Source organism: Anomaloglossus baeobatrachus, chromosome 7 (assembly GCF_048569485.1).
Source record: "Anomaloglossus baeobatrachus isolate aAnoBae1 chromosome 7, aAnoBae1.hap1, whole genome shotgun sequence".
Lineage (NCBI taxonomy): Eukaryota > Metazoa > Chordata > Amphibia > Anura > Aromobatidae > Anomaloglossus > Anomaloglossus baeobatrachus.
Window position 1 is genome coordinate 203,582,437 of NC_134359.1, and position 1,153,433 is coordinate 204,735,869.

The 1,153,433-nt window shown below is 46.0% G+C and overlaps 2 protein-coding genes and 1 pseudogene across 3 annotated transcripts in view; 2 read left to right on the top strand and 1 right to left on the bottom strand.

The window, feature by feature from the left end:
* KATNIP (katanin interacting protein) overlaps window positions 1–174,260 on the top strand; it is a 379,833-nt gene extending 205,573 nt beyond the window's left edge. The window contains exons 18-28 of one of the 2 annotated variants that reach the window (XM_075317875.1): window positions 2,062–2,137; window positions 4,657–4,834; window positions 22,796–22,961; window positions 70,062–70,216; window positions 75,667–75,728; window positions 77,332–77,442; window positions 134,942–135,081; window positions 136,396–136,497; window positions 142,671–142,831; window positions 168,961–169,046; window positions 174,083–174,260. In XM_075317875.1, coding sequence (XP_075173990.1) covers window positions 2,062–2,137; window positions 4,657–4,834; window positions 22,796–22,961; window positions 70,062–70,216; window positions 75,667–75,728; window positions 77,332–77,442; window positions 134,942–135,081; window positions 136,396–136,497; window positions 142,671–142,831; window positions 168,961–169,046; window positions 174,083–174,141 — 1,296 coding nt within the window. In that variant the 3' untranslated portion in view covers window positions 174,142–174,260. The remainder of the gene's footprint in view (window positions 1–2,061; window positions 2,138–4,656; window positions 4,835–22,795; window positions 22,962–70,061; window positions 70,217–75,666; window positions 75,729–77,331; window positions 77,443–134,941; window positions 135,082–136,395; window positions 136,498–142,670; window positions 142,832–168,960; window positions 169,047–174,082) is intronic. The other variant, XM_075317876.1, reaches the window with a different exon arrangement.
* Window positions 66,536–68,042, top strand: LOC142245753 (U1 small nuclear ribonucleoprotein 70 kDa-like; annotated as a pseudogene).
* Window positions 174,261–291,785: 117,525 nt separating the features above from the next.
* GSG1L (GSG1 like) lies at window positions 291,786–787,186 on the bottom strand. Its single transcript, XM_075317877.1, has 5 exons — window positions 786,604–787,186; window positions 628,395–628,442; window positions 416,206–416,358; window positions 335,189–335,300; window positions 291,786–292,425 (listed from the first exon to the last, which is right to left on the bottom strand). Exons 1-5 carry the CDS (start codon window positions 786,905–786,907, stop codon window positions 292,125–292,127), a joined length of 918 nt encoding a protein of 305 aa, XP_075173992.1. The 5' UTR covers window positions 786,908–787,186; the 3' UTR covers window positions 291,786–292,124.
* Between the last annotated feature and the right edge of the window lie 366,247 nt (window positions 787,187–1,153,433).

Sequence of the window (1,153,433 nt, forward strand, 5' to 3'; positions counted from 1 at the left end):
GAGATTCCATGAACCTGCTTTGTTGACTAATTGGACTGCCACTCCATTTAAAGGGGTTATTCGGCACTTCTCATTTTACCATCAGAGGCTAGCAGTGCCAAAGACATTATATAAAGAGATGTGTGTATAGTCATCAGGGATCTATTATCTATTCTGATGAACAAGACACGTGCATGATATGTGTTAATTTTGCCCATATCTCGGAAGGAAAACTAACCACCTGTGATACAGAAGTCTGCAACTGGATTAATGTCGAAGGAAGCTATTTAAACAGCATAGTGGTCAATCTGTCCAACTCCGTTTTATATTCATGAAGGGAAGAAAGGCACATAAACGGGGAGCACATCCAAATTATATAAAAAGTATAACCTTTATTGTGACAAAGATTAAAAACATTAAAACCAGAAAACACACCCAAAAATGGACCAGAATAAAACAACCCCCCACATGCAAACCACAATGTGATAATTGCCCAAGAAAGCAATACAATTAGATCGTATTACATCAATATATGCAAAATCTTATATACAATTATACGTCCTCAGAGAACAATAATATAAACCCAGTCCAGCCATATATATGTATATAGACATATCAACATCAATGAATAAATATTAAATAAGAATAAATGGATGGACTACTCAGAGGAAGAGATATGGTTGTACCAAATAACTGACCGGAAGGTACTGCAATTACCCTGCAATTTTTAGAATAAGGGGAAATCTGTGGTCAAGAGGTCATGATACAAATGCCGAAGAGCCTCCCATATGAGATCCACAGATGAAGACCACTCTGTGAGAAAAGAAGAACAAGAGGACAAGCATGGGGGGGAATAAGAAAAACTTTTTTAAAACTTTGTTTTAAAGACATTAAATGGAGTGGCCATGTGTAAGGCCGCTTTCACATTGCGTTTTCTACGTTCGGGTGTCCGCCTGCAGAAAATGTATATGCTCGACAATGGTGCAAGACAGATCATACGCTGACTTCGTCTGCTCTATTATAGTCAATGGCCCCGTCAGCATATGTGTCCGAAATGCATTTTGCTGGGTGGGGGAGGGGAGTTTGGACAGATGCCTGACGGTACCAGTGAACGTAGGTGAAAACGCAATGTGAAAGCGGCCTAATTGTGACCATGTCACCCCATTTATCTTCCAGCCACAGTAAGGAAGCACATGGGACCATGTGATCACAAAGTTTCCAGGGCTTGGGGGGTTCTAGCATTTATCACCTATTGTTTTGAAAGACATTATAAGAACTTTGTGGGAATCCGATTTAGGCAATGTCCACTTTCTCTTTACTACTCTTCATTAAAAAAAAGTGTAGCATGCAGCCCTCTCCTATGTAATGAAAAATAAAAACAAAAACACTTTATGGACTCCTGATTCACTGTCATCGTTAATCTTTCAAATAGATGATATGTATTCTGCCCTGCTCTCATCTGTTCGGAATCCTGTGAAAATGAGAACCTTGATCCTAGTGTAAACAAAAACTAAAAGAATATCCCATAAATATCACATCCATGGTTTTTTTTTTTCCCCATTTTCCTTCTGACAGTTTTTTGCTCTAACTTTCTCGGTATTATAAACAAATATTCCAGCACATCTGGATAGTGAAGAATGCAAATCTTCTTTTATTTCATATGTGCGGCAATCATAAAATCCATAAAATCCACAATGGCTTGCTCTCCCCAAATAGGCAACGCGTTTCGAACAAACAGTTCTTTATCAAGCCTTTGGCTTTGGCTTGACAAAGAACTTTTTGTTCGAAGTGCGTTGCCTGTTCGGGGAGCGCAGGTTATTGTGGATTTTATGGATTTTATGATTGCTGCACGTGTGAAATAAAAGATTTGTATTTTTTTTCTTTATCTGTATGTGCTGGTCTATTTACTTATATTATTGAGTAAACCACCGTGCATCGGGGAACATAATCTGCAGACTATGTGAGCTGACCGCATTTACTTACATTTTATAACTTTCTTAATATACATTATATACATTAGAATTGATAAATTGTATAGAAGTAATAGGTTTTTTATCAGCTTTATTTCCTTTGTTTTTATAGACTTCCGATCAGAAGGCTATAGCTCCGGTTTCTCCTAATCTCCACAGTAATATACCTGGAATATATACTGGGAAATGTAAGTATATGGGATAAAACGTGTAATAGTATAAAGGGAAACATTTTGTACAGTGTTGTTAATATCCTTTCACATGATAATAGTTTATTTAGTATTCTCATTTCCATATGCCTTCTTTGCTTCTTCTTGGAATCCACTTGCTGTGTCGTCATTGTTGAGAGGTTTATTGATTTGCAATTCGACTTTTTCAATTTAATAGTCTATGGCTGAGATCTTGTGGCTTCCGATTAAGACCATTGTTGGCAGAATATATAAAATTACTGAAACATACAGGTCTGCAAAGGCCGGACAATTCAAAGATTGGTTAAGCTGGTACTGCCCCATAAAATTGTAGCTAATTCTATCCCTGTCAAAATTTAAAGGGATCATGTCATCTAATTGTCTCATCTAATTGTCTCATCTAAATGTTAAAATTGCAAAGATTTTGTAAAAACAAGCAACTGTACAATTTTCCAATTATTAAAAAATCCTGTGTGTTCTTAAGGCTTAGAAAGAATTTTAATGGTATAGTTTACACTTTGTTAGCAAGGTTTCTAGCCACGGTAGAGAGCTCACTTGCAAGATTTTTTTCGACACAGCTTACAAGCATCAGATTGCTTTACTTGGCCAGCTTTAAAGCTCCTATGCTTTTCCGATGCTGCAAATGCAAAGCTGGTCTCCGTAGAAGCATTGGAAAATACAGAGCATTTTGGCCTGCGGCTTGGCTATGGAGACGACCAAAACAGTCAAGTCATTAGGAGTAGAGATGTCCAAACCCGTGGAAGTTTGGTTCGGTCGGTTCAGCCAGACTACATAAGTTTGGTTTGGGACTCAGACTTGACTTGAATCCCAATGGAAATCACTAATTGGGCAGATTGGGTCTCAGCCCACATGCAGCCTGCCATAAACAGAACACTTCCGGGTGCGGATGGACTGGGCTTTTCATTTTTTTTATTTTTGGTGCACACTAGATCAGCTCATGCTGTTGTTGCCCCCAGTGTGAGCCGTTCAAACACTGTAAGCATCTCGCACTAGGCAGAGCACTGAACGTATCCAATTACAGTGATGCTCACATTAGTGGTTTGCATACGTAAAGCACCCGAACGTTGTGTTTTGGGAAAAGTCTGTGTTCGGTCCGAACACCAAACCTCAGGTTAGCTCATCTCTAATCAGGAGTGCAAGCCAGAAGATTGAAAGAGAGACCATTACTTTAAGAAGCCACCTGCTATAGGGTGCTTCAGAATAATCATTTTCCTTTTAGTAATTTAGTTTATATAATTAGTTTTTTTTTTTTATTTCCAAAAAAGTGCCCAGTTCTTCCATAGACAGTATGAACCTTTTTCATTTATAGACTAAAAGTTATGTGCACTTCTCTCTTGGTCAGTTGTGGCAATATATTGATGGTTAAATAATAAAATGGGATCTACCGATAGACCTAAGGGCGGCTTTGCACACTACGACATCGCAGGTGCGATGTCGGTGGGGTCAAATTGAAAGTGACGCACATCCGGCATCGCATGCGACATCGTAGTGTGTAAAGCCTAGATGATACGATTAACGAGCGCAAAATCGTCGTAATCGTATCATCGGTGCAGCGTCGGCGTAATCCATAATTACGCTGACGCGACGGTCCGATGTTGTTCCTCGTTCCTGCGGCAGCACACATCGCTGTGTGTGAAGCCGCAGGAGCGAGGAACATCTCCTACCGGCGTCACCGCGGCTTCCGTAGGATATGCAGAAGGAAGGAGGTGGGCGGGATGTTTACATCCTGCTCATCTCCGCCCCTCCGCCGCTATTGGCCGCCTGCCGTGTGACGTCACTATGACGCCGCGCGACCCGCCCCCTTAGGAAGGAGGCGGGTCGCCGGCCAGAGCGGCGGTCGCAGGGCAGGTGAGTGCGTGTGAAGCTGGCGTAGCGATAATTTTCGCTACGCCAGCTATCACACGATATCGTACCTGCGACGGGGGCAGGGACTATCGCGTGCTACATCGCAGCATCGGCTTGCGATGTCGCAACATGCAAAGCCCGCCTCAGAGTAGGAACCTGGAGATCTTGATGTTCTGTTACAAAGCTGCTTTTTTTTTGTGTCATCAGTCAAGTGGAAAATATTGTTTTATCATATAGGACATGTTCGTTAGTAAATCATAAAGGGTCATGTGAGTCTCAATCAGTGCTGTTGTTTGATGTGGATACCACAAATTTTCTAATAACTTATATACTTTCTTAGTGTTGAGGATATGGGAAGCAGCACAGTCCTCTGTGTTGATGGCATGGCTGAGTAATAGATATTGGAGTACTGAGGTATCTGAAAACATGTAATGGGAACATTTTGGAACAGCCTTCTTTGTTCATGCCAGTTTACTATTCCTGGTCTGCTGACTTTCTGAAAAGTAGATTCAATACTGAAAAAGCTTAAATAAAGTCTCCCTAATTAAGTGAATAGAAGATACCCAAGGGCTTGTCTTATTTTTACATATTTGAATTTGTTTTCTCTTTAGGATATGTTGCTATACTGTGATATTATTACTGTATTTTTTTAGGTCTTCAATTAAATTTTACTATGACGTGGGGAGATCTGCATTACCTTGGTCTTACCGGACTAGAAATTGTGGGGTCCGATGGTGAAGCGTTGCCTCTTGGTATGAATATTATGACTGCCTCACCTTCAGATCTCAGTGCGCTTCCTGAATACCACGATGACAGCAGAACTTTAGACAAGTATGTTTCAGTCATGGTTTATCTTGTGATCAATATTATACTATCATCAGACTTTAATACTCTAAATATTTGATTGAGGAGTAGAGTGAGTAAGGATTGTCATGTGTTATGGTGATCCAATATAAGGCCAGAGTCACACTTGCAAGTGAATTGCGCGAGTCTCACATCGCATCACCCGGCACGGCCGCACACTCTCAGGAGCGAGTTGGGTGCATGTGTATGAGACACTCGTATCCGGAGAGAGTGTGCGACCATGCTGGGTAATGCAAATCGAGACTCGCGCAATTCACTTGCAAGTGTGACTCCAGCCTAACCCAAGTTTTACCATTTTTTTCAGAAGGTGTCACATGACCGAGCATTAGTTAGTAGAGATGAGCGAACCGGTCGCGGTTCGGCTCGAGGTCGGTTCGCCGAACGGAGGTCCCGTTCGAGTTCGGTTCGTCGAACGTTCGACGAACCGAACTCGAACTGCATAGGAAACAATGGCAGGCAATCACAAACACATAAAAACACCTAAAAAACACCCTCAAAGGTGTCCAAAAGGTGACAAACAACTCACAACACAACACAAACACATGGGAAAGTGACAAGGACATATACTCATGCGAAAACAAAAGAGCTGGACAAGGAAAAAGAGGAGGAGACACAGATATATGAGTATATGCAAGGAAACATCGATGCCACTACTGTGCAACTTGAGCCCTGCTCATTTTAGGCTTCCAATCTGGATAAATTGCCTGAGCTTGCCACGTACGCCTTGGGGATCTTGTCGTGTCCTGCAGCCAGCGTTCTCTCGGAACCTGTCTTCAGTGCTGCTGGGGGTCTGCTGGCAGATAAGCACACGTGTCTGTCCACTGACAATGTGGACATGGCTCTCAGAGGACTTTTCTTCCCCTGGGTCAGCCAGGGGAGGCGAAAGGCACGCGTATTTTTGAGAGTGCTTCATGCAAAGCATCTTTTTCATTTTGAAAAGGGGGGTCAACTGATGCCAGTCAAGTGGGGTGTGTGTGACCCAATTAGTGGCAACGAGGGAGACTGTGGTTGGAGTCCCCTCGCTGTGTTTCTAAAAGAACCAAGATGAACAAGTCATGGCTCTCAGAGGACTTTTCTTCCCCTGGGTCATCCAGGGGACGGGAAAGGCACGCATATTTTTGAGAGTGCTTCATGCAAAGCATCTGTTTCATTTTGAAAAGGGGATCAAGTGATGCCAGTCAAGTGGGGTGTGTGTGGCCCAATTAGTGGCAACGAGGGAGACTGTGGTTGGAGTCCCCTCGCTGTGTTTCTAAAAGAACCAAAATGAACAAATCATGGCTCTCAGAGGACTTTTCTTCCCCTGGGTCATCCAGGGGAGGTGAAAGGCACGCGTATTTTTGAGAGTGCTTCATGCAAAACATCTGTTTCATTTTGAAAAGGGGGATCAAGTGATGCCAGTCAAGTGGGGTGTGTGTGGCCCAATTAGTGGCAACGAGGGAGACTGTGGTTGGAGTCCCCTCGCTGTGTTTCTAAAAGAACCAAAATGAACAAATCATGGCTCTCAGAGGACTTTTCTTCCCCTGGGTCATCATGGGGAGGCGAAAGGCACGCGTATTTTTGAGAGTGCTTCATGCAAAACATCTGTTTCATTTTGAAAAGGGGGATCAAGTGGGGTGTGTGTGGGCCAGTTAGTGGCAACGAGGGAGACTGTGGTTGGAGTCCCCTCGCTGTGTTTCTAAAAGAACCAAAATGAACAAATCATGGCTCTCAGAGGACTTTTCTTCCCCTGGGTCATCCAGGGGAGGCGAAAGGCACGCGTATTTTTGAGAGTGCTTCATGCAAAGCATCTTTTTCATTTTGAAAAGGGGGGTCAACTGATGCCAGTCAAGTGGGGTGTGTGTGGCCCAATTAGTGGCAACGAGGGAGACTGTGGTTGGAGTCCCCTCGCTGTGTTTCTAAAAGAACCAAGATGAACAAGTCATGGCTCTCAGAGGACTTTTCTTCCCCTGGGTCATCCAGGGGATGCGAAAGGCACGCGTATTTTTGAGAGTGCTTCATGCAAAGCATCTGTTTCATTTTGAAAAGGGGGATCAAGTGATGCCAGTCAAGTGGGGTGTGTGTGGCCCAATTATTGGCAACGAGGGAGACTGTGGTTGGCGTCCCCTCGCTGTGTTTTACATGATTTTCGAAGGGCATGACATGCCTAAGAGGTTGAGTTTCATCATCTGCAACTTGTTGGCAACAGAAAGGCTGTCTTTACACCCTTTTGAGACCGAGGATTTTCGAGACCTTATGCCCATTGCAGTGCCCCAAGAGCCGATGGCCAGTCGTCACTCCTTCTCCAAGAAAAGCGTGCCCGCGCTACCACAGCAGGTCGCACACAACCTCACCGATTCCTTGAGAAACTCTGTGTGTGACAGGGTGCATTTCACCACAGATACTTGGACCAGTAAGCATGGACAGGATAGTTACATGTTGCTGACTGGGCACTGGGTAACTATGGTGAGAGATGGAGAAGGGTTTGCTGTACAAGTCTTGCTGTCCCCACGACTTGTGTGTCAATCCTTCCTCTGTATGTACAAGTTCCTCCACTGCTTCTGCCTTTTTAACCTCGTGTGGGTCCTCCACCTCGGCCCAAACCCTGTGTGGTCAGGCCACCCTTCCTTGTAACTGCGCCCAAGGAATCCCACACACCTCCTTACTATGCTGGCAGCAGAGCTCAAGGCCATCAGGCGGTCAAATGTTTACTTTGAAATGTAGGGGAAATGTGAGACACCGCTGAGGAATTGTGGACGGTTAGCTCTGGAGAGTGAGACCAAGTTTCATCAATGGTTGTCTACACTCAACCAGCAGTCAGGGAAGGTCGGGTGCGACAATGATGCAAACCAGTCTGCGACCCTTCATCAGGGCAATGTGACTCACGTGCCTTGTATGGCTCATGTGTTGAACCTGGTTGTCCAGCAATTTTTAAAACACTATCCCGGCCTACATGGCCTTCTGCAGAGGGCACGGTGTAATGCCTGCCTGGATCGACACACTCAGAAGGGCTGTAAAGGATAGGCTAGAGGCAAGCCACTCACCAAGCTGGACACCCTGAAACCCTTTAACCCCTATACAGTGATTTGGAATTACACAGGGCCCAAGTTGATCAATACCTGTGGAAGGCTGCAGTTCCAGAGAATAGTAGTCATGCAGGGTCAAAAACATTAATTGAGGAAGAGGAACAGAATGGGATGGCCAGGACTTAATCAGAAAACAAGCAGAGGTGAAATGCGGATCGGCCAGCGAGGTACATAAACAGCAAGCAGGAAAAGTAGTCAGGTAACAAGCACACAAACTCATAAAACTGAACTGGGGGTAACAGTAACAAGAGGTTCATAGCTTTGTCTGGCAGTGGTCTGCAGACAGGAGGGGCCTAAAAAAGGGTGTGGTGTCTTCCCATTGGTTGTAGCTGAATGATGGTACTTCATCTGTGAGATACCCACCACCTACATTCAGCGTGTGGTTCTGTATCTGTCAAGGTAACGCAACCCAGTGGGTGAGCATAACCTGCATCCACCTGCTCCACTGGCATCGACTCCTTTCCCATCATCAGCACTATGCACGAAAGGAACACGTTGTCACCTGGCGACCGGAGTACAAATTGATTGAGTGGACTACGTTGGTGACTTAACAGGCGTGTGCGGCAATGATGCAAACCTGTCTGCGGACCTTCGTCAGGGCAATGTGACACACGTGCCTTGTATTGCTCACGTGTTGAATCTTATTCTCCAGCAATTTTTAAAATACCATCCCGGCCTACATGGCCTTGTGCAGCGGGCACGCTGCTATGTGCTCACTTTCATCCTTCGCACCCAGCAGCTCAACAACTTTCATCGCTCCTGAAGTCTTAGGGTCTGGCGGTTAAACGCCTGAAATGCGATGTTCCGACACGCAGGAATTTGAATCTGGACATGTTTCAGCGTCTGTGGCATCACCGCAGAGCCCTGCTGAAATACGGTATGACGTATACCCTGGGCTAACTTGATCCAGAGGTGGTGCAGATCACGCTGCTGGAGTGGTGTCAGATCAAGGACCTATGCACCCTTCTACACAGTTTACAAATATCGACGAAGATCTTTAGCACTGGCGATGCCATTCTCAGCGTGACAATTCTGGTCATCTACAAGATGGAGCACACTGTATGCATTATTCGGAGTCAGGTGTTGGTCCAAGAGGAAGGGGAGGAAGTACAGGAGGAGTCATATGCAGAAGGGATAATAAGATCTACAAGGTCCAGACGGTGAGCGGCACCTAGGCGGAAGTCATGGTGGGGGAGAGGGATTAACAAGGGCGCATAGTATCAGCAAAAATTGTTGAGGAAGGTGCAGGAGCACATGAAGAAATGGAGGACGAACTGGCGATGGGCATGGAAGACTCAGCAGATGAGTGAGAGCTTGCTCACATTTCGGTTGTGCGAGGTTGGGGGAGAGGGCAGAGGAAGGAGGCACAATTCTCACCTCTCTGCCACAAACACACCAAGGACTTGGTCCTCCTGGATGCACAAGACACATGAGCGCCTTCTTGCTGCACTACCTACAACATGACCCTCGGATTGTACGAATTCGAAGTAATGCTAACTACTGGGTTGCCACACTGTTAGATCACCGGTACAAGACAAAATTTCTTCAGCGCTCTATTGGGAGACCCAGACGATTGGGGTATAGCTACTGCCCTCCGGAGGCCACACAAAGCACTACACTAAAAAGTGCAAGGCCCCTCCCCTTCTGGCTATACCCCCCCGTGGTATCACGGGTACTCCAGTTTTCAAGCTTTGTGCGAAGGAGGTCAGACATCCACGCATAGCTCCACAGATTTTAGTCAGCAGTAGCTGCTGACTATTTCGGATGGAAGAAAAGAGGGCCCATATAGGGCTCCCAGCATGCTCCCTTCTCACCCGTGGATGGTGTTGTAAGGTTGAGGTACCTATTGCTGGTACAGAGGCTGGAGCCCCACATGCTGTTTTCCTTCCACATCCCCTTGTAGGGCTCTGTGGAAGTGGGATCCTGCCGGCCTCAAAGCTCTGACGCCGGGCTCCATCCACAGACCCATAGAACCTGGTGGATGCCGAGCAGGAGTACCATCAGGGACATGGCCCTGCATCATACAGGTACTCTGTGTCCCCGGCAGGCACAGACACACTCCGGGCTGGCTGGGTGTTGTAGTGCGCCGGGGACCGTAACGCTAGAGCTAGTGTTCCTACAGTTTACTGGGGGACTTTTTTCTGTGTGTGGGAACGCAGCGCCGACCCCCGCTGGACCGGCGGCGCTGCTGTGACTTTTAGTTCGCCGGGGACACGCCGACCGCGCTTTTACGGCGGTGGCGTTTATAAATCTAGTCCCCGGCTTTTGCGGCCTAGGACGCCGGCAGCTCCGATTCGTTCCCGCCCCCACCCTGTCAATCAGGGTAGGGGAGAGACGCTGTTTCACGGCAGCGACGAGGGCTGGAGCCTGATTTACATGCTCCAGCCCTCTCACTAGGCACAGAGGGAAGCAGGCTTCCCGCTCTTAGCCAGGAACGCCCAGGGCCCGCCCCCCCTCCTCTCTCAGGACGCCGGCAGCCATTACATGCATGTCTGGCTGGAGGAAGGACGCAAGGCTCTGGGAGACCTGGACTAGGGGGCTTTGGAGATCACACACCCGCTCTTAAGCGGGCGGTAAGCGGCTTTTCAGCTGGCCCCTCTAGTGCCTCAGTGTGTATTAGTGTACTGTGTCACTGGACATATATATATTTCCTTATTGCTTGCACTGTGAGGTCGCTTCCTGGCTGTATACCCAGATCACTCTGAGGAGGCAGCAACATGTCATCCGCGAAACGCAAGGCTGCCAAGGCTAGGGCTGTGTACACTGCGTGTGCTGCATGTGGGGCTGCTCTACCAGCAGGCTCCAAGGACCCCCATTGTGTGCAATGCTCAGATCCGGTGCTGCTTCGCCAGCCGGAGTCAGGAGAGATAGTGACCCAGGCTGAGACGCCTGTAAGTCCTGCCCCGGTGTCAGGGACAGACTTTGCAGTTTTTGCGGATAATATGTCTGTGACTATGGCAAAAATCCTTGAAACTTTGCAATCCATGCCTGGGGCTCAGTCTATGGACACGGCGAGGTCTCTGTCCTCTAATCCCCCTCAGTTGGATTTAATCCAGACTGCAAGGGGGTCCCCGGCTTCACAGGCTGAGTATTATGACTCAGATGATAGCCCCAGCCACCCTAAGCGAGCTCGCTGGGAAAGACCCTCAACGTCATCACACTGCTCAGGGTCTCAGCGCAATCAGTCTCCCTGTGATGCGTCTGATGAGAGTGATCAGGAGTCTTATCCTGGAACCCCTCTCAATCTGGATACCCCGGATGGGGACGCCATGGTAAACGATCTTATCTCAGCCATCAATAGACTGTTAGATATTTCTCCCCCAGCCCCTTCAGCAGAGGAGGCAGCTGCAGAGCAGGAGAAGTTTCGTTTCCTCTATCCCAAGCGTAAATTAAGTGCTTTCTTGGATCACTCTGACTTCAGAGAGTCAATCCAGAAACACGACGCTCATCCAGAAAGGCGTTTCTCTAAACGTTCTAAGGATACACGTTTTCCCTTTCCCCCTGATGTGGTCAAGCGCTGGACCCAGTGTCCAAAAGTTGACCCCCCGATTTCCAAACTTGCAGCTAGATCCATAGTTGCAGTGGAGGATGGCGCTTCACTTAAGGATGCCAATGACAGACAGATGGACCTTTGGTTAAAATCTGTCTATGAAGCTATCGGCGCGTCGTTTGCTCCAGCATTCGCAGCCGTATGGGCACTCCAAGCTATTTCAGCTGGTTTAGCAAAAGTGGATGCTATCTTACATCCAGCGGTGCCGCAAGTGGCGTCCCTTACCTCGCAGATGTCCGCGTTCGCGTCTTATGCTATCAATGCGGTCCTAGAATCTACCAGCCGCACCTCAATGGCGTCCGCCAATTCGGTAGTTTTGCGCAGAGCCTTGTGGTTAAAGGACTGGAAAGCAGATGCTGGTTCCAAAAAATGTTTAACCAGCCTGCCTTTATCTAGAGATAGACTGTTTGGCGAACCATTGGCTGACATCATTAAACAGTCCAAGGGTAAAGACTCTTCTTTACCCCAGCCCAGAACAAGCAAACCTCAGCAGAAAAAGTGGCAGCAGAGGTTTCAGTCCTTTCGAGGTTCGGGCAAGACACAATTCTCCTCGTCCAAAGGGACTCAGAGGACGCAAAGAAGCTCAGATTCCTGGCGGGCTCACGCGCGCCCCAAGAAAGCAAATGGAGGAACCGCTTCCAAAGCGGCCACCTCTTGACTTCCAGCTCCCCCCCTCCGCATCTCCGGTCGGGGGCAGGCTCTCCCGCTTTTCCGTCATTTGGATGTCACAGGTCAAAGACCGGTGGGTGACAGACATTTTGTCGCGCGGGTACAGAATCGAGTTCAGTTCTCGTCCTCCAGCTCGGTTCTTCAGAACCTCCCCACATCCAGACCGAGCAGATGCCCTGCTGCAGGCGGTGGACTCCCTAAGAGCGGAAGGAGTAGTGGTTCCTGTACCGCCTCAGGAACAAGGGCGAGGGTTTTACTCCAATCTCTTTGTGGTTCCAAAAAAGGACGGCTCGTTCCGTCCTGTTCTGGATCTAAAGCTGCTCAACAAACATGTGCACGCCAGGCGGTTCCGGATGGAAACCCTCCGCTCTGTCGTGGCCTCAATGTCTCAAGGAGACTTCCTTGCCTCAATAGACATCAAAGATGCTTATCTCCACGTGCCAATTGCTACAGAACATCAACGTTTTCTACGTTTTGTGATAGGAAACGAACATCTTCAGTTCGTAGCTCTGCCATTCGGTCTGGCGACAGCCCCACGGGTTTTCACCAAGGTCATGGCGGCAGTGGTAGCAGTCTTGCACTCTCAGGGACACTCGGTGATCCCTTACCTAGACGATCTACTTGTCAAGGCACCCTCTCAAGAGGCATGCCAACTCAGTCTACATGCTACACTGGAGACTCTACAGACGTTTGGATGGATCATCAACTTTCCAAAGTCGAATCTGTCTCCGACACAGTCACTAACGTATCTTGGCATGGAGTTCCATACTCGAGCAGCGAGAGTGAAGCTTCCGCTGAACAAGCAGCGGTCACTACAGACAGGGGTGCAATCCCTCCTTCAGGGCCAGTCGCACCCCTTACGGCGCCTCATGCACTTCCTCGGGAAGATGGTGGCAGCCATGGAAGCAGTTCCCTTTGCGCAGTTTCATCTGCGCCCACTTCAATGGGACATTTTCCGCCAATGGGACGGGAAGTCAACGTCCCTGGACAGGAAAGTCTCTCTTTCCCAGACGGCCAAGGACTCTCTACAATGGTGGCTCCTTCCCACCTCATTGTCTCAGGGAAGATCCTTCCTGCCCCCATCCTGGGCAGTGGTCACGACAGATGCGAGTCTGTCAGGGTGGGGAGCAGTGTTTCTCCACCACAGGGCTCAGGGGACGTGGACTCCGCAGGAGTCCACCCTTCAGATCAATGTTCTGGAAATCAGAGCAGTGTATCTTGCCCTACTAGCCTTCCAGCAGTGGCTGGAAGGAAGGCAGATCCGAATTCAGTCGGACAACTCCACAGCGGTGGCATACATCAACCACCAAGGGGGGACACGCAGTCGGCAAGCCTTCCAGGAAGTCCGGCGGATTCTGATGTGGGTGGAAGCCACGGCCTCCACCATATCCGCAGTTCACATCCCCGGCGTAGAAAACTGGGAAGCAGACTTCCTCAGTCGCCAGGGCATGGACGCAGGGGAATGGTCCCTTCACCCGGACGTGTTTCAGGAAATCTGTCGCCGATGGGGAGTGCCGGACGTCGACCTAATGGCGTCCCGGCACAACAACAAGGTCCCGGCATTCATGGCGAGGTCGCGCGATCAAAGAGCTCTGGCGGCAGACGCATTAGTTCAAGATTGGTCGCAGTTCCGGCTCCCATACGTCTTCCCACCTCTGGCACTCTTGCCCAGAGTGTTACGCAAGATCAGATCCGATTGCAGCCGCGTCATACTCGTCGCCCCAGACTGGCCGAGGAGATCGTGGTATCCGGATCTGTGGCATCTCACGGTCGGTCGACCGTGGTCACTGCCAGACCGACCAGACTTACTGTCCCAAGGGCCGTTTTTCCATCAGAATTCTGCGGCCCTGAACCTGACTGTGTGGCCATTGAGTCCTGGATCCTAGCGTCTGCAGGATTATCTCAAGGAGTCGTAGCCACAATGAGACAGGCTAGGAAGTCAACGTCTGCTAAGATCTACCACAGGACGTGGAAGATTTTCTTATCTTGGTGCTCTGCACAGAGAGTATCCCCTTGGCCATTTGCATTGCCCACCTTTCTTTCCTTCCTGCAATCGGGGTTGGAAAAGGGCTTGTCGCTCAGTTCCCTTAAAGGGCAAGTCTCGGCACTGTCTGTGTTTTTTCAGAAGCGTCTAGCACGTCTTCCTAAGGTGCGCACGTTCCTACAGGGGGTCTGTCATATTGTGCCCCCGTACAAGCGGCCGTTAGATCCATGGGATCTGAACAGAGTACTTGTTGCTCTGCAAAAGCCGCCCTTCGAGCCTCTAAAGGACGTTTCCTTTTCTCGACTGTCACAGAAAGTGGCGTTTCTTGTCGCGATCACATCGCTTCGGCGAGTGTCTGAGCTGGCAGCTTTGTCATCCAAGGCTCCTTTCCTGGTGTTCCACCAGGACAAGGTAGTGCTGTGCCCCATTCCGGAGTTTCTCCCTAAGGTCGTATCCTCGTTTCATCTTAATCAGGATATATCCTTGCCTTCCTTTTACCCTCATCCGGTTCACCGGTATGAAAAGGACTTACGTTTGCTAGATCTGGTGAGAGCACTCAGAATCTACATCTCCCGAACGGCGCCCATACGCCGTTCCGATGCACTTTTTGTCCTTGTCGCTGGTCCGCGCAAGGGATTGCAGGCTTCTAAAGCCACCCTGGCTCGATGGATCAAAGAACCAATTCTAGAGGCCTACCGCTCTGCGGGGCTTCCGGTGCCTTCAGGGCTAAAAGCCCACTCAACCAGAGCCGTGGGTGCGTCCTGGGCATTACGTCACCAGGCTTCGGCTCAACAGGTGTGCCAGGCAGCAACCTGGTCCAGTCTGCACACTTTCACCAAGCATTATCAGGTGCATACCTATGCTTCGGCGGATGCCAGCTTAGGTAGAAGAGTCCTGCAGGCGGCAGTGACATCCCCGTAGGGGAGGGCTGTTTTTTTGCAGCTCTAACATGAGGTATTTCTTTACCCACCCAGGGACAGCTTTTGGACGTCCCAATCGTCTGGGTCTCCCAATAGAGCGCTGAAGAAGAAGGGAATTTTGTTACTTACCGTAAATTCCTTTTCTTCTAGCTCTTATTGGGAGACCCAGCACCCGCCCTGTTGTCCTTCGGGATTTTTTTGTTGTTTGCGGGTACACATGTTGTTCATGTTGAACGGTTTTTTCAGTTCTCCGATGTTTCTCGGAGTTAATTTGTTTAAACCAGTTATTGGCTTCCTCCTTCTTGCTTTGGCACTAAAACTGGAGTACCCGTGATACCACGGGGGGGTATAGCCAGAAGGGGAGGGGCCTTGCACTTTTTAGTGTAGTGCTTTGTGTGGCCTCCGGAGGGCAGTAGCTATACCCCAATCGTCTGGGTCTCCCAATAAGAGCTAGAAGAAAAGGAATTTACGGTAAGTAACAAAATTCCCTTCTTGGCGAAATAATTCCTGCCATAGAAAGGGACGCACGTATACAGGAGTATCTGCAGAAGGTGGTACGGATTCTTAGATCTGCTTTTCCAGTAAACACCAGTGCTGCACAGAGTGAATCTCAACGCTTTGTCATGGATAGGAGGAAATGGGCTTTTACTTGTCCACATCTGAGGGACCGAGGGCTGGCTGCTGTGCTGAGATGGCATTGAGTACGGTGTCCCTGCAGAGTTGCACTTTTGGTCATATACCAAATGAGTTGAGAAAGGACAAATGCTGGTGGAAAGGGGAACAGGTGTGTTGGAAAGGAAAAAAAGTTTTTGTCCGTGGGTTTGTTGGTTAAGCAAAAGTAACATTTGATGAAGAAACACCATCTGTTACGGTGGGACTGGCAGATTTGGATAAGGTGGTATATACTATGTTACCGCTATATAACGAAAATTAATAAGAAAAGAAAGAGAAAGGTATATATCCCCATCAGCAGTCAGTGTCCACCGTGCTCCCAGATGGAAAAGGAGAGGTTGGCAACTGGAAGGTTAGGTGGAGGATACAGAGCTGTGTGGCTATGAAACTAATAGTTGCCTGAACCGAGTTAGACGCCACTCGGATCTTGAGACTGGGAGCCCTGTTAGCGTCACAGAGTCCACACGCCCACCCAGCCCAGGAACTCCCTGTTAACATCACAGGGGCCATTCAGTACGCTGACCGTGTGCATTGGGGCCACACCTGTGGACAGCGGGCGCATCAGCAGCAGCAGGCCTGTTAATGCCACTGGGCTGCACAAGCAGGACTTGTAGGACAGGAGCTGGTCTTAACCGTTATGCGTTACCAACTGTGGTGGCGGCCTGCATCGACGCCCAATGCCTGCCTACCTCTGGCCTAAAGTCGCAATGGGTTCAACACATGGAGGTGTGCTCTTTCGGAGCATAATAGAAGACTGCGCACCTCCTTGTTGGCTCCAGCCCGTTTTATAACCTGGGTCCGCCCCAAACCAGGGTGGACCACAATGCACCTCCTGGAGACAAAAGCAGAGTGACACGTCATGAGTGGCATAACTAGCGTCCTATTTGGAACCGCAACTTCAATAATGACCTCATGGCTGCCACGACACAAACACCTCACCAGTCATCGTCTGACCATCAATAATGAGGTGACAAGTCATAGGGGCGGCCCTCTGCAAGCCATTTGGGATTGGCCTGGTCACATCGTCAGGACACCTGATGCCCTGTGGTCTATATGGGCCCTCCCACATCAGGGGCAGGGCCAAAGAGTTCATTACCGGACCTAGTTTCTGATGCAGTAAGTGCCTGAGCATGGTCAGTTGCATGAAATAGAGTCTCTGAAAAAAGTCTATCAGCTTTAGCATGGTGTCTCGGCACAAAACAGGACTTAGACCCGGCACGGAATGCAAGTACCTGTGCAAAGAGGCTTTTCACACTAAGTGTGGGAGCATGCGCTGTATCCCGAAATGAAGACTTAACCTCAGGAATGGCACAGTCAGACTGAGCATACTCACTAGGCGAAACACTGTAGTTAGGCTGCAGCTGGGGTAAATCGGCACACGCATGCGCACTAGCTGCCTCTCCACACTTAGACGTGGAGGAGAAATTGCTCTTCGGGTGTGAACTTGGAGATGCTGTCTATGAACAGAAGGAAAAGCTAAAGGAAGCCTCACTTTCTATCCCTCCGAATTATCAAATGCAGCAATGAATTCCCTGAGTTTGCTATAACATTAGCGTAGCAAAATGTGCATGAGGGTGTCATGCAGAGGTGCTAGAAATAGCTTGGCACCAGTGGGACAATAATGAAATACAACAGCCAGTTCTATGATGCCACTAAATGGCAGTATTTTTTGCTATCATTATAGCTTATTAAAAACAGAGCAGGAGGGTGTCCTGCACAGGTGCTACAAATAGCTTGGCACCAGTGGGACAATACTGAAGTCCAACAGCCACGTTTAGGATGCCACTAGGTTCACTCAGTGTTTGCTAGTATAATGGCTTAGTAACAATGAGTTGGAGTGTGCAATGCAGGCAGAGGTGCTGCAAATATCTTTGCACTACTGGGGCAATACAGAAGTCCAACAGCCACATTTAGGATGCCACTAAGTTCACTCAGTGTTTGCTAGTATAATGGCTTAGTTATAATGAGTTTGAGTGTGCAATGCAGGCAGAGGTGCTGCAAATATCTTTGCACTACTGGGGCAATACAGCAGTCCAACAGCCACGTTTAGGATGCCACTAAGTTCACTCAGTGTTTGCTAGTATAATGGCTTAGTAACAATGAGTTGGAGTGTGCAAAGGGCAGGAGGGTACAGTGGCAGGGTTGTGGGTCTCTGGGTAGAGGAAAGGAAGCCTGCCTTTCTATCCCTCCTAATGGGGAAATGGAGCGAGGAAATCCCTGACCTTAGCTACACAGACGCTGTCATCTTGTGTAGCTGTTAAACTCTGTTTTCACGGACCTGTCACCTATGGCTCTGACCCTGCCGGTATGAGCCCTTAAAAGGACTGACAGAAAGTGCTATCCCTAAGCTGTCCAGCGCTGTGTATGGAGCGTATACAGCAGTATCGGCGATAGGAGCTGCGCCAGTGATGTCTGACACCAAGGACGCAGAAGGCAGATAATGGCGTGCTGGAGGAAAATGTCCGGTTTTATAATGCAGGGACATGTGACATGGACATCCTATCACACATGCCATTGCTTCTCTGGCTAAAAGTCCACTTAGCTGTGTGTGTGTCTGGGATTGGCTGACATGCTGGCCCGCCCCACTACACGCGCGCGCCATTATACATACAGCAGTGATCTGAATGCGCTGTTCCCGCAGACTATACACTGAAATGTCATAATAGTGTGAGTCACAGAGTGACTTACACTATTATAGCGGAAAGCCAGCTAGGAATTAGCTGTTTTTTTTGCTGCTAGAACCGTTCTCGAATGTATCTAGAACTATCGAGCTTTAGCAAAAAAGCTCGAGTTCTAGTTCGATCTAGAACAGCCCCCAAAATCACTCGAGCCGCGAACCGCGCTCAACTCTATTAGTTAGCACCTAAGCAGCTTTACTTTTTACATTTCCACCATTGTTAAGAGGAACATCTTAGGTGAGTCATGCTGTCCATACCATTGATCATGCCTATTTCTATGTTTTACTCTGAAACACCGCAGCGTGGTTGCTAGGCGAACTAGTCACTGTCGAGCAGGTCTACCGGCTTCTGCCAAAACAGTTCTACTTGACTGACATGTTTTGTTGCTATACACACATAGTGAGAGACATGTCGGTGAATCATTGCTGGATGGGAGGAAGCCGGCACCACCTGCCCACCTGCCCACCTGGCACTAGTGACTTGGTCAACTTGAGCCTAAAGGCTACTTTACATGCTACGACATCGCTAGCGATCTCATTAGCGATGTGAAATTCTAGATCACAAGTGCGATCTTTTGAGGTCGCACATAGGTCATTTGACGCATGTGCGATCTCAAACGATCGCACTTGCAATCTAGAATTTCACATCGCTAATGAGATCGCTAGCGATGTCGCAGCATGTAAAGTAGCCTTTACTCCGTGTTCATCTTATGTTGTCTCTGAAACTCTGCTGCTTTTCAGAGTTTAAGATGGATATTTGTAATGATTGGGCCTATGTTATGCTTTTCAATGAAAATTATGACATTTTTGTAAAATCTCCAACAAAATCTGCATGATTAAGCACATTTTTTTCTGTGTAGAAAATTCATAGAATGTCCAACTCTTGTTGAAGCATGCTAGTTCAGTTGGCCTGTTTCTTCATGTAGATATCATATTGGCCAATATAGTATATTTGTCATGCCCAGCATGACCGATTGGGAGAATAACTGGACGGGGGAGCCCCTGCACTTTACCTGAAGCCAAGGAGGTGCCCTAGGCTTACCCTCAACCCAGAATTACACTTGAAGGTAGTGATGTCTGAGCCCCCAGCCTCTCCTTATCTCCGGTCCTGGTCCTGATGACAATGTCCACCCCGCACCCACCACCCAAGGAAACTGAATGGGACAGAGAACCCCCAAACCCTCACCTACGAAAAAGACCGATAGGGGGTAAAACCAATACTCAAACAGCTGGGGAAGCGCACAGGGGTGAACAGGAACCAAGAAAGGAAAGGGGAAAGTTGCAACACCAGGAATTACTTTTACACATTATCAGACAACTGCAGCTGTTTAAGGAATGCGTCCCTCCACCTCTAGGCTAAGCTCCAGATTGAATAATCGGCACTCCCTGCTGGAGGCAGAGGGTTTTTACCCAGGCCGGAAATGGACATCAGCAGGAACAGCTGAGCTGCATAAAGGAGTCTGCTTTTGCAAGAGAAACTGACATTAACCCATCTTGTGCTTAAGGAAAGAAACACATTTAATGTGTATGGTCTAGGATGGTATGAGAGAGACCCCTAACCTGAGCCTGTCATAAAAACGCAACAAGAGATGACTGTGACAATAGTAGAGAATTTCTATAGAAGTTTTGGCTTGATGTCTAGTGGATAGTGGGGATTCAAGCCATATTCTACAGCCTAAATAATCGTATAGCACTAGAATTGCTTTATTTAAATTATTTTCTTGATATTAAAAGTTTGCAATTTTGCTTTTTTGTCGTTTTTTAATTTAATAATTATCAACACATTTCCTTAAAATGGCTTTGTATTAACGTCCTGGGAAGATGGGGAGGAGTCTTATGAGCCAAGTTCATTCCACATGAGGCAGATACCGGTTATATTACATAGCCAGCTTATGTCTCTGACATATGCTGCTGGAGCAAAGTTCTGGCCGCTGTTAACCATTCAAATGACGCTATCAATTCCTAACAGAGGTGTTTAAATTGAATCTGTAGCAGTGATTGCATGCACCGGACCCCATCAGCCCCCTACAACACTATGCAAATCAAAAATGTCCATGGAGCCTCTGTTAGGAGTCTCGACACGGAAAATAGCCAGATATCCCTCCGGGAAAGACCTAGCCAAGGGGTGGCTCTTTTTAGGAGACCACCATAACCACCATATTAAGTGGCCCTTTTAGTCAATATCCAACTCTTGACGAGTTTAAAGATATGACAAGGGAAATACCAAGGCCAGGTATCCATCCACAGACAGCTGTGTCGGGGTATTGTCCCTTATCAGTGTGGAGTAGGATTCTGGCCAGGTGGGAGCAATGCCTAGTAGGCCAACAGGACAAAACAGTCACTGATCTCGGGGAGACCAGCCAGAGAAAACACTGCCGGCAGCCAGCGAAGGCGTCCGTGTCGAGACTGCTAACAGAGTCTCCATGGACTTTTTTCATTTGCATACTTCTCAGGGGGGCAATGCACCTAGGATTTCACTTTGTTGAGCGCCTTTGCTAGCTGCAGGCAGTGTTTTATGGCAGAGGGACGATAGTTAATATGACAGTTGACGAACTGCTAAATGCCCCTATAGCTGTCATATTGGTTCTCCTCCAAGGCTCCGCCATAGCCTGAGCTTCACAGCAGACAGAGATTTTTACTATATAGTACAATATTGTGTATTGCAGTATATAATGTAAGTGATCACAGATTCAAGTTCCTTAAGTGATTAAAAAATCATGTTAACGAATAAAGAAAAACGTTTTTTTTTCTTTAAATGTATATTCCATATATTCATTCAAATCCACCACATTTTCAGCCATTCAAATGCAGCAAAAAAAAAAAACTATTTGGTATCGCTACATTAGTAAAAGTCAAATCTGTTAAAGCATGGAATTAATTAACCTGATCATTTAAATGTCACAAAGAGAAAAAAAATCAATATGTCTCCCTAAAAATGTAAAAATAAGCAATCATTTTAGATGAAATTCACTATGAAGTCAGCTCACCACACAAAAAGCAAGTCCTCACTCAGCCCCATCAACAGAAAAATACACGTATTACAGGTGTCAGAAAATGCTGACACAGGAAAAAAAGTTTTGGTTTTTTTTACTTACAATATTCAGAATTTTTTTTATCACTTACATAGAAAAAAAACTGCATATTTGGTTTCGCCATAATCATACTGTCCTGGACAATCATGTTTCCAGTTCATTAGTATCATATAATAAACACCATAAAATAAAACCCAAGAAACAATAATGGAATTTTATGTTTTTACCATTTTATTCCACTTAGAATTTTTTTTTCCTATTTTTCAGTTAATATGTAAAATGATTTGTGTCTTTTAAAACTACATCTTCTTGCACGACAAATAAGCTCTCAAACTTCAATGTTTATAGAAAAATAAAAAAAGATATGGCTTTTGGAGGAGAAGAACAAAAGGAAAATGCAAAATGAAAAAATTCTTTATTTACTTAAAGGAGTTGTCCACTACTCTGAGAACCCCATTCTGATTCCACGTTTCCCCTAGGTAAAATAAAGCCTTTACTCACCTCCCGTACCCCGCGGTTCCCATTCCCGGGACTCACATGTGGTTGTGTCGTCACGCTAACCCCGCCTCCAATCAGCAATTTGCCTCCCTGCCTTCGGACCAAACAAGTGATCAACAGGAAGTGAGCACAGCCGCAGCACTCACTTCCTGTTGATTTATTTGTTTTGACAAAAGGCGAGGAGACCGAATCCTACGCTGTTTGACACTGAGCTCTTATGACGTCACAACGTCATGTGAACACACATCGTGGCACCGCTGGAACGGCACCAGTATGGGAGGTGATCTAGGCTTGTGGAATCAGAAGGGGTTGTCCTATAGTAAACTATATTCAATTCTTTTTAGGGCTTTAGAGGGAATCTGTCACCAGATTTTTCTCTACTCCATCCACAGCTGCATGATGCAGGGGAAGAGACCCCAATTCAAGTGATTTCTCACTTACGTAGCTGAGGCCGCTCCGTGCCGGCAGAGATCGGCACCGGGTACAACACAGATAGCTAGGAACCATGATGTTAGTTCTTAGTCAAATTGTAAAAGTAAAAAACATGTCCCGGATAACCCCTCCAACAGAAAGCCATGTTATAAAAGGATATGCTATATTAATAAATGTTGCCTGACGACTGTCTTGCCCTCTATAAAAGCCATTTTATTTACCTGTTTGTCCACCCGAAGACTAGAACGTGTATCTGCAGTATTCTAATAAAGGGTCTCTATTGATTCCTCGCCAGCACTGAGAATATCACCACTTTCCAATTTTGTTTCTCTAAAAGCTTTAGACATTTGATGACAACGTACTATACAACATATAAGTATTTCCATTAGCATCATTTTCTGGTGCATTCCTGTTCCTTTCTTTATTTTCTAGGCTCATTGATGGTACGAACATTACCAGTGAGGATTCTCACATGTGGCTTATCCCATTTACCTGCGGAGAAAATCACACAATCACAATCAATTTTGATAAAACTGAAGCGGTTGCAGGGCTGAGGTTCTGGAATTACAATAAATCTCCTGAAGACACATACAGAGGGGTAATACTTTCTTCTTTGTAAATGAATATTGCATCATGAGAACCCAGGGAATAAACTGATATAAGAAACTAAACTCTACCTGCCATAGCAGTCTACAAACAGCATAAAATATACCTACAGTGAGCCGGAGGCACCAGCTCCACTAATGCTTCATTGTCTTCATTTACTTTTTGACTTGTTTACAGTTTTTTAAATTCATTTTTATTTTATTCTGTTCTATTTTTTTTTTTTCTAACAGTGGATTTTTGCTCAGGGTTCATAAGCCAAAATAAGTAATACAGTGGCATACACCATGTTCCAAATTATTATGCAAATTATATTTTTCTGATTTTCCTAAATGGTCGGTGCAAATGACAGTCAGTCAAATAAGTCATTACCCATTGGAGTATATATCGATTTTTATTGTAGAAACCTCTCAATGATAACAGTCTAATCTTCAAAATTTAAAAAACTCAAATTGCACTGTTCCAAATTATTAGGCAAAGTAGAGTTTCTAAATATTTTCTATGTTTTAAAGAACTGGAAATGCTCATTTGTGGAATTTACAGCATTAAGAGGTCACATTCAGTGAAATGAAAAGCAATTTAAATCCAAAACATCCTAAAGGCCGCTTTACACGCAACGACATCGCTAACGAGATGTCATCGGGGTCACGGAATTCGTGATGCACATCCGGCGTCGTTAGCGACGTTGTTGCGTGTGACACTTACGAGCGACCGCTAACTATCAAAAATACTCACCTAATCGTTGATGGTTGACACGTCGTTCATTTTCCAAATATCGTTGCTGGTGCTGGACGCAGGTTGTTCGTCGTTCCTGAGGCAGCACACATCGCTATGCGTGACACCCCAGGAACGACGAACAGCAGCGTTCCTGCGTCCTCCCGACAACGAGGTGGGCGTGTCGTTAATGCGGCTGGTCTCTGCCCCTCCGCTTCTTTTGGTAGGCTGCTGATAGACGTCGCTGTGACGCCACACGAACCACCCCCTTAAAAAAGAGGTTGTTCGCCGCCCACAGCGACGTCGCTAAGAAGGTAAGTATGTTTAACGCGTCCTAGCGATATTGTTCGCCACGAGCAACGATTTGCCCGTGACGTACAAACGACGGGGGCGATCGCTAGCGACATCTCTAGCGATGTCACAGCGTGTAAAGCGCCCTTTATATGCCAAGTTACATGTTACCATAGGAACCCCTTTTTGATATTACCTTCACAAATCTTGCATCCATTTAACATCAGATTTTGGAGAGTTTCTGCTTGAATTTCTTGCATGTCAGAATAGCCTCCCAGAGCTGCTGCTTTGATTTGAGCTGCCTCCCAAGCTCATAGATCTTTTGCTTGATGTTACTCCAAAGGTTCTCTATAGGGTTGAGGTCAGTGGAAGATGGTGGCCACACCATGAGTTTATCTCCTTTTATGCCCATAGCAGCAAATGACACACAGTTATTCTTTGCAGCATGAGATGGTGCATTTTCATGCATGAAGATGATTTTGCTCCTGGAGGCATATTTCTGCTTTTTTTACCATGGAAGAAATTGGTCAGTCAGAAACTCTATATACTTAGCAGAGGTCATTTTCACACCTTCAGGAACCCTAAAGGGGTCTACCAGATGTCTCCCCATGATTCTGGCCCAAAACGTGACTCCTCCACGTCCTTGCTGACATCACAACCTTGTTGGGACATGGTGGCCATCCACCAACGATCCACTACACCAGAGGTTCCCAACTCCAGTCCTCAAGGCACACCAACAGTGCATGTTTTCAGGATTTCCTTAGTATTGCACAGGTGATAATTTAATCACCTGCAAAGGTGCTGAATTGCTGAATCCAACACCCATGCAATGCTAAAGAAATCCTGAAAACATGCACTGTTGGTGTGCCTTGAGGACTGGAGTTGGGAACCTCTGCACTACACCATCCATTTGGACCATCCAGGGTTGATCGACACTCATCAGTAAACAAGACTGTTTGAAAATTAGTCTTCATGTATGTCTGGGCCCACTGCAATCGTTTCTGCTTGTGAGCACTGGTTAGGGGTGGCCAAATAGTAGGTTTATGCACCACAGCAAGCCTTTGAAGGATCCTACACCTTGAGGTTCGAGGGACTCCAGAGGCACCAGCAGCTTCATATATCTGTTTGCTGGTTTGTAATTGCTTTTTAGCAACCGTCGAATTGGCCGCCCCCCGCACGCTTTGGCCGCTCGGCTTGGCCCTGCCCCGCCCCCCGCACACGTTGCCTGCTCGGCCACGCCCCCCGCACATGTTGTCCGCTCGGCCACGCCCCCGCACACGTTGCCCGCTCAGCCACGCCCCCCCGCACACTTTGCCTGCTCGGCCACGCCCCCCGCACACATTGGGCACCTATACACCTCCCCCCAGGACTACTCCACCTATTAGACACCTTCCCCCCAGGACTACTCCTCCTATTAGCCTCTTCTCCCCCCAGGACTACTCCTCCTATTATCCTCTCTCCCGAGGACGACTACTCCTATTATCCTCCTCTCCCCCCTGGACTACTCCTATTATACTCCTCTCTCCCCAGGACTACTCCTCCTATTATACTCCTCTCTCCCCAGGACTACTCCTCCTATTATACTCCTCTCACCCCAGGACTTCTCCTCCCATTATCCTCCTCTCCCCCTGGGACTACTCCTCCTATTATCCTCCTCTCCCCCCAGGACTACTCCTCCTATTATACTCCTCTCTCCCCAGGACTCCTCCAACACACACTGCACAAAACATACCTCCCCCAAAACACACACACGCACCCCACACACACCCACCCACACAAACCGCGCAACAAAGACCACACACAACGCTATAGACACACAGCGCTCCACAAACAATGCAACACACACAACGCAACACACAACAATATCTATCTATATATATATATATATATATATATATATATATATATATATGTGTGTGTAACAAAAATCATACAGTAACCACACAATAAATTCTAGAATACCCGATGCGTTAGAATCGGGCCACCTTCTATTATGTGTGTGTGTGTGTGTGTGTGTGTATATATATATATATATACATATATATATATATATCTTTTACATCTTAATATGAACAAAAAAGAAAATGGGAAGATGCAAAAGTTTAGCCGCCCTGCATGGTTAGTATCTAGTAGCAGTCTCTTTGGCAAGTATCACAGCTTTTTGTAGCAACCAAGAGTCTTTCAATTCTTGTTGGAGGGATTTTCATCCATTCTTCCATGAAAATCTATTCCAATTCTCTGAGATTCCTGGCTTATCTTGCATGCATTGCTCTTCTGATGTCTAGGCGTAGATTTTCAATGATGTTCAGATCAGGGAACAGTGAGGGCCATTGTAAAGCCTTCAGCTTTTGAGGTCGTCTATTGTGGATTTTGATTTTGTTTTTGGAATCATTATTCGTTTGTAGAAGCCATCCTCTTTCCTTCTCTTTTCAACTTCACCTTTTTTTACAGATGGTGTTATCTTTGCATCAAGAATTTGTTGAAATTTCATTGAATTCATTCTTCTCTCTACCCGTGAAATGTTCCCTGTGCCATTGGCTGCAACACAACCCCAAAGCATGATGGATCCACCCCATGCTTAATGGTTGTCGATATATTATTTTTCTGAAATTCTGTGTCCTTTTTTCTCCACCCAGACCTTTAATCATTGTGAACATAGAGTTCTATTTTAACCTCATCAGTCCACAAGATGTTTCCAAAATGTATCATGCTTGTTTAGGTATTTTTTGCATTCTTCTGATAATGAATGTTACAGTGAGAACACAGGAGAGGTTTTCTTCTGATGACTTTTCCATGACAGACATATTTGAGTGTCTGAACAGTAGAACACTCTACCACAACTTAAGGTCTGCTAAATCTTCCTGAACGTCTTTTGCAGTCCTCTCTAGCAATCCTATGAGTAGCTCTGACCTACACTGTTCCTTCTAACTGCCATTTCTTAATTACTTTTGCATTGGCCTATTTTCTTTTTTGTCAGTTTTCAAATATAAAAAATGAAAGTTAATATTTTTTGCCTTAAATACAAAGGAAATCTTTAACTTTATGCCTTTTAGAGATCATTTCATCTTCAACTTGCCTAATTTTTCACGATAACAATAATTTCTAACCATTGTTCATCTTCTTGTACTTAAAGGAAGTCTGTCATCAGATTTTACGCCACAAACTAATGCCATCTATGTGAAGGCACTAAAATCCTGATTACCTCCATATGTTAATTTTAGAAATTTGAGTTTTCATTTTCGAGAAATTTATTGTTGAATTGTTATGCCATCGATGCCACTAGTACAGAGGGGTGGGTACTGCACTTACATCCTTGCTGCCTCTTTCCTATTCCCTCGCTGCCTGTCTCCTCTCCTCTTTCCTATTCCCTCGCTGTCTGTCTCCTCTCCTCTTTCCTATTCCCTCTCCGCCTGTCTCCTCTCCTCTTTCCTATTCCCTCGCTGTCTGTCTCCTCTCCTCTTTCCTATTCCCTCTCCGCCTGTCTCCTCTCCTCTTTCCTATTCCCTCGCTGTCTGTCTCCTCTCCTCTTTCCTATTCCCTCGCTGCCTGTCTCCTCTCCTCTTTCCTATTCCCTCGCTGTCTGTCTCCTCTCCTCTTTCCTATTCCCTCTCCGCCTGTCTCCTCTCCTCTTTCCTATTCCCTTGCCGATCTGCCTCCCCCTCCCACGATGTAGTCCCAGCAGCATCATTTCCCGGGCGGCGCAAGCGCAGTATAGTCCGGATGAGGGAGATTTCATATTTCCCAGATTGCACCAGGCACTGTCCGTCCTCTTCACTAAGGATGACCAGTGCGTGAACGAACAGCAGGAGTAATGAAGACTGTCAGTATCTGGCACAATATTCAAACTGTAAAGTCTTTTTCATCAGGACTTTGGAAGAGAGGGAGGAAAAAAAGAAAGTGCAAAGTGAAAAAATTCCATAGTCCTTAAAGGGTTAATGAATGAAGGTAAACGAGCAATTTTTAAAGGGATACCGCATCGACCACCTTTCTCGCAACATCCGCAACATAAATGTTTAGTGTTTAACCTGATGAGGGCTCAGACCACTGAGACCACTGCCTTTTGTGAGAATGGGATCCTTTGTTCCTCGTATGGATGGTTTGATAGTGTGCATATAGGATGACTGCCCTGTTCCTTGTCAGTGGGACTACTGGTCATATACAGTATGTGCCCTACGCATATGGACCTTTGTTCTCAAGATTGACGAGGGTCCCAGTGCCCACATATCATATATGTTCCTGTGATAGGTGATAAAGGATGTTGATGTATTTATTAACTTCATTAATAATTTAGGAGTTAGAGAAATTACTTTACCATGTGATCTTTTTATGCTTAAATTCTTTAATCTATGAGCAGGAAGTGATTTTGATTGGATTGTACATTTTCTTCCTCTGAAGAATGTTTTTCCTAAACACAAGACTTAGTCTCCTTGTATTCTGTCTACTGTTATCATATACTCCAATAGCCTCTTTACTGATATAACATGTAAACATTTTTTTCATGTCAGGTTTAGGAACTTCATTTCAGAGCTTTTGAATTTCTAAAAACCTTAGGCTCCTTTCACATTGCGTTTCAGTGGCTCCGTCGGGGCATACGTCCGAAATACTGCTCCTCTCCCCACAAATCGTGTTTCGGACGTATGCGCCGACAGGGCCATTGAGTATAATGGAGCAGACAGAGCAAGCGTGTGCTCTGTCTTGCACCATTTTTGGGTGTATACGCTTTTTGCAGGCAGATGCCCAGATGTAGTCTGCTCCGTATACTCAATGGCCTTGTGGCGCATATGTCCGAAACACGTTTTGTGGGGGGAGGGGTGGGATTTCGGACGTATGCCCTGACGGAGCCACTGAAACGCAGTGTGAAACAGGCCTTACCCCCTCTGTGAATGTAAGCCAGAACTGCAGCAAGTTGCTCCTAAAAGTTTGGAACATCCACCTGTATCCAATTCTTTTAAGGGCTTTAGAGGGAATCTGTCATTGGATTAATGCCTACTCCATTCACAGCTGTATGATATATGGGCAGAGGCCCTGATTCGAGTGATATCCCACTTACTATACTGCTTGCTGCAGTTTTGATAAAATCCCTGTTTTCTGTGCTGCAGATGTACCAGATTCCCCGCCCACACCACTGATTGGCAGCATTCTGCGAGCACTGTGCATAGTTGTGTTGGAGGAGTTCTGACTCCAATTTAAAGTTTCTGAGATTCATTTTACTTCCAGACTAAAAATATGCACAGACATGATTTCCAAAGCTCTCTACTGAAAAGATGAAGATCTCATTTATCCATACTGTTCATGAATAAAGGTGAACCATACACAAATTTAGGCGATTCTTAATTGAAGGCAAATAGCAGTACATAGCTATACAATACAAAAAGATACTCCCTGCATCCACCCAGCTAAGTCACTCCCCTTGGTAAGTCTTTGTTTCAGTGAGTTCTTATGAGACTTGACACACCCTATGAGACTTGACAGGCCGGAAAACATTAACCTCTTCCTTACTCTAACACGCCGTCCCAGGGAATGAAGGCGCTTGCACTAGATCTTGGGCAAGGGAAGCAAGTCACTGACTGAAGAGTGACAGACAGGGGCGGAGAATTGGGAGGAGAGGCTGCTGAGCTGTGTGCAGTGCCCGTCCCTCTGTGCTTGTAACTCATTTATATAACAATTCAACAATACATTTCTATAAAACATAAATTTAGAATTCTAAAATAAAGGTAGGATGTAGTCAGCATTACAGTGCCATTACATAGATGGCATAATTTGGGGGTATAAAAATCTAATGACACTTTCCCTTTGAAACGGATATTTATCTTTGGACACCTTTTACATATATTGTAGATTAACTGTTGAATTACAGTTTGTCCAATAATCCTGTGCTGTAGCCTGTGTTATAGTCTAGGGCTGCATTTCTAGCAATTTGCACTAATAGCAGTGTAATTATAATCGGTCACAGTACACAGGTTTTTGGTTACTTTACCTGCTGCTCTATTAAGGGTGCCAGCAAGGCGATGAAGCTATATTACCACATTAAGTAAAGCGGGCTTTACACGCTACGACATCGCTAATGCGGAGTCGTTGGGGTCACGGAATTCGTGACGCACATCCGGCCGCATTAGCGATGCCGTTGCGTGTGACATCGATTAGCGATTTTGCATCGTTGCAAAACAGTGAAAAATCGCTAATCGGCGACACGGGGGTCCATTCCCAATTATCGTTACTTCAGCAGTAACGAGGTTGTTCCTCGTTCCTGCGGCATCACACATCGCTGCGTGTGACGCCGCAGGAGCGAGGAACGTCTCCCTACCTGCCTCCCGGCCGCTATGCGGAAGGAAGGAGGTGGGCGGGATGTTACGTCCTGCTCATCTCCGCCCCTCCGCTGCGATTGGGCGGCGGTTCAGTGACGTCGCTGTGACGCCGCACGGACCGCCCCCTTAGAAAGGAGGCGGTTCGCCGGTCACAGCGACGTCGCCGGACAGGTAAGTATGTGTGACGGCTCTGGGCGATGTTGTGCGCCACGGGCAGCGATATGCCCGTGTCGCGCAACAGATGGGGGCGGGTACGCACACTAGCGATATCGGGACCGATATCGCAGTGTGTAAAGTAGCCTTAAGGATGAAGAAAATAAGTAAATAGCCTGTTAATCTACACAGTTCTGTGCCTTTTCATAAAACTGTTGAAATCTTGCAAAGAACAGTCAATACTTTTCTTCTGATATCGTGTCTGTCTGTCAAACTGTGAAATAAAGGGAATTTGTAACCAGGTTGTCGCTAACCCATCTGAGCGCATCATAATGTAGGGGAAGAGACCATGTTTCCAGCATTGTATCACTTACTGGGCTACTTAATGTAGTTTTGATTAAATCACTGTTTTATCTGCTGCAGATCTAGCAGTAATCTGACTCTTGAGCTGTGTATAAAGGCCCAGTCACACTAAACAACTTACCAGCGATCCCAACAACGATACGATGGTAAGTTGCTAGGAGGTCGCTGGTGAGATGTCACACTAAGCGATGCTCCAGCGATCCCACCAGCAACCTGACCTGGCAGGGATCGCTGGAGCGTCGCTACACGTGGAAGCATGCTGCGCTTGGTAACTAAGGTAAATATCGGGTAACCAACCCGATATTTACCTTGGTTACCAGCGCACACCGCTTAGCGCTGGCTCCCTCCACACCTAGCCACAGTACACATTGGGTTAATTACCCGATGTATACTCTGCTACGTGTGCAGGCAGCAGGGAGCCGGCTTCTGCGGACGCTGGTAACCACGGTAAACATCGGGTAACCAAGAAGCCCTTCCCTTGGTTACCCGATATTTACCTTCGTTACCAGTGTCCGCCGCTCTCACACTGCCAGTGCCGGCTCCCTGTTCCCTGCACTCCTAGCCACAGTACACATCGGGTTAATTATCCGATGTGTACTCCAGCTACGTGTGCAGGGAACAGGGAGCCGGCACTGGCAGTGTGAGAGCGGCGGGCGCTGGTAACGAAGGTAAATATCGGGTAACCAAGGAAAGGGCTTCTTGGTTACCCGATGTTTGCCGTGGTTACCAGCGTCCGCAGAAGCCGGCTCCTGCTGCCTGCACATTTAGTTGTTGCTCTGTCGCTGTCACACACAGCGATGTGTGCTTCACATCGGGAGAGCAACAACTAAAAAATGGTCCAGGACATTCAGCAACAACAAACGACCTCATAGCAGGGGCCAGGTTGTTGATGGATGTCACACACAGCAACATCGCTAGCAAGTTGTGCCTCAGCAGCGATGTTGCTAGCAATGTTGCTTAGGGTGACGTGGCCTTAAGTCTGCCCACAGCATTGATTGGCAGCTATCTATGTACATAGGCAAATAATTGTGAATCAGTGGTGGGGTGGGCTTTTTTTTCGGCTAATGAATATGCTTGACTTCCTGGCAGCTTTACTAGTCCTCTAGTGAAAATTTCCTGCTGATAAAATAGTGATTTTATGAAAACTATACTAAGCAGCCCGGTAAGTGACACATCACTGGAATCAGGATCTCTTTCTCTACATTATGCTGCTCTCAGATTAGTTGGCAAAAACCTGGTGACAGATTCCCTTTAACCTTCAGTTACTTGCACCAAAATACACTATTAGGCCCTGTGCGCACTAGAAAATGGAATTTTCTTAAGAAAATTGTGCAGTCTCTTAAAGATTTCCGCACCTGCTGGAAAAAAACGCAAAAAAAACTGCACCGAAATCCTCATGCGGTATGTTGCGTATTGTTGCGCATTTGGTGCGGAATTACCACAGGTTGTTCCCTGCGGGATTTCACAGTTCTCCCCACTCCTGCTGTCCGTGGTGCTGAAGTCTCCGGGCTGTGCTTATGTCCCGCGCGGCTGCCTCCAGCTCTCTGCTGTTTGAGGGTCAGCTGTGCACTGCATATGCATGAGGCGGCCTGGAAGCTGGAGAGCAGTGTCCGGAGGCAGCCTCGCAGGAGAAGGTGAGTATAAGATCAGCGGTGACTTCAGTCAGCTGATGTGCAGTGACCTCTGGAGTCCTCCACCTGGAGTCCTCCACCTGTCACTGCAAAGCACATGAGTGAAGTCACCGCTGATCCCGGCGGCTCACTTCACTTGCGTCCTGACTCTCACTGTGAGCAGTCATGGTCTATGGCGCTCACTGTGAGTGCCAGGTGTAGCAGAGCTGGAAGCGTCGTGGGGCATCTTGTGGATTACGTCGGACCTGGAGGGCTGTTATTAGGGGTTAATAAAGTGGTGAAAGAGGGGGCTTTTTTGTCTTTTATTTCAGATAAAGGATTTTTGGGGTGTTTGTGCTTATTTACTTTCACTTACAGTTTAGTGATGAGGGGGTGTCATATAGACGCCTGCCATCACTAAACTAGGACTTAGGGCCGCTTTACACGCTACAACATCGCTAGTAATTGCTAGCGATGTCAAGCGCGATAGCACTTGTAACGATATGTGGGGATCGCTGCCGTAGCGAACATTATCTCTACGGCAACGTCACACGCACATACCTTTCTAAGGGGGCAGTTCGTTCAGCGCCACAGGGACGTCACAGCAGCGTCACTGAACCGCCACCCAATAGAAAAGGAGGGGAGGAGATGAGCGGCCGGAACATGCCGCCCACCTCCTTCCTTCCTCCTTTTCCGGTGGACGCAGGTAAGGAGATGTTTGTCGTTCCAGCGGCGTCACATATAGCGATGTGTGCTGCCGCAGAAACGACAAACAACATTGTTACTGCAGCAGCAACGATAATTGGGAATAGGGGGCATGTCACTGATGAGCGATTTTGAACGTTTTTGCGATGATTCAAAATCGCTCATAGGTGTCACACACAACGACATCGCTAAAGCAGCCGGATGTGCGTCACAAATTCCGTGACCCCAACGAGATCGCTTTAGCGATCTCGTAGCGTGTAAAGCCACCTTTAGTGGCAGCTATGGGCTGCTGCCATTAACTACTTCATTAACCCGATTGCCACTGCATCACGGCAACGGGAAGAGCCGGGAAAAGTCCGGGACTGTCACATCTAATAGATGCGACAATTCCGGGTGGCTGCTGGCTGATATTTTTAGGCTGGGGGGCTCCCCGTAAAGTGGAGCTTTATCCTGGCTGGTTATCAAAATTGGGGGGGTTCCGCACGCCGTTTTTTTAAAATTATTTATTTATTTTACTGTACGCTATAGACCCGCCCACCGGCGGCTGTGATTGGTTGCACTGAGACAGCTGTCACTCAGCATGGGCGTGTGTCTGCCTGCAACCAATCACATCCACCGGTGAGCAGGGAAGGAGAGAATACGAGTTGGAATAACGAGCCTGCTCTGGAAGATGAAAGAGCCGCCGCGGGAGCAGTGTGACAGCCGCCCGGTCATCGGTGAGTATGAAGTGCTTGCTCCTACCCCTTTGGGCCAGATTCTGTTCCCCATAAACTTTATATTGGTAGCAGGATCTGGCCAGATACCGGGAATCAATCCTCCGCCGACCCAGAGTCAGTGGGTGATTGATCTGCCAGCCATCGAAACCGCAGGGACCTGCGGAAAAGAAGTGGCATGCAATTGTTTTAGCTGCGGGAATCCCGGAGCAAAAGATGCAGCTGTCAAAATCCGCATAGTGCACACAGCATTTTTTTTTCCCATAGGATTTGCTGGTGAATCACTGAAGAGATGTTATGAACATTTTCTGCAGCAAAACATGCAGCAAATCCGCAGGAAATCCGCAGCAAAAAACGGCAAGTGCGCACAGGGCCTTAGCCAAAAGGGATCGCTGTAGCACGTTTAGTTGACACCACATTTTATGATACACTGAAGTGGGAGGGACTCCTGAGCTAGGAAGCCACAGAATCTGTTACATACTCACTGTAATGGAAGATAGGTATCAGCTCACCAGACATTCGATAGATCCATAATTGGGGTGCGGTGCACGGAGAGCTCTAACCGACTTTCAGGTGATGATCAAGAATAGAAGAAAGATCCAGAATCTGCCAAAATGTGATGGATTAAAACATAATTGTAGCTCATCATGATTAAAGGGTGCTTTACACGCTGCGATATCGCTAATGATATATCGTCGGGGTGACGTCGGTAGTGACGCACATCCGGCGGCGTTACTGACATTGCAGCGTGTAACACAAATGAGCGACGATCAACGAGGACAAGAGCGTGACAAATAGTTGCTCATTGACACGTCGCTCATTTCCTTAATATCGTTGCTGCAGCAGGTACGATGTTGTTCGTCGCTCCTGCGGCACCACACATTGCTGTGTGTGACGCCGCAGGAGCGACGAACATCTCCTTACCTGCCTCCACCGGCAATGATGAAAAAAGTAGGTGGGCGGGATGTTACGTCCCTCTCATCTCCGCCCCTCCGCTTCTATTGGCCGGCCGCTTAGTAACGTCGCTATGACGCCGAACTCACCTCCCTCTTGAGGGAGGGATTGTTTGGCCGTCACAGCGACGTCGCTGCACAGGTATGTGCGTGTGACGCTGCCGTAGCGATAATGTTCGCTACGGCAGCGATCACCACATATCGTGCAACCGACGGGGGCGGGTGCTATCGCATGCGACATCGCTAGCAATCGCTAGCGATGTCGCAACGTGGAAAGCACCCTTAAGAGTATGTCGCTTGCTCGAAACGTGTAGACTGTGGTCTGATTTTTTATCCACATTTTTTTTTATATTTTTATCTATATTTTAATCGTGGAACTAAAAATGTTTCAATGAATCTTATTTTGGCAGATCTTGATCTTTCTTTTATTGTTCAACCAAAATACAGTATGTTGAAAACAAACTCATTTGCGGTCCAAAGGCCCCCACTCCCCCAATTAAACAGTTAAGGGGTTTTTCACTACTAATGTGACCTCCTTTCATTTGTCCTAACTCTTCCTAGCTAACACTTTCCCAATATACTTCTGCTTCCTACCCTGCTTCTGTAAGCTGATCTCTCTGAAGTGTGTATATTCCATTGTTGTGTTAGCTTTGATCCTTGTGGCTGCAGACTTTAAGTGGACCAATTCAGCCTCTGTCAGTGACAGCTGTCTGGGAACACATTTCCAGATAACACTCACTCTCCTCTGAGCCTGGTTCTCAGTTCGGTGCTTTCATGTGACAAGCGCTGTGATGTGCCAATCATTAGATAGTATACACTGTGTGCAGAATAATTAGGTAAGTTGTATTTTAGAGGATTTTTTGTATTATTGATCAACAGCTATGTTCTCAATCAACCCAAAAGATTCTTCAAATATCAAAGCTTAATATTTTTGGAAGTTGGAGTGTTTTTTTTTTTTTTTAGATTTGGCTATCTTAGAAGGATATCTGTTTGTGCAGGTAACTATTATTGTGCAGAATTATTAGGCAACTTAATAAAAACCAAATATATTCCCATCTCACTTGTTTAGTTTCACCAGGTAAACCAATATAACTGCACAAAATTTAGAAATAAACATTTCTGACATGCAAAAACAAAACTGAAAAAAATAGTGACCAATATTGCCACCTTTCTTTATGATGACACTCAACAGTCTACCATCCATAGATTCTGTGGGTTGCTTGATCTGTTTACGATAAACATTGCGTGCAGCGGCCAACACAGCCTCCCAGACACTGTTCTGAGAGATGTATTGTTTTCCCTCCCTGTAGATCTCACATTTTATGAGGGGCCATAGGTTCTCTATGGGGTTCAGATCAGGTGAACAAGGGATCCATGGCATTATTTTTTCATCTTTTAGACCTTTTCTGGCCAGCCACGCTGTGGAGTAGTTGGATGCATGTGATGGAGCATTGTCCTGCATGAATATTATGTTTTTCTTGAACGATACCAACTTCTTCCTGTACCACTGCTTGCAGAATTGTCTTCCAGAAACTGGCAGTAGGTCTGGGAGTTGAGCTTCACTCCATCCTCAACCCGAAAAGCTCTCTGCCCTTTACTGATCCAGCCTCTGGCCCATCCATCTGGCTCATCAAGAGTCACTCTTATTTCATCAGTCTATAAAACCTTTGAAAACTCAGTCTTAAGATATTTCTTGGCCCAGTCTTGACGTTTTATCTTATGTTTCTTGTTCAAAGGTGGTAGTTTTTCAGCCTTCCTTACCTTGGCCATGTCCCGGAGTATGGCACACTTTGTGCTTTTTGATACTCCAGTAACGTTGCAGCTCTGAAATATGGCCAAACTGGAGGCAAATGGCATCTTGGCAGCTTCACGCTTGATTTTCCTCAATTCATGGGTAGTTATTTTGCGCCTTTTTTGCCCAACACGCTTCTTGCAACCCTGTTGGCTATTTGCCATGAAGGACTTGATTGTTCGGTGATCACGCTTCAAAGGTTTGGCAATTTCAAGACTGCTGCATCCCTCTGCAAGACATCTCACAATTTTGGACTTTTCAGAGCCCATCAAATCTCTCTTCTGACCTATTTTTACCAAAGAAAAGGAAGTTGCCTAATAATTAAGCACACCTTATATAGGGTGTTGATGTCATTACACCACACCCCTCCTCATTACAGAGATGCACATCACCTGATTTACTTAAATGGTCGTTGGCTCTCAAGCCTATACAGCTTGGAGTAGGACAACATGTATAACAAGTATCATGTGATCAAAATACTCATTTGCCTAATAATTCTGCACACAGTGTATCACAGGGCCCGTGATATACAGTTTTATTAGATATGCCTTCGTAAAAAATTCTATAAGTTTATTTGTCCTGACTAAATAGTCAAAGTTATTATAGATAATGATATCTAATTTTTACATTTACAATCTTATAGCATTTAATATTAGTGTCAAGATTTCAGTTTAATTGAGCATCTATTAAAAATTGTAAGTGAAAATGGAGAAAAACCAAAAATTAGCATCGTCTAAACAAGAAGTAGACATTGTATCAGCCTACAAGGAGAACATAGACTCTGGAGAAAGGCCTCTGTAGACTGATAGGTGGTGTACGTAGTCAGAACGCCAGTAAACTATATCCAGTTTGGAAGATGCCAGCAAACTTTTGGATTTTCTTTTTGATACTTGTGGATCCGCCCAGAACCTGGACTGACCGTCCGCTGCATTAGGTCATGAGTGACAAGCTTTTGGTGTTTTCTGACTTTTTTTGTTTTTTTTCATCCTATAAAAAAATCCTTCAAGTTTTGTCTACATGTAAATTTAACCTGTTACCTACCGGTATGTGCAGAGATGATCCCAAACGTGTATGTCAGTAATGTGAGCATTTCGGCTCATATAACTCCTTGAAATTGTGTACATAAATTGTATTGCATGTATAAAGGGGAAGATTCTCCCATTTTTTTTTTACATAATACAAATCTGATAATAACTGTGTTCTGCAGATGGGCCACAGTCAAGGTTTTTTAGAACATTCTGATATAATTAGATATTTCAAGCAAATAGTAATCCCTAGCTAGAACCTGAGATATGCTTGACAGGTATACAACGTACAGGCTTCTTGTAAACGCTGTTGTCAGGAAGGCTTTTCCAAGATAAAATCCGATTGTTTCCAAATGATCAGTTACTTTAAAACATGTCATTGTAAGTTGGCTGACAGCCATTGTTTGATTTCATGCCCAGTGAGATACTACGGAGTTATATCATATGCCAGTGAGACAAATGATGGACCCCCAGTAGAGGAGGATACACATGTTGTCATCTTCGTGTCTGATAAAACTATACAAAACAGACGCCAAAAGGATTGGAAGCTATTTTTTATTTAATTTAAAAAAAAAGTTCCCTAAACCATTTTAGGACCAAGACATTTTTTCCCGTTTCCCACGAGGCACATGTTTAGATTTTATAATACATGTGTTTTTAATGTCTTTAAATTTTTTTCTCTTAAGGAGGCTTTACACGCTACGAGATCGCTAAAGCGATGTCGTTGGGGTCACGGAATTTGTGACGCACATCCGGCCGCGTTAGCGTTATCGTTGCGTGTGACACCTATTAGCGATTTTGAATCGTTGCAAAAATGTTCAAAATCGCTAATCGGTGACATCCCTTCCTCATCTCAATTATTGTTGCTGCTGCAGTAACGATGTAGTTCGTCGTTCCTGCGGCAGCACACATCGCTACATGTGACACCGCAGGAACGAGGAAGGAAGGAGGTGGGCGGGATGTTCATCCCGTTCATCTACACCCTTCTGCTTTGATTGGGCGGCCGCTTAGTGACGTCGCTGTGACGCCGAACGAACCGCCCCCTTAGAAAGGAGGCGGTTCACCTGTCACAGCGACGTCGCTTTGCAGGTAAGTAGTGTGACGGGTCCGCGCGAAGTTGTGCGCCACGGTCAGCGAAATGCCCGTGACGCACAAACGATGGGGGCGGGTACGCACGCTAGTGATATCAGTAACAATATCGCAGCGTGTAAAGTACCCCATAGTCTGTGGGGTTTTTTTTCCATGATACATGTGGCTTTGACATTGCCTTGAATAAATAAGTGTAAAAGAGATGATAAATGTTTTTTTTTAAATATTTTTTTAAATATAATTCTAAAAGTTGTTACAGCATTTGTTTTCAGCCCTCCGGGTCAATAATTTAGGGGAACTTCTTTTGTTGTCGTTACTGTTGCAAGTCTTTTGGGGTATGTCACATTTAGAGGATGACATTTTTGTACTTTCTTCTTTGCAAACTGGTGGAGCTGTCTGTGAACAGCAATTTTCAAGTTTTGTCAGATTAGCAACGGGGTTTAGGGCTAGACTGTGACTGGGCCATTCACACATATGAATATACTCTGATGTAAACCATCCATTTTTAGATCTAACAATATGTTTAGGGTCATTATCCTGCAGTAAGGTATACTCCCCAGTCTCAAGTCTTTCACAGTCTCTAACAGATTTTCCTAAAGGATTGCCCTGTATTTAGCTCAAGCCATCTTCCCATCAACTCTGACGAGCTTCCCTGTCCCTGCTGAAGAAAAGCCTCCCCACAGCTGGATGCTGCCACCATCCTGTGTGATGGTGGGGATAGTGTTTTCAGGGTAATGTGCTGTGTTAGTTTTATACCCACCTGGCCTAGTGTTGTGCATCATTTATAGGCCATAATTCAGACACTTTGCATCTTGTCTATCTCTGTGAGATGCATGTGTATAGTGCTGATTAGACTGCTGACCTTTTTTTTTTTTCCTTCGTCATCTATAGGTCATAGTTCAGACACTGTGCATCACACCTATCTATATGATAGGTTCCCAGTGCAAGCCTTATTAGTGTGCAAGTTTTTTGCTAAGCAGCCGCTATGCTCCCCTCTAGGTTGAATGGGTTGAGTGGTTGTGACATCAGAATCTTGCACCTGGACTGCAGCAGCCTTTAAGAGGAAGGTCTAGCACATTCTGTTTGTGCGTATATCATCTGGTCTGGTATCTTTGGTAGATTTTTCTTTTTTGATGTGTTCTATGGTATTTTTTCTTGATAAATTAGTTTAGGGACCCGCAAATGTGAGAATCTGTGATGTGAATTGCGGGCTTCCATATTTTGGACAAAAATATCAACTAATATTTCACAATTGAGGTATGGCACATTTTATCTATTTTTGCAGGATGTGTGTGTGACCCATTGATTGTAGGTGGTGTGAGGGAAATCCTGAGATATGATGAGAATTATGACGTGTAGTTATGTCAGTCAGCTACTCCATGATGTCACCCCCCTCCCTTCCCACACAGAGATTCCCCTTAGATCACTCAGCATCTGGGAAGGTGTCAAATCCAATTACACTGCCAAGCCAGAGGAAGACCCCCCTGGGGGGATATGTGCATTCATCAAGGGAGTGGGTGGGGGGACTGGAAAACCTTGAAGCTTCAAAGGGATCCAAGACACTCATTCCCAGCAGGAGTTCATATTCCCGACTCCGTAACGTCATACACAGTTATAATATTACCGTGCGTCTGAGCCATACACCCCCTACATCGTTAAAATTGGGACTCCGAGCTGCATCTCTGCATACCTTCGAATTCTTTGTCACGCCCTGGAGCGGCGCGATACAGAGAACTGCAAGTAGGAGTCCGGTAGAGGAGTTGTGCTTGGACTCAGTAGACAGAGGGGACACAGATGGATCTGATGACACCAGAACCGTCCCGATCGAACCTCCCAGTCCGCAGTTGCGGATAATATTCACTTTGGGATATTATTTTAGACTCGAGAGGGGTGGGGCAGTACTCCCCTGCGAGGTCACCAGGGGGAGGGGACATGGATTGTACCCAGTTTGTTAAAGACAATGTGGACATTCTTGGCTTGTCTTTACTCGGGGTTCATGTGTACTATACACATGTGAGGAAGTCCATGAAAACCTGGTCGAACGGCCCTCCCCCTGTAGCCAGACGCATAAGGTAACTGCTTGATCTGACTCTGTCTGTAACCACGTCTTATCTGTAAATGTACTCTGATATATATATATATATATATATATATATATATATATATATATATATACATATATATATATATATATATATATATATATATACATATATATATATATATATATATATATATATATTTTCTGTAAATTCCATATTGTATATATTGTAGTATCTAGTGTGCCCTTATGGCGATTAAAAATATATAATTTAATCTTGGGATGTTCTATTATCTCGATTCTGAATCCCACGTCTGTGGGCTCGGCTTAATAGTTATCTTAATCGATTGGTGGCAGCGGGTTTATGCCAAGGATCATTGTGGGGCAACCAGTGAGATCTGGTAGGATTAGATACATTCCGCCCACGGGACTCGGGGGAATATATACCTTACTCTCCCAGGGAACCCTTCAATCATCGGCATAGTAGAATAGCGGCCTCTTTGGTTATTGTCGGGCAATTCCATGATTGGCCTGACTATAAAAGGGGCGCTAGAGAGCAAGTCACGTGCTCTGTCGGGTGGAAAGGGGAGGTGTAACTTCCTCTTCCTCCCCCCTTTTCATGACAGGTGGTATGTTAGTTTTATACCACACAGTGTTTTCATTTAGCCCAAAAAGTTCTACCTTGATCTCATTTGACCAGAGCACCTTCTTCCACATTAGTTGTGTCCACTAAATGGCTTTTTGAAAACTACATATGGGACTTCTTATGGCTTGCTTTGAAATCTGCTTTCTTCCTGCCACTCTTCTATAAAATTTGGATTTGTGGAGTATACAACTAATGGAAAAACTTTAAGAAAAATGGGTATATTCACTTGAATAAAACTTGATTCTTTATTCCAAATTCATTAAAAATAGGTTCTCTGGTATATGTAGTTCATCAGGAGATGACCTGTATGTCCCAGTGTAGCTGTTTTTAATGGATTTATAATAAAGAATCAAGTTTTATTCAAGTGAATATACCCATTTTTCTTCAGGTTTTTCTCCTGTGTACTGCTAAGCAGCAGAGAAAATGAGTCCCACATATCTTGTTAAACTAGGTAATCATTCAGATATGACGAGTTCATATCTGCCATATTTTATATATGACTAATAATTGTCCTGTGTACAAATACTGCCACCTGAGCTGTTATCTCCAGATTAACCATGGGCCTTTTAACCGCTTCTCTGATTAGTGCTCCACTTGCTTGGGATGTCAGTTTAGGTGGACAGCTATGTCTTAGTAGGTTTGCAGTTGTTATAGTCCTTCCATTTTTGGATGATGGCTTGAACAATGAGATCTCCATGAGATGTTCAGCGCTTGGGCTATTTTTTTTTTTTTATAACTTTATTCTACTTTACTATTCATTACAAATGTATCCCTGACCTGTCTGGTGTGTTCCTTGCTTTTCATGATGCTGTTTGATCCTTCATATTCCTTAGCGAATCTCTGTGGCCTTCACAGAACAGCTGTAGTTATTTTGAAAATAAGTTACACACAGGTGTACAAATTTACTAATTAGGTGACTGCTGGAGGTAATTGGTAACTCAGAATTGTATATTGAGGTTTCAGACTACAGGGGGCTGAATACAAATGCACATCAAAATTTTCAGTTTTATAGTTTTACAATATTTAACAATGTATTGTTTCCCTTACACTTCACAAATACTTGTTACTTGGTGGTGATATATCACGTAAAATCAAATAAAATACATTTTGTGGGTGTAAAGTTAAAGTTAAAAAATGTGGAAAAGTTCAAAGGGTATGAACACATTTTCAAGGCCGTGTATGTCATAGTTACATAGTTAGGCTATGTGCGTACTAGACGTTTTTTTACCGCGTTTTTTTGCACGTTTTTCAGGTACGTTTTTGTTAAGAAAACTGCATGACTTTGCTTCATCAGCAAAGTCTACGAGTTTTCATTTTTGCTGCCTGCACACAGCGGGGTTTTTTTTTAGCTGCGTGTCAATTATTCCTGCGTTTTTCACCCATTGAGTTCAATTAGATGTTCAAAATGCAAAGAAAACACAAATTGCAAATATAGCTGCATTTCTATGACTAAAACGCTGCTATAAACGCAAGGGGTGGATAGTACAGTGACGTGTACAGGAAGAGGATTCCTTGTCCCTGTACCACCACCCCTTCCACCTCCCGTCCGGCGCCATTGTCCGCTTTCGTCTGGCGCCATGTCCGGACGGGAGGTGGAAGCAGCTGCGAAATCAAAAGTGAACCGTAGAAAAAAAAATATATCATATTCACCTGTCTGCAGACTCCCGGGACATGTCTGATCGCTCCAGGACCTGTCGGTGATCAGCTGATGCGGTCACCTGACGGCATCAGCTGATCATATAAGTCCAGCGGTGAGGCTGGCTTTTTACCGCCCGCCCGGCTTAAACTATCAGCTGATGCTGTCAGGTGACCGCATTAGCTGATTACCACCAGGTCCTGCAGCGATCTGACGGGAGTATGCACAGAAGTGTGTAGTTTTTGGGTTTTTTTCTACTGATGCCTCAGCTGATTGTATAAACGGCTTTTATACAATCAGCTGATGTATCATGTGATTCACGTCCTTGAACCTGACACATCATCTGATTGCTTTGCCTTCCTTCCTGCAAACCGATCAGATGATATTGGATCCGAATTGGACATCGCTGTACCCTGACCCAGGATTACTGCGGAGGAGGGGGGTTCTTTAGTTCAATAAAGATGGAGTCACTAATTGTGTTGTTTTTTATTTCTAATAAAAATATTTTTTTTTTATCTTTACTAGAAATTCATGGTGGCCATGTCTAATATTGACGTGACACCATGAATTTAGGGCTGAGGGACACTTGATAATACACAGCTAGCCCTAATCCCATTATTACCCAGTGAGCCACCCGGCACCAGGGCAGCTGGTAGAGTTGGATACAGCGGCAGAAGATACAGCCATTTTCTGGGGTGGCTGTGGACTGCAATTCGCAGCAGGGGTGCCCAGAAAGCTTGGGCACCCTGCGCTGAAGATTCCAATCCCAAGCTGCCTAGTTGTACCTGGCTGGACACAAATATTGGGCGAAGCCCACGTAATTTTTTTTTTTTAAATTATTTCATGAAGTTCATGAAATAATGAAAAAGAAAAAAAAAAAAAAAAAAGGGCCTCTCTATATTTTTGGTTCCCAGCCGCGTACAAATAGGCAGCTGGGGGTTGGGGGCAGCTGTACCTACCTGCTGTACCTGGCATACAAAAATATGGCGAAGCCCACGTAATTTTTTTTTTTTTACGTTTTTTGGCAAAAAACTCCTGCATATAGTCCTGGATGGAGCATGCTAAGCCTTGTAGTTCTGCAGCTCCTGTCTGCTCTCCTGCATACACTAGTGGATGGAGTATGCTGAGTCTTGTAGTTCTGCTCCCCCTGCCTCTCCCTCCAGCATACAGTCCTGGATGGAGCATGCTGAGCTTTGTAGTTCTGCAGCTGTCTGCTCTCCTGCATACACTAGTGAAGAATGATGGAGAACAGATTGATTAAGGAAATGACCTCAGATGTTTGTTTGTTTTTTTGTTTTTTTTTCAACAATCTTTAATGGTATTGTTCACGGATGATAAAAAAAAGCATAAAAACGCAGTGAACAAAAATGCAGCAAAAAGCAGCCAACAATGCACCAAAACGCCTTAAAAACGCATGCATTTTTTGTGTTTTTTTGCCGCGGGTGCGTTTTTGTGCGTCAAAAACGCAGCGTACGCAAATAGCCTTACATAGGTTGGAAAAAGACCTAGGTCCATCTAGTTCAACGTCCCTCCTCCATTATGTCATTTTACCTTCACTTTTACTTTTGATGATATAGGGCTAAAATTTAAAGAAAAATATGTAATATATGTGTTCATTTTTATTCTTTACTTTTTTTATGATTGTGAAAAACCGCTAAGAAACATATTATTTTTTTTTTTTTTTTAGTCAGATCATTTTTAATTGATAAACAAACAACGAAGACATCTTAAATTGTAATGTGTATCCTTACAGAATTAAGACAAAAATCAGAGTTTAAGCTATATACTTAGTCACCTACCCACCTCCACAAAAACCCCAACAAACCAGAGAAATCCATTCCACCTTGTCTTTCAACCATCCGGAGAGCATCATTGTTGATACATATGGCATCAAGCGGAAAGCAGTATTATTGCTATTCTGTCTCTAAATAATAGATTTGATGGCAACCTATGAGTGTCCATCCAAGGACCTCATATTTTCTCGAACTTGCTTAGCGAATTCCGTTTGGTGTAACCAACGTTCTCTAACCATATTATGTTATTTATCTTGCGCCTCAATTTGCCTATAAGGCTGTGCATCCAGCCAGTGGAATAGGAGTTTCGGAGGATGATATAATATGCATCCAATAGCCAAGAACATAAGAGCATCCAGGTCACTTCCATCCTCAAGGAGTCCCAAAACAGATATATGTGGGTTGGTCAACAATCTCACTCCATTCGCTCTCTCCACTAAGGAAAAGCCCCTCTTCTGGAAGGTTCCCAACTTCCTGCATTTCCAAAACATATGTAGCAGGTGTGCTTCTTCAAATCGACATCTGGGACAACTTGCATCCGTGCGAAGTCCAATCTTATGCAAAAAGCTTGGGGTCCTATGAACGCGATGAATATGATATACCTGGGAAAGTCTGTGAGCCTCACATGGTGACAGTTTAGGAATATTTTCAAAGATTTCATCCCACTGTTCCAGCGATATAGAGCCCACATCTGCCATCCATTTAGAGTGGGATATAATTGGTTGTCCCTTCTAGAAGAATAAAACATTATTATAAATAGTGGAGATCAGGCCCTTTGCGCTATCTGCAGAAACAATAGACTCTATTATGAAATGGTGTTGAATTGCTAAATCTATGTATAATTGGGCAGAGAGGGCATGTTTGACCTACAAGTACTGAAAAAAGAAAGTACGCAGTAAATTAAATTCCTGCTTGAGCTGTTGAAGGCTCTTAAAGGTAAAATTTATGCACAGCTGAGATAGCATGTATTTCCCTTTTTGTTCCCCACTCAGAGATACTTCCCAGTTTGAATAGTTCACATCGGGTTAGGCCAAATTGGAGTGAACTTAGTGCACCCTGAGATGCCCATGTACAGTTGACACCAGATGTTTACATACACCAGCTTAAAAGACACATCTGCATGTTTTTCTCACTATCTGAGATGAAATCAGGATAAACCTTTCTTGTTTTAGGTCAATTAGGATCCAAAATTATTTATATTTGCCAAATGCCAGAATAATGAGAGATAAAATATTTTTAAGGCATTTTTATTACTTTCTGTAAAGCCAAAATTTTACATACATTTCATTAGTATTTGGTAACGTTGCCCTTAAACTGTATGACTTGGGTAAAACATATTGGATATCCTTCCACAAGTTTCTCACAATAGTTGGTAGGGATTTGGGCCCATTCCTCCTAACAGAGCTGGTGTAACTGAGCCATGTTTGTAGGTCGCCTTGCTCGCACCTGCCTTTTCAGCTTTCCCATAAATTTTCAATAGAATTGAGATCAGGGTTTTGTGATGGCCACTTCAAAACATTGACTTCGTTATCTTTAAGCCACTTTGTAACCAGTTTGACAGTATGCTTTTGGTCATTGTCAACTTAAAATACCCATTTCTGCCCAAGGTTTAAGTTCCTGGCTGATGTCTTGAGATGTTGCTTTAGTATTGCCATATAATCTACTCTCTTCATGATGCCATCTATTTTGTGAAGTGCACCAGTCGCTCCTGCAGCAACACAACACCACAACATGATGCTGCCACATCTGTGTTTCACAGTTGGGATGGTGTTCTTAGGCTTCAATGCTTCTCACTTTTTCCTCTGAATGTAATGATGGTCATTATGGCCAAATAGTTCAATATTAGTTTCATCAGACCACAGGACATGTCTCCAAAAACTAAAGTCTTTGTTCCCATGTGCATTTGAAAACATTAATCTGTCTTTTTTTATGTTTCTTTTGGAGTAATGGCTTCTTCCTGGCAGACTGGCCTTTTAGCCTATCTTGATACAGTACTCGTTTCACTGAGGATAATGACACAATCTTACCAGCTTCCACCAGGATCTTCACTAGGTCTTTTGCTTTTGTCTTTCGGTTGATATGCACATGTCTGACCAAAAGCATGTTCATTTCTAGTACACAGAACCCGACTCCCTGCTGAGCAGTATGATAGCTGGATATTCCAATTTTTTTGTACTTGTGTATAGTTGTTTGTACCGATGAACTAAGCTGCTTCTGGTATCTGGAAATTGTACCCCAAGATGAACCAGACTTGTGCAAGTCCAAAATTTTCTGCCTGAGATCTTGGCTGCTTTCTTTTGACTTTCCCATAATGCTACACAAAGAAGCAGACTGTTTCAGCTGTGCAGTAAAATACATCCAGAGGTGTATCTCTAATTAACTCAATGTTTCCCACAAACCTATGAGAAGCATCCATAGACGTGACCTCATCATATGAGCTGTCCTCTGTTGGTTAAAAGCATATTACTCTTAGAGCTGTTTTAGACATCTGGCATTTTGCTAGATTGACAGATCCGACACACTCCAGTACAGTGTTAATATTGTACAAAGATCCATTGTACTGTATTACACTGTACGGGAGTGTGCCGGATCCGGCAATGCGGCGAAATGCCGGATATGTGAAATGGCTCTTAGCGTATATAAGCTTTTGACTTTGCAGAAAGTAATAAAAATGTCTTAAAACATTCTCTCTCTCCCTCATTATTCTGGCATTTAGCAAATATAACTTATTTTGGTTCCTAATTGACCTAAAATGTCAAAGGTTTATTCTGATTTCATGTCAGATAGTGAGAAAAACATGCAGATGTGTCTTTTTAGATAGTGTATGTAAACTTCTAGTTTCAACTGTATGTCTTTCCTACGTCCCACACCTTTATATATTAAAGCATGTATTTGAGTCAGGGGTCCCTTCTCAAGGAAAGCACTCGCCTCCAATGCGCATAACAGCGATGACCATTTTGAACCATATAGCAGCACAGCCCCCATACTCTCTCAATTACCACAACCGTGAAATTACTCTGCCAACCTGTCCTTCCCTGATGTGGAGGACGGCTGCGCTGTTAGAGGAAGTGGTGTCATGGGCATGATCTCTCATATGCTTGCTTCATATCATCCTTTGGCCCCCCCCCTGTAGTTCCGCCACTCCCGCAATGTCCTCTAGAGAGCTTCCCCCCTGTATGCGGTGCAAAGGAGCAGGAGAGAAACAGCTGATATCGTGGTATATACATTATACAGGTTTTCTTGCCGGAGTGCCAGCTCAAACGTCCTCCTCATATGGCAGTCCGGATACGTCACCGTTAAGAAACATTTTAGATTGTGTTCCCCTTTTCAAAAAAATAATTTTTCTATATTGGGCCTTTTTTTATTTATTTTTTTTTAACAAAATCAGGACTGCACACATATGTCATGATTTTTTATATTTTCTTTCTTTCTTTCTTTGAAGAAATGTGGAAATTCAGCAATCGACCTTCTAAAAATTCCAAACTTTATTATCCAAATGTTAAAAATGTTCACAAGATGGTAGTGCAAAAACCAGAGAACCAGCAAATGTGAAAAACAGACACGTTTCGGATATTATTCCTTAGTCCTTGTTTCTAAAGGGTGCTTTACACTCTGCGACATTGCTAGCGATCTCATTAGTTACACGCCAGATCGCACCTGTGACCAGCGCTAGAAAACGACCTATACGCGATCTCGCGTGTCACATCACTAATCGTAAGTTATATTGTAGCGTGTGACAGCTACAAGCGATTGCGATTGAACGTTAAAACGTTCATCGCATACACGTCGTTCAATTGCTAAAAATTGAACGTGAGGTTGTTCATCGTACCCGGGGCAGCACACATCGCAGTGTGTGACACCCCGGGAACGATGAACAGATCTTACCTGCGTCCCGTGGCTCCCGCCAGCAATGCGGCAGGAAGGAGGTGGCCGAACGTCCCTCCCACTCCAGGAAATGGACGTTCGCTGCCCACATCGAGGTCGTATGGACGGGTAAGTACGTGTGACAGCAAATAATCGTTTGTGCAATACGTTCAACAAATTGAACGTGCCGCACATAAAATGGGGGCGGTTACGATCACATAAGATATCGTATGCTTAATCGTAACGTGTAAAGCAGGCTTTAAGTGGACATGTTGTGCAACCTATATACTGAAGATTACAACTCTTGCTGGTGATAATATAAACTACACACATAGTATTGCAATTAATATAATTTTTTATTTGATAACTTTTATGAGTGACTGCTGAGGAAAAGGTTTTATTAGGGGTCGCATAATTACAACACATACAAAACATGTGACCGCATTTGAAAAACCCGGCTAAAATCGCCCAGAGTAGGAGCCTTTTTTGCAGTGAACCTGATTTTTTTTGGGTGAGAATGGATTTTAATTTAGGGTCCTGATATAAGATGGGCAATTTTTTTTAATGAGATTTTTAATCAATGTAAATTGAGAACTACAAGCCATACTGAAAGACAGACAGCCTTTGTTGATGTTTAAATCCAAAAAATGTTTTGGCTTATCTTTCAAAATATCAGATCTACTCATTTTGGTAACCCTTTCTGTAGCTTTTCTGATCATCCAATTCGGATAATGCCTATCTCTCAATCTTAATTTGAGTAAATCCATTTCTTTTATAAATGTTGTAGGTAGGGATGAATTTCTTTTAAGCCTAACCATCTCCCCTAATGGAATATTTTCAATGACTTGCTTTTTATGACATGAGGTGTCCAATAATAAGGTGTTACCTGATAATTCTTTGCAAAAAAGGAGAAAATTGGATAGTATTTTCTTCATTACAGTTACATCCAAAAAGTCAATAGAATTTTTTTGGGGGTTTATAAGTGAAATGTAAATTCATGTTATCATTAATATATTTCACAAAGTCTGATATAGCATCAAAGTCCTTATCCCATATCAAAAGCAGGCCATCAATGTAACGACCCAGCCATTTGACATGGGATGAGAAGGGATTCAAATCCGTAAAAATGTATCTTTCTTCCTAAGCCCCCATATAGATGTTAGCGATGGAAGGCGAGAACCCCACCCCCATCGGCGCCCCCCTTTTTTTGGAGAAAGAAAACATCATTAAAGCTAAAGAAGTTTCTAGTCCAGGGGTGGGGAACCTTTTTACTGCTGGGGGCCATTTGAACATTTCTACCAACCTTCGGGGACCGCACCAAATTATCAATGTGAAAATTATCCGGCTACATTTGGTCAAACAATTAATTCACCCCTACTGTGGTGGCTGGAGCTGCTTTTCTTTGGTGCAACGCTTAATTTTCCGTGACATTGATCATGCTGCTTCTCACAACTGCTTTTCCAGAATTGGCTCGGTCTAGAGCGCAGTCAACTCTTTGTGATAATAAGATTGGTTAATCATATACATCACATAACAGATACTTGGACTGCTGTACATAAATCACAGGAGAGGCTGGGGGCATATACATCACTGGGAGGCATAGATATGGCTTTGGGGCACAGACAGCACTTGGGGGGGCACAGACAGTACTTGGGGGGGCACAGACAGTACTTGGGGGGGCACAGACAGTACTTGGGGAGGCACAGACAAGTACTTGGGGGGGCACATACAGTACTTGGGGGAGCACAGACAGCACTGCGGGGAGAGCAGACATCACTGGGGGGGCACGAACATCACTGGGGGGCACGAACATCACTGGGGGGGCACGAACATCACTGGGGGGGCACGAACATCACTGGGGGGCACACACATCACAGGGGGGCACACACATCACAGGGGGGCACACACATCACTGGAGGGCACGCACATCACTAGAAGGGCACGTACAGCACTAGGGTGCACTGGGGGAAACTGACAACACTTGTGGAGCTCAGATAGCATGAGGGAGCATGGACATGGGGGCACGGCATTGGGGGTGGTAAACAGCAATGGGGGGAGTCACACAACCCTAGGGGAGGGGGGCACACAGCACTAAGGGGAGGCACATTGCCCTGGTGGGGGAGGGGGGCACACAACCCTGGTGCGGTGGGCACACGGCACCTGGAAAGTGGGCACATAGCACAGTGAGAGCACAAACAGAGGGAGCGGGCACAAAACACAGTGGGAGCGGGCACACAGCACAGCCGGAGCGGGCACAGGGAAAGCGGGCACACAGCACAGTGGGAGCGCGCACAGGGGAAGCGGGCACACAGCACAGCCGGACCAGGCACAGGGGGAGTGGGCACACAGCACAGCCAGAGCAGGCACAGGGGGAGCGGGCACACAGCACAGCCAGAGCGCGCACAGGGGAAGTGGGCACACAGCACAGTGGGAGCATTCACAGGGGAAGCGGGCACACAGCACAGTGGGAGCATGCACAGGGAAAGCGGGCACACAGCACAGCTGGAGCGGGCACAGGAGGAGCGGGCACACATCACTGGAAGCCGTGAAACAGCTGCTGGTCTTCTATGGGACGGGGCGCAGAGCGCTAACCCCGCCCACAAAGTAAGTCCTCCACACACAAGCACTGACCAGCGTTCAGCAGTGAACACTGAATGCGCATCCTCGCAGAGCACATGGGGATTTAAAGGGCCGGCAGCGGGCAAGACGCTGCTGGCAGATTCCCGGGGGCCGCAGAAAAGGTCAGAAGGTTCCCCACCCCTGTTCTAGTCTATAAAAACTCCACGGCCTTACAAAGAAAATCCTGCACATTCCCTTGATAATCGCTATATTTATTCAAATGTGTAGAAAGGGTTTGAAGTGCTAAATGGTGTTTGATAAAGGGGGTAAAGACTTGTAACATCACAGGTTAATAAGATACAATCTTTGTGCATCATCATTCCATCCAAGGGGAATGTATTACATGTTTGGTATGTCTAATATACCCTGGCAAATTTTTTGCCAACGGCTGGAGAGGTAAATTAACCCAGGAGCTGAGCTTTTCCCCTAGACTACTGATGCCTGCCACAATAGGGCGCATAGCTGGTGTTTTATGAGCTATTGGAAGCGAGTGGAAAATCGGAAGAACAGGGAAATGATCTTTCTTTATTTTTGCCCTCCATAAAGTCTTAAAAGACATTTGGGAAGGGGGCGGTATATGAACAGATGAATACATTATTTTTATTGCTTATTTAGTTACAGGTGACAATCAGCCACCAAATCTGAATGTACAAGTACTTGTTTAGCTTGTGTATACAAGTGTGCATAGTGGCCAGTTCAGTCGGTTAGGCTGTAGTCACACGAGCGTATGGCATGCGATCTGAGAGCATCACCTTCGATATGCTTATGACCCTCAGCTCAGGCTCTGCTGCCAGCGTGGTCCGAGTGTCATATACCTGTGATCCAATCTTGCGATCATATCACAGCTGCGGAGGAGAGGGCGAAAGTGATCTCTCCACCTCCTTTTAAAGGCTTTTGTATGAAGTGTTAAATACATTTCAGTAAGCATGATCAATACCTTTTTCCTGTGTCATTTCTCATTATTACATATCACTATATTTATCTATGGATTGATTTCTTTGCCTCTGCATTGGATGGGTTGTTATCAGCAACTGGTGAGAAATTCAATAGCACCTTTTGAAAAATATGTACTGTATTTTTCGTTTATAATACACACCGGATTCTAAGGGGTACTTTGCACACTACGACATCGCAAGCCGATGCTTGCGATGCCGATTGCGATAGTACCCGCCCCCGTCGCAGCAGTGATATCTTGTGATTGCTGCCGTAGCGAACATTATGGCTACGGCAGCTTCACACGCACTCACCTGCCCTGCGACGTCGCTCTGGCCGGTGAACCGCCTTCTTGCTAAGGGGGTGTGTCGTGCGGCGTCACAGCGACGTCACATAGCAGGCGGCCAATAGGAGCAGAGGGGCGTAGATGAGCGGGACGTAAACATCCCGCCCACCTCCTTCCTCATTGCAGCCGGGACGCAGGTAAGGTGATGTTCCTTGCTCCTGCGGCTTCATACACAGCTATGTGTGCTGCTGCAGGAACGAGGAACAACATCGTACCGTCGCTGCTGCTAAATTATGGAAATGTCGGACCCTACACCGATCATACAATAACGACGCTTTTGCGCTCGTGAATCCTATGTAAAAGGATTTGCACACTACGATATCGACAGCGACGCCGGATGTGCGTCACTTTTGATTTGACCCCACCGACATCGCACCTGCGATGTCGTAGTGTGCAAAGTACCCCTAAGACCCACCCCAAATTTAGAGGGAAAAAAATGTAAGAAAAAAAAATGCATCGGTCTTAGGCTATGTGCACACGTTGCGTATTTGCATGCAGTTACGCTGCGTATTGCACTGCAGCGTAACTGCATGCGTCCTGCGTCCCCTGCACAATCTATGAAGATTGTGCATAATCCATGCGCACATTGCGTTTTAGAACGCAGCAATTTGCATGTTGCCAAATCGCTGCTTTCTAAAAAGCAACATGTCACTTCTTTTGTGCGCTTTGGATACAGGTCCAGCTCTGTCTATGGGAGAGGCTGCATCCAGAGAGCATGAAATCTGCTTATCACTGCATTCATTTTGCAGTGTTTCTGCAGCGATTTGAAGCGCACGTGTGCTGTTCAAATCGCTGCAGAAATTTCTGCAGGGACACAATGCAACTTGGGCGGTGCCAGCGATGGTGGAGCGAGTTCACAGAAGGCAGGGCAGGGACAGTGCTGGAGTAGGGCGATGCTGTGGGGCCATGCTTGCTGCGGGGGCCGTACTGGCTGCGGGTGCCGTGCGGAACAGGGCAGTGCAGTGCTTGTCCCAGATGCTTTGTCGGCGGTGCAGGCTTCAAATGCACATGCACAGATTGAGCTCTTGGCTCAATGTGATTGAGACGAGAACTTGTCTGTGCATGTGCCAACTCCAGGCTCCATTTTCCTTAATTCCGCTGCTAGGAGATCAATGGGCCGGAGGTGGTGGGCACGTGCACAGATGAGACTTTGAGTCCATCTGTGCACGCACCAAATTCAAGCACCATTTCTTTGAAGCCTGCACCGCCGGCAGAGCATCTGGGACACCCGCCCTGCTCCACACAGCCAACAGGGCCCCCACAGCGAGCATGGGCCCTCGGAGCCAGCAGAGCCTCCGCAGTCAGCACAGGCCCCCTGCCAGCACGGGTTACCAGCTGCCAGCACAGCACCCATTCGCCACCTCCCAGTAAGCTACATTTAGATTGTAAGGTGCACCCCTTATTTTCCTCCCAAGTTTTTTGGGAGGAAAAGTGCATCTTACAATCTGAAAAATACGGTATTTTGAAAATTGATGTATTGATAACATATTTCACCCACTGTGTATGTATGTATATGTATATATATACTTTCAAATTACCTTTTCATATTGTTCTCCGCATCTTTATTTCTGTTTCATATAACTATAAAAGCAGAAAGATATTATTGTTCTCTTCTCTCAATTAACAAGCACAATGCGGCCAGTGACATTGGTTTAGCAATCATCATGATGAAACAAAACAACCTCATATTGTTGTACAGTATAACGGGAAATTGAAAAACAAATCTAATGCTTAAGAAGAAGAGTATATGCAAAAAAATCGTTACATTTTGCAGATATTGAGTTGCTAGTTCCTTTTCATATGTATATTTCCATAGAAATCAACATCTGGTCCATAAGTAGACTCATGTGAGAGTTTAATGGCAGTGCTGCAGTTTGTCATCTTAGATTCATTTTTTTTTCTGTTTACTTTTATGCTTACTACTTCTTATGTATGTTCAGCTGCGGTGGTTTTACTGTGTACATAATGTATTATGCTAACTGGTTTCATAAAAATTCGGAGATTTCGCAGAAAGAAAAAACTGTTTACATGAACATTAAGTGCAGGATCTTATAACTACCTTTAGTCTAATAGGTATTAACTTTTGCCTTGTCCTTTTAACCCCCTAGATGCCACTGTCCATATCCACAGTGGCATCTAGACGGTTAACAAAGTGAGGGGGTTCCCTCTTTAACCCGAGCAACTTTCAGTGATCTTGCCTCAGGGTCTGCAAGTTACAGTGGTCTTTTAGGTTCTGCCATAAGTAGGGACTAAGGCAGAGGTGGGCAATTAATTTTCCCATGGGGCCGCATGAGAAATTGGGATTGATTTAGAGGGCCGGACTAATATAATTACCTCAATTCTACCCAATATACTACATCACTACACCCCCTCCATATACTACACCTGTAATATACTACACCTCCATATAGTACACCTGTAATATACTACACCACTACACCCTCATATACTACACCTGTATTATACTACACTCCCTCCATATACCTGTAATATACTACACCCCCATATACACCTGTATTATACTACACCACTATATAATACACCTCCAATATACTACATCATTACACCCCATATACTACACCTGTAATATAGTACACCTCCATATAGCACACCTGTAATATACTACATCACTACACCCCTATATAGCACACCTGTAATATACTACAGCTCCATATAGTACACCTGTAATATACTACATCACTACACCCCTATATACACCTGTAATATACTACATCACTACACCCCATATACTACACCTGTAATATACTACACCTCCATATAGCACACCTGTAATATACTACATCACTACACCACTATATAGCACACCTGTAATATACTACACCTCCATATAGCACACCTGTAATATACTACACCTCCATATAGTACACCTGTAATATACTACACCTCCATATAGTACACCTGTAATATACTACACCTCCATATAGCACCTGTAATATAGCACACCTGTAATATACTACACCTCTATATAGTACACCTGTAATATACTACATCACTACACCCCATATACTACACCTGTAATATAGTACACCCCCATATAGCACACCTGTAATCTACTACAACTCCATATAGTACACCTGTAATATACTACACCTCCATATAGCACACCTGTAATATACTACACCTCCATATAGCACACCTGTAATATACTACACCTCCATATAGTACACCTGTAATATACTACACCTCCATATAGCACACCTGTAATATACTACACCTCCATATAGCACACCTGTAATATACTACACCTCCATATAGCACACCTGTAATATACTACATCTCCATATAGCACACCTGTAATATACTACATCTCCATATAGCACACCTGTAATATACTACATCACTACACCCCTATATAGCACACCTGTAATATACTACACCTCCATATAGCACACCTGTAATATACTACACCTCCATATAGCACATGTAATATACTACACCTCCATATAGCACCTGTAATATACTACACCTCCATATAGCACCTGTAATATACTACACCTCCATATAGCACACCTGTAATATACACCTCCATATAGTACACCTGTAATATACTACACCTCCATATAGTACACCTGTAATATACTACACCTCCATATAGTACACCTGTAATATACTACACCTCCATATAGCACCTGTAATATAGCACACCTGTAATATACTACACCTCTATATAGTACACCTGTAATATACTACATCACTAGACCCCATATACTACACCTGTAATATAGTACACCCCCATATAGCACACCTGTAATCTACTACAACTCCATATAGTACACCTGTAATATACTACACCTCCATATAGCACACCTGTAATATACTACACCTCCATATAGCACACCTGTAATATACTACACCTCCATATAGCACACCTGTAATATACTACACCTCCATATAGCACACCTGTAATATACTACACCTCCATATAGCACACCTGTAATATACTACACCTCCATATAGCACACCTGTAATATACTACATCTCCATATAGCACACCTGTAATATACTACACCTCCATATAGTACACCTGTAATATACTACACCACTACACCCTCATATACTACACCTGTATTATACTACACTCCCTCCATATACCTGTAATATACTACACCCCCATATACACCTGTATTATACTACACCACTATATAATACACCTCCAATATACTACATCATTACACCCCATATACTACACCTGTAATATAGTACACCTCCATATAGCACACCTGTAATATACTACATCACTACACCACTATATAGCACACCTGTAATATACTACAGCTCCATATAGTACACCTGTAATATACTACATCACTACACCCCTATATACACCTGTAATATACTACATCACTACACCCCATATACTACACCTGTAATATACTACACCTCCATATAGCACACCTGTAATATACTACATCACTACACCACTTAAAAACAAAAAAGTGAGCCGGAGTATAAGATGGTATACATGGAGCTTCTGAGCTCATGTTCACACTGGCCATTAGACAAAGAGAAACCAAGGGAAAAATTGTGAAAACATACCCTGCTGTAACTAAATAAAAGCATAGTGCATATAAACATAGGGTACTTAGTAAACACTGTTTTTGATCAAAAAAAGCATAAAGCTATCCCACCAACGCCAAGGTGTACCCAGTTGGGATAGTACCTACACTCTCTAATATTAAAACCTTACCATGGGTCTAAAATAGGCCTCAATGTGGCTAAGGGCTGAGAGCGACCGGGTCCCAACAGGACACACACAGTCAGGGGGATTCACAGAATGAAATGTCCAGCTCACCAAGAGGGAGGGCCACACCCCATTTGTACTGAATACAAAAAAACTACATAAAAACAAAAAAGTGAGCCGGAGTAAAAGGTTTTAATATTAGAGAGTGTAGGTACTATCCCAACTGGGTACACCTTGGCGTTGGTGGGATAGCTTTATGCTTTTTTTGATCAAAAACAGTGTTTACTAAGTACCCTATGTTTATATGCACTATGCTTTTATTTAGTTACAGCAGGGTATGTTTTCACAATTTTTCCCTTGGTTTCTCTCCATCACTACACCACTATATAGCACACCTGTAATATACTACACCTCCATATAGCACACCTGTAATATACTACACCTCCATATAGTACACCTGTAATATACTACACCTCCATATAGTACACCTGTAATATACTACACCTCCATATAGCACCTGTAATATAGCACACCTGTAATATACTACACCTCTATATAGTACACCTGTAATATACTACATCACTACACCCCATATACTACACCTGTAATATAGTACACCCCCATATAGCACACCTGTAATCTACTACAACTCCATATAGTACACCTGTAATATACTACACCTCCATATAGCACACCTGTAATATACTACACCTCCATATAGCACACCTGTAATATACTACACCTCCATATAGTACACCTGTAATATACTACACCTCCATATAGCACACCTGTAATATACTACACCTCCATATAGCACACCTGTAATATACTACACCTCCATATAGCACACCTGTAATATACTACATCTCCATATAGCACACCTGTAATATACTACATCTCCATATAGCACACCTGTAATATACTACATCACTACACCCCTATATAGCACACCTGTAATATACTACACCTCCATATAGCACACCTGTAATATACTACACCTCCATATAGCACACCTGTAATATACTACACCTCCATATAGCACATGTAATATACTACACCTCCATATAGCACCTGTAATATACTACACCTCCATATAGCACCTGTAATATACTACACCTCCATATAGCACCTGTAATATACTACACCTCCATATAGCACCTGTAATATACTACACCTCCATATAGCACCTGTAATATACTACACCTCCATATAGCACTCCTGTAATATACTACACCTCCATATAGCACACCTGTAATATACTACACCTCCATATAGCACATCTGTAATATACTACACCTCCATATAGCACACCTGTAATATACTACATCTCCATATAGCACACCTGTAATATACTACATCTCCATATAGCACACCTGTAATATACTACATCACTACACCCCTATATAGCACACCTGTAATATACGACACCTCCATATAGCACACCTGTAATATACTACACCTCCATATAGCACATGTAATATACTACACCTCCATATAGCACCTGTAATATACTACACCTCCATATAGCACCTGTAATATACTACACCTCCATATAGCACACCTGTAATATACTACACCTCCATATAGTACACCTGTAATATACTACACCTCCATATAGTACACCTGTAATATACTACACCTCCATATAGTACACCTGTAATATACTACACCTCCATATAGCACCTGTAATATAGCACACCTGTAATATACTACACCTCTATATAGTACACCTGTAATATACTACATCACTACACCCCATATACTACACCTGTAATATAGTACACCCCCATATAGCACACCTGTAATCTACTACAACTCCATATAGTACACCTGTAATATACTACACCTCCATATAGCACACCTGTAATATACTACACCTCCATATAGCACACCTGTAATATACTACACCTCCATATAGTACACCTGTAATATACTACACCTCCATATAGCACACCTGTAATATACTACACCTCCATATAGCACACCTGTAATATACTACACCTCCATATAGCACACCTGTAATATACTACATCTCCATATAGCACACCTGTAATATACTACATCTCCATATAGCACACCTGTAATATACTACATCACTACACCCCATATACTACACCTGTAATATAGTACACCCCCATATAGTACACCTGTAATATACTACACCTCCATATAGTACACCTGTAATATACTACACCTCCATATAGCACATGTAATATACTACACCTCCATATAGCACCTGTAATATACTACACCTCCATATAGCACTCCTGTAATATACTACACCTCCATATAGTACACCTGTAATATAGTACACCCCCATATAGTACACCTGTAATATACTACACCTCCATATAGTACACCTGTAATATACTACACCTCCATATAGCACATGTAATATACTACACCTCCATATAGCACCTGTAATATACTACACCTCCATATAGCACCTGTAATATACTACACCTCCATATAGCACACCTGTAATATACTACACCTCCATATAGCACACCTGTAATATACTACATCACTACACCCCTATATAGCACACCTGTAATATACTACACCTCCATATAGCACACCTGTAATATACTACACCTCCATATAGCACATCTGTAATATACTACACCTCCATATAGCACACCTGTAATATACTACATCACTATACCCCCATATACTACACCACTAGCCTGCACCCCCATATCACACACACTACACCCCATACAGCCTGCACCCCCATATCACACACACTACACCCCCATATGTCACACGCCATGCCCACATATCTCACCCTGCCTGTACACCAACTTACCCCTCTCAAACACTCTGCACCCCTTCACATCCTTCTGTCAGTCTGCAGCCCTCATATGCCACTCATCCTGCAGCTCCATCTTCCCTCATATGCACTCACCCTGCAGCCCCCCTCCCCCTCATGTCCTCTCTTTTCTTATTACCAGTCATCATGTGTCCACATCTTCAGCATTCAGTATGTCTTGCTTTCTGCCCGGCATCCTGTGTCTCCTCCCACACAGTCACATGGGCGTGAAATCATCGCAGGTCCTGGAAGATGAATTATTCCTTCTGCTGTGCTGCTCCTTCTCCTGCCCGGCGGGAACTTTTGAAATGACACACGCAGCGCAGTACTGACAACGTCAGAGCGCGCGTGTGTCACTGACAATTAGTGCCGGCAGGGAACAGAGGAAAGACTCCTGCGTTCCGCTGCCTGCAATGACTGTGCGGACCTGCACAGGATCTCTCCCTGCTCGGCACGCTGCAGCCCGGCTCCTCTGCACCAGCTGAATACGGGCGGGCCGGTCACAGAGAGCAGGCGGGCCGGATGTGGCCCGCGGGCCGCCCCTTGCCCAGGTCTGGACTAAGGAGTACTTTGCACACTACAACATCGCAGGTGCGATGTCGGTGGGGTCAAATCGAAAGTGACGCACATCCGGCATCACTATCGTCATCGGAGTGTGTAAATCGTTTTTACTACGATTAACGAGCACAAAGCGTCAAAATCATACGATCGGTGTAGCGTCGGTCATTTCCATAATTTCGGAAGGACCGATGTTACGATGTTGTTCCTCGTTCCTGCGGCAGCACACATCGCTGTGTGTGAAGCTGCAGAAGCGAGGAACATCGCCTTACCAGCGTCCTGGCTGCAATGAGGAAGGAAGGAGGTGGGCGGGATGTTTACGTCCCGCTCATCTCCGCCGTCCTGCTTCTATTGGCCGCCTGCCGTGTGACGTCGCTGTGACGCCGCACGACCCGCACCCTTAAGAAGGAGGCGGTTTGCCGGCCAGAGCAATGTCGCAGGGCAGGTAAGTGCATGTGAAGCTGCCGTAGCGATAATGTTCGCTACACCAGCTATCACAAGATATCGCAGCTGCGACGAGGTGCGGGGACTATCGTGCTTGGCATCGCTACCATCAACTTGCGATGTCGTAGTGTGCAAAGTACCCTTAAGAAGCGAAGTGTCAGTGTAAGGCCCTGTGCACAAGCTGTGGTTTTTTTATGTTTTTTTGAAAACCTGCATCAAAATCTGCATGTCTCTCTTGAAGCCAGCTAAGTCAATGGGTTTTTTTAATTTTCTGTGCACACACTGCATTTTTTTTTCCGTCTGGTTTTGGTCTGTTTTTTGATGCAGAAACAATCTGCAGTATGTCAGCCCGGCTTAGCAGCCTTTTTCACCCATTGATTCAATGTTGTTATGAAATAATGCTTATTAACCGCATTAACTCTCTTTATCTCTATCTCTATCTCTACCTCTCTTTTCGTCAGGCGCCCACATGTAAAATTGCGGGTAAATTGACTCACATGCGATTTTAACATGTGATTCTCTGCAGAACATTACAGTTTACATGCAGAAAATTTCTGCAACTCATCTGCGCCATGGGCACATAGCCTAAAGGGTGCTTTACACGCTGCGACATCGCTAGCATCGGCTAGCGATGTCGAGTGCGATAGCACCCGCCCCCATCGTACGTGCGATATTGTGTGATCGCTGCCGTAGCGAACATTATCGCTACGGCAGTGTCACACGCACATACCTGTGCAGCGACGTCGCTGTGACCGCCGCACAATACCTCCCTCAAGGGGGAGATGCGTTTGGTGTCATAGCGACGTCACTGCGGCGTCACTAAGCGACTGGCCAATAGAAGTGGAGGGGCGGAGATGAGCAGGACGTAACATCCCGCCCACCTCCTTCCTTCCGCATTGCCTGTGGACGGAGGTAAGAAGATATTTGTCGCTCCTGCGATGTCACACATAGCGATGTGTGGTGTCGCAGGAACGAGGAACAACATCGCTAATAAGCAATCAACGATCTTTTGTTTCAGGAAGACCTCTCCGTGGCGAATGATTTTGACCACTTTTGCGATCGTTTAAAGGTCGCTCGTACGTGTCACATGCTGCGATGTCGTTAACGTCACCGGATGTGCATCAGAAACTCCGTGACCCCGACGATAATACGTTTACGATATCGTAGCGTGTAAAGCCCCCTTTGTAAATAAAACCAAACAAAATGTCAACCCTAGCCCTAGCTAAAAAGCTAGGGCTAGGGTTGACATTTTGTTTGGTTTTATTTAATAATTTTTCTTTCATTCTTTCTTTCATTCTTTCTTAGTTCGCATTAGGGTTAGGGCTGAAAAATATGTATATTGAAAAAAAATACTAGTTAGATGGGTTTTAGTTTGTTTTTTTTTTTAGTTAGGCAGGGATGTAAAATAAAATGGTACGCAGAATGTTTAGTGCAGAACAGGTGTACCCTGTTTTCCCCTGCAAATAAGACACTGTCTTTTTTTTTTCTTTTTGCTCCAAAAAAAGCATGAGGTGTTATTTTTGGGGGAGGGCTTATTTTTAGGGAGACATGGTTTGGGGTAAGTTTACCCCCCAAAAAATGCAGATCACACCTTCCAAAGATCCCAATACTTACCATACTCGGGGCGTCTGCGTGGCTTCCAGGTCCTTCTACGATCCTGCCGTCCTCCACTGCTTCTGGCCCACACACACATCAGATCACACACGCACACTCACACATCAGATTGCATACACTCACACATCATATTGCAGACACTCACACATCAGATCGCATACACACGCACACTCACCACATATCGCACATACAATTGCGCATGCACACACTCACCACATCCCGTGATACCACTTGCTTCCGGCCAGCAAGAGACACTCTGCTCTCTTGTCTCTATGATGTGTTTCAGCGCTGGGTCCTCTTTGCATTCCACCAGTAGGCCCTGGAAGCTCCAGTGCACAGTGTCACAGGTCCTTAAGCTGCTGAAACGCAATCGATATCGCTGGATGTGGTGAGTATGTGTGATATGTGATTGTGTGTGCATATGATCTCATGTGTGTGTGATCTGATGTGTGTGTTCCGCCGCAGGTCCTTGATGCATTTCACTGCTCCCGGACAGCGTCTGGTGAGTATGATCACGGGGTCTTCTCTCTTTTGTCTTCTCTCTTTTGGGGGTGTACGCTGTCTATAATGAAGCGTCCTGCAGTATTCTTTAACGTTTTTAGCTGCATGGACACTTCATTATTGAACCCCGACTAGGTCTTATTTTCGTGGGATGTCTTATATTTGGGCTTTGCAGAAAACTCCTGCAAATGTCTTATTTTCAGAGGAGGTGTTATTTTCGGGGAAACATGGTACATGCTACTTGCCTCCGAAAGTTCCAGGAAAGATACTGAATCTGCCTCTGAAGCAGAAGTGTCTTCAGCCAGTGACTTCAGCCAGTGACTTGGCTGATTCCCTGATTGGCACATTTGTGCATCCTGTAGGGATTGATGGCGCTAAACCAACGTTGTACAACCAGTTTCTTTAAAAGATGAACCTGTCATTCTCGCTCTGGTGGTGTTCTTTCATCTTTGGAACAAACTTTGGTTTGCCGCATAGTTTGCTGCATTTTCCTTCACATTTTGAACTTTTTGCCCTTCACCCCAGTACAGTTTATTCTTCCTGTTACAATATACATTGGGGGATAACTGTTTTATTAGCAAGACCAATTTTATAATAAATGTATTTTTAGGGGCACGCCGTCCTGTGTGAGTAATAATTCCTGGAAGGATTTTCTGGTTTGGTAGCTTACTGTTTCTGTAAGCTTTGATTGAGTGCTGGAATTCAATCGATTTATACTCTGAAGACCAATTGGTGCACCATCTATTCTAGGCACATGCGTGTGCCCAGTAATCACATTGCCAGCATATTGGATACATTTCTGAATACTGAAAAATTAGTGCAATTTCACTTGAGGTGTGATCCTCAGAACATACAAAACAGATTCACAATAGTGAATGAAAAAAATGCACATTGTAATTTTTTAAAACTTGTAATACAACTACTACACGTAAAATGGTGGTATCAAACTACTCAGTATCTCCCTAGATTAATATACTGCTCAAAAAATTAAAGGGAACACTTAACCAACCGAATATAACTCCAAGTTAATCAAACATCTGTGAAATTAAACTGTCCACTTAGGAAGCAACACTGATTGACAATCAATTTCTCATGCTGTTGTGTAAATGGAATAGACATCAGATGGAAATTATTGGCAATTATCAAGACACACTTAATAAAGGAGTGTTTCTGCAGGTGGGGACCACAGACCACTTCACGGTACCAATGATTTCTGGATGATGTTTTGGTCACTTTTGAATGTTGATTGTGCTCTTAGACTCGTGGTAGCATGAGACGGAGTCTAGAACCCACACAAGTGGCACAGGTAGTGCAGCTCATCCAGAATGGCACATCAATGCGAGCTATGGCAAGAAGGTTTGCTGTGTCTGTCAGCAAAGTGTCCAGAGGATGGAGGCGCTACTAGGAGACAGCCCAGTACACAAGGAGACGTAGAGGGGGCCGTAGGAGGACAACAACCCAGCAGCAGGACCGCTACCTCTGCCTTTGTGCAAGGAGAAACAGGTGGAGCACTACCAGAGCCCTGCAAAATGGCCTCCAGCAGGCCACAAATGTGCATGTGTCTGCTGAAACGGTTACAAACCGACTCCATGAGGATTGCATGAGGGCCCAACATCCACAGATGAGGTTGTGCTCACTGCCCAACACCATGCAGGACGCTTGGCATTTGCCGCAGAACACCAGGATTGGCAATTTCGTCACTGGTGCCCTGTGCTCTTCACAAATGAAAGCAGGTTCACACTGAGCACATGTGACAGAGTCTGGAGATGCCGTAGAGAGCGATCTGCTGCCTGCAATATCCTTCAGCATGACCGGTTTGGCAGTGGGTCAGTAATGGTGTGGGGTGGCATTTCCTTTTGAGGGCCACACAGCCGTCTATGTGGTCGCCAGAGGTAGCCTGACTGCCATTAGTTACCGAGATGAGATCCTCGGACCCCTTGTAAGACCATATGCTGGTGCTTTGGCCCTGGGTTCCCCCTAATGCAGGACAATGCCAGACCTCATGTGGCTGAAGTGTGTCAGCAGTTCCTGCAAGATGAAGGCATTGAAGCTATGGACTTGCCCGCCTGTTCCCCAGACCTGAATCCGATTGAGCACATCTGGGACATCATGTCTTGCTCCATTCACCAACGGCACATTGCACCACAGACTGTCCAGGAGTTGGCGAATGCTTTAGTCCAGGTCTGGGAGGAGATCCCTAAGGAGACCATCCGCAACTTCATCAGGAGCATGCCCAGGCATTGTAAGTAGGTCATACAGGCACGTGGAGGCCACACACAATATACAGTACTGAGCCTCATTTTGACTTGTTTCCACTTTAATTTTGTCTTGTTTTGATTTTCATTTTGACTTGTTTCCACTTTCATTTTGTGTGTCCTCAAATCCAGGCCTCCATTGGTTAAAACATTTAATTTCCACTCATGATGGTTGTGTGATTTTGTTGTCAGCACATTCAACTTTGTACAGAATAAAGTATTCAATGAGAATATTTCATTCATTCATATCTAGGATGTGTTATTTGAGTGTTCCCTTTTATTGTTTCAGCAGTGTACATTACAGGATATAATTTACAAAACATATATATATATGTGGTTTTCTGTTGTTCTTGAACCACATAGGCTTTGATAATATGACAATCTATTTCAAATAGAGCAATTCTGCATTCCAAAATTCCAATATTGCTCTTTCTGCTCCGTGGCCTCCCCTTTGCCTGATCAGAAGTTCTTGACCACATGTGGAGTATCACCGCGCTCATAAAAAAGTAACGAACTGTGGGGTCCACTTTTTTTATCTCTTGCAAAAGTGAGAAAGGTGGGGCTAAAGCAACATTTGTGTGGAAAAAAATTCTCGTTATGACGACCTAATATCAAATTATGTGAAGTACCTGTGGGTTCTAAATGCTCATTACACCCCTGAATAATATCCTTGAGACCTCTAGTTTCCAAAATGGGGTCAGATATGGGGGATTTCTGCTATTTAGGTACTTCAGGGGCCCTACAAATGCAACATGGTGCCCACAATCTATTTCAGCCAAATTTGCTTTCCAAAATTCAAATATTGCTCCTTCCATTCCGAGCCCTCCCATTTGTCTAAACAGAACTTTCTGACTACATCATGTGGGGTATCACTGCACTCATAAGAAAGTGAATAACAACACTTTTTTTAATTACCTTTTGTAAAAGGGCGACATTTGGTGATAAAGCAACAGTTTTGTGAATTAAAGAAGAACAGGAACATTTTCAATATGATGACCTAATGTTATCAAATTCTGTAAAGTACCTGTGGGTTCAAAATGCTCACTATACCCCTGGTCAAAATCCTTTAGGGGTCGTTTCGCGCGCATGACGCCTGTGACCTAGTCACACACTGCGCGGCCTAGCAGCAGTGCCGGTCAGGCGGGAGAGAGGAGAGCGGGGCTGGAGCGGCGGACGGCGCCTCGGTCTTCAAAATGACGCAGTTTCTGCCCCCCAACTTGCTGGCTCTGTTTGCTCCCAGAGATCCAATTCCATACCTGCCACCATTGAAGAAACTACCTCATGAAAAGCATCACAACCAGCCGTAGAGTGGAATAGCTCCTTACATCAGAGAATTTGAGGACCCCAAAGATGCTCCTCCACCGACAAGAGCGGAGACTCGTGATGAGCGGATGGAAAGAAAGAGAAGAGAGAAGATTGAGAGAAGACAACAAGAAGTGGAAAATGAGCTGAAAGTCTGGGATCCTCACAACGATCCAAATGCTCAAGGAGATGCCTTCAAAACGCTATTTGTCGCCAGAGTGAACTATGACACAACCGAATCTAAGCTGCGAAGAGAATTTGAAGTATATGGACCTATCAAACGGATTCACATGGTCTATAACAAGCGGTCAGGAAAGCCCCGTGGATATGCCTTTATAGAATATGAGCACGAACGAGACATGCACTCGGCATACAAGCATGCAGATGGAAAGAAAATTGATAGAAGGCGTGTTTTGGTTGATGTTGAGAGAGGACGTACTGTGAAAGGTTGGCGCCCACGCAGGCTTGGTGGTGGCCTCGGAGGCACCAGACGTGGGGGTGCAGATGTTAACATACGGCACTCTGGCAGAGATGACACGTCTAGATATGACGAGAGGGATTGTGACCGAGAAAGGGAAAGAGACCGCCGAGAAAGGAGCCGGGAGCGTGATAAGGATTGCGAGAGGCGTAGAAGCCGTTCCAGGGAACGTCGGAGGAGGTCCCGCAGCCGTGAAAAGGAGGAAAGGAAGCGTAGCAGAGAAAGGAGTAGGGATAAAGACAAAGATAAGGATAAGGACAAAGATAAGGATAAGGAACGAGATCGCAAACGTAGGAGTCGTAGTAGGGATTGAAAAAGGGATCGAGACCGTGACAGGGAAGAGAAAGAGGAGCGAGTTGAAGGGGAGACTCAAGAATCTGCAGAGGTTGCTGTCGAAGAATTACTGGCAGGTGGTGATGCAGACCTGGATGGAATTGAGTACAAGCCAGAGACAGAAGAAAAGAGTAGTAGGGATCGTGACAGAGACAGGGATAGAGAGAAGGAAAAGGAAAGGGATAAAGATAAAGATAGAGACCGGGATCGAGACAGGATAAGGAAAGGGATAGAGACAGAGATCGCAGACGGGATAGAGATAGGGACAGGGGAGATCGGGAGCACAAACGGGATAGAGACCGTGGTGACCGCAGCGAGAAGCGGGAGGAGAGAATTCTAGATAACGGTATGATTCAGGAGCAAGCGGAAGAGACCAGCCAAGATATGTACTTGGATCAAGAGTCCATGCAGTCCGGAGAAGGCTACTTATCCACAGAGAATGGCTATATGATGGAGCCTCCTATGGAGGGACCTTGTCTAATCTGACGAACTCTCCATCCTCAATGGAACTTTTCTGTAGCCAGACTTCGTAGTGCACATTCAAGAAGCCACAGCCACCGTTCTCGCTTGTGAATACAGCTTGGATCCCCTCAACCGTGATTAAATGTGCAGTTACTAAAGAGTAATGCTATTTACCATTTTTTTTTGTCTTGTAAGTGGGTATGTTTTACATGTTTATGTAACAAAATTCATCCTTGAACTTGTGTAAAGTCGCATTTATTTTATTTCCTTTTTTACGGCCTCTCAAAAATAAAATCATTTTAATGTTAAAAAAAAAAAAAAATCCTTTAGGGGTCTAGTTTCCAAAATGATGTGACTTCTGGAGGTTTCTGCTGTTTAGTTACTTTAGGGGCCCTGCAAATGCGACCTGGTGACTGCAATCTATTTCTGCCAAATTTGTGTTCCAAAATTCAAATATTGCTCCCTCCCTTCAGAGTCTGGCAATTTGTCCAAACAGAGGTTTCTGGCCACATGTGGGGTATCTGCACACTCAGAAGAAAGTGGATAACAAATTTTGGGGTCCATTTTGTTGTGCTATTTTTTGTAAAAGTGAATAAATTGGGGCTAATGCAAGATTTTTAGGGAAAATGTAATTTTATTTATTTATTCATTTAACATTGCATTAATTCCTGTGAAGCACCTGAAGGGTTAATAATCTTCTTGGATGTGATTTTCAGTACTTTGAAGGGTGCAGTTTTTAGAATGTTCTCACTTTTGAGTATTTTCTGTCACCTAGGCCTATCAAAGTCACTTGACATGTGTTGTGGTCCCTAAAAAATTTGTTTTGTAAATTCAGTTGGAAAAATTAGAAATTACTGATGAACTTTTAACCCTTCTAACTTCCTAACAAAGTAAAATGATGATTCAAAAATTGTGCTTATGTAAAGTAGACATGTGGGAAATGTTATATATTAACTATTTTGTGTGACAAAACTCTGGTTTAATGGCATAAAAATTCAAAGTTTGAAAATTGCAAAATTTTCTCCAAATTTCCAATTTTATCACAAATAGACGTAAAATATACATTCTACATTTACCACTATCATAAAGTACGATATGTTACGAAAAAACTATCTTAGAATCACTGGGATCTGTTGAAGTGTTCCAGCGTTATTACATTATAGACTGACACTGGTCAGATTTCTAGAATTTGACCTGGTCATTAAGGTCAAAATTGGCTCCATCATTCAGGGGTAGAGATGAGCAGACCCGTGGAAGTTTGGTTCGGCAGGTGCAGAAAGACTTCAGATAGTTTGGATTGAGACCCGAACTTGACCTGAACTCCATTGAAAGTCACTAATTGAGCAGTAAGAGTCTCTGCCCACATAAACAAATAACTTATGGGGGGGCGGGGGTTTTCATTTTTTTTTTGGGTGCACATTACATCCGATCGTGCTGTTACTACCCCCCAGTGCGAGACGTTCAAACACTGCAAGCGGTTCGCACTGAGCGTACTCGAGGACAGTGATCCCGTGCTGTCCTGCCTTTATACTCTTTTGCTTTCTCCCCGGCCCAGGAGATGTGGTATGATCAGACTATGTTCCTGTATGGTCAGACACAGCCATTACACAGTACTCAGCAGGGGCACATATATAAGATTATCTCAGCACAGGAACATTTTTTTAACACATCCCATCATGGAACTTGTTTTTATTCCGTGACCTATTGATTAAATTGAACATTGTGGGAAAACTCTTTTATGTGATTGATCACGAAGACTAAAATTGACGCCGTCACTAAGGAGTTAAAATAGAATATTTATTCAGTATGGGTTTCCTTGCGACTTAGGAAAATATGCAATATTCATGTTTCTAACCCTTGAGAATATACCGTTTGTTCAGCAGATGTAAATGTTGGTCGGCCACTGGTATTGTTTATTTTTTTTTGTCTTTTTAACATTTTGGATAATGTCTGATAAAAGCTGTTTATGCAGTAAATAGAGTTTGACAGCTAAAATAAATGTTGTTTTCGTCAATCATCCAAAATAATCCATTTTTTTTAAAGGCTAAAATTGTCCATGTAACACTTGATGGATGCAGCGTTTCTCCACCTGAAGGATTTCTGATCCGGAAGGGTCCTGGCAACTGTCACTTTGATTTTGCTCAGGAGATTCTTTTTCTCGACTTTGTTACAGAACATTTTGCTGATAAACAATCAAGGTAACTTTCTGAAATGTCTCTTTCGCACTTTGTATTCATATGGCATAAACCGTAGATGTTTCTTGTATAGTTATCTGCTGTATATACAGTATATTATACCATTGTGGACTAATTCTATATTAGTGCGTTAAGTATGTAATTATTATAATCTCTCATTTTAGACGTGGGAGTATTTTTTGCAATAACTGTAAGGCTGTCAAAATGTTATGACCGCTTTCATGTAGACCAGTAAAGACCAGCCTACATTTTGCGGATAGGTTTGATGAGCAATCACCCTGAATTCCAAGCTCCTTAGTATATATAATCTATGCCTAAAATAGATCTATTACTTGTTGGTTGCTACACATTATTTACCGTATATAATATTCTAAAGAAAAAGCCACTTATCTCTAATTCAAAGCAGAGATTTCACTTTAAAAGGATTTTCTTACCCACAAATCAACCATTTCTTTACTAAGCTGTAAAAACTAAGCAAGTGTATCTACCTGGACATGGGAAAGTGTCTTCATTTAGGTTTCTTTTAATGAATATTGTCTTTTTAGGGCAATTGTAAAGTGGAAAACTGTTTAAATTAACTTTAATTCTGTGTCTACAAAACCATATACGAACATACAAATGCATCTCAATAAATTAGAATATCATCAAAAAGTTAATTTATTTCTGTAATTCAGTACAAAAAGGGAAACACATATATTATAGTTATATATATTATATAGAGCCATTACACACAGAGGGATCTATTTCAAGTGTTTATTTCTGTTAATGTTGATGATTATGGCTTACAGCCAATGAAAACCCAAAAGTCATTATCTCAGAATATTAGAATGTTATATAAGACCAACTGAAAAAATGATTTTAAACTCAGAAATGTTGGCGCCTACTGAAAAGCCTGTACAGTAAATGCCTCAGTACTTGGTCGGGGCTCCTTTTGCATGAATTCCTGCATTAGTGCAGCGTGGCATGGAGGTGATCAGCCTGTGGCACTGCTGAGGTGTTATGGAAGCCCAGGTTGGTTTGATAGCAGCCTTCAACTCATCTGCATTGTTGGGTCTGGTGTCTCTCATCTTCCTCTTGACAATACACCATAGATTCTCTATGGGGTTTAGGTCAGGCGAGGTTGCTGGCCAGTCAAGCACAGTAATACTGTGGTTATTAAACCAGGTATTGGTACTTTTGGCAGTGTAGACAGGGGCCAAGTCCTGCTGGAAAATTAAATTTCCATCTCCATAAAGCTTGTCTGCAGAGGAAAGCATGAAGTGCTCTAAAATATCCTGGAAGATGGCTGCATTGACTTTGGTCTTGATAAAACACAGTGGACCTACACCAGCAGATGACAAGGCTCCCCAAACCATCATTGATTGTGGAAACTTCACACTAGACCTCAAGCAGCTTGGATTGTGTGTCTCCACTCTTCTTCCAGACTCTGGGACATTGGTTTCCAAATGAAATGACAAATTTACTTTCATCAACAACGCTTTGGACCACTGAGCAACAATCCAGTTCTTTTTCTCCTTGGCCCAGGTAAGATGCTTCTGGTGTTGTCTATTGGTCATTAGAGGCTGACACAAGGAATGTGACAGTTGTAGACCATGTCCTGGATATGTCTGTGTGTGGTGACTCTTGAAGCTCTGACTCCAGCAGCAGTCCACTCCTTGTGCACCTCCCCGAAATTTTTGAATGGCCTTTTCTTATTAAGGCTGCAGTTGTCACAGTTGCTTGTGCACCTTTTTTTTTACCACACTTTTTCCTTCCTCGCAACTTTTCATTAATATGCTTGGATACAGCACTCTCTGAGCAGCCAGCTTCCTTAGCAGTGACCTTTTGTGGCTTACCATCTTTGTGGAGTGTGTCAATGACTGCCTTCTGGACATCTGTCAAATCAACAGTTATGCCCATGATTGTGTAGCCTACTGAACCAGACTAAGGGACCATTTCAATTGGTTAGGAAGCTTTTGCAAGTGTTTTGTGGTAATTATTCAAATTTTTTTTAAATAATGACTTCTGGGTTTACATTGGCTGTAAGCTATAATCATCAACATTAACAGAAATAACGCTTGAAATAGATCAATCTGTTTGTAATGACTCTATATAATAGATGTTTACTTTTTGTATTGAATTACCAAAATAAATTAACATTTTGATGATGATTTGAGACTTGTATAATATTTAAAGAAGATCTGTCACCAAATAAAGAGTGGACAATTTTGCTCTTATTTAATTCCCACTGCTCCCGTAAATTTTATTTTTTTTTATTTTTTTAAGTAAGCAACTTAACCCCCATTGTACTGAAAGAGCATAACTTGCTGATTTGGGAATAACCCTTTAAGGGGGACCTGTGACTAGATCCAGATAGGACACTTTTTGCTCTTAGGCTCGTTTCACATCAGCGATATTTTGCCGCAAAACCGGATCCGTCACAAATGCGTTTAAGTTTCATTCTTTTCCAATGGAAGCGTGGCAACATGTGGTCGCGTGCGGTTGCGTGCAGCATACACAACCGCATCTGACCGCATGTTGCCACGCTTCCATTGAAAATGAATGGAACTGAAACGCATTTATGCCGGATCCTGCTTTCCGGCAAAATACCGCTGATGTGAAGCGAGCCTTATTTTATTCCCACTGCTCCAAGTATTTTCTCTTTCTTTTAAAATCCACCATATGGCTCCTGAAATCTGAACCTTTTTATTTTATGCACATCTTTATGGTCTTTCAAAGGGGGCATGGCTCACATAATTCTCTGGGGACGCGTATTTAGACTGCTCAACATAAGAATCTTTTGAGCCACGCCCCTTGTAAAGACCATAGAAAGTAGCACTAAGTAGGAAGGCTCACATCTCTAGAACTGTATGGTGGATTTTGAGAAAAAATAAAAAAAATAAATATTGGGAGCAGTGGGACTAAAATAATAGCAAATTCTGGGGTCAGCTCTCCCATACTTAACAGATAGCTATAAACTACAAAAAACATTAGAGGAATGATGGTGCTAACGAATAATTCTGTTGGTTAAACAATGTGGCATGGTTAGTATAAATGTTATATACTTGCCTTGTGGGCTATCCAGTAACGCATAGCAGTTTTGGGACTGTAACTGTCTCCTCGCCAGATCACCACGCGGGTCCATGCTGTATATAGTAACCAGTGGAAAGTTTGGATGAGTATTTAGCGCTGTCTCATGTACAATAGAAACTTCTTGTTGACAACATATTTAAATCCACGTAATTTATTGGTCAATTTAAAGGGAACTTTTCACTAGATTTGACCCCTATAAACTGCGGCCACTTAGAATATCGTATTTAAGTGTCCAAGCCGCTCTGTATAACATAAAAAACATTTTTTATAATGCTCATGTGACGCCCTGGCGCTGCCAGGTGGTCAAAGAAGAATAATTCACCCGACATAACAACATCCCACACTAGGTACCATCAGCCACAAAATCCTAGCCACCCCCCTCAGGGTAGGAAGGACACACTAATGGGCAGGACCAGGCGGATTGGGAGCACCCACCTAGGGGTCCTGAGGATCTGGGGGCGGAAACAGAGTAGTTCAAGTTCAGATTTTGAGTAGTAAGGAGTGAAAGCTGAACCTAGTGAAGGGTAGCCAGGGTAGTGACCCTGGTCTACTGGCTAGGTGGCAGGCAGTGGACCATTTCCAAAAGCGACGGGAGTCCGGTCGCGGGAAATCCAAAGTGGACCGGGACAGGGTGGAGCCCGCCGGTACCGACAGCGGAGATCCAGTCCGGAAACCGTGCACAGGCGGGGTACCTGGACCCTAGTTAGAAGACGGTTGCAAGCCCCTTCTCTAATTAACCTGGCCGGGAGCAAAGTTCCAGACATTGCTCCAGAAGTGTTAGCCCAGATAGAGAGAAACGGCAGCCCACCGCGGAGGATAGGGTATCCGCAAACACCCACTGAGATCCCAAGGGTCAGTTTTCGCGGGTACGTCTCTCAACCAGAACATACCGGGAGCGGACTTCCCTGTTCCATACGGAGTTGTCCAGAAGTGTTGAAAATTACAGAGTGCCGGAGGAAAGGACATCGGTACACCAGCCGTGTGTGGGACTTGAGTACACCCGGACGCGGCAGCCGGCCACTGACACCTTGGTTTATCAAAAGACTTGTGTGCAATTATTCAACAGTGAGTACACCAACATCCCCCGGTCCGGCCCAGCGCGCCACCTCCGGCTTACATAACTCCCCGTGTCCTGAACACTGAGCTCTGGGGCATCCACCCCTACCTATGGAGGGGTTAAACGACCAGCTGCCACTCAATCGCCCCCAGGTGCCTCCCAACAGCAGCGGTGGTACTCCATATTACCACACACCGTGGGTGGCATCACGAAGTATCTACAGCAATCCCCGTACATATACGTTCCTTTTTATTTGAGTGTCCGCACGACCCCCGGGTCCGGAAACCCCTCTAGCCACTGCGGATCTGGATCCGAGCAGCCTGACTTCTGATGTGGGGGCGGCACACCACCTGCAGGAAGGTCGGGTCTGATGGGTGTCCCTGGTTTCGGTCCGGCGCCTCCTCTCTTCCTTCCATCGCTGTCTTCTTCTCAGCTCCGTGTGGATAATGCATTTTACGTCATCCACACAGAGGCCTCTGTTGCTATCCTGCACACGCGCACTTTCTCTGCCCTACTGAGGGCGAGCCAATTGCAGTGTTTCTGGAACGTGGTCTGGATGTAGTTTGTCACAAAAAAAATAGTTGTCCTCCTTCCCCTGGAAATGCTCTGTATATTGACTTCAATTATACTCATTACTTGAGTTGAGCCTTTTCAGAGGGTCTCACCTGCTCAACTCAAAGAGCATCTGAGCATTTTAGTGCTCACAAATCTCTAAAAGTTGTATTAAAAATAATGGTTAGCACAACCACTATTTTTAATACAACTTTGTAAATACAAGTTCATTGTGGTTTGTGCACTGTACCTTCACATATTTAATTTTATTTTATCCTAATTTTCCATGATTTATCCCCTTTTAAGCTCATTTTGAGCACCAGTAAATTAAAAAATGGACTACTACTTCCTGTGTGTCTAGATGAAGATCCTGACACAGGATCCAAAACATTCTCTTTTTATCATTGTTTTTACATTACCTAATAATCAAGTAGTTTTAAAGATATTGTCATCAAGAAGTTGACAATACTACTCCAAACTTTCCTTTGGTTATGATACCCATTGGGTAGGGCACAACTCATTAATGTGATAATAGAACAATGCCCCATTCTCTAGATTGCTGTCAGTCCGAGTGGTCAGAATTCCAGTGATCCGCACTTTATTCTCTTTCCATTGGATAGAAGTTAACTTGGGAATAATGCTTTAATATTTTGTACTTGGAATTTAAAAAAAACAAACAAAACAAGACCGTATTTTGCAATAATCGGTTTGTGCTTCTCTGGTTACTGTGTCCTACTTCACTGTATTCATCTTTCTTGTGCTTTTTTTATAGTAATTTAACATGCGTTGAACCTGCTAGCATGGATTATGAAGCACCATTGATGCCCTGTGGCTGTATCCTTTCATGCTCTAGTTTTCTTCTCTCGATGTAAACAAAATCTGTGTTTTCAAAAGTTCTGAACATTTTAAACTAAAAATGTGCGGGGTTTGTTCCAGGGAGCGCATTGTAACTACAGTAGTTTAGGAACTTGGAAGTAAAATGATAGTGTATGTTTGCTCCTACTTTAGTAGCAGGTTGCCCTTTGCAGTGGGATCCTAGTGTAGCAGTATGCTTTTGGTTTAATACTGCAAAAGTTATATAGCAAGTGTGGTGGGAACCTAGCCTACATTATTAAACTTCTAAAATGAATAATACAAGTGCATCTCAATATATTAGAATATCCTTAAACAGTTAATGTATTTCAGTAATTCAATACAAAAAGGAAACACATATATTATATAGACTCATTACACAGAGTGATCTATTTCAAGTGTTTATTTCTGTTAATGTTGATTATGGCTTACAGCCAATGAAAACCCAAAAGTCATTCTCAGAAAATTAGAATATTTTATTAGACCAACTGAAAAATGATTTTTAACTCAGAAATGTTAGTCTACTGAAAAGTCTGTACAGTAAATGCACTCAGTACTTTGTCAGAGCTCCTTTTGTATACATTACTGCATCAATGCGGCGTGGCATGGAGGAGATCAGCCTGTGGCACTGCTGAGGTGTTATGGAAGCTCAGGTTACTTTTATAGCAGCCTTCAGCTCGTCTGCATTGTTGGGTCTGGTGTCTCTCATCTTCCTCTTGAAATGCAAATGAAAATGCAAAATTTACTTTAATCTGAAAACAACACCTTGGACCACTGAGCAACAGTCCAGTTCTTTTTCTCCTTGGCCCAGGTAAGACGCTTCTGGCATTGTCTATTTGTCATGAGTGGCTTGACACAAAAAATGCGACAGTTACAGCCCATGTCCTGGATACATCTGTGTGTGGTGGCTCTTGAAGCACTGACTCCAGCAGTAGTCCACTCCTTGAGCATCTCCTCCACATTTTTTAATGTCCTTTTCTTAACAATCCTATTAAGGCTGCAGTTTTCCCAGTTGCTTGTGCACCTTTTTCTACCACACTTTTTCCTTTCACTCAACTTTCCATTAGTATGCTTGGATACAGCACTCTGTAAACTGCCAGCTTCTTTAGCAATGACTTTTGCGGCTTACCCTCCTTGTGGAGTGTGTCAATGACTGCCTTCTGTACATCTGTCAAGTCAGCAGTCTTCCCCATGATTGTGAAGCCTACTGATCAGACTAAGGGACCATTTGAAATGCTTTAGGAAGCCTTTCCAAGTGTTTTGTGGTAATTATTCTAATTTTCTGAGATAAATACTTTTGGGTTTTCATTGGCTGTAAGCCATAATCATCAGCACTAACAGAAATAAACACTTGAAATAGACCAGTCTGTGTGTAATGGCTATATATTATGTGTTTCTCTTTTTGTAATGAATTACTGAAATAAATTAACTTTTTTGATTATATTCTAATGTATTGAGATGCACTTGTATTTGTAGTTTACTTGTTGCATACGACTTAGGGCCAAGACACCCGGTAGTCTGTTCTTCCAAGCACTAAGATTTTGCTTCTATCACAAAGTTCTCCTTTTCTTAAAACTGTGTCCAGTTATCTTCCAGTTTCAACTTCTCACCAGTTGGGGTGATCCTTATTACATCGGTCTGAATGGTCTTGAGATGTACAATGAGCACGGAGAGAAAATCCAGCTCACAGAGAACAGTATCCTTTTTGTATTTGCTTCTCATTGAAATGGAAAACATTGGGTCATTTTAAGATTAATACAAGGTGTAAATATTCTTCATGCTGCTTATTTTTATGTTTGCTGAATGAAAATTTTAAAAATACTCTGCTGATCACCAGGGTTTGACTGCTAGGACCCCAAGTGATCCTGAGGTCAAGCCTCTGAAACCCTAACTGAGCTCAGCAGCACCTTTAATTTTCTACAGGACTACCAAAGAAAGCTGAATTTGATTCTTCACTATTTCCAGCAATCCAATTGAGCGAAAGCCGAGCATGTGCCACTCTGCTCCATCCAAGATGAAGCGCCAAAGCCCTGTTCTCTAAGTTCGAGTGCCACCATCTTGAAATGGTTGAGTTCCAAACTGACAGATTCTCTATGATCAGAAAGTAATTTTGGTTTTTTTTTAAGGGGAATAACTCTTTAACACCTTTAGGAATGGACAATATTTTATTTTTACACATTCCTTATTTCTTCTCTTCTGAGAGCTATAAAAATATCCATATACAGGCTTTTTTTTTGCTGGATAAATTGTAGTTTTGAATGATGCAAATAATTTTATCGTAAAATGTACTGAAGAAATGGAAAAAAAAACATTCCTATTGGAATGAGATGGTGAAAAAAATCTAATTCTCCCATTAATTTTTGGATTTTGTTTTTAAGATATTCATGGTATGGTAAAAATTATCATACATAATCATAAACATATATAACATACATCAACATTATTCTCCAGGTCAGTATGATTACTGTCATACCAAACTGTACATAGTTTTTGTTTTTTTTTCTTTTTCTGATTTAATCTGTTTACGACCTTGGATGTACCAGTGGAATTACACTTTTTTTTACAATTTCAGCTCACATGGAATTTTTTTTCCTGTTTTCCAGTACAATATGTGGCAAAATGAATGGTGTCATGCAAAAGTAAAACTTATCCCGCAGAAGCAAGCCGTCATATGGCTATCTTGACAGAAAAATAAAAAGTTATAGCTCTTAGAAGAAAGGGAGGAAAAAATCAAAACGAAAAATGAAAAATTGCCAGGTGGTGAAGAGATTAAATGGAATCTGTCCTCACATTTTTACTACCTAATGTGAAATCCGCATTATTTATTATTATTTTATTTTTAGAGCACCATTGATTCCATGGTGTTGTATATGAGAAGGGGTTACATGCAAAATACAGATATAAGTTATAACATTCTCCCAACCACAGGCAGCTTTCTGCTTATGCACATTGTACATATATAAAGCTGTTACTCATTGGAGGAGCTGGGATTACACAGAGCTCATGAATGTGAAACACTACTTGGCAAAAGGTTTATTTGTCCTCTAGTAATAAACTCCTGCTGATAAAACTGTGATATAAAGCTACAGCCAGCATCCCAGTAAGTGACACATCTATAGAATATGCGTCTGTGCCCCTACATCATACGTCTCTTGGATTAGATGGCAAGAACTTTGTGATAGATTCTCTTTAAATTACCAGATCCCTAATTTCTACAGGCCCCTTTAGGAACAAGGTATACCTTTCCTTACCTGGACTATCGGGGTCTTTACTAGTAAATGAGAATCTGTCATTGCAGTCATGCTCTCAAATCACTGGAATACTATGCCTAATGATTTTTTTATTAGTATGCAAGCACACACATATACAGCCAGTGACATAAGAATTCAACAGGTCACCAATTTTCTAAGTAAATATATTTCTAAAGGTGCTTTTGACATGAATTTCTCTTTAGAAATCGAATCCACATGGACATAAAAATGAACCATAGCTGTCCTTAAGTTTAGTGATGTGTAATAATAATGAAAAATGTCACAGGGTAAAAAGTATTGACCACCTAAAGAAAAAGAGGTGCAAAAAGCCATGGAAAGTCATGACACCAGCTGAAATATATCAATAATGAAAAAGCAATCCTGCTACTTAGTAAAAAATATTAGCCAGTTTCACTGATGGCCTATAAAAAGGGGTTTCATTACCAAGGTGTCACACAAGAAACATCTGATACTGGGTAAAACCAGGGAGCTTTCACAAGACCTTTGCAACCTTATTGTTGAAAAACATAAGGGTGGTATTGGTTAAAGAGGAATTTCAAAACTATTGAAAGTTCCAGTGAGCAGTGTTGGGTTTATAATAATGGAAAGAATATAATTTCACCATAAACTGGTCATGACGAGGTGCTCCCCACAACATTTGAGACAGAGAAGTGACGAGTTGTCCATGAGCTAATGACCACCTGTGGAGAGCTACAGAAATGATATGGAATCAGTAGGTACAATTGTTTCAAAGACAATAATAAGTAATGCACTCCCCCTTGGCCTGTATGCATGCTTATCACACAAGACCCCATTGCTGAACATAAAGCATGTTCAAGCAAATTTAAAGTTTGCTCAACAACATTTAGCAATGGTATCCAGCCACTTGTTCCAGGCACCTGTGTTCTGTTCGAATCAACAACATTTAGTCAAGCTTGTGAAATACTGGCAGAATATAGTCTGGTTAGATGAGGCAAAAATGTACCTCTTTGGATGCCATAATACACACCATGTTTGGCTGCCAAGTCATTTCATATCGCACCCATAAATTTCATACCAACAGTGAAGTTTGGAAGTGGGAACATCATGGATTGGGGCTGGTGCGAGAGAAACATCTGACTGCACTCGGATGTTATCCAAGTGGAGTGCGAAATACGCACAGAGTGACAATGGAGGAGATGGGGGGATTTAATCCCTCCCTCTCCTCCACAGCGCCCGTCCTCTCCTTCGCAGCTATGACCCAATCGCAAGATCGGGTCACAGTCGCATGACACTCGGCTCAAGCTCGCAGCCGCCTGAGCCGGGGGTCATTAGCATGTCACATCCGTTGCTGTTGCATCAGATGCCAAATGCTAATGTGACTCCAGCCTAAGCCTAGCACTCTATGGAGTGTCAGCGCAGTGCTCCATTGACTTTGTTCATCACAATTCAAGCACTACATTGAACTAGCTGGTACTTTTTTTTTTTCTTATTGAATAATATGGTGAATGAGGGCAAGTGCCTTGTTTTATTTCCCTGTGTTTGAATGTTTGTTTGTTTGTTTGGGCCCTTACATAGCTCTCTACATACAGGATGAGCCCTCACACAGCCCTCCTATATAGAATGAGTTCCCACACAGCTCCCTACAAACAATATGAGTCCACACATAACCCATATATACAGTATGAGCAAACCCCACATAGCCTCTCTATTTAGAGTAGGAGCCCCTATATAGCCTTTCTATATCTAGTGTGAGCCCTCACATATCTGAGCCCCCCACATAACCCCTGGGTGTATAGATGGAGCTCCCACATAGCAACCTATATGTAGTATGAGAACCCTCACTCTCCTAAATACATTATAAGCCCCTATATACAGTAGATCACAAAAGTGAGTACAGACCCTCATTTTATTTTTAATATTTTATTATATCTTGTCATGGGACTGCTAAAGATATAAAATGTTGATACAATGTAAAGTAGTCAGTGTATAGTTTGTATGACTGTAAGTTTGGTGTGCCCGTAAATAACTCGACACACAGCCACTAATGTCAAAACCATTAGCACCAAAAGCCAGTACACGTTTAAGTGAAAATGATCAAATTGTTCCCAGAGTGACTATTTTGTGTGGCCACCATTATTTTTAAGCACTACCTTTAACTCTCTTGGGCATGTAGTTCACTAGAGCTTCACAGGAGCCACTGGAATCCTCTTCCATTTTTCCATGATTACAGAACAAAGCTGGTTGATGTTAGAGACCTTGTGCTCCTCCACTTCTGTTTGAAGAGGCTCCACAGATGCTCAATAGGGTTTAGGTCTGTAGACATGCTTGGCCAGTCTAGTACCTTTATCTTCAGTTCTTTTAGCAAGGCAGTGGTCGTCTTGGAGGAGTGTTGGGGTCATTAGCATGTTGGAATATTGCTCTGTGGCCAAGTTTCAGAACGGAGGGGATATGCTCTTCTTGCGTATGTCACAATACATGTTGGCATTCATGGTTCCCTCAATGAACTGTAACTCCACACAGCCGTACTGGAAGGATGGACCTGTGAATGAGGCATAAACCTCAGACTTCATAGAAGGAGCCCAAGAGACCTTCAGGATTTGAAGGGGGATTGTGTGGAAGAATGGGCGAGAATTACTCCTGAGCAATGCATGTGACTAGTTTCTCCATATAAGAGGTGTCTTGAAGCTGTTATCACCAACAAAGTCTTTTAACGTATTAAATACATTTCAGTAAGCGTGTTCAGTACTTTTTCCCTGTGTCATTTCTCATTATTACACATAACTAAATTTATGGACATCTATAGTTTGATTTCTTTGTCTGTGTGGATTGGATGGGTTGTTACTGACATCTGGTGAGAAAGTCATGTCAATAGTACCTTTAGAAATCTATTTACTTAGAAAATCGATGATGTTTTCAATACTTATTTCACCCGCTGTGTATAATATGACATGTGTACACACATTGTGGAACGATGAGGGAACAAGTGCTGCAGAGAAGGGATATTTCCCAGAGGACATGCTCTTATATATGAAATTTATTAGAAAACTGTTCTAAGAGACCCTAACAAAGATCCTATGAAGGAAAACTGCCTTGAGTATACATCATGATGTAATACTGTTGGTCACTCGGGCAGCTGTGACACATTGCTGTCTCCTATCCAGTATTATCATGCATTATGAATTGCCGTGACAGCGATTAACTTTATTTCTTGATCTGTATTTTGCGTGAAAAATAATTAAGACGACATTTTTTAGACAGTGATTATATTAAGAATAATCTATGGCTGCATGCATATCACGTTGGTCCAGCTGCAGCAGGAGCCGCTCGCAATGTACACTCATTCTGTTTGTTTACAGTCAATCATTTACGAGCTGTTATTTTTCCTCATTCCCTCGAAACATTGAACATTTCTTTAGTGATCTGAAGTTTAGGGAAAAAAAATATCAGCAGCACCAATTGCTTTTTTCACAGCATTGAATATCCTCCGTGTGCTAAGTAATTGTCAGATACCATTTATTTCAGTTCAGTTGCATTTTCCAGCAGTGTCCTCTCCCTTGGGCTAAACTGCTATTAGCATCAGCTTCCAGCCGATCGCTAGAGGAAAATCACTGGTGTGACATCCTCCAATAACATTTAGTGCACATCCATGGGGACAGATTTTGCAGTGATTTTTAGCTGTAATTTCTAGTGACATAATTGCTGCAGAAATATGTCAGTGTGACTCTAACCTTCCGGATGACATTTTATCCAAACTTTTAATAAAGTTAAAGAGGAACTGTCATCACTCCTGACACGTGTATTTAAGTAAATATATGCAAATTGCCTCATCAATGGAAGAGGACTTGGTCTGGCGCCACTCATTGGATGTAGCAGTCCTAAAAGCCAATATTAACCTTTTAATGATCCTTGACTTAAGATAAGAAGCCAAACCAAACACTTAAAGGTGGTGTCACACATAGCGACGACGACAACGATATTGCTGCTAAGTCACCATTTTCTGTGACGTAGCAACGACCTCAACAGCGACGTCGCTGTGTGTGACACATAACAACGATCAAACCCCTGCTGCGAAATCGCTGCTCGCTCCTGAAGGTTCCAGGTCATTTTTTGATCGCTGCTATCCCGCTGCGCCATGATGATAAGCTCAGCATCCTTGTGTTTGACACCGCAGCAGCGACGGTCGCGACGACGCTGAAGGCAGTCACGTAGGACTGAAGTCAGGACAAGGGCGTGTTTTTGCGGTGTATTTTGCAACGCCCCTACGACTTTGATTGGTGGTTACAACAGCGTTCCGATTGGGTACCTTGCCGAAGGCGTTACAGTGATTTCATTCTTTAAGTTCCATTCTTTGTTCCACGTAGTAGATTCTCTGTCTGGTGTCGCTAGTGTGTCGTTCTTTGTAGATCTGAATCAAATGAAATAGAATGACTGAAAGCATAGAATGAATGAAAGCACTACTGCGTCTTCCTTTGTTTGGCACGGTCACCCAATCAGGCGCCGCTGTAGCAATCACCAATCGGAACAGAGGGGCGTGAAAAGAGGCAACGCAAAACATGTCTAGGGGTAAACACCACGCCTCTATCAAGGTCTGAGTCGTCGCATAGCGACACATGTGACACCGCACAACGACCGTCGAGGTCGCTAAGATCGCTGCTCCGTCGCTGCTTAAAATTACATGTTTGACAGCTTACTAGCGATCATCTAAGGTCGCTGTTACGTCACAGGAAATGGTTACGTAACAGCGACGTCGTTGTTGTTGTGTGTGAACCCAGCTTAATTTACAGACGTGTTTACAGGTGTTTGCCTCTCATCAGTGCAAAGCAGTAGAATTTATTTATCTGAATGTGAGGCCTCTGAATGTGGTTCAAGGGCATAAGGAAACTTTAAAGCCAGGCAAACAGCCTCTTTAGAGGGAATGAGAGCATGAACTCTACTTCTACCTATTGGATGTAGCAAATCCAATACAAATACAAAGTAAATATTTGTATTTCTTACAACAGCAGTTCTGGATCATCCTTTTTTAAAACTTTGTGTGGTGCTGTTCTTCTGTTATTCCTCCTAGAAATGTATATATAACATAGTTTCTTAAAACTGTGTGTGGTGCTATCTTTCTATTAGTCCTGCTAGAAATGTATATATGGCCAAAAACACACTTCCGCATAAAAAACGTACGTGTGACACGGTCCGTTTTTCGGGTCCATGTTCCGTTTTTTTGGGGAGTTTCTCCGGTACGTATGACATCCGTGTGATGGCGTATGCACTCCGTGTGTGCATGTGGAATGTCCGTGTGTGCGTGTGGAATGTCGGTGTATGTGTACGTGAAATGTCCGTGTGTAATGTCCGTGTGTGTGGTAAAATGTCGTTGATACATGTCGGCAGACAGAGTTGCGCGATGAGAATGAACTTGGGTGAACTTCACCCGACTTCATCCTCATACCGCGGCTCTGTCTGTGTCACGTACAAATTAGCGGTCACCCGTGAAGGACTCACCAGTGACCGCTAATCCCCAGAGTGACTGAAGTGAGCAGCGCGATTAGCGCTGCCGTCACTCAGACTACCCGCGGCTAGCTGGATCCTCCACCCGTGACCGCAACTCACCTGTGACTTCATCGCTGTCACTCGGGCGACTTGCTGTCACAGTTGGAGGATCCAGTGGTGGCCGCGAGTAACCTGAGTGAGGTCATCGCTGATCGCGCGGCTCAGCTCAGTTGCTGCGTGGAGGTGATAGGATCGGCGGTGTTCTTCTGCCGCTCCTGTCACCTTCATGTAGCAGAGCTGGAAGTGACGCTGGACCTCCGTGGATTACGCCGAACATGGATGGGTATTTGGGGCATAATAAATTGGTGAACGAGGGTATTTGTTAATGTTTATTTTTTCAAATAAAGGATTTTTTCGCTGTGTGCGTTTATTAACTTTAACTTGCAGGTTAATCTTTGGGGGTGTCTCATAGACGCTTGCAATGATTAATCTAGGACTTATTGGCAGCTATGATGTAAAAAAGCGATTGACAGCGTCCTCCTGAGTGCAGATTTTTTCTTTCTTTATTCTATGATAGTGCAAAAAACATGCAACGTTTCGACATCAGTTTGTCTTTTTCAAGCATGGCATTAGACCTCAGCTGTCTAATATTTATACAAATGTCAATTACATGTAAACCAATTAAAAACAACCTCACACCCCCATATGCAAATTAATCTCGGACATAAACAATAGTACAATAGAGCGATCTGAAAGAGCTACATCTCATCAGGTATCAAGGACAAAACAATGTTATGCAAAATAAACTCATAGTACATACAGATATCACAGAATCGCCGCGCTTGTATATAAATCGCAGCTCCATGCTTAAATAGCATCGTTGTCATGGAGATCCAGTACCCAGAGTCCATTGTAGGCAAACCACATGACTCCCAGAGGCCAATCCAATTATCACACTCCCATTCATGTCTGAATGACGTCACAGGGCTCCTCCGATAGTATCGTTCAGGCTTTATAGATGTTCTCAGAGCAGTCCAGACAGTTCCTATGCGCAGACGCAGTAACTCTCCAGGGCCATCCAGGCCTCATATCAAACTCCATATTCAGCGGAGATATCGTTACTGATTAAATCGCACATGTGTCCCAGCTCCTCAATATTGCATAAACAGATCATACTCACAGAATATCAATATACATAACTGTGTTCAATTACACAATACGTTCCTATATCACAATATACGTATATTATACATCACTAAAAAAACACCCATGAGTCAAAAATACCACGTTAGTCGTGGTTAAAGAGGAGATGCACAGTGTAATCACGTCACAATATATATTATATAAAAACAGGAAAAAACCTGTCCTCAAACAAACAATATTTTCACGTCACTCCAGCAGTATATTATATATTATTACACTATTGTGATCTAGTCGTGGGTAGAGAGGAAATTGAATATAGCCCCAAGGTCTACAATTATATTAAAAAGACCGTACCCTAGTCGTGGTTAGAGAGGAAAATATATAGAGACTTTACCTCAAAATCATGTTGATATACTTATACCATCTACTCACCCACATGGCACTATCTCATAACATGATAACAATAAACCTGTGTAGATGATAAACAAGGATGTACTATAAACTCCACATTTCCATATGGCATCAGATCACACATATCAAAAAAAAATTTTCAAAAAATTTCCTCCAAAAAAATCCTCTTTTTTTATCTTACAGAGGACCGAGATAATAAAGAAGAACATGGGGAAAGAGGAGGGGGACAGAGATCATACATACCATGTCACCATCCTATGTCCACATGCTCATGCAGTACTATCGGGACAAAAGTGAACATTAAAAACATTATGGTCAAAAAATACACTGAGACATCAGAGACCCTAGTCGGTGAGAAGACCCTGTTCATATTCAATATTTAAACCCATAGGGGACAAACTATCCAACTCGAAAATCCATTTTAACTCCTTCTTCTTAAGTAGCCTAATCCTATCACCTCCCCTCCTTAGAACCGGAACGCTATCTATTACACGAAAACGTAGTTGATTCACAGAATGCCCCTTTTCTTTAAAATGTCTGGGAACAGGTAACTCAACCAATCCCGTTCTTATTGTACTCTTATGTTTCCCAATTCTTGCTCGGACCTCCATGGTTGTCTCACCCACGTACAGCAAACCGCAAGGACAGGAGATCACATACACCACAAAGGAGCTGGTGCACGTGTATCTCCCATCGATGCAGTAAACCTTGCCAGTGCGTGGGTAAGAGAACGTGGAGCCCTTCAACATGTTATTACAACATGCACATCCCAAGCACGGGAAATTTCCCATCCTTGGGCTGCTCAAGATAACGATATCTCCGCTGAATATGGAGTTTGATATGAGGTCTGGATGGCCCTGGAGAGTTACTGCGTCTGCGCATAGGAACTGTCTGGACTGCTCTGAGAACATCTATAAAGCCTGAACGATACTATCGGAGGAGCCCTGTGACGTCATTCAGACACGAATGGGAGTGTGATAACTGGATTGGCCTCTGGGAGTCATGTGGTTTGCCTACAATGGACTCTGGGTACTGGATCTCTATGACAACGATGCTATTTAAGCATGGAGCTGCGATTTATATACAAGCGCGGCGATTCTGTGATATCTGTATGTACTATGAGTTTATTTTGCATTACATTGTTTTGTACTTGATACCTGATGAGATATAGCTCTTTCAGATCGCTCTATTGTACTATTGTTTATGTCCGAGATTAATTTGCATATGGGGGTGTGAGGTTGTTTTTAATTGATTTACATGTAATTGACATTTGTATAAATATTAGACAGCTGAGGTCCAATGCCATGCTTGAAAAAGACAAACTGATGTCGAAACGTTGCATGTTTATTGCACTATGATGGAATAAAGAAAGAAAAAATCTGCACTCAGGAGGACGCTGTCAATCGCTTTCTTACATGGTATGTGGAGTCAAGTGATCCCTTGATACTGGACAGGCGTCCCAGTACCACCAAATTGTGTGTCACACAGGCGGCCATTGACCACAGGTGCTGCAGTGTGCTTTGTTTACATGTTATTGGCAGCTATGGGCTGCCATTAACTCCTTATTACCCCAATTGCCAATGCACCAGGGCAATCGGGAAGAGCCGGGTAGAGTCACAGAACTGTCGCATCTATTGTATGCGGCAATTCTGGGCGGCTGCTGGCTGATATTGTTGGGCTGGGGGCTCCCCATAACGTGGGGCTCCCCATCCTGAGAATACCAGCCTTCAGCCGTATGGCTTTATCTTGGCTGGAATCAAAATGGTGGGACCGCACGGCGGTTTTTTAAATTATTTATTTATTTATTTATTTCAATGCACAGTATAGAGCCGCCCACCTGCTGCTGTGATTGGGTGCAGTGAGACAGCTGTCACTCAGCGTGCTGGCGTGTCTGACTGCAACCAATCATAGGTACCGGTGGGCGGGGGAAGCAGGGAATACGAGATTGATTAATGAGCGGCCGGCATTTTCAAATGAATTGAAGCCGCGTATTTTCGGCACAGCTTTTCCTCGCCGCGCTGGTGATCGGGGATTGGTAAGTATGAGCCAGGGGAAGACAAAGACCGAGCGCCAATGTAAGTATGACTGAGAACAGCAGAAAAAAAGGTAAGTAGACTGACTTTAATAAAAAAGAAAAAAAAAATAGATCGCTCGTTTAAAAACACACACACACCATTGTCCGTGCCTGCGTGCTGACCGCCAAAAACTGACATGTTGTCCGTGCGGGAAAACGCACACACGTACTTACCACACGGACACACGTTCTGTGTGATTTTACGCGTGTGTGCCATCACCCATAGAATAACATGGGTCTCCGTGTCTCCGGTACGTGCAAAAACGTACCAAACACGTACCGGAGGCACGGATGTGTGTTGCGGGCCTATAACATAGTTTCTTATAACTATTCGTGGGGCTGTTCTTCCTCCTAGAAATTATTATATAACATAGTTTCTTATAACTGTGCGTGGTGCTACTATTCTGCCAATAAATGTATATATGACATAGTTTCTTATAACTATTCGTGGGGCTGTTCTTCCTCCTAGAAATGATTACCGTATATAACATAGTTTCTTATAACTGTGCGTGGTGCTATTATTCTGCCAATAAATGTATATATGGCATGGTTTCTTATAACTGTGTGGTGCTATCTTTCTATTATTCCTACTAGAAATGTATATATGGCATAGTTTCTTATAACTGTGTGTGGTGCTATTCTTCTGTTATTCCTCCTAGAAATGTATATATGGCGATAAGCACTAATTAGACTATACCCAACTAGTAACCGCTAATTATCTATATATAATTTGTAAACATGATATAACTGAGGCACAGTGTAGAATAATAAGAATTTATCATCTAGAATTTTAATATAACTGGGATTACAAATATTTTTACTAAGACAGATCTATCAGAAGAGATGACAGGTCCTTTTTACACTAGTATGCAAAATGTATTTTTTTTTAAAGAGTCCCCTAATATTACCAAAATAATTAGAGCCTTAAATAAGATAATTGTGTTGTTCTACGAAGATCAATTACATTGCACTCTTTTAATGTTAACTTTTATTCTGCTGCTCTGCATATGCAAATGAGGTAGGACTAGTCTCACCTGTCTAACCCCAGACTAGTTCTGCATCATATCCTCAACTTGTGCACCCTGGGCATGATTGACATCCTGCATACAATCCCTTCCACAGAAGGACTGCTGGAAATCTTACACACCCAGGGGACCCTAGATGGGGATTGTATGGAGAATATCTGTCATGTCCAGAGGGGGACCGGTCCTGATGTGTGCCACATAAGACCTTACTGGAACATAGTAATCACCATTTATAATGCTGTGAGGACAGCTTGATATGGTTGGGTTACAGTTAAAGATCTGCATCTTCTGGCAGAAAAACACACCAAAAACGCAGTGTGTGCACATGGCCTTAAGTGCAATTCTTTAGAACAATTCCAGCAATTCTTTATATATGGTTAATACTCTTTACAAGCAAGAACAGTACTGAGTGAGGGGTTCTGCTGACAGCATTTGAAGTGCAGTAAACAGGGCTCTAATTTAGATGGCTCAGGGGTTGAACCTGGATAAAGAATAATTCAAGGGCCTCTCTTAATGTACCTCTAGGCTATTACCCGAATCCTTTCTGCTTGAGAAAGCAGCAATTCCAATAGTAACATATAGTAGAATTTACCTTCTGCTCTGTTTACACATTTATTGTCTTTTACTTAAGTTTCTGTTGTTCCTTGTTACACAATGCTGAGTTTTATCCCCCAAAACGCTCAAAACCACCTTTTATCTGCCATATCTATGGTTGTCTTAAAGAGGTTATATGAGGAAAAAAAGGTCTTATTTACCCTAAACATAGCTATTTTTGTGGAAGCTCCCAGGATTTCAGCTCAAGATTAGCTTGGATAGCGCTCTGGACAAGAGATCTCTTGGGGAACATTTCTCCTTGTGGAGCGCATCAAGTTGGCATAGTGAGATTTATCGTCATGCAATGCTCCCCTGTGACATTAAATATTCAAGTAACTTTTTCAGATAGGAACTCAATTGACACCTATTAAATTCCCAAAGGAGCAACGCAAGGCCTATAAGTCTCCCTGCGCCAACTTGACACTCTACACAAGGAGAATCTATCCCCTTGTTGTGGACTCTCTCCCAGCCAAGCCAGATTTCCTGCTTTGCACTGATAAGCTGGTTCATTAATCTTGCAACGTCATCAGGAGCCCAATGGGAAGGCTCTGCCCCTTCTGATGAAACAAACCAAGCAATGACTGCACCTGTACAGGGAGTTAGGTCACTCTTCCCTCAGTGACCTATCAATCATCGTCCAGAGGCCGGTGAAGGGTGAAGAAGTACAGCAATGCAGTGAGTGAAGTGCCCACCCCAACGCACTTGAGGATAAAACTTAGAATATCTTTGGAACATTTTTTACTAGAAAGGTATGAATGTAATAAGCATTAAAGGGGCTTTACATTCATATACAGTATTTAGTTGGTGGTCCGATATCCTGCTGACAGGGTGTATATTAACATGTACTATTTCTACATCCAATAGGTGGCACTAGAGTTCTCGTTCTCTTCTCTGAAGAGGCGACTTGCTTACATAGACAACACAAAATAGACTTTCACGAGTTTGGAAATAAAAACAGACCCAATTATCAATCACATGGTCTGGTTCATTCTAACCTATTTTATTCTACAAATGTTTTTCATTTCTTTTCTGTCAGCAGTATACAGCAACATTTTTTTTGTGAACCTGAATTTCTCTTTAGTTAAAGGTTGAAAATCCCACACAGAACAGCACTGCTTCAAAGACTTAACCATATGGACAACTATTGGGAATTAAAAGTAACTGTAGTGAGAAAATTGAATGTGATCTGTTTATACAAAACGTTCAAAAGAGGATTTGCTTCTAAACTCTTGAGAAATGCATCAGAGAAGCTTAAGATAACATAAGATAAAACCTGATTAAGGCTCTGTCTGGCGACATTTTCACTATGTTTCTATGATTGCACAGTAAAGCAGTTATAATAAAATGTTATATAACATGTTTATGAACCTATAGCTGAATCAACTAAAATTAGCACCATTTTTTTCTCATTTTTTTACGAAAGTCTTATTAGCTTACTTTTATTTGCACAACATATTATTGTAATTGTTTTAACCTTTTGCATTAGATTATTTTTTTATTTGTGCACAATATAAATCTACAGCATTCAATGCATTTTTTTTGCTTTATGATTTTGGATATTATGTGAACATCTTTTAGACCTTTATATATACAGTACTGTATGAAACTTTTAAGCAGGTGCGTAAAAAATGCTTCTAAAGTAAGAATTGTTTAAAAATATAATATAAATTTTATAATTTAACAAATTGCTAAGTGCAGTAAAGGAACAAAAGAGGAATCTAAATCCAATCAAAATTTGGTGTGCCCGCCCTTTGCCCTTTGTGGTTTTTTTTAGGTACACTTGCACACTGTTTTTTAAGGAAACTCTGCAGGGAGCTTGTTCCAAACATCTTGGAGAACTAAATACAAATCTTCTGTGAACATAGACTTGCAAAAATCCTTCTGTCTTTATATAATCCCAGAAAAAGTCTATTTTTCTCCAGCTTTAATCATTCAGTGTTAAGGATGTCTTAAATCCAGTAGAGGAGGAAATCAGGTATATGCCGTTCTAACACTCCATTCAATATTAATAAAATGATTCCTTTATTGTGTGTGTATAGGTCTACGCGTTTAAGAGACATCCGTCTCCTTCATCAGGATATACAAAGGAACATTGACATTCTGTCTTACCAGAGGCAGGCGGCAGCAGTGGGGGTGCGGGGTCACAAGAGGCAAGGGTGGTGGTGGAGCAGGGTTATGGTGCGACAGGTGTCCCAGATGCTCTCTGTGGGTGGCTTGAGGTAGGCAAGATCCAGAAACTGCTTTGGGCTGTGAGCCGCTGTGCTGGGGGCTGCAGGCAGTGAGGTGAGGCAGGGGTCATCCTTAGGTCAGCGGTCTGGGCTTCAAAGAGCTTGTCAGCTCAATGACAAGCCGAGATCTCATCTGTGCATGCGCCAACGCCGGGCGCCATTTTCGTTAAGTCTGTTGATGGCCTGGAGGCAGCGCGTGTGCAGATGAGATCTTAGGCCAAGAGCTGCATCTGTGCACGCGCCGACTCTGGGCACCATTATTTGGACCTGCACCGCTGACCTGAGGATGGCCCGTTCCTCACGGCCCCACTGCACAGCGTCCCTCAGCACAGCACAGCAACCCCCAGCACAGCGGCCCCAGAACAGCAGCCACCAGCACAGCGTCAACGGTCCCAAGCACAGCAGCCCGCAGCCCCCCAGCACAGCAGCTGCTAGCAACCCCCAGTACAGCAGCTACCAGCACAGCGCTAGCAGCGCTCAGCACAGCGGCCCCCAGCACAAAGCCAGCAATCCGCAGCATTGCCCTTGCCTCTTGCTAGCCTTATCCACCACCCCTCATTTTCCTCCCAAATTTTTGGGAGAAAAAGTACGTCATATAATACGAAAAATATGGTATATATTGTTTTGGGTGCAAAACATATTAAAATCAGCACAGGCCTATCTATGCGTTTTGAGCATGAGAAACCACTGATGGCAATTTTCGTGCTTTTTGTAATACTGCATAATCCCAGAAAGACTCAATGATCATGGCAAGATTGAGCACGTCATCAACAAGATCTCTCACAGACAAAAATTACAAATGCAGCGAACCATAACATGGCATTTAATTTTTTACAATCGGTGCCTATTGTTGATAAATGCATCACCATCCATCCTGACTGTGGGCACACAAGCAATCTGGACCTAAGCTAAGTGCACAAGATGAAAAACACATTATACTTCCCTTCAAAATTGAAAGGTGCACCCTAAAACATGAGCAACTAGAAGTCTGGCCATAAGTGGTCTTCATGGATAAACTGCTGCCAAAAACCATGCCTTTGACATGGAAACAAGGTCAAGGGATTCAACTATGCATGAAAGCATACAATCTGAGAAAAATGGCAGCAGATGCTCTGGACTGATGAACTAAAATGTGAACTATTGTTCTGTAGCTGACGGCAGTTTGTTCATCCAAAGGCTGGAGAACAGTACAATAATGAGTGTTTACAGGCACCAGTGTAGCATGTCAGAGGTTCCTTTCAAATTTAAAGCGCATTACAGCAAATGGAGTTGGGGATTTTCTCAGGATAAATATTTTCCTCAGTTCTGAGAAATACAAACAGATTCTTAGCCATCTTGCTTTACCATTGGAGAGGAGACTGATTGGCCCCAAATTTCATCTGCAGCAGGACAATGACTTTAAAAATACTGCCTATGTCATAAAAAATTAACTTCAGCATAAAGAAAAACGAGAAGTCTTACAAGATAGAGACAGGGAGATAGTAGGGGTCAATGAAGGATTGGGGGGGATGGGACATACAAGGAACATAGGGAGGCTAGGAGTAATAAAGGTGTTAAAGGGAACCTGTCAGCAGAAATGTCCCCTAAAACCTAACAGATTCCCCCTCTGCAGCTCCTGGGCTGCATTCTAGAAAGGTCCCTGTTATGATTGTGCCCACTTTCTGACCAAAAAAAAGTGTTTATAAAGTTGTACCTTTTTGGCTTCGGATTCGGTAAATCTGACACGGGGGCGGGCTGCCTGATGGCCGTTATTCTGCCCCCTGGTCCTGTATGTCGCCCCCATCTCTGATTTCCATACTTCTGGACGCCGCCCACTGCTCCAGCCATCCCCGCGCATGCCCAGTGCCAGTCTCACGGGACTGAGCAGTGTGACCGCTGGTGACGTGTGCGCAGACAAGTGATTATGGACGGGACTGTGACTGTTATCAGCAAGTACCCGCCCATAATCTCGTGAGCGCGCAAACCTCTCCAGCGGTCACACTGTGCTCAGTGTAGATGCTAGACTGTATGGGCTGCTTCCAGGGATGACGTCCCTTTGTCACGTGATAGTATTTTGAACACGCCCCTATCACGTGACAAAGGGACGTCATCCCTGGAAGCAGCCCATACAGTCTAGCATCTACACTGAGCACAGTGTGACCGCTGGAGAGGGTTGCGCGCTCACGAGATTATGGGCGGGTACTTGCTCATAACAGTCACAGTCCCGTCCATAATCACTTGTCTGCGCACACGTCACCAGCGGTCACACTGCTCAGTCCCGTGAGACTGGCACTGGGCATGCGCGGGGATGGCTGGAGCAGTGGGCGGTGTCATCAGCTATGGAAAGGAGCGATGGGGGCGGCATACAGGACCAGGGAGCAGAATAACGGCCATCAGGCAGCCCGCCCCCGTGTCAGATTTACCGAATCCGAAGCCAAAAAGGTACAACTTTATAAACACTTTTTTTTGGTCAGAAAGTGGGCACAATCATAACAGGGACCTTTCTAGAATGCAGCCCAGGAGCTGCAGAGGGGGAATCTGTTAGGTTTTAGGGGACATTTCTGCTGACAGGTTCCCTTTAATAGGATTAAATGTCTACTGGCAAATGCAAGAAGTCTTGCAAACAAAATTAATGAATTGGAGACTCTTATGTCAACCATGGATTATGATGTGGGCATTACGGAAACCTGGCTGGATGAAAGCCATGACTGGGTGACAAACATACAGGGTTATAGTACATTTAGGAAGGACAGGAAAGGCCAAAAAGGTGGTGGGGTGTGTATATTTATTAAATCTAACCTAAAACCTGTGTTGTATGATGACATTGAGGGGAACAGCAACAATGTAGAGTCAGTATGGGTAAATGTACATGGGGAGGGGAATAATGGAAAAATGCTAATTGGAGTTTGCTATAAGCCTCCTAACATACCTGAACAAATAGAGGGTGAAATGCTGGAACAAATTGAAAAGGCAGCTAATAATAGTAATCGGGTTCTTATTATGGGGGATTTCAACTATCCAGACATTCAGTGGGACATAGAATCTTCTGGTTCTGCTAAAAGCTGTAAGTTCTTATCTACCATTCAAGACCATTTCCTCTCTCAGATGATAGGTGAACCGACCAGGGGAGATAATTTGCTAGATCTGATCCTGTCAAATAGACCGGATACAATTTCAGATCTACAGGTCCGGGAGCACTTGGGCACCAGCGATCATAATATGGTAAGCTTCAACATAATATTCAATAGAACATTTCAAAGGGGGGATGCTAAAACCTGGAATTTTAGGAAAGCTGATTTCAACAAATTAAGGGAAGAGCTTAAATGTGTAGATTGGGACAAAGTCATGGTAACTGGGGATACCGAACATAAATGGGGTAAGTTTAAGGATATACTACTAGAGTCCTGTAAAAAACGTATACCCTCTGGTAATAAAATGTCCAGGAATAAAAAGAAACCACTATGGATAAATAAGACTGTACAAAGTATAATAAAACAAAAACAAAGGGCATTTAAAATCTTAAAGGCTGAGAATACAGAAATAGCATTGCAGGAGTATAAAGATATCAATAGGAAATGTAGAAAAGAAATCAAACAAGCAAAATTAGCTACTGAAACAAAAATCGCCAATGACATTAAAATAAATCCCAAAATCTTTTATAAATACATTAATGCCAAAAGGAAAACAAAGGATAGTATCGGCCCCTTAAAATATAATAACAAGTTAGTTATAGAGGACAAACAAAAGACTGAGATATTAAATAGGCATTTCTCATCTGCATTCACCAAGGAACTGACTGTACCAGGGATCATTCAACAAGTGAAAAATCAAAGTCCACCACCCGATATAATTAATTTAACACAAGATGAAGTACGCCTACGTCTGAGTAAATTAAACATTGACCAATCCCCAGGGCCAGATGGCATTCATCCACGAATTTTGAGGGAATTGAGCTCCGTAATCGACAGACCGCTGTATCTCATCTTTTTAGACTCACTTGTAACAGGGTTGGTGCCTCAGGATTGGAGGATTGCTGATGTGGTACCGATATTTAAGAAAGGTAAGAGGGTAGATCCAGGCAACTACCGTCCAGTAAGCCTGACATCAGTAGTATGCAAAGTTTTTGAGGGCATTTTAAGGGATGACATGCAAAAATATATTGCAGAAAATAATATGATAACTGACAAACAGCATGGATTCATGAAAGATAAGTAGTGTCTAACCAACCTGTTGGGGTTCTATGAGGGGGTAAGTTCAAACCTGGATATTGCTAATGCAGCTGATGTGATTTATTTGGACTTTGCAAAGGCATTTGATACTGTACCACATAATAGCCTTATACTAAAGCTCCAGAAGCAAGGACTAGGGGACACAATATGCAACTGGGTAAGGAATTGGCTAAAAGATAGGAAACAAAGAGTAGTCATAAATGGTACATTCTCTAAATGGGCTATAGTCAGCAGTGGGGTGCCGCAGGGATCTGTGCTTGGACCGATTCTTTTTACTCTCTTTATTAATGACCTTGTGGATGGGATTGATAGTACAGTGTCAGTCTTTGCCGATGACACCAAACTATGTAGGGTATTAAAAACTGACCTGGATAGTACAATATTACAAAAAGATCTGGATAAGATGTCAGAATGGGCAGATACTTGGCAAATGAGATTTAATGTTGATAAATGTAAAGTAATGCACCTAGGACGAAGTAATCCTATAGCTGCGTATACATTAAATGGAAGTAAACTCGGGACTACAGAACAGGAGAAGGACTTGGGTATTCTCATTACAAATAAGCTGAGCAGCAGCACTCAATGTCAAGCAGCAGCTGCTAAAGCAAACAAGATTTTAGGGTGTATAAAAAGAGAGATTAGATCCCGTGATCCCAACGTATTGTTACCCCTCTATAAATTACTTGTAAGGCCACATCTGGAATACGGGATCCAGTTTTGGGCTCCACATTTTAAAAAGGACATTCAGAAGTTAGAGTCAGTTCAAAGGCGGGCAACTAGACTATTACAAGGAATGGAAGGCCTCCCATATGATGACAGGTTGAAAAAGTTAGATATGTTTAGCTTAGAAAAAAGACGTCTCAGAGGAGATCTCATTTATATGTATAAATACATGTGTGGTCAATATAAAGGACTGGCACATGACTTATTTCTTCCAAAGACAGTACTAAGGACCAGGGGGCACTCACTGCGAGTGGAAGAAAAGCGATTCCGACACCTAAATAGGAAAGGGTTCTTTACAGTTAGAGCAGTCAGACTGTGGAATGCCCTACCACAAGAGGTAGTAATGGCAGATACTATAACAGCTTTTAAAAAAGGGCTGGATGATTTCCTCAGTACACAAAACATTGTTGGTTATAAATGACTTAGTGACTAAATGTAGAACTGGTGGAGGAAGGTTGAACTAGATGGACCTAGGTCTTTTTTCAACCTAAGTAACTATGTAACTATGTAACAAGTGATAATATGGCCGCCACTTAGGTCTGATCTCAACTTCATTGAGATTGTCAGGGATTACATAAAGAATTCTAGAGAGGGGCAAAAGTGTGCACAATAGGGCAGTATCGTTTAAAAAGAACACTGCTGAAGGTGTGGTTTCATTTCCTTGGTGGTATGGGAAGGAACAACATCGGTTTAAGACTAGAGCTGATCAAACTCCCCAAAAACCGGGACCGGCGGATCACTGCTGCAAGATTTTAAAGAGTCCGATCCGCTCCGGAATCCAGTGCCCATATAAGTCAATGGGGACCGGAATCCGGAGATTAAAAACGTTTGTGGTGGGGATAGGGGGGTAGGAGTGAGCGCGGCATACTCACCGAGGTGCTGTCATGGCGGCACACTCCTTCCGGGTCACGCTTTTCCCTTTTGGAGCTGACAATTCAATATTCACTACTTTGCCCGCCCACCTGCGCGTGTAATTGGTTGCAGTTAGACGTGCCCCCATCCTGAGTGGCAGCATGTCAGCTGAGTTCAACCAATCTCAGGTGCCAAGACGGCCGGTGGGCGGGGAAAGCAGTGTATCCCTTGCAAGTGTGACTCCAGCTTTTTTTTTTTTTTATTATTCAAATAAATAATTAAAAAAAAAAACAACGTGCGGTCCCCCCTAATTTTCATCCCCAGCCATGATAAACCTGGCTGGGGGCTGGTATTCTCAGCCCGCAGGCGTCTGGTTTTGCCGCGTCTATTAGATGTGACAATCCCGGTGCGATACCGGCCCTTCCCGTTGGCCTGGTGCAGTGCCAATCGGGGTAATAAGAGGTTAATAGCAGCGCACAGCTGCTAGTAAACCCTAGGTTTGTGATGGCACAGGCCTCTATGAGATACCTGCATCACAAAGCTGTAAGTGATTGTAAATAATCACACACAGAAAAATCCTTTATTTGAAATAAAGTACAAAGCACGCCCTCCTTCACCTCTTTATTAAGCTCAAACACCCTGCAGCTCTGGCGTAATCCACACGAGGTCCCACGACGACACATCCAGCTCTGCTACATGTCACAGCTAGCAGCCATAGAGAAGACTGCCAGCTCTGAGTGTAACCTATGACTGAGCCACGATAAACGATGACTGCAGCAGACACTGTCACAGGCTTGGGGCGCATCAGCCTGCAACCAATCACAGACGAGAGAACGACGGTGGGTGGGGAAAAGACGGAAAGCTGTGTGTTGCAACGTCCGGGTGGTGGAACCTCTGTACCGTACACCGGTTTCTCTTGAGGAGGCAGCCAGGCAGGTCACCCCGCCAGAGGGTCTGGGTGCACGGCAGCCGAAGCACTAATGGTAGCCGGACAGTCCGTAGGGGAGCAGGAAAGGTGGACGGAGTTCTGGACGGTGGTCCGGGTGATGAGGCTCAGAGTCCGAGGCCAGGTGGTAAGGCCAGGCGGGATCCGGAACTTGCTGAGCAATGGAACGGGTCACCAAACGGAGCCAGGAACTGGAGACTGGCGGAGCTGCAGAGATGGTGGAACATCCGCCGAAGTCACCGTCAGGTTACGGGAATGAGCGTGGTTCGGAGCGGCTGGCGTGGCAGGACAGGCTCTACGAGACAGGACAGGGTTAATGCAGGCAAAAGCACAAGGCAAAGCAATAGGGGACCTGAACACTAGCTTGCTAAACACGTAGAACAGGCCCTGCCCACCAGGAAAGTGATTCTTAATATACCCTGTACCTGTCTATGCAATTTCCTGTTTCTAGGTGCTGGCCCTTTAAGAGAGGGTCAATGACCGCGCGCGCGCCCTAATGCGCATGCGCGAGGCCCGGGTGCCAGAAGCCAGAGGAGGGAGCGGTGAGTAGGAAGCAGGAGAGCCGGGCTGAGGCAGAGTAGCCGACGGGCGCCGGGAGCGGGGACCGGGCTGCCTGGGGACCGCAGGCGATGGAGCAGGAAGGCTGCGGAGCGGGGGACCGGGAAGCCTGGCACGGGAGCGGCGGAGCGCGACCTGGGAGCGGGGAAGCGTGGCAGGGGAGCCGGTAAGCAAGGCAGAGGGGCCGGGGAGCATGGCAGGGGAGCCGGGAAGCCTATCAGGGGAGCCGGGGAGCGTGACATGTGTATGCTCTGGACAGTACAGGAAGTGAATGCGCCACCCGGAAGCAGTGTGCCGCCATGACACCAAGTCTTGGTAAGTATGAAACTTTCACTTATTTCTATTTTGTTTATTTTTACTTTAATTGCCGAATCCGGTTCTTGCATTCGGAAATCCCGCGCCCGAGTCCGGCACCCAGAGAGCGTTGAAACCGCGCGGATCCGGACTTTTACAGAATATTGGCTTTTGCTGCCCGGTGGCCGGAATACACATCTTCCAGATGTGTAGTTATCACAATTGGAAGAATTGAGTTAGGCGGGCTGCAGTACAAGAAATGAAGAACCTTGGAGCTTCAAATAAGGTTTTTATTAGTATCAACTCATTTTAGCATCAGACTGGCGCCTTTCTCAAGCACAAAAAAGCAAATGCTTATTATTTCCAACCCTTATACTTGCTGTATCCTGCTCATTTGTTTTTTTTGACCTTGAGAAAGGCGCTGGTTCAGCGCTGAAATGCAGTGGTACTAATAAAACCCTTATTTAAAGCTCAGACGTTCCCCATTTCAAAAAGTGCAGCCTGCCTAACATGATTCTCTCCATTTTAGTAAAAAAAAATCTATTTGAAGAGCTAGAAGGATATGCCCAACCCTATGTCCACAGAAGGTTTGTGGTTTGTTTTCCAAGATGTTTGGAACAAGCTCCTTGCCGAGTTCCTTTTAAAAACTGTACAAATGTATCTGGAAGAATTGATGGTGTTTTGAAAGCAAAAGGTGCAATATTGATTTGATTTAGATCACTTTTGTATTTATTCACTTTAGTTTTATCAATTAACAAAATGCCGACTATTAACATTTCTATTTTTGAAAGCATTCTTACTAGCACCTTTTTTGGCCCGTTCACCAGCTACCAAAAGACCCCTTTCAACTTCTTTCATGACCCTAATTAATATTGAAAAAACATCTTTCCACTGGCAAAGAGGACTGTAACCCTAAAAAGTTTCCAAATACTGGATGAAAACCGTCACAGTATAAAAAGGTGAATTCCCAGAAGCCACAGAAAGACGGTAATTTAGAGAAAACTTGTCAAGAGGGAGAAAATCCACCCAGTCTTTCTGTTTAGAGGAAAGAAAATATTTCAAATACTCTTGGGAAGATAACCTGAGGAAAAAGACAGCTTGATACCCAATCTGGACACACAACTACAAACCTTATTCTTGGATGTTGTGGATATTAAGTGACAACAACAGCTCACACTTTTAACCCTAGAATGCGCAACCATAGAAATCTACCATAGAAATCAAGTAACCTACCATTCCTGCGAGGCCCCAGGTATGCGTTCTAGGGTTAACTGCTCCAAATGTCTCGGGCCAACAGAGCATTGTGCTTGAACCCAAAGCAATGTTGCCAGAAATCTTCGACAGGGACAGGCCTCAGGCAAAAAAAAAAAAATTACATATGTCCTCACTCTTGTGGGTCTGAGAGTCAGCGATTGGCATTATACTGTCTTTGATCTGTGGGGATTCACAGGCTTGGGCATTTTCTTTGCCTTAGGACTCCCCGGTTTTGTCCTCTGTTAAGGCATTTTTATCGGCTCTTGCTCTCATTTATGATGACAATGACAAAGTTGCTGTGGTTTAATCCAAGATTCACTACTTGGTTCAGGGAGCTTGTAGATTAGTTGTACTGCTCAGTTTGCACATTGGGCAGTAGAGATGTCCTGGAATGACCCAGCTCTTCGGAGTCAGTTCTGCTAAAGACTTTCTGATCAGATTAAGGATATGATAGTCTACAGTCCTTGTCTGCAGTCCCTGGAGGAGGCTATGGTGCTTGTTGTTCATTTAGATAGATGCCTGAGAGATAGACACACATTTAAAGATGTTTCAGTGGCATCTCCAGCGCTATTAGTTGAGACTTGTAAACCTATGTAAGTTGGTGCTTGCAGAGATCCCAGAAGGGGTACAGACTTCAGAGCATCGGTTTGTTTTTGTTTATTTTGTGGTTGTTTGGGTCACATTGTGGTTCAATGCTTCAAATATAACAAATTGGCGCATCTAGTGTGATGCGCCACATTGGGGGCATCTTCGGGCTATTATTTTTAGGCTGGGAAGAGCCCAATAACCATGGATCTTCCCAGCCTTATAATAGCAACCCTCAACTGTCTACTTTACCCTTGCTGGTTACCAAAAATAGAGGGGACCCCACTTCATTTTTTTTTTTTTAAATAATTATTTATATAATAGCCTACACCAGGCTAAACACCCTTTAGCACCACATGAAAAGCACTAAAGGGTGCAACTCTATAATAAGTAAGGGGCTTGTGATATTAGGTAGCTGCAGGATATCTGTCTTTCTGTCTATTGTATCTAATACATTTTTATCCTCTATCTAGTGATATCTTTATACTTTTTCTTTTTTGGGGTTGTGTGTCTGTTTGTGTGTATTGTGAAGTTGCACACCAGTTCACACACTGTTCAATGGGGTACTCCCTCACTTGCAGTGCTTCAGAGTTAGCAACAGGAACACTCTTCATTTAAAAGACAGCAGGTTTAGTACTCCTTCATAAACTGCTCCAGCAGCACAGAAACAAAACAGACTTTTTAGCAAAAAGTCCCAAACACAAAATGTCCATACAGGTCTCTTTGCAGGGTTTGCTTGTACAGGATCTCTCATCAGGATCCCGCGGGAGAAGTTCCCATCTCCTGCCACAGACTCTGTCGGTCTAGAGCACCTCACACACAGGCTGCTCTAGACACACACTTCCTCCTGGCACTCTCAACACAGGCTGACTTCCCTCAGCTGTGTTCCTTCCAGAGGCTCCATCCTCTTGGGGATTAGCAGCCTCTTTCTTCTCAGAGGCTGCTTCTCCTGCAGTGCTGCTCCACACACTGCCTCCTCAGACTCCACACAGTCTGCCATGTGCCAAACAACAGGCTCCATTAAGAAACCATGTGGCCTGTCAGACACATGTCAAACACTCCCAAGGACAAGGTATGTAGGAGGCCAGACCAACCCTTCTCTTTAGCCACCTCTGAACCTGTCCTAAGAATACCTTAGCAGAAACATGTGCCACTACAAGTACCAGCATGGAACTCCAAGTTCATACCACTCATGTGGTACATACCGGCCATTAGCAATGTAGCCGGTCACCATCTCACAGTATTGGGAAGTTGAACTCTTTGCTTTGGGCAACTTCCTGTTTGTGTTGCTGCCTCTGTTTCAATCAACTTTATGGATACCTGGTATGCTTTGTTTAGAAGCGTTTATGGATTCGTTTACGCTGCATAACTGCACTAAAAACACATGCATTTTTTTTTTTTACCTGCGGATTTTTCACACCTAATGCAGTTCTATTCATAAAGTCCGCACTAAAAGCTCAGCATACCCGCAAGAGAAATTGACATGCCTGGGCTTGGAAAAACGCTTTGCAGGTCAGCTTATGCACCGTAAAAAAGAAGCATAGTAGACTTGAGATTTCTGTTAATCCCATCCACTTTGCCTATACCATAAAACGCTGCATTTTTGACACTGCAAAAAAAATGCATCAAAAACGCGAGCACCGCTCTTAGTGGGCACATACCCTTAATTTTTAAAATAGTCTACCTTAGGAGCACGGCACATCAAGAACTATTGGTGTAAAAAAAAAGGCTTTATTCTTTTTTTTTTAAATAACATAAATACCCAGCCAAGATAAAACCTCACAGCTGAAGGCTGTATTCTCAGGCTGGGGAGATCCACGTTACTGGGAGCCCCCCAGCCTAAAAATATCAGCCAGCAGCCGCCCGGAATTGCCGCATACATTAGATGCAACAGTCCTGGGACTATACCCAGCTCTTCTCGATTACCCTGGTGCGGTGGGAATCAGGGTAATAAGAGTTTAATAGCAACTCATTGCTGCCACTAAGCCCTAGGTTAGTGATGTGTTGTGAATGTTAGTTATGTCTTGGCTGCTGGGAGACTCCCTCTGGTGGCCAGGAAAGGTTTGGACAGAGATCAGGTGTGTTGTGCAGTGGGTGTTTCCTTTCCTAACTCTCTGCTTATTTAAGTCCTGGTCTGATTGCAGGCTGTTGCCAGATGTCAGTTGTTCTTTGTATCTCTAGCCTGCTTAATCCTGCCTTACACCACATCTTCCCCCAGATAAGTGCTTGCTCTTTATTTATTGTCTGTTCTTTTGTTTATCTGGGTTTGACATTTTGCTGTGGTTATTTTCAGTTTATTTGCTTGCAGGGATTTTCCCCCTCAGTGGATTGTTGAGGAACTCCCTGCAGTTCTGTGTGGAGTATAGCTCCTTTGGGTCCATGTGTTTGTGGCTTGTTGACTTTGTTATGATTCTTGTTTTCTGTTCATTGGAATGACAAGGGCACCTGGTATAGGACGGCGTTCGGATCGAGCGATCTGAGGGCCTTTTTGTACTATCAGCAAGTTGGTATTTTGTAGGGTTTTTCTCTGGCAACCATCAGTCCCTTTCCTGTCCTTTCCTATTTTAGTCAGCGGGGGCCTCACCTTTTGCTAATCCTGTCATCTACCTGTGTATTGTGTTTTTCCTATATCACCGCAGTCTTTGAATGTGGGGGGCTTGCTATACTTGTCTATTTTCTGAGGCAGAGAGTTATTCATCTTTCCTACCTTTAGGATAGTTAGTTCTCCGGCTGGGTTCGCGGTGCACAGGATGTTAGTTCACCCCTCGGCTACTTCTAGTTGTGTTGGTTAGTAAGGGGATGGCGGCCAGATTAGTTGCCAATGCTATTGTCACCTTTTTGCCAATGATTTGTGGTGGTCTTCCATGGTTCCGGATCATAACAGTGATGTCTAAAACCCCACATTACTAATCTGTAAGTGAAAGTAAATAACCACAAACAGGCAAAAAATCCTTTATTTGAAATAAAATAAAAAGCCCCCTCTTTCACCACTTTATTAACCCCCAAACACCTCTCTAGGTCCGAAGTAATCCACACGAGGTCCCTCATCGATTCAGCTCTGCTGCATCTCTTTCCTGTCACAGCAAGCGTCATAGAGCATAACTGCCAGCTTTGAGTGCAGATGGAGCCATGCAATTAGAATGAAATCTGGTGAACCCCTGATGTCACAGCTGCGGGCACCACAGTAATTCATGTGCCATGGCAGTGACGTCATGGATTCACTGCTGTGAGGGTCAGGTCGTGACTGAAATGAGCCGCGCCATCAGCGGTGACGTCACTCAGGTGAGTTCTCCACCTGCAGCTCACTTCAGTCATGGTCTGATTTGCGGTCACAGGTGGAAGACTCACCTGTGACCAGAAATCACCTGAGTGACGGCACCGCTGATCGCGCGGCTCACTTCAGTCACTCGGGTGATTTGCTGTCACAGATGGAGGACTCAAGCTGTGGCTAACCTTAGTGACATCACAGCTGATAGCGCGACTCACTTCAGTTGCTGCATGGAGCTCACAGCAGGCGGTCTTGTTCTATGGAGCTCGCTGTGAGCGTCAGATGGAGCAGTGCAAGAAGCATCGTGGGACATCATATGAATTACCTCGGACCTGCAGGGGTGTTTGGGGGGTAATAAAGTGGTGAAAGAGGGTGCTTTTTGTTTTTCATTTCAAATAAAGGATTTTTTGGGAGTTTGTTTATTTACTTTCACTTACAGATTACTGATGGTGGATGTCTCATAGACACCTGTCATCACTAAGCTAGGGCTTAGTAGCAACTGTGGGCTGTTAATTCCTTATTACCCCAATTGCCACTGCACTAGGGCAATGGGAAAAGCCAGGCCGAGCTGCAGAGTTGGTGTATCTAATGGATGCGCCACTTCTGAGGCACCTGTGGGCTGCTATTGTTTGGCTGGAAAGGGACAAATAAAGATAAGGGTTGCAGTCTGCAGCTGCTGCTGTTCCTGTGCTGGATATGGAAAACAGGGGGACCCCACGTCATTTTTTTTTTCCCAAAAAAATTTAAAAAAAACATCTGGCCAAACTAGCTATCCCTCTATTGAGCTATTATGTTATTGCTTTCTATCTGTTCTTTCTTATTATCTATTTTATACAGTCATATGAAAAAGTTTGGGCACACATATTAATGTTAACCTTTTTTCTTTATAACAATTTGGGTTTTTGCAACAGCTATTTCAGTTTCATATATCTAATAACTGATGGACTGAGTAATATTTCTGGATTAAAATGAGGTTTATTGTACTAACAGAAAATATGCAATCCGCATTTAAACAAAATTTGACCGTTGCAAAAGTATGTATGTAAGTAAGGGCACCTCAACATAAAAGTGACATTAATATTTTGTAGATCCTCCTTTTGCAAAAATAACAGCCTCGCTTCCTATAGCTTTTAATGAGTTTCTGGATCCTGGATGAAGGTATATTTGACCATTCCTGTTTACAAAACAACTCCAGTTCAGTTAAGTTTGATGGTCGGCGAGCATGGACAGCACGCTTAAAATCATCCCACAGATTTTCAATGATATTCAGGTCTGGGGACTGGAATGGCCATTCCAGAACATTGTAATTGTTCCTCTGCATGAATGCCTGAGTAGATTTGGAGTGGTGTTTTGGATCATTGTCTTGCTGAAATATCCATCCCGTGCGTAACTTCAACTTCGTCAATGATTCTTGCACATTATTGTCAAGAATCTACTGATACTGAGTTGAATCCATGCGACCCTCAACTTTAACAAGATTCCCGGTGCCGGCATTGGCCACATAGCCCCAAAGCATGATGGAACTTCCACCAAATTTTACTGTGGGTAGCAAGTGCTTTTCTTGGAATGCCGTGTTTTTTTGCCTCCATGCATAACGCCTTTTTGTATGACCAAACAACTCAATCTTTGTTTCATCAGTCCACAGGACCTTCTTCCAAAATGTAACTGGCTTGTCCAAATGTGCTTTTGCATACCTCAGGCGACTCTGTTTGTGGCGTGCTTGCAGAAACAGCTTCTTTCACATCACTCTCCCATATAGCTTCTCCTTGTCGCCTTGTGCAACGTGCGCTGTATTGTTGACCGATGCACATTGGCACCATCTACAGCAAGATGATGCTGCAGGTCTTTGGAGGTGGTCTGTGGATTGTCCTTGACTGTTCTCACCATTCTTCTTCTCTGCCTTTCTGATATTTTTCTTGGCCTGCCACTTCTGGGCTTAACAAGAACTGTACCTGTGTTCTTCCATTTCCTTACTATGTTCCTCACAGTGGAAACTGACAGTTTAAATCTCTGAGACAATTTTTTGTATCCTTCCCCTGAACAACTATGTTGAATAATCTTAGTTTTCAGATCATTTGAGAGTTGTTTTGAGGAGCCCATGATGCCACTCTTCATAGAAAATTCAAATAGGAGAACAACTTGCAAGTGGCCACCTTAAATACCTTTTCTCATGATTGGATACACCTGCCTATGAAGTTCAAAGCTCAATGAGGTTACAAAACCAATTTAGTGCTTTAGTAAGTCAGTAAAAAGTAGCTAGGAGTATTCAAATCAAGAAATTGATAAGGGTGCCCATACTTTTGCACCGGTCAAATTTTGTTTAAATGCGGATTGCACATTGTCTGTTAGTACAATAAACCTCATTTCAATCCAGAAATATTACTCAGTCCATCAGTTATTAGATATATGAAACTGAAATAGCTGTTGCAAAAACCCAAATTGTTATAAAGAAAAAAGGTTAACATAAATAGGGGTGCCCAAACTTTTTCATATGACTGTATGTCCTTTCTTATCTATTCTGTGTTCTATCTGTCTGTCTAATATCTAGCTATCAAATATCCTATCCTATCATATTCATCATCATCTCATCCTATCATTTTTTTTTTCTCCTTTAAAAAATGCATTAGCAAAAACGCATGCGTTTTTATCGCAGCTTTTTTTTTGTCAAAACGCAGTGTTTACAGTGGTCACAGTCTGCCATAGGTGCAGTTTTGTTGTTAAACCTAAAATGCAGCGTGCGCACATACCCTAAATGTTCCACTATGTCATTCATATCTCAGTATGTCTGATTTGGTCCATGTTGCGTAGTTCCTTCCCAATTTCTGTAGTGTTCACCACAACCTAAAATTGTGAATATAAAATATAAATAAAAATAAAATGGTAACATTTTTGTTAATGAGACCATTGTCTCCAGTATAGAACAGTTTGAATAGGAGCAATCACACATTTTAACAAAATAATACCCAAGACTTGATAGACTTCTTATTTTGCCTACATAACTCGTAATGATTAATAGATGACCGTCACATTATTTAAAAAGCAAATAGGGTAAATGTATCCATATACATTCTAGCAGCATAGCTAGTAAATCTCATTATTTTCCTGTTTACATTTATTGTCCTACAGGGCATTTTTCTGTGGCATGGAGGATATGGATCTGATGGGCAGTCGTATGAAAACTGACATAACCCTGGTCAGACAGATTGTATTGTGAATGCAGAATGGCCATTGTAGTGATGAAGAACAGCATCTCTGCCATTGTTAGGAAATGCTCGTACTGCCAATTACATTCCAAAAATAGAAACCTTGAAGAAAACTTGTGAAAAATGCAAGATACACATCATATAATGGCCAGAAATATTGTTATTCCTGTTGTGTACACACGACAGTTTATTCCAAAAAAAAGCCCCCTGAAATAACAGTTGTGATTTAACCCCTTAAGGCCTGTTTTGGTCTTAATGACCCCAATTTTTTTCTCTTTTGCTGTATAATCGTTGCGTTCCAGGAGCCATATTTTGTTATTTTCCCTTTGACATTTCAGGACTTTTTTTTTTCTATAGATGTATTTTTTACTGGAACCATCTTTGGTTACAGATATCTTTTTAACTTTTAGAATTCTTCCTGGAAAAGAATAGAAAAAAAGCTGAATTCTGCTTTTTCAAATAAATTCTTAGTTTTTATATTGTCGCATTCTGAAATATTTCTGTCAACTGAGCTTTGTAAAGGCACATTTTTTGATTGAAAAGGTAAATAATTCTTTTCTACCTTTTAGAGGTACGTATGATTTTTTTGTCCTTTTTTTATTGTTTTTGATGAGTCAGACTGAACAACATTCACCTTTCAGGAAAAATAAAATATTAACCATATCAACCTGTAAAATAAATTCATGTTAAATCCAATTGTTTTTTCTAATATTCTTAGTAAAATAAAACTAATGCTAAACAAGGGTCAGCACACCTTTTACGCTTTGTGTTTTTACGTGTTTATCAATAGTGATTTGTTTGTAAGTGTGCTGTCCCTTGTTAAGCTTCAGTTCTCTTGTACTAAGTATATTTGGGATGTTCCCTTACCCCTGGCCTGTCCACCAAGCTTTCATAAGAAAGGTTTTAATCCAAGTCATACATTGATCCTGTCTCTTCCCCTGTCTCTTTGAGGCCTTGTTAAACATAGAGGGAGGTGAGTCACTAGGGTTAGGGACAATCCCGTTTGGGTACACCTAGTAGCAGCTAAATGGCTTCAACGCTTTTTGATTAAACAAAATGTTAACATAGTTCTCTATATTTTTTATGTGTATAGACATAGTTGTATTTTTGCATTTACCATATTTATTGCAGTGTGAGAAGGCACTGTGTAACACTGGCATCCCTGAACAGACCCGCTGTCTCCTCCTGGCAGAGACACCGCCGTCCAAACCTCTGAAACCGGCCATTGGTGTTCTCCCTGCTCCTTCCTCCTGCTCTTTCCCAGGAGCTTCCTTTGCCCGTTATTTCCACATGCCAGTGTCTGCGCATATTACACAGGTCTCCCAGCAGGATTGTTAGGACACATGCGCTTCCCGCCTCTTAAAGAAACAGTGCGCGCACCATAAAGTATCCCCAGCCTATGGCTGGGAGTCACTATGTGTTTAAGACACCTTCACCAGTGGGAAGGAGCCTGAGCAATTAGATTCCTTGTGTGTCTAGCTCCTGCTAGTATTCCAGTCTTCTGCCTCTCTCTAGTACCATATCCTGCCTTCTTTGACTCTGTCCTTTCTGGTCTCCATTCCGTAATCCCTGCTCCTTGGACTCTCCTCCATAGCTAACCTCCCACTGTAAATCTCTCTAGAAGTATAATCTTTTTAAACTTGTGATAGTGCCTTTTCCTAAACTTGAATATTTTAGTGAGCCCTTTATGATCTAGACAACTAGTTTTTGATGTGACTCCTTCTTCACTCCAAACTTCTTTCAGAATTTAGTCCAGTGACCAATATATATTGCTGAGGACACCTTGGTCAGCCATTACCTTCTCTCCTGTACCACATATCACGACCTAGCGTCTCTGGCTTCTCAAGGGAATATAGCCACTTTCCCTCATCCTTCCCCTACTTACATTATTTCTAGAAGTGGACTATCACTGTGTCTACTTAAGCAGGACATTATAGGCACTATCCTAAATCAGGCATGAAACTATTTGTATGGTCCTTGCTACTCTTAGATTTTGTAGATTTCCTTCATACGAGTGGGATCTCTGTTTCGCAGGACTAATTGTGGGCCCAATTTTGAGATTCCAGGCTGCAGTTATTCATTCTTAGAGCGTTGATTGTCGTTTCCACTTATTTACAGCTTTACACATGGCTCCTGTCTACAACAAAATCTAGTCTTGTTGGAATGGGAACCCATTTGCCATATTGTAAATAGTCATAAAGAGTATCCGTGTTCTTTCTCTTCTTCCACATGCTTTGGCTCTTGGTTTGAGGTCCTCTTTGGTCTGAAATTCACAGTGGGAATTACCTGATTGATTTTTTGTTTTTTGTTTTTAATGCAATTTATATTATTTATGACAGTTACCTGGAGAGGGGTATCCCCTTTATGCAACAATGCCGATTTTAATGATAGACAGCACTATTTAAATAGTAAAGTAGTTTTACCACAAACAAAGCTCATTTTACTCAATAGCTTCTGGAATAATAATAACTTCTGCATTTGGAAGTTTTTTATAAAAATGTTCCTATGCTGACATAATCTCTTTTATATATATATATATATATAACCTATTGTACCATCACCCATTCCCTGTAGACTGTGAGCCCTCGCGGGCAGGGTCCTCTCTCCTCCTATACCAGTCTGTTTTGTACTGTTAATGATTGTTGTACGTATACCCTCTTTCACTTGTAAAGCGCCATGGAATAAATGGCGCTATAATAATAACATATAATTATATAATGTCCCTGCTGTGCACTGTGTAATGGATGTGTCAGACTGTGCAGGAACATTGTCTGATCATACCATTTCCTTGTTCGGAGAGGAAGTAAAAAAAAAAAAGTATACAGACCTTACATCACGGGATAGCAAATTACTCTTTCTATGAGGTAAAACATTTTTTTGAAAATAGGCAGGGAAAATTTTACCTCACAAAAAGAATCAGCTGTGATCCCATGCTGTAATATCTGTATACTCTTTTGCTTCCTCCCCTGACCAGGAGTTGTGTCACTGTAATTTGAGGCAGATGATGGCTAGGTAACACAGCTGACATTTGTCAGGTATAGTTTAGACTCTGGTCCTGAGCCAGTATCATAAATAGGGACCAACATAGGATGTCCTATATTGAAAATATGTTAATTAATGAAACACAAGTTATATACATTCCTGTTAAATATTCTAGAATTGAGGCAAAGATGATTCATGGTGTATGACTGATACTCCTGTCCCTATGAATTGAAAATACAGATAAGACATGCAGGCTTTTGTAGTAATTATAATAGTCAGATATTATAGATAACACCATCTGATTATTGTTTGTACTCTAAGCTAAACCCATGCAAGGATAATCCAGTGGATTTTGTAGAGAAAGTGGCCATATGTGAAGAACCTCATGCTGCTTTTCCATCATTGAGCACTGAAACTACAGGTTATGGGGTCATCTGCCAATCACAGAATGTAATCTCCGTTGCACTGGTTACAGCTGGGAAAAAATGTTTCTGTAAAATGGATAATACACAGTAAATTGATTGCGACAGTGTTGAATGTTCTATTCAGATAAGCTGTTTTTGAGAATAATATGAGATTAATTCTGTTCTGAAGATTTCCAGGGAGAAGCAAAAAATCTATAAAATGTATATTGATATTCAACCATGACATTTCATATAGAAAGCACTGATCATACCAACCAACAACTAATATAACCCTGGCTGTGATCTTCTGTCCCAGCTGCACCCCACATTCACCCAACACTATATATAGTATTATATTACTCCTGACTCCAGAAATCTGCTCACTTGCGCCTTTGTTAGGTCATCTTTTTATCATATTTCTTAGTATTAAACTGTAGAGGCATGCAAAAGTTTGGGCACCCCTGGACAAAATTACTGTTAGTGTGAACAGTTAAGCAAGTTGATGATGAAATGATCTCTAAGGGGTACTTTGCACGCTGCGACATCGCTAGCGATCTCGTTAGCTATGTAAAATGCTAAATCGCAAGTGCGATCTTTCGAGATCGCACATAAGTCATTTTACACATCGTACAGTATGTATACTGTATACTGTGTATATATATATATATATATATATATATATATATATATATATATATATATATATATATATATAATATACACACATTCATCTTTTACATTTTTAATTTACCAAAAAAAGAAAAAGGGCAAAAGTTTGGATACCCTACATGGTCAGTACCTACTAGCACCCACTTGGGCAAGTATTACAGCTTGTAAATGATTTTTGTAACAGCCAAGAGTGTTTCACTTCTTGTTTGAGGGCTTTTCATCCATTCTTTCTTGAAAAGTCTTCCAGTTCTGTGAGGGTCCGGGTCGTCTTGCATGCACTGCTCCATTGAGGGCTAGATACAGATTTTCAATGCTGTTCAGATCAGGGGACTGTGAGGGCTATTGTGAAATCTTTAGCTTGTGCCTTTTGCAGGTAGTCTATTGTGGATTTTGACATGTGTTTAGGATCATTATTCTCTTTTCAACTTCATCTTTTTTTTTTTTTTTTTTTTTTTTACAAACGGTTGTTTGCATCAAGAATTTGATAAAATTTCATTGAATCCATTCTTCCCTCTACCTGTGTATTGTTCCCCCTGTCATTGGCAGCAACACAACCTCAAAGCATGATTGATCCACCCCATGCTTAATGGTTGGTGATTTGTTCATTTCCTGAAATTTTGGGCAATTTTTTCTTCACAAATACAGTACCTTTGATCATTGTGGCCAAAGAGTTTGGTCCACAGGACTTGTTTACAAAACTCATCAGATTTGTTTAGATGTTCTTTTGCATACTTCCAACACTGAATTTTATGGTGAGGATCCAGGAGAGGTTCTTTTCTGATGACTCTTCAATGAAGGCCATATTTGTGCAGGTATCTCTGAAGAGTAGAACAATGTACCACAACTACAGTGTCTGCTAAATCTTTCTGAAGGTATTTTGCAATCCAGCAGGGGTTCTGTTTTGCCTCTCTAGCAATCCTACGAGCAGCTCTCACAGAAATGTTATTTGGTCTTCCAGACCTTACCTTAATCTCCACTGTTCCTGTTAATTGCAATTTCTTAACTACATTTTCTACCAGGGCAACTTGGAAACTCTTTGCTATCTTCTTATGGCCTTCTACTGCTTTGTGGACCTCCATCAGTTTCAGAGTGCTAGGCAGCTGCTTAGAAGAAAGCATGACTGCTGTTTTTTGCCACAAGGTTGGAGGAGGCTGGGAGCTGTGAAATTTGCATCACCTATCATTTTCTAATGATAGTCGACAAGCTATCACCCTAACAGGCTAATTAAGGTCTGAAACCTTGGTCAAAGTTGTATGAGCAAATCTCCAAGGATTCCCAAACTTTTGCATCAGCTCATGGTCATTATTGTAAGTTTTAAAATGTAAAAGATGAAAATATTTTGCCTACAATACAAAGGAAATGTGTCATCATTAACTGTATGCCTTTGAGAGATCATTTCATCTACTTTATTAACTGTTCGCAATAACAATAATTTTGACCATGGGTGCCCAAACTTTTGCATGTCACTTTACATCTTTCATTGGCAAAATATGTAAATTCAGTGCTGTAAATTGTGTTAATGTGTACAGCCTCAATTCTCCATTGAGGTTTTTTCTTGTATTATCTTAGGATTTACTTAATGCAGTTATGGTTTTGTCCCATCAGGGTTTTTTGCTCTGATATTATATAATATCCTTTTTGGATTAGGCCATGTGAACAGAACGTAGTATGTAAAACAAGAAAAGTAAAGGTTATGTACATGAACTTTTGCATAGTGATATCACTGGCTTATGTTTGAAGAAGAAAAAAAAGTTCTGACCGAAGTATTTTTGCTTTTTTTACCCAAATGAAAGGTGCAGGTATGAAGTAAAAAATATATGCAATACATCAATTTTCTTTATCGCTTCATTGGGGGACACAGAGACCATGGGGTGTATGCTGCTGCCACTAGGAGGCGACACTAAGCAAAAAAAAGGTAAACTCCTCCTATGCAGTATACACCCACCAACTGGCAATCATTCCTCAGTTTAAGCTTAGTGTCCATAGGAGGTGGACACACTTGGGGCTGCTCTCAGCCCCCCAGGTTTGTATTTTTAATATTTCCCTTTTTCTTTTACAGACACAGCTCGTCGGGCGACAGGGTGTAATCACTCACCCTGCTCTCACCCCTAGAGACCGGTCGCACAGAAGTGGGGTCCGTCCGCCACTTCCGTTGTCCTCCGTGTCTGTCTGGCAGGACCCTACCCCCCTAACACTTTCAAGACGGTTTGTGGGGCATCCGCACAGAGGGACAGGCGGATGGTCCTTGCCCCCCTCCCCCTGCACACTCGCCTTCCACAGCCGGCCTGATCAGGGAGGGGAGACGAAAATCATACAGGCAGGACGACCGATGCCCGTCTCTCTATATCCCAGGATCAAGGAGGGACTATCAGCCGTCGGGACAGGTACCCTCCCGTTCCCCGGGCCATGGGGGGCTCCATTTATAAAAAAAAAAAAAAGAGGATCCATGAAATTAACCCTCCTTACCCCAGGTCAGTTCCCCTCCATGCAGGCTGTGCGCTCGCCCTCCCTCCACAGTCCCGGCCCCGTCCTCGGCGCTGTCCACCGTTTCCTCCTGCGGCCTCACTTCTAATTTAGTCCCCGGCTTCTCCCCAGCCTATCTCCCATCCGGCCCACGCCCCCTCCCGGCCAGCCTATCGCGCGAGTCCTCGCTCCCCAGCAGGCCCGCCCACTCCAGCAGCCAGTCACAACAGGCCTCTCTGCGCGCCCTTTCCAGCCAATCAGGGGCGCTCTTCCTCTCGGCCGTCCCTGAGCCAATCCCTGCAGGTTTACCTCTGCTGCACGCCTGTTTTGCGCGCTCTTTCTGGCTCCTCCCCCGGTCCGGATGCTCTCAGCCTTTCCAGCGCCATCGCTGCCCTGCTGTTACTCTGTGCGGCGGCGGCGTTCCACGTGCAGCCACCGGCCTCATACCCCTGCAGCTCCCCGGAGTCCCCACCTCTCCTCCCTCTGCCTGCAGCCTGACACACCAGCGGGACACAGCGCCAGCAGACACAGGACGCCAGAACCTGGGTAAGCCCTGCCACTGGGAGGCAGCTCCTTCCCCAGTACCCCATCCACCTGGCATCCTCCGGTCTGTTCTCTCTCTTTCTCCTCGCTCTCTCTCCCCTCTGTCCCATGTCCAGCACAAGAGCCTCCCGCTCTCAGCCACATGCCATAGTCCTACACTTCGCCTGCACCTCTTGTTTAAAGAAGTTTCCCTCAGGGCAGTCCTCTCCCATCTGCCAAGCCTGCAGCACCCCCAGCATGACTACTACGGAGCCCCCCACCGCCCGTAACGAGGACTCGGCCCCCACACCTGAGTGGGCTGCAGCTCTCTCACAGTCCGTGGACAACCTAACTAAGGTATCTCAAACCTTGGTTTCAGCCATAGAGCGTCTGCCCGCCTCCACCTCTGGAGCCCCCCCCCAGTGGCCCAGAGCGAGTCTGAGCCCACAGCGCTACTAGCCCGGCAGGGCAGGACGCACAAGAGGTCTAGGAAGCGGTCCTTCTCGGGATCGTCTTCCAGCTCTCCTAACCCCTCCACGGCCTCCAGAGTGGTACGCTCTCCCTCTCCTACCTCATCTGCGGCAGCACCAGATTCGGACCAGGACCCTGATTCGGACTCCGATCTGGACTCTGAACATATCTCCAAGCTGACCAGTATGATGGACAGTCTGGTTATTGCCGTCAACCACACCCTAGAGGTAAAGGATGTAGATCCGACCCCTACCAGTCAGTCGGTTCCTTTCAAAAGGGCCAAAAAAATGCCAAGGATCTTTGGCAACCAAAGGGAATTTGAGGACATTTTCTCTAGACAGTGGGAACATCCCGACAAGCGTTTCCAGAAGCGCAAGCGGGCACAGGTCCTTTACCTCTTTGCACCGGAACTTCTCCAGAAGTGGTCAGCGTCTCCTTCAGTGGATCCTCCAATCTCCCGACTTTCATCTAGTACCACCTTACCACTCTCTGATGGTGCCTCCCTTAAAGACCCATCTGACAGGACCATAGAATCCCTTGCCAAGTCGGCCTTTGAGGCCTCCGGTTCTGCCATCAGTCCAGCCTTTGCATCCACCTGGGTCTCCAAGGCTGTCTCCGCCTGGGCAAAGCTACTCCGGCGCGGTATCCTGGCTGAAGCTCCAGGTCCTGAACTGGCGGATCTGGCAGATCAGATCGCCCATGCCGGAAAGTATCTAGTTACTGCGTCCCTCGACTCCGCTGCTTCTGCAGCTCTGGCAGCTGGTAACATTGCCGCAATCCGCAGAGCCTTGTGGCTTAAGGCATGGAACGCGGACTCAGCATCCAAAAAGTCCCTCACCAGTCTCCCCTTTATCGGGGCCAGACTCTTCGGAGAAGAGCTGGACAAGATCATTTCTGAGGCAACAGGGGGTAAGAGCACCTTCCGTCCCCAGCAAAGGGTTCCTCGAGCCCCTCCCAAACGACAGGCTTTTCCCTTTCGTCCCTTTCGTCAATTTACTGCCAACAGTAGCACCCGTCGAGAGCGGTCGCCAGCACGTCAAGAGAGACGGAAGCCCTCCTTTAAGGCAACACCCCACTGGCGTTCCTGGCGTTCCTGTGGTCAGCAGTCCAAGACCTCCAGCTCCGGATCCAACAGATTCTCCTCCGCATGACTGGGCTCCCATTCCCAGATTCTCATCCAGGGTCGGCGGTCGCCTGCGACTGTTCAGAAGCGTGTGGCTTTTCGTGATAGACGACGCCTGGGTCCGAGACGTCGTCTGTCACGGCTACAAGATAGTTTTCTTCTCTCCCACATTCACGCTTCGTCAAGTCCAAACCCCCCAAGGATCCCTCCCTCACCAAGGGTTTCTTCGCGGCCATCCAGTCCATGCGAGATTCTGGGGTCATCACCCCCGCCCCCCCTCCAGACCGATTTCGGGGCTTTTATTCAAACCTTTTTGTTGTTCCAAAGAAGAATGGCACCGTCCGTCCCATTCTGGACTTGAAGCGGCTCAACAAGCATGTCCGTCTCCATCACTTCCGCATGGAGTCTCTGCGCTCAGTTATTGCATCCATGGAACCCGGGGAGTTCCTTTGTTCAGTGGACATCCAGGACGCCTATCTTCACATCCCGATCTTCCCAGCTCATCAGAGATTCTTACGTTTCGTGGTTCAGGATCAACACTTTCAATTCACAGCCCTCCCATTCGGCTCTCAACGGCTCCCAGAGTCTTCACCAAGATAATGGCAACCGTCATGGCTATTCTTCGGACCCGGGGAATTCTAGCCATCCCGTACCTGGACGACATTTTAATCAAAGCTCCCTCGGCATCGGAGTGTCGCGAAAGCCTCAGCATCACCCTGGATACTCTAGCCCGTCTCGGCTGGTTGATCAACAGACCAAAGTCATCTCTGATCCCTGCACAACGCATCTCATTCCTTGGCATGGTCTTCGAGACCGCACAGGTGAAGGTTCTCCTGCCCGAGGACAAGCTCTCGGCTATTCTCAGGGGAATTTGGAAGCTCCAACACGCTCCCCATTGCTCTCTCTGGTATTGCATGAGCATTCTCGGGAAAATGGTGGCGTCAATGGAAGCGGTGCCCTACAGTCAATTCCATACACGTCCTCTTCAGGGTCTCCTTCTATCAAGATGGGACAAGTCCCTTCACTCCCTGGATCGCCCAGTCGCGCTCCCTCCACGAGTCAGAGAGTCACTGGAATGGTGGAAACGCTCTCCCCTCATCCTCCAAGGGAGATCATTTCTTCCCCCTCGATGGAAGGTCATTACGACAGACGCCAGTCTACTAGGCTGGGGAGCCACATTCCAAGACCTTACAGTTCAGGGTCACTGGACCGAGCCGGAAACGAACCTTCCCATAAACATTCTGGAGCTCAGGTCAGTTTGATTGGCTCTCCTCCACTGGGAGACCCTGCTCCTAGGACACCCAATTCGGGTACAGTCCGACAATGCGACAACTGTGGCCTACATAAACCACCAAGGTGGAACACGTAGCCGAGCGGCAATGAAGGAGGTGTCTCAGATCCTCGACTGGGCCGAACAGAACATTCCAGCTATCTCAGCGGTCCACATTCCTGGAGTGGACAATTGGGCCGCCGACTTCCTCAGCCGAGAAGGCCTCGACGCGGGAGAGTGGTCCCTCAATCCCAGCATCTTCCAGCAGATCTGTTCCAGGTGGGGGACCCCTGACGTGGACCTCCTGGCCTCCAGGTGGAACCACAAGGTGCCCCAGTTCGTGTCCAGAGCAAGAGATCCACTGGTGGTCGCAACGGACGCTCTAGCGATCCCCTGGTCGCAGTTCTCTCTGCCGTACCTCTTCCCTCCGCTTCCGCTCATCCCCAAATTAGTCAAGAAGATCAAATCAGAAGGAGTCCTGGTGATTCTCGTGGCCCCGGATTGGCCCCGTCATCCATGGTATGCAGAACTCGAGCACCTTCTTGCCGACGTCCCGTGGAGACTACCAGACATCCCGGAACTACTCTCTCAGGGACCATTCCTCCACCAGAATTCACAGTCGCTCAATTTAACGGCATGGCTGTTGAAGCCGCAGTACTAACTTCCTCAGGATTCTCAGAAAGGGTTGTCCAAACAATGATTAGAGCACGGAAATCCTCATCCTCCTCCCGCATATACCACCATATGTGAAAGGCCTACTTCCGCTGGTGTGAAGCTAACCAGGTCGCAGCCATGATCTTCTCCTTACCAGTTCTGCTGTCTTTCCTGCAGTCCGGTCTGGATGCGGGGTTGGCACTCAGCTCTCTTAAAGGGCAGGTGTCTGCTCTTTCCATTCTCTTTCACAAGAGGATTGCCTCTCGCTCACAGGTTCGCACATTCATCCAAGGGACCGCTCATTCTGTTCCCCCCGTCCAGCCTCCAGTGGAGCCTTGGGACCTCAACTTAGTTCTGTCCGTTCTTCAGCATCCCCCCTTCGAACCTATTCAGGAGGTGTCTCTACTGTTCCTTTCTTGGAAGGTCGCCTTCTTAGTTGCCATCACGTCAATCAGGCGTGTATCTAAACTAGCGGCGCTTTCCTGCCACTCCCCCTATCTCGTCTTCCACCAGGATAAGGTAGTCCTTCGGCCGGTACCGTCCTTTCTTCTGAAGGTGGTCTCCTCTTTCCACCTTAACGAAGACATTGTTCTTCCCTCCTTTTGCCCGAACCCGTCTCACCCTCGTGAGATTCTTCTCCACAAGCTGGACTTGGTCAGAGCCCTCCGCCTGTACATTTCCAGGACGTCTCATTTCAGAAGGTCAGATTCTCTATTCGTGCTTCCATCCGGTCCGCGCAGAGGCCTCCCCGCTTCCAAGTCCTCCATTGCGCGATGGATCCGTTCTGCCATACTAGAAGCATACCGGGTAAGGGGCAGAGCGCGCCCACTCAGGATTACGGCCCATTCCACCAGGGCGGTGGGAGCCTCTTGGGCGGTCCATCACCACGCTCCAGCGTTGCAGCTTTGCAAGGCTGCAACCTAGTCTTCACTCCACACTTTCATGAAGTTCTACAGGGTTCACACTTTCGCATCCTGTGATGCAAGCCTCAGTAGACGCGTTCTGCAGGCTGCAGTGGACCGAGGTCAGCCCTGAGAGTAACAATAGACCCACCCGTGGGACTGCTTTAGGACGTCCCATGGTCTCTGTGTCCCCCAATGAAGCGATAAAGAAAAGTAGATTTTGGGTACTCACCGTAAAATCTCTTTCTTGGAGCCTTCATTGGCGGACACAGCACCCGCCCTTGTGTTGGTTACATGTTACTGTTGAATGTTGATTCTAATGTTCACTTCTGTAAGATTGTTCGTTCTTTCTTGTTGTCTCCTATTGCTTTCTCACTAACTGAGGAATGATTGCCAGTTGGTGGGTGTATACTGCATAGGAGGAGTTTACCTTTTTTTGCTTAGTGTCGCCTCCTAGTGGCAGCAGCATACAACCCATGGTCTCTGTGTCTTCTAATGAAGGCTCCAAGAAAGAGATTTTACGGTGAGTACCCAAAATCTACTTTTTTTCATTAGTGACAAGTATTTAAAGGTTTTGAAGTTATATATCAGGGGTAATAAGAAGTTCTAAAGAAGCCATAGCACATAATAGATTTGTTTCATGCAAACACTAAAGGGTGCTTTACACGCTGCGACATCGCTAGCGATGTCAACCGCGATAGCACCCACCTCCGTCATACGTGCGACATTTGGTGCTCGCTGCCGTAGCGAACATTATTGCTACGGCAGCGTCACATGCACATACCTTGTCAGTGACGTTGCTGAGACCGCCGAACAATCCCTCCTTCAAGGGGGAGGTGTGTTCGGCATCACAGCGGCGTCACTAAGTGGCCGGCCAATAGAAGCGGAGATGAGCGGGACGTAACATCCCGCCCACCTCCTTCCTTCCGCATTGCCGGTGGACGCAGGTAAGTAGATGTTCCTCGTTCCTGCGGTGTCACACAGCGATGTGTGATGCCGCAGGAACGACGAACAACATCGTACCAGCAGCAGCGATATTAAGGAGAGGAGTGACGTGTCAACGATCACCATTTTTGAACAATTTTGCGATCGTTGCTCCTTGGTGTCACATGCTGCGATGTTGCTACCGGCGCCGGATGTGCGTCACTAACGACGTGACCCCGACGATATATTGGTAGCGATGTCGCAGCGTGTAAAGCACCCTTAAGACTATCGTCTAGCCAAGAGCACAATATTTTTGAGAATTTTAATTCTTAGGCAGAAATTTTCTCATTTTGGATGCTTTGGATAGTTTTGATCAGGTTTGTCATGATATAAACAAGAAAGCTGAAACTTTTTCTCTGACCCCTAGTCCACTGTCTCAGGTTTTCAATACATATCCTGCATACTTTACGCAGTGCCAAACGTTTTTCCTGGTCACATAGTTTAACCCTGAAATATGAATGATAAGCTTTACGCTCAAAGTCACATATATTTGCCTTGTGTTTCAATATTGTAAAACAGTCACAAATATGGCAGAATATCTCAGGATCATTCCTGCACTATCCATGAGCTTTTCTAGTGTTGAATGACATAATCAATCAAAACTTTTTTAACAGCTGCAACTTGAAAGCCTCTTGACCTTAATGCTACCATCAGTTTTCATGCTCATTATATGGCCATAAACTCCGATCAGCAATTTTCAACTACTTATTAAGCAGTATTCCTATTAGTTATACAGGACTTAATACAAACAGGTGGAGAACAAAGCCAAAACCTGACAACTTGGAAACCAAGTCCATTCAAGGCACAAAAGCATCTAACTGTGTTATCAATCTCTCGGATTACAAACCAAACAAAATGGAAGTTGCTGTGCTTTCTAGAGGACTCTCATTTTGTCCGACTAAAGCTCTAGACAAAATTGAACTCTGCAGCGACATGGAAGATTACTTCAGGAGACTACGTCTGAGGGAATATTTTAGCGATGCAGATGTTTCAGAATCCTCCCAGACTGAAGGAAGACGGATCTTGACAACCAGGAAAAGATCAGATTGGACACCTCCACCAGGACGCAACCCTCATCTGGATAACTATATAGACACTTTCAGACATTTGGTAAAATCCACTTTCCTAGACACACACAGGAGGCAACCATCCAACATCAGTGCCCAGGAGAGAAGGGCCATAAAATCTTTGAAAACCAACAAAGAAATCATCATTAAACCTGCAGACAAGGGGGGTGCAATAGTCATGATGAACAAATCAGACTACATGAAGGAAGCACACAGACAACTGATGGACACACGCTACTATAAGAAATTGGAGTCTGACCCTACACAGGACTATTACAAGGAACTTAACAAGTTGGCCTCTTGTCTGCCTGACATATCCATAAGAACTGATGAACTGATACCGGTGAGTCCAAGAATAGGCACATTCTACATGCTTCCCAAAATTCACAAATCTGGAAACCCAGGAAGACCCATCATTTCATGTGTGGGCACCCTCACTGAACAAGTCTCTGGATGGGTAGAGGGTATCCTTAAACCCTTGGTAAGGGATACAACCAGCTACATCCAGGACACTACTGACCTATTGAAAAAACTATCAGCAATAGGTCCTCTTCCAGAGGGAACCATCCTTGCCACCATGGATGTGGAATCCTTGTACTCGAATATTCCACACCAGGATGGATTAAATGCTTGCAAAATTTTCCTGGAAAATACAGGAACTGATGCCAATTCTGTGGTGAAGCTTACAAAATTTATCCTCACCCATAATTACTTTGAATTTGACAATGACATATATCTACAGGAGACTGGGACTGCAATGGGAAGCAAAATGGCACCACAATATGCAAATCTTTTCATGGCCAAGCTTGAGAGTGACTTTTTATCCTCTTGTCCTGTCAGGCCTCTGGCCTACTACCGTTACATTGATGATATTTTAATCATCTGGACAGAGTCTGAGGAGCAGCTGAAGACCTTCCATGAACAATTTAATCAGTTTCATCCCACCATCAACCTAACACTCAACTACTCCTGCACGGAAATCAACTTCTTGGACACCATCATTAAACTACGGAACAATGAAATACAGACATCCCTGTACAAGAAGCCAATTGACCGTCCAACATACCTGAAATGGGACAGTTTTCATCCAAAACACATAAAAAACTCTATTGTATACAGCCAGGCTATCAGGTACAATCGGATATGTTCCAACAGTACAGATAGAGACAATCACCTTGAGGGCCTCAGAAAAACCTTTTTGAATCAAGGCTACCACCCAAGAACAATTGAAAACCAGATTATAAGAGCCACCAGAATATCAAGAAACCATCTTCTACATTATAAAACCAAAGAAGAGAACAACCGGGTCCCTCTTGTAGTCACCTACAATCCACATCTGGAGGTGTTTAGAGGAGCTGCACGGAAACTACAACCATTACTGCAAAAAGATGCCCGGTTAAAATCTATTTTTCCAGACCCCCCACTTCTGTGTTTTAGACAGCCCCCAAATCTAAGAAGCATCATTGTCAGAAGCTCCCTGTCCTCTCCAACACCAACAGGAACATTTCCCTGCAACCAGAAAAAATGCAAGACCTGTCCATTAATAATGACAACGGACAAGATAAAGATTCCCAGATCACATCAGGACTACAAGATCCCAGGTACGTTCAGCTGCACCACAACCAATGTGGTGTACTTAATTATATGTACCAAATGTCCAACTGGGGGTCTGTATGTAGGGGAGACCGGACAACAGCTCAGGACAAGGATGAATTCTCACCGCCACACAATTAGAGAAGAAAAAAAGAAAAAAAGAAAAAAGGATGGATCTACCTGTGGCCAAACATTTTTGTAACCCAGACCACAGCATCATGGACATGAAATTGCTGGTATTGAAAGGAAACTTCAAGTCCCAGAGAGACAGGAGACTATGGGAGTACAAACTTATGATGACCTTTGACACATTCAGAGAAGGAATGAATGTGTCTCATGGATTCATGTCTTTTTACATCAGTTAAAACATCAGTTAAAAGATGTGCTCCTCTGACCATCCGAGCGTGTCACAGCCCTGGACCAGACCCTTATCAAAGGACAATAAAACTTTCACACTGAACTGCAGCAGTATTTATGGCTAGAACAGCTTGTCCCCCTGCCATAGAGATAGTTCTGTTTCATATAACTTGTTCTTTTTTTTTTTTTTTTTTTTTTTTTTTTTACTGCACTATTCTAAGTCCTGTTGTGTATAAATATGTGACTCTTCAGATTTTGTGTTATACGATGCCTGATGAAGAGACCTGAGTAGTCTCGAAAGCTTGCAATTATTACCATCTTTTCAGTTAGCCATTAAAAGGTATCAACCACTGAGGACTCTCTGTTCTTTTAAACAATTTTTTTACAGATTGCATAGTCAGCATTTGTTTTTTAGCATAGCTATATAATATCATTTAAATTATATATAACAATATTACTGTAAGAGTCTTTTAGTAAACAGTGTTTTGCTGAAAAAAACAGATGTGACTGGAGGAAACGGATTTGATTTTTGAATTCGGCACCCCAAACTTCATACAGATCATTTTGTAGTCGGCAAAATCCATGTAGAGTAGTGAATTTTTGTGTAAATAACCAGAAATTGTCATTTGTTCCCATTTGCGATTTTAATTCTGTAAACAGTGCAAATATATTGTCCTTACTAGGGATGAATGGACCCATGGATGTTTCGGGTTTGACAGGTTTGGCCAGACTTTAGTTAAAAGTTTAGTTTGGAACCTGGTCTTATCCCCGATCCCCATATAAGTCAATGGGGACCCAAACTTTGGTGCTGTAAAATGGTTCTAGTACAGGCTAGGGGGCTGCAAAATTGGGGCAAGAGAAGGGCAATTGTAATTGTTTATTTTATTTACTCTTCACAGTAGCGTACAGTAGAGATGAGCGGACCGGTCGCGGTTCGGCTCGAGCTCGGTTCGCCCAACCGAGGTCTGGTTCGCGTTCGGTTCGGCAAACCGATTCGGCGAACCACTCGAACCACATAGGAAACAATGGGAGGCAATCACAAACACATAAAAAAACACCTAGAAAACACCCTCAAAGGTGTCCAAAAGGTGACAAACAACTCACATCACAACACAAACACATGGGAAAGTGACAAGAACAAATTCTCATGCGAAAACAAAACAGCGTAACGAGGAAACAGAGGACGAGACAGGCATGGCATGCCCTTCTATAATCATGTAAAACACCGGGATAGGTAGCAAAGTCTTTGCTGAAACATGACTTGTTCATCTTGGCTCCTTTTTAAAAACACAGCAAGCAAGGCTTACTCCAAGCGAAGTCTCCCTTTTTTCCAAAAATTGGGCCACACAGACACCTACCCCTTCAGTGGCAGCACTTGTGCCCCAGTTGTACACTTCACAGGTAGATTTGCATCAAGCACATTCAAAATACACAAGCATTTACTCTCCCCAGGATGACACAGGGGTAGTAAAGTCCTTGCGGATCCATGACTTGTTCATTTTGATGAACGTTAGTCTGTCCACATTGTCACTGGACAGACGCGTGCGCTTATCTGTCAGCACACACCCAGCAGCACTGAAGACCCGTTCAGAGACAACGCTGGCAGCTGGACACGAAAAGATCTCCAAGGCGTAAGTGGAGAGCTCTGGCCATTTTTCAAGATTTGAAGCCCAAAATGAGCAAGGCTCCATTTGCAAAGTCATGGCATCGATGTTCATTTGGAGATACTCCTGTATCATCCTCTCCAGCCATTGACTATGTGTCAGACTTGTTGTCTCTGGTGGCCTTGCAAAGGATGGTCTAAAAAAATTATGAAAAGATTCAACAAAATTGCTGTTACCAGCACCAGATACGGTGCTGCTGGTACGGGTAGACTGTTGAAGATGACGAGACCGTCCCATGTTTGTCAAGTTAAAACTGGGAGATTCACTCCGTGCACCACGGGTGTTTGGTGGAAAAGCCGAGTTAAGATCGAGTAACAGCTTTTGCTGATACTCCTGCATACGTGCGTCCCTTTCTATGGCTAGAATTATGTCACAAAATTTGGACTTGTACCGGGGATCTAATAGTGTGGCAAGCCAGTACTCATCATCACTTCTAATTTTGAAAATACGAGGGTCATGTTGGAGGTAGTGCAGCAAGAAGGCACTCATGTGTCTGGCACAGCCATGCGGACCAAGTCCACGCTGTGTTTGTGGCATAGCGGTGCTAACCGTTCTTTCTTCCTCTGACATCTCCCCCCAACCTCTTTCAACTCAAATTTGACCAAGGTCTCCCTCATCCACTGAGTCTTCCATGTCCATGGACAGTTCGTCCTCCATTTCATCATGTTCTCCTGCACCTTCCTCAACATTTCGCCTGCTACCATGCACCCTTGTTGATCCTTGTCCCCCATGGTCCCATGCCTTCCGCCTTGGTGATGATGAACGTCTGGACCTTGGTAATGTTGTTGTCCCTTGCGCATATGAATCCTCCTGTAGTTCCTCCCCTTCCTATTGTCCCACCCCCTGACTCTGAATAGTGTTTAGCGTGTGCTCCAGCATGTAAATGACTGGAATTGTCATGCTGATAATGGCATTGTCAGCGCTAAACATATTCGTCGCCATGTCGAAACTGTGCAGAAGGGTGCATAGGTCCTTGATGTGAGACCACTCCATCAGGGTGATCTGCCCCATCTCTGCATCTCGTTGGCCCAAGCTATACGTCATGACGTATTGCTCCAGGGCTCGGCGGTGCTGCCACAGTCGCTGTAACATGTGGAGAGTCGAATTCCAGCGTGTCAGCACATCGCATTTCAGGCGATGAACCGGCAGGCCAAAAGACTTCTGGAGCGATGCAAGTCGCTCAGCTGCGGCGGATGAACGGCGGAAGTGAGCAGACAGTTTTCGTGCCCTGTTCAGAAGCCATCTAGGCCGGGATAGTGTGTTAAAAATTGCTGGACAACAAGGTTCAACATGTGAGCCATACAAGGCACGTGTGTCACCTTGCCCAGGCGAAGGGCCGCACCCAGGTTTGCAGCATTGTAGCACACGGCCTTACCAGGCTGCAGGTTGAGTGGAGACAACCATTTACCAAACTCAGTCTCCAGAGCTGCCCACAACTCAGCCGCTGTGTGACTCTTATTTCCAAGACATTTCAAGTTAAAGACCGCCTGATGCCGTTGCGCTCTGCTGCCAGCATAATAATGATTCCTTCTGCCCAGTTCCAACGCTGGTGGCCTGACCAGGCAGGCTTGGGGCAGAGGTGGAGGACCCAGATGAGATTGAGGAGGCAGAAGCAGTGGAGGAACTTGGACTGACAGACGATTGATGCCCAAGTCGTGGGGACGGCAAGACTTGTGCAGCAGATCCTTCACCATCTATCACCATAGTTACCCAGTGCCCAGTCAGCGACATGTAACGTCCCTGTCCATGCTTACTGGTCCAAGTATCGGTGGTGAAATGCACCCGTTCACACATAGAGTTTCTCAAGGAAGCGGTGATGTTGTGTGCGACATGCTGGTGTAGCGCAGGCACACCTTTCTTAGAGAAGTAGTGGTAACTGGGCATCTGGTACTGGGGCACAGCGACAGACATAAGGTCTCTAAAATCCTGTGTGTCCACCAGGAGGAAAGGCAGCATTTCGGTAGCCAAGAGCTTACAGAGGGATAAAGTCAACCTCTTAGCTTTGCCATGGGTCACAGGAAATGGCCTTTTATTTGTCCACATCTGAGGGACAGAGATCTGGCTGCTGTGTGTAGACGGTGGTGAGTAGGGTATCCCTGAAAAAATGCAGGTTTGTGAGGAAAGTGCAGGCGTAGACATGATGTTGCCTTCATCCAACGTTGATGCTATCGATGTCTGAGAGAGCTGTACACACGCACTTGTTTCCCCTTCCAAACCAACTGACGACCTACCAAGCAAACTGCCTGTTGCGGTTACAGTGGTGGAAGTTGTGCGTGGAAAACCAGGTGTGACAGCTGTCCCCACAGTCCTAGAAGATGATGAGCGCGCGGATGCACTGGAAGGGGCAGGCGGTGGATGGTTCGCTCCTCTAGGCCGCATTGCAGCACGGTGAGCTTCCCACTGGGACATATGATATTTATTCATGTGACGATTCGTGGAAGAAGTTGTCAAACTGCTGAGGTTTTGGCCTCTACTTACAGATCCTGACAAATTTTACAGATCACATGATTTGGGCGATCCTTTGCAAGGTCAAAAAAGGACCAGGCTAGGCAAGGCTTAGACTGCATGCGACCTGCTGAGCCCCCCCGACTGGTGCTCAGAGGCAGAGTGGTGGCTGAGGATGCAGTTGTAGACGTGCTACCAGTACTCCTCCTCTGTCCAGGAAGGCGCAACGTAACTTCGTTGTCAGTAGCATCCTCCTCCACCGCCTCTGTTGACCTCCTCCAGTGCCTGACTGTGGGTTAACAGTAGGTGGGATCTAGAACTTCCTCATCAAGCGTTGTATTTGCACTCCCCTCCCCCTCAGACCGAGCCTCTTCCTGCCCTAAACGAATATTTAAGTTGTCATCCCAATCTGGTATCTGCGTCTCATCGTCATCAGTATGTTCCTCATTGTCTATTACAACAGGTGTTTCAGTTTGTGAATAAGGGTCAACATTATGCTCAGAAACTTGGTCATCACGGCCTGAATCAGAGTCACAAAGGTTCTGGGCATCACTGCAGACCATTTCCTGGTCTGTACTCACTGTAGCTTGAGAGCAGACCTCTGATTCCCAGGCTATAGTGTGACTGAACAGCTCTGCAGACTCAGCCATCTCTGTTCCACCATACTGTGCAGGGCAGATGGAGACTTGAGAGCTGGGAGAAAGCAAGTGTGATTGGGATGACAACTTCGAGGACTGGTGTTTTTTGGATGCGGTAGTTGAGGTGGCAGAGAGGGCACTTGTTGGACCACTTGAGATCAATTCAAGCATTTTCTTGTTTTGGCCATCATCTACCTTTGTTCCAGTTGTTCGTGTTCGTTAAAAAGGGAGCACATCTGATTGTCGACGGAAAGTAGTAGACATCTTACTTTTGCTGGAAGATGGCCTATCTTCAACAGATGTTAATGGAGCTTTGCCACCTTCCCCACGGACACAAACTTTTTTTCCTTTTCCAACACGCCTGTTCCCCTTTCCACCAGCATCTGTCATTTTGCCACTCATTTATATTGCGACAAGATTGTGCACTTAAAATGTGTTAGTAAAAATTGAGAGGTGGTGTAGATTGCAGCGGTGGTCTACCTTTATTGACAGCAGAATAAACAACAATAACTATCCCGGACAATGCAACTATGGCCCTTAAACTGGCAGCACAGTTTGCTAGTATAATAGCTTAGTAAAAATGAGTTTGAGTGTGCAATGCAGAGGTGCTGCAAATATCTTTGCACCAGTGGGACACTAATGAAGTCCAACAGCCACTTTTAGGATGCCACTAAGTTTCCTCAGTGTTTGCTAGTATAATGGCTTAGTAACTATGAGCTTGAGTTTGCAAAGGGCAGGAGGGTACAGTGGCCGGGTTGTGGGTTAGTGTAGAGGAAAGGAAGCCTCATTTTCTATCCCTCCTAATGGTGAAATGCAGCAAGGAACTCCCTGACCTTAGCTACACAGACGCTCTTATCTGTAGCTGTTAAAAACTGTTTCCACGGACCTGACTGTCACCTATGGCTCTGAGCCTGCTGTAATTAGCCCTTACAAGGGCTGAAAAAAACTTTTATCCCTATTCTGCATAGCCCTGTGTGTAGAGCGTACACAGCAGTATCGGAGACAGGAACTGCGCCAGCGGTGACTGACACCCAGACGCAGAAGGCAGATAATGGCGTCCAGACGGGCAGATAACCGTTTTTATAATGCAGGGACATGTGACATGGACAGCCTGTGACACATGCCCTTGCTTCTCTGGCAAAAAGTCCACTTAGCTGTGTGTGTGTCTGAGATTGGCTGACATGCTGGCCCGCCCCACTACACGCGCGCTTAAGGAAGGAAGACAAGGGGAAAAAAAAAATGGCGATCGCCATTATACCAGCAGCAGTGATCTGAATGCGCTGTTCCCACACCTCATACGCTGAAATTTCATAACAGTGTGAGTCACAGAGTGACTTACACTATTACAGTGAAAAGTCAGCTAGTAATTAGCTTGGCTTTTTGCTGCTAGAACCGTTCTCGAACGTAACTAGAACTATCAAGCTTTTAGCAAAAAGCTCGAGTTCTAGTTCGATCTAGAACAGCCCCCAAAATCACTCGAACCGCAAACTGGAGAACCACGAACCGCGCTCAACTCTAGCGTACAGGCATCTTCCCCATGCCGCAAAGCCTGTTTATTGGCTGCCCTAAAGCCTTTCAGCAAACTTTATTCCACATTCAAACGGCACTTGAACTCCGAACACTGACTTCTGTGAAAAGTTCGTAAGTTTGTGTTCGGATTCACTCATCCCTAGTCCTTACCATTAATGGGAATCTGTCATCAGATTCTTGCTACCCCATCTGAGAGCAGCATAATGTACAGACAGAGACCCTGATTCCAGCAAAGTCACTTGTAGGGTTGCTTGCTGTCATTTTAATAAAATCACAGTTTTCTTTGCTGCAGATCTAGCAGTTATTAGAATATGAGCTTTATATCCCTATCCACAAGAATGATTTGCACCTTTTTGTCCATGTAAAGTCCACATAGAAATCTGCCAATCGGTGGAGGGGGAGGGGTTATGCAGAGTCTATGAATATACTTGACTACCTGGCAGGAGGCCAAGTAGTCCGCTAATGATAATCTGCTGATTAAACAGTGATTTTATCAAAACTACACTAAGCAGAACAGTATGTGACACACCGCTGGAATCAGGGTCTCTGTCTCTACATTATGATGCTCTTGGATTAGGTGGCAAAAACCTGGTGATAAATTCCCTTTAACTTCTATATTTGTATGGAGTTTGTAATGCCATCTGCTAAATCTATACTGTTTGTTGTAACTTTTCTAGGATATGCTTTTAATGGAGGGAAATAACACCGTGCAAATAGAGCCTTAAGTATTTGTACAACTTTTGATCATCTGAACTTTAATGCAGCTAACAGCCACTGTCATTCCAACTGCTGAATGTGGTAATAATGGCAGATTTCTGCTCTCGTACATAAGGACGCTGAACCTTTTTGATGACTTCCTATTATATGTATATTCCGTACAAATGATGTTCCCATGCACTTACTACCACTCGTTTTCTATTATATAGTAACAATGACCTTCGTCATCTTCGTTAGTGTGTTATATTCACAGCAACCAATTGAGTCTTTGAAAATACATTCTAGATTTGCTTTTCCAACTGAACAGTGGTGTTATTGTTGCCGTTACTTTTGTTTCAGTGAAATTAGTTTAACAGAAAATGCCTTGGATGTATAAGTTCTAACATGGAAGACAGAAAAGCTGTCATGAATTGTGTCCTGTGTTTTGTAAGAGAACCGTGCACCAAAGTTTCTCTTCACATTTTCTCATTATATGTATTACATCCTGTCAAGCATTTAAACAGTGTATGCTACCTACTAAATGTGAACTGTTATCCCTGCATATTTGTATAGACGCGCAAAAAGCTGTTCTGCCTAACAATGTCCCAGTGTTGTCATTTATGCTTTCATGAATACAGATAACAGTTAATAACATATAGTAATACAGTATTTTCAAGTAGTATAAACCCCTATAAGGGTATTTTCATCTTTTGTTACTATGGTGTTTCCCCAAAAATAAGACCTACTCAAAAATAAGTCCTAGCAGGAATTTTCAGCGTTTAGGCCCTGTGCGCACTGGAAAATGGAATTTTCTCAAGAAAATTCCGCAGGTATTCAAAGATTACCGCACCCGCGGTAAAAAACCGCGGCAAACCGCACCCGAAAACCGAATGCGGTTTGCTGCGGTTTCACCGCGGTATTGTTCGCGGTATTGCCGTGGTTTTGCCGCGTGCGGGTTGGGATGTGCTTTATTGCATTCAATGCAATAAAGCACATTGAAAAAAAAAAAAAAAGTCTTTTAATTCTGAGATAGTAGATAGATAGACAGAAGAATAGATAGAGGGATAGATAGATAGATAGAGGACAGATCGCTACATTTCCCACGGTCGGCAGTGAGTTCACATTACCGGCCGTGGGAAATGACCGGTAATTACCTCTGCTGTCTGCTGCATTCATTCAGCAGTGTTTGCGTCAGTCGCGGCTGGATGTAAGCAGCGCAGGACCTGTGGATTACGCCGGAGCTTTGGTGCGGGAGGGGTTAATAAAATGGTGAACGAGGCTAGTTTGTTTTATTTAAAATAAAGGATTTTTCGGTGTCTGTGTTTTATTCACTTTACTTACGGCTTGATCATGTCAGCTGTCTCATAGACGCTGCCATGATCAAGCCTGGAGTTAATGGCGGTGATCCGCCACCATTAACCCCTTGTATTACCCTGACCGCCACTGCTACACGGCGGCAGGAAGAGCCGGGGACACGCCAGTGCTGCCGCATAATGCATGCGACAGTCCCGGGGCAGCTGCGGCTGATATTCTCGGCTGCAGGAGGTGGGAGTGAGGCGGGGGACATTAACCCTGCCCCTCTCCCTCCCCAGCCTGAGAATACCGGGCCGCCGCTGTGTGCTTACCTCGGCTGGATGGTAAATATACAGCGGAGCCCACGTTCTTTGTTTTCTATATTTCCGTTTTCTTTCTATGTGTGTTCTATGTGTCCTGTGTCTGTGATCTATGTCTGTGATGTTTGTATGTGTGATCTGTGTGTGTGTTTACTCTCTGCACGGCTTCCTCTTCCTGTAATGACATCACTTCCCAGCAAAACCGCTGACAGGCGATGTACATTACCGGAGGTAAACCGCGAAATACCGCAGGGAATAACGCAGGAAAACGCAGTGAACCGCACAGAATTTGCTGCCTGAGTTATTCCCTGCGGGATTTCACGATTAACATTGGAGTCAATGTAGTGAAATCCCGCAGCGACGTGCGGAAAAGAATTGACATGCAATTGTTTTTGCTGCGGGAATCCCGCAGCAAAACATGCAGCTGTCAAATTCCGCCTAGTGCGCACAGGATTTTTTTTGCCCATAGGTTTTGCTGGTGATTCACTGCAGAGATGTTATGAACATTTTCTGCAGCGAAACATGCAGCAAAACCGCAAAAAATCTGCGGCAAAATCCGGTAAGTGCGCACATAGCCTTACAGCGTAAGGCTTAAATATAAGCCCTACCCCAAAAATAAGACCTAGTCATAGTTCAATAATGAAGAGTCAGCTAGAAAAGTTAAACAATACGGTAGGACACTTCATTATAGAAAGCAGACACCTGTAAAAAGAGAAGACAGACAGAAGACCCCACAATTATATTCACCAGGCGCCAAACGGGAGGACCTGCAGTGGAACACACACCCACACACATCAGATCGCGCTACATGAGATTGCGCACCCACACACATCAGATTGCGCACCCACACACATCAGATCGCGCACACATCAGATCGCGCACCCACACACATCAGATCACGCACACATCAGATTGTGCACCCACACACATCAGATCGCACACACATCAGATCGCGCACCCACACACATCAGATGGCACACACATCAGATCTCGCACACACAAACACATCAGATCGCGCACCCACACACATCAGATCACGCACACATCAGATCGTACACACTTCAGATCATATACTCACACACTTCAAATCGCACACACACCTGATTGCTCACCCACAAACATTAGATCGCTCACCCACACAATTTAGATCATACACTGCTTATCGCACACCCCCCCACATCAGATCGCACCCCCCCCACATCAGATCGCACACCCCCCCACACATCAGATCGCACACCCCCCACACATCAGATCGCACACCCCACACACATCAGATCGCACACCCCACACACATCAGATCGCACACACATCAGTTTGCACACACAATGACACATCAGATTGCACACACAATGACACATCAGATTGCACACACACACACACTCACCACATCTGGCAATATCGATTGCTTCTAGCCGGAAGTTGAACCTGAGACGCAATGCAATGGAGCGCGAGGACCTGCAGTGGAACGCATGGTAAGTATGATTCTCCTGGGAAGGGGATCTGCATTTTTGAGGGGGTTAAACTTTCCCCCAACAATGTTTCTCCGAGAGTAAAGGGGGCTTTACACGCTACGATATCGTTAATGTTTTATCGACGGGGTCACATCGTTAGTGACGCACATCCGGCGTCATTAACGATATCGCAGTGTGTGACACTTATGTGCGACCTAAAACGATCGCAAAAGAGGCCAAAATCGTTTGCCGCGGAGAGGTCGTCCTAAAACAAAAAATCGTTTACCTCTCATTAGCGATGTTGTTCCTCGTTCCTGCAGCAGCACACATCGCTGTGTGTGACACCGCAGGAGCGAGGAACATCTCCTTACCTGCCAATGCGGAAGGAGGAGGTGGGCGGGATGTTACGTCCCGCTCATCTTTGCCCCTCTGCTTCTATTGGCCGGCTGCCGTGTGACGTCGCTGTGACGCCGCACGACCCGCCCTTTAGAAAGATGGCGGATCGCCGGCCACAGCGACGTCGCAGGGCAGGTGTGACGGGGGAGCGCGATTTTGTGCGTGACGGGTAGCGATATGCCTGTGTCGCACAAACGATGGGGGCGGGTACGCATGCTAGTGATATCAGTACCGATATCGCTCGCTACCGTGTAAAGCCCCCTTAAGCCCTACCCCAGAAATAAACCCTAGTGCATTTTCGGGGCAAAAAAAATATAAGATAGTGTCTTATTTTCAGGAAAACACGATATTATTACTCACAATTTTAGCTTAACTCTCATGCAAATGAATAGGATAGCATACGATAGCAAAGCTGTTTGTTTGATATAGCAGCATGTTTCACCTGCCTACTGTTGATAAGTTTCTTCCTGTCAGCTTTATCACGAAGTCTAGAGCTGCTTCTAACAAGGAAGTCTACACAAAGCAATCACTCATTGTAAGTTACTGGAGTTTTATAACTACAGATCACCTCAACTACTATGTCACTGCTGTTATTAAAAGGTGTAAATTATGTCTTCAGCTTCATGGTGAACATATAGTATAAGAGTGGATAGTAGGTGTGTGATTTGTCAGGCAGTCTGATGCTGTTATCCTGTAGTTTACAGGAAGTCAGAGACTGACCTCCTGTCTACATGGGAGAGCCTATACTGGACTAGTCATAAGACTTGAGGGCCGATAACACAGTTGACATAATCAAAGGTTCAAAAAGTATAAATGCATTGATAGAATTTTGTGTACGAATATGCATAACATGTGCAAAAAGATTGCTGGAGTGCTATCTTTTAAGGGATTATCCGGCAACATCCAGAGCCGCTCACATCTGCATCAGAAATGAGTGATGTTACAAATCGCACACTTGTTGATATGCGTTCATGATCAGGAGGTAACTTTCACTTGTGATATTCATTAAAATAGAACACATGCACAATGCCTACTGATCTAGCATTCATCTCGGCAAGTGAGCAGGTTATAATGTCATCAGCTTCTCTCTTTGATGCGGATGTGAGCCTCTCTGGTCGTTGTCGGATAATGCTGTAAAACTTTGTAACTGTTGATAAGAAACTCTATTTTTCCAATGCGACTCCACAAAGTCTATTTTTTTTTAATTCTTTAACTCTTTATTAGATATTGCTGCTTTCCCAGAAAGTATAAATATTTTAGAAGGTGTGTGTGGAGACGTGAGAACACCGGACAAGCTCATTGACACTGTGAATGACACTAGTGACGGTAGACATGCGTGGCTCTCTCCAATTCTTCCTGGCTTGGTAAGTTACATCCAGTAATGAGTGGAGGCATTATGTTTAGGTCACTGGCTTGGAATATCCAAATTTAGTATTACGAAAGATTTACTTATATTCTTCACAATGTATATTAGAAGATAACTGCCATCTTGTACACAAGCACCTTTTCTGCTATTTGGATAGGACAGGGCTTTATGCAATGTGAGTGCATCTAAGGAAAAAAATGACATTAAAAACGCAAAGTGATGCACATTAATTTCTTATAAAAGTATTGATAATGTTTCATTTCTTAGATGATGCTTAGCTATAAAGCTCCATCAGACAATATAGAATCTTGTTTTTAGAATAAATGTATACAATGTTTAACAGGAATATATTATATGCAGAATTCTAGAATTCTGTATCTAAGTGCCCAGGCCGCTCTGTATAACCTAAAAAATAGCTTTTACTATACTCACCTGTGGTGTGGTCCAGTCCGATAGTCGTCAATGATCTTGGTCCGGCGCCTCCCATCTTCTTGCGATCGCCATACTCTTTTCCTGATTTGGGTGGATGATGCATCCTACGTTATCCATACAGTGTCCTCCATTGAACTCCTGCGCACGCACACTTCTCTCTGGCCTGGTGTGGGCAGAGCAAAGTACTGTAATGCATAGGCTCCAGGAAAGGTCAAAGACCGCCAGTGCAAGCACACTACAATACTTTTATCTGTCCTCCGCAGGGGAGAGAAAAGTGCACGTGCGCATGAGTGCAATATAGGCCTCTGTGTGGATGATGTAGGGTGCATCATCAACATGGAGTAGAGAAATTGGACGGCGATCGCAAGAAGAGAGAGGAGGCAAGAAAAGACCAGCGACGCCCATGGGACCGGACTGTCCCACACGTGAGTATAATAAAAGCTGTTTTTTATAGTATACACAGTGGCCTGGGCACTTATATACAACTTTCTAGAATTCTGTATATAAGGACATGCGCAGGGACCACTGCTTTCTAGCTGCTAAGCATTGCGCCAAAGTTGTCCAGGATTAGGAGTTTACAGTGCACTCCTGCCATCTTGGCTAGCTGCAAAACAGTGATTATAAATGACATAGTAAAAAAGAGCTTGTAAGGACTATGCTTGTTGAGCTTTCTAGACGTGATGGTCTGTCTCCAAGGCAACAAATTGTAAACAAAAGAAAAGTGTTTAGCTCAAAAACGGATGGAAATTTTAATTAAGTGGTAAACTGCAAAATTGCTTGTATTAGCCCTGTCTGACAATACCCACTTATAAAGTTGGGAATAACTCTTGAAGTGGTGAAAATGTGAACTTTTTGTAATTGAGACATTTTGTTTTATTAGGTTAATCGAATATATGTTGTTTTTGATCAACCAACCAAAGTGTCAATGATCAAACTATGGAATTATGCAAAAACACCACTAAGGGGTGTAAAGGAGTTTGGTGTGAGTATTAAATGTTAACTAATTTTTGATAAGTGGAATTAATTTTTTTTTGCTTTATTCATTTACATGTAATCTTTGTCAATATCTAAAAACATTGCTTATAAAACATATTATGGTTATATCTCCAAAGCTAATGAAACTTTGTGTTCGTCAACATTGTGTATAAATTGGAAGTGTTTTATAGGGGTGTTTGTTTTTATTTTTTTAAGAAATCCTCTATGTTCACTTTTATTTGGTTCTTTATAGATCCAGAGTATAGGCCTGCGAGCTAGAAGACTTATAGTTCTTCTTCTGGCTTAACAAGATTTATTGCACTATGTGATGTCTTAAGACGAAGAAGTATCAATCACAAATATTGATTCCCATCAGACAGAAGAATAAAAGATTTATACTTTATGTGCAATTATTAGCGCTCAATAATAGTTCAGTTTACAGCTACCGTGTAATGTGGTATTTATGACCTTCTGTACTAAGCCACATATTTATATATTTTGCTATTAATATACTCACTTGTGTTGGTCTCAATCTGAAGGCAACACTGTTAACCTATTGCAGGGATGCGTTACATGTTTGCTTCTGATTTCTACCAAGCAGTTAGTTGTATCCTCTATCTGTTTTGACATCAATGGATTTTTTACTCCTCTTGATGATACATGCACTATCATGCAACTAGAATTATTATTTCTTTTCGGAACACTATTGATTCCATGGTGGTTACATGTGAAAAAGGGTTTGCATACAAAAATCAAATATAACTTGCAATGAAAAAACTACCAGTGACAGACAGAGAGGACACTGTTCTCCAGACTTGCAGTCTACTCTGCAGAGTAATGTGGAGAAGATGGTAGGTTGGGGGGAAGGCAACTTTGGTGGTGTCGAGGTATCAGTATTATTTTTACGATGGCTCCATTTGCAGGATATAATGATACTATAACTTTCTTAGCATTATTGATGCGTAATACTACGTACCAAAACCAAAGGATCCAGATGATAACCCATTGGCACCCCGTGATCACATCAGCCAATTGCGCGGAGAATGACGCGTTAAATCCCGTGGTCAGAGAACAACAGGATTTAACTGGTTACCAAGCACTGGTGGATCTCCAATCCAATCGCGTCTGTAAGCTGCACATGTTGGCTCATCAGATCAGCCAAATGTGTGGGGAAACGTGCAATCTCGTATTAAAGTGAGAGACACCATCTAAAAAGATTGGCGTAGGGTCCCTCATATTATGATACCCATTCATAATAAAGTATACGACTACAGGCTGTAGCTCATAGCCATGAGCCTATATTGGCTGTCTATCAAAATAAGAGGAACCGCATGCAACTTTTTTATATTATTTATTTAAATAAATAATTTAAAAAAAACTGCGTGCGGGACACCCAATGTTGGTATCCAACCAAGATAAAGCCGACAGCTGGGGGCTGGTACTCTCTGGTAGTCTAGAAACAGTATGCTGCAGGCATACTGTTAATCGCAGCTCACAGCTTCCACTAAGCCCTAGATTAGTAATGGAAGGCATCTGAGACGCTCCATTACTAACCTGTAAGTGAAAAGAAATAAAGACAAACACCGAAAAAAAAATTATTTGACATAACATACGAAAAATACATCCTCTTTCACCACTTTATTAACCCCCGAAACACCCAGGTCCGACATAATCCACGAGGTTCCACGACAATCCTGGCTCTGCTACATCTGAGGTAACAATGAGTAGCCATAGAACATGCCTGCCCCCTGTAACTTCAGGCAAAGGGGGAGCCTCAGCAATCAGCGGTGACGTCAATCAAGGTACCTGTGGTCACAGGTGGAGGACCATGGGAAACTCCAGCTGTGACTGCAACTAAACTTATGCCGTCACTGTTCATCGCTGCGACTCATTCTCTGCATGAAAACCATGCAGGTACAAGGGGGATGACTAAAGCAGATCGGCAGGCGGGTAATGACCGGTATGGCAGGCACAGCAGATTAAATAAGTACAGGAAGGCAGGTACAGGTGACAGACATAGGGATAACAGGACAGGAGCTCAGAACCTGACACCTAACTAGCCAGCAGACTGATAACTGATTAACTAAAGGTATTGCACGGGCACCTTCTCTAATGGAGGGGTGCCTTACATACATAGCCATAGGTTGAGAGGCTTTTGCTGGAATAGCGCGCTGGCCCTTTAAGAGGAGGACCGTTTTGTGTGTGTGTGTGTGTGCCCTAAGCACACTCCTGAGAGACATGAGGATGAGGAAGCAGGAGCACATGTGGATGGCTTCAGGGGAGGAAGCAAACAAGCCAGAGCGGTCAATAACTCCCTGGAGGGATGCCAGCACTACAGTACCCCCCTCTTCAGCAGGTCTTAAGGAAGTCTCTGCTCCAGCTACTTGTCTTCAGAGATGGCGGCTGAAGACCTGGCTGGCTGACTGGTGGAAGGGGTAGACTGGATAGCAGCTGCTCGAGAGGCTTCTTCCTGGGACCTAAAAGTAAGACTGCACTGGCTTTCAGGTTAGTTATCACTGGGGCTTCAGGAACTAGGCAACTTTTGCATCAATTCTGCCTCAATAAAGCACCTTTCCGGATGTCAAGTCCATGGCAAGCTTGTGGAAACGTAACCAAGGCAAACCCTTTACCAGGGGACAGGACAAGTTCGGAAGAACCAGGAAAGAGATCTTTTCCATATGCGAAGCTCCCACTTTAAGTTCCACCTGCTGGAAAATGAAGCATACCTGTTCTGTCCAAAGTGTTCCATCCACCGAAGTCACAGTCAAAGGACTCCCGAGGCATTGGATGGGAATCTGGGAGCGATCCACCACCGCCTGTTGAATAAAGTTTTTAGCATATCCGTTATCTAGGTGGGCCGTCTGAGAAAACCAAATACAGTTATGCAATATGGACACAGGCAGGGTCAATGACAATTCGTTCTTGCCAATGGTCACTCCTCCGACAGATCCTAGGCAGAAGAGTCCCGGCTGCACGGGACATGCATGGATGAAGTGTTCCACACCTACGCAGTAGTAACACAGCCCCATGGCTCGACGGTGGTCTCAACATTGTTCAACCACCGTAGATGCAGGAGCAGTAAATGGAAACTGGGACAACCACAGCCTCTGGAGGGATGGATGCAGATGGATAAGATCCCTGTCACGTTTCACCTCCCAAGGATCGCTCCTGGAAACTGAGGTTGACCTGGGTAGCCATAGATGTTAGGTCATTCAGAGAAACGAGAATATCATGGCCAAACAGTTCATCCTTTATTTTCCCAGACAAGATTTCCCAAAAGGCGGCCACAGTGTTCCTGATTATTTCAGTCTAGCTCTAAGGAGATGGTGGGGAACTGCACGGCATATTGGCTGACAGTCTGTATACCTTGATGTAACTGCAGGAGGGTGGATGCAGCCGCGGCAACCCGACCCAGTTCATCAAAAACTTTCCGAAAGGCATCCAGAAAGTCCATGATGTCGGAGGTGAACAAATCTCTTCTCTCTCACAGAGATTTGATCCAAGCAAGAGCATCCCTGCTGAGATGCGACATCAGGAATACCACCTTGACATGCTCCGAAGGGAACTGATGTGGCAAAAGTTCAAAGTGCAAGGATCACTGTTTGATGAAACTTGACATTGCTTAGGATTGCTGTCAAATCGAGGGGGAGCAAGCAAACAGGGCCAGGATTCTGCTGGTTCCCGCGTCTGCGACATCTGGTACAGTGCCGACAGAGAGAGGGCGGCGGAGTCCATGGCCTGTTCAAACTAACACTCACAGCTGTTGTAGGGGCAGCGAGCAGAATTAATGGTTCCACTGGACCACATGGGGGATATTTGCTTACCATTTAGTGGGAGGGGCTTAACTAAGCGCCTACTGTGAGGTGGACGCCAGGTACCACTCTCAGGGAAGTGACCAAGACTGTGGCAGCTGACTTCCAGGGCAGGTACAGACACTGGTACATGCAGGTACAGGTGGGATGACTGAGACAGACCGGTACGGACGGATATGGTGGGCACAGCAGGGTAAATAGGTATGGGAAGGCAGATACAGGTGACAGACACAGGGATAACAGGACAGGCGCTCAGGACCTGAAAACTAACCAGCTAGAAGACTGAAGGTTGACTAACTGAAGGCATTGAGAAGGCACCTCACATAATAGGAGGGTGTTTTCAATACTTAGTGCCTCTTAGCCATAGGCTGAGAGGTATTTCCTGGAAATGGCGCACCGACCTTTGAAGAGGAGGGCTGGTGCGAGCGCGTTTTCCCTAAGTACTCTCCTGAGAGACCTTAGCTGCTCAGGGCAGTGGGGGATGAGGCAACCCAGCCGGGGCGATGAGTGAGTCGGCATCTCTGCAGGGATGTTGGCGCTACAGCACTTATCCTGTCCTGGGACCCTTCTTTTAATAATGCACCCCTCTTTTCCTGGACCTTTTCCTATAAGAATGCACCCCTCCTTTCCCGGGCCCTTTCTATTAAGAATTCCCTCCTACACGTCCTTGGCCCCTTCCTATAAATATCGCCCCTTCCATCCTGGGCTCCTTCCTATAATAATGCACTTCTACATCCTGGGCCCCTTCCTATAATCCTCCTCCAATGTATTCTTTCCCCCTCCTTCCCCCTCCACTCCAGAGTCACCTCCACCCCCCCCACCCCCCAATAGAAGTCTGGCTCTATATTGACTGCTGTGCTTGGATGCTGTGAGACAAAAATGAGACTCCAGCATCTGATCAGACGTGATTACAGAGCCCGTGCAGCTGCCTATTCTCCACACTCGATCACACCGCCCTCCTTCTGCTCCTCACTGTTTGTAGAGAGAGAACTAGCAGTGTATGAGCGGCTCCCTGGCGGTGACATGGTGCTGACATTTGGAACTGGATCATCGCACTAATTCTTCCCGGTTCAGGGAACTGGCTACTATTTTAACAAGCGGTTCCACTGAACCGGGAAGAACCAGCAGAATTCCACCCCTGCATATGAGGCATATAGGTATGGCTTTTTTCAGCGCTCTATAACCGTATGTCCATACTAATAGGTGAAATGTGGTGACAGACTCCCTTTTAAGTCAGACATCATATTTAGGTAGGTATAACAGGAGAGGTAGGGGCACTCCAACCAATAAGTGGAACTATTTTACACTACTTTTCTTGTAGGCAGAGCTTTTTCCAATCTATCCAAGAAAAGGTCTGGAATCTGCAAATAAATGAAAACTCTTGCAAAGTACTGTAGGTCTAAGATCTAACTATTTCTTTAAGTAAGACATAGAGAATGCAGAGGCATATCAGAAGCTTACACCTATGTAACATATACAGTATATAATGTAACATTTGAAGTGGGAAGGATACCACGATGCCCACATAAGATATTTAGAAGCTGATCAACCCTACTGTTCTTTACAGTTGGTCAGAGGACTCGGGCATAGGCCACATGTCTAATAATTAACCTCATGGACCTCCTAGGCTCTAAAGATGACTTCCTGGGAGGAAAGGACCTTTGGGTTCCTATTGTCTGGCAAGGCAAATGTAGAGCTGGAGGCATGCAGTTTCTGTAGGTAACAGCTGACTATACAAGTTTTCCGGGGTCTGAGGCAAAATCGAGATCACTGAAGTGTAGGCAAAAAAAAATCCAGAGTCCCATATCTGAGACATCCTGCTAGCCACAATCTGTTAGTTGCCATTCTTGATCGATTCTCAGACAAGACACACTGCAATGAGATCAGTGAGTGACTCACCCGATGTGTTTTTAGCAATTTGATAATTTACCGGAATTCTCCAAGACAGGCAATATACTTCTGCTGATTTATCATAGTAGCAAAATATTAAAAATCAATTTTTTTGTTATTGAAAATGTATTTCTTTTTTTATTATCCTATTTGATTGTAGAATAATCTTGTTTAGTGTTTGTGTGAAGTGAATCCAACTCTATTTAGTAATTGACATATGCTTTATGTGCAGAATTGATGGCAGACGGCTTCTTTCTGCTTCAGAGGAGGCATATTGTCTAACAGCGGTTATAATATTTAATACGATATTTAGATCTAAGACACGTTTATAATATCTTCCATTTCTATCTCCAATTTCACAATTATTACTTTATATTTTTTTTGCGTATTTCATTATTTGTAATTGTTTGTAGTAAAATGTATTAATGGTTTTGTGAATCCTTTCCCATATTGCTGTTTACACTGGATATCTTGTCAGCTCCTTGTAGATGACCTCCTTGTGTACAATGGAATTTTAAACCAAGTCAGTCACATATCTTATGGAATACTGCCAACATGTGACCCTGTGATACCGTATCACACCATCCTCTTTGCAAATGACAAGAAAATATCAGAGGCCGAAAAAAGAACCATCTTAAGGTATGTAGGGGGGTTTGCTTAAATAAATATTTTAATTTCTTAATCAAACATGTTTGAACTGTCACAGAAGGCTGAGCCTTTGTTTTCTGCAGCGTATTTGTCAGCTGAGCTGTGTAGACTGAAGTAGCATGAGCAGAGAGTGAGCGATTTAATGGCCGTTCTAATCTACTGATTCATGTCATAAGGAATCATAAAATCATACAAAATGACTGTACTTTAAGGGGTTGTCCAGTCTAAAATGATTGAGTACTTAAGCAAGCATTGTTGACCTTAGGGAGATCAACATATCCACTGCGGAGACACCATCACGTGTTTCTCAACGCAGTGATTCTAGAGCATTGCCCCCTGGGAAGTATGCAAATAAGAAAGCCGTGGTTTTTTGGAAACTAGCCAGGTCTTTCACCGGGAAGGAACAACCACGGGAAGGGCGGCTTTCTTATTATTAAAATGATTGAGTGACTGCAGACCTATGAATACTCCCAGTGCACACAGAAAACCATAAGAAAATTCCCTTAAAAATTAACCTTTACTTCTAATTTTAAAAAGGTATAGACTTTACCTAATTTTTGCCCTTTCACTATTCAAGAGAGTCTTTTGTTTTGGTAAATTACCAGTTTTGAGAAGGGAAGAGGGGGGAGCCACTGTCCCTAATGTATCCCTACAGAACAATGGCGGGTATGACGCCCTAGGATTGTGACGCCCCCATTCACCGACGGGAGACCCTAAAGACTCCCTAATGTGCCCTACACTACACAAGTATGTGCACCAAAAGTGAAACCAAAATGTTAAAAACAGGACTACTGATGACACAGACTTATATTCATGTTATAGTAGTCACTTATCTGGCAAAGAGGTCCAGCAGTCAAGGTTCCCGACGCATACTGTGCGCTGCAAGGATTCACCTCCTTCGGAGCCAGGAACAGCGGTCATGTGACCGCAGTTGTGCTGTATACATGTTCTGGGCCAGAACCTGACTGGTGGACACATCCTCAGTCTTTACAAGTCTATGGAATGGGCACGTCCAACTAGTAGGCGCAGCCATCTAGTGAGCTCAGTGTTGCTCAATACACATATATTGAGTGAGGCCATGCCCACTAATCAGGTTCTGACTGGGAACATGCATATCACACAATTGTGGTCACTTGACCACCATTCCTGGCTCAGAAACCAGCAATTCCTCACAACATACAGTGTGTGTCTTCTGGGAGGATACGTAAGTGGGCAGTCATAGAGTGACTACAGACTTATCATTTTAGACTGTAGAGTCCCATTAGAGGGAATCTGTCACTAGGTTTTTGCTCCTCCATCTGAGAGCAGCATAATGTAGAGACAGAGGCCCTTATTCCAGCTATGTGTCACTTACTGAGCTGTTTGCTGTCATATTCATAAAATCACTGTTTTCTCTGCTGCAGATCTAGCAGTTATACAGAGCTCATGAATATGCTGGACTACCTGGCAGCAGGCCAAGTAGTTCTCTAATGATAATCTACTGCTGATTAACCAGTGATTTTATCAAAACTACACTAAGCAGCCCAGTAAGTGCCACATCGGTGGAATCAGGATCTCTGCCCCTACATTATGCTGCTCTCAGATTAGGTGGCAAAAACCTGATGACAGATTCCCATTAAATAAGTATCTTTAATTGACAAAATTCAAATTAAAAATGTTTAATAGATCAAATAGGTATAGATGGGCGTTAACCACATTGGTAAGATATACTAAAGCACGTATAAGACATACCGAGTAATATAATATATAGAGAGAGTCCAGCTCACTCTCAAAAGGGACTCGCATTCTCTGAACAAGAAAATGTGCTGTTCAGACGTAGTAGATAGCAAAAAGGCAAATATTCCAGCTCTACGGCGTGAAGAAAAATGTATTGCATAGAGGATGCAAAGGTTAATATTCAGACATAAAACTCACATACAAAATCTATAAAAATAAAGCTATGTAGAGCTACGCGTTTCAGATGAGAACCATCCTTAGCCGTGATAACATTGCAGGCGCTATGTACATATAAATAGCATTTTATCCCATCCACACTTATTTTATTAATTCAGATGTGATTCCATTATGTGCCATTATGTGTTTGTACAGTTAACATATTGTTAGAACGTTGTTCACATTATAGCACCTACCGCATATACCAGGAAAATTAAAAAGATTAATATTCCTTAAAATAGTTTCACTGCGTAATGAGATTGCAACAACACAAAAAACACTTGTTTAGGAAGTCTATTTTAAGAGAATGAAATGCTTCCCAATGTGTGATTAATTCACACCTTGTTCACATTATAGCGCTGTGTACCAGGATAAATAAAGAGATTGTTTCTATAAATAATGTCACTACACAATGGTTAACAAATTGTTACAACCTTGTTAACATTATAGCACCAGAGTAAATACAGAAATAGTTGTTCTTTTCAGTAGTGTCACTGCATAATAAGATTGCAAATGCACTGAAAATACGTGATCACTGTTATAAAAGCATGTAGTCATAGCCAATGTGCGTATAATTAGCTCATTGTTAGAACATTGTTCACATTATAGCACATGTAACACCAAAATGATGTAACTGGGTCTATGTTATATAACTGGTTACTGAAAAACAGTAATGGGAGACCCTGAGTCTGAGAATACGACCATTCACTTTAAATATATTTAGTTTTTAATGTTCGTTTTATTTTTTTTTTCTCTTTTCTATCATTTTGCCTTTCTTATTTTTTTTTCTCTTATTTCTTCATTTATTTATTTTTAAATTCAGAGTTTCAAATATTTAACTAGGATCAAGAGAAGGGGAAAAAAATGATAAAAAAACCAATACAAATATTTTCCTTTTTTATTTCCTTTTTTTTTCCGCTATCTCATTCTTTATATCTCCTTTTCTCCTTATGAAACAAAGAAAAAATTAATAATAATATAACTTAATATCTCTTGTCGGTAACCCAGCATTGAGGTCCTGCGCAGGCGCACTTTGATCTGCCCTGAGCAGGGCAGATCACAGTATTGTACTGCGCCTGCGCAGGACCTCAATGTCGGCACGTATGCATGATGTAGGACGCGTCATGCAGCCCGGCTTCAAAAGAAGGAGGACAAAGATAGCCGAAAGAGGAGACGCTGCACCCGGAGAACGGAGCCACCCATTTGACCCGCCTGCACCGCCCCGCTCCTTATGTAAGTATTATAAAGTCATTTTTTCACTCTACACAGCGGCCTTGGCTCTTATATACAACATGTTAGAATTCTGTACATAAGAGCCCACTGGTGGTGGCCGCAGCTTATAGGCCCCAAATCTGGTGACAGGTTCCCTTTTAATGTTCACCAAGGAAATCTGGAATAGTTACATGTATATGCTATAGAACAAATTAAAACCAGTCATGTAAAAGGAGATAAAGAATCCATTCTCCGAAATAGAGAAACATGGGGGATATTCAAATTGGATACCAAAAGTGCAGAAGCTGTTCTTCTGATCATGCGCAATGTGCCCTGCTGAAGTCGGGACATGTACACCCGGTTTCAGAAGGGACTCAATGTGATGAACAAAGCCGCACATGCACAAGATTTCCAGAAGCTGACGGTAACGCCGGCTCATGGAAATCATGTTATCACACCCTCAGGGGCATGATAACATGTAAAGCTGGCCAATTAGAAAATAACGCCCCATCTTCTAGAGAAGGCCCTAATTAGCATAGGGACAGCACAATTTCTAAGTCCTTTATTTAAGCATTGTGAGACTGTGACCGGGGTTATCTATGACGGCCGGTATGTCTCGCCCCGGTTGTGCTCACTCCATGATAGAAAGTAGATCCACTACAGGGTTAATGCTGTTTCCCTACAGGCTGAAGGAAGGGTTAAATAGAATCAGGAACAAGGGCAGGTGTGCCGGGTGTGAGGGAGTGAACAGAACTCCCTGAGTCTCTGCTGGAGAGGCACATGTATTTTTGTTATGGACTTTTGTTTGGACATTAAAACCGTGTGCTGTGAACCTTAATGCCTGGATCCCGTGTCTTCTGCTGCGCAGCCGACCGTGCTACCTCACATATGGTGGAGAATCGGCGGGCATGACAGCCGGTGAGGTGTAGCATCCATCCCTGGTGACCCGGTAGCACATGTCCTGGATTCGAGCGGCTATACTACAGCCCAAACCCAGCGACGCCATGGAAGACATACTAAGGCTGCAGCAACAGACTAATGCACAGCTAAAAGAGGCTAATGCACAGCAACAACAGACTAATGCACAGCTACAAGAGGCTAATGCACAGCAGCAACAGACTAATGCACACCTGCTCCGGGCGTTGGAACGTCAGCAGCAATCCTTGCAAGGGCAGGAAAAAAAACTCCAAGAACAGATGGATCAGGCCAATGCACGTCAGCAGCAAGCCTTGCAATTGCAGGAAAAAAGGCACCAAGAACAGATGGTTCTCCTGGCCAAGTCGATCCGTGCCGGACCGGCAGCAACAACCCCGGGACCGGGTGACGACGGCAGCGTCCGGAAAGCGGTGAGACAAGCGTTGCAAAAGATGACCCCGGGTGATGATGTGGAAGCGTTCCTGGCGGTGTTTGAGCGGGTGGCCGAGCGGGAAAAGCTGCCGACCCCGCAGTGGGCTGAGGTATTGTCGCCCTATCTGACGGGGGAACCCCAAAAAGCGTACCTGGACCTCTGTACCGAGGACGCCATTGACTATGTGACCCTGAAAGCCGAAATACTGGCTCGGTTGGGGGTGAATACCTATGTACGGGCTCAGCGGGTAAATCAGTGGTTCTATGAGGAAGCCAAACCCGTACGCTCCCAGGCCTATGACTTGTTGCATCTTGTAAAAAAGTGGTTGCAGCCTGACACTCTGAGCCCGGCGCAAATGGTGGAAAGGGTAGTAGTGGATCGTTTTGTGCACACTTTACCCGTCACCGTTCAACGGTGGGTCGGGCAGGGTGACCCGAGTACCCTGGACCAATTAGTGTCCCTGGTAGAGCGGCATGTGGCTACGCAGGACTTGATACGGGACACTGAGACTTTGCGTACCGCCCGTCGGTCCGTCCCCTCCAAGCCTAGGGCCAAGGACCCACCGCTGACAACGGTGCAGGAGTCCCCTACCGTCCCGTCTGAGGCCGCGGCCGCCATTCCTGAGGTCCGGAAGGTTCTGTACCCTAAACGACAACCCGTCAAGGGGGTTTCCGTCCCCATTAGATGTTGGCGGTGCCAGCGGGTGGGACATATGGAAGCCCAGTGTCCACTCACCATGGAGCCCATGGATTGTGGGGTTACCCGGCGGGGTTCAATGTATGCTCAGGTGGTGTGTACCGCTGACCTGGTCTCCCCAGAGACGGAGCCCCACTTGTGCCAAATACAGGTGAATGGATGTCCGGTTACAGGATTGTTGGATTCCGGAAGCTTAGTGACCCTTGTGCGATCCACCTTGAGGGCTAAAGTAAAGGCCACAGGACGCACCGTGGGGGTGGTTTGCATACATGGGGACCGCCGCGACTATCCCACGGGGATTGTCACCATCACAGTACCTTGCGGTCAGGTGCAACATGAGGTGGGACTTCTTAACACTCTTCCTTATGATGTGATCCTAGGAAGGGATCTGCCCTATTTTTGGACTTTATGGAGGGGACCCCCTAAGTCCCCTCAGATATTGGTCGGTCCGGGACCTGAGCCCTACAATCCTGAATCCGGGACACCTGCCGTAGGGGTCACCATGATAGGGACAGAGTGTGAACCCGATAGGTCGCCCCTAGAGGTATTGGCAGGAGAGGCTGAGACGGTCGAGCCCATCCCGGAGTTGGAGGCGTCCCCGGATACGTTTGGGACAGCCAAACTCCAGGACCCTACGTTAATACATGCCCGGAGTCGGGTGACAGTAGTTGACGGGGTGGCACAGCTGCCCGGTGCCCAGGTAAGGTACCCCCATTTCGCTCTTAGGCAGGATTTACTCTACAGGGTAGATGAAATACGGGGCGTGGGGGTAGAACAGTTGGTGGTGCCCCAGCCGCATCGCCGGCGGGTCCTCGACTTGGCTCATAAACACCTGATGAGTGGCCACCTAGGGGTCAAGAAAACGCAGGAGCGAATATTGCAAAGGTTCTATTGGCCCGGGGTCTTTGGGGAGGTAAAACGGTTCTGCGAAACCTGCCCGGAGTGTCAGCTTACTGCACCCCTGACCCATTTTCGCAGTCCGTTGGTACCGTTACCCATTATAGAAGTCCCTTTTGAACGGATAGGGATGGATCTGGTGGGGCCCCTCGTAAAGTCCGCTCGAGGGCACCAACACATCCTAGTGATCGTTGACTATGCCACCCGGTATCCCGAGGCGATACCTCTCAGACATACTGCAGCAAAGCTTATAGCTCGGGAGTTGTTTGCTGTGTTCTGCCGGGTGGGATTGCCCAAGGAGATCCTTACGGATCAGGGGACCCCATTCATGTCTAAAGTGACCAAAGAGCTATGCCGGCTACTCCAGATCAAGCAGTTGCGTACGTCTGTGTATCATCCTCAAACGGACGGTTTAGTCGAGCGTTTCAATAAAACCCTGAAAACCATGCTAAGAAGGGTGATTTCAAAAGACGGGAAAAACTGGGATATGATGCTTCCCTATTTGATGTTTGCCATACGAGAGGTGCCACAGGCATCCACGGGGTTTTCGCCTTTTGAATTGTTATACGGGCGACATCCCCGGGGATTGTTGGACCTGGCAAAGGAAACATGGGAACAAGAGCCCACCCCCCATAAAAGTGTGATTGAACACATTTTGGGTATGCAGAACCGCATAAGCGCGGTCATGCCAATTGTGAAGGAGCATTTACAGGAGGCTCAGGCCGCGCAAAGCGGCCGCTACAATAGACAAGCCACCGTGCGGACCTTTAAACCCGGGGATCAGGTGTTGGTATTGATCCCCACGGCGGAGAGTAAATTCCTGGCTCAGTGGCAAGGCCCCTACGAGATAAAGGAAAGAGTAGGGGTGGTTAACTATAAAGTATTGCAGCCCGGTAGGCGGAAACCTGAACAAATATACCATGTCAACCTATTAAAACCTTGGCAGGAACGGGAAAGCCTGATGGCTGTTTTTTCCCCACCTCCCTCCTCTTCGGGTCGTTCACATCCGGCTCCAGCGACCTCCGGAGAGGACGAACCGGAAGTAAGGATTGGAGAAGCCCTCACCAAGCAACAGAGGCGAGAGGCCAGACGGTTGGTTCAGCAGAACCCCGATGTCTTCTCCGAGCTGCCCGGTAGGACCAGTCTGATACGACATGATATTGTCACCGAGCCCCACCTGAAGGTACGCCTGAAGTCATACCGGGTACCGGAGGCTCGACGACAAGCCATATCGGACGAAGTAAAGGCAATGTTACGCCTGGGGGTCATCGAAAAATCCCGGAGTGAATGGGCTAGTCCGATTGTCCTAATACCAAAACCCGATGGCTCCTTAAGGTTCTGCAATGACTTTAGGAGATTGAACGAAATATCCAAGTTCGATCTCTACCCCATGCCCCGGGTGGATGAGCTGATTGATAGGCTGGGACAGGCGCGATATTTTTCCACGCTCGACCTGACCAAGGGGTACTGGCAGGTGCCACTAACTGAGTCCGCCAAGGAGAAAACCGCTTTTGTTACGCCGGAGGGTCTCTTCCACTATGTTGTCTTGCCTTTTGGGTTACATGGCGCTCCGGCCACGTTCCAGAGGTTGATGGACTTAGTGCTGGAACCCCACCAGGCGTATGCATCAGCGTACCTGGATGACATCATTATTTACAGCTCTGATTGGCAGACCCACTTGGAACAGGTACAAGCGGTGGTGGACGCGCTTCGAACAGCCGGATTGACAGCCAATCCCAAGAAATGTGCATTGGGACTCACGGAAGCCCGCTACTTGGGCTACGTGATAGGCCAAGGAGTGATTAAGCCCCAAATTAACAAGGTTGAGGCGATCCAGAAGTGGCCTAGACCCCTGACCACGAAGCAGGTTAGGGCCTTCCTGGGTATCGTGGGATACTACAGGAGGTTTGTAAAGGATTTTGCGGGACTATCAGCCCCCTTGACGGACCTTCTCAAAGGCAAGAAGTCCGTCATGGTGCGCTGGACTCCGCAGGCCGAGGACTCCTTCTGGTCCCTGAAGGAGGTCCTGTGCAGACAGCCCGTTCTTGTACACCCTGATTTCCGGAAGGAGTTCATAGTACAGACTGACGCCTCAGAGGTCGGCCTGGGGGCAGTGCTGTCTCAGGTGGTTCAGGGGGAGGAACACCCCGTCGCCTTCTTAAGTAGGAAGCTCACCCCTCCCGAGCGGAATTATAGCGTAGTGGAGAAGGAGTGCCTGGCGATCAAGTGGGCCTTGGAGTCCCTACGCTATTACCTGCTGGGACGGCAGTTTCGCTTGGTGACGGATCACTCTCCACTGGTCTGGATGAGGTCCGCCAAGGAACGGAATGCCCGGGTTACCCGGTGGTTCCTTTCTCTGCAGAACTTCCGGTTTACGGTTGAACACCGGGCCGGTAGGTTGCAGGGCAACGCCGATGCCTTGTCCCGCGGCCCGTGTTTGATGGCGGGAGTTCAACCCCGCTCGCTTGAACTGAGGGGGGGGTATGTGAGACTGTGACCGGGGTTATCTATGACGGCCGGTATGTCTCGCCCCGGTTGTGCTCACTCCATGATAGAAAGTAGATCCACTACAGGGTTAATGCTGTTTCCCTACAGGCTGAAGGAAGGGTTAAATAGAATCAGGAACAAGGGCAGGTGTGCCGGGTGTGAGGGAGTGAACAGAACTCCCTGAGTCTCTGCTGGAGAGGCACATGTATTTTTGTTATGGACTTTTGTTTGGACATTAAAACCGTGTGCTGTGAACCTTAATGCCTGGATCCCGTGTCTTCTGCTGCGCAGCCGACCGTGCTACCTCACAGCATTGATTTTAGGAAATAACATACAGGACTGGTTGAACAGGGAATTTTGACATACAGATATGAATACTGCTGGAGGACATAAGGGGCTTGACAGGTTCCCTTTAAAGAAATAATTATCTTTTTATGTATCCTAGTGTATAGGTGCGATAGTATAGCAATATGTTAACCATTCAAAAACTGGCACATAATGATATCACGTCTGAATTTATTAAGCCGCATGTGTGAATAGAATCAAATCCTATTTACAATTTGTACATGGCACTTCCAATGTTATCATGACTAATAATGGTTCCCATCTGAAACGTGTAGAACTACATTGTGCTTTATGGTTTTTAACCTTTGAATTTTCTATTAAATATATTTTTCTGCACACTGTAGAGCAGTAATTTTGCCTTGTTTGTTACCTAATAATATAAAGTCATGGCTGAAAGTGTTGGCAACCTTCAAATTGTTCCAGAAAATGAAGTATCTTTCCCAGAAAAGTATTGCAATTACACATGTATTGTAATACACTTGTTTTTTTCCTTTGTGTGTATTGGAACAATACAAAAAAAACCCTGAGAAAACTAGACAAATTGGACGTAATTTCACACAACAAAATGGGCCAAACAAAATTGTTGGCACCTGTTCAAAATTGTGGGTAAATAACTTTGTTTCATGCATGTGATACTCAATCAAACTCACCTGTGGCAAGTAATATTTGTGAGCAATATGAAAATCACACCTGAGCCCAGATAAAATGGGGAGAAATAGACTCAATCTTTGCATTGTGTATGTGTGTGCTACACTAAGCAGTTAGAACAGAAAGAGGAGAAATGTACTATATGAAGACTTGAGAACCAAACTTGTTGAAAAATATCAACAATCTTAAGGTTACAAATCTATGTCCAGAGATCTTGATGTTCCTTTATCCACAGCAGAATCAAGACTTTTACAGCCCATGGATCTGTAGGTAATCTCCCTGGAGCTGGACAATTTAGAAATATTTATGAAAAGTTGCAACACATGATAGTCCATGTAATGGATAAAAAGCCCCAATTAAATTCCAAAGAAATTCAAGCTGTCCTGCAGGCTGTGGGTGCATCAGTGTCAGCGCAAACTATCCGTCCATATTTGAATGAAATTAAACACTATGGAAGGAGACGCAGGAGGACCCCACTGCTGACACAGATACCTAAAAAGTCTAGACTGCAAGACTGCAGTTTGCCAAAATATACGTAAGCCAAAATCTTTCTGGAAAAGCGTCTTGTAATCAGATGAGACCAAGATAGGGCTTTTTTGTAATACACATCATTCTGTTCACTGAAAACTGAATGAGGCCTAGAAAGAAAAGAACACAGTACTTAGTCAAGTATGGGGAAGGCTTCTGCATAAAAACTGGTGAGTTAAACAAGAATCTGGCTACAGGTATCCATTAAATCAATATAACAGAGCCATTATGGCCATACCATTACTTTAACAGGTTAAATCACGATGACTGTTTCTTTATAACATTAAAATTGCAACACCAAAAAGGAAAACTTATGGAGATGTGCCAATCATTGGATCGATAAATATGTTAATGATATCGTGTTAATTTTATTTGCTTTGTTTGTTTTAGCATCCGGACCCTTATCATTGCTGTGGCTAAAGGCCCCCCACACTGAGACTTTCTAGCGATCCCACCAGCGATCCCAACCTGGCCGGGATCGCTACAAAGTCTCTGGTGAGCTGTCAAACAGGCAGACCTGGCCAACGACGCAACAGCGATCCGGACCTGCAGAACGACCTAGCTAGTCATTGGGGACATTGTAAAGCAGCTTTTTGAAAGGGAAGTCGCTAACGAAGTCGCTGTAAAGTCCCCTTTACACACTAAAACTTTGCTGCACAGCGGTAAACAAAGGACCAAAGAATGGTCCTGAACGATTTATAGCGTTCAGCAACTTCACAGCAGGGGCCAGGTCGCTGATGTGTTTCACACACTGCAATGTCGCTGGGGAGGTCGCTGTTACGTCACAAAACCGGTGACGTTACAGCGATGTCGTTTGCGATGTTGCAGTGTGTAAAGCCACCTTAACTCTCTCATGCCATGTTGTCCGCCGGCACGGTCCCCTGCTGTGATGGACACCTCACAGTCAATGCACAGTCTCTATTGAGAGCCTGGTGTGGGCAGGGACTCTGCTACATGACTAACGCTAAAAATGCACATTGTGTCAGAACAGCTGCACGGAGTAATCTAAGTTAAAAATGGTTAGTTTCAGAATCTCTTTCCCTACCACATGCTGCTCTCAGATGAAGTAGCAAAAACCTTCTGACAGATTCCCTTTAACCTTCGTCAGGCTGCATAATTTTACAACGTTAACAGCGACCCCCTATCTCGGAAGGGGGTGGAGATATTTTATTGAAATTTGGCCAATATATTCTGGACCAAAACTGCAGAGATGTCACGAAATTTCAGCCCTCTACGTCTTTTGGAAAAAAAATGTATTGCAATTTTAAAACGAAATAGTTAAAATTGTACCTATTCAGCCGGACAAAGGTTAACATGCCTTGGCTACTATCAGGATAGTAATTATTGTCTGAGGAATGTTCTGCCATTCTAAATGTACTTGGGGATGTAAAATGCAAAGGTCCAGTGCTGGCAGCTCCCTTTGCAATTTTGGAGATAATGCAGGCCATATTAGCACATTTAGGCAATACGGGGGCTGCTACTAAGTATTTCAGGGCCCCATACTGGCAGAATTTTAGAGCCCCCTCGAGACTCTGCCTCGGCTCCACCTCTACCCTTCAAACCTTTCACACTCCCACTTCCACTCTTGGGAAAACTCCACTTCTGCAAAACATCCTCACCAATCACATATTAACTGCTGTTTGGTTAAGCTATGCAGCACAGTCGTCATCTTGGCAGCTTGAAAAAAGCTACATGCACCCCCACACCATCACACCTCCTCCTCCATGCTTCATGGTGGGAACCAGGCATGTAGAGTACATCCGTTCACCTTTTCTGTGTCGTACAAAGACACGGTGGTTGGATCCAAAGATCTCAAATTTGGACTCATCAGACCAAAGCACAGATTTCAACTGGTCTAATGTCCATTCCTTGTGTTTTTTAGCACAAACAAGTCTCGTGTGCTTGTTGCCTGTCCTTAGCAGTGGTTTTCTAGCAGCTATTTTTACCATGAAGGCCTGCTGCACAAAGTCTCCTCTTAAGGGCTGCTTCTCACTTGCGAGTTTCTCGCAGTAGAGCAATGCGAGAAAATCTCGCATTGGAATCGGACACATGTTAGTGAATGATTCAGCTCTCATCTGCGATTTTTTTTCTCAGTCCGAATCGGACTGAGAAAAAAATCGCAGCATGCTGCTTTTTTGCGAGTTTCTACTGCGAGTTTCTCCAATGCAAGTCTATGGGAGCGTGTAAATAATCGGATGTCACGGGACGGCACTCACACCATCCTAGTGACATCCGATTTTCTAAATACATTTCTCGCATGTTTCCTAAAACACTGGAAACGAGCGATGTCCCAATGTCTGTCAATCACTATTCTCTGTCAGTCGGTCTCTCCCTCTCGGTCTCTATTCTCTCTCTGTCGGTCCGTCACTATCTCTGTCCCTCTCTCACAGTCTGTCGGTCATTTTCCCCTCCTCTCTCATACTCACCGATCCCCGTCGCGGCGCTGCACGGCTTTCTCACTGCTGCGGCGGCTTTTACTATTTTGAAAAAGCCGGCCGCTCATTAAACAATCTCGTATTCCCTGCTTTCCCCGCCCACAGGCGCCTATGATTGGTTGCAGTGAGACACGCCCCCACGCTGAGTGACAGGTGTCTCACTGCACCCAATCACAGCAGCCGGTGGGCGGGTCTATACTGTGCAGTGAAATAAATAAATAAATAATTTAAAAAAATGGCGTGCAGTCCCCCCCAATTTTAATACCAGCCAGATAAAGCCATACGGCTGAAGGCTGGTATTCTCAGGATGGGTAGCTCCACGTTATGGGGAGCCCCCCAGCCTAACAATATCAGCCAGCAGCCGCCCAGAATTGCCGCATACATTATATGCGACAGTTCTGGGACTGTACCCGGCTCTTCCCGATTTACCCTGGTGCGTTGGCAAATCGGGGTAATAAGGAGTTAATGGCAGCCCATAGCTGCCACTAAATCCTAGATTAATCATGTCAGGCGTCTATGAGACACCCTCCATGATTAATCTGTAAATTACAGTAAATAAACACACACACATGAAAAAATCCTTTATTAGAAATAAAAAACACAAACACATTCCCTCATTACCAATTTAATAAGCCCCAAAAAGCCCTCCATATCCGGCGTAATCCACGGACCTCCAGCGTCGCTTCCAGCATGAAGGTGACAGGAGCTGCAGAAGACACCGCCGCTCCGGTCACCTCCAAGCAGCAACTGAGGTGAGTAGCGCGATCGGCTGAGCTGTCACGTTACCCGCTGTCACTGTTGGAGGATCCAGCGGTGGCCGCGATTAACCTCAGTGACAGCTCAGCTGATCGCGCGGCTGTCTTCAGTTGCTGCTTGGAGGTGACCGGAGCGGCGGTGTCTTCTGCAGCTCCTGTCACCTTCATGCTGGAAGCGACGCTGGAGGTTCGTGGATTACGCAGGATATGGAGGGCTTTTTGGGGCTTATTAAATTGGTAATGAGGGAATGTGTTTGTGTTTTTTATTTCTAATAAAGGATTTTTTCATGTGTGTGTGTTTATTTACTGTAATTTACAGATTAATCATGGAGGGTGTCTCATAGACGCCTGACATGATTAATCTAGGATTTAGTGGCAGCTATGGGCTGCCATTAACTACTTATTACCCCGATTTGCCAACGCACCAGGGCAAATCGGGAAGAGCTGGGTACAGTCCCAGAACTGTCGCATATAATGTATGCGGCAATTCTGGGCGGCTGCTGGCTGATATTGTTAGGCTGGGGGGCTCCCCATAACGTGGAGCTCCCCATCCTGCGAATACCAGCCTTCAGCTGTATGGCTTTATCTGGCTGGTATTAAAATTGGGGGGGACCGCACGCCATTTTTTTAAATTATTTATTTATTTCACTGCACAGTATAGACCCGCCCACCGGCTGCTGTGATTGGGTGCAGTGAGACACCTGTCACTCAGCGTGGGAGCGTGTCTCACTGCAACCAATCATAGGCGCCTGTGGGCGGGGAAAGCAGGGAATACGAGATTGTTTAATGAACGGCCGGCTTTATCAAAATAGTAAAAGCCGCCGGAGCAGTGTGAACGCCGTGCAGTGCGGCGCCGGGGATCGGTGAGTATGAGAGAGGGCTGCTAACTTAAGTCACTCGGGGGATTAGTGGTCACCGGTGAGCCCTTCACTGGTGACCGCTAATCAGGACGCAGCACAGACAGAGCCGCAGCATGACAATGAAGTCGGGGGAAGTTAACCCGAGTTCATTCTGATTGTGCGGCTCTGTCTGTGTCTGCTGTCATCTGCCATTCAGCTCTGCTACATGGCTGTCTGTGTCTGCTGTCAGCGGCCATGTAGCAGCGCTGAATGGCAGATGACATAGTAAAAAATACGCATTACACACGCATTACACACGCATTACACACGCATTACACACGCTAGTAAAATCATTAATTTATTCAGAAATAGCATCGCACTTGCGTTGCACTCGCACCTAACGTGAACTAAAATCAGCCGAGTTTTTTTTCAGCCCAGTCGGACCGATTTTACTCGCGTAGATGTGTTTCCACCCTAACAGTTGTTCTAGAGATGTGTCTGCTGCTAGAACTCTGTGTGGCATTGACCTGGTCTCTAATCTGAGCTGCTCGGATAAACTTATCCTCCGCAGCAGAGGTGACTCTTGGTCTTCCTTTCCTGGAGCGGTCCTCATGTGAGCCAGTTTCTTTGTAGCGTTTGATGAGTTTGCCGCTGTACTTGGGGACACTTTCAAAGTTTTCCCAATTTGTCGGACTGACTGACCTTAATTTCTTAAAGTAATGATGGACACTCATTTTTCTTTACTTAGCTGCTTTTTTCTTGCCATAATACAAATTCTAACAGTCTATTCAGTAGGACTATCAGCTGTGTATCCACCAGACTTCCGCACATCAAAACTGATGGTCCCAACCCCATTTATAAGGCAAGAAATCCTACTTATTAACCCTGACCGGACACACCTGTGAAGTGAAAACCATTTCTAGTGACTACCTCTTGAAGCTCATCAAGAGAATGCCAAGAGTGTGCAAAGCAGTAATCAAAGCAAAAGGTGGCTACTTTGAAGAACCTAGAATATAAGACAATTTTTCGGTTGTGTCACACTTTTTTGTTAAGTATTTCATTCCACATGTGTTAATTCATAGTTTTGATGCTTTCAATGTGAATCTACAATTTCCAGAGACATGACAATAAAGAAAACTCTTTGAATGAGAAGGTGTGTCCAAACCTTTGGTCTGTGCTGTATATGTGTGTGTGTGTATATATATACATATATATATATATATATATATATATATATATATATATATATATATATTAGTGTCTAATGTCACTGTTGTGAGCCCATATGTGTTGTAAGCTGCTGTGGTGGTTACATGGGCCCGTTGCTTAATAAGGCGCAATGTAATTACTTGGGCCTCCCTCTTCTCCTGGCCCCATACACCAGTAAGGGCACTAATGCTCTGCTGTGGCCTTTTGCGTCCCAGCACCATAATCCCCAGAGTAGGAACGGTATGATGTTCTCTTGTAAAAGCCTTTTCTTGTATTGTTGATATTCTGGTCCTGAGGAAGAGGTTTCATACCTTGAAACACGTAGACCTATGGAATAAAAGATTTATTATTTAATCAGCAATTCTACGTCTTTTCTGGTGAATGTGCGGCGTTTATTGCTGCTTTCACACTTGCATTGTTTTGCAAAGTTGCAATCCGTCGCCTTGAGGAAATACAGTATCCTGCAAAATATTTTGCAGGATTCCGTTTTTTCCCCATAGACTTGAATGGACGACGGATTGCGACTAATGGCCTTGCGTTGCATCCGCCGCGTGACGGATCAGTCGTGGATCGACTGACCGTCGGGTGGCAGGAACGCAGCATGTAACGTTTTTTGAGCGGCGGAATCCTTTTGTTTTCACTGCGCATACTCAGCTCTTGTGTTTAATCATTGAAATCAATGTCTCTCCCTCTCTCTCGGCAGCCGAACAATCAGCTGATCGCCCGGCGGCCGGCTATTGTGAACGATCAGCTGATCGCCCGGCGGCCGTTTTTTGTGAACGATCAGCTGATCGCCCGGCAGCCGGGGTAAAACAGTTAAAAAAAAAAGGATTTTTTTTTGCAGCGTCAGTCACATCAGTTGTGCCACTATGTGCAACGTATCCATTGCATCAGTCACACAACTGATTGCAACTGATGCAAAACAGCGCAAGTGTGAAAGCAGCCTAACCCCTTCTCCTCTCCTGCTTTGAAAAGCTTTTTCTTGGCATTGTCAGATTTGAAGAATGGTGAATAGGGATGCATTGTGTCCTGTAACTGAAATTAGATGTCACATACTAAGCCTAAGGGGTATTTTACACGCTGCGACATCTCTACCGATATATCGTTGGGGTCACATCGTTAGTGACGCACATCCGGTGTTGGTAGCGACATCGCAGCGTGTAACACTAATGAGCGACGATCAATGATCGCAAAATCGTTCCAAAACGGTGATCGTTGACACATCGTTCATTTCCTTAATATCGCTGCTGCCACCGGTACGATGTTGTTCGTTGTTCCTGCGGCATCACACATCGCTATGTGTGACACTGCGGGAGCGACGAACATCTCCTTACCTGCGTCCACCGGCAATTAGGAAGGAAGAAGGTGGGCGGGATGTTACTTCCCGCTCATGTCCGCCCCTCCGCTTCTATTGGCCGGCCGCTTAGTGACTACGCTGTGATGCCGAACGAACCGCCCCCTTGAGGGAGGGATTGTTTGGCGGTCACAGCGACGTTGCTGACCAGGTATGTGCGTGTGACGCTGCCGTAGCGATAATGTGCACTACGGCAGCGAGCACCAAATGTCGCACGAGCGACGGGGGAGGGTGCTATCGTGCTCGACATCACTAACAATTGCTAGCGATGTTGCAGCGTGTAGAGTACCCCTAAGGCACCAAACAGTAACTAAACAAAGCATCAGATGTAGTTTGCTTGACATAGGGCTACAAATCAAACTTCCAGCTAAAATTATTCCATTGATCTGATGCCATGACTCTTAAAGGCTATCGTGTTGCAGAGCAAAATTGCAATGGGAATAGAGGTCTATCCTTTTCAGACAACCAAAAATAACTTTGTTGATATCATGCCATTGTGTGTAAGTGCATGTATTTCTTTGCATGGCGCTCATCCTTGACACTGGAGAAATATAGATCTTTTAAAAATCTTGCTTATATTTATTTCATCACTTGCATATCATTAATATGTCTATCAACCCTGTGATTTCCATTGGTACCTTGCTAACCTCTCCGTTTTGACCTTGGCCTGATTTACTGACAATTCTCTTGCTTGCTGTTTTGCCCTCTTTTGTACCTCCTAGTTTTACCACTGGTGAGTATTCCTCTCTGGACTGCAGCCTTTCCATAGGCAGTAATCTCTTGGACCTTGAAGTAAATCCAAATCCCTGTATAGGAGTTAGGCTGGACTCACACGAGCGTATGGCATCCGATGCGAGAGCATCGGATGCGATATGCTAATGTACCCCGGCTCAGGCTCTGCTGCGAGCGTGAGCCGGGTGTCATGCGACTGTAACCCGATCTTGCGATCGGGTCACAGCTGTGAAGCTGAGTGCAGGCGCTGCGGAGGAGAGGGAGGGGTTAATCCTCCCATCTCCTCCACTGTCAGCCTGTGCGTAGATCGCACTGCACTGGGATAACATCCGAGTGCAGTCCGATGTATCTCTCGCATCCATTCACTTGAATGGGTGCGAGAGATACGGCGGTAGCAGCAAAACGCAGCATGCTGCCGCTTTTCTCGCATCCAGAATCTGGATGCGAGAAAAGCTGACCAACAGCTCAACCTCATTGCCTAACATTGGTCAGAGTGCAATGCGAGAATTTCTCGCATTGCACTCTTCCGATTTTCACACTCGTGTGAGCGTACCCTTAAAGAGTTTCTCTGGATCCTGGGTGGCTTGTGTCTAATCTGTCAGTGATAGCCATTCTGTTCCTGTGGCCCCGAATCAGCATTGAAAAAAACATTAATACTGACCAATCCTCTAACTCCATTGCTCAAATTTAGCTGAAAAGTTTTGAGGAACATTCACCTTGATTCAATGTTGCCTGCCATTTTTGTACCACACTCCAATCCTTCAGTGAACAAAATGCTTTCTGTTACAGCAAAATGTTTCAAATTGTGGCTTATCACTCCATGACACCTGCAACAATTCTTGTGCACCTCATTTCCTCTGTTTTTCTGCATGGGAACTTTACATTCATTCCATGTCGAAGGAATGGCTTTTTGACCACAGTTTTTCCATAAAATCAACTTCTGGTCAGACACCATAGATGGGTGTACTTAAGTACTTAAGAGCAGTTAGCAAGAGATGTCTTTCATCTGTTGTATTAAAGCACCACTCCAGCGTTTTTGTTTTTGTTTTTTTTCATAGCTGCAGTGGTGCTTTAAATGTAAGTTCCTTACCGCCATTCTTATACTTGCCCTCCAGTGTTTTCATCCTTCTTCTTCAGCTCTGGTACGGTCCCGCTGCGCCATCTTGTGCTCATAACTTTTGACTGTCCAGAAGTTACATCACAAACGTTAAGTGCAACTATACGAGTTTCGGTTCATTGTCCGGCATGACAATGACCTGAAACACACAGTCAGGGCAACCAAGGAAGGGCTCAATAAGAAGCATTTCAAAGTCCTGGAGTGGCCTACCCAGTCTCCAGACCAGATCCTAATAGAAAATCTTTGGAGGGAGCTGAAACTCAATGTTGTCCAGTTACAGTCCCAAAACCTGAAAGATCTGGAGAAGATCTGTATGCAGGAGTGGACCAAAATCGCTGCTGCAGTGTGTGCAAACCTGGTCAAGAACTACAGGAAACGTCTTACCTCTGTAATTGCAAACAAAGGTTTCTGTACCAAATATTAAGCTCTGTTTTTCTATATTGTATCAAATACTTATTTCATGTAAGAAAATGCAAATTAATTATTCCAAAATTATACAATGTAATTTTCTGAATTTTTTTTATTCTGCCTGTCGCAGTTGAAATGTAAAAATTGTAGGTAGGAAAACTTGCAAAATCGACAGTGTGTCAAATACTTATTTCCCCTGTGTGTGTGTGTGTGTGTGTGTGTGTGTGTGTGTGTATCTATATTGTTACATTGACTGTCTCTTTACTGTAAAATATGGAACTGTGACAGTTTTGTCCAGCACATTGCATTACATCAATCTGTAGTCATTGTATCAATCCTCTGCTTATTCACAGAATAACAGTCCCATTATATGCAGCTCATGGTTTTCTGTCCATTATTTACTAAAAATATCACCATTGTGATTTTGCACCTGCAAAATTCTTGCATTTCTGTTGCCATTGCCTACATATTTCTTAGCTTATATACAAGTGGAGATTTATGACGTGAGACACTGATGATGGACTGAGAGGTCTGACTCCCAGTTGGCATTCTAGGTCATTCCAGAGAAGAGATTGAGGTCCGGTTTACCAGCCACTTTCTCTATACCAAACTAATGCTGTAAAGTTCAGGGTGGGCCATTTATATAGATACACGTAAATAAAAAAAGAATGGTTGGTGATATCAACTTCCTGTTTGTGGCTCATTAGTATATGGGAGGGGGGAAACTTTTCAAGATGGGTGGTGACCATGGTGGCCATTTTGAAGTCGGCCATTTTGGATCCAACTTTATTTTTTCCAATGAGAAGAGGGTCATGTAACACATCAAACTTATTGAGAATTTCACAGGAAAAATAATGGTGTGCTTGGTTTTAACAACATAATTTTATTTGTTCACTGGTGATTTACAATTTTATGACCACTTATAAAATGTGTTGAAACTGCTGCCCATTGTGTTGGATTGTGAATGCAACCCTCTACTCCCACTCTTGACACACTGTTAGCAACACCACAGAAGAAATGCTAGCACAGGCTTCCGGTATCCGTTGTTTCAGATGCTGCACATCTTGTATTTTCACAGCATAGACAATTGCCTTCAGATGACCCCAAAGATAAAAGTCTAAGGGGGTCAGATCAGGAGACCTTAATGGCCATTCAACTGGCCCACAATGACCAATCCACTTTTCAGGACACTGTTCATGTAGGAATGCTCGGACCTGATGGTGTACCATCACATTATGGGTGCAGATTCTTAGTGTATACTGTGTAGTCTCTGCTTGTTGTTGGTCTCTGTCAGCTGTTATAAGCAGAAGCCAGTGGACACAGGGTAAAGGAGTGTCTTGTACATTTTATAAACTGTCTATGTGAGTCATGTAGAAATGATTGAATCTCTTAATCGAATTTGCCAGGTTTGAGGATTATTTCCCCAAAATTGGATTTGCTGGAAATCGCAATATTAAAAAGTCTCCAATTACCCTTAAAAGTTGTGTAAAACTTTTTAGGTCTCCAACAGCTGTATGTAATCATTTCAATCTCTTTAACTCAGCTACAGCCTTGGTAATATCAAAGTGACCTCACCATAGAAATAGATGGTAACCCAGTGGTAAACCAACAGCCCATTTAATGACACCACGCACTGTTAGACATTCCATGTTTAATGAAATAAAAAAAAAAAAAATGCAAAATTATAAACTATTCTGTGTGGAGCATGGGCTCAAACTGATAGTGTCAGGTATGATCATCTGAGACTGAGACGAGTTGTATGCCGTATATTCCATAACGCCTTCCACTTTTTCCCCACTATACGCTTGCAAGAAACAAAGAAGCTAATTGTGCCCTGCATTTGGTACTACTACTGCCCAGAAGGTTGGTGCAAGTGGTGTTGATGGTTCTTAGGCTGAGGCCAGATGGGAATTTGTGCGAGTCCTCACATAACACTCAGCTCACGCTTGCAGCCCAGGAGAGCCAAGTGTCATGTGACTGTGGTCCGATCGTGCGATCAGACCACAGCTGCGGAGGGGAGGAAGGGATTTATCTCACTATCTCTTCCATTACCGTCTGATGCGAGAATCGCCCTGCACTCGCGTTACACCGGTGCGAGTGCAATGCGATGTTTCTCTCGCCCCCCCATAGACTTGAATGGGTGCAAGTGAAACAGGATTGCATTGCACCAGCAGCATGCTGTGATTGTTTTCTCGGTCCAATTAGGGCTGCGAAAAAAATCGCTCATGGGAGCCGACCCATAGAGTAACATTGGTCCGAGTGGAATGTGATTTTTTTTTTTTATCGTATTCCACTCGCTCCGTATTACTCGCCGTGTGTGCTGACCCTTAGGCTGCTAGTAGCGTCACTCGGCTTCTCAGCCATGGAATTTTTTTTTATTTTTATACAAACCTGTCCATAGCCACTGGGAAATTTTTGTTTTACCATACATTTGATAAAACCCTACAGTTAACTTTTGACAATCTTTTCAATCCCAAAATATTGAGGCAATTCGTAGTATAGGTTTGGTGTGTATGTTTCTCAAATTGGACAAGTAAAACAGTTATACACAGTTAAATCTCCATATTTTTTTTATAATTTTTTTACATTTAATTCCATTGACACAAATTACCAAATAAGAAACGCTAGGCAGGTAGAAATGCAATAGGACACTGAATTGTTGGTGTATATATGGATGTAAAGTTTGACATGTAAAACAAAAATCCTGTAAACAACATGCACACTTTGTGTGGTAGACCTTTCTAGTTAAAGTTCTGGCAGCAAGTTTTTACAATATAATCTGAGAACAACATTTTATAGGAGCAGAGTCTGATTTCAGAGATGTGGCACTTGTTTAAAGGCACCGTCACACACAGAGATAAATCTTTGGCAGATCTGTGGTTGCAGTGAAATCATGGACATATTGTTCCATTTGTACACAGCCACAAACCTGGCACTGATTGTCCACAATGTCACTGCAACCACAGATCTGCCGCAGATTTATCTGTGTGTGACAGGGCCTTAACAGTTTGCTTTAGTTTCAATACAATCATCATTTTATAAACAGGAGATTATCGCTGCAGGACTAGGTGTCATGAGTAAGGTAGTCCATCTAATTTTATAACCCAGCCCCCACCTGTGTACACTGTCAGCTTGCTGACAGTGTACACAGGAAGGTAGGTAGGAAGGTACACCAATCAGGGCTGTGGGTGGAGTTTACACAGCAAGCACAGTGTCACTAATTGACACTGATTTAATTTTTATATAATTTTTTTTTATTTTTTTTTAAATATTGTACTGCTGCTTTCTAGTGCATTAAGAATAAAGAAAATAAATGTATAATTTTATTTTTTTTTATATTATATATCATTAACAGCATGAAAAATTCCAGCTACACCATTTTGATACAAGTAAAATATATCTTTGTGTTAGCCAGTAGAGATAAAAAAATTGTTTAAAAGAACAGAGAGTCCTCAGTGATTGATACCTTTTAATGGCTAACTGAAAAGATGGTAATAATTGCAAGCTTTCGAGACTACTCAGGTCTCTTCATCAGGCATGGTAGGCAGCTACACCACATCACTTATCAATCACATTGAGTCCTGCACAGCTGTTGACACCACTACTATCTCTCTCCTCCTATTAGTTGAATTACTATATTATTCAACTGCTACACTAATTTTCTTTCTATATAGTACTGATGCCCTGTACACTGCCTTGCCTTAGTTTGTCAGAGATGTAGATTTTAGCCTATGTCACTAGGAATGACAGTGAGCTTTTACAGTTTCCATGCAGAATACATGGTGTCAAAATCCTAGCATGCGGTAATTAGCGTCATGTGACGTGATGATGGTCAGTGAGATGGAAAACATTTAAATCGCTGTCAGACCCTTATTGATCATTATCTGTAATTCTTTATCGATAGGGTGAAGGCTTATGTGCTGTGGTTTTACGTTATTAGACCGCTAATGATATCAAAACCTATAAATCTAATTTACACAAAACATATTAATATGTCAATAGCATAATTTATTTTACCTGCTAATGCTAAAAGAAGGATTGGAAGAAGAGAGATAGAAATCGAGTATATTAGAAAGCATAAGCACTTTACGAGGGCTGGATCAGACGAGCGTGTAACATGGACGAGGACTATCCAATGTTTTTTGGAATAGCCCACGGACCAGTGTTCTACTATGGGGCAGTCCCGATTCAGACTGAGAAAAAAAATTGCTGCATGTTGACAGCGTATATCAGATCATGTTCACCCATGCAAGTCTAAGGGTGCTTGTAAAACATCTGACTGCAACCAGATGACATCTGAGTGGAGTCTGATTTACATCAACACAGACATTGTAGCAGATGGAGAAATTTAGTTCTGTCTTCTCATCTGTACTCCGATTCTCGCATGTAAGAGAATCAGATCACAGTGACACTCAACTCAAACTCTGATCTATTTGAGAGGAGTGTCATTGGCATAATGAGCCTGATTCTCTCACATGAGAGAACATATGCTTGTGTGACTCCAGCCTAAATGGTGCTTTACACACTGCAACATCGCTAACGATATATCATCGGGGTCACGTCGTTAGTGACGCATATCCGTCACCGTTAGCGACATCGCAGCGTGTGACACCAATGAGCGATGATCAACGAGCGCAAAAACATGAAAAATCGTTGCTCGCTGACACGTTCATTTCCATAATATCGGTGCTGCTGCAGGTACGATGTTGTTCGTCGTTCCTGCAGCAGCACACATCGCTGTGTGTGACACCGCAGGAACGACGAACATCTCCTTACCTGCGTCCACCGGCAATGAGGAAGGAAGAAGGTGGGCGGCATGTTCTGGCCACTCATCTCCACCCCTCATCTGCTATTGGACGGCTGCCGTGTGACGTAGCTGTGGCGCTGCACGAACCACCCCCTTAGAAAGGAGGCGGTTCGCCGGCCAGAGCGACGTCGCAGGGAAGGTAAGTCCGTGTGACGGGTGTAAGCGATGTTGTGCGCCATGGGCAGCGATTTGCCCTTTCCACACAACCGACGGGGGTGGGTACGCTCTCTAGCGATATTGATACCGATATCACAGCATGTAAAGTACCCTTAAGGATCATGCACTGCATAGTTGGCTGTCAGTCAAAGTCACAGTCTGCTTACAACCTTCACTCACAGTGCTGTACCGCTCCAAAACGACTATATGACTGATAGGCAGCTTCTAGAAGGAATAAGGCTCATTTTCTCCCACGAGCTGCACTTTCAGTACTGGTGAACCTTTTTGATGCTATTTCCTTGCAGATTAACCCTACATCTGCATGTAAATTGTGTTTTTTAACCTGACAGGTTCTCTTTCACTTGCAAGAGTCCTGTAATATGACGTAGTTAGGTTACGTGCACATCTTTTTTTGAGTTGTGACTTGCATATTAGTACAAACAAACTTCTGGCTCTTAATCTTGCTTATCAAGCAATTTATACATGATAAGCAGGGAAAGCAGTCATTCAAGAACAGTATGCTTATACAACTTTCTAAATTCCATGTCAGTTCCTACAGCTCTATCTCTAAGATTCCTGGAATGTTGGTAAGAAAATAATGGAGGATTATTGAACTTAGAAACATATGTGAGGCATCTGCTTAAAGTGGACCAATGTCTATTCGTTATGATTTAAGGCCCCGTCACACGCAACGACATATCTAACGATATATCGCCGTGGTTACAGATTCCGTGACGCACATCCGGCATCGTTAGCGACTTCGTTGCATGTGACACCAACGAGCGACCGTTAACGATCAAAAAATACTCACCTTATCATTGATCGTTGACACGTCATTCATTTTAAAAAAATCGTTGATTGTTGAGGTTGCAGGTTGTTCGTCGTTCCCGAGGCAGCACACATCGCTATGTGTGACACCTCGGGAACGACGAACTACAGCTTACCTGCGGCTGCCGGCAATGAGGAAGGAAGGAGGTGGGCGGGATGTTACGGCCGCTCATCTCCGCCCCTCCGCTTCTATTGGGTGGCCGCTTAGTGATGCCGCTGTGACGCCGCATGAACCGCCCCCTTAGAAAGGAGGCGGATCACCGGCAACAGCGACGTCGCTAGGCAGGTTAGTCCGTGTGACAGCTCCGAACGATATTGTGCGCCACGGGCAGCGATTTGCCCGTGAAGTACAAACGACAGGGGGCGAGTACGCTCGCAAGTGATATTGCTTGCGATATCGCTGCGTGTGACCGGGGCCTTTAGGCTACCTGGTTACTAAATTCATTAAACAATGACACGCAAAAATCTTCATTTTTTGATCCATCTAACAACAACAATTCATTGAAAACAATATAAAATTGAAAAACAAAAATAAGAGGCCATACTAACCAATAAATATTTGCGATACCAGTATACTCTAGGATGCCAACAGGTATATGGTTTAAGTAGCTCAGATGAAAAATACTGATGAACAGCCAATCATCCATGAGGCGGGTAGTAGCTTACTATTATGGATGCACATGGCGAAGACTTGTATAAGGTCCCAGTTACACAGATACGTCTATGGTTTACCATCCTGGCTTACAACCTATTGGCTTTACTCACACGACTCATGGATGGTAGGTGTGTGAGTGATTTTTCACCAGTATTTTGCACCTGTGCTGCCTCCACCATATAAGACTATGGCCTGTCTGAATCCTGTAGTATATTGGTATTGGTATTTATGGTCTTTTTATTCTTCTAATAACACTACAATTTAACTGTGTCCTACGGTATCTCCAATTTTTTTTTTCTTTTTTTTGACAACTATTGAAATTGGATAACCCCTCTCTCTGAATTTATCCATTAATATACCATTTAAAAATTACTCCTTAATTACTATCTGCCTTATTCTGAGAAATTGACCATAGGGCAAGGATCTTATCAGGTGTGTTGCCAATGTCTTCTGTTGAACCTCGGTAGGTTATTTCTGCTATATATAAATATACAGATGAATTTCTATTTTATTTTGTATAATATTCACTTGAAGTGTACAATCTCTATCCAGTAGTCAATGGGATACACTAAATATGGCTATGCCATGAATGTATGTGTTGGAAATACCCCTTTATTGTTGTCAACACAGGAAAAAGAAATGCTAGCAAATATTTTTATTTTATCTTATTTTGTGATGTGACATATCAGTGTTGTACTTGATTTTCATTGTATATTGTCCTTTATATTACAGCAATCATGTAGAAGATCAAGATGTGAGAATGATGAATGATAATAAAGTTGTTGTCAACTTTAAGAAGAGCCAGAATGCCGACCCAGGTCTGTATATCAATATGTATGTTGTATTGTTCATAATCATTTTTAATTATTTTATTAATTCTTTCTGAAACTGTGAAAGTTACCGTATTTTTCGGACTATAAGACTCACCGGACTATAAGACGCACCCTGGTTTTAGAGGAGGAAAATGGGAAAATAAAACTTTAAGCAAAAAATGTGGTCATTACACACTGTTATGGGGCGAGGATCTGCTGCTGACACTGTTATGGGGGTAATGTCCCCAAATTCTCTACTAAGGTACCCCATCCTGGTAATGATCCTCCTGCCTTGTATATCATCCTGCTATAAACCCCCATCCTGCTCCTATACCAGCATCCTGCTCATATTCCCCTATCCTGCTCATATACTCCCATCCTGTTCATATACCCCATCCTGTTCATATACCCCGATCCTATTGATATACCCCCATCCTATTGGTATACCCCCCATCCATCCTGCTCATATTCCCCCATCCATCCTGTTCATATACTCCCATCCTGCTCATATACTCCCATCCTGTTCATATACCCCCATCCTGTTCATATACCCCCATCCTGCCTGCTCATATACTCCCATCCTGTTCATATACCCCCATCCTGTTCATATACCCCCATCCTGTTCATATACCCCCCATCCTGTTCATATACCCCCCATCCTGTTCACATACCCCCCATCCTGTTCATATACCCCCATCCTGCCTGCTCATATACTCCCATCCTGCTATATGCCCCCATCGTGCTCATATACCATCCTGGTATATGGCCTGTATCCTATAGCACAGAGAAAAAAATAAACGTTTATACTCACCTTTTCCTCACTCCCTCCAGCACCGATCATCTTCCTCTCTGCGCCACTGACCTGTGTGTGTGGAGCCGTTCCCCTGCTGCATCGCGATTTCTTCCTGTCTGTGCCGATCAGCTGACCAGCACAGATCAGCTGACCGGCACAGACAGGAAGACATCGCGTGCAGCAGGGGGGCGGCTCCACACACGGGGGACGGGTGAGTGTACTGATTCACTGCACCCCGCACTGGTAATGACGCGCGGGGGGCAGTGAATACAGCCGCACATGATCACTCCAGGCTGTAATTGCCAGGGGTGATCATGCGGCCGGCTCTTTGCTATGCGCGCGTCCCCGCTCGTCCTCCCGCCCACCTGTCAGCGCCGGCTTCTGCACTGAGAGATGGGCGGGAGGATGGGTGTGCATATGTAATGAGCGGGCCCACGTGGTCACGGCAGGCGCTGCTGCTGCCTGCTCGTGCCCCCGATGACCCGCAGCACCCTCATTCCCAGCCGCAGCCCTATAGTCAGACCATAAGACGCACCCCCAACTTTCCCCCAACATTTGGGGGAAAAAAAAAGCGTCTTATGGTCCGAAAAATACGGTACTATAAAAATAATGCAAAAATTATAATTACAGGAATTGTAAAGGCTTCAGCATTTTGGACATACGTCATACATGGGTGCATTGCAAGCATATTGTGTTTTTACTTTAAATAAATTCAGCATTTTGTGAAATATGATTTCTTTCAAATTATCATTATAGTTGTTAGAACTTTTATTTTTTCTTTGGAATAGAATTCCAAATGTCCCGTAGACACAGAAAAATGCAAACATTATTAAATGGGAGCAGTACTTTTAATAAACTTGGCATAAATCAGTAAATCAATAATATACTGTATTTCTCGGTTTATAAGACGCACCCCAAATATAGAGAAAAAAAGGGCTCTGTCTTACAATTCGGTAGTGTCTTACCGGATGGGGTTGCAGCGGTGGTGGAGCAGGGTCACAGGAGGCAGGGGCAGTGGTGGAGCAGGTAAATGTTGCGGGCGGTGCGGCCGGCGGGTGTCCCAAATGCTGTGAGGTAGGCAACTTTCAAAAACTATTGGTGGTGTGGGCTTTAAAGAAATGGTGCCCGTAGTCGGCACGTGCACAGATTGCGCTCAACAGTCAATCAGCTCAACAACAAGCCGAGATCCCATCTGTGCATGCGCCACTTCCGGGCACCATTTTCCTTAAGTCCGCTGCTAGGAGATCAGTGGGCCGGAGTTGGTGCGTGTGTAGATGAGATCTTGAGCCGAGAGCTCCATCTGCGCATGCGCCATTATTTGAAGCCCGCATCGCTGATGTCTTCAGAATGCCCTGCCTCGCCACTTGCAGCACAGCACCCCGCAGGCCCCAGCACAGCACCCCCAGCCCAAAGCGTTACCCCTACCTCCTGCTGCCCCTCTCCTCCATCTCCCGGTAAGGTGCATTCGGATTGTAAGACACACCCCTCATTTTCCTCCAAAATTTAGGAAAAGTGCATCTTATAATCCGAAAAATACAGTCCCTCTTGCTCCAGACAGATTGGACAGCCAGCATAGTGAGGTGACAGTTGACACCTCCTGTTATTCTCTATTGATAGTAGAGAGTGAGCATTGAGAATCAGACTGAGAAAACAGGCAGAGGGAGACACAGAAAGAGGCCTTTTTAAGTAGTTGTACCTCAGCTCAGAGCTGAATTGACTTCTACACTGCTCAGTACTGCACTATAATTTCCTCCACTTATCTGCTGCTGTCTGTGTGCTAACTAACGAATGTAGAGCAGGCATTCATACCTGTAAACTGTACTGTGTATGGGACACATCATAGCAGCTCATCTCCACCCACCAGATCAAAATCAATTGCAAATGAAAAGGTAGACCCATCAGAAGAGAACTGGTGTTAAGGCCCAGTCACACTAAACAACTTACCAGCGATCCCAACAATGATACAACCTGATAGGGATCGCTGGTAAGTTGCTAGGAGGTCGCTGGTGAGATGTCACACTAAGCAACGCTCCAGCGATTCTCACCAGCAACCTGACCTGGCAGGGATCGCTGGAGCGTCGCTACACGGGTTGCTGGTGAGCTGTCACACAGGCAGATCTCACCAGCAACCAGTGACCAGCCCACAGCACCGCGTGGAAGCAATACTGCGCTTGGTAACTAAGGTAAATATCGGGTAACCGACCCGATATTTACCTTGGTTAGCAGCGCACACCGCTTAGCGCTGGCTCCCTGCACACCTAGCCACAGTACACATCGGGTTAATTACCCGATGTGTACTCTGCTACGTGTGCAGGCAGCAGGAGCCGGCTTCTGGGGACGCTGGTAACCACGGTAAACATCGGGTAACCAAGAAGCCCTTACCTTGGTTACCCGATATTTACCTTCGTTACCAGCGTCCGCCGCTCTCACACTGCCAGTGCCGGCTCCCTGTTCCCTGCACTCCTAGCCACAGTACACATCGGGTTAATTACCCGATGTGTACTGTGGCTACGTGTGCAGAGACCAGGGAGCCGGCACTGACAGCTGAGAGCGGCGGACGCTGGTAACGAAGGTAAATATCGGGTAACCAAGGTAAGGGCTTCTTGGTTTCCCGATGTTTACCGTGGTTACCAGCGTCCCCAGAAGCCGGCTCCTGCTGCCTGCACATTTAGTTGTTGCTGTCTCGCTGTCACACACAGCGATCTGTGCTTCACAGCGGGAGAGCAACAACTAAAAAATGGCCCAGGACATTCAGCAACAATTAACGACCTCACAGCAGGGGCCAGGTTGTTGCTGAATGTCACACACAGCAACATCGCTAGCAACGTCACAAAAGTTGTTCCTTAGCAGCGATGTTGCTAGCGATGTTGCTTAGTGTGACGTGGACTTTAGACATATAGTGGGCAGAGATACTGTGATTCCTCAGATACACATATGACCGCTTATTCTGAATATTTACTTGAAAGTATATTTACACTTTATATGCTAAGATATTTTCTCATACAAACAAATGCAGAAAACGCTGTCAATCGCTGTGCAGGCAGGGATAACCAGGCCTCACGGGCATTTTCTCTGAGTTCTAGAGCCTTTAATATTCACCACTGCTGCTGATCAGTTACTTTGCCATTAAAATACCCAGGCTTGTATGCATGCAAACCTACGACAGCCATCTGCAGTGACTTGTTGTCCAAAGGGTCTTCTCCACAGCAGTCTGCAGTTGGCCAGCACTTAATGGTGTAAAGGACAGCCGGGAATTTGGAGTTCTGTCATGAGAAAAACTAAATCCAGTCCATAGAAATATTTGTAAAGAAATGATCAAAACACAATGTTAGAACATAAAACAACACTGTGGGAAAATGTGGAGATTCACTTTAAATTGTTGAGTCCTTCGCAAGTCATGCTTTCCCAAGATTAACGTTAAAAAGCAAGAACATATAAGAACTGATGGCTAGGGAAGAGGCTGAAAGTGGAAAATGGTTTCAGAGCAAAAGATTGTGATAAATAAACAAATAAGAGGATAGAGAAATAGAAGGACATGGGAGGAAAGTGAACCCTGCTTACTTTCATTGATCCATCTTGGGCTATGATTTTGCGATATTTGATTGCCACAGTAAAACATTGAATAACCTGGCAACCTTGTTCTGAAAAATTCATTTGTATCAAGCTTTTTGTAATGGTTACAAGGTTATCAGCAACCATGTTTCCTACACATTAAGGTCATGATAATTCTAAGATTTACTTTGCATCACATGTGGCTCAATGTAGTTGTGTAGCAAAGCCTTAAAGAGGTTTTCCATCTTCATAAAATCTTCTATAAATAGGCACATAATATAAAAACTGAAGGGATAATATACAGTCACTACCAATCTTCTGCCACTGCTTTGCCATCACCTCTCTGGTACCCTTGTTGAGCTAACCCCAGTGACGTTATGGTGTGTCCACGTGTGATCACTGCCACCAATCACTGGCTGTAGTGGTGACATTTTGTCACCACCGAGGACAGCACTGTCACTATTGACTGGCTACAGTGGTCCGATTTCAAGGTGACATGGTAACTAACAGTGGCCAGTGGGGAGTCGGAAAAGTGCCTACATTGGAGCTGTGGGTTATTGGTAAAGAAGATTTTTTTCTTTGTTATTTTATACCATTGTCCACTTATTTGTAAACTTTTGTTTGTCTGGAAAACAATTCATAATCAAGACATTTGCTTTAAAAACATTGTACAATATATTTTTCTTTTCTTTTCCAGCTTTACGGCCAAAGACTTGTATAACTGACAAACCGAGCGGGAGACATAGACGGTTCTGAAGTAGAAGCCTTTGCCCAGAAGCCATAGCCATAGTTATTTATTTACCAAAATTTGTATACATTTTTAATACTTTTTATGTCAAATGTTTTTATATTTACACAATAAATATCTAACAAACTTTTGTAATAGTCGTATGCTTCATTGCACAAGGCAAGAAGAAAAATATGACAACCTCTTACGTCCTGTGTTTCTTTTATTCTTCTTCCTCGTGTTTTACTAATTCACATTAAATCTTTAAGTGTGCCCTAGTTCTGTAAATCATCTTAAGTGTGATGCTCCTTCCTATAATCTCACTTCTTATGTGGCAGATGTCAGCATTTACAATAGAAATTTTGTCAATAAATAGCTATAATAGATTTGCATTTTTGTAGGAATTCACTTTGTGTAAGCCTAAAAGAAGATGCCTATGAGGCTTCAGTATTCTTGATCTGACAAAAAAATATATTTTTAGGGTCTAAAGTCACAAATTTAACAAGACTACTACCAAACTAAAGGCAACAATAATCAAAGACTGGCTCCATCATTAGAAATACCTATTTTTCTCTTCGGGCAGCTGCTGCGTTTCCAAGAAAATATGCTTTAAACAATGAGCCTTGAAAGAAGTGACTAAAAAAGACAAGATGCGGGGGATGTCCCTTCCAGCTTGCTCCAACTTGGTTCTGCTTGAATGAAAGGACTCTCCCTTAGGGGTGCTTCACACATAGCGAGCTCACTGCCGAGATCGCTGCTGAGTCACGCTTTTTGTGACGCAGCAGTGACCTCATTAGCGATCTCGCTGTGTGTGACAATGAGCAGCGATCTGGCCCCTGCTGCGAGATCGCTGCTCGTTACACACAGCCCTGGTTCGTTTTCTTCAAAGCCGCTCTCCTGCTGTGACACACAGATCGCTGTGTGTGACAGCAAGAGAGCGACAAATGAAGCGAGCAGGGAGCAGGAGCCGGCGTCTGACAGCTGAGGTAAGCTGTATCCAAGATAAACATCGGGTAACCAAGGTGGTTACCCGATATTTACCTTAGTTACCAGCCTCTGCAGCTCTCACGCTGCCTGTGCTGCCGGCTCCGGCTCTCTGCACATGTAGCTGCTGTACACATCGGGTTAATTAACCCGATGTGTACAGCAGCTAGGAGAGCAAGGAGCCAGCGCTAAGCAGTGTGCGCGGCTCCCTGCTCTCTGCACATGTAGCTGCATTACACATCGGGTTAATTAACCCGATGTGTACTGTAGCTAGGAGAGCAAGGAGCCAGCGCTCAGTGTGCGCGGCTCCCTGCTCCCTGCTCACACTGGTAACTAATGTAAACATCGGGTAACCATACCCGATGTTTACCTTAGTTACCAGTCTCCGCAGCTTCCAGACAGCGGCTCCGTGCAAGCGCAGCGTCGCTTGCACGTCGCTGCTGGCTGGGGGCTGTTCACTGGTCGCTGGTGAGATCTGCCTGTTTGACAGCTCACCAGCGACCATGTAGCGATGCAGCAGCGATCCTGACCAGGTCAGATCGCTGGTCGGATCGCTGCTGCATCGCTAAGTGTGAACCAGCCCTTAAGTATACATAGCAAGAGATCAGTGGATCAGGGTCAGGTAGGAAGATGTCAAGGACTTGGCACATTAACCAGTTCAGGACTGGGACATTTTTTTTCCTTGTTTCTGACGAAGCACATTTTTGTTTTTTTCATATGTGCATTTTTTTTTTTAACATTCTTTTTATTAGTTTTTAATAACAAAAACAGATAATCAATAATCATGTAATACAATTCATTATGATTATGTTAAACTACAAAGTTACAGATATTGTATCTCCTATTTTCCACAGTTGCAAAATTTGCGTGCATTCCCAAAACTGATGGTATAGTGTAGCTTTTGCCAGTCCACCCTTAGTGCAAGCGTATATTGTAGATAATATCCTGGACCGAACCAGAGGTGATATGTATGCCCTATGAAAGACCCATAAAGCCATGTCTGTATAACTAGCATATGACACTGTTTTTACTAGAGACAGGGTAGCTCCCAATATATCTGCTATCTCATATTCCGGGAACTCTGTTTTCCGTTTTGCCGGGCCCGCCTTCTCCTCCTCCCAGTTCCAGTGAGGACGTAGCAACGAGTAAATCTGGCTAGTGGAGGTGGCCTGCGTGTTAGAATTACGGATAAAAGTGTCCAATGTACTACCTGGCCTAACTCCCATATGGGCACTTTTATTGCTTCTAAAAAAAAAAAAAAAAAAAAAAGTCCCGTTCAGATATTCAAACAATTTTTGACTCCTATTTACGTGATACATAGGGCTTAATTTTTGTGTCATTTTCATTTTCCTTTTTTTTTCTTTTCTCCCTTTGCTATTATTGTAGGAAAATGTGGCGAGAAATAGAATAGTCATGTCTCTTTTTTTTTATTTATTTATTTTTTATGACCACAGATGGCCTCTGAAAACATTCTAAATTATACTGGGTCCAGAGAAGAAAGGCACTATCAGTGCTTCTTAATTTGTGTACACAAATGCTGATCCAGTGACGAAGAAGTTAACTATTGTAAAAAAAACATTTATCTTCTCTGTTGGGAGTCTGGCTGTGTCTGATGGCTATCTCCCAACTCCGACCCCTACAGAATCTCCTGCAAGCTGCTTACATTACATTACATCACATCAGTGCAAAGGAAAGTGTGGACTGCCTGGACATTTATAGTCCATGGACAATCTTGATGAAGTTAAATATAGTAAAATACAAATATAACCCTAAGATAAGTTTTAGTATAAGAAATGGGTATAGAAAGGACATCAGAGCGGTCCACTTGGGTATCACAAAATCACTCAAATATTAGGTCTACAGTAAACTATTCAAAGGGAACTTGTTACAACTAGAAACCTATACCTACATTGAAATCCTGTGCAGCAGGTTTGCAGGAGCAGCAGCTACAGGAAGAAAATGTAATTAAATTCTCTGTGACCTGCTCCAGTCATCAGGACGTTGCAGGGAGCTGATGCAGTCACAATGATTGACATCCTGCTCCACAGATACTTGTGCTCAAAAGTTTACATAACCGAGCAGATGTTTTTGTTTTCTTGGTCTTTTTTTCAGAGAATATGAATGATAACACTAAATCAGGGTCATTTGGACGGTTTTCGTTGTCATTATGATTTAGAAAGAGAAAACACAGTAGTTTGACAATAAATGGCTTCACCTAATCACTAACCATAAGTGGAAAAAAAGATTTTGTGTTATCATTCATATTCTCTGACAAAAGGCCAAGAAAACAAAAAATCTGCCGAGGTATGTAAACCTTTGAGCACAACTGTATGGCGTCGGGGAGTAATTACAGTGCAGACATTATATAGGGAGCAGTGACTGTATTAGCTCAAATAAACTTAATGTTCTCCTTATGGCCACACTTTCAGTAATTCCAACTACACTGTGTGCCCAATTATTAGACAAGTGAGTATTTTGCCCATATTAGCATTCTCATATATATTTTCCAACTCCAAGCTGTATAAAATTGAAAGTTTATTGGACGAGGCATATTAGGTGATGAGTATATGGGTAATGATGGAGGGGGTGACCTAAGGTTATCAACACTGTTTAACAGGGTGATCAGAATTAAAAGGCAAACTCCGAAAAGTCAAGCCAGGAGACTTATAGGTCATGCAGTGCTCCTGTAAGAATTTAAATATGCTAATAGTCTTTTCTTTCTGAAGAGGTGATTTGAATATTTAAGTTCCCAGAGGAGCATTGCATGGCCTATAAGCCTCCTTACTCCAGCTTTTCACTCTCCGAAAGGAGAAATATTCCCCCATAGAACCCATGTCAGTAGACTCTATCCTAGCCAAATCAGTTCTGCTGTGCACTGAGGAGGGGCAATGCCGTGTGACACGTGTCTGCAAATGGAGTTTCTGGTTTGACTTTTTGTCCTAAGTCATGGGGCAAGGTTTGTTAAAGGGTATTCACTTTTAGAATTTTTACTTCCAATAGGTATTGTCATTGATCACATTCCCTTCCTTCTGAAGAGCCTATTTACATATATGAAAAGTCAAATTTTTTTTAGAAGTGTTACAGAGGTATGCAGCACTTTTGAAACTGCTAAGATACTGAGATGTGATCACAGAACAAGCAAAAGGTTTGTTGCAAATAGTCAACAAGGTCACAAAAAATGTGTAGAGAAAAAAAGACGCATGTTAACTGCCAACAATTTGAAAAGACTCAAATGTGAAGGAACCCATTATCCTTCAGTGTTGTCATATTTCAGAACTTCAAGCTTCCTGGAGTGCCCAGAAGTACAAGCTGTTTAGTGCTCAAAGACACCGCCAAGGTAAGGAAAGCTGAAAAAAGACCACCACTGAACAAGACACAGAGGTTGAAACCTCAAGAGTGAGCCCAGAAATATCTAAAAACATTTTCCAAAGTTTTATAAACTGGTGAGGTGAAAGTGACACCTGACAGAGCAGATGGATGTGCCCGGGGCTGGATCAGTAATGGGCATCTGGTCTGGTCACATCGACTGAGATGCCAGCTAGATGAAGGTGGGGTACTGCTATGGGATGGTGTAATTAAAAATGAGCTAGTTGTTTTTTTTCAGGTTGAAGATGGGCTCAAAATCAACTCCAAAACGTATTGCCAGTTTTTAGCACGGTACAGGAAAAAGTCAGCATCTTTCAAGGAAAACGTGATTTTTATGTAGGACAATGTTCCATATGATTCATTCAAGAACTCAATTTCTTGGCTCCCAGTAAGGCCTTAACACTGAAAGAATAATGACATGGCCAATTTCTCACCTGACCTAAACCCTAATGAGAACTTGTGGGCCCTTGTTAAATGGGAATTTTGCAGTGAAGGAAAACAGTCACCTCTGGGAACAGTGTCTTGTAGGCTGTTGTTGGTGCTGCCCAAAAATGGTACCGTCAACAGATTGAGAAGCCAGCAGGCTCGGCTCCACGGACGGACGGTTTATGATGACTTATTAAAAAGAAGGGTGGATATATTGGTCATTGATATTTTTATTTAAAATGTCAGAAATTTATTTTTGTACTGAAAGAATAAAATAACGCATACGTAAAAATACTAAACTAAAAACAAAAGACGCTCACTCTAAATCCCAGTTTCTAGCCTTTCCATCAAAAAAAATATATCCAATATATAACAATATTTCTATTGTAAAGTGGAACACAATTTAAAGTGTTTATAGCGGGTCTATGCAAATAGAAAGTAAAGAAGTGAAAAAGACATATTTCCTATTTTTCTTTACATTTGTCAGCCCCCAATTATTAAATAAAGGAATTTAAAACTCACATAAAAATGAAGTCTTGTGCCGCAAAAAAAGAGGCTAAAATTTATATGTATTGAAAATGGTAGCATTGAAAAAGACATCTTGTCACATAAAAAAAAGCCCTTATACAGCTCCAATGTCGGAAAAAAGGAAAATTCATGGCTTTCATAATATAGTGACACAAGCACAAATTATCTTGTTTTTAAACTGCATTTATAATACAAAAGTAATGCAATATAAAAAAAATATTTGGGTTCGGTATCCACGCAATCAAACTGATTCTCTGAATTACGTTATTTTGCAGCAAGTGAAAAACGTTCAATTTAAAAAGGCAAAATGACAGCAGCAGAATTGCACTTTTTTCTTTTTCCTCCTAAAAAGAGGTAATAGCATTTATATAAGTTATATGTGTCCCACACAAAAAAGTCCTTATACATCCATGTTAATGAAAAATTAAATATGGCGTCTGGAATAGAACATTGTAAAACAAAGTGCTTTGTCCTAAAGGCACAAAATGGGCCAGTCCTGTAGTGAATAAGTGCTGTTTTGTTTCCTAACAGCTTATCTTTATGCCTTTTGTTGAGCAAAAGGGAAATGCAATAAGCGACTAACCTCAGTGCTTTTTCAGTCTCTTTTTCTTTTGGTGCCCATACACCCTTGAAATCAGCAGAAAGGCTGTATCTCTTGAACTCCCATCTAATCCCACCTCCCGTATACCCGTTTGGTTCATGAGGAAAGGAAAATAAGATGTTTACAGACACCTTAAGTCAGGGGTCGGGAACCTGTAGCTCGCAAGCCAAATGTGGCTCTTTTGATAGCTGCATCTGGCTCGCAGACAAATCTTATCTAAATAAAACTGAGTGTAAGTATGTGTGTGTGTGTGTGTATGTGTGTGTGTGTGTGTGTGTGTATGTATGCATGTCCGCTAAAGGAATTCACACCATCGCATTTACAATCACGAAAAAAGTAACCCTGTGCTTCACAGTTACTCTCCAAAAAACCTGATTACATTAAAGTCAATGTAGCTGGAAGCTAGAGGTCATTAATAGGAGCTGTGATTGGTTGCTATTGGAATAAAGGACATTGTTAGTATAAGAAGCTTATGTGGGAGGTAATATGATTTCTGTGGAGAGACAGACACTAACAGAGACAAACAGAGAGACAGAAAGAGGCAGACAGGGAAAGAGGCAGACAGGTAAAGAGACAGACAGGGAAAGCAACAGACCGAGAAAGAGACAGAGGCAGACAGGGAAAGCGACAGACAGAAATACAGGGAAAGAGACAGACAAGGAAAGAGAGAGACAGGGAAAAAAGACACAGAGACAGACAGACAGGGAAAGAGACAGACAGGGAAAGAGACAGGCAGGGAGAGAGACAGAGAGAGCGGGAGACAGACAGAGACTGGGAAAGAGACAATTACTATCTCGGGCAGCGCCGGGTACTACAGCTAGTCTTTAAGGAAAAAAAATACCGTATTTTGCAGTTTGTAAAATGCACTTTTTTCCCCCAAAACTAGGAGAAAAATGGGGGTGCATCTTACAAACTGCATATGGCTTACTGGGGCTGCAGTGGTGGTGTAGGGTCAGCGAAACTGCAAGATTGTGGGGTGTCGCAGTGGCAAGCCCACAGTAGCCGGCAGACTGTGGGCTGTTTTGAATCTCCCGCAGTTGACTAGATTGACTTCAAGAAAATGGCTGTGGAGGTGCCGCGTGCAAAGATAGGACTCCGCAACCATTTTCTTGAAGTACATCGCGTCGATCTGCGTACGCACTATGGCCATTTTCTTAAAGCCAATCTTGTCAACTGCGGGAGATGCAAAGCAGCCCTCTGGTAGATCAATGGCACTTGCCGCCGTGATACTCCACAAGCCACTCCACCACCGCTCCTCCTTGGTGAGTATGTCTCTCATGGAATTACATTTTAAATTATGTGGTGTTTATGGTTCTCTCAGCCAAAAAGGTTCCCGACCCCTGTCTTAAGTTTTGATTTATTAATTCGCTACTATGCCCTGCTCACTTATGAGCATCTTTTTTTATTTTTCCACACTGAAATCTATTTACAGCATGCAGTCTTGCCAGGTTTATTTTGTTGGTTTTTTTTTACATTTTTTTCCATACTAAGGTAAAAAAGGTTCAATTTTTTTTAATACAGTTCTGAAAAACTAATAAAAACTTGATAGCAAACTATGAAGATTTGTTTTGGAGGGAGGGTGGGGTGAATTGAAGGGAGAATTTATAAAAACCTGTAGGCTGCCTTTTTGGTATTAAAGTGGGGTGTAGTCGGGCAATGTGAGCAAGCCAATCACTGACAATTTGTTTTTTCTATTACCTCTTTGGGCCCATTTTGAAAAACCTTAGGAATATCCTTATAACTTGACCGACTTAGCACTTAGGCAACATTGCTGCTGAGTCTGCTGACACAAGTACAGAATGTATGAAGGCACTGAGGATAAACTCTATGGCTGGAAATATACACTACATGCAGTTTTTTTAGCCAAAGTTAGACGTTAAGCAGAAAAACTCTTTTCTTTATATTTCTTTTCTTACAAATTCACTCCTGGTTTTGGCATAAAAATAAATGCACCAAAAACTGTGTGATTCCACAAGTGCTGTGGCATTTATGGGGGGCCCGGACAGAGTCAGCCAAGGAACAGATCCTAATAGTAAATGCGAAGAAATTTTATATTATTTCTCTATTTTTAATTGCTTCATATTTAATTTATATAATTACCAGAAAACCTTTTTAAGGCTGGAATCCCATTTCTTGTTGCCTTTGTTGTTTATTTTTTTAACAAAATTTCAGTGGTCAATTTTTTTTGCTTTTAAGTCTATTGCAAATTATTGAAAAGTCTACAACGAGAGTATGGTAATTTTCGTTAGGGCGTTTTTCTCGGTAGGTCTCTTTAAATAACATAAAGACTGTGACAAAACAAAAAAAAAACAGATTTTAAAAATTGTACAAAAATGAAAAATATTGCCAAAGAAGCACTTGTATAAAAACAACGCTTGAAGCTCAAGGAATTTTATACATATGTATTTTTAAAATCCTGAAAAAAAGTGTGTGTAAAGGAAGACTTTGTGTTTCTTTTTTTTATCCAGTTCAGTCTAGGTTTCTAAGTTGAGGCAAGAATATCTGAGCCAATTTATTTAAATGCTCAGCGACGGCTTTCACATATTTAAGGCTCACAGCTCTGTCTGAGGTGTTGGATTGAGATGAATCGTGATGCTGAGCTCTCTCCACAAAGCACAAAAGTGGAATTAAAATCTGAGATTAATATCCTGGAAGGTTATGACCAAACCATCAAGTGGAACAATCAAGCTTGTATGTACAGTGCTCAGCATAAATAACTACACCCTCTTTGAAAAGTAAGATCTTAATCAATATCTCAGTGGACACAAGAACAATTTACAAAATTTTAACAAGACTGAGTTGCATAATGAGTTTCAACACTTTTAACCCATTACATGAAAGTAAGGTTAATAATGTAACTTTCGTTAAATCTGTTTTGCTCAAATTAGTTGATACAAAATGAATACACCCTACAAAAAAACAACTATATCTAGTATTTCTTATGACCTCCGTGAAAGGACAGCACTAAGCCTTCTAGGCATGAAATTAACATTTTGGCAATATATTGGAATATCCATCTTTTTCCATTCTTCAAGAACGACCTCTTTTAGAGCCTGGATGCTGGATGGTGAATGAAACTCAACTTGTCTCTTCAGTGTATCAGTGCTCCTGGTGTCAGTTAGCTACATTTCACTGATGGTATCATGAATTCACAGATGTACTGCTCTACAATTTTTCAACATGACAATGATCTAAAACCCACATTTGGTGCAGGTCTGAAGAAGAACGGGGTGATTTATTCAATGGACAAATATGTCTCTTGATTAGAGATGAGTGAAACCAAATTGTAAAGTTTGGTGTTTGTATCGAACATCGGGTATCTGGGTCTTGGACCCAAATATGGACTTTTACTGTTCGTCTGGTTCCTGTTCGAGTTTGTCATCTGGATAAAGCTTGTTTAAACACTACAAAGCAGTCTATCAGCAACCTTTTAAGTTGTGGACACTTCCGGAGCCATCACAGCTATGCCAGGTATTGGCATGACTCTGATTAACCAGTGCACCACGTGACATGGCGTGTATAAAGGTGGGATCATGGGCTGCACAGCCATTTTGCTGTGAATAGGGCAAGGCTAGGATGTGTGATGCCCTAGCGCCCCCAGGTGGTTACAGAAGTGTACTACACCCCACATAACACCTTACCACACAAGGTCTCATCAGCCACAAAATCCTAGCTACCCCCCTCAGGGTAAGAAGGACACACCAGTGGGCAGGACCAGGCAGATTGGGAGCACCCACCTAGGGGTCTTGAGGATCCGGGAGCGGGAACAGTGCAGTTGAGTCGGAAGAGTCCTGGGATCATTACATGACAATATTTCTCAGAGAGGCATTATTTCTGGCTAGGAAAGTAATAGCTCTGAGGTGGATGGGAGATTCGAATCCAACTGTGCGGTCCTGGATTAAACTAGTCAATGCAACCATAGTCTATGAGCGGGTGGTATATTATAATAGGGGGTGCCCGGGAAAATTTAACAAAATCTGGGGTTTGTGGAATTCTTCTCCAGACACACTTGCGGAGGTTTGAGGGAGATTATGTGGATAATGGTGGTTCCCGTTAGATGTTGAGATATGAAACACTGTCCAACGGTATATTGAGATATAATAATGCAATGTGGCTGTTGTTGTTCTTTCTTTCTTCCTTTTTCTCTTCCTCTTTCTATCTTGTTTTCAAATATGGTCATGCTGATAGTTAGAGCTGTTCTTATGCTCAATATAAAATTAGATATTTATGCAAATGATAAGAAGTATAGATAATAACATTGTTCTATCTTAAGTGCTAAAGATATTATGGACTTTATATGACTGTTCATTGTTATATTCAAATATTACTATTTATATACTGAGCTATTTTTATATGGCAAATGTCAGTTGTACCATGTTTGAAATTGTCAATAAAACGAAGTTAAAAAAACCCCAAAAAAACAGTGCAGTTGAGTTTTCAGATCAGTCTGAGTTGAAGTGGAGAGGGGTGACAGTGACAGTCTGTCAGAGGAAAGCTGAGCCTAGTGAGAGTAGACAGGGTAGTGGCCCTGGTCTACTGGCTAGGTGGCAAGCAGTAGACTGTGTCCAAAGGCGACGGGAATAGGGTCGCGGGAGATCCAGAGTGGACCGGGACAGGGTTGGAGCCCGCCGGTACCAACAGCGGAGATCTGGTCCGGAAACCGTGCACAGGCGGGGTTGCAAGCCCCTTCTCTAATTCACCAGGCCGGGAGCAGGTTTCAGGCCTAGCTCCAGAAGTGTTAGCCCAGATAGAGTGAAACGGCAGCCCACTGCAGGGGATAGGGTATCCGCAAACACCCACTGAAATCCCAAAGGTCAGTTTTCGCGGGCACGTCTCCCAACCAGAATACACCAGGAGTGGACTTTCCCATTCCAGACGGAGTTGTCCAAAAGTGAGGAAAATCACAGAGTAGGAAGGGACATCGGTACACCAGCCGGGTGTGGGACCCGAGTACACCCGGACACGGCAGCCGGCCACTGACACTTTGGTTTACCAATGGACTTGTGTGCAATTATTCCACAGTGAGTACACCAACACTCCCCGGTCCGACCTGGCGTGCCACCTCTGGTCTACAACACTCCCCGTGTTCTGGACACTGAGCCCCGGGGCAACCATCCCTACCCACGGAGGGGTTAACATCTAGCTGCTATCCCATCACCCCCAGGTGCTCCCCAACAGCAGCGGTGGCACCACATCTTGCCACACATCGTCGGTGGCGTCACGAAGTATTTACAGCAATCCCCATACATATACATCCCTTTTTATTTGAGTGTCCGCGCGACCCCCGGGTCCGGAAATCCCTCGAGCCACTGTGGATCCGGATCCGAGCAGCCCGACTGCTGATGTGGGGGCGGCACAGATGCTGTTGGAGTGAGGGACAGTGTTAGGTTCCAGTGTGGCGGACTGTCACAAAAGCTCTGCGTGGCGATTGTGCACCAGTTTTTGTGGGCTCAATCTCTGAAAAGCTTTTATTGCACTGCATCAGGCCCTGTGTGACAAATCTAACAAGCTCTAATTGGCCATTGTGCACCAGTTTCTGTAGCCTGAATATCCCAAAAAGCTGTGTGTGTACACTGTGCACCAGTTTTTCTGAGTTGCTGAGGGGCTTTTCTAAAAATTTGTGTATTCTGTGGTGTATCTAGACAAAGTTGACTGTGAGAGTCAACTAGATAAAGTGGCTGTTTAGGGGCCTTTTTTTAAAATTGGATGCTCTGTGGTGGATCTCAAGCAATCTTGCCTGTGAGGGTCAACCGGTCAATGAGGCTGTTTAGGGGCCTTTTTTAAAATTAGGTGCTCTTTAGTGAATCTCTGGCAATCTTGGTTGTAAGGGTCAACTTGGTAAAGAGTCTGTTTAGGGACCTTTTTTAAAATTGGGTGCTCTGAGGTGGATCTTGGGTAATCTTGGCTGTGAGGGTCATCCAGGTTCAGTGGCTGTTTAGGGGATTTTTTTTCTCTTTTTTAAATTGTGTGCTTTCTGGTGGATCTTTGCTAATCTTGTCTGTGAGGATAAACTTGATAAAGAATCTGTTTAGCGCATTCTTAAAAATTGGGCGCTCTGTGGTGGATCTCAGTCAATCTTGGCTGTAAGGGTCAAACGGCTAATGAGCCTTTTGAGGGGCTTTTTTTAAAATTGTATGCTCAGTGGTGGACCTCTGGCAATTTTGGCTGTGTGGGAAAGCTCACATTCATAACAATGAACCACTGTGTAGCCCACAGTACTTGTCCATACCTTTAGCTGACTAGACAACTAGACCACTGCATCCACACATTGCTATACTCTATTTGCGATTCTAAAGTTTTTGTAGCCTAACCCCAAAATAAAGCTAAAAAAATACATTGTTACAAAAAAAAGCATTAGCTACCTCCTCCTCTGCCTCTTCCACTGCAACAGCCACCTCCTCCTAGGTTGTGTTCAGTCTTTGTTTAAAAGGGTAGTAATTGCTCTGTGGGTCAACTGAGAAAACATTTTCTGTATTGGTAGTCTTCAAATGTTTTCTCTGACAGGGAACTCTGTCAATTTTTTCTGTGCAGGTGAACTCATAAAAGAGGCACTGTAGGGCCACTGTTAAAATTGTGGATCTGTGGGGGAACTCTTCCAAGCCTTGCAGTGGACTGCCAGCTAGATCACAAATCCAACTACAAGCTTTTTAACTGCAGCAGCTGAAGTGTACGCTGCTGGAGCTGAAAATATAGGGACCATCTGTAAAACTTTGTTGCTCTTTAGGGGAACTCTGCCAAGCTTAGCTGTGTGGGGCAACTGTCTAAAAAGGCTCCGTTCCAGCCTATATTTCAAATTTATGCCTTGTGGTTATACTCTGATAATCTTCGTTGTGTGGGTCAAACTGCGGAAAGAGGCTCTGTTGAGGAAAATATTTAAAATGTATGTTCTGTAGTTAAACTCTGGCAATATTTGCTGTGTGGAACAATTGGAAAGAGGCATAGTTGAGGCCAGTATTTCAAATTTATGCTCTGGTTAAACTATGTCAATCTTGGCTGTGTTGGTGAACTGGGGATACAGGATATATAGGGGACTTTTGTTAAACTAGTTGCTCTGGGGGGACCTCTGGCAATCTTGACTGAGTGGGTGAACTGGGAATAAAGGCTATATATGGGGCCTTTTGTTAAAGTATATGCTCTGTGGGAGAACTCTGCCTGTCTTGACTGTGTGGGTTAACTCTGAAATCAGATTATGTAGTGTCCATTTGTTAAACCTGTTGCTCTTTGGGAGTGTGGTAATCTTGGTTGTGTGGGTGAACTGGGAATATAGGCTATATAGAGGCCTTTGGTTAAAGTGGCTGTTCTGTGGGAAAACTCTGGCAATCTTGGCTGTGTGGGTGAACTGGGAATACAGGCTATATAGGAGCGTTTATTAAACTAGTTGCTCTGTGGGGGACCTCTTGCAATCTTGGCTGTGTGGATGAAGTCAGAAAACAGGCTATGTATGGGCCACTTGTTAAACTTGTTGCTCTGTGTGCGAACTCTGCCAATCTTATTACCTGGGAATACAGACTATATGGGGGCCTTTGGTTAAACTAGTTGCACAGTGGGAGATTTTAAGTGTCCAATGGAATCATTTTCACTACAGAGATCTCCCGCCTGTAATTCTGTCAACCTGGGACAATTAGTAAAAGATCCTACACAGGAAAATAATTCTACCCCAGTGTTGGTGGATTCTCCCAAAATATCTTCAAAAAGGAGTTCCTTAGGTCGCCTCCCCTTGTATTATAGTAACCACCGGTGCTAGTCAGTCAAGTTGAGGGTTTCATATAGGAGTTCAGTATCAACAGGGAAGATGGTCATGAGACACTCAAACCAGATCCTCAAATTACAAGGAGCTAAGAGCTGACTGGAAGGTGCCTCAGGAGAGTCAGACCCTTCTCAGAGGTCATCATATAAAGGTAATATCAGACAACGTCACTGCAGTATCCTAAATACGCCATCAGGGGGGTTTGAGATACCTTCTATTTCAATCTCTAGCATCATAAATGTTTTGGTGGGCAGAAAATTCAGTTTTTTCCATCACAGCAGTCCACTTATGAGAACCAGAGAATCGGTTGCAGATTACCTAAGCAGATGACAAATGAGAGCATCAGAATGGCAGCTCAATGGAGATATATTACAGCAGTTAGCCCGGAGATGGGTGCAAACTCAAATGGATCTTTTTGCCTCCAGGAAAAAAAGTGTAAAATATATTTTCCCTAAATTGAAGGAACAACCTAGATGAAATGGATGTCCTGTCACAGGTTTGGGACATGGATCTCTCATACGCCTTCCTGCCACTTCCATTAATCTCCAGAATGCTAAGTAAGATCCAGGAGGATGGGCAATAGTGATCTTAGTAGTTCCCTTTTGGTTGAGAAGGAGCTGGCTTACCCTGTTGAAGTGGTTGGCCTTGGAAGAACTGGTCCTACTTGCCTTGAAGATTGATCTTCTACCTCAGGTTCCATTATTACATCAGAATATACAACAGCTGCATCTATCAGTTTGGATCCTGAGAGGCAAATCCTGGAGGTGCATGGCCTTTGTGATCAGCTCATCTCTTTCATTCAGGCAAGCAGAAAACATGTGACTTTGGCTATCTACAAGAGGATCTGGAAGACGTTCTGTTCAGAATTTAGTAGGGCAATCATAGATACTTCTCATCTGGACATTCCAAAAATCCTCAAATTATTGCAGGCAGGCTTTAATAAGGGTCTTAGACCAAACACTTTAAAAGTTCAGATATCAGCTCTGTCCCCTTTTACTTGTCTTTAGCCAGTTATCCCATCCTGGGTCCCTTATAGTAATGTGCCCATCCTTGTCCCCATATGCGCATGCTGGTCCCCTTCTTGTAGTAATGTGCTCATCCTGTTTCCCAACTTGTAGTAATCTACACATCCTATGGTAATATGCCCATCCTGGTCCCCTTGTAGCAATGTGCCCATCCTTGTCCCCATCCTGTAGTAATGTGCCCATCCTGGTCTCCTTGTTGTAGTAATGTGCCCATCCTTGTACCCATCTTATAGTAATATCCCATCCTATAGTAATTTCCCCTTATATGCCATTCTTCTTATACACATAAAAAAATAAAAAAAAAGATTCTTCTCACATGTCTTCAATTCCCTCGGTGTTCTTTTTTCAGTTTCTTTCGGCCCGCGGGTTCATGGCCTGTCGCACCAGTGACCGATGATTGCGACTGGTGACGGGGTTCGCCGTATACAGCGCTTTATTTCATTTGAATGAACTGCTGTCGCTATGCAGAGAAGCTCTCTGCAGAACTAAACCAATGTCAGCCACCGGACAATCAGAGGCCAACAGCTGACGCCATATGCTGACGTCAGTTACTGGCATGTGATTGGCCGGTGAGTGCCTTAGGTATAAGTGTGCTGAGAGCTTCTCTACTAGGCGCTAGCTGTTTATTCAAATGAAATAAAGCATTGACTATGGCGGCCCCTGGCACCGACTGTGATCGTCTAGGGCACTACAGGCCTGCTTAGTGCAAACTCATTAAACTTGCTAACATACTTTAGTTATGAACATTGCACAGATGTTTTAATGCAAGCATTGTTCAGTTCCATTAACAGATGCTTGAAGGGGGCTAACTAGCCATTTCAACATCACTGAGACAAGAAGCTGTCTTACCTATTGAAATGAGCCAGGTAGACAGCCTCCTTGAACACATTGGGTTTGATGGAGAATGCTGGATGTCTTTGCAAAACGTATGCTTGTAAAATGAGTCAAAGTCACAAATTCAGGATATTTCTAATGTTACTTTGAAAAAAACTGTTACAACGTCAGTTACGTTTTAAAGGGTTTGTCTACTTCATTTTATTAGATTAAAAAATGGGCCTATGGTGGTGCTATAAGTAAACAAAGGAAACAACCTAGTAGACCCCCAGCACTGCTCCGTACTGCTGCTGGAGTCCCCCACATATTATTGGTTGTCACTTGTCCCATTTTTATACTAATAAAATGTAGCGAATAATCCCTTGAATTGAGGTTGTTGTTTTTGCTTAAAAATAGAGATAACAAAAAAAAAATCAAGATTGTTTTAAGTAAAATCAACTCATTCTTTCATAATTCACAAAAATCCCCTTCTCCTGTATTAGATTTGTTTCAGATTGTAAAATGCCATTGTTGTTTTCATATAAAACATTCACTCACTGGAATGGAAAATTAACCGACAGTCAGTGAAAAAGATTGGAGGTTGCTGTGGCTTTCTGAAACCTTTGTTCTCTCTCTTGCTCTGACCTCCAACACTGGAGATCAATGCACAAAGAAGAACCTAAATTCAGTCAGCCAGTAAATGGCACACAGTGCTCCGCTTCTTGGGCCAGGGGAATTGATCTGCAATGCAAATTTCAGTAACATTTGTCATTTTGTTTCAAATAATCTCTTCTATTTTTCAATGATTAACCTTCATTTATTCTTTTGGATGCACTCTGTGGGTATAGCCGCTTAAATAACAACTTTGTTCATTTCGGTTACTAAGTTTTATTATGGCAGCAGTTTGTCTAGTGAAGCATACACAAGTCAGCAGTACTGACAATTCCCCAAATCCTCCTCATTGTGCTGATTTAGAGCCCGTGCACACAGTCATCTTAGCAATCATCAGTATACTCTTCTTTTGGCCTGTGCTCCATGGTCTATCCACTGCTAGCATGTTCCTAACCAACTATGATAAAGGACATTTATGCCTGAAGCGTGTTAGCAGTTAGGTCCTGTTCATATTTCATCTCCAGCGTATATTTTCTATATGCACTGGAAGAACTCACTGGGAATACTTTACAGGGACTCTGTCAGCACAGAGAGATTGTTCAAACCAAGCATAGGAGCTCAGCATCATGACGGGGCTCAGGGGTGATCGAGACAGCTTCGGGTCCCTGTGCTTGTTCTCACCCACAAAGCTCTCCACAGTGCAGCACCCCCCTACATCCCCACTCTCCTCTCTAACACCCTACCCTTTCCCTACGCTCTGCAAATGACTTTTGACTAACATTCACAGTAATCCGAACCTCCCACTCCCAGATCCAAGACTACTCCCGAGCTGCACCAATCATCTGGAATGCTCTACCCCAAGAAGTTAGGATGAATCGCAACTTACTCCACTTCAGACGCTCCCAAAAAACGCATTTTTTTTAGGGTGGCCTATCACACTCCCTAGCTGAACTAAATTCACATAGTCCCTCCACGATCCCTCACAACATAACTCTACGTTAAACTTCACTGCACCCAAATGCATCTCAAGGTTCTAGCTAACTGGTAAAGGCATCCTTTATCTGTCCCTCATTTCCTTGAGATGGCTGGATTGTCATTGTAAATAAGCACTTGCACCTCGTGCATCTGAGTGTAGATTGTAAGCTCTCATGAGCTGTGTTGTCCCTTTTTTTTCCTACTTTAATTTTTGTATTTTCTATAACTGTTACTTGTTTGTATATGATCCTCCTGAATTGTAAAGCGCTGCGGAATATGTTGGCGCTATAGAAATAAAGATTTGTATTATTATTATTATTATATTATAGTCTCTCTTATTACGTAGTGCCCTCTCTTGTTATGTACAGCCCCATCCCTTACGTATCGTATTCTCTTGTATTTTTTAAAATTTATAGAGTCTTCTCTTCCTAGATACAAAAATAAATGACTGGAACATGGAAAATATGTTGCTTTATCAGCAGTTATTTTATATCTAACAAAAGAGGACAATGTAAAGTGGGCACTGTCATTAATAAAAATAACAAGCATACACTGTGTAAGGCATGGTGCTATTGTGACGCCCTGACAAAATCAGGTTGTCACAGAAAACTACATCCATCTTTCAGATGCAGGATTCCCTCCTCCTTGGTCTTCCAACACAACCACACACAGGTACATACACCAGCCACAAAAGCCTAGCCACCCCCCCAGGACAATAGGGACACACCAGTGGGTGGGGCCAGGCAGATGGTGACGCCCACGTAGGGGTTCTGAGGTGTTCGGAGAGGGAACAAGGTAGTCTGAGTCAGACAGAGAAAGAGTCAAGCTGAGACAGAGGAACTGAGAGGAGTGAAGTGGTAGTCGGGGGTTGTAGCTCCCGGACTACCTGAGCTGACTAGGTGACAGACGGCAGAGCAGGGCCACAGGCGACGGAGATCCGGTAAGAGACGGGAGGCGGGAGACCTTAAGTGGACCGGGGCAGGGTTGTAGCCCGCCGGTGTCGACAGCGGGAATCCGGTCCGGAGGCCGTGCACAGTCGGGGTACCTGGACCCTAGGGCGAGGACAGCTGCAAGCACCTTTCCAATTAATCAGCAGGGGACAAGATTCCAAGTCTTGTCCACTAGCAGCCCAGATAGAGTGAGACGGAAGCCCAACGCGGGAGATAGGGCGTCTGCAAGTGCCTGTTAAAATCCCAAGGGTCAGATCTCGCGGGCCACAGCTCCCACAGAAAAGTCACCGGGAATGGATTTACAACGTTTCATGCGGACTAGTCAACACACAAGACAACAACACAGAAGTGCAGGAGGAAGGGCCCTTGTCCTGTCTACCGGTGTGCGGGACCCCAGCACACCCCTCCGTAGGCTACCGGTATCCGGCACTTGGTTTACTATCTGGACTCTGTGTGACTTTATTCAAATAGTGAGTACACCAGTATCATCAGCCCTGCGGACTGTGTCCCAACACTGCACCTACACCTGGGCCCCGGGACAACACATCCCCAACCCGTGGAGGGGATACCATCCTGCTGCCCCACTCCATCAGCCCCGGGCACCCCATACCAAGGCAGCGGCGGTGTCACAAACTATCACCGCAACCCACGGGTGGTGTTACTGACAAACTCTCCCCTGTAAATAACCCCCTTATTCAGTTGTGGGCGACGGACTGCTGCACGAGCCCTGGTCCGGCTGCCACTCGAGCCACAGCAACCGCCCGGATCGGAGCGTCTCGAGCAGCCCCCCTGCCGTGGTCTGTCCCCCGCCCACGACACTATACATAACAGGAGCTGATGCTATGTAATAATGAGATGATGCTAAACATAACAAAAGATGATACTATGCAATAATGGGATGGTGCTGTACATAACAGCAGATGGTATATAATGAGGTACGGCACCTTGCATAACTGGAGTGGATGGTACGTAATAAGGGATGGTGTTATATATAATAAAAGATGAAACTATAATTAAGGACGACCCTATTCATAACAAGAAAGCACATGATATACAAAAGGACTATGCTATGCATAATCGGGCAAGATTCCTGTATCTGGAAGTGTTGGTGTGCTGCTCGATTTTTACATCCAGTGACTTTTCGCTGATGTCCCTTCTCATTAGAGTTGTTTCTGTTATTTCTTCTCCATCTGGTCAGATCTTCATGACGACACCTTCCAGCCGCATCGTGTCTTGTCACACTGATCACCGCAGCCCTAAAACCCCCCAAAGCCATATACAGTATATTGTATATATACATTTATCTCCAGAATGAAAAATCACACACTGTGCCCCTGACTAAAAATAACTAATTTCATCATTACTATACTATTAGTCATGCACCATTCAAAATATTAATGGATAAGGCATCAGTGTGCCCCCTTTTAGCTATCATCTTTGCCACTCTATATAAACTAATCAGTCTTTGGCTATATGCGCATGCTGCAATTTTTTCTGCACACAAACTGCAACCAAAACTTCACAAAAAGTCGCACGGCAATTTAGCTCTGCTACATCCTTGTCCTGTCACAGCGAGCATCATAAAACATGCCTGGCAGCTGTGAGTGCAGACTGAGCAGAATGAACTGGGGTGAACCCCCTGATGTCACATCTACGGGACCCGCAGTATGGTGTGTGTCGCAGCAGTGACGTCATGGGTTCATCGCTGTGAGGTTCAGGCCGCTACTGAAGTGAGCCACACCATCAGTGGTGCCATCACTCGAATCCTCCAGCTGCGGCTCACTTCAGTCGCTGCCTTATTTGCGCTCACCGGTTCAGGACTCCAGCTGTGACCGGAAATCACCTGAGTGACGGCACCGCTGATCACACAGCTCACTTCCATCACTCGGAGGATTTGCTCTCACAAGTGTAGGACTCCAACTGTGGCAGCGGCTAACCTGAGTGATGTCACCACTGCGACTCACTTCAGTTGCTGCCTGGAGCTCACAGCAGGCAATTTTCTTTTATGGCACTCACTGTGAGCTTCAGATGTAGCAGTGCTGGAAGCATCGTGGGACCTCGTGTGGATTACGGTGGACCTGGAGGGGTGTTTGGGGTGTTAATAAAGTGGTGAAAGAGGGTGCTTTTTCGTCTTTTATTTCAAATAAAGGATTTTATGGGTGTTTGTGTTTATTTAGTTTCACTTACAGATTAGTAATTGGGGGTGTCTCATAGATGCCTGTCATGACTAATCTAGGATTTAGTGGCAGCAATGGGCTGCCATTAACTCCTTATTACCCTGATTGTCACCGCACCAGGGTATTCGGGAAGAGCCGGTAAAGTCCCGGGGCTGTTACATTTAAAGGATGCGGCAATTCCGGGAGGCTGCTGGCTGATATTTTAAGGCTGGGGGGCTCCCAATAACGTTGGTCACCCCATCCTGAAAATACCAGCCCTCAGCTGTAAGGCTTTATCTTCGCTGGGTATAAAAATTGGGGGGACTGCACACCGTTTTTTAAAATTATTTGTTTACTTATTGTACTGTACAATGTAGACACGCCCACTGGCGGCTGTGATTGGTTGCAGTCAGACGCGCCCCCATGCTGAGTGACAGCTGTCTGACTGCAACCAATCTCAGATGAGGAGGAGTGAATATGTATGATCCCATTGAGCGGGTGCAGTGAATATGTAATGAAGCTAATGAGTCGGTCGGGAAGAAGAATGAGAGGTCACGGGAACAGTGTGACAGCCGCGCGCGCCGTTTATTGGTGAGTATGTAGTGCTTGGAGAGAGGGAGACAGAGAGAGAGAGACACCGACATGCCAAAATAATTCCAGCATTGATTTTTTTCATTTTGGAACTAAGTTGGTGAGTTGCGTTTTTGTTGACAAAACCGCGGGTAAAACATATGCAAATTGCAAACAATTTGTAATCATGCGTTTTGTCATGCAGTTTTCATCCCCTCATTGATTTCAACGGGGGACAAATGTTGACAAAAACGCAAGAAAGATGAAATGCTGCTTCTTTTTTGTCACAAACTTCTGTCATAAAAACTGCTGACAAACTGCAACATGTGCACAGCAAATCTGACTTCTCATAGACTTTGCTGGGAAGTCAAATGTCAGAATGTTCTGACAACAAAACTGCACCAAAAAAAAGATAAAAACACGTAAAAAAAATACAGCGTGCGCATGTAGTCTTAAGGCCGCTTTACATGCTGCGATATCGTTACTGATATCGCTAGCATGCGTACCCGCCCCCATCGGTTGTGCGTCATGGGCAAATCGCTGCCCGTGGCGCACAACATCGCTCGGACCTGTCACACTACTTACTTGCCTAGCGATGTCGCTGTGACCATCGAAGCGCCTCCTTTCTAAGGCGTCACAGCGACGTCACTAAGAGGCCGCCCAATAGAAGCGAAGGGGCGGAGATGAGCGGGACGTAGCACATCCCGCCCACCTCCTTCCTTCCGCATTGCCGGTGGACGCAGGTAAGGAGATATAGCGATGTGTGCTTCCGCAGGAACGACGAACAACATCGTACCTGTAGCAGCAATGATATTTGGGAATAGGGGAGCATGTCAACGATTAACGATTTTGCACGATTTTGTGACCTTTTTCGATCACACTTAGGTGTCACATGCAACGACATCGCTAACAAGGCTGGATCTGCGTCAAGAATTCCGTGACCCCAACGACATCGCTTTAGCGATGTCGCTGCGTGTAAAGCGGCCTTTAGTCTTTCTTCTTCCCTAATTCATGTTAAGGCTATATGCACATGTTGAGTTTTTGTTGCATTGTCGCCGCATGAATTAGTTGCTGAAAATATGCAGCATTTTATAGTACAAGCAATGTGAATGAGATCCCAGAAAACTCATGCACACATTGCTTATATTTATGAGAAAAATATGTAAAAAAAAAAAACAAGACAAAAATATTCCTTATGATGGCTAGAATCTGTAGTGCTATCAATTTGCAATTTCTAAGGTTCAAAACTCTGATACATTTATCCTTGTAGGTCATTAATGGTCTTCCTTTCCTGGGGCAGTTCTCATAAGAGCCAATTTCATAATAGTGATTAATGGCTTTCATGACTGCACTTCAAGGTTCTACCATTTTTCCGAATTGACTGACCTTAATGTGTTAAAGTAATGATGGACTGTCTTTTTTCCTTACTTAGTTTAATGATTCTTGCCATATTCTGGCTTACGACAGTTGTGGAACAGGGCTGAGTACTATATGGAACTATGTACAACATTGCGCTTGCAAAAGCAAAACACAGCTGATTGTCACAAACACTTTATGAAGACCAATAACTCTACAAATGAACTCGTGATGAAGCAGACATGTAGGAAGCCATTCCAGACGATTACTTGATAAAGCTTCTTAAGAGAATGCACATGGGATATAAAGCTGTCATCGGTGAAAAATGGTATTAGACTTATCAGTAATTCCTTGTCCTTGACCCCTCCACAACAGCACCACAGGTGGTTGCCAACAAGTCCTAATAGGGATAGGAAACACAAAAAGGTTAAATTGTCCCTCCCCACCACCTATCCTCAGGTCAGGTTTTTCTGAAGGACTACACAGTATGAATGCTCAAAATATTTAACACCAAGGAATAAAGGAACATATTAATGGAAGGTAGGGATTTATCCATCCTGTCATGGAAGGTTCCCACACATGTGGCGTAACTAGAGTTGAGTTCAATGGGCCCACGTGCAAAATTCGGACCTGCCCCCCATCTCCTCTCACCTCCCCCCAGTTCGGAGTACAGGATAATTATGCAGACGCTTGGATATTTCCCTCAGCACCCTGCCTTCCCATGGTCTTCTATACATATTTTCCTCAGCACCCAGTTTTCCCATGCTCTGATATTCCTCTTTCCTTCAGCACCCAGCTTTCCCATGTTCTGCTATGCATCTTTACCTCAGCATCCAGCTTTTCTGTTGCTCTGTTGTACATCTTTACCTCAGCACTTAGCTTGCTCGTGATATCAGAGCATGGCAAAGCTGGGTACTGAAGGAAAAATGTATAGCAGAGCATGGGAAAGCTGCATCCTGAGGGAAAGATGTGTTCTAGAACATGGGAAAGCTGGGTGTTAAGGGAAAGATGTTTAGTAGAGCATGGGAAAGTGGGGTTCAGGGACTAATGTATAGCAAAGCATGCAGAAGCTGAGCCATAGGTTACTTTCACACGTAGTCGACTACGTTTGGGTGTCCGTCTGCAGAAAATGTATGTGCAAAATTGGTACAAGACAGACCACACGCTAACGTAGTGTTCTCCATTACAGTCAATTGCCCTGTCGGCGCATGTGTCCGAAACACATTTTGCAGCGTGGGGGGAGGGGTAGTTCGGACGGATGCCCCAACGGGACCACTGAACGTAAGGCAAAACGCAATGTGAAAAGGGCCTTATTCCCTCAGCCTCCAGTTTTCCCATCCCATGCTTGTATCTTTGTCCCCCTTCCTAGTATAAGTTCCCGTCCTTGTTTATGGCTCCATTCACCTTTTTTTTTCTGTGCATATTTGTGCTATAAATAATATTATAGATTTATTCATTTTGCATATAAAAATGGTAGTTGTTTTTTTAATGGTACACGAGTTTTGCCATTTTTAGGCTATGTGCGCACTAAAAAATGGAATTTTCTTCAGAAAGTTCTGCACCTTGTGAAAGAATTCCACACCTGCGGCAAAAAAATGCACCGAAATCCGCATGCGGTTTTACAGCGGTTTGGTGTGGTTTTGCCGCGGATTTTCCATGGGTTGGTCCCTTCGTTTTTTTAACATTTATTTATGGCAAAAACCGCAGGTACCTGCGGAAAAGAAGTGACATGCACATTCTTTTTGCTGTAGAAATTTTGCAGCAAAACCTGTAGATGAAAAAAAAGCAGTGTGCGCACACCTTTTTTTTATCATAGATTTTGCTGGAGAATGACTGCAGAAAGGTTATGAACATTTTCTGCAGCAATTCATGCAGCAAAACTGCAGCAAAAAATGCAGTGTGCGCACAGGGCCTTAAGTGGTTTTTTTGGTGCTTTTAGTATTATTTATGCTTTTTAATGTCTGAATTTTAACACTAAAATGTCCCATGTACAGTCACTTATTCACACAAATGCAGACATACACACTATATTTGTTATATATTTTTGTTATATACTGTATATGTCTGCATTTTAAACACACTGCATATACAAATTAATATGAAAGTTGGATGTCTGACAGCAATGAGGCATCATCAGCTACAGGACAGTGGAAAGAGGTGGGCGAGATTATGGGCGGAGAGAGTAGTGCATATGCATTTTTTATGTAGCCGGGACACGTGTTATCCCCAGAGCCGGCTGCAGTGACCATTTCCGCCGCAGTTTGCAGCACAGAGTCCAGACTGGGCTCAGTTCTTCAACACATGTCAGCTGGATGTGGTACTCGGGTTCACATCCAGCTGAACCAAGTGCTGAGGTCAAGGACGGGCCCTTTGAAGCCCCAGGCCCGGTCGCAGTGGCGACCCCTGCGACCGCGATCGTTAGGCCCCTGTTCCCATAAAAGGAATTACTGTTAAGTCTAATTCCATTTTCTCCCCTCACCCTCCACGACAACACCACAGGTGGAATGCCAAAGAAAAAATTGTCTGAAGGACTTACCTCCCAAAGACTAAATTACTGTATATTAAATCTAGTCTACAATGTTTAGAAAAGCTATGGACCAAGGATCAGCTCTGCAGTTCTGCTTAATGGAAGCGCTTGCCCTTTTGGCACAGGAGACAGATATGGCTCTTGTGAAGTGAGCTCTCAACTTTTCCTGAGGTAATAGACTCTGACTCCGATAGGCTTCACAAATAGTTTTCTTAATTCAATTGGCTATGGAATGCCTTGAAGTCTTCTTTCCCTTGCTTTGTCCGCAGTAATGAATAAAGAGATTCTGGTCCTTCCTCCAGCATTGTTTGTTGAAGATAATGAAGTATGGTCCTTCGTATATCTAATGAATGAAATCCCTTTTCTCTGTCATTTGTTGGATCATGGCACAAGAGCTGGTGAATTATCTCCTGAGACATGTGGAATTCTTTTGGCAAAAAAGATAGGTCTATCCCAACCCGCAATCCTATCTTCTAGGATTCCCAGATAGTGTTCGCTGATTGATAGTGCCTGTAGTTCACTAACTGTTCTTGCCATTGTTATGGTTACAAGGAACACTACCTTCCAGGATAGTTTAAGAATAAATTAAGGTCCTAAGGTGGGAACATTTTGGATTTTCTTGGGTGTATCTGTGAAGTTTTGGTCATGAATCTTCTTACTCACCAATGATTTGCTAAATCCTGGTCAAAAATAGAACTTAAGTTTGATACCTGGAATTTAAGGGTATTAGGTCTTAAGCCTCTTCCCAGTCCATCCTATATCAAATCCAACATTCTGGCTTGATGGGATGAAATAGCCCCATACCATGAGATAAAGGTTTTCCATATTTTTTCATAGATAGAATTGGTTATCTGTTTTTTTTACTATTCTGAAGCTTACCTATGACCCTATCCGATTGACCATTTGCCTTTAATATTTTGGCTTTAGAAACCAAGCAGACAGACATAGATCTTGTGGGGCTGGATGGAAAATTGGACCTTGTTGTAGAAGGTCATGGACTGGAGGGAGGATAAGAGGATCCTGTGACTTCAGGTTGTTTATTGTCCAGAACAGCACCTTTTTGGCCAAAGGGGTGCTATAAGGATTGTATTGACTCCCTCCATCCTGATTTTTGGAACTGTTTTTGGTAGTATAGGAACTGGGGAGGGGGGAAGCGTGGGCCAACATGAAATTCTATGGATGGGCTAATGTGGCCACTGCCACACACCTGTCATTTAGATTCAGGGAGAAGTATTGATTTATTTTTGCATTTTGGCGGTTCACAAATAAGTTCACCATTGTATAGCCCCATTTCTTGGCTATCATCAGAAAAATCTAAACGTCCACTCCTTATCCACTTTTACTGGCATCCATCATTATACTGTAACTGGAAGGTGGCCCGATTCTACGCATCGGGTATTCTAGAATTTATTGTGTAGTTAATGTATGATTTTTGTTATATATATATAGATGTTGTGTGTAGTTGCCAAGTGTTTGTGTAAGGCGCTGTAAGGCTATTTGCCCACGGGACTCTGTATCTGCGGATTGTTCTGCATCAAATTCCGCAGCTTTCCCCCGAAATCCGCACCTTTTCATAGGTGAGGATTTTGTGCGGATTTGACCCGGATTTGATGCGGATTTGAAGCGGATTTTGTTGCGGATTTTGCGATTTTTTTTTTTTTTTAATTCAATTGAATAGGCAAAATCGGCACGAAAATCCGCAACAATAATTGATATGCTGCAGATTTTTCCGCACGAAAATCCGCACGATTTCCGCTGCGGAAAAATCCGCAGCGTGGGCACAGCGGTTCCCAAATGCAATAGAAATGGCTGGGGAGTAGCTGTGCTGCAGATTTCTGGAAAATCTGCGGCTTTTCCGCGAGAAATCCGCGGCAAAATCCACGCATTTTTCGCAGCGTGGGCACATAGTTTTAATGTTCTGGGTGTTGTCTGGGTGTGGGGGTGTGTGAGACCGGTGTTCTTTGTGTGCTACGTTGTGTGTGTTGCGTTGTTTGTGGAGCGCTGTATGTCTGCAGCGTTGTGTGTGTGTGGTGCTGTGTGTGTTGCGCGGTTTGTGTGGGTGTGTGGGTGTGGGGTGTGTGTGTGTGTTTTGGGGGAAGGTATGTTTTGTGCAGTGTGTGTTGGAGGGGTAGTCCTGGGGAGAGAGGAGTATAATAGGAGGAGTAGTCCTGGGGAGAGAGGAGTATAATAGGAGGAGTAGTCCTGGGGGGAGAGGAGGATAATAGGGGGAGTAGTCCTGGGGAGAGAGGAGTATAATAGGGGGAGTAGTCCTGGGGAGAGAGGAGTATAATAGGTGGAGTAGTCCTGGGGGGAGGAGTCTAATAGGAGGAGTAGTCCTGGGGGGAGAGGAGGATAATAGGAGGAGTAGTACTGGGGGGAGAGGAGTCTAATAGGAGGAGTAGTCCTGGGGGGAGAGGAGGATAATAGGAGGAGTAGTACTGGGGGGAGAGGAGTATAATAGGAGGAGTAGTCGTGGGGGGAGAGGAGTCTAATAGGTGGAGTAATCCTGGGGGGAGGTGTCTAATAGGTGATGTAGTCCTGGGGGGAGGTGTCTAATAGGTGGAGTAGTCCTGGGGGGAGGTGTATAGGTGCCCAATGTCTGTGGGGGGCGTGGCCGAGCGGGCAAAGAGTGAGGGGGGCGTGGCTGAGTGGGCAAAGTGTGCGGGGGGCATGGTCAAGCGGGCAAAGTGTGCGGTGGGGCATGGCCGAGCCGAGCGGGCAAAGTGTGCTGGGGCGTGGCTGAGCAGGCAAATTGTGCAGGGGGCGTGGATGGGCCGAGCCAAGTGGGCAAAGTGTGCGGGGGACGTGGCCAAGCGGCCAATGCCTGTGGGGGGCGGGGCCGGGCCGAGCCAAGCGACCAATGCGTGCGGGGGGCGGGGCCGAGCGGCCAATGCGACAGTTGTCACTGTAATGACGTCATTTTGGAGCAAGACAGACAGACAGAATAAGGCAATTATATATATAGATTATCAGTATAGACCTTTGTGAGGAAATAGGGATATATTCTGAGCTATCAAGCCATATTCCTATAGCCACCATCTTGTCAGGGTACGACCATATCTCTTGTGTGTGACTGGGCCTTAAGGCCTAAGGAGGCTTCAATCAGTATGATACTTAACTTGAGGAAATTGTCTGTGTGACCAAAAGGCAATCTCCTATGATATGGAAATTAGGTGAGCTGTTTAGGCCTTAAGAACACAAAAGGGAAGGAAGACCCCCTCTCTGTAACGCTGTAGAAGAAGTCACAGACTGATTACAGGCATCCTGTACACCTGAGACAGACAGGCACCAGGAATAAATGTTTAATATCTCGTGAGCCGTGCTTCATATAAACATATCAAGCATAAATATCGCATCCCGGCATGTTGACGATCCCAGCACATATTTTAAATAGGTGTGGGACCTCTGTAGGTATCCCAAACTGGATATTGGCCAGTGGGGCACCAGCAGTCTAACCATGTGTTCTATCATTGTGAAGGTAAAATCATAACTGTAAAAATGAAAGCATTGGCGTCCGCCTACGATGTTCCCAGGCAAAGTTATGGCCAATAATCACTTTGGGATATTATTTTAGACTCAAGCCAGGGGTGGGGAAGTCCTCCCCTGTGAGGTCACTAGGTAGGAGGGGACATGGATTGGAACCAGTTTGATAAAGGCAATGTGGCCATGTTTTGGTTTGTCTTTACACGGGGGTCATGTGTACTATACACCTGTGAGAAAGTCCCTGGAACCCTGGTCGAATGGCGCCCCCCTGTGGCCAGACGCATAAGGTAACTGCTTGATCTGTATGCCTGCTTGTGATCCATAACTTACCTGTAAATGACCTATCTATATATATATTCTGTAAATTCCATATTGTATATATTGTAGTTTCTAGTGTGCCTTATGTCGATTAAAATATATAATTTAATCTTGGGCTGTTCTGTTATCTCGATCCTGAATTCCACGTCTGTGTGCTCGGCGTAATAGTTATCGTAATCGATTGGTGGCAGCGAGTTTATGCCAAGGATCATTGTGGGGCAACCAGTAAGATCTGAGGGAGGTTTAGATATATTCCGTCCACAGAGGTCGGGGGAATATATACCTTACTCTCACCGGGAGCCCTTCAATCATCGGCATAGTAGAATAGCAGCCTCCTTGCTTATTGTCGGACAATTCCATAATTGGCCTGACTATAAGAGGGGCGCTAGAGAGCGTGTCACGGGCTCCGTCTGTCGGGTCGTAGAAAGGAGGGGTGTAACTTCCACTTCCTACCCCCCGTTTCGTGACAACCTTTTTTTAGATTCTTTGGTTTGAGCCACCAGCACTGGTAGGCTTTTACTTGAAAAGGCAAATTAATTTTATCTGTTCACAGATTTAGGGGATCCTTTCCAGCAAGGCAGGATTTAAGTTTCAAAAGTTCTCTTTAAGCTTGGGACCATGGTGTTGCTTGAATCCATGATGTCATATCCCAGGACAGACATTGCTAATCTTGTGGAGATCTACCAGGATACAGCTAAACCCCCACTAATGTGGAAGCATCACAGGTGCAGGAGAAGCAGATCACACACACACACCTCCATGGAATGGAGGGGAGGCGAATGCTAGATAATAAAACTGCACACAAGTGGCTTGCATAGAGCGCTGTTCACATGCAGATGGCACAGTCACAAACCCGCAGCCTATTAGGTGACGCCCTTCTATTAGATCAGGCGGGCTGCCAAGCCGTACCCCACTGTGTATCATGCATGGACAGACACTCTACAATGCAAGGCCCAACAGAAAGGGGCCTGGCTGTATCCTGTACAAACAAAAAAATATGAGGTTTTTGTTGGTATTTATGGCCATAAAACGTAAGCCTACACCCTCGTCACAGGACCTCATGTCTGTAGGTCCCTACACTAAATATAAAAATAGCAACAAAAAGAGGACAATGTCCTCCAAAAATTAAGTATTACTCACAGCAAGTTGGGCTGTAGTGTGTACATCGCCCTGGCCAAAAGCTAATGCTCTACCAGGATACAGCTAAACCCCCACTAATGTGGAAGCATCACAGGTGCAGGAGAAGCAGATCACACACACACCTCCATGGAATGGAGGGGAGGCGAATGCTAGATAATAAAACTGCACACAAGTGGCTTGCATAGAGCACTGTTCACATGCAGATGGCACAGTCACAAACCCGCAGCCTATTAGGTGACGCCCTTCTATTAGATCAGGCGGGCTGCCAAGCCGTACCCCACTGTGTATCATGCACGGACAGACACTCTACAGTGCAAACAAAAGTGCACTGTGTTTGTACAGTGCACTACAAACAAAAAAATATGAGGTTTTAATTTTTGGAGGACATTGTCCTCTTTTTGTTGCTATTTTTATATTTAGTGTAGGGACCTACAGACATGAGGTCCCGTGACGAGGGTGTAGGCTTACGTTTTATGGCCATAAATACCAACAAAAACCTCATATTTTTTTGTTTGTACAGGATACAGCCAGGCCCCTTTCTGTTGGGCCTTGCATTGTAGAGTGTCTGTCCGTGCATGATACACAGTGTGGTACGGCTTGGCAGCCCGCCTGATCTAATAGAAGGGCGTCACCTAATAGGCTGCGGGTTTGTGACTGTGCCATCTGCATGTGAACAGCGCTCTATGCAAGCCACTTGTGTGCAGTTTTATTATCTAGCATTCGCCTCCCCTCCATTCCATGGAGGTGTGTGTGTGACCTGCTTCTCCTGCACCTGTGATGCTTCCACATTAGTGGGGGTTTAGCTGTATCCTGGTAGAGCATTAGCTTTTGGCCTGGGCGATGTACACACTACAGCCCAACTTGCTGTGAGTAATACTTAATTTTTGGAGGACATTGTCCTCTTTTTGTTGCTATTTTTATATTTAGTGTAGGGACCTACAGACATGAGGTCCCGTGACGAGGGTGTAGGCTTACGTTTTATGGCCATAAATACCAACAAAAACCTCATATTTTTTTGTTTGTACAGGATACAGCCAGGCCCCTTTCTGTTGGGCCTTGCATTGTAGAGTGTCTGTCCGTGCATGATACACAGTGGTGTACGGCTTGGCAGCCCGCCTGATCTAATAGAAGGGCGTCACCTAATAGGCTGCGGGTTTGTGACTGTGCCATCTGCATGTGAACAGCGCTCTATGCAAGCCACTTGTGTGCAGTTTTATTATCTAGCATTCGCCTCCCCTCCATTCCATGGAGGTGTGTGTGTGATTTGCTTCTCCTGCACCTGTGATGCTTCCACATTAGTGGGGGTTTAGCTGTATCCTGGTAGAGCATTAGCTTTTGGCCTGGGCGATGTACACACTACAGCCCAACTTGCTGTGAGTAATACTTAATTTTTGGAGGACATTGTCCTCTTTTTGTTGCTATTTTTATAATCTTGTGGAGACTGACTTCTGAGCTCACAGAGCAGAGATACTGGATCTTATTGGCATCTGTTTGTCTTTTGGCAGAAATGAAACCTGTTCCTAAGAATCCAGTAGGAACCCCGGGAATTTTTTTCTGGCTGATGGATTTAAGCTTGATTTCTACAGATTAAGAAGCCATCCCAAAGATATTAGGATCTGGAGTATTATTTGCATGTGTTCCCTGAAACGTGGTATGGTACGAGCTATGATCAAGAAGTCATCGTGATAAGGAACGATGATCATATTCTGTTTCCTGACGAATGTTAATGTGTTGCCCCCGCGTCAGCAGCCGGGCTGCTTGGATCTGAATCCGCGGTGGCTCGAGAGGGCTCCGGACCTTGGGGTGGTATGGCTCCTCAAACCAAGGGGGGTTATGTACAGGGGATGGTGTGGAAAGTTCATGACGCCACCCGTGGTGCGTGGTAAGGTGGAGTACCACCGCTGGGATTGGGAGTACCTGGTGGCGATGGTGTGGGCAGCTAGGTGTTTAATCCCTCCACGGGTAGGGGATGCCCCGGGACTCAGTGAAGGTGATGGGGAGGAGCTGTTGGGATGGTAAGGGTTACTTGCGTACTCACTCAGTCCAATAACGCTGACACCGACAACTGTAGTAAACCAAAGTTCTGGACACCGCTGCCGCTGAGAGGGAGCATGCTTGGGTCCCATGCCCGTTGGTGTTGCCTGTTGGCCTGTGACCTTTTCCCGTGGCACCTTGTCTTCTAGTTGGTCCCTTTATTCTGAAACTAATCGGGTTCCGCTCCCCAGTGTGGCTAACTGGGTGAGCTTGCTCTCAGGGTTCACGCTTGGGATTTTCTGGACCGTGTAATGAAAAGTCCTATCCCCCTCATTGCGCTAGTACCCCGATTTTGGAGCGGATGGAGAACGGATCTTAAAGGCTCTGTCCTTGTCGGGTAAATTGTCAGGACGCCTGAAGCTTCTTCCTGACCTAGGGTCCATGTACCCCGTCGTGCCCTGGTGCCTGCCCGGTGATGGCACAAGGCTGCCAGCTGTCCTCCTCGACAGTCCATGCCCCTTGTCACGACCCCCTACTACCGGGGTCCAGCTCCTACCAGGCCCAGACCAACGTCTGCCGCCTAGTAGTTCACGGAGCCCAGCTCCTGACCTCTCCTCTTGAGAGTAACTCCTCAACTGACTTGTGACCTCTCCTCTTGAGAGTCACTGCTTAACTAACTGTCTCCTGACACTCCTGACCCCCCTTACCAACCCACCAAGTGGGCGACCCTATTCCACTCAGGCCGTCCACTGGTGTGTCTGGTGGGTGTTGTGCAAAGTGTTCCTATGGTTTTGATTAGCTTGTTCTTGGCAACACCAAAGGTGAGGGACCCGTAACCAAGGAGGAGATGGATATTGCACAGAAGGGCAGATTGCACAATACCCTGTAATCACCTGATAGGCCATGGCGTCACATTAATACCTCTTCCATAATCTTGGTGAACACCTGAGGTGCTGATGAAATCCCAAATGGTAACATGTTCAATTGGAAATGAATAATCTGCTGCCCCTTCATAATTATGAATCTTAAAAACTTCTAATGTGCTTGATGCATAGGAATATGATAATAGGTGTCTTGCAACTCGACAGTGCCATGACAAACCTTTTGCTTAACAGTGGAGCTCATGGATTCCATCTTTAATCTTCTGTATACTATATGCTGGTTTCAAGGCTTTAGATTCATAATTGTCTTGTAGTCCCCACTTTTTGTTTTGTTTTGTTTAGAAATAAACAAGAATAATGACCTTTGCCATGCTCTGTTTCTAAAATTAGTGAGATCATGCCTGACATTTGGAGACCTTGGAGCTCAGACATCAAAACCTTCTGTAACTTTTGAAATGGAAGTGGGCTTATTTTTAAATTTTGTGGAGTGTAGAAGGAAATATTGATCTTTACTCCCTTCTCTATGGATTCCAGGATTCTTTGGTCTAAGGAAATTATTTGCCACTGGGCAAGGAAGTTTGAGATTCTGACCTCTACACGTCTGGCGTCATTGTTTATCTTGGCTCTGGCTTTGAAAAATATTCCTACACTTCCTCATTTGTGGTAGCTTCAGTGACCTATCTTCCCTTTCCCTCTGTATTTTGGAGGTTGGGTCTGTGGAAGACGAACGGATCACCGTCTGATGAATTTCGGCTCAGGTAGCCATTTCTTTTTTTTTAATACCTTTTCTAGTAGTTCCTCTAGAGTAGGTCCGAACATATAATCACTAGTGATGAGCGAGTACTAAAAAGCTCGGGTGCTCGAAGCTCAGGCCGAGCCTCCCAAGATACTCGTGTACTCGGGCCGAGCAACGAGCCCAATGTTATCCTATGGGAGACCCGAGTATTTTTGTGAAATGACCCCCCGGCAGCATGGAGAAACCCTAAAAATGGCACAAAAGTCTCAGAAGAGTGCTCAAATGACATGGCAACAGCATGGGGAAGACCCCTTGAAGCATTTATCACTCAAAAGTCACAGCTGTGAACAATTTTGTCCGCGTTTTACGCCATTTTTACGGACTCACCAGAAAACCTTCCAAAATGACCCCAAAATGATTTTTCATGGCGGAAATGTTAAGGGCACATACCCAATAGTGAGATAGAGCTGGTGTATGTTACTTTTTGAGATTAATACATGAAAGATTTTACGTGAAAACATTGTGTGGCACTCCGATGTCCCTGAGAAGAGACGTACATGAAGGCCTCTTCAGTCTAATGTGCCCATTTTGAGGAAGTGAGTCTTTGTAGTATTTTCCTTTGCCAGGGCAGTCCAAAATTGTGAGGTTCACCAATGCCCCTGCATACAGACGTGCATGAGGGCCTGTAAACCTGAAGTGCCCATTGTAAGGAAGTGGGTCTATTGTAGTATAGCCCTTAGGCAGGGCAGCCAAAAATTGGGAGGCTCCACATTGTCCCTGAATAGAGACGTGCATGATGGCCTGTAAACCTGAAGTGCCCATTGTAAGGAAGTGGGTCTATTTCAGTATAGCCCTTTGCCAGGGCAGCCAAAAATTGGGAGGCTCCACATTGTCCCTGGATAGAGACGTGCATGATGGCCTTTAAACCTGAAGTGCCCATTGTAAGGAAGTGGGTCTATTTCAGTATAGCCCTTTGCCAGGGCAGCCAAAAATTGGGAGGCTCCACATTGTCCCTGGATAGAGACGTGCATGATGGCCTTTAAACCTGAAGTGCCCATTGTAAGGAAGTGGGTCTATTTCAGTATAGCCCTTTGCCAGGGCAGCCAAAAATTGGGAGGCTCCACATTGTCCCTGGATAGAGACGTGCATGATGGCCTTTAAACCTGAAGTGCCCATTGTAAGGAAGTGGGTCTATTTCAGTATAGCCCTTTGCCAGGGCAGCCAAAAATTGGGAGGCTCCACATTGTCCCTGGATAGAGACGTGCATGATGGCCTTTAAACCTGAAGTGCCCATTGTAAGGAAGTGGGTCTATTTCAGTATAGCCCTTTGCCAGGGCAGCCAAAAATTGGGAGGCTCCACATTGTCCCTGGATAGAGACGTGCATGATGGCCTGTAAACCTGAAGTGCCCATTGTAAGGAAGTGGGTCTATTTCAGTATAGCCCTTTGCCAGGGCAGCCAAAAATTGGGAGGCTCCACATTGTCCCTGGATAGAGACGTGCATGATGGCCTGTAAACCTGAAGTGCCCATTGTAAGGAAGTGGGTCTATTTCAGTATAGCCCTTAGGCAGGGCAGCCAAAAATTGGGAGGCTCCACGTTGTCCCTGGGTAGAGACGTGCATGAGGGCCTCAAAACATTAAGTGTCCATTTTAAGGAAGTGGGTGTATTATAGTATAGCCCTTAGGCAGGGCAGCCAAAAATTGGGAGGCTCCACGTTGTCCCTGGGTAGAGACGTGCATGAGGGCCTCAAAACATTGTTCCCATTGCAAAGGAGCGGGTCTCCTGTCGTTGTAATGTCCATTCTGAAAAGAATGGGCGAAAAAATTTACCACTGGGGGTATACCTGAAACAAAGGCCTAAGTATTGCAATTTGTAACGGTCATCATCATGGTGGCGCATGAGGAGAAGGAGGAGCAGTCCAGCGATTATCCAAAGTCCAGAAGTGTGTACCCATGGGTGAGTGGAGGTACATGGCAAACTTTAAATTCCGCTCTCATTTGCTGGTGGTGTGGTGAAGTCTGGCCCAATCCAACCCTTGTTCATCTTGATCAGAGTCAGCCTGTCAGCATTTTCAGTTGATAGGCGGGTGCGTTTATCTGTAATGATTCCACCTGCGGCACTAAAAACACGCTCTGACAAAACGCTAGCAGCAGGGCAGGCCAGGACTTCCAAGGCGTAGAGAGCCAATTCATGCCACGTGTCCAGCTTGGATACCCAATAATTGTAAGGCACAGAGGAATGTCGGAGTACAGTTGTTCGATCTGCAAGGTACTCCTTCAGCATCTGGGCAAACTTAGGATTTCTTGTGGCACTACCCCGCACCTCAGGGGCTGTGGTACGTGAGGGGCTGAGAAAACTGTCCCACATCTTAAAGACTGTTCCCCTACCTCTGGCGGATTGGACTTGTGCCTCTCTCGGCTGTACGCCTCGGTTGTCCACTGATTCATGACCTATGCCGCTAGCGTTTTGTGAGGGGAATGCTTTGCCTACTTCCGTGAGTATGGCCTTCCGAAACTGCTGCATTTTGGTTGACCTCTCCTCCACGGGAATAAGAGACAAAAAGTTCTCCTTGTAGCGTGGGTCTAACAGTGTTACCAACCAGTAATGATTGTCGGCCAAGATGTTCTTAACGCGAGGGTCACGAGACAGGCAGCTTACCATAAAGTCAGCCATGTGCGCCAGACTCTTAACAGCCAGGACTTCAGTAGCCTGACCAACAAGATGACTGAACATGCTGTCCTCCTCCTCCTCCTCCTCCTCCTCCTCATCTACCCTGTCCTCTGGCCAGCCACGCTGAACCGAGGATATGACTGGTGTGCATGTCATATCCTCAATTTGGCCGGAGAGTTGCTCCATGTCTTCATCCTCCTCCTCGTCATAGTCCTCCACTGCACGTTGTGATGAGACGAGGCTGGGCTGTGTGTTATCACCCACACCCACTACTGTTTCTTGCTGCAACTCATCGCGCTCCGCCTGCAATGCATCATGTTTGTTTTTCAGCAGAGACCGTTTTAGAAGGCAGAGTAGCGGTATGGTGACGCTAATAATGGCGTCATCACCACTCACCATCTTGGTGGAGTCCTCAAAGTTTTGGAGGATGGTACATAGGTCTGACATCCATCTCCACTCCTCAGGTGTTATGTGTGGAGTTTGACCCATTTCCCGACGGCTTAGGTGATGCAGGTACTCAACAACTGCCCTCTTCTGCTCACATATCCTGACCAACATGTGCAGAGTTGAATTCCAACGCGTGGGGACATCACACACCAGTCTGTGAGCCGGAAGATGCAAACGGCGCTGAAAGCCGGCAAGGCCGGCTGAAGCAGTAGGTGACTTTCGAAAATGTGCAGACAGGCGGCGAACTTTTACCAGCAGATCAGACAGCTCTGGGTATGACTTTAGAAACCGCTGAACCACGAGGTTGAGCACATGGGCCACGCATGGAACATGTGTCAGCTGGCCTCGCCTCAAAGCCGCCACCAGGTTCCGGCCATTGTCACACACGACCTTTCCTGGCTTTAGGTTCAGAGGTGTGAGCCAGTGATCTGCCTGCTGTTTCAGAGCTGTCCACAGCTCTTCTGCATTGTGGGGTTTGTCACCTATGCAGATTAGCTTCAGCACAGCCTGTTGCCGCTTCGCCGAGGCAGTGCTGCAGTGCTTCCAGCTTGTGACTGGTGTGGAGGGCACAGTGGATGAGGATGCGCAGGAGGAGGAGGAGGCTGAAGAGCATGACATTCCTGAGCTGTAGAGTGTGGGTGAAACACTGACTGAGGTAGGGCCTGCAAACCTTGGTGTGGGAAGGACGTGTTCCGTCCCTCGCTCAGACTGGGTCCCAGCTTCCACAATATTAACCCAGTGTGCCGTCAACGAGATGTAGCGGCCTTGCCCACAAGCACTTGTCCACGTGTCTGTGGTTAGGTGGACCTTGGGTGAAACAGCGTTGTTCAGGGCACGTGTGATGTTTTGTGACACGTGGTTATGCAACGCGGGGACGGCACACCGGGAGAAATAGTGGCGGCTGGGGACCGAGTAACGTGGGACAGCTGCCGCCATCAGGTCACGGAATGCTTCTGTCTCCACCAGCCTAAAAGGCAACATTTCCAGCGCAAGCAGTCGCGAAATGTTAGCATTTAGAACTGTGGCATGTGGGGTGTTGGCAGTGTATTTGCGCCTGCGTTCAAAGGTTTGCTGAATGGATAACTGAACGCTGCGCTGGGACAAGGACGTGCTTGATGATGGTGTTCTTTCTGCGTAGGCAACTGCAGGTGCAGGAGTGGAGGAGGCTTGTTCGCAGGCAGCATGGACAGAGGATTGGCTCGCATGCACAACCAGCGAAGACGTAGCAGTGACATCAGCAAGCACTGCTCCTCGACTCTGTTGTACTTCCCACAAAGTCGGGTGCTTGGCTGACATGTGCCTGATCATGCTGGTGGTGGTCAGGCTGCTAGTTTTGGTAACCCTGCTGATGCTGGCACGGCAGGTGTTGCAAATGGCCTTTTTTGAATCATCTGGATCCAACTTAAAAAACTGCCAGACTCGGGAAGACCTAACATTTGTAAAGGCACCTTGTGTCGTCGTGTTGTTCCGGGGAACGGTTGCCTGACTTCTGCCTGGGGCCACCACCCTGCTTCTTACTGCCTGTTGTGATGCTACGCCTCCCTCCCCCTGTGCACTGCTGTCCTCGCTCTGCATATCCTCCTGCCAGGTTGGGTCAGTTACTGGATCATCCACCACGTCGTCTTCCTCTTCCGCACCCTGCTCCTCCTCCTGACTTGCTGACAATTGTGTCTCATCATCGTCCACCACTTGTTGAGACACGTTGCCAACTTCGTGAGAACGTGGCTGCTCAAATATTTGGCCATCTGTACAGACGATCTCCTCATGACCCACTTCAATATGAGCTGGCGAGAGGCCAGAATGTGTGAATGGAAACGTGAACAGCTCTTCCGAGTGTCCAAGTGTGGGATCATTAATGTCCGAGGAGGACGTGTACTCAGCCTGGTGGTAGGAAGGAGGATCAGGTTCAGAAATGTGCGGTGCAGTATCACGGCTACTGACACTTGACCGTGTGGAAGACAGAGTGTTTGTGGTGGTGCCAATCTGACTGGAAGCATTATCTGCTATCCAACTAACAACCTGTTGACACTGGTCTTGGTTCAAGAGCGGTGTACTGCTGCGGTCCCCAAGAATTTGGGACAGGACGTGCGAGCGACTAGATGTGGCCCTTTGTTGTGACGAAATTAGAGCTTGCCCACGACCTCGGCCTCTGCCTGCACCACCATCACGTCCACTTCCTTGTTCCTTGCCAATGCCCTTGCGCATTTTGCAATGCTGTGCACTGCTGACGTGTATATTCACTACTTGTGCGTTATATCAAAGTGTGTGGAAATTGCACACAAGTGCACCTGTACGCTGCCACCAACAGGCACACACGTGCGGTTTTAAAAACCAAGCACGGACGCAATAATAACCTAACAGGTTTTTTTGGGGAGCGACAATTACAGACAAGTCAGACACTATCTGGACTGTTTTACACTGTGTACACCAGCCCCAGATATGATGAAGGCTGGTATACGGTCACCACTACCCTGCCTGCCTGCCTGCCTGCCTGTATACTGGTACAATAGTCCTGACAAGGACTCTTCTGGTCAGTAGCCTGTATTCAGACCTGGCTATACCCTGCCTGTATATAGCAACAATAGTCCTGAGGACTCTGCTACTGTACTCCGACCTGGCTATACCCTGCCTGCCTGTATACAACTAGAATAGTCCTGAGAAGGACTTTTGGTCACACTGTTTGCAGCCCTGCAACTGAAAAAGCTATAAAGGGCCGCAAAGCTTTCCCTGAATCAGCGACACTCTCCCTACACTGACTGTCTGAATAGCTATGAGCAGAGCACAGCGCGCCGGCCGATATAAAGGCTTGGTCACGCTGTGCAGGCCGGCCAATCACTGCAATTCCACAACTAACAGGGCTGTGGCATTGCAGTGGTCTGCCAGCCAATCCCTGCATGAGGGCTGGCTCTCAAAAGAGCGCCAACATGCAGGGATGAAGACCACGAGTACAGCACGAGTATCGCGAGATTACTCGGTCCCCGCCGAGCAGCCCGAGTACAGCGATACTCGTGCGAGTACCGAGTAGTGACAAGCATGCTCGCTCATCACTAATAATCACCCTGAAAGAGATTAGAGCAAAACTTTTCTTTGGATACAATATATCCATTCCACATTTTTAGCTATAGTGCTCGTCTAGTTATTTTTGATCATACCGAAGACCTAGCAGCTACCATAAATGACTTTGCTAAGGCATCTGATAGGAACACTATGGTTGTCTGAATGAGAGGTAAAGAAGCCAGTAAATCTTCTTTGGGTGTGCGCATGTTTAGATGACTTTCGAGTTGATTCAACCATCTGAAAATAGACCTTGCCACACAGGTGGATGCCACATCTTTTGTTAATGAGGCTGCAGATGTTTCCCAGGTTTTCCTCAAGACGCTATCCATCTTACAATCTTAGTCTTTCAGCTGTGAGGAATCCTCAAATGGAAGTGTAGTTTTCCTAGCAACCTTAGTGACCTGGATATCAATTTTTGGAATTTCAGACCAGGCCTTAGCTGTCTCTTCTTCTAAGGGCTGCTTCTCACTTGCGAGTTTCTCGCGGTAGAGCAATGCGAGAAAAACTCGCATTGGAATCGAACACATGTTAATGAATGATTCAGGTCTCATCTGCGATTTTTTTTCTCAGTCCAAATCGGACTGAGAAAAAAATCGCAGCATGCTGCTTTTTTGCGAGTTTCTACTGCGAGTATCTCCAATGCAAGTCTATGGGAGCGTGTAAAAAATCGGATGTCACGGGACGGCACTCACACCATCCCAGTGTCATCCGATTTTCTAAATACATGTCTCGCATGTTTCCTAAAACACTGGAAACGAGTGATGTCTCACAATGTCTGTCAATCACTATTCTCTGTCAGTCGGTCTCTCCCTCTCGGTCTCTATTCTCTCTGTGTCGGTCACTATCTCTGTCCCTCACTCTCTGTCCATGTCGGTCTATCCCTCTCCCCCCCCTCTCTCATACTCACCGATCCCCACTGCACGGCATTCACACTGCTCCGGCGGCTTCTCCTCTTTTGAAAAAGCCGGCCGCTCATTAAACAATCTCGTATTCCCTGCTTTCCCCGCCCACAGGCGCCTATGATTGGTTGCAGTGAGACACGCCCCCACGCTGAGTGACAGGTGTCTCACTGCAACCAATCATAGGAGCCGGTGGGCGTGTCTATACTGTGCAGTGAAATAATTAATTAAATAATTTAAAAAAACGGCGTGCGGTCCCCCCAATTTTAATACCAGCCAGATAAAGCCATACGGCTGAAGGCTGGTATTCTCAGGATGGGGAGCTCCACGTTATGGGGAGCCCCCCAGCCTAACAATATCAGTCAGCAGCCGCCCAGAATTGCCGCATACATTAGATGCGACAGTTCTGGTACTGTACCCGGCTCTTCCCGATTTGCCCTGGTGCGATGGCAAATCGGGGTAAGAAGGAGTTAATGGCAGCCCATAGCTGCCACTAAATCCTAGATTAATCATGTCAGGCGTCTATGAGACACCTTTCATGATTAATCTGTAAGTGACAGTAAATAAACACACACACACCTGAAAAAATCATTTATTAGAAATAAAAAACACTAACAAATTCCCTCATCACCAATTTAATAAGCCCCAAAAAGCCCTCCATGTCCGGCGTAATCCACAGACCTCCAGCGTCGCATCCTGCTCTGCTGCATGGAGGTGACCGGAGCTGCAGAAGACACCGCCGCTCCTGGCAGCTCCACTCAGCAACTGAAGACAGCCGCGCGATCAGCTGAGCTGTCACTGAGGTTACCCCGCTGTCACTGGATACAGTGGTAACCTCAGTGACAGCTCAGCTGATCGCGCTACTCACCTCAGTTGCTGCGTGGAGCTGACAGGAGTGGCGGTGTCTTCTGCAGCTCCGGTCACCTCCATGCAGCAGAGCTGGAAGCGACGCTAGAGGTCCATGGATTACGCCGGACATGGAGGGCTTTTTGGGGCTTATTAAATTGGTGATGAGGGAATTTGTTAGTGTTTTTTATTTCTAATAAATGATTTTTTCGGGTGTGTGTGTTTATTTACTGTAACTTACAGATTAATCATGGAAGGTATCTTGGGGAGACGCCTGACATGATTAATCTAGGATTTAGTGGCAGCTATGGGCTGCCATTAACTCCTTATTACCCCGATTTGCCAACGCACCAGGGCAAATCGTGAAGAGCCGGGTACAGTCCCAGAACTGTCGCATCTAATGTATGCAGCAATTCTGGGCGGCCGGCTTTTTCAAAATAGTAAAAGCCGCCGGAGCAGTGTGAACGCCGTGCAGCGCTGCGCCGGGGATCGGTGAATATGAGAGAGGGCTGCTAACTTCAGTGACTCAGGGGATTAGCGGTCACCGGTGAATCCTTCACGGTTGACCGCTAATCAGGACGCGGCACAAACAGAGCCGCAGCATGACAATTAAGTCGGGTGAAGTTCACCCGAGTTCATTCTGATCGTGCAGCTCTGTCTGTGTCTGCTGTCATCTGCCATTCAGCTCTGCTACATGGCTGTCTGTGTCTGCTGTCAGCGACCACGTAGCAGAGCTGAATGGCAGATGACATAGTAAAAAATACGCATTACACACACATTACACACGCATTACACATGCTAGTAAAATCATTATTTTATTCAGAAAAAGCATCGCACTTGCATTGCACTCGGACCTAACGTGAACTAAAATCAGCCGAGTTTTTTTCAGCCCAGTCGGACCGATTTTACTCGCATAGATGTGTTTCCAGCCTAACGGAAATCTTCCTTTTAGACCACACAGAATACTCAAACATTTTTCTGGGAAGTTCCATTCCTCTAGAATCAAACTCTGGACATTGCATTGCATTGGCAACACCATCTTCTTTTTTTATTTCAACCTTGCAAACATTTCATCATGGAATGTATGGGATGTCTCTTCTTTCTCAACTTCCATTTTATTCCTTACTGTCGTTAGGAGTTCCATGTACTGTACTCAGTAGAGAAATTATATTTTTAGGCCCCTGGTCAAAGTTTTGAGTCAGGTTTAATTTTTCTTCCTACAGGAAATCCTTGGGAATGGATGCACGGGCTTCTTCTGAGTCTGAACTTTCCTTTAACAAGATCTTCCTCATTTTGGTCACGGGAGGCATCAGAGAAACTGACTGACAGAAGAAGGCCAGAGAAGGATTTTTTGATTTATCATTTCCCTTAACTCTTCTATTAGAGATGGTTTTTCATCCCTCACAACTTTTTGGGTGCACTCCTGATGTAGCGGTTTTTTATGTGAGGATGGAAGCTTCTAGCACATCTATCACCAGTAGAATTGGCTCTTGTTTTTGGTGTAGGATCCTTGTCTCCCTGGAAGAAAGGGAAGAAGGCAGTAATCACCATATCCTAAAATCAAAATGAGGAACCTACCCCAGGACAATATGCTGGGCCTGGGTTGGTGCTGGGCTCAGAAGATGCAGAGCAAAGAGATTACACCCCCCATGGCAATAAGGTATCGGTCTTACCTTAGGGTGTCTTATAGTGAGGTTACCATGACCAAGTACAGTGGGCATCCCTTGGATGCGACTTCTTCCTTTTCTGAAGAATTCTGACAAGATAGCTATGTGGAGAAGGATACTCTAAAAGGCCATTGGTCTCGTCATCCTGTTGATACCAGGCAACAGAGGGCAGGAATACTGCCATGTGTTCCAAGGCGGAAGGTAACCAGAAGTGATGTCATTAGAAGCAGACCGCATCACCTTCGGAGTGCAATGTATGGCGGCAGGGAAGGAGGAGAGAGGCTAATGAGCTACAGAGCTACAGGAGGACCCAAGCTTACCACCATTCAGCATTACCCTTAGGTACAGCAGAATGGTGCAGCATGTTGAGGAACAAGGCAGCTCGATCAACCTCTGCAACCCAGTTATTTAAAAAGGTAAAATTAGATGGAGTGACTGCTCGCTGGCTAAAGCACCCCAGGAAACCTAATCGTGCCAATAAGGACAGGAAAACTCAGAGGATAGTAGGTTGTAAGGTGCAATTTAACCTCTTTGTGGGGAGGAAACCTCCTGTGGTGCTCTTGTGGAGGCTGAGGGTATGAAAGCGGATACTTTGTTAAAACTTAGGGGCACTTTGCACACTGCGACATCGCAGGTGCGATGTCGGTGGGGTCAAATTGAAAATGACGCACTTCCGGCATCGCATGCGACATCGCAGTGTGTAAAGACTGGATGATACGATTAACGAGCGCAAAAGCGTCGTAATCGTATCATCGGTACAGCGTCGGCGTAATCCATAATTACGCTGACGCAATGGTCCGATGTTGTTCCTCGCTCCTGCGGCAGCACACATCGCTGTGTGTGAAGTCGCAGGAGCGAGGAACGTCTCCTACCGGCCTCACTGCGGCTTCCGTAGGATATGCGGAAGGAAGGAGGTGGGCAGGATGTTTACATCCTGCTCATCTCCGCCCCTCCGCTCTGATTGGCCGCCTGCCGTGTGACGTCGCAGTGACGCCGCACGACCCACCCCCTTAACAAGGAGGCGGGTCGCCGGCCACAGGGACGTCGCACGGCAGGTGAGTGTGTGTGTGAAGCTGGCGTAGCGATAACTTTCGCTACGCCAGCTATCACCACATATCGCTGCTGCGACGGGGGCGGGCACTATCGCACTCGGCATCGCAGCATCGGCCTGCGATGTCTTAGTGTGCAAAGCCCGCCTTAGATTCCTCAAATATTTTGGTTTGTTTCACTGGTGTTCATTTTCTCATTTTCCTACTTATTTCCATATGTGTTGCATTGTAGTTTTGCTGCCTCCGGTCTAAATCTACAATGTGCACATTCCAATAAGAGCATGGGTAATCATTGCATGGACCAGTGCTGAATGTCATATTTGCAATGATATTAGCAACATTTGCAATGTAATTAAAAGTGTAAAAGCCCATTTTCTATATTGGCCTGTGGTTCTCAGAATTGTTTCCTCAAGTGAATCCAGCGCATAACAACCTGGCATTAACAAGTATATATCAATAAGTGCTTAGAAAAAAAACATGACATCAAATGGTAAGGCACCTTTACGAAAAAGAAATGGTTAATCTGTAAGGCAGCAAACCAGTAGACTGTTCACCTGGACATGATATATTAATCCTGTTGTGGAAAAACTAAAGGACACTGACATCAATCTATTTTCATTTCTTGTAGCTGTTATTTTAATCGATAGTCTTGCTGATGAGCAAATGCTTGTACCACTTAGATTAATGGCAGGAGCTGAGCATCTTTCATGTTCCTATTTCCCAGTCCATGTGCAAAACATAATTTTCCAATCAACATATTGGCGTAAAGTTCACTGGAACAAACACAACTCTTTATTCTGTATAGTTGCATAACAACTTCGCTAATGAAAAGTGGTATCTAATGGAAGAAGAAGGCTTTCTTTACTTGTATCTCAAGAAGCTGACATTGATTGTGGCAAAAATATTTCATTGAATGTGGAATACTATTAAGAATAAATAGATGAAAAGCTGCAGCTTCAGTCTTGTAAAAGGAATATTTACTGTAGTTTGCAGCTTTTCATTTAAGTAGAATATAGTAGTTCTACAAATGTTTACAATCCTTTACATATCACATATTTATATGAATTCATGTACATCATTGACAGTGCCATATTTGATTTTCATCTAAACCTTAGCAAATATGCAAATATCCTCATTAGATAAAAGGGGAGAGGAATTGTAGTGTTATTTATTGGAGGTAGCAATCCTAAAAGTCCATATGGACCTTTTAACAAGCCTTGCCATTGCCACATGACTAAAGCCCCCATTACACATAGCGAGATCGCTAGCACGTCACACACTTTGTGATGTATCAGCTGCCTCGCCAGCGATATTGCTGTGTGTGACAAGCAGCAGCGAGCGGGCCCCTGCTGCGAGGTCGCTGATCGTGACAAAATGATCAGGACCATTTTTTGCTTGTTGGTCTCCCAATGTGCAGCACGCATCGGCGTGTTTGATGGCAGGAGACGAACGAGCTCCGGTTCTGAGTCTGCAGAGAGCCGTCGTTACATGGGTCGCTGGTGGCTGATGGCTGGTCACTGGTCGCCGTGGAGATCTGTCTGATTGACAGCTCAACAGCGACCATGTAGCGACGTACCAGCGATCCATGCCAGGTCAGAGATCGCTGGTGGGATCGCTGGTACATCGCTATGTGTAATGGGATCCTTAAGGGTGCTTTACACGCTGCGACATCGCACTAGCGATAGCTAGCGATGTCATGCGTGATAGCACCCGCCCCCGGTCGTTCATGCGAGATTTGGTGATCTCTGCCCTAGCGAACATTATCTCTACCGGCAGCGTCACACGCACATACCTTTTCAGCTACGTCGCTGTGACCACCGAACAATCCCTCCTTCAAGGGGGAGGTGCGTTCGGTGTCATAGCAACGTCACTGCGGCGTCACTAAGCGGCCGCCCAATAGCAGAGGAGGGGCATGCCGCCCACCTCCTTCCTTCCTCATTGCCGGAGGACGCAGGTAAGGAGATATTCGTCGTTCCTGCGGTGTCACACATAGTGATGTGTGACGCCGCAGGAACAAAGAACAACCAGCGACATGCACCACCAACGATATTATGAAAAGGAGCGACGTGTCAACGATCAACGATTTTTGACGCTTTTGCGATCGTTGATCGTCGGTCCTTGGTGTCACATGCTGCGATGTCGCTAACGGCGCCGGATGTGCGTCACTAACGACGTGACCCAGACGTTATTTTGTTAGCGATGTCGCAGCGTGTAAAGCATCTTTTAGACACAGAAGCCAAACCAGAAACTCCATTTGCAACACACATCTTTTGTGTTGTTTACTCCTCATTAATGCAAAGCAGGAGAACTGGTTTTGGCTGCGTGAGAAGCAAAAGAATGGCAAACACCGGTCTGCAAAAGGAGTTTTTGGTTTGGCTGCTTCTTTTCCTAAGCAGTGTGGCAAGGCTCCTGAAAAGGCCAATATTAACTTTTATGATTAATGATCCAATAAGGGGCACTATAATTACTGTCCTTTTTCGTTTTGAAGGTGCTATTTGGAAGTTTAAGCCCTTAATAACCTAGGACGTATATACGTCTCCATTCACCCCTTTGATGTGGGCTTATTCGGCAAGCCAACATCTTTCCCCGCAATTGTCGGCTGATCTGATCAGCTAACATTTGCAGCTAACAAGAGCGGGTGGATTGCATCTCTTAACCCCTTAAATCATGCTATCAAACTCTGACAGCGCGATCTAACGCTCTCTGGGGGGGGATTGCACTGTTCCCCACCATCATCGGCAACCCCTTGACATAATCACAGGGCGCCAATGGGTTATCATGACAACTTAGGGTCAGCTGATGACCCTTCTTGCTGTCATGACACAGAACAGTGATATTCACTGGAGATCAGCATTTCTGCTGATCAGAGCAATGATGAAACATTGCTCTGATCAGCAGAAGCGATCAAACTATGCAATCATAAAGTCCCCTAATTGTACTAGTAAAATTAATAAAAAAAAGTAAAAAAGAGTTTTGAAAAATATGACAAAATGAAAATCCCTAAAAGTTCAAATCACCCCCTTGTAAATGTCACCGCCTTTGGACTGCCGGACTCCGCTGTCATAGGCTCCAGCCGATCCTGGATAGTTCGGAGGTCAGAACCAGTGTTTCTTCCAGTGAGCCCTTCCTCCCTGCGCTGTGTTGTGTGAGTCCCTGTAGCTTGAAGCTACGCTGGGACTCGAGTCCTGGGAATGGTTTCTTTCCCGTCCCGTATAGGAGGCAGTGCGAGCCATAAGGGCTTACAAACTAAAGGGGAATGACAGAGAGGGAGATAGAGAGATGACCCTGCTGACCATAAGAGCTTACACTCTACAGAAGAGAGAGAAAGAACCCTGCTCACCATAAGAGCTTACACTCAACAGGAGAAAGCGAGAACCCCTGCTGACCAGAAGAGCTTCCACACTACAGGGTAGTGTCAGAGAGCAAGAGGGAGAACCTTGCTGACCATAAGAGCTTACATTCTAAAGCAGGGGTCCCCAACCTTTTTTACCTTGAGAGCCACATTCGACTTTGAATGTTGGTCAAGAGCCACATTGTAGAAATGAAGACTAAAGGCCGCTTTACACGCTGCAACATCACTAGCAATTGCTAGTGATGTCGAGCACGATAGCACCCGCCCCCGTTGTTGTAACGATATGTGGTGATTGCTGCCGTAGTGAACATTATCGCTACGTCAGCGTCACATGCACATACCTGTGCAGCGACGTCGCTGTGACCGGCGAACCGCCTCCTTTCTAAGGGGGCGGCTCGTTCAGCGTCCCAGCGACGTCACAGCAGCGTCACTGAAACCCAATAGAAAAGGAGGGGAGGAGATGAGCGGCCGGAACATGCCGCCCACCTTCTTCCTTCCTCCTTTTCTGGTGGACGCAGGTAGAGAGATGTTTGTCATTCCAGCGGCATCACACATAGCGATGTGTGCTGCTGCAGGAACGACAAACAACATCGTTACTGCATCAGCAATGATATTTGGGAATAGGGGGGCATGTCACCGATGAGCGATTTTGAACGTTTTTGCGACGATTCAAAATCGCTCATAGGTTTCACACACAACGACATCGCTAAAGTGGCCGGATGTGCGTCACAAATTCCGTGACCCCTTAAGAGGGGCTTTACGCGCAACGACATCGCTAACGAGATGTCGTTGGGGTCACGGCATTCGTGACGCACATCCGGCCTCGTTAGCGACGTCATTGCGTTTTAAACGCAAGAACAACCGCTAACGATCAAAATTACTCACCATATCGTTGATCGTTGATTGTTGACAAGTCGTTCTAATCTCAAATATCGTTGCTGTTGCAGGGCGCAGGTTGTTCGTCGTTCCTGCGGCAGGACACATTGCTATGTGTGACACCGCAGGAACGAGGAACAACATCATACCTGCAGCCGCCGGCAATGAGGAAGGAAGGAGGTGGGCGGGATGTTCCGGCCACTCATCTCCGCCCCTCCGCTTCTATTGGACGGCCGCTTAGTGACGCTGCTGTGACGCCGAACGAACCTCCCCCTTAGAAAGGAGGCGCTTCGCCGGCCACAGCGACGTCACTAGGCAGGTAAGTATGTGTGACGGGGACTAACAATGTTGTGCGCCACGGGCAGCGATTTGCCCGTGATGCACAACCGACGGGGACGGCTGCTTTCACCAGCGACATCGCTAGCGATGTCGCTGTGTGTAAAGTGGCCTTTAGTCAAAGCTAATTTAGCAGTTGAAAACAGGAAACAACTATTGGAGAAAAAGAATCTTCCCCATATTGATATCAGGGAGAAAAAGTGACCACCATACACAACACATTCAAGTACAGCACACAATACCAAGACCAATAATACCACATACAAGGGAAAAATATCACCACACCATGACCAGACAACATAACATAATACCACCACATAGTGACTAGAGATGAGTGGTGTTCGAATCGAACTGTTCGCCAATCTCAAATTCGACCTGTTTTAGGCGATGTTCGAGTCGTTCGACAAACGCGAACAATTAGCTTCAAGTTCGACAGTTCAAGATTATGTTCGATAACGGTTCGATCACCAAAAGCGTAACTGGCTTTTCACAGTAATACTGTCATTCAAAGTTAATACAGTGGAACCTTGGTTAACGAGAACAATCCGTTCTGGGAGTGTGCTTGTTAACCAAGTTACTCGTTCAGCAAAGCAAGATTTCCCATAGAAAATCATTGTAATGCAGACAATTCGTTCCACAACTTGTTAAATGTCCCATCCTGGTCTCCTATTGCACAAACAAATCCCATTCCACACGTGCACAAACACGTACAAACACATACAAACACGTACAAACATATACACACACACACACATATTATGCTCACATTACCTTCAGTTCCATCGCTGGCCTCCTGGAACTTGCAGTTCGCCAGTACAGAATGTGTTTCGGGCAACCATACGACCGATGCCCCGGAGCTTCCGCTGCCAGCGCGCTGACATCAAAGACAGGAGCCGCTTGCCTCTGATTGGCCAGCGCGCTGCCTTTGAGAAGTGTCTGACAGAGGAAGTTCCTCCCTCGTCGCCATGGTAACCCGATACACGTAGTTCGCCGCTACAGGATGTGTATCGGGTAACCATCGCGACAAGGGAGGAACTTCCTCTGTCAGACGCTACTGAAAGGCAGCACTCGGGCCAATCAGAGGCAAGCGGCACCTGCCTTTCACGTCAGCGCTCTGGCAGCGGAAGTTTCGGCATCGGTCGCGATGGTTACCCGATACACATCCTGTAGTGGCGAACTACGTGTATCGGGTAACCATCGCAACGAGGGAGGAACATCCTCTGTCAGACGCTACTGAAAGGCAGTGCACTGGCCAATCAGAGGCAAGCGGCTCTTGTCTTTGACGTCAGTGCTCTGGCAGCGGAAGCTCCAGCATCGGTCGCGATGGTTACCCGATACATATTCTGTAGCGGTGAACTACGTGTATTGGGTAACCATCGCAACGAGGGAGGAACATCCTCTGTCAGACGCTACTGAAAGGCAGCGCGCTGGCCAATCAGAGGCAAGCGGCTCCTACCTTTGATGTCAGCGCTCTGGCAGCGGAAGTACCGGTATCGCTCACGATGGTTATCCGATACACATCCTGTAGCGGCGAACTACGTGTTTCGGGTAACCATCACAATGAGGGACGAACTTCCTCTATCAGACGCTACTGAAAGGCAGCGCACTGGCAGTGGAAGCTCCGGGGCATCGGTTGCATGGTTACCCGATACACATCTTGAACCGGCGAACTGCAAGTCCCAGGGGGCCGGCTATGGAACGAAAGGTAAGGTGAGCATAATATGTGTGTGTGTGCTTTCGTGTTTGTATGTGTTTGTGTTTGCCTGCCATTGTTTTCAATGGTGTTTGAAAGTGTTCGATGAACGTTCGTCGAACATTCGACGAACACACCCGCCGTTCGACGAACCGACCCGAACTCGAACACTAGGGTGGTGGCTCATCTCTAATAATGACCGAATACAGGCACATACAAGGGAGAAATACTGCAACACTATGACAGGATAACATTTTAACAACACATAGTGATCAACCACATACAAAAAAGTAACACCACCACACCATAATTAGACCACGTAGTAACCGAATATTACTACATACAAGGGAGATATACTGCACCACTATGACCAGACCACATATTATATCCCCGATCATGGGTATAGCCTGGTATATATGGCCCCATCCTGGAATATAATGGCCCATCAGGGCCCCATCCTGGTATTTATGGCCCCATCATGGCCCCATCCTGGTATATATGGCCCCATCTTGGTATAGATGGCCCTATCCTGGTATATATGTTCCCATCATGGCCCCATCCATCATGGCCCCATCCCCATTTTTTTTCTCTTTCTTTGAACTCCGTTCACCCCTTCAGGAGTGCCGGTGTTCTAGCAATGAGCGTGGTGCGCACGCGCATTTCATTTTTTCCCACGCTCCTGACCTTTTTTTACCTTTTTCAGTCAATTGGTCTCCTTCTTTCTAGGAACCTTTGCCTGCGCACGCGCGATGGGTTTTTCATGTTACGTTTATCTTTCTCACTCAACACTTCTGTCTGGATACACATGCATATTGCATATTTCACATTAAATTTATCATGATTCCCCCTTTTTATATGGAAAGTTTTTTTACCTGTTCCTTTTTAAAGGTTTAATACTTGAAAATTGGGCACAGCTTTTCTCTAGTTCACAAGGTTTTATCTTTTCTGCACTTTAAACCATCATAGGACACACTCACTGTATATGAATATGTATATATATATATTTTTATATGTATATATATTTTTAAAAAAAAAAATTTCAAAATTTTTTTTCATTTCATTTTTGATTTTTATTTTTTCTTATTTATATTTTTACTGGTAACAATTTCTCTTCATTTACACCAATTTACTTTTTTCTTTTTTCCCTTATGCATAAACTTCCCCTATTTTTTTCACTCTTTTCTGTTTGCTTCATGTGCAGCTTAGTCATTAGACAGATGATGTCATTTCCGCATACATGACCACTCCCTTTTAGTGGTATATATGTATCCTCTGGGTGCAGCATGTGTTAGGCTGTTCTTTTATTTTTCCTTGTCCTGATGAAGAAGGCGGACATGCCTTTGAAACGCGTAGACCTTTGGAAATAAAGAAAAAGTTTTTTTACAACCTTGGATATTGTGGTTTTTAGCGCAGCATCAAACACGATTCTTTTATCTCAATTGTTTTTTCTCCACGGCTTTATCGGGGCTGCAGCTGACCGCTTTCTTTACATTCAATTGTTTTGGCTTTCCCAGGAGTTGTGCCTGTCACAACCATAGCAGGTGAGTACCTGTCCTGTTTGTTATATCTCCATTTATCATCGGATAAGACCCTATGTGCGCTTTTTTCCACAGTTCTTTCTGACGTTTACTACCAGTTTTTTGGCTTTAAGACCAAATTTCCATTCCTTTGTGGAAAGAGCAGCAGGGGTTCAACACTTAATCTCACCACCGGCATGGATTATTTCGACAACCGCTTATCCTCGAGAGAGAGACTCATCCAGCGCACAGTTGGACAGCAGGAGGTTTTGGTCATCGATACGGACTCTCCACCACCTTTTACGGAGGAGGACTCTGCAAACATGAGGAAAGTTTTTCATTGTTTGGAGGACGCTTTGAAAGAGGAACTCCATTACAGTCTTGATGCAAGGTTCTTATCAATTTACATGGAAGAAAGACTTTGCCCAAGGGGTTTAAGGATCCAACATGGTTCCCCCTTCCCACAGGATTTGCTTTTCACGACAGAATGGAACAAACTTTTGATGGACTGCATGCAAGGTATGCTTCTTTGTTTATACCAAAAAAGGACTAGTATTGCTACAGCTTCTATAGACAAAATTTCATCCCTGTATAAGGATTTAACCTGTTATAATTTACATCCGGAATATAAATTCATAAATTCAGGTATTAATACCCGCCTTTTCCAGATGGAGCATGACACCATCATCCGTAAATCCAGAAAGCTGCAGAGGGACAGGCAGGACTACATCATCAGTACCCCTGTCACCACTGAGGCACATTCAGTTTCTTCAAGTAAATTCATTCCTAGAAGGCCTAGCTCTACAAATGGTAGGAGCTATGTCAATACTAAATACCACAAATCCTTCAAATCCAACCCTCCCAATAATCCTAATCCCCACAATGTTGAGGTTATTCCCCCATCTGAGGTCCACCGGCCCATTGTCAAAAGGACATACAAGAGGGTTCCAGACACTATTGACCAGTTGGCTGATGAAGTTTTCTCGCAGTCTGGCACCGTACAAAACTCCAGCACCAGCGCTAAACCCATATCCATGGACACTAACGGCACAGTTCAGTTGAATACAGATCTGGGAGATCCAAATGAAACTCGAGAACATTTGGCTAAAATTAGGCTTCAAATTGAAAAGATCAGAAAGGAGAGGGAACTTTTTGAATCACAGAGTGTGTGCAATACATCAGATGTTTTAGGCGATTCTCAGGCTGACAATGATTTCATTGATCTTTTAAATTTGACTACTCACGAGAATATCACTCTCTCCCCATCAACACAAGTCACACCAGTAATACAGACTGCCAATAATCCTACTACCAGCAAAACAATTACCATAGACAATACACTTAATATTGTCCCATTGGTTCCTTTTTTGCCCTCGGTCAGGGCAAACAAGGAAAGTCTAATAACAGACTTTCTCCTCCCAAAATCTGCAACAAAAAAAAGAAAAAATACATCAGGGGGTGCCGAGCAGGACGCCGGCTCCAGCAGAAAAGAAATAAGGCTAACATAGGGCCAAAATCCCAAGAGGGCACTAGTAATATCTTTAACCTTTCCACTTATGTCCTCGATGAATGGGAAAAGTCAGTACTCCACAAGGGTCTTTCTTTTTGTCCTTCTTACAGATCAAAAGACTTTGATGTTTTTTTAGACGTACAAAATTACATCCGGAAATTAACTTTAAAAAGGCATTTTTTATTAAATAATAATTCCCTTCTCACCGACAAGAGTATTTCACTAATCCCCCCGACGGATCCCCCTTATTTCCATGCCAGAGTCAAGCCTAAATCTAAGTTTTACCCTACAGGTAGCCAAGGGCATCATATAAAGACATTCAGCGATTTAATTTTATCGGATCTCAGTAATGTGATAGGTACTAAAAAAGGCATCAAATACAACCTGTCCAAAAAGGAGAGATTAGCCTTATCAAATCTCAAAGGAAATCAGGATATTGTCATCAGATCTGCGGATAAGGGGGGGGGGGTGTAGTGGTTCAAAATAGGGCAGATTATATAGGGGAAGCTTTGAGGATTTTATCAGACCCCATTTACTATCATACAGTTGAATGGTCCTCTTATGAGTGTGCGGTGACATCCTACAAGGCCTTGATACAGAAGGCCATTGATAACAATATTTTTGACGCTTCTGAAAAAAAGTTTCAACAAATAAACAATCCTAGAATAGCATTTTTTTATCACTTACCTAAACTGCACAAGGATCCGATTAATCCCCCGGGGCGCCCATTCATCTCGGGCATAAATTCCCTTACTGCTAATCTAGCGGCTTATATAGATCAGTTAATGCAGCCACATGTGTTAAGTCTAAGGAGTCACTTAAGGGACTCGGCCCATCTTATAGACATTATCAATAACATTCCTTGGAAATGCTCCTATTTATTTGTCACCATTGATGTTTCCGCATTATACTCTAACATTTCTCATATTCTGGGTCTTTACAGCTTTCTGCATTTCCTTAAAAGTGACAGCAGATTTCCTGTTGTACAAAAGGAGTTTATTCTGGAGGCCATGAGCTTCATATTACATAATAACTTTTTCACATTTTCTGATAAATTGTACCACCAACGAATCGGAACAGCAATGGGATCGAAAGCAGCTTGCACTTATGCAAATCTCTTTATGGGACTTTTTGAAATTTTGCATATCTTTGATGGGGATCATGTTAATGGCATTGTTGTCTATAGAAGGTTCATAGACGATTTGTTCTTCATATGGGACAACGATCTGAGCGATATCAATTCCTTCCTGGCTGCATTAAATAGTAATACCTGGGGTTTAGATTTTACATCAACGGTCCATGACAGGGCCATCCACTTCCTGGATCTGACCATTTTTCAGCAAAATAATAGGATCCACACCAAGACCTTTTTTAAAAGGGTGGATGCAAATAGCTACATAGATTTTAGCAGTGAGCACTATAACAAATGGTTACAAAACATACCTGTCAACCAATATAAGAGAATTAGGAGGAATTGCACGATGAGGGAAGATTTTAATGCTCAAGTAGGGACTCTGAAGGATCGCTTCCTAGAGAAGAATTATCCCATGTATTTACTGAAAAGAGCATTCAATACGACCAGACCTTTGGAGCAAAAGGATCTCCTTACCTCCAAAAAATCCCCAAAAGAATCCCCATTTTCTCGAATTGGGGCTAAAAATGAGACTCTTACGGATAATGGGTTTGCTCTTAATTTCATTACAACGTATAGTAGCGATAACCTCAATATCAGGAGAATATTTTCCAAGCATTGGAATATCCTTTTAAATGACCCGATTCTCAGAGACACTCTACCCCCCCACCCTGGAATCCCTTTCCGAAGAGCCCCGACTATTAAAAATATGGTAGCCCCCAGCAGACTGAAGGGCCCCCTAAAAAAGGCCACTAATGCTTCTATAGTTATGTCTTTCAGGTGCAATGTTAGGAACTGCTTGTGCTGTAGAAGCATTTGTCACAATAGAACGTCTTTTTGCTCCATCAAGGGACTTGAGAATTTTCCCATTAAGCACCATATGACTTGTCAGACAGACCATGTTGTCTATTTGATTGACTGTTTTTGCGGCAAACAGTACGTGGGGAGGACTAGTCAGGCTCTACACAACAGACTAAATTCCCATCGGCATAATGTGAAGGTCGGTTTCATGCTGCATGGTCTCTCTAGACATTGTGCCTTATTTCACAATAAAATGTGGTCTCTCAAAATCACCCCGATAGAACATATTACCACTGACACACCCAATAGATTGGAATTGCTCAGCAAGAAAGAGACTTTTTGGATCCATAAGCTGGGTACCTTAAAACCTCATGGTCTCAATGAGGTCACTGACCTTTTTTATTGACCTTCTGTCCTCTATTTTTATTTTTCATTTCATCATTTTTTTTTGTTTGTTTTCATCCCCGTTTTTATATATCCTAAGCAGTCATATCATACCATATCATATTGTATCAGTTCCCCCTCTTTGATTTTTTCCCATATATATATATATATATTTTTTTATATATATTTTTTTATAACTTTATATATATTTTTTTTTTTTTTTTTTTTTATAGTTATAGTTCTTATTCCTGTAGGGGTCATTTGGATTGTCTTTTATTACATGTGTTGTTTACCTATTCTTTTAAATTGAGCGCGTTTCTTTTAAATTTTATATGTCTAACATATGTCCTTTATCCACATGTTTTATATGATTGTAATCATCATTTCTTTTTTACAGATAATGTTTTTATAAGTGTGTTTGTTTTAATGGAGCATCGTGTGTTTTCAGTACCCAAGTGTACATGTATTCCTTTTTCCTTTTCACTATACATTTTCCTCTTTGTTCAAACCCCGCACATCTGTATTTCTATCAGGTATTTTTATACCCTTATTCCGTTCTCTCTCTTTTAGTTTTAATTCCTTAACACCCTTTTATCTGCTTTCTTTCCCTGCTCCTGAGCAGTTTCATTCCCTACCACGGGCATATGCTGCAAAGCAGCAGCACCAATTGAATTTTTTTTTTTTTTCTCTTTCTTTGAACTCCGTTCACCCCTTCAGGAGTGCCGGTGTTCTAGCAATGAGCGTGGTGCGCACGCGCATTTCATTTTTTCCCACGCTCCTGACCTTTTTTTACCTTTCTCAGTCAATTGGTCTCCTTCTTTCTAGGAACCTTTGCCTGCGCACGCGCGATGGGTTTTTCATGTTACGTTTATCTTTCTCACTCAACACTTCTGTCTGGATACACATGCATATTGCATATTTCACATTAAATTTATCATGATTCCCCCTTTTTATATGGAAAGTTTTTTTACCTGTTCCTTTTTAAAGGTTTAATACTTGAAAATTGGGCACAGCTTTTCTCTAGTTCACAAGGTTTTATCTTTTCTGCACTTTAAACCATCATAGGACACACTCACTGTATATGAATATGTATATATATATATTTTTATATGTATATATATTTTTTAAAAAAAAATTTCCAAATTTTTTTTCATTTCATTTTTGATTTTTATTTTTTCTTATTTATATTTTTACTGGTAACAATTTCTCTTCATTTACACCAATTTACTTTTTTCTTTTTTCCCTTATGCATAAACTTCCCCTATTTTTTTCACTCTTTTCTGTTTGCTTCATGTGCAGCTTAGTCATTAGACAGATGATGTCATTTCCGCATACATGACCACTCCCTTTTAGTGGTATATATGTATCCTCTGGGTGCAGCATGTGTTAGGCTGTTCTTTTATTTTTCCTTGTCCTGATGAAGAAGGCGGACATGCCTTTGAAACGCGTAGACCTTTGGAAATAAAGAAAAAGTTTTTTTACAACCTTGGATATTGTGGTTTTTAGCGCAGCATCAAACCCGATTCTTTATCTCAATTGTTTTTTGTCCACGGCTTTATCGGGGCTGCAGCTGACCGCTTTATTTACATTCAATTGTTTTGGCTTTCCCAGGAGTTGTGCCTGTCACAACCATAGCAGGTGAGTACCTGTCCTGTTTGTTATATCTCCATTTATCATCGGATAAGACCCTATGTGCGCTTTTTTCCACAGTTCTTTCTGACTGCTGTGATGCTGGCATTCCGGCAACTGACCAGTGTGTAAGTGGCACAGCGCATGACGTCAGTATCATGCACGGCTACTTACAGCACCAGCAGCTGTCAGCATATTCTTGTCAGGATATTCACAATCTGTCAGGATTGTGTACATGGGCAGCAAGGAATATTCATGGCCTTAATCGGCGGCTGGCACATCGCAGTGCAAGGACCCGACAGGTTTCTGTGCTCCTATGTATTTCAGCTGGATTCGTGTGTGACGCCCTGGCCTATCAGGTCGTCACAAGGGTGCCGTGCAATCTGCCCTTCTGCATGGTACCCGCTCCTCCTTGGTTTTGGGTCCTGTCACTTTGGTGTTGCTACCAACAGGTGTACACAAATCCTGAGGAACACTCTGCACCACACCCACCAAACACCTGTTGGGCAGCCTGAGGGGAATAGGGCCACCCAGATGGAGGGCTGGTAGAAGGAGGGCAGAAGTGTCAGTGCAGTTGTGGAGTTGGAATTGTAGGAGAGAGACAGCGGTGACAGTGCAGGTCACACTGTGGAGCTGGGCTCCTGTACCCATCCCAGGTGCCAGACGAGAAGGAGCTGGAACCCCGGTCGCAGGGGGTAGTGGCAGGGAGAATGGTGCTGTTACAGAGAGCAGGCCGGTTGCCTTCTGCTACAACCGGGCAGGGACTAGGGCACGACGGGGTACGCGGACTCTAGGCTGGGAAGTAGCTTCACGCAGCCCAGTAATTCACCCGACGGGAACGGAATCTTCAGGAACCGTTCCCCAGCCAATCCTGAATCGGGGTACTAGCACAACAAGGGGGATAGGACTTCCCACAACCATCCAGAAAATCCCAAGCGAGAACCCTGAGAGCAAGCTCACCCTGCTAGCCACGCAGGTGAGCGAGACTTGAAACACTTCAAGTGTAAGGAATCCACACGTAGGACACACAGTGCCAAGGGACAAGGCTTAAGGTCAACAGGCAACACAAAGAGGAGACGGACCCAGCATGCCCAACCAAGGACCACAGAGTGCTCAAGAGTTTGGTTTACCTGGTGTCAGCGTCAGTGACTTTGGACTGTGTGAGTACACTGTGATGACATGGACTCTCATGGGTTAAAGTTTCTTAAAATTCAGCCAGACAGCACGATAGATTGTCTATAGACGGGGGAGAAGTCCCTCATTGTTTTTACAAGACTCTTGTTGACTCAATGTAATTGTGTTGGCCACTGAAAGCCAGACGTATTGTTCTCCAGACATTTCCAGTAACCATTGTATTGTAGTTGTGTATTGATAATGTAATTACCTTAGTAGCCATTGTCTAGTCGGTGACTTGCCGACTCCATGTAGATATACTGAGTCTTTCTATGCACATCATTTAAATGAACATTATCCATGCAGCTTGAAATTCATCCAATAGGAGAAGCAATCTTGTCCAACCAATCGATGAGGACGCAGTGTATCCTAAGGGAAGGTTATGGCTATAAAAGGGACTTCTTTAAGCCACCAGGGTTGATGAAGGTTGATGGATGCTGATGGATCCAGTCTAAGCTCTTTGGAGCTGACTAGAGGATCAGGATATCTTATGGCTTCAATCTAGGGACCCCGGTTCCGGTTGGAGACCATATCCACAGCCTAGGGATTTCGACTCCGGCTGCCAGGATTGTAACATCAAACCAGGACTACCTAAGGAGGACACTCAGGTTGGGACAATTCAGTCACCTGTTACAGACTTTGCAGACCTCACACAGCTTCCTGAATCTGGCATTGTTCCTTTCTCAGTGGGTGCCTGCCAAAAGCGGGGTGCTGCTGGACTGGAGTAAGCGGCCATGGAAGCTCTGAGGCATGGACATTCTAAATCCCTGGTGAGCCAGCGGAAGGGTGAGACTCTGTTGCCTGTTACATTTGTGTTTTGCTGGTTATGTGTTATGTGCCGTTAATTGTTTGGGGATCCAATAAAGTCTAATTATTGTGGTTCCCTCACCCTGTGTTGTCTGAGTAGTGTTACGCCCACGGTTAAAGAGGCCGGCATTCAGTTGGGATGAGCCTGAGCCACGCTGTCTTTCTAAAGGCGGCGGGTTTTAGTGGACGAGAGCACCCACTGAGCCCCGTGTCTCCACAATTGGTGGCAGCAGTGGGATACTACTCAGCCTGGTTTACCCAGGGGAGCTGCAGTGGACTGGTGTTTTCGGACACCGTCCAGGGCTCAACAACCAGGGAGGCACATAAGCATACCCAGCAGCATAGGGGAGGCATTCAGGTTTCGGACGCTGCCATGTCCAACCCCACCAGCTCATCCATGGGACAAGGTCCAGAGAGGAGTTACGACCGCAGCAGTAAATGGATGCTACAGGATCTGTGCCAGATGCGAAAGATTGACTACAGGAACACTGACACTCGGTCAGACTTGATCCGGAAATTAGTCTGTTGGGATGCCCAGAATGATGCAGAGGATGATGAGGACACTGCCGTTGTGGTATCAGAGGAGGTAAACCCTGTATCTCATCCTAGAGCCAGTGACAGTCTGGAAACAAACCAAACCCAAGCAGACCGAGTCAAGGAATTGTTTACTGCATTGGGGCCTGAAGCTTCAAGGGAAGAGAGGGCTGGAGTTCTGCAATTCGTGTTTGGATTTCCAATTTCCTCACCATCAGCACCTACCTCCAGGATAGACCACCACCAAGGAAGTTATCTTCGCTACAGGGATGTGCCAGTGTTTAATGATTCCAGCACTGAGATAGATGAACACTTGCAAAACTTTGAGATGCTAATGCGTATGCACCAGGTGCCCACAGATGAGTGGTCCAAATACCTGTGGACAAGCTTGCCGGTCCGGGCCCAGGAGGCTGTCCGATCACTTGGGCCTCAGGACTGCTTGGACTACGGAATTATTAAGGACACTTTGTTGGCCCTTTTTACCATAACACCCGAGAGACATCGCACTAAGTTCCGGACTATGTCTCGCCAGGGTGTCTCGTACGTCGAATCTGGCAGTCAACTCTGACGACACTGTAATTGCTCGCTCGATGGTCAGGCTGCCCACTCCGCTGCTGCCCTCCGGGATGTGATAGTGCTTGAACAGCTGCTGGAGCAGATGGACCCGGAAATCCGAGAATGGGTAGCTAACAGGAAGCCCGACACCCCAGAGCAAGCAGCGCGATTGGCTGACGAATTTACAGCCAACCGACCCAGCTGGAGGCCCAATAGGCCCACCGATCTGAGTAGGTCCCTCAACCATGGATCCAAGCGACCCCCAGACTCTTGTGCTGGACTAACTCATTACCCCACAGAAGCCCCAACAAGACAAAGGTTTACCAACAGGGTGGGTGACTTGTCTAACCCACGGCGCTGTTATACGTGTGGGTGCCTTGGACACATGACCAAAGAGTGTCTACAAAACCGGAGCCCCATGCCTGGAGCCCGTCTACCAGCCAACATATGCCGAGATGAACCAACGAGACCTGAGGAATGCTACTCCCGAGAAACACCAATAGCTGAGGAAGTGGTTTATCCAGTCCACACCCTACGGCAGGCCGGACACCGTACACCAGCTAACCTCCATCCCCACATCCAGATGGTCAAGGTCGGTGATATACAGGCTCAGGGACTTCGAGACTCGGGATCTTCCATCACCCTGGTCAGCCCAGATATTGTTCCCACAGAATATCATTTACCTGGCCGCCAAGTGACCATCACCCTTGCTTGGGGGCCAGCGCTCGAACATCCCTCTGGCACGAGTGCAGTTGGACTGGGGAACTGACCAAGGAGAGGTTGAAGTGGGGCTCATGGACGGCCTCCCCACCCCTGTAATTTTGGGAAATGACCTAGGACAAGGACTATCCAGCCAGTTTGTCACCGCCATCACCCGCAGCCAAGCCAAACACCATCCTGGTGCAGGTCTTTCTTCCAGCCCATCAGAGGAGAACCCAACTCCTCAATCTTCAGCCTCCTCATCAGAGCCAACAAATGTGAGTACATCAGACCCAACTGTGGCCATTGATGGGGGGAGATAGATCGTAAGGAGTTCAGGGAAGCTCAACTGTCAGACCCCACCCTAGAGCTTATCCATAGTGCGGCTGCCCAACCTGGGGGAGGAAATCAGGGGGAGGTATATAGATGGGAAAAAGGCCTCTTATATCGGGAGAAGCCCGCATCCTGCCCAGAAAAACCCTGGACCCGTGTACATCAGCTTGTGGTACCCCAGCAATACCGACCCCAACTATTGCGTTTAGCTCATGATGTTCCTGCGGCTGGGCACATGGGGACCAAAAAGACTCGGGCCCGCCTGCTGCGTAGTTTTTTCTGGCCAAGGGTCACTCAAGAAGTGCAAAAATACAGAGCCTCTTGCCCAGTGTGTCAGCGTATGGGGGGAGCCCCATGCCGTGCCCCACTTCAACCCATGCCCTTGATAGGAGAACCATTCCAGAGAGTTGCCATTGATATAGTAGGCCCCTTAGCCATCCACAGCCGCAGTGGAAAAAGATTCATCCTCACCCTGGTAGACTTTGCCACCCGTTACCCAGAAGCCGTTGCCTTAACCTCCATAGATGCAGAGCACGTGGCTCAGGCTCTACTGGACATCTTTAGCCGGGTAGGGTTTCCACAGGAAGTATTGACTGACCAGGGGGCACATTTCCAAAGTGAACTGATTCACACCCTGTGGGAAAAACATGGAGTCCGCCCCATGCGCACAACCCCCTACCATCCTGAAACAAATGGATTGTGTGAGCGCTTCAACAAAACGCTCAAACAGCTCATTAGCCGATATGTGGAGTCCGAGGGGGGAGACTGGGAGAAAAACTTGCAGCAGCTCCTTTTTGTTTACCGGGAGGTGCCGCAGGACTCCACTGGGTTCTCTCCCTTTGAATTGCTGTACGGCCGAAAAGTACGAGAGCCCCTAGAGCTGGTACGAGAGAGTTTGGAGGGCACCTTCCCCACAGAAGAGGTTCCCATACTGGACTATGTTCAAAAGTTTAGGGAAAGGATGAGGCACCTCATGTCGTTAGCCCATGGGAATTTAGAAGTGGCTCAGGAAAGGCAAAAACGATGTTACGACCGCACTGCCCGGCCCCGAGAATTTGCCTGTGGACAGAAGGTCCTAGTACTAGTACCGGTGCGGAAAAACAAGCTGCAAGCCATGTGGGCGGAGCCATTCACCATTACCAAGAAATGTGGCAATACTGACTACACCGTGGCCCTGGATCGAGCAGGTGTTCGTGAGCGTACCTACCACATCAACAGGCTAAAAGCTTATAAGGAACGAGAAGTCACCAATTTAGCAGTTTGCTTTCCAGAGTTAGATGATCCAGAGTTGGACCAGATCCCAGACCTATTAGTGGACTCCAAAAGGGAAATGGGGGTAAAAGATGTATCACTAGGGGAGCAGCTTTGTCCATCACAGAAGCGACAGATATCAGACCTACTCGAAACATATAAAACACTGTTCACAAGTCAGCCTGGTAGAACCCCCCTGGTCCAGCATCATGTCAATACAGGGGCAGCCACCCCACTAAGACAACCCGCCTACCGGGTGACCCCTCCTGTGTTGGCAATGATGAAGGCCGAGGTGGATGACATGTTAAATATGGGAGTCATAGTCCCCTCCCATAGCCCATGGGCTGCCAGTGTGGTGTTGGTGCCAAAAAAGGACAAGAGTACTCGTTTCTGTGTGGACTATAGACGGCTCAATGAGGTCACGATTACAGATGCTTACCCCATGCCCCGGGTGGATGAACTACTAGATAGGTTAGGGGGTCTCGGTTTATATCTACCCTCGATTTGAGCAAGGGATGCTGGCAGATCCCACTCACAAAAGACGCTCAAGAGAAATCGGCCTTCATAACCCCTTTTGGCTTCTTTGAGTTTACCAGCATGCCTTTTGGGATGAAAAATGCCCCAGCCACCTTCCAGAGGATGGTAGACCATTTACTAGAGGGATGTCAGGGGTATGCCCAGGCCTATTTGGATGACATCGCTATCTTCAGCGACACTTGGGAAGAGCATCTTCAGCATGTGTCCCAGGTGCTGCAGAGGGTAGACAAAGCCCAGCTCACCATCCGACCTGACAAATGCCAAATGGGGATGGCCGAAGTGCTATACCTGGGACATCGGGTGGGAAGTGGGTGCATTTGTCCCGAACCTGCAAAAGTAGAAGCCATTATCCAGTGGCCACGCCCGGTCAATCAAAAACAGGTCCGTGCGTTTCTAGGAACCGCAAACTACTATCGAAAGTTTATCCCCAATTACAGTACCATAGCAAAACCGCTCACTGACCTCACAACCAAAAGATATGCCCGTAACCTTATCTGGACCCCAGAATGTGAAACTGTGTTCCTCCAATTGAAAGACCGGCTAGCCCAAAGCCCAGTCTTGACTGCTCCTGACTTCCGTCGCAGATTCATTGTCCAAACAGACGCATCGGACACAAGACTAAGAGCTGTACTTAGCCAAGTGGGGGACAACGGTGAGGAACATCCGATAGCGTACCTCTCCCAGAAGGTGTTGGACTGAGAGAGGGCTTATGCCACCATAGAAAAAGAATGCCTGGCCATAGTCTGGGCCCTAAAAAAATTGCAGCCCTACCTCTATGGCAATGAGTTCACAGTCCTCACTGACCACAATCCATTGAGTTGGCTAAATCGCACTGCCGGGGACAACGGACGCTTGCTCAGGTGGAGTCTGGCATTACAATCTTACAATTTTTCCATCTCCCATAAACAGTGCAAGAATCATGGAAATGCGGATGGGCTTTCCCGACAAGAGGAGAAGTATGATCGGAAGCCTATCATGTCTGACTAATATTAAGAAGGGGGAGGAATGTGACGACATGGACTCTCATGGGTTAAAGTTTCTTAAAATCCAGCCAGACAGCACGATAGATTTTCTATAGACGGGGGAGAAGTCCCTCATTGTTTTTACAAGACTCTTGTTGACTCAATGTAATTGTGTTGGCCACTGAAAGCCAGACGTATTGTTCTCCAGACATTTCCAGTAACCATTGTATTGTAGTTGTGTATTGATAATGTAATTACCTTAGTAGCCATTGTCTAGTCGGTGACTTGCCGACTCCATGTAGATATACTGAGTCTTTCTATGCACATCATTTAAATGAACATTATCCATGCAGCTTGAAATTCATCCAATGGGAGAAGCAATCTTGTCCAACCAATCGATGAGGACGCAGTGTATCCTAAGGGAAGGTTATGGCTATAAAAGGGACTTCTTTAAGCCACCAGGGTTGATGAAGGTTGATGGATGCTGATGGATCCAGTCTAAGCTCTTTGGAGCTGACTAGAGGATCAGGATATCTTATGGCTTCAATCTAGGGACCCCGGTTCCGGTTGGAGACCATATCCACAGCCTAGGGATTTCGACTCCGGCTGCCAGGATTGTAACATCAAACCAGGACTACCTAAGGCGGACACTCAGGTTGGGACAGTTCAGTCACCTGTTACAGACTTTGCAGACCTCACACAGCTTCCTGAATCTGGCATTATTCCTTTCTCGGTGGGTGCCCGCCAAAAGCGGGGTGCTGCTGGACTGGAGTAAGCGGCCCTGGAAGCTCTGAGGCATGGACATTCTAAATCCCTGGTGAGCCAGCGGAAGGGTGAGACTCTGTTGCCTGTTACATTTGTGTTTTGCTGGTTATGTGTTATGTGCCATTAATTGTTTGGGGATCCAATAAAGTCTAATTATTGTGGTTCCCTCACCCTGTGTTATCTGAGTAGTGTTACGCCCACGGTTAAGGAGGCCGGCGTTCACTTGGGATGAGCCCTGAGCCACGCTATCTTTCTAAAGGCGGCGGGTTTTAGTGGATGAGAGCACCCACTGAGCCCCGTGTCTCTACATACACGTTACCCCCCTTGCACCCGACTGGTTCCCCACGCCATCCATCCATCCATACTAGACCCCGGGACACCAAACCCCTGCCCACAGAGGGGTTAACAACTTAAGTTGCCACACACCAGCGTCCCCGGGCTCCCCAAACCGGCAGCGGTGGTCCCTCACGTTACCACACACCGTGGGTGGCGTCACGAACATTATCCCAAAACCACAAACTTTCCCCCCTTTATTTCCGAGGGTGCCACGCGACACCGCCTCAGATCTGAGACCCCTCGAGCCACTGTGGATATGGGTCCGAAGAGCCCGTCGGCTGTCGCGGGGTGGCACACCTTATAGGAAAACTTGGCGTCACGAACAGGATGCGAGCAGGACCCACTAACCTGGGTAATGTGCGCCTTGAAAAGTGAAAGTCGCAATCCAAAATCCCTTTTTCCGCGACGCCCGCCATATTTCCGCTGTTTTTGCGTCAAAATCTCCATCTTTTTAGAAAAGGGCGCGAAGCCAAAGCCCCGCCCTTTGTCTTCAGCCTGAAACAGGAACTGGAAGTTCCCAGAGGGCCACAGCGCGCGAAAGAGTACTGGGAGAAAACCGAGGGGGCGTGCCCGATTGTAGAAAAAGCAGAAGAGAAGCAGGGATGCCAGGACTCTGCCATACTGTTCCTGGACACCGCAGAGGCAAGATGGTGGAGCGGAGATGGTCACTGGAACGTGCTGTTCCCGGGACCGCGACCGGGATTGAAGAAGAGACCGAGCAGCTGTGCAGGAGAATGCGGACGCAGTTCCTGTTCATATTAAACCACTGGAGGGAAGAGATGAGGAGTCTGGCAGTAGCGGTGCGAGCGGTTACCCAGTCCCTATTGATTACCCTAATACGGCCATGGCGGCTAAGGGATCCGGTCCGCCCCCGCTTGTGGCAACCGCTCCACAGTCACCAACCCCGTCCTCGGCGGAAGCCGAGCTGCTGCTATCCATCCCGGCAGCGGAACCTGCAGTCTGTTTTTATGAAGCTCCAGCAGTGATCCCGAGATCCATCATTATCCTGACCATGACCGCGGTCGTCCAGAGCCCGACCAGACCAGACCCGGCTGCATCACCGGGCCCGTCCCTAGAGGCGGAGCACCCGGGCCCTGCACTCCCGGCTGCGGAGCAGTCGGGCCAGCTACTTACATCGGCGGGAGTGGAGCCTTCTGGTTGACCGGTTCCACTACCGCGCGGCATCCCAACGGCTGTTGGGGCTGCAGCAGCGCCTTCAAAGTCAGTCAGGGAGCTGAGGCCGAATGCCGACGCCTCCTGCTGGGAACACCCACGACAACCTTTGAAACCGACGATGACCCAGACAGAGCAATGGCAGCAAGAGATAATGGCCTGCACCCAGCGAGAGAAAGATTACCTCAGGAAATCTACGTTCCGTACCCGTGGCCCAGTAAGGAGAGGCATGGTACACAGTTATGATCCTGAAAAGGGATATGGTTTCTTGTCAGAAGCTTGCTTGGCCGACGGGGTGTTTGTTACCAGAAGAGATGTGGAACAACACCTCCCAAGAGATCATCCTGGCCGCAACCTTGAGCCTGGGGAGATGGTCAGCTACACCCGGCACTGGGGCGAGCGGGGCTGGTATGCCTTCGATGTGAAACGGTGCACCGTGGTGAATGAGCGGATCGTGTCGGCGACTGCCATTGGCTATCGGTTCCCCAGGGAGCTAGACCAGTAAGAATGTTGATATTAACATAAATATGGTACCGTAAAAATGTTAGACGTCTGTGTTTCTATTTTCCACAGTTTATTTTCCATATAGAAAATGTTAGAAAATGAGAGAACCAATGAAACACTAATTGCATGGGAAAGTAACCTGATTTTCTCTAAATTTGCAACAGTTGTACTACGGTACAGGACTTTTAAGTACGGTTTTTATAGAGACTTCTACATTTTATAGTTGATTAACAATGAACCACGGTCACAGGACTGGTGTGACCAACACAAACTTGTGTCTTGTAAAAAAGACTGCACCCGTTGTGCCTAACAGAATCGTCTGACCAACCGGGACCTTAACCTGACCAAGGACCCATGTAGGTCTCCAGAGGAACCAGGTTGTTTGGGTGTGGGGGGTTATGTGGATCCGGGACGTTGGGATTGGACTGTCGCAGGGAGGGACCGCAACGTGGAAGGTTGGGTCCCCGCTTCCATCAAAACTGGTGGCGTCCCCTGTGGCAGACTAACTCTAGTTTAAAAAATGTTTCTAACGGTTTAAGAATGCACCTCCCCTGTGTGGGATGAACCAGTTTAAAAAAAATAAAAATGTTGTTAACTCATTTTCCTCCCTTTAAAAAAAAAAAAGCTTGGTGTTCTGTGGCTTGCGGACAAGCCACGTTTAACCAAGGGGGAATGTGACGCCCTGGCCTTTCAGGTTATCGCAAGGGTGCCGTGCAATCTGCCCTTCTGCATGGTACCCACTTCTCCTTGGTTACGGGTCCTGTCATTTTGGTGTTGCAACCAACAGGTGTACACAAATCCTGAGGAACACTCTGTACCACACCCACCAAACACCCGTTGGGTAGCCTGAGGGGAATAGGGCCACCCAGATGGAGGGCTGGTAGAAGGAGGGCAGAAGTGTCAGTGCAGTTGTGGAGTTGGAGTTGTAAGAGAGAGACATTGGTGACAGTGCAGGTCACGCTGTGGAGCTGGGCTCCTGTACCCGACCCAGGTGCCAGACGTTGGCCTGGCCAGAAGGAGCTGGAACCCTGGTCGCAGGGGGTAGTGGCAGGGAGCACGGTGCTGCTACAGAGAGCAGGTCGGCTGCCTTGTGCTACAACCGGGCAGGGACCAGGGCACGACGGGGTACGCGGACCCTAGGCTGGGAAGTAGCTTCACGCAGCCAAGTAATTCACCCGACGGGAATGGAATCTTCAGGAACAGTTCCCCACCCGCTCCAGAATCGAGGTACTAGCGCAACGAGGGGGATAGGATTTCCCACAACCGTCCAAAAAATCCCAAGCGTGAACCCTGAGAGCAAACTCACCCTGCTAGCCATGCAGGTAAGCGGGACCCAAAACGCTTCAAGTGTAAGGGATCCACATGTAGGACACACAGTGCCAAGGGACAAGGCTTCAGGCCAACAGGCAACACCAAGAGGACACGGACCCAGGGTGCCCGACCAAGGACCACAGAGTGCTCAAGAGTTTGGTTTACCTGGTGTCAGCGTCAGTGACTTTGGACTGTGTAAGTACACGTTACCCCCTTTGCACCCGATGGGTTCCCCATGCCATCCATCACTGGACCCCGGGAAACCACTCCCTTGCCCACGGAGTTGTTAACAACTTAAGCTGCCACACACCAGCGTCCCCGGGCTCCCCAAACCGGCAGCGGTGGTCCCTCACATTACCACACACCGTGGGTGGTGTCATGAGCATTATCCCAAAGTCACAAACTTTCCCCCCTTTATTTCCGAGGGTGCCGTGCGACGCCGTCTCGGATCCGGAGACCCCTCGAGCCACTGCGGATCTGGGTCCGAGCAGCCCGTCGGCTGTCGCGGGGGCAGCACACGTGCCCTCGGACACACATCCATCCAAATCATGGACTGGGGAAGGCAGGCCCAAAGCACCCACGGGTCCAGTCGCAGTGGCGTTCTCTGCGACCGCGGTAGTTACGTCCCTGCCTACATGTCCTCTTCGGCTCCTACTGGAATGCTTAACTGTGCCTGTGCGTTGTCTTCTTCTCAGGAGCCCCAGCCCCGGTGATGACAGTATGTTAGTGTGGTGCTGAGGATCTCTTCCGCCTCAGTCCTATCGCGGCACTGTTCAAATGTGTTGGTGCCTGAAAGACGCGCATGCATTTGAATAGAGGCGAGGTCTCCAGGTCCTTGACACCGCATATGTGCAGGTCTGGGGACTCCCGCAGTACAGCGTTAGAACATTAAGTGTGTCACATGACTGTAATGTCACCAAAGATCATTCTGCAACTGCGGAAGCTTCAGTGATAGTACAGTGATAGTATTCTACACTGTAGTTTATGATTGAAAGGCTGGGGCTCCTCAGAGCGTGGAAACCCTGGATGAGCTGCCCAGTCTGCCCACCAATAAACACTGGCCCTGAGAAACAGACAGCCCACGGCCCTGTACAGCTACAATTCCGGTGACCGACGTCGAGCCACATATCAGGATCAGGCGAACCACATGTGGCTCATGAGCTACGGGTTGGAGACCCCTGTTCTACAGTATAGAGAGAGGACTCTGCTCACCAAAACAGCTTACACTCTATAGAAAAGGGAAAGAGGACCACACTAACCATAAGCGCTTATACACTACAGGGGAAAGAAAGGACCCCGCTGACCATAAGAGCTTACGCTCTATAGGGAAGTGACAGCGAGGGAGAGGACCCTGCTGACCATAATAACTTACACTCTACAGAAGAGAGAGACTTACCCATTGACTCTGGAGATGTAAAATGGCGCTGCAAAAGAGACGTGCTGTACTCGGACCCGCTGACGTGTGATAGCCCCGGTACTGACCACCACTGTACAATGTACAATAACCCAAAAGATGCCATAGTTGCAGAACATTTATGGGGAAGCTAATGCAGGTACACAAAATGACTTTAGTTCACTCTCTAATGCTTCAGCATTGGGGGAAATGGCACTGAGCAATATCTATTTTTTGTGAGTCGTGAATTGAATCTGAAAGTGTAAAAATTTAAATTAAACTGCAAATTTCAGGAAAATCTTGTTGAACTCAATCATCTGTGGAACGACTCGCTTATCTCTATTCATCACTGCTGCGTGTGTTTTACCTTTACAGCGTAATAGTTACAGTACTTGAGTTTTTATGAACTTTTATTGTTTTTAGTACTGCAAACATTTGCATTTCATAACGAAGATCATTTTTATAACAGTATTTCCATACAGTTTCTTCTTTTTTTTTTCCAGTTATGCGCTTTGGTCTTTGAACTTTCAACATCAAACAGTTTCTTTAATAAGATTGTGCAAATAGACTATCTTAACTGCAACTTGGAGTTGGCAAATATTACGGAGATGGCCTGCCTAAAGGTCTTTTTTCAAATGCGCCACTCGTGTTTATGAGCTGGGCCCATTACGGCTGTGTGTCATTAACTTCATTGAGCTAGCTGTAATACCTGACACAGACTTGGGATAATAGTGGCAGTGAGTCAGAAAAATAGTAAACTTTGTGTTCTAATTTCAGAAAACTTTTAAACCTTTCTATTTTGGTAATATGCAACAGATGTTCTAAACTTTGAAATGACGGCTGGGATAGGACACTGTCTTGAATATATTCTTGCTGTCCAAATTAACTCCAAAATTATAACAGCACGCTAAGGCCACGTGTACTCATTGAGCACTTGGTGAAGTGGGTAAAAAATCCAGAAATGGTGCCCGTGTTTCTATTATACTTTTCCTCTGATTGTTCCACTCCTGGTTTTGACTTACAAATACTGAAGTAAAAAACTCACCAAATATTTAAAGTATGCACGTGGCCTAAGAATCACACACGGACCAGGGAATTTCCAGCACACGGCACAACATATGTGTACCAGTGCCAGCAGCCGGGCCGCCGCTCGGATCTGGATCCGCGGTGGCTCGAGGGGTCTCCGGACCCGAGTGGGGTCGCGCGGACACTCGAACTAAAAGGGGGGTATTTACAGGGGATTTTGTGGTTAGAGTTCGTGACGCCACCCATCGTGTGTGGTAAGGTGGAATACCACCGCTGCTGTTGGGAGAGCCCGGTGGCGGTGGAATGGCATCCAGATGTTTAACCCCTCCGTTGGTAGGGGGAAGATGCCCCGGGGTCTTGGTGATGGTGAGAAGGGAGCACCATTGGAGAGAAAAGGGGCACTGCGTACTCATTCAGTCCAATAACGCTGACACCGACAACTTGTAAACCAGAATTCTTAGCACTGCTGCAGCAAGGAGGGAGCACGCTGGGATCCCGTGCCCGTTGGTGTTGCCTGTTAGCCTGTGACCTTGACCTTGGCACCTCTGTCTGTAGTTGGTCCCTCTCAGCTTGAAACTGAACGGGTCCCACTCACCCGTATGGCTAACAGAGTGAGCTTGCTCTCAGGGTTCACACTTGGGATTTTCTGGACTGTATATTGGGAAAGTCCTATCCCCCTCGTTGCGCTAGTACCCCGATTTTGGAGCAGGTGGAGGACGAATCGTGAAGTCTTTGCCCTCATCGGGTAAATTACCAGGACGCGTGAAGCTACTTCCCGGCCTAGGGTCCACGTTCCCCGTCGTACCCTGGCCTCTGCCCGGAGATGGCTCAAGGCCGCCAGCTGCCCTGCACGGCAGTTCCGTGCCCCTTGACACGATCCCCTGCGACCAGGGTTCCAGCTCCTACCAGGCCCAGACGAACGTTTGCCACCTAGTAACTGAAGAGCCCAGCTTCTAACCTTCTTAACGACTTGTGACCTCTCCTCTCGAGAGTCACCACTTGATTGACTACTCCTGACACTCCTGACCTCCCCTTACCAACCCCCTAAGTGTCCAGCCCTATTACCTTCAGGCTGTGAACTGGTGTGTCTGGTGGGTGTGGTGCAGAGTGTTTCTAGGATTTTGATTAGCTTGTTCTTAGCAACACCAAAGGCCAGGGATCCGTAACCAAGGAGGAGATGGACACCATGCAGAAGGGCAGATTGCACAATGTCCTGTGACGACCTGATAGGCCAGGGCGTCACATATGCTCACCAACTGACCGCTGTAAAGCGCACAACGAAACTCACAGGCCATATCGGGGACACTAATAGCGGTGGGCCCTGCAGCTAAGGAGAGGGAAGATGAACACCTCCTGCACTCACCTGCAGCTGACCCTGAAATCCCTAGCCAGCCCTATGTGGTTCTTTCATCCCGTCGCCGAGCAGGATACCTAATGCCCTCACAAACCCCTGCACTCACCCTCACCCTCACTAGTGCGATGGCCGGCTAGGAATATTAGTCCTATTGCTGCCCTAAAACCAAAAGAAGGGAAGGAAGACAAACAGGGAGGCAAACAAAGGAGAAACTCTAATTTCTTGGCTACAGTCAGACACCAGGACTGCAGCCCACACCTCTTCAGACAGCAAGGTTTTCAGCAGCTTTTATCATCTCAAAGCCAAGTCTCAGACTGAGGATTCAGTAGAACTGGTGCCCTCCACAGAGAGATGTGACAGTATATAGGGGATAGGACTAGTCACAAACCGGATGCACCTAAGGAAAGGAATCAGAAGCTGCTGGCAAGGAAAACTGACATCAATCCTTGCCAAACCCAAAACAAAGAAAACACGTTTAATCTCCAGAGTCTAAGCCCGGTTTCACATTTGCATCATTTTGATGGAAACGGAATCCAGCACAGATGCAGTACAGTACATTTATTTACAGTAGAAGCGCGACACCATGCAGTTGTGTGCTTCATACACAACCGCATGCGTGCACATGGTGTTGCGCTTCCACTGTAAATAAATTAACTGTACTAAATTTGTGCTGGATTCAGTTCCCGTCAAAACTATGCAAATGTGAAACCGGCCTTAGGCAAAGTGAGATTCATGGCCCAAACCTGTCACATGTCTCCAAACAACGGAAGATGTCCGTGACACTAAAGGCCGCTTTACATGCTGCGATATCGGTACCGATATTGCCAGCGTGCGTACCCACCCCCATCGATTGTGCGACACGGGCAAATCTCTGCCCGTGTCGCACAACATCGCCCAGACCCGTCACAAGGACTTACCTTCCCTGCGACGTCGCTGTGACCAGCAAACCGCCTCCTTTCTAAGGGGGCGGTTCGTTCAGCGTCACAGCGACGTCACAGCAGCGTCACTGAACCGCCGCCCAATAGAAGCGGAGGGGCGGAGATGAGCAGGACGAACATCCCGCCCACCTCCTTCCTTCCTCATTTTGGCCGGGAGGCAGGTAAGGAGAGCTTCCTCGTTCCTGCGGTGTCACACGGAGCGATGTGTGCTGCCGCAGGAATGAGGAACAACTTCGTTACTGCTGCAGTAACGATTTTTGAGAATGGACCCCCATGTCACCGATGAGCACTTTTGCACGTTTTTGCGACGATGCAAAATCGCTTATAGGTGTCGCACGCAACGGCATCGCTAAAGCGGCCGGATGTGCGTCACAAATTCCGTGACCCCAACGAGATCACTTGAGCGATGTCGTAGTGTGTAAAGCCCGCTTAAGGCTATGTTCCCATGTATGTTAATGCTGTTTTTTTTGTTTACATTTTTCCTGTATGTGTCTGAGCCACAATACCTGGTAGCAATCTCATCTGAATATTGCGTTTTTCTGCATTTTTGTATGCATTTTCCCTCTTTTTATGCATTTTTGGTGCAGACTCGAAACAGGATTTATTAAATGTGTTTTTAATACAGAAATGTAGACATTCTGTACTTAAAAATGCAACTGCATTTCTTACATGCATTTTTCAGACTTCCCAACAGCAGCGTGTGGGGAAAAAAATGCACCAAAAATGCAATTAAACATCTTCAAAGGGAATTTGTCAGCAGGTTTTTGCTACCTCATCTGACAGCAACATAATGTAGGCAAAGAGATTCTGAACCCAATGGTATATCACATAGATTAGTGGCTGAAGCCCTTCTGAAACAATCAAATAATTTAGATGCAGGAACACAGCAGAGCTTTCCAACTCGCAGCAGGCTCTAAACAGAGATTGAGGGGTACTTTGCACGCTGCGATATCGCTAGCCAATGGTAGCGATGCCGAGCGTGATAGTACCTGCCCCCGTCGCACATGCGATCTCTTATGATAGCTGCCGTAGCGAACATTATCGCTACGGCAGCTTCACATGTACTTACCTGCCCTGCGACATCGCTCTGGCCGGCGACCCGCCTCCTACCTAAGGGGTCGTGCGGCGTCACAGCGACGTCACACAGCAGGCGGCCAATAGAAGCGGAGGGGCGGAGATGAGCGGGACGTAAACATTCCGCCCACCTCCTCCCTTCCGCATAGCCGGTGGACGCAGGTAAGGAGAAGTTCTTCGCTCCTGCGGCTTCATACTCAGCGATGTGTGCTGCCACAGGAAAGAGGAACAACATCATACCTGTCGCTGCAGCGAAATTATGAAAATGACCGACACTAGACAGATCACCGATTTACAACGCTTTTGCGATCGTTTATCGGTGCATCTAGGCTTTACACGTTGCGACGTTGTTACCGGCACCTGATGTGCGTCACTTTTGATTTGACCCTGGCGATATCGCAGTAGCGATGTCGCAACGTGCAAAGTACCCCTGACACCTCACTGTCAATGCACAATCACAGCAGGTGGTGTGTCGGATTGCCCTGCATATGAGTTTTTAAGCTGGGTTCACACATAGCGACAGCGACAACGACGTCGCTGTTACGTCACCATTTTCTGTGACGCAACAGCGACCTTGTAAGTCGCTGTTATGATCGCTGCTTAGCTGTCAAACACAAAAATAAGAAAATAGTGTGCACACACTTAGAATTAGAAGTATGGGGGAGGTGCTAGTGTAAGAGGAAAAAAATCCCTGAAAAATCGTATATAAATATAACACTGCACTCTCAATGGGCAAGAATGAATAAAGATATAACTCTTTTTCTCAATGCTAATAGTTTTTTAATACAGAAGGCAAGATAGCAACAATTGAAAGACATGTGACACTTGCGACAATTTTGCGACAATAACGTTTCAGTCCTCCAGGACCTTGATCACATTAGTCGCTAAATTACTATGAAAAAAAGTGTTTTTTGGGGTTCCTTTAATGATTGACAGTAGCTTCCTTACTCATAGGCATATGTATAAAGACGTTCGTCCAGAAATCTAAAAAAAATGGCAATACGGTGAGGTTTTTCCTGTTCCCTCCACAGTGGAGTTCAGGGTAGGAATATTCTGTCCTTCCTGGGCCATTAGGGAAAATTAGTGGCCACAACTCCTGGGGACGCAGACTGCAATTCAGCTTTAACATGTATACAAAGACAAATACAGCATTAACCCCGGAGGGTCTAGGAGCACAAACTAATTTTATGAGCCCACTCATAAGACTCATGCACTCCTATACAGGCGATTAATTTTCCCTTTTGCATTTTTTCGGTATTATAACTGAAATGCTCCTATGGGAAAATATATATTTTTCCACCCTGATAGACCACCCATTCTAGAGTTTGCACGGTGTTTCCTCTCTTGGTGAGATATATGAATATAATGTTTTATTATCCTTTGAACAGGTCCAGTACAGGTTTAATGTGGCTAGATGTCACTTCTTTAGATATTTGCAGGTCAGAATGGCGATCCAGCATCACATGAGACGTACACAAGGGACCGCTCTAATTTCCGCTTTTCCTTTAATAGGGATACTTCGGTCTCAGGGTGCAAAAGGGCTTATTTCCTCTCTGTATACATACCTGCTGTCCGTGGGGAATGAGTGCCAACCTTTGGCAGCCAAAGCGAAGTGGGAGCTTCTGATTTCGAATCTGCAGGGGAAGGACTGGGAGGAGGTTTTGGAATCACCTTCTAAGGTCTCCTTGTCAATCAATAATAATATGATCCAAATCTATATAGTACACCAGGCGTATCTTACCCCAATGAGTTTATTCAAGATGTGGCACTGGGAGACGTCAGAGAGCACGCGGTATTATGGCGAAGGTGCAGACTTTGTCCACAGAGCTGCCTGGTAATTGCAGCCTGTTGGCGTGAGGTTGTTGCGCTCCTATCCTCCCCGGCCTCCTTCCCTATACCCCTTGATTCATTGCTCTGCTTGTTCGGTGTCTTGGATGAGGGTACTTGGTCTCATCACCATCAAATTTTCTACGGGAATTCCTCTTTATGGCCAGGAAGCATATTGCCCTGCCGTGGATGGGCAGCTTTCCCCTGACCATACGTGCATGGATTTTTCTAGTGAATGCAATGCTTCCCTATGAGTGTGAGGTAGTCAGGTCGTCCCAGGTAGTCACACACAACACCACACCCCCTCCCGATTAGGTGACATCAGTCAAACTAAAAACCTTGTCACCACCCTCCAGGTTTGATGTCCACACCAGGGGAGCGGAGCCAGGCAGTTGGCTCTGCACACCGAGGAGTTCACAGGCCTGGAGGTGGAAAAAAAAAACCACAAGTTCAAGTTGACAGTAGAGAGTAGTTTGACAGTGGAGGAGAGAGGTTGAGTCCAAGGGAAGACCTGCGCCCAGGCCTGCCATAGACTACTCCGGTGGCTGGGTCGGAGCCCAGTCACCTTTGGCAAGGATATATATAAATCACTGCACTCTCTGTAATTTGAAAAAAGTATCAACAGATTCGTTTTTGTGTTAAAAATAATACTTTTATTCATAGATATTTTTTTCATAAATTTGATTAATAGATAGACTAAGTGAAAATTGGGACGTTTCGGCCCAGTAACGGGCCTTCTTCACGCCAATATGCACTCAGTTACTGTGAGGTGGTTTGTTCAGGTTCTGTACGTGCAGAAAAAGAGAAGAGTTTTTGCGGGGGATACTTGTAGAGGAACACCACTTCAATAACTCTTGCATTAGGAGTCCTAGGGAGTAAGTCCTTGTTGGTATTTATGTACGGATTCACAAAGTAAATATTCTGAGTCTCTGGAAGCCAGGCTAACAAAAGATTATATTGTCCTTGTGGTCCCTTATATCCTATAATATTCAGTAAGGTTGTACTTGGCATAAGATGGGGATAAGTTGAACCATCAGGAAAAATCATGAAACATGTAGTCTCATTAGTGTTATCATTGGAGCCTGTTCCCTCCTTGCACATGAACACCTGGGCTAGTATTATGATTTGCACACCCTTAAAACAATGGTGTGCGTCAAGAGTCGCATAATATAGAGAGTTATTATCAACACAATGGGACTTGTAGTGAGCTGGACTTTCCTGGTGTAGTGAGAAGTGGGTGGTAAGTTCCTCTCATTGCCGTCTTCCCAGACTAGCCACAGTCTGGGAAGACGGCAATGAGAGGAACTTACCACCCACTACTCACTACACCAGGAAAGTCCAGCTCACTAAAAGTCCCATTGTGTTGATAATAACTCTCTATATTATGCGACTCTTGACGCACACCATTGTTTTAAGGGTGTGCAAATCATAATACTAGCCCAGGTGTTCATGTGCAAGGAGGGAACAGGCTCCAATGATAACACTAATGAGACTACATGTTTCATGATTTTTCCTGATGGTTCAACTTATCCCCATCTTATGCCAAGTACAACCTTACTGAATATTATAGGATATAAGGGACCACAAGGACAATATAATCTTTTGTTAGCCTGGCTTCCAGAGACTCAGAATATTTACTTTGTGAATCCGTACATAAATACCAACAAGGACTTACTCCCTAGGACTCCGAATGCAAGAGTTATTGAAGTGGTGTTCCTCTACAAGTATCCCCCGCAAAAACTCTTCTCTTTTTCTGCACGTACAGAACCTGAACAAACCACCTCACAGTAACTGAGTGCATATTGGCGTGAAGAAGACCCGTTACTGGGCCGAAACGTCCCAATTTTCACTTAGTCTATCTATTATTCAAATTTATGAAAAAAATATCTATGAATAAAAGTATTATTTTTGGCACAAAAACGAATCTGTTGATACTTTTTTCAAATTACAGAGAGTGCAGTGATTTATATATATTGTAACTCGGACCCCGGTCCTCTCACTAGCACCTCAACCCCTTCTCCTTATCAGGGCAGAGTGCACACCATTTATTTCATACCTTTGGCAAGGAGGCAGATGGTGGTGGCCGCCTGCAGGAGCTGGGATTAAAGCCGGTGGAACCGTAGGGACCGGAGTCGGGCGGTGGCCCGCCGGTACCGAACCGGGGAGCCGATTGGAAACCGGAGCACCAGGAGGGGTACTCAGACCCAGACGAAGCCCCGAACCGACAGGGATGAGTCAAATCAACTGATTGCGGACTGGACTTAAGGACCTATCCCACACAAGTCCGGTTAGAAGACAACAGCCCAACCATACAGGGTAGATCCACCGCCAAGGCATAGAGACCCAAAGGGCCAGCGTCTGTGGGCAAACTTGCTCCTACAGCATATACAAATCGGGGTGCGGACTACCGGTGTCTAGGCACAGGAGTCAAACACAGAGGTGCAGGAGAAAGGCGGAAACCACCAACCTATACCAGGAGAAGCTGCAGCCGGCTGCTGGCCCCATTCATCACTCCGTTTGGTTTGCCAGAGACTCCAGTGTATTGTGTCAGAGTGAGTACACCAGTGCCTTCGGGCCGTGTACCGCGCCGCACTGCACCAGCGTCCACCACGCATCACCCGCTCCCCCGCCTCAGCACCTCCTCCGGGCCCCCGGGACTATCGCTCCCCTACCCACGGAGGGGTCAACACCAAGCTGCGCAACACCGTACCTGGGAGGCCTAGTTAACGGCAGCAGTGGTGTCCATCCATTCACCACAACCCGTGGATGGCGTCATGAACTTACAATCCAAACCAAACAACCGTGGCCCCGGCCGTGGAACTCCTCACCCAAGTCCCCACGTGTAGCGCCATCTCCCTTGCAGAGCGACGTGAACCCCGGGTCCGTGAGAGGCTCGAGCCATCACCCCCAGTATAAGCACGGATCCGAGCGGCTCGGCGGTCGCAGCCGAGCCAGCGGGGCGGTACATGAGCGGACGGTGTATCAGAATAGAGGATGCCCACGAGAAATATACCGTAATAAGTTCTGGGAAATGTGGCACTCTTCTCCCTTGATATTATCAACGTCCGGGTGGTCGCTTTATGGGCTATTTACTATCGGTTGTATTATATTAAGTATATTAAGGACTGGCACTTGACGTATCTATAGGGATAAGCGGGTCTCCAGTGAAAAACTTCCCCTTAAATATAGTAGTAACGACACAGACTACGACTTTATTGCCGAATGGCCACAGCTTTATTAAACATTATATATGTACCAAACTTGTGGCTCAACATGCCACCCCATTAACACCTGAACCTGTACATATATACATATTCTCCACAAAATGACACCTGATAGGTCCATCCGAGAGGGCAACCATCATTCCTATCCCCCGGCCGTAACCTCCAACCGGCCCAGGGGACCACCTCGGCCGTGACCAACCGACCCGAGGTGTAGTGTAATTAACGTTCCATCGTTAATTACCCCTCCCCAGAACCTGCAGGACCTCCGCCTACAAGTTCCCATCCAACTCGAAGCCACTCCCCCTGAGTGGCTTCATACCAACAAACCTACTGTCGGTACACCAAACCTCTCTGAACGGACCTATCACCCCGCTGTGACAACAAACTCAAGAGAAAACAACATCTTTTTTATATATTTCCTGTTTATTTTTTTTTTTTTATTATATACTTTTTTTTTTTTTTACATTATTGCAGGGCGGGTGGGCGGGACACGCTGTCTGTAGGTCAAAAGGGGCAGTGACCTCTGCACAGCCCCCTTTATACCCACCACACCAACCCTCCCATATCTTGTCCCTCACCCAATCCCTTTTCCCGACTCTCCCACCAATCAGGCAGCCCCTATGTACCTCCAACCTTAGAACTTAACTCTTTCCTACCCTAACCCTCCCGATCGTCATGGGCCTGTTCACCCCTATGGGGCTCACTGCCCATCTTGACGTATCTATAGGGATAAGCGGGCCCTCCAGTGACAAACTTCCCCTTAAATATAGTAGTAACGACACAGACTACAACTTTATTGCCAAATGGCCACAGCTTTATTAAACAGTATATATGTACCAAACTTGTGGCTCAACATGTCACCCCATTAACACCTGAACCTGTACATATATACATATTCTCCACAAAATGACACCTGATAGGTCCATCCGAGAGGGCAACCATCATTCCTATCCCCCGGCTGTAACCTCCAACCGGCCCAGGGGACCACCTCGGCCGTGACCAACCGACCCAAGGTGTAGGGTAATTAACGTTCCATCGTTAATTACCCCTCCCCAGAACCTGCAGGACCTCCGCCTACAAGTTCCCATCCAACTCGAAGCCAGTCCCCCTGAGTGGCTTCATACCAACAAACCTACTGTCAGTACACCAAACCTCTCTGAACGGACCTATCACCCCGCCACAGACCGGCCAAGTGACACCTTACTTGGCACGGGCCCTCCACACCCCCAATGCTTGTTCCAATCCATCCCTCAAACCCAACATCCACAAATCCAAACCGACATCCGTGAGATGGACCCCATCACGCCTCAAATACTGCTCGGTGGACTCCTCCAACTCCTCAAGTCGAACCACCAACCTCCGTTCCGCGCTACAAACCTGCCAATCGCCCGGTTCAATTTCACCCGGGCCCTGTTAATCCGATCCACTGCCCTCCCAAAACGCCACTGCATCCGGGCTACGATATCGGACCACACAATCACGATGCCAGGGACCGCCCTCCACAAATGAAGTAAGTCCAACTTGATATCCCTTTTTAACTCTCTCGCCGTCCTCACTCCAAGGTCATTCCCCCCACATGCAGCATTAAAACATCAGGTTCCCGGTCAATCCGGCTATAATACGCCAATTCAGGGCGAACTCTACTCCAAGTCATGCCCTGAATTCCGAGCCATTTTACACGGGCTTCCTACATCGCCGCTCCGAGCTGCCGACCGTCCCGGCGAACATCCGCCCGCAAAGCTCCCCAAAACACAAAGGAATGCCCGAGAATCCACACGAGGCATGGTCCTACAAAATATAAAGACCCTGAATACAACAACAATTGTCCACGAAAAAACTGCCCACCAAACCATACTCAATAATGTACCCCCCTGTCACCAAACCTCACCTAATCAGATGTGGTCTAATATACAAACGAAACCTGGAGGATTCCCATCTCCCAATCCGCCGGATGCAATCCTCACTCAGCCCCCCACCTAGCCGCTTCAGTCGCTGCCCCAATCCGAAAGGAGTGGGACCTGTAATCCCTTGGCTCCTCCCCCACCCGTACTAAAGCCATCTTCAGCACTGCCATAAACTGGAATCGCGATAAGGCAGATCCATCCACATGCCTGAGGAAAACACCGGGGTAGCCACCCCACACCTTCAAGAACTCTGTCACCTGAACCACTGGGGATAGGTGGTGCCCTGGCAATTTGTCACGGCCGGGCGGTCGGGCAGACCCAGGAGGTGGATCCACTGGACCGAACTCTAAGATGGAGGTAGGGAGTCCGGCAGCTGAAGCACTGAAGGGCAGCAGGATAGTCCGTGCAAGTGAAGACAGCGGAGGAGTCCCTGGGACCACGGAGTCACAGAAGGTAGTCTTGGTGACGTAGCTCAGGTTCGGAGGCCGAGATGATATCAGGCGGAGTCCGGAACCTCTGGAGCAAGATGACGGGTCACCGCAGGGATCCGAGATGGCAGGTGCTGTCGGATGGCAGACGGACAGCGTGCGGGGTTCGGGATACGGCAGACTGGATGGCGAGGCAGGTACGGCTCTACAAAGAGAGATAGGTGAGTACAGGCACATAAACACCAGGAGACCTGACTCCTAGCTCAGGGAACACGAAGATCAGGCCCCGCCCCCTTGGACAAGAACCCCCTTTATACCCTGAACCTGACTAACCTCATTTCCTGTTACTGGACGCTGGCCCTTTAAGAAAGGGTCAGTGACCGCGCGCGTGCCCTAATGCGCATGCGCGCGGCCCGGGTGCCAGAAGCCAGGGAAGGAGGCTGCGAGGAGGACGCAGGAGAGCCGGCCAGGGCCTGGGAAGATGTCGGACGCCGGGATCGGCGACCAGAGGACCTATGGAGGACGGGCACCGGAGGATGGGACGAGGGGAGCGTGGCAGGTGAGCCGGGGAGCGGGGCTGAGGACCCGGGGAGGGGAGCCGAGGACCCGGGGAGCGTGACAGTACCCCCCCCCCCACGCCCCCCTCCCCGCAACCGGGACAAGAAGGCACGGATAAGAGGAGTGCCTACGTTTTCCCTGGGCTCTCAGGACCTATCCTCAGGACCATACCCTTCCCAGTCCACCAGGAAGAACTGCCGACCTCGTACGGTCTTCATGGCCACGATATCCCTTACCGCATAGATGTCATCATCGGCAATAGGTGGAGGAGCTGGACTGGCAGCAGCGGAGAAGGGACCAAGGACCACCGGCTTGAGCAGGGAGACGTGGAACGAGTTGGGTATCCTCATCGTGGCCGGGAGCTGCAGCTTGTAGGAGACCTCATTGATCCTGGTGAGGACTTTAAACGGCCCAATGTAGCGAGGACCCAGCTTGTATGAAGGTATCTTCAGGCGGACGTACTGGGAAGAAAGCCAGACGAGGTCTCCAGGAGAGAAACACGGAGGATCCAGGCGTTTCTTGTCTGCGTGTCTCTTCATCCGCAGGGAAGCACGTCCTAGAGACACCTTGACAGAGTCCCAAATGGTGGCAAAGTCACGGGCTACTGTATCTGCAGCAGGGACATCCGAAGAGGGGGATACAGGCAATGGGATGGAAGGCTGAAGTCCGTAAACAACATGGAAGGGAGAGCTGGAGGACGACTCACTGATGTGGTGGTTGTGGGAGAATTCAGCCCAAGGTAGAAGAGCGGACCAGTCGTCGTGATGGGCGTTAACATAGTGACGTAGAAATGAGGTCAAGATTTGATTGACCCTCTCTACTTGGCCATTAGACTGAGGATGGTATGCAGATGAAAAGTCCAGAGTCACTCCCAGATGGTTACAGAGAGCCCTCCAGAAGCGGGAGGTGAACTGAGTTCCTCTGTCTGATACGATGTGTAATGGAAAGCCATGCAAGCGGAAGATGTGTTGTATAAAAGCGTCCGCGAGTTCCTGAGCAGAGGGCAGTCCAGCCATAGGAACGAAATGGGCCATTTTTGAGAACCGGTCCACCACGACCCATATGACTGTGTGCCCGGATGACAATGGCAAGTCCGTAATAAAGTCCATTGCTATGTGTTGCCACGGAATCGAAGGTATCGGCAGAGGCAGAAGGCGGCCATGTGGGAGGTGTTTGGGCGTCTTGTTTCTGGCACAAGAGGAGCAGGCAGAGACAAAGGCGGCGACGTCCGTGCGAAGAGATGGCCACCAGTAATGGCGTACAATTGCACCCCATGTTCTCTTCTGGCCTGCATGGCCGGCTGTTTTTGAGGTATGACCCCAGTGTAAGACCGTTAGCCTGTCGGTCTCCGAGACATAGGTCTTCCCAGGTGGTATCTGGGCCAGAGTGACAGGAGCCACCGGAACAATCTTGCTAGGAGAGATGATAGGCTGGATAGTCTCTTCCTCCAGTTCCATGGGCATGAGAGACCTAGACAAGGCATCAGCGCGTACATTCTTGTCCGCTGGTCGGAAGTGGAGCTGGAAGTCAAACCTGGCAAAGAATAAGGACCACCTGGCTTGCCGTGGGTTCAGTCGCTGAGCGGACCGCAGGTATTCCAGGTTTTTGTGGTCCGTGTAGATAATCACGGGGTACACTGCTCCTTCCAGGAGGTAGCGCCACTCCTCCAGAGCCAGTTTGACCGCCAGTAGTTCTCGGTCACCGATGGTGTAATTACGTTCGGGTGCTGAGAAGCTCTTAGAGAAGAAACCGCAGGTCACCATCTTCCCGGAGGAGGATTTTTGCATGAGTACTGCTCCGGCTCCTGAGGAGGAGGCATCCACCTCCAAGGTGAACTGGCGGTTTAACTCCGGTCGGTGGAGTACAGGGGCGGAGGCGAATGCTCGCTTCAAAGAACAAAATGCGGCGTCTGCCGCAGGTGACCAGTCCTTAGGATTAGCCTCCTTTTTGGTCAAAGCGGAGAGAGGAGCGGTCAAGGCAGAGAAGTGCGGGATAAACTGGCGGTAGTAGTTGGCGAATCCCAGGAAGCGTTGGATTGCCTTCAGTCCAGAAGGCGGAGGCCAGTTGATGATGGCGGAGACCTTCTTGGGGTCCATCTGCAGTCCAGTATCAGAGATGATGTACCCCAGAAAGGGGAGGGAAGACTGCTCAAAGACACACTTCTCATACTTTGCGTACAGGCGATTCTCTCTCAGTCTTTGTAAGACCAGCTGTACGTTTTCTCTGTGGGTTTGGAGGTCCGGAGAGAAGACAAGGATGTCATCTAGATAAACAACCACACAGATGTAGAGAAGGTCCCGAAACACGTCGTTCACCAGTTCTTGGAAGACGGCAGGAGCGTTACACAGACCGAAGGGCATCACGCAGTACTCATAATGTCCATCGCGCGTATTAAACGCGGTTTTCCATTCGTCACCAGAGCGGATGCGTACCAGATTGTAAGCACCCCGAAGATCCAGCTTGGTGAACACACGAGCTCCTCTAAGCCGGTCAAATAATTCGGGAATGAGCGGCAGGGGGTATTTGTTTTTCACGGTGATTTGGTTGAGACCCCGGTAGTCTATGCATGGGCGTAAGTCGCCCTCTTTCTTCTTGACAAAGAAGAAACCTGCTCCAGCAGGAGAGGAGGATCTCCGAATGAACCCTCTTGCTAGGCTCTCTGAGATGTAATCTGACATGGCCCTGGTTTCGGCTGGAGATAAAGGATATATCCGTCCTCTAGGTGGGGTTGTCCCTGGAAGCAGGTCAATGGCACAATCGTATGGACGATGTGGCGGCAGTACCTCGGATTCCTTTTTGTCAAAGACATCGGCAAAGGACCAATAGGCCGAAGGCAGCCCCGTTAGGGTCTCAGGAACCGGAGGTCGTCGGAGGGGTGGTATGGACTTTAGGCACCTCTCATGACACGAAGAGCCCCAACGGGTGACTTCGCCAGTACCCCAGCTAACCGATGGTTCATGTGTCCGCAACCATGGGAGTCCCAACAGGATCTGGTGGGACATGTGTGGGAGAACGTAGAGAGCGATGTTCTCGGTGTGAAGAGCACCGATGCGTAGTTCGACAGGCCTGGTGATCAAGGAGATGGTATCAGAGAGAGGCCTCCCATCCACCGAGGCAATCACTAGGGGTTTGTCGAGTGGCATGACAGGCACCCGGTACTTGTCCACCGTGGCCTGCTGGATGAAATTGCCTGCTGCCCCGGAATCGAGGTAGGCATCAGCCGTGAACCGCGTCTCTCCCGTGGTCACTTGCACTGTCCATGTAACTGGGTCAGAGAGGGTCCCAGCACCTAGGGTGGCCTCTCCTACCAACCCTAGGCTTTGGAGTTTCCCGGCCTCTCTGGACAGGAGCGTAGCAGGTGGGTGTCCTCACCACAGTAAAAGCAGAGGCCCTGGGCGAGCCGCTCTGCTCGACGTCGTTCAGACTGCCGCACTCGGTCGATCTGCATGGGCTCGTGGACGGGAATCCCAGCTGTTGATGACTGAGGAACGGAGGACTTCTGCGGCGGAGGAGAATGCCGTACCGGGCGTCTCTCCCGAGATAGCTCTTTGGAGCGCTCCTGAAAACGTATGTCCACACGAGTTGCTAGGGCGATCAGTGCATCTAGGGTGGAGGGCACGTCCCGACCCGCCAACTCATCCTTGATGCGACTCGAGAGTCCTTCCCAGAAGGCGGCTGTTAGGGCCTCATTATTCCACCCGAGTTCTGAAGCCAAAGTGCGGAAACGGATGGCGTATTGACCCACCGTCAGTGTCCCTTGACGTAGGCGGAGGAGTGATGAAGCAGAGGCAGAGGCGCGTCCTGGCTCGTCAAAGGTACTGCGGAAGGCCTGTAGGAACTGTTGAAGATCCTTGGTCATGGGGTCCTCCTTCTCCCACACGGGGTTCATCCACGCCAGCGCCTCGCCCTCTAGGTGGGACATTATAAAGGCGACCTTGGCTTGGTCGGAGGCGAACAGATGTGGCAGCTGCGTGAAGTGAAGGGAACATTGGTTTATGAAGCCCCTGCAGGTCTTGGGATCTCCAGCATACCGAGGAGGTGACGCCAAACGGAGTCGGGAAGCATCTGAAGAGGCTGCCACTGGTACGGGAGCCATGGCTTGCCTGGCGGGGGACCTGGGTGCCGCAGGCGTCATTGATGCTTGTAATGTGTACAGGCGGGTGTCCACGGAGGTCATGAATTGCAGCATGCGGGTCTGGACTTCACGCTGGCGTTGGAGTTCCTCTTGCAGGGCCATTAGTGCAGCAGCGGGATCCATGGCCTGATCTTACTGTCACGGCCGGGCGGTCGGGCAGACCCAGGAGGTGGATCCACTGGACCGAACTCTAAGATGGAGGTAGGGAGTCCGGCAGCTGAAGCACTGAAGGGCAGCAGGATAGTCCGTGCAAGTGAAGACAGCGGAGGAGTCCCTGGGACCACGGAGTCACAGAAGGTAGTCTTGGTGACGTAGCTCAGGTTCGGAGGCCGAGATGATATCAGGCGGAGTCCGGAACCTCTGGAGCAAGATGACGGGTCACCGCAGGGATCCGAGATGGCAGGTGCTGTCGGATGGCAGACGGACAGCGTGCGGGGTTCGGGATACGGCAGACTGGATGGCGAGGCAGGTACGGCTCTACAAAGAGAGATAGGTGAGTACAGGCACATAAACACCAGGAGACCTGACTCCTAGCTCAGGGAACACGAAGATCAGGCCCCGCCCCCTTGGACAAGAACCCCCTTTATACCCTGAACCTGACTAACCTCATTTCCTGTTACTGGACGCTGGCCCTTTAAGAAAGAGTCAGTGACCGCGCGCGTGCCCTAATGCGCATGCGCGCGGCCCGGGTGCCAGAAGCCAGGGAAGGAGGCTGCGAGGAGGACGCAGGAGAGCCGGCCAGGGCCTGGGAAGATGTCGGACGCCGGGATCGGCGACCAGAGGACCTATGGAGGACGGGCACCGGAGGCTGGGACGAGGGGAGCGTGGCAGGTGAGCCGGGGAGCGGGGCTGAGGACCCGGGGAGGGGAGCCGAGGACCCGGGGAGCGTGACACAATTCAAACAATATCACCAGACATCCCCGACCTATTAGATCTGTCTTTGAAAACCGTAGCCGGCACTCAACTCTATCCTTCCCAAACGTAACATCCTCCCACAACAGTCCGCCTACTGCATGCCCGGCCGGGCTAACCAATTCTCTGATGCAGAAAGCCCCAAAAAATGCCAATACGAAGGCAACCGTAAACAAGGCTCGTTCATAATCGGACGAGCATATATCCCCCAAACACCTCACCAAACGAACCAACAACGGAAACGATATTGGCCGTCTCCTGTCTCGCGACCGCGCGCCCTTTCGAAAACCCTTCATCACCTGCCGCACTAGAAAATTCTTTGTCACGTCCCGAACCCCTTGCATTTTAAACAAGAAGGCCAACACCGCCAACTTGTAATCATCACCGAAACAGACCGGCCTGCTGTAAAATCCCAGCTAATCAATGACAAAACCCCCAGCACTCGGCCTGTCTAACCAAGCTCCATAAAATCCGCCTTCTCCAATTCCTCCCATTCCTGCCACACAGCCTGGTATCGGCACCAAGTAGCCTCAGCCACCGGTCTCCTGATTCCCTCAAATGCTACACCGACGCCAGGTCCCACAGCCATGCCGGGCATATTTCTCCATCCTTGTCAGCTCCTGGCACCATTCGCCTGAACCTGTGGAACTAAAACCGAGAGAGCGCATCAGCCACTTCATTTTGCACTCCGGGCACATGCTGCGCCACCACGCACATGTTGAGTTCTAAGCAACGCAACACCAGATGTCTCAAGTACCACACTACCGGGGGTGATTTTGCCGACAATGAATTGATCGAATGCACCACTGCCATGTCATCACAATGCACGCAAAGCTTCTTGCCCGCAAATTCTGGGCCCCACAACTCCACCACCACTATGATGGGGAACAGTTCCAGCAGCGCCAAATTCGTCACCAACCCCTTTTCCACCCAAAGCCGTGGCCATTTGCCAACACACCAATGCGTCCGAAAAATTGCCCCAAAACCTGATGCCCCCGCCGCACCAATAAACAGTTCCAGCTGGCTATTTGATACTGCCTTGCTCATCCATAACGTCCGTCCATTGTATCGTTCAAGGAATGCAGCCCCACACCAGCAAATCTCCTTTCATCATCATTGTAACTCTGACAGAATGATTTGTAGCAATCACCCCTGCCATCGCGCTCGCCAGACGCCCGTTAAATATTCGCCCCATCGGCCTAATGCGACAGGCAAAATTCAACTTCCCAAGGACCGACTGCAAATCCCGTAACCGCACCTTCTTAGCCCGGTGCAACAACTGCACCGACGCCTTCAAATCACGCAGCTTGTCCTCCGGCAATCGGCATTCCATAGCCACTGTGTCAATTTCAATGCCCAGGAAACACAGGGACGTCACTGGCCCTTCTGTTTTCTCCTGTGCCAACGGAATGCCCAGGCTTCCTGCAATGCGTTCTAATGTAAATAACAGCAATGAACAAACCGAGGAGCCCGCTGGGCCCACGCCAAAGAAATCATCTAACTAGTGTATTACTGAGTGGACAACCGCCACATCCCTGACTCCTATTCCACAAACGAACTAAACGCTTCAAAATGAGCCCACGAAATAGAACAGCCCATGGGCAGGCACCGATCCACATAGTATTCCCCATCCCACATGCACCCCAAAAGGCGAAAACTCTCCGGGTGCACCGGAAGTAACCGGAAAGCTGCTTCCACGTCCGCCTTGGTCATCAGGGCCCCTTGCCCGGCTACCCGCACTAACTCCAACGCCTTGTCAAACGATACATAACAGACCGCCGGCAACTCGGGTGAAATCCCGCCGTTCACCAACAACCCAGCCGGGTAAGAGAGATGATGAATGAGCCGAAACTTGTTCGGCTCCTTCTTGGGTACCACTCCCAGCGGCGAAAACCTCAATTTGGGGAGTGGCGGGTCCTTGACCGGACCTGCCATCCTCCCCACTCCACCTCCTTCTGCAGCTTTTCCGTCACCACCTCCGGATGTTCTTTCGCGGACCTCGAATTACCCGGGCGAAACACCGGCGCCCCAAATTCAAACGGAATCCGGAAACCTTCCGTAAAACCTGTCGCAAACAGCTCCGCCGTCCGATCATCCGGATATCTATTTAAATAGGGAAGCATCGCCTCGACCCTCACTGGCGTCCTCCCTTTTTCCAAGACCTTCCCCTGACTCTTTCTTTCCACTTTTTGAAACACCTGGCCAAAGAGTGGGAACCTCCACAACCGGAACACTCGTGTTTGAACTGACACGCTGCCCCAAACTTACATTGCCCCTCATTAAATTGCCAACACGCCCCTTTCTTTTGTCCAGCCGAAGACCCGCCACTTGCACCCGGGCTCCTGGCACCCCCTCGATAGGGCTGCGCCGAAGCCGTCATCAAACGCATCCACAGAGAAATATCTTTGTGGTCCCACCGGATGCCAGGCCGCATAGCCTTCCGTTGCCGGAACTGCTCGTCATATCGCAGCCAGCCTAAACCACCGTACACCCTGTATGCCTCGCCGATCGAGTCCATATAACCGAAAAAGGCGGAACAATGCTCCGGCTCCTTTTCCCCAAACACGCTGGCTAATATCGCAAAGGCCTGCAGCCAGTTAGTAAAAGTCCTCGGGATCAACCTACACCTCCTTTTTTTCTCATCCTCCTTTTCTTTTTTTTTTTTTTTAGAGTCACTTGGCTTCACTTTATCCAAGTTAAACTTTTCCAAGGGAAGCAGGGAAAAAATTTCCACATACTCCCCTTTCCATATCTTCTCCCTCACCTCCTTTTTCAAATGCACCTAACGGACTCTCAAAGCACCCGTAAGCGTGCTCCCAGCGTGATCCCAGCGTGCTCCCTCCCTGCTACAGCGGTGCTAAGAATTCCGGTTTACAAGTTGTCAGTGTCAGCGTTATTGGACTGAGTGAGTACGCAGTGACCCTTTCCTCCCCAACAGCGCTCCCCTCTCACCATCACCGAGCCCCGGGGCATTCCCCCTACCCACGGAGGGGTTAAACACCTGGCTGCCATTCCACCGCCACCGGGCGCTCCCAACAGCAGTGGTGGTACTCCACCTTACCACACACCGTGGGTGGTGTCACGAACTCTAAACACAAAAATTCCCTGTAAATTCCCCCCTTTTATTACGAGTGTCCGCACCACCCCTCCCGGGTCCGGAGACCCCTTGATCCTCCGTGGATCCGGATCCGAGCAGTATCCTGGCTGCTAGCACTGGGGCAGTACACTTGTCTGTCCTTATCAATTTATCATCTCACTCATGCCCCATCCCTCCCTTGGGGGAGGGGGTATTAGAATAATATTTCTCAGGAGTATAGAAAGGCACAAGACTCCGGCGTTTCCACTCTTCAGAATAATCCTTAGGTGAGGGATATCCCAGGGTCCTCTAGTGTAAGAGACAGCATAGGAGTGCCCTGTCCCTCGCAATCCCAAAGTAACATTATGACATTTTCAATCACATGACCACTAGACTTTTCATTGCTACGACATTGAGAAGCAAAGGAGAGTCTAGTCAGCTTGTGACCACTTAAGGTGATGGAAACCCCCAATGCGAATGCAGGGTATTTGCTACAATGTGCCTTTCTTATTAGGATTTACAACCCCTTTAACAGTCCAATCTGTCTGCTTTAACTAGTGAATTGTAGAGATCTTAGGGTAAGTGCGCATTCTGCATCTTTGTGATAATACAAAGATGCAGCCTGTGGTCATAGAAACGCAGTCTTGGGCTAAAAATTCATCTAAAAATACATGCGTTTTTGATGCGTTTTGATGCATTTTTTACTGTGTTTTTTAGATTCAATGAGTGAAATATAGTTGAGGCGCTCCTGAGTGTTAGGTGCCACAGGTTACAACATCTGTTGTGAATGTTATCCGAGTGGGTGCTGGTGTGTTGCTCCCTCTGGTGACCAGGAATGGTATTGAAGCTGAGGCTGAATCTGTGACCCAGACAGGTGTTGGAGTTAATTGGGAATCCAGGAAATCCTATTGCAAATCAGCCTAGTGTATTTTGGAGAGCATTTTCTGCCTGCCGGCTGCCAGTGGTGAGGCTTCTTGCCTGCCTCTGAAGATGTCTGGGAGTTTTTCCCTTCAGTTTCTCCCATTTCTTCTGTGCCTGAATCTACTGCAGTTAAGTTTTCTAGTTTCTGTGTTTAATTGCTGAAATTGCACTTAAGGTTGTTTCTGCTTATTCCATTTGGTTCTGTGTTTGGTTTCTTGTATGTGAGAATCTGTCTTTCTGCTTCTTTTAGCAGGGCAGTTCCCCCACCAAGAAAGGGAGCTTGCTCCCTTTTCATGTTTGGATTATTTTCACTTGAATATTATTTGTTCTGTGATTTTGGTCCTTCCCATTATATCTGCAGTTCTTTCTGAAGTGTCTGGCACAAGAGTACCTGATATAGTGGGGAAGAGACTGTGTAGTCTCAGTATTTTTTTTTTTCCTATCAGGAGTTTGGTGTTTTTCGAAGGGTTTTTCGCTGGCCGCAATCAGTTATCTGTCCTGTCGTATCTAGTTAGTCAGGCCTCACCTTTGCTAATCTATATTTTCTATGTGTATTGTGTTTTCTTACATCATCGTTGTTGCATGTTGGGGGCCTGCTAATTATTTTGGGACTGCTCCGAGGCAAGTTAGGATTCCTCATTTCTATCTTTGAGGTGTAGCAAGTTTCTTGGGCAGTGACGAGGTGCCTAGGTGTGTTAGGAACATCCCACTGCTACTTCTAGTGTTGTCTGATAGATAGGGGATTGCGGTCAGCTCAGTTTCCAACTACTCGTGTGGTTTTGTTTTTTCCTAATTAATGGGATTTTTTGTGATCATCCACAGTTACCAGATCATAACATACATCTAACCCCAGATTCCTGGAAGACCAGTGCCGGTAAATAACAAACACACACATATACACACACACACCCTTTTCCCCAGACTGGGTAACAGGCTAGAGATGGAATTGGTGGATTGCCACCTATTGTTCAGGAAAGTGTAAAGTGACTGAATGAGTAAAAGGGAGTACAGTTGCCAGGGAGAGTACGGCGTGAGTACTCACTGGACCGAGCACCGACGGGGTACAGAGCCCTAGTTCAGGAAGATGCTTTAGGCTCACCTGATAACAATCTGCCTGGTGAGGGGACCATCAAGTACCTTACCGACATTAGTGTCCGGGGCACAGCAGAAAAGAGGGAACCTGGGAATGGGACAGAGGTCCGACCCAAGAGAGGTTCAAGCTGCCTGCTATACGGGCCAGGACTGAGACAACAGGAGGTTACCCGCAAACACGCTCCAGGCCACAGGGACCCACCAACTACAGATGGGTGCAAGGAAGTAAAGCTCACCAGGTCACTACACCGGCACTGGGACCAAAGGAATGCATCAATATACTACAACCACCATCATCCTCCCCTGGGGCCTAGCTCTACTTGCGGAGGGCCATAACATCTAAGCTGCCTAATACCACCAGCCCCAACAGTGAGAGACTTTGCAGCGGTGGCTTTCCCCATATGGCCGCATACCGCAAGTGGCATCATGAAAAACACTTTTCTTTTATTTTTCCCTTGTACAAAATCCCCTTTTTAAGCGACCCCCAGGGTCACAGAACTGGGCAACGGCCACCCGTGATACGTCCCAGTGAATACAGGGCCCTAGACCGAGTACCCCAAAGCCCTGGGGTGCGTCATAGTGATGGGTGGACTGGACTATAAAGTCCAACCCTCTCTGGTTCAAATGCACCCGAATGCTAGTCCCTGGCCAGAAGTCTCAGGAAATCCTAGGTATTGATCTGGATCCGGCACTTGAGAAATAAAAAAAACAAAGTAAAAGTAAAGAAAAAAATAATAAAGCATGTTTTTTTTTGTATTTTATTTCAGATAAAAGATTTTTTGGGTGTTTGTTTATTTATTTTCACTTACAAATTGATAATGGGGGGGTCTCATAGATGCCTCCCATTTCTAATCTAGAGCTTAGTGACAGATGTGGGCTGCCATTAACCTCTTATTACTCCAAATGCCAACGCACCGGGGCAATCGGAAAGGGACGATTAAAGTGCTGTGATTGTCGCATCTAATGGATGTGGTAATCCTGGGTGGTACCAGGCTGTTATTTTTAGGCTGTGAGGGCCCCAATAAGCATGGGTCTCCCCAGCCTGAAAATACCAGCTGTCAGGCTTTATCATGGCTGGGTATTAAAATTGGGGCGACTATTTTTTTAAATTATTTATTTAAATAATTAAAGCTGTAATTCCTCCTATTTTGATACACAGCCAAGTAAATCTCACGGCTGGGTGCTGCAGCCTGTAGCTGTGGGCTTTATCTGTGCTGGTATCATAATGTGGGGGAACCGTATGTTAATATATTTATTTATTTATTTTACTGTATGATATAGACCTGCAGACCAGGTCTGTGATTGGAAGCATCAGACACGCTGTCACTCAGCGAGGGGGCACATCTAACTGCAACCAATCACAGACGCCGGTGGACGGGAAAAGCAGTGCATAGTCAATGAAGGTAATGAGCAACTCAGAAGTGAATGAGTTGCTGTGGGAGTGTACAGCCGCGCCACTGACTTGGTAAGGATGAATCGCTTGCTCCTAGCCCTTTGCACCAGATTCTGGTCCCCATAGATTATATGAGGACCGACATCTGGCCAGATACCAGGGATCAATTCCTCACTGACGACGAGTCAGCAGGGGATTAATATTTTGTGAGTCCTCACATCACTAGTGTGAAATGCAGATACAAAATACAAAAAGAATTGACATGTTGCATCTTTGTGGTCACCAGAAAGATGCAGTAAAAAAAAAAGCTGCAACGTTTGCATGTGTCACGCCCTGGACCAGCCAGGTAGTCACAGGTAGAGCCCCGCAGAACACCAGTCCCCTAACAAGGTGACAGCAGCCAACCCTTAGAAACCTAGTCACCCCTCTCAGGGCTTGATGGACACACCAGGGGGCGGAGCCAGGCGATTGGCCGTGCCCACCAAGGAGCTCAGAGAGCCTGAGGCGGGAAAAACGTCAGATGAGTTTTGGAGGTGAAGTGAAGTGGAAGCAGGCCTGCGTAACAGGTCTGCGGCTAACTGACAGATGCCAGGGTTGGAGCCTGGGCACCTTTGGCTAGGAGGCATACGGAGGCCTATGCCTGCAGGAGCCGGGAAGACGGCTCGATGGAACCGTGGTGGACCGGGACAGGCTAGTGGCCCGCTGGTACCGACCCGGGGAACCGACTGGAAACTGGAGCACAAAGGGGGGTATTCAGACTCTGAACCTAGGTCCAGAAGCTACTGGGTGCTATCTAATTAACTGATTGCAGACAGGACTATAGGTCCTTTCCCACCCAAAGTCCCAACTGAAGACAACAGCCCAATGAGGGGGATAGAAAGCCATCGCCACAGCAGAGAGATACCACGGGCCAGCGTCTGCGAGCAAAGGGCTCCTCCGACAATCACAAGCTGGGCAGCGGACATCCGTATTGCAGGTTCAGGTAGTCCATCATCACACAAACAGGTGTAGGAGAAAGGCAGAGACCACCAATCGGGTGGGGGACCAGACTGCAGCTGGCTGCGGGCACCGACCACCATCACTTTGGTTTACCAGAGACCTGTGTGTGTTACTAATCGTGAGTACAACAGTGCCCTCCGGCCGCACATCTCCCTGCACCGCCAAACACCCCCAATGGGTCCCGGGGCAACCATCCCTGCCCACGGAGGGGTTAACAACGTGCTGCGTAACATCTCCCCCGAGTGCCCCCATAACTGCAGCGGTGGTGTCCACCTTCACCACATCCCGTGGGTGGCGTCACGAACTTAACCACGGCTCCGGCCGTACACCTATGTCCCCTAAACCGGCAGCCCCTTTCAGATCGAAGTGACCACAGGGCCTCCGGGTCCGGAGACGCTCGAGCCACCCACCAGCAAGCCTGGATCCGAGCGGCTCGGCTGCAGCCAAGCACGGGGCGGTACACATGCAAAAATGAAATCTCATACAGTATGCTGAGAAATGCAAGGCATGAAGTTTTGGTACCAAAACTACACCCAAAAAGAGTGGCAAATAATGCAACATGCACATGAGGGCTTATACTTCATATACAGTATACTCAAGGTAAAATTGATACATAGTGCTATAACTAGTGTAGGGATATGGCTCACTCCGAGGCGTTTGAGGTAGGCATGGGAGGCAAATTTAAAAAAAAAAGTCTAGGCTGCTTTATTAAAACTTCATAAAGCGAGCCACACACAGGGAAATTATATGACCTTTCTTGGCAGGAAAACAGGATACACAGTCCTACTAAAGTCACTACAGTGTTGATCCAGCACACCAGTCCAAGAATGGTGACTTCACACTGGAGGACATCTTACCTCCACATATAGACAGCTAATGAATTCACCTGGACTTTCATATCTCCCCTATATCATGCCCCAGGGTGGGCATATATGAAAAGCCAGTTCCACCCATCTATGACTGCGCATAAACCTGGCTCTTCACAGCCCTAGAAACCTTTTCAGCACTATATGTACTGGAGCTTTCTTCCAGGCTTACATCACAGAGGATATGCACCTCTGTGATACATATCTCCTCTCCATGATGTGTAAAGCCTGCTTTACATGCTGCAATTTCTCGTGCGATCGCATGTGCTGTGACCGCCCCATCGTTTGTGCGGCACGGGCAATTTTTTGCCCGTGTCGCACAAAGTCTTAACCCCCCCGTCACACATACTTACCTTCCAAACGACCTCGCTGTGGGCGGCGACCATCCTCTTCCTAAAGGGGGAGGGACATTCTGCGTCACAGCGACGTCACACTGCGGCCGGCCAATAGAAGCGGAGGGGCGGAGATGAGCGGGACGTAAACATCCCGCCCACCTTCTTCCTTCCGCATTGCCGGCGGGACGCAGGTAAGCTGTGTTCATTGTTCCCGGGGTGTCACACGGAGCGATGTGTGCTGCCTCGAGAACAATGAACAACCGGACATTCGATTTTTAGAAAATGAGCGACGTGTCAACGAGCAACGATAAGGTGAGTATTTTTGCTCGTTCACACTCGCTCGTAGCTATCACACGCTACGATATGTCAAACGATGCCAGATGTGCGTCACTTACGACGTGACCCCACCGACATATCGTTTGATATATCGTAGCATGTAAAGCCCGCTTTTGGCTACCCAACTTACACTTTTAAAAGTTCTAGGTGGGCATGACACAAGGATTCTTTTCTGATTTGTCTTAATTGAACCTGTGGCTCATACATGCACCTCATAGCTTGTAGTAGACTTTATGTATTGTTCCTTTTCATTTTTGCGGGTCAGAGAGAGAGCACTTACATTTTACTAATGATTCTCTTTCCTGCGGTAATGGACATGTGTATAGCCTTGAGTGTTCCCTTGGGAATCCTTTGTCTGAGATATATGCAACAAATTTAAAATAAAATAACCTTCATCTTTCAATATCATGTAAAGTCAGTTTCTTTATGTTAAACCAGTATTTGCTTTGACCATTGCTATTTCTATATATTTCAGATGTGTTTTCTTTCTTAATGCAATGTCACAATTTTAGTTAATTCAAAACCATATATATTTCTGAAGAGTACATTATATATTGCGGAAGATGTACTAAGCAATATGTGGCATCATTTTTTAATATGACCTGTCACTTGCCAGATGTAAATCTTGTTCTGTGATCCTCAACTCTTCTCTTTGGATGTTTCACGTCCCTTGGGCTCAGACTATATTTATAAAAAGAAGACGCAGCCATATCTTAGCAACAGAGAAACAAAACACAAAAAAACAACAATGCCAGATTCCGGAGAACAGCAGTTTTTACACCAAGTAAGAAAGAAAACAACATATCTAGGACATGTAAGTGGTACCAAAAATAATATTTATATCTTAAGTTTCTTATGTATCTTTGGCACATTTTATTCTTACTTCGTGTTGAGAAAACATGGTCCTCAAAAGAGTTGTAGCGCATGTAGGGCTGCGGAGCCTCTGCGTACAGCCAATATCTATTCCAGGAGCGGACATATCATTGATGCAGCCTGTGCAGCTGTAGTGCCCTCCAGGGCCTAAGGGGTTACTCATCACCAGGCCAGTGGTTTGGTAGGGTTCTGCTGTGACTTGCCTGGCCCGGCTCCGTGGCTCCGTCGTCTGCATGTAAATGACAAACAAACAGGTGCAAGGTGTCCGGTGTAAAGGGAGGATGGAAGGAAGGCGAAGGGTGTCTGGAAGTGTGTCACCGATTGCAGCGGTGACTGGGGTCTCGGCCTCCTCCGCCGCCGACCCTTTCTGTGACTTTTCCTCTTCCAGGGGCGGTGTTGGATGGGAATGGGGGATGCCTTGCAGCACCATCCGTGGTGAGCAGCCAGGGATTAGCCGCCACTGCGAGATGTTGCTCTCCTCTGGGGCTGATGCGAATGTAGCTCAGATAGTTTAGCTCCCACAGGTGGAGCGAGCCCCAGGAAGGATGAGGACAATGGGGACGGCTGATGGCGCCGAAGCACGGGGTGGCGGCGCTGCAAATGACAGGAATGACAAAGGGGGCTGCGGTTCACAGTTCCGTTTACTCACAGTTCTTAAGGTGCCCCGGAGGTGCCACACTCTGCCACCATGGTTGGACTCCATCTGATCCCAGGTGAATGAGAGGCAATCACCGGTGTCTGTGGAAATGTATCACCCTTCCTCCTTTCGTTGACACACGGTTCTTCGAAGCCTGAAGCAATTTGGGGACCCCGCTGTCGGTGTTAAGTGTCCCATCCCATATGTAAGTGATATATGGGATCCGACCGTAGCCCTTACCCTGGATCCTATATGTCACTGTGCTATGGGAAAGTGGGTAGTGGACGATGGGACATGACATCTCCATCTCCTGCAGAGTTTTTGAGTCCGTGAACGTGTCCCCAACAGAGGGTCCTGCACCCCGACTTGCACTGGCACTGTGCGAACGGTTAGACTCGACTTCAGCTACCATCTCCTCTTGTCCCAACATCTCCACTGGTTGCCTCTGTCTCTCACCCTCTTTCAGTCTCATTCTTGCAGACTCAGTGTGGTGTTGTGGCCCCTGGCCCTGGGACTATCTCCACCTATCTCTCATCCCAGGGCCAGCTTGTTAAATGCTGCTCCCTCAAGGCTGTCTGCTCTGTTCTCTGTCCTGGACTGTTCTGTGACTAAAAGTGAAACTGCTTGTCTTGCTACTCTCTGAGAGTGGCCCCCACCTCAGGAATGACTCAGCAGTGTTGGGAGGTTTCCCCAGCCTGGTTTCCTGTGTTTGGTGACTGGCTCACTATCTGGTTGTTTATGTAAACAATTAAATAAGATCCGGCACTCAAACTTGTAGAGATGCAAAAAAAAATTTTTATTGACAGGCATAGTATTCTGTGTGACAATCAATATAACGTTTCGGCCATATGTGACCTTCTTCAAAATATCTCACAAAGGTTATGCGTATACCAAAGAGGACCTGAGTGTCAGCATACCAGAATAGCATGTTTATCATTGGAGCGACCCATAGGCAGTCTGTGTGAGATATTTTGAAGAAGGTCACATATGACCGAAACGTTATATTGATTGTCACACAGAATACTACGCCTGTAAATAAAAATTTTATTTTGCATTTCTACAAGTTTGAGTGCCGGATCTTATTTAATTGTTTACAGAGTTGGACCCTATCCGAGCACCAACAAAGTTTAAAAGGCGTGCCGTATTTTGTAACCATGGTTGTTTATGTAAGTTATGAGCTCAGGATTTAGTGTAAGTGAAACAAACCAGTGGTTAACCTCTTCTCACCTGGGAGAGAATTACAATCTTAAAACAGATGCAATACTCTGTGGCGACTGAAGCCTCAGGGATTCCACCCAGCTGCATAACAGCTAAAAAGCTAAGGGGACCCATTCTACCTCCAAAGTTAGTGGAATTGTGCATTTTGATGAGTTATTGGAATGCATAGGGGCCTATTTACTGTTTTGTTTTGCACAGGGGCCCTTTTCCGTCTGTGTTCATCAGTGATCTATTCCCTTGTATATTCCCTGCTTCCAAACTCTCCAATATGGCACATGTGCGCACCAAGTGACAGCATACAGAAACAAGCCAGCACTGGCAAATTTGTGTTAGGCCTAATCATCTTGTAAAATGAAGTGAGAAAGCATCTTAGGGCTGATTCAGATGTCCTTGCACATCGGTCTAATCTTGGACCGCAATGCATGGACTGGCTACAGGTCTTCCCAGCCAAGTGTGACAGCCTCATGCAAATATATGAAACTGTCGTGCTGCAGTCAGGAGACCTGTGGCCAGTCCAAACTATGGTTCTAAGAGATTGAACAGATTTCCACGGACATCTGAATGGGCCCTTAGCCTGCAAAGTACAGATGAACACATAAAAGGACAGATGCATACCGTGATTTTCCAAAAATAAGACACTGTCTTATATTTTTTTTGCCCCCCCCAAAAAAGCACTGGGGCTTATTTTTGGAGGAGGTCTTATTCTTGGAGAAACACGGTTGGGGGTAAGTTTACACCCCAAAAAAGCAGACCCCCCCACTTCCCAGGAGACTCATACTCACCAGACCAGGACGTCTGCGTGGTTCCCAGGTCCTCCTGTGATCTCCGGTCGGTGCTGCACGCCGTCCTACCCTGCTGCTAGCTGACACGCTGACACACACAGCAGATCGCAGGCACACACAGCAGATCACACACACAGCAGATCTCACACACACACACACACACACACAAACCACACACACACACACACACACACAGCAGATCACAGATATACACAGCACATCACACACAGCAGATCGCAGGCACACACAGCCGATCACAGATACACACAGCCGATCACAGATACACACATCCGATCACAGGCACACACACACAGCAGATCGCAGATATACACAGCAGATCACACACAGCAGATCGCAGGCACACTCAGCCATCACAGATACACACATCCGATCGCAGACACACACAGCCGATCACAGAAAAACACAGCCGATCGCAGACACACACACAGCCGATTGCAGACACACACAGCAGATCACACACACACACACATCCAGCACTTATGGCAGCAGCGAATGAGAGCAAGTCACGTGTCCGGCCGCAGGTCCTGTTCGTCGCGCTGCACCACACTGCCTCTCAGGATACTCCCGGCGAGAAGAGATCGGTGTCACTGGATGAGGTGAGTGTGTATGCGATCCGATGTGTGTGCGATCCGATGTTTGTGTGTGTGTGTGTGTGTGTGTGATTTGATGTTTGCGTGTGATCCGATGTTTGTGTGTTGTGTGTGCGCGATCTGATTATGTGTGCGATCTGACTGTGTGTGCGATCCGATGTTTGTGTGTGAGATCTGGTGTGTGTGTGTGTGATCTGATTTTGTGTGTGTGTGTGTGTGATATGATGTGTGCGGGTGTGCGATCACTGCAGGTCCTGCTGCTCGGCGTCTGGTGAGTGTGATTGTGCCGGGTGCCGCTGTGTATAATGAAGTGTCCTGCAGTATCTGTAACTTTTTTTAGCTGCACGGACACTTCATTATTGATCCGGGACTAGGGCTTATTTTCGGGGGAGGGCTTATATTTAAGCCTTTTTCCGAAAATGTTGAAAATCCCTGCTAGGGCTTATTTTTGGGGGAGGTCTTATTTTTGGAAAAACACGGTATTAGTGTAATAACCTGCAGGTAACGGGATACGCAAGGACTGCACGGAACCACGGGGGTTAATCAATGCAAATTTAATAATGTATTGCACAACACAGGTGGAGGAAAAGTGAGGGAAGGAAGCACAGCAGTAGAGATAATGCAATATACATACAACTACTTTGGATAACTTGTCAAGGATAGGAAGCCTCAGATTGTACTCCCAAAAGCAAAACACAGAAATCCTTATTAAACAAAAAAACGCAGAGTCCTTGTTACCTTACTCGTATAACACAGTGCAGTCTTTTCCTATCTGTCCCTAACTAAAAGTAGTGTGCACACTTAACTGCAGGTTTCAGCGTGGGGTACCTCGTCACTGTTGGAGCCCGTATTCCGCCGGCAGACATCTCTAAAGTTCAGTCTTTGTCCCGGATCTGAAACTTGCACGTGCTGGCTGGCTCCTCGCTCCACATCTAGCCTCTTTGGATCTGTGTCTTGGGGGGGACGCCACGCAACACTATCAGGTACTTGGATCTCGGAAAACAGGGAAGACTGAGGCCTTCTGTTTTTCAGCCCACTCGAGCACACTCCTCTCTCCCAGAAAAAGCCACATGTAGCCTCCTCCTCCTCCTGTTTTAGACTGTACCAAGTCACTTGGATCAGCAGGGGCTTTTGCCTGCTGTTCTCTGTTATGACAGCAGGTGGCAGCATCAAGGAAGTCCACCAAACAGTCTTTTAACCTATATATATAAATGTTAACAGGTCTTACATTTCCCCCCCTCTTTAACCTCGGCCGTCCCGGCCGATACACTCCTGAGGCACTCTGCACAAGGGCACACGGTGGCAACTCCTGCCCTGCTTCACAACCTGTTTCTTGGGAGCCAATGTCTTAAAACAGGATCCAGTGACAGAACACACAAATTCATCTGCCAAGTACCGATCAGGGGGAATACCAGCATTAGCCCGCTCAGTCCGGCGTGGCACTACAGCTAAGTCACCAGACGTCGGCGCCGTATCAGGGAGTACAGTATTCTCGTCCCCATCGCTGGAGATTGGGGACTCCTGCTCTGCAGGGGTGGCACCTGTGTCTTGAACAGATGGGGGTGTGGATCTCTCCCAGTCTGCTGGGTTGGTCGGGGCCAGCCACCATTCTTCATCGTCAGAGCCCTCTTCGAGGGTAACAGGGATGGGCATGGGCATCATCTCCGAGGTACTTTGTCTAGTCCTGTCTTCTGAATAGCAGGGCCTCAGCATATTACGATGCAGGATGAGGGTGCCGCCTCTTTGCTCGCCTCTCACTTCGTATACTGATCCATGGGGCGAGATTCTTCTGATCACAATATACGGCTCTGTTTTCCAGCGCTCGCTCAACTTGTGTCTCGGGTGTTTCTCTGCAACTAGTACTCTGTCTCCTGGTAAGAACGAGGTTTCACACACAGGTTTCCGCTGCGGGTGTGTCTTTTCTAGCAACCGCTTGGTGACAATTCGATGGATAGTCTCCAGCCGTCGACGGTGACAATCAACCCAAGAACCTACGCTCTGACCTTCACTGATCTCGGGGGGAGCTAGGTTCAGCTCTTCAATGCCTCTTCCGGCTCTTCCAAACAGTAGCACGTATGGGGTGTACCCAGTGGTGGAGTGGACACGATTATTGTACGCCCACACGAGTTCTGCGAGATAGCCGGGCCAGTGATTCTTACGATCATCCTCCAACGTGCGTAGCATTTGTAGGAGGGTCCGGTTAAATCTCTCGCAGGCTCCGTTGCCCTGTGGATGATAAGGCATAGTCCTTGAATTCTGCATTCCGTAAATCCTTTGCAGCTCTCTCATGACACTGCCCTGAAAGCAAGCTCCTTGGTCAGAATGTATTCTTTTGGGGCAGCCGTACACCCGGATAAAGTCATCACTGATGGCTCGAGCAGCTGATTCAGCCGTCTGATCTCTGGTGGGCGTTACCACCGCAAATTTGGAGAAGTGATCTGTCATCACAAGGCAGAACTGATAGTCCCGGTGGGAGTAGCCAATCTTGAGATAATCGATCATGAGTACTTCCAACGGCTCTTTGGTTACAATAGTCTGTACTGGTGCTTGCTGTGGAGGAGCCTTACTTAACTCGCAGGAACGGCAAAGTTTACTGGCCTTCTCTACTGCCCGAAGCATCTGAGGACAGTATACTATTCTTTGCAACCACTGGTAAGTCTTGTCCGGTCCGAAATGGGCTCCCTTCTCATGCGCCTCTCGGGCCAATGGTACTGCCATCTTCTGGGGTATCACTACTTGCCACCGTACTTCCAACTCTGTAGCTAGGTGCACCTTCCGATACAGCATCCCTTCTTGCACCGACAGCTTATCCCACTGGCTGAGAATCTGGAGGGCCACTTGCGACAGCATGGCCCGTATTTCCTTTCTAGGCTTGCGCTGCTGGATCACCCACTCTTTCACTTGAAGCAATTCTGGGTCAGATGACTGGATTTTCACCCATTCCTCTCTGGTTTGGCCAAGCAGGCGTGATGTCGTGCCCGACGTAATTTCCAGCATACGAGCCTCTACCACTTGAGCGGTGAATTTACTAAAGTCCGGAATTTCGTCTTCCTCCAACTGTTCATCTCTCTCCCCCACTGGGGCTTCGGTGGTAACATGAGAAAGGGCATCCGCATTCTGATTTTCATGCTTAGAGCGGTACTGCACATAATAATTGTATCTGGAGAGTCGTGCCAGCCACCTCTGTTCCATTGCTCCCAGTTTGGCGGTGGAGATGTGAGCCAGGGGGTTATTATCCGTATAGACTTCCATTTGAGCTCCCGTGAGATATTCCGAGAACCTTTCGGTTATTGCCCATACTAGTGCCAGTAACTCCAACCGAAAGGAACTGTAATTCTCGGGGTTGCGCTCGGCTTCTCGCAACGTCCGACTTCCATATGCAATCACCCGTTCAGTACCATTCTGTACCTGGGCCAGTACTGCACCCAGGCCGTAGAGGCTCGCGTCTGTATACAACCGAAAGGAGAGGTTATAGTCTGCATAGGCAAGCACAGGGGCACTAACCAAGGCCTCTTTCAATCGGTGTAAGGCTTCTGCTTGTCTTGGTCCCCAGCAAATTTTCTGTGCTTTTGGTCCTTTCGCAGTCCCTCGGAGCAATTTGTGCAAAGGTTCTGCCTCCTTCGCGAAATCTTTGATAAAGCGATGGTAATAACCGGCTAGCCCCAGGAAAGCTCGAACCTCCCGCACTGTGCTGGGTGTGGGCCATTGTAGCACTGCTCTCACTTTCCCATCGGAGGGCTGTATGCCGGCTTCCGACACCTTGTGTCCGAGATATTCAATCTCTTCCTGAAAGATCCGGCATTTTTTTGGTTTCAGTTTAAGCCCATGGGCCCGTAGCCGCTGAAACACTTGGCCCAGGTTTTCTAGATGTTTCTCGAAGGTTGCAGAATACACTACTATGTCGTCCAGGTAAATCAACGTGGCCTCGAAGTTCATGTCTCCAAGGCAACTTTCCATGACGCGCTGAAAAGTTCCTGGGGCATTATTTAGTCCAAACGGCATGCGATTGAACTCGAAGAGTCCCATGGGTACAATAAATGCGGTCTTGGCCTTGTCTTTCTCTGCCACAGGGACCTGCCAATATCCGCTGGCCAGATCAAGGGAGGAGAAGTAACGTGCCTTTCCCAGCGCCGACAGGGACTCCTCTATCCGGGGCAGAGGGTAGGAATCACGAACTGTGCATCCATTAAGCTTGCGGTAGTCAACACAGAAGCGGGTAGACCCATCTTTTTTCTTGACCAGCACGATTGGGGCAGCCCATGGACTCTGACTTTCTCTTACCACCCCGCTCTTCAGCATCTGCGCCAAAAGCTCTTTCACCTCTTGGTAGTACTTTGGGGGTATTTGTCTGTACCTTTCCCTGATCGGTGGGACATCTCCTGTGGGTATTTCGTGCTGAATCTGGTCAGTACAGCCGAAATCTTCTGCGTGACGGGAGAACGTGGCTTGATTCTCCCAAATAAAGTCCTCTATGGCTTGGGCTTGCTCCGAAGTGAAGGGGCTCAGGTCCACTCCCATTTGCCCTAAGATGACGCGACTGTTCCATTGATCAGTGGGTTTCTCTTTTCTTTCCATAGAAACAGCCCAAGTCCAGGCTTCCCCTGCCATGGGCTGCAATCTAATCAATTCTGTGGCCGCTACCTCTTCAGGCGTCAGGTAGACATGGGCCAGAACAACTCCCGAGGTCAAGATATAGGCCTGTTCACCGGTGTTCACGCAACGGAAAGGGACTCTTCCATTTCTTACTGTTGCTAAAGTGCGAGCCACCAACGGTTCGTCTCCTTTCTCTTCACCATGGTAAGGCTCCACCAACACCTCCATCCCCTCGAGTGTACGGTGGGCCCCGACTGGCAAGGTGAGGACTGTCTCACGATTTGGAGGTAGAGTAATTGTTGTCTGTCTTGGGACTCGAACCCTCCCCACCGGGTAGCGGCTCCCACCATTCTTCCACATTCCTCGGGCACGGATAAGGTGTTGGAAGACCTTTTGGGCGGGCCTGTTAGCAACTGTCGTCTTCCAGTAATCACAGCCCCCCTTGTTGAAGAGCAACTGGTCTAATTCTTTCAGGACGTTCATGTCCACGATAGCTGGCACCTCTCTGTCGTACCGGCCCTCCGTTAACACAATCCTTTTTTTGCCGAAGTTCTGGCCACAGGCACGTATGTTCATCCACACGACCCCTACAACTGGAATGGGAACATTGTTTGCAGCCCTCAGTTTGATATGTGCCCCTTTGTCAATGGATACAGTTTGTCCAAAATGTTGGTAGAAGAACTGTTTTGGCATGGTGGTCACTTGGGACCCAGTATCCATCGGCATCTTACTTCTTTCCCTTCAAATTCGGCCGTGATCGTCGGTGTGCAGGCTGCTATATCTTCAGGGCGTTGGTTTTTTCTAAGCTCAGTTGGTCTCCCCACCATGTGCCCATCCATGGAGGGAGGCACTAGTTTAACGGCGGTCTTTCTTGCGACGTCTTCCTCTCAGGACAGTGTCGGAATAAATGGTTCCGATTTCCACAGTTCCAACACTGGTAGTCTCCAGCGGGTCTCGGTCGTCTCTGCTCGATCTGTCCCCTCTCTTCTTGATAGGTATGCGTGCGGGTATTTGGTCGCGGTGCTGTCGTTCTTACTTCTGACGCCGGGGCTTGCATATTCTTCAGCAACTCTTGTAGAGCAGTAACAGTCTCTTGTAACTGATCCACTTTAGCCTCAAGTTGGCTCGGTTCTCGGTTTTTCTCACCCGGGACTACCTTATGCATACAAACTTCACCCCAGGCGTTCTGCGGGTCGCAATTTTCAGTTTGTGTGCGGGAGACTGCTTCTTCCAATATTTCCTGGAAAGTTAGTTTTTTTTTCTACCCTGAGCCGTTCACGGAGGACACTTTTGATCTTGGGGTTATGTAACCCACGGAGGAATTGATCTCGTAGGGTACGGTCAGCATAACCGGGGGTTTGTGCTAGCTCTGGCTCTGCTGTAAGCATTTGTCTCATTATTCTCTGGAGCGCATTTGCATTCTGTGGCAGACCTTCTTCTTCACCCTGCAGCCTGTAGAACAGTTGCGCCTGTAAATCTCCTGCTTCTGGTTTCCCACCATACACTCTCTCAAGAATCTTCACCACCTGCTCTAACGTCTTTCGTTCACTCTCAGGGCGCAATAAAATAGTCTCTTGAGCATGGCCTTCAAGGGCAATCAACAGTATCTCCCCTTGATTTTCTGCAGTCACTCCTGCTACTCTCAACATGCCCCTCACTCTCTGCGTCCAGTCATGGAGAGGTACATTGCTGCCAGTAAATTTTGGTATATGGGTCAGCATAGCCCCCAGGGACAGCTGCCTTGCTGGTATTCCCCCATCAGGTTGTATTAGAACACCTCCATCAGCGACACCCCCCTGTTCGTCCATGGTTCCGTACCAGCCTGCGTATCCTGCCGACTACGCCAAATGTAATAACCTGCAGGTAACGGGATACGCAAGGACTGCACGGAACCACGGGGGTTAATCAATGCAAATTTAATAATGTATTGCACAACACAGGTGGAGGAAAAGTGAGGGAAGGAAGCACAGCAGTAGAGATAATGCAATATACATACAACTACTTTGGATAACTTGTCAAGGATAGGAAGCCTCTGATTGTACTCCCAAAAGCAAAACACAGAAATCCTTATTAAACAAAAAAACGCAGAGTCCTTGTTACCTTACTCGTATAACACAGTGCAGTCTTTTCCTATCTGTCCCTAACTAAAAGTAGTGTGCACACTTAACTGCAGGTTTCAGTGTGGGGTACCTCGTCACTGTTGGGGCCCGTATTCCGCCGGCAGACACCTCTAAAGTTCAGTCTTTGTCCCGGATCTGTAACTTGCACGTGCTGGCTGGCTCCTCGCTCCACATCCAGCCTCTTTGGATCTGTGTCTTGGGGGGGACGCCACGCAACACTATCAGGTACTTGGATCTCGGAAAACAGGGAAGACTGAGGCCTTCTGTTTTTCAGCCCACTCGAGCACACTCCTCTCTCCCAAAAAAGCCACATGTAGCCTCCTCCTCCTCCTGTTTTAGACTGTACCAAGTCACTTGGATCAGCAGGGGCTTTTGCCTGCTGTTCTCTGTTATGACAGCAGGTGGCAGCATCAAGGAAGTCCACCAAACAGTCTTTTAACCTATATATATAAATGTTAACAGGTCTTACATTAGCACTCAAACAATTAAAAAATTGAAATCAATTGCTTTTGTATGTTTTAATCCTTTTTGAGCCTAGTGGTTTCTTGCCTTGGTTGCTGTGGTGGTGGGTGGATGTGTAGCGCCCTTGACACCTCAGTCGCCACAGGGTACTGCACCTCACTTAAGGTGTGGTACTCATCCTTGATCCAGAGAAGGTTGGTACTGGTTCCACAACACACAAACTCACACACACCAATAGGTTGCCCTCCCCTATTGGGACCGGGCTAGGATTGGGTCTTAAGCCAGTCACCAAACATGGGGGGCTGCCACCCTCTAGTGACAGGGAACCAAGGGAGGAGCAGCCACCAGGGGTTGTTAGAAGCAACACAACAGTTAGGGAGTTCTCCAGCAGGAGAGGAAGAGAGCAGATGGGTTTACCAGTGGCTCTGGTTGGTCGCAGGAGTTAAAACGGTCACCGAAGGGAGAGCCTCATTATTCCCACAGGACTGGCGCTGGGCAAGGTGCAGAATCCTAGAGTGGAACAAATTTCAAGTTGTATCACCAAAGTCTGAAGGACAGGGGGATTGTAAGTCCCTCTGGTCACTACAGTTCCCGGATCACAGTGCTAGATAGGGTCCAGAGTCGTGATCTAAGTCAGGCCCCACCACAGACCTGCGGTGCCTGCATATGAGACAGGAGTTCACTTTTCAAGAACTGGGGTCCTCAAGTAGCTTCAGGCCATCGGGATCCATTTTTAAAGTCACAAGGAGGAAGGGCCCACTGTCCACTGTACCGTTTTTGACCTCCAAAGGATCTGGGATCGACTGGAGCCCAGCATGGCGGTGGCCGGTACTCCAGGAGTGACAACTGGGACTGTGAGTAAAGAAACCTTGAAACCGCAGAGACTGTGTCCGTCTGTCCTTGCCGGCGCCCCACGCTTTGGCGCCAGCTATCACCACAACCCTCATCATTCTCCTCAGGGCCCGCTCCACCTATGGGGAGCAGAAACATCTTAGCTGCTACAACCATTCGCCCCGGAGGACAGCGACAGCAGCGGCGGCTAATCCCTGGTCACGTACCGCAAGTGGCATCACAAGACAAACCTCCATCCACCATTATACCCCCTTTTCCTTTTATTGTACACCTCGGGGCCACAAAGCCGGGCAGGGCCACCCGTGACATCCTCATACCCGACATCACCAGGCCCGGCAACGAATAAAAAGTTTAACCCCTTGCCCCATGGGTGCTACAGATGTAGCATCTTGCCAGTTGAGGCTATCTCCCCTTCTCTGTACGCACTTCCAATACAGACTGGTATGGTTCTGATAAATGTACCCCTCCCTCACGCTAGATTTACACATCTGTGTAAGTGTTACAATCTGAGAGAAATGGACTGATAATTTTCTCAGGTGTCATCCAAGTTGCATCGTAGTTGCTTCAGTTTTTATTTCTCATCCTTTTTTTCACTGAAGCGGGAAGACTGTCTTTTTTACTCATCCCCCCTTAACAACATATTAATTAAAAATGGATGAAAATCAGACCTCTGATGTACAAAGTCTGTATTCCTAGTTTCATCTCTCATAGATCTATATAGACTTTAAAGTCTGAGTCTGATCTGCAAAAGCTGATGAGAATAGAACAATGTGCTCTTAGGCTCACGGACAGGAGATCCATTGTTTTAAAACTAACGTTTGAATGACTTAATGAAACTCTATGGGTAAGTGTGATGTCCAACAAAAAAACAGACAGCACTAGGACATGCGCAGGGATGTGTTACTGTAGCCTTAAAGGGGCGGTCTGAAGTCAAACTAATTTTCCATCTAAATCCCTATCTAATTAGTGCTGGAATTTAAGCTATGCTCTGATATACTTTTATTAAAAATTACCTACTATTCCCTAATTTCACTATCGAGCTGCTATTTTTTTTACTATTTCCTGTCTGATGATGATTCATTTGATAATCACAGTACATACTGGGCTACACAAACAAAGCGTCATCAGAGCAGGAGGCAGAGGCAGCAGGCACTGTCACAGCCCCTGCCCCTCCCTGTAATGAAGAGTCATCAATGACACTGATTTTAGGGTCTTTGCTGATCCCTGTTGTGCAATATGTGATCTGCACAGTGACAATGTACGCTCTATGGTCAGCTCCAAACAGTAATCTTCCAGCAACAGAGCGGTGTCAGAATACTCAGCATGCAAGAGAGTAGTGATGTTGCTAGGGGAGGCGATGCCTATCTCCTGAATGCCAGGTATTCTGACACCGCTGTGTGTTTCACTGATTTTTAATGATCTTAGGCAACAACAGAGACACTGTTACTGTGCAGATCACACAGTGCAGGGCTCTCACAGCAAGGCTGAGCAAAGCCCCTGAAATGAGTCTCACTGATGACACTTAATTTCAGAGAGAGGGCAGAGGCTGTGACAGGGACTACAGGCTCTGCCCCTGATGATGCTTTGTGTATCCCAGCATGCATTGTGATTCTCAAATGAAGTACTATCATATGGGAAGTAGGAAAAAAATTAGCAGTTAGAGAGTGTTATCAGTGAATGGTAGATTATTTTTAATACAGGTTTATTAGAAAATAGCTAAAATTACGGCACTAAATAGATAGGGTTTTAGAAATTTAGTTTGACTTTGGACCACCCCTTTAAGCTGCAAAAAAATATATAAAAATAGTCCTCCCCATTTCCTGCTAATTCCCAGTGCTTACACAATTATCTATCTGCTCAGAAGAGACGACTGCTATTATTCTTGCTCAGTTTCTCCTCTGACAATTAGAGAAAATGCTGCAACTTTGGAGCCATCCTGCTCACCAAGCCTGCTAGCCCTCTGTATCGGTGGTCTCTCTAAGCTAAGGGATCTGGAAAGGAAAGTGTTAAAACAAGCGCAATAACAAGTTTAAGGCTATGTGCGCACTAGAAATGTGAAGTTTCTCAAGAAAATTTCTTGAGAAACTTCTGGGAGTGAAAGATTTCCGGACCTCCGGAAAAAATCCGCACCAAATCCGCATCCGGATTTGCCGCAGATTAGCCGCGGAATAGCCGCGAATTTGCCGCGATTTTCCCGCTGGTGGTTCCCTGCGGATTTTGCAGGCGGTACTGCCGAAATCCGCAGGGTACCTGCGGAAAAGAATTGACATGCTCATTTTCTCAAGAAATTTTCTCGAGAAATTCTTCTCAAGGAAATTTCTTGAGAAAAATCCGCACAGTGCGCACAGCTATTTTTTTTTCTCATAGAATTTGCTGGGAAATGTCTGCACAAAGATTGCAGACATTTCTCAAGAAATGTCCGCGGCAAATCTGCGGGTAAAACGCACAATTAAATATATACCCGCACAGCATGGTATCCTTTAACTGTATAATTTCCAAAATGCACAGGCTTTGAAGACACTGCTCTGCATCTGATCAAATTTATTTTGGTGGACGTAGTATGGGGGGTGTAGAAGAGAAACAGTTCATAGTTCAGTATCTTTTGTTGTAGTATTTCTTAAATGTGTTAAAAAAAACCAATAAAATATTTCATAATTTGGGATGTTACTCACAGATAATCAGGACTGGCTGATCCCAGTGATCCAGTTTCTAAATCCCAGTCCCGGGCCGGATTCTAATCCCCATATAATTCTATAGGGACTAGAATCTGGCGATTAAAAATGGTGTACTTATGCTGTACTTACTGAGACACCAGCATGGTTGTACGCTTCTCTCAGGCCACGCATTCACTTCCTGGGCCCATCATTGCTCATCCATGTGCACTGCTTTCCCGTCCACCGGCAAGCCTGTGATTGGCTGCAGTCAGACGCGCCCCCACCCTGATTGTCAGCGTGTCAGCTGACTGCAACCAATCACAGATGCCAGGAAGGCTGGTGGGCAGGGAAAGCAGTGCAACGGTCTTTGGGTCAGTATCGTGGTATAAAAATAAATAAATAAAACAACATTTTACCAAGCACAAATAAAGCATACAGCTACAGGCCCCCAGCCCTGTGCCTATCTTGACTGTGTATCAAAATAAGAGGAACCGCATGAAGCTTTTTTTTTAAAAAAAAAAAAAAATTAAATAAATAATTTAAAAAATTGGGGTGCGGCCCCCCCCAATTTTGATACCCAGCCATGATAAAGCCCGACCACTGGGGCTGGTATTCTTAGCTTGGGGAGTCCTATGGTTATTTGACTGCCCCCAGGCTAAGAATAGCAGTCTCCAGCCACCCCGAAATTGGCACATCCATGACTCCAGAATGTCTGTCTAAAGGCCTTAACACTAACCAAACGTCCCCCACCCACTAGGATTCTTATCTAAAACAAATACTGCGTGACATTGGATATAAAGGCCACAGCAGCACCATTTATTAATAACAAAGCATAAACAATATAACATTTCAAATCTTCGTTGAAGAACACCCGAAAAGGAGGGGGGGTAACTGAAGGTTGACAAAACTGTTCAGTACAACATCGGCCCACCTCCTACCCTCAGGCGCACCACACCGACTCAAGAGCAGCTGGCCAGATGTTGCCCACACCATGTCCCGCTGAGACTCAACCCAGCAAGGACCCGTCTCACCAAACACTTGCACCACTAGCGGTAACCTGCTCCTGCACTGGGTTTCGTCCTCTCTTCTGTGCAAACTCCCACCTTCAGACACCCCCTCCTTTCTGCCACTGCGACAAATCACGATCTTCCTCCTCTTCATCGCCGACGTTGAATCTACCATCAGGGTGGGTGGGCGGGACCGATTCAGGACGCCGTCCAGGTAAGAATGCCCACCCTCACCCCTGGCATGACCTATATATGACCCCTCTCTAGCACCACCCCCTGACCAATCAAACTGCCCCTAGTCCTAACTGCCCCCTTAGTTCCTACCCCAGATTTCCCGCACAAACTGTACTTTACACAACCCTTTACTAACCCTACGGTCTGGCATCCCTCCGAGTCATGCTGCCCTCCCTTGAGCCCCTCTGGGACAGCAGTCTGGGCTATTCCTTTAGATTCGACAAGCCCGACGCTTTACCCTACTCTTCCCAATTGTGCTGGTGTGGTGGGTAATATTAAAGGTTAATAACAGCCCACAGCTGCCACTAAGCTCTAGATTAGGAATAGCAGGTGTCTATGAGCCTCCCCCATTATTAATTTGAAAGAAAAAGTAAATAAACACAAACACCGAAAAAATCTTTTATTTGGATAAAAGACAAAAAACACCCACTTTCACCACTTTAGTAACGCATCAAAACATCCCCTTCAGGTCTGGTATAATCCACATAAGGTCCCATGACTATTCCATCTCTGCTACATCTGACCCTCACAGTGCGTGGCTATAGAACATGACTGCCTGCTGTGAGGTCCAGAGAATAAATTAGCCAGAGCAATCAGCGGTGACGTCACTCAGGTTAGTTGTGATTGCAGCTGGAGTTATCCACCTGTAACTACACTCCCTGACCAGCAGTGTAAGTGTTAAAAAGCTGGCAAGGTATGCGGCAAGGCCCCACACTTTAAGCCAGAGTCTTCCTTGTCAGTGATTCCCAGAACCTGGAGAGATCGGACATGTTTTCTGTCTCTCTAGACTCAGATGAAGCAGAGCCAAGACTGTCATGGGACGTTGTGTGGATTACAGTGGAGCTTCAAGGGTCTTTTTGGGGCTAATAAAGAGAGGAGAGAGGGTGTTTTTTATATTTTATTTCAAATAAAGGATTTTTCTCTGTGTTTGTGTTTATTAATTTTTACTTCTAGGATTAGTGATGGGGAGATCTCATAGACCCCTACCCATCACTAATTTTGGGCTTGATGACAGTTGTGCGCTGTTATTAACCCCTCATTACTCCAATTACCACTGCTCCTGGGTATTCAGGAAGACAGGTAAAGCGCTGAGCTTGTCACATCTAATGGATGCGACAATCCTGGGGTGCTGCAGGTTGCTATTTTTAGGTTTGGGTGCGGCCTAATAGCCATAGGCCTCCCCAGTCTGAGAATACCAGCCCCCAGCTATCGGGCTTTATCATGGCTGGGTATCAAAATTGGGAAGGATACACGACAGTTTTTTAAAATTATTTATTTGAATAATTTAAAAAATAAAACAAAATGAGAAAGCCGCATGCAGTTCAGCTAATTTTGATACACAGCCAAGATAAGTGCACAGCTGGGGGCTGCAACCTGTAGCCGTGGACTTTACCTGTGCTGGGTATCATAACGTAGGGAGACCCTATGCCAATTGTTTTATTTATTTTTATACCACAATACTTATCCACAGACAGCACCTTTAATTGGTTGCAGGTGTGGCGCCCTAGACAAGCCAGGTCATCACAGGTACTACATCAACACACCCCACACCCCGGGTAGGCACACCGAAGTCAAACACAAATCCTTGTTGCTTCCCTCCAGGGGCTGATGTCCACACCAGGGGGTGGGCCAGGCGGTTGGCCCCGCCCACCGAGGAGTTCACAGTCCTGGAGGCGGGAAAAGGGAGAGAGAAGTCAGATGAGTTTTGGAGAGTGAAGTGGTAGTAGAGGAGACTGACCGTGTCCGGGTGTGTGGCCCGGGCACATACAGCAAGGTTGGCGGACGGTGGTGACCGTCTGCAGGAGAGGCTGATTGGAGTGAACCGTAAGGACCGGGGACGGGCGGTGGCCCGCCGGTACCGGATCGGGGAGTGAAGAGAAGCCAGCACCATTCGGCAGGGCTTACGGACCACGACCAGGCTGGGAGTCGCCGTAAAATTGGTCAAATCCGTTAGCGGGGGGAGCCTCCGGGGTTTCCCGGCAGTCAGGACCCGATTGAAGGCAACAGCTCACACCGTAAAGGGAGACACAGTCACCGCCAAGGCTGCAGTTCCCAGGGCCAGAGCCTGCGGGCAAAAGGGGCTCCCTCAGCATCCATCCAAGCTGGGGAGCGGGTTACCGGTGGGAAGCCATTGGAACCGTAAACACAACACAGGTGCGGGGAAAGGCAGTCACTATCAACCTACCGGGAGAGCTACCGCAGCTGTCTGTGGGACCCGTCCATCCAGCCATTTGTTTTACCGGAGACTTTGCATTGATCATTGGCTGAGTGAGTACCACCGTGCCGTGCGGCACAGCGTTGCCCCGCGACCCTGCACCTCACCAGGCCCCGTAACCCGCCTGCCATCCCTAACCCTCACCGGGGCCCCGGGACAACCAACCCCCCTACCCACGGAGGGGAGAACTAACGTCCAAGCTGCTGCCTGCCATCGCTCCCGGGATCCCCGTCCGGAGCAGCGGTGGTGTCACAACCTCACCACAACCATGGGTGGCGTCACGGACGATGTCCCTAGACCAGGCCACCCCCTTTCACTCATGGGCGAGGAGCGCCGCTCGAGTCCCCGGGATCCGGCCCACCGCTCGAGCCACCACTGAGCAGCAGCAGCAGCCGGACCCGAGCAGTGGGTGAGCGTAGTGTCCCTTCCCCACCCGCGACACAGGCAGAAGCTGTCACACCTGGACGGCCAGTGGGCAGGGAAAGCAGTGCATATAGGTGAGCAATGATGAGTTGCCCAGGAAGTGAAGGAGAGGCCAGAGGATCAGCGTACAGCCGTGCGGGAGCAATGTACAGCCGCGACGGAGCCTTAAGCGGGCTTTACACGCTGCGACATCGCTAATACGGAGTCGTTGGGGTCACGGAATTCGTGACGCACATCCGGCCGCATTAGCGATGCCGTTGCGTGTGACACCGATAAGCGATTTTGCATCGTTGCAAAACCGCTAATTGGCGACACGGGGGTCCATTCTCAAATCTCGTTACTGCAGCAGTAACGAGGTTGTTCCTCGTTCCTGCGGCAGCACACATCGCTGCGTGTGACGCCGCAGGAACGAGGAAGCTCTCCTTACCTGCCTCCCGGCCGCTATGAGGAAGGAAGGAGGTGGGCGTGATGTTACGTCCCGCTCAGCTCCGCCCCTCCGCTGCTATATTCAGTGATGTCGCTGTGACACCGCACGGACCGCCCCCTTAGAAAGGAGGCGGTTCGCCCGTCACAGCGACGTCGCCGGACAGGTATGTATGTGTGACGGCTGTTGTGCGGCACGGGCAGCGATTTGCCCGTGTCGCGCAACAGATGGGGGCGGGTACCCACACTAGCGATATCGGGACCGATATCGCAGTGTGTAAAGTAGCCTTTAGTAAATATGATGTGCTCGCTTCATTCTTATTTTCTTTTTAATTTCTCGAGTGCCTGATCCAGATCAGACAACTGGAATCTCGGGACCGAGTTCGGCACCCAGGCACCTTTGAAACTGCGCGTATTCGGAGTTTTTACAGTCGGGGTCTGCCCATCACTAGTGTTTTACTGTATGTGAATAGCTTTTACTTAGTGTCATGTTTCATGTAGTTTTTATCACAAGTGTCCTATTGTTAAAACTTGCAGCGTGTTCAAAGTATGTTTTGGTTTTTAGACCAGAAAGGGAAACATTGATGACTTCTGTGCTAAATCTTTCTTTGCAAATTAAACTGCCAAAAAAACCCTTTTGTGCAGTTATTTTTCACACAGGGTTTTTAATACCTTATGTGGAAAATCCTAACGGTGCATCTGATTTTCTGTTCTGTGATATTATAGAGTAGTTCTCTTTGGATCCTGTGTTTTCTGTAGGATACACACTATGTTAGAATACCCCTGATTATGAGCAGCAAAAGCGAATGTATGAACGTTGTGCACAACGACACTGCTTTATACATGTTCCATCCTATTTCACATTTTTTAACTGTTTCAGGCTTCGAAGACTCTGAAGAAGTGAAATGCTCGTTCCCCACAAGCTGCTCGCTAGCTATACTGCACAGTATAGAGGAGAAGATGCCGGCCGCAGACCCACTGCACAGCAAAGCCGCTGGTAAAGACGCTTCAGCCAGCACTTTCCTGAAGTGCCTTCACCTGGGAAAGCCATAGACATGTAGCCTATGAAACAAAGAGGTCATTAGTTTTACTTCTCAGAAAACAGCCATGGTACTGTGTTATATACATTTTTTTTTTTTAATTAATATGAAGCTTTCACAGAATTTAAGAGGTGATCCCAATTGAAGTGCTCTAAAGTGTGCTGATTTACAAAGGTTGTAATCAGGCAATCGTCTATATATTAATGCAGCCCAATAAAGGGATTTGTCAGAAAACCACTTCATCTACAATGAATTGGCTGCATGCTGTAAAAAGAAGGTAATTAGTGATGAGCGAGCACTACTATGCGCCGGTGTGAGGTACTCATAATGAGCAATTAATGCTTGGATAGGCGCGACTGGAGCCCCCGAGTATAATGGAAGTCAAAGGGTGTCACGCTAGGTACAGGAAGTACCAAGCGAGCTGCGAAAGGTAAGGGAGATGGTGACCCCTGACCAAACCTACTGCTGGTCCCTGGGGTCCCTCTTCACCCTAGATAGGTTTAGTACCTATGCGCCGAGCCAGATACCTGACCCTAAGTATCCCTAGTGCTGGACCCTAAATAGGAAGCGGGTGGGTTGAGCTCTTCTTCAACCCCACTAAACAGTAAAGGAAGACACAAGGAGGACACACGGGGTAAAAAGCATGGACTACTTATCCACAGATGACTCAGGCAGGAGTTCAGCAAAGCTTCAGCAACGATACTACAGATGAAAGCAAGCCACCTGCTTGCAACCAGAGCTAGAATGAACTGAATAATCTCACCAGCACCAGTCCAGGGAAGAGGGGAGTATTTAAGCACCAAGTTAATAATAATGATTAGCAGCTGGGTGGAAGGTGAGCTGCTGCTGGGCCCAAAAGGAGCAGAGATGAAAATCCAGCAGGAAAGCTATCTATTAGAATGAGTACTAACAGCAGGAACAACAGAAAGTCAGGGAGCATTTTGTGCAGCCAAACGCTGTGACCTTCTATTGCCAGAAACCACATGACTATCTGTAACCCGTAACACACGAGACAATGGATGACTCGAGTAATTTTCCACAAAAATGTTTGCGTTCCCCATTGACTTTCATTATATTTGTGCGCTCGAGTTGCGCACACCAGAGCATCCAAATGCTCGTTAGAAGTACCGCACACCTGAGCATTAAAAGTGCCCTCTCATTACTAAAGGCTAATGTTGGGAATAACCAACCACAAAATAGGCTCTTCCACCAATCTACTATATTTTAAAACTAATTTCTTCTCTTCTGGATCTTGAAGCTCTGACTCTGTTTAGTGAATAATAAATCATATCAGAATTATTGGGACAACATGATTATTTTGCTATAGTATATAGGCCAAAGTTGCCCATACACTTTGGATGCTGGTCAAAGGACTGCTATGGCTCCAAAGTCCCCTATACACATGCACACTCAGCTTGACTGAGCATGCATGTGTATTTAGGGAAGAGCAGAGGAAGTTGCTACACCTGGCGCACACTCTGACTTCCGCTTATGCTTTGGGATAACAAAAAGATTAGGCATTGTTATTGAAATATGCCTGATTTTCCATATAATCCCTTCAACAGATAATGTTTGGAAAAAATTGGAAGGCCCCATACAGAGGTGATCTACAAAAATTGGAGGGGTTCAGATGACTTTATTCAAATGTGTATAGGGTCCTTTATAGGGAAGTAGTTGTAGCACACAGCTATCACTTGCACAGACCACAAGACCCCTCAATAAGTCTTCATATACTGCAATATCAATGTTATTCTCCAATAGGAAATTTATGATAGACTGTAGCAAAGCCAAATTTATTAGAGAGCATTTGTGCAAAAAACAATATGTGATGTCACAAAACAGCACTGGCACTTGGGGATGTTATTTATGCCCCTTCATACATTATCTGGAATACTTGTTGCTAGGAGCAGTGGAGATTCAGACTATGATCGAGCAATGAGTTTTTTTCTTCATGTATGCAGCTTTTTCAGCTAATTTGGTCTCCCCCCCCCACAAAAAAAAAATAAAAATAAAAATGTCCAGTATAGGATTGTAGATTTTTGTTATTAACCGATAAACACTTAGAGAAATAAATGCATTACTATAAGTTATAGATAGACACATATTAACATTGTTCTTCTCCCAAGGATTCCCGTATTTCTCCAAGGTCAACCGATGCTGAAGATAGCGCAGACTTCCTGATATTTCTGTTTGTATCATCTGTTATTTCCAGAGAGCTAGAAATAGATTGGACGGGTCGCTCCTTCATGTATTTAAGGGCATTGTGATCTGTAAATGACTGTTCTTCTTGCAGAGCTTGCTCAAAAATCTTATGCTTGTGTCCAAACTCGATGACGGTTTTTGTATATGAATTTAGGGTTGTGACAGAGGCTGCCATGCAACATGTAAAGGAACACCACGCAAGGCTGGAAAACACAAAGGGCATAGTGAGTGTAGAACGCTGCGTACCAGATACATCATACAGTCATTATGTAAAACATTCTTATCGCAAAGTGACATTCCTTGTCATTCGAGGACAAAGAGTCCATACGCATAGCGCTGCCACAGGGGCGCACTTAAGGGGGCTTTACACTCTGCGACATCGCTAGCGAGATATCATTGGGGTCCCTCAATTCGTAACGCACATCCGGCCTCGTTAGCAACGTTGTTGCATGTGAAATGCACAAACGACTGCTAACGATTAAAATTACTCACCATATCATTGATCGTTGACACGTCGTTTTAATCTCAAATATCGTTGCTGTTGTAGGACGCAGGTTGTTCGTCGTTTCTGCGGCAGCACACATCGCTATGTGTGACACCGCAGGAACGAGAAACAACATCGGAACTGCGGCCGCCAGCAATGAGGAAGAAAGGAGGTGGGCAGGATGTTCCGGCCAACGATCTCCGCCCCGGCGGCCGCTTAGTGACGCTGCTGTGACGCCGAACGAACCTCTCCCTTAGAAAGGAGGCGGTTTGCCGGCCACAGCGACGTCGCTAGGCAGGTAAGTATGTGTGACGGGGACTAACGACTAACGATGTTGTGCACCACGGGTAGCGATTTGCCCGTGACGCACAACCGACAGGGGCGGGTGCTTTCACCAGCGACATCGCTAGCAATGTCGCTGTGTGTAAAGTGGCCTTTAGTCTCTTCAGGTCCATATTACAGTCTTGTAGGCGCTTTTTGTACAGCGGTATCATCCATCTATTGTTTTTCCCCCTATCAATGCTGGTAGAGAAAAATAACTCCACAATACAAAATGTGACAGCGCATGCAATGGTTTTATTTATTTATTTATTTTTAAGATTAGAGGCACATGGCGCTGCATTTTGACCCACACCAGTCCATTTATCATGGTAGACATGTTCAAACAATGGCTACCAACCAGTTAGGCTCCCTCACACATCCATGTTTCCAATGCCATGTGGCATCCGTTTTCACATGTACTTGAGTCACATTCACACACATACAAATTACAATCTCGGTTGATCTTCACACCTCTGTGTTTTCACATAGACCTTGTGTCCTTGTGATTCACAGGGAGACATGTCCATTTTTTCAGCATGGATGACGAGGACCAATAAAAGTCTATGGGTCCGTGAAAAACACGTACAGCACGCGGATGACATCTGTGTGACATTGACCAGAATTAAATGCATTCAATAAATTAATGTTTTTATGTGTTAAAGATGTGAAAAGATGTTAGATGGATATAGAAAAAAGTAAGAGCAGCACTATTGTTACCTCCTACAAATGCTTCTCAATAAATTAGAATATCATCAAAAAGTTAATTTATTTCAGTAATTCAGTACAAAAAGTGAAACACATATATTATATAGAGTCATTACACACAGAGTGATGTATTTCAAGTGTTTATTGCTGTTAATGTTGATGATTATGGCTTACAGCCAATGAAAACCCAAACATCATTATCTCAGAAAATTAGAATAATTATCACAAAACACCTGCAAAGGCTTCCTAAGTGCTTAAAATGGTCCTTTAGTCTGGTTAAGTAGTCTACACAATCATGTGGAATTAAACAAGTCTCCATAAGTACCATAATTGCAGATGAGTACCAAAGTAAGGTCACTTATCACAGACACAAACTCCATAGAGTTAACATATAAACAGGAGGAAAGGAGTTCATGTGTTTACATATTTTATTTTTAACCCCTTCACCCCCGGCCACTAAAACACCCTAATGACCGGGCCATTTTTTGCAATTCTGACCAGTGTCACTTTGACAGGTTATAACTCTGGAACGCTTCAACGGATCCTGGCGATTCTGAGATTGTTTTTTCGTGACATATTGTACTTCATGTCAGTGGTAAATTTAGACTGATATTTTTTGTGTATTTTTTCCTGAGTATGGCGATACCTCATATGTGGTGGAAAGTAATTGTTTGGGTGCATGGCGGGCCTCAGAAGAGAAGGAACGCCATTTGACAGCAAAATTGGTTGGAATCATTAGCGGACGCCATGTCACGTTTGGAGACCTCCTATGGTGCCTAAACAGTGGAGCTCCCCCACAAGTGACCCCATTTTGGAAACTAGACCCCTCAAGGAGTTTATCTAGATGTTTAGCGAGCCCCAAGGGGCTCCACAGAAGTTGATAATGTTGAGCCAGGAATACAATTTTTTTTTTTCACCACAAAACTGTCACTTGAACCAGGTAGCTTTTTTTTCCACAAGGGTATCAGGAAAAACTGCGCCATAAAACGTATTGTGCACATAGATACCTCATATGTGGTGGAACGTAATTGTTTAGGCGCATGGCAGGGCTCAGAAGAGAAGGAACGCCATTTGACTTTTCAAACGCACAGACGTGGTGCACTGATCGGCCGCTGCAGGACGCACGGTCGGATGCGATACAAAAAGCGTCGGGGATACATAAAAAAAAAAGTCACGGCAAAAATTGACCATGGATGCAGATACGTTATGTGCATCCCTGATCAGCACTTGGCGGGATGCACGGATGGATGCAATACAAAAAGCGTCAGGGATACGGAAAAAAAGTCACGCCAAGAATTGACCATGGATGCAGATACGTTATGTGCATCCCTGATCAGCGCTTGGCGGGACGCACGGACGGATGCGATACAAAAAGCGTCGCAGATATGGAAAAACGTCACGCCAAAAATTGAGCAGGGATGCCAATCCGTTATGTGCATCCCTGATCAGCGCTCGGCGGGACGCACGGATGGATGAGATACACAAAGCGTCGGGGATACGGAAAAAAGTCACGCCAAAAATTGAGCAGGGAGGGATGCGATCTGTTATGTGCATCCCTGATCAGCGCTTGGCGGGACACACGGACGGATGAGGTGTAAAAATGGACAGGGGATACAGAAAAAAAAAAAGTTATACTCACAGTACCCAGAGGATCACTGACCAGAAGAGCTGCAGGAGGAACAGATGGCAGAGAGATGGACAGCTTTACAGGAGCAGCAGGCAGGTGAAGACAGGTAAGAGGACGTCGGGGGAGAGCAGAGGGGGAGAAAGGAAAGGGGGGGTGAGCAGAGGGGGAGAGGGGGGGAGGGCAGAGGGGGAGAGGGGGGAGAGCAGAGGAGGAGGGGGGGAATGCAGAGGGGGAGGGGGGGAGAGCAGAGGGGGAGACTGGAGAGGGAGCTGCAGAAGCAGAATAGAGATAATGGGAGAGGCAGTCAGATCGCGGGGGGAGCAGATCGGGATGTCGGGGGGGGCAGATCGGGGCGTGGGGGGGAAGATCGCAGGGGGGCACGGGCAGGGGCCATCACGGGAGCGCGCAGGGGGCACCAGGGGAGCGCGCACAGGCTGCAAGGTGAGCACAGTACTCACGTGCAGCAGGAGCGGTGGCCTCAGCTACGGCGGCAGCAGCAGCGGTGGCGTGGTACCACAAGTACCAGCCACTGCATGCTGCAGACATGTTGGGGGAGGGCTTGCAGGCCAGCACTGGCCTGGGGAGGGCGGCCACCGGCAGATCAGACCGCCCCACTGCACACTGATTGGAGTGATTGCGCGTCATAGCACGATCGCTCCAATCAGTGCTGCAGGGGCTGGGGGCGACATTTTAGAGCTCCGGCTATGATTTGTTGAAGCTGCTAGAGCAGATCATAACCGGATCTCACAGTATCGCACTAATTCGGGCATTATTTTTGCCAAAATTAGTGCGAACGATGTGGTTGGCGGTTCAGATTTGAACAGCCAATCACATCGATCGTCGATAGGGGGTGGCGATGCCACCCCCCTGGGGTCAAGCAAAGGTCCCCTGCTGTAAGAAACAGCAGGGGACATCATTTGAAAGCCGTTGCTATGGCCACGGCAATCAAATGAAGTTTAGGCCGTAAAATTACGTCCCTGGTCGTTAAGTCACGTTAAAATAGGACGTAATTTTACTGCCCTCAGGCATGAAGGGGTTAATAGAAAAGGTGGTAATGCACACCTAAAAACAACAACCTTATAAACTCAACAAGTAGGGTAAGCCACAAAAGGTCATTGCTAAAGAAGCTGGCTGTTCACAGAGTGCTGTATCCAAGCATATTAATGGAAAGTTGAGTACTAGGAAAAAGTGTGGTAGAAAAAGGTGCACAAGCAACCGGGATAACCACAGCCTTGATAGGATTGTTAAGAAAGGGCCATTCAAAAATTTGGTGGAGATTCACAAGGAGTGGACTGCTGCAGGAGTCAGTGCTTCAAGAGCCACCACACACAGACGTATCCAGGACATGGGCTACAACTGTCGCATTCCTTCTGTCAAGCCACTCATGACGAATAGACAATGGCAGAAGCGTCTTACCTGGGCCAAAGAGAAAATAACTGGACTGTTGCTCAGTGGTATTGGGTGTTGTTTTCAGATGAAAGTAAATTTGTAATTTCATTTGGAAATCAAGGTGCCAGAGTATGGAAGAAGAGTGGAGAGGCCACAATCCAAGCTGCTTGAGGTCTAGTGTGACGTTTCCACAATCAGTGATGGTTTGGGGAGCCATGTCATTTGCTGGTGTAGGTCCACTGTGTTTTATCAAGACCAAAGTCAGCATAGCCGTCTGCCAGGAAATTTTAGAGCACTTCATGCTTCGCTCTGCTGATAAGCTTTTTGGAGATGGAAATTTTATTTTCCAGCAGGACTTGGCACCTGTCCGCACTGCCAAAAGTACCAATACCTGGTTTATTAACCACAGTATCACTGTGCTTGATTGGCTAGCAAACTTGCCTAACCTAAACCACATAGAGAATATATGGAGTATTGTCAAGAGGAAGATGAGACACCAGACCCAACAATGCAGATGAGCTGAAGGCTGCTATCAAAGCAACCTGGGCATCCATAACACCTCAGCAGTGCCACAGGCTGATCGCCTCCATGCCACGCCACATTGATGCAGTAACTCATGCAAAAGGAGCCCCGACCAAGTATTGAGGCAATTACTGTACAGACATTTCAGTAGGCGCCAACATTTCTGTGTTTAAAATCATTTTTTCAGTTGATCTTATGTAATATTCTAATTTTCTGAGATAATGACTTTTGGGTTTTTATTGGCTGTAAGAAATAATCATCAACATTAACAGAAATAAACACTTGAAATAGATCCCTCTGTGTGTAATGATTCCATATAATATATGCGTTTCCATTTTTGTATTGAATTACTGAAATAAATTAACTTTTTGAGGATATTCTAATTTATTGAGATGCACTTGTATATTGTGGGTGCAAAGCCTTACAAACAACAATTCAATTGCCAGCACATAAGGAAAAAAGAGGGAGGCAGCACTTTATAAATATAAAAAAACCAGACCTTTATAGGCTCATAGGTGCAGTTACGACGTTTCGGTTCCAGGCTTGAGAAAGGTTCCCAGGAACCGAAACGTGGCCACAGTACCTATGGGCCAATAAAGGTCTGTATTTTTTCATATTTATGGAGGGCTTCCTCCCTCTTTATCCCTTTATAGAGGGATAGCTACATAAATTGTACAGCTATTAACGAAATAAATAATTAAAAGAAAAAAACAACTTGGGGTCCATCCCATTTTTGATACCAGCAAAGAAAAAGTAGACAGGTGCGGGCTGATATCAGGCTGGGAAGGTCCATGGGTATTGGCACCCTTCCCAGCATAAAAATTGCAGCCCACAGCTGTCCCAAAAGCAGCGCATCACATTAGATGCACTAATTCAGGCACTCTGCCTTGACCCTTCCTGATTGCTCTGGTGTGGTGGCAATTGGGGTAATGGTATTTCGGGTTAATATCAGCTATGTAATTTCAGCTGGCATCAAGTCCTGGTATTAGTGTAGCACCAAGGGATATGGGGTACTCAGTTCCAGGCAGTACAGGTTTTGGGGAAGTCACGGTGGTGGCTGTTACCCGATTCCGTGGCCTGGGCCCTTTTTGTAATGGGGATATTTACAGGGGAGAATTAGTTAATGTTCACATGTGATGCCACTTGTGGTGTTGCGGCTAAGTGTAGGGAGCCGCCGCTGTAGAATGTCTCTACTGGGGCTGGTGGCATTGGCAGCTAGAATGGTAGACACTTCGCAAGTAGGGTTTTGCCCCAGAGGGTGTATGGTGCAGTGGGTGTTGGAAGAAGGTAGTCCACACAGGTGTTCAGTGCAACTGGTTTACTCACTGCTGGTAGATGTTGACTGGTTGCCCGTGGCCAGCTGGTTTCACCTCCAGGTCCCGTTCGTCCCAGTGCCAGTTTGGTTCTCTGGTACCTTCTTCCCCTGTGGTGTGGAACACTGGGGTACCCGTTCTGTGGTTTGTTCACTTCTATCCACCTGATGGTAGCATGAACCCTGTGGGGTTGGAGTCTCTAGTCCTGTCCCTAGTTCTCCCGTTGCTACTGAGTCTTTGGATGCTTTTGGGTCAGCAAGGTCCTTGATGGTCCCCGTGCTGTGCAGGTGTTAACAGGTCGGCCTGGAGCTCTTTCCTGTCCTAGGGTCCTGTACCACGTTGGTGCATAGTTCCGGTAGTACTCCACCGTACTCCACTGGCAACCACTTCTCCTGGGTACCAGGTCACCGTTAACCCGCGACAGATCATCTCCTCTGTCAATGCTCTCCTTTCCACCTGACCGACGACTGTCAACTCTTTCACTGTACACTCTACTGACTACTGTCTTCCTGTGTCTTGACTCTCCTCAGTCCGCCCCTACCACCTGGTCAACTAGTGGACTGGATTGGCTCCACTTCTAGGCGGCCATTCATTGGTCCCACCCTAGTTGGGTACCTTTGTAAGGGGGATTGTTGGGGAAAACTGGTATTACCTGGGTTTTTTTACTGGCACTGGGGTTCTGGGTCCCTAAGGGGGTAGGCCCTGCATCCTTGTGGGGATGCAGAACCTTGTAGCACCCTGATGGTTTCAGGGGTGCTACATTAGTATTGGAGAGGTGTCTATCAGACACCCCCATTACTATCCCAGTAAAGAAAAAAAACACACAAACAAAAATAGTTTATTTAAATAATTACTCCCCCACATTTCCCTAATTTACCATTTAATTAACAAAAAAAAAACCCATGCAGGTCCCCCATAGTCCAGGAAATCTGGAGCAGTCCACAAATGGAAACCTGAAAGACATAAAAAGAGAGAAATGAAAACAGGAGAATGTCCCTTGTTCACCAATTTATTAGAAAATAAAGTGTCCACGCAGCTCCGACGTAGCTCACACTGCGCTCTGCGAGACCCAGCAACACTCTTCACAGTGATAAGCAGTGATGCTATTGAAGTCACTCCTCATCACAGTCACAGAGACTCACAGAGCACAGCGTGAGTCAGGACTCGGGAGTGGCTGCTGCTCAAAGTCTATCGAGCCCTGTTCTGATTATCCATAGACTTTGATCTACATAATCAATGAACATTGTGGGAAAGGCTGTACTATATCGTCCCTTGGGACTTTGCTTTCTAATACATCGGTGAATGAGGGACAATCTCTTGTTTTTATTTCTCTCTTTTTATTCCTTTCAGGTTTTCATTTGTGGACTACATCAGATTCCCAGGAATATGCCAGATTCCCTGGACTATGGCAGGTCTGGATGTTTTTCTTTTTTTAATAAAACAATGAACCAGGGAAAAAGTTGGGCAGTGATTTTTAAAAAAAACTTGTTTGCGTTTTTGTTTGTTTTTTTTTACTTTATTAGTAATGGGGGTGTCTGATAGAAACCTCCCCATTACTGACACCAGGGCTTGATGCCAGCTGACACTACACAGCTGACATAAACCCCAAGTACCATTACCCTAATTACCAACCCAAAAGGGCAATCAGTAAGAGCCAGAATTGGCTCATCTAATGTGATGCTCCATTTCTGAGGCGGCTGTGGGCTGGTATTTTTTTTCCTGGAAAGGACTCAATAACCATGGACCTTACCAGGTTAATAATATCAGCACTCAGCTGTCTGGTTTACCTTTGCTAGTTATCAAACATGGAGGGGATCCCACATTGTTTTTTTTCTTTTAATTATTTAATTTATTTAGATAATAGCTGTAAATTCTATCTATCTTTGCACATCTTTAACACATAAAAACCAATAATTTCAGTGACCTGCGTTTTTTTCGGCACGTGTCACATCGATGTCACATGGATGGCACATATGTACAGACAGATGGCCACATGAATGGACAAAATCGAACTTGACACACGTATTTTTTTATGCACATGTGAAGGGGGCCTTAAGGGGGTTGTCCAGAATTTTCCAAAAATTGTCCAACACTAGGAATTATATTTTTAAAAAATTACTGTTCAACCTCTTCTGTCGCCTCTCTACTTTTTGATCACTTCTCCCATCGGTGAATAAATGCATTTTGTAATAAAAATCTCATGGCATTCATTGCTTAAAGGGTATGTCCCAACCTTGGCTTATAGAGAAATAATCTAAAATTGATATTGTAAGGGGGAATTATTGTTGTGTTTTAAATCTAAACAACCCCTCATATGAAAAGTTATACATTTTATTCAATTATTTAACCTCTTCACACCAGGGCGTAAGAGGGCTTGTTTTTTGCTGGCTGAGTTGTAATTTTGAATGACACCATTCATTATGCCATATATTGTACTGGAAACGGGAAAAAAATTCCAAGTGCGGTGAAATTGCAAAACAAAAGTACAATTCCACAATGCTTTTTGGGGTGTTATATTTACCATTTTCAATATATGGTAAAACTGATCTGACAATGTGATTTAACAGGTCAGTACGAGTAAGTAAATTACAAATACATTTTTTATTTAAGTGGTGAAATAACTCAGAAATGTATTGATTTTTTTTTGCAATTTTCCAAGACTTGTAATATTTTAATTTTTTGGGATCTGGGGCCATGTGACAGCTTATTTTTTGTGCCCTAGCTGATGATTTTACGGATACCATGTTGGGGAAGATACAATGTTTTCATCACCTTTTATTGCATTTTATTGTAATGTTGCGGCAACCCCTAAACAACAATTCTGGAGTTTTGAGGTGTTTTTTTCATTACGTCAGATTATTTTATATTTTGATAGATTTGATATTTCTGAATGTGATAATACATAATATGTGTAATTTTTTTTATTGTTTTATTTTTAATGGGACAAAAGGAGGCGATTTAAACGTTTTTGTTTTTCTATTTTTTACTTTTTACTGTATTTAATATTTCCCTTAGGCGACCTGAACCTGAGATTAGCCAATCATCTGTGCTAAACAGAGCAATCCATTAGTACCGCTCTGTATAGCAAGAATGACGATCTCTTATGAATGCCAGCCACGGGGTGGATTTCTCTGGGGCATCATGATGACAAGGACAAGGGGTCATCAGCAGACCCCTAGGTGTTATGAAAACCCATCGGTGCACTGTTATCATGTGACTGGGGCACCGATGAGTGGGATCAAGGACACGATTCCTGTCTTTGTGTGTTAACTGCCACTGTCAGGGGTTGACATTGGAATTTACAGTAATTGGCTAACAGCAGCAAGTGGATGTTGGATCCACCTGTGGCTGTTAGAGGCACTTGATGGCTGATTTGGGAATCACAGGGATAAATTGGGTTGTCTGAACAATACCCTAACAGGTTTCTAGAAATCTGTCCTCCATCTACTCATGGAGGTTGGCACCCTAAAAGGCAACGATATTGGCACCTCCACTTGGCAACGGCTCTCCCATAAGTAGTCTCTAAACAGGCCCTACTAAGACATCATAATATACCGCAAAAAATTAAAATAAAATAAATTGGGAACTTTCATGAGTTCATGGGAGCTTACCTGTGCTATATATTATGCTACACCCCGAAAGTCTATACAAGTCAGTACATGTTTTCCCACAAGGATAAGCAGAGTTCATCAGAAAACTAGATTACAGAATTGGATCCAATCCCCCATATTATGAGAGCAAACACATATGCACATATATCTTGACCTATATCCCAACTTTACAAGGTCTCACCTAGGATAGATGATAACTTGCTGTTTGTGGAGGTTCCAATGTGGTTCCTTTGCTTACCCTGAGAACTTGGCTTTAAAAGGAAGTTTGTTACCAGATTTTTACTACCTAATCTGAAAGCAGCAAAATGTAAGAAAAGAGATCCTGATTCCAGCGATTTTTCACTAGTTTACTAGTGAACCAGTTGTGACACAGAGTTTTTATATGTAGCATGATGAAAAGCTCAGGAAGCTAACCCCTCCCACAGCAGAGCTCTCTATGTACACAGTATATTCACAGTGAGGTCCTTATCAGTGCTGGAGGCGTGGTTGGACCAGGAGACACACAGGCAGCTAGTTCAGCAGTGATAATCTCCTGTTGATAAAACACTCACATTGTATTGCAAAAACAGCACAAAGTCTAATTAGTGACACATTGCTGAAATCAATGTCTCAAGACTTATCTCATGCTATATGGAAATAAGGTATGCACGCCAGTGACTATGCAAGGGGAATACATGTAATAGCAGAAACTGCTGTGTGAATACTGACATGAAAAACTCAATAGCTATATGTAAGAATGAAATGTGAAAAATGGAACCTGCGTGCGAGGTTCTGAAGCAAAGTGTGCAAGGTTTGAAAATAAGTGTGGCATAGTTTCAACACAATTACATAGTGGTGATAACTGTAATTGTTTAATTTCATTAGGGAATTGTTTGTCTGTGATACTGTTAAAAAAGAAAAAAAAAAAAGTTTGTCTTGGGATTTAATCAGTAGCATTAGTCACACCTGTTTCTAGAAGCTTCTGGCAGCTTCTGGAAGTCCTTGTAGAACTATATAAACCAGCCAGAGCAAGCGAGGTGCTGAGCGTGCGAGGTTCTGCAGCAAAGTGTGCAAGGTTTGAAAATAAGTGTGGCATAGTTTCAACACAATTACATAGTGGTGATAACTGTAATTGTTTAATTTCATTAGGGAATTGTTTGTCTGTTTGTCTGTGATACTGTTAAAAAAGAAAAAAAAAAGTTTGTCTTGGAATTTAATCAGTAGCATTAGTCACACCTGTTTCTAGAAGCTTCTGGCAGCTTCTGGAAGTCCTTGTAGAACTATATAAACCAGCCAGAGCAAGCGAGGTGCTGAGCGTGCGAGGTTCTGAAGCAAAGTGTGCAAGGTTTGAAAATAAGTGTGGCATAGTTTCAACACAATTACATAGTGGTGATAACTGTAATTGTTTAATTTCATTAGGGAATTGTTTGTCTGTTTGTCTGTGATACTGTTAAAAAAGAAAAAAAAAGTTTGTCTTGGGATTTAATCAGTAGCATTAGTCACACCTGTTTCTAGAAGCTTCTGGCAGCTTCTGGAAGTCCTTGTAGAACTATATAAACCAGCCAGAGCAAGCGAGGTGCTGAGCGTGCGAGGTTCTGCAGCAAAGTGTGCAAGGTTTGAAAATAAGTGTGGCATAGTTTCAACACAATTACATAGTGGTGATAACTGTAATTGTTTAATTTCATTAGGGAATTGTTTGTCTGTGATACTGTTAAAAAAGAAAAAAAAAAGTTTGTCTTGGGATTTAATCAGTAGCATTAGTCACACCTGTTTCTAGAAGCTTCTGGCAGCTTCTGGAAGTCCTTGTAGAACTATATAAACCAGCCAGAGCAAGCGAGGTGCTGAGCGTGCGAGGTTCTGCAGCAAAGTGTGCAAGGTTTGAAAATAAGTGTGGCATAGTTTCAACACAATTACATAGTGGTGATAACTGTAATTGTTTAATTTCATTAGGGAATTGTTTGTCTGTTTGTCTGTGATACTGTTAAAAAAGAAAAAAAAAAGTTTGTCTTGGGATTTAATCAGTAGCATTAGTCACACCTGTTTCTAGAAGCTTCTGGCAGCTTCTGGAAGTCCTTGTAGAACTATATAAACCAGCCAGAGCAAGCGAGGTGCTGAGCGTGCGAGGTTCTGCAGCAAAGTGTGCAAGGTTTGAAAATAAGTGTGGCATAGTTTCAACACAATTACATAGTGGTGATAACTGTAATTGTTTAATTTCATTAGGGAATTGTTTGTCTGTTTGTCTGTGATACTGTTAAAAAAGAAAAAAAAAAGTTTGTCTTGGGATTTAATCAGTAGCATTAGTCACACCTGTTTCTAGAAGCTTCTGGCAGCTTCTGGAAGTCCTTGTAGAACTATATAAACCAGCCAGAGCAAGCGAGGTGCTGAGCGTGCGAGGTTCTGCAGCAAAGTGTGCAAGGTTTGAAAATAAGTGTGGCATAGTTTCAACACAATTACATAGTGGTGATAACTGTAATTGTTTAATTTCATTAGGGAATTGTTTGTCTGTTTGTCTGTGATACTGTTAAAAAAGAAAAAAAAAAGTTTGTCTTGGGATTTAATCAGTAGCATTAGTCACACCTGTTTCTAGAAGCTTCTGGAAGCTTCTGGAAGTCCTTGTAGAACTATATAAACCAGCCAGAGCAAGCGAGGTGCTGAGCGTGCGAGGTTCTGCAGCAAAGTGTGCAAGGTTTGAAAATAAGTGTGGCATAGTTTCAACACAATTACATAGTGGTGCTAACTGTAATTGTTTAATTTCATTAGGGAATTGTTTGTCTGTTTGTCTGTGATACTGTTAAAAAAGAAAAAAAAAAGTTTGTCTTGGGATTTAATCAGTAGCATTAGTCACACCTGTTTCTAGAAGCTTCTGGCAGCTTCTGGAAGTCCTTGTAGAACTATATAAACCAGCCAGAGCAAGCGAGGTGCTGAGCGTGCGAGGTTCTGCAGCAAAGTGTGCAAGGTTTGAAAATAAGTGTGGCATAGTTTCAACACAATTACATAGTTTAACACAAGAACATAGTTTGAATTTATCCTTATACGTTTCCCATTGTTTTTGTTCTTTTCTTGTTTTTCTACTTTAACGTTTATCCCCATTTAATAGGTGCACCATGGACATTGCTACCAGGTGTGTATCTTGTCAGATGTATGCATGACTTGAGCAGCCGTTTGAGGGTGAATATGTCTGCACTCGATGCAAGCATGTTGCGTATTTGGAAGCCAAGGTAACTGATCTAAATAAGCAGCTTGCAACACTAAGGGGCATTGCAAACCTGGAGAGGAGTTTAGAGCTCACTGAGCTTTCTCTGGCTGGGGCCAGTGATATGGAGGAGGGTGGAGGTGGAGAAGATCAGGACCCAGAGGTAGGTAGTTGGGTAACAGTTAGAAGAAGAGGTAGGGGGAAAAGTGTCAGGGAGCCTAGTCCTGACCTGGTGCAAGCTAGTAAATATGCTTGTTTGGCTGATATTAGGAATCAAGGGCCAGGACTAGGGTCACTACAGCAGGACGTTGCTCCTAGCAACCAGGAAAACAATTGCTGTAGGAAGGAGGGAAATAGGAGTGCAGCAAAGCCCAGACAGATGTTGGTGGTAGGGGACTCTATAATTAGGCGGACAGACAGGGTCATCTGTCGCCGAGACCGTGAATGCCGAACAGTGTGTTGTCTGCCGGGTGCTCGGGTTCGGCATATTGCGGATCGGATAGACAGATTGCTGGGTGGGGCTGGGGAAAACCCAGCGGTCATGGTGCACATTGGTACTAATGACAAAGTTAGAGGCAGGTGGAAGGTCCTTAAAAATGATTACAGGGAACTAGGAGAGAAGCTGAAGTCCAGGACCTCCAAGGTGGTGTTTTCAGAAATACTACCGGTGCCACGAGCGTCACTAGAAAGACAGCGGGAGCTTACGGAGATAAATACGTGGCTTAGAAATTGGTGCAGGAAGGAAGGGTTTGGGTTCATGGAGAACTGGGCTGACTTCTCAGTCGGCTACAGGCTCTACGGTAGGGACGGGCTGCACCTCAATGGGGAAGGTGCAGCTGTGCTGGGGGAGAAAATGGTCAGACGGATGGAGGAGCTTTTAAACTAGGATCTGGGGGGAGGGAGGGTAGTGGAGCAAAAAAGGGGATAGATAGAGCAGATAGAGACAGTGAGATGGTAGGGGTCAATGAAGGATTAGGGGGGGATGGGACATGCAAGGAACGTAGGGAGGCTAGGAGTAATAAAGGTGTTAATAGGATTAAATGTCTACTGGCAAATGCAAGAAGTCTTGCAAACAAAATGAATGAATTGGAGACTCTTATGTCAACCATGGATTATGATGTGGTGGGCATTACGGAAACCTGGCTGAATGAAAGCCATGACTGGGTGACAAACATACAGGGTTATAGTACATTTATGAGGGACAGGAAAGACAAAAAAGGTGGTGGGGTGTGTATATTTATCAAATCTAACCTAAAACCTGTGTTGAATGATGACATTGGGGGGAACTGCAACAATGTAGAGTCAGTATGGGTAAATGCACATGGGGAGGGGAATAATGGAAAAATGCTAATTGGAGTTTGCTATAAGCCTCCTAACATACCTGAACAAATAGAGGGTGAAATGCTGAAACAAATTGAAAAGGCAGCTAATAATAATAATCGGGTTCTTATTATGGGGGATTTCAACTATCCAGACATACAGTGGGACATAGAATCTTCTGGTTGTGCTAAAAGCTGTAAAATCTTATCTACCATTCAAGACCATTTCCTCTCTCAGATGGTAGATGAACCGACGAGGGGAGATAATTTGCTAGATTTGGTCCTGTCAAATAGACCGGATACAATTTCAGATCTACAGGTCCGGGAGCACTTGGGCACCAGCGATCATAATATGGTAAGCTTCAACGTAATATTCAATAGAACATTTCAAAGGGGAAATTCTAAAACCTGGAATTTTAGGAAAGCTGATTTCAACAAATTAAGGGAAGAGCTTAAATGTGTAGATTGGGACAAAGTCATGGTAACTGGGGATACTGAACATAAATGGGGAAAGTTTAAGGATATACTACTAGAGTCCTGTAAAAAACGTATACCCTCTGGTAATAAAACGTCCCGGAATAAAAAGAAACCACTATGGATAAATAAGACTGTACAAAGTATAATAAAACAAAAACAAAGGGCGTTTAAAATCTTGAAGGCTGAGAATACAGAAATAGCATTGCAGGAGTATAAAGATATCAATAGTCAATGCAAAAAAGAAATCAAACAAGCAAAACTAGCTACTGAAACAAAAATCGCCAATGACATTAAAATAAATCCCAAAATCTTTTATAAATACATTAATGCCAAAAGGAAAACAAAGGATAGTATTGGCCCCTTAAAATATAATAACAAGTTAGTTATAGAGGACAAACAAAAGACTGAGATATTAAATAGGCATTTCTCATCTGTGTTCACCAAGGAACTGACTGTACCAGGCATTATTCAACAAGTGAAAAATCAAAGTTCACCACCCAATATAATTAATTTAACACAAGAAGAAGTACGCCTACGTCTGAGAAAATTAAACATTGACAAATCCCCAGGGCCAGATGGCATTCATCCACGAATATTGAGGGAATTGAGCTCCGTAATTGACAGACCGCTGTATCTCATCTTTTTAGACTCGCTTGTAACAGGGTTCGTGCCTCAGGATTGGAGGATTGCTGATGTGGGACCGATCTTTAAGAAAGGTAAGAGGGTAGATCCAGGCAACTACCGTCCAGTAAGCCTGACATCAGTAGTATGCAAAGTTTTTGAGGGCATTTTAAGGGATGACATGCAAAAATATGTTGCAGAAAATAATATAATAACTGGCAGACAGCATGGATTCATGAAAGATAAGTCGTGTCTAACCAACCTGTTGGGGTTCTATGAGGGGGTAAGTGCAAACCTGGATATTGGTAATGCAGCTGATGTGAATTATTTGGACTTTTCAAAGGCATTTGATACTGTACCACATAATAGCCTTATACTAAAGCTCCAGAAGCAAGGACTGGGGGAAACTATATGCAACTGGGTAAGGAATTGGTTAAAAGATAGGAAACAAAGAGTAGTCATAAATGGAACATTCTCTAAATGGGCCATAGTCAGCAGTGGGGTGCCGCAGGGATCTGTGCTAGGACCAATTCTTTTTAATCTCTTTATTAATGACCTTGTGGATGGGATTGATAGTAAAGTGTCAGTCTTTGCTGATGACACCAAACTATGTAGGATATTAAAAACTGAACTTGATAGTATAATATTACAAAAAGTTCTGGATAAGATGTCAGAATGGGCAGATACTTGGCAAATGAGATTTAATGTTGATAAATGTAAAGTAATGCACCTAGGACGGAGTAATCCTATAGCTGTGCATGCATTAAATGGAAGTAAACTCAGGACTACAGAACAGGAGAAGGACTTGGGTATTCTCATTACAAATAAGCAGCACTCAATGTCAAGCAGCAGCTGCAAAAGCAAACAAGATTCTAGGGTGTATAATGAGAGAGATTAGATCCCGTGACCCCAATGTATGGTTACCCCTCTATAAATCACTTGTAAGGCCACATCTGGAATATGGGATTCAGTTTTGGGCTCCACATTTTAAAAAGGACATTCAGAAGTTAGCGTCAGTTCAAAGGCGGGCAACTAGACTACTACAAGGAATGGAAGGCCTCCCATATGATGACAGGTTAAAAAAGTTAGATATGTTTAGCTTAGAAAAAAGATGTCTCAGAGGAGATCTCATTTATATGTATAAATACATGTGTGGTCAATATAAAGGACTGGCACATGACTTATTTCTTCCGAAGACAATACTAAGGACCAGGGGGCATTCACTGCGAGTGGAAGAAAAGCGATTCCGACAGCTAAATAGGAAAGGGTTCTTTACAGTTAGAGCAGTCACACTGTGGAATACACTACCACAAGAGGTAGTAATGGCAGATACTATAACAGCTTTCAAAAAAGGGCTGAATGATTTCCTCAGTACACACAACATTGTTGGTTATAAATGACTTGGTGACCAGGTGTAGAACTGGTGGAGGAAGGTTGAACTAGATGGACCTAGGTCTTTTTTCAACCTTAGTAACTATGTAACTATGTAACTATGTAACTATATATGTAACTATGTTATTACTGCCATGAACATATGAACAAAGAGAAATTTAGCTACTGAATTGATCAATGCAATAGAGCCCCAACACTGCGCCAAAGTATTGGAGTATTAGTAGTTTCTGCTATTACATGTATTCCCCTTGCATAGTCACTGGTGTGCATACCTTATCGCCATATAGTGATGTTTTTTTAGGTTTTTGCACCCAGTTCAGACATAGAATGGAGTTCCAAATGTTATTCCTTATTTATCTCATGCTGTCCTCAGATGACAGAAAAAAAACCTGCCGACAGAGTCACTTTAAGTGCCATGTTTGAGCAAAGAAATGGTCGTCAATACAGTTCTTTCAGGTACAAAAAGTTACATTTAGAGATTATCAACCAATTGTGTGCCTATGACAGGTTTGAGATGCCTGGAGAGTGTGACGCTTTTGGTATTCCTTGTCACCACAGCTCTGATCTGCTGAATACAGCTTTGATGAGCCAAGTGTCTGGAGCAATTCTATTTCTAGACTCTCCGGAGGATGACTTACATCTAAAACCAACTCTCTAATATACTTTTTGGTTGGAAGAAGCAATGATATTGTCATTTGTTTCTTTGAATCTTATTTTAATTTACATCTACATCCAGGGCCGTATTTGCCACTAGGCACCTGTGGTCCCGTGCCTAGGGCGGCACGTTGCGGGGGGGCGGCACTTTCTGGCAGCAAAAAAAAAATAAAAAAAAAATTAAAAAAAAAAAAAAATATATATAAATTTTTTTTTTTTTTTTTTTTTTACATCCCCGCCCCCCGCCCCTCCCTCCGTTGCACTTCGCTGTGTTCTCGGGGGGGAGGGGGGGTTGAGAGGGAGGAAAGGCGCACTTCTGTCTCTTTAAATACACGGAGGGCGCCAGGCATAGTGAGCTGATTAACCCCGGAAGTTCCAGCGCCTGCACTTCCGGGTCAGAGGCGCGCGGGCGCGCCAATCAGCTCACTGCCCCGTGCTGCAGCGTCCAATTCTGCAGACAACACACGCCGCGGAGGAGGACGCGACTGGAGCTGGAGCCAGCCAGAAGAGGATAATAGCAGAGCAGGGCAGCAGGCACCGGAGCAGGTATGCGTAAGGCAGAGCCTAGAATGTATGGGCACCTTACAGGTTAGTTGATGATCGTTGCGATGCCTCTTTTTGGCTGGGGGGAGGCTGGGAAAAGAGAGAGGCTGGGGGGAGGCTGGGAAAAGAGAGAGGCTGGGGGGAGGCTGGGAAAAGAGAGGCTGAGGCTGGGGGGGAGGCTGGGAAGAGAGAGGCTTGGGAGAGGCTGAGAAAAGAGAGGCTGGGGGGAGGCTGGGAAAAGAGAGGCTGGGGGGAGGCTGGGAATAGAGAGGCTGGGGGGAGGCTGGGAAAAGAGAGGCTGGGGGGAGGCTGGGAAAAGAGAGAGGCTGGGGGGAGGCTGGGAAAAGAGAGAGGCTGGGGGGAGGCTGGGAAAAGAGAGAGGCTGGGGGGAGGCTGGGAAAAGAGAGAGGCTGGGGGAGGCTGGGAAAAGAGAGAGGCTGAGGCTGGGGGGGAGGCTGGGAAGAGAGAGAGGCTGGGGGGAGGCTGGGAAAAGAGAGGCTGGGGGGAGGCTGGGAAAAGAGAGGCTGGGAAAAGAGAGGCTGGGGGGAGGCTGGGAAAAGAGAGGCTGGGGGGAGGCTGGGAAAAGAGAGGCTGGGGGGAGGCTGGGAAAAGAGAGGCTGGGGGAGGCTGGGAAAAGAGAGAGGCTGGGGGGAGGCTGGGAAAAGAGAGAGGCTGGGGGGAGGCTGGGAAAAGAGAGAGGCTGGGGGGAGGCTGGGAAAAGAGAGAGGCTGGGGGGAGGCTGGGAAAAGAGAGAGGCTGGGGGGAGGCTGGGAAAAGAGAGAGGCTGGGGGGAGGCTGGGAAAAGAGAGAGGCTGGGGGGAGGCTGGGAAAAGAGAGAGGCTGAGGCTGGGGGGGAGGCTGGGAAGAGAGAGAGGCTGAGGCTGGGGGGGAGGCTGGGAAAAGAGAGAGGCTGGGGGGAGGCTGGGAAGAGAGAGGCTGAGGCTGGGGGGAGAGAGAGGCTGAGGCTGGGGGAGGCTGGGGGGAGAGAGAGGCTGAGGCTGGGGGAGGCTGGGGGAGAGAGAGGCTGATGCTGGGGGAGGCTGGGGGAGAGAGAGGATGATGCTGGGGGAGAGAGAGGATGATGCTGGGGGAGGCTGTGGGAGAGAGAGGCTGATGCTGGGGGAGGCTGGGGGAGAGAGGCTGATGCTGGGGGAGGCTGGGGGAGAGAGAGGCTGATGCTTGGGGAGGCTGGGGGAGAGAGAGGCTGGGGGAGGCTGGGGGGAGAGAGGCTGAGGCTGGGGGAGGCTTAGGGGAGAGAGGCTGAGGCTGGGGGGAGAGAGGCTGAGGCTGGGGGAGGCTGGGGGGAGAGAGGCTGAGGCTGGGGGGAGAGAGGCTGAGGCTGGGGGAGGCTGGGGGAGAGAGAGGCTGAGGCTGGGGGAGAGAGAGGCTGAGGCTGGGGGAGGCTGGGGGAGAGAGAGGCTGATGCTGGGGGAGGCTGGGGGAGAGAGAGGCTGATGCTGGGGGGGAGGCTGGGGGGAGAGAGAGGCTGGGGGGAGAGAGAGGCTGGGGGGGAGGCTGGGGGGAGAGAGAGGCTGGGGGGGAGGCTGGGGGGAGAGAGAGGCTGGGGGGGAGGCTGGGGGGAGAGAGAGGCTGGGGGGGAGGCTGGGGGGAGAGAGAGGCTGGGGGGAGAGAGAGGCTGGGGGGAGAGAGAGGCTGGGGGGAGGCTGGGGGGAGAGAGAGGCTGGGGGGGAGAGAGAGGCTGGGGGGGAGAGAGAGGCTGGGGGGGAGGCTGGGGGGAGAGAGAGGCTGGGGGGAGAGAGAGGCTGGGGGGGAGGCTGGGGGGAGAGAGAGGCTGGGGGGAGAGGAGGCTGGGGGGGAGGCTGGGGGGAGAGAGAGGCTGAGGCTGGGGGGGAGGCTGGGGGGAGAGAGAGGCTGGGGGGGAGGCTGGGGGGAGAGAGAGGCTGAGGCTGGGGGGGAGGCTGGGGGGAGAGAGAGGCTGAGGCTGAAGGCGGGGGAGTGAGGCTGCTGCTGGGGGAATGGGAGAGAGGGGCTAATGCTAGAGACAGAGGACAAGGGTTGAGGGATAGTGCAATGACAAAATCGATGGGGGGGAGTGTAAGGACTCAGAATAAGAGGGGGGCAGCATTGGGAGCGCATTATGGAGAAGGGGCAGCATGTGTGGGCTCAGTATGGAGTGGAGCAATGTAGGGGAGTCAATATCAAGAGTGGGGTAGTGTGTGTGTGTGGGGGGGTCTCAGCATAAGCGTTAGTGTGGTGGTCTTAGTATGATGAGTGGGGCAGCATGGAGGTGTCATTATGGAAAAGAGTAAGGCAGCATTAGGAGCTCATGGAGAGGGGCAGCATGCATGGGACACTGTGAGGAGGGGGAAGCATGCATGGGACACTGTGAGGAGGGGGCAGCATGCATGGGACACTGTGAGGAGGAGGCAGCATGCATGGGACACTGTGAGGAGGGGGCAGCATGCATGGGACCCTGTGAGGAGGGGGCAGCATGCATGGGACCCTGTGAGGAGGGGGCAGCATGCATGGGACCCTGTGAGGAGGGAGCAGCATGCATGGGACCCTGTGAGGAGGGGGCAGCATGCATGGGACCCTGTGAGGAGGGAGCAGCATGCATGGGACATTGTGATGAGGGGGCAGCATGCATGGGACACTGTGAGGATGGAGCAGTATGCATGGGACATTGTGAGGAGGGGGCAGCATGCATGGGACATTGTGAGGAGGGGGCAGCATGCATGGGACACTGAGGATGGAGCAGCATGCATGGGACACTGTGAGGATGGAGCAGTATGCATGGGACATTGTGAGGAGGGGGCAGCATGCATGGGACATTGTGAGGAGGGGGCAGCATGCATGGGACACTGAGGATGGAGCAGCATGCATGGGACATTGTGAGGAGGGGGCAGCATGCATGGGACACTGTGAGGAGAGGGGCAGCATGCATGGGACATTGTAAGGAGAGGGGCAGCATGCATGGGACATTGTGAGGAGGGGGCAGCATGCATGGGACACTGTGAGGAGGGGGCAGCATGCATGAGACATTGTGATGAGGGGGCAGCATGCATGGGACATTGTGATGAGGGGGTAGCATGCATGGGACATTGTGAGGAGGGGGCAGCATGCATGGGACACTGTGAGGAGGGGGCAGCATGCATGGGACACTGTGAGGAGGGGGCAGCATGCATGGGACATTGTGATGAGGGAGCAGCATGCATGGGATATTGTGATGAGGGGGCAGCATGCATGGGACATTGTGAGGAGAGGGCAGCATGCATGGGACATTGTGAGGAGGGGGCAGCATGCATGGGACATTGTGAGGAGGGGGCAGCATGCATGGGACATTGTGATGAGGGGGCAGCATGCATGGGACATTGTGAGGAGGGGGCAGCATGCATGGGACATTGGGAGGAGGGGGCAGCATGCATGGGACACTGTGAGGAGGGGGCAGCATGCATGGGACACTGTGAGGAGGGGGCAGCATGCATGGGACACTGTGAGGAGGGGGCAGCATGCATGGGACACTGTGAGGAGGGGGCAGTATGCATGGGACACTGTGAAGAGGGGGCAGCATGCATGGGACATTGTGAGGAGGGGGCAGCATGCATGGGACATTGTGAGGAGGGGGCAGCATGCATGGGACATTGTGAGGAGGGGGCAGCATGCATGGGACATTGTGAGGAGGGGGCAGCATGATGTGTGCAGGACAGGACAGGACAGTGTGCAGATCATATTTCATAATTGAGGAATGTGTGGTGGGTATAATTTATAAGGGAGGGTAGTGTGTAGTTTATTAGGGGCAGTGTGACAGTCACAGCATATAAGTGGGGAGGGTGTGGTGGGAATATTTTATACTCATGCTATGTTTTGATGTGCCTGTGGTGATCCCCATTGGGGGGGGGGTTAGTGCCCTTTGTTTCTCATTGATACTTTTTAAAGTGTTTTACAGAGTAGATCTGCCTTAAACAGATGTCGAGTGCGAAAACTCAGTTTTACGTTGTCTCTAAGGGGAGCGACCACTTAAAGTGCCTAGGGCAGCACGAAGGCAAAATACAGCCCTGTCTACATCTGTCACTTTCTCTACCACTTATCAACAATAAACAGCAGCACCCTCAATGCAAAACCAGCTGAGAATCTAAGCCTTTATACAAGAAAAGGGACTCGCTATAAGATATAAATAACTACATAAATATAATAAAATGCAGTCACTTTACAATGAAGCCACTGCATCTAATCATGTGTTATATCGCTTAGTTGTCCATTCAATGACTTAAAACAACACAGAAGGATAAATGATAGTTAAGTGCACATTTTAATAACTTTTTAATGATCAATCTAACTATTATTTTGTATACAGCATCAATGTAGACTTACAGTGCCTTGAAAAAGTCATCATACCCTTAAAACATTTACACATTTTTTCATGTTACACTCACAAACATATATGTTTTTATTTGGATTTGATGTGATATACTAACACAAAATAGCAAGTATTTGTAAAGTATAAAAAAGACACATAGTTTTCTAAATATTTTTAAAAATATAAATCAGAAAATGGTGACATGCGTTTATATTCAGCACCCCTATAGTTTGATACACCTTAATTAAATTGTGAGTGACCAATTGACCAATTGCCTCAGAAAGTTACCTAATTAGTCAATTGAGTCTGCCTGTGTATAATTTATTCTAGGTATAACTACAGCTGTTCTGTGAAGGCTGCAGAGGTTTGCTTGAGCATATTAGGCTACTTTCACACCTCCAGTTTTAGCAGAGCCGGCCAGTCCGGCTCTAAAACCTATGCAATGGATGCGGCGACAAAACCGCATCCTTTGCATAAGTTTTTGACATGCGGCCCATCCGGTTTTTGCCGCTTGGGGCACGCTACTGAGCATGCGCAGTGGAAAAAACCGCATGTGGTGGCCGGATGCTGTTTGCCGCAGGACGCCGCATGCGGCGTCCATAGGCATGCATTGCAAATTGCGCCGCATCTGCCGGATACGGCTAGATGCATTTTTTTTTGCCGGACAAAAAAACGTGCCAGACAACGTTCCATCCGGCCGCCGCATCCGCTAAATCTGCCGCATGCGGCAAAACCGGACCGAACGCAAGCCCATGCGGCACAATCCGGCACTAATGAAAGTCTATGCAAAAAACCTGCAACCGGCGGCAAAAAAAACGGTTGCGGTTTTTCTGCAAAGCGCCGGATTGTGCTGCACAGGAAAAAAACGGATGTGTGAAAGCAGCCTTTAGCTGCTTTCACACCTCCGGTTTTAGCAGAGACGGCCAATGCGGCTCTAAAACCTATGCAACGAATGCGGCGACAATACCGCATCCTTTGCATAAGTTTTTGACATGCGGCCTGTCCAGTTTTTCCGCTTGGGGCACGCTACTGAGCATGCGCAGTGGAAAAAAATGCATGCGGCGGCCGGATGCGGTGTTTGCCGCAGGATGCCGCATGCGGCGTCCATAGGCATGCATTGCAAATCGTGCCGCATCGGCCGGATGTGGCGCAATGCGTTTTTTTTTGCCGGACAAAAAAACGTGCCAGGCAGCATTCCATCTGGCCGCCGCATCGGCTAAATCTGCCGCATGCGGCAAAAAACGGACTGAACACAAGCCCATGCAGAACAAACCGGCACTAATGAAAGTCTATGCAAAAAAACGGCGGAAAAAAAAAGGTTGCTGTTTTTCTGCAAAGCGCCGGATTGTGCCGCGCAGGAAAAAACAGAGGTGTGAAAGCAGCCTTAGGGATCAAACAGCATCATGAAGACCAAGGACCATAATGTTGTGGAGAAGTGAAGCAGGGTTAGGTTATAAAAAATAGCCTAAGCTCTGAACAGTTCACAGAGCACTGTTCAATCCATCATCCAAAAATAGAAGGAAGATGACAACTGCAACTAAGACATGGCAGTCCACCTAAACTGAGATCCCAAGGAAGAAATGCACTAATTTAAGAAGCGGACAAGAGGCCTTTGGCAATCTGCAGGAGCTGCATAGATCCACAGGTCGGGTGGGAGAATTTGTCCCTTGGACAACTATTAGTCTTATATGTTACTTGATGTAAAAGTTGCGAGAAGAAAGCCATTGTTGAACGCAAACTGTAAGAAGTTCAGTTTGCAAAAAGCCATGAGTGAGATACAGCCAGCATGTGAATGAAGATGCTCTGGTCAGATAAGACCAAAGTAGAACTTTTTGTGCTAAATGCAAAACACTATGTGTGGTAGAAAACTAACACTGCACATCACCCTGAAAACGAAATTCCTACATCTAAACAGGGTGGTGACAGCGTCATGCTGTGGGGAGGCTTTTCTTCAGTAGGGACAGAGAAGCTGGTCAGAGCTGATGGGAAGATGGTTTGTAGCAAAATACAGGAAAATCTGGAGGAAAACCTATTAGAGGCTGGGAAATGTAACGCAGTTTAGTGTAGTCCTACTGCACCACGAGTCATACTTACCCTGGTAAGGCATAGCTAAGTGACAACCTAGTTTTCACTAGAGCCTTTGGTGGGGAGGATAGGCTAGGCTGCAGGTTAGTTGCCAGGTACCACTCACAGGGAATTCCTCAAATCAGCAGAAGCTAAAGGCCGCTTCACACGCTGCAATATCGTGACCGATATCGCTAGCCTGGGTACCCGCCCCCATCGGTTGTGTGACATGGGCAAATCGCTGCCCGTGGCGCAGAACATCGCGCGGACCCATCACACTACTTACCTGCCCTGCAACGTCGCTGTGACCGGCGAACCGCCTCCTTTCTAAGGGGGCGGTTCGTTCAGCGTCACAGCGACGTCACAGCAGCGTCACTGAACTGCCGCCCAATAGAAGCGGAGGGGCGGAGATGAGCGAGACGAACATCCCGCCCACCTCCTTCCTTCCACATTGCGGGTGGGAGGCAGGTAAGGAGAGGTTCCTCGTTCCTGCAGTGTCACACGGAGCGATGTGTGCTGCCGCAGGAACAACGAACTACGTTACTGCAGCAGCAACGATATTCGAGAATGGACCCCCATGTCACCGATGAGCGATTTTGCATGTTTTTGCGACAATGCAAAATCGCTCATAGGTGTCACACGCAATGGCATCACTAAAGCGACCGGATGTGCGTCACAAATTCTGTGACCCCAACGAGATTGCTTGAGCGATGTCGCAGCGTGTAAAGCGGCCTTAACTGATAAGTCATGGCAGATGTACAAAGTACAGAGGGGACAGGCAGAGACAGTCAGACCAAGGTTGGGCAAGCAGCACAGGTTAAGAAAACATAATCAAGAGTTGAGAGATCAGGATATATGGCTATGTTGGTATCAGGAAAGACAAACGTAAATATAGCCAAAAAAGACAGATACTGACTTCCACTACAGCTTGGGCAACATCTGGAGGGAGAAGTTGTGTTCTAAATCACCTACTGACACTGTAAAGGCCAGAGCAGCAACACTCACAGGAGGCAGGTCATTACATTTCTGCAGCGTCTGACCACACCTTACCACAGCTGGGCTGAGACTCTACAGCAACAAGAGAATGTAGCAGTACTGGATGTGTTGCCAAGAGCAACTCATAAGGCGATCTTACACTAGGAGCAGCAGAGCAGCATTTACCAGCCACGCACATTACATGGATGACCATGAGCATGACAGAAATGACAAGACTATGGCATAGGTTCACCTTCCTAGCAGAACAGCACCCCCAAACATACTGCTAGCGCTGCAATGGAATGGCTTAGATAATTATAGCATATTCACGCTGGAGGAGGTAAGTAAAGCTTTTTTATTTTAGCATGGGCAGCAGCATGAAGGCCATATCTAACACAGGGGGGCATGTGCAATCAAAGGGGGGCGCAGGCAGATATAATATGCACCGCTCCCCCAGCCCATTGCCGCGATGTGGTTTCAGCACTACGGTGATGGACAGCGGCAGTGCATATTATATGAGCGGGAGCAGGAGATCTTCCGCTGCAGTCTTCACCAGCCTCTACCAGCCTCCACCAGCCCCAAGCAGCCCCCAGCACCACTCCAGAGCTGACCCCACCTCCCCTGGACCCGTATATTCGCATTATAAGGCACACCCCCTACTTTCCCACAAAATTTGGGGGAACAAAAGTGCGTCTTATAAAGTGAAAAATATGGTATCTATTTTTTTTCCTTTCAGTTTAACCCCTCAGTGGGACTCAAACTGACGACCTTTAAACATTTCCGCAAGAGCCATAGCCTTTGAGATACAGATTTTAGTGATGTCTCAAGGAGAATTTTTTTTATGTGAAACTGCATTACAGCCTTTGACTCCACAGGCAGATTATATTGGACATAGAGATCTGTTGTACAGAGCACTGCATCTCTATGTCCTGTATTCTAGAGGGAGAATAAAGGGGACACTTTTTTTCTCTAATAAAATTACTAAAAATATTTAAAAGTATTTGATTATTGTCATTTTTTAATGCGCTTTTTTAAAAATAATAAACATCACAAATCAGCAAATAATATGGACATATTTGGTGCCCCTGTAATCATAATGACCTTCACAGCACAGTGATCAGATTATTTATGGGGATCGGTAAATGGTGTAAAAACATATGGTGATTGATTATTTTTCTGTTATACCTATAATAAAATGTAATCCTGAGTCCATGTTCACACTTAGAGTAAATGCTGCGTTTTTTTTCCAGCTGTCCGCACCACACAATGCAATAATATATTTGATACATATTTAGAGCAAATGTGAATCAGGGTTTTTAATGCAGTTTAATACAACATGAGGGCTCGTGCGCATGTTGCGTAATTGCATGCTGTCACGCTCCCCGGGTCCCCTGCCCTGCTCCCCGGCTCACCTGCCCCGCTCCTCGGCTCCCCTGCCTCGCTCTCCGGTTCTTCGGTCTGGTCTCCGCGGCTCCCCGCTCTCCAGCCTCCATTGCCTGCGCTTCCCAGGCGTCCTGGTCCCCGCTCCCGGCGCCCGTCGGCTTCTCAGCCCCAGCCCGGCTCTGCTGCTTCCTCCTCACAGCTTCCTGCTCTGGCTTCTGGCACCCGGGCCGCACGCATGCGCATTAGGGCGCGCGCGCGGCCATTGACCCTTTCTTAAAGGGCCAGCGTCCACTGACAGGAAATGAAGCACACAGGTACAGGGTATAAAGGGGTTTAGTGTCAAAGTGGGCGGGGCCTGTTCTTCGTGTTTCCCAAGCTAGGAGTCAGGTCTCCTTGTGTTCCTGTGAGATACTCACCTCTCTCTCTTCTAGAGCCGATCCTGCCTTGCCATCCGGTCCTGCCGAATCCCGCACCCCGAACGCTGCCTATCTGCCATCCTGACAGTCCGTACCATCTCTGATCCCTGTGGTGACCCGTCATCTCGCTCCAACGGTTCCGGACTCCGCCTGACATCATCTCGGCTTCCGAACCTGAGCTTCGTCACCCGGACTACCATCAGTGACTCCGTGGTCCCAGGGACTTCTCCATTATACTCTTGTGCACGGACTGTTCCGCTAGCTGTAGTGCTCCAGCTACCGGACCCCTTACCATCATCAAGGAGTTCGGCCCAGTGGATCCACCTCCTGGGTCTGCCCGTCCACCTGGCCCTAACAGTAAGAACAGGCCATGGATCCCGCTGAAGCACTAGCGGCCTTGCAGGAGGAACTCCAACGCCAGCGTGAGACCCAGACCCGCATGCTGACCTTCATGACTTCGGTGGACGCCCGCCTGAACATGCTACAAGCGTCAATTACATCTTCAGCATCTCGGGCTTCCACTAGCCAATCCACGGCTCCAGTCCCCGTGGCAGTCTCTTCGGATGCTTCCAGACTTCGTTTGGCCTCACCACCCCGGTACGCCGGAGATCCCAAGACCTGCAGGGGTTTCATAAACCAATGCTCCCTCCATTTCACGCAGCTGCCGCATTTGTTTGCCTCCGACCAAGCCAAGGTCGCGTTCATCATGTCCCATCTAGAGGGTGAGGCACTGGTTTGGATGAACCCCTTGTGGGAAAAGGAGGATCCTGTGACCACAAACATCCAGGAGTTCCTGCAGGCATTTCGTGGTACCTTTGACGAGCCCGGACGCGCCTCCGCGTCTGCCTCCTCTCTTCTCCGGTTACGTCAGGGGACTCTGACGGTGGGTCAATACGCCATCCGTTTTCGCACCTTGGCTTCGGAACTCGGGTGGAACAACGAGGCTCTAACCGCCGCCTTCTGGGAAGGACTCGGGTCGAATTAAAGATGAGCTGGCTGGCCGTGACGTACCGTCCACCCTTGATGCCCTGATTACCCTAGCGACTCGAGTGGACATTCGCTTTCAGGAGCGATCCAAAGAAGTGTCCCGTGAGAGACGTCCGGTACGGCATTCCTCTCCTCCACAGAAGCCCGCCGTACCTCAGTCAACGGCATCTGGTGTCTCCGTCCACGAGCCCATGCAGATCGACCGTGTGCGGCAGTCTGAACAACGCCGAGCAGAGCGTCTCGCCAAGGGCCTCTGCTTCTACTGCGGAGAGGGCACACACCTGCTACGCTCCTGTCCAGAAAGGCCGGGAAACTCCAAAGCCTAGGGTTGGTAGGAGAGGCCACCCTAGGTGCTGGGACTCTCTCAGACCCGGTTATGTGGACTGTACAAGTGACAACGGGAGAGACGCGGTTCACGGCTGAGGCGTACCTCGATTCTGGGGCAGCAGGCAATTTCATCCAGCAAGCCACGGTGGACAAGTACCAGGTGCCTGTTACTCCACTCGAGAAACCCCTAGTGATTGCCTCTGTGGATGGGAGACCCCTCTCTGACACCATCTCATGGATCACCAAGCCGGTCGAACTGCGTATCGGTGCCCTGCACACCGAGACCATCGCTCTCTACGTCCTTCCACACATGTCCCATCAAATCCTGCTGGGACTTCCCTGGTTACAGACACACGAGCCATCAGTCAGCTGGGGCACTGGTGAAATCACCCGATGGGGCTCTTCTTGCCATGAAAACTGTCTGAAGACCATACAACCCATCCGACGACCTCCGGTTCCAGAGTCCCTACCGGGACTGCCCTCGGCCTATTGGTCCTTCGCGGATGTCTTCGATAAAAAGGAATCAGAGGTACTTCCGCCACATCGTCCATATGATTGTGCCATCGACCTGCTCCCGGGAACTACACCTCCTCGAGGACGGATATATCCGCTGTCTCCAGCCGAGACAAGGGCCATGTCTACCTACATCACAGAGAGCCTGGCAAGGGGATTCATTCGGAGATCCTCCTCTCCTGCGGGAGCAGGCTTCTTCTTCGTTAAGAAGAAAGAAGGCGACTTACGCCCATGCATAGACTACCGGGGATTGAACCAAATCACCGTGAAAAACAAGTATCCCCTGCCGCTCATCCCCGAATTGTTTGATCGGCTTAGAGGAGCTCATGTGTTCACCAAGTTGGATCTTCGGGGTGCCTACAACCTGGTCCGCATCCGCTCTGGGGACGAATGGAAGACCGCGTTCAATACTCGCGATGGGCACTATGAATACTGCGTGATGCCCTTCGGCCTGTGTAACGCACCAGCAGTCTTCCAAGAATTGGTGAACGACGTTTTCCGGGACCTTCTCTACGTCTGTGTGGTGGTATATCTGGATGATATCCTTGTCTTCTCTCCGGACCTCCAGACCCACAGAGAGAACGTGCAGCTGGTTCTACAAAGACTGAGAGAGAATCGTCTGTACGCCAAGTACGAGAAGTGTGTCTTTGAGCAGTCTTCTCTCCCCTTCCTGGGTTACATCATCTCCGATACCGGACTGCAGATGGATCCAAAGAAGGTCTCCTCCATTCTCAACTGGCCTCCTCCTTCTGGACTGAAGGCAATCCAACGCTTTCTGGGATTCGCCAACTACTACCGCCAGTTCATCCCTCACTTCTCTGCTCTGACTGCTCCTCTCTCCGCCTTGACCAAGAAGGGGGCTAATCCAAAGGACTGGTCACCTGCGGCCGACGCCGCGTTTGGCTCTCTGAAGCGGGCATTTGCCTCCTCTCCTGTACTCCACCGTCCGGAGTTAAACCGCCAGTTCACCTTGGAGGTGGATGCCTCCTCCTCGGGAGCCGGAGCAGTGCTCATGCAGAAGTCCTCCTCCGGGAAGATGGTGACTTGCGGTTTTTTCTCCAAGAGCTTCTCAGCGCCTGAACGCAATTACACCATCGGTGACCGAGAACTATTGGCAGTCAAACTGGCTCTGGAGGAATGGCGCTACCTTCTGGAAGGAGCAGTGTACCCCGTTATTATTTACACGGACCACAAGAACCTGGAATACCTGCGGTCTGCTCAGCGACTGAACCCACGGCAAGCCAGGTGGTTCTTGTTCTTTGCCAGATTCGATTTCCAGCTCCATTTCCGACCCGCGGACAAGAATGTACGCGCTGATGCCTTGTCCAGGTCTTTCATGCCCATGGAGCAGGAGGAGGAGACTTCTCAACCCATCATCTGTCCTAGTAAAATCATTCCGGTGGCTCCTGTCACCCTGGCCCAGATACCGCCCGGGAAGACCTATGTCTCTGAGACTGACAGGCAAAAAGTGTTACACTGGGGCCATGCCTCGAAAACAGCCGGTCATGCTGGTCAGAAGAGAACATGGAGTGCGATTGTACGTCATTACTGGTGGCCATCCCTTCGCACGGACGTCGCTTCTTTTGTCTCTGCCTGCTCCTCTTGTGCCAGGAACAAGACGCCCAAACACCTGCCATATGGCCGTCTTCTGCCTCTGCCTATACCCTCAGTACCGTGGCAACACATTGCGATGGACTTTATTACGGACTTGCCATTGTCCTCCGGACACACAGTCATATGGGTCGTGGTGGATCGATTCTCTAAAATGGCTCATTTCGTCCCTATGACTGGACTGCCCTCTGCCCAAGAACTCGCGGACGCCTATATACTTCACATCTTCCGCTTGCATGGCTTTCCATCACACATTGTGTCCGACAGAGGAACTCAGTTCACCTCCCGCTTCTGGAGGGCTCTCTGCAAACATCTGGGAGTGACTCTGGACTTTTCTTCTGCTTACCATCCTCAGTCGAACGGCCAAGTGGAACGGGTCAATCAGATCTTGACCTCCTTCTTACGTCACTACGTCAACGCCCATCATGACGACTGGTCCACGCTTCTTCCTTGGGCTGAATTCTCCCATAACCACCACGTCAGTGAGTCCTCCTCCAGCTCTCCCTTCCATGTCGTTTACGGACTTCAGCCTTCCATCCCTTTACCTGTATCCTCTTCCTCGGATGTTCCTGCTGCTGATGCTGTAGTCCGTGACTTTTCTACGATTTGGGACTCTGTCAAGACGTCCCTTGAACGTGCTTCCCTGCGGATGAAGAGACACGCGGACAAGAGACGTCTGGACCCTCCGTGTTTCTCTCCTGGAGATCTCGTCTGGCTTGCCTCCAAGTACGTCCGATTGAAGCTACCATCCTACAAGCTGGGCCCTCGCTACATCGGGCCGTTTAAAGTCCTCAGCAAGATCAATGAGGTCTCCTACAAGCTACAGCTCCCGGCCACGATGAGAATACCCAACTCCTTCCACGTCTCCCTGCTCAAGCCGGTTGTCCTTGGTCCCTTCTCCGCTGCTGCCAGTTCGGCTCCTCCTCCTATTGCCGATGACGACATCTATGCGGTAAGGGATATCATGGCCATGAAGACCGTACGGGGTCGACAGTTCTTCCTGGTGGACTGGGCTGGGTATGGTCCTGAGGATAGGTCCTGGGAGCCTCGGGAGAATGTGGGCACTCCTCTTATCCGTGCCTTCCTGTCCCGGTTGCGGGGAGGGGGACATGGGGGGGGTACTGTCACGCTCCCCGGGTCCCCTGCCCTGCTCCCCGGCTCACCTGCCACGCTCCTCGGCTCCCCTGCCTCGCTCTCCGGTTCTTCGGTCCGGTCTCCGCGGCTCCCCGCTCTCCAGCCTCCATTGCCTGCGCTTCCCAGGCGTCCTGGTCCCCGCTCCCGGCGCCCGTCGGCTTCTCAGCCCCAGCCCGGCTCTGCTGCTTCCTCCTCACAGCTTCCTGCTCTGGCTTCTGGCACCCGGGCCGTGCGCATGCGCATTAGAATGCGCGCGCGGTCATTGACCCTTTCTTAAAGGGCCAGCGTCCACTGACAGGAAATGAAGCACACAGGTACAGGGTATAAAGGGGTTTAGTGTCCAAGTGGGCGGGGCCTGTTCTTCGTGTTTCCCAAGCTAGGAGTCAGGTCTCCTTGTGTTCCTGTGAGATACTCACCTCTCTCTCTTCTAGAGCCGATCCTGCCTTGCCATCCGGTCCTGCCGAATCCCGCACCCCGAACGCTGCCTATCTGCCATCCTGACAGTCCGTACCATCTCTGATCCCTGTGGTGACCTGTCATCTCGCTCCAACGGTTCCGGACTCCGCCTGACATCATCTCGGCTTCCGAACCTGAGCTTTGTCACCCGGACTACCATCAGTGACTCCGTGGTCCCAGGGACTTCTCCATTATACTCTTGTGCACGGACTGTTCCGCTACCTGTAGTGCTCCAGCTACCGGACCCCTTACCATCATCAAGGAGTTCGGCCCAGTGGATCCACCTCCTGGGTCTGCCCGTCCACCTGGCCCTAACACATGCATTTACGCTGTGTATTGCACTGCAGCGTAAATGTATGCGTCCTGCGTCCCCAGCACAATCTATGTAGATTGTACATGAGACGTGCGCACGATGCTTTTATGAACGCAGCGATTTGGGTGCTAAATTTTTGACACAAATCCGTGCGCTCAAAAAAGCAGCATGTCAATTATTCTGTGCGCTATGGATGCAGCTCCCATTCGGTCTATGGTGGGGGCAGCAGCCAGAGCGCATGCAATCGGCTTTTTTTGTACAGAAAAACTGCATCCATTATGCAGTGTTTCTGCAGTGATTTGACGCGCACATGTGCTGTCAAATCGCTGCAGAATATGCAGCAGTTACGTACGCATGAGCCCTAAAAGCTTTGACTCTGCATTTAAGAATGCAACTGCTTTGTTTGCGTGCATTTTTTCAGGTCCATATAGAAGCCTATAGAGAAAAATATTCACCAAAAGCGTAGAGTTCAGTGACGTCTTTGGACGCACAGCGGGTAGAGAGTTCATGAAATTACATCCACTTTTCTTGGCCATTTAGTCCATGTTCACATATAGTGTAAACATTGCAATTTTTCTGCTGCATTTGTCGCACAGAAATTCTGCTGTGTTTACCTGTCCAAAGGCGTCTCAGAACTCTGCTGTTTTGTTGCTTTTTTTGTCTCTAGAGGCTTCTATATGGAAGTTAATAAAGTGCATGTAAAAACTGCAGTTACTTTTATAAGTGCGGAATCAAAGCTTTTCTGTACTATAAAACCACTTAAAAACACATCTGCACCAAAACCACATGAAATAATGGAGAAAAGGCATAAAAAAATACAGCAAAAATGCAATAACCAGAGAATATTGTTATTGGGTAGTTTGGTGCTAACTGCAGCAGAAAACAAAAAACACAGTTTTTATGCAATGTGTGAACATGGCCTTACAGATGCAAAAAAGCAGCATGTCACATAGTGAAGCCACACAATGATGAGCAAGTACTGGCTACTACGACTATGAATGAATGAATGAACAGTCCTTGGCATTGGCTGAATGTCCATCACTGACAAATGGATGTAGAATGGGATGTGGCTAGGGGTGTGGTCAAAATTTGCATAATTTGTTCCTCTTTCTGTTTTCAAAATATGGGAGGTATAGCGTTTGACCAGCCCAGTCACAGTCCAAACCTAAATCCTATTGACAATCTGTGGCAAGATTTGAAAATTGCTACTTACAGACACTCTCCATCTAATCTCACTGAGATAGACCTATTTTGCAAAGAACAGGCAAAAATTTCAGCCTCTAGATGTGCAAAACTGGTAGAGACATACCCCAAAAGACTTACAGAAAAAGGTGGTCCTACAAAGTATTGACTCAGGGAGCTGAATATAAATGCACATCACAATTTTCAAATTTATATTTTTAAATTATTTAGAAAATCAGGTATCATTTCCTTTACATTTTACAAATATTTGCTACCTTGTGTTGGTATAGCACATAAAATCGCCCCCAAAAAATGTAGAAGTTAAAGGGGGATAAATATTTTTTTAAGGAATTGTACATATTGCTATATGCTTGACCAGTAATTAAAGTGTGAACTTTTCAAGTCCCATAATGGGCTAAAGTAAAAAAGTAAAGAAAATTGATATTTAATTAAAATGGTCAGAAAAGTTAAATCATGAAGAAAAATGCATAAAAAGATTTTACCATAATAAATACAACAAGTAAACAACAAGATAAATAATGAAAATAAATAGAAAAAAAACAACACATAATTACTTTTGCCATGTTTGGAGCAGCATATATATATTTACTTATATATATATATATATATATATATATATATATATATATATATATATATATATATATATGTGTATGTATGTATGTATGTATGTATGTATGTATGTATGTATGTGTATATATATATATATATATATATATATATATATATATCTATCTTCTATAGCTGTTATATTTTCAGAAAAAAAATTGAATAAGAGACAATTAAAAAGTTTATGTGAAAAAAGTGGTATCACTGAAAATGTCATCTCATCTTGCAAACAAGAGGCCCTTAAGGGGTTGTCCTGGTTTGGCACAAAAGTCTTCAATTGCTCTATGTGATTGCAGATTGTGAATCCTCAAAGTATTTACTTTGAGGATTCTACAGTGTCGTCAGTGAGACTGGGCCATCATGTGACTGCAAGTATACGATATGTATACTTTCGGGTACATTCAGACTAGACATGGACGACCTCGTCAATTCACTTCCATTGAATGAGGTTATACACATCTAGTTGGAATGTGCCCGGGAGTATGCATCGTGTATATTTATGGTCATGTGACTGTCCGCTACACACCGGCACTCTAGAATCCTGTGAACCCCTTTGAGAAATGTTTGTTTGCAAAATAATTTGCCATTTTGAGTGATGCCCCTATTTTTACATAATTCTTTTTTCTTTTTATTCGCTTCTTATTCCATATTTTTTGTGTGTGGTTGTATTATGAAAAAACAGCATTTTTGTCATGTTTTTGGTTTTTATTTTTTTACGGTTTTCACTGTATGCGGAAATTAATAATATATCAGTTTTAGAGCTTGTGCGCTGAAAGTGTGTGCTCTATACAATGTAAGGATTCATAATTCTATAGTCACATACAGTATAGTGACTGCTGATGTTTATGACAATCTTGACAACACAACCCCTTTATGCAACTATGTTGTCAGAAAAAGAAGAAAGTTATAGCTCTCAGAATATGATGATGGAAAAACAATTACTTTTTTGTAAAAAAAAGTTTTTTTGTTTAATAATTGCAAACCTCCCTAGAAAAAACCTAATTAAGTTGTTTTATCAAATATATCAGATGGTGAATGGTATTAAAACTCCCCAAACCATGATTTTTAATTTCTGCTTATTTGTTCATTCTGTCTACTAAAAATATTAAATGAAAGCGATCAAAAAACATTTTGCAGCTCAAAATAGTAGTAATATTAGTCATGGTAGAAATGGAACATTTTGAGCTAAATCCACTTTTTTTTTATAGCAAATTAAATTTTTCAGTTTTACACAGCCCAATTATAAAGAAATCATTAAAAAATACCCATGGTGTAAACATGTTCACTGCACCCTTAGAAAAATATTGGAAATTGAGAGTTCTCAGTGGATGGCACCTTTTAATGGCTAATTGAAATTATAACAAATAACAGGCTTTCCAAACTACTCAAGGACTCTCAATTTTGAATATTTTTTTTATTTACTAGCTAAGATGGTACACAGATATATTTTTCCTGTAACCCTTGGATCAATCCTTAAAAGTTATAATTTTTAAAATGGTCATTCCATTTTTGTGTGCACGGGGGTGATAGTGGGGAAGGATGGAAGGGTGATTTTGCTGTACTGGTGCTTTAGGGTCTCTGCAAATGTTCCCCACAAACTATTTGAGCCAAAATTGCAGCCCAAAGTCCAAATATCACTTCTTACCTTACAAGCCCTGCTGTGTGCCTAAACAAAGCAATAATAATAATAATAATTAATATCACATGTATGGTAAGAAAGAAAGACTGCTAATCTTTTAAGCCTTCTAACTAGTGATGTGCGGACCCGCAGATACCAGCGGTCCAACAGAATTTAAAAAGCCATCCCGATTCTTGCACAGAAATGATCCCGGATATGTGCCCAGACGCTGGTCCCCATATGAGTCTTGGGGACAAGAATACAGGGCTTTAAAATGGTGGTAGAAGGGATAGGGGGATTAGAGCTATACTTACCAGTCTCCCGCGTAGCTGTAACATTACTTCTGGGGCCGCTCATTAACCTCATGCATAGGCACTGCTTCCCTAGCCCACCAGTAGTCCCAGCGTCTTTGATTGGTTGCAGTTAGATGCACCCCTACCCTGCATGACTGTGTGTCTGACTGCAACAAATCACAAATGTTGTGTGCATACTTATAGTCTAAAAATAAATAAAAAAATTGGCATATGGTGTCCCCATATTAAACATAGCACAGCTGAAGCATACGGCTACAGGCTTCAACCACCAGCCATGTTCTTATCTTGGCTGAGTATCAAAATAAGAAGGATGCATGTGGCTTTTTAAAAATTGTTTAAATAAATTATTTTTAAAAAATCGGCGTGCGGTCCCCCCCAATTTTGATAACTAGCCATGACAAAGCCAGCAGCTGGGGGCTGGTATTCTTAGGTTGGGGAAGCCCATGGTTATTGGGCCCCCAGCCTAAAATAGCAGCCTGCAGCCTCCAAGGATTCTTGCATCCATTAGATGTGACAATCCCAGCACTTTACCTGGCTCATGCCAATTGCCCTGGTGCGATAGCAATCGGGGTGATAAGGGTTTAAAGACAACTCACAGCTGCCACTAAGCCCTAAATTAGTAATGGGAGGTGTCTATGAGACCCTCATTACTAATCTGTCAGTGAAAAGAAATTAGCAAAAACACCAAAAAATCCTTTATTTCAAATAAAATCTAAAAAACATCCTCTTTCTTCCCTTTATTAACCCCCAAAACACCCAGGTCTGACATAATCCACTTGAGGTCCCATGAAAATTCCAGCTCTGCTGCATACTGAAGGCCCAGCGTGTGGGCACAGAACATGAGCACACGCTGTGGGCTCACTCAGGTAATCATTCAGCTTATTTGTGGTCATAGCTGGAGGTTCCCATGGTCCTTCACCTGTGACGGCAGGTAACTTGACCTCATTATACTCAGCGACCTCACCAGTAGTGAGGTGACTGAGTTCATAGATCTGCATCTTCTGGCAGAAAACGCGTATGACAACTTAAATTTTTTATTTAAATAATAAAAAAAGGTGCATTCGGTTCTTCATATTTTGAAAAACAGACAAAATAAGTACATGGTCGGGGGGCTGCATCCTGAAGCCACATGTTTTATCTGTGCTGGGTATCATAATATGGGGGGACCCTACATCAATTTTTTAATTAATTAATTTAATTTTACAGCACGATAGATACGCACACAGTGCCTGCGATTGCAAGCAGTGAGACACGCTGTCATACAGGGTGGGGATGCATCTGACTGCAGCCAATCAGAGATGCTGGACTGCTGGTGGGCGGGGGACGTGGTGTCTATGTATGAAAGATAATGAGCAGCCCTGGAAGTAGTATAAACAGCCCCGGAAGCAGTGTTACAGCAAGTAAGTATAATGCTCCTGCTTTTCCCTTGTTTTCATTATTTTTGCTTTATATTTTTTAATTACCCAAGTTGGCGGATCCGGATCGTTACTTGGAGCTCCCTGAGAACTCTTGGCCCAGGGCCGTAGCTCAGGTACTTTTGAACCCATGCGGATCCAGACTTTTACAGTCCACCCATCAATATGTCTATCCTAAAATCCTAACAAAATAAAAGACATTTTAAAAATTAAGCAAAAGTAAAGTATACATATGGTAAAAATGATTTACTAAAGGGGTTTTCAGATTTCAGGAAGATTTCTACAGTCAGTCTGACTGAAGATTGGCAATTCCTCACAATGTGCTTCAAGCATTTGCTGCTTGGTTGCCTCTCGGTATAGGGAGAGTGGGCAAAGTAAACACGACTTCTTTGGATTTGGAAGGATTAAATAGAGCGTCCTTAAAGGGAACCTGTCACCAGATTTGGGGCCTATAAGTAGGACGCGTCATGCACTCCAGCTTCAAAAGAAGGAGAACAAAGATGGCCAAAAGAGGAGGTGCCAGTCCCGGAGAACGGAGACACCCATTCGACCAGTCTGCACTGGAGCGACCTCCTAGGTGAGTATTAAAAAGTGTTTTTTTATGTTCTACACAGTGACCTGGGCTCTTATATACAGCATGTTAGAATGCTGTATATAAGAGCCCACTGGTGGTGGCCGCAGCTTATAGGCCCCAAATCTGGTGACAGGTTCCCTTTAACACGCATCTTTCATACATGAGTTCATATAATATGTCCAGCAAGTACCATCTACCACAGCTTAAGGTAGTGTTAGATGGTACTACTACTGCACATCAGGGGTTGCTCCTGAGCTATTCTACCCTACTGGCATTCACTTAACCTGGACTGGCTGGCCTCTGTAGCTTGACACAGTTCAGGACACACAGCAGTCTTTTTCTGGTACTGCTTCTTCCCAGGCAGAGAAGACACACTATCCACTTCCCAAGATCCCCTGAATCACTGCTGAACACTTCATGTCTCCTCTAGCAGCCTTAACGCCACAGTTGCTGGATGATGTTAGATCACCAGTACAGCTCCTACTTGTCACACATACTTTTGAGATTCCCATCTATTGCTAGACTGAGTGGGCGGTCACGTGACTGCCAGTATGTAATTTCAGTACTTGTGATCACGTGCTGCCTAGATTCTTGCCCGCTTCTCTCTATAGAATATATTGAATATTAAAAAGTGAAAGAGAATATTTTTGAAATACGGTATATGTGGTTTTGAACAGTTTTTCAATAATTTTGGAGTGTTTATTTCCTAAAGCAATATTTCCAGCCCAATCAATTTGACAGTGCCTAGTTTGGAGGGTTTTCAATCAGAAGATGCTTCAAAGAAGGGAAATGCAATTTCGTTCCTCCCTTCAAGCATTCTTCAAAACCAGAAGCGGAAGAAAAATGCTCAAAGGATTGAACATATGAACAACAAGTCATTTTACAATAGAAATGAATAGGAAGAGTCTTCCGAGCATTTTTTTATTGATTGTTCAGGTATCTTATGGAGCAGATCCATTCCAAAAGACTCAACAAAATAGTTTGTGTGCACGTACCCTCACCGTTTCTTTTACGTCTTGGAATCTAAGCAGTTTAATGTGTAGATAGAAACTATATCCACAATTTTCTCTATGACATTAAGAAAAAGAAATTTCCTTGATTGATCATTTTGTAAGAGTTTCCTCCATTGCAGAACAACTTTAACTTCTCCAGTTGGGCATCATAGATGCTTTAACTTTCAGCATGAAGAAGGTTTGTTATACGTATCTCAATTTTTTTCTGAGGAATTGTATGGTTCTTTGAGAGTCTGACAGGGAATTTTCTTTATCTGCAACCAGTTTCTTTAGGTATCCTTAACTGCTACACACATTCTTCATTTAATAGGAGTTTTGAAGTGGACCCTTTTGACTTTTGACTCTTGGAGTTTTTGATTTTCAATACTTTTCACAAAGGAAACACATAGGTGTTGTATAAACCTATTCATGATTTTGATATATCTACAATAACATTTAAGTCAATCAAACATCGGAAAAACAGAATTCAAGAAAATTTTCAAATAAAATACAAAAACATTCTATACAACCTACAGTGTTTAAAAGAAATCTGTCAGTAGGATAAATCCACACAAACCATATATTTGGCATTTTGAAAACATTACCAAAAGACTTTAAATTATGCCATGACTGCAATTGTTATGACCTCAAAATTCATGGAAATGATAAGGGTGCTCGTGGTGCGAGGGCAGGCGATGTGAAACGCCTTTTGGCACAACATGAATAATGATGAATTTCAACCATGGGTACAATCATAAATAGGAAACTCTATTTTATAAAGTACTAAATAAATGTAATACTTAATAAAATACATATTTATATTTTTATCATTATTAATTCTCAGGTGTTTCATTTCTCTCTACATCCACACATCTCTACTCAGGTATAACCACTTTTCCCGAACTCCACACCCATCTAGTGAGTGCAGTAGTTTTCATATATTATTGTTGTTTTATATTTTAATATATCATACATTTCTGATTGCAGCGATACCAAATATGTTTTGTTGTATTTTTTTTTGTTTTATTTTTAAAGGGGGAAAAGGGGGGTGATTTGAACTTTTTTTTTTCCGTATATTTTTACATTTTTTTTTTACTTTTCATTGTTTTTAGTAATCCCCTTAGGGATCTTGAAGCTGCAATCTTCTGATTACTCTGCTGTACAGAGTGGTGCTTCAGAATCAGCAAAAGTAATGAGTTCCTATGAATGCTGGCTCACAGCCAGTGTTCACAGGAAGTTTTGCATGACATACACAGAATTCATCATCTTACCCCTGGCTGTCATGACAACCCATCAGCGTCCCATGATCATGTCACAGGACCGCTGATGGGAGCGGTGAATGGCATGCTCCTCGTCGGCGTATGTTTAATCCCGCTGTCAGAGGTTGACAGCAAGATTTAACTAGTTAAAAGCAGTTGGCAGATCTACAATCAGATTAGATCAGCTGAGATGTGCAGGGAAAGCTGCGGGCTCAGCATGCAAGTGACTCGCCCACCCCAGGGATTTGGGACACCCGGTGCTGGGCCGGACTGGTCCGGGAGGTAGTCAGTGGTGGTGGGGCCCGACTCCGTGACCCTGGCGGGGTCAACTAATATGGCAGTGGTGGGGATGGTAATCAATAATAGAGTTTGTAGGTTATTTGTGACGCCACCTGTGGAATGCGGCTATGGAGTCTCCGCTGCTGGATGGGACCTCCGGGTCTGATGGACTAGCAGCTGGGATGGTTCTGCTCCCCACAGGTGGAGCGGTACCCCGGGGCAACCGTTGGTGCTTGGAAAGGGTGCAGGGCTAATCAGGACAGTGAAAAGAACCGACACAAACAACAGTCTCTTTACCTTCTTTTCTTTTTACTGTGCAACAATTCAGTCCTGGGAGACCGTCACAGGTGGTGAAAGGGGATCCGGCCGGCCTGGAAGTAACTGGGGTGATCTCCTTGGCCAGTCGAGTATTGAGGCCTACTCCCTGTTCTCCCTTTTGCTTCTGCAGGACCCTGCACTTTGGGTTTAGCAATGGCCCTCTTGCTGCTGGGACCGGTGGTTCGTCCCTTTCACCTAGTGTAGGCTGCGCAGGCCCTCTCTGATGCATCCCTGCTGGGGTCCACACCAGGCCCTGGTAATGCAGCTGTACCTTCGGATTGTTCTGGGGGCCAGGAGACCTACAGTCCTCCTGCCCTTCAGATTCGGCTACAAGGTAAGGGTTTTACACCCTGGCAATCACAGACTCCGATGTCTAAGTTTCAGAATATTCCTCTGAGGCGAACAGGTTCTGACAGTTCTCCCCTAGGATCTTCTCTTTGCCTCTCTACGGCTCCTGTTTTTCTGGGTTGAGCTAGCCTAGCTCCAAACCCCAGCTCACAAGACCGCACTACTCACTGCTTAGCTCCTCTCTCCTTGAACTTCCCTAACAGACTAACTAACTCCTCCCCCAGGTCAGGCTTAAGGAAGTGCTCCCTGGAACTCCAGGTTTAGAGCTCCCTCTGCTGGCCTGAGAGAGGAACGGTGTTGGATGTTGGTACTTACTGGCCAATAGACTTCCCAATTACCTCCAGGCTCAGCATTAACCCTTTGGAGAGGCAATGCTGTTGTGAGAACCAGATCCTGGAGCGCCACACAAGCTCACATCAAAAGGAGGGACACAACCTTGGACGTACCAGTATGTCAAAGGTTGTGAAGGGGTTAAGGTTCTTAACCTAATTTTGCTAATAAAATTATATAATTTACGTTAGTGTGCAGACGATATAAAACTTTTGATTATCCAAATATATTTTCTGCCCTTATGGTTGTGAAAGGTGTAACATAACTGAATCTAATTTTTTTTTTCATCTCTTTGGATTTGTTATGTCAATGAGTAAAGAAATAGTGGATTGAAAATGTACTTGCAACTGAGGAAAGCAAAAACTAATCTGTGCCACTAATGTATTTGGAAAGTTACCAGTGGTTTTTATTTTCTGCCTCTGTGACAAAAAACATTTTGCGAGAAGTCTTTTTTTTGGCTAAGCTTCTTATAATTAGGAAGTTCCAGAAATGTATCCTGTTTGGGGTGGCTTAAATGGTCTATTCCATGATTTTATAAAAATCTTTCTGAGGGTACAAAATAGTATAGAGTAAAGAAATAAGCATTGCTTATCCCTTGAATCTCTCAGAAGTCATTGTCTTAGCCACCCAATATGAAAGTGAATATGTCTCATCTTCCAGTCATCAGTCCACTGCAGTCAATTACTGGTCTCAACAGTGAAGTCTCAAGTATGTACATGTGACTTCTGAGATCAGTGATTGGCTACACTGGTCAGGTGACTGATGTATGGGACGTCTTCACCTCTGATAGCAGAAGAGACCACCAGAGCTCCAGAGAAATTAATAGGTCAGTGTCAGTAATGCTTATTTCTACATTTTTTTTGTAATGGGGCATTTTTTAGTAAATAAAAAACTTCACTTAGTTTAGCTAGTAAGATTGTGATGGATTTTGTAAAACTAGCAATATATGAAATCCATTGTATCTATTCTTTACTGCTTCCAGGTGTATGGCAATGTTGTGTCACAAAGGTACAGTTCAATATCTTACAAATGGTATTTATCAGTTCGAAATGATACCTACCAAAAAGACCACCCATAATCCCAAGAATGAGGCCTCCAGTCTTCAGGCCCTAAACTCACTGTAACCTGAAGGACTTGAGTGTACATCATGTGAGCCACCATACCAAGAAGACCTTTAAGTGAGAAAAATAAACAAATATTATACACTATCTGCAGAGAAATAACTATGATCATTAGGCAAAATTGTTCTTCAATTCACAAAAAAAGAATAAAAAAAAAATAAAAATTTATATTTTTTTTTTTAATTTATTTTTTTTAAGTAATAACCTTAAATAAAAGCATATTAGGAACATATTTACTATGAAAAGTGATGGACAAATAGAACATGTTTAAAGCAGAACAGAGAACAGGAAATGTGAGGTTCGATAGCTCTCATTTCATCTATACAACAGCTGCAGTGGATCCTAGTCCAACAAGGTGTAAGCTGTCCTGTGAAATGGAGTTGTTCCAGTAAAGACCCCTGTTAATTAAATGTTCCATTTTTTTTTGTGAGAATAACATCTGAATTGAATGAGCTCCTCTTTTGTAGGTTTTCAGAATGCTCATGATTATGCCTGTGATGAAGGCCATGATTAACTTGTTCTTGTTTTTCATCGTATTCCCACCTGCTGGACCTCCAGTGCCAGTACTGCCTATAATAACCAATGAGATATTTTAGTTTTTGCAACCTGATTTAGCAAATAGGATGCTACTATCAAGACTGCAATTTATTGTGTGCGTAGTTTTTATGTAAGAGGAGCAAGACGTGATATCTTTGGTAGTAAAAAAAAAAAGAGTCCTCAATGGTTCTTCAACTCAATAATCAGCGATGTCCTACATTATATTTACTTTGAATTAACAAATAGCTATTCCTTGAAGGGGTTGTCAAATGCAGAAAATAATAATAATATATATATTTTTTAAGAGTATGCACTTTTAGTCAGCTGACCGCTGCAGTCAATCCCAGGCTGCAGTGGTTATGTCACTTCTGAATGGAACAGGTAGAGTTTTCCACAGTCGGTGCAGACCTCAGGATCACTAAGTCTTCAACGGCACTAGAAGAGGAGTATACAGTTGTTTTTATTTATTTTACAGTCATCCATTCCTTTCTTCTAAATTGGGCAACACCCTTTAGTTTAATGATATATAATCATACTCCATACAAGCTGGAAAAATGTAATAAACCATACAGCATGGAAGGAGGATGGGTGGGCAGATTTTCCATTCACTTTGCTTTCTAATCTGTTATAAGAATACATTCTTTTTGTGACAACTACCTTCTCGTCACGAAAGCCTTTTAAAGTAAAGCAGCGCCTACAGGTCAAGTCCAAGAAATCCAAAAAGAACTGTGACATGGAGTAACAAAAGAGTTGCATGGTTTGGTAGATGCCAGATATTTAAAATCAACTTCATGTTTAAAATTCCTCACTGAAACTTCAACAGTAAAGGCCGCTTTACATGCAACGACGTATCTAATGATATATCACCGGGGTCACGGTTTCCATGACGCACATCCGGCATCGTTAGCAACATCGTTGCGTGTGACACCAACGAGCGTCCGTTAACGATGGAAAATACTAACCAAATTGCCCATCGTTGACACGTCATTCATTTTCAAAAATCGTTGGTTGTTGAGGACGCAGGTTGTTCGTTGTTCCTGCGGCAGCACACATCGCTACTTGTGACACCGCAGGAACGAGGAACAACACCTTACCTGCGGCCGCCGGCAATGAGGAAGGAAGGAGGTGGGCGGGATATTCCGCCCGCTCACCTCCGCCCTTCCGCTTCTATTGGGCGGCCGCTTGGTGACGCCGCTGTGACGCCGAATGAACCTCCCCCTTAGAAAGGAGGCGGTTCCCCGGCCACAGCAACATCACTAGGCAGGTAAGTCCGTGTGATGGGTTCTAACGATGTTGTGCGCCATGGGCAGCGATTTGCCCGTGATACACAGCCGACGGGTGCAGGTGCTTTCACCAGCGACATCGCTAGCGATGTCGCTGCGTGTAAAGCCCCCTTTAGAAGGAAAAGTGTAATTAGGAAAATCATAGGATTGATAAATATGTTAATAATAAGGAAATAATGAAGAAAATGGCAACTAAATTTTCAAAACACAAGTCTATATATTCAGTAGGGTGCCATGCACAGAAATACACTTACTGCATTGGCAGGCTATTAATGAGGATATCAATAGTTTTCTGAGATTTTGTCGACCAACCTAATTACACTTAAGTGCCAAATCATCAATGACCACTGCTGGCTGCTCCCTTTGCAATTTCCAAACAATGATATCCAACATGCATTTGATGGAAGATAAAACTGTGGCAGCACAATTAGGAAACACAGTCTGCTCAAAGTAGTAACAGCAACAGTGGCCTGGTATTGTCATGGTGAAAAATGGTTCATGGGAAACTTTAAAAACTTTGGAAAGTTTGGTTACCTCACGCCACTGACATGCCTCACCAGGGCCTGGGGGTTACTCATTACCGGGCCGCGGCTCTGTTTCTGCTCTGAGAATGTCACGGCGACAGGCCCCGGTTCCGTGACCCCGGCAGTGTCTTTTTAATAAATGGCTGATGATAATGGTTGTGGGGTAATATTTAAAGGGGAAATGTCGTGACACCACTTGTGGTATGCGACAAGATAGGTGCGGCCACTGTTGTTTGGTTCTCCCTGGGGTCAGTAGTCATGCAGCAGAGATGGAATAGCTCTCGACAGGTAGAGCTGGCCCCCAGGGCTGTTGGGAGTAGTAGTCTATAATAGCGGGGCGCAGGGTATAATCGGACGACACAGGGCTGCATCACAAGGTCTTTACTCACAGTTCAGAGTTCCAGGTTAGCACGTCCAGACAAATGCTGCCTTTGGAGTGCCGGGTCCTGCTGTAATGGGCTCCAGACGATCATGGATAGTTCGGAGACACAACCCAGTACACCCTTCTGTGTCTCTTTCCTGGTCGTCTTCCTGCGCTGATCTTTCCCACCTGTCCCACGCCTGCACACACAGAGCCCTGAGCCGGTATCCACGGGCCCTCTTGGGTGGCTTGTAACTCTATCCCTTTCACCCTATGTGGTCACTTTTTCACTGAATGTGTGTGGATTTGACTTCAGCACTTGAAGTAACCTCAGCTAGCTGAGTCGTGAAGTTCTCCACAAGTTGAGCGGCCGGTCCCCTACTGCGGCCAAGTCTCTACACTCCAGTATGTCATATGTAGAACGAGGCCACGGGAGTATGGTCGCTTCCCGTGGGCTCTAGGACGCTTTCTGTCGTGTGCCTGGGCCGAGCTGCTGCAGCTCCAGACCACAGGTCTTGACTCCTTCACTGCTCCTATTTGACTGAATAACTTTATACAGGCTGCTCCCACTAAGTAGACTCCACCCCGCAGCCTGGCCTCAGACATGTCACTAGGCCCTTACCATGGTCTGATGGGGTGTTGCTGAGTGAGAGTGTCTGTGTATGCCAGTTTGTGACCCCCTACTTACCCGGGAATGGGATACTACACCTCTGGATGAGATGCAGTACCTCTGTGGCAATTTAAGCCTCAGGGGCACCACACCACCACGCTCAAAGGCTATCATGGTGTAGAATAAGATGTCAGAGAAGGCTGGAATGGAGGTTTATCCTATTTATTGATGAGTCATGATTTTTGTCTTGGATGCAGTAATAACTGTAGATTGAAGAGGCAGACCAGTCCAACTTCTGGGATTATATTATGGGATATCATAATTTACAGTGGCCAGATCCACCTGGTCTACATTCCAGGTACACTGACAGCTTGGAATTACATTGATTTAGTTATGGAACCCATGGTATGGTCATATCTCCACAGTGTCCTAAGAGCTTTTTTTCCAACACAACAATGCCAGGTCACATGCAGCTTGTGCTACTTTGAACAGTGGCTGAGGACTAAATATGCTACTATAGCTTTCAGTGTCTTCGGACTTCTGTCGCATCTAACACATCTTGGATGTCATTGATCGGCAATTTCAAAGTGAGTTGTCATCAGGAGATTTTGCTTGTTTGTGTCCCCAGATGCATTCAACATGGCAGAACTTTCCTTAGATAACCATTACTAACCTCATTGATAACATGTGTCAGTGGACGAATGAGCATATTGCTGTGCAAATGCTTGATACTGAATAAATAGAGATGTTTTGAAAATGTTGTTTCCCTTTTTTTCATCATTTGCATATCTGTAACATATTTATCCATCCTGTGAATTCCATAGCTCCACAACTTTTTCCTTCATGATGTTGCAATTTCAAGGTTGAGGCGCGTATACTGTATCTCCAGATCAGAACCCCTTCAACTGTTTTACATCTTCAAATACCATTCAGGATTAATATTATTCATGTTTGTCCTGTGGGGTAGCATTGCAAGATGGAAGACTTTTCTTACATAGGAAAATATCAAACTTGGGCTATGTTTTGCTCGAACCTATACAAAGTCTGCCAAAAGCATGTGGGGAAAAAGTGTCATGGTTGATGAGACCAAGGTTAAACTTTTTGGCCATAATTCAAAATGTTATTGTTAGCATAAAGTCAACACTGAAGCTACAGTACCTACTCCAGTGGGAAGAGTACTTGGGTTTGTACCTCTCAATGGAAGAGAGACAAAAAACATGTATAATAATCCATATGTCTTCGACTAGTTCCAGATTTCAAGATGGCATAGAGTACCTTAAACAGTATATTGCCTCATTCCGTTCATATAATCTTAAGGCTACTTTACACACTGCGATATCGGTCCCGATATCGCTAGTGTGCGTACCCGCCCCCATCTGTTGCGCGACACGGGCATATCGCTGCCCGTGGCGCACAACATCGCCCAGAGCCGTCACACATACTTACCTGTCCGGCGACGTCGCTGTGACCGGCGAACCGCCTCCTTTCTAAGGGGGCGGTCCGTGCGGCGTCACAGCGACGTCACTGAACCGCCGCCCAATCGCAGCGGAGGGGCGGAGCTGAGCGGGACGTAACATCCCGCCCACCTCCTTCCTTCCGCATAGCGGTCGGGAGGCAGGTAGGGAGACGTTCCTCGCTCCTGCGGCGTCACACGCAGCGATGTGTGACGCCGCAGGAACGAGGAACAACCTCGTTACTGCTGAAGTAACGATAATTGGGAATGGACCCCCGTGTCGCCGATTAGCGATTTTTCACTGTTTTGCAACGATGCAAAATCGCTAATCGATGTCACACGCAACGGCATCGCTAATGCAGCCGGATGTGCGTCACGAATTCCGTGACCCCAACGACTCCGCATTAGCGATGTCGTAGCGTGTAAAGCCCGCTTTACTGAAGATGTGGTGCTGCAGAGGGGGTATTATTGGATGTATTCTGGTCATGTGAAATCTTCTGATCTCTGGAAGGGTTTCAAGAAGATTCTAAAAAATAACCTGACTGCCCTTAATTGTAACTTTGGATTTATATGTTCACTTTCCTCAATCCAATTCATCAATAAAAAAATCTATAAAATATGACATTACTGGATGGTAATCTAAGAATCTGAGGATTATCTGACCATCCTGAGGATTTTGAATCTTCTGCAAGGATTTTTTTCCATGTTATCCTTAGGCGGGCTTTGCACGTTGCGACATCGCAAGCCGATGCTGCAATGTCGCATGCAATAGTCCCCGCCCCCGTCGCAGGTACGATATCTTGTGATAGCTGGCGTAGTGAAAATTATCTCTACGCCAGCTTCACATGCACTCACCTGCCCTGTGACCGTCGCTCTGGCCGGCGACCCGCCTCCTTCCTAAGGGGGAGGGTCGTGCGGCGTCATAGCGACATCACACGGCAGGCGGCCAATAGCGGCGTAGGGGTGGAGATGAGCAGCATGTAAACATCCCACTCACCTCCTTCCTTCCGTATAGCCGCCGGCGGCAGGTAAGGAGATGTTCCTCGCTCCTGCGGCTTCACACACAGCGATGTGTGCTGCCGCAGGAACGAGGAACAACATCGTACCTGTCGCGGCACCGGCATTATGGAAATGTCGGTGAATGCAACGATGATACGATAACGACGTTTTTGCGCTCGTTCATCGTATCATCTAGCATTTACACAGTACGATGTCGAAAGTGACGCCGGATGTGCGTCACTTTCGATTTGACCCCACCGACATCGCATGTGCGATGTCGCAACGTGCAAAGCCGCCCTTAGAGTCCATCCTTTTGCCCTGAAACTGCATGCATTCACCACTCCCTACTGTTTCCACTATCCCCTCTTTGTCTTTCTTTCCTTTCTCCTCATCCTGTCTGTTTCTACTTCTGTATTTAAAAATGATGCCGAGTCTGGAATGCCCTCATACGTCATCATGCAACTGCAATTATTTTATAAGGCAAATACCACTTTTGTTGAGGTCAAACTTTTTTATCTGTGATATTTACTTCTACCTATATAACAGATATGCTAATTGCTTGCTTTAAAGAGGTTGTCTGCTACTTTTACATTGATGGCCTATCCTTGTGTCTGATCATCTGGGGTTCCAACACCAGGCACCCCTATCGATCAGCCGTTCTCTGTGCCAGAGGCAGCAGTTGGTGTTTGGAAATGCTCAGCTACCCCGTCTTCTGATAGTAGCCATGGCTGGGTACTGCACATCTGCCTCCTATTGATTTGAATGGGTGGGGGTTGTGCAGTACCAAGATGCATCCATCAGAAGACAGGGCAGCTCCGTAACTGAGCACTTCCAGCTGCCTGCTGCCACCGCAGGCACCAAGCATAGGTGATCGGCTGGGAAGTGGGGTGTTGGACAATGACTGATCAAATAATGATGACCTTTCTTAAGGACAGGCCATCAATGTTAAAGTAGTGGAAAATTCCTTTAAGTGTATCCTAGGTACACCTCTGTAAGGAAGTGAGGTGACTCAAACAACAGGAATCAACTGTAAAACATTTGTCAAGAAATAATGTCATCTAGCATTCTGAGACAGTAGAGGTAGGAACCAAAAGTCAGAAGATTGGTTAAATGGGGCTGAGGAGAAGCTAGATGCACAGGGGGATATGTGATCTACTATAATGTAGCAAGAAATTATAAAAGCCACAGTTGTCAGGGCCGGAGTTTAGTCATCGCCTGGACTCTTGACAAGTCGCATATGGAATAATACCTACACTAGCTTACAGCCATATCCTTGGTAAGTGTGGTTGGAAATGCATAACCATCATCACTAGTGGATGACCTAAGGAGTGCACAGCCTTTCTGGAAAATAATGAATTGTGGTGGCTCTCGTTCAGTGAACAGAATCTTGATCTTGAAATTGGCAGGCATGGAGGCATGGTTAAAGTATTGGATTCTCAACCATGTGAGTGGCAGGAACAGAGGCCTGGTTAAAGGGACAAAACCTCAATCGTGTGAGCGGCAGACGTGGAGCCATGGTTAAAGGAAAGTATTCTGGACTGTGTGAGTGGTAGACATACAAGCCTAGTTACAGGAACAGAACCTCGATTAAGTGAGCAGAGAGGGACATGAGCTGTCTCTTAGTGGCAGGTCAGTGATAGAAGGAACTGTCAGCATCCTACAGTACAAGACGTGCAGCCTAGCAGGAGTGCAGAGTTTGGCTCATGTTGGCAACTAAAGTAGAGAGGCCAGGAAAAGGACCTTACAAATTCAATTGGGACTCTGAAGGTTGCCGGGCCGGTGTATCCTTCATAGTATTGTTCATTGTCTAATACCATCATAGTTAGGGCGGCGTTACACGCAACGGTTTATCGTGCGATCGCATGAGCGATCGCACACGCCCCCGTCGTTTGTGCGTCACGGGCAATTCATTGCCCGTCTTGCACAAAGTCGTTAAACCCCCGTCACATGTACTTACCTCCCTAACGACATCGCTGTGGGCGGCGAACATCCTCTTCCTGAAGGGGGAGGGATGTTTGGCGTCACAGCGACGTCACACAGCGGCCGCCCAATAGAAGCGGAGGGGCAGAGATGAACATCCCATCCACCTCCTTCCCTCCTCATTGCCGGCGGGACACAGGTAATTTGTTGTTCGTCGTTCCTGGGGTGTCACACATAGCGATGTGTGCTGCCACGGGAACGATGAACAACCAGCGCGCAGAAGGAGGAACGACATTATGGAAATGAACGACGTATCAACGAGCAACGATAAGGTGAGTATTTTTGCTCGTTAACAGGTGTCACACGGTACGACATCTCTAACGATGCCGGATGTGCGTCACAAATTCCGTGACCCCGACGACATATCGCACGATATATCGTACTGTGTAACGGGCCCTTAGTAAATTGGTTTATGTCTCATATGCCAGATTGTGAATTTGGCTGGACAGTGGTTATCTGTATTAGGGAAAATTAGGGATATCGATGACTAGCTGGGTTTATTATTTTATAAGGAAGTGTCTAAGGTGCTAGGGAATGAATTAGAGACAGACAATAACTGCTAGGGCAAAGAAAGACTGCAGGAACTGTGTTGTATTTCATTATCATTATTTTATGAATTGCCATCTTATTGATATAGCACCTTGATTTTCTAAGCTGTACTGTATATAAATAATAAAAAACAATTTGTTTTACTGCACTGCTGAGTGTGCGTTCTCTGTGCCGCTGCATTCTTGCACCTGTTTTCACCCCCCTTCTGTATTTCCATCTATTCTTTATAAATAAATAGTAAAAAAAAAGGAAAGTGTTCATGGAGCATGACATTTTTGTAGTTTTATACTCTGTATACTCTGTAAATTTTTAAATCACTTTAGATAATTTCTAGACGTTCAATGCCTATCAGAACACGGGCATCCCAGGCAATGTACACTATAAATTATTTTTTCATGTCTCCTATAACTTTAAGCATACTTATGACAGTGTTTTTCATTGTGTCTTAGCCTTTTGTATGTCATAAATAAGTTTCAAAACCCTGCTATCTAATAATCAATATAACAAGAGTTGAAGGCAATTTCCAACCTGCAGATTTACTGTCTTGTTGATACCCTACAGCGATTTTACTAAATAGGTTGCTTTCCCTTTCTAACTTTATGAGCCTTGTCTTTATATGACCAGACAAAGTTGTTTATTTCCTTGGTATGAAACACAAACTTGGTTTGAGGAGGCAACTACCACTTAATGGGAACCTGTCACCAGATTTGGTGATTATAAGCTGTGGCCACTACTAGTTGGTTCTTATATACAGCTTTCTAAAATGCTGTATATAAGAGTCCAGGCCACTGTGTATAATGTAAAAAACACTTTTATTATACTCACCTAGGGGGCGGTCCAGTACGATGGGTGCCGCTGCTCTCTGGTCCGGAGCATCCTCTCTGCGGTGGTCACTATCCTCCTTCTTCTGAGGCTTGTGTACATCACGCATCCTACGTCATCCACACTGGCTAGCATTGAGGTCAGGTGCAGGTGCACTTTGATCTGAACATGGACAAAACTGAATTCATTGTCTTTCCTCCTCCTCACTCAACCCCCCACCTGACATATCCATCAATATCAATAGCTGCTCACTTTCCCCAGTGCCATGTGCTCGCTGCCTGGGAGTAATCCTAGACTCTTGATCTCTCTTTCAAGCCCCACATCCAAGCCCTCTTCACCTCCTGCCGCCTCCAACTCAAAAATATTTCCCGGACCCGTACATTCCTTTCCCAAGAAGCTGCAAAAACCCTAGTACATGCCCTTATTATCTCCCGCCTGGATTATTGCAACCTCCTGCTCTGTGGCCTCCCTTCTAACAGTCTCACACCCCTACAATCTATTCTAAACTATGCTGCCCGGCTCATCCACCTGTCCCCCTGCTACTCCCCAACCTCTCCTCTCTGCCAATACCTTCACTGGCTTCCCATTGCCCAATGACTCCAGTTCAAAACACTAACCATGACATACAAAGCCATCCACAACCTGTCTCCTCCCTACATCTCTGACCTAGTCTCCTGGTACTTACCTGCACGTAACCTTCGATCCTCACAAGACCTGCTTCTCTACTCCCCTCTCATCTCCTCTTCTCACCATCACATCCAAGATTTCTCCTGTGCCTCCCCCATACTCTGGAATGCTCTGCCTCAACACATCAGACTCTCGCCTACCTTGACAAACTTCAAAAGGAACCTGAAGACCCACCTCTTCCGACAAGTCTACAACCTGCCGTAACCCTCAGTCTGATACAGCGCCGCACAATCAACTCTACCCTAACCTACCATATCCTCAGCTATCCCTTGTAGACTGTGAGCCCTCACGGGCAGGGACCTCTATCCTCCTGTACCTGTCTATATCTTGTATTGTTTATGATTATTGTACTTGTCCCTATTATATACACCCCTTTCACATGTAAAGTGCCATGGAATTAATGGCGCTATAATAATAAATAATAATAATCTGCCCTGCTCAGGACAGATCAAAGTGCTGTAGTGCACATGCACCAGCGGTCTTTAACCTTTCCTCATGCCTGTGCATTACAGTACTTTGATCTGCCCTCAGCAAGGCAGCTCAAAGTGCACCTACGCAGGACTGCAATGTCGGCCTGTGTGGATGACGTAAGACACGTCATCTATACTGGGCTGGGTAAAAAGAGGATGGAGATCGCAGCAGAGAGGGGGCACCGGACCAGAGAGCAGCAACACCCATCAGACCGGACCACCCCTTAGGTGAGTATTCTAAAAGTGTTTTTTATGTTATACAGAGCGACCTAGACTTTTATATATAGTATTCTAGAAATCTGTATATGAGAGCTCAGTGGTGGTGACCACAGCTTACAGTGGCCAAATCTGGCGACAGGTTCCCTTTAAGCAGGTAACACAATATGGCTATAGCAAGTATCAGAACAGTGTCTCCAGATAAGGCTTGGGCATTTCAATTTTGAAAAGAACCCACATGAGAGACCATGACTGCTGTGGAGGGATGCACATGTGACGCCCTGGACTAGCCAGGTAGTCACAGGTAGACCCCCTGCACAAACACCAGCCCCTAATAAGGTTACAGCAGTCAACCTACAAACCCTTGTCACCTCTCTCAGTGTTCAATGGTCACACCAGGGAGGCGGAGCCAGGTGGTTGGCCACACCCACCGAGGAGTCCAGAGGGCCTAGGACAGGAAAACAAACAGTCAGAAGTGTGTGAGAGTCAGTTGAGTTAGTCAGTGGAGTGGAGTGGAGTTCAAGTGCAGCAGGCCTGTGGCATCAGGTCTGCAGCAACAACACTGACCGGTGCCGGGGTTGTAGCCCTGGTACCGTGGTAAGGAGGCAGATGGTGGTTGCCGCCTGCAGGAGCCGGGAAGACGGCTGGTGGAACCGTAAGGGACCAGGACAGGGTAGTGGCCCGCCGGTACCGAACCGGGGAATCAACTGGAAACTGAAGCACCAGGAAGGGTACTCAGACCCAGAATGAGGTCCAGAAGCCACTGGACCACGTCGAATTCACTGATTTAGGTCTGGACCTTAGGTCCTTTCCTGTCCCAAGACCCGAAAGATGGCAACAGCCCACCGAGGGGGATAGAAAGCCACCGCACAGGCAGAGAGATCCCACGGGCCAGCGCCTGCGGGCAAACGTGTTCCCCGACACACGTCAAGCCGGGGAGCGGACTACCATTGCTGAAGCATAGGCAATCAAGTTCTACTAAAGAGGTGCAGGAAAAAGGTGGAAACCACCAACCTGAGAAAGGGGCAAAGTGCAGCCAGCTGCGGGCACCGACCACCATCCTTTTTGGTTTACCAGAGACTCCGGTGTATCTGTCATAGTGAGTACAAAAGTGCCTTCGGGCCGCGCACAGCACCACACCATCTTACCCACACCTCACAACCACCGGGCCCTGGGACCATCACCCCCTGCCCATGGAGGGGTCAACACAAGGCTGCATAACACCGTCCCCAGGAGCCTGGTTAACGGCAGCGGTGGTGTCCACATTCACCACAACTCGTGGGTGGCATCACAAACTTACACCTTTAAACGCCACGGCCTCGGACGTGAACCTTCCCCACCGAAATCCCTACACGTAGCGCCAACTCCCTTTCAGAGCGACGTGACCCCCGGGTCCGGGAGGAGCTCGAGCCACCCACCGACGAGCACGGAGCACCAGGGCGGTACACACATACAGCTAGGTCCAGAAATATTTGGACAACAACACAAGTTTTGGCACTTTAGCTGTTTTCAAAAACTAATTCAAGATACAGTTATAGTATATAATCAATATGATTAAAGTTCTGACTCCCGGCTTTAATTTGATGTTATTCCCCTTCTAATTCGAGTAAGGATTTAGTAATTACAGCTTTTTATTGTGTAGGTGCATGTTTTTCAATGGAGCAAAACTAATCGGACAATTATCTCACACAAGTTTTTTAATGTTCTGCATTTGCGATTCACTCATTAATGCATCATCAATTAAGCAGGGAAAGGGTCAGGAGCTGATTCCATGGGTGGTATTTGTATTTGGAAGCCGTTGGTCTGAACCCACAACTTGTGGTCAAAAGATGTTAGGAGTAGTCAAATCAACAGTTTGGTACATTCTGCAAAAGAAAAAAAAAAGAAAAAAAAAAAGAAGAGTGCACTGGTGAGTTTGAGAACTCCAAAGCCCTGGACGTCCATGGAAGATAACATTGGTAGATGATCACAGAATCCTTTCCATTGTGAAGAAAAACCCAGTGTTGAGCCACCCCCCCTAGCGTTCGAGTTCGGTTTGTCGAACGGCGGCTCCGTTTGGCGAACATTCGACGAACACCTTCGAACCCCTTTCAAAACAATGGCAGGCAAACACAAACACATAACAACACATTATACATATGCACCTACAGTTAATAAACATTGCCATTACACTTACATGTCCCCGCGATGCGTCCTGCACTCGGTCTCCCGCCGCCTTTCCTTCCGATAATTGCTGCGTCCTCTCGGTAACCAGCACTGATGATAAGACCTTCCGTGACGTCGTCATAGCATGTGACCAGTCACGTGTCTATTATCTCATTGGCTACAGACTGGTCACATGGCTAGACGTCATGCTAGGTCCTGTCAGTGCATCTCTCCGGTACGTGGTGCTCCGTGTACTGGCGAGATGCTTGGGCACATTGTCGGCTTCCCCGTTCCTGCATGTCGGCGTTCTTTACAGAGTCAGCCCACATGCAGGGACTGGCTGGCACAGCCAGTGAATTGTGGCACCGGGAATCACATGATCGGAGCACCGTTGCTATAGTAACCTGCCTGTCAGATTACTTTAGCAACGGTGGCAGCGGTGATGTCACTGCTTACAACCCGCAGCCTCTGCTCACTCACTGAGTGATTAGACTGCACGGGAGCAGCAGCGTCTTCCTCCCATGCAGTGCTGTCTGATGTAGCACAGCTGAATGGGTTGAAGGAGAAAAAAGACAGAAGACCAGGATCGTGGAGGGTTGAGAGGGAGTAATAAACATGGAGTCTCTAAGCGTGTCTGTGTATTTTTTTCTATTAAAGTATTTTTTCTCTGTGTGGTGTCTTTTTTTTAACCCTTTATTGGAGATTCTTAATGGCCGGGTCAAAGTTGCCTGACATTAAGAATCTCTGGCTTAATACTAGCTAGTAAAACAAAGCTAGTATTAACCCTTATTACCCAGCAAGCCACCCGGCTTCAGGACTGCTGGAAGAGTTGGATACAGCGCCAGATGATGGTGCTTCTATGAAAATAACATTTTCCGGGGCGGCTGAGGACTGCAATTCGCAGCAGAGGGGCCCAGAAAGATCGGGCCAACCTGTGCTGAGGATTCCAATCCCCAGCTGCCTAGTTGTACCTGGCTGGACACAAAAATTGGGCGAAGATCACGTCTTTTTTTTTTTTTTTAATTATTTCATGAAATTCGTGAAATAATTAAAAAAAACAGGCTTCCCTATATTTTTGGTTCCCAGCCGGGTACAAATAGACAGCTAGGGGTTGGGGGCAGCCCATAGCTGCCTGCTGTACCTGTACCTGTTTTGCATACAAAAATATGGCGAAGCCCACGTAATTTTGTTGGGGGGCAAAAAACTCCTGCATACAGTCCTGGATGGAGTATGCTGAGCCTTGTCATTCTGCAGCTGCTGTCTGCTCTCCTGCATACACTAGTGAATGGAGCATACTGAGCCTTGTAGTTCTGTTCCCCCTGCCTCTCCCTCCAGCATACAGTCCTGGATAGAGGATGCTGAGCCTTGTAGTTCTGCAGCTGCTGTCTGCTCTCCACCATACAGACAGACAGCGGACAACAGATGCAGAACTACAAGGCTCAGCATACTCCATCCAGGACTGTATGCAGGAGTTTTTTGCCCCCCCCAAAAAACTACGTGGGCTTCGCTATGTTTTTGTATGCTAGCCAGGTACAGCAGGCAGCTACGGGCTGCCCCAACCCCCAGCTGCCTATTTGTACCCGGCTGGGAACCAAATATATAGGAAAGCCCTTTTTTTTAATTATTTCATGAATTTCATGAAATAATTAAAAAAAAAATTATGTGGGCTTCACCCAATTTTTGTGTCCAGCCAGGTACAACTAGGCAGCTGGAGATTGGAATCCGCAGTGCAGGGTGCCTAAGCTTTCTGGGCACCCCTGCTGCGAATTGCAGTCCGCAGCCGCCCCAGAAAATGACGCTTTCATAGAAGCGCCATCTTCTGGCGCTGCATCCAACTCTTCCAGCTGCCCTGGTGACGGGTGGCTCGCTGGGTAATAATGGGGTTAGGGCTAGCTGCATATTATCAACTGGCCCTAAGCCCGAAATTCATGGTGTCACGCCAATATTAGACATGGCCACCATTAATTTCTAGTACAGATAGAAATATTTTTTTGTGTGTTGTAATTTTTATTAGAAATAAAACACAACACAATTAGTGACTCCATCTTTATTGAAATAAACCCCCCTCCGCAGTAATCCTGGGTCAAGGGTTCTGCGCCGTCCAATCAAAATCCAGTATCATCTGATCGGTTTGCTGGTAGGCAAAGCGATCAGATGATGTATCAGGTTCAAGGGCCTGAATCACATGACACAGCAGCTGATTGTATAAAAGCCGCTTATACAATTAGCTGATGCATCAGTGCAAAAAAACCCAAAAAAACTACACACTTCTGTGCAGACTCCTGTCCGACAGCAGCAGCTGATAGTTTAGCCGGCCGGGCGGTAAAAAGCCGGCCTCACCGCTCGACTTATAGTGTCAGCTGATTCCGTCAGGTGACCGCATCAGCTGATCATCACCAGGTCTGAGAGAGAGAAAAGAGAGAGAAAAGAAAGAGAAAAGAGAGAGAGAAAAAAGAAGAGAGAGAGGGAGAGAGAGAAGAGAGAGAGAAGAGGAAAGAGGAGAGAGAGAGAGAGAGAGGAGAGACAGAGAAGAGAGAGAGAGGAGAGAGAGAGACAGAGGAGAGAGAGAGAGAGAGAGAGAGAGAAGAGAGACAGAAGAGAGAGAGAGAGAGAAAGAGAGAGAGAGAGAAAGAGAAAAAGAGAGAGAGAGAAAGAGAGAGAAAGAGAGAAAAAAAAGAGTAAAAGAGAGAGAGGGAAAAAAGAGAAAAAAAGAGAGAGAGAAAAAGAGAAAGAGAGAGAGAAAAAGAGAGAGGGAGAGGGAAAGAGAGAGTAAAGAGAGGAGAGAGCAATGCAGCCTCATTCCGTGAACTGCTCCGATTTTAGAGGTGTGTCACACGGCTCACAGCTGATGTCCGGCTCCTCTCCTCAGTGCATAATTAAATTAAATTATAAATATATAATAATTTTAATTTAAAATTAAAAATAAATTAAATTCTTTACCGGGACGGCCAGGACTCGAACTTGTGAACTAACTCTCCTGAGGCAGTATCTCTATCCATTGAGCCACTGCCTCTAAAGAAAGGCATAGGAAGATTTGGAAGCAGATTGTTCAGCTGCAAGGATGGATGGATGGTGAAAGGAGGAAACACTGGCACCATTCAGCGAGCTAACCGCTCAATCTTCCTATTTCAGGTTTATACACGCATTATATGGCTTGTAAATTTTTTTGCATTCTGGCCATGGTGCTCATTGCAATGAAAGGCCAAGCCTTTCCCCCTGACCTGATGGTTGAATAAAACAGCTTTTTTACCGCATATTTGGTGAGTGCCTTCCGTCTCTTTTCAAATGGACTGAATGGATGGATGGGTGGATGGATGGATGGGCGGATGGATGGATGGGTAGATGGGCAGATGGATGGATGGATGGATGGGCGGATGGATGGGCGGATGGATGGATGGGCGGATGGATGGATGGATGGGTGGATGGATGGGCGGATGGATGGATGGATGGGCAGATGGATGGGCGGATGGATGGATGGCTGGATGGATGGATGGATGGGCGGATGGATGGATGGATGGGCAGATGGATGGGCGGATGGATGGATGGATGGATGCATGGGCGGATGGATGGGCAAACACCGGCAGTACCGCACTCATCCTCGCACACACGCAGGCACTACAACCCCCATCATCACCGCACACGCAGGCACTACAACCCCCATCATCACCGCACACGCAGGCACTACAACCCCCATCATCACCGCACATGCAGTCATTACCTCAGTGATGTCCCCGCTGACAGTGCGGCTCACTTCATTGCTCCGTGGATCTGACACAGAGCGCTCGTGTTCTACGACGCTCCTGTCAGCTTCATGTAGCAGAGCTGGATGCGTCGCGAGACCTCTGTGTATTACGTTGGACCTGGAGGGGTATTTGGGGATTTTAATAAAATGGTGAAAGAGGGTGTTTTTATGTCCTTTATTCCAAATAAAGGATTTTTCGTTGTGTGTGTTTATTTACTTTTACTTACAGATTAATCATGGAAGGTATCTCGGGGAGATGCCTGCCATGATTAACCCCATTATTACCCCAATTGCCACTGCACCAGGGCAATTCGGGATGAGTGGGGTGGAGTTCCGGGACTGTCACATCTAATGAATGGGGCAATTCTGGGCGGCTGCCTGCTGATATTGTTAGGGTGGTGGGCTCCCCATAACGTGGCGCTCCCCATCCTGACACTACCAGCCTCCAGCCATTTGGCTTTATCCTTTCTGGTATTAAAATTGGGGGGAACCGCATTTTTTTTAATTTTATTATTTATTTATTTTACTGCACGATATAGACCCGCCCACCGGCGGCTGTGATTGGTTGCAGTGAGACAGCTGTCACTCATCGTGGGGGCGTGTCTGACTGCAACCAATCATGGGTGATGGTGGGAGGGGAAGGCAGGGAATACCTGATTGAATAATGAAGTGGCAGCCATTTTCAAAAGTGGAAAAGCCGCCGGAGCTTTGTGACAGCCGTGCAGCGCCGCGCCCGTGATCGGTGAGTAGGAAAGAGAGAGGGATTGTGCTGGGGATGCAGGACGCACATAGCCTTACTGTGAAAAGCCACGCTTTTGGTGATCAACCGTTATAGAACATAACTCGAACTGCCGAACTTGAAGCAAATCGTTCGAGTTCGTCGAACGACTCAAACGTCGCCCAAAATCACTCGAATTTGAAATTGGCAAACCGTTCGACTCGAACATCGCTCAACTCTATTCACAACATCCACCCAAGTGAAGAACACTCTCCAGGAAGTTGGTGTTTTAGTATCGAAGTCAACTATAAAGAGAAGACTTCATTAGAGCAAATACAGAAGGTTCAGCACAAGGTGCAAAAGATTAATCTGCCTTGAAAATAGAAAGGCCAGATTAGACATTAACAAAAAAAAAATCTAAAGAATCCGCCCAGCTCTGGAAAAGAATTCTTTGGACAGATGAAACTAAGATCAACTTGTACCAGAATGATGGGAAGAGGAAAGTATGGAGACTGCTTGGAATGGCTCATGATCCAAAGCACACCATATCCTCTGTAACACATGGTGGAGGCGGTGTGATGACCGGGCATGCATGACTTCCAATAGCACTGGGTCACTAGTGTTTATTGATTATGTGACTAAAGACAGAAGCAGACAGATGAATTCTGAAGTGTATAGAGCCGTTACTTTCTGCTCAGATTCAAACAAATGCAGCAAATTTGATTGGATGGCGCTTCACAGTACAGTTGAACAATGACCCAAAAGATACTACAAAACCAACCAAGGAGTTTTTTTAAGGCAAAGAAGAGGAAAATTCTGCATTAGCCAAGATAGTCACAAGATCTCAACCCCATGGAGCTGCATTTCATACGCTTAAGACAAAACGTAAGGCAGAAAGACTCACAAACAAACAAAAACTGAGGTCAGCTGCGGTAAAGCAGGCAAAGCATCCCAAATGAAAAAACCCAGCGTTTAGTGATGTCATTGCCTGCAAAGCATTCTCTATAAAGTTTAAAAATGAACATTTTATTTATGATAAAGTTAATTTGTCCAATTACATTTAAGCCCCTGAAATAAGGAGGAATTGTAGAAAGTGATTGCAATTCCTAAATGTTTCACAGAATATTTTTGTTCAACCCCTTTAATTAAACCTGTGTTAGGAATGGTAGTTCAGTGCTTCCATCCAGGAGTGGATCCAGTCTGATGCTGCGCTACTCTGGTTGTAAACGCTACCATTATCCTACTAGCCACGAAAGGGTACACCATCAGCCCACCCCGGTTATCAGGAAGGGGTCTGCTCACTCGGGGGGCAGAGCTTCTGTGATGCCCTGGATCCCCAGGGGTCACAGTTCACTACACACACCACATAGACCCCCACCCCAGTAAGGTACCATCAGTCAACAAAGACCTGATTGCCTCCCTCAGAGTTAGACAGGCACACCAGGTGGGCGGAGTCAGGTGGATAGACACGCCCCCCAAGGAGTCTGCTGGCCTGAGGCAGGAGACACAAACTGAGATTGAGTTAGGAGAGAGGAGTGAGAGGAGTACAGTTCTGCACGGGGCCTGGGTTGGAGCCTAGGACCCCCGATCAGTCAGGCAGGCAGACGGTAGTGGCCGCCTGCAGGAGACCGGGAATATGACCGGTGGAACTGTAAGGGACCGGGACAGGGTAGTGGCCTGCCGGAACCGAACCGAGGAGCCAACTGGATACCGGAGCACCAGGCAGGGTACTCAGACCCCGAACTAGGCTATAAGCCACCACCATAGTCAAATCAACTGATTGTGGTCTGGACCTCAGGGGTTCATTCCCACCTAAGTCCCGATTGAAGGCAACAGCCCAACCCATCCAGATAGCGCCACCGCTAAAGGCCAGAGATCCACAGGGCCAGCGTCTGCGGGCAAACGGGCTCCACTGACACTTATACGCCGGGGAGCGGACTACCAGTGCCCAGGCACAGTAGTCAAGATACACACACAGGTGCAGGAGAAAGGCGGACATTGCCAACCTGACTGGAGAAGCTGTAGCCGGCTGCGGGCCACGTTTAGCACCCCGTTTGGTTTACCAGCACCTTCAGTGTCTTATATAAGAGTGAGTACACCAGTGCCCTCAGGCACCGCACCACGCTGCACCGCAACAATGCGCCCTGCACCCCGACCCCTGCCAACCGGGCCCTGGGACCAACATCCCCTACCCACAGAGGGGTCAACACCTAGCTGTGCCACTACACCGCTCCCAGGAGTCCCCATACGTTCAACACAGCGGTGGTGTCCACAATCACCACAACCCGTGGGTGGCATCACGAACTATCATCCCAAAACCAAATACCCGCATCCCCCGCACGTAGTGCCAACCCCCCTAGCAGAGCGACGTGACCCCCGGGTCCGCGAGAGGCTCGAGCCACCACTCGTAAAATGTGAGCACGGATCCGAGAGACTCGGCGGCCGCAGCCGAGGCCGCGGGGCGGTACACATCAACTCTTCTGGCGTCACGAACAGGATAGAACCAGTCTACTTACCGGTAGAAGTGCGCCTTGTGGTTCCCGTCAGCGGCGTCCCGCTGAAAAATCTGAAGATCCGCCATCTTTGGCGCGAAAGTTTCCCTCTCGAGTCGTCTTACCTGAGCAGTGAAAGCGCGAAAGTGAAGCCCCGCCCCCAAAGAGAGAAGTGCTGTAGAAAAACCAAGGGGGGAGCGGGTGAGCCGGCTGCTGATGCCGCGGGAGAAGAAAAGAAAAGATGTTGTCGTTCCTGGACGGGAGCGGAGCGGCACCCGTCACCGGAGTGGCGGGGCCTGAAGGTAAATCAGCTAGCCAGCGGGTGGCTCCTGCTCCGGTCGCAGGAGCGGAGGTCCCGGGGATGCCAGCAATCCCAGCGGCACCCGCCGAAGGACCCGCCGGTGGTGACGACCCTGCGACGGTAACGGAGCAGGCACCGGTAGGCCGCCTGGCTGTACCTGAGGGGCCAGAATCGGAAGGCAGCGACTCCGAAAGCTGCTCGGGGGATGATATGGAGTCCATCAAGGAGGATGAGGCCCCGCTCGTCATTAGCGTCTACGGAGACATGATGGTCGCGATTTGCAGGTATTGCAGGCAGCCAGGGCACTTTGCTGGTGCATGCCCTGAGAACGGCCGGCCTTAAGATGGGGCCGGCGAACCGTAAAAATTAACCCCTGAAGTTTCAAGTTCAATGTTTTAAAGTTGAAGTTTTAAAGGTCCTGTCCCTGCATCACCGTCTTCCTTTGTTGAACGCCCCCATGTTCCGTGGGGTGCCATCCGGTATGCCGGGTGGAAGGAGCCGGACCCTGCCCGACTTGTTGAACGCTGACGGGGTCGGAGCCTCGGTGGGCGCCATCAGGGGTTAGAGCCCCTGATGGAGGACGGCAGGGAGTTAAAGGAGCGAGGACAGTTCTGGAAGTGGACCCTGGCCACCATACCCGCACCGCAGGCAGTGGAAGACGGGGTCTTTCTGGACAGTGCCACCGTGAGTGAGCGTGGCATTGGGGACCCGTGCTGCCCTGTGGTGGACAGGGGAAAGTGACTGGGGGAGGCTGCGTCGACAGCGGAGTTTCAACAGTGTTTTTGTGGTAGCCCGTTGGTTACTGAAGTGCCCGTCCCTGTTGGGACTGATGTTGTCCCCGTTTCATACCCCTTAACCCCTGCATGAGTAATCATGAACAAGGCCGAGAACGTGCAGGCCACCCAATAACTTTTGGGTTTGTAAATATTGCCCATTGCCCTTCCCGCAACTGCCGGTCTCCGGAGAGGCTGGTTGGAGGAGGCACCCGCAGCAGAGCAGGCTGGGGTCCAGTCACCATCGGAACCGGTGACCATCCTCCGGGTCAGGGGTCCCCTTGGACGTGGGGCCTCTGAATGACTGCCGGGTGCGAAGCACCGTACCTGTTCCCGCTTCGTTAGCCTGGCCAGGTTCCTGTTTCTGGACTGGGGAAAAGGGGTGCTGCCCATTTCTTAGGGGCAGCATCAAGGTTGCTTGGGTGGGAAAGCGGAAGGACATGGACCCGTTCCTTGTTATTAATAAAAATGTTCCCGTTTGCAACAGTTCAAGTAATGTGCCTCCCGTAAGGGAAGAAATGGAAAATAAATTCTTGTTTGAATGTTTTTCAATTATTTATATCTTTTACAGAAAAATAAAAACCGGTGATGGACTGGCAGCCCGCGGACGGTCTGCATTAAACCAAGGGGGAATGTGACGCCCTGGATCCCCAGGGGTCACAGGTCACTACACACACCACATAGACCCCAACCCCAGTAAGGTACCATCAGTCAACAAAGACCTGATTGCCTCCCTCAGAGTTAGACAGGCACACCAGGTGGGCGAAGTCAGGCAGATAGACACGCCCCCCGAGGAGTCTGCTGGCCTGAGGCAGGAGACACAAGCGGAGATTGAGTTAGGAGAGTGGAGTGAGAGGAGTACAGTTCTGCGTGGGGCCTGGGTTGGAGCCTAGGACCCCCGATAAGTCAGGCAGGCAGACGGTAGTGGCCGCCTGCAGGAGACCGGGAATACGACCGGTGGAACTGTAAGGGACCGGGACAGGGTAGTGGCCATTGCCAACCTGACTGGAGAAGCTGTAGCCCGGCTGCGGGCCCTATTCATCACCCTGTTTAGTTTACCAGCGCCTTCAGTGTCTTATATCAGAGTGAGTACACCAGTGCCCTCAGGCACCGCACTGCGCCCTGCACCCCGGCCCCTGCCAACTGGGCTCTGGGACCAGCATCCCCTACCCACGGAGGGGTCAACACCTAGCTACGCCATTACACCGCTCCCGGGAGTCCCCGTATCTTTACCGCAGCAGTGGTGTCCACAATCACCACAACCCGTGGGTGGCGTCACGAACTATCATCCCAAAACCAAATACCCGCATCCCCCGCGCGTAGTGGCAACCCCCCTTGCAGAGTGACGTGACCCCAGGGTCCATGAGAGGCTTGAGCCACCCCCCGTAGAACGCAAGCACGGATCCGAGCGGCTCGGCGGACGCAGCCGAGTCTGCGGGGCGGTACACTTCTACAACCACAAGTAACCAGTCCCAACCTGACGGAGATGCACATAGTGGAGTGGTGTGTGGAGACGCAGTACGCTGTGTCTCCCATGATTTTCACTGCCCTGGGAACATGGGACCCTGTGTTGCTGTGTTGCCAAGCAATGAGGACGTGGCTGTGTCTGGTACTAGACAGTGCTGGAATTCCGTCCACTCTGCTGTGCAGGTTATCATGGAGTGGCTTTCTGGGAGTGATTGAGAAGTATACAACACCTGATCATTTCCTTCAGCAGCAGGCAGGCTATTTCAACCCTTTTCCTCGCCCAGGTCAATGCTGTTTATTGTAGTTCATGTGTGGTAGTGGTGTTGAGTGGTACAACTAGTGTTTGCCTTCTTCTATTTGAATATGATCTCTGCTTTGTTTTTTCCTTCTGTTTTCTACACTCCTTGTGTTTCTCTGAGAGGCATTTGCTAGATCCTTGGGCTCTGTCAACTTCCCCCTGGGAGGTGGGTGCAGAATCTTTCGACTAGAGATGAGCAATCCTGCCAAGGATCGAAGCATTTAAGGATTGCCGATCCTGCCTGATATCGCGATCATTAACCCATTAAATTCAATGGGAAGCAAAAGTGATGTGTTGTAAAATGGTGTAGGGGGGCTGTAAAAGAAAAAAAAGGGTTCAAGTAGTACATACTTACCGAGACACTGTTTCAGAGGGTGGGGGCATTGTCCACCAGCAGCCAAACAGAGATGCCGGTGGAAGGGTAAAAGAGTGAATATACATTAGTGATAATTGCTGGACCCGGAAGCAGTGCTACAGCAGCAGGGATGCGGAATGTAATGCTTTAACCCTTTTGCTTCCTTTTTTTTTCACTGAGGCCAATCACAGCCATGTCAATACTTGACATGGCTGTGATGGGCAGGGAGAGGATGGTTTTTGCCATCCGATCATTTACCTATCCTTGGCAAGATCAATGACATTTGCTGGAAATGATTGGATGTCCGATCCAAATCGGATCCGGCGAAAGATCATACGATTTTAACATTTTCCGATCTTTGCTGATCAGGATCGCTCATCTCTAATCCCGACCTTTAAAGGCAAGCTTAGCTTGGACAGCTTGTGCAAAGGGCGTCTGTGGCTGCACTGTTGCTGGTTTGGTGCGGGGCTTTCAGGGTCTCTCTCCTATTGAGCATAACGACCTGAAAGTCTACTCATCAATTGCATCTTAGTGGTTTCATTTTAAATCCAAAATAGTGGTATGTAGAGCCCAAATCACAATGATTCGGTCACTGCCCAATATTTCTGGACCTAACGGTACATGCAAAACTTAGTTTTTCCCATTATTATTATTACTATTATTTTAATGTTTAGCATTTCATAATCAGCAGAATTAAATATGACTTAGAATACATGTTATGACAGAGAAGTCTTATTTTAACATGTATTTGTACTAGCAGCAGCTAACATAATATGTATATACTGTATATTTAAATATTTGTATACATGTATATATTGAGACAATTCACTCACGATATCTGATGGGGTCACTCACTTTGCTTGCTTCAGCGAGGTAGCACAGGAACACAATTCATTTTAATGTCTAGTCTGTTTATTTAACACATCATAAACCTCTCCAATGGAACATGACATCAGTAGTGATGAGCGAGCATGCTTGTCACTACTCGGTACTCGCACGAGTATCGCTGTACTCGGGCTGCTCGGCGGGGACCGAGTAATCTCGCGATACTCGTGCTGTACTCGTGGTCTTCATTTCTGCATGTTGGCGCTCTTTTGAGAGCCAGCCCTCATGCAGGGATTGGCTGGCAGACCACTGCAATGCCACAGCCCTGTTAGTTGTGGAATTGCAGGGATTGGCCGGCCTGCACAGCGTGACCGAGCCTTTATATCGGCCGGCGCGCTGTGCTCTGCTCACAGCCATCCAGACAGTCAGTGCAGGGAGAGTGTCGCTGATTCAGGGAAAGCTTTGCGGCCCTTTATAGTTAGTTCCGGAGCAGGGCTGCAAACAGTGTGACCAGAAGTCCTTCTCAGGACTATTCTAGTTGTATACAGGCAGGCAGGGTATAGCCAGGTCGGAATACAGTAGCAGAGTCCTTCTCAGGACTATTGTTGCTATATACAGGCAGGGTATAGCCAGGTCGGAATACAGGCTAGTGACCAGAAGAGTCCTTGTCAGGACTATTGTAGCAGTATACAGGCAGGCAGGCAGGCAGGGTAGTGGTGACCGTATACCAGCCTTCATCATATCTGGGGCTGGTGTACACAGTGTAAGACAGTCCAGATAGTGTCAGACTTCTCAGTAATTGTCGCTCCTAAAAACCAGTTAGGTTCTTATTGCGTCCGTGCTTGCATTTAAAAACAGCACGTGTGTGGCAGTCAGTGGCAGCGTACAGGTGCGCGTTTTGCACAAACTATTATATAACGCACAAGTCTAGTGTATAATACACGTCAGTCAGCAGTGTCTGATAGTGTCAGACTTCTCAGTAATTGTCGCTCCTAAAAACCAGTTAGGTTCTTATTGCGTCCGTGCTTGCATTTAAAAACAGCACGTGTGTGGCAGTCGGTGGCAGGGTACAGGTGCGCGTTTTGCACAAACTATTATATAACGCACAAGTCTAGTGTATAATACACGTCAGTCAGCAGTGTCTGATAGTGTCAGACTTCTCAGTAATTGTCGCTCCTAAAAACCAGTTAGGTTCTTATTGCGTCCGTGCTTGCATTTAAAAACAGCACGTGTGTGGCAGTCGGTGGCAGGGTACAGGTGCGCGTTTTGCACAAACTATTATATAACGCACAAGTCTAGTGTATAATACACGTCAGTCAGCAGTGTCTGATAGTGTCAGACTTCTCAGTAATTGTCGCTCCTAAAAACCAGTTAGGTTCTTATTGCGTCCGTGCTTGCATTTAAAAACAGCACGTGTGTGGCAGTCGGTGGCAGGGTACAGGTGCGCGTTTTGCACAAACTATTATATAACGCACAAGTCTAGTGTATAATACACGTCAGTCAGCAGTGTCTGATAGTGTCAGACTTCTCAGTAATTGTCGCTCCTAAAAACCAGTTAGGTTCTTATTGCGTCCGTGCTTGCATTTAAAAACAGCACGTGTGTGGCAGTCGGTGGCAGCGTCAGGCTCCATATTGTCCCTGGGTAGAGACGTGCATGATGGCCTGTAAACATGAAGTGCCCATTGTAAGTAAGTGGGTCTATTGTAGTATAGCCCTTAGGCAGGGCAGCCAAAAATTGGGAGGCTCCACGTTGTCCCTGGATAGAGACGTGCATGAGGGCCTGTAAACCTGAAGTGCCCATTGGAAGGAAGTGGGTCTATTGTAGTATAGCCCTTAGGCAGGGCAGCCAAAAATTGGGAGGCTCCACGTTGTCCCTGGGTAGAGACGTGCATGAGGGCCTCAAAACATTGTTCCCATTGCAAAGGAGCGGGTCTCCTGTCGTTGTAATGTCCATTCTGCAAAGAATGGGCGAAAAAATTTACCACTGGGGGTATACCTGAAACAAAGGCCTAAGTATTGCAATTTGTAACGGTCATCATCATGGTGGCGCATGAGGAGAAGGAGGAGCAGTCCAGCGATTATCCAAAGTCCAGAAGTGTGTACCCATGGGTGAGTGGAGGTACATGGCAAACTTTAAATTCCGCTCTCATTTGCTGGTGGTGTGGTGAAGTCTGGCCCAATCCAACCCTTGTTCATCTTGATCAGAGTCAGCCTGTCAGCATTTTCAGTTGACAGGCGGGTGCGTTTATCTGTAATGATTCCACCTGCGGCACTAAAAAGACGCTCTGACAAAACGCTAGCAGCAGGGCAGGCCAGGCCTTCCAAGGCGTAGAGAGCCAATTCATGCCACGTGTCCAGCTTGGATACCCAATAATTGTAAGGCACAGAGGAATGTCGGAGTACAGTTGTTCGATCTGCAAGGTACTCCTTCAGCATCTGGGCAAACTTAGGATTTCTTGTGGCACTACCCCGCACCTCAGGGGCTGTGGTACGTGAGGGGCTGAGAAAACTGTCCCACATCTTAAAGACTGTTCCCCTACCTCTGGCGGATTGGACTTGTGCCTCTCTCGGCTGTACGCCTCGGTTGTCCACTGATTCATGACCTATGCCGCTAGCGTTTTGTGAGGGGAATGCTTTGCCTACTTCCGTGACTATGGCCTTCTGGAACTGCTGCATTTTGCCTGACCTCTCCGCCTCGGGAATAAGAGACATAAAGTTCTCCTTTTAGCGTGGGTCTAACAGTGTTACCAACCAGTAATGATTGTCGGCCAAGATGTTCTTAACGCGAGGGTCACGAGACAGGCAGCTTACCATAAAGTCAGCCATGTGTGCCAGACTCTTAACAGCCATCACTTCAGTATCCTGACCAACACGATGACTGAACATGCTGTCCTCCTCCTCCTCCTCCTCATCATCTACCCTGTCCTCTGGCCAGCCACGCTGAACCGAGGATATGACTGCATGTCATATCCTCAATTTGGCCAGAGAGTTGCTCCATGTCTTCATCCTCCTCCTCGTCATAGTCCTCCACTGCACGTTGTGATGAGACGAGGCTGGGCTGTGTGTTATCATCACCCACACCCACTACTGTTTCTTGCTCAAACTCATCGCGCTCCGCCTGCAATGCATCATGGTTGTTTTTTGAGCAGAGACCATTTTAGAAGGCAGAGAAGCGGTATGGTGACGCTAATAATGTCGTCATCGTCGCTCACCATCTTGGTGGAGTCCTCAAAGTTTTGGCGGATGGTGCATAGGTCGGACATCCATCTCCACTCCTCAGGTGTTATGTGTGGAGTTTGACCCATTTCCCGACGGCTTAGGTGATGCAGGTACTCAACAACTGCCCTCTTCTGCTCACATATCCTGACCAACTTGTGCAGAGTTGAATTCCAACGCGTGGGGACATCACACACCAGTCTGTGTGCCGGAAGATGCAAACGGCGTCTTAAGCCGGCAAGGCCGGCTGAAGCAGTAGGTGACTTTCGAAAATGTGCAGACAGGCGGCGAACTTTTACCAGCAGATCAGACAGCTCTGAGTATGACTTTAGAAACCGCTGAACCACGAGGTTGAGCACATGGGCCACGCATGGAACATGTGTCAGCTGGCCTCGCCTCAAAGCCGCCACCAGGTTCCGGCCATTGTCACACACGACCTTTCCTGGCTTTAGGTTCAGAGTTGTGAGCCAGTGATCTGCCTGCTGTTTCAGAGCTGTCCACACCTCTTCTGCATTGTGGGGTTTGTCACCTATGCAGATTAGCTTCAGCACTGCCTGTTGCCGCTTCGCCGAGGCAGTGCTGCAGTGCTTCTGTGTCGCCCTGGACAAGCCAGGGGCCACAGAGCACAACACTTAAACACCCCACACTCCCTGCAGGCATATCATAGTCAAAACACAAAATCCTTGTTGCCTTCCCCAGGGGCTGTTGTCCACACCAGGGTGTGGAGCCAGGCGGTTGGTCTCCACCCACCGAGGAGGAGGGAAAACACAGGCAGTGAGAGTTAAGCTAAGGAAGTGGAAGGAGGAAAGTAGTAGAGAGGAGAAAAGTGACAGCAAAGAGCCTGAAGTTGGTCCGGGTGTGTGGCCTGGACAGGACAGCAAGGTTGGCAGGATGTGGTGACCGTCTGCAGTGGAGGCCGATTGGAGTCTGCCGTAAGGACCGTGGACGGGTGGTGACCCGGCCGTACCGGACCGGTATACAAAGAGAAGCCAGCACCATTGGCAGAGGACTTTCGGATCCCGGCAAGGCTTGGTGTCGCCGTGAATTTGCCAAATCCGTTAGTGAAGGGGACCTCAGGGTTTCCAAACAGCCAAGTCCAGATAGAAGGCAACCGTACAACCGTGAAGGGGAGACACAGCCACCGCCAAGGGCAACCGTCTCCCAGGGCCAGCGCCTGTGGGCAAAAGGGGCTCCTCCGGCCCATATCCAGGTCAGGGAGCGGGTTACCGTTGGGAAACCATCACTACCAACACTTAACTTAGGTGCAGGGAGAGACAGTCATCACTAACCTGCAGGGAGGAACAACCGCAGCCGTCCGAGTGACCCGTCCATCCAGCCACTTGTTTTACCGTGAACTGTGTCATCATCATTGGGCTGAGTGAGTACCTCCGTGCCGTGCGGCACAGCGCTGCCCCTGCGACCCTGCACTTCATCAGGCCCCGCAACCCGCCTGTCATCCATCTCTACCCCATCACCAGGCCCCGGGACAACCAACCCCCCTACCCACGGAGGGGAGAAATAACAACAAAGCTGCTCCCTGTCACAGGCTCCCGGGATCCCCGTCCAGAGCAGCGGTGGTGTCCACACAATCACCACAACCGTGGGTGGCGTCACGGACAATATCCCCAAAACCCAAACCACCCCTTTTCACTCACGGGCGAGCAGCGCCGCTCGAGTCCCCGGGATCCGGCCATCGCTCGAGCCAACGAGCAGCAGCAGCCGTAGAGCTGCGTCAGCCGGACCCGAGCAGTGGGAGAGCGCACCGTCCCCTCCTCCGCCCGCGACACTTCCAGCTTGGGACTGGTGTGGAGGGTAAAGTGGATCAGGATGCGCAGGAGGAGGAGGAGGCTGAGGAGCATGACATTCCGGAGCTGTAGAGTGTGTGTGAAACCCTGACTGAGGTAGGGCCTGCAAAACTTGGTGTGTGAAGGACGTGTTCCGTCCCTCGCTCAGACTGGGTCCCAGCTTGCACAATATTAACCCAGTGTGACGTCAACGAGATGTAGCGGCCTTGCCCACATGCACTTGTCCACGTGTCTGTGGTTAGGTGGACTTTGGCTGAAACAGCGTTGTTCAGGGCACGTGTGATGTTTTGTGACACGTGGTTAGTTATGCAATGCGGGGACGGCACACCGGGAGAAATAGTGGCGGCTGTTGACCGAGTAACGTGGGACAGCTGCCACCATCAGGTCGCGGAATGCTTCTGTCTCAACCAGCCTAAAAGGCAACATTTCCAGCGCAAGCAGTCGCGAAATGTTAGCATTTAGAACTGTGGCATGTGGGGTGTTGGCAGTGTATTTGCGCCTGCGTTCAAAGGTTTGCTGAATGGATAACTGAACGTTGCGCTGGGACAAGGACGTGCTTGATGATGGTGTTCTTTCTGCGTAGGCAACTGCAGGTGCAGGAGTGGAGGAGGCTTGTTCGCAGGCAGCATGGACAGGGGATTGGCTCGCATGCACAACCAGCGAAGACGTAGCAGTGACATCAGCAAGCACTGCTCCTCGACTCTGTTGTACTTCCCACAAAGTCGGGTGCTTGGCTGACATGTGCCTGATCATGCTGGTGGTGGTCAGGCTGCTAGTTTTGGTACCCCTGCTGATGCTGGCATGGCAGGTGTTGCAAATGGCCTTTTTAGAATCATCTGGAGCCAACTTAAAAAACTGCCAGTGTCAGAGTTCCGGGTTTTCCAGTTTTCTTTTGAAAGAGCTTGCCCTTTGTTAACATGGAGTTTTCTGTTCTGTTGCCCTACTTCCTGTCCATCTGTTTAAAAGCCGCCCCTAAAGCTTAGTCCAGTGCCTGAGTATACTGCTTCCTGTGTGCTCCTGCCCTGCTGCTTTTGGTTCCTGATTGTTATTCGGATCCTCTTGGAAAACAACCGACACCGACTCTGGACTTCATCTGGTATCATCTAGCTGTGCCTGGACTCCGTTTGCCGTCTTTGGTCGGCACTTCTGCCCGGTTCCTTCCGTTTAATACCACTCTGGACTCACATCACGTACGGACATTTTTCGACTTACCTATTGCCCTTTTGTGTCCCGGCTGCTGCGCATTTAGGGCTTCTGGGGTGATTGCCAGACAGTCCCTGTATAGGGGTTCGCTCTTGGTGGTCTCCCTGGGGGAGTCCGGTGCGCGGTCCCGGGAATTCCCTTTCGCTCAGTCCCTGGAAGGTATTTCCTGTATTTATGTTCTACTGTGTTTTTGTTCCGTTTATGTACATATTTGCTGGTTGCATATTATAAATGTCTTGCACCAAGAACTCGTCTCTGGTTGTCATTGCCCTAACGCAATCGAAATCCTCAATACATACAATAGTATTACAGCCAGACTCGGGAAGACCTAACATTTGTACAGGCACCTTGTGTCGTGTTGTTCCGGGGAACAGTTGCCTGACGTCTGCCTGGGGCCACCACTCTGCTTCTTACTGCCTGTTGTGATGCTACGCCTCCCTCCCCCTGTGCACTGCTGTCCTCGCTCTGCATATCCTCCTGCCAGGTTGGGTCAGTTACTGGATCATCCACCACGTCGTCTTCCTCTTCCGCACCCTGCTCCTCCTCCTGACTTCCTGACAATTGTGTCTCATCATCGTCCACCCCTTGTTGAGACACGTTGCCAACTTCGTGAGAACGTGGCTGCTCAAATATTTGGGCATCTGTACATACAATCTCGTCATGGCCCACTTCAACAGGAGCTGGCGAGAGGCCAGAATTTGTGAATGGAAACGTGAACGAACAGCTCTTCCGAGTGTCCAAGTGTGGGATCAGTAATGTCCGTGGACGTGTACTCGGCCTGGTGGTAGGAAGGAGGATCAGGTTCTGAAATGTGCGGTGCAGTATCACGGCTACTGACACTTGACCGTGTGGAAGACAGAGTGTTTGTGGTGGTGCCAATCTGACTGGAAGCATTATCCGCTATCCAACTAACAACCTGTTGACACTGGTCTTGGTTCAAGAGCGGTGTACTGCTGCGGTCCCCAAGAATTTGGGACAGGACGTGCGAGCGACTAGATGTGGCCCTTTGTTGTGGCGAAATTAGAGCTTGCACACAACCTCGGTCTCTGCCTGCACCACCATCACGTCCACTTCCTTGTTCGTTGACAACGCCCTTGCGCATTTTGCAATGCTGTGCTGATGTGTATTCACTAGACTTGTGCGTTATATCCAAGTTTTTGCAAAACTCACACAAATGCAGCGGAAAGCTGCCACCAACAGGCACACACGTGCGGTTTTTAAATGCAAGCACGGAGGCACTAAGAACCTAACAGGTCTCTATCCAGGGACAACGTGGAGCCTCCCAATTTTTGGCTGCCCTGCCTAAGGGCTATACTACAATAGACCCACTTCCTTACAATGGGCACTTCAGGTTTACAGGCCCTCATGCACGTCTCTATCCAGGGACAACGTGGAGCCTCCCAATTTTTGGCTGCCCTGCCTAAGGGATATACTATAATACACCCACTTCCTTACAATGGGCACTTCAGGTTTACAGGCCCTCATGCACGTCTCTATCCAGGGACAACGTGGAGCCTCCCAATTTTTGGCTGCCCTGCCTAAGGGCTATACTACAATAGACCCACTTCCTTACAATGGGCACTTCAGGTTTACAGGCCCTCATGCACGTCTCTATCCAGGGACAACGTGGAGCCTCCCAATTTTTGGCTGCCCTGCCTAAGGGCTATACTACAATAGACCCACTTCCTTACAATGGGCACTTCAGGTTTACAGGCCATCATGCACGTCTCTATCCAGGGACAATGTGGAGCCTCCCAATTTTTGGCTGCCCTGCCTAAGGGCTATAATATAATACACCCACTTCCTTACAATGGGCACTTCAGGTTTACAGGCCCTCATGCACGTCTCTATCCAGGGACAACGTGGAGCCTCCCAATTTTTGGCTGCCCTGGCAAAGGAAAATACTACAAAGACTCACTTCCTCAAAATGGGCACATTAGACTCAAGAGGCCTTCATGTACGTCTCTTCTCAGGGACATCGGAGTGCCACACAATGTTTTCACGTAAAATCTTTCATGTATTAATCTCAAAAAGTAACATACACCAGCTCTATCTCACTATTGGGTATGTGCCCTTAACATTTCCGCCATGAAAAATCATTTTGGGGTCATTTTGGAAGGTTTTCTGGTGAGTCCGTAAAAATGGCGTAAAACGCGGACAAAATTGTTCACAGCTGTGACTTTTGAGTGATAAATGCTTCAAGGGGTCTTCCCCATGCTGTTGCCATGTCATTTGAGCACTCTTCTGAGACTTTTGTGCCATTTTTAGGGTTTCTCCATGCTGCCGGGGGGTCATTTCACAAAAATACTCGGGTCTCCCATAGGATAACATTGGGCTCGTTGCTCGGCCCGAGTACACGAGTATCTTGGGAGGCTCGGCCCGAGCTTCGAGCACCCGAGCTTTTTAGTACTCGCTCATCACTAGACATCAGCCTTACTTCGGCTTGAAAGCAACATGGGCACACAGTCTGTGTTAAGCCAGCTTTACACCTTACAATTAGGGATGCGATCTCGTATGCGATGTGACACGCCCAGGTCGCATATGCGATCTAATGAGATTGCACATAGGTCGTTCATTTGCTGTCACACGTGCGTTAGTAGCCTATGTTAAATTGATCAATTTTGTGTGCGATCCTTTAGATCATGTGTTCCGTGACGTATGCATTGTACACCCTTTTTTTTTTTTATTTATTGACTTGACAAGCGTGTGTAATGTGTAGGGATGCGTTTTTACTATGTCATCTGCCATTCAGCTCTGCTACATGGCCGCTAACAGCAGACACAGACAGCCATGTAGCAGAGCTGACTGGCAGATGACAGCAGACACAGACAGAGCCGCACTGTCAGAATGAACTCGGGTGAACTTCACCCGACTTCACGGTCATGCTGCGGCTCCGTCTGTGTCGCGTCCTGATTAGCGGTCACCAGTGAAGGACTCACCGGTGACCGCTAATCTCCTAAATTACTGAAGTTAGCAGCCCTCTCTCATACTCACCGATCCCCGTTCCCCGGCGCTGCACGGCGTTCACACTGCTCCGGCGGTTTTTACTGTTTTGAAAAAGCCGGCCGCCCATTAAACAATCTCGTATTCCCTGCTTACCCCGCCCACCGGCGCCTGTGATTGGTTACAGTGAGACACGCCCCCCACGCTGAGTGACAGGTGTCACACTGCACCCAATCACAGCAGCCGGTGGGCGTGTCTATACTGTGTATTGAAATCAATAATTCAATAATTAAAAAAAATGGCGTGCGGTCCCCCCCAATTTAAAAACCAGCCAGATAAAGCCATACGGCTGAAGGCTGGTATTCTCAGGATTGGGAGCTCCACGTTATGGGGAGCCCCCCAGCCTAACAATATCAGCCAACAGCCGCCCAGAATTGCCGCATACATTATATGCGACAGTTCTGGGACAGTACCCGGCTCTTCCCGATTTGCCCTGGTGCGTTGGCAAATCGGGGTAATAAGGAGTTATTGGCAGCCCATAGCTGCCAATAAGTCCTAGATTAATCATGTCAGGCGTCTATGAGACACCTTCCATGATTAATCTGTAAGTGACAGTAAAAAAACACACACACACGAAAAAAATCCTTTATTAGAAATAAAAAACACAAACAAATTCCCTCATTACCAATTTATTAACCCCGACAAACCCTCCATGTCCGGCGTACTCCACAGTCCTCCAGCGTCGCGTCCAGCTCTGCTGCATGGAGGTGACAGGAGCAGCAGAAGACACCGCCGCTCCGGTCACCTCCACGCAGGTAATGAAGACAGCCGGCGATCAGCTGAGCTGTCACTGAGGTTACCCGCTGTCACTGGATCCAGCGGTGGATGCAGCGGTGGCCGCGGGTAACCTCAGTGACAGCTCAGCTGATCGCGCTACTCACCTCAGTTGCTGACTGGAGCTGACCGGAGCGGAGGTGAGTAGCGCGATCAGCTGAGCTGTCACTGAGGTTACCCGCGGCCACCGCTGCATCCACCGCTGGATCCAGTGACAGCGGGTAACCTCAGTGACAGCTCAGCTGATCGCACGGCTGTCTTCATTACCTGCGTGGAGGTGACCGGAGCGGCGGTGTCTTCTGCTGCTCCTGTCACCTCCATGCAGCAGAGCTGGACGCGACGCTGGAGGACTGTGGAGTACGCCGGACATGGAGGGTTTGTCGGGGTTAATAAATTGGTAATGAGGGAATTTGTTTGTGTTTTTTATTTCTAATAAAGGATTTTTCGGGCGTGTGTGTTTTTTTACTGTCACTTACAGATTAATCATGGAAGGTGTCTCATAGACGCCTGACATGATTAATCTAGGACTTATTGGCAGCTATGGGCTGCCAATAACTCCTTATTACCCCGATTTGCCAACGCACCAGGGCAAATCGGGAAGAGCCGGGTACTGTCCCAGAACTGTCGCATATAATGTATGCGGCAATTCTGGGCGGCTGTTGGCTGATATTGTTAGGCTGGGGGGCTCCCCATAACGTGGAGCTCCCCATCCTGAGAATACCAGCCTTCAGCCGTATGGCTTTATCTGGCTGGTTTTAAAATTGGGGGGGACAGCACGCCGTTTTTTTTAATTATTTAATTATTTATTTCAATACACAGTATAGACACGCCCACCGGCTGCTGTGATTGGGTGCAGTGAGACACCTGTCACTCAGCGTGGGGGCGTGTCTCACTGTAACCAATCATAGGCGCCGGTGGGCGGGGTAAGCAGGGAATACGAGATTGTTTAATGGGCGGCCGGCTTTTTCAAAACAGTAAAAGCCGCCGGAGCAGTGTGAATGCCGTGCAGTGCTGCGCTGGAGATCGGGGATCGGTGAGTATATGAGAGAGGGGGTAAGAGGGATAGACTGACATGGACAGAGAGAGAGGGACAGAGATAGTGACGGACTGACAGAGATTAGTGAATGACAGACATTGTGAGGCGCTTCAGAACGCAGCTTTTCAGCTGCGCTCTGAAGCGGACCTTTTTTAAGCTGCGGTGCAGAGCGCACACCTGCGCTCATCGCATCAGACAACGAAATCGTATGAGGGATGTCACACGTTACAATTGACTAGTTTCGTACTACCAAACGTCCAATGTATGAGGAATAAACGACGTGTACGCGATCACCGTATTTTCGTTCAATATCGATCGCATGTAGGTTTCACACGCAAATACATCACGAACGATGCCGGATGTGCGTCACTTACAACTTGACCCCAACGACGGATTGAAAGATCTATTGAAGTGTGTAAAGCAGGCTTAACTGAGGGATCGCCCACATAGATTCCACTGACACCGGTCAGTATTCAGACATGGATTTCTAGTACGTTACCTCACAGGTACGCTCGCACACGTTTGGATATACCTCTCCCGAGTAGTATCCCAGTGGAACAGCCTCAGGCTCCACTCACTACCTCCAGTCAGTACACACATTCTCTATTCATTGGGATTGCCTTCAGGAAGTTTGGCTGCTTTCACACAGACTCCTGTCAGCGCATAGCACCTCTCTCAGAGGCTCCTTCTGACAGTTCTGAAAAACTGACCATGTGCCAAACAAACAGTTTCATTATCACAACTGAGACACACCCATGGGTGGAGGTATGTGGATAGCCAAACCCTCCCATATCTCCAGCTATCCGAAAACCTGGCCCTTGTGAATGCCTTAACAAAACTCATGGCATTACAGGTACCAATGCAGACATTCCAGGTTTACATCCCAGAGGACAACCACCTCTTTGATACATACCAACCATTCACAATGTAGCCAGTTTCTATTATATATATATATATATATATATATATATATATATATATATATATGAGCCGTTGTGATTACTCGTGGTTACTCGCTAATCCCGCCCCCCACACATGGCTCCGCCCCTACACATTACACACGTGGCTCCACCCCCCACCCGTTACACACGCGGCTCCGCCCCATGCCTATTACACACGTGGCTCAGTCCCCACCCATTACACACGTGGCTCCGCCCCCCACTCAATACACATGTGGCTCACGCGGCTGCGCCCCACCACACATTACACACGCGGCTCCGCTCCGCCCCACCGCACATTAAAAACGCGGCTCCGCCCCACCACACATTACACACACAGCTCTGCTACATCCACACTTTAAATCCCTCCTGACCCCACACATAAACTTCACCTCATCCAGCACCATGACATTTAGCACAGCAAAGTCCTGTATACACTGAGGAGCTGATCATGTAACCCTTAACTCCTCCCCTCCATGTGACATCATCACAGGTCCTGCAATCACAGATCACACTCGGGGGAAAGTTGTATACCCTTGGGGGGAGAGCTGTATACCAGGGGAGTGAACTGTATACCCTTGAGGGGAAGAGAGCTGTATACCCCAGGAGGGAAAGCTGTATACCCTTGGGGGGAGAGGAACTGTATACTCTTGGGGGGAGGTGAGCTGTATACCCTTGAAGGGGAGGAGAGCTGTATATCCTTGAGGATGAGAGCTGTATACCTTTGGGGGGAGCTATATACCAGGGAGGTGAGCTGTAAACCCTTGGGGGAGAGCTGTATACCCTTAGGGGGAGAGCTGTATACCAGGGAGGTGAGCTGTATACCCTTGTGGGGGAAGAGAGCTGTATACCCTTGGGGAAGAGCTGTATACCCTTGTGGAGGAGAGCTATATACCCTTGGGGAGGACAGCTGTATACCCTTGGGGTGGAGGGGAGCTATATACCCTTGGGGGAGGGAAGTTGTATACTCTCGGGGGGAAGGGAGCTGTTTACCATTGGGAGGACAGCTATATACCCTTTGGGGGAAGGACAGCTGTATACCCTTGGGGGAGGACAGCAGTATACCTTTGCGGGCAGCTATATACCAGGGAGGTGAGCTGTATACCCTTGGGGGAGGAGATCTATATACCCTTGAGCCGAGCGTTAGCTGGCTGAAAACAGCTAATATATATATATATATATTGTGAGACTGTGACCGGGGTTATATATGACGGCCGGTATGTCTCGCCCAGGTTGTGCTCACTCCATGATAGAAAGTAAATCCACTATAGGGTTAATGCTGTTTCCCTACAGGCTTAAGGAAGGGTTAAAAGGAAACAGGAACGAGGGCAGGTGTGCCGGGTGTGGGGGAAGTGACCAGAACTTCCTGAGCCCTCTGCTGGAGAGGCACATGTATTTTGTTATGGACTTTTTGTTTGGACATTAAAACCGTGTGCTGTGAACCTTGATGCCTGGATCCCGTGTCTTCTGCTGCGCAGCCGACCGCGCTACCTCACATATGGTGGAGAATCGGCGGGCATGACAGCCGGTGAGGTGTAGCATCCATCCCTGGTGACCCAGCTGCGCATGTCCTGGATTCGAGCGGCTATACTACAGCCCAAACCCGGCGACGCCATGGAGGACATACTAAAGCATTTGGCTCAGGCTAATGCACAGCAGCAACAGACCAATGCACACCTGCTCCAATCCTTGCAAGTGCAGGAAAAAAAACTCCAAGAACAGTTGGATCAGGCCAATGCACGTCAGCAGCAATCCTTGCAAGTGCAGGTCAAAATGCACCAAGAACAGATGGAGCAGGCCAATGCACGTCAGCAGCAATCCTTGCAAGTGCAGGACAAAAGGCACCAAGAACAGATGGAGCAGGCCAATGCACGTCAGCAGCAAGCCTTACAATTGCAGGAAAAAAGGCACCAAGAACAGATGGTTCTCCTGGCCAAGTCGATCCGTGCCGGACCGGCAGCAACAACCCCGGGACCGGGTGACGACGGCAGCGTCCGGAAAGCGGTGAGACAAGCGTTGCAAAAGATGACCCCGGGTGATGATGTGGAAGCGTTCCTGGCGGTGTTTGAGCGGGTGGCCGAGCGGGAAAAGCTGCCGACCCCGCAGTGGGCTGAGGTATTGTCGCCCTATCTGACGGGGGAACCCCAAAAAGCGTACCTGGACCTCGGTACCGAGGACGCCATTGACTATGTGACCCTGAAAGCCGAAATACTGGCTCGGTTGGGGGTGAATACCTATGTACGGGCTCAGCGGGTAAATCAGTGGTTCTATGAGGAAGCCAAACCCGTACGCTCCCAGGCCTATGACTTATTACATCTTGTAAAAAAGTGGTTGCAGCCTGACACTCTGAGCCCGGCGCAAATGGTGGAAAGGGTAGTAGTGGATCGTTTTGTGCGCACTTTACCCGTCACCGTTCAACGGTGGGTAGGACAGGGTGACCCGAGTACCCTGGACCAATTAGTGTCCCTGGTAGAGCGGCATGTGGCTACGCAGGACTTGATACGGGACACTGAGACTTTGCGTACCGCCCGTCGGTCCGGCCCCTCCAAGCCTAGGGCCAAGGACCCACCGCTGACAACGGTACAGGAGTCCCCTACCGTCCCGTCTGAGGCCGCGGCCGCCATTCCTGAGGTCCGGAAGGTTCTGTACCCTAAACGACAACCCGTCAAGGGGGTTTCCGTCCCCATTAGATGTTGGCGGTGCCAGCGGGTGGGACATATGGAAGCCCAGTGTCCACTCACCACGGAGCCCATGGATTGTGGGGTTACCCGGCGGGGTTCAATGTATGCTCAGGTGGTGTGTACCGCTGACCTGGTCTCCCCAGAGACAGAGCCCCACTTGTGCCAAATACAGGTGAATGGATGTCCGGTTACAGGATTGTTGGATTCCGGAAGCTTAGTGACCCTTGTGCGATCCACCTTGAGAGCTAAAGTAAAGGCCACAGGACGCACTGTGGGGGTGGTTTGCATACATGGGGACCGCCACGACTATCCCACGGGGATTGTCACCATCACAGCACCTTGCGGTCAGGTGCAACATGAGGTGGGACTTCTTAACACTCTTCCTTATGACGTGATCCTAGGAAGGGATCTGCCCTATTTTTGGACTTTATGGAGGGGACCCCCTAAGTCCCCTCAGATATTGGTCGGTCCGGGACCTGAGCCCTACAATCCTGAATCCGGGACACCTGCCGTAGGGGTCACGATGATAGGGACAGAGTGTGAACCCGATAGGTCACCCCTAGAGGTATTGGCAGGAGAGGCTGAGACGGTCGAGCCCATCCCGGAGTTGGAGGCGTCCCCGGATACGTTTGGGACAGCCCAACTCCAGGACCCTACGTTAATACATGCCCGGAGTCGGGTGACAGTAGTTGACGGGGTGGCACAGCTGCCCAGTGCCCAGGTAAGGTACCCCCATTTCGCTCTTAAGCAGGATTTACTCTACCGGGTAGATGAAATACGGGGCGTAGGGGTAGAACAGTTGGTGGTGCCCCAGCCGCATCGCCGGCGGGTCCTCGACTTGGCTCATAAACACCTGATGAGTGGCCACCTAGGGGTCAAGAAAACGCAGGAGCGAATATTGCAAAGGTTCTATTGGCCCGGGGTCTTTGGGGAGGTAAAACGGTTCTGCGAAACCTGCCCGGAGTGTCAGCTTACTGCACCCCTGACCCATTTTCGCAGTCCGTTGGTACCGTTACCCATTATAGAAGTCCCTTTTGAACGGATAGGGATGGATCTGGTGGGGCCCCTCGTAAAGTCCGCTCGAGGGCACCAACACATCCTAGTGATCGTTGACTATGCCACCCGGTATCCCGAGGCGATACCTCTCAGACATACTGCAGCAAAGCTTATAGCTCGGGAGTTGTTTGCTGTGTTCTGCCGGGTGGGATTGCCCAAGGAGATCCTTACGGATCAGGGGACCCCATTCATGTCTAAAGTGACCAAAGAGCTATGCCGGCTACTCCAGATCAAGCAGTTGCGTACGTCTGTGTATCATCCGCAAACGGACGGTTTAGTCGAGCGTTTCAATAAAACCCTGAAAACCATGCTAAGAAGGGTGATTTCAAAAGACGGGAAAGACTGGGATATGATGCTTCCCTATTTGATGTTTGCCATACGAGAGGTGCCACAGGCATCCACGGGGTTTTCGCCTTTTGAATTGTTATACGGGCGACATCCCCGGGGATTGTTGGACCTGGCAAAGGAAACATGGGAACAAGAGCCCACCCCCCATAAAAGTGTGATTGAACACATTTTGGGTATGCAGAACCGCATAAGCGCGGTCATGCCAATTGTGAAGGAGCACTTACAGGAGGCTCAGGCCGCGCAAAGCGGCCGCTACAATAGACAAGCCACCGTGCGGACCTTTAAACCCGGGGATCGGGTGTTGGTATTGATCCCCACGGCGGAGAGCAAATTCCTGGCTCAGTGGCAAGGCCCCTACGAGATAAAGGAAAGAGTAGGGGTGGTTAACTATAAAGTATTGCAGCCCGGTAGGCGGAAACCTGAACAAATATACCATGTCAACCTATTAAAACCTTGGCAGGAACGGGAAAGCCTGATGGCTGTTTTTTCCCCACCTCCCTCCTCTTCGGGTCGTTCACATCCGGCTCCAGCGACCTCCGGAGAGGACGAACCGGAAGTAAGGATTGGAGAAGCCCTCACCAAGCAACAGAGGCGAGAGGCCAGACGGTTGGTTCAGCAGAACCCCGATGTCTTCTCCGAGCTGCCCGGTAGGACCAGTCTGATACGACATGATATTGTCACCGAGCCCCACCTGAAGGTACGCCTGAAGTCATACCGGGTACCGGAGGCTCGACGACAAGCCATATCGGAGGAAGTAAAGACAATGTTACGCCTGGGGGTCATCGAAAAATCCCGGAGTGAATGGGCTAGTCCGATTGTCCTAATACCAAAACCCGATGGCTCCTTAAGGTTCTGCAATGACTTTAGGAGATTGAACGAAATATCCAAGTTCGATCTCTACCCCATGCCCCGGGTGGATGAGCTGATTGATAGGCTGGGACAGGCGCGATATTTTACCACGCTCGACCTGACCAAAGGGTACTGGCAGGTGCCACTAACGGAGTCCGCCAAGGAGAAAACCGCTTTTGTTACGCCGGAGGGTCTCTTCCACTATGTTGTCTTGCCTTTTGGGTTACATGGCGCTCCGGCCACGTTCCAGAGGTTGATGGACTTAGTGCTGGAACCCCACCAGGCGTATGCATCAGCGTACCTGGATGACATCATTATTTACAGCTCCGATTGGCAGACCCACTTGGAACAGGTACAAGCGGTGGTGGACGCGCTTCGATCAGCCGGATTGACAGCCAATCCCAAGAAATGTGCATTGGGACTCACGGAAGCCCGCTACTTGGGCTACGTGATAGGCCAAGGAGTGATTAAGCCCCAAATTAACAAGGTTGAGGCGATCCAGAAGTGGCCTAGACCCCTGACCACGAAGCAGGTTAGGGCCTTCCTGGGTATCGTGGGGTACTACAGGAGGTTTGTAAAGGATTTTGCGGGACTATCAGCCCCCTTGACGGACCTTCTCAAAGGCAAGAAGTCCGTCATGGTGCGGTGGACTCCGCAGGCCGAGGACTCCTTCCGGGCCCTGAAGGGGGTCCTGTGCGGACAGCCCGTTCTGGTCAACCCTGATTTCCGGAAGGAGTTCATTGTACAGACTGACGCCTCGGAGGTCGGCCTGGGGGCAGTGCTGTCTCAGGTGGTTCAGGGGGAGGAACACCCCGTCACCTTCTTGAGTAGGAAGCTCACCCCTCCCGAGCGGAATTATAGCGTAGTGGAGAAGGAGTGCCTGGCGATCAAGTGGGCCTTGGAGTCCCTACGCTATTACCTGCTGGGACGGCAGTTTCGCTTGGTGACGGATCACTCTCCACTGGTCTGGATGAGGTCCGCCAAGGAACGGAATGCCCGGGTTACCCGGTGGTTCCTTTCTCTGCAGAACTTCCGGTTTACAGTTGAACACCGGGCCGGTAGGTTGCAGGGCAACGCCGATGCCTTGTCCCGCGGCCCGTGCTTGATGGCTGGAGTTCAACCCCGCACGCTTGAACTGAGGGGGGGGGTATGTGAGACTGTGACCGGGGTTATATATGACGGCCGGTATGTCTCGCCCAGGTTGTGCTCACTCCATGATAGAAAGTAAATCCACTATAGGGTTAATGCTGTTTCCCTACAGGCTTAAGGAAGGGTTAAAAGGAAACAGGAACGAGGGCAGGTGTGCCGGGTGTGGGGGAAGTGACCAGAACTTCCTGAGCCCTCTGCTGGAGAGGCACATGTATTTTGTTATGGACTTTTTGTTTGGACATTAAAACCGTGTGCTGTGAACCTTGATGCCTGGATCCCGTGTCTTCTGCTGCGCAGCCGACCGCGCTACCTCACAATATATATATATATATATATATATACTGTATATTAGTTATGGTTTAATAAACAGATGCCCCCACGTTTTATGATGCCACCACAGCTCCCCCATACCGTATGATGTCCCCAGCACATAGCGTAAAGCCCCTCACAGTTCTCCACATAATAAGAAAGCCATGGACCCCATAGGGGGGAGGGGCGACATGACCAGAGGGAAGGGAGGGAGTGAGGGGGTTAATAAAGTGAATTAAAGGGCATTATGGGCCCTTATAGGGGATTGGTGGAATAGGGTCACTGTAGGGTGGGGAGGGGGCTAGTATATAAACTATAGGGGAGGGGTCTTACCTTCCTTGTGACTCCGGACAGCAAAGGATTCAGACCCAGGACCACGGACCCAGCATGGCGGACCTCGATGGCGGTGCACGGGGCCCAGGCAGTGCAGTCCCACGTCAGGGCTGCCTGGGCTTCCCCGTCGGCACCTGCCCCTTGCACCCCCCCCCATAGATGCGGGCGGCGTTCCAGGCCCCCCCCCCTTATCCGATATTCCCCAGGTGCAGGGGGGGCAAGGAGGCACAGCGAGAGCCCCCCTCGGGACCCTCCGCGGCGGGGCGGGCAGCGGCAGCTCCCTGCGTCTGCCCCGGCCGCCGGGAGGAATCTCCGGCGAGGCCGCGGTGGCCGAGAAGGGGGCGTGGCCAGTCCGGGGGCCTTCTTCCGGTCTCCGGCCTCGGGCTGGCGTCCGAACCCCTGCGGCGTCTCCCGGCCGGGAGCGAGCCCGGCGATGATGTGAGGCCAGCGGTGACCTGGATGGGGGCGGGCCCGGCCTGGGGCCTACTTCCGGTCCCAGGCCTCGGGCTCAATTTTTCCAGGCCGGCGGCAGCCCGGGATCGGGGGCGTGCCCGGCGCGGGACGGAGGCCCGGGGAGGGGGCGTGTCCAGCCTGGGGCCCGCTCTGGACGCCAGGCCCCCGGCGGTGGGGCACGTCCTGGCGGCAGCTACCACACAGGAGCGTGCCCGGCAGAGGAATGAGGCCGGCAGTACCCTCCAAGGACCGTGGGGGAGCCGAGCGCAGGCAGCCAGCAGGGGGACCGGTGTGGGCAGGCGCCACCCGGATACCTGCAAGGCTGGGGAGAGTAGGGGGGACGGCGGGAGCCCGGCGGTGACTGCCAGGTCCCTCATATCAGCTGCACTGCGCCCGGCGGCCGCGGTCTCCCCCGGGCGGGGGAGGACCAGTGGAAGGTTCTGGTCGGAGGCCCTGGAGGGCGAGGGACGACGGTGGGGAGCCCCCTGAGTCCGGGGAGCTGCTCCTCCAGGAAGAGGCCTCGGTCAGCGGCGGCCCAGGGGACAGGACGGTCTCGTGGGCTGTCGCCGCACAGCAAGCGACGGATGTCGACCACCAGTGCCCACGCGGCGGCCCAGGAGGGCGGCCGTGGTGGAGGGGACGCATCGGCTGCGTCCTCTGGAGCTGGAATGGTGGAGGACGCCTACAGCGAGGAAGAAGAGGGAGCCCTCAGGTCGGGGGACGAATCTGACGAGTAGATGGCGGAGGACGTCGCGGTACCAATTTCCATTTCTGCGCCACGGTCGGGTGAGCTAGCCGTGGATTCGGCATTGCTTGCGGCGCGGGTTGCTAGTTTTGGGGAGGTGGCTGCGGGCACGGCAGCGCCAGAGGGGGGGTCAGCATTGTTTAGTCAGTTGCTGGGCTTGTTGCGGGGTTTAGCGCGCGCGCGCGCCGGCGGCAGCAGCGGCATGGACGGGTCGGCGGTGGATGGCGCAGCGTCGGTCAGCAGCGAGGCGGCGCCGATAGGGACGGGTGCGGTTGGTGGAGTAGTGGAGCCCGCGGGGTAAACAGCAGTAGAAAAGGTAAATGGGGATGAGGTGGTGCGTTTGGATGATAGGGCCAAGTTTACGTGTGCTTTGAGGGACCGTTAGGGGCTCACCTCAAGAGGGAGGTGAGGGACAAGATTGGGAAGGGGGAGTATGTGAAGATATTTTCCCTGCTACCCTAAAAAAAAAAAAAAAAAAAAAATTAATCTGGACAAGGTGAAGCCGAACGACTCCAAGAAGGAAAGGGAAGAGGAAGAAAAACGCCGTTATAGGCTCATTCCTCGTTCCTTTTACAATTGGCTGCAGGCGTTCGCAATTTTGGCAAGGGTAATAGGGGAAAAGGAGCCGGAGCACTGCTCGGCTCTGTTTGGTTATCTGGATGCAATGGGGGAGGCGTATCGCACGGACAGGGGCTTGCCATGGCTGCGGTAGGATGAGCAGTTTTAGGCAGCGGAAGGCGTTGCGGCCCGGCATGCGGTGGGACCATGAGGACATTTCCTTATGGATGCGTTTAATGGCGGCCCCGAGCCAACCCTTTCATGGCGGCGCCGGGGGGAACGGGAGCCGGGCCCTCGGGTACCCAGAAAAAGGGAGTGTGCTGGCAAGTTAACGACGGCCGGTGCAATTTTGGGGCAGCATGCAGGTTCGAGCATGAGTGCTCCGGCTGCGGGGGGACGGGTTTGGTAAAAGGGAGGACGCCAGTGAACATAGGGGCAATGGCGCCATTTTACATAGGTATACGGACGGGGCAGCGGCGTCAATTTTGCGGTTTGGTTTTATACGGTTTTCAGATTCCGTCAGCGGTTGAGGCATTGCCTCCGGTTTTGTCGTACTTTACGGTCGGCGAGGGACCACCCTATGGTTGTGGGGGGAAGTTGGGGACAGAGGTTGAGTTGGGCAGGATGGGGGGTCCATTTGAGAGCCCGCCGTGCAGTAATCTGGTGGTGTCCCTGTTGGGGGTGGTGCCAAAGACGGAGCCGGATAAATTTTGGCTCGTCCATCATCTTTCATTTCCGGGGGGGTCGTCAGTGAATGATGGCATCGCTCCAGAATTGTCGGCAGTGTACTACGTCTCTTTTGACAAGGCGCTGGACTTGGTGCGGGCGGCGGGACGCGGTGCATTGATGGCAAAGGTGGATGTAGAATCGGCGTTTTGTTTGCTGCCGGTGCATCCGGAGAGCCAGCACCTTCTGGGTTGCTGGTGGGGTGATGAGTTTATGTTGATCGTTGTTTGCCTATGGGCTGTTTCAATTTCTTGTTGTATTTTGAGGCGTTTAGTTCCTTTGCTGAGTGGGTGGTGCGGGACGTGTCTGGCTTGTCCTCCATTATCCACTATCTAGATGATTTTCTTGGTGTCGGTCCGGCGGGATCCATGGTTTGCGCTGGCTCGTTGTTCGCCTTGCAGAGAGTGGCGGATAGCTTTGGGATTCCTTTTGGCACAGGATAAATCGGAGGGGCCGGCGTTGGTTATGCGGTTTTTTGGGGATTGAGATTGCCTCTTTGGCTATGGAATGCAGGCTGCCGGAGGGGAAGATGGTGGACTTGTGGTGAGTGGTAGCAGCACTGCTGGCAGCACAGAAAGGGCGGTTGAAGGTGGTGCAGTCTTTGCTCGGGAAGTTGAACTTAACGTGCAGGCTTATGCCAATGGGGCGGGTGTTCGCCAGGATTTTGGCGGCAGCTATGGCAGGCGTACGGCCCCCCCCCCGGCGCACTTTGTGCGGGTCACGCGGGAGATCAAGGAGGATTTTCTGGTTTGGGAGGTTTTTCTTGCAATGTTTTAACGGCCGAGCCTTGTGGTTGAAGACGGTGGTGCCCAATGGTGTGCTCGAACTGTACAGGGACGCGGCCGGGTCGGCGGGTTTCGTCACCCCTTTTTCAGGGACATTGGTACGTTGGGAGGTGGCCTGAGGAATGGCGGCAGGTTGGTCTGGTAAGGAATCTGGCCTTGCTTTGGTTATTTCCGATCGTGGTGACGGTGGAATTGTGGGGGGGTCGCAATTTTTCAGGACGTAAAGTGTGCTATCACTGCGATAATCGGGCGAGGGTGCATGCGATAAACAGCTTGTCAGCAGAGTCCGGACCGGTAGTGGCTTATCTGCGGCATTTGGTGCTCAAGTGTTTCCTGTGGAACGTTCAGGTAGTTGCGAAACATGTGGTGGGGGTGATAACGGGGTGGCGGACGCTTTATCTCATTTTCAGTCCGCAGGTTGTGGGAGTTAATGCCGGGGGGCAGACGAGATCAGAGCAGTGTGTCCAGAGGACTTGTGGAGCCTGGTGAGGCATTGATTGCGGGTTTAATTAGGAATTCGGTGAGTGGCAGGAGATGCTGGGAGTTATGTTTGGTGACGGGCGAGCAAATTACTTGTTGGCGCTACTGGCACTGGTGAGCGGGGATTTCAGGGCTGGGAAGTCAGCATCAGCAGTGATACTTAGGGTGGCGGCTGTTGCCTTTTTTGGTTGAAGGTCAGGGGTGAGTGGGGCGTGCCGCGGAATTGTGGGTGCGGCAGGCCTTGAAGGGTTTTCGTAAAGGGGCGAAGGAGCGGGACACTAGGCGGCCTGTTTCTTTGGTTTTGTTATGGCGATTGGTGGATGGTTTGCGGGAAATTTGTGTCTCAGTTTATGAGAGGGTGCTTTTGAAACGGCTTTTGTGTTAGCCTTTTTTGGGGCGTTGGTGAGCCCTTCCAGGTTCAGGGGGGGTGGTCTGATGTCCGAGGTTGTGGCAGTGGTGGGACGGAGAGTAGAGTGTCGGCTTAAGCGGTCCAAAAACAGACCAGATGGGTCGCGGCAGGTTGGTTGTGATGGATGCGTTGTGCCCGGTGCAGATGGTGAGGAAGGCGGTCTTCTGGGCCCGCTGTTACGACACGTGGAGGGGTCTTGGTTGTCTCGTTACCAGTTTGTGGCCGTACTGAGGAGTTGTTTGCGCTGTGCGGGGGAATGCCCGGGAGATTACGGGCCTCCTTCCTTTCAGGATCGGGGCGGCTGCGGAGGCTTCGCGTTGTGGCCTGGGTGATGACATGGTGAGACGAATCGGTTGGTGGGAGTCTTATCGTTTTCGGGGTTATGTACGCCCACAGTTGTTGTCCCAGTGAGGGCTTTATGGAGTAGTTGGTTGTGGCTTTGTCGGGGTTCCTTGCTGCAAATTGGTGTTGGTGGGGTGTGTTTGTTAAAGTTTCTGTGGTTGTAGGAATTTGCCTGATATGGATTCTGGGGCACTCCTTCGTGTTCTGGGGGGCCCGTCGGGCCGATGCTCGCCTGAATGGTCAGTTTGGTGGGGACAGATCGCTTGCGTTGGTCAAGTGGTTCGGTGTGCGGGGCATGGAATGGAGCAAGGTCGTGACGGAGTTTGAATGCTATTGCAGGGTGGATAGACCTCCGAACGTGTTGGTTTTTGCACGTGGGGGGGAAATGACTTGGGGAGCGCAGGCATCACGTGATTTGATCCGGGACATCAAGATGGATCTATTGCGTTTATGGACCAGGTATCCGGGTTTGATAGTGGTATGGTCGGATTGTGGCCACATTGGTGTGGAGGGGGGCACGGTCCGTTGAGAAGCTGAATCGCGCCCGGGCTCATGTGAGCAGGGTGGTTGCGCGTTTCGTGCGGAGAAACGGCGGTATTGTAGTGCGACGTGCGGATCTGGAGTCGCCAAAGTAGCAGTTTCAAAGGGGTGATGGGGTTCACCTTACTGTGATTGGTTCTGATCTATGGGCCTTGGGTTTGCGTGATGGTGGAGCAAGCCTTGGGTGTGTGGCGGGTCCAGGCCACGTAAGGTGTCACGTGTCCTGTCCTGTGGCGGGGGTAGGTCTGGTCCAGAGGCGGTTGTAAGGGATTGGTGGCTGGACTGAGAGGCACTATCTTGGTATGGTGTCTCCGGGTTCCGGTAAATTGCAGGCACGGGGTTCTGCAAGGTTTGGGGGTTATTAATCCACGGGGTGATTAATACCTCATCTCTGGGTCGGAGTGTTGCGGCCAGGGATATTGGTGGAGGAAGTGGTTTCTGGACCGGGCCTACATGGGGTTACATGTACAGTTATTATTTATGTGTTACCTATTATTTGTTTGGGGTCGCCCGTTGGACGGCGCCCCCTTGTGTTAGAATGTTAATAATAGGTAATAAAGGCTGCTGTGGCCAATTTGTTTAACCAAGTCACATGCAGTCGGTGTGTTATTTATTAGGTTAAGTTTGGTATACTAACCATCACGACCGGAGAATCCTTCCTCAGTGGTCAAGAAAGCCATGGACCCCATAGGGGGGAGGGGCGACATGACCAGAGGGAAGGGAGGGAGTGAGGGGGTTAATAAAGTGAATTAAAGGGCATTATGGGCCCTTATAGGGGATTGGTGGAATAGGGTCACTGTAGGGTGGGGAGGGGGCTAGTATATAAACTATAGGGGAGGGGTCTTACCTTCCTTGTGACTCCGGACAGCAAAGGATTCCCGCCCACCCGCCCTTGTGTTTTGCGAGTTCGTTTTGGCTATGTTTTGTTTTTTTTTAAAAAAAAAAAAAAAAAGTGAAAACAGAATGAGAAAATGGAATGATGCAGTTTTTAAAAAAAAAAAAAAAAAAAAGGGGAATCCAGGTTAAAAAGAGTCGTATGTTCTGTCGCAGCAGCGGGGGTAGGTCTGGTCCAGAGGCGGTTGTAAGGGATTGGTGGCTGGACTGAGAGGCACTGTCTTGGTATGGTGTCTCCGGGTTCCGGTAAATTGCAGGCACGGGGTTCTGCAAGGTTTGGGGGTTATTAATCCACGGGGTGATTAATACCTCATCTCTGGGTCGGAGTGTTGCGGCCAGGGATATTGGTGGAGGAAGTGGTTTCTGGACCGGGCCTACATGGGGTTACATGTACAGTTATTATTTATGTGTTACCTATTATTTGTTTGGGGTCGCCCGTTGGACGGCGCCCCCTTGTGTTAGAATGTTAATAATAGGTAATAAAGGCTGCTGTGGCCAATTTGTTTAACCAAGTCACATGCAGTCGGTGTGTTATTTATTAGGTTAAGTTTGGTATACTAACCATCACGACCGGAGAATCCTTCCTCAGTGGTCATGTTACACTCAATGCCCCCCACACACAGTATGATGCTCCCATAGCCTCAACCTCTCTACTGTATGGTAGCCCCTCATTCCCACCCCACACAGTATGATCCCCCATAATGCCTGTACACAGTATTAAGTCACCACTCCTCCCGCACAAGGTACAGTATAATATGTCCACAGCTCCTCAATATAGTATGATGCCCTCATAGCTCCTCCATACAGTATAATGCCTTCTCACAATTGTTGGTAGGAATTTGGGTCCCGACTATTATGTTCTCAAAGCCCCACACTGTATGATGCCCCCAAAATTCCCCCCCTCCTGTCCCCCAGGTAATGACTGGTAAAAATAAAAAAAATCCTTGCACAGTACCCCTTAATTGGGCCCTCTGGTTTATGCAACATGCAGACTGAGGCTTTGCGCAGAAGGCTCGATCTAGTAACATCACTACATCTGGTGTGCTGACACTCAGATCTTCAAGCTTTATGGGGGAGTTGATGGTTCAATGTTCTACTATTATATTCAAATGTATCTACATACTGAGGATCAGGTGCGTACATATCATTGGTGCAACTTGTGCAGACGCACAGGGGCCCAAGAGGTTAGGGGGCCCATTTCAACCAAACAGGTAGAATTGTGCATTTTGATGAGCTCTTGGGTTGAAAAAGGCCAATATAATGTTCTTCTACAGGGGCCCTTTTCTGTCTGTGTCCATCAGTGGCGAGGATGCAGATACCGGGTGGGGAAGCGTAAAGATGGGCGTCTGCATAATGTGGTACGGAGCTGTTTGCAGAACTCTAGCTGTCTTATTCCATGGGCTAGACAGGAACAGGCAAAGGACATGATATATCCCATGGACCAAAATTTGACCACGTCTACTCCAGATTATATAGCAGAACTCAGCCACTAAGGGGATGTACAAGCTAATAATCTAATAAATGTGCTAAATATTTTGATAGCTCCTCTATTAATGACACTTTTTATTCCAAAACTTAATGCACCTAGAGTGCTTTGGGCTTCGACATTTGGCTGGGTCCCTGCATTTAATTTACTTAGTGTGTTGATAAAGATCCACTTGTCTACCTCTGTTTCTGTTACCCCCACACATTCTCGCAGGCAAAATTTTTGCATGGGTTGCCAAGAAATAAAAGAAGTCTTTGGGCAAAATAACAGCTGCAAAAATAACCAAAGCAGTCAAGTAAACAGTGAAATCTGTCAGAGGTTACTTGTTTTATGTAGTGGATTGTGCAAGGTTTTAAAAAGCCTGATGGAGCTCACCAGGGAATGTCTGCTCAATCCTCAACCTGTGTTTTCCTACATTGAAATAAATAGATGTAGTTTATCCATAAATCCTAATTTCTCTACCGTGTGTTCAGCGAGCATTAGTCACTATTTTTGTGTTATAAGTTAACCAATGCTATATTACAATATATCCTCATATTTGGATTCATGTAAATGAGATCTATTCCTTTTTAGTGTCTTGTTGAGCTGTTTTTATGACATTTTCTTTTTTTTAATAAGATGTGAATGACAATGCATACAGTGCATTACCACTTTTTTTTTATACTTTTGGTGCATTTTTGGGAGGGGTCCAAGGATAAGATTGGATTGAGTGTCAAGGACAAGATTGGATCTCACCTTGGGAGATCATGATTATGTGGCGCCCCAGCGGTCTGGTTGCCACAGCAGTGTTGCCCTCCTCAAAAGGGTTAATGCTGAACCTAGAGGTAGTTGGGGAAATCCATTGGCCAGTAAGTACCATCATTCAACACAGTTTCTCTCCCAGGCAAGCAGAGGGAGCTCTAAACCTGGAATTCCAGGGAGATTCCTTCAGCTCTGACCTGGGGGAGGAGTTAGTTAGTTTGTGAGGAGAGTAGAGAGAGAAAGGAACTCGAGTAGTGTGGTGTGTGTGAGCTGGGAGCTGAGCGAGATCGCTCGGCCCAGGAAAACACATCCACAGAGAGGCAAAGAAGAGAAGAACATTGGGAGTAGAGCGCAGCCAGCTCACCCCGACATCATAGCTAAAGAAACTGAATACCGGAGTTCAGGGCCACTCGAGTACTCAAGTACCGGTGGTTTCATCCGGAGGACGAGAGGACTGCAGGTCTCTGTCCACCCCGCACCCGGAGGTGCAGCTGTAGAGCCAGGACTAGAAGCCCAGATAGAAAGAACGGCACCTTTGACAGTCCACGCAGCCCGCCATACGGGGGAGGTAATAAATTACCTCAGAGCAACAGGACAAGTCCCAGAATTGCTGAAACAGTGGGACCCCGTTTACCCAGACAGAGCGTAGGGAGCAGGCCTCATTACTCACCTGGCCAGTGTGAGTCCCCTGACTGCTTCCAGGCCACCGGACCACCATTACCACCTGTAACAGACTTCACTGGTTGTTAAGGACAAGTAAAGGAGAAGGTAAAGAGAATCATTGTCTGTCTGTTCCTTTATACCGCCCTGTTGGCCCTGCACCTCGTCCACAAACACCATAGACTTTACCAAGCACCAAAGGTTGCCCCGGGGTACCCGCATTACCTGTGGAGAGCAAGAAACACCTCGGCCGCAATAACATCAGCCCCGGAGGTCCCTTCCAGCAGCTGCGGCTTCATAGTTGCAAATTACCACAGGTGGCGTCACGAATCTTATATATAAATTTTATTACCACCTCCCCAATATCGCCACATTAACTGACTCCACCAGGGTCACGGAGTCGGGCCCCGAAACCGCTGACTACCCCGGACTAGTCCGGCCCGACACCGAGTCACCCAAGGCCCTGGGGCGGGCGAGTCAATCACTTTTACTGTGACATTTCTGTCCTTGACCCAATATAGATAGCCATGTGTTTAACAAATGTGGTCACGTCCGGGCCCAGTAGTGAAGGGGCCCACTGACCCCAGTGCCTATTTCAGCTGGATGTGGATCCAAGGACGCACATCCAGCTGAAATGCATTGTGGCGCAGAGATCAGTCAGATCCCTACGCTGCAATACATGCTGCTGGTCAAATAGCAGCTGATAGCTGATGTTATCATGCCCGTGACTGGGGGCACATCTCAGTGACATCATGTGCCGCCAAAGCAGGCACGCCGATGTCAGCTACTGCTTCGGCTACAGAAGAGGATGTCGGGTGACCTGGGAGCTGGGGTAGGTGAGTAAAATGTTTATTTTTTATGCTTTGGAGACAGTACGGGGACTATATATACCAGGAAGGGTACAGGAAAAGGACATATATACCAGGATGGGGCAATAGAGACCAGAATGGGGACATATATACCAGGATGGAGGACATATATACTGGGATGGGGACATATATACTGAGATGGGGACATATATACCAGGATGCACCCAGGTTGAGGACATATATATCAGGATGGGGACGTATACACTAGGATGCTCTCAAGATGAGGATAGATATATCAGGATGGGGACATATATACCAGGATATAGATCATATATATCAGGATGGAGCACATATACGAGGGGCGATCCAAAAGTAATGATAATCAATAATAAACACAATGAATATATTAAAAAATATATATATATTTTTCTACATAGTCTCCTAACAAGTCTATACATTTAGTCCATCTCTTTTCTAAACTTAGAATTCCCTTCAAAAAAAATTCTTAATCTTGACCCCCAAAAAAATCCCCAACAGCTGTTATCATGTCGCTATTGTCGTCAAATTTCTTGCCCCGGAGGTGTTCCTTGAGGTGAGGAAAGAGAAAGAAGTCACTGGGGGCTAGATCTGGCGAATAGGGGGGGTGTTCCACCAGTTCAAAGCCCGCTTCTTGAATGGTTGCCATGGCAACTGCAGCTTTGTGAGCCGGCGGGTTATCTTGGTGAAACAGCACTCCAGCCCGCAGTTTGCTGCACCTTTTCCTTTTCTCCTTGATAGCCTCCCGCAATCTTATTTGTTCTGCATAGTAGGAGCCCGTAATAGTGGCTCCCTTCTCCAAATAGTCCACCATAATAATTCCTTCAGCGTCCCAAAAAACGGACGCCATAACCTTCCCTGCTGAGCTTGACACTTTGAATTTCTTCAGCCTCGGTTCGTCAGCTCGTTTCCATGTCATTGATTGTTGTTTAGTTTCGGGATCAAAGTGGTGGATCCAGGTCTCGTCCATGGTCAAAAAATGTGACAAAAAATTCTCCTTGTCTGCTTGGAACTTTTCGAGATTTGCTATTGAAAAGTCAACTCGTTTCTTCTTTTGCTCGTCGGTTAACATTTTTGGCACCCAACGCATGGAGACCTTTCTCATATGCAATTCTTTTGCAAGGATTCTTTGAATACTGCCATATGAGATCCCTGTGACCTCATCTACATGCCTGATAGTCACTCTTTGATCTGCCAATACAACTTCTTCAACTTTTTTCACGTTTTCTTCATTGACGGACGTGGATGGGCGTCCTTCACGATGTTCATCTTCCGTCGATGTTCTTCCCAGCTTAAATTCCTTGGCCCAGCGTGCAACTGTGGAATATGGAGGAGAAGAGTCCCCCAATGTTTCCACCAAGTCGCTGTGTATATCTTTGGAAGTCATTTTTTTCAAGCAGAGGTATTTGATGACAGCCCTGAGCTTGTTTTTTTCCATTTTGATGTTCACTCCTCGGCAGTTCATATTCAAAATAATGTAGCTCCTGGGAATCGTGGCCTATTTAAGTGATTTTTTTTCCTGGACTAGTGGGTACCTAAGAGAGAAGAAAACATTTTATTTTAATTTCTGTGTGCAATAGAAATAACCGATTATCATTACTTTTGGATCACCCCTCGTATGTGCCACCCTGAGGCAGGCGAGCTGCTTGGATCTGGGATTACTGTGGCTCGAGGGTCCCAGGACCCGGGCCTGGCGGAAACTCAGATTGTAAAGGGGGGATATTTACAGGGGAAAAGTTCATGACGCCACCTGCGGGTTGCCTTAATGGGAGTACCACCGCTGCTGGAGAGAGGACCGGGGCAGATGCTGTGAAGCAGCAAGGTGTCAGTCCCTCCGCAGGTAAGGAAGGCCCCAGCCTTAGGGTGTTGGTAGATTTGGGAGGACAGGGTGCAGGGACCAGAGTACTCACTGCGGGAAGTCGTGGTGCTGGATGAGGTAAAGGTGGTAGAGAAGACGCACACACTGTAGGTAAACCAAAGTCTCTCTTACACTTTTGCCTGTGTGAGCCCACCCAGATTCCCGGGATAACCAGTGCCACTGGGTGATCCTAGAACCTGACTCCGTGCATTGTGTTGTCTGTGTTGGTCCCTGTGTCTTGCAACCGTTAGGGCCGGTTCACTGTGGTGTAGTGAAGTTCTCTTGCCGAAGACTGACATTTGGGACCTTATGGGTTTCTATAGTCAGCAAACCCTTGTTCCCCTCGTTGTGCTGATGTCTTCAATTTCTTTGGGTCAGAGAGGACCCTGGAGGCTTCCTCACTGTTCAGGTTAATTGGTAGGCTGTTGAAGCAGTTACTAACCTAGGGTCCTGTACCCCGTCATGCTCGGTACTAGTCAGTTCCACTGAGCCCACTTGGTGTCTACAGTCCTCACACTAGGTTGCTTCCTTTACACCCCTGGCCAGCTTCCTTGGAACCGGTCACCGACTCCTCTGCCTGTGGATCACCTTTGCGACCCAGCTCTTGCTCTTTTGGGGAGCTACAACTTCCAGCTCCTCATTCTGTGGAGTTTACTACTCAACTGTCTTCCTTGCTCTCCTGGAGCTAACGTTTTGTCCCCTCCCACCAGTCTACCTAGTTCCTCCCTGGGCTGGCCCTCAACTGTCTAAACCAACCCCCTGGTGTGACTGGCAGTCCCTGGTGTGGAGTGGTTGCTGGGATTTGTGATGCAGATGTAAGGGTTCACTGGGTTCCCAAGAACCTTGGAACCTCGGGGGGTAGGTCCTGCACCCTGGGGCAGGATGCAGTTCCCTGTGGCACCCTGATGTATTCTGGGGCTCCACATATATACCAGGCTAGGATTAGGATGAGGACATATATGCCAAGATAGGCCCAGGATGAGGACATATAAATGAAGATGAAAAACATATATACCAGGATGGGGATATACATACCAGGATGGGGGACATATCTATTAGGATGGAGGGCATATTTACCAGGGATGGGCCTAGGATGTGAGACATTAGTACAGGATGGGGGACATTACTGCATAATGGTAGAGGGGAGGCCACTCGTTTGTCTTTATAGAATTTAGAGCACTACAAGAGCCCATACATCTGACCGATATGCAAAGGGGGGGGGGTGCCAGCTCAAAATTGCACACCAGGGCCCATCGGACTCTAGTTATGCCACTTTATATAGCTCATGCATAAAGCTGTAATATGGCCATATACATAAACCTTTAAATAGGTAAGATACAGTTGAAACCAGAAGCTTACATACACTATCTGAAAAGACACATCTGCATGTTTTTCTCACTATCTGACATGAAATCAGAATAAACCTTTCCAGTTTTAGGTTAATTAGGAACCAAAATTATTTATATTTGTCAAATGCCAGAATAATGAGAGATAATGTTTTAAGACATTTTTATTACTTTCTGCGAAGTCAAACGTTTACATACATTTAATTAGTATTTGGTATCATTGCCCTTAAACTGTATGACTTGGGTCAAATGTTTTGGATATCCTTCCATAAGCGTCTCATAATTGTGGTAGGAATTTGGGTCCATTCCTCCTGAAGGAACTGGTGTAACTGACCCATGTTGATAGGTCGTCTTACTCACACCGGCCTTTTCGGCTTTGCCCATAAAATTTCAATAAGATTGAGATCAGGGCTTTGTGATGGCCACTCCAATATATTGAATTTATTATCCTTAAGCCACTTTGTAACAGGTTTGGCAGAATGCTTCAGGTCATTGTCCATTTGGAAGACCCATTTCCACCCGAGCTTTAAGTTCCTGGCTGATGTCTTGAGATGTTCCTTAAGTATTACCACATAATTTTCTTTCCTCATGATGCCATCTATTTTGTGAAGTGCACAAGTCCCTCCTGCAACAAACAACCCCACAACATGATGCTGCCACCCCTTTGTTTCATAGTTGGGATGGTGTTCTTAGGCTTCAAAGCTTTTTGCTTTTTCCTCCAAGCGTAACAATGGTCATTATGGAAAAACAGTTTAATTTTAGTTTTGCCAGACCAAGGACATGTCTCCAAAATTAAGGTCTTTAGTCCTGTGTGCATTTGAAAACATTAATCTGGCTTTTTTTGTTTCTTTTGGAGTAATGGCTTCTCCGTGACAGAGTGGCCTTTCAGCCCATGTTGATACAGTATTAGTTTTACTGTGGATAATGACACAATCTTACCAGGTTCCGCCAGCATCTTCACAATGTGTTTTGCTTTTCTTCTTAGGTTGATATGCACATGTTTGACCAAAGCATGTTCATCTCTGGTACACAGAACTCGTCTCTCTCCTGAGTGGTATGATGGCTGGATATTCCCATCTTGTTTGTACTTGCGTATAATTGTTTGTACAGCTGAAGGAGGCACCTTTTAGGTATCTGGAAATTGCAAAGAAAGATGAACCAGACTTGTGTAAGTCCACAATTATCTTCCTGTGATCTTTGCTGATTTCTTTTCACTTTCCCATGATGCTACATAAAGAAGCAGTGTGTTCTATGTGTGCATTAAAAAACATCCACAGGTGTGTCTCTAATTAACTCAGATGTTGCCAATAAACCTATCAGAAGCTTCCAAAGACATGGCATCATCATATGGCCTGTCCCATATAATTTAAAGGCATAGTACTCTTAATGTATTTAAACTTTTGACTTTGCAGAAAGTAATAAAAATTCGTTAAATTATTATCTCTCTCTCTCTCTCGCTCGCTCTCTCTCTTTTTCTCTCTCTCTTTCTCATTATTCTGGCATTTGGCAAATATAAATCATTTTGGTTCCTAATTGACCTAAAACAGGAAAGGTTTATTTTGATTTCATGTCAGATAGTGAGAAAAACATGCAGATGTGTTTTTTTTAGATAGCGTATGTAAACTTCTGGTTTCTACTCTATCCATATAACCTTGACAGTCTTCAATTTTCCTTCAGTACACAAAATGTATTTTCTGGCTTAATTACTCTTTAATAATAAAATTGGAACATTTAAAGTTTTTCAAAATTTGATACAAAAAGACAACAATAGAAAATAAGATTTACGCCTGTTTACTGTTTTAAAGTACATAGTAATTACCAAGTGTTGTCTAATGATGCTGAAAATTGAAAAGGTTTCAGACACCCATAAAATTCCATTAACATTGAAGAATAACAGGCTTGGATGTGAACGGCCTTGGATATCTCCAGTCATTGTCAGATCTGCAATTTACTTAATATCAGTGCTTTCAAATAAACCAAAATTTAGACTTTGCTTTTACAATGCAACATTTATTTCCTCGGTGTTATGAATATTATATGTGATTTTCGCTCTGTTCTCTGCATCATATTTGACTGCTCATAATGAAGTTAATGTATTTTCATGCTTTATGAATCTCACATAGCTTATAATTTAATAAAGATGGAATTTTATGCAAATATGTAATCCTTCTAGGATAGCTCTGTTTAGTGCTTGCTATATTTGTGGCCTATGCTTATTGCTGTCACATTTAATACAGGCAGCATACTAAAGCATGGAGAGAATCTCCCACTAAAATCAAATTATTTCCTGGAAATATAAATCCCTGAATTGTCTTCTAGTAAAGTCTTTTAATATCCTAGTTAGAAAAGTGTTATCTTGGTTTGCTACACACTTTAACAAATGCTAGCTAACAGTAATGGCTGCCATGACAGTACCCATAAAAACAGCGGCATAGCTAGAGTCTTATGGGCCCCAGTGCAAAATATAAACCTGGAGCCCTACCATCATGTTGATCAGCTGTATGGGCCCCTGTAGCTATCACTGGTGTGTCACGATTTACAGGTTACAGACAGTCATGTCGTTTCTGGCCACAGAAGGTCACAGCATGTGGCTGTTCTGAATGCTCACTGAGTTTCCATTGTTCCTGCTGTCATTCTTTGGTATAGGTAGCTCTCCTACTTGATTAATCTCTCCCCCTTTTGGACACAGCAGGAGCTCGCCTTCTACCCAGCTGCTGATCATCAGTATTGTTTTGGCGCTTAAATACCCCATAATTGCTTGCACTGCTGCTGGTGTAATTATTCAGTTAATTTAAGCCTTGGTTGCAAGCAGGTGGCTTGTACTCCTCTGTTGTATTGTTGTTGATAACTTTGCTGAAGTTCTACTGGTGTCATCTGTAGATACGTAGTTCATGCATTTACACCTGTGTGTCGTCCTTGTGTTGTCTAGAATGTTTAGTGAGGTTCACGAAGAGCTCATCCCATCCATTCCCAATTTAGGGCCTAGCACTAGGGATAGATAGGGTCAGGTATCAGACTTTGCACATAGGTTCGGAACCAATCTAGGGTGGGGAGGGACCCTGGGACCAGCAGTTGGTTTGGTCAGTGTCACCATCTTTCCTTTCCCTAGACACAGGGTTTCCCTTACCTTCCCTTTCGCCATTCGCTTGGTACTTCCCTGTACCTAGCGTGACAGTAGCATGCTAGATCCTATAAAGACAAATCTGATCGCCCAACACCACCCCCATAAAAAAAGACGACAAATAAAATATATACAACTCATAAAAACATCCCAATAAGATACCTTTCTAAGTAATACATCGAATTAGTAGTCATAAAGTTATCAAAGAACAAACATAAACAAATTATTACTAAACAAGTCTGTTATACAAAACTAATATGCCAATAATTTTCCGGCATCTGGGGCCAGAATTCAGTTTGCCCCCCCCCAAGCAATTTGAGTAGTCGTCATGTGATTGCTCATTCATATGCGATTGGCACACTTAGGGGTACTTTGCACGTTGCGACATCGCTACTGCGATATCGTTGGGGTCAAATCGAAAGTGACGCACATCCGGCGCCAGTAACGACGTCGCAACGTGTAAAGCCTAGGAGAGAAGATAAACGAGCGTGAAACAGTAAAAAATCGGTGATCTGTGTCTTGTCGTTCATTTTCATAATGTCGGAGCGTCCGCAGGTACGATGTTGTTTGTCGTTCCTGCAGCTTCACACATCGCTGTGTGAAGCCGCAGGAGCGACAAACATCTCCTTACCTGTGCCCGCTGTCCACCGGCAATGCGGAAGGGAGAAGGTGGGTGGGATGTTTACATCCTGCTCATCTCCGCCCCTCCGCTTCTCTTGGCCGACGGATTAGTGACGTCGCGGTGACATGGCTGTGACGCCGAACGCACCGCCTCCTTCAAGGAGGGATTCTTCGACAGTCACAGCGATGTCGCCGACGAGGTATGTGCGTGTGAAGCTTCCGTAGCGATAATGTTCGCTACGGCAGCTATCACAAGATATCGCATGTGCGACGGGGGCGGGTACTATCGCGCTCAGCATCGCTATCATCGGCTAGTGATGTCGCAGCGTGCAAAGTACCCCTTACAGTCACATGAAGATGAGCTGCTCTTCCTCATTCTCTCACTGCTCAGGGAAAAACTGAGAGAAGCTAAAGGAAAAGACAGTTGTCACATAACCATTAACCGTAAGTATCAAAATCACATATGAGTGCAGTGTCCATGTGATGATTGCTGGAACCAGCTAGTAGGGCTGAATCCTGACAGTATGTTACATACTGTTAGGATTGGCATGCTACAGTGCTTAATTTCATAATTAACGGGCACTTCCAAGTTTGAGATTAAAGTCTGCAGTCACTCTAGGTGACTGCAGGCTTCTACATTTTCCCAGCGCATACCCTGAACACTTAAGATTCTCCCTTGCTAGTGGCACGAGTGGACAGTCATATGAGCACCAGTATGCAATTTGAATACTTCTGGCCACATTCTGACTAGGCAAGTCCAGCCTCACTGAATTTATTTTCATTGAGCGAGGCCACATATGTCTAGTCAACATGTCAGTACATGTATTTAAATCAAATACTTGCAATTTTGTGACATCCCACAATCACTGCTGGCACCCGAGAATCCTGACAGTGTGCACTGTGAGCTGTGAAAATTCAAAAGTCTGTTTCCTTAAATCCCCCCCATGCTCCCCATACTTTGTCCTCACCCATCCCCCTCGCTCCCCATACCGTGTCCTTAAATTTCCCTCCAGGAGGACACCACTGCTGACACATAGACATAAAAAAGTTAGACTGCAGTTTCCCAAACTGTACATGAGTAAGCCAAAATACTTTTTGGAAATCCTCTTATGGAAAGATGAGGCCATGATAGAGCTTTTTAGAAAAGCACATCATTATACTGTTTACCACACAGTACCTTCAGTCAAACATAGTGGAGGTTCAAAGAAATTTTGGGATTGTCCAGCTGCCTCTGGCAATGGGTGACTTGACTATGTGCAAGGCATCATGAAATATGAATATTACCAAAGGGTTTTGGGTTGCAATGTAGTGCCCAATGTCAGAAAACTAGGTTTGCGTCCTAGGTCATCGTCTTCTAGCCGAACAATGACCCCAAACATACTTCAAGAGGCCTCCAGAAATAGATGGTAACAAAGCGCTGGAGAGTTCTGAAGTGGCCAGCAATGAGTCCAGATGTAAATCCCATTGAACACCTGTGGAGAAATCTAGAAATTGCTGTTGGGAGAAGGTGCGATTCAAACATGAGAGACCTGGAGCATTTTGCAAAAGAAGAGTGGTTCAAAATTCCAATTGAGAGGTGTAAGGAGCTTGTTGATGGTTATAGGTAACGATTGATTGCAGTTATTTATTCCAAAGGGTGTGCAACCAAATATTTAGTTGGGGGTGCCAACAATTCTGTCAGGCCCATTGTTGGAGTTTTGTGTAAAATTATGTCCAATTTGCCTTTTTTGCTTGTCATGCGGTGTTCAGCTTTGCACACACCTGCTGGCATGGTGACGTCAGACTCTGTTCACACTACAGAGTCTAACAAGCAACCTGAGGCTTCTGGTACACTCAGACAGAGCTGGCCCTTGGTTGGTTCAGGTTCACTGATCTTCAGCTCTGCAGGAGTTAATACCTGCAGACTGGTGAGCAGAAACTAAATGCACACGGTGCTGATTTCCAACTGCAGCTTTCTCCTCCCTATTTAATGCAAGGCTTCCTTCCTGTATGTGCCAATTATAGCTTCAGCTATCCCGGTCTAGGTGTTTCTCCTCTTCATGGTGATACGGATGCGCTTCTGAGTTGTAATGCTGCCACCAGGGGGAGCCAGAGCTCTGCAGCAGACGACACTACACAGAGCAATGAGAACTAGGGAGGAAATGCACAGCGTTCTCATGCACTGCCTAATCAGCACAGCTGAGAAGCAGAGCTGCAGAGCATGCAAGGAATAGTCACACAGGCTGGGTCAAACACCGTACGGGCAGAAGCAGGACCGGAGGGACGAGCAAAAGCGGAGTCAAAGTCAGGCCAAGGTCAGTACCGGAGGAAGCAACAGAGTGAGGAATAGGAGGGGGGACACAGGACAGGAGGGACGACCAGGGGACAGAACACAGCCAAGGGCACGGGGGCACAGGAACAGACAGATCAGGATATCACTCACAGGACCAGCAATCACAGGCAAAGCAGAGCTAAGCTTATAGCCGGCGCTGGTTCACTGGAAGTGTCAGCTTTTAAGGCATCCAGGGGCCGGAAGTGAGGCCTGAGAGAAGGCTCCGCCCCCTAGCCATGTGGATAGGGAGGCGAATCATGACAGTACCCCCTCCTCAAGGGGGGGCCACCGGACCCCCAGGCTTCCCAGGATACTTCTGGTGGAAAGCCGCAATTAACCGATCAGCCCGCACGGAGCGAACCGGCACCCAGGACCGGTCCTCCGGACCGTAACCCTTCCAATGAATCAGATACTGGAGAGAACTACGAACCCAACGAGAGTCGATAATACGCTGAACTTCGTACTCCTCCTCACCGTCCAACAGTATCGGAGCCGGAGGGGTCTGAGAATCCACCACCGAAGGGACAAATGGCTTAAGCAAGGAGGTATGAAATACATTGGGAATACGCAAGGTCTGGGGCAGTTGCAACCGAAAGGCCACCGGGTTGATCACTTCGATGATCTCATAGGGCCCTATAAACTTAGGGCCCAACTTAGCAGACGGAACCCTGAGCCTGATATTCCGAGTGGACAGCCACACTTTGTCCCCCACCTGAAAGGGGGGTCCCAGAGAACGGCGTTTGTCCGCTTGGCGTTTCTGGGACTGTTGAGCCGTCACAATGCACCGCCGTACCTCCTTCCACACCTCCCCCAGATGCTGAACGATGGAGTCGACCCCTGAACACCCCGAATCCACTCTAGAGAAGGTCCTGAAGTGAGGGTGAAACCCGTAATTACAGAAGAAGGGAGAAGTTCCCGTAGACTGATGGACTCTGCTATTGAATGCAAACTCCGCAAGGGGCAAAAACGTACACCAATCCTCCTGCTGAGCAGAAACCAAGCACCGCAGGATTTGCTCAAGTGTCTGATTCGTCCTTTCCATCTGTCCATTAGACTCGGGATGATAGGCGGACGAGAAGGACAACTCAATTCCCAACCGCCTGCACAAGGCCCTCCAAAACCGAGAAATTAATTGTACCCCCCTGTCAGACACAATATTTAGGGGCAACCCATGTAACCGAACCACCTGGTCAATAAAGTGGTTGGCAAGGGTTGCAGCAGAAGGTAGACCAGAGAGGGGAACAAAATGTGCCTGTTTGCTAAAACGATCCACCACCACCCAGATCACAGTCATACCATTTGAGACAGGGAGGTCCGTAATGAAATCAATGGACAAGTGGGTCCATGGTCTTTCAGGAACAGGTAATGGAACCAGTTCTCCGGCCGGCCGGTTACAACATACCTTAGCACGGGCACATGTAGCACAGTCAGACACAAACCGAGCAACATCTGAGTGAAGAGACGGCCACCAAAACAGTCGACCAACAGCCCTGTGAGTGGCTGTAACTCCAGGATGGCCACTAGGTACGGACTCATGGAACTCTTGAAGTACTCGTAACCGGAGGTGCAAAGGGACAAACAGTTTAGTGTCTGGAGCGGAAGATGGCGCTGAGGACTGGGCCTCCCTGACCTCAGTCTCTAACTCGGACGACAAGGCAGCGACCACCACCCCTCATGGAAGAATGGAGGAAGGAGGCTCTGGAGGTGACACCGGGTCCAAACTACGAGACAGTGCATCTGCCCTCACGTTTTTAGACCCCGGCCGAAAAGTAATACAAAAATGAAATCTAGAAAAGAAAAGAGCCCACCTCGCTTGTCGAGGCGTCAATCTCTTGGCGGAGTCGATATACGCGAGGTTTTTATGATCAGTGATGACAGTAATACGGTGAACAGCACCCTCCAAAAAATGCCTCCATTCTTCGAATGCCAACTTTACCGCCAATAATTCACGGTTACCCACATCATAGTTCCTCTCAGCTGGAGTGAATTTCTTGGAGAAGAACGCACATGGTCGCAGATTAGTCAGAGTAGCAGGGCCCTGAGAGAGAACAGCTCCCACCCCCACCTCTGAGGCGTCCACCTCAACAACAAACGGCGCCTCAAGGTCAGGCTGTACCAGGACTGGGGCGGACATGAACCGGTCCTTTAACTCAAGAAAGGCCTGGACAGACATTTGCGACCAGTTCTGCAGATCCGCCCCTTTCCGTGTAAGGTCAGTCAATGGCTTGGCAATTTGAGAAAACCCCTTAATGAACCTTCGATAATAATTAGCGAAACCCAAAAAGCGTTGTAGCGCCTTGATATCCCTGGGTTGCACCCAATCCACGATAGCCTGCACCTTTCCTGGGTCCATTTTAAACCCATCACGAGAAAGGAGTAACCCAAGAAAGGCTATTTCCTGAACAGAGAAAACACATTTTTCAAGCTTGGCAAACAGATGGTTATCACGCAATCTCTGTAATACAGAGCGAACATGCATAATATGCGTATCTCTATCGGCAGAATAAATCAAAATGTCATCGAGATAGATGACCACAAAACGACCAAGAAAATCAGAGAAGATATCATTGATGAAATTTTGAAACACCGCAGGGGCATTAGTTAGACCAAAAGGCATCACCAAATTCTCGAATAACCCCTCTGACGTCAGAAAGGCCATTTTCCACTCATCCCCTTCTCTAATACGGATAAGATTATAGGCCCCCCTGAGATCTAGTTTGGTAAACCACCGGGATGAGTGGAAGCGGATACGTGTTTTTCACAGTAATTTTGTTTAATTCTCGGAAATCGAGACATGGCCTTAATCCTCCGTCCTTCTTCTTTACAAAAAAGAAGCCACAGGGGAAGAAGAAGGACGGATATGCCCTTTACGTATACTCTCAGATATGTATGATTTCATAGCAGCCCTTTCTGGACCAGAGAGGTGATATAAACGGGCCTTGGGCAATTTGGTATTGGGAAGTAAATCAATGGCACAGTCATATGGGCGATGAGGCGGCAAAACCTCGGCCTCTGTTTCCGAGAATACGTCTCCGTAGTCCCTCAGGTATTCCGGAAGACCCTCAGGACTTACGGAGAACACAGGTACAGATTGCAAACACCCTTTATGACAAGCAGGACTCCATTTGACTATGGTACGACACTCCCAATCAATAACGGGATTATGTAACCTTAACCATGGATACCCCAACACTAATCCAGCAGGGAGATTGGCCATTACAAAACAAGAAATAGTTTCAGAATGCAGAGACCCGATCACCAGAGTAAATTTTTCTGTAGCAAACCGAATGAGGTTCTGAGGCAGCGGTGTTTTATCAATTGCCAGGAGTTGAATGGGTCCTTCTAACCTCACTGTCCCTAACTCTAATCTTTGGACCAACTCAGAGTCAATGAAGTTCATAGCGGACCCACAGTCAACAAAGGCAGTAGCAGACCAGACCGACTCCTTGACCCGGAGGTCGACATTCAGAAGTATCTTATTGGAGGAGAGGAATGGTACATGATAGTCTGGGCAACCTCCTCGACCGTTACCCAGACTTAGAAGTTTCCCGACGACTGTTTAGTGGAGGGGAGAGCCGGGCAGTCTTTCCTCCAGTGTCCATGGTGTCCACAATAGAAGCACAGCTTGAGATCCCGGCGTCTTCTCCTCTCCTTCTCATCTGGACTGATGGCTCCAACTTCCATCTGTTCCATAGCCGGCAAAGAAGGTGCCCTAGGTAGAGGGGGCAGAATCTCACGTATGGTTCCCGTAATCTGCGGTCCATACGAACTGCCTCTGTCATCGCATCATCCAAGGTGTTGGGAGGAGGGTGCAGAGCCAAAGCGTCTTTCAGGGAGTCCGAAAGACCTCTCCAGAATTGGCACCTGAGTGCAGAATCATTCCACCGTACCTCAGTGGACCACTGCCGAAACTCAGAACAATATAGCTCAGCAGTGTGGTTTCCCTGAGTGAGACACATGATCCTGTCCTCAGCCACCCGTACACGGTCTGGTTCGTCATATATCACCCCGAGGGAGACAAAGAAGAGGTCAACCGAATGCCGTTCCGGGGCCGAAGGGGGTAGGGAAAACGCCCAGGTCTGGGGACCCCCTCTAAGTAACGACATGATGATCCCCACCCGCTGGGTCTCATTCCCCGAGGACCGAGGCCGGAGAGTGAAGAGAAGCCTGCAACTCTCCCTAAATGTCCGAAATAGGTTTTTCTCCCCCGAGAATTTATTGGGGAGCATCATCGTGGGTTCGGGGGAGGTCAGTTGGACATCAGTGGGACTATGCTGTCCTACGGTTTGTGAGGTAACTGCCACCGAGGTGGCCCTCGCTGAAGCAGAAACCTCACTTTGCAGAAAGCTGTGTGAAGCTACCAGGGTGCGATGCTCTGCAGCCAAATCCTGCACCAGCTGCGTAAGGTTGGCTACTTGCTCGCACAAAGTACTGAGTGGATCCATTACAGTCTGTTATCCTGCAAAGTTGGATCCCACTACCAAGAATTAAATGGCTTTTTTTTTTTCCCCCTATGGGAGATAAAGCCTATTGAGGCCGACTATACTGTAATGCTGCAACCAGGGGGAGCCAGAGCTCTGCAGCAGACGACACTACACAGAGCAATGAGAACCAGGGAGGAAATGCACAGCGTTCTCATGCACTGCCATTAGGCAGAGCTGCAGAGCATGCAAGGAATAGTCACATAGTCACACAGGCTGGGTCAAACACCGTACGGGCAGAAGCAGGACCGGAGGGATGAGCAAAAGCGGAGTCAAAGTCAGGCCAAGGTCAGTACCGGAGGAAGCAACAGAGTGGGGAATAGGAGGGGGGACACAGGACAGGAGGGACGACCAGGGGACAGAACACAGACAAGGGCACGGGGGCACAGGAACAGACAGATCAGGATATCACTCACAGGACCAGCAATCACAGGCAAAGCAGAGCTAAGCTTATAGCCGGCGCTGGCTCACTGGAAGTGTCAGCTTTTAAGGCATCCAGGGGCCGGAAGTGAGGCCTGAGAGAAGGCTCCACCCCCTAGCCATGTGGATAGGGAGGCGAATCATGACATGAGTGATGTGAGCATTTTCAAGTTGTGCGTTTCTTCCTCTTTTTTTTCGTTACTCCCCAGTACACGTTTGTCTCTCCTGTGTGTGTTGAGTGCTGTGTACGAGTTTCCGTTCTCCCTTGTCCGGTTTGTTTTGTGGGATTTTGTCTTTGTGTTTTCTGGCTCACCCCATTGGTGTGGGAGAGGGGGAGTAAGATGAGTGTCCTGACAGGAGTTAGTGTCATACTGGGGGCTCAGCCCTGGTTACCATCAAACCTACCTCTGAGTAAAGGGATAGCACTGCGTTGCAAGTCTGAGGGCCAATTTAGGGACCCCTGTCCCATCTCCATATATCCTGTGACATTATCGTCCCACCCTATTTTTTTCTATGGATCCGGTCACTTGTCCAGCTAAGCAGCTGCAGTCTTTAACTCCCCAGGTAGCAGAGCTACGGGTGACGGTTCAGCTGCAAGCCCAGTCTCCTTCTGCGGTGCAAAGCGGGTTGGCAACTAGTGCTCCTGAACCCTAATTGTCACTTTCGGAGCGGTTTACTGGTGATCACAGTTGGTTTGTCTTCTTTCGGGAGGCCTATAAGCTTTATTTTCGACTGCGACCGCTTTCTTCCGGGAATGAGGCTCAGCGGGTGGGAATTGTTTCCTTAATTAGTGATGACCCACAAGAATAAACCTTCTCCGATTCCCCTGTTTTTGGGTGATTGGATGTGTTTTTTTCTGCTCTCAGCCTCATTTATGAAAATCCCAATAAGGAGCTGTTGGCCAAAGCCAAAATCCATTCACTGAAAAAGGGGAATAGTCCAGAGTAGGATTACTGCGCTGACTGCAGGATATTTGCATGGATGCTGGTCCCCATATAAGTCTATGGGGACCCGAATCTGGTGCTTTAAAATGGTGGTAGAAGGAAGAGGGGAATTAAACCAACCAGTCTGCAGCCCCAGCCATGTGCTTATCTTGGCTGTGTATCAAAATAGGAGGGACCCCATGCAGCTTTCTTAATTATTTAAATAAATAATTTAAAAAAACGGTGAGCGGTCCTCCCAATTTTGGTACCCAGCCATGATAAAGCCAACAGCTGGAGGCTGATATTCTCAGGCTAAAGAGACCCATGGTTATTGGGCTCCCAAGCCTAAAAATAGCATCTATCCAGAATTTGTTGCATCCTTTATATGCAACAATACCAGAACTCTACCTGGCTCATACCAATTGCCCTGGTGCGCTGGTGATTGTGGTAATAAAACGTTAATGACCGTGCACAGATACCACTTATCCCTAGATTAGTAATGGGTAGGGTCCATGAGACCCCCCCATTACTTATTTGTAAGTGAAAAGAAAACACAAGCACCGAAAAAAATCCTTCATTTGAAATAAAATAAAAAACCCACCCTCTTTCTGCAATTTATTAACCCCAAAACACCGAGGTCTGACATAATCCACACAAGGTCCAATGGCAATTCAAACTCTGTTACATACTGAAGTGACAGAGCACAGGTACACAACATGGCATATGCTGTGGGCTTCAGGCAGAGAATGACTGAACCTCAGCGATAAGCAGTGACTTCTCTCAGTTTATTTGTGGTCACAGCTAGAGGTTCCCATGCTACCCCATGGAGACATTTCAGCACCACATTTGCACCTCCTGGCAGAAAACGACACTGAAATGGCATCAAAACAGTTATTTTTAGATTTTTTTGGCCAAGAGATGCAGATTTAGTGCTGAAATTTTCACACTATTTTCCTGCACCAAATCTGCATCTCCTAGGAAAAAATTGCATCACTATCGCATCAAAATCGCATTATGTTTTGATGCAATTTTTGCCAGGAGACGTAGATTTGGTGCAGGAATATGGTGTATAAATTTCAGCACCAAATCTGCATCTCTTGGCAAAAAAACACACAAAAATAGGTTTTGATGCTGTTTAATTGTGGTTTTCTGCCAGGAGATGCAAATTTTGTGCAGAAATCTGGAGCAGACATTTCAGTACCAAATCTACATTTCCTAGCAGAAAACCACACCAAAACGGTATCGAAACCATGGTTTTTGTGCAGTTTTCTGTCGAGAGATGCAGATTTAGTGCTGGAATTTATACACCAAATTTGTGCACCAAATATGCATTTCCTGACGAAAAAACACATGCATCAATATCGCATCAAAACCGTACCACGTTTAGATACGGATTTTGTTTGCCATAGGTGGTGCAGGAATTTGGTGTACAAATTTCAGCACCAAATCTGCATCTCGAGGGAAAGAAAAAATTTCTGCCAGGAGATGCAGGTCTCATTGAACGATGAGTTCACCTGAGTTAAGGTCACTGAGTTCAATGAGTTCATTTGAGGTGAGTTTACCTGTGATCACAGGTGGGGTACCGTGGTAACCTCCAGCTGTGACTGCAGGTAAACTCAGTGACGTCACCACTCACAGCTGCAGATCAGTCAGTGTGTTCCTAAAGTCGCAGCGAGTGGTCACGTTTTCTAATGTGCCTATGTGCTGCGACTTCAGTATGTAGCAGAGCCAGGATCATCATGGGACTTCGTATGGAATATGTCGGATTTGAAAGGGTGTTTTGGGGGTTAATAAAGGGATGAAAGAGGGTGTGTGTGTATTTCAAATAAAGGATTCTTTGGTGTTTGTTTTTTTCTTTTCACTTACAGGATTAGTGATGGGGGGGTCTCATAGACACCTCTATTACTAATCTAAAACTTGATGGCAGCTGACAAATTACAGCTGTCATTACCCCCTTATATTACCCCCAATTGCCACCGCACCAGGGCAATCAGGATGAGCCGGGTAAACCACCGGCATTGTCGCATCTAATGGGTGGCTGTTGGCTGGTATTTTTTAGGCTGGAGATGGCCCAATAATCATGGGCAACCCCAGGCTGAAAATCCCCCAACTGTCTGCTATATCTTGGCTTGGTATCAAAATTGGGGGGGACCGCTTGCCTTTTTTAAAAAATTATTTATGGAAATAATTAAAAAATGGGGTCCCTCTTATTTTGATACACAGCCAACATATCGCGCACAGTTGGGGGTTGCAGACTGTAGCTGTATGCTTTATCTGCGCTGGATAGCTATACATGTGGCACTATATGTCAGACAACCTTTGTGAGGGAAACCAATCAGAGATGCCGTCACGCTGGCAATCTGACTACAGCCAATGACAGACGCTATTACAGACAGTGGATGGAATAAGAAAAAGAAATGAGTATGTATAAGATGTTTTGTGTGGACCCAGAAGTAGTGTTACAGCCGCACATCTTAGACTGGTAGGTATGTCCAGCTTTAACCATTTTGCTGCTTTTTTTTTTAACAGTGATTTCCCTGGCCAATTGCAGCTATGCCAATACTTGGCGTGGCTGCGATGGCTCCAGAAGTGCCCAACGCCTAAAAGCATGCTGATTGGCTGGTCTGCTAGCTTTCAGCAAGCTTTATTTGGGGGACAAATCCGAACAGGAGTCGGATGTACAGTCAAAAGTCTGTGTTCAGTTTTCAGCACAGAGCACAAAGTGTTTGGTATGGACCAATAGAATGTATCAGCTCACTCCCGGTTGCTCCCTGGAGCACGGACAGGCACTGCCACAGCCTAGTATTGCAGATAAATATAGAAAGAGATGTCCAGCTCTTCAGGCAGAGAAACCAAGGTCTTTAATTGATCATGCAGATACAACGAATGACATGACCAGCACTACGCGTTTCAGGTGAAACTCACCCTTAATCATGAACCATGATTAAGGGTGAGTGTTTCACCTGAAACGCGTAGTGCTGGTCATGTCATTCGTTGTATCTGCATGATGAATTAAAGACATTGGTTTCCCTGCCTGAAGAGCTGGACATCTCTTTCTTTCTTTATCTTTGGTATGGACACCAAACTTTATAGTTCAGGTTTGCTCATCCCTATTCCCTATACATTGGCTCATGTCGCAGTATACCCAGTCTTCTGCCCCTTTGTTCTGGAAACCAGGTACACCTATGATCTACCCTGGATTCCAGATAATCTACCTTTTCTACTTGACTTTTGCTACCCAGCATCCTGCCCTCAATCTAACCTTATTTATTGTGAATAATTATTAGATTTTTTTTAATTATTGGACATTGTTTTTAATTATACATCTCTGGCAAAAATTAAGAGACCATTGCAAAATTGTCAGTTTTTCTCTTGATAGGTATATTTTTGAGTGAAATGCAAATTGTTCTTTTATTCTATAAACTACTGACAACATGTATCAGACTTTCAAAGCAATACATTTTGTATTTATTTTCTGAAAATAAGAAATGGTCAAAATAACAAAAATAATGCATTGCTTTCATACCACAAAGAATACAAGTTCATAATCATTTAGAAACAACAATACTAATAATGTTTTAACGCAGGAAGAGTTCAGAAATCAATATTTTGTGGAATAAACATGATTTTTAATCACAGCTTTCAGGCATCTTGGCATGGTTTCCACCAGTCTTTCACACTGCTTTTGGGTGACCTTATGCCACTCCTAGTGCAAAAAAGTTTTTCAATGGGGTTCAGGTCTGGAGATTGGGCTGGCCATGACAGGGTTTTGATGTGGTGATCCTTCATCCACACATTGATTGACCTAGTTGTGTGGCATGGCATATTGTCCTGCTGGAAATACCAGTCCTCAGAGCTGGGGAACATTGCCTGAGCAGAAGGAAGCAACTCTTCTTCCAGGATAACCTTGTATGCGGCTTGATTCATACGTCCTTCGCAAAGTTTAATCTGCCCAATTCTAGCTTTGCTGAAGCATCCCCAGATCATCACCGATCCTCCACCAAATTTCACAGTGGGTGCAAGACACTGTGGCTTGTACACCTCTCCAAGTCTCCGTCTAACCATTAGACGAGCAGATGTTGGGCAAAGCTGAAAATTAGACTCATCAGAGAAGATTACCTTACTCCAGTCCTCTATGGTCCAATCCTTATGGTCTTTGGCAAAGTTCAGCCTGGCTCTCCTTTGCTTCTCATTGATGAAAGGCTTTTTCTAGCTTTACATGACTTGAGCCCTGCCTCTAAGAGCCTGTTATGAACTGTTCTTGCTGTGCACTTCACCTCAGCTGCCATTTGCTATTCCCTTGTAGGTCCCTTGATGTCATCCTGTGGTTGCTGAGTGACATTCGAATAAGATGACGGTCATCCCGGTCAGTGGAGAGTCGCCCTCTGTCGGTCTGTACTCTGGTTGGAATTCAACAGACACTTGAATGGAATGGCTGTCAGACATGTAGAGAAGCTGATTTTTACAAAAATGTGCAGTGGTCTCTTAATTTTTGCCAGAGCTGTAAGTAAAGCAGAAATGAAAAAAATAAAAAATGTATTTCAACTTCTTAACCCCTTCACCCCCTGGTGATTTTCCGTTTGTTTTTTTTTTGCTCCCCTTCTTTTGAGAGCCACAACTTTTTTATTTTTCCAGATGAGTTGTACTTTTGAATGAAACCCTGAGTTTTAGCATTTAATGTACAGTACAGACTAAAAGTTTGGACACACCTCCTCATACAAAGAGTTTTCTTTATTTTCATGACTCTAAATATTGTAGATTCACATCAAAGGCATCAAAACTATGAATTAAAATATGTGGATTTAAATACTTAAAAAAGTGTGAAACAACTGAAAATATGTCTTATATTCTAGGTTCTTCAAAGTAGCCACCTTTTGCTTTGATTAGTACTTTGCACACTCTTGGCATTCTCTTGATGAGCTTCAAGAGGTAGTCACCGGAAATGGTTTTCCAACAGTCTTGAAGGAGTTCCCAGAGATCCTTAGCACTAGTTTGCCCTTTTGCCTTCACTCTGCGGTCCAGCTCACCCCAAACCATCTCGATTGGGTTCAGGTCTGGTGACTGTGGAGTCCAGGTCATCTGGCGTAGCACCCCATCACTCTCCTTCTTTGTCAAATAGCCCTTACACAGCCTGGAGGTGTGTTTGGGGTTATTGTCCTGTTGAAAAATAAATGATGTTCCAACTAAACGCAAACCGGATGGAATAGCATGCCGCTGCAAGATGCTGTGGTAGGTATGCTGGTTCTGTATGCCTTCAATTTTGAATAAATCCCCAACGGTGTCAGCAGCAAAGCACCCCCACACCATCACACCTGCTCCTCTATGCTTCACGGTGGGAACCAGCCATGTAAAGTCCATCCGTTCACCTTTTCTACAAAGACACGGTGGTTGGATCCAAAGATCTCAAATTTGGACTCATCAGACCAAAGCACAGATTTCCACTGGTCTAATGTCCATTCCTTGTGTTCTCTAGCCCAAACAAGTCTCTTCTGCTTGTTGTCTGTCCTCAGCAGTGGTTTCCTAGCAGCTATTTTATCACGAGGCCTGCTGCACAAAGTCTCCTCTTAATAGTTGTTCTAGAGATGAGAAGGTGTGACCAAACTTTTGGTCTGTACTGTATATATAAAGAAAATAATTTTTCCTGAGGATAGTTGATAAATGTCTTTCATACGATGACCTGTTTAAAAGGAACCTGTAACCAGATTTGTCCCCTATAAGCTGCGACCACTACCAGTAGGCTCTTATATACAGTATTCTAGAATACTGTATATAAGTTCCCAGAGGGCTCTGTATAACCTAAAAAAGAGCTTTTATTATACTCACCTGAGGCGTGGTCTGAAGGGCATCACTGGTCCTGGTCAAGTGTCTCCTATTCTTGCGCTCACTGTCCTCCTTCCCAGCTCCGTTTGAATGATGAGTCCTATGTCATCCACACAGAGGCCGCCATTGCGCTCCTGTGCACTAGCACTTCTCTCTGTCCTGCTGAGGGCAGCGCAAAGTACTGAAGTACTGTTATGCACAGGTGTGGGGAAAGTTCAAAGAAAGTCTGCGCATGCGCATTACAGTGCTTGCTCTACCGGCAGCAGAAAAGATAGAAGTGCTCGTGCACAAGAGCGCAATGAAGGCCTCTGTGTGGATGACATAGGACACGTCATCCACACGAAGCAGGGAAAGTGGATGGTGATCACAAGCAGAGAGGAGGCGCCGGATCAAGACCTGTGATGCCCATTGGACCTGACCACTCCCCAGGTGAGTATAATAAAGGTGTTTTTTACATTATACAGAGGGTCCTGGGCTCTTATATACAGTATTCTAAAACGCTGTATATAAAGGCTTACTGGTGGTGGCCACATCTTATAAGTGACAGGTTACTTTTAACTACTTTTACCAATTTTTTTTACATTAAGCACTTATTTCAGTTACAATTCCAGAGAAACTTGGAATAAACTCTTTCAAGACTGGCTGATTTTTTGCTTTCCGTTTTTTTTTTTCGCCATCCTTCTTCCGAGCGACGTAACTTTTTTATTTTTCAGTCAATATGGTCATGTGAGGGCTCAATTTTTTGGAACGAGCTGTACTTTTAAATGAAACCATAAGCTTTACCATATAATGTACTGGAAAACTGCAAAAAAAGTCCAAATGCGGAAAAATTGCAAAAAAAGCTTGATAGCAGTATGGTTTTTGAGATATTTTATTCACTGTGTTCACTATACGGTAAAACGGATGCATTGGGTGTGATGCCTGAGGTCGGTGCAAGTTCATAGACACCAAACATGTATAGCATTACTTTTATCTAAGGGGTTAAAAAAAAAAATCTGAATTTTGTCCGAAAAAAGTGGCGCACATTTTGCGCCATATTCTACGACTCGTAGCGTTCTCATTTTTGGGATCTATGGCTCAGTGATGGCTTATTTTTTGCATCTCAAACTGCAGTTATTAACGGTATCATTTTTGCGCAGATGCTATGTTTTGATCGAATGTTATCGCATTTGGAGCTAAATTTGTGGCGACCAAAAAACGTAACTTTGGCGTTTGGATTTTTTTTGCCACTATGCTGTTTACTAATCAGATTAATTGATTTTATATTTTGATAGATCAGGCATTTCTGAATGCAGCGATACCAAATATGTGTATATTTTTTATTTTTTTAACCCTTTAATTTTCAATGGGGCGAAAGGGGGTGATTTGTACTTTTAGGTTTTTTTCATTTTTTTAACTTTTTTTTTTCTTTTACTAGTCCCCCTATGGGGCTATATGGATCAGCAATCTGATCACTCTGCCATATCTGCTGATCACAGCTATACAGCTGTAATGAGCAGATATGCTCATTTTCTGCCTCACCCAGCTCTGGGCCGGGTGAAACCGAAATTAAGTAATGTGAGCTACAGGAGTCATCACATGACCCTGTGCTACCATGACAACCACTGGAAGTCACGTGATCACGTCACGTGACTTCCAGTATTGGCCGGTGAGTAAATGTTTACCACTGATGCTGTTATGATGGCGCTGTCACATATTGACAGCGCCATTTAAGGGGTTAAACGGCACAAGCAGATAAAGATTCTGCTCGTGCCTGGCAGGCACACATTTCAGCTGTAAAAATCAGCTGAGATGTGCTCCGATCGCGGCATGCTGCCAGCCGCAGACCGCGGGCAGTAACACTATGACTACTAGGGCGTAATATTACTGCCCGCGGTTGTTAAGGGGTTAATTTATAGCTGTTACTCTAGGAATTGCAAAAAAAGAAGAAAGATGTAAGGCAATAGATTTTCTATGATTAAGAGCAACATGCTTGAAATGTGTAAGAATGTTTATACCTAAACCATCAGGATTTTTAATTATTTTCACTGAATAAATAATTGTTTTAAAGTCCTCAATTGCCCTACATCTTTCATCCTTTTTGCAATTTATACCTGTGAGCCAGACATTTGAACCTAATAAAGCAGATCAGGCATTCTTACTAGAGTTGAGCGCGGTTCGCGGTTCGAGGTTCTCCAGTTCTAGGCTCGAGTGATTTTGGGGGCTGTTCGAGATCGAACTAGAACTCGAGCTTTTTGCAAAAGCTCGATAGTTCTAGATATGTTCGAGAACGGTTCTAGCAGCAAAAAGCAGGGCTTTTTACAGCTACAGTGTGCAGGAGCCATCGCTGGCAGCCTGCCAGAAGCTGGTAACCAAGATAAACATCGGGTATCCAAGCAAAGCGCTTTGGTTAGTAACCCGATGTTTATCCTAGTTATGTGCAGGAAGCCCACACTTCCCCCCTCAGCTCGCTCCGCCCCCTCCTGCCCGCGGCATGTACACATACATACATACACACACACACACACACACACACACACACATGGTCCCGCTCGGCTTACCTGCGGTGATGAAGTCCCGACCTCAGCGCTGTCACTGTCCTCCATGGCCGCCGCTTGTCACATCACCTCTTGCTTCTGACCCGAGACTGACTAGCGGTGACGTCACGGGCCTCTCGCGATACTTGGTGTGAAGGCGCCGGTCATTGAGCTCAGTGACAGGGGCTGTCGGCAGTGCTGGAGATCAGCGCAGGTAATGTACCTCGCTGACAGCAGCACTTGTCATGCCCTGCAGTGACCTGGGCTGACCCATTGATGTTAGCTCAGGTCACTGCATTGCTCTCCCAGCCAATGGGGAACAACCTGCTCTTCATTGACTGGGACAGCGTGGATCGTCATGGCAACCCCTTGGATTACACCAGACCTGGATTTGTTTTTCATTCTAATAAATTGGTTAAAGAGGGAATGTTTTAAGGAGTGTTTTTTCAAATAAAAATGTGTTTGTCGTCTATTTTTTTTTATTACTGACTGGGTTGGTGATGTCGGGTATCTGATAGACGCCTGACCTCACCAACCCCAGGGCTTGATGCCAGGTGACATTACACATCTGGTATTAACCCCATATATTACCCCGTTTGCCACCGCACCAGGGCGCGGGATGAGCTGGGGCGAAGCACCAGGATTGGCGCATCTAATGGATGCGCCACTTCTGGGGCGGCTGCGGCCTGCTATTTTTAGGCTGGGGAGAGTCCAATAACCATGGACCTCCCTAGTCTGAGAATATCAGGCCCCAGCTGTCTGCTTTACCTTGGCTGGTGATCCAATTTTGGGGGACCCCTATGTGTTTTTTTTTTAATTATTTATGTAATTTAAAATAACAGCGTGGGGTGCCCTCAGTTTTGGATTACCAGCCAAGGTGAGGTTGCCAGCTGTGGTCTGCAGGCTGCAGCCGTCTGCTTTACCCTGGCTGGCTAAAAAACTAGGGGGAACCCTACGTCATTTTTTTTTTCATTTTTTTGGCTAAATACAAAGCTAAGCACCCCTTAGTGCCACATGAAAGGCACCAAAGGGTGCTCCACTTTTTCTACATTTTTTTCTACATTTTTTCTCCACATTTTCTCCACTTTTTCTCCACTTTTTCTCCACTTTTTCTCCATTTTTTTCTCCACTTTTTCTCCACTTTTTTCTCCACTTTTTCTCCCCTTTTTCTCCCCTTTTTCTCCACTTTTTTTCTCCACTTTTTCCTCCACTTTTTCTCCACTTTTTCTCCACTTTTTCTCCATTTTTTCTCCACTTTTTCTCCACTTTTTCTCCACTTTTTCTCCACTTTTTCTACATTTTTTCTCCACTTTTTCTCCACTTTTTCTCCATTTTTTTCTCCACTTTTTCTCCACTTTTTCTCCACTTTTTCTCCACTTTTTCTCCATTTTTTTCTCCACTTTTTCTCCACTTTTTCTCCATTTTTTTCTCCACTTTTTCTCCACTTTTTCTCCACCTTTTCTCCACTTTTTCTCCACTTTTTCTCCATTTTTTTCTCCACTTTTTCTCCACTTTTTCTCCACTTTTTCTCCACTTTTTCTCCACTTTTTCTCCACTTTTTCTCCATTTTTTTCTCCATTTTTTCTCCACTTTTTCTCCGTTCTTTTTCTATGGTAGGTCTACCCATTAGCTCTGCCATGCATACTGTAGCTCTACACCTACTGCACATGTTACTTTATGATTGACATCTCTTTCGTACCAGAGCTGTCTAAGCCTACTCTGACCCCATATTTGTCATTACTATATTGTCCTTGTACTGTATTATGACATTTGTATCATGTGTTTCATTTCTTGCTGTGTTGCAATTTTTTTGCTGCATCCCAATTGTACCTCTACATTGTTCGAGTTTATGTTATTGTTCTCTCACTCTTATGTGATACTGATTATTGTCATTTTTCATGATTACATGCAGATAAGTCCAATCTGACGAAGGCTCAGGCCGAAACGTCATTTGTAACTTGTTTTGGACAAAAACATATGCTTATGAAAAAATGTTTTTTCTTAATACAGACCAATAAAGAGTGATTTTGCATTACTATCCGTTGTGACTTACTGACTTAGTCTGGGAGATTTAGAGTGCCGAGGTTACTCACTAATTTTATCTATTATTACCTCTGAGCACCTATATACCAGTGAGCAGAGCTTCCTCTACAGTAGTTCTCCTGATTAGGCATGCCCTTACCTCATGAGCAGGGCATTGCAGCTTTGGTAGCAACCATTACGACATGGACTCTGCTGCTGTGGACCCGAGAAGAGTGAGTGCAGATTCATTGCACCCACACTCCTCACATGAAGGGTCCGCACTCCTAGAAAATGGGGGATACGTTCCCTGAGTGTCTCCCCCCCATATTCTAGACGGTCCAGAGTCGTCGTGGGACCCCTTTATTTTTTTTCTTACAATAAATTGGTGAAAGAGGAAATATTTTGGGGACTGTTTTTTCAAATAAATTTCTTTTGTCGATTTTTTTTTTTTTGTTAGTACTGACAGTTTATGATGTTCGGTATCTAATAGACGCCATGACATCACAAACTGCTGGGCTTGATCTCAGGTTACTTTACAGCTAGTATCAACCCGATTTATTACCCCGTTTGCCACTGCACCAGGGCACGGGATGAGCTGGGGTGAAGCGCCAGGATTGGCGCATCTAGTGGATGCGCCACGTCTGGGGTGCCTGCGGCCTGCTATTGTTAGGCTGTGAAGGCCCAATAACTATGGACCTTCCCACCCTGAGAATACCAGACCACAGCTGTCCGCTTTACCTTGTTTGGTGATCCAATTTGGGGGGGACCCTACTTTTATTGTGTAATTATTAATATTTATAAAATAATTATAAAAAAGAGCCTGAGGGGACCTCCACATTGGATCCCCAACCACGGTAAAGCTGCCAGCTGTGGTTTTCAGGCTACAGCCGTCTGCTTTACCCTAGCTGGCTATCAAAAATGGGGGGACCCAACGTCATTTTTTTTTTTAACTATTTTTTAAATAGAAAAAATTAATGGGCTTCCCTGTATTTTGATTGCCAACCAAGGTAACGGCAGGCAGATGGGGGTGGCAACCCATAGCTGTCTGCTTTATCTGCGCTGAGAATCAAAAATACCGCGGAGCGCTACGTCATTTTTTTAAAGATTTATTTTTACAGCACTGTGATGTCCAGCAATCAAAATACAGGGAAGCCCATTTTATTTTTAGTTATTTAAATAAATAATTAAAAATTATATATGTGCTCCCGCTGCATTTTTTGTATTGCTAGCTAAGGGTAATCCAAGCAGCTACTGGCTGCTAACCCCCACTGCTTGGTGTTACCTTCACTGGCAATGGAAAATCCAGGGAAGCATTTTTTATTTTTTTTGCCAAAAAACTACAAAAAAAGGACGTGAGCTTCGCCATATTTTTGTATGCTAGCCAGGTATAGCAGGCAGGTGCTGGAAGAGTTGGATACAGCGCCAGAAGATGGCGCTTCTATGAAAATGCCATTTTCTGAGGCGGCTGCAGACTGCAATTCGCAGCAGTGGGGCCCAGAAAGCTCAGGCCAACCTGTGCTGCGGATTCCAATCCCCAGCTGCCTAGTTGTACCTGGCTGGACACAAAAATGGGGCGAAGCCTACGTCATTTGTTTTCTAATTATTTCATGAAATTCATGAAATAATAAAAAAAGGGCTTCCCTTTATTTTTGGTTCCCAGCCAGGTATGCTGAGCCTTGTAGTTCTGCAGCTGCTGTCTGTATGTATGGAGAAGAGCAGACAGCAGCTGCCGAACTACAAGGCTCAGCATACTCCATCCAGGACTGTATGCAGAAGTTTTTTGCCCACCAAAAAAATGACGTGGGCTTCGCCATATTTTTGTATGCTAGCCAGGTACAGCAGGCAGCCACGGGCTGCCTCCAACCCCCAGTTGCCTATTTGTACCCGGCTGGGAACCAAAAATATAGGGAAGCCCATTTTTTTTTAATTATTTCACTTATTTCATGAAATAATTAAAAAACAAATGACGTGGGCTTCGCCCAATTTTTGTGTCCAGCCGGGTACAACTAGGCAGCTGGGGATTGGAATCCGCAGCACAGGTTAGCCCGAGGTTTCTGGGCGCCTCTGCTGTGGATTTCAGTCCGCAGCCGTCCCAGAAAATGGCGCTCTCATAGAAGTGCCATCATCTGGCGCTGTATCCAACTCTTCCAACAGCCCTGGAGCCGGGTGGCTTGTTGGGTAATCATGAGTTAATACTGGCTTTGTTTTACTAGCCAGTATTAAGCCAGAGATTCTTAACGTCAGGCACGTTTGACCCGGCCATTAAGAATCTCCAATAAAGGGTTAAAAAAAACACCACACAGAGAAAAAATACTTTAATAGAAATAAATACACAGACACATTAGAGACTCCATCTTTATTACCCCCTGTCAGCCCTCCACGATCCTGCTCTTCTGTCTTCTTTCTTTCTAGTGTAGTAGTAGTGAGGATGAGGTTCACCAGCCCATCACTTGGGGCTGGGGAACCTCATCCTCACTACAATCCTCACTACAATCGGGAAGCAGCGTGCAGCCTTCACTCCGTGAGTGATCAGTGCTGGCTGTCAGCGGTAACAGCGGTAACGCTGACAGACGCGTTACCATAGCAACGGTGCTCCCGGAGCCGCGGTTAGCGGTGACGTCACCGCTAACTGCGTTGCTAAGGCAACGGTGATCTCCGTTAATGACCGGCTGTGTCAGCCGGTCCCTAACAGAATGGGGAGTCGACCGTGTGCTAGAGCATGTCGCCGGTACACGGCGATACACATATGTGCACCGTGTACCGGAGAGATGCACTCGCAGGTCCTACATGACGCGTCATAGTCATGTGACCAGTCTGTAGCCAATGAGATAATAGCCACGTGACTGGTCACATGGCTATTTTGACGTCACGATAGGTCCTGCATCTCTGCTGGCAGTGCCGTCACCGGGAGGATTCAGCGATCATCGGATGGAATAGCAGCAGGAGACAGAGTGCAGAAGGGATCGCGAGGACCGGTAAGTGTTATGGCAATGTTTATTAACTGTTTGTGTACATTTATAATGCATTTTTATGTGTTTGTGATTGCCTCCCATTATAGCCTATTGGTTCGAGTTCGGTTCGTCGAACGTTCGACGAACCGAACTCGAACGGGACCCCCGTTCGGCGAACCGACCTAGAGCCGAACCGCGACCGGTTCGCTCATCTCTAATTCTTACACTGCAATCAATGGTATGTTTCTTCTTTCTCCAGGAATATTAATCAAGATTACCATCACTAACGCCTAAACTTGCATATAAATTTGCAGCATTTTGACTTTTCCAAACCGCAAAAATCCATAATCACAAAATCATTAGAGTTTACAAAAGAAAACAACAAAACTAAAACAAACAGTATTTTCTGTAAGAGTGCCGCTCATATATTGTTGCATTAGCCATCAGCTCCATTTGGAAGGGTTTGTATGGTGTACAGTATGTGGATGGCTGGATATATAGAAATGTGGCTGTAGAGAGCTGACACAAAGGTGTAAGTTATGTTACTCATGGGACAGTTTTTCTTCACATGTTTTCAAAAAGAGTTGCACGTTACCTGACAAGACAGTGAAGACAGCAGAGAAAGCGTTTAACTTCAGACCATCCACTACGTTATTTGACTGAAAGAATTCTAGGCACATAAGGCTGAATCCAACGACTAACAGTAAAATGAACAGCACTTCAGACACCACGGACAGCCAGAGCACACCTGAAACACAGAACAGCGACAAAGAGGATGAGGAGAAAACTTTACATTGGAAACACAAAAAAGACAAATTTGAGAAAATAAGTGACATCAATTCTACAGTGTTTTCCAACTTTAGTAGATAAGAAAAAATGTGACTGTGCACTTTAAGGCCGCTTTACACACAGCGACATCGCTAACGAGATGTCGTTGGGGTCATGGAATTCGTGACGCACATCCGGCCTCGTTAGTGATGTCGTTGCGTGTGACACGTGCGAGCGACCGCTAACGATCAAAAATACTCACCTAATCGTTGATCATTGACACGTCGTTCAAATCCCAAATATCGTTGATGGTGCAGGATGCAGGTTGTTCGTCGTTCCTGAGGCAGCACACATCGCTATGTGTGACACCCCAGGAATGACGAACAACACCGTACCTGCGCCCTCTGGCAACGAGGTGGGCGTGACTTTCATTTGGCTGCTCTCCGCCCCTCCGCTTCTATTGGACGCCTGCCGTGTGACGTCGCTGTGACGCCGCACAAACTGCCCCCTTAGAAAAGAGGCAGTTTGCCGCCCACAGCAACGTCATTAGGCAAGTAAGTTCGTGTGATGGGTCCTAGCGATATTGTGCGCCACGGGCAGTGATTTGCCCGTGACGCACAAACGACGGGGGCGTGTAAAGCAGCCTATAAGCTCCCTGGACATATACTTTTGGAAATTCTTTTACATGCCTTTTTTTACTGTGATTATAATTATTATCATTGTTATTACTATTATTATTCTTATCATTTTTATAGTTAATGTGTTAGTATCTTGATTTTTTCTTGCATTTTTTTAAATACAATTTTAAAATCACAAGTCCCGTTATGTTTAACCCCTTTACGACCGCCGATACGCCTTTTAACGGCGGTAAATAAGGGTACTTTTTCCGATCCGCCGCTTTTTAACGGCGGTCGGAAAAAAGGGTCTAGCGCCCCCCAGAGTCAGAAAATTTCCGGGGTCTCAGCTGCCGGGGGTAGCTGAGACCCTGGAGATCATGATTCGGGCCGGTTTTTCCGGTCCCCGCTCACCTGATGACCGGTATACACCGTATACCGATCATCAAGTTATAGTAAATGACCGCGCCGGTAAAAAATGATTTATCTCCCATCTGGCATGTTCAAACATGCCAGATGGGAGATAAATCTTTTTCCCGGTTCCCTCCGGTCCCCCGGTGTCCCCAAAGTGCCCCCCCCGACCCCCAACCCCCTCCCGAAAATCCAAGATGGCCGCGCGCACCGGCGATCACAGCAGCGCGCCGGCCGCATTTCCACTGTTCCTATGGTTTCTGTCGTATGTGCCATAACACATACGACAGAAACCTGCTCCCCAGGCCCCGCCGGGTCCCCCCCTACCCTCCCCCTGGTGTCCCCCGGTGTCCCCCGGTGTCATACATACCGGAGCGCTGATCCCCCGCGGCCCCCTCCTCCGGCTCCTTCTCTGCAGCAGACTCCGGTCACATGTGCCGAGCAGATGACAGCTTCCTGTGTTCAGAGAGCTGTGCTGGCTGCTCGCACTCTGCAGCTGTGACCCAGGGAGGGTGGGTGCAGATTCTTTGCACCCACTCTCCTCAAATGGAGGGTCTGCCCTCCTAGAAAATGGGGGATACGTTCCCTGAACGTGTCCCCCATATTCTAGAAGGTCCAGAGGCGACGTGGGACATCCAAATGGATTATTGTGGATTTTTTTTTTTTCTTTTCAATAAATTGGTCAATCAGGGAATGTTTTGGGGAGTGTTTTTTCAAATAAATTTTTTTTTGTTGTCAATTTTTTTTTTATTACTGTCAATTAGTTATGTCGGGTATCTGATAGACGCCGTGACATAACTAATTGCTGGGCTTGATGCCAGGTGACATTACACACCTGGTATCAACCCCATTCATTACCCCGTTAGCCAACGCACCAGGGCGCGGGATGAGCTGGGGCGAAGCGCCAGAATTGGCGCATCTAATGGATGCGCCACTTCTGGGGCGGCTGCGGCCTGCTATTTTTAGGCTGGGAAGAGTCCAATAACCGTGGCTCTTCCCATCCTGAGAATACCAGACCCCAGCTGTCAGCTTCACCTTGGCTGGTGATCTAATTTGGGGGGACCCCACGTTTGTTTTTTTTTTTTAATTATTTATTTATAAATAATTAAAAAAAAAAAACAGCTTGGGGAGCCCTCCAAATTGATCACCAGACAAGATGAAGCTGCCCGCTGTGGTTTGCAGGCTACAGCTGTCTGCTTTACCCTAGCTGGCTATCAAAAATAGGGGGGACCCCACGTCATTTATTTTAATTCTTTTTTTTTTTTTTTGGGCTAAATACAAGGCTAGGCATCCTTTAGTGTCACATGAAAGGCACTAAAGGGCGCCAGCTTAGAATATGCAGGGGGGTGGGACGTTATATATGTTTGACATCTATCCATTCATCCATTGTAGCATTTTACGCTGTGTGCCCACAATCAGGGTTTGCAACATTTTGGGCGCAGAGTGTTTTCCCTGCGTCCATAACGCTGCGTTGTGCAGTAGAAGCACAGTGGCAGGATTTTTAGAAATCCCGTGCCCACTGTGTTTCTTTTCTCCGCAGCATAAATCGACCTGTGGCGCAGCTTCCCGAGCCTCAGGATGTCAATTTATGCTGCGGAGATGAGTGTTCTTTGCAGGTAGAATAGAACTAAAGTCCACAGCAGCCTGAACCCAAATCGTGGGCATGGGCAGCTGCGTTCTCCCGTGGACAACACTCACATTTCTGCAGGAGGCTGACACTGGGTACTAGACGCCGTGTCGCTGGATCATGGCCACATAGCCTAAAGGCTACTTTACACGCTGCGATATCGGTCCCGATATCGCTAGCGTGGGTACCCGCCGCCATCTGTTGTGCGACACGGGCAATCGCTGCCCATGCCGCACAACATCGCGCACATGCGTCACACATACTTACCTGCCCGGCGACGTCGCTGTGACCGGCAAACCGCCTCCTTTCTAAGGGGGCGGTCCGTGTGGCGTCACAGTGACGTCACTGAGCGGCCGCCCAATAGAAGCGGAGGGGCGGAGATGAGTGGCCGGAACATCCCGCCCACCTCCTTCCTTCCTCATAGCGGCCGGGAGGCAGGTAAGGGGAGCTTCCTCGTTCCTGCGGCGTCACACATAGCGATGTGTGCTGCCGCAGGAGCGACGAACTACATCGTTACTGCTGCAGTAACGATAATCGAGAATGGACCCCCATGTCACCGATGAGCGATTTTGCACGTTTTTGCAACGATGCAAAATCGCTCATCGGTGTCACACGCAGCAACATCGCTAATGCGGCCGGATGTGCGTCACCAATTCCGTGACCCTAACGACTCCGCATTAGCGATGTCGCAGCGTGTAAAGCCCCCTTAACAGTGAGAAATTTTTTGCTACAGCAACAGTTTTGTGAAGTACCTGTGGATTCAAAATGTTTACTATACTCCTGAATAAAATCCTTGAGGGGTCCAGTTTCCAAAATGAGGTCACTTGTGGGGGGTTTCTGATGTATAGGTGCCCAAGGGGCCCTGCTAATGTGACATGGTGCGCGCAATTTACTTCAACTTTTCCAAAATTCAAATGGTGCTCCTTCCATTCCAAGCCCTCCCATTTATCCAAACAAAGGTTTTTGGCCACATGTGTGGTATCCCTGCGCTCACAAGAAATTAGATAACAACCTGTGGGGTACACGTTTTGTTGTTGCCTCTTGAAAAAGTGAAAAATGTGTCGCTAAATCAACATTTTTGTGAAAAAAATGAAAATTTCAATATGGCAACCTAAGCTTATCAAATTCTGTGAAGTATTCGTGTATTCAAAATGCTCAATATACACCTAGATTAAAGCCTTGAGGGGTCTTATTTCCAGAATGGGGTCACTTGTGGGGGACCTCCACTGCTTAGGCACCTCAGGGGTTCTCCTAATGCAACATGGCGTCCGCTATTGATTCCAGCCAATTTTGCAGTCAAATTGCACTCCTTCTCTTCTGAGCCCTGTAGTGTGCCCAAACAGTTGATTTCCACCACATACAAGATATCAACAAACTCAGGAGAAATTGCGCAATAAATTTCATGGTGATTTTTTTCCTGTTACCCTTGTGAAAAAAAAAGCTACCTGGTTGAAGTAACAATTTTGTGGTAAAATTTTATTTTTTTATTTTCATGGCTCAACGTTATAAACTTCTGTAAAGCACCTGGGGGTTCAGGGTACTCACCAAACATCAAGATAAATTCCTTGAGGGGCCTAGTTTCCAATATGGGGTCACTTGTGGTGTTTTTTTTGCTGTTTACGTACCTTAGGGGTCCTCCAAATGCGACATGGTGCCCGCAATCTTTCTCAGCCAAATTTCCTTTCCAAAATTCAAATATTGCTCCTTCCGTTCCAAGCCCTCCCATTTCTCCAAACAAAGGTTTCAGACCACAAGTGAGGTATCACCGCGCTCATAAAAAAGTGGGTAACAAACATTGGGGTCACATTTTTGGAATTACCTCTTGAAAAAGTGAAAAAATTGATGCTAAAGCAACATTTTTGAGAAAAAAATGAAAATTTTCAATGTGACAACGTAACGTTATCAAAATCTGTGAAGTACCTGTGTATCCAAAATGCTCACTATACCCCTAGATAGAAGCCTTAAGGGGTCTAGTTTCCAAAATGGTGTCACTTGTAAGGGGTTTCTGCTGTTTAGGTACCTTGGCGGACATGTAAATGCAACATGGTGCCCGCAATCTATTTCAGCCAAATTTGCTTTCCAAAATTCAAATATTGCTCCTTCTGTTCCGAGCCCTCCCATTTGTCCAAACAAAGGTTTCTGACCACATGTGGGGTATTGGCGCGTTCATAAGAAAGTGGGTAACAAGTTTTGGGGTTCATTTTGTTGTGTTATTTCTTCTAAAAGTGAATAAATTTGGGGTAGAGCAACATTTTAGGTAAAATTTTATTTTTTGCTTTTTTTCATTCCACTTTGCTTTAGTTCCTGTGAAGCACCTGAAGGGTTAATAAACTTCTTGGATGTGGTTTTGAGTACTTTGAGGCGTGCTGTTTTGAGAATGGTGTCACTTTTAGGTATTTTCTGTCACTTAGGCCTCTCAAAGTCACTTCAAATGTGATGTGGTCCCTAAAAAAATGGTTTTGTGAATTTTGTTGAAAAAATGGGAAATTGCTGATGAACTTTGACCCCTTCTAACTTCCTAACCCCAAAACATTTTGTTTCAGAAATTGCGCTAATGTAAAGTAGACATGTGGGAAATGTTATTTATTAACTGTTTTGTGTGACATAACTCTCTGGGTTAAGGGCATAAAAATTAAAAGTTTGAAAATTGCAAAATTTTCAAAATTTTCATCAAATTTCCGATTTTTTCACAAATAAAAGCAAAAAATATCGTTCTAAATTTATAACTATCATGAAGTACAATATGTCACGAAAAAACAATGTCAGAATCACCGGGATCCGTTGAAGCGTTCCAGAGTTATGACCTCATAAAGTGACACTGGTCAGAATTGCAAAAAATGGCCTGGTCATTAAGTACAAAACTGGCTTCGTCCTAAAGGGGTTAAAATTCTTCTAAGGGACCCTTTAAATGGAACGACCAGCGGCATGATATAACTGCCGATCAATAAACCTTTACTAATTTTGACTTTAATGACCAATACACATTTTACGATTCTGACCAGTGTCACTTTATGCTTTATAACTCTGGAACGCTCCAACAGATCCCAGGGATTCTCAAATAGTTTTTTGATGACACATTGTATTTCATGTCACTGGTAAATTTAGGACCATATTTTTGTGTTTGTTTGTAAAAAAAAATTCAATTTAGCTTAAATTGTGACAATTTTCTAAATTTGAATTTGATTTTTCCCTTAAAGCCGAAAGTTATGTCACACAAAATAGTTAACAAATAACATTTCCCACATGTCTACTTTACGTCAACACCATCTTTGAACCAATTTTCTTTTATTAGGCTGTTAGAAGGGTTAACATTTTTGCAGCAATATTTCATTTTTTCAAGAAATTTACAAAAACAGTTTCTTTAGGGATCTATTCAGATTTAAATGAACTTTGAGGGGCCTATATATTGGAAACTCCCCAAAAGTTATAGCATTTTAATAACTGCACCCTTACAATACTTCTAAACTGCTGTCTGTATTTTTTTTTTATTAACTCTTCAAGTACCACTCAGGAGTTAATGCAAAGTGGAATGAAAAAATAAATCACATTTTATCTATAAAGTGTTGCTTTTACCCCATTGTATTCACTTTTACAAGGTACAGCATGTCAAAATGGACCACAGCATTTGTTACCTAGTTTCTTTGGAGCTTGCTGATACCCCACATGTGGTCAGAAACCTCTGTTTAAACAAACGTCCGGGTTCAGAAGAGAAAGAGCAATATTTTAATTTCAGAATACAAATTTGTCTGAAATAGATTGCGGACACCATGTCGCATTTACAGGTACCCTAACCTACCTAAGCAGCAAAGACCCCCATAAGTGACCCCATTTTGGAATATGCACCCATTATGGATTTTACCCGGGGGTATAGTGCGCATTTTGAACCCGCAAGAGCTACACAGAATGTGATAACAGTAGGTCGTGAAAAAGAATACAAGGGCAAATGGTGGCGATCTCCAAAAACCAGTTGTTATAGATAAAACGTGTAGTCTTTATTAAGGCAAAATTAAAAATCTAGCCATAGTAGCAGTGAGAGGTGAAAATGAAAATTACATTTTTTTTCTGCTGAAATGTTATTAGTCCTAAATGTATAATTTTCACAGTTTAATAAATATGTCTGAAAACACAAGTCCAAGTAACACATGCCTATTTAAATACGATAAATGCCACAATTTTACCAAATAGCCACACTTAGGGCATGGTGGGAGTTAGAACAATAGCCACAATCAAAAACTAAAGTAAAGTGAAAAACCCATAGAAAGTACAGTGAGTCTTATGCCCAATATTCTCTTTTCAATTTGTCAGTCCATCTTCTATTTATACCAGATATATTACACAGGTAGCACATCTCTTCTTTCTTTTTTAAGTATACTACATATTGAAGGGCATTGTCCTGTCCAGCTCTGTTCACTGTCTACATCTGGGTGCCATCACAGTATGGAAACAGCCAATCAGTAAAGGTGTCGCAAACCCACTGATCTGTTATTGATAACTTATCAAGCAGATAGGTCATCAATAGCTTATTAGTACAATGCAAAACCATTAAACAATATACAATCAATTAATATGATAGGAAAATAACAATTTCTATTCTCAGAGGGCACATTCAGTAGTAGCAGTAATGCATGATAATATTACGCTTGATTATTTCAAGATCTTAAACCTCCTGTACATTAGACATCTGCTATTTAATATTTATTTTATTATAAATATTATTACTAATTATTATTATTTCCTTATTTTCCACAATAACATAGTTGGCGCCTAGAACACCTTCATGGGATATGTTATAATGTAAATATTGGCTCAAACCAGTTGGACATAGCACCTTTTCATTATAATAATGTCTCACAATTATAATGTTTTCCTCTTTTTGTTTCTCTTACAATTTCTTTCTTGTATAATTCAGTAAAGTTACATAGTTACATAGGTTGAAAAAAAACCTAGGTCCATCTAGTTCAACCTTCCTCCACCAATTATATATTTTGTCACTAAAGGGGGCTTTACACGCTGCGACATCGCTAATGCGGAGTCGTTGGGGTCACGGAATTTGTGATGCACATCCGGCCGCATTAGCGATGTTGCTGCATGTGACACCGATAAGCGATTTTGCATCGTTGCAAAAACGTGCAAAATCGCTCATCAGTGACATGGGGGTCCATTCTCGATTATCGTTACTGCAGCAGTAACGATGTAGTTCGTCGCTCCTGCGGCAGCACACATCGCTATGTGTGATGCCGCAGGAATGAGGAACCTCTCCTTACCTGCCTCCCGGCCGCTATGAGGAAGGAAGGAGGTGGGCGGGATGTTCCGGCCACTCATCTCCGCCCCTCCGCTTCTATTGGGCGGCCGCTCAGTGACGTCGCTGTGACGCCGCACGGACCGCCCCCTTAGAAAGGAGGCGGTTCGCCGGTCACAGCGACGTCGCCAGGCAGGTAACTATGTGTGACGGGTCTGCGCGATGTTGTGCGGCACGGGCAGCGATTTGCCCGTGTCGCACAACAGATGGGGGGCGGGTACCCACGCTACCGATATCGGGACCGATATCGCAGCGTGTAAAGTAGCCTTAAGTCATTTATAACCCACAATGTTGTGTGCACTGAGGAAATCATGCAGTTGCTTTTTAAAAGCTGTTATAGTATCTGCCATTACTACCTCTTGTGGTAGGGCATTCCACAGTCTGACTGCTCTAACTGTAAAGAACCCTTTCCTATTTAGCTGCCGGAATCTCTTTTCTTCCACCCGCAATGAGTGCCACCAGGTCTTATGTTGTTACCATGCTATGTCTGGAGATTATTTTTCAAATGTGATATTGTTTATATTTAATCTTATTAATATATTCTACTGTACTTATTTATCTTACCTAGCAGGTACACACAGTCCTAATAACTGGAGACCCCTTCACTGAGCTGTTCATTGTTTATCTGCTTGAAAATGGCTTTATTATAGAACTATGTGGTTACTCTCTAAACTTTTTTATGTAGTAATCTCCCCTGATGGTGGTTGCAGACTAACCAAAGTTTGATCATGTATATTTACAGGTATGTTAAGGTAGCTGCAAATCTGGATCTCTGGATCAAGAAAAACTAAGATTCCACCTATAAAAAATTCTAAGACTCCTTTTAAACTAAAGTAAAACTTAACTTGTGCATCATCTTAAATTACCAGCAATATTCCATGTTAGGCCCCCTTCACACGTCCTTGAAAAACACGCACATGTGTTACGGGCCGTTTTTCGGGTCCGTGTCCCGTTTTTGTGTCCGTTTTTATGGTCCGTGTGGCACCTGTGTGAATTGCGTATGCTAGCCGTGTTTGTGTGCAGAACGTCCGTGTGTGCGTGTGGAATTAACGTGTATGTGTACGTGTAATGTCCGTGTGTAATGTCCGTGTGTGTGATGCACAATGTCGTTTATAAATGTCGGCTGACAGCAGACAGAGTTGCGCGATGAGAATGAACTCGGGTGAACTTCACCCGACTTCATCCTCATACCGCGGCTCTGTCTGTGTCGAGTACTGATTAGCGGTCACCTGTGAAGGATTCACCGGTGACCGCTAATCCCCCGATTGACTGAAGTTTCCCCCCCTCTCTCATACTCACCGTTCCTCGATCTCCGGCGCAGCGCTGCACGGCATTCACACTGCTGCGGCGGCTTTTACTATTTTGAAAAAGCCGGCCGCCCATTAAACAATCTCCTATTCCCTGCTTTCCCCGCCCACCGGCGCCTTTGATTGGTTACAGTGAGACACGCCCCCACGCTGAGTGACAGGTGTCACACTGCACCCAATCACAGCAGCCGGTGGGCGTGTCTATACTGTGCAGTAAAATAAATAAATAAATAATTAAAAAAAAACGGCGTGCGGTTCCCCCCAATTTTAATGCCAGCCAGATAAAGCCATACGGCTGAAGGCTGGTATTCTCAGGATGGGGAGCTCCACGTTATGGGGAGCCCCCCACCCTAACAATATCAGTCAGCAGCCGCCCAGAATTGCCGCATACATTATATGCGACAGTTCTGGGGCTGTACCCGGCTCTTCCCGATTTGCCCTGGTGCCGTTGGCAAATCGGGGTAATAAGGAGTTATTGGCAGCCCATAGCTGCCAATAAGTCCTAGATTAATCATGTCAGGCGTCTATGAGACACCTTCCATGATTAATCTGTAAGTTACAGTAAAAAAACACACACACCCGAAAAAATCCTTTATTTGAAATAAAAAACACACACAAATTCCCTCATTACCAATTTATTAACCCCGACAAACCCTCCATGTCCGGCGTACTCCACGGACCTCCAGCGTCGCGTCCAGCTCTGCTGCATGGAGGTGACAGGAGCAGCAGAAGACACCGCCGCTCCGGTCACCTCCACGCAGCAAATGAGGTGAGTAGCGCGATCAGCTGCTGTCAGTCAGGTAACTCGCGGCCACCGCTGGATCCAGCGGTGGCCGCGGGTAACCTCAGTGACAGCAGCTGATCGCGCTACTCATCTCATTAGCTGCGTGGAGGTGACCGGAGCGGCGGTGTCTTCTGCTGCTCCTGTCACCTCCATTTGTGTGTGTTTTTATTTCAAATAAAGGATTTTTTCGGGTGTGTGTGTTTTTTTACTGTAACTTACAGATTAATCATGGAAGGTGTCTCATAGACGCCTGACATGATTAATCTAGGACTTATTGGCAGCTATGGGCTGCCAATAACTCCTTATTACCCCGATTTGCCAACCTCACCAGGGCAAATCGGGAAGAGCCGGGTACAGCCCCAGAACTGTCGCATATAATGTATGCGGCAATTCTGGGCGGCTGCTGACTGATATTGTTAGGGTGGGGGGCTCCCCATAACGTGGAGCTCCCCATCCTGAGAATACCAGCCTTCAGCCGTATGGCTTTATCTGGCTGGCATTAAAATTGGGGGGAACCGCACGCCGTTTTTTTTTAATTATTTATTTATTTATTTTACTGCACAGTATAGACACGCCCACCGGCTGCTGTGATTGGGTGCAGTGTGACACCTGTCACTCAGCGTGGGGGCGTGTCTCACTGTAACCAATCATAGGCGCCGGTGGGCGGGGAAAGCAGGGAATACGAGATTGTTTAATGGGCGGCCGGCTTTTTCAAAATAGTAAAAGCCGCCGCAGCAGTGTGAATGCCGTGCAGCGCTGCGCCGGAGATCGGGGAACGGTAAGTATGAGAGAGGGGGGGAAACTGACCGACAGACTGTGAGAGAGGGACAGACAGACAGAGAGACCGACAGAGAGACAGAGAGACTGACCGACGGACTCAGGGAGATTGACGGACATACACAGAAATAGAAAGAATAGCCGACATCACTAGAAATAAAAACACCAAACGGACACGGACTATAGGTATATGCATACGTGTTTACTAACGTGTGTGCACATACCCATAGACTTTCATTGTGTCCACGTGTGCGTGCTCCGTGCAGATAACGGACATGCATCCGTGCCAAACGCAAACACATACGGATCACGGACACGCACACACGGACATAATGAAATAACGGACGTGTGACCACAATCATAGATTAACATTGGTGCACGTTTGGCCGTGTCTCCGATATATACGGAAACGGACCAAACACGCACGTGTATCACGGACGTGTGAAGGGGGCCTTAAACTTAGTTACCAATTATGCAGACGTTGAACTGATAACGTAAAAGGAAATTGTTACGAGGTTTATGTAGGTCGACCTGAGGGCAGTATGAAGTAAAGACAGAGACATCAGTTCTAATGCTGGGTCACTTACTGGGCTTCTTGCTGTAGTTTTAATAAAAACAAACAACGAGTTAGCTGCAGCAGCTCTGCTAGTCCTCTCAATAATGAGCTTGTACTGTGCAGCGGTCACTGTCCCTCAGAATTGGGAGAGTGGTTAAAATAGTGCTATGAATACTGAGGACTACACAGCACTTTTTATTGATAGAACTGCAAAAACCTTTGCAACTAAACTAATGTTTTTTTTGTTTTTATTTAAATCAAAACAACAGTAAGAAATCCAGAATGACTGTCACACGGTGTTTGGCTCAAAACTCGCCGAGTGTCATGGTGGTATCTGGCGCTGTTTATACCACAGACTTTGACACGCCACACTATGGTTTCTCTGGGGTTTCCGAGTTGCACAGGCAGGCTCAGGTGTTGACCAGCTGTGTGCTCATTAGTGATCGGGCTGGCAGAGGTTGATCTCTCCTAGCAGCTGATTACATCTAGGATCACATGTTATAAGAAACCTATCACAGCTTCTCCCCGCCTTTTCAAGATGATGGAAACTGACTTCCTGTGCCGATTATAGCTTTAAGCGATGCCAGTCCATATGTTGTTGTGATTCGGTTGCTGGTGACCTTCTGAGTGCGGTTAGCTGTGTTGTGGGAATTCTCTTGTTGTCTGTTCATTCCCTCTCTGCTCTTAATTTCCTCCTGATCACGTATTGTTTAATACCTCTGTGTGCAATTGCTGTGAGTTAAAGTTTTGGTTTCCCCGTTTGCCAATTTGTGTGAGTTTAACCACTCATGTTCCAGCCCTCCCCTGGGTTAGGAGAGAGAGGGTATTATTGCAGGGCTGACCAGGAGCAGGGCTAGATTGGCGGTACAGACTTCTTCGCCATCAGAAGTACCTCTTGGATAAAGGGACAGCTGGGGCCTGTCTAGGAGCACTGATCATCCCTTTATACTTCATGACAATGACCCTGCATTAGAATCATTCACTTGTCCTAAAATTAGTATTTGTAGCATAGCAATTGGTAACAAATGATGTATAAGTACCATCTCCAATACCAACAGGAAAGCTTTCAAATGACCCTGTGTAACGCCTGCCTGGATCAACAGACTCAGCGGGATGTAATGGACAGACTGGAGGGAAGCCACTCACCAAGCAAGACCCCCAGAACCCTGAAATCCTTTAACCCCTATACAGGGATTTGGAATTTCACAGGGCCCTGGAGATCATTACCTGTGGAAGGCTGCAGTCCGAGGAGAGTAGTTGCCAGGCAGGGTCAAACCAGGAATAGCAGAACAGGGACAGAATCGTCAGGCAATGACGTAATCAGAGACAAGCAAGCAGAGGTCAAAACTGGATCGGGCAGTGAGGTACAAAACAGCAGGCAGGAGGGTAGTCAGGAAACAAGCGGTAATCAGCACACAATATCACAGGACAAAACAGGAGCCAGAATACTCAGAACTATCTCTGGCAGTGGTCATGTGACAGGAGGGGGAATAAGAAGGGTGTGGTGTCTTCCCATTGGCCGCAGCTGAACGATGGCACTTCAGCTGGGAGACACCCGCCAGCTACAGTCAGCCAGTGGTACTGCAGATCCCCAGGAAACCCAGACCAGTGGATGAGCGGAGCCTGCGCCCACCAGCACCGCCGGCATCGACTCCTCTCCCATCACCAGACCATCCACAGCAGGAACACGGCGTCGCCTGGCGATCGGAGCAGAAGTCGATGGAGCGGACTCCGGTGGTGACGTAACACCCTGACATCTAGCTCAATTTCCCATCCAGACAGTACCAGACAAATTTGTGACTGTTGGTAGCTGTGGGGCATAAGATGAGCCAGCATAAATCTGGTGACACATTCCCTTTAATGAAGGAGAGGGAGCAATATAATATTTGTTACATGCTTGAATACAACCATTTTAAGTTCTGGGCACCTACACTATAGTTAATCATAGACATTCTGTAATATGTGCATAATGTGTCTGCACAACATTCTCCTACATACATACACATACACTCCCACCATTGCATTTCCTCTAAAATTCTCCCCTGAAAATCAATTATCCTGAGCAGGATTTCCCTGTCTTGAAGAATCGCGAGCGGCTCTGTGGGCCAAGGCGTTCAACACAGTCGCTGGGGAGAAGGGCAGCTGCTTCCACAGGACTGGCGTTGTCGGGATACAGAATCCTAGGGCAGGCATACTTCACATTGTCTACCAACTCTGCAAGGGTCGTGGGGAACGGCTAGAACAGTCACCGGACCCGTCCCACCGAGTCTGCAGCAAATAGCATATCTGGGCTTGAGGACCGGTGCCATAACGGAACCGCGCAATCAGCATACAGAAAGGGACACGTTCCTGAGACTGGGACCCTCAAGTGCTTCACGCCACGGGTGTCCGATAGTTAGCGCATCAAAGGAGGAAAGGGCTCACAGGCTGACACACACACCGGACTTCACCTTTCACAGATCCGAGATCGGCTGAAGCTAATCGTGGCAGAGGATGGTACCCTGGGGCAGCGCCTGAATGACTTCTGAGTAAAAAGATCTGGAACTGCAGTACCTGTCTCTGCCTCTCCTTTACCAGCGCCCAGCGCTGCGGCGCCGACGGGGACTACCACCACCTCTGACCTCTGTCATCCTCCCCGGGGTAATCCTGCTCCGCCTGTGGGGAGCGATACCATCCCAGCTGCACCCCAACATCTGCCCCGGTGAGAGACCCTGCAGTGCCCGAGTACCACAGGTGGCGTCGTGATCATCCTAAAAAGACTTTCCTAACCGTCACTACCAACCCCATCCTCCATTCCTGCCTCCCGTCCACCTCCATCCTTCCCTTCCTGTAGGCTTTGGGGCAACGGAACCGGGCCAAGCCACTCCGCGACAACGCAGAGGATCTGCACCCCTAGCCCAGCTACGAGTAGGTTAAAACACCTGCCCCGTGGGGCGCTACAGAAGAAGTGCATATGTATTAGGTTAATGAGTGGCCCCGGAAGTAGTATTCCAGCCACGCGGAGACTGATAAATTTAATGTGCCTGCTCTAATCACCCTAGCCCTTTCTACCACCATTATAAAGTTCATGATTTGGGTCCCCATAGACTTATATGGGGATCAGTGTCTGGCCAGATATCCAGGATGAATTCCGGGCCTGAAACGGGTTTTTTTAATGTGGGTGGGCCCACCATTCTCGAGTATCTGCGGGTTCGTTAATCACTATTCTCCACCTCTTAAACCCGCTTTACACGCTGCAATATATATTACAATGTGTCGGCGGGGTCACGTCGTAAGTGACGCACATCCGGCATCGTAAGGTACATTGCAGTGTGTGACAGGTACGTGCGATTGCGATTGAACGTTTTAACGTTCATCGCATACACATCGTACCTGTCTCTAGAATTGCACATTAGATTGTTCATCGTACCCGGGGTAGCACACATTGCAGTGTGTGACACCCCGGGAATGATGAACAGATCTTACCAGCGTCCTGCGGCTCCCGGCCCACAATGCGGAAGGAAGGAGGTGGGCGGGATGTTTATGTCCCGCTTAGCTCCGCCCCTCTGCTTCTATTGGCCGGCTGCCGTGTGACGTCGCTGTGACGCCGAACGTCCCTCTCACTCCAGGAAGTGGACGTTCGCCGCACACAGCGAGGTCGTATGGACAGGTAAGTACGTGTGACGGGGGTTACTGGTATGTGCGGCACGTTCAACAAATTGAACGTGCCACACATACGATGGGGGCGTTGCAAATCGCATACGAAATCGTATGCGAAATTGCAACGTGTAAAGCAGGCTTTAGATGTACTGATGAATGAATCTTTACCAAAACTCAGTTAGGCCTGACTCAATACTGTGTACAAGTGTTCCTGGATGAATTGTTTTAATGCTGTTTTGAAGGCTAAGGGCGGTCACACCAAATATTGCTGTGATTTAGATTTCGCTTTTGTTCATTCATTTTGCATTCTGTTAGTTGTTAAAATAAACTATTAGCTCTTCTATTTTTTAAAGCAGTCTTACTTTGCAGCATTTGTTCCACAACTGCCTAAAACTTTTGCAGAGTATGGAACAACGTTTTTTGGTTTGGTCAGGAGCTATTGTGCCGCCCCTGTGTCAGCAGCCGGTCTGCTCGGATCCAGATCTGCGGTGACCCGAGGAGTCCCCGGACCCGGGGGTCGTGCGGCCACTCGAATTGAAGTGGGCTATGTAAAGGGGATGGTGTGGAAAGTTCGTGACGCCATCACTGGTGTGTGGTAAGGGTGAAGTACCACTGCTGCGGCTGGGAGTACCCGGTGGCGATGGTGTGGGAAGCCAGGTGTTTAACCCTTCCACGGGTAGGGGGGATGTCATGGGACTCGGTGATGGTGTCGGGAAGGTGCCATCGGGCCGGTAAGGGTTAGTTGCGTACTCACTCAGTCCAATAACGCTGATGCTGACAACCGTGGTAAACCAAAGTTCTTGATGCCACTGCAGCAGGGAGGGAATACGCCTGGATCCCGTGCCCGTTGGTGTTGCTTGTTAGCCTGTGACCTTGACCTTGGCACCTTTTTCTACTGTTGGTCCCTTTGAACTTGAAACTAAAGCGGGTCCCGCTCACCCGTATGGCTAACGGAGTGAGCTTGCTCTCAGGGTTCACGCCTGGGATTTTCTGGACTAGGCATTGGGAAAGTCCTATCCCCCTCGTTGCGCTAGTATCCCGATTTTGGAGCAAGTGGAAAATGGATCTTGAAGGCTCCGTCCTCGTCGGGTGAATTACCAGGACGCATGAAGCTACTTCCTGGCCTAGGGTCCACGTACCCAGTCGTGCCATGGCCCCGCCCGGTGATGGCCCAAGGCCACCGGTTGTCCTCCTCGACAGTCCGTGCCCCTTGTCACGATACCCTTCGACCAGGGTCCAGCTCCTACCAGGCCCAGACCAACATCTGCCACCTAGTAAACGAGGAGCCCAGCTCTTGATCTCTCCACTTGAGAGTCACCACGCAACTACTCCCCTTCTGACACTTCTGACCTCCCCTTAACTAACCCCACAGTGGGCGACCCTATTCCCTTCAGGCTGCCCACTGGTGTGTCTGGTGGGCAGGCCCGGACTGACAGGCGGGAGGGGCGGGACTTCTCCCGGTGGGCTGGCCGGTGGAGGGGTGGGGGGGCGCCCCCCGCCTCTCCCGCACTCAGGGCCGGCGTCAGCAGTGCACGCGGCATACCTGGGCAAATGCCGGGGCCTTGGAGAGCCGGGGGGGCCCACTCGGCCTCGTCAGTTCTGGTGCCCCTTGGCCGGGGCCCCCTCGCCTTAGTTCTGCTGCCCCCGGGCCGAGTTCCGGGGGTCCGCAGTCCTCGCCAGGAATCTGCAGCGCCGTCCCTTTAAGGCGCGCAGACTTCCTGGTTTGAACTTCATCTGTGGGCGGAGCTACCGACCGGCCTGCTCAGTCCCACAGATGAAGGAGTTGCAGTGCCAGCCAGCGACCCAGAGGACAGCTCTTCTCTCCGGCGCTGTGTGGGCCCCCTCTCCACTGTGACCTGAGCGGTATGTGCCCTCCCCGTTCCCCCCCCCGGTGTTGTATGTGCTGGCCCCTGGAGCTGTGTGTGGGCCCCCCAGAGCCGTGTGTGTGGGCCCCTCAGAGCCACGTGTGCGTCTGTATGTAGCAGAGCTATGTGTGTATGTATGTAGCAGAGCTATGTGTATGTATATAGCAGATTCATGTATGTATGTAGCAGAGCTATGTGTGTATGTATGTAGCAGAGCTATGTGTGTATGTATGTAGCAGAGCTATGTGTGTATGTATGTAGCAGAGCTATGTGTGTATGTATGCAGCAGAGCTATGTGTGTATGTATGCAGCAGAGCTATGTGTGTATGTATGTAGCAGAGCTATGTGTGTATGTATGCAGCAGAGCTATGTGTGTATGAATGCAGCAGAGCTATGTGTGTATGTATGCAGCAGAGCTGTGTGTGTCTGTATGCATGTATGATGTGTATCTATGTATGTCAGTGTATATGACTGTATAGATGTGTCAGTTCTATATGTATTTTTGTGAGTTTGTCTTTAAATATGTATATGTATGTGTACGTATGTGTGTGTCTGCGTGTGGATGGGGCCCACAAAAACCTGGAGCCGGCCCTGCCCGCACTGCCTGCTGTTTAAAATTATTTTGTGGCTGCCGCCACCCGCCGGCCGCCACTATAGCGGCGGGGTCCGGTGAGCGGCCCGATTTTTGCATGTGGGCTGCTTTGGTTTGAGTTCCAGGGCTGAATTTCAGTCCCAGTCCGGCCCTGCTGGTGGGTATGGTGCAGAGTGTTCCTAGGGTTTTGATCAGCTTGTTCTTAGCAACACCAAAGGTCAGGGACCCGTAACCAAGGAGGAGGTGGATATCATGCAGAAGGGCAGATTGCACAATACCCTGTGACGACCTGATAGGCCAGGGCATCACACTATCTTTATGTAATCTGTTTTGCTTACAGACAGCACATGGAAGTACAGGGTGACTCACTTGCTACTTTATCTGAAAAAAAATTGCTTTAACTTCTTAAAGACCAAACTGAAATTTGGACTGTATTGTATACACTTTTTGTTCATGAGAATTGAGAGTGCAATGAACCTCAGCGACAGTGACGAGAAGCATCCTTGAGCTGAGAGTTCTTGCCAACTTGTTGCCCCATCGGTCGTCTCCACTACAAGAAAGACTTGCTGCACATCTTTCGGTAGTTTATGTGTAGTGGGTACATTTCAGAGCTGACGATTTCCTTCTGCCGAAGTGAGTTTCTACAGAAGTATGGAGGTTGAAACTGTGTATTTTGTCATTGGTGAATAAGCTGGAATGTTCAAGAACATTACTGGATACGCATGACAACTCAAGATTAGAGCTGAGCGGACTCGCAAAAATCCGGGACTGGCGAGTCCCTACTCATTTTCTTAAAAAAATCGAGATCCGGTCCGGAATCTGGTACCCATATAAGTCTATGTGAACCAGAATCCGGGGATTAAAAATGTTGGTGGAAGGGATAGGGGGATAGGAGTGCGCGTGGTGTACTCACCCATGCTCCGTGTCATGGCGGCAAGTTGCTTCCAGATCGCACATTCACTACCGGAGCTGCCTGGGTCTAGACCGTGCACTAAAAGTAAAGGTAGATGCTAGAATGGATTGGCTCCTTCCAGGTATGACGTAATTTGTCACGTGATAGGGGGCGTGTTCACAATGCAGTCCGCGATGTGTACTCGTCTGTTCAGCCAGAGCATCCTGCTTCATGAAGCAAATAAGGTAAATCAGGCTCTACCTCTCAGTAGGTAGGTGCTATTGAGGTAAACACATATAGTACAATAATAACCTCAGCACTCAAATGGACAAGAGAAGATCTGAGAATTTTGAAAAATTTTTATATGAGAAACTGCAAAAAAGTGCACAAAAAATATAGCAAACCCGACGTTTCGGCTTTACAAGCGTTTCTCGATGTTTTGCGTGGAAAGAAAGAGGAGACACGAGTCACAGGCGAACCGCCAAGCAAAATAATTTCAGATGTGCCACATTTTTGCAGTACAGAAGGTTCAACCAGGGATCATGGAATACAGTTTTGGGGAAAAAGTGCCACTGCTGATGAGAGCCTGGGGAGGAGGAGACGTCCTTGTGAGGCAGTGGTGGCAATGGAGATAGTAAGCTCTTGCTCCATTCCTATTTTCTTTATTTTTCCTTTATTTTTTTGAGTGCCAGTTTGGGATCAAACACCCGGAATCCCAGGTCTGGGTCCGTCACCCGAGCAACTTTGAAAGTCCCTGTCCACTCAGTCCTACTCAAGATATGAAACAGCAGCCTCTGGCATCTCCATTTAATTTGCTCCATAGGGTTTCTCGTGAGCCAGGCATGTTGTATTCCAGATGTCAGTGAGCGGGCAAGAAAGGTCATGTTCACCCATACAAAGCCACTGTCATTTGGGAACTGAAATGGCCCAATCAAGAAAAAATAATTTGTTATTGTCAATGTTCCAGACCTTCACTGCAGAGAAAGAAAACATATGGGACTATACACGGTACAGTGAAAAAGCTACGTCAATTCACAAAACACCCAAATTTTGGCAGCTGACAACCCACACGCACGTCATGAGATGCTGCTTCATCCAGAAAACGTTTATGTTGGTGTGCCATTTTCAGGTGGCACATACATTTGGTTTTCTTGCACATACGTGGCCAGACATTATTTGAAGTAACAGTGACAATAGCAGTGAACGTGGAAATCTCCCAAACCTTCGTCAAACAGCTGGACAATGAGGAAATTAGAATGGGCTACTTCCAAAAGTATGGTGCAACATGTCACACGTCAGTTGTCAGCAAGACAAAGATTGAAGTCTTTGATGACAGAGTGATCTTCAAAGGATTGTGGCCACCAAGATTGCCTGATTTAACACCAGCTCATTTTTTATTTTGGGGCTATCTGAAAGGCCAAATGTGCAGTAACAAGCCAGGAACATTACAGTCAGTCCAAAGGAACACAGAGCAAGAAATTCAGGCTATGACCCAAGACGTCCTACGAAATACATTCAATAATATGGAGGTGGGCTTGGAAGCAAACAGCGGACATCTTCAACACCTGCTTTAAAAGATCAGTTTCTCATGAACCAAGTATGTACAGTCTAAATTTTACTATAGACAGTCTCTTTTAGAAGTTAGAACAATTTTGCAATGACGTTGAATAACTAGGCTGTATCCATTTATGAAACAATATAATTCTATCCAATTCAGTACTAGGCCAGTAGCAGAATGGTTGATAGACTGATTGATCGATCATCTAACGAAATTAAATTATTAGTGAAAGAGAACGAAGGATATTTATGACAAAAATGGACAGTGGCTAATCCTCTAAAATTGGTTTAATTGTCCAGGTCATGTTATCTAATTAAACAATAATTCTACAAATCCTAAAGATAACAGAAGGCTGAACTTGTGCTATCTATCCCCGGCAAGCCACCTGTAATTTATGCATATAGGGTTTTTATCATCTTAAATTGGCGTTCTACTTCAAGACCTTCATTTTCTGCTTTTTACCATATCAAAGAATTCCCTGAAGATAGAATGCTTCCTGTCACAGAATGCAATGCTGCTTCAGGAATTCCAATGTTGCTGAATATAAAAGGGAAGGTTTGGTGCAGAGAACCAGAAAGATAGTTTAATTGCTTGAGAAGAAATACTGAAAAAAGAAAATACACTTACTGATGAAGCATTCACCGAGCAGCAAGGCTACGAGTTCAACATTTTGCAGGTTTTTTTTATTTTTATTTTGCATTAACAGAACATTTTTTAAAATGTATTAATCAACCCATATATTTGCTTTTCAGTTTGACAACTTTTGTAACTTTTATTTCCACCGATCATAGGCATTTAACCCCTCTGATGCCGCTGTTAAGGCTAAGGACACACGGGCATTACTGCGAGTGCATCACATGAGACTCAGCTCCTGCTGCGAGCATGAGCCAAGTGTCATACCACTGTGCTGCGATCCTGCAATCTGATGACAGCTGCGGAGGAGAGGGAGGGATTAATCCCCACATCATCAGCTGATGCATATATTGTACTGCATTCTGGTGTCATGAAAGTGCAGCCCGATGTTTCTCTTGCACCCATAGACTTGTATCGGTGCAAGTGAAAACGAATCAGATTCCACCCACGGCATGCTACGATTGCTTTCTCAGTCCGATTAGGGCTGAGAGAAAAAACGCTCATGGGAGCCTCATAGAGTAACATGGGTCCAGGTGGAATGCGATTTTTTTTTATTGCATTTTTTCCACTAGCTTTGTTTTACTCACCATGTGTCCTTAGCCTAAAGACCGCTTTAAACGCTGCGACATCGATAGCAATGTCGCTAGTGATAGCACCCGCCCCTGTCGTTTGTGTGTCACGGGCAAATTGCTGCCCGTGGCGAACAATATCGCAGGTAAGCGTCACACGAACTTACCTTCTTAATGACGTCGCTGTGGCCGGTAAACAACCTCTTTTTTAAGGGGGTGGTTCGTGCGGCGTCACAGCGACGTCACACGGCAGGCGTTCAATAGAAGAGGAGGGGCGGAGAGCAGCCACATGAACGACACTCCCACCTCGTTGTCGGAGGACGCAGGAACGCTGTTGTTCGTCATACCCGGGGTGTCACATGTAGCGATGTGTGCTGCCTCAGGAACAACAAACAACCTGCGTCCAGAACGGGCAACGATATTTTGAAAATGAACGACACGTCAACAATCTTTGATTTAGGGAGTATTTGGGATCGTTAGCGGTCATTCGTAAGTGTCACACGCAACAAAGTCGCTAACGAGGCCAAATGTGCGTCACGAATTCCGTGACCCCAGTGATATCTAGCTAGCGATAGCGGCATTGATCTACTCACCAGAGGGAGCCTCCTTTTTCCTCCCATTGGCACAATGCAATTGCCATTACAATGTGCCGATGGCCCCCTGTGAGTCCAAACTGAAAAATGCCAGAGGGGTCTCCCAGAAATGGTGGTCTTTGAGGTCTTACCTTGAGCAGAACCTGACATGCCTCCTGCCCGTGTCTGATCAATGATCTAATTCCCTGCAATCTAAATGTACTCCAGAGCATTAGATTAGCGATCAGACTAAGAAAAGATAATGTCCCATCAGGGGACTAGGTAAAAAAAAAAGATTTAAAAAAAAGTTACAAAAAATAGTAAAAATATAAAAAAAAAATAAAAAAAATAAAGAACAAACAAATATTATACCAATAAATACATATATTTATGTTAAAAACAACCCAAACAAATAAAATATGTATATTCGGAATAACTGCTTCTGGAATGGCCCAATTTATAAAACTGTCACACTAGTTAACCCCTTCAGTGAACACCGTAAACAAGTAAGTAAAAAAACGATGCTTTTCAACATACTGTTACCCCAAAAAGTGGAATAAAATGCAATCAAAAAGTCAATTGTAATTAAAAATAACATCACTGGAAACATCATTATGTCATCCAAAAAACAAGGCCCCACTAAGCTCCATCCGTGGAGAAATAAAATAACTATAGCTTTCAGAATTAAGTGATGTTAAAACAATTCTTTTTTTATAAATAGTTTTTATTGTGTAAATGTGTCAAAACATAAAAAAACTACTTAAATGTGGTATCACTGTAACTGTACTGACCCGGAGAATAAAGCTGTTTCATCAATATTACTACAAAACAACACAATACCTTAATTAGTTGTTTTTGTTCATTCTGTCTCCCAAAATTGGAATAGAAAACAATCAAAAAATGTTATGCATCTAAAAAATGGTAATATAAAAATCTTAAAGTCGTCCCCCTTAAAACAAGCAAGCACATGACTCTTTCTACAGCAAACTAGAAAAATTCTAGCTCTTAAAATATGGTAATGCAAAAATTTTATTTTGTACAAATTTTTTTTTTTTATTATGTGATATTAGCAAAATATAAAAAAACCTATATAAATCTAGTATCGCTGTAATTGCACCGACTCAAGGAATAAAGCCATCTAATCACTTATACCACATGGTGAACAGCTTAAAAAGTAAATAAAACCAATTTATGACCTGCTATTGATTTGTCCATTCTTCCTCCAAAAGATCACAGTAAAGCCCGCTTTACACGCTTCAATATATCTCACAATCCGTCGTTGGGGTCAAGTTGTAAGTGATGCAAATCCGGCATCATTTGTGACGTATTTGCGTGTGATACCTACGTGCGATCAAGATTGAACGCAAATACGGTGATCGCATACATGTCGTTTATTCCTCATACATTGGATGTTTTGTTGCACGAACCTAGTCAATTGTAACGTGTGACATCCCTCATATGATTTTGATGTCTGAGGCTATGTGCGCAGGTGTGCGCTCTGCACCGCAGCTTAAAAAAGGTCCGCTTCAGAGCGCAGCTGAAAAGCTGCGTTCTGAAGCGCCTCACAATGTCTGTCATTCACTAATCTCTGTCAGTCGGTCACTATCTCTGTCCCTCTCTCTCTGTCCATGTCAGTCTATCCCTCTTACCCCATCTCTCATACTCACCGATCCCCGATCACCGGCGTGGCGCTGCGCGGCATTCACACTGCTCCGGCGGCTTTTACTATTTTGAAAAAGCTGGCCGCTCATTAAACAATCTCGTATTCCCTGCTTTCCCCGCCCACCGGCGCCTATGATTGGTTGCAGTGAGACCCGCCCCCACGCTGAGGGACAGGTGTCTCACTGCACCCAATCACAGCAGCCAGTGGGCGTGTCTATACTGTGCAGTGAAATAAATAATTAAATAATTTAAAAAAACGGCGTGCAGTCCCCCCCAATTTTAAAACCAGCCAGATAAAGCCATACAGCTGAAGGTTGGTATTCTCAGGATGGGGAGCTCCACGTTATGGGGAGTCCCCCAGCCTAACAATATCAGCCAGCAGCCGCCCAGAATTGCCGCATACATTAGATGCGACAGTTCTGGGACTGTACCCGGCTCTTCCCGATTTGCCCTGGTGCGTTGGCAATCGGAGTAATAAGGAGTTATTGGCAGCCCAGGTAACTTATGACTAAGGACTCTTCTGATTTTAGATAATTTTTTCATCCGAAACGCGTAAAGTTTCACCTGCTATACATATTTTTGTACAGTGAGTTCCCCGACATTATTTTAACTGGATACCAATAAAAGAATTTTTTTTTATATTTTATTGAATTGGTGCTGGGCCCATTCCTTTCTTTCCTAATCTCCTGTCTCCCCGAGATACCTTCCATGATTAATCTGTAAGTGACAGTAAATAAATACACACACACGAAAAAATCCTTTATTAGAAATAAAAAACACAAACATATACCCTCGTTCACCACTTTAATAAGCCCGAAAAATCCCTCCATGTCCGGCGTAATCCAGGATGGTCCAGCGTCGCTTCCAGCTCTGCTGCATGAAGGTGACCGGAGCTGCAGAATACACAGCCGCTCCTGTCAGCTCCACACAGCAACTGAGGTGAAAAACACGTGTAGGAGACTCATTCATTTATAAAATATCAAATTTTTATTATATTTCAAAAAGATAAAATTCATTTTCCATATAATGTACAGATGAGGTAAGGTGGATTCTTTACACACCCACCCACCAAGGAACCGCCCAAATTTAACCCATCATGATCCCTAGCAAAAAGGTATAAATAGCCAGTGCAATATATAAGGGAAACACCATGTGGTCAGACACTCAAGTCACCAAACAGCAGTTTGCAGACTTACCCATGGTGAGGGCCAATCGATGGTGGTTCAGAGGTGGGTAGGTGAGTATCCTTCAACCCGAGTTGGATACTCACCTACCCACCTCTGAACCACCATCGATTGGCCCTCACCATGGGTAAGTCTGCAAACTGCTGTTTGGTGACTTGAGTGTCTGACCACATGGTGTTTCCCTTATATATTGCACTGGCTATTTATACCTTTTTGCTAGGGATCATGATGGGTTAAATTTGGGCGGTTCCTTGGTGGGTGGGTGTGTAAAGAATCCACCTTACCTCATCTGTACATTATATGGAAAATGAATTTTATCTTTTTGAAATATAATAAAAATTTTATATTTTATAAATGAATGAGTCTCCTACACGTGTTTTTCACGGATGTTTAGGCTGAATTGGGAGTATATTCTATGATATCCGTTCATATGGGGATTGTAACATAGCCTACTAGGACGAAACTACAATATGGTACCGTCCCCCTTTTATCTGTGCTATTTATGATAGCAACTGAGGTGAGTAGCGCGATCAGCTGAGCTGTCACTGAAGTTACCTGCGGCCACCGCTGTATCCAGTGACAGCGGATAACCTCAGTGACAGCTCACCTGATCGCGCTATTCCCTTCATTAGCTGCGTGGAGCTGACAGGAGCGGCTGTGTCTTCTGCAGCCAAACCATCCTGGATTACACCGGACATGGAGGGCTTTTTGGGGCTTATTAAAGTGGTGAACGAGGGTATATGTTTGTGTTTTTTATTTCTAATAAAGGATCTTTTCGGGTGTATGTGTTTATTTACTTCAGAGAATAAAGGAAAAAATCACGGTATGGTTGCGCTGCTAAGGATGAAGATAAGGTGATGGTTTTAAGAATTTTATTACAGATAGCTGTGCCACAACGCGTTTCAGGGATGCATATTCCCCCTTCCTCAGGTAACAATAATCATACAGGCTGATATACCTTGTATACATGTACTCAAAAGGTCTCCACACCCCTTAATTAATTTAACACTTAATGTGATGGATAGTTAGAGAATGATCAATCAATTAACAGGGTTTGTAGAGGCCTTAGCTAACAAAGAACAATTGCATATATTCATATTAAACAGCAATGTTAAATAAAATATATGTTAATTATAAGGTAAAATTCTACAAAATAAAAAATATATTAAAATAAATGAGAATTATCAATTTTAATAATAAACCATAAATAGCACTTTCATACCATAAATGTAATGAATAGATGATATTAAAAAATTGTCTGAAAAATGTATATAATAGATCTGATCTTTCTGGATTAATATTATTATTTTGTTCTAATATTGTTTTGGACTTATATTTAATTTTAGTTGTAACTGGTAAAATTAATAGAATTGACCGTGACGATTAGTACCGTAGGAGTAGAAAAACTCAATTCTCATGGAAAAGAAATTCGGATAGCGGCACTAACAGTAACCCAATTATAATAATAATAATAATAATAATAATAAAAAATACATTTTTACTCCTTTACTCATAAAATGTTTGTAAAAAAAAAAAAAAAGGGGGGACTGTATAGTGATTATATGAATTATAATTAATCATGTTAAGTGAATTAAAAAAAAAATTTAAATTTTTTTTTTGTAAAAACCTATTCTAAAAAACTTTTCATAAATATCTATCAAAAATAAGGAACCATGGAATTTTATTAGAGGATACTCCAAATGTATGTACAGAGAGGGAAAAAAACAAAAAAACATTATAGGGCCATAAAAAATGTAATTTAGAGTAAAAATGTGAATAATAATGTAAATAGAAATATGTTCTGGTAATAATAATAATAATATAGCTATTTTGTATTGATCAAACCGATTCCATCTGCATCATGTTTGTTGATGTTGGTGGAGCATACTACTCTATTTAATCTGTTCTGTCATGATGTTGAGGCCTTCTGGATTCAAGGTGGCTAATTTAAAGATCCAAAATGATTCACGTTCTACCAGCCTCCAATATCTAGCTCTATCATCAGTCATAATCTGCTCTATAATCACTGTTTTGAAGTTATCCCTCTCTCTATCATGTTCTAATGAAAAATGTCTGGAAAGACTGAGTTACCATACCATGACGGATGTTATATCTATGGCCATTTAATCTGTTATGCAACATTTGTGTTGTGCGGCCTACATATTGTAGGCCGCAAGGGCATTCCAATAGATAGATCACAAATGAACTAGTACAGGTGAGATGTTGTTTTATTAAAAATTCTTCCCCTGTTATATTACCAGTTGGGGTCCTGATGTGATATCCGTTTTGGGGCATCTGGATGTTTGCCTGTGTTGTTCTACTGGGAGCTATCAAGTTTTTAAGATTCCTACTCCTCCTAAAGATCACCTGGGGTTTATCGGGTAGAATGCCTGAAAGGATTCTATCACTTTTTAAAATGTGCCAGTATCTACCCATTCTGCCCCAAAACGGATCTGACATCAGGACCCCAACTGGTAATTTCCATTGTGGTCAAATTCGATGTTTATGTTGTAAAACACTGAAACATGGTACCAGATCCTTTAAATCTAATATAACAGGGGAAGAATTTTTAATAAAACAACATCTCACCTGTACTAGTTCATTTGTGATCTATCTATTGGAATGCCCTTGCGGCCTACAATATGTAGGCCGCACAACACAAATGTTGCATAACAGATTAAATGGCCATAGATATAACATCCGTCATGGTATGGTAACTCATAGTCTTTCCAGACATTTTTCATTAGAACATGATAGAGAGAGGGATAACTTCAAAACAGTGATTATAGAGCAGATTATGACTGATGATAGAGCTAGATATTGGAGGCTGGTAGAACGTGAATCATTTTGGATCTTTAAATTAGCCACCTTGAATCCAGAAGGCCTCAACATCATGACAGAACAGATTAAATAGAGTAGTATGCTCCACCAACATCAACAAACATGATGCAGACGGAATCGGTTTGATCAATACAAAATAGCTATCTTATTATTATTATTACCAGAACATATTTCTATTTACATTATTATTCACATTTTTACTCTAAATTACATTTTTTATGGCCCTATAATGTTTTTTTGTTTTTTTTTCCCTCTCTGTACATACATTTGGAGTATCCTCTAATAAAATTCCATGGTTCCTTATTTTTGATAGATATTTATGAAAAGTTTTTTAGAATAGGTTTTTACAAAAAAAATTTTTTAAAAAAATGTTTTATTCACTTAACATAAATTTTTTTTTAATTCACTTAACATGATTAATTATAATTCATATAATCACTATACAGTCCCCCCTTTTTTTTTTTTTTTACAAACATTTTATGAGTAAAGGAGTAAAAATGTATTTATTATTATTATTATAATTGGGTTACTGTTAGTGCCGCTATCCGAATTTCTTTTCCATGAGAATTGAGTTTTTCTACTCCTACGGTACTAATCGTCACGGTCAATTCTATTAATTTTACCAGTAACAACTAAAATTAAATATAAGTCCAAAACAATATTAGAACGAAATAATAATATTAATCCAGAAAGATCAGATCTATTATATACATTTTTCAGACAATTTTTTAATATCATCTATTCATTACATTTATGGTATAAAAGTGCTATTTATGGTTTATTATTAAAATCGATAATTCTCATTTATTTTAATATATTTTTTATTTTGTAGAATTTTACCTGATAATTAACATATGTTTTATTTAACATTGCTGTTTAATATGAATATATGCAATTGTTCTTTGTTAGCTAAGGCCTCTACAAACCCTGTTAATTGATTGATCATTCTCTAACTATCCATCACATTAAGTGTTAAATTAATTAAGGGGTGTGGAGACCTTTTGAGTACATGTATATAAGGTATATCAGCCTGTATGATTATTGCTACCTGAGGAAGGGGGAATATGCATCCCTGAAATGCGTTGTGGCACAGTTATCTGTAATAAAATTCATAAAACCATCACCTTATCTTCATCCTTAGCAGCGCAGCCATACCGTGATTTTTTCCTTTATTCTCTGAAGCTTGTATCTCCTTGTGGAGCTCACGGGGCTGTTGCAGCTTATCTGGGATTTGTCTGCATCCATCAACGCTTGCCTGAAGGGCTGGTGAGTCATCGGCAATGTATTCAGAGGACCGTCCATCCCAGAGGAGGAGCTGTAAACTCAGCCCTGGTCCGGCGGCTGTGATCTCCATGTGGGATTATCGATCGTGTGAGCGGCCACCGAGGACAGGACCCCTGTGGGTTTGAAAGGATCGGCTCCCTGCTTACGCCAAGTTGTACACCCTGCAATTCCCTAAGGCTATCTCCCCAGCATTGTACTTGATGTACAACAGTACCAGGTGAGTGTGTCCATCACACTGTTTTACTCCTATAATCAGTTTTCACACAGGAGCGCCCTCTCTGTCCTTTATTGTGTTTATTTACTGTCACTTACAGATTAATCATGGAAGGTATCTCGGGGAGACCCCTGACATGATTAATCTAGGAGTTATTGGCAGCTATGGGCTGCCAATAACTCCTTATTACCCCGATTGCCAATGCACCAGGGCAAATCGGGAAGAACCGGATACAGTCCCAGAACTGTCGCATCTAATGTATGCGGCAATTCTTGGCGGCTGCTAGCTGATATTGTTAGGCTGGGGGGCTCTCCATAACGTGGAGCTCCCCATCCTGAGAATACCAGCCTTCAGCTGTATGGCTTTATCTGGCTGGTTTTAAAATTGGGGGGGACCGCACGCCGTTTTTTTAAATTATTTTATTATTTATTTCACTGCACAGTATAGACACGCCCACCGGCTGCTGTGATTGGGTGCAGTGAGACACCTGTCCCTCAGCGTGGGGGCGGGTCTCACTGCAACCAATCATAGGCGCCGGTGGGCAGGGAAAGCATGGAATACGAGATTGTTTAATGAGCGACCGGCTTTTTCAAAATAGTAAAAGCCGCCGGAGCAGTGTGAATGCCGTGCAGCGCCGCGCCGGGGATCGGTGAGTATGAGAGAGGGCTACTCAATTCAGTTACTCAGGAGTTTAGCGGTCACCGGTGAGTCCTTCACTGGTGACCGCTAATCAGGACGCGACACAGACAGAGCCGCAGCATCACAATGAAGTCGGGTGAAGTTAACCCGAGTTCATTCTGATCGTGCGACTCTTTCCGTGTCTGCTGTCATCTGCCATTCAGCTCTGCTACATGGCTGTCTGTGTCTGCTGTTAGCGACCATGTAGCAGAGCTGAATGGCAGATGACAAAAAAAAAGGGTGCCCAATGCATACGTCATAGAACACGATCTAAAGGATCGCACACAAAATTGATCAATTTAACATAGACTACTAACGCACTTGTGACAGCAAATGAACGACCTACGTGCGATCTCATTAGATCACATATGCGACCTGGGCGTGTCACATCGCAAACGTGATTGCACAACAAATTGTAACGTGTAAAGCAGGCTTAAGGCTTGGTGAATGTTGATGCTGCACTCTACTCTAAGCGCTTACACCTGGGTTTATGTGTAAATCTGTGATATTCATTATTCATACAGAAACCCCAACAGAAGTTTCCTATATTGAGGGAAATGTAGACACTGTGGACTCTGTCTAGCCTAGGATCTAATGAAGTCTACCACAGTTTTAGTTTTATGCACTTCTGAAAATGACACCACTGAACAAAGGTCAGACACAGTTCAGAGTAACTCTGATGCCTCATTATAATGAATGGATCCATCGGGATTTTCATCTGAATCACGTTATTGGGAGATTTAGATGGAAACCCCTTTGTAACTGCTCAGTCTTCTAATAACACAAAGGCTCTGGAAAAGGGAAATGGCTCCCCTTGAAAGAAATCCAGCAAATTCTGTGGTCCCAGATCCAAATACCCCCCTCCTTTTGAGCCTTGCAGTGTGCCTAAACTACATTTAGCAAGCACATGTTTGTATTTCTGTAGTTAGGTGAGCCCACTTAATTTACGAAGTGGATATCTCCAGAAGCATGAGCTGTGCACAATGTATGAGCTCTACAACGTTGTTTGCACTACAATGTACAGGCACTACAATGACAGATTTGCAATTTTCACTCAGCAACAACCATTGTTGCTTGTTTCCGGAAAACACCATTGGAATCAAAATCACCACTACACCTGTAGATAAATTCCCAGTGCGGTATAATTTCCAAAATGTGATCACTTGAGGGGGAATTCTTCTTATTGAGTCCACAAACTATTCTAAGAAAATCTGTACTCCAAGATTCAAACAGTGCTCATTCCATTCTGAGCCCTTTTGTGTGGCTAAGCAGTACTGTACAGCCATATGTAGCCTATTGCCCCATTCCGCAGAAATTGTGTGATACATTTTGGTGCTGTTTTCAATCATTTCCCCATGAGGATGAAATGAAAAATCTGGATCTAAAACAATATTTTTGTGGTAAAAATGTATTTTTTTTTCTTCAATGCCCAGTGGTGTAAAATTCTGTGACACACCTGTGGTATCAATATGATCACTGCACCCCTAGATAAATTGAGTGAGAAGTGTAGTTTCTAAAAGCGGTTCACTTATGGGGGTTTCTGCTATACTAGCACCTCTGGGGATATGTCAATGTGAAATGGTACCAGCAAACCATAACTGCAAAATCTGCACTATAATATGGTGTTCCTTTAACGTCTGAGCATTGTACTGAGCCTGAAAAGCATTTTCAATTGGATTTAGGTTATTTACTCTGCATATTCTCCTGTTACTCAAGTGAAAAAGAAATAATTGGGGCTAAAGCAACATTTTTGTGGGAAAAAATAAATTTCTTATTTTCATGGCTCAATATTATAAAATTCTTTGAAGCACCTGCAGGTTCAAAGTGCTCACCATACCTCTAAAAAAATTAATTAAGGGGTGTGGTTTCCAAAATGTCATTAATTGGGAGTTTCCATTGTTTATGCACACTCTGCAAATGCGACATGGTGTCTGCTATCTATTCCTTCCAATTTTGTGCTCCAATAGTCTAATGGTGCTCCTTCCCTTCTGAGCCCTGCTATGTGCCCAAACAGTAGTTTTCCACCAGATAGCGGGTATCCGCGTGCTAAGGAGAAATTGCACAACAAATTGTATAGTGTATTTTATTCCTGTTACCCTTGTGAAAAGGTAAAATTTGGTGCTAAATTAACATTTTTTAGGAAAAAGTAAATTTTTTATGTTTTCCTACTACATTGCTTAAGTTCCTGTAAAGCACCTGAAAGGTTAATAAACTTGTTGAATGTGGTCTTGAGCACTTTGGGGGGTGGGGGAGCAGATTTTAGACTGGTGTCACTCAAAGTCACTTCAAATATGATATGGTCCTTAAAAAAAATGGATTTGTTAATGTTGAAAAAATGAGAAATTGCTAATAGACTTTCAAACCTTATAAGTTCCTAAAAAAAAATTATGTTTAAAAAATGGTGCTGATTAGTGATGAGTGAATTGAGAAAGTCAGACACTCGGACGAGCTCAACTCAATTAACAAGTATAAAGCCTGCTTTACACGTTACAATTTGTTGTGCAATCACGTTTGCGATGTGACACGCCCAGGTCACATATGTGATCTAATGAGATCGCACGTAGGTCGTTCATTTGCTGTCACACGTGCGTTAGTAGTCTGTTAAATTGATCAATTTTATGTGCGATCCTTTAGATCATGTGTTCTGTGACGTATGCATTGAGCACCTTTTTTTTTTTAATTTATTGACTTGCCAAGCGTGTGTAATGTGTAGGGATGCGTTTTTACTATGTCATCTGCCATTCAGCTCTGCTACATGGCCGCTAACAGCAGACACAGACAGCCATGTAGCAGAGCTGAATGGCAGATGACAGCAGACACAGAAAGAGCCGCACGATCAGAATGAACTCGGGTTAACTTCACCCGACTTCATTGTCATGCTGCGGCTCTGTCTGTGTCGCGTCCTGATTAGCGGTCACCAGTGAAGGACTCACCGGTGACCGCAAAACTCCTGAGTAACTAAATTGAGCAGCCTTCTCTCATATACTCACCGATCCCCGATCTCCGGCGCGGCACGGCATACACACTGCTCCGGCGGCTTTTACTATTTTGAAAAAGCCGGCTGCTCATTAAACAATCTCGTATTCCCTGCTTTCCCTGCCCACCGGCGCCTATGATTGGTTGAAGTGAGACACGCCCCCACGCTGAGTGACAGGTGTCTCACTGCACCCAATCACAGCAGCCGGTGGGCGTGTCTATACTTTGCAGTGAAATAAATAATTAAATAATTAAAAAAAACGGCGTGCGGTCGCCCCCAATTTTAAAACCAGCCAGATAAAGCCATACGGCTGAAGGCTGGTATTCTCAGGATGGGGAGCTCCACGTTATGGGGAGCCCCCAAGCCTAACAATATCAGCCAGCAGCCGCCCAGGATTGCCGCATACATTAGATGCGACAGTTCTGGGACTCTACCCGGCTCTTCCCGATTTGCCCTGGTGCGTTGGCAATCGGGGTAATAAAAAGTTATTGGCAGCCCATAGCTGCCAATAACTCCTAGATTAATCATGTCAGGCGTCTCCCCGAGATACCTTCCATGATTAATCTGTAAATGACAGTAAATAAACACACACATTCAAAAAAATCCTTTATTAGAAATAAAAAACACAAACATATACCCTCGTTCCCCACTTTAATAAGCTTGAAAAAGCCCTCCATGTCCGGCGTAATCCAGGATGGTCCAGCGTCACTTCCAGCTCTGCTGCATGGAGGTGACCGCAGCTGCAGAAGACACCGCCGCTCCTGTCAGCTCCACGCAGCAACTGAAGACAGCCGCGCGATCAGCTGAGCTGTCACTGAGGTTACCCGCGGCCACCGCTGGATCCAGTGACAGCGGGTAACCTCAGTGACAGCTCAGCTGATCGCGCTATTCCCTTCATTAGCTGCGTGGAGCTGACAGGAGCAGCGGTGTATTCTGCAGCTCCGGTCACCTCCATGCAGCAGAGCTGGAAGCGACGCTGGACATGGAGGGCTTTTTCGAGCTTATTAAAGTGGTGAACGAGGGTATATGTTTGTGTTTTTTATTTCTAATATAGGATTTTTTCGGGTGTGTGTGTTTATTTACTGTCATTTACAGATTAATCATGGAAGGTATCTCGGGGAGACGCCTGACATGATTAATCTAGGAGTTATTGGCAGCTATGGGCTGCCAATAACTCCTTATTACCCCGATTGCCAGCGCACCAAGGCAAATCGGGAAGAGCCGGGTACAGTCCCAGAACTGTCGCATCTAATGTATGCGGCAATTCTGGGCGGCTGCTGGCTGATATTGTTAGGCTGGGGGGCTCCCCATAACGTGGAGCTCCCCATCCTGAGAATACCAGCCTTCAGCCGTATGGCTTTATCTGGCTGGTTTTAAAATTGGGGGGGACCGCACGCCAGTTTCTTTAATTATTTAATTATTTATTTCACTGCACAGTATAGACACGCCCACCGGCTGCTTTGATTGGGTGCAGTGAGACACCTGTCACTCAGCGTGGGGGCGTGTCTCACTTTAACCAATCATAGGCGCTGGTGGGCGGGGAAAGCAGGGAATACGAGATTGTTTAATGAGCGGCCGGCATTTTCAAAATAGTAAAAGCCGCCGGAGCAGTGTGAATGCCGTGCAGCGCCTCGCCGGTGATCGGGGATCGGTGAGTAGATGAGAGAGGGGGTAAGAGGGATAGACTGACATGGACAGAGAGAGAGGGACAGAGATAGTGACCGACTGACAGAGATTAGTGAATGACAGACATTGTGAGGCGCTTCAGAACGCAGCTTTTCAGCTGCGCTCTGAAGCGGACCTTTTTTAAGCTGCGGTGCAGAGCGCACACCTGCGCACATAGCCTCAGACATCAAAATCATATGAGGGATGTCACACATTTCAATTGACTAGGTTCATGCAACAAAACGTTCAATTCTAGACAAAGATACGATGTGTTAGCAATCAACGGTTTTGCGTTCAATCCTGATCGCACGTAGGTGTCAAACGCAGATACCTCACAAACGATGCCGGATGTGCATCACTTACAACTTGACCCCAACGACGGATTGTAAGATATATTGCAACGTGTAAAGCGGGCTTAATAGAAGTCAATGGGAAGCTAGAGCATTTTTAAGGAAGAAGGAGTGCTGGGGTGCAGGAAAATCACTGAAATTGATGGAAGCAGCGCTCAAATGGAATGGAAACAGCATGGGCTACATGCCTGGATGCAGATCACTGCTGGGAAAAATCTGGTCAGAGTACTGTACAATGGATGCATTTTTAGTGGAGATTTGTCACAAAACCTGAAGGTAATGCTGATGCCAAGTCAATGAGAAACCTGAAGTGTCATGCACACATTGCTTATTTGTGACTTGCAGATTTTGTGCAGAAAATAATCTGCAGCATGTCAATTCTTTTAGCGGTTTTGCAGCTTATTTTCAACCACTTACTTTAATGAAGTCAATCAAAAATGCTATAAAAATCTAATTGAAAAATGCATGCAAAAAATCATAAAAAAAGTCAAAAGTGCATGTTTTTGAAGTTGCATTTTTCCTGCCAAGAAATGCAGAAATTGTGCAGAAATTTCTGCAACCAAATACTCAACTTGTGCACATACCCTTACAGTCCTTCCATGTGATGTTGTTAAGTTGACAAGTCAGGAGGACCAGGGTGTGGAAGAGGAAGAAGAGGTGGTAGATGATGAAGTCACTGACCCAACCTTTAAAGGTGCTATGCAGAGCAAAGACCGCAGCTCAGAAGGGGAGGGATCCACAGTACTGCAACAGGCAGGATGAAGCCTAAGGCTATGTTCACACGTTGCGTTTTTTCAGTGCAGAAAAAAAACGCACCCTCTGGCAGACGGGACAATTGTAAACAATGCGTTTTGGGAAAAACTGTAATCAAAAACGCATGCGTTTTTCGTGCGTTTTTCATGCGTTTTTCATGCATTTTTCTTCAGGTGCGTTTTTGACCACATGATCCAGTGACAGTGCCACAGTACAGCCAGTACAGAGTGCCAGCCTTCCTGCAGAGATGTCCACGGGAGAACGCAGCTGCCCATGCCCACGATTTGAGTTCAGGCTGCTGTGGACTTGCTCTATTCTACGTGCAGAGAGCACTTTGGTCTCCGCAGCATAAATTGACATGCTGAGGGTCGGGACGCTGCACCACAGGTCGGTTTATGCTGCGGAGAAAAGAAGCCCAGTGGGCACGGGATTTCTAAAAATCCTTCCACTGTGCTTCTACTGCACAATGCAGCTTTATGGACGCAGGGAAAACACTCTGCGCCCATAACACTGCAAACCCTGATTGTGGGCACACAGCCAAAAATGTGTCAATGGATGTCAAACATATCTATAACGTCCCACCCCCCCTGCATATTCTAAGCTGGCGCCCTTTAGTGCCTTTCATGTGGCACTAAAGGGTGCATAGCCTTGTATTTAGCCCAAAAAAAAAAATGTAAATAAATGACGTGGGGTCCCCCCTATTTTTGATAGCCAGTCAGGGTAAAGCAGACAGCTGTAGCCTGCAAACCACAGCTGACAGCTTCATCTTGTCTGGTGACCAATTTGGAGGGCTCCCCAAGCTGTTTTTTTTTTTTATTTATAAATAATTTAAAAAAAAACAAAAACGTGGGGTCGCCCCAAATTAGATCACCAGCCAAGGTGAAGCTGACAGCTGGGGTCTGGTATTCTCAGGATGGGAAGAGCCATGGTTATTGGACTCTTCCCAGCCTAAAAATAGCAGGCCGCAGCCACCCCAGAAGTGGCGCATCCATTAGATGCGCCAATACTGGCGCTTCGCCCCAACTCATCCCGTTGCCCTGGTGCGTTGGCAAACGGGGTAATATATGGGGTTGATACCAGATGTGTAATGTCACTTGGCATCAAGCCCAGCAATTAGTGATGTCACGGCGTCTATTTGATACCAGACATAACTAATTGACAGTAATAGCAAAAAAAATTGACAACAAAAAAAAATTTATTTGAAAAAACACTCCCCAAAAACATATCCACTTTCAACAATTTATTGAAAAGAAAAAAAATTGGGTCCGCAGTATCCATTTTTGACGTCCCACGTCGCCTCTGGACCTTCTAGAAATCTAGAATATGGGGGGCACGCTCAGGGAACGTGTCCCCCATTTTCTAGTAGTGCAGACCCTCCATTTGAGGAGAGTGGGTGCAAAGAATCTGCACCCACTCTCCCCGGGTCACAGCTGCACAGTGTCGAGCAGCTGCAGCAGCCAGCGCAGCTCACACTGAATACAGGAAGCCGTCAGCTGCTCAGCACATGTGACCGGCGCGCACTGTGAAGGAGGAGGGGGCCGCGGGGGATCAGCGCTGTGACAGGTACTGGGGTTACCGGGGGACACCGGAGGACACTGGGGGGAATAGGGGGTGACCTGGCAGGGCCTGGGGAGCAGTTTTCTGTCGCATGTGTTATTTCACATGCGACAGAAACAGAGGAATAGGGCGGCCGGTGCGCTGCTGTGCGCGCGGCCATGTTGGATTTTCGGGAGGGGGGTCGGGGGTCGGGGCGGGCACTTTGGCGACACCGGGGGCTTTCCTGAACTTTGCCAGGAAGTGAGGTCAACAGGAAACCTCTTGACCTCACTTCCAGGTAAAATGCCTGCGTTCTGTATGCCAATAGAGCACGCGGACCGCAACAAAAATGCAGCGAACTGCGGTGTAGCTGCGTTCTGACCCAAATCATTGATTTCAATGGGGGGAGAATGCAGCTACAATGCACAAAAGAAGTGACATGCTGCTTCTTTTTCCGCACCGATTTTTGGCATCCAGAACGCTGCGTTTAGATACGCTGCGTGTGCATTGATTTTTCGGCTTTCTCATAGACTTTGCTGAGGAAGCTGAACGCATGCTATTTGGCACTGAAACGCTGAAGTTCTAAACGCAGCATTTCCGCGGGAAAAAACGAAACGTGTGCACACACCCTTAGAGTGACCAAAGAGAGAAAGTGGGTATCTGTTCCCCATAACATCCACATGCGGCAAGTTCCCATGCCAAGAGTTAGATGTTCCCAAGTCTGGCACTTTTAAAAGAAAGTATGAATGATAAAATAAAGGTCATTTGCAACCTGTGTTATTTAAAATCAGCATTGGCCTGACCATGACCAACTTGACCATCCGCAGCATGCTCATGTCATGAAAGCACCCGACTAGGTGGATGCTCTCGTCCGCTGGTTTGGCTATCTTCAGAAAGACCGCATGGACCAGAAATCATCCCACTGAATGCCTGCACTCCTTTCCCATGGGCACAACGCTAGTCAGACATCACAGGGTGAGGGACCTACACACTGGTAAGACTTTGTTGGTTCATCAACTGGCAAATATATTTTACATTCCCAGCAAGAGCACAAGATGGTACAAGTGACAGAGTCTCACCCTTCCGCTGGTCCGCTAGGGATTAGAGTCTTTGTGACTTCTAGGCTTCCAGGGCCAATTATCCCAGCCAGCAGCATCCACCTTTTGGCGGACACAGACTGAGAGGAGATAGAGGCAAGCTTCAGAAGCTGATCGAGCACAACAAGATATGTAGTGAGGCGATCAAGGTGTCCAAACATTGGTTCTCCAAGCGAATTCATGGGCTCAGTGTTGAGCAGTGTATCATTTCTGTGAAAAGTCAGCTGTAACCGAGGATCCTAAAGTGAAATCCTGTAGAATGAATCTTGAAGCAGTTCTGTGATCCCCATAGCTGGGACTGTAGCTCTATAGCTGATGTTATGTAGAATATCTCAAGTGAGACAGTTCTGTGAATCCCCCAGCTAGAACCAAAGCTCCTCAGTTGGGGTCATGTAGAATCTATTTCTGGTCACAAGTTCAATGTAACTGCATAATTTTATTCTGAATTATGTAGTCAGAAGGACTGAGGGAATACACATTTAAAGACAATAGGGCTTCATTCAGTCTGGCAAGAGATAAAGCTAACTTCTTTTGATTTAACAAAGGACTCATACGTCTGGCCTAATTAAGAGCAGTCCCCCCCCCCACACAAATGGCCAAACACTGAGTTGTCACATTCCTCTGCCTTCTTAATTAGCCCTGGAAAACTGCTGGATCCTGGCAAGGGTCGCTGTTGATGGGGAGGCCAGACATGATAGACCTCCTCTAGATCATCTCTATCCACTTCTCAGGATGGTAAGCAGGCATTTCAATAATCTTTGACCTTTTGGTGGTTTGGTCTACAACAGAGGCCCCCATCTATACACCTTCCTCTGATTTCCTCCTCCAGGTCAGGAAGCCACACTGCAGACAAGCACTAAGGTGGGGTCTGTGAGTTAGGTTTCCCCAAACCTCTTACTATCTATCTCCACTCAGTCAATTGTCTTAGTATGCTTAGTTGTACTCACTTTAGTCAGCTCAGAGGAGGAAGATGGAGGCTGTGGATGTGGGTTATCTTCAGAAGAGATAGCAGAAGGATCTGCTTTAAGGTGCTGCTTGGCTTGGTTGTGGGTGATGGCTGTGGTAAACTGACTGAATAGTTCTTGTCCCAGATTAGTTCTTGTCCCAGGTCATTCTCCAAAATAACAGATATGGGGAGGTTGTCATCCATGAGCCTCTCTTGGCCTCTCCCTTGTTGGTCCCCCAGTCTAACGGCACATGTGCTATAGGGATGTTGGAGCACTAACTGACAGCCAGGGAGGTAGTCACTTGGCAGCCTGGAAAAGGGTTTTCTGGGGAAACTATATGTGGGCAGATCAGTGCGATGGAAGACCCAGTGTATCAAAGTCTTTGGGTCTGTATGTCATCTACTTTGAAGGGCTGGATGGGGGAGAGGGAAGTTGTCTGGGATAGGGTGTTCAACCGAGTGTATCACTTCCTCCATTACTGGTGTATCTGGGGGGTAGCATCACCCAAACTCTGATGACTCAACTTGGCAGGCATTGTCCAACTGGGCCAGCAGATAGGCTCCAGGCATGGGGCAATAGAGGTCGGCTAAGGTTAGGTGTCTGACAGGGGGGAATAATATCCTCCAATGATGGTGTATCCTGAGGTTGCATCCCTCAGACCCCGATGGCTTGTCTAGGCAGACATTGACTGGCTAGGCTGGCAGAGGAGGTCTTGGCATGGGGCCCTGGTTTTGGAAACAATCTTTATATATTCGTCGAAAGCACCCACATATATAACAGCACCATGGATTTGGCAAATCACAGATTTTGTTTGTAAACCTTTGTCCTGGTGGGGCTTTTGCTAGGTAGTTGGATAGTCTTGTTCAAGTAGCTGGTAGTAGGTGAACTGGAACTCCCAAAACTGATTGCAGAACACAAGCTCTCTCCTTACTTGAGGCTTCAATTGCAACCAACAACTCGTGCATTTGGGTTTCTTGGTTCCTGTGTGATGCCTTATGACACCATTGCAGCATTGGCTGTGATCAGAGATTATCTGCCTTCCTGGATGGTGCACACTTTTGGATTCTGCATCTGGACACTTGGTGTTTGCTATTATCTATTTTGGGCCTCCTAATGAACCGCATGAACAGGGAAACGCGTCGAGGCGGGGAATTATTTGCTTATCTCACATAAAAAGGACCTTTTCCATACAGCAAATCTATATAACAAGTGGACTTACAAAGGTGGAGAATTCCACAGAGACGCTGATTGCTGGATTAGGGCGGTTTTTCGCCGAATGTATACAAGACACATGTGAAGGACTATCTATAATATATGAAGCTAAGTATTGCTCATTGTGGATCTCCTTACTAATTATGTGTACATCGTATATCCTCGTGTGAATATTACCATTATGGTGTTAATCCGATTTCTGTTCAACCCTGCCTTCTGAGGTATATCTTGGGCTACTGGATAGCCAATATCCACATAATCTTCATCTTTTTGTCTTTATTGGCTCCAGGGAGATTAAAGTCTATATGGTGGAAAGCTGGATTTAATGGGGTGGATTTTTTCCATATGTTAATTTAATTCTATGGAATAACAAGCTGTACCCTATACATACAATGATATTAGCATTGCACTGTCTGTCCATACATGTTAGTGTGTTTTTTGCACGGTTGCGTGTAAATTTTAATAATTTATTGTAATAAAATTTGTATTGGGAAATTTTGTGAATTTTTTGAGGTCCACTTAATTACCTATATGTGGTATATATAAGTGCTTTGGCCATGAATACTTTGTTTGCCTGATGGCACACTGGGGGAACACTGTGTAGGTTGGGACTGAATCAGACCCTGGAACTGCACCACGTGCTACAAATGCTGATGATTTGGATCTAGTTCCATCAGGGTTTCCTACACCAAATTTATAATGGGTGTGGGTATGGACTCACTGTGAGCCTTTGATGGTGAGATTGAACTTGGCTGCCGGTAGACACCAGGTACTACTCCAGTTCAGTTTTCTTTTTCTCTTTTTAGTGGGAGTGGTAGTCATTGGCCCAAGTGTCACTCGATCGGCAGGAAAGATCAAGCTGCAGTAATAACTTACAATGACCCTCAGAGCGAATGCAGACACCAGAATACAGCATCCTGTACTGCAGGGGTGGGGAACCTCCGGCCCGCGGGCCATATACGGCCCGTGACGACTTTTTATGCGGCCCCCGGGCACATTCCCGGGGACCATTGTGCTTTGGTGGCAGCCGCGCTTTTCCCGGCTGCCGGCCCTTTAAATCCCACTGCCTGATGCCCTGTGGGTAGATGCTAGAATGTACGGGCTCTCTACCCCTCGTGCTGTATGTACCCCCCAATGCTGTGTGTACCCCCTTGTGCTGTATGTACCCCCTAGTGCAGTGTGTACCCCCTAGTACAGTGAGTACCCCCTAGTACAGTGAGTACCCCCTAATGCTGTGTGTACCCCTTAATGCTGTGTGTACCCCTTAATGCTGTGTGTACCCCCTCGTGCTGTGTACCCCCTCGTGCTGTGTACCCCCTCGTGCTGTGTACCCCCTAGTGCTGTGTGTACCCCCTCGTGCTGTGTGTACCCCCTCATGCTGTGTGTACCCCCTCATGCTGTGTACCTCCTAGTACAGTGTGTACCCCCCAGTGCTGTATGTACCCCCCAATGCTGTGTGTACCCCCTCGTGCTGTATGTACCCCCCAATGCTGTGTGTACCCCCTCGTGCTATGTACCCCCTAGTGCAGTGTGTACCCCCTAGTGCAGTGAGTACCCTCTAGTACAGTGAGTACCCCCTAATGCTGTGTGTACCCCCTAGTGCAGTGAGTACCCTCTAGTACAGTGAGTACCCCCTAATGCTGTGTGTACCCCCTAATGCTGTGTGTACCCCTTAATGCTGTGTGTACCCCCTAGTGCTGTGTACCCCCTAGTGCTGTGTACCCCCTCGTGCTGTGTGTACCCCCTCATGCTGTGTGTACCCCCTCGTGCTGTGTGTACCCCCTCATGCTGTGTACCTCCTAGTACAGTGTGTACCCCCCAGTGCTGTGTACCCCCAGGTGCTGTGTGTACCCCCTAATGCTGTGTACACCCCAGTGCTGTGTACCCCCTCACCGCGGTGTAACCCCTCACTGCTGTCCGTGCCCCCCCTAGTGCTGTCTGTACCCCCTGGGTGATGTCTATGCCCCCCCACCAGTGCTGTCCGCACCACCTAATGCTGTCCATGCTGCCACCAGTGCTGTCCATGCCACGGTGAGTGCTGCCTGTGCCCCCCTTATGCTGTCCATGCTCCCCAGTGCTGTGTGCCACCCCTCAGTGCTCTTAACTCGCTACTGCTGTCTGTACCCTCCCACTGCTTTCTATGCTCCCCAGTCCGTGCTCTCATATTGATGTCTATGTTCCCCCAGACCTGTCTGTCTCCCTAATGCTGCCACCCAGTGCAGTCCGTGCTGCCACCCAGTGCAGTCCGTGCTGCCACCCAGTGCAGTGCGTGCTGCCACCCAGTGCAGTCCGTGCTGCCACCCAGTGCAGTGCGTGCTGCCACCCAGTGCTGTGCGTGTCCCCAGTCATGTCTGTGCCACCGCCAGGGCTGTCCATGCCCCCTACTGATGTATATGCCCCAGCCCCTCCTGTGATGTATATGCCCCAGCCCCTGCTGTGATGTATATGCCCCAGCCCCTCCTGTGATGTATATGCCCCAGCCCCTCCTGTGATGTATATGCCCCAGCCCCTCCTGTGATGTATATGCCCCAGCCCCTCCTGTGATGTATATGCCCCAGCCCCTTCTGTGATGTATATGCCCCAGCCCCTTCTGTGATGTATATGCCTCAGCCCCTCCTGTGATGTATATGCCCCAGCCCCTCCTGTGATGTATATGCCCCAGCCCCTCCTGTGATGTATATGCCCCAGCCCCTCCTGTGATGTATATGCCCCAGCCCCTCCTGTGATGTATATGCCCCAGCCCCTCCTGTGATGTGTACTCCCAGTGTCTCCTGTAATTTATGTGCCCTGGCCCCTCCTGTGATGTGTATGCCCCCAGCATCTCAAGACAGAGACAAACCTGGAAAAGCAGCTGTGAGAAACAAGATGATCAATATCACCGAACATTACAATCGCACCAAAGAGAAGCAGCTCCGGCCACCACAATAGGGGTGAGTTAATTAATCGTTTGACCAAATATAGCAGGGTTATTTTTCAGGTTGATAATGTTGTGCGGCCCCCAAAGGTTAGTAGGAAATTCCAAATGGCCCCCGGCAGTAAAAAGGTTCCCCACCCCTGCTGTACTGTATGATACTGAGCCTACAGGACAATATAAACTCAAAAAATAAAAGGAATACTTAAACAACCAAATGGTATTTTAGTGTTCCCTTTATTTTTTTGAGAAGTATATATCATATATAGAGCAATATTTTATATGTGAGGTCCTGTAGACAGGTCAAGGTTGCCAGTGCATGCAACACTGTATATACAGTTAGGTCCAGAAATATTTGGACAGTGACACAAGTTTTGTTATTTTAGCTGTTTACAAAAACATGTTCAGAAATACAATTATATTTATAATATGGGCTGAAAGTGCACACTCTCAGCTGCAATATGAGAGTTTTCACATCCAAATCGGAGAAAGGGTTTAGGAATCATAGCTCTGTAATGCATAGCCTCCTCTTTTTCAAGGGACCAAAAGTAATTGGACAAGGGACTCTAAGGGCTGCAATTAACTCTGAAGGCATCTCCCTCGTTAACCTGTAATCAATGAAGTAGTTAAAAGGTCTGGGGTTGATTACAGGTGTGTGGTTTTGCATTTGGAAGCTGTTGCTGTGACCAGACAACATGCGGTCTAGGGAACTCTCAATTGAGGTGAAGCAGAACATCCTGAGGCTGAAAAAAAAGAAAAAATCCATCAGAGAGATAGCAGACATGCTTGGAGTAGCAAAATCAACAGTCGGGTACATTCTGAGAAAAAAGGAATTGACTGGTGAGCTTGGGAACTCAAAAAGGCCTGGGCGTCCACGGATGACAACAGTGGTGGATGATCGCCGCATACTTTCCTTGGTGAAGAAGAACCCATTCACAACATCAACTTAAGTCCAGAACACTCTCAGTGAAGTAGGTGTATCTGTCTCTAAGTCAACAGTAAAGAGAAGACTCCATGAAAGTAAATACAAAGGGTTCACATTTAGATGCAAACCATTCATCAATTCCAAAAATAGACAGGCCAGAGTTAAATTTGCTGAAAAACACCTCACGAAGCCAGCTCAGTTCTGGAAAAGTATTCTATGGACAGATGAGACAAAGATCAACCTGTACCAGAATGATGGGAAGAAAAAAGTTTGGAGAAGAAAGGGAACGGCACATGATCCAAGGCACACCACATCCTCTGTAAAACATGGTGGAGGCAACGTGATGGCATGGGCATGCATGGCTTTCAATGGCACTGGGTCACTTGTGTTTATTGATGACATAACAGCAGACAAGAGTAGCCGGATGAATTCTGAAGTGTACCGGGATATACTTTCAGCCCAGATTCAGCCAAATGCCGCAAAGTTGATCAGATGGCGCTTCATAGTACAGATGGACAATGACCCCAAGCATACAGCCAAAGTTACCCAGGAGTTCATGAGTGCAAAAAAGTGGAACATTCTGCAATGGCCAAGTCAATCACCATATCTTAACCCAATTGAGCATGCATTTCACTTGCTCAAATCCAGACTTAAGACGGAAAGACTCACAAACAAGCAAGACCTGAAGGCTGCGGCTGTAAAGGCCTGGCAAAGCATTAAGAAGGAGGAAACCCAGCATTTGGTGATGTCCATGGGTTCCAAACTTAAGGCAGTGATTGCCTCCAAAGGATTCGCAACAAAATATTGAAAATAAAAATATTTTGTTTGGGTTTGGTTTATTTGTCTAATTACTTTTGACCTCCTAAAATGTGGAGTGTTTGTAAAGAAATGTGTACAATTCCTACAATTTCTATCAGATATTTTTGTTCAAACCTTCAAATTAACCCCTTCAGCCCCCAGCCTGTTTTCACCTTAAAGACCCGGCCATTTTTTGCAATTTTGACCAGTGTCACTTTGACAGGTTATAACTCTGGAACACTTCAACGGATCCTGGCGATTCTGAGATTGTTTTTTCGTGACATATTGTACTTCATGTCAGTGGTAAATTTAGGCCGATATGTTTTGCGTTTATTTGTGAAAATTTCGGAAATTTGGCGAAAAGTTTGAAAATTTTGCAATTTTCAAAATTTGAAATTTTATGCCCATAAATCTAAAAGATATGTCACACAAAATAGTTACTAAATAACATTTCCCACTTGTCTGCTTTATACCAGCGCAATTTTTTTTTTTTAAAAAAAAAATTTCCGTTAGGAAGTTAGAAGGGTTCAAAGTTCATCAGCAATTTCTCATTTTTCCAACAAAATTTCCAAAAAAATATTTTTTAGGTACCACATCACATTTGGAGTGATTTGAGAAACCTAGGCGACAGAAAATACCCAAAAGTGACCCCATTCTAAAATCTGTACCCCTCACTCTGCTCAAAACCACATCCAAAAAGTTTATTAACCCTTTAGGAGCTTCACAGCAACCAAAGCAATGTAGACGAAAAAATGAAAATGTTACTTTTTTAACACGAAAATGTTACTTTAACCATAAAAATTAGTATTTTCACAAGGGTATCAGGAAAAATGCATCATTAAATGTATTGTGCATTTTCTCCTGAGTACGCAGCTACCCCATATGTGGTGGAAATCAAATGTTTGGGCACACGGCAGGACTCGGAAGGCAAGGAGCGCCATTTGAATTTTTGAGTGCAAAATTAGCTGCACTCATTAGCGGACGCCATGTCGGGTTTGAAGACTCCCTGAGGTGCCTAAACAATGGAGCTCCCCCATAAGTGACCCCATTTTGGAAACTAGAGCCCTCAAATATTTTTTCTAGATGTTTGATGTGCACTTTGAACCCCTGGGGGCTTCACAGAAGTTTATAACGTTGAGCCGTGAAAATAAAAATTTTTTGTTTACCACAAAACTGTTGCTTCAACCAGGTAGCTTTTTTTATCACAAGGGTATCAGGAAAAAATGCACCATAAAATGTATTGTGTATTTTCTCCTGAGTACGCAGATACCCCATATGTGGTGGAAATCAAATGTTTGGGCACACGGCAGGACTCGGAAGGCAAGGAGCGCCATTTCACAGCAAAATTGGTTGGAATTATTAGCGGACGCCATGTTGCGTTTGGAGACCCCCCTGAAGTGCGTAAACAATGGAGCTCCCCCACAATTGACCCCATTTTGGATACTAGACCCCTCATGGAATTTATCTAGCTGTTTAGTGAGCACTTTGAACCCCTGGAGGCTTCACAAACATTTGTAATGTTCAGCCGTGAAAATATTTTATACTTTTTTTTAACCACAAAATTGTTTTTTCAAACAGGTAGCTTTTTTTTCCACAAGGGTATCAGGAAAAAATGCACCATAAAATGTATTGTGCAATTTCTCCTGAGTACACAGGTTCCTCATATGTGGTGGAAATCAATTGTTTGGGCGTACGGCGGGGTTCAGAAGAGAAAGAGCGCCATTTCACAGTAAAATTGATTGGAATTATTAGCAGACGCCATGTTTCATTTGGAGACCCCCTGAGGTGCCTAAACAATGGAGCTCCCCCACATGTGATCCCATTTTGGAAACTAGACCCCCCCATACAAAAAAATTAGTTTGGCGAAATAAAAAATACAGACATCAGTAAAAAAAAAAAATGAATAAAAAAAAAAAAATGAGCGCCTGCCACTAAGACCAGTGCCAAACGTGAGAGCAATGCACGAGTCTCGCATCGCATCATCCACTGCAGTCTGGAAGCGAGCAACTGCGCTGGATAATGCGATGCGAGAGGGCGGGGCGGCAGATGAGAAAGGGCGCAGCGGATGGAAAATGGGAAAGGGCGCAGCGGGTGGAGGAGCGGCAGAGGATGGGGGAGGAGGGAGGTGAGATGGGGATACCTACCTTACAGGATGGATCTAGGCAGCAGGATCACAGCAGACAGAAGAGGCAGCAGATGAAGGAGGCAACAGATTGAGGAGGGTGAGAGGGGGCAGTAGATGAAGAGGATGGGAGAGAGCAGGCAGCAGATCGGGGAGGGGGGCAGAGTCTGATGGGAGAGAGAGATGGCACATGGAGGAGGGGGGACCCCGGGGGGAGGGTGGCTTGCAGCACATGTGGGGGGAGGGTGGCTTGCAGCTGTACATGTGGGGGGAGGGTGGCTTGCAGCGCATGTGGGGGGAGGGTGGCTTGCAGCACATGTGGGGGGAGGGTAGCTTGCAGCACATGCTGCAAGCCACCCTCCCCCCACATGTGCTGCAAGCCACCCTCCCCCCACATGTGCTGCAAGCCACCCTTCCCCCACATGTACTGCTGCAAGCCACCCTTCCCCCACATGTGCTGCAAGCCACCCTCCCCCCACATGTGCTGCAAGCCACCCTCCCCCCACATGTGCTGCAAGCCACCCTCCCCCCACATGTGCTGCAAGCCACCCTTCCCCCACATGTACTGCTGCAAGCCACCCTTCCCCCACATGTGCTGCAAGCCACCCTCCCCCCACATGTGCTGCAAGCCACCCGCCCCCACATGTGCTGCAAGCCACCCTCCCCCCACATGTGCTGCAAGCCACCCTCCCCCCACATGTACTGCTGCAAGCCACCCTCCCCCCACATGTGCTGCAAGCCACCCGCCCCCCACATGTGCTGCAAGCCACCCTCCCCCCACATGTGGGGGGAGGGTGGCTTGCAGCACATGGAGGGATAGGAGGTGTAGTGGTGATGGAGAAGGGGCAGCCGATGAAGGAGGCGGCGGCCGCCGATCGGGAACAGTGGGGGCCGATTCGGGGGCAGCAGCGGCTGAAAAAGGTGGGTGCGACGGCGGCGGGGACAGTGGCGAGCGTGGCGGCGGGGACAGTGGCGAGCGTGGCGGCGGGGACAGCGGTGGATCGGGAGCGGCGGCGTGGACAGTGGCGAGCGTGGTGGCGGGGAGAGCGGTGGATCCGGAGTAGCGGCGGGGACAGTGGCGAGCGTGGCGGTGAGGACAGCGGTGGATCCGGAGCAGCGGCGGGGACAGTGGGGAGCGTGGCGGCGGGGACAGCGGTGGATCCGGAGCAGCGGCGGGGACAGTGGCGAGCGTGGCGGCGGGGACAGCGGTGGATCCGGAGCAGCGGCGGGGACAGTGGGGAGCGTGGCGGCGGGGACAGCGGTGGATCCGGAGCAGCGGCGGGGACAGTGGCGAGCGTGGCGGCGGGGACAGCGGTGGATTGGGAGCGGTGGCAGGGACAGTGGCAGCGGGGACAGCGGTGGATCCGGAGCAGCGGCGGGGACAGTGGCGAGCGTGGCGGCGGGGACAGCGGTGGATCCGGAGCAGCGGCGGGGACAGTGGCGAGCGTGGCGGCGGGGACAGTGGCGAGCGTGGCGGCGGGGACAGCAGTGGATTGGGAGCGGCAGCAGGGACAGTGGCAGCGGGGACAGCGGTGGATCCGGAGCAGCGGTGGATCCGGAGCAGCGGCGGGGACAGTGGCGAGCGTGGCGGCGGGGACAGCGGTGGATCGGGAGCAGCGGCGGGGACAGTGGCGAGCGTGGCAGCGGGGACAGTGGCGAGCGTGGCGGTGGGGACAGCGGTGGATCGGGAGCGGCGCTGTGGACAGTGGCGAGCGTGGCGGCGGGGACAGCGGTGGATCCGGAGCAGCGGCGGGGACAGTGGGGAGCATGGCGGCGGGGACAGCGGTGGATCCGGAGCAGCGGCGGGGACAGTGGGGAGCGTGGCGGCGGGGACAGCGGTGGATCCAGAGCAGCGGCGGGGACAGTGGGGAGCGTGGCGGTGGGGACAGCGGTGGATCGGGAGCAGCGGCGGGGACAGTGGCGAGCGTGGCGGCGGGGACAGCGGTGGATCCGGAGCAGTGGCGGGGACAGTGTGGAGCGTGGCGGCGGGGACAGCGGTGGATCCGGAGCAGCGGCGGTGACAGTGGGGAGCGTGGCGGCGGGGACAGCGGTGGATCGGGAGCTGCGGCGGGGACAGTGGCGAGTGTGGCGGCGGGGACAGCGGTGGATCGGGAGCAGCGGCGGGGCGATCGGAGACAGCGGCGGGGCTGGCGGTGGCGATCGGAGCCGCGGCGGGGCTGGCGGTGGCGGGCGGGGGTATCGGAGACAGCGGCGGTGGCGGGCGGGGCGATCGGAGACAGCGGCGGGGCTGGCAGGGCGATCGGGGACAGGGGCGGGCGATCGGGGACAGGGGCGGGCGGCAACTTACCGATGGGCACCCGCAGAGACCGCTCTCCTCGGCTTCCAGGGACGGTCACAGGCCGCAGATCCACATTGATTGGAGAGAGCGGTCACAAGACCGGTCTCTCCAGCCAGAGCTGGGGGCGGGTGAAGCACAATCACCCAGCTCCAGCCAATGGCCAGTGCTACAGCAGCACTGATCAGGGCTGGATTGAAATGTTCCAGCCATTTTCAATGACTGGAACATTACAGTGACTGTAATTGGCTGAGCGGCGTTTTTCAGCCAATCACAGCCTCTGTAGGTTCGGGGAGGAGGCACCACCCCTCCTGAGGTCAGGCAGAGGTCCCCTCCTTCCCGAATCTACCGTTTAATCAAAGAAATTGGACTCCCCGGGGCTCCGGGACCGCGATTTCGCCATGACGTACTGGGTACGTCATGGGTCGTTTAGCACCATGTCACCATGACGTACCCAGTACGTCAAAGGTCGTTAAGGGGTTAAACGTTACAATCTGCACTTGAATTCTGTTGTAGAGGTTTCATTTCAAATCCAATGTGGTGGCATGCAGAGCTCAACTCGCAAAAATTGTGTCACTGTCCAAATATTTCTGGACCTAACTGTATGTTCCCATAGTATATTACATCCAGTATACAGAATAGTATATGAATGGTATATGATATACTGTGCAACAGACATCAAATGTTACAATACATATTGTTATAGAGTCATGGCTGAATGTGTCACTCTTGAAATTGTTCCAGAAAATGAAGTATTTCTCCCAGAAAATTATTGAAATTACACGTTTTGTTATACACATGTTTATTTATTTTGTGTGTATTGGAACAAGACAAAAAAACAGAGAAAGAAAGGCAAACTGGAAATAATTTCACACAAACCCCCCAAAATGGGCATGGCAAAATTGTTGGCACCATCACTTTAATATTTGGATGCCCATCCTTTGGAATAAATAACTGCAATCAATCACTTCCTATAACCAGCAACAACATTTTTTGCAGCCAGCGATGAATTTGAATCTACATCCTATTGAACACCTGTGGGGAGAAGACACCTTCATATATGAGAGACCTGGATCTATTTGCAAAAGAAGAGTGATCAAAAATTCCAGTTGAGAAATGTAAGAAACTTGTTGATGGTTAAAGTAAGCAACTGATTGCAGATATTTTTTTCCAAAGGGTGAGCAACCAAATACTGAGGGTGCCATCAATTTTGGCTATGACTGTATATCATATGATGCCTGTAGTCTCAGGATGTCATATACTAATCTGTTTACTATATGTGTTATGATATGTGCACACATTACTATTTAATATATAGGATATTATGTGATGGTATACATTATACAAGGACTACAGAAGATCAGATATCAATGATCATATCATGTATATGGCAGTTAGCGATTATATTAACACACTGACATTGGAGTACATATAAACAGGTTTAGGGGAAAAAGTTACTGGGAGGTCATCCTTAAAACAGAATATAAGCGACATACATACTTTCTTTTTAGAAGACACGGTTACATTTAAAAATATGTATACAGGATGATATATGACTGGTATATCATATATCAGTGATATATTATTCTGTACCTCATATACATTTGATGTTTGGCTCAGGGGCGTACATAGAAATCATGGGGCCCCATAGCAAAAGTCTGAATGGGCCCCCCCTACCAATAAAAAAAAAAAAAAAAATTACAACAAAATAATAACATAATAATCATCATACATGCTACTGGGGGCCGGCACACGTTACTGAGGGTGACATACACGTTACTGAGGGTGACATACACGTTACTGAGGGTGACATACACGTTACTGAGGGTGACATACACGTTACTGCGGGCAGGTTATAGTTACAAATAATACATACTACACAGTGTTACTGAACAACACCCACCATACCAAGGCCAATAATACATTGCAAAATAATGCCGCCTCTCCATGACCAAATATCACCACAGAATCTGAATATAACCACCGTCCTGTTACTGAGCAGAGCCCACTGCACCAAGACCAGTGGGTTCACACCGCAAATCCCCCAAAAAATCTGCAGTATGTGAACTTGGCCTAAGGCTATGTGCGCACTAGAAAAGTGATTTTTCTCAAGAAAATTTCTTGAGAAACTTCTGGGAGTTGAAGATTTGAAAGAGTTGAAAAATCCGCGGGAAAAACGCATGCGGATTTGCCGCGGTATTGCCGCAGAATTGCCCCGGATTTACCACGGATTTACCGCGGATTTACCGCAGGTTGGTCCCTGCGGTTTTGCAATAAATAATATAGATAATCGATAGACAGATAATGGATAGAGTGAAAGATGGATAGATAAATAGATAGATAGATAGATAGATAGATAGATGGGAAAGACCTATATAATGTCCCACTTCCCTGCATTTTCTAAGCTGGCACCCTTTAGTGACTTTCATGTGGCACTAAAGGGTGCTTAGCCTTGTATTTAGCCATAAAATAAATAAATAATTAAAAAAAAAAAGACGTGAGGTCCCCCCATCTTTTGTAGCCAGCTAGGGTAAAGCAGACGGCTGCAGCCTGCAAACCACAGCTGGCAGCTTCACCTTGGCTGGTAATCCAAAATAGAGGGCACCCCACACTGTTATTTTACATTAAATAAATAATTTAAAACAAAAAACGTGGGGTCCCCCCAAATTGGATCACCAGCCAAGGTAAAGCAGACAGCTGTGGTCTGGTATTCTCAAACTAGGGAGGTCCACTGTTATTGGACACTCCACAGCCTAAAAATAGCAGGCCGCAGCCGCCCCAGAAGTGGCGCATCCATTAGACGTGCCAATCCTGGCGCTTCGCCCCAACTCATCCCGTTGCCCTGGTGCGTTGGCAAACGAGGTAATATATGGGGTTGATGCCAGATGTGTAATGTCACCTGGCATCAAGCCCTGGGGTTGGTGAGGTCAGGCATCTATCAGATACCCGACATCACCAACCCAGTCAGTAAGAAATAAAAAATACACAACAAAAAAAGTTTTATTTGAAAAAACACTCCCCAAAACATTCCCTCTTTCACCAATTTATTGAAAAGAGCAATCAATTCCACGTCCGGCGTAGTCCAATAAGAGGGGGGGGGGCACGGCGATCCATACCATAGTCGCTGTCCCAGTCAATGAAGAACAGAATGTTCCCCATTGGCTGGGAGAGCAATGCAGTGACCTGAACTAACATCAATAGCCCAGGTCACTGCAGGAGATGCCGAGCGCTGCCATCAGGAGCATAGATGAGATCATTACCTGCTGTGATCATCTCCTGTACTGCTGACGTCAGCGCTGTCACTGACTTCTATGCCCGCCACGTTGTCAGAAGTATCGCGAGAGCCCGTGACGTCACCGCTAGTGTCAGTCTCGGGCCGCCCGCGAGATGGGCATAGACAGCAGTGACAGCGGTGACGTCAGGAGGCAGGAGATCGTCACAGCAGGTAATGATCTCACCTCCTGACAGCAGCGATCGTCATCCCCGCGGCTGCCAGCACTGCAGGGTGTCAGTGTCTGCCTGCGCTGCTGCGTGAAAAGCTGCTGATACTGCGGGCAGACACTGATACCCTGCAGTGCAGTGTCAGTGTCTGCCTGTGTCAGTGTCTGCCTGCGCTGCAGCGTGACAAGCTGTCGATACTGCGGGCACACACTGACACTGCAGGGTGACAAGCTGCTGACGCGGCGGGCAGACACTGACACGCTGCAGTGCAGGCAGCCGCGAGGCTGGAGAGGGACACAGACTGCACGGGCACCTGGAGGTCGCACGGAATTGCTTCTGTGCGGCGTCCAGGGAGTGTGACGTCTGTGTTTACTCTGCTCTGCCTCTTCTTTCTGGCATAATGACATCGCTTCCTGCAAAACCGCAGGCAGCGATGTACATTACCGCAGGTAAATCGCGGCTATACCGGGGGTATACCGCACATCATTTGCTACCTGCGGTATACCCCCGGAATTTCGCGATTACATTACAGTGAATGGAGTGAAATTCCGGGGGTATTCCGCAGGTACTTGCGGAAAATAATGGACATGCTCATTTTTTCAAGAAAGTTTCTCGAGAAAATTTTCTCAAGGAAATTTCTTGAGAAAAATCCGCAGCGTGCACACAGCTATTTTTTTTTCTCATAGGATTTGCTGGGAAATGTCTGCACAAAGATTGCAGACATTTCTCAAGAAATTTCCGCAGCAAATCCGCGGGTAAATCCGCGGGCAAAACGGCCTAGTGCGCACAGAGCCTAAAGTAGCGATGTCCTGCTTCGTGCCCCTCACCACACACAATATACATTTTCACATGTCTCCCCCATTTAATGGTAACAATTATGACCCCCTTTATAGCATTAGGAAATACAGTAAAACTTTACAAAGTACATATATAACACACACACAGCCACAGCCACACACACAAACACACACACACACACACACACACACACAGCCACACACACACACACACACACAGCCACACACACAGCCACAACACACACAGCCACACACACACACACACACACACACAGCCACACACACACACACACACAGCCACAACACACACAGCCACACACACACACAGCCACACACACAGCCACAGCCACACACACAGCCACACACACAGCCACAGCCACAAACACACACACAGCCACAGCCACACACACACACACAGCCACAACACACACAGCCACAGCCACACACACACACACACACAGCCACACACACAAAGCCACAGCCACACACACAGCCACAGCCACACACACAGCCACAACCACAGCCACACACACAGCCACAGCCACACACACAAAGCCACACACAGCCACACACACAAAGCCACAGCCACACACACAGCCACAGCCACACACATCCACAGTCACCCACATCCACACACACACACAAAGCCACAACCACACACACAGCCACAACACACTCAGCCACAACACCCAGCCCCCCCCCCCCACACACACACACACAGCCACACACACACAGCCACAGCCACACACACACACATCCACACATACAGCCACACACACAGCCACACACAGCCACAGGCAGCCACAGCCACACAACAACACAGTGATGGCACAGCACAGGAGCAACACACATGGCACAGCTCAGGAGCAGCACACACGCAAACACACACAGTGATGGCACAGCACAGGAGCAACACAGCCACACATACACACACACATACAGCCACAGCCACACACACACACACACAGGCACACTCACACACACAGTGATGGCACAGCACAGGAGCAACACACATGGCACAGCTCAGGAGCAGCACACACAAACACACAGTAATGGCACAGCACAGAAGCAACACACACATACACACACACACACACACACACACACAGCCACAACACACACAGTGATGGCACAGCACAGGAGCAACACACACACACACACAGTAATGGCACAGCACTGGAGCAACACACACACACACACAGCCACAACACAAACAGTGATGGTACAGCACAGGAGCAACACACAGTAATGGCACAGCACAGGAGCAACACACACACAACACAGCTCAGGAGCAGCACACACACACACACACAGTGTAATAGCACAGCACTGGGCAGTTTCTGTAGTTACAGGCAGACATTTGTACATTACAATACCTGCTCCTGTGATGTGAGAGATCGTCAGTGACTCCGACCTCACTGCTGCACTTCCTGTCAGTCCTCCTGGCGTCTCCTCCTCTCCTTTCTCTTTCAATTCTTTCTGTTCTCTGCTTCTCACTGTTTTTAATGCTTTGTTTGATCTCTCTTTTCTATGGTCTCTACTCTGTTTTCCTGTTCATCTTTGTTTCTCCCGCGCTGTACTGAAGAAGCTCCGCCCCCTGTCCTGATTGGCTGTTTTTCTCCTGGCATCTCTCACTGCTCTCTGACTGGAAGAGGAAGCTGCCTGGCCACTCCCTCCTCTTCAGCACAGGCCGCGCACAGTGTGCAGTGAGTGAGACTGCATCTCTGCATTGCGGCCAGCCTGCAGCTATAGAATCAGTGCGGGTAACCCAGCGGCCTTAATCAGCTGCTTGGTGATGCCACGGGGGCATGAAAGAGAAGGTGAAAATGTACACACAGCGGGCAGCGGCCTCTGGGGCCCTCCACCTCACAGGCCCCGTAGCAGTGGCGTGGTTTGCCTCTATGGACGGTACGCCACTGGTCTGGCTACATAGTATAATACATAAAGTATACAGAAGAATATGTGACAATGTGACTACAGACATCAAATACTATACCAGTCATATATTATCTTGTATAATTGAAAAACAGAGACTCAGATGTTATTTACAGGTAAAGGCCTAAGACACATGGCATGAAAATCGGAGCGAGTGGAATGTGATAAAAAAATCACATTCCACTCGGACCAATATTACTCTTTGTGTTAGCACCCATGAGCGACAACCCTAGTCGGACCGAGAAAACAGTTGCAGCATGCTGTGGGTGCAATGCGATCCTCTTTCTCTCGCACCCATGCAAGTCTATGGGGTGAGAGAAACATCGCACTGCACTTACATTACACCGTTGTAATGTGAGTGGAGAGCAAGAATGGCAATAGCCGGCAACAAAGGAGAGAGGGAGATAAATCTCTCACGGCCGTCCTCAGTGACGGCCCTCCCCTCCTCAGTGCTAGCCCACCCCCCTAAGTGCCAGCCCACCCCCCTCACCTGTGGTTCAATCGCATGATCGAACCTCAGTTGCAATGACACTTGCATGACACTCGGCTCTTGCTGTGCTGCCAGCGTGAGTCGAGTGTCATGCGAGGATCGCAGTAGTCCCCATGTGGCCCCGGCCTAATATTAATCTGCGTTGCTGTCATGTCCAGAAGCAGTATCACTTGCGCAGAGTTAGTGAGAGTGGAGTGATACTGTGTGTGTGTGTGTGTGTGTATGTGTGTGTGTGTGAGAGAGAGAACTGTATTTATGATTGCCCTACATTTGCCAGTAGCGTTCCATGACAACCAGTGGGTTTTATACTTTAGCATGTCCTACATGAAATTCTGCTCTCTTGTGTTATTTACATTCTGCTGCCTATAGAGTGTTGTTCTATTTTATGCAGTATTAGGGGTACTTTGCACACTACGACATCGCAAGCCAATGCTTGCGATGCCGAGCGCGATAGTCCCCACCCCCGTCGCACATACAATATTGTGTTATAGCTACCGTAGCGAACATTATTGCTACGGCAGCTTCACACGGACTTACCTGCCCTGCGACGTCGCTCTGGCCGGCGAACCGCCTCCTTACTAAGGGGGCGGGTCGTGCGGCGTCACACGGCAGGCAGCCAATAGAAGCAGAGGGGCGGAGATGAGCCGGACGTAAACATCCTTCCTTCCGCATAGACGGCGTGAGCCGCAGGACGCAGGTAGGAGATGTTCCTCGCTCCTGCGGCTTCACACACAGCGATGTGTGCTGCCGCAGGAACGAGGAACAACATCATAACATCGGTCCTTCCAAAATGATGGAAATGACCGACGCTACACCGATGATACGATTTCGACGCTTCTGCGCTCGTTAATCGTATCAAAAACGATTTACACACTCCGATATCGACAGTGACGCCGGATGTGCGTCACTTTCGATGTGACCCCACCGACATTGCACCTGCGATGTCGTAGTGGGCAAAGTACCCCTTAGGCTGTCTCCCCTGCCTTTTGCTTGTAAGTCTTGATGGGATGTAACTTGTCACAAGCAGGAGGCAGTGGCTATAGACTGAAACTGTATGACATAGAAATCATGGTTAGTCAACATTTTTAATTATATTTTGTAAACTTATAATGAATCATAAAGATTAATGAGACATGTCTACTCCAAAAAATAAGAGAACATTTTATTTTGTAATATAAAATGATACAGTGATAAGATTCAGCCCCAGTTACTTCCGCAACATAAAAAATACAGTGCATATGAATTGTTTACATCAGAGGTAATACATTTTTTATATTTAAAGACTCTCAAGGAATTTACAACCAGATGGCAACTGTGCACTTAATGAAATGAATTTTCTTCCAAGGAAAATTTACTCCTTTCAGAGCCCATTTATGTGATCTTTCACTTACACACGTATTATGACCATTTGTCATGTTATTCATGATTTATATAGTATACAGTTAGCATAGTTAATGGATTGTATACTTCAATCCTTAAATAACCCCAGCTATTAATGTTTTATGAAAATTTATTCTCCTCTTTTTAACATCTAGGGAATGAAAATTTCAGCTACACAAAAAAATCTACTTCTAAGAGCCCAGATGTCATGATTGAACAGGCATAAAAGCTAGCTGGACAACATTAAGTGAGATAATGGACAACATACACATACATATGAAGTTGCACAAAAGGCTAGTCTTGTAGTGCTGTAGCCTTGGCTCAATACTATTTGCTTGGATTCCTAGTTTGCTACATCAGTCTAAAATACACTGCTGGGGTTATTTGGCTTCAGAGAAAAATTTGGAAATAATGTGTTTGCATTATGGAAATTAGATTGAATGAATAAAATGCTGGGTGAGATGTCAATAATATGTGAGCAGTGAATAAAGAATGCATAATAAGAACAATTGGAAATATTCAGTTTACATAATATTAAGGTAAAAATATAATTTTTTAATAGTTATTGTTTATCATAATCACAAGAAGAATTGAAAGAAAAACAGTACTAAATACTAGATAAGGCTGAAGACACACAAGCGTATGGCATTGCATGGGAGAGCATCGGATGCGATATGCTAATGACTATCGTCTTCTGCTCAGCTTGAGTGTAAACCGATTGTCATTATTCTGTGATCCGATCCTGCAATTGCATCACAGCTGAGAAGGAGCGGGAGGGACTAATCTCCCCATCTCCTCCATTATCAACTGATGAAATTATCGCACTGCAGTCCGGTGTCAGCCGAGTGCAGTGCGATGTTTCACTCGCATCCACAGACTTGTAGGAGTGCAAGTGAATACGGAATCGATTCCACCCACAGCATGCTGTGACTGTTTTTTGGTTCGATTAGGGCTGAGAGAAAAAAAATCGCAGATGGTTACTGCCCCATAGAGTAACATGGGTCCGAGTGGAATGAGATAAAAAAATCACATTCCACTCGGACCCATGTTACTCTATGGGGCAGTTCCCATCTGCGATTTTTTTCTCTCAGCTCTAATCGGACCAAGAAACAGTCACAGTATGCTGAGGGTGGAATCGATTCCACTCGCCATTGTCCTAGCCCTCAGTGTGGAGGTAGAGGAAATTGGCAATCCACTCTAAAAACAACACAAATCTGACTTGGTCAAAGCAAGAAAGAGTTTTAGTTTACAGCTCCCATTAAGTTCTAGCAATGGGGAGACGAGAGACAGAGGAGGACAAGCTATATTATTTATATTATTGTGCAGCGTCAAGAACATTTATTTCCCTTTAGTGCTGGATTCACATACACACTGATCAGTACTGCTCTTATTCAGACTCCATAACTAGAAGGTTAACGTAATTACCAGAATTGTGAAGGAGAAAGCAATGGTAATTAACAGATAACTTTTAATAGATTTAATAAAAATGACTCAAGGTCCAAAAATTCATCACCCAGTGATCAATTGTACCACGAGATATACGTTGCTTGATAAACAACTGAACAGCACTCTGATTATAAGGTGCAACCTACTAAGGAATAGGGGACCTCAATTACCACAATTTGGTATAACTCGTATCCTTTTTTTTTTCTAGGTCCTCAAACTCTGTCCTCACTTTACAATTTTATGTCATATACATTAGACATTCACAAAAAATTGCACATAGGCCAATGTAAACCATCATTGAAAACGTGCCATTGTGCAGTAGGTAAACATATGACTATAAAACAATATATCAACATATATCCAGGACTAAGTACTAACGATTAACATGGCAAAGATCTTTTTGAATAATCTATTTGTATAACCTGGAAAAATATGTGAACCAATTATGCTGATATTGTCGCTAAAGAAATGAGAGGGGCCTATAAAACGCCAACACATTACCCCAAGTAATATCCAATGATGCTCACTACCCTCCGTCTTCTCATTTTGATACACAGTCAAGATAACATGCATGCCTGGGGCTGCAGTCTGTAGCCATATGCTTTATCTGAGCTGGGTATCGTAATATGGGGGGACCTTACATCAACATTTTTACTTATTTATTTATTTTTACAGCAAACTAGACGCAGACAGTGCTTCTGATTGAAAGCGATCAGACACACTGTCACACAGGGTGGGGGCGCTGTCTGACTGCAACCAATCAGAGACACGGGCACTGCCAGTGGATGGGGAAGCAGTGCATATGCATGAAGATAATGAGCGGCCCTAAAAGTAGGGAGCGTGGCCCTGGAAACAGTGTACAACTGCGTGGAGACTGGTAAGTATGAAGCCGTTGTTTTATTCTTATTTTCTTTCTTATTTTCATTGATTTATTTTTTATTACCCATGTGACTAGATCCAGATCATTACTCAGATTTCCCTGACAATTCCGGGCTTGGGGTCAGTGCTCGGTGTCTTTTGAACTCACGCGGATTTGGACTGTTAGGTCGGGCCACATGGGGACTACTGCGATCCTTGCATGACACTCGGCTCACGCTGCCAGCACAGCGGGAGCCGAGTGTCATTGCGACTGAGGTCCAATCATGCGATCGGACCACAGCTGCGGTGGATGGGCCGGCACTGAGGAGGGGTGTAGCCAGCGCTGCAGAGGGGAGGGCCGGCGCTGAGGAGGGGAGGGAGGGCTTTATCTCCCTTTCTCCTCCATAGCCTGCTATTGCCATTCTTGCCCTGCACTCGCAGTACACCGGTGTACTGCAAGTGCAGTGCGATATTTCTCTCGCCCCATAGACTTGAATGGCTGCGAGTGAAACCAGGATCGCATTGCACCCGCAGCATCCTGCGACTGTTTTCTCAGTCTGATTAGGGCTGAGAAACTAATCGCTCATGGGTGCTGGCACATAGGATAATATTGGTCCGAGTGGAATGCGATGTTTTGTCGCATTCCACTCGCTCTGATTTTCATGCTGTGTGGCTTAGGCCTTACCTTCTGAGTTCGCCCATCACTATAGATACAGTAAGTCCACGAACAAAGATTATGGTCCAATAGATTGAAGGGTTCAGCTTAAAAAATATTTATTGTAAAACATATCCTTTATTATATAATTGTAAAAGATAGCAATATATATAATCATACATGGAAGAGGCAAATCTTTGTGTAACAGCTCACCCACCCTTATGTCACAAGTTTGTCTAGCAAAAATATTTAAAACATTAAAAACAAGAAATAAAAAGAGACATACATATACAGTATGTAGTACATGAATAAGTTCTTAAAAAAGATAGAAACCTAAAAAGAAAATCAAAAATAGAGTTCCATAACGGTAATTTATGTCCTGATTAATATTTAAAAGGGCATTCACATTTCCAAGATTGTATCCCAATATGTAGTAAGTGTACCAATAATAATAATAATAATAATAATAATAATAATAATAATATTAGCAAGTACCTCTTATTAGAAATATAGTATACTTCTCCTGATATAGTCATGTTTCTTACCTCATGTGCAGGGCATTGCAGTAGCATAGGTATCCATGATTATGACTATGAGTAAACTTACTTAATGTCACTATGTGAATCTCAGTAATCATGGATACCTAAGCTGCAATCCCTTGCACATGAGGTAAGTGAAATGGCTATATCAGGAGAACTATACTACATTTCTAATTGGAAGTATTGCTAATATTATTATTATTACACTGAGTACATATTGACATAGGATCTTGGGGATGGGAATATCTCTTTAACGCTATCGGAACCCTTATCTTTAATTTAAAAATCTATAGGATTTTCTCTAGTAAGCTACAGTCCTGGCCAAAAGTATTGGCACCCCTGCAATTCTGTCAGATAATACTCACTTTCTTCTTGAAAATGATTGCAATCACAAATTCTTTGGTATTGTCTTCATTTATTTTGCTTGCAATGAAAAAACACAAAAGAGAATGAAACAAAAATCAAATCATTGATCATTTCACACAAAACTCCAAAAATGGGCCAGACAAAAGTATTGGCACCCTTAGCCTAATACTTGGTTGCATAACCTTTAGCCAAAATAACTGCGAACAACCGCTTCCGGTAACCATCAATGAGTTTCTTACAATGCTCTGCTGGAATTTTAGACCATTCTTTGGCAAACTGCTCCAGGTCCCTGAGATTTGAAGGGTGCCTTCTCCAAACTGCCATTTTGAGATCTCTCCACAGGTGTTCTATGGGATTCAGGTCTGGACTCATTGCTGGCCACTTTAGTAGTCTCCAGTGCTTTCTCTCAAACCATTTTCTAGTGCTTTTTATAGTGTGTTTTGGGTCATTGTCCTGCTGGAAGACCCATGACCTCTGAGGAAGACCCAGCTTTCTCACACTGGGCCCTACATTATGCTGCAAAATGTGTTGGTAGTCTTCAGACTTCATAATGCCATGAACACGGTCAAGCAGTCCAGTCCAGTCCAGAGGCAGCAAAGCAACCCCAAATCATCAGGGAACCTCCGCCATGTTTGACTGTAGAGACCGTGTTCTTTTCTTTGAATGCCTCTTTTTTTTCCTGTAAACTCTATGTTGATGGCTTTTCCCAGAAAGCTCTACTTTTGTCTCATCTGACCAGAGAACATTCTTCCAAAACGTTTTAGGCGTTCTCAGGTAAGTTTTGGCAAACTCCAGCCTGGCCTTTTTATGTCTCGGGGTAAGAAGTGGGGTCTTCCTGGGTATCCTACCATACAGTCCCTTTTCATTCAGACGCCGACGGATAGTACGGGTTGACACTGTTGTACCCTCGGACTGCAGGGCAGCTTGAACTTGTTTGGATGTTAGTCGAGGTTCTTTATCCACCATCCGCACAATCTTGCGTTGAAATCTCTCGTCAATTTTTCTTTTCCTTCCACATCTAGGGAGGTTAGCCACAGTGCCATGGGCTTTAAACTTCTTGATGACACTGCGCACCGTAGACACAGGAACTTTCAGGTCTTTGGAGATGGACTTGTAGCCTTGAGATTGCTCATGCTTCCTCACAATTTGGATTCTCAAGTCCTCAGACAGCTTTGGTCTTCTTTCTTTTCTCCATGCTCAATGTGGTACACACAAGGACACAGGACAGAGGTTGAGTCAACTTTAATCCATGTCAACTGGCTGAAAGTGTGATTTACTTATTGCCAACACCTGTTAGGTGCCACAGGTAAGTTACAGGTGCTGTTAATTACACAAATTAGAGAAGCATCACATGATTTTTCAAACAGTGCCAATACTTTTGTCCACCCCCTTTTTTATGTTTGGTGTGGAATTATATCCAATTTGGCTTTATGACATTTTTTTTTTTCATTGAAGACAAATTAAATGAAGATAATAATACCAAAGAATTTGTGATTGCAAGAAACTGAGTATTATCTGACAGAATTGCAGGGGTGCCAATACTTTTGGCCAGCACTGTATCTCCATCTATAGTCACCTACCTGGGGTGGTTTATAAACTCTCGCAAAAATTGCCCCTAAAATTTCAGATCCTTAAATCTTGCAGTCATCGACCTGTATAAAGAGCTTTGACATTCCTGAAACAGTAAGAGCATCTTGATAGAGTATTGTAAAAATGCCTTCTAAATCTTCAGTGGATACATTGTGCAACCCATGTATTGAAGTCTACAAAAGGAATATTTAATCAAATCAGCAATAAACCAAATAATACAGACACTTAAAGGGAACCTGTCATCAGAAATTTCGCCCAAAAGCTAAAAGATTCCCCCTCTGCAGCTCCTGGGCTGCATTCTAGGAAGGTCCCTGTTATTATTGTGCCCCATGTGAGACCAAAATAAAGCCTTTATAAAGTTCTACCTTTTTGTATGCAGCTTCTGTAAATCCGACACGGGGGCGGGCTCTCTGCCGTCCGTTATTCTGCCTCCTGGTCCTGTATGCCGCCCCCATCGCTCCTTTCCATATCTGATGCACCGCCCACTGCTCCAGCCATCCCCGTGCATGCCCAGTGCCAGTCTCACAGGACTGAGCACTGTGACTGCTGGTGATGTGTGCGCAGGCAAGTGATTATGGACGGGGCTGTGACTGTTATCAGCAAGTACCCGGCCATAATCTCTTGAGCGCGCAAACCTCTCCAGCGTCACACTGAGCTCAGTGTAGATGCTAGACTGTATGGGCTGCTTCCAGGGATGACGTCCCTTTGTCATGTGATAGGGGCGTGTTCGAAATACTATCACATGACAAAGGGACGTCATCCCTGGAAGCAGCCCATACAGTCTAGCATCTACACTGAGCTCAGTGTGACGCTGGAGAGGTTTGCGCGCTCAAGAGATTATGGCCGGGTACTTGCTGATAACAGTCACAGCCCCGTCCATAATCACTTGCCTGCGCACACATCACCAGCAGTCACAGTGCTCAGTCCTGTGAGACTGGCACTGGGCATGCACGGGGATGGCTGGAGCAGTGGGCGGTGCATCAGATATGGAAAGGAGCGATGGGGGCGGCATACAGGACCAGGAGGCAGAATAACGACGGCAGAGAGCCCGCCCCCGTGTCGGATTTACAGAAGCTGCATACAAAAAGGTAGAACTTTATAAAGGCTTTATTTTGGTCTCACATGGGGCACAATAATAACAGGGACCTTCCTAGAATGCAGCCCAGGAGCTGCAGAGGGGGAATCTTTTAGCTTTTGGGCGAAATTTCTGATGACAGGTTCCCTTTAATAAAACTGCTAATACTGAATGTTTTACTATCATGGCAAGATTGGAAAATGTCATTTGCCTATGAAATCACAGGTTTGCATCTTTATGACCACGAGCTAAAGAAAGATGTTTTTTAAATTAGTATTTTTCCTTGTAAACATTCTAGGGGACAATATGGAGCAGTATGCTCCAGGGACATAGTTAATATCCTGTTAGAATATTTGCTTTAACACTTTATCTTGACATAAAATCAGCAAGTGTTTTTTTTTAATAATTGCTCTTGTTTCATTATATTATATATTAAAATCAATTACAAATTTAATGCCCTGGCTCTCACGTTTGCACTTGTACTTGATTTTTCCAAATAAGAAACTGCGTCTATCAATTTTTGAGACTAAATTACAGGCTCTGTTGAGACAACAATAAGTATCCTCTATTTTATTAATCTCTTCTATAAATTTTGTAAACCTGTCATCAGATTTGGGGCCTATAAGCTGCGGCCACCACCACTGGGCTCTTATATACAGTATTCTAACATGTTGTATATAAGAGCCCAGACCGCTGTGTAGAACATAAAAATCACTTTATAATGTTTACCTAAAGGGCGGTGCAGTGAAGTTGGGCCATATGGGCGTCTCCGTTCTCCGGTGATGGCGCATCCTCTATTGGCCATCTTTGTCCTCCTTCTGAAGCCTGTGTGCATGACACGTCCTATGTCATACACACTCACTGGTCCTGCACAGGCGCTCTACAATACTTTGATGTGCCTTGCTCAGGGCAGATGAAAGTGCACCTGCGCAGGACCTCAATGCCGGCAAGTGTGTACGGCATAGGACACATCATATACACAGGCTTCAGAAGGAGGACGAAGATGGCCAAAAGAGGAGGCACCGGCATCGGAGAACGGAGACACCCATATGACTCAGCAGGAACAGGATGGGGGATATTACTAAAGATGTTGGCCAAAAATAATATATGGTGATAATTGTAACACTATGTTACTTACAAGAAAGGGATAAAATGTAAACAAAAAAAATAAAGCATTATATTTTTTATAATTTTAAAAATGATTTTTATATATTGTATACGGTATATATATTTAAACAAAAAAGTGCCCATTTGTTATAATAAACAAGCAAAAAATGCTCAAAAACCATGAACCAAAGGTGTAGAGAAAAAAATATGGTACCAATAAAAATGTCACTTTGTCCTGCAATTAATGTGCCCCCCCCCAAATTATTGTTTTTCTATGTGCAACCCATAAACCCAGCCGAGTTTGAGACCCCTGGATTAGACAATAGGTAAAGCCCAGGAACACAACTAGGTTCTACACATACGCTATTAATATGGAATATATCAAGCTATAGTCAAAGACCAAATCGACTTGACTTGACGTGTAATCACTGAACCAGATAGTTTGTTTGCGTTCACATGCAGTTCGATGGCAGAAAACTACTGAAGTGCTCAACCATTATGGTGTTTTCCCGGCTCTTCTGCGCAACCACTTAAACTATTTTCCCAAAATCACATTATTTTCCATAAAGCACACTAAATACTAAATACTTATTCTTAATATACATATTAAGTAGAGATCAGCAGATTGATCAGAGAATTGACTAGCGAAGGATCAGGTTTCAGTAGGATATCCTGAAATTCACAGTTTCCCCAAATCAAACACTTTGAGATTTGATTCACAGATCTCAAAAAGAAACTTACTCTGAACCAGTTATGCAGACTCTTCTCATGTCACTGCATTGTTACTGTTTGCTTCTGGTGGTGGAAAAATCTCCTTCTTCCTGTACACTAAAAATTACAACCTGTTCTTACATTCAGGGGCGTAACTAGAGTTTGATGGGCCCTGGTGCAAAGTTCAGACCTGGGCCCCCCTCTCCACATACACCAACACCGACACTTGGGGTACGGGATAATGACGCTGACACTTGGCTTTTACCCTCAGCACTCATGTTTCCCATGATCTGAAATCCCTCTATCAGCACCCAGCGTTCCTATGTTCTTATATCCAGCTTGTCCTTGGCACCCAGCTTCCCCATGCTCTGCTATACAGCTTTCCCTCAGCACCCAGCTTTCCCATATCAGAGCATGGGAAAGCTGGCTGTTGAAAGATGTATAGCACAGCATGGGAAAGCTGGGTGCTGAGGGAAAGATCCTTTTTCCCTCAGCACAAAACGTTCCCATCCCCTGCTTGTATCTTTTCCCCCCCTTGTATAGGTCTCCATATATTATAATTTATCCCATAGTACTCCATATATCATACTGCACCACATAGGCCTCCATGTTTCATAATGCACCCCCATAGTCCATGCATAAGGTAGGCTCCATAGTCCTCCATATATTATAATGTAGCCCCCATAGTTCTATATGTATTAAAATGCAGCTTCATAAATCTTCATATTGCATTATACAGCCACATACTCCTCCATGTATAATGCACCCCTAGTTCATGTATCAGGTGTCCTTCATGTTGTATAATGCATCCCCATAGACCTACATGTGTATTGCAGCCCCATATACCTCCATGTATAATGCATCCCCCTAGACCTCCATGTATAATACACCCCTATAGTCCATGTATAAGATGTCCTTCATGTTTATTATGCAGCCCCATAGACCCATAGACCTCCAAATATAATGCAGCCCCACAGGCCTCCATGTATAATGCAGCCTTCCCAGGCCTCCATGTATAATAATGCTGCCAGCCTCCCCACGCCTCCATGAATAATAATGCAGCCAGCCTCCCCAGGCCTCCATGTATAATAATGCAGCCAGACTACTCAGGCCTCCATGTTTAATAATGCAGCCAGCCTCACCAGGCCTCCATGCATAATAATGCAGCCAGCCTCCCCAGGCTTCCATGTATAATAATGCAGCCAGCCTCCCCAGGGCTCCATGTATAATAATGCAGCCAGCCTCCCCAGGCCTCCATGTATAATAATGCAGCCAGCCTCCCCAGGCCTTCATGTATAATAATGCAGCTAGCCTCCCTAGGCCTCCATGTATAATAATGCAGCCAGCCTCCCTAGGCCTCCATATATAATAATGCAGCCAGTCTCGCCAGGCCTTCATGTATAATAATGCAGCCAGCCTCCCCAGGCCTCCATGTATAATAATGCAGCTAGCCTCCCTAGGCCTCCATGTATAATAATGCAGCCAGCCTCCCTAGGCCTCCATATATAATAATGCAGCCAGTCTCGCCAGGCCTTCATGTATAATAATGCAGCCAGCCTCCCCAGGCCTCGATGTGTAATAATGCAGGCAGTCTCCCCAGGCCTCCATGTATATAATAATGCAACCAGCCCCCCAGGCCTCCATGTATAATAATGCAGCCAGCCTCCCCAGGCCTCCATATATAATAATGCAACCAGCCCGCCAGGCTTCCATGTATAATGCAGCCCCCCCAGGCCTCTGGCCACCGTGTACTCACTAATTTATATAAAAAAAACAAGTACTCAACTCTCTACTCGTTCCACCACTGCTCTGTCCTCACCTCTCCTCGTTCCACCGCTGCTGTCCTCACCTCTGTACTTGTTCCCCAGCAACTCCAGTCAGTGTCATCCTGCTCTGTGCTCTGCATGCCTCAGCACAGCAGTCGCACAGGAGTGACGTCACCAAGCAGGCACAAGGGGAGAATGATAAAGCCTGGAGCGGCACTGGCCGCTCTATGCTTTATCATTGCTGTGCACGATGATGGGGGAGGGGGGCTCAGTGCCACCGCTGCTGACACCGGGCAGGTGGTACTGGTGTCAGTGGCGGCAACGGGTCAAATAGCGGCCGTGTGGTCTGCGACAGATCAGCGCAGATCCTCTCACAGAAAGGAGCTGGCTGCTGATCTACTGAGAGACCGCGGGCCCCTAACCTTTCGGGCACGGTCGCAATGGCAACTCCTGTGACCAAAGTAGTTACATCCCTGCTCACGTTCCTCAATTGCTCAGTGTATTTGTCATGATTCGCCTCCCTATCCACATGACTAGGGGGCGGAGCCTTCTCTCGAACCTCACTTCCGGCCCCTGGATGCCTTAAAAGCTGACACTTCCAGTGAACCAGCGCCGGCTATAAGCTTAGCTCTGCTTTGCCTGTGATTGCTGGTCCTGTGAGTGATATCCTGATCTGTCTGTTCCTGTGCCCCCGTGCCCTTCTCTGTGTTCCGTCCCCTGGTCGTCCCTCCTGTCCTGTGTCCCCCCTCCTATTTCCCCACTCGGTTGCTTCCTCCAGTTCTGACCTTAGCCTGACTTTGACTTCGCTTCTGCTCGCTTCTCTGGTCCTGCTTCTGCCCGTACGGTGTTTGACCCAGCCTGTCCGACTATTCCTCACATACCCTGCAGTTCTGCCTCTCAGCTGTGCTGATTAGGCAGTGCATGAGAACGCTGTGCATTTCCTTCCTGGTTCTCATTGCTCTGTGTAGTGTTGTCTGCTGCAGAGCTCTGGCTCCCATGGTGGCAGCATTACAGTATAGCCAGCCCCAATAGGCTTTATCTCCCATAGGGAAAGAAAAAAAAAAAAAAAGCCATTTAATTTTTGGTAGTGGGATCCAACTTTGCAGGATAACAGACTGTAATGGATCCACTCAGTACTTTGTGCGAGCAAGTAGCCAACCTTACGCAGCTGGTGCAGGATTTGGCTGCAGAGCATCGCACCCTGGTAGCTTCACACAACATTCTGCAGAGTGAGGTTTCTGCTTCTGCGAGGGCCACCTCAGTGGCAGTTACTTCACAAACCGTGGGACAGCATAGTCCCACTGATGTCCAACTGACCTCCCCCGAACCCACGGTGATGCTCCCCGATAAATTCTCGGGGGAGAAAAACCTATTTCGGACATTTAGGGAGAGTTGCAGGCTTCTTTTCACTCTCTGGCCTCGGTCCTCGGGGAATGAGACCCAGCGGGTGGGGATCATCATGTCGTTACTTAGAGGAGGTCCCCAGACCTGGGCGTTTTCCCTACCCCCTTCGGCCCTGGAATGGCATTCGGTTGACCTCTTCTTTGACTCCCTCGGGGTGATATATGACGAACCAGACCGTGTACGGGTGGCTGAGGACAGGATCATGTGTGTCACTCAGGGAAACCACACTGCTGAGCTATATTGTTCTGAGTTTCGGCAGTGGTCCACTGAGGTACGGTGGAATGATTCTGCACTCAGGTGCCAATTCCGGAGAGGACTTTCGGACTCCCTGAAAGACGCTTTGGCTCTGCACCCTCCTCCCAGCACCTTGGATGATGCGATGATGGAGGCCGTTCGTATGGACCGCAGATTACGGGAAAGAAGGGGAACCATGCGTGAGATTCCACCCCCTCTACCTAGGACACCTTCTTTGCCGGCTATGGAACAGATGGAAGTTGGAGCCATCAGTCCGGATGAGAAGTAGAGGAGAAGACGCCGAGATCTCAAGCTATGCTTCTTTTGTGGACACCATGGACACTGGAGGAAAGACTGCCCGGCTTGCCCCTCCGCTAAACAGTCGTCGGGAAACTTCTAAGTCTGGGTAACGGTCGAGGAGGTTGCCCAGACTATCAGGTACCTTTCCTCTCCTCCAATAAGATACTTCTGAATGTCGACCTCCGGGTCAAGGAGTCGGTCTGGTCTGCTACTGCCTTTGTTGACTGTGGGTCCGCTATGAACTTCATTGACTCTGAGTTGGTCCAAAGACTAGAGTTAGGGACAGTGAGGTTAGAAGGACCCATTCAACTCCTGGCAATTGATAAAACACCGCTGCCTCAAAACCTCATTCGGTTTGCTACAGAAAAATTTACTCTGGTGATCGGGTCTCTGCATTCTGAAACTATTTCTTGTTTTGTAATGGCCAATCTCCCTGCTGGATTAGTGTTGGGGTATCCATGGTTAAGGTTACATAATCCCGTTGTTGATTGGGAGCGTCGTACCATAGTCAAATGGAGTCCTGCTTGTCATAAAAGGTGTCTACAATCTGTACCTGTGTTCTCCGTAAGTCCTGAGGGTCTTCCGGAATACCTGAGGGACTACGGAGACGTATTCTCGGAAACAGAGGCCGCGGTTTTGCCGCCTCATCGCCCATATGACTGTGCCATCGAATTACTTCCCAATACCAAATTGCCCAAGGCCCGTTTATATCACCTCTCGGGTCCAGAAAGGGCTGCTATGAAATCATACATATCTGATAGTATACGTAAAGGGCATATCCGTCCTTCTTCTTCCCCTGGGGCTGCTGGGTTCTTTTTTGTAAAGAAGAAGGACGGAGGATTAAGGCCATGTCTCGATTTCCGAGAATTAAACAAAAATTACTGTGAAAAACACGTATCCGCTTCCACTCATCCCTGATCTCTACAACCAACTCTCTGAAGCCCGGTGGTTTACCAAACTAGATCTCAGGGGGGCCTATAATCTTATCCGTATTAGAGAAGGGGATGAGTGGAAAATGGCCTTTCTGACGTCAGAGGGGTTATTCGAGAATTTGGTGATGCCTTTTGGTCTAACAAATGCCCCTGCGGTGTTTCAAAATTTCATCAACGATATCTTCTCTGATTTTCTTGGTCGTTTTGTGGTCATCTATCTCGATGACATTTTGATTTATTCTGCAGATAGAGATACGCATATTATGCATGTTTGCTCAGTATTACAGAGATTGCGTGATAACCATCTGTTTGCCAAGCTTGAAAAATGTGTTTTCTCTGTTCAGGAAATAGCCTTTCTTGGGTTACTCCTTTCTCGTGATGGGTTTAAAATGGACCCAGGAAAGGTGCAGGCTATCGTGGATTGGGTGCAACCCAGGGATATCAAGGCGCTACAACGCTTTTTGGGTTTCGCAAATTATTATCGAAGGTTCATTAAGGGGTTCTCTCAAATTGCCAAGCCATTGACTGACCTTACACGGAAAGGGGTGGATCTGCAGAACTGGTCGCAAATGGCTGTCCAGGCCTTTCTTGAGTTAAAGGACTGGTTCATGTCCGCCCCAGTCCTGGTACAGCCTGACCTCGAGGCACCGTTTGTTGTGGAGGTGGACGCCTCAGAGGTGGGGGTGGGAGCTGTTCTCTCTCAGGGCCCTGCTACTCTGACTAATCTGCGACCATGTGCGTTCTTCTCCAAGAAATTCACTCCGGCTGAGAGGAACTATGATGTGGGTAACTGTGAATTATTGGCGGTAAAGTTGGCATTCGAAGAATGGAGGCATTTTTTGGAGGGTGCAGTTCACCGTATTACTGTCATCACTGATCATAAAAACCTCGCGTATATCGAGTCCGCCAAGAGATTGACGCCTCGACAAGCGAGGTGGGCTCTTTTCTTTTCTAGATTTCATTTTTGTATTACTTTTCGGCCGGGGTCTAAAAACGTGAGGGCAGATGCACTGTCTCGTAGTTTGGACCCGGTGTCACCTCCAGAGCCTCCTTCCTCCATTCTTCCACGAGGGGTGGTGGTCGCTGCCTTGTCGTCGAGTTAGAGGCTGAGGTCAGGGAGGCCCAGTCCTCAGCGCCATCTTCCGCTCCAGACACTAAACTGTTTGTCCCTTTGCACCTCCGGTTACGGGTACTTCAAGAGTTCCATGAGTCCGTACTTAGTGGCCATCCTGGAGTTACAGCCACTCGCAGGGCTGTTGCTCGACTGTTTTGGTGGCCATCTCTTCACTCAGATGTTGCTCGGTTTGTGTCTGACTGTGCTACATGTGCCCGTGCTAAGGTATTTTGTAACCGGCCGGCTGGGGAAACTGGTTCCATTACCTGTTCCTGAAAGACCATGGACCCACTTGTCCATGGATTTCATTACGGACCTCCCTGTCTCAAATGGTATGACTGTGATCTGGGTGGTGGTGGATCGTTTTAGTAAACAGGCACATTTTGTTCCCCTCTCCGGTCTACCTTCTGCTGCGGCCCTTGCCAACCACTTTATTGTGTCTGACAGGGGGCTACAATTCATTTCTCGGTTTTGGAGGGCCTTGTGCAGGCGGTTGGGAATTGAGTTGTCCTTCTCGTCTGCCTATCATCTCGAGTCCAATGGGCAGACGAAAAGGACGAATCAGACCCTTGAGCAAATCCTGCGGTGCTTGGTTTCTGCTCAGCAGGAGGATTGGTGTACGTTTTTGCCCCTTGCGGAGTTTGCATTCAATAGCAGAGTCCATCAGTCTACGGGAACTTCTCCCTTCTTCTGTAATTACGGGTTTCACTCTCACTTCGGGACCTTCTCTAGAGTGGATTCAGGGTGTCCAGGGGCCGACTCCATCGTTCAGCATCTGGGGGAGGTGTGGAAGGAGGTAAGGTGGTGCATCGTGACGGCTCAACAGTCCCAGAAACGGCAAGCAGACAAACGCCGTTCTCTGGGACCCCCCTTTCAGGTGGGGGACAAAGTGTGGTTGTCCACTCGGAATATCAGGCTCAGGGTTCCGTCTGCTAAGTTGGGTCCTAAGTTTATAGGGCCATATGAGATCATCGAAGTGATCAACCCGGTGGCCTTTCAGTTGCAACTGCCCCAGACCTTGCGTATTCCCAATGTGTTTCATACCTCCTTGCTTAAGCCATTTGTTCCTTCGATGGTGGATTCTCAGACCCCTCCGGCTCCGATACTGGTGGACAGTGAGGAGGAGTACGAAATTCAGCGTATTATCGACTCTCGTTGGGTTCGTAGTTCCCTCCAGTATCTGATTCATTGGAAGGGTTACGGTCCGGAGGACCGGTCCTGGGTGCCGGCTCGATCCGTGCGGGCCGATCGATTAATTGCGGCTTTCCACCGAAAGTGTCCTGGGAAGCCTGGGGGTCCGGTGGCCCCCCCTTGAGGAGGGGGTACTGTCATGATTCGCCTCCCTATCCACATGGCTAGGGGGCAGAGCCTTCTCTCGGGCCTCACTTCCGGCCCCTGGATGCCTTAAAAGCTGACACTTCCAGTGAACCAGCGCCGGCTATAAGCTTAGCTCTGCTTTGCCTGTGATTGCTGGTCCTGTGAGTGATATCCTGATCTGTCTGTTCCTGTGCCCCCTTGCCCTTGTCTGTGTTCCGTCCCCTGGTCGTCCCTCCTGTCCTGTGTCCCCCCTCCTATTTCCCCACTCGGTTGCTTCCTCCGGTTCTGACCTTTGCCTGACTTTGACTTCGCTTCTGCTCGCTCCTCCGGTCCTGCTTCTGCCCATACGGTGTTTGACCCAGCCTGTCCGACTATTCCTCACATACCCTGCAGTTCTGCCTCTCAGCTGTGCTGATTAAGCAGTGCATGAGAACGCTGTGCATTTCCTTCCTGGTTCTCATTGCTCTGTGTAGTGTTGTCTGCTGCAGAGCTCTGGCTCCCCCTGGTGGCAGCATTACAGTATTATTGGGTTGATTCCCAAGCAAAAGATCACTGGTTCGAATCGAGGAGTAGCCATAAAGAAGATTTCCCAAGAACAGAGAAACAGCATCATTCATCTCACAGATAATGGCCTTAAAAATGCCAACCTGCATTTGTGAGTGCCATGGCAGTTGGAAGAAAACAAAATGAAGTCCGTCCACCCATTCAAAAGTCAATAGGTAAACGTCCAGGAAAAATATCGGAGTCAGTTCATAACAACGTCTTTAAGTTCTGGAGTGAGAAAAACGACAGTGGAGGAGGCTCGTATAGTTTGTAATAGTGACATCACAGATGTCCATGCAAGCACATTGTGACGCAAGTTACAGAAGCCTGGTATGGTGGCCAAAAAAGGTAAAGAAGCCTTGACTATAATATCGTCATAAGAAGCATCAGCTTAAGTTTGCAAAAAAGTACAAAAAGTGGACAGTGGAAGATTGGAAATGGATGATTTGCAGCAATGAGATGTAAGTCAATAGACTAGGCACTGATGGGTGCTAACGTATCTCGAAGAAAAATGGTAAAAACGGATGAAGAAATTGACAAACCTGTCAAGATCGGTGAAGGAAGCCTGATGGTATTGGGGTGTTTCACAGCCAAAGGCATTTGATGCTTGATCAGGATTGATGGTGGTCAAAATGCTGAGCTATATGTGAGTATTCTAAAAGATTAGTTACTTCGTACACTTGATTACTATGGATATGAAAAGGACGATATAGTGTTCCAGTAGGACAATGACCCAAAGTGTTCATCGAGATTGTCAAATTAATGGCTCAGTAACAATGAAGTAGAGGTGCTGGATTAGCCCCCACAGTCCCCAGACCTTAATACAATCAAACACTTGTTGGTAGTGTTGACGAAAAAGCTGTATACATGCCCAAGGGAGTTGACCAGTGTGTACAAACATTGTGAACGTGTAGAAGAGACCTGGGATCAGATTTTGGTTCAGACATTCTTGAATCGAATCAAAAGCATGCCCAGAAAGATTCAGGCAGTGAATCGGTGAATTTACAAAACATTAAAAAAATATTAAAAATTAAAATTTAGATTTTTAGGAGCAAATCAGTAATAATACAGTGATGTGACAAGAATATATATAACTATTCATATGCTAAATAGTTGCAAGTCAAATTTATGTATGAGATAGCCAAGATGATTGTCTATAAAATGAAGATAGTCTCACACTCAAAGCTGTGGTGGATGGTGAGCTATGGAGCCTGAAAGTCAAACGTTCAAAGCATTGTTACCCATTTGTGTATACATATACTTTATTTTAAGACCACATGGTAATTTAGGGAATTCACCTTTAATGTTGTCGATGCAAAAGCTGTTTCCCTGTTAAAATAAGTGATTATGCAGGAGGGCAGTAAAGAGACTGCTGCAGCACAGGGATAAATGAAGCCTTAATATAGCAGACCTGATAACAAGCTGGGTTATATAGCAGACCTAACGACTTCATAATTAGAAGCAGTCAATTGAAGTTATTGCTGCAAAGAACAGAAGAAATTAATCAACAGAAGCTGCAGGATGTGAACACATGCCCAAGAAAGTCAGACCAGCATGACACACAGTAAAAAAGGCACAAGGATCATATAATGTTCTGTCAGCGACACCAAAGGTGCGTACTGATCTTCCCGTGACACAGCGTGACCACTACAGGCATGAAGGAGCATGACACTGAAGATTGTGGAGATTGGCCTGATGAGTGCCATAACAATCCAGCGCTGTATATATGTATGTGCACTGTGTGCAGAATTATTAGGCACAGGGGCGTAACTACCGCGGTCACAGAGGTCGTGACTGCGACTGGGCCCGGCAGCTTAGGGGCCTGCTCTGCAGATCAGCAAGCAGCTTCTTTCTGTGAGAGGAGCTGCGCTGAACTGGCGCAAACCACGCAGTCGCTGTATGACCCAGTGCCGCCGCCGCTGACACCGGGCCCCCCTGCCTGTTGTAAGCAGCGGCAGCATCGGGCCCCCCTCCCCCGTCATCACGCACAGCAACACTTAAGAAGTGTGCAGTGGCCCGTGCAGCTCCACGCTCCTTCACTCTCCCTCTGAGCCTGCGCGGTGAGGTCACTCCTGTGCATCCGCTGTGCTCAGACTCAGAGCACAGAGTGCAAGGCGGGAGGCAGGATGCCGACCGCAGCTGCAGGGGAATCGAGGAGAGATGACAGAGCATCGGGGGAATGAGGACACGTGAGGAAAGCAGCGGGGGAACGAGGAGAGAGATACCTGTTTTGGTTTTTTTTTGGGTTTTTTTCAATCAGTGCATACCCGAGGTCGGGGGATGGGGGGGGAAGAGAAAGAATGGGGGGCTGCCAGCAGTATACATGGAGCATGGGGCGCTGCCAGCAGTATACATGGAGCATGTGGGGCTGCCAGCAGTATACATGGAGCATGGGAGGCTGCCAGCAGTATACATGGAGCATGGGAGGCTGCCAGCAGTATACCTGGAGCATGGGAGGCTGCCAGCAGTATACATGGAGCATGGGGGGCTGCCAGCAGTATACATGGAGCATGGGGGGCTGCCAGCAGTATACATGGAGCATGGGGGGCTGCCAGCATTATACATGGAGCATGGGGGGCTGACTGCATTATACATGGAGCATGGGGGGCTGCCAGCAGTATACATGGAGCATGGGGGGCTGCCAGCAGTATACATGGAGCATGGGGGGCTGCCAGCAGTATACATGGAGCATGGGGGGCTGCCAGCAGTATACATGGAGCATAGGGGGCTGCCAGCAGTATAAATGGAGCATGGGGGGGCTGCCAGCAGTATACATGGAGCATGTGGGGCTGCCAGCAGTATACATGGAGCATGGGAGGCTGCCAGCAGTATACATGGAGCATGGGAGGCTGCCAGCAGTATACATGGAGCATGGGAGGCTGCCAGTAGTATACCTGGAGCATGGGAGGCTGCCAGCAGTATACATGGACCATGGGGGGCTGCCAGCAGTATACATGGAGCATGGGGGGCTGCCAGAAGTATACATGGAGCATAGGGGGCTGCCAGCAGTATACATGCAGCATGGGGGGCTGCCAGCAGTATAAATGGAGCATGGGGGGGCTGCCAGCAGAATACATGGAGCATGGGAGGCTGCCAGCAGTACACATGGAGCATGGGGGAGCTGCCAGCATTATACATGGACATGGAGCATGGGGGGCTGCCAGCATTATACATGGAGCATGGGGGGTTGCCAGCATTATTGTTACGTCTCCGCCGGAGTCTGCTCCAGTGACTTTTGCTCCGATCGCCAGGCGACGCCGTGTTCCTGCCATGGATGGTGCTGGTGATGGGAGAGGAGTCGATGCCAGCGGCACCGGTGGGCACAGGCGCCGATCATCCGCTGGGTTATCTTGGAATCTGCAGTACCGCTGGCTGTCTGTGGGTGGCATGTGTCTTCCAGCTGAAGTTGCCAGCATTCAGCTACAGCCAATGGGAAGACACCACACCCTTCTTACTCCCCCTCCTGTAACATGACCACTGCCAGAGATAGTTCTGATTTTCCTGGCTCCTGTTACGTCCTCTTCTGTTTGGTTATTCCTGTGTGCTGACTTCTGCGTGTTTTCTGACTACCCACCTGCCTACTGTTTCTGTACCTCGCTGCCCGATCCGAATTTGACCTCTGCTACATTTGCTGACTACGTCATTGCCTGCCGATTCTGCCCTGTTCTGCAATTCCAGGTTTGACCCTACCTGACTACTACTCTCATCGGACTGCAGCCTTCCACAGGTAGTGATTGTGACGACATGGACACTCATGGGTTAAAGTTTGTTAAAATTCAGCCAGACAGGATTATAGATTGTTTATAGATGGGGGATAAGTCCCTCATTGTTTTTACAAGACTCTTGTTGACTCATGTAATTGTGTTGGCCACTGAAAGCCAGACGTATTGTTTCTCCATACTCTTCCAGTAATCATTGTATTGTAGTTGTGTATTCCTAATGTGATTACCTTAGTAGCCATTATCTAGTCTATGCATTCCAGACTACATGTATACCCTCAGTCTTTCTATGTACACCATTTAAATGAACATTATCCATGCAGCTTGAAATTCATCCAATGGGAGAGGCGATCTTGTCCAACCAATCGATGAGGATGCAGTGTGCCCAAGTGGAGGGCTGTGGCTATAAGAGAGGACTTCTTTAAGCCACCAGGTTGTTGATGGATGCTGATGGATCCAGTCTAAGCTCTTAGGAGCTGACTAGAGGATCAGGATATCTTATGGCTTCAATCTAGGGACTCCGGTTCCGGTTGGAGACCATATCCCCAGCCTAGGGATTTCGACTCCGGCTGCCAGGATTGTATCATCATACCAAGACTACCTAAGGAGGACACTCAGGTTGGGACAATTCAGTCACCTGTTACAGACTTTGCAGACCTCAGACAGCTTCCTAAATCTGGCGCTATTCCTTTCTCGGTGGGTGCCCGCCGAAAGCGGGGTGCTGCTGGATTGGAGTAAGCGGCCCTGGAAGCTCTGAGGCAAGGACATTCTAATCCCTGGTGAGCCAGCGGAAGGGTGAGACTCTGTTGCCTGTTACATTTGTGTGTTTTGCTGGTTATGTGTTATGTGCCGTTAATTGTTTGGGGATCCAATAAATCTAATTATTGTGGTTCCCTCACCCTGTGTTGTCTGAGTAGTGTTCCACCCACGGTTAAGGAGGCCGGCGTTCAGTTGGGATGAGCCCTGAGCCACGCTGTCTTTCTAAAGGCGGCTGGTTCAGTGGACAAGAGCACCCACTGAGCCCCGTGTCTCCACAGTGATCACCAGAGCCCTGTGTAATTCCAAATCCCTGTATAGGGGTTAAAGGGTTTCAGGGTTCTGGGGGCCCTGCTTGGTGAGTGGCTTCCCTCTAGCCTCCCCATTACAGCCCATCTGAGTCTGTGGATCCAGGCAGGCGTTACAATTATACATGGAGCATGGGGGGCTGCCAGCATTATACATGGAGCATGGGGGGCTGCCAGCATTATACATGGAGCATGGGGGGCTGCCAGCATTATACATGGAGCATGGGGGGCTGCCAGCATTATACATGGAGCATGGGGGGCTGGCTGCATTATACATGCAGCATGGGGTGCTGGCTGCATCATACATGGAGGCCTGGGGTGAATTATAATATATGGAGGACTATGGGGCGCAGTATAATATATGGAGGACTATGGGGTGAATTATAATACATGGAGAACTATGGGAAATGCATTATAATACATGCAGGACTATGGAGCTGCATTCTAATATATGAAGGGTTATGTGTGACCCTTTATAGTATATGGAAGGCGATTGGGGGGGCCATTATAGAATTTGGGAAAACTATATACAAGGGGGGACAAAAATACAAGCAGGGGATGGGAACGTTGTGTGCTGAGGGAAAAGGGCTTTTTCCCTCAGCACCCAGCTTTTCCATGCTCTGCTATACATCTCTCAGCACCCAGATTTCTCATGCTCTGATATGGGAAAGCTGGGTGCTGAGGGAAAGATGCATAGCAGAGCATGGGGAATCTGGGTGCCGAGGACAAGATGGATATCAGAACATAGGGAAGCTAGGTGCTGAGGGATAGAGCCAAGTGTCAGGGTCATTATCCTGTACCTCAAGTGTCGGTGTACATAGAGGGGGGCCCAGGAGGAGGATATCTGCTTGTGCAGGTAACTATTACTGCACAGAATTATTAGTCAACTTAATAAAAAACAAATATATTCCCATCTCACTTGCTTATTTTCACCAGGTAAACCAATATAACTGCACAAAATTTAGAAATAAAAATTTCTGACATGCAAAAACAAAACCCCAAAAAATTATTAACCAATATAGCCACCTTTCTTTATCATGACACTCAACAGCCTACCAGCCATAGATTCTGTCAGTTGCTCGATCTGTTTACGATCAACATTGCGTGCAGCAGCCACTACAGCCTCCCAGACACTGTTCCGAGAGGTGTACTGTTTTCCCTCCCTGTAAATCTTACATTTTATGAGGGACCACAGGTTCTCTATGGGGTTCAGATCAGGTAAACAAGGAAGCCATGACATTTTTTCATCTTTTAGATCTTTGCTGGCCAGCCACACTGTGGAGTAGTTGGATGCATGTGATGGAGCATTGTCCTGCAGGAAAATCATGTTTTTCTTGAACGATACCAACTTCTTCCTGTATCACTGCTTGAAGAAGTTTTCTTCCAGAAACTGGCAGTAGGTCTGGGAGTTGAGTTTCACTCAATCCTCAACCCGAAAATGTGCCGCCCCCGTGCCAGCAGCCGCCGCTGCTCGGATCCGGACCTTCAGGGGTGGTGGCGCAAGGGTCTCCGGACCCAGGGGTCTCGCGGACATGCTGAATAAAATGGGGGACGTAGATGTACGGGCTAGGCCGAAATAGGTTCGTGAAGCCACTCATGGTGTGTGGTGAGGTGGGACACCACCGCTGCTGTTATGGGGCACCCGGGGGAGATGTTGTGCAGCAAGATGTTAACCCCTCCGTGGGCAGGGATGGTGACCCAGGGACCCGATGGCTCTGGTGCAGGGGGAATGACGACTGCAGGGGGTGTTGGTGTACTCACTTTCAGTAAAACACACAAGTCTCTGGTAAACCAAGGTGGTGGTGGCTGGTGCCGTGGCCGGTTGCGTTCGGGATCCCCCACCCAGCTGGTGGTCTCTATCCTTTTCCTGCACTGTTTAAGTAGAAAAGACTTCCCAGTTTTAAACGTAGGAGTCCGCTCCCGGCTGGATGTGGCCTAAGGCGCCGTGCCCGCAGACGCTGGCCCGTGGGATCTATGGGCCTTGGCGGTGACCTCTTATCCCTAATTGGTGGGCTGTTGTCTTCTATGAGGGACTTTGGGTGGGACAGGACCTCTAGTCCTGCCCTCAATCGGTTAATTAACCAGTTCCAGTAGGTTCTGGCTCCTGGCTTCAGGGTCCGAGTACCCCTCTTTGTGCTACGGTTTCCGGGTCGGTTCCCCATGTCGATACCGGTGGGCTACAACCCTGGCCCGGTCCACCTCGGTTTCACCGAGCCGTCTTCCCGTCTCCTGCTGACGGAGACCTCCGTCTGCCTCCTAGCCAGTGGCACCAGGGCTCCTACCCTGGTACCTGTCAGTTTGCTTCAAGCCTGACACACAGGCCTGACCTCCACTCATACTCCTCTGTCCTTGAACTCCAAGACAAACTGACTTACTTTCCCGCCCCCGGGCTGTCTGGACCCCTGGGTGGGCGTGTTCCAACTGCCTGGTTACGCCCACTGGTGTGTCTATCTTTCCCTAAGGGGGGGTGACTAGGGTTTAATGGTTGGCTGTGTGTTTCCTAGTGAGGGAAGGTGTTATGCAGGGGCCTATCTGTGACTACCTGGTTTTGCCAGGGCGTCACACTCCCCCTTGGTTAAACATAGACCATCCGCGGGCTGTCCGACCACCACCGATTTATTTTTACTGCAAGAAGATAAGAGAATAAAACATTTTACAAATATAATAACGTATTTACATTTCAAGAATATTTGGATTTCTTCCCTTACGGGAGGCAGGTTACTTAAACGTTGCACAACATAACCTGGATGGGACGGACCGGGTCCTTTTCACTTCACCCACCCAAAACAACCTAGCCTTGGTGCCACCACTAAAACACAGGTTGGCACTCCTTGCCCAAGTCCAGGCTAGGTCCGGGTGTTGCCCAAACAGGCCGGGTAAAAAGTTCCTTACCTGGCAGTCCTTTTCAAGGGCCCCACGTCCAGAGGACCCCTAACCCGGACTGTAGTCACTGGTCTCGTTGGTGACAGGGCCTCGGCCTACTCTACCGCAGGCCCATCCTCCAATCAGCCTCTCCAGAGACCGCGGTTTTGTGAAAAGGATGGTCTGGGGGCTATTTACAAAGCCCAAACGTTTATGGGTTGGCCTGCAAGTTCTCAGCCATTGTCTTTGGTTTTAACTATTAACTGTAACGGGAAACATCAAAGGCACACTGTCCCAACGGGGAACTGAACTGTGGGTAGCCGGGAACTACCTAAACATCTTAATCTGGTGACAGCCTCGGTTGATTGGTATTCATTCACACTCGTACTTACACAATGCACAGACACCACTCACTAGATTGCGGTGTCCCTGTACCTAAGTGGTGGCTGGCCCAAGTTAGAGCGCATGGACCTTCTGGGCCCTCTAGGTTCACATGGAATCGGTGGGGGAGCTGGTGGGGCAGACACCTCTTCCCCAATGTCAGGTATGGCTGGCAGAGACCTACGGGGTCAGCGTGTAGGTGCATCCCTGGGCGCTGGTGTGGGTCCACTACTGACAGGCTCTTCTGGTTCGCTTTCCTCCACAGGTTGTGGGAACATGATAACGGGAACAATAACCGCTCCATTCTGCATAGGCCAATCGGCTGGAAAATCACCCATCACGGTGTGGATCACCTCTTTCTTTTGCTCCACGTTCGGTGTAGGAGAGAGGACCTCTTCCATCCCCCTTAGGAGTTCTGGGCACTTCTTCAGGTGGTCCCTGGAAACAGTGGCCGTAGTTCTTCCCTGATCTCGACTGACAAGGTATGTTTTCTGGTCTTCCCATCCAGTGGGTTGGATAACGTAAGGGGTTCTTTCCCACTGGTCGTCCAGCTTGTGCATCCTTCTCTTCCTCTTCAATACCACATCTCTGGGTCCAAAGGGAGCAGCCTGAGCCCACCTATTAAAACGCTGCTCTTGCCTCTCTCTGTTCTGGCGCATGTTCTCCTCTACATATTCCTGATTCTGCCGATACTGCTTCTGGCACTTGACGTCCCAATTGGCAGTTCGGGAGATGGTCTCAGGTACTTCGACGTCCAATTCTAGGTCCACCGGCAGCTTCCCAGGCCGGGCTCTCCTCAGGTATGCAGGCGTGCACTTCGTGGAACCGCAGGGAATATTATTGTACATGTCCACTAGGTCGGGCAGTTTCTCTGGCCATAAGTTTCTCTCTTCCAGAGGCAAGGTCTTGAGGAGATTGAGAACCAAATGATTCATTTTCTCACACATTCCGTTAGTCTGGGCATGGTAGGCCGTGGTCCTGATTTTCTTGCACCCGTATAAGTTGCAGAATTCTTGGAAAACCTCTGCCTCAAAGGCCGGGCCCCGATCCGTAAGCACCTTCGCCGGGTACCCGTGCGGTTGGCAGAAGTACGCCTGGAAGACTCTTGCTGTAGTGAGACCTGTTAAATCCTTGATAGGGACTACCATTATAAACCGGGAGTAGTGGTCTACGATGGTCAAGGCGTACATATATCCGCTCTGACTAGGCGTGAGCTTCACATGGTCCAAGGCAACCAGCTCCAACGGCTGGCGAGTAACAATTGGCTGCAGCAGGGCCTTTTGGCTGGTTTCGGCCTGTCTTCTCAGCGCACAGGGACCACATTCTCTACACCAGGCCTCTACGGACTCTCTCATCCCGCTCCAGTAGAAGCGCTCCCTCAGCAGCATCTCCAACTTCTTCCAGCCGAAATGTCCGGCCCCATCATGATAAGTCTTCAGAACCATAGGTACGTATGCTTGTGGCACCACCAGCTGGTGGACTTTCTCATGCGTCTTCGGGTTGAATAATCCCCGGTACAGCTTGACTTGATGCAAGTAGAGGCGGTCCCTCTCTTTCCATAAAGAGGGGGCAGTAGGCTCTAGCCTGGAAGCAACTTGAGAAATCATTGTTTTGACTAACTGGACTGCGGGTTCATGATCTTGGGCTTCTCGCCAAGGCCTTTCATCCCTTGGTTGGTGGAACGCGGGCAGCTCGATCTCTTCCAACTCATCTTCATCCACCCCTTCATCGGGTAGGTGCGGCATCCAGGACAAGGCATCCGCGTTGGTGTTCTTGCGGCCGGCTCTGTACTTAATGGTGAAGTCATAGTTAGCTAGCCAGGCTACCCAGCGCTGTTCCAGGTCTTCCAGTTTCGCCATGTCCAGATGTGTCAGAGGATTGTTGTCTGTATAGGTGGTGAATTTCGCTGACGCCAGGTAGTGTTTGAACCTCTTAGTTATCGCCCAGACGAGTGCCAGGAACTCCAACTTTAAAAAGCTGTAGATTTCGGGATTTTTCTCTGTCGGCCGGAGCTTCCTGCTTGCATAGGCAATCACTTTTTCCCTGCCATCTTGCATCTGAGACAGGACAGCACCCAAGCCCACGTTGCTGGCATCCGTGTAGAGAATGAACGGGAGGCCATAGTCGGGATAGGCCAGGATCTCTTCTCCAGTTAGGGCCGTCTTCACTTGATGGAAGGATTCCTCGTGCTTCTCACCCCAGGCAAACAGGGGTCTGGGAATCTTGTCATTCTTAGTCTGTCCCACGAGGAGGTCCTGCATGGGAGCAGCCATCTTGGTGTATCCCTTGATGAAGCGACGGTAGTAGCCCACCAGGCCCAGGAACTATCGCACCTCCCTAACCGTGGTGGGCTGCGGCCAACTCTGGATGGCAGTGATCTTCTCCGGGTCCGGGGCCACACCTTCGGCACTCGCCACATGTCCGAGGTACTGTACTCTTGGCTTCAACAGGTGGCACTTAGAGGGCTTCAATTTCATCCCGTACTTGGAGAGGGCTTCAAACACTTCCGCGAGGTGTTCTAGATGGGCTTCATATGTCTTGGAGTAGACAATAACGTCATCCAGGTACAACAGGACCGTCTCGAAGTTTCGATGTCCCAAGCAGCACTCCATGAGCCTCTGAAAGGTTCCCGGGGCATTACACAGCCCAAAATGCATGCTGTTGAACTGGCAGAGTCCCATCGGGGTAGCGAATGCCGTCTTCTCACGGTCTTCCTCTGCAACCGACACCTTCCAGTAGCCACTAGTGAGGTCAAGAGTAGAGAGAGTTTAGCTGCCTTCAACGCGGCCAACGACTCTTCAATGCGGGGGAGAGGATACACATCCTTAAGTGTTATCTGATTAATTTTCCGGTAATCCACTCACATTCTCATAGTGCCATCCTTCTTCTTTACCAGGACCAACGGAGCTGCTCAGGGACTACAACTATCACAGATGACCCCTGCCTCCTTCATGTTCTTCAACATATCTTTGGCGCACTGGTAATGTGCGGGTGGAATTGGCCTGTACCTCTCCTTGATAGGTGTGTGTGTGCTGGTGTGAATATGATGCTGAACCCCCTTAATCCTCCCAAAATCTAACGGGTGTTTGCTAAATACCTGCTTATACTCTTGCACTACCCTGTACACCCCTTCCTTGTGATGTGTGGGTGTGGATTTGGTGCCTACATGTATCTCCTGGCACCACTCTTCTAACTGTCTGGATGGGGTATCACTGCCTGGCTGGGGTGCAGTCATAGTGGAGGTTGCTGCGTGGATGGCATCTGCATCTACAGTGAATAACTTAGCAATGGTGGCGTAGCGGGGTAGCCTGACCTCTTCCTCTCCGCAGTTCATCACTTTCACGGGCACCCGTCCTTTCTTGACATCAATCACCCCTCTGGCTGCCATTACTGTGGGACAATGCTTGGAAGGCAGAGGTTCTACCACTGCCGGGTAATCCTGTCCATGGGTTCCCACTGCCACTCTACACCAGATCATCATCTCGCTCTGTGGAGGCACCACTAGAGGCGCCACATCCATCACTCGCACACCACCAATCTCTCCACCTGACATGTTCACTTGCTGCCGCTGCAGTAAGGCCCGGATTTCACATTGTAAAGCCCTCTGCTGCACCCCTCCTTCAGTGCCGGTTAGTTGTTGCAATAGTTGCAGCACTTCCCCCATGCAGTTCTCGATCACGTTGGTCCCTAGGACCATTTTTGGGGTACGGTTACTAGGGTCATTTTGCACCACGATTAGCCCTTGATGTTTAAGCTCTACCCGCCCCACCTTCAAGGTTACCTCCTTAAACCCCACCTGGGTCATAGGGAGTCAATTAGCTGCAATGATGGTCAAACTGGAGTCCGGGGGTGTGAGCTCGCTCTCAGACCAGTATTGCTTGTACAATATATAAGGCATAGTTGTTACCTGCGAACCAGTGTCGAGAAGGGCGTAAGTCGGGATACCGTCCACAGCAAGGGAGATGATGGCGCGGCCTCCAACGTATCGATCACGTCAGTCGGCTGGGCCTTGAGGGTCTATTCCTGAGGATTGGCCCTTGGCCTCAGGGGTTGCTCGTTTAAAGGGCACCGGCGAGAGTCCAGTCTTGTTACACTTGTAGCAAATGGATGGTCCATACCGGCTGTCATTGCTCCTCCTCCGCTGCATCCACGGGACGTCCTCTGGGCTGTCGGCAAGCTATATCTTCTCCACTGGCTTGGCTTTCGGTGGTAGCTGTAAGGCGGCGAGGATCCTGACGACGGCATCACTCAGGCGCTGTACTTGCGACGACAGGTCCTTCGGGGTCCCGGCTGCTGCTGCAGGAGCTGGAAGGGCCAACAAGGGGGGCGCCACTGAGACGGGAGCAGTGTCAGCCGGCTAGGGTGGCGGGTCAGCGGTACCGGCATCAACCATCTGCAGTGCTTTAATGGCTCTTTCTTTCAGAACCGCAATGCTCAAGTCCGCGTCTTCCAGAGACCACATCCGTTGTTGTTTATGATCTTCAGCGGACCCCAGTCCTTGCAGGACCTGTTCCACCAGCATTTTGTTGCTCTCAGCCTCATTAATAGTGTCCACCTGCTTTTGGGTGCGTAGGGCCGTCTGCAGCCTCAGGGCGTAGACTCGGATGCTGTCCTGCGGATGCTGTTGGCAATTATAAAACTGCATCCGCAGCTTCAGTACGGGTCTCAAAAGCGACTTGCAGTTTGTCGAAAATGGCAGAGACCCGGTCGGCGTCTGCCCAGATCTCCACCTCCTGCTCAGCGATGCCGGTCAGCTGCCCGAGTATCACAGATGCACGCTGCTTGCCGGTCATGGCATACAAATCAAGGATAGTACAAATTTTCTTTCTGAACATCTGCAGGGCATCGGGCTTCCCGTCATACTGGGGTAGCCAGGCAGCATTGGGCACATATGGCAAGGAGATCGGCATTACCTGAGTGACCGCCGGGGCCACGGCTCCCCCCGGTCCTGCGACCGGAGCGAGAGCCGCCACATTTCTGTCATCTGCCCAATCCGTGGGCGCTGCCACTCCAGCGGCCGGTGCCATTCCGCCATCGGGGTTAGGCACAGACATCTTCCCGCTTCTCCCCCTTGGTCTTTTGCTGGCACTCCTCTTTCAGGCCTGTAAGTTTCGTTTTGGGACTTCCGGCCTCACTTTCCGGCTGCATTCCAAGGGGGCGGGGCTTCGGCCTTCGCGCTGGGCTGTAATTTTCGCGCCCAAAAATGGCGGCAAGATGGCGACTTCTGAAAATTTTGCAACGAATCACCGCTGACTGTCCAATACAAGGCGCACTTCCACAAGGTAAGTGGATGGGTAAGTATCCTGTTCGTGATGCCAAGTTTTGGGGTGTGCCGCCCCCGTGCCAGCAGCCGCCGCTGCTCGGATCCGGACCTTCAGGGGTGGTGGCTCGAGGGTCTCCGGACTCGGGGGTCTCGCGGACACGCCGAATAAAATGGGGGACGTAGATGTACGGGCTAGGCCATAATAGGTTCGTGACACCACCCACGGTGTGTGGTGAGGTGGGACACCACCGCTGCTGTTACGAGGCACCCGGGGGAGATGTTGTGCAGCAAGATGTTAACCCCTCCGTGGCCAGGGATGGTGAGCCCGGGACCCGATGGCTCTGGTGCAGGGGGAATGACGACCGCAGGGGCTGTTGGTGTACTCACTTTCAGTAAAACACACAAGTCTCTGGTAAACCAAGATGGTGGTGGCCGGTGCCGTGGCCGGTTGCGTTCAGGATCCCCCACCCGGCTGGTGGTCTCTATCCTTTTTGTTTAAGTAGAAAAGACTTCCCAGTTTTAAATGTAGGAGTCCACTTCCGGCTGGATATGGCCTAAGGAGCCGTGCCCGCAGACGCTGGCCCATGGGATCTATGGGCCTTGGCGGTGACCTCTTATCCCTAATCGGTGCGCTGTTGTCTTCTATGAGGGACTTTGGGTGGGAGAGGACCTGTAGTTCTGGCCTCAATCGGTTAATTAACCAGTTCCAGTAGATTCTGGCTCCTGGCTTCAGGGTCCGAGTACCCCTCTTTGTGCTACGGTTTCCGGGTCAGTTCCCTGTGTCGGTACCGGCGGGCTACAACCCTGGCCCAGTCCACCTCAGTTTCACCGAGCCGTCTTCCCGTCTCCTGCTGACGGAGACCACCATCTGCTTCCTAGCCAGTGGCATCAGGGCTCCTACCCTAGTACCTGTCAGTTTGTTTCAGGCCTGACACACAGGCCTGACCTCCCCTCACACTCCTCTGTCCTTGAACTCCAAGACAAACTGACTTACTTTCCCGCCCCCGGGCTGTCTGGACCCCTGGGTGGGCGTGTTCCAACCACCTGGTCACGCCCACTGGTGTGTCTATCTTTCCCTAAGGGGGGGTGACTAGGATTTAATGGTTGGCTGTCTGTTTCCTATTGAGGGAAGGTGTTATGCAGGGGCCTATCTGTGACTACCTGGTTTTTCCAGGGCATCACAAAAAGGTCCCACAAGTTCATCTTTGATGATACCAGCCCATACCAGTACCCCACCTCCACCTTGCTGGCGTCTGAGTCGGAGTGGCGCTCTCTGCCCTTTACTAATCCAGCCTCTGGCCCATCCATCTGGCCCATCAAGAGTCACTCTCATTTCATCAGTACATAAAAACTTTGAAAAATTGGCCTTAAGATATGTCTTGGCCCAGTCTTGACGTTTTATCTTATGTTTCTTGTTCAAAGGTGGTCATTTTTCAGCCTTCCTTACCTTGGCCATGTCCCTGAGTATGGCAGACCTTGTGCTTTTTGATACTCAAGTAACGTTGCAGCTCTGAAATATGGCTGAACTGGTGGCAAATGGCATCTTGGCAGCTTCACGCTTGATTTTCCTCAATTCATGGGCAGTTATTTTACACCTTTTTTGCCCAACACGCTTCTTGCGACCCTGTTGGCTATTTGTCATGAAACACTTGATTATTCGGTGATCACGCTTCAAAAGTTTGGCAATTTCAAGACTGCTGCATCCCTCTGCAAGACATCTCCCAATTTTGGACTTTTCAGAGCCGGTCAAATCTCTCTTCTGACCCATTTTGCCAAAGAAAAGGAAGTTGCCTAATAATTAAGCACACCTTATATAGGGTATTTATGTCATTACACCACACCCCCTCCTCATTACAGAGATGCACATCACCTGATTTACTTAATTGGTAGTTGGCTCTCAAGCCTAAACAGCTTGGAGTAGGACAACATGTATAAAAATTATCATGTGATCAAAATACTCATTTGCCTAATAATTCTGCACACAGTGTATGATGGTATAAGGTCTCTTCACGTGATTTTGTGTTCTTTACATCTTTTTTTTAGTTAAAAATAGGAACGGATTCCAGGAAAAGGGAGAAGAGAAACACTATGTGATGTTTCTTGCTCGAGGGTGAACAATTTGAAATACTACACTTCTGTAGTACAGCTATAGGGAACAAAGCTGGGAAACCGAGACCACATCTTCATGGGATGACTCGCATGAACACTCACATGAAAAAGAGTAGAAGAAGCATTTACTGTACATGCAGGACAGAAAGTCCACCCACCGAAAAGGTCCCTCTACAGATGGGACTGGACATTGCCATGTGCTGCTGAATGTTTTATATATATATATATACACAGTCATATGAAAAAGTTTGTGCACCCCTATTAATGTTAACCTTTTTTCTTTATAACAATTTGGGTTTTTGCAACAGCTATTTCAGTTTCATATATCTAATAACTGATGGAGTAATATTTCTGGATTGAAATGAGGTTTATTGTACTAACAGAAAATGTGCAATCCGCATTTAAACAAAATTTGACCGGTGCAAAAGTATGGGCACCCTTATCAATTTCTTGATTTGAACACTCCTAACTACTTTTTAATGACTTACTAAAGCATTAAATTGGTTTTGTAACCTCATTGAGCTTTGAACTTCATAGGCAGGTGTATCCAATCATGAGAAAAGGTATTTAAGGTGGCCACTTGCAAGTTGTTCTCCTATTTGAATCTCCTATGAAGAGTGGCATCATGGGCTCCTCAAAACATCTCTCAAATGATCTGAAAACAAAGATTATTCAACATAGTTGTTCAGGGGAAGGATACAAAAAGTTGTCTCAGAGATTTAAACTGTCAGTTTCCACTGTGAGGAACATAGTAAGGAAATGGAAGAACACAGGTACAGTTCTTGTTAAGCCCAGAAGTGGCAGGCCAAGAAAAATATCAGAAAGGCAGAGAAGAAGAATGGTGAGAACAGTCAAGGACAATCCACAGACCACCTCCAAAGACCTGCAGCTTCATCTTGCTGCTGATGGTGTCAATGTGCATCGGTCAACAATACAGTGCACATTGCACAAGGAGAAGCTGTATGGGAGAGTGATGCGAAAGATGCCGTTTCTACAAGCACACCACAAACAGAGTCGCCTGAGCTTTGCAAAAGCACATTTGGACAAGCCAGTTACATTTTGGAAGAAGGTCCTGTGGACTGATGAAACAAAGATTGAGTTGTTTGGTCATACAAAAAGACGTTATGCATGGAGGCAAAAAAACATGGCATTCCAAGAAAAGCACTTGCTACCTACAGTAAAATTTGGTGGAGGTTCCATCATGCTTTGGGGCTGTGTGGCCAATGCCGGCACCGGGAATCTTGTTAAAGGTGAGGGTCGCATGGATTCAATTCAGTATCAGCAGATTCTTGACAATAATGTGCAAGAATCAGTGACGAAGTTGAAGTTACGCAGGGGATGGATATTTCAGCAAGACAATGATCCAAAACACCGCTCCAAATCTACCCAGGCATTCATGCAGAGGAACAATTACAATATTGTGGAATGGCCATCCCAGTCCCCAGACCTGAATATCATTGAAAATCTGTGGGATGATTTGAAGCGTGCTGTCCATACTCGGCGACCATCAAACTTAACTGAACTGGAACTGTTTTGTAAACAGGAATGGTCAAATATACCTTCATCCAGGATCCAGGAACTCATTAAAAGCTACAGGAAGCGACTAGAGGCTGTTATTTTTACAAAAAGAGGATCTACAAAATATTAATGTCACTTTTATGTTGAGGTGCCCATACTTTTGCAGTGGTCAAATTTTGTTTAAATGCAGATTGCACATTTTCTGTTAGTACAATAAACCTCATTTTAATCCAGAAATATTACTCAGTCCATCAGTTATTAGATATATGAAACTGAAATGGCTGTTGCAAAAACCCAAATTGTTATAAAGAAAAAAGGTTAACATCAATAGGGGTTCCCAAACTTTTTCATATGACTGTAGATATATATATATATATATATATGCATATATATATATATACATATATATATATATATATATATATATATATATATATATATATATATATATATATATATACATATATATATATATACACATATATATATATATATATATATATATATATATATATATTAGTAGAGAAGGATATACTCATACAATGTTAATAATTTCAATACATAATTCACATAAATATAACTATAGACCGCATATACCAAATTTAGAACACATACCATGTAGAAATGAACAATATGTAATTCAGGACTCCAGAACTCCGGCATATTTTTTTTGAAGGAGTTATTTCCTTAAAAAAGCTTGTGAGTTGGATGAGCAAACTCGAAACCGTAAAGTTCAGTGTATGTATTGAACACCTTGTGTTCAGTGCTAGACACCGAACACAGACTATTAACTGTACACCCGGTTCCTGTTTGGGTTTATCACACGAATAAAGCTTGCTGAAAGGATATAAAGCAGCCAATCACCAAGCTTTTAGGCTGTGAGAACGTCCGGAGACATCACAGACATGCCAAGTATTGACATGGTTGTGATTGGACAGGGAAATCACTGTAAAAAAAGGAAGCAAAATGGCTAAAGGAGGACATACTTACCAATCTCAGCAGAGCGGCTGTAACACTGCTTCCGGGTCTGCTCATTACATCTCATATTTAATTCTTCTCCCACCCACTGTCTGTGACAGCATCTGTGATTGGCTGCAGTCAGACTGCTGGTGTGCCAGCATGATAAACCGACCTTAGATCAGTATGAGGGAGCTTAAACACCAATAGAATCTACATAGAAAGTCTTTCTATGTAGGTTCTATTGGTGTTTAAGCTCCCTCATACTGATCTAAGGTTGGTTTATCTAATTGTTTTGCTCAGTCTTTCTATGTAGGTTTTACTGGTGTTTAAGCTCCCTCATACTGATCTAAGGTCGGTTTATCTAATTGTTTTGCTCAATCTTTCTATGTAGGTTCTATTGGTGTTTAAGCTCCCTCATACTGATCTAAGATCGGTTTATCTAATTGTTTTGGTGTGCCAGCATATCTGATTGGTTGCTCTCACAGACACTGTCTGTTTACAGGAGGAAAAAATGATGTAGGTTGCCCCGTATATAGATATCCACCACAGATAAAGCATACAGCTACAGGCTGCAGCCCCCAGCTATGTGTACTATCTTGGCTCCTAGGGATCAATAGGGATCCTATGTGGCTTTTTTAAAATTATTTAAATAAATAATTTAAAAAAGGCGTGGAGTTCCCCCCTTAATTTTGATACCCAGCTAAGGTAAAGCGGACAGCTGGTGGCTGGTATTCTTAGGCTGGGGAGGCCCATGGTTATTGGGCCCTCCGCAGCCTAAAAATAGCAGCGCACAGCCACCTGGACTTGTAACATCCGTTAGATGCGACAATGACGGCGCTTGACCCATAATCATAGATTAGTAATCAGAGGCGTTTATGAGACACCCCCATTACTAATCCTGTAAGTCAAAAGAAATAAGACACAAACACCAAAAAAATCCTTTATGTGAAATAAAATACACACACCCTCTTTCACCCTTATAGATCTGATGTAATCTATTTGAAGTCTCATGACGATCTGGGCTCTGCTATATCTGGAGCCTGGAGAGAGGGGAAACATCTCCACTTTCTACAGGCTCTGGGAAACACTGACAACTGAGGGGGAGCCTAGCTGTGAAAAGTGACATCAATCAGTTCACCGGAGGTCATACCTGTTATTCCTACGCTATGACCTCCACTGCCCTGACTGCCTGCTGGACTGTTGGAGTGCAGGACATGGCTGTCACCCACAATCCGACAGTCCGGCAGTGGCTTCAAAGTGAAAGAGAAAGTGCTGCCATTCTGACAGTCCGTCAGCACATTTACTTTCAAGCTGCTGCCAGACTGCATCTTCTGGCAAAAAAAAAAAATCAAAATGTGATGCGGTTTTGGTGTGTTTTTTTGCCAGGAGATGCAGATTTGGTGCAGGGATGTGGTGTGTAAATATCAGCACCAAATCTACATCAACTGGAAAAAAACCCACCGTTTTCTGCCAGGAGGTGACCTGCAATCCAACAGTCTGACAGCGGCTTCAAAGTGAATGTGCTGCCAGATTTTTGGACTGCAGCACACAGCCATGACCCACAATCCAACAGCCCAGCAGCGGTTTCAAAGTGAAAGTGCTGCCATATTCTCGGACTGCGGGTCACAGCCATGACTCGCAATGCAACAGGCCGGCAGCGGGTTTAAAGTGAAAGTGCTGCCAGAATGTTGGACCAGCAGCACTTTCACTTTCATGCTGAAGCAGATGCAGTACTGTCGGATTGCAGGATATGGCCAGGACCCACAATCTAACAGTCCAGCAGTGGCTTGAAAGGGAAAGTGCTGCTGGATTATTGGCTTATCACTTTGAAGCCACTGCCAGACTGTCAGATTGCAGGTCACAGCCGTGTCCCACACTCCAACAGTCCGGCAGTCAGGTCACCGGAAGTCACACCGTGGGACCCTGGGTATGAGCTCTGGTGAACTAACTGACGTCACTGCTCAAAGCCAGGCTCCCCCTCGGCTGTCAGTGTTTCCGGAGCCTGTAGAGAGTGGACAAGTTTTCGCTCTCTCCAGGGTCTGGATTTAGTAGTGCTGGGATCATTGTGGGACCTCTTATGGATTACATCAGATCTTCAAGAGTGTTTTGGGGGTCAACAAAGGGGGGAAAGAGGGTGTGTATTTTATTTCAAATAAAGGATTTTTTTGGTGTTTGTGTTTAATTTCTTTTCATTTAAAAGATTGGTAATGCGGGGTCTCATAGATGCCTGTCATGACATATCTCAGCTGTCATTAACTCCTTATATTACCACAAATGCTACCCCACTAGGGCAATCAGGATGAGCCAAGTAAAGCAGGCTTTACACGCTATGATATATCTAACGAGATGTTGGCGGGGTCACGTCGTAAGTGACGCACATCCGCCATCGTTAGTAATATCGTAGCGTGTGACAGCTATGAACGAGCAGAAATACTCACCTTCTCGTTCATCGCTGACACGTCGCTCATTTTCTAAAAATCGAACGTCCTGTTGTTCATTGTTCCCAAGACAGAACACATCGCTCCGTGTGACACCCCGGAAACGATGAATTGCAGCTTACCTGCGTCCCGCCGGCAATGCTGAAGGAAGGAGGTGGGTGGGATATTTACGTCCCACTCATCTCCGCCTCTCCGCTTCTATTGGCCGGCCGCTGTGTGACGTCGCTGTGACGCCGAACATCCCTCCCCGTTCAGGAAGCGGATGTTCGCTGCCCACAGCGAGGTCGTTTGGAAGGTAAGTACGTATGACGGAGAGTTACAGCATTGTGTGACACAGGCAAGAAATTGCCCGTGCCGCACAAACGATGGGGGCGGGTGCAATCGCAAATGTGATCGCACAATTAATTGTAAAGTGTAAAGCAGCTTTAAAGCACCGGCATTGTCGCATCTAATGGAAACAACAATTCCGGGCAGCCGGTATATTTTGGCCAGGAAAGTGCAAATATCCATGGCTCCTCCCATCCCGATAATACCAGCTCCCACCTGTCTGCTTTACCGTGGCTGGATATCAAAACTGGGGGGCCCTATGTATTTTTTCCTCCTCTATTTTGATATCCAGCCACGGTAAAGCTCACAGGTGGGGGCTGCTGTCTGCAGCTGTGCTAAAAATATGGTGGGAGCTGCCATAATTGTTTTTAAAATGATTTATTTATTTATGTTTACACTACTATACAGCAAACTGACTGCAACCAATTACAGATGTGGACACAGGGTGAGGGCATGTATAGCAGTCTGCAACCAATCACAGACATTGGCAAAGAGGGTGGGCGGGGGAAGCAGTGAATATTGATAAACCTTAATTAGTGGGCCCAGAGGAGCGTCTGGCTGCAGCATTATCCTCCAGGAAACGCCAGTAAACACGGTATTTGTAACTATCCTGCTCTTACTACCATTTAAATTCCACAGCCCCCTGGAGCTTACTGGGGTCATTTTACAGCCATTTTACAGCATCAAATGTCTTGACCCCATTCACTTGTATGGGTTTATTGTTTGGGCTCAAGTTTGTTTGCCGAACCTGTTTTTTTTTCCTGTGCTGGTTTGCCGAAACTCGAATATCCACAGGTGCGTTTGTCACTACTTGTGAGCGAAATGTACGTTGGAGTCCTGGGATCCTGATTTACATGTTGTTTATTTCTGTATATGTGTCCTAACTTTGATATATGCAGTGTATACTTATATTCATGTAAATTACAGACCCTTGCTAAAGTATTTACCCCCTTGGCTTTTTTTGTGTGTTGCTACCTCAACCTGGAATTTCACAGGTTTTTTTGAGGGTTTGCAGTTTGCATCTGTTCATGTAAAGAACATGCCTATAATTGTGAACATTTGGTTTTCTTTTTACTGTGAAGCAAACAATAAATAGGACAAAATCACTGAAAACTTCAGTATGCATAAGTATTCACCCTCCTAAATTCAGTACTTTGTAGAACCTCCTTTTGTAGCAAATACAGCTGCAAGTTGCTTTGGATAAGTCTCTATGAGCTTTTCATAGCCTGCCACTGGGATGTTTGCTCATTTACAGGTTTTCTCTTAAACCCCTCTAGTGTTGCTTTAGCAGTAGCTTTGAGTTATTGTCTTGTTGGAAGTTGAACCTTCGTTTCATTCTCAAATCACTGACAGACTGAAGCTCAAGAATATCCCTGTATTTTGCAGTATCCATCTTTCGCTTAACTCGGACTCTCACTGTTGCAGAAAACATCTCCACAGCATGATGCTACCACCACCATATTTGACTGTGCAGATGGTGTTCTTGCGGTGATGAGATGTGTTGTTTGTCACCAGACATAACTCTTACTTTGGTGGCCAAAAAGTTTAATTTTGGCGTCATCTGACCACAGCACCTTCCTCCGTACATTTGGGGAGTCTCACACATGTTTTTTGTCAAACTGAAAACAAGCCTTCCAATTTTTGGCTGTAAGTAAAGGCTTTTTTTCTCTGACCACTCTTCCAAAAAGGCCAGGTATATGAAGTGCATGGCTTATTGTGGTAGTATGAACAGTCTTTGCTTGAGAACCTACAACTCCTTCAGGGTTACCTTTGGACTTGTGCTGTCTCTCTGAAAAATGCCTTCCTTACCTGGGCTGAGAGTTTTGGTGGGCGGCAGTCTCCTGACAGGTTTGTTGGGGTACCATGTTGTTTCTAGTTGATGATAATGGATTTGATGGTGCTCTGGCGGATCATTAGAGATTGAGATATTTGTATAGAACCCAACCCTGACATTTACTTCTCAACAACCTTGTCTTTGACTTGTTTGAGGATCTCCTTGGTCTTCATGGTGTTTGGTTAGTGGTGCCTCTTGCTTATTGGTGTAGCACTACAAATTTATGTTAAGAACCTACAATGCTGCCCTTCATCTTGCCAAACAGACCTACTTCACCACCTTGATCTCCTCACTATACAATAATCCAAAAAAGCTTTTTGACACCTTTCATTCCCTCCTCAGTCCCAAAGCACAGACAGCTATCACAGACCTTCATGCTGATGATCTGGCCTCACATTTCACAGAGAAAATAGAAAACATCCGAGATAACATCGTGAGATCAGCTCTCAGTCACCAAGCGTTGTGATTCCCATCCAGGGCTGTATTTTGCCTTCGTGCTGCCCTAGGCACTTTAAGTGGTCGCGCCCCTTAGTGACAACGTAAAACTGAGTTTTCGCACACGACATCTGTTTAAGGCAGATCTACTCTGTAAAACACTTTAAAAAGTATCAATGAGAAACGAAGGGCACTAACCCCCCCCCCAATGGGAATCACCACAGGCACATCAAAACATAGCATGAGTATAAAATATTCCCACCACACCGTCCCCACTTATATACTGTGACTGTCACACTGCCCCTAATATACTACACGCTGCCCTCCCTTATAAATTATACCCACCACACCTTCCTCAATTATGAAATATGATCTGCACATTGACCTCACATCATGCTGCCCCCTCCTCACAATGTCCCATGCATGCTGCCCCCTTCTCACAATGTCCCATGCATGCTGCCCCCTCCTCACAATGTCCCATGCATGCTGCTCCCTCCTCACAATGTTCCATGCATGCTGCTCCCTCCTCACAATGTCCCATTCATGCTGCTCCCTCCTCACAATGTCCCATGCATGCTGGCCCCTCCTCACAATGTCCCATGCATGCTGCCCCCTCCTCACAGTGTCCCATGCATGCTGCCCCCTCCGCACAGTGTCCCATGCATGCTGCCCCCTCCTCACAGTGTCCCATGCATGCTGCCCCCTCCTCACAGTGTCCCATGCATGCTGCCCCCTCCTCACAGTGTCCCATGCATGATGCCCCCTCCTCACAGTGTCCCATGCATGCTGCCCCCTACTCACAGTGTCCCATGCATGCTGCCCCCTCCTCACAGTGTCCCATGCATGCTGCCCCCTCCTCACAGTGTCCCATGCATGCTGCGCCCTCCTCACAGTGTCCCATGCATGCTGCCCCCTCCTCACAGTGTCCCATGCATGCTGCCCCCTCTTCACAGTGTCCCATGCATGCTGCCCCCTCCTTACAGTGTCCCATGCATGCTGCCCCCTCCTCACAGTGTCCCATGCATGCTGCCCCCTCCTCACAGTGTCCCATGCATGCTGCCCCCTCCTCACAGTGTCCCATGCATGCTGCCCCCTCCTCACAGTGTCCCATGCATGCTGCCCCCTCCTCACAGTGTTCCATGCATGCTGCCCCCTCCTCACAGTGTCCCATGCATGCTGCCCCCTCCTCACAGTGTCCCATGCATGCTGCCCCCTCCTCAGAGTGTCCCATGCATGCTTCCCACTCCTCACAATGTCCCATGCATGCTGCCCCCTCCTCACAATGTCCCATGCATGCTGCCTCTTCCTCACAATGTCCCATGCATGCTGCCCCCTCCTCAGTGTCCCATGCATGCTGCCCCTCCTCACAATGTCCCATGCATGCTGCCCCCTCCTCACAATGTCCCATGCATGCTGCCCCCTCCTCACAATGTCCCATGCATGCTGCCCCCTCCTCACAATGTCCCATGCATGCTGCCCCCTCCTCACAATGTCCCATGCATGCTGCCCCCTCCTCACAATGTCCCATGCATGCTGCCCCCTCCTCACAATGTCCCATGCATGCTTCCCCCTCCTCACAATGTCCCGTGCATGCTGCTCCCTCCTCACAGTGTGCCATGCATGCTGCCCCCTCCTCACAATGTCCCATGCATGCTGCTCCCTCTTCACAATGTCCCATGCATGCTGCCCCCTCCTCACAATGTCCCATGCATGCTGCCCCCTCCTCACAATGTCCCATGCATGCTGCCCCCTCCTCACAATGTCCCATGCATGCTTCCCCCTCCTCACAATGTCCCATGCATGCTGCCCCCTCCTCACAGTGTCCCGTGCATGCTGCCTCTCTCCATGAGCTCCTAATGCTGCCTTCCTTTTTTCCATAATGACACCTCCATGCTGCCCCACTCATCATACTAAGACCACCACACTAGCGCTTATGCTGAGACCCACACACACACACACACACACACACACACACGCACACACACACACTACCCCACTCTTGATATTGACTCCCCTACATTGTTCCACTCCATACTGAGCCCACACATGCTGCCACTTCTCCATAATGAGCTCCCAATGCTGCCCCCCTCTTATTCTGAGTCCTTACCATCCCCCCATCGATATTGTCATTGCACTATCCCTCAACCCTTGTCCTCTGTCTCTAGCATTGGCCCCTCTCTCTCATTCCCCCAGCAGCAGCCTCTCTCCCCCCACCTCCAGCAGCAGCCTCTCCCCCAGCATCAGCCTCTCTCCCCCCAGCCTCCCCCAGCATCAGCCTCTCTCCCCCCAGCCTCCCTCAGCATCAGCCTCCCTGCTCCCAGCTTACCCCAGCATCAGCCTCTCTCCTCCCAGCCTCCCCCAGCATGAGCCTCCTCCAGCATCAGCCCCTCTCCTCCCAGCCTCCCCCAGCATGAGCCTCCTCCAGCATCAGCCTCTCTCCTCCCAGCCTCCCCCAGCATCAGCCTCCCTCCTCCCAGCTTCCCCCAGCATCAGCCTCCCTCCTCCCAGCCTCCCCCAGCATCAGCCTCCCTCCTCCCAGCCTCCCCCAGCATCAGCCTCCCTCCTCCCAGCCTCCCCCAGCATCAGCCTCCCTCCTCCCAGCCTCCCCCAGCATGAGCCTCCTCCAGCATCAGCCTCTCTCCTCCCAGCCTCCCCCAGCATGAGCCTCCTCCAGCATCAGCCTCTCTCCTCCCAGCTTCGCCCAGCATCAGCCTCCCTGCTCCCAGCTTCCCCCAGCATCAGCCTCCCTCCTCCCAGCCTCCCCCAGCATCAGCCTCCCTCCTCCCAGCCTCCCCCAGCATCAGCCTCCCTCCTCCCAGCCTCCCAGCCCCCCTCCTCCAAGCCTCCCCCAGCATCAGCCTCCCAGCCTCCCTGAGAATCAGCCTCCCTCCTCCAAGCCTCCCCCTCCCCCTCCCAGCCTCCCCCAGCATCAGCCTCTCTCCTCCCAGCCTCCCCCAGCATCAGCATCCCTGCTCCCAGCATCCCCTAGTATCAGCCTCCCTCCTCCCAGCCTCAGCCTCTCAGCCTCTCTCTCTCCCCCCAGCCTCCCCCCCAGCCTCCCTCTCCCCCCAGCCTCCCCCAGCATCAGCCTCTCTCCTCTCAGCCTCTCTCTCCCCCCAGCCTCCCCCCCAACCTCAGCCTCTCTCTCCCCCCAGCCTCCCCCCCAGCTTTAGCCTCTCTCTCCCCCCAGCCTCAGCCTCTCTCTCCCCCCAGCCTCTCTCTCCCCCCAGCCTCCCCCCCAGCCTTAGCCTCTCTCTCCCCCCAGCCTCTCCCCCCAGCCTCATCCTCTCTCCCCCCAGCCTCAGCCTCTCTCTCCCCCCAGCCTCAGCCTCTCTCTCCCCCCAGCCTCAGCGTCTCTCTCCCCCCAGCCTCCCTCTCCCCCAGCCTCAGCCAATCACAGTTAGCACAGGCATTTCTGAGTATGCAGTGCGCCCCTCCCCCCATCACATAGAAATGCCTGTGCTTACTGCTAATTGTGAGTATGCATGCAGTGCACCCCTCCCCCCATCACATACAGTTAGCACAGGCATTTCTGAGTATGCAGTGCGCCCCTCCCCCCATCACATACAGTTAGCACAGGCATTTCTGAGTATGCAGTGCGCCCCTCCCCCCATCACATAGAAATGCCTGTGCTTACTGCTAATTGTGAGTATGCATGCAGTGCACCCCTCCCCCCATCACATACAGTTAGCACAGGCATTTCTGAGTATGCAGTGCGCCCCTCCCCCATCACATACAATTAGCAGTAAGCACAGGCATTTCTGAGTATGCAGTGCGCCCCTCCCCCCATCACATACAATTAGCAGTAAGCACAGGCATTTCTGAGTATGCATGTAGACTGCATGCATACTCAGAAATGCCTGTGCTTACTGCTAATTGTATGTGATGGGGGGAGGGGCGCACTGCATACTCAGAAATGCCTGTGCTAACTGTATGTGATGGGGGGAGGGGTGCACTGCATGATGCAGTGCACCCCTCCCTCCATCACATACAGTTAGCACAGGTATTTCTGAGTATGCAGTGCTCCCGTCCCCCCCATCACATACAGTTAGCAGTAAAGCCCCCCCTTAACATATAGACAGCTTATTACCTGCTCCGGACCCGGTGATTATCCTCCAGACGTCACACTGGTGCCTGCTGTGAGCTCTGCACAGGTTTGGATGTCCCAGCTCTTGGCAAGAAGCTGATTGGAGCGCGCGTGTTGTGACCCCGGAAATGCAGCTGTCGGCAGTTCCGGGTTCAATCAGCTCCCTGTGCCCGTTCCCTGCAGTGTATTTGTATCCGCTTTAAAGACGCGGATACATACAAATCAATAGAGGTGCGCCCGTGCGCCCAACACAACACCCCCCTTTACACCCCCCCCCCCGCGAAAAGACTGCGGATTTAGTGGGATAGGTAAAAAAAAAAAAAAATAATAATCACCACAGGTGCCTAGTGGTAAATACGGCCCTGTTCCCATCCCTCCCCACATACCGTCCAGATCACTCTCCACATTTGACCCAGTCACAGAGGAAGAAGTCTCCAGTCTCCTCTCCTCTTCTCGTCCTACCACTTTCCCTACTGATCCCTTTCCTTCACACCTACTCCAGTCTTTCTCTCCAGTCATCACCACTCACCTAACTAAAATCTTCAAACTCTCTCTCTCTTCTGGTATCTTCCCCTCCTCCCTTAAACACTATATCATTACTCCATTATTAAAAAAAAAAAACTACTCTTGACCCATCTTGCGCAAACAACTACAGACCAGTCTCCAATCTCCCTTTAATTTCCAAACTCTTGGAGCGCCTGGTCTATTCCCGCCTCAACCGCTACCTCTCCTCTCACTCTCTTCTAGATCCTTTACAGTCTGGCTTCCGCCCCCTACACTCAACAGAAACTGCCCTTGTCAAAGTGACCAATGACCTGCTGACAGCAAAACGTAATGGTGACCACTCTCTGCTTATTCTACTTGACCTCTCTGCAGCCTTCAACACGGTTGACCACCATCTCCTTCTCTCTATTCTCCATTCTATCGGCCTAAAGGACACTGTGTTTTCCTGTTTCTCTTCCTATCTTTCTGGCCGCTCATTCAGCGTATCATTTGCTGGCTCCACATCTTCTCCTCTTCCCCTCGCAGTTGGGGTCCCTCAAGGTTCAGTCCTCGGCCCTCTTCTTTTCTCCCTCTACACTACTCCAATTGGACAGACCATCAGTAGATTTGGCTTCCAGTACTATCTTTATGCTCATGACACACAACTATACACTTCATCCTGTGACCTCACCCCCGCTGTACTACAGATCACCAGTGATTGCTTGACTGCAGTTTGCAATCGTCATGTCTGCTCTCTATTTGAAACTTAACCTTTCCAAAACTGAACTACTTCTGTTCCCTCCATCTTCTTACCTCCCTAAACCCAACATTTCCCTCTCTGTGTGTGCTACCATGATAACTCCTAGGCAGCAGGCTCGCTGTCTGGGTGTTATACTTGACACCGATCTGTCCTTCACCTCCTATATACAATCTCTTGCCCACTCCTGTCGCTTGTACCTCAAGAACATCTCTAGAATCCACCCCTTTTTCACAATAGAAATGACAAAAACCCTCCCGGTGGCCCTGATCCATTCCCGCCTCGACTACTGTAACTCTCTATTAATTGGTCTCCCCCTAACTAGACTCTCTCCTCTACAGTCCATCCTTAATGCAGCAGCCAGGGTCACCTACCTGGCTAACCGCTACTCGGATGCCTCCTCTCTGTGCCAGGCATTGCACTGGCTGCCCATATATCACAGGATCCAATTCAAACTGCTTGTTCTCACCCACAAAGCTCTCCACAGTGCAGCACCCCCCTACATCTCAACCCTCCTCTCTGTCTATCACCCTCCCCGTTCCCTACGCTCTGCAAATTACTTATGACTAACATCCACACTAATCCAAAACTCCCACTCCCGGATCCAAGACTTCTCCCGAGCTGCACCAATCCTCTGAAACACTCTATCCCATGAAGCTAGGACGAATCACAACTTACTCAGCTTCAGACTCTCCCTAACAATGCATCTTTTTAGGGCGGCCTATCACACTCCCTAGCTGAACTAAATTCACATAGTCCCTCCATGCCTTTTCAGAACACAACCCCACATCAAACTCCATGGCACCCAAATGCATCTCAAGGTTCTGGCCAACTAGTCCAGGCAGCCATTGTCTATCCCCTATTTCCTTGATATGGCTGGATTGTCATTGTAAATAAGCACTTGTACTTTGTCCCCCCCATCTCATTGTAGATTGTAAGCTTTCACAAGCAGGGTTGTCTCTTTTTTTTTTCCCATACTCTAAATATTGTATTTACTATAGCTGTTATTTGTTTATATATATATATATATATATATATATATACTTCCTGAATTGAAAAGCGCTGTGGAGTATGTTGGCGCTATAGAAATAAAGATTTAGTATTATTATTATTATTGTAGCAGCCTCTGTGTCCTTTCAGAAAAGGTGCGTGTATACTGACAAAGCATGGGACACTTAGATTGCACACGGGTGGCCTTCCTTTCACTAATCATCTGACTTATGAATTGCTTGCACCAAAAATGATTAGGGGCTTATTTTTTTTGGGTATATTTTTCTCATTTCACTTCCCCAATTTAGACTATTAGTGCTGATGCATCACTAACAAATCAGATTAAAAAAATATTTAAACACAGGTTGTAATGTAACAAAATGGGGAAAAAACCAGGGGGATGAATACTTTTGCAAGGCAATGTATATATATTCAACTTATTAACACTATTGTTTAAGTAAATACTGTACTTATAGCTGCCACTTTTCCCTAATATATATAATGTGCCATGCCACACAGCTAGGTCAATCAATGTGTGGAAGAAGGACCACCACATCAAAACCCTGTCATGGCCAGCCCAATCTCCAGACCTGAACCCCATTGAAAACCTCTGGAATGTAATCAAGAGGAAGCTGGATAGTCACAAGCCATCAAACAAAGAAGAACCCATAAGCAGTGTGAAAGACTGGTGGAAAGCATGCCAAGGCGCATGAAAGCTGTGATTAAAAATCATGGTTATTCCACAAAATAATGATTTCTAATCTCTTCCTGAGTTAAACCATTAGTATTGTTGCTTCTCAATGATTATGAACTTGTTTTCTTTGCATTATTTGAGGTCTGAAAGCAATGCATTTTTTTGTTATTTTGACCATTTCTCATTTTCAGAAAATAAATAAAAAATGTATTGCTTGGAAATTCGGAGACATGTCAGTATTTTATAGAATGAAAGAATAATTTACATGTTACTCAAAAATATACATATATATATTTTATATATATATATATATATATATATATTTATACACTGTATATACCTGCTGTATGCAATTAATGTAACATTTAAATATGAATGATACCCCCTTTTTGCAGTCTTTTAATTGTGAACTTTCATCTGTGTATTGTTTCCCACTTAATGTTGAATATATTTTTTTCTAACTTTATACAAATAAAATAACATTTTAATGTTATTCTGTGGTTATTCACTGTTTTTGCTGTGTACAACTATAAAATCAAGCAAAAATATGGTATGAAACAAATATTGTTAGGTGCATTCACAGAAAGGATTCTCACCACGTTTGTTGTGTTTACAACAGCAATTAGCAGTAAACTGTGGACATTTTTTCCCTAGTGGTTCTAAGCTGCATGACAATAGCATCAGCACAACTGCTAGGTGTTAATATACCTTAGGCTATATTCACATAATGTGGTCAAATTTATATTTTTAGAGTACATGTCAAGGGCATGTCATTTATACAGCAGAATTGCAAAGAGTTAAATCAAGTGCAAATCGCCAGCAAAGTCTGTGGCAGTAATTTTCTGAATTCTTACGTGCTCCTTATATTCTAGCAAGTGCTTCACCTTCACTTTTTGCAGCTTTAAAGAGAAACAACCACCAGGATTTTGTATAGGAAATAAAGGCAGTGCCATACAGGCACTAAGATGCTGATTGCAGGCATTCTTGTAGAAAGATCCGATGCTTGGTTGATGAAATATCTTTAATCAAAGTTGTAGAAAGGCACGGGACTTTGATGTGCCTTTGTGGGTCAGGTCCTCAGCGTTTATTCTTCCCCGGCGTCCTCCTGGCTTGCCCCCTTTTCTTTATTTGAATATCGTGCCACATTGCCATTCCTGTAGATTGCAGCATATGCGCATTGCCACAGTAATTATGTTTTCATTATAATGGCTCCGGAAACTGCGCATGCGCGTTCCGCAATCTAGGGTGACTATGAGTGCCATTTTTTTTTTAAACACATCCAATTATGGAACTTATTATTTTTCCAAGATCTACAAGCTCCTAGTATCACCAAGGAAGGACAAACTTCACACGGGGGGAGGGAAGGGGGGTCTCCCACCGCGGTGATAGAAACAACAATCAACAAGTTGTCAGATACATTAAACAGAATTATATACAATGACAATAGAGTCGTGTAAACAACACTCACTGTAGACTCTTAAAGATATATTAACCTCATAACGACGGCCGTACGACTTAAAGCGGCGGCAAAACAGGGTACTTATTCTGTTCCGCCGCTTTAAAGCGGCGGCCCGAAAAAACCCTGTAGCGCCCCCCAGCGACCGAAAATCTCGGGGGTTTCAGCTACCGGGGGTAGCTGAGACCCCCCAGATTATGAATCGGGGTGTTTTTTTTGGACCCCGATCATGTGATCGGCGGTATACACCGTATACCGACGAACACATGAAAAAAAAAGAAATGGCCGGTAAAACTGATTTCTTTTTCATCTGACATGATCAAACATGTCAGATGAGAAAGAAATCTAACCCCCTAGTGCCCCCAAAGCCCCCGGTACCGGAGAGTCCCCCCACCCCCACCCCTACCCCACCGGACATCCAAAATGGCGCCGAAGCGCACAGAAAACTGCCGCCGGCGCCGGCTCTGCAGTCATTTCCCTCCGATCTGAAATGATCAAACATTTCAGATCGGAGGGAAATGTCCTCCCCCTGACCCCTCCTCCGGTCCACCGGAGCCCTCTGGTCACCGGAGCCCCCTCCGGTTCTCCAGAGCCACCACCCCCCTCCCCCCTCCGGAGCGTGGAAGATGGCGGCGCACAGCGCGCGGCCGCCTTCATTCTGCTCTTTCTGCCGCATGTGACACGTCACATGCGGCAGAAAGGTGTCCCCAGGTCCCACTAGGTCACCCCCCGTCACCCCCCCCCACCCAAGCCCCCGGTTATACGTTACCTGTCTGCCGCTCCGGGCCCGCGATCGCCGCCTCCTTCTTCAATGCTGGCGGCGCATGCGCAGAAAGCGGCTGTCAGCTGGATCCCTGCAAGCAGGGATCCTGCTGACGTCGCTGATGCACAGGCTCCACTGTGGACCGGGGGAGGGTGAGTGCAGTGATCTGCAGCCACACTCCTCACATGGAGAGGCTGCTGTTCCAGAAAATGGGGGGTACGTTCTGTGAGCGTGCCCCTCATATTCTGGAATGAGGTTACTGCAGGTCACTCTGCCCTAGGTTGGACCGGGGCAGTGTGAGTGCAGTATTCTCAGATTACTGCACCCACACTGCTCATGGAGAGCTTGCTCTTCCAGAAAATGGGGGATACGTTCCCTGAACGTGCCCCCCATATTCTAGAGGATCCAGAGTCGGCGCGGGACCTCCAAAATGGATTACAGCGACCGGAATTTCTTTATTTTCAATAAATTGGTAAAAGAGGAATGTTTCGGGGAGTGTTTTTTCAAATAAATTTTTTTTTTGTCTTTTTTTTTTCTATTACTGACTGGGTTAGTGATGTCGGGTATCTGTTCAGATGCCGTGACATCACTAACCCCAGGGCTTGATGCCAGGTGACATTACAGCTGGTATCAACCCCATATATTACCCCGTCTGCCACCGCACCAGGGCGCGGGATGAGCTGGGGCGAAGCGCCAGGATTGGCGCATCTAATGGATGCGCCACTTCTGGGGCGGCTGCGGCCTGCTATTTTTAGGCTGGGAAGAGTCCAATAACCATGGCTCTTCCCACCCTGAGAATACCAGACCCCAGCTGTCCGCTTCACCTTGGCTGGTGATCTAATTTGGGGGGGACCCCACGTTTTGTTTTTTTTTAAAAAAACGCATGGGGAGCCCTCCAAATTGATCACCAGCCAAGGTGAAGCTGTCAGCTGTGGTTTGCAGGCTACAGCTGTCTGCTTTACCCTAGCTGGCTATCAAAAATAGGGGGGACCCCACGTCGTTTATTTTAATTATTAATTTTTTGGGGGGCTAAATACAAGGCTAGGCACCCTTTAGTGCCACATGAAAGGCACTAAAGGGCGCCAGCTTAGAATATGCAGGGGAATGGGACGTTATATTTGTTTGACATCTATCCATTCATCCATTGTAGCATTTTACGCTGTGTGCCCACAATCAGGGTTTGCAGCGTTTTGGGCGCAGAGTGTTTTCCCTGCGTCCATAGCGCTGCGTTGTGCAGTAGAAGCACAGTGGAAGGATTTTTAGAAATCCCATGCCCAATGTGCTTCTTTTCTCCGCAGCATAAACCGACCTGTGGCGCAGCTTCCCGAGCCTCAGCATGTCAATTTATGCTGCGGAGATGAGTGTTCTCTGCAGGTAGCATAGAGCTCCACAGCGGCCTGAACCCAAATCGTGGGCTTGGGCAGCTGCGTTCTCCCGTGGACAACACTCACATCTCTGCAGGAGGCTGACACTGTGTACTAGATGCCGTGTCGCTGGATCATGGCCACAGAGCCTAACAGTGAGACATTTGTTGCTACAGCAACATTTTTGTGAAGTACCTGTGGATTCAAAATGCTTACTATACTCCTGAATAAAATCCAGTTTCCAAAATGGGGTCACTTGTGGGGGTTTTCTGATGTATAGGTACCCAAGGGGCCCTGCTAATGTGACATGGTGCGCGCAATTTATTTCAACTTTTCCAGAATTCAAATGGTGCTCCCTCCATTCCAAGCCCTCCCATTTATCCAAACAGAGGTTTTTGGCCACATGTGGGGTATCCCTGCGCTCACAAGAAATTGGATAACAACCTGTGGGGTCCACGGTTTGTTGTTGTCTCTTGAAAAAGTGAGAAATTTGATGCTAAAGCAACAGTTTTGTGAAAAAAATGAAAATTTTCAATATGGCAACCTAAGCTTATCAAATTCTGTGAAGTACTCGTGGATTCAAACTGCTCACTATACACCTTGATAAAAGCCTTGAGGTGTCTTGTTTCCAGAATGGAGTCACTTTTGGGGGACCGCCACTGTTTAGGCACCTCAGGGGCTCTCCAAATGCAACCTGGCGTCCGCTATTGATTCCAGCCAATTTTGCAGTCAAATGGCACTCCTTCCCTTCCGAGCCCTGCCATGCGCCCAAACAGTTGATTTCCACCACATATAAGGTATCGCCAAACTCAGGAGAAATTGCACAATAAATGTTATGCTGAATTTTTTCCTTTTACTCTTGTAAAAAAAAAAGCTACCTGGTTGAAATAACAATTTTGTGGTAAAATTTTTTTTTTTTTTTTTTCATGGCTCAACGTTATAAAATTCTGTGAAGCACCTGAGGGTTCAGGGTACTCACCAAACATCTAGATAAATTCCTTGAGGGGCCTAGTTTCCAAAATGGGGCCACTTGTGCGGGGTTTCTGCTGTTTAGGTACCTTAGGGGACCTCCAAATGCGACATGGTGCCCGCAATCTTTTTCAGCCAAATTTCCTTTCTAAAATTCAAATATTGCTCCTTTCGTTCCAAGCCCTCCCATTTGTCCAAACAAAGGTTTCAGACCACATGTGAGGTATCACCGCGCTCATAAAAAAGTGGTTAACAAACCTTGAGGTCAAATTTTTGGAATTACCTCTTGAAAAAGTGAGAAAATTGATGCTAAAGCAACATTTTTGAGAAAATTATTAAAATTTTCAATATGACAACGTAACGTTAACAAAATCTGTGAAGTACCTGTGGATCTAAAATGCTCACTATACCCCTAGATAGAAGCCTTGAGGGGTCTAGTTTCCAAAATGGTGTCACTTGTGAGGGATTTCTTCTGTTTAGGTACCTTAGCGGACCTGTAAATGCAACATGGTGCCCGCAATCTATTTCAGCCAAATTTGCTTTCCAAAATTCAAATATTGCTCCTTCTGTTCCGAGCCCTCCCATTTGTCCAAACAGAGGTTTCTGACCACATGTGGGGTATCGGCGCGCTCATAAGAAAGTGGGGAACAAGTTTTGAGGTCCATTTTGTTGTGTTATTTCTTCTAAAAGTGAATAAATTTGGGTTAGAGCAACATTTTTAGGTAAAATTTAATTTTTGCTTTTTTTCATTCCACATTGCTTTTGTTCATGTGAAGCACCTGAAGGGTTAATAAACTTCTTGAATGTGGTTTTGAGTACTTTGGGGGGTGCAGTTTTTAGAATGGTGTCACTTTTGGGTATTTTCTGTCATCTACGCCTATTGAAGTCACTTCAAATGTGATGTGGTCCCTAAAAAACTGGTTTTGTAAATTTTGATGTAAAAATGAGAAATTGCTGATAAACTTTGAACCCCTCTAACTTCCTAACAAAAAAAAATTTTGTTTCCAAAATTGTGCTGATGTAAAGTAGACATGTGGGAAATGTTATTTATTAACTATTTTGTGTCACAGAAATCTCTGGTTTAACGGTATAAAAATTCAAAAGTTGAAAATTGCTAAATTTTCAAAATTTTTGCCAATATTCAATTTTTTTCATAAATAAACACAAAAAATATTGTCCTAAATTTGGTACTAACATGAAGTCCAATATGTGACGAAAAAACAATCTCAGAATCACCGGGATCCGTTGAAGCGTTCCAGAGTTATAACCTCATGAAGTGACACTGGTCAGAATTGCAAAATTTGGTCTGGTCATTAAGGTGAAAATTAGCTCCGTCACTAAAGGGTTAAGAAAAAAACATAGTTGTCCAATATATAGAGAGGGGGGGCCAAATCATTACAGCCTCACAATACCCCTCAATTGGCAACCATCTGACCTGATATGCCCTTAGACTACCCAACGCGTTTCATAATATGCTTATTCCTCAGGGGACTATGGTCAAAAGAGAGCTGCAAAAATAAACAAAAAGGTCAGGATGCTATTTAAATACAAGTGAAACAGAAGAAAGCGTATATTTCCAAAGAATCCATATGTTTTTACCTTCCGTATAGCAGACCTCCAGCATGTTGTGTCTGGGCCTTGGCATACAGCACCAGACTTTCAAATCTCCCACCCTTAAATATCCTGTGGGTGTAAGGGGGGACGAACCACTTATGTTAATGAGGCTAATGATAATTGTCCACCATATGCAGGGAGGCAATCCTTCCCTCGGGATGTAAACGCCCCTAGGGTGTATGGGCGGAGATACATCCCTATCATGATTCCTCCTCTATCATTCCCCCCATAGAGAGCAGAGCCTTCCCCGTGATCGCGTCACAGAGGTACCACCTACCTCTGACACGGTCTCGCTGACGTGGGAGAAATGCGGCCAAGTCACAAGGCCTGCGAGCCATGGGCATCGCCAGGACTCCACCCACCACACTGACACCCAGACAGCCGCTTGTTGCTAAGCGGCCTGCATGTTGTGCGACACACATCCGGTCGCATCGTATTACCTCACATCCATGCCAGAGGGTCACATGTGCGAACAGCGCAATATCCGGTCACGCGGCCGTGCAGATGATCCGGTGACCATGGAAGTGCCGGACGCACATCGGCCAGAGGGTCACATGGGGGGAATGATAGGGGAGGAATCATGATAGGGATGTATCTTCGCCCATACACCCTAGGGGCGTTTACATCCCGAGGGAAGGATTGCCTCCCTGCATATGGTGGACAATTATCATTAGCCTCATTAACATAAGTGGGGCGTCCCCCCTTACACCCACAGGATATTTAAGGGTGGGAGATTTGAAAGTCTGGTGCTGTATGCCAAGGCCCAAACACAACATGCTGGAGGTCTGCTATACTAAAGGTAAAAACATATGGATTCTTTCGAAATATACGCTTTCTTCTGTTTCACTTGTATTTAACCCCTTAAGGACGAAGCCAGTTTTGTACTTAATGACCAGGCCATTTTTTGCAATTCTGACCAGTGTCACTTTATGAGGTCATAACTCTGGAACGCTTCAACGGATCCCGGTGATTCTGACATTGTTTTTTCGTGACATATTGTACTTCATGATAGTTATAAATTTAGAACGATATTTTTTGCTTTTATTTGTGAAAAAATCGGAAATTTGATGAAAATTTTGAAAATTTTGCAATTTTCAAACTTTTAATTTTTATGCCCTTAACCCAGAGAGTTATGTCACACAAAACAGTTAATAAATAACATTTCCCACATGTCTACTTTACATTAGCGCAATTTCTGAAACAAAATGTTTTGGGGTTAGGAAGTTAGAAGGGGTCAAAGTTCATCAGCAATTTCCCATTTTTTCAACAAAATTCACAAAACCATTTTTTTAGGGACCACATCACATTTGAAGTGACTTTGAGAGGCCTAAGTGACAGAAAATACCTAAAAGTGACACCATTCTCAAAACAGCACGCCTCAAAGTACTCAAAACCACATCCAAGAAGTTTATTAACCCTTCAGGTGCTTCACAGGAACTAAAGCAAAGTGGAATGAAAAAAAGCAAAAAATAAAATTTTACCTAAAATGTTGCTCTACCCCAAATTTATTCACTTTTAGAAGAAATAACACAACAAAATGAACCCCAAAACTTGTTACCCACTTTCTTATGAACGCGCCAATACCCCACATGTGGTCAGAAACCTTTGTTTGGACAAATGGGAGGGCTCGGAACAGAAGGAGCAATATTTGAATTTTGGAAAGCAAATTTGGCTGAAATAGATTGCGGGCACCATGTTGCATTTACAGGTCCGCCAAGGTACCTAAACAGCAGAAACCCCTTACAAGTGACACCATTTTGGAAACTAGACCCCTTAAGGCTTCTATCTAGGGGTATAGTGAGCATTTTGGATCCACAGGTACTTCACAGATTTTGATAACGTTACGTTGTCACATTGAAAATTTTCATTTTTTTCTCAAAAATGTTGCTTTAGCATCAATTTTTTCACTTTTTCAAGAGGTAATTCCAAAAATTTGACCCCAATGTTTGTTACCCACTTTTTTATGAGCGCGGTGATACCTCACATGTGGTCTGAAACCTTTGTTTGGACAAATGGGAGGGCTTGGAACGGAAGGAGCAATATTTGAATTTTGGAAAGGAAATTTGGCTGAAAAAGATTGCGGGCACCATGTCGCATTTGGAGGACCCCTAAGGTACGTAAACAGCAAAAAAACACCACAAGTGACCCCATATTGGAAACTAGGCCCCTCAAGGAATTTATCTTGATGTTTGGTGAGTACCCTGAACCCCCAGGTGCTTTACAGAAGTTTATAACGTTGAGCCATGAAAATAAAAAAATAAAATTTTACCACAAAATTGTTACTTCAACCAGGTAGCTTTTTTTTTCACAAGGGTAACAGGAAAAAAATCACCATGAAATTTATTGCGCAATTTCTCCTGAGTTTGTTGATATCTTGTATGTGGTGGAAATCAACTGTTTGGGCACACTACAGGGCTCAGAAGAGAAGGAGTGCAATTTGACTGCAAAATTGGCTGGAATCAATAGCGGACGCCATGTTGCATTAGGAGAACCCCTGAGGTGCCTAAGCAGTGGAGGTCCCCCACAAGTGACCCCATTCTGGAAATAAGACCCCTCGAGGCTTTAATCTAGGTGTATATTGAGCATTTTGAATCCACGAATACTTCACAGAATTTGATAAGCTTAGGTTGCCATATTGAAATTTTCATTTTTTTCACAAAAATGTTGATTTAGCGACACATTTTTCACTTTTTCAAGAGGCAACAACAAAACGTGTACCCCACAGGTTGTTATCTAATTTCTTGTGAGCGCAGGGATACCACACATGTGGCCAAAAACCTTTGTTTGGATAAATGGGAGGGCTTGGAATGGAAGGAGCACCATTTGAATTTTGGAAAAGTTGAAGTAAATTGCGCGCACCATGTCACATTAGCAGGGCCCCTTGGGCACCTATACATCAGAAACCCCCCACAAGTGACCTCATTTTGGAAACTGGACCCCTCAAGGATTTTATTCAGGAGTATAGTAAACATTTTGAATCCACAGGTACTTCACAAAACTGTTGCTGTAGCAAAAAATTTCTCACTGTTAAGGGGGCTTTACACGCTGCGACATCGCTAATGCGGAGTCGTTAGGGTCACGGAATTGGTGACGCACATCCGGCCGCATTAGCGATGTTGCTGCGTGTGACACCGATGAGCGATTTTGCATCGTTGCAAAAATGTGCAAAATCGCTCATCGGTGACATGGGGGTCCATTCTCGATTATCGTTACTGCAGCAGTAACGATGTAGTTCGTCGCTCCTGCGGCAGCACACATCGCTATGTGTGACGCCGCAGGAACGAGGAAGCTCTCCTTACCTGCCTCCCGGCCGCTATGAGGAAGGAAGGAGGTGGGCGGGATGTTCCGGCCACTCATCTCCGCCCCTCCGCTTTTATTGGGCGGCCGCTCAGTGATGTCACTGTGACGCCACACGGACCGCCCCCTTAGAAAGGAGGCGGTTTGCCGGTCACAGCGACGTCGCCGGGCAGGTAAGTATGTGTGACGCATCTGCGCGATGTTGTGCGGCACGGGCAGCGATTGCCCGTGTCGCACAACAGATGGGGGCGGGTACCCACGCTAGCGATATCGGGACCGATATCGCAGCGTGTAAAGTAGCCTTTAGGCTATGTGGCCATGATCCAGCGACACGGCGTCTAGTACCCAGTGTCAGCCTCCTGCAGAAATGTGAGTGTTGTCCACGGGAGAACGCAGCTGTCCATACCCACGATTTGGGTTCAGGCTGCTGTGGACTTTAGTTCTATTCTACCTGCAAAGAACACTCATCTCCGCAGCATAAATTGACATCCTGAGGCTCGGGAAGCTGCGCCACAGGTCGATTTATGCTGCGGAGAAAAGAAACACAGTGGGCACGGGATTTCTAAAAATCCTGCCACTGTGCTTCTACTGCACAACGCAGCGTTATGGACGCAGGGAAAACACTCTGCGCCCAAAACGTTGCAAACCCTGATTGTGGGCACACAGCGTAAAATGCTACAATGGATGAATGGATAGATGTCAAACATATATAACGTCCCACCCCCCTGCATATTGTAAGCTGGCGCCCTTTAGTGCCTTTCATGTGACACTAAAGGATGCCTAGCCTTGTATTTAGCCCAAAAAAAAAAAAAGAATTAAAATAAATGACGTGGGGTCCCCCCTATTTTTGATAGCCAGCTAGGGTAAAGCAGACAGCTGTAGCCTGCAAACCACAGCTGACAGCTTCATCTTGTCTGGTGATCAATTTGGAGGGCTCCCCAAGCTGTTTTTTTTTTTTTAATTATTTATAAATAAATAATTAAAAAAAAAAAACAAACGTGGGGTCCCCCCAAATTAGATCACCAGCCAAGGTGAAGCTGACAGCTGGGGTCTGGTATTCTCAGGATGGGAAGAGCCACGGTTATTGGACTCTTCCCAGCCTAAAAATAGCAGGCCGCAGCCGCCCCAGAAGTGGCGCATCCATTAGATGCGCCAATTCTGGCGCTTCGCCCCAGCTCATCCCGCGCCCTGGTGCGTTGGCTAACGGGGTAATGAATGGGGTTGATACCAGGTGTGTAATGTCACCTGGCATCAAGCCCAGCAATTAGTTATGTCACGGCGTCTATCAGATACCCGACATAACTAATTGACAGTAATAAAAAAAAAATTGACAACAAAAAAAATTTATTTGAAAAAACACTCCCCAAAACATTCCCTGATTGACCAATTTATTGAAAAGAAAAAAAAAATCCACAATAATCCATTTGGACGTCCACGTCGCCTCTGGACCTTCTAGAATATGGGGGACACGTTCAGGGAACGTATCCCCCATTTTCTAGGAGGGCAGACCCTCCATTTGAGGAGAGTGGGTGCAAAGAATCTGCACCCACCCACCCTCCCTGGGTCACAGCTGCAGACTCTGTGCAGCAGCCAGCGTCCTGAACACAGGAAGCTGACAGCTGCGCTCTGCTCATGTGACCGGCGTCTGCTGAGAAGGAGCCGGAGGAGGGGGCCGCGGGGGATCAGAGCTGCGACAGGTATGTATGACACCGGGGGACACCGGGGAACACCAGGGGGGGGGGTAGGGGGGATCCCGGCAGGGCCTGGGGAGCAGGTTTCTGTCGTATGTGTTATGGCACATACGACAGAAACCATAGGAACAGTGGAAATGCGGCCGGCGCGCTGCTGTGATCGCCGGTGCGCGCGGCCATCTTGGATTTTCGGGAGGGGGTTGGGGGTCGGGGGGGCACTTTGGGGACACCGGGGGACCGGAGGGAACCGGGAAAAAGATTTATCTCCCATCTGGCATGTTTGATCATGCCAGATGGGAGATAAATCATTTTTTACCGGCGCGGTCATTTACTATAACTTGATGATCGGTATACGGTGTATACCGGTCATCAGGTGAGCGGGGACCGGAAAAACCGGCCCGAATCATGATCTCCAGGGTCTCAGCTACCCCCGGCAGCTGAGACCCCGGAAATTTTCTGACTCTGGGGGGCGCTAGACCCTTTTTTCCGACCGCCGTTAAAAAGCGGCGGATCGGAAAAAGTACCCTTATTTACCGCCGTTAAAAGGCGTATCGGCGGCTCGTAAAGGGGTTAAATAGCATCCTGACCTTTTTGTTTATTTTTGCAGCTCTCTCTTGACCATAGTCCCCTGAGGAATAAGCATATTATGAAACGCGTTGGGAGGTGTAAGAGCATATCAGGTCAGATGGTTGCCAATTGAGGGGTATTGTGAGGCTGTAATGATTTGGCACCCCCCTCTTTATATATTGGACAACTATGTTTTTTCTTAATATATCTTTACGTGAGTGTTGTTTACATGACTCTATTGTCTTTGTATATAATTCTGTTTAATGTATCTGACAACTTGTTGATTGATGTTTCTATCACCGCGGTGGGAGACCCCCCTCCCCCCCCCCCGTGAAGTTTGCCCTTCCTTGGTGATACTAGGAGCTTTACATCTGCTCCAATTTATTGGGTTGTTTTTTACAACCGTAACTGTTGTGTGGTTTGATATTTTTAATTACTAACCAATAAAGGTTATATTTTAATTGTTACCACAGTTCATACACTATAATTGCTTCGCTGTATATATATATTTTGTGAAGCAAACGGACACTTTCAACTTTACAAGATCTACAAGCCACAGCATTGCTGCATATAATTAATATTACAGTCAGGGCCGTATTTACCATTAGGCACCCGTGGTCCGGTGCCCTAGGGCGGCAGATTGTGAGGGGCGGCACCTTCTGGCAGCAAAAAAAAAAAAAAAAAAAAATTTTTTTTTTTTTTTTTTTTTTTACATTTTTTTTTGTGGCCGCCGAGCACAGGGAGCTGATTGACCCCGGAACTGCCGGCGCCTGCACTTCCGGGGTCACAGGCGCGCGCCAATCAGCTCCTTCCTCTGTGCTGCGTCCACTGCTGTGTGGACGTCACATGCAGAGCTCACAAAAGGACGCCTGCGGAGGACGTGATGGAAGCCGGTGTCAGAAGAGGATACTCACGTGAGCCCAAGAAGATGGCGGCGGGCACTGGAGCAGGTAAGTGGATTCATAAGGAGCGTGGGAGTGTCTCTAATGCAGACCGGAGATCTGCGCATGCGGGGGGGGAGGCGGCAAAGGCAGATACTGGAGGGAGGCAGAGGCTGAGACTGGGGGGAGGCTGGAGGGAGGCAGAGGCTGAGACTGGGGGGAGGCTGGAGGGAGGCAGAGGCTGAGACTGGGGGGAGGCTGGAGGGAGGCAGAGGCTGAGACTGGGGGGAGGCTGGAGGAGGCAAGAGGCTGAGACTGAGGGAGGCAGTGGCTGAGACTGGGGGGAGGCTGGAGGGAGGCAGAGGCTGAGACTGGAGGGAGGCAGAGGCTGAGACTGTGGGGAGGCTGGAGGGAGGCAGAGGCTAAGACTGGGGGAGGCTGGATGGAGGCAGAGGCAGAGACTGGGGGGAGGCTGGAGGGAGGCAGAGACTGGGGGGAGGCTGGAGGGAGGCAGAGGCTGAAACTGGGGGAGGCTGGAGAGAGGCAGAGGCTGAGACTGGGGGGAGGCTGGAGGGAGGCAGAGGCAGAGACTGGGGGGAGGCTGGAGGGAGGCAGAGGCTGAAGACTGGGGGGAGGCTGGAGGGAGGCAGAGGCTGAGACTGGGGGAGACTGGAGGGAGGCAGAGGCTGAGACTGTGGGAGGCTGGAGGGAGGCAGAGGCTAAGACTGGGGGAGGCTGGATGGAGGCAGAGGCAGAGACTGGGGGAGGCTGGAGGGAGGCAGAGACTGGGGGGAGCTGGAGGGAGGCAGAGGCTGAAACTGGGGGAGGCTGGAGAGAGGCAGAGGCTGAGACTGGGGGGAGGCTGGAGGGAGGCAGAGGCAGAGACTGGGGGGAGGCTGGAGGGAGGCAGAGGCTGAGACTGGGGGGAGACTGGAGGGAGGCAGAGGCTGAGACTGTGGGGAGGCTGGAGGGAGGCAGAGGCAGAGACTGGGGGGAGGCTGGAGGGAGGCAGAGACTGGCGGGAGGCTGGAGGGAGGCAGAGGCTAAGACTGGGGGAGGCTGGATGGAGGCAGAGGCAGAGACTGGGGGGAGGCTGGAGGGAGGCAGAGACTGGGGGAGGCTGGAGGGAGGCAGAGGCTGAAACTGGGGGGAGGCTGGAGAGAGGCAGAGGCTGAGACTGGGGGAGGCTGGAGGGAGGCAGAGGCAGAGACTGGGGGGAGGCTGGAGGAGGCAGAGGCTGAGACTGGGGGGAGACTGGAGGGAGGCAGAGGCTGAGACTGTGGGAGGCTGGAGGGAGGCAGAGGCAGAGACTGGGGGAGGCTGGAGGGAGGCAGAGACTGGCGGGAGGCTGGAGGGAGGCAGAGGCTGAGACTGGGGGGAGGCTGGAGGGAGGCAGAGGCAGAGACTAGGGGGAGGCTGGAGGGAGGCAGAGGCAGAGACTGGAGGAGGCAGAAGGCTGAGACTGGAGGGAGGCAGAGGCTGAGACTGGGGGGAGACTGAGGGAGGCAGAGGCTGAGACTGTGGGGAGGCTGGAGGGAGGCAGAGGCTGAGACTGGGGGAGGCTGGAGGGAGGCAGAGGCAGAGACTGGGGGGAGGCTGGAGGGAGGCAGAGGCAGAGACTGGGGGGAGGCTGGAGGGAGGCAGAGGCTGAGACTGGGGGGAGGCTGGAGAGAGGCAGAGGCTGAGACTGGGGGGAGGCTGGAGGGAGGCAGAGGCAGAGACTGGGGGGAGGCTGGAGGGAGGCAGAGGCAGAGACTGGGGGGAGGCTGGAGGGAGGCAAAGGCAGAGACTGGGGGGAGGCTGGAGGGAGGCAGAGGCTGAGACTGGAGGGAGACAGAGGCTGAGACTGGAGGGAGGCAGAGGCTGAGACTGGGGAGAGACTGGAGGGAGGCAGAGGCAGAGACTGGGGGGAGGCTGGAGGGAGGCAGAGGCTGAGACTGGGGGGAGGTTGGAGAGAGGCAGAGGCTGAGACTGGAGGGAGGCAGAGGCTTAGACTGTGGGGAGGCTGGAGGGAGGCAGAGGCTGAGACTGGGGGAGGCTGGAGGGAGGCTGAGGCTGAGACTGGAGGGAGGCTGAGGCTGAGACTGGGGGGAGGCTGGAGGGAGGCAGAGGCAGAGACTGGGGTGAGGCTGGAGGGAGGCAGAGGCAGATACTGGGGGGAGGCTGGAGGGAGGCTGAGGCTGAGACTGGAGGGAGGCTGAGGCTGAGACTGGAGGGAGGCTGAGGCTGAGACTGGAGGGAGGCTGAGGCTGAGACTTGAGGGAGGCTGAGGCTGAGACTGGAGGGAGGCTGAGGCGGAGACTGGGGTAGGCTGAGGCTGGGGGGAGGCAAAGGCTGAGACTGGGGGGAGGCTGGAGGGAGGCAGAGGCTGAGACTGGAGGGAGACAGAGGCTGAGACTGGAGGGAGGCAGAGGCTGAGACTGGGGAGAGACTGGAGGGAGGCAGAGGCAGAGACTGGGGGGAGGCTGGAGGGAGGCAGAGGCTGAGACTGGAGGGAGGCTGAGGCTGAGACTGGAGGGAGGCTGAGGCTGAGACTGGAGGGAGGCTGAGGCTGAGACTGGAGGGAGGCTGAGGCTGAGACTTGAGGGAGGCTGAGGCTGAGACTGGAGGGAGGCTGGAGGGAGGCTGAGGCGGAGACTGGGGTAGGCTGAGGCTGGGGGGAGGCAAAGGCTGAGACTGGGGAAGAGAGGCTGATGCTGAGGGAAGATAGATGCTGATGCTGGGGGAGAGAGGCTGATGTTGGGGGAGTGGGAGAGAGGGGCTAATGCTAGAGACAGAGGACAAGGGATGAGGGATAGTGCAATGACAAAATCGATTGGGTGGGGGGAGTGTAAGGACTCAGAATAAGAGGGGGCAGCATTGGGAGCTCATTGTGAAGAAGGGGCAGCATGTATGGGATCAGTATGGAGTGGAGCAATGTAGGGGAGTCAATATCAAGAGTGAGGTAGTGTGTGTGGGGGGGGGTCTCAGCATAAGCGTTAGTGTGGTGGTCTTAGCATGAGTGGGGCAACATGAAGGTCTCATTATGGAAAAGAGGAAGGCAGCATTAGGAGCTCATGGAGAGGGACAGCATGCATGGGACATTGTGAGAAGGGGGCAGCATGCATGGGACACTGAGGAGGGGGCAGCATGCATGAGACATTGTGAGGAGGGGGCAGCATGCATGGGACATTGTGAGAAGGGGGCAGCATGCATGGGACACTGAGGAGGGGGCAGCATGCATGAGACATTGTGAGGAGGGAGCAGCATGCATGGGACATTGTGAGGAAGGAGCAGCATGCATGGGACATTGTGAGGAGGGAGCATCAAGCATGAGACATTGTGCGGAGGGAGCAGCATGCATGGGACATTGTGAGGAGGGAGCAGCATGCATGGGACATTGTGAGGCGGGAGCAGCATACATGAGACATTGTGAGGAGGGGGCAGCATGCATGAGACATTGTGAGGAGGGAGCAGCATTCATGGGACATTGTGAGGAGGGAGCAGCATGCATGGGACATTGTGAGGAGGGGCAGCATGCATGGGACATTGTGAGGAGGGAGCAGCATGCATGGGACATTGTGAAGAGGGGGCAGCATGCATGGGACATTGTGAGGAGAGAGAAGCATGCATGGGACATTGTGAGGAGGGGGCAGCATGCATGGGACATTGTGAGGAGGGGGCAGCATGCATGGGACATTGTGAGGAGGGGGCAGCATGCATGGGACATTGTGAGGAGGGGGCAGCATGCAAGGGACATTGTGAGGAGGGGGCAGCATGCAAGGGACATTGTGAGGAGGGAGCAGCATGCATGGGACATTGTGAGGAGGGGGCAGCATGCATGGGACATTGTGAGGAGGGGGCAGCATTCATGGGACATTGTGAGGAGGGGGCAGCATTCATGGGACATTGTGAGGAGGGGGCAGCATGCATGGGACATTGTGAGGAGGGGGCAGCAAGCATGGGACATTGTGAGGAGGGAGCAGCATGCATGGGACATTGTGACGAGGGAGCAGCATGCATGGGACATTGTGAGGAGGGGGCAGCATGCATGGGACATTGTGAGGAGGGGGCAGCATGCATGGGACATTGTGAGGAGGGGGCAGCATGCATGGGACATTGTGAGGAGGGGGCAGCATGCAAGGGACATTGTGAGGAGGGGGCAGCATGCAAGGGACATTGTGAGGAGGGAGCAGCATGCATGGGACATTGTGAGGAGGGGGCAGCATGCATGGGACATTGTGAGGAGGGGGCAGCATTCATGGGACATTGTGAGGAGGGGGCAGCATTCATGGGACATTGTGAGGAGGGGGCAGCATGCATGGGACATTGTGAGGAGGGGGCAGCATGCATGGGACATTGTGAGGAGGGGGCAGCATTCATGGGACATTGTGAGGAGGGGGCAGCATTCATGGGACATTGTGAGGAGGGGGCAGCATGCATGGGACATTGTGAGGAGGGGGCAGCATGCAAGGGACATTGTGAGGAGGGAGCAGCATGCATGGGACATTGTGAGGAGGGGGCAGCATGCATGGGACATTGTGAGGAGGGGGCAGCATTCATGGGACATTGTGAGGAGGGGGCAGCATTCATGGGACATTGTGAGGAGGGGGCAGCATGCATGGGACATTGTGAGGAGGGGGCAGCAAGCATGGGACATTGTGAGGAGGGAGCAGCATGCATGGGACATTGTGACGAGGGAGCAGCATGCATGGGACATTGTGAGGAGGGGGCAGCATGCATGGGACATTGTGAGGAGGGGGCAGCATGCATGGGACATTGTCCTCACATCATGCTGCTCCCTCCTCACAATGTACAGATCATATTTCATAATCGAGGAAGGTGTGGTGGATATACAGTAGTTTATAAGGGAGGGCAGTGTGGTGTTTATTAGGGGCAGTGTCACAGTCACAGTATATAAGTGGGGACGGTGTGGTGGGAATATTTTATACTCATGCTATGTTTTGATGTGCCTGTGGTGATTCCCATTGGGGGGGGGGGTTCGTTTCTTATTGATACTTTTTAAAGTGTGCTACAGAGTAGATCTGCCTTAAACAGATGTCGTGTGCGAAAACTCAGTTTTACGTTGTCACTAAGGGGCGCGACCACTTAAAGTGCCTAGGGCAGCATGAAGGCAAAATACAGCCCTGATTACAGTCTTCTCTGAAGGTCGGTCACAGGCAGGTTTCAAAGGAGCGCTGCTATAACACGCATGGAGGTCTTCAGTAGATCCCCTGTTGTCATAGCAACCCATAGGCGACCTGAAATCACTTCATGTGCATACCTTTGGGCATCTAAAATGGCACAACGCCATGCAGCTGCGTGTTAAATCCTAATTTCATAGATCGACAGCAGGATTTAACAATCCACTCCACCCGCGATTGTTAGAGGTAAGTCCTAGCTGTAATACCCTTCCACTATTGGCCAAATGTAGGGTGGATTCACACCGCTAGACCGCTCCATACACTTGCTTCTGACTGTGCTGTAAATGTATGGCGGATGTCTTGAAGGGGTTAAATCCTCTACATATTGGTACTGTGTGCGCACATGCACTCACAACACTGCAGCAGCACACACAGGGCTGTTACTGTCAGAAAAGGCCAGTACCAGCATCAGAACATTTTTTGTTGGCAAAGTTCGCGCTCTACTGTTCTGTCTTTGGTGGGGAAATGGAATCAGTTCATCGGCATGCTGGCTATGAGTAGGCTGAATGTCTTTATCTTCCCCCATCTCAGGGATCTGGGTGAGTCCCAAGATGAAGCGTTTTTTATGTTTACAACAGTCATAGTATTTCTTATATAATGTATATACAGCAGTCACAATGTTTCCTATGTAATGCACAAATAGCAGTCCCTGTATCACCTATGTGATATAAATAAAGTAGTCTTAGTGACTCCCATATGATGTATATACAGCAGTCTTAGTAATGTACATACATATGTCACAATGTTTCCTATATGATGTACTCGTATATACAGCAATCGCAGTATCTTCTATATAATGTATTAACAAGGCTTGCAGTGTTTCCTGTGTTTGGTGTATATACAATAGTAGCAGTTTCTCCTATGTACAGTATATAAAACAGCCTTAATGTTTCCTATATGATGTATATAAAGTAGTCCCAGTGTCTCCAATTTGATGTCTATATAGCAATCCCAATGTTTCGTATGTGATGTATATAAAGCAGTCTTGGTGTCTCCTATATGATGTATATACAGCAGTCACAGTGTTTTCTATATGAGGTATATACAGCAGTCACAGTATCTCCTATGTCATGTAAATTCAGCTGCCTATGTGATATATATTAAGATGTCTGCATTTCTCGTATCACAGTAGTTGCAGTCTCCTATGTAATTCATATACAGTGTTCAGTGTCTCCTATGTAATGTATGTACAGCAGTCACAGTGTCTCATATGATGTTTATGCATCAACCTCAGTATCTCTTTTATGATTTATATACATCATCTCAGTGTTTCCTATGGGATGTATATATGTGTCCCCCAGGGATAGGGGGTACTCAGATCCGGGCCAAGGGGTCACTTCTGTGAGTATCATGGTGGCGTGACCCGGTCTGTGATCCCAGGCTCCACAGCAAAAAGGGGATTAGGTAAGGGAGATTGTCCGTGGGTTTCGGTGATGAGATGGTGGCACTGCCGCTGCCTCTGGAGACCGTACCCGGGACTGATGGTAAGGGGCAGCAAGGTGGGATCCCCTCCACAGGTAGAGGAGGTGTAGTCCCGGGGCCCAGTTGGGAGTTATGGTGGTGGCAGGGATTGCAGGGAATAGTACACTCACAGTTCGGTTATCGTGGTGCTGGATGAGGCTGTTGATGTGGAGGGTCAGGAACGCAGATGGAAGAAATACGCAGTCTTTTGTAAACCAAATTGCTGGTAACTGGTGCCCACAGATGCTGTGAGGACGGGTCCCACACCCGTGCGGGTAATTCAGGTGTTGTTCTCCTGCCTGATGTCTGTGTCTGTTTTGTACACAGGTCCGGACTGGGTCCCGTCAGTCGGCACCAGGGGGCCACTACCCTCTCCCGGTCCACTTCAGGTCCCACAAAGCGGCTGGCCTATTCCTGAGGCCCTTACTGCTGCTCCTCCTAGCTTCTCACAGGGGCTGCTTCCAGACCTCTCTCCTCCTGCAGACTGACTACCGCTCAAACTTTGCTCTGCTCTTTCTAAGCTCCTCTCGCCCCCTCCCTTTTCCTGGGGAAGGGGTGAGTGGAGCCTGATTGGCTGGTGTGTATCTGTGTGGGAAACTCCCCGAGGGAGAGTGAGATCTGCACCAAAAGATGGATGCAGACCTCTGTGACACCCTGGTTTTGCCAGTGCGGCACATATACACCAGTAGCAGTGTTTCCTATGGGATGTGTATATATATAGCAGTCGCAGTCTCCTATGTGATATTTGTACAACAGTCCCAGTGTCTACTATGGGATGTATATACTGTACATCATCCCAAGCATCTCCTATGTGATGTCTATACTCCAGCCTCAGTGGCTCCTACGGTATGTGCTGTATATATACAGTAGTTTTGGTGTAATCTATGTGATGTATGCAGCATATTATAGTATACAGTGCGCTGCTGTGTTTATATGGTATATAATATGAAGAGTTGTGTATTTCTAGTATAATTTGTAGAGATGTCTAAATAGTATAGTGTTGTGTATATAGTACTGTATATAGTGTGGAATCCACACTATATACACACTGTTATATCACTACTCTATATAGTTTATATACAGGTCCATTCTTTATTGATTGATTGTGGCATATATTGTACAGCACCTTATGCAGTGTATCTATAGTATCAATATCTGTTCTTATTATGTGTGTGTATATATTATATATATATACATATATATATATATATATATATATATATATATATAATGTTTATTTCATTTTTTTTACTCACTTATATAGCACTATTAATTCTACAACACTTTACAGACATCATCATCATTGTCCCCATTGGGGCTCACTATCTAAATAAATTCCCTATCAGTATATCTTTGGAGTGTGGGAGGAAACTAGAATGCCCAGAGTAAACCCACTAAACATGGGGAGAACATACAAACTGCTTGCAGATTTGACCAATTGCCTCTAGAACTCAGCAAATTAGTAAATTGAGTCCACCTGTGAATAATTTATTCTCAGTATGATTACAGTTCCTCTGTGAAGAGTCCAGTAGTTTGTTTGAAAACAATACAGCACCATAAAAACATGGAACACCTCAGACAGGTCAGGGATAAAGTTGTGGAGAAGAGAAAAATAAGCTTAGGTTAAAAAAATAGACCAAGCTCTGAACATCTCGTGAAGCACTGTTCAATCCACTATCACAAGATTGTAAGAAATATGGCAGAACTTCAAACTTACCAAGACATGTCCGTCCACCTAAACTAACATCCCAAGCAAATGGAGCACTAATTAGAGAAGCAGCCAAGAGACCCATGGTCACTCTGTAGGAGCCGTAGAAATCCACATCACAGTATCACTTCTCCTGTCCTGTATACATACTGGGTGTAATCTTCATTATCTCTATTATTCTTTATGTATTTGACACACCCACCAGGGCCGTTTGGGGGACACTCGGAATCGAGCTGCGGTTCTGGTTTTAGGGACGTCATGACGGCAGGGCCAGACTCTGTGACCCTGGCGGTGTCATTTTAAATGAGTGGGGGATATTTACAGGTGATAATGATTCGTTACGCCACCTGTGGTCTTAGGCCAGGTATGGCCGACGCTGCTTGGATGGGACCAGATGGTAACGCAGCTGAAATAGTACAGCTCCCCACAGGTGAAGCTGGGGACCCCAGGACAACCGTAGGCAGTTGTTAGCCAGTGGGATGTTTGAATAGCATGGGTCTGGTGGTGCAGTGAATCCAGGACACAGCGGGATGCAGTCATAAGCTCTTTACTCACAGTTGTCAGTTCCAGGTTTACACGTTCAAATGCTGCCCTTGGAGTGCTGAGTCCTGTGGTGAAGGGATCCAGCTGATCCACAGGTAATTCTGAGCAAAAGACCGGTGTACCTTTCTGTATCCCTTTCCTGGTCGTCTTCCTATGCTGGCTTCGCCCTCCTGCCCTGCATCTCACTTGCAGTGCCATGAGCCGGTGTCCACAGACCCTGTTTTGGGAGGTTCTTCTGCCTAATCCCCTGGTCTTCTGTGGTCACCTTTTTAGTGGATTTGTGTGTGGTTGTGGCTTTGGCACTTAAAAGTTACCTCAGCCTCCGTTTTTTCTAGCTTTGCCTTGTAGTTCTCCACTAGTCTAGGGGCCGGTCCCCTTTGTGGCCAAGTCCCTCCACACAATATGTCGGCTGTGGATGCGAGCCCACGGTTGGATCTCTCACTTTCCGTGGCTCTAGGACCCCTTCTTTCTGTTCTTTCTTTCCTGGCCCTAGGACGAGCTCCTCCAGCTCCAGTCCCCAGGGCCTCTCCCCTCCGCTTCCTCCTTCGTTCTCCATCGACACCAATTATCTTTTGTTTCACTTTCTTTCCTCACACTCTGTTCTAAGTGTCCACCCACTAATTAACCCCACCTCCAGACTGGCTCTGGGACTGTGCTCTCCCTAAGGTGCAACTTGCCCTAACCACGGCCTGATGGAGTGTAGCTATACTAAGAGTGTGTGTGTACTGTGGTCTGTGTGCTCCTTCTTACCAGGGATGGGGTTCCACACCTCTGGGTGATATGCAGTACATCTGTGGCGACTGGACCCTCAGCGGCGCCACATATACACTGCATGGAGCTGTGGTTGATCATACGCACTGCCATACCCTTGACATGTCGCTCTTCACTTAACTCCTTTAAGAGAATGGTGAGGGAAATGATAAATTAAAAGCAAAATTCACTGACTGGAGTTGGTGGATGTTATAGTATGTGGGCTGCAGGGGTTTGTGCTCCAGGACTGCTTTTTGTTCCCTGCCAACTTTGTAACGTAACTTTGGGTCTGTTAGTCAAATTGTTTAGAAATGTTTCTGGAGATTTTACATTAATAGGAGGCACAATGTTCACATAGTGTATAAGTCCAAACACAATCATAAGTCAGAAACATTGTTTGGACTTGTCTAATGATTCTTTTCTATATTATCATCTTCAAATGGAAATTTAGATTTAGACTTTTATAGTACAGATCTTGTGGTGCAAAAATAAAAAATTAAAATCTAATAATGTGTACTGAGCTCGGATGTACATTATCTGAAAACTAATAAGAGGATATTCCAATTTCATGCTGCATAGCATTTGACTAATGTTGTTTATTTGTGTATTAATGAACGTTCTTTCTAATAACTGCTTATAATTTCCCACTACTGCACACAGGCCATATAATATCCCATCATAACAGATTCTAACATTTATAAAAAAATAAAACAACATAGATATATCCAAAATATAATCATTGCTGCATAATTTAAGGGACTTAGAAATTGTCGCAGGAAGGAAGAAAGGATGGGGTTTCAGTTTCTTGAGAACTAGGCCAAATTTCCTGTCTGTTACAGCCTCTACTGTAGGGATGGGCTGCACCTCAATGAGGAGGGTGCAGTTGTGTTGAGGAAAAAATGGGTAGATGGATGGAAAAGCTATAAGTAGGATTGGGAGTGGGAGGGTGATTGTCTAGTAAAGATAGCGTAGACAGAGAGTGGGAGACACTAGGGGCCAATGAAGATTTAAAGCAGACTGCAATTAGCGAGGAATTTAGGAAGGGGAATAGGAGTAATAACGGTACTAACAGTATTAAATTCTGCTGGCGATTATAAGAAATCTTGCAAACAAAATGAAGAAATTGCAGCCTCTTATGTCAGCTACAGATTACGATGTAGTGGATATTGCAGAAACCTGGCTGGATGAGAGCCATTATTGGGCGATAGTAATGTGACGCCCTGGCACCGCCAGGTGTCACAGAAGAATACTACAACCCACATAACACCTTCCCACACCAGGTCCCATCAGCCACAAAATCCTAGCCACTTCCACATACCGGGAGTGGACTTCCTCGTTCCATACGGAGTTGTCCAGAAGTGAGGAAAATTACAGAGTGTCGGAGGAAGGGACATCGGTACACCAGCCGGGTGTGGGACCGGAGTACACCCGTACGCGGCAGCCGGCCACTGACACCTTGGTTTACCAACAGACTTGTGTGTAATTATTCAACAGTGAGTACACCAACATCCCCCAGTCTGGCCCACTGCGCCACCTCCGGCCTACATCACTCCCCGTGTCCTGGACACTGAGCCTCGGGGCATCCACCCCTACCCACGGAGGGGTTAAACAACCAGCTGCCACTCCATCACCCCCGGGTGCCTCCCAACAGCAGCGGTGGTATTCCATATTACCACTTACCGTGGATGGCGTCACGAAGTAACTACAGCAATCCCCGTACATATATGTCCCTTTTTATTTGAGTGTCCGTGCAACCCCTGGGTCCGGAAACCCCTTGAGTCACTGCGGATCCGGATCCGAGCAGCCTGACTGCTGACGTGGGGGCAGCACAGTAAATAGGAGCTAGAAAGAGAAATCACGTGAAATAGGGTCTTTTCCAATTCAAATTAAAGGAGAAACAACTCAGAGAGGCTCAACTTGTGCGGTTATGCAGCCGCTGCAGAACCCACGTGGAGATACAAACAATGGAAGGAAGAAAAGGGTTAATCTCCTGTGCTGACATACTAGTCCAAATGATGTGGATAAAATATGATTTATTGTCCAACGCGTTTCAAAGCCCTCAGAGGCTTCTTCATCAGGTATAGGTATATGATTGTCCTGATAAAAAAGCCTTTTGAGGGCTTTGAAACGCATTGACCAATAAATCATATTTTAGCCACATCATTTGGACTGGTTTGGCAGCGCAGGAGATTAACCCTTTTCTTCCTTCCATTGTTTGTATTATTAGGTGATAAACATAGAGGGTTACACCACATTCAGAAAGGACAAGAAAGACAAAAAGGTGGAAGGTGTATATTTTTGTTAAAGCCAATCTAAGACCTTTGCTCAATTATGAGTAATTATTGAGCTGCTATAGTAAAGCCGGTATGGGTAAATACAGTTAGGACCAGAAATATTTGAGAAGTGAAAAAAGTTTTACCATTTTAGCTGTTTATCAAAGCAAATTCAAGATACTGCTATATAGCCAACACGGACTTAAAGTTCAAACTTTCATTTAATTTGAGGGTATTCACATTTTAATTGGAGAAAGGGTTTAGGAATTTCAATTCATTGTTACATAGCTGCCTCTTTTTCAATGGACCAAAAGTAATTAGACAATTATCTAAAATGCTCTCTAACAGGCTGTGTAGACTATCCCCTTATTAATCCATCATCAGTTAAAGGGAACCAGTCAGGTCCAATATGCACCCAGAACCATGAGCAGTTCTGAGTGCATATTGCTAATCCCTGCCTAACCATCCCTGCATCTGGTAGCATAGAAAAAATGATCTTTCTAAAAAGTATTTCTGTAAATCCTTTATCGTATGCTAATGAGCTTGGGGATAGTCCCAAGGGCTTTGCTTCCCTTGCTAGTCGGCCCCATTAGCATGTTAGTACGCCCCTGTGGGTTCCCTTTAAGCAGGTAAAAGGTCTGAAGCTGAATCCAGGTGTGGCATTTGCATATTTGGAATCTGTTGCTGTGAACTCACAACTTGCGGTCAAAGGAACTCTCCACAGACCATTGTTAGGCTGAAAAAAAAAGAATCCATCAAAGTGTTGAAATCTACAGTTTGTTACATTCTGAAAAAAAAAAAGAGCACACTGGTGAACTTGGGAATTCAAAAAGACCTGGACGTCCATGGAAAACAACAGTTGTGGATGATAGCAGAATCCTTTCTATGGTGAGGAAAAACCACTTCACAACATGCACCTGAGTGAAAAACACTCTCCAGCAAATAGATGTTTCAGAATCTAAGTCTAAGCCAAAGCAGAGCCATGGGCGTAGTGACCCATGACTCTCCTTTGCAGGGCATTGTAAGGTTAATGTAGCTGCAGGGAGCAGAGCGGGCTTTTGTGGGCTCAATAGTTTAAAGGGGTGGGTTATAACATTCAGGGGTGGGTAGAAGAGGTAGGAATATATATATATATATATATATATAGGTTCAGGGGAGGAAGGGGGGCCACCATAACGGCACGTTGGCACCAACAGAGAAGGTCCTGTGCCACCCTCACTTTGGTCTCCCTGGTTCTGACCCAATGATGATGGTGCAGGAAATCCTAGATCAGCTGCGTGCTGCTGCTGGCGGCTCTGATGGAGCCGCATCAGGACAGCAGGACAGGAGATCCTGGGAGGTCCGGATGCAGCAGCTGATACTGACCCCCCTCCTCTTTGGAGCGTATGTAGGGTGAGGGTGCCGGAGATATTCTCCCCTGATGCGGCTCTTTGTCCCCAGTGGCGCCGCAGGAACTCCTACGGGGACCCTCCTCGCAAGAAAAATCCTCTGGCTGCAGACCGCAACAGCGGATGAGGGAGGAATTCTGCTCAGTGGTTGCGGCCTACGGCGGTGGGCAATCCCTCCATGGGTGATTGGCCCAGTTGTCTATATTGCTTTGGGCTACAACAAGATGGCAGCGGTCCTTCCCGGCGATGCTCCTGTCGGGGGGGACTGCTAGGCTGCACAGATCAGAAAGGTCCGGAGTGCCCCAGGGGCCCGAAATTCGTCATCTGGGATGAGGGGCATCACGTTCCAGGTAGGAGTCTCCTGCCAGGAAGGGGTTGCCGCAGCTGAGAAGGTCATCGACGATGAAGACGCCCACATCAAGGAGGGGGTCACCTTTGGAGAGGTTGTTTGCGTCATGGAGATGGTCACCATCAGTGGGGAGGTCAGCACCAAGAAGGAGGTCACCTTCATGGACGAGGTCGGCATCAAGGAGGAGGTCGCCTTTTCTGCTTTGAAGGTCCATTGTGGGTTCACTTGAAGAAGGAAGTGAAGGAAAAGATTTGGAAGGATGAATGTGTGGAAATATTTTCCTACCTTACTTTGGAAAAGTTTAATTTAGACAAAAGGAAAAAGGATGAGATCAAAAAAGAGGAGGAGGAAAAGTGGAGGTGGCAGCTGATTCCTCAGACTTTTGTTAACTGACTGCAGACTTTGCGATTTTAGCAAGTGTTATTGGAGAAAAGGCTGTTCCGGGCTGTTCTGCTATATGGATGCTATAGGGGAGGCTCATAGGATTTATGGCGGGCAAACCTGGTTAAGATACGACGAGCAATTTTGGCAACGGAAAGCCATGAGGCCCAGTATACGGTAGGATCAGAAGGATATCCAGCTTTGGTTGAAGGTCATGGCACCTGCCCATTATGGTTAGACCTTTCACAGAGGGACCAAGGCAGGGGGTGTGGGAGAAAGTCAGGGGTGTGCTGGCAGTTTAATGACAGTCAGTGCAAATTCAGAGGCACCTGCAGATTTAGGCATCAGTGTTCCAGATGTGAAGGTTCCTCCCATGGAGCATCTCTTTGCTATAAGAAAGGAAAAACTGCAAAAGGGGCCGAGTCTGTTGAGGCTGCACGAGATGGTCCCTTATCTAAATAGATACCCCAAGCGGGATAAGGCGACGTTACTTGAGGATGTTTTTTGTGTTGATTTTAAAATTCCTTCTCTGCCTTATGACATTCCATTTAAGTTGAAGAATTTATGTACCACCCCGCGGGCTCGGCTGCGACGGCTGAGCCGCTCCGATCCGTGCTCATACGGTGGGTGGTGGCTCGAGCTTCTCATGGACCCGGGGCTCACGTCACTCTGCAACGGGGTTGGCGCTACACGCAGGTATTTCAGTGGGGAGATGTTCCACGGCCGGGGCCGCAGTGGTTTGGTAGGGGGGTTGTAAGTTCGTGACGCCACCCACGGGTTGTGGTGAATAGATGGACACCACCACTGCCGTTAACTAGGCCTCCCAGGGACGGTGTTGCGCAGCTTGGTGTTGACCCCTCCGTGGGTTGGGGAGTGATGGTCCCGGGGGCCCGAGGGTAGGTGAGGAGGCGTGGGAGCGGGTGCGTACTGGAAGCTGGCGCAGTGCAGCGCGGTGCGCGGCCCGAAGGCACTGGTGTACTTACTATGACACAATACACAGGAGTCTCTGGTAAACCAAACAGGATGATGAACGGGGCCCGCAGCCGGCTGCAGCTTCTCCCTGAACGGGTTGGTGGTTTCCGCCTTTCTCCTGCACCTTTTTATATGAATGTTTGACTCCTATGCCTAAGCAACGGTAGTCCGCTCCCCAGCTTGCTGGTTGTCGGAAGAGCCCTGTTTGCCCACAGACACTGGCCCTTTGGGTCCCTATGCCTTGGCGGTGGCTTTACCCTGTATGGTTGGGCTGTTGTCTTGTGTGGGATAGGTCCTTAAGTCCAGCCCTCAATCAGTTGATTTGACTCGGCCCTGTCGGTTCGCGGCTTTGTACTGGGTCTGAGTACCCCTCCCGGTGCTCCGGTTTCCAATCGGCTCCCCGGTTCGGTACCGGCGGGCCACCGCCCGACCCTGGTCCCTACGGTTCCACTGGCTGTAATCCCAGCTCCTGCATGCGGCCACCACCGTCTGCCTCCTTGCCAGAGATGACTGGGCTCTGACCCAGCCACCTAAGTAGACTGGCAGTCCTGGTCACAGGTCTGCCCTTGAACGCAACCTTTCTCCTTCACTGTCAAGACTCATCCACTTTCTGCACTAGAACTAGAACTTCTGTGTCTTTCCCGCCTCCAGGCCTGTGAACTCCTTGGTGGGCGGAGCCAACCACCTGGCTCCGCCCCCTAGTGTGGACATCAAACCTGGAGGGTGGTGACAAGGGTTTTATGTTTGGCTGCTGTCACCTTTTCAGGGAGGGTGTGTGTGTGTGTGACTACCTGGGACGACCTGACTAGTCCAGGGCGTCACATTTACTGTCAGCACGTCAGCACCCTCTGGTGCTGGCTAATAAACTCCTCAACAAGGTTGCCTGCGGTTGGATGGCAAGTCCATTCACAGCTCCCCCATTCGTGATTTAGTGGTCTCGCGGTTAGGTGTTGTGCCAAAAAGGAGCCAAACATTTGTCAACCCCGAAAGGTTTGTCAGTGAATGACGGCATAACCCGGAGCTTTGCTTAATGGTTTATACCTCATTTGATGCAGCAGTTAGTTGAGTTTGGAAATACGGAAAAGGGGCATTGCTAGCAAAAATATTGAATCTGCATTCCATTTGCTGCCAGTGCACCCTGAAAGTATGAACTTATTGGGATGGCGAAAACACCAAACAGGGGTGAACCTTCCTAGGAGTGGCTGGCCAACCAAAATTACCTCCAATAGTACAGTGACAACTTAAAGAGGTCAGAAAATACCCCACAATAACATCCAAAGAAATGCAGGCCTTACTTGTCTCAATTAAGATCAATGTTCATGACTAGTGTTGAGCCACACCCCTAGTGTTCAAGTTCGGTTCGGTTCATCGAACGGCGGGTCAGTTCGGCGAACGTTCGACGAACACCTTCGAACCCCATTGAAAACAATGGGAGGCAAACACAAACACATACAAACACATAGAAAACACCTTCTAAGGTGTCCAAAAGGTGACAAACAACTCACAAGACACCACAAACACATGGAAAAGTGACAAGTACATATACTCATGCTGAAACAAAAGAGCTGGACGAGTAAAAGGAGGAGGAGACACATATATAGGCATGTCATGCCCTTCTAAAATGATCTAAAACACAGAAAGTTGACTCCAACCAGAGTCTCCCTTTTTTCCAAAAAGTGGACCACAGACACCACTTAAGTGGCATCAGTTGTCCCCCAGTTGCAAACTTGACCTGTTGATTTGCATGAAGCACAATTAAAATCTACCAGCCTTTACTCTCCCCAGGATGACACAGGGGTAGAAAAGTCCTTGCTGATCAATGACTTGTTCATCTTGATGAACGTTAGTCTGTCCACATTATCACTGGACAGACGCGTGCGCTTATCTGTCAGCACACACCCAGCAGCACTGAAGACACGTTCCGAGAGAACGCTGGCTGCGGGACAGGACAAGATCTCCAAGGTGTAAGTGGCGAGCTCAGGCCATTTTTCCAGATTGGAAGCCCAAAATGAGCAAGGCTCCAGTTGAAGAGTCATGGCATCGATATTCACTTGGAGATACTCCTGTATCATACTCTCCAGGCGTTGACTATGTGTCAGAGATCTTGTCTCTTGTGGCCTTGCAAAGGATGGTCTGAAAAATTAATTAAACGATTCCATAAAATTGCTGTTACCACCAGATACGGTATTGCTGGTACAGTTTGACTGATGATGACTCGACAGTCCAATGGTTGGCAAGTTACAAATGTGAGATTTACTCTGTGCACCACTGGTGTTTAGTGGAAAAGCTGAGCTAAGATTGCATAACAGCTTCTGCTGATACCCCTGCATAAGTGGGTCCCTTTCTATGACTGGAATTATTTCGCCAAATTTTGACTTGTAGCAGGGATCTAAGAGTGTGGCAACCCAGTAGTCAGCATTACTTCTAATTCGGACAATCCGAGGGTCATGTTGTAGATAGTGCAGCAAGAAGGTGCTCATGTGTCTTGCGCATCCATGCGGACCAAGTCCTTGCTGTGTTTGTGACGGTGAGGTGATAACCATGGTTCCTTCGTCTGACCTCTCCCCCCAACCTCTCACAACAGAAATGTGATCAAGATCTCCCTCATCTGCTGAGTCTTCCATGCCCATTGCCAGTTCATCCTCCATTTCTTTCTGGGCTCCTGCATTCTTCCTCAACAGTTTGGCTGCTACCATGTGCCCTTGTTAATCCCTCTCCCCACCGTCCCATGCCTGCCGCCTTGGTGATGCTGAACGCCTGGACCTTGTAGATCTTGGTATCCCTTCCGCAAATGAATCCTCCTGTACTTCCTCTTGTCCCACCACCTGACTCCGAATACTGTTTAGAGTGTGCTCCAGCATGTAAATGACTGGAATTGTCATGCTGATAATGGCATTGTCAGTGCTAAAAACATCTTCGTCGCCATGTCGAAACTGTGCAGAAGGTTGTTACACCTCGTGGCTCTCCTGTTGCAAGGAATGAGGTGGTCCCCCATTCCTTGTCTGCCACGAGCCCTCCTGCTCAGCAGCACCAAAGGTCTGGGAGACTGCGCAGTCTGCAGGAGTTGCCTCCTTGGAGACGCAGCAGAAGGGTGACACCTAGTGGTTCTCCCCTTGCAAGGAATGGAGTGGTCTCCCATCCCTTGTCTGCCACGAGCCCTCCTGCTCAGCATCACAGAGGGTCGGGGAGGTTGCGCAGTGTGCAAAGGATGGATACTCAGGGAAGCAGCAAGACTTCCCTTATCTCTGCACATTGTGAAACCAAGGATCCCGCCTTTATGACCCAGAGGCAGGAAGATGAGTATGTGCCCCACGTGACGTCTTCTGATTCGCTCACTGATATCACACGGCCCGATAACGAGGCTGGTGGTGTGCTGAATCTTGACTGGCCGGGCCAAGACGTTACGAATCCTGATTGGGTCACGTCCATCTCGCGCCCGCCCTTGGGTGGAGCTACACCTCCTTAAAAGCTCTCCCTGCCATCATGGCGGCGCGCGACCGTCCTTCTATGTTTGGATGTCTGGCAGCGTGCTGCCACGCCACTGCTCAGGCATTATTGTCTTTCGTGGGCTTTGCCCTTGCTGCTCAGGCAGCACCTGGTTTGCAGGCCGTGTTCCTGCCTTGCTGCTCCGGCAGTATCTCCTTTAACAGGCCGTGTTCCTGTCCCAGGTGAGCTCCTCGAGTCTCCACCGGACTCACCTGGTTATTGAAAGCACACGTGCGTGGGCACCTCTGTGCTACCCTCGTGACCTATCCTGTGACTCCCGCTGGCACACGTGCGTAGGCACCTCTGTGCGTCCCCGTGCAACAGGTACACCGATCGAGAAGCCCCGAGCCATACAACCCTCACGGGTTAGGGCGGACCGGTGTACATAGATCGTCTGTGACATTCCAGACGATCACTAGTAGCAACCCGCTCACTCTTTCCTGACCATAGCAGCAGTCCCTTGCACCGCACAGTGGACCTTGACCGGCGGAAGCTGTCCATTTCCCATCTTGGCACGCTTCCCCGAGTCCCCCTCGTAACAGAAGGGTGCATAGGTCCTTGATCTGAGACCACTCCATCAGCATGATCTGCCCCACCTCTGCATCTCGTTGGACCAGGCTATACGTCATAATGTATTGCACCAGGGCTCAGTGGTGCTGCCACAGTCGCTACAACATCTGGAGAGTCGAATTCCAGCGTGTCGACACATCGCATTTCAGGTGGTGAATTGGCAGGCCGAAAGACATCTGGAGCAATGCAAGTCGTTCAGATACGCTGTTTGAATGGCGGAAGTGAGCAGATAGTGACCGTGTCCTGTGCAGAAGCCCAATTAGGCTGGGATAGTGGGTTAAAAATTGCTGGACAACCAGGTTGAACACGTGAGCCACACAAGGCACGTGTGTCACCTTTCCCCGGCAAGGGGTCGCACCCAGGTTTGCAGCATTGTCGCACACGGCCTTCCCTTACTGCAGGTTGAGTGGAGACAACCATTTATGAAACTCAATCTCCAGAGTTGACCACAACTCGTCAGCTGTGTGACTCACATTTCCCAGACATTTCAACGTAAAGACCGCCTGATGCCATTGAGCTCTGCTGCCAGCATAGTAAGGAGGTGTGCGGGATTCCTTGGGCGCAGTTACAACACAGGTAGCCTGACCAGACAAGCTTTGGGCAGAGGTGGAGGACCGAGACGAGGTTGAGGAGGCAGAAGCAGTGGAGGAACTTCTACATACAGAGGATTGACGTACAACTTGTGGGGACGGCAAGACTTGTACAGCAAACCCTTCTCCATCTCTTACCATAGTTACCCAGTGCCCAGTCAGCAACATGTAATGCCCCTGTCCATGCTTACTGGTCCAAGTATCTGTGGTGAAATGCACCCTGTCACACATAGAGTTTCTCAAGGAAGCGGTGATGTTGTGTGCGACATGCTGGTGCAGCGCAGGCACACCTTTCTTGGAGAAGTAGTGGCGACTAGGCATCTGGTACTGGGGCACTGCGATGGACATAAGGTCTCAAAAATCCTCTGTGTCCACCACGCGTAAAGGCAGCATTTCTGTAGCCAACAGCTTGCAGAGGGTGAAAGTCAACCTCTTAGCTTTGTCATGGCTAGAAGGAAATGGTCTTTTACTTGTCCACATCTGAGGGACCGAGGGCTGGCTGCTGTGCTGAGACGGCGTTGAGTAGGGTGTCCCTGGAAAACTGCTGATCTGTGAGGAAAGTGAAGGCAGAGAAATAATGATGCCTTCATCCAAAGGTGGTGCTCTCGATGTCTGAGAGAGCTCAACACCAGCAGCTGTTTCCACTTCTAAAACATCTGACGACCTGCCAATCACACTGCCTGTTGCAGTTAAAGTGGTGGAAGGTCTGCGTCGCAAAGCATGTGTGACTGCTGTCCCCACAGTCATAGAGGATGAAGAGCGCGTGGATGCACCTGAAAGGGCAGACGGTGGTTGGCCCACTCCGCTAGGCCGCATTGTAGCAAAGTGAGCTTCCCACTGGGACTTATGTTTCATATCCATGTTCATGGACAATGTAGTCAAACTAGTGAGGTTTTGACCTCTACTTAGAGATTGCCGACAAATCTTACAGATGACATGAGTTGGGAGATCCTTTGCAATGTCAAAAAAGGACCAGGCTAGGCAAGTCTTTGAGCCCATGCGACCTGCAGAGCCACCCCAACTTGTGCTCAGAGGCAGAGTTGTGGCTGAGGATGCATTTGTTGACGTGCTTCCAGTACTCTGTATGTGTCCAGGAAGGCACAAGTTAACCTTGTCGTCAGTCGCATCCTCCTCCACCGCCTCTGCTTACCTCATCGAGTGCCTGATTATGGGTTGACAGTAAGTGGGATCTACAACCTCATCATCACCCTGTGTTTGCACTCCCCTCGTCCTCAGAGCCATCCTCTTCCTGCCCTGACTGAATAGTTAAGTTGTCATTCCAATCAGGTATCTGAGTCTCACTGTCATCAGCATGTTCCTCATTGTCTCCATCAAGAGGAGTTACAATTTTGGAATGAGGGTCTACATTATGCTCAGAACCTTCTTCATCTGGGCCTGAATCTGACTCACAAAGCTTCTGGGCATCACCGCAGATCATTTCCTTGTCTGGACTCATTGTAGATTTTGAGCAGACCTCAGATTCCCAGGCTATAGTGTGACTGAACAGCTCTGCAGACTCAACCATCTGTTACCCCATCCTCTGCAGGGAGGGTGGAGACTTGAGAGCTGGTAGAAAGCCAGTGCGATGGGGGTGTCAACTCAGAGGACTGGAGTCTTTGGGATGTTGAAGTAGAGGTGGAGGAGAGGCCACTTGATGGAGCACTTGAGATCCATTCAAGCATCTGCTGTTTTTGGGCCTCATCTACCTTTGGTAGCAATAGTCATTTCCGTAACAAAGGGATCATATCAGATTGTCCACGGAAAGTAGTAGACATCTTACTTTTGCTGGAAGATGGCCTTTCTTCAGCAGATGTTACTGTTGATTTACCATCTACCCCACGGACACAAACTTTTTTTTCCTTTCCAACACGCCTGTTTCCCTTTCCACCAGCATCTGTCCTTTTGCCACTCATTTTGTTTGTGAACAAATTAGACACTGTTGCACTTAAAATGGCGTAGCAAAAATGGAGAGGTGGTGTACAATGCAGAGGTGGCCTAGATTTCTAGTCAGCAGAGGAACCCTCACTGACTAACTTTCCCTGACAATGAAACTATGCCCCTAAAACTGGCTGCATTTGTGCAATTAAGATGGTGTAGCAAAACTGGAGAGGTGGTGTACAATGCAGAGTTGGTATAGCTCTCTTGTCAGCAGAGGAACCTTCACTGACTAACTTTCCCTGACAATAAAACTATGCCTCTAAAACTGGCTGCAGTTTGTGCAATTAAAATGGCATAGAAAAAAATGGAGAGGTGGTATACAATGCAGAGGTGGTATAGCTTTCTTGTAAACAGAGGAACCCTCACTGACTAACTTTCCCTGATAATGAAACTGTTCCCCTAAAACTGGCTGCACTTTTTGCAATTCAAATGGCGTAGCAAACATTTTTTGTTTGTGAACAAATTAGATACTGTTGCACTTAAAATGGCGTAGCAAAAATGGAGAGGTGGAGTAAAATGCAGAGGTGGTATAGCTTTTTTGTCAGCAGAGGAACCCTTACTGACTAACTTTCCCTGAGAATGAAACTATGCCCCTAAAACTACCTGCACTTTGTGCAATTAAAATGGAGTAGCACAAATGGAGAGGTGGTGTACAATGCAGAGGTGGTATAGCTTTCTTGTCAGCAGAGGAACCCTCACTGACTAACTTTCCCTGACAATGAAACTATGCCTAAAACTGGCTGCACTTTTTGCAATTCAAATGGCGTAGCAAAACTGGAGAGGTGGTGTACAATGCAGAGGTGGTCTAGCTTTCTTGTCAGCAGAGGAACCCTCACTTACTATCCCTGACAATGAAACTATGCCCAAGGAATTTCCTGACCTGATTTAGACAGACGCTGTGATAAACCCTTGCACAGCGCTGCCATAGACCTGCCTAGCAAAAATGACTATGAAGTGCTGTAATATAGCCCTGAAAAGGGCTGAAATTACAAGTAGTCCCTAATCCCTAAACCGATGTGTAGATTGCACTGTATAAGTCTATAGCGCACACATCAGCAGCAGCAGTGGGAGCGGTGACTGTCACACACCCGCAGCAGAGAGATAATGGCGACGATGGGGAAAATGGCCGGGTCTTATAGGGCAAGGACTTGTGACATGCACAGCCTATGACACATGCCCTTGCTTGTCTGGCAAAAATCCACTTTACTGTGTGTGTGTCTGTGATTGGCTGACAGCCTGGCCCGCCCCACTGTATGCGCGGTTAAAAAAAAATAGCGATCGCCATTGTTTCAGCACTCTGCAGCACTGATCTAAACCCCGTTCCCCCTGCACACTATATGCTTAATTTAGCTACTATCATTATTAACAGTGACTGACAGTATTACAGTGAAAAGCCAGCTAGTGACTAGCTACGCTTTTGGTGATCGAACCGTTATCGAACGGTAACTCGAACGGCCGAACTTGAAGCAAATCGTTCGAGTTCGTCGAACACTGCCTAAAATCACTTGATTTTGAAATTGGCGAACGGTTCGAATCAAACATCGCTCATCTCTATTCATGACTCCACCATAAGAAAGAGGTTGGGCAAAAATGGCCTGCATGGGAGAGTTCCAAAATGAAAACCACTGCTAAGAAAAAATAACACGTAGGCTCATCTCAGTTTTGCCAGAGAACATTTTGATGATCTCCAAGATCATTGCTCATCTCTCTTGCTCACTAGATAGCTAGTTAAATTGCTTGGTTGGTCTAGTTTCCAAAATGGGGTCACTTGTGGGGGGTTTCCACTGTTTGGGCACATTAGAAGCTATGCAAACATGATATGGTGTCCGCTCTCGATTCCACACAATTTTGCATTCTAAAGGGAGTGTTACACGCAGCGATATCACTAGTGATATTGCTGCTGAAAGCACCCGCCCCCGTCGTTTGTGCGTCATGGGCAAATTGCTGCCCGTGGCACACAATATCGTTCGGAGCCATCACACAGGACTTACCTGACTAGCGACGTCGCTGTTGCCGGCGAACCGCCTCCTTTCTAAGGGGGCGGTTCATGCGGCGTCACAGCGGCGTCACTAAAGCGGCCACCCAATAGAAGCGGAGGGGCGGAGATGAACTGGATGTAACATCCCACCCACCTCCTTCCTTTCGCATTGCCGGTGGCCGCAGGTAAGCTGTAGTTTGTCGTTCCCGAGGTGTCACACATAGCGATGTGTGCTGTCTCGGGAACGACGAACAACCTGCGTGCTCAACAATCAATGATTTTTTAAAAAGGAACGACGTGTCAACGATGGACGATTTGGTGATTATTTTCCATCGTTAATGGTCGTTCGTGAATGTCACATGCAACGATGTCGCTAACGATGCCGGATGTGGGTCACGGAATCCGTGACCCTGGCAATATATCGTTAGATTCGTCGCTGCGTGTGACGGGGCCTTAAATGTCAAATGGTGCTCCTTCCTTTCCGAGCTCTGCTGTGCCCAAACAGTAGTTTTCCACCACATATGGACGCATGAGAAATTGCACAATAAATTGTAAAGTGTATTTTTTTCCTTTTACGCTTGGGAAAATAAAACATTTTGGGCCAAAGCAACAATTTTGTGTGGAAAATCTGATTTCTTTTATTTTCACGGCTCAACGGTATAAAATTATGTGAAGCACCTGGGGGTTCAAGGTGTTTACAACATCATATCTAGTTCAAATCCTTGAGGGTTCTAGCTTTCAAAATGGGGTCACTTGTGGGTTTTTTCCACTGTTTAGGTAGATTAGGGGCTCTGTAAATGCAACATGGCTTCTGCTATTAATTCCAGCCAACTTTGTGTTCCAAAAGTTAAATGGTACTCCTTCCTTGTGATCCCAAACAGTATTTTTCCACTACATGTGGGGTATCGGCATACTCAGGAGAAGTTGGACAATTATTTGTATAATGGGTTTCCCCCTGTTATCCTGGGAAAAAAAATTGGAGCTAAAATAACATTTCTATGGGAAAAATGGGACCTTTTATGTTCAAGGCTCAACGTTTAAAATTCTGTGAAGCACCTGAGGGTTCAAGGTGCTCACCACACATCTTGTTAAATTCCTTGTGCAGTCTATTTTGCAAAGTCAGGTCACTTGGGGAGTTTTCCTCTGTTTAGGGGCTCTGCAAATGCAACATGGGGTCTGTTTTCGATTTCAACCGATTTTTAGTTCCAAAAGTCGAATGGTGCTCCTTTGCTTCCGAGCCCTGCCGTGTCCCCAAACAGTAGTTTTCCAGCACATATAGGGTTTCATTGTACTCAATAGAAACTGCACAACAACTTTGGTGTATTTTCTCCTGTCACCCCTAGGAAAATGCAAAATATGGGGCTAAAACAACATTTTTGTGAGGAAAAAAATAACATTTTCATTTTTTCCTTCCACATTGCTTTACTTCCTGTGAAGCACCTCAATGGTTAATAAACTTATTGAATCTTTTTGAGCACTTTGAGGGATGCAGTTTTTAAAATGGTGTCATGTTTTTGGATTTTCTGCCATATAGGTCTTTCAAAGTCACTTCAAATGTTATGTGATCTCTAAAAAATTGGTTTTGTACATTTTGTTTGAAAAATTAGAAATTGCTGATGAATTTTTAATGCCTCTAACTTCCTAAATAAAAAATTTATGTGTCAAAAAAATGATGCTAATGTAAAACAGACATGTGGTAAATGTTATTTGTTAATTATTTTCTTTGACATACTGTAAATCTCTTCTTTAAGTGCATACAAATTCAAAGTTTGAAAATTGCGACATTTTAAACATTTTCTCCAGTTTTCTATATTTTAATAAATAAACACAAACAATATCATTCTAAATTTACCACTATCATAAAGTACAATGTGTAATGAAAAAACATTCTCAGAATTACTGGGATCCATTGAAGTTTTCGAGTTATTACCTCACATATTGATAGTGGTCAGAATTGTACAAATTCGCCTGGTCAGGAAGGTGAAAACAGGCTGGTTGGTGAAGTGGTTAATTGACTTGTCTCTTTTTTCAACCTATGTAACTTTGAAACTAAGTATTTAAAATGTAAAACAGACTGTAGAGAGTGGTGACTAGTGATGGGCAAACCCAAACTGTAAAGTTCGGGTCCGTACCAAACACATAGTGTTCATGCACACTGTCCTAAATACGAGTTTTCCTGGAAAACTCATGTTACAGTTCGGGTCCAGTTTGGGTTCAGGGGTTGTAAGAAAAAAAAACATTAGTGGAAAACATTATGATTATACTTACTGGTCCCACGACGTGTCCTGCCGACTCTGTCTCCTGGCTGCTTCTGCTTCCGGGTCTGATCATTAACTTCCAGCGGTATTCACTGCAGTGCTTGTCACTAGGCAGTCTTCGGCTATTTTCGGCCGTGTTCACGGTGACGTCAAGGTTCACCCGAGTCCCTGAGCCAAGGACTCAATTGAACTTTGACTGTCACTGTTCGAGTCTTGAATCGGTATCACCTGACACGGCGTACACTTTCCCGACAGTAGCGAGTCGGCTGCATGTATTTCTCTTTTGTTAGGAGAGTGCGTGCCATGCTGGATGATACCGATGCGAGACTCGAAGTTGTCATACGCAAGTGGAATCATACCCTCACTGTCAGCCTGCTTCTCGCTCTTTAGAGACGCTTGTCTGTACAGAGTGATAAAGCAGAGCTGACATTTCTCTCCCTGTGGACTACGTCGCACTAAGTATTTTTTTATAATAAAGTTGGAGTCCCTAAATGTTTTTTTGTTTTATTTCTAACAAGAAAAAATTCTATGGGTTGTTTTTTTTCTTCCTGTTTACTAGAAATTCACTAGCCTCAGCTGTTCACTCGGGTGAAGGCTCTGAGAGCTCTCAGCTGAGTCTGTGTGAGAAGACCTGTGTTTGTCTCTCGCACAGATGTTCCAGAGCTGAAGATGCTCGCCCGCCTTTGGACTACGTTGGAGTTTTTTTTTTTGGGTAATAAAGATGGAGTCCTAAATGTAAAACATCGGGAAGTTTGCCCATCACTAGTGGGGACATCAGTAACGCTACCGTTGTTTAGAGTTGCCGAGTCACTCCAGGTCATGCTGATGAATGGTAACGTTATTGATGTCACTGCTGTTCAGTGTCGTTGGGTCTCACATAGCGCAGCATGCCTGTAAGCAAAGTCTATGGAGTATCAGAACGATGGTCCATAGACTTTGTTTGTCGGAATCTTCCCTGGACTATCTTAGGGGAACTGGCATTTTTTTCTTTTGAAGAAAATAGTGAACAGGGTAAGTGTCATGTATTATTTCTCTGTTTGAGTGTTTGTGTTTTTTTTTAAGATATCATTTTTTGGACTATGACGGATTTGGTGGACAACGGCAGACTACTTGGACTTTGGTGGAGCTGCATTTTTTTTATAAAATGGTAAACAAGACACAGTTTGGGGGATTTATTGAAATAAATAATTTGTGTATGTATATTTTTGGGATTATTAGGTAAGTAATGGGGATGTCTGAAAGATAGCTCTCCACTAACTCCTGGGCTTAACGCCACTTGACACTACGCAACTGACATCAGAGTAATCATGAAGAGTGCATCTAATTTGATGCACCACTTCTGGTGTGGCTATTGGCTATTGGTATTTTTAGGGTGGAAAGGGCCCTATAATCATGGACTTTCCCAGCCTGATAATATCAGCCCACAGGTGTCATCTTTATCTTTGCCAATTATCAAAACTGAGGGAGACCCCACTTCATTTTTTCTTTTAATTATCTATTTGGCTAGTAGCTGTAAAATCTCTCTCTCTCTCTCTCTCTCTCTCTCTTTCTCTCTACCTATATATAGTACAGACCATAAGTTTGGACACACGTTCTAATTCAAAGAGTTTTCTTTATTTTCATGACTCTAAAAATTGTAGATTCACATTGAAGACATCAAAACTATGAATTAACACATGCGGAATGAAATACTTAAAAAAGTGTGAAACAACTGAAAACATGTCTTATTTTCTAGGTTCTTCAAAGTAGCCACCTTTTGCTTTGATTACTGCTTTGCACACTCTTGGCATTCTCTTGATGAGCTTCAAGAGGTAGTCACCGGAAATGGATTTCCAACAGTCTTGAAGGAGTTCCCAGAGATGCTTAGCTCTTGTTGGCCCTTTTGCCTTCACTCTGTGGTCCAGCTCACCCCAAACCATCTCGATTGGGTTCAGGTCTGGTGACTGTGGAGGCCAGGTCATCTGGCGTAGCACCCCATCACTTTTCTTCTTAGTCAAATAGCCCTTACACAGCCTGGAGGTGTGTTTGGGGTCATTGCCCTGTTGAAAAATAAATGATGGTCCAACTAAATGCAAATCGGATGGAATAGCATGCCGCTGCAAGATGCTGTGGTAGCCATGCTGGTTTAGTATGCCTTCAATTTTGAATAAATCCCCAACAGTGTCAGCAGCAAAGCACCCCCACACCATCACACCTCCTCCTCCATGCTTCACGGTGGGAACCAGAACAACAATAGCAAAATACCCAGAGGATCCACAGTATCAACCTAGCCAAATAGCTGAATCCAGGCAAAAATAGGTGCTTAGAAAGGGAGACCTAAAATATAACTTTTATTTCACGTGCTTAGTAAAAAGTGAACCTAGGCTCACTAGGGGTGAGTAAAAACAAACCACAGACGTATTAAAATCCTGTTAAACACAGGGACAGAAGAAACAGACCAATTAATTCTTGGCCCTTGGTGATAGGGTACGGCAAATGTTGTCCTCAAAACTAAGTTGAGGATGCTACCAAAAAACCACCCACCACGGTATATGTTAACAATTGTACTGAAACACAGCCCTACTCATTCATAAAGCTGAATTTGATAACAGCATAAGGGCATGTGTCACAGGTATCAAAAGAGTGGACCACAGGGAGTCATATTAAATTGTCCCATAAGGGAACGATCTTACCCGGTCCAGCTGATATATAGGAAGGGCAACATATGGGAGGACCAACAGAAACGGCTTATCCAGGGGGGCTGTCCACCAGCTCATCAGATCCCACAATAATAATGCCAGAGGGTCACTTCCATACTAGGGCAGATACTCACTCCCAACGCGTGGACAGCCCCCCTGGATAAGCCGTTTCTGTTGGTCCTCCCATATGTCGCCCTTCCTATATATCAGCTGGACCGGGTAAGATCGTTCCCTTATGGGACAATTTAATATGACTCCCTGTGGTCCACTCTTTTGATACCTGGATTCAGCTATTTGCCACGGAACCAGCCATGTAGAGTCCATCCGTTCACCTTTTCTACAAAGACACGGTGGTTGGATCCAAATATCTCCACTGGTCTAATGTCCATTCCTTGTGTTCTTTAGCCCAAACAAGTCTCTTCTTCTTGTTGCCTGTCCTTATCAGTGGTTTCCTAGCAACTATTTTACCATGAAGGCCCGCTGCACAAAGTCTCCTCTTAACAGTTATTCTAGAGATGAGAAGGTGTGTCCAAACTTTTGGTCTGTACTGTATACAGTATATATATATATATATATATATATATATATACAGTTAGGTCCAGAAATATTTGGACAGTGACACAATTTTCGCGATTTGGGCTCTGCATGCCACTGCATTGGATTTGAAATGAAACCTCTACAACAGAATTCAAGTGCAGATTGTAACGTTTAATTTGAAGGTTTGAACAAAAATATCTGATAGAAATTGTAGGAATTGTACACATTTCTTTACAAACACTCCACATTTTAGGAGGTCAAAAGTAATTGGACAAATAAACCAAACCCAAACAAAATATTTTTATTTTCAATATTTTGTTGCGAATCCTTTGGAGGCAATCACTGCCTTAAGTCTGGAACCCATGGACATCACCAAGCGCTGGGTTTCCTCCTTCTTAATGCTTTGCCAGGCCTTTACAGCCGCAGCCTTCAGGTCTTGCTTGTTTGTGGGTCTTTCCGTCTTAAGTCTGGATTTGAGCAAGTGAAATGGATGCTCAATTGGGTTAAGATCTGGTGATTGACTTGGCCATTGCAGAATGTTCCACTTTTTTGCACTCATGAACTCCTGGGTAGCTTTGGCTGTATACTTGGGGTCATTGTCCATCTGTACTATGAAGCGCCGTCCGATCAACTTTGCGGCATTTGGCTGAATCTGGGCTGAAAGTATATCCCGGTACACTTCAGAATTCATCCGGCTACTCTTGTCTGCTGTTATGTCATCAATAAACACAATTGACCCAGTGCCATTGAAAGCCATGCATGCCCATGCCATCACGTTGCCTCCACCATGTTTTACAGAGGATGTGGTGTGCCTTGGATCATGTGCCGTTCCCTTTCTTCTCCAAACTTTTTTCTTCCCATCATTCTGGTACAGGTTGATCTTTGTCTCATCTGTCCATAGAATACTTTTCCAGAACTGAGCTGGCTTCATGAGGTGTTTTTCAGCAAATTTAACTCTGGCCTGTCTATTTTTGGAATTGATGAATGGTTTGCATCTAGATGTGAACCCTTTGTATTTACTTTCATGGAGTCTTCTCTTTACTGTTGACTTAGAGACAGATACACCTACTTCACTGAGAGTGTTCTGGACTTCAGTTGATGTTGTGAACGGGTTCTTCTTCACCAAAGAAAGTATGCGGCGATCATCCACCACTGTTGTCATCCGTGGACGCCCAGGCCTTTTTGAGTTCCCAAGCTCACCAGTCAATTCATTTTTTCTCAGAATGTACCCGACTGTTGATTTTGCTACTCCAAGCATGTCTGCTATCTCTCTGATGGATTTTTTCTTTTTTTTCAGCCTCAGGATGTTCTGCTTCACCTCAATTGAGAGTTCCTTAGACCGCATGTTGTCTGGTCACAGCAACAGCTTCCAAATGCAAAACCACACACCTGTAATCAACCCCAGACCTTTTAACTACTTCATTGATTACAGGTTAATGAGGGAGACGCCTTCAGAGTTAATTGCAGCCCTTAGAGTCCCTTGTCCAATTACTTTTGGTCCCTTGAAAAAGAGGAGGCTATGCATTACAGAGCTATGATTCCTAAACCCTTTCTCCGATTTGGATGTGAAAACTCTCATATTGCAGCTGGGAGTGTGCACTTTCAGCCCATATTATATATATAATTGTATTTCTGAACATGTTTTTGTACACAGCTAAAATAACAAAACTTGTGTCACTGTCCAAATATTTCTGGCCCTGACTGTATATATATATATATATGTCCTTCTAGGATCTTTGCACATCTTGAACACTTAAAACCTAGTAATTCTTTGGATGCATTAAATTCCAGTTTGTGTGCCATACATGTTTTTTATGGGCCTACAGCATTCTTTTGGCCTTTGTCATCAGTGCTGAAGGCAAAAAACTGACCTATCTCTGTATGGATCACAGGGACACTCTGTCCATATGAAAACATGAATGTGAGAAAAACAACATCTATTTTAATGAGTATGCCTCTAATAATGTGTCTCCAGTATGTGTGAAAACAATTAACACACATACTGAAAGTATAGACATATGAAGGGTCCATTTTAGTATTCAAGTGACCACAGCCTTTTTGGCTAGGGGAAAATGGATGGTAACTTGTTGTAACCAACAACTGTTTTGGGTGGCATGTACGGGTCAAATATTGGTCTTTTACAACAAGAAAGAGTGGAAAAGTATATATTCTTCAATATTATATACCTACTGTGTTAAGTAGACAGTTGTGTTTATATTTCTGAATTGTGGAGATTTTTTTCCCAATTTCACAATTCAGGGAACACTCTCTTTCTATGACACACAAGCCTTGGTTTAAGGATTTTTGTTTAATAGCAAAATTAGAATAGAGTGGGATTAAGCTGCCCTCCTTGTTTGCAGTGTGTAAAGAATAAAAAAAAGATTCTGCTATTAAAGAGAACCTGTCATTTAAAAGGGGTTTTCCAGACCGACAAAGTACATATTAATTAACTGATCTTGAAATAAAAATAAGTTCCACAATTGGATGTGTTTAAAAAAACATTTCTGTGCTTATAAATAAGCCCCTGCTTCGTACTGTGTAATGGCTGTGTCTGACCGTGTGGGATAATAGTCTGCATATACCACTTCTCTTGTGCAGGGGAGGAAGCAAAAGATTATAGAGAGGACAGCATGGAATCACAGCTGCTGTTTTCTGTGTGGTAAAACAAGCAGCAAATGCTCTACCTCACAGAAAGATTCAGCTGCAATTGCATGCTGTAATGTTTGTGTATTCTTGTGTCCTACCTTGACCAGTAGCAGACAAGGTTTCTACATGGTCAGACATGCCCATTACACTATACATAGCAGAGGCACATTTATAAGTTTATTTTAGCACAGGAACATTTTTTCAAAAACACCCAATTGTGGAAGTTTTTTTTATTTCATGATCTATTAATTAAAATGTACTTTGTTCTTGAGAAAACCCTTTTAATTTATGCTGCCCAAACCTGTGGAACTTATTTTTATTCCAAGATCTATTACTTTAAATGTACTTTGGACTTGGAAAACCCTATAAGTTATGCTGCACAAACCTCTGGCTGTATGAATCAGTGCCTTGCTTAACAATTGTAAGCAAGTATATTTTTCTCTGAAATCCTCTAGTTTTTCGGAAAAAAAATATCCTTTAAAAATCCGGCTAGGGACGATAGCTGAATATGAGACTAATCTGGCTGGCTACACTTCACTTCTCGGCAGCACCTCCCAGTGCCGCTCTAGGTGATTGATAGGTACCATACTTTTTAGTTTTATAAGACACAGTGGACTAAATGGAAAAAAATGGGAAAAAAATATGGGGTCCGACTTATAATCCGGTGGTGTCCTACCGGATGGGGTGTAGCAGCTGTAGTGGAGCGGGCCATAGGAGGCAGTGGCGGTGCTGGAGTAGGGCGATGCTGTGGGTGGTGCATCGGGTGTCCCAGATGCTTGCTGTAGGCACTGTGAGGCAGGAGGAGCATCCAGAAACTGTCAGCAGTGTGGACTTCAAAGAAATGACACCCGGAGTGAGAGCGTGACCAGATGGAGCTCTCGACTCAATGAAAAGCCTAAATCTTATTTGCGCACGCTCCACCACTGGGCACCATTTTTCTTAAGTCCGCTGTAGGGAGATCAATGGGGTCGGAGATGGCGCGTGCGCAGATGAGCTCTTGAGCTGAGAGCTCCATCTGCACATGCGCTGACTCCGAGTGCCATTATTTGAAGCTCGCACTGCCAGCATTTTGATAATGGCTGCCCCTACCTCACAACCTACAGCGCAGCCCGCAGCACAGCACAGCACAGCGCGCTGCCCACAGTAAGCCCTCAGCACAGCGCCCGTGGCCCGCAGCATCTTCTGTGACCTCTCTCTAAAGGCACCGTCACACGCAGAGATAAATCTTTGGCAGATCTGTGGTTGCAATGAAATCATGGACATATTGTTCCATTTGTACACAGCCACAAACCTGGCACTGATTGTCCACAATTTCACTGCAACCACAGATCTGCCGCAGATTTATCTCTGTGTGTGACAGGGCCTTTACTCTCCCGGTAAACTACATTAGGATTATAATCCGAAAAATATGGCATCTCACCAGAGAGACCTGCAGAGTTGTAGGAAGAAGGCTGTTAGGTGGATCATTAACGGGAAAAATAAGTAACTGGTTCCATTTAAGGTGCTGTTTACTGCAGTATATCACAGATCAAAGAATTGATGGTCACATTGACTGACATTGATGTGATAGCTGCGAGACATTATGAGGAAGTCCACAAAGCTGTGCCTGAGGTCATTAGCCCACACTGTGCCTCTTCAGAAGATTATCTTTTGCGATCCTTACAAATCAAATTGCAAAATTTTCAAATCTGCTGGAACCTACAAATTTGAGGAAAATCTACTCAAAATGAATCTACCGCGGATCAATCACCTCATGGTTTGGATAGAAATAAGCCGCCTGCTAACAAACAAATCATATGTGTGAACTCTAATTTTTGCCCTTCAATAAATATTAAAGCTGCTACAGAGATTAAGATTTTAATTACGTTATTATGTATCTGTTGGTGGCATAGTGTTACATATATTAATTATGCTAAAATCCTAATAATAGTGAAATTGTTAAATAATATTTAATCCTTCAAAGGGAACATATCACCAGCCAATTACATTTTGTTTGAATCAAGGTTTTATGTTAAACAGGTTTTAAACATGTTAGGGCTGTTTTTTCTAAATATTAATTTCATGATCTCTAATTTTAAATTGAATACCCAAGTTTAATGGCAGTCAAAGATTTCCTGGAAAAATACTTTAGTTCCCCATTGGCTTCCATTATACTTGGTACACGAGTCATGCCCATCTGAGTTTTAACTGCTCGCTACGAGTACCGAGTACTCGATCATGGTAGTGCCTGATCATCACTACTGACCACATGATCACCTGCAGAAAATCTACAGTGAAAGATAAATGTGACACCCCTGGACTATCAGGTCGTCACAGGGTACTGCACAATCTACCCTCCCGTGCAGAATTCCGCCTTCCTTAGTTCTGGGTCCCTACTTAAGTGGTGTTGCCTCCAACAGCAATTCAAATCCTAGATACACCCTGCACCACACCCACCAGATACACCAGTTGACGGCTTGAGTGGATTAGAGTCGCCCACCTGGGGGTCAGGGAGGGGAGGTGAGGAATATAGTAAGTAGGAAGTTGGGAAGTAGCCCTCAAGCTGTGATGAGCTCAGAGGAAGTCGGGAGTGGTGACTCCTGAAGGAACTGTCTAGGTTGCAGACGGTGGTCTGGGCCTAGAGGAGTTGGACCACCGGTCGCAGGGGATTGTGGCGAGGTGCTTGAACCTGTCAAGGAGGACAACCGGCAGCCAAGCACTATCACCGGTCCGGGACCTAAGGCACGATGGGGTACACGGACCCTAGGTCGGGGAGTAGCTTCAGGCAACCTAACAATTCACCTGAGGAGAACGAAGCCTTTATGATCCGTTCACACCCACTCCAGAATCGGGGGACTAGCGCAACGAGGGGGATAGGACTTTCCAACCCAAAACGGTCCAAAAAATCCCAAGCGTGAGCCCTAAACTCAAGCTCCCATAATTAGCCATAGTAGGGAGCGGGGCACGACTAGTTCCATGCTACTGGGCCATCAAGTTGAAGTCAAACTAAGTGCCAAGAGGCAGGTCACGGATCACCAGACAGGACCACTTGGGGACGGGACCCGGACGAGCTCCCCTCAGCGGCATCAGTACCCAGAGACTTGGTTTACCCGGTTGTCAGTGTCTGCTTATGAACTGAGTACAAGAGTGACCTCTGCACCCCACGGCACCCCTCACCAAGCCCCGGGGCATCCTCCCCTACCCGTGGAGGGTTACAACACGAAGCTGCCCCACTTCATCGCCCCGGGTACTCCCAACGTCAGCGGCGGTACTCCCCAAATTACCGTGCAGCACGGGTGGCGTCACGAACTAGACATCGACTCCCCTGTAAATACCCCCTTTTCATTCGAGTGGCCGCATGACCCCCGGGTTCGGAGACCCTCGAGCCACAGTGAACCCGGATCCGAACAGCTCGGCTGCTTCCACGGGGGCGGTACATAAACACATAATAGTGTTCAATTTACTGGTTCCAATAAGCAAAAACAAAAATCAAGTTAACATATTTATTTGTAGTTTTGATTTTCCTCTACTTCTGAGAGTTATAACTTTTTTCTTCTTCCATGAACAGTGTATAGCCAAGTATATACAAGTGCATCTCAATAAATTAGAATATAATCAAAAAGTGAATTTATAAGACCAACTGAAACAATTATTTTAAACTTAGAAATGTTGGCGCCTACTGAAAAGTCTGTACGGATAATACACTAAATACTTGGTCGGGGCTCCTTTTGCATGAATTACTGGATCAATGTGATGTGGCATGGAGGTGATCAGCCTGTGGCACTACTGAGGTGTTATGGAAGCCCACGTTGCTTTGATACTTTGATAGCAGCCTTCATCTCACCTGCATTGTTGGGTCTGGTGTCTCTCATCTTCCTCTTGACAATACCCAATAGATTCTCTATGGGGTTTAGGTCAGGCAAGTTTGATGGCCAATCAAGCACAGTGATACTGTGGTTATTAAACCAGGTATTGGTACTTTTGGCAGTGTGGACAGGTGCCAAGTCCTGCTGGAAAAAGAAATTTCCATTCCAAAAAAGCTTGTCGGCAGCAGGAAGCATGAAGTACTGTACAATTTCCTGGTAGACGGCTGCTCTGACTTTGGTCTTGATAAAACACAGAAGACCTACACCAGCAGATGACATGGCTCCCCAAACCATCACTGATTGCGGAAACTTCACACTAGATCTCAAGCAGCTTGGATTGTGGCCTCTCCACTCTTCCTCCAGACTCTGGGACCTTGATTTCCAAATGAAATGCAAAATTTACTTTCATCTGAAAACAACTCCTTGGACCATTGAGCAACAGTCCAGTTCTTTTTCTCTTTGGCCCAGGTAAGACACTTCTGGCATTGTCTCTTGGTCAGGAGTGGCTTGACACAAAGGAATGCGACAGTTGTAGTCCATATCCTGGATACGTCTGTGTAGTGGCTCTTGAAGAACTGACTCAAGCAGCAGTCCACTCCTTGTGAATTTCCCTCAAATTTTTGAATGGCCTTTTCTTAACAATCCTATCAAGGCTGCAGTTATCCCGGTTGCTTGTGCACCTTTTTCTACCACACTTTTTCCTTCCACTCAACTTTCCATTAATATGCTTGAATACAGCACTCTGTGAACAGCCAGCTTTAGCAATGGCCTTTTGGGGCTTATGGAGTTTGCCAATAACTGCCTTCTGGACATCTGTCAAGCCAGCAGTCTTCCCCATGATTATGTAGCCTAGTGAACCAGACTAAGGGACCGTTTTAAATGCTTAGGAAGCCTTTGCAGGTGTTTTGTGGTAATTATTTTCATTTTCTGAGATAATGACTTTTGGGTTTTCATTGGCTGTAAGCCATAATCATCAATATTAACAGAAATAAACACTTGAAATAGATCACTCTGTTTGTAATGACGCTAAATAATTTATGCGTTTCACTTTTTTTTATTGAATTACTGAAATAAATTAACTTTTTGATGATATTCTAAATTTATTAAGATGCACTTGTATGTTGTTTTGTGGGATAAGTTGTAGTATTTAAATACACGATTTATTTTACTGAATCTGGGATTGAAAACAGGTTTCATATTTATGACATTCATTGTGTAGTAATAATATCTTGGCTACATGATTCTCCTGGTCAGTACAATTATGGTGATTACAAACTTATATAGCTCCTATTTATATACAGTAGGGAAAATAAGTATTTGATACATTGCCGATTTTGCAAGTTTTCCCACCTACAAAGAATGAAGAGGTGTGTAATTTTTATCGTAGGTAAAATTCAACTGTGACAGAAAGAAAAATAATCATGAAAATCACATTGTATGATTTTTAAATAATTAATTTGCATTTTATTGCATAAAATAAGTATTTGATCACCTGCCAACCAGCAAGAATTCTGGCTCTCACAAACCTGTTATGTTTTTTTTAATAAGACCTCCTACTCTGCACTAATTACCTGTATTAACCCCTTCAGCCCCCTGGTGCTTTCCGTTTTTCCGTTTTTTTTTTTTTTTGCTCCCCTTCTTCCGAGAGCCGAAACGTTTTTATTTTTCTGTCAGTCTTGCCATATGAGGGCTTGTTTTTTGCGGGACGAGTTGTACTTTTAAATTAAACCATAAGTTTTACCATATCGTGTACTGGAAAACAGCAAAAAAATTCCAAGTGTGGAAAAACGGCAAAAAAGTGTGATCGCACAATTGTTTTTGGGATATTGTATTCACCATGTTCACTATATGGTAAAACTGATGTGTTGTTGTGATGCCTGAGGTCGGTGCGAGTTTGTAGACACCAAACATGTATAGGTTTATTTGTATCTAAGGGGTTAAAAAAACCCCACAAGCATGTCCAATAAAAGTGGCGTACGTTTTGCGCCATTTTCCAAAACCCATAGCGTTCTCATTTTTTGGGATCTATGGCTCAGTAACAGCTTATTTTTTGTGTCTCGAGCTGACATTTTTAATGGGACTATTTTTGCGCAGATGCTACGTTTTGATCTCCTGTTATTGCATTTTGCGCAAAACTTGCGGTGACCAAAAAACGTAATTTTGGCGTTTGGAATTTTTTGCCACTATGCCATTTACCAATCAGAATAATTAATTTTACATTTTGATAGATCGGGTATTGCTGAATGCAGCGATACTAAATATGCGTATATTTTTTATTTTTTTCACCCTTTCATTTTCAATGGGGTGAAAGGGGGGTGATTTGAACTTTTAGGTTATTTTTTTAAAAAATTTTTTACTTTTTTTTATTTTACTAGTTCCCCTAGGGGGCTATATGGATCAACAATCCAATCGCTCTGCCCTATCTGTAGATCTCAGCTACAGAGCTGAGAACTGCAGATATGCTGCTGCTGCTTTACTCTCAATGCCGGAAGTATGCCGGCACTGAGAGAAAGTGACTCATGTTAGCTACAGGCGTCATCACATGACCCTGTGCTACCATGGCAACCATCGAAAGTCACATGATCACGCACGTGACTTCCGGTGGGGGCGGCGGTAAGTGAAAGTAATGGCCGCATGCATATAAATCTCGCTGCCAGACTTTGGCAGTGAGATGTAAGGGGTTAAAAGTTGCAGGTGGAAGCCATTCCACTCGTAACTTGCAGTACACATGTCAGCTGTTAAAAACAGCCGATATATGTGCGGATCGCCGCGACCTGCCCACGGCAAGGGGGGCGGGGATTAACCTCACACGATCCATGACGGATATATCCGTCATGGGTCGTGAAGGGGTTAATTTCCCCTGTTTGAACTCATTACCTTTATAAAAGACACATGTCCACACACAATCAATCACACACCAACCTCTGCATTATGGCTAAGACCAAAGAGCTGTCTAAGGACACTATGGACAAAATTGTAGACCTGCAGAAGGATGGAATAGGCTGCAGGACAATAGGCAAGCAACTTCGTGAGAAGGCAACAACTGTTGGCAAAATTATTAGAAAATGTACGAAACACAAGAGAACTGTCAATCTTACTAAGTCTGGGGTTCCAGGCAATATCTCACCTCATGCGGTAAGGTTGATTCTGAAAAAGGTCAGGAATCAACGCAGAGCTACATGGGAGGACCTGGCCAATGACCTGAAGATAGCTGGGACCATGGTCTCAAAGCTTGCCATTAGTAACTCACTACCCTGTCATGGATTAAAATCCTGCAGGGCACACAAGTTCCCCCAGCTCATGCCAGTACATGTCCAGGCCCATTTGAATTCACCAATGACCATCTGGATTATTCATAGGAGGCATGTGAAAAGGTCATATGGTCAGATGAGACAAAAATAGAATTTTTTGGTATCAATTCCACTCGTCGTGTTTGGGGGAAGAAGAATAATGAGAACAACCCTAAGAGCATTATACCAGCCATGAAGCATGGGGGTGGAAACGTCATACTTCGGCAGTGCTTCTCTGTAAAGAGGACAGGATGACTGCACCGTATTGAAGCAAAGATATATAGTGTCATTTTGGCTAACAAACTCCTTCTCTCAATGAAAGCATTGAAGATGGGTCATGGCTGGGTCTTGCAGTATAACAATGACCCGAAACATACAGCCAGGGCCACTAAGGAAATATTTCAAGGTCCTGCAGTGGCCAAGCTAGTCTCCAGACCTGAACCCAACAGAGAATCGTTGCAGGGTGCTGAAACTCAATGTTGCCCAGCCACAGCCCTGAAACTTGAAAGATCTGGAGAACATCTGTAGGGAGGAGTCGGCCAAAATCCCTGCTGCAGTGTGTGCAAACTCGGTCAGGAACTACAGGAAATGTCTGACCTCTGTAATCACAAAGGTTTCTGTACCAAAATACAATGTTTTGTCTTTGTATTGTACAAAATACTTATTTCCTGCAATAAAAAGCAAATTCATTATTTAAAAATCATACAATGTGATTTTCTGGATTTTTTTTCAATTCTGTCTGACACAGTCGAAGTGTAAAAATTACAGACCTCTCCATTTTTGTAGGTGGGGAAACCTGAAAAATTGGCAGGGTATCAAGTATTTATTGTCCCCACTCTATATTAATAGAAACAAATTCAGAAATTATGCCAAAGTGACATTTTTTTTAATACCCTTTTAGGATACATACAACCTATTAATCACTATTTGTTGCTTTTATTGGGGAGACTGTGGTGACTGAAAAATTGCATACTTGGGTTTTTTATTTTTTTTCCATGTTCAACAAGTTATTTTACATTATTCTGTATCTTGATAGACAGGGTTTTATGGACCCAGTGTTTTTAATTCATATTCTGCTTCTTCTTTATTTTATTTTAACACTGGGAAAAGGTGGTGATTTAACTTTTCTTATTTTTGTTAAATATTTTTTGCATTTTTTATTATTTTATTTTATCTTTCAGTCCCCATAGGGGACTGTAACCTACAATAATTTGATTGCTTAAAGTATACACTGCACTACTCCAGTAATACAGTATATGGTGCAAATCACGGTCTCTTTCAAAGCTCAACCTATAGCTGAACTGTGAGAAGTACCAAGATGGGGGCTTTCAGCAGCTAACCCATTGTTCTCCCGCGTCTTGCGATTGGGTTGCAGTTGGATAATCTGTACTGGTGAGCTCATTATTTAAATGCTGCTGTCAGGAATTGACAGTGGCATTTTTAATAAACAGGGGCAGTTCCCGCTAGTGCCGATCACTGCTGTTACCTGCAAATGCTGGCTATTTATTACAGCCATCATCTACCCTGTATAGTGTGTGCTTAGCTTCTGAGACTGCTTCCATGTATGTGCACCCTGACTGTGACATACTGTTACTGTTGAAGGAGTTAAACAGAATACACTCCTTTTTTTTCTTAAAAATGAGCATATGGTTTGGTTTAAAGTTATGGCCACCTATGTACTACATTACAGCCCCAAGTTTATCACAGATGACACATCAGGGGTCTTTGTTTTTCCCAGAACTGTCACTTAGAACTCTGATAATTAGCTAGTAAGGAGAGCACCTTCCTTTATCATGATGCAATCACTATTGATGGCATCACAAGGTCCAGCATTTTTTGAGGCAGTTGCCAGTCACAACCACTCATCTGTTGCTCCCCAGCAATCAAAGTCCTGTACATGAATTCGCTAGGCAGCAAATGTTAGAGATGAGTAATGAAATACATATTTCCCTGGTATGTTCAAGTCCTCAATGGCAGCTGAACTTTAATTCTGCGCCCAGCATCCCCTGCCTAGTAACCTGGGAAACGTTGACACTTGATAGACATACTGACCACATGAATCCTCCCCAAAACTCAACAATTCTGCTCTGCTGGTCTTCAGCAGACTGGAAGTGATGCTGTCATGATGTCCCAAGTCCACTGTTCAATTTAACCTGAAGCTAATCTGTGGACCTTAGTGGTCAAATAACTATTCATTGTGACATCACCACTTCTGGTCCAACGGAGATAATTGTAGCAGCAGTGCTAAAGTGGTGGACAGATTCCGGTGGTAAGTATGCCTTCTTTTCACCTTTCAGAATAATGGCTTTCTACTGTTAAGTTTGAAAGTAAAGCAGAACACTCTTTCAATGCTATGGAAAAAGTACACTCTTCAGAGTCAACAATTTTGTATGGAATTTATTCTCATACAACAATTTCTATTAGAAGTTCTATTACACATTTTTAGGGCAGCACGGTGGGCTCAGTGGTTGCTTTGGAGCGCTGGGATCCTGGATTCAAATATCACCAAGGACAACATTTGCAAGGAGTTTGTATGTTTTCCGATGTTTGGGTTTCCTTCTACATAGAGATGAGCGGTTCTGTTGAGGCTCGGTTAACCGGCAGCAAACAAACCTAGCTCCACAGGTTCGAGCTTGACCCAAACCCCGGATCAAGTCACTAATTGGCAGTTTGAGTCTCCGCCCACATCCAGCCAGCGATAAGCAGAATATTTCTGGGGGAGGGTGAGCGAGCTTTTTCAAACTTTTTGTTTGTTGCACACTACATGTGATCACCCTGTTGTTACCCCCAGTGTGAACTGATCAAACAAGCAGATCTCACTGGGCTGAACACCAAGCACAACTTTGCTCGCGTGAGTTTTGTTCGCACGTAATGCATCCAAACCCCGAACCTTGATTTTTAAATTTGGTGTTTGGTACGAAAACCGAAGCTCAGGTTCGCACATCTCTACTTCTACACTCCAAAGTCATACAGAGAGTGAATTTAGATGGTGAGCCTCAATTAGGACAATGATGATGATGATGTCTCTGAAAATTAATGGCACAATACAATTAAGTAAAATAAGTACATTTAAAAGGAAAGAAATCTTTTTAAATCTCTGTATTCTTTGTTGGGTGGAGGATTGGAGATTATAAATTATATCATGAAATAAAATTAATCAAATCAGAACAAAATCAGTAACTACTTATTTATGTTATGTCTACTATGAGTATTGAAGGAGAAAAACTAAATACGTGCTGTAATACTGCGGTACACTGCAGCTAGACTTTACATGCCATTACAATATGTGCATTGGTCTCTGTACACGGCACATAGAGAAGATTAATGTGTGTCACTCAAATGAAGCAAGCCTTGTATCAGCTACACTGACGCCCTGATCCGTATCCCCGAATGACTTGTCTGGATATACCTTAGCTTGTTACAGCATGGTGGTTGTACAGCACAGCTTGTTTTTAACTTATATTGCCATCCTCCCCCTATAGTGCCAGTACGTTGGAGGTCCTTGAACAGCAGGTGAAATTTATGATGATTTACTGTATTATTTCAGTTATTTTTCCTCTGAAGACATTTACACGTGTACCTGGCATAAATATTATATAATACTGAGGAAAAGGATTTCTTGCCTATCGTTACATAATGGTTACATTGGTCGCCCACAGTTTTTAATTTATTGATTTAAAATATTGTTGTGTGTGTTAAAACAGCAGCTAAAATGCTTATATTTGTTATGTTAACTCTTTCCTGGATTAGAAAGTGAATAATCAACTGGATTGCATTAGATGTGGGCAATTCCAATATGCCTTTTGGTGCCTTTTTGCTTTTATAATGCACTCTGCACAGGGCTATATCAATAGAGTTTTGTCAACGCCAAATACTGAGAAGTATCAAAAACAAAGCAGCTTTATTTCAATTATGACATGCTGAACATAAACATAAACAAAAGCTGCAGCATCAACAAAGCGAAGAAATTATATGTAAGAAAAGTAAGTACCCCAACTGACTTAATAGCTGCAGAAATGTGGCAGAAAATCTTCAAGATTAAAAACTCCCCAAATACCCATTGTAAGAACACAGCCTTAGGCTTCTGCCACACTCACGTGTAAAAAATGCCAAACACGTACCGGAGGCACGGATGTGTGGCGCTAGCCTTACATTGTGGCCAGACTTCAGCTCCAACCATGGCTGTCAACAATTTAGATGCTGCTGTTATTCTCTAATAGTGGAATTTAGATGCAGTTGCTGGTGCCACACTGGCTCTCAGTGGTCACAAGGTAATCCTTGGGCACAATAGGTTACCATGGCAATTAGGATTCTGCTGGAGTCCTCCAATGCTGCCATCTTGGTACTCTTGTAAAGCTCCAGGCTGTTCTCCATAGGACACCTTCATTTTTCTCATATACTATAATACAGTGTTATGCGGGTGTCACACGAGACGATCTATCGTGCGATATGTCGTCGAGGTCACGGTTTTCGTGACGCACATCCGGCATCGTTCACGACGTCATCTCGTGTGACACCTAAGAGCGACTCTTAATCGGTTGGAAATCGTGTATCGTGTACACGTCGCTCATTTTTAAAAAATCGTTTAATCTTATTTGCGCAGATTGTTCATCGTACCCAGGGCAGCACACATCGCTCCGTGTGACACCCCGGGAACGTTGAACACAGCTTACCTGCATCCTGCCGGCAATGCTGAAGGAAGGAGGTGGGCTCGATGTTTACGTCCCGCTCATCTGCCCCTCCACTTCTATTGGGCGGCCGCTGTGTGACGTCGCAGTGATGCCAAACAACCCACCCCCTTCAGGAAGTGGATGTTTGCCACCCACAGTGACGTCGCTCAGCAGGTAAGTACGTGTGACGGGGGTTTAACAACTTTGTGCGACACAGGCTGCGATTTGCCCGTGACGCACAAACGACGGGGGCGGGTACGATTGCTCGTGCGATTGTACGGTAGATCGTATCGTGTAATGCAGAATCAAATCCTCTAAGGCAGAGGTTTCAAACACGCGGCCCCTCAGGCTGCTTCTTTCGGCCCACAGGCACGTGCCCCTCTTGACAATCGCGACCGATCCAGGGGCCGCAGCTATCACTGCTTTTTTTCAGATTAACTTTTTACTAGAAAATCTGCAACCTCTCTCTACACTATTCCAATAGCAGCCACTTTCTAATCAGAGGCAAGCAGCTAATGCGTATGATGTCATCTGCTTACATCTGATTGGCCGGCACTACTATTGGAATAGTGAAGAGAGAGCTTGACTCTGTGTGGTGGCAAAACGTTCATCTGAATTTTAGATGAAGCGCTGACAGCAGCCGCGATCATCAAGGTGGGCTTGTGCCTGAAGAGGATGCCGAGGGAATGGAGGACAGGTGAGAAAAATGTTTTGGTGTTTGTGTGTGTGTAGAATGGCAGAATAGGGGACCAGGATGGGACATTGCTAGTGTGTGTGAGTGTGTGTAGAATGGAACAAAAGGGGACCAGGGTGGTGTGTGTAGAATGGAACAAAAGGGGACCAGGGTGGGACGGGACATTGCTAGTCTGTATGTGTGTGTGTGTGTGTAGAATGGCACAATAGGGGATCAAGATGCGACATTGCTAGTGTGTGTGTGTAGAATGGCACAATAGAGGACCAGGGAGGGACATTGCTAGTGTTTGTGTGTGTGCGTGTGCGTGTGTGTGTGTGTGTGTAGAATGGCACAATAGGGGACCAAGATGAGATATTGCAACAAGAAAAGGATCAGTAAAGGGGACATGACTACAAGAAGAGGACCTGCGTGGACACATTAGTTAAGGGGGCAAGAATGGGCACATTACTACAGGAGGGGGACAAGAATGGGGCGCATTACTACAGGATGGGCACATTACTACAGGAAGGGGACAATAACGGGGCACATTTGTAAAAGGGGCAAGGATGGGCACATTACTACAGGAGGGGGACAAGAATGGGGCGCATTACTACAGGATGGGCACATTACTACAGGAAGGGGACAATAACGGGGCACATTTGTAAAAGGGGCAAGGATGGGCACATTACTACAGGATGGGGACAAGAATGGGGCGCATTACTACAGGATGGGCACATTACTACAGGAAGGGGACAATAACGGGGCACATTTGTAAAAGGGGAAAGGATGGGCACATTACTACAGGATGGGGACAAGAATGGGGCACATTACTACAGGATGAGCACATTACTACAGGATAGGCACAATAATAGGGCACATTTGTAAAAGGGGCAAGGATGAGCAAATTACTTCAGGATGAGCACAATATTACAGGATAGGGACAAGGATGGGGCACATTACAACAGGATAGGCACATTGCTACAGGATGGGGACAAGGATGGGTACAATACTACAGAACGGGGACCAGGATGGGTACATTACTACAAGATGGGGACAAGCATGGGGGATATTACTAAAAGATGTTGGTCAAAATTACTGTATGCTGCTAATTGTAAAACTATATTACTTACCAGAAAGGGATAAAATGTAAACAAAAAAATGCATGATTTTCTTAACCATCAAAAATGTTAAATACACACATACATATATATATATATATATGTATATATATATATATATATACATATATATATATTTATATATACACACACAGTGCCTTGCAAAAGTATTCGGCCCCCTTGAATTTTTCAACCTTTTCCCACATTTCATGCTTCAAACATAAGGATAAAAATTTTAATTTTATGGTGAAGAATCAACAAGTGGGACACAATTATGAAGTTTAACAAACTGTATTGCTTGTTTTAAACTTTTGAAAAAAATAAATAACTGAGCAGTGGGGCGTGCAATATTATTCGTCCCATTTACTTTCAGTGCGGCAAACTCACTCCAGAAGTTCATTGAGGATCTCTGAATGATCCAATGTTGACCTAAACGAGTGATGATGATAAATATAAGCTACCTTGTGTGTAATCAAGTCTCCGTATAAATGCACCTGCTCTGTGATAGTCTCAGTGTTCTGTTTAAAGTGCAGATAGCATCATGAAGACCAAGGAACACAACAGGCAGGTCCATGATACTGTTGTGGAGAAGTTTAAAGCTGGATTTGGTTACAAAAAGATTTCCAAAACTTTAGACATCCCAAGGAGCACTGTGCAAGCGATCATATTGAAATGGACGGAGTATCATACTACTGAAAATCTACCAAGACCTGACTGTCCATCCAAACTTTCATCTCAAACAAGGAGAAGACTGATCAGAGATGCAGCCAAGAGGCCCATGATCACTCTGGATGAACTGCAGAGATCTACAGCTGAGGTGTGAGAGTCTGTCCATAGGACAATAATCAGTCGTACACTGCACATATCTGGCCTTTATGGAAGAGTGGCAAGAAGAAAGCCATTTCTCAAAGATATCCATAAAAAGTGTTGTTTAAAGTTTGCCACAAGCCAACTCGGAGACACACCAAACATGTGGAAGAAGGTACTCTGGTCAGATGAAACCAAAATCAAACTATTTGGGCACAATGCCAAACGATATGTTTGGTGTAAAAGCAACACAGCTCATCACCCTGAACACACCATCCCCACTGTCAAACGTGGTGGCATCATCATGGTTTGTGACTGCTTTTCTTCAGCAGGGACAGGGAAGATAGTTAAAATTGATGGGAAGATGGAAAGGAGCCAAATGCAGGAACATTCTTGAAGAAAACCTGTTGGAGTCTGAAAAAAACCTGAGACTGCGACGGAGATTTGTCTTCCAACAAGGTAATGATCCCAAACATAAAGCAAAATCTGCAATGGAATAGTTCACAAATAAACATATCCAGATATTAGAAAGACCAAAGGGTACTTTACATTCTGCGATCTTGCTAGCGAGATCGCGAGCGAGTGTACCCGCCCCCGTCGGTTGTGCGACACGGGCAAATCGCTGCCCGTGGTGCACAACTTTGTTAGTCCCTGTCACATGGACTTACCTGCCCTGCGACGTCGCTCTGGCCGACGAACCGCCTCCTTTCTAAGGGGGCAGTTCATGCGACGTCACACGGCAGGCGTCCAATAGAAGCGGATGGGCAGAGATGAGAGGGACGTAACATCCCGCCCATCTCCTTCCTTCCGTATTGCCAGTGGAGGCAGGTAAGGAGATGTTCGTCGCTCCTGCGGTGTCACACATAGCGATGTGTGGTGCCGCAGGAGCGACGAGAAACATCGTACCTGTGGCAGCAGCGATATTAGGGAAATGAACGACGTGTCAACGATCACCGTTTTTGAACGATTTTGTGATTGTTGATAGTCGCTCATTGGTGTCACACGCTGCGATGTCGGTAACGGCGCCGGATGTGCGTCACTACCGACGTGACCCCGACGATATATAGTTACCGATATCGCAGCGTGTAAAGTACCCTCAAGTCAAAATCCAGACCTGAATCCAATTGGGAAACTGTGGAAAGAGCTGAAAACTGCTGTTTACAAATGCTCTCCATTCAACCTCACTCAGCTCGAGCTATTTGCAAAGGAAGAATAGGCAAGAATTTCAGTCTCTCAATGTGCAAAACTGATAGAGACATACCCCAAGCGACTTGAGCTGTAATCGCAGCAAAAGGTGACCCTACAAAGTATTAATTTAAAAGGGGATGAATAATATTGCACGCCCCAATTTTCAGTTATTTATTCTTTTAAAAAGTTTAAAATAAGCAATACATTTCGTTCAACTTCATAATTGTGTTCCACTTGTTGTTGACTCTTCACCATAACATTAAAATGTTTACCTTTATGTTTGAAGCCTGAAATGTGGGAAAAGGTTGAAAATTCAAGGGGGTGAAATACTTTCGCAAGGCACAGTATATATATATATATATATATATATATATATATATAATACATTTTATATATATATATATATATATATATATATATATATATATATTATATATATAGGGAGTTGGAAGTTTCGCCCCCAGCAGTTCGCCCCCAGTAGTTCGCCCCAGGTACACTTCGCCCCCGAACATTTCGCCCCCAGCATTTCGCCCCCAGGATGTTTCGCCCCCGCACATTTCGTCCCCACACATTTCGCCCCCAGCAGTTCGCCCCCGGATGTTTCGTCCCCGGATGTTTCGCCCCCGGATGTTTCGCCCCCAGCAGTTCGCCCCCGGATGTTTCGCCCCCAGCAGTGCGCCCCCGGACGTTTCGCCCTCGGATGTTTCGCCCCCAGCAGTTTGCCCCTGGATGTTTGGCCCCCAGCAGTTCGCCCTCAGACATTTCACCCCCAGCATTTCATCCCTGGATGTTTTGCCTCTAGCAATTTGCTCCTGGATGTTTTGCATCCAGGAAAGACCTGCCTGAACTGAACTTTGGCAGGTTCGCTTATCACTAATAATACACCATATGAGTCTAAGATATAGAATTCTGATCAAATTAGTTTTTTTTATTCTAAAACTTTGTTTTCTAGATAAGTAATTTTACAAACAGACAGGAGAATAGTAGGATTTCATTGCTTACTAAGGAGGTCGTTCCCCCTTGGTAGCAGAACGGATCCTGGCTCCCTGTGATACATTCAGGGCTGCTTGTTCACAGCCCTTCACCCTCCACTCATGTGCTCTGTCCTGGACAAGAGGAGGGCTCCCCCCTGCCTGTGTAAAGCCATTACAGGACGGAACACATGGGGGGGGGGCTTTGCAGAGGGCTTTAAACCAGCAGCCCTTTATACATCATAGGGAATATATTGTTAGTTGCATGCTCCTGTGCAGTCACGCTCGCTAGAATCCATCAACAAGTACTGCTACTAAGGAGAAACAACCTCCTTAGACTGCTTTCACACATCTGTTTTTTCCTGTGCGGCACAATCCGGCGCTTTGCAGAAAAACCGCAACCATTTTTTTTTGCCACCGGTTGCGGATTTTTTTGCATACACTTACATTAGTGCCGTATTGTGCCACATGGGCTTTCGTTCCGTCCGTTTTTTGCCGCATGCGGCAGATTTAGCCGATGCGGCGGCCGGATGGAACGTTGCCTGGCACGTTTTTTTATCCGGCAAAAAAAACGCATCACGCCGCATCCGGCCGATGAGGCGCAATTTGCAGTGCATGCCTATGGACGCCGCATGTGGCGTCCTGCGGCAAACACCGCATCCGGCCGCCACATGCGTTTTTTTCCACTGCGCATGATCAGTAGCCTGCCGTAAGCGGCAAAAACCGGATGGGCTGCATGCAAAAAACTTATGCAAAGGATGCAGTCTTGTTGCCACATCCGTTGCATAGGTTTTAGAGCCGGATTGGCCGGCTCTGCTAAAACCGGATGTGTAAAAGCAGCCTTAGCAACCACTGAAATCCTGCAGCACATGGAGCTTTAACTTGGATGAGACTTTTCACACAGAAGTGAAGCTGCTGGAAGGTCTCCTTTGGAAATGAATATCATGGGCACAGGTACTATCACATAACTTAATGTTTTTTGTAGAGTTGTGCTTTAACTGTATATATCAAAGCTGTTAAAACAAGAAACATAAAAAGGTATAGAGGGGAAGGATTAGAGAAAAAGAGAAAAGACAAATTACAGGTTATAATGCTTGAATTATTTTACAGCTAAAAACACTGCTCTCAAAACACACAATATGTGACCATGAACTACAATTCAAAGCTGTGGGCAATGCCTCTCAGATAATCCATCAAGCTTCTATTATTGAAATCTTGCACGATACGTTTAACCCTTGCTGAAATTGCAGCATACTTTTTGTTTCTTGCAGCGATGGGATTTCCTGCTATTATCTGAATAATTTCAAAACTATGGAGCTCTTGCTGATGTTTCAGACAGTTAATGAACTGGTATATATTTTGGAAAAGAGTACCACATGTTTCTCGAAAGCTACAGTGCCATCCTTCGACATCATTATTTGTTCGCTGTTGATCAGTCAATGTTCGTTCATACACATTCCAGAGTTGAACTGGAAACAAAGGTGCTTGACGTCCTCTGCGATTCATTCGACCGATATAGCTGTCTTCAACATAGTTGGCAATAGGTATTGCTTCTTGTGGAAAGTCAGGATCTTCCACCAATTCTTCAAACGATTGCACAACATTCTGTGGTGGTACAAAGGCCAGGGCAGGTATCATGCGTATCCAACGGGCAAATTAATGGTCACCTTGGTATTGCATCTTGAGTAGTGTTGAGCGAGTATGCTTGTCACTACTCGGTACTCGCACGAGTATCACTGTACTCGGGCTACTCGGCGGGGACCGAGTAATCTCGCGATACTCGTGCTGTACTCGTGGTCTTCATCCCTGCATGTTGGCGCTCTTTTGAGAGCCAGCGCTCATGCAGGGATTGGCTGGCAGACCACTGTAATGCCACAGCCCTGTTAGTTGTGGAATTGCAGTGATTGGCCGGCCTGCACAGCGTGACCGAGCCTTTATACCGGCGGGCGCGCTGTGCTCTGCACACAGCCATCCAGACAGTCAGTGCAGGGAGAGTGTTGCTGCTTCAGGGAAAGGTTTGCGGCCCTTTATAGTTATTTCCGTAGCAGGGCTGCAAACAGTGTGACCAGAAGTCCTTCTCAGGACTATTATAGTTGTATACAGGCAGGCAGGGTATAGCCAGGTCGGAGTACAGGAGCAGAGTCCTTCTCAGGACTATTGTTGCTGTATACAGGCAGGGTATAGCCAGGTCGGAATACAGGCTAGTGACCAGAAGAGTCCTTCTCAGGACTATTGTAGCTGTATACAGGCAGGCAGGGTATATAGCCATTCCTAGTGGTGACCGTATACCAGCCTTCATCATATCATGGGCTGGTGTACACAGTCTAAAACAGTCCTGATAGTGTCAGACTTCTCAGTAATTGTCGCTCCTGAAAACCTGTTAGGTTCTTAGTGCATCCGTGCTTGCATTTAAAAACCGCACATGTGTGCCTGTCGGTGGCAGCGTACAGGTGCACGTTTTGCACAAACTAGTATATAACGCACAAGTCTAGTGACTAATACACGTCAGTCAGCAGTGTCTGATAGTGTCAAACTTCTCAGTAATTGTCGCTCCTAAAAACCTGTTAGGTTCTTATTGCGTCCGTGCTTGCATTTAAAAACCGCACGTGTGTGCCTGTCGGTGGCAGCGTACAGGTGCACGTTTTGCACAAACTAGTATATAACGCACAAGTCTAGTGAATAATACACGTCAGTCAGCAGTGTCTGATAGTGTCAAACTTCTCAGTAATTGTCGCTCCTAAAAACCTGTTAGGTTCTTATTGCGTCCGTGCTTGCATTTAAAAACCGCACGTGTGTGGCAGTCGGTGGCAGCGTCAGGCTCCACATTGTCCCTGGATAGAGACGTGCATGATGGCCTGTAAAAATGAAGTGCCCATTTTAAGGAAGTGGGTCTATTGTAGTATAGCCCTTTGGCAGGGTAGCCAAAAATTGGGAGGCTCCACATTGTCCCTGGATAGAGACGTGCATGAGGGCCTCAAAACATTGTTCACATTGCAAAGGAGCGGGTCACCTGTCGTTGTAATGCCCATTCTGAAAGAATGGGCAAAAAAATTTACCACTGGGGGTATACCTGAAACATCGGCCTAACTATTGTAACGGTCATCATGGTGGCGCATGAGGAGAAGGAGGAGCAGTCCAGCGATTAGCCAAAGTCCAGAAGTGTGTACCCATGGGTGAGTGGAGGTACATGGCAAATTCCCGTTACAAACTTTAAATTCCGCTGTCATTTGCTGGTGAAGTCTGGCCCAATCCAACCCTTGTTCATCTTGATCAGAGTCAGCCTGTCAGCATTTTCAGTTGACAGGCGGGTGCTTTTATCTGTAATGATTCCACCTGCGGCACTAAAAACATGCTCTGACAAAACGTTAGCGGCAGGGCAGGCCAGGACTTCCAAGGCGTAGAGAGCCAATTCATGCCACGTGTCCAGCTTGGATACCCAATAATTGTAAGGCACAGAGGAATGTCGGAGTACAGTTGTTCGATCTGCAAGGTACTCCTTGAGCATCTGGGCAAACTTAGAATTTCTTGTGGCACTACCCCGCACATCAGGGGCTGTGGTATGTGAGGGGCTGAGAAAACTGTCCCACATCTTAAAGACTGTTCCCCTACCTCTGGCGGATTGGACTTGTGCCCCTCTCGGCTGTACGCATTGGTTGTCCACTGATTCCTGACCTATGCCGCTAGCGTTTTGTGAGGGGAATGCTTTGCCTACTTCCGTGACTATGGCCTTCTGGAACTGCTGCATTTTGCCTGACCTCTCCGCCTCGGGAATAAGAGACATAAAGTTCTCCTTTTAGCGTGGGTCTAACAGTGTTACCAACCACTAATGATTGTCGGCCAAGATGTTCTTAACGCGAGGGTCACGAGACAGGCAGCTTACCATAAAGTCAGCCATGTGCGCCAGACTCTTAACAGCCATCACTTCAGTATCCTGACCAACATGATGACTGAACATGCTGTCCTCCTCCTCCTCATCATCTACCCTGTCCTCTGGCCAGCCACGCTGAACCGAGGATATGACTGCATGTCATATCCTCAATTTGGCCGGAGAGTTGCTCCATGTCTTCATCCTCCTCCTCGTCATAGTCCTCCACTGCACATTGTGATGAGACGAGGCTGGGCTGTGTGTTATCACCCACACCCACTACTGTTTCTTGCTCCAACTCATCGCTCTCCGCCTGCAATGCATCATGTTTGTTTTTGAGCAGAGACCATTTTAGAAGGCAGAGAAGCGGTATGGTGACGCTAATAATGTCGTCATCGCCGCTCACCATCTTGGTGGAGTCCTCAAAGTTTTGGCGGATGGTACATAGGTCGGACATCCATCTCCACTCCTCAGGTGTTATGTGTGGAGTTTGACCCATTTCCCGACGGCTTAGGTGATGCAGGTACTCAACAACTGCCCTCTTCTGCTCACATATCCTGACCAACATGTGTAGAGTTGAATTCCAACGCGTGGGGACATCACACACCAGTCTGTGAGCCAGAAGATGCAAATGGCGCTGAAAGCCGGCAAGGCCGGCTGAAGCAGTAGGTGACTTTCGAAAATGTGCAGACAGGTGGCGAACTTTTACCAGCAGATCAGACAGCTCTGGGTATGACTTTAGAAACCGCTGAACCACGAGGTTGAGCACATGGGCCACGCATGGAACATGTGTCAGCTGGCCTCGCCTCAAAGCCGCCACCAGGTTCCGGCCATTGTCACACACGACCTTACCTGGCTTTAGGTTCAGAGGTGTGAGCCAGTGATCTGCCTGCTGTTTCAGAGCTGTCCACACCTCTTCTGCATTGTGGGGTTTGTCACCTATGCAGATTAGCTTCAGCACAGCCTGTTGCCGCTTCGCCGAGGCAGTGCTGCAGTGCTTCCAGCTTGGGACTGGTGTGGAGGGTAAAGTGGATGAGGATGCGCAGGAGGAGGATGAGGCTGAGGAGCATGACATTCCGGAGCTGTAGAGTGTAGGTGAAACCCTGACTGAGGTAGGGCCTGCAAACCTTGGTGTGGGAAGGACGTGTTCCGTCCCTCGCTCAGACTGGGTCCCAGCTTCCACAATATTAACCCAGTGTGCCGTCAACGAGATGTAGCGGCCTTGCCCACAAGCACTTGTCCACGTGTCTGTGGTTAGGTGGACTTTGGCTGAAACAGCATTGTTCAGGGCACGTGTGATGTTTTGTGACACGTGGTTATGCAATGCGGGGACGGCACACCGGGAGAAATAGTGGCGGCTGGGGACCGAGTACCGTGGGACAGCTGCCGCCATCAGGTCGCGGAATGCTTCTGTCTCCACCAGCCTAAAAGGCAACATTTCCAGCGCAAGCAGTCGCGAAATGTTAGCATTTAGAAGTGTGGCATGTGGGGCGTTGGCAGTGTATTTGCGCCAGCGTTCAAAGGTTTGCTGAATGGATAACTGAACGCTGCGCTGGGACAAGGACGTGCTTGATGATGGTGTTATATCTGCGTGGGCAACTGCAGGTGCAGGGCCGGAGGAGGCTTGTTTGCGGGCAGCATGAACAGGGGATTGGCACAACAAGCGAAGACGCAGCAGTGACATCAGCAAGCACTGCTCCTCGACTCTGTTGTACATCCCACAAAGTCGGGTGCTTGGCTGACATGTGCCTGATCATGCTGGTGGTGGTCAGGCTGCTAGTTTTGGTACCCCTGCTGATGCTGGCACGGTAGGTGTTGCAAATTGCTTTTTTAGAACCAACTGGAGCCAACTTAAAAAACTGCCAGACTCGGGAAGACCTAACATTTGTACAGGCACCTTGTGTAGTGTTGTTGTTCCGGGGAACGGTTGCCTGACTCCTGCCTGGGGCCACCACCCTGCTTCTTACTGCTTGTTGGGATGCTATGCCTCCCTCCCCCTGTGCACTGCTGTCCTCGCTCTGCATATCCTCCTGCCAGGTTGGGTCAGTTACTGGATCATCCACCACGTCGTCTTCCTCTTCCGCACCCTGCTCCTCCTCCTGACTTGCTGACAATTGTGTCTCATCATCGTCCACCCCTTGTTGAGACACATTGCCAACTTCGTGAGAACGTGTCTGCTCAAATATTTGGGCATCTCGTCATGACCCACTTCAACAGGAGCTGGCAAGAGGCCAGAATGTGTGAATGGAAATGTGAACAGCTCTTCCGAGTGTCCGTGGACGTGTACTCGGCCTGGTGGTAGGAAGGAGGATCAGGTTCTGAAATGTGCGGTGCAGTATCACGGCTACTGACACTTGACCGTGTGGAAGACAGAGTGTTTGTGGTGGTGCCAATCTGACTGGAAGCATTATCCGCTATCCAACTAACAACTTGTTGACACTGGTCTTGGTTCAAGAGCGGTGTACTGCTGCGGTCCCCAAGAATTTGGGACAGGATGTGCGAGCGAGTAGATGTGGCCCTTTGTTGTGGCGAAATTAGAGCTTGCCCACGACCTCGGTCTCTGCCTGCACCACCATCACGTCCACTTCCTTGTTCGTTGCCAACGCCCTTGCGCATTTTGCAATTCTGTGCTGATGTGTATTCACTAGACTTGTGCGTTATATCCAAGTTTGTGCAAAACGCATACAAGTGCACCTGAACGCTGCCACCAAACAGGCACACACGTGCGGTTTTTAAATGCAAGCACGGACGCACTAAGAACCTAACAGGTCTCTATCCAGGGACAATGTGGAGCCTCCCAATTTTTGGCTGCCCTGCCAAAGGGCTATACTAAAATAGACCCACTTCCTTACAATGGGCACTTCTGGTTTACAGACCATCATGCACGTCTCTATCCAGGGACAATGTGGAGCCTCCCAATTTTTGGCTTCCCTGCCAAAGGGCTATACTACAATAGACCCACTTCCTTACAATGGGCACTTCAGGTTTACAGGCCCTCATGCACATCTGTATGCAGGGGCATTGGTGAACCTCACAATTTTGGACTGCCCTGGCAAAGGAAAATACTACAAAGACTCACTTCCTCAAAATGGGCACATTAGACTCGAGGCCTTCATGTACGTCTCTTCTCAGGGACATCGGAGTGCCACACAATGTTTTCACGTAAAATCTTTCATGTAATCTCCAAAAGTAACATACACCAGCTCTATCTCACTATTGGGTATGTGCCCTTAACATTTCCGCCATGAAAATTCATTTTGGTGTCATTTTTGAAGGTTTTCTGGTGAGTCCGTAAAAATGGCGTAAAACGTGGACAAAATTGTTCACAGCTGTGACTTTTGAGTGATAAATGCTTCAAGGGGTCTTCCCCATGCTGTTGCCATGTCATTTGAGCACTCTTCTGAGACTTTTGTGACATTTTTAGGCTTTCTACATGCTGCCGGGGGGTCATTTCATAAAAATACTTGGGTCTCCCATAGGATAACATTGGGCTCGGTGCTCGGGCCGAGTACACGAGTATCTTGGGATGCTCGGCCCGAGCCTCGAGCACCCGAGCTTTTTAGTACTCGCTCATCACTAATCTTGAGTCCTTCATTTTGAACTTTACGCTAAACCGACTGTGATAGGTGGAAAAAGCAACCAGTCTTCTCAAGGTTGGGGAATTCACTTTCAAATGCCTGTATTGCAGCTAGTTCAAAATCCAAAATCAAGTTGTCTGGCTGCAGTCCAGGCTGCAAGTCCTTCAGCTCTTGCAGCAACCTCTGGTATGTAGAACGGCTCTTGTCTGTCAGCAAAGCGTACACTAGCAGAAAAACAAGGCCGCTATGGACTACATGGATTATGTAAAGTTGCTTAAACAAGGCTGGTGTAGTGAAAAACATGCCATCAGCAAACCACTCTTTACTTTGTGCCAGTAGATGGAGATTGTCTCTTGTTTCAAATATCAACACACGGCTGTGTCCATTTCCTAATTTAAAATGAAAGTATTAGTAGAGGAAATAACAGAAAAAGTGTAACAAGCAGGAGACAGAGAATTTTTGGATGAATTCACAAAAAAAATATCCTAATCAGAAGCCTCTGTTCATATCTCCCATTAAAAACTCACATTTTTCTCCAGATTTTCTGATTTCATAATAAAAAAAACTGAAGCAAAATCTAGTATGAAGGGGCCAACCAATAGTTTTTTACAACATATATTGTCCCAGTGGAAAATGATATATTTTTGTTTCAAATTACTTCCAAACTTGAAATAGGTCATATTTTTAGGATAACTTTAGACCCTTCAACTAGACGGCCATTCATCACGGCCGATCGCCGCCATGCTGAACGGCTGTCTAGTTGACAGCCGCATCCAGACGCGGCGTGCGGCTGGACGTCTGAATGAACAACTGGGCAGGCCCCCCGCCTGAATGGGCGTTCCATTCAGGCGGATGGGCGCGTGAGTCGTTGGGTGGGGAGCGTGGATGTTCATGACGTCCGCCCTACCTATGCTCTCTCATTGAGAGAATTGTGCAGGACGCACAAACCTGTCAATCAGATGGCTGAAGAGATACCGCCAGCGACTAAATTCAATTCCGATTTTTGCCTGTGATTTTGCAGGGATGTAACTCATGCATGCCCAATAGCTGGCGGGCTCCCCTGACCCCGCTTGCTACCTCGTGCGGCTCCGTACCACAGCCCCTCCTACCAGCTTCAGTGTGTCAGCTCGGCGCTCTGCTAATGCCGTCTGCGGTACGGCTCAGCTCGGTGGCTGAAAAGCGGAAGTGAGCAGAGAGTGACCATGCCCTGTGCAGAAGCCCATGTAGGCCGGGATAGTGGGATAGAAATTGCTGGACAACAAGGTTCAACACATGAGCCATACAAGGCACATGTGTCACCTTGCCCCAGTGAAGGGCCGCACCCAGGTTTGCAGCATTGTCGCACACGGCCTTCCCTGGCTTCAGGTTGAGTGGCGACAACCATTTACGAAACTCTGATCGCAGAGCTGACCACAACTCATCCGCTGTGTGACTCTTATTTCCTAGACATTTCAAGGTAAAGACTGCCTGATGCCGTTGAGCTCTGCTGCCAGCATAGTAAGGAGGTGTGTGGGATTCCTTGTGTGCAGTTACAACGCGGTTAGCCTGACCAGGCAGGCTTGGGGCGGAGGTGCAGGACCCAGACGAGGTTAAGGAGGCAGAAGCAGTGGAGGAACTTCGACATACAGAGGATTGACGGCAAGACTTGTTCAGCAGACCCTTCTCCATCTATCACCATAGTTACCCAGTGCCCAGTCAGCGACATGTAATGCCCCTGTCCATGCTTACTGGTCCAAGTATCGGTGGTGAAATGCACCTGGTCACACACAGAGTTTCTCAAGGAAGCGGTGATGTTGTGTGCGACATGCTGGTGTAGCGCAGGCACATCTTTCTTGGAGAAGTAGTGGCGACTGGGCATCTGGTACTGGGGCACTGCGACGGACATAAGGTCTCGAAAATCCTCTGTGTCCACCAGGTGAAAAGGCAGCATTTCGGTAGCCAAGAGCTTACAGAGGGATAAAGTCAACCTCTTAGCTTTGTCATGGCTCAGAGGAAATGGCTTTTTATTTCTCCACATCTGAGGAACAGAAATCTGGCTGCTGTGTGGAGACGGTGGTGAGTATGGTGTCCCTGGAAAAATGCAGGTCTGTGAGGAAAGTGCAGGCGGAGACATGATGTTGCCATCATCCAAAGTTGGTGCTCTCGATGTCTGAGGGAGCTGTACACCAGCACTTGTTTCCCCTTCCAAACCAACTGACGACCTGCCAAGCAAACTGCCTGTTGCGGTTAAAGTGGTGGAAGGTCTTTGTGGAAAACCAGGTATGACAGCTGTCCCCACAGTCATAGTAGATGAAAAGCGCACGGATGCACTGGAAGGGGCAGGCGGTGGTTGGCCCGCTCCACTAGGCCGCATTGCAGCACAGTGAGCTTCCCACTGGGACTTATGCTTGTTATTCATTTGACGATTCATGGAAGAAGTTGTCAAACTGGTGAGGTTTTGGCTTCTACTTATAGATTGCCGACAAATTTTACAGATCACATGATTTGGGAGATTCTTTGCAAGGTCAAAAAAGGACCAGGCTAGGCAAGGCTTAGAGGCCATGCGACCTGCAGAGCCACCCCGACTTGTGCTCAGAGGCAGAGTGGTGGCTGAGGATGCACTTGTTGAAGTGCTTCCAGTACTCTGACTCTGTCCAGGAAGGCGCAAGGTAACTTCGTCGTCAGTTACATCCTTCTCCATCGCCTCTGGTGACCTCTTCGAGTGCCTGACTCTGGGTTGACAGTAAGTGGGATCTAGAACTTCATCATCAAGCGTTGTGTTTGCACTCCCCTCACCCTCAGACCTAACCTCTTCCTGCCCTGACTGAATAGTTAAGTTGTCATCCCAATCTGGTATCTGCGTCTCATCGTCATCAGTATGTTCCTCATTGTCTCCACCAACAGGTGTTACAGTTTGGGAATGAGGGTCTACATTATGCTCAGAAACTTGGTCATCAGGGCCTGAATCTGACTCACAAAGCTTCTGGGCATCACTGCAGACCATTTCCTGGTCTGTACTCATTGTAGCTTGGGAGCAGACCTCTGATTCCCAGGCTATAGTGGGACTGAACAGCTCTGCAGACTCAGCCATCTCTGTTACACCATACTCTGCAGGGCCGGTGGAGACTTGAGAGCTGGGAGAAAGCAAGTGCGATTGGGATGACAACTCAGAGGACTGTTGTTTTTTTTTATGTTGAAGTTGAGGTGGAGGAAAGGCCACTTGTTGGAGCACTTGATATCCATTAAAGCATGTGCTTTTTTTGTGCATCATCTACGTTAGTTACAGTTGTTTTGTTCCGTAAAAAAGGTCGCACATCGGATTGTCCACGGAAAGTAGTAGACATCTTACTTTTGCTGGAAGATGGCCTATCTTCAGCAGATGTTAATGTTGCTTTTCCACCTTCCTCACGGACACAAACTTTTTTTCCTTTTCCAACACGCCTGTTCCCCTTTCCATCAGCATCTGTCCTTTTGCCACTCATTTTGTTAGCGACAAGATTGGACACTTAAAAGGTGGTAGCAAAAATTGAGAGGTGGTGTAGATTGCAGAGGTGGTCTAGCTTTATTGACAGCTGAAGAACCAACACTGACTATCCCTAACAATGCAACTATGGCCCTAAAACTGGCAGCACTGTTTGCTATAAAAATAGCGTAGCAAAAATGGGCAGGAGGGTAGAATGCAGAGGTGGTGGAACTTGCTTGGCACCAGTGGGACACTAAGTTACTATGGCAGACACTTTTTGGATGCCACTAAGTTTAAGCACTGTTTGCTATAAAAAATGGAATAGCAAAAATGGGCAGAAGGGTACAGTGCCCGGGTTCTGTGGGTCAGTGGACAGGAAAGTAACACTAACTTAGTATTCCAGACACTTTTAGGATGGCAGAAAAAGTGTCAGCTCTTTGGGCAAATAAAATAGCGTGGCAAAAGTGGGCAGGTGGGTACAGTGCCCGGGTTCTGTGGCTACCAGGACAGGAAAGGAATCCTCACTTTCTAGCCCTCCTAATGATGAAATGCAGCAAGGAATTCCCTGAGCTGAGGTACACAGAGGCTGTTATCTAAAGCTGTACACAGCGTTTGCATGCCCTGCCTAGCAGCTTTGGCTAGGAACGCCTGGAAATCATCCCTGAAAAGGGCTGAAATAGCCGGCAGTCTCTCCCTAATCCCTACAGCGCTGTGTAGCTTGCACTATGTCTATTTTTGCACATAGCAGGTCGGCGGCGGGAGCAGCAGCATGAGTGGTGACTGTCACCCACACGCAGAAGGCAGATCATTGCGGCGTGAGGGAAAATTGCCGTATTTATAAGGCAAGGAAATATGACATTCACAGCCTATGACACATGCCCTTGCTTGTCTGGCAAAAATCCACTTACCTGTGTGTGTTTCTGTGATTGGCTGACATCCTGGCCCACCCCACTGCACGCGCGTTTAGGAACAGCACAGATCTAAACCGTGTCCCCCCGCACACTATACGCTGAAATTTGATAATAGTGTGAATCACAGTGACTCACACTATTACAGTGAAAAGCCAGCTAGTAACTAGCTAGGCTTTTTGCTGATCAAACCGTTTTCGAACATAACTCGAGCTGTTGAGCTTTTAGCAAAAAGCTTGCGTTCGAGTTCGATCTTGAGCACCCCCAAAAATCACTCGAACATGAAATTGGCGAACCTCGAACATCGCTCAACTCTACTGAGGACTCAGTGCGCTGCTAGAGCAGGGTTTGGCTTCCGCCCGTACTTAACATGCATCCATGAAGAAAGAGCTCCGCGCTGCTGAAGTCCTATACCAATCCTTTATATATATATATATATATCTAGCTCTGGAGATTGGATCGGAATTAATTCCAATCTTTCGGTATGATCAGCCCGGTCTGATCCTATCTTTCCAGTGATCGGCCAACACTAGTTGGAATCAATAGGCCTCACTACATTATATTACCCTCAAAGTTTCCCTTGAAGGCAAAAATCACATAGTATTTTATATCAGCACCTTATAGGGTAGCATTTTTCACATTTGTGCAAAAGAAAGTTTGCAATAATTATGCATAATGGAATTGTTTTCATACAATGTTAAATGGTTAAGTAGCTTACCAGAGTAATGCAGAAGGGACTGCTGCTGGACACCATCAATACTGATCTCCTGGAACTCCAGGGAGATAACAAGTTGATCAAGGGTTTGAGGTAACCTTGGGATATTGCCAAGTTGCCTTGCTAATCGTATTGTTCTCTTCAGTGATGCTTTCCTTGGGAGAAGTGGTACAACATTAGAATGGGCTCCTGAAATGACGTCTGTGAGAATCTGTTGTGGTGTCTTCTGTGTTGTCCTTGCCCTGGTGACTGCCTCATTAACAAGTCGGATTGCTTCAGGTCTTGCAGTTTGTGCTGCGTGACTGTGAAGATTGACTACTTTCACAACTTCGCCAGATTCTTCATTGGTCCAAACACGTCCCTTGCAAGTCGACCGTTTTTCACATACCAGATGCAATGGACATCATCAGCGGTTCTTTGGGAAAAGAAGTAAATGTGATTCTCATGGACCAACTTCCTCCTTCCACGTTTGGACAGAACTGAATTCATAGCTGTAGAAAGTGAATTGCTGTGGAAGCTGACTGATTTATCTCTGTGGAGATTCAGACACTGCTATATTCTGATGTACAGATGGAATAAAAGCTAGTCTAATGTAACTTGCAGGACATCTGACCTGCTACTTGTTACATCTGCAACAAAACTTGCAACAAAGTAGGTCAGTGCTGAGTCAGGTAAAAGTTCAAAATTGTTTTGATTTTAGGCCTCTTGCACACTGTAATTTTAGAGTGGTTTCACACTTGTGTTTGGGGCCGCCAGAGGTCAATCCGCTCTGGATCTGACATCCAGCTGACACCGGGGCAATGCTGGCGGAATGCTGGCATTCCGCTTGCATTGCCCATAGAAGTGAACGGCTGGGTTCCGCGATCTGAAGCCGCCCGTTCGCTTTTGTAATGCCGCATTCCGCTATCAGTGTCAGAACAAAAAGAAGAGCATTTTCTTCTTTTCGTTCCGCTGCAAGTTAGCGAAACAGCGGCATTACAGAAGCGAATGGGCGGCCTGTAGTGCATATGTAGCGGAAGTGTGAAAGCACTCTTATGCTGCCACTGTTTTAGAACTCCAAAGCACGCGCTTTTCTGGCATTTTTGAGAGCGCTTTTGTGAGCGCTCTCGGTAATGACCCATAAGATACAGGCTATTGATGAACGCTAAGTGCTCAAAAATAGCTCCTGTAATAAAATCAAAAGAGCTGGCCGAAACAACACCTCGCTTTTCCAGCCATTGACTTATATATTCAAAATTGGCAATCTTCTTAGTGATTTTCCAGTGCTTAGTACTTGGGTAAGTGCCTTCTGTGAAAGAGGTCTTAGTGCTAAAACACAAGGCCGAAATTCCCTGCCTAATTTGAAGCTGAAACGTCTGGGGGCAAAAAGCTGGGGGCGAAATATCCGTGGGCGAACATCTGTTGGCGAAATGTGCGGGTGCGAAACATCCTGGGGGCGAAGTGTACCTGGGGGCGAAGTGTACCTGGGGGCGAAGTGTACCTGGGGGCGAAGTGTACCTGGGGGCGAAGTGTACCTGGGGGCGAAGTGTACCTGGGGGCGAACTGCTGGGGGCGAACTGCTGGGGGCGAACTGCTGGGGGCGAAACTTCCTAGAAACATATAATATATATATATATATATATATATATATATATAATATATATATTGTGAGACTGTGACCGGGGTTGTCTATGACGGCCGGTACGTCTCGCCCCGGTTGTGCTCCCCCCATGTATAGAAAGCAACTCCACTCCAGGGTTAATGCTGTTTCCCTGCAGGCTGAAAGGAGGGTTAAAAGGAAACAGGAAGGTGGGCGTGGGCCCCTAGTGTGAGGGAGTGAACACAACTCCCTGAGTTTCTGCCAAAGAAACACATGTGAGCCATTTCTGGAACCTGGCTTGTTGGTCCAGGAGGAGGACATTCCGGAACGTGTTGTGTGCTGTTTTGGACTTTTTGTGCCATAAACCGTGTGCTGTGACCATTGGTGCCTGGATGCCGTTTCTTCTGCCGCGCAGCTGACCACGCTACCTCACAGAGGGTGGAGAATTCGGGCATGCCAGCCCGGTGAGGTGTAGCATCCATCCCTGGTGACCCAGTAGCGCATGTCCTGGATTCGAGCGGCTATACTACAGCCCAAACCCGGCGACGCCATGGAGGACATACTAAAGCAGCTGGCTCAGGCTAATGCACAGCAACAACAGACCAATGCACACCTTCTCCGGTCGTTGGATCGTCAGCAGCAACAGCAGCAGCACTCCTTGCAATTGCATGAACAAAGTCACCAAGAACAGATGGTTCTCCTGGCCAAGTCGATCCGTGCCGGACCGGTAGCAACAACCCCAGGACCGGGTGACGACGGCAGCGTCGGAAAGCGGTGAGACAAGCGTTGCAAAAGATGACCCCGGGGGATGATGTGGAAGCGTTCCTGGTGGTGTTTGAGCGGGTGGCCGAGCGGGAGAAGCTGCCGACCCCCCCAGTGGGCTGAGGTATTGTCGCCCTATCTGACGGGGGAGCCCCAAAAAGCGTACCTGGACCTCTGTACCGAGGACGCCATAGAATGAGACCCTGAAAGCTGAAATACTTGCTCGGTTGGGGGTGAATACCTATGTACGGGCTCAGCGGGTAAATCAGTGGTTCTATGAGGAAGTCAAACCCGTACGCTCCCAGGCCTATGACTTGTTGCATCTGGTAAAGAAGTGGTTGCAGCCTGACACTCTGAGCCCTGCGCAAATGGTGGAGAGGGTAGTGGTTGATCGCTTTGTGCGCACTTTACCCGTCACCATTCAATGATGGGTAGGACAGGGCGACCCAAGTACCCTGGACCAATTAGTGTGCCTGGTGGAGCGGCATGTGGCTACGCAGGACTTGATACGGGACACTGAGACTTTGCAAGCCGCCCGTCGGTCCGGCCCCTCCAAGCCTCGGGCCAAGGACCCACCGCTGACACCGGTGCGGGAGTCCGCTACCGTCCCGTCTGAGGCTGCGCCCGCTGTCCCTGAGGTCCGGAAGGCTATGTACCCTAAACAACAACTCGTCAAGGGGGTTTCCTTCCCCAGCGGGTGGGACATATGGAAGCCCAGTGTCCACTCACCACGGAGCCCATGGATAGTGGGGTTACCCGGCGGGGTTCAATGTATGCTCAGGCGGTGTGTACCGCGGACCTTGTCTCCCCAGAGACTGAGCCCCACTTGTGCCAAATACAGGTGAATGGATGTCCGGTTACAGGCTTGTTGGATTCCGGAAGCTTAGTGACCCTTGTGCGATCAACCCTAATGGCTGAAGTAAAGGCCACAGGACGTACAGTGGGGGTGGTTTGCATACATGGGGACCGCCGAGACTATCCCACGGGGGTTGTCACCATCACAGCACCCTGCGGTCAGGTGCAACATGAGGTGGGACTTATGAACACTCTTCCCTATGACATGATCCTAGGAAGGGATCTGCCGTATTTTTGGACTCTATGGAAGGGGCCTTCTAAGTCCCCTCAGGTATTGGACAGTCCGGGACCTGAGCCCGACAATCCCGAATCCGGGACGCTTGCCGTAGGGGTCCCCATGATAGGGACAGAATGTGAACCCGATAGGTCACCCCTAGAGGTATTGGCAGGAGAGGCTGAGATGGTCGAGCCCATCCCGGAGTTGGAGGCGTCCCCGGATACGTTTGGGACAGCCCTACTCCAGGACCCTACATTAATACATGCCCGGAGTCGGGTGACAGTGGTTGACGGGGTGGCACAGCTGCCCGGTGCCCAGGTAAGGTACCCCCATTTCGCTGTTAAGCAGGATTTACTCTACCTGGTAGATGAAATACGGGGCGTGGGGGTAGAGCAGTTGGTGGTGCCCCAACCGTATCGCCGGCGGGTCCTCGACTTGGCTCATAAACACCTGATGAGTGGCCACCTAGGGGTCAAGAAAACGCAGGAGCGAATATTGCAAAGGTTCTATTGGCCCGGGGTCTTTGGGGAGGTAAAACGGTTCTGCGAAACCTGCCCGGAGTGTCAGCTTACCGCACCCCTGGCCCACTTTCGCAGTCCGTTGGTACCGTTACCCATTATAGAAGTCCCTTTTGAACGGATAGGGATGGATCTGGTGGGGCCCTTCGTAAAGTCCGCTCGCGGGCACCAACACATCCTAGTGATCGTTGACTATGCCACCCGGTATCCAGAGGCGATACCTCTCAGACATACTGCAGCGAAGCTTATAGCTTGGGAGTTGTTTGATGTGTTCTGCCGGGTGGGGTTGCCCAAGGAGATCCTTACGGATCAGGGGACCCCATTCATGTCTAAAGTGACCAAAGAGCTATGCCGGCTACTCCAGATCAAGCAGTTGTGTACGTCTGTGTATCATCCTCAAACGGACGGTTTAGTGGAGCGATTCAATAAAACCCTGAAAACCATGCTCAAAAGGGTGATTTCCAAAGACGGGAAAGACTGGGATATGATGCTTCCCTATTTGATGTTTGCCATCCGAGAGGTGCCACAGGCATCCACGGGGTTTTCACCTTTTGAGTTGTTATACGGGCGACATCCCCGGGGATTGTTGGACCTGGCAAAGGAAACATGGGAGCAGGAGCCCACCCCCCATAAAAGTGTGATTGAACACATTTTAGGAATGCAGAACCGCATAAGCGCGGTCATGCCAATTGTGAAGGAGCATTTACAGGAGGCTCAGGCCGCGCAAAGCGGCCGCTACAATAGACAAGCCACCGTGCGGACCTTTAACCCCGGGGATCGGGTGTTGGTATTGGTCCCCACGGCAGAGAGTAAATTCCTGGCTCAGTGGCAAGGCACCTACGAGATAAAAGGAAAGAATCGGGGTGGTCAGCTATAAGGTATTGAAGCCCGGTAGGCGGAAACCTGAACAAATATACCATGTAAACCTGTTAAAACCTTGGCAGGAACGGGAAATCCTGATGGTTGATTTTTCCCCATCTCCCTCCTCTTCAGGTCGTTCAAACCCGGCTCCAGCGACCTCCGGAGAGGACGAACCGGAAGTAAGGATTGGAGAAGCCCTCACCAAGCAACAGAGGCGAGAGGCCAGACGGCTGGTTCAGCAGAACCCCGATGTCTTCTCCGAGCTGCCTGGTAGGACCAGTCTGATACGACATGACATTGTCACCGAGCCTCACCTGAAGGTACGCCTGAAGCCATACCGGGTGCCGGAGGCTCGAAGACAACCCATATCAGAGGAAGTGAAGACAATGCTACGCCTGGGGGTCATCGAAAAATCCCGGAGTGAATGGGCTAGTCCCATTGTCCTAATACCAAATCCCGATGGCTCCTTAAGGTTCTGCAATGACTTTAGGAGATTGAACGAAATATCCAAGTTCGATCTCTACCCCATGCCCCGGGTGGATGAGCTGATTGATAGGCTGGGACAGGCGCGATATTTCACCACGCTCGACCTGACCAAGGGGTACTGGCAGGTGCCACTGACGGAGTCCGCCAAGGAGAAAACCACTTTTGTTACGCCGGAGGGTCTCTTACACTATGTTGTCTTGCCTTTTGGGTTACATGGCGCTCCGGCCACGTTCCAGAGGTTGATGGACTTGGTGCTGGAACCCCACCAGGCGTATGCATCAGCGTACCTTGATGACATCATTATTTACAGCTCCGAGTGGCAGACCCACTTGGAACAGGTACAAGCGGTGGTGAACACGCTCCGAACAGCCGGATTGACAGCCAATCCCAAGAAATGTGCGTTGGGGCTCACGGAAGCCTGCTACTTGGGCTACGTAATAGGCCAAGGAGTGATTAAGCCCCAAATTAACAAAGTTGAGGCGATCCAGAAGTGGCCTAGACCCCTGACTACGAAGCAGGTTAGGGCCTTCCTGGGTATCGTGGGGTACTACTGGAGGTTTGTAAAAAATTTTGTGGGACTATCAGCCCCCTTGACGGACCTTCTCAAAGGCAAGAAGTCTGTCATGGTGCGCTGAACTCCGCAGGCCGAGGACTCCTTCCGGGCCCTGAAGGGGGTCCTGTGCGGATAGCCCGTTCTTGTCAACCCTGATTTCCGGAAGGAGTTCGTAGTACAGACTGACGCCTCTGAGGTCGGCCTGGGGGCAGTGCTGTCTCAGGTGGTTCAGAGGGAGGAACACCCCGTCACCTTCTTAAGTAGGAAGCTCACCCCTCACGAGCGGAATTATAGCGTAGTGGAGAAGGAGTGCCTGGCGATCAAGTGGGCCTTGGAGTCCCTACGCTATTACCTGCTGGGACGGCAGTTTCGCTTGGTGACTGATCACTCTCTGCTGGTCTGGATGAGGTCCGCCAAGGAACGGAATGCCCGGGTTACCCGGTGGTTCCTTTCTCTACAGAACTTCTGGTTTACGGTTGAACACCGGGCCGGTAGGTTGCAGGGCAGCGCCGATGCCTTGTCCCGCGGCCCGTGTTTGATGGCGGGAGTTCAACCCCGCACGCTTGAACTGAGGGGGGGGTATGTGAGACTGTGACCGGGGTTGTCTATGACGGCCGGTACGTCTCGCCCCGGTTGTGCTCCCTCCATGTATAGAAAACAACTCCACTCCAGGGTTAATGCTGTTTCCCTGCAGGCTGAAAGGAGGGTTAAAAGGAAACAGGAACATGGGCGTGGGCCCCTAGTGTGAGGGAGTGAACACAACTCCCTGAGTTTCTGCCAAAGAAACACATGTGAGCCATTTCTGGAACCTGGCTTGTTGGTCCAGGAGGAGGACATTCCGGAACGTGTTGTGTGCTGTTTTGGACTTTGTTTGTGCAATAAACCATGTGCTGTGACCATTGGTGCCTGGATCCCGTGTCTTCTGCCACGCAGCCGACCACGCTACCTCACAATATATATATACACAGTATATATACATATATATATATATATATATATCTAATATATAGAGCTCAGTGTATGTATGTGTGTGTGTGTGTGTATGTCCGCTAAAAGAATTTGCACCGTCGCATTTACAATCATGAAATTTTGACCCATAAGATACTATGCGCTAAGTGCTCAAAAATAGCTCCTGTAATAAAATAAAAAGAGCTGGCCGAAACAACACCTCGCTTTTCCAGCCATTGACTTATATATTAAAAATTGGCAATCTTCTTAGTGATTTTCCAGTGCTTAGTACTTGGGTAAGTGCCTTCTGTGAAAGAGGTCTTAGTGCTAAAACACAAGGCCGAAATTCCCTGCCTAATTTGAAGCTTAAACATCTGGGGGCAAAAAGCTGGGGGCGAAATATCCGTGGGCGAACATCTGTTGGCGAAATGTGCGGGGGCGAAACATCCTGGGGGCGAACTACTGGGGGCGAAACATCCGGCGGCGAAACGTCCGGGGGCGAACTGCTGGGGGCGAAATGTGAGGGGGCGAACTACTGGGGGCGAAACATCCGGGGGCGAACTGCTGGGGGCGAAATGTGAGGGGGCGAACAACTGGGGGCGAAACATCCAGGGGCGAAACGTCCGGGGGCGAACTGCTGGGGGCGAAATATCCGGGGGCGATACATCCGAGGGTGAACTGCTGGGGGCGAAATGTGCGGCGGCGAACTGCTGGGGGCGAAACATCCAGGGGCAAACTGCTGGGGGCGAAACATCCAGGGGCGAAACGTCCGGGGGCGAACTGCTGGGGGCGAAATATCCGGGGGCGATACATCCGAGGGTGAACTGCTGGGGGCGAAATGTGCGGGGGGCGAACTGCTGGGGGCAAAACATCCAGGGGCGAAACGTCCGGGGACGAACTGCTGGGGGAGAAACATCCAGGGACGAACTACGGGGGACGAAACATCCAGGGACGAAACATCCAGGGGCAAAACGTCCGGGGGCAAACTGCTGGGGGCGACATGTGCGGGGGCGAACTACTGGGGGTGAAACATCCGGGGGCGAAACATCCGAGGGCGAACTGCTGGGGGTGAATGTGCGGGGGCGAACTGCTGGGGGTGAAACATCCGGGGGTGAAACATCCAGGGGCGAACTACTGGGGGCGAAATATCCGGGGGCGAATTGTGCGGGGGCGAGACATCCTGGGGGCAAAATGCTAGGGGCGAAATGTTCGGGGGCGAAGTGTACCTGGGGGCGAACTGCTGGGGGCGAAACTTCCTAGAACCATATATATATATATATATATATATATATATATATATATATATATATATATATATCTAATATATAGAGCTCAGTGTGTGTATGTGTGTGTGTGTGTGTATGTCCGCTAAAAGAATTTGCACCGTTGCATTTACAATCATGAAATTTTGACCCATAAGATACAGGCTATTGATGAACGCTAAGTGCTCAAAAATAGCTCCTGTAATAAAATAAAAAGAGTTGGCCGAAACAGCATGTCGCTTTTCCAGCCATTGACTTATATATTCAAAATTGGCAATCTTCTTAGTGATTTTCCAGTGCTTAGTACTTGGGTAAGTGCCTTCTGTGAAAGAGGTCTTAGTGCTAAAACACAAGGCCGAAATTCCCTGCCTAATTTGAAGCTGAAAAATATGGGGGCAAAAAGCTGGGGGCGAAATATCTGTGGGTGAACATCTGTTGGCGAAATTTGCGGGGGCGAAACATCCTGGGGTCGAACTACTGGGGGCGAAACATCATCCGGGGGCAAAACATCCAGGGGCGAACTGCTGGGGGCGAAATGTGCGGGGGCGAACATCCGGGGGCGAAACATCCGGGGGCGAACTGCTGGGTGCGAAACATCCGGGGGCGAAATGTGCGGGGGCGAAACATCTTGGGGGCAAAATGCTGGGTGCGAAATGTTCGGGGGCGAAGTGTACCTGGGGGCGAACTGCTGGGGGCGAACTGCTGGGGGCGAACTGCTGGGGGCGAACAACTGGGGGCTAAACATCCGGGGGCGAAACGTCCGGTGGCGAACTGCTAGGGGCGAAACATCCGGGGGCGAAACACTTGAGGGCGAACTGCTGGTGGCGAAATGTGCGGGGGCGAACTGCTGGGGGCAAAACATCCAGGGGCGAAACGTCCGGGGACGAACTGCTGGGGGAGAAACATCCAGGGACGAACTACGGGGGACGAAACATCCAGGGACGAAACATCCAGGGGCAAAACGTCCGGGGGCAAACTGCTGGGGGCGAAATGTGCGGGGGCGAACTACTGGGGGTGAAACATCCGGGGGCGAACTGCTGGGGGTGAATGTGCGGGGGCGAACTGCTGGGGGCGAAACATCCGGGGGCGAAACATCCGGGGGTGAAACGTCCAGGGGCGAACTACTGGGGGCGAAATATCCGGGGGCGAATTGTGCGGGGGCGAGACATCCTGGGGGCAAAATGCTAGGGGCGAAATGTTCGGGGGCGAAGTGTACCTGGGGGCGAACTGCTGGGGGCGAAACTTCCTAGAACCATATATATATATATATCTAATATATAGAGCTCAGTGTATGTATGTGTGTGTGTATGTCCGCTAAAAGAATTTGCACCGTTGCATTTACAATCATGAAATTTTGACCCATAAGATACAGGCTATTGATGAACGCTAAGTGCTCAAAAATAGCTCCTGTAATAAAATAAAAAGAGTTGGCCGAAACAGCATGTCGCTTTTCCAGCCATTGACTTATATATTCAAAATTGGCAATCTTCTTAGTGATTTTCCAGTGCTTAGTACTTGGGTAAGTGCCTTCTGTGAAAGAGGTCTTAGTGCTAAAACACAAGGCCAAAATTCCCTGCCTAATTTGAAGCTGAAAAATATGGGGGCAAAAAGCTGGGGGCGAAATATCTGTGGGTGAACATCTGTTGGCGAAATTTGCGGGGGCGAAACATCCTGGGGTCGAACTACTGGGGGCGAAACATCATCCGGGGGCAAAACATCCAGGGGCGAACTGCTGGGGGCGAAACATCCGGGGGCGAAATGTGCGGGGGCGAAACATCTTGGGGGCAAAATGCTGGGTGCGAAATGTTCGGGGGCGAACTGTACCTGGGGGCGAACTGCTGGGGGCGAACTGCTGGGGGCGAACTGCTGGGGGCGAACTGCTGGGGGCGAAATGTGAGGGGGCGAACAACTGGGGGCTAAACATCCGGGGGCGAAACGTCCGGTGGCGAACTGCTAGGGGCGAAACATCCGGGGGCGAAACATCCGGGGGCGAAACACTTGAGGGCGAACTGCTGGGGGCGAAATGTGCGGGGGCGAACTGCTGGGGGCGAAACATCCGGGGCGAAACGTCCGGGGGCGAACTGCTGGGGGCGAAATGTGCGGGGGCGAACTGCTGGGGACGAAACATCCAGGGGCGAAACGTCCAGGGGCGAACTGCTGGGTGCGAAACATCCGGGGGCGAAATGTGCGGGGGCAAAACATCTTGGGGGCAAAATGATGGGTGCGAAATGTTCGGGGGCGAAGTGTACCTGGGGGCGAAATGCTGGGGGCGAAATGCTGGGGGTGAACTGCTGGGGGCGAAACTTCCTAGAACCATATATATATATAATATATATATATATATATATAATATATATATATATATATATATATATATATATATATATATATATATATATATATATATATATATATATATATATCTCTAATATATAGAGCTGAGTGTATGTATTTGTGTGTGTGTATGTCCGCTAAAAGAATTGGCACCGTCGCATTTACAATCATGAAATTTTGCACAGACACTCCATGTGACTCAAGGAATGTCATAGACTGTTTTGATGGGAAAATTTAACCCTGCGCTTTACAGTTACTCTCCAAAATCATGCCTCCATTAAACTGAATGGAGGTGGGAGCTACAGGCTATTAATAGCATCTGTCAGTGGTTGCTATAGGAACAACATAAACTGTTAATATAAGAAGCTTATGTGTGAATGTGTGAGGTAATATGATGTCAGTGGAGAGACAGAGACAGAAAAAGACAGACAGACAGAGAGAGATAGACAGAGAGAGACACAGACAGAGACATACGGGGAAAGAGACAGACGGGCAAAGAGACAGCCCTGGAAAGAGACAGTTGGGCAAAGCGACAGTTGGGCAAAGTGACAGATGGGGAAAGAGACAGACGGGAAAAAAGAGACGGGGAAAGAGACAGCCCTGGAAAGAGACAGCCCTGGAAAGAGACAGTCCTGAAAGAGACAGTTAGGCAAAGAGACAGAACTGGAAAGAGACAGAGTGGGAAAGAGACAGAAGGGGAAAGAGACAGCCGGGCAAAGAGACAGCCCTGGAAAGAGACAGCCCTGGAAAGAGACAGCCTTGGAAAGAAACAGCCGGGCAAAGAGACAGCCGGGGAAAGAGACAGCCGGGGAAAGAGACAGCCGGGGAAAGAGACAGCCGGGGAAAGAGACAGCCGGGGAAAGAGACAGCCGGGGAAAGAGACAGACTGGGAAAGAGGGAGACAGACAGACACACACATAGAGAGACAGACAGACAGAGAGAGATGGAGACAGACAGACTACATACAAATACAGACAGGGAGATAAAAACAGACAGACAGACAGACAGACAAAAAAGACACAAACAGAGAGACAGACAGACAGCGACACACAGACAGAGACTGGGAGAGAGACAGAGAGACAGTTACTATCCTAGGCAACGCCTGGGAACTACAGCTAGTATATACAGTACCGACCAAAAGTTTGGACACACCTTCTAATCTCTAGAACAAGAGTTAAGAGGAGACTTTGTGCCGCAGGCCTTCATGGTAAAATAGCTTCTAGGAAACCACTGCTAAGGACAGGCAACAAGCAGAAGAGACTTGTTTGGGCTAAAGAACACAAGGAATGGACATTAGACCAGTGGAAATCTGTGCTTTGGTCTGATGAGTCCAAATTTGAGATCTTTAGATCCAACCACCGTGTCTTTGTAGAAAAGTTGAACGGATGGACTCTACATGGCTGGTTCCCACCGTGAAGCATGGAGGAGGAGGTGTGATGGTGTGGGGGTGCTTTGCTGGTGACACTGTTGGGGATTTATTCAAAATTGAAGGCATACAAAACCAGCATGGCTACCACAGCATCTTGCAGCGGCATGCTATTTCATCTGGTTTGCGTTTAGTTGGACCATCATTTATTTTTCAACAATGACCCCAAACACACCTCCAGGATGTGTAAGGGCTATTTGACTAAGAAGGAGAGTGATGGGGTGCTACGCCAGATGACCTGGTCTCCACAGTCACCAGACTTGAACCCAATCAAGATGGTTTGGGGTGAGCTGGACCACAGAGTGAAGGCAAAAGGGCCAACAAGTGATAAGCATCTGTGGGAACTCCTTCAAAACTGTTGGAAAACCATTTCCGGTGATTACCTCTTGAAGCTCATCAAGAGAATGCCAAGAGTGTGCAAAGCAGTAATCAAAGCAAAAGGTGGCTACTTTGAAGAACCTAGAATATAAGACATATTTTCAGTTTTTCACAATTTTTTAAGTATTTCATTCCACATGTTTCAATTCATAGTTTTGATGCCTTCAGTGTGAATCTACAATTTTCAGAGTCCTGAAAATAAAGAAAACTCTTTGAATGAGAAGGTGTGTCCAAACATTTGGCCTGTACTGTGTATGTGTGTGTGTGTGTGTATATGTATATATATATATATATATATATATATATATATATATATATATATATATATATATATATATATATATATATATATATATATATATATATATATATATATATATATATATATATATATATATATATATATATATATATATACAAAAAAAGTACATGTTTGTTATATTAAGTGAGCAAAAAATGTTCAAAAACAGTGATCCAAAGGTGTAGGTAAAAAAAATATGGTATTAATAAAAATGTCACTTTGTCCAGCGATCAATGCGACCCCCCCCCAAATTATTTTTTTTATGTGCGGCACATACACCCAGCCAAGTTTGAGACCCCTACTTTATGGGGACTAAAGATTAATGTAAAAAATGCAATTTTTAAAAGATATGGAAACATTTTTAAATATATAAAAATTCAAATCACTCCTCTTTTATGCTATTTAAAGAAAGAAAAAAATTCACATACTTGTTAGCAGCATCTGTAAAAGTCCTATCTATTACCATATAGATAATCTACAAGTATATATTAAATGCCACCCACTGAGAGGACAACTTAGGAAGCTGTTGAAGCATAGCTATATAGCCAAATTACCGTACTGTCCCAATCTGGGTTCTCCAAATGAATTTGTGGGCTCAGTGTTGAACAGTAAAGCAGTTCTGTGATCCTCCAGCTGGAACCATATATCCTAGGCTGAAGTCCTGTAGAATATGAATCTGGTGACAGGAGCAAGGCTCTTTTAATACCCCTCAGTTGTCATTTCAGGGTATTGTTTCTTACTAGATTGGTGGGAAATGGCTGTTCTTTCATTGGTTGCTAGTTTAATAAGACTGCATAATTTTCTTCTGATTGATGTAGTCAGAGGTGCTGATGCAATACACATTTAGAAGGCAATCCACATTTAACACAAAATAGTGTTCTGGTCAGTCTGACTTGAAATAATAGCTAACTTCTCTTGATTTACCTAACAAAGGAACAATACATCTGGTCTAATTAGAACAGTTCACTCCCCATAAAAGTGGCCAGATACTGAATTGTAACAGTACCCAGTACATCCTAGCAATCGTGACGGCAAAGGAGCTGTTTCCAACTTGATCACTGCTGGCACTTCAGCTTTCCTGACAGCTGAGCCCCAGCTCTCTCAGCCAGGGACAGTCTCCATGCCGTCCCTGGCTGTTTCAACATGTAAATGCCGTGACCAATATCGATCACAGCATTTAGGGGACCTTGAGAGAGGGTGCACTTAATTTCCCCTCCAATCGGTGCCTCCAAGAACCTGAATCATGTATTCCAGAGCTGTAGATGAAATCCTAATGTGTATTCTCAGCATAAAGCACAAGATAATTGTGAATTGATCTAAAATCTTCTGCACTTGAAATTGCCACCAAATAGTGTTCAAGTCAACCCACAAAAAACAAGTTCCCACTCAGTTCCATCATCTGTTAATGGAAATATTGGGGGCTTCCACATTACTGGTAGCACAAAGGCTCTGGAAAATCATTATGGCTCCCTTAAAAAGAAATCCGGGAAATTCTGCACTCTGAAATCCAAATGCCCCACTCCCTTCTGAGCCCACAATGTGCCTAAACCACAGTTAATGTCCACATGTTTCACATTGGTGTAGTGAGGAAGCCCATTTAATTTACAGGGTATGTGTCTCCAGAAGCATTAGCTGGGTACAGTATATGGGCACTACATTACAAGGGCTTATTTGTAATTTTTAATTCTGCAACATTCACTGCGTTTGACACAATGGGTGTTTTCTAGAAACTAAATTATCACTACACCAGTAGATGAACTACTAGAGGAGTATACGTTTGAACATTTGGTCATTTTTAGGTTTTTTTTCTTGCAGTTCTAGCGCTTAGGAGCTCTGCAAATGGAGTCCACAAACTATTCTAGAAAAATCTGTACTCCAAAAGTCAAATGGTGCTCCTTCCCTCCCAAGCACTGTGGTGCAACCAAACATTACTGTAAAGTCACCTATGGGTTTTTGCCACATTCAGGAGAAATTGTGTGACGCCCTGGCCTATCAGGTCATCACAGGGTATTGTGCAATCTGCCCTTCTGCACAGTATCCGCATCCTCCTTGGTTACGGATCCCTGTTCTTTGGTGTTGCTACGATCAGTGTTACGGTTGCTGTGGCACTGGAGACTATGTTCGGATTTCTTGCTACTGCACATGTGCGAGCACTGGAGACTATGTTCGGATTTCTTGCTACTGCACATGTGCAAGCGCTGGAGACTAAGTCCTATCTTGGAGCCATTGCACATGTGCGGGTGACATCATCGCTGACACGAGGTCACATGTGTCTGACACCTTCTATGCCGATTGGTCGCTGGTCATGTGCTTGTGACGCTTTGCTCGGTGATAGGCCAGCGTGACGTCATTGCTGTCGTTCTGGCAGCGGATTGGCTCTGGTGTCCTCCATCTTGGATGAGGCACAAAGTCTATATAAGACCCTGACGCACGCCGCCCAGCGCTCAGTCCTCTTGGTTCATGCATGAGAGTAGACGCTCTGTGCACGTCCCTCTAGGCATCTCTCTGTCTATGCTGGGTGAGCGCTACCGGCAGGGTAGCGTTCTTATACCTTACAGCTTTGGCTGCAGTCCGTATCCTTACATCTTAGTGGAGCGGACATAGGCAGGTGCCTGAGGCACATGGTCTGGCTGTGCCTTGTGATTCTACTCGTAGGTGGATGTTGCCGCTAGGGTAACGTTCCTTATACTGCGTCTGGCAGTTGTTCGTATCCTCGCACACTAGGGGAGCGAACATAGGTAGGAGCTTTGTGCAGCTTATGCTGCTGTCCGTCTCTTTTGCACCAATAGTGGAGTGGACTTAGGCAGGTGCCATATCTAGTGGTTCGTGTCCTCGCACACTAGTGGAGCGAACGCAGGTAGGAGCTTTGTGCGGCTTACGCTGCTGTCCATCTCCTGGCACCGCTAGTGGAACGGACCTACGGTAGGTAGGTGCCATTTCACACTCCCTGCTTTTGTCTCTGTGACCATTAACAGAGACCATACCACACACCCTCCAAGCAAGGGAGGAATTGCTTTATTTCCTAATTATATTCCTCTGTGAGTTTAACAGAGGTATTGCACTCTGCACTTGTGCTATTACTATTTACTGTGGCACACTTATATACCCCTTATCCTCTGCCATAGTCTGCAGCAGAGTGTTTGCACGGTGGACCCTGACTATCTGATATTCCTTTGGGTTTTATTATCAGACAGCCCCCCGTAACAATCAGAGCCAGTCAAAATCCTAGGAACACTTTGCACCACACCCACCAGATGCACCATTGGGGGGGCCTGAAGGGAATAGGGCCGTCCACTTAGGGGGTTGGTAGGGGAAAGTGAAATTATTATTGTATTATTATTATTATTATTATAAGGAGAAGCGAGAAAGGAGGTGAAGGAGTAGGAGTGTGGAGTGGTGACTCTCAGAGGGAGAGGTCACTGTGTTGGAGCAGGGTTCCTTTAGCTTACTAGGTGGCAGACATTGGTCTGGACCTGGTAGGAGATGGAACCCCGATCGCAGGGGATCGTGTCAAGGGGCACGGATCTGCCGAGGAGGGCAGCCGGCGCCCTTGAGCCATCTCCAGGGAGGGGCCAGGGCACAATGGGGTACGTGGACACTAGGCTGGGAAGTAGCTTCAAGCATCCTGGTAACTTACCCGACGGGGATGAAGTCTTCAAGATTCATCTCTCATCCGCTCCAAAATCGGGGGTACTAGCGCACCGATGGGATAGGACTTTCCCAAACACAGTCCAGAAAATCCCACGCGTGAACCCTGAGAGCAAGCTCACTCCGTTAGCCATACAGGTGAGCGGAACCTGACTAGTTCCACACTACAGGGTCCAAATAGTGAAGAGGGTGCCACGGAAAGGGTCACAGGCTAACAAGCAACACCAAGGGCATGGATCCAAGCGTGCTCCCTCCTTGCTGCAGCGGTGGTCAGAATTCGGGTTTACAAGCTGTCAGTGTCAGTATTCTTGGACTGAGTAAGTACGCAGAAACCCTCTCCTTCCTAACGGCACCCCTTTGCTACCATCACCAGGCCCCGGGGCACAAACCCCTACCCACGGAGGGGTTAAACACGTTGCTGCCATATCACCACCACCGGGCGACCCAGCAGCAGCGGTGGTACTCCATCTTACCACGCACCATGGGTAGCATCATGAACTTTCAAATCCCCTGTACATATCCCCCTTTTCACTTCGAGTGTCTGCGAGACCCCCCTCCCGGGTTCGGAGACTCCTCGAGCCACCGCGGTTCCGGATTTGAGCGGCTCAGCCGCTGACACAGGGGTGGTACAATTGTGTGACATAATTTGGGGCCCTTGCTGCTTATTACCCTTATAAAATTTGGAAATCTGGGGTTAAAACAGCATCTTAGGGGCACTTTGCACACTGCGACATCGCAGGTGCGATGTCGGTGGGGTCAAATTGAAAATGACGCACTTCCGGCATCGCATGCGACATCGCAGTGTGTAAAGGCTGGATGATACGATTAACGAGCGCAAAAGCGTCGTAATCGTATCATCGGTGCAGCGTCGGCGTAATCCATGATTACGCTGACGCGACGGTCCGATGTTGTTCCTCGCTCCTGCGGCATCACACATCGCTGTGTGTGAAGTCGCAGGAGCGAGGAACGTCTCCTACCGGCCTCACTGCGGCTTCCGTAGGATATGCGGAAGGAAGGAGGTGGGCAGGATGTTTACATCCTGCTCATCTCCGCCCCTCCGCTCAGATTGGCTGGCTGTCGTGTGACGTCGCAGTGACGCCGCACGACCCGCCCCCTTAACAAGGAGGCGGGTCGCCGGCCACAGGGACGTCGCACGGCAGGTGAGTGTGTGTGTGTGAAGCTGGCGTAGCGATAACTTTCGCTACGCCAGCTATCACCACATATCGCTGCTGCGACGGGGGCGGGCACTATCGCACTCGGCATCGCAGCATCGGCCTGCGATGTCGTAGTGTGCAAAGCCCGCCTAAGTGGTAGAAATGTAATAATTTTTTCTTTATCGTCCAATAGTATAACATTTTGTGAGCCACACCTGTCATGTCAATATGCTCACTGCACCCCTGGATAAATTTATTGAGGGATAACATTTGTAAATGTCATCAGGGTCTGCTATTGTGACATGGCACCAGGAAACCATTTCAACTTAATCTGAACTTAAATATGGCACTCTTTCCCTTCTTCACTTTGTACTGTGCCTCAAAAGGAGTTTTCCACCAAATATGGGGGATTGGTAAGCTCAGGAGAAATTTCACACCAAATTCTATGGTCCATTATTTCCTGTTACACTAGCAAAAATGAAAAAAATTAGAGTTAAAGCAACATTTTTGTGGTAAAAAAATTTTTTTTTCATTTTTACAGTTCAACATTATAAAATTTTGGAAAGCAACTTGGAGTTCAAGGTGGTCACCATACAGCTAGATTAATTTCTTGAGGACTCTAGTTTCTAAAGTGGGGTCACTTGTGGGGGATTCAGTGGCTCTCCAAACGCAAAATGGCAACCACTAATGAATACAGCCAATTTTGCTATCAAAAAGTCAAATGGCGCTCCTTCTCCATTCTGTGAGCTCAAAAAGTAGTTTTCCACCACATATAGGGTATTGGCGTACTCAGGAGAAATTGCAAAATAAATTGTAGAGTGCATTTTCTCCTGGTACCCTTGTGAAATTGAAAGATTTGTGGTGAAAACAACATTTTAGTAGTAAAAATTTATTTTTCATTTTTACAGGTCAATGTTATACAATTTTATGAAGCACATGGAGGTTTAAGATGCCTCTAGATAAATTTCTTGAGGGATCTAGTTTCTAAAGTGCATTCAGTTGTAAGGGATTTCCCCTCTTTAGGCACAACAGGAGCTCTGCAAACGCGACATGGCGTCTGCTACTCGTATCTATGCCAGATAGTTTTGGTTTCTAAAGTTCAAATAGCGTTCCTTCTCTGCCATGTCGTGCGCCCAAACAGTAGATTTCAAACACACATAGGCTATCATTGAACTCAGGAGAAATTGCCCAACAAATTGTATGATGCATTTCCTCTTTTTACCCTGGGGAAAATGCTAAATTTGGGGCTAAATGACACATTTTGTGGGAAAAAGTAACATTTTCTTTTTTTCTTTCCACATTGCTTTAGTATTTGTGAAGCTCCTATAAAGGATTAATACATTTCTTGGATATTGTTTTGAGCAGTGTGATGGGTGCGGTTATTAGAATGGTGTCACTTTTCAGTATTATTTGTACCTAGGCCTCTCAAAGTCACTTCAAATGTGATGTCTATGAGACCTCCCAATTACTTAAACTGTAAGTGAAAAGAAATAAACACAAACACTAAAATAATCCTTTATTTGAAATAAAAATTGAAAAATCACCCTCTTTCTCAAATTTAATGATTCTAAACATCCAGTTCCGACGTAATCCACACAAGGTCCCAATCTAATTTCCCTATCTGTATGTCTTTTGCAGTGTGGGAGGAAACCGGAGTACCCGACATTCTGCAAGTCATGCTGGATGGCAATATTCTCATTTACAGTTCCATAACAGACCAACCTTAATCTGCTTAATATGTCAACTACAGGTTTCCAAGTAGCTCACATGAATCAGGACACACTCCTCTCTCTAGTATCAATGCACTCACAGCAGGCTTTGTTGTGCCTTATTTCATTATGCCCTCCAGGATCTATAATTTACAGACTGAGTTAAAAAATGATCCCCTGGCAATGTATGGCGTGTGAAATGTTGGTCAACTCCTCTTCAATGGCTGTGTGAAGTTCATGGATATTGACAAGAACTGGAACACGCTGTTGTATACACCGATCCAGAGCATCCCAAACATGTTCAATGGGGGACACGTCCACTGAATATGCTGGCCATGCAAGAACTGGGATGTTTTCAGCATACAGGAGAATTGTGTACAGATCCATGCATGCTAATTGCATGCACCCTCAAAACCTGTGACATCTGTGTCATTGTGCTTTGTGATAAAACTGTTCATTTTAGAGTGGCCTTTATTGTGGCCAGCCTAAGGCACACCTGTGTAATAATCATGCTGTCTAATCAGTATCTCGATTTGCCACATCTGTGAGGTGGATGGATTATGTCGGCAAAGGAGAAGTGCTCACTAACACAAATTTCGGCCCTGTGCGCACACTGCAGTTTTTGCCGCAGATTTGCCGACGTTTTTGAGGCAGAAAAGGTGCGTTTTTTGTTCCTAACCTGGCTGCAGTCCTTCCTCAGCAAAAGCTATGGGAACAAAAAATGTGTGCACATTGCGGCTTTTTTTACCTCTAGGTTTTGCTGCAGAATTTCTGCAGCAAAACGAATGAGCACGTCACTTCTTTTCCGCAGATACCTGCGATTTTTGCCATAGATAATGGTAAAAATAATCGCAGGTACAATACCGCGGTAAAAACGCGGCAAACCGCGGCTAAACCGCAGGTGCGTCATTACTGCAGTTTTTGACATGGGTGTGGTATTCTGCCAGAGGATCCGGATTTTTTTTAAGAAAAAGTTATTTCCCAGTGTGCACAGGACCTTAAGGTCCTGTCACACACAGAGATAAATATTTGGCAGATCTGTGGTTGCAGTGAAATCATGGACATATTGTTCCATTTCTACACAGCCACATCACCTGGCACTGATTGTCCACAATTTCACTGCAACCACAGATCTGCCGCAGATTTATCTCTGTGTGTGACAGGGCTTATAGACAAATTTGTGAACAATATTTGAGAGAAAAAGGCCTTTTGTGTGCATAAAAAGACTTAAGGCCGCTTTACACGCTACGACATCGCTCAAGCGATCTTGTTGGGGTCACGGAATTTGTGACCTACATCCGTCCACTTTAGCGACGTCGTTGTGTGTGACACCTATGAGCAATTTTGAATCGTCGCAAAAATGTTCAAAATCGCTCATCGGTGACATCCCCCCCCTCTTCCCAATTATCGTTGCTGATGCTTGGACGATGTAGTTCGTCGTTCCTGTGGCAGCACACATTGCTACGTGTGACACCGCAGCAACGAGGAACCTTACCTTACCTGCGGCCGCCGCCAATGCGGAAGGAAGGAGGTGGACGGGATGTTACGTCCCGCTTATCTACGCCCCTCCGCTTCTATTGGGTGGTCGCTTAGTGACGCCGCTGTGACGCTAAAAGAACCGCCCCCTTAGAAAGGAGGCGGTTCGCTGGTCACAGCGACGTCGCTATGCAGGTAAGTATATGTGATGGGTCCGCGCGATTTTGTGCGCCATGGGCAGCGATTTGCCCGTGTCGCACAAACGATGGGGGCAGATACACATGCTAGCAATATTGGTACCGATATCGCAGCATGTAAAGTGGCCTTTAGATCTTTGAGTTTAGCTCATGAAAAATGGGAGCAAAAACAAAAGTGTTGTGTTTATATTTTTGATCTGTATAGATAGAAGTTTTTCTGTGAATTTGATAATGACAAATAGATAAGTAAAATATAAATAATTCTAAATATGAAATAATTGGTAGATAAATAATAGATAAATATGTAAGAGCTGGTGATCAGAAGGCACACTAAGTTAAGATCTTACAGTATCTGCAAGTTAACATTGCCATCTGCTGGTTGAAAAGGGCAAGCAGGAACTGAAGAATAGAATATATAGGGCATTGTGAAGAGCTAAGTTGAAGTTCCAGGATTGAAGCATCTCATGTGATGTACTACTTCTACGGTTGTTGGGGGCTGGTGTTTTTAGGCTGGGAAGGGCCCAATAACCATGGACCCTCCCGGTCTGATATTATCAGCTCACAGTTGTCTGTTTTACCATTGCTGGTTACCAAAAGTGAAGGGACCCCATATTGTTTTTCAATTTATTTATTTGGTAAATAGAAAGCTGTACAAACTATCTCTCTACCTATCTCTCTATCTCTCTATCTGTCTATCTGTCTATCATTATCCAGCTATCATTATCTTTGCACAACTTTAACACTTTAAAATCAGTAATTATTTGAATGCATTTTATGCCAGTATATGTCACATTGACTGAACATGGATGACACATGGATAACACACAGATGACACACACATACAGACTGATAGCACACAGATGACACATGGATTGCAAAACCGTACAAATGGATGTTTAAAAACCACATGGATAAAACAGAATGTGTCACACGTGTTTATTTTATACACACGTGTGAAGGGGCCTTATTCTCTACAACCTTGATGTCAGCAATGGATGAACTGTGAAATTTGTTGTAATAAAATACATTGATGTCTTTTATTCCATGGATTATTGTACATGTTAATTTAAGGAATGTTTTTCTGAAAGTAGATGTATAAAATGAGTTGAAAACAAATCAGTGCAACTTCCTTCCATGCATGAAATTTTGTGCAACAATATTGTGGATAATACCGTATATAAAATTCAACTTTTGGCTCGTTATCCATTTTCCTACCCTTTGCCAAAAAACAAAAATGGACCCTATGGTTTCCAAATAACTAAATCCAAGATAATACAAGGCTGGGCTCTATTTAGTTGTCTTTCAGAATAGTTAAAAATTTTGGAGAAATGTAAATGTTTCTTGGTTAGTAAAGCAGTAACTGCTAAAATAGATTCAATGACAAGAGCCAAGTTTTATGCAAAAGCAAGCGGCGTGAAGAAATACGCATAAGCGCTCTGAAAATGTGGCAAATGTTTTGACTTGTGAAAGGCACAGAGTTATTTCAGAAAACAATAATTTGAGGAACTATATTCTCTATTTGCTTTTAGCTCTGAGTTTCTTCTCTCTTTTGGCTTTTCTCTTTAAGAATGTGATAATAATGCTATCACACCTATTATTAACAAGTAATCGGTGTTCATCAGGAACACATTTAATTCTTAAGACCTTGTATTACTCTTCAAAACTTTTTCTTGTCTGAGGAATCCTTCAGGGAAATGTGGAATCTTCAGTCGTCCCACTGTGTATTTAAGACGTGGGAATCTTTGCTTTCCTCTGCCAGTAATAAGCTAAGGTGGTACAAAATGTGTTCTGCTCTGAGTGTAGCATGGATATCTTCCACTGATAGGTTAATTAACTGAATTTATTTAATAACTATATTTATGTCTCAGGGGCCTAACTGTTTCCTCCATTCATCATATTTCATGTCTATGGTAATGAAGCCGTTTACTTGTGCATTCAGCTCTGTAGCTGCTTTATGGACCAAGAAGATATAAAAAGAAGAAAAAAAGAAACATTTTTGCTGAAAGTTTTTATTGCATGAGATTTACTGAATGTATTGTGATAATTACAAAAAAGGTTCCTAAACATTTACATATCTACATACATTAAAAATGGAAATTATATGTATAAAGTACTTGGTCTAGAAATTGTTTTCTAAATCAAATATCATTTATGGATATTCATTTGTTAATTGAAATGACTTGACTTAGGAGTTAAAAAACAAGCACACACGAGAACTGTCTTATGTTAATTTTTGCCCCGAAAAATGTGCTAAGGCTTATTTTTGGTGTAGGTCTTTTTTCCGGGTTAAACATAGGTTGGGGGTAATTTACCTCCCCAAAAAAGGCAGACACATCTGTGCAGCTCCCAGGTCTTCCTCCAGTCCTTCTGCGATCCACATCGGAACACCGAGAAGGGCCTTATGTGCTCCACAGGGTCCTTCCCTGCGTACGGCAGGCACTAACACACACACACACACACACACACACACACACACACACACACACACACACACACACACACACACACACACACACACACATACATACATACATACATACATACATACATACACATACATACATACATACATACATACATACATACATACATACACACACACTTCACTAGTGAACCCCAACTAGGGTTATTTTCAAGATGGGGATCATATTTGCCTTACTCCGAAAAGGCTGAAAATTCCTGCTAGGGCTTAATTTCGGGGTAGGGTTTACTTTTGGGGGAGACATGGTGCATGTAAATGTGCTTGGTAACTATTATTACCAGGTAAAATATTATACTATTTGATGTTTTGCGTTTTTTTTTATCCTAGATTTTTTTTTCTATAAGTGAGTTCTAACAGCTCAGTCCTCAACACAGGTCTCTTCTTTTGTCATGCTGTCAGTCTTGGCCAACTGAAACATTCTTAAAGGAGCTGTCTGATCTGCTGATAAAAGTCTACTTTCACTGTAGGTAACAGCATGCACACCACACACCTTCAGGATTCTTTGGTCTTGGGGAGAGTGGGCGGTCATGTAACTGCAGATATGTGATATGCATACTTCTGGCTACTTTTCTACTAGATGTGCCAGGCCTTGCTCATCAATTTACTTGCATTGAGTGAGGCCTAGCATATCTAGTTGGCACAATAATGTTTTTGTAATGCAATTACTAGCATCCCTGCACTGTCCTGCCCAGGTCCTCTGGCAGGGGCATTGGAACACTCACCCTCCTGGCTGCTCAGTGGTGGTTTCTGTGTCCCCAGTCCAAGCCGCTGGCTCCCAGGGCCTGCAAACGCACAACAGGTCTCCTGAGAGTATGCAGCTATTCTTAAAGGGACAGCATGTTTTACCTCAGAAGTACCTCTTAGCCTGTGCCTGAGAGGCACTAAAAATGTAAGGCATCATCCCCCTATGAGAGGTGCCTACACAACATGGTCTATCCTTAGAGATGCATTGCTAGTTGTCAGGTCTCATACTCATTTGTTGTAACTGTGCTGAGTTCTCTAACACGAGTTTGTGTCCTAATATCCGCTGTACCTGCAGCATCTATCTGTACTAGCCATGCCCGTGGTACAAATCGCACCTGCCATACCCACTGTACCATCCGTGACTGCTGTACTAGCCGAACGTGCTACAAACACCTGTCAGTACCTGCTGTCCCAGTCGCTTCAATGACTCCTGCCACCTCAGCTAAAGCCTAAATCCCTGCTGCTCACAGCTGTCCAGTCTGCATCAGCCGCCCCAGCTGCACCATTTCATATCAGTGACTGTCCGTATCTGTACCCTCAATACCTGGGGCCAACTGTCGCAGTACCATCTCTCCCTGAGTAGCACCTGATGGCTACCAGCAGCCATACTCAACCTCACCATCAGAAGCTCTTGAGAAAACCTGGTGAGCACCTAGTGACAGCTTTAAAGATTCAGATGTCTGCAGTCACATACAGTGACAACTCCTTTAACTCTTTAACTTCCAATTTACTGGAACACAGATGCCTATCTTAAATCCTGAACATTCTCTTTCTATTTTATGTAACATTTCTAATAACATTTTGGCAACTTTGTCTTGGGAATCTGAGAAGTATCTGAACGCTACCTTGACAAAATTGAGCTCATTTTCTTCCCTTGTTCACTTTTGAAACCACTTTGACATTTCTCTTATTAGAGCTCCTATTCTACCCACTTCTCAAATTCGATGTCCTGGTGTATCTATTACCTCTGTCCTCTCATTTAGTTATTATGTCACAACATCTCCGATTCTTATTGCTTCTACTTTTCAAAACCTCTCCAGCAAAAAAAAAAAAAGAAAAAGTTGTGCTTAACACCACCTTAATTACACTTCTTGACTACTGCTGTCTTGTTTAACAAGATACTCGCCTCTTCTATCAATTTATCTAAACCTAAGAACTTCCAGTGTGCGTCTCTGAAAAGCTCTTCAACTACATTCAATCATTATAAAGGTAACTTAAATTGATTGACCTTTGAATCCATTCTTACTATTCTGTGCACTACATTATATCTTTTTTGGGGTCTCTTTTTACCCGTAATGTGCAGGACTACAGTTTGGACACGTCATATTCTCTGGAATTCTTTTTCTTGTTTTATCAGACTGCTATTTTTAAAATATTCCAATATCCTTATAAAATTCAGACCTTCACACTTGTCTGTAAATCTTTTCTGTACCATCTATACAGTTACATACTAGATAAGATAGAAAAAAGACTTAGGTCACATTACATCCCACCTGTAATCTTAATGTGCTGACACGGAGACTGGCTAAAAGCTTTAAGAGATAGATGCTAAAAATGTCCTGCTGAATTCAAATGTGACTGAATAAATCAGAATAAATGTCTGGATCAAGTACTACATTGACAAATCAGGTACTTAAAAATTGTAATATATTGTTCAAAAAAGTGAAAAAGGCATCCAGGTCTCTCTTGAACTTGTTCACTGAAAGAACCATCACAAAATCTTGCAGCAGAGAGTTCCATAGACTTAAGGCCCCTTTACACGCTACGATTTATCTGACGATATGTCATCGGGGTCACGGTTTTCGTGATGCACTTCCGTCGTCGTTAGCAACGTCATTGCATGTGACACCTACGAGCGACTCCGAATGATCGTAAAAGTTGCGAAAATCGTTGATCGTTGACACGTCGTTCATTTTCAAAATATTGTTCGTCGTTTAGAACGCAGCAGACAAATTGACACCCTGCCAACAACGAACAACATCGTTAGTGTGTCCGTAATCAGAGACGCGGGCATGTCGTTACGAGCAATGCTCCATGCCTCCTCCGCTTTGATTGGTGTCATGCCAGGATGTATGCTATGGACAATTATACGCCTCTGTCATTGTCGGAATCGTTGGGAAGAATGCTGTGTGACGGTGTCCACAAGACCGCCTTGGTCAAACAATATATCGCTGAATGATGTAGCGTCGTTTGTGAGATGTGTACGTGTGACCGCTACAAAATGACCTATGAGTGATCTCGGCAAATTGTAGCAACGATCTGGGCGTGTCACATCGCTAACGAGATCGCTAGCGATATCATGTGTAAAGCGGCCTTTAGCCTCTGCTCTTACAGTAAAGAATCAATATCGCTAAACCTTCTTTGTTCTAGAGGCAGAGGATACCCCCTTGTGATCATTAGAAGGACAGGTGTAAATGAACCTTATAACAATGGTCCCTATCCTTTCTTACCCTAAAAGCTACAGCTACATTCAGCTGTGACAGATGGTCACAAGCCACATAAAGAGCCTTTTAAGTATTGACATACAGTCCTCCCAGTAGTTGTGCACACAACCCTTCATTACCAGGATAATTATAGCTACAGCTGCCCCCCAGATATCACACCAAGACCTTATGCCCCATGCCTTATAGACAGCACACTTACTGTATATCCCAATGTTCCCACCTTACTCCCATTTGGTATTCTTTTCAAGGTCTCTTATTATTCAAGTCAGCATACTCACATCAAGCACTCTCACTACACTATAGCATGCAGCCTCATGCACCTGTTCACACTGGAGTTACCATCAGCACTTCAGCTTACCATATTTATTAGCGATGAGCAAATAGTAACTATATGTGTTCAGAATTTTTAATCCCCCATAGTCCTCCATAATGCTCCCCCATAGTCCTCCATAAAGTATTTATGTATATAAGTAATTCACATCATAGGTAGACCACAACTATGAGAGACAAAATAAATTCAGAATATCAACATTTCTGATTTGGCAAGATTTTTTTTGCAAATTATGGTGAAAATTAAGTATTTAGTCATCTAAAAACATGCAAGATTTCTGGCTCTCACAGACCTGTAACTTATTCTTTAAGAGGTTCCTCTGTCCTCCACTCATTACCTGTATTAATGGCACCTGTTTGAACTTGTTATCAGTATAAAAGACACCTGTCCACAACCTCAAACAGTCACACTCCAAACTCCACTATTGTGAAGACCAAAGAGCTGTCAAAGGACACCAGAAATAAAGTTGTAACCCTGCACCAGGCTGGGAATACTGAATCTGCAATAGGCAAGCAGCTTGGTGTGATGAAATAACTGTGGGAGCAATAATAAGAAAATGGAAGACATACAAGACCACTGATAATCTCCCTCGATCCGGGGCTCCACGCAAGATCTCACCTCGTGGAGTCAAAATGATCACAAGAACGGTAAGCAAAAATCCCAGAACCACACGGGGGGACCTAGTGAATGACCTGCATAGAGCTGGGACCACAATAACAAAGGCTACCATCAGTAACACACTACGCTGAAAGGGATCCTGCAGTGCCAGACATGTTCCCCTGCTTAAGCCAGTACATGTCCGGTCCCATCTCAAGTTTGCTAGAGAGCATTTGGATTATCCAGAAGAGTGTCGGGAGAATGTCATATGGTCTGATGAAACCAAAGTAGAACTGTTTGGTAGAAACACAACTCGTCGTATTTGGAGGAGACAGAATGCTGAGTTGCATCCAAAGAACACCATACCTACTGTGAAGCATGGGGGTGGCAACATCACGCTTTTGACTGTTTCTCTGCAAAGGGACCAGGATGACTGATCCGTGTACATGAAAGAATGAATGGGGTCATGTATCATGAGATTTTGAGTGCAAACCTCCTTCCAACAGCAAGGGCATTGAAGATGAAACGTGGGTGGGTTTTTCATCATGGTAATGATCCCAAGCACATCGCCATTGCAACGAAGGAGTGGTTTCGTAAGAAGCATCTGAAGGTCCTAGACTGGTCTAGCCAGTCTCCAGATCTCAACCCCATAGAAAACCTTTGTAGGGAGTTGAAAGTCCATGTTGCCCAGTGACAGGCCCAAAACATCACTGCCTTAGAGGAGATCTTAATGGAGGAATGGACCAACATACCACCAACAGTGTGTGCCAAACGTATGAAGACTTACAGAAAACGTTTGACCTCTGTCATTGCCAACAAAGGACATAGAACAAAATATTGAGATGAATTTTTGTTATTGACCAAGTACTTATTTTCCACCATAATTTGCAAAAAAAAAACTTGCCAAATTAGACAAGGGGATTTTCTGAATTTGTTTTATCATCTTGTCTCTCATAGCTGTCGTCTACCTATGATGTCAATCACAGGCCTCTCTCATCTTTTTAAGTGGGAGAACTTGCACAGTTAGTGGCTGACTAAATATTTTTTTTCCCCACTGTAGTATGCAGCCCCATATAGCATTATGCAGCCCCACATATTATTATGTACCCCCATATAGCGTTATACAGCCCCCATACAGTAGTATTCAGCCCCCATATAATATTATACAGCCCCATACTACATTATACAGCGCCATATTGTAGTACGTACCCCCATATAGTATTTTGCAGCCACCAGATAGCATTATGCACCCCCACTGTGTAGCAATTGATTAAATATATAAATGCTCACCTCTCTTCAATTCCCCTACTATTCCTCAATCCCCAGCTGTGTCCTGCACTCTGCCCATCTCAGCACAGTGGTGCACAGTAGTGATGTAATTGCGCTCCACTATGCTGAGCTGTCAAAGCACTGCAGATACAGCAAATGATGAGAGAGGGAGTGCTCATTATTGCTTTCAATTGTATCGGCATCTGTGATGCCGATACAATTGAAAGTGCGATGCTGGGTGCCTGGTGATGACACTGGGCCCCTCTTACTCACAGGCCCTAAGGCAGCTACATGGTCTGCCACCATTGGTGGAATGACACTGGAAATCCAGGCCCTGTCTTCAGTTCAAGGAGACCTTACTTTCCCCTTGACAGCTCTGCGGCTCTGCCTTGCCTGCATCATGCAAATTAGCCATATTTAGCGTGGCTGTGGAGGACGGGATGGACCGGGGCTCAATAAAGCAAAGTAAGTACCCTGGCCGGACCCAATCAATAAGAACATGGATGCCCTGTCAACAGATGCCAGTGCCTGGGTCCACCAGAGGATCCTCCAGTTCTCCGGTGGCCAGTGCCACACTGCCCGCGAGCCACATGTGCCTCCCGATCTCCAGCTGGGGAACCCTGTCTTTTCACATGAGCTGTCTTTTTTGCAAACTGATTAGCACCAAGATTTATAATAACCCATATTAATACTGTGATCTACCTATGTTCTTAAAAACTTTTGTTACCCTCCTCTGCACCTCATTGCCCTCAGCCGCTATCCTCCACCTTACTTATTATAAAGGTTTTCCTCTGCTTTTGAACCTTTTATAAGAAACTCTTTTGGGCAGATCTCATATCTTTTTCCAAGTCTCGTCTTCCTACATATCTACGCTGTATAAATAAAGGATAATAAGAATTTTAAAGCATATAATGAGCAAAATTGTTAAAAATATTTCACCCTCCTGTGGAGCGTTTTCAGCACCTCCTGGCAGAAAGCGTTAATCTTGCTGAACTTACTTTAATATGGAAAATTTATGATACTTTGCCTTTCTTCTCTCTCCGAGCTCTTATGGGATAATAAACCTGGAATGGCGAATGGTTCTTTTGTTTTCTTTTGTGTGTTCTGAACGAATTACTTAAGAGTGACAGAGTGTCACCACGGTCAGATAGAAACTGTCTCTATTTGCATAATAATCTATACTTTAATGTGTGTAGCTTTAGCCTCACCGGTTTATACTTTCCTTACTGACACTTGGCTTTCATTTACTCTGTCATGCAGCTGCAAATCTGCGCACAGAAGTGAAGGGAACGACTTACCTGTAAACATGTGATTATATTCATATATTCTTTTATGCATTCTTCCTCCTGCAGTTTAAATTTACTATTGCGTCTATATATAGCTTTATATTTAAATAACAAGTCTTTTTTTAATATTAGACCACTAACTTTACATTGTGCAGAAACCGACATTATTTTCTACATTTAGGTAAACATTCCGCCGGTAGCAACAATACTTTAAGCCCTATAGATTTGTTAATCAAGATCCATGGATATTGCATTGAGAAAATATATCTAAAATACCATCACCTAGTAATATCAAATCCTTTTGATGCCGAGACATCCTGCGACCATGGTAACCAGTTGCTAAGCGCTCATTTTCCAAACCATAACAGACACAGATTGTAGAAAACAAAGAGCTATAGAAAAAAAATGGTGGAATTTGTATAATTTATATGAAGGACATTTCAAAGAACGGATATAAAAGAAACGTTAGACTGGTCTACAGTGGCACAACCATAACCAAAAGTAGCAAAAAGGCCATAATGCAGCATATTGTTCCAAGATATTGATACATAATAATCACAGGAATGGAGTGCAGAGAATATAAAGTGTTTCCTATTGATCCCCTATGATAACATGCATGTCTTCACAATACGACAGCGACAGTGATAGGATCTATTTTACAAGATAAGCAAAGTGGGAATATCTATTATATCATATGATTTGGTTTTCTGCATTGCTCTTAATAAGATATAAAGGTTACCTGATCTTTTCTAGGCTATAAAAGCTTTACTATAGGAATTTCCGCTTTCTCATCAGGTATCTGTCAGAGATGAATATGTTATGATATACTTCTCATTGTTATAAAATGTGATTGGCATACCTTAGTATAATTTCTGAAAGTTAAGGATCCCTGTGCAGGACTTGTGGCTGCCCACCCCTGTGCAGGACCTGTGACCGCCCTCCCCTGAGCAGGACCTGTGGCCGCCCTTCCATGTGCAGGACCTGTGGCCGCCCTCCCCTGTGCAGTACCTGTGGTCGCCCTCCCCTGTGCAGTACCTGTGGTCGCCCTCCCCTGTGCAGTACCTGGGGTTGCCCTTCCCTGTGTGGGACCTGTGGCCGCCCTCCCCTGTGCAGGACCTGTGACCGCCCTCTCCTGTGCAGGACCTATGGCTTCACTCCCCTGTGCAGGACCTGTGACCGCCCTCTCCTGTGCAGGACCTGTGGCCACACTCCCCTGTGCAGGACCTGCGGCCGTCCACCCCTGTGCAGGACCTGTGGCTTCCCACCCTTGTGCAAGACCTGTGGCTGCCCTCCCCTGTGCAGGACCTGTGGCCGCCCCCTTGTGCAGGACCTGTGGCCGCCCCCTTGTGCAGGACCTGTGGCTGTTCTCCCCTGTGCAGGACCTCTGGCCGCCCTCCGCTGTGCAGGACCTCTGGCCACCCTCCGCTGTGCAGGATCTCTGGCCGCCCTCCCCTGTGTATGACCTTTGGTCGCCCTCCCTTGTGCAGGACCTGTGGCTGCCCACGCCTGTGCGGGACCTGTGGCTGCCCACCCTTGTGTAGGACCTGTGTCCGCCCTCCCCGGTGCAGGACCTGTTGCCGCCCTCCCCTGTGCAGGACCTGTGGCTACCCTCCCCTGTGCAGGACCTCTGGCCGCCCTCCCCTGTGCAGGACCTCTGGCTGTTCATCCCTGTTCAGGACCTGTGGCTGCCCTCCTCTGTGCAGGATCTGTGGCCGCCTTCCTCTGTGCAGGACCTGTGGCCACACTCCCCTCGCCTTTCCACCAAATCCCATCTGCATATACACATACATATTCACATTAGGCACACATGTATGAAATGTACACACACCAATACATTGCAAACACACTTACACATTACTCACAGATACGCACATGCACATAAAACATACAAATACGTATGCAAAACATTCTTGTGATGCACTAAATCAGAGAACCAGATGATTTCTCTCTGTAATGTGTGTATATATATATATATATATATATATATATATATATATATATATATATATATATATATATATATATATATATATATACAATGTAATGTAATCAGTGTACAGCTTGTACAACAGTGTAAATTTGATGTCCTCTAAATAACTCACCACACAGCCATTAATGTCTAAACTGCTGGCAACAAAAGTGAGAACACCCCTAAATGAAAATGGCCAAATTGTGTCAAATTAGCCATTTTCCTTCTCCAGTGTCATGTGACTCTTTAGTGTTACAAGGTCTCAGGTGTGAATGGGGACCAGGTGTGTTACATTTGGGGTTATCGCTCACACACTCTCTTATACTGGTCACTGGAAGTTCAACATGGCTCCTCAAGACAAAGAATTCTCTGAGGATCTGAAAAATAGAATTGTTGCTCTACATACAGACGGCCTAGGCTATAAGAATATTGCCAACTCTGTGGTCTGCACAGACAGAGAGCAGTGATGTCCCCAATGCATCAGCCACCAGGCTGCTGAGGCCTTTGAATGTCTGCAGCGGTCAGGGGACTTGAGAGGCATATCATTGTATATTTTATGATGACATGCAGCTCAAAGTCACCTGACCACTGCATCCAATCACAGGCCACAGAAATCTAGAGGCTCATGGAATGGGGACATTTCTTCTGATAACTTTTTTTTTTTATAAACATCGCAAATCACATTGAAATATTTGACAATTCATTCAACACAGTGAGCAGATATTATTTATAGTTATTGATATATGTTGCAAAAAATTGCAGTGATTGTTTTTATTCTCTAATATACCAATACAAAAAGTTAGAGGTTGTCTTCTCCAAATGAAACTTTCCTGGGGACTGGTTATAGAAGTAAAAAGCTAAATCTGTCATACTCACTTCCTGGCACCGACATGATGCCGTGCGTGTGCTCCATTATATACCGCTGGTACTTACTCAAGCCTGGTAAGTACCATGACTTAATACCAATGTCAAGACACATGTTGTTTGATGGGTCTTTCTTTGTGAAACTGGTAATAGGAATGTTTTGCATACACCTTTTTTCTGCTTCTATAGAAAAATAACATTTTAACAAGTGCTGAAATGCATTTCTTGGATACATTCTTACAGAATCCATTTTAGGTGGGACATAATGCAAAGTTATGTGGCAGTGCTATTCAAGGAGGCCATGTCTAGTGCCCTCCGCAGCACTGGCCAGTTGACTCAAAAGAGCACTGTGTGCCTCTTTTCACAGTCAATTTCTCCATCATATTAATGCTTATAATTTAATGAAGTGCATATTTTACACTGTATTGTCATACAATATAGCGACATGCTATTGATTGCTTAACCTACATTATAATAACAGTATCCCTTAAAAAAATTAATCACACATATTAATTCAGTATATAGCGTATATGTGCAGTGGTCATATGAAGCCCAGCCTTTGGCTGAGCTTCACAGGAGATCTAAGATTGAAGTAATGATGTCAGTCAGCTTTCTGTGACTGTCGCGGGGCAGATAGGAGCTGGTGATGAGCGTACTAGAAATTGCATCATCTAAATGCCTGTGCCAGTAACTGACAATGACATCTAAATCATTGGGAGCACTCACAACTAAAGTTAGTAGCAGATGCTGTCTATCTAACTCAGCAACCTGTGATAAATGCATCTGTCACAGGACATTAAAGCGTAACCATCTTTTTAATATTTATTTGATAAATCAATAATACGCGTGAAAATTAGCAACTTTGTCATATATCTTATCAGACAAATCTACTTCTTTCTGATCAGTCATTATCAAAATTCTCAATTTTGAGGTAAAATCTGTGTTCAGTGAAGACTTTCCCATTACTGAGATTCTATGTAAATAAAAGAGAGAGGAGGAGTGGAGTTCTGCCTCTAGCTCCTCCCTCAACCTCTAGCTCCTCCCTCTGCCTCTAGCTCCTCCCTCTGTCTCTAGCTCCTCCCTCTGCCTATAACTTCACCCTCTGCCTCTAGCTCCACCCTTTGCCTCTAGCTTCACCCTCTGCCTCTAGCGCCACTCTCTGCCTCTAGCTCCTCCCTCTGCCTCTAGCTCCTCTCTCTGCCTATAGCTCCACCCTCTGCCTCTAGCTCCTCCCTCTGCCTATAGCTCCACCCTCTGCCTATAGCTCCTCTTTCTGCCTCTAGCTCCTTCTTCCTCCCTCTGTCTCTAGCTTCTCTCTCTGCCTATAGCTCCCCCCTCTACCGCTAGCTCCTTCCTCCTCGCATCATCAAAGAATTTAATTAATGACATCTGCCATCTTCTATCTCAGATAGAGGCCCCATATATTGCATTTTACAAAAATATTAACATTCCAAACCCGAACAAATTATTTAGGTCACATGTAAGAAGAAAAAGGAAACAATGCAATATTTATATGAAAGGATATAAGTAGGTAATGGAGTTCCTACAAATGCCTTCTATAACTTTCATAGTGATGCTGGAACAAATGAATGGGGAGGAGGATACCCAAACCTCAACTCAAGTTTTATTACTTTCTGGGCTTGGTCAGGAATTAGAGAAATGTATTTTTGCAATATAATAAATTGTCCGACATCATTAGGACTTTGAATCATATGCAAAATAAGGCAGATTCCACCATGCCACAATAAGGGCAAATGTGGCAGCCTGTGCCACAAACTCTGCACATCCCAGGGCATGGGAATGCACAATAGCAAAAGAACACAATGACACTCCATATTTACCAGCAAGGTAGAAGATGTGATGGTGGTGTGCATGCAGCAGTGTTGTGAGCGTGTGCATGTGTGGGCAGCAGTATTGTGCGAGTGTGCAGCAGTATTGTGCGAGTGTGCAGCAGTGGTGTGCGAGTATGCATTTGTGAGTCTGTAACAGTACTGTGTGTATAAATATGCAGAATAGTTGGTTGTCACTCAAAGTGCCCTTGCCTGCTTATAGCCGCCACTCACTGTACTGGAAGGTGATTGAAATTTCACCAACATGCCTATATGATTTATAGGTGGCTTCTGGGAGAAAACAAAATCTTTTTTTCCTGCAGCCACATGTTCAGTATGGTGGATAGGCACGTGCGTAAAACCAATAACCTGCAGATTAACTGATTAACTGCATATATGCGTGTGAAAAGCATTACCTGATTTGAAAGGTTCCCTTTACGTTGTAAAGTAATAAAAACATTATATATATATATATATATATATATATATATATATATATATATATATATATATATATATATATATATATATATATATATATATACATATATATATATATATATATATATATATATATATATATAAAAAAAATGTATTATTTTTTTCTTTCATTTTTTCTTCATACAGCTTTCATTTCACCATATAAGGTACTATACTACCTGGTACTAAAATTGAAAAATGTAATTCTTATTGAAATAAAAAAAACCTTCTATAGGTCATCAATGCTGTGGATAACCATGACCTACAACAAGGTTACCAGATCATTTTTTACCACAAAGTGACTGTTCTAAAAACAAAACAAAAACAATAATGACAAATTGCTTTTTGATCCCACTTGGAATTTGAATCCCACTTGGAATTATTTTTTCCCACTTCATATGGTGAAATGAAAGATGTACTTTTAAAACAACAAGCCGTCTTTACAAACATCTGCTACGTTGATGGAAAAGGAAACTTGTATAATTTAGGAAACCTTAACACCAATCATGGAGCAAAGTTGTAAAAAAGAAGAGTAAAAAAGATAACATGGTAGACTACACATTGAGCCAAGTATTTACAAGTCAGCTACCAAGTCAGAATAGTAACAATATGTTTTCTGTATTCTTACCTTTTTCAGATGCTGGTGCAAGGTCAATAAAGCTTCGACATTTTTCACCTATAAAGAAAGAACAGAGGGTCAAAGTGTCATTCATTGTATGTAACTTTACAATCTTTATAATTAAAGGGTTATTCCCTACTCAGAAAATAGATAACAACTTGACTTGATGATGGTTGGTGGTCAGCTGGTTTCTCTGCGATCCTGAGGATGAATGGTTCTCTAGAATGCTGAAAAATGGGCCTTCATTATTTACATGACTTCCAGAAATAGCTGATCGTTACATTTGGTAATCTCATACACAATGAATGGAACGGAAGCTCAACATGTGCACCTCTGAATCATTCAGGAAGGGGCTGTAGAACACCACCATTCTTGCAGTTCCAGATCCCCGATCTCTGGACCCCTCAGGGTCCAAACTTTCAGAAGCATTTTGGTAAAATAATTATTTCCCATTATAGGGATAGTATATAAGTTTAAGTCTTTAAGGAACAAATACACCACATGAATCACACATGTAAACTAATTAGTCTACAGTTCTTAATATGTAAAGAAACCATACCAGAAATGGTACATTATTAAAGGGAACCTGCCAGGTCAAAAAAGTATTCTGATCTACAAGCAGGAGCATGTGTGAGCTATTAACCCCTTCCTACTCATCCCTGTGTTGTAATATTGTGTAATATGAAAGTAATAAAATAACGTTTTATTACTTTCATATTCCCTATGTAAATTATAGTGTCTCTAGCCCCATGGGCATCTCATCACCCTGTGGGCGTCTACATGCTTTCCATGGCATCACGCCCCTGTGGGCATGATACTATGGATTTACATCAGCGATGTAACCGTCGCCACTTTAGAAACTCACGTGCACACGATTACCATTCTCGCCGCCTCATCCTGGTGTTTGTGTGTTGGCTTCTGACACACACTGCGCATGACCGGAACTACAGGCGTCCTCTGAGCATGCTCAGTGTGCGTCAGAAGCCGACCAGCTAACACCAGAATGACGCGGTGAGAATGGTAAGCGTGCACGCGTGAGATTCTAAACTAATGACGGTCACGTCGCTGATGTAAATCCATGGTATCACACCCACAGGGGCGGAAGGGGATAGCAGCTCACACAGGCTGCTGATTGTAGGTCAGAACGCTTTTTTAACCTGACAGGTTCCCTTTAACTTGTTTTCACTGGACAATCTCTTTATCAGTTATCTGTAGGATAGGGGATAACTTGTTGATTGGTGGTTTCCCCATTGTAGGGATGCACACTGTCTGGCAGATAGGGAATTTGGATCAATGATGAGGTACTTTTATCCCCGTTTCAAAATGGAGCAGCAGTTTGGATGCCTGAACACCAGCCCATTCATTCTTAAAGGGACCAACCACCAGGATTTTCATATAGAAACTACAGCAAGTGCTATAATGGTGCTATCATGCTGATACTATACATATCTTTAGTTGTGAGATTGGATGTCTATTTTCTGAAATATAGCCAAGTAAAGTTTGGGAAATTCACTGTTAATTGGTGAGAGGTGTAACAGAATATCTAATAGGTTAGTTGGGTTTTGCTAGTTATTCCCACGCCTCCTGAGGGAGTGGATCACAAAACGTGCATTGGGGTGGCGGGACCAGACGGAGCAGCCTTGTTTAAACAGTGAGTTTAATTTTAATATGACAGGCATTTCTTTTTATACTTGGTTAAAAGAAATTAAGTGTTGGTACTGTGTTAACCAGTTTTAGTTTAATTAGCCATTAAAAGGTATCACAACTACAAAATTATAATTTTGTTTCTCTCACTGAGAGCAATCAATCATTTTTTATATTTGTATACGCTTTTATTGAGGTGTCTTTGCTGTATTTACCATATGATGTGGTAGTGGTAACTTAGGATTAGGTTCTCCTTCCCTACACACCTAGCACTTTATGTGAAACTATTTATATATGCACTTTACTCTTATGGGGGACACAGAGCTGTAACAGTGCAATATTTACACTCAGTATTTCAGGGCTATGTTATTACTTAATCATGCATGCAGGCTAGATACTATTACCTCCCTATTCTGGTTTTACAGCACATATACACGTTCACCTTATATTTAATGCTTGTCATGTCATTTGATTATTACAATACTTATTTATTAGATGCACTTGGCACTTTTATACTGGATTAAGGAATTTCCTTTTTGATATTTAAATAAAACATTTTTTTTAGAAACATCCTTTTTGAATGTGTAACAAAAATGTTTTTCAGTTTATTGTAATTTATTGATTATCATAGACTATTTTTTGCTTTTCCATCTGGTCCCCATACCTGTATCACCAAAACCATTGCAACTATTTATTTGTTCTTTTCATAATTTATTAATAAAAATGAAATATTTTAGGTCATATGGCTTTTGTCCATTTTTGTTGTTCATTATTCCCACCCCTGTCTGCCTGACTGTCCTTCTTCCCCCTGTCTATATCATTACATGGGGAGGAAGGAGGGAGGAAGGACAGGGGTAGGAAGGATAGGCAGGGAGACAGTGGCAGGAATAACTAGCAAAACCCGACCCACCTATTAGATATTCCGTTGCACCTCTCATCAAATAACAGTGCATTTCACGACTTTACTTGACTATATTTCAGAAAGTACTGTATACATCCAATCTCACAACTAAAGGTATGTGTAGAATCAGCATGATAGCACCAGTATAGCTCTGACTTTAGGTTATATACAAAAGTCCTGGTGGTTGGTCCTCTTTAAGGGAACTTCTTGAAAATTCCCCACAGCAGCTCCATAGGGAGTACACCGAGCATAGGTTGAGTGTGCACACAGCCTCTCCATTCTAAGGCTATGGTCACACAGGGCATCTTTTATTGCATTTTTGGTGCGTTTTTGAGGTCACAAAGATGCACCTAAATCCATGCATTTCCTTCTCCCAGCAAAGTCTATGAGATTTTGATTTTGCTGTCCACACTGGGCATCTTTTGTTGACTGCATCTTGGCTGTGTTTTTGAAGATGAAGCACGTCAATTCTCTTTGTATTTTTCCAGTGTTTTTGAGTCCTTCCAGTTAATAGATTTGACTTAAAAAATGCATTGGGCAAAATGTGGTAAAAACGCGGAAAAACCACATACATTTTTATGTGTTTGTTCCCCGGGTGCGTTTTTTGTGGGTTTTTTTGGGCCAATGGTGGTTAGCAAAGATGCACTGTGTGAACATAGCCTAATGAGAATAAATGTTCCCTGTTCTGATCGGCGCGGGGCCTGTGATCGGACCTGAACTGAGCAACAAGTTATCACTTGTTTTCATTGGACAACCGCTTTAATAGGTTCTTTAATTCACAAGTGTAAATGCAAACAGCAAAAATGTTTGTTTGTTTTTTTTTACTCTTCTCTGGAAGAGTTAATAAAATATAATAAACTGTAAGTACCCAGCAAATGACGCCAATAAATAATGTAACAAACCAGAGAAAGACGCAGAAACTTTCAATACCATTCAACAGTTAACAAAAGAATGTAATTGCCGGTTTTCACAAACTATGAGAAGGAACAGTCACCATATCATAGATATCAGGGGGACGGTATTAGAGAGAACCTGTCATCACAGCTTCTACCCAACGCACTACACAGGAAGTAATATGTCTTTAAAGATGTCATTTTCTGAAACGTCCCTTACAGCATGAAGAAATAAAATAGTAGTATGATGTAGCTCTATGTACTTGTGTAGAATAAAGGGGGTAGTCCTGGTCTTGTTATGGAATGATACGGTCCCACACACTTGTTGGCAAGGTTAACATCAAAAAGCTATTTGACACATGCATATTACAAAGATACTGTAAAGGTGAGTGCTTTCTACTTTCTATGCAATAGATGCTGATATAACTGAGTTATAATGTCTAGGGCTGGTTTTAGGCAAATTGGGGCCCTGGGCAAAATCCAAAATGGGAGCCCCAAACCTGAAATTTTCCAACAAGGGTAGGTTCTCAAGACCATGTTAAAAATTGTTCTGAATTTCATCCAGAAAAGTGGAACCCTTTTTTTTTCCACTGGTGATCTGTGTACAATCCATATTTTTACAGAAGCAGCTATTAATCATTACCAGGACCATTTACAGTCCCATATGTTACAGAATTGCAATGTATCCATAAAATCCAATGCTAAATTGTGGCATTTTTTATTCACACACCCATAGGCTGGAACAGGTGAGTCTCATCCGATTTATAATACATACCAGTACATACTATGATTTTGGTTTTCACTCATCTGCACTGCTTCATTGAACAACATTGGCCAAGGGCTGTCTGTTTTTTTCACGGAACGAAAATATGGTTGTGTGAATTCCTAACCCTTACAGTAAAAAATGGAAAACCTTAGCACAATGCCTTATTTTTGTACATCCCACTTCATAAACAGCAGAATAAAAAACAATAATAAAAATAGTCATTTGTCCTCCAAACTACCCGGCTAAACCCTTCTAACTTCAATGCCGATGTGCCGGTGTTCCTAACGGTCTCTATTTACTTTGAAGCTATAACAGAAAGTGTGGCCATCAGATCACTGCAGCCAACTGCGAAGACTGGCTGAGATCACCGGATCAACGGTGCTGGAGCCGGAGAGGATTTATAATTAAATGATCATTTTTTTACATTTGTAGAAGAGCCCTTTAATGTAATTCCCATACACCACTTTTGCTGCAGATTGTTCTGCATAAATAAACAAGTGTTGGCAATAAGTGCAGTATGCACATTTTTAAGTGGTTTGTTGTGTGTTTTTACAAGCATTTTGCAGCTTTTTCACTTGCGCTTTTTTCCCCATTCATTTGAGTAGGGAAAAAAAACTCTGCAAAGACACTGCAATAAGTAACAAGAAGAGGAGATATACAGTATGTATATTAAAGACATATCTTCTGGCTGGTGTCTGTCTGGTATACTGTGATAGTTTGGAATAGTATAGTTCCATTCACTCACAAACTGGGAGTTGTGTGACCCAAAGTAATACACCACCATATTACCAGTAAAATAACTTTGAAAACTGTTTATAAATAATTATGTTTATTGAAAAGCTACAAAAAGTTTATTATATTAGAATTTTACACACTATGGGGTTAAATTTATAAACACATGATCATATAGATAAAGTCCAAAAAATGGCAGGACAGAAAGTGAGGACACCATTAAAAAGCCCTATGTGACGGAACAAAACATCCGAGCCTGCATAAACAGATAAATGACTGTGTGGTAATAATCAGTAGATATCACTTACTGGAGCATGGGTCAATGTAACCCAAGTCACATTAAGAAGATCTAAGCTATCATACAGTCCCCAGGTGGCGCTCTAATAGCATGCTTAATACCATAACATTATTGTGACTGTTTGTTCTAGCAATATAATATCACCCCCGTCCTCCAGACTCACCCATAATGAATAAGTTCAGACGCCAAGTCCCATCACTCGCCTGACGCACGTTTCGATGTATTCTTCCTCAGGAGCCATAGGAAAAGTAAGGAATTGTGTGTTTAAATAGGTTGAATGCCATGAATTGAGCACATGTGTGGGCAGTATTTCGCACACGTGATCTCCGCCCTCCGACCATTTCAGGGGAAACATGGGTTGGAGGAATCCTCCTGATGTCATATACCCAGAATTCCCCTTAAGGAAGTATCTTATAGTATTTCATGCAATAATATATAAAGTCCCGTTCACATTGGGTTTATGCAGTGTGTCCTGACGGTCTGCCTGAATCCCTCTAAGGGCTCATGTGCACGTAACTGTTGATTCTTCTGCAGCGATTTGACAGCATATGTGCGCTTCAAATCACTGCAGAAAGACTGCATAATGGAGGCTGCTGCCCCCACCATAGACAGAGTGGGAGCTGCATCCAGAATGCAGAAATAATTGACATGCTCATTTTATGAACGCACGGATTTGGGTCAAAATTTTGGCACCCAAATCACTGCGTTCATAAAAGGATCGTGCACGAGTCTCATGCACATTCTTAATAGGGGTGGAATGGGGGGAGGGATTAGGACAGTCAGAAAAGACGTACAGAGATACATAAAGTGCATGAACTCTAAGGTCAGAAACTTCACAACAAACAAGATGGAGGAATAAGAATTAATATTGTTTGAAAAAACATTATGATATGGTGGGGATAACGGAGACATGGCTGGACGAGAGCTATTACTGGGCTGTTAATTAACAGAAATATTGTCTGGTCAGGGATAACCATACAAATAAGCGAGGGAGAGGTGTGTATTTATATGTAAAATTGTCCCTAAAACCCCTGCTACGTGATAATATATGTGAGGCTAATGAAAATGTGTTGTTCCTATGGGTGGAGATGAGAGGAGGGAGAAAGAATAATACAATTCTGATAGGGGTTTTGTTACAAGTCTCCAAATGTAATGAAAGCGCCAGAAAATATGCTCATAAAGCAAATAGATGAGGCAATGTGGCGCCCCTGACCTGGTCAGGCACCACTGAGTACTGCACCCATGCTGGGGACAGTACAATACAGGTAATCCAGAAGGCTGACCGAGGTGTGACTACACAGGCGCATAGTGATCAGGTCTCACACATGTACCTTTGGGAGGACCCCTGGGGATCCCAGGAGGGGGTAAAAGCCTTCACCTCCACTTGAGGAGTGGAGGGGGCGAAGCCTCCATCTCCACTCAAGGGGTGTGGTAGAGAGCCTGGTTGCTAGGTGACGTAGGCAGGCCCAAGGGGAAAAGAGAAGGAGGAGTAAACAGTCTGAAGCAGAGTGTGGAGGAGTGAGGAGCATGGAAGTGGAGCTCAGACAGGAGCAGCAGTGCAAGTCCCACGAGTGAGCCGGTTTAGTGTGCAGCTCAGGAAGAGCAGAAGCAGACCCTGGAGCTGTTGCAGTCTAACAGCGTCCGCGCAGTGACTACCGACGGGGGAGAACGGTCACCTGGGAGTGCTGCCCGAACACCACACACAGCTGGAGAGAGAGCAGTGTAGTGGAAAGTAAGGAGACTGTCAGGGAGTACCAGGCCCAAACGGGCGGCAGATCCCGGTGCGGGGATAGATCCACCTTTCCTTGCTAAACCTGCCGGTGTGGGGCCCTTAAAGCCCACGCCACAACACCACAAAAGCCGCAGCCACGTAGCCACAGTTAGGGCCCATAGTTCACAGGAGGCAAGCAGCTGGAGTGATCTGGTCCAGGCGACAAGCAAACGGCAAACAAACGAGGGGAGCAGTTACTTCCCTGGGTGACCCCCATAGGGACTAAAAGTCGGGGTTACCACAAACCACAGAAGGGCTAAGGAAGGCGAGTCGGTAGCCACCCTCATCAGTCAGCCTGAAGGATACCTGGTTCCAGCCTGGTTCATCCCAGCTACGCCCGGGTTACTCACCCTGCCATCAACAGTGAGTAAAACCCCTGAAAGACATTCTGCTTCTGTGGAGTTATTCTGCGCCTTGTGGTTCTACACACCTACACAGGGCCCTGGGGCTTGCCTCACTCTCAGGAGGCTATTACAACTGGCTGCACCCACCATCAGCCCCAGGCATCCCTTAACCTGCAGTGGCGGTCCCCACTGACTGCAATTCTGAGAGTGGCGTCACGACAATCCTAAAAGAAGATCTCCTACCTGTGACAAGATCCAGCTACGTGGAGTCCCTGAAGGTAATGCACCGACACAACACCTGTGGGGCTTCACAGCAGCGAATCAGGGAGAAGTCATTATTATGGGGGACTTCAACCATCCGGATATAAATCAGGGAGCAAAAACCTACAGGTACAGCAAAAGAAACAGGTATATAACAACAAAGAAAGACAATTACCTTTCCCAACTGGTTCAGCACTCAATAAGAAAGGGGGCACTACTAGACCTGATATTAAAGGGAAGGTGTTGTGAAGAATTTTTTTTTTCAATAACTGAAAAATGTAAAGTATTAATGTTTTAATGTTATGTTTAAATATTATAATTTGTTTTCAATTGAGCAAAATAAAAAACTTTTTTTAAAGTTTGATATTTTCCACCTTTAAACACTAGGGGGAGCAGCTGCTGAAATTCTACTGTACAACTATCTCACATTACAACTGCAGTAAAAGTGGGTGGGATCTGCTCTTATATGTGTTTAATGTCCCACCTCCCCCTCCCAATCTGGGTATTTCCAAAAGGATTAGAGGAAATGAAGTTTAGGATCACAGTGCGGAGCCATTTTGTTGGTGACCTCAAATTGACCCTAATATGTCTAAATTATCACTAAGGAAAGCTGGCATAGGGGTCCACTGCATCCCGTGCCCCAATGTATCCCATGCCCCACTGTATACCATGTCCCACTGTATACTGTGCCCCCATATACTGTGCTGCCGACCGGGATCGGAGGTCCGAGGTGACATATGGCGAGGAGGGGTGATCTGCAGCCTTAGCGGCACTGCACTACAGATGTCATGCTGCGATCACTATTCCCAGCCGAATGCACTCACCTCAGACCTCCGCCCCCGGCAGCCTGTCCTCTCAGCCTGGTGTCTGTTCCTCCCATCAGCGATCACAGCACAGAGCAGTAAGGAGCTGCTAGGAACAGAGGCCCAAGGTGAGTACACGCGGGGGAGAGGGAGTGAGCAGCAGAGTGGGGGAGAGGGGGTGAGCGGAGAGGGGTGTTGTGCAGTAGGGGAGGGTGAGCAGTGGGGTGAGGAGTAGCACGCCAGGATCAGTTATGGTGCAATCACCACTGCCCGACACCGGTGCTCACCTCAGCCATAGCGGGTGACAGGGGGATAGTGCAGCACATAGCATACTCTGTGAGCTACACAAATATGGCAGTGATCTCCTCCATCTGCTGTGATCTGGGCAGCCCAGGGGGCATGTCCAGCTCACAGCAGAAGCAGTCTCAGTGTTAAGTATAGAGTCAGAGTCCATCTATCAGATCCAATGTACAGACAGCTGCCATAAATGAGGTGAGTAACTGTCGTTACTCCAAGATGGCAGCACCCAGTGTTTCAGTAAAAATAGAATTAAATAAAAAGTAAATAAACAGGTGATTTAATTTTGTATTAAAAAGAATTGATTTCATAATCACTATTATTAATACAAAAAAAAAAAAAAAAGACACCTTACCTTTAATCAGTAGGCTGAACCACATATCAAATATACGGGTTGGGGGGGCTCACTTGGGAAATAATGATCACAAAATAATAATTTTTCATGTATCATTTTATAAGATTTATGGTAGAAGGGCTAGAAGGACACTAGATTTCAGGAAGGCAAATTTCCAACGTATAAGAAATAAACATAATGCCATAAACTCGGGCAATGTCCTGAGAACACAAAGCAAAAGGGACATGTTTCTAAGCATCCAAAAGGACCTGTGTACATAATGGGAATAAAGAAGCTATGGCTGCATAAAGCTGTAAAAGGTGCAATAAATGACAAATAGAAAGCATTTAGAGAATTAAAGCAAAAGGGTAGTGATGCATTAAATAATTATAGAAAATTAAATATGTTCTGTAAAAAGAAAAATCAAGGTTGCAAAGATTGAGATGGAGAGGCTTATTGCCAGAGAAAGTAAAAATAATCCAAAAATATTCTTACACATGTTACCAGATGGCATACACCCCCGAGTACTGTAGGATTTAAGAACAGACAGAGCATTAATTTGAATCTTCACAGATTCTATAGCTGGGTCTGTACCACAGGACTGGTGCAAAGCAAATGTGGTGTCAATATTCAAAAAGGGGACACAATCTGAGTCTGGAAAATATAGACAGTAAGTTTAACCTCTGATATTAGGAAAATGATTAAGGGTTTCCTAAAAGATGCTATCCTGGACTATCTCAAGAAGAAGAACCTCATGACCCAGTATCAACATGGGTTAATGATGGATCGGTTCTGTCAAACAATTCAGATTAGCTTCTATGAGGAGGTAAGTCCCAGACTGGACCAGTGAAAAGCAGTGGATGTTGTCTATATAGACTTTTCAAAGGTGTTTGATACAGTGCCACACAAAGGTTGGGACATAAAATGAGAATAATGGGAATAGGGGAAATATGTGTAATTGGGTTAAGAACTGGCTCACTGATAGGAAACAAAGTGTGGTTGTTAATGGAACACACTCAGATTGGGTCACATTTACCATTGGGGTCAGTTTTGGGCCCTCTTCTTTTTAACATATTTATTAATGACCTTGCAGGGGGCATAAAGAATAGATTTTCAATATGTGTAGATGATCCTAAACTCTGCAGGGTAAACAATACACAAGAGAATAATTTATTATTAAAGAAGGATCTGTGTAGGCTGGAGGCTTTGGCTGAAGAATGGCATTTGAAGTTTAATGTGAATAAATGTAAGGTTATGTACTTGGGCAGAGGAAAGAAAATGTATAATTTTTTACTTAATTGTAAAACACTGGGTAAAACTGTCACTGATAAAGACTTAGGTGTGTGGGTGGACAGCAAACTCAACTCTACTGAACTGTGTCAGGCAGCTGCTGCCAATGCTAATAAAATAATGGGATGCATTAAAAGAGGCATAGACAACAGCATAGACAACAATATAGTTTTGCCTTTATAAAAGTTACTAGTGCAACCACACTTAGAATACTTTGTACATCTTTGGTATCCGGTGTATAAAAAGGACATAGGTGAACTAGAGCGGGTGCAACGAACAGTAACCAAGGCTATTAACCCCTTCATGACCTGACGATTTTTTTGCTTTCCGTTTTTTTTTTCGGGCAGTAATACTATGACCGCTAGGACGTAATATTACTGCCCGCGGTCGTTAAAGGTTTAAAGGAAATGGGTGAACTGCAATACCAAGATTGGTTATTAATTCTGGTTTTATTCAGTTTGGAAAAACGAAGGCTTAGGGGCGATGTGGAGGATTTGATTCATCGTCCACATGGCAGACCTTTATATGGATCATCCACTGAGCTTTTTCACCGTCTGCTCAGTCTGGGAGTGTTCAGACAAGGGACGTCAAGAGACTTCATCTTACCCCTAAGAAAAAACTGCTGCTACGCAGTGAGATGTGCCTTGGGTCTTCCCCCCAACTTTGTGGCTCTACCTTCTCACTTCTACCTTCCCAAGTACACATATGCCTATTCAGGGTCAGACTGGGGGGTCTGGGGCCTACAGGGGAAATTTACTCTAGGGGCCCACTCTAAAGCTATATGGAAATACCTAATTAGCCGTTATCCCCATGCCCATTATAGTGGAGCAATGACTGTAAAATACAGGAGGCTCTGGCACATCTCCTGTATGCACCATAAACTGTGATGTACAATTACGGTGGTTTGCAGTAAAAGAGTTCTTTGGTGAAAGAAAATTATCACCGATCCACAGGTTAGGTAGGTTATAACTTATTGATCAATGGAATCTGACCAGTGGAAACTGCACCGATCGGAAGAATGGGTAACTTTTATCCCCGACAGTGCACTTTTATCCCGATTACAAAATGCAGCGGCAGCAGGTCAGATGTGGGTCCACAGCTCTAGTCATCCTCTTTGGGATGGCCAGATAAAAACAAGTGCAGCGCTCACAGTCACTAAGGGAATGAATGGATCAGGGGTCGGGTCGGACATAAGCTCCAATGGTGATAAAAGTTGCACATTTTGCCGATCAGTGCAGGTCCCAGCAATCAGACCCCCACTGATGAATCACTTATCCTTAGGCCACATTCCACTTTCAGTATTTGGTAATTATATTACATCAGTATTTGTATCCAAAACTAGGAGTGGGTGAAAAACACAGAAGTGGTGTCTGGGTTTCTATTACACTTTTCCTCTGATTTTACTACTCCAGGTTTTGGCTACAAATATTGAGGTAAAAAACTGACCAAATACTCAACGTGTGCACGTGGCCATAGGTGATTACTTGTTTTCACCGGAGAATCTCTGCAAGTGCATATTTGCTACAATGTAATAATCACAGGACAGTGAGGGGTTAAACATTCAAGTATTTAATCTCTATTAGAAATAATCTCCCCCTTATAGATAGAGAGAAAAAGTAACCTCCATACACAACACAGTCTACTATACCAAGACCAATAATACCACATACAGTACAGGGGAGAAATACTGCAACACCATGACCACACAACATATTACCACCACATAGTGACCAAATACAACCACATACAAGGGAGAAATACTGCCACACAGTGACCAGACCACATATTACAACCACATAGTTACCGAATTCAACCACATACAAGGGAGAAATACCACCACACTGTGTCCCCCACTAATCCATAATGTCCCAATATGCTTCACAATGTCCCCATTTCCTCATAATATTCCAATTTGTTCCATAATGTGCCCTATTAAGTCTTCCACTGCCCCATAATGTCACTTGTAAAGTAATACCGCTCCTCCCCCACCACGGCCCCTTGATCTCAAATTATTCTATGTCATCTTTGGCTCCTTATGGAGTGATTACCCCTTCTCTTCAGCCCTGCGTGTCCTTTTCTTCTCTGCTGACCCGGTGGCAGTGTGATGATGGCTGCTACATGTCGGTGCAGGGCTGAGGAGCTCCTCTGCCTCAGTCCTGTCGCCGGCCGCACTGTTCAAATGTACGCGCATCTGAATGACGTCGGGCGTACAATTGAATAGAGGCGTGGTCACCAGGACCTGGGCACCGCATATGTACAGGCCTGGATCACGTAGTGCAGCGTTAAGGCATTTTTGTTGAGTTACATGAGTGTGATGTCACCAATAGTCATTCTGTAACCGCGGAACTGCAGCGATAGTACAGAACTTGTACTATCGCTGCAGTTTATTATTGAAAGGCTGGGGACCCTCAGAGTGTGGGGGCCCTGCCCAGTCTGCCCACATATAACACCGGCCCTGAGAAACAGATGGCCCCGTGGCCCTGTACAGCCGTCCCGCACTATATAAGGCATGGGGCCCACTGAGGACCGGAACTATTGGGGGATTCCCCGGTGACCCAGCAGCCCAGTACAATCCTGTGCCTATTACACTGCATACATTGAGACCGTTCATGTTATAGAATGTTTATGTATTCTCTATTCTGGGGCTTGTGTCCATTATTGAGGGCCTGGGACATGGGATCTATTTAACCCTATTGTTGGGATTTATATTTTTGAACCATGTTTCTGTCCCTCTATGTACACATTGACACATCACCCGTTGTACTTGAGGTCTTTTTGCCATAAATCAGCCCTTTTGTTTGGACTCATCACTTTTGACAGATTCTCGTGTATCAATCTTCTCTTGTCCCTTTTATCCACCCATCCTCCTCATCCATGTAATTTTTAACATTTTTGTAATTGTTGTCTCTCTATATATGAACGGCTTAGTAAAGCTTTATATGCCTTTTACATTATTTGTTTACTTTACTTGTTTTGGGGGCCATTGCTCTTCCCTCCTTTGCTTCAATTCTGAGCTCTGTCTTGCCCTACCTTAGTGTTACAAATTTGTGGACCCTATATGTTTTTTTAATTAACATGGCTTTTTGGATGCTATTTGCATTATCGAGGTAGCCAATGTGTTTGACTACAGGCCACTTTTCCGGGATTGCAATGATGAAAGATACAATTTACAGGAGCATAGTATTATCCATGTCTTTGGAAAAGTGAATGCATTGATGGATTCTCTTGTACGTTTCTCAAGGTTTTCCATTTGAAAACACTATAACAACTAAACATGTTTTTGTCTTAATATATAAAAGGTTATTTTTTAATATTCACTATTTTTTTGTGCAGTTTTTTCTATGCTTCTTACATCTAGGTCTGTGACATGGACAAGGGGTATCCTTTAGAGGAAAGGAGGATTAATCATAATCACAGTTGCAGATTCTTTACTGTAAAGGGGGCTTTACACGCTACGACATCGCTAATGCGAACTCGTTGGGGTCACGGAATTGGTGACGCACATCCGGCCGCATTAGCAATGCCGTTGCGTGTGACACCTATGAGCGATTTTGCATCGTTGAAAAAACGTGCAAAATCGCTCATCAGCGACATGGGGGCCCTTTCTCAAAAATCATTACTGCAGCAGTAACGAGGTTGTTCCTCGTTCCGGCGGCAGCACACGTCGCTCCGTGTGACACCGCAGGAACAAGGAAGCTCTCCTTACCTGCCTCCCGGCCGCTATGCAGAAGGAAGGAGGTGGGCGGGATGTTACGTCCCGCTCATCTCCGCCCCTCAGCTACTATTGGGCGGCCGCTCAGTGACGTCGCTGTGACGCTGCACGGACCGCCCCCTTAGAAAGGAGGCGGCTCGCCGGTCACAGCGACGTCGCTGGGCAGGTAAGTATGTGTGACAGGTCTGGGCGATGTTGTGCGGCACGGGCAGCGATTTGCCCGTGTCGCACAACAGATGGGGGCAGGTACCCACACTAGCGATATCGGGACTGATATCGCAGTGTGTAAAGCGGCCTTAAGAGCAGTGAGACTATGGAAGTGTCTGCCACATAATATTGTAATGTTTTTTTCACTACTAAAATTTAAGAGATGCCTGATGCCTTTCTTGAATAATATAATATTACTGGTTATGTGCACTAGATTCTGTGATTGGGTGTTAATCTAGGGATCTACATAGTGTGCAGAATTATTCGGCAAGTTGTATTTTAGAGGATTTTTTTTATTATTGATTAGAGTTGAGCGCGGTTCGCGGTTCGAGGTTCTCCAGTTCTAAGCTCGAGTGATTTTTGGGGCTGTTCGAGATCGAACTAGAACTCGAGCTTTTTGCAAAAGCTCGATAGTTCTAGATACGTTCGAGAATGGTTCTAGCAGCAAAAAGCAGGGCTTTTTACAGCTACAGTGAGCAGGAGCCATTGCTGGCAGCCTGCCACAAGCTGGTAACCAAGATAAACATCGGGTATCCAAGCAAAGCGCTTTGGTTAGTAACCCGATGTTTATCTTAGTTACGTGCAGGAAGCCCACACTTCCCCGCTAAGCTCGCTCCGCCCCCTCCTGCCCTCGGCATGTACACATACATACACACACACACACAAACACAAACCCCCCGCTCGGCTTACCTGCGGTGATGAAGTCCCGCCATCCCGACCTCAGCGCTGTCACTTTCCTCCATGGCCGCCGCTTGTCACATCACCTCTCGCTTCCGACCCGAGACTGACTAGCGGTGACGTCACAGACCTCTCGCGATACTTGGTGTGAAGGCGGCGGTCATTGAACTCAGTGACAGGGGCTGTCGGCAGTGCTGGAGATCAGCGCAGGTAATGTACCTCGCTGACAGCAGCACTTGTCACCCCCCTGCAGTGACCTGGGCTGACCCATTGATGTTAGCTCAGGTCACTGCATTGCTCTCCCAGCCAATGGGGAACATCCTGCTCTTCATTGACTGGGACAGTGTGGATCGTCATGGCAACCCCTTGGATTACACCAGACCTGGATTTGTTTTTCAATCTAATAAATTGGTTAAAGAGGGAATGTTTTGGGGAGTGTTTTTTCAAATAAAAATGTGTTTGTCGTCTATTTTTTTATATTACTGACTGGGTTGGTGATGTCGGGTATCTGATAGACGCCTGACCTCACCAACCCCAGGGCTTGATGCCAGGTGACATTACACATCTGGTATTAACCCCATATATTACCCCGTTTGCCACCGCACCAGGGCGCGGGATGAGCTGGGGTGAAGCACCAGGATTGGCGCATCTAATGGATGCGCCACTTCTGGGGCGGCTGCGGCCTGCTATTTTTAGGCTGGGGAGATTCCAATAACCATGGACCTCCCTAGTCTGAGAATATCAGGCCCCAGCTGTCTGCTTTACCTTGGCTGGTGATCCAATTTTGGGGGACTCCTACGTGGTTTTTTTTTAAATTATTTATTTAATTTAAAATAACAGCATGGGGTGCCCTCAGTTTTGGATTACCAGCCAAGGTGAGGTTGCCAGCTGTGGTCTGCAGGCTGCAGCCGTCTGCTTTACCCTAGCTGGCTACAAAACTAGGGGGAACCCTACGTCATTTTTTTTTCATTTTTTTGGCTAAATACAAAGCTAAGCACCCCTTAGTGCCACATGAAAGGTACCAAAGGGTGCTCCACTTTTTCTCCATTTTTTTCTCCACTTTTTCTCCACTTTTTCTCCATTTTTTTTCTCCACTTATTCTCCACTTTTTCTCCTCTTATTCTCCACTTTTTCTCCACTTTTTCTCCTCTTATTCTCCACTTTTTCTCCACTTTTTCTCCATTTTTTTCTCCACTTTTTCTCCACTTTTTCTCCACTTTTTCTCCACTTTTTTCTCCACTTTTTCTCCTCTTATGCTCCACTTTTTCTCCTCTTATGCTCCACTTTTTCTCCACTTTTTCTCCTCTTAATCTCCACTTTTTCTCCACTTTTTCTCCTCTTATGCTCCACTTTTTCTCCACTTTTTCTCCACTTTTTCTCCACTTTTTCTCCACTTTTTCTCCACTTTTTCTCCATTTTTTTCTCCACTTTTTCTCCACTTTTTCTCCACTTTTTCTCCACTTTTTTCTCCACTTTTTCTCCTCTTATGCTTCACTTTTTCTCCACTTTTTCTCCTCTTAATCTCCACTTTTTCTCCACTTTTTCTCCACTTTTTCTCCACTTTTTCTCCACTTTTTTCTCCACTTTTTCTCCTCTTATGCTCCACTTTTTCTCCACTTTTTCTCCTCTTAATCTCCACTTTTTCTCCATTTTTTTCTCCACTTTTTCTCCACTTTTCTCCACTTTTTCTCCACTTTTTTCTCCACTTTTTCTCCACTTTTTCTCCACTTTTTCTCCTCTTATGCTCCACTTTTTCTCCACTTTTTCTCCTCTTAATCTCCACTTTTTCTCCACTTTTTCTCCACTTTTTCTCCACTTTTTCTCCACTTTTTCTCCACTTTTTCTCCGTTCTTTTTCTATGGTCGGTCTACCCATTAGCTCTGCCATGCATACTGTAGCTCTACACCTACTGCACATGTTACTTTATGATTGACATCTCTTTCGTACCAGAGCTGTCTAAGTCTACTCTGACCCCATATTTGTCATTACTATATTGTCCTTGTACTGTATTATGACATTTGTATCATGTGTTTCATTTCTTGCTGTGTTGCAATTTTTTTGCTGCATCCCAATTGTACCTCTACATTGTTCGAGTTTATGTTATTGTTCTCTCACTCTTATGTGATACTGATTATTGTCATTTTTCATGATTACATGCAGATAAGTCCAATCTGACGAAGGCTCAGGCCGAAACGTCATTTGTAACTTGTTTTGGACAAAAACATATATGCTTATGAAAAATTTTTTTTTCTTAATACGGACCAATAAAGAGTGATTTTGCATTACTATCCATTGTGACTTACTGACTTAGTCTGGGAGATTTAGAGTGCCGAGGTTACTCACTAATTTTATCTATTATTACCTCTGAGCACCTATATACCAGTGAGCAGAGCTTCCTCTACAGTAGTTCTCCTGATTAGGCATGCCCTTACCTCATGAGCAGGGCATTGCAGCTTTGGTAGCAACCATTACGACATGGACTCTGCTGCTGTGGACCCGGGGAGAGTGAGTGCAGATTCATTGCACCCACACTCCTCACATGAAGGGTCCGCACTCCTAGAAAATTGGGGGATACGTTCCCTGAGTGTCTCCCCCCCATATTCTAGACGGTCCAGAGTCGTCGTGGGACCCCTTTATTTTTTTTCTTACAATAAATTGGTGAAAGAGGAAATGTTTTGGGGACTGTTTTTTCAAATACATTTCTTTTGTCGATTTTTTTTTTTTTGTTAGTACTGACAGTTTATGATGTTGGGTATCTAATAGACGCCATGACATCACAAACTGCTGGGCTTGATCTCAGGTGACTTTACAGCTAGTATCAACCCGATTTATTACCCCGTTTGCCACTGCACCAGGGCACGGGATGAGCTGGGGTGAAGCGCCAGGATTGGCGCATCTAGTGGATGCGCCACGTCTGGGGTGCCTGCGGCCTGCTATTTTTAGGCTGTGAAGGCCCAATAACTATGGACCTTTCCACCCTGAAAATACCAGACCACAGCTGTCCGCTTTACCTTGGCTGGTGATCCAATTTGGGGGGGACCCTACTTTTATTGTGTAATTATTAATATTTATAAAATAATTATAAAAAAGAGCCTGAGGGGACCTCCATATTGGATCCCCAACCACGGTAAAGCTGCCAGCTGTGGTTTTCAGGCTACAGCCGTCTGCTTTACCCTAGCTGGCTATCAAAAATGGGGGGACCCAACGTCATTTTTTTTTTTAACTATTTTTTAAATAGAAAAAATTAATGGGCTTCCCTGTATTTTGATTGCCAACCAAGGTAACGGCAGGCAGATGGGGGTGGCAACCCATAGCTGTCTGCTTTATCTGCGCTGAGAATCAAAAATACCGCGGAGCGCTACGTCATTTTTTTAAAGATTTATTTTTACAGCACTGTGATGTCCAGCAATCAAAATACAGGGAAGCCCATTTTATTTTTAGTTATTTAAATAAATAATTAAAAAAAATATATATGGGCTCCCGCTGCATTTTTTGTATTGCTAGCTAAGGGTAATCCAAGCAGCTACTGGCTGCTAACCCCCACTGCTTGGTGTTACCTTCACTGGCAATGGAAAATCCAGGGAAGCATTTTTTATTTTTTTTGCCAAAAAACTACAAAAAAAGGACGTGAGCTTCGCCATATTTTTGTATGCTAGCCAGGTATAGCAGGCAGGTGCTGGAAGAGTTGGATACAGCGCTAGAATATGGCGCTTCTATGAAAATGCCATTTTCTGAGGCGGCTGCAGACTGCAATTCGCAGCAGTGGGGCCCAGAAAGCTCAGGCCAACCTGTGCTGCGGATTCCAATCCCCAGCTGCCCAGTTGTACCTGGCTGGACACAAAAATGGAGCGAAGCCTACGTCATTTGTTTTCTAATTATTTCATGAAATTCATGAAATAATAAAAAAAGGGCTTCCCTTTATTTTTGGTTCCCAGCCGGGTACAAATAGGCAACTGGGGGTTGGGGGCAGCCGTACCTGCCTGCTGTACCTGGCTAGCATACAAAAATATGGCGAAGCCCACATAATTTTTTCAGGGGGCAAAAAACTTCTGCATACAGTCCTGGATGGAGTATACTGAGCCTTGTAGTTCTGCAGCTGCTGTCTATCTGTATGGAGAAGAGCAGACAGCAGCTGCAGAACTACAAGGCTCAGCATACTCCATCCAGGACTGTATGCAGAATTTGTTTGCCCGCCAAAAAAATGACGTGGGCTTCGCCATATTTTTGTATGCTAGCCAGGTACAGCAGGCAGCCACGGGCTGCCTCCAACCCCCAGTTGCCTATTTATACCCGGCTGAGAACCAAAAATATAGGGAAGCCCGTTTTTTTTAATTATTTCACTTATTTCATGAAATAATTAAAAAACAAATGACGTGGGCTTCGCCCCATTTTTGTGTCCAGCCGGGTACAACTAGGCAGCTGGGGATTGGAATCCGCAGCACAGGTTAGCCCGAGGTTTCTGGGCGCCTCTACTGCGGATTTCAGTCCGCAGCCGTCCCAGAAAATGGCGCTCTCATAGAAGCGCCATCATCTGGCGCTGTATCCAACTCTTCCAACAGCCCTGGAGCCGGGTTGCTTGTTGGGTAATCATGAGTTAATACTGGCTTTGTTTTACTAGCCAGTATTAAGCCAGAGATTCTTAATGTCAGGCACGTTTGACCCGGCCATTAAGAATCTCCAATAAAGGGTTAAAAAAAACACCACACAGAGAAAAAATACTTTAATAGAAAAAAATACACAGACACATTAGAGACTCCATCTTTATTACCCCCTGTCAGCCCTCCACGATCCTGCTCTTCTGTCTTCTTTCTAGTGTAGTAGTAGTGACGATTGTAGTGAGGAAGGATGAGGTTCACCAGCTCATCACTTGGGGCTGGGGAACCTCCATCCTCACTACAATCCTCTATAGTGTAGTAGTAGTGACGATTGTAGTGAGGATGAGGTGCACCAGCTCATCACTTGGGGCTGGGGAACCTCCATCCTCACTACAATCCTCACTACAATCGTGAACCAGCGTGCAGCCTTCACTCCGTGAGTGATCAGTGCTGGCTGTCAGCGGTAACAGCGGTAACGCTGACAGACGCGTTACCATAGCAACGGTGCTCTCGGAGCCGCGGTTAGCTCCGTTGCTATGGCAACGGTGATCTCCGTTAATGACCGGCTGTGTCAGCCGGTCCCTAGCGGAACGGGGAGTCGACCGTGTGCTAGAGCATGTCGCCGGTACACGGCGATACACATATGTGCACCGTGTACCGGAGAGATGCACTCGCAGGTCCTACATGACGCGTCATAGTCATGTGACCAGTCTGTAGCCAATGAGATAATAGCCACGTGACTGGTCACATGGCTATTTTGACGTCACGATAGGTCCTGCATCTCTGCTGGCAGTGCAGGTCACCGGGAGGATTAAGCGATCATCGGATGGAATAGCGGCAGGAGACAGAGTGCAGAAGGGATCGCGGGGACCGGTAAGTGTTATGGCAATGTTTATTAACTGTTTGTGTACATTTATAATGCATTTTTATGTGTTTGTGATTGCCTCCCATTATAGCCTATACGTTTGAGTTCGGTTCGTCGAACGTTCGACGAGCCGAACTCGAACGGGACTCCCGTTCGGCGAACCGGCCTCGAGCCGAACCGGGACCGGTTCGCTCATCTCTATTATTGATCAACCCAAAAGACTCATAAATATCAAAGCTTAATATTTTTGGAAGTTGAAGTGTTTTTTTTACATTTGGCTATCTTAGGAGGATATCTGTTTGTGCAGGTAACTATTACTGTGCAGAATTATTAGGCAACTTAATAAAAAACAGATATATTTCCATCTCACTTGTTTATTTTCACCAGGTAAACCAATATAACTGCACAAAATTTAGAAATAAACATTTCTGACATGCAAAAACAAAACCCCAAAAAAATAGTGACCAATATAGCCACCTTTCTTTATGATGTCCCTCAACAGCCTACCATCCATAGATTCTGTCAGTTGCTTAATCTGTTTACGATCATCATTGCGCGCAGCAGCAACCACAGCCTCCCAGACACTGTTCCAAGAGGTGTACTGTTTTCCCTCCCTGTAGATCTCACATTTCATGAGGGACCATAGGTTCTCCATGGGGTTCAGATCAGGCGAACAAGTGGGCTATGTCATTATTTGTTTCATCTTTTAGACCTTTCCTGGCCAGCCACGCTGTGGAGTAGTAGTATGCATGTGATGGAGCATTGTCCTGCATGAAAATCATGTTTTTCTTGAACGATACCGACTTCAAAGTTCAAAGTTCAAAGGTGGTCGTTTTTCAGCCTTCCTTACCTTGGCCATGTCCCTGAGTATGGCACACCTTGTGCTTTTTGATACTCCAGTAACATTGCAGCTCTGAAATATGGCCAAACTGGTGGCAAATGGCATCTTGGCAGCTTCACGCTTGATTTTCCTCAATTCATGGGCAGTTATTTTGCTCTTTTTTTGTCCAACATGCTTCTTGCGACCCTTTTTGCTATTTGCCATGAAACACTTGATTGTTCGGTGATCACGTTTCAAAGGTTTGGTAATTTCAAGACTGCTGCATCCCTCTGCAATAGTAAAGATCAAAAAAATTGGTCTGCACTCTGACAAGTGGGTGGTGGTGCAAGTGAAAAATGGGTCCGATCTAAGATAATAAATAAATTCACTGCACTCATAGATTGTGATGCAAAAAGTTTTCCAAATTTATTGAGACGACTGTGAAGTCATTCCGACATTTCGACCCCGCCTGGGTCTTAGTCAATAGTCGCTTCAAGATGGGTGCTTGGGATATGGAAATTTGAGTGGGTTAATAGCGTTTGGTGGAGAATACCTTGAGGATAAAGGTCCTTGGTTTAGCCAGCGCAGCAGCGCTGTGGCTGGGGATATGGTGTATCCTTTATCCTCAAGGTATTCTCTACCAAATGCTATTAACCCACTCAAATTTCCATATCCCAGGCACCCATCTTGAAGCGACTCCTGACTAAGACCCAGGCGGGGTTGAAACGTCGGAATGACTTTACAGTCGCCTCAATAAATTTGGAAAACTTTTTGCATCACAATCTATGAGTGCAGTGAATTTATTTATTATATTGCATCCCTCTGCAAGACATCTCACAATTTTGAACTTTTTAGAGCCCGTCAAATCTCTCTTCTGCCCCATTTTGCCAAAGGAAAGGAAGTTGCCTAATAATTAAGCACACCTTATATGGGGTGTTGATGTCATTTCACCACACCCCTCCTCATTACAGAGATGCACATCACCTGATTTACTTAATTGGTAGTTGGCTCTCAAGCCTATACAGCTTGGAGTAGGACAACATGTATAAAAATTATCATGTGATCACAATACTCATTTGCCTAATAATTCTGCACACAGTGTAGTCTGATTGCCAAATTTGGAGTCAGTAATAAATTGTTCCACTAATATGGAGCTTAATGTCTTTCTCTAGATCAACATGTTAGGCTATTGGTTGAACTCCATGGACTTAAGTCTTCATACAACCTTAAACACTATGAAACTAAGAAACTATAACAAGCAAAGTGGATGTGATTTCATAAAATCTATGCCCACTGGGCTTCTAAAAGCCCTGCTCAGTTGAGTGGTTTTGGTGCTTTTTGTCTATATAGGCTTCTAAGTGAAGCTTGAAAAAAAATGCATGTAAAAAAAAGCTGTTGCATTTTTAAGTAAAGAATCAAAGCTTTCCTGTACTATAGAAAAGTATTAAAAAGACCGTTTCATATAAAAAAATGTATCAAATAAGGGGGGAAAATGCACAAAAGAAACGCAGCAAACAAGCATGCACCGATGTAGGTTGTTGGTTTGATTACCGGAGAAACCAGATCTCAAGAAAATTATATATATATATATATATATATATATATATATATATATATATATATATATAAATAAAAATAATTGTTTATCACTTTATGTTTGTAATTTTGTAGGAATACAAAAATCTGACTTTTTCTTTCCTTCTAGAATACAGGTACATCCACATACATCTGTGCATAGCAGTGTATTCATATACACCATTATACTCTGGCTGGGGGCTCAAACCCTGTGCTGAAGCTTCTAGTATACAAAATCCTCCCAATCTTTCAATACAGGCTGTGGCTGTTGGTTCCAATTCCTATGGTGGCCAAGTCACAATTTGTTACTCATAAGTAATAAAAGGAATTCTTTGTTTAATTAATATAAATGCAGAGCAGAGAGATGCCAGCTATGCCCAACGAGATGGTGGAGCCACAGGGAGTGAAGATGAAAACGTTACACAGAGACGTCAAAAGTGAGTTTAAGTTGGCACAGCACCCTGAAGTGTTGGAAGAGAAGGACAGACCCACCGAATCCGTGATGGTTGTCAGCTATGATTTAGTCCTGCATCCTAACTCCCCTGATATTTTGTTCCTGACATTGAGTTGTTTTTGTGATTATTCCACTGTCTCCAGATTCTTTCCCTGACTTTGATGTGCTGGTTTAGAACTGCCATCATAACAATTTCTTTGCTATCTTGCTCCACCGACCAGCAGCAATTTTGTGGATGTAACCCAGGTGCCCCTGTGTAAGTCTAAATTTCTGTTTATGAGGTGAAGGCCAGAGTTCCTATGACACTTGTTAAACGGAGTAGTTGATGCAAAGGCTGCCATGGAAGTCCTGTTATAAGCTTCAAGCTTGCAGCTATAGCGTGAAGTTCACAGAGACATTGGTTCACATTTTTATGTAGATCTTGTGGCTCTCTTCAACAATAACAGTTCAAATTTATAACACAACTTTTGGCATACCAACCTTACCAAAAAAGGCATGACTTGAACTATACAAAAATGCCAAATATATCATTAATATAATATATTGCATGTGAACTATAGTTACACTAGAGACTATATAGGGAGTAACCGCTATTGGCCTATAAAGAAAATTGTTAACACCATATCTGGTTCTTTTTTATGAACACCTCAACAACCAACAACTTCATTTATGCTTCAGTTCTATCCATTACACTGAAGGTCTCGAAGCAACTTTCCACTACACATCCATATATCACCTTCTGGACTACATGTAGCCTCCCCTGTTTATGAGACTAGCACCACACCACTCAAGACTCATGGCTAATGTCTTTCAGAGTCCCCAAGACTCTCCAGAACTCACCCCTTTGAAGCTAACCATGCTCACATCTCAAAATGCTCTCGCGGCTGCCTACAAAAAGTTTATAAAGTTGCCTCTTTCATGGCAAAGTAATACAGCAGTCTACAGCTATGCGGTAATGAATCTGTAGGTCAACTTATCATCTATCAGTAACAATCTTCAGGAAATGCCCAGCCATGCCAGTGTAATTACTGTTATCTAATGGGAGCATTGCCCCATTGCTCCACAGGTCTTATATCACCCAAAATGCATAAAAATCATATAGCATAGTATCACTTATACACAATATAATATACATTTTGTTTATGTTAAATTCACAAGGTAAGAACAAACAAACTGAGAAGAGTTAAGCTTTCTATCTCAAACAGCTGAGCAGTCTCTTAGACAACTAAACAGTCTCTTTACTTTGAAGTCTTTTCATTTGATAGGAAGAGAATATATGTATACTCCCCTTACAAGCTAAGTACTCGAAAAATTCAAGACCCGCAGACTGTAAAAGCAATTTTTCAACTTTGAATCTTCATAGTGTTCTTGCAAATCTTATTTTCCAGACAGCATAGCAGCTGCAAGTGAACATTGATTGTAGGGAACTGACATTTTGGCAGATTCTTTCTGTCATCAAAAATGTTACGAATTTTACTGAACATATTTTCTAAAATGGTGAAATGATATTTTGGTGAAAATAATATACTCTGTATTGCAATGTACAAGAGAAAAATCTGTCATTGTAGCTTAAGGCACAGAGCACTGCCATAAAGAATAGCAGTAACATACAAATCTCCAGAACAGGGATTATATATATATATATATATATATATATATATATATATATATAATCCCTGTTCTTGGGGTTTGTATGTCACTGCTATTGGAGGAAAAGTGCGCCGTAGAATCCAAAAAATATGATGTATGTGTGTGTATATACTGTATGTATATATATATATATATATATATATATATATATATATATATATATATATATATATATATATACACGTTGCATTTACTTTAAAATACGCTTTGTAGATTCAGTGATTAAAAATTTAATTATATAAGCGATGGTAGATAAAATATCTGCCAGAACATGTACATCCTGATAAATACACACTCCTTAACATTGAAATTGCAACTTCAAGAAGGAAAAGTTCTGGAATTATAACAATTGCAGAATAGATACACATGTTATTGATATGTAAATGATGCAAAAATAGAAACAACATCTTCAAAACATCTCCATTTATTCAGTATCGAGTATGAATGTCATGAGCGATGTAAGATGGCAACCGGCTATATTGTAAATGGTATGTATGTACAACAGAAGTGGTGTAAGCCTGGAAGTTTGTTCTGGCACTTGAAATGCCATGTGTTTTTTTAAAGTATTCCCAGGGTCAGGTTTATGGATAGCTGGAGAGATGGGTGGGTCTGGCTATCCATATACCTCCACCCATGGGTGTATCTTATATGTCTTAAGACACTGTTTGTTTGACAGATGGCAGTCAGTGTGGGGAAGCTGCTATGCTTTGAGGAAAGAACCTTATGCAGAGGAGTGTGTACAGTGGCCAGGGTCAGTGGGATACTTGAGTAGTGTGTCCGAATCTGTGCGGGCGTGCCGCAAAGGTAAAGGCCTGAATTCCATGTTTATGTGTAGTGGGCAGATTCATTGGGATACTACTGTGGAAGAGTGTATCCGAACTTGAGCAGGTGTATCCCGAGTCATGTAAATACTGTGTATTTTTGTTCCTGGAAAGCCAAAAGAAGGCTCTGTTTTTTTTTATCCTGTACAAATTTATGACTTTTTAAATAAACTATTAACTAAGTCAAGGAGAAAGCATATAGCATCCAGTGGGATCTTCTCCCTGTCTTGGATTAGGGCATCAGTGTGCCCCAAGACAATCTGTGGTGCTACTTTGATGTGTTTGATATATAATGTCCCTGAGGTTCTAAACTAAATTTAGGTCTAGGAAATGTGAGGGCTAGTCCACAGCATTAATGCCTTTGTCATTCAGGAACTGCACCAAGAGAATCGCAGGGCCAACTGCACCGCCATAAGGTCTGAGATTGACTCTGAGGATTTAATCATTTCATGTGTGTTCCATGCCATCACGGACACAGTACCAACCAATAATGCTGGATGATCTTGTAGGCAGCATAATGTTCATCACAAGTCTCCAGACTCTTTCACATCTCTGATATATGCTCAGTGTGAGGATGCTCTCATCTGTGAAAAAAAACAGGGCACCAATGATGGACCTGCCAATTCTGGTGTTCTATGGAGAGTTCCAATTCACCCCTTAAGGCCTGGGAGATAGTTTGTTCTTTGCATTTTCGTTTTTTCCTCCCCTTAGTCCGAGAGCCATAAATGTTTGTCGATATAGCCAGGTAGGGGCTAGATTTTTGTTGGATGAGTTGTACTTTTGACTGACACTATCCACGTTATGATATGATGTAAGTGGGAAAAAAATTCTAAGTGTGGGGAAAGAGCAAACAAAACATATTTTACAAATGATTTTTGTTTTTTTTATTTACAGAGTTCATTTTACCATAAAACTGACAAGACAGTATGATTCTCCAGATCAGTACATTTACGTAGATAATGTATAGTTTTTGTATTATTTAGGCCTCTTTCACACGTCAGTGACATGTTAAAGGTACTTATGTCCCTCCATGTGCCATGATTTTGGCACACGTCTGATGTCCATGGGCTATCTGTGATAATTAATGCACAAAGATCTACTCACCTGTCCATGCTCCTGCTCTCTGTGGTGCTGATATCTCTTGCTCTCCTGTGTCCGGCCGCCACTTTATCCCCTCTGCAGCTACTTCCAGGTCAGCTGTACAGTGCATATGCATGAGCATAATAAGTCGGACTGGAAGCAGAGACAGCAGCGGCTGGAGAAAGCAGCGCTGGAGAAGATGAGTTTAAAAAGCTTATTATTTTAAATGTACGTGATTTTCTGGTATGTGTTTCATGGATCACACCATAGTGTGGTCCGTGGGACATCAGTGATGCCAGAAAAAAATGGACTTGTCTCGGGAAAGCTAAAAATGTTTATGATAATATAAAAAGGAAAAAAAAAATCATATCAATAGCCTAAAAAATTATATAAACATTGCCTTATGGTATCCTCTCTGCATTGCTGGACTTTTTAAAAGATTAGTATTGAGACTAAAGATGAGTGGACCCGTGGAAGTTTGGTTCGGCGGGTTCAGCCGGACTTTGATAAAGTTCGGTTTGGGACCCGGACTTGACCAGATCCTCAATGGAAGTCACTAATTGTGTAGTTCAGGTCTCCGCCCACATGCAGCCAGCCATAAACAGATCACTTCCAGAGATGGGTGGGCAAAGTTTTTGAAATTTTCTTCCTGGGTGCACACTACATCAGATCATGTTGTTGTTATGTTGTTAACTTCAGTGCGAGCTGTTCAAACACTGCAAGGAGCTCAAACTGGGCTGAACATCGTAGGGTACCTGAGCTCGCTCAAGTGGTTTGCATACGTAAAGCACCCAAACTTCGAAACCAAGCTCTGTTTTTTTTTGTAAAGTCTGTGTTTGGTACAAACAGCGAACACCGAACACCGAATCCCTTGGTGACTGTGTAACGGGGTGCCGGGGGTGCCTCGGGGGTGTAGTCGTGGCCCCTTTTTGTATCAGGCTAACCCCCGGCTCAGCCGTCACTACTGGGACAGGGGATTGTTTGGTGGGGCAGAGTGTGGATGGCAGGAGCACGCTGGCAGACTCAGGAAAACTCCACAGATAGGCATCAGCTGAACCAAACGGCATTTTATTACACATATCTTCAAAACAGTCTCAGCACACAAATCTTGCAGTGTTAAATCACAATTCCTTCCGGGGAAACTGTTCCTGTTTTCTCTGTTCAGGGGCCTTGTCCGGCTACTCTCGTTTGCCTAAGCTCACACTACGGTTACTGCAGAATTGACCCACACACTTCTGCTTCGCCGGCTAAGCCTCTTCGGGTCCCACCTGTACACTGCTGGTTCCCGATCCGGACACTCTCCTTTTTCTCTCTCTCTGGCTAACTGCCACAATCAGCCCCACACTCTGCCCCCGTTGCTCCTTCTCCCCCGTCCCAGCAGAAAAACTGACTTCTCACTGCAGCAACCTCTCACCCTCCCCCTAGCCTATCCGGCTCCTCCTCTCTCCTGTACTGTTCCTATGGGGACAGCCGTCCCACCCTGACATCTAGGGAGAGGAAACCCGTTAACCCTGTAAAACACAATTAACATTTTTAACTACCCCAGCGTGGGGTATCTTCAGGGGGGAAAACTGCGCCTCCGTGTAAGGGGTCCGTCCACCCCTTACATTCCTCCCCTCTTTTTGCCTTAGCCTCCCGGCAAGGCTCGCATCTGTAAGACAAAATCCTAACAGCAAGGCAATCTCTTTATAAAACTTTAAAACCTTCACGTAAAAACACAACTAATGGGCACACAAGTCCGGCGCCCGGAGTCCCTCAACAGGCGCTCCCGGTCTTAGCTGGTCTTCTGCCCGGAGGCTCTCCCAGCACTCCCGGTCTTTGTAGGCAGGAAGCAACAGACAATAAAAAATCTCCGTCACAATCACGGAGGGAGTCCTTGCACAGTCCGGCATCAGGCTCCTTCCGGGCTCGGTAACTTGAACATTGCGGCAACTATAAATCTTCACCGGTTCTTCGAACAATACCGGTTCTCAACACAGATATGTCCATCACCTCCGATTGCTATGGTTCACGCGGGGTGGTAGGCGCGCAGCCATTCAGCCCGCTGGGCCCTCACATATTCAGAGAGGGATTGGCCTGGCAAGAGGCGCAGCCTCCGGAACGGTTCATAGTTGGCCTGTGACTCTGATTCCTCTGTCTCCGGTTTTGGCTCCTCGGCCCCCGGCGGGGGTGACGGGGTAGCTGGACGGGACGGCTGGGGACTACCAACAACGACCACCGGGTGCGTCACTATACTCTGGCGAATCGCCAATAACGCCGGTGTTCCCTTTTCCAGCTCGGCTACCGGTCCTGTAACTACTTCTGGCGACACCGCCAGAGTGTTTCTTGGCCGACGAGTTTCAGCCAGCACCGGTCTCTGCTGCGTACGTCTCCGGTACTGACATTCCTCCCACTCGATCTCCTGTTGCCACTGCGCGGCCTCCTGAGCAGTGGGTATCCGGGTCACCCCTACGGCAAATAGGCCCCGGCATCCCACTTCTCTCCGGAACTTCACTTTCTCCCCCGGGTACAGAGTATGGAGACTTTGGGGTAACCCCTCAATGTCCAGATTGACCCGATTATAAAAGAACTGATCCCCGGTCTCGTCGTCTTCTATAAACCCGTATCCCTCGGCCTGATTAAACTTGACCACAGTGCCAATGCTACACTGCCGGTCAAATGTTTCACTAAGGGGTCCGGCCATCATCTCCCGGGCCACGGTCTCGGCCAGAAGCCTTTTTTGCACCGGGTCTATCTCAGGCGGCGGGGACTGTCATTGGGTTAGGGGCGCCGGCTTTACCGGCTCCCAGAAAAATCCCCACTCATCTTCTTCAAGCTCCGGGACATGTTGCTCTCCCAGGGCCGGAACTTCTGTGGGGGCTGGAGGTCCTACCTTGGCTGGCGTAACCACCTCCGGACTCTGAAGGGGTGTTCTCAGTGCCTCGCTTCCCGGCTGCAGTTGAGTCTTGTAAGTGGCCCGGACTTCCGTGGATGTTTCACCAGTCACGGCATCCCATGAAGTGACCCACGGAACTTTTGTGGGCCGCTCCGGACCTCCTGGCACAGCCGGTAATGTTATGGTAGGTGCCTCCTCTACTAAGCTCTGCCTCGGGCGTCCTCTTCCCAGGCCGGTTGTCACCAGCGCGCCCGCTGCAGCTCGCTGCTTTGTCTGCAACTCCATCTCACTCAGAGTCAGCTGCTGAGTTGGCGTCTCCTGTGGCTCTTCCTGTAATGGCGCCGGGGAAGGTGGAGGCGGGCCTTCTTTTCCCGCTCTTGCAAACACTCCACCCCTGGCCTCGCTCACCAGGTCGACCCAGCATAGGCGACGCCTCTTCTTTCCTGCAACGCCGCCCACGTCTCTAGTCTTCTGCAGCATCTTGGGGCCAGTACCTCCCCTCTTTGGGTGGCGCACTCTGTACTTCTTTTTCTTCGCCGGCCAGCTCAGGGTTTTCCGTTGGCGCCAATTTTCCGCGCGCTCACTGTGTTCGTGAAGACGGCGGCCATCTTAGCGCCGTCTTGTGCCTGGTCCAACGCCTTAGGCACCACCTGATCTTCACATTCTTGGGTCGGGACCCTCCATAGATAGTCCGCATCCTGCCGACTACGCCACTTGTAACGGAGTGCCGGGGGTGCCTCGGGGGGTGTAGTCGTGGCCCCTTTTTGTATCAGGCTAACCCCCGGCTCAGCCGTCACTATTGGGACAGGGGATTGTTTGGTGGGGCAGAGTGTGGATGGCAGGAGCACGCTGGCAGACTCAGGAAAACTCCGCAGACAGGCATCAGTTGAACCAAACGGCACTTTATTACACATATCTTCAAAACAGTCTCGGTACACAAATCTTGCAGTGTTAAATCACAATTCCTGCCGGGGAAACTGTTCCTGTTTTCTCTGTTCAGGGGCCTTGTCCGGCTACTCTCGTTTGCCTAAGCTCACACTCCGGTTACTGCAGAATTGACCCACACACTTCTGCTTCGCCGGCTAAGCCTCTTCGGGTCCCACCTGTACACTGCTGGTTCCCGATCCGGACACTCTCCTTTTTCTCTCTCTCTGGCTAACTGCCACAATCAGCCCCACACTCTGCCCCCGTTGCTCCTTCTCCCCCGTCCCAGCAGAAAAACTGACTTCTCACTGCAGCAACCTCTCACCCTCCCCCTAGACTATCCGGCTCCTCCTCTCTCCTGTACTGTTCCTATGGGGACAGCCGTCCCACCCTGACATCTAGGGAGGGGAAACCCGTTAACCCTGTAAAACACAATTAACATTTTTAACTACCCCAGCGTGGGGTATCTTCAGGGGGGAAAACTGCGCCTCCGTGTAAGGGGTCCGTCCACCCCTTACAACTGCAGGTATGTTTTTTGACAGCAGCCGCTAAGGGCTTAATCCTCAGCATCACTTTTGTATGAATAAGTGAATAGCGAACTTCGATAGGAGTAATACTGCGAGTGTTGGCTATATACACCACCTGACACACTGTGGCATTGGATCCAGTCAGTTTTAGCACCAATCAAGGTTATTTAACTACATAAATGTAGTTGATAATTGCATCAGTGGCATCTAGATGGTTAAAAGAGGGAAAGTACTATCACTTTAACCCTGTAGGCACCTCCTCTTCACAGGACAATGTCATCATCAGTGTCTGAAAGCCTGACAGTGCCCATGCACTGCAGTGCATAAGATCAACAATAAAGTAGAAAAAGAAATCAAGCCTCGTAATTGGATTAAGTAAAAAAGTAAAATAAAAATGTAATAGAATTTATAAAAAAGTAAATTATGCATAAAAACTTACAGAAAGCGGTCTCACCACTAAAACTAAGCTTTTATATAAAAATGGGAAAACAGTGCACGTTTGGAATATTTAACAAGAAAAAAAACTAAGAAGATTTCTCTAGGGCAAATAATTCCTAATGCTGCAATAACGTGTCGGTGGGTCAATTAAATAAATATAAATAAATATATATATATATATGTATATTTCCTTCACTTCAAATCAATCATATATAGATATGGGATCTGATACACAGATGTTTTTGTTCTGGAAAACATGATAAACAGAAAATACATAATAGTAAGGGTCTGCAGAGCCATATGAAAATTGTGAGATTTATTTGGCTCAGTGGTTAGCTTTAGTGATGAGCGAGTACTAAAAAGCTCGGGTGCTCGAAGCTCGGGCCGAGCCTCCCAAGATACTCGTGTACTCGGGCCGAGCAACGAGCCCAATGTTATCCTATGGGAGACCCGAGTATTTTTGTGAAATGACCCCCCGGCAGCATGTAGAAACCCTAAAAATGTCACAAAAGTCTCAGAAGAGTGCTCAAATGACATGGCAACAGCATGGGGAAGACCCCTTGAAGCATTTATCACTCAAAAGTCACAGCTGTGAACAATTTTGTCCGCGTTTCACGCCATTTTTACGGACTCACCAGAAAACCTTCCAAAATGACCCCAAAATGATTTTTCATGGCAGAAATGTTAAGGGCACATACGCAATAGTGAGATAGAGCTGGTGTATGTTACTTTTTGAGATTAATACATGAAAGATTTTACGTGAAAACATTGTGTGGCACTCCGATGTCCCTGAGAAGAGACGTACATGAAGGCCTCTTGAGTCTAATGTGCCCATTTTGAGGAAGTGAGTCTTTGTAGTATTTTCCTTTGCCAGGGCAGTCCAAAATTGTGAGGTTCACCAATGCCCCTGCATACAGATGTGCATGAGGGCCTGTAAACCTGAAGTGCCCATTGTAAGGAAGTGGGTCTATTTTAGTATAGCCCTTTGCCAGGGCAGCCAAAAATTGGGAGGCTCCACGTTGTCCCTGGATAGAGACGTGCATGATGGCCTGTAAACCTGAAGTGCCCATTGTAAGGAAGTGGGTCTATTTTAGTATAGCCCTTTGCCAGGGCAGCCAAAAATTGGGAGGCTCCACGTTGTCCCTGGATAGAGACGTGCATGATGGCCTGTAAACCTGAAGTGCCCATTGTAAGGAAGTGGGTCTATTTTAGTATAGCCCTTTGCCAGGGCAGCCAAAAATTGGGAGGCTCCACATTGTCCCTGGGTAGAGACGTGCATGAGGGCCTCAAAACATTAAGTGTCCATTGTCAGGAAGTGGGTGTATTATAGTATAGCCCTTAGGCAGGGCAGCCAAAAATTGGGAGGCTCCACATTGTCCCTGGGTAGAGACGTGCATGAGGGCCTCAAAACATTAAGTGTCCATTGTCAGGAAGTGGGTGTATTATAGTATAGCCCTTAGGCAGGGCAGCCAAAAATTGGGAGACTCCACATTGTCCCTGGGTAGAGACGTGCATGAGGGCCTCAAAACATTAAGTGTCCATTGTCAGGAAGTGGGTGTATTATAGTATAGCCCTTAGGCAGGGCAGCCAAAAATTGGGAGGCTCCACGTTGTCCCTGGGTAGAGACGTGCATGAGGGCCTCAAAACATTAAGTGTCCATTGTCAGGAAGTGGGTGTATTATAGTATAGCCCTTAGGCAGGGCAGCCAAAAATTGGGAGGCTCCACATTGTCCCTGGGTAGAGACGTGCATGAGGGCCTCAAAACATTAAGTGTCCATTGTCAGGAAGTGGGTGTATTATAGTATAGCCCTTAGGCAGGGCAGCCAAAAATTGGGAGGCTCCACATTGTCCCTGGGTAGAGACGTGCATGAGGGCCTCAAAACATTAAGTGTCCATTGTCAGGAAGTGGGTGTATTATAGTATAGCCCTTAGGCAGGGCAGCCAAAAATTGGGAGGCTCCACATTGTCCCTGGGTAGAGACGTGCATGAGGGCCTCAAAACATTAAGTGTCCATTGTCAGGAAGTGGGTGTATTATAGTATAGCCCTTAGGCAGGGCAGCCAAAAATTGGGAGGCTCCACGTTGTCCCTGGGTAGAGACGTGCATAAGGGCCTCAAAACATTGTTCCCATTGCAAAGGAGCGGGTCTCCTGTCGTTGTAATGTCCATTCTGCAAAGAATGGGCGAAAAAATTTACCACTGGGGGTATACCTGAAACAAAGGCCTAAGTATTGCAATTTGTAACGGTCATCATCATGGTGGCGCATGAGGAGAAGGAGGAGCAGTCCAGCGATTATCCAAAGTCCAGAAGTGTGTACCCATGGGTGAGTGGAGGTACATGGCAAACTTTAAATTCCGCTCTCATTTGCTGGTGGTGTGGTGAAGTCTGGCCCAATCCAACCCTTGTTCATCTTGATCAGAGTCAGCCTGTCAGCATTTTCAGTTGACAGGCGGGTGCGTTTATCTGTAATGATTCCACCTGCGGCACTAAAAACACGCTCTGACAAAACGCTAGCAGCAGGGCAGGCCAGGACTTCCAAGGCGTAGAGAGCCAATTCATGCCACGTGTCCAGCTTGGATACCCAATAATTGTAAGGCACAGAGGAATGTCGGAGTACAGTTGTTCGATCTGCAAGGTACTCCTTCAGCATCTGGGCAAACTTAGGATTTCTTGTGGCACTACCCCGCACCTCAGGGGCTGTGGTACGTGAGGGGCTGAGAAAACTGTCCCACATCTTAAAGACTGTTCCCCTACCTCTGGCGGATTGGACTTGTGCCTCTCTCGGCTGTATGCCTCGGTTGTCCACTGATTCCTGACCTATGCCGCTAGCGTTTTGTGAGGGGAATGCTTTGCCTACTTCCGTGACTATGGCCTTCTGGAACTGCTGCATTTTTCCTGACCTCTCCGCCTCGGGAATAAGAGACATAAAGTTCTCCTTGTAGCGTGGGTCTAACAGTGTTACCAACCAGTAATGATTGTCGGCCAAGATGTTCTTAACGCGAGGGTCACGAGACAGGCAGCTTACCATAAAGTCAGCCATGTGCGCCAGACTCTTAACAGCCAGGACTTCAGTAGCCTGACCAACAAGATGACTGAACATGCTGTCCTCCTCCTCCTCCTCCTCCTCATCTACCCTGTCCTCTGGCCAGCCACGCTGAACCGAGGATATGACTGGTGTGCATGTCATATCCTCAATTTGGCCGGAGAGTTGCTCCATGTCTTCATCCTCCTCCTCGTCATAGTCCTCCACTGCATGTTGTGATGAGACCAGGCTGGGCTGTGTGTTATCACCCACACCCACTACTGTTTCTTGCTGCAACTCATCGCGCTCCGCCTGCAATGCATCATGTTTGTTTTTCAGCAGAGACCGTTTTAGAAGGCAGAGTAGCGGTATGGTGACGCTAATAATGGCGTCATCACCACTCACCATCTTGGTGGAGTCCTCAAAGTTTTGGAGGATGGTACATAGGTCTGACATCCATCTCCACTCCTCAGGTGTTATGTGTGGAGTTTGACCCATTTCCCGACGGCTTAGGTGATGCAGGTACTCAACAACTGCCCTCTTCTGCTCACATATCCTGACCAACATGTGCAGAGTTGAATTCCAACGCGTGGGGACATCACACACCAGTCTGTGAGCCGGAAGATGCAAACGGCGCTGAAAGCCGGCAAGGCCGGCTGAAGCAGTAGGTGACTTTCGAAAATGTGCAGACAGGCGGCGAACTTTTACCAGCAGATCAGACAGCTCTGGGTATGACTTTAGAAACCGCTGAACCACGAGGTTGAGCACATGGGCCACGCATGGAACATGTGTCAGCTGGCCTCGCCTCAAAACCGCCACCAGGTTCCGGCCATTGTCACACACGACCTTTCCTGGCTTTAGGTTCAGAGGTGTGAGCCAGTGATCTGCCTGCTGTTTCAGAGCTGTCCACAGCTCTTCTGCATTGTGGGGTTTGTCACCTATGCAGATTAGCTTCAGCACAGCCTGTTGCCGCTTCGCCGAGGCAGTGCTGCAGTGCTTCCAGCTTGTGACTGGTGTGGAGGGTACAGTGGATGAGGATGCGCAGGAGGAGGAGGAGGCTGAAGAGCATGACATTCCGGAGCTGTAGAGCAGGGGTGGGGAACCTCCGGCCCGCGGGCCGTATACGGCCCGTGACGACTTTTTATGCGGCCCCAAGGCACATTCCCGGGGACCATTGTGCTTTGGTGGCAGCCGCGCTTTTCCCGGCTCCCGGCCCTTTAAATCCCACTGCCTTATGCCCTGTGGGTAGATGCTAGAATGTACGGGCTCTCTCCAGATCCTGACTTCCAGGACCTGACTGCAGCCCATACATTCTAGGCTTATCCCCGGCCTGTGTGCTCTGGTGGGCGGGTAAGCAGCACGCTGCGATAAAGTCACACAGAAGAGCTGCAGCAGGTCTACCAGCCTCCCGGACCTGCTGTGTGTGTGTGACTCTCCCTCCCCCTCACTGCGAGTACTCAACCCATCGCTGCCCCCCCCCCCCCCCGCTCAGTGCTGTGTACCCCCTCGTACTGTGTGTACCCCCCAATGCTGTATGTACCCCCCAATGCTGTGTGTACCCCCTCGTGCTGTGTACCCCCTCGTGCTGTATGTACCCCCTAGTGCAGTGTGTACCCCCTAGTGCAGTGTGTACCCCCTAGTGCAGTGTGTACCCCCTAGTGCAGTGTGTACCCCCTAGTACAGTGAGTACCCCCTAGTACAGTGAGTATCCCTTAATGATGTGTGTACCCCTTAATGCTGTGTGTACCCCTTAATGCTGTGTGTACCCCCTCGTGTTGTGTACCCCTTCGTGCTGTATGTACCCCCCAATGCTGTGTGTACCCCCTCGTGCTGTGTACCCCCCAATGCTGTGTGTACCCCCTAGTGCAGTGTGTACCCCCTAGTACAGTGAGTACCCCTTAATGCTGTGTGTACCCCTTAATGCTGTGTGTACCCCCTCGTGCTGTGTACCCCCTCGTGCTGTGTACCCCCTCGTGCTGTGTACCCCCTAGTGCTGTGTACCCCCTCGTGCTGTGTGTACCCCCTCGTGCTGTGTGTACCCCCTCGTGCTGTGTGTACCCCCTCATGCTGTGTACCTCCTAGTACAGTGTGTACCCCCCAGTGCTGTATGTACCCCCGAATGCTGTGTGTACCCCCTCGTGCTGTGTACCCCCTCGTGCTGTGTACCCCCTCGTGCTGTGTACCCCCTAGTGCTGTGTACCCCCTCGTGCTGTGTGTACCCCCTCGTGCTGTGTGTACCCCCTCATGCTGTGTACCTCCTAGTACAGTGTGTACCCCCCAGTGCTGTATGTACCCCCGAATGCTGTGTGTACCCCCTCGTGCTGTGTACCCCCTCGTGCTGTGTACCCCCTCGTGCTGTGTACCCCCTCGTGCTGTATGTACCCCCTAGTGCAGTGTGTACCCCCTAGTGCAGTGAGTACCCCCTAGTACAGTGAGTACCCCTTAATGCTGTGTGTACCCCCTAGTGCTGTGTACCCCCTAGTGCTGTGTACCCCCTAGTGCTGTGTACCCCCTCGTGCTGTGTGTACCCCCTCGTGCTGTGTGTACCCCCTCGTGCTGTGTACCCCTTCATGCTGTGTACCTCCTAGTACAGTGTGTACCCCCCAGTGCTGTGTACCCCCAGGTGCTGTGTGTACCCCCTAGTGCTGTGTGTACCCCCTAATGCTGTGTACACCCCAGTGCTGTGTACCCCCTCAGCGCGGTGTAACCCCTCACTGCTGTCCGTGCCCCCCCTAGTGCTGTCTGTACCCCCTGGGTGATGTCTATGCCCCCCCACCAGTGCTGTCCGCACCACCTAATGCTGTCCATGCTGCCACCAGTGCTGTCCATGCCACGGTGAGTGCTGCCTGTGCCCCCTTATGCTGTCCATGCTCCCCAGTGCTGTGTGCCACCCCTCAGTGCTCTTAACTCGCTACTGCTGTCTGTACCCTCCCACTGCTTTCTATGCTCCCCAGTCCGTGCTCTCCTGTTGATGTCTATGTTCCCCCAGACCTGTCTGTCTCCCTAGTGCTGCCACCCAGTGCAGTGCGTGCTGCCACCCAGTGCAGTGCGTGCTGCCACCCAGTGCAGTGCGTGCTGCCACCCAGTGCAGTCCGTGCTGCCACCCAGTGCAGTGCGTGCTGCCACCCAGTGCTGTGCGTGTCCCCAGTCATGTCTGTGCCACCGCCAGGGCTGTCCATGCCCCCTACTGATGTATATGCCCCAGCCCCTCCTGTGATGTATATGCCCCAGCCCCTCCTGTGATGTATATGCCCCAGCCCCTCCTGTGATGTATATGCCCCAGCCCCTCCTGTGATGTATAAGCCCCAGCCCCTCCTGTGATGTATATGCCCCAGCCCCTCCTGTGATGTATATGCCCCAGCCCCTCCTGTGATGTGTACTCCCAGTGTCTCCTGTAATTTATGCGCCCTGGCCCCTCCTGTGATGTGTATGCCCCCAGCATCTCCAGACAGAGACAAACCTGGAAAAGCAGCTGTGAGAAACAAGATGATCAATATCACCGAACATCACAATCGCACCAAAGAGAAGCAGCTCCGGCCACCACAATAGGGGTGAGTTAATTAATCGTTTGACCAAATATAGCAGGGTTATTTTTCAGGTTGATAATGTTGTGCGGCCCCCAAAGGTTAGTAGGAAATTCCAAATGGCCCCCGGCAGTAAAAAGGTTCCCCACCCCTGCTGTAGAGTGTGGGTGAAACACTGACTGAGGTAGGGCCTGCAAACCTTGGTGTGGGAAGGACGTGTTCCGTCCCTCGCTCAGACTGGGTCCCAGCTTCCACAATATTAACCCAGTGTGCCGTCAACGAGATGTAGCGGCCTTGCCCACAAGCACTTGTCCACGTGTCTGTGGTTAGGTGGACCTTGGGTGAAACAGCGTTGTTCAGGGCACGTGTGATGTTTTGTGACACGTGGTTATGCAACGCGGGGACGGCACACCGGGAGAAATAGTGGCGGCTGGGGACCGAGTAACGTGGGACAGCTGCCGCCATCAGGTCACGGAATGCTTCTGTCTCCACCAGCCTAAAAGGCAACATTTCCAGCGCAAGCAGTCGTGAAATGTTAGCATTTAGAACTGTGGCATGTGGGGTGTTGGCAGTGTATTTGCGCCTGCGTTCAAAGGTTTGCTGAATGGATAACTGAACGCTGCGCTGGGACAAGGACGTGCTTGATGATGGTGTTCTTTCTGCGTAGGCAACTGCAGGTGCAGGAGTGGAGGAGGCTTGTTCGCAGGCAGCATGGACAGGGGATTGGCTCGCATGCACAACCAGCGAAGACGTAGCAGTGACATCAGCAAGCACTGCTCCTCGACTCTGTTGTACTTCCCACAAAGTCGGGTGCTTGGCTGACATGTGCCTGATCATGCTGGTGGTGGTCAGGCTGCTAGTTTTGGTACCCCTGTTGATGCTGGCACGGCAGGTGTTGCAAATGGCCTTTTTTGAATCATCTGGATCCAACTTAAAAAACTGCCAGACTCGGGAAGACCTAACATTTGTACAGGCACCTTGTGTCGTCGTGTTGTTCCGGGGAACGGTTGCCTGACTTCTGCCTGGGGCCACCACCCTGCTTCTTACTGCCTGTTGTGATGCTACGCCTCCCTCCCCCTGTGCACTGCTGTCCTCGCTCTGCATATCCTCCTGCCAGGTTGGGTCAGTTACTGGATCATCCACCACGTCGTCTTCCTCTTCCGCACCCTGCTCCTCCTCCTGACTTCCTGACAATTGTGTCTCATCATCGTCCACCACTTGTTGAGACACGTTGCCAACTTCGTGAGAACGTGGCTGCTCAAATATTTGGCCATCTGTACAGACGATCTCCTCATGACCCACTTCAATATGAGCTGGCGAGAGGCCAGAATGTGTGAATGGAAACGTGAACAGCTCTTCCGAGTGTCCAAGTGTGGGATCATTAATGTCCGAGGAGGACGTGTACTCAGCCTGGTGGTAGGAAGGAGGATCAGGTTCAGAAATGTGCGGTGCAGTATCACGGCTACTGACACTTGACCGTGTGGAAGACAGAGTGTTTGTGGTGGTGCCAATCTGACTGGAAGCATTATCTGCTATCCAACTAACAACCTGTTGACACTGGTCTTGGTTCAAGAGCGGTGTACTGCTGCGGTCCCCAAGAATTTGGGACAGGACGTGCGAGCGACTAGATGTGGCCCTTTGTTGTGGCGAAATTAGAGCTTGCCCACGACCTCGGCCTCTGCCTGCACCACCATCACGTCCACTTCCTTGTTCCTTGCCAATGCCCTTGCGCATTTTGCAATGCTGTGCACTGCTGACGTGTATATTCACTACTTGTGCGTTATATCAAAGTTTGTGGAAATTGCACACAAGTGCACCTGTACGCTGCCACCAACAGGCACACACGTGCGGTTTTAAAAACCAAGCACGGACGCAATAAGAACCTAACAGGTTTTTTTGGGGAGCGACAATTACAGACAAGTCAGACACTATCTGGACTGTTTTACACTGTGTACACCAACCCCAGATATGATGAAGGCTGGTATACGGTCACCACTACCCTGCCTGCCTGCCTGCCTGTATACTGGTACAATAGTCCTGACAAGGACTCTTTTGGTCACTAGCCTGTATTCAGACCTGGCTATACCCTGCCTGTATATAGCAACAATAGTCCTGAGAAGGACTCTGCTACTGTACTCCGACCTGGCTATACCCTGCCTGCCTGTATACAACTAGAATAGTCCTGAGAAGGACTTTTGGTCACACTGTTTGCAGCCCTGCAACTGAAAAAGCTATAAAGGGCCGCAAAGCTTTCCCTGAATCAGCGACACTCTCCCTGCACTCACTGTCTGGATAGCTGTGAGCAGAGCACAGCGCGCCGGCCGATATAAAGGCTCGGTCACGCTGTGCAGGCCGGCCAATCACTGCAATTCCACAACTAACAGGGCTGTGGCATTGCAGTGGTCTGCCAGCCAATCCCTGCATGAGGGCTGGCTCTCAAAAGAGCGCCAACATGCAGAAATGAAGACCACGAGTACAGCACGAGTATCGCGAGATTACTCGGTCCCCGCCGAGCAGCCCGAGTACAGCGATACTCGTGCGAGTACCGAGTAGTTACAAGCATGCTCGCTCATCACTAGTTAGCTTAGTGGTTGGGGTCCTGGGTCCAAATCCCACCAAGGACAGCATCTGCAAGGAGTCTGTCTGTTCTCCCCGTGTTTGCGTGGGTTTTCTCCCACACTCCAAAGACATACTGATAGGGAATTTACATTGTGAGACCCAATGGTAATAATGATGATCATGGCTGTGGATTTAATAGTAATATTTAAGTGACTGAAATAAATAAATATATTTCTACTTTCAAAAAGACATAGATAATACAACAGATCATAAAATTTCAGGGCCTAACTTAAGTTTCACCCCTTGGCTTCTTCCAGGGTATGATGTTGAAAGGTAAACTCCAATCTGGCTGCTGAGATTTTAAAATATGTTGTTTTTTGGAATCATTGTGGAATAACTATTTGTGAAATAAAAATTGATCACAAAATCATATGTAACAAAATGGTATTAATGAAAATTTCAACTTGCTCTGCAGAAAATATGCCTTTAAATGACTGTTTGCAAAAAAAGGATGTTACAGCTCTCATAATGTAGCTCTGCAGAAACAAACTATTTTTTGTAAAATATTGCTTTTAAAGTACAAAACTTGTAAAGAGTAGAAAAACCTATATAAATGTGGTATTACCGCTGTTTCATAGTTCCAAACCGTCTCAGATTTAAAGGGACATTCCCGCAGTCGTAGCATGTCAGAGGTTTATTTGGGCTTTTTATATTTACTTTTTTCTCCAAGTGATGTCTTCATTGCCCATAGCTTCTCCTCAATGGGGGGCCAGGGCTGGCATTTCTCTGCACACACTTTATGAAATAAGCAATTACTGTCCTTTTTTGCAATCTGGTATCCACAGGAATTGAACCCACTACATGTACCATTGTAGATAGTAGCTAAAGGAATAAGCTACAGCCACCATTTACATCAAAGGGAGGGATTTGTATACTCGAAGCTGCATTGCAGGCTCTGACTCCACAGGCAGATGATACTGGTGCATAGAGATACATCTGTACATAGCAGTGCATTACTATATTCTGTATTTGTAAGGAAATAAAAGTCATATATTTTTTTTCCTATAAGATTGCTATAAAATAATGAAAAACGATGTCATTTAATTTTCTTTTCATCTGGCCTTCCTGGGAATCAAACCAACAACCTCTAAGAATACAAGAAACAGCTGAAGTTATGGGCCTCAACCTACACCAACAAAAATGGGAGAATTTTTTCTACCTGATGCTTCATTTCAGCCTCTGAACATACAGATAAAAAGCTCAATATAACAGTGTATTTCTATGTCCCTGTATTCTAGTTGGAAAACAAAAGTCAGATTGTTTTTTCATACTATAAACTTACTAAAACATAATGAGAAACAATTACAATAATGACATTTTCAATACACTTTTTTATTTAACCTTTTCCTATCCTGAGTCCCCCCCGGGACGTTACGGTCCTTTGACCTTTGTCGGGCCACTGCCTTGTTTATCATTCACATGTGAATAAATTGATTTCCTGTTGATTTATTTTACAAAATTGATTCATATTGCAAAATTCTGTTTTGACGTTTTTTCCCTAATTATAATAGGATTTCAATGAGCAGAACAGGAAATTTTATTGGATAGGAAAAGGTTAAAAAATACACACAGCAAATAACAGACATATTTGGTGTCCCTAACAGCCGAAAACATTCCACTAATTACCACCTCTGATGAAGCCCAGTGTGGAGAAATGCGCGTCGAGGTGATAGTGCTATCCTCCACCATATTTTGTTATTTCATCTTGGCATAATATAGGTCAAGGTATTTATATGACTGTTTAGCAGTGACTATAGTTATTTGCTATCAGTCTTGCTCATTTTATATCAAGAGTACTGCTCCAGTCTATAAGCACAATGCATTTTGAAAGCTTTCATTATTAGTTATTTTGTCTGGTTTCACTTATACTAAGACAGGGACAGTGACTATGGTATGGATCATCGTGGGACCCCCTTATTGGATTACACCGGACCCGGATTTTATTGTTCTTTTAAATAAATTGGTGAAAGAGGGAATGTGTTGGGGAGTGTTTTTTCAAACTTTTTTTGTTGTCTATTTTTTTTTTTACTGACTGGGTTTGTGATGTCAGGTATCTGATAGATGCCATGACATCACTAACCCCAGGGCCTGATGCCAGGTGAAATTACAGATCTGGCATCCACCCCATATATTACCCCATTTGCCACCGCACCAGGGCAATGGGATGAGTTGGGGCACAGCGCCAGGATTGGCACATCCAATGGATGCGCCACTTCTGGGGTGGCTGTGGCCTGCTATTTTTAGGCTGGGGAGTGTCCAATAACGGTGGACCTCCCTAGTCTGAGAATACCAGACCACAGCTGTCTGCTTTACCTTGGCTGGTGATCCAATTTGGGGGGGACCTTACATTTTTTGTGTTAAATAATTGATTTAATTTAAAATAACAGCATGGGGTGCCCTCTGTTTTGGATTACAAGCCAAGGTGAAGCTGCCAGCTGTGGTCTGCAGGCTGCAGCCATCTGCTTTACCCTAGCTGGCTACAAAAGATAGGGGGGACTCCACGTCATTTTTTTTTCCATTATTTATTTATTTTTTGGCTAAATACAAGGCTAAGCACCCTTTAGTGCCACATGAAAGTCACTAAAGGGTGCCAGCTTAGAATATGCAGGGGGGTAGGACATTATATAGGTCTTTTTCTTCTATTATCTATCTATCCATTATCTATCTATCCATTATCTAACTATCTATCTAACTATCTATCTATCTATCTCTCTCTATCTATCTATTCATCTTTCTATCTATCCATTATCTTTCTTTCTATCGATTATCTATCTATTGTCTATATTATTTATTGCTGTTAAAGCATTAAAAAACGCAGGGACCAACTTGCAAAAACGCACCAAAAACGCACCAAAACGCAGTAAAAACACATGCGTTTTGCGGTGCGTTATTAGTGCGTTTTTTTAACGCAGGTGCACTAATCCTTCACTCTCAAGAAATTTCTTAAGAAAAATCCTTTTTCTAGTGCGCATAGAGCCTTAGATTGAAAGAAATTATAAATGGCTATCTAGAGGTATGGCTAGGGCTATGGTCAAAATTTTCCATGGCACACTATGCACACCACATCTTTTGTCACTCTTTTGCGAAAGTTACAGGGTGTGCTGTTGTATTGACCTGAAGAGTGAAGCTGTCTTATCATTATTACTGCATGGTGAACGACTTAAACAAAATGAATAAAAGCTATGACTTAATTGCTGTTTTTGTTCATACTGTGTCTGAAAAATCTGAATAGAGCGCGATCACAAAAATGTTATGTACCCCAAAATGGTGCAAATAAAAACTTGAACTCATCCTACAAAAAACAAGCCTGTGTTGGCCAAGTAAAATATTTAGAACTCTAAGAATATTGCCATGAAAAACATTTTTATTTTTTTTTACAATAAAAAATATTTTTGCAGTGAAACATACAAAAACAACTGTTAAAATCTAGTTTCACTGTTCCAAAGAATAAAGTTGTTTTTTCACTTGTAATGTGTGGTAAATGACATCACAACAAACAAAAAACCTCCAAATTTTGTACTCTTCATAACCCACCTGAAAAGCACTTAACCAAAAAAAAAAATGAACACATGCACTGCAATGTCATAAGGACTTACACTGGATCCATACACTGGAGATTAAAATTAGAGAACAATGTGTGATCACTTGCTTTTTTCAGAAATAATGAAATCTACATTGATCAACCTCTGAAGGTTTTTCTGTAAGGGCTACACCATACCACTAGAACAGTGTTTACAAAAGATCCAAAGTTTATCAACATAAAACCTTTATTTTGCCCAAAATGTGACAATCATAATTAGAGAACAACAATAACTGTAGCACAAAGAAAGATTATAACTACATTTTCTGAAAGTAACAACATTCACCAATCAGTAGGAAGTGTACAGGCCTTTGCTTTGGCTTCAGCACATCTGCGGCCACAGGACATCACTAGTTTCTCACACTGCTCTGGTGTGATTTTGGTCCACTCTTCTTCTAGTCTCTTCCACAGTTCTTTGCCTGTTGTGGGTTTCTTGGCCATAACTTTGTCATCAAGGATTTTCCAAACGTTTTCTATTGGGTTTAGATCAGGGCTCTGGTCTCACCATTTCATTATTTCAATGTTTTCTCTTTCAAGCAACTGCTTTACCTATTTTGCTGTGTGACAGGGAGCATTGTCCTGCCAGATGATTGAGTGATGAACACAAGTAAGGAACCATGTTTTGTTGAAGAAGGTTCTGATACACACTTGCATTCACTCTGCCAAATAGCTGTATGAGAGGTCCAAATCCTGCTGCAGAAAACATTCCCCAAACTATGACACTTCCTCCACCACCTTTCACTGACTTTCTTACACACTTTGGGTCCAGTCTTTCCCCAGTTTGCTGAACAATGTGCAATACAAGTATTGTGGCACCGTGTTAGTATTGGAATTTATTTTTCTGGCTATGTTCCAAGAATGACAAAAGTATTTTAGGAGTGATACCTTTATAGGCTAACCAGAATTTTTAAAGGTATCACTCCTAAAATACTTTTGTCATTCTTGGGACATAGTATTGCAATCAACCCAGTTTGCTGATAAACATAACATTTTCCATCAGACCAAAATAAGTTAAACTTGCTTTCATCACTAAAATGAACTGTTGACCATTTCTCCTCTGTCTACATAACATGTTCCTCACCGAAGGTGAGTCTAGCATTTTCACTTTTTCTGCTAATGAGAGGTTTGGTCACTGCTGCAGTGCTAAGATGTTAGTGGCCATCAGGAATCCATATTGGTAGTCTGTCTTTAAGGAACGGTGATGCCCTGGACTATTCAGGTCATCACAGGGTTCTGCATGCTCTTTTTCTTAGTGTAGGATTCAACCCCCCATGGTTCTGGGTCTCCATCCTGCAGTACTGCCTCCATCAGCATTCACAAATCCAAGATACACCTTGCACCACACCTGTCGGGCACACCAGTGGGCTGCTTAAGCATTGAATTGGGCCGTCCACCTAGGGGTCAGACAGGGGGGTGGGAGGTGTCAAGAGGGTCGAGTAGGAACCCTCGAGCTGTGAGGAGCTCTGAGGAAGCTGGGAGTTGTAGTTCTCAGGGAAGAAGCAGACTAGGGATTGAGGCTAGGTGCCTGGAACCCGTCAAGGAGGACGGTCAGCAGCCTGGTCCTATCACCGGTCCAGGACCGAAGGCACGTCGGGGTACACGGACCCTAGGTCGGTGAGAAGCTTCAAGCGACCTAGCAATTAACCTGCGGAGGAGAGGGCCTTTATGGACTGTTCCCACGAAGCTCAGAGATCGGGGGTACTAGCGCAATGAGGGGGATAGGGCTTTCCTAGCAAGCGGCCCACTGAAATCCCAACCATGAGCTCCTGAGAGCAGGCTCTTCCCTTAGCCATAGTGGGGAGTGGGGCCTGGAAAGCTCCAAGGTACCGGGCCACAAAGAACAATCTAAATTTTTGTGCCAGGAGGCAGGTCACGGACCACCAGTCAGTGCTGCAGGGGATGGGACCCGAACGAGCTCCCCTCAGGAGACAGCAGCAGTCAGAGATTTGGTTTACCCTGTTGTTAGTGTCTGCTTCATTGCTGAGTGAGTTCCCGACTGACCCCCTGCACTGCATCCCCGCATCACCATCCAGAGTCCCAGGGCCTACCCCTACCCGTGGAGGGTAACGTCATCTTGCTGAATCACTCCATCACCCCGGGTACTTCCAATGGCAGCGGCGGTACTCCCAATCACCATACACCACGGGTGGCGTCACAAACTATATCTGTCCCCTGTAAATAGTTCACCTTTTTCATTTGAGTGTGGCCCCTAGCCCCCGGGTCCGGAGACCCTCGAGCCACGAGCAATCACCACCCCCGGATCCGAGCGGTTCGATACGCTGCAGGGGCGGCACACCTCAAATTTCTGGTGTCACGAACAGGATACGGACTGGGCTCACTAACCTGGATGACTTGCACCTTGAAACGCTAAGCTGCGGTGTCAAAATCCTGTTCCCCCATTTTCCGCCATTTTTTGCGACAAAACGCCATCTTCCAGACCAAAAGCGCGCGAAGCCGAAGCCCCACCTTTGGTCCTGAGAGTTTAGCCAGAACTGGAAGTTCCCAGAATGCCCCAGCGCAGAAGTGAGTGGCTGGCGAAAACCGAGGGGGCGTGATGGGATGTAGTAGCGGAAGTGGAGCAGGGATGCCAGGACTCAGCGATAATGTTCCTGGGCACCGCAGAGGCAAGATGGCGGCACGAGACTGGTCACCAGAGCGCGCTGCTCCTGGGACTGCGATCTGGATCGAGCAAGAGACTGAACAACTCTGCAGGAGGATGCGGACGCAATTCCTGTTTATCCTGGACCATTGGAGGGAAGAGATGAGGAGCCTGGCAATGGCGGTGCGAGCCTGTGAAATTGAAGTCCCATGCGAGGAGCGGGTAAGCAGCCACTCAGCCCCAGTTGACCCGGCCTACATGGCTGCGGAGTTCCGGTCGGCCCCTGCCTGCGGCAAGCACTCCGCCACCGTCACCCTCGTCCTCGGCAGACGTTGAGCTGCCTACCCCAACACCGGCAGCAGAACCTCCAGTCCCCATTTGTAAGGAGCGAGCGGCAGAGCCTCTCACCCAATCACCCGACCAGGCCATGACAGCGGTTACCCCAACACCGGCCCGACCAGACTCGGCCACATCACCGGGCCCGTACTCTGATATGGAGCACCCAGACTCTGCACCCCCAGCTGCGGAGCAGTTGGTTCTTTTGTCTACCAGGGCGGAGCCTGTGGAGATGGCAGCTCCGCCACCGCGCGGCGTCCCAGTGGCTGCTGGGGCCCCAGAAGTGTACCTACGACTCATACCGGTAAGGGAGGCGAGGCCAGATGCTGACGCCCCCTACTGGGAATGACAACAGCACAAGTTGCACCTGGAGATGACGGCACGAGATCAGCAGTGACGGGAGATTGCTGCCAGTACCCAAAGAGAGAAGGAGAATTTGAGGAATGCCACCTCCCGAGTAAGAGGGCCGCGGTACTAAAGTCTTGTGTAGCGGTTTAACCCCGACCGAGGAATGGGGGGTTTTGTTCGGGAAGCGGACCTCACGGCAGGGGTGTTTGTCTCCCGGAGAGATGTAGAGGAGAATCTCCCGAGGGGGCAACCAGGCCGTAACCTGGAGCTGGGAGAGGTGGCTTCATACACCCAACACTGTGGAGAGTGGGGCTGGTATGCATTGGATGTAAAAAGGCTTGTTATGATCGATGAGCAGGTCATGCCAGCCTCCGCTGTAGGTTACAAGCATTAAGGGTAGCGGTACTGGGCTATCCAAAAGTTCATGGTAAATCTGTGTTTTCTTTTATTATTTTTCTTAGGGCTCATTCAGACGACCATTCCGTTTGTCCTGGTCAGTTCCTGTTTTTTTGCGGACCCACGGACAGGACCATCTTTTCAATGTCTTTTGTGTAGGATTGGATGGCACACGGAAGAACTTCCGTGTGCATCCGATCCTACAAAAAAACACATCAGATGCCGTATGTCTGTTCCGTTATTATGGAACATGTCCTATTTTGTTTCGTAATAACGGACCGTGACTCAATACAAGTCAATGGGTCCGCAAAATCCCCGAAGACTTCCGTGTGACTTCGTCGGGTGCCGCTGCAGTTTGTGTCCTGCTCCAGCCCCAGCCCCACATATGCCCGCACTGTAGTATGTCCGCAGCTGCCCGCACTGCAGTGTCAGCATATGCCCGCACTGTAGTATGTCCGCAGCTGCCCGCACTGCAGTGTCAGCATATGTCTGCACTGTAGTGTGTCCGCAGCTTCCCGCACTGCAGTGTCAGCATATGTCCGCACTGTAGTGTGTCCGCAGCTTCCCGCACTGCAGTCTCAGCATATGCCCGCATTGTACAGTCATGGCCAAAAGTTTTGAGAATGACACCAAAATTATATTTTCACATGATCTGTGGCCCTCTAGTTTTTAATTGTGTTTGTCTGACGTTTACATCACCCACAGAAATATAATTGCAATCATATTATGAGTACCAAAAGGTTATATTGACAGAATGACTTAATGCAGCAAGTCAATATTTGCAGTGTTGACCCTTCTTCTTCAATACCTCTGCAATTCTCCCTGGCATGCTCTCAATCAACTTCTGGACCAAATCCTGACTGATAGCTGTCCATTCTTGCATAAGCAATGCTTGCATTTTGCCAGAATTTGTTGGTTTTTGTTTGTCCACCCGTCTCTTGATAATTGCCCACAAGTTCTCAATGGGATTAAGATCTGGGGATTTTCCAGGCCATGGACCCAAAATCTCTATGTTTTGTTCCATGAGCCATTTAGTGATCACCTTTGCTTTATGACAAGGTGCTCCATCATGCTGGAAAAGGCATTGTTGGGTGCCAAACTGCTCTTGGACAGTTGGGAGAAGTTGCTCTAACAGTTGGCATGAGACAAGACTGGTGGTAGCGCTCACCTCTTCTTCTCCTAATAAGCTGTTTCCCAGAGGTCCCAAACAATTGAAAAGGGGATTTATCTGAGAAAATGACTTTACCCCAGTCCTCAGCAGTCCACTCCCTGTACCTTTTGCAGAATATCAGTCGGTCCCTGATGTTTTTTCTGGAGAGAAGTGGCTTCTTTGCTGCCCTTCTTGAAACCAGGCCTTGCTCAAAGAGTCTCCGCCTCACAGTGCATGCAGAAGCACTGACACCAGCCTGCTGCCATTGCTGACCTAGCTCGGCACTGCTGGTAGTCCGATCCCGCAGCTGAAACAGTTTTAAGATACCGGCCTGGCGTTTGCTGGTTCTTCTTGGGCGCCCTGGAGCCTTTTTGGCAACAATAGAAGCTCTCTCCTTGAAGTTCTTAAAGATGCGATAGATTGTTGACTGAGGTGCAATCTTTGTAGCTGCGATACTCTTTCCTGTTAGGCCATTTTTGTGCAGAGCAATAATGGCTGCACGTGTTTCTTTAGAGATAACCATGGTTATCTGAAGAGAAACAATGATACCAAGCACCAGCCTCCTTTTAAAGTGTCCAGTGGTGTCATTCTTACTTAATCATGACTGATTGATTGCCAGCCCTGTCCTCATCAACACCCACACCTGTGTTAATGGAACAATCACTAAAACAATGTTAGCTGCTCCTTTTAAGGCAGGAATGCAATGATGTTGAAATGTGTTTTGGGGGTTAAAGTTCATTTTCGTAGCCAATATTGACTTTGCAAGTAATTGCTGTTGAGCTGATCACTCTTTATGACATTCTGGAGTGTATGCAAATTGCCATTAGAAAAACTTAAGCAGTAGACTTTGTAAAAATTAATATTTGTAGCATTCTCAAAACTTTTGGTTATGACTGTAGTATGTCCGCAGCTGCCCGCACTGCAGTGTCAGCATATGCCCTCACTGTAGTGTGTCCGCAGCTGCTTGCACTGCAGCTGCGGGGATGATGAGTGTTGCCATCAGGAGGTTAGTAAAGTTTATTACCTGCGATGATGAACTCCTGTGCTCCTGACGTCAGAGCTTGTCACTGATGTCTGGTGCCTGGAACCCGTCAAGGAGGACAGTCAGCAGCCTGGTCCTATCACCAGTCCGGGACTGAAGGCAAGTCGGGGTACACGAACCCTAGGTCGGCGAGAAGCTTCAGGCGACCCAGCAATTAACCTGCGGAGGACAGGGCCTTTATGGACTGTTCCCACGAAGCTCAGAGATCGGGGGCACTAGCGCAACAAGGGGGATAGGGCTTTCATAGCAAGCGGCCCACTGAAATCCCAAGCGTGAGCTCCTGAGAGCAGGCTCCTTCGCTTAGCCATAGAGGGGAGCGGGGCCCGGAAAGCTCCAAGGTAACGGGCCACAACGGACAATCTAAATTTTTGTGCCAGGAGGCAGGTCACGGACCAACAGGCAGTGCTGCAGGGGAGGGGACCCGGACGAGCTCCCCTCAGGAAACAGAGGCAGTCAGAGACTTGGTTTACCCTGTTGTCAGCGTCTGCTTCATTGCTGAGTGAGTACCCGACTGACCCTCCTGCACTGCATCCCCGCATCACCATCCAGAGTCCCGGGGTCTACCCCTACACGTGGAGGGTAACGTCATCTTGCTGCCCCACTCCATTACCCCCGGTACTCCCAACAGCAGCGGCGGTACTCCCAATTACTGTACACCACGGGTGGTTTCACGAACTATATCTGTCCCCTGTAAATAGTTCCCCTTTTTCACTTGAGGGTGGCCCCCGGTTCCGGAGACCCTCGAGCCACGAGCAATCACCACCCCCGAATCCTAGTGGTTCAATCCGCTGCAGGGGCGGCACAGAACTCTTTAAGATATTAGACAGTAAAGGCCTCGTCACACGCAGTGATAAATCTTTGGCAGATCTGTGGTTGCAGTGAAATCATGGACATATTGTTCCATTTGTACACAGCCACAAACCTGGCACTGATTGTCCACAATTTCACTGCAACCACAGATCTGCCGCAGATTTATCTCTGTGTGTGACAGGGCATTTACAGTTTAGTTTATATGCGCTTTTTTTCTGTAATTTTCCCAAAAACCTGGAGTCGTAGCTCTAGTATAATGTTTAGTCAGAAAGTACATGTTTATAGGAAGGTAAAACATCTGAAACCAGGAGCCTTTGGCATGTCCCATCGGGTGACGTATTTGTCCAGTGTATGTTGGCATTTGAAGAGTTGGCCACTCAGAAGTGGGATACTATATTGGACAAATAGAATCTGTTAGAGTTTGTATAACATTTGATTATGCAAGCATTTTGTTTTCAAGTGAGATATAATCTGGTGAAGATTCCAGCAATGTCAGAAGCCTGTTAACCTGTGGACTAAAAGGGGACACCTGTGACACCACAGTGTGGATCCTAGGAGTTTCTCTGTCTTTACTGTTTTGCTTCTCACAGATGATGTTCCCGGACAGATGATGTGTGTTACTCCTGGTGACGTTTTTTTCTATGTAGTGTGCATACCTCCCAACCGTCCCGGATTCTGCGGGACTGCCATGATTTTTCAGGTCTGTCCCGCACTCCCGCGCTCACAGCTGATGTCCCGACTCCTCCCCTCAGTGGAGTGAATAAATTAAATTAAATTATTATCGGCTCTGACCGGGACTCAAACCCGTGAAGCTCATTGCTCATTGCTACCTCTGAGCCACTACCCGTATTGTAAACCATGGGAAGATTTGGTAATCTTAACCTCTATATTGCAGTAGACAAAGCAGAAGAAGATTATTTAGCTGCAAAGATTGATGGATGGATGGATGATAGAGGGATATATATATATATATATATATATATATATATATATATATACATACATACATGACAGATAATAGATACATACATGATAGATAAATAGATAGACATATGGATAGATACATGATAGATATATAATAGATAGATAGATACATGGATAGATAGATAGATACATGGAATGATAGACAGACAGACAGACAGACAGACAGACAGATAGATAGATAGATAGATAGATAGATACTGCATCTCTTTGTAGGTGAAGGACTCAGATTCATTTGTACCCATAAAACTATTATAGACCCACAACACACATCCGTTTAATTTGTACGTGTGCAGTACGTATTTGCACGTACCGGAGACACATACACACGGAGACCCATGTTGTTCTATGGTAGATGGCACACGTACGTAAAATCACACGGAACACGTGTCCGTGAGGTAAGTACGTGTGTGCGCTTTTCTACACGGACAACATGTCCGTTTTTGGCCGGCAGCACGCAGGAACAGACCCGCTAAAGTCTATGGGTCCGTGCCTGCACGGACCGCACACGGAGTATGTCCGTGTCCAGCACGTTTCATGCGTGTGCGTTTTTACACTAGCGATCTTATTTTTTTTTTTTTCAATTAAATTCAGTATACTTACCTTTTTTTCTGCTGTTCTCAGTCATACTTACATTGGCGCTCGGTTTTTTTCTTCCCCCGGCCCATACCGCTCCCCGATCACCAGCGCGGCGAGGAACAGCTGTGCAGAGAATGCGCGGCAACAATTACTTTGAATATGCCGGCCGCTCATTAATCAATCTCATATTCCCTGCTTTCCCCACCCACAGACGCCTGTGATTGGTTGCAGTCAGACACGCCCTCCACACTGAGTGACAGCTGTCTCACTGCACCCAATCACAGCAGCCGGTGGGCGTGCCCATAGCTGCCAATAAGTCCTAGATTAATCATGTCAGGCGTCTCCCCGAGATTAATCTGTAAGTGACAGTAAATAAACACACACACACCCGAAAAAATCCTTTATTAGAAATAAAAAACACAAACATATACCCTGGTTCACCACTTTAATAAGCCCGAAAAAGCCCTCCATGTGCGGCGTAATCCAGGATGCTCCAGCGTCGCATCCAGCTCTGCTGCATGGAGGTGACCGGAGCTGCAGAAGACACTGCCGCTCCTGTCACCTCGACGCAGCTAATGAAGGCAATAGCCTTTTCCGCTGTTTTTTTGCACATTTATTCCGCTGTGTTTAATTATCCAAGTAAAGTGGATGTGATTCCATGAAAAGACGCCGCTGAATTCTGCGGCTTTGCTTTTTTTTTTCCTCTGGAGTTTCTATATGGAGCTTCAAAAAATGCAGGAAAAAGCTTCTGGCTGCTATGACTATTAACGAACAGTCTGGGGCAACTACTGAATGACCCTTACTGACGAATGGGTATGGCTAGGGGTGTGGCTAGGGGCGTGGGCAAATTTTGCCGCGGCACGCGTAGCGCGCCGCTTACTTTGTCCCTCTTTCCTTTCTTCAACAGTTGGGAGGTATGAGTGTGCAATGTAAGTACTTTACCGTTGTGATTTATATTATGCAAAAATGTACTCAATATCACACTATTTCCTATTTTCTGTAATCATTGAATCATTATAATAAAATTACTCGTCTTCTTTAAAGCCATATCCGATCACTTTGAATACTTGGCAAAACAACTACAGAGTGGGCATTCAGTCCAAATGCTTGTAAATGTTGTAGCACGGTATGATGAGAGAGATCCTTACCCTGTTCAGTGCTGAACGGCGAAGCAATTCCAGCTGCAGTGTTGAAATGACTACCCATGGAGATTTTCTGGAAAACCTTCTGCTGGAGGGTTTCAGTCACTTTGGAATGGCACACCAGTTGTGCAAAGTCAGTAGAAACTAAAAGGTTCAGCTGCCAGTTAAATAGGGTTTGTCAGATAATTAAGGAAATTAGCACCAGGTGCCAAATTAACACCAATAACTTGCAGGTATCTGAACATATTCTCTAATTTTGATCAGTGTTATTTTTCATTTATCTCATTTACATTTTTACTATGTGCTTTACATTAAATTCAATTTATGAAATAAGCTTAAAATATTGCTAGTTTACTCATGTTAGGATATAATCACATAGGACTACACAATAGGGGGCTTTACACGCTGCGATATTGGTAACGATATATCGTCGTGGTCACGTCAGTAGTGACGCACATCCGGCGCCGTTACCGACATCGCAGCCTGTAACACAAATGAGCGACCATCAATGAGCACAAAAACATGAAAAATTGTTACTCGACACGTCGCTCATTTCCTTAATATCATTGCTGCTGTCGGTACGATGTTGTTCGGTGGTCCTGCGGCAGCACACATCGCTATGTGTGACGCCGCAGGAACGACGAACATCTCCTTACGTGCCTCCTCCGGCAATGCAGAAGGAAGGAGGTGGGCGGGATCTTCTGCCCGCTCTACTCCGCCAGTCCGCTTCTATTGGCCGGTTGCTTGGTGACATCGCGGTAACGTCGCTGTGACGCCGAACGCACCTCTCCCTTGAGAGAGGGATTGTTCGGCGGTCACAGCGACGTCGCTGCACAGGTATGTTCATGTGACGCTGCCGTAGCGATAATGTTCGCTATGGCAGCGATCACCACATATCGTTACAACGACGGGTGTGGGTGCAATCGCATGCGACATTGCTAGCAATCGCTAGCGATGTCAGAGCGTGTAAAGCACCCTTATGACCTTAACATTTAGAAAATTGTGTGTTGTTCTCTAATTTTGATCTCTAGTATATCTAAAGGGGTACTTTGCATGTTGCGACATCGCTAGCATCAGCTAGCAATGCCGAGCGCGATAATACCCGTCACACATGCGATATCTTGTGATAGCTGCCGTAGCGAACATTATCGCTACTGCAGCTTCACAAGTGCTTACCTGCCCTGCGACATCGCTCTGGCCGGTGACCAGCCTCCTTCCTAAGGGGGGGAGGTCGTGCAGCGTCACAGCGACGTCACACTGCAGGCGGCCAATAGAAACGGAGGGGCGGAGATGAGCGGGACGTAAACATCCTGCCCACCTCCTTCCTTCCGCATAGCCGGTGGAGGCAGGTAAGGAGATGTTCCTCGCTCCTGCGGCTTCACACACAGCGATGTTCTGTAAAATTAGGATTTGTAAATATTCTTGAAAACAATGAAAAATTGCTGCCTAATGATAACCATTCTAATGCAATAAAAAGATCTGATGCTGAATAGAGGTGAGCAGATCTGTGGAAATTTGTTCGGTAGCTATAGCAGGACTTTAGATAAAGTTCAGTTTAGGACCCGGACTTGACCTGAACCCAGGGATGGGATTCAGCCGATTCTGTCGGTTTCGGGCGAACCGGTTGTTAAAATAGCAGCTGGTTCCCCGAATCGGCAAGAAACGGCTCCGGCAATCCGGTTGTCATGATTTACTCCTGGCTCAGCTGCAGCTGAGCCTTTTTTTTAGTTTCACTTCTGATACAGGTCATGTTAGGGGTTAATCCTTCCTGCCTTGTTCTGGAGGTCAGGCTGCCTTAGTAGGGCACTATTTTTCTGGGACTACGCCAGTCATATTTCTGGCTCGGCTGTGTTCTGCTCGTGAGTGACCTTTTGTCTGCCCTGCCCCCTCCTGACCTCCGTGTTCACCTGACCTGTTGTTAACCACCTCTGTTCTCTGTTTTCGTCTTGTCAGTTTCTCTCCCGCTTTCTCCCTTCAGCTCCCTGTTCGTCTGTCTCCCTGTTCGTTCCTTATCTGTTTACCTTGATTCTGTCTTGTCTTCCCATTCTCCTTCGCTTCTGAGTTCTGATTTCCCGGCTACTGACTGTTTGCTTCCCTCTGACTATGTTTAGACTTTTCCCCTGTGTTTTTACCAGACCTCATGGTGTGACACGGCTTTCTGACGATTCTACTGCCATCTGGTGGGCTTGACTAGTATTACCTCTGCTAGGGAATTCTCTGCTCATATGTTTTCTCCACTCTATCGCCCCCTAGTGCTTTACAAGCTAACTACCTTCTCAGGTAGTTTCAGGAATCCTCTCTGTCCCACATTACTGTGCTGTACTGCTATTGTACATCTTAGAGTACAGCATGACACCAGTTCTCTGTAATACTTGTGTTAGTGTCTTTAAGACACTAACACAAATGAATCCCAGTACCTCTGTTCACGCCGTAGTTCTGGGTTCAGTGGAGCCAGTCTGCTCCCTGACCAGGCGTGCAGCAACACGCTGATGCTGCAGAGGTCATGGCAGCATGGTGAGGTTGCTCATCCTGCTACCGCCTGCCAGTGTTAGTGTGCCTGTAGAGTGCTGTGGAGGAGGATGGAAGACAGAGGAGAGGCCGCCGGTGCTTGGAGCAGGTAAGCGCTCAATGAGCCGAATATGGAGGGAGACAAGAATCTGCAGAGAAGAGGAGCCGCATAAGATGGGAACTATATGGGAAAAGGAGCCATATGAGACAGGATCCGCAAGGGAAGGAGGCCATGATGGGATCTGCAGGGAAAAGGAGCACATGGGATGAGATCTGCAGGGAAAAGAGGCTATGATAGGATCTGCAGGGGAAAGAGGCCATAATGGGATGGGATCTGCAGGAGAAAGAAGCCATAATGGGATGGGATCTTCAGGGGAAAGAGACCATAATGGGATGAGATCTGCAGGGGAAACAGACCATAATGGGATGAGATCTGTAAGGGAAAGAGACCACATGGGATGGGATCTACAAGGGAAACAGACCATAATGGGTTGGGATCTGCAAGGGAAAGAGACCACATGGGATGGGATCTGTAGGGGGAAAGGAGCCACAAGGGATGGGATCTGTAGGGGGAAAGAGACCACATGAAATGGGATCTGTAGGGGGAAAGGAACCACATGGGATGGGATCTGCACTGGAAAAGCAGCCACATGGGATGAGATCTGTATGGGGAAGGTCGTCCGTTCCAATTTTAGCAGGGCTCCTTTAGTAATACGTTTTAAAAATTGTATAAAAAGCTTTTAATACACTATGACTAATAGTGACTGGAACAAGTGGTACTGGACAGGAGAGTGAAGGTATAGGAGGGGAAGAAGGGGAAGAGATTTTACTTTAAATTACTTGTAGTTTTTGGTTGAGGAAAGTGCGTGGTTACAGAATGGGTGTGGTTTTCAAAGGGCAGGATTTACAGACAACCTGTTATTACAAATTTGAATCCCACCCCTGCCTGAACCCTAATAGAAGTCACTGATTGGGCAGTTTGGGTCCCCGCCTACACACAGCCAGCCATAAACAGATTCCTTCCGGGGGGAGAATTGGCGGGGTTTTTCCAATTTTTGGTGCTCATTACATCCGATCATGCTCTTGTTATCCCCGGTGTGAGCTGATCAAACACTGCAAGTGGCTCACACTGGGCTGAGCACCGAGCGTACCTGAGCACAGTGATGCTCTCATGTGTGGTTTGCATATGTAAAGCACCTGAACTCTGAACCTGAACTCTGTGTCTTTTTTGTAAATTCTGTGTTTGGTACGAACGCTGAACACCGAACCTCGGGCTCACTTATCTGTAATGCTGATATAAAGTAGACACATGGGAAATGTTGTTTATTCACAATTTGGTGTGATATAACTATCCGGTGTTGAGGATATAAGCATTCAAAGTTTGAAAATTGGCAAGTTTTCTAAATTTTCATCAAATTTCAGAAATTTTCATTAAAAAAATTGCAAAATTTAAACTTATTACTAACATAAAGTACAAAGTGTTACATAAAAATAGTCTTAGAATCACTAGGATCTACTGAAGTATTCCAGAGCTATTATGAGAAAAATAGGGCTTGGGCAATTAGATCAAAATTGGTCCTGTCACTAAGGCGTTAAAGTAACTTGCAGTAAACTGTGTCTGGTTCCCGAGGTCCAATATACACTGAACCTTAATAAGTTCATCATGGCAGTTTATCACACAGGGAGCAGCAGAGATACCCGTGCATACTTTAGATGTTCACATTTCTGTATCAAAGCAGTCAGCCTATTGGTATCACAGCCGGGAACAGGAATCATACACTTTCTGATAGTTAGTGTTTTTATGTTGTGAAATCAACATTAATGAAGTACAGGATTAATATGCTGGCGTGACAAGGAAAGCTGGGTGGAAATGATAGCAATAGCCTGCTGTGAAGCCTTTCCTGTGAATTCAGTCTTTTACAAGCTAAATGGTAATTAGACATATAAATTATAAATCTTTTTGACTTGTAACAGCATTTACTCACAAATAATGATTCTAAGTAATATTTAGGGTGAAATGTTGTGCTGCTGTCATTACACTTAGCCCAGTGTAATAGAAGTTGATACCTACAGTAAGTTTTCGAGCTTTTTAAACTTAAATTCAGAATCACTCCTCCAATAATACATCTCCATGTACCTAAACCAGTATGGCAGCTACCGGTGTTGTAGAAGGGATGGTCGCCCCGGCCCTCCCACTTAGAGAGGCCCACCCGGACTGACCACCACTCCTTCTGTATATAGATAAGCTCAACGATAAAACTGAGACACGATCTCCCTCCAATACCCATCTGTATTCAATAGATCGCAGGTTGCTCTAATCTTGCAATTCATGGAATCGCAGCGTGATGCCATGGCCGAGACGAGGACGTCACTGGGCTGGGACATTGATACTATGATATCAATGCATTGGGTCGCCTGTGTTTTGTCTGTGGGTTTATTATGATAGTGGATTAGGTGAGCATATGGTTTTTATTATCATTAAAATTTGGAGTGTGACTAGGGGCATCATAAAATGATGGGGACCCTAATACAGTGTGTAGGTTAAAGTGGGGGGACACTCATACAGAGTGGGGACTGCTGTGGGGGGCCCTCATACGGTAAGGCCATCCTATGGTATAGGGGCTAGTGTTGGGGAATGGCCCTTACAATGTAGAGACTACTGTAATGCTCCGTCATACAGTTTGAAGCACTCATAAAGTGTGAGGACCTCTGTGTGGGCCATTATACAGCATGGGAGCTTATGTGGGGACCACAACACAACTTAGAGACTATTGTGGGGGACATGATACAGTGTGGGGACTACGGTAATGGCCTCTATGCAGTGTGAGTACTACTTTTAGGGACATTATACAGTGTACAAGCTAATGCAATGACCATTATACATTTTGGGGTCTACTGTAGAAGCCATTATACAGTTTGGGGACTATTTGGGATGCCATCATACAATGTGGGGACTACTGTGTGAGCCATTATAAAACATGGGAGTTAATGTGGTGGTCATTACACAGTTTGGAGGCTATTGTGGAGACCATCAAACAGTGTGGAAGCCATTACACAGTGTGGGTACTACTTTGTTGGCTATCATACAGAGTGAGGATTACTGCGGGAGTCACACGGTGTTTTGAGGGTGAAATGTGGACTTCATGCTATGTATAGGAGAGCTGTGGGGAGTATCATACTGTGTATATAATAACTATGGTGACATGATACTATGAATAGAGCAACTGTGGGCCTATTAAACTGTATATAGAGGAAATATGTGCTCATCGTACTGTATATAAGGGATCTCTGGGGGCATTTAACTGTGTATGGGGGAGCTCTGGGCACATCTTACTGTGTATAGCGAATCTCTGCGCCCATCATACTATGTATAAGGGAGCTGTGCGCTCATCATGCTGTATAAAAGGAAGCTGTTGGCTCATCATACCGTGTATAGGGATCTGAGGGACCATCATACTATGTAGAGGGGAGCACTGCACCGATAATACTATGCCTAAGGGAACTATACATGGAGCAACTTAGGGGTCATTTTTAATTGTCATTGCACTTAAGAAGCAATATTTTTATAGGGGCATTCAGGGTATTATTTCTATCAAAGGTGCATATGGAGCATTATTATTTTCTAGGCAGGCACACCAGGTGGGCCGAGTCAGGCGGATAGACACACCCTCCGAGAAGTCTGCTGGCCTGAGGCAGGAAAACACTAGCAGAGGAGAGAGAGATCGAGATTGAGTTGGAGAGAGGAGTACAGTTCTGTGCGGGGCCTGGGTTGGAGCCTAGGACCCCTGATCAGTCAGGCAGGCAGATGGTAGTGGCCGCCTGCAGGAGACTGGGAATATGACCGGTGGAATCGTAAGGGACCGGGACAGGGTAGTGGCCCGCCGGAACTGAACCGGGGAGCCAACTGGATACCGGAGCACCAGGCAGGGTACTCAGACCCCAAACTAGGCTATAAGCCACCACCATAGTCAAACCAACTGATTGCGGTCTGGACCTCAGGGGTTCATTCCCACCAAAGTCCTGATTGAAGGCAACAGCCCAACCCGTCCGGATAGGAGCCACCGCCAAAGGCCAGAGATCCAAAGGGCCAGCATCTGTGGGCAAATGGGCTCCTACGACACATATACGCCGGTGAGTGGACTACCAGTGCCCAGGCACAGTGGTCAAGATACATACACAGGTGCAGGAGAAAGGCGGACATTGCCAACCAGACTAGGAAGCTGCAGCCGGCTGCGGGCCCTGTTCATCACCCTGTTTGGCTTACCAGTGACTCAGTGTGGTTTAATCGTGAGTACACCCGTGCCCTCAGGTACCGCACCGTGCTGCACCACAACACTGAGCCCTGCACCCCGGCCCTCGCCAACCGGGCCCCGGGACCAACATCCCCTACCCACGGAGGGGTCAACACCCAGCTGCGCCACTACATCGCTCCCGGGAGTCCCCATACCTTCACCGCAGTGGTGGTGCCCACCATCACCACAACCCGTGGGTGGCGTCACGAACAATCATCCCAAAACCAAATACCCGCATCCCCCGTGCGTAGCGCCAACCTCCCATGCAGAGCGACGTGACCCCTGGGTCCGTGAGAGGCTCGAGCCAACACCCGTAGAATGCGAGCACATATCCGAGCGGCTCAGCGGCCGCAGCCGAGGCCGTGGGGCGGTACACATCGACTCAAACATGTGGCAGCAGGGGCTCAGTGTTGAGGTGACAGCTGGATGAGGAGTTTGTGTAGGTTAGGAATAGATGGCGATGATGTTAAAAATGTGAGAAGTCAAATGTGTCTGTGTTGTAAACTCTGCAGATGAGTTGTGGCTGGAAGATGTTGTCATGTCATTCTGAGCCAGCTAAAAAGATGGAAAAGGTGAATGACTCCACCAAAAAGCTGTAAGTCACTATCAATAACTGTAATGTAAGCTCTTACATGTTTTGCAGGACTAGTGTTTACCACTATATGGTTAAAGTGTGGTGGTAATATTAGTGTTGGTCTTTGTGTAGAGTTTTATTTTCTGTAATAGCATGGTTGTCTACTGAAGTTTTCCTCTATCCACAATTAGGGTGCAACAACGTGGTTGAAGACTCAGGGTTACCTAATTAGGAGACACAGTACAGGTATTCACAGGTGCTGGGTAGTGATGACAACTCTCATCAACATTGACGAGTCTTGCTGAGTGCAGCATTGACCCAGCAACTTTAATGAGAGTTGTCTCACTACCTGGCACCTGTGAATAGCTGTATTTTACTGCTATTCACAGGTGCCAGAGCTGCATTCGTGCATCTTGGACTACGACGGAGCTTCGTGGAAATATTTTTGCTAATAAATTTGTGAAAGAGGGATAGTGAGAGGAGGCTATATTTAAATAAACTATATGTGTGGGTGTCTTTTTTTTCTTTTTACTAACTGGGTGATTAATGGGAATGTCTGAAAGACATATCTCCATTACTAACCCCAGGGCTTAATGCAAGCTGACACTACACAGCTGACATCAACCACAACAATATTACTCTGAGTGCCACTGCACTAGGCAAATCAGGAAGAGCCTGGCAAACTGCCATATTTAGCGCATCTAATTTGATGCGCCAATTCTGGGGAGGCTGCAGGCTGGTATGTTTAGGCTGGGAAGGGACAAATAATCATGCTCCTTCACAGCTTGATAATATCAGCCAGGAGCTGCCTGCTTTACCTTGTCTGGTAATCAAAAATGGGGGGACCCAACGTCATTTTTTTTAAAAATGATTTGTTCATTTAATTCCTAGTAACAACATGGGAGTCAGAGATGCATGCAGGTGTGACGCCCCTGGACTTTCAGGTCGTCACAGGGTACTGCACAAGCTGCCCTTCCGTGCAGTATTCTGCCTTCCTCTTGGTTCTGGGTCCCTAACTATATGGTGTTGCCTCCAACAGCAAATCAAATCCTAGATACACCCTGCACCACACTCATCAGACACACCAGTGGATGGCTTGAGTGGAATAGAGTTGCCCACCTGGGGGGGGGTCAGGGAGGGGAGTTTAGGAGTGTAGTCAGAGTAGATGAGTAGAGTGAGAGGAGAGAGTTTGGGAAGTAACCCTTGAGCTGTGGGGAGCTCAGAGGAAGTCGGGAGTGGTGACTCCTGAAGTACTGTCTAGGTTGCAGATGGTGGTCTGGGCCTAGAGAAGTTGTACCCCCGGTTGCAGGGGATTGTTGCGAGGTGCTCAGACTTGTCGAGGAGGACAGCCGGCAGCCTAACACTATCACCGGTCCGGGACCGAAGGCACGATGGGGTACACGGACCCTAGGTCGAGGAGTAGCTTCAGGCAACCCCACAATTCACCTGAGGAGAACGGAGCCTTTATGATCTGTTCCCACCTGCTCCAGAATCGGGGCATTAGCGCAACGAGGGGGATAGGACTTTCCAAACCAAAACGGTACAGAAAATCCCAAGCGTGAGCCCTGAGAGCAAGCTCTCATACTTAGCCATAGTAGGGAATGGGGCCTGGCTAGTTCCAAGCTACCGGACCCACGAGTTGAAGTTAAACGAAGTGCCAGGAGGCAGGTCACGGATCACCAGGCAGTACCATTGGGGACGGGACCCGGACGAGCTCTCCTCAGAGGCAGCGGTACCCAGAATCTTGGTTTACCCGGTTGTCGGTGTCTGCCTATGAACTGAGTGAGTACGAGAGTGACCCCTGCACCCCACGGCACCCCTCACTGAGTCCCGGGGCATCCCCCTTACCCATGGAGGGTTACAACACCTTACGGCCCCTCTACATTACCCAGGGTGCTCCCAGCGGCAGTGGCGGTACTCCCCAATTTACCGTACACCATGGGTGGCATCACAAGTTATACATCAACTCCCCTGTAAATACCCGCCTTTTATTCGAGTGGCCGCACGACCCTCGGGTCCGGAGACCCTTGAGCCACAGTGATCCCGGATCCGAGCAGCGTGGCTGCTTCCACGGGGGCGGTACACAGGCATCTGACCGCATAGCATCATTAGATCTATATAAGTGCCAGTGACACCATGCTTCATGCACTGTACCTGGAAATAGTGTAGGGAGAACTTCTGCTGGAGAAGGGACAATGTTTTAGTGTTTTATAGCCTACAGTCCTTCCTGGTGCAACATTAAACCAACAGTCCTTTTCAGGGCTAATTCAAATAGATTCTATTCTCTAATAATACCTCTCTAAAGGGGGCTTTACACGCTACGATATCGTTAATGTTTTATCGTCGGGGTCACGTTGTTAGTGACGCACATCTGGCGTCATTAATGATATCGCAGCGTCTGATACTTACCAGTGACCTTAAGCGACCTCAAAAATGGTGAAAATCGTTCACCATGGAGAGGTCGTCCCAAAACCAAAAATCGGTAATGGTTGATTATCGATGTGGTTCGTCGCTCCTGCGGCAGCACACATCGCTGTGTGTGACACCGCAGGAGCGAGGAACGTCTCCTTACGTCCCGCTCATCTCCGCCCCTCCGCTTTGATTGGCCGGCCACTTAGTGACGTCACGGTGACGCCGAACGTCCCTCCCCCCTGAGCGAGGGATTGTTCGGCAGTCACAGCGACGCCGCCGACCAGGTAAGTTCGTGTGACCCTGCCGTAGTGATAATGTTCACTGTGGCAGCGATCACACGAAATCGCATGCACGATGGGGGCGGGTGCTTTTGTGTACGATATCGCTAGCAATTGCTAGCAATATCGTAGCATGTAAAGCCCGCTTTAGTCTTCAATCTTCAATTGCTCCTGCCACATACAACTAAAGACCTTTCACGGTCAATTTAAATAGATTATATTGTATAATAATATCGCTCTTAGCTACAATTGTTTCTGGAGAAGGGAGAAGATATTAGAGGAATCTAGTCAGGGATTATTGCCTTATAAAAAACAAAAAGGGAAAGGATCCAGTACTGAAAATTAACTCCTTTTATGCATATTAAAAATACAAACTGTGAACATGGAGGAGACAGACAAAAAAACACATCTGGTTAACCTATTGCTGAACATTCACAACCACCATCAGCAACCACATTCACATCCTTGTCACAGCACAGCGTTCAGCTGTCTCTACCCATGGCCTTGGAATGCAACCAGAAATATCCAGCCACTCACAGGCCCAGACACTAAACGGGCACATTTCCAGACTGCTTGCCCTGTAAACGTTGTGATTTAGGCTTGTGGACACTGCGGTTTTCTGAAACATGATGGTGACGGCTGCCCCTCGGTACTTGGTCCGCAGCCACCACTATTTCTGCCAATATACCGTCCTCAAACAAGCACATCCCATAATATTATCCGTGCCAGCTACTGAGAAGGTCCACTTGACCACCGACACGTGTGCAAGTTCTTGTAGCCAGGGATGATACATTTCCCTGATGGCAGACTGGGTGAACCTTGTGGGATCGTGACCAAGTCAGACCCTGGGCTAGCACACATGCTACCGATGCCTAGCATTGTGGGCACTAGTTCCATCAGGTTTTCCCCCACCATCTAGACTAGTTCCGGAACCCTCTCAACCTCCATCTCCAAACTGTCGCCTATATCAGTTCCAAGCTGGAAAGACTGCAACACTGCCTTCGTGAAGCTGCAATAGACTCTGCAGAAACTTATATGTTTAGGTCACAAATAGCACACCGCTGCAGAGTTGTTAAAAAGTCTAGCAGACCAGACATTTCTGTGGCTCTCGCCGCTGAACCTCCAACCAGGCATGATTGTGTGTGATAATGGCTGTAACTTGCTGTTGTTGTTTGTTTTTTGCTTTTTCATATAGTGCTTTAAGTTCTTTTTCCACTGCTGATTAAAAATAATCCAACACAGGGGCCTGTGATTTTAAAGGATAATACAGTATGTAGGATAGGCGATATTAAAATGTACTGATTTATTATTTATTGTACGGTTGTCCTTATTTTTCCATTCTAATTCATTGAGCGAAATTTGTTACTGAAACAATTTGGTAAATTCATTATCATTCACCAAACATCTACAGACATCATTACATTATTGCCATTATCAGAAAAACATTTTTTTTTCACTTAAAGCACTTACAAAATGATTGACATCCAGAGTTGTTTAAAGCAAATCATAGTTCTAGTTGGGAAAAAAGTATGGCTCCTGGCCAGGACCTCAATCTGTGCTTGGGAAAGAACTGTAGGGGTTAATATAATGATATTTTTACAGGAGACCTTTACATTGTAGAATCCAGTTTTGTTCGTCATGTCCAATATCTTTTTGTATTCTCCACGGTATTTCTGTGTGTGTCCCTTTCTCCTCCTTTTGTATTTTTTTGTCATAGTGGTAATGTAGCACCCACGGGGCAAGGGGTGAAATACTCATTGCCGAGCCGGTGATGTCGGGTCTGGGATGTCATGGGTGGCCCTGCCTGGCTTTGTGGCCCCAAAGGTGTACACCAAAAGGGGAATGAAGGATGGGATGAGGATGTTGGGAGTTGAAGGTGGGAGTAGTAGTTGTCTTGTGATGTCACCTACAGTATGCGGCCCGGAATTAGCTGATGCTGCAGTCGCTGTCCTCTGGGGTGGATGATGTCGCAGCTAGGATGATTCAGCTTCCCATAGGTGAAGCTAGGCCCTAGGGAGGATGATGGAGGTAGTAGTGGCCATGGGCGCCAGGGCCGGCAATGGAAGGCTGACACAGTAGTTGCGGTTCCAGGTCTTTCACTCACAGTTCAGTTGTCACCCTTGGAGTGCCGGTTTTTACCTCAGACTATTCTGAGGTAAAACTGTGTGTTCCCTCACTTCCCCTGTGCTGCCCCCACGTTCCTGATGACTCACGGTGGCTGGGAAAAATTTGTTGTTATGATGACCACTTTTAGCCTAGTTTCACCGGGAAAGCACCTGAGCTGTGTGTGTTGTGTAAGTGAAAACGAGTGGTTAACCTCTTCCTTACCCGAGATGAGTATTGCACCGTAAGTCAGATGCAATACCCTGTGGCAACTGAGCCTCAGGGGCACCACAGTAACATAGGTGGAATTGGTACATTGCTCCCGATTTATCTTGATAGAAATCTGTGCTGTCACCTTCAGGTGATGAAAAATATACTTTTTTTTGCTGTGTCCATGTTTTTTTAGAATAGATCTGGGAGGACTGGTTTTATTATCTCTTCTTTTCCATTCAGATATCTATTATTTTGTAGGAATCCTTACTTTGTACTGTGTTTCGTAATGCAGAACTGTAAAGTCAAATTTAGCTGCAGAACAAATTATTATGTTAAAAATGGCATGAAAAATGTGAAAAATGTGCAATATTATCTTGTAATTGTACTACTCTCGAGAACTTAAGATATCACTTCCGTCCTCATATCTGCTTTTAACTTACTAATCTAATAAAGCTAATTAACCAAACAGAGGTTCCAGAATCTTGTGCGATTTACGTGTATGCATGAAAAAGCTTAAATGAAGTTTTGCGAATGTCAATCTCATTTTAGCACATCATGGGTAGGAAGTAGTTGACCAATTACATCTTAACCTCTTCACAACCGGACGATTTTGCGTTTTCCGTTATTTTTTCCGCCATTCTTCTTCCGAGAGACATAACTTTTTTTAATTTTACAGTCAATATGGTCATGTGAGGGCACGGCTTTTGTGGAATGAGCTGTACGTTTAAATGAAATGAAGAGTTTTACCATATAGTGTACTAGAAAACAGCAAAAAATTCCAAATGCGGAAATATTGCAAAAAAAAGTGCGATTGCACTACTGTTTTTGAGATATTATATTCACAGTGTTCACTATATGGTAAAACTAATGTGTCACTGTGATGCCTCAGGTCAATGTGAGTTTGTAGACACCAAACATGAATAAGTATACTTTTATCTAAGGGGTTAAAGAAAATTAGAAGTTTGTCCGAAAAAAGTGTCGTACGTTATGCGCCATTTTACGCGACCTGTAGCATTCTAATTTTTCAGGATCTATGACTCAGTGATGGCTTATTTTTTGTGTCTTGAGCTGACATTTTTAACCGTACAATTTTTGCCAGATGCTACGTTTTGATCACCTGTTATTGCATTCTGCGCAAAATTTGTGGTGACCTAAAAACGTAATTTTGTCATTTGGAATTTTTTTGCCGCTACGTTGTTTACAGATCAGATTAATTGATTTAATATTTTGATAGATTGGGCATTTCTGAACGCAGCGATACCAAACGTGTGTATATTATTTTAACACTTTATTTTCAATGGGGCGAAAGGGGGGTCTTTTGAACTTTTAGGTTTTAGGACTTTAGGAACTTTTTTTAAACTTTTTTTTTATTTTACTAGGTCCCCTAGGGGACTTTAAGGATCATCAGTCTGATCGCTCATTCATTTCTCCCGATCAGAGCTGCATCGTTCCGACCGGGAGAAATGAACATCTCTTGTAACAGCCAGTACTCGGCTGTTTGTTTACCGGACCTTAGTCATGTGAGCACAGGAGTCATCACATGACCTTGTGCTACCATGACAACCACCGGAAGTCATGTGATCACATTGCGTGACTTCCGGTATTGTCCTGTAAGTAAAGTTTCAGCGTGATCGCGGTTATAATGGTGCTGTCACATATTGACAGCGCCATTTAGGGGATTAAAAGGCAAGGACGGATAACGATTTCACTCGTGTCTTGCAGGCAGATATGTCAGCTGTATAAATCAGCTGAGATGTGAGACAATCTTCCCTGGCTGCCGGCAGCAGCCGGGAAAATTAACACTATGACTACTAGCATGTAATTTTACCGCCTGCAGTCGTTAAGGGGTTAAGGGCCCAGAATGCCTTCTACCGTACAACAAAATAAAGGGGTTGCCTTAGTTAAAAAAAAAAAAACATTTTGTATTCTATAGTTAATTTGGGTTTATTACAATGGGATTCTGGACCTTTATAGCTTGTATCTAGAGTTGCACGAGTACCTAACTATTCGTACTTGCTATACTCATAACAAGCACTGTCTAATTCTCACGTACTCATTCTGAATACCGTGTGCAATGCAAGTCAATGGGGAAAAACTCACAAAGTAATGAGTAACCGACATTCTGCACTATTTCCTACTCGCACCAATAGTAAGGCATTCGGGTTACTCGTTACTCTGCACGTTTTCCCCATTGACTTGCATGGCACACGCTATTCAGAGCGAATACGCGAATATTAGACAGTACTTGTTATGAGTATAGCGAGTATGAATAGTTAGGTACTCACTCAACTCTACTTATATCATTTTAAGACAAGTGTGCAATACTTAATTTGTCCTTTAATGATGCAGGATAAAAATTAAAAACTGTCTGTCACAGTTTCTACAGTTTAAGGTAAATTCAGGGGGTCTCAGTATTTCCTAACTCGAATATTACATTTCCTGCTATGCTTATTTAGAAACTTGCCCCACTTTCTATTAGCTCATGTTGCCATCTATAGTATGCTTTGCCCTACTTTCTTTGCTCTTTCACTTACTGATTTTTCCTCTATTCCTTATACTATATACCTGCCTATACCAATTTTCTTACATCATTTCCAGGTGAGTTGAAGATTGGGTTTAGAATTGCTGTAATCATTCTCTGCTTTCCTTCCAAGTATGCTTGCAATGCATATGACTAGAGTTCTTTCTTGCCTTTATCTGAAAATATATACTTCTCTTTTCTATTTTTATCACTTTCTATGTTTATATTGATTTGCATGAATTTGTGAGAATTTTCATGCTTTATTCATCATGGTGTGGATTAAATATCTGTAGCTATGTATGTACATACCCAAATGATTTTACAATTATTTATATCAATCACTAAAACAAGAATATAAGAAAATCCTAGACAGTCTAGCCTCTAACTTAACATCACAAATTCCTTAAAAGGGATAGGGGAGATACAATTTCTTCTACTTACCCTATCCTCATAAACTACAATACTGTTCCAGTGTATATCTGTTTCTGTTCTGTTAAAGAGCAGGGGCCGTGGCAGGGGCAGGGCCATTCTACCTGCTCTTGGACAGAACACAAGTAGGTATTATCAGGGTCTGGCAGTTGCCACAGTATGGAGCAGGCCACACCCCCTGATGTGTGATGTAACATCCCAGAAGGAAGGGGAAACACCAAGGAGCAGCTCCAGCGTCACATTGAATTACACATAGTTCAAGAATATGGCCCAGCATTGTCCACCTCATCTTTAAAGTTTATGATGGCAGGAACAGAAGAAGAAATTTTTTATCTCCTCTGAGTAACCCCCTTAAGGCTACATATACATATCCATCTGACACATCTTAGTGCTGTCCCATAGGGTATGTTCCCACAAGCTTGTTAAAAGATCGTCAGCTACAACCAGAAAACTTGGTAAAAAAAAAATTCTCATTTGACATCCATGTGCAACCTGTTTGCAATCCATATTCTTTCCATTTCTTTACAGCAGTATCATTAATTTATAAGACTATTTATAGTTTCCTATGTTAAATAATTGCAATGAATCCATAAAAAACATATGATATACGGATGTTCCGTATGGGATCCATTTTTTTTCTGCCCCCCCCACCCCTCTTAGACTTTAACCCCTTAACGACCTATGACGTACTGGGTACGTCACGGTGACATGGTGCTAAACGACCCATGACGTACCCAGTACGTCATGGCGAAATCGCGGTCCCGGAGCCCCGGGGAGTCCAATTTCTTTAATTAAACGGTAGATTTGGGAAGGAGGGGACCTCTGCCTGACCTCAGGAGGGGTGGTGCCTCCTCCCTGAACCTTCAGAGGCTGTGATTGGCTGACGAACGCCGCTCAGCCAATTACAGTCACTGTAATGTTCCAGCCATTGAAAATGGCTGGAACATTGAAATCCAGCCCTGATCAGTGCTGCTGTAGCACTGGCCATTGGCTGGAGCTGGGTGATCGGTGCTTCACCCGCCCTCAGCTCTGATTGGAGAGACCGGTCTTGTGACCGATCTCTCCAATCAATGTTGATGTGCGGCCTGTGACCTGTGTCCGTCCATGGAAGCCGAGGAGAGCGGTCTCTGCGGGTGCCCATCGCCCGCCCCTGTCCCCGATCGCCCTGCCAGCCCCGCCGCTGTCTCCGATCGCCCCGCCGCTGTCTCCGATCGCCCCGCCCGTCACCACCAGCCCTGCCGCTGTCTCCGATCGCCCCGCCCACCACCGCCAGCCCCCTGCTGTCTCCGATCACCCCGCCCTCCACCGCCAGCCCCGCCGCTGTCTCCGATCGCCCCGCCAGCCCCGCCGCTGTCTCCGATCGCCCCGCCGCTGTCTCTGATTGCCCCGCCTGCCACCGCCAGCCCCGCCGCTGTCTCCGATCACCCCGCCCGCCACCGCCAGCCCCGCCGCTGTCTCCGATCGCCCCGCTTGCCACCGCCAGCCCCGCCGCTGTCTCCAATCGCCCCGCCGCTGCTCCCGATCCACCGCTGTCCCCACCATAACTGTCCCCGCCGCCACGCTCGCCACTGTCCCCACCGCCATGCTCGCCACTGTCCCCGCCGCCACGCTCGCCACTGTCCCCGCCGCCGTCGCACCCACCTTTTTCAGCCGCTGCTGCTGCCCCCGAATCGGCCCCCACTGTTCCCGATCGGCCGCCGCCGCCTCCTTCATCGGCTGCCCCTTCTCCATCGCCACTGCACCTCCTCCCCCTCCATGTGGTGCAAGCCACCCACCCCCCACATGTGGGGGGAGGGTGGCTTGCAGCACATGTGGGGGGAGGGTGGCTTGCAGCACATGTGGGGGGAGGGTGGCTTGCAACACATGTGCTGCAAGCCACCCTCCCCCCACATGGGCTGCAAGCCACCCTCCCCCCTCCATGTTCTGGGGGCCACCCTCCCCCCGGGGCCCCCCCTCCTCCATGTGCCATCTCTCTCTCCCATCAGACTCTGCCCCCCTCCCCGATCTGCTGCCTGCTCTCTCCCATCCTCTTCATCTACTGCCCCCTCTCACCCTCCTCAATCTGTTGCCTCCTTCATCTGCTGCCTCTTCTGTCTGCTGTGATCCTGCTGCCTAGATCCATCATGTAAGGTAGGTATCCCCATCTCACCTCCCTCCCCCCCATCCTCCGCCGCTCTGCCATCCGCTGCGCCATTTCCCATCATCCATCCGCTGCGCCCTTTCCCATCCTCTGCCGCTCCTCCATCCGCTGCGCCATTTCCCATCATCCATCCGCTGCGCCCTTTCCCATCCTCTGCCGCTCCTCCACCCACTGCGCCCTTTCCCATCTTCCATCCGCTGCGCCCTTTCTCATCTGCCGTCCCGCCCTCTTGCATCGCATTATCCAGCGCAGTTGCTCGCTTCCAGACTGCAGTGGATGATGCGATGCGAGACTCGTGCATTGCTCTCACGTTTGGCACTGGTCTTAGTGGCAGGCACTCATATTTTTTTTTCTTATTCATTTTTTTTTTTTTTTACTGATGTCTATTTTTTATTTCACCAAACAAATTTTTTTGTATAGGGGGGGGTCTAGTTTCCAAAATGGGATCACATGTGGGGGAGCTCCATTGTTTAGGCACCTCAGGGGGTCTCCAAATGCAATATGGCATCTGCTAATAATTCCAATCAATTTTACTGTGAAATGGCGCTCCTTCTCTTCTGAGCCCCGCTGTATGCCCAAACAATTGATTTCCACCACATATAATGTACCTGTGTACTCAGGATAAATTGCACAATACATTTTATGGTGCATTTTTTCCTGATACCCTTGTGAAAAAAAGCTACCTGTTTGAAAAAACAATTTTGTGGTAAAAAAAAGAATAAAATATTTTCACGGCTGAACATTACAAACGTTTGTGAAGCCTCCAGGGGTTCAAAGTGCTCACTAAAGAGCTAGATAAATTCCATGAGGGGTCTAGTTTCCAAAATGGGGTCAAATGTGGGGGAGCTCTATTGTTTAGGCACTTCAGGGGGGTCTCCAAACGCAACATGGCATCCGCTAATAATTCCAACCAATTTTGCTGTGAAATGGCACTCCTTGCCTTACGAGTCCTGCTGTGTGCCCAAACATTTGATTTCCACCACATATGAGGTATCTGCGTACTCAGGAGAAAATGCACAATACATTTTATGGTGCATTTTTTCCTGATACCCTTGTGATAAAAAAGCTACCTGGTTGAAGCAACAGTTTTGTGGTAAAAAAAATTTTTTTTCTTTTCACGGCTCAACGTTATAAACTTCTGTGAAGCCCCCAGGGGTTCAAAGTGCACATCAAACATCTAGAAAAATTATTTGAGGGCTCTAGTTTCCAAAATGGTGTCAATTGTGGGGAAGCTCCATTGTTTAGGCACCTCAGGGGGGTCTCCAAATGCAACATGGCGTCCGCTAATAATTCCAAACAATTTTGCTGTGAAATGGCGCTCCTTGCCTTCCGAGTCCTGCTGTGTGCCCAAACATTTGATTTCCACCATATATGAGGTATCTGCGTACTCAGGAGAAAATGCACAATACATTTTATGGTGCATTTTTTCCTGATATCCTTGTGATAAAAAAAGCTACCTGGTTGAAGCAACAGTTTTGTGGTAAAAAATTTTTTTTTTCTTTTTACGGCTCAACGTTATAAACTTCTGTGAAGCCCCCAGGGGTTCAAAGTGCACATCAAACATCTAGAAAAAATATTTGAGGGCTCTAGTTTCCAAAATGGGGTCACTTATGGGGGAGCTCCATTGTTTAGGCACCTCAGGGAGTCTTCAAACCCGACATGGCGTCCGCTAATGAGTGCAGCTAATTTTGCACTCAAAAATTCAAATGGCGCTCCTTGCCTTCCGAGTCCTGCCGTGTGCCCAAACATTTGATTTCCACCACATATGGGGTATCTGCGTACTCAGGAGAAAATACACAATACATTTTATGGTGCATTTTTTCCTGATATCCTTGTGATAAAAAAAGCTACCTGGTTGAAGCAACAGTTTTGTGGTAAAAAACATTTTTTTTCTTTTCACGGCTCAACGTTATAAACTTCTGTGAAGCCCCAAGGGTTCAAAGTGGACATCAAACATCTAGAAAAAATATTTGAGGGCTCTAGTTTCCAATATGGGGTCACTTATGGGGGAGCTCCAATGTTTAGGCACCTCAGGGAGTCTTAAAAACCCGACATGGCGTCCACTAATGAGTGCAGCTAATTTTGCACTCAAAAATTCAAATGGCGCTCCTTGCCTTCCGAGCCCTGCCGTGTGCCCAAACATTTGACTTCCACCACATATGAGGTATCTGCGTACTCAGGAGAAAATGCACAATACATTTTATGATGCATTTTTCCTGATACCCTTGTGAAAATACTAATTTTTATGGCTAAAGTAACATTTTTGTGTTAAAAAAGTAAAATTTTCATTTTTGCATTGGTTGCTGTGAAGCTCCTAAAGGGTTAATAAACTTCTTGGATGTGGTTTGGAGCAGAGTGAGGGGTGCAGATTTTAGAATGGGGTCACTTTTGGGTATTTTCTGTCGCCTAGGTTTTTCAAATCACTCCAAATGTGATGTGGTACCTAAAAAATTTTTTTTTTTAAATTTTGTTAGAAAAATGAGAAATTGCTGATGAACTTTGAACCCTTCTAACTTCCTAACGGAAATTTTTTTTTTCAAAAATTGCGCTGGTGTAAAGCAGACAAGTGGGAAATGTTATTTAGTAACAATTTTGTGTGACATATCTCTCAGATTTATGGGCATAAAATTTCAAATTTTGAAAATTGCGAAATTTTTAAAATGTTCGCCAAATTTCCGAAATTTTCACAAATAAATGCAAAACATATCGACCAAAATTTACCACTGACATGAAGTACAATATGTCACAAAAAAACAATGTCAGAATCGCCAGGATCCGTTGAAGTGTTCCAGAGTTATAACCTGTCAAAGTGACACTGGTCAAAATTGCAAAAAATGGCCGGGTCTTTAAGGTGAAAACAGGCTGGGGGCTGAAGGGGTTAATGGGAGACTCTCAGCCAATGCATGGAAGAAACTAATGCATAATGCTATTTTTTGCGCATGCAGATTTGGTTGGTAAAAAAAACCCCCACTCCTCTGAACAGTTCAGTGGTCCTGGTGCTGACGGTATGTTGTCCGTTTTTCACTGCTACTTGGACAGAAAATATGCCTGTGTGAACCTATGCTTAGTATGAAATATCTACTCTCTAGCACTTAAAGAAAGCCCTCCACAGACAGACTTGTGACACAAGATCTTCCCCAGGCTGGTATCCATAAGTAAGGGGAGCTTTCACCACAATTTTCATGTTGAACCAAAACGCAATGCAATAGTAACTGCAGAAAGGAATAAAACATTTTTTTTTTATTTTGCCTCTCTGTTGCTTAAATATTACAAAAGTATTTAGCCTATAATGATTTAAGTTTTGTGAACTTCTAGTGTTATGAGATACACTTAGGTACAGAAATGTTTGGACAGTGTGGATACAGGTATGCAGATGCAACAGAGCAAAAAGGTATACACCATGGTAATGTAAATGTCTCCATGGTGGTAGTCGTGGTGGAGGGTCTACTTCCTATTAAAAATTGTGTTGAGTGAGTGCAAGTGTGCTATTGTGGCAGTGGTATATCTGAGTCTAGGACCTTCATCTCCTCTTGGGGGTTGCACATTGTGCGGTACCACTTCTACTCATACCTGTAATAAAGATATCAGTCCATAGCTTACAAACGATGTCTCTTTTATGTTTGAGTAAGCTTGCATACAGAGAGTATCAAGTTATGAATTCTGTATTTTTCTCTTTACAAAGCTAGAGTTATAGATGTAATTGTATTCTCTTGAAAACAAGTTATAGGGAAGTGGAGGCAAGGCTGAATGGCTCACATCCTAGCGATATAAAACCACATGGGTCGAAGTGTATCGCTGTGGCTATTATATTTCTGGCACTGTTTTGCTACTTCAGCAGGAGCCGCTCTTAGAGCTGCTTCCCTTGTGCCAGTGTCTGTCTGCTGGGGATCCCTTCTTCACTAAGGTCTCCTTTTGGTTGTCCAACACTGTCTCCACACATTTCTCAAACTTGCTCATAGGAGTCCCGTCTGTTGCCTAAGATGTTTCCGCCTCTGGAGAGCTAACTCTGCATCATAAACCCGGTCTCCTCACACACTACATGTTTTTACTCTTAATCTTCCACCACACAACAACCCTCTAGATAGGAACACCTCTTTCCTTGAACTCTAAGGCGGGCTTTGCACGCTGCGACATCGGTAACAATGTGTTACCGATGCTGCAGCTATAGTCCCGCCCCCGTCGCACGTGCAATATCTAGTGAAAGCTGCCGTAGCGATTATTATCGCTACGGCAGTTTCACACGCACATACCTGCCGTGCGACGTCCCTCTGGCCGGCGACCCGCCTCCTTCCTAAGGGGGCGGGTCGTGCGGCGTCACAGCGACGTCACACGGCAGGCGGCCAATTGAAGTGGTGGGGCGGAGATGAGCAGGATGTAAACATCCCGCCCACCTCCGTCCTTCTCATTGCAGCCGGCGGCAGGTAAGGTGAAGTTCCTCGCTCCTGCGGCTTCACACACAGCGATGTGTGCTGCCGCAGGAGCGAGGAACAACATCGCACCTGTCGCTGCACCGGCATTATGGAAATGTCGGAGGCTGCAGCGATGATACGATAACGACGCTTTTGCGCTCGTTCATCGTATCATCTAGGATTTACACACTACGACATCGCAAGTGACGCCGGATGTGCGTCACTTTCGATTTGACCCCCACCGACATCGCACCTGCGATGTCGTAGTGTGCAAAGCCGCCCTAACTCTCCTCCCCCAGGCTGACTCATTATTAACCCTGGCTTCCCTGAATACAAGGTCCTACAGGCCACAGATGAATGCTAAACATATGAACAAGGGGACAATGACCTCTTGTGACCTGTATTAGTACTGAGGCCCACATAACATTATCTATCTTACTATCTACTCCAGCTTATATGACGTACTTGCATTAAAACCATTGATGTCTTCAGGGGCAAACATGACCGCATATCTACTGCCTTACAATAACTTGGACCAACAATTTTGTATTCAAATAACACCAACAGATATGGAGCTTAGGGCAAAATGTAGAAAGAGGTGAGACAATAGTGGAAATACAGTAAACTATTTTTTAATATGAATACAGCAATTATGACTAAACAATGAATTACAACACTTTCAACTACATACTTTTGTTTTATTACAGCAAATACACTGGTGTCTTGGTCCCAATACCTTAAACTAAAGTGTAAACGAAAAAAGGAGGGGAGCCAGCACTGCTTATGAATGGCATGCAACAATGAAGAAATAAAAAGTGTAATATTCACAAATTCATTCCTACTATTCCTACTCAATGAGATTTTTTACAAATGATTGATCAATGATTTGAGCCCCCCTGCCCCGTCACGGCAAATCTCTATAGGGGGGTCCCTAACGCTATATTATAAATTATTATGTACCATAAGGTCTCATATAATGAGCAGGACCATATGAAAACACCACTTACCCGAGACATGTCTGAACCGCTCCCATGCTGCCAGGACTGACAACCGCGAATAAAGGCAGCCCAGGTGCCAGTGTGTGTGGTAGAACCACACACACCAGCACAATGTCAGGACTGGCCCTCACAGTGCCAGACCAGCAAACATGGATGAGGGCGGAACAAGGTTCAGGCAGGTGGTGTTTAAATAATGATGCCTTGGAGCAGGAGGCGGTGGCTGTGTGTGAACAAGCACCAAACTGAATTTTGATGGCGACAGTTTGGTGCTTATTCACACACAGCCACCGCCTCCTGCTCCAAGGCATCATTATTTAAACACCACCTGCCTGAACCTTGTTCCGCCCTCATCCTTGCTAGCGAGATCACAGCGTGTAAAGTCCGCTTCATACTCTCTCTCTCAGTCTCTTTTCCCTCTTGCAGACATCGCTTCTTGACACAATGCAGATGCTGCTGCCACTTTATACAACACCACCATCTCTGCAGCTCTCGAATCAGCTGCCTCCCTCACACACACCAAAACCCGCACAATCAACAGGCAACCCTGGCAAACGAACCAGACTTAAGAATTGAGACGGGCACGTTGCATAGTGTCCATGCTGAAAAATCTGCAGCGATTTGGCAGTGCATGTGCGCTTCAAATCGCTGCAGAAACACTGCGTAATGGATGCATTTATGAAGAACACAATTTTCTATATTCCAAGCCCTAACAACATATTTTATTTACCATCTATAAATATAATTGCCTTATTCTGTCTGTCTTGCTCCAAAATTATGTCGTTACAGTGACAACCGTCGTATTGGCCGCTCGCCTCAGCTCCGCCCACCGCACGGATTGGCCGCTTGCCCTGGCCCCCTGCACGCATTGGCCGCTCGGTCAGGCCCTGCCCCCTCACGCATTGGACGCTCGCCCTGGCCCCGCCCCCCACACACATTCCCCGAACCCACACGGAGCTCTGACTCCCCGGTGACTGCTGCACCCCCGGAAGACCACACCGGCAAGACAAAGTGGAGAAAAGCCGGATGTGTGAAACCAGTAGCTTACCCCGGCTTCCGGCACACGTGTGCCAGAGCCGGCATAGGCTGGTAACCATGGTACACATCGGGTAACTATAGAAACCGCTTTCCTTAATTACCCGATGTGTAACATGGTTATTAGCTTACACCGGCTCTCGGCACACGTCAGCACTGTCGCATTGAAAAGTTACTTACCTTTTCTCCACTTTGTCGGATCCGGCGCGCTCCCGGCACTGTGTACACGCAGTGGCCGCGTGACAAGCTCCTATCACGTGTTGTCATGTGACCGGAGCATGTGACCAGGAAGTTGTGGTGCAGCCACTGCACTGTACACAGTGTATGGCTGCTTTCAGACGTCCGTGTTTAATCAGGTACCAGTCACACGCATGGTTATATTCATACGTGTGACACCCGTGTTTGAATGCGTATGACAGGTACCGGAGAAAACACAGGTCTGTGAAATAAAAATATTTTTCATATTTACCTGCTTTCTCTGGCTCTGCTGCCTCATGCTCCTGACTGCCCATCAACACACACACACACACACACACACACACACACACACACACGCACACACGCACACACACATACACACACACACACACACTGAGAACATATACACACATAGCAGACACACATGGATACACCGAGCGCATACACACATAGCACAAATGCATGTACACACACTGAGCACACACACACTGAGCACACACACGCACACACACTGAGCACACACACACACTGAGCACATATCCACACATAGCAGACAGACACACACACATAGCAGACACACATGGATACACCGAGCGCATACACACATAGCGCACATGCATGTATACACATGTAAGGGCCCAGGGACAAAGTACCTCAAATGTTCTATATGTCACAGTTGCTGTTCTGGCACAAGGGTGCAGGGGCCATGTTCCCTGGGTGGTCTACAAGGCCCTGATGTTCCCTGCTATCCACCTCCACACAGTATCCACAGCTGATGGACAGTCCACAGATACGGTCTTGGGGATAACAGTTGCTTTATGGGTAGGCTACAGCAAATACAGCTTGGTGTTGAATACTGAAATGTAATTAGGGTTCTGTAGCTTTAAGAGCACGATTTGCTTCAGATGTAATACTGGTATGCCTTTAGAAGCAGGTTCAGAGTCTCTTGAGCTTAGAGGGTAGATATAATAATATTTTACAGACCTGGAGTCCTGGGGTTAATTTCACTGCTAGTTCAGACACATGCAGTACATGTAAGCAAATGTAGATAGTTGTCCAGCGCGCTACGGGGTCCAGACGGCTGGTGCATGGACAATGGCATGAAAGCCCCTAATATTGCAGTGGGGTGGGAGACCCTCAAACTTTCCCAATCTGCATGCAGTAGGGTCTGGTATATACTCAGTATGCCCTACTATCTGAAGAGATGCACAATGTATATCTGGCCAGTGAGGATTCATGATAGGAAGCCTTCAGCATATTGGCTGTTAAAGTCAGTAAATGGTGAAATTCTAGGCCTCGGGCCTAGCAGGAGTCTTGTGGTGAAGAGAAACTCCACATAATGTCTTCCCTCAGAGGAGACTCAGCCAGAACTAGCTCATCCCAGTTCTTTCCGGACAGAGGCTCGAAAATAGCTCTATCTATTGAGCCATGTGACCAAGAACTGGCCAATAGGAAAACACTCAATGCACACTTCAGATTCTTACAGTTTTCACCAGTAGATGGTGCTTGAACACAGCAAATGAAAAATGCTTTACTTATAACATATAACATAATATTACATATAAGTAAATGTACTTAAAGAAACAGACACAATCGACCGGGCCACTACATACTCCCCCTCTGAAGGTGAGCCGTCCTCGGCGATTGTGCAAGTGGAGGACTGCTAAGAAAGGAAGGAAATATATGTGTAACAATAAAGCAAGAATATGCAGCCAGACGGAAGAACAATAGGCAATGAACAAATGCAAAACATGAATGTGGTAGTGCCAATATGAGATAGAGTCTCTTTCCACAATATACTATCGTCCATATGAAAGGCTCTGGAAAGGCACTTTAGTGGCAACAAACAGTCCATAAGTCCATAGTTGTATATAGAAAATTGTGCAAATAATAAACAAGGTACTTAGTATTACCCAGGTGCAGAGACTTAAACATTACTAAACTAACTATCCAGCTAAATAAATAAACAAGATTATATACTCATGGAAAAGGATATGACCTTTTAGTCTCTGTAGCGGGCTGGAAGTTTTCCTTTTGTGCTTCGCTTTGAACGCCTCAACACTTGATCTTCCTCTTGAGCAGGAATGATATTGTTTGCTGGCTCAGGTGAAGTTGGCAGAGGAGCAGCAACTGGAGCAGGAACCGATACGGGGACATATTGATAGCATGGAAGGATAAACTGAGTGTTGTAGAGGGACTCTTCCAAAGTAGGTTGTCTGGCTGGTGTTTCCATTGCAGGAATTGGTGTGTAGACCGGCATGACTTGTGGAGGAGGTGATAACATCACCAGTAGATCCTCTTTGGTGCATAGCTTCATGCGGTTTCTGTGCACCGTCTGTGGGGCCATTCCGGGTTTCTTCACTTCATAGACATCTGACTCAGCATATGGGATAGATGTAACTGTGTATGGCTCTGTTTCCCAGAGTGAATCAAGTTTTCCTGTATGGTGGTACTTCTTTAGCCATACCTTGTCTCCAACTTGAAGTGGGGAAGCATTAGCTCTTTGATTGTAGCTCTCTTTTTGTTGACAGTGAGCTTCACCCATGCGGTAATCAACAATCTGTTGGGCTTCGTGTATTCTTTGCTGATGCTCTGAGACTCAATCAGTTTTTGGCAGGGGATTGATCACGTCTTGGACTTGGATTCCAAGAGAACGATCTTTTGGGAGCTGACCTTGTCTTCCAAACATCAGATAATATGGCGAGTAGCCTGTAGAACAGTGGACAGTATTGTTGTAGATTTCCACTAACTCGTCAAGCAATTGAGGCCATTCAGCTTGTTTGGTAACAGATGCTGTTCGCAGCATATTGATGAAGGTCTGGTTTACTTTCTCGCAGAGGCCATTCCCTTGAGGTTGTTCTCAGCTTTTTGCATTCATGGAATTGGCAGAGTTCTTGAAATAATTGTGACTCAAAGGCAGATCAGATCCACGATCTGTGAGGACTGCTTCAGGGCAACCGTAATGTCTCACATATTCATGGTAGAAGGTGATAGCTGTAGTCCGAGCTGTAAGGTCTTTTACTGGCACAACAGCAACCCACTTAGTATAGTGATCCACCATGGTTAAGGCATACGTGTAGCCTGAACGAGTTGGTGCTAGCTTCACATGATCAAGAGCGACTAGCTCGTTTGGTTTCTGAGAATGGATTGGATGAAGAGGAGCTCTGGCATCTTTCTTACCGACTTTGGTGAGGTTGCAGGCTGGACATTCACTACACCAATTTTCTATGTCTGACCGCATCCCAATCCAATAGAAGCGTTGGCATATGGTGGCTTAAGTTTTGTGCACGCCAAAGTGCCCAGACTGGTCGTGGTAGGCATCAAGAACAATTCTGGCATCTTGCCGTGGGATTAGAATCTGATGTAGCCTTTCACCTGAAACTGGGTCTAGGGTATTGCGCAGGATCAAGCCCTTTTGAATGAAGAGTCTTTTGCTCTGTCTCCAGAGATGATTAAGCTCAACATCAGGACATCTTCTGCGTCGTCTGACAGGTATTCTCCCAGTAGTCAGGTAATCATAGATCTCACCTAGGACACGAGACTCATTTTGAAGAGTTTGCCATCTGGATGGCTCTTGGAATAAGACAGGTTTCTGTTGAGAAACTTCATCAGTTTGTGTAGCAGCAACAGCATTCTGTGTAGCAAACCTTTGATAGAAGGGAGGCATCTCAACATCTTCCCACAGATCTTCCTCAGGAGACTCTTCTCCTTCGGGCAAACGGGATAACACATTGGCTTTGATGTTGATCTTGCCACTGCGATACTTAATATCAAAGCAGAAGTTCGCCAATCTTGAAGCCCATCTCTGTTTAAGAGCACCTAGCCGTGCAGTATTAAGATGAGCGAGAGGATTATTGTCCGTGTAAACTGTGAAGGGTGTAGCAGCGAGGTAATCTTTGAACTTCTCGGTGACTGCCCACACAAGAGCTAGCAGCTCTAACTCGAACGAACTGTAATTGCTATCATTTTTCTCTGCACCTTTCAAGCTTCGGGTGGCATATGCAATGACTCTCTCTTTGTCATCCTGGACTTGTGATAGTACCGCTCCGAGGCCTTGGTAGCTGGCATCCGTGTAGACACGGAAAGGATGGCAGTAGTCAGGGTACGGCAGAATTGGAGGTGAAGTCAATAGACTTTTCAACATCTGAAAGGCAGTTTCTTGTCGCGCAGACCAATTAATTGGAAGTCTTCTGTCGTAGTTTTCTCTAGGGCAATCCCGTAGCAGCTCTGTAAGGGGTTCTGCTATTTGCACAAAATGAGGTATGAAGCGGCGGTAGTAGCCCACAAAACATAGAAAACTTCTGACTTCTTTGACGGTTCTTGGGGTGTCCCAGTTGTTCACAGCTGAGATCTTTTCAGGATCAGGCTGGATACCTTCGGCACTTACAACATGACCAAGGTAGTTGACCTTCGGCTTGAGCAGATGGCACTTTGACGGTTTTAGTTTCAGACCATGTTCAATGAGTACCTGGAATACTTCTGCAAGGTGGCATAGGTGATCTTCATAAGTGCGAGAGTATACGACAACATCATCAAGATATAACAGAATGCTCTGGAAGTTGAGGTGACCAAGACATCTTTCCATGAGTCGCTGAAATGTAGCAGGGGCGTTGCATAACCCAAACGGCATACCGTTAAACGCAAAGAGTCCCATTTGGGTGGTGAAAGCTGTCTTCTCTCTATTCTCAGGAGCCACGGTTACTTGCCAGTAACCGCTGGTTAAGTCAAGAGTGGAGAAGAATGCAGCTGAGCCAAGAGCGGTGATGGATTCTTCAATCTGTGGAAGAGGATAGGCATCTTTGTGTGTAACGTTATTCAACTTTCGGTAGTTGACACAAAATCTGATGTTACCATCCTTCTTCATCACCAGGACGATGGGTGCAGCCCACGGGCTTTGATTTTCTTGGATGACTTCAGAATCTTTCATCTCCTTTAACAGCTTCTTTACTTGTTGATAGTTAGCAGGAGGTACTGGACGGTGTCTTTCCTTGATAGGAGGATGATCACCTGTGTTGATCTTGTGCTGGATCAGAGTAGTCTTGCCGAAGTCAAGAGGGTGCTTGCTGAAAGCTTGGCTGTGTCACTTAGCAAGTTTAGTTACGCCATTGATGTATTCGATAGGAGTGTTATCATCTCCAACATTAAGTTCATTCCACCAGAAGGTAGTGGGTGTATTAGAGCTTTTGGGAATGGCTTTTAACGACTTTTGATGAGCAAGTATCTCTTCATCTAAGATGTCTTCTGGATCAAGGTTATACAGTTGAGTAACTGAATTAAACTTGTATAGCTCGATGGGACCATCACTTAGGTTGATTAGCCGTACTGGTACTCTACTGTTTGAGACAGTGACAATACTTCTGGCAGCTTTTACCAGGGACTGTCCTTCAATCTGGATGGAGTCAAGACGAGCTACATAGTCCTCGTTGTCAATTCCTGGTCGAACTCGACACCAGACTAGAGTCTTGCTGTTGGCTGACAGGGTAACTGGTCGTGCGTCAGTGATACGCACATGGCAGATCTCACCTTTACAGTTGGCAAATTTCTGTTGGGCGCAGAGCACTTTGATAGTCCGCTGAACAGCTTGCCTGTAAGGGGGAGAAGCAGAAGGGAGAGAAGCATGCAAGGCAGTGAGCAGTTCAGTAAACACATGGCGAATGACATTCATGCCTAACACTACTGCTGTTGTATCTCCCTCAGCCTCAGTAACAATTACACCTTGACCTGGTAACTTGCGATCACCAATTTGGATTGTGGGTTCCCAGTAGCCTAGCTGGGAAATAGGTTGACCATTACTTGCACTTAAGTCTAACTTTGCTTTACCCACTGGATTCAGGAGATCAAAGTCCCAATTCTTTACAAAGGCTTGTCGCTCAATTGTGGTGACTTGTGAACCAGTGTCCACTAAAGCTTCTAGAGGTACACCATCGATCCATATGGTTATATACGGGCACTTGGAGATGAACCGGGAAATCCATTGTGATTGTCCCTTTGGGCCCTTGGATTCACCTCCCGAGAAGCGGCCCTTGGCCTCGGGGGTGGCCCGTTTAACTTATAACATTGATACTTGTAGTGTCCAAGACGCTCACAATAAGTACAGTACACCCAATCACCAGATGGAGGCCTTCCAGGAGGGGGCCTATTAGGACTTGGCCTACTAGAACGCGGCTCTGGGGACAATGTCCGGTTTATAGATGATTCAGATGATGCAGGGCGTTGGCTTTTTAGCTCCTTTAAGGCTTGGAATACAGATTCAAGGACTTGGACAAGTGCATCCGTGGTAGGAGGTGCATGAATGAGAGTAGGGGCTTGCACAGACTGTGTGGCCTGCATAGGGGAAACAGGTGAAAGAGGAGATACAGTAGAAATTCCAGCAGCAAGGTCGGAGGAACGAGGCATAAGAGCATAGCTGGTACAAGGTGAGTCAGTACCCACAACTCGCAGGGCTAGAGCTTTAAAGTCTAAGAAAGTCATGTTTGGATTTTGTGCTGCTAGCATGCGGAGTTGACTTTGTACTAGCCTGGAGTCCAAACCTTCTATGAATCTGTTGGTGATTATGTTCTCTGCAGCAGCAGGATCTATAGTGTCTATTTGCTGTAAAGCCCTGTAGGCAGACTGAAGGGCTAGTGCGTAGTCCCTAAGAGTCTCACATGATCCCTGACGTCTGTTGTAAAATTTGAGATGAAGATCGGTGGGTGATTGGCGTTCAAACTCTTTTCTCAGGCGGGTGAGGATCGCTTCTACACTAGTTTTCTCGGTAGATGGCCAGGAACAGACTTCCTCAGCAGCTGGTCCATCAAGCTGTCCCAGGACAAGTTGTACCTGCTGATGGGGAGAAAGTGAGAAAAGCTCAAGAGTATACATCATCTTTTCTTTGAACTCCGCAAGTGTATGAGGATCTCCTCTGTAGTTTGGGAGACTAGAGGTTCCAATGAAGAATGGCATGCTGGTAGCCATGACAGGGGCTGGAACTGGGTTGGCGGCATTAGCCTGGTCCACTGGAGCACTAGCTGCTGATGATGATGATACAGAGTTAATAGACTCAGCCTGGTCATTATGAAGAGGTTCAGACATTTTGGTGATGATGCAAGTACTGTTTCTTTAAGAATAATGACAAAACTGTAGCTTTAAGGGATACACTATTATGCACCAACCCAGTCTCTGAGATGGAAGGCTCCCCCTCTTGAATATAGCACTGCTGAGACTTGTAGTGCAGTAGGAGAAAATAGGCACAGAGCAATGATCCTGTTCGTGACGCCAAATTCGACCTTTGTAAGGGCCCAGGGACAGAGGACCTCAAATGTTCTATATGTCACAGTTGCTGTTCTGGCACAAGGGTGCAGGGGCCATGTTCCCTGGGTGGTCTACAAGGCCCTGATGTTCCCTGCTATCCACCCCCACACAGTATCCACAGCTGATGGACAGTCCATAGATACGGTCTTGGGGATAACAGTTGCTTTAATACAGCAGGAACAAAAGAAAACAACACGGAATACATACCTCCCAACTTTTAAAGAAGGGAAAAAGGGACAAAGTTTGCGGCGCGCAACGCGTGGCGTGGCAATTTTAGGCCACGCCCCCTAACCACACCCATTTTACAAACGGCCACACCCATATCCACTCCCCATCTACACCCATCCAGCAAACTGAAACTGCAGAAGTTGTCCGTGATCGCTCTGAGCCGCCACAGATCAGCAATGTGAAGAACAGGCAGGGAGTTAACTACAGGGTGTGCAGTCGGCTAGTACCCAGGAGAAGAGCTGAACAGGGTGTGCAGGCAGCTAGGACCCAGGAGGAGAGCTGAACAGGGTGTGCAGGCAGCTAGGACCCAGGAGGAGAGCTGAACAGGGTGTGCAGGCAGCTAGGACCCAGGAGGAGAGCTGTACAGGGTGTGCAGGCAGCTAGGACCCAGGAGAAGAGCTGAACAGGGTGTGCAGGCAGCTAGGACCCAGGAGGAGAGCTGAACAGGGTGTGCAGGCAGCTAGGACCCAGGAGAAGATCTGAACAGGGTGTGCAGGCAGCTAGGACCCAGGAGGAGAGCTGAACAGGGTGTGCAGTCAGCTAGGACCCAGGAGGAGAGCTGACCAGGGTGTGCAGGCAGCTAGGACCCAGGAGAAGAGCTGAACAGGGTGTGCAGGCAGCTAGGACCCGGGGGGAGAGCTGAACAGGGTGTGCAGGCAGCTAGGATCCAGGGGGAGAGCTGAACTAGGTGTGCAGGCAGCTAGGACCCAGGAGGAGAGCTGAACAGGGTGTGCAGGCAGATAGGACCCAGGAGGAGAGCTGAACAGGGTGTGTAGGCAGCTAGGACCCAGGAGGAGGGCTGAACAGGGTGTGCAGGCAGATAGGACCCAGGAGAAGAGCTGAACAGGGTGTGCAGGCAGCTAGGACCCAGGAGGAGAGCTGAACTGGGTGTGCAGGCAGCTAGGACCCAGGAGGAGAGCTGACCAGGGTGTGCAGGCAGCTAGGACCCAGGAGGAGAGCTGAACAGGGTGTGCAGGCAGCTAGGACCCAGGAGGAGGGCTGAACAGGGTGTGCAGGAAGCTAGGACCTAGGAGGAGAGCTGAACATGGTGTGCAGCTAAGGGTATGTTCACACATCAGGTTTTTGCTGTGTGGCACAATCCGGCGCTTTGCGGGATAAACGTATCTGGGTTTTTTTTGCCGCCGGGTGCGGTTTTTCCTCATAGACTTTTATTAGCGCCGAATTGTGCCGCATGTACTTAAGTTTGATCTGGTTTTTGCCGGATGCGGCAAAAATCGTCACTCTGGCGGCCGCACAGGACGCAGAGAGGAACGTTTTTTGCCAGCGGCAAAAAAATGCATAGCGCCGGGTGTGGCACTGTGCGGTATGGTGCATAATGAAAGTCTATGTGAGCTGGATACGGTGCCATGCTTCAAACGCCGGAAGCATGTACCGTATCCGAATTTTACTTCTGAGCATGCCCCGAAGTGATATAAATTCATTGCTTGTCAGAAAATTAATCAATCAATCACTCACTCACTGACTCACTGACTCATTCACTCACTCTCACCCACTCACCGATCACCGGCACGGGGCTGCACGGCTGTCATACTGCTCCGGCGGCTTCTTCTGATTTGAAAATGCCGGCCGCCCATTATTCAATCTCGTATTCACACCGGCGCCTATGATTAGTTGCAGTCAGACACACCCCCACGCTGAGTGACAGCTGTCTCACTGCAACCAATCACAGCCACCGGTGGGCGGGTCTATATTGTTCAGTAAAATAAATAACTAAAAGAAAAATGGCGTGCGGTCCCCCCCCAATTTTGATACCAGCCAAGATAAAGCCACACGGCTGAAGGCTGGTATTCTCAGGATGGGGAGCTCTACGTTATGGGGAGCCCCCCAGCCTAAAAATATCAGCCAGCAGCCGCCCGGAATTGCCAAATCCATTAGATGCGACAGTCCCAGGACTCCATCTGGCTCTTCCCGAATTGCCCTGGTGCGGTGGCAATCGGGGTAATAAGCGGTTAATCATGTCAGGCGTCTATGAGACACCCCCAATGATTAACCTGTAAGAGAAAGTAAATAAACACATACACCCAAAAAAATCCCTTATTTGGCATAAAAGACAAAAAACACCCTCTTTCACCATTTTATTAAAATCCCCAAATACCCCTCCAGGTCTGACGTAATCCACAGAGGTCCTGCGACGCTCTCAGTTCTACTACATGAAGCTGACAGGAACGGCAGTAGAACACCACCCCTCTCTATCAGCTCCACTCAGCAACTGAAGAGAGTCGCGCTGTCAGCGGTGATGTCACTGAGGTAATGCCGGGTTGTGTGCGGTGAAGATGCATTCAGGGTAGTGCCTGCGTGTGCGGTGATGATGCGTGCGGTAGTGCAGGGGTGTGCAGTGATGATGTGTGCTGGGTAGTGCCGGCATGTGCGGTGATGATGCATGCGAGGTAGTGCCTGCGTGTGCGGTGATGATGCATGCTGGGTAGTGCAGGGGTGATGATGTGTGCGGTAGTGCAGGGGTGTGCGGTAATGATGCGTGCTGGGTAGTGCCTGCATTTGCGGTGATGATGCGTGCGAGGTAGTGACTGCGTGTGCGATTATGATGCGTGCTGGGTAGTGCAGGGGTGTGCAGTGATGATGCGTGCTGGGTAGTGCCTGCGTGTGTGGTGATGATGCATGCTGGGTAGTGCCGGCGTGTGCGGTGATGATGCGTGCGAGGTAGTGCCTGCGTGTGTGCGTGTGGGGTCTCTCTCTCTCAGCATAAAAAAAAAAAAAAAATCAGATCCGTCGCATCAGTTTTTTCACAATCTGAGACGGATCCGTTGCATCAGGCACAAACCAGATTGTGTCTGATTGGGAAAAAACTGATGTGTGAACAGCAGCTCTGCCAGGCAGGGGATCATGTGGTCGGTAGCTGAAAGAAGCATTTGCAATGCTTCTATCTTTGCATATTACCGGCCAGTGCTGTGCACCTGCAGGAGAGGATACAAGTGGGGGAGGGGAATCAGCGCTGGGGAGATTCAGTTTTCATACCTTAGCAGCAGTACAGACCACAGAGCAGACAGATACTAGTTTCGGGTAGCGCGCTCCGCTCTGTTATGCTCACGTCACGTGTTAGGATGATAGGAGGGAAAAGCAGCGAGGCACGATTTGCTTCAGATGTAAAACTGGTATGCCTTTAGAAGCAGGTTCAGAGTCTCTTGAGCTTAGAGGGTAGATATAATAAGATTTTACAGACCTGGAGTCCTGGCGTTAATTTCACTGCTAGTTCAGACACGTGCAGTACATGTAAGCAAATGTAGATAGTTGCCCAGCGCGCAACGGGGACCGGACGGCTGGTGCATGGACAATGGCATGAAAGCCCCTAATATTGCAGTGGGGTGGGAGACCCTCAAACTTTCCCAATCTGCATGCAGTAGGGTCTGGTATATACTCAGTATGCCCTACTATCTGAAGAGATGCACAATGTATATCTGGCCAGTGAGGATTCAGGATAGGAAGCTGTTACACCTTGTGGCTCTCCTGTGGCAAGGAATGAGACAGTCTCCTTGCCTGCCACGAGCGCTCCTGCTCTGCAGCGCCGAAGGTCTGCCAGACTGCAGGAGAAACCTCCTCAGAGACCAGCACAAGGGTGACACCTAGTGGTACTCCTGTTGCAAGAAATGAGGCGGTCTCCCATTCCTTGCCTGCCACAGCTCCTGCTGCTCAGCAGCCTCAAAGGTCTGTGAGGTTGCGCAATGTGCAGAGATTTGCTGCTCAGGGAAGCAGTGAGACTCCCGTTATCTCTACACATTGTGAGACCGAGGATCCCGCCTCTATTTCCCAGAGGCAGGAGGGTGAGCATGTGCTATGCTTGGTGGATCCTGATTCGCCCACTGACGTCACACGGCTTGATGACAAGGCTGGTGACGTGGTGAATCCTGACTGGCCAGGCTGGGATGTCGTGGATCCTGATTGGGTCAAGTCCGTCATCTCCGCCTCGCGCCCGCCCTTGGCTGGAGCTACACCTCCTTAAAAGCTCCTCCTGCCATCATGGCGGCGCGCGACCGTCCTTCTATGTTTTGATGTCTGGCAGCGTGCTGCCACGCCACTGCTCAGGCATTATCTTCCTCTGTGGGCTTGGCCCTTGCTGCTTAGGCAGCACCTGGTTTGCAGGCCGTGTCCCTGCCTTGCTGCTCCGGCAGTAGCTCCTTCTACAGGCCGTGTTCCTGTCCCAGGTGAGCTCCTCGAGTCTCCACTGGACTCACCTGGTTATTGAAAGCACACGTGCGTGGGCACCTCTGTGCTACCCTCGTGCCATATTCTCGTGACTTCCACTGGCACACATGCGTGGGCACCTCTGTGCTTCCCCGTGCGACAGGTACACCGAGACGTGTGATCCCTGCCATACAACCCACACGGGTTAGGGCAGACCGGTGTACATAGATCGTCTGTGACATTCCAGATGATCGCTAGCAGCAACCCGCTCACTCTTCACCCACCATAGCAGCGGTCCCTTACACCGCACAGTGGACCTTGACCGGCGGAAGCTGTCCATTCCCCATCTTGGCTCGCTTCCCCGGGTCCCCCTCGTAACATTACGGTCGCGCCAAAGGTCTGGCTATGGCTGAAGAGCAGCAGCAGTTGCTGCGTTATGTGCAGCAGTTGGAATCACGTTTGGCAGCAGTGGAGCAGTCTTCCTCCGACAAGACTGCTCTGACGACAGTCGCCACCCAGGCGGCTACCCAGGCTGTGCTATTGGGCGGAAGGTCTCCTCGCCTTGCGCTTCCAGAGCGCTTTAGCGGGGACAGCTCCGAGTGCCGTGGTTTTATAAACCAAGTTACCACCTACTTAGAGCTGTCCGCGACTCTTTACGCTACCGAGAAGGCGAAGGTAGCCTTCGTCCAGTCCCTGCTCACAGGGAGAGCGCTGAAGTGGTCCACGCCGTTGTGGGAGCGCGGAGATCGGGTGGTGAATAACTTAGCATCTTATCTTGGGGCCATGAGAATGGTGTTCCTCGGGCCTCAAGTCATCCACGACTCCGCGCTGCGCCTCCTACGACTTCGGCAAGGGTCCGCTTCAGTCGGGGACTTTGCCGTACACTTTAGGACACTTGCCGCAGAGCTGGACTGGCCCGATAAGGTCCTTGTCCCTGTGTTCTGGGAGGGCCTGGCAGGGTTCGTCAAAGACGCACTGGCCACGCGTGAGGTGCCTGCTACGTTAGAGTCCTTGATTGTGGTTGCCTCTCGCATAGACATCCGCCAGGCGGAGCGGAGGCTCGAGGTCTCTTCAGCACCCACGTCCTCACGGCCTAAAAAGCGTCTGGCTCCCGTATTCCACCAGACAGGTCTCCCAGCCAGCTCTGTAGGCGACTCCGTGGAGTCAATGGAGGTGTCCAAAGCGGTCTCCTATACCCCAGGTTCTCGGTCTGGTGTCATCTGCTTTTCCTGTGGGCAGAGGGGACACATAGCTACCCGATGTCCCAAACCGTCGGGAAAAGACAGCGTCTAGTTTCCATCAGAGGGGGGTTACTAGACGCTGCTTCTCCCTCTAGGTTGACTATCAGCGCCCAGTTGCAGTTTGGCACTACTCTCTTCTCTGCTCTGGCCTGCCTGGACTCAGGCGCTGATGGCAATTTCATTTCGACCTCCCTGGCAACCCGATACTCAGTTCCCCTGGTTCTCTTACCCAAGCCACTCAGGGTTCGGGTAGTCAACGGGTCCCTACTAGTCGATCCCATCACCCAGATCACCATCCCTCTCAGGATGGAAGTACCACCAGGACACCATGAGCAGGTGTCCTTCCTGGTGCTTCCAGGGGGGACGGATGAGATCCTACTGGGCCTCCCCTGGTTGAGACAGCATGCTCCTATACTCAACTGGGCAACAGGGGAGATCTCATCATGGGCAGGATCCTGTAGGGAGCACCTCGTGACTACCGAACCACCCGCTACCATTAGGTCGGTTGGGTCCTCAGGGAATACAGGGGAGCCAGGTTTACCGACACCTTATGAGGCCTACAGGGACGTCTTCTCCAAGAGGGCCGCAGATACCCTTCCTCCCCACCGGCCATACCATTGCCGAATAGACCTGAAGCCAGGCTCCGAGCCCCCTAGGGGCAGAGTGTATCCCCTCTCTGCTCCAGAGACGGAGGCTATGTCCAAATATATTCAGGACAGCCTGGCAAAAGGGTTCATTCGCAAGTCTATTTCACCGGCCGGTGCGGGGTTCTTCTTCGTGCAAAAGAAGGAAGGGGATCTACGCCCCTGTATCGATTACAGGGGATTAAATGCAATCACGATCAAAAACAAATACCCTTTGCCCCTCATTACGGAGTTATTTGATCGATTCCGCGGGGCAAAGATCTTCACGAAGCTGGATCTACGCGGGGCGTATAATCTAGTGCGAGTCTGAGAGGGCGATGAGTGGAAGACCGCCTTCAACACCAGGGACGGTCACTACGAGTATCTCGTAATGCCCTTCGGACTCTGCAATGCCCCCGCCGTATTTCAAGACTTTGTGAATGATGTTTTCCGGGATTTGTATCTTTCCGTGGTTGCATACCTGGATGATATCCTTATCTTCTCCCCCGATCTTGCCACCCATCGGAGGGATGTCATCCGAGTACTTAAGAGGCTCCGCACTCATTCGTTATATGCTAAGCTAGAAAAGTGCGTTTTTGAACGTGAATCCTTGCCGTTCCTGGGGTATATCGTGTCCAGTCAGGGGTTAGCAATGGATCCGGGGAAGTTGGAGACAGTGATGAAATGGCCTGAGCCCCGCTCGCTGAAAGCGATCCAGCGATTCTTGGGGTTTATCAATTATTATCGCCAGTTCATTCCCAACTTCTCGACGGTGGCAGCACCCATCATTGCCCTTACCCGCAAGGGCGCTAATCCTAAAGCATGGACACGGGAAACGGTAGAGGCATTTTACACTCTCAAAACTTACTTCTCCAGAGCTCCCATCCTTCATCGTCCAGACATCTCCAAACCCTTTCTACTAGAGGTAGACGCCTCTTCGGTCGGTGCTGGTGCAGTCCTGTACCAGAAAGACGAACGAGGAAGGAAGCATCCTTGTTTCTTTTTCTCCAAGACCTTTTCTCCGGCCGAGAGGAACTACTCCATAGGGGATAGGGAGTTACTGGCGATGAAACTAGCATTCCAGGAATGGCGGCATCTCCTGGAGGGTGCGAAGCATCCATTTGAAGTATTTTCTGACCATAAAAATCTCACATACCTCCAGACAGCACAACGCCTGAACCCAAGGCAGGCCCGTTGGTCCTTGTTCTTCTCCCGGTTCCGCTTTATTATCCGCCACCTGGCCGGTGAGAAGAACGTACGGGCCGATGCCTTGTCACGTTGTATGGTTGTGTTGGAGGAGGACGAGGAGGAGCCTCGTCTTATACTACCCCCGGACAGCTTGAGGATGGTCACTCCCACTTCTTTGGACCAGGTGCCACCTGGCAAGACCCTCGTTCCCCCCTGAACTACGGAATGAGGTGCTATCGTGGGCCCATGCCTCCAAGGTCGGGGGTCACTTTGGGGTCAAAAGGACCAGAGACCTTGTGACTAGGCACTATTGGTGGCCGAGACTACCCCAGGACATACAGGAGTATGTGGGAGCCTGTATGTCGTGTGCACGGAATAAGCCGTCCCGGCAGAGACCGGCAGGTCTTCTTCACCCACTGCCAGTGCCGGATCGTCCCTGGGAAGTGGTGGGAATGGACTTCCTGGGAGATCTGCCCAAGTCAGCAGGTCACAAGGTCGTATGGGTCATCACGGATCACTTCTCTAAAATGGTCCACTTGGTGCCTCTCCCACGACTCCCGACGTCACGTGCTCTCGCCACCTTATTCATTAGGCATGTATTTAGGCTGCATGGCATGCCTGACAAGGTGGTGAGCGACCGGGGTCCCCAGTTCGCGTCTCGCTTCTGGAGAGAGCTCTGTAAGCTCCTGCAGATAGAGCTGAACATCTCCTCCGCATACCATCCCGAAACCAATGGACTGGTAGAGAGGACCAATCAGACCTTGGTAACTTACCTCCGCCATTTTATCTCCGCGCACCACGACAACTGGGCTAACCTCCTTCCTTGGGCCGAATTTGCCATTAATAATTCGGTCCATGAATCCTCTGGTCAGACTCCGTTCCTGCTCAATAACGGACAACATCCCAGAATCCCGGTTCCGATGCCCATTACGTCACCCGATCCTAGAGTGGAGGATTGGGCGACTGAGGCCCGGGAGATCTGGGATAACACCCAAGAGGCCCTTAAGAGGGCTAAAGACCGGATGGTGACAACGGCTGATGAGCGCCGCCGCCCTGCACCATCCTTCGCCCCTGGTGACCTAGTGTGGCTGTCCTCTAAGAATGTTAACCTACGGGTACAGGCAGCCAAGTTCGCCCCTAGGTACCTGGGTCCGTTTAAAGTGCTAGAGCAGGTGAACCCGGTGGCATACCGACTCCAGCTCCCTCCACGCTGGGCTATAGCCAACACCTTTCACGTGTCCCTCCTGAAACCCGTACGACTTAATAAGTTCTCGGGGTCCCTGACGCCTCAAACTGACTCCCCGCCCAACGACTCTGAGGTGGCGAAGCTTGTGGAGACAAAAGTTATACGGGCCAGGAGGTACTACCTCGTGGAGTGGGTCGGCCGTGGTCCGGAGCATAGATCCTGGGAATTGGAGGATCATATCCACGCCCCGGGTTTGATAGCGGCCTTCGAGCACGGGCAGGGGGGGGGGGGCCTAGACGGGGGGGTAATGTTACACCTCGTGGCTCTCCTGTGGCAAGGAATGAGACAGTCTCCTTGCCTGCCACGAGCGCTCCTGCTCAGCAGCGCCGAAGGTCTGCCAGACTGCAGGAGAAACCTCCTCAGAGAGGCAGCACAAGGGTGACACCTAGTGGTACTCCTGTTGCAAGAAATGAGGCGGTCTCCCATTCCTTGCCTGCCACAGCTCCTGCTGCTCAGCAGCCTCGAAGGTCTGTGAGGTTGCGCAATGTGCAGAGATTTGCTGCTCAGGGAAGCAGTGAGACTCCCGTTATCTCTACACATTGTGAGACCGAGGATCCCGCCTCTATTTCCCAGAGGCAGGAGGGTGAGCATGTGCTATGCTTGGTGGATCCTGATTCGCCCACTGACGTCACACGGCTTGATGACAAGGCTGGTGACGTGGTGAATCCTGACTGGCCAGGCTGGGATGTCGTGGATCCTGATTGGGTCAAGTCCGTCATCTCCGCCTCGCGCCCGCCCTTGGCTGGAGCTACACCTCCTTTAAAAGCTCCTCCTGCCATCATGGCGGCGCGCGACCGTCCTTCTATGTTTGGATGTCTGGCAGCGTGCTGCCACGCCACTGCTCAGGCATTATCTTCCTCTGTGGGCTTGGCCCTTGCTGCTTAGGCAGCACCTGGTTTGCAGGCCGTGTCCCTGCCTTGCTGCTCCGGCAGTAGCTCCTTCTACAGGCCGTGTTCCTGTCCCAGGTGAGCTCCTCGAGTCTCCACTGGACTCGCCTGGTTATTGAAAGCACACGTGCGTGGGCACCTCTGTGCTACCCTCGTGCCATATTCTCGTGACTTCCACTGGCACACGTGCGTGGGCACCTCTGTGCTTCCCCGTGCAACAGGTACACCGAGCCGTGTGATCCCTGCCATACAACCCACACGGGTTAGGGCAGACCGGTGTACATAGATCGTCTGTGACATTCCAGACGATCGCTAGCAGCAACCCGCTCACTCTTCACCCACCATAGCAGCGGTCCCTTACACCGCACAGTGGACCTTGACCGGCGGAAGCTGTCCATTCCCCATCTTGGCACGCTTCCCCGGGTCCCCCTCGTAACAGGAAGCCTTCAGCATATTGGCTGTAAAAGTCAGTAAATGGTGAAATTCTAGGCCTCGGGCCTAGCAGGAGTCTTGTGGTGAAGAGAAACTCCACATAATGTCTTCCCTCAGAGGAGACTCAGCCAGAACCAGCTCATTCCAGTTTTTTCCAGACAGAGGCTCGAGAATAGCTCCACCTATTGAGCCATGTGACCAAGAACTGGCCAATAGGAAAACACCCAATGCACACTTCAGATTCCTACAGTTTTCACCAGTAGATGGTGCTAGAACACAGCAAATGAAAAATACTTTACTTATAACATATAACATAATATTACATATAAGTAAATGTACTTAAAGAAACAGACATAATCTGGACCGGGCCACTACACACACACACACACACACACACACTGAGCACACACTGAGCACACACTGAGCACACACTGAGCACATATACACACATAGCAGGCACACATGGATACATTGTGCGCAAAGACACATAGTGCACATGCATGTACACACACACACAGACACACTGAGCACATATACAACACTTAGCACACACACACTGATCACACACACACATAGCAGACAGACACACACACACATAGCAGGCACACATGGATACACCAAGCGCATACACACATAGCGCACATGCATGTATACACACACACACACACACACACACTGAGCACATAAACACACATAGCAGACACACCTAAATACGCCATGCGCATACACACATAGCGCACATGCATGTACACACACACACACACACACACTCACACCCTGCTGTATACTCACCCAGCGTTGCGGTCCCCGGCACTGAAGTCCCCAGCACTGTTCCCACTTCCAGCTCCACAGGGCACTGAATATTCAGTGAGTATAATGAGCGGCGATAAGGAGCGGGAGGCAGCAGAGTCGGAGACAGCATCGCTGGAGAGAAGTAAATATAGTAAATATTTTTATTAAAAAGACCCATATATTCTCCTGTATGTTTTACACTGATGTCACACGGATCACATCAGTGTGCGATCTGTGTGACATCCGTCTGCCGGAGATGCCTGCGTGTGTGCATACGGGGTCATGAAAAGTCACACGGTCCGTGTGCAAACACAGACGTGTGAGGCACATCATAGAATAACATGGGTACGTGTGACATCCGTGTTAAAAACTGATGTCACACGTACCTAAAACACGGATGTCTGAAACCAGCCTACGGCAGCGCGCCGGATCCAACAAAGTGTAGAAAAGCCGGATGTGTGAAACCACTAGCTTACCCCGGCTCCCGGCACACGTGTGCCAGAGTCAGCGTAGGCTGGTAACCATGGTACACATCGTGTAACTATAGAAACCGCTTTGCGAAGTTATTCAATGTGTAACATGGTTACTAGCTTACCCCGGCTCTCGGCACACGTGTGCCGGAGCCGGCGTACGCTGTTAACCAACGTACACATCGGGTAACTATGGAAACCGCTTTGCATAGTTACCCGATGTGTACCATGGTTACTAGCTTACCCCGGCTCCCTGCCCATTCAGATCGTTGGACTCCCACTGTCAAACACTCCGATGCGTGCTGCACAGCAGGAGACCAACGAGCAAAAAATGAACCATCATTATTCAAGACTTACTGATTATATTATTATTCAATCTGCTAACCTACATACACATTCTAGACTACCCGATACGTTAGAATCGGGCCACCTTCTAGTTATTGATAAATGTACACTATTCAGTTCAGGCCAAAATAGTCCTTGGTCAACACAGTCTAAAGAGAACCAAGACCGGTTTAGCCTATTGCCCTTTCCTAGATAAAAATAGTAAGCCTCGTTAAAAACTGGTTGATTCGGGAGCAGCTGGGGTGGAAATATTAGGAGCCAGAATAATCTCCTTAGCTGCTAAATCATGTGGAATCAAGATTTTCTAAGATGTAATTCTATAGTTAAAATATGTTTAAAGAGACAGAGATGTTTTCTTAGATAAATCAGAGAAAACATCTGCAACTTCAGCATTTTTAACAAAACAATATTCTGTTGCCACAGAATGTAAAAATGTTACGAACAGTCATTCTTATGTTCAGGTTTACCTATCCTCAACACAAACACTTTTAATTATAGAGAAAACAATATACGAAAAGTCATCAAAGCAGTTAATATCTAATAAAGCTAGATTAAAACTAAAATGTAGGGGAATAAAACATAAAAATTACACTTGAGATGGTAACTCTGTAAAACTAATAGCTGGTTTCAAACTGCAACGTACAAAATGATGACCTAAAACTAGGCAATAAGACAACTAAAAAAATGTATATATAAGCAACACAGGTTACAGTCACAAAGGGTTGCTAGAAGCTGATAAATTAATACTTATAGTAAGAGTTTCTCCAGACTTGCCCACAGTGCACATACCGTAGTTAAAAAAAACTAGAACCTACCTAGCCTGGTGTCGAAAGGAGAAGCTCATCTTGGCAATGGTGAAGAGCAGTATGGAACATGTATTGCAAATAGAAATCAGTAAATTACATGTAGATCAGAAAAAGGACAGTAAAGTACTTATAGTACAAGTGAAGAGTAATGCAATACATGAAAAGGTGGTAAAGGGCAGTAAACTGAATGTAGAATAGGTAAAGGACAATACAGTACACATAGAAAAAGTAAAAGGGCAATGTCATGATGACTGCAGACTCTATTCATATTGCAGAGTCTGGCAGACAACCGGATGCTTGTTAGTTGCTCAGCCAGAGTCGGGCGTCAACTGTTTTGTGCTCTCTGGTCTTTGGTTTAGCAGGAGTTAAATCCTGCTGGCTGGTGAATGGCTGCTTGGGTCACAGGTTGCTGGTGTCTTATCACAGCCGCCTCCGCCATTTAAAAGATGGTGGAACCTAGCCTCACATGCCGAAGACAGCCATAGCTGCTCCCGCGTTATCGGTCTTTGTGCATGGTGATGCAGTTGTTGGTGAACGGTTGTATGCTATTTGGTGTGCTGTGGATATATCCTTGTTGTTTATTTATTTCCTCCCTGTACTTTATTTCTCCCTGAGCACATATTTATTCTCCTATGTGTTCTTGCAGTGAGTTTGAGATTTGGTTTTCACCTGTCTGTTGGTATTTGTGGGATTCTATACTCCTGTCTCAGCCCTCCATAGGGAGTGGGGGAGAGGGGTCTTAGACCAGGGCTGCTCCAGAGTTAGGGCCACACTGGTGGTCCAGACCTGGCTACTATCGAGCCTACTTCTGGAATAAGGGAGAGTTTTAGAGCCCCTAGCCTGAGGATCAGTCTAGGTGCCCTTACTTCTGGCTACTGTGTCATACCCGTGACAGGCAGCATAGAACATGTACAAGATGTAATAGGCAGCACAGTATATAGAGAAAAATTAAAGAGCAGTATGGTACACGTAGATGAGGAAAAAGTCATCACAGTACATGTAGAAAAGATAAAGGGAAGAAGAGTGCATGTAAAAGAGGTGAAGGGCAGCACATTATGTACCGAAAAGATAAAAGGTGGTGAGGTGAATGTACAAGATATAAATGATAGTACAGCACATATAAAAAAAGGAAAGGATAGAATAGTGCATGTATAGGAGGTAAAGGACAGCATAGTGTATGTAGTAGATCATAAAGGTCAGTATAGTACATATAAAAGAGGCAAAGGTCTGCATAATACCTGTAAAAGAGGTAAAGGGTAGCATAGTATGTGTAGAAGAGCAGAGCACATACAGAATGGGTAAAAGTCATCATAGGACATGTAGAAAAGGTAAAGGGAAGCACATTGCATGCAGGAAAGGTAAAGACAGGGAGGTGCATATAGAAGAGGTAATGAGCAGCACAGTACTGGTAGAAGAGATAAATGGTGTCATAGTACATGAAAAAAAGGTAAAGGACATCATAGTGCATGCAGAAGAAGTAAAGAGCAGAAAAGTACATGGACAAGAGGTAAAGGGCAGCACAGTAGATGGAAAAGAGGTAAAGGGCAGCACAGTAGATGGAAAAGAGATAAAGGGCAGCACAGTACATGGAAAAGAGGTAAAGCGCAGTATAATGCATGTTGACGAGGTACAGGACAGTACATTACAGTACACGGAGAATGGGTAAAGAGCAGCATAGTACATGTAGAAAGGGTAGGCAACACATTACGTGCAGGAAAGGTAAAGGGCAGCGAAGTGCATGTAGAAGAGGTAGTAGGTAGCACAGTACATGTAGAAGAGAGAAATGGTAGCACAGAACAGGAAGAAAAGGTGAAGGACAGCATAGTGCATGTAGAAGAAATAAAGAGCAGCACAGTATATGGAAAGGAGTTAAGGGCAGCACAACACATGTAGAAGAGTGTAAAGGGAAGCATAGTGCATGTTGAAAAGGTAAAACAAATTTACAATACATGCAGAAAAGGTAAAGGGCAGTGTAGTGCATATAGAAGAGGTAAAGGGCAGCACAGTATAACACTATACTGCAGAGCGCTTGTACTAAATGGTCAATCATTGTAAGCACACTTATAATACTGCATCCAAAGAGCAACTATTTTTACCAAATATAATTTGCTCATAAAGATATTTTCTAGTAAAATATGAAAATATTACAAGCTAAGGCTATTGTAATTTCAGGCACTACTAAAGTTGCTTCACTACTCTCTATCACTTACAAACAATATCTATAAAGCAAAAAGAAGTAAAATCAACAGTATCATAATTTCTCCACTAGACAATCAATGAGCGAAGACCTCTTGGTTCACCATAGTAAAAGCAAATGGAAAGGATCAGATTTAAAGAGCAACTATTCTTTCCATTTATTCTTTTGGTTGCTGTATCTAACATTCAATGGTGAAAACTTACAAAAGTAGAAGCTAAAGGAGTAGGAGGCAGCAAACCTATTAAGAAGCACATAACACTTACTAAATTGGCTCATCATGGGAAGAGAAACAAAGAATAACAAGATTAAAAATAAATAGTAAGAAATGACAAAGTTTTCATTATTTTTTCATGTCTGCTCTATCGTGATCACTTCTATTCTTGATTAACAGACAACTGATTGGCAAGGCTTGGAAAAAGTTTCCAGGCGATGTGTATTTGTATAATATGGAGTGATACGCAATCACTAAAATGCTCAAGTGCTCTGTCTTGAAGTCGAACAGGTCAGATGCTCTAAAAGTGCATCAAGTCAAGTAAAGAGTACAGGGTGGGCCATAAGTATGAAGTCACCCTTGGTAAGCCATAAGTAGGGATTCACCCTGATAAAAAAGAGTAAAGTAGAATTCAAAATGGTGGCTTTGCAGATGGCCCCCATGGGCGTCACCCAGTAAGGTGATATCAGGAACCACTTCCATTTTATAGGGGTGCATCAATACTTAAGCCCACCTTGTAATTTAAAATGCTTAAAAAGCCTTCAAATGCAAAAAGGTGGTGCTGATCTCCAAATATATTAAAACAGAAGAAGTTTTATTTGGCTAATGAAAGATATTACAACGCGTTTCGGCTAAACATCTTAAAAAAGATAGTTGCTCCCTCAGAGCTCAACTTTAAAACATTGTAGCAGTTCAATAATAAAATAGGTAATCACAAATATGAATTGCAAATAGTTGTGCACACAGTGCATTGAATTGTAATTTATTTGAGATTTGCAATATTTTCCCTGGCATTTTAGATGGCTTGAAAAAGAGAAAAACAAACATTTCGGTCATTTTCACACGTGGAAATATAGTGCTTTTTTCTGTGTGCTTTTTCTGCAAGCCTGCTCTGCTATTCACACAACTGCTTACTTGTAAACCAACTTCTGCTCTTCTTCGCCTTGCAAAGGCCTTTATATTTAGTAACTGTGACACAACTGTCACCTAACTCGGTGTCTCTTCTTTACGCTTCACTAGATGAAACACACTGAACTCTTTAGTTCCTGTTTGCTTGTATTACCTTCAGCCAACAGATGGCAATGTTTACTTGCATTTACTTCGGCATTCCCTTACACCTCACTAAAGTAATAATGTTCCCAGATACGCCTTAAACAAGAATATCCCTCCAATTTGCCCAATACAGTAATAATGTCCCACAATTTGCCCCCTGAGGGCTTTTGTCAGCTGCTGACTTTTGACAGGTTGTGTAAGTTTAATGGTGTAGGAAGCCAGTGACTGTCTACTCTGCATCACATTTCAACTGAATGCGCATCCAATGATGCACATCTAGCTGAAAACACTGCTTGCACCAACAAGCCCTATTCGTCCACAAGACTGGTAACGGTTGCACCACCTGCAACTACAATCGTTACGCCCCTGTCTGCTCAGTGTATGATTTTACTAACTCTCCTCTCTTGCTCTCTGACAACAACTTTCTTTGTCTGTCAAGAGCTGTTGTCCCACTCCAGACACCCCCACTTACTGCACACCCAGACATCTATGTAACAGCAAAGTCTAGTAGTTTATAAACAATCTACAGTATCTTTAGCTCCAATATCCTCCCTCTCCTGTCTGAACTTAGTGTAGTGATATAATAATCAGATATTAGAAAGTAACCACGATGAAGTAGCATGAGCTACATGCAGAACAACCCTACACAGGTGATGATAACCCTGGCACATGCTGCAACCACATTTTCTCCAGTGGAGAAAATCACTTTCAGAAGAAAACTTCAAACACTATAAGTTCATGCTCAAAACATATAAGTCTCCTTTCAATCTTGCTAAACAATCCTATTTCATCACCACCCTCATGAAATCACTATCTGAAAATCTAAAATGACTCTTCAAAATGTTCCACTCCCTCCTGAGTCCTAAAGTACAGGCCCCCATCACCAACCTCAGCACTGATGATCTGGCAACTTATTTCAAATAAAAAATCCACCATATCCAAAAGGACATATTCTCTCAATCCCATCACAGCTTGGATAAGATTCTTTCCTACACCTCAAGTTAACGTTCGGCCTTTGAACCTGTCACAAAAGAAGTAACCATACTCCTTGCTTCTTTTAATCTTCTGACCGTACAACCTGCACCAATGACCCTGTTCCCTCACATCTCCTTCAGTCCTTTTCTCCAGCTGTCAATGCCTACCTAACTAAAATATTTGACCTCTCTTTCTTCCAAAATGTTTCCCTCTTAAAGCAAAATGTCATAAATCCTTTATTAATAAAACATTCCCTCACTAGAACTGCACTGTGTTATGTTTGTATAGTAACTCAAAAGGCATAAAGGTAATGCACCAGAAAATCAGAAAATGCAACTGACCCTTTCAGTTCCTGTACAAACTAAAGAGTCCATCCCCATAGTCCCTAGGGGTTCCTGTGGGAATGTTACAGCCCTGACAACAGATTCAAAGATTTGAACTCTAGCCTACTCTGCCTAATCGGCCGTTGAGCACATTACATTCCTCCTAAGGAACCAAAAGGCAGAGCAGAGGGACAATTACCTACAGAAGGTGTGCTGAAGAAGAAGGTGATCCCAGAGTGAGTAAGATAAACAACAAAATACCAGAGAGGGTGTATATTGCTAAAGAATATGCCACCTACGTACTGACAACAAACATAAGATAGGTGCAGAGTGGAGAACATGAACAGCAGAGAGAAATATTCTAGCTGATATTCCACTGACTGGCAGAAACTAACATCAATATGGCTGGACTTCAAAATGAGAACATTGCTAGCAGGAAATACAAGCACGAGGAAAGTATTTAGAGCTGCACCTGAAAGGTGATTGGGCAGGCAATCAAGTAAATTAAAATACCTGTTACCCTAATAGAACCAAAGGAAAAATTTCAAAAATTAAACATCCAAGGTAAAGGTGTATCTACTGTGGTCCAGCGGACAGAGAAGCTTAACACCACACACAGACTCAAAGGTTCAAATCCAGACGATGCTAACTACAGACCTTTCTCTAATCTCCCATTCATTTCTAAACTCCTGGAATGCTTGTTCCTCTCTTGTTTAATCTGATCATTTTCTTCTTGATCCTCCCTTACTAAAGTTTCTAACAATCTACTAGCATCACAATTTCTTACTGATTCCCTTGGATCTCTCTGCAACAATTGACACTGTGGATCACCAGCTCCTCTTCACTGTGCTCCACTCTATTGGGCTCAAGAAAACTGCTCTCTCTTGGTTCTAGTTCTACCTCTCTTACTGCTCCTTTACTGTGTAATTTGCCAGCTCTTCATCCTCTGCTCTTCCTCTTACTGGCATGATTCCTCAAGGTTTACTCCAAGGGCACCTCTTCTTCTCTCTATACACGGCCCTTATTGAACATATTTTTAGCAGATTTGATTTTCAGTATCATCTGTATGGTGATGACACCGAATGATATACATCTTCTGACATCACTACTACCCCATTACAAAATACAAGGGATTTTCTGTTCACTATATCTAACATCATGTCCACCTTTATCTAAAACTCATTTTCTACAAAACTGAATTTCTCCTGTTTTCTCCTACCTACCTATACCTGGTATTGCAATTTCCTTGTGAGGTTCAACAATAACTCCCAAGTAATACACTCGCTATCATTGGGTGATATTTAATACAGAACTTTCCTTTATTTCCTACTAGCAAAATACCCATGCCCTCGCTCTTGGTAAATGATGTTACATTGTTGGTTACACTTGCTAAGGTTAAAGTTTCCGTTTCCCCCTGAAGTTGACATCTTCAGCCTTTACAATTTGCTTTTTTCGACTCTTCTTTTTTTGCTACTATTTTGTTCACAATTGTTTAATTTACAAATTTGTTGTAACACTGAGACGAGCTTCGACTACTTTTTAAACTCATTTTTATTAATTATTAAAATTTACTCTCCTTTCACAAACATAAAAAAACTTGAGCAGCACATACCAGTTGATTTCAAGTTAAACTTTTTTGCTGTCATGAGGTCATATTTGACACAGAACTTTACTTTATTCCCTGCTAACAAAATATCCATGGCTTTGCTTGCGGAAAATGAAATGTTAAATTGCTGATTACACTTGCTAAGGTTACATTTTCAGTTTCACCCTGAAGTTGATATCTTCAGCTTTTACAATTTGTTTTTTAAATTCTTCTATTTTGTTCGTTTGGTGTTCACAGTTGTTTCTTTTTACAAATTTGTTGTAACACTGAGGCGAACAACAACTACTTGTTGAACACATTTTTATTAAATATTGAAATGTACTCTCCTGTCGCAAACACATAAATAAACTTGAGCAGCACATACCAGACGATTTCAAGTTAAACTTTTCTGCTTAACAATGTTCGTATATTATGTCCATTTTGCCTATTATGACTTTCAGATGTTACCAATAGTCCTATATTGGGTTGTAGTGAAACTCTTCCAAACTCAAGTCAGTCTGCCTACGTCTTTGCATATGTTGTCTGCTGTCATTTTGACGACATTTATCCATTTGTTCAGATGTTTTCACATCCCTTGATTCAGCCTGTCTCATCCGATTCTCCTGAAGACTACATTCTTGGTGTTCAGATGTCTCAGTTTCCCTTGAATCAGTTTGTATCATCCATTTCTTCTGCAGACGACGTTCCTGTTGTTCTGATGTTTCAGATGCTTTTGATTCAACCTGTCTCATCTGTTTCCTTTCAGCCGGGACTCGCGTTGCTCACTTGTCTCAGCTGTTTGAGACAGTTTTGCGTTTTTAGCTTTAAGATTACTTGCCAAATAGATGGTCATTTGTGGGGAGAAATTTTACAAAACAGTCTTTAGTATTATGACCCCTAGTAATCACCTCACACTAATCAGAGACTTAATAGGTGAATATATATGTATATATATACAGTGTGTATATATATATATATATATATATATATATATATATATATCAGAAAAATGTGTGTCCTGAAGGATCCCAAATCTCAGTTATGAAAACTGACTCAGTCAGATAGTTCTAGCAGTCCATAGCAACCAATCAGAGCTCAGCTTTCACTTTACCTCAGCAGCTTCAATGCTAAAAGCTGCAGTCTAATTGCTATAGGCAGTCAGAATGATCTTACTGTGATGAAATCTTCAAAAATGATGCTCTAGTTACATCTACTGTAACTATACCAGAATGATCTTACTGTGAGGCAATTCTCATAAATGAGGCCCCAGTTACTTCTGTACTGGTTGTTGACAGCTGTTACTATAATTACTGACTTTAGAGCAACTTATCAGGTTGCTCCACCTTAGTGACTATATGCTTGCTGCGCAATTAAGAGCGACTCTTTGGGCACCGTTGCTTTCATTCTCTAACACCCTTTATGCAACAATTGTGGTTTTGCATTCAACACATAGACACCTATTTTGTCCTTTATTTCTATAGAGACTAAATTTAAGGGGCCAAATTTTGTGAAGGGGGGAAATTTCAAGTTTTAATGTTCAAAGTATTCTTTAGCCTGGTGTTAAAGTCTAAAGTGCAAAATGTCACTCAACTTGATTGAAAACTGTGGTTTTGCATTCAACAGACTACTACAAACAAATGTTTTACTTTATATATATATATATGTGTATATATATATATATATATATATATATATATATATATATATATATATAAAAATCACTAACCAGTTCATGTCATTAACACTTTCCCAATATCTAAAGAATACAAACTTTTTTTACCTTTGAAACGGCAAAATCTCTTACTGTCGCTATAATTCATTCTCGTCTGGACTACTGCAACACTCTACTAATTTGTCTCCCTCTTACTAAACTTTCTTCTCTCCATTCTGAATTCAGCAGCCACAATTGTATTTCAATTTAGCTACTACCATGCCTTAACCTTGTGCTAGTCATTGCTGCATAGTACAATAGAAATTTATATCTCTCTCCCACAAAGCTCTGCACAGTTCTGCACTGTTCTACATCTCCTTCCATCTCTGTCTAGACTAACATTCTCCACAATCCGAACCTCCAACTTCTTGGAACTTCTCTAGTGCTGCACCAGTTTTCTAGTGCACTACTCCAGACAATCCGATTAATCCCTTCATCCCAGACTGGTTTTCACCTTCATGACCTGGCCAATATTTTCAATTCTGACATTTTATGAGTTAAAAACTCTGGAACACTGAAATAGATCCCAGTGATTGTAAGAATATTTTTGGTGACATATTGTATTTCCTGATAGTGATAAATTTTGGATGACATTTTTTGCGGTTATTTGTGAAAATACATGCACCATATAATTTGTTGTATAATTTCTCCTGAGTACACCAATACCCCATGTGTGCGGTAAATCTACTATTTGGGTACACTGCAGGGCTCGGAATGGAAGGAGCGCCATTTGAATTTTAAATTACAAAATTGTCTGGAATCATTGAAGGACCCCATGTCGCATTTGGAGAGCCTCTCAAGTTGAACTGTGAAAATTAAAAAGTACAGGAAAAATGCACCACACAAGTTATTGTGCAATTTCTCCTGAGTACAGGAGAACCTCATATATGGTGGAAAATTATTATTTGGGCGCACAGCATGGCTCAATAGAGAAGGAGTAATGACTTTTTCAATGCACAATTGGCTGAAATCGTTAGCGGATGCCATGTGCGTTTGGAGAATCCCTGAGGTGTCTAAACAGTTGAAACCCACCACAAGTGAACCAATTTTCGAAACTAGACCCCTCAAGGAATGTATTTAGATGTTTAGTGAACACCTTTAACTTACAGGTGCTTCACAGAATTTTATAACATTGAGCAGTGAAAATAAAAAAAAATGTTTTCCCACAAAAATATTGCTTTAACCCCAAATCTTTCATTTTCATGAGGACAACCGCAGAAAATGCAAAGTAAAACTAGTTGCTCAATCTCTCCTGAGTATGCTAACACACCATATGTGGTGCAAAACTACTGTTTGAGTGCACAGCAGGGCTCGGAAATGAAGGCGTGTCATTTGAATTTTTGAACACAAAATTGGATGGAATCGTTAACAAACACGATGTTGCGTTTGCAAAGCCCCTGATGTGTCTAAACAGTAGAATCCCCCAACAAGTGAGGCCTGTTTTGAAACTAGAACCCTGAATGAATTTATCTAGATGTTTGGTGAGCACATTGAATCCTCAAGTGGTTCACAGAAGTATCTAATGTTTAGCCATGAAAATGAAAAATACATTTTTACCACAAAAATGTTGTTTTAACTCCAAATCTTTCATGTTTACAAGGTTTAACAGGAGACAATGCAACTATACAATTTATTGTGCAATTTCTCCTGAATATGCAAATACCCCCTATGTGGTGGAAAATTTCTATTTGAGGGCATGGTAGAGCTTGAAAGAGAAGGAGCATCAATTGACTTTTTGAGAGCAAAATGTGCTGGAATCATTAGTGAATACCATGTTGCATTTGGAGAACCCCTGATGTGCCTAAACAGTGGAAACCCTTCACAATTGACTCCATTTTGTAAACTAGACCCCTCGAGGAATTTATTTTGATGTTTGGTGAGCACGTTTAACCTCCAGGTACTTCACAGAATTTTATAACATTGACAGTGAAAATGATAAATAATTTTTTACCATAAAAATGTTGCTTAAACCCCAAATCTTTCATTTTCACAATGGTAACAGGAAAAAATACACAGTAAAATTTCTTGTGCAATTTCTCCTGAGTATGCTAATGCCCATTATTTAGTGGAAGACTACTGTTTGGGTACATATCAGGGCTTGGAAGAGAAGTAGCGCCATTTGACTTTTTATACGCAAAATTTCTGGAATCGTTAGTGGACGCCATGTTGCTTCTGGAGATCCCCTGATGGGCTTAAACAGTGCAACCCACTCATATGTGATCCCATTTTGGAAACTAGACCCCCTCAAGGATTTTATCAAGATGTTTGGAGAGCATTTTGAACCCATAAGTGCTTAACGCAATTTTATAATGTTAAGTCGTGAAAATTAAAAAAATACATTTTTAACCACAAAAATGTTCCTTTAACCACAAGTGTTTCATTTTTACTAGGGTAATAGGAAATAAAGCACCATACAATTTGTTATGAAAATTTTCCTGAATTCGGCAATACGCCATCTGTGGTCAAAAACTACTTTTGTGGCACAGTACAAAGTGAAGAAAATGCAGGAGCGCTATATTTGAGCTTAGTTGGAATGGTTTACTGGTGACATGTCACATTAGCAAAGCCCCTGAGGTGCCTAAATAGTAGAAACCCAACAAAGTAATGCTATTTTGGAAATTAGACCCCCTCAAAGAATGTATCTAAATGTTTGGTGAGCACCTTGAATCCCCAGGAGCTTCACAGAATTTTATAACTTTAAGACCTGTTTCACACGTCAGTGATTCTGGTTCGTTTGTGCTTTTTTTTAAACGTACCAGAATCACTGACATACGCAGACCCATTATAATGAATGGGTCTGCTCACACATCAGTGATTTTTCACGGCACGTGTCTCCGTGCGGTGTACCCGCGTGTCCGTGGTTGCCGCACGGAGACATGTCCATTTTTTACTGGCATCACTGATGTCCCATGGACCACGCAGTGTTGTGGTCCATGAAACACACGCCTGAAAAAAAAGGGGTTTTAAAATAAAAATCATTTTTACTCACCCGGCTCCAGCGATGTCCTCTACAGCCCGTGCAGCTTGCTGCTTCTGAGCCGGCTCATTACTGTCGCGCATATTCATGATGCACGACACAGCCGACCCGGAAGCAGCTGCTGCGGGGGTCAGCGCCGGCGGATGCTGCACCGCGGGAGCGATCAGCACCATGGAGAGCGGGAGCGTGCACAGGTGAGTTAATCTCTCAGTGCAATCACGGGCCACGGAGAACGGAGCCCGGATTGCACTTAGACAACCCACGAGTGCCATGATTCACGGCACACAGAGGGACATGTGCATGTTTTACACGCCAGTGAAAAACGTCAGTGTTTTTCACTGACGTGTGAAACGGGCCTAAGCCGTGAAATTGAAAAAATCCATTTTTACCACAAAAATGTTGCTTTAATTCCAAATCTTTCATTTTTTCAAAGGTAACATGAAAAATGCACAGTAAAATTTGTTATGCAATTTCTCCTGAGTATGCTAATACCCCATATATGGGGGGTGGAAAACTACTTTTTGGCCACACAACAGGATTCGGAAGAGAAGGAGTGCCATTTGACTTTTTGAAGGCAAAATTGGCATAAATTATTAGCAGACACCTGTTGCATTTGGAAAGCCCCTGATGTGTCTAAACAGTGGAACCTCCCCCAAGTGACCTAATTTGGAAACTAGAACCCTCAAGGAATTTATCTACATGTTTGGTGAGCATCTTGCATCAATAAATGCTTCACAGAATTTTATTGCCGTGAATATGAAAATGCACCATATAATTTGTTATGCAGTTTTTCTTGAATTTGCCAATACCTCATATGTGGTCAAAAACTATCTTTGAGGCACAGTACAAAGTAAAGAAGGGAAGAAGCACCATTTTTGAGTGCAGATTTAGTTGGAATGGTTTCGGGCTGCCCTGTCATATTGGTAGAGCCCCTGACATGCCAGAACAGCAGAAATACCCAGGAAATACCCAATTTTACAAATTGCATCCCTTAATGAATAGATCTAGATGTGCAGTGAGCACTTGGGCACTACAGGTGTGTCACAAAGTTTTATACTATTGGGTGGGGAAGAAAAAATAATTACATATTTACCATTAAAATGTTGTTTTAACCCCAGATTTCCAATTTTCACAAGAGGAATAGGTGAAAAAAGGCTCTATAATATGTTACACAATTCTTCTGCATGTGGCAATACTCCACATGTGACTGTACAGTACTATTTGGCTGCACCGCAGGGGTCGGGAGGTAGGGAGCACCATTTGATTTTTGGAGCATAGATTTTCCTAGAATACTTTGTGGACTTCTTTTGCAGAGCCCCTAAGTGCCAGAACAGCAGAAACCCCCTCAAGATTTTGGAAATTACACCCCTCTGCGAGTTCATCTACGGGTGTAATGATGATTTAGTCTCTGGAAAACACCTATAAAGTCAAATGCAATGATTGCTGCAGAATTAAAAATTACAAATAAGCCCTTGTTTTGCTTAGTACATTGTAGTGCCCTGTACATTGTGTTCAATGCACGCTTCTGGAGACACTCATCCTGTAAATTATGTGGGCTTTCCTCACTACAACCATTGATTTTCCATAATGTTTATTACACGTGTCTAGCTCGTCTGAGCGTCTAACGAGCTTGAATCGAGGAACAAGCATTTTAGTGCTCACCCTTCCTTATTTGGGAGAGCTGTTTTTGCTGTTTTTCTTTATTCTGGGGGGGAGCCATAGCATTTTTCCAGTACCTTTGTACTACCAGTAATATGGAAACTGCCTATATTTGTGTTAACAGATGACGTACCTTAGTGGGGACTTGTGTTTTTGTGGGTTGAGTTGAATGCTTTATGGTGGCAAATTGGTGTACAGAATATTTTGAATCAGTTCACATTTATCCTGCGCTTTATGTTGAGCACTTACATTTGGGTTTCTATCTATGTCTCCAAAATATGTGATTCCCGTGAAACCCCTGATGGATCCATTCACTAGAATGATGCAGCAGAGTTATTCTGGACTTTGTTTGGCCTTTTTTTACTGGTGTTTTTCTTTTCAAGGAACAAAACTATTGATGACCGCACTTTTGTGCACATCTAAAAAGATGCGAAAAAGGATGGAAATCGCCGGACCACTGGCCAGACGTAGTTAAAAGTGCCTATACTGCCTCATTACAGTGAATTTTCTTTTTGGAATTTTGTCTAAATCACATTTTTCAGAGATTTACACATAGTCTCTGGTGTAAACACTCAGCTAATTTTTCTGCAGAAGCCTGCCTATACTGGGGCTTAATATTTGTGTGTTTTTTTTTTTGTCCTGGTTTTCCTGATAGGAAGCTGTTATCTATCACAGTGTGATTATATGAGCACTTTGTTGTACCATGTACTAATTTGTACTGGATCATGTACTATGGACTAATTTTTCTGCAGAAGCCTACCTATATTGGGGCTTAATTTTTGATTTTTTTGTCCTGATTTTCCTGATAGGAAGCTGTTATCTATCAGACAGTGTGATTACATGAGCACTGTGTACTTAATACATTCTAGTACTATTGTATGGCCATCCGTAGTGTAATTATTATTTTAATTCACTAACTATCTAGGGCAACTAGAGGGTGAGCCGACGTGGAACGGGGGCGCCCAAAACAGTTACGGCGTCATACCCTCCGTTGGTAGGTAGGAGCAAGGTCCCATAGGGTGCTATAGGGACCCCATATATTTAGCTCCTCCCCTTCATCATCTACGCCCTTTGTGTGTTCACTATTAATGGGTGTCTAAATTTTAAAATATATCAATAAAAGTTTAATATTAATTGAAATTGAGGTTTTTTGTTTTTCGTGTAAACACTCAGCGTAGAGCGCAAGATAAATGTGAGTTAAACCTTAATGGAATCTAAGGGAGGAAGAATGAACAAATCAACAGTAGTTAAAGAATTGGTTTTATTTTTTTAAGCCATACACTGAGTGGTATAGGTGAGTAGGCGGCTTTATTTTTCAGGTCAGTATAATTACAGCGATAGCAGATTTAAATAGGTTTTTTAGGTTTGGCTACTGTCACATTAAAAAAAACCTCTTTCTTTTTTTACAAAATAAAGATTTTTTTGTATCACCGAATTTTGGAGACTATAGTATTTTTTATTTTTTGATGACAGAGTCATGTGATAGCTTGATTTTTGTAGAATGAGTTGGAGTTTTTATTGATACCATTTTGGGCTACATAATATCTTTTGATCGCTTTTTATTCTGATTTTTGTAAGCCAGAATCAATAAAGCCTGCTTTACACGTTGCAATTTCGCATACGATTTTGTGTGCGGCACGTTCAATTTGTTGAACGTGCCGCACATACGAGTAACCCCCGTCACACGTACTTACCCGTCCATACGACCTCACTGTGGGCGCCGAACGTCCACTTCCTGGAGTGGGAGGGACGTTCGGCGTCACAGCGACGTCACGCGGCAGCCGGCCAATAGAAGCGGAGGGGCGGAGCTGAGCGGAACGTAAACATCCTGCCCACCTCCTTCCTTCCGCATTGTGGGCCGGGAGCCGCAGGACGCTGGTAAGATCTGTTCATCGTTCCCGGGGTGTCACACACTGCAATATGTGCTACCCCGGGTACGATGAACAATCTAACGTGCAATTCTAGAGACAGGTACAATGTGTATGCGATGAACATTTTAGCGTTCAATCGCAATCGCACGTACCTGTCACACACTGCAATGTACTTACAATGCCGGATGTGCGTCACTTACGACGTGACCCCGTCGACACATTGTAAGATACATTGCAGCGTGTAAAGCGGGCTTTAGAAACAGCAATTCAGGAATTGATTTTTTTTGTTTGTTTTTTAAAGCTATTCACTGTGTCATAAAAATGATAAGACAGCTTTATTCTTAAAGTTAGTACGATTACAGCAATACCACATTACCACATTTATATAGTTTTTGAATTACTGTATTCTGAGAGCTATAGCTTTTTTATTTTTTCACTGATGAAGCTCTATAGGGGCTTGTTTTTTGGGGGGCAAAATGTCATTTTCAGCATTACAATTTTTATCTATATATAACTTTTTGATGGCGTTTTATTCCACTTTTTTAGCAGCTGTATGATGAAAAGAGTTTTTGCTTTGTTTTTAACAATGTTCACTGAAGTTGTTAACTAGTTTAACAGTTTTTTTTATAGAAATATACATATTTATTGGAAAAACATTTTTTTCCATTATTTTCTGATTTTGTAAATATTTTACCTTTTTCTTACTTTTTTGTATTTACTGTTTTACTTAGTCTCTATATGGGACATTACATTTTATTTTTCTGATCCATCATGTAATGTATTGCTATGCACCAGCATTGCATGACATTATACTGTTATTGCAGCACTGACAGAAGCATCTGAGATCATGCTCTTGGCATGATCCCTGAGGATTTCTGTACCTTGGCGACCCGGAGGTCATCATGACAACCTTGGGTCACCATTGCCATGATTGGGCCCTCTTGGTCACATAGCACAGGCACCGATCGGAGGGAACAGGTAGCATGATCCCTCTCCCAGACGACTAAATGCTGCAATCAATATCTATCGCGCCATTTAGGTGGTTAAGCAGCCGGGGACAGTACAGGCATTATCCCTGGCTGTGAGAGCTAGGGCTGGGCTGTCAGATAAGCCAAGTCCCAGATAGCGATCGTGGGATCACAGCGCTTAGGCTTCATGATCGCCATCACGTACCCTGTACATCATGGGTTGGAAAGCCCTATCTGATGATGACGTACAGGTTACGTCAAAGGTTGTGAACGGGTTAATAAATGGCCCTCATATTATAAAACACATCTGTTTAGACAGGTTCATCACTGCACTTCATGAGTGTAACTCTTCCCTGTTCCCCCTTTGTAATTTTTCCTCAGAATCTTGCCAGTTCTATTCATCTGTCTCCACATCTTGCATGTACTCAATAGTACTTGGTAACTGCTCTTAAACAGATACTGGCTGATTACTAGTTCATACAGCATTATTTAAAACCCCCTATTTCTTATAATGATAGCTGGACCATATAAGATAAGCACTTTTTACCTATTGTGTCTCCCCTATTTCCTTATAGATTGTAAGCTTGAGAGCAGGGTCCTCACTCCTTATGTATCTGTTGAATTATGTGTTACTCAGTAATGTCTTTACTGTCTGTACATGTCCCAGTTTAATTGTAAAGTGTTGTTGAATATGTTGGTTCTACATAAATTAAATAATTATTATTATTGATGTATCAAAATGAATTAATCTCTTAACAACCACCGTTACGCTTTCTAACGGTGGTCGTTCAATGGCTTTATTGAGGAATAATTGAATAGCATGCAAAATTCTCATGAGTGACAGCTGTACATGGCAGGTGAAGAAAAAGTCAGATATTTTTGTTCCAGTAACACTACTAAAAATAATTTAAAACAATTACAAAAAATTTCATTTTTTTGTATTATCCAACCGACAACCTACAACATTACAGACAGCAGCTAAAGCCAAGAGCTGCTAAAAAAAAAATGAAAAAACAATTGCAAGCATGTTATTTTCTCCTTAATTGCAAAAACATGATTTTTTTTCTTTAGTGACTTTCCTTGGGACTTAAACCCACAACCTCTATAACTGAAAGCAACAGCCAAAGTCGTGAAGGTTCTGCTGATGTCATTGTGAAATTTTGTAATCTTGAAGCTGCATTGCAGGGTCTGACTTCACAGGTAGATTACTCTGGTAAATAGAGATGCATCTGTACATAGCAGTGTATTCCTATGTCCCTGTATTCTAGAGGGAGAATAAATGAAACATGTTTTTCTTCCTTTAACATAACTAAAAATAATAATAAAATCAATTACAATAAATTTCTTTTTTTTATCTTGCAGCTTTTACACCATAAAAACTATTTTCTAAAAGGAAAATCGTTTTTTGCATTGCTCTATTCTGGATACTATAGCTTTTTTTATTTTACTGCTGACGGAGCTATATCACGGCTTGTTTTTTGTGGGATAAGATTATTATTTCAGCAGTACCAATATAAGACATTTGATCACGTTTATTCCACTTTTTTGTCATCTGTATGATGAAAAGACATTGTCTTTGCTACCATTTTTATTTATTTTTTTACCCTATTCAATGAAGGATTAACTAGCGTGACAGTATTATCGATTGAGTTGTTACGGACCTCGCACTGCCAAATATGTACTGTATATTTTTTGTTTGCTTTTCTTTACATCCAATTACTGTATTTTTCACTTTATAAGACGTTCTTTTGTTCCCCCAAATTTTGGGGGAAGAAGGGGGTGCGTCTTATAATCCGAATATACGGATTATATACTGCAGGGTCCAGGGGAGGTGGGGGCATCTCTGGAGCGGTGCTCGGGGCTGAGGGAGGTTGGTAGAGGCTGGTGAGCTGGTGAGGCTGCAGCGGGAGATCTCCTGCTCCTGCTCATATAATATGCACTGCCGCTGTCCATTACCATGATGCTGAAACCGCACCGTGGTGACGGGCTGGGGGAGCAGCGCATATTATATGTGCCTGCGCCCCCCTTTGATGGTACTTGCCTGCCCCCCCCGTGTTAGATATGGCCCCCATGCTGCTGCCCATAGTAAAATAAAAAACTCTTTGCTTACCTCCTCCAGCATGTCTCCCGGTGTCTCCCTCCCTGCTGCTGCTGTAATCAAGCATGCAGAGATTGTCACTCTGCTGTACCGATCACATGACCGGCACCGAGAACCAGGAAGTGTAGGAGATCAGCATCATGGAAGGAGACACGAGGGAGGACAGCACTGGAGAAGGTAAGGAAAGAGTTTATTTTACTATAAGCAGCAGCATGGGGGCCATATCAAACACAGGGTGATGTGTGCCATTCACAGGGGGCCATGGGAAGCACAGGGGCCGGGTGCCAGCCACAGGAGGTCATGGGCAGCAATAGGGGCTGTGTGCCAGCCACAGGAGGTCATGAGCAGCAATAGGGGCTGTGTGACAGCCACAGGGGGCCATGGAAAGCAATAGGGGCTGTGTGCCAGCCCCATGGGGCCATGGGCAGAAATATGGGATGTGTGCCAGCCATAGGGGACCATGGGCAGTAATATGGGATGTGTGCCAGCCACAGGGGGCCATGGGCAGCAATAGGGGCCGTGTGCCAGCCACAGGGGGCCATGGGCAGCAATAGGGGCTGTGTACCAGCCACAGGGGGTCATGGGCGGCAATAGGGGCTGTGTGCCAGCCACAGGGGGCCATGGTCAGCAATATGGGACGTGTGCCAGCCACAGGGGGCCATGGGCAGCAATAGGGGCCGTGTTCCAGCCACAGGGGGCCGTGTGGCATCACTGGGGGGCTATATTCAATATAAGGGGGCCATATCCAGATTAAGTGGGCTAATTTTAGGATGGGGGGGCTATGAAGGACATATACCCTATATGATTTGTTAGACGGACACTGGCACTATAAGACGGACCCCATTTATTTAAAAAAAAAATCTCTTTTCCTTCACCAAATTTGGGGGTGTGTCTTATAATCAGGTGCGTCTTATAAAGCGAAAAATACAGTACATATTTATTGGAATATTTTTTTTTGTTCCTTACTTTCAGATTTTTTTCCTATATTTTTACCATTTTTTTTTACTTTTTTACTTAGTCACTTTACGGGACACTAACTTTCAGTGTCCTGATCACTGTTATAATCCACTGCAATGCTCGATCATTTCAGTGGATTATACAGTAAGTCAGTGCTGCACCACTGTCTCAGCCTCACACACCATACATCTGACATGGTGTGCAAGGCTTTTCGTAGCTGGATAATTCGAGGGTCATCATGGTGATGACCACGCATTACCATGGCAATGATCAGGTCTGTGTGATTGCATTACAGGGATCCGATTGCTCGGGAGAGGAGTGCAATCCTCTCCCTGCCAACTGAATGCTGCAATCACTATTGATTGCAGCATATAGGGGGTTAAACTGTTGAGAACGGTGCAGACACCACTCTTGGCAGTGAGAACCGTGTCACGGCTTTCACGTAAGCAGCAGACCCAGCAACGATGACGGAGATACTTTGCCTAAATCCCCGCAATCGCCATGATGTACTGGGTATTTCATTGGTTGGGAAGGCACCATCTTTCATGATGTACCCAGTATGTCCAATGTCGCAAAAGAGGTTTAACACAGTTTGGCACAGAACCTGCTTTATCCCTGTCTCTTTTGAGGTCTGTTGGCACTAGAGATGAGCGAACCGGTCGCGGTTCGGCTCGAGGTTGGTTCGCCGAACGGACCTCCCGTTCGAGTTCGGTTCGTCGAACGTTCGACGAACCGAACTCGAACTGCATAGGAAACAATGGCAGGCAATCACAAACACAGAAAAACACCTAGAAAACACCCTCAAAGGTGTCCAAAAGGTCACAAACAACTCACAACACATGGGAAAGTGACAAGGACATATACTCATGCGAAAACAAAAGAGCTGGACAAGGAAAAAGAGGAGGACACACAGATATATGAGTATATGCAAGGAAACATGCCATTATTGTGCAACTTGAGCCCTGCTCATTCTTGGCTTCCAATCTTGATAAATTGCCTGAGCTCGCCACGTACGTCTTGGGGATCTTGTCGTGTCCTGCAGCCAGCGTTCTCTCTGAACCTGTCTTCAGTGCTGCTGTGGGTCTGCTGGCAGATAAGCACACGTGTCTGTCCACTGACAATGTGGACATGGCTCTCAGAGGACTTTTCTTCCCCGGGGTCAGCCAGGGGACGGGAAAGGCACGCGTATTTTTGAGAGTGCTTCATGCAAAGCATCTTTTTCTTTTTCAAAAGGGGGCTCAACCGATGCCAGTCAAGTGGGGTGTGTGTGGCCCAGTGAGTGGCAACGAGGGAGACTGTGGTTGGAGTCCCCTCGCTGTGTTTCTAAAAGAACCAAGATGAACAAGTCATGGCTCTCAGAGGACTTTTCTTCCCCGGGGTCAGCCAGGGGACGGGAAAGGCACGCGTATTTTTGAGAGTGCTTCATGCAAAGCATCTTTTTCTTTTTCAAAAGGGGGCTCAACCGATGCCAGTCAAGTGGGGTGTGTGTGGCCCAGTGAGTGGCAACGAGGGAGACTGTGGTTGGAGTCCCCTCGCTGTGTTTCTAAAAGAACCAAGATGAACAAGTCATGGCTCTCAGAGGACTTTTCTTCCCCGGGGTCAGCCAGGGGACGGGAAAGGCACGCGTATTTTTGAGAGTGCTTCATGCGAAGCATCTTTTTCTTTTTCAAAAGGGGGCTCAACCAATGCCAGTCAAGTGGGGTGTGTGTGGCCCAGTGAGTGGCAACGAGGGAGACTGTGGTTGGAGTCCCCTCGCTGTGTTTCTAAAAGAACCAAGATGAACAAGTCATGGCTCTCAGAGGACTTTTCTTCCCCGGGGTCAGCCAGGGGACGGGAAAGGCACGCGTATTTTTGAGAGTGCTTCATGCAAAGCATCTTTTTCTTTTTCAAAAGGGGGCTCAACCGATGCCAGTCAAGTGGGGTGTGTGTGGCCCAGTGAGTGGCAACGAGGGAGACTGTGGTTGGAGTCCCCTCGCTGTGTTTCTAAAAGAACCAAGATGAACAAGTCATGGCTCTCAGAGGACTTTTCTTCCCCGGGGTCAGCCAGGGGACGGGAAAGGCACGCGTATTTTTGAGAGTGCTTCATGCAAAGCATCTTTTTCTTTTTCAAAAGGGGGCTCAACCGATGCCAGTCAAGTGGGGTGTGTGTGGCCCAGTGAGTGGCAACGAGGGAGACTGTGGTTGGAGTCCCCTCGCTGTGTTTCTAAAAGAACCAAGATGAACAAGTCATGGCTCTCAGAGGACTTTTCTTCCCCGGGGTCAGCCAGGGGAGGGGAAAGGCACGCGTATTTTTGAGAGTGCTTCATGCAAAGCATCTTTTTCTTTTTCAAAAGGGGGCTCAACCGATGCCAGTCAAGTGGGGTGTGTGTGGCCCAGTGAGTGGCAACGAGGGAGACTGTGGTTGGAGTCCCCTCGCTGTGTTATACATGCTTTTAGAAGGGCATGACATGGCTTGGAGGTTGACTTTCATAAAATGCAAACTGTTGGCTACCAAAATGCTGCCTTTCCAACAACTGTGGTTATAGGCAATGAGGAACATACTGATGAAGATGAGACGCAGATACCCGATTGGGATGACAACTTAAATATTCGGTCAGGGCAAGAAGAAACTCGGTCTGAGGGGGAGGGGAGTGCAAACACAACAATTGATGATGAAGTTCTAGATCCCACCTACTGTCAACCCACAGTCAGACACTCGAGGAGGTCAATAGAGGCGGTGGAGGAGGATGCAACCGACGTCGAAGTAACCTGGCGCCTTCCTGGACACAGTCGGAGCACTGGTAGCACGTCTACAACTGCATCCTCAGCCACCACTCTGCCTCTGAGCATTATTCGGGGTGGATCAACAGGTCGCATGGCCTCTAAGCCTTGCCTAGCCTGGTCCTTTTTTGACATAAAAAAAGATCGGCCAAATTATGTGATCTGTAACATTTGCCATGGTTATCTTAGTAGAGGTCAAAACCTCAGCAGTTTGACAACTTCTTCCATGAATCGTCACATGAATAAATATCATATGGCCTGGTGGGAAGCTCACCGTGCTGCAATGCGGCCTAGTGGAGCCAACCATCCACCGCCTGCCCCTTCCAGGGCATCCGCGCGCTCGTCATCTTCTAGGACTGTGGGGACAGCTGTCACACCTGTTTTTCCACCCACAACTTCCACCACTGTAACCGCAACAGGCAGTTTGCTTGGTAGGTCGTCAGTTGGTTTGGAAGGGGAAACAAGTGAGTGTGTACAGCTCTCTCAGACATCGATAGCACCAACTTTGGATGAAGGCAACATCATGTCTCCGCCTGCACTTTCCTCCCAAAGCTGCATTTTTCCAGGGACACCCTACTCAACACCGTCTACACACAGCAGCCAGATCTCTGTCCCTCAGATGTGGTCAAATAAAAGGCCACTTCCTTCGACCCATGACAAAGCGAAGAGGTTGACTCTATCCCTCTGTAAGCTGTTGGCTACAGAAATGCTGCCTTTCCGCCTAGTGGACACACAGGATTTTAGAGACCTTATATCTGTCGCTGTGCCCCAGTACCAGATGCCTAGTCGCCACTACTTCTCTAAGAAAGGTGTGCCCGCGCTACACCAGCATGTCGCACACAATATCACCGCTTCCTTGAGAAACTCTGTGTGTGAACGGGTGAATTTCAGCACCGATACTTGGACCAGTAAGCATGGACAGGGACGTTACATGTCGCTGACTGGGCACTGGGTAACTATGGTGATAGATGGTGAAGGGTCTGCTGCACAAGTCTTGCCGTCCCCACGACTTGTGTGTCAATCCTCTGTCTGTCCAAGTTCCGCCACTGCTTCTGCATCCTCCACCTCATCTGGGTCCTCCACCTCCGCCCCAAGCCTGCCTGGTCAGGCCACCAGCGTTCTCACTGCGCAGAAGGAATCACGCACCCCTCATTACTATGCTGGCAGCAGAGCGCAACGGCATCAGGCGGTCTTTAGCTTGACATGTCTTGGGAATAAGAGTCACACAGCTGAGGAGTTGTGGTCAGCTCTGCGGTCCGAGTTTAATAAATGGTTGTCTCCACTCAACCTGCAGCCTGGTAAGGCCGTGTGCGACAATGCTGCAAACCTGGGTGCGGCCCTTCAACTGGGCAAGGTGACACACGTGCCTTGTATGGCTCACGTGTTGAACCTTGTTGTCCAGCAATTTTTAACACACTATCCCGGCCTAGATGGCCTTCTGACCAGGGCACAGAAACTGTCTGCAGTGCTCACTTCCGCCGTTCAAGCGCCGCAGCTGAGCGACTTGCATCGCTCCAGAAGTCTTTCGGCCTGCCGGTTCATCGCCTGAAATGCGATGTGGCGACACGCTGGAATTCAACTCTCCACATGTTACAGCGACTGTGGCAGCACCGCAGAGCCCTGGTGCAATACGTCATGACGTATAGCCTGGGCCAACGAGATGCAGAGGTGGGGCAGATCACCCTGATGGAGTGATCTCAGATCACGGACCTATGCACCCTTCTGCACAGTTTCGACATGGCGACGAATATGTTTAGCGCTGACAATGCCATTATCAGCATGACGATTACAGTCGTTTACATGCTGGAGCACACGCTAAACACTATTCGGAGTCAGGGGGTGGGACAACAGGAAGGGGAGGAACTACAGGAGGATTCATATGCGCAAGACACAACAACATCACCAAGGTCCAGACGTTCATCATCACCAACGCGGCAGGCATGGGACCATGGGGGACAGGGATCAACAAGGGCGCATGGTAGCAGGCGAGATGTTGAGGAAGGTGCAGGAGGACATGAAGATATGGAGGACGAACTGTCCATGGACATGGAAGACTCAGCTGATGAGGGGGACCTTGGTCAAATTTAAGTTGAAAGAGGTTGGGGGGAGATGACAGAGGAAGAAAGAACGGTTAGCACCTCTATGCCACAAACACAGCGTGGACTTTGTCCGCATGGCTGCGCAAGACACATGAGTGCCTTCTTGTTGCACTACCTCCAACATGACCCTCGTATTGTCACAATTAGAAGTGATGATGACTACTGGCTTGCCACACTATTAGATCCCCGGGACAAGTCCAAATTTTGTGACATAATTCCACCCATAGAAAGGGACGCACGTATGCAGGAGTATCAGCAGAAGCTGTTACTCGATCTTAGCTCGGCTTTTCCACCAAACAACCGTGCAGGTGAAGGGAGTGATTCTCCCAGTTGTAACTTGACAAACATGGGACGGCCTCGTCATCTTCAACAGTCTACCCGTACCAGTAGGACCGTATCTGGTGCTGGTAACAGCAATTTTATGGAATCTTTTCATAATTTTTTTAGACCCTCCTTTGCAAGGCCACCAGAGACATCAAGTGTGTCACATAGTCAACGGATGGAGAGGATGATACAGGAGTATCTCCAAATGAACATCGATGCAATGACTTTGCAAATGGAGCCTTGCTCCTTTTGTGCTTCAAATCTAGAAAAATGTCAAGAGCTCTCCAGTTACGCCTTGAAGATTTTGTCGTGTCCAGCTGCCAGCGTTGTCTCTGAACGTGTCTTCAGTGCTGCTGGGTGTGTGCTGACAGATAAGCGCACGCGTCTGTCCAGTGACAATGTGGACAGACTGACGTTCATCAAAATGAACAAGTCATGGATCCAGAAGGAATTTACTACCCCTGTGTCATCCTGGGGAGAGTAAATGCTTGTGGATTTGGAATGTGCTTGATGCAAATCAAAACATCCTGTTTGCAACTAGGGCACAAGTCCTGCCACTGATGGGGTGTCTGTGTGCCCAATTTGGGGAAAAAAGGTAGACTCCGCTTGGAGTAACCCTTGCTTGCTGTGTTTTTTAAAAATGATACAAGATGAACAGATCTGAAGGCAAGATGAAGGCAACATCATGTCTCCGCCTGCACTTTTCTCACAAACCTGCATTTTTCCAGGGACACCCTACTCAACACCGTCTACAGACAGCAGCCAGATCTCTGTCCCTCAGATGTGGTCAAATAAAAGGCCACTTACTGCGACCCATGACAAAGCTAAGTGGTTGACTCTATCCCTCTGTAAGCTGTTGGCTACCGAAATGCTGCCTTTACGCGTAGTGGACACACAGGATTTTACAGACCTTATGTCTGTCGCTGTGCCCCAGTACCAGATGCCCAATCACCACTGCTTCTCCAAGAAAAGCATGCCCGCGCTACACCAGCATGTCGCACACAACATCACCACTTCCTTGAGAAAATCTGTGTGCGACAGGATGCATTTCAACACAGATACTTGGACCAGTAAGCATAGACAGGGTCATTACATGTCACTGACTGGGCACTGGCAAACTATGGTGAGAGATGGAGAAGGGTCTGCTGTACAAGTCTTGCCGTCCCCACGAGTTGTTTCAATCCTTGTTCTGTATGTAGAAGTTAATACACTGCTTCTGCCTCTTCAACCTCGTGTGGGTCCTCTACCTTGGCGCAAACCCTGTGTGGTCAGGCCACCCTTCCTTGCAACTGCGCACAAGGACTACCACACACCTCCTTACTATGCTGGCAGCAGAGCTCAATGCCATCAGGCGGTCAAAGTTTTACTTTGAAATGTATGGGAAATGTGAGTCACACCGCTATTACAGAGAATAGTAGTCAGGCAGGGTCAAAACATTAATTGAGGAACAGGAACAGAATGGGACGGCCAGGAAAGAATCAGAAAACAAGCAGAGGTGAAATGCGTATCGGCCAACAAGGTACATAAACAGCAAGCAGGAAAAGTAGTCAGGTAACAAGCACACAAAATCATAAAACTGAACTGGGGGTAAAATTAACCAGAGGTTCATAGCTATGTCTGGCAGTGGTCTGCAGACAGGATGGGCATAAAAAAGGGTGTGGTGTCTTCCCATTGGTTGTAGCTGAATGATGGTATTTCATCTGTGAGATACCCACCAGCTACATTCAGCCAGAGATTCTGCATCTGTCAAGGTAATGCAGCCCAGTGGGTGAGCATAACCTGCGTCCACCTGCGCCGCTGGCATCGACTACTCTCCCATCATCAGCACTATTCATGAAAGGAACACGTTGTCACCTGGCGACCGGAGTACAAATTGACGGAGCGGACTCCGTTGGTGACTTAACAGCCGTGTGCGGCAATGATGCAAACCTGGCTGCGGGCCATCCTCAGGGCAATGTGACACACGTGCCTTTTAGGGCTCACGTGTTGAACCGAATTCGCCAGCAATTTTTAAAACACCATCACGGCCTACATGGCCTTGTGCAGTGGGCACGCTCGCTATGTGCTCACTTCCATCGTGCGCACACAGCAGCTCAACAACTTTCATCACTCCGGAAGTCTTAGGGTCTGGCAGTTAAACGCCGTAAATGCGATGTTTCGACACGCAGGAATTGGAATCTGCACATGTTGCAGCGTGTGTGGCAGCACCGCAGAGCCCTGCTGAAATACGGTAAGACATATAGCCTGGGATAACTTGATCCAGAGGTGGTGCAGATCACGCTGCTGGAGTGGTGTCAGATCAAGGACCTATGCACCCTGCTACACAGTTTTGAAATGTCGACGAAGATGTTTAGCACTGGCAATGTCATTCTCAGCGTGACAATTCTGGTGATCTACATGATGGAGCACACTGTAATTATTATTCGGAGTCAGGTGTTGGGACAAGAGGAAGGGGAGGAAGTACAGGAGGAGTCATATGCGGAAGGGATAACAAGATCTACGAGGTCCAGATGGTCAGCGGCACCTATGCGGCAGTCATGGTGAGGGAGAGGGATTAACAAGGGCGCATAGTATCAGCAAAAAGTGTTGATGAAAGTGCAGGAGCCCATGAAGAAATGGAGGACGAACTGGCGATGGGCATGGAAGACTCAGCAGATGAGTGAGAGCTTGCTCACATTTCGGTTGTGCGAGGTTGGGGGGAGAGGGCAGAGGAAGGATGCACGATTCTCACCTCTCTGCCACCAACACACCAAGGACTTGGTCCTCCTGCATGCACAAGACACATGAGCGCCTTCTTGCTGCACTACCTACATGACCCTCGGATTGTATGAATTTGAACTAATCCTGAATACTGGGTTGCCACACTGTTAGATCCCCGGTACAAGACAAAATTTGGCGAACTAATTCCTGCCATAGAAATAGACGCACGTATACAGGAGTATCTGCAGAATGTGGTACGCAATCTTAGATCTACTTGTCCACTAAACACCAGTGCTGCACAGAGTGAATCTCAACGCTTTGTCATGGATAGGAGGAAATGGTCTTTTACTTGTCCACATCGGAGGGACCGAGGGATGGCTGCTGTGCTGAGATGGCGTTGAGTACGGTGTCCCTGCACAGTTGCACTTTTGGTCATATCCCAAAATGAGTTGAAAAAGGACAGATGCTGTTGGAAAGGGGAACAGGTGTGTTGGAAAGGGGAAAAAAGTTTTGGTCCGTGGATTTGGTGGTTAAGCAACTGTAACATTTGCTGAAGAAACAACATCTGTTACAGTGGGACTGGCAGATTTGGATAAAGTGGTATATAATCTGTGACCGCTATATAACGAAAATTAATAAGAAAAGAAAGAGAAAGGTATATATCCCCATCAGCAGTCAGTGTCCACCGTGCTCCCAGTTGGAAAAGGAGAGGTTGGCAACTTGAAGGTTTGGTGGAGGATACAGAGCTGTGTGGCTATGAAACTAATAGTAGCCTGAACCGAGTTAGACGCCATTCGGATCTGGAGACTGTGAGCCCTGTTAGCGTCACAGGGTCCACATGCCCACCCAGCCCAGGAACTCCCTGTTAACAACACAGGGGCCATTGAGTACGCTGACCGTGTGCGTAGGGGCCACACCTGTGGACAGCAGGCGCATCAGCAGCAGCAGGCCTGTTAATGCCACTGGGCTGCACAAGCAGGACTGTTAGGACAGGAGCTGGTCTTAACCGTTCTGCGTTACCAACTGTGGTGGTGGCCTGCATCCACCACCCGATCCCTGCCTACCTCTGGCCTAAAGCCGCAATGGGTTCAACACATGGAGGTGTGCTCTTTCGGAGCATAATAGAAGACTGCGCACCTCCTTGTTGGCTCCAGCCCCTTTTATAACCTGGGTCCGCCCCAAACCAGGGTGAACCACAATGCACCTCCTGGAGACAAAAGTAGAGTGACACGTCATGAGTGGCATAACTAGCGTCCTATTTGGAAACGCAACTTCAATGATGACCTCATGGCTGCCATGACCCAAACACCTCACCAGTCATCGTCTGAGCATCAATAATGCGGTGACAAGTCATAGGTGTGGGCCTCTGCAAGCCATTTGGGAGGACACCTGATGCCCTGTGGTCTATATGGGACCCCCACATCAGGGCCAGGGCCAAAGAGTTCATTACCGGACCTAGTCTCTGATGCAGGAAGTGCCTGAGCATGCTCAGTAGCATGAAATACAGTCTCTGAAAAAAGACTATCAGCTTTAGCATGGTGTCTATGCCCAAAACAGGACTTATACCCGGCACGGAATGCAAGCACCTGTGCAAAGAGGCTTTTCACACTTAGTGTGGGAGCATGCGCTGTATCCCGAAATGAAAACTTAGCGTCAGGAATGGCACAGTCAGGCTGAGCATACTCACTAGGCGAAACACTGTAATTATGCTGCAGCTGGGGTACATCGGCACACGCATGCGCACTAGCTGCCTCTCCACACTTAGACGTGGAGGGGAAATTTGTCTTGGAGATGCTGTCTATGAACAGAAGGAAAAGCTAAAGGAAGCCTGACTTTCTATCCCTCCGAATTATGAAATGCAGCAATGAATTCCATGAGTTTGCTATAACATTAGCGTAGCAAAATGTGCATGAGGGTGTGATGTAGAGGTGCTAGAAATAGCTTGTCACCAGTGGGGCACTAATGGAATACAACAGCCAGTTCTATGATGCCACAAAATGGCAGTATTTTGTGCTATCATTATAGCTTATTAAAAACAGAGCACGAGGTTGTCATGCAGAGGTGCTGCACATAGATTTGCAGTAGTGTGAATTGACAAAAGTACAATAGCCACGTTTAGGATACAACTAGGTACAGTGAGTGTTTGCTAGTATAATGGCTGAGTTTAAAAAAGTTTGAGTGTGCAATGCAGGCAGATGTCCTGCAAATAACGTTCCAATACTGTGAATTGACAAAAGTACAATAGCCACGTTTAGGATACAACTAGGTACAGTGAGTGTTTGCTAGTATAATGGCTGAGTTTAAAAAAGTTTGAGTGTGCAAGGCAGGCAGATGTCCTGCAAATAACGTTCCAATACTGTGAATTGACAAAAGTACAATAGCCACGTTTAGGATACAACTAGGTACAGTGAGTGTTTGCTAGTATAATGGCTGAGTTTAAAAAAGTTTGAGTGTGCAATGCAGGCAGACGTGCTGCTAATAACGTTCCAATACTGTGAATTGACAAAAGTACAATAGCCACGTTTAGGATACAACTAGGTACAGTGAGTGTTTGCTAGTATAATGGCTGAGTTTAAAAAAGTTTGAGTGTGCAATGCAGGCAGACGTCCTGCAAATAACGTTCCAATACTGTGAATTGACAAAAGTACAATAGCCACGTTTAGGATACAACTAGGTACAGTGAGTGTTTGCTAGTATAATGGCTGAGTTTAAAAAAGTTTGAGTGTGCAATGCAGGCAGACGTGCTGCTAATAACGTTCCAATACTGTGAATTGACAAAAGTACAATAGCCACGTTTAGGATACAACTAGGTACAGTGAGTGTTTGCTAGTATAATGGCTGAGTTTAAAAAAGTTTGAGTGTGCAATGCAGGCAGACGTCCTGCAAATAACGTTCCAATACTGTGAATTGACAAAAGTACAATAGCCACGTTTAGGATACAACTAGGTACAGTGAGTGTTTGCTAGTATAATGGCTGAGTTTAAAAAAGTTTGAGTGTGCAATGCAGGCAGACGTGCTGCAAATAACGTTCCAATACTGTGAATTGACAAAAGTACAATAGCCACGTTTAGGATACAACTAGGTACAGTGAGTGTTTGCTAGTATAATGGCTGAGTTTAAAAAAGTTTGAGTGTGCAATGCAGGCAGACGTCCTGCAAATAACGTTCCAATACTGTGAATTGACAAAAGTACAATAGCCACGTTTAGGATACAACTAGGTACAGTGAGTGTTTGCTAGTATAATGGCTGAGTTTAAAAAAGTTTGAGTGTGCAATGCAGGCAGACGTCCTGCAAATAACGTTCCAATACTGTGAATTGACAAAAGTACAATAGCCACGTTTAGGATACAACTAGGTACAGTGAGTGTTTGCTAGTATAATGGCTGAGTTTAAAAAAGTTTGAGTGTGCAATGCAGGCAGACGTGCTGCAAATAACGTTCCAATACTGTGAATTGACAAAAGTACAATAGCCACGTTTAGGATACAACTAGGTACAGTGAGTGTTTGCTAGTATAATGGCTGAGTTTAAGGCCCCCTTCACACGTCCGTGATACACGTGCGTGTTTGGTCCGTTTCCGTATATACCGGAGACACGGCCAAACGTGCACCAATGTTAATCTATGATTGTGGTCACACGTCCGTTATTTCATTATGTCCGTGTGTGCGTGTCCGTGATCCGTATGTGTTTGCGTTTGGCACGGATGCATGTCCGTTATCTGCACGGAGCACGCACACGTGGACACAATGAAAGTCTATGGGTATGTGCACACACGTTAGTAAACACGTATGCATATACCTATAGTCCGTGTCCGTTTGGTGTTTTTATTTCTAGTGATGTCGGCTATTCTTTCTATTTCTGTGTATGTCCGTCAATCTCCCTGAGTCCGTCGGTCAGTCTCTCTGTCGGTCTCTCTGTCTGTCTGTCCCTCTCTCACAGTCTGTCGGTCAGTTTCCCCCCCTCTCTCATACTTACCGTTCCCCGATCTCCGGCGCAGCGCTGCACGGCATTCACACTGCTGCGGCGGCTTTTACTATTTTGAAAAAGCCGGCCGCCCATTAAACAATCTCGTATTCCCTGCTTTCCCCGCCCACCGGCGCCTATGATTGGTTACAGTGAGACACGCCCCCACGCTGAGTGACAGGTGTCACACTGCACCCAATCACAGCAGCCGGTGGGCGTGTCTATACTGTGCAGTAAAATAAATAAATAAATAATTAAAAAAAAACGGCGTGCGGTCCCCCCCAATTTTAATGCCAGCCAGATAAAGCCATACGGCTGAAGGCTGGTATTCTCAGGATGGGGAGCTCCACGTTATGGGGAGCCCCCCACCCTAACAATATCAGTCAGCAGCCGCCCAGAATTGCCGCATACATTATATGCGACAGTTCTGGGACAGTACCCGGCTCTTCCCGATTTGCCCTGGTGCGTTGGCAAATCGGGGTAATAAGGAGTTATTGGCAGCCCATAGCTGCCAATAAGTCCTAGATTAATCATGTCAGGCGTCTATGAGACACCCTCCATGATTAATCTGTAAGTTACAGTAAATAAACACACACACACCAGAAAAAATCCTTTATTAGAAATAAAAACACACACACATTCCCTGGTTCACCACTTTAATCATCCCCGAAAAAGCCCTCCATGTCCGGCGTCCTCCAGGATGCTCCAGCGTCGCATCCAGCGCTGCTGCATGGAGGTGACAGGAGCTGCAGAAGACACCACCGCTCCGGTCACCTCCACGCAGCTAATGAAGACAGCCGCGCGATCAGCTGAGCTGTCACAGAGGTTACCCGCGGGTAACCTCAGTGACAGATCAGCTGATCGTGCGGCTGTCTTCATTAGCTGCGTGGAGGTGACCGGAGCGGTGGTGTCTTCTGCAGCTCCTGTCACCTCCATGCAGCAGCGCTGGATGCGACGCTGGAGCATCCTGGAGGACGCCGGACATGGAGGGCTTTTTCGGGGATGATTAAAGTGGTGAACCAGGGAATGTGTGTGTGTTTTTATTTCTAATAAAGGATTTTTTCTGGTGTGTGTGTGTTTATTTACTGTAACTTACAGATTAATCATGGAGGGTGTCTCATAGACGCCTGACATGATTAATCTAGGATTTAGTGGCAGCTATGGGCTGCCAATAACTCCTTATTACCCCGATTTGCCAACGGCACCAGGGCAAATCGGGAAGAGCCGGGTACTGTCCCAGAACTGTCGCATATAATGTATGCGGCAATTCTGGGCGGCTGCTGACTGATATTGTTAGGGTGGGGGGCTCCCCATAACGTGGAGCTCCCCATCCTGAGAATACCAGCCTTCAGCCGTATGGCTTTATCTGGCTGGCATTAAAATTGGGGGGGACCGCACGCCGTTTTTTTTTAATTATTTATTTATTTATTTTACTGCACAGTATAGACACGCCCACCGGCTGCTGTGATTGGGTGCAGTGTGACACCTGTCACTCAGCGTGGGGGCGTGTCTCACTGTAACCAATCATAGGCGCCGGTGGGCGGGGAAAGCAGGGAATAGGAGATTGTTTAATGAGCGGCCGGCTTTTTCAAAATAGTAAAAGCCGCCGCAGCAGTGTGAATGCCGTGCAGAGCCGGTGATCGGGGATCGGTGAGTATGAGAGAGGGGGGGACACTTCAGTCACTCGGGGGATTAGCGGTCACCGGTGAATCCTTCACAGGTGACCGCTAATCAGTACTCGACACAGACAGAGCCGCGATATGAGGATGAAGTCGGGTGAAGTTCACCCGAGTTCATTCTCATCGCGCAACTCTGTCTGCTGTCAGCCGACATTTATAAACGACATTGTGCATCACACACACGGACATTACACACGGACATTACACGTACACATACACGTTAATTCCACACGCACACACGGACGTTCTGCACACAAACACGGCTAGCATACGCAATTCACACAGGTGCCACACGGACCATAAAAACGGACACAAAAACGGGACACGGACCCGAAAAACGGCCCGTAACACACGTGCGTGTTTTTCACGGACGTGTGAAGGGGGCCTAAAAAAGTTTGAGTGTGCAATGCAGGCAGATGTCCTGCAAATAACGTTCCAATACTGTGAATTGACAAAAGTACAATAGCCACGTTTAGGATACAACTAGGTACAGTGAGTGTTTGCTAGTATAATGGCTGAGTTTAAAAAAGTTTGAGTGTGCAATGCAGGCAGATGTCCTGCAAATAACGTTCCAATACTGTGAATTGACAAAAGTACAATAGCCACGTTTAGGATACAACTAGGTACAATGAGTGTTTGCTAGTATAATGGCTGAGTTTAAAAAAGTTTGAGTGTGCAATGCAGGCAGACGTCCTGCAAATAACGTTCCAATACTGTGAATTGACAAAAGTACAATAGCCACGTTTAGGATACAACTAGGTACAGTGAGTGTTTGCTAGTATAATGGCTGAGTTTAAAAAAGTTTGAGTGTGCAATGCAGGCAGATGTCCTGCAAATAACGTTCCAATACTGTGAATTGACAAAAGTACAATAGCCACGTTTAGGATACAACTAGGTACAATGAGTGTTTGCTAGTATAATGGCTGAGTTTAAAAAAGTTTGAGTGTGCAATGCAGGCAGACGTCCTGCAAATAACGTTCCAATACTGTGAATTGACAAAAGTACAATAGCCACGTTTAGGATACAACTAGGTACAGTGAGTGTTTGCTAGTATAATGGCTGAGTTTAAAAAAGTTTGAGTGTGCAATGCAGGCAGACGTGCTGCAAATAACGTTCCAATACTGTGAATTGACAAAAGTACAATAGCCACGTTTAGGATACAACTAGGTACAGTGAGTGTTTGCTAGTATAATGGCTGAGTTTAAAAAAGTTTGAGTGTGCAATGCAGGCAGACGTGCTGCAAATAACGTTCCAATACTGTGAATTGACAAAAGTACAATAGCCACGTTTAGGATACAACTAGGTACAGTGAGTGTTTGCTAGTATAATGGCTGAGTTTAAAAAAGTTTGAGTGTGCAATGCAGGCAGACGTCCTGCAAATAACGTTCCAATACTGTGAATTGACAAAAGTACAATAGCCACGTTTAGGATACAACTAGGTACAGTGAGTGTTTGCTAGTATAATGGCTGAGTTTAAAAAAGTTTGAGTGTGCAATGCAGGCAGATGTCCTGCAAATAACGTTCCAATACTGTGAATTGACAAAAGTACAATAGCCACGTTTAGGATACAACTAGGTACAGTGAGTGTTTGCTAGTATAATGGCTGAGTTTAAAAAAGTTTGAGTGTGCAATGCAGGCAGACGTGCTGCAAATAACGTTCCAATACTGTGAATTGACAAAAGTACAATAGCCACGTTTAGGATACAACTAGGTACAGTGAGTGTTTGCTAGTATAATGGCTGAGTTTAAAAAAGTTTGAGTGTGCAATGCAGGCAGACGTGCTGCAAATAACGTTCCAATACTGTGAATTGACAAAAGTACAATAGCCACGTTTAGGATACAACTAGGTACAGTGAGTGTTTGCTAGTATAATGGCTGAGTTTAAAAAAGTTTGAGTGTGCAATGCAGGCAGACGTGCTGCAAATAACGTTCCAATACTGTGAATTGACAAAAGTACAATAGCCACGTTTAGGATACAACTAGGTACAGTGAGTGTTTGCTAGTATAATGGCTGAGTTTAAAAAAGTTAGAGTGTGCAATGCAGGCAGATGTCATGCAAATAACGTTCCAATACTGTGAATTGACAAAAGTCCAATAGCCACGTATAGGATGCCACTAGGTACACTGAGTGTTTGCTAGTATAATGGCTTCGTTATAATTAGTTGGAGTGTGCAACGCAGGCAGATGCGCTCTGCAAATGTCTTGGCACTAGTGGGACTATAGCAAAGTCCAATAGCCACGTATAGGATGCCACTAGGTACACTGAGTGTTTGCTAGTAAAATTGCTTAGTTTAAAAAAGTTGTAGTGTGCAATGCAGGCAGATGCGCTCTGCAAATGTCTTTGCACTAGTGGGACTATAGCAAAGTCCAATAGCCACGTATAGGATGCCACTAGGTACACTGAGTGTTTGCTAGTAAAATTGCTTAGTTTAAAAAACTTGGAGTGTGCAATGCAGGCAGATGTGCTCTGCTAATGTCTTTGCACTAGTGGGACTATAGCAAAGTCCAATAGCCACGTTTAGGATGCCACTAGGTACACTGAGTGTTTGCTAGTAAAATTGATTAGTTTAAAAAAGTTGTAGTGTGCAATGCAGGCAGACGTGCTCTGCAAATGTCTTTGCACTAGTGGGACTATAGCAAAGTCCAATAGCCACGTATAGGATGCCACTAGGTACACTGAGTGTTTGCTAGTAAAATTGCTTAGTTTAAAAAAGTTGTAGTGTGCAATGCAGGCAGACGTGCTCTGCAAATGTCTTTGCACTAGTGGGACTATAGCAAAGTCCAATAGCCACGTATAGGATGCCACTAGGTACACTGAGTGTTTGCTAGTAAAATTGCTTAGTTTAAAAAACTTGGAGTGTGCAATGCAGGCAGATGTGCTCTGCTAATGTCTTTGCACTAGTGGGACTATAGCAAAGTCCAATAGCCACGTATAGGATGCCACTAGGTACACTGAGTGTTTGCTAGTATAATGGCTTCGTTATAATTAGTTGGAGTGTGCAACGCAGGCAGATGCGCTCTGCAAATGTCTTGGCACTAGTGGGACTATAGCAAAGTCCAATAGCCACGTATAGGATGCCACTAGGTACACTGAGTGTTTGCTAGTAAAATTGCTTAGTTTAAAAAAGTTGTAGTGTGCAATGCAGGCAGACGTGCTCTGCAAATGTCTTTGCACTAGTGGGACTATAGCAAAGTCCAATAGCCACGTATAGGATGCCACTAGGTACACTGAGTGTTTGCTAGTAAAATTGCTTAGTTTAAAAAAGTTGTAGTGTGCAATGCAGGCAGACGTGCTCTGCAAATGTATTTGCACTAGTGGGACTATAGCAAAGTCCAATAGCCACGTATAGGATGCCACTAGGTACACTGAGTGTTTGCTAGTAAAATTGCTTAGTTTAAAAAAGTTGGAGTGTGCAATGCAGGCAGATGTGCTCTGCTAATGTCTTTGCACTAGTGGGACTATAGCAAAGTCCAATAGCCACGTTTAGGATGCCACTAGGTACACTGAGTGTTTGCTAGTATAATGGCTTACTTAGGATGAGTTGGAGTGTGCAGAGGACAAGAGGGTACAGTGGCAGGATTGTGGTGCTCTGGGTAGAGGAATGGAAGCCTGCCTTTCTATTCCCTCCTAATGGTGAAATGCAGGGAGGAAATCCCTGACCTGGGCTACACAGACGCTGTTGCTGTTTGCAGGACCTGTCACTTATGGCTCTCTGACCCTGCCGCTTTGAGCCCTTAAAAGGACTGCTAGAATGTGCTCTCCCTAAGCTGTCTAACGCTGTGTATGCAGCGCATACAGCTGTATCGGCTATAGGACTCAGGAGGACGGAGCTGCGACAGTGATGTCTGACACCAAAGACGCAGAAGGCAGATAATGGCGTTCGTGAAGAAAATGTCCGGTTTTATAATGCAGGGACATGTGACATGCAGATCCTATCACACATGCCGTTGCTTCTCTGGCTCAAAGTCCACTTAGGTGTGTGTGTGTCTGTGATTGGCTGACATGCTGGCCCGCCCCACAAGACGCGCGCGCTTAGGGAAGGAAGACAAGAAAAAAAAAAAAAAAATGGCGATCGCCATTATAGAAACAGCAGTGATCTGAAGGCGCTGTTCACGCACACTATACACTGAAATGTGATAATAGTTTGATTCACAGAGTGACTTACACTATTACAGCAGAAACCAAGCTAGGATTTAGCTGTTTTTTGGCTGCTAGAACCGTTCTCGAACGTTTCTAGAACTATCGAGCTTTTGCAAAAAGCTCGAGTTTTAGTTCGATCTAGAACATGCCCCAAAATCACTCGAGCCGCGAACTGGAGAACCACGAACCACGAACCGCGCTCAACTCTAGTTGGCACATAGCCAGTGACAGTGTGGCAATTCTCATTTTTTCGTTTTAAGCCCATTAAGCCACCTGCGCAGACATACTAAATTGGATCTGGGAGCAGGTTGCTAGCTGCGTCGGAACGGTTATTTGGTGGCATAGGATTGGGGGTTATCTCTCTCATAGGTGAGTCTGTCTGACTCTATTATTGGGTCCACTTTTTTTACAGCAATTTCCCTGCATTGTGGGAATTGCTTCCATGTATTTAATGTGCAGTAGGGGTATATAATGGGAATAATTGTATAGTGATCATCTATATCAGTTGCCTATTGTTACACATGACTCCATGAGTCCTTCTGATTTGAATTCTATATCCTATTGCTACAAAAAAATATTTTGTATTGTCTACCCTATTTTTCACCCCCTGTATTTTTCTATATTGTAATTTCGTATGGGTTATTCTATATAATTTTTCTATGATAATTTGAATGTAATCTTGTGTCCAATAAAAATCTGATATTCATTTTTTAAGCATAACACCTCTTGCGTGCTGTTGGTTTTTGTACTTGTATTGGGAGTAGCTTTATACCACGATATTAGGCCCATTCAAATGTTAATGCGTTAATTATAATGTGTCTAATTGAATTCTATTTGTACTTGTTATAAACAAGTGTAGGTAACTATTCAACTTTTAGCCATAATTGTTTTAGTGGGGACTTTTCTGTATTCTATATGTCAAAAGATGAAAGGGACATTATTTAGGTATAAAAATGTTGTAAATTTTGAACAGAATATGGAAGTTCGTAAATATATATATATATATATATATATATATATATATATATATATTTGTTTTGTTTTGTTTGTCTTGTTTTACTCTATCCAAAGCTTCTTGCTTTCAGTGTGGGTTGATATAAAGCCTTGAAGCCTGCTTAGAAATAGAAGTGTCTCTGTAGAGAGAAAAATATCCTATTGAAGCTGTTGAAGAGAGAAAGCATTATAGTAAAACTATGGTAATCTGCCTCTCAATGGTGCAGAAATCCTACTGACCAGTTTTCTTGACAAAATAGTTTCAAAGTAATTTTTGTTCATTATTTTAATGGCGTTGCGTCTTTGGGTTGAAAGAGTTATGCCATGCAGCTAATGCTAGTGAATTAGGTATTTTATACTCCATTCACCTGTAGTGACAGAATTCTGTGCTGCAGCATAATGAACATGATTTAGGTTTTACAATCCACAGGATGTACATTAGTAGTCCATGTTCCTTATGGAAAAATCAGTGGATTAGGCACATTGAATAAACAATGAGACTTATCCACCTGCAGATCCACCGGCACAACTGATACAGAAGTCTAACTTTCAACATTGGATTTCTTTCCCCTGACAAATACACACTAAAAGAGAATTTGACACATGTAACCTTAGCCTTAGGTCTGAATGAGAATTTATTAAACATTTCTTTATTGTAAGTTTATTTTTTTGTTTGTTGTTTTCCCAAAAAGTGACTTTTACTTTTTTATAGTGTTTTCACCTGTTCTATTTACGACAAACAAAAGTGTATCCTGTGGCTTATTTTTCCCTTTAGGTGCATTTTTTGTCTTATTTGTTTGTTTTTTTTCCTATATGTAGAGTGATGGGATATTTTTCATGCATTTTCCAAAAGGCTTCCGAAGAAAAACTGTCTGAGTCTTATTTATATTTAAAAAGTAACTAGCTGTACTACCCAGCTTCGCCCGGGTTAATAACTGCTGTTAACAAAATAGAATGTATTAACAAAAATGCATTCTGCACACAAAAACCTCAAAACAAATAGATATAAATGTAATTATAATGTCTGTCTCCCCCTCTGTATATATCTCTCTGTCTCTCTCTATCTCTTTGTTTGTCTGTCTCTTTCCCTGTCTGTCTCTGACTGTCTCTGTCTATCTCAATCTCTTTCCCTGTCTGTCTATCTATCTCTTTCCCTGTCTGTCTATCTATCTCTGTCACTTTCCCTATCTGTCTCTTTCCCTGTCTGTCTTTTTCCCTCTCTTTCCCTCTTTCCCTGTCTGTCTCTTTCCCTCTATTTCCCTGTCTGTTTCTTTCCCTCTTTCCCTTTGTCTCTTTCCCTGTGTCTGTCTCTTTGTCTGTCTCTTTACCTGTCTTTGTCTGTCTCTTACCCTGTCTGTCTCTTTCCCTCTCTTTCTCTGTCTGTCTGTTTCCCTGTGTCTGTCTCTGTCTCTTTGTCTGTGTCTGTCTCTTTACCTGTCTGTGTCTGTCTCTTAACCTGTCTCTCTCTTTCACTCTCTTTACCTGTCTGTATCTTTCACTGTGAGTCTGTCTCTTTGTCTGTGTCTGTCTCTTACCCTGTCTATGTCTGTTTCTTACCCTGTCTGTGTCTGCCTCTTTCCCTGTCTGTGTCTGTCTCTTTCACTGGCTGCATTGTGACGCAAAAACATTCCATTTAAGGGCGTGGCTGCGCATTCTTCTGAAGTTCTGGCTGCACTGTGGCTCCCAGCTCCATTCGCTTTAATGGAAGCAGGTTTTTTGGTGAATAACTGTAAAGTGCGGGGTTAAAATTTCCCCTCAAAACATAGCCTATCACACTCTCGGGGTCCAGAAGTAAGAGTGCAAAATTTTGTGGCTGTAGCTGCGACGGTGCAGATGCCAATCCCGGACATACACACACACACACACACACACACACGCATACACACATTCAGCTTTATATATTAGATCATTAAAATTTTAAGAGAAAATAGAGGCCTGGGAGTGAACCCTCAGAGTGAAAAAACTCAAACAGAGTTGGTGTAAAGTTGTAAAACTTTGAAAGTTGACTGTTATAATTTATTCAAATATTTGAAAAATATTACAAAACGGAATTCCACAATCGCAAACATACAACACTGGAGGAAATAAAGTCTGTCCTCGATATTGCTTTTGTTTATATAATATAAGACTAAGATATCCATCTTTACTTCATATATAAATACACTAACTTCTCAGTTAATAAAAGTTTTATTGCAAATATAAATAGAGCAAATCCATATAGCCATAGAAAATGAAAAGCCTTATATTGGCCTTGGGTCAGCCTTGGATCTCTACAGGGTACTTTTGGTTTCACTGACTGCACAATTAGTAGGCAAGTGAGTACTTTGACCATATTGTCATTTTTATGCAGATCTTCCAAACTGTATACACTTGAATGCTTATTGCATGAAGAATATCAGGTGATGTGTAATGAGGGATGATGTGGCTAAGGATATCAACACCGATTATCAAGATTTGCAGAATAATCCATCTTGTTTTTCTGTATCCAGCTTGTTTTTCTCAGGAAACATGGACAAAAAAAGAAATGTAACTGACTGGAAAATAAAAAATATTAAGTCTTACAGAGGGATGCACCACTTGCTCAAATATTGAGGTGTACTCACCGAATCATGAAAAATTTTGATGGAAATAGTTAACAGTGTCGCAAAAAAGGTGTTGAGCAAAAAAGATGCACACCAACCATTTGAGTAGAATGAAATACAAAGCATCAAGGAATCTATTATCCTCCAGTGCTGTCATATTCCAGAATTGCAACCTCTCTGGAGTCCCAGAAGTACAAAGTGTTCAGAGACACAGCCAAGGTAAAGTGTAGTGCCCAGTTCCCCCTCTCACCTGTCCAGCAGCTCTGCAGCCTCTTGTCCTAGCGGGGTATCTCCATGCATCCCCGGTCCGAGACCATGGCAGGGGCATTCTTTCTCTCACTCGTCCGGTGGCTTCATTCCTTCCTCTCTTGTCCCAGAGTCTGCTGCCTTCTCTTCCTGCTTCCAGGTCTCGCGCAGTGCTTCAGTAAGTGCCCATAGGATGCGTTCAACCATGCCCCTTTCTTAAAGGGCCGATGTCCCATTATGCGGAAGCAATACCTGAGGTCATCTATAAGCCTAAAGGTATTTAAAACCACCTCACTTGACAGGAGGCGCCTGAGCAACATTTCCTATAGTGCATTGCAAGTTCTCAGATCCCCGTAAGTTACTATGTCTAAGTCCCATTACCAGTCTCCTGTTGCTATCCTCTGTCTCGTCCTAGAGCCTGCTCCCCCACCATTGCCAGTGTGCAATCCCGTCTGAACCTTCACCAGAGTGAACGCTACATCTGAGCCTATACCACAGTGCCATCACGTCTGAACCATCACCTGAGTGCTGCCACACTTGAGCCGTGATCACAGTGCCATCTCATCGGAACCATCACCACAGTGCGACCTAATCTCAGCCTCCATCTCTGTGCCGCCACATCTGTGAGCTCCTGCACTGAACAATGAAACTCTAATCATCCATAGAGATTATCACCTTCGGTCCGTGGCTGACCTGCATTTAAGCCTTCCGTTGGGAGCACCACACAATCCCTGTATAGGAGTTTGCTGCTGGTTGCTGCTTTGAGGAGGTCCAGTGCATGGTCCAATGGGTTCACCCCCAGACGGTCACCCAAGACACTTTTTGTTGCTAAACAAGAATATTTTTTTCTTCTCATAATTAGGCACAGGAATCATTGTGGTTACAAAGATTTTTTAGTTTTTTCCAAGCATAATGATTACAGTTTCTAGATAAGTTACAATGCTTGAAAGTTAAGGGACATTAACGATGCAAGATAATCATGCACAAGCATTGTTAAAAAGGCTTGTTCCATCATTATCTTGCCATGTAAACAGGCTGCTGATCACTCGATGAATGGACAAAATGCTCGTTTGTAGGGTGAAATGATCATTTATGTAGCATAAAAAGATCAGAGTTCTCGTTAATAAAGAGGACTCGCCTATGCGCACTGAGGGATCTAATATAAATTGCTCAGAGTGCATCGTTTACTTTGGTCTGCTTGTGTAAACTAGTATGCCCCTGTGGGTGTGCGAACATGTTAATGAATACACAGCATCACAGGATTATCTCACTCAACTCTTCGCTGCCATCGCGTCCAACGCTGAATTTCGGCTCAGTGCTCATTACCCTGAAGTTTGGGTCATGCGCACTATGAAGCCGGGTGTACGCGTCCTGGCTTCAAACTGAAGTAATACTCATGACCCAAACTCCAGGGTCATGCGCAATGAGCCAAAATCCAGCATTGGACGTGATGGCAGCGGAGAGGTGAGTGAGATCATCCTGTGACGCTGTGCATTCATTAGCATGTTAGCACACCCGCAGGGGTGTATTAACATGCTAATGGAGCTGACTATCCAGGAGAATAGCATACGGTAAAATATCTTTATAATACTATTTCTAAAGATTTCTTTATATATGCTAGTCTACAGTCATGGCCAAAAGTTTTGAGAATGCTACAAATATTAATTTTTACAAAGTCTACTGCTTAAGTTTTTCTAATGGCAATTTGCATATACTCCAGAATGTCATAAAGAGTTGATCAGCTTAACAGCAATTACTTGCAAAGTCAATATTGGCTAAGAAAATGAACTTTAACCCCGAAAACACATTTCAACATCATTGCATTCCTGCCTTAAAAGGAGCAGCTAACATTGTTTTAGTGATTGTTCCATTAACACAGGTTTGGGTGTTAATGAGGACAGGGCTGGCGAGCAATCAGTCATGACTAAGTAAGAATGACACCACTGGACACTTTAAAAGGAGGCTGGTGCTTGGTATCATTGTTTCTCTTCAGTTAACCATGGTTATCTCTAACGAAACACGTGCAGCCATCATTGCTCTGCACAAAAATGGCCTAACAGGGAAGAGTATCGCAGCTACAAAGATTGCACCTCAGTCAACAATCTATTGCATCATCAAGAACTTCAAGGAGAGAGCTTCCATTGTTGCCAAAAAGGCTCCAGGGCGCCCAAGAAGGACCAGCAAACGCCAGGACCGTATCTTAAAACTGTTTCAGCTGCGGGCTCGGACTACCAGCAGTGCCGAGCTAGCTCAGCAATGGCAGCAGGCTGGTGTGAGTGCTTCTGCACGCACTGTGAGGTGGAGACTGCTTGAGCAAGGCCTGGTTTCAAGGAGAGCAGCAAAGAAGCTGAAGCTGAAGCTGAAGAAAAACATCAGGGACCGACTGATATTCTGCAAAAGGTACAGGGAGTGGACTGCTGAGGACTGGGGTAAAGTCATTTTCTCAGAGGAATCCCCTTTTCGATTGTTTGAGACATCTGGAAAACAGCTTATTAGGAGAAGAGGTGAGTGCTACCACCAGTCTTGTCTCATGCCAACTGTTAAGCATCCTGAAACGATTCATGTGTGGGCTTGCTTCTCAGCCAAGGGAATCGGCTCACTCACAGTCTTGCCTAAAAACACAGCCATGAATAAAGAATGGTACCAGAATGTCCTCCAAGAGCAACTTCTCCCAACTGTCCAAGAGCAGTTTGGCGCCCAACAATGCTTTTTCCAGCATGATAGAGCACCTTGCTGTAAAGCAAAGGTGATCACTAGATGGCTCATGGAGCAAAACATAGATATTTTGGGTCCATTGGCTGGAAACTCCCCAGATCTTAATCCCATTGAGAACTTGTGGGCAATCATCAAGAGACGGGTGGACAAACAAAAACCAACAAATTCTGGCAAAAGGCAAGAATGGACAGCTATCAGTCAGGATTTGATTTGATCCAGAAGTTGATTGAGAGCATGCCAGGGAGAATTGCAGAGATCCTGAAGAAGAAGGGTCAACACTGCAAATATTGACTTGCTGCATTAACTCATTCTAACTGTCAATATAACCTTTTGGTACTCATAATATGATTGCAATTATATTTCTGTATGTGATGTAAACATCAGACAAACACAATTAAAAACCAGAGGGCAACAGATCATGTGAAAATATAATTTTGGTGTCATTCTCAAAACTTTTGGCCATGACTGTATACAGGGACGGTTAGACAGGGATTAGCAATATACACCCAAAACTGCTCGTGGTTCTGGCTGCATATTGGACTTGACAGGTTGCCTTTAATATAAAATTGTAGCACACAGTTAAACTTTACAGAAACTTTGCTATTTATGTTGCTTTGCTCTGGCTTCTACTTACTTACTTGCAATAGGATAAATAAAACACACTGATCCCGTATAAATAACCCAATAGTCAAAAGTGCTGCAGAGTCAATAACAACAAGTAATTCTGTTGGCATACTTACAGGGAACCTGTCTCCATTAAAAATGCTTTTAATCTGCAGATATTGGGTTAATCTGCAGGTTAATAGTGCTTGAATCCTGCCTAGTGCTTGTACATTGAACCCTGCTGCTGGGAGAAAAATAATTTTAATCTACCTGGCAGCATTTGGTTTTCAGTCATTGGGGCTTTGTCATTGTGAGTTCAGTCATCGCTCTGTGTATGGAGGGAGGCAGCTAAAACTTGCGCCCCTTGCACTGATTGATATCCGCTCTTTATTAGAACCAGCTGTCAGTCAGTGTAGGGAGCGTGGTTACAGCGAATGTTCTAGATTCCCTGAGCAGTGACTGAACCAGTGATGGCACCGCCTCCATGAGTGACACTGAAACACGGCCAGGAGGAATAAAGTTAATTTCCTCCTGGCAATAGGGTTCAATGTGCAGGCACGATGCAAGTTTCAAATGCTATAAACTTGCTAATTAACTCCATATCTGACAGTTAATAGCATTTTAACAGGTGACAAGTCCCCCTTACAGTACATTGAATTATAAACAAAATTAATAGAGAAAACATCTCTATTAGCAAACAGAATGATAGAGTCATTTGAGTTACGGTCCCGGTATAATGAGATGTACCTTGCCGCTGGTTACTGGGCTCAAATGCATTGGCCAATACATAACCTAAATATTTCCTTTTTGCAAATATTCCTATAGCAGTAATGCAGTACCAAAGTTCGCTTATTCATTGTTATCATTTTAGAGTGCAGCTGTATGTATTTTGTAGTTATATTGTGTTTTCAGCTATCACCTGTTCACATCTGTTGCATGTGCGGGTCAGTCTTTTTGAAATATTTGTTTTACACTATGTATGCCACAATAAGAATGGAGTACAGAAAGAGGAGAAGAGAACTGTCGGGGGATTTGAGTAGCAAAATTGTTGAAAAAGATAATTAATATCAAGGTTACAAGTCCATCTGCAGAGATGTTTTTGTGTCCATGTGGTATGCAAAGTAATGAAGAAGTTTACAAACTTTGGCACTGTAGCTAAACTCTATAGATATGGATGACAGAGAAAAAATGATGAAAGGTTGTAACACAGGATAGTCCGAAGGCTGATAAACAGCCCCAATCAAGTTTACAAAACATTCAATCTGTACTGCAAGCTCAGGATGCATCAACGTGAGAGCAAACTATCTATTGACATTTGAATAAAACTAAACCCTATGCAAGGAGACCCAGGAGGACCACTGCTGACACGGAGATAAAAAAATTATGCATCTTGTGGACATATGACACAAAGAGCTGATTGGTCAAGAACATCATTCTACTATTTACCGAAAATGGAATGACGCCTACAAAGAAAAGAACAAGATACCTACAGTCAAATATGGTGGAGGTTCAAAGATATTTTGGGGTTATTATGCCACTTCTGGCACTCGGTGCCTTGATTGTGTGCAAGGCATCATGAAGTTTGAGGACAAAGGATTTTGGGTCAAAATGTAGTACCCAGTGTCACTAAGCTGTTTTTATATCCTATGTCATAGGTCTTTAAACAGGACAATGACCCTAAACATACTTCAAGAAGCTCTCAGGTATGGATGGAAACAAAGCACTGGAGAGTTCTGAAGTGTCAGCAATGAGTCTGGATCTAAATCCCATTGAACACCTGTGGAGAAATATTAAAATTGCTGTTGAGAGAAGGCGCCTTCAAAAATGAGAGCTTTTTGTTGGTTATAGGAAGTAATTGATTGTAGTTATTTATTCCAAAGGGTGAACAATCAAATATTTAGTTGAGGATGCCAACAATTTTGTCCGGCCCATTTTTGGGGTTTTGTGTGAAATTATGTCCAATTTACCTTTTTTTTCTCTGTTTTGTGTTGTTCCAATACACACAAAGGAAATAAACATGTATAACAAAATATGTGTAATTGCAATAATATTCTGGGAGAAATACTTTATTTTCTGAAGTTATTTCAAAGGTGCCAACACTGTTGGTCATGACTGTATATAAAATTCATAATTATAGTTTATGAGATATTGCTGCCTTTAAAATATCTGTAACTATCAAGTTATCGCTATACTTATCTACCTTGATGAAGCTCATAAAAAAGGGAGAAAAATATGTTGAATTTGCTGTTTTGTTTTTTTTTCTCAAATAAACACATAATAGCAAAGATTCACTGAATTTGATTGAAAATAACTAAAAGGTGTTCAAAGGTACTGCTCAGCCGAAGCATAGGTGTACTGCTAGATGTAGAACAAATATAATTATGTTTTGACCATTTTTATGAAAAGTGTATGTTTTTTTCAACAAATATAGAAATTTGCACCATACAGTGGAACCTCGGATTACGAGTAACCCAGTGTGCGAGTATTTCGCTATACGAGCAAAGCTTGCTGCAAATTTGTAACTCGGTTTGCGAGCAATGCTTTATTGTACGAGCAGATACTCACTGCACACATTTCCGGTTCCGTACTTTCACCGCGCTCCGAGCTGCTCTGGCTGCTTCTTGTGGTCCGCAGGCACGTGAATCCAGTAACAATTGCAGCCCATGCAGGGGCTGCTGCCATCTTTGCCTCATGTCGGCGGGCGCTGAGCTGTCTCTGCACACCTCCCACAGGCAACACGCTGGCCAATCAGAGGCAGGCGGTCATGCCTATGACGTCAGCGCACTGGCCAATCAGAGGCAAGCGGCTCATGTGTATGACGTTAGCTGTGCTGAAGCACTGACAGCGGCAGCCCCTGCAGTGGCACGATTGTTACCAGGTCCACATGCCTGCAGACTGCAAGAACCAGGGAAGAGGCTGGCGAGAGAACGGAGGATAGGTGAGAATAATATGTGTATGTGTGTGTGTGTGTGTGTGTGTGTGTGTGTGTGTGTGTGTGTGTGTGTAATGGCACAATAGAGGACCAGGATGGGACATTGCACAAGTTGTGGAACAAATTGTCTGTGTTTTAATTATTTCCTAGTAAATTGCTTTACGGGCACACTACCAGAACAAATTAATCTTGCAAATCAAGGTTCCACTGTATGTATATATATATAGTTTATACACTTCAAAATATTAATATTAATACTTTCAAAATATTAAGCAAAATATCAGTGCTGAAATGGTATGTCTATGGCTAAATTGCTGTTTTCACATTGCACCATGTGCAGGGCATTAATTCCTGAAAAACACCTATGGAATCGAAATGCTAATTAATTTAACTTTTTATTAATCACCTTGATGGGTGTGGTTTCCAGAATAGGGTCTCTTTATTTTTGTATTTTGTTTTTTTGTTTTTTCATTTTTTCTCTATTTCACCTCCAATCCTCTGCAATTGTCAAACAATGCTGTAAATGAAGTTGAAAACGTGCAAAGTGCTCTGTTACTTCTTGTATTTCCAGGAAAAAGAATAGAACAAGCAGGGTATTTCTACAACCAGTAGGAGGAAGTCCAAAATAAAACTTTAGACGTACTGGTACGTTTTAAGTCCTGACGGAGCAATCACCACCTGCTACTGTGGTGACCCATGGGGATCCCTGCACATGTCTGCTGATTTGAACAGCAGACATGTGCGGCTGACAGGCGTGGGTGGATCCGCGATACACCCACGCCTGTTAACCCCTTAGATTGTGCTATCAAAATGTGACAGAGCGATTTAAATGACAGCAATGTGATGCAATCACAGGGAGCCATTGGTTACCATGGCAGTGACAGGTGATGTGATGACTCTGGTTGCTATTATGACATATTTCCTGTTAAAGCCATCAGAGTGCAGGCACTAACAGGAACGCTGCATATCTGCTGACCAGAGCTGTGCAGCTCTGATGAACAGAAATGAACAAGCAATCAGACTGCTAGTATAAAAGTAGTATAAGAAAAGTAAAAAAGTTTTAAAAAATGAAAAAAAATAAAACTAAAAGTTCAAATCACCTTCCATTCATCCAATTAAATTAATTAATAATAAAAAAATAAAACTATACACACATTTGATATCACCGCGTTCAGAAATGCCCGATCTATCTAAATATAACATCAAGTAACCTGATTGGTAAATGGGGTAGCGGTAAAAAAAAAGTCCAAATGCCAAAATTATGTTTTTTTGGTTGTTGCAAATTTGGCGCAAAATTTAATTACAGGTGATCAAAATCTGCGCAAATATGGTATCATTAAAAATTTCAGCCTGAGATACAAAAAATAAGCCAGCAATAAGCCCCATTTTTTGAAAAATGAGAACTCTGCGGGTTGCAGAAAATGGCCCAAAAAGTGTGCCACTTTTTTTGCACAAATGTCTGATTTTTTTTAATCCCATTAGATAAAAGTACACCTACGCAGTACAGTACGCAGGGATCTGTGCTAGGACCGCAGGGATCTGTGCTAGGACCAATTCTTTTTAATCTCTTTAATAATGATCTTATGGATGGGATTGATAGTAAAGTGTCAGTCTTTGCTGATAACACCAAACTATGTAGGATATTAAAAACTGACCTTGATAGTACAATATTACAAAAATATCTGGATAAGATGTCAGAATGGGCAGATACTTGGCAAATGAGATATAATGTTGATAAATGTAAAGTAATGCACCTAGGACGTAGTAATCCTATAACTGCGTATACATTAAATGGAAGTAAACTCGGGACTACAGATCTGGAGAAGGAATTGGGTATTCTCATTACAATTAGGCTGAGCAGCAGCACTCAATGTCAGGCAGCAGCTGCTAAAGCAAACAAGATTCTAGGGTGTATAAAAAGAGAGATTGGATCCCGTGACCCCAATGTATTGTTACCCCTCTATAAATCACTTGTAAGGCCACATCTGGAATATGGGATCCAGTTTTGGGCTCCACATTTTAAAAAGGACATTCAGAAGTTAGAGTCAGTTCAAAGGCAGGCAACTAGACTTCTACAAGGGATGGAAGGCCTCCCATATGATGACAGGTTGAAAAAGATAGATATGTTTAGCTTAGAAAAAAGACGTCTCAGAGGAGATCTCATTTATATGTATAAATACATGTGTGGTCAATATAAAGGACTGGCACATGACTTATTTCTTCCAAAGACAGTACTAAGGACCAGGGGACACTCACTGCGAGTGGAAGAAAAGCGATTCCGGCAGCTAAATAGGAAAGGGTTCTTTACAGTTAGAGCAGTTAGACTGTGGAATGCCCTATCACAAGAGGTAGTAATGGCAGATACTATAACAGCTTTTAAAAAAGGGCTGGATGATTTCCCCACTACACAAAACATTGTTGGTTATAAATGACTTGGTGACCAGGTGTAGAACTGGTGGAGGAAGGTTGAACTAGATGGACCTAGGTCTTTTTTCAACCTTAGTAACTATGTAACTATATATATGTTTGGTGTCTACAAACGTGTACCAACCTGAGGCATCACACCAGCACATCAGTTTTACCATATAGTGAAGATAGTGAATAAAATATCTGAAAAACAATCATGCAATCGCACTTTTTTAAAATTTTTCTGCAGTTAGATTGTTTTTGCCTTTTCCTGTATGGTAAAACGTATGGTTTTATTTAAAAGTACAACTTGTCCTGAAAAAAAACAAGCCTTCATATGGCAAGATTGACAGAAAAATAAAAAAAGTTACGGCTCTCGAAAGAAGGAGAGCAAAAAAAAAAAACAAAAACGGAAAATCGGCCAGGGGTGAAGGAGTTAATTAAAAATGAAAACTGCTTCTTCTGCCAGTCTTGTGAGCTCCAGGAAGAAGTCTTGTCGATGATAACATTAGCAGCAGAAGAGGGAGTAGAGGAGGACCAGGCAGCTGCAATCACCCAGCACCAATCACCGCATCACAGCCTCAACAAGACTCTGAGGCGCAGAGAGGAGGGACTGTGTGGACTGCACAGCATGTGGCTGCTACAGTAACCTCACTGACCCGCCTACCCACAACGCAGTGTCATCGCATTGGGGGTGAGCACTGGGGACATTGGTGCTGGTCAGATTGGCACCTCTGCAGGAGTGGTGTCATCTAGCACAGCTATTCACTGCTCTGCTAATCTGCCTCTACAGGGGTGTACTCCATCCTCTTCCTGCTGTGTCTTTGCTGGCTCTAGGTGTTGGAGTCAGACTGACACCTGTGCAAGAAAGGTGTTACTGTCAGTGACACTTCTTCTGCATAAGTGTCAGTCTGACTCCAACACACAGCACAGAAGGAGAAGGAGGGAGTGTGCAGATGTCTACAGATTAGCAAAGCAATGATTAGCTGTGCTAAGGTATGAGGGGGAGAAGACTTCCATCTGTTTGCAAAGTCCGCCATGAAGCAGGGCCCACCTGGGAATTCTCCGATTTCCCAAAGGGCCAGTCAGAGCCTGATATTTACTATCTGTTTTTCTTCATGAGGGCAGAAAAAAAAATGAAGTTTAAAAACTGCTAATTTTTACGAACATGCTGTAAATTCCATTTTTTTTTTAACATAATCGCAAAACATATGTGCCTAAACGTACAAATTATGCAAATCACAATTTCTCTTAAGAAAACAATCTCAAAATACAGTACACATACAGTATACTATATATGTAGATATACAGTACATGTAGTTATATAGTATGTACTGAATACATATATTATCTATGAGAGACAGATTGAGAGTGAAAGGAGAAAGTTGCTGGGAATGGTTAGACATTTCTGCAATTTCAGTTTTGTTCTTACTAAAGGCGGCGTTACACGCTACGATATATCATGCGATCGCATGAGCGATCGCACCCGCCTCTGTCGTTTGTGCGTCACGGGCAATTCATTGCCCGTGGCGCACAATGTCGTTAACCCCCCGTCACACGTACTTACCTTCCTAACGACGTCGCTGTGGGCAGCGAACATCCTCTTCCTGAAGGGGGTGGGATGTTCGGTGTCACAGCGACGACACACAGCGGCCGCCTAATAGAAGCGGAGGGGCGGAGATGAGTGGCGGAACACCCTGCCCACCTCCTTCCTTCCTCATTGCCGGAGGGACACAGGTAAGCTGTGTTCATCGTTCTCGGGGTGTCACACGATGCAATGTGTGCTACCTCAGGAACGACAAACAACTGACGCGCAGAAGGAGGAACGACATTATGAAAATGAACAACGTGTCAACAAGCAACGATAAAGTGAGTATTTGTGCTCGTTAACAGTCGTTCGGAGGTATCACACGCTACAACATCTGAAACGATGCCAGATGTGCGTCACAAGTTCCGTGACACCGACGACATATCGTTAGATATATCGTACCGTGTGATGGGGCCTTTAGGGTCTGTTGGGTTAGTAATCTGGGTCCATGTTTGAGCACGTTCCTGCTGTGACAGAAAGGTAAACTCTGATTGTATTTTAATTACTGGTCCTTTCCTACTTGGAACATAGAAATTTGTGTATTGTGAGGGATAAATTAGATTTGTTCATAGACAATTTGCATCTCACTTTTTCACTACCATTATGGAAGTATGGTGAGAGGCCAGTGCCTTTCTGCGTCTAATACATTTTATTTCAGCGTTGATGCATTATGGATACACAGTACAAATCTTTGTGCATGAATCACCTTATCTAATGTATTCACAATGGGTGACATGTTCTTGATTAATTCCAAGAATGTTGTATGAGAATAATAATTTTGCACTTTTTACCAGCCTTTCCCCTAGATCGTATATACATGTTATTTCATTTATAACCCTTGTCATATTTAACCCCTTAACCCCTTCACTGTTCACTGTTTTCTCCTTCCTGACCAGGCCAAATATTACAATTCTGACCAGGCAGTTTATGAGTTAATACCTCTGGAACACCTCAAGAGATACAAGTTATATTGAGAAAGTATTTTAGGAGCATATAGTTATTCATGTTAGTGGTACATTTTGGTCAATATCATTAGGGTTTATTTTTGAAAATATCAAAAATATGACAAAAAAATGTAAACATTTCACGTTTAAAATTTTTATTTTTATGCCCATAAATCAGAGACTTATATCACACAAAATCATTAATAAATAACATTTGCCATATGTCTACTTTGCTAAAGCACCATTTTTGAAACAATTTTTTTACAATTGTTTTTAGGGTTAAATGTTTATGAGCAATTTGTCATTTTTCCAAGAAAATTTTCAAAATCAATTTTTTATTGACCACATCACATAGGTGAGCACCTAGAATCCTCAGGTGCTTGACAGCATTTTATAACGTTGATCTGTTAAAATGAAAAAATACATTTTAACCACAAAAATATTGTTTAACTACATTTTTTTTTTCATTTTCATAAGGAAATTATGAGAAAACAAATCATACAGCTTGTTGAGCAATTTATCCTTAGTGCTAGGATACTCTATGTGTGGTGGAAAACGACTGTTTGAGCGCACGGCAGGGCTCTGAAGGAAAGGAGAGCTCTGAATTTTGGAGCACAAAATTGTCTGAAATACAGTGCCTACAAGTAGTATTCAACCCCCTGCAGATTTAGCAGGTTTACACATTCGGAATTAACTTGGCATTGTGACTTTTGGACTGTAGATCAGCCTGGAAGTGTGAAATGCACTGCAGCAAAAAAGAAAGTTATGTTTTTTTTATTTTTTTTTTTAAATTGTGAAAAGTTTATTCAGAGGTTCATTTATTATTCAACCCCTCAAACCACCAGAATTCTGTTTGGTTCCCCTAAAGTATTAAGAAGTATTTCAGGCACAAAGAACAATGAGCTTCACATGTTTGGATTTATTATCTCTTTTTCCAGCCTTTTCTGACTAATTAAGACCCTCCCCAAACTTGTGAACAGCACTCATACTTGGTCAACATGGGAAAGACAAAGGAGCATTCCAAGGCCATCAGAGACAAGATCGTGGAGGGTCACAAGGCTGGCAAGGGGTACAAAACCTTAACCCTTTCCAAGGAGTTGGGCCTACCTGTCTCCACTGTTGGGAGCATCATCCGGAAGTGGAAGGCTTATGGAACTACTGTTAGCCTTCCACGGCCTGGACAGCCTTTGAAAGTTTCCACCCGTGCCGAGGCCAGGCTTATCCGAAGAGTCAAGGCTAACCCAAGGACAACAAGGAAGGAGCTCTGGGAAGATCTGTGACCCTGACGATGCATCGCACGATGGCTCATCTCGTGTAAAGCACCCTTCACTGTGATATATGGGAGGAAGAATGAACAAATCAACAGCAATTAAAGAATTAGCTTTATTTTTGTTATGCCGATTACCATGCGGTGTAAGTGATTAGGCGGCTTTAGTCTTCAGATCAGTACAATTATAGCGATTCCAGATTTATATAGTTATCTTTTTAGGTTTGGCTACTTTCATACTAAAAAATGCTTTTTTAAAAAATAAAGGTTTTCTTTATCACCAAATTTTGAAGGTTGTAGTGTTTTTATTTTTCTGTGGACAGATTCATTTGACGTCTTTTTTGTGTGATGAAATAGAGTTTTTATTGGTTCCATTTTGGGCCACTTCTATCTGCTTTTTGTGAGGCAAAATCAAGAAGAAACAGCAATTCAGGATTTTTTTTAATATAAGTAGGATTTTTTATGCTGTTCATGGTGTCATAAAAGTGATAAGGCAGCTTTCTTCTTTAGGTCAGTACTAATACAGCAATACCACATTTATATTGTTTTATTTATTTTGCCGCTTTTACACAATAAAAACAATATTATAGAAAAAAAAAATGTTTTAATCATTCTGAGAGCTATAGCTTTTTTTTCTTACTGACAGAGCTTCATGGCAGCTTCATTTCGGTTTTTATTTTTTTTTTTTTTTACTACAGAGTTAACTATTAAGTTGGATAACTAGTGTGACAATTTTATAGATTAGGTTGTTCCGAGTTGTGTAATACCACATTTGTGTAATTATTTTGTTTATTTTTCCTAGTCCCCTAAATGCTGCAATTGCTATTGATCACGGCATTTAGGGTTGTTAAACCGCTAGCTCTGGGCTATCACTTACACCGAGCTCCCAGTGGCGATCACGTGTGCACAGCTCCATGTCCGTATGATCGTCATGACATATGTTTACTCCATTGGTCGTGAACCGCTATCCAACCATGATGTAAGCTTACTTCAAAGGTCATGAAGTGGTTAAGGACCAGGTGTTTTTTTCATTTTTGTGTTTTTTTTTTTTTTTCCTCCCCTTATTCCTCCCCAAGAGCAATAACTTTTTTATTTTTCTGTCATTATAGCTGTGTGAGGGTTTGATTTTTGCAGGGTGAGTTGTACTTTAGAATGGCACCATTAATTTTATTATATGATGTAATGGTAACTGAAAAAAATTCCAACTATGGATTATATAGATAACTGTGATTACATACAGTATATTATTTTTTTTTCATAACATTGTTTTGTTTTTTTACTTTGTACTGCATTTAATAGTCCCCTGAAGGTACTTGAACCTGCATTGCTATATATACTGCTCAAAAAAATAGAGGGAACACTTAAACAACACAATGGTATTTTAGTGTTCCCTTTATTTTTTTCAGCAGTATACATAGAAGAAATCAGTGTCCTATGAACGCCAGCCATGGAGTTGGAGTACTGTGATGACAGACACAGGGGTCATCAGCTGACCTGTGACTGTCATAACAACTCATAGGTGTCCCATGATTGCATCACTGGAGGGAGGCCGATGAGGGCTCAGAATAGTGTACCCCCTACCAGTGCACATTAAATGCCGCTGTCAGAAATTGACAGTATAATTTAAAAGGTTAACTGCCCAGGGTGGAGCACAGATTCTCCAGTGGCTATTAAGGGCAGATGAAGGCTGAATAACTCAGCCGTCATCTGCCGGGAAAGATGTAGGTTCAGCATGGAGCCCGTATCAAAGGCAGGGAGACGACTCATTACATACATAGCACGTCATGGGTCGTAAAGGGGTTAATACAAAAAAGGCAGAAAATATGGAAGTATGTACTGTTATTCTAATTTTACAATTGAGGATTAAAGCATCATATTTAATATGTAAATATTGGTGCATGTGTCACAATCAGAATTACTGATCTACACTATCTATTTAATTCACTATTGATATAGAACAATGAAAATTTTTACTAGTTTATAAAAGAAGACTCCAATGTGACAGGTATAGAGTTGCTCTTCAAATAGCTATGTGATTAACGCCGCCATTGGGATCCGTAGTCTGTTGCCTTCCTGGTGTTTTTAAAAATGCAAAATATATCTTATAATACATATGCACAGTGGATAAAACGGCAATGTGATATATATTCGATCATGGGATTAAAATACAATTCTCTATACACTTCCTTCTATACCTGTCATCTGCTCTCGACATTGTTGATCACTACCTCCTATCACAGATCCTCTCTTCCTTTGGCATCAAAAACCTTGACCTCTCTTGGATCTCCTCACATCATTATAACCATACTTTTAGTATCTCTCACTCTGACACTACCTCCTCATCCCACTCTATGTCTGTTGGTATACCTCAAGGCTCTGTCTTGGGACCCCTTCTCGTCTCAATCTATAACTGTGACCTGGGACAACTCATAAAGGCCCATGGCTTCCAGTACCAATTATCCCCTAATGAGACTCAGATCTAGCTCCCTTGCCTAGACGTCACATTCCTGCTGTCCAGAATCCTGGAGTATCTATCAGCCATATCTTCCTTCTCATCATGCTTCCTAAAGCTCATTTTTGACAAAACTGAACTGATCATCTTTTGTCCATCTTGCTTATCTCCCCTACCTGATCTATCTATTATAATAAATATCATGCTCTCCACAGTACTCGAAGTCTGCTGCCTCAGAGTAATCCTCAACTCTGCCCTGTCCTTCAAATTGCACATCCAAGCTCTCATTGCCACCTCTAACTCAAAACTCAAAAATATTTCCAGTACCTATCCTTTTCTCAACCCTCAATCTACAAAATGCCAGTGCATTCCGTCATCATCTCCTGCCTTGGCTACTGCAACATCCTCCTTTGTGGTCTCCCTGCTAATACTCTCGCACCTCTCCAGTCAGTCCCGAACCCTCCTGACCCACTAATCTACCTCTCTACTTGCTACTCCTCTGCTTCTCCCATCTGCAAATCCCTTCATTGGCTTCCAATTTCCCAATGCATCAATTCAAACTACTACTAGTCAATACTAACACTGACTTAGGCTAGGTGCCCACGTTGCCGCGATTTTTTCGTGGAAATTCCTCGGATTTTTCAAAAATCCGCAGTACAGCAAGTCCCCAGCCATTTCTATGGCATTTGGGGAGTGCTGTGCCCATGCTGCATTTTTTTCTGTAGCGGAAATAATGCGGATTTCCCTGCGGACAAATCTGCAGCATGTCAATTATTTCTGTGGATTTGTCCGCATGATCCCACACTTACCTGCCTTGATAGAAGACACCGGAGTCACTTCCTCCGTTACAGAGAAGCGCAGTGAAGCCAGGAGCAGGAGGTGGGCGGGGCCTGCACGAGCCCCGGTTATGTGACAGCCAGAGCTAGTTCAGGCTCACCCACCTTCTCCGGCAATGTGCAGACAGACAGCTGGAAAGTGAAGTGCTGCGTGAGGGAGGTAAGTATGAACTCCCCAATCACTGCAGCACTTGTTCTGTATCGAGGATGCTCTGCCGAAACCATGGTACTGTATCCTCAATGCATAATGACCGCAGCATATCCGCAGGACATTCCGCAATAGAACCACAGCATGTAAACAAACAAGGTTATGCTGCGGTTTTCTGGGAGCTCCTGCGGAATGTCCTGCAAATACTGTATATCCGCAGAACACTTTCCCCGTGGGCACATAGCCATACAAAGCCATTCATAATCTGTCTCCTCTGTATTTCTTTGAAATAATCTCTACACTTATTTGTTCCTCATCCAACCACCTCCAATGCTTCACCTGAGTAACCCTCATCCTCTCAAATTCTGTGCCCCAACACATCCAATTATCTGCCCCATTCGGAAGCTTCACACTTGAAAACCCATCTCTTCAAGAAAGCTTCCAGCCTGCAATGACCCTGCTGCCACCTCATCAGAACTAGAGCTGCTGAATCCCCACCAATTTACTGTCTCCTTCCCATCATCCTATAGCACATAAGTCCTCAAGGCCAGGGCCCTCTCCCCTGTGTACTAATCTGTCAATGTGTTTCTTCACTGTAATTTATATCTGTATTTTGTAAGTAACCACTTCTCATGTACAGCATCATGGAATCAATGGTGCTCTGTAAATAAATTAATAATAATAATAATAATAATGTGATTGAAGCAACTTTACTACATCTTACCAATCACATGTTAACTTTGATTTCAAGATGTTATACACCTCTGCAACTTTTTTCTGCTTCATTACATCCAAAATGAAATACGTAGCAAATATTTCAGATGGACTAAAAGGGGTATTTCCATCTCCAAGATCCTAACCCAATATGTAGCAGGTGTAATAATAAAAAGCCATGTCTCTTACCTCATGTGCAGGGTTTAGCTTAGGTATCCATGGTTACATCAACTCTAAAGGGCACTTTACACACAGCGACATCGCTAGCGATGTCGCTGGTGAAAGCACCTGCCCCTGTCGGTTGTGCGTCACGGGCAAATTGCTACCCGTGTCACACAACATCGCTAAAAGCCGTTACATGTACTTACCTTTCTAGCGACGTAGCTGTTGCTGGCGAACCGCCTCCTTTCTAAGGGGGCGGTCTGTGCGGCGTCACAGCAGCGTCACTAAGCGGCCGCCCAATTGAAGTGGAGCGGCGGAGATGAGCAGCCGTAACATCCCGCCCACCTCCTTCCTTCCTCATTTCCGGAGGATGCAGGTAAGGTAATGTTCCTCGTTCCTGCGGTGTCACATATAGCGATATGTGCTGCCGCAGGAATGACGAACAACATCATACCTGCAGCAGCAACGATATTTGTGATTAGAACGACATGTCCCCGATCAACGATATGGTGAGTATTTTTGATCGTTAACGGTCGTTCCTGCGTTTCACACGCAACAACATCACTAATGAGGCCGGATGTGCATCACGAATTCCGTGACCCCAACGACATCTCATTAGCAATGTCGTTGCATGTAAAGTGGCCTTTATAGTGACAGTTAGTGAATTAGTTAGCTCATAGCCAAGGATACCTAAGGTAAAATGCCCTGCACATGAGGTAATAGGCATGGCTATATCAGGAGAACTGTACTACATTTCTAATTGGAGGTATTTGCTTATATTATTATTATTATTACACCTACTATATATTGGGATAGGATGTTGAAGATGGGAATACCCCTTTAATTAAAAATATCCAAAATTTTATTTGCACAACTCTTATATGTCTCCTTGGTAACAGACTACAAAGGAACAAGTGCAGTCTGATCCTGCAGTCATATTGGCATTCATTTTTCTGTTGTTTGTAGTCTGTTGCCATGGCAATATATATAGCACAAGAGCTGTAGGTACAAAATGACAGGAATTTTCGACATTTTTAAAACAATATACAAAGACACTTCATTTTTCATGCTAATTACAATACTACAAATAATTTGTGAAAACAGATCTGTCCTTCAACCTAAGCCAGTCACTATTTAACATACTTATAAACAGTTACATGTTTAGCACTGGTATGCTTTATGTGTATTTTTTTAGATTTTCATTTTCAATTTTTCATTTATTGGTACTATGTCTGGTTGATAGGAGGAGATTTAATTTCTGAATATAATCCAATATAGGCTATATAAAAATTATTATTATATTTATTGATGACTTACTGATTTTATTTAAGTGCGGCAAATTTAGTCTTCAAAATGCCACCCACCACATTTATTACTTTAAATGCTATATTTTGTAGATCGATCACAATGGAGTGTGTCAAGAAAGTGGGCATGGGTACAGATACATACCAAACCCAACTTTTAGTACGAAAAAATACTTAAACTAAACCAAACAAGAGGTGATATTAAGTTAGGCAAAGTCGTCTAATAATGTGTCAACATTCTCATGTCATCCAGCATGAGCCACTGTAGGTAATTTGGCTAATCTATATACAATTTAAACTTTCTAAATTCAAGACAGTATTAATAAATCTCACTTTCGGTTTTTCAATATACACAATGCATCTATCTATCTATCCCTCTATCTATCTATCTATCTATCTATCTATGTATATATTCTATCTACCATTTATCTGCAATCTATCTATCTATGTCTGTCTATCTTCTTTCTATCTGTCCATCTACCTATTATCTATCTGTCTGTTTATCCATCTACTATCTATCTATCTACCATTTATCTACAATCTATCTATCTATGTTCGTCTGTCTATCATCTTTCTATCTGTCCATCTATCTATTAGCTATCCATCTATATATCTATCTATCTATTTATTTATCTGTCAATCACATATATTATGCGTTTAAGTTACTTCTCATACATTTCTTCATTTCAGTGTCAATCTATATGAGCTATGGGTGCTTGATTAACTACTGTTAAGGAAAAAAGACAAGAATGGATAACACAGATTAGTTTATTTAATCTTCACCTTGCTAAAAGGATGGTCTCGTACAGACAGATACTTTCCCCTTAACGGAGGCAGGATATAACTATATACTAGCTGTCGTACCCGGCATTGCCCGGGATAGTAACTGTCTCTCTGTATATGTTATTATACACATATATATATATATCTATATATATATATATATATAGATATATATATATGTATATATATATATGTGTGTAAATATATATATATATATATATTAACATATACAGAGAGACTGTTACTATCCCGGGCAACGGGCAACACACATTATATCCCGCATAAGGCAGAATTAGTAGACAATCCTTAACTATAGCATCTTCCTCAGGACCCTGAATGGTTGCTTTATGCTGAATAAGTGCTATTTTTCTTTATATTAGGAGGACAATGAATATAGCTTTTATATAGGATTCTGCACCTGTCGAATTCCTTCCTTTTTTCTTTCTTTCCTCTCCTTGGACTTTTCTGCATGACCAAGGCTGTGCCTTATAATCATATGCTTATTCTATTCTGGTGCCCACCTGTCTGTAGTCTGCAAGACTGTTTTACACTAAAGACTACTGTGCATGAAATATGCCATAAGATGAAAAGAATTATATATATATGCAATTCACCATACATACATTGATTTTGTTCATTTACATACTTTTCCAGCCAATGCCAGTGAAGTATCTTTTTTTTGACATCTGTGTCAGTATGTGTTTTAATGATTTTTAAAATCCCATAAAGGACATGAAGCATATGAAACGCGGCCAGCTGGAAGACAGAGTGCACCGCAGGTGTCAATGTTACTTTCAAGACCAGGCCAGAAAAGTGTGCCCCAGCTGTCTTTTCCGCTTGAGGTCCTGCACTCATTACCAATGCAGCCTCCTGCCATAGCATACCAGTAAGTAGAATAAACAACATTTAAAGGGACAATAATCAATTTAGGAAAAAAATAGTTTGAATACCCACTGAAACAATCTGGTATGGAAAAAGGAGGTGCCCTTAAACTTTAGGTGGGAACCTGTTGAATTGATTGTTCTACTTAGTTAAGGGAGGGGTTAGGATGTCTAGTTTCCATTACAGATAGAATAGTTGATAGGTTTGGCAACTACTTGCATGAATATAATGGAACTCTCTGTCCTAAAATTCCCGCCATGTTGAAATTCGGTTAAAGCCAACAGATTTCAGCCCATTTCTTCATTTGACATTTCATAAGTTGACGATTAGCTTTCTGGCCGAAATCAACCACTTTGGATTGGCAAACTTTTATATTTTTAGAGAAGAATAATGAGATTGATCTGTCTGTGGGTGAATTATTACTCCAAGCCACTTTATTGTAATCACATTTATGGACCTTAATCATAATTTATGGCTCCACAGCTTTCTGGAAATATAGCTGAAATCAACCAAAATAAAAACCGCTGCCTTTTAGACCTTTCACATTGTTACCGAATTATTATTTATAGCTCGGTTAACTGGAGCTCATTTCCATTTGCAAGAAAACAAAAAGCTGATTTGGAGTGGAATAATATCAAACTGATTTAATTAATCATCCCCCCAAAAAACTGTGATTGAGCAATTACTAATCATGCAGCTCTCACAAAACTGCAGCCATGGACTAAAGAAAATAGATATTTCCATAATCTTTACCTTGATCTACAGTGATGAATGAAATAAATGAGAGCAAATCACAGATAAATGAATTCCAATGACAGCACAGATGCATGAGCCTTAGCAGCATTTGGAAATAATTCTGCATTGTACAATGAAACAGCAGCCGGTAGGTGACAATGAAATAAATTGATATTAACTTACCAGATCCATTAATATTTTCCTCACATGAGTACCATATCCCAGTATGAAAGTATCTGAACAGGAATCTGTCATCCCCTGTCTCCCAGCTGTAGTGAACCACATTGGAATTGCTCTCATTATGACTGTCATCACCATTGTAGTTGATACAGTTTGTCTTCTTGCCTTTTCCACAGTTTGGCTTAGGCACCCTCTGTGTCCCCTCGCACCAGTATGTTGTAATGAAAGCTGTAGTGGAAAACAAAAGGGCTACTAAGTTCAAACACACAGCAAGCAGGGCTCTGTGTCTTCTCTTTGATTTCCTCATTATTCACCCATGCCCAAATGACATGCAGTTTGAGTACTGATGCAGAAAGCCTTTCAGTTCTGTTTCCTGTCTTCCAAACATATATGCAAATCCACTTTCCAACTAAGCGGCGACAAGGATGAAAAGAACATTTCGCCACCGATACGACATTGTTTGGTATTTGTAAATATGCTGCAGAAAAGAAGCCAAGAAATGCACTCCAGCTACCTGAGGATGTCACAGTGTGCTGATAAGATCATATGTGGTCTGCCTCTCAGGAAGCAGAGATGCTGAGTTAAAATCTGTTAACATGAGCACATGATATTGAGGGTTCGGAAAGCATCCAGTGGGAGACACCTGCAGGCTGATCGCTTTCATTGTCATTGTAGCCTAGTTAGAATATAAATAAAGGATGAAGTCACTCAACACGCTGCTTATCACTTTTTTTCTTATTCTGAATAAATCTAATAATTAATAACATTTTAGGATTGATGAGAATATATGCCCTTTCTGATATAATTAGGATTTTAAAAGTAATATAACAAAAAAGAAGACAAAAACTTAAACTTATAAATAGGAAGCAGGATCACAATTATTTGCTTAATAATGTTTTTATTTAGAACTAGCTGTAGTACCCAGCATTGCCCAGGATAGAAACTGTCTCTCTGTCTCTCTCCCAGGCTCTGTCTGTCTACCTCTCTGTCTGTCTCTCTCTGTCTTTGTCTGTCTATCTCTGTCTCTCTTTCCCTGTGTATCTCTATTTCTTAGTTTGTCTGTCTCTTTCCCTGTGTCTGTCTCTTTCCCTGTCTGTCTCTGACTGTCTCTTTACCTGTCTGTCTCTCACCTTCCCTGTCTGTCTCTCTGTCTCTTTCCCTGTCTGTCTCTCTGTTTCTTTTCATATATGTCTCTGTCTCTGTCTGACTCCTTCCCTTTCTTTCCCTGTCTGTCTCTTTCCCTGTGTCTGTTTTTTTTGTCTGTCTGCCTCTTTGTCTGTGTCTGTCTGTTTCTCTGTCTGTCAGTCTCTTTGTCTGTCTGTCTCTGCCCGTCTCTGTGTTTCTGTCTCTTTCCCTGTCTGCCTGTCTCTTTCCCTGTCTGTCTGTCTCTTTGTCTGTCTCTGTCTGTCTCTGTCTGTGTATCTCTTTCTCTGGCTGCATCGTGACATGCCAACATTTTATTCAGTGGCATGGCTGTGCATTCTTCTGAAGTTCTGGCTGCACTGTGGCTCCCAACACCATTAAATTTAATGGAGGTAGGTTTTTTTGGCAAATAACTGTGATGCACAGGGTTAAAATTTCCCTTCAAAACATAGTCTATGACATTCCCTGAGTCAAATGGGGTGTCTGTGCAAAATTTTGTGATTGTGTATGTGACAGTGCGGATTCCTTTAGCGGACATAAGCACACACAGACACACACACACACACACACACACACACACACACACACACACACATACATACATACACTCAACTTTACATAATAGATAATAATATTTAGGAAAAACTTGAAAGTATTTAAACAACTCAAATATTTACAGTGCCTACATGTAGTATTCAACCCAATGCAGATTTAGCAGGTTTACACATTCGGAATTAACTTGGCATTGTGACATTTGGACTGTAGATCAGCCTGGAAGTGTGAAATGCACTGCTGCAGCAAAAAAGAATGTTATTTCTTTTTTTATTTATTTTTTTAAATTGTGAAAAGTTTATTCAGAGGGTCATTTATTTTTCAACCCCTCAAACCACAAGAATTCTGTTTGGTTCCCCTAAAGTATTAAGAAGTATTTCAGGCACAAAGAACAATGAGCGTCACATGTTTGGATTAATTATCTCTTTTTCCAGCCTTTTCTGACTAATTAAGACCCTCCCCAAACTTTGAACAGCACTCATACTTGGTCAACATGGGAAAGACAAAGGAGCATTCCAAGGCCATCAGAGACAAGATCGTGGAGGGTCACAAGGCTGGCAAGGGGTACAAAACCCTTTCCAAGGAGTTGGGCCTACCTGTCTCCACTGTTGGGAGCATCATCCGGAAGTGGAAGGCTTATGGAACTACTGTTAGCCTTCCACGGCCTGGACAGCCTTTGAAAGTTTCCACCCGTGCCGAGGCCAGGCTTGTCCGAAGAGTCAAGGCTAACCCTAGGACAATAAGGAAGGAGCTCCGGGAAGATCTCATGGCAGTGGGGACATTGGTTTCAGTCAATACCATAAGTAACGTACTCCACAGCAATGGTCTCCGTTCCAGACGAGCCAGTAAGGTACCTTTACTTTCAAAGCGTCATGTCGAGGCTCGTCTACAGTTTGCTCATGATCACTTGGAGGACTCTGAGACAGACTGGTTCAAGGTTCTCTGGTCTGATGAGACCAAGATCGAGATCTTTGGTGCCAACCACACACGTGATGTTTGGAGACTGGATGGCACTGCATACGACCCCAAGAATACCATCCCTATAGTCAAGCATGGTGGTGGCAGCATCATGCTGTGGGGCTGTTTCTCAGCCAAGGGGCCTGGCCATCTGGTCCGCATCCATGGGAAGATGGATAGCACGGCCTACCTGGAGATTTTGGCCAAGAACCTCCGCTCCTCCATCAAGGATCTTAAGATGGGTCGTCATTTAATCTCCAACAAGACAATGACCCAAAGCACACAGCCTCGAAAACCAAGGCCTGGTTCAAGAGGGAAAAAATCAAGGTGTTGCAGTGGCCTAGTCAGTCTCCTGACCTTAACCCAATTGAAAACTTGTGGAAGGAGCTCAAGATTAAAGTCCACATGAGACACCCAAAGAACCTAGATAACTTGGAGAAGATCTGCATGGAGGAGTGGGCCAAGATAACTCCAGAGACCTGTGCCGGCCTGATCAGGTCTTATAAAAGACGATTATTAGCTGTAATTGCAAACAAGGGTTATTCCACAAAATATTAAACCTAGGGGTTGAATAATAATTGACCCACGCTTTTATGTTGAAAATTTATTAAAATTTAACTGAGCAACATAACTTGTTTGTTTGTAAGATTTATGCATCTGTTAATAAATCCTGCTCTTGTTTGAAGTTTGCAGGCTCTAACGTATTTGCATCTTATCAAACCTGCTAAATCTGCAGGGGGTTGAATACTACTTGTAGGCACTGTATGTAAATTGGGTTCTCCCATTACAAAATGTTATCACATATTATTTCTAGAACGTCTTTGCATTTCTGTAAGACACAAAATCACATTTCAAGATCAGAACTGACGGGTTTGCTGAGAATCAGTTAACTAGGGAATAGGTGAGAAGTCTTGTATGATATATCAGAAGATTTTGAAACTGGATAATCCTTTTCATATGTATATATATGTCACAATGATAATTAAAGGAATTGGGAAGAATGACTGATGGATGGACAGACAGAAAGAAAATAAGATACAGAAGAAAATGTATTTCACGTCAAGATAACAGTAGTAATCTGTCAGCTTAAAGCAGGTTTGCAAAGTCAAACATTGTGTTGGTTAATCTGTTTAGAGGTACCATGTTTTTTTTTTTTACCATTTAACCGCTAAGTAGAAAATTTGATGTTTGTTGCAGGGGCCTCTAGGTTGCATCAGAGGAGTAGCTGCTAACTGGTGAAGACAATTGAGGGGAAAACCAAACTAAGGGTGGCTTTACACACTACGATATCGCTAAAGCAATCTCGTTGGGGTCACGGAATTTGAGACGCACATCCAGCCGCTTTAGCGATGTCGTTGTGTGTGACACGTATGAGCAATTTTGAATTGTCGCAAAAACATTCAAAATCGTTCATCAGTGATATCACCCCCTATTCCCAATTTCGTTGCTGCTGCAGTAACAATGTTGTTTGTCATTCCTGCGGCAGCACACATCGCTACGTGTGTACCGCAGGAATGAGGAACCTCTCCTTACTTGCGTCCCGCCAGCAATGAGGAAGGAAGAAGGTGGGCGGGATGTTCTTCCCGCTCATCTCCGCCCCTCCGCTTTGATTGGGCGGCCGCTTAGTGACGTCGCTGTGACGCCGCACGAACCGTCCCCTTAGAAAGGAAGTGGTTTGCCGGTCACAGCCCCGTCACTAGGCAGGTATGTACGTGTGACGCTGCCATAGCGATTATGTTTGCCACAAATCGGCCGTACGATGGGGGCGGGTGCTATCGCACTCGACATCGCCAGCAAATGCTATAGATGTCGCAGCGTGTAAAGCACCCCTTAGTTAAGGGCAGAAAATCACAGAAAGAATTGAAAATTTTAAAAATTGAAAAGTTGTCTCTTGCGCAGCTCATTGTAATGCAGTCTCCTTACTTCCTGGTTCAGAGCAGGGTAGGCTCTTCTCCTTAAAGGGAACCTGTCATGTCGTTTTTTGATACTAAATCGCCTCCAATGTGTTTTAAAGCATGCAATGTGCAATGTGTCACTAACATGGTTTGCCAAAAAAAATAAAATCCATGTATTTATCATAAAAAAAACTTCAAATTCTTAGGTGAATGCAGTACATCCCTTTGGCTTCATGGCATATGGGTAGGGCTTTTGCTTGGTTCATTCACGGTCACTCAAGTAAGGTGCGCTCCCCACATTGTCACTGATTGCTGTGACTGGCCATCATCATGGCATTCTCCCCTGCAATACCGCACTTGTGCAGTTCATTTATGCTGCCTGGGCATGCACACTGAATCTGGACGTATGTCCCCAGATTAATTTGTGATGTGTGCTATAGTGATGTGTGCTATAGGCTATGCATATTCCTATTACTAATGTCACTGTTTTCCTGCCACTTTGTGCGTCCTGCAGCCTGGAACATGCACACATCACAAATTCATTCCTCATGTGTGCCCCTATAAAAATAAAAAAGCCTATACTCACCCCTGGTGCTAGTGCAGTTCCAGCGGTGTCAGAACTCATGTTTCTGGGATTCAAGGGGCATTTTTATGACATGCGAGACCTGAGCTCACTCAGTATTGGCTTCTGTCTCCCCATCCTCAGACAGTAGGCAGGGAAGTGGTCATAACGGTCATGGGACTTTCCGGTCAATGAAGCCAGCCACCTGGGGAGGGTGGGTACCACCTGGGGGTAGAAATAGGTGGGATACACACACATCAGGAGCAGACTTTTTCAGACCCGTCAGGACCTTAGTTCTGGCAAAACATCCCTGGAAAACTTGTACTTTACTGGGCCCAGGGGCTTGGAGCTCAGCCAGGGTACCTAACTGCGCAGGGGGACACCCTAGAAATAGGACATTCTCTCTCTCTCTCTTCAAAACACCGGTCGTGACCCCTTACCGAATCTGGGATTGACCTGAGCCCACCATGGCAGTGACCAGTGTGATCGGAGTGGCAGCTGAAGTTTTGAGTACAACACCCTGAACATTCAGAGACTGTATTGGCTCGCCCTTACTGGTGCTGCTGCCCAGCGCTTAGGCGTCAATGGCCATTATCACCCTCATCATCCACCCGGAGCCCGCTCCACCTGTGGGAAGCGACACCATCCCGGCTGCCTTAACACCTGCCCCGGCGAGGAATCCGGCAGCGGTGGCTACTTTTGGCCGTACACCACATGTGGCGTCACGACAAACTGCAACAGAACTGGGCAAAGCCACCCCATGACAATGCCTGACCCAACTCGAAATGGCCCGGAGACGAGTAGGTTAACAGCCTGCCTCTTGGGGCAATTAATTGCTGTACGGAAAGCAATGGGCTAGAGAGAGCTGGGATGTTAAGAGTTTACTTTTTTCCCTAAATGTGACTGTTGCACACTCTTGGCCATAGTCTGGAGGCCAAGCTTCATGGAAATTAACTGTACACTATAAGAGGTAAAATAAGGAATTACAGAAGAATGACAGCGGATAGAAAAATCATATTAATTCCAAACTTGCTCTTTTTCACTTTGTCCAACTAATTAAAATAATTTAAGATTTTGAGAACGCCCCCTTAAAAGTATTAGAACTTCTAATGAGCTTGATGGCCATGTGCATATATGACCAGGAGTTTTATCCAGCATTACAAAGACCAATATGGCAGCACCTGGTAGACAGAATTCACACAGGGATGCAGAAAGGTAAGGTTGTTGTGATAGAATTAAGTTTATAGAGAGTCAATACAGATAAGGTCAGTACTTTGGCAGACAATGCCGACTGAGTCAAATAAAGATCAAGCCAAAATCAAGAAATAACAAATTACAGTACTCAGCATAAATTAATACACCCCCTCTGAAGACTAATATTTTAATCAATATCTCAATGAACACAGGAACAATTTCCACATAAGACTGAGTTTCATAAAATATTTTTTTAACCCATAACATGAAAGTAAGGTTAATAAAATAATTTTGATTACAAAATCTTAAGTTTTGCTCAAATTACGTGATGCAGAAATGAATACACCCCACATCAAAAACAACTTCATCTCCATATTCTTTAATGACAGCACTAAAGGGCGCTTTACACGCTGCGACATTGCTAGTGATGTCGCTAGCAATCGCACCCGCCCCCGTCGTTTGTGCGTCACGGGCAAATCCCTGCCCGTGGTGGACAAAATCGGTAGTGCGCGTCAAACATACTTATCTGCTTAACGACGTCGCTGTGGCCGGCAAACAACCTCTTTTCTAAGAGGGTGGTTCGTGCGGCGTCACAGCGACGTCACACAGCAGGTAACCAATAAAAGCGGAGGGGCGGAGAGCAGCCGCATGAAGGTCACTCCCACCTTGTTCCAGGAGGACGCAGGTACGCTGTTGTTCATCGTTCCCGGGGTGTCACACGTAGCTGCTGCTGTTGTGTGCTGCCTCAGGAACAATGAACAACCTGCATCCCAGAAGATCAACGACATTTTAAAAATGAACAACGTGTCAACAATCAACGATGTGGTGAGTATTTTGGATCGTTAGCGGTCACTTGCACGTGTCACACGCAACGATGTCACTAACGAGGCCGGATGTGCGTCACAAATTCCGTGACCCCAGCGACATCTTATTAGCAATGTCGTTGCGTGTAAAGCGGCCTTTAGTCTACTAGGAATGGAATGAACATGTGAACGACATATTGCAATTAGAGATGAGCCACCCCCCTAGAGTTCGAGTTCGGTTCGGCTCGAACCTCTCAAACCCCATTGAAAATGGGAGGCAATCACAAACACATAAAAACACATTATAAATGTACACATACAGTTAATAAACATTGCTATAACACTTACCTGTCCCAGCGATGCGTCCTGCACTCTGTCTCCAGCAGCTTTTCCATCGGTAATCGCTGCGTCCTCCCGATAACCAGCAGTGATGACAGGACCTATCGTGATGTCAAAATAGCATGTGACCAGTCCCGTGTCTTTTATCTCATTGGCTACAGACTGGTCACATGGCTTTGATGTCATGCTAGGTCCTGTCATTGCATCTCTCCGGTACACGGTGCACGTTTGTGTATTGCCGTGTACCGGCGACATGCTCTGGCACACGGTCGACTCCCCGTTCTGCTTCCCCGTTCCGTTTTTAATCGAGATCACCGTGGCCATAGCAACGCGCCTGTTAGCTGTGATGTCACCGCTAACAGCACGCAGCGGCACCGGGAATCACGTGATAGGAGCAACGTTGCTATAGTAACCCGTCTGTCAGCGGTGATGTTACTGCTAACAGCCAGCAGCACTGATCAATCACAGGGAGCAGCAGCGTCTTTCTCCCATGCAGTGCTGCTGATGGAGCAGAGCTGCATGGGCTGAAGGAGAAAGAAGACAGAAGACCATGGATCGTGGAGGGATAAGAGGGAGTAATAAACATGGAGTCTCTAAGTGTGTCTGTGTATTTATTTCTATTAAAGTATTTTTTCTCTGTGTGGTGTCTTTTTTTAACCCTTTATTGGAGATTCTTAATAGCTGGGTCAAACTTGCCTAACATTAAGAAATCTCTGACTTAATACTAGCTAGTAAAACAAAGCTAGTATTAACTCATTATTACCCAGCAAGCCACCGGCATCAGGGCAGCTGGTAGAGTTGGATACAGCGCCAGAAGATGGCGCTTCTATGAGAGCGCCATTTTCTGGGGCAGCTGCGGACTGCAATTCGCAGCAGGGGGCCCCAGAAAGCTCGGGCTAACTTGTGCTGCGGATCCAATCCCCAGCTGCCTAGCTGTACCCGGCTGGACACATAAATGGGGCGAAGCCCACGTCGTTTTTTTTTTTAATTATTTCATGAAATTCATGAAATAATTAAAAAATGGGCTTCCCTATATTTTTAGTTCCCAGCCGAGTACAAATAGGCAGCTGGGGGTTGGGAGCCGCCCGTACCTACCTACTGTACATGGCTAGCATACAAAAATATGGCGAAGCTCACGTCATTTTTTTGTAGTTTTTTGGCAAAAAAAAAAAAAATGCTTCCCTGGATTTTCCATTGCCAGTGAAGGTAACACCAAACAGTGGGGGTTAGCAGCCAGTAGCTGCTTGGATTACCCTTAGCTAGCAATAGAAAAAATGCAGCGGGAGCCCTAATATATTTTTTTAAATTATTTATTTAAATAACTAAAAACAAAAAGGGTTTCCCTGCATTTTGATTGCTGGACATCACAGTGCTGTAAAAATAAATCTTTAAAAAAAATGACCTAGCTCTCCGCGGTATTTTTGATTCTCAGCGCAGATAAAGCAGACAGCTACGGGTTGCCACCCCCATCTACCTGGCGTTACCTTGGCTGGCAATCAAAATACATTCATTTTTTTTATTTAAAAAAATAGTTAAAAAAAAATCCCCCCATTTTTGATAGCCAGCTAGGGTAAAGCAGAAGGCTGTAGCCTGAAAACCACAGCTGGCAGCTTTACCGTGGTTGGGGATCCAATGTGGAGGTCACCCCAGGCTCTTTTTTTATAATTATTTTATAAATATTAATAATTAGAAAAAAAAAGTAGGGTCCCCCCAAATTGGATCACCAGCCAAGGTAAAGCGGACAGCTGTGGTCTGGTATTCTCAGGGTGGGAAGGTCCATAGTTATTGGCCCTTCACAGCCTAAAAATAACAGGCCGCATGCGCCCCAGAAGTGGCGCATCCACTAGATGCGCCAATCCTGGTGCTTCACCACAGCTCATCCCGTGCCCTGGTGCGATGGCAAACGGGGTAATAAATGGGGTTGATACTAGCTGTAAGGTCACCTGACATCAAGCCCAGCAGTTTGTGATGTTATGGCGTCTATCAGATATCCGACATCACAAACTGTCAGTACTAACAAAAAAATAGACAAAAAAAATGTATTTGAAAAAAACACTCCCCAAAACATTCCCTCTTTCACCAATTTATTGTAAGGAAAAAAATAAGGGGGTCCCACGATGTGATCATGTGAGGAGTGTGGGTGCAATGAATCTGCACCCACTCTCCCTGGGTCCACAGCAGCAGAGTCCATGTCGTAACTGTTGCTACCAAAGCTGCAATGCCCTGCTCATGAGGTAAGGGCATGCCTAATCAGGAGAACTATTCTACATTTCCAAATATTGGTATTTGGTGATATTATTGCTATTCCACCTACTATATATTGGGGATAGGATCTTGGAGATAGAATACCCCTTTAAGTCCAGTTATCCAGCTGAATGAATACTAAACAACAGAGTTCGCTATTTAGACATGTTATTTTTGGCGTATAACGGACTCTCATGTTTGATTGTCAATCAGCAGGGCAACTATAAAATCAAATACCTCCATTTGGAAATGTAGTATAGCTCTCCTGATCAACTATGTTCCTTACCTCATGAGCAGGGCATTGCAGTAGTTTACAGATGCATGGTTACCACCACTCACTGTGTCTGAACACAGGAAGCTGAGCTGACAGCTGCTCTGTGCATGCGGCAGCGTCTATTGTGAAGGAGGGGGCCGTGGGGGATCAACGCTGCACAGGTACCGTGGGGCACCTCGGAACACTGATTGGGTTATAGCGGGTGACCTGGCAAGGCCTGGGGAGGAGTTTTCTGTCGCATGTGTCATGGCACATGCGACAGAAATCAGAGGAGTAGGGTGAATGCGGCCGGAGTGCTGCTGTGCGCGTGGCCATTTTGGATTTCCGGGAGGGGGTCGGGGGGGCACTTTGGCGACAGCGGGGGACCGGAGGGGACCGGGGAGGAGATTTACCTCCCATCTGACATGTTTGTTCATGCCAGATGGGAGATGCCAGGGCGGGACTTCATCACCGCAGTTAAGCCGAGCAGGGTAATGTGTGCTGAGTGCGAGGTGGGTGGAGCCAAGTGGGGTAATGTGTGCGGAGTGCGAGGTGGGTGGATTCAAGCAGGGTAATATGTGAGGTGGGTGGAGCCTAGTGGGGTAATGTGTGCGGAGTGCGAGGTGGGTGGAGCCTAGCAGGGTAATGTGTACGGAGTGTGAGGTGGGTGGAGCCTAGTGGGGTAATATGTGCGGAGTGCGAGGTGGGTGGAGCTAAGTGGGGTAATGTTTGCGGAGTGCAAGGTGGGTGGAGCTAAGTGGCGTAATGTGTGCAGAGTGCGAGGTGGGTGGAGCCAAGCAAGGTAATGTGTGCTGAGTGTGAGGTGGGTGGAGCCTAGTGGGGCCATGTGTGCAGGAGGCGGAGTGCGAGGTGAGTGGAGCCTAGTGGGGCCATGTGGCGCTCAGGACGTCAGTGCCGGGGACTGCATGGCTGGGGACAGGTGACTGTGAGTGTGTGTGAACATGCCTAGTGCAGGAGGGGGCGGAGCCGAGCAGGGAAGTGTCGGCTCCCTGCACACGTAGCCAGGGTAAATATTGGGTTACCAAGCAAAGCGCTTTGCTTGGATACCCGATATTTATATTGGTTACCAGCTTACGCAGGCTGCCAGCGATAGCTCCCTGCACACTGTAGCTGTAAAAAGCCCTACTTTTGGTGATCGAACCGTTCTCAAACGTAACTCGAACTGTTGAGCTTTTAGCAAAAAGCTCGAGTTCAAGTTCGATCTCGAGCACCCCCAAAATCACTCGAACATGAAATTGGCGAACCTCGAACATCGCTCATCTCTAATTGCAATATCTATCTTTTTACATTTTTCAAGAACATCCTGGATGAAGAGTGATGCTCAACTTAACTCTTCAGATTTCCCCATAGGTATTTTATTGAGTTCAGATCAGGATGACCAAAAGTACTGCCACCCTTGAAATTAAGTATTTCTCCCAGAAAATTATTACATTAACATATTTTGTTATACACATATTTATTTTGTTTATGTATATTGAAATACCACTAGTGATTGGCGATCCCCCCGATGGTCGGGATTGGGAGCCTCGCCCAATTTTTTTGTAAAGATTGGGATTGGGATCGAGATAACGCGTCCGATCACCAAACTCGGGCTCTACAGTTAAGGGACGGTCCGGGGGGCCTGTAAACTAAAGAATATAGTTAATAATAAATATTGTTATTATACTTACAGGTGTCGCGACACGTCCTGCAGGCTCTGTCTCCCGGCCACTTCTGCTTCTGAGTCCAATCATTGCTATCCTGCCCAGTCACCAGCACTGCCTAAAGGACCTTCTGTGATATCATGGCCATGTGACCAGTTAGGTGTGAATGTTGTATTACCTTGTTGGTTACAGACTGATCACATGACTATGACGTCATCAAAGGTCCTGTTAACTGAACTTTGATTGTGATTGTGTGAGTGTTGCATCGCATCACAGTGCACACTCTCCCGACAGGAGCGGTCAGCTGTATGTATTTCCATGCAGCTGAATCACTCCTGTCCTGAGAGCGTCAGGCTTTGCAGGGTGATACAATGCAAGACGTAAGTGAAATCATACCCTCACTGTCAGCCTGCTTCTCGCTCTGTACAGAGCTATGTAGCAGGGCTGACATGGCTCTCTCTGCTACTCACTTTGTATAGACTGCGTCTGTACAGAGTGATGAATCTGACATTGCTGTCCCTGTGGATTACGTTAGACTAAGGATTTTTTTATACTAAAGATGGAGTCTCTAAATGTTTTTTTTGTTTTATTTCTATTAAAAAAAAAAAAATTCTCTGTGTTGTGTTTTTTTTTACTGTTTCCTAGAAATTCATGGTGGCCATGTCTAATTTGGCGTGACACGATGAATTTCGGGCTTAGTACCATCTGACAATACAAAGCTGGTATTAACCCCTTTATTACCCAGCGTGCCACCGCCATCAGGGCCGCTGGACAAGTCAGGTAACGTGTCTGGAAAAGGTGATAATAAACAATGCACCATTTCCAGGGGTGGCTGCCGGCTGCCGAGAATCCCAGCCCCCAGCTGCCTGATTTTACCTGACTGGCGATCAAATTACGGTGGAGCCCACGCATTTTTTATTTTAATTATTTTTTAAATAAAAAAAATGAATGGGCTTCCCTGTGTTTTGATCGCCAGCCAAGGCAAATTAGGCCGCGGGGGTGGCATCAAAAATACTGCGGAGCGCTATGTCATTTTTTTAAATGATTTATTTTTACAGTACCGGGATGTCAGGCAATCACAGACCTGATGCAGACAATGGGCATCTGTGGATGCCTGCTTCAGGAGGGGACAGCCATGTAGTCTTGTTCAGCTGGTCAGACCCACTTACCTGGAGGCAGATCATACAGTCCCTGACAGAAGTTCTGTCTCTTATAAATGTTATGTAAATAAAAGCTTATAACCTGACTTTAAATTCGTCCATTGGTTTCATAAATTAATCTGTTGGAAGATGAAACCCTCCCAAATTTGGTTTAGGTTATGAAAATAAAGTTGCTGCAAAGCTGAAATATTGATCGTTTAAAGGGAACCTGTCAGCAGAAATTTTGCTTTAAACCTAAAAGTTTCCCCTTCTGCAGCTCCTGGGCTGCATTCTAGCAAGGTTCCTATAGTTTTTGTGCCCCCTTTTAGACCAAATGAAATAGTTTATAAAGGTGTACCTTTTGGTATGCAAATCTTCTAAATTATCCATGGGGGCGGGCTCTCTGGTGTCCGTTACTGTCCCTCCTGTCGATTTACGCCGTCCCCCAACGCTCCATTTCATACCTTCAGGATGCCGCCCAGTGCGCCCGTGGTCCCGTGCATGCGCCGTGCGACTGTACTGGGACTGTGCACTGTGTGCACAGTGTGACCGCTGGTGACGTTTGCGCAGGCACGAGATTATGGGCGGCGCTGTGATTGGCATCAGCAAGTGCCCGTCCATAATCTCGTGCCCGCCCTTTCCCCTCTGCCTCCAGCGTTGTGCGCAAGCACTGGCCAGATGAGATGACCATATGTCACCTCTCGTAACTGGTGGTGTCCTGCTCCACTCCTCCCATCTATTTCCTGCTCCAAGGCAAGATTGGAAAGAAGTGACATCAGGTCATCTGGCCAGCGCTTGCGCAGAACGCTGGAGGCAGAGGGGAAAGGGCAGGCACGAGATTATGGGCGGGCACTTGCTGATGACAATCACAGCGCCGCGCATAATCTCGTGCCAGCGCAAACATCACCAGCGGTCACACTGTGTACACAGTGCACACAGTGCACAGTCCCGGTACAGTCGCACGGCGCATGCGCGGGACCTTGGGCGCACTGGGCGGTGTCCTGGAGTATTAAGCCCGAGATTCTTAATGTCAGGCCAAGTTTGACCCGGCCATTAAGAATCTCCAATAAGGGAGATATATTATTTCTAATTAAGTATTTTTTCTCTGTGTGGTGTCTTTTTTTTAACCCTTTATTGGAGATTCTTAATGGCCGGGTCAAACTTGGCCTGACATTAAGACTGTCAGGCTTAATACCAACTGGCAAAACAAAGCTGGTTTTAACCCATTATTACCCAGCGGGCCACCCGGCACCAGTGCCGCTGGAAGAGTTGGACACAGTGACAGAAAAGGGCACCTCTATGAAAGCGCCATTTTCTGGGGTGGCTGAGGACTGCAATTTGCAGCAGGGGGGGGCAGAAAGCTTGGGCCATCCTGTGCTGAGGATTCCAATCCCCAGCTACCTTGTTGTACCTGGCTGGACACAAAAATTGGGCGAAACCCAAGTCATTTTTTTAATTCTTTCATGAAATTCATGAAATAATTAAAAAAGGGCTTCCCTATGTTTTTGGTTCCCAGTCGGGCACAAATAGGCAGCTGGAGGTTGGACGCAGCCTGTACCTGCCTACTGTACCTGGCTAACATACAAAAATATGGCAAAGCCCACGTTATTTTTGTTTTGTTTTTGAAAAAAAAAAATTAAAACAAAAGGGCTTCCCTGGATTTTTCATTGCCAGTGAAGGTAACACCAAGCAGTGGGGGTTAGCAGCCAGTAGCTGCTTGGATTACCCTAAGCTAGTAATAGAAAATGCAGCGGGAGCCACACTTTTTTTTTTAATTTTTTTAAATAACTAAAAAAAAAAAAAAAAAAAAAAAAGTGCTTTCCTGTATTTTGATTGCCAGCCAAAGGAAAAGCCAGGCAGCTGGGGGCTGGGATTCTGCGCAACCCACAGCTGCCCTTGGAAATGGTAAATTGTTTCTTAGCCATTCCCAGGCGCATTACCCAGCTAGTCCAGCAGTCCTGGTGCCAGGTGGCACGCTGGGTAATAAAGGGGTTAATACCAGCTTTGTATTTTCAGCTGGTACTAAGCCCAAAATTCATGGTGTCACACCAAATTAGACATAGCCACCATACATTTCTAGGAAAAAGTAAAAAAAACACAACACAGAGAAAAAAAATTCTATTAGAAATAAAACAAAAAAAACATTTAGAGAATCCATCTTTATTATTAAAAAATCCTTAGTCTGACATAATTCACAGGGGCAGCATTGTCAACTCTGCTTCATCACTGTGCACAGACAGTGTCTATGCAGAGCGAGAATTAGACAGCCATGTCAGCTCTACTTTATCACTCTGCACAGAGCGAGAGGAAGGCTGACAGTGAGGGTATAATTGCACTTGCGCCTTGCATTGCTTACCCCACTCTCAGGACAGGAGCGACTCATCTGCATGGAAATAAACGCAGCTGTCCCACTGCTGTTGGGAAATTGGGCACATCAGGACCTTTGTGTCGTCTGTAGCCAGTAAGGTAATACAACATGCACACCTGACTGATCACATGATAATGAGGTCACAGAAGGTCCTTTAGTCATTGTGGTTACAGGGAGGACACAGCAATGATCAGACGGATGCTGAAGCGCCCGGCAGACAGAGTGTGCAGGACGTGTTGCGAGACCTCTAAGTATGATCATAATGTTTTTTAATAATGTGCTTTTTTCACAGCCCTTGGACCTGAACTGGACCCGAACTGTAACACGAGGAAAGCTTGTGATCGGGATTGTGTGCATGAACACTATTAGCTTGGTACGGACCCCAAACTTTACAGTTCGGGATCACCCATCCATACCAGTCACGCCTTGGAGGTTTTGTCATGCCCGGCAACCAGTATTCTCTCAGAACATGTCTTCAGCACTGCTGGTTGTGTACTGATGGATGAGCGCATCCGGCTGTCCCCTGACAGTGAAGAGCACCTAACTTTCATCAAGATGAACAAGTCATGGATCTCCAATGACTTTTCCACCCCAGTTGCAGACTGTGTGTGATAGGCAATGTTGTATATTTCCGTGTGCTGCATGATATTGCATTATTGCAGTCTGTGACACCTTTGTCATGGCTTCTGTTGCTAATGCTGCTAATGTTAATAAAAAATGCCTTGGTGGTGCAACAATCAAGCTGTGTGTCCACCGCTGTTACTTTATTACACCTTGTCTTTTTGTTGTTTATGAAGCACCTAATATTCCTCCTCTTCCTCGTCCTTTGGTTCCTCCTGAGTCACAACAAGCCTAATTTTGTTTAAAATGGAGACTCCTTGTTGTCTGTTGCCTGTAGTGGCTGGGGTCTCAAAGCACCAATCCTACACCTGTCACTCTTCCACCTCTTCATTTGAAGGCTGTAAATGTGAACCTGTGTGTTGAAAAGCCCATACTACACTGCTGTCAAAAGACTCTATGGGTACTTTGGAGCCATTGATGAAACTTTCCTGCTGTCTGCCCATAGTTTTTGGAAATGGGGAGACTCCAAATTGGGTTTCGAAGTTTTGTCTTGTCTGTAGTGGCAGGGATCTCTGTTGTGAATGTCATCCGAGTGGGTATTGGTTTGGAGCTCCCTCTGGTTGCCAGGAATGGTAATGAAGCTGAGTGGGAATCTGTGATTCAGACAGGTGAATTAATTAATTTGGAATCCAGGCAATCCTATTGCAGATCTGCCTAGTTTATTTATTAGAGCATTGTGTGCCTGGCTGTTTCCAGTGATAGATGTTCCTGCCTGCTTCTAAAGATGGCTGGGAGATTTTCCTTCTGTTTTTCCCATTTATTTGGTACCTGAATCTACTCCAGATACGTTTACTGTTTCTGTACTTAATTGCTGGATTTGCACTTAAAGGGGGCTTTATACGTTACGACATCGCTAATGCGAAGTCGTTGGGGTCACGGAATTGGTGACACACATCCGGCCGCATTAGCGATGCCATTGCATTGTTGCAAAAACGTGCAAAATCGCTCATCGGTGACGTGGGGGGTCCATTTTCAAATATCGTTACTGCAGCAGTAACAAAGTTGTTCCTCGTTCCTGCGGCAGCACTCATCGCTCCGTGTGATGCCGCAGGAACGAGGAACCTCTCCTTACCTGCCTCCCGGCCGCTATGCGGAAGGAAGGAGGTGGGTGGGATGTTACGTCCCGCTCATCTCCGCCCCTCCGCTTCTATTGGGTGGCGGCTCAGTGACGCACCTGTGACGTCGCTGTGATGCTAAACGAACCGCCCCCTTAGAAAAGAGGCGGTTTGCCGGTAACAGCGACGTCGCCGGGCAGGTAAATAGTGTGACAGATGTGGTCGATGTTGTGCGGCACGGGCAGCGATTTGCCCGTGTCGCACAAGAGATGGGGGCGGGTACCCACGCCGCAATCAGTTATCTGTCCTGTCCTGTTCTATTTAGTAAGTCGGGCCTCACCTTTGCTGATCTATATTTTCTGTGTATTGTGATTTGTTACATCACCATTGTTTATTTGTTGGGAGCTTGCTATTCCTTTGGGGACTGCTCCGAGGCAGTTTATTCCTTATTAATGGGATTTTGCGTGCTCGTCCACGGTTACCAGATCATAACAGATCTCAAAAGACCTACTCTTGTCACTGACCCATCCACTCAACTCTTGATTTTAAAGCTGTAAATGTTGGGCCAGACCCTGTGTGTTGCAAAGCCCATGGCTGGTTGCTGTGCAAAGACACTATGGGTACTGTGGGGCAATTAATGCCAATGTCCTGCTGTCTGCCCATAATTTTTGGAAATATGGAGATTCCAAGATGGGTCTCCAAGTTTTGTCTTGTCTATAATGGCAGGGATCTCAGAGCAAAAGGTCTACTATTGTTACGCATCTGTGGCACCCTGGACAAGCCAGGGGCCACAGGTAATTACACCAACACACCCTACACCCCGGTTAGGCACATCTAAGCCAGACACAAAACCCTTGTTGCCTTCCTCCAGGGGCTGATGTCCACACCAGGGGGCGGAGCCAGGCGGTTGGTCTCCACCCACCAAGGAGTTCACAGTCCTGGAGGCAGGAAAAGGAAGTTCAGTTAAGCTAGGGAAGTGAAGGAGAGAAGAGTTGAGTTTTGACAGTGAAAGTGGAAGGAGGGAAAGGGAGGAGTAGTGAAGTGGCAAGAGAGCAGACTGAAGTGAGTCCGGGTGTGTGGCCCGGACGGAGCAGCAAGGTTGGCAGACGGTGGTGACCGTCTGCAGGAGGGGCCTATCGGAGTTTGCCGTAAGGACCGTGGACGGGCGGTGGCCCGGCGGTACCGGACCGGTACACAAGGAGAAGCCAGCACCATTGGCAGGGGCTTTTTTGGACCCCGGCAAGGCTAGGAGTCACCGTGAATTTGCCGAATCCGTTAGTGAAGGGGACCTCCTGGGTTTCCAAACAGTCAAGTCCCGACAGAAGGCAACCTTCCAACCGTGAAGGGGAGACACCGCCACCGCCAAGGGCAACCGTTTCCCAGGGCCAGAGCCTGCGGGCAAAAGGGGCTCCTCCGGCCCACATTCAAGTCGGGGAGCGGGTTACCGGTGGGAACCCATCGGAATCAACATAGAACATAGGTGCAGGGAGAGACAGTCATCACTAACCTACGGGGAAGAAACAACCGCAGCCGTCTGGGGGACCCGTCCATCCAGCCGTGTGTTTTACCGAGAACTGTGTCATTCGTCTCAGGCTGAGTGAGTACCCCAGTGCCGTATGGCACAGTGCTGCCCCTGCGACCCTGCACCTCACCAGGCCCCGCAACCCGCCTGCCATCCAGCCCTACCCCATCACTGGGCCCCGGGACAACCAACCCCCTACCCACGGAGGGGAGAAATAACAACAAAGCTGCTCCCAGTCACCGCTCCTGGGATCCCCATTCAGAGCAGCGGTGGTGTCACCAAAATCACCACAACCGTGGGTGGCATCACGGACAATATCCATAATCAAAACCCCCACAACCAATCATCCCCTTTTCACTCACGGGCGAGGAGCGCCGCTCGAGTCCCCGGGATCCGGTCCACCGCTCGAGCCACCACCGAGCAGCAGCAGCGGCAGCAGCAGCAGCGGCAGCCGGACCCGAGCAGTGGGAGAGCGCAGCGTCCCCTCCTCCGCCCACGACACATCCATCCACCCACCTCTTGATTTTAAAGCAAGCTGTAAATGCTGGGCCAGACCCTGTGTGCTGCAAAGCCCATGGCTGATTGCTGTGCAAAGACACTATGGGTATTGTGGGGATTTTGATGCCACTGTCCTGCTGTCTGCCCATAATTTCTGCAAATGTGGAGACTCCAATATGGGTCTCCAAGTTTTGTCCTGTCTTTTGTGGCAGGGATCTCAGAGGAAAAAGAATACTCCTGTCACTCATCCATCCACCCACCTCCTGATTTTAAAGCTATAAATTCTGGGCCAGATCCTTTCTGGTGCAAGGCCTATGGGTGACTGCTGTGCAAAGACACTATGAGTACTGTGGGGCAATTGATGCCACTATCCTGCTGTCTGTCCATAATTTTTTGAAATGGGGAGACTCCAAGATTGATCTCTAAGTTTTGTCTTGACTGTATTGGCAGGCAACTCAGAGCAACAGGTCTACTCCTGTCACTCATCCAATATTTATTATGTTAATGAGTTAAAGGCTGTGCCACAAAAGTGTGGCTCCCCTGTCAAACAGTTTGAGCTGTTTTGGCAGCTAATGGGCCTCGCTAAAGGTGTTGTCTATGCCTTTTTTTTTGCATCCTATTGTATTCAATGAGTTTGGCTAAGTTTGACTATCTGCTCGGCGATCTGTTCAGCGAACTCCAGCAGGTTAAGTGATCTTGCCCATTCCGATACTCGGGAAGTTCGCTCATCTCTAATTGCCAATTCTAAATCAAGAGAACAGTATTTAACCCAACAAAGTGATGACATCTCTAATAATGACATGCCATCTCTGTTTTTTTCAACCAATTTTATTAATGAGTATACCCAAATTGTATTATCAAGAAATATGAACCAATATTAAATACAGATAATACTTTTAGAGATATTCTCCAGAATGGGATCAAATGTGTTTCCAAAAGATTTAACCATTGGTGATATGGTAGTCCCAAGCGACCATACCAATAGAACCAATAAATCTAATAGTTGGCTAACCACTCTTGTTTCTTATAAATGCGGCCAAAAAACATGTGTACTATGTCCTCTTAAGAGTAACACTAAATAATGTACCTCGTTTTGTTACTCGCAAGTAATTTAACATAAAAAGCATTATTAATTGTAGTAGTACCTACACAATTTACGTTACAGTGGGTACGGAAAGTATTCAGACACCTTTAAGTTTTTCACTCTTTGTATCATTGCATCCATTTGCTAAATTCAAAAAAGTTAATTTTTTTGTCCTTAATGTACACTCTGCACCCCATCTAGACAGAAGTAAAACAGAAATGTAGAAATGTATTAATTTAATTAAATTTATTAAACAAGAAAAACTGAAATATCACATGGTTATAAGTATTCAGACCCTTTTCTCAGACACTCATATTTAACCCCTTCACGACCGGCCGATTTTTCGCTTTCTGTTTTTTCTTCCGCCATTCTTTTTCTGAGAGACGTAACTTTTTGCGGAACGAGCTGTACTTTTAAATGAATCCATCAGTTTTACCACATAGTGTACTGGAAAATGGCAAAAAAAATCCAAATGCAGAAAAATTGCAAAAAAAGTGCAATAGCATTATGGTTTTTGAGATATTTTATTCACTGTGTTCACTATATGGTAAAACTGATGTGTGCGTGTGATGCCTCAGGTCAGTGCGAGTTCGTAGACACCAAACATGTATAGGTTTACTTTTATATAAGGGGTTAAAAAAAACCTGAAGTTTGTCCGAAAAAAGTGGCGCACATTTTACGCCATATTCCGTGACCCGTAGTGTTCTCATTTTTTGGGATCTATGGCTCAGTGACAGCTTATTTTTTGCGTCTCGAGCTGACGTTTTTAACGGTGCCATTTTTGCGCAGATGCTACGTTTTGATCGCCTCTTATTGCATTTTGCGCAAAAGTTGTTGCGACAAAAAAACGTCGTTTTGGCGTTTGGAATTTGTTTGCCGCTACACCGTAAACTGATCAGATTAATTGATTTTATATTTTGATAGATCGGGTGTTTCTGAACGCGGCGATACCAAATGTGTGTATATTTTTTATTTTTTTAACCCTTTAATTTTCAATGGGGCGAATGGGGGGTGATTTGAACTTTTAGGTTTTTTTTAATTTTTTAAAACTTTTTTTTAACTTTTTTTTTTTATTTTACTAGTCCCCCTAGGGGGCTATTGCGATCAGCAATCCTATCGCCCTGCAGTATCTGCTGATCACAGCTACAAGGCTGTAAACAGCAGATACACTCTCTTTCTCTTTTTGCTGTGCTGCTGGCACAGCGTAAGTGAAAGCAAGTCAGGTGTAGTACAGGAGTCATCACATGACCCTGTGCTACCATGACAACTATCGGAAGTCACGTGATCGTGTCACGTGACTTCCGGTATCGGGCGGTAAGTAAAAGTTTACCGCGATCGCGCTTATAATGGCGCTGTCACATATTGACAGCGCCATATAAGGGGTTAAATGGCACGAGCAGATAACGATTCTGCTCGTGCCTAGCAGGCACACATCTCAGCTGTGAAAATCAGCTGAGATGTGTGCCGATCGCAGCATGATGCTGCCGGCATACCGCGGGCAGTAACGTTATGACCGCTAGGACGTAATTTTACGGCCCACGGTCGGTAAGGGGTTAAGTCACATGGTGTCCATTTCCTTGTGATCTTCCTTGAGATAGTTCTACTCCTTCATTTAAGTCCAGTTGTGTTTAATTAAACTGATAGAACTTGATTTGGAAAGGCACACAACTGTCTATATAAGACCTCACACCTCACAGTGCATGTCAGACCAAATGAGAATCATGAGGTCAAAGGAATTGTCCATGGAGCTCAGACACAGAATTGTGGCACGGCACAGATCTGGCCAAGGTTAAAAAAGAATATCTGCAGTACTCAAGCTTCCTAAGAACACAGTGGCCTCCACAATCCTTAAATGAAAGAAGTTTGGGACCACCAGAACTCTTCCTAGACCTGGCTGTCCAGCCAAACAGAGCAATCATAGAAGAGCCTTTGTGAGAGAGGTAAGGAAGTAGCCCAATATCACTGTGGCTGATCTCCAGAGATGCAGTAGGGAGTAGAGATGAGCGAACTGGTCCCGGTTCGGCTCGAGGCCGGTTCGCCGAACGGGGGTCCCGTTCGAGTTCGGTTCGTCGAACGTTCGACGAACCGAACTCGAACGCATAGGCTATAATGGGAGGCAATCACAAACACATAAAAATGCATTATAAATGTACACAAACAGTTAATAAACATTGCCATAACACTTACCGGTCCTCGCGATCCCTTCTGCACTCTGTCTCCTGCCGCTATTCCATCCGATGATCGCTGAATCCTCCCGGTGACCTGCACTGCCAGCAGAGATGCAGGACCTATCGTGACGTCAAAATAGCCATGTGACCAGTCACGTGGCTATTATCTCATTGGCTACAGACTGGTCACATGACTATGACACGTCATGTAGGACCTGCGAGTGCATCTCTCCGGTACACGGTGCACATATGTGTATCGCCGTGTACCGGCGACATGCTCTAGCACACGGTCGACTCCCCGTTCCGTTAGGGACCAGCTGACACAGCCGGTCATTAACGGAGATCACCGTTGCCATAGCAACGCAGTTAGCGGTGACGTCACCGCTAACCGCGGCTCTGAGAGCACCGTTGCTATGGTAACGCGTCTGACAGCGTTACCGCTAGCAGCCAGCACTGATCAATCACGGAGTGAAGGCTGCACGCTGCTTCCCGATTGTAGTGATGATTGTAGTGAGGATGGAGGTTCCCCAGCCCCAAGTGATGAGCTGGTGAATCTCATCCTCACTACAATCGTCACTACTACTACACTAGAAAGAAAGAAGACAGAAGAGCAGGATCGTGGAGGGCTGACAGGGGGTAATAAAGATGGAGTCTCTAATGTGTCTGTGTATTTATTTCTATTAAAGTATTTTTTCTCTGTGTGGTGTCTTTTTTTTAACCCTTTATTGGAGATTCTTAATGGCCGGGTCAAACGTGCCTGACATTAAGAATCTCTGGCTTAATACTGGCTGGTAAAACAAAGCCAGTATTAACTCATGATTACCCAACAAGCCACCCGGCTCCAGGGCTGTTGGAAGAGTTGGATACAGCGCCAGATGATGGCGCTTCTATGAGAGCGCCATTTTCTGGGAGGGCTGCGGACTGAAATCCGCAGCAGAGGCGCCCAGAAACCTCGGGCTAACCTGTGCTGCGGATTCCAATCCCCAGCTGCCTAGTTGTACCCGGCTGGACACAAAAATGGGGCGAAGCCCACGTCATTTGTTTTTTAATTATTTCATGAAATAAGTGAAATAATTAAAAAAAACGGGCTTCCCTATATTTTTGGTTCCCAGCCGGGTACAAATAGGCAACTGGGGGTTGGAGGCAGCCCGTGGCTGCCAGCTGTACCTGGCTAGCATACAAAAATATGGCGAAGCCCACGTCATTTTTTTGGTGGGCAAAAAACTTCTGCATACAGTCCTGGATGGAGTATGCTGAGCCTTGTAGTTCTGCAGCTGCTGTCTGCTCTTCTCCATACAGACAGACATGCTAGCCAGGTACAGCAGGCAGGTACGGCTGCCCCCAACCCCCAGTTGCCTATTTGTACCCGGCTGGGAACCAAAAATAAAGGGAAGCCCTTTTTTTATTATTTCATGAATTTCATGAAATAATTAGAAAATAAATTCCACAAAATCAACTATCACTGCAGACCTCCATCAATCGGGCCTTTATGGCAGAGTGGCCCAATGGAAGCCTCTCCTCAGTGTAAGACATATGAAAGCCTGCATAGAGTTTTCAAAAAAACCATGAAGGACTCCCAGACTATGATAAATAAGATTCTCTGGCCTGACGAAGATAGAACTTTTTGGTGATAATTCTAAGTATTTTGTGTGGAGAAAATGAAGCACTTCTCATCACCTGTCCAATACAATCCCAACACTGAAACATGGTGATGGCAGCATCAGTGTTTTTCAGCTGCAGGGACAGGATGACTGGTTGTATTTGAAGGAAATATGAATGTGATAGATGAGATATCCTGAAAACCTCTTCCAGAGTGCTCTGGACCTCAGACTTGGCCAAAGGTTCACCTTCCAACAAGACAATGACTCTAAGCACACAGCTAAAATACCAAGGAGTGGCTTCAGAACAACTCTGTGACCATTCTTGACTGGCTCAGCTAAAACCCTGACCTAAAACCATTTGAGTATCTCTGGAGAGACCTAAAAATTGGTGTTCATCAACATTCACCATCCAACCTGACTGAACTTGAGAGGATCTGCAAGGAAGAATGGCAGAGGATCCCCAAATCCAGGTGTGAAAAACTTTGTATCATTCCCAAGAAGACTCATAGCTGTACAAGCTCAAAAGGGTGCTTCTATGCAATACTGAGCAAAGGGTCTGAATACTTTTGACCATGTGATATTTAAGTTTTTCTTGTTAATAAATTTGAAAAAATGTTTACATTTCTGTTTTTTTGTCAAGATCAGATACAAAGTGTACAACTTTTTTGAATTTACCAAATGGCTGCAATGAAACAAAGAGTGAAAAATTTAAAGGGGTCTGAATACTTTCCGTAACCACTGAATATCATGTGAAAAGTGTCAATTACAGTAAAAGTTGTACTGCCTAACTCTTAAGACGTAGAATATCTGAGCACATCTATGATGTTCAAAATAAGGTTACACGCAGCCATTTCATTCATAAAACAAATATGAATGATTTAAGGGTTAAAGCTGTTAAGAAAACATTCTTACCAAAGAGAGGAGGAGATAAGACAGCGGTCCTGCACCAACGTTATGCACTTTGGATGTTAAATTTGGACACACGTACCTCCATTGAACTTAATCTTAAATTGGATTTGATGTGTATATATATTGAGCTTGTGATTATTATGTCAGTTCAATATTAACAAATATTTAGTGATGAGCGAGTACCAAAAAGCTCGGGTGCTCGATGCTCGGGCCGAGCCTCCCAAGATACTCGTGTACTCGGCCCGAGCACCGAGCCCAATGTTATCCTATGGGAGACCCGAGTATTTTTGTGAAATCACCCCCGGCAGCATGTAGAAACCAGAAAACTGTAAATTAAAAAAAAAAACGTGCGTGTGTGTGTAAGCGTGCATATATATATACACGCGGAGTGGAGTGCGGGAGGGGCCGTAGCCGAGCGGGGAAGTGTCGGGCTAAAGACACGGTCACGCTGTGTGGGCCGGCCAATCACTGCAATTCCACAACAGGGCTGTGGCATTGCAGTGGTCTGCCAGCCAATCCCTGCATAAGGGATGGCTCTAAAAAGAGCGCCAACATGAAGACCCCGAGTACAGCACGAGTATCGCGAGATTACTCGGTCCCCGCCGAGTAGCCCGAGTACAGTGATACTCGTGCGAGTACCGAGTAGTAACAAGCATACTCGCTCATCACTACAAATATTTGTTCTTATAGGATCTTTATATTTTTTTCTAACCATGTGACTTATTTTCTATCATCATTTACTCCTTGTTCTATATTAAATGGAGACACCTGATGTATATCTTCACAGTATGACTAAGAACCATATTCAAAATTCGGAATTGATGTTTCAGGACTTAGTTCCCCTATTTTTCCTCTCCATATTATGCTTTTAATGCTTGTTTAATAAATTGGACTTTTACATCTTACCGAGGATTCTATTGTTGGACCTCCCTTCTTTCATTATCTGGATCTGGATATCCAAACTGTTTGTCCTTGCAGTGCCTGATTCAAACACTTCCCTGCTTTACATACAGTTAGGTCCAGAAATATTTGGACAGTGACACAAGTTTTGTTATTTTAGCTGTTTACAAAAACATGTTCAGAAATACAATTATATATATAATATGGGCTGAAAGTGCACACTCCCAGCTGCAATATGAGAGTTTTCACATCCAAATCGGAGAAAGGGTTTAGGAATCATAGCTCTGTAATGCATAGCCTCCTCTTTTTCAAGGGACCAAAAGTAATTGGACAAGGGACTCTAAGAGCTGCAATTAACTCTGAAGGCGTCTCCCTCGTTAAACTGTAATCAATGAAGTAGGGTACATTCTGAGAAAAAAGGAATTGACTGGTGAGCTTGGGAACTCAAAAAGGCCTGGGCGTCCACGGATGACAACAGTGGTGGATGATCGCCGCATACTTTCTTTGGTGAAGAAGAACCCGTTCACAACATCAACTGAAGTCCAGAACACTCTCAGTGAAGTAGGTGTATCTGTCTCTAAGAGAAGACTCCATGAAAGTAAATACAAAGGGTTCACATCTAGATGCAAACCATTCATCAATTCCAAAAATAGACAGGCCAGAGTTAAATTTGCTGAAAAACACCTCATGAAGCCAGCTCAGTTCTGTAAAAGTATTCTATGGACAGATGAGACAAAGATCAACCTGTACCAGAATGATGGGAAGAAAAAAGTTTGGAGAAGAAAGGGAACGGCACATGATCCAAGGCACACCACATCCTCTGTAAAACATGGTGGAGGCAACGTGATGGCATGGGAATGCATGGCTTTCAATGGCACTGGGTCACTTGTGTTTATTGATGACATAACAGCAGACAAGAGTAGCCGGATGAATTCTGAAGTGTACAGGGATATACTTTCAGCCCAGATTCAGCCAAATGCCGCAAAGTTGATCGGACGGCGCTTCATAGTACAGATGGACAATGACCCCAAGCATACAGCCAAAGCTACCCAGGAGTTCATGAGTGCAAAAAAGTGGAACATTCTGCAATGGCCAAGTCAATCACCAGATCTTAACCCAATTGAGCATGCATTTCACTTGCTCAAATCCAGACTTAAGACGGAAAGACCCACAAACAAGCAAGACCTGAAGGCTGCGGCTGTAAAGGCCTGACAAAGCATTAAGAAGGAGGAAACCCAGCGTTTGGTGATGTCCATGGGTTCCAGACTTAAGGCAGTGATTGCCTCCAAAGGATTCGCAACAAAATATTGAAAATAAAAATATTTTGTTTGGGTTTGGTTTATTTGTCCAATTACTTTTGACCTCCTAAAATGTGGAGTGTTTGTAAAGAAATGTGTACAATTCCTACAATTTCTATCAGATATTTTTGTTCAAACCTTCAAATTAAACGTTACAATCTGCACTTGAATTCTGTTGTAGAGGTTTCATTTCAAATCCAATGTGGTGGCATGCAGAGCCCAACTCGCGAAAATTGTGTCACTGTCCAAATATTTCTGGACCTAACTGTATGATGAACTAGATAAATTACTTTTTTTCTTTTATTTTCCCCACTGTATACATGCCTCCATGAAGACAACCAAAATGTCTAGAGCTCTGACTGTCAAGATGCTCCAGTGCTGGTGCAGGAATGGCCCAGGCTATGGGAAACCAGGGACCCAGGATATGTCGGCAGAAAGAAATTGAATGCCTCATGCACATACAATTGTTGGCAACTGTTCCCACTCTATGATGAGAACACACATGAAGTGCAAGTTGAACTAAGTGTTTTAAGATTTTTTTTTAAAAGAATTTGTGGACACACCTGTATTCTGTACTTGACTATCTCGCATTGTGAATAATGATGATGATGGGGCCTTTTGCCAACGCATTTTTGTTGAACCTGGACGAAACAAAAATCCGAATGCATTGGCCATGCTCCAGATGCTAGATGCCGTACTGCATCCAAATGAGCCCCCATTTTTTAATATTTTGAGTGGGGCCATTTGAGATGATGCACCAATCCGCCTTCTGTAACTTCTGTTGCCTCTCAATGAGCATCACCAGTCCCACCGCCTCCTCCACCAAACAAATACCTATATGATCATGCTGGGGAATGCTCAGTTCAAATGCCTTTTTGCCCAAATGAGGAAGTCTGCCTTCCAGGGTCACAGTACCAGCATGATGGCAGTGGCTCATGCACACAGCAGCACCACTGAGAGTACTCCCATGACCCAGTATGTAGGCTAAGTGTCCAGGTGACGTATGCCCCTCCACAACCCTCCATATACCATCCCCCTTTCACCCCTCACCTCTCTGCATCTTTGGATGTGACATCTCCACAACCACTTACTCACCATCATCCTTCCAAAAGTCCCATCACCCTAGCCAGATCATCCACCTCCTATTTTAATATATCATTTTTAAAATACATTATTAGAGAATTTAACCTTCATTTTCTTAACAAAAAAAGTTTTTCTTTATGTTTTTGGTTGGCATAGTATAAAATAAAAACTTTGTTTTGGAAAATAGGTTTTATATTGTGTTTGATACACAAAATGTAATATTTTCATTATCACCAATATGTGGCAGAAGCCTCTGGCAACATAAAATAGTTGGCAAACATTTTGCAAACTCAAATGCCTGAAGGTTCACACTGTATTCCACAAAGGTTAGATACTGGGAGCAATTTTGGAATGTTTACATTCCCAACATCCTCAGAATCTGGAGAGTCGTGGATGCGTGTGAAAATATGGAGGATCACACATGTTTGAATAACACCATTGACATTTTTTTTTTTGCTTAATTGTCGGGATCTTGTCAATACTCTTCATTAAGCACACAAAATGCCAAATGTCAGGCCCCGGTAAGCCAGTACTTAAAGACCCTCTGTTGTTTGGTCAAATATCTCCGTGGGAATAGCCTCATGACATAGCGGGTCAGCTGAAAGGCTTTATCCCCAACCAGGTCATAAGGAACCGGATTACCCGTCTATCCATGCAGATTCATTGGGAAGGGACTCTTAAGTCATTGTTCACAAGCTGCCATCCCATTAAGAAATGACATTTCTGGAATATTCAGTTCTTCTATGAGCCCCTATGTCTACAATTACAAATCTGTAGTCACTTTCAGCCTTAGTGAAAAGAACTACAGAGAAATATTGCTTGTAATTATAATACTTGAATCCTTAGTTTGGCGGCTTCTTCACACCGATGTGTTTTCCGCTAATAGCACCATTTGCGAAAATGGCATCAGTCATAAATAGAGATGAGCAAACCTGTTTGGTTCATGTTCGCCAATTTCAGATTCGGTGTGGACCTTCATTTTGGCTCGGCTTACTGAGCACTTTGTCCAATAGTTGGCAGTGTTCGGTAAGTGTTCACTTGCAGAAAACGCAGTCCCAGCCCCATCACAGCCATGTCAAGTATTGGCATCGCTATGATTGACCAGGGAAATCACTGTAAAAAAAAAAGGAATCAAAAGGGTTAAAGCACGACATACAGTTGAAACCAGATGTTTACATACACTATCTAAAAAGACACATCTGCATGTTTTTCTCACTATAGAACATGAAATCAGAATAAACCTTTCCTGTTTTAGGTCAATTAGGAACCAAAATTATTTATATTTGCCAAATGCCAGAATAATGAGAGAGAGAATGTTTTAATCCATTTTTAGTACTAATTTCAACTGTACTTACTGAGTCTCCCCACGGCTGTAACTGCTTCCGCTGGTGTTCTTCTAGGGATACTGATTATCCTTTATACATATTCACTGCTTTCCCAACTCACCGGAGTCTCTGATTGGCTGCAGTGACAACCCCCCAGACAGCGTCTGTGATTGGTTGGAATCACAGATTTTGTCTGCGCATCTATATCATGGTATAAAATAAATAAATAAATAAAATTGGCATAGCTTCTCGCCATCTATTGATACCCAGCACAAATAAAGCCCATGGTTACAGGCTGCAGCCCACGGCTACAGGCTGCAGCCCCTTGCAGTATGCTTATCGTGGCTTTGTATCAAAATAGGAGGAACCGCATGCAGCTTTTTGAAAAAAAAAAATATTTAAATAAATAATTTAAAAAATGGCATGCGGTCCCCCCCCCCATTTTGATACCCAGCCAAGATAAAACATGACAATTGGGGGCTGCTATTCTCAGGCTGGTGAGACCCATGCTTATTGGCTCACCAGCCTAAAACTTGCAGCCTGAATTGTCGCATCCATTAGATGTGACAGTCTCGGCACTTTACCCGGCTCTTCCCGATTGCCCTAGATTACCGTGTTTTTCAAAAAATAAGACACTGTCTTATACTTTTATGCCTCCCAAAAAAGCACTAGGGCTTATTTTTGGAGGCGGTCTTATTCTTGGAGACACACGGTTGGGGGGTAAGTTTACCCCCCAAAAAAGTAGACCCCCACTTCCCAGGAGACTCATACTTACCAGACCCAGATGTCTGCATGGCTCCTAGGTCCTCCCTGTGATCTCCGGAGGGTGCTGCACGCCGTCCTCCTCTGCTTCTCGCTGACACGCTGACACACAGCAGATCGCTGACACACTCACACACAACAGATCACACATACACACACACAAAACACATCACATCACATCCAGCGTTAAAGAATGCTTCCGGCCGCAGGAAATGATGGGAGGAAGTCACATGTGTCCTCTAAGCAAGCATTGTGGCAGGTGCTTGCGCTCCACCGCACAGCCTCTCAGGATACTGCCGGTGAGAAGAAATCAGTGTCGCTGGATATGGTGAGTATGTGTGCAATCCAATGTGTGTGTGATCCGATGTTTGTGTGTGTGATTTGATATTTGTGTGTGCGATCTGATTGTGTGTGTGAGATCGGATGTGTGCAGGGGTGCGATCACTGCAGGTCCTCTGCTCAGCGTCTGGGGAGTGTGATTATGGGGTGCCTGCTGTCTATCATGAATTGTCCTGCAGTATCTTTAACTTTTTTAGCTACACGGACACTTCATTATTGAACCGTGACTAGGGCTTATTTTCGGGGGAGGGCTTACATATATTTAAGCCTTGCTCCAAAAATGCTGAAAATCCCTGCTAGGGCTCATTTTTAGGGAGGTCTTATTTTTGGAAAAACACGGTAGTAATGGTCTAGACCGCCCATCACTAATCTGTAAGTGAAAAGAAATGAATACACACACACACTGAAAAAAAACTTTATTTGAAATAAAAGACAATAAAAGACAAAAAGTCCACCTTCTTTCACCACTTTATTAACCCCCCCAAAGACCCAGGTCCAATGTAATCCACACAAAGTCCCACGATGATCCTGGCTCTGCTACATGTGAAGTGACAGTGAGCAGGTATAGAACGTGACCCAAAAAGTCCATATAAGAAAGAAAACCTGACCGCAATCAGCTGCTGTGCCGGGGATACTTTATTTGAAATTCATAGGTGCAGAGTAAAAGAGGCGAGAGGAGACCTGGATGTGGGGTCCCATGCGTGACCGCCTGCTGTGGACTTTAGGCAGAGACTGAGCTGCAGTGATGAGTGGTGACATCACTCAGTTTTTTTGCAGTCACAGCTAGAGGTACCTACGGTACTCCACCTGTGACCGCAGGTAACTTGACTTCAGGGGACTGAGTTCACAAACCTGCATCTCCTTGCAGAAAAGTGCATTTTTGTGTCAAGAGATGCAGATTTGATGCTGAAATTTTTACACCATATTCCTGCACCCACTCTACACCTCCTGACAAAAAAAAAGCATCAAAAGCGCATCATAATTCATGTGATTTTGATGCATTTTTTTGGCCAGGATTCGGTGCAGGAATACGGTGTAAACATTTCAGCTAAATAGTGTGTATATTAGCTTTCCCACAGAGGCTCACAAACGTCCATTCGTTCCTTGTCTGGCAAATTTTAATGACATCCACGGGTCCATGTGTCTGGCAACCACAGGGATAGTGAGGAATAGAAGCTATGATCCAACACCGACTGAATAATCAGCTTTTGTCTTTATTAGAAACTTCTTAAAACATAGTAAGGATTAAAATATAATGACACGTAGGTGAGGTTACTGAATTCACAGACCTGCATCTCCTGGCAGAAAGCTACATTTTTTTACCAAGAGATGCATATTTGGTGTTGAAATTTCTATATCATATTCCTGCACCCAATCTACACCTCCTGGCATAAAAACGCATCAAAACATCATGCGGTTTTGGTGCAATTTTAATGCAATTTTTTGCCGGGAGATGTAGAATTGATGCAGGAATATGGTATAAAAAATTTCAGTACCAAATCTCCAACTCTTGGCAAAAAAATATACATAAACGGTTTTGATGTCGTTTCAGTGCAGTTTTCTTCCAGGAGGTGCAAATTTGATGCTGAAATGTCTGCACCACATTTCAGCACCAAATTATTGAAGGGATGAAGCCGCCAGGAGCAGCTTGGCTGACTAGTCTGCCTTGTGGATAAGATATTAATAGTATGTGTTTTTTCAAAATGTTGCAGTGTTTCAGAGTCAAATATTCCTGGCTGGGATAATAATAATGGTGCACAGTTTGGGCAGCATGTATCAGCTGTCAGTTTCCTTTAAGGACAATAATCAATTCATAAAATCTCCACCACTTTAATCAGAGCGCTTATAAGTGCACTAATTAATTTTACAGTGTTGCAAACCTGCAGCTTATGACCTCTTGCAGGGGCCGCAATGAAGGCATATTATAGGGAGTCATTATAGTTGCAACAACTTAACCCTTTTGCTTGTTTGTGCTAAATTAACCCATAGAATCCCAGTTGAGTAGAGCAGTGCTGGGTTCAGGTATTGTATCTGTAATAGTAGTTGGGGATGGGCTGCTTTTTAAGGCAAACCATGGTTTGTAGTAGCATCATGATTTAGGGTGGATACACACCAGAAATGTATTGATGAATTTGCCATTATATTGGTTTCCTTGTGAAAATGTTGATGTCCCGTGTACTTGAAATTCTCAAGAAATGAAGAAGCAACTGTTCATTTGGACTTTCCTGTTTTAATTGTATCTGTAAGGCCTCTTTCACACGTCCATGAAAATCGCGCATGTTTTCCACGGACGTGTCAAAGGTGCGTATTGCCCTCCGTGTGCCGTGTTTATGGTACATGTGTGTTTTCCGTGTATTATCCGAGATAACACATGGAGAACAGGAACTTTCTGTTCACCTGTCCCTGGCGTTGCTGTCCGTGGTTCTGATCTTCGGTGTCCGAACCTGCTGACTCCCCGCTGCTGCTGCTGCTGCTTCCTGCCGCAGTGGAGTGAATATGCGATGAGCATAATGAGCAGGGGTCGGAAAAATGTGCCAGCAGCGGCAGAGACAGCAGCGCTGGAGAAGGTGAGTACAGAAATTCCTCTTAATTCACAGACACGTGTGTTTTCTCTTGTGCGTGTCACACGGTTCACATCCGTGCGGTCCTTGTGACACCCGTGATTCTGCAGAAAAATGGACATGTCTACGTGTGGAGCACATGGGCACATGTATGCTCCACACGGACACACGTTTCATGGCAAAACACGCACGTAAGCGCAGACCCATTGATTTTAATGGGTCTACATGTGCCCGTGTCTCCGGCACGTGAGGAAACGAACGTGTGAAGGAGGCCTAACACAGACCTAAAATCTCTATAGTGGCAATCTGCTCAGTTGTCTTTATCAATGCTGGAGATAAGAAAATGGAGTATTCATTTACTATTGTATTATTATTAGTAAAGTATTACTGTCCTCAGAAGCATATAGGTAAGCAAAAGTGCCATCATCTACATGCACCCCACAAACTCTCATTTGCCTGATAATCATTGGCTTTAATGTATTACGATTAAATTAAATCATTTTACGGCTGGTGAGTACGGCTTTTTCTATACACTTAATTGAATGAATATATGTGCAGTATGGACATTTTCTAGCTGTGCACCACCAGGACTGTTTAGCAGTCAAGCGTAGTAGCGTATGCAGCTGTTACGAGGGGGACCCGGGGAAGCGTGCCAAGATGGGAAATGGACTGCTTCCGCCGGTCAAGGTCCACTGTGCGGTGTAAGGGACCGCCGCTATGGTGGGTGAAGAGTGAGCGGGTTGCTGCTAGCGATCGTCTGGAATGTCACAGACGATCTATGTACACCGATCTGCCCTAACCCGTGAGGGTTGTAAGGCACAGATCTCACGGCTCGGTGTACCTGTTGCACGGGGAAGCACAGAGGTGCCCATGCACGTGTGCCAGTGGAAGTCACAAGAATATGACACGAGGGTAGCACAGAGGTGCCCACGCACGTGTGCTTTCAATAACCAGGTGAGTCCAATGGAGACTTGAGGAGCTCACCTGGGACAGGAACACGGCCTGTTGACGGGGGTACTGCCGGAGCAGCAAGGCAGGAACACGGCCTGCAAACGAGGTACTGCCGGAGCAGCAAGGGCCAAGCCCACAAGAGACAGTAATGCCTGAGCAGTGGCGTGGCAGCACGCTGCCAGACATCCAAACATAGAAGGACGGTCGCGCGCCGCCATGATGGCAGGGGGAGCTTTTAAGGAGGTGCAGCTCCACCCGAGGGCGGGCGCGAGGCGGAGATGACGGACTTGACCCAATCAGGGTCCACGACGTCCCAGCCTGGCCAGTCAGGATTCACCACGTCACCAGCCTTGTCATCAAGCCGTGTGACGTCAGTGAGCGAATCAGGACCCACCACGCATTGCACATGCTCACCCTCCTGCCTCTGGGAAATAGAGGCGGGATCCTCGGTCTCACAATGTGGAGAGATAACGGGAATCTCACTGCTTCCCTGAGCAGTAAACCTCTGCACATTGCGCAGCCTCGCAGACCTTCGGGGCCGCTGAGCAGGAGAGTCTGCGGCAGGCCAGGAATGGGAGACCGCTTCACTCCTTGTAACATGAGAACCACTAGGTGTCACCCTTCTGCTGCCTCTCTGAGAAGGTATCTCCTGCACACTGCGCAGTCTGGCAGACCTTCGGCGCTGCTGAGCAGGAGTGCTCGTGGCAGGCAAGGAATGGGAGACTGCCTCAGTCCTTGCCTCAGGAGAGCCACGAGATGTAACATTACCCCCCGTCTAGGCCCCCCCCCCTGTCCGTGCTCGAAGGCCGCTATCAAACCTGGGGCGTGGATATGATCCTCCAACTCCCAGGATCTATGCTCCGGACCATGGCCGGCCCACTCCACGAGGTAGTACCTCTTGCCCTGTATGACTTTTGTCTCCACAAGTTTTGCCACCTCAGGGTCGTCGGACGGGGAGTCGGTTTGAGCCGGCAGGGACCCCGAGAATTTATTAAGTCGTACGGGTTTCAGGAGGGACACGTGAAAGGTGTTGGCTATAGCCCAGCGTGGAGGGAGCTGGAGTCGATATGCCACTGGGTTTACCTGCTGTAGTACTTTAAAAGGACCCAGATACCTAGGGGCGAATTTGGCTGCCTGTACCCGTAGGTTAACATTCTTAGAGGACAGCCATACTAGGTCACCAGGGGCGAAGGATGGTGCAGGGCGGCGGCGAACATCAGCCGTTGTCACCATCCGGTCTTTAGCCCTTTTAAGAGCCTCTTGGGTGTCATCCCAGATCTCCCGGGCCTTGGTCGCCCAATCCTCCACTCTAGTATCGGGTGACGTAATGGGCATCGGAACCGGGATTCTGGGATGTTGTCCGTTATTGAGTAGGAACGGAGTCTGGCCAGAGGATTCATGGACCGAATTGTTAATGGCAAATTCGGACCAAGGAAGGAGGTTAGCCCAGTTGTCGTGGTGCGCGGATATAAAATGGCGGAGGTAAGTTACCAAGGTCTGATTAGTCCTCTCCACTAGTCCATTGGTCTCGGGATGGTATGCGGAGGAGATGTTCAGCTCTATCTGCAGGAGCTTACAGAGCTCTCTCCAGAAGCGAGACGCGAACTGGGGACCCCGGTCGCTCACCACCTTGTCAGGCATGCCATGCAACCTAAATACATGCCGAATGAACAAGGTGGCGAGAGCACGTGACGTCGGGAGTCGTGGGAGAGGCACCAAGTGGACCATTTTAGAGAAGTGGTCCGTGATGACCCATACGACCCTGTGCCCTGCTGACTTGGGCAGATCTCCCAGGAAGTCCATCCCCACCACTTCCCAGGGACGATCCGGCACTGGCAGTGGGTGAAGAAGACCTGCCGGTCTCTGCCGGGACGGCTTATTCCGAGCACACGACATACAGGCTCCCACATATTCCTGTATGTCCTGGGGTAGTCTCGGCCACCAATAATGCCTGGTCACCAGGTCTCTGGTCCTTTTGACCCCGAAGTGACCCCCGACCTTGGAGGCATGGGCCCACGATAGCACCTCGTTCCGTAGTTCAGGGGGAACGAGGGTTTTGCCAGGTGGCACCTGGTCCAAAGAAGTGGGAGTGACCATCCTCAAGCTGTCCGGGGGTAGTATAAGACGAGGCTCCTCCTCGTCCTCCTCCAACACAACCATACAACGTGACAAGGCATCGGCCCGTACGTTCTTCTCACCGGCCAGGTGGCGGATAATAAAGTGGAACCGGGAGAAGAATAAAGACCAACGGGCATGCCTTGGGTTCAGGCGTTGTGCTGTCTGGAGGTATGTGAGGTTTTTGTGGTCAGAAAAAACCTCAAATGGATGCTTCGCACCCTCCAGGAGATGCCGCCATTCCTGGAATGCTAGTTTCATCGCCAGTAACTCCCTATCCCCTACGGAGTAGTTCCTCTCGGCCGGAGAAAAGGTCTTGGAGAAAAAGAAACACGGATGTTTCCTTCCTCGTTCGTTTTTCTGGTACAGGACTGCACCTGCACCGACCGAAGAGGCGTCTACCTCCAGTAGGAAGGGTTTGGAGATGTCTGGACGATGAAGGATGGGAGCTCTGGAGAAGTGAGTTTTGAGAGTGTGAAATGCCTCTACCGTTTCCCGTGTCCATGCTTTGGGATTAGCGCCCTTGCGGGTAAGTGCAATGATGGGTGCTGCCACCGTCGAGAAGTTGGGAATGAACTGGCGATAATAATTGATAAACCCCAAGAATTGCTGGATCGCCTTCAGCGAGCGGGGCTCAGGCCAGTTCATCACTGTCTCCAACTTCCCCGGATCCATTGCTAACCCCTGACTGGACACTATGTACCCCAGGAATGGCAAGGATTCCTGTTCAAAAACGCACTTTTCCAGCTTAGCATATAACGAATGGGTGCGGAGCCTCTTAAGTACTCGGATGACATCCCTCCGATGGGTGGTAAGATCGGGGGAGAAGATAAGAATGTCATCCAGGTATGCAACCACGGAAAGATACAAATCCCGGAAAATGTCATTCACAAAGTCTTGAAATACGGCGGGGGCATTGCAGAGTCCGAAGGGCATTACTAGATACTCGTAGTGACCGTCCCTGGTGTTAAAGGCGGTCTTCCACTCATCGCCCTTTCGGACTCGCACTAGATTATACGCCCCGCGTAGATCCAGCTTTGTGAAGACCTTTGCCCCGCGGAATCGATCAAATAGCTCAGTAATGAGGGGCAAAGGGTATTTGTTCTTGATTGTGATTGCATTTAATCCCCTGTAATCGATACAGGGGCGCAGATCCCCTTCCTTCTTCTGCACAAAAAAGAACCCTGCACCAGCCGGTGAAATAGACTTGCGAATGAACCCCTTCGCCAGGCTGTCCTGAATATATTTGGACATAGCCTCCGTCTCTGGAGCAGAGAGTGGATACACTCTGCCCCTAGGGGGCTCGGAGCCTGGCTTCAGGTCTATTCGGCAATCATATGGCCGGTGGGGAGGAAGAGTATCTGCGGCCCTTTTGGAAAAGACATCCCTGTAGGCCTCATAAGGTGTCGGTAAACCCGGCCCCTCAGTATTCCCTGAGGACCCAACCGACCTAATGGTAGCGGGTGGTTCGGTAGTCACGAGGTGCTCTCTACAGGATCCTGCCCAGGATGAGATCTCCCCTGTTGCCCAGTTGAGTATAGGAGCATGCTGTCTCAACCAGGGAAGGCCCAGTAGGATCTCATCCGTCCCCCCTGGAAGCACCAGGAAGGACACCTGCTCATGGTGTCCCGGTGGTACATCCATCCTGAGAGGGATGGTGATCTGGGTGATAGGATCGAGTAGTATTGACCCGTCGACTACCCGGACCCTGAGTGGCTTGGGCAACAGAACCAGGGGAACTGAGTATCGGGTTGCCAGGGAGGTCGAGATGAAATTGCCTTCAGCGCCTGAGTCCAAGCAAGCCAGGGCAGAGAAGAGAGTAGTGCCGAACTGCAACTGGGCGCTGATAGTCAACCTAGAGGGAGAAGTAGCGTCTAGAGTCCCCCCTCTGATAGAAACTAGACGCTGTCTTTTCCCGACGGTTTGGGACATAGGGTAGCTATGTGTCCCCTCTGCCCACAGGAAAAGCAGATGACACAAGACCGAGAACCTGGGGCAGAGGAGACCACCTTGGACACCTCCATTGACTCCACGGAGTCGCCTACAGGACTGGCTGGGGGACCTGTCTGATGGAAGACGGGAGTCAGACGCTTTTTAGGCCGAGAAGACGTGTGTGCTGAAGAGACCTCGAGCCTTCGCTCCGCCTGGCGGATGTCTATGCGAGAGGCAACCTGAATCAAGGACTCTAAAGTGGCAGGCACCTCACGTGTGGCCAGTGCGTCTTTGACAAACCCTGCCAGGCCCTCCCAAAACACAGGGACAAGGACCTTATCCGGCCAGTCCAGCTCTGCGGCCAGTGTCCTAAAGTGTACAGCAAAGTCCCCGACTGAAGCAGACCCTTGCCGAAGTAGTAGGAGGCGCAGTGCGGAATCGTGGGCGACTTGAGGCCCGAGGAACACCATTCTCATGACCCCAAGATAAGCTGCTAAGTTATTCACCACACGATCTCCGCGCTCCCACAACGGCGTGGACCACTTCAGCGCTCTCCCTGTGAGCAGGGACTGGACGAAGGCTACCTTCGCCTTCTCGGTAGCGTAAAGAGTCGCGGACCGCTCTAAGTAGGTGGTAACCTGGTTTATAAAACCACGGCACTCAGAGCTGTTGCCGCTAAAGCACTCTGGAAGCGCAAGGCGAGGAGACCTTCCGCCCAATAGCACAGCCTGGGTAGCCGCCTGGGTGGCGACTGTCGTCAGAGTAGTCTTATCGGAGGAAGACTGCTCCACTGCTGCCAATCGTGACTCCAACTGCTGCATATAACGCAGCAACTGCTGCTGCTCTTCAGCCATAGCCAGACCTTTGGCGCGACCGTAATGTTACGAGGGGGACCCGGGGAAGCGTGCCAAGATGGGAAATGGACTGCTTCCGCCGGTCAAGGTCCACTGTGCGGTGTAAGGGACCGCCGCTATGGTGGGTGAAGAGTGAGCGGGTTGCTGCTAGCGATCGTCTGGAATGTCACAGACGATCTATGTACACCGATCTGCCCTAACCCGTGAGGGTTGTAAGGCACAGATCTCACGGCTCGGTGTACCTGTTGCACGGGGAAGCACAGAGGTGCCCACGCACGTGTGCCAGTGGAAGTCACGAGAATATGACACGAGGGTAGCACAGAGGTGCCCACGCACGTGTGCTTTCAATAACCAGGTGAGTCCAATGGAGACTTGAGGAGCTCACCTGGGACAGGAACACGGCCTGTTGACGGGGGTACTGCCGGAGCAGCAAGGCAGGAACACGGCCTGCAAACGAGGTACTGCCGGAGCAGCAAGTGCCAAGCCCACAAGAGACAGTAATGCCTGAGCAGTGGCGTGGCAGCACACTGCCAGACATCCAAACATAGAAGGACGGTCGCGCGCCGCCATGATGGCAGGGGGAGCTTTTAAGGAGGTGCAGCTCCACCCGAGGGCGGGCGCGAGGCGGAGATGACGGACTTGACCCAATCAGGGTCCACGACGTCCCAGCCTGGCCAGTCAGGATTCACCACGTCACCAGCCTTGTCATCAAGCCGTGTGATGTCAGTGAGCGAATCAGGACCCACCACGCATTGCACATGCTCACCCTCCTGCCTCTGGGAAATAGAGGCGGGATCCTTGGTCTCACAATGTGGAGAGATAACGGGAATCTCACTGCTTCCCTGAGCAGTAAACCTCTGCACATTGCGCAGCCTCGCAGACCTTCGGGGCCGCTGAGCAGGAGAGTCTGCGGCAGGCCAGGAATGGGAGACCGCTTCACTCCTTGTAACATGAGAACCACTAGGTGTCACCCTTCTGCTGCCTCTCTGAGATGGTATCTCCTGCACACTGCGCAGTCTGGCAGACCTTCGGCGCTGCTGAGCAGGAGTGCTCGTGGCAGGCAAGGAATGGGAGACTACCTCAGTCCTTGCCTCAGGAGAGCCACGAGATGTAACATGCAGCCATTATCAGCATACCCATAGTGCCTAGTGAACTTTTAACTCTTTAGATTCAATTAATTTACAATTATATTAATTTACCATAGTCTCATAAAGAGCTTAACGTGATGTCCAATCAATATTGCTCCATGCATAGATCATATACGGCCCATTAACGATATGGAGGGTATACTTGTTTCATCTGTAAAAGATATTTGTACTTATTCTTACTTGTACCATAGGAAAGTAAAAAACTACTTAAAATGTAGAGATAGATAGATGCTGCTATCGGAATACCGCAACTTGTCTGTAAAATGGGAGAGTTACAATAAGACTACCGAGGAATTAATGCTACACTAAGACTTATACATCTTAAGCTAAAGATACAATAATCTTTTTCAAGTTCACAATAACATTTTGGACAAGAAGATTGAGACTAGGAATATACATTAGATGACTTTATCAGCCCAGGAAGGAAAGCAGCTGATGCTGGCATGAACAAAATTTCCATCTGGGTTGTAATATTTTAATGTATTTTATGAAGATGGCAGACTGCAGAAGCTATAACTAGAACCAAATAAATCCAGCCTGTAATGAGTCTGATACAGGTTAATGATTTTCTCTCCCAAATATGAATTCCATAACATTCCGAGAAAAGGCAATGCTGCATTTTTCAGTTAAATGTATATTCTTGATTAAAAGAATGTTTTCATATACCGTGAGAATGCATTACAAGAAGCAATCTGAGAAAAAAATATTAAGAATGAGTAAATTAATATATTGATGAAATGAATGAAGAGATCGGAAAACATTAGTCTAAACAGAAGGGAGAAGATGTTGATACCAAGTTCTGTCCTTGAGAATGGATGAAAGAAAAGGCATCTAACAGCTGCTCATATCTCACTTTCCTGCACAATCACAGTAGCGATCAGTCCAGGAGTAAGAAGGCACATCACTATGAACGTCCTACTCTAGGTTAATTGAATGTAGCTTGCTGTTAGTTACTTATAGCACCGGTGAACCATAATGATGAGGCTCATTGAGTTACTAGCAGTAGACTCTTTACTAAGTAACATGGATTGGATGAAATATCGCAGTGGATACATAGGATCCATTACCACTAGACCACTTGGTTAGTAGCAAGGCTAAATTTAATGGATTACTAAGGACTGGTATCTCACTTACTGGGTCATTATGAATTGGATGATGTTCCATTGACTATCAGTGTATGATATCCATGCTGCTGCTTGACTAGTTAATGTAAATGTGTATAATTTGATTGTCCAAAAGTATAAAAAAAACTTCTTGATTACAGGGTTTTTCCAGCTGGGGATTTTTTTTGCTAAAAAGTTGAGAGTAGCTTAAAATAAAGTCATACTCACCCACCAATCCATTGAAGATCTTATATCAACACTGATCAGAATCGACTCTGGCTTTTTACTCCCATCTTAACAAAGAGGAATTGCTATTCAGCCAATTACGGGCTTTTGTGTGTCTCTCATGTAAACAGTGATTGGGTGCCTGCTCATTTTCTTACATTTCCTGTTCATCAAGATGTGAATGGAGAGTAGAAACCACTGGGGACCAGGTAAGGAATAAAATCAGAGTGATAGGCCTTGTGCCCAAGTTGCTTTTTTCATACTTTTTCCCTTGCTTATTTTAATCAATAAAAGCAAGGAAAAAGCATCTCAGTAAAGTCTATGAGAATCATGACTTGCTGTGCACACGCTGCTTCTTTTTTCCTTGCAGTTTTTATTGCTGAAAAAAGAAGCAGCATGTCAATTGTTTGTGTTTTTTCCTGCTTTTTTCACCAATTGACTTCAATGGAGTCAGTGAAAAACGCAGGAAAAAATGCATGTGTAATGCACATGTTGCTTTTTTGTGCATTTTTATGTGCTTTTTTGAAGTCACTGGAGTTCCCTACAGCCATTTCCTCATCTCATGGTCTTTAGCATGAGGCCTAGGTGCAGGGAACCCTGGTGACATCACAAGGTGAATAAAGCATGTGAAAAAAGTGCAAACGCAATAACTAATGTGTATTTTTTCAGCAGCTTTTTTCCTGCCAAAACATGCGTCTTTATTTATAGCTATTATTTTTTTTTCTTATAAACTACTTTGGATCCTTTGCCAAAAAACATTTTTTCACCTTTGAGGCTCTACAAACTGCTATCCCCCAAAAAGAAGAAATATGACTAACATAGATTATGCCACTGAGTCAGTAGAAGCAATACAATTCATCACTTAACAGAAAAATGTTGTGTGTAGAACGTTATGTAGCAATCCATTGTCCATAGGAGTCCACATTTCAATTTAGCAGTTCAGAACATATGATGCACATTTCAATTGTTTTTTTTTGTGAATATAAAATCATCTGCAACTCAATGTCACCTCCAATACCAAAAAACACATCAAAGACAGAGAAGTTCTTTTCTTCTGACCTTGGACATACTGTCACCACCATTACTCTGAAGAATAATTTAAATATAATTTTCATGTGTCCAAAACATTGGACTGCACTTGGATGTCATTCGAGTGCCTTCCTATTTATGTGGATACAGATTGTTCCACTCCTGATTTTGGCTTACAAATACTGATGTAAAATACTGACCGCATACTGCATGTGTGAAAGAAAAGCCCGGACGCCTGCCCTGAAAGGGCTCAAGGGAGGGCAACATGACTGAGGAGGGATGCTAGGCCTGAGGGTTAGCAAGGGGTTAAGGTGCAGGGTATTTTGTGCGGGAAAAGTGGGAGGTGGAGTTATAGGGCTGTGGGGCCATGTAATTGGTCAGGGGGTTGCTAGGGTAGGGGAGTATATACAGGGCTAGATTAGGAGGTGGGAGGTCATTCACTACCTGGAAGACATCTTGAATTGTCCCGCCCACCCGCCCTATTTTGGATTCCTGGCGATCGTCATGGAGAGGCGAGGAGGATCGACCTTGTCGCAGCAGTCGGCGGAAAGGAGGGGGGTATTTGAAGTCGGTGGATTGCACAAAGAGCGGGGGGGAACCCAGTGCAGGAGCGGGTTACCCCTGGTGTGCAATGGTATGGTTGGTGGGTCCCTGCTGTGCTCGGTCACAACGGGACATGTTAACGTGGGACCCTGCTGTGCTGGGTCACAGCAGGGCATGTTAATGTGCTGGGTGTCCTCAAGCCGGTGTGGTGCGGCTGAGGGCACATGGTGGAGCAACACTCGGCTGGGTGTCCTCGAGTCGGTGTGGTGCGGCTGAGGGCACATGGTGGAGCTGGTGTTGCAATCATGGACAAAGGGACTCTTCACTTACCCCCCTCCTTTGCTGGTGGTTATGCTTATGGAGTTATTTACTATATTGATGAATAAAATGTTATTGAATTATTTTGGTGTTAATAAACGAGGCTGCTGTGGCCTTTACATCCAATGTCACGCAGTCTGTGTCTTATTTTAGTGGAAAAGTGGTGAAAGGTGGATAACTGGTTTGGGTCAGAACGGCAAGTTAGGGCCGTCAGTCAGACGTTCCTAAGTCATGTGGCTGTAGAGGGTTGTGCCCTAATATGCAGATATACTGTATATACGTAGATATATGTGTCTATTCATGCAAATATTTATATATACATTTGAAACCAGAAGTTTACATACACTATCTAAAAAGACACATCTGCATGTTTTTCTCACTATCTGACATGAAATCAGAATAAATCTTTGCTGTTTTAGGTCAATTAGGAACCACAATTATTTATTTTCCAAATGCCAGAATAATAAGAGAGAAAGAAAATGATTTAAGGAATTTTTATTACTTTCTGCAAAGTGAAACGTTTTCATACATTAAGAGCACAATGCCTTTAAACTATATGGGATAGGCCATATGATGATGTAATGTCTTTGGAAGATCCTGGTTTATTGGCAACATCTGAGTTAATTAGAGACACACCTGTGGATGTATTGTTATTGTAATGCACACCTGAAACACACTGCTTCTTTGTGTAGCATCATGGGAAAGTCAAAAGAAATCAGCTAAAAAAGAAATAAAGATTCCCCTGCCTGTGGAGGTCTGAATGTTCCTGACAATGTAATCACATCGCTGGGGATGTGTGGCACTTCTATGTGCATTGGAAGCGACATGCAAGTGGAACCGAGGCCTTAAAGTGATCTATGACATATTGATTGAAGTTCAGATGGACATACAAGGTCCAGACTCACCCTTTCAACATCAATACTGCTTTCTACCAGAAGCGACCATGTCGATAATCAACACTGTTCTTGAATTGGAGACAAGGGGCCTGTTCATAGACGGAAATTCAAAGTACAATAACCCACTATGGCCAGTGAAGAAGAAGAACACCAATGCATGGCCTCTCACTACAGACCAAATACATCCAATATCTGCCCTTGTAGTTGCACAGAATCCCGACATATTGGCGAGGCTAAAAGGTAAAAGCAGCTTATTTTCTACCAATGATGTTGCCAAGGGGTTAAAGTGACGCCCTGGACTAGCCAGGTAGTCACAGATAGCGCCTCGCAAACACCAGTCCCACACAAGGTAACACCAACCAAACCATAAACCCTAGTCACCTCCCTCAGAGCTTGATGGACACACCAGGGGGCGGAGCCAGGTGGTTGGCCACACCCACCAAGGAGTTCAGAGGGCCTGAGGCAGGAAACAGGCAATTCAGATCAGTTTTGAGTAGTGAGTGAGGAGTGATGAAGTCTGACAGGTGTTGGGGTCGGAGCCCTGGTACCTTGTCTAGGAGGCAAACGGTGGCCTAGCCTCCAGGAGCCGGGAAGACGGCTCGGTGGAACCGTGGTGGACTGGGACAGGGTAGTGGCCCGCCGGTACCGACCTGGGGAACCGACTCGGAAACCGGAGCACAAAGGGGGGTACTCAGACCCTGAAACGAGATCCAGAATCCACTGGACTGAGTTAATTGACTGATTGTGGTCTGGACTATGGGTCCTTTCCCACCCAAGTCACGACTGAAGACAACAGCCCACCGAGGGGGATAGAAACCACCGCACAGGCAGAGAGATCCCACGGGCCAGCGTCTACAGGCAAACGCACTCCTCCAACATATACAAAGCCGGGGAGTGGACTCCCATCGCTGAAGAGCAGGCAGTCTACACATACACTACACAGTGCAACAGAAAGGCCAAGACCACCGAACCGGGTGGGGGACCAGATGCTGCGGGCACCGACCATCATCAACTTTGTTTACCAGAGACTTGTGTGTGTCAATGACAGTGAGTACAACAGTGCCATCCGGCTGCGCACCGCCCTGCACCGCCCAGCTACTCTCCCCAACGGGTCCCGGGGCCATTATCCCTGCCCATAGAGGGGTTAACATCTGGCTGCATCACCATCTCCCCCGGGTGCCCCATAACTGCAGCGGTGGTGTCTACACCTTCACCACAACCCGTGGATGGCGTCACGAACTCAAACACGGCTCCGGTCGTACACCTACCTACCACCCCCCTAAGTAGCGCCAGCACCCTTTCAGAGCGAAGTGACCCCGGATCCGGAGACGCTCGAGCCACCCACCGACGAGCTCGGATCCGAGCAGCTCGGCTGCAGTCGAGCGCGGGGCGGTACACATCGACTCTTCTGGCGTCACAAACAGGATACTTACTTATTCACTTACCTAGAGAATTGCACCTTGAAGTGAAGTCAGCGTTGATCCGTTGCGAAATTTGCAGAATCGCCATCTTGCCGCCATCTTTTGGCGCGAAGATTACCGCCGAAGTCTTCTTCCCCGCAAAAAGGGCGCGAAAGCTGAAGCCCCACCCCCTGGGGACACGGCCGTGCAGCAAAGCATGCGGTCGGAAAACGAAACTGATCGGTCGGAGGAGGGAGTGCCGCGAAAAGACTAAGGGGGTGCATGAGTGAGAGATGTAGCTTTGGTATTCTGAGAGTCCTGCCAAATTTAAGCCAACAAACAGCAAGGAGACCCAGCCTAGCCTAGCTTTTCTACATTAAACATTGATTAGTAAGAGTACCCATAGTGTCTTACTGCTGTAGTCAGGTATGGGACATGCACCATACAGGGTCTGGCCCTTCATACATAAGAAAGTCAAATTGTAGAAGTGACAGCAGTGGACACATATTTTGATTGTTGAGCACTTGTTAGTAACATCAGCAGCTGTAGCAACAACAGTCATAGAAGTCACAACAAAGATGTCACAGACTGTAATAATGCAATATCAACTCATTCTGCAACTGGGATCAAAAAGTAATTGGAGATCCATAACATGTTCATCTTGGTGAAAGTTAAATGGTTTACATTTTCAGGGGACTACACCAGCAGAACTCAAGACACTTTCTGAAGCAGGCTGGCTACCAGGCATGACAAAATATTCAAGGTGTGACTAGCGAGCTCAGGCTACTCTTCTCAATTTCTAAAACTTAGCCTAGACAAAACATAATTCATCATCTTTTCCCCATCTCACTCAACCACCCAATAGACCTGTCAATAAGAGACAAAGGCTGCTCACTCTCCAAAGTCTCACAATCTTGCTGCCTTGAGGTAACCCTTGACTCTGCTCTATCCTTCAAGCTATATAGCCAAGCCACTTTTACCTCCAGCTGACTCCAACTCAAAAATATTTCCTGATCTGTACATTCCTTAACCAAAATTCTGCAAAAACACTAGTGCATGCCCTCATCTTCTCCTGTCTTGACTACTGCAACCTCCTGTTCTGTGGCCTCCCTTCTAATACTCTTGCATCCCTCCAATCTATCCTAAACTATGCTGTCGGACTAATCCACCTCTCCCCTAGCTATTTCCTGACCTCTTCCCTCTGCCAATCCCTTCACTGGCTTCTCATTCCCCAAAAACTTCAGTTCAAATACCAATCACTTACAAAGCCATCCACAATCTGTCTCCTCCATACATCTGTGACCCAATCTCCCAGTACCTACATGCATACAACCTCCGATCCTGACAAGATCTCCTTCCCTGCTGCACTATAATCTCCTCTTCCCACAATTACATACAAGATTTCTCCTGTGCATCCCCCATACTCTGGAACTCTCTACTACAACATATCAGACTCACCTACCAAGGAAACTTTCAAAAAGAAGCTGAAGACCTACCTCTTCCAACAAGTCTACAACCTGCAATAACCTTCAGTCCACTATACCGCTGTACTACCAGTTCTACCCTGACCTACTGCATTCTCACCCATCCCCTGTGGACTTTGAGCCCTCACAAGCAGGGTCCTCTCTCCTACTGTACCAGTCTTTGGCTTGTATTGTTCATGAATATTGTTTTTGTTTTTATTTTTGTAAAATCCTTTTTTACATGTAAAATGCTATGAAATAAATGGCACTATAAAAATAAATAATAATAATGTTGTCTGCAACATACTGGTGTAGCACAGGCACAGCTTTATTAGAGAGTTATGGTCACTGGGCAACTAGTACTGGGGGACTGTGACGGCCATCCGCTTTCAGAAACTGTCGGTGGTTGGCGAAGACCTCTAGACTGTGTTTTAACACAATAAGAGCTCCCGAGTAACACATGTGGCATGCACATATGTATCTGCAAGTATGTTCATGCATGTATCTTAGCCTCATCATGATCACCTCCACCCCGAGGGTTTATGTGTGGTGACTAGGGTCTGGATTCTAATCCGACCCTACTTCGTCCAGCCTCTGATCCAACTGACAAAGATTTTGGTCATCAGTACAGATGATTTACTCCTCTGGAGTCTATGAATCTTTGGAGCAGACCTGTGATGTCCATGGAATAGAATGTGTAAACAGCGCTGCAGGCTCATCCATCTGTGGTTCCCCATAGTCAATTGGGTGGTTGGAGAGTTGTGACATGATGGGAAACAAGGGTAATTGGGGTGCCATCTCTCAGGACTGTAGTGTGTGTGATTTTGAGGTGAAGGAGGAGGAAGAGAGACCACTAGAGATGAGTGAATCTCCAGAGGTTTGGTTAGGTTCATGTTCTCCAGCTTCACCTGCGTTCACTGAATCCATTGAATTCAATGGGAGGCAAAAACAAAGGCATAGAAAACACCTTCATGGGGCCCAAAAGCTGCCAAAACAGCTCAAACCATTTTACAGTAGAGCCACACTGTTGTGGCACAGCCATTAACTTTCTAGACTATTAACATAAGAAATATTAGATGCATGACCGATGTAAGCTTGTTGCTCTGAGAACCCTGCCACTACAGACAAGATACAACTTTGAGACCCATCTTGCAGGTTTCACATTTCCAAAAATTACAGGCAGACAGCAAGACAGGGGCATCAATTGCACCACCATACTCATAATGTCTTAGTGCTGCAGTCAAGCATGGGCCATACACGACACAGGGTCTGGCCCAGCATTTTCAGCTTTCAAGTGGTGGATGAGTGAAAGGAGTTGGCCTGTTGCTCTGAGAACCCTGTCACTATAGACAAGATACAACTTTTATAAACTAAATATTGCCGGAGCTCACTGCCACTGGGTTTCCCGGAAACCTTAAGGGAGCCTTTAAGAGAGCCTTTAGGATTGCCTTTAAGTTTCTTGGAGTTCCCAGCTGTTGGGACATCTGGAGGCTTTGAACCCTCATACCAGTTCACAGCCTCCAGATGTCCCCAGCAGCTGGGAATTCAAGGAATGTTAAAGGCCTTTTGTTAATTAATAAAAATAAACTAGCACTTTTATTTTTTTAAGACATTTTTAGTTCGCAGCATTTTTTCACACTTGTCTAAACTTTTCCATAATACTTTATTTCTTAGAAAAACAGATGATTTCCTTAAGTATTGCAAGGATGCAGGTTTTACTTACACATTACCAGAGTAAACTCAAAATCTGGTGAGATTATCTTCTTTTGGAGATACCAAATGTGATGTGAGTGCTGATTCTTTACCACATCCTAATGGGAAGTGTTATGCTTATGGAATGAGCACGGTATTAGTGAGTTCACTGGACCAAAAGTACTGTTCACTTGCCTGGAGGAGCAAACTGGATGAGCCGCTGAATCTTCACTACTGCCACCATTTGTGGGAGCAGGTACACACGCTGATAATCAGCCGGCAGAGGGCAGCCACAAAGGATGTGCGGTACCTTGGCAGCTGACGTCATGAATATAGTGCAGTCTCTGGTTGTAGCGACAGCAGGTGCAGTCATGGATTTGTCTGGTATGGATGGATAGATGCGGTAGCAGCGCCTGATGAGGACACTTCCAGCAGCAGGTATAATGGTAAACGGCCGACATGGAAAGTTCAAGCAGCAGACTGGCAATTCACTGAAAAACAAAGATGAATCCACAGCAGAACATGGCATAAAGAAAGCAGTAGCACAATGGGACCTGAGAACTAGCAATATTAGGAACTCGTTGCCCAGGCACCTCCCTTAAGAGGAAGTTGCCTTAACCCCTTCAGCCCCCAGCCTGTTTTCCCCTTAAAGACCCAGCCATTTTTTGCAAATTTTGACCAGTGTCACTTTATGAGGTTATAACTCTGGAACACTTCAACAGAACCCGGCAATTCTGACAGTGTTTTTTCGTGACATATTGTACTTCATGTCAGTGGTAAATTTAGGCCAATATGTTTTGCGTTTGTGAAAATTTCGGAAATTTGGCGAAAATATTGAAAATTTTGTAATTTTCAAAATTTGAAATTTTATGTCCATAAATCTGAGAGATATGTCACACAAAATAGTTACTAAATAACATTTCCCACATATCTACTTTACACCAGTACAATTTTCAAAATTTATTTTTTCGTTGGGAAGTTAGAAGGGTTCAAAGTTCGTCACCAATTTTTCATTTTTCCAACAAAATTTACAAAAATAATTTTAGGTACCACATCACATTTGGAGTGATTTGAGAAACCTAGGCGACAGAAAATACCCAAAAGTGACTCCATTCTAAATTCTGCACCCCTCACTATGCTCAAAACCACATCCAAGAAGTTTATCAACCCTTTAGGAGCTTCACAGCAACCAAAGCAATGTAGAAGGAAAAAAATGAAAATTTTACTTTTTTACACAAAAATGTTACTTTAGCCATAAAATTTAGCATTTTCACAAGGGTATCAGGAAAAAATGCACCATAAAATTAATTGTGCAATGTCTCCTGAGTACACAGATATCTCATATGTGGTGGAAATAAATTGTTTGGGTGCACGGCAAGGCTCGGATGGAAGGGAGCATCATTTCATTTTTTGAAAGCAAAATTGTCTGCAATCATTAGCGGATGTGATGTTGCGTTTGGAGACCCCCTGAGGAGCCTAAACAATGGAGCTCCCCCACAAGTGACCCCATTTTGGAAACTAGACCCGTCATTGAATTTGTCTAGATGTTTAATTAGCACGTTAAGTATATAATGTTCAGCCATGAAAATATTTTTTTTTTTACCACGAAATTGTTATTTCAACCAGGTAGCTTTTTTTTCACAACGGAATCAGGAAAAAAATGCATCACAAAACCTATAGTGCAATTTCTCATGAGTACACAGATACCTCATATGTGTATAAAGTAATTGTTTGGGTGCACGGCAGGGCTCAGAAGAGAAGGAGCGCCATTTCACAGCAAAATTGGATGGAATTATTAGAGGACGCCATGTTGCGTTTGGAGACCCCCTGAAGTGCCTAAACAATGGAGCTCCCCCACAAGTGACACCATTTTGGAAACTAGTGCCCTCAAATAATTTTTCTAGATGTTTGGTGAGCACTTTGAACCCCTGTAGGCTTCACAAAAGTTTCTAATGTTCAGCCGTGAAAATATTCTTTTTTTTTACCACAAAATTGTTATTTCAACTAGGTAGCTTTTTTTTCACAAGGGTATCAGGAAAAAATGCATCACAAAACGTATTGTGCAATTTCTCCTGAGTATACAGATACCTCACATGTGATGGAAAGTAATTGTTTGGGCGGGCGCACGGCGGGGCTCAGAAGAGAAGGAGCACCATTTCATAGCAAAATTGGTTGGAATTATTAGCGGACGCCATGTTGCTTTTGGAGACCCCCTAAGGTGCCTAAACAATGTGACCCCATTTTGGAAACTAGACCCCCCATACAAAGAAATATTAGTTTGGCAAAATAAAAAATACGGACGTCAGTAAAAAAAAAACAAAAACAAATATGAGCGCCTGCAACTGACACTAAGGGGCACTTTGCACACTGCGACATCGCAGGCCGATGCTGCGATGCCGAGTGCGATAGTGCCCGCCCCCGTCGCAGCAGCGATATGTGGTGATAGCTGGCGTAGCGAAAGTTATCGCTACGCCAGCTTCACACACACACTCACCTGCCGTGCGACGTCCCTGTGGCCGGCGACCCGCCTCCTTGTTAAGGGGGCGGGTCGTGCGGCGTCACTGCGACGTCACACGGCAGGCGGCCAATCAGAGCGGAGGGGCGGAGATGAGCAGGATGTAAACATCCTGCCCACCTCCTTCCTTCCGCATATCCTACGGAAGCCGCAGTGAGGCTGGTAGGAGACGTTCCTCGCTCCTGCGACTTCACACACAGCGATGTGTGCAGCCGCAGGAGCGAGGAACAACATCGGACCGTCGCGTCAGCGTAATCATGGATTACGCCGACGCTGCACCGATGATACGATTACGACGCTTTTGCGCTCGTTAATCGTATCATCCAGCCTTTACACACTGCGATGTCGCATGCGATGCCGGAAGTGCGTCATTTTCAATTTGACCCCACCGACATCGCACCTGCGATGTCGCAGTGTGCAAAGTGCCCCTAAGGCAAGTGCCACACATGAGAGCGATGCACGAATCTCGCATCGAATCATCCAGCACAGCGGCACACTCCTGTCTGGAAGAGAGCGAGCATGCCGGATGATGCAATGTGAGACTTGTGCATCGCTCTCACATGTGGCACTGGGCTGACCCTTACAATATTCAGTAAAAAATACTGTAGTTGAAGTTGACGATTACTACAGTATAATTTTACTTGCCTTAAACTAAGTTTATTTGTATTTCTTTCTTAGTTTACATAAAAAACCCCAGAATGCACGCACAGATGTCTTGCAATAAGGGGTGGACTAGGTAGGATGGAAAAAAAGATGGATGGAGGATGGGAGACTGCGCGGCTGAGGATGGGAGAGTGTGCTGCGGAAGATGGAAGAGTGCGCGGCAGAGGATGGGAGAGGGCGCAGTGGATGGAGAAGCGGCGGAGGATGGGAGAGGGTGGGCAGCAGATCAGGGATCAGGGTGAGAGGTGGTGGAGGGGGCAGCAGATTGGGGAGGGTGAGAGGGGGTGGAGGGGGCAGCAGATCGGGGAGGTTGAGAGGGGGCAGCTTATGAAAAGGATGGGCGAGAGCAAACAGCAGATCAGGGAGAGTGAGAGGTGGGAACGGAGGCAGCAGATCAGGGAGGGGGGTAGCGGCTGATGGGGGAGATCAGGGAGAGTGAGAGATGGTGGAGGGGGCAGCAGATAAAGAGGATTGCAGAGAGCGGGCAGCAGATCAGGGAGGGTGAGAGGTGGGGGAGGGGGCAGCAGATGAAGATAATGGGAGAGAGCGGGCAGCAGATCAGGGAGGGTGAGAGGTGGGGGAGGGGGCAGCAGATGAAGAGGATTGGAGAGAGCGGGCAGCAGATCAGGGAGGGTGAGAGGTGGGGGAGGGGGCAGCAGATGAAGAGGATGGGCGAGAGCAGGCAGCAGATCAGGGAGGGTGAGAGGTGGGGAAGGGGGCAGCAGATGAAGAGGATGGGAGAGAGTGGGCAGCAGATCACGGAGGAAGGCAGCAGCTGATGGGGGAGAGCGGTGGCAGATGGAGGGGGGCAGCAGATAGAGGAGGGTGATCAATACAGAAGAAGAATAAGACCGCACCAATGCTGATGTCTTTTTCCGGATAATCTTTATTCCATAAACTCGGTTAAAAGGTGTTGTAAAATCAGCGGGTGGAGGAGACCTGGATGCGGCCCCTCACTATGGACGACGGCCGTTTCGCCTGTGATTAGGCTTCCACGGGTCCACATGTGGGGTAAAATCAGCCCTCCCTAAATAGGGTCATGCATCCAGGTGACCTCCCCACATATACAAAAAGTGTGCATGAAGTGTATAATACAATTAAAAGGTACTTTGTGTGCATATTTCACGTACCAAAAAATTAAAAACAATCATTGTGAAAAATACAAAAATCGGACAATATTACAGAGGTATGAGACATTATAATATTCACAAAAATCAATTCATACATGGTTTATATGCGTAATCAGGATTACAACTTGATTTCACTTATCTGGGATATTTATTCCATTAATTATCCCACCCATTGTCAGGCATATACCATTATTTTACCATGCCCTGTTTTTGTGCAAAAAAAATCCTTTACAAAAAGACTGATAAGTCGTTACGGTCATTCATTCCCAATGCGCCCTGTGCTCCATATTTTATAATTAATTTTGCCTCCGTTTGCAACAACAGTTTGTGGTGATCCCCTCCTTGCGATGGGAGTGACACCCTTTCCAAACCGGCAAAATTCAGGACATCAGGGCAGCCATTGTGCGATTCTCGTACATGTGCTATCAATCTTGGGGATCCCTTTCCTGTCTGGATTGAATTATAGTGCTCCTTAAATCGAACATATAGGCATCTGATAGTTTTTCCTATATAAAATCTCCCACAGGGACATACTATTGCATAGACTACAAATTTTGTCTTGCACGATATAAACTGATTGACATAGTGTGTATGTGCACCAATTTTCACAGACTTGCCGGTCAAACGCAGACTACAAAATCTGCATTGGCCACATTTGAAGTTGCCATTAGGAGACTGTTTTTCCAACCATGTGTTTTTGCTGGTTAATCTATTTTTAACCAGCAAGTCCCTCAAATTGTGGCATCTCCTGTAGGAAACTAATGGCTTAGAAGCCGTCATTTTTTTCAATTCAGGATCCCTTTCTAGGATGTGCCAGTTCTCATTAAGCGTTTTTCTTATGATGTCAAACATAGGTCCGAATTTGAAACTAAAGGTGAACCTGTCATTAGTGTTCTTTTCTTTTCTCTTTTTCACCCCTCCTGAGTCGGCTACTGGACAGAGACGATTATCCTCGTTTGCAGATTTTTTAGTTTTTTCATATGCTAGATTGATAATAGTATCGGGATAACCCCGTTGTAAAAATCTATTTTTTAATTCAGAAGCCTGTTCCTCAAAGGTCACACTGGTACTGTTAGTTCTTTTTACCCTCAAAAACTGCGAGTACGGGAGGGCAGTTTTTGTGTGCTGCGGGTGGGCGCTTTCATAATGTAAAACAGAGTTGGAGGCTGTGGGTTTTCTATAAATTTTTGTTGCGATCACTCCATCATTGACCCCAACCTCCACATCCAAAAAACTTATAGTATTGCCTCCAAAGGTAGAGGTAAACGACATGTTCATGGTGTTGGTGGTGTTTAAATAGGAAACAAAATCGGAAAAATCCTTTTCTGTCCCATCCCACACCATGAACATGTCGTCGACATACCTTAAATAGTATTTAATATGCTTCAAGAACGGGTTATTCACTGTATATACATACTTGCCTTCAAATTGTCCCAAAAAAATATTGGCCATGGCACATGATACGGGGGTACCCATTGCAGTACCCCCGCACTGTACATACCACCCGTCTAGAAACATGAAGGCATTTTTTGATAAAACAAATTCCAGCGCTTCACCAACAAAATCACAAAACAAAGGACTTTTGCCACTGCGTGTGACAATGTCCTTTACTGCCTCTACACCCAAAGCCTGTGGGATCCGTGTGTATAAATTATCCACATCAATTGTGGTTAAATTGTATCCCTCCTGCCATGTTACTTCTTTGAGGAGTGACACAAAATCCCCACTGTCTTTAACATAAGACGGAATATGGGACAACAGGGGTCTCAGCAGCCAGTCCAAATAGTGGGAGAGTGGCTCAGTCAGTGAGCCAATCCCCGCCACTATTGGACGTCCAGGAGGATTTTTTTCATTTTTGTGCACTTTTGGTATACAGTACCAGTGTGGTCTCGTAGGGAAAGGCGGGATCAATTTTTCTGCTTGTTTTTTAGAAATCAAACCGAGGATCACGGAGGAAGGCAGCAGCTGATGGGGGAGAGCGGTGGCAGATGGAGGGGGGCAGCAGATAGAGGAGGGTGGCAGCGGCAGATCGGCGGTGGATCGGCGGCAGTGGCAGCAGATCGGCGGCAGTGACAGCAGATCGGCGGCAGGGGCGGCAGATGGGGGATCGGGGGCAGGGGCTTACCAATAGGGCACGCGCAGGGATTGCTCTCCTCAGCTTCCATGGATGGAGTGAAGCTAAGGGGGCGGTCACCTACAGGTCACCGGGCCCAGATCCACGGTGATTGGAGAGATCGGTCACAAGGCCGGTCTCTCCAATCAGAGCTTGGGGCGGGTGAAGCAGCGATCACCTAGCTCCAGCCAATGATCAGTGCCATAGCTGCACTGACTATGGCTGGATTTCAATGTTTCAGTCATTTTCAAAGTCTGAAACATTACAGTGGCTGTGATTGGCTGAGCGGCGTTCGTCAGCCAATCACAGCCTCCGTAGGTACAGGGAGGAGACACCACCCCTCCTGAAGTCAGGCAGAGGTCCAATCCTTCCTGAATCTAAGATTTGTATACACCGATCGTACTCACCGGGGCTCCGGGGCCGAGATTTTGCCATGACGCACTGGGTATGTCATGGGTCGTTAGGCACCAGGTCCCCATGATGTTCCCAGTATGTCATGGGTCATTAAGGGGTTAAATACCTTAAACCTCTCAGCCACCTTAGAAGCACTTCTGGGTCAGGACACACTGGGCCCTTTAAGAAATTGCTGTGTTGCCATGCGCGCACTCTACTGACATTCCCAGGAGACCTGTGTCTGGTGTGTGCAGGCCCCGGGAGAGAGCATGAACCTGAGTATGGGGCAGCCACTACAGGATTGCCAGGCAGGTGAGAGAACTAACGTTCCCACCGGGGGAAGGGGGCAAGACAGCACAGGGACGACGGTATGGGCGTTACACAAAGTGTAGACTAGTACTTTGATATGACATTATTTGGCCAATTTTGTAATATTATCAACTCGCTAATCCATAGAATACAATTGGAGAATCTCACACGTTTGCTAAACATTAATCATATTAGGTAAATCCATTCAGGTAGGCAAATGTTATCTAAAACTGAATATTAATAGTTATCAGACATAAACGAAGAAAATACATCTACTTCTCATGGGTTAATCTGTAGGAGGAAGATATAGCTACCTACCTGTTGAAGCGCTGGCTTCCCTAGTGCACTGACACTCCACAGCATCCTAGTGCCATTATCCCTGCACTTCCCTTTTACCTGCATAGCTTCCCACGTGTCATGTCATCCTCTGCACTCCTCTACAGCTATCCTCATGTTTCGTGGTCTTTGGCTTGCCCCCCGTGGTCACCTATGTTTTGCATGGTTCTCACTGTTTCATTCATTGCCGCCCAAGTGTGGTGCTAATGTGGCGCCCCTGACCTGGTCAGGTACAACTGAGTACTGCACCCATGCTGGGGGCAGTACAATACAGGTAATTCAGAAGGCTGACCGAGATGGGACTACACAGGCGCATAGTGATCAGGTCTCACACATCTACCTTTGGGAGGACCCCTGGGGAATCCAGGAGGGGGCGTGGCCTCCATCTCCACTCAAGGGGTGTGGTAGAGAGCCTGGTTGCTAGGTGGCTTAGGCAAGAACAGGGGAGGAGGAGTAGTGAGCCAGTTTAGTGTGCAGCTCAGGGAGAGGAGTCACAGTAAGAGGACCCTGGAGCTGGGGCAATCTATCAGCGTCCGCGCAGTGACTACCGATGGGGGAGATTGGTCACCTGGTAGTGCCACCCAAAATCCACCCAAGGATAGAGAGAGCAAAGCGGTGGCAGAGTAAGGGGACTGCCAGGGAAGTACCAGGCCTGCAAGGGTATCAGGTCCCAGTGCACACATAGATTCACCTTTCATCTGCCAAACCTGCCTAAGGGGGCACTTCAGACCCTCAAGACAACACCACAGAGTCTGCAGCCACGTAGCAAAGAGAGGGCCCATAGTTCACAGGAGGCAAGCAGCCGGAGGGACCTGGTCTAAACTACAAGCAAGCGGGCCGAAACGAGGGGAGAACAAGCAGCAGCAACTTCCCTGGGTGACCCCCATAGGGACTTCAAGTTGGGGTCACCACAAAAACATAAAGGGCTAAGGAAGGTGAGTTGGTAGTCACCCTCATCAACCAGCCAGAAGGAATCCTGGTTCCAGCCTGGTTCATCCCAGCTACGCCCGGGTTACTCACCCTGCCACCTAATGTGAGTAAAACCCCTGAAAGACATTCTGCTTGTGCGTGTGAGTGAGTCATTCTGCGACTTGTGGTGCCATACACTTACACAGGGCCCTGGGGCTTGCCTCACTCTCGGGAGGCCACTACAACTGACTGCACCTACCATCAGCCCCAGGCAACCCTTAATCTGCAGTGGCGGTCACTCTGACCGCAATACCGAGAGTGGCGTCACGAAAATCCTAAGAGAAGATTCCCTACCTGTGACCAGACTGTTCCATCCACGTGGAGTCCCTGAAGGTAATGCACTGACACAACACCTGTGGGGCTTCACACTATCCCCCGTTCTTCCCCCACATGTGTTCCCATTTGTGTGTTGATTTCCAGCTCCTGCCTAGACCCCAGGCCCTTAACATGCTGCCCAGGGTTTTCTAGTCTGTCGCCTAGGGGGTGCATGTGTGCTTCGACACAACACCTGTGGGGCTTCAGATCTGGCGTCACGAGCAGGATAAGGACTAGACTTGTACAGACAGGTGACCATGTGCCTGGGCGGTCCGCTTGAAAAATTGGAAGCGCCGCCATAATGCCACCATGAAAAGCGCGCCAAAGAACAACAGGAGCCAGCGCTAGAAGAAGTTACCACCAACGAAGAGGTGTGGCCACCCAGAGAACCCCTGCAGAGTCCTGACCTCGTAAGTGATGAAGGCGGAGTTCTCTAGAGACAGCAGGGAGTAAAGGAAGCCCCAAGCCTGCTGCTGAGAGAAGATCATGCAGAGAGGATAGCGTTCACACACAGCGATCCAGAGCTGGGCTCCGCTGCCTGGTGGGACTGGGAGATGGACCAGTGGTGTGAAAGGCTGGAGGAGAAGGTGATGCAGCAGATCCGGGAAGCATGCGCAGAGCTCAGTGAAATGGCTGGAGTCGCTCGGGCCCATGAGAAATGGACGGCAAGGCAAGCGACGTGCGGAGCAGCGACTGTCCGGACACCGGTGATGCCACCGAGGGGTGAGTCAATTGAAGCCCCTGCCGGCGCGAGTACCCCGACCCCCGCTGCCATGCCCACGGTCCCCAGAGAGACGACCAGCGTGGCGACGCTGAACCAGGCCGCAGCCCCGCCAGGCTCGGCCCGCACAGATCAGGCCATCGCAGCGATGCCCTGCCTGGCCTGCCAAGATCCTGTCACAGCCGCGACACCCATCCACACCGCAGGAGTGACGCTGAACCAGGCAGCAGCCTCGCCAGGCTTGGCCCGCACAGATCAGGCCGCCACAGCGATGCCCTGCCCGGCCCGCCAAGATCCTGCCGCAGCAGCGACGCTTATCCGCACCGCAGGAATGCCGCTGACCCAGGTCGCCGCCATGCTAGGCCCGGCCCGCCAAGACCAGGCCGCCGCCATGCCAGGCACGGCCCGCCAAGACAAGACCGCAAGGTCATCTACCCCGGCCTGTAAGGCCAGAGCAGATGCTGCTCCCCAGCCCAAAGAATTGGACCTCCCATCCCCACCGGGTGAGGATCCCAAATACCTGAGGCTTAAGGCTGATCTGGGGGCTCATTTCCTAAAGGAGATGGTGGACCGGTATCTGCTCCCTCCACATTCCCACAAGAAGGCTCCAGTAACATCCACGATAAAAAGCCCACTGCCTTGGCCTGCTGATGAGGACTCATCCCCAGCGCTACAACGAGAGGAGTGCTCAAGAGTAGAGTTGAGCGCGGTTTGTGGTTTGTGGTTCTCCAGCTCGCGGTTCGAGTGTTTTTGGGGGCTGTTCTAGATCGAACTAGAACTCGAGCTTTTTGTAAAAGCTTGATAGTTCTAGTTACGTTCGAGAACGGTTCTAGCAGTAAAAAGCCAAGCTATTTACTAGATGGCTTTCTGCTGTAATAGTGTAAGTCACTCTGTGACTCACACTATTATGAAATTTCAGCGTATAGTGTGCAGGAACAGCGCGTTCAGATCACTGCTGCTGGGATAATGGCGAGCACCATTTTTTTTTTCTGTTCTTCCCTCCCTCCCTAAGCGCGCGTGTAGTGGGGTGGGCCAGCATGTCAGCCAATCCCAGACACACACACAGCTAAGTGGACTTTTAGCCAGAGAAGCAACGGCATGTGTAATAGGATGTCCATGTCACATGTCCCTGCATTATAAAACCGGACAATTTGTTCAAGCACGGCATTATCTGCCTTCTGCGTCTGGGTGTCAGTCACCGCTGGCGCAGCTCCTGTCTCCAGTACTGCTGTGTACGCTCTACACACAGCGCTATACAGAATAGGGATAGTTTCTTTCAGCCCTTGTAAGGGCTAATTACAGCAGGCTCAGAGCCATAGGTGACAGTCAGGTCCGTGGAAACAGATTTTAACAGCTACAGATAAGAGCGTCTGTGTAGCTAAGGTCAGGGACTTCCTCGCTGCATTTCACCATTAGGAGGGATAGAAAGTGACGCTTCCTTTCCTCTACACTGACCCACAACCCTACCACTGTACCCTCCAGCCCTTTGCACACTCAAGCTCATTGTTACTAAGCCATTATACTAGCAAACACTGAGGAAACTTAGTGGCATCCAAAAAGTGGCTTTTGTACTCCATTTGTGCCCCACTGGTGCCAAGCTATTTACAGCACCTCTGCATTACACCCTCTTGCTCTGTTTTTAATAAGCTATAATAATAGCCAAAAATGCTGCAACTTAGTGGCATCCAAAAAGTGGCTTTTGTACTCCATTTGTGCCCCACTGGTGCCAAACTATTTACAGCACCTCTGCATTACACCCTCCTTCTCTGTTTTTAAAAGCTATAATAATAGAAAAAAATGCTGCAACTTAGTGGCATACAAAAAGTGGCTGTTTTACTCCATTTGTGCCCCAATGGTGGCAAGCTATTTCTAGCACCTCTGCATGACACCCTCCTGCTCTGTTTTTAATAAGCTATAAGAACAGCAAAAAAATGCTGCAACTTAGTGGCATACAAAAAGTGGCTGTTGTACTCCATTTGTGCCCCACTGGTGCCAAGCTGTTGTGAATGTTAGTTATGTCTTGGCTGCTGGGAGGCTCCCTCTGGTGACCAGGAAGGGTTTGGATAGAGACCAGGTGTGTTGTGCAGTGGGTGTTTCCTTTCCTAACTCTCTGCCTATTTAAGTCCTGGTCTGATTGCAGGCTGTTGCCGGATGTCAGTTGATCTTTGTATCTCTAGCCTGCTTAATCCTGCTCTACACCACATCCACTCCAGATAAGTTCTTGCTCTTTATTTGTTGTCTGGTTCTTTGCTTATCTGGGTTTATCATTTGTTGTGGTTGGTTTCAGTTTATTTCCTTCCAGGGATTTTTCCCCTCAATGGATTGTTGAGGAACTCCCTACAGTTCTGTGTGGAGTATAGCTTCTTTGGGTCCATGTGTTTATGGCTTGTTGAATTTGTTATAATTCTTGTTTTCTGTTCATTGGTATGACAAGGGCACCTGGTATAGGACGGAGTTCAGATCGAGCGATCTGAGGGCCTTTTTGTACTATCAGGAAGTTGGTATTTTGCAGGGTTTTTCTCTGGCTACCATCAGTCCCTTTCCTGTCCTTTCCTATTTTACTCAGCGGGGGCCTCACCTTTTGCTAATCCTGTCATCTACCTGTGTATTGTGTTTTTCCTATATCACCGCAGTCTTTGAATGTGGGGGGCTTGCTATTCTTGTCTATTTTCTGAGGCAGAGAGTTATTCATCTTTCCTACCTTTAGGATAGTTAGTTCTCCGACTGGGTTCGCGGTGCACAGGATGTTAGTTCACCCCTCGGCTACTTCTAGTTATGTTGGTTAGTAAGGGGATGGCGGACAGATTAGTTGCCAATGCTCTTGTCACCTTTTTGCCAATGATTGGTGGTGGTCTTCCATGGTTCCGGATCATAACACCAAGCTATTTATAGCACCTCTGCATTACACTCTCCTGCTCTGTTTTTAAAAGCTATAATAATAGCAAAAAATGCTGCAACTTAGTGGCATCCAAAAAGTGGCTGTTGTACTCCATTTGTGCCCCAAGGGTGCCAAGCTATTTCTAGCACCTCTGCATTACACCCTCCTGCTCTGTTTTTAATAAGCTATAATAATAGCAAAAAATGCTGCAACTTAGTGGCATCCAAAAAGTGGCTGTTGTACTCCATTATTGTTCCACTTGTGCCAAGCAATCTCAAGCACCTCTGCATTCTACCCTCATGCACATTATGCTACTCTAATTTTATAGCAAACTCAGGGAATTCCTTGCTGCATTTGATCATTAGGAGGGATAGAAAGTGAGGCTTCCTTTACTGTCCTGGTACCCACAGAACACGGCCACTGTACCCACCTGTCCACTTATGCCACGCTATTTAATTTGCCCAAAGAGCTGACTCTTTTTCTGCCATCCTAAAATTGTCTGGAATACTAAGTTAGTGTTCCTTTGCTGCTAAGCAAGGTGCAACACATGTGTATTCTATACTCCTTTCCATTTCTGGAACGCAATAATTAACTGCAGGTAGTCCAGCCAATCTTTCACGAAGGTGCAGGCGTGGAAATAATGTTTCCTGCATCCAATGGTGGTTCTCTCGATGTCTGACTGCTCAACAATTCCATCTGTTTGCACTTAAAAAACAAGTGACGACCTGCCAATCACACTCCCGCTTACGGGTAATGGGGTGGAAGTTCAGTGTGAAAAAGCATGTGTGACTGCTGTCCCCACAGTCACAGAGGATGAAGAGCACGCAGATGCACGTGATGGGGCAGGCGGTGGTTGCACAGCCCCGCTAGGCCGCATTGTAGCACAGTGAAATTCACATTGCGACTTATGCTTAATTTTAAGTCGTGTACAGGGTGGGCTCCCCAGTATGCAGCAAAACCAGGCAACAGGAAAAGGACTCTAGACAGTTGGGTTGATAAATGATTGTTTAACTTTACCAAAACAAACAATAAGAACCATGCATACAATTGAAATAATTGAACAATCTATTCTGTTGCCTACTACCTGCTAATCCCTTTGCCTAGCAGTAATTGTGTGTTTGTGCGCGTGTGTGTGTGTGTGTGTGTGCGAACATGACTTACCAGTGGCGCATCACAAGAGCTTCCCAGTTATCTACGTTAACATAGACAAAACACATTACCCCCCCTGAATAACCTTGTTAGCTGAAGCCTCACAGATAAGGCAGATGATAATAGTGTGAATGCAAACCACACAGCTCTGCAACACAGTCATGGAAATCTTGAAAAGCAACAGTCAATGCAAACATGTGTCGCTGTCCCTCTATGATTTAAACTGTACGTGACAATTTGACAGTGCAGAGGCAGCAAGTCTTATTGTCTATATAGTTGGCCTACCCAGAACAGATATGTGTTTTGCTAATAAAACAAAGTGTTGCGTGCCCACATTATTGTCTGGGCACAGCCTACCGTACCCGGGTACTGTGATGTCCAGTTGCCAGAAATACAGACTTTACGCTCCTCTCAAGGTAAACAGTATAGACAACACCGTAAGAATGTTGGTCTGTGGCACAGGATGCTGCTCAGTGGCGTTACGGTGCTCATCATCAAAGTACAACACGACTCCCCTCACAATTGAACGAAGTGTTTCCGCGGTGGCTCCTTGCTGTAACACACACTGTTAGCTTTTCCTTCTGATTTCAGACAACAGGAGAAAAGCAGGTTTAAATACCACGCCAAACCACAGGAGTTCAGATGAAGTTAGAAAATCTCTTTTCTTTATTTTCACAGATCTACGCGTTTCAAGGACATATCCGTCCTCTTCCTCAGGGCAAAATGCAAAGAATACTATAGCCTATTCTCTGCATTTTGCCCTGAGGAAGAGGACGGATATGTCCTTGAAACGCGTAGACCTGTGAAAATAAAGAAAAGAGATTTACTAACTTCATCTGGACTCCTGTGGTTTGGCGCGGTATTTAAACCTGCTTTTCTCCTGTTGTCTGAAATCACTCCGTTTTTGCGGGACTGCTGCCTTCCACGTTACTTTCATGCTGTCAAAGGGGTTGTGACTGGCACAACCGCATCAGGTGAGTGTTCCTATTATACATTCACCTCCCATTGTTATACCGGGTAAGACCCTATTTTCGCCTTTCTTCCCACAGTTTTTTAGCTTTTCCTTCTGTTCATAGACAGCATCTCCAAGTCCACACCGAAGAGCAATTTGATATTGCTATAGTGACCAAACAAAGGCAGATCCAAAAAAACAGCAGCCCCTTGTGTGTAGTCTGCAACAATGCATGCAATGAACGGCAAATAAGCATGTTGCATTGACAGTGGCTAAAGCTGAGCAATACACCTTAACGCTATCAATTCATATCCATGTGACACTTCATGGAGGAAGTACTCAAAGGTGTGAGTTTTTGCCTTCTACTTACAGATTGTTGACAAATCTTACAGATTCCATGACTTGGGTGATCCTTTGCGATGTCCAAAAATTCACAAGCTAGGCAAGGCTTACAGCCCATGCGACCTGCATAGCCAACACGACTTCTGCTCAGAGTCAAAGTTGTGGCCCAGGATTCAGTTGTTGACATGCTTCTAGTACTTTGTCTCTGGCCAGGAAGACGCAACGTAACCTCGTCGTCAGTAGCATCCTCCTCCACCTCCTCTGCTGACCTCATCGACTGGCTGACTTTGGTTTGAAAGTAAGTGTGGTCTCCAACCTCATCAATCACCCTGTGTGTTTTCATTCCCCTCGTCCTGAGTCCTCCGAGACAACCTCTTCCTGCCCTGACCGAATAGTAAAGTTGTCATTCCAATCAGGTATCTGTGCTCCTCATCATGTTCCCCATTGTCTCCACCAGGAGGATTTACTTTTTGGAAAAGAGGGTGTAGATTAGGCTCAGCACCTTCTTCATCGGGGCCTGGATCCCACTCACAAAGCTTCTGGCCATCTGCGCAGATCATTTCCCCTGTCTCATGGAACTCGCTACCTCAACACGTCAGATTATCTGCTACACCCGCAAGCTTCAAACTGAATCTGAAAACTCATCTGTTCAGAAATGACTATAACCTTCAATGACACCACCACCGTATGTAACGGACATTCAACCTACACCACTCCTACTGTCTCCTCCCAAAAATCCTTTAGAATGTAATCCCGCAAGGGCAGGGCCCTCTTCCCTCTGTACCAGTCTGTGTAAAGTTACTTGTACATGTATTCTGTATGTAACCCCCTTCTCATGTACAGCACCATGGAATCAATGGTGCTCTATAAATCAATAATAATAAAAATAATAATAACTTCCTTGTCTGTACTCACTGCAGCTTTGGAGCAGACCTCTGATTCCCAGGCTATAGTGTGACTGAACAGCTATGCAGACTCAACCATCTCTGTTACCCCATACTCAGCAGGGCTGGTGGAAACTTGAGAGCTGTTAGGAAGCAAGTGCGATTGGGTTGACACCACAGAGGAATGGAATATTTGTGATATTGAACTTGAGGTGGAGGAGAGGCGACTTTAAGGAGCACTTGAGATCCATTGAAGCAGCTGCTGTTTTGGCCTCATCTACATTTGTTAGCGATGGTCGTGTCTGTGAAAAAAGGGATCATATCAGATTATCCATGGGAAGAAGTACACCTGTTCTTTTGGATGGTATTTGTTGTTACAAAACGGTGCCGCCTTAAACGCATGCAGCCTGCTGCGGTTTCAGTTGCGCCCAAGCGTCAGCTGCCATTTAGGGTTATGCCTCGGGTTGTCCAGCTGGCTGCTTTCTCCTCCACGTCTAGGTGTGGACAGTCGGCTAGTGTGCATGCGTGTGCCGATTTACCCCAGCCAAAGCCTAACTCCAGTGTTTCGCCTAGTGAGTATACTCAGCCTGACTGTGCCATTCCTGAGGCTATGTCTTCATTTCAGGCTACAGCGCATGCTCCCACACTTAGTGCGAAAAGCCTCTTTGCACAGGTACTTGCACTCCGTGCTGGGTCTAAGTCCTGTGTTGTGCCTATACACCATGCTAAAGCTGATAGTCTTTTTTCGGAGACTGTATTTCATGCTACTGAGCATGCTCAGGCACTTACTGCATCAGAGACTAGGTCCGGTAATGAACTCTTTGGCCCTGCCCCTGATGTGGGGGTCCCATATAGACCACAGGGCATCAGGTGTCCTGACGATGTGGCCAGGCTACTCCCAAATGGCTTGCAGAGGCCCGCCCCTATGACTTGTCACCTCGTTATTGATGGTCAGACGATGACTGGTGAGGTGTTTGTGTCGTGGCAGCCATGAGGTCATCATTGCATCATTGAAGTTGCGGTTCCAAATAGGACGCTAGTTATGCCATTCATGACGTGTCACTCTGGTTTTGTCTCCAGGAGGTGGTCCACCCTGGTTTGGGCCGGACCCAGGTTATAAAAGGGGCTGGAGCCAACAAGGAGGTGCGCAGCCTTCTATTATGCTCCGAAAGAGCACATCTCCATGTGTTGAACCCGTTGCGGCTTTAGGCCAGAGGTAGGCACGGATAGGGCGTCGATGCAGGCCGCCACCACAGCTGGTAACGCAGAACGGTTAAGACCAGCTCCTGTCCTACCAGTCCTGCTTGTGCAGCCCAGTGGCATTAACAGGCCTGCTGCTGATGCGCCTGCTGTCCACAGGTGTTTGCCCCTACGCACACGATCAGCGTACTCAATGGCCCCTGTTTTGTTAACAGGGAGTTCCTGGGCTGGGTGGGCATGTGGACCCTGTGACGCTAACAGGGCTCCCAGTCTCCAGATCCAAGTGGCGTCTAACTCGGTTCAGGCTACTATTAGTTTCATAGCCACACAGCTCTGTATCCTCCATCTAAGGCCGGTTTCACACATCCGGCTTTTCGCCGGTTTGCCGGATCCGGCACTCTCCCATACAGTAACTACAGTACAGTGACAGCGCAACAAGCGCCGGTCACATGCTGTCATGTGACTGGCGCATGTGACCCGGAAGTTACAGCGCTGTCACTGTACTGTATTGTCTGTACGGGAGAGCGCCGGATGTGTGAAACCGGCCTAACCTTCCAGTTGACAACCTCTCCTTTTCCATCTGGGAGCACGGTGGACACTGACTGCTGATGGGGATACCTTTCTCTTTCTTTTCTTATTAATTTTCGTTATATAGTGGTAACATAGTATATACCACCTTATCCAAATCTGCCAGTCCCACCGTAACAGATGGTGTTTCTTCAGCAAATGTTACTGTTACTTAACCACCAAACCCACGGACAAAAACTTTTTTCCCCTTTCCAACACACCTGTTCCTTTTTCCACCAGCATCTGTCCTTTTTCAACTCATTTTGTATATGACCAAAAGTGCAACTCTGCAGGGACACCATTAGAGTTGAGCGCGGTTCGAGGTTCCCCAGTTCGCGGCTCGAGTGATTTTGGGGGCTGTTCTAGAACGGACTAGAACTCGAGCTTTTTGCTAAAGCTCGATAGTTCTAGATACGTTCGAGAACGGTTCTAGCAGCAAAAAGACAAGCTAATTACTAGCTGGCTTTCCGCTGTAATAGTGTAAGTCACTCTGTGACTCACACTATTATGAAATTTCAGTGTATAGTGTGCGGGAACAGCGCATTCAGATCACTGCTGTTTGGATAATGGCGATCGCCATTTTTTTTTTTCCATGTCTTCCTTCCCTAAGCGCACAAGTGTAGTGGGGCGGGCCAACATGTCAGCCAATCCCAGACACACACACAGTTAAGTGGACTTTTAGCCAGAGAAGCAACCGCATGTGTGATAGGATGTCCATGTCACATGTCCATGCATTATAAAAATGGACATTTTCCTCCAGCACGCCATTATCTGCCTTCTGCGTCTTGGTGTCAGTCACCGCTGGCGTAGCTCCTGTCTCCGATACTGCTGTGTACGCTCTATACACAGCGCTATACAGAATAGGGATAGAAGTTTTATTAGCCTTTTTAAGGGCTAATACCGGTAGGGTCAGAGCCATAGGTGACAGTCAGGGCCGTGAAAACAGATTTTAACAGCTACACAAGATGACAGCGTCTGTGTAGCTAAGGTCAGGGATTTCCTCGCTGCATTTCCCCATTAGGAGGGATAAAAAGGGAGGCTTCCTTTCCTCTACCCAGACCCACAACCCGGCCACTGTACCCTCCTGCCCTTTGCACACTCAAACTCATTGTTACTAAGCCATTATACTAGCAAACACTGAGGAAACTTAGTGGCATCCTAAACGTGGCTGTTGGACTTCTGTATTGTCCCACTAGTGCAAAGACATTTGCAGCACGTCTGCCTGCATTGCACACTCAAACTCATTGTTACTAAGCCATTATACTAGCAAACACTGATGAAACTTGGTGGCATCCTAAAAGTGGCTGTTGGACTTCCATTAGTGCTCCACTGGTGCCAAGCTATTTCTAGCACCTCTGCATGACACCCTCCTGCCCTGTTTTTAATAAGCTATAATGATAGCAAAAAATGCTGCCATTTAGTGGCATACAAGAACTGGCTGTTGTACTCCATTAGTGCCCCACTGGTGCAAATCTATGAGCAGCACCTCTGCATGACACCCTCCTGCTCTGTTTTTAATCAGCTATAATAATAGCAAAAAATGCTGCCATTAAGTGGCATACAAGAACTGGCTGTTGTACTCCATCAGTGCCCCACTGGTGCAAATCTATGTGCAGCACCTCTGCATGACACCCTCCTACTCTGTTTTTAATAAGCTATAATGATAGCAAAAAATGCTGCCATTTAATAGCATACAAGAACTGGCTGTTGTTCTCCATTAGTGCCCCACTGGTGCCAAGCTATTTCTAGCCCCTCTGCATGACACCCTCCTGCTCTGTTTTTAATAGGCTATAATAATAGCAAAAAATGCTGCCATTTAGTGGCATACAAGAACTGGCTGTTGTATTCCATTATTGTCCCACTGGTGCCAAGCTATTTCTAGCACCTCTGCATGACACCCTCCTGCTCTGTTTTTAATAAGCTATAATAATAGCAAAAAATGCTGCCATTTAGTGGCTTACAAGAACTGGCTGTTGTATTCCATTATTGTCCCACTGGTGCCAAGCTATTTCTAGCACCTCTGCATGACACCCTCCTGCTCTGTTTTTAATAAGCTATAATAATAGCAAAAAATGCTGCCATTTAGTGGCATACAAGAACTGGCTGTTGTATTCCATTATTGTCCCACTGGTGCCAAGCTATTTCTAGCACCTCTGCATGACACCCTCCTGCTCTGTTTTTAATAAGCTATAATAATAGCAAAAAATGCTGCCATTTAGTGGCATACAAGAACTGGCTGTTGTAGTCCATTATTGTCCCACTGGTGCCAAGCTATTTCTAGCACCTCTGCATGACACCCTCCTGCTCTGTTTTTAATAAGCTATAATAATAGCAAAAAATGCTGCCATTTAGTGGCATACAAGAACTGGCAGTTGTATTCTATTATTGTCCCACTGGTGCCAAGCTATTTCTAGCACCTCTGCATGACACCCACTTGCTCTGTTTTTAATAAGCTATAATAATAGCAAAAAATGCTGCCATTTAGTGGCATTCAAGAACTGGCTGTTGTACTCCATTAGTGCCCCACTGGAGCAAATCTATGTGCAGCACCTCTGCATGACATCTTCCTGCTCTGTTTTTAATAAGCTATAATGATAGCAAAAAATGCTGCCATTTAGTGGCATACAAGAACTGGCTGTTGTACTCCATTAGTGCCCCACTGGAGCAAATCTATGTGCAGCACCTCTGCATGACATCTTCCTGCTCTGTTTTTAATAAGCTATAATGATAGCAAAAAATGCTGCCATTTAGTGGCATACAAGAACTGGCTGTTGTATTCCATTTTTGTCCCACTGGTGCCAAGCTATTTCTAGCACCTCTGCATGACACCCTCCTGCTCTGTTTTTAATAAGCTATAATAATAGCAAAAAATGCTGCCATTTAGTGGCATACAAGAACTGGCTGTAGTACTCCATTAGTGCCCCACTGGTGCAAATCTATGTGCAGCACCTCTGCATGACACCCTTCTGCTCTGTTTTTAATAAACTATAATGATAGCAAAAAATGCTGCCATTTAGTGGCATACAAGAACTGGCTGTTGTATTCCATTATTGTCCCACTGGTGCCAAGCTATTTCTAGCACCTCTGCATGACACCCTCCTGCTCTGTTTTTAATAAGCTATAATGATAGCAAAAAATGCAGCCATTTAGTGGCATACAAGAATTGGCTGTTGTATTCCATTATTGTCCCACTGGTGCCAAGCTATTTCTAGCACCTCTGCATGACACCCTCCTGCTCTGTTTTTAATAAGCTATAATAATAGCAAAAAATGCTGCCATTTAGTGGCATACAAGAACTGGCTGTTGTATTCCATTATTGTCCCACTGGTGCCAAGCTATTTCTAGCACCTCTGCATGACACCCTCCTGCTCTGTTTTTAATAAGCTATAATGATAGCAAAAAATGCTGCCATTTAGTGGCATCCTAAAAGTGGCTGTTGGACTTCATTATTGTCCCACTAGTGCAAAGTAATTTGCAGCACGTCTGCCTGCATTGCACACTCAAACTAATTGTTACTAAGCCATTATTATACCAAACACTGAGTAAATTAGTGGCATCCTAAAAGTGGCTGTTGGACTTCATTAGTGTCCCACTGGTTAAAATCTATTTGCAGCACCTCTGCATGACACCCTCATGCACATTTTGCTATGCTAATTTTATAGCAAACTCAGGGAATTCCTTGCTGCGTTTGATCATTCGGAGGGATAGAAAGTGAGGCTTCCTTTACTGTCCTGGTACCCACAGAACACGGCCACTGTACGCACCTGTCCACTTTTGACACGCTATTTAATTTGCCCAAAGAGCTGACTCTTTTTCTGCATTCCTAAAATTGTCTGTAATACTAACTTAGTGTTCCTTTGCTGCCAAGCAAGGTACAACACATGTGCATTCTACACTCCTTTCCATTTCTGGAATGCAATTATTAAATGCAGGTAGTCCAGCCAATCTGTGATGAAGGTGCAGGTGTGGATATAATGTAGCCTGCATCCATTGTTGGTTTTCTCGATGTCTGACAGCTCAACAATACCATCTGTTTCCACTGCCAAAACAAGTGATGACCTGCCAATCACACTCCCTGTTGCGTGTAAAGGGGTGGAAGTTCAGTGTGAAAAACCATGTGAGACTGCTGTCCCCACAGTCACAGAGGATGAAGAGCACGCAGATGCACTTGATGGGGCAGGCGGTGGTTGCACAGGCACGCTAGGCCACATTGTAGCACAGTGAAATTCACATTGCGACTTATGCTTCATTTTAAGTCGTGTACAGGGTGGTCTCCCCAGTATGCAGCAAAACTAGGCAACAGGAAAAGGACTCTAGTCAGTTGGGTTGATAAATGATTGTTTAACTTTACCAAAACAAACAATAAGAACCATGCATACAATTTAAATATTTGAACAATCTATTCTGTTGCCTAATACCTGCTAATCCCTCTGCGTAGCAGTAATTGTGTGTTTGTGCGTGTGTGTGTGTCTGTGTGTGTGCGAACACGACTTACCAGTGGCGCATCACAAGAGCTTCCCAGTTATCTACGTTAACATAGACAAAACACATTACCCCCCCTGAATAACCTTGTTAGCTGAAGCCTCACAGATAAGGCAGATGATAATAGTGTGAATGCAAACCACACAGCTCTGCAACACAGTCATGGAAATCTTGAAAATCAACAGTCAATGCAAACATGTGTCGCTGTCCCTCTATGATTTAAACTGTACGTGGCAATTTGACAGTGCAGAGGCAGCAAGTCTTATTGTCTATAAATAGTTGGCCTACCCAGAACAGATATGTGTTTTGCTAATAAAACAAAGTGTTGCGTGCCCGCATTATTGTCTGGGCACAGCCTACCGTACCTGGGTACTGTGATGTCCAGTTGCCAGAAATACAGACTTTACGCTCCTCTCACGGTAAGCAGTATAGACAGCACCGTAAGAATGTTGGTCTGTGGCACAGGATGCTGCTCAGTGGCGCTACGGTACTCCTCACCAAACTCCAAAATGACTCCCCTCACAATTGAACGAAGTGTTTCCGCGGTGGCTCCTTTGCTGTAACACACACCTTTAGCTTTTCCTTCTGTTCATAGACAGCATCTCCAAGTCCACACCCGAAGAGCAATTTCTCCTCCACGTCTAAGTGTGGAGAGGCAGCTAGTGCGCATGTGTGTGCCGATTTACCCCAGCCGCAGCCTAACTACAGTGTTTCGCCTAGTGAGCATGCTCAGCCTGACTGTGCCATTCCTGAGGCTAAGTCTTAATTTAGGGATACAGCGCATGCTCCCACACTTAGTGCGAAAAGCCTCTTTGCACAGGTACTTGCATTCCGTGCCGGGTCTAAGACCTGTTTTGTGCCTAGTAACTATGCTAAAGCTGATAGTCTTTTTTCAGAGACTGTATTTCATGCTACTGAGCATGCTCAGGCACTTACTGCATCAGAGACTAGGTCCGTTAATGAACTCTTTGGCCCTGCCCCTGATGTGGGGGGCCCATATAGATCACAGGGCATCAGGTGTCCTGACAATGTGGCCAGGCCACTCCCAAATGGCTTGCAGAGGCCCGCCCCTATGACTTGTCACCTCATTATTGATGGTCAGACGATGACTGGTGAGGTGTTTGTGTCGTGGCAGCCATGAGGTCATTATAGAAGTTGCGGTTCCAAATTGGACGCTAGTTATGCCACTCATGACGTGTCACTCTGCTTTTGTCTCCAGGAGGTGCATTGTGGTCCACCCTGGTTTGGGGCGGACCTAGGTTATAAAACGGGCTGGAGCCAACAAGGAGGTGCGCAATCTTCTATTTTTCTCCGAAAGAGCACACCTCCATGTGTTGAACCCATTGCGGCTTTAGGCCAGAGGTAGGCAGGGATAGGGCGTCGATGCAGGCCGCCACCACAGTTGGTAACGCAGAACGGTTAAGACCAGCTCCTGTCCTAAAAGTCCTGCTTGTGCAGCCCAGTGGCATTAACAGGCCTGCTGCTGCTGATGCGCCTGCTGTCCACAGGTGTGGCCCCAATGCACACGGTCAGCGTACTCAATGGGCTCTGTGATGTTAACAGGGAGTTCCTGGGCTGGGTGGGCGTGTGGACCCTGTGACGCTAACAGGGCTCCCAGTCTCCAGATCCGAGTGGCGTCTAACTCGGTTCAGGCTACTATTAGTTTCATAGACACACAGCTCTGTATCCTCCACCTAACCTTCCAGTTGCCAACCTTTCCTTTTCCATCTGGGAGCATGGTGGACATTGACTGCTGATGGGTATATATACCTTTCTCTTTCTTTTCTTATTAATTTTCGTTATATAGCGGTAACATAGTATATACCACCTTATCCAAATTTGCCAGTCCCACCATAACAGATGGTGTTTCTTCAGCAAATGTTACTTTTGCTTAACCACCAAACCCACGGACAAAAACTTTTTTCCCCTTTCCAACACACCTGTTCCCCTTTCCACCAGCATCTGTCCTTTTTCAACTCATTTTGTATATGACCAAAAGTGCAACTGTGCAGGGACACCGTACTCAATGCCATCTCAGCACAGCAGCCAGCCCTCGGTCCCTCAGATGTGGACAAGTAAAAGACCATTTCCTCCTATCCATGACAAAGCATTGAGATTCACTCTGTGCAGCACTGGTGTTTAGTGGAAAAGCAGATCTAAGATTGGGTACCACCTTCTGCAGATACTCCTGTATACGTGCGTCCCTTTCTATGCCAGGAATTATTTCGCCAAATTTTGTCTTGTACCGGGAATCTAACAGTGTGGCAACCCAGTAGTTATCATTACTTCGAATTCGTACAATCTGAGGGTCATGTTGTAGGTAGTTCAGCAAGAAGGCGTTCATGTGTCTTGTGCATCCAGGAGGACCAAGTCCTTGGTGTGTTGGTGGCAGAGAGGTGAGAATCGTGCCTCCTTCCTCTGCCCTCTCCCCCCAACCTCGCACAACCGAAATGTGAGCAAGCTCTCACTCATCTGCTGAGTCTTCCATGCCCATCGCCAGTTCGTCCTCCATTTCTTCATGGGCTCCTGCACCTTCCTCAACACTTTTTGCTGATACTATGCGCCCTTGTTAATCCCTCTCCCCCACCATGACTGCCGCCTAGGTGCCTCTGACCATCTGGATCTCGTAGATCTAGATCCCTTCCGCATATGACTCCTCCTGTACTTCCTCCCCTTCCTCTTGTCCCAACACCTGACTCCAAATAATGCTTACAGTGTGCTCCATCATGTAGATGACCAGAATTGTCATGCTGAGAATGGCATTGCCAGTGCTAAACATCTTTGTCGACATTTGTAAACTGTGTAGAAGGGTGCATAGGTCCTTGATCTGACACCACTCCAGCAGCGTGATCTGCACCACCTCTGGATCAAGTTAGGCCAGGCTATATGTCATAACGTATTGCAGCAGGGTTCGGCGGTGCTGCCACATACGCTGCAACATGTGCAGATTCAAATTCCTGCGTGTCGGCACATCGCATTTCAGGCGTTTAACCACCAGACCTAAAGACTTCTGGAGCGACGAAAGTTGTTGAGCTGTTGTGTGCGAACAATGGAAGTGAGCACATAGCGAGCGTGCCCGCTGCACAAGGCCATGTAGGCCGGGATGGTGTTTTAAAAATTGCTGGAGAATTAGATTCAACACGTGAGCCACACAAGGCACATGTGTCACATTGTCACGGCGAAGGGCCGCACCCATGTTTGCATCATTGTCACACTCGGCCTTCCCTGGCTGCTGGTTGAGTGGAGACAACCATTGATGAAACTTGGTCTCCAGAGCTAACCGTCCACAACTTCTCAGCGGTGTGACTCACATTTCCCATACATTTCAAAGTAAACATTTGACCGCATGATGGCATTGAGCTCTGCTGCCAGCATAGTAAGGAGGAGGTGTGTGGTTTTCCTTGTGCGCAGTTACAAGGAAGGGTGCCCTGACCACACAGGGTTTGGGCCGAGGTGAAGGACCCACACGAGGTTGAGGAGGCAGAAGCAGTGTATTAACTTCTACCTACATATTTGGAAGGATTGATACAACTCGTGGGGACAGCAAGACTTGTACAGCAGACCCTTCTCCATCTCTCCCCATAGTAACCCATTGCCCAGTCAGCGACATGTAACGCCCCTGGCCATGCTTACTGGGCCAAGTATCTGTGGTGAAATGCACCCTGTTACACAGTTTCTCAAAGAAGCTGTGATGTTTGGTGCGACATGCTGGTGTAGCGCGTGCACGCCTTTGTTGGAGAAGGAGTGGCGCCTGGGCATCGGCTCTTGGGGCACTGCGATGGGCATAAGGTCTCGAAAATCCTCAGTTAAAAAGGTTGGAAAGGAAGCATTTTGGTAGCCAACAGTTTGCAGATGCTGAAAGTCAAGCTCTAAGCCATGTCATGCCCTTCTAAAAGCATGTAAAACCCAGCAAGGGGACTCCAACCACAGTCTCCCTCGTTTCCACTAATTGGGCCACACACACCCCACTTGACTGGCATCAGTTGACCCCCATTTTCAAGATGAAAAAAATGCTTTGCATGAAGCACTCTCAAAAATACGCGTGCCTTTCACCTCCCCTGGATGAGCCAGGGGAAGAAAAGTCCTCTGAGAGCCATGACTTGTTCATCTTGGTTCTTTTTTCAAAAGCGAGGGGACTCCAACCACAGTCTCCCTCGTTTCCACTAATTAGGCCACACACACCCCACTTGACTGGCATCAGTTGACCCCCATTTTCAAGATAAAAAAGATGCTTTGCATGAAGCACTCTCAAAAATACACGTGCCTTTCACCTTCCCTTGCTGAGCCAGGGGAAGAAAAGTCCTCTGAGAGCCATGACTTGTTCATCTTGGTGAACGTTAGTCTGTCCACATTGTCAGTGGACAGATCCGTGTGCTTAGCTGTCAGCACACCCCCAGAAGCACTGAGGACACGTTCCGAGAAAACGCTGGCTGCGGGACACAACAAGATCCCCAAGGCGTACGTGGTGAGCTCAGGCAATTTATCCAGATTGGAAGCCTAAAATGAGCAGGGCTCAAGTTGCACAGTAAAGTCATGGACGTTCCCTTGCATATACCCATATCTGTGTCTCCTCCTCTTTTTCCTTGTCCAGCTCCTTTTTTTTCGCATGAGTATATGTCCTTGTCCCTTTCCCATGTGTTTGTGTTGTGTTGTGAGTTGTTTGTCACCTTTTGGACACCTTTGAGGGTGTTTTCTAGGTGTTTTTATGTGTTTGTGATTGCCTGCCATTGTTTCCTATGCGGTCCGAGTTCGGTTCGTCGAACGTTCGCCAAACTGAACTCGAACGAGACCTCCGTTCGACGAACCGAACTCGAGCCGAACCACGGCTGGTTCGCTCATCTCTAGACACCATACTCAACGCCATCTAAGCACAGCAGCCAGCCCTCGGTCCCTCAGATGTGGACAAGTCAAAGACCATTTCCTCCTATCCATGACAAAGCGTTGAGATTCACTCTGTGCAGCACTGGTGTTTAGTGGAAAAGCAGATCTAAGATTGTGTACCACCTTCTGCTGATACTCCTGTATACTTGTGTCCCTTTCTATGGCAGGAATTATTTCGCCAAATTTTGTCTTGTACCGGCGATCTAACAGTGTGGCAACCCAGTAGTCAGCATTACTTCGAATTCGTACAATCCGAGGGTCATGTTGTAGGTAGGGCAGCAAGAAGGCGCTCATGTGTCTTGTGCATTCAGGAGGACCAAGTCCTTGGTGTGTTGGTGGCAGAGAGGTGAGAATCGTGCCTCCTTCCTCTGCCCTCTCCCCCCAACCTCGCACAACCGAAATGTAAGAAAGCTCTCTCTCATCTGCTGAGTCTTCAATGCCTATCGCAAGTTCGTCCTCCATTTCTTCATGGGCTCCTGCACCTTCCTCACTTTTTTCTGATACTATGCGCCCTTGTTAATCCCTCTCCCCCACCATGACTGCCGCCTAGGTGCCGCTGACCATCTGTACCTCGTAGATCTTGTTATCCCCTTCCGCCTATGACTCCTCCTGTTCTTCCTCCCCTTCCTCTTGTCCCAACACCTGACTCCGAATAATGCTTACAGTGTGCTCCATCATGTAGATGACCAGAATTGTCACGCTGAGAATGGCATTAACAGTGCTAAATATCTTCGTCGACATTTGTAAACTGTGTAAAAGAGTGCATAGGTCCTTGATCTGACATCACTTCAGCAGCGTGATCTGCACAACCTCTGGATCAAGTTAGCCCAGGGTATATGTCATAATGTTTTTCAGCAGGGTTCGGCGGTGCTGCCACAAACGCTGCAACATGTGCAGATTCAAATTCCTGCATGTCGGCACAACGCATTTCAGGCGTTTAACCACCAGACCTAAAGACTTCTGTAGCGACGAAAGTTGTTGAGCTGCTGTGTGCGAACGATGGAAGTGAGCACATAGCGAGCGTGCCCGCTGCACACGGCCATGTAGGCCGGGATGGTGTTTTAAAAATTCCTGGAGAATCAGATTCAACACGTGAGCCATACAAGGCACGTGTGTCATATTGCCCTGACGATGGCCCGCAGCCAGGTTTACATCATTACCGCACTAGGCTGTTAAGTCACCAACGGTGTCTGCTCCGTCAATTTGTACGCTGGTCCCCAGGTGACAACGTGTTCCTTTCATGCATAGTGTTGATGATGGGAGAGGAGTCGATGCCAGTGGCGCAGGTGGACGCAGGTTATGCTCACCCACTGGGCTGCATTACCTTGACAGATGCAGAATCTCTGGCTGAATGTAGGTGGTGGGTATCTCACAGATGAAGTACCATCATTCAGCTACAACCAATGGGAAGACACCACACCCTTTTTTATGCCCATCCTGTCTGCAGACCACTGCCAGACATAGCTATGAACCTCTGGTTACTTTTACCCCCAGTTCAGTTTTATGATTTTGTGTGCTTGTTACCTGACTACTTTTCCTGCTTGCTGTTTATGTACCTTGTTGGCCGATCTGCATTTTACCTCTGCTTTTTTTCTGATTAAGTCCTGGCCTCCCCATTCTGTTTCTGTTCCTCAATTAATGTTTTGACCCTGCCTGACTACTATTCTCTGGAACTGCAGCCTTCCACAGGTATTGATCACCTTGGGCCCTGTGTAATTCCTAATTCCTGTATAGGGGTTAAAGGGATTCAGGGTTCTGGGGGTCCTGCTTGGTGAGTGGCTTCCCTCTAGCTTATCCTTTACAGCCCATCTGAGTGTGTGGATCAAGGAAGGCGTTACACCGTGCTCTCTGCAGAAGGCCATGTAGGCCAGGATAGTGCTTTAAAAATTGCTGGACAACCAGGTTCAACACGTGAGCCACACAAGGCACGTGTGTCACATTGTCATGGCGAAGGGCCGCACCTATGTTTGCATCATTGTCGCACCCGGCCTTCCATGGCTGCTGGTTGAGTGGAGACAACCATTGATAAAACTCTGTCTCCAGAGCTAACCATCCACAACTTCTCAGCGGTGTGACTCACATTTCCCATACATTTCAAAGTAAACCTTTGACCGCCTGATGGCATTGAGCTCTGCTGCCAGCATAGTAAGGAGGTGTGTGGTATTCCTTGTGCGCAGTTACAAGGAAGGGTGCCCTGACCACACAGGGTTTGGGCCGAGGTGGAGGACCCACACGAGGTTGAGGAGGCAGAAGCAGTGTATTAACTTCTACATACAGAGGAAGGATTGACAACTCGTGGGGACGGCAAGACTTGTACAGCAGACCCTTCTCCATCTCTCCCCATTGTAACCCATTGCCCAGTCAGCGACATGTAACGCCCCTGTCCATGCTTACTGGGCCAAGTATCTGTAGTGAAATGCATCCTGTCACACAGAGTTTCTCAAAGAAGCGGTGATGTTTGGTGCGACATGATGGTGTAGCGCGTGCACGCCTTTGTTGGAGAAGGAGTGGCACCTGGGCATCGGTGGGGCACTGCGATGGGCATAAGGTCTCGAAAATCCTCAGTTAAAAAGGTTGGAAAGGCAACATTTTGGTAGCCAACAGTTTGCAGAACCTCTAAGCCATGTCATGCCCTTCTAAAAGCATGTAAAACACAGCAAGGGGACTCCAACCACAGTCTCCCTCATTTCCACTAATTGGACTACACACACCCCACTTGACTGGCATCAGTTGACCGCCATTTTCAAGATGAAAAAGATGCTTTGCATGAAGCACTCTCAAAAATACGCGTGCCTTTCGCCTCCCCTGGCTGACCCAGGGGAAGAAAAGTCCTCTGAGAGACATGACTTGTTCATCTTGGTTCTTTTTTCAAAAGCGAGGGGACTCCAACCACAGTCTCCCTCGTTTCCACTAATTGGGCCACACACACCCTACTTGACTGGAATCAGTTGACCCACATTTTCAAGATGAAAAAGATGCTTTGCATGAAGCACTCTCAAAAATACGCGTGCCTTTCGCCTCCCCTGGCTGACCCAGGGAAAGAAAAGTCCTCTGAGAGCCATGACTTGTTCATCTTGGTGAACGTTAGTCTGTCCACATTGTCAGTGGACAGACGCATGTGCTTATCTGTCAGCACACCCCCAGCAGCACTGAGGACACGTTCCGAGAGAACGCTGGCTGCGGGACACGAGAAGATCCCCAAGGCGTATGTGGAGAGCTCAGGCAATTTATCCAGATTGGAAGCCTAAAATGAGCAGGGCTCAAGTTGCACAGTAATGGCATCGATGTTCCCTTGCATATACTCATATATCTGTGTCTCCTCCTTTTTTTCCTTGTCCAGCTCTTTTGTTTTCGCATGAGTATATGTCCTTGTCACTTTCTCATGTGTTTGTGTTGTGTTGTGAGTTGTTTTTCACCTTTTGGACACCTTTGAGGGTGTTTTCTAGGTGTTTTTATGTGTTTGTGATTGCCTCCCATTGTTTCCTATGTGGTTCGAGTGGTTCGCCAAACTGGTTCGCCGAACCAAACTCGAGCCGAACCACGACCGGTTCGCTCATTTTTACTCAAGAGCACTAAGGGCGAGTAGAGGCCCAGAGTCAGAGATGCTGCCGTACTCCCGCTGGGATGAGGAGAGCATGACCCCCTTTGAAGAGGAACCTCTAGCCATCACCATACACAGTATGCATGTCACCTGGGAGCCTGCGGTGCAGAGGAGTCCCACAACCAGAGCCCAGCACCGCACAAGATCAACCACCACCGTATTATCAGTGGACGAAAAACTCACATGTGTTTGGGATTTATACTGCTTTCGAAAATTGGTATTGGTGGTATTATTTCTGTTAAATGTTTTCCAACTGTATACCACATTTTCTTCATAATCTCTAATGTCCCTTTTAAATTTTTCTTGTTTCCTTTTTATATCTTCTTTTAGTATGTTCAGATTATCATTGATCTTCTTTTTTGATTTAATATAGTAATCCGTTTTCTCAAATTGCATTAATTCTGTTTCAATATCTTTAATTTTTTTATCTTAAACAGACACTTTTTCTTCTTCATACTGCATAATAAGGGACATTAGTTTTTTTGAACAATCCGACAGGATATTATTCCATTTGTCAGTGAATGAGTCATCAAATAAAACTGTGAAGCGTTTTTTCATTCTTAAACCTCTAGGGATCATTTCATGACCAATATAATTTTGCAAAGTGGTCAGATCCCACCACGTTTTTAATCTGATACTCATTTGTTTTTCCAATTCCGATACAGGCTTTTCAATATTATCATGATCTTTCAAATCAACTCTATTCTGTTTGGAAAAAACAGCAGCGGCTTTGTTTAACCTATCTGTATTATTTATAGAAAAAAAATTCTGAGTCCTTAAAGGAAACTTCACCTTCAGCCATCCTCTTATAATAAGTCTTTATCCTTGAGAATATAATTAATTCACTCCAGAAAAATATGATAATAACTTCAGCTACTGGTTTTCAGGAGCAAGACATAAAAACCGGCATGCATATAAAAAAAACAAAATATGTCAGCTCACCGAACCATAGCACATGCAGCGTCTGGAGGAGTTCAATCAATCCTAGGCGGTGCAGGGAGCTTGGATTCCGGATAATCTTGTAGACACAATTCTTTAGAGATATTCCAGCAACATCAACCAGAGGATTTATAAAATCAAAGACTTTTATTCCAAAAAATTAAAAACAGGTATCATGTATAAAATACATATGGTTCCCCAATGTGGAAAACGCTTACATGTTTCGGACTGGAGAGTCCTTACTCAAATTCCCTCCCACTTCACCTCAGCCACCAAGTGTATATAGGTACATGTTTATTTGTAACATGTTAAGCTATGAGTAAGGACTCTCCAGTCCGAAACATGTAAGCGTTTTCCACATTGGTGAACCATATGTATTTTATACATGATACCTGTTTTTAATTTTTTGGAATAAAAGTCTTTGATTTTACAAATCCTCTGGTTGATGTTGCTGGAATATTTCTAAAGAATTGTGTCTACAAGATTATCCGGAATCCAAGATCCCTGCACCGCCTAGGATTAATTGAACTCCTCCAGACGCTGCATGTGCTATGGTTCGGTGAGCTGACATATTTTGTTTTTTCTATAATATGGACATAGACAATTAAAATACAAATACAGTACTGCTACGTACCAGATGGTGGCAGGTTAGTCAACCAAAATTATATATAAGACTATTCATACCATCAGTATTACTATTCCATCAGGAATTATATATTAATTGATATTATATAGTAAATAGAATGATAAGGTCATTATACACAATTTAAAGTTGCAACCCAACAGTTATAACTACCCGTGGACTAAATGTAATCCAATGGGATCACTATGTTATAAATGTATACTCACATATAAGATGGAAATTTATTAGAGTACATATAAATTGTATGGAATGGAAAAACAAAATGTCCAATGAAGGGTTAATGCAACTTACACGGAGAGTAATCCCACCACGTCTGGTCACCTCAACATATGTTTCAACAATGATATCTTCATCAGGAGGTGTGGTTCAAGTGTTTAGCACATAGGTATATAAAGAGCTTACTGACCAATCAAGATCAAGAGTGAAAAACACATGTCTATCAAAACAGCTGCAACAGATCGGCACATTAAGACAGATCTAGAAGTAAGTATGACGTCAGTACACCTGGGAACCCCAGGCTTGAATAGCCAATTACCAGCGCTAATAAATATTGCATTCCACCAGTTCTGTCAAAGTGGAGCGCACATGTGACACGTAAGGGGCTGTGCCAAGGGGACATGTGAGGAGATGTAGCGCCGCATGCGCATTGTGCCGTATTCCAATGACAGAAGTTACAGGCTCCGGACCGTCGGAGAGACGCGTCTCCCGTTGCTAAGCAACAGGCCAGCGCGTTCACCCCTGCTACGCCGGAGCTCTGCACTTCCCGGAGGACATACACAAGGCGATCCGCTCACCACTCACAGCCAATATATAACAGAGGCAAACAGCCTTTTAAGACAAAGCATGAATTTAATAAATACAAAAATGTATGTTCTATTTTTTAAGGAAATAGCTTTTAGACACATATTGTTAAGATATATAATTATATGATTTTACAGTAATACAGTCCAGTTCTCATGGTTATTATTATTAGGTCCACTGGTTGCACAGAAGGCGGTACTGAGCTGGCTTTTTTTGAGGGCTTCCAAGGGATGACATCAAAAGACTTTTCCATCAGTGACATAAAGACATGACATAAGAAACAAACATCTAAAAATAAAAATAAACAATAGATAGACAAAGTTAATATAATTAATACAAAAACCTATGTTAAAACAATACCCGCAGATCAGTAAAGGAATAAGATTAAATATAAAAAATGTTGTCATAAGGCTACATGCTATGTACTACTCAGAAAGACGTCTAAATATCATTGGACTATGTTATATAGTTGTACTCAGAAAATTAGGGACTCTCCCCAGAATCATGGATTGTATCCTCCCCTTTATAAGAAGGAAGCAAATCCAAAGCTCTCGTTAAGTCCCTTTGGCGAGATCGTATCTAATCTATATATCCATCGACTTTTTGTCTGGGATAAAACTCGAAAAAGATCTCCTCCTTGATTACCCAGAGAGACTTGGTCGATAGCTGTAATACTTAGCTTTGAAGCATCAGAGTCATGAACATTTTTGAAGTGTCAAGCCAAAGTTTTTAATTGTTCAAAAATTTGTGCCGTTTTTGCCTTCTCTATATCACGTATGTGCTTACGAACTCTAATTTTGAGTTATAATTCTGTTTTTGCCCTGTTTTTCCTGACAACCCTGTTTGTCTTGCAAGTGTCCATCCTGTGCGTCCTGTCTGTGACTGTTAGAGATGAGTCATCCCCCTGGCGTTCGAGTTCGGTTCGTCGAACAGAGGCCCCGTTCGACGAATGTTCGACGAACCGTTCGACGAACCACTCGAACCCCATTGAAAACAATGGGAGGCAAACACAAACACAGAAAAACACATAGAAAACACCTTCAAAGGTGTCCAAAAGGTGACAAACAACTCCCAAGACACCACAAACACATTGGAAAGTGACAAGGACATATACTCAGGCGAAAACAAAATAGCCGGACGAGTTAAAAGAGGAGGAGACTAAGATATCATAGTATCTGCAAGTGAACATCGATGCCATTACTGTGCAACTTGAGCCTTGCTCATTTTGGGCTTCCAATCTGGATAAATTGCCTGAGCTCACCACTTACGCCTTGGGGATCTTGTCGTGTCCCACAGCCAGCGTTCTCTCGGAACGTGTATTCAGTGCTGCTGGGTATATGCTGACAGATAAGTGTACCACCCCGCGCTTGGCTGCAGCCGAGCCGCTCAGATCCGGGCTCGTTCGGTGGGTGGCTCAAGTGCCTGCGGACCCGAGGGTCATGTCGCTTTGCAAGGGGATGCTGGCGATCTCGATGGGGGTGGTGGTTAAGTAGGTGTATGGCCGGAGCCGTGTTTTGAGTACGTGACGCCACTCATGGGACGTGGTGAAGGTGTAGACACCACCGCTGCAATTACGGGGCACCCGGGGGAGATGGACGTGCAGCAAGATGTTAACCCCTCCGTGGACAGGGATGGTGGCCCCGGGACCAGTTTGGGAAGCGTGTAGTGGCTGGGCGACGCAGGGAGGCGCCCGGCCGGATGGCATCCTTGCACTCACTATGACAGATACACCGGAGTCTCTGGTAAACCAAAAAGGATGGTGGTCGGTGCCCGCAGCCGGCTGCGTCTGGTCCCCCACCAGGTTGGTGTTCCCTGCCTTTCTCCTGCACCTCTTTTGTAGATTCTGACTGCCTACGCTTCAGCGACGGGAGTCCGCTCCCCGGCGTGTATGTGTCGGGAGAGCCCGTTTTGCCCGCAGGCGCTGGCCCGTGGGATCTCTCTGCCTGTGTGGTGGCTTTCTATCCCCGTCGGTGGGCTGTTGCCGTCTTTCAGGTCTTGGGACGGGAAAGGACCTAAGGTCCAGACCTCAATCAGTAAATTCAATGTGGTCCAGTGGCTTCTGGACCTCGTTCTGGGTCTGAGTACCCTTCCGGGTGCTCCGGTTTCCAGTTGGTTCCCTGGTTCGGTACCGGCGGGCCACTACCCTGTCCCGGTCCCTTACGATTCCACCAGCCGTCTTCCCAGCCCTGCAGGCGGCAACCTCCATCTGCCTCCTGGCCACAGGGTATCTGGGCAACGACCCAGATCCCTGACAGACTTTTACTCTTTACCACTACTCTCATTCACCTCCAAAATTGATCTGTTTATGCTTTTCCCGCCTCAGGCTCTCCGAACTCCTCGGTGGGCGTGGCCAACCGGCTGGCTCCACCCCAGGTGTGAACGTCAAGACCTGAGAGGGGTGACTCAGGGTTTTAAGGATGGCTGCTGTTACCTTGTTAGGGGGACGGGTGTTATGCAAGGGCCTGTCTGTGACTACCTGGCTAGTCCAGGACGTCACATAAGCGCACGCGTCTGTCCAGTGACAATATGTATGTGTGCATCCATCGCGGTAGATTTGATGTTGTTTCTATGGTCCTGAGGAAGGGAGCAGAGCTCCTGAAACGCGTAGACCTGTGCTACAATAAAGCCACATCAATCCGACTTCCAGTTTTGTGATCATTGGCGCGGTACAGAAACCCTTTTTCTACAATTGTTCTCTGTTATCAGTGACAATATGGACAGACTAACGTTCATCAAGATGAACAAGTCATGGATCACAGAGGACTTTTCTACCCCTGTGCCATCCAGGGGAGGCAAGAGGCTGGCGTATTTTTGAGAGTCCTTCATGCAAAGCATGTTTTTAAGTTTGCAACTGGGGGACAACTGATGCCAGTGAATTGGTGTGTGTGTGTGTTGCCCAATTTTTGGAAACGAGGGAGACTGTGGTTGGAGTCCCCTTGCTGTGTTTTACATGATTTTAGATGGGCATGACATGCCTAAGAAATTGACTTTCAGCATCTGCAAGCTGTTGGCTACAGAAATGTTGCCTTTCCACTCTTTTCACACAGAGGATTTTCAAAATCTTATGCCCATCGCAGTGCCCCAAGAGCTGATGCCTAGTCGTCACTCCTTCTACAAGAAAGGCGTGCCCGTGCTACACCAGCATGTCGCACACAACATCACCGCTTCCTTGAAAAACTCTGTGTGTGACAGGGTGCATTTCACCACAGATACTTGGACCAGTAAGCATGGACAGTGGCGTTACATGTTGCTAACTGGGCACTGGGTAACTATGGTGAGATATGGAGAAGGGTCTGTTGTACAAGTCTTGCGTCGTCACGAGTTGTGTGTCAATCCTTCCTCTGTATGTAAAAGTTCTTACACTGCTTCTACCTCCTCAACCTCGTCTAGGTCCTCATCCTCCACTCAAAACCTGTCTGGTAAGGCCACCCGCGTTGTAACTGTGCACAAGGAGTCCCGCACACCTCCTTACTATGCTGGCAGCAGAGCTCAACGCCATCAGGCGGTCAAATCTTTACTTGAAATGTATGGGAAATGTGAGTCACACCGCTGAGGAGCTGTGGACGGTTAGCTCTGGAGACCGAGTTTCATCAATGGTTGTCTCCACTCAACCAGCAGCCAGGGAAGGCTGTGTGCGAGAATGATGCAAACCTGGCTGCGGCCCTTCGCCGGGACAATGTGACACACGTGCCTTGTATGGCTCACGTGTTGAACCTGTTTGTCCAGCAATTTTTAAAGCACTATCCTGGCCTACATGGCCTTCTGCAGAGGGCATGGTGAAATGCCTGCCTGGATTCACACACTCATACGGGCTGTAAAGGATAGCCTAGAGGGAAGCCACTCAACAAGCTGCACCCCTAGAACTCTGAAACGCTTTAACACTTATACAGGGATTTGGAATTACACAGGGCCAAAGGTGATCAATACCTGTGGAAGGCTGCAGTACGAGAGAGTAGTAGTCAGGCAGGGTAAAACCATGAATTGAGGAACAGGAACAGAATCGGACGGCAAGGACTTAATCAGAAAGCAAGCAGAGGTCGAATGCGGATCGGGCGAGGAACATAAACATCAGGCAGGAAAAGTAGTCAAGAAACAAGCGGTAGTCAGCACACAAAATCACAAAACAGAACTGGGCGGAACAAGAGCCAGAGGTTCAGAACTATGTCTGGCAGTGATCAGCAGACAGGAGGGGCCTAAAAAAGGGTGTGGTGTCTTCCCATTGGTTGCAGCTGAATGAATGTTACTTCAGCTGTGAGACAACAACCACCTACAGTCAGCCATTGGTAGTGCATATCTCAAGGTAACCCTGCCCAGTGGCTGTGCGGACCCTGCGGCCACCGGCACCGCTGTCCTCGACTCCTCTCCCATGAACAGCACTATCTACAAAAGGAACATGGTGTCACCCAGCAATCGGAGTACAAGTTGCTGGAGCAGACTCCGGTGGTGATGTAACAGCCGTTTGCGACAATGACGCAAACCTGGGTGCGACCCTTCTCCAGGGCAATGTGAGACACGTGCCTTGTATGGCTGACGTGTTCAACCTGGTTGTCCAGCAATTTTTAAACTACTATCCCGGCCTACATGGCCTTCTGCAGAGGGTACACTCGCTATGTGCTCACTTCCACCGATCACACCCAGCAGATGAACAACTTGCATCGCTCCAGAAGTCTTTCGGTCTGCCTGTTCACCGCCTGCAATGCGATTTGCCGACACGCAGGAAGTTGAATCTACACATGTTTCAGCGCCTGTGGCAGCACCGGCGAGCCCTGCTGCAATACATTATGACTATGCAATACGTTAGCCTGGGCTAACGAGATCCAGAGGTGGGGCAGATCACGCTGCTGGAGTGGTCTCAGATCAAGTACCTATGCTTCCTTCTTCACAGTTTAAAAATGGCGACGAAGATGTTAAGCACTGACGGTCATCTACATGCTGGAGCACACTCTAAACATTATTCAGAGTCAGGTGGTGGGACAAGAGGAAGGGGAGGAAGTACAGGGGGAGTCATATGCGGAAGGGATAACAAGATCTACAAGGTCCACACGTTCAGCAGCATCAAGGTGGCAGGCATGGGACGGTGGGGGAGAGGGATTAACAAGGGCGCATAGCATCAGCCAAACTGTTGAGGAAGGTGCAAGAGCCCAGGAAGAAATGGAGGACGAACTGTCGATGGGCATGGAAGACTCAGTAGATGAAAGAGAGCTTGATCACATTTCTGTTGTGCGAGGTTGGGGAGAGAGGGCAGAGGAAGGAGGCATGATTCTCACCTCTCTGCCACTAACACAGCAAGGACTTGGTCCTCCTGGATGCGCAAGACACATGAGCGCCTTCTTGCTGCACTACCTACAACATGACCCTTGGATTGTCCGAATTCGAAGGAATGCTGACTACTGGGTGGCCACACTCTTAGATCCCCGATACAAGACAAAATTTGGCAAAATAAGTCCTGCCATAGAAAGGGACGCACGTATGCAGGAGTATCAGCAGAAGCTGGTACGCAATCTTAGATCGTCTTTTCCACTAAACACCAGTGCTGCACATAGTGAATCTCAATGCTTTGTCATGGCTAGGAGGAAATGGTTTTTCACTTGTCCACATCTGAGGGACCGAGGGGTGGATGCTGGGCTAAGACGGCGTTGAGTAAGGTGTCCCTGCAGAGTTGCAAATTTAGTCATATGCAAAATGAGTGGAAAAAGGCCATATGCTGGTGGAAAGGGGAACAGGTGTGTTGTAAAGGGGAAAAAAGTTTGTGTCCGTGGGTTTGGTGTTTAAGCAACAGTAACATCTGCTGAAGAAACACCATCTGTTACGGGGGGACTGGCAGATTTGGATAAGGTGGTATATATCCCAATCGCCAGTCGGGGTCCACCGTGCTTCTAGATGGAAAAGGAGATGCTGGTAACCCGAAGGTTAGGCAGAGGATACAGAGCTGGATGGCTCTGAAAAAAATAGTAGCCTGAACCGCGTTAGACGACAATCGGATCTGGAGACTGGGAATCCTGTTAGCGTCACAGGGTCCACACACCCATGCATCCCAGGAACTCCCTGTTAACAACACAGGGGCCATTGGGTATGCTGTCCATGTGCGTAGCAGGCACACCTGTGGACAGCAGGTGCAGCAGCAGCAGCCCAGTTAATGCCACTGTGCTGCAGTAGCAGGACTGGTAGGACAGGAGCTGGTCGTAACCGTTCTGCGTTACCAAGTGTGGTGGCGTCCTGCACCGATGCCCTATCCCTGCCTACCTCTGGCCTAAAGCCGCAATGGGTTCAACACATGAAGGTATGCTCTGTCTGAGCATAATAGAAGACTGAGCACCTACTTGTTGTCTTCAGCCCCTTTTATAATCTGGGTCCGCCCCAATGCAGGGTGGACCACAATGCACCTCCATGAGCCAAAAGCAGAGTGCCACGTCATCAGTGACATAACCAGCGGCCTATCCGGAACCGCCACTTTAATGATGACCTCATGGCAGCCACGCCCCAAACACCTCACCAGTCATCGTCTGACAAACAATGATGAGGTCCCAAATCATAGAGGCGGGCCTCTGCGAGCCAGTCCGGAGTGGCCACATCATCAAGACACCTGATACCCCCTGGACTATCATGGAATGACACCTCACATGGCCATTGAGTTGTTTTATGGACCTAGCCTCTGATGCAGTAAGTGCCTGAGCATGCTCATTTGCCTTAAAACAGTCTCAGAAAACAGACTCAGCTTCTGCATGGTCTGTAGGCCCAACACAGGACTTAGACACGGCACGGAGTCCAAGTACCTGTGCAAAGAGGCTTTTCGCACTAAGTGTAGGAGAATGCACAGTAGCACTTAGGACTTAGGACTTAGTAGGACTTAGCCTCAGGAATGGCACAGTCATGCTGAGCATGCTCACTAGGCGAAACACTGTACTTAGGCTGTGTCTGTGGTAAATCTGCACACGCATGCACACTGGCCGTCTCTCCACACACTTAGACGTGGATGAGGAAACAGCCAGCTGGACGACCCGAGGGACGGCTGCTTGCATCTACGGTGGCACCGATTCGTAACACCAACTACCAGCAAAAATAAGAGGTGTACTTCTTCCCTTGGATAATCTGATATGATCTCTTTTTTCAGGAACACGACCATCGCTGCCAAATGTAGATGAGGCAACAAAAAAGCAGGTCCTTCAATGGATCTCCAGTGCTCCATCAAGTGGCCTCTCCTCCACCTCCACTTCAATATCCCAAATACTCCATTCCTCTGTGACGTCAACCCAATCGCGCTTGCTTCCAAACAGCTCACAAGCTTCCACCAGCCCTGCTGAGTATGGGGTAACAAAGATAGTTGAGTCGGCAGAGCTGTTCAGTCACACAATAGACTGGGAATCAGAGGTCTGCTACAAAGCTGCAGTGAGTACAGACAAGGAAATGATCTGCACTGATGCCCAGAAGCTTTGTAAGTCGGATCCAGGACCCGATGAAGAAGGTGCTGATCATAATGTACACCCTCATTCCCAAAATGTAAATCATCCTGGTGGAGACAATGGGGAACATGCTGAGGAGAGTCAGATACCTGATTGGAACGACAACTTTACTATTCGGTCAGGGCAGGAAGAGGTTGGCTCGGAGGAGTCAGGACAAGGGGAGTAAAAACACACAGGGTGATGATGAGGTTGGAGACCCAACTTACTTTCAAACCAAAGTCAGATAGTCGATGAGGTTAGCAGAGGAGGTGGAGGAGGATGCTACTGACGACGAGGTTACGTCGCAACTTCCTGGACAGAGACAAAGTACTGGAAGCACGTCAGCAACTGAATCCTCAGCCACAACTCTGCCTCTGAGCAGAAGTCGTGGTGGCTCTGCAGGTCGCATGGGCTGTAAGCCGTGCCTAGCCTGGGGCTTTTTATACTTCTCAAAAGATCACCCAAGTCATGTCATCTGTAAGATTTGTCACCAATCTCTAAGTAGAGTCCAAAAACTCACTACTTTGAGTACTTCGTCTATGAACTGTCACATGGATATGAAGTGATAGCGTCAGGGTGTATTGATGAGCTTTATCCACTGTGAATGCAACATGCTTATTTGCCGTTCATAGAATGCATTGTTGCAGACTACCCACTAGGGGCTGCTGTTTTTTTGCATCTGCCTTTTACTGTTTGGTCACTATAGCAATAGCAAAACGGTCTTCGGCTGTGGACTTGGAGAGCGAAGGAGGTGCTGTCTGTGAAGTGAAAGAAAAGCTTAAGGTGTGCGTTACAGCAAGGAGCCACCGCAGAAACACTTTGGTGAATTGTGAAGTGACTCGTTGTGGAGTTTGGTGAGGAGGACCGTAATGCCTGTGAGCAGCATCCTGTGCCGGAGACCGACATTCTTCCAGTGCTGTCTATACTGTGTACCGGGAGAGGATCGTAAACTCTGTATTGATGGCAACTGGACACCACAGTACCCGTGTACGGTAGGCTGGGACCAGACAGGAATGCGTACACGCAACACTTTGTTTTCTTAGCAAAACACATATCTGTTCTGCTTAGGCCGACTATATAGACAATAGGACTTGATGCCTCTGCTTTGTCAATTTCTCAGTTACAGTTAAAATCATAGAGGGACAGCGACACATGTTTGCATTGACTGTTGCTTTACCAGATTTCCATGACTGTGTTGCTGAATTATGTGGTTTGCCTTCACACTGTTATCATCTGCCTTATCTGTGAGGCTTCAGCTAACAAGGGTATTCAGGGGGGGTAATGAGTTTTGTCTATGTTCAGGTAGATAAGTTGTTAACTCTTGTGATGCGACACTGGTAAGTCATGTTCGCACACACACACACACACACACACACGGGATTACAAGGTAGTAGGCAACTGTTTAGATAGTCCCTTGGTTAGGCAAAAGTTGATGAGCAGGAAGTATAAATAGCCATTACAAGTGTCGCAGCATAGGGGTGTAGGCTTTTGGAATTGTGAATAGATTGTTCTATTCTTTCAGTTTTATGCATGGTTCTTATTGTTTGTTTTTGGAAAGTTAAACAAACATTTATCAACCCAACTGCCTTAAGTCCTTTTCCTAGTGTGTGGTTTTGCTGTATACTGGGGAGCCCACCCTGTACACTATTTTAAATGAATCATAAGTCGCAATGGGAAGTTCACTGTGCTACAATTCGGCCTAGCGGGGCTGTGTAAGCACCGTGTGCCCCATCAAGTGCATCTGCGTGCTCTTCATCCTCTGTGACTGTGGGGACAGCAGTCACACATGTTTTTTGACGCAGACCTTCCACCCCTTTACCCGCTACAGGCAGTGTGATTGGCAGGTCGTCAGTTGTTTTTGAAGTGGAAACAACTGCTGGTGTTGAGCTCTCTCAGACATCAAGAGAACCACCTTTGGATGATGGCAAAATTATATCCACGCCTGCACCGTTATCACAGATTGCCTGGACTAACTGCAGTTAAAAATTGCATAGCAGAAATGGAGAGGAGTGTAGAATGTACATGTGGTGTTCCTTGCTTGACAGGACAGGAACCCTAAGGTAGTATCCCTGACAATTTTACTATGCCCCTAAAAGTCTCAGCACTTTTTGTAATTAAAATTGCGTAGCAGAAATGGAGAGGAGTGTAGAATGCACATGTGGTGTTCCTTGCTTGACAGGACAGGAACACTAAGTTAGTATCCCAGACACTTTTAGTATGCCACTAAGTGTCAACACTGTTTGCTATGAAAATTGCATAGCAAAAATGGGAAGGTGTGCAGAATGCAGAGGTGGTGTACCTTGCTTGGCACCAGAGGAACACTAAGTTATTATCCCCGACACTTTTAGTATGCCACTAAGGGGTACTTTGCACACTACGACATTGCAGCTGCGATGTCGGTGGGGTCAAATAGAAAGTAACACACATCCGGCGTCGTTGTAGACATCGGAGTATGTGAATAGTTTTTACTACGATTAACGAGCGCAAAAGTGTCGAAATTGTTTGATCGGTGTAGTGTCGGGCATTTCCACAATGTCGCTGCAGCGACAGGTACAATTTTGTTCCTCGTTCCTGCGGCAGCACACATCGCTGTGTATGAAGCCGCAGGAGCAAGGAACATCTCCTTACCTGCATCCCAGCTGCAATGAGGAAGAAAGAAGGTGGGCGGGATGTTTACATCCCGCTAATCTCCGCCCCTCTGCTTCTATTGGCCGCCTGCCGTGTGACGTCGCTGTGACGCCGCACGACCCGCCCCCTTAGGAAGGAGGCAGTTTGCCGACCAGAGCAACGTTGCAGGGCAGGTAAGTGCATGTGAAGCTGCCGTAGTGATAATGTTCGCTATGTCAGCTATCACAAGATATCACATGTGCGACAGGGGCGGGGACTATCGCGCTCGGCATCGCTACATTCGGCTTGCGATGTCATAGTGTGCAAAGTACCCCTAAGTGTCAGCACTGTTTGCTATATAAATTGCGTAGCAAAAATGGGAAGGTGTGTAGAATGCAGAGGTGGTGTACCTTGCGTGGCACCAGAGGAACACTAAGTTAGTATCCCAGACACTTTTAGTATGCCACTAAGTGTCAGCACTGTTTGCTATGAAAATTGCGTAGCAAAAATGGGAAGGTGTGTAGAATGCAGAGGTGGTGTACCTTGTTTGGCACCAGAGGAACACTAAGTTAGTATCCCAGACACTTTTAGTATGCCACTAAGGGTCAGCACTGTTTGCTATAAAAAGTGCGTAGCAAAAATGGGAAGGTGTGTAGAATGCAGAGGTGGAGTACCTTGCGTGGCACCAGAGGAACACTAAGTTAGCATGCCAGACACTTTTAGTATGCCACTAAGTGTCAGCACTGTTTGCTATAAAAAATGCGTAGCAAAAATGGGCAGGTGTGTAGAATGCAGAGGTGCTGTAGGTTGCGTGGCACCAGAGGAACACTAAAGGGGGCTTTACACGTTACGATATTGTTAATGATTTATCGTCGGGGTCACGTCGTTAGTGACGCACATCTGGCGTCATTATTGATATCGTAGTGTGACACTTTTGTGAGACCTAAAACGATCGCAAAAGCGGCCAAAATCGCAGAGAGGTCGTCCTAAAACAAAAATTCGTTCTCTTCTAATTAACGATGTTGTTCCTCGTTCCTGCGGCAGGAACGAGGAACATCTCCTTAACTGCGTACACCGGCAATGCGGAAGGAAGAGGTGGGCGGGATGTTTACGTCCTGCTCATCTCCGCCCCTCCACTTCTATTGGACGCCTGCCATGTGACGTCGTTGTGACGCCGCACGACCAGATCCTTAGAAAGGAGGCGGATCGCCGGCCTCAGCGACGTCACAGGACAGGTAAGTCCGTGTGATGGGGGTGCACAATTTTGTGCGCAACGGGCAGCGATTTGCCCGTGTCGCACCAACGTTGGGGGCGGGTACGCACGCTAGCGATATCGGTACCGATATTGCAGCGTGTAAAGCCCGCTTAAGTTAGTATCCCAGACACTTTTAGTATGCCACTAAGGGTCAGTACTGTTTGCTATAAAAATGCGAAGCAAAAATGATCAGGTGTGTAGAATGCAGAGGTGCTGTAGGTTGCGTGGCACCAGAGGAACACTAAGTTAGTATCCCAGATGCTTTTAGTATGCCACAAAGTGTCAGTACTGTTTGCTACAAAAAATGCGTAGCAAAAATGGGCAGGTGTGTAGAATGCAGAGGTGCTGTAGGTAACAGGACAGCAAAGGAAGCCTCAGTTTCTATCCCTGCCAATGAAAAAATGCAGCAAGGAGTTGCCTAAGCTGATGAAGCTAGACGCTGTTATCTAAAGCCCAGCACAGTGTTGGCACGGACCTGCCTAGCAGCAATGCCTATGAACGGCTGTAATGTAGTCCTGAAAAGGGCTGAAATTAAAAGTAGTCCCTAATCCCTAAAGCGCTGTGTAGATTGCACTGTATGTCTATAGCGCACACAGCAGCAGCAGCGGGAGCGAGAGCAGTGACTGTCACCCATCCGCACCAGAGAGATAGTGGCGGCGACGGGGAAAATGGACGGATCTTATAGGGCAGGGACATGTGACATACACAGCCTATGACACATGCCCTTGCTTGTCTGGCAAAAATCCACTTTGCTGTGTGTGTGTCTGTGATTTGCTGACAGCCTGGCCCGCCCCACTGTATGCGCGGTTAGAAAAAAAATGGCGATCGGCACTCAGCAGCAGCACTGATCTAAACCCCGTCCCCCCCGCACACTATACGCTGAATTTTGATAATATCATGATTCACATGGACTCACACTATTATAGTGAGAAACCAGCTAGTAACTAGCTACGCTTTTTGTTGATCGAACCGTTCTCGAACATAACTCAAACTACCGAACTTTTACCAAATTGTTCGGGTTCGTCGAACGACTCGAACACCCCCCAAAATCACTCGAACATGAAATTGGCAAACCTCGAACCTCGAACATCGCTCATCTTTAGTGACTGTGTCTGTGCCCTGCTGTTACTCTCCTCTGCTCAGCTGCCTCAGTACCAGTTACTGCCCTGGGAGTGACACCTGGCATTCTTCCTGGTGGCGATCACTTAGTTAAGCCCCTTACCGCAAAAGGGTAAGCCTGGGTCCGCCCTGTGATCCAGTGGTTCCACTCCCTCTCACTGCCTTCACCAGCAGTGAGCATTACACTTGCAAATGGTTAATTTGCAAAATAAATAATCAGTTGCTTGTAAAGGGATAATCTAAGTATCTCACTGCTTGTTGTACACAGGCAGACAGCGAAAGCACACCAAGATGAATCTGTGATAGGATTGGAATTTTTGTTTCTATCCTTATAAGTTGTTAAACATTAACCCAGGAATGCATCTTTCATCTCTTCTTTTCTGACTTCACCCACTATGAAGATAACAGAATCCTCCGTTTGTATAACTATAAAAGCATATTGCTCGTGTTTATATGCTGCACACACCCATTCTGCCCCACATGCAGTGGTATCATATTGCTGTGAAGCAGGAAGCCTCACATAGCTCTTAAATAATGATACAGCAGAGAGCCTCAATTTAAGACTTTCTTTCTTAAATTGCCACTAAATGTGACAGTACGGGTTTTTTTTAGCATTTCAGGTTATGGATACGTGAGAAAGATTTTATATTTTGGTGTCCTTTTTACATTATGAAGTTTTCCAAAAGGTGGTGGGTCCTCTTTATAGATAAATATTTAATTTATTACATACATAAGTAAACAATTATGTAGATTTTTATAAAGCTAAAGAGCATTGCAGCAGATCTATTAATACTGTATTCAATTTAGGCATCTTAGAATTACACTATTTGCACAAAATTTATCACAGTGACTTTTCTCTTATGTTACATCACCTCTTGTTCACAGCAAACCTTTTTTACAAAGTGATCTTCTCCTTAACCAATAAGTCACACCCATTTCAAACTACACTAAGGGGTACTTCACACACAGCGAGATCGCTACTGAGATCGCTGCTGAGTCACGTTTTTTGTGACCTCATTAGCGATCTCGCTGTGTGTGACACTGAGCAGCGATCTGGCCCCTGCTGTGAGATCGCTGCTCGTTACACACAGCCCTGGTTCGTTTTTTTATTGTTGCTCTCCCGCTGATAAGCACAGATCGCTGTGTGTGACAGCCAGAGAGCAACAATCCTGAATGTGCAGGGAGCAGGAGCCGGCATCTGACAGCCTGCGGTAAGCTGTAACTAAGGTAAACATCGGGTAACCAAGGTGGTTACCCGATATTTACCTTCGTTACCAGCCTCCGCAGCTCTCACGCTGCCAGTGCCAGCTCCTGCTCCCTGCACACGCTAAGTTAAGTGGTGTGAGCTGGTAACTAAGGTAAACATTGGGTAACCATACCCGATGTTTACCTTAGTTACCAGTGTCCGCAGCTTCCAGACGCCGGCTCCGTGCAAGCGCAGCGTCGCTTGCACGTCACTGCTGGCTGGGGGCTGGTCACTGGTCGCTGGTGAGATCTGCCTGTTTGACAGCTCACCAGCGACCATGTAGCGATGCAGCAGCGATCCTGACCAGGTCAGATCGCTGGTCGGATCGCTGCTGCATCGCTAAAGTGTGAAGGTACCCTTAGATTCCTTGTCAGGTAAAGCACATACTGTAATACATGTAGTGTACAGTAATTATTGAAGAATATTGGAGCAAATAAAAATGAACCAGTCCTCTATGGGTTTAATCATGTTGGAAGTCATGTTGCTACTTACCAACCTAATTAAACTCATAGAGGATTAGATAGTTCTTTTTTGGGGGGGTCACAATTTATCAATGTAATAAAACACAAATGGGAAGACTAATTTCTCTATCTTCTTCCCTGACTGCTTGCTTGTGTGTTTAACTCGTTCACTAGCTTTGGTGAACATCAATACCTGTATGATACATCGAACTATAAACGTAATAATTTGGTCCCCTTTGAGGATGCAATCGCAGAACCTCTGAGGGTAGGAATTCTTGTCCAACCCTGTTGCCAATTATTGTAAAAATTACATTTCTACACTTCTTCTCAACTTCAATGTGAAATGTGTAACAAGAATCGCATCATTTACAATTTGACATTTGCAATACAATGTATCTACTTTTGGAGTAAATTCAGATATCACAAGTCACAACGCAACGCACGCTATGTGAGGTGCACCACATGAATGCATTAGGGAAAATAACATCCACAATTGTATTTCCTTTCATAATATTTAATCACTGTGCAAACAAAAGATTCTCAATAGGAATTATGAGATTTTAATAATTACTTCGGTATATTCTGTTGTCACTGCTTCTTTGTCTTCACAGATGCAGTAATATTATAGGAATAGTCGCAGTCTGTAGACAAGTTGTTAGAAGTAACAAGATTTCCATTTAATTAAGTGATTAAAACACAAACACATTTATTGCTTGCATTTAGTTTGTCTTTATGGTGCTAAAATGCAAAAAAAGGTACAGGGCACTCCATATTTTGCAAAACAATTTCACAGAAATGGAGAAAGGGTATTACGTAGTGGGAAAGTAGCTGTTAGTGCAGATATCAGTGCAGATCTGGCTGTCTGTCAGATAGCTGCCACTCACTGTGTTCTGAACGGTGACTGAAGCTGCGCCCCTATAACTGAAAGGCGGAGGATACTGGGAGGTATAAGGTTCATTCTCTCCAGGTAGATGAGTTTTCAGTGCAGCTGCTATTATCCTGCAGAATAACCCTATATCTGCAGGATAATAGCATTTGGGGACGTGACAGATTCCCATTCGAAGCACCAAATTTAGTAAGAGTGGATGAATTTTAAAGCAACTAATGCCTGCATGCTTTAGTAAATTTAGTGTATCTTAAGACTATCTACTCTAACTTTCCACCATCTATTTGTAGGCTTCCTTTCATTCTATGGGTAACCCAAATTACTCACCCTACAGTATATCACAAAAAAGAATACACCCCTCACATTTTTGGAAATATTTTATTATATCTTTTCATGAGACAACACTGAAAATATGACACTTTTACACAATGTAAAGTAGTTAGTGTTCAGCATATTTAGCTGTCTAAATAACTCAACATACAGCCATTAATATCTAAACTACTGACGACAAAAGTGAGTACACCCCTAAGAGAAAATAGACAAATTGGGCCAAGAGTGTACATTTTTTGTTTGGCCACCATTAGTTTCAAACAGCCTTATCTCTCTTGGGCATGGAGTTCTCTAGAGCTTCACAGGAGTCACTGGAATCCTCTTCCACACCTCCATGATGTTATCACAGAGCTGGTGGATATTAGAGACCTTGCACTTCTCCCCTTGCATATGAGGATGCCCCACAGGTGCACAATAGGGTTTAGGTCTGGTGACATGCTTTGCCAGTCCAGCACCTTTACCCTATTTTTGTTCAGCAAGGCAATGGTGTGTTTGGGGTCATTATCCTGATAGAATTTTGCCCTGCAGCTCAGGTCCGAAGGGAGGGGATCAAGCACTGCTTCAGTATGTCATAGTACATGTTGGCATTCATGGTTCCCTCAATAAATTGCAGCTCACAACTGCCGGCTGCACGCATGCAGCCCCAAAGCATGAATGTCCCACCACCGTGCTTAACTGTAGGCAATATACATTTGTCTTTGTACTTCTCACCTGGTTACCATCACACACACTTGACACCATATGAACCAAATAAGTTTATCTTGGTCTCATAAGACCACAGGACATGATTCCAGTAATCCATGTCTTTAGTCTGCTTGTCTTCAGCAAACTGTTTGAGTGGGCTTTCTTATGCATCATCTTTAAAAAAGGCTTCCTTTATGCAGACCAATTTGATGCGGTGTGTAGCGTATGATATGAGCACTGACAGGCTGACCCCCACCCCTTTATCCTCTGCAACAATGCTGGCAGCAAGTGTGACGCCCTGGACTAGCTAGGTAGTCACACATAGACCCCCGCACAACACCTGTCCCCCAAAAAGGTGTCATCAGCCAACCATTAAAACCTAGTCAGCTCCCTCAGTGCTTGATTAACACACCAGGGAGCAGAGCCAGGCGGTTGGCCATGCCCACTGAGGAGTTCAGAGGGCCTGAGGCAGGAAACACACAGTGAGATCAGTGTTAGTGTTTAGCAGTGGAGGAGGTCAGGCCTGTAGGACAGGCCTGTGACAGTCTGACAGGTGCCGGGGTTGGAGCCCGGGCACCTTTGGTTAGGAGGCAAATGGTGGCCTTAGCTTGCAGGAGCCGGGAAGATGGCTCGGTGGAACCGTGGTGGACCGGGACAGGGTTGTGGCCCGCCAGTACCGACCCGGGGAACCGACTCGGAAACCGGAGCACACAGGGAGGTACTCAGACCCTGAAACGAGGTCCAGAATCCACTGGACTGAGTTAATTAACTGTTTGTGGTCTGGACTATAGGTCCTTTCCGACCCAAGTCCCAACTGAAGACAACAGCCCACCGAGGGGGATAGAAAGCTACCGCACAGGCAGAGAGATCCCATGGGCCAGCGTCTGCGGGCAAAAGGGCTCTCCCGACATTCACAAAGCCGGGGAGTGGACTCCCGTCGCTGAAGCGCAGGCAGTCCAAATATACAACACGGTGAAGAAGAAAGGCCAAGACCACCGAACCGGGTGGGGGACCAGATGTAGCCGGCTGTGGGCACCGACCACCATCAACTTTGTTTACCAGAGACTTGTGTGTGTCAATAACAGTGAGTACAACAGTGCCATCCGGCGGCGCACCGCCCTTCACCACCCAGCTACCCCCAACGGGTCCTGGAGTCACCATCTCTGCCCACGGAGGGGTTAACATCTTGCTGCACCACCATCTCCCTTGGGTGCCCCTTAACCGCAGCGGTGGTGTCTACCTTCACCACATCCCGTGGATGGCGTCACGAACTCAAGCGCGGCTCCGGACGTGCACCTACCTAACCCGCACCAAAAGTGTCAGCATGCCCTTTCAGAGCGAAGTGACCCCAGGTCCGGAGGTGCTCGAGCCACCCACCAACAAGCCCGGATCCGAGCGGCTCGACTGCAGCCGAGCAAGGGGTGGTACACATCGACTCTTCTGGCACCACAAACAGGATACTTACCTATTCACTTACCTAGTGAAGTGAAGCCGAGTGCAGGGCGGTACACACTCATACATCTATTTTGAAAAGACAACTTCTGTATATGATGCTGAGCATGTGCACTTAACTTCTTTGGTCGACCATTATGAGGCCTGTTCTGACTGAAACCTGTCTTGTTAAATCGCTGTATGGTCTTGGCTACAGTGCTGTATCTAATTTTCAGGGTGTTGGCAATCTTCTTATACCCTAGGCCATCTTTATGTAGAGCAACAATTCTTTTTTTAAGCTCTTTAGAGAATTCTTTGCCATGAGGTGCCATGTTGAAATTCCAGTGACCAGTATGAGAGTATATGTGAGCGATAACACAAAATTTAACACCCCTGTTCCCCATTCATACCTGAGACCTTGTAACATTAATGAGTGATGTGCCAGGCAAATGGCTAATTGGACTCAATTTGGCCATTTTCACTTAGGGATGTACTCACTTTGTTGCCAACAGTTTTGACAAAAATGGCTGTGTGTTGTTAGTTAGAGGGCATACCAAACGTACACTGTTATACAAGCTGAACAATAATTACTTTACATTGTATCAAAGTGTCATATCTTCAGTGTTGTCCCATGAAAAGATTTACCATATTGTTTGTTTTATAAGATGCACCGGATTATATGACGCAACCCAAATTTGGAGAAAAAAAAGGTAGAAAAAAATTTTTGAGGTTCATTTTGTTATCCGGTGGTGTTTTATCAGGGAGAGGGGGTAACAACGGAGCGGTTGTCCCAGGAGGCAGGGGTGGTACTGGACTACTGTAATGCTGCTAGTGGTACAGAGAGGGCCCAGATACTCACTGTGGGCACTGCTCTGTGCAGGGCTAGTGATGCGGCTCTGCTGTGCAGGGCTGGTGATGCGGCTCTGCTGTGCGGGGCTGGTGACGCATCTCTGTGCAGGAGGCGGTGAGTCACCGGCCATTCTGAAGATGTCAGAGGTCGGCAGTGATGGCTTGAAATAATGGCAGCCGGAGTCGGCGCGTGTGCATATGAGAGCTTGAGCTGAGAGCTCCATCCTTGCACGCGCTGACTCTAGGTGACATTATTTGAAGCCCTGACCACTGACTGCCGACATCTTCAGAATGAACGCCTGTCACATAGAGCAGCTCCACGCAGAGCAGAACAGAACAGAGCATCCCCGCTTAGAGCGGAGTGGCCCCACACAGAGCAGAGCCACGTCACCAGATTTACACAGTGAAGAGCCACACCACATAGCATTACCTCTACCTCCTTTGACCCCTCTCTACCACTCCCCGGTAAACTACATTCGTATTTTAAGACGCACACCTCATTTTTCTCCCAAATGTTTGGGAGGAAAAGTTCGTCTTATAATCTGAAAAATACGGTAAGATATTTTAAAAATGTGAATGGTTTACTCACTTTTGTGACATACTACATGTAACTGACAAATGCTGTCTGTATATAGCTTTAGATGGTTGGTGGTTCCCAGAGAAATTGAAGGGTTTGGCCAGAATTAATTTAATGCCAGAGTTCATTAAAAATGAAAGAGCTCTTTTAACCTACTGATCACTAGGAGGCCACAGCTCATATATTTCACAGGTACAGATTTTTGACATTCACTTATAACTGCTTGGTCTGGTTTCATCAGCTATCATAAGCTTGAATTGATCATTGACATCTTTCAGCATGTATACACTAGGTTGAAATATCTTATTATTGACACAGATATAAATATTTTTTTATATACCTGAATTTTACCCATATTATGATTCATAAACTGTTGAATATTTGCATTACTCTTCAGCTAGTCTACTTTTGGATTCATTCTTATTTTAACGTATTTAGCTCATATATTTGTTGCAATATATATATATTTTTATCTACTCTAAACAGGCAACCAATGAAGCAATGCAGATGGTAAACATGTCCAGAATAAGTAAAGGAAACATATTGGTCATATTTTCATTAATTTATTATCATATTGCATCGACATACAGTACAGACCAAAAATTTGGACACACCTTCTCAAGAGTTTTCTTCATTTTCATGACTCTAAAAATTGTAGATTCACATTGAAGATATCAAAACTATGAATGAAAAAATGTGGAATGAAATACTTAAAAAAGTGTGAAACAACTGAAAATATGTCTTATATTCTAAAGTAGCCACCTTTTGCTTTGATTACTGCTTTGCACACTCTTGGCATTCTCTTGATGAGCTTCAAGAGGTAGTCACCAGAAATGGTTTTCCAACAGTCTTGAAGGAGTTCCCAGAAATGCTTAGCACTTGTTGGCCCTTTTGCCTTCACTCTGTGGTCCAGCTCACCCCAAACCATCTCGATTGGGTTCAGGTCTGGTGACTGTGGAGGCCAGGTCATCTGGCATAGCATCCCATCACTCTCCTTCTTAGTCAAAGAGCCCTTACACAGCCTGGAGGTGTGTTTGGGGTCATTGTCCTGTTGAAAAATAAATGATGGTCCAACTAAACGTAAACCGGATGGAATAGCATGACACTGCAAGATGCTTTGGTAGCCATGCTGGTTTAGTATGCCTTCAATTTTGAATAAATCCCCAACAGTGTCCACAGCAAAGCACCCTCACACCATGAAACCTCCTCCTCCATGTTTCACAGTGGGAACCAGGCATGTAGAGTCCATCCATTCACCTTTTCTACAAAGACACGGTGGTTGGATCCAAAGATCTCAAATTTGGATTCATCAGACCAAAGCGCAGATTTCCACTGGTCTAATGTCCATTCCTTTTGTTCTTTAGCCCAAACAAGTCTCTTATGCTTGTTGCCTGTCCTTAGCAGAGTTTTCCTAGCAGTTATTTTACCATGAAGGCCTGCTGCACAAAGTCTGCTTTTAATAGATGTTCTAGAGATGAGAAGGTGTGTCCAAGTTGCCAGTGACCAGAATCCGTTGGGGGGTGTATTTGGGTCCCACCTCCGAGTGTAGCAAACAGTGGTCCCTTCCTCTTGAACTCTATGTTTGTCTCTTCTGTGGGAAAACTCAGCATGGAACGGGGAAGTCCACTCCCAGTACTGTGTATGTTTGGGAGCTGTGGCCTGCGAAATCTGACCCTTGGGATTTCTGTGGGTTTTGACGGACACCCTATCCCCCGCGTTGGGCTTTCGTTTCGTTCTCTGGGCTTCTGGAGAACAATGCCTGAAACCTCATCCTCTTTTGGTTGATTAACAAGGGACATGCAACCTTCCTCGTCCTAGGATCCAGGCACCCCGTCTGTGCATGGCCTCCGGATCGGATTCCCGCTGTCAGCACCGGCGGGCTACAACCCTGCCCCGGTCCACTTAAGGTCTCCCGCGACCGGATTTCCTTTGCCTGTGGCCCTGTTCACTGTCTGCCACCTAGCCGGGTAGTCCAGGAGCCCCTACCCCTGACTCCACTTTACTGTCAACTGTCAGCACAGTTCTCCTCCTCACACTTGTCTTCACTTCCACTCAACTTCCACTCAATTTGTCTTTACTTCCAAAACTGACGTGTTCACGCCCCTGACACCTCAGGACCCCTAGGTGGGCGTTCTCATCTGCCTGATCCTGCCCACTGGTGTGTCCTTATTATCACGAGGGAGTGGCTAGGCTTTAATGGCTGTGTGTAGTACCTGGGTGTGGGTTTTTGGTGGTATCAAGGAGGGTGGATCACTTTTGTGATCACCTGGTTTTGCCAGGGCGTCACAATTGCATTTGTTAACTCACCAATATTGCCTTCTCTCATTGTAGATGTCCTCTTTCCTCATCTTCTTGAGTTAGAACCCCACCATTATGAACATTTTTTCAAGCCTGATGCATCTCAATATCAGCAAATCCCCATGCTGTTGTCTTAGCAATGTAGCTGCTGCTTTTACTAACAACTATACCAACCATGCTGATCCATCATTTTTAAAAGTGTTCCCCAAACCGTATGTTCCCATGAAGTTTCTCACCCCCAAAATTTACAAATTGAAGTTCCCCCATAATGCCAAATACCAAGCACTGTGCTCAGAATAGTAACAGGGCTTTAAGTGTTCCCCAAAATAACTATCTCAAGCGTAGTGCTCCTATAGTCCCACAACAAAATTTGTCTGGCAAATGCTCACTAGAATAGCTGTAAGAGGCAGTGGTCATCTATATGAAGAGGTAGGACATTAATAAATAGGGGCTATCCATATTTAGATGGACCTTGACATGGTTGGATGCCTTTTGTGGTCTTTGATCAAAAAACGCTAACCAAGTACATTATGTTTCTAAAGTTTACAGTAATATAGGAGTTTGTGTATTCATTAATCGCAGTGTGCTCACGCACCATGTATGTGCAGTATATGTTGTATATTGGTCATATAGTGCATGTATGCACCTGTACATGAATTCATTGTGTGCAGGTCCTATTTTTTCTTTTTTTATTGCCATTTCCCATTACTCCTGATGCTCCCTGATTATACCCTAAAAAGAAAAGCTGTTTAATTAACCTGCATGCAACAACTTTTTCTTTATTTTCGAGGTTGTGTGTTCTTAATATAATGAGTACGGTTCTGTTTAAACTAGAGATGAAACATGTTGAACAAAGAAGTAGAGGATTTATTTTTAGATTTTTCTCTGTATTATGTCATGTACTGTGTATATATTCTAAATGCACAACGGGTTGTGAATTAACGAAGAACTATTCATCCAAAGTAATCGGAAAAAAGTAAGGTCACATTGATGTTATGTGATGTAGACCATGGAAAGACCAGTGTTTGAAATTGCCCTTCTAATTCAGTTCACTGATTGCAAGAACATTTTCACTTGCCTTCCTGGTCCTGGAGGTTTACAGACAGCAGGTATCTTTCCTTCTACTTATTTCAAATATTGGCTGCTATAATTGGCGGCCAGAAGCAACTTTGAGTTATTCCTTCAGATCTTTTTTTTATCATGCAGATAAAATTATACAACACCAGATGAGGCAAATGCGATTACTAGTAAATGTCAGAAATATCTTACACTTCTGCCATTTGTTTCATTTTATTAGTCACTTCTTACGTTATTACTTTTTTTGGGAAGACAAACTATATTTTATCTAATTTTATTTCTAGTGTTAATTTTGAAAATTTGTGTATTTGAAATAACTCGTACAATTTTTTATAGTCTTCACTACAAATATAAGAATTCGATTTTTCATCTTTGCTCATTTTACTACAGCATTAATATACATGCAGAGTATACATTCTTGGCTGATGTCGATATAATTTCTGATATTTCATTTCATCCTGTTAACCGTCAATGAAACATGGTGGATTTACTGCCCATTTAAGAGGCAAACCCAAACAGAGAAAGCCCCACACATGAACATATACACTATGATAGACAACAAATGTAGTGTCAGACCAGATAACTGTTTATTAATAAAGCTATATGCATTAAAAAAAGGTTATAAAAGACAACATAAAACAACCAAACAATAAGATGAGTGAGCAGGATAAAATAACGTGCAAATACAAGCTATTTTTTGTTGTTCCAAGCAGAGAAAAGTTTATATCAGACACCAGATCAAGGTATAAGCTCAAATTGTAAAAGAAAGTAAGATATATCTTTAGAAAGTTTTTTATTCATCAACCACATCTAAAGAATATTTCACAATTGGCTTTGTTAAGGTTGGTTAGTAAAGTGCAATAACAGTTATTTTAATGACAACTGACCAATCACAAATTTGATACGGAGTCAAAATAGCATATGGGTGCCAAAAACCTTCAATAGCATTCAAAATATAATGCTCAAAAAATAAAGGGAACACTAAAATACCATTTTGTTTAAGTGTTCCCTTTATTTTTTTGAGCAGTATATTATATTAGGTCTTCCACAACCATTTTGTTGTAAGATATTATATTTTCGTAGAAACAGGGTATATATATACACTGGAGATCAAAATCAGAGAACTATGTATGATCACTTGCTTTTTCAAAAATAATGTAATCTTCATTGATCAACATTTGAAGGTTTTTCTGTAAGGGGTACACCATGCCACTAGAGTTGAGTGAGTACCTAACTATTTTTACTCGCTATACTCATAACGAGTACTGTCTAATACTCCCATATCATTCTGAATAGTGTGTGCAATGCAAGTCAATGGGGAATACTCGCAACGTAATGAGTAACCCAAATTCTGCACTATTCGCTACTCGAATAGTACAGCATTCGGGTTACTCATTACTTTGCACGTTTTTCCCCATTGACTTGCATTGCACACACTATTCAGAATGAATACTCGAGTATTAGACAGTACTCGTTATGAGTATAGCGAGTACCAATAGTTAGCTACTCGCTCAACTCTACATGCCACTAGAACAGTGTTTTACAAAAGATACGAAGTTTATCAACATAAAACCTTTACTTTGCCCAAAACATGATGATCATAACTAGAGAACAGCAATGACTGTAGCACAGAAAAAGATTAGAACTAAATTTTCTGACAGTAACAACAATCACCAATCAGTAGGACGTGTACAGGCCTTTGCATTGAATGACTGCAGCACATCTGCGGCCACAGGACATGATTAATCACTCACACTGCTCTGGTGTGATTTTGGTCCACTCTTCTTCCAGTCTCTTCCACAGTTCTTTGACTGTTGTGGGTTTCTTGGCCATAACTTTATCAAAAAGGATTTTCCAGAGGTTTTCTATTGGGTTTTGATGAAGACTGTGGGCTGGTCATTTCACTGTTTTAATGGTTTCTGTTCAATGCAACTGCTTTACTCATTTTGCTGTGTGATCGGGGGCATTGTCCTGCATGAAAATTGCTGGCTGATTGAGTGATGAACACAAGTAAGGAACCACGTGTTGTTGAGGAAGGTTTTGATAAACACTTGCATTCACTCTGCCATGTAGCTGTGTGAGAGGCCCAACTCCTGCTGCAGAAAACATTCCCCAAACCATGACACTACTTCCACCACCTTTCACTGACTTCTTAACACGCTTTGGGTTCAGTTTTTCCCCAGTTTTTACAAACATATGTATACCATCAAACCCAAATAAATTAAACTTGCCTTCTTCTGTCACGGGGAAGTACTGATGGCTCCTAGGCTGACAATGAAACTTAAGCTCCTGCGCTGTCCCCTATCATGATGGTAGGCTCAATGGTAGCCGGGGTCGAGCCTCCAGCGTGACCCTGCCTCCTGTCCAAGCCCTAATACCACTCTCCCCATCCAGGGAGTGGGCTGGATACCCAGAAATCAATACCCCACAAATAGTAACAAACAAGGATGAATTGAAACACATACATACAGCACTCAAAACACAGAGGAGCAACAAAGTATGAACAGTGGAATAACGAAAAAGGGGAGGAAGTAACACACAAAGGGGGAACGCTCTCCCCACTCACAAGCGTAGCACAAATCCATGTGTAGGACTAACAACAAGATCGAGGATGTTGTTACTCACCAGCAACAACAACTTGCTCACCAGTCTGCAAGAATTAATTCCTGCAGAACTGAAAACCTGTGAACCTAAAGCAGACGATACTCAACTTTGACTGAACACTCCACCAGACCCAGGTAGCTTATCAGATTCTGCAGTGTGAACAGAGTCTGTTGCTAAAGTACCAACAGATGTGTGCAGAGATGAACATCGCATCACAGTACCCCTTTTTCTATGAGGGACCTCCAGAACCTCAGGACAATCTGCCCTCGGTTTGTCAGGATGGTTGCGATGAAAAGCCCTAAAAAGACAATCTGCATGGATACATTATGCCGGTACCGAAGACCTTTCTTCCAGGCCATAACCTCGCCAGTGTACAAATTATTGTAGTGAGTGACGCGCCACCCTAGAGTCAATCAAATTAGGCACCTTGAACAACCAAGACCGGATGTGACGGGGTGGGAGGTGAAGTACCTAAGCCCACAAATCTCTTTAAAAGAGACTTGTTGTATATGTTATGGATTCTGTATATCGCTGTTAAATCCAAACGATGAGCCATAGGATTGATCACTGCTGAGATTTTGAAAAGCCCAATGAAATTAGGTCCAAACTTTAGAGACGGCAACTTAAGCCTAATGTTCCATGTAGACAACCACACCCAATCACCCATACACAGGCCCATACACATAAAAAAAATATAATGGTATCTTTTATCGACAAAAAAGAGGAGCCCCGATGGGGGGGTGTTCACCTGCCATTTCTAATGTCTTTATGTATTGCTGGGAAAGAGAATTTATTTTTTCATCGGACAATCCGTTCCTTTCTCAGATCAATTGGTACGATGTGCTGGTGGTCTGGGAAAGGGGACTAGAAAATATATCAGAATTTTTTAAGTATGTCAATAATAACAATAGTAATATTCTCTTTACCAGTGAGACACATGAATTCGTCATTAACTTTTTGGACATTAATATTTCTAAATCACAGGGAATATTACAGATCTCCCCATATAGGAAATCTATTGCAAAGAACACCACGCTACAAGCCAATTCATGTCATCAGAGACATGGGATGAAAAATATCCCGGTAGGGGATATACTAGAATAAAAAGAAATACAAGTATGGAAAATCAATTACAAGGGGAATTTTTGAAAGTGAGAAAAAGACTAATGGAAAGAATGGGGGAACACTATTCTCCTTAAGGAGACTTTGCAAGCCAGTCTGGCTGCCAGTAAAGTAAGGGGACTTACAGCTGCCACGCCCCTCTGGGGAATATTCAAATTATCTCTCCAGGAATGGAGACAAACTCTAGCGCAGCACCACCTATTGGAAGTAGCGATCCTAAAAGTCAAATGTGGATTTTTAACAATCCTTAGCATATGACCTAGGATATATAAGCCAGATCAGAATCTCCCAATCTTCCAGAATCTTGAAACACCGTGTCTGCAAATTGGGATTCTGATCTGGCTTAGGCTAGTTTCACACTTGCGCTATTTTGACGCAAACAGAATCCGTCACTAATGTAGTACAGTTCATTTATTTACAGTGGAAGCGCGACATCATGTGGACACAAGCAGGTACTGCATGACACACACGCGCGCCATAGTAACACGCTTCCACTGTAAATAAATGAACTGTACTACATTAGTGACGGATTCCGTTTGCGTCAAAATAGCGCAAGTGTGAAACTAGCCTTATATATCCTAGGTCATATGCAAAGGATTGTTAAAAATCCACATTTGACTTTTAGGATCGCTACTTCCAATAGATGGCGCTGCGCTAGAGTTTGTCTCCATTCCTGGAGAGATAATTTTAATGGAAAGAAAGTATTCAAGGGATTTGTGTGACAGAGCAGAGAAGATTGTACATCATAAAGATAGGAAAGTCCTTTTAGAAGAAATCCCTAAAAATAATTACAAGAGTGGTACAAAACAAGGAACTAATAAACTAACCTTTATATCAACATATTGTCTACAATTTTATGAAATTAAGAAAATCATTCTAAAGAACTTACCCATTTTAAATGAAGATAATAAATTGAGGAAAATTATAAAAGAGCCAATTAATTTCATTGCACGTCGAGCACCAACAATTGGTCAAACATTATCCCCTAGTTTATTTATATCTGGAGATAGAGATGATGGTAGTAACTGGCTTAAAGTTCAAGGGTATTACAAGTGTGGCCATAATATATGTACATGCTGTGGAGTTTCAAAACCCTCTAAAAATTTCTATCTTTATCTATGGGAGAAGATAAAATGATACATAACTATATTAATTGTAATACTGCATATACAGTCTATTTGATCGAATGTTAATGATCGAATGAGATATGTAAATTGCAATATGTAGGATCTACAACTAATGCTTTAAAAATCAGAATCTAAAGGTATCTTTTAAATGCTAAAAATAAAATGTCGGTGAAATGCTCTGCAGTATCACGACATTTTGCTTTATGCCATGGTGGTGATTTTTCGGCTTGCAAAATTATGGGGATTGAAAAAGTGGACACCCTGATGAGAGGAGGGGATAGAAATTGTTGAATAGAGATGAATGGTAGATTTTTACATTACATACTCGAACACCAGCAGGTCTGAATACCAGACACGATGTAACATACCATTATGTGTAAAAGGATAAGAAATCTAAAAATCTAAAAAGATAAATAATTTAAATAGGGATGACAATAATCGTGTTTAAAAAGATTTAGTATATCAAAGCTCATTTAAATATTGTATACATATTTCTATCTTGTAATAGTAATGGAAATAGGAAAAAAGGAAAAAGATTTTTTTAATTTATTTTTTTTTTATAATGGTTGTGATACAGTTTATGAGGGGTTAACATTCTAGGGTGGTTCCTCTGCACAGGATAGAATTTAAAACGCCAGGTGCTAACACACACCACACACATTGAGAAAGGAGTCAGCCCTGAAACATGTCTGTGTTTGGAAGAGAATGAGATGGCGTCGGTAAATTGTCTTCGGTTTTACGTTTTCTAATTTTGTACTCCTGTGGGATGTCTTTTAACAAGAAAAAATAAAGTCTTGGATGTTTTAGAATCTACATCGCTGGATTTCTTTCTGCCTTTACAAATTATGAGGTTGGTTTTCTCCTATAATGTATTGTCAAGCACACTCACAGGTAACTGAAAAAGAATGTGGTGTCTCTTTTTATCATGCTATTTCTTGTAAAATGAATAAATTAGGGCTTAATTAAAGCATTAAATCCCGGGAAGCACCTGAAGGGTTATTAAACTTCTTGGATGTGGTTGAGCAGTTTGAGGGGTGCAGTTTTTAGAATGGCGTCACTTTTGAGTATTTTCTTTCACCTAGGCCTCCCAAAGTAACTTCAAATGTGATGTGGTCCCTAAAAAAATGGTTTTGTAAATTTTACTGGAAAAATTAGAAATTGCCGATAAACTTTTAACCATTCGAGTTTGCTAACAAAAAAAAATGTTTAAAAAATGATGCTGATGTAAAGTAGACATGTGGGACATGTAAATTATTAAGTATTTTGTGTGACATAACTCTGTTTTAAGGCCATAAAATTCAGACAAAAAAAGACAAAAAGGCGCAAACCTGGTGTCTTATCCTGGTGGAACACATCTACACCCACGAGAAAATGTACCTGTGGAATTTTCTGCAGGTATTTCTGCAGGTTCAGGCAGCAGCTCCCCGGAATCTGCAGCTATCCGTTATTGTGAATTTCATGCGGAATTTTTGCGGAAAAACTGTAGAAAACTTGCAGAATTTGAGAGTTATTCCTGCGGATTTCCCCCCCTGTATCTCCATAGTAGAAAGGAAGGAAATCCACAGGAAAATCCGCAGGAATAATTGACATGCATTTTTTGTGGCTGCAGGAAATCCGCAGCATTTTCCGCAGATGCAAAATCCGCAGCATTGAAACAGCACTCCCCAAATCCCATAGGATTACATGGGGAGTGTCTGTACTTGCGCAAACCTGCAGATTTATCTGGAAAATCTAGAAAATCAGCAGTTTTTCCACAGCAAAATTTGCAGGTATTTTCTCCTATGGGCACAGGGCATAAAGGGGTGCGGGGAATCTCTCACCTGGGTAAACTTGTTAGCAGAGCTGGTTGAACTCGCAAAAAAAAAAAAAAACAGGGCTGGCGGGTCTCTGCTAAATTGAAAAAAAAACCCAGATCCGCTCCGGAATCCGGTACCCATATAAGTCAATGGGGACCAGAATCTGAAGATTAAAACGTGGGTGGGAGCTCGCGCGGTGTACTCACTGAGGCTGTATCATGACGGCAAGCTGCTTCCGGGTCACGCTTTCCTTTCCGGAGGTAACCATTGAATATTCACTGCTTTGCCCGCCCACTGGCGCATGTAATTGGTTGCAGTTAGATGCACCCCAGCATGTCAACTGACTGCAACCAATCACAGGGGCCAGGATGGCCGTGTGGGCGTGGAAAGCAGTGCAAGTGACTGCGGGTTAGTATGGTGGTATATAATAAATTAATAAATAAACCAACCAGTGCAGGGTCCCCTATATTCTGATGCTAGCACAGATAAAGCCCGCAGCTGTAGTCCACAGCTATCGGGCTTTATCTGTGTTGTGTATCAAAATAATACTGTAGTCACACGTGCGAGGGTCTTGCATCACATCACCCGGCAGCTCCACACTCATGATAGGAGCGTGCAAGAACATAGAAACACGTGCTACCTACCTGCTCCTGTCAGAAGAGTGTGCGGCTTTGCCGGGTGATGCAATGTGAGATTCATAGGAGTCTGGCATGACATAACCCAGCACGGCCTGCCGTTCTCCACACATGAGCATGTAGGTACATATAAACACAACGGCAACCCCCTCCTGTTAGGAGATTGTGCAGCTGTGCCGGGTGCTGCAACACGAGACTAGCGCGAGTCCCTCACAAGTGTAATTCCAGCCTAAGAGAAACCGTTTGTGGCTTTTTTTTATTATTATGTATATCCTGTCCTCACTAAACAGGCCGGGACTCATATAGCTATACAGGCAGATAAACCGGTGTGCAGGATTGTCCAATAAGGAGAATGTGCTGGAATCTGTGTTTTATTGAACAACACAGCATATTGGGAAATGGTAAAACTGGAAATGACAGAAATACATGCAATCAGCGCATGATATGGCAGAAATACATATTAAACATTACATATGTTACATTAATGTTTATAGGCTAGAGACTGAACAATACAGTACTAACTAGAGGCTAGCATAAGCAGAACTAGATGCAGAAAACACCAATACTTACCAGCAATGCAATCGCATGGGGGGACAGTAATGTAGTATGTTCTTCCTCAAGACAGGATGAAAGAAAATGGAGGCTGAGTTCCCAGAATGCATTGCATAGGGGTGGGGAATCGATATGAGGGAATGAGACTGTAACAATAACTCTGGCCACTAGATGGAGGCAAACTACAGATCATAAATAACCACTGTGAATACTTCTATATTCTTAGCAAATATAAAACATTATGCAAATAAACGTCCAGAAACAAAGATTGGATGTCGGAGACAGAACACTCCCCGTCTGGCATCAATGGATGTCCCTATCCTTTTCTTCTGAAGGTAAAAGTAGGACCAATTCGGAAACTGGTAGGAGAAATGTTTTGGGTTCATTCCCTTTTGTCATCCTTAATTCAACTTTGTAGACGTTTCCGTCCTTGCTTGGAAATTTTGCGGTAACTAGACCAAGTGTCCAAAGGTTCCAGTGAATTTGGCAGTCTTTCACAAGAACAAGGTCCCCAATGTTCAGATTAGGTCTAGTAGATTGCCACTTTGTCCGTGGCTGCAGAGTAGACAGGTATTGTTTGCGCCACCTGTACCAGAAAGTATTTGCGAGACATTGTACCTGTCTCCATTTGCGCTTGTAGAGGTCCTTAGCAGGAATCCTCCTGCAGGGGCACTGGATGTTCCTATTTTCTGGGTAAGGAGGGTAGCTGGGGTCAACAAGAAGGGCTCCTCAGGGTCGTTAGAGACTGGAACCAAGGGTCTTGCATTGATTATAGCTGTGGCTTCCGCTATAAAGGTGATTAGGCTTTCGTGGGTAAGCCTCACTGCTCCCACTTGAAGAAGAGTGGAGTCAAGAATCCTACGTACTTGAGCGATCATTTGTTCCCACGATCCTCCCATATGCGAAGAGTGAGGTGGGTTGAATGACCATGTGCAGTTTTGGTCACCAAGGAACCTCGCAAGAGCCTTATAGTACAGATCTCTGAGACTGTTACATAAGTCCTGAGAAGAGAATGCTTGCATGAGTTCTTGGCTGTTTGAGGCTATTTTGTGAAGCCTGAGGTTCGAACAGGCAAGCATCCCCTGGGCTCTCTTGAGAAGACTGATAGCGGTCTTATTTGAAGGCTTGGCTTTCAGACAGTCGTCCACATAAATGTCTATTTCTATGAATTGTCTGACATCTGCACCATACTCTGTTTCTCCTTCTTGAGCTGACCTTTTGCGTCCGTAAATGGCGACTGACGGTGAAGGACTGTTGCCAAAGATGTGCACTCTCATGTGATACTCTGTGGCTTCCTTAGTAGGATCATTGTCTTTGTACCAGAAGAATCTTAGGAAGTTCCTGTCTTTCTCTCTCACAAGGAAACAATGGAACATTTGCTGTATGTCAGCGATGAAGGCAACGGAATCCTTACGGAAGCGCATGAGCACACCCAGGAGATTGTGATTGAGATCTGGGCCTGACAACAGGACGTCATTCAGGGAGACATCATTAAACTTGGCGCTGGAATCGAACACCACTCTAATTTGGCCTGGTTTCTTAGGGTGGTATACCCCAAACATCGGAAGGAACCAGCATTCTTTAGAGTCTTTGAGAGTAGGAGCTAACTCTGCATGACAGTTCTCGAAAATCTTTGACATGAAGGAGAAAAAGTGATCTTTCATCTCTGGTTTCTTTTGTAAATTATGTTTGAGAGAGGAGAAACGTTTTAATGCCTAACTTCTGTTGTTCGGCAGACGTGATCTGTGGACTCTGAAGGGAAGAGGTGCGACCCAGCTATTGGTCTCGTCTTTAACAAGTCCATTGTCCATCACCTCTAGGAACAACTTGTCCTCTATTGACATTGTTACTTGGTTGTCTTGCTTAGTTCTCTGGAAGACGGCGTGCCCTAACTGATCCTCATAGCTTCTCGACACTATACTGCTGTTGTATGTAAAGTCTATCAAATGATTAGGTAGCTGGACACTTTGCGGCAGTTCTTTGACGTGAAACTCATTTTGACTAGAGATGAGCGAACCGGTCGTGGTTCGGCTCGAGTTCGGTTCGTCAAACGGACGTCTCGTTTGAGTTCAGTTCGTCGAACGTTCGACGAACCGAACTCGAACCGCTTAGGAAACAATGGCAGGCAATCACAAACACATAAAAACACCTAGAAAACACCCTCAAAGGTGTCCAAAAGGTGACAAACAACTCACAACACAAACACATGGGAAAGTGACAAGGACATATACTCATGCGAAAACAAAAGAGCAGGACAAGGAAAAAGAGGAGGAGATACAGATATATGAGCATATGCAAGGAAATGTGATGCCATTACTGTGCAACTTGAGCCCTGCTCATTTTAGGCTTCCAATCTGGATAAATTGCCTGAGCTTGCCACGTACGCCTTGGGGATCTTGTCGTGTCCTGCAGCCAGCGTTCTCTCGGAACCTGTCTTCAGTGCTGCTGGGGGTCTGCTGGCAGATAAGCACACGTGTCTGTCCACTGACAATGTGGACATGGCTCTCAGATGACTTTTCTTCCCCTGGCTCACCCAGGAGAGGTGAAAGGCACGCGTATTTTTGAGAGTGCTTCATGCCAAGCATCTTTTTCTTTTTCAAAAGGGGGGTCAACTGATGCCAGTCGAGTGGGGTGTGTGTGGCAACGAGGGAGACTGTGGTTGGAGTCCCCTCGCTGTGTTTTACATGATTTTCGAAGGGCATGACATGCCTAAGAGGTTGAGTTTCATCATCTGCAACTTGTTGGCAACAGAAAGGCTGCCTTTACACCCTTTTGAGACCGAGGATTTTCGAGACCTTATGCCCATTGCAGTGCCCCAAGAGCCGATGGCCAGTCGTCACTCCTTCTCCAAGAAAGGCGTGCCCGCGCTACCACAGCAGGTCGCACACAACCTCACCGATTCCTTGAGAAACTCTGTGTGTGACAGGGTGCATTTCACCACAGATACTTGGACCAGTAAGCATGGACAGGGGAGTTACATGTCGCTGACTGGGCACTGGGTAACTATGGTGAGAGATGGAGAAGGGTCTGCTGTACAAGTTTTGCCATCCCCACGAGTTGTGTGTCAATCCTTCCTCTGTATGTAGAAGTTCCTCCACTGCTTCTGCCTCCTCAACCTCGTGTGGGTCCTCCACCTCGGCCCAAACCCTGTGTGGTCAGGCCACCCGCGTTGTAACTGCGCACAAGGAATCCCACACACCTCCTTACTATGCTGGCAGCAGAGCTCAACAGCATGAGGCGGTCGACTCTTTTCTTTGAAATGTCTGAGAATTGTGAGTCACACCGCTGAGGAGTTGTGGACGGTAAGCTCTGGAGAGTGAGACAGAGTTTCATCAATGGTTGTCTCCACTCAACCAGCAGCCAGGGAAGGTCGGGTGCGACAATGATGCAAACCTGTCTGCGACCCTTCTTCAGGGCAATGTGGCACACGTGCCTTGTATGGCTCACGTGTTGAACCTGGTTGTCCAGCAATTTTTAAAACACTATCCTGGCCTACATGGCCTTCTGCAGAGGGCACGGTGTAACGCCTGCCTGGATCGACACACTCAGATGGGCTGTAAAGGATAGGCTAGAGGCAAGCCACTCACCAAGCTGGACACCCAGAACCCTGAAACCCTTTAACCCCTATACAGTGATTTGGAATTACACAGGGCCCAAGTTGATCAATACCTGTGGAAGGCTGCAGTTCCAGAGAATAGTAGTCATGCAGGGTCAAAAAACATTAATTGAGGAAGAGGAACAGAATGGGATGGCCAGGACTTAATCAGAAAACAAGCAGAGGTGAAATGCGGATCGGCCAACGAGGTACATAAACAGCAAGCAGGAAAAGTAGTCAGGTAACAAGCACACAAAATCATAAAACTGAACTGGGGGTAACAGTAACAAGAGGTTCATAGCTTTGTCTGGCAGTGGTCTGCAGACAGGAGGGGCCTAAAAAAGGGTGTGGTGTCTTCCCATTGATTGTAGCTGAAGGATGGTACTTCATCTGTGAGATACCCACCACCTACATTCAGCCTGTGGTTCTGTATCTGTCAAGGTAACGCAACCCAGTGGGTGACTATAACCTGCGTCCACCTGCGCCGCTGGCATCGACTCCTTTCCCATCATCAGCACTATGCACGAAAGGAACATGTTGTCACCTGGCGACCGGAGTACAAATTGATTGAGTGGACTACGTTGGTGACTTAACAGCCATGTGCGGCAATGATGCAAACCTGTCTGCGGCCCTTCGGCAGGGCAAAATGACACACGTGCTTTGTATGGCTCACGTGTTGAATCTGATTCTCCAGCAATTTTTAAAATACCATCCTGGCTTACATGGCCTTGTGCAGCGGGCACGCTGCTATGTGCTCACTTTCATCCTTCGCACCCAGCAGCTCAACAACTTTCATCGCTCCTGAAGTCTTAGGGTCTGGCGGATAAACGCCGGAAATGCGATGTTCCGACACGCAGGAATTGGAATCTGCACATGTTGCAGCATCTGTGGCAGCACCGCAGAGCCCTGCTGAAATACGGTCTGACGTATACCCTGGGCTAACTTGATCCAGAGGTGGTGCAAATCACGCTGCTGGAGTGGTGTCAGATCAAGGACCTATGCACCCTTCTACACAGTTTACAAATGTCGACGAAGATGTTTAGCACTGGCGATGCCATTCTCAGCGTGACAATTCTGGTCATCTACAAGATGGAGCACACTGTAAGCATTATTCGGAGTCAGGTGTTGGTCCAAGAGGAAGGGGAGGAAGTAAAGGAGGAGTCATATGCAGAAGGGATAATAAGACCTACAAGGTCCAGACGGTGAGCGGCACCTAGGCGGCAGTCATGGTGGGGGAGAGGGATTAACAAGGGCGCATAGGATCAGCAAAAATTGTTGAGGAAGGTGCAGGAGCCCATGAAGAAATGGAGGACGAACTGGTGATGGGCATGGAAGACTCAGCAGATGAGTGAGAGCTTGCTCACATTTCGGTTGTGCGAGGTTGGGGGGGAGGGCAGAGGAAGGAGGCACGATTCTCACCTCTCTGCCACCAACACACCAAGGACTTGGTCCTCCTGGATGCACAAGACACATGAGCGCCTTCTTGCTGCACTACCTACAACATGACCCTCGGATTGTACGAATTCGAAGTAATGCTAACTACTGGGTTGCCACACTGTTAGATCCCTGGTACAAGACAAAATTTGGCGAAATAATTCCATCCATAGAAAGGGACGCACGTATGCAGGATTATCTGCAGAAGGTGGTACGGATTCCTAGATGTGCTTTTCCAGTAAACACCAGTGCTGCACAGAGTGAATCTCAATGCTTTGTCATGGATAGGAGGAAATGGTCTTTTACTTGTCCACATCTGAGGGACCGAGGGCTGTCTGCTGTGCTGAGATGGCATTGAGTACGGTGTCCCTGCAGAGTTGCACTTTTGGTCATATACCAAATGAGTTGAAAAAGGACAGATGCTGGTGGAAAGGGGAACAGTTGTGTTGGAAAGGGGAAAAAAGTTTTTGTCCGTGGGTTTAGTGGTTAAGCAAAAGTAACATTTGATGAAGAAACACCATCTGTTACGGTGGGACTGGCAGATTTGGATAAGGTGGTATATACTATGTTACCGCTATATAACGAAAATTAAAAAGAAAAGAAAGAGAAAGGTATATATCCCCATCAGCAGTCAATGTCCACCGTGCTCCCAGATGGAAAAGGAGAGGTTGGCAACTGGAAGGTTAGGTGGAGGATACAGATCTGTGTGGCTATGAAACTAATAGTTGCCTGAACCGAGTTAGACGCCACTGGGATCTGGAGACTGGGAGCCCTGTTAGCGTCACAGGGTCCACACGCCCACCCAGCCCAGGAACTCCCTGTTAACATCACAGGGGCCATTGAGTACGCTGACCGTGTGCATTGGGGCCACACCTGTGGACAGCAGGCGCATCAGCAGCAGGCCTGTTAATGCCACTGGGCTACACAAGCAGGACTTGTAGTACAGGAGCTGGTCTTAACCGTTCTGCGTTACCAACTGTGGTGGCAGCCTGCATCGACGCCCTATCCCTGCCTACCTCTGGCCTAAAGCCGCAATGGGTTCAACACATGGAGGTGTGCTCTTTCGGAGCATAATAGAAGACTGCGCACCTCCTTGTTGGCTCCAGCCCGTTTTATAACCTAGGTCCGCCCCAAACCAGGGTGGACCACAATGCACCTCCTGAAGACAAAAGCAGAGTGACACATCATGAGTGGCATAACTAGCGTCCTATTTGGAACCGCAACTTCAATAATGACCTCATGGCTGCCACGACACAAACACCTCACCAGTCATCGTCTGACCATCAATAATGAGGTGACAAGTCATAGGGGCGGGCCTCTGCAAGCCATTTGGGAGTGGCCTGGCCACATTGTCAGGACACCTGATGCCCTGTGGTCTATATGGGCCCCCCACATCAGGGGCAGTGCCAAAGAGTTCATTACCGGACCTAATCTCTGATGCAGTAAGTGCCTGAGCATGCTCAGTAGCATGAAATACAGTCTCCAAAAAAAGACTATCAGCTTTAGCATGGTGTCTAGGCACAACACAGGACTAAGGCTATGTGCGCACTAGAGCTTTTTACCCGCGGATTTACCCGCGGATTTGCCGCGGAAATTTCTGGAGAAATGTCTGCAATCTTTGTGCAGACATTTCCCAGCAAATTCTATGGGAAAAAAAAATAGCTGTGCGCACTGGTGCGGATTTTTCTCAAGAAATTTCCGCGAGAAGAATTTCTCGAGAAACTTTCTTGAGAAAATGAACATGTCCATTATTTCCGCAGGTACCCTGCGGATTTCGGCACTACAGCCTGCAGAAATCCGCAGGGAACCACCCGCGGGAAAATCGCGGCAATTCCGCGGCTATTCCGCGGCTATTCCGCGGCAAATCCGCGTCAAATCCGCATGCGGATTTGGTGCGGATTTTTTCCGGAGGTCCGGAAATCTTTCACTCCCAGAAGTTTCTCGAGAAATTTTCTTGAGAAACTTCACATTTCTAGTGCGCACATAGCCTTAGACCCAGCACGGAGTGCAAGTACCTGTGCAAAGAGGCTTTTCGCACTAAGTGTGGGAGCATGCGCTGTATCCCGAAATGAAGACTTAGCCTCAGGAATGGCACAGTCAGGCTGAGCATACTCACTAGGCGAAACACTGTAGTTAGGCTGCGGCTGGGGTAAATCGGCACACGCATGCGCACTAGCTGCCTCTCCACACTTAGACGTGGAGGAGAAATTGCTCTTCGGGTGTGGACTTGGAGATGCTGTCTATGAACAGAAGGAAAAGATAAAGGAAGCCTCACTTTCTATCCCTCCGAATGATCAAATGCAGCAAGGAATTCCCTGAGTTTGCTATAAAATTAGCGTAGCAAAATGTGCATGAGGGTGTCATGTAGAGGTGCTAGAAATAGATTTGCACCAGTGGGACACTAATGGAAGTCCAACAGTCACTTCTTGTATGCCACTAAATGGCAGCATTTTTTGCTATCATTATAGCTTATTAAAAACAGAGCAGGAGGGTGTCCTGCACAAGTGCTAGAAATAGCTTGGCACCAGTGGAGCACTAATAGAGTACAACAGCCAGTTCTTGTATGCCACTAAATGGCAGCATTTTTTGCTATCATTATAGCTTATTAAAAACAGAGCAGGAGGGTGTCATGCAGAGGTGCTGCACATAGATTTGCACCAGTGGGGCACTAATGGAGTACAACAGCCACTTCTTGTATGCCACTAAGTTTACTCAATTTTTGGTATTATAATGTCTTAGTAACAATGAGTTTGAGTGTGCAATGCAGGCAGACGTGCTGCAAATATCTTTGCACTAGTGGGACAATACAGAAGTCCAACAGCCACGTTTAGGATGCCACTAAGTTCACTCAGTGTTTGCTAGTATAGAACAAAGTGAGACAGGGCAGCACTCACCGATAATCTGGGACTATTTTATTTTTCAATGCTGACAGGTGAAACGGACATGAGGTAATGCAGGGAGGGGAGCACGAGGACGACGGTACCGTTTCGCACCACTAGGGGTGCTTTCACGGGTCGATACTACGGTACGGATACGGTATGGACCCGTGAAAGCACCCCTAGTGGTGCAAAACGGTACCGTCGTCCTCGTGCTCCCCTCCCTGCATTCCCTCATGTCCGTTTCACCTGTCAGCATTGAAAAATAAAATAGTCCCAGATTATCGGTGAGTGCTGCCCTGTCCCCCTTTGTTCTATGGATATACTTGTCAAAATTGGGCAATAGCACCTCGGTAAGGGACTTTGTTGGATCCATCAAGATCAGACAAAAGGCTTACTGTGACATCTGACAAGCCAAAGGATATCATCAAGGAAACTTCACACTGAACTGTGTTTGGTACGGAAATACTACACTACCTCCAGTATAGGTAAGCAGTGCACATTCCTCTTTTATTTTTCAAAGTGTTTGCTAGTATAATGGCTTAGTAACAATGAGTTTGAGTGTGCAAAGGGCAGGAGGGTACAGTGGCAGGGTTGTGGGTCTCTGGGTAGAGGAAAGGAAGCCTGCCTTTCTATCCCTCCTAATGGGGAAATGCAGCGAGGAAATCCCTGACCTTAGCTACACAGACGCTGTCATCGTGTGTAGCTGTTAAACTCTGTTTTCACGGACCTGTCACCTATGGCTCTGACCCTGCCGGTATTAGCCCTTAAAAGGACTGATAGAAAGTGCTATCCCTATTCTGTACAGCGCTGTGTATAGAGCGTACACAGCAGTATCGGAGATAGGCGCTGCACCAGCGGTGACTGACACCAAGGACGCAAAAGAGATAATGGCGTCCGGACGAGTATATACTCGTTTTTATAATGCAGGGACATGTGACATGGACATCCTATCACACATGCCATTGCTTCTCTGGCTAAAAGTCCACTTAGCTGTGTGTGTGTCTGGGATTGGCTGACATGCTGGCCCGCCCCACTACACGCGCGCGGTTAGGGAAGGAAGACAAGGAAAAAAAAAAAAAAATGGCGATCGCCATTATCCATACAGCAGTGATCTGAATGCGCTGTTCCCGCACACTATACACTGAAATTTCATAGTAGTGTGAGTCACAGAGTGACTTACACTATTACAGCGGAAAGCCAGCTAGTAATTAGCTGTTTTTTTTGCTGCTAGAACCGTTCTCGAACGTATCTAGAACTATCGAGCTTTAGCAAAAAGCTCGAGTTCTAGTTCTATCTAAAACAGCCCCCAAAATCACTCGAGCCGCGAACTGGAGAACCTTGAACCGCGAACCGCGCTCAACTCTAATTATGACATGGTTGGAACAGAGATGGGCGACCTTTCTCGAATGTATTTGTCAGCATGCTTGTCACAGAAGAGAGAGCGTGCATGCGTCCCAGGCATACGTTCCCTATTATGACCCAACCTAGGTCTAGCTTTTTGGCATAAGGAGCATTATGGAGTGCACTGATGTCTCACTTTATGAACCTATAGAATTTCTCTCCCCAACTGCAGGATTATCTGGGCCTGGTGGTCGAGTTCCGGTATAAGGTGTGCTATGCGTTTTAAGTGAGTGTGATGAATTGCCACATCTTGCGTAGGAATTTCTGATCTGTTATTTGGGATCTGGTTACATTCAATTATTGTAGGTAGTGGTAGGCAGAATTGTCCGTCTAAGGACTCGATTTGGTAGTCAGTAGCTTTCCTGCCTGCTGTTGTCACGGTACCTGCACACATTTTGAATGAGTAAGGAGTGCTAGGGCCTTTAATGTGAAATAGGTCAAAGAATGTTGATCTAGCCAGGGATCGATTACTTTGATCATCCAAGATAGCATACGGTTTTATAGCTTTGTCTCTATGGCCTCTTGGATACACTTTGACGAGGCATATCTTTGAACAGGACCTACTGTCTATTGTCCCTTTGCAGAGTTCTGTGCATTGTGAAGTGATTTCTGGTATGGCTGTAGTAGTGTTCCTTTTCTCCCCACCATGCTCACTGTCAGCTGATGTGTTTTGTGTACTCCATGGAGCTGGGCCAGGGTGTAGCGCTGTGTTATGATCTTTGGTGCCACACTCTGTGCATTTTACACTGACCTTGCAATCTTTGGCGAGATGAGTTGTGGATGAGCAGCACTTTTAGCAGATGCCGTTTTCTTTCAGGAGGCTTCTGCGATCTGACATAGATTTTCCTCTGAAGGCTCTGTGTGAAGCCCCACAGGTCTTGTGTCCGTGCATTACCTTCAGGGACTCCACGTGAAGGAAACAGTCTGGGCCTGGCATGGCGGCGGCCTGGATTGGAGTCGCTGCTGCGACCGGTTCTTGGCGGGCCGGCTTAGCATGGTGGCAGCCTGGGTCAGCGTCACTCCTGCGGCGTGGATTAGCGTTGCTGCTGTGGTCGGATCTTGTCTGGCCAAGCAGGGCATCGCTGCGGTGGCCTGAGCTGGACGGACCGGGCTGGGCGTCGTTGCTACGGTGTGGATGGGCGTCACTGCTGCGGCGTGGATGGGCGTTGCTGCTGCAGCGGGATCTTGGCGGACTGGGCCTGGCATGGCGGTGGCCTGGACTTGGTGGGCCGGGCTGGGCGTCGCTGCGGCGGCGTGGTCTTGGCAGACCGGGCCTAGCATGGCGGCGGCCTGGGCTTGGCGGGCCGCACCTGGTGTGGCTGCGGCCTGGGTTGGCATCGCTGCACTGGGCATCTCTCCAGGGACTGCGGGCGTGGCAGCGGGGGTCGGGGCACTCGCGCAGGCGGGGCATCAGCTGACTCACCCTTTGGCGGTATCTCCGGTGTCCGAGCAGTCGCTGCTCCGCGTGTCGCTTGCCTCGCCGTCCATTTCTCATGGGCCCAGGCGACTCCAGCCATGTCGCTGAGCTCTGCGCGTGCTTCCCGGATCTGCTGCATCACCTTCGCCTCCAGCCTTTCACACCACTGGTCCAGATCCCAGTTTCACCAGGCAGCGGAGCCCTGCTCTGGATCGCTGCGTGTGATCGCCATTTTCTCTGCGTCATCGCTGCTCTCCAGATCTTCTCTCAGGAGCAGGCCTATGTCTTCTTCTTGCAGCTTAAGTATCAGTCTCTTCACTTCTCCAGAGCATTCCCAGCATTCAGGGTCAGAACCTTCCTCCTTCCCTCTCACAAGGTCAGGACGCTGCAGGGAATCTGAAATTGATTTCTTAGATGTCCGGAATGTGGTTGATGAGTCTGGTAGCGTGCAGACCGACGTATTCCGAAAGGATACGTCGGTGAATGCGTTACTTCATGCATCATCTAGTCACACTCCCGCCACCATTCGCGCTATCCCCACCGGACAATTCCTAAGGATGAGGCGGATTTGCTCCATAAATGATACCTTTGAAACCCAGTCCTCCGATCTCCGGTGCAGGTTCAAAGCAAGGGGTTATGGCAATAGGTGTATAAAGAGGGGTTATAACCATGCCAAACATACCCCTCGTAACCAACTTCTTTCTTATATTTCATGTCAGCCAAACCGGGACACCAATGTCCGTTTCATTAGCACCTTTAACCACGAGTGGGACACAATGAGGGGCATTTTAAACAAGCACTGGCCAGTATTTCTGACTGATCCTATCCTGGCAGAAGTGCTGTCCGACCAGCCCCTCATGACGGCCAAACGAGCAGATAACCTTGGGGACCTTCTTGTTAAGAGCCACTACATCCCTCCCCGAGCGAACTATTTTGGCTCGAGTGGCCCACTTCGTGGGTTTTACCCTTGTGGCTATTGCGTGGCGTGCAGCAACATCCTTCGGAGTAAGTCTTTTTCCTCCTCTGATGGCACCAAGAATTTTTCCATCTATCCTTACATCAACCGCGGGACCACCCACGTTGTCTACTATGCTACCTGTGCGTGTTCCCTGATCTATGTGGGGCTCACCTCGCGTGAGCTCCGCATACGGGTCAGGGAACATGTCCGGGACATCATGGGTGCCAAGACAGCTGAGGATATTAGTCTCTTAAAAACTTTACCCCGTCACTTCAGACTCCACCACCAAAGTGACCCTAGTTCTCTTCAGGTCAGGGGTATTGATGTTGTTCAGGGCGGAATTCGTGGGGGCAACCTACGCAAGATCCTTGCCCAACGAGAATCCAAGTGGATCGTACTTTTAAATACCCTGGTACCCAACGGCCTTAATGAGGTCGTTAGTTATGCCCCCTTCCTTTAATTCTGTCATCTCTTTTTAATATATTACTAGGGTGTTGCCTTTTCCTTGAAAATTTCTCTGGGCCCCCTTATATCCTTTCACTTTTTGAAGTTTGAGATTTTCATGGCTGACGGCTGGCCCCTCTCCCTGAGTTCCTTACATTATCCTGTCCTCCATATGCCACAGACTTTTGCTGTGTTCCCTCGCAGTCTCGCCTCTAATTATTTATTTTTAATGACTTACTAACTTGTAATATATACATACTTTTGTGATATATGAACCTCCCCCTTTTTTCCTGGAGCAATATATACCTCTTGATATGCTCCTATCATGCGCAGACTTTGATAGCTTGTGTTAACTATACATTTATACCACAAAATGTTGGTAAAGGTACAGATTATTTATTTACCTTCATACATGTTGTATTAAAACTTCTCCTTTTGTTTTACATGTTTCTTCTCTAGGTCTCTTCATGAATACGAAATTATGCTTTGGGATTCATGGCTTCATCAAAACCATCCTCTTCTGATTCCTCTTGGAACATATTAGAATATGGAAATCTGCATTTACTGTATCTCCCTTCATTCTCATGTTTTATGTGTCCCATCCTGTTACTTCTATCTATCTATTTTACATTTGTGCCTATATCGCTTATACGTCTTGTCAGAGGAGACCTCCTGCTTGTATCAGTGCGCGCGCTGACCTGCCGACGGGCGGGCTGTGTGGATGCCCTGCGTCGCCGTGTGCGCATGCCTGGGAGTCATGGTGACGCGTCCCTGCCTCCCGGGCGTGCGCCTGAGCAACGGCGCCTGTGGCCTCCCCGCCCCTCGGCGATCGGCGCGTGTGCTGCACCTGTTAGCAGTTGCCTGATTCATCTCCTTTTTGCCAATACTATTTAAAGCGACACAGCTCCTTCCATTTGTATACTGCCCCTGGAAAAAGCGCTCCCATAGCGAAATGATCGTTGGGGGGACCCCTCTCCTTCCCCTGGCGACCCTTCATCTTCAAACAGGTAATTATTGAGGTTTTTACCCTTGCTCATTTAATTCCAGTCTACCCACACCATTTTCTTCTGTAGTGGCAACGCATGTGCAGAGGGGACATCCTACCTATATGTATGGCTTACATGGCTCTATCTCAGTCCCTACTGATTGTCCTAGTGCATGGACTGGCCATCTAACCACTAAATAGAGAAATACTTGTTTATATCGTATTGTGGTGAATTAGATTCCCAGCCCATGTGCTCTGTCATTACAGCCACTGTTGGATTTAAACGTGTATGTTCCCCAGCACACTTCCACCTTCCCTTACTGAGCTTGTCCCTTATCTCTTCCCCTCTTTTTTGCCCTTATCACACTGGGTTGCTTCGTGCAGGAGAGGGGTCCTTTCATTGCTACTGTCCTTTTGTGCAGTTGATTTCTTGATATCCTACCTCATTCTCTTGCTTCTGACCTTACATGCTTTTATGATTTTTTTTCACTATAATAAATAAAGTATTTATATCACACCATTACCTTTTTCCTTGGTTTTGTTCTTTTTTCCTCCGGTTTCTTCATGTTACTCTAAGAATATACCCACCGAGGGTTCGCTATTTAGAGATTCCCCGGTGTTATACCCATTTTTGATGGCCAGATTTTCCCTGTGTTTAAGGTCAGGACGCTGCAGGGAATCTGTCTCTGTAACTAGCAACACCTCTTCGTGGGCGGTAACTGCTTCTAGCGCGGGCTGCTGTTGTTCTTTGGCACGCTTTTCATGGTGGCAATATGGCGGTGCTTCAAACTTTTTAAGCGGACCGCCCAGGCACATGGTCACCTGTCTTAACAGGTCTAGTCCTTATCCTGTTCATGACGCCAGATGTGAAGCCCCACAGGTGTTGTTTCGGTGCATTACTTTCAGGGACTCCACGTGGATGGAACAGTCTGGTCACCGGTAGGGAATCTTCTCTTAGGATTGTCGTGACGCCACTCTTGGTATTGCGGTCAGGGTGACCGCCACTGCAGATTAAGGGGTGCCTGGGGCTGATGGAGGGTGCAGTCAGTTGTAGTGGCCTCCCGAGAGTGAGGCAAGCCTCAGAACCCTGTGTAAGTGTGTGGCACCACAAGTCGCAAAATGACTCACACACAAGCAGAATGTCTTTCAGGGGTTTTACTCACATTAGGTGGCAGGGTGAGTAACCCGGGCATAGCTGGGATGAACCAGGCTGGAACCAGGAATCCTTCCGGCTGGCTGATGAGGGTGACTACCAACTCGCCTTCCTTAGCCCTTCGTGTTTTTATGGTGACCCCGACTTGAAGTCCCTGCGGGGGTCACCCAGGGAACTTGCTGCTGCCTGTTCTCCCCTCGTTTTGGCCCATTTGCTTGTAGCCTGGACCAGGTCACTCCGGTTGCTTGCCTCCTGTGAACTATGGGCCCTCTCTTTGCTACATGGCTGCGGACTCTGTGGTGTTGTCTTGAGGGTCTGAAATGCCCCCTCAGGTAGGTTTGGCAGAAGACAGGTGAATCCATCTCTGCACTGGGACCTGTTACCCTTGCGGGCCTGGTACCTCCCTGGCAGTCCCCTTACTCTGCCACCGTTTTGCTCTCTCTAGCCTTGGGTGGATTTCGGGTGGCAGTACCAGGTGACCGATCTCCCCCATCAGTAGTCACTGCGCGGACACTGTTCAAGTGCTCCAACTCCAGGGTCTGCTGCCTGCGACTGCTCTCCCTGGGCTGCACACTCTAAACTGGCTCACTAGTGGGTTCTGCATGTCTGCTCTCTCTGAGCTCCACTTCCCGACTCCTCACTCCTCTCTCCTCTCTACTTCCTCTTTCCACTGTGCCTGCCTACACCACCTAGCAACCAGGCTCTCTACCACACCCCTTGAGTGGACATAAAGGCCATGCCCCCTCTTGGAATCTCTCAGGAGTCCTCCCAAAGGTTACATAGTTACATAGTTACATATAGTTACATAGTTACTTAGGTTGAAAAAAGACCTAGGTCCATCTAGTTCAACCTTCCTCCACCAGTTCTACATTTAGTCACTAAGTCATTTATAACCAACAATGTTTTGTGTACTGAGGAAATCATCCAGCCCTTTTTTAAAAGCTGTTATAGTATCTGCCATTACAACCTCTTGTGGTAGTGTATTCCACAGTCTGACCGCTCTAACTGTAAAGAACCCTTTCCTATTTAGGTGTCGGAATCACTTTTCTTCCACTCGCAGTGAGTGCCCCCTGGTCCTTAGTATTGTTTTTGGAAGAAATAAGTCATGTGCCAGTCCTTTATATTGACCACACATGTATTTATACATATAAATGAGATCTCCTCTGAGACGTCTTTTTTCTAAGCTAAACATATCTAACTTTTTCAACCTCTCATCATATGGGAGGCCTTCCATTCCTTGTAATAGTCTAGTTGCCCGCCTTTGAACTGACTCTAACTTCTGAATGTCCTTTTTAAAATGTGGAGCCCAAAACTGGATCCCGTATTCCAGATGTGGTCTTACAAGTGATTTATAGAGGGGTAACAATACGTTGGGATCACGGGATCTAATCTCTCTTTTTATACACCCTAAAATCTTGTTTGCTTTAGCAGCTGCTGCTTGACATTGAGTGCTGCTGCTCAGCTTATTTGTAATGAGAATACCCAAGTGCTTCTCCTGTTCTGTAGTCCCGAGTTTACTTCCATTTAATGTATACGCAGCTATAGGATTACTCCGTCCTAGGTGCATTACTTTACATTTATCAACATTAAATCTCATTTGCCAAGTATCTGCCCATTCTGACATCTTATCCAGATCTTTTTGTAATATTGTACTATCCAGGTCAGTTTTTAATATCCTACATAGTTTGGTGTCATCGGCAAAGACTGACACTGTACTATCAATCCCATCCACAAGGAAATAAAGAGATTAAAAAGAATCGGTCCAAGCACAGTCAATGTGTGAGACCTGATTACTATGCGCCTGTGTAGTCACACCTCGGTCAGCCTTCTGGATTACCTGTATTGTACTGCCCCCAGCATGGGTGCAGTACTCAGTGGTGCCTGACCAGGTCAGGGGCGCCACATCTGCATTTCAGGAGAGGTTGAGGCTTCTGATGGAGTGGGAACTGCTTGTCAGGGTCTTGAATCTTTGCCTCTGATTGCGAGTAGCTATCAGACCTGCGATTAGAACCTGGAGAAGAAACATTAGTCTTGTGCACTGCCACAGACGTTCTGCATGGATTTGCAGCTGGTGGCGGCGTGTCATATGACATTGCGAAGTTGAAGCTGGGATCATTTCTGATTCTCGCTTGTTGCTGCACAAATTCTACAAAGACAGAGAAGGGAGGGAATGGAACACTGTGTTTATGTTTGTACGTGGAACCATGTGTGAGCCACTTCTTCTGCAGATTGTAGGGCAATTTTTGGACTATGGGGTTCACACCTCTGGGCGTGTCGAGAAATGCAAGTCCCTGTAGGTCACCTTCGCATTTAGCAACTTGGACTTTCATTAGCAGGTCGCCTAGTTCTCTAAGTTTTTGGAGACCTTTGTTAGATATTTTGGGGAAGTCATCAATTCTTTTGAACAAGGCTCTTTCTATTACCTCCACTAAACTGTAACACTCATCCAGTCTTTCACAGATCTCTTTGACGCCAGTCTTCGGGCGGTTGATATTAATGTCTCTGATTATTACTGCATGTTTGACTGACTCTTCTCTTAGGTATTTGACTAAGAGGTCTATCTCTTCCCTGTATTGCAACCCCAAGTCTCTAGTGACATTTTGGAAGGAAGCTATCTAAGCTCTGTATCCTTCAGCTTGGTCAGTGAATTTCATGAGTCCTTTGGCAACCAGTTCATGTCGTGTGAAGAACGTAGCAAATTCTGTTGTGAACCGGTTGTCAGCAGAATATACTGGAGATGGGTTGCCTTGGTGGTGATGTGAGGTGCGTTTATACCTGTTAGCATCCTGTGAGTGGTGCCATCCAGTGTCGTACTGCTTTGTTCTGACATATGATGTGGCTGCATGGTGATTCACTCTGGTTACCTGGTGAGGGGCAAAGTAGTCATTAGCAGAGTTGTTTTTTGTGACATTTTTGAGTTTGTATCTGTCCTGGAGCTGAGCCTCATGATGACTCCCGCTTTCTTCATTGGAGATGTCATGTTCTTGTTTTGGTACCGATCCAGGGTCATAGTTTGGAGCAGGGAGATCATTAACATACTGTGATGTGCGTTGTAGTGGATCTTGCGGTGGAAATTCCTGACTCAGCATACTGCTTTGCCTATGCACCTCATGATTTTGTGCGGCTTCTAGCGACTCTGCCTCAGCGAAGGCTGCAGCAGCTTCCTTTTTTTGCTGCTAGACTTTCTAAGGTGGCATCCAGACGTGCTCTCTCTAATTTAAGCTGCATTTCTTGGTCAGCAAAGCTTGCTCGTATTTTGGCGGCTTCAGCGTTTGTGTGGCAATGGCAACCTCGTCGCTTAGGCTACTTTCACACATCTGGTTTGAGCACTGCGGCTCAATCCGGCTGTGAAAACTATGCAACGGATGCGGCGAAAACACCGCATCCTTTGCATAAGTTTTTACATGCGGCCCGTCCGTTTTTTTCCGGTTGCGGCATGCTACTGAGCATGCGCAGTGGAAAAAACCGCATGCGGCGAGCGGATGCGGTTTTTTCCGCATCGCGCCGCATCCGGCCTCCATAGGCATGCATTGAAAATGCGCCGCAGCGGCCGGATGCGGCGCAATGCGGTTTTTTTTGCCGGAGCAAAAAACGTTGCAGGGAACGTTCTATCCGGCCGCCGCATCGGCTAAATCTGCCGCATGCGGCAAAAACCGGACCGAACGCAAGCCCCTGCGGCACAATACGGCACTAATGTAAGTCTATGCAAAAAAAAACGCAACCGGCGTTACAAAAGCCAGTTGCGGTTTTTCTGCAGAACGCCGTATTGTGCCGCAGAGCAAAAATCCGGATGTGTGAAAGTAGCCTTATGTATGTTGTCTTTGAGGAGACAGAAGTAACGGATTTTGACATGTGTGATCTGTGAGATATGGTGTCTTAAGGTAATGCTTGGCTGTGCAGAGATTGTTGTAGCTGTACAAGTCTCTGTGTGGCCGGTGACTTGAGTCCCACTAGCTGGATGGCTGATGTTTTACTGTCCTGTCCTCACTAAATGGGCCAGGGCTCATATAGCTATACAGGCAGATAAACCGGTGTGCAAGATTATCCAATAAGGAGAATGTGCTGGAATCTGTGTTTTATTGACCATCATAGCATATTGGGAAATGGTAAAACTGGAGGAAATGACAGAAATACATGCAATCAGAGCATGATACGGCAGAAATACATATTAAACATTACATATGTTACATTAATGTTTATAGGCTAGAGACTGAACAATACAGTACTAACTAGAGGCTAGCATAAGCAGAACTAGATGCAGAAAACACCAATACCTACCAGCAATGCAATCGCATGTGGGGGACAGTAATGGAGTCTGTTCTTCCTCAAGACAGGATGAAAGGAAATGGAGGCTGAGTTCCCAGAATACATTGCAAAGGGGTGGGGAATCGATATGAGGGAATGAGACTGTAATAATAACTCTGGCCACTTGATGGAGGCAAACTACAGATAATAAATAACTACTGTGAATACTTCTATATTCTTAGCAAATATAAAACGTTATGCAAATAAACGTCCAGAAACAAAGATTGGATGTCGGAGACAGAACAATGAAAATAAATAATTAAAACAAAACCGACGTGCGGTCCCCCCCAATTTTGATACCCAGCCAAGATTAAGCCAACAGGGGGCTGGTATTCTCAGCCTGCAGCCGCCCGGTGACAATCCCGGAGCTTTACCAGCTCTTCTCGATTGGCCTGGTGCAGTGGAAATTGGGGTAATGAGGGTTTATTAACAGCGCACAGCTGCTACTAAACCCTAGGTTAGTGATGGCACAGGCGTCTATGAGATACCTGCATCACACCTGTATATTAACCCCTTTACGACCGCCGATACGCCTTTTAACGGCAGTAAATAAGGGTACTTTTTCCGATCCGCCGCTTTTTAACGGCGGTCGGAAAAAAGGGTCTAGCGCCCCCCAGAGTCAGAAAATTTCCGGGGTCTCAGCTGCCGGGGGTAGCTGAGACCCTGGAGATCATGATTCGGGCCGGTTTTTCCGGTCCACGCTCACCTGATGACCGGTATACACCGTATACCGATCATCAAGTTATAGTAAATGACCGCGCCGGTAAAAAATGATTTATCTCCCATCTGGCATGATCAAACATGCCAGATGGGAGATAAATCTTTTTCCCGGTTCCCTCCGGTCCCCCGGTGTCCCCAAAGTGCCCCCCCCGACCCCCAACCCCCTCCCGAAAATCCAAGATGGCCGCGCGCACCGGCGATCACAGCAGCGCGCCGGCCGCATTTCCACTGTTCCTATGGTTTCTGTCGTATGTGCCATAACACATACGACAGAAACCTGCTCCCCAGGCCCTGCCGGGATCCCCCCTACCCCCCCCCCTGGTGTTCCCCGGTGTCCCCCGGTGTCATACATACCTGTCGCAGCTCTGATCCCCCGTGGCCCCCTCCTCCGGCTCCTTCTCTGCAGACTCCGGTCACATGTGCAGAGCGCAGCTGTCAGCTTCCTGTGTTCAGGACGCTGGCTGCTCGCACTCTGCAGCTGTGACCCAGGGAGGGTGGGTGCAGATTCTTTGCACCCACTCTCCTCAAATGGAGGGTCTGCCCTCCTAGAAAATGGGGGATACGTTCCCTGAACGTGTCCCCCATATTCTAGAAGGTCCAGCGGCGACGTGGGACATCCAAATGGATTATTGTGGATTTTTTTTTTTCTTTTCAATAAATTGGTCAATCAGGGAATGTTTGGGGGAGTGTTTTTTCAAATAAATTTTTTTTTGTTGTCAATTTTTTTTTTATTACTGTCAATTAGTTATGTCGGGTATCTGATAGACGCCGTGACATAACTAATTGCTGGGCTTGATGCCAGGTGACATTACACACCTGGTATCAACCCCATTCATTACCCCGTTAGCCAACGCACCAGGGCGCGGGATGAGCTGGGGCGAAGCGCCAGAATTGGCGCATCTAATGGATGCGCCACTTCTGGGGCGGCTGCGGCCTGCTATTTTTAGGCTGGGAGGAGTCCAATAACCGTGGCTCTTCCCATCCTGAGAATACCAGACCCCAGCTGTCAGCTTCACCTTGGCTGGTGATCTAATTTGGGGGGACCCCATGTTTGTTTTTTTTTTTTAATTATTTATTTATAAATAATTAAAAAAAAAAAACAGCTTGGGGAGCCCTCCAAATTGATCACCAGACAAGATGAAGCTGTCAGCTGTGGTTTGCAGGCTACAGCTGTCTGCTTTACCCTAGCTGGCTATCAAAAATAGGGGGGACCCCACGTCATTTATTTTAATTCTTTTTTTTTTTTGGGCTAAATACAAGGCTAGGCATCCTTTAGTGTCACATGAAAGGCACTAAAGGGCGCCAGCTTAGAATATGCAGGGGGGTGGGACGTTATATATGTTTGACATCTATCCATTCATCCATTGTAGCATTTTACGCTGTGTGCCCACAATCAGGGTTTGCAACGTTTTGGGCGCAGAGTGTTTTCCCTGTGTCCATAACGCTGTGTTGTGCAGTAGAAGCACAGTGGCAGGATTTTTAGAAATCCCGTGCCCACTGTGTTTCTTTTCTCCGCAGCATAAATCGACCTGTGGCGCAGCTTCCCGAGCCTCAGGATGTCAATTTATGCTGCGGAGATGAGTGTTCTTTGCAGGTAGAATAGAACTAAAGTCCACAGCAGCATGAATCCAAATCGTGGGCATGGGCAGCTGCGTTCTCCCGTGGACAACACTCACATTTCTGCAGGAGGCTGACACTGGGTACTAGACGCCGTGTCGCTGGATCATGGCCACATAGCCTAAAGGCTACTTTACACGCTGCGATATCGGTCCCGATATCGCTAGCGTGGGTACCCGCCCCCATCTGTTGTGCGGCACGGGCAATCGCTGCCCGTTCCGCACAACATCGCGCAGATGCGTCACACATACTTACCTGCCCGGCGACGTCGCTGTGACCGGCAAACCGCCTCCTTTCTAAGGGGGCGGTCCGTGTGGCGTCACAGTGACGTCACTGAGCGGCCGCCCAATAGAAGCGGAGGGGCGGAGATGAGTGGCCGGAACATCCCGCCCACCTCCTTCCTTCCTCATAGCGGCCGGGAGGCAGGTAAGGGGAGCTTCCTCGTTCCTGCGGCGTCACACATAGCGATGTGTGCTGCCGCAGGAGCGACGAACTACATCGTTACTGCTGCAGTAACGATAATCGAGAATGGACCCCCATGTCACCGATGAGCGATTTTGCACGTTTTTGCAACGATGCAAAATCGCTCATCGGTGTCACACGCAGCAACATCGCTAATGCGGCCGGATGTGCGTCACCAATTCCGTGACCCTAACGACTCCGCATTAGCGATGTCGCAGCGTGTAAAGCCCCCTTAACAGTGAGAAATTTTTTGCTACAGCAACAGTTTTGTGAAGTACCTGTGGATTCAAAATGTTTACTATACTCCTGAATAAAATCCTTGAGGGGTCCAGTTTCCAAAATGAGGTCACTTGTGGGGGGTTTCTGATGTATAGGTGCCCAAGGGGCCCTGCTAATGTGACATGGTGCGCGCAATTTACTTCAACTTTTCCAAAATTCAAATGGTGCTCCTTCCATTCCAAGCCCTCCCATTTATCCAAACAAAGGTTTTTGGCCACATGTGTGGTATCCCTGCGCTCACAAGAAATTAGACAACAACCTGTGGGGTACACGTTTTGTTGTTGCCTCTTGAAAAAGTGAAAAATGTGTCGCTAAATCAACATTTTTGTGAAAAAAATGAAAATTTCAATATGGCAACCTAAGCTTATCAAATTCTGTGAAGTATTCGTGGATTCAAAATGCTCAATATACACCTAGATTAAAGCCTTGAGGGGTCTTATTTCCAGAATGGGGTCACTTGTGGGGGACCTCCACTGCTTAGGCACCTCAGGGGTTCTCCTAATGCAACATGGCGTCCGCTATTGATTCCAGCCAATTTTGCAGTCAAATTGCACTCCTTCTCTTCTGAGCCCTGTAGTGTGCCCAAACAGTTGATTTCCACCACATACAAGACATCAACAAACTCAGGAGAAATTGCGCAATAAATTTCATGGTGATTTTTTTCCTGTTACCCTTGTGAAAAAAAAAGCTACCTGGTTGAAGTAACAATTTTGTGGTAAAATTTTATTTTTTTATTTTCATGGCTCAACGTTATAAACTTCTGTAAAGCACCTGGGGGTTCAGGGTACTCACCAAACATCAAGATAAATTCCTTGAGGGGCCTAGTTTCCAATATGGGGTCACTTGTGGTGTTTTTTTGCTGTTTACGTACCTTAGGGGTCCTCCAAATGCGACATGGTGCCCGCAATCTTTTTCAGCCAAATTTCCTTTCCAAAATTCAAATATTGCTCCTTCCGTTCCAAGCCCTCCCATTTCTCCAAACAAAGGTTTCAGACCACAAGTGAGGTATCACCGCGCTCATAAAAAAGTGGGTAACAAACATTGGGGTCACATTTTTGGAATTACCTCTTGAAAAAGTGAAAAAATTGATGCTAAAGCAACATTTTTGAGAAAAAAATGAAAATTTTCAATGTGACAACGTAACGTTATCAAAATCTGTGAAGTACCTGTGGATCCAAAATGCTCACTATACCCCTAGATAGAAGCCTTAAGGGGTCTAGTTTCCAAAATGGTGTCACTTGTAAGGGGTTTCTGCTGTTTAGGTACCTTGGCGGACATGTAAATGCAACATGGTGCCCGCAATCTATTTCAGCCAAATTTGCTTTCCAAAATTCAAATATTGCTCCTTCTGTTCCGAGCCCTCCCATTTGTCCAAACAAAGGTTTCTGACCACATGTGGGGTATTGGCGCGTTCATAAGAAAGTGGGTAACAAGTTTTGGGGTTCATTTTGTTGTGTTATTTCTTCTAAAAGTGAATAAATTTGGGGTAGAGCAACATTTTAGGTAAAATTTTATTTTTTGCTTTTTTTCATTCCACTTTGCTTTAGTTCCTGTGAAGCACCTGAAGGGTTAATAAACTTCTTGGATGTGGTTTTGAGTACTTTGAGGCGTGCTGTTTTGAGAATGGTGTCACTTTTAGGTATTTTCTGTCACTTAGGCCTCTCAAAGTCACTTCAAATGTGATGTGGTCCCTAAAAAAATGGTTTTGTGAATTTTGTTGAAAAAATGGGAAATTGCTGATGAACTTTGACCCCTTCTAACTTCCTAACCCCAAAACATTTTGTTTCAGAAATTGCGCTAATGTAAAGTAGACATGTGGGAAATGTTATTTATTAACTGTTTTGTGTGACATAACTCTCTGGGTTAAGGGCATAAAAATTAAAAGTTTGAAAATTGCAAAATTTTCAAAATTTTCATCAAATTTCTGATTTTTTCACAAATAAAAGCAAAAAATATCGTTCTAAATTTATATCTATCATGAAGTACAATATGTCACGAAAAAACAATGTCAGAATCACCGGGATCCGTTGAAGCGTTCCAGAGTTATGACCTCATAAAGTGACACTGGTCAGAATTGCAAAAAATGGCCTGGTCATTAAGTACAAAACTGGCTTCGTCCTTAAGGGGTTAAAGTAAATAAGTACAAACAGAGAAAAATCATTTATCTGGAATAAAATACATAAACACATCCTCTTTCACCACTTTATTAACCTCCAGCTCACCGCTCCAGGTCCAGCGTAATCCACACGAGATCCCACGTCGCTTCTGGCTCTTCTACATCTCACTGCGAACAGCTATAGAACACGACTAGAGTTGAGCGCGGTTCGTGGTTCGAGGTTCTCCAGTTCTAGGCTCGAGTGATTTTGGGCCCTGTTCTAGATCGAACTAGAACTTGAGCTTTTTGCAAAAGCTCGATAGTTCTAGAAACGTTCGAGAACGGTTCTAGCAGCAAAAAAACAGCTAAATCCTAGCTTGGATTCCGCTGTAATAGTGTAAGTCACTCTGTGAATCACACTATTATGACATTTCAGTGTATAGTGTGCGTGAACAGCGCCTTCAGATCACTGCTGTTTCTATAATGGCGATCGCCATTTTTTTTTTTTTTTTCCTTGTCTTCCTTCCCTAAGCGCGCGCGTGTAGTGGGGCGGGCCAGCATGTCAGCCAATCCCAGACACACACACAGCTAAGTGGACTTTTAGCCAGAGAAGCAACGGCATGTGTGATAGGATGTCCATGTCACATGTCCCTGCATTATAAAACCGGACATTTTCCTCCAGGACGCCATTATCTCTTCTGCGTCTTTGGTGTCAGACATCACTGTCGCAGCTCCGTCCTTTGTCCTATCGCTGATACAGCTGTATGCGCTCCATACACAGCGCTGGACAGCTTAGGGAGAGCACTTTCTAGCAGTCCTTTTAAGGGCTCAAACCGGCAGGGTCAGAGTTAAGGTGACAGGTCCTGAAAACAGCGACAGCGTCTGTGTAGCCAAGGTCAGGGATTTTCTCCCTGCATTTCCCTATTAGGAGGGAATAGAAAGGCAGGCTTCCATTCCTCTACCCAGAGCCCCACAATCCTGGCACTGTACCCTCCTGTCCTCTGCACACTCCAACTCATTATAACTAAGCCATTATACTAGCAAACACTCAGTGTACCTAGTGGCATCCTAAACGTGGCTATTGGACTTTGCTATAGTCCCACTAGTGCAAAGACATTTGCAGAGCACGTCTGCCTGCATTGCACACTCCAACTCATTATAACTAAGCCATTATACTAGCAAACACTCAGTGTACCTAGTGGCATCCTAAACGTGGCTATTGGACTTTGCTATAGTCCCACTAGTGCAAAGACATTTGCAGCACCTCTGCCTGCATTGCACACTCCAACTCATTATAACTAAGCCATTATACTAGCAAACACTCAATGTACCTAGTGGCATCCTATCTGTGGCTATTGGACTTTGCTATAGTCCCACTAGTGCAAAGACATTTGCAGCACCTCTGCCTGCATTGCACACTCCAACTCATTATAACTAAGCCATTATACTAGCAAACACTCAATGTACCTAGTGGCATCCTAAACGTGGCTATTGGACTTTGCTATAGTCCCACTAGTGCAAAGACATTTGCAGAGCGCGTCTGCCTGCATTGCACACTCCAACTCATTATAACTAAGCCATTATACTAGAAAACACTCAGTGTACCTAGTGGCATCCTATACGTGGCTATTGGACTTTACTATAGTCACACTAGTGCAAAGACATTTGCAGAGCGCGTCTGCCTGCATTGCACACTCCAACTCATTATAACTAAGCCATTATACTAGCAAACACTCAGTGTACCTAGTGGCATCCTAAACGTGGCTATTGGACTTTGCTATAGTCACACTAGTGCAAAGACATTTGCAGAGCACGTCTACCTGCATTGCACACTCCAACTCATTCTAACTAAGCCATTATACTAGCAAACACTCAGTGTACCTAGTGGCATCCTAAACGTGGCTATTGGACTTTGCTATAGTCACACTAGTGCAAAGACATTTGCAGAGCACGTCTGCCTGCATTGCACACTCCAACTCATTATAACTAAGCCATTATACTAGCAAACACTCAGTGTACCTAGTGGCATCCTATCTGTGGCTATTGGCCTTTGCTATAGTCCCACTAGTGCAAAGACATTTGCAGAGCGCGTCTGCCTGCATTGCACACTCCAACTCATTATAACTAAGCCATTATACTAGCAAACACTCAGTGTACCTAGTGGCATCCTAAACGTGGCTATTGGACTTTGCTATAGTCACACTAGTGCAAAGACATTTGCAGAGCACGTCTGCCTGCATTGCACACTCCAACTCATTATAACTAAGCCATTATACTAGCAAACACTCAGTGTACCTAGTGGCATCCTAAACGTGGCTATTGGACTTTGCTATAGTCCCACTAGTGCAAAGACATTTGCAGAGCGCGTCTGCCTGCATTGCACACTCCAACTCATTATAACTAAGCCATTATACTAGCAAACACTCAGTGTACCTAGTGGCATCCTAAACGTGGCTATTGGACTTTGCTATAGTCCCACTAGTGCAAAGACATTTGCAGAGCGCGTCTGCCTGCATTGCACACTCCAACTCATTATAACTAAGCCATTATACTAGCAAACACTCAGTGTACCTAGTGGCATCCTAAACGTGGCTATTGGACTTTGCTATAGTCCCACTAGTGCAAAGACATTTGCAGAGCGCGTCTGCCTGCATTGCACACTCCAACTCATTATAACTAAGCCATTATACTAGCAAACACTCAGTGTACCTAGTGGCATCCTAAACGTGGCTATTGGACTTTGCTATAGTCACACTAGTGCAAAGACATTTGCAGAGCACGTCTGCCTGCATTGCACACTCCAACTCATTATAACTAAGCCATTATACTAGCAAACACTCAGTGTACCTAGTGGCATCCTATACGTGGCTATTGGACTTTGCTATAGTCCCACTAGTGCAAAGACATTTGCAGAGCGCGTCTGCCTGCATTGCACACTCCAACTCATTATAACTAAGCCATTATACTAGCAAACACTCAGTGTACCTAGTGGCATCCTAAACGTGGCTATTGGACTTTGCTATAGTCACACTAGTGCAAAGACATTTGCAGAGCGCGTCTGCCTGCATTGCACACTCCAACTCATTATAACTAAGCCATTATACTAGCAAACACTCAGTGTACCTAGTGCCATCCTATACGTGGTGTGAGGTAGCGTCGTCGGCTGCGCAGCAGAAGACATGGGATCCAGGCATAAAGGTTCACAGCACACGGTTTATTCCAAAGAAAAAGTCCACAATAGAACATATGTGCCTTTCCGGCAGAGAACTCAGGGAGATGTGATCACTCCCTCACACCCGGCACACCTGCCCTCGTTCCTGTTTCCTTTTAACCCTTCCTGAAGCCTGTAGGGAAACAGCATTAACCCCGGAGTGGAGTTGCTTTCTATCATGGAGTGAGCACAACCTGGGCGAGACATACCGGCCGTCATAGATAACCCCGGTCACAGTCTCACATACCCTCCCCCTCAGTTCAAGCGTGCGGGGTTGAACTCCTGCCATCAAACGCGGGCCGCGGGACAAGGCATCGGCGTTGCCCTGCAACCTACCGGCCCGGTGTTCAACCGTAAACCGGAAGTTCTGCAGAGAAAGGAACCACCGGGTAACCCGGGCATTCCGTTCCTTGGCGGACCTCATCCAGACCAGTGGAGAGTGATCCGTCACCAAGCGAAACTGCCGTCCCAGCAGGTAATAGCGTAGGGACTCCAAGGCCCACTTGATCGCCAGGCACTCCTTCTCCACTACGCTATAATTCCGCTCGGGAGGGGTGAGCTTCCTACTCAAGAAGGTGACGGGGTGTTCCTCCCCCTGAACCACCTGAGACAGCACTGCCCCCAGGCCGACCTCCGAGGCGTCAGTCTGTACCATGAACTCCTTCCGGAAATCAGGGTTGACCAGAACGGGCTGTCCGCACAGGACCTCCTTCAGGGCCCGGAAGGAGTCCTCGGCCTGCGGAGTCCAGCGCACCATGACGGACTTCTTGCCTTTGAGAAGGTCCGTCAAGGGGGCTGATAGTCCCGCAAAATCTTTTACAAACCTCCTGTAGTACCCCACGATACCCAGGAAGGCCCTAACCTGCTTCGTGGTCAGGGGTCTAGGCCACTTCTGGATCGCCTCAACCTTATTAATTTGGGGCTTAATCACTCCTTGGCCTATCACGTAGCCCAAGTAGCGGGCTTCCGTGAGTCCCAATGCACATTTCTTGGGATTGGCTGTCAATCCGGCTGTTCGAAGCGCGTCCACCACCGCTTGTACCTGTTCCAAGTGGGTCTGCCAATCGGAGCTGTAAATAATGATGTCATCAAGGTACGCTGATGCATACGCCTGGTGGGGTTCCAGCACTAAGTCCATCAACCTCTGGAACGTGGCCGGAGCGCCATGTAACCCAAAAGGCAAGACAACATAGTGGAAGAGACCCTCCGGCGTAACAAAAGCGGTTTTCTCCTTGGCAGACTCCGTTAGTGGCACCTGCCAGTACCCTTTGGTCAGGTCGAGCGTGGTAAAATATCGCGCCTGTCCCAGCCTATCAATCAGCTCATCCACCCGGGGCATGGGGTAGAGATCGAACTTGGATATTTCGTTCAATCTCCTAAAGTCATTGCAGAACCTTAAGGAGCCATCGGGTTTTGGTATTAGGACAATCGGACTAGCCCATTCACTCCGGGATTTTTCAATGACCCCCAGGCGTAACATTGTCTTTACTTCCTCCGATATGGCTTGTCTTCGAGCCTCCGGTACCCGGTATGACTTCAGGCGTACCTTCAGGTGGGGCTCGGTGACAATGTCATGTCGTATCAGACTGGTCCTACCAGGCAGCTCAGAGAAGACATCGGGGTTCTGCTGAACCAACCGTCTGGCCTCTCGCCTCTGTTGCTTGGTGAGGGCTTCTCCAATCCTTACTTCCGGTTCGTCCTCTCCGGAGGTCGCTGGAGCCGGATGTGAACGACCCGAAGAGGAGGGAGATGGGGAGAAAACAGCCATCAGGCTTTCCCGTTCCTGCCAAGGTTTTAATAGGTTGACATGGTATATTTGTTCAGGTTTCCGCCTACCGGGCTGCAATACTTTATAGTTAACCACCCCGACTCTTTCCTTTATCTCGTAGGGGCCGTGCCACTGAGCCAGGAATTTACTCTCCGCCGTGGGGATTAATACCAACACCCGATCCCCGGGATTAAAGGTCCGCACGGTGGCTTGTCTATTGTAGCGGCCGCTTTGCGCGGCCTGAGCCTCCTGTAAATGCTCCTTCACAATTGGCATGACCGCGCTTATGCGGTTCTGCATACCCAAAATGTGTTCAATCACACTTTTATGGGGGGTGGGCTCCTGCTCCCAGGTTTCTTTTGCCAGGTCCAACAATCCCCGGGGATGTCGCCCGTATAACAATTCAAAAGGCGAAAACCCCGTGGATGCCTGTGGCACCTCTCGTATGGCAAACATCAAATAGGGAAGCATCATATCCCAGTCTTTCCCGTCTTTGGAAATCACCCTTTTGAGCATGGTTTTCAGGGTTTTATTGAAACGCTCGACTAAACCATCCGTCTGAGGATGATACACAGACGTACGCAACTGCTTGATCTGGAGTAGCCGGCATAGTTCTTTGGTCACTTTAGACATGAATGGGGTCCCCTGATCCGTAAGGATCTCCTTGGGCAACCCCACCCGGCAGAACACAGCAAACAACTCCCGAGCTATAAGCTTTGCTGCAGTATGTCTGAGAGGTATCGCCTCTGGATACCGGGTGGCATAGTCAACGATCACTAGGATATGCTGGTGCCCTCGAGCAGACTTTACGAGGGGCCCCACCAGATCCATCCCTATCCGTTCAAAAGGGACTTCTATAATGGGTAACGGTACCAACGGACTGCGAAAGTGGGTCAGGGGTGCGGTAAGCTGACACTCCGGGCAGGTTTCGCAGAACCGTTTTACCTCCCCAAAGACCCCGGGCCAATAGAACCTTTGCAATATTCGCTCCTGCGTTTTCTTGACCCCTAGGTGACCACTCATCAGGTGTTTATGAGCCAAGTCGAGGACCCGCCGGCGATACGGCTGGGGCACCACCAACTGCTCTACCCCTACGCCCCGTATTTCATCTACCCGGTAGAGTAAATCCTGCTTAAGAGCGAAATGGGGGTACCTTACCTGGGCACCGGGCAGCTGTGCCACCCCGTCAACTACTGTCACCCGACTCCGGGCATGTATTAATGTAGGGTCCTGGAGTTGGGCTGTCCCAAACGTATCCGGGGACGCCTCCAACTCCGGGATGGGCTCGACCGTCTCAGCCTCTCCTGCCAATACCTCTAGGGGCGACCTATCAGGTTCACATCCTGTCCCTATCATGGGGACCCCTACGGCAGGCGTCCCGGATTCAGGATTGTAGGGCTCAGGTCCCGGACTGACCAATATCTGAGGGGACTTAGGAGGTCCCTTCCATAAAGTCCAAAAATAGGGCAGATCCCTTCCTAGGATCACATCATAGGGAAGAGTATTAATAAGTCCCACCTCATGTTGCACCTGACCGCAAGGTGCTGTGATGGTGACTATCCCCGTGGGATAGTCTCGGCGGTCCCCATGTATGCAAACCACCCCCACGGTACGTCCTGTGGCTTTTACTTTAGCCCTTAGGGTTGATCGCACAAGGGTCACTAAGCTTCCGGAATCCAACAAGCCTGTAACCGGACATCCATTCACCTGTATTTGGCACAAGTGGGGCTCAGTCTCTGGGTAGACCAGGTCAGCGGTACACACCACCTGAGCATACATTGAACCCCGTCGGGTACCCCCACAATCCATGGGCTCCGTGGTGAGGGGACACTGGGCTTCCATATGTCCCACCCGCTGGCACCGACAACATCTAATAGGGAAGGACACCCCCTTGACGAGTTGTCGTTTAGGGTACATAGTTTTCCGGACCTCAGGGACGGAGGGTGCGGCCTCAGACGGGACGGTAGCGGACTCCCGCACCGGTGTCAGCGGTGGGTCCTTGGCCCTAGGCTTGGAGGGGCCGGACCGACGGGCGGTACGCAAAGTCTCAGTGTCCCGTATCAAGTCCTGCGTAGCCACATGCCGCTCTACCAGGGACACTAATTGGTCCAGGGTACTTGGGTCGCCCTGTCCAACCCACCGTTGAATGGTGACGGGTAAAGTGCGTACAAAACGGTCAACAACTACCCTTTCTACCATTTGCGCCGGGCTCAGAGTGTCAGGCTGCAACCACTTTTTTACGAGATGCAACAAGTCATAGGCCTGGGAGCGTACGGGTTTGGTTTCCTCAAAGAACCACTGATTTACCCGCTGAGCCCGTACATAGGTATTCACCCCCAACCGAGCAAGTATTTCGGCTTTCAGGGTCACATAGTCAATGGCGTCCTCGGTACAGAGGTCCAGGTATGCTTTTTGGGGTTCCCCCGTCAGATAGGGTGACAATACCTCAGCCCACTGCGGGGTCGGCAGCTTTTCCCGCTCGGCCACCCGCTCAAACACCGCCAGGAACGCTTCCACATCATCACCCGGGGTCATCTTTTGCAACGCTTGTCTCACCGCTTTCCGGACGCTGCCGTCGTCACCCGGTCCCTGGGTTGTTGCTGCCGGTCCGGCACGGATCGACTTGGCCAGGAGAACCATCTGTTCTTGGTGCCTTTTTTCCTGCAATTGCAAGGCTTGCTGCTGACGTGCATTGGCCTGATCCATCTGTTCTTGGAATTTTTTTTCCTGCACTTGCAAGGATTGGAGCAGGTGTGCATTGGTCTGTTGCTGCTGTGCATTAGCCTGTTGCTGCTGTGCATTAGCCTGTTGCTGCTGTGCATTAGCCTGAGCCAAATGCTTTATTATGTCCTCCATGGCGTCGCCGGGTTTGGGCTGTAGTATAGCCGCTCGAATCCAGGACATGCGCAGCTGGGTCACCAGGGATGGATGCTACACCTCACCGGCTGTGATGCCCGCATTCTCCACCATATGTGAGGTAGCGTCGTCGGCTGCGCAGCAGAAGACACGGGATCCAGGCATAAAGGTTCACAGCACACGGTTTATTCCAAAGAAAAAGTCCACAATAGAACATATGTGCCTTTCCGGCAGAGAACTCAGGGAGATGTGATCACTCCCTCACACCCGGCACACCTGCCCTCGTTCCTGTTTCCTTTTAACCCTTCCTGAAGCCTGTAGGGAAACAGCATTAACCCCGGAGTGGAGTTGCTTTCTATCATGGAGTGAGCACAACCTGGGCGAGACATACCGGCCGTCATAGATAACCCCGGTCACAGTCTCACAGTGGCTATTGGACTTTGCTATAGTCACACTAGTGCAAAGACATTTGCAGAGCACGTCTGCCTGCATTGCACACTCCAACTCATTATAACTAAGCCATTATACTAGCAAACACTCAGTGTACCTAGTGGCATCCTATACGTGGCTATTGGACTTTGCTATAGTCCCACTAGTGCAAAGACATTTGCAGAGCGCGTCTGCCTGCATTGCACACTCCAACTCATTATAACTAAGCCATTATACTAGCAAACACTCAGTGTACCTAGTGGCATCCTAAACGTGGCTATTGGACTTTGCTATAGTCCCACTTGTGCAAAGACATTTGCAGAGCGCGTCTGCCTGCATTGCACACTCCAACTTATTATAACTAAGCCATTATACTAGCAATTTTTGCTGCCAGTTTAAGGGCCGTAGTTGCATTGTCAGGGATATTTATTCTTTATTATTCTGCTGTTAATAAAGCTAGACCACCACTGCAATCTACACCACCTCTCAATTTTTACTACCACATTTTCAGTCCACAATCTTGTCGCAATCAACATGAGTGGCAAAATGACAGATGCTGGTGGAAAGGGGAAGAGGCGTGGTGGAAAAGGCAAAAAAGGTTTTGTCCGTGGGGAAGGTGGCAAAGCTCCATTATCATCTGCTGAAGATAGACCATCTACCAGCAAAAGTAAGATGTCTACTACTTACCGTGGACAATCCGATGTGCTCCCTTTTTTACGGACACGAACAACAGGAACAAAGGTAGATGATGGGCAAAAAAGGAAAATGCTTGAATGGATCTCAAGTGGTCCAACAAGTGCCCTCTCAGCCACTTCAAGTACCGCATCCAAAAAACACCAGTCCTCTGAGTTGTCATCCCAATCAAACTTGATTTCTCCCAGCTCTGAAGTCTCCATCAGCCCTGCACAGTATGGTGGAACTGAGATGGCTGAGTCTGCAGAGCTGTTCAGTCACACTATAGCCTGGGAATCAGAGGTCTGCTCCCAAGCTACAGTGAGTACAGAACAGGAAATGGTCTGCAGTGATGCCCAGAACCTTTGTGACTCTGATTCAGGCCGTGAGGACCAAGTTTCGGAGCATAATGTTGACCCTTTGTCACAAACTGTAACACCTGTGGTTATAGACAATGAGGAACATACTGATGAAGATGAGACTCAGATACCCGATTGGGATGACAACTTAAATATTCGGTCAGGGCAAGAAGAGGCTCGGTCTGAGGGGGAGGGGAGTGCAAACACAACAATTGATGATGAAGTTGTAGATCCCACCTACTGTCAACCCACAGTCAGGCACTCGAGGAGGTCAACAGAGGTGGTGGAGGAGGATGCAACTGATGACGAAGTTACCTTGCGCCTTCCTGGACAGAGTCGGAGTACTGGTAGCACGTCTACAACTGCATCCTCAGCCACCACTCTGCCTCTGAGCATTATTCGGGGTGGATCAACAGGTCGCATGGCCTCTAAGCCTTGCCTAGCCTGGTCCTTTTTTGACATAGAAAAAGATCGCCCAAATGATGTGATCTGTAAAATTTGTCATGGTTCTCTTAGTAGAGGTCAAAACCTCAGCAGTTTGACAACTTCTTCCATGAATCGTCACATGAATAAATATCATATGGCCCGGTGGGAAGCTCACCGTGCTGCAATGCGGCCTAGCGGAGCGAACCATCCACCGCCTGCCCCTTCCAGTGCATCCGCGTGCTCGTCATCTTCTAGGACTGTGGGGACAGCGTTCACACCTGTTTTTCCACCCACAACTTCCACCACTGTAACCGCAACAGGCAGTTTGCTTGGTAGGTCGTCAGTTGTTTTGGAAGGGGAAACAAGTGAGTGTGTACAGCTCTCTCAGACATCGATAGCACCAACTTTGGATGAAGGCAACATCATGTCTCCGCCTGCACTTTCCTCACAAACCTGCATTTTTCCAGGGACACCCTACTCAACACCGTCTACACACAGCAGCCAGATCTCTGTCCCTCAGATGTGGACAAATAAAAGGCCATTTCCTGCGACCCATGACAAAGCTGAGAGGTTGACTCTATCCCTCTGTAAGCTGTTGGCTACCGAAATGCTGCCTTTCCGCCTAGTGGACACACAGGATTTTAGAGACCTTATGTCTGTCGCTGTGCCCCAGTACCAGATGCCTAGTCGCCACTACTTTTCTAAGAAAGGTGTGCCCGCGCTACACCAGCATGTCGCACACAACATCACCGCTTCATTGAGAAACTCTGTGTGTGAACGAGTGCATTTCACCACCGATACTTGGACCAGTAAGCATGGACAGGGATGTTACATGTCGCTCACTGGGCACTGGGTAACTATGGTGATAGATGGTGAAGGGTCTGCTGCACAAGTCTTGCCGTCCCCACGACTTGTGTGTCAATCCTCTGTCTGTCCAAGTTCCGCCACTGCTTCTGCATCCTCCACCTCATCTGGGTCCTCCACCTCCGCCCCAAGCCTGCCTGGTCAGGCCACCAGCGTTCTCACTGCGCAGAAGGAATCACGCACCCCTCATTACTATGCTGGCAGCAGAGCGCAACGGCATCAGGCGGTCTTTAGCTTGACATGTCTTGGGAATAAGAGTCACACAGCTGAGGAGTTGTGGTCAGCTCTGCGGTCCGAGTTTAATAAATGGTTGTCTCCACTCAACCTGCAGCCTGGTAAGGCCGTGTGCGACAATGCTGCAAACCTGGGTGCGGCCCTTCGCCTGGGCAAGGTGACACACGTACCTTGTATGGCTCACGTGTTGAACCTTGTCGTGCAGCAATTTTTAACACAGTATCCCGGCCTAGATGGCCTTCTGAACAGGGCACGAAAACTGTCTGCTCACTTCCGCCGTTCAAGCGCCGCAGCTGAGCGACTTGCATCGCTCCAGAAGTCTTTCGGCCTGCCAGTTCATCGCCTGAAATGCGATGTGGCGACACGCTGGAATTCAACTCTCCACATGTTACAGCGACTGTGGCAGCACCGCCGTGCCCTGGTGCAATACGTCATGACGTATAGCCTGGGCCAACGAGATGCAGAGGTGGGGCAGATCACCCTGATGGAGTGGTCTCAGATCAAGGACCTATGCACCCTTCTGCACAGTTTCGACATGGCGACGAATATGTTTAGCGCTGACAATGCCATTATCAGCATGACGATTCCAGTCATTTACATGCTGAAACACACGCTAAACACTATTCGGAGTCAGGGGGTGGGACAACAGGAAGGGGATGAACTAAGGAGGATTCATATGCGCAAGACACAACAACATCACCAAGGTCCAGACGTTCATCATCACCAAGGCGCCAGGCATGGCAGCATGGAGGACAGGGATCAACAAGGGCGCATGGTAGCAGGCGAGATGTTGAGGAAGGTGCAGGAGGACATGAAGAAATGGAGGACGAACTGTCCATGGACATGGAAGACTCAGCAGATGAGGGAGACCTTGGTCAAATTTCAGTTGAAAGAGGTTGGGGGGAGATGTCAGAGGAAGAAAGAACGGTTAGCACCTCTATGCCACAAACACAGCGTGGACTTGGTCCGCATGGCTGCGCAAGACACATGAGTGCCTTCTTGTTGCACTACCTCCAACATGACCCTCGTATTGTCAAAATTAGAAGTGATGATGACTACTGGCTTGCCACACTATTAGATCCCCGGTACAAGTCCAAATTTTGTGACATAATTCCAGCCATAGAAAGGGACGCACGTATGCAGGAGTATCAGCAGAAGCTGTTACTCGATCTTAGATCCGCTTTTCCACCAAACAACCGTGCAGGTGCAGGGAGTGAATCTCCCAGTTGTAACTTGACAAACATGGGACGGTCTCGTCATCTTCAACAGTCTACACGTACCAGTAGGACCGTATCTGGTGCTGGTAACAGCAATTTTATGGAATCTTTTCATAATTTTTTTAGACCCTCCTTTGCAAGGCCACCAGAGACAACAAGTCTAACACATAGTCAACGGCTGGAGAGGATGATACAGGAGTATCTCCAAATGAACATCGATGCCATGACTTTGCAAATGGAGCCTTGCTCCTTTTGGGCTTCAAACCTAGAAAAATGGCCAGAGCTCTCAACTTACGCCTTGGAGATTTTGTCGTGTCCAGCTGCCAGCGTTGTCTCTGAACGTGTCTTCAGTGCTGCTGGGTGTGTGCTGACAGATAAGCGCACACGTCTGTCCAGTGACAATGTGGGCAGACTGACGTTCATCAAAATGAACAAGTCATGGATCCAGAAGGAATTTACAACCCCTGTGTCATCCTGGGGAGAGTAAATGCTTGTGGATTTGGAATGTGCATGATGCAAATCTAGCTGTGAAGTGTACAACTAGGGCACAAGTGCTGCCACTGAATGGGTGGGTGTGTGTGGGGCACAATTTTTGGAAAAAAAGGGAGACTCCGCTTGGAGTAACCCTTGCTTACATTGTTTTTAAAAGAAGCCAAGATGAACAAGTCATGGTTCAGCACAGACTTTATCTACCTACCCCGGTGTCATCCTGGGGACGGTTAATTATGGCATATTTTTCAATGTGCTTGATGCAAATCAAAACATCTTGTTTGCAACTAGGGCCCAAGTGCTGCCACTGATGGGGTGGGTGTCTGTGTGGCCCAATTTTTGGAAAAAAGGGAGACTCCGCTTGGAGTAACCCTTGCTTGCTGTGTTTTTAAAAGAAGCCAAGATGAACAGAGCTGGGATCAGGAAAGACTTTGCTACCTACCCTGGTGTCATCCTGGGGACGGTTAATTATGGCGTATTTTTGAATGTGCTTGATGCAAATCTAGCTGTGAAGTGTACAACTAGGGCACAAGTGCTGCCACTGAATGGGTGAGTGTGTGTGGGGCACAATTTTTGGAAAAAAAGGGAGACTCCGCTTGGAGTAACCCTTGCTTACATTGTTTTTAAAAGAAGCCAAGATGAACAAGTCATGGTTCAGCAAAGACTTTATCTACCTACCCCGGTGTCATCCTGGGGATGGTTAATTATGGCGTATTTTTGAATGTGCTTGATGCAAATCAAAACATCCTGTTTGCAACTAGGGCCCAAGTGCTGCCACTGATGGGGTGGGTGTCTGTGTGGCCCAATTTTTGGAAAAAAGGGAGACTGCGCTTGGAGTAACCCTTGCTTGCTGTGTTTTTAAAAGAAGCCAAGATGAACAGAGCTGGGATCAGGAAAGACTTTGCTACCTACCCTGGTGTCATCCTGGGGACGGTTAATTATGGCGTATTTTTGAATGTGCTTGATGCAAATCTAGCTGTGAAGTGTACAACTAGGGCACAAGTGCTGCCACTGAATGGGTGGGTGTGTGTGGGGCACAATTTTTGGAAAAAAAGGGAGACTCCGCTTGGAGTAACCCTTGCTTACATTGTTTTTAAAAGAAGCCAAGATGAACAAGTCATGGTTCAGGAAAGACTTTATCTACCTACCCCGGTGTCATGCTGGGGACGGTTAATTATGGCGTATTTTTGAATGTGCTTGATGCAAATCAAAACATCCTGTTTGCAACTAGGGCCCAAGTGCTGCCACTGATGGGGTGGGTGTCTGTGTGGCCCAATTTTTGGAAAAAAGGGAGACTCCGCTTGGAGTAACCCTTGCTTGCTGAGTTTTTAAAAGAAGCCAAGATGAACAGAGCTGGGATCAGGAAAGACTTTGCTACCTACCCTGGTGTCATCCTGGGGACGGTTAATTATGGCGTATTTTTGAATGTGCTTGATGCAAATCTAGCTGTGAAGTGTACAACTAGGGCACAAGTGCTGCCACTGAATGGGTGAGTGTGTGTGCTGCACAATTTTTGGAAAAAAAGGAGACTCCGCTTGGAGTCACCTTGCGGTGTTTTACATGACTTTAGAAGGGCGTGCCATGCCTATATCTGTGTCTCCTCCTCTTTTTCCTTGTCCAGCTCTTTTGTTTTTGCATAAGTATATGTCCTTGTCACTTTCCCATGTGTTTGTGTTGTGTTGTGAGTTGTTTGTGACCTTTTGGACACCTTTGAGGGTGTTTTCTAGGTGTTTTTATGTGTTTGTGATTGCCTGCCATTGTTTCCTATGCAGTTCGAGTTCGGTTCGTCGAACGTTCGACGAGCCGAACTCGAACGGGACCTCCGTTCGGCGAACCGACCTCGAGCCGAACCGGGACCGGTTCGCTCATCTCTAAACACGACCGCCGGCTGTGAATGACTAAGCCCCGATGAGCAATGACTGCAGGCAGACACTGTCACAGGCTAGGGGCATGTCTGACTGCAACCAATCACAGACGACAGGATGGCAGGTGGGTGGGGAAAGCACGGAAAACTGTGTTTATGCGATGTGCCTAATGCGCAGTACAGGAAGTGAATGCACGACTCGGAAGCAGTTTGCCGCTATGACACCACCATGACAAGTTTTCATAAGTATGAAATGCTTGCATAATTCTTATTTTCTTTATTTTCTTTATTTTTCCTTTTATTTCCTCAGAGCAACTGTGTGTAAGAGAATGCGGGTGCCGCTATATTGTATGTGGAGGTGCTAGAGGTGGAATCATAATGTGTAGGGTGAGCTTTGTAGGGGACATTATACTATGTGGGATAGAAGAGCCTTGGGGAATTAAGCTTCGTGGGGACTGTTGGGGCCATCATATTGTATGGGGATCTCTTTTACAAAAAGTATTGGCCAGTCATAGAGACCAGTTGAAGAGTATGTAACGCAAAACAGTCAATGCTTCTGACCTTCTGCTGATGAACAAAGGCACGGTCGCTGGGCCGCACAGGCTCTGCACTCTTTTGTTAAGGAGCCTCTGTGCGTATTTATGACTTTGGGTGGGGATTGCAACACTTATTTGTTTCGTCAGGCCGGTGTCCATTGTCCAGCTGCCGGTCCCTGTCATAGATGAAGTAGTAAAACACAGGACACCAGGATTCTCTTTCCAAACCAAACTTGTACAGTTTATTCTTTAAACAAGTATGACAGACATGGCGTCACTTCTCATGGTTCTGCTGTTTCTGTTATTGTTGTTATTGTGGGGTATTCTCTCTCAACCTATCTCTGCTATCTTGGATCTCTTCCTGAAGCTGCCAGACCTGTGCCTCCATTCCCCCTCTTCCTTACACCATTGTCAGCTTCAGGGCCCTGACAGATTTCTAGTAGTATGACTTTACAGAGCCCGCCGGGGTGAGCCATAAGCACCCAACCTCTTGAAGTTACCTCAGGGTTCCCAGACTAACCCTGACACCATAGCCACATCTTCCCTTATTCAATCCCTATTCAGAACTAGCACCCCAAGAGGACTGCACCACTAGCCAACTATCTTGCCACTTGTCACTCCTCCCCAATGTAGCTCAACATGATCCTAACTAATATTTAACCTACCATTGCTCCTCCTTGGAGTTGTGTGACTGATGGTGAGGTTAGACTTGGCTGCCAGTAGACACCAGGCACCACCCTAAGGCAGTTCCTGGACTGCAGCAGGGGACCTAAGGGGACGCAGTTATGAAGCTCAGGGTAACACGCAGGACTAGACCAGAGTTATAGACAAGGTGGTTCGGACGGGATAGCTGCTTCAGACAGGACAGCTGGTTCTGACAAGTCAGTTTCAAAAATTGACTCAGGTTCAGGTACTTGGACAGGTATGGGATTCAGGTATGGTCAGACAGGACAGGTTCCTGTATTAGCAGGAAAGGTACTTGGTCTGGTTACAGGTCAGGAATAGAGATGAGCGAACCGGTGGAAGTTCAGTTTGCCACATGAACCCAAACCGTACCTTCACAGGTTTGGACTTGGCCTGAACCACAATGGAAGTCACTGATTGGCAGTTCGGGTCTCCACCCCACATGCATTTAGCCATAAGCAGATCACTTCCGGGGGCGGTTGGATGGGGGAGCATTTCCATTTTTGGGGGGGGTTGGACACTATATCTGATAACGCTGTTGTTACCCTCCAGTGCGAGCCTTTCAAATCCTGCAATTGGCTCACACTGAGCAAAGGACTGAGTGTAACTGAGAACAGCTATGCTTGTGCAAGTGAAGTTCATACGTAAAGCGCCTGAAATCCAAACCCAAACACTGTTTTTTTTTTTTTTAAAGTTTGTGCTCAGCTAAGAAATGAACACTAAATCTTGGGTTTGCTCATCTGTAGTCAGGATACAAGTTCAGGAACCTGACAATGAACTACCAGGCACAGGACTAACTAGAAACAATGTTGCTCAGGCACCTTCCAGTATGGCAATTTGCCTTAAATAGCTAGTGCCTCCAAGCAATAGGCTGGGGACACTTCCAGTTTGCACTTGTTGCACCTTTAATAATCGGGAGGACGCGTACACGTGCCCTAAGGGTGTTGCCAAGAGAACTGGCCGTGAAAGCAGAGGGCCGAGGCAAATACAGCTCATATGGAAGCTCCTTATCATAATAGAGATGAGCTAACCCATGGAAGTTTGGTTCGACAGGTTCAGCCGGACTTTAGATAAAGTTCCATTTGGTACCTGGACTTGACCTGATCCCCAATGGAAGACACTAATTGGGCGCACATTCAGCCAGCCATATACAGAACACTTCCGGGGTAGGCTGGGCGAGGGTTATTTTTGGTGCACACCACATCTGATCATGCTGTTGTTACCTCCAGTGTGAGCTGTTCAAACACTGCAAGCGGCTCACACTGGGCTGAGCACCGAGTGTACCCGAGTTCATATGTAAAGCATCCAAACTCCGAACTCTGTTTTTTCTTTTAAAAACTATGTTTGGTACGAACACCGAACCTTGGGTTCATTCACCTCCAATCATAACATATAATAGCAGTAGCAGCGAATCAACATATCTATTTATGCTCAATATTAACTGATACAAATTAATACAATAATAATAATAATAATAATTAATAATAATAATAATACATAGAACTAATTTCAGCTTGTTAGTTCAGCCCTCCACAGCAGTCATGGTTTCTCATACAACCAATTTGGAAAATTAATTGTCAACCACTATACGATGTAATTGATCAATGAAACACTTAATGACTATTGAGCTTATATAAGTAGAAAGTAACAAAGATAAAAAAAAACACCACAGTTCTTTATAAATTGGAGAGCTTTTATTTTACAGAGCTACAGAGATGCAGAAATTCAGCAAATGATGACACCTTTTACATTATCTAACTGGTACCTCCTGGGGAATCTTAAAGGAATATTGAGACGACTGAGGGTTAGGAACAAAGCTGTAGGGAACATGAGTGCTGCTAAGGAGAAAATAATAGCAACAGTAACAACAGGGAATGGAGAAAACAAGTATAAGAATCGTAAAATACACTGGGTAACTTAGAGAACATGAATAATGGTTGTATCATATTATTGATAGGCTTTCTTTTGTTTTGAATAAGCATATACGTGATGCAAGGTCTACGTACCCTGTGTTGTGTTGTCATTTTGTTCTGTAAATCCCCAAAAATATAATAAATATATTTAGATTAAACAATCAGTATATAGATATTGATAAATGTTCATAAATATATAATAATTATTTGGAAAAACTTTTATAAAAGGTTACAGAATATAAAAAAAATATTGTAATGCATCTCCTGGCGTTAATAACACTTCACCTTGCACTTTTAGCTCCTAGTAGACAGTGATCGGTTTATGCCAGTGGTTGCTTATTTAGGTCATTTTTACATATCTGTGAAAAATGCACGGTGCTTGCATTTCCCCAGTCAGCCCAACAATTGGGTCCCCTATATGCCTATGGGGCAGTTATCTCAAGTTAGAAAACCCAGTAGTCGGGTCATGTGCTGTTTTGTGATCAATAAGGCAGGTCTAAAATAGAGAAGATCATATTAATCTGCTGTGAATAGTGATGGGTGAACCTGGACTGTAAAAGTCCAAATCCTCGTGGGTAACCTAGTACCTGTGCATTGATCGCGGGCCTGGAGTTCTTAGAGTAACTATCTGGATACAGCCACCCAGGTAATTACAAAAAATAATTAAAGGAAAAAGAAAGAAGAATAAAGCAAGCCTGTTATACTTACCAGTCTCCGCTCTGCTGTAATGCTACTTCTTGGGCCACTCATTACTAGAGTTGAGCGCGGTTCGCGGTTCGAGGTTCTCCAGTTCGCGGCTCAAGTGATTTTGGGGGCTGTTCTAGATCGAACTAGAACTCGAGCTTTTTGCTAAAGCTCGATAGTTCTAGATACGTTCGAGAATGGTTCTAACAGCAAAAAGACAAGCTAATTACTAGCTGGCTTTCCGCTGTAATAGTGTAAGTCACTCTGTGACTCACACTATTATGAAATTTCAGTGTATAGTGTGCGGTAACAGCACATTCAGATCACTGCTGTTTGGATAATGGCGATCGCCATTTTTTTTTTTCCTTGTCTTCCTTCCCTAAGCGCGCGCGTGTAGTGGGGCAGGCCAGCATGTCAGCCAATCCCAGACACACACACCTAAGTGGACTTTTAGCCAGAGAAGCAACGGCATGTGTGATAGGATGTCCATGTCACATGTCCCTGCATTATAAAACGAGTATCTGCCCGTCAGGACGCCATTATCTCTTCTGCGTCTGGGTGTCAGTCACCGCTGGCGTAGCTCCTGTCTCCGATACTGCTGTGTACGCTCTATACACAGCGCTATACAGAATAGGGATAGAAGTTTCTTTCAGCCCTTGTAAGGGCTAATACCGGCAGGGTCAGAGCCATAGGTGACAGTCAGGGCCGTGAAAACAGATTTTAACAGCTACACAAGATGACAGCGTCTGTGTAGCTAAGGTCAGGGATTTCCTCACTGCATTTCCCCATTAGGAGGGATAGAAAGGGAGGCTTCCTTTCCTGTACCCAGACCCACAACTCTGGCACTGTACCCTCCTGCCCTTTGCACACTCAAACTCATTGTTACTAAGCCATTTTACTAGCAAACACTGAGTAAACTTAGTGGCATCCTCAACGTGGCTGTTGGACTTCTGTATTGTCCCACTAGTGCAAAGATATTTGCAGCACGTCTGCCTTCATTGCACACTCAAACTCATTGTTACTAAGCCATTATACTAGCAAACAATGGGGAAACTTAGTGGCATCCTAAACGTGGCAGTTGGACTTCTGTATTGTCCCACTAGTGCAAAGATATTTGCAGCACGTCTGCTTGCATTGCACACTCAAACTCATTGTTACTAAGCCATTATACTAGCAAACACTGAGGAAACTTAGTGGCATCCTAAAAGTGGCTGTTGGACTTCTGTATTGTCCCACTAGTGCAAAGATATTTGCAGCACGTCTGCCTGCATTGCACACTCAAACACATTGTTACTAAGCCATTATACTAGCAAACACTGAGGATACTTAGTGGCATCCTAAACGTGGCTGATGGACTGCTGTATTGTCCCACTAGTGCAAAGATATTTGCAGCACAACTGCCTGCATTGCACACTCAAACTCATTGTTACTAAGCCATTATACTAGCAAACACTGAGGAAACTTAGTGGCATCCTAAAAGTGGCTGTTGGACTTCTGTATTGTCCCACTAGTGCAAAGATATTTGCAGCACGTCTGCCTGCATTGCACACTCAAACTCATTTGTTACTAAGCCATTATACTAGCAAACACTGAGGAAACTTAGTGGCATCCTAAAAGTGGCTGTTGGACTTCCATTAGTGCCCCACTTGTGCCAAGCTATTTCTAGCACCTCTGCATGACACCCTCCTGCTCTGTTTTTAATAAGCTATAATGATAGCAAAAAATGCTGCCATTTAGTGGCATACAAGAAGTGGCTGTTGAACTCCATTAGTGCCCCACTGGTGCCAAGCTATTTCTAGCACCTCTGCATGACACCCTCCTGCTCTGATTTTAATAAGCTATAATGATAGCAAAAAATGCTGCCATTTAGTGGCATCCTAAAAGTGGCTGTTGGACTTCATTACTGTCCCACTGGTGCCAAGCTATTTCTAGCACCTCTGCATGACACCCTCCTTCTCTGCTTTTAATAAGCTATAATAATAGCAAAAAATGCTGCCATTTAGTGGCATACAAAAACTGGCTGTTGTACTCCATTATTTTCCCACTGGTGCCAAGCTATTTCTAGCACCTCTGCATGACACCCTCCTGCTCTGTTTTTAATAAGCTATAATGATAGCAAAAAATGCTGCCATTTAGTGGCATCCTAAAAGTGGCTGTTGGACTTCATTATTGTCCCACTAGTGCAAAGATATTTGCAGCACGTCTGCCTGCATTGCACACTCAAACTCATTGTTACTAAGCCATTATAATACCAAACACTGAGTACTCTTAGTAGCATCCTAAAAGTGGCTGTTGGACTTCATTAGTATCCCACTGGTGTAAAGCTATTTCTAGCACCTCTGCATGACACCCTCCTGCTCTTTTTTTAATAAGCTATAATAATAGCAAAAAATGCTGCCATTTAGTGGCATACAAGAAGTGGCTGTTGTACTCCATTAATGTCCCACTGGTGCCAAGCTATTTCTAGCACCTCTGCATGACACCCTCCTGCTCTGTTTTCAATAAGCTATAATAATAGCAAAAAATGCTGCCATTTAGTGGCATACAATAACTGGCTGTTGTACTCCATTATTTTCCCACTGGTGCCAAGCTATTTCTAGCACCTCTGCATGACACCCTCCTGCTCTGTTTTTAATAAGCTATAATGATAGCAAAAAATGCTGCCATTTAGTGGCATCCTAAAAGTGGCTGTTGGACTTCATTATTGTCCCACTAGCGCAAAGATATTTGCAGCACGTCTGCCTGCATTGCACACTCAAACTCATTGTTACTAAGCCATTATAATGCCAAACACTGAGTAAACTTAGTGGCATCCTAAAAGTGGCTGTTGGATTACATTAGTGTCCCACTGGTGCAAAGCTATTTCTAGCACCTCTGCATGACACCCTCCTGCTCTGTTTTTCATAAGCTATAATAATATCAAAAAATGCTGCCATTTAGTGGCATACAAGAAGTGACTGTTGAACTTCCATTAGTGTCCCACTGGTGCAAATCTATTTGCAGCACCTCTGCATGACACCCTCATGCACATTTTGCTACGCTAATTTTATAGCAAACTCAGGGATTTCCTTGCTGCATTTGATCATTCGGAGGGATAGAAAGTGAGGCTTCCTTTACTGTCCTGGTACCCACAGAACACGGCCACTGTACCCACCTGTCCACTTTTGCCACACTATTTAATTTGCCCAAAGAGCTGACTCTTTTTCTGCCTTCCTAAAATTGTCTGTAATACTAAGTTAGTGTTCCTTTGCTGCCAAGCAAGGTACAACACATGTGCATTCTACACTCCTTTCCATTTCTGGAATGCAATTATTAACTGCAGGTAGTCCAGCCAATCTGTGACGAAGGTGCAGGCGTGGATATAATGTAGCCTGCATCCATTGTTGGTTTTTTCGATGTCTGACAGCTGAACAATACCATCTGTTTCCACTTCCAAAACAAGTGATGACCTGCCAATCACACTCCCTGTTGCGTGTAAAGGGGTGGAAGTTCAGTGTGAAAAACCATGTGAGACTGCTGTCCCCACAGTCACAGAGGATGAAGAGCATGCAGATGCACTTGATGGGGCAGCCGATGTTTGCACAGGCACGCTAGGCCGCATCGTAGCACAGTGAAATTCACATTGCGACTTATGCTTCATTTTAAGTCGTGTACACGGTGGGCTCCCCAGTATGCAGCAAAACCAGGCAACAGGAAAAGGACTCTAGTCAGTTGGGTTGATAAATGATTGTTTAACTTTCCCAAAACAAACAATAAGAACCATGCATACAATTTAAATAATTGAACAATCTATTCTGTTGCCTACTACCTGCTAATCCCTCTGCGTAGGAGTAATTGTGTGTTTGTGCGTGTGTGTGTATGCGAACACGACTTACCAGTGGCGCATCACAAGAGCTTCCAAGTTATCTACGTAAACATAGACTAAACACATTACCCCCCCTGAATACCCTTGTTAGCTGAAGCCTCACAGATAAGGCAGATGATAACAGTGTGAATGCAAACCACACAGCTCTGCAAAACAGTCATGGAAATCTTGAAAATCAACAGTCAATGCAAACATGTGTCGCTGTCCCTCTATGATTTAAACTGTACGTGACAATTTGACAGTGCAGAGGCAGCAAGTCTTATTGTCTATAAATAGTCGGCCTACCCAGAACAGATATGTGTTTTGCTAATAAAACAAAGTGTTGCGTGCCCGCATTATTGTCTGGGCACAGCCTACCGTACCTGGGTACTGTGATGTCCAGTTGCCAGAAATACAGACTTTACGCTCCTCTCACGGTAAGCAGTATAGACAGCACCGTAAGAATGTTGGTCAGTGGCACAGGATGCTGCTCACTGGCGTTACGGTACTCCTCACCAAACTCCAAAATGACTCCCCTCACAATTGAACGAAGTGTTTCCGCGGTGGCTCCTCGCTGTAACACACACCTTTAGCTTTTCCTTCTGTTCATAGACAGCATCTCCAAGTCCACACCCGAAGAGCAATTTCTCCTCCACGTCTAAGTGTGGAGAGGCAGCTAGTGCGCATGCGTGTGCCGATTTACCCCAGCCGCAGCCTAACTACAGTGTTTCGCCTAGTGAGTATGCTCAGCCTGACTGTGCCATTCCTGAGGCTAAGTCTTCATTTCGGGATACAGCGCATGCTCCCACACTTAGTGTGAAAAGCCTCTTTGCACAGGTACTTGCATTCCGTGCCGGGTCTAGGTCTTGTTTTGTGCCTAGACACCATGCTAAAGCTGATAGTCTTTTTTCAGAGACTGTATTTCATGCTACTGAGCATGCTCAGGCACTTACTGCAACAGAGGCTAGGTCCGGTAATGAACTCTTTGGCCCTGCCCCTGATGTGGGGGGCCCATATAGACCACAGGGCATCAGGTGTCTTGACGATGTGGCCAGGCCACTCCCTCTTCATTAAATTGGTCGGTGGTTGACCTCCACCTTGCTATGCACCCCAATTTGGGATGTATTCCATCTGTCTAGATTTTGGCGGTTGGTGACTGTTCACATTGAGTCATCAGGCTTTGTCCACAGGCTATTTACTTCATGCAGCATTTGCTTGGACCTGTCCCGCCCACAGCCATGACTCAGTCATGGGTACGGGATTGAAACAGACCAGGTGAGTGCTGCTGAGAGCAGTTCTACTATTCATATGTGAGGCCGTATGGCACATTTTATAAAAATATTTTAGTGTAGGACTGCCTCTAATGAGATTTGCCGTGACGTGGCGAGGCAGCTCAAGAAATTGCAATTTTTTGCCAAAAATCTCAAAATTTTTATAATAAGTACAGTTTGGAATGTTTAGTGCTGAAGTGCACATTTGGTGCTGGCTTTTTGTTTTTTCTTCATTAAATTGGTCGGTGGTTGACCTCCACCTTGCTATGCACCCCAATTTGGGATGTATTCCATCTGTCTAGATTTTGGCGGTTGGTGACTGTTCACATTGAGTCATCAGGCTTTGTCCACAGGCTATTTACTTCATGCAGCATTTGCTTGGACCTGTCCCGCCCACAGCCATGACTCAGTCATGGGTACGGGATTGAAACAGACCAGGTGAGTGCTGCTGAGAGCAGTTCTACTATTCATATGTGAGGCCGTATGGCACATTTTATAAAAATATTTTAGTGTAGGACTGCCTCTAATGAGATTTGCCGTGACGTGGCGAGGCAGCTCAAGAAATTGCAATTTTTTGCCAAAAATCTCAAAATTTTTATAATAAGTACAGTTTGGAATGTTTAGTGCTGAAGTGCACATTTGGTGCTGGCTTTTTGTTTTTTCTTCATTAAATTGGTCGGTGGTTGACCTCCACCTTGCTATGCACCCCAATTTGGGATGTATTCCATCTGTCTAGATTTTGGCGGTTGGTGACTGTTCACATTGAGTCATCAGGCTTTGTCCACAGGCTATTTACTTCATGCAGCATTTGCTTGGACCTGTCCCGCCCACAGCCATGACTCAGTCATGGGTACGGGATTGAAACAGACCAGGTGAGTGCTGCTGAGAGCAGTTCTACTATTCATATGTGAGGCCGTATGGCACATTTTATAAAAATATTTTAGTGTAGGACTGCCTCTAATGAGATTTGCCGTGACGTGGCGAGGCAGCTCAAGAAATTGCAATTTTTTGCCAAAAATCTCAAAATTTTTATAATAAGTACAGTTTGGAATGTTTAGTGCTGAAGTGCACATTTGGTGCTGGCTTTTTGTTTTTTCTTCATTAAATTGGTCGGTGGTTGACCTCCACCTTGCTATGCACCCCAATTTGGGATGTATTCCATCTGTCTAGATTTTGGCGGTTGGTGACTGTTCACATTGAGTCATCAGGCTTTGTCCACAGGCTATTTACTTCATGCAGCATTTGCTTGGACCTGTCCCGCCCACAGCCATGACTCAGTCATGGGTACGGGATTGAAACAGACCAGGTGAGTGCTGCTGAGAGCAGTTCTACTATTCATATGTGAGGCCGTATGGCACATTTTATAAAAATATTTTAGTGTAGGACTGCCTCTAATGAGATTTGCCGTGACGTGGCGAGGCAGCTCAAGAAATTGCAATTTTTTGCCAAAAATCTCAAAATTTTTATAATAAGTACAGTTTGGAATGTTTAGTGCTGAAGTGCACATTTGGTGCTGGCTTTTTGTTTTTTCTTCATTAAATTGGTCGGTGGTTGACCTCCACCTTGCTATGCACCCCAATTTGGGATGTATTCCATCTGTCTAGATTTTGGCGGTTGGTGACTGTTCACATTGAGTCATCAGGCTTTGTCCACAGGCTATTTACTTCATGCAGCATTTGCTTGGACCTGTCCCGCCCACAGCCATGACTCAGTCATGGGTACGGGATTGAAACAGACCAGGTGAGTGCTGCTGAGAGCAGTTCTACTATTCATATGTGAGGCCGTATGGCACATTTTATAAAAATATTTTAGTGTAGGACTGCCTCTAATGAGATTTGCCGTGACGTGGCGAGGCAGCTCAAGAAATTGCAATTTTTTGCCAAAAATCTCAAAATTTTTATAATAAGTACAGTTTGGAATGTTTAGTGCTGAAGTGCACATTTGGTGCTGGCTTTTTGTTTTTTCTTCATTAAATTGGTCGGTGGTTGACCTCCACCTTGCTATGCACCCCAATTTGGGATGTATTCCATCTGTCTAGATTTTGGCGGTTGGTGACTGTTCACATTGAGTCATCAGGCTTTGTCCACAGGCTATTTACTTCATGCAGCATTTGCTTGGACCTGTCCCGCCCACAGCCATGACTCAGTCATGGGTACGGGATTGAAACAGACCAGGTGAGTGCTGCTGAGAGCAGTTCTACTATTCATATGTGAGGCCGTATGGCACATTTTATAAAAATATTTTAGTGTAGGACTGCCTCTAATGAGATTTGCCGTGACGTGGCGAGGCAGCTCAAGAAATTGCAATTTTTTGCCAAAAATCTCAAAATTTTTATAATAAGTACAGTTTGGAATGTTTAGTGCTGAAGTGCACATTTGGTGCTGGCTTTTTGTTTTTTCTTCATTAAATTGGTCGGTGGTTGACCTCCACCTTGCTATGCACCCCAATTTGGGATGTATTCCATCTGTCTAGATTTTGGCGGTTGGTGACTGTTCACATTGAGTCATCAGGCTTTGTCCACAGGCTATTTACTTCATGCAGCATTTGCTTGGACCTGTCCCGCCCACAGCCATGACTCAGTCATGGGTACGGGATTGAAACAGACCAGGTGAGTGCTGCTGAGAGCAGTTCTACTATTCATATGTGAGGCCGTATGGCACATTTTATAAAAATATTTTAGTGTAGGACTGCCTCTAATGAGATTTGCCGTGACGTGGCGAGGCAGCTCAAGAAATTGCAATTTTTTGCCAAAAATCTCAAAATTTTTATAATAAGTACAGTTTGGAATGTTTAGTGCTGAAGTGCACATTTGGTGCTGGCTTTTTGTTTTTTCTTCATTAAATTGGTCGGTGGTTGACCTCCACCTTGCTATGCACCCCAATTTGGGATGTATTCCATCTGTCTAGATTTTGGCGGTTGGTGACTGTTCACATTGAGTCATCAGGCTTTGTCCACAGGCTATTTACTTCATGCAGCATTTGCTTGGACCTGTCCCGCCCACAGCCATGACTCAGTCATGGGTACGGGATTGAAACAGACCAGGTGAGTGCTGCTGAGAGCAGTTCTACTATTCATATGTGAGGCCGTATGGCACATTTTATAAAAATATTTTAGTGTAGGACTGCCTCTAATGAGATTTGCCGTGACGTGGCGAGGCAGCTCAAGAAATTGCAATTTTTTGCCAAAAATCTCAAAATTTTTATAATAAGTACAGTTTGGAATGTTTAGTGCTGAAGTGCACATTTGGTGCTGGCTTTTTGTTTTTTCTTCATTAAATTGGTCGGTGGTTGACCTCCACCTTGCTATGCACCCCAATTTGGGATGTATTCCATCTGTCTAGATTTTGGCGGTTGGTGACTGTTCACATTGAGTCATCAGGCTTTGTCCACAGGCTATTTACTTCATGCAGCATTTGCTTGGACCTGTCCCGCCCACAGCCATGACTCAGTCATGGGTACGGGATTGAAACAGACCAGGTGAGTGCTGCTGAGAGCAGTTCTACTATTCATATGTGAGGCCGTATGGCACATTTTATAAAAATATTTTAGTGTAGGACTGCCTCTAATGAGATTTGCCGTGACGTGGCGAGGCAGCTCAAGAAATTGCAATTTTTTGCCAAAAATCTCAAAATTTTTATAATAAGTACAGTTTGGAATGTTTAGTGCTGAAGTGCACATTTGGTGCTGGCTTTTTGTTTTTTCTTCATTAAATTGGTCGGTGGTTGACCTCCACCTTGCTATGCACCCCAATTTGGGATGTATTCCATCTGTCTAGATTTTGGCGGTTGGTGACTGTTCACATTGAGTCATCAGGCTTTGTCCACAGGCTATTTACTTCATGCAGCATTTGCTTGGACCTGTCCCGCCCACAGCCATGACTCAGTCATGGGTACGGGATTGAAACAGACCAGGTGAGTGCTGCTGAGAGCAGTTCTACTATTCATATGTGAGGCCGTATGGCACATTTTATAAAAATATTTTAGTGTAGGACTGCCTCTAATGAGATTTGCCGTGACGTGGCGAGGCAGCTCAAGAAATTGCAATTTTTTGCCAAAAATCTCAAAATTTTTATAATAAGTACAGTTTGGAATGTTTAGTGCTGAAGTGCACATTTGGTGCTGGCTTTTTGTTTTTTCTTCATTAAATTGGTCGGTGGTTGACCTCCACCTTGCTATGCACCCCAATTTGGGATGTATTCCATCTGTCTAGATTTTGGCGGTTGGTGACTGTTCACATTGAGTCATCAGGCTTTGTCCACAGGCTATTTACTTCATGCAGCATTTGCTTGGACCTGTCCCGCCCACAGCCATGACTCAGTCATGGGTACGGGATTGAAACAGACCAGGTGAGTGCTGCTGAGAGCAGTTCTACTATTCATATGTGAGGCCGTATGGCACATTTTATAAAAATATTTTAGTGTAGGACTGCCTCTAATGAGATTTGCCGTGACGTGGCGAGGCAGCTCAAGAAATTGCAATTTTTTGCCAAAAATCTCAAAATTTTTATAATAAGTACAGTTTGGAATGTTTAGTGCTGAAGTGCACATTTGGTGCTGGCTTTTTGTTTTTTCTTCATTAAATTGGTCGGTGGTTGACCTCCACCTTGCTATGCACCCCAATTTGGGATGTATTCCATCTGTCTAGATTTTGGCGGTTGGTGACTGTTCACATTGAGTCATCAGGCTTTGTCCACAGGCTATTTACTTCATGCAGCATTTGCTTGGACCTGTCCCGCCCACAGCCATGACTCAGTCATGGGTACGGGATTGAAACAGACCAGGTGAGTGCTGCTGAGAGCAGTTCTACTATTCATATGTGAGGCCGTATGGCACATTTTATAAAAATATTTTAGTGTAGGACTGCCTCTAATGAGATTTGCCGTGACGTGGCGAGGCAGCTCAAGAAATTGCAATTTTTTGCCAAAAATCTCAAAATTTTTATAATAAGTACAGTTTGGAATGTTTAGTGCTGAAGTGCACATTTGGTGCTGGCTTTTTGTTTTTTCTTCATTAAATTGGTCGGTGGTTGACCTCCACCTTGCTATGCACCCCAATTTGGGATGTATTCCATCTGTCTAGATTTTGGCGGTTGGTGACTGTTCACATTGAGTCATCAGGCTTTGTCCACAGGCTATTTACTTCATGCAGCATTTGCTTGGACCTGTCCCGCCCACAGCCATGACTCAGTCATGGGTACGGGATTGAAACAGACCAGGTGAGTGCTGCTGAGAGCAGTTCTACTATTCATATGTGAGGCCGTATGGCACATTTTATAAAAATATTTTAGTGTAGGACTGCCTCTAATGAGATTTGCCGTGACGTGGCGAGGCAGCTCAAGAAATTGCAATTTTTTGCCAAAAATCTCAAAATTTTTATAATAAGTACAGTTTGGAATGTTTAGTGCTGAAGTGCACATTTGGTGCTGGCTTTTTGTTTTTTCTTCATTAAATTGGTCGGTGGTTGACCTCCACCTTGCTATGCACCCCAATTTGGGATGTATTCCATCTGTCTAGATTTTGGCGGTTGGTGACTGTTCACATTGAGTCATCAGGCTTTGTCCACAGGCTATTTACTTCATGCAGCATTTGCTTGGACCTGTCCCGCCCACAGCCATGACTCAGTCATGGGTACGGGATTGAAACAGACCAGGTGAGTGCTGCTGAGAGCAGTTCTACTATTCATATGTGAGGCCGTATGGCACATTTTATAAAAATATTTTAGTGTAGGACTGCCTCTAATGAGATTTGCCGTGACGTGGCGAGGCAGCTCAAGAAATTGCAATTTTTTGCCAAAAATCTCAAAATTTTTATAATAAGTACAGTTTGGAATGTTTAGTGCTGAAGTGCACATTTGGTGCTGGCTTTTTGTTTTTTCTTCATTAAATTGGTCGGTGGTTGACCTCCACCTTGCTATGCACCCCAATTTGGGATGTATTCCATCTGTCTAGATTTTGGCGGTTGGTGACTGTTCACATTGAGTCATCAGGCTTTGTCCACAGGCTATTTACTTCATGCAGCATTTGCTTGGACCTGTCCCGCCCACAGCCATGACTCAGTCATGGGTACGGGATTGAAACAGACCAGGTGAGTGCTGCTGAGAGCAGTTCTACTATTCATATGTGAGGCCGTATGGCACATTTTATAAAAATATTTTAGTGTAGGACTGCCTCTAATGAGATTTGCCGTGACGTGGCGAGGCAGCTCAAGAAATTGCAATTTTTTGCCAAAAATCTCAAAATTTTTATAATAAGTACAGTTTGGAATGTTTAGTGCTGAAGTGCACATTTGGTGCTGGCTTTTTGTTTTTTCTTCATTAAATTGGTCGGTGGTTGACCTCCACCTTGCTATGCACCCCAATTTGGGATGTATTCCATCTGTCTAGATTTTGGCGGTTGGTGACTGTTCACATTGAGTCATCAGGCTTTGTCCACAGGCTATTTACTTCATGCAGCATTTGCTTGGACCTGTCCCGCCCACAGCCATGACTCAGTCATGGGTACGGGATTGAAACAGACCAGGTGAGTGCTGCTGAGAGCAGTTCTACTATTCATATGTGAGGCCGTATGGCACATTTTATAAAAATATTTTAGTGTAGGACTGCCTCTAATGAGATTTGCCGTGACGTGGCGAGGCAGCTCAAGAAATTGCAATTTTTTGCCAAAAATCTCAAAATTTTTATAATAAGTACAGTTTGGAATGTTTAGTGCTGAAGTGCACATTTGGTGCTGGCTTTTTGTTTTTTCCCAAATGGCTTGCAGAGGCCCGCCCCTATGACTTGTCACCTCATTATTGTGTTAGAGAAGCCATTTTGTCTCCTTGATAGTTACTAGTTACTCCTCGATAGTTAGACTTCTTCTAATATAGTTATGAAATCAGTTACACAATCCGTTATGCAAGCTTGGAAGGAATGAGTAATTGATGTTCTATTCACATCTGCTATTTTATTCCACATCTGCTATTCTTTTATTGTTTATACGGTCATCTTGACCTGGAACTTGTTTTTATAGTGACTGGAACTTGTTTTTATAGTTTTAATCAGTTTTTATAGTTTTAATCAGTTTTTATAGTTTTAATCACATCTCTTGAAACGCTTTTGATTACATATCTCTTTGGCATTGAATCACTAATCCTTTTCTTATGTGATGATATCATGCTTATATTCCAAATGACTATATTTGGTAAAATCTGAAGTTATGTAACTATATCACATGTCTCATATTGTGTAATATTGTGTAATCAGCTTGAAAAGTATAAAAGAAACCTTCAGATCCAATAAAGCAGCAGAGCTATTTGACTCACTATAATCTCCTGTCTTTATGGTGTTTTAAGCTTGCTCTCACAACCGGCCGGTCCATCCCTGCTACCTGAGAGGAAACAAGACCCCGGCTTTAACAGTTGGAGGCCCTCAGCGAGCCCCATGACTGGGACCCAGACAGACTTTCCCCTTTCCATCCGTCTAAGACTGAACACAGCGTTCTTCCTCGCTTCTTGAACAGAAAATACTAAACCTAGGTAAGTTGATCTTTTTGATCTCAACGTATTTTCTCTTCAAGAGGGGGTAGAGAGCACGAGTCAGTCTCCGGGGGATATAAACAGGAAACTCGCGATTCCTCAGGTAGCCTTTATGTTTATTGTTTGTTTGTCTTGTCCTATATGCTGAAAACAAAGTTGTACATTTTGTAAATTATGCTGCTAAAGGTCTTTCCTTTTCTTCTTCTGTCTTCTTTCTTTATCTATTTCACAATACTAACCCACTAACTAATAATATAATACTTGGCTACTGCTTCTTACCTTTTCAATCTGATATATTATATTGAAGTTGTTTTTTTTGTTTTTAGGTGATAGAATTCTGTCACTTTCCCCTGTATAGTCAGAGACTCACAGTGCAAAGTGAGGGGGGGAGAGGGGAGAACAGACTGCAGCGTTGTGACCTTTATGACCCGCACTCGCTGTACAGAGCTCACGCTGAACAGAGCTCATAGAATTGGAATGCCGTGTATTAACTGAGTTAGAAGTATGTCATTTGTTTCTAGATGGGCAAAAACAGAAGATCTAGTCTAGTATATATTGTTAACAGTTGTTTTACATCTGTGATATTTAGAGGTATGGTTTGAGCTGCATATGATTTGTTAGGAATGGTGAACATTGTCTTTGCTTAGTAACATTGTGTGATGTGAAGGTAAAGTTGCAATAGAAGATATATAGAGAGTTGTTGTACTGGGAATGAGAGAGGATCCACTGGATTACATTCTCTGGGAGTCAGCCCTAGTAACGGGACCAGGAGGATGGACTTGTGTGTGCGGAGAACAAAATCCTGATTGGCGTGAATATTGTGCTGCCTGTGGCAGACCAAGACCACGAAAACAAGCAGGATCTTGTGTCCCCAGTATAAGATCAGGGAATAAGATCAGAATAGACGCACACCCTGTACCATGGGTGGATTCAGGAATGGAAGTGTCAGCATCAGATGATTCTGAGGAATGAGGAATATATAGCTATTGCAATTGGAGTTGTGTTGTATTTGTTTGTGTGTCTTTACTAGCTTAGACAATGGTATATTAGAAAAGAAAGACAAACTGGTTTGATTACCTTGAAAGATAGGGGTTCTCGTTGACTGCTAGCCAGTAAATACTAGATTCAGGAGGGGAATTAGTAGCTAGCGGAAAGGAATTAGTAGCTAGCGGACATAAGTCAACAGCTTGAACTGCTAGCCAAGGGATCGCTACCCTTTGGGCAGATCAGCAGATAGTGTGAGGTGGAGGGCCGCTACCTTTTAACTACCACACTATGGGAACCAGTCTTACCAGACATTCTACTAGGTCAAACAGTATGGATCAAAGATTCAAGATGATTGACTTGGTCAGAAGGGAGAATGGAGAAAAAGCAGTTAAGAACAGTGCTAAAATATTGAAGAAGGCGGGGATGCCTAAGACAGGTTGTTTAGATTTTTGCCGGTGGCAGCAGTTCGGCCGAGAGAATTACCAATGGATTCAGAGGCACGGATACCATGCTCAAGTTGCAGCGTGGCTCCGGACTTCCGAACGCCATCATCCTCTTATAAATGACCATGACGATAAGGATAGACTTAAGTTATCAGAGGAAAATATGACAGATATATTGTGTTCAGAAATGTTTCAAGGGCAAGATGAAAGAGTAGACAAATATCATGCTCGATGTGTTTCCCTTTTTACAGATAATGGTCATGACTTAAAGGACTTTAGGGAAAGAGCGCTCTTTAAGGGTATGTTTAAGGAAGGGTTAAGGAGAGATCTTAGAAAAGAAGTAGTAAGAACATGTATAGACTATAAATGTGTACCACTTGAACAATCATTGCACATGATAAGAGCTATAGAAGATCAGATGATGAAAAAGAAAGCTCAGGAACAAACCCCTGTAATGGTGAACATACACTCAAGAGCATTTGATAATGCGGTAAAAAGATCAGTGGAAGGATTACAGACTGAGCGTAGAATGGATAAGATGCCAGACTTTGAGTATAAAAAAAAAGGGATTGTGTTTTGGATGTGGAAGAAGGGGACACTATAAACGGGACTGTTACAGGATAAGAAGAAAAGGGCAACAACGGGAGGTACAGAGAGAGGGAGCATTTGTTAGAACAGATATAGGTTGCAATCATAAAAACAACATACTGGGACTGGGAAATAGGCAGCCCCCAAGGAAAGCAAATAATTAGGGTCAAACCTGTAGATGGCTCTATAGCCACTGCACAGGTAACCCTTCCCACTAGCAAAGATATATATAGTAATAGATATGAGAATAAGCCTTATACTAATTAATAAACAAAAATGCTAGAATAGTTCATTATAAAAAAATCTATGCTTGTTGTAATGATGTCTTTGATTTAAATAGATGAAAGCAAGCTGGATGAGAACCATCATCAAAATTAAGGTACCTGTATATTTGTGTATAAAATAGTATCCCCTGAGCAGAAAGCAGAATGGAAGCCATCACAAAACAGGTAGAAAATTATCTAAAAGAACAGGATTGGAGTAATTGGTGAGTTGTGAGTTGGGGAGTGTCATTCCTTCAGTGTCACAAAACTATTTTATGTGTTGGCAGCATGTAATGTTGACAGCAAAACTCTGAAAGCAAGGGAGGGTTTTGGGATGCTGAAGAGGTGACATTCTCTGTGGATTCATAATTCCCTCTACACCGGCACTGGAAGATATCTCATTTTATTTGTTTTGTTATAATTTAGGGAAAAACACCATCTAGTGGGATATGTATGTATAAATATTTGTATATATATGTTCTAGTGGTGGTTACCCGTGCAAAGGAAGTATGTTAATGTTAATTTGGTAATACACATTATAAATATAAGGCACTATACTCAGTATAGTAATTACTATTTCAAGTATTGACAAAATATTTATTAAATGAACTAACTAGCAAAGTGTAAGGTAGCTCTACTCATAATATTTAATCTAGCTACTTTGTTATTCGACACAGATGATAAATAAAGTTTAGAGAATACTTAAGTATATGTTCCCCTCTAGGAACAGTAGATAGGATGGGTATAGGGACATGTAGGCCGATCCCACAGAGCACGTTTGAATGGCAGGGCCCCATGATGCGCGTAGGGAAAGCCTAGTGTATTGTGAATGTAGGACAAGGCTCTGCGGTCTACCCTATAGGAAGGGACAGATGAGATAGAACATAATTAATCAAAAGAGGGGAATTGTTAGAGAAGCCATTTTGTCTCCTTGATAGTTACTAGTTACTCCTCGATAGTTAGACTTCTTCTAATATAGTTATGAAATCAGTTACACAATCCGTTATGCAAGCTTGGAAGGAATGAGTAATTGATGTTCTATTCACATCTGCTATTTTATTCCACATCTGCTATTCTTTTATTGTTTATACGGTCATCTTGACCTGGAACTTGTTTTTATAGTGACTGGAACTTGTTTTTATAGTTTTAATCAGTTTTTATAGTTTTAATCAGTTTTTATAGTTTTAATCACATCTCTTGAAACGCTTTTGATTACATATCTCTTTGGCATTGAATCACTAATCCTTTTCTTATGTGATGATATCATGCTTATATTCCAAATGACTATATTTGGTAAAATCTGAAGTTATGTAACTATATCACATGTCTCATATTGTGTAATATTGTGTAATCAGCTTGAAAAGTATAAAAGAAACCTTCAGATCCAATAAAGCAGCAGAGCTATTTGACTCACTATAATCTCCTGTCTTTATGGTGTTTTAAGCTTGCTCTCACAACCGGCCGGTCCATCCCTGCTACCTGAGAGGAAACAAGACCCCGGCTTTAACAGTTGGAGGCCCTCAGCGAGCCCCATGACTGGGACCCAGACAGACTTTCCCCTTTCCATCCGTCTAAGACTGAACACAGCGTTCTTCCTCGCTTCTTGAACAGAAAATACTAAACCTAGGTAAGTTGATCTTTTTGATCTCAACGTATTTTCTCTTCAAGAGGGGGTAGAGAGCACGAGTCAGTCTCCGGGGGATATAAACAGGAAACTCGCGATTCCTCAGGTAGCCTTTATGTTTATTGTTTGTTTGTCTTGTCCTATATGCTGAAAACAAAGTTGTACATTTTGTAAATTATGCTGCTAAAGGTCTTTCCTTTTCTTCTTCTGTCTTCTTTCTTTATCTATTTCACAATACTAACCCACTAACTAATAATATAATACTTGGCTACTGCTTCTTACCTTTTCAATCTGATATATTATATTGAAGTTGTTTTTTTTGTTTTTAGGTGATAGAATTCTGTCACTTTCCCCTGTATAGTCAGAGACTCACAGTGCAAAGTGAGGGGGGGAGAGGGGAGAACAGACTGCAGCGTTGTGACCTTTATGACCCGCACTCGCTGTACAGAGCTCACGCTGAACAGAGCTCATAGAATTGGAATGCCGTGTATTAACTGAGTTAGAAGTATGTCATTTGTTTCTAGATGGGCAAAAACAGAAGATCTAGTCTAGTATATATTGTTAACAGTTGTTTTACATCTGTGATATTTAGAGGTATGGTTTGAGCTGCATATGATTTGTTAGGAATGGTGAACATTGTCTTTGCTTAGTAACATTGTGTGATGTGAAGGTAAAGTTGCAATAGAAGATATATAGAGAGTTGTTGTACTGGGAATGAGAGAGGATCCACTGGATTACATTCTCTGGGAGTCAGCCCTAGTAACGGGACCAGGAGGATGGACTTGTGTGTGCGGAGAACAAAATCCTGATTGGCGTGAATATTGTGCTGCCTGTGGCAGACCAAGACCACGAAAACAAGCAGGATCTTGTGTCCCCAGTATAAGATCAGGGAATAAGATCAGAATAGACGCACACCCTGCACCATGGGTGGATTCAGGAATGGAAGTGTCAGCATCAGATGATTCTGAGGAATGAGGAATATATAGCTATTGCAATTGGAGTTGTGTTGTATTTGTTTGTGTGTCTTTACTAGCTTAGACAATGGTATATTAGAAAAGAAAGACAAACTGGTTTGATTACCTTGAAAGATAGGGGTTCTCGTTGACTGCTAGCCAGTAAATACTAGATTCAGGAGGGGAATTAGTAGCTAGCGGAAAGGAATTAGTAGCTAGCGGACATAAGTCAACAGCTTGAACTGCTAGCCAAGGGATCGCTACCCTTTGGGCAGATCAGCAGATAGTGTGAGGTGGAGGGCCGCTACCTTTTAACTACCACACTATGGGAACCAGTCTTACCAGACATTCTACTAGGTCAAACAGTATGGATCAAAGATTCAAGATGATTGACTTGGTCAGAAGGGAGAATGGAGAAAAAGCAGTTAAGAACAGTGCTAAAATATTGAAGAAGGCGGGGATGCCTAAGACAGGTTGTTTAGATTTTTGCCGGTGGCAGCAGTTCGGCCGAGAGAATTACCAATGGATTCAGAGGCACGGATACCATGCTCAAGTTGCAGCGTGGCTCCGGACTTCCGAACGCCATCATCCTCTTATAAATGACCATAACGATAAGGATAGACTTAAGTTATCAGAGGAAAATATGACAGATATATTGTGTTCAGAAATGTTTCAAGGGCAAGATGAAAGAGTAGACAAATATCATGCTCGATGTGTTTCCCTTTTTACAGATAATGGTTATGACTTAAAGGACTTTAGGGAAAGAGCGCTCTTTAAGGGTATGTTTAAGGAAGGGTTAAGGAGAGATCTTAGAAAAGAAGTAGTAAGAACATGTATAGACTATAAATGTGTACCACTTGAACAATCATTGCACATGATAAGAGCTATAGAAGATCAGATGATGAAAAAGAAAGCTCAGGAACAAACCCCTGTAATGGTGAACATACACTCAAGAGCATTTGATAATGCGGTAAAAAGATCAGTGGAAGGATTACAGACTGAGCGTAGAATGGATAAGATGCCAGACTTTGAGTATAAAAAAAAGGGATTGTGTTTTGGATGTGGAAGAAGGGGACACTATAAACGGGACTGTTACAGGATAAGAAGAAAAGGGCAACAACGGGAGGTACAGAGAGAGGGAGCATTTGTTAGAACAGATATAGGTTGCAATCATAAAAACAACATACTGGGACTGGGAAATAGGCAGCCCCCAAGGAAAGCAAATAATTAGGGTCAAACCTGTAGATGGCTCTATAGCCACTGCACAGGTCATTATTGAAGTTGCGGTTCCAAATAGGACGCTAGTTATGCCACTCATGACGTGTCACTCTGCTATTGTCTCCAGGAGGTGTATTGTGGTCCACCCTGGTTTGGGGCGGACCCAGGTTATAAAACGAGCTGGAGCCAACAAGGAGGTGTGCAGTCTTCTATTATGCTCCGAAAGATCACACCTCCATGTGTTGAACCCATTGCGGCTTTAGGCCAGAGGTAGGCAGGGATAGGGCGTCGATGCCGGCCGCCACCAAAGGTGGTAACGCAGAACAGTTAAGACCAGCTCCTGTCCTACAAGTCCTGCTTGTGTAGCCCAGTGGCATTAACAGGCCTGCTGCTGCTGATGCGCCTGCTGTCCACAGGTGTGGCCCCAATGCACACGGTCAGCGTACTTAATGGCCCCTGTGATGTTAACAGGGAGTTCCTGGGCTGGGTGGGCGTGTGGACCCTGTGATGCTAACAGGGCTCCCAGTCTCCAGATCCGAGTGGCGTCTAACTCGGTTCAGGCTACTATTAGTTTCATAGCCACACAGCTCTGTATCCTCCAACTAACCTTCCAGTTGCCAACCTCTCCTTTTCCATCTGGGAGCACGGTGGACATTGACTGCTGATGGGAATATATACCTTTCTCTTTCTTTTCTTATAATTTTCGTTATATAGCGGTAACATTGTATATACCACCTTATCCAAATCCGCCAGTCCCACCGTAACAGATGGTGTTTCTTCATCAAATGTTACTTTTGCTTAACCACCAAACCCACGGACAAAAACTTTTTTCCCCTTTCCAACACAACTGTTCCCCTTTCCACCAGCATCTGTCCTTTTTCAACTCATTTTGTATATGACCAAAAGTGCAACTCTGCAGGGACACCGTACTCAATGCCATCTCAGCACAGCAGCCAGCCCTCGGTCCCTCAGATGTGGACAAGTAAAAGACCATTTCCTCCTATCCATGACAAAGCGTTGAGATTCACTCTGTGCAGCACTGGTGTTTAGTGGAAAAGCAGATCTAAGATTGCGTACCACCTTCTGCAGATACTCCTGTATACGTGCGTCCCTTTCTATGGCAGGAATTATTTCGCCAAATTTTGTCTTGTACCGGGGATCTAACAGTGTGGCAACCCAGTAGTTAGCATTACTTCGAATTCGTAAAATCCGAGGGTCATATTGTAGGTAGTGCAGCAAGAAGGTGCTCGTGTGTCTTGTGCATCCAGGAGGACCAAGTCCTTGGTGTGTTGGTGGCAGAGAGGTGAGAATCGTGCCTCCTTCCTCTGCCCTCTCCCCCCAACCTCGCACAACCGAAATGGCAGCAAGCTCTCACTCATCTGCTGAGTCTTCCATGCCCATCGCCAATTCGTCCTCCATTTCTTTATGGGCTCCTGCACCTTCCTCAACACTTTTTGCTGATACTATGCGCCCTTGTTAATCCCTCTCCCCCACCATGACTGCCGCCTAGGTGCCGCTGACCATCTGGACCTCGTAGATCTTGTTATCCCTTCCGCATATGACTCCTCCTGTACTTCCTCCCCTTCCTCTTGTCCCAACACCTGACTCCGAATAATGCTTACAGTGTGCTCCATCATGTAGATGACCAGAATTGTCACACTGAGAATGGCATCGCCAGTGCTAAATATCTACGTCGACATTTGTAAACTGTGTAGAAGGGTGCATAGGTCCTTGATCTGACACCACTCCAGCAGCGTGATCTGCACCACCTCTGGATCAAGTTAGGCCAGGCTATATGTCATAACGTATTGCAGCAGGGTTCGGCGGTGCTGCCACAAACGCTGCAACATGTGCAGATTCAAATTCCTGCATGTCGGCACATCGCATTTCAGGCGTTTAACCACTAGACCTAAAGACTTCTGGAGCGACGAAAGTTGTTGAGCTGCTGTGTGCGAATGATGGAAGTGAGCACATAGCGAGCGTGCCCGCTGCACAAGGCCATGTAGGCCGGGATGGTGTTTTAAAAATTGCTGGAGAATTAGATTCAACACGTGAGCCACACAAGGCACGTGTGTCACATTGTCACGGCAAAGGGCCGCACTCATGTTTGCATCATTGTCACACTCGGCCTTCCCTGGCTGCTGGTTGAGTGGAGACAACCATTGATGAAACATGGTCTCCAGAGCTAACCGTCCACAACTTCTCAGCGGTGTGACTCACATTTCCCATACATTTCAAAGTAAACATTTGACCGCATGATGGCATTGAGCTCTGCTGCCAGCATAGTAAGGAGGAGGTGTGTGGTTTTCCTTGTGCGCAGTTACAAGGAAGGGTGCCTTGACCACACAGTGTTTGGGCCGAGGTGAAGGACCCACACGAGGTTGAGGAGGCAGAAGCAGTGTATTAACTTCTACATACAGAGGAAGGATTGATACAACTCGTGGGGACAGCAAGACTTGTACAGCAGACCCTTCTCCATCTCTCCCCTTATTAACCCATTGCCCAGTCAGCGACATGTAACGCCCCTGTCCATGCTTACTCGGCCAAGTATCTGTGGTGAAATGCACCCTGTCACACAGTTTCTCAAAGAAGCGGTGATGTTTGGTGCGACATGCTGGTGTAGCGCGTGCACGCCTTTGTTGGAGAAGTAGTGGCGCCTGGGCATCGGCTCTTGGAGCACTGCGATGGGCATAAGGTCTCGAAAATCCTCGGTTAAAAAGGTTGGAAAGGAAGCATTTTGGTAGCCAACAGTTTGCAGATGCTGAAAGTCAAGCTCTAAGATATGTCATGCCCTTCTAAAAGCATGTAAAACACAGCAAGGGGACTCCAACCTCAGTCTCCATCGTTTCCACTAATTGGGCCACACACACCCCACTTGACTAGCATCAGTTGAACCCCATTTTCAAGATGAAAAAGATGCTTTGCATGAAGCACTCTCAAAAATACGCGTGCCTTTCACCTCCCCTGGCTGAGCCAGGGGAAGAAACGTCCTCTGAGAGCCATGACTTGTTCATCTTGGTTCTTTTTTCAAAAGCGAGGGGACTCCAACCACAGTCTCCCTCGTTTCCACTAATTGGGCCACACACACCCCACTTGACTGGCATCAGTTGACCCCCATTTTCAATATGAAAAAGATGCATGAAGCACTCTCAAAAATACGCGTGCCTTTCACCTCCCCTGGCTGAGCCAGGGGAAGAAAAGTCCTCTGAGAGCCATGACTTGTTCATCTTGGTTCTTTTTTTCAAAAGCGAGGGGACTCCAACCACAGTCTCCCTCGTTTCCACTAATTGGGCCACACACACCCCACTTGACTGGCATCAGTTGAGAGCCATAACTTGTTCATCTTGGTGAACGTTAGTCTGTCCACATTGTCAGTGGACAGATGCGTGTGCTTAGCTGTCAGCACACCCCCAGCAGCACTGAGGACACGTTCCGAGAAAACGCTGGCTGCGGGACACAACAAGATCCCCAAGGCGTACGTGGTGAGCTCAGGCAATTTATCCAGATTGGAAGCCTAAAATGAGCAGGGCTCAAGTTGCACAGTAATGGCATGGACGTTCCCTTGCATATACCCATATCTGTGTCTCCTCCTCTTTTTCCTTGTCCAGCTCTTTTGTTTTCGCATGAGTATATGTCCTTGTCATTTTCCCATGTGTTTGTGTTGTATTGTGAGTTGTTTGTCACCTTTTGGACACCTTTGAGGGTGTTTTCTAGGTGTTTTTATTTGTTTGTGATTGCCTGCCATTGTTTCCTATGCGGTTCGAGTTCGGTTCGTCGAACATTCGCCGAAGTGAACTCGAACGAGACCTCCGTTCAACGAACCGAACTCGAGCCGAACCACGGCCGGTTCGCTCATCTCTACTCATTACCCTCACGCATATGCACTGCTTTCCCCGCCCACTATCAGTCTTGGCATTTGTGATTGGTTGCATTCAGACCGTACCCTCACCCTGTTTGACTGTTTGACTGTTTGGAATGACAGATGCTGGGTGTGTAACTATAGTGGCGTAAAAATAAATAAATAAAAAAAAATTGTTACAGGGTCCCCCCATATTATGATACCCAGCACAGATAAATCATATGGCTACAGGCTGCAGGCCCCAGCCGTGTGCTTATCTTGGCTGTGTATAAATATAAGAGGGACCTCATGCGGCTTGTTTTCAAATTATTTCAATAAATAATTTTAATAAATATCGTGTGGTCTCCCAAATTTTGATATCCATCCATGATAAAGCCGACAGCTGGGGGCTGGTATTCTCAGGCTAGGGGGGCCCTTGATTATTGGGCCCCCAGCCTAAAAATAGCAGCCTGCAGCTTCCTAGAATTGTTGTATCTATTAGATATGACAAACCCAGCACTTTACCCATCTCATGCCGATTGCCCTTGTGCAGTGGCAATCAGGGTAATAAGGGGTTACTGACAGCTCAAAGCTGCCACTAAGCCCTAGATTAACAATGAGGAGGATCTATGAGACTCCTCCTTTACTAAACTGTAAGTGAAAATAAATAAACATAAAGAACGAAAAAATTCTTTATTTGAAATAAAATACAAAAAAGCTTACCCTTTTATTAACCCCAAACACCCACAAGACAAACTCCACAAGAAGTTCCACAACGATACCAGCTTTGCTACATACTGAAGTCATAGAACATGTCCGCATGCTCTGGGCTTCAGGCAGAGACTGACTGAGTCCCACAGTACGCCACCTGTGACCGCAGGTAAACTGACCTCAGGTGACCTCATTGAACTCAATGACCTTACCTCAGGGGTCTGTGTCGCAGGTTCACCGTATCTCACAGATAAGACCCTATTATTGTGCTTTTTTTTTCTTATAGACAGGCTAGAAAGAGTTAACCTCTGCTAGCCTTCCCGTTAGCGATCTTTGATCACAAGTTATAAGGAAGCCAATCACTTCTGCTCCTCTCATTTTTAGGCTTAAGGAAATCTACCTACGCCAACTATAGTTTATGCTGTGTTGGTCTGTGAGTTGTAGTACACAGATTTGTTAGAGAAAGAGTAGCTTTATACTTGGTGTTATTGTGGAGTTTTGTTTTTTCTCCCCTGCTTTTGTTTTCCTACTAATCTTTTATTTTTTTTATACCTGTGTGTGTTATGTGCTGTGCGACAGAGATTTCTTTCCCCTGTTTGTCTATTTCTATGGGTTAAATCACACATCTGTTCCGGTCCCCACTGAACTGGTTATGAGATTCAGACATCTCCACTATTAGGGAAAAAAATGTGTTATTTTGCAAATAAAATTGGCCAAATTTACTTGAGCCCAATTAGCATGCCAACATATACTGTAATTCTGAACTGGGTCCTAATCTAAATTTCTGCCTCTTTTCGTGACATTCCTGACCTCTATATAATGGCTAGAGAAGAACCTTCAAAAAGGAAAATTAAAACACCTAAGGTCACTGGGAGGAGAGCGCAGACAAAGTACATGACTCCATAATACAAAATAGAAGAAATTTAAATTAGGACCCAGTTGAGAGTTACACGTTGGCATGGTAACTGGGCTCTAGTAAATTTGGCCAATTTTATTTGTAAAATAACTCATTTTTTCCCCCAAATGTTTTCATGTTTTTTTTTGCAGTAATGCATATTTATATTCCAATGTTCACCATATACAGTACATCTCTTTGTTTTTTCCCCTTTCCTCTAGTTGAGTGCAACTGCTATTTTTGAGAATGTATACTATGTTCAGCTTGCACCAGTTCAGACTATAAGACTAGGAAGTGCCGGCAATTCTTCTATTTTTTATTATGGAGTCATGTCCTTTGACTGCACACTCCTCCCAGTGACCTCAGCTGTTTTAATTCTTCTTTTGCAGGTTCTTCTCTAGGCTTTATATAGACGTCAGGAATGACTCAATATAAATATTCCACATTCTGGGATGCAGTTTTACCTTATTCCTTAGCTGGCACATTATATTTTCCAGTACATTCACTTGTAACATTACTAAATAATAAATTTTGTTCAGAAATTCAAATAATATTTGGCTCTTTTTTCGTAATAATTGAGGCCCCAATGTAATGTCATTTTTATTTTCCTTTGATTTTGCTGATTCAGTGGAAAAATGTGAAAAAAACAGGAATATCTATTTTTATTTTTCAAAATCGCAAAAAAACTGTCAAAGAAATTATAAATTGTGTTACCATTTCCTTAGAAATCATTTTTACAAATTGGAAACAGTTTGTTTTTCAACAGGGTAGAGGCTACAAACTGTAATTAAAAGTTTTGCAGTCTATTTTTTACATTTTTATTTTATTTTTTTTCTTGCTTTTTTATTTATTTACTTTTTAATTTATTTTACACATTGAGCTGACCTACTGAAAATTACTGCAAAATAAATTTTTTCACCTGACATAAATCTTGAATATTGTATCATGGTATAACAATAACAAAAACATAGTTCTAACCATTTCACATAGGCGGCCTTAGCACACCCTATAATTTCTAAAACTATTGACATAGGAAAAAAATGTAAATGTTGCTTCTTACTACAAGCTGTCATGTGTATACATAATTAACAACAGTATTACCGATGATTACTTGCCTTGTATTCTGCATTTATTAACTTTTCCTGCTGAATACTTCATCTCTAACTTTCAGTCTTTCTTAAACTGAGCTCCAGAGTGAACATAGACAGACAGCAATGATGTCACTCATGCACAACACACACAAAGAAGAGAAGTTTCTCTTGCCCCATCTCCCCAAAGGTGCTTTACACGCTGCGACATTGCTAACGATATATCGTCAGGGTCACGGTGTTTGTGATTCACATCGGGCGTCGTTTGCGACATCGCAGCGTGTAACACCTATGAGCGACCTTAAACGATCGCAAAAGAGTTAAAATCGTTGGTCTGTGACACGTCGTTCATTTAACAAAAATCGTTGTCTGGTCAGTAGCGAGGTTTTTCGTCGTTCCTGCAGCAGTACACATCATTACGTGTGACACCGCAGAAACGACGAACATCTCCTTACCTGCTGTCCACCTGCAATTAGAAAGGAAGGAGGTGGGCGGCATGTTCCGGCCGCTCATCTCCTCCCCTCCTCTGCTGTTGGGCGGCCTCTTAGTCACGCCGCAGTGACGTTGCTATGACGCCGAACGCACCTCCCCCTTGAAGGAGGGATTGTTTGGCGGTCAAGCGATGTTGCTGAAAAGGTATGTGCGTGTGACGTTGCCGTAGCGTTAATGTTCGCTACGGCAGCAATCACCAAATGTCGCACGAACGACGGGGGCAGGTGCTATCACGCACGACATTGCTAGCTATCGCTAGCGATGTCACAGCATATAAAGCACCCTTTAGGCCTCCTTCACACATCAGTGATTCTGGTACATATGTTGCAGTTTTTATACATACCGGAATCATGGGTCAAAATCAATGAGTCTGCACACACATCAGTGATTTCTCACTGATTGTGTTTCCGTGCGGCGCACACGTGTGCCCGTGTGTTCCGCACACAGACAAGTTTGTTTTTTTTCTGGCATCGCTGTGAAATAAAATGCTTTATATACTCACCTGTCTTCAGCAATGCTGTCTACAGCCGCTGCTGTCTCCTGCTTCTAGGCCAGCTAATTATTCTCATGAATATTCACTACACAAAAACCCAGAAGTAACAGCAGAGGGGAGACAGCAGCGGCCGGAGAAAGCAGAGCTGGAGACATCAGCAACATGGACAGCAGAGTCGGGGATAGGTGAGTAAAGGAGTACCTGATTTCCGCGTTCTATCACGGAGAGCACAAGGAAAAAACACGAGTGCCAAAATCATGGCACATGGAGGGCCAAATGTACCTTTTATACATCAGTAAAAAAATGTGTATTTTTCACTGACGTGTGAAAGAGTCCTTACACAATATAACCAAAAACAGCAACATGTAGGACATTATACAGCAATAATTAGCAGTGTTTCTGTGACTTTAGTGAGTGAGATGAAAGAGCACTATTGTGACACACCCACCAGGGCTGTGAGGCACTCGGAACTGGGCCGGTTCCACTGGCAGGTCATGGCAGCAGGGCCCGACTGCGTGACCCTGGCGGTGTCGTTTTAAATGGGGGATATATTTACAGGGGAAATGAGTCATGATGCTACTTGTGGTATTCGGCAATGTATAGCCGACGCGGATGGGACCGCTGGGGCAGATGGTGACACAGCTAAGATGGTACAGCTCCCCATAGGTGGACCTGGGCACCAGGGCTGCCATACATAGTCTATGATGGAAGACTGTTTGTGTAGCATGAGGCTAGTGGCGCAGACAATGATTCAAGGACACAGCGGGATGCAGTCATTAGCTGTTTACTCACAGTTGGCAGTTCCAGGTTATCACGGCCGGCCGGTCAAACACCGTCCCTTGGAATGCTGAATCCTACGGTGATGGGATCCAGCCAATCCCAAGATAATTCAGAGGCACAGAACTAGTATCTCTTTCTATATACCTTTCCTGGTTGTCTTCCTGTGCTGGCTTCGCCCTCCTGCCCTGCACCTTACACACAGTTCCCTGAGGCTGTGTCCGTAGGCCTTGCTTGGGAGGTTTCTCTGCCCTGTCCCCTAGCCCTATGTGGTTACCTTTTCAGCGGATTTGTGTGTGATACCTCAGCCTCCAGTTTGCTAGCTGAGCCTTGTTGTTCTCCACTAGTCTGGGGGCAGGTTCCCCCTTGTGGCTTTATCACTTCACACCATTGCGTCAGATGGGGATGCGAGACCTACGGGTGGATCTCACCCTGCCCAGGACTCTGAGACCCCTTCTTCCACTCCTATTCCTTCTTGTCCTGGGGCGAGCTCCACCGGCTCCAGTCGTCAGGACGTCTCTCTTCCTTCCATCGTTCGTCTTCTTTCTCATTTTAATAACCCCTTCTCCCTCCTATTCTATCTAGTTCCACCCACTAACTAAACCCCACCTTCAGACTGGCTCCGGTGCTGTACTCTGAGAAATCTTGCCCTCACCATGGCCTGAAGGAATGTGTCTATGCTATGAGTATGTGGACAATGGTCTGTGCCCCCTCCTTACCAGGGAATGATGTACCACACCTCTAGCTGAGATGTAGTGTCTCTGTGGCGACTGGACCCTCAGGGGCACCTCAGTTGTCTTGATTCATGAAAGAATTTTCACCAGAATACCGGCATAAAATTTTTTGGGTAACTTGCTAAATTTTTCACAACTTGAGACTGTGCAGATATTTTGCGTTTTTTGGTATTTTCCTACCAGAAGTGGGCAGAGCTGAGGATGGAAGAGGGCAGAACAGGGGGGTAGTATTTCAGTTTGTCTATGTAACTGTGCACTATGTACTATGTACTATGTACTATGTAACTGTGCAACTATGCACTGTGGAATTTCGTATTCCATAAATCTTATTACATCCCCTATCTGGAGTACTGTAAGATCTGTTCCAAGGCACATTATTCATGGTCCTCCTAATGAGTCAGGAGCATCTGATTCCATCATGCTCCCTCAAGACCAACTTTGTTCATACCAATCTTGAGGAATCCGGAGTTATAAGTTGCAACAATATCTCCTTGTGTACATTTCTGTTTTTGATGCCTCTCCCTCTTTTCCTCTCCCTCAACTCTTAAGCCCCCGTCACATTTAACAACTTACCAGCAATCCCGAAAAATGATGTAACCTGATAAGGATCGCTGGTAAGTCCCTGGGAGGTCGCTGGTGAGATGTCACACAGTCAGATCTTATCAACGACACAGTAAGGATCAGCGACCTGTATACCTATCTTGGCGGGCGTTGGGACTGTGTTAGGAGGTCGTTGGTAGGTGTCAAACACAGCAATGCATCCTGCCCAGCAGGACATCGCCTTTGAAGAAAATGGCCTGGATCATTCTGCAAAGACTAGCGATCTCACAGCAGGGGACTGATCCCTGGAAGGTGTCACACATAACGAGATCGCTGCTGCGTCGTTAGCGATCTCGTTAGCGATCTCGTTGTGTGTGACGGGGGCTTAATGGAGAGGAGGTGTAATCTGATCTCAGTGAACTGATAATTATAATTTGTCAGCTTCCCTGGAGACTAAATTTAACCTGAATTAAGAATTACTAGAATAGGAGATATAAAGGGAATTAGAGAAATCCAAAGTACAATTTTTCTTTAATAAAATATATATATTAAAATGTTTATTTTAGCAGTTCATATACTACTAATTAATGAAAAAAAATTTTCTAAGTAAAATACAATTATTTTTACTTTAAAGTAAAGTTGTCGGTATACTGTTACTAAAAATGTACTAAATGAGACATTTTAAATAAGAGGTGAACAAATATCTACAGTTAAGCCACATTTTACCCTCCGTTTCTTAATTAAAATGTTCCTCCAAATATACAGAAAATGATTACAGTGCAGGAATATGTCAGTAATTGTTTTTCTAAATCACTTTCATTATGGATTTTAATCATAACAATGGCATTGTCCATGGTCTATGCTGTCTCCAAGGTTCTCATATCCAGAGCTGCAAAATGTAGGGTCTAATAAGTGGACAAAGAGGCATTCTTATCATGTGCGTGTTAAATCATTTTATAAAGGTAAACCACTAAATATCCTCCTAACTGAATGTCTATTCCTTAATTAAAGTGAATATCCAATTATAATGAAAAATTATGACAGTGCAAGAGTGTAAAAAAAAATCATGGTTTTGGTGCATGATGTCTCCTAGGTTTCAGTCTTCAGCACTATAGAATGTTGTGCAATCACACACATACAAATGACTACCTTGTAAATATGCTGGGCGCCTGCAACATGATGTGATTTATTGAGATGACGATGGAGTCGAGCTAGCACTCCCATCCGTGAATTCTAAGACTATTTGCCCACGTTGCTTTTTTGTGCGCTGTACCCTCACAATCACCGCCAGGTCTCTGGCTGATGTAACAGCAGGGAGCCGGCTCTCACTGCCCGGAATGGTCCCCAAGCCAATTGTGCAGTTACAGCATTCAGGAGGCAGGGAGAGGAATCGCTTACCTCTCCTTAGTGATCGGGTTCCTGTAATGCGATTACAGGGACCCGATCGCTGCCAGTGGGTCGTCACCATGAAGACCCTGGGTTACTGAGCTATGGATCGCCTCACACACCATGTTGTATGCAGTGTGTGAGGCGAAATGCGGCACTATAATCCCTTGTAGGGATTATAGAAACACAGGAAAAAAAATGCAGAAACAATTTACATGCTGCTTCTTTTTCAGAAACAAAATCTGCAAGGAAAAAGGAAGCAGCGTATGCACAGCAAGTCACAATTAAATAAACCACTACAAATATGAATCTCTATACGATAGCAAATATAAAAATAAATACCGTACTTTATTATAAAGGCGGCGTTACACGCTACGATTTATCTGACGATATGTGATCGGGGTCACGGATTCCATGACGCACATCCGGCATCGTTAGCGACGTTGTTGCGTGTGACACCTACGTGTGACTCCGAACGATCGCAAATAGGTTGATAATCGTTGATTGCTAACACGTCGTTCAGTTTCAAAATATTGGTCGTCGTTTGGAACGCAGTAGACATATTGCTACGTTTGACACCCTGCCAACGACAAACAACATCTACACGACCACCTTGGTCAAACAATATATCGCTGATCGCTGTTGCGTCATTGGTGAGATGTGTACATTGAAAACGTAGGGGGCACCATTCCCCTATTGGGATCACCATCAGCAATAATAAGACTGAATAAAAAAAAAAGGAAAGAATCGCTGTATATAGGGATCAACCAATGAAAACTTTGTTTAATTCACAAGTAATAATTTTATTGATACAAAAATTTATACACATAATATCCGCACAAGACAGTGAAAGGGTTAAAAACATTTAAAATACAAATAGTCAACAAACACCTTAATACAAAGTTCATTGTCAGGAAACTAACACCAAGATCCTGAGTAGGACTATATAAAGTATATCATTCCGTCATCAATCCAGGTTGGGATCCAGGACATAAGTATAGTCTGTCACTGCAGCCTAAATACCCTATCGTACTCAAAAGTATAGTACTTTATCTGACACCACCATTGATTGGTACAATGTAATAACTCCAAGCCACTAGCAGGAAAAAAGCTGTAGAAGATCAATATACCACAGTCAATAAGGCTACTTTCACACATCAGTTTTTTTCCATCAGGCACAATCCGGAAAAAAACGGGTAAAACGGATCCAGTACCGCATCTGTTTTATCCCCATAGATATGCAGTGTTACCGGATTGTGCCTGATGGCTTTGCGTTGCATCCGTTTTTTTCCGGATGCGGCAAAATTAACTAATGCGGCGGCCAGATGGAATGTTGCATGTAACGTTTTTTGGCCCCTTAAAAAAACCGCATTGTGCGGGATCCGGCGCAATGCAGCGTGGTCTCCAATGAATGTCTATGGACGCCGGATCCGGCGCGATGCCACTGGCACGGCCACCGCTTCCGGTTTTGTAACTGAGCATGCTCCATTTTTTTTTTTTGTTCCAAAACATATATAAAGCCGTTCAGTACATTGTCCACACTACCTGCCATTCTGTCCAGCCTTCCAGTCGTGCTGTCGTCCAGTCCAGTGTTCCTGTGCAGTCCAGCAGTCCTTTCCAGCAGCGCAGTCCAGCAGTCGGGTCCGGTCGAGTTCAGCAGTCCAGTCCAGCCCAGCGGTCATGTCCAGCAGTCGGGTCTGGTCCACTGGTCGAGTCCAGCGGTCCAGCGCAGAGGTACTGTCCACAGTAATGTCCAGAGATCCTGTCCTGAGGTCCGTTCATCCTACTTACAGGGCTTGTTTTTTTCCAGGTGCAGTCCAGCGGTCCGGTCCATCGGTCCAGTGCAGCGGTACGGTCCATCTGTCTAGTCCAGCGGTCCGGTCTCTCAGTCCTGTCCAGCGGTCTGGTCGAACAGTCGTGTCCATTCCTGCCGTCTGGTCCAGCGGTCGAGTCCAGCGGTCCAGGGCAGAGGTACTGTCCACAGTAATGTCCAGAGATCCTGTCCTGAGGTCCGTTCATCCTACTTACAGGGCTTGTTTTTTTCCAGGTGCAGTCCAGTGCTCCGGTCCATCGGTCCAGTGCAGCGGTAGGGTCCATCTGTCTAGTCCAGTGGTCCGGTCTCTCAGTCCTGTCCAGCGGTCTGGTCCTGCAGTCATGTCCGTTCCTGCGGTCCGGTCCAGCGGTCGAGTCCAGTGGTCCGGTTCGGTCGTCCTGTCCAGCGGTCCTGTCCAGCGGTCACATCCTGAATAGGCAAGTTTTTTTTTGTTTTGTTTTTTTTTTCTAAGTTCTGTAATGTAATTTTAGTTTAATAAAGAGCTGTCTGGCTCCGACCTTGTTAAATGTATTTAGAAAAAAATTTAAAAAAATAAATAAATAAATTTATACAAAACCTTTGCATGCGTTGTCTTATTAACTTTACATTTTTTGGTTGTGTATTTGCACAACATTAAATTGGTGTTAAATGATAAAGTGCGGTTTTACGGTTGTGCAGTCGTTAGGATAGGTATATAATCGTGTTTATTTCTTTCAGAAATTTGCACGGTTAAAAAAAACAAACAAACAGCTATGTCTTCTTCTGGGAGCCCTCCCTCATGTTCGCAACAAACTGAGGTATTCCTTTTTTTTTTTTGTTTGTGTTTTTGCTAAAAAAAAATTAAATTTTTCAAAAAACAAAAATTTTTATTTTCACAGGTAACTGAAACATCACAGGTGCTTCCAGAAGGGGATAAAAGGGGTGGAGAAATCCACGGAGCGGGCGGTCAGATTGTAAGTTTCATTATACAGGAATTGCTTATCACAGCACACCCAACACATAAAAGCACCTAATTTTTTTTTTTTCCCTAAAGGCTTCCACTTCTAGGGCTCACGATAGAGCTCCTCCAAGACCGTCTCAGGGTCGGCGTCAAGGTGGCAGCGGTCATAGCGTAAGTAAATATATATATTATTTTTTTTTTTTTTGTTTGGTTTAATGTCTACTTTCTGTGAATTTCAGTGTAAATCTCTTTTTTTATTCTTTTTTTTTTTTTTTTTCTTGGGCCAACAGGATTCACAGCGTGCTCCCGAATCTGACGGTGAGGAGGCCGGATGTATCAACATCGACCTCCTCATCGATGAAATTCGAGAGAGAGAGCCGCTGTGGAACATGGATGACCGCCGCCACGCTGATACCATCGTAACCCGTCGACTCTGGGACGAGGTATGCCACGCAGCGGTAGAAGGTTGGGAGGAGCTCAATTCTCGGGCCCAGAAGAAAGCATGTAAGTATTCACAGTTCAGTAGGTTATGCTGCAGGATTTGTTGTATACTAACCACTTTGTGCTTTCCACTTTCAGGTGACAAACTTCAGAAGCGGAGGCGGTCTATCAGGGATCGCTTCAAGAAAGAGTTGAATCTAGAGATGCAGGCCCCGAGTGGATCCGGAGGACGCAGATCCAATTACAGATACTTTAGAGCCTTGTCGTTCCTCCGGACAACTATGGTGTGCAGAAGGTAAATATTCCCCACAATATGTACTAAGTATAATTGTTGATATGTCTAACCTTTTTTGTCTTTTTTAGACCCGCAACACACATCCGTTTTTTTTGTACGTGTGCGGTACGTATTTGCATGTACCAGAGAAACGTACACACGGAGACCCATGTTATTCAATGGTAGATGGCACACGCATGTAAAATCACATGGAACGTGTGTCCGTGTCGTAAGTACGTGTGTGCGCTTTTCTACACGGACGACATGTCCGTTTTTTGCCGGCAACACGCAGGCACGGACCCGGAGTATGTCCGTGTTCAGCACGTATCGTCCGTGTCCGTTTTTCATCACAAAATCTGAAACACTTGTTACCAATCTATCAGGTCAATTGAAAGCAAACAACAACACCAGGATCTCATGATGAATGATTAAAATCGTTAATTGAGTATGAATACGGATCTTAAAAAACGGACGGCACACGGACTGCACACGTACGTATTTTATGTCAATACGGACATTCCACACGCACACACAGCTCGCATACCCCATCATACGGATGCCATACGTACCGGAGAAATGCCCCAAAAATACGGAACACGGACCAGAAAAACGGACCGTGTCATACGGACGTTTTTTTTGCGGAAGTGTGTTTTAGGCCTTAGCCAGTGCCAATCAATAGCAATTAAATTAATAATTTTTTTTGTTTTTTCCTCTTTGTAACAGCACCATCTGCAGCACTCGGGAGCCTGCATCTAACCCTTCTGGAGTGATCCCACCAGAGTCCGCCACTGGGGAACACATGCACATAACCCAACCATCTGCACCTTCCCTCTCATCTGGTCCCTCGGTCCCATCCACCTGCGCTGGAGCATCAAATGAGACTTCATTACCTGAAGCTGCTGGTGACGAGATAGCTTTTCCCCTACCCCACCCTTCTGACACTGCTGCCCTCAGTAGAACACCTTTGGGTTCTGGGCGTGAGCGTCATAGGGGTCAGGATAGGAGCTATGCGCCTGAGTTTTTGCATCTAAATGCAGCCTTCCAGAACGCCATTAAATTATTAGCTGAACAAACGAGTGCTGGTTTTAGCCTCATGCAGAACTCTATGGAGAAAAATACGCTTGAATTGTGCACTTGTCTGGACAGGCTGCATTTAGATGCAAGTAAATCGCCAAATCATTGTTTTTTTCAAGCCGTACTCGAGCGCATGGAAAAGCTGTCTCCTGACCAGCAGATGCATGTAATGCAAGCCACACAGCAGGCTCTGGCGCAGGTTTGCTCCCAACCACCTCCACCCACCCCTCGTCCAGCCACTGCCCCCCTCCAGCCAATGTCCCTCCTCCCCATCCTGCGCAGTACCAGCCTCCTGCCCAGTACCAGCCTCCTGCCCAGTACCAGCTCCCAACCACATCTGCCCCTCCACTCCCTACCCACTACCACTTCTCGCCTTCCACACCCATCATGACCCCAATACAAGCCTCTACTTCACCCACCACCTCTTCTGTCTCCCAATCCCTCCACTCCACCCCTCAATGCTTAACACATCCCATCCCATCTCCTGTTTTCCCTCTTGGTTTCTCCACCACACCTTCACCTTCTGTTACTTCCCCACCACCACCAACACCACTTTCCACCCTCCATACTCCCATTGTGCATGTGTTCCCATCTGACAGCCCCTCCAGTACTATCTCCACCCCAACCCCAAGATATACGAATTTATAACTTTTTTTATATGTATGTAATAAAAAAATAAAACATTTTAGTTGAAATGATTTGTTTGTTCTTGTTTTTTTTTTTTGGTAATCAGATTTTTCAAGTTTGGATATTAATAAGGTATAATACAAATACTTAACATGTTATAATAATTTGTTAAAATTACAAAACTTTAAAATATACAAATAGTTTAAAATTACCAAGGTTAACAACATACAGAAATCTTTTGCCAAGAATTTTAATTTTATTAAAACTACAGACAAATCTTATACCGTTTGATGTTGCCAATCTACTCTACCTTCTGGGGACACAAAATATTCTGCATATTTGTCACAGATTGTTGAACAGGCCACACTAGTCCTAAAACCAGGACTGGTGTAGTCAGACAGAGAGGTGGATTCCAAACTCTGGTCATCCAAGGACATAGGTTCCTTTGTTAAAACAAAATTATGTAGTACCACACATGCTTTGACTAACTCATCAACAGTTTCAATGTTTAAATTAATTGCTGTTAACAACACTCGCCATTTGCTGGTTAGTATCCCAAAGGAGCATTTCACCATTCTTCTGGCTCTGGATAATCGATAATTATATATTTTTTGTGTTTGCGTCAATCCACGGCTTTAGAAGATGTGGTGATAGTTGAAAGTCTTTGTCGGCCACAAAAACAAATGGCATTGGTGGATCACATGTGCCAGGAAGTGGTCTTGCAGGAGGGAAATCAAAAGTATTACCATATAATCGCCGCCCCATAGGGGACATTTTAAAGACCTGCGAGTCATTTGATCTCCCCTATGCGCCAATGTCTACTGCAATAAATTTGTACTCCGCATCCATTATTGCCATGAGGACAATTGAAAAAAACTTTTTATAGTTGTAGTATTCCGAAACCGAAGCTGCAGGTTTCACAATTCTTATATGCTTCCCGTCCACTGAGCCCAGGCAATTTGGAAACTGACAAATGTTGTTGTATTTTTCGGCAATCACCAGCCAACTGTCCCTGGTGGGCTGTGGGATGAAATTCTCCTGTAGACAATCCCACAAGGCTCGGCAAGTCTGTCTGATGATTCCAGAGATGGTGGAAATACCGAGTCGAAACTGGTAATGGAGTGATGACAGAGACTCTCCTGTTGCAAGGAATCTGTAAAGGAAAGACAATAATTAATAAAAAAAAAATAACAGCAACCACATTACAGTTAAAAGTCAAGTTAACACGAGGATAAACAATTTAACCAAAAAAGCTTACCTAAGCGTAACCAGCAAACGCTCCTCGGGTGATATTGAGTACCGGCAGTAGGTGTCCGTCTTCCGTATGTGGTCTGCAACAAGGCCAACGAGGAAGTCAAAATTATTCACTGCCATCCATACATAGTTTGTAAATTTTTCATGGTTTCCACGAAGCTCCAAGTACAGTGTTGAAAAAACCCCACGGGTCAGTCTCTGGGCAGTCACTGGATGAATCCAAAATCGACGATGTCGCTGACGCCTTAGACGCTGTCGCTCCTTTTCTTGGACGATGACACCCAAGCGATTGGCCTCAAATGCAAAATCAGCCAATATCTTTGTGATCTTTTCCAGAACACCTTCCATGTTTTCTGCTTGCCTCTCTCTTCATTCTGTCAAATATGCTTCAAACCACTGTATATATACCATATTTTCCCATTAGCCAATCAGAATACGGAACGCGTTAATTGTTTGTTTTGTGTTTAAAAAACGGATCCGTCAAAAACGGACGAAACGGATGCAAAACGGATGCAAAACGGATCCAACGGATCCGGTTTTTAACGGATCCGCTATGCCGGATCTGTTAAAAAACGGATCCGTTGGATACGATTTTCACTAATTTTCCACGATCCGTTGGAGCCGGAAAAAAAAGGACTGTGCCTGAATACAGAAAACTGATGTGTGAAAGTAGCCTAACTGGAGAATAAGTAAACCACTGCTGTCCAAATTGAATCACCAGGCAATATTACCTAGGTCTGATTTAAAGTGGTGCGAGGTCCCAGTATCGGTGTAAGTATGGGGTGTTGCCCCACGCGTATCGCCACAGGAGATGTAGCTTCCTCAAGGGCCAGAAAATAAATTATCCCTTCACCGTTCATGGTGCAATTTATCCCGTGAGTTGAGCACTCACCAGCTGTGCTTAATTCTGCTAGAGTGCCATATGAGGCATGTCGGGACCCGGAAATAACCAGGTAAGTAAGACAAGTTCAGAACACACCTGTCCTCACATACATGATAGAGCATGCGCGATAGGAAAAGAACAGTGATGGTTATATTCACCTGCTCAAATAAATACGTATGTACTGACAATATAATAAATCAATTCAAAACATTTGCCCGCTTATAATACAGTGTCCACCAAGAGTGGGTAAAAGTATTTATAAGTAACCCAAGTCCTCCGTGGACTATCAGACATGCACAAGTTTTGTAACCTGGCAACACAGATAGAAATCCAGGCATAAATTACCGCAATAATCAAACCGGCGCGCTTAAATCCTCCCTTGCAAGTGTCTGTCAGACATTCACGTGTTTGGTAACCCGGCAATATAGGTAAACAGATAGAAATCCATTCATAATTTACCGCAATAATCTAGCCAGCGTGCTAGATCCTCCCTTGCATGTGTGTGAGATGGACTTTATCATACAGGTAAGGTGATTTTAAGCATGGTAGGAGAACAATCATCACTTTATGACTGTTAAATCAACCTGCAAAGTAAAGTCGAGTTTAAAGGCCCTGTCACACACAGAGATAAATCTGTGGCAAATCTGTGGCAAATCTGTGGTTGCAGTGAAATTGTGGACAATCAGTGCCAGGTTTGTGGCTGTGTACAAATGGAACAATATGTCCATGATTTCACTGCAACCACAGATCTGCCAAAGATTTATCTCTGTGTGTGACGGGGCCTAAAGACACAGGTTTTATTGGGGTACGTAACATAAACATCCCAAGTAGAGTTGAGCGCGGTTCGTGGTTCGTGGTTCTCCAGTTCGCGGCTCGAGTGATTTTGGGGCATGTTCTAGATCGAACTAGAACTCGAGCTTTTTGCAAAAGCTCGATAGTTCTAGAAACGTTCGAGAACGGTTCTAGCAGCCAAAAAACAGCTAAATCCTAGCTTGGTTTCTGCTGTAATAGTGTAAGTCACTCTGTGAATCAAACTATTATCACATTTCAGTGTATAGTGTGCGTGAACAGCGCCTTCAGATCACTGCTGTTTCTATAATGGCGATCGCCATTTTTTTTTTTTTTTTTCTTGTCTTCCTTCCCTAAGCGCGCGCGTCTTGTGGGGCGGGCCAGCATGTCAGCCAATCACAGACACACACACACCTAAGTGGACTTTGAGCCAGAGAAGCAACGGCATGTGTGATAGGATCTGCATGTCACATGTCCCTGCATTATAAAACCGGACATTTTCTTCACGAACGCCATTATCTGCCTTCTGCGTCTTTGGTGTCAGACATCAGTGTCGCAGCTCCGTCCTCCTGAGTCCTATAGCCGATACAGCTGTATGCGCTGCATACACAGCGTTAGACAGCTTAGGGAGAGCACTTTCTAGCAGTCCTTTTAAGGGCTCAAAGCGGCAGGGTCAGAGAGCCATAAGTGACAGGTCCTGCAAACAGCAACAGCGTCTGTGTAGCCCAGGTCAGGGATTTCCTCCCTGCATTTCACCATTAGGAGGGAATAGAAAGGCAGGCTTCCATTCCTCTACCCAGAGCACCACAATCCTGCCACTGTACCCTCTTGTCCTCTGCACACTCCAACTCATTCTAAGTAAGCCATTATACTAGCAAACATTCAGTGTACCTAGTGGCATCCTATACGTGGCTATTGGACTTTGCTATAGTCCCACTAGTGCAAAGACATTTGCAGAGCACGTCTGCCTGCATTGCACACTACAACTTTTTTAAACTAAGCAATTTTACTAGCAAACACTCAGTGTACCTAGTGGCATCCTATACGTGGCTATTGGACTTTGCTATAGTCCCACTAGTGCCAAGACATTTGCAGAGCGCATCTGCCTGAGTTGCACACTCCAACGAATTATAACTAAGCCATTATACTAGCACACACTCAGTGTACCTAGTGGCATCCTATACGTGGCTATTGGACTTTGCTATAGTCCCACTAGTGTAAAGACATTAGCAGAGCACATCTGCCTGCATTGCACACTCCAAGTTTTTTAAACTAAGCAATTTTACTAGCAAACACTCAGTGTACCTAGTGGCATCCTATACGTGGCTATTGGACTTTGCTATAGTCCCACTAGTGCAAAGACATTTGCAGAGCACGTCTGCCTGCATTGCACACTACAACTTTTTTAAACTAAGCAATTTTACTAGCAAACACTCAGTGTACCTAGTGGCATCCTATACGTGGCTATTGGACTTTGCTATAGTCCCACTAGTGCCAAGACATTTGCAGAGCGCATCTGCCTGCGTTGCACACTCCAACGAATTATAACTAAGCCATTATACTAGCACACACTCAGTGTACCTAGTGGCATCCTATACGTGGCTATTGGACTTTGCTATAGTCCCACTAGTGCAAAGACATTAGCAGAGCACATCTGCCTGCATTGCACACTCCAAGTTTTTTAAACTAAGCAATTTTACTAGCAAACACTCAGTGTACCTAGTGGCATCCTATACGTGGCTATTGGACTTTGCTATAGTCCCACTAGTGCAAAGACATTTGCAGAGCACGTCTGCCTGCATTGCACACTACAACTTTTTTAAACTGAGCAATTTTACTAGCAAACACTCAGTGTACCTAGTGGCATCCTATACGTGGCTATTGGACTTTGCTATAGTCCCACTAGTGCCAAGACATTTGCAGAGCGCATCTGCCTGCGTTGCACACTCCAACTAATTATAACTAAGCCATTATACTTGCACACACTAAGTGTTTTTAGTGGCATCCTATACGTGGCTATTGGACTTTGCTATAGTCCTACTAGTGCCAAGACATTTGCAGAGCGCATCTGCCTGCGTTGCACACTCCAACTAATTATAACTAAGCCATTATACTAGCACACACTCAGTGAACCTAGTGGCATCCTATACGTGGATATTGGACTTTGCTATAGTCCCACTAGTGCCAAGACATTTGCAGCACGTCTGCCTGCGTTGCACACTCCAACTAATTATAACTAAGCCATTATACTAGCACACACTCAGTGTACCTAGTGGCATCCTATACGTGGCTATTGGACTTTGCTATAGTCCCACTAGTGCCAAGACATTTGCAGCACGTCTGCCTGCGTTGCACACTCCAACTAATTATAACTAAGCCATTATACTAGCACACACTCAGTGTACCTAGTGGCATCCTATACGTGGCTATTGGACTTTGCTATAGTCCCACTAGTGCCAAGACATTTGCAGCACGTCTGCCTGCGTTGCACACTCCAACTAATTATAACTAAGCCATTATACTAGCACACACTCAGTGTACCTAGTGGCATCCTATACGTGGCTATTGGACTTTGCTATAGTCCCACTAGTGCCAAGACATTTGCAGCACGTCTGCCTGCGTTGCACACTCCAACTAATTATAACTAAGCCATTATACTAGCACACACTCAGTGTACCTAGTGGCATCCTATACGTGGCTATTGGACTTTGCTATAGTCCCACTAGTGCCAAGACATTTGCAGCACGTCTGCCTGCGTTGCACACTCCAACTAATTATAACTAAGCCATTATACTAGCACACACTCAGTGTACCTAGTGGCATCCTATACGTGGCTATTGGACTTTGCTATAGTCCCACTAGTGCCAAGACATTTGCAGCACGTCTGCCTGCGTTGCACACTCCAACTAATTATAACTAAGCCATTATACTAGCACACACTCAGTGTACCTAGTGGCATCCTATACGTGGCTATTGGACTTTGCTATAGTCCCACTAGTGCCAAGACATTTGCAGCACGTCTGCATGCGTTGCACACTCCAACTAATTATAACTAAGCCATTATACTAGCACACACTCAGTGTACCTAGTGGCATCCTATACGTGGCTATTGGACTTTGCTATAGTCCCACTAGTGCCAAGACATTTGCAGCACGTCTGCCTGCGTTGCACACTCCAACTAATTATAACTAAGCCATTATACTAGCACACACTCAGTGTACCTAGTGGCATCCTATACGTGGCTATTGGACTTTGCTATAGTCCCACTAGTGCCAAGACATTTGCAGCACGTCTGCCTGCGTTGCACACTCCAACTAATTATAACTAAGCCATTATACTAGCACACACTCAGTGTACCTAGTGGCATCCTATACGTGGCTATTGGACTTTGCTATAGTCCCACTAGTGCCAAGACATTTGCAGCACGTCTGCCTGCGTTGCACACTCCAACTAATTATAACTAAGCCATTATACTAGCACACACTCAGTGTACCTAGTGGCATCCTATACGTGGCTATTGGACTTTGCTATAGTCCCACTAGTGCCAAGACATTTGCAGCACGTCTGCCTGCGTTGCACACTCCAACTAATTATAACTAAGCCATTATACTAGCACACACTCAGTGTACCTAGTGGCATCCTATACGTGGCTATTGGACTTTGCTATAGTCCCACTAGTGCCAAGACATTTGCAGCACGTCTGCCTGCGTTGCACACTCCAACTAATTATAACTAAGCCATTATACTAGCACACACTCAGTGTACCTAGTGGCATCCTATACGTGGCTATTGGACTTTGCTATAGTCCCACTAGTGCCAAGACATTTGCAGCACGTCTGCCTGCGTTGCACACTCCAACTAATTATAACTAAGCCATTATACTAGCACACACTCAGTGTACCTAGTGGCATCCTATACGTGGCTATTGGACTTTGCTATAGTCCCACTAGTGCCAAGACATTTGCAGCACGTCTGCCTGCGTTGCACACTCCAACTAATTATAACTAAGCCATTATACTAGCACACACTCAGTGTACCTAGTGGCATCCTATACGTGGCTATTGGACTTTGCTATAGTCCCACTAGTGCCAAGACATTTGCAGCACGTCTGCCTGCGTTGCACACTCCAACTAATTATAACTAAGCCATTATACTAGCACACACTCAGTGTACCTAGTGGCATCCTATACGTGGCTATTGGACTTTGCTATAGTCCCACTAGTGCCAAGACATTTGCAGCACGTCTGCCTGCGTTGCACACTCCAACTAATTATAACTAAGCCATTATACTAGCACACACTCAGTGTACCTAGTGGCATCCTATACGTGGCTATTGGACTTTGCTATAGTCCCACTAGTGCCAAGACATTTGCAGCACGTCTGCCTGCGTTGCACACTCCAACTAATTATAACTAAGCCATTATACTAGCACACACTCAGTGTACCTAGTGGCATCCTATACGTGGCTATTGGACTTTGCTATAGTCCTACTAGTGCCAAGACATTTGCAGAGCGCATCTGCCTGCGTTGCACACTCCAACTAATTATAACTAAGCCATTATACTAGCACACACTCAGTGTACCTAGTGGCATCCTATACGTGGCTATTGGACTTTGCTATAGTCCCACTAGTGCCAAGACATTTGCAGCACGTCTGCCTGCGTTGCACACTCCAACTAATTATAACTAAGCCATTATACTAGCACACACTCAGTGTACCTAGTGGCATCCTATACGTGGATATTGGACTTTGCTATAGTCCCACTAGTGCCAAGACATTTGCAGCACGTCTGCCTGCGTTGCACACTCCAACTAATTATAACTAAGCCATTATACTAGCACACACTCAGTGTACCTAGTGGCATCCTATACGTGGCTATTGGACTTTGCTATAGTCCCACTAGTGCCAAGACATTTGCAGCACGTCTGCCTGCGTTGCACACTCCAACTAATTATAACTAAGCCATTATACTAGCACACACTCAGTGTACCTAGTGGCATCCTATACGTGGCTATTGGACTTTGCTATAGTCCCACTAGTGCCAAGACATTTGCAGCACGTCTGCCTGCGTTGCACACTCCAACTAATTATAACTAAGCCATTATACTAGCACACACTCAGTGTACCTAGTGGCATCCTATACGTGGCTATTGGACTTTGCTATAGTCCCACTAGTGCCAAGACATTTGCAGCACGTCTGCCTGCGTTGCACACTCCAACTAATTATAACTAAGCCATTATACTAGCACACACTCAGTGTACCTAGTGGCATCCTATACGTGGCTATTGGACTTTGCTATAGTCCCACTAGTGCCAAGACATTTGCAGCACGTCTGCCTGCGTTGCACACTCCAACTAATTATAACTAAGCCATTATACTAGCACACACTCAGTGTACCTAGTGGCATCCTATACGTGGCTATTGGACTTTGCTATAGTCCTACTAGTGCCAAGACATTTGCAGAGCGCATCTGCCTGCGTTGCACACTCCAACTAATTATAACTAAGCCATTATACTAGCACACACTCAGTGAACCTAGTGGCATCCTATACGTGGCTATTGGACTTTGCTATAGTCCCACTAGTGCCAAGACATTTGCAGCACGTCTGCCTGCGTTGCACACTCCAACGAATTATAACTAAGTTACATTGTCAGGGATATTTATTCTTTATTATTCTGCTGTTAATAAAGCTAGACCACCACTGCAATCTTCACCACCTCTCAATTTTTACTACCACATTTTCAGTCCACAATCTTGTCGCAATCAACATGAGTGGCAAAATGACAGATGCTGGTGGAAAGGGGAAGAGGCGTGGTGGAAAAGGCAAAAAAGGTTTTGTCAGTGGGGAAGGTGCCAAAGCTCCATTATCATCTGCTGAAGATAGACCATCTACTAGCAAAAGTAAGATGTCTACTACTTATTGTGGACAATCCGATGTGCTCCCTTTTTTACGGACACGAACAAGAGGAACAAAGGTAGATGATGGGCAAAAAAGGAAAATGCTTGAATGGATCTCAAGTGGTCCAACAAGTGCCCTCTCAGCCACTTCAAGTACCGCATCCAAAAAACACCATTCCTCTGAGTTGTCATCCCAATCACACTTGATTTCTCCCAGCTCTGAAGTCTCCATCAGCCCTGCACAGTATGGTGGAACTGAGATGGCTGAGTCTGCAGAGCTGTTCAGTCACACTATAGCCTGGGAATCAGAGGTCTGCTCCCAAGCTACAGTGAGTACAGAACAGGAAATGGTCTGCAGTGATGCCCAGAACCTTTGTGACTCAGATTCAGGCCGTGAGGACCAAGTTTCTGAGCATAATGTTGACCCTTTGTCACAAACTGTAACACCTGTGGTTATAGACAATGAGGAACATACTGATGAAGATGAGACGCAGATACCCGATTGGGATGACAACTTAAATATTCGGTCAGGGCAAGAAGAGGCTCGGTCTGAGGGGGGGGAGTGCGAACACAACAATTGATGATGACGTTCTAGATCCCACCTACTGTCAACCCCCAGTCAGGCACTCGAGGAGGTCAACAGAGGCGGTGGAGGAGGATGCAACCGACGACGAAGTTACCTTGCGCCTTCCTGGACAGAGTCGGAGCACTGGTAGCACGTCTACAACTGCATCCTCAGCCACCACTCTGCCTAAGAGCATTATTCGGGGTGGATCAACAGGTCGCATGGCCTCTAAGCCTTGCCTAGCCTGGGCCTTTTTTCACATCGAAAAAGATCGCCCAACTCATGTGATATGTAACATTTGTCATGATTCTGTTAGTAGAGGTCAAAACCTCAGCAGTTTGACAACTTCTTCCATGAATCGTCACATGAATAAATATCATAAGTCCCGGTGGGAAGCTCACCGTGCTGCAATGCCGGCTAGCGGAGCGAACCATCCACCGCCCGCCCCTTCCAGTGCATCCGCGCGCTCTTCATCTTCTAGGACTGTGGGGACAGCTGTCACACCTGTTTTTCCACGCAAAACTTCCACCACTGTAACCGCAACAGGCAGTTTGCTTGTAAGGTCGTCAGTTGGTTTGGAAGGGGAAACAAGTGAGTGTGTACAGCTCTCTCAGACATCGATAGCACCAACGTTGGATGAAGGCAACATCATGTCTCCGCCTGCACTTTCCTCACAAACCTGCATTTTTCCAGGGACACCCTACTCAACACCGTCTACACACAGCAGCCAGATCTCTGTCCCTCAGATGTGGTCAAATAAAAGGCCACTTCCTCCGACCCATGACAAAGCTAAGAGGTTGACTCTATCCCTCTGTAAGCTGTTGGCTACCGAAATGCTGCCTTTCCGCCTAGTGGACACACAGGATTTTAGAGACCTTATGTCTGTCGCTGTGCCCCAGTACCAGATGCCTAGTCGCCACTACTTCTCTAAGAAAGGTGTGCCCGCGCTACACCAGCATGTCGCACACAACATCACCGCTTCCTTGAGAAACTCTGTGTGTGAACGGGTGCATTTCACCACCGATACTTGGACCAGTAAGCATGGACAGGGACGTTACATGTCGCTGACTGGGCACTGGGTAACTATGGTGATAGATGGTGAAGGGTCTGCTGCACAAGTCTTGCCGTCCCCACGACTTGTGTGTCAATCCTCTGTCTGTCCAAGTTCCGCCACAGCTTCTGCATCCTCCACCTCATCTGGGTCCTCCACCTCCGCCCCAAGCCTGCCTGGTCAGGCCACCAGCGTTCTCACTGCGCAGAAGGAATCACGCACGCCTCATTACTATGCTGGCAGCCGAGCGCAACGGCATCAGGCGGTCTTTAGCTTGACATGTCTTGGTAATAAGAGTCACACAGCTGAGGAGTTGTGGTCAGCTCTGCGGTCCGAGTTTAATAAATGGTTGTCTCCACTCAACCTGCAGCCTGGTAAGGCCGTGTGCGACAATGCTGCAAACCTGGGTGCGGCCCTTCGCCTGGGCAAGGTGACACACGTACCTTGTATGGCTCACGTGTTGAACCTTGTCGTGCAGCAATTTTTAACACACTATCCCGGCCTAGATGGCCTTCTGAACAGGGCACGAAAACTGTCTGCTCACTTCCGGCGTTCAAGCGCCGCAGCTGAGCGACTTGCATCGCTACAGAAGTCTTTCGGCCTGCCGGTTCATCGCCTGAAATGCGATGTGGCGACACGCTGGAATTCAACTCTCCACATGTTACAGCGACTGTGGCAGCACCGCAGAGCCCTGGTGCAATACGTCATGACGTATAGCCTGGGCCAACGAGATGCAGAGGTGGGGCAGATCACCCTGATGGAGTGGTCTCAGATCAAGGACCTATGCACCCTTCTGCACAGTTTCGACATGGCGACGAATATGTTTAGCTCTGACAATGCCATTATCAGCATGACGATTCCAGTCATTTACATGCTGGAGCACACGCTAAACACTATTCGGAGTCAGGGGGTGGGACAACATGAAGGGGAGGAACTACAGGAGGATTCATATGTGCAAGGGACAACAACATCACCAAGGTCCAGACGTTCATCATCACCAACGCAGCAGGCATGGGACCATGGGGAACAGGGATCGACAAGGGCGCATAGTAGCAGGCGAAATGTTGAGCAAGGTGCAGGAGAACATGAAGAAATGGAGGACGAACTGTCCATGGACATGGAAGACTCAGCGGATGAGGGAGACCTTGGTCAAATTTCAGTTGAAAGAGGTTGGGGGGAGATGTCAGAGGAAGAAAGAACGGGTAGCACCTCTATGCCACAAACACAGCGTGGACTTGGTCCGCATGGCTGCGCAAGACACATGAGTGCCTTTTTGTTGCACTACCTCCAACATGACAGTCGTATTGTCAAAATTAGAAGTGATGATGACTACTGGATTGCCACACTATTAGATCCCCGGTACAAGTCCAAATTTTGTGACATAATTCCAGCCATAGAAAGGGACGCACGTATGCAGGAGTATCAGCAGAAGCTGTTACTCGATCTTAGCTCGGCTTTTCCACCAAACAACCGTGCAGGTGCAGGGAGGGAATCTCCCAGTTGTAACTTGACAAACATGGGACGGTCTCGTCATCTTCACCAGTCTACCCGTACCAGTAGGACCGTATCTGGTGCCGGTAACAGCAATTTTATGGAATCTTTTCATAATTTTTTTAGACCCTCTTTTGCAAGGCCACCAGAGACAACAAGTCTGACACATACTCAACGGCTGGAGAGGATGATACAGGAGTATCTCCAAATGAACATCGATGCCATGACTGTGCAACTGGAGCCTTGCTCCTTTTGGGCTTCAAACATAGAAAAATGGCCAGAGCTCTCCAGTTACGCCTTGGAGATTTTGTCGTGTCCAGCTGCCAGCGTTGTCTCTGAACGTGTATTCAGTGCTGCTGGGTGTGTGCTGACAGATAAGCGCACGCGTCTGTCCAGTGACAATGTGGACAGACTGACGTTCATCAAAATGAACAAGTCATGGATCCAGAAGGAATTTACTACCCCTGTGTCATCCTGGGGAGAGTAAATGCTTGTGGATTTGGAATGTGCTTGATGCAAATCAAAACATCCTGTTTGCAACTAGGGCCCAAGTGCTGCCACTGATGGGGTGGGTGTCTGTGTGGCCCAATTTTTGGAAAAAAGGGAGACTCCGCTTGGAGTAACCCTTGCTTGATGTGTTTTTAAAAGAAGCCAAGATGAACAGAGCTGGGATCAGGAAATACTTTGCTACCTACCCCGGTGTCATCCTGGGGACGGATAAGAATGGCGTATTTTTGAATGTGCTTGATGCAAATCAAAACATCCTGTTTGCAACTAGGGCCCAAGTGCTGCCACTGATGGGGTGGGTGTCTGTGTGGCCCAATTTTTGGAAAAAAAGGGAGACTCCGCTTGGAGTAACCCTTGCTTGATGTGTTTTTAAAAGAAGCCAAGATGAACAGAGCTGGGATCAGCAAAGACTTTGCTACCTACCCCGGTGTCATCCTGGGGACGGATAAGAATGGCGTATTTTTGAATGTGCTTGATGCAAATCAAAACATCCTGTTTGCAACTAGGGCCCAAGTGCTGCCACTGATGGGGTGGGTGTCTGTGTGGCCCAATTTTTGGAAAAAAAGGGAGACTCCGCTTGGAGTAACCCTTGCTTGATGTGTTTTTAAAAGAAGCCAAGATGAACAGAGCTGGGATCAGGAAAGACTTTGCTACCTACCCCGGTGTCATCCTGGGGACGGATAAGAATGGCGTATTTTTGAATGTGCTTGATGCAAATCAAAACATCCTGTTTGCAACTAGGGCCCAAGTGCTGCCACTGATGGGGTGGGTGTCTGTGTGGCCCAATTTTTGGAAAAAAAGGGAGACTCCGCTTGGAGTAACCCTTGCTTGATGTGTTTTTAAAAGAAGCCAAGATGAACAGAGCTGGGATCAGCAAAGACTTTGCTACCTACCCCGGTGTCATCCTGGGGACGGATAAGAATGGCGTATTTTTGAATGTGCTTGATGCAAATCAAAACATCCTGTTTGCAACTAGGGCCCAAGTGCTGCCACTGATGGGGTGGGTGTCTGTGTGGCCCAATTTTTGGAAAAAAAGGGAGACTCCGCTTGGAGTAACCCTTGCTTGATGTGTTTTTAAAAGAAGCCAAGATGAACAGAGCTGGGATCAGCAAAGACTTTGCTACCTACCCCGGTGTCATCCTGGGGACGGATAAGAATGGCGTATTTTTGAATGTGCTTGATGCAAATCAAAACATCCTGTTTGCAACTAGGGCCCAAGTGCTGCCACTGATGGGGTGGGTGTCTGTGTGGCCCAATTTTTGGAAAAAAGGGAGACTCCGCTTGGAGTAACCCTTGCTTGATGTGTTTTTAAAAGAAGCCAAGATGAACAGAGCTGGGATCAGCAAAGACTTTGCTACCTACCCCGGTGTCATCCTGGGGACGGATAAGAATGGCGTATTTTTGAATGTGCTTGATGCAAATCAAAACATCCTGTTTGCAACTAGGGCCCAAGTGCTGCCACTGATGGGGTGGGTGTCTGTGTGGCCCAATTTTTGGAAAAAAAGGGAGACTCCGCTTGGAGTAACCCTTGCTTGATGTGTTTTTAAAAGAAGCCAAGATGAACAGAGCTGGGATCAGCAAAGACTTTGCTACCTACCCCGGTGTCATCCTGGGGACGGATAAGAATGGCGTATTTTTGAATGTGCTTGATGCAAATCAAAACATCCTGTTTGCAACTAGGGCCCAAGTGCTGCCACTGATGGGGTGGGTGTCTGTGTGGCCCAATTTTTGGAAAAAAAGGGAGACTCCGCTTGGAGTAACCCTTGCTTGATGTGTTTTTAAAAGAAGCCAAGATGAAAAGAGCTGGGATCAGCAAAGACTTTGCTACCTACCCCGGTGTCATCCTGGGGACGGATAAGAATGGCGTATTTTTGAATGTGCTTGATGCAAATCAAAACATCCTGTTTGCAACTAGGGCCCAAGTGCTGCCACTGATGGGGTGGGTGTCTGTGTGGCCCAATTTTTGGAAAAAAAGGGAGACTCCGCTTGGAGTAACCCTTGCTTGATGTGTTTTTAAAAGAAGCCAAGATGAACAGAGCTGGGATCAGCAAAGACTTTGCTACCTACCCCGGTGTCATCCTGGGGACGGATAAGAATGGCGTATTTTTGAATGTGCTTGATGCAAATCAAAACATCCTGTTTGCAACTAGGGCCCAAGTGCTGCCACTGATGGGGTGGGTGTCTGTGTGGCCCAATTTTTGGAAAAAAAGGGAGACTCCGCTTGGAGTAACCCTTGCTTGATGTGTTTTTAAAAGAAGCCAAGATGAACAGAGCTGGGATCAGCAAAGACTTTGCTACCTACCCCGGTGTCATCCTGGGGACGGATAAGAATGGCGTATTTTTGAATGTGCTTGATGCAAATCAAAACATCCTGTTTGCAACTAGGGCCCAAGTGCTGCCACTGATGGGGTGGGTGTCTGTGTGGCCCAATTTTTGGAAAAAAAGGGAGACTCCGCTTGGAGTAACCCTTGCTTGATGTGTTTTTAAAAGAAGCCAAGATGAACAGAGCTGGGATCAGCAAAGACTTTGCTACCTACCCCGGTGTCATCCTGGGGACGGATAAGAATGGCGTATTTTTGAATGTGCTTGATGCAAATCAAAACATCCTGTTTGCAACTAGGGCCCAAGTGCTGCCACTGATGGGGTGGGTGTCTGTGTGGCCCAATTTTTGGAAAAAAAGGGAGACTCCGCTTGGAGTAACCCTTGCTTGATGTGTTTTTAAAAGAAGCCAAGATGAACAGAGCTGGGATCAGCAAAGACTTTGCTACCTACCCCGGTGTCATCCTGGGGACGGATAAGAATGGCGTATTTTTGAATGTGCTTGATGCAAATCAAAACATCCTGTTTGCAACTAGGGCCCAAGTGCTGCCACTGATGGGGTGGGTGTCTGTGTGGCCCAATTTTTGGAAAAAAAGGGAGACTCCGCTTGGAGTAACCCTTGCTTGATGTGTTTTTAAAAGAAGCCAAGATGAACAGAGCTGGGATCAGGAAAGACTTTGCTACCTACCCCGGTGTCATCCTGGGGACGGATAAGAATGGCGTATTTTTGAATGTGCTTGATGCAAATCAAAACATCCTGTTTGCAACTAGGGCCCAAGTGCTGCCACTGATGGGGTGGGTGTCTGTGTGGCCCAATTTTTGGAAAAAAAAGGGAGACTCCGCTTGGAGTAACCCTTGCTTGATGTGTTTTTAAAAGAAGCCAAGATGAACAGAGCTGGGATCAGGAAAGACTTTGCTACCTACCCCGGTGTCATCCTGGGGACGGATAAGAATGGCGTATTTTTGAATGTGCTTGATGCAAATCAAAACATCCTGTTTGCAACTAGGGCCCAAGTGCTGCCACTGATGGGGTGGGTGTCTGTGTGGCCCAATTTTTGGAAAAAAAGGGAGACTCCGCTTGGAGTAACCCTTGCTTGATGTGTTTTTAAAAGAAGCCAAGATGAACAGAGCTGGGATCAGCAAAGACTTTGCTACCTACCCCGGTGTCATCCTGGGGACGGATAAGAATGGCGTATTTTTGAATGTGCTTGATGCAAATCAAAACATCCTGTTTGCAACTAGGGCCCAAGTGCTGCCACTGATGGGGTGGGTGTCTGTGTGGCCCAATTTTTGGAAAAAAGGGAGACTCCGCTTGGAGTAACCCTTGCTTGATGTGTTTTTAAAAGAAGCCAAGATGAACAGAGCTGGGATCAGGAAATACTTTGCTACCTACCCCGGTGTCATCCTGGGGACGGATAAGAATGGCGTATTTTTGAATGTGCTTGATGCAAATCAAAACATCCTGTTTGCAACTAGGGCCCAAGTGCTGCCACTGATGGGGTGGGTGTCTGTGTGGCCCAATTTTTGGAAAAAAAGGGAGACTCCGCTTGGAGTAACCCTTGCTTGATGTGTTTTTAAAAGAAGCCAAGATGAACAGAGCTGGGATCAGCAAAGACTTTGCTACCTACCCCGGTGTCATCCTGGGGACGGATAAGAATGGCGTATTTTTGAATGTGCTTGATGCAAATCAAAACATCCTGTTTGCAACTAGGGCCCAAGTGCTGCCACTGATGGGGTGGGTGTCTGTGTGGCCCAATTTTTGGAAAAAAAGGGAGACTCCGCTTGGAGTAACCCTTGCTTGATGTGTTTTTAAAAGAAGCCAAGATGAACAGAGCTGGGATCAGCAAAGACTTTGCTACCTACCCCGGTGTCATCCTGGGGACGGATAAGAATGGCGTATTTTTGAATGTGCTTGATGCAAATCAAAACATCCTGTTTGCAACTAGGGCCCAAGTGCTGCCACTGATGGGGTGGGTGTCTGTGTGGCCCAATTTTTGGAAAAAAGGGAGACTCCGCTTGGAGTAACCCTTGCTTGATGTGTTTTTAAAAGAAGCCAAGATGAACAGAGCTGGGATCAGGAAATACTTTGCTACCTACCCCGGTGTCATCCTGGGGACGGATAAGAATGGCGTATTTTTGAATGTGCTTGATGCAAATCAAAACATCCTGTTTGCAACTAGGGCCCAAGTGCTGCCACTGATGGGGTGGGTGTCTGTGTGGCCCAATTTTTGGAAAAAAAGGGAGACTCCGCTTGGAGTAACCCTTGCTTGATGTGTTTTTAAAAGAAGCCAAGATGAACAGAGCTGGGATCAGGAAAGACTTTGCTACCTACCCCGGTGTCATCCTGGGGACGGATAAGAATGGCGTATTTTTGAATGTGCTTGATGCAAATCAAAACATCCTGTTTGCAACTAGGGCCCAAGTGCTGCCACTGATGGGGTGGGTGTCTGTGTGGCCCAATTTTTGGAAAAAAAGGGAGACTCCGCTTGGAGTAACCCTTGCTTGATGTGTTTTTAAAAGAAGCCAAGATGAACAGAGCTGGGATCAGCAAAGACTTTGCTACCTACCCCGGGGTCATCCTGGGGACGGATAAGAATGGCGTATTTTTGAATGTGCTTGATGCAAATCAAAACATCCTGTTTGCAACTAGGGCCCAAGTGCTGCCACTGATGGGGTGGGTGTCTGTGTGGCCCAATTTTTGGAAAAAAGGGAGACTCCGCTTGGAGTAACCCTTGCTTGATGTGTTTTTAAAAGAAGCCAAGATGAACAGAGCTGGGATCAGGAAATACTTTGCTACCTACCCCGGTGTCATCCTGGGGACGGATAAGAATGGCGTATTTTTGAATGTGCTTGATGCAAATCAAAACATCCTGTTTGCAACTAGGGCCCAAGTGCTGCCACTGATGGGGTGGGTGTCTGTGTGGCCCAATTTTTGGAAAAAAAGGGAGACTCCGCTTGGAGTAACCCTTGCTTGATGTGTTTTTAAAAGAAGCCAAGATGAACAGAGCTGGGATCAGCAAAGACTTTGCTACCTACCCCGGTGTCATCCTGGGGACGGATAAGAATGGCGTATTTTTGAATGTGCTTGATGCAAATCAAAACATCCTGTTTGCAACTAGGGCCCAAGTGCTGCCACTGATGGGGTGGGTGTCTGTGTGGCCCAATTTTTGGAAAAAAAGGGAGACTCCGCTTGGAGTAACCCTTGCCTGATGTGTTTTTAAAAGAAGCCAAGATGAACAGAGCTGGGATCAGCAAAGACTTTGCTACCTACCCCGGTGTCATCCTGGGGACGGATAAGAATGGCGTATTTTTGAATGTGCTTGATGCAAATCAAAACATCCTGTTTGCAACTAGGGCCCAAGTGCTGCCACTGATGGGGTGGGTGTCTGTGTGGCCCAATTTTTGGAAAAAAGGGAGACTCCGCTTGGAGTAACCCTTGCTTGATGTGTTTTTAAAAGAAGCCAAGATGAACAGAGCTGGGATCAGGAAATACTTTGCTACCTACCCCGGTGTCATCCTGGGGACGGATAAGAATGGCGTATTTTTGAATGTGCTTGATGCAAATCAAAACATCCTGTTTGCAACTAGGGCCCAAGTGCTGCCACTGATGGGGTGGGTGTCTGTGTGGCCCAATTTTTGGAAAAAAAGGGAGACTCCGCTTGGAGTAACCCTTGCTTGATGTGTTTTTAAAAGAAGCCAAGATGAACAGAGCTGGGATCAGCAAAGACTTTGCTACCTACCCCGGTGTCATCCTGGGGACGGATAAGAATGGCGTATTTTTGAATGTGCTTGATGCAAATCAAAACATCCTGTTTGCAACTAGGGCCCAAGTGCTGCCACTGATGGGGTGGGTGTCTGTGTGGCCCAATTTTTGGAAAAAAAGGGAGACTCCGCTTGGAGTAACCCTTGCTTGATGTGTTTTTAAAAGAAGCCAAGATGAACAGAGCTGGGATCAGGAAAGACTTTGCTACCTACCCCGGTGTCATCCTGGGGACGGATAAGAATGGCGTATTTTTGAATGTGCTTGATGCAAATGTAGCTGTGAAGTGTACAACTGGGGCACAACTGCTGCCACTGAAGGGGTGGGTGTGTGTGTGGCCCAATTTTTGGAAAAAATGGAGACTCCGCTTGGAGTCACCTTGCGGTGTTTTACATGATTTTAGAAGGGCGTGCCATGCCTATATCTGTGTGTCCTCCTCTTTTTCCTTGTCCAGCTGTTTTGTTTTCGCATGAGTATATGTCCTTGTCACTTTCCAATGTGTTTGAGTTGTTTGTCACCTTTAGGACACCTTTGAGGGTGTTTTCTAGGTGTTTTTCTGTGTTTGTGATTGCCTGCCATTGTTTCCTATGCAGTTCGAGTTCGGTTCGTCGAACGTTCGACGAACCGAACTCGAACGGGAGGTCCGTTCGGCGAACCAACCTCGAGCCGAACCGCGACCGGTTCGCTCATCTCTAATCCCAAGGTATTTACTCAGCCCTTATAATCTGTAGAGCAGGTTCAATATCCAAATAGATGAAACAAAGCAAATCCCATAAAACTATCTAATCTGCAAATTACCGGCAATACATGTGTCTAAAAGCCTAGTAGCGTAGATAAAAAGATCCATGTCAAAAGACGCACAACCACAATATATGATGCAGATCCTAGTGAACGGCCAGTTTATACACAAATCAGAGAAAGGTTTCTTTGCATCAATAGATCCACAGGAAATAACCACTCATGAACACATATACATATATATATATATATATATATACATACACATACATGCATGCACATACATATATATAAATATATATACACATATCTAAATACATATACATATATACACACATACATGCACACATGGCTGCATGCTAGGTAGGTTTGGTCATGAAGAAAAATATATCAATTGTAAATTATTCAGTGTCTACCAAATCAAAGTAAATATATTGTTATAAACCTATGCTGTCTGTAAATCGCCGGCAATACATATACATGATAATTTGACAATGTAAATACACAAATCAGGTTACAGGCACAAACTACCACAATACATCGTACAATTCTTAATAACCAGGCACATATGTACAAATATCAAATTAAACTTTCTTTATATTATAGCGTCTATGAAGAATACCCACTTATGGACAGGTATGATTGTAAACAGGAATACCCACTTATGAACATGTACAAAACAATGGGTAAGCTTGGTCATGGAGGGGAATATCAGCTGTAATGCAAATTCAGTATCTACCAGCTAAAGACCAGTATATTTTTCTGATCTAAATTATGGAAAGACTGCCAGCAACATAAATGCCAATCAACCTGGCAGCATAAACAGGCAAGCAAACAACATCTACACATAACAAATGAAAGTTTTTGTTTTAATAAGTACCAACCTATGGATATACAGGATTATATATAGAGTAAACTAAGTCATAGAGGAAAATACCAATATTGTGAATAACCAACATTAAGCCAGCACCTCTATCAAGACCCAATTGGGACAGGTTATTCGGGTACACTATATCTATATCTCAGGCATTCATCCTATGGTGAAAAATCCCCAGTCCAATCCTGGAAACTTACACTGCTGAAGGATAGCACCGGAAGATACAATCAGATTGTTAGTGAACTATATATGCCCATCCATCACAATTACAGTGCATATTGATCAAATAGCTCATATCAATTGCAGTTTCATCAATTTAGATTGTTTATTGCAAATATGGGAATGGTCATTGAACGCATAAGGGACGGATATTATATCTATACCCATACCCAACATAGTATGCAATGGTGGTGTCAGATGACAATAATAAATAGTTCCCAAAAATACATTTAAAAAAGTCCATTTATTTGACGTGTCCAGTTGTCTCAGACTTCCTCAGTTAGATCTCAAATCCAGTTCCAGTATTGATGATGTCACCACAGTAACTTCAAGAAAAAAAGGAGAACAGTATAAGTTCATAAGTCACATTGTTTTGTAAAAGCCGGTATACAAAAGTTCTTCATTAAGTCCCTGTGGTACCAGGCTCCGTAATTCAAAAATATGTCTGGACTCCCGGCACAACAGTTCCTTACTGACATCACCCCCTCGAAAATTTGGGCTAACTGAGTCAATCACAATGACCCTTAATGCCCCAGGGTGTGCCGAATGATGCTCCAAAAAATGTGAGGCTCCAGATGAAATACTCTTACCTTTCTCCTTGTCTGCTCTGGCTGTGCCAATATTCGAAAGATGTTGCTGAAGTCTTCTGCCGTAATTCCTGCGTTGTCTGGCCTATGTACAATTTTGGACAAGCACAGATCAACACATAAATGACATTAAGTGAGCGGCAATTGTGGTACCTCTTAGCCCTGATGTTTCTGGGGAAGATAGATAATTCCACATTATCAGAGGCCACCATGAAGGGACATACATTACATGACCCACATGGGTACGTACCCTTCAACCTGGTTCCCGAGCCTGTTCTGGTCACTGGTCTCCTAAAGTGACTCTTTGTCAAAAGACTCTTCAAGTTTTCAGCTTGCCTGGCAATAAGCGTTGGTCGTGCAGAAATATGATGTAATAGTCTCTTGTCACTCTGCAAGATACCCCAATTCCGATCCAAGATGTTTAGGATATCCTCCCACTGTGTATTATAGGTTATAATCAAGTTCACAGTGTTAGGCTGGTTTTTCTTCCTTGTAGTCCAGAGTTCAGACCTCTCTGCATGTTTGGAGAACTGAAAGGCCCCTGATACCACTCTCCGTGGATAGCCTCTCTTCCCGAGTCTTTGAGTCAAATCCAGAGCATGATAATTAAAGTCCTCTAGGCTACTACAGTTTCTTCTGATCCGCATATACTGTCCTTTAGGGATCCCCTTCCGGACATGCGAAGGGTGGAAACTTGAAAAATGCAAGATGTTATTCGTAGCCGTCACTTTGCGATGCAAAGAGGTAACCAATTTACCACCATGCAGAGAGATCATCAAATCCAAAAATTCCACTAATACTTCTGAAATCGTTGAAGTTAATTTAATGTGATAGGGGTTGGCATTCAATGCAACAATGAACTCCTCACATGTCTCCCGCGGGCCTGTCCAAAGGAACAAAATATCATCAATAAATCGAAACCATTGTATGACAGGTTCTGCGTGCATATGGTTGTATCCTCCCACCACCCCATGAAGGTATTAGCATAGGCCGGCCGGGGCACAGCGTGCGTCCATCGCTGTGCCAGCTGCTTGCCTATAGTAGCTGTGGTCGAAAACAAAATAACTACTCTCCAACACAAAATGTAGTAGCTCAATCAGGAAGGAGTCATAGCCTCTGTCCCTGGTTGTCTGAAGATCCATGAAGAACATCACTGCCGCAATGCCAAAATCATGTTGAATATTTGAGTAAAGGGACTCCACATCTAATGTGACAATTAAAGCACTTACTGGTACAGTCATGTCCTCTAGTTGTAAAATGAGGTGTGTAGAGTCCCTAACATATGATGTCAATGACTGGGCAAAGGGTTGCAGAAAATAATCTAGATAAATACAGGGGCGCTCCAAGAGGCCCCCTATCCCCGACACAATTGGCCAGCTCGGTCATATCCTTATGCACTTTCGGGAGCATATAAAAGGTCGGTGTCACAGGTTTGTTGGTAGTCATGAACTTCAATTCCTTCAGCGTAATGATGTGAAGTTTAAACGCGTTCTCCAATAGCTGGTCTAATTTCTTCTTAAAAATGGCTGTGGGGTTGGAGGGCAACCTGATAACAAAAGGCATTAGATAGTTGTTTCCTTGCTTCTTTAAGATAAAGTTCAATGGGCCATAGAACTATATTGCCCCTTTTATCCGCCTTTTATTGCCCCTTTTAAGTTTGTTCAAAACCCCCAGTTCTTCTTTGGTAAGGTTATCACTTCCAGTAATCCCTTAACTTAATCCCTGAATATCCCTACATGTCTTATCAAAGAATATCTGAATAGCAGGGAATAAGTGGAGGGATGGAGTAGTCTGTGACAATAACCTACCCATTAAGGCAGGACGCCTACCTGTACCTCCATTGTTCTCCTCCAGAAGCTCCAGGAGATCCTGAAAGGCTTGCTTGTCAATATGTGATGGTTGTTTATAAAGAAGCTTGAAAGCAAGTTGCCTGCAAAAAAGGTAAAGGTCCTTTGTGAAGATGAACATGTCAAGGTGGTTTGTGAGAGAGAAGGACAATCCCTTGGACAGAAGATTAATCTCTACATCAGAAAGTTGATATGTTGATAAGTTAATGATCTGAAGGTTACCTTCACTCCCAGACATCATTGTTCCTTCCTGGTTCTCCTCGTTTCCCGTCTGTATGCAGGGGACCAATGCTTGGACTTCTTGCCCCTTTTTCTTGGATGGTCTGCCCCGGCCCCTTCGGGTACGTTTTCGAGGTCGCTCGCCTCTGAGGATAAAAAATTGTTCAACGCTGAATCTTGCGGAGCAGATGTTAAAGTAGTGTTGACACGTACTGATTTCCTTTGGTTACCAGAGTGTGACCATTTATAGATCTGATTTTTCTCAAAATCTGTTTTATCGCGGCCCAATTTTCTTTTCTTTCCCTGAACAATATCCTTTTCAAAAACCTCAATGGTATCCTTAAGTTTTTGTTGAAAAGGCTCACCCACGCTCTTAGCATCAAATTTATTCAGTTGTTCCCTGATTTTGATTTCACTCTTGAGCAGTGAAAGCTGGCTTCTATCGTGCTCCAACAGCAAATCAATTAGTATAGAAGAACGTTTAGCCAAACCTTGCTCCCATTTGGCTTTAAAATCCTGATCAGCCTCCCAGGCTGGAAAGATCTGGACCCGGAGTCTCCTGGGTATAATCCTCAATTTTTCATATTCCTCCAAACTCTTACAGTTCCAATAAGTCTTAGTCAATTTCTTATGTAAATTAGTCAATTTGTTTGATATTCGTCTAATTTCCATCTCCTCCGTCGGTGTTGAGGTAGAGGGAATCAGATTACTTCCCAAGTCAAAAACATCACCCGAACTATTACGCCAGGCTGCTTCTCTAGCATCCAAGTCCATCCCTTATTTTCCAATATCCACACAGCCAATGATTCTAATAAGATTACTCAAACCTCAAAGACAAATATGTATAAACAATTACCAATGTAGCCAAATATTTAACTCCAGAAAATCATGGACATCAAAAATGGGGGGCGTGCCAACCCCAAAAGAGAAAAGTGGAAACCACCAAAAATATCTAAATTGAAAAAGTAGGGGGCACCATTCCCCTATTGGAATCACCATAATAATAAGACTGAATCAAAAGAGAGGGAAAGAATCGCTGTATATAGGGATCAACCAATGAAAACTTTGCTTAATTCACAAGTAATAATTTTATTGATACAAAAATGTATACACATAATATCTGCACAAGACAGTGAAAGGGTTAAAAACATTTAAAATACAATTAGTCAACAAACACCAGAATACAAAGTTCCATGTCAGGAAACTAACACCAAGATCCTGAGTAGGACTATACAAAGTATATCATTCCGTGATCAATCCAGTTTGGGATGCAGGACATATGTATAGTCTGTCACTGCAGCCTAAATACCCTATCGTACTCAAAAGTATAGTACTTTATCTGACACCACCATTGATTGGTACAATGTAATAACTCCAAGCCACTAGCAGGAAAATAGCTGTAGAAGATCAATATACCACAGTCAAATAAATACCGTACTTTATTATAAAGGCGGCGTTACAAGCTACGATTTATCTGACGATATGTCGTCGGGGTCAGGGATTCCATGACGCACATCCGGCATTGTTAGCGACGTTGTTGCGTGTGACACCTACGTGTGACTCCGAACCATCGCAAATAGGTTGATAATCATTGATATGCTAACACGTCGTTCAGTTTAAAAATATTGGTTGTCGTTTGGAACGCAGTAGACATATTGCTACGTTTGAGACCCTGCCAACGACAAACAACATCCACACGACCGCCTTGGTCAAACAATATATCGCTGATCGCTGTTGCGTCATTGGTGAGATGTGTACATGTGACCGCTAATAAACGACCTATATGCAATCTTGGAAAATCGTAACTATGATCTGGGCATGTCACATCGCTACTGAGATCGTCAGATAAATCGTAGCATGTAAAGCGGCCTTTAGACCTATCAATAACATCAATTAAAAAAATAGATTAGTATAGTTATTCATGGGGGATACAAATGTGTTCAAAGTAACCTTTGAAATGGTTCATGACCAATCAGATCCTCTCTGTGTTCATCTGGAAAATCCAATTTTGGGGGCCCTGCACCATTCCAGCAGTAGGACCATATGGTTAAAGGTGGTGTCACACATAGCAACGCAGCAGCGATCACGACCAGCGATCTGACCTTATCAGGATCGCTGCTGCGTCATTACATGGTTGCTGGTGAGCTGTCAAACAGGCAGATCTCACCAGCGACCAGTGACCAGCCCCCAGACAGCAGCGACGCGTGGAAGCGTAACTAAGGTAAATATCGGGTAACCAAAGAAAGCACTTCTCTTGGTTAGCTGATATTTACCTTAGTTACTAGCGTCCGCCGCTCTCACGCTGCCAGTGCTGGCTCCCTGTTCCCTGCACTCCTAGCCAGAGTACACATTGGGTTAATTACCCGATGTGTACTCCAGCTATGTGTGCAGGGAGCAGGGAGCCGGCACTGGCAGCGTGAGAGAACACTGCTTAGTGCTGGCTCCCTGCACTCCTAGCCAGAGTACACATCGGGTTAATTACCCGATGTGTACTCCAGATACTTGTGCAGGGAGCTGGGAGCCGGCACTGGCAGCGTGAGATTGGCAGACACTAGTAACTAAGGTAAATATTGGGTAACCAAGGAAAGGGCTTCTTGGTTACCCGATGTTTACCATGATTACAGCTTACCGCTGGCCGCCAGATGCCAGCTCCCTGCTCCCTGCTCGCTTCAGTTCGTCGCTCTCTCGCTGTCACACACAGCAATGTATGTTTCACAGCGGGAGAACAACGTTCAAAAAATGAAGCAGGACATTCAGCAACGACCGGCAACCTCCCAGCAGGGGCCAGGTCGTTGCTGGATGTCACACACAGCGACAGCGACGGGACATCGCTGCTACGTCACAGAAAATTGTGACTTAGCAACGACGTCATTGTCGTCGTCGCTATGTGTGACACCACCTTAATTCTTCTCACGTTGCTTGATCCAATTACTACTCACTTGTTTACATTTATCCCTGCTCAGCAATTTATAAGAAATACTCTCTCACTTTGCCATTTTGCTTGAACTTTTGGGATTTGCTTTGGTTCATTTAGTGCTGCTTTTAAGATATGTTACTTAGAATGATATGCGAATACTAAAATATTTAGGTTTAGATTATTCGTCTTGAATATTTCATACTATTCATCTATTCGTAATGAATAATGAATCTAATGCAAATCAATGGGAAACTCAATGTTACAGGGTGTGACGGGATCAGTAGTAATAGAGGAGCCTAAACTGGCCTTCAGGCTAGGGTAACCCTCTCTGACCCTGATCCCAAAGATACGTCTGAAGGTGACGATGTTTGAGCTGACTTTCTAACCCTAGTTCCTGAATAGCCCTGGTCTAATGGCCCCCCTCCCTCCCCCCAGGAGAGTGCCGGGACAGAAGTGATTAATCCCACACAAATATAAACAGATAGAGGAAAAACAAAACTCAAACTTACCGCAATCACTTACAGAGGTATAGAAAATATGCGATCAGGAGGAAACTAAAGGAAAGGAGGCAATAATCAGTCAGCAAGAGTATTTCCACAACACACCAAACAGCACACAGAAGTTCACCAGCAACTGGATATAAAAGCACAAGGAGCGGGATCACATAAAGCTATCATTTGAAAGCTAGGGATAGAAGGTGTAACGGGGTGCCAGGGGCGCCTCTGGGCTTGTAGTCGTGGCCCCTTCTGTCAGGCTTACCCCTGGCTCCGCCGTCACTATCGGGACGGGAGATGTCTTGGTGGGGCAGAGTGTGGTGGTGCAGATGTCGTCCGACGTATAAACACTCTCCAGGCATGGTTCGATGCAAATAAAAGACATTCTTTATTTCACAACTGTTTCCAAAAACCGGCAGTTACAGATGACTTCACGTTCTTTTCTTAGCTGGGGAAAGCCTGCCCTGACGTCTCCTCCAGTGGGGATGTGCCCGGCTACTCTACTTCACCTGGCTCCCACTTATGGCTACCCACAGCCCGGACCCACACCGGGACTGCTTCGCACTATGAGGTTCCGCCCGCTCCTTTTCTCTCCGGCTTCCCTGTTCTTCCAGCTCCCTTCTTTCTTTCTTTCTTTCTGCCCACTCAGCTCCACACTCTGCCCCTGGCTGTTTCTTCTCTCCCGTCCCGGACACAACTGCCTTCAGCACACACTTCCTTTCCCCCTAAGCTGCCGGCTCCTCCTCCCTCCTGTACAGTTTCTATGGGGACAGCATTAACCACTTCAGAGAAAACCTGTGCTTCCTTGTAAGGGGTCTGCCCACCCCTTACAGAAGGCACACTAGGGTCTTATCCAATAAACATATGAAAGGTGATAAAGAATAGTGCTCACCAGGGGCGTACATAGAAATCATGGGGCCCCATAGCAGAATTTCTAATTGCCCCCCCCCCAAAAAAATAAAAAAATAAATGAATAATAATAAATAAAAATATTCAGCTGGGACGCAGAAGAGCATATTTCACAACTTTACAGCCCTTACCAAATAATTTTCCTCCTATTGAAGCCCCTAGATTCCCCTTTCACTGCAGCCATAAAATTTGATGACAACAAAAGTGCCCCCCAAACACGGTCAGTATCTTACATCAGTATTTGTAGCCAAATCCAGGAGTGGGCGAATAATGCAGAAATGGTGCCTGTGTTTCTATTATACTTTTCCTCTGATTGTTACACTTCTGATTTTGGCTACAAATACTGAGGTAAAATACTGACCAAATACTCAACGTGTGCACGGAGCTTTAGAAGAGAATAATGGGCCTCACATACTCCTCCATATAGTAAAATGAAGAGGCGATTACTTGTTTTCACCAGACAACCTCTGAAATGCATATGTGCTACAGTGTAATAATCACAGGACAGGGAGGGGTTAAGCATTCAAGTATTTAATCTCTATTGGAAATAAAGTATATTTCCCATATTGATATCAGAGAGAAAAAGTGACCTCCATACACAACACAATCCAGTATACCAAGACCAATAACACCACATACAAGGGGGAAATACTGTCACACCGTGACCAGACAACATATTACCACCACATAGTGACCGAATACAACCACATACAAAGGAAGAAATACTGCAACACTATGACCAGATCACATAGTGACCGAATAATACCACATGCAAGGGTGAAATACAACCACACTTTGACTAAACCACATGGTGACCAAATAATACCACATACAAAAGAGAAATACCACCATATAGTGACCAGACAACATATTACCACCACATAGTGACCGAATACAACCACATACAAAGGAAGAAATACTGCTACACTATGACCAGACCACATAGTGCCTGAATAATACCACATACAAAGAGAAATACCACCATATTGTGACCAGACCACATATTAACATGACATAGAGACCGAATACAACCACATACAACGGTCAAATACCAACATGCCATGACCAGACCACATACTGACTGAATAATACTACAATAATTATCATGAATAAAAAACACAATATTAATAACACTAATATTACCATCAGTGTTATTATACACAGGAGCTCTGTATATAGTGTCAGTATACAGGTAATAAAGTGATCACCAGTGACATTATACACAGAAGTTCTGTATATAGTGTATGTGTATAGTGTACAGGTAACAAAGTGATCACCGGTGACATACACAGGAATTCTGTATATAGGGTACAGCTAAAACAGTGATCACTGGTGACTTTATAGACAGGATATCTGTATATAGGTAATACAGTGATCACCAGTGACATTATACACAGGAGTTCTGTATATAGTGTATAGTGTGTGTGTGGACATGTAATACACTGACTTACCAGTGACGTGTCTAGCTGACGTTGTTCACCTTCGCTTTTCCTCTCCATCTGGCGCTGACCGCCATCATTTCTTCCAGCCAGAAAATGCCTCTGCAGAAAATAACACACAGTCACCTATAGCTGATTACTCCCAGGGAACATTCCACACTGTTTCTCCAATTTCTACACTACATCAGACTTTTGTTCCCACCATGGAAGATAGTATCATAAAAAATAAACTATATTTCATCAGTAATAATGGCCCCTAATTTGCCCCGACAGTAATTATCTCCACTATTTGCCAGCATAAAACAATAATGTATGTTCCTCACTCAGACCTCATATAGTAATTATGTCCACCATCTTGGCCCCCTGTATTTAATAATGTCTCCAACCCTAGCCTCCTTTATTTAATAATGTCTACCTTCCTGGCATCCTATAGTTAATGTCTCCCATCCTGGCCTCCTATGTTCCTCCATCCCAGGCCCCTAAACTGCCCCATCCTGGGCCCCTGTGTTCCTCCATCCCAGGCCCTCTATATTGCCCCATCCTGGGATCCTATATGCACTACTTTGTCCATTCACAGAGGGAGGAACAACAAGATTCTTCTCACCTCTCTGCGCTCCCCCCTCCACCCTGTGGCTTCATATCCCGTGTGGTCAAATGGCCACCCCACCCATCCAAAGCCATGCGATGACATCAGAGTGCGGCGCATAGCAGCGATGTTTAAAGATGTGATGTAGGCCCACATACATGCATACACATGCAGACAGAGACAGACTAACACATGCATGCAGACATGCATACATACAAAGATGCACTGACATGCAGACGTATGTAGACACACATACATGCACACACGCTTACATACATAGACAAACAAATATACAAAGACAGACAAATGCATGCAGACAGGCACACAGACAGATGCATACAAATGCACACAGGCATGAACCCTCATGCAGACAAGCACACACACTCATACATACGTAAACACACAGGCATGAACACACAAAGACATGCACACAGACACGCATATGCAGACACAAATGTGCACATACACGCTTGTATATGTAGACACACACACAAACAGGCACACATACACATAGGCAGGCACACATATGCACACATACAGAAAAATTTACATACATGCAGACAGGTGCATGTAGACACACATGCACATATTCACATAGACACACACATGAACGCAGACATACACATATAATCATGCAAAAAGATGCACGCACAAGAACGCAGCCAGTAAAATGCACGCACACAGACACACGCACACATATGCAGACATGCACAAGAATGCAGCCAGGCACATACATGCACACGGAAAAACACAAACATATGTAGACATGCAGAAGGGCAAACACATGCAAAGACATGCACACATATGTAGACACAGGCACAAGCCTGCACATACTATATGTGGTGTGTGTATGTGGAGTGTATGCGATATATTGATATATGTACGTTGACAAGCAAACGTAGGCACATACATGCACACAGAATACAGACAGGCACAAACACAGACAAGCACAAATACACAGACACACAGGTATATACTGCACATATACACATGTACATCATTCATACAAAAAAAGTCAAAAACACAAATATAAACACACATAAACATGTATACACACACACATGCACATACAGTCATACATACGCACACTCATATATATATATATATATATATATATATATATATACATACACACACACTCAAACACACATATACTCACACACACATATATATATATAATACACACACACTCTAAATATTTTACAGGCACTAAATATACAGTATATTACACACATATATATATATATATATATCACAGACACTAGAGGAGTTCTTACCTTCTCCCGGCTTGTCTCCGGTCTGCAGGCTCCATTGATTCTCTCCAGCAGGAAGCAGTAGTCCAGGGCGCACAGCGTGACGTCACAGTTAGCAGACACGGCAGCGTCTGTTAACTGTGACACTCCCAGGGCTCCAGAAGTACATCTGAAGGTGCAGTGCAGATCTGGCCGACATGTGAAGCCGCATGAGGCCCCGTGCCCTAGCCCAGTCAGTCAATAGCAGAGGGCGATTAACCAGCCCCATACAGTATGAAGCACAGGGGAGGCCTCACTGAGGACCCGGGGCCCTCTGATGGATACCCCGGTGTTCCTTCATACTCACCTCACCTTGGTCCCCCGCCACTGCTCCTAGTTCACCAGATGTCTGTGCTCTGCTTAGTACTTTAACACAGTGGCGGCTGGCGCTTACTAGTGACGTCACCGCTGTGTTGAAGAACTGTCAGAGCACAGCGGGACAATGATGAGAGGGCCCGTTGCACTCTGTCATCGTCACTTTCAGATGCCGATACATTTGAAAGTAGGATCGGGGAGGAGGGGCGGTGCTGGAGCTGATACCGTGGGCAGAGGTTGTCAGGAAAGGAGTGGAGCGAGCCTGTCTGGTAGTGGTGAGCGGTGGTCGCTAGGGGATACATGCGCGGCCACTAGTCAGAGCCTGCATGAGGGTAATAACTGTTGGCGGGGGAGAATGGTCACCTGGTCAGTCAGAGGGGTGACTAGGCAAGTACGGGGAACAGGTCCCTAGAGCAGACTCCAGTTTAACTATCTGCTAAACCTGCCGGTGAGGGGAACTACAAGTACCTCACCAACCTTACAGAGTCCGAGCCTCAGCAGCAACGCAGGGACCCACAATGAGACAGAGCCTGAAGCCATCTCTTGGTCCACGCAGCCAGCAAGCGGGCCAAACACAGCGGAGAAAAGGCAGTTGCGACTCCCTAAATAGACCCCCATGGTACTTCATGTCAGAGGGTTATTCGAACACAGAGTGCTAGGAAGGCGAGCTAACAGGGCACCCTCAGACTGGCCCGAAGGAATCATGGTCTTATCTGGTTAATTGCACCAACGCTCGGGTCAGCTCACCATAACAACACCTAAGTGAGTAAAAACCAGTTGAAAGACTTTTTGGACTGAGCCTGAATTAATCCGGGACCCGCTACCCTGGTCACTCGAGCCCCTGGGGCCTGCCTCACTCATGGAAGGCTACACCATCTGGCTGCAGACCCCATCAGCCCCAGACACTCCTAAAACCTGCAGTGGCGGTCATTCACATCACTGGCCGCAAGCCGTGTGTAGCGTCACGACATATACAAAATTAACAGTACCTGTTGCCATATCGAAGAAACTCTGTGGCATCCCTGAAGAAGCTCAGCATCCCTGGGCGACATACATGCTGGTGTAGCGCAGGCACAGCTTTATTATTGAAGTAATGGGGACTAGGCAAAAGATACCTTAGGAATGCGACAGCCATCAGCTTTCAGAAACCATCTGTATCCAATAGGCAGAAAGGCAGCATTTTCATGGCCAACGGATTGGATATGATGAAGTTCAAGCTCTTAGCTTTGGTATGTGTAAGAGGAAATAATATTTTACATGACCAGCACCAAAGACTGGCTGCTGTGCTCAGAGCATTATCCTTTCCGTTGTTATTCTCCTCTTCCGGCCCTGAAAGCCCACTTCAGTACGCATGCGCCTCAGGAATATGAGTCTCATCATGATCACCTCCACCCCGGGGCCTAATGTCTCTTGATGAGGGTCTGGATTCTGTTTGGACCCTACTTCATCCTTCCTAGGTCTAACAGACAAAGATTTTGGCCATCGGTACAGATGTTTTCCTCATCTTGAGCCTGTGAATCTTTGAAGCAGAAGTCTGATGACCATGGAATAGAATTTGTGAACAGTAGAGAATAGCCACCCCCTAGTGTTCGAGTTCAGTTCGTCGAACGGAGGCTCCATTCGACGAACGTTCGAGGAACCGTTTGAACCCAATTGAAAACAATGGCATGCAAACACAAACACATAAAAACACATTATACATGTACACATACAGTTAATAAACATTGCCATAACACTTACAAGTTTCCGCGACGCGTCCTGCACTCTCTCCCGCCGCTTTTTCTTCTGATAATCGGTGCTTCCTCCCGGTAACCAGCACTAATGATAGGATTTTCCGTGACGTCAAAAAAAAGCATTTGACCAGTCACGTGTCTATTATCTCATTGGCTACAGACTGGTCACATGGCTAGACATCATGCTAGGTCCTGTCAGTGCATTCTTCCGGTACGCGGTGATCATTCCAGCATCTCCGTGTACCGGCGAAATGCTCTGGCACATGGTCGGCTTCCCCGTTCCTGCATGTGGGCGCTCTTTACAAAATCAGCACACATTCAGGGACTGGCTGCCAATGCCGGTAAATAGCAGCACCGGGAATCATATGATTGGAGATTGCCGTTGCTATAGTAACGGTGGCAGCGGTGACGTCACCGCTTACAGCCCGCAGCCTCTGTTCACTCACTGAGTGATTAGACAGCACGGAGCAGCAGTGTTCTTCCTCCCATGCAGTGCTGTCTGATGTAGCAGAGCTGCATGGGTTGAAGGAGAAAGAAGACAGAAGACCAGGATCGTGGAGGGCTGACAGGGAGTAATAAACATGGAGTCTCTAATTGTGTCTGTGTATTTATTTCTTTTAAAGTATTTTTTCTCTGTGTGGTGTCTTTTTAAACCCTTTATTGGAGATTCTTAATGGCCGGGTGAAACTTGCCTGACATTAAGAATCTCTGGCTTAATACTAGCTAGTAAAACAAAGTTAGTATTAACCCATTATTACCCACCAAACCACACGGCTTCAGGGCTGCTAGAAGAGTTGGATAGAGCGCCAGATGATGGCGCTTCTATGAAAGTGCCATTTTCTGGGGCGGCTGCGGACTTCAATTCGCAGCAGAGGGGCCCAGAAAGCTCAGGCCAACCTGTGCTGCAGATTCCTATCCCCAGCTGCCTAGTTGTACATGGCTGGACACAAAAATGGGGCGAAGCCTATGTCGATTTTTTTTTAAATTATTTCATGAAATTCATGAAATAATTAAAAAAAGGACTTTCCTATTTTTTTAGTTCCCAGCCGGGTACAAATAGGCAGCTAAGGGTTGGGGGCAGCCATACCTTCCTGCTGTACCTGGCTAGCATACAAAAATATGGCGAAGCCCATTGCATTTTTTGGGGGGGGGGCAAAAAACTCCTGCATACAGTTCTGGATGGAGTATGCTGAGCCTTGTACTTCTGCAGCTGCTGTCTGCTCTCCTGCATACACCAGTGAATGGAGCATGCTGAGCCTTGTAGTTCTGCAGCTGCTGTCTGCTCTCCTTCATACAGACAGACAGCAGCTGCAGAACCACAAGGCTCAGCATCCAGGACTGTATGCAGGATTTTTTTGCCCCCCCAAAAAATTACGTGGGTTTCACCATGTTTTTGTATGCTAGCCAGGTACAGCAGGCACCTACGGGCTGCCCCCAGCTGCCTATTTGTACCAAAAATATATTGGGAACCAAAAATATAGGGAAGCCCTTTATTTTTTTTTAAATTATTTCATGAATTTCATGAAATAATTAAAACAAAAAAATGACGTGGGCTTTGCCAAAATTTTGTGTCCAGCCAGGTACAACTAGGCAGCTGGGGATTGGAATCCACAGCTCAGGGTGCCCAAACTTTATTCTGGCGCTGTATCCAACTCTTTCAGCTGCCCTGGTGATGGGTGGCTCGCTGGGTAATAATGGGGTTAGGGCTAGCTGTATATTATCAACTGGCCCTAAGCCCGAAATTCATAATGTATCGCCAATATTAGACATGGCCACCATGAATTTCTAGTACAGATAAAAAAAAACACAACACAGAAAAATATTTTTATTAGAAATAAAACACAACATAATTAGTGACTCCATCTTTATTGAAATAAAGAATTTCCCTCCGCAGTAATCCTGGGTCAAGGGTCCTGCGCTGTCCAATCCGGATCCAATATCATCCAATCGGTTTGCTGGAAGGCAAAGCGATCAGATGATGTGTCAGTTTCAAGGGCCTGAATCACATGACACAGCAGCTGATTGTATAAATGGATTTTTATACAGTCAGCTGATGCATCAGTGCAAAAAAAACCCCAAAAACTACACACTTCTGTGCAGACTCCTGTCCGACAGCATCAGCTTATAGTTTAGCCGGCTGGGCGGTAAAAAGCCGGCCACACCTCTCGACTTATAGTGTCATCTGATTCCGTCAGGTGACCGCATCAGCTGATCATCGCCAGGTCTGAGAGAGAGAGAGAAAGACTAGAGAGAGAGAAGATAGAGAAAAGAAAGAGAAAAGAGAGAGAGAAAAAAAGAGAGAAAAAAGAAGAGCGAGAGGGAGAGAGAGAGAAGAGAGAGGAGCGAGAAGAGAGAGAAGAGAGATAGAGGAGAGAGTGAGAGAAAGAAGATAGAGAAAAAAGAGAGAGGCCAGAGAGAGAAAGAGAGAGAAAAGAGAGAAGGGACGAGATAGAAGAGAGAGAGGAGAGAGAAGAGGGAGAGAGAAGAGAAAGAGAGGATAGAGAAGAGAGAGAAGAGAGAGGAGAGAGAGAAGAGAGAGAGGAGAGATAGAGAGAAGAGAGAGGGGAGAGAGAAGGAAAATGAGAAAAAGAGACTGAGAAGAGAGAGAAAAAGAGAGAGAAAGAGAAAGAGAGAAAAAGAGAGAGAGAAGAGAAAGAGAGAAAAAGAGAGAGAGAAGAGAGGGGGAGAGAGAGAAAAAGAGAGAAAGAGAGAAAGAGAGAAAGAGAGAAAGAGAGGAGAGAAAGAGAAGAGAGAGAGAGGGAGGGAAAAAGAGAAAAAGAGAGACTGTGAAAAAGAGAGAGAGAGAAAAGAGAGAAAAGGAGAGAGAGAGAGAAAAAGAGAGAAAGAGAAAAAGAGAGAAAAGGAGAGAGAGAGAGAAAAAAAGAGAGAGAGAAAGAGAGAAAAAGAGAGAGAGGAGAGAGAGAGGGAGGGAGTGAGAGAGAGAAAGAGAGAAAAAGAGAGGGAGAGAAAGAGAGAGAGAAAGAGAGAAAGAGAAAAAGAGAGAGAGAGAGGAGAGAGAGAAAAAGAGAGAGAGAGAGGAGAGAGAGAGAGGGAGAGAGAGAGAGGAGAGAGAGAAAAAGAGGGAGAGAGAGGAGAGAGAGAGGGAGAGAGAGAGAGAGAGAGAGAAGAGAGAGAAGAGAGCGAGGAGAGAGCAATGCAGCCTCATTCCATGAACTGCTCCGATTTTAGAGGTGTGTCCCGTGGCTCACAGCTGATGTCCGGCTCCTCCCCTCAGTGCATATTTAAATTAAAATATAATTATAAATAAATAATAATTATAATTTTAAATTAAAAAGAAATTCAATTTTTTACCGACGTGGCCAGGATTTGAACTCGTGAACTAATGCTTCTTAGGCAAGCGGACTAAACATTGAGCCACTGTCTCTAATGAGAAACATTGGCAGATTTGGTAATCTTGACTAGAGTTGAGCACGGTTCGTGGTTCGTGGTTCTCCTGGTCGCGGTTCGAGTGATTTTGGGGGCTGTTCTAGATCGAACTAGAACTCGAGCTTTTTGCTAAAGCTCGATAGTTCTAGTTACAACACTGCATTGCACACTCAAACTCATTTTTACTAAGCCATTATACTAGCAAACACTGAGGAAACTTAGTGGCATCCTAAAAGTGGCTGTTGGACTTCCATTATTGTCCCACTGGTGCAAAAATATTTGCAGCACCACTGCATTGCAGACTCAAACTCATTGTTACTAAGCCATTATATTAGCAAACACTGAGGAAACTTAGTGGTATCCTAAAAGTGTCTGTTGTACTCCATTTGTGCCCCACTGGTGCCAAGCTATTTGCAGCACCACTGCATTCCAGACTCAAACTCATTGTTACTAAGCCATTATACTAGCAAACACTGAGTAAACTTAGTGGCATCGTAAAAGTGGCTGTTGTACTTCCATTAGTAACCCACTAGTGCAAATCTATTTGCAGCACCACTGCATTGCACACTCAAACTCATTTTTACCAAGACATTATACTAGCAAACACTGAGGAAACTTAGTTACAACCTAAAAATGGCTGTTGGACTTCCATTATTGTCCCACTGGTGCAAAGCTATTTGTGGCACCTCTGCATTACACACTGAAACTCATTGTTACTAAGCCATTATACTAGCAAACTATGCTGCCAGTTTAAGGGCCGTAGTTGCATTGTCAGGGATAGTTATTGTTGTTTTTTCTGCTGTTAATAAAGCCACCGCTGCAATCTACACCACCTCTCAATTTTTACTACCACATTTTAAGCGCACAATCTTGTCGCAATCAAAATGAGTGGCAAAATGACAGATGCTGGTGGAAAGGGAAGAGGCATGTTGGAAAAGGAAAAAAAAGTGTTTGTCCGTGGGGAAGGTGGCAAAGCTCCATTAACATCTGCTGAAGATAGACCATCTTCCAGAAAAAGTAAGATGTCTACTACTTACCGTGGACAATCCGATGTGCTCCCTTTTTTATGGACACGAACAACTGGAACAAAGGTAGATGATGGCCAAAAAATGAAAATGCTTAAATGCATCTCAAGTGGTCCAACAAGTGCCCTCTCCGCCACCTCAACTACCGCATCCAAAAAACACCAGTCCTCTGAGTTGTCATCCCAATCACACTTGCTTTCTCCCAGCTCTAAAGTCTCCATCAGCCCTGCACAGTATGGTGGAACTGAGATGGCTGAGTCTGCAGAGCTGTTCAGTCACACTATAGCCTGGGAATCAGAGGTCTGCTCCCAAGCTACAGTGAGTACAGATCAGGAAATGGTCTGCAGTGATGCTCAGAACATTTGTGACTCAGATTCAGGCCGTGAGGACCAAGTTTCTGAGCATAATGTTGACCCTTATTCACAAACTGTAACACCTGTTGTTATAGACAATGAGGAACATACTGATGACGATGAGACGCAGATACCAGATTGGGATGACAACTTAAATATTGGTTCACGTCAGGAAGAGGCTCGGTCTGAGGCAAACACAACGCTTGATGAGGAACTTCTAGATCACACCTACTGTCAACCCACAGTCAGGCACTCGAGGAGGTCAACAGAGGCAGTGGAGGAGGATGCTACTGACGACGAAGTTACCTTGCGCCTTGTTGGACAGAGGAGTAGTACTGGTAGCACGTCTACAACTGCATCGTCAGCCACCACTCTGCCTCTGAGCACTAGTTGGGGGGGCTCAGCAGGTCGCATGCCCTCTAAGCCTTGCCTAGCCTGGACCTTTTTTGACATAGAAATAGATCGCACAAATTATGTGATATGTAAAATTTGTCGTGATTCTGTTAGTAGAGGGCAAAACCTCAGGAGTTTGACAACTTCTTCCATGAATCGTCACATGAATAAATATCATATAACCCAGTGGGAAGCTCACCGTGCTTCAATGCTGTCTAGCGGAGCGTACCATCCACCGCCTGCCCCTTCAAGTGCATCCGCGCGCTCTTCATCTTCTAGGACTGTGGGGACAGCTGTCCCACCTAGATTTCCACGTACAACTTCCATCACTGTAGCCGCAACAGGCAGTTTGCTTGGTAGGTCATCATTTGGTTTGGAAGGGGAAACAAGTGCGTGTGTACAGCTCTCTCAGACATCGATAGCATCAACGTTGGATGAAGGCAACATCATGTCTACGCCTGCACTTTCCTCACAAACCTGCATTTTTTTAAGGACACCCACTCATCACCGTCTACACACAGCAGCCAGATCTCTGTGCCTCAGATGTGGACAAATAAAAGGCCATTTCCTGCGACCCATGACAAAGCTAAGAGGTTGACTTTATCCCTCTGTAAGCACTTGACTACCGAAATGCTGCCTTTCCGCCTGGTGGACACACAGGATTTTAGAGACCTTATGTCTGTCACTGTGCCCCAGTACCAGATGCCCAGTTGCCACTACTTCTCTAAGAAAGGTGTGCCTGCGTTACACCAGCATGTCGCACACAAAATCACCGCTTCCTTGAGAAACTCTGTGTGTGAACGGGTGCATTTCATCACCGATACTTGGACCAGTAAGCATGAACAGGGACCTTACATGTCGCTGACTGGGCACTGGGTAACTATGGTGATAGATGGTGAAGGGTCTGCTGCACAAGTCTTGCCGTCCTCACGACTTGTGTGTCAATCCTCTGTCTGTCCAAGTTCTGTCACTGCTTCTGCCTCCTCCACCTTGTCTGGGTCCTCCACCTCCGCCCCAAGCCTGCCTGGTCAGGCCATCAGCGTTCTAACTGCGCAGAAGGCATCACGCACCCCTCATTACTATGCTGGCAGTAGAGCGCAACGGCATTAGGCGGTCTTTAGCTTGAAATATCTTGGAAATAAGAGTCACACAGTGGCTGAGTTGTGGTCAGCTCTGGAGACTGAGTTTGGTAAATGGTTGTCTCCACTCAACCTGCAGCCTGGTAAGGCCGTGTGCGACAATGCTGCAAACCTGGGTGCGGCCCTTCGCCTGGGCAAGGTGACACACGTGCCTTGTATGGCTCACGTGTTGAACCTTGTTGTCCAGCAATTTTTAACACACTATCCCGGCCTATATCGCCTTCTGAACAGGGCACTAAAACTCTCTGTTCACTTCCGCCATTCAACCACCGCAGCTGAGCGACTTGCATCGCTCCAGAAGTCCTTCGGCCTGCCGGTTCATCGCCTGAAATACGATGTGCCGACACGCTGGAATTCGACTCTCCACATGTTACAGCGTCTGTGACAGCACCGTCGAGCCCAGGTGCAATACGTCATGACGTATAGTCTGGGCCAACGAGATGCAGAGGTGGGTCAGATCACCCTGATTGAGTGGTCTCAGATCAAGGACCTTTGTACCCTTCTGCACATTTTTGACATGGCTATGAATATGTTTAGCGCTGACAATGCCATTATCAGCATGACAATTCCAGTCATTTACTTACTGGAGCACACGCTAAACACTATTCGGAGTCAGGGGGTGGGACAACAGGGACTACAGGAGGATTCATATGCGCAAGAGACAACAACATCACCAAGGTCCAGATGTTCATCATCACCAATGCGGCAGGCATGGGTCCATGGGGGACAGGGATCAACAAGGGCGCATGGTAGCAGGCGAAATGTTGAGGAAGGTGCAGGAGAACATGAAGAAATGGAGAACGAACTGTCCATGGACATGGAAGACTCAGCGGATGAGGGAGACCTTGGTCAAATTTCAGTTGAAAAAGGTTGGGGGGAGATGTCAGAGGAAGAAAGAACGGTTAGCACTTCTATGCCACAAACACAGCTTTGGACTTGGTCCACATGGCTGCGTAAGACACATGAGCACCTTCTTGCTGCACTACCTCCAACATGACCCTATTGTCAAAATTAGAAGTGATGATGAGTGCTGGCTTGCCACACTATTAGATCCCCGGTACAAGTCCAAATTTTGTGACATAATTCCAGCCATAGAAATGGACGCACGTATGTAGGAGTATCAGCAAAAGCTGTTACTCGATCTTAACTCGGCTTTTCCACCAAACAACCGTGCAGGTGCAGGGAGTGAATCTCCCAGTTGTAACTTGACAAACATGGGACGGTCTTGTCATCTTCAACAGTCTACCCGTACCAGCAGCACTGTATCTGGTGCTGGTAACAGCAATTTTATTGAATGTTTTCATAATTTTTTAGACCATACTTTGCAAGGCCACCAGAGACAACAAGTCTGACACATAGTCAACAGCTGGAGAGGATGATACAGGAGTATCTCCAAATGAACATCGATGCCATGACTTTGCAAATGGAGCCTTGCTCATTTTGGGCTTCAAATCTTGAAAAATGGCCAGAGCTCTCCACTTACGCTTTGGAGATTTTGTCGTGTCCAGCTGCCAGCGTTGTCTCTGAACGTGTCTTCAGTGCTGCTGGGTGTGTGCTGACAGATAAGCGCACGCGTCTGTCCAGTGACAATGTGGACAGAGTAATGTTCATCAAAATGAACAAGTTATGGATCCACAAGGAATTTACTACCCCTGTGTCATCCTGGGGAGAGTAAATGCTTGTGGATTTTGAATGTGCTTGATGCAAATCTACCTGTGAAGTGTACAACTGGGGCACAAGTGCTACCACTGAAGGGGTAGGTGTGTGTGGGGCCTAATTTTTGGAAAATAGGGAGACTCCACTTGGAGTAACCCTTGCTTGCTGTGTTTTTTAAAAGGAGCCAAGATGAACAAGTCATGGTTCAGCAAAGACTTTGCTACCTATCCCGAGGTCATCCTGAGGACGGTTAAGGATGGCATACTTTTGAATGTGCTTGATGCAAATCTAACTGTAAAGTGTACAACTGGGGCACAAGTGCTGCCACTGAAGGGGTGGGTGGGTGGCCCAATTTTTGAAAAAAAGGGAGACTCCGCTTGGAGTAACCCTTGCATACAGTGTTTTTAAAAATGATCCAAGATGAACAGAACTGGGATCATGAAAGACTTTGTTACCTACCCCGGGGTCATCCTGGGAACGGTTAAGTATGCCGCATTTTTGAATGTGCTTGATGCAAATCTAGCTGTGAAGTGTACAACTGGGGCACAAGTGCTGCCACTGAAGGGGTGGGTGTGTGGCCCAATTTTTGGAAAAAAGGGAGATTCCGCTTGGAGTAACCGGTGTTTTACATGATTTTAGAAGGGCATGCCATGCCTATATCTGTGTCTCATCCTCTTTTCCTTGTAACGCTGTTTTGTTTTCACATGAGAATTTGTTCTTGTCACTTTCCCATGTGTTTGTGTTGTGTTGTGAGTTGTTTGTCACCTTTTGGACACCTTTGAGGGTGTTTTCTAGGTGCTTTTATGTGTTTGTGATTGCCTCCCATTGTTTCCTATGCGGTTCGAGTGGTTCGCCGAACTGGTTCGCCGAACCGAACTCGAACGAGACCTCCGTTCGGCGAACCGAACTCGAACCGAACCATGGCTGGTTCGCTCATCTCTAATCTTGACATCTGCATTGCAGAGTGAAGTCTGGTGACAGCGCGGCTCACTTCAGGTGCTACGTAGAGAGGACACAGAGCGCTCCTTGTCATCTTCATGTAGCAGAACTGACAGTGTCGTGTGGATTACTTCGGACCTGGATTGTTGTTCGAGGATTAATAAAGAGGTAAATGAAGTGTTTTTTGTCTTTTATTCCAAATAAAGGATTTTTCGCTGTGTGTGTTTCTTTACTTTCACTTACAATTTAATCATGGAAGGTATCTCGGGGAGACGCCTGCCTTGATTAACTCCTTATTACCCCAATTGCCACTGCACTAGGGCAAATCGGGATGAACTGGGTAGAGTCCCGGGACTGCCGCATCTAATGGATGCGGCAATTCTGGGTGGCTGCTAGCTGATATTATTAGGTTGGTGGGCTCCCCATAATGGGGTGCTCCCCATCCTGACATTACCAGCCTCCAGCCATGTGGCTTTATCCTGGCTGGTATCAAATATGGGGGGAACTGCATTTTTTTATTATTTATTTAATTTACTACCCCTGTGTCATCCTGGGGAGAGTAAATGCTTGTGGATTTTGAATGTGCTTGATGCAAATCTACCTGTGAAGTGTACAACTGGGGCACAAGTGCTACCACTGAAGGGGTAGGTGTGTGTGGGGCCTAATTTTTGGAAAATAGGGAGACTCCACTTGGAGTAACCCTTGCTTGCTGTGTTTTTTAAAAGGAGCCAAGATGAACAAGTCATGGTTCAGCAAAGACTTTGCTACCTATCCCGAGGTCATCCTGAGGACGGTTAAGGATGGCATACTTTTGAATGTGCTTGATGCAAATCTAACTGTAAAGTGTACAACTGGGGCACAAGTGCTGCCACTGAAGGGGTGGGTGGGTGGCCCAATTTTTGAAAAAAAGGGAGACTTCGCTTGTAGTAACCCTTGCATACAGTGTTTTTAAAAATGATCCAAGATGAACAGAACTGGGATCATGAAAGACTTTGTTACCTACCCCGGGGTCATCCTGGGAACGGTTAAGTATGCCGCATTTTTGAATGTGCTTGATGCAAATCTAGCTGTGAAGTGTACAACTGGGGCACAAGTGCTGCCACTGAAGGGGTGGGTGTGTGGCCCAATTTTTGGAAAAAAGGGAGACTCCGCTTGGAGTAACCTTGCGGTGTTTTACATGATTTTAGAAGGGCATGCCATGCCTATATCTGTGTCTCATCCTCTTTTCCTTGTAACGCTGTTTTGTTTTCACATGAGAATTTGTTCTTGTCACTTTCCCATGTGTTTGTGTTGTGTTGTGAGTTGTTTGTCACCTTTTGGACACCTTTGAGGGTGTTTTCTAGGTGCTTTTATGTGTTTGTGATTGCCTCCCATTGTTTCCTATGCGGTTCGAGTGGTTCGCCGTACTGGTTCGCCGAACCGAACTCGAACGAGACCTCCGTTCGGCGAACCGAACTCGAACCGAACCATGGCTGGTTCGCTCATCTCTAATCTTGACATCTGCATTGCAGAGTGAAGTCTGGTGACAGCGCGGCTCACTTCAGGTGCTACGTAGAGAGGACACAGAGCGCTCCTTGTCATCTTCATGTAGCAGAACTGACAGTGTCGTGTGGATTACTTCGGACCTGGATTGTTGTTCGGGGATTAATAAAGAGGTAAATGAAGTGTTTTTTGTCTTTTATTCCAAATAAAGGATTTTTCGCTGTGTGTGTTTCTTTACTTTCACTTACAATTTAATCATGGAAGGTATCTCGGGGAGACGCCTGCCTTGATTAACTCCTTATTACCCCAATTGCCACTGCACTAGGGCAAATCGGGATGAACTGGGTAGAGTCCCGGGACTGCCGCATCTAATGGATGCGGCAATTCTGTGTGGCTGCTAGCTGATATTATTAGGTTGGTGGGCTCCCCATAATGGGGTGCTCCCCATCCTGACATTACCAGCCTCCAGCCATGTGGCTTTATCCTGGCTGGTATCAAATATGGGGGGAACTGCATTTTTTTTTTTTATTATTTATTTATTTTACTGCCCGATATAGACCTGCCCGCCGGTGGCTGGGATTGGTTGCAGTGAGACAGCTGTCACTCATCGTGGGGGCGTGTCTGACTGCAACCAATCATGGGCACTGGTGGGCGAGGAAAGCACGGAATAACTGATTGAATAATGAAGCGGTAGCCATTTTCAAAAGAGGAAATGCCGTCGGAGATTTCTGACAGCAGTGCAGCGAGGTGCCCGTGATCGGTGAGTAGGAAAGAGAGAGGGATTGTGCTGGGGACGCAGGACGCATGCAGATACGCAACGTGCACACATACTGTGAAAAGCTACGCTTTTGGTGATCGAACCGTTCTCGAACTACTGAACTATTCACAAATCGTTCGGGTTCATCGATCGACTCGAACACCCCCCAAAATCACTCAAACATGAAATTGGCGAACCTCAAACCTTGAACATCGCTCATCTCTAGTGAACAGCACTTCAGACTCGCCCATCTCTGGTTCCCACAGTCAGTTGGGTGATTAGAGAGCTGCAACAGCGGGAATCAAGGTTAATTGGGGTACCACCTCTGAGGACTGTACTATGTGAGATGTTGAGATGGAGCAAGAGGAAGAGAGGATATGCCATGCAGCTTAATTATGTAATGAAGAAAAATAATTGAAAATTCTTTTTCTTTTTGTCTTTCAGCGTACACTGCTGATTTGACTGTATTTTATGCAGAAGATACAACTGAAGAGAAGGAGCAGGAGGAGGAGATGTATAGTCGTCCCTCTGGTGAGGACAATTAAATCTTGCCGTTTGAGAGTCTGGCAGACATGGCAGATTTTATGTCCCGCTGTTTTTCCAGGGACTCTTGCGTTATATTGGTTTTGGGCAACACAGATTACTGGTTGTTCACCCATTTTGACCCAAGCTACAAGGAGGACGTTACATCTGTTATTCTTGCAGTCGAGAGAGCTACAAAAATGGTGCAATACCATAACTGAAGAATTGGTCAAAAAAAATTCCATTTGACAATTCTGCAGGCAGTGGTCATCATAGTTTAATTCTTAGGACAACCAAGGAGTAGAATGAAGAAAGACACAGCAGGACCAACAGAGGCAGGGGAACACTATCAAAGGCCTGGGACCATTTAATTATACAATCCCAGTGCCAAGGTACTGGTGCATAGGTTACTCTAACAAGGAGGGGAAAGTTTGGTGAAGGACTATGTAGCGTACTACGGGGCCTTAGGGTACTCGTCATTGGGCCAGTGGTTCCTTGGGGTAGCTGTGACTGGCCTGACCCAGCTCTGTGACTGCATCGGCTGCATGTTAAACAAGAACAGCAAACAAACAGTACAGATGGGGAAGGAAAGAGGGTGACTGGCACCTGGGAAGCGTGTCACCGGTTGCAGTGGTGACTGGGGTCTCGGCCTCCTCCGTCACCAACCCTTCCTTTGACTAGTCTTCTCCTAGGGGCAGTACTGGATGGGGAGTGGGGATGCTTCGCAGTGCCACCCGCAGTATGTGGCCAGGAACTAGCCGCTGCTGCACAATCTCTCACTGGGGCAGGTGTTATGTGCAGCCAGGATGGTATCGCTCCCTAAGGCAGAGCAGGGTACCCCGGGAGGTTGGTGAAAATGGGGGTGGCAGTCCAAGGGAGCGCCAGAGCGCAGGACAGTGACAGTTACTCACAGTGCCGGTTCCAGTCACTTTATTTACTGGTTCAGGTGGTATCGCACCACGAGTGCTGGTCTTCACCATCAGAGATTCCGGTCGCTTCCTGGGCAGGTCAGAGGCTGGATCCGGTTTGGTAATTTGTGGCCTTTCTCCTCCATGCACAACTCTGTACTCTCCCCCGGTCCTGACTCGTACAGGCTGGCAGCCTGGGCCTCTTGTGGGTCGGACTTCTGTCCCATCTCCCCTGGCTCCCTCTCTGCTGCCGCGCCATGGCCACCCGAACTGGGGCTCTATACCTCTCCTGTGCTCAGTCCCATGCTCTGGCGACTGCTCCCCTTTTAGTCCACGATTACAAGTGCTGGGTCCCGTCTCTCTAGGTGTTACTGGCCCCAGCTAGTTGTACTGTCTGTTCGGTGTTACATCCAAACAGCTATGTTCTGCCTCCCTGAAGGCCTGACAGCCTCCCTTCAGGGAGCTACACACTGTGCGTCCGCTCTTTCTCGTGTCCAAGCTTGTTCTGCCTGGCTAAAAGTGTCTCTACTCCTAACTGCTCATGCCCCCACTTTTGCAAGATGCTATGGCAACCACTCTTGATCTAATTAGTGGAGCCACTTAGCACCTGCCAGAAACTGTGTGTGTGTAGAAATATTGTTAGCCCTTTCCTAGTGACTGCTTCTCCCTGCTGTATGGTGGTGTGGGGTGTGTGTAAACTTACCAGATTAACATCTTCACCTGCCTGGGGATGATATAATGTTGTACCCTGTAGCGACAAGTCTCAGGGGCGCTACAATTACAAAGCCGACCGTAGCACCATCCTCTGGGATTCCTCTGTGCCATACAAATATTGGGCATTCAAGCTGGTCCCGTGGCATGAACTGTCCTTTTACACCTTGGGGGTGCTGGCCTGCCCTGCCATTAGTGTTTTCCTCAGGGAGCACTTATTGCTGCTGGAGGCATAAAGTCATAGAAAAGAATGTGCAGCATATAATCCATTCTATGAAATTTACCTAACTAGCTGAGAAAGTTGCCAACTAGGAGGTGCCTCATGGGTAAGGTCACCCTCCTAGTTGGAGAAGCAATGTTTAAAAATCCTAGACTCCCATCAAGAGCTTTGTCTGCATTTCTTTTCTTTTGTAATCCTTGTGGAAGATTTTATCACAGTAGAGTGGCACTTTAATTAAGCCAATTTTCTATTCCCATTACATCTCCATGCTTCCCAATCAACCAAACTGCATTCTGGAAAAACAGCATCACGGCCAGTCCTGACAAGTTTAAAACTTAATAAGTTTGTGTCCTTAGACAATTATTCATTTACATTTTTAATGTATTTAATTTTTTTCATCTACATATTTGATAGCATATTTTTAATACATTAAAATGTACAATATTTCATAATAAATGTTTCATGAATTGTTTTATAATTTTATTAATGTTTTTAAGCAAATTATACTTCAATCCTAAATAAGTAAATCTTAAGAATTATAAAAAAAAAATAGCGATATTATTATTATTATTATTATTTATTATACATAATAGGGACAAGTATAATAATCATAAACAATACAAGGCACAGACTGGTACAGGAGGATAGAGGGGCTCACAGTCTACAAGGGGTAGGTGAGGACACAGAAGGTTAGTGTAGAGCTGGTTGTTCGGCGTTATATAAGACTGAGGGTTACGGTAGGTTGTAGGCTTGTCGGAAGAGGTGGGTCTTCAGGTTCCTTTTGAAGCTTGTCAAGGTAGGCGAGAGTCTGATATGTTGTGGCAGAGAATTCCAGAGTATGGGGGAGGCACGGGAGAAATCTTGGATGCGATGGTGGGAAGAGGAGATGAGAGGGGAGCAGAGGAGGAGATCTTGTGAGGATCAAAGGTTACGTGCAGGTAAGTACCAGGAGACTAGGTCACAGATGTAGGGAGGAGACAGGTTGTGGATGGCTTTGTAAGTCATGGTTAGTGTTTTGAATTGGAGTCATTGGGCAATGGGAAGACAGTGAAGGAGTGGAGAGAGGTCAAGGAGTAGCGGGGGGACAGGTGGATTAGCAGGGCAGCATAGTTTAGAATAGATTGTAGGGGTGCGAGACTGTTAGAAAGGAGGCCAGAAAGCAGGAGGTTGCAATAATCTAGGCACAAGATAATAAGGGTATGTACTAGGGTCTTTGCAGCTTATTGGGAAGGGAAATATTTTTGAGTTGGAGGCGGCAGGAGGTGAAGAGGGCTTGGATGTGTGGCTTGAAAGAGAGATCAGAGTCTAGGGTTACTCCCAGGCAGCAAGCACATGGGACTGGGGAAAGTGAGCAGCCATTGACATTGATGGATATGTCAGGTTTGGGGGTTGAGTGACGAGGACGAAGGATGATGAATTCTGTTTTGTTCATGTTCCGTTTTAAGAATCGAGCAGAGAAAAAGGATGAAATAGCAGACAGACATTGTGGGCTTCTGGTGACTAGGGAGGTGATGTCAGGTCCAGAGAGGTAGATCTGCATATCATCAGCGTAGAGACATCTAACATTTTGGTTTCAAAGTGACCCTATCAACTCCAGAAATGCTACTAAGTCAATAACATTTGAAAAATGTAACGCTGCTTCCTGGACGCTTGGCTAAAAAAAATAAAATATTTTTTTTTACTGTTTGCAGCTGCTCACTTCCAATCCAGGTGGTACAGGGAGCTGTTAGTTACAGAACAATACACAGTGAATACGCTGGTAATCATTCCCCCTACACCAAGATTGCCTTCTCTACACACACATGCTGCAGAGCAGGCTGTCAATCAAGGTGCAGTGGGAGTGATTACAGCATGCATGCATGTAGTGTACTGATGCAAGCAAGCAGATGCATAGGGAATATAACTTCATTTTGTCCCTGTAAACGCTGCCCCAGCAATCTGGCCAAATATGTTTTAAACATTATTTATTATCAAATTCCTACTATATCTGGAGGTTAAAAGCATTTCTGGAAGTGACAGATTTCCTTTAAGATGTCTGATAAATGTTAGAGAAAGGTGCTGCTAACTTAAGTTAACACAATCGTTTGTAGCCTTCTTTTAATGAAAGAAAAACCCATAATGGTTATTGAAATAACTTTAAACTGACAAAAGTAATTTTCAATTTAAATTTAGGGAATATCAACCAATGAAAAGTAGACATTGCTTTTGAAATATGGCTCAACAAAAAATTAAAAAACATAATAATGAGAAAAGACTGAAAATAATTTGACCACAGGGACATATTAAACTATGGTGTGTCCTGTAATCAGCATCACAGGTGCTTATTCGTGTGGTAAATTAGATATATCAAGTGCTGAACTTATTTTTGCCTTGTTGATTGATCCATAGAAAAGAAATTTCCTTGGTGAACACGAATGAAAAGTGCCTGTTTAATATTTCAGCCTTTTCTTTGTCCTTTATAATTATCGTGTAAGTATCTTAAGGGGCTGATACAGTCCACTGTTTTCTTCTTGGCATCGATGTATTTATAACATTTTTGGGGATTTATTTTAATGTCATTGATGATTTCGGTTTCAGTAGCTAATTTTACTAGCTTGATTTGTTTTCACATTTTCTATTGAGATCATTATACTCCTGAAATCCTATTTTTGTATTCGCCACCTTCAAGATTTTGAATGCTCTTTGTTTTTTTTTTAATTTGAACTGTTATATTTATCCATATTGGTTTCTTTTTATTCCTGCACATTTTATTACCAGAAGGTATAAGTGTTTTACAGGATTCTAGTATTATACTCTTAACCCTAGAACACATACCTGGGGCCTCGCAGGCCTGCTAGCTTACTTGTTTTCTATTTTCTGCAAGACTACTTTAGTAAGAATTTTGAAACTCTAGGTATTCCTCAGGTTTATAGTTGTTAGTAATTTCCAGTTGTTCATATACTTTTGTTATAGGCATTTCAGTAAACAACTCTTTTTGGGGACTACCCCATATTCACATACTTGGGGCCTTTTAGGCCTGTACTTGGTTTACATATGATCCTCAGTCTTTTTGTTTGTACTGTTGCTGGGGAAGACTTTGTCTTACATGCTGCGACATCGCTAGCGATCTCGTTAGCGATATGACACACCAGATCGCAATCGCAGATAAGATTTGCCGAGATCGCACATAGGGTTTTTTTTTTAGCTCCGGTCACATGTGCGATCTCGGCAAATTGTGTTACATCGCTAATGAGATCGCTAGCGATGTCGCAGCGTGTAAAGCACCCTTTACATTAGATTAATGAAAATATAGACCTCTCCACTTTTTTGTCTTTCTGGCCCTTCCTGAATATAGTGTAACCCTCTACGTTTGTTACACAGTCATGGCTTTCATCCATCCATGTTTGCATAGTGTCCACCACATTGTAATCCATGGCTGACATGAGTTTCCAACTAATTTATTTGGTTTGTAAGACTTCTTGCACTTGCCGAAGAAAAAACTGTGGAGGGATATAGCACAATAAGGTCTTATCCGATATAAATTGTCAAGTAAATGTAATTGAATAACTCACCTGACAGAGTTGTGACAGTCACAACACCTGTATCAGCATAAAATGTGATAGCAGCAGCCCCGAGATATTGCAGTAGTAGATATAGATAAGAACAGGTTTTGAATGCCGCGCTATCACCAAGAAGCGATGTTGATTAATTAATCTCTTTATTCATGTGTAGGTCAAGTCAACGCATTTCCGAGGTCGCGGCCTCCTTCATCAGGACAACAGAGTAAATCAACAATGCATGGAGCTTCCACAGAGCCCCTATATATACCAGTATTGTCACATCACAGATCTAAGACGATCATATAACAATACTGGTATATATAGGGGCTCTGTGAAAGCTCCATGCATTGTTGTTTTTCTCTATTGTCCTGATGAAGGAGGCTGTGACCTCAGAAACGGGTTGACTTGACCTGCACATGAATAAAGAGATTAATTAATCAACATTGCTTCTTGGTGATAGCGCAACATTCAAAACCCGTTCTTATCTATATCTACGTTTTGCATTTACCAGCAGATATTTAACACTATTTACACATTTATTACTCCTCGCCTCCTTACTTCCTTGCATGTCCCAGCCCCCCTAAACCTTCATTGACCTCTACTGTCTCACTCACTATGTCTACTCTAGCTATTTCCTTTTCTGCACAACTACCCTTCCTCCTCTCAGATCCTAGTTTAAAAGCTCCTCCATCCATCTGACTATTTTTTCCGTAGAACAGCTGCACCCTTCCCAATAAAGTGAAGCCCGTTAAAAGTTATTTATCTCTCTACCCTCACACTATCATTTTAGTGACACTCATGGTACCGGTATTATTTTTGAACACACCACCTTGGAGGGCCTAGACTTCCGCTTCTCTCCTATTTCCATGTAATCATTTTTAATGACCTTCAACCTTCCTCTAACATTGTTATTAGTACCAATTTGCACCATGGCCACTTGCTTTTCCCCAGGCCCACCCAGCAATCTTTCTATTTGATCTGCAATATGCACCAGGCAGGCAACACACTGTTCAACATTCAAGGGCTGCTCAAGGCGCTGAGTACATTCCACAAGATGCACGCCTGGTAGTATTGCCCATCGAGCACATGCTAAATGGGGATAAACAGAAAAACAATGGAAAAGTAGTAAGGTAACACCAAAGTATGCTTTTGTGTTAAACTATGATATTGTGTTTAATTATGCACTTATCTGCAACCCAGCACTTAATGCAGCCCTTGCAGTTAAATTATGAAAAGACTATTTACAGTGTTGTTTGTGTGCATCTGTTTGTAGGGTGGGCTTTGTTGTTATTTTTTTTTTATAACATGCTCTAGCTATGGTTTTTCTTTTCCTCCTTTTTTCCAATAGGCTTTAAAATAGGATTTCAAAACTACAAGAAAATAAGATTTGCAGTAAAAGTTATAAAATCAAAATAGTCACCAAAATTGCTTTTAAAAACATGATAAACATAATAATTCATTATAGGCACTGTATTTTATTCACAAGCTTTTAAATATGGAAAAACAATAAAGCAAATTTACAGTTCTTTAGTTACAATTTCTTGTAGAAATGTATCATAGTATCACTGTTCAAAAACAATAACAACAATATTAATAAAATGATACCTCTATATATTTTTACAGCTGATTCATCTCAGGTTGTTATCAAGTAACATATAGTGGAGCCCTAATTAGAGAAGCAGATATCAGAGATGTGTGTTTTAAAGAAAGCTATTGGGAATCAAAAAAAACCTTTTTTTCAGAAAAGAGAAAAAGCCACACTGTCTACTGTGATTAGATATAGAGTTACTGCTGGACCTGCCATGCAGAAAAAAATAATCTGAATATATTGATAATGTTTCAAAAACAGAGGAAATCCAATATGGTAAATTTGTTTTGTAAGGTGTGCATACAATAGATAACATGAGTAATTGGCAGCAAAATGGAAATCAATAATGTTTATTTTTCCTGCATACTATGAAGATAACGGTGGCAGGAATACTATTGACATGTGTATTCCAAGATAAAGCCATCATTTTTTATAACATAGTGAGAAAATGCACAGTTGTTACCGCTCATAGACTGTTTGGAACACTTAATCTACATGTATTTTTCAAGTCATTTTCTTTTTGCCTGGAAATATATGTTGACTTTTTTCCACCAAATTCTTCAAAATATTGCAAGTGGTTCATAAATTATACTGAAAGTAAATTTTGCTCTTCATGTTTGTCTTTAGCCCCTTTACAACTTTTTGTTAAAAATGTTGCATGTTCCATTAAAATGTTGCAAAATTTGTGTCAAAATTCTACCATGCATAAATTCTCTACAGAGAGGAAGGAGGGGGGATGTGTATGTGTGTGTGTAGGGCCACCATCAGGACATTACAACCATTACTGGTATATGGGGCCCATTGAAGAGCGGGGGTGCTGGGTAATTACTTAGCTTTATTAAGCCTCAGGCCCCGGCTGCTCTCTTCACTGGGCCCCAGTCACAGCCACAGCAGAAGGGGGCGGTCGTGTCGCTTCGACCCCTACTTATGGCTAATTTGCATGCAAAGCGCTTCAAGTGCATTGCATACAAATTAGCCATGTGGTGGAGCCAGGGTCAGTGGAGCAGGCAGGGCATGGGTACATCATCGTGTGGCTCAGCATGCAGCAGCATCTTGAGGTCATCACTCTGCAACCTCATCACATTGTTGCAAGCAATGCAGAGTTGTGGTGGTGGTGAAGATGCAGCAGCCGGCGAGGAAAGGTAAGTGCTCTTTGAGGTGAAGACAGGAACAGGAATATCGCTGGGGGTGGGGGTGGGGCACACCCTCCACAGTCCCTGCCTTGCTTTAGCTGGATGTGCGTCTGAGGGGGCAAACCAGCTGAAATGCATCGTGGCTCAGGGAGGACGCCACGCAACGTGAGAGCCGGGGAGGATCAGTAAAATGTGTTTTTGTTTTTTTTCTTTTTGGGGCAGACAAATATACCAGGAGCAGGGCATAGATATGCCAGGAGGAGCCCAGGAAGGGGACATATATAAAAGAAGGAGGACATATATACCAGGAAGGGGACAAAAACCAAGGTGGGGACATATATACTAGAATAGCCCCAGGAAGGGTTTATATATACCAGGAGGGCCCCAGGATGGGAAATATATACCAGGATTGGGACATATATACCAGGAGAATGACATATATACCAGGAAGGTGACAAATAAACTAGGATGGGGACATATATACCAGGAGGGGCCCAAAAGGGGGCAAATATAGCATGGGGAGGACATATATGCTAGGAAGGGGAAAAAAAACAGGATGGGGATGTATATACTAGGATTGGCCAGGGAGAGGGACATACCAGGATGGAGACATATATGCCAGGAAGGGGACATATATACCAGGAGGAGGATATATATATATATATAAATATATATACCAGGGTGGGGACACATATACTAGAAAGGGGACATATATAACAGGATATATAACAGGAAGACATATATAACAGGATATATAACAAGAAGACATACATACCAGGAGGGGCCCACAATGGAGATATATACCAAGAGGGGGTTTATATCTTTATTACACTGGGGCACAAACTACTTTTTTCTTAACGAAGTGTTACAAAGAGTATTTGAGTAACAGAGAAAAAAACAATGTCTGAGACCAGCTGAAGCACCAGACGGGTGCGAAACAGCCGTCGTCGTTGGACGTGCCTAGCGTCCTCTCCCTCCCCACCAGCCCTTATGAACATATAAGCCCGAATGATTGAATAAATCAAAAACCTGCACAAGCAAGCTCTGGTGAGTGCCTGATGTTTTTTTTGTTTTTTTCCTCTGTTACTCAAATGTCATAATCCTGATTGCATCAGCGGCACCGCAGAGCAGCATTTTTCAGACGATATTGAAGGACTCATTATTTTTCTCTATATTTGCTGCGGATCAGTGCCCTGGATACTCTTCCTTACACAATGTTACAAAGAGTAGTGTGTCTGTGGGGGATGTTATACAGAAGGGACTTATGATCTGGTCACCGTGGATGATCACAAAAATCCCATCAGCAGAAAAAACACAAGACTAGTTGGAACCTGAGCTGACCGCAATCAACTATCTGTCAGACCACACTAGAAGTAGCCGTGGAGCATTCCTAAACACACCTAGATGCCTCGTCACAGCCAGAGAAACTTACTACACCTCACAGATAGAAATGAGGAAACCTATCTTGCTTCAGAGTAGTCCCCAAAGGAATAGGAATTCAATTAAAGTCAACGGTGATGTAAGAAAACACAATATGTAGATAGGAAATATAGATTAGCAAAGGCGAGGCCCGACTTCCTAGAGAGAATAGGACAGGACAGATAACTAATTGCGGTCAGTGCAAAACCCTGCAGAGAAATACCAATCTCCTGATAATAAAAATACTGAGACCAAACGGACTCTTCCCCACTATATCAGGTACTCTTGAAAATAATGGGAGAAACAAAATACCAAAAACCCACACAAGAAATACAAAAGTGCAAATAATCAAATAGAACAGGGAGAATCTCCCTTTTCTTGCAGTGGGACTTGCAAAGGGGGAACCCCCATGCTCATGAAAAACAGAAAGACAATTCCTCTTCTGCAAGAAAACAGACTTTAAGCAAAACAAAGAGAAAAACAAACAACCTTAGGTGTGGATCAGGCAATTAAGCAAATAACTTGCAACTTATCTGGAATGGGACAGGCACAGGATAAATGGAAGGACAACTCCAAGCCAATTCAGAGACTGAGGAACAAAATCTATAACCAGCCCCAGCCAGCAGACCATGCTCTTCTATATAACCCAGGCTGATCTGCAATTGGGCTTCCCAAACTCCCAATTAACTCCCACACCCGTTGATGCACAGTCAGCTTCACCCCCAGTCCTGACCACCAGAGGGAGCTCCAAACCATCACCCCCTTGGATGACATTCACAACAGGAGGGCAAGGTGTGGGGGGATATGATAAAGAGGGGCAACTTTTGAGGGGGGATAATATACAGAGGAGCAGCTTTTGTGAAGGATATTATACAGAGCGGTAGTGTTTGGGGACTATTATATAGATGAGCAGTGTATGTGAGAGAGATATTATACAGAGGAGCAGTGTATATGGATTGATATTATACAGTGGGACAGTATGTGGGGCTTGATATTATACAGTGGGGTAGTGTGCGTGGAGGGATATTATAAATAGGGGCAGTGTGGGAAAGATATTATCGAGAGGTGGTGTAGAGGGTGTATTATTAATTTTATGAGGGAGATACAGTCAATGTGTGACTAGTGAGGGTGTAGTGTAGAAGTGGAGTTTTTCCAAGAGTGGCGATTGGACTGTAGAAGGTTTAATGGGTGTAGGCGGAGCTAGAGTGTAATCTGGGAGGTGTCTCAAGGGGGTCCAAACTTTTGACAGTTTGCCAGAAATTTCTGGTGGCAGCCCTGTGTGTGTATGTGTATGTGAGGGGGGAGGTGGGAAGTACATTTACGTAAAAATGTAGCAACTTTTTTTAAAGTCACAATTGATGAATCAGGTAAAAAGATTCAAAGGCTTGAAACCGCAGCATAAATGATCTCATACAAAAGTGAACACATATAAATGAACTTTAAAAATGGAATAAATTAAAATAGGATGCCTATGAAAGAACAGTAAAAATTGAAAACTGGATAAAATACCACAAATACTATAATAGATCAAGCTCCAATGTATTGATAAAAAAGTAAAACAAAACACTTAGGCTGCTTTCACATTTGCGTTGTGTGCAATCCGCCAGGTCCGTCGTTACGTCATAACGACGGATCCATCATTTTTGTTTGTAAAAATGGACGCAATCCATACATTATTTAACAGGAATCTGTTAGCAGTTTCCTGTGTAATAACGCATCCGTTGCGTCCGTTGCATCCGTTGTGTCTGTTTTATGGCGGATCCGTCGTGATCCGTTGTGATCCGCTTTTTTTGGAGACAGCCCAATGGCAGGGCCAGACATTTTAGTAATGTGTATAAGTATGTTCTCACGGGCTGTGACAGGTTTGAGAGAAAAAAGGAAAATGGATGCAGTTAGTTGAAAAATTGTGCAGGCCTATATTGATTTTTCTTATAAAGCCAATCTTTTGGCATTTATGGTTGCCGAAAAGGAGCGGCAATGGCATAGGCGTCGCCTTCACCATTTTTGGGTACACCCCATTAAATCCGTCCGTATGTCCCGGGGAGTTTTTACAACACTTTATGTGCAGTTAAGAAGACACCCAGACAAATTAATCAGTTACATCTGTATGTCTGCAGACATGTTTGACCAGTTGGTGGAGCGGGTGGACCCACTGATACGTCACAGCAATATGTTTTGCTGGCAGGTAATCACTCCAGCAGAGTGGCTCATGATAAGACTCCGGTAAGCCAATTGTATATTAGCATATGTGGCACCCATCATCATGTAATGGCTGTACTATTGAGAGTGATGATTAATTTTTTGTTTTTATTTTACAGATTTCTAGCAACAGGAGAGTCCTATTCATCATTGCATTTTCAATTCCGTCTTGGCATATCTACAATATCGGGAATTGTCGCGACAACCTGTCGTGCATTGTGGGAATCGTTGAATGCTGAATATATTACTCAACCAACATAAGAAGCTTGGATGGCCACTGCATCAAAGTTTGAGGAGATTTGTGACTACCCAAATTGTTGTGGTGCCATGGACGGAAAACATGTTCGGATTGTGAAGCCCGCACGCACGGGATTGGAGTATTTTAATTATAAAAAAACTTCTCTGTAGTGCTGATGGCGATTGGAAATGCAGAATATCAGACTATCCCAGGTTTTGATAACATCTGCCATGGGCCGGAATTTGTATGGAGATCATTTTAACTTCCCACCACCCAGACCGCTTCCACAAAATGATGGACCACCCCTGTCTTTTCTTTTTATTGGTGACGAGGCTTTTCAAATGGATAAGCATCTCCTGAAACCATATTCCAGTCATGGCTTAACACACAGCAAGAAGACATTCAACTACTGTTTAAGTCGCGCATGCAGTATGGTAGAGTGGACTTCTCACACCTAGATGGAGAGTTATGGCAAGTGCTATAAATCTGAAAGTCAAGACTGTTGACGAAGTCATCAAAGCTTGCGTAGTGTTACATAACTATCTTTTGGCAAATGGTAAAATTGTTGTTGACGAGAAACTTGCCAACAGTCCTTTGCCACAATACACCAACATAATACTCCGAACCAGTCGAAACGTTATGGAAATACGTGACCGATTTGCCGCTTATTTTGTCTCTCCAGTTGGAAGATTGGAGTGGCAGGATAGAGTAGTGGAATTTACTTGTCTATCATTGTTTAATTTTTGAAAATTCTGTAACACTTTCACATTTATAATGTATGAATATTATTAGAGAAATTTGACTTCCATATTTTTAAGTATTGCTAGTTATGTGCATTTTTGTTCTCTGTGTTTGAAACATTCTTTTGATTTTGTTTTTGAAAACCTGTTATAGGAAACCCACTTTAAATATGTAAATAAAACCAAATGTTAACTAACTGTTACCTCATTTAAAAAAAAATTACACACACAAAATATAACTGAAATAAAATAGAATTTATTTACATCATTATTTGTCATGAGTAGAGTTGAGCGCGGTTCGCGGTTCGTGGTTCTCCAGTTCGCGGTTCGAGTGATTTTGGGGGCTGTTATAGATCAAACTAGAACTCGAGCTTTTTGCTAAAGCTCGATAGTTCTAGTTACGTTCGAGAACGGTTCTAGCAGCAAAAAGCCAAGCTAGTTACTAGCTGGCTTTCCGCTGTAATAGTGTAAAGGGGGCTTTACACGCTGCGACATCGCTAATGCGGAGTCGTTGGGGTCACGGAATTTGTGACGCACATCCGGCCGCATTAGCGATGCCGTTGCGTGTGACACCGATAAGCGATTTTGCATCGTTGCAAAAACAAGCAAAATCGCTAATCGGCGACATGGGGGTCCATTCTTAAAAATCGTTACTGCAGCAGTAACGAAGTTGTTCCTCGTTCCTGCGGCAGCACACATCGCTGCATGTGATGCCACAGGAACGAGGAAGCTCCCCTTACCTGCCTCCCGGCTGCAATGCAGAAGGAAGGAGGTGGGCGGGATGTTACGTCCCACTCATCTCCGCCCCTCCGCTGCTATTGGGCGGCGGTTCAGTGACGTTTCAGTGACGTCGCTGTGACGCCACAAGGGCCGCCCCCTTAGAAAGGAGGCGGTTCGCCGGTCACAGCGACGTCGCCGGACAGGTAAGTATGTGTGACGGCTCTGGGCGATGTTGTGCGGCACGGGCAGCGATATGCCCGTGTTGCGCAACAGATGAGGGCGGGTACCCACACTAGCGATATCAGGACCGATATCGCAGTGTGTAAAGTAGCCTTAAGTCTCTCTGTGACTCACACTATTATGAAATTTCAGCGTATAGTGTGCGGTAACAGCGCATTCAGATCACTGTTGCTGGGATAATGGAGATCGCCATTTTTTTTTTACTTGTCTTCCTTCCCTAAGCGCGCGTGTAGTGGAGTGGGCCAGCATGTCAGCCAATCCCAGACACACACACAGCTAAGTGGACTTTTAGCCAGAGAAGCAACGGCATGTGTGATAGGATGTCCATGTCACATGTCCCTGCATTATAAAAACGGGTATCTGCCCGTCCGGACGCCATTATCTCTTCTGCGTCTGGGTGTCAGTCACCGCTGGCGTAGCTCCTGTCTCCGATAATGCTGTGTACGCTCTACACACAGTGCTATACAGAATAGGGATAGAAGTTTCTATTAGCCCTTGTAAGGGCTAATAACAGCAGGCTCAGAGCCATAGGTGACAGTCAGATCCGTGGAAACAGATTTTAACAGCTACAGATAACAGCGTCTGTGTAGCTAAGGTCAGGGACTTCCTCGCTGCATTTCCCCATTAGGAGGGATAGAAAGTGAAGCTTCCTTTCCTGTACACTGACCCACAACCCTGCCACTGTACCCTCCAGCCCTTTGCACACTCAAGCTCATTGTTACTAAGCCATTATACTAGCAAACACTGAGTAAACTTAGTGGCATCCTAAAAGTGGCTGTTGGACTTCCATTAGTGTTCCACTAGTGCAATCTATTTGCAGCACCTCTGCATTGCACACTCAAATTCATCGTTCCTAAGCCATTATACTAGCAAACACTGAGTAAACTTAGTGGCATCCTAAAAGTGGCTGTTGGACTTCCATTAGTGTCCCACTAGTGCAAATCTATTTGCAGCACCTCTGCATAGCACACTCAAACTCATTGTTACTAAGCCATTATACTAGCAAACACTGAGGAAACTTAGTGGCATCCTAAAAGTGGCTGTTGGACTTCCATTAGTGTCCCACTGGTGCAAAGCTATTTGCAGCACCACTGCATTGCACACTCAAACTCATTGTTACTAAGCCATTATACTAGCAAACTATGCTGCCAGTTTAAGGGCTGTAGTTGCATTGTCAGAGATAGTTATTGTTGTTTATTCTGCTGTTAATAAAGATAGACCACCGCTGCAATCTACACCACCTCTCAATTTTTACTACCACATTTTAAGTGCACAATCTTGTCGCAATCAAAATGAGTGGCAAAATGACAGATGCTGGTGGAAAGGGGAAGAGGCGTGTTGGAAAAGGAAAAAAAAGGGTTTGTCCATGGGGAAGGTGGCAAAGCTCCATTAACATCTGCTGAAGATAGACCATCTTCCAGCAAAAGTAAGATGTCTACTACTTACCGTGGACAATCCGATGTGCTCCCTTTTTACGGACACGAACAACTGGAACAAAGGTAGATGATGGCCAAAAAAAGAAAATGCTTGAATGGATCTCAAGTGGTTCAACAAGTGCCCTCTGCCCCACCTCAACTACCGCATCCAAAAAACACCAGTCCTCTGAGTTGTCATCCCAATCACACTTGCTTTCTCCCAGCTCTGAAGTCTCCATCCGCCCTGCACAGTATGGTGGAACTGAGATGGCTGAGTCTGCAGAGCTGTTCAGTCACACTATAGCCTGGGAATCAGAGGTCTCCTCCCAAGCTACAGTGAGTACAAACCAGGAAATGGTCTGCAGTGATGCCCAGAACCTTTGTGACTAAGATTCAGGCCGTGATGAACAAGTTTCTGAGCATAATGTTGACCCTTATTCACAAACTGAAACACCTGTTGTAATAGACAATGAGGAACATACTGTTGATGATGAGACGCAGATACCAGATTGGGATGACAACTTAAATATTTGGTCAGGGCAAGAAGAGGCTCGGTCTGAGGGTGAGGGGAGTGCAAACACAACAATTGATGAGGAAGTTCTAGATCCCACCTACTGTTAACCCACAGTCAGGCACTTGAGGAGGTCAACAGAGGCGGTGGAGGAGGATGCTACTGACGACGAAGTTACCTTGCACCTTCCTGGACAGAGGAGTAGTACTGGTAGCACGTCTACAACTGCATCCTCAGCCACCACTCTGCCTCTGAGCACTAGTCGGGGGGCTCAGCAGGTCGCATGTCCTCTAAGCCTTGCCTAGCCTGGACCTTTTTTGACATAGAAAAAGATCGCCCAAATCATGTAATATGTAAAATTGGTCATGATTCTGTTAGTAGAGGGCAAAACCTCAGGAGTTTGACAACTTCTTCCTTAAGTCGTCCCATGAATAAATATCATATGTCCCAGTGGGAAGCTCACTGTGCTGCAATGCGGTCTAGCGGAGCGAACCATCCACCGCCTGCCCCTTCAAGTGCATCGACGTGCTCTTCATCTTCTAGGACTGTGGGGACAGCTGTCACACCTGGTTTTCCACGCACAACTTCCACCACTGTAACCGCAACAGGCAGTTTGCTTGGTAGGTCGTCATTTGGTTTGGAACGGGAAACAAGTGCGTGTGTACAGCTCTCTCAGACATCGATAGCATCAACGTTGGATGAAGGCAACATCATGTCAACGCCTGCACTTTCCTCACAAACCTGCATTTTTTCACAGACACCCTACTCACCACCGTCTACACACAGCAGCCAGATCTCTGTCCCTCAGCGGTGGACAAATAAAAGGCCATTTCCTGCAACCCATGACAAAGCTAAGAGGTTGACTTTATCCCTCTGTAAGCTCTTGGCTACCAAAATGCTGCCTTTCCGCCTAGTGGACACACAGGATTTTAGAGACCTTCTGTCTGTCGCTGTGCCCCAGTACCAGATGTTCAGTCGCCACTACTTCTCTAAGAAAGGTGTGCCTGCGCTACACCAGCATGTCGCACACAACATCACCGCTTCCTTGAGAAACTCTGTGTGTGAACGGGTGCATTTCACCACCGATACTTGGACCATTAAGCATGGACAGGAGCGTTACATGTCGTTGACTCGGCACTGGGTAACTATGGTGATAGATGGTGAAGGGTCTGCTGCACAAGTCTTGCCGTCCCCACGACTTGTGTGTCAATCCTCTGTCTGTCCAAGTTCCGCCACTGCTTCTGCCTCCTCCACCTCGTCTGGGTCCTCCACCTCCGCCCCAAGCCTGCCTGGTCAGGTCACCAGCGTTCTAACTGCGCAGAAGGAATCACGCACCCCTCATTACTATGCTGGCAGCAGAGCGCAACGGCATCAGGCGGTCTTTAGCTTGAAATGTCTTGGAAATAAGAGTAACACAGCGGCTGAGTTGTGAGCAGCTCTGGAGACTGAGTTTAATAAATGGTTGTCTCCACTCAACCTGCAGCCTGGTAAGGCCGTGTGCGACAATGCTGCAAACCTGGGTGTGGCCCTTCGCCTGGGCAAGGTGACACACGTGACTTGTATGGCTCACGTGTTGAACCTTGTTGTCCAGCAGTTTTTAACACACTATCCCGGCATAGATGGCCTTCTGAACAGGGCACGAAAACTGTCTGCTCACTTCCGTCGTTCAACCACCGCTACTGAGCGACTTGCATCACTCCAGAAGTCTTTCGGCCTGCCGGTTCATCGCCTGAAATGAGATGTGCCAACGCGCTGGAATTCGACTCTCCACATGTTACAGCTACTTTAGCAGCACCGTCGAGCCCTGGTGCAATACGTCATGACGTATAGCCTGGGCCAACGAGATGCAGAGGTGGGGCAGATCACCCTGATGGAGTGGTCTCAGATCAAGGACCTATGCACCCTTCTGCACAGTTTCGATATGGCGACGAATATGTTTAGCGCTGACAGTGCCATTATCAGCATGACAATTCCAGTCATTTACATGCTGGAGCACACGCTAAACACTATTCGGAGTCAGGGGGTAGGACAACAGGAAGGGGAGGAACTAAAGGAGGATTCATATGTGCAAGACACAACAACATCACCAAGGTCCAGACGTTCATCATCACCAACGCGGCAGGCATGGGACCATGGGGGACAGGGATCAACAAGGGCGCATAGTAGCAGGTGAAATGTTGAGGAAGGTGCAGGAGAACATGGAGGACGAACTGTCCATGGACATGGAAGACTCAGCGGATGAGGGACACCTTGGTCAAATTTCTGTTGAAAGAGGTTGGGGGGAGATGTCAGAGGAAGAAAGAACGGTTAGCCCCTCTATGCCACAAACACAGCGTGGACTTGGTCCGCGTGGCTACGCAAGACACATGAGTGCCTTCTTGCTGCACTACCTCCAACATGACCCTCGTATTGTCAAAATTAGAAGTGATGATGAGTACTGGCTTGCCACACTATTAGATCCCAGGTACAAGTCCAAATTTTGTGACATAATTCCAGCCATAGAAAGGGACGCACGTATGCAGGAGTATCAGCAGAAGCTGTTACTCGATTTTAGCTCAGCTTTTCCACCAAACAACCATGGTGCAGGGAGTGAATCTCCCAGTTGTAACTTGACAAACATGGGACGGTCTCGTCATCTTCAACAGTCTATCTGTACTAGTAGCACCGTATCTGGTGCTGGTAGCAGCAATTTTATTGATTCTTTTCATAGTTTTTTTAGACCGTCCTTTACAAGGCCACCAGAGACAACAAGTCTGACACATAGTCAATGGCTGGAGATGACTATACAGGAGTATCTCCAAATGAACATCGATGCCTTGACTTTGCAAATGGAGCCTTGCTCATTTTGGGCTTCAAATCTTGAATAATGGCCAGAGCTCTCCACTTACGCTTTGGAGATTTTGTCGTGTCCAGCTGCCAGCGTTGTCTCTGAACGTGTCTTCAGTGCTGCTGGGTGTGTGCTGACAGATAAGCGCATGCGTCTGTCCAGTGACAATGTGGACAGACTAACGTTCAACAAAATGAGCAAGTCATGAATCCACAAGGAATTTACTACCCCTGTGTCATCCTGGGGAGAGAAAATGCTTGTGGATTTTGAATGTGCTTGATGCAAATCTACCTGTGAAGTGTACAACTGGGGCACAAGTGCTGCCACTGAAGGGGTGGGTGTGTGTGGGGCCCAATTTTTGGAAAAAAGGGAGACTCCACTTGGAGTAACCCTTGCTTGCTGTGTTTTTTAAAAGGAGCCAAGATGAACAAGTCATGGTTCAGCAAAGACTTTGCTACCTACCCCGGGGTCATCCTGGGGACGGTTAAGGATGGCGCATTTTTGAATGTGCTTGATGCAAATCTACCTGTGAAGTGTACAACTGGGGCACAAGTGCTGCCACTGAAGGGGTGGGTGTGTGTGGGGCCCAATTTTTGGAAAAAAGGGAGACTCCGCTTGGAGTAATCTTGCGGTGTTTTACATGATTTTAGAAGGGCATGCCATGCCTATATCTGTGTCTCCTCCTCTTTTTCCTTGTCCAGCTCTTTTGTTTTCGCATGAGTATATGTCCTTGTCACTTTCCCATGTGTTTGTGTTGTGTTTTGAGTTGTTTGTCACCTTTTGAACACCTTTGAGGGTGTTTTCTAGGTGTTTTTATGTGTTTGTGATTGCCTCCCATTGTTTCTTATGCGGTTCGAGTGGAAATCGAACGAGACCTCCATTCGGCGAACCGAACTCGAGCCGAACTGCGACCGGTTCGCTCATCTCTAGTCATGAGTATAAATTCATGTATCTATGTGGGGTGGAGATATCGCTGGAGGTGCTCATAGAACTGTCCCTCCAACAAGTGGGGTATAAAGAGAGAGGATGGGGAAGGGGAAGGTAAGGTAGTAGTTATTGTAGAAGGTCAGGGTGTGGAAAAACAAAGAGAAGTTGTTGGGAGAAGAGAGGTTGGGACAGAAGATGGCTGAGGGACAGAAGATGGAAAGGTGGGTGTTGCAAAAGATGGGTGGGTTTGGGTTAGGAAGGGTGAAGAAGTAGAATGCTGGTACGGGGAAGGGAGTGTAGGTGGAGCAGACAGTGTGGAAGGGGATGGAGTTGGGGCAGGGATGACATGTTGGCTGGAAAGTAGAGACGAGGATGAAGGGAGATTTGGACAGAGCGTGTATGCTGGGCAGGGATTGTGTATTGGGTGGGGATTGAAAAGTGGTAATGGTCAGGTGGCCTGTATTGGAAAGGTGGCTGGTAATAAGGACAGGTGGATCAATCGGGGCAGGAAGTTGTGAAGGGGCAGGGAGTGGAGGAGAAGGGGCTGTGGCCAGAGGTGTTGTAGTGGTGGGAAGGGTGTGTGTATTTAGTTGAATAATAGCATTTTGGAAAGCCCTCATCACATGTATTTGCTGCTCAGATGATAGTTTTCCAGCTCTCAAGCTATACAATGAAAATAATGCTGGATAGGTGTTTGTCTTACTGCTGAAAGCACCTGATTCATCTTGCTGGTCAACACCTGTAAACTATGGTTTATTAGGTTGAAGCCAGCAATTATTTGGTCAGATAATACTTTAATAAAACTATGGATGGATGCATTCAGATGTAAGAACTCGGGGCTGCCCCTATCCTGTCCCCTCTGGCGCAGTCGCACCAAACCAAACGCTGTTCATGTGTCGGGAGCGTCACAGGGGTTGGATAAGAGAACACCTACTTGCTGACCAGCCTCATGTAATGAGGTCTGCCAGTATGCTGCTGGGCAAGGGGGTAAGATGGGAAAGATGGCATGGAAGAGTGTGCGGGATCAGTGGTAGAGGTAAAGGGAGGGAGGGATCAGTAGATCAGTAGAGATGGAAGGGAGGGATCAGAAGTAGAGATGGAAGGGAGGGAGGGAGCAGAAGTAGAGGGATTACAGGGCATGTTGGAGGGGTCATGGGTGACGGTCTCTTAAGGAATCACTCCAGGAGGGTGGTGGACTGATGCAGGCTCCATGACATTAGTGAATGTTCTGTGGGAGAAAACAAAAAGAGAATAATTAAAATTTGTTCTTTAACTTTTCACTAGCATGCTGGTGTAAAAATATGTTAAGCATAACTACATTACAAATTTTACAAAAAACAGTGTAATTACCTTCTTGGCACCATAGTGCTTTTCAGGAATGCAAGGGCTCTGGCATATCTGTATTGGGAGCCCTTGCATCCTGCGGGTCTACTGGGAGCCTGAATCTCGTTGTTGTAGTCCCTCCTGAAGTGATCACGTAGGGACCACCACCGGGTTGTCAGACGTTTAACTGAAAAGAGATAAAGACACAAAGTTAAGTGTAGAACAGTGAATCTGAAGACTTTTTGTGAACTAGTTATACATACGTGCATTTTTTTTGTCCTAGCGTTGAGATCCTCCCATCCATCAATAAGTTCAACTGCAACCTCTTCCCAGAGCTGCTGGGTGATTACAGAATCGGCATGGCGATAGTCTTGCATGTCCCACAACGGCTGCCGAGCATGGACGAGGTTGATGAGGAGGTCCACGTCTATTCCAGATTCATTCCCATCAGATTCCTCATCCTGCCTCCGTTGTGAAACCTGTGGAATGGACACAAAATGTAAATTAATAAAAACATAATTTGATTAGTAATGAATTTTCAAAATTGCCAATATCCCCAGAAATTAAAAATATTGATTAAAAGCAAATAAACTCACATGCTGGCGACCACCATCGCGCTTACGATGACCCTGGGAGCCGCTTGGAGGATTTCTACAGCGGACAGGATGTTCAACCTGAAAATAGAATCAAAACATTATATAGAGCAAGACGTTCGCTAATTGTTATGTCATGTTTGTCATCGACTTTTAGTTATGTCTTGTGCAAGCATGTATGTGCTGTGATGCATGTTCACAAATTACCAAGATTGTATGTTAATGGTAGCGCCTTGTCACTGGTTTTGTGATGTGTGTCGTGTCATGTTATGTATGGTGTGGTGTAATGTTTGTCATGTGAATCAAGTGGATATACTGACATCCTGCGAGCCTTCTCCGTGCATTTCTCCACCCCATTCGCCTTCTTCTGGGAGCACCTCTGCTGCAGCTTCCACCTCCTATATGCAAATTTGACATTTTTAATTTGTAGTTGCTATCAGCAGATTAAAAATAAAAAATTGTCGAAAATTACCTGCAATTGCTGACGCCTTGGAGGGGGGCTCTCAGAAGAAGACATTATTTGGTTTGTTTTGACTACAGAAAAAAAGAACACATTATAAATAAGGCTTCTGTGTTGCAGAAAAATACATTACACAAATAACATTTCTGTAAAAGCAAAACTATCCACCCCCAATAATCCCAATTACCCTCAATATGCCCTCCATAACCCACTTTCCACAATAATCCCATAACCCCTCAATATGCCCATCATAACCCACATTCCCACAGTACTACCATTAACAATCAATTTCAAAATCAATTTTTTTGAACCCATAAAAAAAGTAGCATAAGCTGTTTATTTAAGAAAGTTATAGAATAAATGCATACATTTGTGAAAAAAAGGGGAAGGTCAACAAAATATGGGGGACAATGGGTATCTGATTTTCCTCACCCTGGCACTGGTTGGTCCTCCGGCTGTCTCAGGGTCCCTCAAAGGATCTCCGGGGCTCTCTCAGGGTCTCCGGGGCAATCTCAGGGTCTCCGGGGCTCTCTCAGGGTCTCCGGGGCTCCGTGTCTCTCTCAGGATCTCTAGGTCTCTGGATTTCCGGGTCTCAGTGTCTCCAGGTCTCAGTGTCATACAACATTGTCTAAAGGGGGCTTTACACGCTGCGACATCGCTAATGCGGAGTCGTTGGGGTCACGGAATTTGTGATGCACATCAGGCCGCATTAGCGATGTTGCTGCGTGTGACACCAATGAGCGATTTTGCATCGTTGCAAAAACGTGCAAAATCGCTCATCGGTGACATGGGGGTCCATTCTCGATTATCGTTACTGCAGCAGTAACGATGTAGTTCGTCGCTCCTGCGGCAGCACACATCGCTATGTGTGACGCCGCAGGAACGAGGAACCTCTCCTTACCTGCCTCCCGGCCGCTATGCGGAAGGAAGCAGGTGGGCGGGATGTTCCGGCCACTCATCTCCGCCCCTCCGCTTCTATTGGGCGGCCGCTCAGTGACGTCGCTGTGACACCGCACGGACCGCCCCCTTAGAAAGGAGGCGGTTAACCGGTCACAGCGACGTCGCCGGGCAGGTAAGTATGTGTGACGGGTCTGCGCAATGTTGTGCGGCACGGGCAGCGATTTGCCCGTGTTGCACAACAGATGGGGGCGGGTACCCACGCTAGCGATATCGGGACCGATATCGCAGCGTGTAAAGTAGCCTTTAGTCTTAATTAGGGCTTCTTTATATACCTTTTCTAATGTGGAGCCTTGCCAAGGTGATTGGTTACATTCTGGGCATGTTCAGTAGAAAATAGTGGAATCTAGTGCCGGATTCCGCCATACAGCGCATTGCAACGGAATCCGCCACCATAGACAACCATTATACCTCGCGGCGCCGTGGTGCGTCGTTTTGATGATCCAAAAAATGTTACATGCTGCGTTCCTTCCGGACGGCGCTTTTTCATATTTACGACTGACCGTCAGCTGGCGGATGCAACGCAAGGCCATCAGTCACAATGCTTCGTCAATACAAGTCTATGGGAAACAGCGCAATCTGTTAACGGATTGCGCTGTTTTCCAAAGCAGCGGATTGTGACTTCTTGCAAACAACGCAAATGTGAAAGCAGTCTTACAGGTATTTTCCCCAAAACAGAGTACATTTAATTAATACATCTTAGCATAAAAATAATTTCCACAACTGCATATGTTAAAAAAAATGTACAGCGTTAATCTTATAATTGTGCCCCTGCTATGTACTGTGTAATGGCCGTGTCTGAACGTACAGCGACATAGTCTGATCATAACACATCTCTTGGGCAAGGGAGGAAGCAAAAGTGTGTATACAGCCAGGACAGCATGGCATCACAGCTGCTGCTTTATGTGAGGTAAAACATTTCCTGTCTTTTTTTAAAAAAAGGTTTACCTCATTAGCTCTGATACCGTGCTGTCCTGTATGAATACTCTTGTGTGCTTCCTCCCCGGTCCAGGAGATGTGGTACACAATACATAGCAGGGCACATTTATAAGTTTATCTCAGCAGAAAAACATCTTTTTTTGTTGGGCAACCCCTTTAATATTTACCTTCAAAAACTACACATAAGAAATCTCACAGCATTATCTGAATGAATACCTGTAGGCATATTGCATATTGTTATATCCCTAAAGTTTTGCCTTATTTTCTTTATGATCATTCGTTTGCAAAATTCATCTCTCAGGGCCGTACACCGATAATGATCTATAGCAGATAGTGAGCATAAAGAATGCAAAGAGTGGAGTTGCCAGTTATGATAAGGACAGTTAGGAGAAAATAAAGAGAATATTCTTCATTAGATAATCTAGTTCCAAATATACAATTAAAGGTGTTCACCCAAAACTTCTGATATTCTCAATATATAAATGCAGGGCTGCCACTAGAAATTTCAGGGCCCCATACTGGCAAAATTTTTGGACCCCCTTGAGACTCTGCCCAGGCTCCACACTAGTTCTACTTCCGTGGCGCCCTGGACAAGCCAGGACGTCACAGGTACTACAACAACACACCCTACACCCCGGCTAGGCACATCGAGGTCAAACAAAAATCCTTGTTGCCTCCCTCCAGGGGCTGATGTCCACACCAGGGGATGGAGCCAGGCGGTTGGCCCCACCCACCGAGGAGTTCACCGTCCTGGAGGCGGAAAAAGGAAGTGAGTTCAGTTGAGGAGTGAAGGAGGGGAGAAGTGAAGTGGTAGTAGAGGAGACAGACCGGTTCCGGGTGCGTGGCCCGGGCACATACAGCAAGGTTGGCAGACGGTGGTGACCGTCTGCAGGAGAGGCTGATTGACGTGAACCGTAAGGACCGGGGAAGGGCGGTGGCCCGCCGGTACCGGATCAGGGAACGAAGAGAAGCCAGCACCATTCGGCAGGGCTTATGGACCTAGGAGTCGCCGTAAAACTGGTCAAATCCATTGGCGAAGGGAACCTCCGGGGTTTCCCAGCAGTCAAGACCCAATTGAAGGCAACAGCTCAAACCTTGAAGGGAAATACAGTCACCGCCAAGGCTACAGTTCCCAGGGCCAGAGCCTGCGGGCAAAAGGGGCTCCCTCAGCATCCATCCAAGCTGGGTAGCGGGTTACCGGTGGGAAGCCATCAGAACCGAGAACATAACACAGGTGCAGGGAAAGGCAGTCACCACCAACCTACCGGAAGAGCTACCGCAGCCGTCCGTGGGACCCGTCCATCCAGCCATTTGTTTTACCGGAGACTTTGCATTCGTCATTGGCTGAGTGAGTACCACCGTGCCGTGCGGCACAGCGCTGACCCTGCACCTCACCAGGCCCCGTAACCCACCTGCCATCCCTCCCTCACCGGGCCCCGGGACAACCAACCCCCCTACCCACAGAGGGGAATAACAACATCCAAGCTGCTCCCTGTCATCGCTCCCAGGATCCCCGTCCAGAGCAGCGATGGTGTCACAACCTCACCACAACCATGGGTGGCATCACGGACAATATCCCCAAACCAAACCATTCCCCTTTTCACTCACGGGCGAGGAGCGCCGCTCGAGGCCCCGGGATCCGGCCCACCTCTAGAGCCACTGAGCAGAGAGCGAAGCAGCAGCAGCAGCCGGACCCGAGCAGTGGGTGAGCGCAGCGTCCCCTCCCCGCCCACGACAACTTGGCGTCACGAACAGGATCTTACCGCTCTGCCGTCTGGTAGACGTGCGCCTTGTGACCGCCGGAGGTGTCCGGCCAAAAATTTTTAGAAGCCGCCATTTTGGGCGCGAAAAGTCCCCGCTCGAGCGTCTTTCCGAGCAGTGGAGGTGCGAAAGCTAAAACCCCGCCCCTGTAAAGGAGGAGCCGGAAAAAGACTAAGGGGGATGGAAGATGTCGGCTCCCGAGTTTCATGCTAACCCCACGCCGACCGATGGAGCGGCTGCGCCCGCGGGCGCAGAGGATGGTGAGATGGCTGTAGCCCCTACTCCGGTCGCAGGAGCAGCGGGCCCCGAGAATGCGGCAGTGATTCCCCGCGCGGCAGCTGACAGCGGCCCGCCTGCCGCAGGGAGGATGTCTGCCCCGGCAATCCGCCCGACCGTGACAGGAGTGGCGGCCGGCGCGGAAGACCCAGGGGGCGCCATCTCGGGACAAGAGACGACAGATGGAGGTAGCTCAGGGGAAGATACGGAGTCCCTGTCGGAAGATGAGACCACGCTCGTCATTCGCGCCTTCGGAGACACGTGAGTGGCGTGCTGCAGGTACTGCCAGCAACTGGGGCACTTTGCAGGTCAGTGCCCTGCAAATGGACGGCCTTGAAATAAGAAAAGTTAGAGCATGGTAGCAGTTCTCGGTTACCTTGCTGTCGGTCCCCATATGGGACTCTGCTGACATTCCAGACGGCCCTCAGGTCTAAGGAGTCCGGTTGGAGGAGCAGTCGTACCCGCATCATCGGCAGCTGAAAATGGAGTCCTGTGGGACAGTGTCACCCCTGTGTGAGGGTGGCGTTGGGGGCTCGTGCTGTTCGATGGTGGACTGTGGGAAAGCTGCAGGAGATAGCTGTACTGGAGCCAGGTGTTGTGGATGGCCCCTGGGACCCAGCTGACAGTCCCCGTCGGGACCCTACTGCAAGTCTCCGTTAGGACCCTACAGTTTTGTTTGTGGTAGCCCGTTGTCTACGAAGCACTGTTGTCCCCGTAGGGACTTTCTGCAACCGTTGCGTAAGGGACTTCTGACGGACAAGCCCAAGAACTGGCAGGGCAACCACAAACTTAGTGGGATGTAAATAAATGTTGGCTTGAAACCGTTACCGCCTCCGGAGAGGCTGATTTGGGAGGCTGGGCCTGGAGGAAACGGATGGCCCAGGCCCGCCACTACCGTAACCGGTGGCGATCCTCCAGGGGTTCAGGGGTCCCCATGGATGAGGGTCCCCTGAAAGAGACAGTACCCGCTCGGGCAACTTGGTTCTGGACTGGGGTCAAGGGGTGCTGCCCACTTCTTAGGGGCAGCATCAGGGCCAGGTTGTTTGGGTGGGAGAAGAGCGGAAGCCGTACCGTTATAAAATGTTTGTGATGTTTTTCCAGGTTTTACCATTTTTCTATCTTTGCAGTTAACAAAAATAGACTCCTCACCCCCAGGACTACTCCTCCTATTATCCTCCTCAACCCCCAGGACTACTCCACCTATTATACTCCTCTCCCCCCAGGACTACTCCTCCTATTATACTCCTCTCCCCCCAGGACTACTCCTCCTATTATCCTGCTCTCCCCCCAGGACTACTCCTCATATTATACTCCTCTCCCCCCAGGACTACTTCTATTATACTCCTCTCACCTCCAGGACTACTCCTCCTGTTATCCTCCTCTCCCCCCAGGACTACTCCACCTATTATACTCCTCTCCCCCCAGGACTACTCCACCTATTATACTCCTCTCCCCCCAGGACTACTCCTCCTATTATACTCCTCTCCCCCCAGGACTACTCCACCTATTATACTCCTCTCCCCCCAGGACTACTCCTCCTATTATACTCCTCTCCCCCCAGGACTACTCCTCCTATTATACTCCTCTCCCCCCAGGACTACTCCTCCTATTATCCTGCTCTCCCCCCAGGACTACTCCTCATATTATACTCCTCTCCCCCCAGGACTACTTCTATTATACTCCTCTCACCTCCAGGACTACTCCTCCTGTTATCCTCCTTTCTCCCCAGGACTACTCCTCCTATTATCCTGCTCTCCCCACAGGACTACTCCTCCTATTATCCTCCTCTTTCCCCAGGACTACTCCTCCTATTATCCTCCTCTCCCCCCAGGACTGCTCTTCCTATTAGACTCCTCACCCCCAGTACGACTACTCCTATTATCCTCCTCTCCCCCCAGGAATACTCCTCCTATTAGACTCCACTCCTATTAGACTCCTCTCCCCCCAGGACTACTCCTCCTATTAGACTCCTCACCCCAGGACTACTCCTCCTATTATCCTGCTCTCCCCCCAGGACAACTCCTCCTATTATACTCCTCTCCCCCCAGGACTCCTCCTCCTATTATACTCCTCTCCCCCCAGGACTACTTCTATTATACTCCTCTCACCACAGGACAACTCCTCCTATTATCCTTCTTTCTCCCCAGGACTACTCCTCCTATTATCCTGCTCTTCCCACAGGACTACTCCTCTTATTATCCTGCTCTCCCCCAGGACTACTCCTCCTATTATTCTTCTCCCCCCCGGAATACTCCTCCTATTAGACTCCTCTCCCCCCAGGAATACTCCTGCTATTAGACTCCTCACCCCCAGGACTACTCCTCCTATTATCCTCCTCTCCCCCCAGGAATACTCCTCCTATTAGACTCATCTCCCCCCAGGACTACTTCTCCTATTAGACTCCTCACCCCCAGGACTACTCCTCCTATTATCCTCCTCTCCCCCCAGGACTACTCCTCCTATTATACTCCTCACCTCCAGGACTACTCCTCCTATTATACTCCTCTCCCCCCAAGACTACTCCTCCAATTATACTCCTCTCCCCCAGGACTACTCCTCCTATTATACTCCTCACCTCCAGGACTACTCCTCCTATTATCCTCCTCTCCCCCCAGGACTACTCCTCCTATTAGACTCCTCTCCCCCCAGGACTACTCCTCCTATTAGACTCCTCTCCCCCCAGGAATACTCCTCCTATTAGTCTCCTCACCCCCAGGACTACTCCTCCTATTATCCTCCTCTCCCCCCAGGACTACTCCTCCTATTATACTCCTCTCCCCCAGGACTACTCCTCCTATTATACTCCTCTCCCCCAGGACTACTCCTCCTATTATACTCCTCTCCCCCCAGGACTCCTCCTCCTATTATACTCCTCTCCCCCCAGGACTACTCCTCCTATTATCCTGCTCTCCCCACAGGACTACTCCTCCTATTATCCTGCTCTCCCCCAGGACTACTCCTCCTATTATACTCCTCTCCCACAGGACTACTCCTCCTATTATCTTCCTCTCTCCCCAGGACTACTCCTCCTATTATACTCCTCTCCCCCAGGACTACTCCTCCTATTATACTCCTCTCCCCCAGGACTACTCCTCCTATTATACTCCTCTCCCCCCAGGACTCCTCCTCCTATTATACTCCTCTCCCCCCAGGACTCCTCCTCCTATTATACTCCTCTCCCCCCAAGACTACTCCTCCAATTATACTCCTCTCCCCCAGGACTACTCCTCCTATTATACTCCTCACCTCCAGGACTACTCCTCCTATTATCCTCCTCTCCCCCCAGGACTACTCCTCCTATTAGACTCCTCTCCCCCCAGGACTACTCCTCCTATTAGACTCCTCTCCCCCCAGGAATACTCCTCCTATTAGTCTCCTCACCCCCAGGACTACTCCTCCTATTATCCTCCTCTCCCCCCAGGACTACTCCTCCTATTATACTCCTCTCCCCCAGGACTACTCCTCCTATTATACTCCTCTCCCCCCAGGACTACTCCTCCTATTATACTCCTCTCCCCCCAGGACTACTCCTCCTATTATCCTGCTCTCCCCACAGGACTACTCCTCCTATTATCCTGCTCTCCCCCAGGACTACTCCTCCTATTATACTCCTCTCCCACAGGACTACTCCTCCTATTATCTTCCTCTCTCCCCAGGACTACTCCTCCTATTATACTCCTCTCCCCCAGGACTACTCCTCCTATTATACTCCTCTCCCCCAGGACTACTCCTCCTATTATACTCCTCTCCCCCCAGGACTCCTCCTCCTATTATACTCCTCTCCCCCCAGGACTCCTCCTCCTATTATCCTGCTCTCCCCACAGGACTACTCCTCCTATTATCCTCCTCTCCCCCCAGGACTATTCCTACTATTATACTCCTCTCCCCCCAGGACTACTACTCCTATTATCCTCCTGTCCCCCAGGACTATTCCTACTATTATACTCCTCTCCCTCCAGGACTACTCCTCCAACACACACACACTGCCCAAAACATACCTCCCCCAAAAACACACACACACCCACACAAACCGTGCAACACATACAGCACCACACACACACACAATGCTGCAGACAGACAGCGGTCCACAAACAACACAACACACACAACGCAACACACAGCACCACACACACACACACAATGCTGCAGACACACAGCGCTCTACAAACAACGCAACACACAAACAATGCAACACACAGCACCACACACACACACACACACACACACAACGCTGCAGACACACAGCGCTCTACAAACAACGCAACACACAAACAATGCAACACACAGCACCACACACACACACACACACACACACAACGCTGCAGACACACAGCGCTCTACAAACAACGCAACACACAAACAACACTGCTCTCACACACCCCCACCCAGACAACACCCAGAACATCTACAGCGCACTACACAAATACTTGGCAACTGCTGACAACATCTATATATATATATAACAAAAATCATACAGTAACTACACAATAAATTCTAGAATACCCCATGCATTAGAATCGGACCACCTTCTAGTATATATATATATATATATATATATATATATATATATACATATATATATATATATATACATAGACTTGTATTAACGACGGGTTGCGACTGATGGCCTTGCGTTGCATCCATCACGCGATGAATCAGTTGTGTTGTGTAAATTTCTTTCCAGGTTTGATCTGAGGCATATCCAGTACAAAAAATTATGTTATTGGTGAAAAGCACATAATGGAGGTGGTATTTAAAAATAGGTTTTCAGGAAGTGGTAAAAGTGCATATTTTATAGGAAGGTGGAAAAGCTTAATGGGACAGTCAAGGTAAAAATACAGAAGGTAAAAGTGGAAACTGTCAAGTCGTGGACCGAATACATGCTTTGTTTTCTTAATAAATAGGTCTCTATATAAGATATTTTTTGGGTTTAGCACCTATAACATGATTATAGTTCCCACAGATATTTCAGATACAGCAGGATATTGACTAGATAGTGTTATAAACAGGTGTATTCTCCAATTCCAGATTCTAAATCAGTGCCAGTAGCACATGGTGACAACCCAGGAGACTGGGTGATCCTAAAAAGACAAGTGAGAAAGAGCCATGAGCCAAGATTAGATGACCAATCCAGCTTCTCCTAACCACAGAAACTTCGATGAAGCTTGAGGGAAAACCCATCTGGATACACAGCAGTCATTGTAAAGAGTCACAGCACCAGCAGAATGAGTGTCCCAACACACCATAGTGCTGGACTATGTCATATAGGACCTTATGGGATAGCTTCACATTGGGACTGATATACGGGAAATAGCCAAAATAAGGGAACAATGGTTACAGGAACACGATGCAAACAAAGACTCATGTGAGAAACATTTTGTGTCCTGTACTAGCCAATTTGTTTAAGGGTTTAAGTGGGCGACTCTCAGGGATGACACCTGTATATAACTGATATTGTTTGTTTGTTGGTATTTGTAGCTGTAAAAATGCTACTCTGCGTTATACAAAAAGGTAATCAGGTCCATGAGTAAGGGAAATCCTGTCAAAGAACTCCTCGTCATAGAATATGGAAATGAGACAAGAAGAGATCCATTAGTGTTGTGATACAATTATTCAGGTAGGGAACTGAGGTGAAGCAGGTAGGAAAGTCCAAAGAACACGGATAGCTCGCTCCTATTTACCTCCTGATATACCCATAATTGGTCAAAAAGGGGATTGTGAGCGAATACAATCCATTTTGTTCTTATAGAAAAACTTGCTTTATAACTGAATGATATCATAGGGCTCAGCTAACACTGATGGGTGGGGACGTTTCACATTTCTATACAAACCCCTAAGGAGGCTCTTATTGATGCATAGTTCAGGGGAGTTATTTCTTTGTTTGAGATACTATATAAACTGGTCACATGATGTAATGAACTGGGAATTTTCAGTACACGACAAAGCGTGTGTGTTGTAATGATTTTATCGAGCGCTCGTAAAACAAATCTTACTAATTTGAAGTTCCAATGGCATAGAAGGAGTGTATTTCACTCAAAGTATAAACTCCACAAATCCTGTAAAAGTATCCAATTTTATCTGGAATTAAGATATCAGCAGCAGATCCTTTAACTCCTGTATAAATTGCTAGTTGGGGTCTCCATGGATTTGACTTTTTTTTCCTAGCACACCGCATAGAGGCATGATCAGTTTCAGATGGATAATTTGAAAGCCAAGGTAGCATCTTGAACTCTGCCATGTTCTGCAAATGTTATGTGCTGTCAAGGGGGAATTATACGGTTGAAATAGCCAACTACCATTGAAAAGGTTGTCAATTTCAGAGAATGTTCTGCCCCAGCTGCAGTTTGCTTAAACACAACAAGCCATGCTGTACACTTAAGGGTGCTTTATATGCTGCAACATTGCTACCGATATATCGTCGGGGTCACGTTGTTAGTGACGCACATCCGGCGCCGGTAGCGACATCGCAGCGTGTGACACCAAGGAGCAATGATCAAGGATCACAAAATCGTTAAAAAACGATGATTGTTGACATGTCGCTCCTTTCCTTAATATCGCTGCTGCCACAGGTACGATGTTGTTCATCGTTCCTGCGGCATCACACATCGCTACGTGTGACACCGCAGGAACGACGAACATCTCCTTACCTGCGACCACCGGCAATGAGGAAGGAAGGAGGTGGGCGGGATGTTACGTCCCGCTCATCTCCGCCCCTCCACTTCTATTGGGTGGCCGCTTAGTGACGCTGCAGTGACGTCGCTATGATGCCGAACGCACCTCCCCCTTGAAGGAGGGATTGTTGGGGGTCACAGCGACGTCGCTGTCAAGGTATGTGTGTGTGACGCTACCATAGCGATAATGTTTGCTATGGTAGCGAGCACCAAATGTCGCACGAGCGACGGGGGCTGTTGCTATCGCGCACGACATTGCTAGCTATCGCTAGCGATATTGCAGCATATAAAGCACCCTTTACTTTCCCCACGTTCATTGGTGAGTCTCCGCTGATGCTCCCAGTGTTTGGCATTAGCTGTAGTGCTGACATCACGCAGACAGTGCAGCAGTCAATCAGCGAGCTCAGCGGCGCTGCCTGTATTGAATGAACGCCTCTTTCAGAGAAGCTGAGAACACTGATCGGCATGATATCAGCGTCACAGCCGATGTCAGACACCAGGAGTAGAACCAGAGACTCACCTGTGGACCCGGAGAAGGTAAGTAAAAGCTTAAACACTACAGAAGATAGGGAGATAGTGAGAAAGGACACAGCGGACACTACAGGAGAGAGAGACTTACTTGTTCATGTTGGAGATTGAAAATGACAGTGCCATACAAACTATGCTCCATTTGGAATTCCTGATTTGTGATGGGCCAGGTACTGACCACCACTGTAAAAGGTTTGATAATCTGCTAGATGTTATAGCTGCAGGACATAATGGGGAGGCAATGTAAAATTATATTAACCTGCTCACTGTTTCATTAGTCTGGGAAATAGTGCTGGGCAAATTGTTTTTTGTGAACCATAAATCAAATCTCAACTGTTTGAATTCACGTAAAACCACAAATTTCAGGAAATTTGACTCAAACTCGATCTGCTGTGGATCAATCCACTCATCAATATTGCTGATACATAGAGGGGTATTTGGTCTGCAACAATATTTAGATAGGTAACAATGTTTGTGTCAAAGTAATATTCACATGAATGCCAGGACACAAGAATTCCGAGCAGAACAATGCCCAGAGCAACACTCTAATTCTAATGATTTGTCTTCTTACCTCAGTGTATCCTCGTGCCATCTCTTCCCCAGGTGTTAAATGCACATGCCCCTGGCCATCCATATATATCATTGAGACGTGTATACTCATGACATTGTCACAGGTTTACTGTTCATATTTACTTAATACACATTTAGTATGTAGTATTCAGTGCATATTAGATACACCCCAGAAGAAGACCTGGTCTGATACAGTTATGTAATTAGAACTATTTGGCCCTTGTCAAATTACGTGTATATGCAGTATAAATAGTATGTATTGAGTATATGATAATACAATACAAAGCTCCAATACATATATAGCTCAGGGCAATTGAGATAAAAGGCTGCAGATCTGAACATCCTTTTACTCATCCCACCATACTCCAGATGTTCGGTGTTCAACCAGGTCTTTGAACACTAAATTTGAAAACCTTACAAGTAATGATTTCCAGGAATTTTCATCAGCCTGTCTGTCACAGAAATGGAAATCTGCTTCTGCTCCCATCAGAGGATTACTACACTAAATATTTTATGAACTATACAAACAGATTATATGTATCTTTAAACAGTTTAACCAAGGATTCCTATGCACCCAGTAGTACTGTGCCATGTTGTCATAATCTATGTGGATAAAAGAGTATTACTGCTGTTTTTATGCTGTTTTTCAGTGCAATGTGGATATTATGTAACATTAAAATATTTTTTTTTCTTTTTCTTGTCTTTATTTTTTTATTACATATTTTTATTCTATTTTCTGTACACGTTTATGGAGGCAGCTTTCTCTCCTTAGCTCTTGCCCTGCTGTGTTAAAAGCGATTTGATTTTAAGTAGACATATAAAGATAAGAAACAGATGCATGGAGATGTATCAGGAAAAAATATATCTTTCTATATTTATACTTGTCAATAATATATCTCTGTAAAAGGAATCAACCACTTGGGACTCTGGAATTTCACTATTTTCTTTAGCAATGACTCATTGACTTTTATGGGAATCTATTCTGAGCATGCTCTGTGCATAGGTTGTAAGGAGGTGGTGGGATTCCTGCCGCTGAAGATGTGGCGCCCTGGACAAGCCAGGACGTCACAGGAACTGCAACAACACACCTCACTCCCTGGTTAGGCACATCAGTCACACACGCAAATCCTTGTTGCCTCCCTCCAGGGGCTGATGTCCACACCAGGTGGGGTGGAGCTAGGCGGTTGGCCCCACCCACCGAGGAGTTCACAGTCCTGGAGGCGGGAAAGGACAGGAGTTGAGTTAGGGAAAGTGAAAGGAGAAGAGAAAAGTGGTAGTGGAGCAGACTGACCGTGTCCGGGTACGTGGCCCGGGCACCCAAGAGCAAAGTTGGCAGACGATGGTGACCGTCTGCAGGAGAGGCCAATTGACGCATAACCATAAGGACCGGGGACGGGCGGTGGCCCGCCGATACCGAACCGGGGAGCGAAGAGAAGCCAGCACCATTCGGCAGGGCCTACGGACCCCGACCAGGCTTGAAGTCGCCGTTAAACCGGTCAAATCCGTCAGCGACGGGAACCTCCGGGGTTTCCCAGCAGCAAAGACCCGACTGAAGGCAACCGCTCAACCATGAAGGGAAATACAGCTACCGCCACAGCTAGAGTTCCCAGGGCCAGAGCCTGCGGGCAAAAAGGGGCTCCTCTGGCAAACACACCGCTGGGGAGCGGGCTACCGGTGGGAAGCCAGCGGTGCCGAAAACACATCACAGGTGCAGGGAAAGACAGTCACCGCCAACCTACCGGGAGTGACCACCGTAGCCGCCTGCGGGACCCGTCCATCCAGCCGTTTGTTTTACCAGAGACTCCGTGTACGTTATTGGCTGAGTGAGTACCACCGTGCCGTCTGGCACCGCGCTGCCCCCGCGACTCTGCACCTCACCAAACCCCGCCATCCACCTTTCAGTCACCATCACCGGGCCCCGGGACCACCAAAACCCCCCTACCCACGGAGGGGAGAGAAACATCTCGGCTGCTCCCTGTCATCGCTCCCAGGATCCCCGTCCAGAGCAGCGGTGGTGTCCCAACCTCACCACAACCGTGGGTGGCATCACGGACTGACTTCCCAAACCCCAAAAACTATTCCCCTTTCACTCACGGGCGAGGAGTGCCGCTCGAGTCCCCGGATCCGGCCCACCGCTCGAGCCACCGAGCAGCAGCAGCCGGACCCGAACCGTGAGCGCGGTCGAGCAGCGCACCCCCCACCCGCGACAACTTGGTGTCACGAACAGGATTCTTACCATTCTACCGCCTGGTAGAAGTGCGCCTTCTGTCCCGCCGGAGGTGTCTGGCCGAAAATTTTCAGAAGCCGCAATCTTGAGCGCGAAAAGTTCCCTGCTCGAGCGTCTTCCCGAGCAGTGGAGGCGCGGCGCGAAAACCGAAGCTCCGCCCCTGAAGAGGAGGTGCCGGAAAGAAACCAAGGGGGGACGGATGGCGTCCGGCCGCATGTATACCGCGGCTATTTAAGCAGGGACGCCAGGACTCTGCGGCCATCTTTGGTTCCTGGAAGAGGCCGCTGCAACGATGCATAGTCCGTCCGGCAACACCGTCGTCCCCGCGCCCGCGCCTGGTACCGCGGCATGGGTGGAAGTCCGGACCGTCCAGCTAAGCAGCCGTCTGCAGGTCCGTGTGCAGCTCCTCCTGGAGGAGTGGGAGGCCAACATGGCAGACGTGGTGGTGGCTGTGCGGAGACGTGAAGTGGAGGAAGAGATGGAGAGGCGGGTAAGCGACCCATGCCCCTGTAGTCCGAAGGCATCGGCCATTGCGGTACCCTGCTTGTCCGCCCAAGCGGACCGACCTGCAGCTGAAGCCCGTTACTGTCCTGAACCGCTTCCCTGGAAGCTGCCAAGGACCGAGCCCATCAGCGGAGATGTACTGGAGGCACATGCAGTGACCGTGCCTGGTCCCGTACCGACTCCGGCAGCCCGTCTCGTGCAGGAGGAGGTGGAGGTCAAGCGAGAGAGGAACCCTATACCCATCCCCCACGCCTCGGCTGAGGCTGCGCCGGGTCGTTGCTGCGAGGCAGCACCCCAGGCCATGACACCACGGGATCTTCCACAGAGGGGTGCCAGTGGTGGGCAGCGTGGTGGAAGTCTCGTGGGGCCCGACCCGCGCGCAGGGGCAAGCAGTAGCCCCTTACTGGGACAGGGAACCGACCCCGCTGGGCCGGGAAATTGTGGAGAGGGAAAGGCTGATGGCTGAGCTGATTGCCCGCACCATCAGAGAAAAGGAGAGCCTCCGCAGAGCCACCTTCCGAGTACGGGGCCCGATCCATGAGGGGCAAGTGAGGAGATTTGATGTCCGTCGGGGATACGGGTTTATCTTCGAGCCGGGCCTGGAGGCCGAAGTTTTTGTGGCCCGCCGGGACGTTAATGCCCACTTACCGGAGGACCACCCAGGCCGTAACCTGCTCCCAGGGGATCTGGTCCAGTACACGCGATATTGCGGAGAGAGAGGTTGGTTTGCCCTGGACGCCAAACTGAGGGGCAGTCAAGAGGCCCAAGCACCGGCCCAGCCTCCTCCTCCGACCGCTGTGGTGGACCTGCAGTAAGTCAGCGGTCCCTCCGCTGTGCAAAGTTGTCCCCGTTGGGACCACCAGTACCGTAGTTAAGTGACCGAATGATAAGAAAAGTAATCAACCAAAGTTTATCTGATTTACAACCTTGATTGAACCGGCCGTTGCCGGCAACTAGTCCCCGTAGGGACTTTCTGCACCGCTTGCGTAAGAAACTGCTTACGGATACGCCCGAGATCTTGCAGGGCAACCACAAACTTCTGGCATGTAAATATATTTGTCTTATTCCGTGACCGACTCCGGGGAGGCAGATTGGAGGAAGGGCCCGCAGCAGAGTAGGCTGGGGCCCGGTCACCACCTGGACCGGTGGCCATCCTCCGGGGGTCAGGGGTCCCCCATGGACGTGGGTCCCCTGAAAGGGACCGTACCCGCTCGGGCAGCCTGGTGATCAACTGGGGCAAGGGGTGCTGCCCACTTCTTAGGGGCAGCATCAGGGCCAGGTTGTTTGGGCAGGGGGAGAGCGTAAGCCATTACCGTTAATAAAATTGACTACCGTTAGCAACGTTTTAAGAAAGTGCCTCCCGTAAGGGAAGGTTTATAAAGTAATGCTTATGTTTAAATGTTTTATATGTTTCCCCCCCTTTTTCTTCAGTTACAAAATAAAACCGGTGATGGACGGGCAGCCCACGGACGGTCTGCGTTTAACCAAGGGGGAATGTGGCGCCCTGGACAAGCCAGGACATCACAGGAACTGCAACAACACACCTCACACCCCGGTTAGGCACATCAGTCACACACGCAAATCCTTGTTGCCTTCTTCCAGGGGCCGATGTCCACAGCAGGTGGGGTGGAGCCAGGAGGAACAGACTGACCATGTCCGGGTACGTGGCCCGGGCACCCAAGAGCAAGGTTGGCAGACGGTGGTGACTGTCTGCAGGAGAGGCCGATTGACGCATAACCGTAAGAACCGGGGACGGGCGGTGGCCCGCCGGTACTGAACCGGGGAGCGAAGAGAAGCCAGCACCATTCGGCAGGGCCTACGGACCCCGACCAGGCTTGGAGTCGCCGTTAAACCGGTCAAATCCGTCAGCAACGGGAACCTCCGGAGTTTCCCAGCAGCAAAGACCCGACTGAAGGCAACCGCTCAACCGTGAAGGGAAATACAGCTACCGCCACAGCTAGGGTTCCCAGGGCCAGAGCCTGCGGGCAAAAAGGGGCTCCTCTGGCAAACACACCACTGGGGAGCGGGCTACCGGTGGGAAGCCATCGAGGCCGAAAACACATCCCAGGTGCAAGGAGAGACAGTCACCGCCAACCTACCGGGAGTGACCACCGTAGCCGCCTGCAGGACCCGTCCATCCAGCCGTTTGTTTTACCAGAGACTCCGTGTACATTATTGGCTGAGTGAGTACCACCATGCCGTCTTGCACCGCGCTGCCCCCGCGACCCTGCACTTCACCAAACCCCGCCATCCACCTTTCAGTCACCATCAGTTGGCCCTGGGATCACCAAAACCCCCCTACCCACGGAGGGGAGAGAAACATCTCGGCTGCTCCCTGTCATCGCTCCCGGGATCCCCGTCCAGAGCAGCGGTGGTGTCCCAACCTCACCACAACCGTGGGTGGCGTCACGGACTGACTTTCCAAACCCCAAAATCTATTCCCCTTTCACTCACGGGCGAGGAGCGCCGCTCGAGTCCCCGGATCCGGCCCACCGCTCGAGCCACCGAGCAGCAGCAGCAGCAGCCGGGCCCGAGCCGCGAACGCGGTCGAGCAGTGCACCCCCCGCCTGCGACAAAGACACAAGCATATTAGTGCATATATATATAGAGTGATAAAAAGGTATGTGATAGGTATGCATGTGTAAGCTAGGACGGGGCCTGTGCTTAGTGACTGCAGGCAATGAAAAGTTAAAATGTGGAATTAGCCCAAAAGGGGAAGAACCAGGCCCTAGGATAACAGGACCGGCTGCATCTTAGAGTTAGATAGGGTTTGACCAAAGTTTAGTTTGGAGGTGCATGCAGGTTAAGTTATCCCTAAGGCTGGAGATAATGAGTGATTTCATTTACTGAATAACTGTGAGGTGGCAAGAGGTCCTGCGAAAGACTGGAATTTCAGATAAGTAAACCACAGTCTAGAGTTGGACCAATAGCCACATAATTAAAGACTGAGCTAGTTGACATACTGGAAGCCAGGCTGCTGACCCTTCCTGGCAGGGTTAAGCACCAAGTCTGAAGTGGCAGGATTCCACCTTTGTGTACGGAACCTTCCGCAGTGACTGTGAGTGGAGAGCTCTTCGGTTGGACTATGGCGACCCCCTTACTTCCACTTGTCTTAAGAAGATAGGGCATCTAGAGGAAGTGCCTGAGAAGCTAGGACTCCATTCATCTGAGGTCCTGGGTTTCAATCCCCACCATAGTGAGTGTGTCCCGTGGAGATTCTCCAGAGAAAGGGAAGATGAATGTAGTCCGTTGGGTAGGGATCTGAACTTAAGAGACTGTATCGCTGATTATCTGAAATTGTGTGAAGAATACATGGAAGCATGCATAATGCAAGGGGCATTCTGGAATTTACATGGCAGCCCCCATTGGAGCAGTATGCCCGCAGGAATTATGCACCACCTACAATGGAAAAGGGAACTAATGCACACCAGGGGGCAGGGCAGTTACCCTTCTGCTCCTGATAAGGTAGGACATTGATTAAAATGCCACCTTTTTGTGGGAAGTAGCGCTACATGAGTTTTGTATAAATATAGGCTCATTTAAGGGCTGATAGTCTATGAATTAACACCTGAGTCTCAATGCAAGTTCTGAAGCCTGAATTCTAGCCCTTTACCGAATAAGCAGATTCCCCTGATAAATCTTGGCGGAACAAACAAGTTGGTTGGCTTATAAGAATGGATAAAGCTTTTTAATATTGGAGTGTAAGCTGTGGACTGCCCTTGTTAGGGCAGGAGCCTAGGGCATCACAGAGTTCAGTATATATGCACTGCAGGGTTAGCGCTCAACACTGGAAGTGAACCAACGCTGTAAACACCATGCGAGTGACCCTACCACATGAGACCTCCACTAATGGATGAGACCATTTCATATTTTTTTTTAATTTCACCACTGTGATCTTTTTGTAATTTGTTAATATCACCATTGTATATCAAAGTGTAGACTGGAGGAAAAACGGGTTTAAAAACCGCGCTAGGAAACCACGAGCAAGGATGTAAATGAATATTTTTCTTTTATTTAGATAATTCCAACGCGTTTCGGAGACCCATCTGTCTCCTTCCTCAGGGAAAAAGATTCTTTTTCCCTGAGGAAGGAGACAGATGGGTCTCCGAAACGCTTTGGAATTATCTAAATAAAAGAAAAATATTCATTTACATCTTTGCTCGTGGTTTCCTAGCGCGGTTTTTAAACCCGTTTTTCCTCCAGTCTACACTTTGATATCCTTTGCTCAGACACGGGGCCGCTGCTGAACCACTAAAGCACTCATCCACGTTCTCTAAGGGGTTGTGACTGGCACAACCCAGCCAGGTGAGTGTGTTTTAACCCTTTTTCCCTCTGCCCTGTAAATCGGGTAAGACCCTATTGCGCCTTTTCTCTCCTACTACAATATCACCATTGTGACATAGTTGTCTGAAGTGTCACCACTTTGACATTTGAGAACTTGTCACTAGTTTATTACTGTGTCTAGCTTAACCCCATAGCGACGGCCTAACGTCTCAAGACGTCGGAAAAACAGGGTACTTATTCTGTTCCAACGTCTTGAGACGTCAGGCCGAAAAAAGCTTGTAGCGCCCCCCAGTGACGAAAAATCTTGGGGGTTTCAGCTACCGGAGGTAGCTGAGACCCCCAAGATTATGAATCGGGGTGTTTTTTTTTTAACCCGATAATGTGATCGCCGGTATACACCGTATACCGACGTACACATAAAAAAAAAAAAAAGCCAAATAATACTGATTTCTTTCTCATCTGACAGGATCAAACATGTCAGATGATAAAGATATATAATCCTCTAGTGGCCCCAAGGCCCCCGGTACCGGAGAAATCAACACCCTCCCCCCCCACCGAAACATCCAAAATGGCGCCGACGCGCGCCGAAAACTGCCGCCGCCGGCTCTGCATTCATTTCCCTCCGATCTGAAATGATCGTGGCGCGTGGCCACATTCATTCTGCTCTTTCTGCCGCATGTGACATGTCACATGCGACAGAAAAGTTGTCCCCGGGTCCTGGCCAGGTCTCCCGCTGTCACCCCCCCTCAGCCCCCGGTCTTCCGTTACCTGGCTGCTGCTCCGTCCCCGCAATCACTCCGCCTCCCTCTGGAAAGCTGGCGGCGCATGTGCACACAGCGGCTGTCAGCTGGATCCTTGCAAGCAGGGATGCTGACCACGCTGCTTGCACATGCTGCTGCACTGTGGACCGGGGGAGAGTGATTGCAGTAATCTGCAGCCACACTCCTCACATGGAGAGCCTGCTGTTCTAGAAAATGGGGGCTACGTTCTGTGAGCGGGCCCCTCATATTCTGGAATGAGGTTACTGCAGGTCACTCTGTCCTAGGTTGGACCGGGGCAGTGTGAGTGCAGTATTCTCAGATTACTGCACCCACACTGCTCATGGAGAGCTTGCTCTTCCAGAAAATGCGGGATACGTTCCCTGAACGTGCCCCCCCATATTCTAGAAGGTCCAGAGTCGTCGAGGGACCTCCAAAATGGATTACAGCGACCGGAATTTGTTTATTTTCAATAAATTGGTGAAAGAGGAATGTATTGGGGAGTGTTTTTTCAAATACATTTTTTTTTTGTCTTTATTTTTTTCTATTACTGACTGGGTTAGTGATGTCGGGTATCTGTTTAGTTATTTAGTTTATTCCTCACCTATCGTACCATCACCCATTCCCTGTAGACTGTGAGCCCTCGCGGGCAGGGTCCTCTCTCCTCCTGTACCAGTCTGTTATGTACTGTTAATGATTGTTGTACGTATACCCTTTCACTTGTAAAGCGCCATGGAATAAATGGCGCTATAATAATAAATAATAATAATAATATTAATAATAATAACCCCAGGGCTTGATGCCAGGTGACATTACAGCTGGTATCAACCCCGTATATTACCCTGTTTTCCACCGCACCAGGGCGCGGGATAAGCTGGGGCGAAGCGCCAGGATTGGCGCATCTAATGGATGCGCCACTTCTGGGGCGGCTGCGGCCTGCTATTTTTAGGCTGGGAAGAGTCCAATAACCATGGCTCTTCCCACCCTGAGAATACCAGACCCCAGCTGTATGCTTCACCTTGGCTGGTGATCTAATTTGGGGGGGACCCCACGTTTGTTTGTTTGTTTGTTTGGTTTTTTTTTAAAAAAAAAGCCTGGGGAGCCCTCCAAATTGATCACCAGCAAAGGTGAAGCTGCCAGCTGTGGTTTGCCGGCTACAGCTGTCTGCTTTACCATAGCTGGCTATCAAAAATAGGGGGGACCCCACGTCGTTTATTTTAATTATTATTTTTTTTATGGGGGCTAAATACAAGGCTAGGCACCCTTTAGTGCCACATGAAAGGCACTAAAGGGCGCCAGCTTAGAATATGCAGGGGAATGGGACATTATATTTGTTTGACATCTATCCATTCATTCATTGTAGCATTTTAGGCTGTGCGCCCACAATCGGGATTTGCAGCATTTTGGGCGCAGAGTGTTTTCCCTGCATCCATAGCGCTGCATTGTGCAGTAGACGCACAGTGGAAGGATTTTTAGAAATCCCATGCCCACTGTGCTTCTTTTCTCCGCAGCATACACTGACCTGTGGCGCAGCTTCCTGAGCCTCAGCATGTCAGTTTATGCTGCGGAGACAAGAGTGTTCTCTGCAGGTAGAATAGAGCTAAAGTCCACAGCAGCCTGAACCCAAATCGTGGGCATGGGCAGCTGCGTTCTCCCATGGACGACACTCATATCTCTGCAGGAAGGCTGACACTGTGTACTAGACGCCGTGTCGCTGGATCATGGCCACATAGCCTAAAAGTGAGAAATTTGTTGCTACAGCAACATTTTTGTGAAGTACCTGCAGATTCAAAATGCTTACTATACTCCTGAATAAAATCCAGTTTGCAAAATGGGGTCACTTGTGGGGGGTTTCTGCTGTATAGGTACCCAAGGGGTCCTGCTAATGTGACATGGTGCCCGCAATTTATTTCAACTTTTCCAGAATTCAAATGGTGCTCCTTCCATTCCAAGCCCTCCCATTTATCCAAACAGAGGTTTTTGGCCACATGTGGGGTATCCCTGTGCTCATAAGACATTGGATAACAACCTCTTGGGTCCATGGTTTGTTGTTGCCTCTTGAAAAAGTAAGAAATTTGATGCTAAAGCAACATTTTTGTGAAAAAAATGAAAATTTTCAATATGGCAACCTAAGCTTATCAAATTCCGTGAAGTACTCTTGGATTCAAACTGCTCACTATACACCTAGATAAAAGCCTTGAAGTGTCTTGTTTCCAGAATGGGGTCACTTGTTGGGGACCTCCACTGTTTAGGCACCTTAGGGACTTTCCAAATGCAACATAGCTTCCGCTAATGATTCCAGCCAATTGTGCAGTCAAATGGCGCTCCTTCCCTTCCGAGCCCTGCTGTGCACCCAAACAGTTGATTTCCACCACACATAAGGTATCAGCATACTCAGGAGAAATTGCACAATAAATCATATGCTGAATTTTTTCCTTTTACACTTGTAAAAAAAAAGCTACATGGTTGAAGTAACAATTTTGTGGTAAAAATGTAATTTTTTTATTTTCACAGCTCAACATTATAAACTTCTGTGAAGCACCTGGGGGTTCAGGGTACTCACCAAACATCTAGATAAATTCCTTGTGGGGTCTATTTTCCAAAATGTAGCCACATGTTGAGGAGCTTCACTGTATAGGCACCTCAGGGGCTCTCCTAATGCAACATGGCGTCCGCTATCGATTCCAGACAATTTTGCAGTCAAATGGCACTCCTTCCCTTCCGAGCCCCGCCGTGTGCCCAAACAGTTGATTTCCACCACATATAAGGTATTGCCAAACTCAGGAGAAATTGCACAATAAATTTCATGGTGATTTTTTTCCTGTTACCCTTGTGAAAAAAAAAGCTACCTGGTTGAAATAACAATTTTGTGGTAAAATTTTATTTTTTTATTTTCATGGCTCAACGTTATAAAAATCTGTGAAGCACCTGGGGGTTCAGGGTACTCACCAAACATCTAGATAAATTCCTTGAGGGGCCTAGTTTCCAAAATGGGGTCACTTGTGCGGGGTTTCTGCTGTTTAGGTACCTTAGGGGACCTCCAAATGCGACATGGTGCCCGCAATCTTTTTCAGCCAAATTTCCTTTCCAAAATTCAAATATTGTTCCTTCCGTTCCAAGCCCTCCCATTTGTCCAAACAAAGGTTTCAGACCACATGTGAGGTATCACCGCGCTCATAAAAAAGTGGGTAACAAACCATGAGGTCAAATTTTTGGGATTACCTCTTGAAAAAGTGAGAAAATTGATGCTAAAGCAACATTTTTGAGAAAATTATTAAAATTTTCAATATGACAACGTAACGTTAACAAAATCTGTGAAGTACCTGTGGATCCAAAATGCTCACTATACCCCTAGATAGAAGCTTTGAGGGGTCTAGTTTCCAAAATGGCGTCACTTGTGTGGGGTTTCTTCTGTTTAGGTACCTTAGCGAACCTGTAAATGCAACATGGTGCCCGCAATCTATTTCAGCCAAATTTGCTTTCCAAAATTCAAATATTGCTCCTTCTGTTCAGAGCCCTCCCATTTGTCCAAACAGAGGTTTCTGACCACATGTGGGGTATCCGTGCGTTCATAACAAAGTGGGGAACAAGTGGTGTGGTCCATTTTGTTGTGTTATTTCTTCTAAAAGTGAATAAATTTGGGTTGGAGCAACATTTTTAGGTAAAATTTAATTTTTGCTTTTTTTCATTCCACATTGCTTTTGTTCATGTGAAGCACCTGAAGGGTTAATAAACTTCTTGAATGTGGTTTTGAGTACTTTGGGGGGGTGCAGTTTTTAGAACGGTGTCACTTTTGGGTATTTTCTGTCATCTAGGCCTATCGAAGTCACTTCAAATATGATGTGGTCCCTAAAAAAATGGTTTTGTAAATTTGGATGTAAAAATGAGAAATTGCTGATAAACTTTGAACTCTTCTAACTGCTTAACAAAAAAAAATTTTGTTTCCAAAATTGTGCTTATGTAAAGTAGACATGTGGGAAATGTTATTTATTAACTATTTTGTGTCACAGAAATCTCTGGTTTAACGGTATAAAAATTCAAAAGTTGAAAATTGCTAAATTTTCAAAATTTTTGCCAAAGTTCAATTTTTTTCATAAATAAACGCAAAAAATGTTGGACTAAATTTAGTACTACCATGAAGTCCAATATGTGACGAAAAAACAATGTCAGAATCACCAGGATCCGTTGAAGCGTTCCAGAGTTATAACCTCATGAAGTGACACTGGTCAGAATTGCAAAATTTGGTCTGGTCATTAAGGTGAAAATTAGCTCCGTCACTAAGGGGTTAATACTATACCTCCTGTATTGGCCATGGTATCCCCTGAATAGTGTTTTTTTGTACAGCGGAGTACAGTTCTGGAACTGAACTAGTACTTACTTGAAGGCATCTGTGTCATATGTATGTCAGCATATTAGTTTGGTGATACCAAATTTGTTACCTAGATATAGGACTCCATCATTCTGTCCTATTTTTTTGTGGACTGACCTGATCAATAAGAGCGATATCTAAGTTTATTGTATTTCAGTGTTCATTTGGACGGGAGATGAGTGGAATTATGCATTCATCTTTTGTACTAATTTAGTAGCACCTTAATCACTTAGGCACTTATGCTGTATGTGGATTTTAGTAGTATTAAAAGTTATGTTTGAATATACATATCTATTCCCTCTATTGGTGCTATATTCTGTATAATTATTGAAATATTTGTGTAATACTCATAGCTGGTTTGCTATCTATACCAAAAATGTTATAATTTAAAGCGTAATCTCAAGACACAAAAAATAAGCTTAAGATTTAAAAACTTAGAACACCATAGGTCTCGGAAAATGGAGATAAAACTGCAATTCTTTTTTTTTTTCCTTTTTACAAATTTCTGATTTTTTTCTCACCACTTCGATAAAAGTAAAACTGTACATCTTTGGTATCTATGAGCTTGTACTGATCTGGGGAATCATAATGCCGGGTCAGTTTTACCTTATAGCGAACAATGTAAATAAAAAACCCAGAAAATAATTGCGCAATTCCCCAATTTTTTGTAATTTTACAGCACTTGGAATTTTTTTTCCCATTTTCCAATCCAATATGTGGCAGAAAAAATGCTGTCATTCAAAAATACAACTCATCCCGCAAAAAACAATACTTCATAGGATTCGGTTCCACTTGTGTTTTGCACGGGCAAGTGCAATTCGATAAAACATCAGATTGCACTCACACCAGTGCAAAACTATGGGGCAGAGTCCATCGGCATTTGATTTCTCATGCCATAGCGACATACGGAATGGATCACAACTTGCTGTGTTTGACAGTGAGTCTCGGCTCTCGCACCCCCATGCAAGTCTATGGGAGTGTGTGAAACATCGCACTGCACTCGCATGTAATCCAAGTACAGTGCGATATACGCAGAGACAGGCAGCGTAGGAGATTTGGAGAAAGTGCTCCCTCCCTCTTCTCCGCAACTGTGACCCGATCGCAAGATCCCATGACCCTCGGCTGACAAACGCAGCAGAGGGTCATTGGCATATCGCTTCTGATGCTCTCACATCGGAAGCTATACGCAAGTGGAACTGTACCCATATGGCTTCACTGAAGGAGAAATAATAAAAGTTATGGCTTTTGGTAAAAGGGGAGGAAAAACAAAACAAAAATCAATGGGTGGTGAAGGGGTTAAAAGGCAATGAAGAAAAAATAAAATTGTGTTTTAAGTTATGTTTTAAATTTATCCTGCAGAGGTTATACCATATTATATAAATATTCTTTTTTGTTTTATGACTTTTATAAAATATACAGTATATATTCCTAAATATCACTGCCTGTATATCTAAAATACTGTCCGGATGTATCTCCGTTATGCCCTAACAAGAAATCACACCCAGAAATTTTTCTTTTAATCTTCATCCCTATTTATTTGGGTTGATTAATTGGTTTAAAACAGACCCCCACCCATCCAATGGGGCTGTTACCTTATTTTTCTTTAAAATTTTATAAGGAATTAATCATCACAACCTTAAAAGACGTGCTGTTTAAAGGTGAAGTTTAACTTTAAAGGGTGGGTGTTTAGGAACAGGTTAATATAGTTATACAGAATATAGTAATTATGTCCACAACACGTTTGTCAGCAAGAGCTTAATAGGGACATTTGATCTGATAAACAGGTCTTTGGGATTGATTGCCATTTGTCCACAAAGTTTCCAAGAAAATCTCTTCAAAGGGATTGAGACAAATCCTTAGACCTCACAGGAGATTAAATTCATAGAATAATTATGGAGTCTTGAGAGTTCCGACCATGTTCTTCTTTGACATTTATATAATTTAGCAGTCCACTGGAATGAAGAGTTAATAGGATTGGAATTGGTACAGAAATTAAAGTGTCACAGTATAGAGCTTCATCAAGTTCTTTCTGCTGAGTTTCAGAATCAATGCAATTTGACAGAAATACAGCCATATGCAGATCTACTTGTCAGAAGGTTATAGATCGTCTACATTGTACAACAAATTGAGATATTAGAAAGAAGTTAGATAGTAAGAATAAGCAGCTATGAAAGACTCCAGTAACATTAACCTTACAGATTTACCATATAGTACTGAAATATAGTAGTATATACAGCTGGTGAGATAAGTATTGAATACATCATCAATTTTCTAAGTAAATATATTACAATAGGTGCTGTTGAAATTAATTTCATACAAGATGTCTGTAGCAATCCATCCAATCCACACAGACAAAGAAATCAAACTATAAGTTATGTGTAATACTGAGAAATGACATGGTTGTAATACTATTGTATGTACTGAGGATTTCGATAGCGTTAGGGCAATGACAACCAGAGACGAGTTCTTGGTGCAGAGATGCTTATAATATGTAACCAACGATAGGTACATAAACGGAACAAAACACAGTAGAACAATAAACACAGGAAATACCTTCCAGGATCGGAGCGAAGGGAATTCCCGGGGCCACGCACCGGACTCCCCCAGGGAGACCACCAAGAGCGAACCCCTATACAGGGACTGTCTGGCAATCACCCCAGAAGGCCTAAATGCGCAGCAGCCGGGACACAAAGGGCAAATAGGTATAGTCCAAAAATGTCCGCACGGGATGAGAGTCCAGAGTGGTTACGAACCAGAAGGAACCGGGCAGAAGTGCTGACCAAAGACGGCAGACGGAGTCCGGGCACAGCTTGATGAGACCGGGTGAAGTCCAGAGTCGGTGTCGGTTGTTTTTCAGGAGGATCCAAAATGTCAATCAGGAACCAAGAGCAGCAAAGCAGGAGTACACAGCAAGCAGTATACTCAGGCACTGGACTAAGCTTAGGGGCGGCCTTTTAAACAGGTGGACAGGAAGTAGGGCAACAGAACAGCAAACTCCATGTTAACAGAGGGCAAGCTCTTTCAAAAGAGAACTGGAAATCCCGGAAGTCTGACAGTACTCCTCCCCCCCCCCCAGAAACGGCCTCAGGACGGATCAGGGCCTGGCTTGTCCGGGTACTGCCGATGAAACTGAGCAACCTTCCGGGTCGCCCGAATGTTACCCACAGGTTCCCAGGAATCGTCCTCGGGGGAGTACCCCTGCCAACGTACCAGATACTGAAGCCGATGGAGCCGGGAGTCAATAATGTCCTCAACCACGAACTGCTCCTCGCCGTCAACCATCACAGGCGGAGGAGGAGGCACGATACGACCATGAAACGTATTAGGGGAAACGGGTTTGAGTAGAGAAACATAAAAGACCGGGTGGACCTTTAAATGGTGCGGCAACCTCAGCCGACAGGCCACAGGGCTCACGATCCTGGTGATCTTAAACGGACCGATGAATTTCTGTCCCAGCTTCTGCGAAGGAACACCCAATCTCAGGTTTTTGGTGGATAACCACACCGAGTCCCCTACCTTATACATGGGTGCCTGTTTCCGGTGAGTTTCTGCCGACTTCTTGTAACGCTCCTGAGCCGAAGCCACAGTGTCCTTTAAAACCTCCAGATTCTGTCATAGCTCCGTCAATCTGTCCTCCACCGCTGGCACCGAAACCGCAACCGGTGACCTAGGCAAAACATTCGGATGGTAACCCAAGTTAGCGAAAAAGGGCGTTACCTTAGTGGAGCTGCTCTGAGTGTTGTTATACGAGAACTCCGCCAAAGGAAGCATCTTCAACCAATCGTCCTGCAGATGGCTGACATAACATCGGAGGTACTGTTCCAGGGTTTGATTAGTCCGTTCGGTTTGCCCATTTGTCTGAGGATGGTATGCAGAAGACAAACAGACATCAATCTGGAGTGCCGAACAAAACCCCTTCCAGAACTTAGACGTGAACTGCACGCCCCGGTCAGAGATGATCTCATCTGGTACCCCATGCAATCGGAATATATTCTGGATAACCAAATCCACTGTCTCTGCGGCTGAGGGAAGACCGGTACACGGAATAAAGTGAGCAGCTTTTGTCAACCGATCCACCACCACTAAAATGGTATTGTGACCGCCTGAGACTGGCAACTCCACAATAAAATCCATTGAGATGGATCCCCAAGGGCGAGATGGAACGGGTAACGGTTGAAGGAGTCCCGTAGGAGCCACACGAGGGACCTTGCACCGGGCACAAACCACACATGAGTGGACATAGTCTTTTACATCCTTTAAACAGGTAGGCCACCAGAAAAAACGACTCAGAAATTCCTGCGTCTTCTGTACCCCCCTATGACCAGCCAACACGGAGTCATGGACCAACTTGAGAACCCGAAGTCTTACGGCCTCCGGGACATAAATGCGTCGCTCTCTCAACCACACACCATTCCGAAGAACAAGAGTCACATCATTCGGGGGGGCAGCAAGAAATACGTCACCATCATAGGCCAGCTTGATGTCCTTCCACAAGTCCTGGTCCTGGATTACTCCAACGAAATTGGCATCTGATAACACGGTCTGAGACGGGGTTCCAGGCACGGAGTCCACGGCGTGGATTCGGGACAAGGCATCGGCTTTCCCATTACGTGAACCTGGACGGTATGTAACGATAAAATTGAACTGGTTAAGGAATAAGCTCCAACGGGCTTGCCGTGGAGACAGGCACCTGGCAGACTTAAGAAATTCCAGGTTACGATGATCTGTGAGTACTATCACTTGCTGCGCAGCTCCCTGTAAGTGGTGTCTCCATTCCTTAAAAGCTGAAATAATCGCCAACAATTCCTTGTCCGCAATGTCATAGTTCTTTTCTGCAGGGGACAACCGGCGAGAAAAGAAAGCACACGGATGCAAGAGACTCTTGTCCCCAGTCCTTTGGGAAAGGATAGCCCCTAATGCATAATCGGAAGCGTCGACTTCCACAATAAAGGGGAGAGCGGGATTCGGGTGTATTAGTATTGGCGCTGAGGTAAAACAAACCTTAAGACGATTGAAAGCTTCCTGGGCCTGGGCGGACCACACAAACTTCTGTCCTTTCTTGGTTAACAGAGTGATAGGACGGACGATCTCTGAAAAGTTACGGATAAAGCGTCTGTAAAAGTTGGCAAAACCGACAAAGCGTTGTACCTCCTTGATGTTTCCCGGTTCCGGCCAGTCTAGAATTGCTTGTATCTTGCCAGACTCCATATTCAGTCCCTGAGGAGAGATGACATATCCTAAAAATTGTATTTGTGAGCAATGGAATTCGCACTTCTCCAGTTTAATATACAGGTGGTTATCCCTCAGACGGGTAAGTACTGTCTTGACGTGCTCCTGGTGTTCCTGTAGGGAATCAGAAAAGATCAAGATATCATCCAGGTAAATCACCATGAATTGGTCCATTATATCCCTAAAAATATCGTTGACTAGGTGTTGGAAAGCCGCAGGAGCGTTACAAAGTCCAAAAGGCATCACTAGATACTCATAATGTCCATACCGGCATCTGAACGCTGTCTTCCACTCGTCTCCGGGACGTATGCGGAGTAGATTATATGCCCCACGGAGATCCAATTTAGTGAATATCTTTGCCTGTTGGACTCTCTCCAATAGCTCAGGAATCAACGGTAACGGATACCGGTTCCGGATGGTTATCTTATTTAGTTCCCGGTAGTCAATACAAGGTCTCAGAGTCCCCTCTTTCTTTTTCACGAAAAAGATGGGTGCCCCTGCTGGTGAGGTAGAAGGGCGAATAAATCCCTTGGCTAGACTTTCATCGATGTAATCCTTTAGTGCTTCTAACTCAGGTGCCGCCAACGGGTAGACATGACCAAACGGGATCTCCGCCCCTGGGAGTAAGTCTATGGGACAATCATACGGTCTATGCGGGGGAAGCCGATCTGCTTTTCTTTTGTCGCATATATCAGCGAAGTCATGATAAACCGGGGGTAGAACAGGTACCTGTACAGTGCCCTCCGCATTCGGTGTTACTGGAACCGGTACAGTTGGACTAATGGTCGGACCACTCTCCGGTGGGAAGGATATTTCCTTAGTCTCCCAATCGATGACTGGATTTGTAGACCGTAGCCACGGAATTCCTAAAATAATCGGAAAATGGGGAGAAGAAATCAACATGAAAACAAGGGTCTCCTGCTGACCTGGCTTCATCACACATTCTAGGGGTACTGTTTCCCGATCAACTGGTCCAGAAACTAACGGAGATCCGTCTACCGTCTCCATGGTAACCGGTGAGGATCTTTGTTGAGTCCGGGTACCGTGTTTCCTGGCAAAAGAAGAGTCCATGAAATTTCCCCCTGCCCCAGAGTCTATCATAGCAGATGTAGGTATTAACTGTCCCTCCCACTGTATCTGAATGGGAAGCGAGCAATGGGTGTATTTCCCTTCTGAGTCCTTAGGTGATGTTGACATGACAGTCAAGGGAAATACCGCATCCAGGTGATTTAAACGGATATCCCGATTCTCTATCATAGGATTAGCCCAAGCCAGTGCTCGTGAGGTTAACAACATGATTATACATAACACTTTTGACCGGTCAGAACGGTAATAATCATCATGTACATCAAAAAACAGTATACACTGGTTAACAAATCCACGAAACTGACTACGATCACCACTGAAACGAAATGGGGGTAACCTAGGCATACCGGCAGCTGATGCGGACGTAGTGGGGACGGCCTCCTGAGCCTCCACTCTGGTTCGCAAATCCTGAATAGCCGGACCCAGTACCTGGTGATCATGGCCCAGCTGTGCCTCCACATCTCTAAGCTTAGTTTGCACTGCCTCCATCTCCTGCTGCAATGAGTTAATCATGGAAAAAAGCTGATCTACTCGTGTCTCAGTCATTGCCCCAGCGAAATCCTTTTATGGCCTGAGTATAATGTAATACTATTGTATGTACTGAGGATTTCGATAGCGTTAGGGCAATGACAACCAGAGACGAGTTCTTGGTGCAGAGATGTTTATAATATGTAACCAACGATAGGTACATAAACGGAACAAAACACAGTAGAACAATAAACACAGGAAATACCTTCCAGGATCGGAGCGAAGGGAATTCCCGGGGCCACGCACCGGACTCCCCCAGGGAGACCACCAAGAGCGAAACCCTATACAGGGACTGTCTGGCAATCACCCCAGAAGGCCTAAATGCGCAGCAGCCGGGACACAAAGGGCAAATAGGTATAGTCCAAAAATGTCCGCACGGGATGAGAGTCCAGAGTGGTTACGAACCAGAAGGAACCGGGCAGAAGTGCTGACCAAAGACGGCAGACGGAGTCCGGGCACAGCTTGATGAGACCGGGTGAAGTCCAGAGTCGGTGTCGGTTGTTTTTCAGGAGGATCCAAAATGTCAATCAGGAACCAAGAGCAGCAAAGCAGGAGTACACAGCAAGCAGTATACTCAGGCACTGGACTAAGCTTAGGGGCGGCCTTTTAAACAGGTGGACAGGAAGTAGGGCAACAGAACAGCAAACTCCATGTTAACAGAGGGCAAGCTCTTTCAAAAGAGAACTGGAAATCCCAGAAGTCTGACAATGGTGAAAAGTATTGAACACATGAAGAAAGAAAAGTCATGAGAAGTCATGACAGCAGCTGAAATTTATCAGTAATTAGAAAGCAATCCTACCACTTACTGAAAAAAAATTACAGCTGGTTCAACTGATGGCCTATAAAAAGATGTCTCATTATTAAAATGCCACACAAGAAATGTCTCATGATGAGACAGCTCACTAGTTTTGCCTAAGACCTTTTCAACCTTATTGTTGCAAAGAATACTGATGGCATTGGTTAGAGAAGAATTTCCAAACTACTGAAGGTTCCAATGAGCACTGTTGGGGCCATAAGCCAGAAGTGGAAACAACACTATTTCACCATAAACCGGTAATGACCAGGTGCTCTTTACAAGATTTCAGACACTGAACTGAAAAGAGCTGTCACATGGTGTTTGGCTCTTAACTCGCCGAGTGTCATAGCAGCATCTGATGCTGTTCACACTGCAGAATCTGACACTCCACATTAAGCCTCCTTTGGTGCATCTGGTGAGTTACACAGACAGGCTTGTGTTGTGAATACATTTTCCAGTTTGGGGCTCCCTCTTGTGGTCAGTAGAGATGAGCGAACTGGTCCCGGTTCGGCTCGAGGCCGGTTCGCCGAACGGGGGTCCCGTTCGAGTTCGGTTCGTCGAACGTTCGACGAACCGAACTCGAACGTATAGGCTAGAATGGGAGGCAATCACAAACACATAAAAATGCATTATAAATGTACACAAAGAGTTAATAAACATTGCCATAACACTTACCGGTCCTCGCGATCCCTTCTGCACTCTGTCTCCTGCCGCTATTCCATCCGATGATCGCTGAATCCTCCCGGTGACCTGCACTGCCAGCAGAGATGCAGGACCTATCGTGATGTCAAAATAGCCATGTGACCAGTCACGTGGCTATTATCTCATTGGCTACAGACTGGTCACATGACTATGACACGTCATGTAGGACCTGCGAGTGCATCTCTCCGGTACACGTTGCACATATGTGTATCGCCGTGTACCGGCGACATGCTCTAGCACACGGTCGACTCCCCGTTCCGTTAGGGACCGGCTGACACAGCCGGTCATTAACGGAGATTGCCGTTGCCATAGCAACGCAGTTAGCGGTGACGTCACCGCTAACCGCGGCTCCGAGAGCACCGTTGCTATGGTAACGCGTCTGTCAGCGTTACCGCTAGCAGCCAGCACTGATCACTCACGGAGTGAAGGCTGCACGCTGCTTCCCGATTGTAGTGATGATTGTAGTGAGGATGGAGGTTCCCCAGCCCCAAGTGATGAGCTGGTGAACCTCATCCTTCCTCACTACAATCGTCACTACTACTACACTAGTGATGATTGTAGTGAGGATGGAGGTTCCCCAGCCCCAAGTGATGAGCTGGTGAATCTCATCCTCACTACAATCGTCACTACTACTACACTAGAAAGAAAGAAGACAGAAGAGCAGGATCGTGGAGGGCTGACAGGGGGTAATAAAGATGGAGTCTCTAATGTGTCTGTGTATTTATTTCTATTAAAGTATTTTTTCTCTGTGTGGTGTCTTTTTTTAACCCTTTATTGGAGATTCTTAATGGCCGGGTCAAACGTGCCTGACATTAAGAATCTCTGGCTTAATACTGGCTGGTAAAACAAAGCCAGTATTAACTCATGATTACCCAACAAGCCACCCGGCTCCAGGGCTGTTGGAAGAGTTGGATACAGCGCCAGATGATGGCGCTTCTATGAGAGCGCCATTTTCTGGGACGGCTGCGGACTGAAATCCGCAGCAGAGGCGCCCACAAACCTCGGGCTAACCTGTGCTGCGGATTCCAATCCCCAGCTGCCTAGTTGTACCCTGCTGGACACAAAAATAGGGCGAAGCCCACGTCTTTTGTTTTTTAATTATTTCATGAAATAAGTGAAATAATTAAAAAAAACGGGCTTCCCTATATTTTTGGTTCCCAGCCGGGTACAAATAGGCAACTGGGGGTTGGAGGCAGCCCGTGGCTGCCAGCTGTACCTGGCTAGAATACAAAAATATGGCGAAGCCCACGTCATTTTTTTGGTGGGCAAAAAAATTCTGCATACAGTCCTGGATGGAATTGGTTAAGGGATTTCACCAGCACAAAACTCCAGGCATTTTGTTCTTTAAAATAAAACTTCCTTTATTTTCTTATCATTAAAAAGTCCATGCTATGGTGGTCAAGCCCATGTCAGAGAGGACGCGTTTCGAACATCCAGTTCTTATTCAGTCTCTAAACCATCTAGTCACAGAACTGTTTAAAAAGGGCTGAACCCAAACATGTGATCAAATGCAAGGAGAGAGCAAGACAATTACAAAAACATTAACCCCTTGAGTTATATCACTCCATATAATGCTTATAACACTTATATATATACAAAGTATTTTTTTAGCCCGATTAATATGCAAACATCAATTCATTTCTTTTATTTAAACCTTTCGGAAATCTTGTGCCCATTAAAAACATCCATTTTATTTCTCTCTGAAAGAGGATATCTTTCAAATTTCCACCCCTTCTAGGTAGTTGAATTTTTTCAATGGCATTGACTTTCATGCCTGTTAAATTACCTGCATGTGCGTCGCGAAAATGTTGAGACGCTCCTGATAATTTTCTGGTGGTGGCATTATTAACATCATAAATGTGTTCAGATATCCTCTTTCTGAGAGAACGACAAGTGCTGCCTATATATTGTAACTGGCAAATAGTACACGATATTAAATAAACCACATGGTCTGAACTGCAGTTTATGAGTGACATTATTTTATACGTTTTTTTATCTGTAAATGAAGAAAATTCCTTCACATTTGACATATAACCGCATAGTCCACACGATCTGTGGCCACATTTGAAAGAGCCTGTGCTGGGTAACCAATTGCCAGTGTTTTTTTCTTTTTTAGTGGAACCGCACCTATTCATATGATCACTAGGTGATAACATGGATCCCAAAACCAATTTCCCCCAAAAATGAGACCGATTGTCTCAGGTATAGATTCTTATACTGAACATCTAGCAGAGTGGTTGGATAACCACCTTCAATTTCTTCCTAAAATGTCTCCTGGCTATGTACTAGATAGCAAACATGTGTTGAATATTATTTCTCAGATGAAATGGCAGGATAATTTTAGTTGGTTAACTTGTGATGTGCAATCATTGTATACATCCATTCCACATTCTCTTGCCATTTTAGCGTTGAAAGATTTGCTCAAAAAATATTCTGACTACTCACTTGAATTACAGGACTATTTGATTGACGTAACTGAGTTTTTACTCAAAAACAACTATTTTACCTTTTTAAATAAAGGATATATTCAGTTACAGGGATGTTCAATGGGCGCACGGTTTTCCCCCTCTCTAGCAGGCATATTTATGTTTTGGTGGGAAGAACAATATATTTTTAATCAGTGCAATCCTTTTTTCTCGTGCTAGGAGGTGTTGCAATACCCAAAATGGTTTTGAGGTAGAATGCAGCACTATTGAAAAAAGGTTTTTGGCAAGAGGGTATAAAATGACAAATCTCCAGAAAGCCAAAACCAAGGCAATCAAAGTGAGTAGGTCACAATATTTGGACATGAATAAAACCAGAGATAATCCCCAGAAAGAATTGTCAGTTGTTTTTTCAACAACATACAGTACAGTAAAAATTATTATGATGTAATCAAAATTATTAAAAAATATTTACCCATTTTATCTACAGATGACACATTACACAAAATCTTAAAAAATGGAGTTAAATTTGTTTCAAAAAGGAACACTACATTGGGATCCATGTTATCACCTAGTGATCATATGAATAGGTGCGGTTCCACTAAAAAAGAAAAAAACACTGGCAATTGGTTACCCAGCACAGGCTCTTTCAAATGTGGCCACAGATCGTGTGGACTATGCGGTTATATGTCAAATGTGAAGGAATTTTCTTCATTTACAGATAAAAAAACGTATAAAATAATGTCACTCATAAACTGCAGTTCAGACCATGTGGTTTATCTAATATCGTGTACTATTTGCCAGTTACAATATATAGGCAGCACTTGTCGTTCTCTCAGAAAGAGGATATCTGAACACATTTATGATGTTAATAATGCCACCACCAGAAAATTATCAGGAGCGTCTCAACATTTTCGCGACGCACATGCAGGTAATTTAACAGGCATGAAAGTCAATGCCATTGAAAAAATTCAACTACCTAGAAGGGGTGGAAATTTGAAAGATATCCTCTTTCAGAGAGAAATAAAATGGATGTTTTTAATGGGCACAAGATTTCCGAAAGGTTTAAATAAAAGAAATGAATTGATGTTTGCATATTAATCGGGCTAAAAAAATACTTTGTATATATATAAGTGTTATAAGCATTATATGGAGTGATATAACTCAAGGGGTTAATGTTTTTGTAATTGTCTTGCTCTCTCCTTGCATTTGATCACATGTTTGGGTTCAGCCCTTTTTAAACAGTTCTGTGACTAGATGGTTTAGAGACTGAATAAGAACTGGATGTTCGAAACGCGTCCTCTCTGACATGGGCTTGACCACCATAGCATGGACTTTTTAATGATAAGAAAAAAAAGGAAGTTTTATTTTAAAGAACAAAATGCCTGGAGTTTTGTGCTGGTGAAATCCCTTAACCAATTTCAATGCACATGGACTGGCTCTCCAAACCTCTTCTCCGTGCACAGCCCAGGATTACTGGCTTCCATCACACAGGTGAGCTGGGCAAAAAACCTCTTTCTACCTAGTCCTGGATGGAGTATGCTGAGCCTTGTAGTTCTGCAGCTGCTGTCTGCTCTTCTCCATACAGACAGACTGCAGCTGCAGAACTACAAGGCTCAGCATACTCCATCCAGGACTGTATGCAGAAGTTTTTTGCCCCCTGAAAAAATTATGTGGGCTTCGCCATATTTTTGTATGCTAGCCAGGTACAGCAGGCAGGTACGGCTGCCCCCAACCCCCAGTTGCCTATTTGTACCCGGCTGGGAACCAAAAATAAAGGGAAGCCCTTTTTTTATTATTTCATGAATTTCATGAAATAATTAGAAAACAAATGACGTAGGCTTCGCCCCATTTTTGTGTCCAGCCAGGTACAACTAGGCAGCTGGGGATTGGAATCCGCAGCACAGGTTGGCCTGAGCTTTCTGGGCCCCACTGCTGCGAATTGCAGTCTGCAGCCGCCTCAGAAAATGGCATTTTCATAGAAGCGCCATCTTCTGGCGCTGTATCCAACTCTTCCAGCACCTGCCTGCTATACCTGGCTAGCATACAAAAATATGGCGAAGCTCACGTCCTTTTTTTGTAGTTTTTTGGCAAAAAAAATAAAAAATGCTTCCCTGGATTTTCCATTGCCAGTGAAGGTAACACCAAGCAGTGGGGGTTAGCAGCTAGTAGCTGCTTGGATTACCCTTAGCTAGCAATACAAAAAATGCAGCGGGAGCCCATATTTATTTTTTTTAATTATTTATATAAATAACTAAAAATAAAATGGGCTTCCCTGTATTTTGATTGCTGGACATCACAGTGCTGTAAAAATAAATCTTTAAAGAAATGACGTAGCGCTCCGCGGTATTTTTGATTCTCAGCGCAGATAAAGCAGACAGCTATGGGTTGCCACCCCCATCTGCCTGCCGTTACCTTGGTTGGCAATCAAAATACAGGGAAGCCCATTAATTTATTCTATTTAAAAAATAGTTAAAAAAAAAAAAATGACGTTGGGTCCCCCCATTTTTGATAGCCAGCTAGGGTAAAGCAGACGGCTGTAGCCTGAAAACCACAGCTGGCAGCATTACCGTGGTTGGGGATCCAATGTGGAGGTCCCCTCAGGCTCTTTTTTATAATTATTTTATAAATATTAATAATTACACAAAAAAAGTAGGGTCCCCTCCAAATTGGATCACCAGCCAAGGTAAAGCGGACAGCTGTGGTCTGGTATTCTCAGGGTGGGAAGGTCCATAGTTATTGGGCCTTCACAGCCTAAAAATAGCAGGCCGCAGGCACCCCAGACGTGGCGCATCCACTAGATGCGCCAATCCTGGCGCTTCACCCCAGCTCATCCCGTGCCCTGGTGCAGTGGCAAACGGGGTAATAAATCAGGTTGATACTAGCTGTAAAGTCACCTGAGATCAAGCCCAGCAGTTTGTGATGTCATGACGTCTATTAGATACCCAACATCATAAACTGTCAGTACTAACAAAAAAAAAAAATCGACAAAAGAAATTTATTTGAAAAAACAGTCCCCAAAACATTTCCTCTTTCACCAATTTATTGTAAGAAAAAAAATAAAGGGGTCCCACGACGACTCTGGACCGTCTAGAATATGGGGGGGAGACACTCAGGGAACGTATCCCCCATTTTCTAGGAGTGCGGACCCTTCATGTGAGGAGTGTGGGTGCAATGAATCTGCACTCACTCTCCCCGGGTCCACAGCAGCAGAGTCCATGTCGTACTGGTTGCTACCAAAGCTGCAATGCCCTGCTCATGAGGTAAGGGCATGCCTAATCAGGAGAACTACTGTAGAGGAAGCTCTGCTCACTGGTATATAGGTGCTCAGAGGTAATAATAGATAAAATTAGTGAGTAACCTCGGCACTCTATATCTCCCAGACTAAGTCAGTAAGTCACAATGGATAGTAATGCAAAATCACTCTTTATTGGTCCGTATTAAGAAAATTATTTTTTCATAAGCATATATGTTTTTGTCCAAAACAAGTTACAAATGACGTAACTGAGTCTTCGTCAGATTGGACTTATCTGCATGTAATCATGAAAAATGACAATAATCAGTATCACATAAGAGTGAGAGAACAATAACATAAACTCGAACAATGTAGAGGTACAATTGGGATGCAGCAAAAAAATTGCAACACAGCAAGAAATGAAACACATGATACAAATGTCATAATACAGTACAAGGACAATATAGTAATGACAAATATGGGGTCAGAGTAGGCTTAGACAGCTCTGGTACGAAAGAGATGTCAATCATAAAGTAACATGTGCAGTAGGTGTAGAGCTACAGTATGCATGGCAGAGCTAATGGGTAGACCGACCATAGAAAAAGAACGGAGAAAAAGTGGAGAAAAAGTGGAGAAAAAGTGGAGCATAAGAGGAGAAAAAGTGGAGAAAAAGTGGAGAAAAAGTGGAGAAAAAGTGGAGAAAAAGTGGAGTTTAAGAGGAGAAAAAGTGGAGAAAAAGTGGAGCATAAGAGGAGAAAAAGTGGAGAAAAAGTGGAGAAAAAGTGGAGAAAAAGTGGAGCATAAGTGGAGAAAAAGTGGAGAAAAAGTGGAGAAAAAGTGGAGCATAAGAGGAGAAAAAGTGGAGAAAAAGTGGAGCATAAAAGGAGAAAAAGTGGAGATTAAGAGGAGAAAAAGTGGAGAAAAAGGGGAGCATAAGAGGAGAAAAAGTGGAGAAAAAAGAGGAGAAAAAGTGGAGAAAAAGTGGAGAAAAAGTGGAGAAAAAGTGGAGCATAAGAGGAGAAAAAGTGGAGAAAAAGTGGAGAAAAAGTGGAGAAAAAGTGGAGAAAAAGTGGAGAAAAAGTGGAGATTAAGAGGAGAAAAAAGTGGAGAAAAAGTGGAGCATAAGAGGAGAAAAAGTGGAGAAAAAGTGGAGATTAAGAGGAGAAAAAAGTGGAGAAAAAGTGGAGCATAAGAGGAGAAAAAGTGGAGAAAAAGTGGAGAAAAAGTGGAGAAAAAGTGGAGCATAAGAGGAGAAAAAGTGGACATTAAGAGGAGAAAAAGTGGAGAAAAAGGGGAGCATAAGAGGAGAAAAAGTGGAGAAAAAAGTGGAGAAAAAGTGGAGAAAAAGTGGAGCATAAGAGGAGAAAAAAGTGGAGACAAAGTGGAGAAAAAGTGGAGAAAAAGTGGAGAAAAAGTGGAGATTAAGAGGAGAAAAAGTGGAGAAAAAGTGGAGCATAAGAGGAGAAAAAGTGGAGAAAAAGTGGAGCATAAGAGGAGAAAAAGTGGAGAAAAAGTGGAGCATAAGAGGAGAAAAAGTGGAGAAAAAGTGGAGAAAAAGTGGAGAAAAAGTGGAGCATAAGAGGAGAAAAAGTGGAGATTAAGAGGAGAAAGAGTGGAGAAAAAGTGGAGCATAAGAGGAGAAAAAGTGGAGAAAAAGTGGAGAAAAAGTGGAGAAAAAGTGGAGAAAAAGTGGAGCATAAGAGGAGAAAAAGTGGAGAAAAAAGTGGAGAAAAAGTGGAGAAAAAGTGGAGAAAAAGTGGAGCATAAGAGGAGAAAAAGTGGAGAAAAAGTGGAGAAAAAGTGGAGAAAAAGTGGAGCATAAGAGGAGAAAAAGTGGAGATTAAGAGGAGAAAAAGTGGAGAAAAAGTGGAGCATAAGAGGAGAAAAAGTGGAGAAAAAGTGGAGAAAAAGTGGAGAAAAAGTGGAGAAAAAGGGGAGCATAAGAGGAGAAAAAGTGGAGAAAAAGTGGAGCATAAGAGGAGAAAAAGTGGAGAAAAAGTGGAGAAAAAGTGGAGAAAAAGTGGAGAAAAAGTGGAGCATAAGAGGAGAAAAAGTGGACATTAAGAGGAGAAAAAGTGGAGAAAAAGGGGAGCATAAGAGGAGAAAAAGTGGAGAAAAAAGTGGAGAAAAAGTGGAGAAAAAGTGGAGCATAAGAGGAGAAAAAAGTGGAGACAAAGTGGAGAAAAAGTGGAGAAAAAGTGGAGATTAAGAGGAGAAAAAGTGGAGAAAAAGTGGAGCAAAAGAGGAGAAAAAGTGGAGAAAAAGTGGAGCATAAGAGGAGAAAAAGTGGAGAAAAAGTGGAGCATAAGAGGAGAAAAAGTGGAGAAAAAGTGGAGAAAAAATGGAGAAAAAGTGGAGAAAAAGTGGAGCATAAGAGGAGAAAAAGTGGAGATTAAGAGGAGAAAAAGTGGAGAAAAAGTGGAGCATAAGAGGAGAAAAAGTGGAGAAAAAGTGGAGAAAAAGTGGAGAAAAAGTGGAGAAAAAGTGGAGCATAAGAGGAGAAAAAGTGGAGAAAAAAGTGGAGAAAAAGTGGAGAAAAAGTGGAGAAAAAGTGGAGCATAAGAGGAGAAAAAGTGGAGAAAAAGTGGAGAAAAAGTGGAGAAAAAGTGGAGAAAAAAGTGGAGACAAAGTGGAGAAAAAGTGGAGAAAAAGTGGAGAAAAAGTGGAGATTTAGAGGAGAAAAAGTGGAGAAAAAGTGGAGCATAAGAGGAGAAAAAGTGGAGAAAAAGTGGAGCATAAGAGGAGAAAAAGTGGAGAAAAAGTGGAGAAAAAGTGGAGCATAAGAGGAGAAAAAGTGGAGAAAAAGTGGAGAAAAAGTGGAGAAAAAGTGGAGAAAAAGTGGAGAAAAAGTGGAGCATAAGAGGAGAAAAAGTGGAGATTAAGAGGAGAAAAAGTGGAGAAAAAGTGGAGCATAAGAGGAGAAAAAGTGGAGAAAAAGTGGAGAAAAAGTGGAGAAAAAGTGGAGCATAAGAGGATAAAAAGTGGAGAAAAAAGTGGAGAAAAAGTGGAGAAAAAAGTGGAGAAAAAGTGGAGAAAAAGTGGAGAAAAAGTGGAGAAAAAGTGGAGCATAAGAGGAGAAAAAGTGGAGAAAAAGTGGAGAAAAAGTGGAGAAAAAGTGGAGCATAAGAGGAGAAAAAGTGGAGATTAAGAGGAGAAAAAGTGGAGAAAAAGTGGAGCATAAGAGGAAAAAAAGTGGAGAAAAAGTGGAGAAAAAGTGGAGAAAAAGTGGAGCATAAGAGGAGAAAAAGTGGAGAAAAAAGTGGAGAAAAAAGTGGAGAAAAAGTGGAGAAAAAGTGGAGCATAAGAGGAGAAAAAGTGGAGAAAAAGTGGAGAAAAAGTGGAGAAAAAGTGGAGCATAAGAGGAGAAAAAGTGGAGAAAAAAGTGGAGAAAAAGTGGAGAAAAAAGTGGAGAAAAAAGTGGAGAAAAAGTGGAGAAAAAGTGGAGAAAAAGTGGAGATTAAGAGGAGAAAAAGTGGAGAAAAAGAGGAGAAAAAGTGGAGAAAAAAGTGGAGAAAAAGTGGAGAAAAAGTGGAGAAAAAAATGGAGAAAAAGTGGAGAAAAAGTGGAGAATAAGAGGAGAAAAAGTGGAGAAAAAGTGGAGAATAAGAGGAGAAAAAGTGGAGAATAAGTGGAGAAAAAAAATGGAGAAAAAGTGGAGAAAAAAATGGAGAAAAAGTGGAACACCCTTTGGTACCTTTCATGTGGCACTAAGGGGTGCTTAGCTTTGTATTTAGCCAAAAAAATGAAAAAAAATGACGTAGGGTTCCCCCTAGTTTTGTAGCCAGCTAGGGTAAAGCAGACGGCTGCAGCCTGCAGACCACAGCTGGCAACCTCACCTTGGCTGGTAATCCAAAACTGAGGGCACCCCACGCTGTTATTTTAAATTAAATAAATAATTAAAAAAAAAACACGTAGGGGATCCCCCAAAATTGGATCACCAGCCAAGGTAAAGCAGACAGCTGGGGCCTGATATTCTCAGACTAGGGAGGTCCATGGTTATTGGAATCTCCCCAGCCTAAAAATAGCAGGCCGCAGCCGCCCCAGAAGTGGCGCATCCATTAGATGCGCCAATCCTGGTGCTTCGCCCCAGCTCATCCCGCGCCCTGGTGCGGTGGCAAACGGGGTAATATATGGGGTTAATACCAGATGTGTAATGTCACCTGGCATCAAGCCCTGGGGTTGGTGAGGTCAGGCGTCTATCAGATACCCGACATCACCAACCCAGTCAGTAATAAAAAAAAATAGACGACAAACACATTTTTATTTGAAAAAACACTCCCCAAAACATTCCTTCTTTAACCAATTTATTAGATTGAAAAACAAATCCAGGTCTGGTGTAATCCAAGGGGTTGCCATGACGAACCACACTGTCCCAGTCAATGAAGAGCAGGATGTTCCCCATTGGCTGGGAGAGCAATGCAGTGACCTGAGCTAACATCAATGGGTCAGCCCAGGTCACTGCAGGGGGTGACAAGTGCTGCTGTCAGCGAGGTACATTACCTGCGCTGATCTCCAGCACTGCCGATAGCCCCTGTCACTGAGTTCAATGACCGGCGCCTTCCCCTCAAGTATCGCGAGAGGTCCGTGACGTCACCGCTAGTCAGTCTCGGGTCGGAAGCGAGAGGTGATGTGACAAGCGGCGGCCATGGAGGACAGTGACAGCGCTGAGGTCGGGATGGCGGGACTTCATCACCGCAGGTAAGCCGAGCGGGCGGGGGGGTGTTTGTGTGTGTGTGTGTCTGTGTGTGTGTGTGTGTGTGTGTATATGTGTACATGCCGCAGGCAGGAGGGGGCGGAGCGAGCTGAGCGGGTAAGTGTGGGCTTCCTGCACGTAACTAAGATAAACATCGGGTTACTAACCAAAGCGCTTTGCTTGGATACCCGATGTTTATCTTGGTTACCAGCTTCTGGCAGGCTGCCAGCAATGGCTCCTGCTCACTGTAGCTGTAAAAAGCCCTGCTTTTTGCTGCTAGAACCGTTCTCGAACGTATCTAGAACTATCGAGCTTTTGCAAAAAGCTCGAGTTCTAGTTCGATCTCGAACAGCCCCAAAAATCACTCGAGCTTAGAACTGGAGAACCGCGAACCGCGCTCAACTCTAGTGGTCAGTGCTGGCGGTGCAGTTGAGTTGTTGAATGAGAGCCAGACACCTGTGGAGGACTGGCAAACCTGTTGTATGCACTAAGCACGTTATTTGTATATTCTAGGTGAAATGCAATCTATGGGCATGTTTGTATGGATGCACAGGTGCACTTTATGAGCTAAAACCCACCTATGGTCATAACAAGACACAATATTTTGGGAGACTCTTTTCTATATACACATATGGCATCCTTGCAGTATATGCTCTATAGATTTGCAATCTGTTGCTTTGTATTAGAAAGAGGTATAAGACCAACGAAGGCTCCTTTGTTTAATTAAATCAAGTGTATCATTACAGCATCAGAAATTCAGCCAGTTTCAGTCCCCCGCATCTATGTGTGTTTTCGTACACTGTCACACTTCAATTTTAAGTGTTCATGTATGTCTTTTATTATTGTAGCTATATGTGTATAATAAAATTATTTATATCTGAAATGCGCAAGTGCTCCGGTATCCTCTTTGTTTAAAATAATTCTGGATTCCTGATTTTGCCTGTGTGGTGTTCTTGGTGGAGTTGGATCATTCCCTGCTGGGGGTGTCTGTATACCTAGCTCCATGTTCTGCTATGTATTGTGTTTTGTCATGCTTGGTATTAAATTCAGTCCCTCGTCTATATTAGTGTTTTTGGATCCCAGTGACACCAGAGTACTGATGTAGTAGGGGAGAGCCTGTGTGGGCTCAGGGTTTTCCTTATCAGGCGTGCTGAGATTTATTAGGGTTTTTATGGCTTCAGACAGTGCTCTTTTCTATCCTTTCCTATAGAGATAGTTTGGGCCTCATCTTTGCTCAATCTGTTTTCTAGCTATGCATGGTATTTTCCTATATCACCATAGTCTTTACATGTGGGGGGCTATCTATGTCTTTGGGGATTGCTCCAAGGCAGATGAGCTTTTCTTATATTTCTCTCTGTAAGAATATTTAGTTCTCTGGCTGTGTTGAGGCGACTAGGTCATCGTAGGCTCGTCCCACGGCTACTTCTAGTTGTTGGTAAGCATTAGGTCTGCAGTTCGTTAAGGTTCCAGACATTCTGGTTACTTTGAGGTAATCTGATCAAAGAGGATCGACTAAAGCAAAACCAGAAAGAAAACCTCTAAAATAATAATTTTATTAAATTCTAGTTAAAATAACCGTCAGTGAGTATAGACACAGGGGCCATACCCATTTGTAAGGTCACAGACAAGTGTCATAAAGGAAAATATTACAACGGGAGGCAAGATGGACCTATCGTCTTGATGCAATTAACCCTAAAGGCCTCAATGAAGTTCTTAGCTTTACCAGCTTCATCTAAGATGCGTCACTTTACCCACTTAAGTAGTACCCCGAAATATTGTACTGTGGACTTACATGATTCAGCAGGTACAGGTAAAATATATTTTTGTACCGTGTTAGCCAGTAGAGATAAAAAATTGTTTAAAAGAACTGAAGTCCTCAGTGGTTGATACCTTTTAATGGCTAACTGAAAAGATGGTAATAATAGTAAGCTTTCGAGACTACTCAGGTCTCTTCATGAGGCATGGTATAACACAAAATCTGAAGAGTCACATATTTATACACAACAGGACATAGAATAGTGCAGTAAAAAAAAAAAAGTTATATGAAACAGAACTATCACTATGGCAGGGGGGCAAAACAGTTTGCCCCCCTGCCATAGTGATAGTTCTGTTTCATATAACTTTTTTTTTTGTTTTTTTTTTTACTGCACTATTCTAAGTCCTGTTGTGTATAAATATGTGACTCTTCAGATTTTGTGTTATACCATGCCTCATGAAGAGACCTGAGTAGTCTCGAAAGCTTGCTATTATTACCATCTTTTCAGGTAGCCATTAAAAAGGTATCAACCACTGAGGACTTCAGTTCTTTTAAACAATTTTTTAGGATTCAGCAGGGACACCTGAGATAAAGGTGTCAATATATAAGATAACATATGATTGACTTAAAACTTTATGTTAATGTGCTGACTTGAATTCTATTCTCACCCTCTACTGGACTATATGTGCTCATGGCACCCCTACATTGCTGTTGCCATGGATGCACATTTATAATCTAACAATGACAAAACCTATAAATCCTGTACCTTTAATACAACCCCTCTATGACTGTAATCCCTTTTCCTCCCCATCGATATGGATCTGTACCAAGATTTCTCAAGATTTCTACTGACTGTGTTTGCCCACCTTTGCGGCCGGGTGGGAGATGGCGCTTTCCACTGAGGCCACCGCTCAGGAACACTTGTTAGCTGGATCTGTTAGGATGGGACTTATGTTCAGGCCCAACTTCCGGTCGGGCGGGAGGTGGAACGCAGTTGCGTTCCACTGAGGCCGCCGCTCAGCACAACATCATAACCGCACCCCCGTAACAGGATATACGCGGGAGGTGGAGCACAGCTGCATTCCACTGAGGCCACCGCTCAGGAAAACATCATAGCCACACCCCCCGGAATAGGGTGCATGTGACGCATCTGACTTCCGGCTGGACGGGATTTGGAGCGCAGATGCGTACCACTGAGGCCACAACTTGAGAAACACAGTACAGCCGTACTTACCGGGATAGTAGCGTACAGGTCACGCTCATTTCTGGTGGGGCGGGATTTTTCTATCTATTTAAACATGACGAGTGAGCACACGCACCCGATCATCACACAGCCTCTGGACGGCGACATGCTGCTACTGCAGACATCTGCTGCTGACAGGGCCTCCATGATCACATATTGTGGTGATTTAGAAGGACGAATTGCTACACAGTCTGTAAGTGGCATGGGGTTCGGGCCTACCAGCTGGGCCCCAATACAGCTATCCTGGTTTATTCACCTGCTTTAAGGGTAAACAAGAGGATTATAAGAGACGTGCAACTACGTTACTGATAATGAGTTATTTGATGGTGGGAATAGATATAAGTACAACATTCCTTTATTTGTAGATTGATGGCCTAATCAATCGGATACATCCTGAGTCTCCTCTGTTTATCCCCTGATGAACCTCGGTACGCCGGGGGGAAACACATCGGGCTCAACACCAGTCCCAGCGGATAAGTAACTGGGATCTTTAGGCCAAACTATTTACATGTGGGTTAGGACCCTAACCCCCTATATATCATAGCCAGATGGTTTACTGTGCAGTTAGGGATTGACACCTCTTGTGTGGGACCGAGGTCTGACCACAGTTAATTTTATGTAATTTAACTTGACATATGACTGTGTGAACAATCTTCAGCACTTTTCCACCTGGTGGTGGTAGTTTCAGGTTTATGGTATAGTGGCAGGGGCAACGAGGGTCAGCTGCCGAGGAACGGGGGCACCCAAAACATTAAGATGACTTAAACCTCCGTTGTTATGCAGGGATAATCTTAGGGAATCTTAGGCCCTGTATCCTGAACATTGGGATAGCAGTTCAGTCCGATAGCTCCTTGAATAGAATCAACACCATCGCACACTCTATTGCTCACTGACCTATCCAGAACCTCACCAAGTTTTTATGTACTTTATGACACTTGTCTGTGACCTTACAAATGGGTATGGCCCCTATGTCTATACTCATTGACGGTTATTTTAACTAGAATTTAATAAAATTATTGTTTTAGAAGTTTTCTTTCTGGTTTTACTTTTTGGGTTTCCGCATTTTTTGATCCTCCTCGGTCACTGAATCATAAAAGGCTTGGGTGTCAACCAGCTGTGTTTTCATTAGTGATCAGGCTTACAGGAATTAATTTCTGATCGCCTGCTGGTTATCTCTTTGATCATATGTTGTGGGAGACCTATCACACCCACGCCTCGCCTTTTTAAGATGGTGGAGCCTGTCTTTCAATGCTGACTATAGCTTTTGCTAAACCTGTGTGCTGTTGTATTCCAGTCCTGCTGGTGATTGTATTACTTTGTGTGTGGAGTTGTTGTGGAGTTCTCCTGTTGTCTTGTTGTTTCCTCCCTGCTCTTATTTTCCTCCTAAGCTCTTTTTGTCTTATACCTCTGTGTGGTGTGTATGTGTTGTGAGATAGAGATTTGGTTTCCTCTGTTTGCCTATTTCTGTTTGCTTTCTCACTCCTGCCCCGGCCCTTCCGAGTGGTCAGGGGAAGGGAGAATAGGATCAGGGTTGGTCAGACGCAGGGCAAATAAGGCAGCCCAGATATCCTCACCATCAGAGGTAACTCTGGGATTAGGGATAGCTAGGTTCCTCCAGCCTGAGGGACAGTCTAGGAGCCTGTGTCCCCTGATCTCCATCTATACCATTACAAGAGTTAAAAATCACCTGTGGAGAGCTACAGAGAGACCTGGAATCAGCATAAATTTTTTTTCAAAGAATAGTACGATATTCGAGCTATTTGTTATATTGCGAGTAATGGTGTATTCGCCTCGCTATATTTGGATATCCCACCCAGCCATTTTGGTGCCTGATTTGCAGGCAATAAACATGCTGATCTTTTTAACCAATCAGGAGCAGAGCAAATAAGGCAGCCCAGATATCATCACCCAAAGAGATATATAGAAGGGGTTAAAGCCGCGCATCAGCCAAATATGAAACTGTAGAAGCGTTGATGAAGTATAATATTCTTTTTATTCCATCGGTCTACGCGTTTCAAGGTCAAAAGACCTCTTCCTCAGGACCAGTACATCAACAAAAGGCATGGTATAGATCCAAACAGAAGGTATATATACAAGAGGTATGATAAGGGGACCGCCTCCTGATAAAAAAACCAAGAGGGCAGGTCCTCTAACTCTAACTGCATGACATAGCAAAAACACATAGTGCAATAAAACAACCAGAATGTCAGAAATGTGTACAAAATACACAATCATAACCCATATAAACCTAAGTATACTAATTCGGGACTCAAGAAGTTATATAAGACAGAGGCAAATCCGGGACGCAGTAAGTTGCATTAGAAAAATAGCAGGGACTATACTGATTAAAAAATATCTATATATATATATAATTGCCTTATTCTGTCTGTCTGTCTGTCTGTCTTGCTCCAAAATTGTGTTACGGTGACACAAAGCTGATTGGCCGCTGGGCTCGCCATGGCCCCGCCCCCCCGCACGGATTGGCCGCTCGCCTCGCCTCGGCTCCGCCCCCCACAGATTGGTCGCTCGCCTCGGCCTGGCCCTGCTCTCCGCATGGATTGGCCGCTCGCCCCGGCCCTCCGCACGCATCGCCAGACATAACCTTGTGCTGCTGGGATCGTGACGGAGCCGGTGTACGCTGGTAACCATTATACACATCGGGTAACTAAGGTCCCTTAGTTACCCGATGTGTATCATAGTTACCAGTGTACACCGGCTCCGTCACGATCCCAGCAGCGCCAGACATAACCTTGCGATGCTGGGATCTTGCCAGAGCCGGTGAACGCTGGTAACCATTATACACATCGGGTAACTAAGGTCCCTTAGTTACCCGATGTGTATCATAGTTACCAGTGTACACCAGCTCCGTCACGATCCCAGCAGCGCCAGACATAACCTTACGATGCTGGGATCTTGACGGAGGCGGTGAACGCTGGTAACCATTATACACATCGGGTAACTAAGGTCCCTTAGTTACCCGATGTGTATCATAGTTACCAGTGTACACCGGCTCCGTCACGATCCCAGCAGCGCCAGGCATACCCTTGTGATGCTGGGATCTTGACGGAACCGGTGAACGCTGGTAACCATTATACACATCGGGTAACTAAGGTCCCTTAGTTACCCGATGTGTATCATAGTTACCAGCGTACACCGGCTCCCGGTACACATGTGCAGGGAGCCGGCATTATACTCCTCTCCCCCCAGGACTACTCCTCCTATTATAGTCCTCCTATTATATTCCTCTCTGAGTATAATAGGAGAACTATTATAGCATGGGGGATGGAGCACGATGGGGTGCGCAGCATGGGTGATGTAGCACGATGGGGGGTGCGAAGCATGGGGGATGTAGCATGATGGGGAGTGCGCAGAATGGAGGATGGAGCACGATGGGGAGTGCGCAGCATGGGGGATGGAGCACGATGGGGAGTGCGCAGCATGGGGGATGGAGCACGATGGGGGGTGCACAGCATCGGGGATGGAGCATGATGGGGAATGCGCAGCATAGGGGATGGAGCACGATGGGGTGCGCAGCATGGGGGATGTAGCACGATGGGGGGTGCGCAGCATGGGGGATGTAGCACGATGGGGGGTGCGCAGCATGGGGGATGTAGCACGATGGGGAGTGCGCAGCATGGGGGATGGAGCGCGATGGGGAGTGCGCAGCATGGAGGATGGAGCACGATGGGGAATGCGCAGCATAGGGGATGGAGCACGATGGGGGGTGGGCAGCATGAGGGATGGAGCACGATGGGGGTGCGCAGCATGGGGGATGGGCACGATGGGGGGTGCGCAGCATGGGGGATGGAGCACGATGGGAGGTGCACACCTCCCCCCAACACACACACACAACACACCACACACACACTGGGAACCACAAACACCGCCATACACAGACACCCACACACACAGACAACGCCGCACACACACAACACCCAACAGACAAACACCGCGGCATACATAAATATACGCACATACCGCACAACACACACATTGCACAAAACATACCTCCCTCCAAAACACACCACACCCACACAAACCGCGCAACACACACACACAACGCTACAGACACACAGCGCTCCACAAACAACGCAACACACGCAACACACATACAACACCGCTCTCACTCCCCGCCACACCCAGACAACACCCAGAACATGTACAGCACCCTACACAAACACTTGGTAACTACACACAACAACATCTATATATATATATATATAACAAAAATCATACATGAACTACACAATACGTAAATTCTAGAATACCCGATGCGTAGAATCGGGCCACCTTCTAGTATATATAAATACGGCTAAAAAAGGGGGAGACTAAGAAAATATAAAAAATGTAAATATATATATATATATATATATATATGATACATATATATATATATATATATATATATATATATATATATATGATACATATATATATATATATATATATATATATACACTAAAAAATATATTCAATAAAAACATTTTCTTAAATTAATAAAACAAATCTGTGACTTTGTTAAGACCCATAGGTTTCAATGTGTTTAACTTATACAGTTAGGTCCAGAATTAATTGGACAGTGACACAATTTTCGCGAGTTGGGCTCTGCATGCCACCACATTGGATTTGAAATGAAATCTCTACAACAGAATTCAAGTGCAGATTGTAACGTTTAATTTGAAGGTTTGAATAAAAATATCTGATAGAAATTGTAGGAATTGTACACATTTCTTTACAAACACTCCACATTTTAGGAGGTCAAAAGTAATTGGACAAATAAACCAAACGCAAAAAAAAAATTTTTATTTTCAATATTTTGTTGCGAATCCTTTGGAGGCAATCACTGCCTTAAGTCTGGAACCCATGGACATCACCAAACGCTGGGTTTCCTCCTTCTTAATGCTTTGCCAGGCCTTTACAGCCGCAGCCTTCAGGTCTTGCTTGTTTGTGGGTCTTTCCGTCTTAAGTCTGGATTTGAGCAAGTGAAGTGCATGCTCAATTGGGTTAAGATCTGATGATTGACTTGGCCATTGCAGGATGTTCCACTCTTTTGCACTCATGAACTCCTGGGTAGCTTTGGCTGTATGCTTGGGGTCATTGTCCATCTGTACTATGAAGCGCCGTCCGATCAACTTTGCGGCATTTGGCTGAATCTGGGCTGAAAGTATATCCCGGTACACTTCAGAATTCATCCGGCTACTCTTGTCTGCTGTTATGTCATCAATAAACACAAGTGACCCAGTGCCATTGAAAGCCATGCATGCCCATGCCATCACGTTGCCTCCACCATGTTTTACAGAGGATGTGGTGTGCCTTGGATCATGTGCCGTTCCCTTTCTTCTCCAAACTTTTTTCTTCCCATCATTCTGGCACAGGTTGATCTTGGTCTCATCTGTCCATAGAATACTTTTCCAGAACTGAGCTGGCTTCATGAGGTGTTTTTCAGCAAATTTAACTCTGGCCTGTCTATTTTTGTAATTGATGAATGGTTTGCATCTAGATGTGAACCCTTTGTATTTACTTTCATGGAGTCTTCTCTTTACTGTTGACTTAGAGACAGATACACCTACTTCACTGAGAGTGTTCTGGACTTCAGTTGATGTTGTGAACGGGTTCTTCTTCACCAAAGAAAGTATGCGGCGATCATCCACCACTGTTGTCATCCGTGGACGCCCAGGCCTTTTTGAGTTCCCAAGCTCACCAGTCAATTCCTTTTTTCTCAGAATGTACCCGACTGTTGATTTTGCTACTCCAAGCATGTCTGCTATCTCTCTGATGGATTTTTTCTTTTTTTTCAGCCTCAGGATGTTCTGCTTCACCTCAATTGTGAGTTCCTTAGACCGCATGTTGTCTGGTCACAGCAACAACTTCCAAATGCAAAACCACACACCTGTAATCAACCCCAGACCTTTTAACTACTTCATTGATTACAGGTTAACGAGGGAGATGCCTTCAGAGTTAATTGCAGCCCTTAGAGTCCCTTGTCCAATTACTTTTGGTCCCTTGAAAAAGAGGAGGCTATGCATTACAGAGCTATGATTCCTAAACCCTTTCTCCGATTTGGATGTGAAAACTCTCATATTGCAGCTGGGAGTGTGCACTTTCAGCCCATATTATATATATATAATTGTATTTCTGAACATGTTTTTGTAAACAGCTAAAATAACAAAACTTGTGTCACTGTCCAAATATTTCTGGACCTAACTGTATATCCAGAATGTCTCTTTCTTGCTCAACATCTCATGTCTATTGGCGACATCAGACGGAATGTGTTCTATAGGGGTAATAGTAAAATTTGCCTTCTTGTCATGTAAAATGGTACAGTGACGGGAAAGCCCATGTGACAGGAAACCCTTTTTAATGTTATGTCTATGTGAGTTTAGTCTATTATTAATTATATTATTAACATTAAAAAGACACATTGAAACCTATGGGTCTTAACGAAGTCACAGATTTGTTTTATTAATTTAAGAAAATGTTTTTATTGAAAATATTTTTTAGTTTATATATATATATTTACATTTTTTATATTTTCTTAGTCTCCCTCTTTTTTAGCCCTATATATATATATATATATATATATATATATACATATATATATATTTTTTTTTTTAATCAGTATAGTCCCTGCTATTTTTCTAATGCAATTTACTGCGTCCCGGATTTGCCTCTGTCTTATATAACTTCTTGAGTCCCGAATTAGTATACTTTTCATTTTTGTTGCTCCCCCTCCTTTTTTTTTTTTTTTTTTTTTTGTCACTTATAAGCCCATCCAGCTTTTTAATACTTACTATGTACAGCTTTTCCTTGTAACGCATGCGTACTGTTCCTTTTTCCCACGGTGTGACCTTTCTTGCACCCGAGTCACCTGGCAACGCATGCGCAAATTCTTTTTTCCCACGGTTTAAACTCATGTTACCTTTGTGCTCCACTACAGCTCCTGCTTCTGAGCCCGGAGCACACTTGCTTTGGATTGTATATTGTTTTTAACATCACGGACCTTTTTTATTATATCCCTTTTATTATATCCCCATTTGTTTACAAAACACTTTTAACACATTTTAATTGTATTAATAAATAAATCTTTTTTCCGGTTTCTACGACACGATTACATCAATTTTTAAATGATCTTTGGTAACACTTTTTTAATGAAAAATATGTCTTGTTTTTCATTTTTCTTTTTTTCGATTTTTGACACATAATAATAACAATATAAGACCACTGAGCTTTTTAGTATTTTGACTATTTAGATTTCACTTTTTTACATCCACCCACTTGGGTTTTATTGCTAAGACGGCAATAGCTCCCCTCTTTTCTATTTTTTCCTTATCACAGCAATTTTAGTCACCCGTCCAGAGTTTCACTTCATGCAGTACATATAATTTCTCCCCTTTTTTTTCCTTTTTATTTCACTTCACCTCATTTTCTTTTCTTTCTCTTTTGTGTTTCACTCCTTTATAATCTAAGTAATGGCTCACACCACTAAATGAGGTCACTATAATGAATGTTTCTACCACATTTGTGAAGTTCGTGCCTCTATAGAGGTACTTAGGTTTTTGCAAACATTTTATCGCTTAAAGACTTTTATATTTAGATATTTTCCATGGATATTTAAATAAAATCATTTTTTTAGGTTTATATGGGTTATGATTGTGTATTTTGTACACATTTATGTCATTCTGGTTGTTTTACTGCACTATGTGTTTTTGCTATGTCATGCAGTTAGAGGACCTGCCCTCTTGGTTTTTTTATCAGGAGGCGGTCCACTTATCATACCTCTTGTATACATACCTTCTGTTTGGATCTATACCATGCCTTTTGTTGATGTACTGGTCCTGAGGAAGAGGTCTTTTGACCTTGAAACGCGTAGACCGATGGAATAAAAAGAATATTATACTTCATCAACGCTTCTACAGTTTCAGATTTGGCTGATGCGTGGCTTTAACCCCTTCTATATATCTCTTTGAGTGTTCATCCATGTGGGGCTGCAGCAGGCGCCAGGATCTCATGCGTATCAGTAGTTGTGACTTTCACAACTATACTAGGTGAGTGTATATTCTCTATATATACCCGACTGTCCCTTTGGTGTTACACTATCAGATTACAGTTACAGATATCATCACCATCAGAGGTAACTCTGGGACTAGGGATAGCTAGGTTCCCCTATCCTGAGGGACAGTTTAAAGAATGTGTTCCTGGTCTCCAACTACACCATTACAAGAGCTAAAAATCACCTGTGGAGAGCTACAGATGGACCTGGAAGCAGCACAAACATTTGTTCAAAGAAAACAATAAGTAATGCTCTCAACCTCCATGGCCTGTATCCACGTTCACCATGCAAGACTCAATTGCTGAAAAAAAAGGATTTACAAGTTGCTCAACAACATTTAGACAAGCCTGTGAAAACTGGGAGAATAAAGTCTTGTTAAATGAGACCAAAATTGAAGTTACTGGATGCCATACTACACACTATGTTTGGAGGCCAAAAGGCACACCATATCACCCTCAAAACACCATACCTGCAGTGAAGTTTGGAGGTTGGAATTTGTGATGTGGGCTGTTTTTCAGCATACAGCTCTGGCAAACTTCACATAATTGAATAGACAAATGTACCAAAACATTTTTGATAAATTAAATTTGCTACCATCTACTTGAATGATGAAGATGAAACAAGAGTGGACATTTCAGCAAGGCAATGATCCCAAACACACAGCCAAGAAAAATCTCAATTGGTTTCAGAAAAAGAAAATAAAGCTGGTAGAATGACCCAGCCAATCACCTTAGCTAAATCCAATAGAAAAATCACAGAAGGAACTAAAGCTCAGAGTTCATAGAATGAGGCCACAGGATTTGAAGAATGTTTGTGTGGGAAAAATGGGCCAAAATCACACCTGACCAATGCATGCAACTAGTTTCTTTATACAGGATTCATCTTGAAGCTGCATCACAATAAACGCCTTTGTAGGAAGTATAGATTATTATTTTTTTCAGTAAACGTGTGCAATACTTTTTCCCTTAGTGATTTCTCATTATTAAACATAATTTATGGAAATCTATAATTTGATTTTTTTGGCCTGTGTGGATTGGATGGTGAGAAATTCCTATCAATAGCACCTTTAGAAATATATTTACTAAGAAATTTGGTGTCGTGTTATGCTTATTACTTATTTCACCCACTGTGTGGTAACTGTGAAAGTGCCACACAAGAAACATCACATGATGGGTAAAACTACTGAGCTGTCTCAAGACCTTTGCAACCTTATTGTTGTAAAACATAGTAATGGCATTGGTTTCACACGCTGTAAGATAAGTAAGAAGGACAACATTGAAATGGAGCTTCAGTATAAAGTAACTTCAGTATTTTATAATCTTTATATCTTTAATCTTTTGTACCTGTTTAATTTCCCCACATCTACCAGTTACAAAAAGCAGTACACAGATTATTTATTTTTATGGGCATTATCAGTGTACTGTGCACATAGGAAAAGTCCTTTGCATTTTTGTTCTCAGCCTTTGTTAAAAAAAAAATACATTAAGTTTGTTTAGTAATGGTGTGCTGACACTAGCGTACAGTATCTGATGCGAGAGCATTGGATGCAATATGCTAATGACAATGATGAGCGAATGTATTTATCACTATGCGATATTCGCAGAACAGTACGGTATTCGAGCTATTTGTTAAATTGTGAGTAGCCACCAGCCAAGTGTTCGGGTTCGGTTTGTCAAACGTCGGGTGTGTTCGTCGAACTTTCGATGAACGTTCGACGAACACTTTTGAACACCGTCGAACACCATTGAAAACAATGGCAGGCAAACACAAACACATACAAACATAGAAAACACATCGAAAACACGTTCTATGGTGTCCAAAAGGTGACAAACTACTTAGAAGACACAACAAACACATGGAAAAGTGACAAGTACATATACTCATGCGAAAAGAAAAGAGCTGGACGAGTAAAAGGAGGAGCAGACACAGATATAGGCATGTCCTGCCCTTCTAAAATCATGTAAAACACAGCAAGAAGACTCCAACAAGAGTCTCCATTTTTTCCAAAAATTTGGGCACAGACACCACTTAAGTGGCATCAATTGTCCCACAGTTGCAAACTTAAAATGGTTATGTTCATGAAGCACAATCAAAAATCCACAAACCTTTAGTCTCCCCAGGATGACACAGGGGTAGAAAAGTGATTGTGGATCCATGACCTGTTCATCTTGATGAACGTTAGTCTGTCCACATTGTCACTGGACAGACGTGTGCGCTTATCTGTTAGCACACCTGTTAGGGCCAGGTGGACGGGCAGACCCAGGAGGTGGATCCACTGGGCTGAACACCTCACCAAGGGCAAGGTGCCCGGTAGCCGGAGCACTACAGGTAGCAGGAAAGTCCGTTCAGAGGAGTGTAGAAGTCCCTGGGACCACGGAGTCACTGAAGGTAGTCCGGGTGACGGAGCTCAGGTTCGGAGGCCGAGATGACGTCAGGCAGAGTCCGGAACCGACAGAGCGAGAAGACGGGTCACCACAGGGATCGGAGATGGTATGAACTTGACGGGATGGCAGACCGTCACCGTTCGGGGTTCGGGTATCGTCAGAACCGGTTGGCGAGGCAGGAGCGGCTCTAGGAGAGAGATAGGTAAGTATACCACAAAAACACAAGGAGACCTGACTCCTAGCTTAGCAAAACACGAAGAACAGGCCCCGCCCACTTGGAAAGGCTCTCCCTATATACCCTGTACCTGATTCTTCAATATCCTGTTGGAGGACACTGGCCCTTTAAGAGAGGGTCAATGACCGCGCGCGCGCCCTAATGCGCATGCGCGAGGCCCGGGTGCCAGAAGCCAGAGCAGAGAGCGGTGAACAGGAGGCAGGAGAGCCGGGCTGGAGCAGAGTTACCAACGGGCGCCGGGAGCGGGGACCAGGCTGCCTGGGGACCGGAGGTGATGGGGCATGGAGGCTGTGGAGCGGGGGACGCCTGGCAGAGTAGCCGGGAAGCGAGGCAGGGGAGCTGGGGAGCGTGGCAGGGGAGCCGTGAAGCAAGGCAGGGGAGCCGGAGAGCGTGGCCGGGGAGCGTGACAACTAGAGTTGAGCGCGGTTCGCGGTTCGAGGTTCTCCAGTTCAGGGCTCGAGTGATTTTTGGGGCTGTTCGAGATCGAACTAGAACTCGAGCTTTTTGCAAAAGCTCGATAGTTCTAGATACGTTCGAGAACGGTTCTAGCAGCAAAAAACAGGGCTTTTTACAGCTACAGTTGCAGGAGCCATTGCTGGCAGCCTGCCAGAAGCTGGTAACCAAGATAAACATCGGGTATCCAAGCAAAGCGCTTTGGTTAGTAACCCGATGTTTATCTTAGTTACGTGCAGGAAGCCCACACTTCCCCGCTCAGCTCGCTCCGCCCCCTCCTGCCCGCGGCATGTACACATATACACACACACACACACACACACACAGACACACACACACACAAACCCCCCCCGCCCGCTCGGCTTACCTGCGGTGATGAAGTCCCGCCATCCCGACCTCAGCGATGTCACTGTCCTCCATGGCCGCCGCTTGTCACATCACCTCTCGCTTCCGACCCGAGACTGACTAGCGGTGACGTCACGGACCTCTCGCGATACTTGAGGGGAAGGCGCCGGTCATTGAACTCAGTGACAGGGGCTGTCGGCAGTGCTGGAGATCAGCGCAGGTAATGTACCTCTCTGACAGCAGCACTTGTCACCCCCTGCAGTGACCTGAGCTGACCCATTGATGTTAGCTCAGGTCACTGCATTGCTCTCCCAGCCAATGGGGAACATCCTGCTCTTCATTGACTGGGACAGTGTGGATCGTCATGGCAACCCCTTGGATTACAGCAGACCTGGATTTGTTTTTCAATCTAATAAATTGGTTAAAGAGGGAATGTTTTGGGGAGTGTTTTTTCAAATAAAAATGTGTTTGTAGTCTATTTTTTTTATTACTGACTGGGTTGGTGATGTCGGGTATCTGATAGACGCCTGACCTCACCAACCCCAGGGCTTGATGCCAGGTGACATTACACATCTGGTATTAACCCCATATATTACCCCGTTTGCCACCGCACCAGGGCGCGGGATGAGCTGGGGCGAAGCACCAGGATTGGCGCATCTAATGGATGCGCCACCTCTGGGGCGGCTGCAGCCTGCTATTTTTAGGCTGGGGAGATTCCAATAACCATGGACCTCCCTAGTCTGAGAATATCAGGCCCCAGCTGTCTGCTTTACCTTGGCTGGTGATCCAATTTTGGGGGACCCCTACGTGTTTTTTTTTTTAATTATTTATTTAATTTAAAAAAACAGCGTGGGGTGCCCTCAGTTTTGGATTACCAGCCAAGGTGAGGTTGCCAGCTGTGGTCTGCAGGCTGCAGCCGTCTGCTTTACCCTAGCTGGCTACAAAACTAGGGGGAACCCTACGTCATTTTTTTTTTCATTTTTTTGGCTAAATACAAAGCTAAGCACCCCTTAGTGCCACATGAAAGGTACCAAAGGGTGTTCCACTTTTTCTCCATTTTTTTCTCCACTTTTTCTCCATTTTTTTCTCCACTTTTTTCTCCACTTTTTCTCCACTTTTTCTCCTCTTATGCTCCACTTTTTCTCCACTTTTTCTCCACTTTTTCTCCACTTTTTCTCCACTTATGCTCCACTTTTTCTCCACTTTTTTCTCCACTTTTTCTCCTCTTATGCTCCACTTTTTCTCCACTTTTTTCTCCACTTTTTTCTCCACTTTTTCTCCACTTTTTCTCCTCTTATGCTCCACTTTTTCTCCACTTTTTCTCCACTTTTTTCTCCACTTTTTTCTCCACTTTTTCTCCACTTTTTCTCCTCTTATGCTCCACTTTTTCTCCACTTTTTCTCCACTTTTTCTCCACTTATGCTCCACTTTTTCTCCACTTTTTTCTCCACTTTTTCTCCACTTTTTCTCCTCTTATGCTCCACTTTTTCTCCACTTTTTCTCCTCTTAATCTCCACTTTTTCTCCTCTTATGCTCCACTTTTTCTCCACTTTTTCTCCACTTTTTCTCCACTTTTTTCTCCACTTTTTTCTCCACTTTTTCTCCTCTTATGCTCCACTTTTTCTCCACTTTTTCTCCACTTTTTCTCCACTTTTTCTCCTCTTATGCTCCACTTTTTCTCCACTTTTTTCTCCACTTTTTTCTCCACTTTTTTCTCCACTTTTTTCTCCACTTTTTTCTCCACTTTTTCTCCTCTTATGCTCCACTTTTTCTCCACTTTTTCTCCACTTTTTCTCCACTTTTTCTCCACTTTTTCTCCACTTTTTCTCCACTTTTTTCTACACTTTTTTTCTACACTTTTTCTCCACTTTTTCTCCTCTTATGCTCCACTTTTTCACCACTTTTTCTCCACTTTTTTCTCCACTTTTTCTCCTCTTATGCTCCACTTTTTCTCCACTTTTTTCTCCACTTTTTCTCCTCTTATGCTCCACTTTTTCTCCACTTTTTCTCCACTTTTTCTCCTCTTATGCTCCACTTTTTCTCCACTTTTTCTCCACTTTTTTCTCCACTTTTTCTCCTCGTATGCTCCACTTTTTCTCCACTTTTTTCTCCACTTTTTCTCCTCTTATGCTCCACTTTTTCTCCACTTTTTCTCCTCTTAATCTCCACTTTTTCTCCTCTTATGCTCCACTTTTTCTCCACTTTTTCTCCACTTTTTTCTCCACTTTTTTCTCCACTTCTTTCTCCACTTTTTCTCCTCTTATGCTCCACTTTTTCTCCACTTTTTCTCCACTTTTTCTCCTCTTATGCTCCACTTTTTCTCCACTTTTTTCTCCACTTTTTTCTCCACTTTTTCTCCACTTTTTCTCCTCTTATGCTCCACTTTTTCTCCACTTTTTCTCCACTTTTTTCTCCACTTTTTTCTCCACTTTTTCTCCACTTTTTCTCCTCTTATGCTCCACTTTTTCTCCACTTTTTCTCCACTTTTTCTCCACTTTTTCTCCACTTTTTCTCCACTTATGCTCCACTTTTTCTCCACTTTTTTCTCCACTTTTTTCTCCACTTTTTCTCCACTTTTTCTCCTCTTATGCTCCACTTTTTCTCCACTTTTTCTCCACTTTTTCTCGTCTTATGCTCCACTTTTTCTCCACTTTTTCTCCACTTTTTCTCCTCTTATGCTCCACTTTTTCTCCACTTTTTCTCCACTTTTTCTCCACTTTTTCTCCACTTTTTCTCCACTTTTTTCTACACTTTTTCTCCTCTTATGCTCCACTTTTTCTCCACTTTTTCTCCGTTCTTTTCTATGGTCGGTGTACCCATTAGCTCTGCCATGCATACTGTAGCTCTACACCTACTGCACATGTTACTTTATGATTGACATCTCTTTCGTACCAGAGCTGTCTAAGCCTACTCTGACCCCATATTTGTCATTACTATATTGTCCTTGTACTGTATTATGACATTTGTATCATGTGTTTAATTTCTTGCTGTGTTGAAATTTTTTTGCTGCATCCCAATTGTACCTCTACATTGTTCGAGTTTATGTTATTGTTCTCTCACTCTTATGTGATACTGATTATTGTCATTTTTCATGATTACATGCAGATAAGTCCAATCTGACGAAGGCTCAGGCCGAAACGTCATTTGTAACTTGTTTTGGACAAAAACATATATGCTTATGAAAAAAAAAATTTCTTAATACGGACCAATAAAGAGTGATTTTGCATTACTATCCATTGTGACTTACTGACTTAGTCTGGGAGATATAGAGTGCCGAGGTTACTCACTAATTTTATCTATTATTACCTCTGAGCACCTATATACCAGTGAGCAGAGCTTCCTCTACAGTAGTTCTCCTGATTAGGCATGCCCTTACCTCATGAGCAGGGCATTGCAGCTTTGGTAGCAACCATTACGACATGGACTCTGCTGCTGTGGACCCGGGGAGAGTGAGTGCAGATTCATTGCACCCACACTCCTCACATGAAGGGTCCGCACTCCTAGAAAATGGGGGATACGTTCCCTGAGTGTCTCCCCCCCATATTCTAGACGGTCCAGAGTCGTCGTGGGACCCCTTTATTTTTTTTCTTACAATAAATTGGTGAAAGAGGAAATGTTTTGGGGACTGTTTTTTCAAATAAATTTCTTTTGTCGATTTTTTTTTTTTGTTAGTACTGACAGTTTATGATGTTGGGTATCTAATAGACGCCATGACATCACAAACTGCTGGGCTTGATCTCAGGTGACTTTACAGCTAGTATCAACCCGATTTATTACCCCGTTTGCCACTGCACCAGGGCACGGGATGAGCTGGGGTGAAGCGCCAGGATTGGCGCATCTAGTGGATGCGCCACGTCTGGGGTGCCTGCGGCCTGCTATTTTTAGGCTGTGAAGGCCCAATAACTATGGACCTTCCCACCCTGAGAATACCAGACCACAGCTGTCCGCTTTACCTTGGCTGGTGATCCAATTTGGGGGGGACCCTACTTTTATTGTGTAATTATTAATATTTATAAAATAATTATAAAAAAGAGCCTGAGGGGACCTCTACATTGGATCCCCAACCACGGTAAAGCTGCCAGCTGTGGTTTTCAGGCTACAGCCGTCTGCTTTACCCTAGCTGGCTATCAAAAATGGGGGGACCCAACGTCATTTTTTTTTTTAACTATTTTTTAAATAGAAAAAATTAATGGGCTTCCCTGTATTTTGATTCACAACCAAGGTAACGGCAGGCAGATGGGGGTGGCAACCCATAGCTGTCTGCTTTATCTGCGCTGAGAATCAAAAATACCGCGGAGCGCTACGTCATTTTTTTAAAGATTTATTTTTACAGCACTGTGATGTCCAGCAATCAAAATACAGGGAAGCCCATTTTATTTTTAGTTATTTACATAAATAATTAAAAAAAATATATATGGGCTCCCGCTGCATTTTTTGTATTGCTAGCTAAGGGTAATCCAAGCAGCTACTGGCTGCTAACCCCCACTGCTTGGTGTTACCTTCACTGGCAATGGAAAATCCAGGGAAGCATTTTTTATTTTTTTTGCCAAAAAACTACAAAAAAAGGACGTGAGCTTCGCCATATTTTTGTATGCTAGCCAGGTATAGCAGGCAGGTGCTGGAAGAGTTGGATACAGCGCCAGAAGATGGCGCTTCTATGAAAATGCCATTTTCTGAGGCGGCTGCAGACTGCAATTCACAGCAGTGGGGCCCAGAAAGCTCAGGCCAACCTGTGGTGCGGATTCCAATCCCCAGCTGCCTAGTTGTACCTGGCTGGACACAAAAATGGGGCAAAGCCTACGTCATTTGTTTTCTAATTATTTCATGAAATTCATGAAATAATAACAAAAGGGCTTCCCTTTATTTTTGGTTCCCAGCCGGGTACAAATAGGCAACTGGGGGTTGGGGGCAGCCGTACCTGCCTGCTGTACCTGGCTAGCATACAAAAATATGGCGAAGCCCACATAATTTTTTCAGGGGGCAAAAAACTTCTGCATACAGTCCTGTATGGAGTATGCTGAGCCTTGTAGTTCTGCAGCTGCTGTCTGTCTGTATGGAGAAGAGCTCCAACAAGTGCCCTCTCCTCCACCTCAACCAAAAAAAAAACCCAGTCCTCTGAGTTGTCATCCCAATCACACTTGCTTTCTCCCAGCTCTCAAGTCTCCATCCGCCCTGCACAGTATGGTGGAACAGAGATGGCTGAGTCTGCCGAGCTGTTCAGTCACACTATAGCCTGGGAATCAGAGGTATGCTCCCATGCTACAGTGATTACAGACCAGGAAATGGTCTGCAGTGATGCCCAGAACCTTTGTGACTCAGATTCAGGCCGTGATGACCAAGTTTCTGAGCATAATGTTGACCCTTATTCACAAACTGTAACACCTGTTGGTAGAGACAATGAGGAAGATACTTATGACGATGAGACGCAGATACCAGATACCAGATAGGGATGACAACTTAAATATTCGGTCAGGGCAGGAAGAGGCTAAGTCTGAGGGTTAGGGGAGTGCAAACACAATGCTTGATGAGGAAGTTCTAGATCCCACCTACTGTCAACCCACAGTCAGGCACTCGAGGAGGTCAACAGAGGCGGTGGAGGAGGATGCAACTGACGACGAAATTACATTGCACCTTCCTGGACAGAGGAGGAGTACTGGTAGCACGTCTACAACTGCATCCTCAGCCACCACTCTGCCTCTGAACACTAGTCGGGGTGGCTCAGCAGGTCGCATGCCCTCTAAGCCTTGCCTAGCCTGGTCCTTTTTTGACCTTGCAAAGAATTGCCCAAATCATGTGATCTGTAAAATTTGTAGGGAATCTGTAAGTAGAGGCAAAAACCTCAGCAGTTTGACAACTTCTTCCATGAATCGTCACATGAATAAATATTATATGTCCCAGTGGGAAGCTCACCGTGCTTCAATGCGGCCTGGCGAAGCAGACCATCCACCGCCTGCCCCTTCCAGTGCATCCGCGCGCTCTTCATCTTCTAGGACTGTGGGGACAGCTGTCACACCTGATTTTCCACGCACAACCTCCCCCACTGTAACCACAACAGGCAGTTTTCTTAGTAGGTCGTCAGTTGGTTTGGAAGGTGAAACAAGTGCGGGTGTATAGCTCTATCAGACATCGACCGCACCAACTTTGGATGAAGGCAACATCATGTCTCCAACTGCACTTTCCTCACAAACCTGCATTTTCCAGGGACCAACTACTCACCACCATCTCCACACAGCAGCCAGATCTCTGTCCCTCAGATGTGGACAAATAAAAGGTCATTTCCTCCGACCCATGACAAAGCTAAGAGGTTGACTTTATCCCTCTGTAAGATCTTGGCTACCAAAATGCTGCCTTTCCGCATGATGGATACACAGGATTTTCGAGATCTTATGTCTGTCGCTGTGCCCCAGTACCAGATGCCCAGTCGCCACTACTTCTCTAAGAAAGGTGTGTCTGTGCTACACCAGCATGTCGCACACAACATCACCGCTTCCTTGAGAAACTCTGTGTGTGAACGGGTGCATTTCACCACCGATACTTGGACCAGTAAGCATGGACGCGGATGTTACATGTCACTGACTGGGCACTGGGTAACTATGGTGATAGATGGTGAAGGGTCTGCTGCACAAGTCATGCCGTCCCCACGACTTGTGCGTCAATCCTCTGTCTGTCCAAGTTCCTCCACTACTTCTGCCTCCTCAACCTCGTCTGGGTCCTCCACCTTCGCCCCATGCCTGCCTGGTCAGGCCACCAGCGTTGTAACTGCGCACAAGGAATCATGCACACCTCATTACTATGCTGGCAGCAGAGTGCAACGGCATCTGGCGGTCTTTATCTTGAAATGTCTTGGAAATAAAAGTCACACAGCGGATGAGTTGTGGGCAGCTCTGGAGGCTGAGTTTGGTAAATGGTTGTCTCCACTCAAACTGCTGCCAGGTAAGGCCGTGTGCGACAATGCTGCAAACCTGGGTGCGGCCCTTCACCTGGGCAAGGTGACACACGAGCCTTGTATGGTTCACCTTTTAAACCTTGTTGTCCAGCAACAGGGCACGAAAACTGTCTGCTCACTTCTGCTGTTCAACCGCCACAGCTGAGCGACTTGCATCGCTCCAGAAGTCTTTCGGCCTGCCGGTTCATCACCTGAAATGCGATGTCCCGGCACGCTGGAATTCAACTCTCCACATGTTACAGCGACTGTGGCAGCACCGCCGAGCACTGGTGCAATACATCATGACGTATAGCCTGGGCCAACGAGATGCAGAGGTGGGGCAAATCACCCTCATGGAGTGGTCTCAGATCAAGGACCTATACACCCTTCAGCACAGTTTCGACATGGCGACGAATATGTTTAGCGCTGACAATGCCATTATTAGCATGACAATTCCAGTCATTTACATGCTGAAGCACACGCTAAACACTATTCGGAGTCAGGGGGTGGGACAACAGGAAGGGGAGGAAGTACAGGAGGATTCATATGCTCAAGGGACAACAACATCACCAAGGTCCAGACGTTCATCATCACCAAGGCGGCAGGCATGGGACCATGGGGGACAGGGATCAACAAGGGCGCATAATAGCAGGCAAAATGTTGAGGAAGGTGCAGGAGAACATGAAGAAATGGAGGACGAACTGTCCATGGACATGGAAGACTCAGTGGATGAGGGAGACCTTGGTCAAATTTCAGTTGAAAGAGGTTGGGGGGAGATGTCAGAGGAAGAAAGAACGGTTAGCACCTCTATACCACAAACACAGCGCGGACTTGGTCCGCATGGCTGCGCAAGACACATGAGCGCCTTCTTGCTGCACTACCTCCAACATGACCCTCGTATTGTTAAAATTAGAAGTGATAATGACTACTGGCTTTCCACACTATTAGATCCCCGGTACAAGTCCAAATTTTGTGACATAATTCCAGCCATAGAAAGGGACGCACATATGCAAGAGTATCAGCAGAAGCTGTTACTCGATCTTAGCTCGGCTTTTCCACCAAACTACCATGGTGCAGGGAGTGAATCTCCTAGTTGTAACTTGACAAACAGGGGACGGTCTCATCATCAACAGTCTAACCGAACCAGCAGCACCGTATCTGGTGCTGGTAACAGCAATTTTATTGAATCGTTTCATAATTTTATTAGACCATCCTTTGCAAGGCCACCAGAGACAAGAAGTCTAACACATAGTCAACGGCTGGAGAGGATGATACAGGAGTATCTCCAAATGAACCTCGATGCCATGACTTTGCAAATGGAGCCTTGCTTATTTTGGGCTTCAAATCTTGAAAAATCACCTGAGCTCTCCACTTACGCCTTGGAGATCCACAACCCTGCCACTGTACCGTCCAGCCCTTTGCACACTTAAGCTCATTGTTACTAAGCCATTATACTAGCAAACACTGAGGAAACTTAGTGGCATCCTAAAAGTGGCTGTTGGACTTCATTATTGTCCCACTGGTGCAAATCTATTTGCAGCACCACTGCATTGCACACTCAAACTCATTTTTACTAAGCTATTATACTAGCAAACACTGAGGAAACTTAGTGGCATCCTAAAAGTGGCTGTTGGACTTCATTAGTGTCCCACTGGTGCAAAGCTATTTGCAGCACCTCTGCATTGCACACTCAAGCTCATTGTTACTAAGCCATTATAATAGCAAACACTGAGGAAACTTAGTGGCATCCTAAAAGTGGTTGTTGTACTCCATTTGTGCCCCACTGGTGCCAAGCTATTTCTAGCACCTCTGCATTACACCCTCCTGCTCTGTTTTTAATAAGCTATAATAATAGCAAAAAATGCTGCCAGTTAGTGGCATCCAAAAAGTGGCTGTTGTACACCATTTGTGCCCCACTGGTTCCAAGCTATATCTACCACCTCTGCATTCAACCCTCATGCACATTTTGCTACGCTATTTTTATAGCAAACTCTGGGAATTCCTTGCTGCATTTCATCATTAGGAGGGATAGAAAGTGAGGCTTCCTTTACTGTCCTGGTACACACAGAACACGGTCACTGTACCCACCTGCCCACTTTTGCAACGCTATTTAATTTGCCCAAAGAGCTGACACTTTTTCTGCCATCCTAAAATTGTCTGGAATACTAAGGGGTACTTCTCACACTACGACATCGCAGCTGCGATGTCGGTGGGGTCAAATTAAAAGTGACGCACTTCCGGCATCGCATGCGACATCGTAGTGTTTAAAGGCTCGATGATACGATTAACAAGCGCAAAAGCGTCGTAATCGTATCATCGCTGCAGCGTCGGCGTAATCCATAATTACGCTGACGCGACAGTCCGATGTTGTTGCTCGCTCCTGCGGCAGCACACATCGCTGTGTGTGAAGCCGCAGGAGTGAGGAACGTCTCCTACCGGCGTCACTGCGGCTTCCGTAGAATATGCGGAAGGAAGGAGATGGGCGGGATGTTTACATCCCACTCATCTCCGCCCCTCCGCTCCGATTGGCCACCTGGCGTGTGATGTCGCTATGACGCCGCACGACTCGCCCCCTTAACAAGGAGGCGGGTTGGCGGCCAGAGTCACGGTCGCAGGACAGGTGAGTCCATGTGAAGCTGCCGTAGCGATAATGTTCGCTACGGCAGCTATCACAAGGATATCGCTGCTGCGACGGGGGCGTGTACTATCGGGCTCGGCATCGCAGCATCGGCCTGCGATGTCGCAGCGTGCAAAGTACCCCTTAGTTATTGTTCCTTTGCTGCCAGGCAAGGTGCAACACATGTGCATTCTACACTCCTTTCCATTTGTGGAACGCAATAATTAACTGCAGGTAGTCCAGCCAATCTTTCATGAAGGTGCAGGCGTGGATATAATGTTTCCTTCACAAAATGGTGGTTCTCTCGATGTCTGACAGCTCAACAATACCATCTGTTTGCACTTAAAAAACAAGTAACGACCTGCCAATCACACTCCCGCTTACGGGTAACGGGGTGGAAGTTCAGTGTGTAAAAGCATGTGTGACTGCTGTCCCCACAGTCACAGAGGATGAAGAGCACGCAGATGCACGTGATGGGGCAGGCGGTGGTTGCACAGCCCCGCTAGGCCGAATTGTAGCACAGTGAAATTCCCTTTGCGACTTATGCTTCACTTTAAGTCTTGTATTTGGTGGGATCCACAGTATGCAGCAAAACCACGCAACATGAAAAGCACTGTTTGCAGCTGGGTTCATAAATGATTGTTTCACTTTCCCAAAACAAACAATAAGAACCATGCATTAAATTGAAATAATAGAACAATCTATTCAGTTGCCTACTGCTTGGTAAGCCCTCTGCATAGCAGCAGTAATTGTGTGTTTGTGTGTGTGTGTGTGTGAAGACAACTTACTAGTGGCGCATCACAAGAGCTTCCAAGTTATCTACCTAAACATAGACAAAACACATCACCCACCCTGAATACCCTTGTTAGCTGAAGTCTCACAGATAAGGCAGATGCTAACAGTGTGAATGCAAACCACACAGCTCTGCAACACAGTCATGTAAATCTTGAAAAGCAACATTCAATGCAAACATGTGTCGCTGTCCCTCTATGATTTAAACAGTATGTGACAATTTGACAGTGCAGAGGCAGGAAGTGTGATTGTCTATATAGTCGTCCTACCCAGAACAGATATGTGTTTTCATAATAAAACAAAGTGTCACGCATTACTGTCTGGGCACAGCCTACCGTACCCAGGTACTGTGATGTCCAGTTGCCATAAATACAGACTTTACGCTCCTATCATGGTTAACAGTATAGATAGCACCAGAAGAATGTTGGTCTGTGGCACAGGATGCTGCTCACTGGCGTTACGGTACTCCTCACCAAACTCCAAAATGACTCCCCTCACAATTGAACGAAGTGTTTCCGAGGTTTCTCCTTCCTGTGTGCCGATTTACCCCAGCCGCAGCCTAACTCCAGTGTTTCGCCAACTGAGTATGCTGTGCCTGACTGTGTCATTCCTGAGGCAAAGTCTTAATTTTGGGCGACAGCACATGCTCGTTTGGACTGTGCCTGAGTCATTCTGCGACCTGTGGCTCAACACACTTACACAGGGCCCTGGGGCTTGACTCACTCTCGGGAGGCCACTCAAACTAACTGCACCCAACATCAGCCCCAGGTGTCCCCTTCCACTGCAATGGCGGTCCCCACTGACCGCAATACCGAGAGTGGCGTCACGAAAATACATATAAAGAAGCAACCTAAGTGTGACCAGACTCTTCCTCCACGTGGAGTCCCTGAAGGTAATGCACCAACACAACACCTGTGGGGCTTCACACTGACTGAGAAAAGCCTCTTTGCACAGGTATTTGCACTCCGTGCCCGGTCTAAGTCCTGTGTTTTGCCTAGACAGCATGCTGAAGCGGATAGTATTTTATTCATAAACTGTATTTCATGCTAATGAGCATGCTCAGGCACTTACTGCATCAGAGGCTAGGTCAGGTAATGAACTCTTTGGCCCTGCCCCTGATGTGGGGGGCCCATATAGACCACAGGGCATCAGGTGTCCTGACAATTTGGCCAGGCCACTCCCAACAGGCTTGCAGAGGCCCGCCCCTATGACTTGTCACCTCATTGTTGTTGGTCAGACGATGACTGTTGAGGTGTTTTGGTTGTGGCAGCCATGAGGTCATCATTCAAGTGGCGGTTCAAAATAGGATGCTAGTTATACCACTCATGACGTGTCACTCTGCTTTTGTCTCCAGGAGGTGCATTGTGGTCCACACTGGTTTGGGGCGGACCCAGGTTATAAAAGGGGCTGGAGTCTTCTATTATGCTCCAAAAGAGCACACCTCCATGTGTTGAACCCATTGCAGCTTTAGGCCAGAGGTAAGCAGGGATAGGTCATCGATGCAGGCCGCCACCACAGTTGGTAACGCAGAACATTTAAGAACAGCTCCTGTCCTACTTGTCCTGCTAGTGTAGCTCAGTGGCATAAACAGACCTGCTGCTGATGATGATGCACCTACTGTCCACAGGTGTGTCCCCTATGCACACGGACAGCGTAACCAATGGCCCCTGTGTTGTTAACAGGGAGTTCCGGGGCTGGGAGGTCGTGTGGACCCTGTCACGCTAACAGGGCTCCTAGTCTCCAGATCAGAGTGGCGTCTAACTCGGTTCAGGCTACTCTTTGTTTGAGAGTCAACCTGCTCTGTATCCTCCACCTAACCTTCCAGTTGCCAACCTCTCCTTTTCCATCTGTGAGCACGGTGGACACCGAATGGCGATTGGGATATCTACCTTTCTCTTTCTTTTCTTCTTAATATTTTTTATATAGCGGTAACATAGTATATACCACCTTATCCAAATCTGCCAGTTCCACCATACCAGATGTTGTTTCTTCAGCAAATGTTAATTTTGCTTAACCACCAAACCCACGGACACAAACTTTTTTCCCCTTTCCAACACACCTGTTCCCCTTTCCACCAGCATCTGTCCTTTTTCAACTCAGTTTGTATATGACCAAAAATGCAACTCTGCAGAGACACCGTACTCAACGCCGTCTCAGCACAGCAGCCAGCCCTCGGTCCCTCAGATGTGAACAAGTAAGATCATTTCCTCCTATCGATGAAAAAGCGTTGAGATTCACTCTGTGCACCACTGGTGTTTAGTGGAAAAGCAGATGTAAGATTGCGTAACACCTTCTGCTGATACTCCTGCATACGTGTGTCCCTTTCTATGGCAGGAGTTATTTCGCAAAATTTTGTGTTGTACCGGGGATCTAACAGTGTGGCAACCCAGTAGTCAGCATGACTTGGAATTCGTACAACCTGAGGGTCATGTTGTAGGTAGTGCAGCAAGAAGGCGCTCATGTGTCTTGAGCATCCAGGAGGACCAAGTCCTTGGTGTGTTGGTGGCGGAGGGGTGAGACTCGTGCCTCCTTCCTCTGCCCTCCCCCCACAACCTCGCACAACCGAAATGTGAGCAAGCTCTCACTAATCTGCTGAGTCTTCCATGCCCATCGCCAGTTTGTGCTCCATTTCTTCCTGGGCTCCTGCATCTTCCTCAACTGTTTTGCTGATACTATGTGCCCTTGATAATCCCTCTCCCCCACCGTACCATGACTGCCGACAAGGTGCCGCTGACCATCTGGACCTTGTAGATCTTGTTATCCCTTCCGCATATGACTCCTCCAGTACTTCCTCCCTTCCTCTTGGACCAACACCTGACTCCGAATAATGCTTACAGTGTGCTCCATCATGTAGATGACCAAAATTGTCACGCTGAGAATGTCATCGCCAGTGTTAAACATCTGCGTCGAGATTTGTAAACTGTGTAGAACGGTGCATATGTCCTTGATCTGACACCACACCAGCAGCGTGATCTGCACCACCTCTGGATCAAGTTAGCCCAGGGTATACATCATAACGTGTTTCAGCTGGGCTCTGCGGTGCTGCCACAGACGCTGCAACATGTGCAGATTTAAATTCCTGTGTGTCGGAACATCGCATTTTAGACGTTTAACCGCCAGACCTTAAGACTTCAGGAGCAATGAAAGTTGTTGAGCTACTGGGTGCGAACGATGGAAGTGAGCACATAGCGAGCGTGCCCGCTGTACAAGGACATGTAGGCCGGGATGTTGTTTTAAAAATTGCTGGAGAATCAGATTAAACACGTGAGCCATACAAGTCACGTGTGTCACATTGGCCTGATGAAGGCTCGCTGCCATGTTTGCATCATTGCCGCACACGGCTGTTAAGTCACCACCATAGTCCGCTACGTCAATTAGTACTCCTGTCAGAAGGTGACAATGTGTTCCTTTCATGCATAGTGCTGATAATGGGAGAGGAGTCGATGCCAGCGGTGCAGGTGGACACAGGTTATGCTCACCCACTGGGCTGCGTTACCTTGACATATGCAGAACCAATGGCTGAATGCAGGTGGTGGGTATCTCACAGATGAAGTACCATCATTCAGCTACAACCAATGGGAAGACACAACACTCTTTGTTAGGCCCCTCCTGTCTGAAGACCACTACCAGACATAGCTATGAACCTCTGGTTACTGTTACCCCCAGTTTAGTTTTATGAGTTTGTGTGCTTGTTACCTGACTACTTTTCCTGCTTGCTGTTTAGGTACCTCGTTGGCCGATTTGCATTTCACCTCTGCTTGTTTTCTGATTAAGTCCTGTCCCTCCCATTCTGTTCTTCTTCCTCAATTCATGTTTTGACCCTGCATGACTACTATTCTCTGGAACTGCAGCCTTCCACAGGTATTGATCAACTTGGGCCCTGTGTCATTCAAAATCACTGTATAGGGGTTAAAGGGTTTCAGGGTTCTGGGGGTCCAGCTTGGTGAGTGGGTTCCCTCTAGCCTATCCTTTACAGCCCATCTGAGTGTGTCGATCCAGGCAGGCGTTACACCATGCCCTCGACAGAAGGATAGTGCTTTAAAAATTGCTGGAGATTCGGATTCAACACGTGAGCCATACAAGGCACGTGTGTCACAATGTCCTGAAGAAGGGCCGCAGACTGTTTAGCATCATTGTCGCACCCGGCATTCCCTGGCTGCTGGTTGAGTGGAGACAACCATTGATGAAACTCGGTCTCACTCTACAGAGCTAACCGTCCACAACTCCTCAGCGGTATCTCACATTTCCCCTACATTTCAAGGTAAACATTTGACCGCCTGATGGCCTTGAGCTCTGCTGCCAGCATAGTAAGGAGGTGCGTGGGATTCCTTGGGCGCAGTTACAAGGAAAGGTGGCCTGACCACACAGGGTTTGGGCTGAGGTGCAGGAACAACACGAGGTTAATGAGGCAGAAGCAGTGGAGGAACTTGTACATACAGAGGAAGGATTGAAACACACAACTCGTGGGGATGGAAAGACTTGTACAGCAGACACTTCTCCATCTATCACCATAGTTACCCAGTGCCCAGTCAGCGACATGTAACGCCCCTGTCCATGCTTACTGTTCCAAGTATCTGTGGTGAAATGCTCCCTGTCACACACAGAGTTTCTCAAGGAAGCGGTGATGTTGTGTGCGACATGCTGTGTTGGCGCGGGCACCCCTTTCTTGGAGAAGAAGTGCAAATGGCCATCGGCTCTTGGGGCACTGCAATGGGCATAAGGTCTCGAAAATCCTCGGTGACAAAAGGGTGTAAAGGCAGCCTTTCTGTAGCAAACAAGTTTGAGATGCTGAAACTAAACCTCTTAGGCATGTCATGCACTTCGAAAATCATGTAAAAAACAGCGAGGGGACTCCATCTGTGAAGCCCCAGAGGTGTTGTATCGGTGCATACCTTCAGGGACTCCACGTAGCTGGTGCTGGTCACAGGTAGGGAATCTTCGGTTTTGATCGTGACGCCACTCTCAGTATTGCGGCCAGTAGGGACCGCCACTGCAGGTTGAGGGTCGCCTGGGGCTGATGGTGTGTGCAGTTAGTTGGAATAGCCTCCTGAGAGTGAGGCAAGCCCCAGGGCCCGGTGTAGGTTTGTAGTACCACAAGTCGCAGAATGACTCACACAGGCAGAACTGTCTTTCAAGGGCTTTACTCACTTTTGATGGCAGGGTGAGTAGCCCGGGCGTAGCTGAGATGAACCAGGTGGGAACCAGGTATCCTTCAGGCTGACTTTATGAGGGTGACTACCAACTCGCCTTCCTTAGCCCTTGGTGGTTTGGGGTGACCCCGACTTTGAGTCCCTATGGGGGTCACCCAGGGAAGATGCTGCAGCCTCTCTCCCCCTTTTGTTTGCCGTTTGCTTGTTCCCCGGACCAGGCCACTCCAGCTGCTTGCCTCCTGTGACCTATGGGCCCTCACTGCGGTTACGTGGCTGCGGCTTTTGTGGTGTTGTGGTGTGGGCTTTGAGAGCCCCACACCGGCAGGTTTAGCAGAAGAAAGCTGGATCTATCTTCGCTTCGGGATCTGCCGCCCGGTTGGGCCTGGTGCTCTCTAGCAGTCTCCTTACTTCCCACTCCGTGCTTTCTCTCTAGCTGAAGCTGGCTTTCAGGCAGCACTCCTAGTTGACCGTTCTCCCCCGTCAGTAGCCACTGCGCGGGCGCTGTTAGACAGCATCTGCCCCACAGGTCTGCTCCTCACTGAGCCCTCTGGGTTCTCTGCTCTAACTGACTCACTGCTCCTCCTCTCCTGTTCTTGCCTACGCCACCTAGCAACCAGATTCTCTTACCACACCCCTTGAGAGGAGATGGAGGCTTTTGGCCCCCTCCACTATTCCAGTGAAGGTCAAGGCTTTTCCCCCTCCTGGGATCCCCAGGGGTCCTCTCATGGGTACATGTGTGAGACCTGATCACTATGCGCCTGTGTTCCACACCCCGGTCAGCCTTCTGGATTACCTGTATTGTACTGTCCCCAGCATGGGTGCAGTACTCAGTGGTGCCTGACCAGGTCAGGGGCGCCACACATCCACAGTCTCCCTCATTGCCAAAAATTGGGACACACACACCCCACTTGACTGTCATCAGTTGACCGCCATTTTCAAGATGAAAAAGATGCTTTGCATGAAGCACTCTCAAAAATACGCGTGCCTTTCGCCTCCCATGGCTGACCCAGGGGAAGAAAAGTCCTCTGAGAGCCATGACTTGTTCATCTTGCTTCTTTTAGAAACACAGTGAGGGGACTCCAACCACAGTCTCCCTCGTTGCCACTAATTGGGCCACACACACCCCACTTGACTGTCATCAGTTGACCCCCTTTTGAAAATGAAAAAGATGCTTTGCATGAAGCACTCTCAAAAATACGCGTGCCTTTCGCCTCCCATGGCTGACCCAGGGGAAGAAAAGTCCTCTGAGAGCCATGACTTGTTCATCTTGCTTCTTTTAGAAACACAGTGAGGGGACTCCAACCACAGTCTCCCTCGTTGCCACTAATTGGGCCACACACACTCCACTTGACTGTCATCAGTTGACCCCCTTTTGAAAATGAAAAAGATGCTTTGCATGAAGCACTCTCAAAAATACGCGTGCCTTTCGCCTCCCCTGGCTGACCCAGGGGAAGAAAAGTCCTCTGAGAGCCATGTCCACATTGTCAGTGGACAGACGCGTGTGCTTATCTGTCAGCAGGCCCCCAGCAGCACTGAAGACAGGTTCCGAGAGAACGCTGGCTGCAGGACACGACAAGATCCCCAAGGCGTACGTGGCGAGCTCAGGCAATTTATCCTGATTGGAAGCCTAAAATGAGCAAGGCTCAAGTTGCACAGTAATGGCATCGATGTTCCCTTGCATATAATCATTTATCTGTGTCTCCTCCTCTTTTTCCTCGTAACGCTGTTTTGTTTTCGCATGAGAATTTGTTCTTGTCACTTTCCCATGTGTTTGTGTTGTGTTGTGAGTTGTTTGTCACCTTTTGGACACCTTTGAGGGTGTTTTCTAGGTGTTTTTATGTGTTTGTGATTGCCTCCCATTGTTTCCTATGCGGTTCGAATGGTTCGCCGAACCAAACTCGAACGAGACCTCCGTTTGGCGAACCGAACTCGAGCCGAACCACGACTGGTTCGCTCATCTATAGCTGCCACTGAAGGAGGTGTCTGTGTGTTTCAAATTTTGGAAAAAAGGGAGACTGCACTTGGAGTAACCCTTGCTTGCAGTATTTCTAAAAATGATCCAAGATTAACTGATCTGGGATCAGCAAAGACTTTTGCTACCTACCCCGGTGTCATCCTGGGGACGGTTAAGGAGCCGTGTTTTTGAATGAGCTTGATGCAAATCTACCTGTGAAGTGTACAACTGGGACACAAGTGCAGCCACTGAAGACGTGTCTGTGTGGCCCAATTTTTGAAAAAATGGGAGACTCTGCTTGGCGTAACCCTTGCTGTGTTTTTAAAAAGGAGCCAAGATTAACAAGTCATGGTTCAGCAAAGACTTTGCTACCTACCCCGGTGTCATCCAGGGGACAGTTAAGGATAGCGTATTTTTGAATGTGCTTGATGCAAATCTGCCTGTGAAGTGTACAACTGGGGCACAAGTGCTGCCACTGAAGGAGGTGTCTGTGTGGCCCAATTTTTGGAAAAAAGGGAGACTCCGCTTGGAGTAACCCTTGCTTGCAGTGTTTCTAAAAATGATCCAGGATGAACAGATCTGGGATCAGCAAAGACTTTTGCTACCTACCCCGGTGTCATCCTGGGGACGGTTAAGGACGGCGTATTTTTGAATGAGCTTGATGCAAATCTACCTGTGAAGTGTACAACTGAGGCACAAGTGCTGCCACTGAAGGGGTGTCTGTGTGGTCCAATTTTTGGAAAAAAGGGAGACTCTGCTTTGAGTCCCCTTGCGGTGTTACACATGATTTTAGAAGGGCATGCCATGCCTATATCTGTATCTCGTCCTCTTTATCCTCGTAACACTGTTTTGTTTTTGCATGAGAACTTGTTCTTGTCACTTTCCCATGTGTTTGTGTTGTGTTGTGAGTTGTTTGTCACCTTTTGGACACCTTTGAGGGTGTTTTCTATGTGTTTTTATGTGTTTGTGATTGCCTCCCATTGTTTCCTATGGGGTTCGAGTGGTTCGTCGAACCGGTGCACCGAACCGAACTCGAACACGACCTCCGTTTGACGAACCAAGCTCGAGCCGAGCCGCGACCTGTTCGCTCATCTCTAGTCCCTTTGTATGGCAGGAATTATTTCACCAAATTTTGACTTGTACCGGGCATCTAAGGGTGTGGCAACCCAGTAGTTAGTATTACTTTGCATTCTGACAATCCTAGGGTCATGTTGTAGTTAGTGCAGCAAGAAGGTGCTCATGTGTCTTGCGCATCCAGGAGGACCAAGTCCTTGTTGTGTTAGTGGCGACGAGGTGAGAATATCATGCTTCCTTCCTCTGCCCTCTCCCCCCAACCTCGCACAACAGAAATGTGATCAAGGTCTCCCTCATCTGCTGAGTCTTCGTCTTCCATGCCCATCGCCAGTTCGTCCTCCAGTTCTTACTGGGCCCCTGCACCTTCCTCAACAGTTTGGCTGCTACCATGCGCCCTTGTTAATCCCTCTCCCCCACCTACCCATGCCTGTTGCCTTGGTGCTGCTGACTGTCTGGACCATGTGGATCTTGGTATCCCTTCCGCATATGAATCCTCCTGTACTTCCTCCCCTTCCTCTTGTCCCACCACTTGACTCCGAATACTGTTTAGACTGTGCTCCACCATGTAGATGACCGGAATAGTCATGCTGATAATGGCATCGTCAGCGCTAAACATCTTTGTCGCCATGTCAAAACTGTGCAGAAGGGTGCATAGTTCCTTGATCTGAGACAACTCCGTGATCTGACCCATCTCTGGATCTCGTTGGCCCATGGTATATGTCATAACGTATTGCACCAGGGCTAGGCGGTGCTGCCACAGTCGCTGAAACATGTGCACAGTCGAATTCCTGCGTGTCGGCATATCGCATTTCAGCCGGTGAACCAGCAGGCCTAAAGACTTCTGGAGCAATGCAAGACATTCAGCTGCAGGGTGTGAACGGCGGAAGTGAGCACATAGCGACCGTGCCCTCTGCAGAAGCCCATGTAGGCCAGGATAGTGGGTTACAAAATTCTTGACAACCAAGTTCAACACGTGAGCCATACAAGGCAAGTGTGTCACATTGCCCTAGCAAAGGGCCACACCCAGGTTTGCAGCATTGTCGCACACGGCTTTCCCTGGCTGCAGGTTGAGTGGAGATAACCATTGATGAAACTCGGTCTCCAGAGCTGACCACAACTCGTCAGCTGTGTTGCTCACATTTCCCAGACATTTCAAAGTAAAAACCGCCTGATGCCATTGAGCTTTGCTGCCAGCATAGTAATGAGGTGTAAATGAAGCGAAAAAGGACAAAATGTAAGATCATTGCTTATTCTAATAGACTAAACACAAATTACAATAGTATTAACCAGAGGAGAAAACTGGGAATCATAGTCTGCACATATCATGAGAATGCATCAAAGCTAAAATCTTGCATTAAATTATTTTTTTATTTTTTCAAGAAAAATTATTAATAGCAAGATTACATCACATTTAATAATATATAAATCACATGTAGGTTAATACAAGGGGGGATCCTGACATAGTACACTATGGTCCGACACCAAACATGGGAAAATTACAGTACCCCATAATAATCACAGAAAAGCCATGTTTGGTTTGCTGAGACGGCGTTGAGTAGGGTGTCCCTGGCAAACTGCTGGTCTGTGAGGAAGGTGCAGGCGGAGACATAATGTTGCCTTCATCCAAAGGTGGTGCTCTCGATGTCTGAGAAAGCTCAACACCTACAGCTGTTTCCACTTCCAAAACAACTGACGAGCTGCCAATTACACTGCCTATTGCGGGTAAAAAGGTGGAAGGTCTGCATCCAAAAGCATGTGTGACAGTTGTCCACACAGTCACAGAGGATGAAGAGCAGGCAGATGTACTTGATGGGGCAGATGGTGGTTGGCACGCTCCGCTAGGCCACATTGTAGCACAGTGAGCTTCCCACTGCGACTTATTCTTCATTTCCATGTGACGGTTCATGGGCGAAGTACTCAAACTACTGAGTTTTTGGCCTCTATTTAGAGATTGGTGACAAATCTTACAGATAACATTAGTTGGGTGATTCTTTGCGATGTCAAAAAAGGCCCAGGCTAGGCAAGGCTTAGAGCCCATGCGACCTAAAAAGCCACCCCGACTTCTGTTCAAAGGCAGAGTTGTGGCTGAGGATCCAGTTGTTAACGTGCTTCCAGTACTCCGTCTCTGTCCAGGAAGGCGCAACCTAACCTCTTCATCAGTAGCGTCCTCCTCCACCTCCTCTGCTAACCTCATCAACTGGCTGACTGTGGGTTGACAGTAAATGGGATCTCCAACCTCATCATCGCCCTGTGTGTTCTCACTCTCCTCGTCCTCAAAGCCAACCTCTTCCTGCTCTGACCAAATAGTCAAGTTGTCATTCCAATCAGGTATCTGAGTCTCATCATCATCAGCATGTTCCTCATTGTCTCCACCAAGAGGAGTTTGGGAATGAGGGTCTACATTATGCTCAGAACCTTCTTTATTTGGGCCTGAATCTGACTCACAAAGCTTCTGGGCATCAGTGCAGATCATTTCCTTGTCTGGACTCACCGCAGCTTTGGAGCAGACCTCTGATTCCCAGGCTATAATGTGACTGAACAACTCTGCAGACTCAACCATCTCTGTTATCCCATACTCAGCACGGAGGGTGGAGACTTGGAAGCTGGTAGGAAGCAAGTGCGATTGGAGTGTCACCTCAGAGGACTGGAGTATTTGGGATGTGGATGTTGAGGTGGAGGAAAGGCCACTTGATGGAGCACTTGAGATCCATTCAAGCATCTGCTCTTTTTGTGCCTTATCTACATTTGGTAGCGATGGTCGTGTCCTTAAGAAAGGGATCATATTAGATTGTCCACGCAAAGAAGTAGATATCTTACTTTGGCTGGAAGATGGTCTTTCTTCAGCAGATGTCACTGTTGCTTTACCATCTACTCCATGGACACAAACTTTTTTTCCCTTTCCAACACGCCTGTTCCCATTTCCACCAGCATCTGGCCTTTTGCCACACATTTTGTAAGTGAACAAATTGGCAACTCTGCAGTTGTTGGCAAAAAAATGAGGATGGAAATCGAGCAGAGCTGAGTGGCCAAAGACTGCGACTATACTCAAGGGATTGCCTGGGGTAGCTGCAGTAAAAAATTGGCTACTGGATGGACAGTAAAAAATTGGATTCTGGATAGACAGGCAGTATAGCTTTCTACACAGGAGTGCTACAACACTGACTACCAGACACTGCTACTATTCCCAAGGGATTGCCTGGGATATCTGAAGTAACAAATTGGCTACTGGATAGACAGTAAAAACTTGGCTACTGGATACAGTAAAAAATTGCCTACTGGATAGACAGTAAAAAATTGGCTACTGGATAGACAGTAAAAAATTGGCAACTGGATAAACAGGTGGTGTAGCTTTCTACACAGCAGTGCTACACTGCCTGCCCAAAAGGATTGCCTGAGCTAGATTTGGCCAGATGCTGTGAAAAACACTTGCACAGCACTATCACAGACCTGCCTGGCAAAAATTGCTAGGAACTGCTCTAACCTAGCCCTCAAAAGGGCTGAAATTACAACTAGTCCCTACTCCCTAAACCTTTCTCTCTATTAAACTTTATAGTGCTCACAGCAGCAGTAGCGGTGAGGTGTCTGACATACAACTGCAGCACTGAGGAAATGGCGGCGATGGGGAAATGTCCGGGTCTTATAGGGCAAGGACATGTGACATACACAGCCAATGACACATGCCCTTGTGCTTGTGTGCAAAAAATGCACTTTGCTGTGTGTGTGTGTGTGATTGGCTGACAACCTGCACCACCCCACTGTACATGTGGTTAGGGAAAAAAAAAAAAAAGGAGATCGCCATTATTTCAGCAGCACTGATCTAAACCCGCCTCCCCTGCACACTATACACTGAAGTTGGATATTAGGCTGGGGCCACTCAGGGATCTGCTGCGATCCCCTCGCATGACACTGGGCTCATGCTGGCAGTACAGCAGAGACGAGTGTCATGCGAGTGTTCCTGCGACTGAGGACCATTCGTGCGAGCAGACCGGGTCGGCTGGTGCTGCGGAGGGGCGGGCTGGCACGGATGAGGGGAAGGAGGAATTTCTCTCCCTCTCTCCTCCGTTGCCGGCTATTGCCATTCTCGCCCCGGTGTACCGCGAGTGCAGTGCGATTTTTCTCTCGCCCCATTGTCTTGAATGGGTACGAGAGAAACAATGATCGCATTACACTTACTGTGAAAAGCCAGTTCCGCTTTTGGTGATCGAACCATTATCGAACATAACCTCAAACTATCGAACAATAATCTAATTGTTCGCGTTCGTCGAACAACTAGAACATCGTCTGAAACAGGTCGAATTTGAGATTGGCGAACAGTTCGATTCGAACACCGCTCATCTCTAATTGTGAGTAATAGTGTATTTGCCTCTCTATATTCGGACTTCCCGCCCAGCCATTTTGAGGACTTATTTTCAGCCAATAAACATGCTGGACTTCTTAACCAATCACAGTAATGCTGCAGCCATCTTGGTTGTGGCATTACAGTGATTGGCTGACCGCTCAGCTTCATAGGGTCTATAAAAAACCTTCCGCCGCCATTTTGTGCACATTGCATCCGGAGCCAGTGTTAAGGCGGGCTTTGCACGTTGCAACATCGGTAACAATGTGTTACCGATGCTGCAGCGATAGTCCCGCCCCCGTCGCACGTTTGATATCTAGTGAAAGCTGCCGTAGCGATTATTGTTGCTACGGCAGCTTTACACGCACATACCTGCCGTGCGACGTCCCTCTGGCCGGCGACCCGCCTCCTTCCTTAGGGGGCGGGACGTGCGGCGTCACAGTGACGTCACACGGCAGGCAGCCAATTGAAGCGGAGGGGCGGAGATGAGCAGGAAGTAAACATCCCGCCCACCTCCGTCCTTCTCATTGCAGCCGGCGGCAGGTAAGGAGATGTTCCTCGCTCCTGCGGCTTCACACACAGCGATGTGTGCTGCCGCAGGAACGAGGAACAACATCGTACCTGTCGCACCATCGGCATTATGAAAATGTCGGAGGCTGCAGCGATGATACGATAACGACGCTTTTGCGCTCGTTCATCGTATCAAAAAGGTTTTACACGTTGCGATATCGACTGCGACGCCAGATGTGCGTCACTTTCGATTTGATCCCATCGACATCGCACGTGCAATGTCGCAACGTGCAGAGCCGCCCTAACTCCTCTTTCTGTTGCTTTTTTGTCATTGAACAAAGTCACAGCAGGGAGGGAGAGATTGTGGATTAGGTAGGGAATTGGGACCTGTTTCCACAATACTTAGGGGTTTACAGCCTGTCTTGTGGAGTTCAGATCAGCCACATTAATATGTTGCTAGTGGCTTTTGCAAATAATTACAAATCAGTACTCTGGCAATCAGTGCTGCCTGGTACAGTAAACACACCATTCCTGTTTCCACAATGTTCAGGGGTTCACAGCCTGACTTGTGCTGGCTGTCTACATCACTCAGGTTAATACATTGCTAGCGGCTTTTGTAAATAGTTACAAAGCGGTACTGTAGCATTTACTGCTGCCTGATACAGAAAAGTACCGATCCTGTTTCCACAATATTTAGGGGTTCACAGCATGTCTTGTGGCATCCAGATCAGCCACATCAATACATAGCTGGGGACTTTTGTAAATACAAAACAGGACTCTACCATTTTGTGTTGCCTGGAACAAAAAAAACTGACTTGTACTTTCTCCACAATATTTTTGAGGTCAAAGTTTGCTTGGCTTTGGTTATCAACATCTGCAAATATGTCAGCAGAACCAAAAATGACAAAAAAGGCAGTTGTTAAGGTACAGGGACATGGACATGGTGTTGTCAGTGGTGGATGACAAGACACTAAGTCTGTATCAGGTCCGAAGAAGCTTAATGTATCCACTATGTTCCTTGCCAAATTTCCCTGTCTCTTTCCTTGTCTGTCTCTTTCCCTGTCTTTTTCCTTGTCTCTGTCTTTCCCTGTCTTTTTCCCTGTCTTTTTCCTTGTCCCTTTGCTTGCCTCTTTCCTTGTCTCTGTCTCTTTCCCTGTCTGCCTGTCTCTGCCCCTGTTTGCTTGTCTCTGTCTGTCTCTTTACCCATCTAACTCTTTCAAAGTCAGTCTCTTTCCAGGACAGTCTCTTTCCCTGTCTGTCTATGTCTGTCTCTTTCCCGTCTGTCTCTGCCTGTCTCTTTCCCCGTCTGTCTCTGCCTGTCTCTTTCCCCGTCTGTCTCTGTCTGTCTCTTTCCCCATCTGTCTCTAACTGTCTCTTTCCCCATCTGTCTCTGCCTGTCTCTTTCCCCATCTGTCTGTCTTTCTTTGTCTGTCTCTTTCCCCGTCTGTCTTTGTCTGTTTCTGTCTGTCTCTTTCCCCGTCTGTCTCTTTCCCCGTCTGTCTCTTTCCCAGTCTGTCTCTTTCCCAGTCTGTCTCTTTCCCCGTCTGTCTCTTTCCCCGTCTATTTCTTTCCCCGTCTGTCTCTGTCTGTCTCTTTTCCCATCTGTCTGTCTGTCTGTTTGTTTCTTGACCCGTCTATCTCTGTCTGTCTCTTTCCCCGTCTGTCTCTGTCTGTCTCTTTCCCCGTCTGTCTCTGTCTGTCTCTTTCCCCATCTGTCTCTGTCTGTCTCTTTCCCCGTCTGTCTCTGTCTCTTTCCCCGTCTGTCTGTCTCTGTCTCTTTCCCCATCTGTCTCTGCCTGTCTCTTTCCCCATCTGTCTCTGCCTGTCTCTTTCCCCATCTTTCTGTCTTTCTTTGTCTGTCTCTTTCCCCATCTGTCTTTGTCTGTTTCTGTCTGTATCTTTCCCCATCTGTCTCTGTCTGTCTCTTTCCCCGTCTGTCTCTGTCTGTCTCTGTCTGTCTCTGTCTGTCTCTTTCCCCATCTGTCTCTGTATGTCTCTTTCCCCATCTGTCTCTGTCTGTCTCTGACTGTCTCTGCCTGTCTCTTTCCTCGTCTGCCTCTGCCTGTCTCTTTCCCCATCTGTCTCTGTCTGTCTCTTTCCCCATCTGTCTGTCTTTCTTTGTCTGTCTCTTTCTCAATCTGTCTGTCTCTGTCTCTTATCCCATCTGTCTCTGTTTGTCTCTTTCCCCGTCTGTCTCTGTCTGTGTGTTTGTCTGTCTCTCAATCTCTGTGTCTGTCAGTCTCTCTATTTCTGTGTCTCTGTGTCTGTTTTTCTTTCTCTGTGTCTCTGTGTCTGTCTCTGTGTCTCTGTGTCTGTCTGTCTCTCTATCTCTGTGTCTGTCTGTCTCTCTATGCCTCTGTGTCTGTGTGTCTCTCTATCTCTGTGTCTGTCTGTCTCTCTATCACTCTGTCTCTGTGTCTGTCTGTCTCTCAATCTCTATGTCTGTCTGTGTCTCTGTCTCTCTATCTCTGCGTCTGTCTGTCTCTCTATCGCTTTGTCTCTGTGTCTGTTTGTCTCTCAATCTCTGTGTCTGTCTGTCTCTCTATGCGTCTCTGTGTCTTTCTGTCTCTCTATCTTTGTGTCTCTATATCTGTCTGTCTCTGTAACTCTGTGTCTGTCTTTCTCTCTATATCTGTGTCTGTGTGTCTCTCTATCTCTGTGTCTGTCTCTCTATCGCTGTGTCTCTGTCTCTCTCTGTGTTTGTCTGTCTCTCTATCTCTGCATCTCTGTGTCTGTCTGTCACTATCTCTGTATCTGTCTCCGTGTCTGCCTGTCTCTCTGTATCTGCCTCTTTCCCAGGTCTGTCTCCCTGGTTCTTTCCCTGTCTGTCTTTGTCCATCTCTTTGTCTGTCTTTTCCTGTCTGTCTCTTTCCCTATCTCCCTGTCTCTATCTGTCCATTTCCTTGTCTGTCTCTATCAAGGACTGTCTCTTTCTCCATCTATCTTTGTCTGTCTCTCTGGCTGTCTCCTCTTTCCCTGTCTGCCTGTCTTTGTCCCTGTCTGCCTGCCTGTCTCTTTCCAGGTCTGTCTCTTTCCCCGTCTGTCTCTGTCTGTCTCTTTCCCCGTCTGTCTCTGTCTGTCTCTTTCACCGTCTGTCTTTGTCTGTCTCTTTCACTGTCTGTTTGTCGCTATCTCTCTGTCTCTTTCCCTGTCTGTCTGTCTGTCTCTCTATCCTTCTCCCCACCAACATCATATTACTTCACACATAAGCCTCTTATACTAACAATGTCCTTTGTTCCTATAGCAACCAATCAGAGCTGCTATTAAAACCAGTAGTTCTAGGCTCCATTTACTTTAATGGAGGCATGTTTTTTGGAGTGTAACTGTAAAGCGCGGGGATACATTTTCCTGTCAAAACATAGTCTATGCCGTTCCCTGGATCACATGGGCTGTCTGTGCAAAATTTCGTGATTGTAAATGCGACCGTGCGGATTCCTTTAGCGGACATACACACATACATACACACAGCTTTATATATTAGCTTAACCTCTCTATTTTCGGTTCCTATTATTGGATCACTTCTGATTCCAAGGAGTAAGGGGAACTTTGCACGTTGCGACAACGCTACTGCGATATCGTCGGGGTCAAATCGAAAGTGACGCACAGCCGGCGCTAGTAACAACATCGCAACGTGTAAAGCCTTGATGCAACGATAAACGATCGCAAAAGCGTTGAAAATCGGTGATCTGTGTAGTGTCGGTAATTTTCATAATGTCGCACTAATAGGAGATACGATGTTCCTCGTTCCTGCGGCAGCACACATCGCTGTGTGTGAAGCCGCAGGAGTGAGGAACATCTCCTTACCTGCCTCCACTGGCTATGCGGAAGGAAGGAGGTGGGTGAGATGTTTACGTCCCACTCATCTCCGCCCCTCGGCTTCTATTGGCAGCCTACCGTGTGACGTCAATGTGACACCGCACAGGCGGGTTGCCAGCCAGAGCGACGTTGCAGGGCAGGTAAGTGCGTGTGAAGCTGTCATAGTGATAATGTTCGCTACGGCAGCTATCACAAGATATCGCATGTGTGACGGGGGCAGGTGCTATCGTGCTCGGCATCGCTAGCCGATGCTATCGATGTCGCAACGTGCAAAGTACTCCTAAGTCTTATCTTCATGGGGTTTTTTGTTTATTTTTGGTTAACAAGGGAGTTGGGGAATGTTTCTTAAACTAAAATATTTTTTCTTGTTCTTGTGCCTTTTTTAACACTACACTTGCTGAGTTAGTAGTGGGGTTGTTTGATAGATGTCTACCCATTACTAATTCTTGGGCTTGATATCAGTTGTTAATTCACAGCTGACATCAACCCCAAAAGTATCTAGTATCTAGGGCAATTAGGAAGAATCGGTTTAAGTGCTCCACTTCTGGGGTGGCTAAGGGCTGGAATGTATACTATTTCTTTTTAATTATTTATTTAAATAATTTAAAAAATTGTCATGGGATCTATTTTTGATAACCAGCCAAGTTAAAGCTGATAGCTGAGGGTTGCAGCCCATAGCTGTCTGTTTTACCTGCTCTGGTTATTAAAAATAGGTGGAAGCCCACATCATTTTTTTACATAGTTACATAGTTACTAAGGTTGAAAAAAGACCTAGGTCCATCTAGTTCAACCTTCCTCCACCAGTTCTACACCTGGTCACCAAGTCATTTATAACCAACAATGTTGTGTGTACTGAGGAAATCATCTAGCTCTTTTTTAAAAGCTGTTATAGTATCTGCCATTACTACCTCTTGTGGTAGGGCATTCCACAGTCTGACTGCTCTAACTGTAAAGAACTCTTTCCTTTTTAGCTGTCGGAATCGCTTTTCTTCCACTCGCAGTGAATGCCCCTGGTCCTTAGTATTGTCTTCGGAAGAAATAAGTCATGTGCCAGTCCTTTATATTGACCACACATGTATTTATAAATATAAATGAGATCTCCTCTGAGACGTCTTTTTTCTAAGCTAAACAAATCTAACTTTTTCAACCTCTCTTCATATGGGCGGTCTTCCATTCCTTGTAATAGCCTAGTTGCCTGCCTTTGAACTGACTCTAACTTCTGAATGTCCTTTTTAAAATGTGGAGCCCAAAACTGAATCCCATATTCCAGATGTTCAATCTTTAATGTTCACATCAGCTTAACCCCTTCACCCCGGGGCAATTTTCTGTTTTTCAATTAAATTTTTTCCTCTCCTTCTTCAGAGAGCAATAACTTTTTTATTTTTCAGTCAATATTGCAATATGAAAGCTTTTTTTTTGCAGGATGAGTTATACTTTTGATTGACACCTTTCATTTTACCATGTAGTATACTGGAAAATGGAAAAAATAATTCAGGTGCGGTGAAATTGCAAATAAAGTGCAATTGCATGATTATTATTTTATTTACTATGTTCACTATATGGTAAAGCTGATGTGTCCGTATGATGCCTCAGGTCAGTACGAGTTTGTAGATACCAAACACATATAGTTTTACTTTTATCTAAGTTATAAAAAAAATTCAGAAGTTTGTCCAAAAAAAAAGAATAGCGCTTTTGTCATCATTTTCCGAGACCTGTAGTCTTCTCATTTTTCAGTATCTGGGGCTCAATGGCGGCTTTTTTTGTGTATGGAGCTGGCGTTTTTAATTGTACTATTTTTGTGTAGATGCGCTATTTTGATCACCTGTAATTGCATTTTAATGTTATGTTGTGGCGACTAAAAAAAACGTAGTTTTGCCATTTGGAATTTATTTTTTTCTTGCTATGCCATGTACTGATCAGATTAATTGATTTTATATTTTGATAGATGGACATTTCTGAAAGCGGCGATACCAAATATGTGATTTTTCTTATGTTTTCAATTGTTTTATTTTCAATGAGGCAAAAAGGGGGTGATTTGAACTTTGAGATTTTTTATTTTTTCCTTTTTAAAAAATGTTTTTATTTACATTTTTATTGATTTTACTAGTCCACCTAGGGAACTTTATGACTGCACTCTGCAATCGCTGTGATCAGGAGAAATGCAGTGTTCCCGTGAGTGCCGGAGTTCAACCAGCTCTCACAGTAAGTGACTCATCACAGCATCAGGGGTCATGATCTGAACTTCCGCTGTCATGAAACACATTGGTGCCACATGATATCATCATGGGGCCACTAATGGCGGTGGGGAACAGCACGATCCCCTCGGCGGTCCTTTACATTGTGATGTATGAGTTTGATAGCATGATCTAGGAGGTTAGCATGCGCTGTTGGAAGTCCAATCCACCCATCTGCACGTGTTAGCCCCACATGTCTGCTGATCAGATCAGCAGACATGTGAGAGGATTACAGTGGGCTCACCGCCAGACCCTGCAGTAACCGGGAGGACATGACCAATGATATAATAGTACATCATTGGTTGTAAAGGGGTTAAAGTCGTCGGTAGATCAAGGAGTATCATCATTTAAGGCTACCTTTAAGGATTTACAAGATGAATATTTTGAAAACTTACGGTCTTGGTGGGAAGTTAAGACTATTGAGAACTATATTAAAAATAACATTGTACCCAGAGGTTTACGTATTAACATTTCTCCTGCCCCCAGATTAAGAGATCCTGATTTTGTGTTACTTTGGGAAAAAGAATCTATTGCGTCTTTTATCAGACTTATGACTATTGTATTAGAAAATGAAAAGAAAAATCTATCGGATTCTATTATGAGATTGGACAACCTCAGAAAAAGGCTCTGGAACGTAAATCAGAAACAGATTTTGCCAGTAAAGAAGCCACTCTTCAAAATAACGTAGAAAAACACCAGATTACCCTTAAAAAAAGGAAACAGAAACAGTTTGCAAGGGATCTTGGTGATTTTAGAGATAAGAGGGCTTATAACTTCAATTCAACCTATACTGCACCGGCATATACAGACGTACAGACGTATGGATGGATGAATTGGTGGGGAAATCACCAGCAAATCCCAAATATGGGAGGTATGAGAGGCCAAACAACACCAGGTCCGATAACATCCAACAGCCCAATACTAACAGACTCTGGTTCGGTTGCATCAGCATCTGCTTCATCATCCTCTTTTTTAGAGAAGTAGGTCTCCCATCGATACGGTCTGAGAAATAAAAATACGTAAACAAGAACCAGGAATTAGGATTAGGATTAGGATCTGTCTTCATGTTCCCTTACCCCAGATATGATGTCTTTACTACACAAGGGTCTTGTCAGAGTTCCTGGATTTCCAGTTTGCTTCTGAAGGATCTTGCCCTTTGTTAACATGGAGTTTTCTGTTCTGTTGCCCTACTTCCTGTTCATCTGTTTAAAAGCCCGCCCCTAAGCTTAGTCTAGTTGCTTGAGTATACTGCTTCCTGTCTACTCCTGCCCTGCTGCTCTTGGTTCCTGATTGCTATTTTGGATCCTGTTGAAACACCCGACACCGGCTTTGGACTTCACCTGGTCTCAGCAAGCTATGCCCTCGCTGGTCCCGGACTCCGTCTGCCGTCTCTGGTTGGCACTTCCGCCCGGTTCCTTCCGTTTCATATCCACCCTAGGACTCACATCACGTACGGACATTTTTGGACTATACCTGTTGCCCTTTCGTGTCCCGTCTGCTGCGCATTTAGGCCTTCTGGGGTGATCGCCAGACAGCCGCTGTATAGGGGTTAGCTCCTGGTGGTCTCCCTGGGGGAGTCCGGTGCGCGGCGCCGGGAATTCCCCTTTGTTCCGAACCTGGCAGGTATTTACTGTGTTTATGTTCTACTGTGTTTATGTTCTGTTCTGTGTACATATTGTTGGTTGCATATTATAAAACGTCGTTGCACCAAGAACCCGTCTCTGGTTGTCATTGCCCTATTGCAATCGAAATCCTCAGTTCATACAATAGTATTACAGGTCTTTCTTTTGCACCAAAAATTGGTTTTAATAAGTTTGAATGGACGAAAGATATCCATCTTTTCGGACGTAAATTAAAATGGCATAAATTCTTCAAGAATAATGATTTTGAGAAGTGTGCAGAATTGGGTATCGAATTGGAAGATTTGGGGGCGGTTAATACATTGACAGAATTATTGGAAGAGGGTTAATCTGCTAGAGGTCTTGGTCCATTTACTACATTGTACATTGAAGAAAAAAAAAAAAAATTGAAGAAAAAAGTCAAAGGCAACCACCGATGAGTGAACTTAATAGTATAGACATCTTTGTAAAGGTTGTAGAAGAAGAATTGAGTAAGGTCCATCACAGTAAAGGTCCTGATAATTTGTCTGAAGGAGAAAGCTTGGCACTTGGGAAATTGAGGGAAGATCAAAACATCATTTTTCAGTCTTCAGATAAAGGTGGGAATCTGGTACTCATGGACCATGAGCCATAGAGGGAAATGTGTTTAACCATACTTAGGGATAAAGATACTTACAATATCCTTAAAAATGATCCAACAAATGGTTATCGAGAGAGACTATTGGACAAATTAGATGAGGCTCTTGATAAACGACATCTCAAAAAATGAGTTTGAGTTCATGGTGCCAGTGAGTCCCATGATTCCCACCTTGTATGCAATTCCCAAAATACATAAGGGCCTGGACCCCCTCAGAGGATGACCAATTGTGTCTGGGGTGGGTTCAGTGACACAAAAGGCAAGTGTGTATTTAGACAACATTCTAACACCATTTGTCTCACCACTCCCTTCATTTTTAAGGGACACATCGGATTTACTTATGAAAATTGAGAAAATTTCTTTTGAAGGCGAATTTTATCTAGCCTCAATTGATGTGGAGTCCTTATATAGCTCTATTCCACATGAGAGGAGCTTAGAGGCTGCAAATCATTTCCGTCGCTCAAGAGCTACTTATTTACGGGACCACAATAATTTTGTTTTGGACCTACTTGATTTTGTATTAACACACAATTATTTTTATTTGATGGTAAGTACTTCGACCAACTCAGGGGCACAGCAATGGGGAGCTCATGTGCTCCCTCTTATGCTAATTTGTTCCTGGGTTGGTGGGAGGAAACCGTCATTTTTAACATTGATACTCTGTGGTGGGTTCCCCTGATTTTGTATTGGGGAAGATACATTGATGAAGTCCTTGTTATCTGGGCAGGTACCCCACAGGAATTCTATGAATTCATGAATTGTATCAATGCTAATAAAATAATGCTAAGGGTGGCTTTGCACACTACGACATCGCAGGTGCGATGTCGGCGGGGTCAAATCGAAAGTGAAGCACATCCGGCGTCACTTGCGATGTCGTAGTGTGTAAAATCTTTTTGATACGATGAACAAGCGCAAAAGCGTCGTTATCGTATCATCGGTGTATTCGCCGACATTTCCATAATGCCAATGAAGAGACAGGTACGATGTTGCACCTCGCTCCTGCGGCAGCACACATCGCTGTGTATAAAGCCGCAGAAGCGAGGAATATCTCCTACCTGCCTCCCGGCTGCAATGAGAAGGAAGGAGGTGGGCGGGATGTTTACATCCTACTCATCTCCGCCCCTCCGCCGCTATTGGCCACCTGCCATGTGACGTCGCTATGACGCTGCACGACCCACCCCCTTAGTAAGGAGGCGGGTCGCCAGCCAGAGCGACGGTCGCTGGGCAGGTGAGTGCATGTGAAGCTGGCGTAGCGATAATTTTCGCTACGCCAGCTATCACAAGCTATCGTACCTGTGACGGGGCGGGGACTATTGCACTCAACATCGCAGCATCGGCTTGCGATGTCGTAATGTGCACAGCCCGCCTTATGTTCACTCACGAGATACATAAATCAAACCTTTCATTTTTAGATGTTGAAATTCATGCTGGCAATGATGGAATACTGACAACCAAGACCTATAGAAATCCCACTTCCACGAATAGTTTACTTCGCTGGGATAGCTTTCACCCTACTCCTTTGAAAAAAGGAATACCTAAAGGCCAATAACTTAGAATTAGAAGGAATTGTTCAAGTGACCATGATTTCCTGGAACAATCGAGGGACCTTAGGAAACGGTTTAGGGAAAGAGGCTACTCCCATCAGATACTTCATGGGGCATTTCAACATGCTTTGGGCCGAGAACGAAATTCTTTATTACAGATGAGTAATAGAAGAGAAACAGAGGGGGATCCAATAAGAATTATTGGCACCTTTGATGATCAATCAGATAGAGTATTCCAAATCCTACGTAGACACTGGGGGATTTTGAGAGCAGACCCCGACCTTTTGGACGTTTTGCCTCCCCGCCCTATGGTAACTTTTAGACTTTTAGAAAAGGAGGCTCTATTAGGGATCAGTTAGTCCACAGCCATTACAGTCGCCCTACACCAGCCGGGACTTGGCTAGCTAGAAGACCTTTAGGAACATTCCGATGTGGTGACTGTAAATACTGTGACTGGATTGTACAGCGTAAATCAGTCATTAGTGCTAGTACTGGATGCGAATATTATATGAGAGATTTTGCAAACTGAAAGAGTGAGGGCTTGGTGTACCTAGCAACATGTGACTGCCCCCGTGATTATGTAGGGAAGACTAGGAGGCAGTTAAGGAGACGAATAGGGGAACATGTCAGTGACATCAGACATAAAAGAGAGACCCCTATAGCAAGACATGTATGGGGTTTTCATCAAGGTAATACAAAATCAGTTCGGTTTTGTGTCTTGGAATTGATAAGCCATAGTCCAAGAGGAGGAGACTGGGATAACAGGATATTAAGGAAGGAATGTCAGTGGATCTTCCGGTTGAAATCTCAGTCTCTGAATGGCCTTAATGAAAGACTTAATTTCACACCGTTCATTTGATAGGATTTCACTTATATAGCCCCACTGATAGTGTTTTGGCTTTGATTTCTAGTTTGAATAGCCTTAAATACAGTAATGTAGCCATGAAGATGAAATAACCATAGATATGGGTATTTATAATCTATCCCATGTGTCAGAATAATATGAGGTATGAACAAGGAATATGGCTATAATATGTGGAATCATAATATTGTTATAATGGAGCAGGATAAATAAATAGCAGGTCACTGCGATATCAGCAATAAATTGCTGAGATGATACCCCTTTATAAAGATTTTATCTATTGGTGACAATTTGAGAGGACCTTTAGGGGTTAAACACTACTTCTGATCCAATGAAAGTAGTACGTAGTAATGAGCGGTACAGGTTGCCATGACAACGTTTTACTCACACAACACTTCCGGGTACCGCTGTGACGCCCTGGACTAGCCAGGTAGTCACAGTTAGTGGCCCGCACAACACCAGTCCCCTAACAAGGTGTCAGCAGCCAAACACTTTAAACCTTAGTCACCTCCCTCAGTGCTGGATAGACACACCAGGGGGCAGAGCCAGGCGGTTGGCACGCCCACCGAGAAGTTCAGAGAGCCTGAGGCAGGAAGCACAGTTCAGGTTGTAGTCTGGCAGTGTAGTCTGACAGTTTAGTCTGACAGTTCAGTTTGAGAGTTCAGTGGAGGAGGTCAGGCCTGTGTGACAGGCCTGTAACAGACTGACAGGTGCCAGGGTTGGAGCCCGGGCACCTTTGGCTAGGAGGCATACAGAGCCCTCTGCCTGCAGGAGCCGGGAAGACGGCTCGGTGGAACTGTTTTGGACCGGGACAGGGTAGTGGCCCCCTGGTATTGACCTGGGGAACCGACTGGAAACTGGAGCACAAGTGGGGGTACTCAGACCCTGAAGCTAGGTCCAGAAGCTACTTGGGGCTAGCTAATTAACTGATTGCGGCCAGGACTATAGGTCCTTTCCCACCAAAAGTGCCGACTGAAGACAACAGCCAAACAAGGGGGATAAAAAGCCACCACCACGGCAGAGAGATCCCATGTGCCAGCGTCTGCGGGCAATGGGCTCCTCCGACATACACAAGCTGGGGACATACACATATTGCAAGTTCAGGTAGTCCAACAACACACAAAACAGGTGCAGGAGAAAGGCAGAGACCACCAACCGGGTGGGGGACCAGACTGCGGCCGGCTGCGGGCACCAACCACCATTACCTTGGTTTACCAGAGACTTGTGTGTGGTTAATAATTGTGAGTACAACAGTGCTCCCCAGCCGCGCACCACCCTGCATCGCCCAGCTCACTCCCCAAAGGGTCCCGGGGCCACCATCCCTACCCATGGAGGGGTTAACATCTTGCTGCGCAAAATCTCCCCCAGGTGTCCCGCAACTGCAGCGGTGGTGTCCACCTTCACCACATCCCGTGGGTGGCGTCACAAACTTAAACACGGCTCCAGCCGTACACCTATGTCCCCTAAAACGTCAGCCCCCCTTTCAGATCGGAGTGTCCACGGTGCCCCCGGGTCCGGAGACGCTCGAGCCACCCACCAGCAAGCCCAGATCCGAGCGGCTTGGCTGCAGACGAGCGCGGGGCGGTACACTGCAGTCCAGGCAAAGCAGCATAGTATAATGTTTAAACAGGAGGTTTTGTTTAATTGTCATGGCGTCTAATACAGGGGCGTGCAGTGTAGGTTGCCATGACGACGCTTTGTTTATACGATACTTCCAGGTGCTACTGTCCATGTGCAGCAGCACAGTATAATCTCAAACGGTAAGTGTGGGTTGTCATGGTGCCCGATACAGGGGCATGCGCAATTAAAGTAGATATGCTCCAGTGTTTGAGATTGCGGTGACATGCGCTGTAGGCTCCAGGAGATAGGAGCCTGCTTTGTACTCCGGTGAACGATATTCAGTAATTAGGGGCATGATCTATTTAAATATGCATTTTCATGGCGGCAGCCACTACCATAGAAGACATCTGAACGGTCGTTATTCCCTCTTCTACCTTGGCTTCCTGATGATCCAAAAAAGAGGGCAGAGAAACACGTCGAAGCAGTGCGGATGCACTCAGCTAAGGGAAGTGATTATTTTTTCACAAATATGACATCTAAGACTGTATATTCTAGTAATGATGTTGAACCAGGATATTATGTGCGCTTATTGAGTGTTAATGTATTAATTTGGTTGGTCTGGACCAGTAATTGGTGTTAGGATCTCTGGTTTTGTGAACATTATTGTGCAGTGTAATTGAGTGCCTTATATTGCATAATATGACATATCTTACTTATACTGTATTAAATTTGATATATTGAGCTCGCTATTGTGCTGAAACCAGAGACTGAGGTAGAATAAATAGTATAGTCTCCAAATATTTTAGTGCAGATATAGGCCTTATCTGTATATGATTGACAGGAAGACTAAGGCGGGCTTTACACGCTGCGACATCGCTAGCATCGGCTAGCGATGTTGAGCGCGATAGCACCCGCCCCCGTCGGTGGCACGATATGTGGTGATCTCTGTGGTTGCGAACATTATCGCTACGACAGCGTCACACGCACATACCTGTGCAGTGACGTCGCTGTAACTGGTGAACTGCCTCCTTTCTAAGGGGGAGGTTCGTTCAGCATCACAGCGACGTCACAGCAGCGTCACTGAACCGCCGCCCAATAGCAGAGGAGGGGAGGAGATGAGCGGCCGGAACATGCCGCCCACCTCCTTCCTTCCTCCTTTTCCGGTGGACGCAGGTAAGGAGATGTTTGTCGTTCCTGCGGCTTCACACACAGCGATGTGTGATGCCGCAGGAGCGACAAACAACATTGTATCTCCTGATGTAGCGACATTATGGAAATGCACGAAGTTACACCGATCAGCGATTTTTTTACGCTTCTGTGCTCGTTCATCGTCGCACCTGGGATTTACATGTTGCGATGTCGCTACTGGCGTCGGATGTGCGTCACTAACGACGTGACCCCGACGATATATCGATAGCAATGTCGCAACGTGTAAAGTACCCCTAAGTCCAACCACTATTGTATTAAATATACTTAATCTCATTAGTAGCACAATTTTGTCCTCATATGGTAGGATAAGAAAAGGGTAAGTGAGGGATAGCCGACGAGGAACGGGGGCGCCCAGCTACGTTAAGGTGTCATACCCTCAGTTGGCAGGTAGGGGGTTAGTTATAGAGATTTATAACAGCGTCATTGTTATCCACAATTATTGAGGAATCTTTTTCATTAATTTTCTGACCTCTAGAGTTAAAATATATAATATTTATATACAAAAAATTTAAGAACATCGAGTAAGACTGGTATTTTGTATCCCTCAAATACATTTGTACTTCCCTATATTGACAGTGTGTGCGGGTGAATCAACACCTGGGTAATTTTTAATACTATAAATAAAGATTAATTTTATAGGGATTTGTTTTTTCACGAATGTATGATTTTTTGACTATCCCAGTACAATTGAAGCTTGTTAGTTAAAGTCATCTTCCACAAAAATACAAGATGGGGTGTGAGTATAAAAGTAAATATATTAATAATGAAGGTATATTAGTTTAGCAGTTATTATTAATAAAGGTATGTTAGTCTAGCAATTGAAGTGACATGTGATGAAGTGAGTAAATATATAAATTAGCAGATAGCCATGATGAAGTATTATTAATCAAAACCATGTGGTAGAAAGTGCTACAAGTGAATAAACAATCAATAAATTCAAGACAAATTTTAAATGTTCATATTTGTATGCAGCCTTGTAAACCTATCTAGTATTAGCTAGTATAGACATACATAACAAAATAAAACATTATTCATATTAATAACAAGATGAGTACAAACCCCCACAATCAGTATGGTGTGCCCAACAGCTTTCACGATAGAACAAAGAGGAAGTGGATTAGGGACTTTTTTAAACTATGGTTGACCAATCACATTGAAGGATTATAATAAAGGAAGATACAGGGCAGCACTGTGGCTCAGTGGTTAGCACTGCAGTCTTGCAGCGCAGAGGTCCCGTGTTCAAATCCCGCCAAGGACAACATCTGCAAGGAGTTTGTATGTTTTCCCCATGTTTGCATGGGTTTCCTCTGGGTACTCCAGTTTCCTCCCACACTGCAAACACATACAGATAGGAAATTTAGATTGTGAGCCTCAATGGGGACGGTGTTGCCAATGTATGTAAAGCGCTGTGGAATTAATAGCGCTATATAAATGAATAAATATTATTATATATCAGTTTTTACCTGGAGTGCATGTCAATAGATTACCATGCATGGTTGGAGTTTGACACACACTTCATAGGAGGGCTTTGCCCAGGGTGGAGGTGACATCAGTGTGTGCTCCAAGCTGGAGCATGGAAGAGGGAGTTGTGTTAGAAACCAGGAAATAATTGGCATGTATTCCAGTGTGAAATGCAAAAGTGTGACCAGTATAAATCCGCGTACTTTCAAACCGTTTTCCGGGAATTCCGCTAATGATCCACGTCTTGCACTCAGAAAATGAAGGAAAAATAAAAATATTAAGAATGAAGCAAACACTTCATAGTTACCAAATCTCCCGCACGGCTCTAACCTCTCCCATGGCCTCCCATTCCATTTCTGGGGCTGCTCATTATTGCTAATCCATATGCACTTCTCCCCCCTCCACCCACCGGCAGTCCTGGTGTCTGTGATTGGTTGCAGTCAGACGCGCCCCCAGTTTATGTGACAGTGTCTGACTGCAATCAATCACAGAACATGTCTGTGGGTCACTATTGTGATGTAAAAATAAATTAATAAAAAATGAAAAAATTGGCATATGGTCCCACCATACTATGATACCCATCACAGATAAAACCCATGGTTACAGGCTGCAGCCCCCGCCATGTGCTTATCTTGGCAGTGTATTAAAACAATAGGAACCGCATGTGTCTTTTTCTATTTAATTTTTTCAATAATTAATTTAAAAAAATAACATGTGGTTACCTCAATTTTGATACCTAGCCATGATAAAGCCCGACAGCTGGGGGCTGGTATTCTCAGGCTGGGGGGGTGGGCATGCTTATTGGCCATGCCCAGCCTAAAAATACCAGGATGCAGGCACCCAAGATTGCTGCATCCATTGGATGTGAAATCCCAGCACTTTAAAAGGTTATTCCCGATTGTCCTGATGTGGTGGCAATTGAAGGAATAAGGGGTTCATCAAAGCTCACAGCTGCTACTAAGCACTAGATTAGTAATGGGAGGCATCTATGAGACCCCATTACTAATTTTGTAAGTGAAAAGAAATAAACACAAGCACCCCAAAAAATCCTCTATTTAAAATAAAATACAAAAAAAACACCCTTTTTCACCTTTTTATTAACACCAAAACACCCAGGTCCCCCTTAATTCACATGAGGTCCCATGATGATTCAAGTTTTGCTACATCTGAAGTCACAGTGAGAGTCCATAGAACAATGATCGACCGCTGTGACCTTTCGACAGAGAATGAATGAGCCATGCGATGGGAAGGGGAGGAGGGAAAAGGACTTATATGTGAATAGTAAAGATATAGTGTGATACAACAGTGATGGGTGTGTGTTAAACAAGGTAGGCAAGGTGTTTAATAACCCCATCTGGAAAATAAATAAAGAAATGTAAACATATGTAAAGTGAAATTAATAATGTGACAGTGAAAGGGGAATTTTATATAATGACAATGTTATAAAATATATAGATAAAGACATATAATAATAAATAAATTAGTAAATATTCAGTGATGACGGAACATGAACGGTAAAGTTTGGTGTATGTACCGGACACCTAGTGTCTGTGTATCAAACTCAAAAACAGATCTCAGTGAAGTCGGGGTTAAAATTTGGCATTCGGAGGCAGAACAATTTTTTTAAAAAAATTATTACTAAGGGCTAGGGAGGGCAGAGAAATTAATGAAAAGGTAAAAAGCAGCTCTCAAATTAATGTTAACAGTAAAGAACAGCTATTGAGCTATTGACATTTGCTGTGTACTGACTACACCTCTGATTAGAGCAGAGGCACAATGTTGCACTGTGATGTGAGTTGTAGTCAGAACCCGGCAAATGGGAATAGCATGTTGTTTTACTGTTCTCATTCATATGAGCTCTGTATCCTTCCATTCCACTGATTTCCCTGAGCTCCCTAGTCCTTAATTTAAATAAAATAAAAAAAACAAGGTTAGGTGCTCCCCATTTTGACACCGAACAAACAGCTGGGGGCTTATATAAGGCTGGGAAGGGACCAATATCCATGGCCCCTCCCTTCCTGATAATACCATTTCCCAGCTGTCTGCTTTACCTTGGCTATTTAGCAAAAATAGAGGGGACCTCAAGTATTTAAATAATTAAAAAAAAGACATTGAACCACCCCTATATTTGATAAATAACTAGCCAAGGTAATGCAGACAGCTGGGGGCTGATATTATTAGAGTGGGACGGCTCATGGCAATTTGGCCCGAACCAGCCTGAAAAAAAAAAATACCAGCCTGCACTCGCCTCAGAAGTGGCTTATCCATTAGACAGGCGATTTCTGACACTTTGCCCAGCTCTTACCAATTACCCTGGTGTGGTGGCAATAAGGGTAATTCTCTTTGGGGGGATGTCAGCTGTGATTTGACAGCTGACATCAAGCCCACTAGTTAGTAATGGATAGGTGTGTTTCAGACATCTCCATTTCTAACCTGGCAACTATAGAGTTAAAAAAGACACAGACACAGGAAAAAATATTTTATTTTAAAAACACTCCCCAACTCTTTCATTCCCCAAGTTATGAAAATATATGTTCAGTATATATACAGTACGGACGAAAGGTTTGGACACACATCATTCAAAGAGTTTTCTTTATTTTCATGACTGAAAATTGTAAATTCACATTGAAGGCATCAAAACTATGAATTAACAAATGTGGAATGAATTACTTAAAGGAGTTTTCCGACATTAGCTTACCAAACATTTTTGAGTTTATCTGTGCTGTATTGTCATATAAATCACCCCTACATTGTTATTTTTTGTTTTCTAACTTTTGTTCCTCTTGAATTATCTCTTTATTCTATGCAGCTCTTTGTTTACATTCAGCTCCAGCAAACTGACCACTTCCTGTGCCACACCTCCCAGCCAGAGCTGGCACCGCCCGGCCTCAGTGTCCAGCCCCGCCCCCTGCCCGCCCTCAGTGTCCAAGCTCGCCCCTACCCGCCCGCACTGTCCAGCCTCGCCCCCTGCACACACATTTCCTGTAAGTATTCTGCCCCAGCACCTGACCTGTTATCACTCTAGCATTGGAAATAACAGCCCCACATCGGGCTCTGCACCTGACACACACATCAGGCTCTGGCTCTGCGCCCCCCACACACATCTGGCTCTGCAACCCCCCCACACACACACACACAAACGGGGCTCTGTACCGACCCCCCCATCTTTCTGTACCGACCCCTACCCCCATAGGGAACACATGTAGGCTACATTCACATGACCGTTCCGTTTTTGCGGTCTGCAAAAAAACGGTCCGTTTTTGTCACGGATGCATCCGTGTCATCCGTGTGCCTTCCGTTGTTTTGCGGACCGCAAAAAACGAAAGCAGGAAGGAATATAAATAGATGAGTAGATATCTAGATGGATAGATAGATATAGAAACAGAGAGATAGAGGGATGGATGAATGAATGAATGGATGAATGAATGAACAGAGGGATAGATAGATATAGAGACAGAGAGATAGACGGATGAATGTATGGGATAGATAGATAGATAATAGATGAGAAAGACCTATATAATGTCCTACGCCCCTGAATATTTTAAGCTGGCACCCTTTAGTGACTTTCATGTGGCACTAAAGGGTGCTTAGCCTTGTATTTAGCCAAAAAATAAATAATTAAAATAAAAAAAAAACGACGTGGGGTCCCCGCTATCTTTTGTAGCCAGCTAGGGTAAAGCAGACGGCTGCGGCCTAAAAACCACAGCTGGCAGCTTCACCTTGGCTGGTAATCCAAAACAGAGGGCACCTCACGCTGTTATTTTAAATTATATCAATAATTTAAAACAAAAAACGTGGGGTCCCCCCCAAATTGGATCACCAGCTAAGGTAAAGCGGACAGCTGTGGTCTGGTATTCTCAGACTAGGGACGTCCACTGTTATTGGACACTCCCCAGCCTAAAAATAGCAGGCCACAGCTGCCCCAGAAGTGACGCATCCATTAGATGTGCCAATCCTGGCGCTTCGCCCCAATTCATTCCATTGCCCTGGTGCGGTGGCAAATGGGGTAATATATGGGGTTGATGCCAGATGTGTAATGTCACCTGGCATCAAGCCCAGCAGTTGGTGATGTCTATCAGATACCTGACATCACCAACCCAGTCAGTAATAAAAAAAAAAAAAAAAAAATAGACAATAAAAAAAGTTTTATTTGAAAAAACACTCCCCAACACATTCCCTCTTTCACCAATTTATTGAAAAGAACAATAAAATCAAGGTCCGGTGTAATCCAATAAGGGGGTCCCACGACATCCATACCATAGTCAATGTCCCAGTCAATGAAGAACAGAATGTTCCCCATTGTCTGGGAGACCAGTGCAGTGACCTGAGCTAACATTAATATGTCAGCCCAGGTCACTCACTGCAGGGGATGACTAGCGCTGACTTCAGGAGGTTAGATGAGATCATTACCTGTAGTGACAATCTCTTGCTCTCCTGATGTCACTGCCTTCTATGCCTGCCGCGTTCTCGGCAGTATCGTGAGCCTGGGACGTCACCTCTAGTGACAGTCTCGAGCCGCCCGTGAGACGTGATGTGAGAACGCGGCGGGCATAGAAGGCAGTGACGGCACTGATGTCGGCAGAGGAGGAGATCGTCACAGCAGGTAATGATCTCATCTAACCTCCTGAGGGCAGCGCTCGTTATCCCCACGGCTGTACTCACTGTGAGAAGCTGCTGATACACTGCAGTGCGAGCAGCCACGGGGCTGTCAGGGAGCGGGACAGACTGCACGGGCAGTCCTGATATCCTAAGCACTGTAAGCAGGGGGCCCGGTGCTGGCGGTGACAGTACCGGGTGCGGGAGAATGTGTGGAAGGGTGCAGGGAAGGGGGGCGGGGACTCATGCACTGTAGTGAAGAGCAAGAGAGGGAAGGATCCGGCACAGACTGTTCTATGGTAAAAACATTATAATCTTTATTCCAAGCATTTAAAAGGTGATGAGGATACCTTTTCTTTTACCAAAGTCCGAAACGCGTAAAGTTTCCCCTTTTTGCTTGTACACCATTTTGGTCTCCACATCACCATTATAATGTTTTTACTATATAAGAGTCTGTGCCGGGTCCTTCCCTCTCCTGCTCTTCACTTCAGTGTTACCGGCTGGCACCTGCCGGTGGATGCCGTGCACTTGTGGATCCAACAATCCAGGCAACAGGTGAGCTGAAACTCTTCTCCTTACTCACGCACTGTACCCACCTAGCAGGGCGGCAACAAGCTGTTCTCAGATTTGCATGTCAACATGGTCCTGTCTATGTTGACATGAAATGACCGGAAGCAGCAAAATCGCGGCAGGAGCGGTCACATGACTGCTCTGAGCCGGGGGAGAGGGGCTTACAGCAGGGCAGGTAAGTGGTCACTATCTACTTACCTGCCCCAATGTAGCCCAATAGGGTAATAATAAAAAAAGTAAAAATAAGCCGGATAACCCCTTTAACAAAAAAGTGTGAAACAACTGAAAATATGTCTTATATTCTAGGTACTTAAAAATAGCCACCTTTTGCTTTGATTACTGCTTTGCACACTCTTGGCATTCTCTTGATGTGCTTCAAAAGGTAGTCACCAGAAATGGTCTTCCAACAGTCTTGAAGGAGTTCCCAGAGATGCTTAGCACTTGTTGGCCCTTTTGCTTTCACTCTTCAGTCCAGCTCACCCCAAGCCATCTCGATTGGGTTCAGGTCTGGTGACTGTGGAGGCCAGGTCATCTGGCGTAGCACCCCATCACTTTCCTTCTTAGTTAAATAGCCCTTCCACAGCCTGGAGGTGTGTTTGGGGTCATTTTCCTGTTAAAAAATAAATGATGGTCCAACTAAACGCAAACCGGATGGAATAGCATGCCGCTGCAAGATGCTGTGGTAGCCATGCTGGTTTAGTATGTCTTCAATTTTGATAAATCCCCAACCGTGTCACCAGCAAAGCACCTCCGCACCATCACACCTCTTCCTCCATGCTTCACGGTGGGAACCAGCCATGTAGAGTCCACCTTTTCTGCGTTGCTCAAAAACACGGTGGTTGGATCCAAAGATCTTAAATTTGGACTCATCAGACCAAAGCACAGATTTCCACTGGTCTAATGTCCATTCCTTGTGTTCTTTAGCCCAAACAAGTCTCTTCTGCTTGTTGCCTGTCCTTAGCAGTGGTTTCCTAGCAGCTATTTTACCATGAAGGCCTGCTGCACAAAGTCTCTTCTTAACAGTTGTTCTAGAGATGTGTCTGCTGCTAGAACTCTGTGTGACATTGACTTGGTCTCTAATCTGAGCTGCTGTTAACCTGCGATTTCTGAGGCTGGTCACTCAGATAAACTTATCCTCTGCAGCAGAGGTGATTCTTGGTCTTCCTGTCCTGGGGCGGTCCTCATGTGAGCCAGTTTCTTAGTAGCGTTTTATGGTTTTTGCCACTTTCAAATTTTTCCCAACTTTTCGGACTGCCTGACCTTCATTTCTTAAAGTATTGATGGCCACTCTTTTGTCTTTACTTAGCTGCTTTTTTCTTGCCATAATACAAATTCTAACAATCTATTCAGTAGGACTATCAGCTGTGTATCGACCAGACTTCCGCACAACACAACTGATGGTCCCAACCCCATTTATAAGGCAAGAAATCCCACTTATTAAACTTGACAGGGCACACCTGTGAAGTGAAAACCATTTCCGGTGACTACCTCTTGAAGCTCATCAAGAGAATGCCAAGAGTGTGCAAAGCAGTAATCAAAGCAAAAGGTGGCTACTTTGAAGAACTTAGAGTATAAGACATATTTTCAGTTGTTTCACACTTTTTTGTTAAGTATTTCATTCCATATGTGTTAATTCATATTTTGATGCCTTCAATGTAAATCTACAATTTTCAGAGTCATGAAAATAAGGAAGCATAGGTAAGGATGGTTGACCTTAGGGAGATCAACATCCAGCACCGCGGAGCACCATCACGTGTTTCTCAAAGCAGTGATTCTAGAGCAATGCCCCCTGGGAAATATGCAAAACAAGGAAGCCGCGGAGACATCATCACATGTTTGTCAACGCTGGCAAGTAACTAGCCAGGTCTTTCACCAGGAAGGAACAACTACGTGAAAGGCAGTCTCCAGTCAAGGAAACCACCTATGCCAAAACATGGTATCCATCCACAGACAGCTGTTTCGGGTGATGGTGTCTCCGCAGCTTCCTTGTTTTGCATATTTCCCAGGGGGCATTGCTCTAGAATCCCTGCGTTGAGAAACACGTGATGGTGCTCCGCAGTGCTGGATGTTGATCTCCCTAAGGTCAACCATCCTTACCTATGTAGTCTTCTACTAGGCATTGCTCCCATTAGCCAGTTTCCTACTCCACACTGATGAGGGGCAAATACACCGAAACAGCTGTCTGTGGATGGATACCATGTTTTGGCATAGGTGGTTTCCTTGGCTGGAGACTGCCCTTCCCATGGTTGTTCCTTCCCGGTGAAAGACCTGGCTAGTTACCTGCCAGCGTTGAGAAACATGTGATGGTGTCTCCGCGGCTTTCTTGTTTTTTTTTAAAATAAGGAAACTCTTTGAATGAGGTGTGTCCAAACTATATATATATATTATATATATATATATATATATATATATATATATATATATATATATATTGTAACGTTGCACCCCGCAACCTGGGGGTTCCACTCGCTTGCAGCGGTGTGAGGTAGCTTCAGCAACATATGTACACAGTTTCTTTATAAAAATTCCGGCAGTTTATTTAAAAACACTCTCAGCATAAACTGCTCTTGAACATAAACGATCCACGTACCGTGGGCATCCAGTCCATTATAAGTCCATAGTGGAAGTTTTAGCAACTTCCCCTCTCTCTGGCTCCTGCCAGCGTACAGCTCTAGCCGAGGTTCCTTCCAGCACCCAGGTCCTCTGCAGACCCCTGTCTGTCTCTCCTCCAGGAGAGATTCGGCCCTACAGCCCTGGCCTGACTGCACTCACCTCAGTTGCAACTCAGACTCAATTTCAGAGCCCTGTGTTCAGCCTCCACCCAGAGCTCCCTGCTCTGCTCTCACTCGTCTCCAGCACACACACTGGAAGTCTAGAGCCAGTCTCTCCCTAAACTGCCCTAGACACACTCCACCCAGGTTCAGAGACAGGATTGCTTTAACCCCTGGAGCTACACCCACAGGTGGTAAGGAGTGTGTAATCAGCATCACACACCCTTCCATGGCTCTGCATGTAATGCAATCCTGTGGAACCACAGGTCCCAGCCAACTTCAAATTGCAGAGCACCCCCGCTTCTGCAAAACATACCGGCCCTTTGTAATACAGCCGGTTGATACCTCACAATATATATATATATATATATATATATATATATATATATATATATATATATATATATATAGATAGATAAGTTGTAATCCACAGAATCACATGTAGTGCAATAATGGGAACCCTAAAGACATAGAATGAGAGAGGTTAAGTAACTAAAAACAAGACACAGTCCCCCCTTCACCACATTATTAGTTCCCCAAAAAATCCCACAGGACTGATGTAATCCTTAGTGAATAATGATCTTATGATGTCCGGCAATTCTCTAAAAATAAAGCTATGGAGCTTGGTTCTGAGAACGAGACTCCACAGGTCACTCCCGGTCAGCGCCAGCCTCTGATTTTCCCACGGGCACTGACTTCAGTTAATTTACAGTACATGACTTCTCCCTTTGTAGGTAAATACGAGTTTGTCATTGCCATCCATGACCTCAATACCCAGCGAGAGCAGTGAGGTCATGTAAGGTTACTCACATCATCACTGCTCTCTCGTTAGGGGACAGCGTTACCCCAGGCAAGAGTGATGATGATATCAGTAACATTACTTGAAATCACCGTTGTCGCCCAGTCTGCGGAGGGCATCACCAGACCAGGAATGTCTCACAAGCTGTGATGTCAGTGAGCACCATGCACTTCCACCCAGACTCTTTAAAAGTCTGTGAGACACGCTGGATGAGCATGCGTCTCCATCACAAGGATGGTTTGCATGGGAAGGAGAACTGAGACATGCCGAGATGCTTAACCAACGTCCAGGAGGTCTGCAGCAGTGGCAACCTATACCTGTCCTGCCTAAGGTTGCTGACTTCCTGACACAGGTTGAGGCAAAGAAAAAGAAACCCTTCACTCTAATACCTCCTTGAGGGTGGGGATAGAGACTGCACCAGATGTTGGCAGACAAAAGAACAGGCCGCCTTACCTGAGCCAGCCATACCACCTGTAGCGGAGGAGACGACAGACTGAGAAGATGCAAAAGACAGCACTCCAATGAAAGATTCTTCCACTCCGGTCAGCCTGCTCAAAAATATGGACACCTTCTTGGAGGAAGCAGACAGGGATCTGGCCTGGATAGTAGGTCCGAGGGTCTGGTTTGCGATGGCAGCCAGTTTGGATATAACTGCAGTCAGTGCAAGGCCAGAAGCTGTTCGAGCTCTTCTGAGATGGTCTTGTTTAATGTGAATGACTTAGGGTATGTGCGCACGTTGCTTTTTACCTGCTTTTTACCTGCTTTTTTGCTGCTTTTTCTTCTGCGCTGTTTAATGCCAAAATGGATGTGTTCTTCTATTCAAGCAAAGTCTATGGGAATTTGGGTTTCTTGTTCACACTATGTTGTTCAAAATGCTGCCTTTTTGTGGCAGAACTTTGGTCAAAAACGCAGCTTTTCAAAGAAGCAACATGTCAATTGTTTTTGCCAATTGGGTTTTGCACTGCAAAGCTGAGTTTTTGACCAAAGTTCTGCCACAAAAAGGCAGCATTTTGAACAACATAGTGTGAACAAGAAACCCAAATTCCCATAGACTTTGCTTGAATAGAAGAACACATCCATTTTGGCATTAAACAGCGCAGAAGAAAAAGCAGCAAAAAAGCAGGTAAAAAGCAGGTAAAAAGCAACGTGCGCACATACCCATACAGTTATTAATGAAAATGTATGGTTAAGTTGATATGTGTGGGGTGTCTGGTACTACGTGCGTCGGAGCGGAGCCTCGGATACTGAGGTAGCCAGCAAGGGCTACTTGGTAAGAAATGTATGAAAAATGTCTTTGTAAAGATGGTAGTTTTTGAGTAAAAAGATGTTATGAGTCTTTCTGAGTGAATTGGCAGGGGACGGTCAACATTAAATTAAGGAGATATGAAGGACGTGGGCAAGCAACGTCCACTCCTACATAGAAGTGCTATTGTACTGTAAATCTAAATAAGAATGTATTGTATATGATGTAGGATGTAGCAGAACTGAACAGGTGAGGCATTCGGTTCCAACTAGTGGCCCCAAGTAGTATATGTTTTATGGTAAATAAATGTATTTGATTATATGCATGTTTAAGAGTCCTGTAAATACTGTGTAATGTGTAATTTAGAATGCTGACCCCTTTTGCTTTGTCAGGTGGGAAACAGAGTGTGCAGAGGCAGGAGTACTGCAGATAAAGGATAAAGATTATAGATGAGCCACCACCCTAATGTTTGAGTTCGGTGCGGTTCGTCAAACTAGGGTTGTGTTCATCGAACTTTCGTCGAACATTTGTCAAACACTTTCAAACACCATTGAAAACAATGGCAGGCAAACACAAACACACACAAACATGCAAAAACACGAACACACACAAACATATTATGCTCACCTTACCTTTCGTTCCATCGCCGGCCACCTGGGACTTGCAGTTCACTGGTACAAGATGTGTATCGGGTAACCATCGCGACCGATTCCGGAACTTCCTCTGTCAGACGCTACTCAAAGGCAGTGCGCTGGCCAATCAGGTCTGAACTTTGCACCGGGGCCCATCAAACTCTAGTTACGCCACTGATCCTCCTGGTACCTATTCCACTGCTTCCCCTGTTCCTGCTCTTTTGAATAAACTAACTACCCCATCCCACGTCTGCACAATTGGTCCCTAATTAAACTACACTAAAACATCCTATCTTATTAATGCTATATCTATGCTATCTTTACTAGAGATAAGCGGTGTTCAAATCGAACTGTTCACCAATCTCACCTGTTTTAGGCGATATTCGAGTCGTTCGACGAACGCGAACAGTTAGCTTCAAGTTCGACAGTTCGAGGTTACTTTCGATAACGGATCGATCACCAAAGGCATAACTGGCTTTTCACAGTAATACTGTCATTCAATGTTGATATAGTGGAACCTTGGTTAACGAGAACAATCCGTTCTGGGAGTGTGCTTGTTAACCAAGTTACTCGTTCAGCAAAGCAAGATTTCCCATAGGAAATCATTGCAATGCAGATAATTCGACTTGTTAAATGCCGGAACTTCCACTGCCAGAGTGCTGACGTCAAAGGCAGGAGCCGCTTGCCTCTGATTGGCCAGCGCACTGCCTTTGAGTAGCGTCTGACAGAGGAAGTTCCTCCCTCGTCGCGATGGTTACCTGATACATGTAGTTCGCCACTACAGGATGTGTATCGGGTAACCATCGCGACAAGGGAGGAACTTCCTCTGTCAGACGCTACTCAAAGGCAGCTCCAGCCTTTGATGTCAGCGCTCTGGCAGCAGAAGTTCTGGCATCGGTCGAGATGCTTACGCGATACACATCCTGTAGCATCGAACTACGAGTATCGGGTAACCATCGCGACGAGGGAGGAACTTCCTCTGTTAGACGCTACTCAAAGGCAGCACGCTGGCCAATCAGAGGCAAGCGGCTCCTGCCTTTGACGTCAGCACTCTGGCAGTGGAAGTTCCGGCATCGGTCGCGATGGTTACCCGATACACATCTTGAACCGGCAAACTGCAAGTCCCAGGAGGCCGGCGATGGAACGGAAGGTAAGGTGAGCATAATATGTGTGTGTGCGTGTATGTTTGTGTATGTTTGTGTGTGTTTATGTGTGTTTGTGTGTGTTTGTTCATGTGTGGAATGGCACATTAGAGGACCAGGATAGGACATTTAACAAGTCGAATTATCTGCATTGCAATGATTTCCTATGGGAAATCTTGCTTTGCTGAACGAGTAACTTGGTTAACAAGCACACTCCCAGAACGGATTGTTCTCGTTAACCAAGGTTCCACTATATCAACATTGAATGACAGTATTACTGTGAAAAGCCAGTTATGCCTTTGGTGATCGATCCGTTATCGAAAGTAACCTCGAACTGTCGAACTTGAAGCTAACTGTTCGCGTTCGTCGAACGACTCGAATATCGCCTAAAACAGGTGAGATTGGTGAACAGTTCGATTTGAACACCGCTTATCTCTAGTAAAGATAGCATAGATATAGCATTAATAAGATAGGATGTTTTAGTGTAGTTTAATTAGGGACCAATTGTGCAGACGTGGGATGGGGTAGTTAGTTTATTCAAAAGAGCAGGAACAGGGGAAGCAGTGGAATAGGTACCAGGAGGATCAGTGGCGTAACTAGAGTTTGATGGGCCCCGGTGCAAAGTTCAGACCTGGGCCCTCCTTCCTCCACGTACACTGACACTTGGGATACGGGATAATGACGGGGTATGGGATAATAAGCAACCAGGTTTCCCGTGATCTGAGATCCCTCTATCAGCACCCAGCGTTCCTATGTTCTGATATCCATCTTGTCTTCGGCACCCAGCTTTCCCATGCTCTGCTATACTTATTTCCCTCAGCACCAGCTTCCCCATTTGAGAGCATGGGAAAGCTGGGTGCTGAGAGAAGAGCCTTTTTCCCTCAGCACAAAACATTCCCATCCCATGCTTGTATCTTTCTCCCCCCTTGTATATAGTTCTCCAAATACTATAATGGCCCCCACATAGTCTTCCAAATAGTATAAAGGGTCCCACATAATCCTTCATATATTAGCATGCACATCCATAGTCCTCCATGTATTATAATGCATTTCCCATAGTTCTTCATGTATTGTAATTCACCCCATAGTCCTCCATATATTATACTGCACCACATAGTCCTCCATATATTATAATGCAGCCCTATAGTCCTCTATGTATAAAGTAGCCCTCATAGCCCTCCAATTATTATAATTAATTTGTCATAGTTCTCCATGTATAATAATTCAGCCCATAGTTCTCCATATATTATACTGCACCCCCATAGTCCATGTATAAGGAAGCCTCCATAGTTCTATGTGTATTATAACGCAACCCTACAAAACTTCATTGTATTTTGCAGCCCCATACTCCTCCAGGTATAATGCACCCCTATAGTCCATGTATCAGGTGTCCTTCCAGCCCCCTAGACCTCCATGTATAATGCAGCCCTTGTCCATGTATAAGGTGTCCTTCATGTTTATTATGCAGTCCCCCCAGACCTTCATGCATAATAATGTAGCCAGCCTCCCCAGGCCTCCATGTATAATAATACAGCCAGCCTCCCCAGGCCACCATGTATAATATAGCAGCCAGCCTCTCCAGGCCTCCATGTATAATAATGCAGCCAGCCTCCCCAGGCCTCCATCTATAATAATGTAGCCAGCCTCCCCAGGCCTCCATGTATAATATAGCAGCCAGCCTCCCCAGGCCACCATGTATAATATAGCAGCCAGCCTCTCTAGGCGTCCATGTATAATCATGCAGCCAGCCTCTCCAGGCCTCCGTCTATAATAATGTAGCCAGCCTCTCCAGGCCTCTATGTATAATAATGCAGCCAGTCTCCCCAGGCCACCATGTATAATATAGCCGCTAGCCTCTCCAGGCCTCCATGTATAATAATACTGAAAGCCTCCCCAGGCCTCCATGTATAATAATGCAGCCAGCCTCCCAAGTCCTCCATGTATAGTAATGCAGCCAGCCTCCCCAGGCCTCCATGTATAATAATGCAGCCAGCCTCCCAAGTCCTCCATGTATAGTAATGCAGCCAGCCTCCCCAGGCCTCCATTTATAATAATGTAGCCAGCCTCCCCAGGCCTCCATGTATAATAATGCAGCCAGCCTCCCCAGGCCTCCATGTATAATAATGCAGCCAGCCTCCCCAGGCCTCCATGTATATTAATGCAGCCAATGCAGCCAGCCTCTCCAGGCCTCCATCTATAATAATGCTGCCAGCCTCCCCAGGCCTCCATGTATAATAATGCAGACAGCCTCCCCAGGCCTCCATATACAGTATAATGCAGCCTCCCAGGCCTCCATGTACAGTATAATGCAGCCTCCCAGGCCTCCATGTACAGTATAATGCAGCCTCCCAGGCCTCCATGTACAGTATAATGCAGCCTCCCCAGGCCTCCATGTACAGTATAATGCAGCCTCCCAGGCCTCCATGAAAAGTATAATGCAGCCTCACAGGCCTCCATGTACAGTATAATGCAGCCTCCCATGCCTCCGTGTACTGTATAATGCAGCCTCACAGGCCTCCATGTACAGTATAATGCAGCCTCCCAGGCCTCCATGTACAGTATAATGCAGCCTCCTCAGGCCTCCAAGTACAGTATAATGCAGCCTCCCAGGCCTCTATGTACAGTATAATGCAGCCTCCCAGGTCTCCATGTACAGTATAATGCAGCCTCCCCACCCCAGGCCTCCATGTACAGTATAATGCAGCCTCCCCACCCCAGGCCACCATGTACAGTATCATGCAGTCTCCCCACCCCAGGCCTCCGACCACCGTGTACTCACGTATAAAAAAAACAAAACAACAAGTACTCACTGCTCTCCTCCTTCCACTGCTGCTATGTTATCAGGTCTCCTCGTTCCACTGCTACTCATCCTCCCCTCTCCTCGCTCTCCCGGTGCTCCTGTCGGCGTCCCCCCTCCCTGCGCTCTGTGCACTCAACACAGCAGTCGAACAGGAGTGACGCAGGCACAGGGGGGGAATGATGATGCAGAATGAGCTGCACTGGCCGCTCTGTGCTTCATTATTACTGTGCGCGGTGACGGAGGAGGGGGGCCCCGGTGCCGCCGCTGACATCGGGCAGGGGGGCCCAGTGTCGGGGGTGGCAGCGGGTCATATAGTGGGCGCGTGCACTGTGACAGATCAGCGCAGCTTCTCTCTCACTGACAGGAGCTGGCTGCTGATCTGCTGGTTGGCCGCGGGCCCCAAACCTCCCGGGCCCGGTCCCGATGGCGACTGCTGCGACCGCTGAGGATGGAGAAAAAGAGGGAGGAGTGAGCAGAATAGGATCAGAAACACAGAAAGTTTGTAGTGAGTAAAGTGGCAGGAGCTCTAGTGTGCGGACAGGGCCCAGAGCTAGGGCCTGTCCAGGAAGGGAAGAATACTCCTGTGTGTCAAGACCTCACCCTGCAGATGGGCTGTACAGTGTCCGAATGTCGTTTACTAACATCGTGCCCCATATTACCGGTGCATTGCTGGCATGGACTGTGGAATGCGCTTAATGATATGCGTGTTACGGGCGCATTGTCGGATGGAAAACTGCCAGTTTTATTCCAGCTTGACAACATGTATGCTACTGGTGTTTGGTCGCTATGGATTTCAGACTGCTAGTTTATTTCAGCCTAATAACACCTGTATATATATATATATATATATATATATTTATATATATAAATGCATGGTTATTCTGTGTAGATGCTACCCTGTTTTAGAGATCATCCAGTGGGGTATAGGGTTTCATGGGGCTATAGAAATTATATCATGTTTTAAATATCTTATGATGATGGATATAATCCCTCCTGGATGTATAAAGAAAATGCTGAAAATCCATATACTCCCTGTCAATCTGGCTAACGTTACTACTTTGTAAAATCTTCTGTTTATGCGGCTCCTCTTATAATCTATGTGGTATGGTTTACCATACATTACTATTGATATCCCTGTTTTAAAATGGTATCATAGTGCTTGCTATACATGTGGAGCGCGGCAAAGCCCTGCAGTGGATTCCCAGCGCTTCAGTACGGTCGAGTGGCGTGTCGCCGCGCATGCGCGGTGTCCATGGCATTGCGTTGCCATGGCCCCCGTGACTGACGGCCCCGCGTCATGACCAGAACTAGCGCCGAGTCATTTCCTGTATAATCCACGTTATGGTGACGTTCGCGCCGAAAAAAAACACATGTCCTTCTGCGCTCCCTGATTAATTCAGGGTATAAATAGACTCCCAACTGTCCCCATAGTACACCTGCCTCCCGAAGAAGCAGCAGTGAAATGCGTTCAGGCGTGGTGGTTGCGGGTACGCGGTCGGCTCATTGGTCAGGTCTGTACACTTGTTTAGCTCTGATGTGAGTCTATGGTCCGGATTCAGGTTGGACCTTGTTGTGCATGGAGCTGATGGGCGATTGGTGGGGTTGGACACCACCGCTGTGATGCTATTTTGGCAGTATATTCCCTGATTTAGTGCAGCGGTGATGCCCTCCCTCACAGCCTCAGTATGATTCGTTCCGTTTTGGTTGAATTTACTATTGGAGGGAATGCTATAAACCTTAAATTATTAACTATACTTTTGAACCATTTATTGATGGTGTAGCATTTTCCTAGGCACACTTACATTGGCTTACTATATGTCACTCTAAATTTTAAATTTTATATTTATGATTGTGCCCTGTGAGAGTGCTTCAGGAATACCCCATGGTTATATGAGGTTGGCCCGTGAGGTTCCATGGACCACATGTTAGGCTGTATATATGTAATGAATATGGTTACTCTGTATAATACCTGACCTATACCGATGGTCTGATTGCGTCCGCACCTACCCCTCCCTTGTTAGGAGGGACTCACTTGTGGTTTAGACTGTCCTATTGTGCCAAAAGTAAAAATTTTTATTTTTTAAGGAATATGTGTTAATAAAAGTTGTTGTTTTACGACACTGTGGCATCTTAGTGATTTCCTTGAGGAGTTACTTAGTGTTTGCTATAGTTATGATGCCGTCTGGTGGATATTAAAATGTGGTATTTGTGGTTTATCAGACTGATAATTTCCTGTATCTTTGCAGGATTTTTTCTACCACTATTCCAAATGGATTTCAAAAGTAAAGAAGCAGTTTGGCGTAGTAGGGCAGTGGACCTCTTTAAGTGTGATTCCTCCTTCCTTTTACAGAAAACGTCTCCTGACAATAAAGAGTTGTGCGTTACATATAGAGACAGTGTCCATAAGAGGATGAAAATCTGGTGGACAAATCTGTCTCTAGAAAATTATTTAACCAATAACATCATCGCTAGGGGTCTTCGAATCCAAACATACCCATCCTTTCCTTTTGGAGGATGAAAGTTTCATTAGTAGATGGGAGGAGGCGGCAACTGCTTGCTCGAAGTTCTTTTTACAGATTATCGATAAAAATAAAATGGCCCTGGCAACGTTGGATACCGAAATGATGGAATTAGCTAACAACTTGGGTAAAGACCTTCCCCCAGAAACTGTCCAACAATTTTTTGAGGAAGTAGAGAAGGATATGCAAAAGTGGGAAAAAGAGATTAGTACAACAAAGTCTAAGAAATATCAGCGGGACGTGTC

Bases quoted from the DNA above. Each gene is read 5' to 3' on its own strand.
- GSG1L (XM_075317877.1), bottom strand. From the start codon at position 786,907: ATGAGGAAATCAAAGAGAAGACACAGAGCCCTGCTTGCTGTGTGTTTG. The intron at 335,301-416,205 runs GTAACGTGCAAC...TCTCACTTAAAG, and splicing joins TGTCTTCACTGTCTTGTCAG to GTCTTCTTGGTATGGTGGCT. The intron at 292,426-335,188 runs GTAGGTATCATT...TGTGTTTTCCAG, and splicing joins GATTATGGGTGGTCTTTTTG to CCTTGCGTGGTGTTCCTTTA.